Source organism: Puma concolor, chromosome C1, assembly GCF_028749965.1.
Source record: "Puma concolor isolate L17-30 chromosome C1, mPumCon1.1.hap2, whole genome shotgun sequence".
In the NCBI taxonomy this organism is placed as follows: Eukaryota; Metazoa; Chordata; class Mammalia; order Carnivora; family Felidae; genus Puma; species Puma concolor.
The window spans coordinates 122,421,567-123,574,999 of NC_141674.1; the positions used below are offsets into that span (position 1 = coordinate 122,421,567).

The 1,153,433-nt window shown below is 36.4% G+C and overlaps 1 protein-coding gene, 1 long non-coding RNA gene, 1 other non-coding gene and 1 pseudogene across 4 annotated transcripts; 1 reads left to right on the top strand and 3 right to left on the bottom strand.

Annotated features, from left to right (window-relative positions):
- The first annotated feature begins 66,250 nt into the window (after positions 1 to 66,250).
- LOC147578419 (uncharacterized) lies at positions 66,251 to 133,236 on the top strand. Its single transcript, XR_015255174.1, has 2 exons — positions 66,251 to 66,374; positions 132,944 to 133,236. It is a non-coding gene; the product is annotated as an uncharacterized LOC147578419 (long non-coding RNA).
- On the bottom strand, positions 73,712 to 733,206 carry DPP10 (dipeptidyl peptidase like 10). Of its 2 annotated transcripts, none has more exons than XM_086718449.1 (26): positions 732,598 to 733,206; positions 577,298 to 577,412; positions 547,742 to 547,837; positions 409,695 to 409,789; positions 383,136 to 383,210; positions 237,436 to 237,488; positions 237,256 to 237,337; positions 201,903 to 202,023; positions 191,449 to 191,603; positions 184,275 to 184,372; positions 175,050 to 175,173; positions 164,031 to 164,069; positions 159,334 to 159,441; positions 139,093 to 139,184; positions 138,656 to 138,703; positions 135,469 to 135,590; positions 134,105 to 134,152; positions 118,163 to 118,261; positions 117,988 to 118,057; positions 91,812 to 92,006; positions 91,093 to 91,147; positions 81,767 to 81,866; positions 81,438 to 81,496; positions 81,259 to 81,331; positions 76,964 to 77,037; positions 73,712 to 75,245 (listed from the first exon to the last, which is right to left on the bottom strand). In XM_086718449.1, the coding sequence occupies exons 1-26, from the start codon at positions 732,667 to 732,669 to the stop codon at positions 75,111 to 75,113; spliced, it is 2,403 nt and encodes an 800-aa protein (XP_086574575.1). In that variant the 5' UTR covers positions 732,670 to 733,206; the 3' UTR covers positions 73,712 to 75,110. The 2 variants fall into 2 exon arrangements, with proteins under 2 accessions (XP_086574575.1, XP_086574576.1); XM_086718450.1 differs by lacking the exon at positions 732,598 to 733,206 and adding an exon at positions 732,386 to 732,523.
- Positions 76,222 to 76,324, bottom strand: LOC112849041 (U6 spliceosomal RNA). The gene has a single exon (XR_003222492.1). It is a non-coding gene; the product is annotated as a U6 spliceosomal RNA (small nuclear RNA).
- LOC112849004 (U4 spliceosomal RNA) lies at positions 649,448 to 649,569 on the bottom strand (annotated as a pseudogene).
- Positions 733,207 to 1,153,433: the final 420,227 nt, after the last annotated feature.

The following is a 1,153,433-nucleotide window of genomic DNA, read 5'->3' on the forward strand; positions in this document are numbered from 1 at the left end:
CAAGCTCTGCCCAACTTCCAGTAATGTCACACAAGTCAGAACTCTGTCCCATAGACATCAATACCCGACATGGGACTCATGAATGTTGCTTCTAGACTGGGTACATTGTCAGTCTCAACAAAACCTGGGTTATGTTGTTAAGGAAGTAGAGAATGGATATTAGTCAGCAACTAATGGTCTTTGTCATAGAAGGACCAAGAGAAACGGTCTCTATTCTTCTCCCTCTCCCCCACCCTATCATATACGTTCAATCCAGTACCCAAAGAGGGAGGACTGGTCAACCTGACTCATCAGAGATTAAAAATAATTTTGTCTTGTTTTAGTAAGAGGAAGAACGGCTGGCTTAAAAGATACGTATTTGCTTCCTGAATCCTCTCACGTGTCCTGTGGCAAACTAATAGGCCTTTATGCATATACTCTATTAGTCTGAACTCCAAAGGGAGGTGGAAGGCAAGAGACATCATGAAGCTCCCAGAGAAAGCAGCCCATGTCTTGGTTAAACCTTGAAATTTGCATGATTTAAAAATTTTTTTTTTTTCAACGTTTATTTATTTTTGGGACAGAGAGAGACAGAGCATGAACGGGCGAGGGGCAGAGAGAGAGGGAGACACAGAATCGGAAACAGGCTCCAGGCTCTGAGCCATCAGCCCAGAGCCCGATGCGGGGCTCGAACTCACAGACCGCGAGATCGTGACCTGGCTGAAGTCAGACGCTTAACCGACTGCGCCACCCAGGCGCCCTTTTTTTTTTTTTTTTTTTTAATTTTTTTTTTTTTTGAAATTTGCATGATTTAGAGTGTTGTCTACTTCGTAGTTTGTTTGCCCATTTTCCTACCTAACACACTGTTTTTCTCTCTTCAGCCACCCAGGGTCTTCTCCTGATCTTTCCTACCAAGGAAGTGCTCTCACTTTTTTGAGGCAGTCTTGTTGACTTCCTTACTGCTTGTGCCAGTCCTACATGCTCCACACAGTTTTATTAGAGCAATCAGCCCCCACGTTGTCACAATCATTTACTTGTTTTTCCTCCAGTCAGTGGGTGGCTTCTTAAAGACAAGGACCATGACCTGATTCTTTATAAATCTTTAGGGACTACCAAAATCTTGTCACATTGCTCTTAATTTATGGTAATTAAGTATTATGTAATATAGAAATAGAAATTAATAGCACTGCATCATGAGTCCTAAACAGGTCACAGTATGATCTTTCATAAGAAGCTTGGAAACTCAGCAGAAGTCAAAAATCTTTATTTGTAGTAGTGATTTATGGAGTATATATGTTAGGGAGACCTAATGGCAGGAAACTTTAAAAAGAGAATTAGTGTGTCTGAATCACCTGTGTTCTACCTTCAACAATCAGATTCCACTCAATATTTTTGGGGTGGGACTGAGGCTTCTGTATTGTTAGAATTATCCCCTAGGTGTTCTGCTTCATAACCTAGATCAAATTGGTGCAGAGACAACCAGCAGCACACAGGTTCCTTTACTCTCCTTTCCGGTGATCAATTCCATTATGGTCAGCTTTATATATGCAGGGTTTCTCAATCTGGGCTAGTAGGACCACATGGGGAGGGTCCAAAACTACAGATGCCCAAACTACACTTAGGAAAGCTAATTTGGATTTGGGGGGGAGTCGCATAGTCATCTGTAAAATTTAAAGCACTTCAGGTCATTCAAATGAGTAGCCAAAGTTGAAAGTCAGGGACATACAGAGATTCCATAAGAATTTTTACTTGCTGCCATAGAACAACAACAAAACAAAATATGAGCAAATAAATTAATCCCTACAAGTGACTTGAGTTATTAGTTTATGCATGCCTAAATTTTTCATATCAGCTAGACATTTCCTGGGTATTAAGTAACTACTTCATTCCAGGTGCCTCTTGCTGGCTTGCTCTGCTTTTTGGTGTACACATTTCCCAGGTCTTTGAACCTCTCATTTTTACTCTGCTCTCCAGAATATGTGAACTTCTAAGTTTTGTTCTTGAATGGATCCTGACACACTGCTTTCTCTGATCCTTGCACATTATTATCTCTCTATGGCCTGCTGCCTTGATTCTTACCCATGACTTGCTTTGCCTCTGATATTTATCTGATCTCTTGAGTATTTCATTGTTACTGTGTCCAGATTTCTTTTCTTTCCCATCTTAATCTCAATTTTATGCATGACAAAGCGTCACGATTTGCCAAATATTCACCAAAAATCTGTAGTATTCCAAAACTAGAGGTAAGTATAAAGAGATTAATTTTTAAGACACACATTTTTAACACATCCATTCATTTGCCCTGTTTTGCTTTCATGTACATGACCAGCCAGAGCACAGATGGGATTTGTGCCTCTGTAAGTCTCATATTCTTATATGTCATAATTCCCATGGCCAACCCTCCCAATTTCTTTTTTTTTTTTTTTTTAAATTTTTTTTTTTTTCAACGTTTATTTATTTATTTCTGGGACAGAGAGAGACAGAGCATGAACGGGGGAGGGGCAGAGAGAGAGGGAGACACAGAATCGGAAACAGGCTCCAGGCTCTGAGCCATCAGCCCAGAGCCTGACGCAGGGCTCGAACTCACGGACCGCGAGATCGTGACCTGGCTGAAGTCGGACGCTTAACCGACTGCGCCACCCAGGCGCCCCCCCTCCCAATTTCTAAAAGATGTTTCAACATCAGTGAATATTCACCTACCAAAGTTTAGTAGTTAAATAAAGACTTGCCTCTCAAATGGCCCAGATCACTCTTGTGTTCCAGTCCTCATGTTTTCTGGCCCACTAGACATCTGCACATCCACATCTCATTCTGTACTTTGTTATTAGGTTGTCTTCCCTCTCGCACAGTAGCTCCTCCCTCAGCCTCCAATTCTCTTCCTGGTGATTTCACGTAACTTTTTTTTTTTTTTAATTTTTTTTTTCAACATTTTTATTTATTTTTGGGACAGACAGAGACAGAGCATGAACGGGGGAGGGGCAGAGAGAGAGGGAGACACAGAATCGGAAACAGGCTCCAGGCTCCGAGCCATCAGCCCAGAGCTTGACGCGGGGCTCGAACTCACGGACCGCGAGATCGTGACCTGGCTGAAGTCGGACGCTTAACCGACTGCGCCACCCAGGTGCCCCTCACGTAACTTTTATAATGGACCTTTGAGTTTTCCTACTCCTTTATGACAAACACTTGGTTGACTGTTTTTCACAATACCTTCTGCATCCTTCACAAGCTTTCCCCTGCCCTAACAAGACTGCCACCAGCCTTCTTCCATTAATCACACAGTACTGTGCCCCTCCAAGTTCACTATTTTGTAATATGATTTCTCTGCTCAAATACTGGGAATAGAACACCTCAACCAAAGACTGACTCCTGGGTTCTTCCAGGCCCTTCACAAAATGGTTTGGTACCCTACTGCAGGGGACATTTGCTCTCCTCACAGTGAGCTTCATTTCCTATATACAATAAGGGCTTTTCCTAATTTGAACTGTTACTCTCATTGAATATGGTACTCTGTTTAAATCTTAGTCCTCTTTTGTATTTTTCTAATATGTCACCAACTGCATGAAATCTCCACTCATCACAGCTGAGTGAGTTTTCTCTCTTCTGAATATAAAATACTTCCATCCATTCTCATGAACTTACTACTTTTTCCTTGTACTATAGTTATTTATGTATAGCTTTTCATTAATAACTTAAGCTTTCCTTGATAACATAAAGCTTCCTCATTTTTATATCACCCCACACCTCCACCCCATAAACACTTGCTCATTGGCCTTGTCCATAGTAGCTTCTAGATAATTAGTTACTGAACTATTTAAATAATTGAATATTAGATTAATTCAGTTAATGAACAAAAATATAGCCTCTGAACAAAGATGCATATTTGAATTAGAAAAAAAGCACTGCTATTATATAAGGTATTTACACCCCTTTCTTTATTCCTTCAAATATAGAATTTCTTGAAAAACAAATCAAATGCTAGCCTCCTGGCAATAAATTATGGGGAAGCAATGACATAAAAGTTAAACTGTTTAAACATTCAAGTCCTATTGAGTCAAACAGAACTTCTAGGCAGCAGGAATTAACTGTGTGAAACATTTAAATATGAATGTACTTAGAATATTTGTGCAAAAATAATGGAGACTGAATGTTGATTTCTAGGTAGTATTAATATGGGAGCATTAAATGCATCATATTAGGGAAAGCAAGATGTGCCTTGGCAGGAACTTTGAGATGCTTATGTGAATATAATATCTCAGGGCCAAATATTTTTTCTAAAAATATGCATTGCTTATAATGGGTGACAACTGCAAACTATCATGCAAAATACACATTAAGTAATCAGTACAGAACCAAGTGGTCAAATAAAACTCTGTAGGGTAAAAAAAAATACAAAAAAAAAATCATTTCTAAGGACTTAAGATCTTATAGGAAAATACAGTTTGGGAAACAGATTTCATGAAAGTTTTCATATTGAACACCACACACACACACACACACACACACACACACTTGCACCAAAAAGAGCCAATAAATATAAAGACAATAGATTTTAAATTACTTAAAATTTGTGACACTCTGGTCAATTTCTATTTTATACTCATACATTCTTTTCACTGCTAGTCTCATGTGGATTTTTTTTTTCTGTATATAATATGCATTTTTCAATGGCTATGTTTCTCGGAGTGGGTCTTCATCCAAATATGAAATTATGAAATCTCTTTTTCCATTCCAGAAAACCCATTTTCCTAATGCTTTTCCTAATGAATTTTAGAACATTTCCAAAAGCACAAATTTTTCATAACTCCTCCACCAACAAAGTCTAACATTCTAGTTAAACTGTTCTCCAGCTTTCAAAAATGATTTTAAGACAGTTTCAATAATATCTCCTCTTCATCAGCTTTTTACATTCCTTTCCCCTTATTTTTTTTTACCACATCATATTTCTAAGCTTCTAACAATTCCTAGATGATTGGCCTCATGTATTCTGGATTTGACATTCTTCCAACAAATCCAGAACTTTGTGAAAATATCCTGTGGGTTGAGAAAGATTTCTGAATATGTTTTATACATAACTTAAAATCTCATGTCCATTGATAAAATAAGGCAAAATTTTAGAGTTAATTCTATTTTAAAAGTGTCATGATTCAATTACAAGCAAAACCCACTATTTTCCTAGAGTTCTTATAGAGAAAAGTTTTTTTTTCTCTTTTGTATTTTTTACTTTTCATGAGTTATTAAAACTTCCCTTGGTATTTGACTTAGGGCTTAGCAAAAAAAAAAAAATATTATATACAATTTGTGAAAAATTGAGAAACCTTAATATAGAGTATTTGTCATAATAAAATGGTTTTCTGTAGTTGAGATTTTATCGATTGATTCCTAAAGTTCTTGTTTACCTAAGAAGGAAATATTGACAAATGGAAAACTCTAATTATATTCTTCATTGTGGGAACATTCCTGGACAGGATAATACACTTTGCTTTTTTTGAGCAAAATCTTTAGGGAATATGAAGAAGGAATACAAAGAGTTGGAAAGAAATACTGGATTACTCCAATTAAAAAAAAAAAAAAAAACAAGAGTAAAAACGTACTGATAGCATATATTCGCTTCGTATTTTGTCACCCATAGTCAGAAATATATGTGGTATAAATGCCCTAACAAATAAAGTGTTTTATGTTTCTATAAGCATCACAGGAACTGCATTCTAGCTTCGAATGTTTTGTTGATATGGCTATGTAGGATTAAGTGGAAATGGTTTCTTCTCAGTATGTAGAGCAGAAGGGTTTCATGCCTAAGGCATCCAAATTGGAGCCAGTGCGCACTTGTGTATTCTTTGCAGCCCACAGTGACTGGAACACAACAAAAATGACACCATTAAAAATGGTCTCTGTTCCATTTTCTAATGATTATAAAGTCAACTTGATTTAGGAGAGGCCGCCCTATCAATTTTGCAGCACTCTTTGTCACCATGATGGTATCTCAACAAACTGATTATACTATAGGGAGGAGGGAAAAAACAAAAACAAAAACAACTGCTCTTATTCTAAAAACACCTAAATGTACAATGTAAACCTCCCTTAATATGTATACCTTCCATATATTTTTGTCATTGCTTACCTACAAAATGCTAAACAAATCATGTCCAAGAAGCAGTAAAAGTCATTGTATCCTTCTGCAGATGCCAAGGAGTAAACTGAGACAATTCCAAATGTACAGCACTGAGCAGTACACCTAATTCTTAAATATAAGCAATTTATTTTGGAAAAAGGCATTATCTGCTGTGAGGTTTTATCACTGTTTCATAGAAGCTTTCTCTCTCAAAAATGCCACCAGAGCAATACAGTGTTTTACTGGGTCTTAAAGTAAGAGAACTTTTCATCCTTGGATTTTGTATCTAGATACTATATAGACCTACTATCCAGCATGGTAGTCACTAGCCACATGTGGCTATTGAGTCCTTGAAATGTAGCCAGTCCAAATTGCAATGTGCTACAATCATAAATTGCATACCAAATTTCAAAGGCTTAGTACCAAAAAATATAAAATATCTCATTAATCATTTTATATTGATTAGAACTTAAAATAAAAACATTTAGATGTATTGAAGTAAATGTATCATCAATTTACCTACTTAAAATTTTTAATTTGTCAACTAGAACATTTTAAATCACATGTGTTTTGCATTATATTTCTATTGAATGTGGCTTAGAGAAACTGAACTATCCTTTCATAGGATTTTCTTTCTCAAATTGATATACACTGACATTTATAAACAACTCCTGGTTGAAGCTATCATTAAAAGAGCTATTGTAAGGTATTGGCAAAATCAAAGTTGACATCATTTACAAAAAGCTCCATAATTACATAATGGCAAGAGTTCATTAATATTACCATTAATTGGCACAGAATTTATTATTTCTCCCTTGGTCTGAATTCAAAAAATTGCTCTTAACTTCTTCAGTATGAAGGAGAGGAAATACTGTTAGGTAGTGACTTTTTGAAGATGAACACAGAATCCCTAAAAAAAAATTGTAAAAACCTCTCTCTATATTTGGTTTTCCAACCTGTATAAACTGCAGCTATGTTCTACCTAAATGTGGTTTAGGTGTTCTTCATTAGAAACCAGTCTGTGGATCAAATGAAAATCAAGATACCCAGGAGTCAAGAAGAAATAGCTACAGGAAATAGAAAGACAACTCAAGTATAGTCTTCCAGTAAACCACAAACCCTGCAGTGCACATTTCAGAGTGAATGTGCAAGAGGAAAAAGTAGCTGTGTCTCCTAGAAAAGGGGCAGTAAGCTGGTCTTTGAAAAGATGCTCTGGCAGGAAAAGAGATAGAGCGAGAAAAAGACTGACTCACCAACCCAGAGCTATCTTGGGCATATGGATCTCCCCTTTCTCCCAACTCTCAGATTGTTCTGGCTCATAGGGACATAACTCCCAATAACTCCTTCTAAGACACCATGAAACAATGAATTTATTAGAAATTCTTACATCAGGCAAAATTTACATATTTATTCAAGAACCATTTTGCTTCCTTGAGTAGTAGTTTCTGATTCTTGAATCTACAAACCAAACACATAAGAAAAAAAAAAAAAAGATCTGGGGGAATTTGAATCACAAAGAATATGCTGTTGGCTATATTAATTTTTCATAGGTCAAAATACTGCTTAAAAATACTCTTAATTTTAAGGAGACCGGTGATCTATTTATACAACAATTAACGTTTCCAGTAGATCTTCTTAATATTTTTGTTTGGAGGACTTCAAATGTCAAGTAGTGTAACTGGCAAAGGACCATTGAAACCAACTGCAAATCTGTGGTCCTTTGACAATTAAGCTTATTTTTCTACTGAAAGTCTTTTTAGGATTATGGATGTCTTAGTAATGATAGTGGGTATGAGACCAATATAAATTGGCAGCTACAACTCTCTTTTTGCCTGGAATAATGTTCTACCAACTTTCCTCTGTGGATTCTGGCTTTCTTTTCAGTCCTGCATGATGTATTCCCATAACAGAGCCCAGTGTTTATTGAAAAAGAGATGATCCCTTTTAGCATAGAAGGTCCCAGAAGGAAGCAATGAGGAGCAGGTGTGTTTTATCTCAAGCCCAGCAGGCTGTCCTTCTACACTAGGCTCCTCCAGCAGCCCAGCCAGCTGTGCGTACATATGGACCGGAGGCCAAATCTATGCCTCGGCAGTAGTGCCCACATCACTAACTTCAACCACAAGCTGCTGCTCACAGCATCCCTTACTTCTTGAAAATGGCTGTACCAGAATGAATCTTGTTTTCTTATACCCACTGAAACACCCAAGCTTGCTCACTAACTCGCTGTCTCTCGTTCTCTCTCCCCAAGAGGAGACTTCAAAGGTACATTCACCAAACAGGTTATATTAGGATAACATCTTTGTAATTAGAGGATTTAACCGTGATATATTTACATGTATAAGGTAACTTACTCCGCTTTGTCTGAGTTTAGGTTCCCCTGTGGTAGACCCCGAGACCAGGATCTCTTGCAAGTTATTTGTTTGACAGGTGAAGGAAATAGTAGGGAAGTAAGATACTGGAGTGAAAGCACATAATCAAGCCCAGTACTACTGGGGATTGCTGAAGCTTAATTCTGCTGGAGAAATCCTAGGAGCCAGTGTGAAGATCATGCCTCCAAGTCACCCTACACAAGGGAAAAGAAGAGTGGTGTAATTTTTTCATAACCTCCCTTTAGTCATTGAGTAAGTACTGCTCCCAGGTGGTCCCAATTCCTCAGCACAAATGGCCCATGCTTAGGTTGATGAACCTTGCTCACCAACTATAGAAAGATCTCAGGTAAAGGAATACAGGTTCTGCTGTGGAAGTCAGGTGAGCACGCATCAAATTGGTAAAGAGAAGGGGATATAGGCGGCACACGTACAATACTGGGGATAGTGCTGTTATACAATTGAACAATTGACTTCAACTGAACAACTGTACTCAGTAAAGAGTACATACCCCAGTCTAGCTGCTATGCATTTGTAGAGCCAAATTTAGTAAATGGGAAATTTGGGACAAGTTTACCCACACTCCCACTTACTTCATCTCTGCTTGCCTTATTTACACTGAAAACATGGGTTAGTAGTTTACTTTTTTAAACCAAATTTGTTTTGAAAGTTCTCAGATTTTCCATGATGTAATTAATTAGTGTTTGGTTTTGTTTGGAATCTGATTTAAAATAGCGAAGTTTTCGTAGTACTTAAGCCAGAGTGATTGTGACAATAATCAGATATCTCTCACTTACCCATTCTGCTACTTTTATCCTTCGCTGATCTCATTCTAAAGATGCTCATATTTTGCATTTGATTATTGACCATAATTTTATAAAATGTTCTTGCTCTCAAAAGTCCATTTTTTTTAACTTTAGAGAAACAGAGAGAGCACAGTAGAAAAGAGGGAGAAAGGGAGAGAGGGAGAGAAAGGGAGAAAGGGAGAGAGAGGGAGAGAGAGGGAGAGAGAGGGAGAGAAAGGGAGAGAGGGAGAGAGGGAGAGAGAGGGAGAGAGAGGAAGAGAGAGGGAGAGAGAGGGAGAGAGAGGGAGAGAGGGAGAGAAAGGGTGAGAAAGGGAGAGAGGGAGAGAGAGGGAGAGAGAGGAAGAGAAAGGGAGAGAGGGAGAGAGAGGGAGAGAGAGGGGGAGAGAGGGAGAGAGAGGGGGAGAGAGGGAGAGAGAGGGAGAGAGAGGGAGAGAAGGAGAGAGAGGGAGAGAGGTGTAGAGAGGGAGAGAGAGGGAGAGAGAGGGAGAGAAGGAGAGAGAGGGAGAGAGGTGTAGAGAGGGAGAGAGAGGGAGAGAGAGGGAGAGAGGGAGAGAGAGGGAGAGAGGGAGAAAGAGGGAGAGAGGGAGAAAGAGGGAGAGAGGGAGAGAGAGGGAGAGAAGGAGAGAGAGGGAGAGAAGGGGGGCAGAGAGAGAGGGAGAGAGAGAGAGAGAGAGAGGAAAGAGAGAGAATTTTAAGCAGGCTCTATGCTCAGCCTGGAGCCCAACACAGGGCTTGATCCCACAACCCTGGGATCCTTACCTGAGCTGAAATCAAGAGTTGGATGCTCAATCAAGTAAGCAGCAATGACCCAGCAAACAAAGAACCAAAAAAACAAAAACAAAAAACCCTCTTCACTTTACAAAGGTTAATGCTTCACGTATCCTTACATAGTCATTTCTTCCATTTATATCTGATGATTCTAATACATACATGGTACGCTTCAACATTTAAAGTGGCAAGGTCACATATCTTGGGGAGAAAGGGAGCTTCTCCGGCATCTTCTAACTTATGCTAGTGGTCTCTTTCACAGGAGGGACACTAGAGTATACCTCTTTAATCCACAGGCCACATCCTTGTCTTCCACATGACCCTGTGCTTTCCATTAGCTGTTCCATGCCATGCACTTTATATCTCACATTTCTAAATAAGATTCTTGCAAAATTAAATTTTAGAATGCTGCTTCTTACATGAAAATCTTTGTTTCCTTTTTTGGATTCCTTTTTCAAAATGATTTATGGCTCAATTTTGAAAGCCTCACATCGAGTTAAGATTGAAATGGGTTGATAACGTGTATATTGCTCTGATATAGATTAAGCAGTGAGAGGGCAACAATGGAAATGCCACCATCTAATTTATTTCACTTTTAGATGATCAAAGAGATGTCCACACAAACAAGGCAGTCACGCTGTTATAAACAGCCCTTTCAAATTTCCTGAGGCTCTTCTATTGAATCATTATAGACACATGAAGTTAAATTTGAGGAAATCGATGAAGGTGATAATGAAGAATCCTATGAATGAACCTTTTCTGAATTTCTTTTTAGCTCTGAATTACAATGCAATCTCGGTAGATCCTAAAGTATAGCGTCTGTTGTATCCGTTCTAAGCACTGTTCCCTGAAGGTGCACAAGTCCGTGATAGCACAGTCATAGAAACTGACTTGGATAAAAAGATGGCTGAGTCTTTAACACTAAGGGTAAGGAAAACAAAGCCTGAGGAATCACAACTATGACCAACATGGGATAAAATATCTATTAATTTCAGTAACAGAGGAAGGAGTCTTATATTAGTGATGGCCTGAAGTGCATTCTCAATTTAAAAAGCAGCAACCTCATTAGGTGAGGAATATTTTCTAAATTTCCTCAATACCTCATTGATGTATCGTAGGAAGGAACACCGAAAAGCCCTAGGCATACTCCCAAATATTTAGATTCATCTCTTTTTCAAAAAGTAAATACACAAACAAAAGATTCAAAATTAAATATTTAATATTTTAAAATATATCTATATCTATATGTAGTTAAAGACAAATAGATGGATATGTTAGAGATGTTCACATTAACTTCTATGAGGTGTTTGTGTCCATAATTAACACTTACATATCTATCCACATACATACGTATATTGCTGTATATATATGGGTCAGAGAATGCTGAATTTTACATAAACTCTATGATCCTGGAAAACAGCAAAGTTAAAAAATCCCCCCAGGGTGTCTGGGTGGTTCAGTAGGGTAAGCTTCCGACTTAGGCTCAGGTCATGATTTCACAATTCATGGGTTCAAGCCCCACGTGGGGTTCTGTGCTGACAGCTCAGCTCTGTGCTGGAGCCTGCTTCAGATTCTGTATCTCCTTCTCTCTCTGCCCCTCCCCCACTCACCCTCTGTCTCTCTGTCTCTCTCTCTGAAAAATAAACATTAATTATTTTTTCTAAAAAACTCCCCCCACCCTTTTGTGTTCCTGGAAATGGCTTACTGCACAGAACCACCTTAGATGCCTCCCTTGTTTACCCATGACAAGCCCAAAACCCAAAAACACACCCTCAGAATTCCCATTCTTATCCTCGTAAGTGATTAGCTCAAGTGTTTTGTTCTTACTGATTCATCAGAACAAAAAGCTTTGAGAGAAGGAATATAGGAATGAACAATAGCCAGACCATATATAAATACAGAATTTTGACCCCAAGCTTACAGCAACCTGCTCAGGGAACCAAACCCTTACCTACAACAACCCAGCCAGGAAGCCAGATTGCTATCCCTGGTGACAATCCAAAAAGCTAAACAATTACTTCTTTAGCAGTCAACTAATGGTCAGGAATTAATAACTAACAGTTTCCCTCATCCTTGTACCTGTTTTCAACTTAGCACCAATGAGAAAGCCAAACTGCACCCCTCACCAATCACATAGAGAACTGCACCTCTAGTTAGCCGGAGTACAGCTTCCCCCACACAACAGCCTCCTACCAGTTCACCTGAGTTTCCCTCTCTTTTCTGCTAGAAAGCTTTCTCACTCTACCTGCTTCTGTGTCTCTGCAAACCCAGGTGATGGTGGCTCACACCCTTGACACAGGGAACTCGGGATAAATAACCTCTGCTTAAGGCAATTGGTTGTTCTTTGTTTATTTCTACTGCTTGTTAACCAAACTTTGGTCAATCTTCTTTCTTCCCCCCCCCCCCGCACCCCCCCCCCAGCCCTGAACTTTGGCCCATATTTGTATTCAATAGTTGTCTATTCATTTGAACCTTTGGCCCCAGCCAGCATATGACCTAAAAGCCCCGCCTGAGAATAGACTGGCCCCAGAGAGAAACAGCATATGATCTTCTGGCCCATCAAGGTCACAGCACACCCTTCATCCTACTTCCCCCTCTGGTTCCTCCCTGTTCACTCCTCTCTGTAAAAAAACAAAAAACAAAAAACAAAAAAAACAGAAACAAAAACAAAAACAATAACAACAAAAAATCACTGCTTTTGTGGAACCTTTGAGACACTTGCGTACCTTATGGTCAGAATGTTCTCCCTACTGCATTAGCTCCTCCTCCCTTGCAATAGCCCTTTCCCAACAGGTCTTCTTTAATCAGGTCTGGATTTGGTTTTGTTTTGTTTTGTTTGTTGTTTTGTTTCGTTTGACAGACGATTTGTGAAGAAGTTGCTGATCTACACGTATATTTCACTTATTTATGTTTAAAGTTTTACTTTTATGGGGAAAGAAGATAGTTTCAGTATGGCATGTGGCAACATGACACTAAGGGCATGAAAAATAACAATACAATGATTTTAAGAAGCAGAGCACGTGGCTTACAATTCTGTGGAAGCATACACTTGGAAGAACAAGGGGAAAAAAAAAAACAGGCATTACAAGGGTAATGTGAACCTGAATTTTACTGAGCCTGTCTTGGCTTCATTTTAGGTGACATGAACCAGGATGATGTACCATCAATATACGTAAAAAAATTGGATGATTTTCCCAAATTAGTATTAAGAGTAGAGATGAGGAAGACTTTCACACGTAATTCTTAGAAGTAAATTCATATATTATCCAGAGAACAAGCTCAGTATTCAGGGAGAAAAGCTTTCATTGGATGCAGTTAGCCAAATTCTTAACATTTTTTTTCAGATCTATTGAGACCAAAGGAATTTTGTACTCGTATTGAATTTCTATTAGAAAGACATGAAAAAAAAAAAAAAAAATCTGACCTATCAGCCAGAGGTGATCAGCTTCAATTTTCTTAATATTCTAAAAACAAAGGCCCCTTCTGAGCAGGAAAGAGCTAAAATCAAAGTGTTCAAGCACTACCAGAAATGCAGTAGACTTCTTCCCAGCCTCATTCAGTCACCCTATCATGCCAGTGATATTCTTCAAAAAGATAGCCTATTTTTACCACAACTAATGCTTCTTAAAATCTTGTTAATTACAATATTGTTTAACATTTATTTATGGCTTACTCTTCGCAAATCACAATCCTAAAAGCTTTTTCTGAATAGCATTTTAATTCTCACAAATCCTCCAAGATATAGGCATTATTACCATCAACTGAATTTTACTGATGGGGAAACTAAGACACGGAAACAATAAAAACCATACCCAAGGTCACATAGTAAATGTTAGCACTGAGAACTGAACTCAGACCAACCGACTTCATAAATATCTCATCCAATCACTATGCTAAACTGCTGATTTTATAGAAAGCCCCCTGACCACCCCCATCTCTTCACCTGATATTCTCACTCTGCTTCAGGGGTAGCAGCCAGTCCAAAGCATGCTCTCTCCACGACATCCTATTTCACATCCACTACCCTACCACAGAAGATCTCAGGATCTATAGATTCATTTGCCACATACCAAATATTTTCCGAACCATTAACTAACACATCATCGGCAGAGTAACTTTCTTTTCTATTTTTCCTTCCATTTTTTAAGTAACATCGCTCACTTCAGAAAATTCAAAGAATTTGAAAGTCATTAAAAAAGAGTAGTCACTCTCCCCCAAACCACATCTTATCTGTATCCTTTATTTTGTATTCCTTTAGCAGAAATAAAAGCGTGTATGTGGGGGGGGCGGGGGGACAGGGATAGGGAAGGGAAGGTTGGGATAGGGAAGGGAGGATGGGAGGATGTATCTATCAACAAATCAGTGCTTTGACAAATTTTAAAACATAAAAGGCCTCACTTTGTTTTTCTTTTCCATTTAGGAATATATCTTAGACATAATCTCATTTCTGCCAGTACTGATCTCCTTTATTCCTTTCAATAATTGCACAACTTTCTGTACTTAGTTGTACCTAAGTAGCATACTATACTTAACTGGTGATGTATTCTTGGAAACTTAGATTATTTTTGAATCTTTTAATGAAACAATTTTTATTTATTTTATTTAATTTTGGTCATTGCAAATATGCTGCAGTAAACCCTTCACATAAAGAACTGGCATTTTTTGACAATGTGTTCAGTGTCTAAACTCCCAGCAAATATTCAAAAGATGCATACCTTTTACTGTAGATACTTAACAAATTGCTCTGCAAGGAAGTTTACCAATTTAGACTCTCATCACCTGTGTGAGTGGCAGTTTCTCTGCAAACTCTATAACACCAGATATAAACTATTTATGACAAACGGATAGGTGAGAGGGTGATCACATTTCTTGTTTTGTGTTTGCATTTTCCTAATGTCTTAGGAGAAAGCAAATATTTTCACAGGCTTATTGCAATGCATAAGCGCATACACAAATCTCTTTTGTAACTAGTGTTCTAAAAGAAAGCTGCTATTAAGGAAAGGTCTTTTGCAATGTCGGAGGTAAAAGTAAGCAACCTGAAGTAATCTATATGCAGTAGAACACCATATTGTACAACAGGCATGATGTCACAGGGCAGAGCCAAGAACTGTTAAGAACAATCTTTTAGGACCTATTGACTAGCAAAATAGAAGCTTAATCAAGAAGCATTCCTACCATGTTGAGTGGCAAAACTTTTCAACATTTACCCAGAAAGACTATGGAATTGTTCTGAGCCAGTCTTCTGTGTACCTCTTTGCTCCTTTCCAAATAGGATTGTTACATGGTTTTTCTATCCCTGTTTTACTTGGGGGAGGGAGAAAATACGTTATCCTTTTACTTCATAGGTTTCCAAGAAAAGAGGAACTACATACAGCTATGATGCAGAACATGAGATTTTAAACACTGAGATTCATGCAGTTATTGGATAACACTGACATTACTGATGTGTCTTCTTTGGGATGAGGAATTTGCATGTAACAGGGAAGTAAGTGCTTACAAACAAGAGGTAAGACTATGTTAGATTGGACAGTAGTTTTCAAATCTTCACTTCCTTCCTGTAATAGATTAATACATCTGCATACTTTCCTGTGTGTTTTGCAGTGCTTGCTTGAAGAACATGTGGAATGTACATCCTTGTTTCACTGACTTGAGGATAGTCACATGGCTTGTCTTGGTTAATGGAATATTAGTGGAGGTAATGTAAACAAAGCATTTAAATATGAGTATTTAAACTTTGGTTTAGCATGGTCTTTTCAGTTTTAGCATCACTCATAGTAAGATTATGCCCAGGTAGCTGTAGTTCCCAGAGTGATGGGGATGTACTTGAACTATCTCCTCAGTAGAACTGTCCTACAAGAATTTTAGAGGTTTGAACAATAAATAAATGCTTATTGAGATTATGGGACTCTTTGTTACAAAGCATTATCTAGGCAGACCCTAACTAATATAATTATATAATTAAATATCACATGGACCATATTATTATCATAATTTAAAGAAAGGCTCAGAGCATTTAAGTAACTTAAGATAAAATATTAATCAAGAAGCAGTTAGAACACCAAGTGGGTTTTTGGTTTTCATTATATATTACTGTCTTCCGTTTAAAGTCATTGAACATGGTAGGGTGAGGGCAGTAACAAAGAAATTAATACAGGTAATATATGACTTAAAGTGGAGTAAAATGAGAAAACAAGGATTAGAACTGAAGAAGAAAAAATGGAGTAATTTATAACAAATAACCAGGGGGAAATTCAGGATATTTGAATTTTAAAGTATCGCCAGGATCCCCTCTCATAGCGCTAAGTCAAGTAGATAAACCATTTAGCAAACAGGTGCTAGATACCCTTCACTATGGTAAATCAAGGAGAAATTATTGGGAAAATTCTCTTCTTTCTGATATTTATACTCATGCATAAAAATCCTTCTAACAAACATTCAAATTTTACCTTGAGGGAAATCTATACCTAGGAGAAGCAGCAGAAAAAGTACTATGAATTCTGCAATTTATCTTATCCAGCAGACAGGATATGCATTTATATCCAAATACTTAGCTGCTTGACTTCTATATGTGAAGTACAATGCAATTTTATTCTGGTAAAAAAAAAAAAAGTAAGACAATTAGACCATTATAAAACAATGCATTCATGTAGTAGTCGCTGGATTAATTCACCATAATATCCTTTTCCACATGTTAGTGATAAAGAAAGTAGAATTGTGCCAGTAAGTATAGCAGATAATATAATAGTTTCAAGAAACTGAAGAGTTAGTGGGTTTATCTGTAGAGATCACATACTACAAATACACACATGCACCATGAAAAGCCGGGACAAATCTTGGATATACTAAATTTTTTTATTAGTCTTCATTGATGGCATGAATGCTCAATTTAAACAGTTGCTTTCTTACCAAGCAATATTATGGAAGAAGCAGGCTTTTGCCCTAGCCTCCTCTAATAAAAATAATTAGACTTAAACCGCCATGTTTGGACTTCCTATTGTCAAGCAATAGGTACTTAATACATGTGTATCAGTCAGAAGACATAAACCATAGTGGAAATTTAAAGGGGGGGCGGTTGGGATTTTATGTACAGAATGATCAAGTAGGTGGTTGAAGGTTAAAAGGAAACTATAAACTTTACAGAAGTGGAAAAGGCTTAAATCAGCTACTAGTATCCTGAAGAGCTGAGGGAGTGTACATAGAAGGACAGACTTAAAATAGCTTCCCATTCCCATATTCAATTCATACCCCTTTGGAGAGTATGTTGCTACTACAAGAACACCAGCCTTCCAGAGATGAAGAAATTTGCCAGAATGAGTAGGCCAGAACTCATATGCAAAAGTGGCCTGCCAGATGGGAAAAATCCCACTGGATAGTGAAAGCCATAGCTAGTCTATGAAGCTTCCTGAAGAGAGTACTATTAGACCTCTTAGATGCTGATTCGCTGCCTGCCATGCTCTTGGAAATAGTACACAGAAGCAGGAAACCCCTTCCTCTTACAATGTCCCTCCAGCTCCTTCTAGTGACAAACCCTAACAATGAGACAGCTATAAGGGAGAAAGGTCTACAGGGTATAGTTTCAATATCTCAAAGGAGAACAAAGAAGGGGTGATTGGGAACTGAGAGGCAATGCATTTAAGAAGCATAGCATGTATCAGACAGATCAGAAATGCACCGTGGTTGATTTCCCACTCCCAAATGTTTTCCTTTCTTTTAGAAAACAGTCAAATGTAGCCTATTCTGTTTCACTGTCACATTTTGAACAAGTCAAAACTCCATGGGGTTGGGAGAAAAGAGAAAAAAAGGAAGAAAAAGAGAAAGAGGTCAAAACACCTGTCAAAACTTGGCTCAAAGGCAACTCCAGCAGTCTGATTTAGTCACTCCTGCCTCATAGCGACTTACATAGAGATGTCTCCCTTTATACTGGGGGTTAGTCTAATTAATTGAATAACTTTCCATGAAGTTATCAGAAAGACAAAGTGACATGAATGTCTTATTTAGCCATGTGTTCCTGGAAACACTGACACTTTAATTATGCACATCTCTCTATAAAGAAGTAAAATGAATGAAGAGAGATGGAGTATGTGTCAATGTTTTTCAGCCTGTTTTTATGGAATAGGGGATGTTTCAGATAATTTAATGTTAGATTAACTTTCTGTTTGACTCATTTCCATTTGATTAATTGTATGATTCTTCACCAGAACAGTTCAACCTATATATATATCATGCCACAAGAATCAATAAAGATACCCAACTAATCAAGGTGGCAAACACTCTTACATAACCTAAATTTTCTATTCTTTTTTTTTCTTCAAACTCAGGTCAGCTCAACAAAACCACTCTTTTTCCCCCCTTCAAATTAATAAACTTTGTTTTTAGAGAAGTTTTAGGTTCACAGCAAAATTGAGCATAAAGTACAGAGAATCCCCATGTATTCCTGTTTCCACAGACACAGAACCTTGCCCACTATGGCCACACTACACCAGGGGTACATTTGTTTCAATCTATAGACCTACATTGACACATCATTATCATCCAAAGTCCATAGTTTACATTAGGGTTTGCACTTGGTGTCCTACATTCTATGGGTTTGGACAAATGTAGAATGACATTTATCCACCATTATAATATCATACAGAGTATTTTCACTGCCCTAAAAATTCTCTGTTCTGTCTCTTCATCTCTTCCTTCTCTCCTCCACAGCCCTGCGAAACCATTGATACTTTTACTGTCTCCATAATTTTGCCCTTTCTAGAATTTCATATAGTTGGAAGCACAAAGTATGCTGATTTGTCAGATTGATTTCTTTCACTATTAATATGCATTTAAGTTTCCTCCGTGCCTTTTCATGGCTTGATAGCTCATTTATTTTTTATTATTTTCTATGGTAATGACTATTTATTTATTTTAATTTACATCCAAATTAGTTAGCATATAGTCCAAGAATGATTTCAGGAGTAGATTCCAGTGATTCATCCCCTATGTATAACACCAAGTGCTCATCCAAACAAGTGTCCTCCTTAACGCCCCTTGCCCATTTAGCTCATCCCCCCATCCACAACCCCTCCAGAAATCCTCAGTTTGTTCTCTGTATTTAAGAGTCTCTTATGTTTTGTCCCCTCCCTGTTTTTATATTATTTTTGCTTCCCTTCCCTTATGTTCATTTGTTCTGTATCTTAAGTTTCTCATATGAATGAAGTCATATGATATTTGTCTTTCTCTAATTTAGCTTAACATAATACCCTCCAGTTCTATCCACATAGTTGCAAATGGCAAGATCTCATTTTTTGATTGCCGAGTAATACTCCATTGTGTGTGTGTGTGTATGGTTGTACACACACACACACATTTTCTTTATCCATTCATCCGTAGATGGACATTTGGGCTCCTTCCATACTTCCATACTTTGGCTGTTGTCAATAGTGCTGCCATAAACATTGGGGTGCATATGCCCCTTTGAAACAGCACAACTGTACCCCTTGGATAAATACCTAGTAGTGCAACTGCTGGGTTGTAGGGTAGTTCTATTTTTATTTTTTGAGGAACCACCATACTGTTTTCCACAGTGGCTGCACCAGTTTGCATTCCCATCAACAGTCCAAAAGAGATCTTCTTTCTCTGCATCCTTGCCAACATCTGTTGTTGCCTATATTGTTAACCTTAGCCATTCTGACAGGTGTGAGGTGATATCTCATTGTGGTTTTAATTTGTGTTTCCCTGATGATGAGTGATTTGAGAATTTTTTCATGTGTCCTTTCACCATCTGGATGTCTTCTTTGGAGAAGCATCTATTCATGTCTTTTGCTCATTTCTTTAGTGTATGATTTGTTTTCTGGGTGTTGAGTTTGATAAGTTCTTTATAGTTTTCAGATACTAACCCTTATCTGATGTGTCATTTACAAATATCTTCTCCCATTCCATTGGTTGCCTTTTAGTTTTGCTGTTTCCTTCACTGTGCAGAAGCTTTTTTTCTTTTGATGAGGTCCCAATAGTTCATTTTTGCTTTTGTTTTCCCTGACTCTGGAGACATGTTGAGTAAGAAGTTGCTGCAGCCGAGGCCAAAGAGGTTTTTGCCTGCTTTCTCCTCTAGGATTTTGATGGCTTCCTGTCTTATGTTTAGGTCTTTCATCCATTTTGAGTTTACTTTTGTGTATGGTCTAAGAAAGTGATCCAAGTTCATTTTTCTGCATGTTGCTGTCCAATTTTCCCAGCACCATTTGCTGAAAAGACTGTCTTTATTCCATTGGATATTCTCTCCTGCCTTGTCAAAGATTAGTTGGCCATACATTTGTGGGTCTATTTCTGGGTTCTCTACTCTGTTCCATTGATCTCATGTATCTATAATTTTTTAAATGCTTATTCATTTTTGAGAGACAGAGAGACAGAGCATGAGTGGGGGAGGGGCAGAGACAGGGGGAGACACAGAATCCTAAGCAGGCTCTAGGCTCTGAGCTGTCAGCACAGAGCCCGATGCAGGGCTCAAATCCATGAACCATGAGATCATGACCTGAGCCCAAGTCAGGCGATTAACTGATTGAGCCACCCAGGTGCCCCTCATTTATTTTTAATAGTGAATAATATTCTATATTCACTATTGTGAATAAGTGTATAAGTTTACTTATACATTTACCCACTGAAGAACATTTTGGTTGCTTTCAAGTTTTAGTAATTATGAATAAAGCTATTACAAAAACACTTGTGAAAAGATTTTTGTGTGGACAGAGTTTTCAACTCCCTTACGTAAAAAACCAGGGAGTGTGATTACTGGGTTGTATGGCTAGAGTATGTTAAGGAACTGCCAGTGTATTTCAAAGGAGATGTATTATTTTGTATTCCCACAACCAACTAATGCCAATATTTTCTCTGTTGTCAGTATTCTGGATTTTGGCCATTCTCATAGTTGTGTAGTGGTTATCTTATTGTTTTCTTATTGCTGAGTTTTGTCCAAGTACTCTTGTGTAATTAAATAATTGTGGATTTTGTAGTATACTTTTGTGTATACTAATTGTCTGTGGTGTCTTCTACAAAAGTATAATTTCCTCTTTATTACTCCTGCTTTTACAACTATGTAGATGAAAAGAAAATTAACAAGGATGAGATAAGAATAAGATGCATACTCTATCAGATCAAACAGTCTACCCAAAGCATTTATGGACTTTCACCGGGAACATATTAGTAAACACTATCAGGCACTCTGGCTACTGCTACTATTAATGACAATAATGATAGCTGATGCTATTGATTAAAGTTACTTTTTGCCAGGCAACATTCCACATGCTTCTTTTTTTTTTTTTTTTTTTTTTTTAATTTTTTTTTCAACGTTTTTTATTTATTTTTGGGACAGAGAGAGACAGAGCATGAACGGGGGAGGGGCAGAGAGAGAGGGAGACACAGAATCAGAAACAGGCTCCAGGCTCTGAGCCATCAGCCCAGAGCCTGACGCGGGGCTCGAACTCACGGACCGTGAGATCGTGACCTGGCTGAAGTCGGACGCTTAACCGACTGCGCCACCCAGGCGCCCCCCACATGCTTCTTAATTACACTTAGCCCTAGTAAGTGAATATTAGTATATCTAGTTTTTACAAACACTTAGATATTGTTAAATTTCTTTCCCGAGATCACATATATAGTAAACAGAGAAGCTAGTATTCGAGTACAGGTTTATCTAATCTCAAACAAATTCACGTTTTCCCTGTGCTACACTGCTTAGTCAAATAACAACCCCCCCCCCCCATGTAGAGATTATGCATGCCACACGGGTGGGGAGAAGAGTTTGTAGAGGCTACATCCTCCCAACTCTTATTGTTCAGAGAGCCATTTGAAAGAAGTACAGAGTGTTTTTTGTTTTTTTTTTTTTCTCAAATCAACTCCTAAGTTTCCTGTTATCACCAATTACTTACACCTCAGCTTCTCTCTCTCCATTCCCAAACTTCTACCTTATTATTCACTCTGTTTAAGTATTCCACCCAGGCCTTGCTTTCATATTCCCTTCAGCATCTATGATAGAAGTAGCAATATTCCAGTAGCAGGATTCAGATAAACATTTAGTCTGATCAGGTGACAGAATGTGTCCACCCAATGCATGTGTCCACCCAATGCATGGCATAATGCCATTTTGAAAGGGGGCAGGCCGCTGGATTTACCATTCCTCCTCCTTTATCATCAAGTGAATGCTCAGGTGACAACTTACCAGATGAAGGCACAGAACTCCCCAGAACTTTGGAAGCACCCCCAACCATATATTGTTCTTACATCCTGTTTTCCTTACTCTGAGGACAATCTCAACTTTTATGATAATTTGAACTTATATTTTATTTCTAATTTTCCACTCATTTTTTTTAAAGTTTATTTATTTTGAAAGAGAGCAGGGGAGAGGCAGAGAGAGAATCCCAAACAGGCTACATGCTAGAGCCCAAATCGGGGCTCTAACTCACAAACTGTGAGATTATGACATGAACCAAAATCAAGAGTCAGACAATTAACCAAATGAGCCACCCAGGCACCCCTCTAATTTCCTACTTATAAATGAACCCTTAAAATTAATGCTTTACTTTTGCTTGTTTTTGAACCATATGTTAATGGAACATACTATGTGCATTCCTATGTAACATTTCTTTTGTTCAATATTTCATTTGAGATCTTCATTTGTGTTATTCTACTTACCTTTGGTTTATTTTTATAAATTGTTTTTATTTACCTATTATACTATTAACTGGTATTCAAATTGGATCCAATTGGTTTTTTTGGCTTTTGTTTCCTAATTTTTAACAATGAAGTTATTAACAATCTTGAATGTATATTCCTCTGCAAATAGATTAGTTTCTAAAAGGCAGGATTTCTCAACATCAGCACTATTGACATTGAGACTGGGTAATTTTTTGTTGGGCCTGGGGGCTGCCCAGGGCAGTATAGTATATTTAGCAATATCCCTGGCCTCCACTCTAGAATCCAGTAGTACAGTCCCTTCCACTCGTGACAACCAAAACTATCATCAGGGTATTATGGTTATCATTAATTTTGCTGACCAGATATTTCAGAATCATCATCATTTAGACACATGGGCCAACCGTACTTGCTTGACCCCATGTGGTTGAGTGAGGCATGTGGCTAGTTATGACCATGAGTGGTAAGAACCACAAATGTGTCTCTTCTGGTGAAAATACTTAATTGCCAGGTATTAAGGCAGGACCTTCCCCTGCCCTACTTCTTACTTCCTCTAGCTCAGTGCCCAGTAACATTTAAAATGGTAGCTGATCTGTCTGCTTAGATTGCTGAAAGACTACTAGAAACAGAACATTCCTACCAACATTCAGTAGACATATATGATGCAGGAGAAAGATATCTTTGCTTTAATCTTGGGATTTAAAGGATTGCTTACTATAGAATCTGTTACAGAATGTGTTATAGAAACTGGATCCTAGAATTAGGGTACTATCATCATCATCATCATCATCATCATCATCATAAACTAAAATATGTGACTGGCTACAGAGAGAAATCTAATATTGAGAGTTGGACACATGACAATCCATAAAATGTACAGGCAAAATACTAGGTAATAATTCTGCCCGTGATTTGAAAAACAGATAGTATAGCTAATATATTCGTAGCTTTAGAGATTGATGTTAAAAATCAGAATGGTAATAATATGTATGGATCGGCTTCTTTTTGGTTGCACTTAATATGGTTGCTTTAAGAAAAAAAATCTATTCACAAGAAGGAATTAAAGGAAATATAAAAAGTTCAGGAATTTATGGTTATGAAGAACTGGGCATTGCAACTTATTAATAATCCTAAACAGTAAAAGATAAAAATGTAAAATTCTATGAGCAAGAAAGTTCAGTTAGAACTCACATAATGGCAAATGTCAAATTTAGGGTAAATCCAGGCAAAAAACAGTTTAAAGGGCTGAATGAGTTGAGATGCCCATGGAACCTTAACAGTTAAAGTTTTTCAGGGTAAGGAGACTTGTGTCACCAAGCTGATAGGCTCAGCATATCCACATTAAATCCAAAGCCATAGAAACATCTAGATCTATGCATATGGCTAATAACACATGGAACTCAAGATCACATAGGTAGGAAGCTACGTTTTTTTAAACTAAGCTTTGAAGAGTCCTGAACTAAAAATATTTTTGACTATATGATATTTACAAAACATCTTAGGAACTTAAATCCTTTACCAACAGGAAACATTTCCCCAATCCTTGGTCCTACCCACCCTGGAGGACTTATTCACCAAGTATACTTTAGAAGTGGCCGAGGAGGAGGATGAAAATGCATGTTAGGAAACAATTCTCCATGGATTTCTCATGTTTCTGTCTTGCTAGCAGAGGTATTAACTGGTTTCGTTTTGAACTATCTATGCAAAGATGTTTGTATAGTGAGCAGCTTTGGGAAATAGAAATAATGTCTGTTCAGGCAAAAGTCCAGTTTACTGGAACAGTTTACTGTCCAGTATAATGAAAATAATGTATCCCTCCGAATCAGGTACTCTTACTGTTCATTTTGAATACATGAGTTCCCTAAGTGCATGATTTTTTTTTTTTTCTATAATGCTGCCCACTGTGTGTTCAGGGATCATCTGGCCCTTTGTACATCACCCGGAGGGAACTGGGGCTCAGGAGACAGGGATAAGAAAATGCTGACATTCTGACTACTGCTATTGCTATGAATAATAAAAATTTTGTCTTCATCCCAAGAGTCTCATGTTTTTTGCCAATACATGTGAAACTATGGAAGGCTAACTTGGTAAGTTGCAAGCATGGTAGAATATCAGGTCTCAGGCTTTTCAGTTTTTGATAGGCAAGACCCCAGTTGATAATGTCAAGGTTACACACACACACACACACACACACGCCCGCACTATACATATATGTGTGTGTGGATGTGTGTAAGGGTATATAGAGTCAAATTCAGATCTTATGAGGTTATTCCTAACCACTAATCTCAAGGTAGGGGATTCTTTACAATGTCTGCTCAACAAGATATTAGAATTGCTAAAGACTAATGAATTGTGCTTATGTTCCTTATTCCTTGACTTTTCTAAATAGCAGAAAATAGCAGTGTTTGTTGTCATATTTATGCAGTTTCTAGTTCCTGTTCTATTATATTTTCTAATGTTATTCTTTCATATTTCTGTTCTATCTTAATTACTGTAATTTTATTGTAAGTTTTCTAACTACTAAATTCTCCCATTTTTTCTCTTTCAAAAATCTTGATAGTAGTAGCCCTTTCTACTTCTGTAAAAATGCTAGCATTCAGGACGTCAATTTAAATATATACATATACACACACATAACCCAACTGTTGGAATTTTTTACTGGGATTGCTTTGTATCTAGAGATTAATGTGAGGAGAACTGGCTTCTTTCTACAATTGAGTTTTCCAGTTGAGAAACACTGTATATTATTTCATTCATTTAGATCTTCTCGAATGATCTTCAACAGTTTTACATGTGGTACCATAAAATTCTTGTGTATCTTTGTTTAGATTTATTCCTAGGTATTTTAATTTGATGCTATTGGAAATTACACACAGATTATTTCCATTTCTGTTTGTTCCTTTTATATGGGAACACAATCTCTTTTATTTTTTTTTTAATTTTTTTTTCAACGTTTATTTATTTTTGGGATAGAGAGAGACAGAGCATGAATGGGGGAGGGGCAGAGAGAGAGGGAGACACAGAATCGGAAACAGGCTCCAGGCTCTGAGCCATCAGCCCAGAGCCTGACGCGGGGCTCGAACTCATGGACTGCGAGATCGTGACCTGGCTGAAGTCGGACGCTTAACCAACTGCGCCACCCAGGCGCCCCACACAATCTCTTTTAAAACATATTGATTTAATATGCTTTGCAAACTTTCTTACTAAAAACAATATTTAACAAAAAAAATCCTTTAGATATTTTTCCATATATACCACATAATATGTAAACAATGATTCATTTTTCTAATTCCTTTACGTTTATTTCTTTTTGTCAACCTATTGTACTTGTTAGTGACTCAAAATTGTTAATTAGTAAATGTTTATAGTTACAATAGCAATCCACTTTACACTGTTCCTTTTCTCAAACATTTCACCTTTAAGTGAGATAGTTGTAGATTTTTATAACGCTCAATTATTGTATTCTAATCACAGAAGAGATAGATGTCTTTAGGTTCGTATGAATAAGGCATAATTAAAAATTTTTTTTCAACGTTTATTTATTTTTGGGACACAGAGAGACAGAGCATGAACGGGGGAGGGGCAGAGAGAGAGGGAGACACAGAATCGGAAACAGGCTCCAGGCTCTGAGCCATCAGCCCAGAGCCTGACGCGGGGCTCGAACTCCCGGACCGCGAGATCGTGACCTGGCTGAAGTCGGACGCTTAACCGACTGCGCCACCGAGGCGCCCCGAATAAGGCATAATTTAACTAATTTGGTTAAATTAATTAAAATTATATAGGAATATTTATTGGCTATAGCTGTATCTTGAAAACTACCTCTGATAAAACTTTCTATGATGATGGCAATGTTCCACACTGTGCTGTCTATGCTGAGCCCTTGAAATGTGGCTTGTGGAACCTATTTTTAAAGGAGAACCTATTTTTAAGTTTCTTTAAGTTTAATTAATTTAAGTTCCACATGTGGCTATTGGCTTTTATGCAGTGGACATCACATCTTTATAGAAATCATCTTTGTCAAAAAGAGGCCATATCTAGTGCAAACTCCTACCTGCTGCCAAAATTTAAAAGAACCCAGAGTGAAAAGAAAACATCAGGATACGTTTCAAAATCTCTCCACTCTCCTCACCTAACCCCCCCCTCCAATTTTTGATCACTGCAAAACAGGAGGGAGAGGTCTATTATTACCCTTAATAGAATGAGACATGCTTTATTTCCAGAGCCAAAGACCCCAAACTGCTTTTCTTCTTAGTAATATTTAGGTACCCATGCCACTACTCGATATGAAATATTTCTATCCTCTCACACATTCCATCAGGAAAAACTTGCACATTTTCAGATGACAACTAAGAAATCTGATAAGCCAATATGTTCAAGAGTATCAACAGTTACTGGGACATAAAAGGATATCACTCCAGATTTATTTACATTGCTTGGAACACCTCTCCCCGCAAAATATCATCTTTTAACAAATAAGAATGGATTTCAGAAGGTCTTCAGGGAAGGGAAATTTGTTTATGAAAAGCTAATCATTTAAGATGCTTTAAGCCCTAACAAGTGAGGCCACGGCAACCCTGACTTTGAAGATCGGAAAAGTCAAATTAAGCACCTAGCTTGTACTGCTGTAATGAAATACCACAGACTAGATGGCTTAAACAACAAACAAGTATCTCATGGTTCTGGAGGCTAGACATCTGAGGTCTAGGGGCCAGCACGGTAGGGCTCTTCCTGATTATATCTCCATAAGACCCTTCCCTGGTTCTCTGGTTCAGCCATGTAGTGAGATCTCCTGTCTCTATCTCCTTTGCTTTTGTTTTGTTTTGTTTTTTTAATTTTTTTAAATGTTTATTTATTTTGTGTGAGAGAGAGAGACAGAGTGAAAGTGGGGGTGGGGCACAGAGAGGGAGACACAGTCCAAAGCAGGCTCAGGCTCTGAACTGTCAGCACAGAGACAGACACAGGGCTCGAACCCATGAACTGTGAGATCATGACCTGAGTTGAAGTCTGCCACTCAATCAGCTGAGCCACCCAGGAGCCCTCTTTCTCCTTTTTTAAGGGTACTAACCCATCATCCATTATGACCTCATCTAAATCTAATTAGCTTTCAAATGCTATCACATTGGTGATAAGGGCTGCAATATACGAATTCTGGGATACATACAAACATTCAGTTCATAGTGGGCATAAACCATATATTAAGAAAGGACCTGAGGGATGGAAGAAGACAAAAAGAATGGGGGGGCAAAATTATATGTGTTTACCAATATCTCAAATTCAATGCACTGCACTACACACTGAATTGTACTTAAAAAGAGGAATATAGTGGAATAACAACAAAAGCAAGCCTCGGGCAGATACTTATGACTGAACATTCACTCCTGACTCTCTAGTATGGTTTCTAGTGTCTCTTGATTCTCTACATATTTGATCCCCATTAATGTTTCATTCATTTATTAATTAATGCCTTCTACTTTAACAACATCAAATTAATGGGACATATCTTATTCTTGTTAAAATCCTTTTTATTAAAATTTGATTTACTATCTTGCTGTTTTCTGCCACCTGCTATGGTAGAAAGGGAAAACTACACTGTCCATCAAATTAAGTATGAAAATAGTGCTCTAAAAAAATTACGTGGGTTCTTGGCATTTAGCATATTTGACAGGAGCATATATAAACCACTCAATCCAGTCAAACTTTCTTTGAAAGGCTGGGGATGTAAGGACTATAATAATTTGATTTGATTATTCAATCTTCTTTTTTAGTTTCCCTCGCCACACCCATCTGCTTGTGAGATACTAAACTTTTATGTGAGGTGAGAAGAGATTTATGGTGATACCAAGTATAGCTTGACTTCAGAAAAACAAGAAAAAAATATGGAAGCTATTTCTGTTGAAATAGTTATTAATTTTTATAAGTTAGTTGAAAAATAAAAATGAGAAGTCAAGATATGGTATACATTTTAACCTATTTTTAGCAATATTCCTATTTCCATACTTGGAGTGGTACTGTTAACTGCCTGAAAGTTTGAAGGACACATATAGTACACTATATGCCCTTGAAATATTGTGACTACACCTTGAATCCTAGATATCTTTCATAACTTCGGTGGGTTATTTGTTAAAAATCAATGTTCTCATTCCCTTCATAAATTAGGTAAAAATCATAACAGTAGAGACTTGGGAAGGGAGAGAGATGAGAAGCCGAGAGTGGGGAGGGTGAAATAAGGCGTGTGACCTCTCAAAAGAAGTATAGAAAGGAAATTGGTGTCCACTGACACCAAAGTAACAGCCAGGCCTCCACCAACCACTTCACATCATATTTCCTATGCAAAAGTCCGACAAACCTAGACAATCTAATGGAAGAGAGACTGTTAATAACAGTTCATTGGCAGATGTGGAATATCACAAGTAAAGATACAGATGTATCATATCTGTGATACAGATGCCTTGTACTCAGATGCTGTCTTATTCCAAAAATACTTTTTTGATAAAAAACAAATCTAGGGGCGCCTGGGTGGCTCAGTCGGTTGAGCGTCTGGCTTCAGCCTCTGTCATCACCTTGCCGTTCCCGAGTTCGAGTCTTACATTGGATTCCGGGCTGACAGCTCAGAGTCTGGAGCCTGTTTCAGATTCTGTGTCTCCCTCTCTCTCTGCTCCTCCACTGCTCGTGCTCTGTCTCTCTCTCTCAAAAATAAATAAACATTAAAAAATTTTTAATAAAAAATAAATAAATTTAATGATGATGACCCTCCTCTCCCCAAAAATCATCAAATACACAGATATTCTTCAGTGGGGATTAAATGGTGGCAACAACATCAGAAATTTCAGTGTGGTATTAGAAAAGAATAATTTGGACAGGTCAAGAGTCTTCTTGGCTCTAGTTTAATTCACTTTGTTTTGGAGGACGATGATGCTAGTTTATCAATGCCTTTTTTTTTTTTAATTTTTTTTTCAACGTTTTTTTATTTATTTTTGGGACAGAGAGAGACAAAGCATGAACGGGGGAGGGGCAGAGAGAGAGGGAGACACAGAATCGGAAACAGGCTCCAGGCTCTGAGCCATCAGCCCAGAGCCCGACGCGGGGCTTGAACTCACGGACTGCGAGATCGTGACCTGGCTGAAGTCGGACGCTTAACCGACTGCGCCACCCAGGCGCCCCTATCAATGCCTTTGAACAAGGAAAGAAAAAAGAAACAATGTCTTAAATGAATTCATTAGATGAGAAATCATCTTTAATGTTATTGAAGGAAAAACAATCAAAGCCTAACCTATCATTGCAGTATATGCCATGGAACATAACCACCCACAGCTGCCAGCAGGCAGCTACATGTGTGAAGGATGTAGTGGTTGTAATGGCTAGTGCTCCTGTGGCTGCACATAATAGAACATCTGATGAAAGAAACTTAACTATGACAATGAATATATAATAACAGCTGGCATTTATTGACCACTTTGTATATAATGAGCATTTTTCTAAGCAATTTCTCTTTTATTTTACTCATCCTCAAAATAACTCTCTCAGGTTGCGATATTTTTATTATCCAATGTTTACAGATGAGAAAACTGAGGCCAAGAAGAAGACTAGATTATAAATCCACAGACCAGAAAACCTCCACAGAATCAGAAGTGCACAGGTAGATAGCCAATGATTGACTAATTGGGTAATTAAATGATTTCAAGGCAATTAATCAGCTTCTCTGTGATTTTTCTTGGATTTCCTCATGTAGTAACAAGATGGCTTCTCCATCTCTAAGGGGATTTCACTTCCCAAATCAACTCTCAGGGACACAAAGGCAAGATAAAGCCTACAGAACTCACATCAGCATTTTGGATAGTAACCTAGGGCGAAGTGCCCACTACAAGATGCTAGCCTGACAAAACATGAAACTTAGTAGTACTCAAGAATGGTTTTAGTCCGTCTTATTAAGACTCTCTCGGGGCGCCTGGGTGGCGCAGTCGGTTAAGCGTCCGACTTCAACCAGGTCACGATCTCACGGTCCGTGAGTTCGAGCCCCGCGTCGGGCTCTGGGCTGATGGCTCAGAGCCTGGAGCCTGTTTCCGATTCTGTGTCTCCCTCTCTCTCTGCCCCTCGCCCGTTCATGCTCTGTCTCTCTCTGTCCCAAAAATAAATAAACTTTGAAAAAAAAAAAAATTTAAAAAAAAAAAAAAAAAAAAAAAAAAGACTCTCTCTGTTGATCATTCTACAGTATTTTTTCTTCTTAGGCAAACAACATTTTTTTTTTTTAAATAAAATAGGACAAGGCAAATATGAGGTTAGATGAAGAACATAATGTCACTAAGAAGTTTTAGGCAGACAGCTCTGATGAGAGTAACAAATACTCTGACAGGTGAATTCTAATTTTTATGGGATAAAATAAAACTCATAGACTGAGAAGTTTAATGAAATTGGGGCTCAGATGCAGCTTAGGTCAGGATTATCAAGCAGAAGAAATGAAACAACCTCAAAAGATATTTCTAGAAGTTGTCTGGTAAAAAGGTCCTAGCCTATGTCATTAAGATTTATTGCTGACTCTCAATGCCTCCTCCAAATTATAAAAATTCCCTCCCTCAAATAAAGCATCCTGTTATGTTACAAGAACACAAAGTTTGTTGATTTCCCAGGGCATGAAAAACACCACAGAGACAATTCTGAAATGGTGTCATGTTAGGGGAAATGGTGTATACTTTTACTTGCTTATGTGTTGGGCTGAGAATTTCTTCAAGGAAAATTACATAAGAAGGAGAGTCTGAGGACTTGTTGGTTTCTTCAGCTGAGGGTGTCCTCAAGTGAGGAAAGGTTTTAAGGGAAGAAAATTTAGGCAAGTCAAAAGCATCCTGTGACTGTTATTACATAATTTACAATCACTCTTCTTTAGTATAAATAAATATACCAATATTTGTGAAGTAAAGTTTCAGAATGGCCGCCCAGATGGTGACTTAGGAGAATTCTTTCACACACTAAGATTAAATAATCTTTACATTGAGGAATGATTACAAGTGATAAAAAAAAAAAAAAAGATATCCATTTTTCAAAAGCCAGTGTAACTCTGATTCCAAAAGCTGAAACATAAAGCATTATAATACTATAGAAAAAAGTTCTTTCTGAATATATATTAAAAATATGTATTACAGGGGTGCTTGGGTGACTCGGTTAAATATCTGCTCTTGATTTTGGTTCAGGTCATGATCTCATTACTCGTGGGTTCTGTCTCCCTCCCTCTCTGCCCCTACCCTGCTCATGCTCTCACTCAAAATAAATAGTGAAAAAAAAAGAAAATATGTATTAGAAAAACAGTTCTTTCCCATCAGAATGCCACACAATCACATGTTTATTTTTCTGTTTCTAAATTCCAATGAAATGATGAAAGTATCCAGATAAAAATAAATGCAGAGCATTATTATAAGAGCAAGGAAAAAAAAAAAAAAAACTTAGATGTTCAGAAGCACTGAGGTATTAAATATAGAAAGGGATAGAAAAAAATTGAAAGGTACACTATTAACTTCCAAATATAGTCTTTCCTCAACCTTCACTGCTTTGAAGAATTCTGGCTTGTTCTAACTGCTACCCTTGCCTTCTTCTTCTTACCTATTATTATTTTTGAAACTGACCAAAAATGTTTAGGGAAGATAACTGGGAAGAAGGTAGGAAAACTAAGTAAATGTTTCTGAGAAATGAAATGCAACTATTCACAGAAGGAAAAATAATTTTTTTTTTAAGGAAAAAGAGAAGAGGATTGGAATATTTTGGTTAGGGTAGGGATAGGTTGCTGGCTGGTGGTAAAATTTGATTTGTTTGGATTTTTTTCTTCTAGCACTGAGCACATTCTCAATTTTTTTTTTTGTTTTTCCTAAAATTTGTTTTATTTTCTGCATAATCAGCTCTTTCGAAAACAAAGGTAAACTAGAAGGACTATGAAATCTCTAGGACAGCTATGCTAGAGGAAAAAAAAAAAACCAACAAGAAAAGGATAAGAGGTACTGACTAATCTGTACTAGCTACTTTGCTTGACATATATACATATGTACTTATTACTTTTTATTTTTTACAAAAGCACTGTAAAATAGCTATGTATTTTTAAATTTTGATTGTAGTTCAACACACATGCAGTAAAATGTGTAAGTCATGAGTGTATGCAAAATGAAAAATCCATGTAACCATTTTCTAGATCAAAGAACACAATAGAACCAGCATCCTAGACAACTTCACATTCCTATCTTGGACTTATAACAATGAATATGTAATTGTAGTTGATTTCACAGGTAAGAAATAAGAGAATCAGAAATAATCCAGGGTCACAAATTTATTAAATAAGATATCTAAAGATGAGTAAGCACTGTAGTCAAATTTCTTGACTTTTGTAATCTGGCCAATGGCTACCCCTCCTCAAACCTTATTTGCCCCAAAATTTTTTGTTTCCCAAAACATCAGTGAAAACCTTAACTACGGTTTTTCTAAGTTTCTTTCTGCCTGGAGTGTACTGAGGTATTTCTGTGGTTCATTCACTCTGCTTATGCAGGTCTTTGATCAATCCTTGCCTCCTCAGAGAACACTGTATATAAAACTGCATAATCTGCTTAGTTGCTTATTTTTTCTTGAGAACTGAACATTTGAATATTATAAAATGGTAACTATGGAAATTAGATTCCTCTCTTCCCTAGTGTGCTTTATTTTTTATTTTATTTTTTATTCTTTTGATTGTTGAAGGCAGTAGTGGTCCATCTGTTTAGTGATTTTCCCCAACTATTTTTGCAAAAACTGTATTTCTTTTCATCTGTGGTCACCTGTCTCTTTCATTCAGCTTCTATTCAGTTAGTGTTGTTGTGGTTTTACAATGTTACATTTTTATAGTGTTTGATTTGAACCAGAAACTAAAATAAAAAATAAAACCAAAAAAACCCCACCAATTTTGGAGATATTCTTTATTAAGAAAGTTCTTCTCTATTCATAGCCTTATTTTACCTTGAACAAATGCTGAGTTTTGTCAAATGCTTTTTTTTCATCCATTGATATGATCATATGATTTAGCCTGTTACTGTAATGGATTACATAAATTCATTTTTAAATGTTGAATCAGACTTACAAATCTGGAATAAATTCGAATAGTAATTGGGAATTTTGCTCTTTCTACATTCTTGGATTTGATTTGCAAAGTTTGCTGAGAATTCTGCATATACATTTAGAGGAAATACTGGTCTGTTACAGTTTTCCTATCATTTCTTTATCAGATTTTATGACAATATTAGCCTCATAGAATGAGGCAGGAGATATCCCATCTGCTTATGTTTTTTTTTTTAAAGATATTACAGGAAATTGGAATAATTTCTTCCTTAAAACATTCAGTAGCATTTACCCTCTGGGCCTAGTCCTTTTAATTTTGGAAAACTATTGATTGTTGTTAAAATTTTATAATAGTTGTGAACTTTTTCAGCTTATTTATTTCTCCTTGTTTAGTTTTTGATAGGTTGTATCTGTCAAGAAATTAGTCCAATTCATATAATTGTTCATAACATTACTTTATTTTCCTCTAATGTCTATGGGCTCAGTAGTGAGTTTTCTTTCATTTCTCATTCAATATGTGATGATTAACATCATGAGTCAATTTGACTTGACCACTGGATGACCAGACATTTGGCCAAACATTATTCTGGGTGCGTCTATAAGAGTGTTTCTGGATGTGGTTGACATTTGAATCAGTTGACTGAGTAAGGCAGACTAGACTGCCTTCCTTAAAGTGAAGGGGCCTCATCCAATCAACTGGAATCCCAAAGAGAACAAAGAAGACTAAGTAAGAGATAACTGCTGTCTGGCTGCTTTGAGCTATAATGTTGGTCTTCCTGTCTTTGGACCCAAACTGGTATCGAGCCTCCCAGCTTTTGGACTAGAACTTACATCACTGGTTTCCTGGTTATTAGGATGTTGCAAACTTTGAGTCTGGAGTTCTCACGTGTCCAGAAAGAGAGCGGATGCAGAACTGAATACGACAGGGGCTAATGTCCGGGAAGAGACAAGAGGCCCTGAGAGGGCTTTTGTCTCTGTATTTTTTGAGCTCTCAAGGTTTTCCATATGTGGTGAATGTGCAGAAGAAAAAAATAAGATAGTGACCATTAATTTGTGCGTGTGAGAAGCAAAGGGTTTGTGGGGTGAGTGGCATTAGAAATTAAGATTAAAGCACAATGATATATTGGAGCCAGACTCCAGATGGACAGTATTTCTCTGTGGGCAATACAGCCAAGTAGCCGTTATCGCCAAAGTGTAAGATTGCTGGAGCCTTGCCTCAAGCCTAACAAGGCACCCTTTTCACTAGCTAAGCTTGGGTGCTTTTGCCTTGTAGCAGCTTTCCTCCTCTAAATGTTTTTGGACATTTTGGTCCCAAGGAGGCGGTTTCCTGCCCTAGGCCTTGTTTTACTTAGTGACTAACCTTGGGCTCTTCCTGCAGGTGGTGGCTTTCCACCTCTATGCTTTGTCTTACTTAATGACTGGCCTTGGGTGCTTTCGCCCTGTGGCAGCTTTCAACCCTAAGCCTTGTGAACCCATTGGTGCAAGCACACAGAATTCTTAAACTTATTTCCCACATTAGGACTCTTTGATTTTGTGTCTTCTCTCTTATTTTTTTTCTTGGTTCTCTGGCTAAAGGTATATCAAGTTTATTGATCTTTTCAAAAAGCCATGTTTTGATTTTATTGATTTTTTTTTTTCAACGTTTATTTATTTTGGGGACAGAGAGAGACAGAGCATGAACGGGGGAGGGGCAGAGAGAGAGGGAGACACAGAATCGGAAACAGGCTCCAGGCTCTGAGCCATCAGCCCAGAGCCTGACGCGGGGCTCGAACTCACGGAGCGCGAGATCGTGACCTGGCTGAAGTCAGACGCTTAACCGACTGCACCACCCTGGCGCCCCAGATTTTGTTGATTTTTATCATTTTCCTCTTTTCAACTTAGTTGATTTTACTCTTACTGATTTTATTCTGACTGCTTTAAGCTAAGTTACTGTTTTATTTTCTAAGGTGGAAGCTTAGATTATTGATTTCAGACATTTATTCTTTTCTATTATATGTGTTCAATGTTATCATTTCCCCACATCTTGCTACTTCACTGGTCACTGCCTAAGAAACGAAAGAAATGAAGTTGGCAAGTGACTTTTCATCCTCAAGCATTACACAGCTGTCCCAATTTGCTAAAAACTTTCTGCTAATATTATAATGTTGCCTTCATGTTCCTCACTTTGATATTTAAAGGATGTTCAATACATTGTTTGAATATGACTGCCTTGCATTTGAACAGAGCCAACAACACCACAGTCCAGCCAGTTGAATGCTCTTTGGGCTACAGCCGTGGCTAAGTGTGACCCCAGAAGGCATAGTGAGTTATACAATCTAGCAAAACACATTTGGCAGATGGAGGAAGCATCTGAGAATAAGACCATGACTACTGCAGGGATTGTGGAATCTTATTGTTTTGTTTTATCCTGCCATGTGTTATATGTATGATGATTTATATTTCAGTGTATTGGATACTTTCCATTTATTCAAGAAATATGTCACATGTTAAAACCTTGAAAATAAAGTTTTTATAATGTTAACAAAAAAAAGCACTACTTTCTCTATCCCACAAACTTTGGTAAGATATAGTTTTTATTATAACAGCTCAAAAATTATTTATTAAGATTGTCTCTTGGACCTATGTGTTACTAAGAATTGACTTTTTCCATCTCCAAGTATTTTTGTGAATTTCCAGCTATTTTTCTTTTTTTTTATTTCTAATTTAATTTCCTTGTGGTTTGAGAGTACACATTGTATACATTCTATTATTTTAAATGTGTTAAGGTATGTTTTCTGACCCAGAATATGGTCTGTCTTGATAAATGTTCCATGGGAACTTGAGAAGCTGTATTCTGCTGTTGTCTGCTGAAGTATTCTATAAATGCCAATTAGATCCAGTTGACTGATGGTCAGTTGAATTCAACTGTGTCCTTGCTGGTTTTCTGCCTGACGGGTCTGTCCATTATTAGAAGGGTGTTGAAGGGACGCCTGGATGGCTCAGTCGGTTGAGCGTCCGACTTTGGCTCAGGTCACGATCTCTCGGTCCGTGAGTTCGAGCTCCGCATCGGGCTCTGTGCTGACCACTCAGAGCCTGGATCCTGTTTCGGATTCTGTGTCTCCCTCTCTCTCTGACCCTCCCCCGTTCATTCTCTGTCTCTCTCTGTCTCAAAAATAAATAAACGTTAAAAAAAAAATTTAAAAGAAAAAAAAAAGAAGGGTGTTGAAGTCTTCACCTAAAATAGTTGTCCTCTTCTAGTTCTATTAGTTTTTATTCCACATATTTTCATTCTCTGCTATTATGCACGTACACATTAAGAATTGTTGTTTGTCTTCTTGAAGAACTAACCCCTTTATCATTTTTGTAATGCCCCTCCCTTCTCTGATGATTTCCTGGCTTTGTAATCTGCTTTGTCTGAAATTAATATAATTAACTTCACCTTTCTTTTGATCAGTATTAGGAAGGTAAATCATTCTCCATCTCTTTTAACCTAGCTGAGTTCTTATATTTAAAGTGTATTTCTGGGGCGCCTGGGTGGCGCAGTCAGTTAAGCGTCCGACTTCAGCCAGGTCACGATCTTGCGGTCCGGGAGTTCGAGCCCCGCGTCAGGCTCTGGGCTGATGGCTCAGAGCCTGGAGCCTGTTTCCGATTCTGTGTCTCCCTCTCTCTCTCTGCCCCTCCCCCGTTCATGCTCTGTCTCTCTCTGTCCCAAAAATAAATAAACGTTGAAAAAAAAAATTTTTAAGTGTATTTCTTTTTCTTTTTTTTTTTTTTTTGGATGATAGGTGGGTCTTATTTTTTATTTTCTGACAATCTCTATATTTTATTTTACTTTTAAATTTTATTTATTTTTTAGAGAGAGAAAGAGAGAGAGAGAAATAGAGACAGTGAGAGAGAGAGAGCACAAGCAGAAGAGGGGCACAGAGAGAAAGAGAGGGAGACACAGAAACTGAAGCAGGCTCCAGGCTCTAAGCTATCAGCGTAGAGCCCAAGGCAGAGCTCAAACCTACAAACCATGAGATCATGACCTCAGCCAAGTTGGATGCTTAATCAACTGAGCCACCCAGGTGCCCTGACAATCTCTATATTTTTAGTGTATTTAGGGCAGTCACATTTAAAATTATTATTGATAGATATGGCTTAATATCTACTATGATTGTAACTACTAATTGCAATATTTTTTCTTGTCCTTTCTTTACCTGCTTTCTAAGAGTTTTAAATAAACATTTTACATGATTCCATTTCCCTTTTATCATTTTAATTGCATGTATTTTTAATTATATATTTTAATTATATATATATGTTAGTTGTCATCCTAGAGTATGCACAATGCACACTTGACTGCTGGTGATGAAGTTCATGCGAGACCATGAACACTAAGGGTCAGCAAGATTAGCAGACAGAACGGAAAGCTGTATATGATGTAGAATAAGGGGGGAAAGAATGAAATCCATAAAGGAAACCCACAAGGACAACTTGAAACCTGAATCTGATTTCACCTGATTACATTGATGACCTAGAGGAGAAGCTGCAACCTTTCATCATGGAGCTACACATGTGCCTGGCCCAAGACTAGAAGGAGGAGGTCCTGTGGGATTTGAAGGCCTGCAGGCCAGGTTGCCACCCTGCAGAAGCAAGATGAGCCAGAAGATCAGCAACACGTGTGAGCTACAATAGTCCCTATACTTTAGACCAACCTCCAGAGCTGTTTGCCTTTTACCTGCCATATCACACACATATTTCTCTTGGGGTCAACTGTGAAGTGGGACTATAAAGAAAAGTAATCCTGGGTAATGTACTTTCTGTACAGCAAGGGCAGATGTGTACAAAACTATAAAATATGGCCTTCCAAAATACAAATGGAAAAATAACTGTGTAAACTAACACATGAAGAGTGAAATAAATAACACAGATAATAATTCTTACAGCTGTGGAGGGAAGGAAAGTTCCTTTAGGTTGAGGCAAAGTAAGGACAAACATAAAAATGATTTGAAATGGAAAATTAATGTTTGATACAGTTTTGATAGGGAGATGGGAGTGGAGCAGGGAAGAAGTTTCGGTTGACTAATGGGTAGGAAAGCTAATGTGAAGATGTGGACACAGGAAATAAGGTTCTGTGTAGAGGGACACAAATATACTAATTTAACTACAGTTGAAGACTCCTATGGGGGAGCAAGAGAAAATAAACCTGGAAAGGAAACATAAGGCAGTGATAACTGACTGATACAGTGAGACATTATTATTCACTAAAGTCCTTACTTTATTCAACTTCCCTAAGTTTTTACCTAGTGTCCTTTTGTTGTTGCTGTTGCTACTGTTACTGTACTACAATCTCATCTACGATCCTATATTACATTGAGGCATCAATCTTGTCTCTTTAGAGTTCTGGCTGTGATGGTTTCCCTTGTTTTTGATGAACTTGATAGTTTTCAGAAGATTTGGTCAGGTACTTTATTGGATGTTCCTCAATTGGGATAGATCTGATTTTTTTTTCTCATGATTATTTTGGGTTATGTTATTTGGGAGAAAGACCATAGATATCAAGTGCCATTTTCATCAACACCGTATCAAAGGGTATGTACTATTAACGTGACTCATTGCTGTTGCTGTCAACGTTGATCACCTGCAGGAAGTGTTCGTCGGTTTCCCTAATAAAGTTACTTCCTCTTCCTTTCCTATATGGTACTCTTTGGAAAGAATTCACTGTGTACACCCCACACTTAACGGGTGGGGATTTTTTTTAATGTTTTTTTTTTTTAACGTTTATTTATTTTTTTTGAGACAGAGAGAGACAGAGCATGAACGGGGGAGGGGCAGAGAGAGAAGGAGACACAGAATCGGAAGCAGGCTCCAGGCTCTGAGCCATCAGCCCAGAGCCTGACTCGGGGCTCAAACTCATGGACCATGAGGTCGTGACCTGAGCTGAAGTTGGACACTTAACCGACTGAGCCACCCAGGCGCCCCATCGGGTGGGGATTTTGATCCACCTCCTTGAAGGCAGAATATGTATATAAATTACCTATACATGTATACGTATGTATATATGTATATGTATTAATGGCTTCTTGCCTGGATAAAAAAAGGAATAAAGAAAGGAAAGTTCTTAAAACAACTATTAACAACATAGCAACTGTGGTAACTGGAATCAGCTTATTTCAGTGATCTATCAAACTGGTGAATACTGCTCCCTGTATCATGGAAAACATGCTAAATTAATTAAAATATGGAATCTATCTTAATTTCTCAACTGCCAAAGGAAAGAAGGGACATGCTCAGAAACCTAAAATACAAAATAAAACATTAGAAATTGTGACAGCAATTCAGATAAAATGTCCTGGGAGTACATTTTAAAAGTCCTGTGAGGTTTATTTCACTGGAAAATTTGTAACATTGTGGACTTTTGCCTAGTGCTAGAATTATTTAAAAACAATTCCCATTATATTTGAAGCTGGTAATATCCCTATCCTTATGCAACTGGACTAAAATTCAGAGAGAGAGGGTCACAGTAGGGGCCAGGATATTGATCTAAGAGGGCAATAATATTGATAATAATATATTGATCAATATATTGATCAATATTAATAATAATATTGATCTAAGAGGACAAGAACCTGAGTCATTGTGTATGGAGTATGTTGTGAAAATGTTTAATTTTTGCTGATATGGCAGCTGAGAAATAACTGACACTTTTAGAGTCAGTTCTAGTGTAAGGTAGAATGGAAACTAGATTTTAGGGGGGTGTAGAGTGAGGATAGATAGGTCAATAGATAAAAAGTGACAATAAACAGTACTTATTAAATGTATTTTAGGAGAAAAAAATAAAAATAAAGAAACAAAACAAACAAACAGTTTCAGGTTAGAAAAATTGGCCCATCCATGAAGCTGGATAACAATGAATTATCAGGCATGAAACCTCAGTGATTTTTGCTTTCCTCCTATCTCCTAATTCAGCTATTTACTTCTCCTAAGCCAATGAGATGATCAAAAGCACTGCAGCCCATGTGCCAGAAAGAACTGAACTCTTTTGGGGTCCCAAAGTACTAGATGGGACCCTGGGAGACAAAATGGATATTAGGTAAAAATTAAGGGACTCTAAATAAAGTATGCACTTCAGTTAACAACAATATATAAGTATCGGTCCATCAATGCTGCAAATGTACGATACTGATGCAAGATATTAATTAGAGCAGAATTTAGGTCAGGGGCATATGAGTACTCTGCACTACCTTCATAACTTTTCTGTCAATCTAAAACTATTCTAAAATTAAAAGTTTAAGAAACAGGACAGTACGCAGAAACAGGTGACAGCTCTGAAGAAAAAACAATGTAGTGAATCACATTCTGCGGGAAACGGAAGTAGGCAGAGAGGAGTATATGCACAATGTGGAAAGGGTGTGATGTTCAAAGTATGCATCAAGTAGAAGGGGTATAAAGTGAAGGGCAAATGTTCTGTCAGTGACGCAGCTGGACACTGAAAAGATTTCACAAAGAGTGTGTGGCTTGTTGCACGATGCATATAAATAAGGACAAGTGGCAGAAAGGCGCAGAGAAAACAGAAGCAGACCTCACAAAATGACCTAACTATTCCCAAGGAACATGAAACTTGATTTTAATGAAGAAAAACTGCTGTTCAAAACTCACCTCACACCTCCATGAGTTCTGGTAATTAGTTGTTGATATCGAATAGTAAAGCTTGATAAGAGTGCTCATTAGACCAAGAGACGCTAAGATCTTCAAGATTGGGACTGTATTATTAAAATTGTAGCATCTAGCAGCTATTATGTAAATGTTTGCAAAATGAATGAATACTTATATATTTATTACAACTGCCCTTCCCTTTCTCTGTAACAACCTTCCCTGTTACGTGTATGTGTGTCTGTGTGTATGCACCCATTGGATCTTCTTCATTATTCTTCTTAGAGGTATCTTTTCAGAGAGGCTTTTCCTGATCTCTAACATAAAACAGATTACCTGTCACCCACTGATGTCACTCCCTATCCCTTTACCCTCTTGTATTTTCTTTTTAACATGCAACACACCTGAGATTAGTTGTTTATATATGTCTTTGTTTATTGCCAACTAAGTTTTAAGCTTCTTGAAAACTGCAATCATTATGGCTCATCATGAAATGATGTTTAGGAATACCAACAAATTAGATTTCACAATCTAAAATGACAAGGCTGAAAACATGAAAGCAGATATACTTCAGGATGTCCATAAAATCAGTAAACTTAAAAATATGAAAATTCACCAAGACCTAAAAGGAAGATACACTACAACTGACTTAGTCTTAAAGCACACACTGTTTTTTTTAATTTTTTTTAATGTTCATTCATCTTTGAGAGACAGAGTGTGAACAGGGGAGGGGCAGAGAGAGGGAGACACAGAATCCAAAGCAGGCTCCAGGCTGTGAGCTGTCAGCACAGAGCCCCATACGGGGCTCAAACCCATGAATTGTGAGATTATGACCTGAGCCGAAGCTGGACACTTAACCTACTGAGCCACCCAGGCACCCCAAGAACACATTTTTTGATGCAATAAAGATTTATTTCATATGTAAGGAACTCAATGTCCAGAATTATTCTATAAGGTGATTTGGATGTAATATATATGAATAGATCAAATAAATACTGAAATAAACACCTGACAATAGTTTCATAAAAGTTGCCACATCTATCAGAATCTCCAATTGTGCCACACAGCCCAACCCTGGAGTTTTTCATCTTATCTACACATCTTCCTCTGTGGTATGTATCATCTTACGCGGTGGCTTTAACTGTCACCTATTCACCAACAACTCTCAAAAGTTCTGTTCCATTCCCCTCGATTCCAGAATCAAATACCTAACTACCCACCTAACACCTTACACACAGACATGCTAGATACTTGAAAATTGACATTGTCGACGGGGAACTGTTAATTCTCCTAACTACCTCCAACACGTGTGCTGCCTCCCGCCTAAGCCACCTCAGTTAATGACATTTTCTGATCAGTAATTTGAGAGTTACTCTTCAGTCCTCTCTGTCATACTTTATATCCAGTATCTTAGCACATCCTGAGGATTTTATATTCAGAATATGTCCAAAATTAGTCATTTTCTCAACTCCTCCACCCCAATGCTCCTGATGCAGGCCACTACCATCTCCCCTCGGTTACTAAGGTAGCCTCCTAACTGGTCTCATGTCTATCCCCTTGCCTTCCTTCAGTCTATTTTCAATGCAGTAGCCAGAATGATCCTGTTAAACTATAAAGCAGGGCATGTTGCTGCTTTACTCAACACTTCAGTTGCTTCTTTCTCTCTGAGGGCAAAAGCCAAGTCGTTCAATAGACAAGGACCCACACGATTACCTTTCTGATCTCATCTCCCACTGTTTTCCCCTCATCACAGCTCTCCAGCCATGCTGACCTCCTTGCTACTTCTTAAACATGCCCAACATGCTCTCAGTTCAGGTCTTTGTGTGCATTGTTCCCTCTGACTTGAATGATCTTTCCCTCAGGTATACGCATGACTGTCTCATATCCGCTTCAGGTTTTCTAACCCAGTGCCACCTTCGGTTAAATTTGAATTCCTCCCACCCAAATCTCCCTTCCAACAAGATAGTGTAGATCATCATACAGCATATCAGATATTTAGTGGATTTATAATGTTTATTGCCTGCCTCCTCTTACCAGGCTCCACGAGGGCAGGGATTTGTGTCTGTTTGGCTGACTGATGACACCTCAGCACCTCGTTCTGTGTGTGACATTTTGGTAAGTGTTCATAATTTGTTGTATAAATTTAGTAAATATGACTAAAATAGAAAAAAAATGTTTACTATTTAAAAGCAAAACTAAAAAAATAAAAAAACTATATTTTTTAGAAAAAAGCCTTCCAAAAAAGTGGAGCAGTGAACAAAATATCACTATATATTTTATAAATATCAAGGGCCACTGGTCCATATAATTATCTCAGTTTTCCATATCAGCATCCATGAGGATTATTAAAATACTAATAATGTTCACATTTGCTTAGTGTTCTTAATTTGTAAAGTCCTCAGGTTGTCTTTGTTGATCTTATTTTTTTTTAAGTTTATTTATTTTGAGAGACAGAGAGACAGAGAGCGAGCAGGAGAGGGGCAGAGAGAGAGAGGGGGACAGAGAGAATTGCAAGCAGCCTCCATGCCATCAGCGCAGAGCTCAGTGCAAGGCTCGAACTCACGAACTATAAGATTATGACCTGAGCCGAAACCAAGAGTCGTATGCTTAACTGACTGAGCCACCCTAGCGCCCCTTTTCTGATCTTCCAATCATTACACTACCACATAAGCTGCAAAAATCAAAACAATCAATCAATCAATCTTTTGTGAAACAAAAAATAAATTTGTGGAAAGAGGTTCTTAAAAGAAAAGCAGTATAGTAGGCACAGTTTGCTGATACCAAGACATAATAATAATAATAATAATAATAATAATAATCTGATTAAACTCTTAATTAAAATGTATCACAGATTGAATGGTTTGAACAGAAGAAACTTACTTTCTCGCAGTTCTGGAGGCAGAAGTTCAAGATCAAGATGTCCTAAGAGCTAGCTCCTTCTTAGTCCTCCTTTCCTGTTTTGCAGATAGCTGACTTCTTGCTGTGTCCTCACATGGCCTTCTTTCTTCTGTGTGCATTCAGAGAGAAAAAGAACTCTGGTGTCTCTTCCTCGTAAGAATACCTATCCTATTGGACCACAGCACTAACCTTATAACTTTATTACCTCTTTATTGACCTTATTTTCAAATACCATCACATTTGGGATTAGGACATTTAATGTACAAATTTTGAAGGGACACAATTCAGTCAATAACATACACATATTCACTTTTTACATGAGTCAGGATATTTCAAATTGCAAGACACAGAGACACTCTACCTCAGTAAGTGGACACTTAGGATAAGAGTCATCTCAGTATATAAGGCTCTAGTGACCTGTGGTCTTCTAATGTACTGAAAACAAAACATTTATTGCTTAATATAAGGCTTTGCCAATCAGCACATCCAGTCACCCTTTTCTTTCTTTCCTTCCTTCCTTCCTTCCTTCCTTCCTTCCTTCCTTCCTTCCTTCCTTCCTTCCTTCCTTTCTATGTCTCCTAGTGACTGGCTCTCTTTTTCTCATATTCAGAAGTCCTGAGAGGGAATAAAATTGTCCTGACTTGTCACAACAGAATGCTGAGGGGCTGCTGGGCAGAACTATTTCACAAAACCCTTTTTTAGTTGAATGATCCACCTATTAATGTCTATCTTTTTGTCTTGAACTACACTCTATCCAAAGGGCTATGATTATTTTCTTATGGTTACGTACTAAAATAGTATTCCGAATAAGAGGATTTTTTTCTTAATTATCTTCAGGACATTCCCCATAGCAAGTCCATTCTTGCTGTGAGCTATAGATATAGTTTATCTAGTGTACTTTATCTAGTTTTTAAAAGGGATTTGAAGTCTCCAAGCCATTGACTAAGCCCATATCTGACACTTAATAGGTGCCACATGAATCTGCTGTGAAAGAGACTGTAATGCTTACCAAATATTCCATTTGCAGCCCTAAATTTTCAAAGCTTCTTCAGAGAAATGAGGCTTGGCCATTGGGTTGTGTAGGAAAGCAAAATGTATAGCTAAGGCAATAAAATTAAACTTCCAGACAAACATGCATGGTTCTCTAGTCTCTCCTTTTACAACAACCAAAAAGATCATTTTGTTTGTGTGTGCATGTATGTTTCTTTTTTTTTTTTTTTTTTAATTTTTTTTTCAACGTTTTTATTTATTTGTGGGACAGAGAGAGACAAAGCATGAACGGGGGAGGGGCAGAGAGAGAGGGAGACACAGAATCGGAAACAGGCTCCAGGCTCTGAGCCATCAGCCCAGAGCCTGACGCGGGGCTCGAACCCACGGACCGCGAGATCGTGACCTGGATGAAGTCGGACGCTTAACCGACTGCGCCACCCAGGCGCCCCATGCATGTATGTTTCAATGATGGAGGCACAAGATAATGGAGCACAGCATAAGCAAGAAAAAGTTTCTCTTGAAAACCATAAACGCCATCTGCCAGTTTGTTCATAAAATTATTTGGGGATTATTATTATCACAGCATAGCCTTTCCTATTGGTTTTTAAAAACACAAATTAAAGAAAAAAAAAAGGAAAAAGAAAGAGGAAACAAACAAGCAAACCAAAAACAGGAAAATGATAATTTGCAGAACCAAACAAAAGCCTAAAATGCATGGCTTTCGTTTTAATAGTTAAGCTTCATGGGTGAGTAAACTATGAGTCCAAAAAGGTAGAGATCCATATAATAAAATGGCAAAATAGCAGGCAACACTATTACCTGTGGAAACCTGGAAAGCAAGTCCGATATTAGGAAATTATATATCTGCACAAAGAGCTTGGCAAAGGACATAACATTAGTGGTGGGCTTTGCTTGTTTTCAGATACATCAGGAAGGCACTTCAGGAAAAAGCTGAATTCAAGAAAGGACTATTGACTTTATGAGCAGAAATGAGGGAATAGGGGCCCCTGGGTGGCTCAGTCAGTTGACCATCTGACTCTTGATTTCAGCTCGGGCATGATCTCATAGTTTATGAGATGGAGCCCTGCATAAGACTCCTCACTGACAGCATGAAGCCTGCTTGGGATTCTCTCTCTTCTCTCTCTCTGCCCCTACCTCCACTCTCTCACATGCTTTCTCAAAATAAATAAACATTAAAAAAAAAAATGAAGGGAATAGAGAAATCTCAGAAATTTAGGAAGCAGTTGAAGTATTAGGAAAGCCAACTTTCAAATGCAAACAGTCAAAAGGTACCTGGCTGGTTCAGTAGATAGAGCATGTAACTACTTATCTCCAGGTCATGAGTTCGAGTCCCACACTGGTGAGATTGCTTAAAAAAAAATAGGTCTCTAAATAATTGCAAAAGGTCAAATATTACAATGAGAGAATCTGAGTAATAGATATCTAGCTAGCAAAATATTTTAATTGATTGCCTCTGCAGAAAGATTAGACTAAGGTGTAGCACCCATTAAATCCTCTCAGTTTATGAAATAATTAGTAGGGAAGTTTATAATAATGACTATTTTAACTAATCATATAAATTCAAGGTAGCCACCTTTAAATCCATTTAGTGTGTGAGAAGGGGAGGGGTAAGAAAGAAGGAGAGAGTAATAACAAAGAGCAAGAAATTATCTTAAAAAGTATATTTGAAGTAGAACTGTGGACAGGATTACTGTCACATGATGCAGACCAAATACAGTTCATAAGGAGCATAGTAACCAAGTTTTCGACTCTAGACTAAAAGAGACTGTAATTTAAAAAGCTTTGGGAGGGGTGCCTGTGTGGCTCAGTCAGTTAAGTGTCTGACTTTGGCTCAGGTCATGAATTAACAGTTTGTGGGTTCAAGCCCCATGTTGGGCTCTGTGCTGACAGCCCAGAGCCTGGACCCTGGTTTGGATTCTGTGCCTCCCTCTCTCTCTGCCCTTCCCCTGCTTGTGTTCTGTCTCTGTCTCAAAAATAAATAAACATTAAAGAACAAAAATAAAGAGCACTGAGACCCTAACCTTTTATGGAAAAAAGTGTGTTGAGAAAGCTGCACATGATCCAGGAAAAGGTTATTTCTCAGCCTTAGATATGGTCAAGATGAATAATAGAGAAGGAAGAATAATAGAAAAGAATCTTGGGGGCTGTTGGACAGTGGAACACTTCTCAGGGTGAGAGATTTGGGCCTGGTCAACAGTCTCTCTTGGGGGTGAGGACCCACACAACATCCTACCCAGTGGGTTTTCAGAGTATTTATGTACTTCTTCTCCTTCTTGAAATGAGGTATTAATTATAGCTATGTCAATCCTATTTACTATTGTTTACTGGATGTGGTGGGATAAATTGTCTTTTTTTTATTTATTTATTTATTTTTTTTAATTTTTTTTTTTTTTTCAAACGTTTATTTATTTTTGGGACAGAGAGAGACAGAGCATGAACGGGGGAGGGGCAGAGAGAGAGGGAGATACAGAATCGGAAACAGGCTCCAGGCTCTGAGCCATCAGCCCAGAGCCTGACGCGGGGCTCGAACTCCCGGACCGCGAGATCGTGACCTGGCTGAAGTCAGACGCTTAACCGACTGCGCCACCCAGGCGCCCCAAATTGTCTTTTTAAGTTAATTGGTCCGGAGACCCAGAGGAAACAACTATAAGGTCAAGGTAGAGACCACCATACATCACCTAGGTTTCCTGAACTTTGAGCTTCATACTCAAAAAAAAAAATGTAGGGTTTGTCTCCCTTGGGGGTAAGATGGAGTGTGCTCTATGGAAAAGGGAATAAGGGGAGAGTCTGGAACCAGAGTGGGTGAGTATGATAGAAACAGTAATGGTCACCTCACTTTTGACTAACATTGTCCAGCCTCCTTATAGGTTGCACAGTCAGATGGTAGTTCAACTCCACAGGCTGTGAGGAATCGGCGCCACCTACTGGTTGGGTTAGTAAAAATCCCTGCATACCTTTTCAGTCTGTAATCCCTATCACTGCCTGAGAGAGAAATAAACCTTTGCTATTAAGCCTTTGGGATTTAATGATTAATGTGTTGTTTTTTTAACTGCATGAAATGTTCAATTCTAACTAAGCATATGCCTTATAGGCTCCCACTCCTGCTATAGTCAATAGGACTATTTATGTTTTCCTTTCTCATTAGTTTTTTTTTTTTTTTTTTTTTTTTTTTTGGTTCAGGTAGGACTAACAGACAAGGGCTATTTCCACCTCTGACAGCTTCTTATTTTGCATCCTGGAAGGGACTTTAGAGCACGAGTGAGTCAGCCAGATACATGTGATAGATGCAATCCCACTTTCTTTCCTCCCATAGCAGGTGGTCTTTTATTTCTTCAATGTTGAGCAGCATGGACCACTACTGGGTTTAGGTTTATATCAGTTAACCCAGAAAGATTTGACAGCTACTAAATATGGATATTAACACACCGAACAGTGTGCTATCTCCCTATGCACCTCCACAAACAAACAAGGAACCAATCATCTCAGTATAATTACCTATTTGATAAGCTTCTCATCAGAAGCCCTTAATATACATATTTACTTAAATCTTTTTTGGCTTCTTTTACAAGGTTCTATAAAAATTTTTCATAATGGGGCGCCTGAGTGACTCAGTCAGTTGAGCGTCTGACTTTGGCTCAGGTCATGACCTCGCGGTTCATGAGTTTCAGCTCCCACATCGGTCTCTGTGCTGACAGCTCAGAGCCTGCAGCCTGCTTCAGATTCTGTGTCTCCCTCTCTCTCTGCCCCTCCCCTCGCTCATGCTCTGTCTCAAAAATAAACATTAAAGAAATTTTTTTTTTAATTCTTCATAATCCATTTCTTTGTTAATCTTATTTTTTGACATTTTTTTCAGGTCCACAGAGCATTCTGACAGCATTTACTCTACGTGTACTGATAAATTAAGAGGAGATTTGAATGGTTTTTAAGTGTCAGGAATCTCCAATACCCCAGTCACTTTCAATGCTTCCTAAACAATCTCATTCAAATTCCTGGGTGCCAGAGATTTGACTATGAAGGTCCTGATCTTGATCATGAAATCCTATCATCTTTAGACCTCAGGTTTTCTCAAAAATGCACTCCCGTATCTCAAGGGCTAGGTTTACATTATCTCACAGTATCAGTTATAAGGAGAAAACATACCTTGAAATGTTTGGATGATAACACTCAGTCTTTTTTCTCCTTTGTCTTGTGTTTTTTCTATTGTAGTCATTTTGAGATATGAGAAGTAAACCTTTACTTTTACTGTGCCTACATTTAAAGCTGCAGCCAAAGCTCTGCTTTGTTTTTTTCTTTTGGTATAGAAACATTTTATGAAATGGCTTAATCTTCAGATTCACAGACAAACTACGAGTTACTACCTGCTACTTGTACCATTGCCAGTATCATGACCTCCAAGCCTTTCTGAGGATCCATTACTTGCAAATTAACTTGGAATAACCACTTTAAATTTCTTTATGTGTGTTTATTTTTGAAGGAGAGAGAGAGTGTGTGAGTGGAGAAGGGGCAGAGAGAGAGGGAGACACAGAATCCGAAGCAGGCTCCAGGCTCTGAGCTGTCAGCACAGAGCCCGACGTGGGGCTCTAACCCATGAACTGTGAGATCATGACCTGAGGTGAAGTCAGACACTTAACTGACTGAGCCACCCAGGTGCCCCCTGGAATAACTACTTTACATGGTGTTTTATTTTTTCATACTACAAGGAGCATGTGCTGGCTTTGGTTGCCTAAGTTAATGGTGGTTAAGCTAAAGGGGGGGAGAAAAATGACAGTTTCAAAACCTGTGTAAGACTCTTGAATTGGAAACTCATTCAGGTCCCAGTACTATCCCTAGCAGTCCTCTATCCCAAGGGTGTAATGTCTAAACTTATTTTCTCTTTTTCTTTTAACTGTTGTATCAACTTAAATACTTCACACATGCACACGCACACACATATGTACACTTTCCAGCACCATAGCTTTTGATTTTATTTTCCTCCTATGGACTTGCTTAGATTCTGTTGCCATTACTCCTGACTTACTAGCTGTCATTCCCACAGTAAAACTTACTAATCCCTGATTATGTTAATGTAGCCTATCATGATCAAATAGAGTGTACTTTTGTCCAGCACAACCTTTGTTAAACACACCACTAATTTTAATCTCTAGCCCAATTATCAACGTGATGCTAAATATGACGATCAATGCAAAAGGAACCATCAAGCCTGCACCCCTTAGATGTGGCCTGTGGGGAAGGAGAAAGTAGACAAAGGAAGGCTTTCTTTTTAAAAAAATTTTTTTTTTCTCAATGTGTTTATTTATTTTTGGGACAGAGAGAGACAGAGCATGAGCGGGGGAGGGGCAGAGAGAGAGGGAGACACAGAATCAGAAACAGGCTCCAGGCTCCGAGCCATCAGCCCAGAGCCTGATGCGGGGCTCGAACTCACGGACCGCGAGATCGTGACCTGGCTGAAGTCGGACGCCCAACCGACTGCGCCACCCAGGCGCCCCAGGAAGGCTTTCTTAAAGTGGTTAAAAGTGAATGTGATGGTAGATAAATTGTGGGATATTGCTGATGAACTGAATGAGAAATATAAAGAGAAAAAAGAGAAGGGAGTTACTATCATCTTTTAATATGAAGAGACTGAACTACCAATTGTTAAAATTACTTACACACAGATATAGGCATAGGCCATAGGAGATCTGGTACTAGCATTTGGATTGTCCTCACAAGCCTACACTTGCTACCTCCACATCTTATACTTTAGGAAGAACAACATTAAGGGAGGAGACAAATAAATCCCCAAACCTTACCAAGATTTCATATTCTATAAAACTGGAAAAATGGACTACCCTAACAATTTTCTACTTACGGTGATGAGGTTAACATGGGAAACTCCCCCATACTCACAAATCTGGAAGGGGGTTCCTATGAGGAAGAGGTGTCTGTTTATGATGCACTGTCAGAATGTGTGATATTTGCTTAAATACTAAGGTTAACATGCTGGGGTTATACTCTATTTGTTTCTAGAATTGATTCTCTACCAACACACATTGCCAGCTTTTTTTCCTCTTTGCAAATGGTCAATCCAATTCCTATAACATTTACACGGATGATATAAAGTCATAAGGCCAAATGCTGGAAAAGATGAAAATGTGTTTGTTAAAATTATGCTGTGCCTTCTCAAAAGCAGTGCAAAGGACAGATAAAGCCTATGTCCCAAGGATATGAATTGAGAAAACCGTATAAATAGAAATTTGAACTTATTTTTCTTCCTTATTTTTTAATAAGAAAATTATTTTTTAGCAAGAAAATTCCTCAACTGGTAAAGATAAAGATACTACACCAAGAGTATTTTTTATCAGTACCAGTGAGCACAGATGCCTACTATTCTTTTTTTTTTTAATTTTTTTTTCGATGGGGCTTATTTCATAATATTATAAAAGTAATAGTGGTGAAATATAATACTGCTGAAATAGATGAAAACTTTATTTTTTTATCATGATGCTGCGTGTCTGTTTGAAGGTATACATCTGTGTGTCATGAGGAAGGCAGAGAGTAATTACCATCTGACAATGCATTACTGTCCAGGTAATATGAAGTCACACATATGGCTGATCTCAACTACTGATTTAAGGAGAGCCAGGCCTACTCATTCAGGGCATATAATTCCTATACCCATAACAACTGATCCATGAATGGCCATATAACCCAAAAGGCTAATGGTATGCATTCTCAGGCTTTTGTTGGAACTACCAAGGGAAGAGAATTCTATCCTCATTGAAACCCAACTGATAAGATATAAGCCTTGAGATGGGTAGGGCTCACAATGTTGAGAGAATGAAACCAGGAAAGAAAATAGAAAGTCCAACCCATAAAACAATGGACCATATCCTGATGACTTTGCTTGAGTCTCTATACATTGTAATTAGACATCCTTTATTTTCTCCTTATGCCTGTTTAAATAGTTTCTATGTTTGGTGCAAATGAAATATTCTCTTCTAACAAATTGATATTCAACATTCAAATTCAATGCTGAGATTCAAATTTTGCCTACTTCTAAAATATTGGAAATGTGTGAAAAACAATGTCATGAAGGCTTTCCTTTAGAGAAACAAATAAAGTTAGGGAATTCAATTCTGGGAAAACCAGTCAATAGAATGTCTTTGGTTCCTTACCAGATTTCTTAGAATGGGTCCAAACAACTATAAACTGAGGAGTCAGAAATCTAAGATACATAAACTCTTGGCATTGATAAAACCATTTTGGGGTGTGGTGTGGTGTGGTGTGTGTGTGTGTGTGTGTGTGTGTGTGTGTTTAAACTGGGAGTAAGTATTGAGGATTAAATGATAAAATGTGGCCAGAAACTCTAGACTTACTTACAGGACAATTTTGGCAACTTTGGTAATGTGGAGAGAACACAAGTGGTGGTCACACTCTCTTTAGAGAGCAACAATGACAGGGAGAGCAAGGAGGCATCCTTTGGTTGCTTCCTAAGTCAAGGGCATCAACAAGAAAACCAGAATTAGATAGGAAAACTTGTAGGGTACTTTGTGGTCTCTATACCTGATGGATACTTATTAAGATAAGTGGAAATTTCAAGAGATAGAAAGCTAAGAGACTTCAGAGTTTAGGTTGTATACTAGCAGTTTGGAGAAAGATCATGACATTTAGATTGTTAGTATTAATTTGAGTTATATCCACCAAGTATTTCGTCATTTTTTGAATTTGCTCTTCTTTAACCCTAAACCCCAAAGTATAATTTTTCTTTGCTCTTTAAAAAATGATTATCTACTTTGCTAGTCTTTAAAAATATTCTATTTCTTAGAACCCTAGAATTTAACCATTGGAAAAGATCTCAAAAATACCTCTATTATTCTGTTGTTTCATTCTTATTTTGAAAGGCTAGTTAACAGAGCCCCTTTGGAGATTGAATGGTCCTTGGAAATTATCCCTAGAATCTTCTGCTTTATGTAAAATGATTCAGTAAGGAGTACATTTTATGGATTTAGCCCCCTCAGAGAGTACCTTTATACTACTCGCTTATGTTTTAATTTAGAATGACTGGGTGATGGGATATTATGGCTAAATAAATGTTATGGTAAATTGTTAATAGATACTGGTATCATCCAAGCGTAATGATTTGTTTTCTCATGTACTCCAGGAGTCCCATATATGCTCGCCTTAAGACTTATTACAAATTCACTATCCTGTAGGAACTCCCTGTACTTCTCAGTGTTGAAGGGCTTCCCACTTAGATTTTCCTACTTGTGGCTACTTCTCATTTTGCACTTCTTGCCATAATTGACCCAACTATGAAATTAATCTATTTTCTTAATTCATCTCAAGTTTATCTTCTCTACAGTCAATACAGTCTTAGTTACCAAGTTTTAAAAAATATGCATTGGCACTAAAACCTTTTTGAAAAAGTATAGTTTAGATTCCAAAACACTATGTAAATAATTTTAGCAGTGACTATTATTTGCTTTGTCCTCTTTCTATTTTTCAACTAATTTCTATTTTTGTACCTCCAAAATTACTAGTTCTTGTTAACTTCAAATTTTTACATTTGGATTTTTCCAGGGGTTTTCTGACACTAGGAATAGTCAGCATATGACATTAATATAAGATCTAACCAATTAAAATGTATCAAGATCCACAGAAATTGAAAACTTGTTCAGAAAAGCAACACAAGAATCTATTGTGTTTATTAATGTGCCTGATCAATCTACATATACTCAGCGATCTTTTATATTTTCCTGGTTCTGTGTTAAATCTTGGAGATAATCAAAGGATGTATCAAAATCCCTCATAATTCCAAAACCAAAATATGGGGCTTCTGGCTGAAGAAATTAAAAATACTTTTAAGAAAATTATTTATTTCACCACTTCATAATAAATGACCATCTGGATTAGTTACATAAAAGTAAAGAACTATCACCCAGATCCCATGTTAAGTCCTTTGGATGTTTTATCTCTTTTAGTAACACTGAACTTTATATTATCAGATCATTAAACCACTGTACTGGGCCATCCGTCACTGAACTTATATATCGGCATCATGTGTAAGATCCCTGCTCAACACCAATAAGATATAAAGAAGCCATCACAAATCCTAGGAAAATTTCTATGACCAAAGTAGGTAAAATATTTACAAGGTAACTTCAAGCATTAAAAAGGAAATGGAAGAGTCAGTCCATGTTCTAAACTTGCAGAGAGGAATCTTCGAAGTTTAAATGAAGAAGTTTGGAATAGAGATATGGAAGGGAAAAATGGCTGAGGAGGGTGTTAGCAATGCACATCTAGAGGTACTATATGCTCACTAACTATCCCCATCCTCTAGTAAATGAACATTAAATAATTCTAGACTTTCCTTTGTTCTTATTTTCAAAGCACTGTGTTTCTTCTTGCTGCTGTAAAGTTTACCACCTTAACACTTGCTGGGTCTTTCCTGCCCAGCAAGACTCCTTTCATTGAAATTTTCTAATAGTCCATGCCCCATGTCCCTACTCTATTTCCTCTTTACATCAATGATTTTGTATTAATGTAAATGTGTTACCCTTTATAATGGTGCTTTCCATTTCACTCAAGGCCGTCTAGAGACAATCACTTAATCTAAAGGAACAGTTTCAATGGGAGGAATTTTAAGTATCATTCCAGATGAGCAAGAGACATTTTGATCAGAAGAGCCTTATAACACTCTTGAAAACACACTGAAACAATCTGCCTACTCTTTATCAATTGTTAATTGACCTTTTTACAGTCCTCCACTCTAAGACAACATCTGAAAGATACAAATGTAAATTCTAAAGAGTAATTTTAACTATTAAGATAAGATAAACTCATCTTATTCACCACAAGTTCAAGGACAATAAACACTCATGTTAATATTGGTTGATATAACTTGGCAAGATCACAGAGATGGTTGCAGTACAGATGGAAGAGGAATCCACCTTTCAGGACACTAAACACTCTTCCCCACATGCTCCTAAAAGGTTTCTACACACTCATGATCCTCTTTGGACATTCCAGCCCATGAATTTACATTGTCCATGCCAGTAAGCTGTCTTTGTATTAATTACTCTAATAGGTAAAAGAGGTAATTTTGGCCTTGGTTTAACTATCCAAAAGCACTTCTACTGTAGAAGACCAGAATATGTCACCCAAAATATGTCACTTTGGCAAAAAAATTATTTTGAGCTGAAGACCACAAAGAAGCAAAAACAGCTTTCTGCCCACCCCACCTCATCTTCAATTTGCATCAAAGCAGGCTTAGGCTCTAGTCACTGGTGAATCTTACCAGTCCATAAAAGACTGGTCCATGTGAACCACATGTGTTAATAAAGGGCTTGCTTTTCTCTCGTTAATCTGTCTTTAGTCAATCTAATTTGCAGGGTCCCAGACAGAGAACCTAGGAGAATAGAGAAAGAAGGTCCTTTACCTCCCCTAAAATATAAAATACAGAGTTTAAATAATACCAAAGTGAATTAATCTTATAAGAGAAAGACTGTGTGGCTCAGTCAGTTAAGTGTCATGATCTCAGGTCATGATCCCATGGCTCATGAGTTCAAGCCCTGTGTCTGGCTCTGTGCTGACAGCTTAAAGCTTGGAGCCTGCTTCAGATTCTGTGTCTCCCTCTCCTTCTGCCCCTCCTCGACTCATGTTCTCTCTCTCTCTGTCTTTCTCTCTCTCTCTCTCTCCCAAAAATAAATAAGCATTAAAAAATTTTGTTTAAAAAAAGAGAAAGAGAAAAATCTTACCCGTATTGAGAAACATGTATTTAAGGTAAAATTCTAATCTCTTCCAAAAAACTATTCTCCTAAGATATCTATTTGTAAATATTTTGTAAATATAATTAAATAGTCATATTTATACTTGAAAATATTACATTTTAATTCAAAAATGTGGTAATTGAAATGGTTTCTGTTAAGAAATAAAAGTGAATGGAAAAGACCATTTTCAGGTAACATTTTGTGGAGATATGCTGAAAGTTGGTCAAGGAATATGATCAACCATAGATTTTGGCCTATATTTATTTATTTACTTATTTTTTTTTTAACATTTATTTATTTTTGAGACAGAGAGAGACACAGCATGAACGGGGGAGGGGCAGAGAGAGAGGGAGACACAGAATCGGAAGCAGGCTCCAGGCTCTGAGCCATCAGCCCAGAGCCCGACGCGGGGCTCGAACTCGCGGACCGCGAGATCGTGACCTGAGCCAAAGTCGGACGCTTAACCGACTGAGCCACCCAGGCGCCCCAATTTACTTTTTTTTAATCAGTTTTAAATGTATGTCTAGTCAATTTCTGAGATCTCTTACGTGCAATTTCATTCATGGCTAATTTTTGCTGCTTTGTCTTCAATCTCTATCCTTTCCTTTAAGAACCCTTTCCCATACGGAAATTTCTTACTTCTGACTGAAATGGTTTCCTTACAGGCATGGTATTTTTCTTGGAAATTGCTTGCTTACTTTCTTGCTTGCATTCACACTTGGTTCGTATTTAAACAGTTAGAGATATGAATATACACATAAAACATAAATTAAATAAGATACACCCTCAGTTAAAAGTTACTAGTGATATTTACTCATTTTTTTCTTTCTATATTTTAGATTCATAATGATGAATCTTTGTTCTATAACAACTTGGACTTAAATGATTACCTTTGATACCTCATCGGTTTATGTAAATTCTGTGGTTTCATTGATCTATTTTTCAAAAGAAAGATTGCTCACATAGTAAGTCATATTTTTCAGACTAATGTGTTCCATTTGGAAACTAGGAAAATAGGGAATCTACTCTTCACATACAGTCAATCAATGCACTCAACTGCATTTTCAGTGACATATTTAAGAAGTGGGATAAGGCCCTCCTGCTGCAAATCACAAATTTTACTCCATTTCTAAATGTTCAACTGCACATGAAATTATAAATCATATTTTCAGCATATGTGTTTGAATGTAGTTTTCACTAATTCAAGTAGGCCTCTCATTTCAGAAAATCAAAACATCTTTATGGAGTACCTTCTGAATGTCAATTTCTACTACATCTCAGGGGTTCAACGATGTATAAAGATGATGTCTTTACTCAAGGATCTCACAGATTGTGTTTGCATATTTAAGTTTTCTTTTGAGCTCTGGGGAAAAATATGCTCTCACAGTTTAAGATTTATGCTACAAATTGAGTAGTTCTTTTATAATATGTGATTAGATAATGCTATTTCTTTTTTGAACTATTTCTGCTTGCATATAAAAATTTGTTGAAGAGGAAAAGTTCTAATAACAATTTCATCTTATTAATAATGGAAGAAAATATTCATTTGCAGAGGGCAACAAATCAGGTCCCTTCCAATTTATCCAGTCTCTTTTCATGTCTTTCTGAGGTTTACATTTACCTAAATAAATAAAATATATACATTTATACTTTTTTACAGGAATAATTAAAATATTTAATCACAAGCAAGGCATGCTAACCATATATTTATTTTTTTAATGTTTATTTACTTTTGGGAGAGTAATTGCCACTAAATTAGGCAATTCCTGCAGATATTTATATATTTTATCATATGATATGAAAAATCACATTCTTAATAATCTCACCGTAAAATTCATAAATGTTGAAAAGCTGTCAAGATCATGCTGTAAGATAACTACGTTTTCCTAATTTTTTAAAAAAAAAATTTAATGTTTATTTATATTTGAGAGAGAGAGAGAGAGAAATAGAGCATGAGCAGGGGAGGGACAGAGAGAGAGAGGGAGACACGAAATCCAAAGCAGGCTCCAAGGCTCTGAGCTGTCAGCACAGAGCCTGACGCAGAGCTCAAACTCACAAACTGAGATCATGACCTGAGCTGAAGTCAGATGCTCCACCCACTGAGCCACCCAGGTGCCCCTTCCTAAATTTTAATGTTCATTTGAAAGTACAGATTTTTTACAGATAACAAATACAATCAGCTTTTTCTCAAAACTATAGCCTGAATTTGTTAATTTTCAAAAATACTTCTTTCAAAAATCCAAGTCTGAATAAACATAATTTATCAGTCGGTAATTTTTTGTTTCATGTAAAAATGGTGTTTCACTAGAAAAATAACTAGTTCAGCTTTCAAATCACACAATGGCACACAAAAAAATACCTTTCCTCAAGACAACCATCATACTTTGGTAGGCAGGAAAAGTGCTTTATGCATATTGCTTATTTAATTACACCAAATATTAAAAAGACATGTCCTTGTTGGTTGACATTTAATAAGGTTAATATTTTTTCATTGCTTCATCAGAAACATTTTTAAGTGACACTGGTTTGGTTGTTTTGTTTTCCTGTAAGTATATGACAATGAAGAGTGCAGTGCCTACTAGTTCTATTTAGTGTCACTGCTTTGATTGTTTGCTAAATGCTAGCACTTATACTGCCCAACCCCACTGATTTTGCATCAGCAGTAAAATGTTAATGTGGTTATTCTTGGATGAATTATAATATATATGTAATCAGCACTACTTCTGTTTGTTGCCAAGCATTTACATGGAAATATTCTAAAACTAGTTAGTGCTGATACTAGAAGAATATAAGAAAATTATAACAAAGTAGATTAAAGCTACTATAAAATATTTTAAAATAAATTTCAAGAAATTAAGAGAATACTATAAGAATCAAAATAATAGCATATATTAGAATTAGATAAACTTATAATGAGGTGGTTGGAGAAAAAGAGTAATTTGAAAGAGTATACTGGAAGAATTTACATAAGTTTAAAAAATTGAAACTAATTTCAGAAATGAAACTTTAATTATAAAAGTAGAAAACTGTTTAGACATCCAGGCTCCAGATAACCTAGCAGCTTTTATAAAGCAGATATTATAGGGTGTAAGAAAAAATAGATATAGAATACAGACTGATAGTAGGAGACTCTAACACATCTCTCTCAACTGAAGACAGATGAAGTGGACAAAATATTAGTGATAATATAAAAAACTTAACAGCTGTAGGGTAGCAGAATATATTACCCAAAAATATGTCACTTTGATGTAAGGATTATTTTGAGCTGAAAGCAGGTGACAAGAAACAGATACACGAAAAGCTTTCTGTTCTCTCCCTATTTGCCAAAAACAGGACTATATTTTTTAAAGGTGCCCCCGCCCCCACTGCTCACCTCTCTACCAAGAAGGACAAATGTTAATCACTGGCTACAAATTAAAGACTTTTTAAGGGCCAATAATATATACATAATATATTATCCAGTGAACTCCAGTTCTAGAAATTAAACTTTGTTTTCAAAATGCATAATGAACACTCATTAGAAAAATATTACCAAATGACCATATCTCAGGCTACAAGGAATATCCCGTATTTCAAAACATGTAATTTAAATAGTGTTCTATCACTACTGTGTAATAACACCAGATGTTATTTTAAAACAAGTCTTTTCCACTGTAATAATAATAATAATAATAAAACCATACGTATTCTATTTGACAATTCATTTGTCATCCAAGAATAAATTAAAAATTTGAAATTTACTGATAATAATAATAAGACATGACACAGAAGCAATGAGATAGATCAAAAGTACTTAGTAAAGGAAAAATCTCAGCATTAAAACCAAACAAAATGAATAAAACATTAAACCCAAAAGTTGAAGAAGAAGAATAAAGTCCACAGAAATAAAGTACAAAGAATAAGATAAAAGGATACATTAATAAGTTAGAAAACAGGAAAACAACAGAACAAACAAATTGAAATATTTTTTGGAGGGACAGGCAAACTAAAATCTCATAGATAATTTAATTTCAAAAACAAACAAGAAAAGACAAACACACAAAATCAGAAAAGATACTTTGTGCTGTTCAAAATTATGGAAAGAAAAACAAAATGACAACAAAAAATAAGCTACTCTGAACAAATATATTCAAATAAATGTTAACTCCTACATGAAAGAATTTTAAAAATCACTGGTAATAAAGATTTGAGTCAAATTGGAGACAGTAAGACTAGAGACCAAGATGACTATAAATAAAGACACCCCCCACACACACACATGCACATACACACTCATACAAATAAAAAGCAAATGTGATCTATGGCTGAGATGTTCTTAAGAAATTAAAACAACAACAACAACAAAAAAAAACCTTTTAAGGTTGTCAATTGTCATTGTCAATGCTACTTAAATCATTCCAGAACATGGAAACACTAAGTAAAAATGTCCACAATTCCTTTATGAAACAAGCATAACATTGATCAAAAACCAGGGGGAAAAAAATCACAGCCATGAAAGAAAACTTTATACCAAACTCCCTTTTAAATACCAATACAAAAAGCTTAAATAAAATATTAGTAAAGAGAATTTAATATTCTTTTTATTTTTTTATTTATTTATTTTTTATTTTATTAATTTTTTTTTCAACGTTTATTTATTTTTGGGACAGAGAGAGACAGAGCATGAACAGGGGAGGGGCAGAGAGAGAGGGAGACACAGAATCGGAAACAGGCTCCAGGCTCCGAGCCATCAGCCCAGAGCCCGACGCGGGGCTCGAACTCACGGAGCGCGAGATCGTGACCTGGCTGAAGTCGGACGCTTAACCGACTGCGCCACCCAGGCGCCCCTCTTTTTAAAACTTATATAGCATTACACCACTGTTGCAAGGGCACTCAATATTAGGAAATCTATTCACAATTCATATTAAAATATCTTAGAAGAAAAAAAAATGATCCTCTCCATAGGTACCATCACGATATATGACAAAATTTAATATCCACATAAGCTAAATAACTAAATAAAATATCTCAACCCAACAGTTACCCTCTCTCTTAACATGGAAACAGCTGTTAGCTTTCTAACAGCTCAGAGCCTGGAGCCTGCTTCTGATTCTGTGTCTCTCTCTTTCTCTACCCCTCCCCCTTGGAAGTTCTGTCTCTCTCTTTCCTTCACAAAGAAACAAACAATAATAATAATAATAATAATAATAAATAAAAAGGGAAGTCCCATATTTTCAGCAAATGCAAACAGGCTAGTGAAAGCATTAAGAGGCATAAAAACAGAAAAAGAAATAAAAGTGCCTCTATTTGCATATGATAATATATATCTGATAACCTCCTAAAGGAATCAAGATAAACTTATCTAAAAGTTAAGTGAATTCTGTAAAGTAGCTGGTTCAGAAAACAACATAGAAAAATCAATAGCCTTCATGGATACAAAGAGAAACAAATTCTAAGAGAAGAAATTATATCGTATAACAAACACAGGAACAGAAAAATAGATGAAAATATCTAGGTTAATATGAGATGTGTAAATTCATATGAGCTAAACTACAAAATACTTCTGAATGAAACATAAATCCAAACATGCTGTGTTCTTTCTTAGGGAGGATCAACATTATAAAGATATTCTCCTGAAGTTAATTTATAAATTTAATACAATGCCTCCAAATAGTGGGTATTACCACTATTACATGATTGCAATATGCACCAGTAATGAAGCATAAGGAATACATCCTGATAATCCTACAGAGTGATCACCAGGATTTATTGTTGAGTGAAAAATTTAAGTGGAGAAATGTGTCTTAATATGTTACTGTTTATTTAAGAAGATAGAGATTAGTATCAATCTATGCATATTTTTTAAATCATACTGCTAAAATGAACACATAATCCATATTTTCAGTGGTAGGTATGGGGAGAGAATGAGTAGAGTGAAGAAGAGTAAGACCTAGTTTTTATTTCTTTTTTTATATATTTAATTTTTAATCATGCAAGTATGTTATATTATTATACAATGAAGTTCAGTGTAATAAGCAGAGATTAAATATTTAAAGAAAAATAAAACCAATAATTCTAACTTTATAGTGAGTACAAAGAACAAGTGTATAAAGGAATTTTGGGGGAGCACCTAAGCGGCTCAGTCGGTTAAGCGTCCAACTTCAGCTTAGGTCATGATCTCAAGGTTCCTCACTTTCCTGAGTTCGAGCCCTGCATCAGGCTCTGTGCTGACAGCTCGGAGCCTGGAGCCTAGAGCTGGTGCCTGCTTCTGATTCTGTATCTCCCTCTCTCTCTGCCTCTCCCCTGCTTGCACTCTCAATCTCTGCCTCTCTCTCTCTCTCTCTCTCTCTGTCTGTCTCAAGAATAAATATTAAAAGAAAAAGAAAGTTTTAAAAACAAAGGACTTTTTTTCCTTTAAATGATTTTTAAATACATTAATTCATCTCTATACTCCAAGGATTGAAAAAACTGAAAAAATAAACTAAATATGATTTACTAATCTTATCATTAGTGGCAAGGTTGGCATGTTTTCCCTGAGACTCTAATGTTGATTTATAGGTTAAAATAAATGAATAATTAGTTTTATTAAATGGGTACCCAGTGGATAGCATTTTTTTTTTAATTTTCTCACTCTGTCCACTTAAAAAGCCTAGAAATAATGATCAACCTAGTAGCACTGAGCACTTCTGTTCAAATCATAATGTACAAATTCAATTTCACTGTAAAGAACCAGAGCTCCAAGTTAGGGGAAAGAAATACAAAGAAAGTACAGAATATTTGGGCATAACACAAAGAAAAGAAGCTATCACAAACTACCTGGATTATAACAAAAGGACTCAGGAACAAACTTAAAGATCAACTCAGACAGGCATGCTGTAAAGCATCAGTTTGGATAATAACTTCAAAGGATTAAAAGCCACACTATGTGTTTAAATTTGTAAGTTTCTAACAATTTTTTAAAATTAAAATAATTTCTTGGTAAATTTGGAGAATGATAGGAAATCAATTAATCATCTTGAAAATGTTTAAGTAGAAGGGAAAACTCAGGCATTTGTCCTGCTTTTCCCACATGTACTGTAGGAAAAGGTTTGGTGGCATTAAATTTTCTTTATAGAAACTTTTTTTTCTTTACAAAAATTTTTTAATTAAGAAGGAAGAGATGTAGAATTTCAAACTTTGGGATACTTAATGAACAGATGGATCAAGCAAAGTTGATATAAAATTTAGAAGAGCATAAAGAGACAATATCGTATATTAAAGACCCACATAAGGGGAGAAATTATCTGCAAATCGTATATCTGATAATAAACCAGTATCAGAATATTGAAAGACTCTTAAAAAATAACACAATTAAAAAGTGGCAACCATTTTGATTGGATATTTCTCTAAAGAAGACAGACAAATGACTAGTAAGTAAATGAAAAGATCCTCAATACCATTAGGCATTAGGTAAATTCCAATCAAAACTACAAGATACTTCACACGCACTAGGATGTTTAACAATAAAAAAAAAAAAAAAACCTAGCATTTTCAGGATGTGGAGAAATTGGACCCTTTCACATTACTGGTAGTAATGTAAAATAGTGCAGCCATATTGGAAACCAGTTTGGAAGTTCCTCACAAACTAAACCAGTTCTCATATGACCAATAACTCCCCTCCTAGGTGCATAGCCAGCAGAGTTGAAAACCTGTCCACACAAAAACTAGTTTATAGTAACGTTATTCATAATAGCCCCAAAGTGACAAAATGCCAAATGTCTACCAACTGATGAGTGGATTAAGAAAATGTGGTATATCCAGTTAATGGGTTATTACTCAGCCACAAAAAAAAATTGAAGTATTGATACATGCTACAACATGGATTATGCTAAATGAAAGAAGCCAATCACTAAAGTCCACATATTGTATGATTCCATTTACATTAAAATTCCAGAATAGGCAGGTCCGTAGAGAAAGAAAACTGATTAGTGCTTGGCAGGGGCTAAGGAAAAGTAGACATGGGGCATAAGGTTAGGATATAAGGTTTCTTTCTGGGATGGCAGAAATGTTCTGAAAATAATATTTGCATAACTTTGTGTATAGACTACAAACCATTTGATTGTACACTTTTATTTCTTTGGTTTATTTATTTGAGTAATCTCTACACCCAACATGGGAGTCGAACTCATGACCCTGAGATCAAGAGTCACAGGCTCCTCTGACTGAGCCAGCCAGGAGCCCCAGGGATTATACACTTTAAAACATCATTTGTACGGTTTTATGAATTAGAGTTCATTCAAAAAGAAATTTAAGTAGAAGGTCATAGAAAGAGTCTATGTATCTGGGTCTTGGGATTCAAAAAGTCACAGTTTATTGATCATAAAGGGAAAGTGTCAGGATTAAAATCTTTCTTTTCAATAGATAAAAATGAAGCTCAGATTAAGAGACATAGTCTTCTATTGCTATTAGCTACCTATATTTTGAGTGACAGGTAAAGAAGTTTTGACACCCTATTACTCCAAAGATTGTGCACATTCTTAAACTATGCTTTAAAAAGAATTTAGGTTTCGGGCACCTGGGTGACTCAGTCATTTAAGCAGCTGGCTTTTGATTTTGGCTCAGGTCATGATATCACAGTTCTTGACTTCAAGCCTAGTCGGTCTCTGCCCTGACATCACGGAGCCTGCGGAGCCTGCTTGGGATTTTGTCTTCCTCTCTCTCTCTGCCCCTCCCCGGCTTGCTGTCTCTCTCAAAAGAAATAGAAATAAACTTAAAAATAATAATAATAATTTAGGTTTAGTTACTGACTTTACACCGGCTTACAGGTAGATTTAAGAAATACATTAATTTTTTTAAGTTTATTTATTTTCTGTGTGCAAGCAGGGGAAGCACAGAGAGGGAGCGACAGAGAGACAGAGAGACAGAGAGAGACAGAGAATCCCAAGCAGGCTCTGTGCTGCCAGCATAGAGCCCGACAAGGGGCGGGGGATGGGGAGGCTGGAATTTACCAAACCCTGAGCTGGTGACCTGAGAGAAAACCGAGAGCGATGCTTAACGGACTGAGCCACCCAGCCCCACAGAAATACATTAATATTTTTTAATGTTAAAAATATGTAAACAGCATGCAACTGCGTAACACTGAAGAAGGGAATTGGGTTCCTATCAGGCAAGAAAGCTCCGGAAGCCATGCTACTCTGAAAGCCGACCTATCCCCTACGTCCCTTTCCAAATGGCACTATGTATTTTGGTTATCCGGTCCCCGTCCACCGTCGTGGACCGTTTTGAATTGTAACTAATAACAACAAACACGGACTCACTCTGACCGCAGGCGCGGCTGCTCCAAGGCCGACGGGAACCTTCTGCAGCGCATGCGCCCTGGTACTTAACAGGTTCCGAGAATTTCCAAAGGACGCAGGTCAGCCTGGCCTTAGCAAGTTTGAGCGAGATCCGCCGGACTGTGGCGTCCTCTGGTGTCTCTGTTGCTGGAGCGAGTCCCAATGAGTTCCCATCTCCGCCGCAGACACTTTAAGATTAGTAAGTGTGTCTCCTTCAAATATTCTCCAGGAGCTTTTCAAAGGTGTTTTTGCGCTGGGTCGTGGGGCAAGTGAGTCCTTGCATGGGCCCTTTAAGAGGAGGTTCTCCTTTCCCTACAGCCTGTGGTTTTCCTATAGAGAATCCCCCTTTGTCTTCAGAACCAGGAGTTTGGGTGCTCATGTCTCCTGTGTAGGATCTAGGGATTGGGGTGCCTGATGTAAAGCACACAGCCCTTGCTTTCCAGGGAAAAGTCTTGTATTTTGGTGTTGCCTTCTGATTGTGGATTGCTACACCTGAAGTGTTTTGTCTGTTTGTTAGAGGGTCTCTCTGGTGAGACCCTACCTCTTCTACCTGCTTTGGATGCTGCCCTTTTATCCTTTGTTGTGGAGACTTTGTTTGGACCAGTTGTCAAGTCTTTTCCCGAGAAAATTACTGCATATGTAGTTGTAAATTTGTTTTGTCCGTGGGAAGAGGTGAGTGCCAGATCTTGCTACACCACCGTCTTCAGCCCTGTCCTCCCAGAAATCGCGGGGTCTATGCTGGAAAGGATTGGGATTACGTCTCTTGGGGTGGGGTCTATTGTGCTCCGTGTAAGGGGGAAATCAAAGGAGTACATGAAATGTCTCCTATTCAGAATTGTGGACTGTGCCAGTGATAGCTAGCACTCCCTAAATTCTACATTTGCCTCCCTGAATTTTCTAATCTCTTTGATATTAGGTTGGACCCTGAGAGCTATCCTGAAAAACGGACTACAGGCAGGTGTGATGGGTATCGCTTCTGAGAGATGGCAATTGAAAGCTGCTATTGGGTGTCTCCTTCAACCTTGAGGTTACAGCTTGGAGACATGTGTTTCCAATAACAGGTGAGAGTAAAACCATATATATGACACCTGCCCATTTTTGACCTCATGTGAGTGAGAAAGCTTTAGTTCTTTAATGTTTTTTCTTTGATTGCACTAACCAGTGAGTCTTACTTGAGTAATCCATAGGCTTTCAGTAACTCAACTTTATTAAGCTTACAGTTTCCTTATATAATAATTAGGATAGTGATTGTACTTAATTCCCGCAGCTGCTGTAAAGGTGAAATAAATCTGTTAATGAGCTTATCCTGGTGTTACCGAAACTTAAGTTCAGCTGCCTATTGCTAGAAAAGCCATTACTCATGAGGGAGTCTTGATTGGAAAGGAATATGAGCTTTATTCAGGAGGCCGAGGCGGGCCACCTGGGGAAATGGGGGGCTCTTCTCCAAAGGTCAACTTCAAGGTTTCTGTCTGGCCCAGGGATTTTTAAAGGGATATAGGGCAGTTAATCAGTAAGGTCATAATATTTCTTGATTACGTGCAGACTCGATGGTGCCAGCTACAGATGTTAGTGCTCGGAGGTTGTGCAAGGGGGTCAGGTTCCTTAGTGCCCTGGGGGTTGTTCAAGGGGGTCTGGTCCCTTAGTGCCCAGGCATTATGTAAAGGGTCTGGTTTTTGTTTTGTGATGTGCAGAAGTTCTCTGTTCGTTCTAGGAAAGAATGCATAATGTATAGATGTACATAGGTGAATCACATGGGCTGAGGTTGGGCTAAGGTTATTTGCTAAAGTGTAAAGACAGGTGGGTTGCCCAGAGGAGCCAAGGTGGCTTCCCTGGGTCCTGGCCCAGACTAAGCAATGAGTTAATGTTAGCTGTTATTACCTTTTATTTCCTGAGCAAATTATAAACAGACTAGGGTATAGTATAAATCACACACATTAAAAAGTATACATGAATGAGGCATTATGCTCAATGATGTAGAGTAATGAGAGGGAATTTAGGTTTTGGGAAGAATTCAAAATAACTGGGAGATAGAATTTGACGAAGTAAATGAGGATAAACTAAATTAAATTTCAAAATGTTGTACAGAGTCCAGATAAAGTTAAAACATATACCAAACTTTTTAGTTTGGTATAGATTTCATGTACCAAACTTTTTAACTTCTTTTACTAATACCTATCAATTTGGGGACAAATGGAAAGCAGGCAAATTATATGGTTTTCTGGGCTTGAGGAAAGCATACCAAAAGAAGGTTGGTAAAATACAATGTGTATGACTTGTATTGCGTCTAAGCTAGAGAAAGACTGAACTGAGATCCTAAGGCAGATAGTGAGCTGGGGGCAGCAGTTCGTTTTATTTATCATTTTTAATCCTGTGGAAATACTTGTTTTTATAGGCTGTGTATTCTTCAGTTAAAACAAATCTAACACACCACAAAATAAGAAAATTAAACTTAACACAAAATTTTGTAATCACGGTCCCTCTTTCAGGGGTTATTTGAATTGAGAAAGAATTGTTAGGAAATGGCAGGACTTCACTCCAAGTTTCTCTAAATTGATGTGGGATAGGTAGCTGCGTACAGACCCACTGCTAGCCAGTGCGACAGTGGACTGTGGAGTCCTTTTGACTTGGGAAAAACAAGTAAATTCATTATGAGATAGTTATTCAAAGGGAACAGGTCCAAGGGATTAGCGTATGCCATAAGGGAGCATTATAAATGACTCAGTGAAAATCAAACCGTGATTGAATATGCTGATACTTTTTAGTAAATGATGACTCCTTTAGCTATAACATTTGAATGAAAATAGCCATTTATACATTTGACATGTTAATTAAATTAAGTGTTCAAAAAGGTGGGGGTGGGGATCCTAATGCTGTATCAAATAGCACAGTACCTGCCGCATAGTAGGCACAAAACGTCTTTTCGTTATTACATGATTTGAAGTCAACCTTGAAGTTGAAATTTTCCATTTATCCTGGGCAAGAGAATTTACAACTTGTTCTCCCCAGAGGCTCAGAATCCAATTACATCATACAGATCATTAAAAGTCACACATGGTGTCCTAAAGGGATAGAGAGTTGGAGTGTAATGACAATTACTCCCATTAAAAGAGCTTGTGAATGGGGAGGCTGTGTTACCTGTGTTTCTTTTGCTTTTCCCATTGGAATATGCCTTATGTAATCCATCAATCAGGAGAATTAATGGTGTGACTAGCAATTCAGACCATACAGAGATAATCAAGGCATCATAAATCGTGTTAGAGCAAATAAAGCCTGCAAAATGGGACTGCTAGCACAGCAATCAAATTTCAAAACTGCCTGCCTGCACTAGAAACCATGTTGATAATGAAGAGCAAAGGTGAAAAGAGAAAATGTCAGCTAGGGAAGGAGCATACCAACTCTTCAGAAGAGAGGGTGGAGCAGATTTGGGGGGATTTCTGGGAGGAAAAGTGAGATCCCTTCAAACGAAGGGTGTGTGTAAACCCCAGGTCCTCACTGTTCAATGTCTTGATCTCTCTGTAGTGAAAATATCGGCAAGTAGGCTCTTACCACCTTTCGTAGGATCTACCTTTTTCTTCTGTGTCCTACACTGAGCACCTGCCTTACAGCCATTGTCCTTGTTCTTACATTCTTATTTGCACCCCACTAAGGGGAAGGCAATTTCAGATATGTAACTTCCTAGCCTGCCACACCTGTATACCTACGTACAATAGGGGCTTGCAGCCAAAGCCTGGACAGAAGGTTTTGAAAGGAATTCTGCTGGAGACTTCTGGAGAAAGTCATCTTTCCTGATAAAAAACCATAGTCACTCTTTGTCTATCTAGCCTGGGATACTGTTGTGAAAGGACACACCAGCTGGGGCAGTTGTGGTTATCTAGAAGCTAATGAAGGAGCCACATAACAAAGGGAAGCTGGAGAAGTGGCAAAGTGGGAAGAGCCTGGGATTTGATTTCCACACTGATCTGTTCAACTGTCCCCCAGAAGCACCCAATTTTAGCTCTGTTGTGATGTGAGTATATAAAGGTTCTTGTTCTTTAAGCCAGTGTCTCTCAAACTTTTACTCTGCATATAAATCACTTGAGATTTGTTACCATCAAATCTTTCTGATTTGGAGGGCCAGGATGGTGCCTGAGAGTCTGCATTTCTAAGGAACTCTCAGCTAGTACCCAAACTGCCCACATATTGGGTCACGGGTATTTAAGCCACTTTTAAGTTTGCATCGTTACTTGAAATCAGATGCATACTAAGTGGCGACCCTGAATAGTGAGGGACTTGAAAGTTTAACCCAACCTGAAGATATGCAGGATGGACCTTAAGAATTCACCAGCTAAAAAATTCATAGATAGGGTTATCACATGTGAAGGCTTTGAGGTCATCATGGTATGTGTTCCAATCCTGGTTTATTAACAGTTTAATAACTGTGTGACCCTGTGGAAAATTGTTTAACTTCTCTGAATGTTGATTTCCTCCAAGAACAGCACTTGTCTCACGTGGTTGGTTTGGGCATTCATTGAGATGATGTGACAGAGCGCCTAGATGTTGAACATACATGAATTCCTCTTCTATTGACTCTTTTGGACTTCTGTATTATTAAGCTTCACTTATGCCAAAGATTACTTAGTTAAAATGGTACCAAGTCTGATAGAGGACATTGCGAGAATCAGCCCAGAGACTTTTCTCTTAACCAAGCTGCTGTATCACAAGCCTACAATGCTTGTATCAGACTATCTTAAACTTAATTGGAAGTCTAAAAGAAAAATAATCAAAATTGTACTTTGATAGGACTTTTTTTTAATCTGTCTGCCTTGTCTTTGATGAGAAAGGAAATTTTTTAATTTACAGACTCTTTCTTCCAAAACTGCTGGAAATTTGCCCAATGGAATGACTGTTGCTAGCAGATCTGATCAGTGGTAAAAACAAAAAAATCTATTTCTTCTAGTGATAGACAAATGGGAGGTAATGCAGTTTTCCTAAGTCGTATTATAAAGAGGATTGCGGATGTCAGGTATGGCTCTAAATGTTGCAGTGTGCTTTCTGGGTTTTAATATTTGAAGATTAGGTAGGGTTTTCATGTTTACAAGCCTGGGTGCTTTGATCAACATAATGTTTTTAATGCCTCTTGTAATGATTTTGGAATGTTCTTGGCGTAACGTCCAAACAAGGGATTTTACTAATGACATCTTAGATATATGGTCATTGTCTTCTGGGCAAGGGTTTCCATGGATGGGAATAATTCTTGCATATTTCCAATCAAAAACAAAATATGCTTTAATATTACATACATCCTCTTGACGTCAGTGAATCCACGTAGCTTCAAATATGGCTAGAGTGGTGCATTAGCCTATCATTACCTTTCAGTATTATTGTATCAAATCATTCTTTAAAATATCTGGAACTATACGTTTAAATACTCAGAATCCTTTCTGAGATGAAACCCCTCCTACTTGAAGAGAGTCTATAGAGCAGAAAGTCTTCTCAAATGGCTGGAGCTAGGTTTTCAGCTATTCACTCATTAGTTATATTAGTGTGGGCACCTTACATACTCCTCTGAGAGTCCCATTTCCTTATCTGTAAAATGGGAATCATTTTACATACTTGAGGGCACATTGAGAAGTTTAATTTGATAATGAATGTAGAACACTTAGTTGATGCTTGGTATTAGTAAGCATCCGGGAAATTTTAGGTAGAAACAGCTTGTTCCAGGGGCGCCTGGGTGGCTCAGTCATTTGAGCATCTAACTTCAGCTCCAGTCATGATCTCACAGTTTATGAGGTTGGGCCCCATGTCAGGCTTGCTGCTGTCAGTGCAGAACTGGCTATGGATCCTGTCTCCCTCTCTCTCTGTCCCTGCCCCACTTTCTCTCTCTCCCCCAAAAATGAACATTAAAAAAAAAAAAAAAAAAACAGCTATTCAAACCTGAAAAGGAAGCACCTCTTTATTCTCATTTTATTTGCTCATCCTGTAGTATTCACATTGGTATACTCTTGTGGGCCAAAAGGTTTCCCCCCAGAGTACAGCCTGATGCGTGTGTATTTTATTTTGAGAACTGATTCTAGGAGATACAAGTGAGGGACTGAGATGAGATGAATAGGGGAAATGGGAAATAGAAAGGTATGCAGCTGAGTCCCTTGGGGCCTTGTAAAGACCATGCAGACTATCTGAGGAAAGAAAATGGGGAACATGTAGTCAACCGCTCCTGTCTTCCATTAACCAGGTTTGAGTGTGGGTATGAACATCCTGATGTATATTTGTAGTGCGTAAGTGAATGAGAGTGTTGGTTCCTGTAGAGAGCTGATATTATGGCAAAGAATCCCCAGACAGAAAGGGAAAGAGAACGCAGCGAAGGGAAAGTTTTATTTATGCACTGCTGGGTGCTGTACGATGTGAAGGTGGTGAGAGCATTTGAGGAGAGACGAGGAGGTATTTCATACGTGATTCTTTATACAGGCCAGGCTCCCTCCATGATCTTTGAAATTTGAGAGCAATTCAGTCCCAGATTCTTCTGTTTCAAAGCCCACCACTTGAGGACAATGGCTTAAATAATCCCCTGTATGGTAAAGACCGATGTTCACATCACCTCTTTCTAGTTGATCTACAACTGGAATGTGCATGACACTCAAAGGTGATTCCTATCCTAAGTATCCAATCAGAAAAGACACCCTCTCAGGGTGAACTAAGACCCACGTTTTGAAGAGTATCTTCCTTTAGTTCCCAGGAAAATTCAAACAGATCTCATGGTCTCCTTAGTGTCTAGGTGTTGAATCAGAGACCTCCATGGAGGCAATTAACATAAAAAGTAACAGAAACAACACTTTTCTCTTTTAAAAATAGTTTTGAGGGGTGCCTGGGTTGCTCAGTCCGTTAGGTGTCCGACTTGGGCTCGGGTCACGATCTCACGGCTCATGAGTTCGAGCCCCGCGTTGGGCTCTGTGCTGACCGCTCTGGGCCTGGAGCCTGCTTCCGATTCTGTGTCTCCCTCTCTCTCTCTCTGCCCCTCCCCCGCTCATGCTCTGTCTCTCTCTCTCTCTCTCAAAAATAAATAAACATTGGGGCGCGTGGGTGGCGCAGTCGGTTAAGCGTCCGACTTCAGCCAGGTCACGATCTCGCGGTCCGTGAGTTCGAGCCCCGCATCAGGCTCTGGGCTGATGGCTCAGAGCCTGGAGCCTGTTTCCGATTCTGTGTCTCCCTCTCTCTCTGCTCCTCCCCCGTTCATGCTCTGTCTCTCTCTGTCCCAAAAATAAAATAAAAACGTTGGAAAAAAATTTTTTTTTAAATTAAAAATAAAAAAAAAATAAATAAATAAACATTAAAAAAAATTTAAAAACATAGTTTTGAAAGGTTATGTGTGTATCTGTGTGGATGATTTGATACTGCTTACCTGTTTTATTATAGAATTTTTAGTTTGTCTTGAGGTTTTTACCTTTAAGGGGCAAATCACACTTAAAAAGCCTGCTACTGGAGTTCTAGGAAGCAGATAGAATGCACAAATACACGTGAAATAGTTGGATTGTAACCAAGGGCAAATGGATCAAAGAGAACATTCAGTCACATGATTCTTCTAATAACTGGTGTCTATGTCGGTGAGCACTCCCTTTTCTAAAGCAGCCCAGTGATTAAAACTCAAAGAATCACGGGAGATGAAAAATGTCCACCTTCCTATTAAGCAGTATGTTTTCACTGGAGGTCTATTTAGCCTTTAAGGTGAAAGTGGGTTCCAGACAAATGTCTTTCACATTAGAAACTGTATTAAATTAATTGAAAAATAGATAAACATTGATAATAGTAATAAAACAGGAGAAATGATGAACAGTAAAAGGTAAATACTTTTAAAATGTTGCTCAAATAGACATTCAATAAAACCACATCTTTCAGACAGCATAATTATTTGCATCATAAAAAACTCTAGTGGTTGAAATTTAAAATATTGATTAAAAAGCTTCAGTTGGACTTCAAATCAGCCTAAAAAGAAATTTCCATCTTAATAAAATAGGCAAAACTTTCCTTTTAAACATTAAAACTTATTTTTTTTTTAAAAATGTGTTTACTATTCTTGAAAAAGACCTGAAATGGGTCTCTCAGAAAAGTGAGCCTTTCCCATTTTAAACTGAATTCAGCGGAGCAGTGAAGACACAATACCATAGCATCCAGAAGAAAAGTCGAATATCTAAAAAACAATCTCTACGTTTCCAAATACCCAGATTTTGGAGTTGATCCTTTAAACAAACAGGAGGGTTACTGAGCAGTTCTGTGACATCTTTAAGTTTCCTCCTGGTGTTCTAATGTCATGATATCCAGCCTGTCCTGAGGAATTTGAGAGAAACCACAAAAACATAGCACGCTGCCTAGAATTATCTGAACTTCTAAGCTTGATTACAGACTTTCAGACATCTGAGAAGATCCCTTAAGTCACCAAAGTGATTTTAGTCACCAAATTTAATATTCTCATGACTTAAATTTGACTTCAGACAGTCAAGTTTATTTTACACTCTCAGTTACTTACTACTGCAAGTCAATACAGCACAGGAATTAATGCATTTGTGCCTTCAACTCAAATAGCAAACACTGCTGTTGGTGAACTTTTTGGCCAATGAATAAAAAATATTTCATTTCTAATTCTCACCAGAAGGATTTAAATTAAACAGTAACAGATGAAGTGGGCAGGCACAGAATACTAATAGGAACTGGCAAATGAAATAATCCAGCTCTTTGCTTTTACAATGAAAATGAGAATTGATTCTGCATTGAGAGAGAGAAGTAAAAGGACCAAGTGTTTTAAAAAAAGCCTTCTCCACCAAAAGAGCAAAATAGCACTCAGTGGCATTGCATTGTTAACAAAATTTCTTTATCAGAAACTATAATTTAATATTTAAGTATCTAATTTACATGTGACAAGGTATCATATTCAAAAAATTAAATTGCAACTAGAAAACTAGTAACCACTAAAAACGATACCAAACACAACCCAAACATTTATAGGAAAGCAACAGCTAGAGTCTGAACTGGAAAAAATGTTTCATCATATTTGGCTCATTAAACAAAGCATCCATTACAGCCTGTAAAAGAGCATCTCTTGTAATTCATCAGACGTTTATCCTTTGTAGCATGAATAACATGTAAAGATAGATTTATTGACTATATATGCACACGTGTGTCTATATATTGTGAGACATACACTCGTGTGTTGTTTTAAAGATACTGTATCTACTGATAACTGGCTGAACTTTGGAAGGTGCTGAAATCCGTATTTCTACATGACCCTTGACCCACTTAATAATGTCTTTTTATAAACAGAAATTACATAAAATACTCTGTTTTTTATTAACTGAATATTTTCGTAAGCATAATAATAGACAATGAAGGAATTGCACTTGTAAAGATACAGGTGTTAGATTGCAGCTCAGCCATCAAAGATCAGGGGTGTGGTACTGATAAGTAAGTGTGCATCCTATGCAAAGATGATGGTGGCCACTGAAATTAAAATGAGAGCAACTAGTTACAGAACAAAGAGGGGGATAACAGAAGAAAACATGCACTACTCCTACTTTAATGCAAAACTAATTTCTCCCAGGAAACCAACCCTTAGACCTTCCTTACACAAAGAAACAGGTTCTGCACCCTTAGCAACACAGTAGACTTGGACATCTGGTTTCAAATTCTAGTTCATTGTCTCTGAGTGTGCTGTTCCAGTGTCACCTCCTTAAGCTGCCCTTGGAATTCTGGAGCATGTACAATATTACAGTCTCTTGGTTAGGTTCCATTGAGCCTCAATATCCCCTTCAGTTCTATATAAATAGGGTCCGTTATTCATCTTCTTCTGGTTCCTGTGGTAACACGGGTATTTCTTCCTTTAAACAATCACTGAAGAATCTGAGGATTGTGCTGTAGAGATGATACTTGCTCTTCTCAGATATGTTATGACCTTCATCTGGGTAGATCTAAGATATTGAGGGAGGAAGAGATTTAAAGTTACCAAATAGATACTGTCCCTCAGAATTCATTCCTTTAGCCCAATGGCAAGGGAACTTTGGAAAGTAATATCTGACCAAAATCTAACCTAATTTAACTCTTGAGTTCTTTGTGCCCAGCTTTTCTTTTTGTAATTATAATCCCATGGTAATAATTGAGATAAAATACAATTTTCTACGTATTTAAATTAAAATTCATTGGTCAAAAAAAGTAGAGCTCTCTGTGTTCGTGTTGGCTAAGACAACACTAACATTCCCCTCAGCTTGACTAAATTTTAAAGTTTCTTCCCAACTATAGGGCCGTGACCTTTCTTTTCTTAAGAGCATTCACTCTAGAAAACTCGCAATTTTGTAAATTCGCTGTCCCTTTGTATGTAAATCTTCTTCAGTAGTGCCACTTTTACAATTTAGGAAATGTCCTTCTCAAGGACCTAAAAGCCATTTCTCCTAAATGTAAATATTGAAGGGGATAAACCCTCCTCCAAGTTGTAAAACTACCTTTTGTCATAAAGTTTACTTTTCCTTTTGGTAAGGTGAATTACCACACACAGATGACCTATGATTCCCTCCACCTCAGTTATTAAATACTCTCCAGCCCTCTATTTCAAAAGATTTAATTTCTCTCCCCTTTTGCAATAGTCTTAAATAAAGTCTTCCTTGTCTGTTTAATCTTGTCCGGTACAAATTTTATTTTGACCATGACCCCTCCAATATAAAAGACATTAGTAATTTTTCTAAAATTACAAATACAAATATTTGTCAATTCCTGGGTGTAAAGTTTTTATTTTTTTTTTATTTTTTAAACTTTTTATTACTTTTACTATTAACATGACATCACTTATTTTTTACTTTTTTAATATTTTCAAGTTTTTATTTTAATTCCAGTTGACTTACAGTATTATGTTGGTTTCAGATGCATAGCACAGTAATTCAACAGGTTCATACAAAAAATATAGAGTGCTTCATGAATTTGCATGCCATCTTTGCGCAGGGGCCCTACCAATCTTCTCTGTATTGTTCCAGTTTCAGTATATGTGCTGCTGAAGCAAGTATCTAAGTATAACTTTTTTAGATGGTGCCTCACTGCTGTGACGAAAGCCTCCTGCTCCTTCGTATTGTGGCATGACCTACCATCTGTCTATCTCTACATCTCCATGGGTCATCACCCTAACCCTGGTACCTGCGTTGTAGAAATGTTGAACTACTTTTGGTTCTTTAAAATGCTGAAAAATGAAAATCACTTCTTTTCCCCCTTCTGTGACTCCTCCCTCAGACTGAAAGTTCCTTAAAGGTGTAAGATCTGTCGTATTGATCCATCTAGCCCAGTGATCGCTATAAAGTAAGTCTTTGATACCATTTACTATATGTGGTTGCGCATGTAATAAAGGATGATAAAGGGACTAGAAGGGAAATAGAACATTAAGCCTTTAAGACAATTCATTATTCATGATAGAGATGAAAGTCTGAGAGGAAAAAGATGCTTTTGGAAGTTTATTCAATTTAGTTATCAAGCATGAGCTGATCTACCTTCTCAGCATGGTAACGGGAAAACAGCCCACAATCTTTGATACGTAAAAATCACAGTTAAAAACAATAGCATGGGAGACAGAGTAGTACAGAAGCTGTGTTCTGTATCCCATAACTAAAAAACCAAGGTAGGAAAACAGTCTTGTGAAAAAGTGGCTTACCTGCATAGTATAATTCACTCCAGCTTTTATTAGATGTTTGATTAATTCTGCTGAATGCTGGAAATGGACTTTTGCTGTAAGAAATTAAATTATATTATTCAATGCAGATACATTTGTTAGGATCAGAACGTTTTAAATCATTTTTTAAAGAGATTATGTTACCTCACATACATTGCACATCAACTCGAAAGCCAGTAAGATACGATGATGATAAAACTTTGAGGTTTATGAAAAAAAAAATACTAAACATTACAAAAAAAATAGATTGACACAGGAGCTACTACTGAGGCTGTACTTATTGTAAAGGATGGTATTTAAATTTACTTTATCATTTGTTTATTTCTAATTGTTCAAATATGTTATATCATTACAACTATTTAACACACTGAATATCTATCTGTATGATAATATAGCAAACCATCTTTCCGTTCCTCTCTGAGGATTACTGGGGCCCAGTCTCTGTCAGATACTGACATTTTGTTTTATTTTAAATTGGAAAAAATTATTCCATGTTAAGAAATTAGACTCTACATCTCATTATTGAAGGACTCAGTATTTAATGGGGATCATACAGGTTTCTCCTGTTTACTTCTGTCTTCCCTCTCTGCCTGAACCTGAGGTCCGAAACTCTGAAATACACGGCACAGTAGATTGGGGCTGTGTAAATTGCCCTAACTAGCTCTGAAGACAGATGGAGCACTCAAACCTCTTTGTGCAGCACTTGGCTCAGATGCTGCCTGGCTATTTATTCCTATACTTTGTGCATCTTTAAATTTCTGTAAATAACTTTTAAGCTAACCTTTAAGTGTCTTTATTAAACTAGGTCGGACTTAAATAGTTTAATCTTCTTCATTGCTCTAATTCTATGATGCTGCTTAATCCTACTACATAGCAGACAATAAAAGATTCCAAAAGATAATTTAAATCTTTTTAAAATCTACCCAAATCTTTTTCAACTTCTTCCTTTTGTACTTAGAGTATTACCATGTTACTTCTTTTTTTTTTTTAATATTAAATTTATTGTCAAATTGGTTTCCATACAACACCCAGTGCTCATCCCAACAGGTGCCCTCCTCAATACCCATGACCCACCCTCCCCTCCCCCATCAACCCTCAGTTTTTAAGAGTCTCTTATGGTTTGGCTCCCTCCCTAACTTTTTTTTTTCCTTCCCCTCTCCCATGGTCTTCTGTTAAGACCATGTTACTTCTTTCCTTTTTTTAATTTTTTTTAATGTTTATTTACTTTTGAAGGAGAGAGAGACAAAGTGTGAGTGGGGGAGGGGCAGAGAGAGAAGGAGACACATAATCCCAAGCAGTCTCCAGGCTCCAAGCTGTCAGCACATAGCCTGATGAGGAGCTCGAACTCATGAACAGCGAGATCATGACCCGAGCCGAAGTCGGTAGCTTAACCGACTGAGCCACCCAGGCGCCCCATCATGTTACTTCTAAGTAAGTTTGAAAATTACCCTGTAAATGTAAGAGTTATGAGAAATGCTGATGGGGGGGGGGGGTGACAATGATTGAGGTAAAACGATCCCTAACAGAGCTCAGTTGTTTATTATCGAAAAAAAAGTTGGAAAGGGACTCTGTCATTTCACTGTATGGATTCAGCTGAGAAGATAAATGTACAAATATATCTTCCAGTTAGATTTTTTTTTGTTTAGTTTCTGGTGTGAATCCTGTTGGAATTTATCACTAGCCCCCATCCTAAAACAGGAGTATTAAGGGTCTGATTGTCTTTGTGAACTAATTTGTTGATAGTTTTTGGGGATAATATTAATAATAGTACTATTACAATGCCATTGAGCACCTATAATCCACCAGGCCCTTATGAGGTGTATGTATGTGGTGGGTGTATAAGTGTGTGTGTGTGTGTGTGTGTGTGTGTGTGTGTGTGTGTGTGTGTGTGTGTGTGTGTGTGTGCGCGCGCGCGTGTGTGCATGCACACACAGGTGCTTTTCCTCTGAAGTGGCCAGTGCTGAACCTCTGCTAGCATTTTATCAGTGGGGTGAAAACCCAGATCCATGGCTGAGTCAGACAGGAAGAACATGATTTTCTTTAATAGCTGCAACACATTGACAGAGACATTTGGAGAGCACTAATACATTCTAGGGTAATGACCAGATGTAAAATAATTTAACACCCAAGAGAACTTAGTCTCACAACTGATGCTTCAGAGCACATCATGACAGATTCAGAGCCTTCATGACAGATTCAAACCCCCTTTCTATGAATTAGTAGTTGTGTGATATTTGGCAGGTTAGATACATTCCATAATATTTACTTCCCCAATCAGTTAAGAGTAATAATACCTGTTATGCAACATTTTTGTGAAAAAAGGATAGTGTAATCTTAAAAGCTTTTGCCATATTTTCTGACATATACTCAACACTTGATTTCTATTTTTTGTTGCCACTATTAATATACATGTAAGATCTTAATACCTTAGAACAAGATTCTAATGTCTCAAAATGTTTATCCTCTTTTTCCTATATTTAACCCAACACAGGTATGAGATCATCTAAGTATTTTTTAAAATTTTATAATTGTTGCAGATTTTCAGAAAAGTTGAAAAGACCATACAGAGAGTTCATGTATGCCCCTTACCCAAATCCTCCTATTGTTAACATCTCACATTATTATGGCCCATTTGTTACAATTAAGAAACATTTAGATATCATGACTCCTTAACCTCTTCTGATCTATGAGAAATCGTCAGACTTGTTTTTGATGACCTTGACAATTCTGAGGAGTACAGGTCAAATGTTTGGCAAATATACCTCATTTGGGTTTGTCTAATGTTTTTCTCGTGGGTAGACTGAGGTAATGGGTTTTTGGGACAAAACCATAGAGAATGCCTTTCTCATGAAGTGATGTCAAAGGTGCATACCATCAATGTTACTTGATCACCTGGCTGAGATGTTATTTATTGAGTTTCTCTATTATAAAGTCACTCTTTTCCCCCTTTTCCGTACAGTACTCTTTAGAAGCAAATCACTAAGTACAACCCATTCTTAAGGGGTAAGGGAGGAGAGTTAAGCTTTGCTTCCTTGAGGAAGTGTACCTACATAAATTATTTGGAATCATACCTAAGAGTGATTCGTTTCTTCTCATCCATTTACCTGTTTATTCAAATATACACACACTATGTAAATTTATGTAGTGAATAATACATTATATGTGGTATGTGTATTTGAAGTATACACTATATATACACACTATATACACATACGTTACATGCTGTAGACTGTGTATTTATATACATATACGTGTGTGTATATATATATATGCATACACACACACACACACACACACACACACACATACATCAGTATTGATCTACACTCTAATCATGTCCTGGCATACTTTAAGTTAAGGTAAACAGCTTATATAGTCTTTGCTATAAGACCTTTTTAGGGATATTGTCTGTAAATTAGGGTAAAACTACAGAGTCAGGGCAGGGTAGACCAACAAAATCAAGTTCAGGTGTTAGGAAATACTGATTCAAGGCTTTGACTCTGCTCACGAGCCACACAGCCTTTGTTAAATCAGTTTCCTCCTTGAAATTGATTTTTCTCATCTGTGAATGGAGCTATAAATACTCAGCCTTCTGTTGTAAAGTATCACATAAAATAATAAATATATATATAAATTCTTTGAACCCTAAACACTTCAAAGAGAATATAAAATTATATTTATTACTAGTAATATCAATCACATCCATATCCAGTGTTTAAAGTGATGAAAAAAGGAGAAGTGATATAAAAGGGCTCTTTAGAAAGTTTTTGTGTTAACTTTAAATGAGTGATCTCATCAGAATTTTATCTCAGTGCTGGCATCTTTTTGCTATCCTGTTGTTTTCTCGGCTAGTTTCCATTTGAAGTGTGCTGAGTAACGCCACAGTGGCAGTCACCAGCCATATGCGGTTATTAAATTTTTAATTAATTAGAATTAAACAATTTAAAATTCAGTTCCTGATCATATTAAACACATTTCAAGTGCTCAAGAGCCATATGTGGCTGGTGGCTGTAGTGTTCCACAGCATAAGTACAGAACATTTCCATCATCCCAGAAAGTTTTATTGGATGGTGTTGTCATTGAGACTCACAACTTCCTTTCCTCTTGGTCTTGACTTCCTTCTTCCTACTCCCTATCACAAATTGACTTCTTTGTGCCGCTATCCTCTGCTATCACCTTCAGAAAGTTTACAGGGTCCTTTGTAAGTAAGTTCATAGATGTACCCCTTTGTTCAAGGTCAGACCCCATCAAGCAGTAGCAGCAAATAGGATACTTACTGTCAGCAGTCCCGTGAATTATTAATATATTTTCTTCTTTTAAGCCATGAATATTATGGAGGACACTGGATGCCTATAAGGAAAGCACAAATATCTCTATATAGATCTACTTATATTTGTAATTTGACTGAATTTTTAGAACAAGTATACTCTTTCTTGATTATTTTAAATTTTGTTACCTGGTATGTGCTTTCTTCCCTAGATGGCATACCAAGATATCTTTCAGAGAATGCTGAGGCTGTGACCCAAGAAAACAGAAATTTTAGAATTTAAAAATCATTTGACTAGCTTATTTCATTATTTGATTTCTACATTTCATATGTTCCAGTAAAATTGATTGAATCAGTGAGGTGATAAACAGCTGAAAACATCTCTGATAGCACACAATAAGTGAGGTCAACTGAGCTCTTCTGCATTGGGATTTTCTTTTTCCTCTCTCTCTCTCTCTCTTTTTTTTTTTTTTTTTTAACAAATCAATACATTAGGTCAATTTGTAGGAAGTACTCACCATACAACTTCAAGTCTGTGATGGGTGCAATCACTGATCCACATTTAAAAAGCTTTTCATCTGATTTTAAGATCATTGATGCAATATAGCCACCATACCCCTGGCAAAATTAAAAAAAAATAATAACGCGTGTGTTGTGTGTGTGTGTGCTTGCGTGTGTGTGTGTGTGTGTGTGTGTGTGCGCACGCATCACTTATCCCTGGAGATAATTTTAGCTTTTGATCACTATTTGGTAATATGCATAACAGAATGTCTTCTGATGTCTCAGACTTGAGGAAAGAATACGGTAAGATACACTTTGTACAGCTGAAAAAGGAAAATAATTTAAAATTTTAACAAGCTATTTTAATAACTTTAGGGAAAATATAAAATTAATTATATATCACCAGTGTCCAATGTTTGCTCTCTCATCTCATGTAGTATATTTGGGAACAACTCCAATTCATTCAAAGCTAGGGAAATATAGCCCTTATTAACTCATACATCATTTTCAGCAAATTACATATGTATATTTAGTGAAATATTTAAAAATGATGGTTATGTAGAAATAGGAAATAAGAATTAAATATTTATAATCTATTTTCACAAATACAGATTCTGCTTTCAGTCCCACACAATTCACTATTTGAATGAAATGAGATTGATAAATAATATTACTACTTACGTGAGTTGGATTATTTTTCAAATTTAATTTTTAAATGTCCTCCTGCAAAGCTTTTGAACTAATTTAAATTCTTTTTTTATTTTTTTATTAAAATTTTTTTTTAACGTTCATTTATTTTTGAGACAGAGAGAGACAGAGCATGAACGGGGGAGGGTCAGAGAGAGGGAGACACAGAATCTGAAACAGGCTCCAGGCTCTTAGCTGTCAGCACAGAACCCGACGCAGGGCTCGAATTTACGGACCGTGAGATCATGACCTGAGCCGAGGTTGGCTGCTTAACCGACTGAGCCACTCAGGCACCCTGAACTAATTTAAATTCTTAAAAAAAAATCAAGATGTCCAGTTTTCTTTTGTAGTCCATGATTTGTCCAGGAAAATTCCATAAGAGATTTTAACAATTTAATAGATTTGGGCTAAGGGGAATGACCTACTGAGTTATATATTCATTTTATAAATTAATTTTTAGCTGTACTCTGAGCAGTGTTCTTCATCTTGCCAGATATCAGAGTATCCCGGGAGATACAAAAACAATGAATACCCAGGCCTTAGCCTCAGAAATTCTGATGTAATTCGCTCATGATGAGGTCTACTTTAAAGATTACTAGATGATATTAGTGTTGTCCTATGCAATAGTAATCTGCTATCTTCACTAAATTCTTGAGATGTGAAATACAGAATCTCATTTATGCTTATTTGGACTATTTAAAAATTGGGATGATTGACATCAAAGTCCTAAATGCAGTCAGAGATTACCGAAGTATCTGAGAGAACAAAGAGTAGCAGAATATGCCACCCCAAGATACGCCACTTTGCCTATTGATTATTTTGAGCTGCAGGCACTTGGAGAATAACAAATGACAGGGAAAGCCTTTCTCTGAACTCCCACTACCTGCCTAAAGACAGATCCTCCAGAAAGAACTCAGTTGTCATAGATCCCCTTCCTCGGAGTGTCATCAACTAAGGAAGATTGACTCTTGTCACTAGAAGTCCACAACACACCCGGAGAGATTGTCACAAAGTATCACATTTCCCATCTGTTCTTCTAAGGGCCCATTCATCTTTGCTAATAATCAGTCTCCTAAAAGGCCTATATCCCACTCCCCTTTCCCTATTAAGATGGTATGTAAGCCTGAATTCTAAACTCACCTGAGAGAGTTACTCACTTTACCTGGGTATGTCCCATGTATACATGCGTGAGGTGTACATGTCAATAAACTTCTGTTGTTTTTCTCTTGTGGATCTGTCTTTTATTACAGGGGTCTCAGACAAGAGTTCAGAAGGGTACAGGGAAAATGATTTTTCATCCTTTGCCCATGTCCGTTTTGTCCTAGATTAGTTGGCTAGTACCCAGAAGCTTGAGCAAAGCTTCTCCAACAATTGGGAACTAAGGGATGTAAAATTATCCTTTATAGACGTAAGCCATCACAGAGTGCCTTTACTCATTCTTTTTGTAAGATATAAAAATATCCTTAGGTCAGCAAAATTCAGAAGTAGTAGGCTTAAGAGTGTTAACACATATAAAGAAAGAAGTGGAAAGGAAGAACAATTTCCCTCAATCCTCTGAATTCATTGCTGATGCCTTGTAATAAAAGATTATCAAGAGAAAAAACAATTGGGGTGGGTGCCTGTGTGGCTCAGTTGAATGTCCAACTTTTGATTTCGGCTCAGGTCATGATCTCACAGTCATGGAATTGAACTGGGCATATTGCTTGGGATTCTCTCTCTCTCTTCTTCTGCCTCTTGTGTGCCCTCTTTCCCTCTCTCTCTCTCTCTCAAAAAAAAAAAAAAGGAAAAAAAGAGAAAAAATGTTTATTAACATGCATACCTCATGTACACATGGGAGATACCCAGTGAAACTGAATAACTCCTTAAAAATGGCCCAAGCCACCACCTTAAATACCATCTTTAGCCAAAGGCAAAAGAAAGATGTTGAGTGTGGGGTGCCTGGGTGGCTCAGTCAGTTAAGCACAGGACTTTTGATTTTGGCTCAGGTCATGATCTCATGGTTCAGTTCCTGAGATTGAGCCCCACATCAGGCTCTGGACTGACAGCACCGAGCTTGCCTGGCATTCTCTGTCTGTCTGTCTGTCTGTCTCTCTCTCTCTCTCTCTCTCTCTCTCTCTCTCTCTCTCGCATCTCCCCCCCCCCCACACTCATGCACTTTTTCTCACTCTCTTTTAAAATAAACAAACATTAAAAAAGAAAAAGAAAGAAAGATAGATGTTGGAGGGAGCTGTTATGGGAGGTTACGAGGAAAAGAACTATAAACAAGGATAAGGTTGGTTAGGCAGATTTAAGTCTGATTTGCAGTCAGTGCCTTCTGTTAATAAGAGTTTCTTTATGGTTTAGAGTCAATCTTCTCATCCTGGTTCAGGGAGGGAGACACAAATGGAGATTTCCTTTATAAATGTAAATGTCTCTTACAAAAGAGTAACTTCTGTTTCCAAAGCTTCTCCTGTGTCTGCTGTTTTTTAAAAGAATCAGCTCAAAATAATCCTTATGCCAAAGAGGCATTTTCTGGGATGGCATATTCTCCCCTTCAGAAATATGCAGGGATGGGATGAGTTCTGCAAAGCAAGTAAGTAAGTAACTATTATAGAGCAAAAGTGTAGAAAACCCCTAAAAGTTCTGTCCTTAAAGGGAGCTTTTCCAGCATATTGTTCCTTGTTCTTGATTAGGGAGATAAGACCAAGATGTTGCAACCCAAGAGGTTTCAAGTATGTCCCATGGGGCAACACTGTTTCCACAGTGAAACAGTTGATGCACACCTCTGTTGATAACTTTTCTGGTTCTAGTTCCACAATGGAATTACAGCAGACTTTCAATTGATAATAATTTGGTTGCTTATATAACCTGACTACTTTGAGAGAATGGGTGAATATTCCAATCCACAGAAACAGCTATACATCACAATTTACTAATATAAATTAATAAATTGGTATTATGCTTTTTGTTTGTTTTTTACTCCCATTTCACATAAATCTCAGTCTGATTCTCTCCAGGAATTAAATAGAATGGTGTCTTCCAGAGAAGGGGCGGATTCCAGAACAATGCCTTTCAATTTGAAAGTTCATTCAAATCACTTGGAGATCTTGTTAAAATGCCTATTCTAATTCAGTAGATTCCAGGGGATGCCTAGGCTGTTGCTCCACATTTTCAATAACAAGTTCTTACAATATAATAACATAATGAATATCCCTGCCCAAACATCTCCCTAGCTTCAATCAGCATTCCCTACACCAGTGGAGATTTAAACATATATATCAATGTTCTCGAAAACAGTTCAATCTGTGGAGAATGGGCTGTAGGGTTTTCCGTGTGATTCTAAAGTGAAACTAGGGCTGTAAATCATTGTTGCTGCCCAAAGAGTTACATTTTACCACTTTTTACATGAAAATTTGAGATTAATGAAGCTAAATACTCTTTAAGACTTAATGATAGTGAAAGTTGTTAAATAAAATTCTCTCTATAGCATTCAAAAACCTAACCCCAAAATACTGCTTTAATTTGATTTATTCAACAAAATATTTCAACAAAATAACTTCTATTTTTAAAAGAAAAATAGACACTGGGAGGCGTTAGAATAAATTAAATTTTAATTGCTCACCTTTCTCTCTGCCATTTTATATTTATTCACTGAATGCAAGAATAGATCATGAAAGAGTTCTGAGAAAATACATTCTGGAAGAGGGTGGAAATCAGATATAAGTTCTAGCTGGATACAGTATTAAAACTTTAATTATCAGAACAACTATCTATCAGGAAGATGCCAGAAAATGTGGGTCATCATATTGATTTAATCAAATAGGGGGCGTTTTTTATTTGCTATAGATCAAAAGTAGTTAATACTTAGACTGTTCTGTTCAGTTGTGCTGTCTGTCATTTCATTGGTTTCTCAGTTATCGTATTTTTCCATTCGTTGTTATGTCCTTTCCATTTGCAAAGCATTTTAGCATTAGAATGTATCTTTTATAAGTTGTTGTCCGGTGCATTTAAAGTATAGAAATGTTTCCTGAGATTTTTTTTTTATCTTAAAAAAGATATACCCATAGTGGAAGAAACTGAATCTAATAGGTAGATGGACTTAGAGGAGCAGGCAGTGGAGTCTGTAATACCATTTTACTGAGGACTAACATTTTCATGTGCCTTGTGTTTTAAGATAATCATTGAGTTTTTTGAGTATTCCCGACAGAGTTCATGAATAGTCAAAAAGATATACTGATAGAATTAAAAAAAAGATATTTCCTGGGGCACCTGGATGGCTCAGTCAGTTAAGCATCTGACTTCAGCCCAGGTCATGATCTCAGGACTCTTGGGTTTGAGCCCTGAATCAGGCTCTGTGCTGATAGCTCAGAGCCTGGAGCCTGCTTGGGATTCTGTGTGTGTGTGTGTGTGTGTGTGTCTCTCTCTCTCTCTCTCTCTCTCTCTCTCTTTCTCTCGCTCTCTGCCCCTCCCCCACTTGTGCTTGCTCCTTGCTCTCTCAAAAATAAAGAATAAAAAAATTAACAACAAAAAAGATATTTCCTATCCTTAGATTTGTGATTCTTTGTAAACCACATATCACTTATAGTACACAATGAATTAATTTGAAATAAAAATATTGTACGTTAGAAGTAACAGTTTATTGCAGTTTTATTTTGCTTTAAATCTTAATTTGTTTAATGTGATCATAAATTTTATCACAATTCTTACAATTCTGCCTTGATTGTTTCCTTCATATTCTATATATTAAAAGCTTGAACCTTTTAGAAGTGACTCCATGTTAGTAACAAGACCTATCCCAATGGAGAATATTTTATAGCTTTAAATAATTACCTCCCTAAGTAAAGTTTTAACAAGTTTCCATATTCCTGTGTTTATACTTTTCTTTTTCTTTCTTTATATATATTTTTTTCGTTCCTAGATATCTGTGTTTCTTGCGTCCTCAAATTTCCCTGACTTAGATCAAACATGATTTCCTAGTGAAATCTTTCCTGTCTTATGAATGAAAATTGCTACCTTATCTTTATCTTGGGCCACCTATCTGCCTATCTGCTTTATTTTTCTGAATTGTCCTATCATTAACTGACATTTCATATATTGTACTAAGTAAGTTGTCTTTTATTTATCTTTACTCACTGAACTAGAAATTCAAGAAAGCTTGTTTGTTTTTGTGACTGCTGTATGTCCAGCACATTCAGACATACTAGGCACATAGTACACACTTGATAAATGTTTATGGAATGAATTAATTTTATTCCCCATTGATGTAGCCTGGTAATCATAGCAATATCCATTCTATGTATCATGTTTATAGGTTTTGAATTTTGCCATCCATTTTCAATTCATATAGTTAGTCTTTTCCTTTTTTTTAACATATAAGTGAGAAATTTTTTTCTAGAAGTTTTCTTACCATTAACATTTAGATATAATTTCTTGATAGAATGAACATTAAAATTATGACACATTATGTAAGGTTAGGTTAGGTTCTGGGGATAGCCACCTATTGGCACTGGTGGGAAAAACCTGAGGGACTAATGCAAAGGGATTTTATGACTCAAATGAAAGGAAGACTGCTGAAAGTTAATAAGCTAGACATTCACCTCAATAATTTAAGAACAAAATAGATTTAAATAGTAGAAGAAAGAAAATAATGATGGTAAGGGCAGAAATTAGGGAAATCGAAAACAAAGATGAGAACAGCTAAGCCAAAATATGGTTCATTAAAAAAGGAGGTGGGATGGGGGATGGAAGGGAGTCAAGCAGGGAGAAAAGAGCGAGTAAGAGAGAGTGCATGCAACCTAAGACAAGCAAAGGCAGAAAGGCACTAATAAACCAAACTGGGAGTCAAATGAGACCTTATCACCACAGTGAAATGATTAAACGTATAGTAAGACAGTATATACTATGCTTTAAAAATAGTCTTTAAACATATATGAAATGGAAACAATTATTTTAAAAGTACTAAAACTGACTTCAGAAGAAATGGAAAAATCTTGATAGTCTTGTATTGATTAAATCAATTTAAATATTAATTAAAATTTTCCAACAGAGAAAGAAACAGCCCCAGATACGTTTACAATCTAATTCCAGAAAACCAAGATGATTAGACCCCAGCCAATTTTATGAGTTTAGGATTGTTTTATTTGATATGGAAACAAAACAAGTACATTCCAAGAAAAAAAAATTACAAGACTTAAGAGTCTTGAAGCTAACAATGTTCCTTTGTATGCTCAGAAAGCCACCTTCTAAATTATAATTCAGTCACAGATAGGCATATTTGGTTAATTGGAAATGGAACATTTTTTTTCCATTTAAAATCTAATTATATTTCTTTGTTTATATCCTATGTCAGTCTTTCATATATTTAGACTGTCAATTTACCCTGAGGTTCATCAGCCCCCTAATAAAATGATAAATATGGGATTTTGAACTTCTAAATCTGAGGCCTAGAGCTTTATTTCTTCCTGTTTATAGACTAGCACTCAGCTTTCTAGTTAATATGAAGGACTTTCTAAGGTCTGTGCCAAGACTTCCTTTTGGTTTTGTCATTTTTCATTCCTTTATATGAGCCTTAATTATAGTCAATTATTTTATTTCATGTTCTTTGAACATTTACCTGAGAGCCTTCTCCTTGTCCTCTACTTGCTGAATGACTTTCACTATCCAATTTATGTTCGACTTTTTCTATAAGGCATTTTACAACCTTTTGAATCTAAATTTCCATAATAATGTGTGTGTAGCTTATTTGATCTTTTATACTTATGTATGTGTATAGTAAGTAGAGCCTTGAAATACATAAGAACTAAGTCCTTTGTAAATTATTACATATCTCAGGACCATTAAAGAGTAAAATGTTAATTTTATGCGCTGTGTATGTGGTAACAAACACCTAATATAGTATTACCAACTTAACCACTTTTAGGTGCACAGTTCAGTAGTGTGTAGTGTATTGTGTCTTGTCTAGTGTCTGTATTGTGAAACAAATCTCTACAACTTTTTCATTTTCCAAATCTGAGATCCCATTACCTATTAAGCAACAAACTTTATTTTTCCCTCTCCACCTAGCCCTTGGTAATCACCATTCCACTCTCTGTCTTCATGAAATTGACTACTCTAGATATTTTATGTAAGTGGGACCACACAGTATTTGTCGCTCTATGACTGGTTCACTTCACTGAGCACAGTGTCCTCAAGGTTCATCCATGCTCTCGCATGTGATAAGTCTTCACTGTGTGCACTTGTTAATTTGTTGAGAGTTTCCATGTCTTTGGAATGATCACTTTCCTAGACATTTCCATTATTTTGCTAATATCTTTCTTAGTAATGATGGGGGGGGGGGGTGTTGCCTGGGTGACTCAGTTCGTTAAGCGCCCAACTTTGGCTGAGGTAATGAATTCACGGGTTCTTGCTTTTCCAGCCCCGCATTGACCTCTGTGCTGACAGCATGGAGTGTGGAGCCTGATTCAGATTCTGTGTCACCCTCGCTCTCTGCCCCTCCCCCACTCATGCTCTGTCTCTCTCTCTCAAAAATAAAATCAATATTAAATAATGTATAGGGGTAGGTTTTCATTTATTTATTTGTACTTGTGTCAGAGAAGCATTGTCCCTGTAAATCTCTTGAATATTGTGAAGGGCAAGAATACAATAAAGCAAAGACATGGTACACTGCAGGTATCTGAAGTCAGGGGAGAGTGGTGGTGGTTTGGGCTGATTTACAATTTATTCATTTGTTAAATAGCTTTCCATATACCTATTTGTCAGTGAATACCACAAAAATTTACGCCCAGTGAAACTGTCGGTTATTCTGGTCCTGTATCTCTGAGTTCACTTATGGATAGTAAAACTTGTTTTATATTTAAATCCATGAACACCAATAATTTTCTTTGTCTCCAAACTAAAATAGTACTAGACCTCCTTCCTTTCATTTTAGTACCTGTATAGTGTCTAGCCTAGTGATATGCATAAACTAGGTGCTCAGTGAGTATCTATGTGGAGTCTCTATCCACACTGTGAAAATGATATTGGACCTGACGTAAAATTACTGCAATGAGAAGTAAATATCACACAGAAAACACCACAAAGACCTAATTATGAATATTGGTCCTCTTTCAGTTTCTGAGCCATGTACGTCATCCTTAAGGCTGTGGTACTTGATCCTTCTATAGAGAACACCCTGCCGCAAGAGATTGGTACAATTGGCTCCCTTTTGTTATTCAGGTATCAGCCTAAATATCACTTAATCCAAGGGGCCTTACTTGACCCCTTAATCTAAGAACATTAGCCCTTTCTAGAGTTAACTTATGTCCACTTTTTTTGTTTTTTGGTTTCCTTGTAAGACTTCATGCTATATGAAACCATGTTTTGCATTTATGTGTTTATCAAGTTCTTCTTTCTAGAAGATATGCTTTACGAAAACAGATTTTGTTGTTATTATTGTTTAGTTGCTGCTCTACTTATAACACCAGCACCAATTGGATTATAGATAATTGCTGGATTAATAAATGACTGAATGTATATAGTATTAATTATAATATTACATTTTAAAGAATGGTACAGAGAGATTATAGTAAAATGGGGAAATTATATATGCACACATACAAACACATGTATATACCTATATGTATAATACACATATGTAAATCTGTGTGCTTATATACATATGCATAACATTTCTATTTACCTTTCCAAAAATGCTCAATCTTTTGGAATCAATGTATGGCTGTTTCAGTAGAAATCTGCAATGAGGAAAAAAAAACATTATATTTTCTTGAGTTAAACACACATGGGAATTCATTTTTGGCACCCACACACATGCAAATGTACACACAAAACCCAGAAGTCAAACCAGAAATAGTTTAGTGGTTGGAGCTTTATCTTGCTACTCTAAGTGATGGTCCAGTTGTTTGGGCATCACCTGGTAGGAAGATACAAATGCCGAATTGGGGACCCCATTTCAGGCCTGCAGATCTACATTTTGACAATATCCCAGTCAGTTTCTGTGTACTGGTTTAAAGAACCTACTAGTTTTCTAGGTCATTCCTGCCAGCGGGGGAATGGTGTCTGTGAAAGTTCAAGAATTATAGTTAACTGGGAAATAATAGACTTTGTAGGTTATTGTAAATAAATACTAGAGTGGTTTAATTAAGGTTGCTCCAATTTTTAAAAATCTAAAGTGAATTTTAATTCCAAGGAGGCGGAAGTTCGATAATTGTTTTATTACCTGTGATGAGTGAAAAGTACTTGAAGAAATGAATGCAAGTCTATATGACTAACTTAGAAAATTGTCTATTCACTAAAGTACAGATTGCTGTACTAAAGTACATGATTCAAAGGTAATGTATCATATACCTAGCTTCTGTCATTAAAGGAAAAACAGTAGGAAAATGCAGACCCACTTACTTCACAGCTGCTATTTGGTCCTTTACTTCCACTGAACCTAACCTTCGATGAATCTCCTGCAGAATTTTCAGGCCCTGGAATCCACTTCCTCTGCCATCAAATCGTGCCGTGATAACATTATCTGTGTCAACAAGTACTGAATCCCAGTCAATGTGGAACTTATCTGTAACCAGCTGGCCTCCTGGTTCTTCATCCCTGTAAATACCAACACATTGGACCAAAACAAGAGCAATTGACCATGTGGTAGAAATTTTAGCTTTCGCACTTACTATTTCAAAATTTTGGAAAAGACCCAGGTTGCCTATTAAAATTTCTGTTAATCCTTGATAAGAAGCCTGAAAATATCTGTTAATCCTTGATAAGAAACCTGAAAGTATAATGCCATTTTCCTTTGTAAAATTTCAAATGAAAAGTTCTCTAATGCACTGAAAACATGAAACACGATTTAAAACTGTTCATACGAGATGATTGTAACTCATTTTTCAAATGAGAGAAAGGAAGAAAAATACATTAACTTTCCATAAGCATTTCTAAAGAACAATGATCAAGTTGACATACAGGCCCTACTTTATTGGATTTCTTCCAGATAGTGTGTTTTATACATGTCTTGGAGATGGTGTACAAAGGCTAAAGGATCTGTTAGCAGAACCAGTTATGGAGACTTAATAATAATTTAACAAGCATTAAAAAGACAACAGACCCAAAATGAAGTCACGTATATTAAATTCCAAAACTTAATAAAGCCTAACCTAATTGCACTTCTAGCCTCTCCCAGAACTGGAATTTTAAACCAATGAAAATCAAGAATTTCCTTTTCAGTACTATGAAGTAATCTACATGTTAAGACCCCTCCCATAGCCCCCATCTTCCCCTTAATGGAAGGTGACCTGGGCTGAAACAATCTTTTGTGTTCTTTTGCTAAAACCCTTCTTGTCCCACCCCATCTCTGCCTATAAAATCCTTCCATTTTGTACAGGTCCTTGGGGATTCTATTTGCTAGACGGGATGCTACCCAAATCAGGAATCCTGAATAAAGCCAACTAGATCTTTAAACTACTCAGTTGAATTTTGTTTCTTGACACAATAAATGGACAATACTAAAGACTTTCTGACTCAAATAGAAATACTACATTAATATACCCTGAATTTGTTTTTGTGGTAGAATTCTCACTAAGGAGAAATTAAGCATACATTGAGGAAATATGGTTTTTCATCACTAAAGTTAACTAGAAAAGAGAGACACAGATGTTTGAAAAATTTGAAAACTAGAAGTAAAGAAGGACACACAAATTACAAAGCATGAACATTGTCTCTGGCAGGAAAAAGTGGTACAACTTTAAAATGTCCAATTACAGTGGTACTTATATTTTACTTTCTAGAATATAGAAAAGGGAAAAAAAAGCAGAATCTCATAAAATGACAGATAATCTAGGTCCAAACATAGTTATAGTTCAAACGTTCATTTGTCCATGTGATAGATTTAAAGAGCATCAACATCTAATTTTCTGAGAACATCTCCAATTTTAGTTGAGCTATGTACCAGAAATCTTTACCCTATTCACTCTTGTAAGGATACCAATCTCTTGACTTCTTGTTTATATAAATATGTTGCTTAGAAGCACCAGTATATACCAATACATAAATTAACCCCCATCAACAAGCTTCTAGGTTATCAAATTTACTAAGGAAAATAACTTCCGGGCAGCAAATAGAACTGAACAGATACAGGGGCCATGTGAGATCAGTGAGTTAGGTAAAGGAGGAGGTAGGAAATAGGAAAAAAAAATAGGACAATTAAAATTTACTAAAAGCTTTTATAGGCTAAATTTTGTCTCCGAAAATCTACATGTTGAATCTCTAACACCTACTGTCTCAGAATGTAACTGTATTTGGAGATAGTGCCTTTCTAGTGGTGATTCAGTTGAAATGAGGACATTAGGGTTGGCCCTAATCCATCTGACTAGTATCCTTATAAGAGAAAACTAGTACACAACAGAGACCCTAGGGACATGAACCAGGCAGAAGAAAGACTCTGTGAAGAGACACAAGAGGGAAACCAACTGCAAGCCAAGGAGAGAGGTCTCAAAAGGAATAAAATCTTCTGACACCTTGACTTTAGACTTCTATTGTCCAGAACTGTGATAAAATAAATTTTTATTGTTTAGCATACCCAGCCCTATTAAAGTAATAAAAATGTCTTCTGTGGTTTAAGTACTTGAGATCCATTATTTTACTTACTATACACTACCAGAATTTATTTAACCTTTCTGGGGATGAAGTTGTCTTTTGCATGGCTTATTTCCTGCATTATTTCTCCTATACTGTAAATAAACTGTGCCATGAAAGTGTTTAATCATGATCTCCCACCATTCCCCCCAAGTCACATAATTAGTGGTGATCCTGTGAGCCAAATCTAGATCTGTTTGGTCTTTCCACGGTGTCTTCAATCTTTAACTCTTCTTGTGATTTTATTTTTAATTTAATTTAGTTTTTACAGCATTAGCTCTTGATCAGTTTATTAGGAATTTTTACTACACATACCCACGTGCTTGTTCTAATTGCTAGAGTTCTAATTGCCTAGTTCAGAACAAAGTGCAGAATTGCTATTTTTTCCAGATTCCCAGGTGATATTAATATAACTTGTCTATCCATTGAGAAGTACCATGAATCATTATGCCTAGCACAGTTTGTGGTACCTGAACACAGAAAAGGCTGTTTACCTAGATTTTTTCAGGGAAAATATACTCATGTAAAGTTTAAAATGGAAGGACTTTTAAAAAGCCTTTAGTTTATGAGGGCTGATGGGGGGTGGGAGAGAGGGGGAGGGTGGGTGATGGGTATTGAGGAGGGCACCTGTTGGGATGAGCACTGGGTGTTGTATGGAAACCAATTTGACAATAAATTTCATATATTTAAAAAAAAAATAAAAAAATAAAATGGAGAACATTTACACAAAAAAATAAATTTAAAAAAATGAAAAGCCTTTAGTTTAAATAAAGGGACTATATTTTGAAGCTTGGGGATTTACTGCAAATATTGGAAAGCAAAACATGATTCACTTCAATGATTAACTTCAATTTTTTTATTTTTTTTAACGTTTATTTATTTTTGAGACAGAGACAGAGCATGAACGGGGGAGGGCCAGAGAGAGAGGGAGACACAGAATCTGAAACAGGCTCCAGGCTCTGAGCTGTCAGCACAGAGCCCAAGGCGGGGCCCGAACTCACAGGCCGCGAGATCATGACCTGAGCCGAAGTCGGACGCTTAACTGACTGAGCCACCCAGGTGCCCCTTAACTTCAATTTTTAAACTTAGTAAAAATATGACCAGATGGTCATACTTTACTCTGAATGTTGATAGGCAAGACGCTAAGGCTCAAAGACTCTTTGTGTCCTTGTCTTTAATACTGGCAAAATACTGGCTTCCTTGTCTCAAGGAGTTTCGTGTGCATTAAATGGCATAATGTATTTGAAATATTTTACAAAATATAGTAAGAAATGTAAAACAGTGTTTAGATTTATCACACAGTAGAAACCTGTTGCTTTTCTGTTTGTGAGCAGTTTTGCTTATATTGAGCATATTTCCTTGCAGTTAAAAAACCAAAAAAAACCAAAAAAAACTATATAAAGGCTTTGGGCCAGTTGTGCAGAAATCAAACTGGGCAGTATCTGTGGATAAAGGTAATGTGTCATGTCATATGACGTATTATGTCAGATGGACCAATGATACCTAAAGACTTCTAAGAAAATATAAAACTGTAATGAACAGACCCTTTGGAGTGAGATCACACTGTAAAATGTTTTGTTGATATGTAAGATAATAGTTTTCCAATTTATATATGAACCCCATTGAATTGTTCACAGCAGTTTAATGAGTTGGGTTCAAAGCTAATGTACGTGTAGACAAAATGTTAATTATAGACATTTTATGGCAGGCAAATTATCTTAAGATACAGTTTAAAATAAGGCACATTTTTCAAACTTAATGATTAATAAATGTTTGTAGATTTTTATAAACAAAAACCTTTAATCCCTTAAAGTTTGCAATACCCAAAGAAAAAATACAATTCCACTCCTTTGGTATTTTCTCTTAATTGCCATGTTTAACTTCAACATTGTCTTTACAGTTTTCAGTGTTAGAATACAAAATGATATCAATACATTACCAAAGATCTTAACACATTTCATCCATCTAGTTGGGTTTATTGTTTGTTCTTTTTTGGTGTATGTTACAAGCATATCTATTTCAAGATGAGTTATCAAAGAACATGAATTATGCTAAGCATTGTTCTTATAAGGAAAAAGCCAGACAATTGCAGGAACGGGGTGGAGATTCTTCACAAAGTGTTGAGCAAGAAATACTAGATTATTTTTCTGCAAATGAAGGCAAAAAATACTGCTTATTCGGTGAGATAGAAATAGTAAGACACGTGGCAGTGAGAATGAACACAAAGAAGTACTCCAAATCACCCACCAATAAGAGGGGGCCACGACTCATTTATTTTGGTCATGTAGAATTGGTGAGCTCCAGTTTATTTTGTTCCCTTTTGTCTTTCTCTGAGTGTCACCTTCATCTTTGTAAATTTTTTTAAGATCTAAGTGTTTATATATAATTTTTAAAAATCTTAATTCTAGGGGCGCCTGGGTGGCGCAGTCGGTTAAGCGTCCGACTTCAGCCAGGTCACGATCTCGCGGTCCGTGAGTTCGAGCCCCGCGTCGGGCTCTGGGCTGATGGCTCAGAGCCTGGAGCCTGTTTCCGATTCTGTGTCTCCCTCTCTCTCTCTCTGCCCCTCCCCTGTTCATGCTCTGTCTCTCTCTGTCCCAAAAATAAATAAACGTTGAAAAAAAAATTTTTTTTTTTAAATTAAAAAAAAAAATCTTAATTCTAGTATAGTTAACATATGGTATTGTATTAGGTTCAGGTCATCTTCCTGCACTATTTTGTTTTACTCTCTGTCTCTGAAAACTCTGGGGACTCATAGAAAGGAGGGCGTTTCAAGGCTGAGAGTGGGGACATACAATTTTGTTCAAAACTGTGGTAAAAGAACAATTACATCTGTTTTAAGCAGTGGAAAGATCACAACATTTATTTCCTAACCCAGGTAGGAAATAAAGTGCTTTCCACTTAAGCAGTGGAAAGATCACAACATTTATTTCCTAACACAGGTAGAAAAATAAAATTACTACTAAGCTTTTCTTAGAGGTTAAGTTCTTGGGAGACAGGCTCCTCATTTATTTCAATACCTTCAACACTACACGTGCCTGAATGGATGAAGAGTTCAAGATATGGGCATATAGTAAAATATAGAAAGGAAGATGAGTTTTATACATGATATTTAACAGACCTTTAAAATGACAAAACAATCTTTATGACCTAACAGAATACCTATACCAAACCTGAATTAAAATGTGAAGAACAATCAAATTGTTCAGACTGCAATGTTTGGTCAAGTTCACAAAGTGCTACTTAAATTCATGTACGGAGCTTGAATTTATGTTCAGAAAACATAGATTTTGGTCCTGACTTTGTTAGGAAGTGCTGAGTTTCCCTGAGTAATTATATGCTGTTTTTATTTTTATTGTTCTTGTTTGTAAAATACTATGTTGTAAATAGTTAAGATTACCTACAGTACATTTTTAAAAGCCTTTCCCTAACAGTAAAACTAAGGTTATAATATATGGAAGGGAAATATATTTTTTTAAGGTGGGGAAGGGGAGAGGGAGAGGGACAATCTTAAGCAGTCTCCACACTCAGCACAGAGCCAGACATGGGGCTCGATCCCATGACCCTGGGTTCATGACCTGAACCAAAATCAAGTTGGATGCCCAACTGAATGTGCCACTCAGGTGCCCAAAGAAAATATTTTCTAATGAGTACTCTTTACTTGACTGATCTATTGGGTGGCAGAATTTGTTTTCCTACATGGCAGAATTTTAAAGCTGCTATACTGATAGCTGTGTATCTGTCCAGTGGGATATGAAAGGAGGAGACACAGAATTGCTTAGTCACCTCAGTTCTTTCCTCTTTCTGGGCCTAGAATAGATAGATTTCAGCTGCATGAAAGCTAGATGAAAGCTAGAATCATTGACAACTAAGTGTTGCAATTTTATTTTAGATAGGATAGACTTAAAACGTGTGAAAGGAAGGGAAAAGAATACAATGGAAGGTGAGCTTAGGGAAAACAAAAATAAAACTGATGCCACAAAGAGCCATCGCCACACTAAATTTTTAAGGAAAATCAATTGTCAACCCTTCTGATTTTGTCTTTAGGAGATCCTTCATTTCATAATTGGTGCGTTTTACAGGACATTAGCCTTAAACAATATTTTCTTTGCCTTAATATGAATTTTACTAAATAGAAGTTTATAGTTAGGGATGATTTAGTTGTAACATATGTGAAGTTTGACCTCTTTGAAATTTTTTTTTTAACGTTTATTCATTTTTGAGACAGAGAGAGAGCATGAATGGGGGAAAGTCAGAGAGAGAGGGAGACACAGAATTTGAAACAGGCTCCAGGCTCTGAGCTGTCAGCACAGAGCCTGAAGCGGGGCTCGAACTCACGGGCCGCGAGATCATGACCTGAGCCGAAGTCGGATGCCCAACCAACTGAGCCACCCAGGCGCCCCGAAGTTTGACCTCTTTGAAGCAATACATACATATGTATGTGGGCTAAAGGCCTCTTGGCCGATTCCTTCTATTTCTTATTTTATGATCCTTAGATTTCTTCTCATGGATGCATTGTCCTACATGCAGAATGGCAGAATGAGTTTTGTTGTATATTTACTATATCATATGAGAATTATTATTTTTGCCTGTCAGAGAACTGTTTCTTGTCCACATGCCCCTCTTCTTCCATTAGGAGTATTATTAATATCTGTAAATTTCTGATCTGTGGTTTGTTTATAATACAATTTTGGCTGAATATCATAACTAGTTCTGCTGTCATGCTGACAGCAGAGAGCCCAATGTGGAGCTCGAACTCACGAACCACAAGATCATGACCTGAGTCAGATGCTTAACCAACTGAGCCACCCAGGCACCCCATGATATGGTCCAGGTTATTTAGGCCTCTACTTAGACCCTTTCTTACACTGGCAAAGCCGGTGTTTCTGGTGGTAGTAATGATGAAGCCTAGTTGAGAATACATACAAAATTAGGCTTATCAACCAAATACTCAAATTGTATTACTCTTCAACACTTGTGTTCATATACTTGCATTCATAGATCCTGTTCACATTAAACCTTTTAGAAAAACTACCTGCATCAATCCACTGGAATTAGGGATTGCAGGGATGTGGGAGTTCCATCCTGGAAAGAGCACAGGGTGGTATGATGGTAAAACCAAAGTGAGTTGAGCCCTGGTCCAGTGGCTTTAGACAAATTACTTCCCTTCCCTATGCCTAAGTCCCTAAGTTTGCTTATCTTTGGTGTAGAGGATGATAATAAGACTGTCTCCCTAGTAAAATAATGGCAAGGATTAAATGAGAAAAAAAATACATATGCAAACATAGCACAGTGTCTGGTTCTTGATAGATACTAAATATTAATTAACCCAGTTCTGTCCAATGCTATAGGACTTGACCTTTTCATTTTCTCTTTCCCTCTTGGAAGCTGAGCTGCCATATCTGGTGATTCCCTAGGCAATTCTGCATTGATAATTCCTGAGCCTTTGTTTAACAATAGTCAAGTTTTTCGTATTTTGCTTAGTCTAAGGCACAAATTCAGTTGCATTAAAAATGTTCTACTTGGTGGGCACCTGGGTGGCTCAGTCAGTTAAGCGTCCAGCTCTTGATTTCTGCTCAGGTCAGGATCTACAGGTTGGTGAGATAAAGCCTTGCATTGGGCTCTGCACTGGCAGTGAGGAGCCTCCTTGGGATTCTCAATCTCTCTTTGCCCCTCTCTTGCTCATGTTCTCACTCTTTCTCAAAATAAATAAACTTAAAAACAAACAAAAGTTCTGCTTTTCACAGTGGGTGGGTCTTTCAGTTAATTAGAATGAAAGATGTGTATATGTAGACATTTGTGTGTGTGTGTGTGTGTGTGTGTCTATGTCTATCTATTTGGTTACTTTCCACACATGGCTATGTGTGTTTGTACTATGTGCATCCCTGTATGTGTAAGTTCTTTCTTTTGCTTCCACAGATGTATAATTTTTCTAGCACCAAAAATAAAAAAATAAATAAAAATAGATAAAAACAGAAAAATCTTACCCTGGTATACTTTTCTGGATTATAAAAGGTATGCTATAGAAAGTAGGTCTTTTTTTATTTTTAAGGCATTATTTTTTTTCAGTAAGTTTTCTTTATATTGAAAAAGCTGTTGAGATAAGTAATACTTTTTCTTGATCAGAATTTGGATCTTGAATTTGGGAGGGTATTTTGTGTTAGTAAAATGGGATCTGTTTTTTCATCCTTCCACTACCCTGCTACTCCTTTCTCCCACTTCCTGTTTTTTAAGGTTTGTTTCTTTGTTTGTTTAGAGAGAGAGAGAGAGAGAGAGCAAGCATGCACAAATGGGGGAGGGACAGAGAAAGAGAATCCCAAGCAGGCTCCATGCTATCAGTGCCCTCTTCCTAATTTTTAATAAGTAGCCTTTCTCGTATCAGGTTCAATTTCTATTAAAGGTATTCTTCCTTGCTTTGAAAGGAATTTAATCATATTTTGTTCTTTGGTTTCTCTTGATTAAAAGCCACAGATTATATCTTTAGCATGATGCAAAAATTGCATAATGATTATCATTAGTGCAATGAAGAAAAAGCAGAATCCAGTTCATTAAATCAAGTTATTTCTATTGTTGTAGGAAGCTGAAAAATGAAAAACTTATCAGAATGCAGGATGAAACACTGAACAGCATGGATATTAATAAACCAGCTATAAAACTCAAAAATGGACTGTTAGTATTATCCACACAAAATTAACCTCAGGATAAACATCTAAGCACATGAAAATATTGGAAAAGAACCAATGGAAAAGGGCCTCAGGGATATCTCACAGATAGAAATTGTGCAATAAAATGAGAGCAAGTTCCAATCTCCTAATCATCTCTGCTGTCAAAGTCTTACTACATTAATTCGTATCCATTGGCCAGTTTCCATTTGGGATAATTTCTAACAAATGGGTGAGGAGGTAGAAAGGAAGGAATTTGCTGATCTTTAGTTTCAATTACTAGGAATGCCTGTATCATCACTGAGGTAAAACAGCATTTGATCCCCTTCCTTGGACCTCTTTAGAGAGGGTCACAGTCAAAAGAAAGTTTAGCACATTGCATAAATGGATCACTCAGAGGAGAATCAACCTCATTATTTTATATAACTGTTATGTAAATCTCTTATACAGTAGGCCCACTTCACTATCTTTGACATATGAGCAATTACATTCTTAAAAGGAATTTGGAATTCTTAGCTGAAAGAGAATTAAGAATTTAAGGTTTTAAAAGCCTTGAGGTGCCTGGGTGGCTCAGTCATTTAAGCATCCAACTTCGGCTCGGTTCATGATCTTGTGGTTTGTGAGTTCGAGCCCCACATCAGGCTCTGGGCTGACAGCTCAGAGCCTGGAGCCTGCTTTGGATTCTTTGTTTCCCTCTCTCTCTGCCCCTCCCCTGCTCATGTTCTGTCTCTCTCTGTCTCAAAAATAAATAAAACATTTAAAAAATAAATATAAAATAAAATAAAATAGGCCTTTTTTTCCAAGTTCTGACTCTGGGCCTTTTCCCAAATTTATACCATATCTTTTGAAGGTTTTTATCCTTAGAAATTTTAGGGAAAAGTAGTAAAAGTCTTAAAATGTACCTTTTGGCTAAGTGTTCACCTTTTAGTATATGTCTAACATGTGACACATTACCTACCACTTCTGATTATAACATCTGCCCTATTATACTCATTGGACAAAATAAAATAATGTATAAGCATTGTAAACTGCATGATACACAGATGATTTTTTACAAGAATATCCACACGTATGAAGCTATATGTGTATTATACATATGTATACATATCTTTTTATACTTTTAATTCTTTTTTAAATTAATTTATTTTGAGAGAAAGCACAGCAGGGGAAGGGCAGAGAGAGAGGGAGAAAGAGAATCTCAAGAAGGTTCCACACCACCAGCACAGAGCCTAATGTGGTGCTCAAACTCAGGAACCGTGAGATCATGACCTGAGCTGAAACCAAGAGTTGGACGCTTAACTGACTGAGCCACCCAGGCACCCCTTATGCTTTAATTCTTAAAGATGCAGTAGGTTCTGTTCGACGTGTGTTCAGTTGATATGCTGTATTTCATGTGATGGATTAAAAGGGAAATGATGGCGACATAGACATCACTGTGGTTTCTGCACAGCTTTTCCAAAGACATTAATATTTGCAGGTAGTCAGAAACACACTTTCTTCAGATGAAAGGGAAAGCCCTCGCAATATACTAAGACTTCAAGAAAAAATGTGAAACTCAGTAGAAGCACCTTGATTAAGGGCATGTTATGGATGGCATAGTAGCTCTCGAAATCACTGGGTCCCTCTGCATTAGCTATTTGATGACAACTGAGAGTTCTGATTATAGATGTTGCAAAAACAGGGAATAGAATAAATAGTGAATGAAACAGGGCACACCTAGATTTGGTTTGTAATTTTTATAAAAATGGTACAATAAAAAATGGCTGAAAGAGAATGCTCTCAAAGAGGAAGTGCCCATTTCCAGGTTGAATAAAATGGAGTAACTCTAGATTAAAAATGCTATTTGATTTAACCCTACAAGAATTTTACTAGGAATCTTAACGTCTGAATTGTGGTTCTGTTTACAAAAGTTTAATAGTTTTGAATTTCTTCCCCAGTCTCATTTCTCCTAGATACTCTGTAAATGTTAGCATGTGATTTTGTATAATACTTGTTTCTTCGTAATATACGTGTGATGTCATAAAAGAAAAGCCTTTGCTTCTGGCAGAGCTTCTAATCCTCATTGATACTCCTTAATTCTGCTTTGCCTGTATGCTGTATAGTCTTATATGAATGTTTTTATATTTAAGGCAAAAGGGAAGAAGATTTGAGAACCCTCAAATAACATGTCATTGATGTACTCTAACTTGGGGTTTTGTTAGATTGTCAAAGGAGAAAGTTTCTCAGCATCTTTGATTTAAATTTTCAAATACATGTTAAACTAGTAACATACTTAATATTTTCTTCTATTGTGGATTTTAGAAAAAAAATAAATTATTAAACCAGAAAAAGAGAATGATTTAAATATAGGTATATTCTTACATTTATGACCCAGTGTATGACCATCAAAACTTTAGAAACAGTAAATTAGCAAATATTTTTTTTTATGAAAAGTGTTTAGGAGCTATACCTTTAAATATACAATATACTTGTATGTTTTCATTGGTATTAGTAATCAATATTGTTCATGTGAAACTATAATTCATGTCATTCATATGAAATCATCAATATCTGTATTAAGAGAAGAGAGCTAAAATGGTTACAATGAAAAAGTCATAGAAGTGATTTTTATGTATTTATATAGAGAAAAATCTGTCAATTTAAAAGAATCATAAAAGATAATCTGATAACTGCTGCATTATATACACATTTTCTGTAAACTTAGAATTCCCCCCCCGTGGAACCTTCTCGAGATATCAATTTTGAGTTTGTACACTTTTAAATAATACAGAAATTAATTAATAATACAGAAATTAATTTTAAGATGCATTAGCTATAGATTATGAAAGAACAAGGTCCAATTTGTTCATAAAAAATATGAAAAGTGATGATCACCCTTTCCTCTTCCATTACCTGGATCAAATGCCACTGTCTTTTCCTAATCATTTCATCTGCATTAAAGTGTAGGAGAATTTTCTATCCACTTAAATGTGGGAAATCTTTAAAAATGAGAAAAATCAGAAACTTACAATTTAAGCTTTGCCCCTTATAAATAATCCTTTTTTTATTTTTAAAAATTTTTTTTTAATGTTTATTTATTTTTGAGACAGAGAGAGACAGAGCATGAATGGGGGAGGGTCAGAGAGAGAGGGAGACACAGAATCCGAAGCAGGCTCCAGGCTCTGAGCTGTCAGCACAGAGCCTGATGCGGGGCTTGAACTCACGGACAGCGAGATCATGACCTGAGCCGATGTCAGACGCTCAACCGACTGAGCCACCCAGGCGCCCCGAAATAATCCCTCTTTGAGGTGAGTACTGACCCTCTTATCCATATGCATTCAATATGTGTTAGTTTCGTAAGAACTTGATAGTGAAGTAGGTCTGTATTTGGCATGAACAAGTGTGAGATCAAAAGATATTAGAGAACTTGTGGAATAGATGTGCATTTACTCTTGGGAAACCAAACAAACTTACTCCTGGCTATCTTACCCATTCAAAAGTATATGAACCACAGAAAAATTGGTGGTTATAAACACTTTTCGGAAAGAGAACAATTTTATTAGAATTTGGAATTTTATTAAATAGTCTAGGTGAGAATTTGAACTCTCATGTGGAATATCTAGGAACTTAATCATTATTCCTATAATCATTAACATGGTCCTGTTGGAAAAGGTTATAATCTAGAGATTATTATACATTTAAGTGGGAACAACAACAACAACAACAACAAAAAAGGTCCTAAGAGTTTGGTTGTAGTGAAGTCTCTAATTCTGGTCAGCAGTTTTGATAATTTTCCAAAATCAAATATGCAATGGGCTATGTACCCAGGAAGAATTGAGTAATAAAAAGAGATTATTGATCCAAAAAAGAAATAAATAAAACTTAAGTTCAAACCCTAATTTTGTCCTGCTCCTGATGTTAGAGATAATATACATGATATATTTTAGTCACAGTTCCCTTGTGTTAAAATGAAGACAATGATATTTATCTTTCATGGTTTCAGTAAGCTTTAAAGGTGGTATCTATACATCCTTAAAATGATGTCCTTTATCCAATAAATAATCTGACTAATTTAAGAAGCTCAATAATCAATAATAAAAGAGAAACAGTGAAAAGATAACATGAAAATCAATCATTATTAAGCATTTTCCAGAAGACTATTAGAGAAATGAGAAATGGACCTCACATTTTTCTGAGGGGGAAACTACACTGCAAAGAAATTGACTCATTCAAAGGCTGAATTTAAACACATTATAAACCCTCAAATCATTTCTTTCTCCCTTTTTCCCTATCTTGGCTGAATTCATTCCTAATGACTAACTCAGGGTTGACTGATTTGTGTGGTCATTCATTCATTTATTCATTCATTCATTCAATATTTCCTGAACACAGATAAAGCCCGTCACTGTGTTAAGACAAAACCATACAAAAGGAGTTCTTATAAACAAGGAGTTTACAGTTAATAGAGAGGAAATAAAATATTGTAATCTGTTGTGGTTACATGGTACAACAGAGATGAGCACAGAATATGAGGAAATACATCTTAAAATGTTAAGGAGAACTTTTCCAGTTGTTTAAAAAAAAAATCAAGGTACTGGAAGACTGTAAAAAACACAGAGGAATGATTGGGAATCTCCTATTTTGCAGAATAAAATAGTTTTTTGTTGTTTGGTTGTTTTTGTTTGCTTGTTTGTTTTTTAAATATCCAGAGACTGAATCTCTACTAGGGGTAGAGTGCCACATTTCCAGATATGGATCACACAAAGTTCACTCTAGCATCAGAGTGGAAAAGCAACTTAGAGCAGATGGAACAATAAAGTACAGAAAAGTGTAGGTAGAGAGCAGTGTAGCAGATTAAATTGACTCATCCAGGGGCGCCTAGGTGGCCCAGTTGGTTAAATGTCCAGCTTTTGATTTCAGCTCAGGTCATGATCTCATGGTTCGTTAGTGAGATGGAACCCTGTGTCAGGCTTCACACTGTCAGTGGAATTGGTATTCTTGTTCTGCCTCTCTCTCTGCCCCTTCCCTTGTTCATGCATGTTCTCTCTCTCCCTCCCTCAAATAAACTTAGAAAGAAAGAAAAGAAAATTAAAGAAAAGAAAAAAGAACTGACTCATCCAGACATGGTGTCTGCCTCTATGGGGCTTCAGAAAGAGTGTGGGCTCTTGGACAACCCCATTGGTTCAAAGATCAAGGCAAGACACTGTGGTCCCATGAGCATGATATTATTCAAAATTATAAACAATATCCATTGTTTGTTGAAAGTGTGTTTATGAAAAAAGTAATGATGTTATCTTGATTGTGGGACATGCATGGCTATATAATTTCACTCACTACATCTGTATCACTTAATTATATCCTGCTATTTAATGGAATAATTATACAGAACAGAGCTGACAAACAGCTCACTTCCATTTAGATGACCATGTTGCAGTGCTCTGATATGCATAACACTGATTGATGAAACTCTAGATAAAAATGAATCATACTTTCTAGTTAGAATGGCTTAGTGTGAAAACTAATAGTGATCATGTCATTTGCTTTCTGGACATCATCCATTTATTCACTCAATATGTTTTTGTGGAGTGACTCTTACTCCAAAAGCTAACCACTAGGAGGCATATGGCATGTGTAAAGATTTTTTTATGTTTTCTTAAATTGTTTAAATATTCCATAAACCATTCTATGAATTGTTTCTCTCAATATTCACTTCTAGACTGTGGATCTTCCTCCAGAAACCTTGGTCCAAAATCTAGTGAGAGTCAGAAATTTCCTAAATAGTGTGTAAAGACATCCTGACAAAAATTAGAGTAAACTAGAAAAGTGACCATATGATTGATATGATTCAAGATATTTGGAGAGACTTTGGACAGAAAGCTGTGGCTGTAGGAGGAAATACAGATTTGGAATTGTAATAAGATACAGACGGCTGGATAAGGAGGGTGAAAGAAAGCTTCAGGAACATAAGACTTGATGGATGGCCATAAATTTATTAGAATTTGAAGGAAAATGGATGGAAGAAGAAACAAAGTCATAGAGGCATTCTGGAAATTAATTTGTTTCACAGCCACTGCCTCCCAGAGTTAGACCTCTGTCAAGTGTAGCATGGATAAGTTGAACATGAAAGAGTAGAAAATGGAAAGGAATAGTGATTTCTTGGCACTGAACGAAACTCTCCAGATCCATACTGCTTCTCTTCATGGATATAGCAAACAAACAACCTTTCATCTTTAATAATAGTACATCTGTCTGGATTGCTTCCTACCAGGGTCTAGGCATTTAAGTTCATATTTATTTATGTATAAAATAAACATTTATAACTGTAGGCTATCTCAATCCTTAGTTTTGCACTATTAAAAGAATGACAGATTAGTAAGTTTTTATAGGATTCTTCTATATGTGCCAGGCATTATGGAGACACATTTAACAAATCTAAAAAAGGATTATGTATTTCAAGATGCCTGTGATCTTTTTATCTTCCCACAGCCACTGGCGTAGTTTTTTGCACATAAAGCAGCATGTAAATGTGTTACACTAAATTATGTATATATGAGTAGAAAATAAGAATACTAAAAAAAAATTCAAGATGATAAATGCTGAAATGGATATACATGTATGTAGTATAGTTATAAAGATGAATATAGACACTGGGTTCTTAAGGGCTCCCTATAATGTTAAATAGAAAGACAGGAGAAGGATAATTAGGTATCCAAAAGGAGAATACAGAATAGGAAAGAGAAGGGTGGTCATGACTCCATAGAGACCACTGTAAATGGAGGTCATGAGATTTATCTGTAGTGGTAATGCTTCTTAGCTTTTCTATTACAGTAAAATATACTGTTACCATTGATTCACTTTTACTTCCTATATCATGAAATTAGGTTTGGGTTTCAGAAAATCTGGCCATACAGAGATCCTCAGAGGACCATTTCTTCCGAGGTTCCATAATGAACATTTGGTAGAAAGGGAATTCCAAACTGTCAGAGTCTACTTTCTTCAAGGCCAGTCTTCCTTCCAGCTACTCTGGGATTTGCTGCAGCCTGTCTCCAACTAACGCAGTCATCTTAGAATTTCCTGGATGTAATTCCATCTGTACAGGTGAAGAAATGACTTACAGTCTGTTAAGTGCTAGATACACTATACAAAAAAGCAAAAAAGTAGTGACACCAAAATCACCAAATCGTATCTTAGTGTCATTTAAATAATAGTCACTTTATTATTCCTCACTATCTAATCGTCCATGTAGGTAAAAAAAATAAATATTATTATTTTTTTTACAGTGGGGACTCTACTTGTCACTGCAGATACTTTAAGATACTTTTTAAGATGCTTTTTAAGATACTTTTTAAGATACTTTAAGATACTTTTAAGAAAAAAGATATGCCTTTAAATTATAAGCAACCGGCAAAAACACTTAAAAACCGCTTAAGCCATTCTCACCTATGTAGGTTTCCAAGCATAAATATTTTAGAAATCATCAGCTTAAAAACACTATACCACTTTTAAAAGTGACATCAAAAAAGAAAAATCCTGGGTTGGTTTAGTAAGTCCTATTCTGTAAAAGTTCTGGGAATTTACCTCTGAAAAACAAGCAGTTTGGATGAGTAAATTAACATTTAGAATAATCAGCATATATAAATAAAAATACTTTCATTTAGGGGCTCCGGGATGGCTCAATTGGTTAAGTATCCATTTCTTGATTTGGGCTAAGGGCGTGATCTTACAGTTGTGAGACAGAGCCCGTGTCAGGCTCCACGCCCAGTGTGAAGCCTGGTTGGGATCCTTTCTTTCCCTCTCTCTCCCTCTCCCCCAATCACTCTCTCTGTCTCAAAATAAATAAATAAACTTAAAAAATACTTTCAGGGCACCTGGGTGGCTCAGTTGGTTAGGCATCTGACTCTTGGTTTCAGCTCAAGTCATGATCTCATGGTTCTTAATATTTGTTTATTTTTGAGAAACAAAGAGATAGTGCAAGTGGGGGAGGGGCAAAGAGAGAGGGAGACACAGAATTTGAAGTAGGCTCCAGGCTCTGAGCTGTCAGCACAGAGCCTAACATGGGGCACGAACCCAGGAACTGTGAGAACATCACCTGAGCCAAAGTCGGACGTTTAACCGACTGAGCCACCCAGGTGCCCCAATCTCATGGTTCTTGAGTTTGAGCCCCACATTGGGCTCTGTTCTGACAGTGAAGAGCCTGCTTGTAATTCTCTCTCCCTATCTCTCTCTGCTCCTCCCCCACTCATGTTCTCTCTCTCTCTCTCTCTCTCTCTCTCTCAAAATAAAGAAATAAAACTTAAAAAAAATACTTTCATTTTTCCCTGTATCAACCAAAAATTAGCAAATTTATAGGCCTGACTACATTATTTTATCTGCTTTTGTAATGAATGTCTATTAAATAATTTCATGGGTGCTGAATTACATATTACATAATTCTACTGATAATTAAAAAAATATTTCCTAAAAGTATATTTTTAATTGTATTATATGTGTAAAGTCAAATAGCTTTCAAAGACCATAATACCTACTGGATCATCTTTCTCCTCCATAAGTTTTTCATGATCTTTGACATTTTTATTTTTTAAGTTTTTCATTTTAATTCTAGTACAGTTAACATACAGTGTTATATTTTAGGTATATAATATAATGATTGAACAATTTCATATCTTAGTGCTTATTGTGCTAAGTGTACTCTTTAGTTCCCATCATCTATTCCACCCATCCTCCCACTCACCTCCCCTCTGGTAACTACCCATCTGTTCAATAACTATAAGTAATTGTAAGTATAAATAGTTAAGAGTGTGTTTCTTGGTTTGTCTACTTTTCCCTTTTTGTTTCTTACATTTCACATGTGATTGAAATCATATGGTATTTGTTCTTCTCTGATTGACTTATTTCACTTAGCATTGCCCTCTATAGTTCCATCCATGTTGTTACAAATGGCAATGTTTCATTCTTTTTATGGCTGAATAATATTTCACTGTGTGTGTGTGTGTGTGTGTGTGTGTGTGTACACACACACATATATATACACATCTTATTTATTCATTCATCTGTTGATGGAACTTGAGCTGCTTCCATAATTTGGCTATCGTAAATGATGCTACAGTAAACATAGGGGTGCATATTGCCTTTCAAATTATTTTTTTTATATTCTTTGGGTAAAAACTCAGTACTGGATCATAGAGTAGCTCTATTTTAGTTTTTGGAGGAACCTCTATACTGCTTTCCACGGTAGCTGCACCAATTTGCATTCCTACCAACTGTGTGTGAGGATTTCATTTTCTCTAAATCCTTGCCAACACCTGTTGCTTCTTATGTTGTTGATTTTAGCCATTCTGATAGGAGTGAAGTGTTACCTCATTGTGGTTTTGATTTGCACTCCCCTGGTGATGAGTGATGTTGAACAGCTTTTCATGTGTCTGTTGGGTATCTGTGTGTCTTCTTTGGATGTCTGCTCATGTCTTCTGCCCATTTTTAATTGGATTATTTGCTGACTGCTGAGTTGTATCAGTTCTTTATATATTTTGGATACTAACCCCTTATCAGATATGTTGTTTGCAAATATCTTCTCCCATTCCACAGCTTAATTTTTGGTTTTGTTGATTTTTTTCCTTTGCTGTGCAGAGCTTTTTAATGTAGTCCCAATAATTTATTTTTGCTTTTATTTCCTTTACTTTAGGAAACATATCTAGAAAAATGTTGCTATGGCCTATGTAAAAGTTACTTCCTGGGGCGCCTGGGTGGCACAGTCGGTCGAGCATCCAACTTCAGCCAGGTCACGATCTCGCGGTCCGTGAGTTCGAGCCCCGCGTCAGGTTCTGGGCTGATGGCTCAGAGCCTGGAGCCTGTTTCCAATTCTGTGTCTCCCTCTCTCTCTGCCCCTCCCCCATTCATGCTCTGTCTCTCTCTGTCCCAAAAATAAATAAACGTTGAAAAAAAAAATTAAAAAAAAAAAAAGTTACTTCCTGTGTGTGTTCTCTTCTAGGATTTTTATGGTTTTGTGTCTCACATTTAGGCCCTTAATCCATTTTGAGTTTCTTTTTGTGTATGGTGTAAGAAAATGGTCTGGTTTCATTCTTTTGCATGTAAGCTGTCCAGTTTCCCAATACCGTTGGTTGAAGAGACTGTCTTTTTCCCTTTGGATATTCTTTCCTGCTTTGTTGAAGATTAATTGACCATATAGGTGTGTGTTTATTTGTGTGTTTTCTATGCCATTGATCAGTCTTTTGTGCCATTACCATACTGTTTTGATTACTACAACTATGTAATATAACTTGAGGTCTGGAATTGTGATGCCTCCAGCTTTGCTTTGCTTTGCTTTGCTTTGCTTTGCTTTGCTTTGCTTTGCTTTTTCAAGACTGTTTTGGTTATTCATGGTCTTTTGTAGTTCCACATAAGTTTTAGGATTATTCATTCTAGTTTTGTGAAAAATACTAATGGTATTTCAATGGAGATTTCATTAAATCGGTAGACTGCTTTGGGTAGTAAAGATATTTTAACAATATTTGTTCTTTTAATCCATGAGCATGGAATATCTTTCTATTTGTGTTATCTTCTATTTCTGACACCAGTGTTTTATATTTTTCAGAGCACAGCTCTTTCACTTCCTTGATTTAAGTTTTTCCTAAGGATTTTATTATTTTTGGTGTAATTGTAACTAGGAATGCTTTTTTAAATTTCTAATTCTTTTGCTTCATTATTAGTGTATAGAAATGCAACAGATTTCTGTACATTGATTTTGTATTTAGCAACCTCATGAATTCATTTATCAGTTCTAGTAATTTTTAGTGGAGTCTTTTGGGTTTCTATATATAATACCATGTCATTGCAAATACTGAAAGTTTACTTCTTTACCAAATTGGATGCTTTTTATTGGTTTCTCTTGTCTGATTACTATGACTAGGATTTTCAGTACTATCTTGAATAAAAGTGGAAAGAGTGGACATCCTTGTCTTGTTCCTGATTTTAGGGAGAGAGCTCTCAGTTTTTCACCATTGACCATAATGTTAGCTGTGAGTATTTCATATATGGCCTTTATTATGTTGAGGTATATTCCATCTAAACCTATTTTTCTGAGGGTTAGTATCATTAATGGATGGTTTACTTTGCCAAATGTCTTTTTCTGCATCTATTAAAATGATCATATGTTTTTTATCCTTTGTCTTATTGATGTGATGTATCATATTGATGGATTTGCAAATGTTGAACCACTCTTGCATCCTGGGAATAAATCCCATTTGATTTTGATGAATGACCTCTTTAATATATTGTTAGATTCAGTTTGCTGGTATTTTGTTGCAGATTTTTGCATCTGTTTTCATCACAGATATTGGCCTGTAGTTCTCTCTTGCTCTCTCTCTTCCTCTCTCTTTATTTTATCTGGTTTTGGTATCAGGGTAATGCAGGCCTCATAGAATAAGTCTGTAAATTTTCCTTCCTCTTTTATTTTGGAATAATTTGAGGAGAAAAGGTATTAACTGTTCCTTAAATGTTTAGTAGAATTCCCCTGCTAACCCATCTGGTCTTGGATTTTTGTTTGCTGAGAATTCTTTAATTACTGATTCAATTTCATTGGTAGTAATTGGTCTGTTCAAATTTCTCTTGCTTTCTGCTTCAGTTTTGGTTTAGGTTATATGTTTCTAGGAATGTGCCCATTTCTTCTAGGTTGTCCAATTTGTTGCCATGTAATTCTTCATAATATTCTTATAATCCTCTGTATTTCTGTGGTATCAGTTGTAATTTACCCTCTTTCTGGTTTTGTTTATTTAAGTCTCTCTCTTTTTTTAATGAATATGGCTAAATGTGCTTCAGAATTGTTTGGTCTTTTCAAGGAATCAGCTCCTAGTTTAATTGTTCTGTTCTAACCTGAGTTCCTTCCTTCTACTGGTTTGGGGTTTTGTTTGTTCTTTTTCTAGCTCCTTTAGGTGTAAGGTTAGGTTGTTTAATGTTTTTCTTGTATTTTGAGGGACTTTCTCTGTATCCCAAGATTTTGGATCCTAGTGTTTTCTTTTTTATTTGTCACCATGTATGTTTTTCTTTGATTTCTTGGTAGCATCTTATTTAACATCAATGTATTTGTGTTCTTTCAAGAATTTTTCTTGGAGTTGATTTATAGTTTCATAGATATGTGGTCAGAAAAGAAACATGGTATGACTTCAATCTGTTTGAATCTGTTCAGACTTATTTTGTGGCCTAGTATCTGTTCTGGAGAACATTCCATGTGCACTTGAATGTATATTCTGCTTTTTTAGGATGGAGTGTTCTGAATGTATCTATTAGATTTGTCTGATCCAATGTGTCATTCAAAGCCAGTGTTTCCTTGTTGATACTCTGTTTGGATGATCTGTCCATTGATGTAAGTGGGGTGTTAAAGTCTGCTACTGTTGTATCACTTTTGATTACTTCCTTTATGTTTGTTATTAACTGCTGTATTTGGGTGCTGCCATATTGGATGCATATTTATTTGTTCATAAATTTTATGAGAAAAAGAGTAAATGTGCAAGCAGGAGAGGGGCGGAGTGTGGGAAAGAATTTTAAGCAGGCTCCACAGTGTCTCACAATAGTGAGATCATGACCTAAGCCCAATCAAGAGTGACTTAACTCACTGAGACCTCAGGCACCCCTCAGTACATAAATAGTTGTAATTGTTATATCCTCTTGTTGGATTGTCCCCTGAGTAATAATATAGTGCTCTTCTCTGTCTTCTGCTAGTCTTTGTTTTAAAGTCTATTTGTCCAATACAAGTATTGCTACCCTTTCTATTCACATCCATTTACATGACAAATGCTTCCCCATCCCTTCACTCTCAACTTGCATGTATCTTTAGGTCTGAAATGAGTCTCTTGTATGCAGAATATAGATAGGTCTTGTTATTTCATTCATTTTTCACCCTCTGTCTTTTGATTGGAGCATTTAATCCATTTACATTCAATATAATTACTGATAGGAAGGTATCTATTATTATTATTTTTTATGGTTATTTATAGTTCTCTGTTCCTTTCTTCCCTTGCTTTCTTCTCTCATGATAACTCGGTTTTCTTTAGTGATATACTTGGATTCCTTTCTCTATTTTTTTTTTTTGGCATATCACTGGTTTTTTATTTGTGGTTACCATTTGATTTGTATATAACATCTCTGTATGTAGCTGTCTACATTGAGCACATTTTAGGTGTATGGTATCATACTTTACATCCTTTTATCCTCATCCCTATGAGTTCCTTGACTTATTTTTATAAATATACTTATTTTTACTGCTTTTGTCCTTCCTACTTTCCTTACTCTAGCTCATGGTCTTTCCTTTCCACTCAATGAGTCCCTTATAACATTTCTTGTAGGACTGGTTTAGTGGTCATGAATTCCTTTAACTTTCATTGGGAAAACTCTTTCTCTCTCCTATTCCTTTCTTGCTGGATAGAATATTCTTGACTGCAGATTTTTCTCTTTCCGCACTTGGAATACATCACGCCACTCCCTTTGGCTTGCCAGATTTCTACTAAAAAATCAGCTATCAGCCTTTTGATGTTTCCTTTTTATGTAACTGCTATCTTTTCTTTTGCTGCTTTTAAAATTCTCTATCACTACTTTTCCCAACTTAATTACTATGTATCTGGGTGTGGAATTCTTGGGTTGATTTTTTGGGGGGATCTCTGCCTAGTAGATCTGGATTTCTGTTTCTTTCTCCAGATTTGGGAGGTTTACAGCTATTATTTCTTGAAATTTTCTGTCTCCTTTTCTTTCTCTTCTCCTTCTGTGATCCATATAAAGCAAATATTATTACATTTGATGGTGTTGTTGAGTTCTCTAAATCTAGTTCCATGTTTGAAAAAAAATACACACACACACACACACACACACACACACACACACACACACTCATCTGCTCAGCTTGGTTACTTTCTATTACTCTGTCCTTCAGGTCACTGATCCAATCCTGCTTCATCTAGTCTACTATTTATTACATCTTGCATATTTTTAAATTAGTTTAGTGTATTCCTTATCCATAATAGGTTCTTTTTTTTTTTTTTTACCTCATTAAGTGTCCCACTAATGTTCTCTACTCTTTTCTCAAGTCTGATGAGTATCTTTATCATCATTACTTTAAATTCTCTATGAGACGTATTACTTATCTCCATTTTGCTTTGGTCTCTTGCTGTAATTTTTTTCTTATTCTTTTATTTGGGACATGTTCCTGTCTCCTCATTTTGTATAATTTTATGTGTAGGTTTTTGTGTGTGAAGGGAGACAGCCACATCTGCACTTGCAAGTAATGTCCGTATGAAGAAGAGGGTCTCAGTGTCCTGCGTATAGTGTCTGCTGTTCACCAGAACCTGGTGCAAGGTCTTCTATGTGTGATGTGTGAACCCTGCTGTTGTGGCTGAGCTGCTCTTTCCTTCAGCCCAGTCATCTGCAATAGCTTTCTTTGCTTGTTGTGGGCAGTGTTTACTCCCTTGTAGTGTCAGTGGACCAGTCTGGGAATGCCTTGGACCTGAGTGGAGTCAGACCAGGCATTTGCCAAAGACATTAGCACCAAACTGCAGGACACTTTCCCTGGTTGTCCTCTGAGAAGATTTCATTGGCGGGTGGGGCATGCAGTCAGACTAGTTGTTGGCCTCTGGCCCACTGCTATGTCTCTGACTGGTGTGTGTGTTTTATCTTTCCCTCTCTCAGGGGCATGAGTCACAGTGGAATGGTGCTGACTATTGTAGGGGCCGCTTTCACGATGCCAGGGCTGCGGCACCCACAGGGAGGGTGGGGGCTAGTAAGCTTTGAATGCTGCCACTTTTCTGTAGGCAGGGCCCTGCAGCACCCAGACTGAGACACACTGTCTGAAGGGGTGGATCTGTGGAAGCTGATAATTTTAAATATTAAAATTACTAGTACCAAAAATAACTACGTTTGTGGTTTCAGTTTATTAAACACTGCATGCAAGTGTTTATCCTCCACCAAACACTATGGTGACGTGTCTCTATAAATTATCCCAAGTTATCATCTCCAACTTTCATTTATAAGGAAGCTGAAGCTTAGAAAACATAAGCAATGTATTGGTAAATCTTTGAGCTGAGATTTGAACCCAGGCTACCTGACTCTTAAATCAGTAACTTTATTGTACTATCCTGCCTCTAAAAAAAAATGATTATCTCTTTTTAACAACAGAAATTGTCTTGTGCTAATCTCTTACAAACTAATTTCTTCTTAAAAACAAAAAGTCACTGAGACTAAACCTCATATTGGATACCAAAACGAGCCCATTAGTTTCTCTGACTCAAGACTACAGAGAGAATCTGTAACTTCTGTCTACTTTTTCCCCCTATGTGTGACATTATTCTGGAGCCAATGAATATGCAAGTGAGGATAATTTCTTACACATCTATGTGAACAAGTGAGGCATGCTTCACAGAAGAATGCCTGGTGGGGTTCTTTTCCCTGAGAACCACATCCCCATCACACAGTGAACAAAAAGAACAGCCCTTTTTGAGATATGACTGAGACAGAAGACAGTGTTAAGATTTTTTTCTTTTTTGTTTCATTTTAATGCCTTAAATATTTTCATATATTTTAATGCCTTAAAATATTTAATGACTTTCAAATATTTTAATGCCTTAAAAATTTATTTTCAATAAATCACACATGAAATTCAATTAGGGATTGAAAACAGGTAGTGAAAGAGAAGAGACCTATAAAAGAGCAAATAACAACCTTCTCAGCAAGCCACCAAGAACTTTCAGGGCCTTCTGGTTATTAGGGACAAAGGAGAACCAGATGGGCATGACAAACTAGATGAGGTCAAGGCATTAACATTAGGAATAGATACTGGAGTGTGGGAAAATATTAAGTATAATATTTTCTGTGTTTAGCTGCTTAAAATTAAGTGACAACTTGTTTCTTTTTATTAAAGAATCTAAAGTCAATGCAATCTGTATACAAATAATGAACTGTAATCAAAATAATTAAAACAATCATATGTGCATGACACTTTACATGTTGTATTTCATTTAATCTAAAAAGCAGACATAACAGGTAGGCTGTACTTTAATGCTTGTTTTATATTTGGAGAAACTGAGTCTTATAAGAGGTTAAGTAACTTGCTCAAGGACACAGCTAATACATGACAAAACTGGAACTTGAAGCCAGGAGGTTTGATTTCACAGACTGAATACTTACCCTCTATATTAAGTAGTCAACAAGTAATGTTATTTTCATTTCTCTTTTCCTATTAAGGCTCTGATATAATTACAGACCATTTTAAGCATTGTCATAGCAATATTCTGGCTGGTTTCTTAATAAGAAAAATAATAACTCTTGAGAATGAAATGCTACATCTATATCAGTTTAATCAACCATTACATGTTATGGGCCTCTGTGCCTAATGTTATATGTCAAAGTATGATCTCACAGAAAGTATGAATGAATTCAATTCCAAGTTGGAAAAAACCTAAAAGGTTTTCTGAGCATGGGGGGTGCTTCCTGCTGGCCATGAAGCCAGGAAGGAAAACTGGCAGGAGTGATACAAGTATAAGCATTGTGGTTTCAGCAATGGAAGAAAATGTTTCCTCAATGTTGCATAAGCAACTGATAGAGAGCATAGGTCCTAACTATGACAACATAGATGCACCTTAAGGACATTAAGGACCTAAGTGAAATAAGCCAAAAAGTCAAATACTTCATGATTCTACTCTCTTGAGGCATCTAAAATAATCAAACTCCTACAGGCAGAGAGTAGAATGGTGTTTTCCAGGGGAGGGGGAAACGGGGAGTTGCTATTCAGTGGGTATAAAGTTTCAGTCATGCAAGATGAGTCAGTTCTAGAGATGTGCTACGCAGCACTGTGCCTATGGTTAACAGTACTTTACTGTGTGCTTAAAATTTGTCAAGAGAGTACATCTCATATTAAGCAGTCTTCCAATAACAAAAAAATGGCTTTTATGAACCCAGCATAACTTTGATAGGACAAAAATATCACAAAGAAGGAAAACAATAGACCAATATTATATATGAAAACAAACAAAATGAAAAAGTGAACATAGGGCTTGAGTAATTGCTAAACAGATATCATAAACCAAACCATATGTGTCACTATTCCCAGTAGTAACATCGAATTCAATTTGAGAGGTAAGAAGTACAAACAAATTACACATCCCTGCATATTATTTAGTGGTGGTGTCCTTGACAAATCCATACCACTGACAGCTGCCCCAGTTAACTACACACATAGGACTTCTTTTGTTTTTTAATCAGAATGCTGTCATGTGAGGCATATGAAAAATTATAAAGCCTTTATATTCCTTCATTTCAAAAACAAATGAAATACTTACATTATTAACAGAAGAGCATACTGGTTTCGGTCCGTAAAATCTTTGGGAAAGGACAACTGTAAAGGAAGTTCTTTTAAAGAAAGAGCAAAATATTAAAGATGGAGAGTCATTTACATGTAAAACTATGATTCATAGAAAATTGTTGTTAAATAACATAGCATGCACAAAACTTTACCATAGTCATCAATATGAAGCATTTTAATTTCTGACTTCACTATCTTCTTCTTCAGGATAGCTTCCTTCAGCATAGAATTGCTTTCCAATATAAAATACTCTATAAATCAAAAAAAGTTAATTTAAATAACTAACTACTATGTATTGATCAGGAATAAGTGCAGCACAACAAATAATTATCCAGTGATTGTCATTTGCTAAGCACTGTGTGAGGCACTGATTAAACTCTTTAAAATTCTTCTCCTTGTAGAGTTCTACAAGTTTTCTAACTGACCTTTGTTATTTCAGTGAAATTTTGTCCACATGCCCTATTCTTGGAATTAACATTTACATCTTCAAAATGCAAATCTGATCATGGTCCTACTCTGCTTAAGAATATTTAAAAGAATTCAAAGTTATCTAGGACCCAATGAGATGATGTTTACTATGCCCAGGCGTAGTAAATAAAATATAATATATAAATAAATATAGTAAATAAAATATAAAATTATTGGAAATATCAGGAAAATATTACCCATGATGAGTAAAAAATCCAGTCAATAAAAATAACCTAGAAATAATACAAATGATATAATGGATTGAAAATAACATTAAAATAGAGAATATAATTCTATCGCTTGTGTTTATTAAGGTGAAAAAAAATAGGCATGAGGATCTTAAGGGGATATATGAATAAAATTTAAAAATAAGACACAAATTAGAATTCTAAAGATTAAAAACAGTAAAATCTGATATTCATAAAAACTATAAGATCTAAAATGAAAAAAATAGTAGGTGGGATTAGTAGCATAGTAGATACTGTAGAAGAAACAATTAGTGAATGAGACTATGGCAAATAGACAATGTAAAAAATAAAAAATCAAAAAACAAGTTGACAAACCATGAAAAGAACATCAGCAACTTGTTGGAATTTGAACATCAGCAACTTGTTGGAATTTTTATTGATACATTAAATCTATAAATTTATTGGAGAGATTTCACATAGTGAGCCCTCTAATTCATAAGTATATATGTATATCCACTGAGCCTTTAAGATCTCCCAGCAATGATTGTTTTTTTTCATTTTAGGGGACTTTCACATTTTTATTAGATTTATTATTGGATATTGTCAGATTTCTTGTTACTTTAAATGTTTTGAACTATTTTCAAATTTTGCATTGCATTGTATTTCATAAAACAGTTGATTTTTGTGTATTATAACTGTAACCATGAAAAATTCACTCATTGCTAAAAGTTTTGTGAAAGTGTCTCAATTCCATATTTTTGTTTGGTTTGTTTACAGGTATATCTTCAGCAAAGAAAGATAGTTTTCTACTTACATTTCTTTTCTTCCCTCATTTCATTGGCTAAATAATACAGTGATGCATAGAGGGGTGAGAGTGGACATTCTTCCCCAATATTGGGGGAAAGCAATCAGTCTTTGAATATTAAGTATGATGTCAGTTGTAGGATTTTTGTAGATTCCAATTCATCTTATGAAGGAATTTCTATTCTTTCTATTATTAATTTATTGTTACTGGTTTTCATATTTATCAAATTTTTTCTTCTAATCCTCAGCATTAACAGTAAAATAAGGCGAATTACATTGATTGATTATTGAATATTATAGCAATCATGGATTCTTCAGGTAAACCCAGTGTACTCATAATATTCTTTTACAAACTGGTAGATTTTACTTGCTGGTATTTAGTTAGCAAATTTTGCATCTATATTCATTAAAAAGGTCTTCCTTCCTCCCTCCCTCCCTTTCTTCCTTCCTTGTTTTTATTATTATTTGTCCTTATAATGTTTATGCTGGATTTGGAATTTGGAATGCTGGCCTTATATTTTCTGAGATTATGTGTAAGCTTGGTATAAATGTATTGAATATTGCACAGAATGCACCAATGCAGGTAACTGGAATTTTCTTTGTGGGAAGAATTTTTTTAATAGATAATGAGATATTTTTATATTGTACTTACCCTGCCTGTTTAGACCCATTTCATCTAAAATATGAAGTTTACTGCCTTAAGATTACTTATAATATTCTATTACTATCATTCTAATGTGTGTAGGATCTGTTATTAACATTATGTATTTCATTAATGAAAATGGATGATGAGAATGTACATTTTCTTTGGTGACTGTACAGAACTTTATCAATTTTATTGATCTTTAAAACAATCTTTACTTCTGTATATTTTCTCTACTGCTAGTCCATTTACTTTATCATTTATTTCCACTTTTTATTATTCCTCCCTACAATGTAATTTGCTCTTCTTTTTCTACCTACTTAAGGCAGAAGCTTAGATAATTGATTTCCTTCTTTACAAAGCAAGAATTTAGAGCCAAAAACTTCTTGTCACATTGTCAGGTGTTTTTCTGTGGCTCAAAATATTTTCTAATTAGTGTTCTAAATTATTCTTTGATTTATGTCTTACGTAGAAGTTCAGGTCTCATAACAAAACATTCTCAGCTCTTCTTCTCCATTCCTTATTTTGGCTTCACTTTTGAAAGCTATTTTCTAATATCATTATCCAGGTTAAGAATTATGTTTTCTTTTTCAGCATCATTTAATTAATTAATTAATTAACTTTAATTCCAGTACACTTAATATACAGTGTTATAGTGATTCAACATTTTTTATTTTTTTTTAATTTTTTAACGTTTTTATTTATTTTTGAGACAGAGAGAGACAGAGCATGAATGGGGGAGGGGCAGAGAGAGAGAGGGAGACACAGAATCAAAGCAGGCTCCAGGCTCTGAGCCATCAGCCCAGAGCCCGATGCGGGGCTCGAACTCACAGACCGTGAGATCGTGACCTGAGCTGAAGTCGGACGCTTAACCGACTGAGCCACCCAGGCGCCCCTCTTTTTCATTTTTTTAATGTGTGTTTATTTTTAAGAGAGAGAGCAGGGAAGGGGCACAGAGAGAAGGAGACAAAATCTAAAGCAGGCTCCAAACTCTGAGCTGCTAGCACAGAGCCCAATGCAGGGCTCAAACCCACGAACTGTGAGATCACAACCTCAGCTGAGGTTGGACGCTTAACCAACTCAGCCACCCAGGCGCCCTGTGATTCAACAGTTCTATACATTACTTCAGTGCTCATCATAAGTGTATTGTTAATCTCCTTCACTTATTTCACACATCCCCCACCTCTGGTAGCCATGTTTACCAGAGTAAACTGGTCTGTAGTTAGACTCTGATTTTTGGTTTCTCTTTTTTTTTTTTCCCTTTCGTTCATTTGTTTTCTTTCTTAAACTCCATATATGAGTGAAATCATATGGTATTAGTCTTTCTCTGATTTGTTTCACTTAGCATTATACTCTATAGATACACCCATGTCATTGCAAAGGGCAAGATTGTATTCTTTTTTATGGCTGAACAATATTCCTGTGTGTGTGTGTGTGTGTGTGTGTGTGTGTGTGTGTGTGTGTGTGTGTATGTATCTCACATCTTTATCCATTCAACTATCAGTGAACACTTGGGCTGCTTCCATAATTTGGCTATTATAAGTGATGCTGCAATAAACATAGGGGTACATATTGCCTTTCGAATTAGTGTTTTGTATTAGTGTATTTGTATTAGGGTAAATATCCAGTAGTGTGATTACTGGATTGTATGGTGCTTATATTTTTAACTTTTTAAGGAACTTCCATACTACTTTTCACAGGGGCTGTATTGCATTCCCACTGATAGTGCACAAGGATTCCATTTTCTCTCTTTATTGCCAACATTGTTGTTTCCTGTGGTGTTGATTTTAACCATTCTGATAAGAGTGAAGTGATACTTCATTGTGGTTTTGATTTGCATTTACCTGATAATGAGTGATATTGAGCATCTTTTCATGTGTCTGTTGGCCATCTGTATATCTTTGGAGAAATGTTTGTTTATGTCTTCTGTCCAGTTTTTAAGTTGATTATTTGTTTTAGGGGTGTTGAGTTGTATCAATTATTTATATATTTTGGATGCTAACCCTTTATTGGATATGTTGTTTCAAAAATATCTTCTCCCATTCTGTAGGATATCTTTTAGGTTTGTTCATTATTTCCTTCACTGTGCAGAAGCTTTTGATTTTGATGTAGTCCCAATAGTTCATTTTTGCTTTTATTTCCCTTGCCTCAGGAGAACTATCTAGAAGATTATTGCTACAGCTGATGTAAGAAAAATTACTGCTGCCTGTGCTCTATTCCAGGATTTTTATGATTTCATGTCTTACATTTAGGTCCTTATTTTGTGTTTATTTTTGTGTATGGTGTAAAAAAATGGTCCAGATTCATTCTTTTGCATGCAGCTGTCCAGTTTTCCCAACATCATTTGTTGAAGAGACTGTCTTTACCCCAGTGCACTTTCTTGCCTCTTTCATTGAAGATTAATTGACCCTATAATTGTCAGTTTACTTCTGGTCTTTCTATTCTGTGTGTCTATTTTGTGCTAGTACTATATGTATATATGTACACACTACATTATGTATGTATTATATATACTATATTATATATACACAGTGCTATATATATGTTATATAATTACTACATATATACTATGTACATACAGTACTCTATATAATATACATAGTATATATATTACATATATACTATATATATACTATATATATAAACTACATATATATCATAATATATACTATATAATCGATACTACATATATAGTATAGTAATATGTATTACAGTATATACAGTACTATGTATATTATACTATACTATACTAGCATTTATACTAGTACTATATATATTATAGTACTGTATATACATCATATATAGGTAGTAATATGTATTACAGTATAGTATATAACTATATATAGTATAGTAATACAGTAATGTATATTACAGTATATACATAATAATATATAGTACTGCATATATAGTATACATATATATAGTACATAGTACATATAGTATATATGTAGTAATAATATCACATATAGTACTGTGTATATAATACATATATAGTGTGCATATATTTACAAATATATACATATAGTACTGGCACAAAATAGACATATAGATCAATGGAACAGAACATATACTATATTCCAGTATGTAATTATTATACAGTATGTGTATACTATACATACAGTATGTATATACTATATATGTGTGTGTGTGTATATATATATAAAACACTCTATATTATTACTACTACTACTGCTACTACCACTACAGCTTGTACTATAACTTGAGGTCTGAAATCATGATACCTCCAACTTTTGCTTTTTCAAGATTGCTTTGACTGTTAGGGGTCTTTTGTGGTTTCATACAAATTTTAGGATTATTCTATTTCTTTGGAAAATGCTGTTCATATTTTGATAGATATTTCATTAAATCTATAGATCCTTGGGCAGTATGGGCATTTTAACAATATTTGTTCTTTCAGTACATGATCATGGAATATGTTTCCATTTCTTTGTGTCCTCTTCAACTTCTTTCATCCATGTTTTATGTTTTCAGAGTACAGATGTTTCACTTCCTTCGTTCATTTTATTCCTAGGTATTTTCTTATTTTTGGTGCAAATGTAAATGGGATTGTTTAAATTCTCTTTGCTGCTTTATTATTAGTGAATAGAAATGCAACAGATTTCTATATACTGATTTTGTATCCTGCAACCTTACCAAATTCATCTATTCCATTAGTTTTTTGGTGGATTCTTTAGAGTTTTCTATATATAGTATCATATCATCTGCAAATAGTGAACATTTTATACTTCTTACTCACCAATTGGATGTTTTTCATTTCTGTTTGTTGTCTGATTGCTGTGGCTTGGACTTCCACTATCATGTTTAATAAAAGTGAGATGTCCCTGTGTTTTTCCTCACCTTAGGGGAAATGCTCTCAGTTTTTCACCATGGAGTACATTGTTATCTGTGGCTTTTTCATATATGGCCCTTATTATGGTCAGTTATGTTCCTTCTAAACCTAGTTTGTTGAGGGTTTCATCATGTTGTACCCTTTCAAATGTTTTTTCTACATCTATTGAAATGATCATATGGTTTTTATCTTTTATCTTCGTGATGTGATGATTCATGTTGAGTGGATTGTGAATGTTGAACTATGCATGCATCCCAGGAATAAAACCCATTTGGTTCTGGTGAATGATTTTTTTTTGTTGTTAATGTAGGATCCAGTTGGCTAGTATTTTGCTGAGGAGTTTCACATCTATGTTTATCAGAGATACTGGCCTATAATTCTTTTTTCATAATGTCTGTATCTAGTTTTGGCATCAGTGTAATGCTGGCCTCATAGAATTTGGTAGCTTTCCTTTCTCTTCTGCTTTATGGCATATTTTGAGAGGAATAGTTATTATCTGTTCTTTAAGTGTTTGGTAGAATTCACCTGTGAAGCCGTTTGGTCCTGGACTTTTGTTTTAGGTTTTTTGACTACTGATTAAATTTCATTGCTTGTACTCAGTCTGTTCAAATTTTCTATTTCTTCATGATACAGTTTGGGGAGGTTATATGTTTCTAGGAATTTATCCATTTCTTCTAGGTTGTCCAATTAGTTGGTATATAACCTTTCATATTCCTTTATAATCCTTTTTATTTCTCTGGTGTTAGTTGTCATTTCTCCTCTTTCACTTCTGATTTTCTTTGAGTCCTCCCTGTCTCTCTCTCTCAATTATTTAATTATTTAATATTTTTGATGAGTCCTGCTATAGGATTATCAATTTTATTAATCTTTTCAAATAGCCAGCTCCTGGAAACCTTTTTCTGTCTCCTTCTAGTCTTTTTATTTTTTAATGTTTATTTATTTTGAGAGAGAGAGAGAGGGAGGGAGGGAGACAGGGAGGCAGGCAGGCAGAATGAGAGTGGAGCAGGGGCAGAGAAAAGATGGAGACACAGAATCTGAAACAGGCTCCAGGCTCTGAGCTGTCAGCACAGAGCCCAATGCAGGGCTCAAACCTATGAACTGTGAGACCATGACCTGAGCCAAAGTCAGACACTTAACCGACTAAGCCACCCAGGTACGCCTGTCTCCTTCTAGTCTTAATGATAGCCTTCCTGGATTGAGCATTCTTTCTGCAGATTTTTTTTCCTTTTAGCATTTTGAATATATCATGTCACTCCTTTCTGACCTGAAAAATCACCTGACAGCTTTATGGGGTTTCCTCTGTATGTAACTATTTTCTTTTCTCTTGCTGCTTTTAATATTCTATCACTATTTTTGCCTTTTCAATTACTGTGTACCTTGGTTGGACTTCTTTGGGTTGATTTTGTTGGGGGCTCTCTGTGCCTCCCAGATCCTTCCCTAGAGTTGGGAAGTTTTCAGCTATTATTTCTTCAGATATATTTTCTACACCCTTTTCTCTCTCTCCTTCTCTTATCCCAATAATGTGAATGCTATTACGCTTGATGTTAAGTCTGTTCTCATTTTGCATAACTTTTTTTTTTCCTCCACCTGCTTAGGCTGATTGCTTTCAGTTACTGTCTTCCAGGTCACTGATCCATTCTTCTCCTTCCTCTAGTCTACTATTTATTCCATCTAGTGTATTTTTAATATCACTTAATAAGTTCTTCATATCTGATTGTGTTCTTTGTTCTGTGTTTGCTCTTTCTTCAGTGTCTCAGTGATGTCCTCCATTCTTTACTCAGGTCCAGTAGATCTCTTTATGATCACTAATTTAAATTCTCTATTAAGCGTACTATTTGGGTCTGTCTCACTGAGGTCTCCTGCTGTAATTTTTTTCCTGTTCTTTCATTTCAGACATACTCCCTCTTCCCATTTTGTCTAAATCTTTGCATCTGTTTCTGTGTGTTAGGAAAGTCAGCTACATCTCATGCTCTTGAAAGTAGTGCCTTACAAAGACGGGCCCTGTAGCGCCCTTCAGTGCAGTGTCCCCTGTTCCGCAGAACCGGCACTTCGGGGGTGATTCCTACATGTGCTGTGTGTGCCTTGCCACTTTTTCCACCAGTCCTTTGCAATGCCTCTCTTTGTCTTTTGTAGGCAATGCTTGGTCCTTTTGTGTTAGCGGGGCAGTCTTGGGCTGCCTTGGGCTTGAGCTGTGTCAGACCAGGTGTTTACCACAGATACAGTCAAACCAGACTGCAGAATGCTTTACCTGTTTGTCCCCTGAGAAGCTTTTTCTTGGTGGGTGGGGCCTTCAGTCAGACCAGCGCTCTGTCTCCTGCCCACTACTGGGGTCACAGCTGGAGTAGTATATGTGGTTATCTTCCCCTGTTCCTGGGACTGGAGTTACTTTGGAGATCTGTTGGGCCTTGTCAGGGCTCCTTGCACACTGCCAGACTTGTGGCACCTTTTGGATGGGTCCTGGCCAAGAGCATGTTGGAGGGGTTGGCTCTGCCACGGGCAAGGATCCACAAAGTGCATGGGGGAGGGGTGCTGTTGTTAGTAAGGTTGTGTTTATCCTCTGGGGGAGGGGATCTGCATTTTCTAGGACTAAGGCCAGCCTGGCTGGAGGGGGTAGATCCGAAGTGCAGGGTACGGAGGTGTGCAGGATGTGCAGTGTTAGCAAATAGCGAATGTCTGGACCCTGCTGGTTCCTGTCAGTGGTCATGTGTTTATGCTGGGAGGTGGGGGCAGGAAATGGTGCCCACCAGCTTCTTTGTTTCTGAAGTCTCTCAAGGATCCCTGCCACTCCAGCACACTCATGAGATAGATTTGTGAAGAAATCTCCCTTCTGTATGCTGCCTCTATGCTGTGGCTCTGTGGACTGTTTCTTGTGCTGTCTCTTTAAGGGTGGGGACTCAGTTTCCTCTTGCTCTCAGCGTTCTCCCAGAGCTGAGTCCACTCATTTTTTTTTTTTTTAATTTTTTTAAGTTTACTTAGAGAGCGAGCACATGAGCAGAGGAGAGGCAGAGAGAGAATCCCAAGCAGGCTTCCCGCTGTCAGTGTGAAGGCTGAGGTGGGGCTTGAACTCAAGAACCAAGAGATCATGACCTGAGCCTAAAACATGAGTCCAAAGTTTAACCAACCGAGCCACCCAGGCGATCCCTGAGTGCACTCAGTTTTCAAATTTTACGTTTTGAGTACTGTTGGTTGTAAAAACTCGTGAAGTTCAGCCCCTCTGGTTTTTAAAATTTTTTTTTCAACGTTTATTTATTTTTGGGACAGAGAGAGACAGAGCATGAACGGGGGAGGGGCAGAGAGAGAGGGAGACACAGAATTGGAAACAGGCTCCAGGCTCCGAGCCATCAGCCCAGAGCCTGACGCGGGGCTCGAACTCACGGAGCGCGAGATCGTGACCTGGCTGAAGTCGGACGCTTAACCGACTGCGCCACCCAGGCGCCCCAGCCCCTCTGGTTTTTAAAGCCAAATGTCATGAGGATTTGTTTTCCCCATGTGGGCTCCCCAATGTGACAGTCTGCTTCACTCCCCTCTGTGCCATGGCAGCATCCCTCCCTCCCTCAGACAGTGCCAGAGTCCCCTTAGTTGTGGACTGTGTTCTGCTAGTCTTCTTGGCATTTTCTGGGTTATTTACACTGATGTGAGTGTTACCTAGTTGTATCCCTGGGACAAGATGTGCTTGGGGTTGTCCTATTCTGCCACCTTCTCTGGAATTCTTCCGTCATCATTTTAAAGACTGCTCTATTTTTTTTCCCCCTGGTGAGACATTTGCATTAATTCTTGGCTTTGCTACCATGTATGTAATGTGTGGATGTAATATGTCCTTCTAATTTTGATGATGTAAGGTTGTTTTGTTTTTTAAATAACCTTTTCTATTGGGATACATCCTGCTTGAGGCTTGTTGAGCTATTTTATACTTTTCATCTTATTTGGATTTGACCATTACTTCATCATATGTTTTATTGCATGCCTCTCCTTTTGACTCCAGTTAAAAATATCATAGATACAGATCATGACCTACGTTAGCTTAGGCTCTGTTCATGTCTTCCATTCTTGTTCTTTTTGTGTTTGGAAATTTCTCTTGATAATGTTTCAATTTTGCTGATTTTTTTGTAGTGTCTAATTTACTTTCAGTATTTTCCAGTGAAGTTTTTATTGCAGATATTTTAAGTTCATAAAGTTCCTTTGAAAATATTCTATTTATATTCACATTGTATTCAACCTTTGCTTGATTTTCAAAATCATATATGTAATAGCTGGTTTACTGTATTTGTCAGAAGGTTCCCTCCCTGTCATTTCTGAGTCTGTTTCTATTTACTAGCTTTTTTCCCAGTTATGCATCACATTTTCTAGCTTCCCCACAAAGCCAGTAGTGTTTTATTGGATTCTGACCATTATGATATTTACAGTGCTTTGGATTTTGTTCTTTTGGAAACTGTTGGACTTTGTTCTGGCATAGGTTTAAGCTCTTTGCAGTTCAGCGTAATCATTTCAAGGCTCTGAAAAAATATCTTTTTTAGTGTGGGTTTGGTTGACCTCTGCTATGCGGCTAGTGCTGCTCTACTACTAAGGCATGACTCTTGTGGGCTGTCTCCTAGGAGAACATTCTAGTATGTTGCCTGATTGGAACTTTTATCATATCCCCGCACTTTTTGAGCTCTGGCTTCTCCCAAGCTCACAAAGCATCTTCCTACGTCTGCCCAGCTAGGTGTTTTCTGCAGTGGACTTCAGATGATCCTCCACAGCCCTATTAAGATTTCTGTTTTGTTTTGTTTGTTTTGTTTGGTCCCCATTTGCCTCTTCCTATCCATTGTATTTGCCCATCTTCTCAACATTCCCAAAGCTTCAACCTTTCTGAACTCCAGTCTCTGTCTTTAGTATGACTCTGAGATACCACTGTATTCTTCTTGGATTGTTCTTCATTGCACTGAGATTCAGAAAAAGATTCCAGCCAGAAAGCCAGGGCGATTACATTAATCTCACTAATTTCCCTTCTTCTAGGGATCAGAGTCCTATCCTGACTATTGTCAGATGCTTGAAAAGTGTTATTTATTTTATCCAGTTTTTCTCTTTTCCTTTCTTTTTTTTTTTTTTTCCCCCCTAGCAAGAGGCTTTTTCTACTTTTAGTTCAGTGACTCCATGGCCAGAATACAAATTTCTTTTTTTTATAATTGTCAGTGGTTTATCATTGATACTTTAAATTTTTTTTTTAATGTTTATTTTTGAGACAGAGGGAAACAGAGCATGAGTGGGGGAGGGGCAGAGAGAAAGAGGGAGACACAGAATCTGAAACAGGCTTCAGGCTCTGAGCTGTCAGCACAGAGCCTGATGCAGGGCTTGAACCCAGGAACCATGAGATGGTGACCTGAGCTGAAGTTGGATGCTTAACAGACTGAGCCACCGAGGCGCCCCTATCATTGATACTGGCGCCCCTATCATTGATACTTTGTTAAATCTAAACTCCTTAGAATGAAACATAAGACACTTATGACCTGGCTCCAGCTTGCCCCTATCACCCATACATATATCTGTGCTTGTAACTTAAATGTTTCTTTCCAGCCACATGGAACAACTTTTATCTTGCAAGTTTGAATATTTTCATCCCTTCATCGTTGTACATTCACATTCTTTGCCTTTCTACTGACTTGCTTCCTTGAAATTGTGTCCACTTCTATCAGAGGAAATTAGAACCATCTAACTTTCTGTTTCCTGCACTGTCCTTTGAATTTTGTGTGATTGCAGGCACATCAAACCACATCTCTTGTAAATAAGTGCCATCCTCTACAATACAAATTTGGGAAATTAGATGTTCTCAGAGGTTTCTTCTATCACTAAAATGTAAGAAATTCCAGATATTCAAATAGGATATTTTCAAGGCAGCTATACCAAATATTGTTATAAAAATTAAAATGTGTATGCTTAAACTCTATATACCTTAATCAAAGATTCAGCATCTATAATTAAGAATAGTCATAAAAATGCACTTAATTGTGGATAAAACCATTTGTTTTGTATTTAGAGGAAGCCAGTGTCACCTGATATTTGCTAACTACAAGGAGGACAGTTTTTAAAGAATAAATCCTATTAAATTTTTACTTTTATACCTCTAGCAGATCATCTTTTTGGCTATTTTTTAAATAAATGACAAGTGGTTTATTAACATGGCTAATTGACAAATGAATAAATGAATAGATACAGCCAGAGGCACCAATGAGTGTTATATACTAATGATTTCTCTTTATTATCAAATATCAATGGCAAAAAATAAACCTAATTACATATAAACTAAATACATGAGTACAGGGCAGTTGAGCAATTTTTTACTTCTAAATAAAAAGGCCATTCATTTAGGCATGGGGGAAAAAGTCAATTCTATTTTAAACAAAGAAATATTGTAAGAAAAAAATATAGGAAATAGTAAAGCCATTTTGAAAATATTAAGAGCTGGTAGCATTTTTTTTTCATAAATTCCAAAAACACAATACACAGTTTTTTTGGCAAAATAGTGTGAAGAGGAAGAAATGTTAAGATGTGATCTTAGAGGAAATTGAAAACAGAAAATTGGGAAGAAGAAAGGGAAAGAAAAGAAAGTAGAAGTGAAGTAAAGAGATATGAGAACACGAGATAAGATGGGAAGAAGGAGACAATCATGTATGCTAAATTAAGGAGAAAGAAAAGATGAAAATGTAAAAAGAAGAAAGAGAAAATGGTAATAATATGAGATAAAGGTTTTTGAAATAACTAAAGTTTTACATATTTATACCTCCTCTCAAGGCACTGAGCATTTTAATGAAGGGTTTCTTTTTCATTCAAAAAGTAATATGTGTGTATATACATACATATGTACACACACACATATATGTGTGTATGTATATATATGTATACGTACATATACACTCACACACATACGTATATATATATATGTATATGTATGCAATACATGTTCATTGTAGAATGTTAGGGAATACTCAAGAAGAAAGAATAAAGGTCACCTGGAAGGCTGCTAAGCAAATCCAAGAATTTTAACATTTGTATTATTTTCTTACAATTTTAGATGCATTTCAAACAGTTTTGTTAGTGTGACATAAACATCTGGACTCCTTGATTACTTAAAAATATAGTTTAAACATTTTTGAAGAATTGTCTTTTGTAAACATTTTTATTTTTAATCCTAATAGGAAACCAATGTTGACTTAGAATAATTTGATAACATTTTAATGAAAAACTATTTACAAATATATGGACAGGAGTTCATAAGGGGCAGTAACCCAGGGCTTAGTGGCTATGCTTGCAGGTCAAGGGCAGAGAGCAGTGATGGTTGTGTGAATCCAATGTGACCTTCAGCTAGGAGTTGTGGCAACCTGGGGTAACTCCACAGGGGTAGATAGGGATGGAAGAATAGATATTCCCAAAACCTCTTTTCTCCCTCTCTTCAGTCATCCAGGAGATTCACTTTAGCTGAAACTAACTGGCAGCCAAATGGAACAGAACCTAAGTCATCCGTATAGATAACTTCTGAGGCAGAAACCAAAGGGGAAAGAAACTGGGATCCAGTGGTTCTGGGAGGACAATCGGAAAATATTCAGGGCACTAATTAATATTTAATTAAAGTTTATTTACAAATCCCCCTCTTTTATTATTTATGTTTTTCCCCCACTATCATCAATAATGCTGTTAGATTTTCTCTACTTAGCATGATTTCCTCAGTGTACACCATTAAGAGAAAAAATACCAGGTAAATATGTATAGAACATTTAAGGCTTATGACTTATTTTTTCCAAGAGATTGCTATAATTTATATTTCCTCCGGCAAGTTATGAGAGTATATCCTTATTAGCAGTGTAAGTTTTTGATGTTACTAATTTGTTTGGAAAATTATATGACAGTGTTTCACTCTGCATTTCTTTGATAACTATTAGGTTTAAAGGTTTTCATGTTTGTTATTTTCATTTTTCTTTTCATATCCTATTTTACTTCATGTGGCCCCAAACGAATTATGATTAGTTCATTAGTGTAACAAAGATTAATACAAAATCCATTAACCCCAAAATTTACTTGATATTGAATGTGTTTTATCTCAATACATGTCTTTTAAAAAGAAAATTAAGCACCTGACTACTCCACGTGCCCCTTTTTGGTTTTTTTGACCCTGAGATAATCATAATTGGCTTATTTCACTCATAACAAAAACGTTTCATTGTTTGCAGTAGATATTACTAGAAAACATGGTTAAAGTCAGATTGGAAATTTTTAGAAAATCATCATTTTGGCAGAATATGCAATATAATACATATTCAGTGCATCCTATGTTGCAAATATATCTCATCTTCCTGAAAAATTCATTTGCTAATTTGCCTACAAGGAAATTGATCCTATGAGATGCTAATTTGTCTCAGATCTCACAAAAGGCATGTAATGAACTCATAATCTGTAAAATGCAAGCCTCTATTTTATCAAATACTCTGTTTTATTATCATTGACATTAGCATTAATACTGAACAGATTAATTTGCTTACCATAACCTCTTTAAAATGTATACTGATAACTAGAAACTAAATGATATGTTCACCTATTCCCAACCACACAAAACTCCATTACAAACTAAGCAATTGTGTCTTTTTCTAGAACAGGGGGGAAATCTCCATATGTTGGTATTTGAAGAGCATAAACGGTCTTCCTCTGTTCTCCAAAAATAATATTGTCTTTCAACATTAGTCTAATGCCTGCATCTCCATTATGTCAAGGCATCTAAGTAAGACTCCTTCTTAAATACAAGATGTGAAAGACAAAAGCACAATGTTTCCATCCTATAGTTGTGATTATGAAGTAGGAAAACTGAGGGGAATCCATTTTAGAGAGGCTAGGTCTCTGCTGTTTTTTCTGCTAGGCCACATTTTTATATTTTGCCTCTGAACACGCCAAAGAAGCCATGTTCCCACTTTGAGGGGAAGCAAAAAAGCTAATCATTCTCTGGGTTTTGTCCTAGGTCCTTACCACGTGATAACTAACATCTAAGAACTGGATCCCAAACAAACATGTTCCAGGACATTAGCTTCAAATAGACCTCCGCCGACACTGGCATCAATACCTCCTACCTTTGATGATTCATGAAAGAACAACTATTATTCACCTGTCACTCACCTTTGATTGGACCCTACCCTGGATTTCTAAAGGAACATGGACCCTAGATCCTTTTTCAGTATGAACCCCTAACACCAAGCAATAGTGACTCATTCTCCTAAGTCTCCTACATCAATTACAAATCCTATTCTGGAGTCAGACGTCTCATATGATTCCTGGCTCTGCTACCTATTAGTATGAATTAGGCAAGTTATTTAACCTCCTTGTGACTAAGTTTCCTCATCCATAAAAAAATTATCTCAGAGGGTGTTCTGAGAAATAAGTTGATAAATATAGGATTTATTAGATCCTAGTGGCCAAATGTAAATCATTAGACCAGAAGAGTATTTATCAAATAAAATTTAAAGAAGGGAAAGAAACATGGAAGAAAGGAAGACAGGAAGTATCTGGCTATTCATATTGAAAATTACTTCAATCAAGCTTCAATCAAGCATGCATTTACTTATGTACTCTACTAATTTCTTAAACACGTTGACCATATAGGACAAGCAAGGTCCAGCCAACCTCTGTCCTATTATTTGATAAAGTAAATTCTCAATAGATGATGCAGAGTTAAATACATAAAAGAATAAATGAATGTATAAAACTAGAAATCCCTGGATATCTGGAAATGGATATAAAAAGTAACATTTTTCATATTTTTCCCAAATGTACACAAAAAGGAGGAATAATCTATATGAAGCCCAGGAAAAACATGAACCAGAGCACTAAGGGGCTAGTAGGCTGAAATGTACCTAAATGGGCCTCTTCAATCAGGCCTCACCAATTTAGATAGACACCCTATTTCAGGCATGCGAGATTCAATTCCAGCTGTAACATGGCTCAAACCACTTGCTTTACTGTTTCTCTTACATAAACAAGGTCAAGTTGATGGTACTTACTCATCTGTCCCCATACTGGAAACACCTTTGAAAAAGGTTCTATAAGAATATGACACTCAGAATATATAATACCTCATACCAGTACCCACCATGACTCTTCTACATTGTCCTGTTTGTGTACTTACTCGCTGGGTTTTCCGTGCTATGGAGACTGACCATTGGGATGCCTGGGCCTGGATTTTAAAAACATACATATTAAAAATATGTATAAATTAAAAATTTGTATAAATATTTTAAAGATATGAGTAACAATTCATGACAGTGTTATTTTTTCCAAATGGAAGTATTTCATATTAAAAACATAATGAAACAGAAACCAGATAACTACATTTAATCACTACCTATGGCTATTTTATTAAAAAAAGAATATATGGGGAAAGAAACCATTTGCAGAGATTGTTTTTAAGCTTTTCCCTTCTCCAAAATGCCTTTGTACTTCTACATTTCTATGGTTCCCAATCTTAAGCTCCTTACTCTTTCACTACTCTTTTATAGAACAGTCAGTGATACTCAGAATGCTGATTCATAACCCCTCATTTGTTCATCCAAAATTAAATTGTTTCCACTCAGCCAAGAAAGAAAGGATGCACACTCTGGAATGGAAATATCTCATCCATAAGATGAATAAAAATTTGGTTCTAATTATATACTAATTGAAAAAAATACCTTAACTGGAATCACCAAATATTTCAGATATACTAGTTAATTCAGTTAACTGTAAGATGTTATCTTGAAGCTTTATTCCTCTGCAGAACTATAACTAGAGGTCTAATGGTTTTCCCTGATGTCATCAAACAAGTACTTTTTTGATTACTTTGTTTTTAGATACCAAGAGGAAAAAAAAAAAAAAACTAAAAAGAGCATGTGTTGATTTATTCCTCAGGGTGTCTTAAAAACAGGACAGCTTCAGGTACCAGCTAAAGCAAGAACACTCAGTCCATCACATTATAAGGGACAGATGTCTCCCATCTGATCTTTGAGAATTACAGTATCTTTTTAAGGGGCAATGATTCCTATCAGTATAACATAGACATGCCATACTCCTATATAAGACTATAGAGTATTTTTACCTGATAGATCTAATTAGGGTGAATTAGGGTGAATCTCTCTGAACTTCAGGATGCTAGACCCAGGCAGTTAAATTTCTGTAGAACCTAAACCTCTTAACAGCCAAGCCAATATTTCAATAAGAGGGCTTTTTTTTTTTTTTTTCCCCCTAAAGACTAGGTAAATTACTTTATTGCTGTAGCAGGACTTTGCTGATGTAAATATGCTTGTTCACTTTTTTAAACAGTTCACGTTCAAACAGCCCTTAGTGGTCACGGGTAAATGTTGACTCCCAATTATGTTTTCTACATGAAGATGCAATTTTTATCTCAGTAAATTCATAATTTATTACAAACAAATTTAGAGTATCAAATCATATAGCTAGAGAGTAATAGTTACTTGTGATGGTAATAGATACTGATCAAATAAAATAATTTATTACCTTTACAGAATAATAGGAAATGTTGATTCATAGGACTAAAACTGGCACCAAAATATGTACATTGTTCTTTCATGAAATTACATGAAATGCATTGACGATTCAGTAATCCTTCAGTAGAAGCACTGGGGAAAGAAAAAGAAAATTAGAAATGGTACCATTCCAGGTACGTGAATATGTGGCATATATTTAAACATTAACATAAACTCAGGAGCTACAGCACTGCTTATATTGAGGCTCCTTGTCAATTAGGACTTACCATATAAACACAAAGTCAATTTCCATTACTAAGGTTAAGAGACACAGTTTTCTTCTCTGTGATAAAATTAAAATCTATGCTTATATGTATATTAAAGTATATATACATGCTTCTAAAATAAAGGAACTGATTTCCACAGGACTCAATATAACTTATTCTTATCTGCCTTTTCTCCATAGATATTTCTTTGTAAAGTTTTAAAAGGAAGTGCCCACAGAGACTAGAATAAAGTCACCATCAATAAATATTAGTTGAAAGAACTAATGAAAGTTTTCACAAGTCACACAAAGAATCAATCTCATGATTTCCTGAATTCAGAATTCTAAACATTAGAATTTGGTTATCTGTCAAATTTTCCCACTAAATAGATACATGGGAAATACTGGCACTTAACACTTGCCCTGAAATTTTTGGTCAAGGAAAATTATGTTTTGTGCGATAATATAATCTTCATGATCATGCATACTTTGAGACATCAGGGAGGTAGGTAAAGAGACAAGTCATCATCTCTCTATTTCACAAACAATGATGCTTAAGGTCAGAGGGATTGAGATATTTACCCAAGGTTAAATTTCCTATGTAGAATATTTTATAAAGAGAGATGTATCATAGATTATTCTGACAGTTGGAAATGCTGGTGAAGCTTCATCTTATACTTGGAGAAAATACTGAAACATGATTCTGGATATGCATTTGTAAATGAATGATAGTCATTTTGATGTGCAGTATGCTGTAGGCACGGGGATGGGTACAGGAATATTGGCGTGGGCACCAGAAGCCATTGAGAATAGATGTTAAGTATCGTTCATGAACTCAAAATTTCACATTTGAAACATTCTGAGCTCATTAGAATCCAACTTTTCCTTTACTGGCCTAACCGATCAATATACACACGAAGCACTTAATACATTAGGGCATTTCACCCTAACGATAACTTGCAAGGTAATCATACCTTATTTTTTCTCTTTGAAATTGCTCTATGTGTGTATATACATCCAAATACACCTACACCATAGCACTTTCCATTTTAATCATTTTTAAGTATAAAATTCAGTGTCTTTAATTATAGTCACAATGTTGTGCAGCACTCCACAGAGAAGAATGCGTGCCTAGTGAAAGGACATAACTAGGATTTAAACCCTTTCCCTCTCTCCTCCTTCATATAACTTTTCAGATTCAAGTTCCTCAGAGATTTATGTTAGTATTTATCATTACTTAGATCATAGTCTAAATTATGATAATCTATTGAAATAAAGAAATGCACATTTTGAGACAACATTCATTCTAACACTGACTATGGCAGCATCTGTGATTCTTCACGGGTATATCTCATCCCATAAATTTAGTCAACCAATGATTATTTTTATGACCTGAGTAAGACAGTGATTGAGTTTTCTGAGTTAAACAGTAACGTTATCTTACAGTCAAGCCAACTGGCATTTGCTGAGCTACTTAAGGGGAAATTTATTGGTACTATATTTCCTTTATAACATGGCCTGCTCCACTAGTACCGTTCATAGATAGACTGCTGCCTCAGTCACTAGAGAACAAAGACAAGCACACAAATCTAAGAAGTCATTTTGATTCAGATCACATTTTAGGCTAATCATATTGGGAAGAGAGATTGAGATAGTTCCATTGGCTGAAATGGGCCTAGTCTAATCTTTTGACACTGATTTTTCTTTAAGAGTTTCATAAAATGAGAGAGATAACACTTAGATATACTAGTTCCACAACCTTAAATTGTTCACAACTGCCAGCATCAACTGGAGTATACGCTTCAAGATAAGCTTCAGGTCACCAAAAAGCACAAAGTGACCACTACGTTCATCAAGATCTCTAAACCAACACAAGCATCAGTCTCTTTACATAAACAGCTGTCCTTCCCTTGGAAGTCATTAGAATTGAGACTGTGGGTTTCAGACTCAAGAGAAACACAAAACAAAAACCCCATAAAACAAAGAATCCAAAAATCACCTATTGAGAGAGGTGATAAAAATAGACGCTTCAGATGAAAGCAATTTATGCATAAATAAGAGTGTGCAGTGTATTAGAGGGAGTTTAGGGTGCTTTAAACATGCATTTTTACTCTCAAAGGAAAGTGTAGGCTACTCGGTAAGAATCAGTGGTGACACTTCTTCAAACATGATGAATTTCCATTGAGAATATGCCATGGCAGTTTTGACACTTTAAAAATGAATCTGTGAAATGGAAATTTGAAAGTTTATATAAAGTCTAGAATTAATAAGTTGCTTGCCAGACAAAAATAAAAGTCATTCTTATGAGGTCCTGGTGAAAGCTTTCTGAGTAAGGAGACATTTTAATACTAAATAGGTATGACCTTAAGCATCTTTTATGAATATAACTTTCCATCTGGGAAAATTGGGCAGATGAGAACATTCCCCATCTAATGCTTTATTTTACTAAGCAGTGAGTGTTACTGGCTCAAATAATAATCTTGCCAGGTTTTGCACATCATGGGGGCAGGGGAGAAAAACTTCCCCTTGATCTACTCTTCTAAGTGTTCACAATGGTTTTACTTTGGGAATAAATTACCGGTGTACAATATAAATGCACTGAAAATTCAAAATGAGTCTTAGCAGAAGAAAAGTCCACTCAGGAAAATACATAAACTCCCGTGAGATGGGTAGTTGAGAAATGCAAGCCTTAAAAAAAAAAAAAAAAAAAAAAGACACTTTGAGACTGTAAAAGCAGGTGATGAAAAAAATTACAAAAGGAGCAGCTGGATGGTCTTCACGTCAGGTCCCAACGTTCAGGCTTGCAAAGGTCCAGACGTGAGAGACTGGACCAAGAGCGTGAGGTTCCATCATGTCAAAAATGAAACTACAGAGTTTTCCATCCTATCCTTAAGGTGTGTAGATGGCCACTGAGAAATCAACCTGTGCATCCAAGTCTTTGCACCTTGCTTACCTGTACAGCTGCCTCCCTCTGGGCGAAGACTCAGTGCTCAGAAAGTAACTGCCCAGGAAAGAGAAAACACACACATCAGGCACAGATCAATTTTTGCCACGCTGAGATTTCACTTGAATCTTCGAGCTCCGGCCTGTTCTCTCATTCAACCACCGAACTTTGATCCGTTTGGGAAACACATCTTTTTGTTCTTAAAATATCATCATATCACACTTCTCTGTGATCTCTCTCAGTCTAAGTGTGTACGTATCTGTGTAAATGTGTGTGTGCAAGTGTCTCTCTGGGTGAAGGGTAGGGAGAGTCTTTAAAGAGAATGTTGCTGTTTCCATGGCCGAGGTGTCTGGACTAGGACCACGGTAAGCAAAACATCAATCTGGCCGAAAGATTGCATTTGACAACTGCGACTACCAACCTGACTAGAGAACCAGAATGCTCACATTTTTTGAGTAGTTTCATCGTATGCCAAGATCTTTATCACTTCCCAGTTTCCTGATGTCAGATGCCGCACGGTAATTTGCTCACTTTTACTCTGCAAAGAAATAGAAAATATTGATTTTCTTTTTTTTATTTAAACAGCATCTTTCTGGTCAACACAAAAATACCAACTACCTGTATCACTTTTAATTCTGCAATTCGCAGCTAACACTCAGTTTCTTGTTTTCATTCTCCAGAATGCACACACATTCATGTAAACATTGATCCGGGTAGGAGAGTGCCTTTTCTCCATTACTGTGGGAAAAGCATTAGAAGACACCTCTAGGTGATGATCGCCTGTGCAACACTTTGACACAGGGTGTCATCTTGGCATTCAGTGAAGACACAGGACTTTGGTAACACTCATCTAAATGGCCGACAACTACAGTTTGGACAGCTTTAGGTGAAATATTTCACAACAAATTTTATTGTAAATAAACGCTATTGTATACTTTTAACCTTTACACCATTGCATCATGTTATGGTTTGCTATTTTCACACAAGAATTTATTTCTGAGATTAATTTATGTTGATGTTTGCAGCCATAGTTGGTTTCCACCACTATGTCGTATTTTATGTGAATATAGCATAATTTATGTTTTATTGACATTTGAGCATTTCCAAATTTTAGTTCTTAAAAACAAGTCGCCTATGAACAGTTTTATCAAGGTCTCGTGATGCACATGGCAGGATTTTCTTGAGACAAGCGCCAAGAAGTGGGATTGGTCATTAGTAAACATGTCTTCTACTTAACTAGATAGTGACAAAGTATTTTCCAAAGTTTCCCCTACTTATAGTCTACTGCAATGTGAGTTCCCATTGCTGCTCATCCTTGCCGCTTCCTTACTGGCAGTTAATTTCATCAGATTATTTAATTTTTGGTCAATCTAATGAGTATGAAATGGTACCACATTTGTTTTCTTTTTATTGAGAAAATGTTCAAGCCTACAGAAAGGTTGAGTGAATACTACATAAACACCCATGAGATCATTACCTGGATTCACCATCTTATATCAACACGTTGAATATTTGCCCTCCCTCTTTCGTTGTTGGCTGAATCATTTAAAAGTAAGTTGCAAACATCAGTATATTTTTGCCTAAATACTTCAATATACATCTCTCAAGATTAAGATGATTTCCACATGTAAGCAAATAACACATAAGAATATTTATGTTAATATCATCTAAACATACAGTCTATACCCTAATTTCCACAATAGCCCCAAGTAACCATATATATGTATGTGTGTGTGTGTGTGTGTATATTTTACATTTAGACATATAAATATATACATTTATATATTTAGATAAAATAGATGTCTTAGTAAATATTTACATATTTTGGGTTATCATCTCTTTAATCTCTCTTAAAGAAAAACATTTATCTTTTTTGATTTCTATAATATTAACCATTTTTTAGACTCTTGGTCCATTGGTCTTATAGAATGTCCAGCATTTTGGATTTGTCTGATTGTTTTCTTATGCTTTAATTTAGGCTAAATATTTTTGGCAAGAATATTACACAGGTGATATTGGATACCTCTTCTGCTTCATATTAGGAAGAATACCATTACACATCTTCCCACTCATGACAATGCTGTTTACATGGTAACTGTGACATATGCATTGAAAAATACATTTTGCCTTTTAATTAAAAGTGGGATAATACTTGCACATTATGTGAGCATCTTCTTCTCCATTAACTTTTCACTTCATAGGTTTAGCATCCATTCATAACCTTTCCCTTAATAAATTATCATTTCAAAGTGATTTTCTAATTCTAATATCACTTTTGTATTTATCAGGTAGCATTCTTCTGTGAAGAAAACTATTTCCCCTTGCCTGTGTTCACTCTCATCCTTGCTCTCCATCCTCTTCATATCACTACATACTTAACCATGTTTAATGTAATATATTACATTCCATGATTGTTGTTATTCTTTATGATGTTAAAATTGTCACAATTTGGTTATTGGGCACTCCTTCAAACCAACACCTCTATTCTTTGGAAATGATTACATTGGTCTTTGAGCACTTCCTTGTTTTCTGCACAATCACATGTTCTGAGATCCTTTTACTTCCCCTACCTCCTAACTGTAATCAATCATTTCTCCAATGAGTTTTTTCTACTGGATTACAGTATTTAGATATAAAGATCTGGGGTTATGTGTGCTAATTGCTACTCTAATGTTATCATTTGTGGGCCTTTTCAGAAGAGATAGATGGCTAGCTAGAGAGATATCCCTATGTTATCTCTCTGTGTGCATGTGTGTGTATGTGTTCTTAGTATTATCTTTAAGTAAAATCCATATCCGTTTGATTTACATTCAGGTGCATTTGCTTCTCTTAGTATTTCAACATAGCTTTGGTGTCCTCATGTTTTCTATTTAATATTCGTTTTCTTTTCTTTTTTTTTATTTTTTTAATGTTTATTTCTGAGACAGAGAGAGACAGAACATGAGTGGGGGAGGGGCAGAGAGAGAGAGGGAGACACAGAATCAGAAGCAGGCTCCAGGCTCTGAGCTGTCAGCACAGAGCCTGATGTGGGACTCAAACTCGCAGACCACGAGATCATGACCTGAGCCGAAGTCGGAGGCTTAACCAACTGAGCCACCAACCAGGCGCCCCTCTTTTTATTTTCTTAAGGTTTATTTTATTTTTGAGAGAGAAAGCAAGAGTGTGAGCAGAGGAAGGGCAGAGAGAGAAGGAGAGAGAGGATCCAAAGCAGACTCTGCATTGAGAGAAGAGACCCTGCTGTGGGATTCAAACTCACAAACCATGAGATCATGACCTAAGCCGAAGTCAGATGCTTAACTGACTGGGTCATCCAGGTGCCCCAATATTATTTTAAAAATATGTAGATAGTTCAAACATATAGTGTATGTGTGTGTGTATGTGTGTGTGTGTGTGTGTGTGTGTGTGTGTGTGTGTATATATATATATATATATATATATATATATATCTCTTCAAACTAAGATTACAAGAGAAAGACAGAGACAGACAGACAGAGGGAGCATCCCTGCAAGAAGTCTTGGTTTCATGCCATTCTCATCACATACAAAAAAGTTATTAGGTCTTTGTTTATCCTTTTCTGGGGGGAAATGTTTTATAAGTGAAACATTAATATTTCATAACTATAAATGTAAACCCAGATACACATACACATATAAGCTAGAGAGAAATCAGAGAACACAGGGCATGTTTTCTTGTTATAGATCTTCTTCCATCCTTTTTATTCCTACATAGTTCTCCAAAGTGTGGATATACTATAATGAGCCTCCTAAGATGCACATCTCAAATGATGCCACAGTGGTTAACTCTGTACATATGCTTGTGATCTAATGTGTAGGGAAATATTGTCAGGGTATGCTCCTCTATAAGGGAAGTATCATCTTGCACATCTACCAGCAATGTATAAGGTACTTATTTTCTCATGGGCATGTTGCAGAGTATGTTGTTCAGTGTTTGAATTTTTGCCAATCCGATAGGGGAGAAATGGTGGTGTAGTAGACACTAGGACATGCCAATGGGAACCCTCTCTGGAAGGAAGGACCTTGGCAGCACCTAGAAGTGCTGTTGGAAGAAAGTGCTCAGCTGTCAGTCTTCTTCTCTGAGGGTTGCCGGGACTGAAGACAATGTCTCATCCAAGATTAGACCTCTGTTCAAGGGCAGTCCACATCCAATGGGACTGATCAGTACTGAAGGATACAAGCCCAACCCTATTGCTCTCACTTGGGACTTCTCTGAGAGCCACCTCAGTCTAGAACTCTTTGTGGAATCAGTGGAGGCCTTCATTCAGATGGCCCTGCAGCCCACATTTTTCTGGCCAATTTTGCTTCCTTGTGTAACTTTCCAAAGTTATTGACGTCCTGTGTGAAAATGGTCCTGCAGGCTAATCTTCTCTTCACTTGGCTTCCTGTGAAACCCAACTTGTCACAGGTATACTGGTGTAATTTCATTTTGCATTTCTCTTAGGAAAAAAGTTGAGCTTCATATATATGCATATATGTATACTATAACATATATAATGTGTCATTTGCACAATTATAAATGAGAGTCAATCATTATCTGAATCTCTGCTAATGTTTGTTTTTATTATCAGATTTCTTTTGTGTTTTGGTCTTCATTTTTCAACAGTTCTCTTTGTCTTTATATTCATTATGTGAGCTATAAGCTGCAGGTATGTTCTGGATTGTTGTTTTATCTTGACATTGGTTATGGTACTATTTTTCCAATATATGTATCTTTTATATAACTTGTTGTCAAGTTAGCTAACATACAGTGTATATACAGCATAGTCTCTCTTGGCTTCAGGAGTAGATTCCTGTGATTCGTAACCCATGTACAACACCTGGTGCTCATCCCAGCAAGTGCCCTCAATGCCCATCACCCATTTTCCCTCCCCGCCTGTCCCCTCGACCCTCAACCCCCATCAACCCTCAGTCTGTTCTCTGTATTTAAGAGTCTCTTGTGGTTTGCCTCCCTCCCTCTCTGTAACTATTTTTCCCCCTTCTCTTCCCCCTTCCCCCATGGTCTTCTGTTAAGTTTCTCAAATTCCACATGAGTGAAAACATATGATATCTTTCTCTGACTGATTTAACTTAACATAATACCCTCCAGTTCCATCCACGTTGTTGCAAATGGCAGGATTTCATTCTTTTTCCTCACCAAGTAGTATTCTATCGTATATATAAACCACATCTTCTTTATCCATTCATCAGTTGATGGACATTTGGGCTCTTTCCATAATTTAGCTATTGTTGAAAGTGTTGGTATAAACATTGGGGTACATGTGCTCCTATGAATCAGCACTCCTGTTTCCTTTGGATAAATTCCTAGTAGTGCTATTGCTGGGTCACAGGGTAATAAAATTTTTAATTTTTTGAGGAACCTCCACACTGTTTTCCAGAGTGGCGGCACCAGTTTGCATTCCTACCAACAGTGCAGGAGCGTTCCCCTTTCTTCACATCCTCACCAACATCTATTGTTTCCTGAGTTGTTAATTTCAGCCACTCTGACTGCTGTGATGTGGTATTTCAGTGTGGTTTTGATATTTATTTCTCTGATGATGAGCAATGTTGAGCATCTTTTCATGTGTCTGTTAGCCATCTGGATGTCTTCTTTGGAAAAGTGTCTCTTCATGTTTTCTGCCCATTTCTTCACTGGGTTATTTGTTTTTTTTTGGGGGGGGTGTTGAGTTTGATAAGTTCTCTATAGATTTTGGATACTAATCCTTAACTGATATGTAATTTGCAAATATTTTCTCCTATTCTGTTGCTTGCCTTTTAGTTTTGTTGATTGTTTCCTTTGCTGTGCAGAAGTTTTGTATCTTGATGAGGTCCCAAGAGTTCATTTTTGCTTTTATTTCCCTTGCCTTTGGAGACATGTCAAGTAAGAAATTGCTGTGGCTGAGGTCAAAGAAGATGTTGCCTGTTTTCTCCTCTAGGATTTTGATGGTTTCCTGGCTCATATTTAGGTCTTTGAATTCAGCCAAGTAGCAGGATATTGAATCAACGTGCAGAAATTTGTTGCATTTCTGTACACTAATAATGCAGCGACAGAAGATCCTCTTTACAATTGCACCAAGAACCATAAAATAACCTAGGAATAAACCTAACCAAAGAGGTAAAAGATCTGTATGCTGAAAACTGTAGAAAGCTTATGAAGGAAATTAAAGAAGATACAAAGAAATGGAAAAAACATTCCATCCTCATGGGTTGGAAGAACAAATATTGTTAAAATGTCATATTACCCAAAGCAATCTACACATACAATGCAATCCCTATCAATATAGCACCAGCATTCTTCTCAGAGCTAGAATTTGTAATGGAACCACAATCCTAAAATTTGTATGGAACCACAAAAGACCCAGAATAACCAAAGTAGTGTTGAAAAAGAAAACCAAAGCTGGAGGCATCCCAATCCCAGATTTTAGCCTATACTACAAAGCTGCAGTCATCAAGCCAGTATAGTATTGGGACAAAAACAGACATACAAACTAATGGAATAGAATAGAGAACCCAGAATTGGACTCACAAATGTATGGACAACTAATCTTGGACAAAGCAAGAAAGGGTATGCAGAGGAAAAAAGACAGTCTCTTTAGCAAATGGTGCTGGGAGGACTAGACAGCAACATGCAAAAGAATGAAGCTAGACCACTTTCTTACACCATACACAAAAATAAATTCAAAATGGATGAAAGACCAAAAATATTCTTCTAATCTTTATGTAATAAAATTTACCATCGTATTTTTATATTGTCTCTGGCTATTAGTGCATAGTATAAAGGCTTTCTTCAAACTAAGATTACAAATAATTTATTGATGTTTTCTCCTGGTACATGTAAGGTTTTATTTCTCAAAGTTAGATTTCTGATCATTTTAGAATTATGGTGGTAGTACGTAACTACTTTTCTTTTTCCTTATGATATTCAATTTTTCCAAAACTATTTTATTAAAAAAATTCATTTTTCCAGTACTTTGAAGTTCCATCTCTATTTTATATATATATATATATATATATATATATATATACACATATATATAGTATATATATATGTGTATATATATATATATACACACACACGTCTTATATTTGTCATATATATGTCTTTTTTATCTCTATTTTATATATATATAGTATATATATGTATATATATATAGTATATATATAGTATATATATGTACATATATAGTATATATATAGTATATATATATGTATATATATACATATAGTATATATATGTATATATATATATATACACACACACACATCTTATATTTGTTATATATATATGTCTTTTTCTATACTGTATATTCTGTTCCTTTAATCTCTGTTAATTCATGTCCTAAAACGACACATTTCTAGTTATAGATTTTTTAACATCCATATTATTTAGAATTCAGCCCTTCTTACTTTTTTTTTTGGTATTTCTTCAGATATTACTGCATACTTATTTTTCTAAATGAACCTAAAAATAAGCATATCTCATTCAAACATATAAAACTTGTTAGAATTTCTTATTGGGATAATATAAAATTTATAATTAATACCTCTTTACGATCTTCATTTTATCACAGAGCAGGGATATTTTCCCATTTGTTCAAGTCTACTTTGTCTTTCAGGAATGTTTTAACATTGTCCTCATACAGGTTTTGTACATTTTGCACATTTATATATTTTATATATATCTCAAATACATTTCATTTTCTTAATGTCACTAAATATTTTATATTTTGTTGCTATTGTGAATGGCTTCCTATTCCATATACTCTAAATGGTTATTGTTAGCATATAGGAACAACTGTTCATTTCCATATGCTAAATATCTATCCTATCTCACTGTATACTTTTCAAATCTTATGGGTAGTTGTTTATTTTCATCTGATTTACACAAATACGTCCAAAACAAAAATGTGGAGATACTGTGCATCCTTCCTTCTTTCTGAGCTTAATGGGAATGCCACTTTGTTGGATTATGGACTGAGGCATATAGGTTTTATCACATTAAGAAATTATCCTCCAATTCCTATATTTTTAAGTTTTTAAATATTTATTTTGGAGAGAGAGAGAGAGGAGGGGCAGAGAGAGAGGGAGAAAGAGAATCCCAAGCAGGCTCCACACTGTCAGCGGGGAGAGCCAAATGCAGGGCTTGAACTCATGAACCGTGACATCATGACCTGAGCCAAAGTTGGACACTTAACTGACAGAGCCACCCAGGTGTCCTTTTAATTTTTTTTTTTAAACCAGGAATTGGTATGAAATTTTGCAAAAGGCTTTTATAACAACTATAAAGAAAGCCTATGCTGTAGGCTTTATAATTCAAACTGTGTTGGCATTACCCTTGAATGTCTGGTTCTCTTATAAAATCACGTGGGCCCTGGTGCTCCTTTGTGATGCAGTTCTTTAATGACATTACATTTCTTCTCTGTCATGACTCAATGTGAGCTGTCTGTGTCTCTTGGGGCAGTTTTGGCTAAATGTATTTCCTCATGAAATTGTTCATTTCATCTACATTTTCAAATTAGTTGACATAGAGTTCTACAAAATACTCTCTCAAAATCTACTGAAATGTCCTCTGTTATTTCCCACCAGCCATTTCCAATTATATGTGTTTTCTTTCTCCTTTTTCCTTGATTGGGCCAGCTTATGTTTTGTGTGTGCGTGCGTGTGTGTGTGTGTGTGTGTGTCTATGTGTGTGTGTGTTTTCAAGGAGAAAACATTACTTTTTTAAACTTTATTCTACATCTTTCTATATACTGTATAATGTACCTCATTTCTGCTTCAAATTTATTTTCATCTTTCTGACTTATGTTGGATTTTGCTGATAATTTGCTACCTGAAATTAAACTCATTTAATTTCATACTTCCATTTTAGTTTTTATAGGTTTTTAGAGCTATGATTTTTTTTCTGACATCTGATTCTGAAAGGTGTTTTCATTCTTCTTATTATTATTACTGTTTTATAACTTTGCAAATTTGAACTTTTCAAAGGAATTGTTTAATTGGATTTGCTTTAAAAATGTTTCTAGGGGCGCCTGGGTGGCGCAGTCGGTTGGGCGTCCGACTTCAGCCAGGTCACGATCTCGCGGTCCGTGAGTTCGAGCCCCGCGTCAGGCTCTGGGCTGATGGCTCGGAGCCTGGAGCCTGTTTCCGATTCTGTGTCTCCCTCTCTCTCTGCCCCTCCCCCGTTCATGCTCTGTCTCTCTCTGTCCCAAAAATAAATAAACGTTGAAAAAAAAAAATTTAAATGTTTCTAGCCAGAAAATTTGTTAGGAGTTCTTGATTTCTAGGCGTATTACATTGTAATCACAGCATGCTTTCATGTAATTTTTAATTTATAGAACTTATTGAGCTTTTAAAATAACTAATGTATGTTCAACTTTTGTCAGTGTTCCCTATACACTTAAAAAGGATTTCTTCATTTGGATGTGTTCAAAATTATATATTATAAATATATATTTATATTTATAAAATAAAATCTATATTATATGTAATAATATAGTTAATATAATAAAAATATAAAAATAACACAATATATTATATATAACTATATGTGTATATATGAACATATATATATGCATATATATATGTGTGTGTGTGTGTGTATATATATATATATATATATGAACATCATATAATTCACTTTGGACTGAGGAAGGTAAAAGAAGTTTCCTCACATCAAGTACTTTTTGTGCATATCTACTTTATGAAGGTGGTGACTATACTATCCAAGATGTGGATGCATTTTTAACTAATATACTTTGTGATTTGCACCCTTGAACATTATAAAGTATCTTCTTTTGGTCTTCTTAATGCTTTGTGGCATGAAAATTCTCTTGTCTAGCATTAGGATTTACCCTTTCTAAATCCTTTTTTCTTTTTTTTTTTTTTTTTAATTTTTTTTTCAACGTTTTTATTTATTTTTGGGACAGAGAGAGACAGAGCATGAATGGGGGAGGGGCAGAGAGAGAGGGAGACACAGAATCGGAAACAGGCTCCAGGCTCCGAGCCATCAGCCCAGAGCCTGACGCGGGGCTCGAACTCACGGACCGCGAGATCGTGACCTGGCTGAAGCCGGACGCTCAACCGACTGCGCCACCCAGGCGCCCCTAAATCCTTTTTTCTTAAATGTGTATTTTGCAAAAAGATTGAATTGCATGAATTTCAAGAAGCAATATGAAAAACTTTTTTTAATTGTAGTACATAAATTAAGCCAAATTACATTTATTGGGTATAACTGTTTTATAAACCTCTTGTATAAAACTATTTTAAAAACCTCCATCATATTTTATATATTCATTATGGATGTCATACTTAATGAGTTTTTTTGTAGGAAGTCTTTTAGTAATTTTTAAAAATGTTTTTAAATCCAGTGCTAAGTTTTTATTTTAGTTTTACATGTTATCATTATATTAACAACTTCAATAATGTTCTTATCCCTCTCACAGTTATCTTTTGTTTCTTGACCATTTCTGTTGTTCTGATTTGTTGTGGATTATGGTTTTTAATTTCCTTTAATCTTTATTTATTTTTGAGAGAGAGAGTGCAAGCGGGGGAGGAACAGAGAGAGGGAGAGGGAGACACAGAATCTTTTTTTTTTAGTGTTTATTTATTGTTGAGAGAGACAGAATGCGAGTGGGTTGGGGACAGAAAGTGAGGGAGACACAGAATCCGAAGCAGGCTCTAGGCTCCGAGCTGTCAGCACAGAGCCCAACACAGGGCTCGGCCTCACAAGCTGTGATCTCATGACATGAGCTGAAGTCAGACACTCAACTGACTGAGCCACCCAGGTGCCCTGGGAGACACAGAATCTTGAAGCAGGCTCCAGGCTCTCAGCTGTCAGAACAAAACCCGACGCGAGGCTGGACCTCACGCACCCCAAAGCTGATGACCTGAGCCAAAGTCAGAGGCTCAACTGAATGAGCTACCCAGGTACCCCTGGATTATAGTTTCAATGTTGCCTTTCTTCCAGTCTTCTGTTTCTCTCCTTTAAGAAACCCAATTAAATATCAGTTGCATATTATTTCCCTGTCTTAGCTACTTGTGATCCTCTCTACTTTATTTCATTTATTTACTTATTTTTATCTCTCTTCCTGATAACCACTAGTATATTTTTGGCAATATTTATTTACCCTTGGTCATCTTTCCATTAGTTTCTTACGATTTTGTACTTTTTTTTTTTTCAATATTCTTCCTGAAATCTGTTACTTTTTGGGTTACAACTTTTCTTTATACTTTATGAAGGCTTTTCTGAGTTTTGAATTTCACATTTGATAATTTCATATCTACAAGTGCTTATTTAGTGATACTTAGTTATTTGGGGAGTATTACACTACTGGATCCTTCTGCTTCATAGTTGATTTTGGGAGAGGGGTAGCTTTTTCTATTAAATATTTTTTTTTATTCTCACTTTCTGTTTACCTCACATAGCAACTGCATGTCTACTGCCAGCCATATTTTCTTCTTTATGAAAATCTTGGATTTCCTAGGATATAGATGCCTAATAGTGGTGAAAGATTAGGTGAGCCACTAAACTTCTATCACTAGTACCCTAAGGAGCTGCATCCCTAAGGAATGCTATCTGTAATACCCTAAGAACTTGTTTCTCAAGCACCCCAAGGTAGCACCATTAGGAGTAGATACGCATTTTCTGACAGCCTATATGTATATGTATATGTATATGTGTGTGTGTGTGTGTGTATGTGTATGTGTATATATATGTTAGCTACATATATGTGTGTGTGTATACACATATATGTGTGTATACACATATGTATATATATATATATACACACACACACACATATATATGTAGCTAATATATATGTGTATATATATAGATATACATTTTTTTCCCTGGGGGGTCCTTAATTTCTATCACCAGTTTCTAGTTTCGACCTTTCCCTTCTCCACAATATTCCAAGAGATGGGTCTGTCAAGCTTGTTTCTTTCTTTCTTTCTTAGGTGGTATTAAAAAAAATCATATTCGGTTTTGTGCATATTCAAGGTACTTCACTATGATTCCTTGTCTCAGTGCTAACTTTTATTTTTTTTAATTTCATTTATTTTTGCTTTAGGTTTAATTGACATAAAATATCTTATAATTTCAAGTGTATATCATAGTGCTTCAATATTGCACACATTAAGAAGTGATCACCAGGTTAAGTCTACTTACCATCTGTCAATATACAAAGTTTCAATGTTGAATTTTAAAAGGAATGTAACTAATGTTCCACGGTATAGACTATGCTATATAACCTAAGCTTTTGGTGAATGCCTTTATCAACATAAAGAAATTGTTTTTGTTCCTAAATTTTTAAGGTTTTTGAACATGGATTTGTGGAATTTATTGGAGGCTGTTTCTGCATCTATTAAGATGATTATATTTTTTCATGTAGATGAAAATGCAGTGAATTATATCATAGATATTTAAATTTTAAGCACACAGCATTCTTCTGTGAAAAATAACAGTATTTTTTTAAATCCATTGAAGAATTCAGTTTGCCACTACTTGGTTTAGAAGTTCTTAAGTGACCTGTAACTGTCCTTTCCCATACTGTCTTCATTTGATTTTGGTTATAAAATGATATCTGTATCATTAAATGTATCAAAAAATATTCCATCTTTTTCTCCTTTTTGAATATATTTCTATACATTTTAAGTACATGCTTCTTGAATTTTGGTAGAGCCCAGTTTTCAAAACCACCTGTACTTGATGTGAAAATGTTTAATTTTTTTTTAATGTTCATTTATTTTTGAGAGAGAGAGAGAAAGAGATACAGAGTGTGAGCAGGGGAGGGGCAGAGAGAGAGAGGGAGACAGAAAATCTGAAGCAGGCTCCAGGCTCTGAGCTGTCAGCACAGAGCCAGACATGGGGCTCGAATTCACGAACTGCGAGATCATGCCCTGAGCTGAAATTAGACCCTTAACCTACTGAGTCACCCAGGCGCCCCTGAAAACACTGTATTAAAATGCTATTCCTTGGGGCGCCTGGGTGGCGCAGTCGGTTAAGCGTCCGACTTCAGCCGGGTCACGATCTCGCGGTCCGGGAGTTCGAGCCCCGCGTTGGGCTCTGGGCTGATGGCTCAGAGCCTGGAGCCTGTTTCCGATTCTGTGTCTCCCTCTCTCTCTGCCCCTCCCCCATTCATGCTCTGTCTCTCTCTGTCCCAAAAATAAATAAACATTAAAAAAAAAAAATTTAAATAAATAAATAAAATGCTGTTCCATTTCCTTAATATTATGGGACAATCACATTGTTTCTTAAATATGTTTGTTTTTTATTTTAGAATTTATTTATTTCATTCAGGTTCTCAAATTTGTTGGCATAAAGTTAATAGTATTTTAAAATACAGTTTAAATATGCAGTTCTGCCTCCTTTGTGTAACTTACACTTTTTTTTTAGGTTGATTTATTTTTTGAAAGAGAGAGTGAAAGAAAGCCATGAGTAGGGGAGGGTCAGAGAGAAAGGAGACAGAGAATCCCCAAGAAGGCTCTGCGTTGTGAGTGCAGAGTCCCATGCAGGGCTTGAACTCACGAACTATTGGATCATGACCTGAACAAAAATCCAAGAGTAGAATACTTAACCGACTGAACCAGCCAGACACCCCAAACCTATGATTTCTTGATTATAACTTTGGATTCCAGTAGTCATTATCAGACCTTGCTTTGAATGAGCCAAGGACAGAATACTAACAGCTTAAGGTTTTTTTTTTTTTTTTTTTTTTTTTAACGTTTTATTTATTTTTGAGACAGAGAGAGACAGAGCATGAACGGGGGAGGGGCAGAGAGAGAGGGAGACACAGAAGTGGAAGCAGGCTCCAGGCTATGAGCCATCAGCCCAGAGCCCGACGCGGGGCTCGAACTCACGGATCGCGAGATCGTGACCTGGCTGAAGTCGGACGCCTAACCGACTGAGCCACCCAGGCGCCCCTAACAGCTTAAGGTTTTAATGCATCTTTGGTGCCCAATTTTAAGATGAACAATATCTCAAAACAATGAAAGGTACAGAAATTGTGCTCTATTATTTGAACATATCTAGAGATGCCTTGGTTTCAAGATTTCTAGCTTGATTATATTTTCTCCATTTTTTTCAGAATATTTTGTTATTTGTAGGTATGTATTCAAGGATAGAACAATGTCCACATTAAACGTGATCATGAGTGGGGAGCCTGGCTGGCTCAGTCGGTTAAGCAAACAAGTTTGACTCTTGATTTCAGTGCAGGTCATGATCCCATGGTTCGTGAGTTTGAGCCCTAAATGGGGCTCTGCACTGACAGTGTAGAGCCTGCTTGGGACTCTCTCTCTCTCCCTCTCTCTCTGCCCCTCCCCTGCTCACAGTCTCTCTTTCTCTCTCTCTCAAATTAATAAACTTAAAAAAATACTTAAAAAATTAAAAAGTACAAGTTATCATGAACAAAACTCAATGCTTTGAGACAATGTCTGAACACAGTGTACCCAAAATTAAAAATTACACATTATTCATTTCAATGATGCATCCAGCATAAAAATATTTTTCTTCTAACTTAGGACCAAAAGTTTTCTTGTTGGAAGCCTTAACAACAACCTCACACTTTTTAGATTTCACTTCAAGCATCTGTAATTGCTTTGCTCACTTTATATCCACGAGGGCAAATCTGGGCTGAGGAATAAGTGCAACTTCATTTCACATATAAGAGCATAGCCTGTCTTTTATCGTTCTACAGTTATAGTCGTAAGACTCAACTATTCTCCATGACTGCATATCAGATTATATTGCATCAGTGAGCATATTACATTTGATCTGGACTGGAGGTAAATAATCCAAATACAAATCAAAATATGGTAGATGGCTCATACAGTGAGTTCAAAATAAATATCAAGGAACTTGACTAATCTTCCCGAGGGGTGTCTGTATCTCAGTTAGTTTTCAGTCCACTTTCCAAAGACAATCGCAGCTAAGAAAACTGAACAAAGAGGAAAGAAGAATCATTCTCACGGTGCAGTAATAATTCTTTCCATGCAACCATGGTCTCTATTATATTAACTTGGTAGAATACAAAAAAAATGATGATAAATATGAAAGCATAGTGGACTTTTGACAAGGGCAACATGACAATGTACTTTAAACTCATATTTCACTTTTAATTTTAGACTAAATGGCGATACAACTAATGATTTTCATTCATTAGTGGGATGGAAATCTAGGATGCAGATCAAGTGTTTTATTGCCAAATAAAATTTGAGAATAAGGTATTAGACACCATTAGAAATCAGATTACCTCTCCTCAAACTGGTAGAGATTTTCTCTTACTTAGAAAAGTTAAATATTAATTTTGTATTTCTATTTAAAAATTTGGAAGATTGGTATCAGTGAAAATTTCATAATATATGTGCTTTTTACCTGATTACACACTGTTCATTCAAATTTCTTATATTAAATTCTGTTTAATTTCTACAGCTTCTAAATAAGTGATATAGTGCTTAAAATAGCATGCTATAATTTACTATTTATCACACGAGGTGAGCTAATTGTTTTCAGATAGTGTCCTAATCAGATACAGCAGTGAAATTTAATGAAAAAAAATGTATTGGGTTGATTAGGTGATAGAATTGTGAATTGGGGCCATGCCATTTTCTACAGTTTTTGTAATGAATAATGGCATTTAAAATTGTTCCAAGTGAAATCATCAGCTCTCATGAGCAAAACTTTGTATTGCTGCGTAGAGAAAGAGAATGGATTCACCAACATATATAATTTTTCATTTAACACAATTTAGGAAGATGACAGGGCAGTTCCTTTCATTTATGAATCTGAACCACTTAGCATGATTGAAACTCTGCTTACTCCATATCTGAGAGAAAAAAGGTAGCCATGTCTTTGGCAAAAACCTTTTTACTTAACTGCAGCCTGCATTACAGCGAATGCAGGATATTAGAGTTCCAGACAAGGCAATTCAGAAGTTAAAGGTCTCTATGGAGAGAGAGGTAGGAGAAAACTTGTGAAGCAATTGCAAGTCTAATGTTCTGAGGGAAAGAAGTTTTGCATCATTGTGTGACTCAAGAACCACATAAACTGATATTAATACTGCACAGTGTATATTTTACTCAAAAGAGCAATTACTTTATAGATTTTTAGAAAAGCCAGTTTTATTTTTATTCATATTATCTTTAAGGTAACTTATGAAAGTAGAGAAATTCTGTTATCACATATTCATATGGAAAGTAATCTAGAAATAAATTTTATATACATATATATACACACACACACGTATATGTGTATATGTATGAGCTTATATGTGTGTGTATGCATATATATATGAGTTTACAAATATCTTACTTTTGATGCAGGAACTCCAGGTCTGTTAATCAAAACTAAATAAAGGATCCATAATATAAACTAGCTTTTTGTATAGTGACAGATATAGTTACAACAAATTGCCACTGAATTAAACACTGAATTATACTGGTTAACTATCTACATCCAGTCAACTAAATATTAATCTTCTAAAGAACTGTTTCTCAAAATTATGTAGCATTATGGGAAAAGTATGCTTTATAATTAGAACTTAAACTATGAAATTCTATAGTTAACATAAAATTATAATCTTGTCTAAAAGGAGGGAAACATAAATTCTTTCTAGTTTTTTTTTTTTTTAACGTTTATTTATTTTTGAGACAGAGAGAGACAGAGTATGAACGGGGGAGGGTCAGAGAGAGGGAGACACAGAATCTGAAACAGGCTCCAGGCTCCGAGCTGTCAGCACAGAGCCCGACGCAGGGCTCGAACTCACGGACCATGAGATCATGACCTGAGCCGAAGTCGGACGCTTAACCGACTGAGCCACCCAGGCGCCCCTCTAATTTTATTTTTTGAAATTAGTAAGGAATGCCTTTGTAAATGAGAAAAATAAATACTAAAATATCTGTAATGACAACCATCACCCTCTTAGCGAAAATAGCCTGAAAGGCTAATTTTATAGCCTGGTCTCCAATTAATAGTTTCCATCTACCTACTCATTGTCAGAGAGAGCAAAATGTTTGGAGAAAATTACTAACTTCATTTAGTGAGATACTTCATACAGATAAATACATTTTCAGTCAGTGAGGAAGCTCTCAAATATAGCTAAGCATCAAAGGGTGCCCATCCTGCTGGTTGGCTGTCAAACTCTGTTCTCGTCATTCCTTCTCACTGGCAGCAGGTCAAGGAAGAAAGAGTGTAAAAAGTCATCAATGTTGGTAGATGCATTACTATTTAGACTCTAAGTTATTACACTATTTTTGGAGAGCCAATTTGCCACTCCATAGCAAAACTTAAAAACGTATGTACACATACACTTTGCCTACATATCTCTGATATCTTAAAATATATTTTTGTGGTAATAATCATAAATAAATACTTATGCATATGAATGTTTACCTCTGAGTAATTTCTCATATCAAAATTAGAGTAACTTTAATGCTGATTAAAATTGATTCACTTAAATAGAGTATACTAAACCTATTTGGCAGATGGTTGAACAGCTATTAAAATGACATTGGAGACTAATATTAAACATTAAGAATATAAGAAATAATATAAGAATTCTTATACATTATTCTTTAAATACTACAAATCCATACATGTGCTTTGATTGCAATATTCAAAAGAAAATTAAATATTTTTCAATGTGAAAAGGAATTAGAAATACCTATATATACAAATTTATTTACAGTGTGATGTGTGAGGTGAGGAGACTGTGTTTGATTTTAAATGAGTTAATTCAGCTTCGAATTCTAAGATTTTCATAGCATATATATGTGTCAATATCATAATCTTAGAGGATTCTTAAAAGATCTTTTTTGTAAACTATTTAAACAAATTGAGTTGGGGGCACCTGGGTGGCTCAGTTGGTTAAGCATCCGACTTCAGCTCTGGTCATGATCTTGCATTTAGTGGGTTCAAGCCCCGCATCAAGCTCTGTGCTGACAGCTTGGAGCCTGGAACCTGCTTCAGATTCTGTGTCTCCCTCTCTCTCTGCCCCTCCCCTTCTCATGCTCTCTCTTTCTCTCCCTCTCTCTCAAAAATAAATAAAAACTTTAAAAACTTTTTTTTTTTGAGGGAAAGGAATTCAAACTGTTTACTAAGATTGTGTCTGTGTATAAACTTAGGTATAACTTAACATTTATCTAACCACTGACCTCTAACTCATTAACAAAGTAGGTTAATTTTATCCACATTGCCAAAACATCCATAAATAATAGTGCAGTCATGTTTATTTCTCATTGAGGCAAGCCACAAATTCTCTGAACTGCAACCGGAATACATCAAAATCTTTTCTACTTCAATGAAAGCTTTGTTATAATCTTCATATAGAAGAGGAACAAAGTAGACACATCTACTCTATGAAGTTTTTCTGAACACTTCAGGAATAATGAATTAGACTGCATGTCAGGCTGTTTTGATTGGGGGAAGAAGGTATTTCTTCCCAAGGCTTATAAAGAAACTTCTGTTTATAAAGAAATGTCTCAATTCCTACAGGCCAGCATTAGCACCTCCCATTCCCTTCCAATCCAACACTTTTTAAAAGACACTATTTCTCTCAATTTGTTAAATAGATTGTCTTCTTGGAATTGTATATATAATGGTGTATTATACATCTTTCCCTATCATTTGCTGTATTTACAATTTGTATGCAATTTGGACAACCTGGGTTTTCACACAGTTTTGTGAATAAAAAATACTGTCGTTTAAAAATTTAATAAAATGGGGTGCCTGGGTGGCTCAGTCAGTTGAGTGTCTGACTTTAGCTCAGGTCATGATCTCAAGGTTTGTGAGTTCAAGCCCCGCATCAGGCTCTATTGCTGACAGCTCAGAGCCTGGAGCCTGCTTCAGATTCTGTGTCTCCCTTTTTTTCTCTGCTCCTCCCTTGCTTCTCTGTCTCTCTTTCCTTCCCAAAAATAAACATTAAAAATTTAATAAATGTCACAGTGTTAACATTTGCGTTTAGTGGGTTTGAGCCCCGTACCCACCCTTATAGTGTGATATATTATTTTTGACCAAAAGATCTAGTATTTATGATAACAAAATTTATAATTAGCTAGCAAAAGTTAATCAGGTAGAATAATTTGCTAGTGAAACTTCTTCCAGTTTACATAAAAAAAAAAAAAAAATAGCCCCCTTAGTGCTGTCTGATATAATCATTTTAATACATATAAAATCATCAAAAAGTTTAGGCATATATAGATACATTTATTTCAAACATAAATGAGATATTATAGATTAGTCTATAACCTATTTTTCCAACTTAAATGATATACTATGAAAATTAATCTACATCTTTATTGTGAAAATTATATATGTTCCAAATTACTTATTCTGGCTTTAATTCAAATTAAAGTCATGGCAGTTGTTTTAATAGGTACAGAACTTAGACATGTGTTAAATTTTAAACTACTGACATAAGATTTTGAGAATTAAAGGCACTGAGCTGCTGCACATAAATATGTATATAGATTATGATAAAAGCTTGAGAATTTGCACAAGGCTTGTGAAGGTTCTAACAACATAAATGTAGCCAGGTTGTTTAGGGATCTTTTGGCACATTTATATTTACTCTATATTTTGTAAGTGTGAAATTGATTCTTGCCTAGTTTGTTTGTAAACTCTCATAGAGGATTCCAGTTTATCCACATCCTTTGCCTTTATAAATTATCTTTTGCCTGAGACTAGGATGTTTGTTTATTTGATTTTGAAGGAAACCAGTTCTCCTGAATGTTTGTTATTGACCATTACATTCAAATTGACTCATTAACCTTGTCACATTTAAACCATTTGTGAATTCTCCCATTTTTAAATAATTGGATAAAACTGTATGGTCTGCTAACTCATTTGGAATTTAAAAGAAAAATAACCCTTTCCTTATTTTTATTGGAAAGTCTATAAAAATATAGCACAGACTCTGTGTCATTGACAATACATTTTATCCTGGTTTTTCAAATATGCATTGTGTTTCCTTGTGGGGGGGTTACCATAAAGTATTCAAGTATTCAGTTTTTGATGGACATTTAGTATGCTTCAAGCATTTATTTATTTATTCACTCATTCATTCATTCATTCATTTACGTTTATGTATTTTGAAAGAGAGAAACTGAGCACATCCGAGGGGGAGGGCCAGAGGGAGAAAGAAAGAATACCAAGTATTCTGATGCTGCAACTGACAGTGTGGAGCCCAACCTAGGGCTTAAACTTATGAACGGTGAGATCCTGACCTGAGCCTAAAGCAAGAGTCAGACACTTAACCAACTGAGCCCCCCAGGTACCCCAGAAATTAGTTTGCTTCAAATATTTAAAACATTTATAGCACCTTGAAAATACTGCTTACACAAAATAGGGAATATACATATTTGTTGAACGAAAAATTTTCTCTAAATTGTCCTCCAATCTCTGAAAGTAGGGGTTGGGTAATTTTCATGTATTCAATTCTCTCTAATCCAAGGCCCAAGTCTCTTAGCATATATTATGGCTCACTAAATTCTCTTGAGTGTTGAGACTATTATATGGGAAAGGACAGTTTGAATTTATAGTTATGGAGGGGGATCCTCTTTCTAGAACTTAGTCCTTGGGTTAAATGTATGCCTGGATTTCACAGGCATTAACTGTAGGTTCAGAATATGCCCTAAGAATTGTACCTTCATGAGTATGACAGCAATGAAACCAAACACAGAAAGGAGCCAGCACGTACCTGGACAAGAAACATCGCTATGTGGTGAAATTCTCCACGGCCCCCTTGCTTAACAGGAACTGTCATAAAGAATGTGCTGCCGTCTCTAGAAAACACTGGCTCCTCATTCTAAAAACAGAAGTGCACGTGATGACATCAAGATGGTATTGGACTTTTGTTTGCAAAACGGTCAAATTATTTTAAAAATAATATGAATGCACCACCACCATCTATCTTCAGAAAATTTTCATGTGTCCCAACTAGAAACTGTGTCCATTAAACAGTAACTTCCCATTCCTCCCTACCCCACTCCCTGGAAGCACCATCAATGTCCTTTCTGTCTCTTTGTTTTGACTCTACCAGAACAAATTCTTTAATGACTGGCTTATAAAAACCAAACAATATCTAATATATTTTTTTTCTGAAATATTTCACCCAGCCACTCTAGTTACTTGAACATACATTTCTGTTGATGCATATATAAATGTACTGAAACTCTGAAATTAAAAGGCTGCAAAATTGGAAGGAATCCATTGAAAATCATTTAATTCAAACTTCCCATCTTCACTGTTCACCCCTCCAAAAATACACAAATACAAATGCCCATTTGATGATTTTTTAATTAAGCTCTAAGTGGCATGTTACATCAATAGAATTATTTTCTGAAAATTAAATGATGGAAGCTATGCATATAGACTGCTTTCTTTTTGCTCCAGGGGAAACATTAAGAAAATGGATTTGTCTGAAAAACATTCAGTTCTTTCCTGTTGGATTAGTGACAGTGATTATACATCCGGTAAAAGAAAGACTTTTGCTATGGTTACTTTTTTTGCAGGTCTTTAAAATGCCCTATAAACCCTTTCAGATGATCTGGCCCTCCACTCTCTTTCTGATCTCATCTCCTTTCATTCTCCTGCTTCCTCATTGTGCATGATCCTGCTCCAGGGCCTTTGCACTTTTTATTCTGCCTGGTTCTTTCTTTTATCTCTTTCATATCTTGGCTCTGTATCACCTTAACAGTGAGGTGTTTTCCCATTACCCCATACAGAGGGTGATCTTAGGAGCCAGATCAGCCAACTCTGTCTGAATCCCTCATCTCCTTTTACCTACTTCTGTTTTTTTTTCCATAGTACCTAACAGTATCCAACATATTTTATTTCAGGTAGGTATGCATTTTTTTTGTATATGCGTGTATGTATGCAGGTGGGCAAGTAGATAGGCAAGTAGGTGAAGTTCCTCAGGAATGTAAACTCCATGAGGGAGGACCCTTGAATTCTTCACTGCTCTACCTCCAGCACCTAGATAATGACTGTTATATAAATTGTGCTTAATAATTATTTACTTATTTTACTTGAATAAGTAAATTAGTGACTATTTTCATAATCTCGAGTCTGGTTTCAGCTTTATTAGTGAGAACCTCCCTTGATAGAGATATAAGGCTAATATTTTTCTTCTCTACTTCATGGACACTCATGAAAATATATGGCATATGTAAAAATGTAAAACTGAAGGAATATACAGTTCAAGGATGAAAACATTGCATTGCTAGGTATATAATAAATACTGACAAGATACCTGAATGAATCACATCTTTCAACTATGATAGAGTCAATAATTCTGTAGGTTCCCTCTCTTGCCCTCTGGAATCTCTCTTTTGCCTTTGTACATGAAACATCTTCTGCTTGGAACAACGTTTTTGTTTTGCTTTTTGTACTGAATCTTACTCTTTTTTTTTTCTTAAACTCAAGGAACAGAAACCATTACCAAATTTCCCTGGTTAGAGAGTGTCTCGTAGTTAAGAAATCTCTCCTTAGAGATTCTAACAATTACACTGTATTTATCTCTATCATGACATTCAATGCATTCTATTATATGGTTGGCTTCTTTCACTAGGCAAGTAATAATTAAACTAAGTTTATAATTTTATCTTTTTAGCTTTATTGCCTAGGACCCAGTAGGTGTCCAACTCATAATTGGATAGATGAATGCATGTTTACAACAGGCAAAATATTTGTTATATATATATCATTCTATCCACATTTGCTCCAACTTATCAGCTCCTTCCCTATTCTCTCCTTGTGATTTGCTCCAAAAGTAAATTGCCTTTTTAAGGTACAGGATTATATGAGAATTCTCCTTTTTATATTTGTCCACCCCACCCCCCCAAGCCCTTTCCAATTCTAATGCCTTATAAATGGTTCAGCAAAGGAGCAGATGGAGACTATATTCCTAAATGCATTGCTGGGCTTAAAACCCTTCACCATGAGGCAATATCTACATATAAATAGGGCTCTATGCCAACCTTTTCCTAGAATCAAATAATGGAAATGGAGCCAATTTCACTGTCTACTTTTATGATTGTAAGCAAGCCAATGTTTATGACACACAGAACAATGGATTGGGGATACCAAACTCTATTTCTTGACCAATAGTTTTGTATATGGGTTATCACAGGCCTCTTGAAAGCCAGGCCACATTCTCTCTGTTCTTCCTACTATCCAGAAAGTGAGCATATGATGATTATACTTAATTCCTAGTTGTCTTAGAAATTTGGTTCATCTCAATACTATCAGTGTCATACTTTAAATTTCATCAAATTTTAAATATTTTATAAAATTCCCTAAGAGCTTCTAGAGAAAACCTCAACTGTGACAAACTACCACCTGCATTTTTTTTACTGAATAATTGATAACTAGTTTCTTTGCTTTAAAAAAAGTTTCTATTAAACATTCATAAATTTTGGATTTAAAATGTAGATAACATAATTCCAAAAGAGCATACATTATGTTGATACATGTCAGACTATTATGAATGTCACTGGCAATAAAAATGATAGCAAAATAGGTTTAATAATACAGTACAATTCAGAATATATCAATATCCATTATGATGTCTCTCAATGTTATTATTTTCAGTATCTAACTTAAGAAAGTCCATTACTGACTATAAGACCAAAGTTGGGTTTTTTCCTCCAATTTCATGAAGATTAAGTAGTCCATATTAATATCTATTTATCTATCTAGCTGTAGATTTGGTACTCCTATGCTTCAAACAAGAAAAGTTTTAGCTTACTTACAGACCTTTTTATTTATTCACCAAGTATTTATGGAAATTTTGTTATAACCAGACTCTGTATTAGGCATTTAGTTTATAATGGGAAACAAAAGATGAATATTCCTCCTGCCCTTGTGAATTTAGGAAAAAGTTTACAGAAATAATTGTGTAAGTATCACAAAAAAGATTACACTTGACTTTCAAATAACTCTTATTAAGAAATGGGATTTGGTTATGGTGGTTGGAGGAGGTGACTTTTTAAGTGGGTGATTTAAGCTGAGGTTTGAAAAATGATCAGGCTTCACAAAAGAAAGTAGTTGAGAGAATTCTGTTCAGAGGAAAGGTTCATACCACACCTTGTAGTATGAGTGCTAATGTGCCACAGTGGAGAAGGAATCAACAAGAATCGTTCCAGTTGTGAGAGGGGGAGTGTGACAGTGACGTGGCTAGAGGCACCAAAATGCATGCTGTGCACAGGTCCCTCAGCCAGCCTGCGGTGTGGTGAACAGACTGGCGTGTGCCCGAGGGGTTGAGTGTTTAGCAGTGAGAGAGGTGCTGCCGTACCAGCAGATTGATCCTGGATGCTGTTTGTGAATTGGAGTAAAGTAAATTGACTTGAGATCTTCTGATGTAAAATTGAAGAACTTGGTGATGAATAATATGTGCAGAAAAGAATGGGAAAAAGTTTAAGAATGACTGCTAGGTTTCCAATTTTTACTGGCTGGATGGGTAATTATGTCCTTGACTCCTATGATGAAAAGAATGCATATAGTCACTAGAAGGGGAATATGTCCACTGTGGACCTGTGGAGTGTGCAGTTACTTTTACAGACTTAGGAGAAGTTTCCAAGCATGAATTTGGATGTTTGAGAACTCAGCCAAGTGAGCTGCCCAGGGCTATACATCTAGAGGTGTCAATACCTGGGTGGTCACTGAAACCATAGATGTGTATGACACTTCAGGAGAGAATATAAAAGATCACTGCAAAGAACAAAAATCAAAAGCAAACCAAACAAAACACTTCCTTTTGCAAAAAAAAAAAAGGGAAGAAAAGAAAAGAAAAAAACAGTAATGGAGTCAGTAGTAAAATGGGTTCAGCCATATTTGGATACTCTGCCTTATTTCCTTCTGAAATGTCTGGTATGAGACCATGTTGTGGGGACATTTAGTAGTTATTCTATTGTGGTCTGGATTCCAGCCCCAAGTATGTCACAAACTAGCATCATGATCTAGGATACATCTAAGGAAAGAAGCATCTATCTAAACAATGTCCACATACCCAATATATGTGGAGGTTTGGTCAATCTTCTGGGAAATTTGAACAATACTGACAATTTTCAGCTTTAATGGGTCACAACTTTTTCTTCTTTCATCTACACAAAAGTTTACTTATATGAATGATCCTGAAAATGGATCCTAGTAGTTACTCTGTAACTTACCTTCTTTAAAAAAAAAAAAAAAGGAACTAGCCTTTTCATAAATGATGTCACAGAAAGGCCAAGTCATAAATATTTTAATGGAAAAGATTCACTTAGCCAAACATAGCAAAGCCTTAAAGTCATATTACTGAGGTAACTTTTGAGAGAATATTATTATACAGCCACTGGATAAATAGAATGAGCACAATGGCCAAAATGCAACATAAAGCAACCTCCTGTGCCGTACCTGTTTGGAGAGCCACGTATCTGATGTCATCTCATATTTCTGAAAAGAAACAATGAACTCCATGAAGCATCTAAACACCAAAATGTGCATGCATCAATTTAACTTCTTTTACACATTATCCTTAAGGTATTATTTTTTTTCTCTCTTCAACTGATGAAATACCATGAGAGATCCCATTGTCACTACTGACTTAAAATGAATGAATAAGTACAGAATTGGGATTAAATGATAATTTAATTATAAAATCTTTTCTTTGGTGAACTCCTTTAGAATTCCCAGTAGTATGTCACCACGGATAGAAGATCATTTTCCAGTGCTGTTTGATTACCTCATTCAAACTGTTTTGAACCACTAGGCACTGTCTCTTTTCACCTCTAGGCATCGTCAGGAAACAAAATTATTAAGTCCTTCAAAAGAACTGGGCTAACTGCCAACAATGAAATGAAAAGGTAGATGTTCTTTTAACATTCAATGCACTCTCCTTCATAGTCATTTTCTTTTCTTAAGGAAAAAGAATTAAAAATTTGAAATGACAAAATGTTATGTTCCATTAAAATTATCTTGCAAATGATCAGAACTGAGGTCATTATTTCACAGAGCAAAACTAGATTAACTTAATCTCAAGTTAAATATGTGTAGATAAAATAAATTTTATTAGTACTCTTTACATACAGTAATTTGTGAAAATCTTGTATTCTAGAAAAGTAAGTCTATACTAAAGGTATTTAAATGAAGAAAATAAAATCACAATATATTATAAATTTTATCAATATGCAGAAGTATTCACTTTAAATTGTTATTAATAATTATTTATAATGTTTCTTTTTACCAGTTTTCTCTTTTAAAGCCATATTATTATTACATTAAAATCAATCACTTTCTATTTTCAGGGCCTGTTTTTATTTATTAATAGATTTTTCTACATGTGGATATTGAGGAAACATCTAACTAAATTATTCCTTGATTTTCTATTTGCACCTCCTGCACCTTGCTATCTATAAAACATACACACACAAAAATATATCAATGCCCCTTTTTAATAAGTTTACTTATTAAAATTTTTGTAATGTTTGTTTATTTGTTTATTTGAGAGAGAGAGCAACAGTGAAAATGGGAAAGGGGCACACACACAGAGAGAGAGAGAGAGAGAGAGAGAGAGAGACCGCCAGAATCCCAAGCAGGTACTGTGCTGCTGTCAGTGTGGAGCCCAACGCAGGGCTCAGTCTCCCGAACTGTGAGATCAGGACATGAGCCCAAATGAAGAGTTAGATACTTAACCAATTGAACCCAGGCACCCCAAAGCATTACTAAATTTTTTTAGAATTCATGAAAGTCTAAAGTTTCACATGCATTTGTCTTATTTCAGTTCCAGCAGAGAGTAAAACCTTTATTTAACTCCATAGATGGATGAGAAATAGAATATCAATAAGGTACCAAATCAGTATGATACAGTTCCTATATCTATTTTCTACTGAAGCATTTTGATACATTCTTGACATTGCCTATATAGCTTATTATTATATAGAAAAGATGACACGCTTTCTCTAACTAGAATATACACATGCCAATTTCTAAATCATTTAGCAATCAGCTGAATAAGAAATCGTCTAGAACACCTTAACAAATGAATGGTGAGATCTTAGTCTGTCTATAAGCTAATCAGATGAAAGAGGTTGATTGAAATATTTCTAATAAATATAAGCTATATGTAAAGAGCATTAGCCAAAGCCAGTAAGTACATGGTTGACACATCAAACTTAATCTACACATCTATGCTCATCACTCCAAAGATAAGTTTCTTCCTCTTTTCTCTTTTATAGACCATTTAAAAATTATGTTTTAAAAATATTGGAGTATAATTTGCATATAGTGAAATGTACAGCTCTCCAGTATAAGCGATGAGTTTTGACAAATATATTTACTTCCCATAAAGATACAAGGTCTTTTCACTTCCTCACACATTCTCTTGTGCTCCTTCCTAGAGGTTCCAAAAAGGTGGTCACTCTTCTGAACTCTTTCCCCATTAATTTCACCTGTGTTAGAAGTTCAGATTACTGAAATTATATATTATATATTCTTCTAAGAGGGACTTTTGTCACACTATGTTTTTGAGATTCACTCATATTTTTTGGGCATATCAGTATTCTGTTTCTTTTTGAATTTTCAAGCAGAATTCTGTTGTGCAGATATGGCACATTTTGTTTATCTATTCCTTGTTAATGGATAATTTGATAGCTTCTAGTTTTTAGCTATGATAAATGAATCATCTCTAAAGTTGTTTTTTTTTACACATCCTTTGGTGGACACAGGTTTTTATTTCTTGTCCAAATATCTAGGAATGGAGCTATTGGATGTATGTGTGTGTGTGTGCGCGCGCGCATGGGTACACACACACACATACACACATTCATCCATATACATAATATACACTATAATATATATATGTTTATATATGTACATTTAATTTTACTTGAACTTGCAAAATCATTTTTTAAAGTAGCTGTATCATCTTACACTTCTTCTCATGAAGAATAAGAACTAAACCATTAAATACCTAGGAATAAATCTAACCAAAGAGGTGAAAAATCTATACACTGAAAACTATAGAAAGCTTATGAAAGAAATTGAAGATACAAAAAAATGGTGAAAGATTCCATGCACATGGATAGGAAGAACAAATATTGTTAAAATGTCGATACTACCCAAAACAATCTACATACTCAATGCAATCCCTATCAAAATAACACCAGCATTCCTCACAGAGCTAGAACAAATAATCCTAAAATTTGCATGGAACCAAAGACCCTGAATAGCCAAAGCAATCTTGAAAAAGAAAACCAAAGCAGGAGGCATCACAATCCCGCACTTCAAGCTATACTACAAAGCTGTAATGATCAAGACAGTTTGGAACTGGCACAAGAATAGACACTCAGATCAATGGTACAGAATAGAGAACCAAGAAATGGACCCACAAATGTAGGGCCAATTAATGTTTGACAAAGCAGGAAAGAATATCCAATGGAATTAATACAGTCTCTTCAGCAAGTGGTGCTGCGAAAACTGGACAGCAACATGCAGAAGAAAGAACCTGGACCACTTTCTTACACAACACACAAAAATAAACTCAAAATGGATGAAAGACCTAAATGTAAGACAAGAAGGCATCAAAATCCTCGAGGAGAAAGCAGGCAAAAACCTCTTTGATCTTGGCCACAGCAACTTCTTACCACGTCTCCAGAGGCAAGGAAAACAAAAGCAAAAATGAACTACTGGACCTCATCAAAATAAAAAGCTTCTGCACAGTGAAGGAAACAATCATCAAAACTAAAAGGCAACCAACAGAATGGGAGAAGATATTTGCAAACGACATATCGAATAAAGGGTTAGTATCCAAAATCTATAAAGAATTTATCAAACTCAACACCCAAAAAACAAATAATCCAGTAAACAAATGGGCAAAAGACATGAATAGATGCTTCTCCAAAGAAGACATCCAGATAGCCAACCGACACATGGAAAAATGCTCAACATCACTCATCATCAGGGAAATACAAATCAAAACCACAATGAGATACCTCCTTACACCTGTCAGAATGGCTAACATTAACAACTCAGGCCAACAATAGATGTTGGCGAGGATGCAGAGAAAGAGGATCCCTTTTGCATTGCTGGTGGGAATGCAAGCTGGTGCAGCCACTCTGAAAAACAGTATGGAGGTTCCTCAAAAAATTAAAAATAGAACTTCCCTACACCCCAGCAATTGCACTACTAGGTATTTATCCAAGGGATACAGGTATGCTGTTTCAAAGGGCCACATGCACCCCAATGTTCTTATAGCAGTGCTATGGACAATAGCCAAAGTATGGAAAGAGCCCAAATGTCCATCGATGGATGAATGGATAAAGAAGATGTGGTGTGTGTGTGTATGTGTGTGTGTGTGTGTGTGTGTGTGTGTGTGTGTGTGTATATATGTATATATACATATTTATATATATATATATATATATACACACACACACACACACATACACAATGGAGAATTACTCGGCAATCAAAAAGAAGGAAATCTTGCCATTTGCAACTACGTGGATGGAACTGGAGGGTAATTATGCTAAGTGAAATTAGTCAGAGAAAGACAAAAATCATATGACTTCACTCATATGAGGACTTTAAGAGACTAAACAGATGGACATAAGGGAAGGGAAGCAAAAGTAATATAAAAAGAGGGAGACTCATAAATATGGAGAACAAACTGAGGGTTACTATGGGGTTGTGGGGGGAGGGATGGGCCTAATGGGTAAGGGACATTAAAGATTCTACTCCTGAAATCATGTTGCACTGTACGCTAACTAATTTGGATGTAAATTTAAAAAAAAATTAAAAAAAACAAAACCAGAAAATAGACTAATGGCAAAAAAAAAAAGAAAAAGAATAAGAACTGAAATTTTCTACCATCCTCCTCAATAGTTAATGTCACCTTTTTGTTGTTTTAATTTTAGTCATTCTAATGGTATGTAGTGCTATTTTATTATGATTTAATCTATATTTTCCTAATGTCTAATAATGTTGAATACTTCTTCATGAATTTATAACTTCCTTATACATTTCTGTTCACACTTTGATCTTTTTAATTGGTCTGTCTTTTCATTATTGAGATGCACATATTTGTGTGATAACACATTTTGCAAAATATTTTCTCCTATTCTGTGTCTGTGTCTCTTTCTTTTCTTTTTTATATTTATTTTTGAGAGAGAGAAAGAAAGAGAGAAAGAGAGAGAAGCAGAGGGGCAGAGAGGAAGAGAAAGAGTCCCAAGCAGCTCTCAGCACAGAGCCCTATGTGGGGCTTCATCTCACAAACCTGTGCCAGAACCAAGAGTCGGAGGCCACTCAGCCACTTAGGCACCCCTGTGGCTGTTTCTTAATGGTGACTCTGTTGAAAACTTTCTAAGTTTGATGATGCCTAATGTATTATTTTTTCTTTTATGATTAATGGCTTTTTGCCTCTTCGCTATAACTAAGTTATATCTCATATTTTTACCTAGAAGATTGACAGTATTATCTCTTAGATTTAGGACTGCAATTTATCTCAAATTAATTTTAGAATATGGTACATGATGTTAAATACCACTGTATTTTTCCTTTGGTTATTGATTGTTCCAGAATCATTTTCCCCCTTTGGATTGTTTTGGCACCTCTGATAAAAATCGATTGATCATATAAATAGGAAATCTATTTCCGGAAACTCTTATCAGTCAATTCAGTTGATCTGTCTGTGTGTCCTTATGCCTCCACTATCATCTCTCGGTTTCTGTGGCTTCCAGTTAATCCTGAAATCCAGTAGTGCAACTTCTCCAGCACTGTTGGTTTTTTTAACAAGATTGTATAGCTCATTGGGTCTTTTGCACTTCCATATACATTCAGAAACAGCTTATCTGTTTCTACTAGATAGATAGATCAACTGATCAATCTGCTGGGAATTTGTATTGTATTGAAACTACAGTTCACTTCAAGGAGGATGCCATCTACAATATTAAGCCTTTCAGCTCAAACATGTGGCATATCTTTTATTTATTTAGGTCATCCTTAATGCCTTTCAAAAATGTAGTTTTCAATATGAGGATTTTGCACGCTATTTGTTAAATTTATCCTTATGTATTTAATGTTTTAAAGATTTTAGTGGCATTTTTTCTCATTGTAATACTATGAATCTACAAACACATTTTGATGCTTCTCAAATCCTTATTTTGAAAAAAATACAATCTTACAGAGAAGTTAAAAGACCAGTTCAAGAAACATTTGCACAGCCTTTAGACATATCCCTCATTAATTCCTATTTTGTTCCATTTGCTTTATTATTATATCTCTCTCCTGTTCTTAAACCATTTGAAGAGAGGGCAAAAAATATATTTTTTCAAAATCAATTGAATGTTAAAAATATACTTTTTCTAAACAACTTAACAGAAATTTTGAGTCATTATATCCATTTGCCCCTAAATAATTCAGTAAGTGTTCAAGAAAATTACAGTATCCTATATACTCACATTTATTTATAGAAAAATAATAAAAATCAGGAAATTGAACAAATAATTTAAACTGGTACACTGATTTGTGAATTATGACCCACTCTAGTCTTTTTTTGTAGATTTCTTACTTTTTTTTTTTTTTTTTTTTTATTTATTTTTGGGACAGAGAGAGACAGAGCATGAACGGGGGAGGGGCAGAGAGAGAGGGAGACACAGAATCGGAAACAGGCTCCAGGCTCTGAGCCATCAGCCCAGAGCCCGACGCGGGGCTCGAACTCACGGACCGCGAGATCGTGACCTGGCTGAAGTCGGACGCTTAACCGACTGCGCCACCCAGGCGCCCCTCTTACTTTTTATTTATGCAATAATGCCATCCACAAATAGAATTTTACTTCTTCCTTACCAATCACCATGATATTTATTCCTCACCAAGTTACTCTGGTTAGAATCTCTAATAAAGTTTGAATAACAGAGTGAGAATGTATATCCTTACCTTATTGCTGGTATTAAGATAACTAAGGAAACTGTTTTACCATAGAGTCTATTTATTGGGGTATTTTGTGGGTATCCTTTATCAAGTTGAAAAATTTCTTTCTATTCATTTATGTTGAAGTTATCATGAATGAGTGATGAATTTTGTCAACTGTTTTTTTTAACTATTGAGATAACTGTTTATTTTAATTCTTTCCTTCTATTAAAATAATGAATTACACTGATTGTTTTTCAATATTAAACCAATCATAAATTACCAAAATAAACCCCATTTAGTCACAGTGCACAATTCTCTATATTGCCACAGTTGATATGTTAATATGTTTAAGGAATTTTTTGTATATACGTGCATGAGACATCAGTCTAAAGTGTTCTCTCATATGGCCTTGCCTCGTTTTGTTAAGAGGATTATACTATGCTTACAAAATGAACTGAAAAGTTTCCTTCCTTCTCCACTCTCTGGAGATTGTAGAAATTATAATATTTATTCCTTTTTATCCAGTTTTATTGAGATATAATTGACATAGAACATTGTATAAGTTTAAGGTATACAACATAATGACTTCATATATGTATATATTATGAAGTGGTTACCACAAGTTTAGTTAATATCCATTACCCCACTTAACTGCATTTTTTCTCCTTGTGATAAGAACTTTTAAGATTTATTCTCTTAGCTACTTTCAAATATACAATAAAGTATTGTTAACTATCATAATTATGTTGTACATTACTTCCCCAGAACTTACTTATCTTGTAACTGGAAGTTTGTATCTTTTAACCACCTTCACCCGGTTTCCCCACTCCCACCCAAACCCTCCCCTTTGCAAACAATCTCTTTTTCTCTAATTTTTTTTTTCAATACACATACAAGTGAGATCATACTGTATTTGTCTTTCTCCATCTGACTTACCTCATTTAGAATAAATGCCCTCAAGTTCCCTCCCTGTTGTCACAAATTGTAGGATTTCTTTATTTTTTATGGCTGAATAGTTATTCCAGTGTGGTGTGTGTGTGTATATGTGTGTGAAATTTTTTATCCATCCATCCACTGATGGACATATTTACCCCGTGTTTTGGCAATTTTAAATGATGCTGCAATGAACCTGGGCTGACAAAGAGGCCTTTGAATAATGATTTCGTTTCCTTGAGATACATGCCCAGAGGTTGAATTGCTAGATCATACAGAAGTTTTACTTTTAATTTATATCTGCCATATTGTTTTCCATAGTGACTGTACCAATATACATTCCTACCACAGTGCACAGGATTCCCTTTCTCCATCACCCTGATTCTATTTATCTCTTGTCTTTTTGATAATAGCCATGCTAACAAGTGTAAGGTTCATTGTGGTTTTGACTGAATTTCCCTAATGATTAGTGATGCCGAGCATCTTCTCATATACCTGTTGGCTATTTGAATATCTTCTTTGGAAAAATGTCTATTCAGGTCCTTTGTCCATTTTTAAATGAGATTATTAGATTTTTTTGTTTTTGTTTTATTTTGCTATTGAGTTATATGAGATCATTATATATTTTAGACTTAACTCCTAATCAGATATATGATTTGCAAATATATTCTTCCATTGCATAGGCCGGCTTTTCAATTTTCTTGACTATTTCTTTTGCTGTGTACAAGCCTTTTAGTTTGATAGTTTTGATTTACTTAAATTATCAATTACCTTTTAGAATATATAAAAAAAACTAGAAGACATTTTTATTTTACTCACATATTTACCATTTTTGGCACCTTTCTTTCCTTCATTTAGACTTGAGTTTCCATCTGGTGCTATTTTTTTTTTCAGACTGAATAACTTAATTTGATGTTATTTATACAGATCTACTTGTGATGAATTATCTCAGTTTTTACTCATCTGTAAATGTCTGTCTTCATGTTTGAAAGTTATTTTCATAGGACATAGACTTCGAGTTTACACTGTTTTTCTTCTAGTCCTTTAAAAATGCATTCCACTGCTTTCTGGCTTATGTTGTTTCTGATGACACAGAGGCAGTAATTTTCATCATTATATTCTCCCATATGTAATATATTTTTCTCTCAAGCTGTTTTCATTTTTTCCCTCTTAATCTTTGGTTTGCAATAATTTGAATATTATGTGCCTACTTATTTTCTTTGTTTTTATCTTGTTTGGGGTTTGCTAACTTCTTAGATATATAGGTTAATGTTTTGTTTTATTTTGTTTCAAATTTGGGATATTTTAAGTCATTATTTCTTTTTTTAAATGCTTATTTATTTTTGAGAAAGAGAAGGGGGGGTGGGCAAGGGGCAGAGAGAGAGGGTGACAGGATCTCAAGCAGGCTCTGAGTTGAAAGCAGAGAGCACGATATGGGGCTTGAACCCACAAACCGTGGGATCATGACCTGAGATGAAGTGAGACACTTAACTGACTGAGCCACCCAGGTGCCCCTTAAGTCATTAATTCGTTTTTTTTTTTTCCTGCCACAGTATCTCATATCTTGCCTTCTGTGTATATTCCATCATACATATACATCAGCTCATATTGTTCTACAGGTAATTGAGGCTTTGTTCATTTTTTTTTTCCGGTCATTTTTTCCTCAGGACTTCAGTTTGAATTGTTTTTATTTCCCTGACAACAACAGTGTCCAGTTTGTGTTTTAACCCATCCAGACAATTTTTCATTTCAGTTACTGTTGTTTTGAGTTCCTGAAATTTCATTGTTCTCTGTTTTACAGTTTATTTACCTACTGAAATGTCTCATCTATTCATTAATTAGGGCCACCCTTTAATTTACTAACTATCTTTCAAACAGATTTTTAAAAAATCTGTATCTGTTAATTTTAGTAACTCTATTGTGTGTAAGTCTGCTTTTATAAATATTTTGGCAGGGGGGTGAGAGGCAGGCAGGTTACATTTTCTATTTTTCTACATATATAGAATGTTTTGATTGTGTAATTGATATTTTAAATTTTAATTTTCCTTTTAAAGAGTAAACTATCTTCTGGGAAGACAGCTAATTTATAGGCATGCACTTCATCCTTCCCAGGTTGGATATAAAGGTTTATTGTAAAGAGTACAGAACAACCTTATTCCTAATGCATTTTCTTTCTGGGCTGTGAGTTGAATGCAAAGGGTTTTCAGTGAGAGTGCTCTATGTTTGCTGCTGAGCACTCCAAAGTCTCCAAGCGTTGTGCAACCTGCAGATTCTCCTTTTGCTTCTCTGTGTGAAGCGTGTCATGTGCTTGCACAGTTAAGCATTGAGCTACAGTCTTGAGAGTCCCTCTACATGGATTGCCAGAGAGCTCTTCTCTCTGCAACTCCAAATCTGGTGGTACTTGTCCTCCAAATTTCAGCCACCACAATAGTCTCAAACTGATTCTCCCTGCCTACTGACATCAGTGATACCACTGTGCTTTTCTAGGGCCTCATTAACTTGCACTGTGATCTCAAAGTAGCCCCCACAGAAAGGTAGGCTTATCCTCTGTATTTATTTTATTTCACTATTTATGTCCTTATCCTGTTATTGTCTGAGAATAGTTGTGTAATACATTTTGTATAGCTTTATAGTTGGCAACAGCAGAGATGCTAGACTATCAACATGTACACCATCTTGTCCAGAAACAGAAGTTTGAGGGGCGCATGGGTGGCTCAGCCAGTTAAGTGTCCAACTTTGGCTCAGGTCATGGTCTCACAGATCATGGGTTTGAGTCCTGCATCGGGCTCTGTGCTGATAGCTCAGAGCCTGGAGCCTGCTTCGGAATTCTGTGGCACCCCTCTCTCTCTCTGCCCCTCCTCTGCTTGCTCTCACTCCTCTCCTCTCTCTCCCTCTCTCTCTAAAAAATAAATAAACATCAAAAAAATTTTAGAAACAGAAGTTTGAAAATTTCTGTTGTTAAATAATTGGGAATACTTTGGCAAGTAACAATAGAAGCGTACAATAGAGCAACTTAAACTGATTATAGTATTCCTCTCTGTAAAGAAGTTTAAAAATTACATGTACAGGATTTATTGCAGAGCTATAAAAACTGATTATAGAAATAGAAATGCAACCGGCTTTCAAAATCATAGTGGTTCAAGGACCACTTTATTTTTTACTCTTCTTACTTAATTTAAAAATAGAGATACTGTCCATTATTTTATAAGACTAATCTGAATGACCATAGAAATTGAACTGTGGAATGTGTTTGAAGAAAACAGGAAAAATATTCCATATTCTCAAGTTGATCAAAGTCAAACTATGGAGAGAAAAATGTATTTCAGAATTAAACTAATGTGATTTAGAATCCCCTTAATACAAGAATTCATTTTTTTTAAATCTTGGTTTGTTCTCTTTTGCTTATCATATATTTCTCACTTCAAAGTTTAGATGATTTATGGATTAAAATATGTACTCCTAATAGAAGGACTCTTTCCCAACTAACTTTGGAAGTTAAATATTGGTCTTTGTACAATGGATTGCCTGATTTCCCTTTGTGAGTAGCATAAAATACTTCATTTGAGGCATGAAAGAAAAGTAGATTATACTCACTCTACTACAAGCGCCAGTGGTGGTCTCACAGACCGTGAGGATGGAAATGTTCTGAGGCCGGTTTAACCATCTGACCACCGTCTTCGTATTGCTTACCCATTTAACCATAGTGATATAATATTCTCTAGTTCGGAAACAAAATTAAAACTTACATTTAGAGCCAGAGAACCTGTATGGCACCAATAATATACACTTGTTATTTTATATATAAGGATAAATGAAACACTATAAGGATGCCATATCACATTAATTTCTATTTATGTATGTATACACATCTGCTATTCTGAATACTCATGCACACATAAATACAAATGTATGTGTGTGTGTTTTAACACATGTACATATACATACAGGTACAAATATACAGAAAATTTGAGAATAAATTTGAAAGTGAATGATATCCCAGAAAGGAAATCCTTGGAAAAATAAAATAATCAAGGTGATAGACATTTATGAATATATTTTTTAATTTTCTATTGATTAACACTAACAGGTGCAATAAGCATAATTTTTTAAGCTATATTCTATTTTTGTAAAAAATGCAACCATTAATTAAAAGGCAAAACTTATTTTTGATTTCACAATTTTTTCTTATACATGATCTCTGTGTTATTTCACTTTACCCAGGGGCCAATCTTATTCTACACACACATGCATACACACACACACACACACATACATAAATATAGACATATACATATATTATAATTTTAAAATCTTATTTAAAACAGTTTAAAATGAAGAAATCAAAATGAGGGAGATGAGGGATATTGAACCTTTGGTATAGTGAGGATGCTAATTAGTGGGGCCCAGAATGTTCTAAGGCTACTTCTAGATTAGGAAAGCTTATATTTTTTTCCTCTTATAATTAGTATATATTTCTTTCATTGTAGATTTTATGTTTAGGAAATTACACACTGTATCAAAAAATCCTCAACCCATACAGACAAAATACAATTGTCAACAGTGATTCAATTTATAATAAAAAGGAAAAAAAAAACTTTCCAACAAATTTGCCCAGTTTCAGAATAGATGAGGTGATTTAGAAATGGCTTGAGAAGTGCCGTCCATAAGCACTGTCTTAAAATTAATCCACCCAGTTTTTATATGATTTAGAAAAAAACCACCTATGGGAGAAAAGCTTTGTGATACAAATCACCTGTCCTTAGACAAAGGTGGGTTAGACATTTAGTTACATGAATCTTACGTTTCTAACGTTACTGAATAACTACCACTTTCTCCAGAAAACCTGTCAGTCCATCAGAGTGAAGATGTCAGTAGAAGGGCAAGCAAAACTTATCATACAGTGAACCCTGCCATATTTTCTTCAGCGATCTCTTCAAGACATCTGGCACCCTTCAACACCAGCTAAGTCTCACTTGAAACTTGCCAAGAAACCTACTGAAATCATTACATGAAGTTCTCTAAATAGCTAACAAAGGCAACTTTGAATCAAATATGCAACTGGTTTAGGATCAGTCTTTGGGATTCTTCAAAGAATGATGCCCTGTTCATTTTTACTGTGTTTTGTTTAAACTATTTTGCACGCATTATCATGTTCAGCAGTGTGAATATCAAAAAGGGGGAAATATAGGTACTAACCTCTAATAGATTTCTCTAGAGGATTTAGCATGGAAGAAAATGATAGTGGATACTATAATCAGGAAAAGAAATGCTGAATTCTGACAATATATATTTCTAATTGCTGCAAATGTTATTCACAATTAAAATTAAAATATAGTGTGTTTTTTTTCAAGAAAAAATAGTGTGATTATTGTAAACAACTGACCACAGACTACAAAATCACAGAGGTTAATTTATAGAAAAATCTAGATAGAACTGGCATACATAAATTTTCAAACCCAATCAGAAATTTGTCTTAATTAGCTAAAGTGAGTAATATTATATATTGTGCCAAATGAGATGACAACCAACATGAACAATTTTTAAAATAATTAACAGCGGCCACAACAAACATAATTTCAATATTCATCTTAAGGGTTTTCCCTTCCAAAGTAGCCCTCAAGTGTAATGTTGCAAGAACATCCTCTTTATAATGTCTTCACAGACACTGACACATATTTATTATCTACAATAGAAAATCTTGACTTTTAACAAGGATTTCATGTTAGTAAAACAACTGAAATTCAACGAGTGCAAATCTGGTGAATAAGTGATTTTTAAAGGGGAACACTAATTTAGGTGTAAAATAAAGTTAAAATAATTAATTTATATTCATACCACTTAACATTTCTCTTTGATTAGATAATGTGATTAGTGTGTTTGTATGTAATGTGTCTTATGCCTACAAGCACAATTTACTGTGATGCCATCTATCTTAGGATATACCCTTATTTATAATCTGAAAGATGAGAGTTCTCCCCAAAATTGAATTTATAAGGTTTATCAGGGGTAACTTCAAACCACTGAAATTTCCACGATAAAGTGTTGTGATTATCTAAAATGAAAGTTAAAGTGAAGCTTCGCACATAAGAAGTAAGTCACACCCTGTATTCTTTCTTTCCTTGTCTCAGGATCCTAGGTGCACTTCTCCTTAGTTTGCTCATAAGTAATCAGGCTTCCTCAAATGAGGGAATAGGGAAGGGCCCTTACCTGGAAATCACATTCCTTGGCCTGCCTGCTGCTGATGTCCTCCTGGAAATCCATCTCAGGAACACATTAGATCTGGTGTCCCACGACCAGTGACCAGCGGAAGTGTCCCTTCCTTACAACTGGCTTTCCTGCTTGTTCCTAGTCTCCATGGCTCTGGATTACCCAGGAAGTCCTCGAGGAGTTCATCCTCTTGAGCCACAGAGACAGAGACAAGCAGGTTAGAGGGATTGCACTCAAGTCAAGAAAGACTTTGTATCAGCTGGGTGGTCTGGCACAGAAGATCTAATTGTTCACAAGGGCACGTGGTATGGAGGCCCCAGCATCATCAGCAGACAGGTACAATGCTAGAAGTCACACCTGCGTTTTCACTGGCTTCCTGTCCAATCACTACTCTAAGTTCACAACATAATCTTTGTACTTATATGGTGGCACCAAACTCTCTCTCTTCCATAGTCCGGGATCTCTACCCATAACTGTATGGTCATGGCATGCGTGACCAACTCATCGCTAGTCAATTCCAAAGACTTCTGTTAATAACTATGCATTATTGTGCTCGCTTCGGCAGCACATATAATAACTATGCATTACTTGTAAGAAGGGTCACTTAGGACATTTCTATGAACAGAGAAATTGTTATTAACTTGATTCTCTCGGAAGAAACAACATTCCTTGGCAGAAAAAAAAGATACAGTATAGACTAGACATACTTCAACGATACAGAAAGGACAAACTAGCAAGTCAAAGACACAGAGTAAGGAGAAACTACAGATAAAACATTACTGTTTCTCCTCAGCCTGGAGATATCTGAATACAAAGGATAATCACTTCCTCAAAACAATCTGGAAAATGCCTAGAACTTAAATATATATTTTTAAAATTTTACTTATAAATTCCAGTAAAGATAAGGAATGCTTATAATACCTTACACTCATAGTGTAAAAATTTACAAAATGTTACTTCCCCTTAAGATGAGATGAATTATCGGGGGAGCCTGGGTGACTCAGTAGGTTGAGTGGCCAACTCTTGATCTTGGCTCAGGTCACGATCTCACAGCTTATGAGATCAAGCCCTGTGTCTGGCTCTGTGCTGACAGCACGAATCTGCTTGGGATTTTTTCTCTCCCTCTCTGTTCCTCCTCCACTCATAAGAGAGTGAGGCTGCTGTCTCTCTCAAAATCAATAAATAAACTTAAAAAAAAAGATGAGGTGAATCATCTAACTCCCAAATAGGTCTGGAATGTTCATGAAGGGGCATTATCTTATTTCCTACTGTGCTACATTCTGAAGAATCAACACAGACAATAATTAAACAGTATAAGCTGAATTACTGTTGAAGAAAAGTTTCATTCATGATCTGAATTTGTTTGATAAAAGATCTTTAGCTGAATCACAAATATGCTTTTTGAAAAAATAAAGAATTATGGGGGAAGGAAAAAGGAAAAGAAATTATGCCTTTCTCCAAGCTATGGTATCCTTTTATTTTTAAAACCATATAAATGGATAGAAATTTATTTTACATTCTTTGAGTAGAGTTTAAGTATCTGATTGAAGGGAAGATCTACTGAATGCTGATTCTACCTTGGGGACATATTTCTATTATAATTATGAACATTAGTTGTTATAAATCAATTAATCAATCAACCAAGTAAAGAATCAACAGACCAAAACAAATGACCTAACGTCTTCAAATTCTATACAAACCTTGCTCTTTGGAACGGGAATGAAAGAATACGAGCTTATAAGGTAGCTCAAGGCCTAAGAGACCCTTTTTCTATTTATGTCTTCCTCCCCATATGGTATGCACATATATATTCAATTATTATTATTGTCATGATAGTGATTTTACGAGAGGGAAAAAAAAGCTAGGAGATGGTCATATATGAGGTTCAGAATTAGTGGAAAAAAAGAAAAAGAAAAAAAAGATAGTTCATAAATACACAGAGCAATTGAATAAGAGTCATGTATTGATTGCTGTTGTGCAGATCTGAAGATATTATAAAAATATAGTAGATGTTTAGATAGCATACCCAAAAAAGGAGTAGATATGTAAATTATTATGGGGTAAATTAACTATTTGGGTATTCTGCTACTGAGAGTTTAAATAGAATTTCAAATGATATGGGTAGCTATGAAACCGTATGTTATGAACACAACGCAAACTCCACAAAAAAGAGAGCATATGATGGTCTTAACAGAGCATGGGGAAAGGACGAAACTAATAAAATTAATTTATGCTTGTTTACATTTACACATTAAAAAATAATGATTTGTATATCTTGGAATTTGTAGGAATACGGTCACTAATAAATATGAGAATACTGGTACTGATAGTTGACAACAAAAATTTACTTTATATATTTACATATATGATTTTTTTAATATAAAAAAGAATTTGAGTTAGCTTAGAAAGATTTAAGAATAACATGATAAAAAAAATTAGAAAGAGAAAAAGGAAAATAAGAGAGGGAAACAGGTGTTACCAAAGGTAAGCGTCATGTCCAAAGTACACTAATGCAGTTACATGACTCACCGTACACATAAGAAAAATATGGGAAGTTTTCAGGAGAAGCACATGCATCAGTTTAGATAAATCATAGATGTGTGTATATGTTTGCATATGAGTATGTATGTGTATGTGTCTGTATAGAAATAGAGATACTGGGGCGCCTGGGTGGCGCAGTCGGTTAAGCGTCCGACTTCAGCCAGGTCACGATCTCGCGGTCCGTGAGTTCGAGCCCCGCGTCAGGCTCTGGGCTGATGGCTCAGAGCCTGGAGCCTGTTTCCGATTCTGTGTCTCCCTCTCTCTCTGCCTCTCCCCCGTTCATGCTCTGTCTCTCTCTGTCCCAAAAATAAATAAACGTTGAAAAAAAAAATTAAAAAAAAAAAAAAAAAAAGAAATAGAGATACTGAAAGACACACACACACACACACACACACACACACACACACACAGGAAGAGACAGAAACAGAGAGGCAAAGAGACAGATAGAAACAGCACCAGACACAGACAGAACACTGTATAGAAATAGAGAGATTTAAAGAAAGACACACACACACACACGCACACACACACACACACACTCAGAGAGACAGAGAGGCAGAAAGACAGAAACAGAAACAGTACTAGACACAGAGACAGAACACTTCTCACGTGGCTTCAGAAAAATCATTGTGTTCTAGCGGGGACATCTCCAACCTATGCCTAAAAGATGATAAACTTCTTAGAGCAAATATATTCTTAAATTATTTGTATGGAATACTCTCTGTTTGCCAGGTCCATTCTCCAACTGTCCCTCTGCAGTTTCCAGAGGCTGGCGTCTACAGTGAGCATGCCTTGACAGTGGAAGGCCTCTGCAGGATACTCAAAGATTGAGAGGAGGGGCGCCTGGGTGGCGCAGTCGGTTAAGCGTCCGACTTCAGCCAGGTCACGATCTCGCGGTCCGTGAGTTCGAGCCCCGCGTCGGGCTCTGGGCTGATGGCTCAGAGCCTGGAGCCTGTTTCCGATTCTGTGTCTCCCTCTCTCTCTGCCCCTTCCCCGTTCATGCTCTGTCTCTCTCTGTCCCAAAAAAATAAATAAACGTTGAAAAAAAAAATTAAAAAAAAAAAAGATTGAGAGGAGAGAGAGTTCAGGGTATTAATTCCCGGGACCCACTCACTATTAGGGTATGGCTTGGCAATGACTGAATTGCTTAATCTGTGGACACATCCTACTGGTCCATCCTATTCTTCAGAACTACAGGCTTCTGGATTCATAACAGCCTGTGCTTCATTCCTTTAGTCCTGGGACCACCATACCTTGCCCTGATAGCCGACTTTAAATTGTTTTCCCATCCTTTGTGTTTCCCCTTAATCCTGCCCACATTTTGGATAATAGTCCCTTAATTAATTGCATTTCACTTACCCGTCTTGAGTGTGCCATTTTGTTAATTTTTAGGACCCTGACCATTCAATTATAAAAACCAGTACACTCTTTAGATCTCTCACTAGGAGGGCACAATAGTTTTCTAGCTAATTTCTATATGGCTAAAATACTAAGTATTATATATTAGAGATGTTAATAAACCTAAAACAAAATCAAAGAAAACATAAAAGTTTGGTTTCCATCTCATGTGAAGCTAGAGGAATGCAACTTTGTTTGATTCACATCATGGATATATTTATTTTGTTCATGTTTGTGTGTCTCTGGACCTAATACCTGTACATAGAGCATCAAGTGCTCTAAAATGATCTAAAATTCATTTATTACTCCTCTGTGAACTGGATTGAAGCTCTCTACCAGAAACAAATGAGTAAGGGAATACATTTCTGTAAAACTGAAGCAGGAGAAATATTTTAAATTATCAGTTTTAAAGTAAATTTTGATCTTGAGTCTTTCAACAAAAATCACACATTTCACATGCACTTCACATGCACTTAATGTAAGACCATGAGGCAGAAAAAGCCAAATTGTTTGGTGCATTGTATATATAAGTTAATACATGACTCTCCCAAAATTGTAGACCAAATTCATCACTAAATCAACATACCTGAATTACATTTAAGAAATCTTTCTTCACAAGATTCTTCCTCACTTTTAGCGAGATCTTTTATATTATTGCGCATGCATACATACACACATACACACACATACATACATCCCTTTTCGGCATGGGTGACTAATTTTATCATATTGTACCTCAAATATTACAGATATACACTTAACTAGTAACCCAATAAATGACAATTGATTCTATCTTTAAGAATTTTTGTGTTTGGTGACATTGCTATATCCTATTGGGTGAACTCTCTAGCAGCCTCTTGGGTTATAAGGTCAAGGTCCAGAATCACCACTTTTTCTCAGAAGACTGGATATTGTAAAGTTGACTTCCACTTCAAAGATTTCAAATGATTAATGAAAATGAAGTGTGTGTGTGTGTGTGTGTGTGTGTGTTACTTTAAGATGAAGTTATTCAGACCCAGAGAGAGAGAGAGAGAGAGAGAGAGAGAGAGAGAGATTTGCCCAAGGTCACCTAATGAAATGATGGCAGAGATTTGACTCAGACACTCCAGTCTAGTGACCTTCTCTGTTAATTAAGAGCATTAAAACAAACTGAAGAAAAAGACAAGAGCTCAGGACATAAAATACAAATGGCTTCCATCATTATTTCATCTGTGCTTAATTCCTTCATGGCTAGCAGACCGAATGCGGAATTAGAGTTCCTACCTGATTTGGCCAACTCTATTGCCTTCTAAATGTTAATTCCAGTGGTCCTGTAAGGTCTTCCATCATGACCTGCATGAAATGCTCTGTAACTTGTAGGAGGCTTTACCACATTTTCTACTTCTGCTACCAACTAATCTTGGGGTTCAATTTTCTCCCCAAGCCTCATCTTTTCCATCACTAATAGGAACAAATTATATTAGGTAGTTATGGGTGCCCTACTGGTGTAAGCCTTCCATAAATTTTTAATAACTTTATAAGTAGGAAACATTTCCACATACTTCAAGCTATAATATCTGTGAAAATCCCCAATTCTGATAAAATTTTCCTGAATACATTGATGGATCAACGTTTGAGTGGAATTTATAGGTGAATCAATCCCCTAGGACTGATTGTTGATGGCATCAAAACAAAGTTTGAGCTTAGCCCCATATCATCCAATATAGTGTGAAAGTATTTTCCCAAGTCAGCTACCTATTCCTTCCCCAGGACCTTTGTAAAGTTTTAAAGGGCTGCACTATTTGAAAGAACACCCTTGAAGTTTGAGACCACTCTGAATTTCAAAATCCACATGGATATTTGATTCACTGTTCACTACTAGAAATTTTGCTAATATTAAAATGATGCTTCTGACACATAAAGTGTTTCTTCTATTTCCATTCAAACTTCCTAAATAAGAAGGCTTCTTATGTAGGATGTTTTAAAACAACATCTCATTACATTTCCCTGCCTGGAGAAGAAACCTAGGGAATCACTCCCAAATTATAGGGAGAATTTCTTCTGGAAAAACCACACAAATTCTAGGAAGACTGTACTCTTTTAAAGAAGATCTCTTGGGGCGCCTGGGTGGCGCAGTCAGTTAAGCGTCCGACTTCAGCCAGGTCACGATCTCGCGGTCCGTGAGTTCGAGCCCCGCGTCAGGCTCTGGGCTGATGGCTCAGAGCCTGGAGCCTGTTTCCGATTCTGTGTCTCCCTTTCTCTCTGCCCATCCCCCGTTCATGCTCTGTCTCTCTCTATCCCAAAAATAAATAAAACGTTGAAAAAAAATAAAAAAAATAAAAAAAAAAAAAGAAGATCTCTTTTCAGGTCCTTTTAAAAGAGGCATTTCCAGGAAGAAAATTCAATGGAAAATTATCCTTTGCTCCCATCTCCCTGTCACATCTCCTGCAAAAGGCCCAATTCTCAATATCACTACATTTAGTCATTTTGTGGTGCTGCTAATCACTTGGAAACTTTAAATGCTCCCTGAGAACAAGAAATCCAGAATGAGTTCATTCCTGCACTAATGGGACAACCTCAGATTTATTTTCAAGTGGATTTGTTGAGCTTATCACCTCTCTCTAAATTGCAACAAAATGATAATTGAAGTTAAAGTAACTATTTCCAAGTAAAAATAAAATGGAGATTGCATACCTTGATTTAAAGCTGTCAGGTGGCATGAGTTCCAAAGTATGAGTTGGTCCATATAGGTTTACAACATATAATTTGATGGTTGGGTTCATTTGACCTGCCTTTGAGAAAATGAGAGTGGTAATACAAACATATTAAGCATTAAATTATATTGAAAAGGAAAGTGTTTTGATTCCTTTACAATTCTGCATTAGAATACGGAAAAAGTTTAATTTCTCTAAAGTAGAAATGATTTCAAATTCAACAACCTGATTGCCTTCAATTGTCTTTGTAGATTGCTGTTTCTCAAGCATTTTAGTCAGACAATTAAAGGTGATGGAAAATCATGATGGCTTTATTCATTAGGCATCGCTACTGTGTTCTTTCCCTAGGATAACACCAGAAGGGCTGGCTTTACAAAACAATGAGTAGAACAAGCTGCTACTTACATTATAGGATAAGAAATGCAATGAGAGAAAAGCTTAGCTAATTAAAAGAAGAAGAAGAAGAAAACGAAGAAGACGACCTGCCAATCTAGGTAGCACATGCTTAAAATTCCCCAATACCTAATCCCTTCCATTGCATTAAACATTCCTAGATTTCCTTTTAAACTGTAGTGAACACGACATGGGGTACAAGTGCCCCTTCAGAGGTGGTGGGCCACAGAGCATACTGCCCTCACTAAGTACCGAGCTAGAGCAGTAGAAAGACAGTGGTAAGAATAGGTAATAACCAGCCTAGAGCATTAGTATGTTTCTGGCTCACAGTATGTAGTAAAGGCATTACGTTAATCAACCTACTAAATATTCCTACTTCCCACTTAAGATATAATTATAACCCTTTTCCAGATGACAATGGACAAGCCAAGCAAACAGTGGAAGATGGGATATCTAATAACTGAGGAAGCCGGCATGTAAACCCGGGATGCTCTTCCATGCTGCAGTTATGTGTCAGTTCATTCCTAGGCAATAGTTTCCAAAGTCTTTCTAAATATACTATGAACTCATAGGGGGAAGAAATGGGACCTTTTCCCAATATATTCCAAGCAGTTTGGAATGAATACAAGAATGTGTATGTGAATAAATGACTTACAGAATCAGTTGACTAGTGGTGGTGCAGTGTGTTTCTGAACAAAGTACCGATGTGTTGTTGGGGTGTGACTGCTGTTTTAGGAGAAGGCTATCTGAGATATACAAAGAAAGACAAGGAAATTAAAACTGGGTTAAATTAGGAGACTGACAAAATCTAAGGAGGATGATAAAAGTGATTTAAAGAGGAGAATGAAAATGAAAAATCCATGTCCAAGTAATTGGCATTGATAAAACCCGAAGTTGAACAGGACCAGAAGCAACGTCATGCATTCCACCAACACTCAGTAATAGCTCCATGAGAACTGTGTTATTAGGCTATTAAATATGACTAGCATGGAGGGAAAGGCAAAGGGATGAATGGGTGAAGCACAGAGGAATTTTAGGGCAGTGAAAAATACTCTGTGATACCATAATGATGGATACATGTCATGTATTTGTCCAAATCTACAGAATGCACAACACCAAAAGTGAACTGTAATGGAAACTATGGACTTTGGGTGATTATGATATGTCAGTGTAGCTTCATCAATTATAACAAATGCACCATTGTAGTGAGTGATGCTGATATTGGGAGAGGCTATGCATGTGTGCGTGCAGATGGCATATGGGAATTCTGTCCCTTTCTCTCAATTCTGCTGTGAACCTTAAACTGCTCTAAACAATAAAGTCTTAATAAGAAACAAAAATAACTAGCACACCTGTGGAAGTGTATCATACACAGGTCAGAGGTTCTGAGCCAAAGAAAGGGGTGAGGAATGTCTTCCACTACAGAAACAATGCTATAAAGAGAGATGATGGCAATGGTTCATATACTGAAGGGCTTCCTGGAAGATAAGCTATGATCCTGCCTCATGGAGTAGGATCTGGTGTCAGATTTTATAAAGTTTTTCATTATTTTAAAACCCTCAAGTTCTGGGCACATCTGTCTTGGACAGTTTAGTTTTATACCACACACAGGAGCTCCCTTTCACATCACTACTGTTTCAATTTAATTGTCGTGACCCTCCCTGAAAAAAACGGCCTTATCCATTTTTTCAATCTAACCATTTCTTTAGTTTGACCACATATACTAAAAATTAGAGCTGGGATACAATATTTAGTAGTGCCATTCAAAGTGTTGAACTTTGACCAGCAGCAAGTATCCATCAGTATCACCTGGCATCTTAGAAACACAAATACTAGGCCCACACAAACTCAAAATCAGACTCTATAGTTGTGGGCCCAAGATTCTGTGTTTTAACAAGACTCTCAGATAGCTATAATTAGTATGCAAATTTTATAAGACACTGATATATATGTATATATTTTTTCAATAATATATATTATTGCTAGTATATGTAGTAATACATATATATTCAATAATGTATAATATATAATAACATATAATAATATATAATATTGTATACATATATACACATATTGGATACATATGTAATATATACATGTATATATTATATATTACAGTTCAGTGGTTACCAAAGGTGTTAACCTGGTTCAGAATTACCCAGAGGGCAGGAAGGCTTATTTAATAAGATTTAACCAGGGGCGCCTGGGTGGCTCAGTCGGTTAAGCGTCCGACTTTGGCTCAGGTCACGATCTCGTGGTCCGTGAGTTCGAGCCCCGCGTCGGGCTCTGGCTTGATGGCTCAGAGCCTGGAGCCTGCTTCTGATTCTGTGTCTCCCTCTCTTTCTGCCCCTGCCCCGTTCATGCTCTGTCTCTCTCTGTCTCAAAAATAAATAAAATGTTAAAAAAAAATTAAAAAAAAAAAAAAGATTTAACCAGCATTTCTCATGTCATGGGACATGACTATTATTTACTGAATATAGACGATGGGCAAGATGTTAAAGATCCTCAAGTATTGTTTGATTATCAAAAATGAGACAATACTTCCCTGAGAATATGTCACAAGTCAGCAGTTTAGAGTCAAAGTAGGTTTCCCTTCTGTAGCTTAAAAATACCTCATAATTTTGTCACATAGACTAACAAAACAGTAATTTCTAAAAATGTCTAAAGTTTAAAAAATGTCTAAAACAGTATATAGTAGCAAATTAAAAAGATAGCTATCATAAAGACATTGAATTTTCTAGTTGGTGAAAAATTGTGCCTATTTTTATTTTTCAATAAACTCATTTGGAAAAAGAGAAATTAAATTGATTTTTTGTCAGTTCATATCAATGATGAATAATTTTATGACATACTTTGTCAAAGACACAGATGGTATTTACCATATCATAAGATAGTTTTTTGTTCATTTGTTTGTTTTTAATGTTTGCAACTCTGCTATGCTTCTACCTGTATGGGATCACCGATAACCCTGTTAGCTTTTACATGAAAACAAACTAAAATTTGTGTACACATGTGGCCAATTTTAGATAAAAAACAAACATTAGGCTATTTCCAAAACTCAGCTGTCCATCAGTCTATAATCTCAATTAGATTTTTATCTCTCCATGGAGTTTTGAAATTAAGTGCACACTGCAAGTTCATTCACACCTTTCAATATCTGGATCATTTCAATACTTTGCAAATTAGAGGAGTTCATCTATTTGCTTTTTACAGTCACATTTTCCAGAAAGACTGCATATCTACAGAATCCTTCCTCTGTAATTCTGAAACACAAGCCTCAATAATAATTAACCTTATTTTACTGGCAACTAAATTGTCATTAAACGAGATAATGCTTTAATTAAGAAGATTAACCTGAGGTTACTGAGATAGAACTGTGCATCTCTTTTGTGCTGAATTGCTAATGATAGGGTATTTTATGAGTTCTGAATCATGCTGAATTAAGTAAAATACAAATATATTTGTTTAGTGTAAGTATTTCATTAGTAAATCTGACCACATTGAGTATTTGCTGTACTTATTTTAATCTAGTTTAATTTGAAGCACAATTTAGTGTGACTCTATGAATTACTTCAATGTCTAAAGTACTACTTTTTGTAAGTTTATTGCAAAAGTAAGAGCAAATCAAAATAATACAGTTGTTAGTGGAAGAACTGACAAATGTTTTGTTTTTTTTTTACACCAGAGTGGAAAATAATGACTTTCAAAGTTTAAGTAATTTATCCAAAATGATACTGAAACTTATTCTGAGAACAAGGATCAAGCTCAGACCTACTTTCTTCCAGTCCTATGGTCTTAAGTACCTGGGCAGGGATTCCTACTAAAAACCTCCCGAGGATTTACGATTCTTTCTCTTGGCATGGCTGCTAGAATAGCTAATGTTTCTTTGTGTTTAATACTTCTCAGTGGTGGTAATTAACACACACTCAGGACTTTTACCTTGCATTACCTGTCTTTATCTATGTATCTATTATTTATATATCTTATGTATCCATCCATCCATCCATCACCTATCTCTCTCTCTCTCTCTCTCTGCTTGCCTACCTACCTACCTATCTATCCATCTATCTATCTCATGTGTAAGACTAAGAATCATATGTATATCTTACTAAGTCATTAGGAGTAAATGGAGCAAACAGAGCTACACATATATTTGTTAATTTGACAAGATGATATTTCGATTCCAGGTATGTCCTCAGATATATAAGTTAACCTCTGGTAGTTTTACAAAGAGGGACAGAATCAATAAATTTGAGTTATTTCCCTGTTCTTAAAATAACTCTGACTTTTATAGAAGGACTTAGCCTTTTAGAGAGCTCAGTTTGTCCATTTATAAATAGAGGCAATTGTGAAGAAGTCCAAATAAGGAAAAAAAATAGTGAAACTATCTCTGAAAATATGAAGTATATTATTAGCACACATGATTTACATAATAGCAAAGATTATTTTATGCCTAGCTTTATTATTGAGAATTATAAAATAATTAACCTATTAATAACAAAACATCTAGATTTATCAACTCAGTATTTTCTGAATCAAATTTCTCAGATATTTCTATTTGTTTATGTGTTTGCCTCAGTCTTTTAAAATTATGAGGTCTAGGAGTGTCCCAGTTCAAGCATCAGCAGCCTCTAACTGAGAAGGCAATTTGAAAATGCACCTATTGCGTATGGTTCTTAGCATAAGTCCTACAATTCCCCACTCCTCTTGGGACATGAATTACAAAAAAAATTGATTCTTCCCTGGGGCTGATTTTATTTCCTTTTTGCAGTGAACAAACTAAACAGTTGTGTGTGAATAGCTTGCCTATTCACATGTGCTTTTCACAATATGCCACTTCATTTTGTATTTAAATTGTCAGGTGAATTTTCATTATCATAAGTAAATCAAATGATGTGAGAATTAATACATTTGAGAAGTCTTTTCAGTCATTTTTGGGGGGAAAGATTCAGTTATGCCTTATAGGAACAAACTGTCATTCGTAAAACATGGCTAAATCTATATTAGAGAAGTCATAAGTTGTGTACTTGAAGTACAATAAAAATCTCTTCGTGAATGTGATTATTTTGTTGTTAGGCTAGGTTGCCATTTTCTCCTGAAGAGCACAGAATATATACGGCTTCTAACTTATATCCAGAAAAGACCTACACATAATATTTCAAAATCATAAAATTAGATTCCTCTCAATTCTCCTGTCTTTCTCAGCTATAAGCCAGTCGTTTAATACTACCTACAGTCTACAGAAGGAAGACAAGATTGAGAGAAAACAAACAAGCAAGGAAACAAAATCCAAAAAACAAAACCACAACAGATGGTACCGAATCTCACTGAGTAAACAATCTTCTTATTCCTGACTCTCTATATTCAAGCCAGCCTCCTTCCTTCCTTCCTTCCTCCCTCCCTCCATATCCTTTCTTCCCACCCTCCTTCCCTTCCTTCCTTTCCTGTTTCCTTTCCTTTCTCCCTCCCCTCTCCTCCCTCTCCCCTCCCCTCCCCTCCCCTCCCCTCCCCTCTCCTCTCCTCTCCTCTCCTCTCTTTCCCTACCTTGAGTAACTTGGGTCTGGTAGATGAAAGGAAAATAAAGAAAGTCACCCCTACCCAGACCATGCCTTCACTGCAAGTATAGAATAACATGTGTCATGGGTAATTTGTCCAATACTTTGACCAATTAATGTAATGCACAAGTTGAAAGGTACAAAACCGATCATGCTTGGGAAATATAAAGTACAACACACGAAAGGAATGGCTTAAAAATAGCTTCTAAATCGAATTAGCAGCCATCTCTTACCAAATTAAGAGGTGAACTGTGTAAAGTGGAATTTAAAAACTTTCCTATAAAACATCTTTACATGATTAATGCATAAGGGTCCTCACTTATGAGACTTTTTCTTTGTAATATCATCATGGGGTAAATACACCTTTAAAAATAGAACTTAAGGTATCAAAAATGCCATACAATAGAAAAAACAGTTACACTCCAGATGTTTTGCAACCTGCTCCCTACTTGAAAATGGTTTTGCTCTCTGGGCAAGATTTCCATATTTGCCTCACTCAATAAAACAATTCCATCTATCTTAGCCATGCCTGGCTATGGCTCTACCCCAGCATGTTATAAAGTATGTTCCAGAGTATGCTCTGCCAAAATAATGCTGATGTTAATACTAATACTAATAAATTCTTTACAGAGATTCTTTATGCTTAGTCTATTCCTTACTGGAGATACTTTATGCTTAGTCAATTTTTTACGGGAGATTTATAATACACATTAACATATAGTATATTAAATGCTCTACGAAATAATCTGAGAGAAGTGGGATTTTTCTTTTTTTTTGACTAAGAAATTTCAACTCATTTAACCATGAGACTTTTTCTTCCCTTATAACACCTATTACCAACTAGAACATGACAAATGTTAACAAACAGAATGTACTTTTGGAGAAACCTGTGCCTTAGCATCAGTGCTGCCCCTTATGTCTTCTCACCTTTTTTCTAACTGGGATGGTGAGGGAAAACAAGAATGAGAGCATCAAAGGGAAATAAATGCAGCAAAAGTGACCGTTCCCAAGCCCTCAATCATCTCTACCTCTTCCTACCAGAACAGTGTGTATAGGCTACTGCAAGCTCTAAAAAGATGAGTCAGCTGACCAGTAGGAAAAGCTTCTTTTTTTCTGCAAAGACAATTTGTTCACGAACCAAGGATACTATCAATCAAGTCAATGGTGCAGAGAGAGAGAACAAACTAGTACTTCTATGATACTTACCTTAGGATATGGATACTGCTTTCCTTTGGGATACAATGCTCCGGTAAATCGAGGAATAATCATGTTAGGCACCAACGAGTCATTTATCATCAGGAAGGCAAGCCTTTCTCCATCTGGTGACCACCAGTGGGCAATATGAGAATGCAGAAGTTCCTCTAGAATAAATGAGTGTTATTTGAAACCAACTGTAGAGATGTGGGCTCAGTGACCCACAAACATCTGTCCTTGAAATCTCCATTGCACATATACATTTTTTTTCCTAAACGGTGTGTTGGGTTTTATCAACATCATGAAGAATTCTTTATTTCTGAGTTACCCGTTTAGTCCCAGGGGAAGCAGGTGCAATGGAAAGAAAGGATGAAGCAATGAAGTCAGGATTTCACAGACCGTCAGCAAATGTGAAGAGAGAAGGTGAAAGCACTATTGGAATAAAAAGACTAAGAACAGTAACTGAAGACTGAGATATGGCATAAAACCATATTCATGTCACCATTCATTTATATTTGCATTCGATCATATCTCCATCATCAAACAAGTTGAATTTCGGCATTTGTCAATGCCTTGACAAACTAGATTCGTGAAATTATTTTGAGCTCTCAGGAAATAGAATAAGAAATATATTGGATATCATTCATGTGACCAGATCCACTATTCATTTGTCTATACCTGCCTTCTGTCCCAGTAAGTTAACTTGTATCAACTACAGTAAAAGGGCTGTCATGCTTTCCAGAGCATGGCCATTAGGGTACAATGGCAAGAGATTAGAAGGAGAAGAGTGAAATCAGAGTATTTGCTCCCTTGGCCTTATCCTGCAATGTCACTTCAGGCTTGCTGTATGTTTTAAATAATGTCACTACTCCTATGGATGCAGTCTTTTCCATGAAATGTTCTCCTTTTGTATCTTGTAATGCATGGTTCATCTCTATGGACATAGGGGTGGTATAATAGCTTGGTTGCTACTGGTCTAGATTATATCTCTGTCCTTTATGGTTTCACTTCATAAATGTGGTCTCGTTGTAAATAGATCTTCTTCAGAATGTGCCAGCTCTTTCCTTTTGGTACCTTGACAAATGCCATGAAGAATACCAGCAATAGACTCAGAAAAGGGACCTTTAAAGTGAGATTTTGAGATTACCTTGGAGATCTATATCTGTATCTATATCTGTATATCTATATCCATCTATATCTGCACTACCTTCGATGTAACAATCACCCTTCCAGGAAGGAATTGGAGCATAAATAATCCGTAGCAAAGGATGGAATCATGAGTAATCCACTGTCACTGGTGATGACACAGAATGAAATGCAGATAGAGAGGAAAGGTTTGGGGAGGGTAATTGGTGGTGGCACTTGATTTCCACAACAATGGCAACTCTAAAGATTATAAAGTGAAGTTCACATGGTTCATATGACACCTCAGGGAGAGTACATAGACATAAACTGAAATTGAAACCATGACTGCAAAATCAGGGATACAAAAAAGATCATCAGGGCATCTTTGAAGGAGTCTGTCTCTTCTGTAGTTGCAGGTAAGGCAGAGGTCCAAGAGTACACAGCAAGGGTTGCAGGGCTACAAGACAAATTTAGTGGCTCAACTCTGTGTGTGTTTGTTTGTTTGTTTAAGCTAAGACAGAGATATTAGCGGAGAAGTACTGGGACCCTGGCACATAGGATAAAGATGCTTAGGTAAATGTGTGCAGTATGCTTATGCTTTCTGGACCAGTCTCATAAATAAAACATTTTATAGTGGAATGTTGCTGTATGTGTCTAATTTTATGGCTGAAGATGCTGAACCTGAAAATTCCCACAAGTCTTCTTGCTGACAGAGGCAGCCTCTATCCAAGGGAGGGAGACATCCTCTGCATAAAGGCAGAGTGAAGATAAATCCCTGTAAAGTTTATGAGTTCTATATCCCTAGGGGAGAATTTGGAGATCTAGTAGCATAGTACACACTGAGATATATCTTCTAAAGTGAGAGAAAATTTGTTGGAATTGTACTCATGCAAAAGTGAAGAGGGAATAGATTCTTCAGATTCTGAAGAAACAGCTTAAAGCATATTCGCATATGATGCCCTGTTCTACTTCCCAGACAACCTGTGAAGCTGCCTGTTCTGAGCAGAGTCTGTGCAAGAAAGGGCTATGCAGCACATCAAGGCCATGGTACAACCCTTTCTGCCACCTTTACCTTGTGAACCAGCAGCTACAATGTTAATATAAATATTCATGGTAAACAGAGATGCTGTGCAGAGCTTCTGACACTCACTATATGGCAATCAAAACATAGATATTACAGGCTTTAGAGAAAGGCCATTTCCTCCTGTGCTGATTAATGTTCTCTATTTCAAAAGCAGATCTCTACTGGGGACTTGCAGAAGCAGTTAGTCTGACCATGGGATGCCAAGTGTCTATGCAACCCCGATTGCCCATCGTGCACTAAATGTTATCCGATTCACTGACCATAAAACTAAACACATAAAGCAATATCCCACTATAAAATAGAAGGGGTATATATGGGACTGGGACAGAACACAGAAGTAAAATGCCCAGAGTACTGCATCTTCTGCTTTACTCTGTCTCCTCAGCTCATGTCAAAATCTCAAGATGTGTTTTCTAATACACGTTGACAGGGGAGGAATAAATGCAGGCCTGGTTTATGGGCAGGTCTGTATGATGTACTTGAAGACTGTGAAATTGGATAGGCTCTGTACTACAGTCTGACTGAGGAACGGCATTAAAAGACCAAACTAAACATAAATCCTCCAAGTTGGCAGACTTTTGAACAAGATACTTAGTTTTCTACCTTTTGTGGAAGGAGAATTGGCTTGAAGCATGGGTCCACCCTGACTCATGCACGGTAACTAACAAAAGACCTGATCAGCGTTATGGGAAGACTAAAATTAGAAAACTAGTGACAAGGAAATGTAGGGAAAGATAACTGCATCCATCTATCAGGAGGGGTAAACATGTAAAAATGTGAAGATAGTAGTGTCCTACTTGATATCCTCTCCTCCACTGCATACCAGAGGAGGCTCTCAATCATCAGATGGACAATATGACTACTAAGTACAGGTCAGTCTGCTTGGGCTCCCACCATTACCTGCCAACAAGAGTGGCTGTCATTAAACTCTTGATATGGCATGATTTCCCAACAGAACCAGCTGGCTACCTGGTGACAGGTAGATCACATGGGAGCCATTCCATCAAGAACGGGTAGCATTTTGTCATTACAAAGACAGACACGTACTCTGGTTTAGATATGCCTTGGTTGCTTAAAGTCCTGTCAGCACTGCTATTCATGGGCTTACAGAATAGCGCACCCATTATCACAATGATTCACCCACATCACCACCGAACAGAAAAGATTTTATAGCAAAAAAGAAGGCAACAGGCTCAGACCATAAAATTCAGTGTTCTCCATTAGCTATATGTACCTGGCTTGATGGAAGGGTGAACTAGTCTTTTCTACCTCGGTTTTGGCCCTATAACAACCTTAAAGTTAGGATGTCATCATACATGTGTTTCTCTTGCATAGCCAGGAAGCACAGATCTGGGAACTAAGGGGTAGGAGTGTAGCATTCTCTTTCACCATCACCCCACTAACCCACTGGACACTGGACATATTTTGTTTCTTGTACTCAAGATAAGGAGATCAGTGGTTTTAGAAGTCCAAATGCCTGAGGGAGGATTGCTTCTAACAGGAAATGTCATAATCATGTTCCTCTAAATTAGAAGCTGAAATTTCCCCCTGACCATTTGGGGCTCAATAGGCCTGGAGGGAAAAAAAAAAAAAAACTGACAGAAAACATAGTCACTGTGTGTCTGTCTGATAATTAATCTCATCTGCCAGGAAGAATATATATGTCTTCACTATACAAAGGAGAGGAAAGAAAAAATATATCTGGACTCAGGAGATTCACAAATACTCCTTTGTTCAACTCTATCTCATTTTCCAATTCTACATTTTCCACATTCCAATTTCCATTTCAATGCAAAATTGAAATTGTAGCAACCTAATTAAGAAAAAGAAGCAAAGGAATAAGATTGGGCAGGGATAAAATTTTGGTTTGATCTACTAGGTAAATAACCTATGTAGTCAAAATGCTGGCAAAAGGTAAAGGCAAAAATGAATCATTAATTGACAAAGGAGCTATGATTACTAGGTAAGGCCTTATTTCTTGTTTAATGGGGGCATTTCCCCTGAAGCCTTATATGAAAAACACAAGTGTTGGCTGTAGTTATAAATTTCAGACAGGAATATAAACTGGACTGATGCCACTCTACAATGAAACAGTAGCAGATGGAATTTCATGTGTTCTTTCAAAGACACAAAGTTTTTGTTTAAGTAATAATAATACGACTTATCTCTGAGTTTTTGTTGGCCATGGCCAAGATGAAACCAGACAAATCAAATGAAGAAAATAAAGGTTTTTTTGCATGCTTTTTTATTTTCTTGGTTCTCACCCATTGGAATCATGTGAGTCTGGCTATGTTTCCCAACCAAAACTTACTGCTTCTATTACTGCAAAAACTATAGGATTCCTTCTTTGTAGGTTCTAGTAACAGCTTACGTACCCTTTCCATTTCAGGTGTTAATGACTAAATCATTACCAGCCATAGATTGCTACATATCCCTTGTCTTTGATAAGTGACCCCTTTGTTGATAAATTGTTTAATACTACTTTGAATGTGCCATTTTTTTTCCAAATGTAATTCTGATCCTGATTTGTACAAGTTACTTGCAATTCATATGAGGAGACCCATCCACAAGACACACTGAGGAAAAAAAAAGGCTAAATGCCAAATGGGTGTAAATTCTTGTGAGACTTAAAGGTACAGAGAGATCAGATTGCGTTGCCTAAAATCAACACTCAGGGTTTCTAAGAAATGGGTTCTATCCTAGCTGCAAATATGTATGCACAAGTACTGCCCAAGAATAAGAATGGCCCAGATTTGAGAACACTATTCAGGAGAAACTAGGTATCGTCTATTCTAATTTATTTTAGTGCGATCTATGTCTAAAGTTGTTCCTCACAAAAATGTTAAAATAGCAAACTAGTACACACAAAAAGTTATGTGACTTCCTTCAGGTACAAAAAATCAAGCTAACTGAAATGGGCAGGAGATAAATAAAAGAATCTTTAATATGCATCTGCTTAAGAGTTCTCTTGGATAATGCACACACTTTTGTAATTACATCTAATAGGGGCTCTTACTCATGGAATGAAACTTCCTGTTTAATTATATTATATTATTTACAAACAATGTATTTCTACAAATTGCATTCCATTCCATTCCAATAAAGGTTTGGTTCTTGGTCTTTATTACAATGATTAGAAAATCTCAGTGCAGAACAGATGGAGCTTTCAACACATGTTGTTTTATATCAAAAACACTTAGAAACATAGCCTCAACACAAAGCACTTACAGAAACCTAATATATAATCATTGTGTTCAGATTAACATGCTATTCTGAAAAGTAAGCTGATTTCATCTATTTGTGGTGTATCAATTTAAACAGATAAGATTTCCTGAGTATGCCACTGCCAGCCATAGGGGTCTATGGATGACTTTTCCCCTTTATTTCCTGTATCTCACTGTCAAGTTTCTTCAAAGAGTTGTCTATATTCATAAACTTTTCTCTTCCCATTTACACCTCTATCCACTGCTGTCCTGCTTCTGGTACCACAAATTGACTGATTTTGCTTTCATCAATTTCTGGTAGCAAATCCAACAGTAACTGTGGAATCCTTAGCTTATTTGACTTCCAGAGAATCAGCATTGTTATTCTGTGTTCCTCTGGCTTCCATGGCTGCCCCTCTAATTTTTTTCTCTTATCTGCCATAGTCCAGTTTTACTGAGAGTTAGTAAGTGCTCAATAAACATTTGTTAAATCAATGAATGGATGAATGAGACGTCCTGTATCCAAGGAAGGAAAAAAAGCAAAAATAGGCATTTTGTGTTATTCTCAGTGAGCAACCAAAAATGTACCGATTTCCATCTCTTGAAAGGGTATTGTTAATGCCGTGAATTTTTTCTCTCACTTCTTTCTTCTTGTCATTCTTAAAGCTCAATGCACAGACCATTTCTTCTATTAAGTGACTCTATATTCCTCTATCCTATTAGAATTAATTCTACTTTTATTTATATATCTATTGACCGTGCTCAAATGGTTCCTTATATAATAGTTGTTTACAGTTTTTCACTGTAAACTTGGCAGCTGTGAACTTTAGGGTTTTTTTAGCAAAACATTCATGTGATATTTTATGTAGTTAAGTTACTATGTTAAGTGAGCCAATTTATATGAATAACATTAGATGCATTTTGTGTGAATTATGTTTAAAATGATACTTCATTTTGAGCATGATGTTTTATTTTTCTTCTGAACTTCAACTCTTTAAAACACATATTTTATTTTCCTTGACTTTCCTTAGGAATTGAACAATACTACAAATACAAAGAGGCTTTAAAATTACACTTTTAAAGACTTAAAATCTCGACATAAGTGCCTTTGGTTGGGATTAACAGCCACACTCACAGATTGGCCTAGACTTAAAAAGTTTAAGCCATGCCCTTAAATGTGCCACGAAAACATTTTATTATCCTTTATGTGACTCCTTCTTGAATCTTTTTTTTTCCCCTATGATATTTGCTAAAGGCAAATTTCAATAAACAAGGTGGAAATGTTACATGTTACTTCTGGAGTCTCCCACACACACTATTCAGATTGTAATTGATTTCTGTAAAGTTACAAGAAGGAAATCTCCACACTAGAATGTCACATACATACTGCTGAAGATCACTGTGCTGTGGTGGGTGTACTGAAGGGAAAAGAGAAGGTTTGGAATCTGGGAGCTGATGGAATCTTGGAAAAGCAAAGTGATAGAAGAAAGTGAAGGTAGTGTGTGGCTCTTGAAATACAGGTTGGGGATGACAGGCAAAATATTGAGGGAAACATTAATGACATCTGAATGGCCTAAATCCCTCTGTCAAACCTTAACATTGATTCCCTTGGTATAGTTCCTTCTCTTGGAAGTAAAGTGAGGACTGAGGTAAGTCTGTGGTCAGAGTCTTTGCTTGAGGAAATAGACCAGGGAAATCTAATGGCTCAGGTCCATAATGTATGCCATTCCTTAGGGAATGATGAAAGGCACTGAAGTGAAACAGGTAAAGTGGATCAGGACTAAGCACTGGATTTGAGGACACATATTCAAGTGCCACCTCTGGCACTCATGAACTTTGAGGCCACGTCCAACTCACCTATCCCTGAGTCTTGGTTTCTTCTGTAAAGGAATAAATATGCTAGTACTGTGAGGATTCAATCACATAGCACATTTGGAATTTGCTAGTATGCCTAAGATAAGATAAGATAAGATAAGATAAGATAAGATAAGTATAAGAGCCAAGGGACTGAGTTTCATTTGAATGGCAAAAACTCTAATTTTTCAATTTCTTTTTTGGAAAGTGTCAGGCCTACAGACTTATTACTGAAGACTTTTGTTATTTCTTTGTCTTTCCTGTCTCTGACACAGTGTTCACTCTCTACTGGAATATATATAATTTCATTCTTTAATTAAGAAAATAACCTTATTTGTAAGATAATGGTCTTTAATTTCTCTTTTGTCAATTTTCTTAAAAATGTAATGCCAAAAATTACACAAAGTCACGCAATATGACATATCCTATGTAAAGGATAGAGACCCAAATCATCTTGTTCAGTGGTCAAGTCAGTACATTCTACACTGAGTTGACTTAGAAGTTCCTTGGATCACATTTTGTTACCCAAGGTAGAATGCTAGCACACTGTGAGGCACCAATGTTCCCACTAAATTAAGTTTTGCATCCCTGATGTATGCATCACTAGGAATGCCTGCTCACTGGGTCTGTCACCACTGTTTACTAGCGACCCAAACCAGAAGCCAAAAAATCATTCTTGACTTCTCATCTACTCCATCCTTTTAACCACTAAGATCTATTTTGCTGCCTTGTCAATTTTAGAATCTCCCCTCCTTCTTACTGCTTTAACCCCGGTACTATTGCTCATTATCTCTTGATGGAACATAGAAAAAGCCCCCCAGCTGCTCACTGGTTCTTTCTGCTATTTGATCCCAGCTTTACTCTGTACTCAAAATGGCCTATTTATATGGAAGATCTAATGCTGACACTCCCTTACTTGAAAAGCTCTATTAGTTTCCCCCTTTATGAGGTGAAAAAATAATCAAAATCCTGGATTATTTTTAGGGTCACCATCCCTTGGTTCTTGCTGTCTTCCTTTTTCTCAAATTTTATGCCCCAATAATATCAAGCATATTTGAGTTCCCAAGGTGCACATGGAGCTATTTAACTTTGCTATGCTTTTGCAAACTGTTGCTTACATTTCCCTAACTTCTTCTTTTTAAAGTATTTTAATTTCAATTCCAGTTTAGTTAACGTAGAGTGTAATGTTAGTTTCAGGTATGCAATACAGTGATTCAATACTTCCATACATCTAGTGCTCATCACAAGTGTACTCCTTAATTCCCACCACTTATTTAACCCACTCCCCAACCCACCTCCCCCTTGGTAACCATCAGTTTGTTCTCTATGGTTAAGAGCGAGATAAGAGTTTCTTGGTTTGCCTCTCTCTCTCTCTCTCTCTTTCTTCTGTTCATTTGTTTTGTTTCTTAAATTCCACATATAGGTGAAGTCATATGGTATTTGTCTTTCTCTGACTGACTTACTTAGCTTAGCAAAATACTTTCTAGCTCCATCCATGTCATTGCAAATGGCAGGATTTCATTCATTTTAATGTCTGAGTAATATTCCATTGTATATACACACCACCTCTTCTTTATCCACTCATCAATTGATGAATACTTGGGCTGTTTCTTACCTACTTTCTTCTTTGTTAATCTTTCAGTGTCAACTCAGAGGGTTTCTCCTTTAGGAAAATGTTTGCAAATGCCTAGAATGGGCTAAATCTTCTTTGTTCTTATAGAATCCTATGTTTACTGTGATTTGACCGTTTACCACGCTGCACTAACATAGTCTCTTCATCCCTCAGGGTCTCACACAGTACTGACAATATTTTGAAGATAAAGGGCATCTCTTACCCAGCTCCTTTACATAAAAGATGGTTAGTTCTTGCTAACTAGATTCCTGGAACTACCCAAGTTTCAAGTTTGTTCTCCAGATGTTTCTTTAATTCATTGGGCCATCTCAGGCCCCACCAATAACTTACCTTTTTGTCAGCTTCTGACACTCTGAACCAAAGAAACCTACTTATTACTCTGCGTATTTGATTTTTTTAAATTTCATACCGTAATTATTATTGATATTTCCAAAGTAGCTTCCACTACTCCTCAGAATAAACTGTGGTCTCTAAAATATTTTATTATTTGATGCTAGCATATATATAAAAAATATAGATATAGATATACATGTGCACATATGCATATAAATTTCAAAGGTTACAATGTCTCTTCATTAATAAAATAGCTACACCCGGCAAAATGTTTCTCTTAATGTAAGGTCCTCAAAGTATACTTTGTTTAGTTCCCTGATGTATCTGAGCACCCTTACAAATACTTGGAAAGTAGTAAGTCTTTAATAATATCTGTTTAATGATAGACTGGATGAACAAGAGAATGAGGTAAGTGATTTACTTTTCTTACAGAATTAAAAATATCGACTCTGAGGTAGAAAGATTGCATTTGGCAGTATTGCTCAATAAATAAAATTTATTTTCTAGAAGAGCCTTAGCTTTATAATTTCTAATCAAATACAACTAATTTAGTTTAAATCTCGGTGTTTTGCCAAGATCAGTTGTGGAGTCTGAAACCTAGGTATTAACCTCAAGCTTTGAATCTTCCCCAGGAAATCTGTGCCTATAACCTAGCTGACAATTGGTGGATGCTAAAATTGGATAGATATTTTCATTACCTGATTCCTTTTTATATTCTTAACTCTCATGAAAACTTGATTCAACAACAACGGCAAATAACTCTTTAGGTGGGTTTTATTTTGCTCCCCATGCAATGGCTTTTAAAATGTGACAGACTGTTCTTAATGGGAATGACTAAAATCAAGTGGCTTTCAAGTACTTTTTCAACAGTAAAGGTTTTTGTTTCTTCTTTTCCACAGTCAGAAAAATTCAGAATCGAATTCCAGGGTGACATAAGGTGATCATTCACTTTCATTAGTTAAGCATCACCAAAATAAAATCTATCTAATCTGAACAAAATGTATGTGTATGTGTACACATACACACCAAATGTGGAATCATATTAGTAGACATGAATCACAACCAGTCAAAATACGAGTGCATGCAAAGACATGAAATCATGAAGGCAATTTTGAGTGAAAATAAGAAGAAATGGAGCTCTAAGTCTTGTTCTAGAATGAATAGAGTTCTTTTACAGATTTTGTATAAAAATATGTCAATTGTGTTCTTCTGAAACTAAATCTATTCAACTCACCTTCATATAACCAGTCAGCAATCCCATTAAAAATAATTCCTTCTTTTCCAGAAGATGTCAGCCGCAATGAACTGCTCTTTATATCAGGTTGATAGTAGATATTATTTTCAAAAATATAAATCTGGTTCCAGAAACATATAAAGCAAACCAAACAAGAAAGAAGAAAAAGAAAAAAATACCAACATATTAGGAAGTTTTTAAAAAATACTTTCATACTGAAAAAAATAAAATACTTTCATGCTATAGAATAATAGCTGAGGACCTAAGTGTCGTATTATTTTCCTGCTTTCTGTTTCTTTTTATTTAGTGCACAAATTTGCATTGTTTTCAATTATTAATGGCACTTTCCTTCCTTATCATATCAGTATCAAATTATCATTTAGAAATTCCATAGTACTGGTATTTAAGCTTTTATATCTGTTTTTTCTACAACAATTTTTCATCTATTTCATCTATTTTTTATACCACAAAATTGATTTGGGTTTTACTAACTCTTTGCATACTTAAGAGACTGATAAACTGTATCAGATGCCATTTTAGTAACAGCCAACAGATGGCTTAAGAGCTTCAATATGGGGTCTTTTACAAAAATGGACTTGGTCATCAATAAGATAATCTCTAGAGAATCTTTCTGATTCCATCCATCCTGACTCACTAATACCCTGATGAAAGGAAAGGAAGGCAAAATTCCCTTGAATTGATTAATGGAACACATCTTGCTATGCCCCACTCTTTGCTGGCAAATCTTTCCTTAATAGCATAGCAATAATAATCAATGTGTGTTTGAGGGTTCAAGAGAGAGTCTTAATTTGAACACATCACAAAGTCTTCCAAAATAATATCATCATCAACAACAGCCCCCACAATAGGAACAACAGTAGAAATTGAACAGAATCTGTCCACACAAAGGGATGTCTTTTTTTAAAAAAAATATTTTTTAATGTTTTATTTATTTTTGAGACAGACAGAGACAGAGCATGAATGGGAGAGGGTCAGAGAGAGAGGGAGACACAGAATCTGAAGCAGGCTCCAGGCTCTGAGCTGTCAGCACAGAGCCCGACGCGGGGCTTGAACTCACGGACCATGAGATCATGACCTGAGCCAAAGTCGGACGCTTAACTTACTGAGCCACCCAGGCGCCCCAGGGATGTGTCTTTAATAGAGAAAATTCAGGATAAAATTATCTATAACCCATATTTGATTTTTTTTTATTTTAATTTTGAACAATCTCTATATCCAATGTGGGGCTTGAACACACAACCCTAAGATTAAGAGTCACATGCTCTACTGACTGAGCCAACCAGGTGCCCTACATTTGAATACTTTTAATGCAAACCTTTCAAACTGCTCGTCCATGTGATAATATAACCTTCAGAGAATCATGTTTCATCCACATGTTGGGGGGAGTAGAAGACTGTCAAATGGAAAACAAGCTGATATCTAGACTGAACATTCTACTAGGAAGGTAGAAGATGGTTAGTGCCCTTGTGTTCCAGCATGCTACAGGACCACTGCACAGTAGCAAACAGAACAAACACAAGAACTTCTGATATAATCCTCTCATTAGGTCCTAGATTTTAAATCTCGGTGTGAAAAATAATGAAAACCATATTAATATCCAGAAAATCTCATTGATATTCTGCTTTGATTCTGGTGATTTGGCAAGGATATAAACAGCAGATCTAATTAATCATTCCAACACTACATGTAATTTGTATTACAGGTAAGAATGCCAATGTAAGGATGAGGATTTGGGGGGAGGGTGGGGAGAAAGACAGCTATAACAGGGTGTTCAAAAGAGAGGGCTTTATAATCAGGCAGCCTAAATTCAAAATTTGAATGATTTTGACAGTTTTCTTAACCTTTTTAAATCTCAGTCTTCTCTTTTATAAAACGTGGGACGTCTCACACCTGCCTTAGCGATCTGTTGTGAAGCATACATGACGTAATAAATGTAGAACATATAATACATGACTATCACTAGAAACACGAGCTAATTTGGTTCAAAATCCTAAGCTTTTTGGAGGCTACAAATTTTAAATAAATAAAACAAAACAAAACAAAAACCCTCTCCAGCTTCAGCCAATGTGTAAATTCTCCCAAACTATTGGCCAGCATTGCATATTATGTTGGTAAAATATGGATTAGGAGTAGTAGTAATATACTAACAGTAGTAGTGTTCTACTAATAATGAAAGAAGAGAGGTAATAACAAATGACACTTGCTGCTTTCATTTCGTTTAGAAAGTTTTCAAGTGAAAGAAAATAAATTTATTTATTTTTTCTTTTTCAAATATTTATTTTGAGAGAGGGGGCACATGCGGGCAGAGAGAGGGAGAGAGAGAATCCCAAGCAGGCTCCACTGTCAGCATGGAACGGGACGTAGGGCCCAATCTCACAAACTGTGAGATCATGACCTAAGCCAAAATCAACCCACTGAGACATCCAGGAACCCCAGAAAGAAGTTCATTATTGAAATCACATGCATCATACCTAGCTTAAAGCTTGAGAACTATACCTCAGGTGTCTTAAAACTGGGTGGAAGTTGGTTTTAACAACTTGCACAATCCCTTATAACCAAGGAAAAATATTAACTTTATTCTAGCCATCTAGAGCTTAATTTAAGCTTTACATCTTTTGTCAACTACCTCTTTTTGCCTTTCACAAACAGGCACACACAAAGTGCCTTCACAAACTGGCACACAAAGTCTTCCCTACGTGGAAGGAATACCCTTTTTGTACCTGAATCTTCTATTAGGGCTTGTGAGCAACAACAGTTCAGATCATCTACACCCAGAATACGTAAGGACATGTGGCTATTCTTGGGGGTAGAGGTGACTTAATCCAAAGTCATGTAGTTCCAGATCCTCAGCTTTCTGAAGGGAACAAACTCTAAGTCAAAACAATTGATAAAACCTCCACGATTTCAGCAGATGTATAAATTATCCAAAACCATTGACCAGTAATTACAATTATATTTGAAGAACAGATTGGATGATATTCAGAATCCATATGAAACTGACATCTGCTTCAATGTAAAAGAACAAGCAATATGGAATCTGAATTTTAATGCCATTTGCTGAAAGCTTAAATACCAGGGAATGTCCACAAGATCTTTCTTCTATGGACGAAAAATTTGTAGCTGCCTTCATGAAAATGTACATTTGTAATCTTCTGACCTCTTTTAAATAGCCAAAGTTTTTCCTTGAATTATATTAGTTTCAAATAATCATAATAAACTCTAACTACTAGCTTAACAATAGGAGAACTGCAAATATTCACAGGTACTACATGGGCACTCTGATAGAATTAAACTGGATCGAAATGTCAATCATCGAGGACTTAAACTAGATTTAAATCACATTGAAAATATGACAAACTGTAATGCTATTTATCCTAGTGTTATTGACTAAGATGTTTACTTTTTTTTTTTGATGCTGTTAATCAATTCTTTCAATGAGCCACCTAAACAGTATAACAAATAGGAATGGATAGCTATTTGACCATTTAACTCTTCAATTTACAAAGCAAGCCAACTACACAGTTTTTAAAAATCAATGGTCTTCTAAGTTTTTTTTTAAAGTTTATTTATTTATTTTGAGAAACACAGAGACAGCATGTGTGGGGGAGGGGCAGAGAAAGACAGGGGGAGAGAGAGAGTCCCAAGCAGGCCTCACCCTGCCATCACAGAGACAGATACAGGGCCTGAACCCACAATACCATGAGATCATGACCTGAACCGAAACCAAGAGTTGGAAGCCTAACTGACTGGGCCACCCAAGAATCCCCAAAAACAATGGTCTTAATACACTTACAAAATTATTCAAAACTGGTAAAGAGATCAGAAAGGGAACAGGAAGACAAAGTACTATGTGCCGACTCATGGCAACAAGTATGTAATACGTTCCAAGAAATTAATCAGTGTGCTAGTTGATAGGTCATTCTCAAGTTATTGGACATAGCATGTGCCACTGCTGAGCAGGCATCTATAAGGGCCAATTATTCACTTTTTCTTCCCACTGCCATAACCACCCACAATGCTTCTGATGGTGGGCACCCAGTGGCCTTGATTGCTGGGTGAAGAAGCTTGGAGCACATAGCCAAACTGTGATGGACACATAGCAAGAAGTGAACATTTAATGTTAAAAGTCATTATGATTTTGGAACTGAGAGTAATGACAATGTACATTAGCCTACTGTGCCTGATTCAACTAGAGACAATGCCTGATAGTAGCAGACTCTTGCAAACTTTTAATGAGCTTAGAAAAACAGCAAAATAAAACAGGAATATAATTGAATATCAGACCTATTTTTCCTGAAATGTTACTGAAAAGTTATTCCACATTCACTGACTGTCATGATAATTTTAAATTAGAAAATTGTGAAGGGGCACCTGGGTGGCTTGGTTGGGCATCCGACTTCAGCTCAGGTCATGATCTCACAGCTTGTGGATTCGAGCCCTGCATCGGAGTCTGTGCTGACAGCTCACACCCTGGAGCCTGCTTCAGATTCTGTGTCCCTCTCTCACTCTGCCCCTCACCCACTCATGCTCTGTCTCTCTCTCTCTTAAGAATAAATAAGACATAGGGGTGCCTAGGTGGCTCAGTCAGTTACCCGTCTGAAATGAGTTGAAGTCATGATCTCAGCTCCATGAGTTCCAGCCCCACATTGGGCTCTGTGCTGACAGCTTGGAGCCTGGAGCTGCTTGGGATTCTATGTCTCCCTCTCTCTCTGCCCCTCCCCTGCTCATGCTCTGTCCTCTCTATCTCAAAAATAAATAAAAACATTAAAAATTAAAAACAATAAATAAAACATTAAAAAAACAAATTAAAAAAAAAAAGAAAATTGTGAATTACTCAAAAATCCCCATGCACTGTAATGGTGTTAGAGGATATGAAACAGTCTAGTTGGGATAGTATTTGGGTTGCCTTTTATTGTGACTTGCTTTCTGGGAAAAAATTATAATTAAGAAAATATACCAGCTAACAGATATTGCTGGTAGGAATTTAGTGAATGGAGTCCTTTCTTATGTTGATTGTAAAAATATAAAGTGGTATGGCCATATGGGAAAATGATATGGGAAATCTCATCAGCTATCCCAAACCTGGGACCTTCTCTTGTAGGGCAAAAAAAGAAAGAAAAATCACTAATAAGTAGGAAATGCTGATGGGTAATACTTATAACAGCAGTGTTTATAATGGCCAAAAGGAGAAGTCAAAGTGAAAACCCATCAAAGCAAATACCTAGATGGATTATGATGCATCTGCATCATGTTATAACATTCAGGTTTTGAGGAAAACAAAGTAGTGTTATGTGAACTGATGGGAAGAAGTTTCACTGAGATATTGTCAAAGGACAAAAGACATAAAACGAAAGTTATTTCAATGTGAACCCATTTTTTGCACTAAATAATAACACTACTTATACAAAATTATACTAGCAGGAATATCACCAACAGATATACATTGGTCATTCATTATCTGTTGTAGTTAGTTCCATGCCTGCCCCAATATAGTCTTTTATAACTGTGGGCCATTCAAAGCCCCAAATTCCCATTTCCCAGACTCTCTTGCAAACTAATCTTCTCATCTTCTTTGCTAGATGAGTTTTAGTTACTTTGTGCAAAAAGAGAGTTGGTAGATAGGAATTGAAGACATTTGCCATTAACAGTTGGTCTAGCATGTCAACTTAAGCCATGGTGGTTCAGTGGTAGTTTAAAACATTTATAAATATTATAAATAAACACACACACACACACACACACACACACACACACACACACATATATATATATAAACATGAGGAAATTTAAGGATACCTATATACGTATGTATTATATTTACATACATGTGTATATATCCACATATAAATATATGTATGTATGCCTGTGACTCTGCAAGGATATATGCTAGCCTTTTAATATGGGTTTATGTGTTGGAAAGTAGCTATACAGTAAGAGAAAGGAATAAGAAACAGGTAGTCAAACAGAAAAGACTGGGAAAATATGCTAAAAAGACTTGATTACATTTATACGTGTATGTAAAGTATAAAGGTTAGTAGATGTGTAAAGTACCAACAATAATTTCAGTGATAATAAAAAATAATGACAGTGATACAGAAATTAGGCATATAGGCTCTACATGAATAGTAGGTGATTCTTTATATTAATTTTTTAAAAATATGAAACTAATGATAAAGGATGTTTTCTTGGAGTAGTAGGGTTTTTCAACCTACTGACATTAAGGACTGGATATCTTTTTAAAAATTTTATTTATTTATTTTGAGAGAGAGAGAAAAAAAGAGCATGAACAGGGAAGGGGCAGGGAGAGAGGGAGAAAGAGAATTCCAAGCAGGCTCCACACTCATGGCAGAGCCCAACGCAGGGCTAGATCCCACACACTGTAAAACCATGACTTGAGCCTAAATCAAGAGTCCAATGCCTAACCAACTGAGCCACCCAGGTGCCTTGAGGCCTGGATATTTCTTTGTTGTGGATGACTACCCTGACATTGTGGGATGATTAGCAGCATCCCTTACTTCTACATACAAGATGCCAGTGACAGCCCTTTCTCTCAGTTGTGACAACCAAAAATGTCTCCAGACATTACCCAATGTCCTCTGGAGGGGAAGGACAAAATCACCTCCAGCTGAGAACCAATGATTTTGAGGTAAATTGTTTTGCATGTGTATGCTCCATGAATAAAATAATTTAGTTTAATTCCATAAACTTTTAAAAGCCAATTTGCAATTTGTTGTCCAAAAGTACTCTGCTAAGTGTGCCTGGGGCTATAAAGATTTTAATGTGTAGTCCCTATCTTCAAGAAGATTATATTTTTATGTGATAGGCAGGTAAATTCCTAAAATTGAATGAAGGAAAAAAATACATATTACAGGGCTTAGGCATGAGTGGCAGAGCTCAGGGTGGGGGAAGTGACTCATGAGACATTTATGAGATACTAAATGTAAACAGTGTCATAAAAGACAAGGAGTGACTTCGTGGGATTAGGAAGGTAGAGAAAAGAAATGTCAGGCTAAGGGAACAGAATGAGCTAAAGCCAAAGGTGAACAACTATGGAAATTTTAGAGGAACTTTTTTTTTTTTTTTTAAGATTCAGGAACACTTCCTATATACCTATGACTGTCTAAAAATTGGGGTGCCTGGTTAGCTCAGTTGGCTAAGTGTCCAACTCTTGATTTTGGCTTGGGTCATAATCTTACAGTTGGTGAGTTCGAGCCCTGTGCTGACAGCATGGAGCCTGCCTGGGATTCTCTCTCTTTCTCTCTCTCTCTTTCTCTGACTCTCCCCTTCACTCTCTCTCTCTCAAAATAAATAAATAAAATTTAATAAATAAAAATAAATGTCAAGATGGTGGTCAACCATAGAGCAGCTTGCATGCTAGACCGGATGATTTGAATTCCGTGTTTTCAATAACTGACAGCTATAAGTTGTTTACAGGCAGATGAGTAATTAGGAAAATATTTAGGAAAATAACTGGTGACAATAAATGAATTGAAGGTGGAAATATGAGACCACTGGCAGAAGGATAATTCAAATATTCTGCTTAATAGGTGTAATAGTTATAAACATGGAGTAATTATTCCTAACATATGATGTCCTGCTTATGTCTAAAACATTTGTGAATTCCATTTGAGTATCTCTCAGTTGGATACTTTAAAGCTTCACTCTCCAGAGGCAATTACTGCAGTTTTAACACTACTTTCATACTGTTCAAATCATAGGCAGTTTTCACCTTTTACCCTGCTCAGTGAGAATCTGAACATTCAGTCAACCATGGCCTTGGCTCCTTCTGGCCCTTGAACCACCAATTATACTCCAACTTCATCATACTCCCTGGCCCAACACAGGTTCCAAAATTTGTGTGGAACCTTTGCTTGCCTTTTGCTTTCCAAGAACAGATTTTTAATTTTCAATCATATATGTCAGTCAGTCAGTCAGTCAGTCAAGGGACATATACAAGAATGCTCATAGCAGAGCTCTTTATAGTAACCAATAATGATATTGTCAGTCAGGACAAAGATTATCCTTGGAGGGGAACAGTGACTAGTAAAGGACAGAAGAGGGGTTCTGATTTATATTCTGGATGCTGTGTATATGAGAAAGTACTACATCTATATTAAAACTAAAGAAAAAGGAAAAAAATAATATGCAGAATATTTATGTGTAACCACAATTCATTTAAAATACTACCAAAAAGATTACCAATATTTCACTGAAAACTATAGTGCATCATTCAACTTCATAAAAATTCTGTTTCCTTAATTTGCCAGGATGTAATAAATTCTGAGTGTCCGTTTATATAATGCAAAGTAAAGCTATGAGCACAAGTTAAATAGTTTGATTACCTTTGACATTTGGCTTTGAATAAACCTCTCTGTTGGTTATAGAGTAGTGCTTTCATTTCTCTGCGGGACCATCTCTCGGCTATAGAACAACTCACTCAAATCATTCATCTCACCTTTGCACCAGTACCTGACATTCTAGAGATATAATCACTATCAGAGAACTCTCATCCCTTGACATTTGCAATTATTCATATCAGGAAGCCCTTTCAAAGAGTTCCTATTTCCTCAAACCTTTACAGAACATTATGCATTTTCAAAGAAGTGAAATATATCCCTTTGTCTTAAATTCATAATTATGTAAGTCACTTCCCAGTTCCAAAGCCCTTGCATCCATGCCTTTTTAGGAGAAAAATGGACCCCAGATAAAAGTTAGCAAACAGACAACTGACAGTAAACTCCAATCAGTGAAATGTAACAATGGCAGACTATCAGTTGGAAATGTCAGTCCATCAAACTCATCTAGGATAAGAGAAGGCCTTATGGTAAATAGCACATTTTGATAACTGAAATTAATAAAAATATTTATGGGTCTCCAGTAATAAAATGGGACCTACAGAAGACAGTTATAAATATTATTACATTATTAAAAATATCCTATGTACTGATTTATGTGTCAAATGCTAGAGGATGGAATGACCTAGTCACTGTGTATCCATTTCCCCCTCTACCCCATGTTCTCCTCTTTCATTTCTCCTTCACCACCCATCTGCTTGCCTTTCTTCCCTTCTAGTTCTCCATCAAAAAACAAGCATGTATGATGTATCTGGTACCGTTTATATTCTAGGCACTGTACTGAGCCTCGGGCATATAAGGACAAGATCTTACGATCTAATGTGATTTCCCAACACAAGCACACACAAGTTAACTAGGTATGGTAGACAACAAAACATAAAGTCAATGTATGGGGACTGTTTAATATGTGTCATGGCATTCGAACCTGAAATGGAACATAAAAAAGAAAAGCAAGAGAATAGGATTTTTATCAGAGAGACATGAGACCTAATCCTGGTAGATCTCTTTATAAAACTGGGCACTTCAGTTACTTTGCTTCCCTGATAGTGTTTCCCCATTTAAAATGTGGTGATATTACTACTTTTCATGGTGGTCTATAGGATTAAAGAAACCTAGAACAGATCATGAATGTTGCTGTATGTACCTGCACATAGATGCTCAACTTTTACAAAACTAATTGAAGCTAGTAAGTATTGGTCATAAAATATTATTATAATTTCAGGAAAATCAAACAGTCCTATCCAGTTATCCTAAAAAGAAGCTTAAGGATTTGAAGAAGGTGAATTAATTACTTTACCCTCTGTTTCTCTATATCATAATGTAACGTACATAATGTATTTTTTTTTGTCTTATTTGGCCACTTAGATCTGACTTCCATTTATTTTGGAGGATTCTTGCATTATGGGAGTACTGGGGTGGAATTGGGGGTGGGGGAGCAGAGCCTAATCTCTAATCTTAAAGACAAAAAGCCAGATAAACTCCTCTAGGTCATGATTCCACCTATGACTTTGAATCTTGAAGGAATAAAGTTGCAGTTGAAAAACAAGTCACACGAGCAACAGCAAATTCTCAAGGGCCCAGCAAAGGCGGAGGCAGGATGCCCACTGATATACTGCCAGTTCAGCAGCCTAATCATATTTCCTGCGGCATCCCAATCAAATTTTCCTGAACGCATTCCAGTGTTCAACAGTGCCTGACTCCTCGTGACTCCTGGTCACGGAATTCCAACCTTCTCACTGATTCTGACAGGTTTCAGCTATTCTTTTAGTGAATTCATTTTCTCTTGAAATGAACCCGAGTATTTCTCTTGCTTACTTCCAGGAATCCTAATTGCCAGATGGCAAGCAACAGTTTAACAGCCACCTCATGGGTAAGGAAAGCCCTTCACCATCTTGTGTTGGGAACAAACTGAGTTAACCCCTCTTTTTTCTGCAGCTAGCTGTCCTCCCTTTCATCCACCCCAAGATTTGCAAAAAAAAAAAAAAAAAAAAAAAAAAAAAAGCATGGTGCATATGCACTTTAGTCTCTGTTGCTAAAACAATTTGTTTTTGTATTTGTATTATGACTCCTTTTATTTCAAATGGGGACTCCTACATTCTTAAAATAGAGTCCCTGAAGGAGGGTTGAGGGAGACTGGAAGAAATTCTCATATGCTTATCAATGAGTCTGTGCCTAATGCTTTCCAGTTTATAGGCATGCTGATAAGAAAACAAATTGAAAAATGCAGAAGGTGGAACCAGCCTTGGCTATCTCCCATGCACATTCTCCCACGGCTCTAGACTCTTTATTCCACTTCATGCAATTTCAGGGGATCCTCGGCCACAAATGAAGAAATGTAGGTGTTTGTTTGTTTGGCTGGTTTTTTTTTTTTTAAACGATACAGAAATACCTGATTTTTTTTTTTTTTTTTACTATATCCTCCCAAAATAGTGGATATCAGTAAAATGACATAGAAAGGTTGAACTTGGAATGTAATGTCTATGTCCAGAATTAATTTGTTTATTCTAGTTAATGTTCTTATGAACTCGAATTTAAGTGAGCCAATGATAAACTGAAGATGAGAATCCTTCCAATTCAAGCATAATGTGGGATTCAGAATAAAATAACTTGAAATATTTCCCTACCTCATGAGGTTCTACTGAAACAGCCATCCGTCATGCTTCAGTTAATCTGCCTACTGCAAAGGGGTGTGATCAAATCCTACCTCTGATGTATGTGTAATTGCAACACAATATACCCAAATCACTTTTTATTTTTGTGGATAAAAGCATGTAAGAGGGTACGTAAAAGAGCAATTTCTGACTCTCAGCATTTCATTTTTGGTTCTTTTCCATCAGTTATTCAGTGGTGCCCCTCCCTTCAGGTCTCTACTTCCATCCAATTAGTAAAATCACAAAACTGCATCTTGTGGTCAGCGCTTCAACATAGTCAATGCTCAAAGAAGTATTCTATTACTCAGCATTCAATAAAGAATAAAGCCTAAATTGTTTAGGCTAAAATTATGAGCAAAACATACTCTTCAGGACTCGTGTATTAACCCACCTATAAGGCAACCTTTGCCTTTGTAATCTCATCCACTTGCCATCACATATATGTGGGTTTTGTCTGTATTTGCTTTATTTGTTTCTCCCTGAAAAAGGTATTGACACACAAACAGAAAAATCCACCTTGGACAGATCGGTTATATAGAATTCCCAGCAAAATGGCACTTTTTCAAAAGCTAATGTCAGATGATATTACATGTTTCATATTATTTGAAGACATATGTAAATACTATATATTTACGAATAGGGAAATATTTTTAACTCTCTTAATGAAGAAGGTTTAAAGAGGAAAAAAGACAGCAAGTTACGTGTAGGGTGAGGGAGGGGTATACATGGAGGGGTGATGGTTGTACATTTTTTATTTAACTCATTCATTTGCAGTTCTATAGCATTCCTAATATGTACCACATCTATGATAACACTAAGTCTTAGTCCCTGTTGCTGATGAATTCACAGTTTAAAATAAGAAATATAAGAAAAACGCTAACAAAATATGGCACTTCTGTGATACAGTGATGCATACATTACTGGAATGTAAGTCAAAGACATGAAATATGGATTTCCCCCGCTTTCCAGAAGTTTGGGTTAGGCCACTTCACTTTTGTGAAACACCTACCTTTGTACCTGTTTTCACTAACTGAAATAAGTCTGGAGAAAATTTTTCGCTTTTAGTGAAAAACCCATGACCATACTAAGGTAGGTGCTTTGTAAGGCAAGGTGCTGTAACATGCACTTTCCAAGAGCGGAGGATGCCTATAGTCCAAAGTTGACTGAGGAAAAGGAGGAAGAGAAAAGGTTTCAGATGAGACGTGGCATTCTAGCTGAGCCTATGAGTTCCAGTAGATGTTTCCAGGCAGAGAAAGGTAAAACAATATTCCAAGTAGAGGAAATAGCACGAGGAAAGACAGTTTAGATGATCTGAAACTGAAAACACAGTGAAGAGGAAAAAAAAAACAGAAAGGAAAATAAGAGAGAAGAAAAGGCAAAGAGATGTGTGATAGGAGGGAGTGAGGCCAGACTAGATATCAAAGAATTATTGGAGAACTAGAGAGAAGTGTGGGAAACATATGAAGATAAGGAGATGCTTTCTTAACAATTTTCCTTTTAGTGGTTTGGATGATCATTCTGAAAACCAGTTCAAACTAAAAATACACTAAAATATTAGTCCACTTGTGAAGATACAAACGTGTATAGAGTGCCCTGAATATCTTAAATCATGATCCTACTATCTTTCATTTCATTTTGAATTAATCTGAACTATTATTTTCTGTACCCTGTTCTGGTTGAGCATTAGGAAGTGAAATGGGATCCCAATGATACTGTAATATTAACTACTAAGGGAAAGCCTGTCTCAGAATGAACCTCCAAACACTGTTCCCACATGGGTGTCCTTATTCTACAGGTATTAATACAGTAAACAAATAATATGCCTTGTGTTAAAATGGACTGCTTTTCATATTAGCCATTAGTGGGAGGTAGGTGAGTTTCTAAGTTTGATGCATATAATACTTTAATGTTAGAACAGATAAAACAGTGACAAATAGAAAAGAAAATGCAGTATCATATGATTTCATTCATATTTTGAATTTAAGAAACAAAATGAGGAGAGGGAAAAGAAGAGAGAGAGGGAGGCAAACCAAGAAATAGACCCTTTTACTTTGTTAATTTTCATTTATTTTGAGAGAGAGAGAGAGAGAGCGAGCGAGAGAGAGAGCAAGCACGAGGGCTGGAGGGGCAGAAAGAGAGGGGGTGGGAGAGAAAGACAATCCAAGCAGGCTCCACTCTGTCAGCACAGAGCCCAACTCAGGCTTGATGCCAGGAACTGTGAGATCATGACCTGAGCCGAAATCAATCAGACACGTAAGGGACTGAGCCACCCAAGCCCCTTGAAATAGATTCTTAACTAGAGAATAAACTGAAGGCTACCAGAGAGGAGGTGGATGGGGGGATGGGGGAAATAGGTGATGCAAATTAAGGAGTGCACTTGTCCTGATGAGCACTGTGTGATGTATGGAAGTGTTGAATCACTATATTGGACACCTGAAACTAATATTACACTCTATGTTAACTAACTGGAATTTAAATACAAACTTTAAAAAAAGAGAGAGACAGAAAGAGAAAAGAGATGCTTAGGCAGGGAGCAAGATGGTTTTTGAGAAAGTCCAAACTCAGTTGCCACTGTTGACTGGGTATCATAACACTTGAAAAGATAAACGATTGATTGAAGAAGCGGGATTCTGGGGTGCCACCACCAGTGCATACCCATTTCTGGGTTTGTAAATGGAGAATGGGATAAGAAAAGATGAAAAGTGAGCATAGTGTGATTGGAGCTTTCAGGAAAATCTCTATGAAAAGATTTTTTTTTGGGGGGGGTGGATTTAAAAGTAAGACAGAGAAGGATGAAAAAGAGCACTGTAAAAAGGAGAAGACTGAGATTTGAGGAAATGCACCCAGAATTTTTTCACTTATTTCCTCAAAATATTTAGGCTTCAAGTCTGCTGTCCAGAATCCTTCACATAGTTTAAGCAATAAATGTTTTATAATAGCATCTATCCAACCGAAGAAGACCATCAGACTTCCTTAGGATCCCATCATCGGAACAAGGAAGTCTCCTTGCCCCAGGTTTTGAGATCACCTTCCTCTCCTGGACTTAATCAACTAAATCTCTCACTTATCGCTTATTCTTGGTCATTTCAGTAATCCCAAAATTGTAACTGTTGCTACTGACAACTGATCCTCCACCTTGCTGTCATCACAATAATAACGCTCAGCACTCCCGGACCTTTTGCCAACCCCCGTGTCCATACTCTTTCACGCTACATTTGAAAACAGTCACTCCCAAACCAACCAACTGCCCCTGACCCTGTTTCTTCTCTGAAAGTTCCTTCTATCACTTCGCTGTAACTGAATCCGGTCTCCCTTGAGGGCATCATTACCCGGCAGCCCTGTCTAGTGACACTTGATTACTATCTCACACCTCAAGCTGCTCACTGCTCTGTATTGTTCCTTTAGAACGTAACTTTTCCACCCCATTATAAAAAAATCCTTTTCATATGAGGTTCATGCCAATCAGCTTTACCAATCTCTGGCTCCTCAAATGAGTGAACTGATATTCTAAAGCACTAGTTCTAACAAGTAGGCATTATATGAAAATGAGTGCCATGGTCGAGGGCAGGGTTCTACAAATTATGGTGCATGAGCAAAGTCTATCCTGTCTTTGATATTGCATGGTTCACAAGCTATGAATGGTTTTTGCAGACCAACATTTGTGATTTGATGAGAGGGACACTTACTTGGAATTTCAGGTAAGTAAAAAGATTTCCCACAAAAAATAATCTCATTAGTAGACATGTATTACAAAACATTGCACTTAATTATGATTTTTAGTTACCTCAATAAAACGTTATGACAATTTGTTTTCTGTCTTGTTACATAAGTACCTGTATAAAACCCTCTCAATTTTACCTGTTGTCCTGCAAAATCAAAAATATTTACTATCTCGGGGCGCCAGGGTGGCTCAGTAGGTTGAGCTTCTGACTTTGGCTCAGGTCATGATCTCACAGTTCGTGAGTTTGGGCCCCGTGTTAGGCTCTGTGCAGACAGCTCAGAGCCTGGAGCCTGCTTCAGATTCTATGTCTCCCTCTCTGCCCCTCCCCTACTTGCGCTCTGTCTCTCTTTCTCTCTGCCTCTCAAAAATAAAGACAAATAATTTTTAAAATTAAAAAAAATATTTACTATCTGGACCTTTACAGAAAAAGTTTACTGTCCCTTGGTATAGGGCAAGATAACAAAACACTGAATTAAGCAAAATTATTTTCTTACTTTTTTCTGTCTTTCTTTCTATTTTCTTTTTAAAATGGAATTCTTCAAAAATTTCGCTTATCCCATTACGAATCATTGAAATTCATGATATCGCATTTCTTAAATGAACTTGATCATGATTTTTTTTTAAATCAGGATATCTGGCAGGTCTAATATTCTAAGGGAAAAGTCTTAAACTGCATTTTAAAATAGGTCCTATTTCTTAAATAAAAATGCACTGGTATCTGGATCATTATTTGCATCCTTAAGGACCAATTATTTTCATAGCTTTCAAATAGCATAGTACTTCCTCTAAGATGTGGGTCAACTCTATGACATCAAAGTTCAGTAGCAATCACAAATCTCATCCCGAAGAAAATAATGTTCAAGATTGACTGGAATTAATGTGATCAATTTAGAACAACATTTTCATATTTTCTTTAAAAGCATGGGTGAGGATCTCCCAAACTGACTGATTGGTATTTACATATTATCCTGACTTCAATGCAAATCTACTCAACTACATGATACTTTAAAAGGGAAACCTCAGTCCAAGACAGGCTTCACTTGTCAACTTTCCATTCTTTTCCCCTTGGATCCACCATTTTGTTATGCCTTTCAAGTCATGCATGAGAACTTAACTCTGATCTTTCTTATCTTGTCTTGCAGGACAACAGGTCTCCTCACATGTCCATGGTTTACTAAAAATCCACAAAAATAATTCTTATCCTGGGGTGTCTGAGTGGTTCAGTTGGTTAGGTGTCCGACTCTTAATTTCTGCTCTGGTCGAGATCTCAGGGTTATGAGACTGAGCCCTGGGTCGGGCTCCCAGATGAACACAGAGCCTGCTTGGATTCTCTCTCTGCCCTCTCCTCCTCTCTGTCTCTGTCTGTCAAATAAATAAATACATTCTAAAATAATTCTCATCCATACTATTATACAGCTTTTCCTTTAATACCCACAATTGTAATGGGTTAGCATTTCAGTATTTTATTAGAAGGACAGTCACTTCAGTGGACTTCATCCAACTCAGTCCCCCACACTAGGACATATCCGTCCTATGTGCACCTGCTAGAGTTGCCTTAAACTCCATTTGAGATGCACAAGAATCCAAAGTAACTCTCAATTTACAGTCCCATCAAATATATAGCCACAGGGCCCCTGGGTGGCTCAGTTGGTTAAGCATCCAACTCTTGATTTCCACTAGGGTCATGATCTCACAATTCGTGAGATCAAGCCCTGCGTCGGGCTCTGTGCTGACAGCTGAAGCCTTCTTGGGATTCCTTCTCTCCCTCTCTCTCTCTGTTCCTCCCCTGTTCTCTCTCCCTCTCAAAAATAAATAAATAAACACTAAAAAAAACCCCACAAATATAATGCCACCAGATCAACAGAGCCAGACTCCTTCTATCCTAGCATATCGCTCATTCTTTTTATCTTTTAAATTCTCTGATATAACAAGCTAACTTTCCTGAGCAAACATGTCAAATCATTCCCAATTATCTTTCCAATAACTTTTTTTGTTTTGTAAACTCTTTTTTTTAAATTTTCTATGAATAGATACACATCAGTGGCTCTAAATCAAGAAACAATGATTTCAAGAAAACAAACCCCCTATTTTCTTCCCTTAAAAAGAGATGCATTTAGGGGTGCCTGGGTGGCTCAGATGTTAAGTGTCTGACTTTGGCTGAGGTCATGATCTCAAAGTTTGTGAGTTCGAGTCACACATGGGGTGTGCTTGAGCCCTGCTCCAGGTGAGCGTGAGCCCCACATAATGTGAGCACAAGCTCCTCTTTGGGTGAGCCCCACTTTCCTCTCAATCTCTCTCTCTCTCTCTCTCTCTCTCTCTCTCTCTCTCTCTCTCTTTCTCCCCGCTCCCCTCTGTCTCCATCCTGGGATTCTGTCTCTGAAAGAAAGAAAGAAAGAAAGAAAGAAAGAAAGAAAGAAAGAAAGAAAGAAAGAAAGAAAGAAAGAAATGAATAAATAATTTAAAAAAATGCATTTAACAAGCCTTACCTGCATGTTACTATGCTATATGCATTGCAATTTTGTTCCAAGTATTTCCTGACTTATCACCTTCTGCTTTTGGATTTTATAGGCTCAGCAGTTATTGAATTTTACTCCAACCAATGATCTAGAATGACTAACACATAGCAGATTCTAACAACAAACTTAGTGTTCTTTTCAAATTCAAGTGCCTGGGTTTTGTTTTTGTTTTTGTTTTTTTTCAGTAAATATTTTCCACATTTTATTCACCAGATTTTTGAAGGTCTTGACCTTTGGGAGTAATTCATGCTGCTAGGAAAACTGTATGATTAAAACCAGATGAGCTACTGAGATAATTCAGCTTAGGTTTTGGAAATAAGACCCTTAACCGAAATCTCAAAAGTTTACAATGTTCTGGAAAAATGTTGAAACAAATATAAATCACTGATCATTCAAGAGGCACTCTCAAAATGCCTTGTCTCAATTTCTCAAATGTACTAGGAACAAAAATGTTAACAAAAAAAAGGAACGTTGTTTATGAATGCATGATTCCACCTAGTGTTTGATGGAAATAAACGATCACATACCTTTAAATTCTAAAGTTAAGGCAATTTGATTTTTATTAGTCAACTCACATTTTGAAGTGCCATGTATAAGTTATCATTAGGGAAGTTAAGAAGGTCATGAAAAATATAGAAATGTTGAAAAGGTACAGTTTCTTACTCTCTTACCATTTTCATTTTTCCTGCTGTCAAGACTATCACACATGCATACATGTATACCCTCAAAGCCTTATTACCATTTTTGCTTTTAATGGTTACATGTTTTATACAGAAATGAAGACACAGCTTAGTGTTTGCTGTTTACTTATACATTTAACATTTCCGCTGTTCTTTTGTTCCTAAGATCTGATTTCCTCTGGTATCATATTTCTTCAGACTGAAGAACATTTCTTACAGCATGGGACAGGTTGAGACAAATTCCCTTATTTTATCTTATTTTATTTTATCTGAAATTATCTTTATTTCACCTTGATTCTCCATGGTTTCTGACAAGAAGTTTGCAGGCATTCTAACTGTTGTCCTTTTGTATCTAACATGTTGTGGTGTTTCTCTGGCAGCTTCAACATTTTCTCTTTCTTTTTATTTTCAAAAGTTTGACTAATATGTGCCCATGGGAGGTTCTCATAGAATTTACTGGGTTTTTTTTTTTTTTTTGGAGGGGGGGAGTGTGGTCGCTGAACACCTTGAATATGTACATTTATGTCTTCCAATAATTTTAGAATATCTGGATATCATTTCTTCAAAGAGTTTTCCTGTTTTCTTCTCTCCTCTCCTTTTAAACTTCCAGTTACCATCATGTAAGACTTTCTGTAATTTTCCTGCTGGTCCCTAGGCTCTATTTTTTTTTTTCTTTTCTTAATCTTCTCACTATTTTTTTTCTTTTTCAGATTTAATGATATGTATTGATCTGTATGTCATGGACTGATCTGTCATTTCCATTCTACTCTGAATCCCATCTAGTTGTTGTTTAATTTTAAGTATTTTTCTTTTTTTTTTTTTTTTTTTAAATTTTTTTTTTTTCAACATTTATTTATTTTTGCGACAGAGAGAGACAGAGCATGAACGGGGGAGGGGCAGAGAGAGAGGGAGACACAGAATCGGAAACAGGCTCCAGGCTCTGAGCCATCAGCCCAGAGCCTGACATGGGGCTCGAACTCACGGACCGCGAGATCGTGACCTGGCTGAAGTCGGACGCTTAACCGACTGCGCCACCCAGGCGCCCCTAATTTTAAGTATTTTTCAATTCTAGGAATGTCCAATGCTATTTTTTTTTTAGTATTTTTATATGTGTGTGTATAAAATACAGCACACACACACACACACACACACACACACACACACACACACGTATGCTGATATATCCTAGATTTTCATTCCTTTGTATGCATTTATTTTCCTGACTCTCAAGGAACACAGAAAAGCGACTGTAAAGACATGGCGTGAAAGTTCAAGCATCTGTAGTTCAGGTCCAGCCACAGTGCTGGCTGGGTTCATTCATGCAACGGGTCACACCTCTTCTCAAACTCAGGGTTTCTCCCTTACTCTGGGAGTCACAGTCATGGTCACCCAGTGGCTCTTACTACCCTTGCTCCTGTCAGAAGAGACTGGGTTTTCCTTTCAGAGAATCAGCTCCCTACATATCCACCTCTGTCTCAAACATACCTGCTTGTAAGAGACAACCCTACAGAAAACAAAATGGAGCACACACACTTTACTATTCACTTTTCTGTGATCTGTCACTTCCTTTCCAAGTTTGCACAGTTTTGTTCAGTCTCTAGAATCCTTGGGTAGTTTCATTTTGCTTTGTTAATGTTTTGTCTGGATTTTACAGGTGAATTCACATGAAGCTTGTAACAGTCCACTCTTACCTATCTGAGGTGAGAAGTCATGTATTCAACTTTAGTCAAAGTTCTTTTAATTGGACAATGCTCCAAAAATGGAAAATTATTTTCCAGCATGACATTTATCATATTCCTAGGGTAATACTTTCCTTTTTCCTTTTAAGATTGAATCTCTTGATATCAGGCTAATAACGTAATTTCAAAAAAGTGACGGCGGTTTACGCTTAAGGACAACTATAGTTCAAAGAATCCAAAGATCTGATATGCCACTAGACATACGACATTACCTTTCTGGGGACAGGATAGGGCTTTTTGAGAGACATAAACTTGATCAGAAAAAAAAAAAAAAACCCAGAAGATGCTGTAAGTTTTCTTAGGGAAAGTTCTTTAGGAAGACATTGAATTTGGATAACATAAACAGAAGACAAAGAAACTAATGAACACGCTTTATTTGTGTGTTCTTAAATGAATAGCCAAGTTTAGCTATGTTCCCCGGCTCATTCTAGTTTACTTCTGGGATGTAGAATGTAATTAGTAGGATAATTTTTAATAAAGATTTGAGTACCCAATGTTATATATAATTATCTTCATTCTCCTGTTCATATCAGAACACATTAGAATCAAGATACTGAACACATTATTTAATATTTATTTATTTTGAGATAGAGTGTGATCAAATGAGGGAGAGAAAGAATCCCAAGAAGGCTCTGCACTGACAGGCTCAATCCCAGAAACTGTGAGATAATGACCTGAGCAGAAATCAAGAATCAGACACTTAAATTAATAAGCCACCAGGCGCCACCCTGACCAAAATCTTTTAACATTCATCTTCACGATCAGCATTTATTTTCCCCTTCACAAGAAAACTGAAGGACCTAGCTATGGTTCTTTTATTCAGCTTTAAATATGTAATTCTTTATGTCCCTTTCTCTTTCTCCAACTATAATTTATCTTCTAATATAAAACAGTATCAAATATATTTTAAATATTTTATTTTTTTAATGTTTATTCATTTTTGAGAGAGAAAGAGACAGAGCATGAGTCCAGGAGAGGCAGAGAAAGAGGGAGACACAGAATCTGAGGCAGGCTCCAGGCTCTGAGCTGTCAGCACAAAGCCTGATGCGGGGCTCAAACCCATGAACTGTGAGATCATGACCTGAGCTGAGGTTGGAGGTTTAACCAACTAAACCACCCAGGCACCTCTCAAATATATTTTAAAGAGTAAACTACCTATTAATATACTACTCTGAACCAGTAATTATTTTTACTTTTTTTTTTTTTTTTTTAGTAGGCTCCACATTCAGTGTGGAGCTCAATGTGGGGCTTGAACTCATGACCTGATCAAGACCTGAGCTGTTATCAAGTCGGACGCTTAACCAACTTAGCCACCCAGGCACCCCTCCATTTTGCCACCTTTGTCCCCAGTTATATTTCGTATTTGTAGCAGAGGTAAAACCTCTAACCATTCTATATGATCATTGCTAACACATACTTCAGACACAAGACACATACATTCTGTTTACCCACACACACATACACACACACACACATACACACACACACACACACACACACACATATATATAGTGGATATATATATGGATATATATATACATATAATTCAAGTATTTCAAGTATCTGTAGTGTATATATATAAAGTACTTATAAATTTTTAAATTTACAATATATACATACATATATACATGTACTATATATATATATATATATATGTAAAACTTGTCAAAATTTTCTTTATTTTGAAAGTCCTTGAAGTGCCTGATTCTACATGCTGTGTTAAAGGTAATCCGTTTTTTAAAAATACTTATTTATTTTGAGAGAGATAACATGGGCATGTGCGCAGAGAGAGAGGAAGAGAGAGAATACCAAGCAGGTTCTGGGCTGACAGTACAGAGACTGACTTGGGGCCCAAACTCATGAAACATGAGATCATGACCTGAGCTAATCAAGGGTCAGACGCTTAACAGACCGAGCCACCCAGGTGCCCCTCAACTTTGTTTTAAAACTTTTTGTCATTTATAATAATTTTTAAAAATATTGCATTTAAAATATAAGAAATGCTCTGACAAAAATTAAATAATATAAAATGTCTCTCAAACTCCAGTTCTCTCAGGGGAGTATTCCTCTAAAGAGGACAACCCTGGTCACTTCTCAACACATATAATATAATATAATATAATATAATATAATATAATATAATATACAGTGCAGTATAATATAGTATAGTGTAAATTAATATAATAGTATAATTATAATTATGCATGATTTTATATTGAATAAACATTTTATAGTATATAATAATTTATAATATATAATCATAATATTACACTAAATAATGTATGCAATATATTATAATTACAATATATTTTATATAATATATAATGATGTTACATTATATAATATAAAATACATATTATATAACATAATGAAATGTAATATATGATAAACAAATATATGCATACACATAACTATAATTAAATATATATTTAATAATATAAATAATATAAATGTGTAAAATAAATAATTAATATATATCTTATAGCTATATGTATATAATATATGTAATAGGTGTTTTATTTAATATTGAGAGCATACTGATTAATCCTATGGCCTTTTTTTACTGGATGGCATTGCATATCTGCACATGTAGAAGAATCATATTAATTTTAATGGCTTCTCAATATTTTATACTTATGCACCCTAAATTTTTACTGGTCTAATAATGATAACTTATTTAAATTGTTTCTAGTGTTTTATTTTGCTTTTTAAATTATAAACAGTGTTCCAGTGAATTTTCTTTTCATATATCTTTAGGCACATGTGGAATATATTTACAGGACGAAATCTACATTTGGAACTGCTAGATATCTAATACTGTATTTCTTTTGGACATATTCTTACTCCAATAAAAATGCGTGTGTGTTTGTGTGTGTGTGTGTGTGTGTGTGTGTGTGTGATTTTTTTTAATTTAACTTTTTTGTGGTCCAAAGTCATGCTGTGTATAATTCCCATTCTGGTACACTTATTGAAACTGTTTCATGGCCCATTGTGTGCACTTGTATATACTCCATGTATTCTGTAATTGCCAGGTATAGTGTTTTGTAAATGACAATGACATCATGTTGGTTGATTGTGCTGACCATATATTTTATATTGTTTCTGATGTTCTATCTACTTGTCCTATCTTGTACTGTAAGACAAGTGTTGAAATTACCAGCTAAAATTGTCAATTTGTGTTTCCCATAAGGTGGTAAAGTATATATTTGCTTTCAATCTTTTTCTGGCTCTGGGGAATTATTACTTTACGTTCCTTAGAGATTACAGTTTTTGCTGTGGTTGACTAATAGTATCATAAAAGATTGAGTTTCTTTTCACATTTTCATTTCCTTTGTTGTTTTTAAGGACCAGAACAAGGGGAGAGCTCCTGAATGGACCATTTAAAGTTATTTCTGACAAGAAAATCTTGCCATAATGCAGACAACCATTTCCATCAGTGAGTTCTTTTCATGTCATTTAATAAGACAAAGTAAATCACTAGAATACTAAACTTTCATAATTGGGATCTTTTTTTTTTCTTAACATTAGGGGTTGTGTAGGATGGCTCACATCTTAAAATAACATTCTTATACTTTTATTTTTAAAGTTTCTACTTAGACCACTGATAGAATGTGCCTTGTTATCCTTGTAGGATAACCCTGTATGGTCAGAGTAAGAATAAGAGATATGCCAAATCCTGGTTGCAATGAAATAAGAGATTTTGGTGATTATCATCTACATTGTTATTCTACTCCAATGACTTCTTAGCAGGAACTGTCTACAGTGTTCAGTACATCGGGTTATGCATGACCTAAATTTATAGCTAAAAAATCTGCAACCCTGGAGCCTCCATGGTTCTTACACCAAAATTTATTATTAAATTTAATGTTAGGAGCAGCTTGAGAAAATAATTGCCAGAAAAATTGCTATTTTGTGGGAAAATGGGTAAAAAAAGATATGGTCATTACATTTACCTCATTATTGCTAAATAACTCAAAACTGTTTAAACATAAGTTAAGGGAAACATAGTGAATTCTTATTAGAACTAGGAAACAAACAATAGTTATTCTTTCTGATACAAATCTGCTGGCATATTTTATTCTTCTGGCTTATTTGATTCTTTTTACCTTTTCACATTTGTCAGTAACATCTAAGTTATAGCTTTTTGTTATTAAAAATATAAACCAATCAATTAAAGCATGTGATTCCATATACATATATTCTGTTTCTTCTTACATTGAGAACTTCCTTATAGTCTAGAGGAATGCCTTTAAATAAAGGTCCTGGAATGTTCAGATGACCCTTGAATGTCAATGCATCTGAACTGTGCGGGTCCACTTATGATGTAGATTTTTTTTCGACAAATTCCATACAGTACCATGAATGTATTTTCTCTTCCTTATAATTTTCTTAACATTTTGTTTTCTCTAGCTTACTTCATTGTAAGAGTACAGTACATAATGCATATAACATGCAATATATGTGTTAATTGATAAGGCTTCCGGTCAACAGTAGGCTCTTAGTAATTAAGTTTGGGGGAGGTCAAAAGTTACAGGTGGATTTCTGACTGCACGTGGGGTTGGCACCCCTAACCTCTGCACTGTTGTTCAAGGGTCTTGTGTAACTTCAACACTCAGCTTTCAGGTCACCTTCTCCAGGAAACTGCCCCATCACCTCAGAGAGGGCCCCCTGCAAGATGAAGACCACATTGGAACCCTTCTGTTTCAGGTGTTCCAAGAGGTGGGAATCCCTACCTTTAGCTCTATTTTCTGTGAGGTCCTGGAATATAGAAATTGTGCCTTTTATATCCCTAGTGAGTTGCATGTTCATAACATATAGTTAGAACCTCTACAACATTTTATAACTCATCTAGATGAACCAAGGGGAGCACTTTAAATAGGGATGAAATCTCCTCCTTTCCTCCAAAAGAAGTAAGTAAATTTCAGGTGTCTCATTATTAATATTGGTACTTTCTATGATAAAGAATTGATTTCCGTTTGGTTTTTCTAAGTGTGGAATAAAACATTAAAAACATAACACAGGTAAAGTTTATCTCAAACAGCACTGAGTAGATTGATGATTTTCTTTTCTTTTCTTTTTTATATAAGCCTGACAATATTTCTACTTCCCCTCAAAATCTCTAGGGCTGGCCTCAACTAGAAACTGTCAGCATTTAAATAACTTCTATTTTCACATGCTCACACAGGTTGCAACATCTTCCGTCAGCAGCTTCTCTTTTATTATTCTCAGGGGAAAATACATGCCTGCAGCTCACTTTACAATTATACACGCTATGAGCATTACACAATTGGAGCACCTGCCTTCAGAGGGTTCACAGTCCCAGGCAGTCTGCAAGGCCAAGTCAGCATATACTTACCAAGTGACTTCTTTTTTTTCTTTTTAATGTTTATTTATTTTTGAGAGAGAGAGAGAGAGAGAGTGAGTGGAGGAGGGACAGATAAAGAGGGAGACACAGAATTCGAAGCAGGTTCCAGCCTCCGAGCTATTAACACAGAACCTGGCACGGGGCTCGAACTCATGAACCAGGAGATCATGACCTGAGCGAAGTTGGACACTTAACCGAATGAACCAGTCAGGCGCTCCACCAAGTGATTTTTTACTAAAGCCAGTACAGATAGCTTAAAGGCAGTAAGAGTACAACTAACAGTATGCAAGTTGCTCAGATTCTCCTTACACTGAAATATGCAACACTTTAGAGGAAATGTATGCTTATAGAGAATCAGAACTTTCTATTTCTTTGAAAAATCTCTGACTTTAGATAGAAAAGTCATAAATATACTATTTAAATACAAGGCACAAGCGGTCTACAGGAGTGCTTAATTGATATGTGGGTAGGTAATTTTTACAGCAATTGCAAGTTAATTTTCCTTTACAGTATATATGGTAATTGCATATTTCTTTTTCCTTTTCTATGCATACACCTACACTGTTATGGTATTTTACTTGTATGAGAATGTATTTCCCGTCATATTTACATACATACTATATTAATGTAAACATATACCTGAACATACTACAAATTTATCAGCCAAGATGTTTGGGACATTTTAAGGGTGTTTTTATTATTTTTGTTAAACCCAAGCAGTTATCCTATTATGGTTCACTGGATTCTTTCCAGTCTAATACTGAGTAAAGAAATTATATCAGCTTCTTGATACTGACTTTCCTTATCTCAAATTTGAAGAGAGACCCATTTGACTTTAGGTGTGCCTAGTACTAAATGTGCTAAGAGGAATTGCTTTTATTTTCTGTAACAAAAAACAGGAACATTAAATTTTGTTACAGATAACATGAAAAAGGTAATATGTTTTCAGTCATCTCCACTAATGAAGATGAATGAGGTAAAAAAAAATGCTCAAAATTCATTTATATGGAAATAGTCATTGCAATAAATAGTTGAGGATGTTAAGGATGTAAATTTTCCGGTTTCAGGGTGTAGCAGTTTTCCTGTAGCAATTAATGTACTTTCAATGACCATCGCACACACTACTGTGAAGTACTGACTTGAACTAGAATTTGACTCTTATTGGCCCTTTCTTCATCTGCTTGGGACACCTCGAATATGCTACAACTTCAGGCCTAAGCCTTTCATCCCAAAATATACATGAAGTCAGCAGCAGATGTGAGTGTGTGTGTCTGTGTGCATTTGTGGCGTGCATGGGTATATACATATGTATCTCTTATATACAGTATATTTGTATATGTTTATCATATATTTCCCAAACATATGTTAATAATAATTAAAATAATTACTTTTATACTTAAAAACTACTTAATGGAATGTCCAGTAAAAACATTTCAGTATTTACTAGGAAACATGAGATTTCGATGACATGTTTGAAAAACGCTGCTTTAAACACCTCCCTTAAACCAATGAGGACTAAGGTCATACTAGAAAAGTCAAGGAAATGGTTCAAAATTTCCATTAATGAACTATTAAATGTAAACAATTACATCAAGGAAATTGAAAATTTCCTGGAGGCATGGAACCATTGCTAAACACTGAAGAGTTTATTATCAATTTTAAAGCAATACTAGTAATAACAAAAATGCAGGTGATGGGAAAGGTTGTGACTTTGTATTTGTACTTGGAGAATTACCTAAAACATTACATTTTTCAATAATATAGGTAATAAAATATAGAAAAAGTAATTTCTCCAAATACTAGATTGTGATGAGTAAAACACTGAATATTTTTAAAGGTTAATGACCCTGGAAGGATGGGTGTAGTGATTTTAGTTTAGCCTGAATAGATTGAAAAGATATTAGCAATATCAAAGAAGGAATCTATGTTATGTTAAATGTTCTCATCACACACAAAAAATAAATAAGGCAGTGGGAAACTTTTGGACTTGATGGATACATTTATGGTATTGAATGTGATGATTGTTTCACAGGTATATACTTCTCTTCAGCTCAAGTTTTACACAAAATATGTACACTTTTTTGTTTGTACTCAATGTAAAGTGCAGCCATTTGTATGTATCAATCTTTATTTGTTCCCAATAAAGTGGCTTAAAAAATTGGGAGTCTAAAATGAGATTGAGGAATACACTTGTATATTAAGTGTAGAAATACATTGATAAATCATATTTGTATAACTTAATGTATGTGAATGAGTAGAAGACAATTTTTATTACTTGACTGTGATCAAGTTTTATATCTCAGTTAAATACTTGACATACTTATCTCTTAAATATATTTTTTACCAAATCATTTCCAGATTATAGCAGCCTCTAAACTTAGCTCTCTGCCTCTAAACTCAATTACTTACAGTCTAACACAAACTCTTTGACCAGACCCAACCTTTCATGCATGACTACGCTTCACATCATGCCATCCTCAAAACTCTTTGCTGTATCTGATCGTCCACACAAACCACTGTCAGCCTTTCATTAATTTCTTAATGCAACCAGATACTCATTAAATTTACATTTTGCCTTGGGCTAAAATGAGTTTTACATAGAAGAAGGAGGAAGAGGAGGGAAAGAAGGAGACATAGAGGAAGGGAGGGCTTAGGTGAGAGGGAGGGAGGGAAATGTTAGCATATTCTGTATTCCATATGCTCTGGAAATGACTGGAAGTCAGTGGTGAAAGACAGTAATGTGAATAAATAAAATCTTAAATGATTTGAGATAAAATAGAAGAAAGTTAGACTCCTGAGAAGCAAGCAATTCACTTAGCCTGTAGAAATTCGGGGGGGGGGGATTATCAGAGAAGAGGAATATGTTAGCATTTTGCATTTTAGTATTTGACAAAGACATCTAATGAAAAGAAAACAATGAGGGGATACACCAAAGAGAATGATTCAAAGGCACAAACATTATGCGGGAGAGGACACTCAGAGGGTGTAATCACTCTCGAGATTACAGAGTTTTGGTTCACATAGAGAAAAAAACCTGTGCTTCTGCTCTGCAGTGGAGTGGCAGGAGCCACAGGATGTGTCACCTTAGCTGCATCTTGTGTGTCATAGCAATGACATTTTATCACCTGTGGGAGCTGTTAAGAATCTGCATTTTTAACACATACCTCTGTGGATGCTGGATGGATTAGAGTGGCCAGCGAGTGAAGAGGGATATTTATGTGAAAGACGATGATCTGAATTAAAGTGTGTTACTGTAGGAAAGGACAAGTGGGAATCAAATCAAGCGGTTACTATGCCATGATGGCTAATTTTATGTGTCAGCGTGGCTAGGTTACGGTGTCTAACTGCTTGGTCAAACACGTCTTGTAAAAGCAGTTTGTAGATGTGATTGACATTTACAATCAGTTGATTTTTAGAAGAGAATAATGTGAGTGGTCCTTATCCAATCAGTTGAAGGCTTTAACAGCAAAAAACAGGTTTCCTAAAGAAGGCCTTCTGCCTCAAGACTTCTGCTCAAGATTATAAAATGAACTCTCATCTGAGTTTTCAGCTTGCCAGACTGCCCCACGGTTGCATGAGCTGATTCCTTAAAATCTTCTTCCCTTTACAGAGAATCCACATCCACATCCATGTATACATATAGTACACATATGTTTGGTATACATGTTTTGGGACACTTCATTTTGTTTTATAACTGCTATAGTAGTCTACTCACAACCTGCTCTAAATGTTATTAAGAGCGTACATGTTGTATGTGTCAATAATGTTGTATTGTGTCAGTTTTGTTTCTTTTTTTTCCCCACAAAGTTTACCACCTGCAAAATGCCTTCCCCCATCTCACTGGTACTGAAAAATTTTCCCTTTGATTCTAATTCAGACCCTCTTTATCTACAAATTATATCAACATCTTACCTCTCTTCTCTACAACCAGGGATTTCTTTCATAGCAAATAAAATTAAAAACTGAGATTTAAGGATGGGAAGTTAATTGTCCTTAGTTTATAAACGCTACAGGCCTCTTTAATTAATTTAATGCAAAACTAATTAAAGTATTATAATGACTCATCTAATAAAATCATATTGCCAAGTTTGCTGATGGCTTCAAATATTGACAAAGCCTGTCATACTCACATGAAATGGACAATTAGCCATTTGTAGAGATGCATCCTTTAATTTATATTGAATCTATGTTTACATGCACACCAAGGATAACCTTGACAAATACGGACTTTATCCCAAAACTTACCCAAAGGATTTTGGGATATGCCATGACAAAGAACTTAGACTTCATTCTCCTCAAAACTAGTGAAACAAAAATTCCCAAACAAGTTAAAATTCAAGTGACAAAGATACTTTTAAAAATCATTTTAGGGGTGTCTGGGTGGCTTAGTCAATAAAGCATCCAGCTTTGGCTCAGGTCATGATCTCATGATTTGTGAGTTCGAGCCCCACAGGCATCAGGCTCTCTGCTCTCAGCTCGGAGCCCACTTCAGATCCTCTGTCCCCCTCTTTCTCTCTGCCCCTCTTCTGCTAATTCTCTCTCTCTCTCTCTCTCTCTCTCTCTCTCTCTCTCAAAAGAAATAAATAAACCTAAAAAATCTTTTTTTAAAAAATAGTAAAAATTAACCTCTAAAATACTATATGCAAGATATTATTCAATGTGCTTTATGCTTCTATGTTAAACACCAGACTAGCACTATTGGTGAAGTACCACTACTCTCACCGTTTCATTTTTTTTTAATTTAATTTAATTAATTTATTTTTTTAATATGAAATTTATTGTCAAATTGATTTCCATACAACACCAGTGCTCATCCCAAAAGGTGCCCTCCTCAATGCCCATCACCCACCCTCCCCTCCCTCCCACCCCCGCATCAATCCTCAGTTTGTTCTCAGTTTTTAAGAGTCTCATGGTTTGGCTCCCTCCCTCTCTAACTTTTTTTTTTCCTTCCCCTCTGCCATGGACTTCTGTTAAGTTTCTCAGGATCCACATAAGAGTGAAAACATAGGGTATCTGTCTTTCTCTGTATGACTTATTTCACTTAACATAACACTCTCCAGTTCCCCACCATTTTAAAGATAAGGAGAGTAAGGCATACAGAAATTAAGTAATATTCTTAAGGTCAACATTTAGTAAGAAATGGACCCAGGAATTAACCACCTAAAAAATGACTCCCATGAGAGGATCTATGATTTTTATAAATTTTTAGTCCTTTTTATTATTTTCTCAACTATACTGAAAAACAATCCATAACAAGTAGGAAGCATTAAAGAAAATGCCAGCAATTAATACAACTTCCCTCAGGGTGTCAAACTATTACTTTGGCACAAATTTTGGTACCTCTGAGGCTAGGAGAATGAGAGTTATATAAAACTCATGAAAGTTTCAAAGATTTTCTGAAGGACTCTCCAGTGAGAAAAACATGAAACTGTCTTGGGTTTTTGGTTTCTGGAAATTTCTGTGTTGGGAATTTGCCTTTGGCCTAATGGACCAGCTCTCTTGTTGACATCATCAGAGTAAAACAGGTAAAACTAGAGCAAGTGCCCATTTTTTGCTGCTCACTCACCACAGCCCTACACTGATTCATGCCTTCTCTGAATCCAACCTGGCATCTCCATATCTAGCATATCCTAGGCAGTTTCTGCTGCCACTTTTTAGGAATATCGTAGTGGAATGGATCTAAGACAGATCTATATATGTATACGAAAGACACTGTTCTAAAAATTTTTGAATATGAAAAAGATAAAGGCAAGCATGATGTTTATCATTCACTGCATTTTAAATGACTAGCTTGTTTCCCTCATAATTATTTAATCAATCATTCAACCATTCAGTGTGGATATCACAGTGAATACAGTGTTATATAGGATTTCTTTGTGAAATACAAGCGTAAAGATGTTTAAGCAGCTTCTAATGTCTGGCAACTTTGTGTATGCTTCTTTCAATATTTTTGGTAAACCTTTGTTTTCCCAAAGTCTTCTTTGTCTGAGTTCCTAAAGCCATGTTAAACATGTAGGGGACCAAAGACCAGGGATAAGGGGTGCCTGGGTGGCTCAGTTGGTTAAGCATCAAACTCTTGATTTTGGCTCAGGTCACAATCTCACAGTTCATGAGTTTGAGCCCCATGTCAGGCTGTACGCTGACAACAAAAAACTGCTTGGGATTCTCTTTCTCTCTCTCTGACCCTCCTCCCTTGCTTATGCGCTCTCTCTCTCTCTCTCTCAAAATAAATATCCTTTCAAAAAAATTATTGGGAATCCTGGGTGGCTATGTCAGTTGGGCATCCGACTTCAGCTCAGGTCATGATCTCGTGGTCTGTGGGTTGGAGCCTGGAGTCGGGTTCTGTGCAGACAGCTCAGAGCCTGGAGCCTGCTTCGGATTCTGTGTCTCCCTCTCTCTCTCTCTGCCCCTCACCTGCTCATGCTCTGTTTCTCTCAAAAATATATAAACGTTAAAAAATTTTTTATTTAAAAATTATTTTATTGTTGATTTTTTCTATGTTGAAAATAGTTTCCTTTTTTTAATATTCCATCAAACAACTAGTTTACATGTTTAAGGAACACATCCACCAAGATACAATGAAAGCTATTTCTGCATGTGAAAAATGTATTTCTTACTCTAAAACAGTCATCTACTTCACAGTTGACTCTGGAAATATTTCAGAGTGGAAAACTATAGAAGAAAGAAAAGAAAAAAACAAAAGAAAAGAAAAAAAGAAGGAAGGAAAGAAGGGAGAGAGAGGAAGGAAGGAAGGAAGGAAGGAAGGAAGGAAGGAAGGAAAGAGAAAGAAAGAAAGAAAGAAAGAAAGAAAGAAAGAAAGAAAGAAAGAAAAGAGAAAAAGAAAGAGAAAGAAAGAAGGAAATAAAGAAAGAAAGAAAGAAAAGAGAAAAGAAAGAAAGAAAGAGAGAGAGGGAGGGAGGGAGGAAGAAAGAAACAAAAAAAAAAAAAGAAGAAAATCTGCTAAGGCAATTACTCTACAACCCTTTTCAACCTCTCATGCTCCCCCTTCTTTATTCCAGTCATTCCGAAAATATTTTTAAAAATAATTTCATTCTTTTTTAAAAATATAATATTTAAAAATATATTATGTAGCATAATATATGTATATATTATGGATATATAAAAATATATCATATTCCATGAACAAAGACAACAAGCATGGTCAAAGGTCCTCACTTTTCTGCTGATGAAAATGAGGTACTAAGAGGAAGAAAGACTTGGCCAAGATCACAGGGCCAATCACTAGCAGAGGTTCTATCACAGGTATATTCAATTCTAGAATATTTTAGGTGGAGAAGCTTTTCTAATGAACAGAAGCACTATTTAATAGCAATATATCATTCTACAGCCTTCTTGAGATGTGACATATCTTGTACTACCTCCCTATCTCACCAATCAGCCTATAAAAGTATTTCTTAGATTTATAAAATGAAATAAAAATAATAATGTATACCTCACTAAGGGGAATATTTAGATTTCCCAAATTAATTATCATAATGAGATGATGATGCAGACATTTCTGTTTTATAATGAGGAATTTGAGGCCCATAGGCAATAAGAAACACACCTTAGCCCACCCAGCCGTTGTTGAAGCAACAATTCAAAAAAAAAAAAAAAAAAAAAAAAAAAAAATCTAGAGGATTCTAACTTCCCTTCATGGACTCTCCGAAAAGGCAGAGTTAGGGTTGGTCAATTAGAACCATTAAAGGCAAGTAGGATACTATATTGATAAGAGTATCAACAATTCCATCCTGAAAGATTTATTTACCATTTAAACCGCCTCACTCTTAAAATAATAGTTTAAATTACATAATGCAAAACTGATAGCATGCTAAAGTAAAAGACCACACCCACTATCACCAGCAAAGAAATAAAAGTCTTGGGGCGCCTGGGTGGCGCAGTCGGTTAAGCGTCCGACTTCAGCCAGGTCACGATCTCGCGGTCCGTGAGTTCGAGCCCCGCGTCAGGCTCTGGGCTGATGGCTCAGAGCCTGGAGCCTGTTTCCGATTCTGTGTCTCCCTCTCTCTCTGCCTCTGCCCCTCCCCCGTTCATGCTCTGTCTCTCTCTGTCCCAAAGATAAAAAAAATAAATTAAAAAAATAAAAAAAAAAAAAAGTCTTAAAAATGTAATTATCAAGAGAGATCTAATATGCATATATTAAACACCACACCTATCACATGAAAACGAAAGTTTATTATAAGGTAAAAATCAAGTCTTATAAACTTCAAAGTTTATAAACTAGATAATAGATAAAGTTTATTACAAAGATGTTTATGAACTCCATATATAGTTTTAAAACTAATTCTACATTTCTGTAAACTTAAAAACAAAGATCAAAATAGCCCATGTGAAAAGAAGAACATACATGAACACTGAAATAATATTCAAATTAAATACTAATAAAAATATTATTATCAAACTTGCTGGATGAAGATAAAGCAAAATTTAGAGAAAATATAGAATCAGTGTTTCTGTATTAGAAAAGAAAAATAAAATACTAACATTATAATAGAAAGGACTGTATAAATTTAAAATTTGGCCTTTGAGAAGACATATGTGAAGTTTACAAATATTAAAGTTGATCATGAAAAGAAGAAAGTACTTCTAAATAACATAGGAAAAGAAGAAAGTACAAAATACAAAGATTTAAAAAATGCTGTAAAAAGGGATAAAAACATTATGCTAACCAGTGGAAGTTTAGGTGAGATGGATTTTTAGAAATGTATAAATTATTGGGGCGCCTGCGTGGCTCAGTCGGTTGAGCATCCGACTTTGGCTCAGGTCATGATCTCTCGGTCTGTGAGTTGGAGCCCCACGTCAGGTTCTGTGCTGACAGCTCAGAGCCTGGAGCCTGCTTCGGATTCTGTATCTCCCTCTCTCTCTGCCCCTCCCCCACTCATGCTCTGTCTCTGTCTCAGAAATAAATAAACATTAAAAATTTTTTTGATTAAAAAAAAGAAATGTATAAATTATTGAAACTAATTTTAAAAATGCAAAACTTAATTTTATTAGCATAATAGGATGAGTTCTTAAAAATCTCTCCCATACACACATAAATACCACACCAAACCTAGCCAAATTCATAGGGTAAGTAGAGCAAGCACATCTTAATAAGACAGAAAGTATAAAAATTGGAATGGAAGAAGCAATAATGTCATTATTAAGAAACAATACGATAATATGGAAAAAGAAGGCATTGATGAGAATATAGTACCAACGGGAATTCTCAAAGTGTCGCTGGTCTGCATATAAATATTCAAGCAATTTAGAAGTCAGTTTGGCAGCATGTACTGCATTTGAGCGTTCACATGCCATATAACCAAGCAATACCACTTCCTGAGCAATATCCCCTTAAGGTCTTTATACTTTCACCATGAGACATGGACAAAAATATAGTGTTGCTCAAACTGCTTTTATGCATCAGTAATGCTCTTTTTGAGTTGGTGATAATTTCAAAATGTAATATGACAAGAAATCTTCCCCTAAGAAACCAGTGTCAAGTGTAGACTTCCGTCTTAAATTTTTACTCTGAGGGGCGCCTGGGTGGCGCAGTCGGTTAAGCGTCCGACTTCAGCCAGGTCACGATCTCGCGGTCCGTGAGTTCGAGCCCCACGTCAGGCTCTGGGCTGATGGCTCGGAGCCTGGAGCCTGTTTCCGATTCTGTGTCTCCCTCTCTCTCTGCCCCTCCCCTGTTCATGCTCTGTCTCTCTCTATCCCAAAAATAAATAAACGTTGAAAAAAAAAATTAAAAAAAAATTTTTTTACTCTGAATAATGCATTAAGAATAAACAAACGACGATGGGGCACCTGGGTGGCTCAGTCACTTAAGCATCTGACTTCAGCTCAGGTCATGATCTCGCAGTTTGTGGGTTCGAGCCCCGCGTCAGGCTCTGTGCTGAAATCTCAGAGCCTGGAGCCTGTTTCTGATTCTGGGTCTCCCTCTTTCTGCCCCCACCCCCACTCATGCTTGTCTCTATCTCTCAGAAATAAACATTAAAAAAATTTTAAAGAAAGAATAAATAAACTTGACAATGCTATGCAATGGAAATTCCACAGAACTAGACCTCGGTATTCTTGGATCTCTTCTAGGTTCCATGATTTATAAACTTTTTTTTCTTTTTTAATTAATAAAATAATACCTGTATTATTTTATATATTCTTAAATTGGAATACCAGATGGAAGATGGAAGGTAAATAGAAAACATCAAGTATAACAGGACAGTTTGCAAAAGGAAGTGGCTTCTGTAAACGTTTTCTACGGGGCCATGGCTGACAGTGTTTGGTGAATACCCACGCCTGTGCTTACCAGCTGCTGGCCTTGGACACCCCAGGCTGCATACTGTAAGACGGAGTCCTCTACTTCTGGAGGATTTAACTCCCAAACTTCCCTTGAAAAAAGGTAAATATTTTTACATGAACAAATTGACATTTACACCAATAATTTAGTTGGACAACTGCTAATGAAGACCAGAATCAAAGAACTTACCTTGTGTGTATGTTGTAAATCACATATGAAGCAGTATAGGAATAATGAAAAATCTGAAATTAAAAGAAAAAAAGAGTTAGGGACCCTAGGTTGCAATAAAAGCTCTATCTTGAGTTGTGGATATGTTCTTAAAATCCGGGAAGTCCAAGAATTGATTTTAGAGAGAAATCAAATGTGAACTGTTCCAGTTCTGAGCCTTACTCCAGAAGCCTTATGACTCCTCTGACTGTCCTTCCAACCCTTTATTCAACCTAGTCCATACTTAATATAACTGTGATTATATTGCTGTCTTGTTTAAAATACCAAATGATTCCTCATTGCCTATAAAATAAAGTTCAAGCTTCATTGATGTTCAAGGATTTTGGTACTTTGGTTTCTACACACTTTTCTAGCTTTACCATCCACTACTTCCCTTTACCTAGTCTATGCTTCAATCACATTAGACGCATTCCTGCTGTATATCCTGAACTTTTTCTTCCCCCCCCCCCCCCACTAGGACATCTTCGGGGAAAACTTATATTGTTACTTTCTTTTCTCAGCACACAATTATAAAAGCTTCTTTTATTCCAGTACTGGATGTACACTGCACAAATATTATAATACTGTCAATTAAAACTCCCTAAAAGTCAAATTGTTATTTCTTCCTTTTGCAATAATAGCTTCAATTAAACATGATTGGCCACATATTTTGGTAAGACAATACTAGCATTGTCTATTTGCATTAAAATCACAATTCTTCCACCATTTGTTATAGTATTGTGTTTTATAATGAAGCTTTATTCTCCCATTCCTTTTAAAATAACTGTTAAATCTAAGATTGCCTTGGGGCGCCTGGGTGGCGCAGTCGGTTAAGCGTCCGACTTCAGCCAGGTCACGATCTCGCGGTCCGTGAGTTCGAGCCCCGCGTCAGGCTCTGGGCTGATGGCTCAGAGCCTGGAGCCTGTTTCCGATTCTATGTCTCCCTCTCTCTGCCCCTCCCCTGTTCATGCTCTGTCTCTCTCTGTCCCAAAAATAAATAAACGTTGAAAAAAAAAAAAAATCTAAGATTGCCTTTGCTGTAGAGTTGCAGAAGCAAAAATAACTTTTCCTGGTTGCTATTTTGGCATTCACACTTTATGCTATAAAATTCCATATTTGACTACAAATTTTAAACCTTGAATTTACTACAAGAGCTGACAAAAAGATAAGAAATGTGACCACCTCTATAAACATTTTTTCCCCATCTCAGAAAGTTCTGTTGCCAAAGCAAACTGCCAAGTGAGCACTTTGTCTTCCAAGCAGACAAATGTGTCAATGACGTTATGGGTAAAAGGAGTTCGTGTCTTCATCCTGCCTGTTAATTAGCCAACACATTCTAGCTGAATTCTAGGTGCACAGGCATCTTGAGAGAAAGAGTTCCTGGGCATTACTGTTTTAGTCAAAGGAGGCCAAAACAACTAAGACAAAACCAGATATAACCACTGAATTTTGCTCTCTTTCTGTAATTCTTATTATAGACTTTGCTGACTCTTCTCAATGCATGAATCGAAAGGTCTCCAAATGATGTCCTCCAAATGATGTACTTTGGAAAGGGGGATATATAAACCCACTTTTTGCTTCATAGTTCTTCGCCCAGTACAACATTTTCCCCCATAGTTCATGCGTTGAGGTGGAAGTCCACAATAAAATTAATCTTAACTTGTCTTCAGACTTACAGCAAGCTGAAGTAACCAGTTGCGGGGTTTCACCTCTTTTACAGGTGTCTCACAAAGCCAGTAGTCTGCCGTCTACAGATAACTAGAAACTAACCATTTATTCCTAGTTTAGGGCTTTCCTCTGAGTCCACTTGTCTTTGGAGTGTGTGTGTGTGTGTGTGTGTGTGTGTGTGTGTGTGTGTGTATACTTCCAGCAGATCTCAAACACTTCCTGTTTTATAACTTTCCATAATTAAAATAGTATTCTATGCCCACAATAGAATATAATAAGTATAAAGTAGGAAGGATCTTGAACAGGGTTTAGAGGTAGAAGTTTCCTTTCATACATTTGTTTGCATAGTGCTGCAGAGATTTCAAAAGGGGGATTTTTCCAAAGAGAATTTGATTTAGCTTTACTGAACATCTTTATTAAGGTGCACTGGTCTAACACTGTGTTAATCTGCATTTCTCTCTCTCTCTCTCCCAATCTTTCTCTCTCCTTCTCCCTCCTACTCCGTGGATAGGATGTCTATTATTTTTATCATTTCCTCATTTCCTTTTATCCCAAATTCCTCTTCTACATTAGCTACGTAGGTTTTATTGCAGGATGAGAGGATAAAGATCGAGTCACGAAGGTTAGGAACAGTCTTTTTCCTGTAATGATTGGCTGCTGCATAATGAGAGCCAAAGTGAACATCTGATGAGATCCTTGGGGAGAAAGATATTTCACAGCCCGAAATCACATATTCATCGCATCTCTGCAAATGATGTTCCACTGCCTGTTAGAGAGTGTGAAGGGTTATGGCAAAGGTAGTGGGAGTGGGGCAAACTTAAGAAATACTATGTAACAACTTGATCAAAGCCCACTTCTGGAAACTAGCCTTGGGATGTCCAATTATTAAATCTCATGATGCCAAAGATTTTGGGTGGAACAGAAAGCTTCATAAGATCCTGCAATCCAGTCTCATCCCTATATTTTCTATGTTACTTTGGAACCTCAAGAAGAGGTTGATTACTAAGTGTTCATTGCTAAGGGTAGGATAATTGGTTCTCCTTATTTGCTGTAGTTTTGTGCTGTAAGTCATCGCAAACACTGAATTAGCAAATACAGAACCATCGCCTCCTAGAAGAAATACACAGCTAGTTTCCTATGAGTCTCTGGTCACAACATTTCCATCAACCAATCAGTACATAACATTGTTTCATGTGTATTTCTTTCGAAAGACGCTATTTAATATTTAATATTGTTGATTCATTAACTCTGAACTCCTGGCCAGCAGCATTACAACTCATGCCTGAATAAAGTTTATCTAACACATGTGCTTTCTCTGTAAAGCATATCACAGCCTCTTGTACCTAGCCACAACACTAGAGAGCACTTCAGCACTGTGCTTGGGGGGTATTTTAAACAGCAAACACATCAACACAAAATACAACCGTGAAAAGCAGAGCACTAAAAGGACTATGAAAAGGACACTAATTCACCGTATGATAGCTAAAACAAGAAGGCAGAGTGTCATCCTGTTTGATCTCAGCTCGGCAAGTATGTATCAGGCAGCCCAAATGTTTTGCAGCTCTGCATGTGTCTGGAAATCCCTAAGAAACACAGAGAGTATTGATCTTGAGGTTATAAGTAAATTTTAGAAAACAACTAAATTTGGAAATCTGGAATCCACAACTAATAAAGATCAACAGTATTGGTAATATAGACATAGCATGCTATATTACTGGAAGAAAGAAACAAAAAATAAGCATATTTAAGACTTGCCAGAACTTGGATGCAAGAAAAACACGGAAGTTATCCAGAATGGTGGCATTAATGTTCTGTAAATGAAAGCTAGCTACCTCCATTCGTTTATCAAACATCTTTTAAGCAACTTCTTTGACGCAAGCCCTGCACTTAGTACCATTAAAAAAAAAAAATGGTGGGTCACCAGGGTGGCTCAATCAGTTCAGTTTCTGACTCCTGATTTCAGCTCAGGTCATGATCTCATAGTTCGTGGGGTCGAGCTACTCGTTGGGCTCTGCGCTTATTGCACAGAACCTGCTTGGGATTCTCTCTTTTCCTGTCTCTGTTCCCATCCCTTGCTCTCTCTCGCTCTCCAAAATAAATAAACACTTAAACAAGCTTGCAATAATAAAGATTATTTTAAAAATAGGATAAATACAAAAGAATATCAATTGATCATTTTTATTTTACTCTATTTTCTGTCAATTTATAAACATTTATTGAATACTAACTATGTGCAAACTCGTAAGTTCAGTTCCTTGCCAAATGCCAAGGCCATAATAAATGTAATTCCTGTCCCCAAGGAGCTCTTGATCCAGTCAGGGTGACAAGGTTGAGAAGCATTACATTAGTATAGAGCACTCTGTTGCAGGTCATGGTTAAATTAGGAATAGCAGATTATAAACCTATAGGCTTTCCAAGAATCAATTAATCTTATTGCTTTCAAGATTGTAACTGTTAACAAGAACAATTTTTGAATTGAGCATATACTATACACTGGACTCAGCTGAGTGCTTTAAATATATTAACATTTAAGTACACCGTAAGAAATCTATACTACCATTCACAATTCTCACGATAAGTGAAGCACTGAAAGTTTAAGTAGGAGACAGAGCCACAATTTGAGCTCACGTCTGTCTGATTATTGTGACTTAATCTCTCTGCACATTCTCTTTCAGGGAGCTGGGACAGGAAGCACGGCTCCAGCTTTGCAAAAGATTCATTTCTGAAAGACCTATTAAGCCATCATGCAAAGATTTATTGACAGGAGTAGGCATGAATTAATTGTGATTACCATAGTGAAGAGAGATTTCATTTTAGAAAGATGATCTAATAGATCAGATTAAAAATGTAAATCCCCTTCTCCTTTAGCTGTTTTTCACATTTTTTTTTCTTGGAATATCAGTTATTACCTAACACATCTATGGGGATTCGTGTCAAGGAGAGTTACGCTTACAGGAAACAAGAACAGGGCACTCCAGTAATTTACGATTAAACCAGAGGTTTATATCTCAGGGTGCCAAAGCTTTTTCTGCACTGCAGTTAAACTGCCGAATTGGTATAAAGAGCATGCATTTTCATGGCCTGGAGAATATTTAAAATAGGATTATGGATTTGCCATGGACTCAAGCAGTTAGTTAACTACAGTGTGAGGAAGCAAGTCTCTGAGTTAATAGCGTTTACAAATAAATGCCAGGGAGAGAAAAAAACATTAAAGGTAAAAGGGCACTTGTTTCTCTTGGAAGTAAGTGGTATGATGACGTCAAGCTTGTTCTAGGATGATGGAATCCCTTTTAAGATGAGTAAGTAGTGGGGCGCCTGGGTGGCGCAGTCGGTTAAGCGTCCGACTTCAGCCAGGTCACGATCTCGTGGTCCGTGAGTTCAAGCCCCGCGTCAGGCTCTGGGCTGATGGCTCGGAGCCTGGAGCCTGTTTCCGATTCTGTGTCTCCCTCTCTCTCTGCCCCTCCCCTGTTCATGCTCTGTCTCTCTCTGTCCCAAAAATAAATAAACGTTGGAAAAAAAAAAAAAAAAAAAGATGAGTAAGTAGTGACTCTGTTGCTGGAAAAATTTTTATTATTCAGTGAAGAACTAAGCTATCAGAATACTTGAATATAGTAAAAACAATTCATATAATTTTAAGCTGCAGCTCTACAGAAATTTTCCTAAAACATTATATGAAAAAAGCTTTGTGAATGCTGATCAAGTATTGGTTGAAAGGGAAAGTAAACATCGGAGGGATTAAGGGTATATTAATATTTTTCAGTATTTTAATCTACTTTCATTTGTTTTCTCACTTAATGTTCATCGTAAACTTTTAGATATTATTCACCAAGATATACAGTTAGTAAAACCAAGATTGCAGTCTAAATCTTACTGATTCCAAACAGGCAAGGACTGTTTTAATGTGTTACCACAAACATGAATTATGTAGTATTCTTTAATTACTTCACCATTACAATAAGTGGTAAGCACAGGAACATACTCGAGATGGTGAAACTAAATATAAATGTTGGTGAAAAAGATAAAGTTTAGGTGTTGCTTGACTTCATCTCTATTTATGCCCAAACCTATATAAAACAAATAAAAATAAACTTACTACTACTACTAAAAAAAAAAAAAAAAAAAAAAAAAAAACACTATCTGCCAGAAAACGAATTTAGTCATTCTGTTAGCTTGTAGGCATCACAAAGCCATTGCCACAGAAGATACATAGTAAAAGTAATATTTATATTTCTCCTTGCCCTAATTGGGTCTAGTTGGGTTCCCATTTGGAAAAAAAAACAGGATATTATTCTGGCTATTTTAGTATTCATCATGTATTCATTCTGAACTAAATAGTATAGTCACTCTGAATTGAAATGTGATACTTTCAGCATAGTGTGTAAGTAGAAACCTAATAGGAGATTGTATTAGGTAAACATGTTTCCATATAATACATTAATTTTACTTAAGAAAAAGGATAGTTGATGATTCAAGTCTAAAAAGCAGGTAATGCCAAAAATTACCTGGGCATCATTTCTCAATTCCAGGTAGGACTGCTGTGCTCAGAATATAATCCAACTGGGCTGAACATTATCAATAGCCAGCACAAGATGAATATAATGTATTATACAATAGGAGATCTTTGAATAAGTAGAATAAACCAATCTCTGATATATTCCATGTTAGATAAATTAACTGATCATCACAGACAAACCCCTTCAAATTGATCTTAGAATTCAGTTCATGAGAGGTCTGTAATACAAAATTTCATTTCAATGATACTCCATAATCAAAGTTTCTTAATTATTTGACATGGAAATTTCACCATAATATACCTCTGATTAAAGTACCAACCTCATTGACAATGCCACTCTTTATAATAAAAATATTTTCATGTACCAGACCTTTCTGCATTAATTAATGCAAATAAGCTACTTTCACACCAATTGGCATTAAGCTATTTCGAATGTCCAATCACTGAAAATATCTGGTTTGATAACCTGAATAGCATGTAAAGGTTAATTACTGACACTGGTACAGTAGGTTTTCAGTTTGTATTGAAATACATTTATACATCATCTAACCATGTATAAACTAGTTTTCTCTCTAGCATGTCAATGCAGAAATAAATACATTGTAAGAGGACAGAGTGAGAGACAAACTCAACCTTATTCCTATGTAGTACTAGAACTAGAAAGTCAAGAATGAAAATCAACGTTTCCACATACAAATATTTTGCAGGTTCCCAGTGACTGAACCAAGTATGTAACTTAGAAAGTGGTCCATTCCTTCTCCAGAAACTTTGGTGAAAAAGTTCTCTCTTCATTTAAATTGAATTAAAGGGGCGCCTGGGTGGCGCAGTCGGTTAAGCGTCCGACTTCAGCCAGGTCACGATCTCGCGGTCCGTGAGTTCGAGCCCCGTGTCAGGCTCTGGGCTGATGGCTCGGAGCCTGGAGCCTGTTTCCGATTCTGTGTCTCCCTCTCTCTCTGCCCCTCCCCCGTTCATGCTCTGTCTCTCTCTGTCCCAAAAATAAATAAACGTTGAAAAAAAATTTTTTTAATTGAATTAAAATGTAGTTTATGTTTTCGTGAGAAATTTATTTGAAATATTTAATCTGCGCATCAGGAAAATACAGCAAGCAAGATATATCCAACTGTTTTTATACAAAATTTAGAGGAAAAACTATATGGGAATTATTTAGTTATTCCATGAGGTTATGCCAAGAGAATAGAGCCAGAAAAACTCAAACCAATTTCAATTGGCAACTTTTTAATATCTTGAATAAAAGTCTCATGACCAGAGTGTCCAACATGGTGGCATAGGAAGACTCTTAATTCACCTCCTCCCAAAGAGACACCAAATCTACACCTATATGTAGAGTAATTTCTTCAAAAGAACTGGAGGCTGATTGAATAGCTTCCACACAGCAAACACTGAAGAGACCATATAGAGAAGGGTAGAAGAGACAGAGACACAGTAATGACAGGAACCCTACACTGATGTGAAACCTACAGTAAGGAGATACCACTGAAGGGTCTCCCCTGGCCTGGGGCACAGCAAAAAGAAACAAACAACAACAAAATGAAAACAAAAACCCAGCAGTTTAAAGGATGACTAGAGCCTTAGAGATAAAAAAAAAATCCATTTACTAACCTTAGAGTAACTGACACACAGGCAGGGAACTACTGGAATTCTCTCTGGGATCAGAGGTGCTAATGAGCACCATTTTTTATGTTCTCTCTCCACCTTGATAGCACAGATGGGAGTAGGGTCCAGATACTCTAACTGGACTGCTAGGGCTGCCCCAGTGCACCTTGAGTTCCTAACCCTCACCAACTCCAGCCATCCCACCAAGACAGCCCAGTAATGTACATTTTGGGATCTCCCACAACTTGTGCCCACTTCAGCCCCAGTTGGCTTGTCAAAGCCACCAGGCATACACAGTTTACAAAAATAATACTCTGACACAAGGCCACTCCTTCAAGACTGGGAGAGGCAGCTATTCCATCTAACTCATAATGTTTTTATGTTTGTCTAACATAAAAAAACCACAATGAGGAGACAGAGAAATAGGTTCCAAATAAAAGAACAAGAAAAAAAAAAAAAAAACAGTGGGGAAAACACACATACACTAATGAAACAGAGACTAGTAATTTACCTGATAAAGTCTTCAAAGTAATGGTCATAATGATGCTTAACAAAAGTGGGAGAAGAATGGAAGAACACAGTGTGCACTTCAACAACAACAACAAAAACAACAATGACAAAAATATAAGAACCAACCACAGTTACGGAATACAGTAACTGAAATGAAAAATACACTATGGAAATCCACAACAGAAGAATGGATCAATGTTCCGGGAGACAGAAGAGTGTCATGCAAACAGAACAGCAAAAAGAAAAACAAAAAGAATTTAAAAAAAATTAAGAATAATTTAAGGATCTCAGAGACAACATCAAAAGCAATAGCATTCACATTACAGGGATCCCAGAAAGAGAAGAGAGAAAGGGCAGAAGACTAATTTGAAGTAATAATGGCTGGAAAATTCCCTAACCTAGAGAAGGAAACAGACATCCAGGTCTAAGAAGGATAGAGAGTATCAAAGAAGATGAACCCAAAGAGATATACATCATGATATAATATAATTAAAATGGCAACAGCTAAAGGTAAACAGTATATAAAAGACAGCAAGAGAAAAACAAAACAAATTATCACATATAAGGGAAATACTGGCAGGCTACAAGCTGATTTTTCAGCAGAAACTTTGCAGGCCAGAAAGGAGTGACAGGATATAATTAAAGTGCTAAAAGGAAAAATAAAAATAAAAACAAAAAACAAAAAACCTAACCAGAATACTGTATCTGCCAAGGTTATTATTTGGAATTGAAAGAGAGATAAACAGTTTCCAAGTGAAGCACTGGTTTATCACCATTAAACTAACATTAGAAGACTTGTTGAAGGGTCTTCTTTAATTAAAAAATAAAAACCATAACTAGAAATAGGAAAGCATATGAAAGAAAAAATCTCACTGGTAAAGGCAAATATATTAAAAAGGATGTGTATTGGGCACTTAAATATTTAGTATGAATGTTAAAAGACAAAAATTGTGAAATCACCTATAACAACAATTAGTAGTTAAAGAATATACAAAGTAAAAAGATGTAAAACATAATGTCACTAAAAACAGGGTAGGAGGAATAAAAATATAGGGCATTTGAACTTACGTGACAATCAGCTTAAAATAATCTACAATATATATAAGTCAATATGTATGAACCTCATAGTAACCACAAACCAAAAATCTACAATAAATGTACAAAAAATAAAGAGAAAGAAACCCAAATGTAACACAAAAGACTGTCATCAAATCGCAAAGTAAGTAAGAGAAAAGAAAGGAACAGAGAACTACAAAAACAACCAGAAAAAAATTAGAAAATATCTGTAAGTACATACTTATCAATAATTACTTTAAATGTAAATGGGATAAATGCTCCGATCAAAACATACAGAGTGACTGAATAAATGCAATAAACAAACAGAAACAATAACAAAACAAGACCCAGCCATTTTAATAAAAGTATGGAGTTTTCTCAAAAAATTAAAAGTAGAATTACCATATGATCTAGTAATTCCACTACTGGGTATTTATCCAAAGAAAACAATAACACTAATTTGAAAAGATACATGCACCCTTATGTTTAAGGCAGCGTTATTTATAATAGGCAAGATATAGAAGCAACCCAAGTGTCCATAAGTAATTGGCTAAAGAACATGTAGTATAAACAGACAAAGGCATATTAATCATAAAATGAAGGAGATTTAGGCATTGGCGATAACATGAGTTGACCTAGAGGGTATAATGCTAAGTGAAACAAGTCAGACAAAGAAGGATAAATACATATGATTTCACTCATATGTGGAATTTAAGAAATAAAACAAAGAAAACAAATGGAAAGAGACACCAAAAAATACTCTTAAATAGAGAAAACAAACAAGTGATTTCCAGAAGGGACAGAGATGAAGTAGAAGATTAAGAGTACTCTTATTGTGATGAGCAATGAATAATATAATTGCTGAATCATTATATTGTACACCTGAAACTAACATGTATGTTATTATACTTTGAACAAAGAAACTAAAAATAAGATCCAGTTATACATTGCCTTCAACACAGACCTAAAGACATACACAGACAGAAGGTGAAGGGGTGATAAAGGATATTGTATGAAAATGGAAAGAAAAATAGTTGGATTAGCAATACTCATACCAGACAAAATAGACTTTAAAACAAAGAATGTAACAAGGACAAAGAAGTATATTACATAATGATAATGCTAAGAAGAGGACATAACCCATAAATATTTATGCACCCAAAATAGAAGCACCTAAATATATAAAGCAAATATTAACAGACATAAAGAAAGAAATTGGAGGGGCGCCTGGGTGGCGCAGTCGGTTAAGCGTCCGACTTCAGCCAGGTCACGATCTCGCGGTCCGTGAGTTCGAGCCCCGCGTCGGGCTCTGGGCTGATGGCTCAGAGCCTGGAGCCTGTTTCCGGTTCTGTGTCTCCCTCTCTCTCTGACCCTCCCCCGTTCATGCTCTGTCTCTCTCTGTCCCAAAAATAAATAAACGTTGAAAAAAAAGAAAGAAACTGGCAATAACACAGTATAGTAGGGGACTTTAATATCCCACTTATATCAATATATAGATCATCCAGACAGAAAGTCAATATGGAAACATTGACCTTAAAAGACAGAGTACAACAGGTGGACTTAATATATACATATGTGTGTCTGTGTATATATTATATATGATATTATATATTACATATTACATACTATATATGTAATATATATAATATATGTGTGTGTGTGTATATATATATATATATATACATATCATTTCATCTAACTACTGAATACATATTCTTTTCAATGCACATGCAATATTTTTCATAATAGATCACCAGTTAGGCCATAAAACAGATACTTATAAATTTAAGAACATTAAAATCATATCAAGCATATTTTCTAACAAAATGTTATAAAACTAGAAATCAATTACAAGAAGAAAACTGCAAAAACCCCAGACACATGGAGGCAAAACAAACAAATGGCTCAACAAAGAAATCAAAGAAGAAATTAAAAAATACCTTGGGAGAAATGAAAATGGAACCACGATATTCCAAAATCTTTGGGATGAAGCAAAAGCAGCCCCAAGAGGGAAGTTCATTGTGATATAGGCTTACCTCAAAAAATAAGAAAAATCTCAATTAAATCTAATTTTATATGTAAGGGAATTGAAAAAAGAAAAATAAAGAAAAAAATGAAGCCCAACATTAGTAGAAGGAAAGAAATGGTCAAAGATAAGAGCAGAAATAAATGAAATAGAGACTAAAATCAATAGAAAAGATCAGTGACACTAAAAGCTGCTTCTTTCAAAAGATAAAATCAATAAACCTCTAGCCAGACTCATCAAGCAAAAAAGGAGGAGTGATCAAATTAATAGAACCTGGAATAAAAGCGAAGTTACAACTGATACCACAGAAGTACAAATGATCAAAAAGAGAATACTATGAACAATTATATGCAAACACATTAAAAAAATAACTAGAAGAAATGGATGTTACTAGAAGTACAAAGTCTTCTAAAACCAAACCATGAAGAAATAGGAAATCTGAATAGATAGAAATCTGAACTAGTAATGAAATTAAATCAATAATTTTAAAAACTCCCAACAAACAAAGGTTCAGGACCATATGGCCTTATAGGTGAATTCCACCAAACATTTAAAGTGTTAATGCCTATTATTCTCAAATTATTCCAAAAAATTGAAGAGGAAGGAATGCTTCCAAACTCATTTTACCAGACAAGCAATACCCTGATACCAAAACCAAAGACACTATGAAAAACGAAACAAACAAAACAACAACAACAAAAAAAGGAAAGGAAATTAAATTAGAAGCGAATATTTCTTTTGAACATAGATGCAGAAATCTTCTAAAAATATTGGCAAACTTAATACAATATGTTAATAGTATCAGACAGCACAATCAAGATTTATTCCAGGGATGCGGGATTTCAGCATTCACAAATCACTCAACATGATACACTACATTAACAACAGAAAAGAGAAAAATCATATGATCATCTCTACTGATTCAGAAAAATCATTTGACAAAATTTAACCTCATTTTATTTTAATTTAATTTTATTTTATTTAGAGAGAGAAAGAGAGCAAGCAAGCATGCAGGCAGATGAGAGGGATAAGAGGAAAAGAGAGAGAGAATCTCAAGTAGGCTCCATGCTCAGAACAGAGTCCAACAGAGGGCTAGATCCCACAAACCTGGAATCATGACCTGAGCTGAAATCAAGAAGCGGACATTCGACTGACTGAGCCACCCAGGCACCCCTAACATCTATTTATGATAAAAACTCTCAACACAGGGGGTATGGAAGGAACATACCTCAGCATAACAAAGGCCACATATGACAACAAGGTCATGACAAACATCATATTCGGTGTTAAGAAGTTGAAAGCTTTCTCTTGAAGATCAGGAAGAAGAGGCCCACTCTTGGCACTTTTATTCAACATAGTACTGGAAGTCCTAGTCACAGCAATTAGGCAATGAAAACAAATAAAAGACATCTAAACTGTAAAGGAAAAAGTAAAACTGTTGCTATTTGTAGATGACATGAAACTATATAGAAAACCTTAAAGACTCCACCAAAAACTTACTAGAACACATCAATGAATTCAGTAAAGTTTCAAGATATAAAATTAACATACAGAAATGGGTTGCATTTCTATATGTGAATAATGAGCTATCAGAAAGAGACATTAAGACAATAATCCCATTTACAATTGTATCAAAAAAGAATAAAACCCCTAAGGATAACTTTAACCATGGAGCAAAAGACCTGTACTTTGAAAACTAAGACACTGATGAAGGAAACTGAAGATGACACAAATGAATGGGAAAATATACTGCACTCATGAATTGAAAAATTAATATTGTTAAAATGTTGATACCCCCAAACCAATCTACAAATTTAATGTAATCCCCATTTAAACACCAATGGCATTTTTTTACAGAACTAGAAAAAGAATCCTAAAATTTGTATGGAACCACAAAAGGCCCTGAATACCCAAAGGAATCTGGAAAAAGTAAAACAAAGCTGGAAGTATCATGCACCTGATTTCAAGCTATACTACAAAGCTGTAGTAGTAATTAAAACAATCTGCACAAAAACAGACACATAGATCAGGAGAATAGAATAAAGAGACCATAAATAAACCCACAGCTTTAGGGTCTATTAATCTATGGCAATTGCAAAGGAGGTAAGAATATAAAATGGAAAAGTCAGTCTCTTCAACAAAGGGTGTGCGGACAACTGAACAGCTACATGGAAAAGAATGAAACTAGACAACTATCTCATACCATTTATGAAAACAAATTCAAAATGGATTAAAGACTTGAATGTAGGACCTGAAACCATAAAACCCCTTTATGACAACACAGGTAATAAACTTTTTAACATCATCTTAGCAGGTTTTTTTTTGGGGGGGGGGCAGTCTCCTAGGCAAGGGCAACAAAATCTAAAATAAACAAATGGGATTATATGAAACTAAAAAGCTTTTGTACAGTGAAGAAAACCACCAACAACATGAAAAGGCAATCTACTGAATGGGAGAAGATACTTATAAATCATACATTCAATAAGGGGTTAATATCCAAAATAGAAAAAAAGATGCTACACAATTTAATACAAAAAATTAAAAATGGGAAAAGGACTTAAATAGACATTTTTTTTTTTCCACAGAAGACATATACATGGCCAATAGGCACATGAAAAAAGGCTTAACATCACTTATCAAATGGGAATTGCAATTCAAAACCACAAGGAGACAACACCTCACACCTGTCAGGTTGATTATTATCCAAAGGACAAAAAATAACAAGTGTTGGTGAGGGTGTGGAGAAAAAACCCTTGTATACTGTTGGCGGGAATGTAAACTGGTGCAACTACCACGGAAAACAGCACGGAGGTTCCTCAAAAATTTTAAAATAGGACTACCATACAATCTGGCAATCCCACTACTGGGTATTTGAGGAAAATTAAAATACCAATTTGAAGAGAAATATGCACACCTATGATCATTGTAGCATTATTTACAATATCTAAGATATGGAAGCAAACTAAATGTCTGTAGATACATGAATGGATGAAGATGATGTGATAGATAGATATCTTCATCTATTTTATTATATACATTACATATAAATATTACACATCCATTATGAAAGAATGAAATATAGCCATTGTGACGACACGGAAGGACTGAGAGGGTGTTATGCTAAGTGAAATAGGTCAAACAGATACTGTATGATTTCACTTATTATATGTAATCTAAAAATCAAAACAAATGAATGAAACAAAACAGAAAGAGACTCACAGATACAGGAAACAAATTGTTGGTTACCGGTGGCAGTAGGGCTGTGGGTGCAGGCACAAAAAGTGAATGGGATTAACAAGTACAAACTTCCAGTTATAAAATAAATAAGTCATGTGGATATACAGATAGGGAATATCATCAATAATTTTATAGTAACTTTATATGGTGACAGATGATAACTCAACTTATCATGGGGAACATTTCACAATATATAAAATATTAAATCACTATCATATACACCCAAACTGATAGAATATTTTATGTCAGTTATATTTCAATAAGTCTTACTATTAAGCAGGAAAAAAAATAGTAGTTGTATAAATTTTGTATTTGTCACTTTTCACACTATACTTCCATAGACAATAGTCCTCTGCATTGAATAATTTTTAAATATTGGAAAAAATAATAAATATCATTTTCAAGAATGTATGATAATTTACAGAAGTATTTACATATTAATAGCTCTGATGATCAGATTTTTCCCATATTATACAAAATGCTGAGATTATGTTCATTGCCCATTCATGTATATCCTTAGGATATATTCCCAGGAGCAAACTTTTAGATCAGAAGATATTCATGTTTTATATTTTGTTTCATATTAACTAGTCAAATTCTACAAAGACTGAAAACAATTTATACTGCTATGTGATATACGTGTGGGGTGTGTATGTGTGTGTGTGTGTGTGTGTGTGTGTGTGTGCGCTTAATGCCACAATAAAATAATGTTACCTGTTGTGCTGATTTGGGTTCTTTGAAAGACAAAAACAAACACAAACATAATTATTTAGAGTTGCAATTTGACTTTGATTTGGTTTGAATATCTTGTCATAGCCCTTAATATTTTATATTTCTTCATTTGTGTCTATCAGTATATTTTCTATGGGGTTATTCATGTTTCTTTTTTTCTCATTGATTTCTAAAAGCTCTTCTTACATTGTAAATCCTAATTTTGTTTTCATGACTGAAACAAATATTTTACACAATTGCTTGTCTTTTCAACTCTGTGTGTGTTCTACAGAAACATTTTAAATCTTTTTTTTTTAATGTTTATTTTTAAAAGAGAGAGTGTGTGTGTGCAAGGTGGCAGGGTGGGGGCAGAGAAAGAGGGAGACATAGAATCCCAAGCAGGCGCCAGGCTGTGAGCTGTCAGCACAGAGCATGACACGGGGCTCAAACCCACAGACTGTGAGATCATGACCTGAGCTGAAGTTGGGCATTTAATTATCTGAGGCACCCATGCACCCCAAATTTAAAATCTTTATGTGATTATTTCTAACAGTCATTTCCTATTTTAGACACTAGTAGTAGGTCAAGAGAAGCTTTACTAACTCAACATTACACACTTTGCACAAGTATTTTTATGGTAATTTTAACATCCATGATCTCTTGTACAAACTTGTCAAATCACTATGTAAAACATACTTAAACTAATGTAACCAAGTGTCAACTATATTTCCACTAAAAAAATTAAAAGTGAAAAAAATTTATATTTATTCTCCAAATCTTATTTGAGATTACAGTTCATTAAAAATGTAAAAGCTTTGAAAAAGACTTAAAATATGTTTTAAAAATTTATAAAATTAAAAAAAAACATTAAAAGATAAGATCCATGATCTCTTCAATCCACTTAAAAACATTTTTTCTTAAAAGTGTGAAGTATAATTCCAGTTTTTTGTCTTTTGTTCTTTGTGTATTTTTTTGTATTCCCCAAATAAGCAAGGAGTTGCCCAATATAATCAGTTTAGTATTTTTTCTTTATTAAAATATTCCTACATCTTATATATGCTTGACTTTTTCTGGATGATTTTCACCTTATTTATTTCTTTGCCTTTACCTGACTAGAATCACTATAATACAACCTTAAAATATACTTTCACACCTGAGAAGATTAGTTCATTTTCATCTTTTTTAGTGACATTATATATTCTAAATCTTGATTATTCAAGTGCAAGTCTTAATCTTCTGATTAAATTCTAGTCAAACTAAGAGGATTCAATATTGTAAATGGAAATGTTTTTGTTCATCACCTTAAAAAAAAAACGGAGTCATTTCTTAAAACACCAATATATCGGTCATAAGCATCATTCATTTGTTCCTGTTTTTATTTAATATCTTTCATCCTCATATTTATCTGTCTTCATGGTAGGAGTGAAGATTGCTGGGTATTAAAGTGTTTGTGTGGATTGTGTGTATGGCTCGACAGTTACTGTGAAAACTTGGACAAGTGACACAACTTTGCTTGCCTTAGTTTCCTGGAGATGATAACATCTTTGAAGAAAATCAATGCTTTTCTTTTAAAGGATGGGTGGTTACTGGGGGGGTTAATAAAGAGGGATTCTTATTAAAGGGAAAGAGTTGTGGGCTGGAAGTATTTCAGAATAACTGACCTTGTGATAAAAATACAGGCAGGCACTGATAAAGATTAATGTGGTCTTTTATATGCTGCTTATGAAAAATGACCTGAATACTAACCTGATGAAAAAAAAATACTTTTTTTTTTTCTCCAAAAGGAAAGAGAACTCAGGACAGAACTTTACAGAGGAATTATTCTAATGGTGATATTAATATCTGAAGAAAGTTGTTTTCTCTCGTAGCAAAGATAATACTCCACTACTTTCAACATAAAACCCCCCTGACATCTATACTTGTAAGGTTCCCGGTGGCATGAAACTCAAATACATAACAAATTGACTTTCAATCTCACATGCTGCATGTATATTCAACTGGCCTGGCATGTGATCCATGCCATCCAGGTTATTGCCCCAAACAGGGGTGTCTTCCAGAAGGGGCCAAATCTTCAGCCCTGAAGCTCAGCCAATACAACTGAATATTGAAAATGCCAGAGGGGCGCCTGGGTGGCTCAGTCAGTTAAGTGTCTGACTTCGGCTCAGGTCATGATCTCATAGTTCGTGGATTTGAGCCCTGCGTCGGGCTCTGTTCTGACAGCTCAGAGTCTGGAGCCTGTTTCGGATTCTGTGTCTCCCTCTCTCTCTGACCCTCCCCCGTTCATGCTCTGTCTCTCTCTGTCTCAGAAATAAACATTAAAAAAAAATTTTAAAAAAAAGAAGAAAATGCCAGAGATCATCCAGAAACCATCACGTAGACAAGGAATCAGAACCTGAGGTTCAAGAACAGATTTTTTTTTTTCTCCCTTAGGAAGCTAAATGCCACAAACTTGTAACTACTTGCAAAGGGGGGTTAGTATATATGACTTATACAAAAATCAGAAGATCCAGGGAAAATAATTTTAAAACTGAAGTACATAAATCTGTTTTCTTCACTTTTGTGCCCATTTCTGCTTCATTCCAAAAGCCTCGTGTTACACTTTGACTGATTAATGTTTTATGACTCCAAATTATCCTGACCCTCCTCTTTCTAAAAAATTGTATTCTGTATGTATGTTCTTCAAATTTTCTGAATCATAAAATTGATTAGAAGCACTTTATAAAAATAAGATTTCTAGGAGATCACCTGAGATGAGACATTGAAATCTGTATTTTGCTGGGTGCCTCATGTCACCTTATTGTCAGGCAGGTTTGGGAAATGTTCTTCGGCTCTATCAAAATTCTCTTCATTTGGACAGAAAGTAATTGGACAGAATAATCGGGGGCTAAAGAAGTTTCATTACAGAATATGAGAAAAGGGCTTCAAAGTCAATGTTCTTCCCTAATGTAAAATTAATCATCCTTTTCAGTTTAGACTGCAAGAAGGAAGTTATTCTTTTCAGCAAAAGTACAAGGTTTTAAAATCTCTTCCCAATGCTGTATTATGGTCAGAATCCAGAAGTACCCAGGTATCAAATATCATTCCTGGCCCATTCAAAGAGAGAAGCTAGGCTCAGAGTAATAGACACTAATCTGATATATTACACACTCAGTTGTATAGGGAAACCATCTTTTTTTTAAAAAGACCATTGTAGAAGATGCTGTATTTTCTTTAATTTAAAAGAATTATTCCTAATTGAGGCTTTGAACTTTCTGAAATAGAAATAAGAACCCACAGTTGAGCTAACAGTATCATGGTTCTGACTTGGATTAGAAGAAAACAGGATGGGGACTCAGGGAAATAGAGAAGACACTGAATAATAAGTAGATAACAAAGACCGGACAGAAGAAATACAGCTTTGTCAATGACCTGGTTAAGGCACTTGATGTTCTACAGGGATTTAGTCTCAGCAACCCATTACATTTAAATTCCATTGACTATATTCTGGACAGGGGACAGTTTCAGTTCCATATCTGGAAAAAAAGGATGATCATGGGACTATCTCATAGGTTTACTGTGTATATAAAATGAGATATTGTGAAGTCCTTGGGATACTTCAGGGTCCAATAAACATTAGATGTCATTAACATTGCTTCTATGGTTATTAGGAATAACATGCTTGAGGGGAGCCTGGGTGGCTCAGTTGGTTGAGTGTCCATCTTCGGCTCAGGAGAGAACAGAATACTCCCCAACATGATCTCATGGTTCGTGGGTTTGAGCCCCATGTCAGGCTCTGTGCTGACAGCTTGTAGCCTAGAGCCTGCTTCAGATTCTGTGTCTCCCTCTTTCTCTGCCCCTCCCCTGCTCATGTGCGCTCTCTCTCTCTCTCTCTCTCAAAAATAAACATTAAAAAATTTGTTTTTAAAAATGCTTTAAATAATTATATTATGTAGAGTTTTTTTTTTTTTTTTATACAATGTCAATTAATGTAGTCATCCTGAACTACACTGGGTTTTAATTGCACAATTATGTGTAATCATTTATCCTTAGAAATATATAGACTCTTGGAGAACCTGGCTGGATCAGTCGGTAGAGCCTATGACTCGATCTTGGGGTTGTGAGTTTGAGCCCCATACTGGATGTAGAGATATTTAAAAATAAAATCTTTAAAAAAGATGTAGAGATATTTAAAAATAAAATCTTTAAAAAATCTTTATTTTATTTAAAAAATAAAATCTCTAAAAAAAATAAAATCTTTAAAAAATCTAGACTCCTTAAACTCCTAATTAACAACTCCATTCAGGACTATGATACTTGGAGTTGAATGAAGAGATAGAAAATGTTCCTTACAAAATTCCTTCTTAGCCTATATTATTCCTAATTAGACATGTTCCACATGATATTAACTCGCTGAAATGTATTTGTTAGGAAGAAAGAAATTAAACTAACTCGTTCTGGGGTTGGATAAGAGATAGCCAACTCAACAACAAAACTGCATTTATTTGTAATACCATCCTGCTAAATACTACCAGACTCAAGGGCAAGAAAAAAAAAATCAATGAAAATGAGGACGAATAATAAAATCACTGAAAGCAAAAACATGTTCTTTTCAAAGATCATTAATGTTGACAAACCTATAATAAGACTAACAAAAGAAAAAAAAAGGGAAAACAAAACCAGAAACATTGGACATAAGAGTATCACCAAACCATTAGAAAGATATAAGGGGGCAGTTAGTACACTTCTATATCTATAAATTTGATAAATGAAATGGACAAATTTCTTGAAACATAAAAGTACAAAATCTTAAAATGATATAGGTTACCTAAAGAGTACTAGATATATTAAAGAAATTAAATTAATAGCTAATGTAATTTTGAAACAAAGAAAACTGCAAGTCACAATGGCTTCATGGGTGAACTCTATTAAGCCTTTAAAGTAGGACAAATACCAATACAACACACACATTACCAGAATACAGGAGAGAACAGAATACTCCCCAACTAATTTTATGAGGCCAGCATTATTTAATACAAAAACGAGATAAAGGCATTAAAATAGATACAACTGTCCAATATGCTTGACGAGCATAGGCACAGAAAGCCTCAAAACAAAACTCTAATGAAAAAAAATATATATATATAATGACCAAATAGAATTTATTCCAGATGCAAGACTGCTTTAGTATTTGAAAATCAAGTATTATATTTCACATTCAATACCCCCCATCACATTATATAGTAATTGATGCAGAAAAATCACTTGACATTTAATATCCATTCATGATTAAAATTTTTGAACAACTATAATTAGAAGCAAATATCCTCAATGTGATATATAGTATTACCAAAACATATAGCTAATGTCATTCTTTATGATGAAATATTAAACGCTTATCTACCCTTGGAAGCAAGGCAAGGAATCCATTCTCCCCATTCTTGTTGAACATCATATTGGAATTCCTAACTAGAAAATGAAATAACATATATACTTATTGGAAAGGAAAAATAAATAAAACTGTGTCTATTCTTAACTGACATAATGTCTATGTAGAAAATTCAAAGAATCTATAATAAGTTTCTAGAACTGATAAATGAAACAATTTAATAAATTAGCAATGTTAAAGGATAACATGTTGATATGGAAAAATGTCAAAAAGTTATATGCTGGCAATAAATAACTGGGAATTGATTTGAAAAAGCAGTGCCATTTATAATAGTGTCAAAATTATGAAATACTTAAATATAAATCTAAACAAATATGCAAAATTTATATACTTAAAACTACTAAACACTGATTAGACAACCTAAGTGTGCTGTCATATATGGTATTCATGGATTAGAACACTCTATGTACTTGAGATGTCAATTCTCCCAAAACTGATCTATAGCTCTAACACAATTTCAAATAAAACTCCAGCAAAATATATACACAAAATAATTATAAAATGTATATGAGTTATGAACAAACCAAACCAAAACAGAACTTAGAAAAGTCAAAACAATTTGTAAGAACAAAGTTGGAGGACACACACAGTCTGATTTTAAGGTTTCTTATGAAGGTACAGTATTCAACACAATATGATATTAAAGAAATGAGGGGCCCAATCACAGAATAAGAAGGAGTCTAGAAATGTGTATGTGAATATATATATATATATATATATATATATATATATATATATATGTGTGTGTGTGTGTGTGTGTATACACATATATATACACACATACATGTACATATATTTATACACATGTATATATACATATATACACACATGTGCATATGTGTGTGTGTGTGTGTATACACACACATACATACACATAGTGAATTTCAAACAAAGATTCCATGGCAATTCAATGGTTTAATGGAGAAGGAAAAATCAGACTTTTCAACAAATGGAGCTAGAATAATTGGATATTTATGTATAAAACAATAAACATTTATCCATATTTTGTATCATATGTAAAAATTAACTAATAATGAATCCCAGACCTCAATGTAAAACCTAAAAGTTCCACAAGGAAACAATACTGGAGAAAATCTTTGTGATATTTGACTAGGCAAAATTTCTTAGCTAGAAAGCCAAAGACATAGTGCATAAATGACAAAAATTAAAGTGGATTTCATCAAAACTAAGAATGTCTGATTTTCAAACATATCATTTATATCAAAATGATATAGTTAACCACAGATTGGGAAAAAGTATTTGAAATCCTATATGATAAAGGGCCTGGTTCCAAAATAAACAAAGAACCTTCACCTTCACCCTCACCCTCACATATTTAAATAATAAAACTAACTCTTCCAACCAAAATAATAAATATATAAAACTAACTCTTCCAACCAAAAAAAAATAAATAAAATAAATAAAAAAAGAAGGGGTGGGAGATTTGAAAACTTATCTAAAGAATATACATAGAAATTAAGCAATGAAAAAATTTTCAACATGATTGGTTATTAGAAAAATTCAAATACCACTATACACTTATTAGAATGTCAAAATAAGGATAATGCTGATGATACAAAATTGTGATTATATGGAGCAAATGGAAGTTTCAAACATTTTTGATGGTATTGCCAAATGGCACTTTAGAAAATAAGTTCCCAGTTCCTTATAAAGATAGACTTATGTTTACCATAAGATTCAGCCATCCCCGTTCTTAGGTATTTCTCAGAGAAATGTAAATCTATGTTCATAAAAAAATCCTGTGTCCAAAGGTTTATACTTTATTTTTAGATGATCATCAACTTGAAACTACCTAAATGTCCTTCAACTAGAGAAATAGATGAATAGCTTGTGGTATATCAATCCAAACAAATATAATTTAAGAATATAAAGAAACAAATTACTGATACACACAGCAATATGCATGGACCTCACTCATAAGTAAGAGAAAAAGAGAAATTAGATTTAAAAGGTACATGATTTCCATTTATATGACATTTTAGAAAACATGAAACTATAGAAAGCAAACAAACCAATACTTGCCATGAGCTGAGATTAAAGAGAAGAATTAAGGGGGTGCTGGGGTGGCTCATGATCTTGCAGTTTCATGAGTTCAAGCCCCGTGTTGTGCTCTGTGCTGACAGCACAAAACCTGTTTGGAATTACCTGTTTGTCTCTCTCTCTCTCTGCCACTCCCCCCACCCACACTGTCTCTCCCTCTCTCAAAATAAATAAATAAATTTTACAAAAGTAAAAAAATAGAGAGAGGAGCTAAGTACCATGTAACATGGGGTAATTTTTTGGTGTGATGGCACCATTCTGTGTCTTGACTGTAGGTGCCATGACTACATGGAGTTATTAAAACTTGTAGACCTGAACACTAAAAAGGGCTTATTTTCATGCATTTAAATTATATCTTCAAAGATTTTGTTTACTTATTTATTTACTTTACTTAAATTCAAGTTAGTTAATATACAGTATAGTATTGGTTTCAAGAGTAATATTTTTATTTTTTGAGGGAGAGAAAGTGAGCATGTGAGCCTGTGTACACACGAGTGGGGGAAGGAAAGAGAGAGGGAGAGAGAGACTCTTAAGCAGTCTCCATGATCAGCACGGAGCTTGATCTCATGCCAGAGATCATGACCTGAGCTGAAATAAAGAATCAGACACTTAACTAACTAAGCCGTCCAGGAGCCCCTAAATTATATCTTAATAAAACAACCCCCCCACCAAAAAAAAAAAATAGAGGAGTTATTTGCTATCTGAGATAAAGCCAGGTATAGATGAAGAAAGGAATAGAGGGCTATTTTAAGAAAATTCTCAATCTATTAAGACACTACCAAGAATGGTTTTCTGTATTTAAACTGTTTTACTTGGGGCGCCTGGGTGGCGCAGTCGGTTAAGCGTCCGACTTTGGCCAGGTCACGATCTCGCGGTCTGTGAGTTCGAGCCCTGCGTTGGGCTCTGGGCTGATGGCTCAGAGCCTGGAGCCTGTTTCCGATTCTGTGTCTCCCTCTCTCTCTGCCCCTCCCCCGTTCATGCTCTGTCTCTCTCTGTCCCAAAAATAAATAAACGTTGAAAAAAAAATTTAAAAAAATAAACTGTTTTACTCTATGTTGCAAGATATAAGTAAAGATTTAGATTTTCATCATATTTCAAGAAATCTAAGTTGTGCACTGTTTTCACATTTTAACGCCTCTGAAATTGAGGACTCTGAAACAAATAGAATGCCAAGCTTACTGGGACACAAAATAATGGTGCATCTTTTAAGTGATGATATGTCAGATTCGATGAAGTACAGTAGTCTACTGTAGCAAACAAGTTGTGCTAAAAGGAAGTATATCTTTGTCAAAAGGGTTAAAGGCCAAAATGCTGCTTTGCTGCCTTTCATTCCCTAATTACCCAGTGTCAACTACTAAATGGGAAGAACACAATCAATATGCGGATGGGATTTTATTATGTCATTGGAATATTTAAAGCAAGATTCCAGGGAACTGTAAATTCAAAATGAAAATTAATTTCAAAGTAAGTGCATAGGCCCACATGGTCAACTGGACTTTCTGCAGTGACGGAAATGTTCAATCTGCTCTGTGCCACAGACCACAGGTGGCAAAAGAGTACTTGAAATGTGGCGAGTGCAATGGAGGAGCTGAACATGTAATTTTATTTAGTATTAATTTAAATTCAAAAGGCCACATGCTGATAAGTGTGGACAACACAGACTTAGCCATTGGGTTGAAGCGGTTTTAGGATTCGTATAAAAGGACTATGACACAGCTCTGAAAGTATCAATCAGCACTGCTTTGGCCTCCATGGTCCTGCATCATCAACCTGTTTTTGGGATAAGGGAGAAACAACAAGTACGAAGATTAGCACAGGAGACATTGGGTCGCAGTAAGAACACCAACTGTTTCTCCTTTGTCACCCTTCATGTAATTAAGCATTCCCTTTTCCGGCAGACAAATCTCTCCCAGCCCTGATTTTATTTTCATCATTTTTCTCAGTGTGATAGCAGGGAGAATAACACAACTGAAAGATGCAGATTAAGTAGTATCATTAGTTATGTAGTCTAAATATATAACAGCTAATGGTGAGAATAATAAGATTGAGGACTTCAACCCGGATCTGTACGGAGATTAAACAGAGGTCACAACCTTCCCTGCTGAAGAACCAACAATTTGTAATCAGTAATTGACATTTTATATCACTTTTGGCTATTGCACTTTGCATTTTTCCAGTATATTTTTGTATTTCATTTATTATATGCTTGGACTAAGAAGTTTTTCAATTAAAAATGTTATCAGTATCAAGTAATTAGTAAATTAATATCATTTCCAAAGTATCTTAACATGTTTAAATTCTAAGAAGTAGATGGTAATTTGACTCTGAATAAAATTTAATGATTTAACAAAAGCAATTTAAAATAATTTAATACCATCACTTTAGGGCAAGGGGAGAGGTGCCTGGGTGGCTCTGACGGTTAAGCATCAACTTTTGGTTTCGGCTCAGGTCACGATCTCACAGTTTTGTGAGCTTGAGCCTGGTGTAGGGCTTTGAGTTGACAGTGCACAGCCTGCTTGGGATTCTCCTTCTCTCCCTCTTCCCCTCCCCCACTTTCATGCTATCTCTCCCTCTCAAAATAAAAAAAAAAATACCATCACTGGTGTACCACACGTATGGACATAAATGCATACATATATGTTCTATATGTATGTTATATCAGGGCTATTTTATATGGTTGTACACCTTGTTCTGTATATAAAACAACCGAGCAGAGGAGAGAAGACTGAAAGCCAACCTAAATGTTGGCTATCCTCCTGCACAGAACTGCGTCTGACCAGAAGAGAAAGCACCTTTCATCACACAACCTGCTGAGCACTTGTCAAGCAGTGTGCCCATGGATGAACATGCATCGAGAAAGAGCTTTTCATAATTTGTCTACCTGAAGTTGGAGTACTTTTTTTTTTAAACACAAAGATGCAGTCGTCCTAACATGTGCCTAGACATGTTCCCAGTAGCGTGCTATGTTTATTCATGTTTAGGTCTCCATTATTTGAATAAAGGCTTAAGGAAAACTCTATCAGAATTCTTGGCTACTAGTGACAGAATTTGATTTTAGCTAATTAAACCTAAAAGGCATGTATTAGTTAAGTACGAGGGATCTCAAAGAAGAGTTGGGAACACTAAAAGACCAATGACAGGTGCTGTTTCTGGAAATATTGGTTGAAACTACACCATGAAACTGGCTGGCACACACACAAAAAATGGTGATACATGGAACCCTACAGAAAACTTGCACCACTTTCTCTCCACCAAAACCATTTCGGGACTAGAAACATGACTGATGGCAGCTGATGCCAGTGGAACACCAACACTTGTGTGACCACCAACCTAACAAAACTTAGAGACACCACAGGGAGCCTTCTCTTTCATATGGAATAATTCTGAACTGAAGTTTGTTATTGGTGGTCTAAGTTACATGCCTACATTCTAACTCTAAGAAATCCCCACAGAAGCCAATTAAATTATGTTATCCTGTGCACATCCAAATAGAAATATAATATTTCATGTAAAACAATCATGTTAACATTTATAGCAAATAAATAATTGATTACATAATTATTTCTCATGATTATTATTCTTGGCTTTTTGCATGATGACACAGAAAATTACTGTTTTTTAAGAACAGTTGTAGAAATAACATTAACCCAACAATTAGTTAAGAAGTTGGTCTATAAATGTGGTACAAAAAGGATATTCTTATAGGACAGACTATTGATTCTAAATATACACAAAGACTCTCATGATTACAGCAAAGCAAAATGAAACAAAAAACACACATCCACACAATGCAACTATGAAAATAATATCAGAAAAAGACTTAAAACCAGAGAAAATGAAAAGAAAGCATAAGAACAAGAATTATATGGGACATGTAATAAGATGGTAATTTCAATCAGGTTGTTGTACTTCAAACAGATTGAATATTACTTTCCAAGGGATTTACATGATATAAATAAGCAATCTGAATTATTAGGCTCCAAATACTCTACTTTCACTAAAGGAATCCCTGTTTCCCAGAGACATTTGCATAATAAAATTTTGGACCCCACATCTTTATTATTTATTTAGCCTAAGCCTCTCATTTTACATCCAAATATTTGATGTATTACTTTATTTTATAATGACTCTGGATATGGTCACAGAAATGTGAAAAACAAGACAAGCATCTGAAAAACAATTCACCTGGACTGTACTCCACAATGGGGAAGCAAAAGAGAAAAAAGGCACATTTTTTAGAGGTTTGTTTGTTTGTTTGTTTGTTTGTTTTTAATGCTTAAGAAATCTGAAATGTTGCCACGAACATGAGAAACAGACATTTGGAGTAGATAATGATATAAAAAAAAACAGAATTAAATGATACAGTGAAAGGTACTGACTGAAAGGAAAACAAGATTAGTAGAGGCTACAGAGAGCAGAGAGGGCCTCATGGGACTCTTATTCCCGGACTGTCCTCCAGACAGATCTCTAAAATGCACTCCTGATTCCCCTTGAACAATGCTCTCTTTGTGGAATAGCTTTCTCTTTGGTCTGATTCTTTCCTTGCAGTTTTGAACAACTCATTATGAAATCTTGGAATTTTTTCCCCTTTACTTGCTGTTTTTATCTTTGGTGGTACTTTCAATGGCTCCAGTATACACTGTCCAAATTTTGATTTAATTTCCAAAAGTATTTTTGGCATTTAGAGCATATTAGTAAGGAGATTTTTCCTCCAGGGTCACAGGGTATCTCCAAAATTAAAAAAAAAAAAGCTATAATCTAAAAAATGTCTATTATGCCAAATGACATATTCATCTAGGAATCATGATTAGACCTTCTCTGTATTATTACAGTTGGTTCAAACAAAACTCCAAGATATGAGCACAATTATCCCCATTTATACATGAGGTCATATAATTTTCCTGTGTTTACATAGTTGGCAAAAGAACAGATTTTCTGATTCTAAAGCACATGTGTTTTCTCCCAAGAAACACACAGCTCCAATACAGCTTAAATTCCAATCTAGTTTAGAGACTTTGGAGCCAAACAATAAAACGATGTTGTAATTTGTCCACTGTCAAATTTACTAAGTATTCTCTTAAAGGCTCCTTGATTTCCTGAAATTTCTCAAATTTCAAAGAGACATTCTTGTAGGAAAAAAAATCTCCTGAATGGAAAAGTCTTTCTTTAATTCCTCTTTACATAACAAGTGTTCTGAAGATACAGTATGTTTTTCCCTTTGCAGGTACTACTGGCTGAATTGGTTTCAGGGACATGAAACTGGACTGGTTTTTACCACCTAGACATTTTTAACAATTACATCTTTGAATTTGTGTTTTGTAATTTAAGTTTGTTGGGAAAGCAGAGCATGCACGTGATCAGAGGAGACACTCAGAACAGGCATGCGCTCCGTTCACATGTAGTATTTATGATGCCTCCTAAGCACAGAATTCTGGTAAGCCCATAATGTGTCTGAGTTCAGTGATACCTAAATTGAGTACAAGATAAGTATGTTATGTTTACAACTGAGTAAGAGGGGATGCTGCCAGCCTCAAGGGGCTCTCTGTTTGAAGCAGAGCTTGTTTGAATAAATAGAGAAACATCAATGATCAAGGAACCATACTGTATTCATTTTACATGTGTTACCTCCCTATGTTAGTCAACCATGTATGCTTAAAATAATGTCACTGGAGGAAAGGGAAAGATAAATGCCCATAATTCCTTTACCATTTAAGTTCCTGTCTTACTCATCATTAAGCCAAAGGTAGAGATTATTGGCAGAATATGTGCATATCAAATGTAAAATAAAACCAGTTGAATTAATTTCATTCAGCATTGCCATTGTCCAGTTGGAAAGAAATACATACGCATATACAAACAAAGAAATAGGAACTGTGTAATTTCAGCAGTTCTACAGATAAGATGAAAACTCATATTTTCATTTAAAATCAGTATTGCACAATATAAGTACAAATGCTAAAATTAATGCCAAGATTTAAATTTTAATTTTTCTTAATAGATAGCAAATAATAATAATAATAATAATAATAAAAAAATCCAACACCATGACAATTTGAGAGAGACCACAGAAGAATGAAAAAATATGTATCTTTTAGTAAGTTTAATGACACTTTATTTCTGCTTCATGAACAAAGGTCACCTGTTCATTCTGCCCTGGGCCCCACAATTTATATAGCAGGTCTGACTACCAGCTGAGAGTAAGATTTCGTTGATGTTTCCATACCATATTTTCTTACAGCATTTATTTAAGTTCTACTTCCAACCATATGAACAGTAAAACCAGCTTTGGTGTCAAAATACTTATAATAAAGTATTTAAAAAAAAGAATTTTGCAAAGAAATTAATAAAGAAATCTGACATTCAGTAATAATCACACTACCTAGTGACATGGTTTTTCCTTAGTCTATTTGCTTCAACTGATGATGACTTAAAAGACCAAAGTTATTACCTCTAAATTCTCAAAATCTAATTTTACAAAATCAGACTGTTGGTAAAGGTGAAAACATAAGACTGTGAATCCAGAGACCAAGAGCTAGCTAGCATTTGGGTTTTCCATTCTTCAGTTATTTAAACTTGGGTAATATGCTCAAATTTTCTGAGACTCGGTTTCTCATTTCGTAAAGGGAGGGATTTCAATGAGATAATCCTTTAGTAATTGCCAGTTACAAATTGGAAATGATATATGGAGCATACCCAGTTCACTGACTGTTACCTACCAGGCCTTCAATAAACGGAAGCTATTATAAAATTCTAGGACAATCTACTTCTTAAATTGGCCTCCACACCATGTATTTATATCCTTTGATAACATAATGATTAATCCATCTGTGACTTGTTTGTGAGTACAAAATGGCAAAACTAGAAATGATGACATACAAAAAATAAATAAATTCTTAAAATAACTCATTGCTTTTAGCACTTAAGGTGTGGTTAATTAATTAAAAAGTGAAAAAAGAAAGAAGTTGGTCTGGGGCTGGTGGAACTGGTAAATGAATGAAAACTAATGAATTCTTCTTTGCAGTGGTTACTGACTGAATTCCTTTTGTTAAACTGACCAAGACTCATGATCTTTGAAAGTGTCTCTGCATAGCAGACCTATAAAAACCTACTGTATTATTAAAATTATATTATTATTAAAGCTATAATCTTACATTTAAATGCATACTATGAAAGTACTATCTCAACATCAAATTCATAGGCATTTGGGGAAAAAAGTGGCTAAATCAAAACCACTGATTCGTGGCTAAATCAACACAACTCATGAAAATTTGTTTCTTTCCATATCTAAATGCAGTCTTAGGGTCTTGGCTGAATGGAGCTTTTTACAGATGTATATTAAAGTGGACTCTATCTGCATTTTGAAGCTAATTGGAAATAGATTTAATCATAAATTATGTTTTGCAAATCACTTTCAGTGTAGAAAAAGAAAAAGCATTTTTTAGGAGATGCGATGAGGAGTTGGTCTGGAAGAGAGAGTCCTGGTCCCAAGTTTGATAAAGGTTCACTGTACTTACTACCTGGAACAATTCCCCCTTTCTGGTGTTTGCATTTATATAGTTTGTTTATAAAATGTGAGGTTGAACAAGCTTTCTTTCATGTTTAATACTCTCAACAACTTTCATTAGTATGTGATTCCACATAAAAAAGATTAGTAATGATTTTTTGCAGAGTTTTTAGACTATCCCATGTTATAAAGAAAGGACTAGTCAAAGATAAAAGCCATTTTTGTTCTTCTAAATTAATGGAAATCTACTTTCAGTTATCTTTAAGATTCAGTCCCTATAGATCTAATTGATTTGTTGCACCCAAGTTAACTGACAAGGTCATAGCCCTGCAAACATCACATTGATTTCATTCAATCAGCATCAATTACTCCCCGGTGATTGATAACAACCAGTGCCTACCATGGGTCATAATTTATAAATGATAGTAACACTTTGAAGAGTGAAATACAGCAAGTTATAACTAATATTTGCTGACAAACTAAAATAAATACAAAGAGAGAGACAGAGAGAGAGAGAGAGAGGGAGAGAAGTTAATACATTTAATTCATCCTTAAGAAAAAAAAAATGTTGTCAAGGAGGGAAATGTGGTCAGGAAAGAGACTTAGGCAAAAAAAAAAAAAAAAAAAAAAAGACAAGTGAATGCATCAAACCTAAGTGCATTATATAGTTTTAGCACAAAAATAGTGATGGGATGATGGATAGAAACCCCTGCCATGTACTTATCAACCAGTAATCAATTATGTTCATTTTAAGAAGCTAGAGTTGTCTTTTTCAGACTGCATTTGCTAAGCTTTAAGGAGAGAGAGATATTGCTAGCATTTGGATGTATACTTCTAAATACAATGCAGCAATCCAGAATAGGTGAATTATTTCCAAAAAAAGAACAGTGCATACAATTTATCTTGAAAGATTAATATATCACTGTCTCATAAAATTTAATTAGTTTTTTATATTGAATAATACAATTTATACATCACATATAATAACTTAAGTATTGGAAGAAAAAAATGGCAACATGAATATATGTTCCACTATGGGCTACTGAAGTGGGTTCTTTTTTTTTTTAATTTTTTTTTTTTCAACGTTTTAATTTATTTTTGGGACAGAGAGAGACAGAGCATGAACGGGGGAGAGGCAGAGAGAGAGGGAGACACAGAATCATAAACAGGCTCCAGGCTCCGAGCCATCAGCCCAGAGCCTGACGCGGGGCTCAAACTCACGGACCGCGAGATCGTGACCTGGCTGAAGTCGGACGCTTAACCGACTGCGCCACCCAGGCGCCCCTGAAGTGGGTTCTTTTTAGATGTGCAGATTTAAATACTAATGTTAAGTATTCAATATTCAAAGTCTTCAAGATAATTTTTTGATACTATTTATTTTTGATAGCCATTAATGTGGAAAGAACATAAATATGAAGGCCCTAATGCAAATTAAAACATATCTATCATTTTATTTAAAAAAAATCTTGTGATTACATATCTTAGATTCATTTAGATTGCTCAGCAACATTAAAAAAACCCAAGAATTTCTGGGGCACCTGGGTGGCTCAGTTGGGTAAGCATCCGACTTTGGCTCAAGTCATGATCTCACAGCTTGTGAGTTCAGGCCCCATGTAGGGCTCTGTGCTGATGGCTCAGAGCCTGCTTCAGATTCTGTCTCCCTCTCTCTCTGCCCATGCCCTGCTCATGGTCCGTCTCTCTATCCTTCATAAATAAATAAACATTAAAAGAAAAAGAATCTATAAAAGTAATAATCAATGACCATTCACATTAGTAATTTAAGTTCTGAAGAGGCAAGTTTGGAATTGTGGTTGAGAATTCAAAGCATTACATAATAAAGCAGAGCAAGTGAACTTAACTGAGTGAAAAGAAGTAAGGGGTGCCTGGGTGGCTCAGCTGGTGAAACAGCCGACTTTTGGATTTTGGCTCAGGTTATGATCTCATGGTTCCAGCGCTCCCAAGGACAGTGTGAAGCATGCTTGGGATTCTCTTTCCCTCTCTCTATGGCCCTCTTCTGCTCCTGGATGCACATGCTCTCTTTCTCTCTCTCAAAATAAATAAATAAATGAACTTAAAAAAAGAAAAGAAGTGGGTAAGATTAAAAGGAGGAAAAACAATAAATGCAAAGATAAGGATGAATTAATGGCTCAAAAAAAAGAACTAGAGAAAGGTACTGTATTTTCTAAGTTTCATAAATTATAAGAAATGTACTCTTGTTGATTTCAGATTCAAGTACTACTATAAATACTGAACCTGATCTATGAGTGCCTAATTTTCACACAGCTGGTTTTAAAGTCATGAGAAGTTTGTTCTACCATTTTTGCACCATTTATTAATCAAGTTCACATGTAATTTTCTGAGAAAATCTATTGCTGCCGTTATTCTCTCTTTACCTACTTTTAGGTTTGTAGAAATATTCATTTCATAAAATAAACAAGTAAAAGAGGTTAACTCTAAGTTTACTTCTGATACATAATTGTGTTTTAATGCCAAGAGAGCAAAATAATGTTAATTTTCTAGGGCTGATAAACATAATTTAAGATAAATTTACCATAGTATTATGTAAGCTGGCCATTACAAATTATATGAAAAAATAGAATGATTACATTTTTATAAGGAATTGAGCATGTCAACATTGTAGTTATGCTTATACATATATCTTATATATGTTCCTGAGGAATGAATATATGTCAAACATAATGGTGGTTTCCTTCAACTAGTAGAATTTCAATTAACTTTAATTTTCTTCTTTATAACACTTTTATCATCTGAACTTTAAACATGAACATCTCTAATCAAAATCATGAAAACTTTGTAAACACAAAACCATTAACTAGAATTTCTAATTTTCCTTTTTCATACCCACAAATTTCACTTACTTATTTTTTATGCAAAGATGCAAGAAAACGAGAAACCAAGGTTCTTTCATATTTTCAGTACTATGTATAAAATATTCTACAGCTATCTCATCTTCCAGTTTTTCAGTTCCCCAGAATTAAAAAATAATATGTGCCAAATTACAAATTTAAGCTTAAAAAAGCAGTTCATCCTTCACAGAGCTAGAACAAACAATTCTAAAATTTTTATGGAACCAGAAACAATCCCAAATAGCCAAAGTAATGTTGGAAAAGAAAACCAAAGCTAATGGACTTCAAGCTATATTACAAAGCTGTAATCATCAAGACAGTATGTATGGCACCAAACAAAACAAAACAAAACAAAACAAAACAAAACAAAACAATAGATGAATTGAACAGAATAGAAAACCCAGAAATAGACCCACAAATGTATAGCCAACTAATCTTCAATAAAGCAGGAAAGAATATCTAATGAAAAAAAGACAATCTTTTCAGCAAATGGTGTTGGAAAAACTGGACAGAGACATACATAAGAATGAAACTGGACCACTTTCTTATACCATACACAAAAATAAATTCTAAAGAGATGAAAAACCTAAATGCAAGCCAGGAAACCATCAAAATCCTAGAGGAGAACACATGCAGCAACCTCCTTGGCCTTAGCCACAGCAACTTGTTCCTAGACATGTCTCTGGAGGCAAGAGAAACACAAGCAAAAAATGAACTATAAAAAGCTTCTGCACAGTAAAGGAAACAATCAACAAAACTAAAAGGCAACTGACAGAATGGGAAAAGATATTTGCAACTGACCTATCAGATAAAGGATTAGTACCCAAGATCTATAAAGAGCTTACCAAACAGAACATCCAAAAAAGCAAATAATCCAGTGAAGAAATGGGCAAAAGATATGAATAGACACTTTTCCAAAGAAGATATCCAGATGGCTAACAGACAAATGAGAAGATGCTCAACGTCACTCATCACGAGGGAAAAACAAAACCATAATGAGATACCACCTCGCACCTGTCAAATGGCTAAAATTAACAACATAGGAAACAACAGATGTTAGCAAGGATGTAGAGAAAGGGGGACACTTTGTACTATTGGTAGGAATGCAAACTGTTTCAGCCAGTCTCAAAAACAGTATGAAGATTCCTCAAAAAAAAAAAAAAAAAAAAATAGAACTACCCTGTGACCCAGTAGTTTCACTACTAGGTATTTATCCAAGGGGTACAAAAATGCTGATTTGAAGGGGCACATGCACCCCAATGTTTATAGCAGTGCTATCAACAACTGCAAAATTATAGAAAGAGCCCAAATGTTCATCAACTGATGAATGGATAAAGATGACGTGGTACACATACATACACGCACCAGAATATTACTTGGCAATCAAAAAGAATGAAATCTTCCTATTTGCAACAATGTGGATGGAACTTGAATTTATTATGCTAAGTGAAAGAAGTCAGTCAGAGAAAGACATATACCCTATGACTTCATTCATATGTGGAATTTAAGAAACAAAAGAGATGAACATAGGGGAAGGGAAACAAAAAAACAAATGAAACAGAGAGGGAAGCAAACCATAAGAGACTTAAATACAGAGAACAAACTGAGGGTTGCTGGAGGGAGATGGGTGGGAGATGGGCTAGATGAATGATGGGCATAAAGGAGGACACTTGGGATGAGCACTGGGTGTTATATGTAAGTGATGAATCACTAAAATCTACTTCTGAAACTAATACTACACTGGATGTTAACTAGCTTGAATTTAAATATAAGTAAATGCCTACATAATACATACATAACACACACACACACAAAGAAAAAAGAAAATGCACTTCAAAATATGAACAGTATCTTGCAATGCATCACTGTCTTACTGACTTAACACCCAATCACCAAAGCTTCCTCACTTTATCTTTTCTCGTCTTTCCCTAGAAACGTATTTGTCCTTTTTTTCAGTTCATTTATTTTGAGAGAGAGAGCGAGCACGAGCAGGAGAGGGACAGAGAGAGAAGGACAGAGAGAGAATTCCAAGCTGACTTTGCACCATCAGGATGGAGCCAAATGCAGGGTTTGAACACAGGAACTGTGAGATGATGATCTGAGTCGAAACCAAGAGTTAGATGCTTAACCAACTGAGCCACCCAGGTACCCTGAATCTTATTTATCTGTTTTTGAAAGGTTTTTTAATGTTTATTTTTGAGAGAGACACAGAGACAGATCACGGTGGGAGAAGGGCAGAGAAAGAGGGAGACACAGAATCTGAAGCAGGCTCCAGGCTCTGAGCTGTCAGCACAGAGCCCAACACGGGGCTTGAACCCATAAACTGTGAGATCATGACCTAGCTGAAGTTGGACACTTAAGTGACTGAGCCACCCAGGTGCCCTGAAACTTATTTATCTTAAATAAAGAGCTAATTCTCTAAAGATTAGAATCAACTCAATAGGAAGCTATTGAGTAATTATGTGATTAACCTCTCAATAATTTGTATATTTATTAATTTTCTTTTGCTATTGATTTAAGTAAGCAATAAGAATTGTGAATTTGAAGACAATTTACTTAAAGGAGGAAAAGAACAAGGATTGATATGACTTGATAATTTATGTCTATGTACCTGAACCAATCACTCAATAAAGTTATCTAGAAAGGGGAGGATGTAGTAGATATGATGTAAATAAATATAATCGGTGAGTAAAGTACAAATTGTGACTTTCACAGATTTTAAGTTTATACAATATGATTTAATTCTTATAGGATTTGATATGAAAAATTTTCTGAAGCGTTGGTACACTTGATTAAAGCAAAAAAAAAGTTTATTCTGATACATGTGCACTACTAAGAGGTGCTTTTTAAATATATACTATATAAAGAATACATACTATAGAGGTAGCAAATTGTTTTTTTTTATTTTTTTATTTTTTCAAATCTGAGCCCCAGAATCACATAATTACTCAATATCTACTCTGCTTATTTGGCCAAATACTTATAAATAAAGACACTTAAAGAAGTTGTGTATTTGGGACACTATACATATTACAAAAAGGCAATATATGCTTTAGTATAAAGTGATAATGAAGTCTAAATGTCAACCCACCTCTACCTCCAGTAAAATGCATTTACAAAACCACAACAGGGTAAAGTTCCAAACAAACAAACAAAAAACATTAATTGCTGTTTAATTATTTAGTTGGACGAATTATTTACCAAAAAAAAATCTTGAAAAAGACAAAAGAAATTAGAGAATAAATGCAGAAGTTTTAAAAATTAGAAAAGCGAAGCTGAATTCCATGAACAAGTCCAATCCTAAGGTCAAAGTTTTGGGAATTAATGTCAGGAGCCAGCTTTCCCTGTCCCTGATAATTACTCTAATGAGTCTATCAGCTACTTCATCTTGTCCATGCTAATATTTATTGTACCTCCTTTGCCCTCTCCTGTCATAATGGTGACAAAGAGCTTACACATTGGGATTGAAAGATATTGATTGGTCTATAAACAATAAAGATTGTTATCCTACCTCTTAATGGGCCACCATACAAGGGATTCATTGAAAAGAAAAAAAATAAGAAGAAGCACACAGTGTTTTCCTATGACAAGATTACTTAAAGCAAATTACTTAATTTTCATGCTTTCTGTGACTGATACAAGAACTCTCACACCAAAACAATGATTTATAGACTGTTCGCTTTGCTTAGCCAATCACTATCAATTTGGTACATTTCCTGATCTTTCTGTTTTTATATCCTTTGGCACTTCTCTTTTCAAAGACTTTCCTTTAATAATAATTAAGAAAAATAATTAAATTTTGTGCTTATTTTCATCCGATGTATATATCTATTGACATTCCCATAGAGGGAAATTTTAATAAGGTTTTCTCTCCCAATGTTTAAAATAGCAAAGGCAATTTGCTTTCTTATTTTTAGTATTAGGTTTATAGCCTTCATTTGGGTATATTTAGAATTAATTTTTTATATCTGTTTATGTTAATAAAAGATTATAAAGTGCTTATGATGAACTGAACACTATACAGGGCATGGGGGAAGCCGGCTGGACTGAACTGATTCCTAGACTCAAGGAAATTAAATCAAATTGAGTAGACTGATGCGTAAATAATTCTGATATAATTAGATACAATATAAAGAGAACATACAGGAGGGCTTTATGAGTTTTTAAATTTTATTATTAATCAAAGAGTCCTTAGAAAATCCATTTTGGTAGTTTGCTGAGTGGATTTGGTTTTCAGACTCAATGCAAATTATTCTTATTAAGTGAGTGACCTTGAATAAGTCAATCATTCTCTTTACACTATAATTTCCTCAACAATAAACTGTGAATAATAAAAACTAGGCTTATTATTAGAATTAAATAAAATAATACAGTTATGATATTCTCTACTGGGGCTGGCCAGAAATAATCAATAAAAGAGAACTATAAACACCACTCTCCTCTTTTCCCCGTGACATTATCATCCTCATCATTGTCATTATCAACAGAAACTTGCCTTTCAAGGAATAGGGCTCATCGGTTGGAAAAGGGGGATGGAGTCATTTAGGCGAGAGGAGGAATTTAAGTTAATTATGGACAGAATTTATGGCATCCAGGGGAGGCAGTGGTGAGAAATGAGACTGGAAATGAAAAGCAAGGCAAATTGGTAGGTTCATTTGTGGGATACAAAGTAGCTTGAATTTTATTTAGACAGTGGAGTTTCTCTAAGACGTTTTTAAGCATGTGGATGACGATGAGACTTCTAGTGTAAACAGCAAGCTACTGGTACTAATTAGGATGGATTCACAACAGGAGAAGCTACAGTTTGATATTTCTTGTGTGTGGTCATCGTTTGTTACTCTAAGAATACTTTCCTTTTTGTCTACTTGAGACCATACCTACACCTGTAGTTATCTTACATATTGAGCTAAATGGATATACCCTTTATTATACTTTCTCTTATTCTGCCTTACCTATTTTGTCTTCTCTTTTGCCTTGATTTTGTACTTTGTCCTTTGAATTCCTTGTAACTATTCTAAATTTGGCATATCTAACTAATTGATGATCTCAATTATTCATTGAATAAATATTGCTTGCTGTGTGTGAGGCACGGAATCCATTCTCCTTTGTGCTTTCACTCTCCTTGTGCCTCCTGTAAAATATGATTATAACCTGTATGTTGAAAATTCATTTTTAAGCAAATCTGTTACAGGAGTTTTTACCTCAGTACCCAGGGCTCGTTGTCTTGCCACTTTAAAGAATGAAGAGATGGACAATAAAGGATAAAGGGAGCAAGAAAGCAAGGATCTTATTAGAGTATAAAATTAGAAGGTAAGAATTGTAGGAAAGTTCTCTTTACAGGCAGAAGGCATTCAAAAGTGAATGCCAGTGACTATAGGCAAGGGGCTTTATTTTATAGGGTTTGGGTCACCATCTGTCCCTCGTTTCTTCTCAGGCCCTACCCTCAATGGCTAGGTAATTCTAAATAACTAGTCCTTCCTTTTTGATTGGCCCATTTCCATTGTATGTGGTCTATGGCCGTAATATTCCTTGTGGGTCATTTGTTTTTTGGTCTACTAAGATTTAGTTAGATCTTTTGTTTGTCAAATAGCTGAGAGAAACCTGAGGGGGAATAGGTGGTATCTGTTGCATTCTTAAGAGGAGGTTTATATGTGAGGGAGTTTGCTTGAGGTCAGACATTCCCAGAAGAAATGTTTTAAATATTTTTTTAATGTTTATTTGTTTTTGAGAGAGTGTGAGTGGGGGAGGGTCACAGAGAGAGGGAGACACAGAATCCAAAGCAGCCTCCAGGCTCTGAGCTGTTAGCACAGAGCCTGATGCAGGGCTTGAAGCCAGGAACCCTGAGATAATGACCTGAGTGGAAGTCTGATGCTTAACTGACTGAGCCACCCAGACACCCCAGAAATGTTTTAAAATTTAAAATTTTAAAATTTAAAATTTGTGTTTCCCCCCCCTCCCAGGGACCTTCAAGCCTTAGCCTCTCCCTTTCTGCCTACTGAATCCTATCTTTCCCTATCATATATCCACCAATATTTCCCTTGTTTGAAATATATATCAACCTCATTGGGCCCTAGGGTGCCTAGTTATTTGGTTAAACATTAATTTGGGTGTGTCTGTGAGAGTGTTCCTGAAAGAGATTAACATTTGAACCAACAGACTGGAGTGAAGCAGACTGCTCTCAACATGGGCATGGTGTGCTCTCTTCATCCAACACAGTGAAGGCGTGAATAGAACAAAAGGCAGAATAAGACAGAATTTGATATCTCTTCCTGACTGTCTTTAAGCTGGGACATTGGTCTTCTCCTGCCTTTAGACTCAGGCTAGGACTAGAATTTAAACTACTGGCTTTTCTGGTACCCAGGCCATTAGACTCTGACTGAACTACATGATTGGCTTTCCTGAGTCTGCAGTTTGCTGAGGGCCAGTGTTGGATATCTCTGCATCCACAATTGTATGAGCCAATTCCTTTTGAATCTCAGTGCCTAGATAGACAGATAGATAGATGAATAGACAGATAGGTAGATGAATATGTGTACAATGCATGGAAACTATCCGCTAATTCTCTTCACAAGTAAAACTGTCAGTATAAATGGAGGATAAAGAATATGCCATCTCTCTCTGAAAATTAGTTTTCTTCCTCTTATTGTTTAATATAAATTAACTTCTTACTTGGGTGAAACAGTTTAGAAGATAATTCAGGGTAGAAAGGGAAAGAAGGGCAACAGAAGGAATGAAAGCTCCCAGTTATGTTCTTACAAAGTTTATAATGTGGCACTTACAATGTGGTACCAACTAGAAAGACTAATTTACATGTCTACTTCCATTATATAAACAGGGTTAGGTGTATCATTTCTATTGTGTTGGCTTGTTTGTTTGTTTTGTTCTCTTTTTTTAATATAAACTTACAATTTCCATTTATTGCTTCTTTCAAAAAGAAAGTTTTAGCCCTAGTTACTACTAGGTGATAAGGCACACAGAGACAGACAAAACTCAGATGCTTCCTTCCACTTTCTAATCATATGAATGTGAAAAATACACACACACACACACACACACACACAGACACTTTACAACACCACAAGAATTTGGTAGGTGGTAGGACAGTACAAGATATAGTAGAAACGAGCTATCTGGGAGTGGGAGGGGGGTTTGGGAAGGCGCACTTGAGGTGAGTCTTGAGAAATGAGTAGGAGTTCTTTCTTTGTTTCTTCTTCCTTCCCCTCCCTTCCCCCGTCTGCAACTTTTTTTTTTTTTTTTTTAAGTACTGCCAGAAGAGTAAAACTATGGGTAAAACATGAACACCTAGGGGGATCAGGGAGTGTGTCAGGATTAAACTATAGCAACATTGCTGGAGCAGAAAATACCATGAAAAGAGGAGGGCAGATGAGGCTGGGGAGCAGAGGCAGATAAGAGTCAGCACGTGAAAGAAGTTACATTCTAAGAAATAAACAATTCTGCAAACAATAGAAAGATACTCTATTTTTTTTCCAGCAGGTGGGTTATATGACAAAATATATGAGACAGTACCAAGAACTTTGACAGCAATATGTAGAACTAAAAAGAAAATTATAGTCATAATCAGGCTCATACATTAACACTTCATTTATCAGAAAAGAGTAAAAACACAATTATCCTTATTAGATGCCAATTGTATAACTCCCTGTCTACTGTATGCCAACACATACCTTTATCTTGACACATATTTTTCAAGATCAAGGAGATAAAAGTTGTCATGTCAAAAAAGTGAAAACTTTAAGGTATTCCCTGAAATGATCACATTAATAAGAAATCTTTCAACAGCACTAGACTCAAGATGAAGTAACTAAAGGCATTTTTAAGAATCTACCTTAAAAAAAAAAACACATGATTGAAATTCTGTGTCACTAAGATCTATTGATTTAAAATCTATTTTTAGAGTGGGGCCATCAAAGAGAAAACTGAGTATCATTCATATTATAGAAATTCTCTGTGCCAACGAATTAGTACTGGCCACATGGAAAATATCACATGCTTTTTTGAAAGTCTGTTTTCTGTCAACAAATCCAGAAGTTAATTGAATTGACATATTTGACACACCATGAACAAAAATGTGTGTTAGTTCTTCCATATTAGAGAAAATGCGATATTTGGCAGATGACCTTAAGAGCAGCCAGGCTTGTTTCTAGGTGTTAAAGGTGGAAATGAAGTCTGGTGGCTGGTTAGAAGACAAGTATAAGAAAATACATAGGAAGAAGAATGAAGGTATATTTATTTTCTAACTCCTTGAATTAATATGAACAACTAAGGGAGAAACTACTCTGAAAATATAGGACACATTTCCATTCTAATTAAATAATATAAAACACATAAAAATCCATATGGTGAATAAATGTGAAATTTAATTCTCTCCTTTTTCACCATTGAAAGCAGAACATTGTTAACCCCAAAGATTACTTTAAAGTAGTTTAAAATCAAATTAACTATATTTTTAAAAGGTCATATAAAAGAATGAATATATTAATAGGACATTGATCAATAGCTTCCTAAAACCATTATGTTCCTATATAAAGAGCATCTTGAAGGAAGAATAAAGACTGAATTTCAAGAATATGAATACAGGAAATTCTAAACTATACTTTCTAAAATGTATTTTATGAAATTAATATAAATGATGGAAAACTCTCCATAATAATCTTCCATCTTACTTTGTTAATTGGCACTTAATCCTGTCAAGTCCATAATAATCCTTTTGGTCGACAATGAACTCAGAGAAAATAACATAAGAGTAACTGTTCTTGCTTGTACTGAAGTTTGACCCAGGTACTCTGGTTATTTATTAATGTTAATTCACTAATCCCTTCAAGGACAGATACATTATTTTCTGTTATTACTCTCATTCTTGCTATTACAATGTTTCCTCTCTTTTCCCAATGCCTTCCTTCCCATCAATGCTGGAAAGATATTTTTAGGAAAATCATAATAACATGGACTCACCTATCTAGGACCTCTGCTTGGCCTCAATTATTGTTTTGCTTTCCAACTGGGTTGGTATCTCTACTCCATTAATCTATTAAATTTTGGCTCATTCTATCTTTGCTAGGTGCTAAAGGAACAAAGATAAATGATGACGATCCTTCATATGATTTCAATTATTGCTTTGCTTTCCAACTGGGTTGGGATCTCTATTCCATTAATCTATGAACTCATGCTTTACTCTACTCTTGCTTTTACAGATTCTTATTGCCTCCCTCCCATGTTAATATAATTGATGTAAATTAGTCAGGGCATCCTAGGGTGAACAAAATGCCTATGGATTACTTTTAAATAAAGGAATCATAAAGGCTCACCATTCGTCTTACTCTGGTGGATGCTTTTCATGGTCCCTTAAGTGAAAACCTTCTTGTATCTCTCTTGGTAAGTTAGATTGAGGTGGGGTAGTTACTTACTATCCCTCTGGACATGCAGATAAAGTAACTTTAAAAAAACAATTCTTCCTTCTTACCAAAATAAAAGTGATAAGAGTCTTTCCTGGGTGTATTTAGTCACATCCTTACCCAAGTTATCCCAGTCCTCTGTTTACAAATTTATCTTGTATCATGTATTATTTCTTTTTTTTTTTTATATATGAAATTTATTGTCAAATTGGTTTCCATACAACACCCAGTGCTCACCCCAAAAAGGTGCCCTCCTCAATACCCATCACCCACCCTCTCCTCCCTCCCACCCCCCATCAACCCTTCGTTTGTTCTCAGTTCTCAACAGTCTCTTATGCTTTGGCTCTCTCCCACTCTAACCTCTTTTTTTTTTTTTCCCTTCCCCTCCCCCATGGGTTCCTGTTAAGTTTCTCAGGATCCACATAAGAGTGAAACCATATGGTATCTGTCCCTCTCTGTATGGCTTATTTCACTTAGCATCACACTCTCCAGTTCCATCCACGTTGCTACAAAAGGCCATATTTCATTTTTTCTCATTGCCACGTAGTATTCCATTGTGTATATAAACCACAATTTCTTTATCCATTCATCAGTTGATGGACATTTAGGCTCTTTCCATAATTTGGCTATTGTTGAGAGTGCTGCTATGAACATTGGGGTACAAGTGCCCCTATGCATCAGTACTCCTGTGTCCCTTGGATAAATTCCTAGCAGTGCTATTGCTGGGTCATAGGGTAGGTCTATTTTTAATTTTCTGAGGAACCTCCACACTGCTTTCCAGAGCGGCTGCACCAATTTGCATTCCCACCAACAGTGCAAGAGGGTTCCCGTTTCTCCACATCCTCTCCAGCATCTATAGTCTCCTGATTTGTTCATTTTGGCCACTCTGACTGGCGTGAGGTGATACCTGAGTGTGGTTTTGATTTGTATTTCCCTGATAAGGAGCGACGCTGAACATCTTTTCATGTGCCTGTTGGCCATCCGGATGTCTTCTTTAGAGAAGTGTCTATTCATGTTTTCTGCCCATTTCTTCACTGGGTTATTTGCTTTTCGGGTGTGGAGTTTGGTGAGCTCTTTATAGATTTTGGATACTAGCCCTTTGTCCGATAGGTCATTTGCAAATATCTTTTCCCATTCCGTTGGTTGCCTTTTAGTTTTGTTGGTTGTTTCCTTTGCTGTGCAGAAGCTTTTTATCTTCATAAGGTCCCAGTAATTCACTTTTGCTTTGAATTCCCTTGCCTTTGGGGATGTGTCGAGTAAGAGATTGCTACGGCTGAGGTCAGAGAGGTCTTTTCCTGCTTTCTCCTCTAAGGTTTTGATGGTTTCCTGTCTCACATTCAGGTCCTTTATCCATTTTAAGTTTATTTTTGTGAATGGTGTGAGAAAGTGGTCTAGTTTCAACCTTCTGCATGTTGCTGTCCAGTTCTCCCAGCACCATTTGTTAAAGAGACTGTCTTTTTTCCATTGGATGTTCTTTCCTGCTTTGTCAAAGATGAGTTGGCCATACGTTTGTGGGTCTAGTTCTGGGGTTTCTATTCTATTCCATTGGTCTATGTGTCTGTTTTTCTGCCAATACCATGCTGTCTTGGTGATGACAGCTTTGTAGTAGAGGCTAAAGTCTGGGATTGTGATGCCTCCTGCTTTGGTCTTCTTCTTCAGAATTACTTTGGCTATTCGGGGCCTTTTGTGGTTCCATATGAATTTTAGGATTGCTTGTTCTAGTTTCGAGAAGAATGCTGGTGCAATTTTGATTGGGATTGCATTGAATGTGTAGATAGCTTTGGGTAGTATTGACATTTTGACAATATTTATTCTTCCAATCCATGAGCAGGGAATGTCTTTCCATTTCTTTAAATCTTCTTCAATGACCTTCATAAGCTTTCTATAGTTTTCAGCATACAGATCCTTTACATCTTTGGTTAGATTGATTCCTAGGTATTTTATGCTTCTTGGTGCAATTGTGAATGGGATCAGTTTCTTTATTTGTCTTTCTGTTGCTTCATTGTTAGTGTATAAGAATGCAACTGATTTCTGTACATTGATTTTGTATCCTGCAACTTTGCTGAATTCATGTATCAGTTCTAGCAGACTTTTGGTGGAGTCTATCGGATTTTCCACGTATAATATCATGTCATCTGCAAAGAGCGAAAGCTTGACTTCATCTTTGCCAATTTTGATGCCTTTGATTTCCTTTTGCTGTCTGATTGCTGATGCTAGAACTTCCAGCACTATGTTAAACAACAGCGGTGAGAGTGGGCATCCCTGTCGTGTTCCTGATCTCAGGGAAAAAGCTCTCAGTTTTTCCCCGTTGAGGATGATGTTAGCTGTGGGCTTTTCATAAATGGCTTTTATGATCTTTAAGTATGTTCCTTCTATCCCGACTTTCTCAAGGGTTTTTATTAAGAAAGGGTGCTGGATTTTGTCAAAGGCCTTTTCTGCATCGATTGACAGGATCATATGGTTCTTCTCTTTTTTTTTGTTAATGTGATGTATCACGTTGATTGATTTGCGAATGTTGAACCAGCCCTGCATCCCAGGAATGAATCCCACTTGATCATGGTGAATAATTCTTTTTATATGCCGTTGAATTCGATTTGCTAGTATCTTATTGAGAATTTTTGCATCCATATTCATCAGGGATATTGGCCTGTAGTTCTCTTTTTTTACTGGGTCGCTGTCTGGTTTAGGAATCAAAGTAATACTGGCTTCATAGAATGAGTCTGGAAGTTTTCCTTCCCTTTCTATTTCTTGGAATAGCTTGAGAAGGATAGGTATTATCTCTGCTTTAAACGTCTGGTAGAACTCCCCTGGGAAGACATCTGGTCCTGGACTCTTATTTGTTGGGAGGTTTTTGATAACCGATTCAATTTCTTCGCTGGTTATGGGTCTGTTCAAGCTTTCTATTTCCTCCTGATTGAGTTTTGGAAGAGTGTGGGTGTTCAGGAATTTGTCCATTTCTTCCAGGTTGTCCAATTTGTTGGCATATAATTTTTCATAGTATTCCCTGATAATTGTTTGTATCTCTGAGGGATTGGTTGTAATAATTCCATTTTCATTCATGATTTTATCTATTTGGGTCATCTCCCTTTTCTTTTTGAGAAGCCTGGCCAGAGGTTTGTCAATGTTGTTTATTTTTTCAAAAAACCAACTCTTGGTTTCGTTGATCTGCTCTACAGTTTTTTTAGATTCTATATTGTTTATTTCTGCTCTGATCTTTATTATTTCTCTTCTTCTGCTGGGTTTAGGCTGCCTTTGCTGTTCTGCTTCTATTTCCTTTAGGTGTGCTGTTAGATTTTGTATTTGGGATTTTTCTTGTTTCTTGAGATAGCCCTGGATTGCAATGTATTTTCCTCTCAGGACTGTCTTCGCTGCATCCCAAAGCGTTTGGATTGTTGTATTTTCATTTTCGTTTGTTTCCATATATTTTTTTAATTTCTTCTCTAATTGCCTGGTTGACCCACTCATTCGTTAGTAGGGTGTTCTTTAACCTCCATGCTTTTGGAGGTTTTCCAGACTTTTTTCTGTGGTTGATTTCAAGCTTCATAGCATTGTGGTCTGAAAGTATGCATGGTATGATTTCAATTCTTGTAAACTTATGAAGGGCTGTTTTGTGACCCAGTATATGATCTATCTTGGAGAATGTTCCATGTGCACTCGAGAAGAAAGTATATTCTGTTGCTTTGGGATGCAGAGTTCTAAATAGATCTGTCAAGTCCATCTGATCCAATGTCTCATTCAGGGCCCTTGTTTCTTTATTGACCGTGTGTCTAGATGATCTATCCATTTCTGTAAGTGGGGTGTTAAAGTCCCCTGCAATGACCACATTCTTCTCAATAAGGTTGCTTATGTTTATGAGTAATTGTTTTATATATTTGGGCGCTCCGGTATTCGGCGCATAGACATTTATAATTGTTAGCTCTTCCTGATGGATAGACCCTGTCACTATTATATAATGTCCTTCTTCATCTCTTGTTACAGCCTTTAATTTAAAGTCTAGTTTGTCTGATAGAAGTATGGCTACTCCAGCTTTCTTTTGGCTTCCAGTCGCATGATAAATAGTTCTCCATCCCCTCACTCTCAATCTAAAGGTGTCCTCAGGTCTAAAATGAGTCTCTTGTAGACAGCAAATAGATGGGTCTTGTTTTTTTATCCATTCTGATACCCTATGTCTTTTGGTTGGCGCATTTAATCCATTTACATTCAGTGTTATTATAGAAAGATATGGGTTTAGAGTCATTGTGATGTCTGTATGTTTTATGCTTGTAGTGATGTCTCTGGTACTTTGTCTCACAGGGTCCCCCTTAGGATCTCTTGGAGGGCTGGTTTAGTGGTGACAAATTCCTTCAGTTTTTGTTTGTTTGGGAAGACCTTTATCTCTCCTTCTATTCTAAATGACAGACTTGCTGGATAAAGGATTCTCGGCTGCATATTTTTTCTGTCTAGCACACTGAAAATCTCGTGCCAATTCTTTCTGGCCTGCCAAGTTTCAAAAGAGAGATCAGTCACGAGTCTTATAGGTCTCCCTTTATATGTGAGGGCACATTACCCCTTGCTGCTTTCAGAATTTTCTCTTTATCCTTGTATTTTGCCAGTTTCACTATGATATGTCATGCAGAAGATCGATTCAAGTTACGTCTGAAGGGAGTTCTCTGTGCCTCTTGGATTTCAATACCTTTTTCCTTCCCCAGTTCAGGGAAGTTCTCAGCTATTATTTCTTCAAGTACCCCTTCAGCACCTTTCCCTCTCTCTTCCTCCTCTGGGATACCAATGATGCGTATATTATTTCTTTTTAGTGTATCACTTAGTTCTCTAATTTTCCCCTCATACTCCTGGATTTTTTTATCTCTCTTTTTCTCAGCTTCCTCTTTTTCCATAACTTTATCTTCTAGTTCACCTATTCTCTCCTCTGCCTCTTCAATCCGAGCCGTGGCGGTTTCCATTTTGTTATGCATTTCGTTTAAAGCGTTTTTCAGCTCCTCGTGACTGTTCCTTAGTCCCTTGATCTCTGTAGCAAGAGATTCTCTGCTGTCAGCTATACTGTTTTCAAGCCCAGCGATTAATTTTATGACTATTATTCTAAATTCACTTTCTGTTATATTATTTAAATCCTTTTTGATCAGCTCATTAGCTGTTGTTATTTCCTGGAGATTCTTCTGAGGGGAATTCTTCCGCTTGGTCATTTTGGATAGTCCCTGGCGTGGTGAGGACCTGCAGGGCACTTCCCCTGTGTTGTGGTGTATAACTGGAGTTGGTGGGCGGAGCCGCAGTCAGACCTGATGTCTGCCCCCAGCCCATCGCTGGGGCCACAGTCAGACTGGTGTGTGCCTTCTCTTCCCCTCTCCTAGGGGCGGGATTCACTGTGGGGTGGGTTGGCCTGTCTGGGCTACTTGCACACTGCCAGGCTTGTGATGCTGGGGATCTGGCGTCTTAGCTGGTGTGGGTAGGCAAGGTGCACAGGGGCAGGAGGGGCAGGCTTAGCTTGCTTCTCCTTAGGTGATCCACTTCTGGAGGGGCCCTGTGGCAGCAGGAGGGAGTCAGATCCGCTGCCGGAGGTTTGGCTCCGCGGAAGCGCAGAGTTGGGTGTTTGCGCGGAGGGAGCAAGTTCCCTGGCAGGAACTGGTTCTCTTTGGGATTTTGGCTGGGGGACGGGCGGGGGAGATGGCGCTGGCGAGCGCCTTTTTTCCCCACCAAACTGAGCTCTGTCGTCCGGGGGCTCAGCAGCTCTCCTTCCCTTTGTCCTCCAGCCTTCCCGCTTTCTGAGCAGAGCTGTTAACTTATGACCTCCCAGACGCTAAGTCGCGCTTGCTGTCGGAACACAGTCCGTCAGGCCCCTCCGCTTTTTGCAAGCCAGACTCGGGGGCTCTGCTTGGCCGGCGAGCCGCCCCTCCGCCCCGGCTCCCTCCCGCCAGTCCGTGGAGCGCGCACCGCCTCGCCGCCCTTCCTACCCTCTTCCGTGGGCCTCTCGTCTGCGCTTGGCTCCGGCGACTCCGTTCTGCTAATCCTCTGGCGGTTTTCTGGGTTATTTAGGCAGGTGTAGGTGGAATCTAAGTGATCAGCAGGACGCGCGGTGAGCCCAGCGTCCTCCTACGCCACCATCTTCTCATGTACTATTTCTAACACAGCATTTATCTTATTATATTTTAATTATTTGAACTCCCTATAGGAAATATCTTGCCTTATATAATAGTGTTTCTGAAATTTCTGTCACAGTGTTCTGCAAATACTAGCCACTAAGTTCTTGTTTGTACAAAGAATTAATGAATGAGTATAATCATTATATAGCCACTTGGAGAGGTTTGGAAAGCTTCCTTTGTGCTAGTATTTCAACCTCAACTGCCTATTTTAGTGCCTGAAATTCTATCATTAGGAATGCATTTCTGTGCATATCGCCTAGAGGGATGTTCGTTAAATCAGTGATACACATGAGAGAAGCTGTCTTCCTCCTCTGGCTGCTGCATGCTAAGAAAAGAAAAGGCCTTGATGTGCCTTCTGACTTCTACGTTCTCTTCCTTCTTTCTGTCCGTGCTCCAGAGCCCAAAGGATTGCAAATATATAGATAAGTCTCTACTCTCTAGAGTGAAGTGAATGATTTTCCTTCATCTCAATGTGATGGGGATTTTTTTGTGGTTACTATAAAAGGAAAATATCTTACTTCATATTCATGACCTACCACTTCTGATTAATTTATATGCCCATGATCTTCCTCATCTGTTGAGAGTAATCCAGGAACAAGTAATACACACAGAGTGGTAGGAAAAAAATGCATTAGAAAGTGGCTTTCTAGAATTCTAAAAACACTGGATCTGAAAGGAACTTAGTAATGGTACAAGTCAACAATTTTACTTAGAGAGGAGGAAACTGAGGCTCAAGGTTGTAAACTTTTTCAGAACTTGTTTGAAATATTTTTAACCTTCCAAAATGAAATATTTTGAAAATAGGATTCATTCAAAAATCTAAGAATATGTTAAACTAGGTCAAACAATCTTTCAGCATAGCCAACCACACAATATTTTCTTACCTATTAATCAAGAAAGGCAAATAAAACATCTAAATGTATATTAAACATACACACACCCATAAAAAACACATACACATACTCTCACCTATGTCTTAATGGCATTACATTTTAAATCCACTAGTGTTTCAGCACCAATAATAGTGCAGATAGAACTAACAGAGTCCTCCTGAGAATCAATTTTATTGTTTGTTTATACACCTTTATTTCCTTATCTATTAATTTTGTGAATAAATAACATAAGTTCCCATATGTTAAGTCCTCAATTCTTTTACCAAGAGTCAGGCTGTGTTCCCATTCACAGTGCCGACAGCCCCACCGTAAGAATCCTTAAAGATCTAAGTAGGATGCACTACTTTGACTCACTTTCTTGGTCTTCATGAGCATATGAATATGAGAACTTGGAGCAATGTGCCACAGTCTGATCACCGTTACTCCCAGATAGAAACAGGACCAGTATGGTGATTGACTTTTAACAAGCCCTAAACAATCCTCTGTTGCTCTAATGAATAAAACAATAAATAGCGAGGTCAAAAGGGAGCAAAATGTGTGTGTCCATGAGTGTGTGTGTGATGAAAAGGGAAATATATATGTCTATCAGTTATCAGGGTAATATTTGCTCCATTTAAGAAACGTCACCTGCGGAGGCACCTGGGTGGCTCAGTTGGTCAGGCAGTTAAGCGTTCAACTCTTGATTTTGGCTCAACTCTTGATTTTGGCTCAACTCATGATCTCAACGTTTGTGAGATGGAGTCAGGCATCAGGCTCTGTGCTGATAGCAGGGAGCTTGCTTAGGATTCTATCCCTGTCTCTCTGCCTTTCCCCACTCATCCTCTCTCTCTCTCAAAGTAAATAAACAACAAAAAAAGTCAACCACAATGGCTTAATATATTCAAGCTCCTCTATGTTTCCTGATTATGATACTTATATTACGCCTTTTGTCTCAATAATCATTATCTTGTGGCCACTCCAGTGTCACTTTAATGTCTTACATTAAGACAAAACTTTCCCAGGAATCCCCAGTATATTTCTATTCATATAATATTGGAACATAGTATGTCACATGACCAACACTTTTGGTTGGAGGCGAGGCTGGACACTTAAGGATTTTATACTTTTTGTTTTGTTTTGATTTTTAGTTAGATATATAGCACCTTAAACAATATAAAGTTGTTTATAGTAAGGAAGAAGGGCACACGGCAGGATGACTCTGTACAAGCAAGTTTCATTTTCCACAATTTTAGGCCAAATATTTACATGGGGGAAAGTGAAGGATTTAAGCTAAATGAGGGGTTACGAACACATATGATTACAGAGTCCAGGCAGGTGATGTAAAGAGAAAGTTGCTGATGGGGACTGTGAAGCCCCAGGGATCACTGGACTCATTTGAAAAGGGATATATATAGAGCTTTTCAGCTGCAACTGATCATGGGCATGCAGGAATGTATACCACGTCTTATAAATTTTCTAAATAAACTGCAAATTATCATCTTTGTGAAAAAACTCACCACTCTCAATGTTGGTAACTAATACAAAAATTTTAAAACTCAATGCAACAAAATGATATACATCCGGGGGGGTTGGACTTGGAATACAAGGAAATGAGTTTGGGACTTCAAAGCAATATCACTTCTCAGGACCCTTTTCATAAAACCGTCTGGGTCCTGGCTTCTTACCTGATATTACAGGATCTTTTCACAGCACCACTGAAGTACACACTTAAAACAACAGGGTGAAGCTGTAAACCCAAAAGTCAAGTTCCTGTGCAAGTTGCCTTAGGAAACTGACTTCACTACCCTATAACTTTTCCCCTATCTTGCTCACCAGTGCAAAGAAACACAGAACACAATTAAGTTGTTGGACATGTTTATATTTCAACATAAATAATTACATCTTTGGTAGGTATACATCATATAAACTGATTAAATTATGGGAACTTATGCTGGGTATTGAATATCACCCCACACAAACACTCCTATTCATAATATGTAAACACAATGTTTGTTTTTTGCACATTAGACATGGTTCAGTTTTTTTTCTAATTTCTAGGATGGTTAACCACAGTTGGTATACAGTGTGCAACCGGGTTCAGAACTGTTAAGTGGATTGCAGAGAATCAAATTCGACTGACCTGGTTGGCCAGTCAGGTGCTGACAGTTCTGATAATTGACAATGACAGGAGAACACCAACAAGGATGAGCGTGGAAACCACGTGAAGCATCTCTAAGTGCATTTCATTTTTTTTTTTAATATGAAATTTATTGTCAAATTGTTTTCCATACAACACCCAGTGCTCATCCCAACAGGTGCCTTCCACAATGCCCATCACCCACTTTCTCCTCCCCCCCACCCCGCCCCCCATCAACCCTCAGTTTATTCTCAGTTTTTAAGAGTCTCTTATGGTTTGGCTCCCTCCCTCTCTAACTTTTTTTCCCCTTTCCCTCCCCCATGGTCTTCTGTTCAGTTTCTCAGGATCCACATAAGAGTGAAAACATATAGTATCTGTCTTTCTCTGTATGACTTATTTCACTTAGCATAACACTCTCCAGTTCCTCCATGTTGCTAAGTGCATTTCTAATACAAGTTTCACCAGATATTCCAAAAGGAGTATTTAGAAAATTGCTTGCCTTGTCCTGAGCTGTGACCACACACAAAATAACTAAGCCCATCAGTGGCTGGTGTGTTGTAGGAATCCATAAGTGTTTGTTAAATTGAGAGCTACCTTAACAAAAGTAAAAATCTTTAGATAGAACTGACGTCATTTCATGGGAACACACACCAAAAATCCTGTGATCAATTTTCTAAAAGTATGCTGAACATGGCTATATTTACAAGCACCCTTAATGCTACCAAAAATATATGTAATTCTTGTTAACTTAAAAAGAGACCTGGAGAATAATTCTGTTGATATGACTTCATATGGGACTTACCCCATGCCCCCAATGTCATCCAGGATTTGGAATCAGACACCATACCTTTTGTCATGAGTTCATCCACTATGTCATGGGTTCATCTTTATTCACCTTTTCACACCTTTGTGTGGAATATGTATTTCACAATCTGCACACATAGGGCCCTTGAACCTTCAGTTTTACGGTCTCTGGAATTTTTCATGCTATACTGTTCTTTATTAGCAATCATGTTAACTATAAAATACAATGACTTGATTCTTTAAACTCTCTATGCAGCCAAAGCAGCCAATGTCACAGTAGAGTATCTAGAGCAATTAAAAGAAAAACTGCTGAGCATAACTTTGAACTACAGCAACGAGTTGTACGTCTTGTAAGTTTCTCTACGACTAACCCACTAAGGCAGCAATTTCACTAATACTACTATTGTCACACTTGTTTTTTCTATCTTTTCTCCTTCTCCCCCGAGAATTTTATTGACAGGGCCAAGACTGACTTCAATTGCTAAAGCAAAGGAAAAGAACTAAGTTCAATTTATTCCTTCTTTTCCTTCTTCATGCATGTTAAATAATTTAAATGATATCATATTTCATAAGACATTACTTATCATCTCTTGATTCTGAGTAGTAATCTCCTGATAGACTTTCAGAAGTGACAGATGGGGCCAATAATATTTAATTTAAATAATAACCAGATAAATATTTGGACAGGTTATGTAAACTTTTCTCAGTAGTGTATTTTACATCTATAATCTGAAATATTGTCTGTATTGGTCAGGGTTCTCCAGAGAAAAAGAACCAAAGCCAATCAATCAATCTATCAGTCTGTGTATCTACTTACCTACCTACCTATTTACCTATATATCTATCCATGTCTCTGGAGAGATATATTTTAAGTCGTGGGTTCATATGATTGTAAAGGACTGGCAAGTCCAAAATCTGATGGAGTAGGCTAGCAGTATGGGGACTCAGAAAAGATTGAGTTTGAGTTCAAAGGCAGTCTGCTGGCAGAATTCTTTCCCTCTCCAGGAAGTCAGTCTTTGTTCTATTACAGCCTTCAACAAATTAGATGAGGCCCACCCATATTATGGAGGATAATCTGCTTTCAAAAAGTCTATTGATTTAAATATTAACCATATCCAGAAAACAACAACAACAAAACAAAACAAATCTTCACAGAAATATCCAGAATAACGTTTGTCTAAATATTTGGTCAAACAAAAAATTAAACACCACAGTATCTTATTTGAGAAATATCTTCAGATTGTATTTATGAGGCATTGCTCCTTTTCTATTTAAATTTATACCCAAGTTGAAAAGAGAGGTGACATTTGGATTAGAGTTATAGTAATACACAACAAGCAAATAACATATTTATAATTATCTAACCACTGCAAATCCAATGACTTAGAAGCTAATGCCATACCCATCCTCTCTGTGTGTTGAAGAGGATTTTTATTTACATGATCAACTTAAATTCTGCATGAGCTTTCTGCTCATTACTCCATCTGCCTAAGGGCAAAGTTGGTTCCAAGGCCAGCTAGTATGTTCTGTTTCATTATTTCAGACCCTGTGGCTGAAAAGCATGATATTTTGTAAGACTCTGATATATGAAATGACATAAAAAAGGCTTTCTTTGGTGCCATTCATATCCCATAATTTCCCCGAATCTGGCCAGTTACCACATTATCCCATATAAGTGAATCCCTTCCATTTTTTCTTTCACTTATTCAACATTTGCATTGAACCCAGTATATGGCACACATTCTTCTAGGAACTGGGGATACATGACTAAAGTATTATCACCCTTATGAGCTTGTACTTTAGTATCAAGAAACTAATAATAAACACATAAGTCAGTAAATAAATTCAGACAGTGATAGGTGCTATGAAGAAAATAAAACGAGAATAATGGTAGAGGAAAGAAGCCTGGGTGAATTGGTTGAGGCTGGTTTAAAAGAGGTTTCTCTGAGGTAATATTTGAACAAAATGGGAAGAGGAATGAGTTGGGTGCATTTGATGACTGGAAAGCAAGTCCATGAGGCAGAATATACAGACGTCAACGAACACTGTTATAAATATGGGGCCTGGAAAAACACGTGAGGACAAATCATGCAGGGCCTTGAAGCCTGGGAAAAACTTGTTCTGACAGACTTTTACTGCAAGGGAAAGATAGGACCTCAATTACTCTGAGTAGACAATGGACTCTTGAGGAAGCTGAACAGAAAACAGGGAGATGGCTCAGGAGACTAGTAAGCCAGTGAGAGATGATGGCCTGACTTAGGAGATACACTAGAAAGCATCCAGAGTTGAGATACTGGAACCAATAGAATCACTGCTGATATAAAAGTGATTCACATGTGCTTTAAATACATAATATCACATATATTACTCTACATATTTCCAAAGTGATTTTATAATTTATATTTTTTTGGTCTAAGAAGGAATTCAGCAAAATATGTGAAGAAAGACAGCTTTAACCATTATTTGGTGAACAGATAGCTAATAGGATAAAATTAAGTCTGAGGGACTGAAATTTTGTATTTTGTAAACTAATGTTTGTAATGTCCATGTATAAAAGCCAGCTCCTGCAAAGTCATCTTTCATGCAGAAGAATTATCTAATTCCCAAGGCAACTGACACCACGTGGGCCAGCTCTAGTTGCTATAACCCCAGTAATGTAGCAGTGCCCAAGACGCTTCCTAGCAGAGTCTAAATTAGAATGCAGGGATTCAGGTCACATTTCAGCTGCCACAGCTAGGCTTACCTCCAAGGCTGCAATCTGATTCCACGGCTTGCTCACTCACACTCGCCTAGTCCTTCAAAAATACAATTAAATAACTTGGCCAACCTGAGTCCATAGTATTGCTCTCAAAAATGTAGGGGAAAGAAATCAGGTTTTGTGTATTAATTGTAAAATTAATACCAACTAAACAAGCCAAAGATTTTTTTCCCCTTTGAGAATAAATATAAACTCTCAGTATGCTAAGGACACACAAAGATGAGAAAATTCATACACAGAACTTGTTTGGTATATATGGTGGGTCTGCCGAGGGAGGAGGGGTTGAGCAGGAAACAGGGTAAAATGTGAAGTCTTCACTTCCTTGGGAGGGATTTTCTCAGCCCTTTTACTTTATGCATTACTTTTTGCTTGGTTTTCAGGGAGGATCTCAGCCTCAAGGACTTTTCTTAGAAATCCTTAGCTTAGGGGTGCCTGGGTGGGTCAGTTAATTAGGCATCTGACTTTGGCTCAGGTCATGATCTCACGGTATGTGGGTTCGAGCCCCACATCAGGCTCTGTGCTGACAGCTCAGAGCCTGAAGCCTGCTTCAGATTCTGTGTCTCCCTCTTTCTCTGTTCCTCTCCCAATCATGCTCTGTCTCTCTCTGTCTCTCAAAAATAAATAAACGTTAAAAAATTAAAAAATATATATCTTTAGTTTAATGAGAGACACAGGCTTAGGAGATGAGTATACCTTTTCCTTTCCTGTGGGGTATCACTAATATTTGTTTAGTATGTTTGACTAATTTAGCAAGCTTGTGTGCATGTGTGTGTGTGTGTGTGTATGTTGTTATTTGTTTGTTAACCATATTCAACAACCCAAAGATACATGTTGGAACTAAACAGATCTAAATTAGAATATGGACCTGGTCACTTACTAGATATGCAACATGAATAATTTATTTGTCATTTCTAACCTCAATTTTCTCTTCCCTAAAAGATAGCAAAACCTCTTGGTTAGCTTTTTTCTTTTACTTTTTTTCTTTTCTTTTTTCTTTTTTTTTTTTAATTTTCATTTATTCCTTAATGACTCTAACTCAGTCTCTGCTCTCAGAGCTGAAATACAACAGTGCCTCAAAGACCTGACATAAGCTTGGCACATATTAGCCACTCCACTAGTTACAAGTTTCTAAACTTCACTGTACAGAAGAACCATCTGAACATCTTGTTAAAAATTCAGATTCCTGAGTCTGAACCCCAGAGACTCTGATTCCTAGATCTGAAAGTAGGTTCCAGAAATCTGTATTTTTAATAAACACCTCAAAATTTGCTGATGTTAATGTCCTGCTAATTATAGTTGGAGAAGAAAAAAATGCAACAAATTTGAGCTTCATTTATCTATGACCCTTTGATATCTCAGAGGGAAGCCTTGTTTTAACTCTGGCTCCCACTGCCAACTTCTGACCCTTGACCTCCTACATAGTGGCATGACGTAGAACATCAGGACAGAAGATGGAAATCCTCTGGATTTCCATTTTTTTCCTGTCTTCCCTCTTCTGGATAATGAATTTTTGTATACAGCACCTGACTTATTTTCTTATGATTGTTGGTCTCTTCTTCCCAGTTTGCCAACTGCTTTAGACTCCTATTTGTACTAAGCTACATGAAAATCATCAGCTTCTCACTAGAGGAACTTGGTTGTGTTATGTCAGGCTAATCCTGGGTATTACATTTCCCAGATACTCTTTTCTCTATAGTTCCAGGTGAGAGAAGAGAAAGCTTTGTTAGATATGGAAGGTAGAAAAGAGAAAGGAGCCACTACTTTCAGAAGGTTTTCAAAGAAAGGACACACGGATGCATAAACCCAGGTGCATGGCATGCCCTGGCTTATTCTCATTCTCCTCTTCTTAGATTCCAGCACATCTTTCCAGATGCCAATCCTGCTGACCAATGGCAGCCCTTGAACTACCACTGAGCACATAGCTATGGGCCCACAGAGGCCATGGCTCCTGTAGACAACATATTCTTAGAACTCTTGCCTCAAATTCCCCCTTTAGCGTTCCACTTTGGTGGTAGACATATTTGGTGACTTTCATTTCCCTGCAAGCTCTCACCTGGCTATTTGGGCCAGAGTTTTGGACAAGATTCTTTTCCTAGCCCTTCTACTCCCCATTAAAGACCTTCACCTCATCTGCTGCTCCCATATTTGTGTTAAGGTCAAATTCCTATAGTAACTCCCTATGCTCCCATGATTTTGGTAGCTCTGTTTTGTTGACTGAAATCAAATGTATACACTTACTAAAGCAACTCAAATCTCAGTCCAGACCCTTCATATTTTATGGTCCATAGGGGGATATAAAAAACACAGTAGGACAATTGAGACCTACTTTATTTTTAAAGATAGCATACCAGGTTATTTTGAGTGACCTATGGGGAAAACATAAAGAAAAATTCAGGTGTTCCTCTTTTATCCCCAGAGATCAATATTGATATTTTAGCCATAAAACCTTCATCAGATGTTTTGACCTAGAGTCTAAGAATTAAGAAAAGAAAACACCAATTCTGTCTCCTAAAGAATTCTGGTTTACAGGCACTTGGATTTGTCCTTAGAGATAAATGCCAAGGTTGATTGAAATATATAGATGAAGGAACGATTACCATTGCAAATTGTGTTAACCTCCTTACTGCATGGTTGGCCATCACCAAAAGAGTTCAGCCTTCCAGATTGCAATCACATATAATATCAGAGAATTAAATCACCCATTACCAACCTTTCAAGCAGTCTTAGTCAATGTACACTTAGAATTCTGAGTAAGTTTTGACTGAACAAGAAATGTGCAATCAACTGATAGATTTCAAAGTCTCATGATACTTTTCTTTCCAAACAATCACAAAGCAGTACCCATTAAAATTAGGCAGAACCACAGATGCATATGAAACTATATATATCAGAGATTTTTATAAGTCCTCTTCAGAGGAAGAGTGATCTTTGCATTCCAAAGACTTTATTAACCCTCAGATTCTCTTCTAAACCTAACACGGCATCAGGTTTCTGGCTATTATCCTACACGCCACTCTCTCATTTTATCATGATTCAATGTCTTTGCTCTTCACTTACATTTCAATTATAGCAACTGAATATCATGCATGCATTGGACACAGGAATCTTACTAGAGGTCACAGACTTATAATAATCAGGCTTACCGAACTTCACACAAGTTTGTTCTGACTGGCATCATCACTATTAATGTCAGTTGGTGAAAGCTGTGTAGACCTGCCCTTAGATCATTTCTATGGACCTTCCTCCCCCAAGTAAAGGTAAAATTCATCAAAGACTCATGCCTATAGAATATGTTCTATTTCTGGACTCACTAGTAAATTCAGTAATATTTTTCATCTTAATTCTCATAAAATAATCACTACTCATAATTTACAAGTGCTAGATTTCTTCAGCTCTTGGGAATTCTCCCCTAAGAGGATTCTGAGCCAAGAACTGTCACGTTCTTGTCAACTCCACAATCTCTTCTGTCATTGTTGCCCAATCTTCCTCTGTGACTGAATTGCATTTTTCACATTTCCCGAGGCTTGCTTGTCTGTCTCTTGTTTTCTTATTTTATTTTTCTACTCAGTTTTGGATGTTTGTGCTATATGTTTATTCTTTCAGTAGTTATTCTAATTTAACTTAACAAATTTAAGGATAATTAAGTTACCCACTTCCCAAACCATACAAAGACTATAGTCTATTACTCTATTCATGTTTCTACAGGTGATTTTGTGGTGAAGTTTTTGGTTTTTTGTTTTTAAGCTCTAAGAAGATTGCTTCCTCTTGAAAAAATTTCCAATCATCATTGCTTTATACAGGCATTTAAAAAAAATCTTTAACCACATTTTACCAATATAATTGCTCACAATTTCTTCTTGCATCTTTCCACACAGTACCATTTCCTTCTGCCTAAATTATACCTTCAGAATTCCATTTATTAAGTCTTTTATGACATGAATAGACACTTTTCCAAAGAAGACATCCAGATAGCCAACAGACACATGAAAAGATGCTCAACATTACTCATCATCAGGAAAATACAAATCAAAGTCACACTGAGATACCACCTCACACCGGTCAGAGTGGCTAAAATGAACAACTCGGGAAAATACAAATGCTGGCGAGGATGTGGAGAAATGGGAACCCTCTTGCACTGTTGGTGGGAATGCAAACTGGTGCAGCCACTCTGGAAAACAGTGTGGAGTTTCCTCAAAATATTAAAAATAGAACTACCCTAAGACCTAGAAATAGCATTACTAGGAATTTACCCAAGGGATACAGGAGTGCTGATGCACAGGGGCACATGTACTCCAATTGTTATAACAGCAGTTTCAACAATAGCCAAATTATGGAAAGAGCCTAAGTGTCCATCAACTGATGAATGGATAAAGAAGATGTGGTTTATATATACAATGGAATACTACCTGGCAATGAGAAAGAATGAAATCATGCCATTTGCAGCAATGTGGATGGAACCGGAAGGTATTATGCAGAGTGAAATGAGTCAGAGGACAAATGTCATATGTTTTCACTCATATGTGGATCTTGAGAAACTTAACAGAAGACCATGGGGGAAGGTAAGGGCAAAAAATAATTACAGATAGGGAGGGAGGCAAACCATAAGAGACTCTTCAATGCAGAGAACAAACTGCAGGATGGTGGGGGGGTGAGGGAAAATGGGTGATGGACATTGAGGAGGGCTCTTGTTGGGATGAACACTGGGTATTGTACGTAAGCGATAAACTATGGGAAACTATCCCAAAAACTAAGAGCACGCTTTACACACTGTATGTTAGCCAATTTGACAATAAATCATATTTAAAAAAAATTTTTTAAAGTCCTTTATGTTTCACAATATCTTTTTTCACCCTTGCTCATGAAATATTTATTACTAGGAGTAGAATATTAAGCTCTCTCAGCTCACTGAAGATATTATTCCACTATATTTGCGTTTCTTTCTCTTGGTTGTTGGTAAGAGGCCTGTTTAATAAATTTCCCATCTTCTGTAGTCTGTCATTCCTTCAGAATCTTTTAAGATTCCATTTTCCTTTGACTCTTGCAATTTTACTATTATGTATATGACATGGGGATAGAATTTTGTGTCCGTCTTTATGTTATTTCTGTATAATAATCTGCTTTCACATTCAGATATATGTTAATCATGATTTTTAATTTTGAGAATTTCAGTCTTGAAGAAAAATGGAAAAAACAGTATAATGAAGAGCTGAGTAATCCTCACTTAGATTCACAAACTCACTACTTCTTGCCATATCTGCTTCGTCTCTCTCTTTCTCCACATACATACATGCATGTGCACACGCACACACACGAACACACACACACACACAGAGCTGTTTTATCAAATCATCTAAAGAAGATTTTCATGATATTTCAGCATGACTCACTCAAGCACATATGGCCACAAACCCATTACCATACCTGAGAAAAATCAATCTTAACATTATCCAACACGCAACCTATGTTTAAATTTCATAAGTAGCCCTATAAACATTCTTTACATTTATCTTTTTAATCCATTATACAACGTTCATACGTTGCATTGGGTGGTTATGCCATCTTAGTCTGTTCTCATTTAGAATAGTTGATCTGATGTCTCCTATTCTTTCATATTGAATTCTTTGAAAAGTCCAGGCCACCTTATAAAACATATTATCCTTTGAAAAAAGGGCCAACCCACCCCATTTTTTTCTTTCTTTTTTATTTCTTGTGTCACTATGGACCCATGCATTTATTTTTTAATTTAACATGTTATTCTGTATTTCTCATTGATGAAATATAGCCCCAGATTGGGGGCTAATAAAACAATTAGTTTTATGTGAACTCCCTATACATAATATCTGCACTCTTTCAGCCTCTTGCCCTCTTAATCTTTGAACACTCCTTTTTGCTTACTGCCATAACAAAATGCTTCAGACTCGCCTTATTCTTTCCTCTTCCAGACCTGAAATCAGTTATGAGTTTAAGTTCTCCAGTTTTTAATATGTGTGTGGTGAATGGCACTGACAAGTCAGGATGTGGGCATTGGATGCACAAAAAGATAGCATGATATCCTTTAACCAAAAGGCAGAATATAGTATTGGAACATAGACTAGTTAGATGGATTCATGGTGGATGAATATGTGCTTATGCTTGAAATATATATTGAGTATGTGTGTGTGTACTGATATTTTTATTTATTTTTTAAAAAATTTCCTGATACTTTTAAATAAAACCCAGTACTACAGTGTTCTTCTACAATATCATATTCTATATTTTATCTCCCTTTTCTGGACAATATCTATAATTTGCTCATTTGATTTTTTGCCCTAGGATAAAGACATCCATTTCAGAATGACCAACAACAAACCTACCAACAACAAACCTACTAAAAAAGCTCACATTTGTATAGCTGTTTTGTACTTCAAAATACATCCAAACATGTGTTCATGAATAACATTATGTGATTAAGTATTTTAATTAATTAATATGTTCATCAATAAATTATTCAAGTAAAAGTTACCTGAATTAATTACTGTTTTGGTGTAGTAGTTATTAATTCAATATTCAGTTGGGATCATTTATTTCTATTTCAGTCAACTGCTTTTTCATCCATTTAATTATGTTTTTTGAATGCATGAAACAGCTTCATAATTTAAAAACAAATTATATAAAAAGGGGTTTTCAGAAAAATCACACTCCCATTCCTAGCCTCTCTCCCCCATTTTCAGCTACTCCTCATGGGTAACTATTTTCATTAGTTTCTGTTTTGTCTTCTTTTTGCTCCAAAAGATTGGCAAATAGATAATAGAAACCTCTTGAGAATCATATACTCTTATTCACCATACTTGACACATAAATATTAACATTCTATAATCATTCTTTACACCATAAATCCTAGAAATCACTTTATATCTGTTCATAGAAAACTTCTTTATCCTTTATTTTTTTTTCATGGAAAAATAGGATTCCCTTGGGTGGTCGCACATAAATCACTCAATCAGCACCTTAGGTTGTTTCCAGTATTTTAAAGTCTCGTAACTTTAAAATTGCAATGCTGAAATTCAAAACCTTGGGTGTGGAGAACTATTTTTACGGTAAATTCCCAGATATGGGGTTGCTGGAGTCAAATGTTTTGGTAGATTATTTCTCTGTGCACAATTTTTGTATCTGATTTTCACATCTATACAACTAACCCTAATATCTTAATCCTTTTATTGACAGCTGCCACCTACTCCTTAACTCTCCCAGAATACATTAACATTTATCTTTATCCCTCAGAGTGGAGTGAGGACAACCGACTCTAACACTTATAAGCAAGTCTGAATTTGAGTAGAGCCATCATCTGCATTGCTGCAGATATTTTGTATCTATGTGGGCAGTTATCATAATCATAATTGTACTGGGCTATTTCTGGCACGTGCACCTCATCACACTATTAACAATTATTTTATTCTTACAGTCATTTTAAACACCTAAGTGTTTTTCACACTTGCATCTTCACAGACTGTTAAGATGGCATTTTTGATCTCAACAAGGGTCTTTCCTCACATTTCCTTATTTTACATATTAGCTCATAAATTAGATACATCATGGCACCTGTCGATATGGTACGGTCATCATTCTGTTTGCCAACATATTATCAATCCTTTCCAGTTTCAAGTCAATGGCAAATTTGATTAAATTGCTTTATATCATTATTGTAGACACTGCTAAATATAGTCAGTGGACCAGACTGAGGACAGTAACCCTCAACGACCTTCTTTCTAAATATTAACCATTGCTTATAATTGCACATCCATCCAGTGTTGAATCCTTAACTCTTCTACACTTGAGTCCATTTCCTTCATGATCATAATGATATCACAATATCTGTATCCATCAAGTCTTCTGTATTTCACTGATTTTACCAGCTAATAACTGTCACACAAGAAGAGAGATGAATCTTGCTGTTGGCCACTAAGTTTTTTCTCAAAAAAAAAATTTTGTTTTTTTCTAACAGATGCTTCTTCCTTTCTTAGACTGATGTTATGTACTGGTAATTACCTTTACTTGCATGTCACCTATCTACTTGGCTGAAATAACAATTATTAATTCTCTTGGCCGTACAACTGAAGAAAGTGAGTTATAGGGAAGGCAGTTATTCATGCGAAACACACAGGTACCAAACGGCAGTGCAGGCAATGGAGGCTGAGTTTCACGCAGTTCAGAACTGTAACTGACTGTACACAGAAGTTTGGGTGCTCTCCTAGACAGCCTGATATTTGTGCTTCCAGTGTTGCTAAACGGACCCTCCTTGTCAATTCCTGTTTTCCTTTTTTTTTGGGGGGGGGGTAGTTTCTGAGAGTTTGACAAAAATTTGGCAAGAGGATTAAGATGGTATTTTTCAGACTATTATCCAGCCATGAATTAGTCAAGGAAGGAAAATATTAGAAGGAAAAAAGGATAAAACGATACCCCTAGCTTTTGAGAACCAAACACTTCACTTTGAGAGATTTATCTAAGTTAATTTAACAAGGTAAAGAATAATCCTTTTAAAAGTGTGAAAGCCCAAGAAAGAATAATCTATTATATTATCTTTCCTTGAACTTTCTTTTCCAGGATCTTAAAGTCCTTTAGAAAAACTCAAATGAAAGACAGGTATTTAATAAAGGGGAAACTTAACTTCAAAGAACCTTTGAAGGAGGCATTACCATAACTAATTTACAGCCCTAACATCCACACAAGGGAAAGTTTCAAGATCTAAAAGGTCACATTGTACTAGGAGACCAAAGGTGTTGAGTATGTGATCTCATTTTGCTTCCAGGAGCTTTTTTGAATCCTTGCTAACTTCAATTCAATTCTTGAACAGCAAAGTTCTAAATCTTTTTTTTTTTTTTTTTTTTCAGAAAATTTTTCATGGAACCCAGACTCCTCGAAAATGCTCTGTCAACCTGAAAGGCAGTAGGCAATTTTAGGAAATCCTGCTAGAGACTATGATGCACATTTCACATATTAAAGGCTCTGAGAAACTATATGGAAAGAGAACTGTTTTTCAGACCCAAATATATTACCAGATTTTTTTTTTTCTCTCACAACACTGAGAAATATGCTCACATTTGGGGAAATGCTGTTCTGAAGGTTCCTTCCACTAATCCTTATCTGTTCTCACTTCCCATCTTCCCTCAGGCTTGCGACTCCACTGTGCACCCTGCACCTCACTATTTCCACCATGTAAGGGGGGTCATTCCATAAATCCTCTGCTCTGTTAGGGAAGAGACCCTATGCATCTTCACTGAAATACCTCCAGAGTCTACACAGCAACAGGCACATAGTAAGACTTTAATAAACATACAGAATACATGAATATTGGGTGCACATGAATGTGAGTGCAATGTGAGTGCATGAAGGTGAATGAATGTGAGTGAATAGAAAGTTAACACCAAAGTTTACAACAATAGCAAGTTCACATGTGTATCCAAACAAAGGCATTTCATAGTCCCCTGCAGTATATAATTGGATACACTTGTATCTCTCATTAAGCACTATAATGCATGCAAATCCACAACACAATGGAAGATGTGAATTTCTGATTTGCTAAAGCAGGGGTTGCCAAACTTCTTCTAGAAAGGGTCAGATACTAAATAATTTAGGCTCTACAGGCCATAGGATCTCTTCTGTAACTACTTAGCTCTGCCATTACACTGCAAAAATAGCCACAGATGGTAAGAATAAATAAACGGGTGTGTCTATGTTCCAGAAAAACCTTCATTTATTCCAACAAGCAGAGGAGATCAATATCATTAGTCAGCTACTAAAATGCCTAAACTAAAAAAAAAAAAAGTGTGTGTGTGTATAAAGTCTTGACAGGAATGTGGAGAAATTAGAACCCTCACCCATTGCCGGTGGTAATGCAAAATGGTGCTGCCACTTTGGAAAACCGTCTGGCAGTTTCTCAAAAGGTTAAACAGACAGTTACCATTTGAGCCAGTAATTCCACTCATAAGTGGAATCTACCAAAGAGAAATGAAAACACGTATTCAAAACAAACACACAAAAACAACTGTATGAATAGTAGCATTAATGGTCAAAAGTGGAAACAGCACAAATTTCCATGAACTAAAATAAATGATAGATAAATAAAAGTGATATAATCATGCAAATGACTACTCTTAGACAATAAAAAAAAAAAAACAAAAACAGTATTGGTACTGTGCTTCAATACAGATAAGCCTCAAAAAACATTATACGAAAGTGAAAGAACCAGACACAAAAGACCACATATTGCACAATGCCATGTGACTTCTACAGAAGAGGCAAATATGAGAGACAAGGTAGATAAGCATAATCTGTTGCTGGGGATTGGGTGAAGGGTGGGCAGTGGAAGGAGTGGGAAATGATTGCTAACATATTCAAGGTTTCTTTCTGGGGGATGATGAAAATGTTCTACAATTTTATGGTGATGGATGAACAAATCTGGAAATAGACTAAAAACAATCCCATTGTGTACTTTAAGTGAGTGAACTTTATAGCACGCAAATTGTATCTAATTTGTTTGTTAGAAAACAAGAAAAAACTATTTTAAGTGGCAGAGTGTTTCCAACCTCTAAAATAATTGATTCGTAAGGCTTCTTTTTACTAGAGAAATAATTGAATTTTCCAAACTATGAGTTGTGCATGTGCGTGATCTTAGAACCCGTGTATTTTATGAGAACGCACACGTACACAGACACAGGCGCAGATGAAAAAGTTTTTAGCCCACATTTTGGGCAAATCATAGGCATGGATTCAGAAAAACACCTGTATGCAAATAAACACGTTCTCCTGACCCTTGACAATGGAGAAACTGGCATATCTCTGTTAGCCTGAATTAGCCATTGCCCCTCATATTAACTCTATACTTTCTTAAGTTCTTCCTTGATTTTCTGGATTGATCTCTAGCATGAAGGACTCTGACTTACTGGTTCATTGATGCAGTCTCTAGGACTCGGCCCAGTACTTTTCAAAAATTCTTAATTTTTGAAATTAAGTAAAAATTCTTAATTGCTATACACTGAAACCATGGAAGTAAAAAAAAGTACCTAAGATTTAGAATTAGAAAGCCCCACCTCTAAAACTGCTAAGGTCCTGACCTATGGCATATGGCTAGTCCAGGCAGAGAAAATGGAATGGAATGATAAAAATCTTCCTATTCAATTTACAAAATACATATGAAAGATCTGTGTAAAGCCTAAAAAAAGTGCTTTATAAATATCCGATATGGGACACCTGGGTGGCTCAGTTGGTTAAGTGTCCAACTTTGGCTCAGGTCATGATCTCACAGTTTGTGAGTTCAACCTCCACATGCTTCAGATTCTGTGTCTCCCTCTTCTCCCTGCCCCACCCCCACTCACACTGGGTCTCTCAAAAATAAATCAACATTAAAAACATTAAAAAAAGAGAGAAATATCCGATATAATGATTATTACCATTAATTTAGATGTGCCTTTATCCATTTGTCTTTGTGTTTTTCAGGTTAATTTTCTTGGAACTTTGAAGCAAGATGTGTGAATATATACACATATAAGAGAAGAACTGCATTCATGTGTATTATAGACATGCCTGAACGTGGCTAGGGAATCTAATTACATGGAAAAAGTCAGTTACATTACATTATAGTTATATATAGATGGTAAGTTGCCAAAGGCAGGTGTTCTATCATAGCCATATTTATGAATGCATTGCTAGAACAATGCTTGACATCTGGTTGATGATTCATAAACATTTTCTGTATTGAATAGTTTGCTCCCTCATATTATTAAAATAAGTTTTTTTTTGTTTAAAAAGCATGATATGAACTGTCTGCATATTAATTTAAAACCATGAAAAATTAGAACATGTCACTGGTTCATAAAGATATATTCAATCAGAAATGACAAAATTGGTGATACTGGATCCTTTCAAATACATGAAAATAATTTTTATAAACTTCAAAATTGATGTAATGATTATATGTGTATAATAGTAAAAATCCTTAAAAGAAGAGACTCAAGTCTTATAGTAACAAAGTCTTACTCTGGAGATCATGGACCCAAAGATAAACTATACAGGTTGTTAGCCCTGAATTATATGCAAATATGTATATTTATGTACTTATTTGCATTTTTCTAGGTCTGCAGTTTGATCTGATTCCCAAAGTGGCTCATGGCTACCTACATGCTATGAATAATTTTACCAAATTGTTTTTTTTTTTTTTTTTTTTTTTTAACGTTTATTTTTTTGGGACAGAGAGAAGACAGAGCATGAACGGGGGAGGGGCAGAGAGAGAGGGAGACACAGAATCAGAAGCAGGCTCCAGGCTCTGAGCCATCAGCCCAGAGCCCGACGCGGGGCTCGAACTCACGGACCGCGAGATCGTGACCTGGCTGAAGTCGGACGCTTAACCGACTGCGCCACCCAGGCGCCCCTAATTTTACCAAATTGTTATAACCTCATCAATATCAAGAACAAAGATACAACAGACTTGGAGTTTAGGGGACTCATCTTATCCTTTTCTGATACTAATTACAAGAAAAAGACTAAACCCAAGGAAATGAATCATTACACACTGCCTGGGTAATAATAGATTATGCTACAATCCACATATAAAGAATAAACTCTTATACTTTATACCTACTGGGCAATATTTTGCCTGTAGTGAAAATGGATTTCTTTCAGTTGACTTAATGACCAACAGGATATATTTACTGGCAGCTAGTCTAGAATGACTTACGTGAAGGATTCAGGAGAGGACTGAATTTGTTATCCTAACACTCAATGACATTTGTCTACAACCAGCTTTTTAAAAAAGCCCCGTGCACTAATTTAATAGTAGGTGTGATTGTTGGGTTCCTTTATTATGATAGGGAAAAAATGGGATAAAATAAACAGAGAGGGAAAGGTTAGGACCTGAGGTCCCTGGGTAGGGAAAAACACGTGATTTGGAACAATGCTGGGAGCATTTGACCACAGCAAACCCTTGGGCATAAGATCCCTCTTAAGGATGTAACAGACACCACCTACTTCCCCTTAGGTACCCCTCAGCAATTTGACAATCAAAATACCTCACCAAAAAGGAAACCATAAAACCTATGTTACACGAGGGGACAGTATGACCAGGGGACAGTATGACCTGATTCTTCACACAATGGAGTCGAGCCAATCAAGAAAGGACAACCCAGCACTTAGAGTTATCCAGCCAGTAAGGGGAGAACCTGAGGAGGAACCAGAGGGAAGGTTGGGGGTACTGACCAGAACCTTATAAAACAAGGACCCTTGCCTATTGTCGTCCTTCCAATGTCCCCTCTCTGTAAAGGGAGCTTTCATTCTATTCTTACTCTTTTATATTCTAATAAATTTTGCCTGCTGCTCATTTGTGTCCACCTCTTCATTCTTTGAAGTGGCAAGACAATTAATCCTGGGTATTGAGGTAAAAAATCCTGCAACATTGGGGTCTCCTTTGTGAAATACCTTTAAAAATGCTCCCAGTCCCTTTAAATCAGCATTTTCCAAAAAGTGTTGTCTTACGCCTGCTCCAGGTAATGCTAATAAATATAATGAAAAACACATTTAACATTTCCTAAACGTGGCTGTCGTTGGGATCACTGAGAACCAGTTATTTTTGTATGATAATTTGAAAAGCACCGCTTTTAACTCAAACCTGAGGGATGCAAAATTATTCATAGATCATCCACAAAAGTTACAATTAATTTGACCTTCACAGAGAGAAGAAAAAAATATGATGAAGGTCTTCTTAATGCAAAAAATAAAATAAACAATGACAACAAAAAACTCTAACATTAAACAAACACACTCATCCTTAGACACATTTGTTTTGTTTGATGATGATCTTTTTTTTTTTTCTCTAGAGCCAAGTTTACAGAGTAGAAAGGAAAATATTCCCACACAAAAAGAACATAGTCTATTTTCTTCCAAACGAGGGCCAAGATCATGCATGTAGAGGTGGAAAGAAATGTGAGGAAAACATTCATGCATGCTCAGGAGACAGTTCAGGGAGAAAAATATGAGGCAATTGACCTCTGAAGTTGACCAAGTATCTATAAGTAGATGGCACTCTATATGGTATGATTAGTCCACTTGAGAAACCATATTATTAGGAATATACACACAGAATATTTTTATTTTTGAAATTTATATTACAGATTTTACATTATCGAATTCCATTATAGAAATATTCCTTACATGCCTAAAATCCTCCTTACACCATCCATGAAGCTTAGAACCCACAGAAATAGAAAGTAAAGTCAAGGAAAAAACAATCTGAGTCTAAAAAAAATAGGGCTCATCCTCCTTTTTTTCTTATTTAGGGATGTTCCCAGGCAACTGTGTATCACAAAGCATTGTCTATTTATTATCAAAGACAAGTAAAGCATCATGCATTTGAAGATTAATAGCTAAAAATAATTACTATAATTTAAAATGTAATATTTTATGAGAGAAGGGTAATTGCAGTATTTATGCTTATTTCTACTTCTGAACACTGGCATTTAGGTTCAAAAGATGCCCCAAATAAAAACTGTTTGAAATGGTATCTAAAATAGTTTAAAAGTTAATTGTCACTCTACGATCCAAAAATGAGATTCTTGAACACTACAATTCTCCGCATCTTATTTCTGCATTTGGTGTTTGGACCCAACAACTGGACGTAAGTACAAAAAGATTTCATCAGATGCATCATACATCATTCGTTGTCACCATCTCTCTGCCCCTGGAAGATAACCATGTCATTTTGAAATATAAAAGGCACATTATGTTTTCAGAATGGGCTGTAAGTCTCTGGTGGTGTTTAAGATTTGTGTTATTTGGAAATATTTCCCTTTACAAGAAATGACGTTCATAAAATAGGTTGACCATACATTCCAATTTATGCCTGCCATACTGATGTAATTATAAGTAAGAGCTTTCCTTATTCTCAAAAACTGACCCGACTTGGGCAATAAATTATATGGCCATTCTACCCTAATACCATATTTCTCATGGAAATATCTAAGTAACTATGCAAAGATTTGATTAGAAAAGAAGTGTCTGGGAAAGAAGACATCACTGATCTTTATCATATACAAAGGCAGAAAAATTTTTAAAAGGCATACTCTTAAGCAAATGGATAGAGGATCATGACTCCCTAAGCAGTCCAAGAGTATAAACTCCAAGAGAATAGTTAGTATAGACAGGAAAGAATTATGGTTTCTTCATTAAAAAAATATGACAAACTTTTTGTTAGTTGAAAATATTTTACAGGCCTGATTTCTAACCATAACATGTTATCTTTTTGTGGGTATTAATCTTCTATGTGACCATGTAAGATTTTTTTAACCTGCAAAGAGTGGAGAACTAATGTTCTATAAATCCTACTCCACACTAACTGTGGGGAAAGCTAAAAATTGGTAGCTATAGGCTTCTGAATCTAGACAATCTGATCTCTTTCAACTAAAACTCTGCCATGTGTGCTATGACTTAAACATAACATTGTGTTTCTGACATAAAAACCGTGTGAGTGTGTATAGAAAGAGAAGAGAGGTAAAGTGGAAAGGCGGGCTAGTTTAGCACACAACTGGCGACTAGATGTCAAGTCCAAACCTGGACCAGGGCTCTGTTTGGGAAGCAAGTCTTGCTTTTAAGGTTGTAACACCCATCTTCCTGAAGGATAGCTGATACATACTGATGGCAGTGAGCAAAAAATTCAGATGAAAATGCCCATTAATACAGTAGCAGTGTCAGAACATTCCAACATGTGATATATGAAATATGGAGCTATTTAAAGTTGAGGGGAAAACTGAACTGATAGAATAGATCTCTTTCCTTAACTCATATTTATTAAGAATATGGTTTCAACTATGGAGTCCATTTCCATATCCATTCTGAATATTTAAAAGTACTCATTCAGCTAGTCAATCAAATAGTAACCAACTCTCAGGTGCCCACTCCACCTGTTGTTGGAAGACAAAGTCAGAGCAAAGTCTTATCTTTGGTGAGGTTACTGAAGAAAACAGAATACCAAATGACTGAACTCAATAAATGATAACAGGTGTTGTAATAGAAGTTCACACAGAGGAAAGCAAGGGCACAGGAAAAGGCAGCTCTATGTCTGGATTAGAAAAAGGCTCACTGTCTAAATGAATCTTGACTGAGCCTTAAAAGAAAAGCAGGTGACTAGAATAGCAGAAGGTTACACAGAGGAATCAGCAGGGGTAATGGCAGGAGTGTTAGAAATAGCTGGGCTTATTCAGAAAGCTATAGGTGAGTCTATACTTGAGTATTGATCTTTTCTCAAAAGGACGAGAGAACTGTCATGAAGATACGAAGCACAGAAAATGTCATGCCAAGGATACGAGACTCTTTATTATAAATAATGGGGGCACATGAAGTATTTTAAGCAGGGAACTAATAACGTCCAGACCTGGATTTTAGAACTATAAATGGTATGAACAATTGAAAAACAAGTGAGCAGGGGTGGCAATACAGATATTGAATCTCAGTTGGGAAAGCCACTCCATGGAGGTGATAGCTGAGCTACAGTTCAAAGAATGAACAGGAGCTAACCTGACAAGTCCTTACAGAGAGAAGGATGGATACTAGAGATGCAGAAATATGGGATACTAACATGTGGCATAAAGGTAGTGGTAGGACATTGTGAGGAATAGGAGTGCAAGTAAAGGTACACTGCAGATCAAGAAGAAAATAGAATGCCATAAAGAATTTATCCTCCCCCCTCACTATTGATGGCATGTAATTCAGGGCCACCATGGCATACAAGTCTAGGGAGTACTATTTATATCACAGGCTAAGTGAATTATAGCCTGTGATGTTTTGTGGTACACAGCTATACGCAGGAATACTGGAAGATTTTAAGCACTGAAGTCACACAATCTGATTTGTATGTTAGATAAATGAGTGACTCTGACTACATAGTGAAGAGATTTACAGGAAGAAAAATCAGAGCTTAGAATACCTGGGTGAACCGGGGTAGTGGACACAGAAATACTGCAGGGAGAAAACCTTACAGTAAGTGAAGCCCACAGATGTGCCTACTTGTTAATTTTTCGGGACCTTTGAATTTGCTTTTCCCACAGCCTCTTTTCCCAACTCCCCATTAATTCCCTAGTTTCATCATTCATAACCCTGACTAAATACCACCTCTGTAGATAAGGCTTTTATGGCTTCTGACCGCCTCAATGGTAATTTGCAACAAAGTTCACTTAACTGACACATTTCTCTTAATGGACATTTTAGATAAAATGTTACCTCCTCTCATTCTTTATCCACTGACCTGTTTTATGTGCTTTTCAAAACACTCATCCCTAGTAGAAAACATATTTATCTCTTTACAGATTTATTGTCTTCTCAATCCCAACTCCTCAACAAGAATAGAAGTCTCAAGAAGGCAGTACTTAATCATGTCTATAATTATATCCCATCATCTGGAAAAATTCCTAATATATAAATATTTTAAAATATATAAATTTAATCTGTGTATATACAGATACTTGCATGACATACTACAGTAAATATTTCATTTTGCTGCTTTCAGGTGTTATACACTACATCCATCATGACTTTATTAAACACATTTCATATGTAAATAAATGTGAAGCATTTGGGAAAAAAAGAATGAATGAAGATTGAAAAATGAAATTTAAGGTTAGGAGCTTATGAAAAAGTAGGAGGAGTCAAGTAAGACTTTCTGGGCTCTACTGTAGGTGATTGGGCATAAAACCGGGTTTATGGGTTGGGGCTTCTGGGTGGCTCAGTCGGTTAAGCATCTGACTTCGGCTCAGGTCACGATCTCACGGTCCATGATTTTGAGCCCTGCACTGGGCTCTGTGCTGACAGCTCAGACCCTGGAGCCTGCTTCAGATTCAGAGTCTCCTTCTCTCACTGCTCCCTCCCCCACCCTCCACACCCTACTCATGTTCTTTCTCTCTCTTTCAAAAATAAATAAACATTAAAAAAAGAACATGTTTATAGGAATATAATTTATTATATGTAAATAAACTTCTTAGGTCAAGCTTTTAATGGTGGCATCCAGCAGATTGCTGGATATATGAGTCTAAAAACCTGGGGCAGTCTGGATGGAGTCAGTAGCATGGGACGGTGGTTGAACATGGGAAATTTCCCAAGGAGAATATGTAGTATAAAAATAAGACACTAGAAACTACCACTCTAGTTTGCAAAGGCAGAAAAAAACTCGGTAAAGGAGTCAGAAAAGTAACCATCAGAGAGATAAGAGGTCAACCAGAAGGATGTACTTATCTGGGAAGACAAGGGAAATGGGGTCCAGAAAGATGTTGTGGCCAACTTTGTTACATGCTACAGAGACAATAAGAAAAAACCAAGAAAATAAAATAAAAAGAAACATAACCTGCACTAACCCTGTAATTTGTGACATATTGTGCTTGTGAGGTATACACACACACACACACACACACACACACACACACACACACATTTCCTAGTATTAAATCATCAGTTATTCATCTATAGGTATATATATATATACATGTGTGTATCTATACACCTACATATATATCTAGATATTAGATACATCTATATAGATCTATATAGATATCTATCTATATAGATACATATGTACCAATATATCTACATATATAGATATACACACATACACATATATATTCATCAGAATGTCTACGTTCCTACTTAGGATACAACGGGGACACTGGAGGTTAAAGCTGGTCCTTTACCTACCAGCTGCCTAACCAAGGTCATCATACCGAATTCTCTGTCATGCAGTTATCTCATTGGGAAAATGGAAAATATCACAGTACCTATCGCATAGACTTATGAGAAGTGAATGAGATAATACATAGATAACATACTTAGCACACAATTATCACACAATAGATATTTGCTTTATGTGCAGAAAAGTATTTTTATGATCATGATTGTTCAATTCTGTTCCCCAGCATAATATGCCCTGTTACTCAGCATATGAACTTCAAAGCTATCTTAGCACAGGTATGATAAAATGAAACTAGGCATCTTAGGTTGGGACCCCAAGGCTAATTTACACAGTTTTAACAAATGAAGTTACTATCCTATTTCATCTAAATCACAACTCATCAAATTTAAGCATGTCTGAATAATTTAGAATCGCTAATAATTTTACAGGTCCTATAGTAGAAAGAAGAAATCTCTAATTTTTGAAATGGTCAGTTTAACAACTCAGACTAATTCCATACATCTCTCACTTCTATTTAATTAATACTTACAACATTACTTTTGAAAAATGTACTATCAGAGCTGAATTCTCTAATATAAGTTCCATTAAATTCCCTCTGGAAATAAAAAGGAATGGGACTTCAAGATGGAATTCCAAATTCCAGGTGAAATCACTGACTCTTTTAGTTTTCCAAAATACTAGGTTTGGCACTAATTTTCATAATCCCTATAAATAATTTCAATAATCTTAAACAGATATGACTTCCCAGTTTGAAGTAGTGGTTTCTAGATTTTTGTTTAATATAAAATGAACTGTTTTTTTATCATGTATATATATTTTTTTCACAGATAAGTGCAGCATGTCAAGAATGCATTTACTTTGTAATGCTGTGATCTTATGAGCAGAATTTGCATTTGCCTAGTCTGTGGAGTCAAGAGTGATGCAGCTTATAACTCCACACCATTCTAGAATTTATAATCAACCAAGTGAGATAAATAATGTCCTTTTGTTGTTGTTCGAAACATGTGCTTCTATTTTAAAACAGTCTGAAATTTTTAAAAAAATGCATGTGTATATGTGTGCATGCATGTGTTGAAAATCAACTGAATGAATATGTAACATTGCAATTGGTCAGCAAATTTTCACAAATAAAATGCATATATATAACCAGTTTCATGACTATTATCTTCAGCAGTCCATAGAAGTGCTTGGTAATGAATGTCCCTGGGGTTGCCTTTAAATCAAGGACCGATCCCATCCTTCTGTGTCCTGTGGGCAGACATGCAAAGCATGTGTTATATACAATCTCCCATGGCTTCTCAAAAGGATTAGACTTTTTTCCCAATGCTAACATGATGACAAGGTAGCTTTGACAATGTACCTATCCTTCCCTGTCTCACTTTCTTACTGGGGTTTCTTAAGCTCATCTCCCAAACAACCTACTTCTACTCAAATCTATGCCTCAAAGTCTGCTCTTCTGGAAATGCAAATGAGACAGTAATGTATTGGCTCTAAGCAATTTCTTCTCTGAGAAGGGATGTATCTTAGTATTTCGTCAAGCCATCAGGAAAAGGTTCTCTGAAGATGAGGGCTTGAGTGAGTCAGGGAATTGAACTGGAACAGAGAGAACACTAGAAGACTGAGTCTGTTCGGTGCACAGGTGCCTTGAAGTCACAGGAAAGATTTTACATCATGTCATATTAGATAAACAAATTGGAGACACTTACCCATAAAGAACTCATGGACATTGAGGCAAAGAACTGATCTGATGACACAGTCGGACAAGAGTTGCTATACAGCAAGGACCAAAAGATACTCTATCAGCATATAAGTCATAAACCACAGCTACATTGTGCCTTCAAATATTTCTTGGTGCATATTAAACACTGGACCAAACATTGGGTCTTCCTGAGCTTCATTTATGAATATGAGACTTCACCTGGTCACCCACTAAATTAGAAAATACCATGCCGGGAATTTCCAGTAAATGGAGAGATTTCCTTTCTATTTGTATAAAAATAGCACCCAAGCATCTGGCTTTCCTAGAAATCACTCCAGCAGCCAGTTACAGAAACAAACCACTAAATACTATGAGAATATAATTCCTTGAGCTCTTGACTAAATATGCTCTCTCTCAGCAGCAAAGTATGAAAGTCATGTAACAGTCATGGTTACAGTCATTAAAAAAAGAAACACATTCTCTGCTTTATGTCCCATTTTATACAATTGATTTATCAACTCTGCCTAGTGGTAAGATTATTCTTAAAATTACCAGTTGTGATACTTTCACTGTGATTAAATGGAAAGTAATGGAAGTGGCAAAGAAAAAAAAAAGGTGCTTGTGTTCTGCATTTTTAATGCATCTAACTGTACTAGGAATATCAACAAAAGTTCAAATAGGTGCATATATATATTTAAAATAAATATCAGTATACAATGTTACAAGAGAGGCACTACTGGACTGATTTTACAAAGGAAGAAACTGAGGCTCAGAGACATACGTAAATTTCCCAGGATCAAAATAACTCTGACATGCACAAATGAGATTCTGATTCTGTACGTGCAAAACACATGCTTCCCACATCCTACATTTGGGCAGAAGATATCACCAGTTAGAAGTTTTTATGGGAACTAGAAAGATACACACCACTTCATGTTACCTGTGGAAGAAATGTATATAAATGAAACTATGGTTATAATGATGTATTTTCTAGTGGATTTCACACACACACACACACACACACACACACACACACACACACACACACTTAACGCTTGAAGTCTTTTGGCCAAACCACATTGTAAAATAACCCTGCAAATAGTTAATTAGAAACTCACAAGGATAATCATCACTCTAAACTAAAGCAATGCTATATTCAAATCAAACACTCCTGATTTCCAGAATGACATTTGACCTTTGGTCCAGAGGAAAAAATCCTGGCAAATAGTCACCAAATGTCTATATTTGGGTCTCTCTCTCTCTCTTTTTTTTTATGATTATTTATTTTCGAGAGAGAGAGCACAAGCAGGGGAGGGGCAGAGAGAGGGGGACAGGATCCAAAATGGGTTCTGTGCTGACGGCAGCAAGACTTATGTGGGGCCCGAACTTATGAACTGTGAGATCATGATCTGAGCTGAAGTCAGGCGCTCAACTGACTGAGCCACCCAGGTGCCCTGGGTCTTATTTTCTTAATTGAGATTTTGTTTGGAATATTTCATGCTTCATTAAAATGTTAGTCATAAAATGTTAGTCACAAAATGTTAGTCATTAAAATGTTAGTCATATTAAGAAGATGTCAAAGCAAGCGCACAGAAGCTGACTACAATATAAAATTATGAATTTTGGCTAGATACATGTCTTGCTATGTCTGTATGTGATGAGAGACAGGGAAGTGTCACAAGTGGGTATCATTTTCCTGCCATATTGTAAATATTTCTCATATGCCAAAAAGTGTATTCTGAATGCTTAAATTTTCTCTACCATATCATTCAGCAATCCTAATTCTGGGTGATTTCCCAAAATAATGAAAATTAGGATCTCAAAAAGATATAAGCATTCTCATGTTCACTGCAACACTATTAAGGACAGTCAAGATGTGGAGACGTCCCAAATGTCTATCAATGGGCAAGTGGATCAAGAAAAATGTGGTATGGGGCGCCTGGGTGGCTCAGTGGGTTAAGCATCCGACTTCAGCTCAGGTCATGATCTCCAGGGAGTTTGAGCCCCACCCCACCTCAGGCTCTGTGCTGACAGCTCCGAACTTGGAACCTGCTCCAGATTCTGTCTCTCCCTTTTCTCTCTGCCTGTCCCCTGCTCGTGATCTCTCTCTCTCTCTCTCAAAAGTAAATAAAGATTTAAAAAAATTAAGAAAAAAAGAAAAATGTGGTACATAACATATAACAGATCCGATTTCAGCCTTAAATAAAGAAGGGAAGTTTGCTGGATGTGACAACATGGATGAACCTTGAGGACATCATGCTAAGTGAAAGCAGCCAGTCACCAGAGAGACAAATACTGCATGATTCCACTTATGTGTGGTATTGACAAGAGCCAACTTCATTAAATGAAGGGATGGAATGGCGGTTGCTAGGGGCTGGATGGAGGGAAATGGAAAGTTAGTTATTAATCAACAGGTATAAAGTTTCAGTGTCATAAAATGAACAAATTCTAGCAAATCTGCTGGACGATATTATACTTATAGTCAAAAATAACGTATTGCACAATTAAACATTTAAAAGGGTAGATCTCATGTTAAATTTTTTTCATATTAAATGTTCTTACCCATATTAAAATTAAAAAAATAAAGTAGAAAGGAAGGAAAAGGAAGGAAAAGAAAGGACACAAACAAACAAACAAACAAACAATCATACATTTAATATCTGTTAAGATACCCAACTTAGAGACAAGAGATATATATTCTAGATTTGGTTCAAACTTCACCTCGCCATTCAGCCTTGAGTAACATCAGAGCCCCAAGAGATCTCAGAGGGTATTAAGGTCAGCACTCTCATTTTACAAGTTAAAAAAATAAACAACACAAAGTCTCCTAAAAGTGAAGTGATGGACTAAGGCACTATAGGCAACCCCTCTTATAACCAGCCAGGCTAACACAGGGCTTCTCACTCCAGGAACAGCACCTTTTAAAGGTTTATGGGCTGCTCCCCACCTTATGATATGGCCTCAGCAACATGATTCCAAAGTTTAATCTGAAATGCAATCATTCTGTGATAATCTCCTCTCTGTAAACTAGAATATTTGAAGCAGGAGAGAAATCTGGAGCCATGCATATTCATCTGAAGAAGTTAAAAGTCATGTTGTTATAAAGGAGTTTCACTTAAAGAAGAAAAAATAGGTCAGCTTTGTATTCAAAGCCTAGTATAGACACTAACTTCTGTCATCAACAAGGCTGGGAGGGCAGGAAAAAGCAGTTTCAGAATGTTGTGGAAATGTTGGCAAAGCCATAATTACTGTGGCGCTAGAGTTGGCTCCCGAAGATGCTATATTTCATTCCCTTGAAGATATTAATTTACTTTTTGAAATGTTCATTGCTTAGATTAAGATTGGGTTTTTGAAATGTGTTCCCACATAATTTATGCAGGAGAAAAATATGCTCTTCCCCTGAAGTGCAGAATACTAATTTGAAAATGATCTATTTTCTATAATCATTTTACATTTCATTCCCCTACTGAAAAGTTAGGATCTTGGTTATTTTTTTTTTCTCTTTCATTTCCTGCATGAAGGCTTTTTATGCACTACAATTCAAGAATATTAGTCACACAATCCAGCTTTTATTAAAATTCTATTTCCTTTTCACTGTGAGAATGTAAGCTATATCGATCTGATGTAATATAGATATGTAGACAAAATGACGTATATCTTAAGACACCAATTTCCAACCATTGTCAAGCGGTTGGATTAATTTCCTGACATGCCTAGAAATATCAATGTTCTACTAAGAAGTATGCTTTCTAAAGATATTCATTTTGGTCACTATTGCTTTTCTCTTTTTTCTTTCATCCATCTATTTTTTTGCTGTTAGCTTTTCTTTACCATTCTGCTCAGTATTGACAATTTTACAGTTCTCTTGAAGGTATTACTGCAAAGCAGTGAATTCTAAGTACTCATATCCTGCTTGCACTGTGGTAGTGGCACTGGGAAACAGAGAAAAAGAATTTAAAGGAGGCACATAGCTTATTCTTAGGTAACTCAAGATATCCTTCAATGATTAAGATGCTAACTATTTATAAGCATTTTAGGACAAGAAGATCCAAAACATGGAGTTTCATTCACATGGGTAATTACAATACTTATTCTTTTTCAGATACTAAGATCTCTGCTCATGTAGCTTTCTGTTAGCTATGTTGGGAATGGTTCTAGCATTTATTCCATATTAAGCATGTGTGTGTATGTACATGTACATACACTTGTACACACACACACACACACACACACACACACACTGATTGTGGTAGATAGTCTCTAAAACAGGCCCCATGATCTTCTGCTGGTATTCTTAATGTCAAGTGCTCTCAATTCATGAATTTAGAATGGATCTCAACAGCCAATAGCATATTGTGAACATAACCTGTGACTTTTGAGACTCGTCAGAGAAGACATTTCCTCTGCTGCAGATGCTCTCTTCAATCACTCACTCTGTTATAAGAAAGGCGGCTGCCATGCTGTGACTCTTAAACAGCCAGTCTTAAACATGGGTCTCTTAAGGAAGAGACAGACATATGTGGGGCACACAGAGGCCTCCCCCTAATAGTCTGCCTGCCATCCAAGTGAGTGATTCATTCTGGAAGCAGATCTTGAGCACCAGTCAAGCTTTAGTGACTGTAGTCCTGGCTAACATCTTAGCTTTAGTTTCATGAGAGACCGCATCCACACATGTAAGCCTCTCCCGTATTTCTGATTCACAGAATCTATGTGAGATAACCAATCTTTAATATTATTTTAAGCTACTAAATTGGCAGATAATGGGTTATGCAGCAATTGGTAATAATTACATAGCATTTTCTGGATTTAAAAATTTTATGTGTTCTCTATTGACTTTCCCCTAACAAAGATGACAATGTAGCTCTAACATATCCACTCTCATCTCCACCAAGAACCATTTATTCCCCATCTATCCATCTATTCAATATAGGTATATTATAATCTTTAGTAAGTACTTACTAGTTTTGCTATTAATGATTATATATATATATTATCAAGAGCCGATCCATTACACTTTTTAATGTGAATCTAGTTTCACTGAAATTCACTGAATTTTTTCATTAAAAAAATTGTTGTTTTTTTTTTGTTTTTTTTTTTTTTCAACGTTTATTTATTTTTGGGACAGAGAGAGACAGAGCATGAACGGGGGAGGGGCAGAGAGAGAGGGAGACACAGAATCGGAAACAGGCTCCAGGCTCCGAGCCATCAGCCCAGAGCCTGACGCGGGGCTCGAACTCACGGACTGCGAGATCGTGACCTGGCTGAAGTCGGACGCTTAACCGACTGCGCCACCCAGGCGCCCCTAAAAAAATTGTTTTAATGTTTATTTATGTTGAGAGAAAGAGAGAAAGCATGAGCTGGGGAGGGGGAGAGAGAGGGAGACACAGAATCCAAAGCAGACTCCAGGCTCTAAGCTGTCAGCATAGAGCTTGATGTGGGTCTCAAACTCACAAACCATGAGATCATGACCTGAGCTGAAGTCGGACACTCAATTGACTAAGCCATTCAGGTGTCCCAACAATTCACTCTTTAAAACAGTTTTTTCTTAGTATTATATGCAATGAAAGCCAATTTATTCCCACTCTCCAAATGGATTGTAAATGTCACAGTAGGCTCTAGTAATTAGAGTGTTTGCTTATTTATTATTTATGAATTTTTTTTTTTTTTACTTATTTTTAACTTGGACACATCTGTGTGACAGCTTGCCATTCTCTAGATTCTAAATAGCATCCTGAAATATCTCTTCATTACCCTCCTGATAATTCCCTTTTCATGCCTCCTTTGACAGATCCTCTGACTCCTGGATACCAATCTCATGTCTCCTTTACTGTTATTTTCATACATTTCCCCCCCTGAAACATATTATCGAGTGGTTTCCTGAGAAAGTCACTGTTTTTAAGACCTTGTGTACCTGAAAATGTCTCCATTTTAACACTATGCTCTATTGACTAGGTATGGATCTGTACCTTGGGAATAATTTCCCCTCTGCACTTTGAGGGTACTGCCCGATGTTTTCTAACATCTAGAACTGCCATTGAGAAGACTCTGATATTCCATCCTTGCACTGCCAGATCTATTGTTTCTTCTCTGTAAAGTTTTAGGATCTTCTCTTTATCTTCTACATTCTGGAATTTCATAAGGTGCCCTTGTGTGAATGTCCCCTCTCCCACACCATCCATTTCTATTGGTACTCAGTCTAGAATATTATTTTTAAAAAATATTCTTTTCAATTTTCTCTGTTCTCTCGTTCTGGAATTCACATTGACCTTTATGGATTGTTTTTTTATTTTTTTATTTTTTCCTTTATATTATATATCCAAATTTCTTTGCTCTTTTTCAGTATCTTTATCTGTTTGTATTTGTATTAATTAAAAAACTTGTATCCATCAGTTATTTGAAATTTCCAACACCTACTTTTTTCCTTTTCCAAGCATTCTTTAATATAACATTTTTTCATTAACAAAAGACTTTTTGAAATTTATTTGTGGAGATTAATGATATTATTTTCTTCTTATGCTCCCCACACTGTCTCTGTTACTCTCATGTTCCCTTTCTTTAGTTTACTTATTGTTTCTTTTATGTTGAAAGCTTATTCACACTATCTGATCATCACTGAATCATTTTCATTTCAGAAAGAGACACTAACAGATGATTGGAAATTCTTATCACATACACAGTTTGAAGAAGAATAATCCTCACTGTAAAGTGATCAGACATTTATTTGGGATAAGTATGTGCCATCATCCGTGCATATTTTCACTTGGACCATCCCATTCCCAGCTAAGAGCCTTCCAAATTCCTTTATGAGAGAGTAGAATTAGCAGGCAGAGTTTCTGGATCTCAGCTGGGAAAGGAGCGGGAGATGTCTCATCATTTAGGACACAGACTAACACTTTGTTCCTGTTTAGTAAGCCCTTGTGCCCCTGTCTGACTTGGTGTCTTCAAGGCCAGAAGTACACATATTTTTTATTCCACCACGTTTAATTAGAAGTGCAACCTACTCCATTTGGGGATATCTCTAAGCTTTAGAATAATTAAAATAAAATATGCTGAATTTAAATTAATCTCTGCATTATTTCCACATGATTCTGGGCTTGTTTCCTGGTTGCAATATATGATATACCTTCCCAGGCACCAGCTTTGCTATATTACTCCCATTAAAGTATCCTCATATACCATTTATCAAACACTGTGAACATACACCTTGGACCATGTACTAGCATACATGTACTAGTATACTAGTATACCCTACTGGGCATAGGTTGAATATGTATTAGTGAATAAAATAGGTGTGATCTGGAGATCACAGATGTGGGAAAGACACTCATTAAAGTAAATTCATTAAGCTATAACAAATGCTAAAGGATGCAAGAAAGATAGAGTGCAATGAAAGCATTATCTGAGTGTATTTTTACACATTGTTTCTAAACATGATACTAAAATGACTTGAGGAGGCTTTTTTTTTTTTAAACAGCCACATTATGCAGTTGACTGACACTGTACTAAAGGTAATCAATTAAAGTGTTCATGTGTTTTCACCACATAAACAGTTGCTAAAAAGTTCCTGTCTCTATATATTTGTGTAAATATGCTTGCTTTCATTGGTTTGTTTTTACTAAATGTGAGATTTATTCCTTTTGTGAAGAAACATCTAGATTTTACACTTTGAGATATATTTGAATTAACTTGTATCATTTCCCAAATATATTGACCAAGTCTCCCAGAATTATGCCATCTACAAACATGATAAGCATACCTTCTTTGACATTAGAATGGAAGTACCAACATGAAAGAACAGGGTAAAGTCATAAGAGTACTTCATCAGAGCTAACATCCTTTCAAAAAACTTTAGGCTCTGGTTTTTAAGGTTTTTGGTGAATCTTTGCTTTTTCTTCTCACAATTTTTGTTCTTTCCTGCTTTTAGAGAGTTTGGAATCACATAAGAGTTATCTTAACCCGAGACAGTTAATGACACACTAGATTGCAATTGACCAGTTCTTTTTTTTTTTTTTAATTTTTTTTTTTAACGTTTATTTATTTTTGAGACAGAGAGAGACAGAGCATGAACGGGGGAGGGGCAGAGAGAGAGGGAGACACAGAATCGGAAGCAGGCTCCAGGCTCCGAGCCATCAGCCCAGAGCCTGACGCGGGGCTCGAACTCACGGACCGCGAGATCGTGACCTGGCTGAAGTCGGACGCTTAACCGACTGCGCCACCCAGGCGCCCCTGCAATTGGCCAGTTCTAATCAAGGTGAAAGAGGAAAATTAAAAAGCTCATTGTTTTTTGCCTGACATGCCTTCCATCACTTTCTATTTTTCAAAGTAGTAAGGGACAAAACATTTTATGGGCTAAGGAATCTGTTGTAGGAGCACTTACACCAGACTTGCCAGGCAAGTAGAAACCTCCTTGAGAACTAGCCCAGGAGATCAGCACTGCTGGCATTCACATCCTGTACTTTTTTTTTTTAATTTTTTTTTAACGTTTTTATTTATTTTTGGGACAGAGAGAGACAGAGCATGAACGGGGGAGGGTCAGAGAGAGAGGGAGACACAGAATCGGAAACAGGCTCCAGGCTCCGAGCCATCAGCCCAGAGCCTGACGCGGGGCTCGAACTCACGGACCGCGAGATCGTGACCTGGCTGAAGTCGGACGCTTAACCGACTGCGCCACCCAGGCGCCCCTCACATCCTGTACTTTTAACTCTGACTTCTGTGATATCTTTATAGACAGGGGTGAGTCTAATGAACAGATGTACAATATTTCCGCACTGTTTGACGGATACCCCTTCAAAAATCATAGGCTCATTTGAACTCAAAGTGCTCTGCTATTAGAGAGGTTGAGAGTCCTCCAGCCAAGTGTTGATGAGTGTAGTTATAATCCACTGCTCAATCCAACAACCCACCTCTCAAGAGGAGAAGGAAAGAAACAATTTGAAGGAAATTAATCAGTACTCAGTGACAAGTTGCACAGGATGAAGCAGACAAGAAAAAATAGGAACATATTTTGGCTTATATTTTTAAGTAGTGTCATTGGTTTAGATTGGTTTTGTCTTCTAGACATACAGCTTAATTTGAAACTATTATTTTAGATTAAAAAAAAATGCCACGGGGCGCGTGGGTGGCTCAGTCGGTTAAGCATCCGACTTCAGCTCAGGTCACCATCTCACAGACCGTGAGTTCGAGCCCCGCGTCAGACTCTGGGCTGATGGCTCAGAGCCTGGAGCCTGCTTCCGATTCTGTGTCTCCCTCTCTCTCTGCCCCTCCCCCATTCATGCTCTGTCTCTCTCTGTCCCCCAAAAAAATAAACGTTAGAAAAAAAAATTAAAAAAAAATGCTTGCGATATTAATGAAAACTTATTTTAATTATATTCTTTTATTTGTGGTTTTCAAAAATTTAAAAAAACCTGTAAAAGTGCATACTGAGAAATAAATATCTAATGATTAAATTCCCCTATAGAATCTTAAAAAGCATTTTTATTTGCTTGATTCAGGAATTGAGATTGCTTCTAAAATTGTTATCAATGCTTAAAAATAAACTTTATTGAACAAATACTTCTGAGACAATAACTTTTTAGTTTTTTGAGTTACCAACAAAAATCTTAAAAATATGTTAGGAATTAGTAAATTTTTTTTTAAATTTTTTTTTCAACGTTTATTTATTTTTGGGACAGAGAGAGACATAGCATGAACGGGGGAGGGGCAGAGAGAGAGGGAGACACAGAATCGGAAACAGGCTCCAGGCTCTGAGCCATCAGCCCAGAGCCCGACGCGGGGCTCGAACTCCCGGACCGCGAGATCGTGACCTGGCTGAAGTCGGATGCTTAACCGACTGCGCCACCCAGGCGCCCCTGGAATTAGTAAATTTTTAATAACTTTTATGTCAATTTAAATTTTATCTAGAGGGGGTACCTGGGTGGCTCAGTCAGTTGAGCATCCAACTTCCGCTCAGGTCATGATCTTACAGCTCATGAGTTCGAGCCCCGCATCGGGCTCTGTGCTGACAGCTCAGAGCCTGGAGCTTGCTTCTGTTTCTGTGTCTCCCTCTCTCTCTGCTTCTAACCCACTCGCATTCCGTCTCTGTCCCTCTCAAAAATAAATAAACATTAAAAATATTAAAAGAAATTCTTATCTAGAGATCTTCATATTAACAACAAGTCTGTAGAGGGCTAGAATATCATATAAAGATATACAGAATAGCAAAGGCATTGAATCTTGAAGTCATGAGATCTGTGTGACTTTTAATTAGGTGCTTAACCCGTCAGAGCTTAGTTGCTGATTCTGCCTGATACATAGTAATTTCCATTCATGATGCCATTGGGAAATTGAAAAAAGATGATGCTATCACATAGTAGGTACTCCAGAAACACTATTTGAATGTGAGCTTACAAGGCAAGGCAAATGTTCCTGTTTCTAAAATAATTTACTTGGGTACATTTTATTTCCTTTGATCCCAAGCTGGGAAACTTCTTGGCTGGAATATATATCATGGTTTGACACCTGGTAGAAACTGCTCATCTTCCTCCCCCTTCTCTTTCCTTCCATTTCTCTATAGTTTATTCTAGACGGAAGAAGAGGAAAACTACAGTCAAATGCCAAGTTCTTCACTTAAATTTGAGAAGAAAAACACTTTTGTTAGCACGGAATGATTCAGAATATGAGAAAAGTTAGAAATCACATAAAAATGGGAAAATATTTATCAAAAGAAAAAAAAATAAAAGAACCTATAAAGACTGGTGTAGGAGGCTCTTGATTAAAGCAAAGAGTTTAATTCGCAATTTGGAAGGCTACTCAATTATGACATAGTCCCATTAAGTCACTGGATTCTGTAGGACTCCAAGTTATAGTCATACCTAACTACCAAGATGAGTGAAGAGCCTTCCAGAGAGCATGAGCTAAATGAATGGCTAATCAAGTAATATAAAACCTATTTTCTAGAAGCAGAGAATGACTAAGAGAAAGACCTAGACACAAGATGAAGAATTATGAATCTGTTAAAATTCTATAACATTTATGAAGATTCTTGGCAGGCCAAAATGGATTGAGGAAATGACAAATCCAAATTTAGGTATTTTTTAAAGAATTTTCAATTATGTCCATGCCAATTCAATTTCTATGAAGACTTTTAGAAAAGAAATAAGCAATGGATTTCATTCTGGGATTATGGAGCATGAGAGAGGATGCCAGATGCAGGTTGGTTTGTTTATTGGTTTGTTTAGTTTCAGTTAAGACTTAGGATGCTTACCTCTGGGTATTTGAGAGTGGCATAATCTTAGTATTGGAGAGCCCCAATTTTGTTTATATGCTAGGACATTGAAACATATTTCTTTTTTTCTTCCTCTCTGTCTTTTTTTTTTTTTTTTTATAATGATGTTTATTTGTTTTTGAGAGAGAGACGGAATGTGAGTGGGGGAGGAGCAGAGAGAGAGGGAGACACAGAATCCGAAGCAGGCTCCAGGCTCTGAGGTGCCAGAACAGAGCCCAATGCGGGCCTCCAACTGACCAACCATGAGATCATGACCTGAGCCAAAGTCGGATGCTTAACCGACTGAGCTACCCAGGTGCCCTCTTCCTCTCTTCTTTCCTCTTTTTTACCTGCTTTCCCATCTACCTTTCTACCTCCCCTTCTACCTCTTCCTCCAAGTTTGTTTATTCTCCCAGATTACAAAATTTAAATGTAAGAAAGTACTATCTGTTTCTGGTTGGGAATCATCACAGGAGTTCAACAGATAATTATCTAGGTGTTAATAGATCCTATTTCCCATGCCTTAACAAGTTTGTAGATACTGAAATATATACTATATAATTAAATTCTATATTGAGACAAAAAGAGAAAATGTTTTGATTTCTAAGAATGGGAAATTAATAAGAATTTGGGTAGAATAGAAAACAGACAATGAGCTTATTAGAAAAGCAATGGCTTTGTTTAAAACTTTTATCTTTAACATCCAGGGAGACAGAGTGGGGTGACAGAAAAGTTTAAAATTTTGACTTCCCATCTCCCAAATTGTGTCTTCGTAGAAAAATTATGCTATATGATATGTCTAATTCAGTCTTCCCAACTTCAAACTGAGAGAACAATGTAACTAGTGTGTTTCTTATTAGCATTAGATGATATAACATATGGAGGATCTCAGAAACTGATAATACCCAATAAATGCCTGTTAATCATCATCTGCCCCAAAAGGCAATTATGAAATTCCTTTATTTTCCAAAAGTATAGCCATGATCTACTCCTGTAAAGCTGGTGAACATTGATTTCTCTGTAACATTATCATCATCTAACCATCCTAATATTTTGTTGTGAGATCATGGAAGACTGTATAGAACTCATATTTAAGGAATAAGGTAAAAAAAATTGCAGTGGGTAATGAAGTCACTTATTAAATTACAATAAGCACTTTAAAATTAGAATAAAATGCAATAGAAACCATTATAATTCATCAGGTAACTAATCTTTCCTAAACTTTTTGTGGTAATAATGAGAGATCAAATTGGAGACTTTCAGATTACAAATAACCTTAACAGTCTCATGAAGAGGTTTTGGCAAGGAAAAGACGTGGTTATTTAATGTTTTCAAAAAATAAATAACCTAATACAAAAGTAGAATGGGCAAGAATATTGGTATTGGCATAGTGGAAGAGAGTGAGATAATAGTTAAAAGACTCTTGCAGATGTAGGGTATGAAATGAAAAAGGCTTGGATTTAGGTGATGGTATTCAAGGTGAAGGAAGTAGGATAAATCTGAGTGACATTTCATTGAGGAAAAGAGACAGTGCTTGTGAATCTTGATAGCAATTACCTTGACAGAACAGAACTACAGTGGCTGGCGAGTTCAGGCTCAGAGTGTTGTTATGTTGCACTCAGTGGGCAAGTGCTCTAGGGTGAGACAGTCCCTCTGGGGTCAGAGAAGAAATGACAGGTGTGAGAATTGCCCTTTGGCAGCTTGATATTAAATCAGAAGTTGAGAGAGTTTTCTATGTAAGGCTGCTGCGAGGAGACTAAAGTTTCTGAGGGATGTACAGGGAAGGCGAGAACGTTGACAAATTCTAGAAATGGAGAACCAGGCTACCCTTTCAAGAGGACAACCTTGAGAATCAACTGTCATCACCTGTTTTGCATTAAAAAAGCACCATTTGGGGTCACCCAACATCAATTTGTTTGAAAGAGCATCTATAGATCCTGAAAGATTGCATTGTTTCAAAAGCTACTATTGTCAAATAAGATAGCTTGAAGAGAAGTTTATTCAGACTGTGGTTTGTCCCTTTCTTTGTGTTTTCTCCAACAACCTAAGGTACATTGATGTCTCTGCTTTTATAAACCAAGGCTTTATAAATGCATGCTCTTATTCAGCATTCATTTGTCGGTACCCTTTATGTCTTTCTGAAGAAGTAAACTCCTAGGTGTTTACCTTAGTTTAACTGTGTGTAGATAGCTCTGCATGAAGCGTAGAGTCTATAAAGATTGTTTAGTAAGTGTCTCCTGACAAAAATGATCTCACAAATATTCTACCTTACAGAAAAAAAAATGGACCCTGTGCTTATCCCACCTCTGGGATAGTGGGTCAAACTCGTTCATTGATCAAAATTCTGTGGAAGAAATATCACTGCTCTGAAATGGTTACAGTTTATTTTGCACAAGGTGCAGCTTTAAAAACATGCCAGCATTGCACGTGGCAGGACTGTGACTTTTCTCCTTTTCTCTGCTCTTAAGCTGACATGGTAATAGCTGTCAGGAAAACCAAAGAAATACATAGCTGAAGGGAGGCCAAGTTCTTCTAGTCAAGCTTTGTCATGCCCAAATGTTATGCAGGAACATGAGCTCATACCTTATCTCCCCTGCTGAGAGAACACTGAGAACAGAGAAAGCTGAGTAAACAGATCTGTTTTATTTTCTTGGTCACTACCACGGTCAGAGTTGAGACTGGACTCCTTTTTGTGCCTTTTCCAAGTCACAATTCACAGAGCTTATGGAGCCCTTGTTCACCATCTAAAGAAAGTAGAGGATGTGGCGCCTGGGTGGCTCAGTTGGTTCAGCGTCTGACTTGGGCTCAGGTCATGATCTCACAGTTCATGGGTTCAGGCCCCGCGTGGGGTCTGTGCTGACAGCTCAGAGCCTAGATCCTGCTTCGGATTCTGTGTCTCTGTCTCTCTCTGCCCTTCCCCCACTCACACTCTGTCTCCCTCTCTCTCTCTCTTAAAAATAAACAAACATTTGGGGCACCTGGGTGGCTCAGTGGGTTGAGCATCCAACTTCGGCTCAGGTCATGATCTCATAGTTCATGAGTTCAAGCCCTGCATTGGGCTCTGTGCTAAGAGCTCAGAGCCTGGAGCCTGCTTCAGATTCTGTGTCTCCCTCTCTCTCTGCCCCTCCCCCTCTCACGCTCTGTTTCTCTGTCAAAAAATTGAATAAACATTAAAAAATTTTTTAAATAAATAAATAAATAAGCATTAAAAAAAGTAGAAGACAATGACAGGCTGTATCTTGACTAGGAAATGTTGATGAAAACCTAGACTTTATTTTTGCAATATTCCAGTTATCAGATGGGAAAATTTATATGGATTAATTACTTTTAAGTGATAATACCTAGAATTAATAAACATGAAAGTAAACATTACTCACAATCATTCCAGGTAGAATAGGCAATGTGCCAAATTTCTGGAAGGTAATATATCAATGTATATCAAGGACATTAATTATAATAATTTATCTTACATTATTTACTTTCAAGCTAGTTAATAATAATTATACTTCATGGAAATTACTTCAAGGAAATAAGAAGACAGCCATATGCCAATGTATATGTATGTCTATTCACTGCAATGCTATTCAAAAGAGCCAGTGACTAAGTGGCATTTTTGTGTCACTAGATGAATCCCTGGCAGATACAGTTAAAGCAATTTGCAAAACTCTGACTTCTTCCCTGCAGCCACTGTCATATGATCTGTGTGTACCCAGACTGCACAATGACTGACTCCTTGAAGAAATGTAACCTTGCAAATATATACATTTTTTTTTCACATAAAACATATGCCTGCAAGGAAGACCTTCTTTTCCTTTCATAAAAGACACAGTCTCATAAGATCAGCCACTTCACATGAAAAAAGAGAAAGAAAAATAAAGGCAAAATGTATATTACTTGAAAGGGCAAAGAGAAATGCCCAAGAAAGTATTTTTGAAGAAATTCTTTTAGATACTGAATGAAATAATCTCCCTTACTACACACAATTGTTAAGATAAACAGAAAATAAAGGATTGAAATAAACTATTTAATGTGATATAAATTTGATTATGAGGTCTTTATAAGATTCTGAGTTAAAAATGCACGTTGGCTTTGGAAATGTATACATTCCTGTATCACTTTTTGAAATATTCATTATATTTTCTTATGTACAACCTTGTCATTCCATAAAAGTAGTCCATTCCTCAGACAGAGACCACGTCTAATAGACCTTTGAGTCCTCAAAATATGTACAGGTAAATAAGATTATGAGAAGATTATCATGGCTTAAAGCCTTCTATCCTATTGAAAACTAGACTTTTACTCAGAGGCTGTTAAATTCTTGCTTGCATTCAGGGTATTATTCATGGAAATGTTAATTTTTGAGAGAAAAAAAGAAATCTAAGAGGTGATTTAATGTGAAATATATCAATTTCACAGTTGAAGAAACCAGAGGCCTTGAGAGGTCACATGATTTGCCTAAAGTTATACAATTAATTAGTGTAGCCCAACTAGTTAGGAATTAGACTTTCTAACCCCTATCTAATGCTTATTAACCTAAGTGATAATTCATCCTTTAGCCCCTATAGATTCCTATTTAATGAGATAGAACTTCTGCCAAATAGTCAAATTGTGTCAGTATGATCAACTTTAATAGGAACACACATAACATCATTTATCTGCATTACAGATTTCAAGTGGTAAATCCCACATGACAATATGACTGTATTTAATGTGAAAAAGACATAGCCTTTAATCGTGAATTTTTACTTGGATAGTTGGTTTTTGTATCGCTGTTGTTACAAGAGTGATAGAGCTGCTAAAACAAACAAATGAAACAAAAACAAAAACAAAAGTAATCCTAAGGATAAGTGAAAAGAATTTTGAAGTCCAGATAATGAGAAAACTGAAACCCATCATATTTTACACGAAGCCCATTTTACCTGAATACATTCTTTGTTCAATTCTAGACCCCAAAACGGTCTTTAGCAAACTAGCACAATTCCCATGAATATCAGCCATGGTTTAAAAAGTTTGAATGAGAGGGAGGGAGCCAAACCATAAGAGACTCTTAAAAACTGAGAATAAACTGAGGGTTGATGGGGGGTGGGAGGGAGGGGAGGGTGGGTGATGGGTATTGAGGAGGGCACCTGTTGGAATGAGCACTGGGTGTTGTATGGAAGCCAATTTGACAATAAATTTCATATTAAAAAAAAAGTTTGAATCAATGAATAAATGTTTTCCTCTTGTAAGAAGGATCTCAGCCAAAATCAAAAAATATATTCTAGCCTCATAAGCACCAAAAAAAGATATGAATAAGGTACATAAGTGAATGAACATGAAACAGAATTGCTTAAAGTTTTTACTGCTTTTCTATTCACCAGGTTTTAATTCTAAAAGGGTCAGTTCACATCCAAGTGACTACTAGCTTTGCCTATACACAGAGAAGAGGGGAAAGAGACTGAGATCCATGTCTCTGTTAAATTGTAGCAATTTTTCAGCAGCAGTTATGCTTTTGTGTAAATTTAAATTAGATGGTATCTGCTTATGGATTATTAATCAAACAGAAATATTCAACTGAAGTTTTCTCTCATAATTAAACTTTTATTTTGCATAATACGCCATTTGCACTTCATCTGCAGCTGCAATCTCATTGATATAAAAGAAATGTCAACTTCAAAGTTGCCATATCTTACAAATTATAAATTCAGCTTTGTGGATTAATGTTATAAGTGGCCCACTCTTATGCTAATTAAATGTGAATGAACCATGCTTTAGAGGCAATCAGGCAGAAATCATTTCCCCAAAGATGCACAAAAATAGATTACCTGAACAATTTAGCCCTGTGCATTTCAATATATATATATTGAAATCAACTAAGGCATTTAATAGGATTGATATGTAAATAAAAGTTTCAAGAATATGCCATTGTTATTGTTCTTTTTCAAAATATATGCTAAAGAATCTGACATAATTTCTTAAATCTGTATCTTTCATTTGAGGGAAAATTCATTTCATTATTCTCTTAGTTATTAAAAAAGTATTGAGTATGAAGTTTGTACTTTTCTGATGGAGAAATGAGCTCCTAACAAACCTATCCTCAGGTAAGTAAAAGCAATAAATTTTGGATAAAATACAAAAAGCAATTAGCTGAGGGCTTTGGAGGTTGACCAAAGAAGGTAGCTTCTAGACGGGAGTCAAACTGCGAAGAAAAATGACAAGCACATAATATATCCCCATTTTATTGGTGCTTCACCCTTGTGGTAGATGTGATTTCAGTAAAGACAGACAAATGATAACTGGTCAGAGGAACTAGAGAAAGAGCCATGGAATAAGAAAGGCTGCAGAAGAGGAAAGGGCAGAAAGGAGAGATCCAGAGACAGTGAACCATTAACATACTGCATCAACAGCCTAAGTTCCTGGTTGATCACTAAATCACTAATGTGGGAAGTAAGTGATGATGAAAAGAATTAAAGCAACTTACAACTGAGAATTAAAAAACAAACAAAAAAAAACCAAGGAAGGTGTGAGTCACTATGCACTGAAGGTGTGACAGTCTATAATTTGAGACAATGAATAAATTGCCTGCTGAAATAAATAAATACAAACAATCCTTGGGGGAAAAATAGGACAGAAGCCAGAGCCTATACAACATAACACTCATAATGTCCAGGATACAATCCAAAATGACTAGATACGGAAAGAACAAAAAGGTGACCCAATTCCAAGGTAAAAGATAATCAGCAAATGACAAATTGGATGGCTGAGAGGCCAGAATTATCAGATGAAGATGGTAAGCAATTATATTTTCTAAGGTAAATGAAATGTATTCATAATGAATTGAAACAGGAAATCTCAGCAAAGATACATTCAACATAAAAAATAAATAAGAGGAAAAGTTAGAACTGAAATAAGCATCTAAAATAACTGACATAATAACATGAAGACTGAAGAAGCCAGTGAAAAGGGCCACTGCACCTTGAAAACCTATCAACAGATTTCATTAAATCAGAAGATGAGAAAAAAATATATATGTAAAGCAAATAATTGAACTAAGCCTGAGGAATTATGAGATAATGTACACCTTTAAGTACTACCTATAGGATGCAGAAAAAGAAGATCAAAGTAAACCCAAACTAAACAGAAGAAAAGACATATTAATGCTAAGAGCAAAACCAGCATACAGAAAAGATGCACACAGAGAACATTCATAATGCCAAAACTTGTTCAATGAAAATATTAAGATCATAGTACTCAACAAAAAATAGAGAGGCTACAAATCACTAGTATCAGAAATAGAAGGTCTTTCAGACATTTAAAGAATGATGAAGTAATATTACATACAACATTCTGCCAAGAAATTGACACCTTAGATGTAATGAAAAAATTCCTTGAAAAATAACAACTGTGAAAACTCACTCAAAAAGAAATAGGTAACCTGGACAGCCCTAGGTTAATTATATAAATTAATTATATTATATGTAATTATATATAATTATGTAATTATTATATATATTACTAGTTATATATATATTTTTAACATAAAAATTTAAATACCGTCTTACAAGAAGAATTGCAAATTCACATAGCTCCATGGGTAAATTCTGCCAGACATGTAAATAATAAAGGAAATCATTATACATGAACTCGTGCATAATATAGAAGACAACACTTCACAACTTATTTTGTGACTTTGACAATAACTGGAAAACAAAAACAGATAAAACTATAACAATAAACAAGCAAATAACAGCACACATACAAACTACATAAACATCCTTAACAAAGTAGTAACAATTCAATGTTGGGGAATATTCTGAGAAATGCAACGTCAATTTACTATTTGAAAATTAATCATTTGTAATTAATCACTTGTAATTTATAATTTATCATGTATATAAAAAAGGAGAATATCCATCTGATCTAACAAAGAAAAGGAATTTGACAATTTTAACATTATGATGGAATCTTTTTCAAACTATAAATAGAAGAAAATGTATTTCATCTGATAAATAGAATCTATGAAAAATACTTACACAGCCCAAATCATATTTACTGATAAAATATTAAACACTTTCCTTCTAAGATCAGAAACAAGGCATGGATGTCTGTTCTTACAATTTCTGTTCATCACTAGATTACAAAATCTTGCCATTGCAATGAGTAAAGAAAAAAAGTCATAAGAAAGGAAGTGAAATTGCCTTTATCTGTGGATGATATGATTATTGACATAAAAAATCCTCAAGAATCTGCAAAACAACACTTATCACTGGCAATTTTAGCAAACTCAGTGGCTATTAGGTTAATATTTAAAATCTGTTTTTATATATTACTAACAAAATAAAATTCAAAAACAATTATGTGTACAAGAACACAAAAAATAATGCATATATACTTTATATATATATATATATATATATATATATATATATATATATATATATTTAACAAAAGATGTGCAAAACCTGTACTCTGAAATCAAGAGAAAATTGCTGAAAAATTAAAAGAAAAAAACTAAATGTATAGAGAGATATACCATGTTTAGAAGCTGGAAAAATCAGTACTCTTAGGAGGACAGAGGATCCAAAGCAGGCTGTGTGCTGACAGCAGCAAGCCTAATGTGGTGCTCGAACTCACAAACCACGAGATCATGACCAGGCAAACTCCAACACTTAACTGACTAAGCCACCCAGGCACTTCCCTACTGTAAAAGTTTAAGATACTAATATTGTATTAAATGTGTATGTGCATATGTGTGTGTGTGTGTGTGTGTATACATATGTGTATTGTATACATATATGTGTATATATACACATACATATATACATATAAATATATATGCATATATTCCCTTGCTTCCAAAGAGCTCATAATCTTTTTAAGAAGACAAGATATTTGTATTCCAAGAGATAATTAAAAAAAATTAAATATAATACAAACATTACGCTATACAGTCTTAGACTGATATCGCCTCTAATAATATTCTAGTATGACCTTTTATAATTACAAATGAAGAGGTGGTACTCAGAGACCATGTGTTTTCCAGAGACGAGCCTTCTCTCATGACTGCAATCCTGTCTTCTTTGAACCATGTGATGTTATAAGACGGTATATGATAAACTATGAACAAGTAGTCATGAGTACTGAAGTTCTGTAGAACATAAGATCACTTCCAATTTAGGAGGAATGGCAGGCTTCTTATAAGGACTGTAGTTGCAGGCAGAGGGAACAAAGCAAGAACTTGGGAGTGTTTCAGATAAGAGGAAAGCCTGAGCAGACACCTAAGCAGAATAAATTAGTATCCAAGTTATCAGTGTCCTCTTATTACAGTTCTAGGAAACTCTGATGATATTTACTTGGGTGTCAGCGACTGAGAAAACATAAGATCTAACTTTTTGTGATACTTCCAACCTCTTTTAGTAGGTAAGATCAGGGGATCAGGGGACCTGATCTTGCTCTGCATGTTATTTTTCCTAGCTCACCTCAGTCATGAATGACACAGGCAGGAGCTTCACCTTAACCTGAGACTCTACAATACACTATTGGTCTCACAGCTATTCAAGGTAAATGAGAATGAGAGAGAGACTCAGCAGGAAAAGGAAGATAATTAATTTTGTGCACAGTGAAACATGTTATAGTGTAGGCAACACTATCATGCTTTACAGGACACACTCTGTTTTGTTGAATAGATGAACATATAAAAGCAAAGATACTCACTTGCATAAATGTCTGTTGAGGAAAGTATTTGGCAGGAATAATCTATTAGGATACTGGCAAATATTTTGGCAAAGATGAAGGGAACTTTTAGGACATTACTACTTATATCTTAGAACTTAAAGTGTCAACACAACTTGAAATTTTGCTTGGTTAAACATTTTTTTTTCTTGAGGTGCTGCAACCCTAGATTCCCTACACATGTACTTTTATAAATGTTTTCTTAAAACATGGTCTGCCAATCCAGTTAGATTTTGGTTAGATTTCATTTTGTTTGCTTTGTTGTGGCATGTCAGCCTTTAGAATGTGAGTAGTGTTTCTAGAATTCATATTTGCTTCCTATTCCAGATTTAAATTGACTATAAATTATATACTTTTTTATTAAAGCCATTTCTGTGTTACTGAAGTTATTGACAGATAGTAAAAAGGAGCCTGAACAGAGTTCTGAAAATGATCTCAAGAGCTTTCCCTCTGGATTGACCTCAGACTTTAATCAGTACTTAGTCTGTGGTTGTCCACCTTGCTTCACATTAAGTGAACAATTTTAAGCCATGCTCATCTGATTTATCCCATAAACAACATGGAAGACTGAATCATGTGCCACTAAAATAAAAATGTATTATATAATAATATTTGATTTCTATGAAACAATTTAATAGAGTCATCTATCAAAAAGCATGCCAGAGTGGATTTGGCATTTCATGGTTTTAGTGACTTCTAGTGGGAACTTTCTGATTATTAAGTGCTTTTTTATGAGTTCTCAAAAAACTGTCATTTAAAGAATTCTTCATAGACTGGTCAACTATGGAGGAAGTATAACATGAACCTTAGTTGGCCAAATGAATGAAGGCTCACAATTGGGGATGTCGTTTTAAAAGCTCTTTAATATTTAATATCCAACTGATCAGGCTCTTTCTCATATCATCAATTTAATATATATTAATTTATTTTATTTAATAATCAGATCTTCAGTTTTATCTGAGTCTTTTTTGTAGTCTGAGACTTTTTTTGGAGGGAGGGATCTGGAGATCTCTAAGTATGTTTCATTTTTAGTTGCCCTAACTGTAATTGTACAGAGGAATAGTATTTAAACTTGAGTACATAAATGCCTGCCACGGTTCAGGGAATTCATTCTTTTACTCATTCATTTATATAACAAATACATACTGAGTTCCTGAAATGTACTTCCCTCTAACCAGTACCCCCTGCATTTCTTGAAAGTGAAATAAACACTAAAAGCAAAGATAGACTGCATCAATGAATGATAAATATGAGTTTTCAAATAAGAAGATAAACTTGTAAATACATGATGCACAAACAACAGGATAACCAAACTAAAAATTGAAAAAAAAAAAAACATGAATCAATTCTCAAAGTGCATTCCCAATGAGTAAATTCCCAGTGAGTCAGAAATAAAACTGAAGCAAAATTATTCAAGTATTTTTTAATGTTGTTTATATTTTTCATATTTCTAGACATAAGAAATTCCCTGTGTCTAAGATTCCAAAAGCACTGAAGGAAAAGATCAATAAATCTGATTACATAAACTTTTGAACTCTTTTACATGCCATAAAAATATCTAGGCGAAATATGACAAATTGGGACAAATATTTGTATCATAGAATAATAATTATAACTTCTATCTCAGGAAATGCTTACAAATTATATCACAGACAAAAGTTTAATATACCTAATACATGAAGAGCTTCAAGAAATTGAGGAGAATAAAATCAACAAACTGAAAAAAAGAATGGGCCCAAGATATGATGAGATGGTTCAGAGTAAAATAAATTAAAAATATTCTTTAAATGTATGAAAAGATGCTCAAGTTCACAATAATAACAGGGCAATTAAAATTATACTAAGCAACATTTTTTTCCCCTGAGAGAACAATCAGAATTCTATGTTGGGCAACTTGGTAAGCCTGTGGGTAGCCAGGGGCTTTCTTCCATAACTGTTGGAAATGAAACATGGAATAGAACTAGACATTTCTCAAACAAACTGTATATTTATTTAGCTTTTGGCTCAGTAATCATATATTTCTGAATCTTTAAAAAATATGCAGCAATGACATATCTACAAAGGCAAGAGAATTAAAAGCAAAAATGAACTATTGGGACCTCATCAAGATACAAAACTTCTGCACAGCAAAGGAAACAATCAACAAAACTAAAAGGCAACTGACAGAATGCGAAAAGATATTTGCAAATGACATATCAGATAAAGGATTAGTAACCAAAATCTATAAAGAACTTAACCAAACTCAACACCCAAAAAACAAATAATGGGCAGAAGACATGAATAGACACTTTTCCAAAGAAGACATCCAGATGGCCAACAAACACATGAAAAGATGCTCAATGTCTCTCATAATCAGGGAAATGCAAATCAAAATCACACTGAGATACCACCTCACAACTGTGAGAGTGGCTAAAATGAACAACTCAGCAAACAACAGATGCTGGTGAGGATGTGGAGAAAAGGGAACTCTCTTGCGCTGTTGGTGGGAATGCAAACTGGTGCAGCCACTCTGGAAAAGACTGTGGAGGTTCCTCAAAAAATTAAACAGAGAATACCCTACGACCCAGCAATAGCACTACTAGGAATTTACCCAAGGGATACAGGAGTGCTGATGCATAGGGGCACATGTACCCCAATGTTTACAGCAGCACTTTCAACAATAGCCAAATTATGGAAAGAGCCTAAATGTCCATCAACTGATGAATGGATAAAGAAGATGTGGTTTATATATACAATGGAATACTACTTGCCAATGAGAAAGAATGAAATCATGCCATTTGCAGCAATATGGATGGAACTGGAAGGTATTAGGCTGAGTGAAATACATCAGTCAGAGACAGATGTCATATGTTTTCACTCATATGTGGATCTTGAGAAACCTAACACAAGACCATTGGGAAAGGGAAGGGGAAAAATAGTGTAAACAGAGAGGGACGGAGGTGCTACAAAACCTACAAAAGTAGTTCTTGCAACTCATATTTTCTAGTCTAGTTCAGGCTCAAAGTCAAAGCTTTATAATGGTAAAAGTTGTGTGTGTGTGTGTGTGTGTGTGTGTGTGTGTGTGTGTGTGTGTGTTTGTAATAGGCTCAATTAAAGTTAAAAATAGGTAAACAATATAGTATGATTCAGAATTACAGCGAGTTTGAAACCACTGACTTAGGAAACCTCATGGATATGGCTGTGGCAGGAAGTGGCTGCTGGAAAAGAATTCAGTTTTTCAATATATTTGCCAAAACTTCCACCCCACAGGTTGATAGCAAAAATATTAGAAGAATAGCAAAGACCAACTACTATTTAACTTTTTTTCTTTTTGCCTAGGGAACTCTTTCTCCTCAGAGGTAAGAGATACCCTCTAATGCTTATCACTCTCCGGGTTTCATTACCCTCCTTCTCTATGCTGTATAGGTTAGACTAACCATGTTAGATGCTGCATGCTCATCATTATTGAGTAGAAACATCAAAACTAAGAATATTTAAAGATGGCTGCAAATTATCTGTCGTTTTTCTCATTGAAACGTGGTGTCTACACTCTATCCCTTGAATCTGAACAGGCCCTGTGACTGCTTTGAGCAGTAGAATACAGAAGTGATGCTACTAGCTTTGTCCCCAGGCTGTAATCCACTATCAGCTTCCTGTCTCTTGGGACACTCTCTTTGGAAGCCCTGAGCTACCAAGTAAGAAATCCAACTGCTATGGGACCACCATGTTGTAGGGGCACGTGAAGTGTTTAGTCAATAGTCCCAGCTGAACGCAGCCTCCCATCCATCTACTCCTAAGGTACCATCCATTCCAAAAGACTATCTCCTCCAAGGCACTGAGGAGAATCCTTGTTGGACTTTCCAATCCAGCACATTTGCAACCGACTAACATCAAGTAATCTCTGTTGATGTCCAACGGAAGAATAATCTCCTTACCCAAATTTCTGACCCATAAAAACCATGATACATAATGAAATCCCATTGTTCTATGCTACTAAATTTGGAGATTATTTTCTTTTTTTTTTTTAATTTTTTTAACGTTTATTTATTTTTGGGACAGAGAGAGACAGAGCATGAATGGGGGAGGGGCAGAGAGAGAGGGAGACACAGAATCAGAAGCAGGCTCCAGGCTCTGAGCCATCAGCCCAGAGCCCGACGTCGGGCTCGAACTCACGGACCGTGAGATCCTGACCTGAGCTGAAGTCAGACGCTTAACTGACTGAGCCTCCCAGGCGCCCCTGAGATTGTTTTCTTATATAACAATAAATAAGTAGAGTAGAATGAAATAATTCTAAGTGCAAATGATTCAAAGAGGACCACGAAGGAATTAATTTCCTAGTAGTCCTGACAACAGAGAGAGGTCTAAGAGGAAAATCATCTTGTTTGTAATGTGACCTGCAACATGTAAAACCTAATGCAAATATTCAGTGTACCATTTCCCCCATTCTTTGCTTGCTGGGCTTAAACTTTTATTTGGTTCAGTTACAGAAGCTTTCTGAGCTTCAGTTTCTCCTTCATAAAAATAAAGATTACAATGCCTGATCATTTCACAGAACTTTAAGATAATAAAATAATTTAATTAGCAGAAAGAAAGAAAAGAGAAAACTAATATTGCCCCAAGGCCTAGTACAAGGCAGGCATGAACCAGCTGAACTCCCAACTGCAGATGGGTGACAAGAGAACAGACTTGGCATCAGGAGACTGAGTAAAATTAACTATGAGATATTAGATAAGCCATTGACATCTCTAAGAAATCCTGTTCCAACTTTACAATGAAGGGGATTGCTACTTTATCCACTAACCTCACTGGGTCTTTTGTATTGGGATTCAAATATGTCCAACTGCTATTAACAGAGCTTATGAAGCTAAAACATGCTAGAAAATACGAAATCTTAATGTTGACACTGAGGATGACGAGTCTATTATTTTCCTGGACCTAAAACCTCTAGATCCATGTTTCGGTTTCATGTCATTGCGATTTGTGATAAGCACAACAGTCATTCCTACAGAAAAGATGCTTGTGTCTTACCTTCCACTTCCCCTTAGTCACGTGCAAGCCAGCTTCTGGTTTCACAGTAACATTCAGGCCCACTTTACCACTACATGCCTATCCTCAAATGACCAGAGGGCCTTGTTCAACTTCCTAGAACCTTTTAGCGCTGCTGAGTAAAATTAATTCCAAGCAATCTGATCATTTGTGGGCATCATTGAGAACTCTGTTCTTATACCTACAATTCTGTATGAGTCAGTCGCTTGTCAATTCTGTTTAGCAGGGTATTATTTTGTATAAGAGACTTCAGTAGTATGTGTGGCTCTAAGCAAGAAGCTTGGTAGTGAAATGATCAGGTCAGAAATTGGAAACCTGGGCCTTAGTTCTGATTCAAGGACATTTTTGCTATATGACCTTAAGGAAATAACTAACTCCTTGAGATTTAATTTCATCCATAGAACAGTGCCCCGTTTCACTGGCCCATTATAAAGTAAAATGACATAATGCATGTAACAATACTAATTTTTTCTACACCAGAGTTGGGCACACTGATCATAGACAGAAAGAGACTTGTGCATGAGCATTCAGCTTTTCCACTAAGAAGACATAAGCCCCAGTACTTTAAAACAGGAGACTCAGTCATGGTCCTCATGTTTTTCTCAGGTGACTAAATGTATAAAAAATAAGAACACAGTCTCTGTGACCAATTGCCTGCATGCACATCTTTGCTTTGCCACTTTCTAGAAATTTGACTTTGATCACATAATTTAACCTCTTTGGGCCTCATTAGCCGTATCTGCACAATGTATAGTTGTTCAATAAATGCTTATTGATGACAAACAAATATACATGATTGACAGGAACCCCTTACTTTATGGGGTCAGTTATTACATCTATGTAAATACTCTTTACTGTGGTGTTTCTCAAAGCCTGAATGCTGGAAAGTTTGCATCAAAAGGAGGTGGCCATATAATATAGTGGCCAAGAGCACAGGCTCAGGAACCAAAGCCTGTATTCAAATCCCAGCTTTGCTGCTTATTAGCATTATGTCCTTGGCTAAAAAACAAAACAAAAAAATAAACAAACAAAAACAAACAAACTCTGCCTCCATTTCTCTTATAAAATACAGGTTAACAAAATGTAGTGTTTTCTGATTTTAAAGAAGTTAACATTAATAAAATACTCATAATAGTGTCTGGTATATAATAAACACAACGCGTTAGAAAAAAGTATTACATCAGGGAAGAAAGGCTTGATACAATGCTGGTTTCTGGGTCCCAGTCATAACCAGATAAATCAGAATCTACTGAACCTGTGGCATTTTAACAAGCTCCCTAGATAATTCTTAAAGACATTAAAATTTAAAAGACACTGCTTTGGTTATAAGGAGCTTTGATGAACTGATTCCACAGGGGCAACTGATATAGTAAAATCCAACTTTACTTTTTATGCCAGTGTCTTAGGTCTGAAAATCCCCAAATCCTTATGGGACATTTTCCCCCAAATCAAATTAAATAGACCAATAAAACACACTTCTGGATTAGCATCTCAAATCATAATTCTGAGTATGCAGATTTCCTGGACTTGTTTTTTATAAGATGGCTTCTCTTCCTTGATCAGTTTCCCTAGGATAAATGTTACTCATTATCCACATCCTTGCTCCTCTGAGGACTGGATATAACCTTATCACTCAATTCCTCAGTGAGTCTCTGGGCCTAGTTGGAGAGCAGCTCTAACAGGAAATGCCAGTTAACCATGACCATGACAGTTTTAGTGGTTTGTTTCTCCCCCAGAAGGGGATCTAGAGTTGCTGCAAAAAAAAAGTTGCTACTTTCCATATTTATTTTGTCATTGGCGGCATTCCTACAGTTAAGCTGGATGTCCCAATGAAGTGCAAAAAATGGGACCATAATTTGAAGACAGTTTTTTTTTTAATGTTAGCTTGTTTTCTTTTTTTATTTTTTTAAAATTTACATCCAAATTAGTTAGCATCTAGTGCAACAATGACTTCAGGAGTAGATTCCTTAGTGCCCCTTACCCTTTAGCCCATCCCCCCTCCCACACCCCTCCCGTAACCCTCAGTTTGTTCTCCATACTTATGAGTCTCTTCTGTTTTGTCCCCCTCCCTGTTTTTATATGACAGTTTTTCATGTTAAAGTAACAAAACCCCTCAGAGGCCAAAGGCATTGGCTTCACTGACTATCTGAAAACAAGTGAGGCGTTGGAGCTATGCTGCCAGCTTTTGTTGCCACCAAATAGAGTCAAAGTCTGAGATACTGGGGGCTGGGCTTTAACATGGGGATTTGGGGATGGGCACAATTCAGCCTGTATTGATGATGACGATGACAACAATGACGACAATGATTAACGCCAGTCAGTTGTTGAAATTATATTTTTTATATTATGTCAGCTATGAACTTCATCTATGAAAATAGTGAATACCTATTTCAGGTCCTTTGATGCTTCTAGGGTCGTAAAGTCACTGCTTCATATGGGAGAGAGTGGAAAAACCTATTAGTACCAAATAGGAGCTAGATTAGTTGTCAGAATCTGGTGGATTCATATTAATGAGAACTATAAAGTGAAGATCTATAAATTCTGACTGCTGTAGTGCTAGCTCTGTCTGACATACAGTCAGCATTCTAACATGTCTGCTTTCTTGGGAATGTTCCTACCAAATTCGGCTTAAATTACCTCCAAAGTACAACACCAGCCTTTTTCCAAGACTCTAACATGGCACCAAGACATAACTTAAGCAATAATCTGTACACCTTCAGCGTGTTGTTATAGATGCAATTCTAGTTACACTTTCTTCTTCACCTTCTTTCTCACCAATGGCAACATGAAATACTCATGGCCAACACAGGTCAGGTATTTCCCATAAGATCCAAACCAAAGTTGCCCCCAAAGTTTTTCAAAAATAGTTTTAAAAAACCAACATAATAATGGTAAACTTTTGTCTCACTAATAACAGAGTGATTTCTTAAAGATTCTGTCAAACCAATAGCCTAGTGTTAAGGTTCTAGATCGCTAGAGAAATATCCTCCCCAAACTCTCAGGCAATTAAAAACAATGTGTCTGTATGGTGGCTCTTACATAGATCAGATGACCTTAATTCTGTCCCGTGAACACCATAAAAATCTTCACTAACATATGTTCACACATACATAAAGATAGATATGAATGAATATATATGCATGCACACATCATGTCTGTGTACATGTATGTGTGTACCCATCACATTATCATTTTGGCAGGCCACGTTGGAAAGTTTAAAGAATATAACACTTTCACGAATAATTCTAAACTGAAGAAATAGATCAGTAGAGAGGATACATCAGAAGAATAAAACAGATGAGACGGGAAAACATGGCAAATTGGAGGCACATAGTATCTTGCACCTGTATCTGTCCCACAAAACTCATGCAAGAAATGTTTGTAGGTATGTAAGTTACGGTAAATCTTTAACATCCTTATGAAACAAATTTACTTATTGTTAATTCTTTAATCTTGATGAAATTTAGACATCTCTGTAGCAACCCAGGTGTTGTGTTACACACTTTGATCTGTAAATATATCAAGCTGTTTAAAGATTACATAATACTGCAATTAGATAGCTTTAGTTTGTTCAGACAATAGCTGGATAAAATATTATTTCTTTTTTAAATGTTAATTAATTTATTTAGAGAGAGAGATAGAGAGCACAAGCTGGGGAGGGGTAGAGAGGGAGAGAGAGAATCCCAAGCAGGTTCCACAATGCCAGTGCAGAGCCCAATGTGGGGCTCAATCCCATAAACAATGAGCTCATGACCTGAGCCAAAGCCAACAGTCGGACACTCAACCAACTGAGGCACCCAGGTGCCCCAAAACTTTCTATTTAAATTGAATGATATGTCTGTCAGTAGAAGAATTGCCCTTCATAATTTGGTTTGGAAGGTAAAAATTATTTACTTTATATCCCCATTTGGGAGTGCACATTTTATTTAATAAAACATACATACACACATATGTTTACATATCCATGTGCATATGAAGATTTTGGAGGAAAATACATCAACATTGTTCAGGGGGTTCTTTTTGGGTTTGAGATTAGAAGTGATTTTCGATTTCTTTTTAATTTTTTTTACATTTTCCATAATGAAAACAGATTTCTTCTAAAATCAGAAAAAAATACCCTCAAGTCTACAGGTTGTTTTGAACAAAAGAGGGTTCAGCCCTCTTCGGCAGGATCCTTGGGATTAAGGGAATGCAAAGTGACACCGTGTCATTGCCTGTTTTCAGTTCACTGCTATTCCTAACACATTTCTACACGTTGCATATTGGATTAAACATACTGGCAACATTCAAGGTGATGTAGGGACTGAATGCTTTGAAAGTTCTTGCATTTCATTGACTCTTACCTAATGTCTCAATGGATCTAATTATTTTGCTTCCTTAGTGAGTTGAGTAAAATGGACCAGGCTAAGAGTGCAGTGACATGGGAACAAGTCCCAGCTTCCTCAAACATTAAGTAGGTGTGTGGGTGTCAGGGGCAAGGACTGACTCTGAATCTCCACATCCTGATTCACACTCTGGCTGATACCGACAAACCCCCCTCTCAGGTGGCAGGGCTGAGCGAGTCAACAAAGGACACGTGAAATGCTTCAATAACAGCAAAGAATGATACACGGCAGTATGTGAGACATGAATATCTTGAGGGAAATGCTTGTCCTTTTCTATTATTTTATTTACGTTCATCTGTTTACTCAAGTTACTTAGAGTGTTAGGTCATGTAGGAGTTCAGTATCCATTTCTGTATTTTGGTTAAAAGTATACTTAAAAGCATTTCTAAATCAGTACTTTTAACAAAAGAACTTTATTTTCAGATCTTTTTCAACCTTAATTGATGCTTTCCTGTTAGGAAATTAGAATAATGACACTGCAGCATTAACTCAGGACAACTATTTGTCAAGCATTTGAAGATGACCAATCAAAATCACACATGGAGAGGTGATTTCTTTAAGAGGAAATCCCTACCATAGAGAATGAAGTTCAAATGAAACAGGTGCACAGAGAGGGAGAATTTGTGGGCATTGATTCTACGTGGAACCTGAAGCATAGACTCCATTTGAAATACCAGAATATTTAATACCAGAAATTCCAGTCAAACATTTTACTTTTGAAATATACGGAAAATGTCTAGCACAGTAAAGAATGACTTTTTACAACTGTGTCATTGAAACTATTGGGCCAATGTACGTAAATGTGGATTTAGGATTTTCCTCCTTTATTCTCTTTTGACTATTCTGAGTTCATGGGAATATTTTAAGGCCTTCTGTTATTTTGGTTCTGCAGATGTGGTCTCAGAACCTTTTATTGCTCAGTTTCTATCAACTAACCAATGATGAATGTCATTTCCATAAAGTAAGAAAACAGCAGGCATGAAAGACAAGGGTTTTCCAGTTGTCTTGATTTGTCTGCAGGAATAAAGACTCTTCAGAAAGCAACACTTTAATGCTAGAAGAAATATATTAAATAAAATTTTCTCCTCAGGCCATTGGCCTCAGTCTCTATTTTACACACATCATTGTAAGGTAATTTCAATTGCAATAAGCCTGATTTAAACAGAATTTGGTGATATGAACATTTATTTCCTGATCATTTTAAGTATTGTATTTTGAATAATTAGTACTCAAACATTGTACATTATCATTTTATTTCAAATTAATAGTGGTTCTTAGATGTGGTAAATTAATACATGTTAATAATAATAACAACAAGAATAGGGTTGTGATCATAAGCCAATGTCAATGAAATCACTTAGGTTCTCCCTAATTTCTGACTCTGATAACTTTACAGTACCCCAGCCTGGGCAGGTATTTATGTAGTTTGCATATGCGTATGACTGTGAATACATATCAAAGGTGGTCCCTGCCAGATTTACTTCTGTTAAGTAAATTAATCAGACTATAGTGTACTTCCCTACTGAACATTTAGTGTTGGATCATGTAACTCTTGCACCAAATAAACCAAAAAAATATCCTTTAAATCATGAGACATGATATAAGTACATATTAAAATAAATCAATGTGATCTATTAATGAGTTCTGTATTAATCCCTCTCCCTCTCAAAGCATAATTAATATTTGGATATATCTCATTAAGTATAAATTAATTTTCAAAACCACTGACACTAGAGAATTATAATTATTTAATATATGAACTATAGCATACTATTGCCTTTTAATTAAAATCAGATACCTCATTTCCCTACTGTACTTTCAGGCAAACATTTGTCATTTTAAAGCTTGGGATATGGTTTTAAATTTCTTCACCTTTTCAAAATCAATGAAATACATTCATCCTTTGCAACAAACAGATTAGCAGTTTTGAGTTCAGGCTCTGAAAGCAGTCTACCTGGGTCCAAAACCCAGTTTTATCAATTACTAGCTATTTGAACTCAGTTACTTCATCACTCTTAATTTTGTTTCTCTCTTTCTTTTTTTTTTTTTTTTACTTTTAGAGAAAAAGAGAGAGATAGAGCATATGAGCTGAGGAAAGGAGCAGAAGGCAGAAGAGAGAATCCCAAGCAGGTTCTACAGGGCTCAATCCCACAACCCTGGGATCATGACCTGAGCCAAAATGAAGTGTCAGACACTCAACTGACTGAGCCATGCAGGCGCCCCTCTCTTTTTTATCTGTAAACTGAAGGTTAGTAAAAGTATATAACTCATATACTCATTGCAAAGGATAAGTGATATAGTACAAAGAGAAGATTTAGGATATTATTTGAGCACAGCTGCCAAAGGAAAAATCTTTGTCTATGGCATGGACAGTAGAAAGAAATTAAAGACTGCTAAGTACCCATATTAAAATACAGATGCCAAGATAACAGAAACACAGAGTAAGAAAGGATTAAAATGTCACAAAGGGATTAATGGGATTTCTCATTAACCAAGGTAGCCAGTGCAGAGTCAATGTATTCTGAGGATACTTGCTCAAGATGATTCTGGAAAACTGATTTCTAGGTGGCAAGGAAATGAAGCCAGTAGAAAGGTAGCAGAATGGAACGAAAAGTGGGCAACCTGGGAATCCACAAAACTCATGGGTGGAATTGTAAGTTTATTTGAAGATGAATAATGATGCCATTGAGAACTTGAGTGGGGAAGTGGCATTACTAAAAGAAGTCTCCTGAGCGTTCCCTGGTAGGACTGAATAGGGAGGAGACACAAGATTACAGACAGGAATATCAGGTAAAAATATTACTCTTACTCTGAGTAGTTTTACACACTTATGATTTCATGAGTTACAGGAAAAATAATGACAGTCAAATGTGTGTGAGTGTGTGTAAGACTTTCAAATAAATAGTGGAGAATAATGGCATATCCTACATATTCTCCAGAAACAATACATAACAAGAAAAACAAATAGAACTATAAAAATACCCAATTCATGTGTAATTAAAAGATAAAAAGAAATTACCTCTGTGGAAAAAGAAGAGGAAAGAAAAGAACAGGGAGGAGGAGGAGGAGGGGGGAAAAGGGAGGGGTGGGTGAAAGAAAAAACACCTATCCCCAGTGAGCTATCTTTTCGGCTTTTATAGAAAACCTTTGCCAGGAGTAAGAATGTCAGGAAAGAGAGAAGAGGTGAGCCAGTGGCAGGTATAAAACTGAGCCAAATATTACTACACATAGAGAAGGGGGAGGGGGAGAAGAGTTCCTTTTAAGTGTACAAGACCAAAAAAGAGTCATGCGGTTTGAGAACAATTACTGAAGGAAAGCACATGACATCTGAGGTTGCAATCTGGAAACATTACCTCTAGGAAAGAAGATTAAGAGGAAATTTTAGCAATCATTTAGGAAGTAAAAAATTAGCAAATGGGACATTTAGGATCCTACTGTGAAAAAAAGAAGCAACAAATTAGAGGTTATATAGAATCCCTCTCTTTCTCAAAAGCAAAAATGAAAAGGAAACAAAAGTAAAGAAATACAAGAGTACCACTGAAGACTCCATCTTACATAACATCAAAAATTTTCCAAGTGATTATATGAAAACTATAGCAATCTACACAACAAAATTATAATATAGCAGGAAAGGAGGACCAAGGTGTTTAAATCGATGAAACTCCATATCCTCATATGAAACTACGAACATTAACCATATACACAAAAACATAAAGCTAAACATTTCAAAATGAGTTCAAGACGATGCGATAAAAACATTTTTTAAAAAATATTTATTTATTTATTTTGAGAGAGAGAGAGAGAGTGTGCACAAGAAAAGGAGGGGCAGAGAGGGAAGGAGAGAAAGAATCCCAAACAGACTTCACATTGTTAGTGCAGAGCCTGACGCAGGGCCCAATCTCATGAACTGTGAGATCGTGACCTGAGCTGAAATCAAGAATCAGACGCCCAACTGAATGAGCCACTCAGGTGCCCCTGAAAAAAACACCTTAATAGAGAAATTAAAATGTAAAACAACAATCAGATAATAAAGAAGCATTTTTAAAAAGAGAAATACCTGATTAATCTAAAAATCAATGAAAGAAAAAGGCAAAAATTATCTCAGACCTTAGGATTAATTTTAATAATGTCGATGAAAAAAAGACGCAAATGAAAATCTAATAAGGGATTGAAGGAATGGAGAAAAAAATGTCAATGAAATGAAATTGAGATAAATAAAAAGATCAAGAGAAAGTGGCTGAAAGAGAATGCAGGCAAAAAATATAAAATGGAACAGTACTAATATTTAAAATTGAAATCCAAGAAAGTTTCAAAAAACAATAGACCTGCATTCGCATACTAAAAGTGACACTAGATATCTGGAAAAAGATATGTGAGTAAATGTATAAGACTTGATTAATAAATAAAATACCCTTGATGATTTCAAGGATTTTTAGATCATATAATTTATAAAAGCAAAAGAATTAATCCAGAGATTATAAATCTCCAAAGAGATATAAAGTAAGGCAACAATGGAGCAGAATTAAACAACAAAACAAAAATTTATAGAACAAAATAAATACTAAATATGAAATCTATATAATATGATAAAAGGAGTATCTCAACCAAAGATAGTGGGTGACCATATGTCAAAAAGGATCAAGTTAGATACACACCTCACAATACACAAGGATAAATTTCAATTGATTTATAGGTCTAAATATAAAAAATTAAACCATATTACAAAATAACATGTGTGAATTCTACTATAACCTGTCCTGTTTACATGTGAAGGTTTAGAAACTATAGTTCAAAATCCAAATACAATAAAAGAAAACACGATAAATGTGACATAGAAAATAATTGCCATAAATACATTCAAAAGAAAACTGACAAACCGAGTGCAAATGTTTATAAAGTGTATTACAGATAGAGTGTTAATATCATATCATCATAGGTATTATGCAGAATCTTACCCATTTAGTGGGTTTGTAATAATGACCAAGTACATGGTAGAAAAATAAGCAAAAGACAAAACCAGCTCACAAGAAAGATGCAAAATGTGTTTAAACATAAGGAAAATGCTGGGGCGCCTGGGTGTCTCAGTCGTTTGAGCGCCCGACTTTAGCTCAGGTCATGGTCTCACAGTTGGTGAGCCTGAGCCCCACATCGGGCTCTGTGCTGATAGCTCAGAGCCTGGAGCTGCTTCAGATTCTGTCTCCCTCTCTCTCTGCCCCATCGCCACTCATGCTCTGTCTCTCTCTGTCTTAAAAATAAATAAAACATGGGGGCGCCTGGGTGGCTCAGTCGGTTAAGCGGCCGACTTCAGCTCAGGTCATGATCTCCTGGCCCGTGAGTTCGAGCCCCGCGTCGGGCTCTGTGCTGACAGCTCAGAGCCTGGAGCCTGTTTCAGATTCTGTGTCTCCGTCTCTCTGACCCTCCCCTGTTCATGCTCTGTCTCTCTCTGTCTCAAAAATAAATAAACGTTAAAAAAATTTTTTTAAATAAATAAAAAATAAATAAATAAATAAATAAAACATTAAAATTTTTTTTTAAATAAGGAAAATGTTCAGCCTCACCCTGAATTTGAGAAATGCACATGCAAATACACTAAGATACTATTTTTCATTGGCAAAAATGAAACAAGACGTCAACACGTTCTCTGGGTGAAGTTCAAGTGAAAGAGGAACTCTCAACAATGCAATTTTGAATGCAAATTAGTATAAATTTTGTAGGGGGGAATTTAGTAACATTTAATCAATAAAACTGCATATGCCCCCAAAAGTCAACATCTAGAAATTCTCCTTGAGTTACCGTTTGTAATTTCTTAAACCTGATATAAAGCCAAATGCCTATACACAAAATTGAAAACCAGCCACCTTGTTTTACTGTTGAATATGATGTTAGTTGTAGATTTAGCTTTTATAGCCTTTGTTATGTTGCGGTATATTCCTTCTATACCTAATTTGTTGAGAAATTTTATCATGAAAGCAAGGCAACTGCAAAAAGTCAGGGTTAAGGCAATAGAGAAAATTTTGAGTGAGACAGTGGTTCAATGTGCAGTCTCTGTAAAGGTGAAGGGCAGGGTTCTTGAGGAAAAACACTCAACACTGCATAATTCTATGGTTGTCTTATGCAGAGTCAAAATGGCAGCTGGTTTGATAATCTGTATTAAAAGCTGCTTCAACTTCTTTCAACAGAATGTTCAAACATTTGGTTTGATTCTTCATTTGGTTACATTTCAATTTTTGACATGATACAATGTATTATTTGTATAATTTCTGAACTACTTCTAAGCTGCAATTGTAAAGCTACTGGTTTTCCTTGTTTACTTAAGAAAGTGGAAATAGAATGCTCATTGCAGTCAGAAAAAAAAAAAGGTTTGGATCTTGAGTTTAGCACTGTTCTGCGACCTTGGGAAAGGGACACAGTAAGTTATTATCCTCATCTGAAAATGGCATAAACATGTATCTATCACAAGACTGTGCAACTCTACATTTTATAACTTCTTAAAAGTGTATAAAGAAGTCAACGGAAAGCTATTCTATCAGTTTTGACCCATTCAGACGAAGAAAGGAGCTCTCACATACATGTTTCACAATGGAGGAGAAAACATTAGATACTAGCACTTCGGTTAAACTAATTTAGCCAGAATGTCCATGTAGGAATTGAAATGGTATGTGTTGTATTTTACATTGGTTAAAACAACATGAGAGTGTGCGATGCACAGAATACATGCTTAGAAGTGAGCACTATCTAAATCTTTTGTAAGAGCAGAAAGATTTGAATAATACTTTTAATTTGGCACACAATTCTGACATTGGTGTTATACTTGAGCAAGACACATTTGTAAATGTGTCTTTTCCCATCTTCTAGACAGTTTTCTACTCTTATTTTTTTCCATATTGATATAAATGGTATAAAGAAAGTCTATTAAGGGGGCGCCTGGGTGGTTCAGTCGGTTGAGCGACCGACTTCAGCTCAGGTCATGATCTCACGGTTTGTGAGTTTGAGTTTGAGCCCCGCGTCAGACTCTGTGATGACACCTCAGAGCCTGGAACCTGCTTCGGATTCTGTGTCTCCCTCTTTCTCTGTTCCTCCCTCACTCATGTTCTGTCTCTCTCTGTCTCAGAAATAAATAAACATTAAAAAAAAATTAAAAAGAAAGTCTATTAAGAAAATTTTGTTCATCTCGTATACAATTGACTTAGGGTATAATAAAGAAATAACCTACAAGCTAACCTTAGGTTATATTTTTAATACTCAGAAAAATTATTCCCATTTTAAAGATGTAAAAGACTGCTGGTTCTCAAGTGACTACTCAAGAGTTCATGCATGTTAATGACAATGACTTGGAACACATACAGAAAGAAAAATAGAACTTGGGAATAGATTTGACGAAATTAGAAGTTATAGAGAAATCTCCACATGTACCTCCCAAAACACCCACACCATAAAAAAAAAATCATCAGTCTGGCTTCCAAACTTTAGCATCCTCAAGTGCTAATAAGTAAGAAGGTAGGAAAGGTCAAGGATGATTTAGGGGATATATTTTTTAGAAAAGAAAAAAGTGCATAACAACGTGTTCAAATTTTCTAGGGAACAGTACATGAAAGAGGAAGCAATGGCTTGAGAAGGTTAATTTTTGCCTCTGATTTTAGATTGGGAATTAATTCCCACATCAATATCCACATCAAATATCAGATACCAAAGTAAGGGAAACAAGAATGAGATACTGGTGTCAGTCCACAGCCACCTTCTCCTCTCTGTTTCAGAGGTGTGAAAAGCTACATTTTAGTGTAGTTATTTATTATACATGTTCTCCTAGCACCCAAAAGGAACTGAAGAGTACGAGCTGCCTCTGTATTAGAGGAGGAAGCTTCTGGAAAGAATACCAACAAAGAGCTCAATCTAATATATAGTGAGTGATTTATGTGGTTAAGTAGGCAGAATTTGTTAAGAAAAAAAGGACAAAGGTTATAATACAAACCAAGGAAATTATTTTTTTAAGATGATTTGATGTAAAAGAAGAGGCCTATATCTTGTTTGGTCATATAAAGATATGTCATGAAAATGATTTAATATTAATCAGGTCCCTCTGCAGAACAGCACACAGCATACTAGTCCCCTTGTATAAAGGACATATGTGCATGAGTGTGTATGTGTTTATGAAGAGAGAAGTTTCTAGAAGGACCCTTGAAGAGCCATTAACATAGTTACCTCTAAGGTATGCTACTACATTAAATCCTTGAGATATCAAGATTGACTTGTGAACATAGCATAGATTGGTGCTATTCTTATCAATGCATGTAATATTTGAGGGTAGGGAACAAATGCATTTAATATATTTATTTCACCTCCCCGTCATATAGTAGGTGTTCAAATTGCTATTGGCCAAGAACAAATATTAGTCTTCACTGTATTTGTAAACCCAGGGAAAAGCATCTCAGATGGTGTCCTTCTTAAAACGATAGATGGCTGTCTTAAGTGGCGGAGAGAAAAATAATGTAACTGAAAACAAAAACTTGATTCTCTTCTCTCCATCTGCTTTTCTTATAGTAAACTTATGTAAGGACACATCTGATATTTACATCCTATCTTCGCACATGTGATGAAATTTCTGCAATTATAACCAATTTTAACTTCCCAAGTTTTTCCAAATGTAATGTCAAAATTCTAGGTAGGTAACATAGCTTTGGGAGAAGGACACTTACTTAAGTAATTAATGACATTAAACCAAGATAATTTTTTTTCAGTGAATATGTTTATGGGGCTAGAGAAAACTGCTCATTTTCCCCATGGGGAGGGGGGCAGGGAGGGAGAGGGAGAGGGAAGTATTAGGGCTAAGAGGCTGATCTGGATCTGGTCCTCTCTACTCCTCACTCCACCTGAAACATTGAATAATTCAGTCCACAGTGGCTTATTTAGGAAGTTGCTTGACTAATCTGATAAAAATAATCTAAGGCAAAGCACACCCCAGCATAATTTTGGGAACCAAAACAGCATCGTAAGAGCATATTCCCAGCACAGTTTGTGAATCCAAATCATGTGTTTATGGGGTGGTCTTTACAAAAGAATCAGAATAGATTATTCTGCTATAAAGATCATAGCAGCGATAAAGTGAAATATGCCATTTGTTTAGTAAATACTATCTTCCACTCAATAATGCATTAATCCATGTCCTAATCCAATCAGGATCCCTTTTTTCTTCTCACAAGAAGCCCATACAAGTGTATTATACTCAATAGTCAGAATATTTTATGCTAATTTAATATACCATTTTAGTTATCCATTCAATGTTAAAATGAGAAAGAGTTATCCATTTCTTGAGGAAGAACTCTAAATGTGTGCCATGACAGATTTGAAAGTTTATTAATATATGTTAATATACTTATTATTCCTGAAAATAGTGATAATTCCCATTTACAAATATAATTTATATTGGCTCTATATTATTTAGAAGAGCGAGAAGAACGGCTGTGAGGAAAAACACAGTCTGCATTTTAATACAAAGATTCATGGTAATGTTATCGTGTAATTTCATAATTTATACCAAGCATATCAGGTCTATGATATCTACAGGATATGCTTTGAAAGTCAAATGACTACAGCCTTGCATATAAAATTATAATATCTGGATAGTACATGAATAATGCAAGAGTGTACACTAAAATGTTCACATTAAATTTATCTGAATTGCTTTTGGCATAGTGAATTCCCTTTGAATCCATTCATTTCTTAGGCCAGGCAACAAAACTCTATGAAGATTTTGGTCCAAGTCTTCCATTTTCTGTATCTTCTTTTCATTTATCACAGCTAGATCAACCTAATTTCAAATTTCAGGCCTCCAAATCTAGGACTTTAAATTGTAAGTAAATTCTTGCATGAATTGTATAATTTCCTCTTGTCTAAAGTCAAAGGAAGAAGAATGCTTTAAAAATATAGATGTCATGGGTACATTTTGGCCTTCCCTGCCTTGTTTCTCTGGTTAACACATTCTTTAATGTCATCCCAGTCTGGAAATAATGATCCTGAATTTTATTAACTAGTAATATTTTTCATCAATGATTATTTAATATTCATATCGCATGATGCTTGTTAAGTCAACAAAGATACTTTCTGTTAAAACTATTTTGTTGTCCCTTAACTTTATCACACCCTAAAACAATACTGCCTGAGAGACATCTTCCACCTCCCTCCACACATGTTTCACATGCCAAGGTCTAGTGCAGTCCAAGGTAAAAGATGAGAAGTATGAAGCCCTACAGAGTGAACAGCTCAGCAGCCTCATCTATCAGAAAATATTGATTGGCTTGATAATAACTCTGTAAGTGTGAGACAATGGTTGTCCGGGGACTAGCCTTCCTAAAGTACAAGACAGAATTTATAGTGAAGTTCTTCGAAATTGATTGGGGGCCTAGAAGGTTTATGTGACAAATTGTGTCCGTTGCCTACACAACTGTCTTACCTCTCTGCTTGGAATAGATATGAGACACCAGGTACTACAGTAGCCATCTTATAACAAGTAGGTGACAAGCGTGAGGGAAAGGTTAAGAGCATTTAGAGATGCCAGTCATGCAACAGCAGAGCCACAGAACTTCAGCTGCCTGCTAACAGACCTTTTCTCTTGTGAAACTCATAAGTCACAATTTTTTTAACACCTGCATTTATATTTTCTTTTCCTTTCAGTTGAAGGAATGTCTACTTTATTCAGTTTTCAATTTGTTCATCACTTGAGTGATTCGTTCTTAAGACTGAAATTAATATTGATATTGTACGTTGAGCTCCTTCTACTGCTCATTTTGGTCAAATCCTCTGTTTTGGAGGTGATAAGTAATTGTTATGATCTGAAAAGTCTACACAAGTTTGACAGTTAATATAAATAAGTGAAGTGTGTAAGAACAAGAAAATATTAACTAGAACGGGTGCCACATCTAACTGAAGAGGGATGACCAATCTAATGATGGCTGGTCACTGTTTCCCTGAGGAAATCCTATCTCAATATGTCAACGTTGCCATATATTCCAAGTTTTCAAGAGAAAAGTAGAAGAAACATGGGTTTGCATGTAAAATTTCCCAAATTTTAAATGGTGACAACTACTTATTTTTTATATTTTTTAGTCAATATTTGAACAAATACTGTAAGGGTCGATCTGAACATATCTGAGTGTGGGCCAAATTACTATTTTAGAGTTAATTTTCTTAAACAAGAAGACCAAGACAATGTCCTTTTTGACATATCTCATTTTGACAAAATGATGTAACATGCAGCTTTCTTTGTTTTTCCTACTTCATGACAATTACACAAATAGATCTTAAATTACACCAGGCCATGAGAATTTCAATAGAAAGTCTGAACCAGCTGCAACCCCATATTTAGCTTTTTCACATCCCTTTAAATAAGCTTTAAAGTTGATTCTCATTTCAACTGAAAAGTTGAGAAAGAAAATAGGTCACAGCCTTAAGCAGATGGCTACTTGGAACTTCATGAAAGAAAAAAAAGGGGGGGGGGGATTGGTTTCTACATGTAAAATAGTCAGAAAATGAAGCAGATATTTCTGTGCTGTTAAGTGCACTGGGGACTCTTTCTTAACCTGCCTCAGCAACATGCTATGTATATTCCCATGAGTATGTTTTGAGCACATTCTGTAAGTATCTATTTCATTATAGCTGTCAGGTCTGAAAAATGTCTTAGAGACGCGATGACAATTGCATGAGGTTAAAGAGGTTATCAGGTTAAAGAGATGGTGTTATGAGAATGATAATTTCTAACTGGGTCACAGAAGCAAGTCAGCTACTATAGCCATTGGACCGATATGTGTACAACATATGATGATGATTTTTCCTCATTTTTTATTCATATATCACTAATTCACTATACTTTGCAATTGTGAAAAAAAGCCTTTGCAATTATATATTGTTAATAAGAGCCATTACTGACTGTAGTAGAGTTTCAAAGTTGCCTAACTGCATCTATTCTGTCTTCCATTTTCTTAGCAGAATTTTGACTTACCTTAGAAATTTTCTCTATCCCTCTTTGTAGGACTCAAATGATTTGAGTGGGATTAATTCCACTCAAGCTGCACTGATGGAATTGACTTCTATATACTGAGTGGCAGAATCACATCTTCACAGTGATTGGAAGGGAATAGGTGTGATGTAGGAAAAAGAATAACAATTGGGGAAATAGTATATGTGAGTGATAGATATGTTGGGGTATGAAGGAATATATGATATACTCCAAAACATATCACATCTAATGTACATGGAATGTGGATAGTAAAGAAAGACAGTGGAGAAAGAAAGCCAGAGATGTAGACACAGTGCTGTGTTTACAAATCATTGTAGACCTTGAAAAGGATGGGGACTTTATTCTGATGTGGTGTCATTGAATAATTTCAAGCAAATAACTGTCATAGTCATATTTAAGTTTAAAGAAAAAAAAACATTCTGGTTTTTCTCTGTGTGGAGAATGGACTAGTCAGAAGACAGGATGCCTTGGCTGTACAGAGACCACTTACGAGGCTATTATAGCCATCCAGGTGAAAGATGATAGAGATTCTGACCAGTGTGGTATTGTAGAGACAATTAATACACATGGTCAAGTAGCACAGAGATGCTTTGACTCCCATACATCAATATTTACAAAGTATCACAGGAGTAGTAGCTAATTTTGTAAAATCTCAGTGACAGAAAAGGTCATCTTAAAGTGAGGGAATGAGAAGAGGATGCATAGATGATAAGATCGTTAGACTAAACATTAAAGGATAGAAGAGTCTGATGAAAAAAGGTAGAGGTCAGAGAGGCATCTGGGAACACAGTTAATAAGATGGGAAAGGACAAAGACTATTGGGCAGGGTGAATAGTAATTACACACATTTGGGACACAAAGGAAACACTTAATGCAGACATAGAAAACAAGGTGAGAAAGTCAGCTCTGGGCTTATTGTGTTGACCTTGACAGCAGGTTTACTCCTTTGTACATTATTCAACAGTAGGCATTGGCCTCTTGAAGGTTTTCAGAAAATCAATTTATCCAAACAAAGCTATGCTTTAATAGTATGTACCTAGCAGTAGTAGGGGCATGGCCTTTAGAATTCCAGAAAAGGAGAAGAATGAAAGAGGCCTAAGCGAATCCTAGCCATTTGTTGATATCAAAGCATAACAGGATAAGCGGTGCAAAAAAATAACTGAGACTTCAGGCTTCGTTGTTAGGTGGGTAATGATAACATTAATACAAGCAGAAAAGTCAAGAGAACATTATAGAAGAGGGTAATTGTATAAATATGTTAAAATGATGTGATGTGATGTCATTGCCATGTTTCCATAGAATCAAGTGACAGCTGTAACTGAGAAGGGAACAATTGCTATTTTCAAATGACGGCTTAAAAGTCACATGTGTTTACATTGTGGACACAATGGTCATGTCATCATCTATCAATGGCTGTTTTTAGGTGTGTAATTACTGACCTCCCTCCACCATCCATCATTAGTTGGTGAATTCATGGAGGCCAGAAACTGTCTTCTGTAGTCAGTAATGTCTGGAAAAAATAAAGGGTCTTGAGATCTGTCGAGGAGGTAGCTAAAGACTCCCATACAAAGCTCCTCAAGGCGCCACTGACTTTTCTATGATGAGGTTTGAAGAATATCCTCCTGCATAATGAGTCTTCTCTCTGCACTCTTTCATCCTAATTTGTCTACTTGACCAACTCTTGCATCAGCTCCTCTATGTATGTACTTTCAGCACAATGCCAGTGAAAGCAGAGGTTGTGCTCTGTGCCAATTAATGAGGAATAATCAGCTGATGATTCTTTGATGACTGTACTATCATGACACTATTCTCCTTTCCTGGTTTGTAAGAAGAATCGAATGCACACAGGAAACCTGCTTTAAAGATCCCAGAAGACTTAAATGTCTAAATTGTGATTTTAAAACCATAAAAAGCAAAGGAATCAGATTAGATGATTATAACCTACAGCACATTTTCCCCAAATTTTCTATTATAGCTTTCTAAATTCAAGGTACTTTTGAGTCGCCTTAAAATTTAATTCTTTTAGGGGCGCCTGGGTGGCGCAGTCGGTTGAGCGTCCGACTTCAGCCAGGTCACGATCTCGCAGTCCGTGAGTTCGAGCCCCGCGTCAGGCTCTGGGCTGATGGCTCGGAGCCTGGAGCCTGTTTCCGATTCTGTGTCTCCCTCTCTCTCTGCCCCTCCCCCGTTCATGCTCTGTCTCTCTCTGTCCCAAAAATAAATAAACGTTGAAAAAAAAATTAAAAAAAAAAAATTTAATTCTTTTGGTTAATTGATATTTCCTGTTAGTTTTGTCCCAACTAATCAAGATTTTACTGTGCAAAAGTTAAAATGACTTATTTATTCAAGTACTATTTTCAAGTCCAATTGGTTTATTAAGTAAAATGCATTTGAACAATGAAATATAAAAGAAGTGGAATTTAGTCTAAGAAGGAAAGATACTGATTCTAGTCAAGGCTATTAGGTGAGTGTTTTTATTACATGTAAAGAAATATAAAATACGCCAGATTCTCTAACATTTCATCCTAATAAAATCATTTATAAGTCATTTTAAGAAAAGTTTATCTGATTTATGAAACAAATTTAGAAACGGTGAATGAGATAAGGAATTGTGTTTTATTTTTAATATAAACTACCACCGTAGCATGGAAGACTTAAATATTCTCATGTCAAAGGGACTTTTCAAAGATTGTGAAGCTCTAATAAAAAAAGATTTCAGCGCTATAATTCTACAGAAGCATCCTTCAAAATGGCTTTATACATTACACCCAGACAGCTTTTATTAATAGTTCTCCAATTATTTAACAGAATGAAGAATGACCTCACTTGGAATTTTATAGTAAGTTATCATTCACTTTTTGCTTGGAGTTTTTCTGTTAGGCAGTACCGGGATGGAAATGGATATAAAGTGGCATTTGGTACCAGGGATATCAGGGTAGTAGGCAGAACTAAAAATGAGTGAAGGAAAGAATATAAATTACAAGCTTCTCAGGCTAGGTTCAGAGCTTGTAAGGATTTCATTTTTATTCCTCATCAGCCTCAGCAGATATTACTTAGATTAGTAAGAGCTCACTAATATACAAATTACACTTGTATATATAATGAGGCTGCAATATGGTAAACAGAATGGGAGGATCTGATAAAACCTGTAGTCCCGCAATAGCAAAATAAACAAAAAACATCTATGTACCCCAACATTATCATGCTTCCCCTACTTGGACTGGTCTTCCAAAGCTTTAGACCTCAGGTCCTCAAACAACACTCTGAGCTTGTTACCATCGGCAAAGAAAGGAGCTGAACGCAGGGGGCTATCACTAGTCTCTGAGATGCTCAATTATCAGTGTCTTCCTTTTTATCCTACCCTTATACCTATATTTTATTAGAGCATTGATGATTTAGTCCATCCCAGTGAGAGCACATAATCCTTTTAGTTACCATTGCCAGAATGCAAAATAAATGAGGAGTGAGACTGTTGAAGAAAACAACTAAAGGTATAATGTGGAAAACCCAAAATGAACAGGAAGGGAAAGAGATACATTTCTGACCCCAAAACAAGGGAACGATGGACTTGCTACAGGTTTTGTTTTATCCAGACTGACAATACCTGACAAATACAACAGCAGGATGATCTACCTACACCAAAAAAAAAATGCATATAAATATATACACATATTCAACATATACATACTCAGCATTGGATTAGAACAAAGTTTGATAATGAATTTACTTATTTCAATTTTAACCAGAGAAACATTCATCTGACTATAAATAGCAGTCAAGTAGGTCCTGGCTGTTTTAACTTTGATAGAAGTTTTAGTAACCAATTGAGAAGGGAGGGGATGGAACCCTTCCGTATCACTGCTTTCTAGAAGTGGGAAACCTAAAGAAAATGGTGCCAAATCCCAATGCAGACTATTTTAGGTTTAAGAGTACAGATATAGGGGTCACTCACAGCTTTTTTTTGCCCATTCCCGACCCTGCCTTTTGATTCCCAGAAAGGGTAGTATCAAGGTCCATAACATACTAGAAAAGCCCTAGATGCCAAACATAAGAACATGGAAGAGAGGAGACTAAGACAAGTTTTACTGCTTGCCCTTAGTTAGAGAGTAGAATGGAGACATTGTAGTTTCTTGTGATCTTGCCAAGTTCGTTAAGACTAAACATTCCAGTCAGAGGTAAACACTCACAGATAATAAATCGATGGCTTTACTTGAGAGCAAAAACTCATATTCTCTTTTGTGAGCCTGCAAGTGATTAAGGATTTGAGGTTACATTATTTTATTTCACCACAACCAACTTGAGGGATTGAAGATAATTAGCAAGTAGATGGCTTACATGTCTTCTGAACAACTTCCACACTTCATTTTCCAACATTCCTGCCACACCAAGTATCTCACTGCTCTGTACACATGCTAGGACCTTGCATACTCTGTCGTGTACATGCTTTAGGGAATCTTCCCACTTTATTTTTTAACCCTAGAAAGTTCCTACTCAGTCTTCAAGATACAGTTTTGATGTTCTCTCCTGGGAATTCTGAACTTTCTTTGGCTCTTGCAAGCTGATCCTTGCCCCTATGTACTATAAAATTCTATTTATACCAACGTCCCCACTCGAGTGCAAACTCTTCAAATGAAAGGTGGGAATGATACATAACCAGTTTTATTCCTATTTGCTATAGCACACTTCCTCATATTTAATAATTCGAAAATGAATGAGTAGATGTGTGTTAAAAATGCAAAGTAATTAGTATGAAAAGGGATTAAATTACCTGTGTCTTTTTCTAACTTTTTGGAAGCATTACAATATTCCCTCTACCAGTGATATGGAATATTTTTTAAATATTTTTTATGTTGATTTATTTTTCAGAGAGACAGGCAGATGTGAGTTGAGGAGGGGCAGAGAGAGAGAGGGAGACAGAATCCAAAGCAGGCTCTAGGCTCTGAGCTCTCAGCACATAGCCCAATGCAGGGCTCCAACCCACAAACCATGACATTATGACCTGAGCTGAAGATGGACACTTAACCAACTAAGCCACCCAGGCACACCCGGAATATTTTTTTTAAAATAACATGAAAAAGTCCTTTATTTGAGAATCCAGAGACCTAATATGTAGGTCAAACTCTGCCACCACCTAACTTTATGTCATTTGACCTCTCTGGGCCTTAATTTCCTCAGCAAAAAATCAGGGTGTTCTAAAGTCCCCTCCCACATAAAAATGCTCTAATTTCTTAGTAACTCTCCCAGAGCACTTTCTTTACCAAGAAGGAAGGAAACAACTTAGGCAATGGTCAAGACAAACTTTTAAGACAAACAGTCTATTAATCTAATGGAAAACACATGATGAAGTAATGAAAAAGGAAATAACCTCAAACTGGAAGCAACCTCATTTTCACCATTCAGTTTACCTGTGGCAGTTGGCAAAAAAAAAAATGCACCTCTTTTCATGTGGGATTCCAACTTTAAGGCAGCACATGCTCAAAAGGCATGCATTATGTTGCCCTTAGGGACAGCACATGTGACAACTGGTGTAAATATGATCAACCTAATTTGGCTTTGAGCCCTAAAATGAGCCAGACCTAAACTGAGCCAGACTGAAAGCCTGTAACCACAGTTCTACTTTTGATCAGGAGAAAGGGCAGAATAAATAGTTATAGGATATATGTTAAATTTTCTGCAGAAATAAACTATGGGACAAATACAAAATAATCCCATACATGAAGTTTATAACCTTGACCAAGTTGTCTGGTATTCTCTATGGCCTCTACTGAGATTACCCTCTTGCACCTAATTTTTAAGGAATTAAGAAGAAGTAAATGGGAAAATGTATCAGTATAAAAGCACCTGCAGAAATAGCAACTGAACATCTTCCATCAAAACATTCATGGGCACCTATGTGGCAGTAATGAAAAATATCTAAATATAAAAACAAGAAATAAGGGGTGCCTGGGTGGCTCAGTTGGTTGAGTGTCTGACTCTTAATTTCAGCTCAGGTCATGATGCAAGGGTCACGGGATTGAGCTCCAAGTCAGGCTCTGCACTGAGCATTCAGCCTACTTGGGATTCATTCTCTCTCTCTCTCTCTCTCTCTCTCTCTCTCTCTCTCTCTCTCTCTCCCCCCTGTGCCTCTCTCCCTGACACTCTCTCTAAAATAAACAAAATTCTTAAAAATAAATAAACAAGAAATTAAAATAGTAACAGCAAATACCTGTAATCCCCAAAAGCTAACGATATTGACAGTTTCCTAAGAATTAAATATTTAACACTATAAAGGAATTCTTAATTTTATTATAGTTTCTGTGATGTGATATTATAAATAGCCAAAAGCACATTTTAATTTGTTTCTCAGTTTTCACTATCTCACACTTTCAGAAAGAAAATAAGCATGTGAGAGTTGGTGTTTCTTCAGTTTTGTTTTATTTTTTCCCTTTACTTAAGCAGTTGGGGATAGGAATGTTTTAATTTATTTCAGGTAATTACTTTTTCCCTTTAAAGATGCAATTGTTAAATAAAAACCCATTTAATATTAATGTGATTTCCACCACATTCAAATCATCAAACATTCAAGTCAAATGATGACTTCCCCTTAATACATTCTTGGCAGCTAGGTTTCATCTCCTAATTCTGGTTGCAACCAAGAGGGGGAATAATCAATGTTGGGGCACACTGAACGTACTGTCTAGAATAGTTTATAGCAGTAGTAACATTGCCACATGCACCTGCAAGTCATAACTTATGTTCTCTGATATAAGATGAATGCATGGCTTTCACACATAGTGACTGAGTGCTTACTTCTTTCTACTACATTCTAGGCATGGTAGGGAAAATTAGTAAAAGGGGGAAAAAAGAAAACATAGTGTATGCCCTCAAGGAGCTTAATGACAGCGGAAATAGAACATATAATAATGAAGGGGTAAGTGTCCAATTACATAGTACAGAATAAAAGAGATCAAGTTTTCATGGGAAGTTTACTATTTAGCAGAAATGAATGAATGTCTATATATTGAGCTTTATTTTTAGCTGAGAATTTATCATTATCAGCATTTTTGTGATGAATAAAATTAGGATTGCCAGCTTTCCCCAAAATCAGATTAATTCAGAGTTTTCATTAATATCTGCAGATTTGTCTACCTAAATTTTGTTCATTTACTGAGCTGCTTCTGAGACCTGTCAATGGGACTTAGTAGCCCTTACTTTTGACAGTATCAAAGGCTAAGATTAGCTCAAGTTCATACAATTTCCCAAATGGAGTGGATTTGGGGGGGTGGGACTCACTTAGGGTCTGCCATCACACATGACCTCAAAGAACCACAGTCCTGATAGGACTTAATCTGCACTTCCCGTCTGGCATGAGAGTTTGCTGTGCTGAGGCCTCTACTCTGAGGCAATGCCTTCTGAGTCATAGAAGATTCCATCATTGTTTTGCCAATAAATTCTTAAGCTTTAAGACTGAGGCCCACAGCATCCAGATTGGTAAGGAAGAAGTAAAATGTTCACTATATGCAGATGACAGGACTCCACCAAAAATATACTAGAACTGATAAATGAATTCAGTAAGATCACAGATACAAAATCAATATACAGAAATCCATTGCATTTCTATACACTAATAATGAGGCAACAGAAAGATAAACTAAGAAAACAATCCCATTTATGGTTGTACCAAAACTAGTAAAATACCTAGAAATAAAGTGATCCAAGGAGGTGAAAGACTTGTTACCTGCAAACTATAAAATATTGATGAAAGAAATTGAAGAGGACACACACAAATGGAAAGGTATGTCAAGCTCATGATTTGGAAGAAAAAATACTAAAATGTCCATACTACCCAAAGCAATATATATATTTAATTCAATCCCTATCCAAATAACAAGGCATTTTTCATAGAAATAGAAGAAAAATTCTAAAATGTGTATGGAACCACAAAAGACCTGAAATAGCCAGAGAAATCTTGAAAAAAAAAAAAAAAAGAACAAAACTGGAGATATCACAATCCCAGATTTTAAGACATATTAAAAAACTGTAGTTATCAAAACAGTATGGTACTGACACAAAAATAGATATGTAGATCAATGGAACACAACATAAAATCCAGAAATAAACCCACACTTACACAGTCAATTAATCTTTGACCAAGGAAGCATGTTATGCAATAGGGAAAATAATATCTCTTCAACAAATGGTGCTGGGAAAACTGGACAGCCATATGCAAAATAATGAAACCAGGCCACTCTCTTACAGACATATACAAAAATAAACTCAAAAGGCATTAAGGATCTAAATGTGAGACCTGAAACCATACAAATCCTACAAGAGAGCACAGGCAATAATTTCTCTGACATTGGCCATAGCCATTTTTCTATAAATGTCTGCTGAGGCAAGAAAAACAAACGCAAACTACTAAAACTACGGCAAAATAAAAAGCATCTGCACAGCAAAAGAGACAATGGGAGAAGATATTTGCAAATGACATAGCTGTTAAAAAGGCTACTATCCAATACAGATGAAGAATTTATACAACTCAACACCTAAAAGAACTAAAAACAAACAAAAAACAGAAATAATCCAATTAAAAAATGGGCAGAAGACATGAATAGGCATTTTTCCAAAGAAGACATCAAGGTGGCCAACAGACACATGAAAAGATGCACACCATCACTCATCATCAGCGAAACAAAAGGCAACCAATGGAATGGGAGAAAATACTTACAAATGACATATCAAATAAAGGGTTAGCATCCAAAATCTATAAAGAATTTATCAAACTCAATACCCAAAAAACAAATAGTCCAGTGAAGAAATGGGCTGAGGACACAGATACTTTTTCAAAGAAGACATCCAGATGGCTAAAAAACACATGAAAAAATGTTCAAGATCTCTCATCATCAGGGAAGTACACATCAAAACCACAATGAGATACCACCTCACCCCTGTCAGAATGGCTAACATTAACAACTCAGGCAACAACAGATGTTGGTGAGGATTCAGAGAAAGAGGCTCTCTTTTGCACTGCTGGTGGGAATGCAAACTGGGGCAGCCACTCTGGAAAACAGTATGAAGGTTCCTCAAAAAGTTTAAAATATAACTACCCTACAGCCCAGCAATTGTGCTATTAGGTATATATCTAAGGGATACAGGTGTGCTGTTTCAAAGGGGCACATGCACCCAAATGTTTATACCAGCACTATCAACAATAGCCAAAGTGTCGAAAGAGCCAAAATTTCCATTGACAGATGAAGGGATAAAGAAGATGTGATACACACACAAACACACACAAACACACACACTGGAGTATTACATGGCAATCAAACAGAATGAAATCTTGCCATTTGCAACTACATGGATGGAACTAGAGGGTATTATGCTAAATGAAATTAGTCAGTTGGAGAAAAACAAATATATGACTTCACTCATATGTGGAATTTAAGATACAAAACAGATGAACATAAGGGAAGGGAAGCAAAAATATAAAAACAAGGAGAGGGACAAAACATAAGAGACTCTTAAATACAGAGAACAAACTGTTGTGGGTGGGGGCGATGGGCTAAATGAGTAAAGGACATTAAGGAAGACATTTGTTGGGATGAGCACTGGGTACTATACATAGGGGATGAATCACTGGAATCTAATCCTGAAATCATTATTGCACTTTATGCTAACTAACTTGGATGTAAATTTAAAAAGAAAGAAAGAAAGAAAGAAAGAAAGAAAGAAAGAAAGAAAGAAAGAAAGAAAGAAAGAAAGAAAGAAAGAAAGAAAGAAAGAAAGAAAGAAAGGAAGAAAGAAAGAAAAAGAAAGAAAGAAAGAAAGAAAGAGAAAAAGAAGAAAACACAATGAGGTATCACTTCACCTGTCAGAATGGTTAAAACCAACAACACAAGAAACAAGTGTTGGTGAGGATGTCGAAAAAGGGGCACCCTCTTGCACTGATGGTGGGAATGCAAACCAGTGCAATCACTGTAGAAGACAGTATGGAGTTTCCTCAAAAGATGAAAAATAGGGGTGCCTGGGTGGCTTGGTCGGTTAAGCGTCCGACTTCAGCCAGGTCACGATCTCGCGGTCCGTGAGCTCGAGCCCCGCGTCAGGCTCTGGGCTGATGGCTCAGAGCCTGGAGCCTGTTTCCGATTCTGTGTCTCCCTCTCTCTCTGCCCCTCCCCCGTTCATGCTCTGTCTCTCTCTGTCCCAAAAATAAATAAAAAACATTGAAAACAAAAATTTAAAAAAAAAAGATGAAAAATAGAGCTTCCTTATGATCCAGTAATTCTACCATTGGGTATTTACCCAAAGAAAATGACAACACCAATTCAAAGAAATATATGCAGCCCCTGTTTACTGTAGTATTACTTACAATAGCTAAATTATGGAAGCAGCTCAAGTGGCCACTGAGAGATGAATGGGTAAATAATATGTGGGTTGTAAAAAAAAATAAAGTAAAATAAAATTAAAAAAAATATGTGGGTTGTGGTGTGTGTGTGTGTGTGTGTGTGTGTGTGTGTGTGTAGTTCAGCCATAAAAAAGAATGAAAGCTTGCCATTTGCAACAACATGGATGGATCCAGAAGGTATAATGCTAAGTGAAATAAGTCAGGGAAAGACAAATACCATATGATTTCACTCATATGTGGAATTTAGGAAACACACGAACCAAGAAAAAAAGAGACAAACCAAAAAATAAATTCTTAACCATAAAGAACTTACTTATGGTTACCAGAGGGGAGGTGTGGGGGGGATGGGTGAAATTGGTCAAGGGGATTAAAAGGACACTTATTGTAGGGTGCCTGGATGGCTCAGTCAGTACAGCATGTGATTCTTGATTTCTGAGTTGTAAGTTGGAGCCTGATGTGGGTGTAGAGATTACTTAAAAATAAAAATATTTTTTAAAGACAGTACACTCTTAGTGATAAGCATTGAGTAATGTGTCTAATTGTTGAATCACTGTATTTTATAGCTGCAATATAACACTGTTAACTGTACTGAAATTAATGTTTTTAATTTCAAAAAAAAGAAACAAAAGAGTGAGGCCAGAAGGCACTGATGAGTGATGTATAATGAAAAATAATAGAATACATGTGCTTCTCACTTCATGTGAAAGTTAAAGATTTGATATAATCAACATAAATATTTCATAAATGGAATATAAGTTTCATATAATCCCATCTAAAGATAGAATTCCAATCAAGGTGTTTTGCTATTATGAAGTGTGTTTCATTTACACTAGACCCTCAGAGAAGGGAGAATACTTTCAGCCTTCCCAGCTTTGGAAGCAGCATCATGGGAAATTGGTGAGTCACTACTGTTAATCACTGCAGTTACACTAACCACATAGGGTCTAAAGACCTTTATGAGACCTGTCCCCCTGTTAACCCTGATGCCACCTCTCCCACTTCTCCACACGGGTCTTTGCTTCTCCAGACTTTTACTCAGGATGAAGGTCTTGATAGTCCCTCCACCTAGGAAATGCTTCCCCAGATAGGCACATCAGCCTTTTCTCACCTCCTTAACTGTATGCTTTGCCGTAACTTCCTCAGGAATGCCTTCACTAAGCACTCTCTCCTTTGAAAACTGTACCTTTCTTAATGGTATTTCCTTTTCTGCTTTATATATCTCTGTATACTAATCAGCAATAAAAAGGACTGAACTACTGATACACATGACCACTGAGATGGATCTTAAGGGTATTATAATGAATGCAAAAAAAGAAAAAAAAAGCCAATCTCAAAGGTCACGCACTGTGTGATTCCATTGATACAACATGCTGTCGATAACAGAATTATAAATTTGGAGAACACTTGCCAGGGATTAGAAAAGTGGAGGGAGGATGTGCTATAAAGGAGCAGCATTGGTCATATGTGATCAAATGCAATAGAATTGTGCACAAAGGTATGCCAAAAAATGAGTGTCTGAAAACATTGGTAAAATATAAGGAAGAGCCATAGTCCACTCAATTTTATTGTGCAATATTCAATAAATGCACTAGGGTAATTTTTCATGAATGCACTATTTGTGGTTCTGATAATGTGCTGTTATGAAAGATGTTACCATTGGGGGAAGCTTTAGTGATGAGTACAGAAGACAGACACATCTGTGCTATGCTGAATTCATGTGAGTCTATATTTACAAGAAAAAATAAAATAAAAATTTTAAATAAAAAATTCTTTCTAGCACTTATTACCATCTAACATTTGTACAATTTACTATTTATTTTTGATATTTTCTCTCCTCTAATATATAAGCTCAATATAGACTAGGAATTGTCATTTATTTTTGTTCAGTGCTGTATCCACATTACAGAGTATAATTCTAGGCACACAGTAAGCTCTCTATGAATAGATACTGAATAAATTTATGATTAATGAATATATTTTACATTAAAAATCATCTTAACATTGTGATTAACATCATGACCTTTGATTTTGATCCCAGCTCTTCTATTATCTAGTAAATCTTCATCAAATCTCTTGGAACTTTTTATTCTATTTTCTCATCCAAAAAATTAATAATGCTTAAAAGGTTAAACTGAAAAAAAAAGACCATACACACACAATAATACAGATAGAGGGATATTATTTGAGATAATCTTTTTGGAAATAATTAGAGGAATATGCTTCAATAACCTTATAAAACTAAGATCATTTGACTTATAGTTTATTAGAAATGTGGACATAGTTTTAAGAGCAGGGATGATCATCACATTATTTTTGTAGTGAGAAAATTGGAAAAAATGTAAATGTCCAATAATAAAAAAAACAGCTATGATTTTAGCATATTATAGAGTACTCTGGAGCATTTTTTTTTTCTGAAAACAAAGACTTCATTTCATTTTATGAATGATTCCTTATTATGCACAGATCTAAACCTATAGATCTAAATCTATAACTTAGTCATAGGCAGATTTTAAATTTCTGTTCTTTATTAATGTCATCACTACCAACATTATTTAAAAAGATTCTCCTTTCTTACCTTTTGCAACATGCCTGTATTTGCAAAAATAATTTCATTTGTCATTTATAAGGGAGATTAACTAAGCATGCATCCCACTATTTTGATCTCCTGTCATTATTAAATCTACAAATAAAGATAATGTAAGTGATTAATAAAATGCTCTTCTCCCAGAATGTGTTATTATACATGATAAGCATACATACTAAATGAAACACAATTGCTAAATAAAAAAAAATAGGGGCACCTGGGTGGCTCAGTCAGTTAAGCATCCGGCTTCAGCTCAGGTCATGATCTCACAGTTCATGAGTTCCAGCCCTGTGTCGGGCTCTGTGCTGACAGCTCAGAGCCTGGAGCCTGCCTCAGATTCTGTGTCTCTTTCTCTCTCTGCCCCTCCCCCACTCATGCGCTGTCTCTCTCTCTCTCTCTATCTGTCTCTCTTTCTCTCTCTGTCTCAAAGTAAATAAACATTAAAAATAATTTATGGGGCGCCTGGGTGGCGCAGTCGGTTAAGCGTCCGACTTCAGCCAGGTCACGATCTCGCGGTCCGTGAGTTCCAGCCCCGTGTCAGGCTCTGGGCTGATGGCTCAGAGCCTGGAGCCTGTTTCCGATTCTGTGTCTCCCTCTCTCTCTGCCCCTCCCCCGTTTATACTCTGTCTCTCTCTGTCCCAAAAATAAATAAAACGTTGAAAAAAAAATAATTTAGAGGTGCCTGGGTGGTTCAGTGGGTTAACTGACTTTAGCTCAGGTCGTGATCTCACAGCTTGTGAATTTGAGCCCCGCGTCAGGCTCTGTACTGACAGCTCAGAACTTGGAGCCTACTTCAGATTCTGTCTCCTTCTCTCTCTACCCTTCCCCCACTCCTGCTCCGTCTCTCAGTCTCTCAAAAATAAATAAACGTTAAAAAAATTAAAAAAATAAATAAGTAAATAAATATCTGTTCCTCAATTCCACACATAGGGCAAAGTAATGATGACAAAGTGATATCCTTATATTAAAATTATTAATATTTTGCATTTGAAATATCATAGGCATTTTTCTATTGAGAAAGAAAAAGTGATTAAGTCATGTCAATCAGCCCCTATTCATAAATTTGAGTGCAACATTTTATGTGATAAAACTAGTTTAAGGTGAAAAATTATATGTGAAGAACGTCAATTATTTAATGAATCTCTTTTAAAAAGATCAAATTTCAGATGAATACCATTGGCTTTTCATCATCTGTGTAAAGGATCTCTTATTTTGAGACAGGGTGCTGAAGAGTTGTTAAAAAGAAAAAGCAGAGGGAAAAAAGAAGCAGCAGCAAGGAATGCATCCTCTCTCCCTGAGTGATGAAGCTTTGACCACTTCTTTCCCGAGCTATGCATTTATTCAAGAAACAAATGGCAGTAGAGTACCACTGCATGGTACCTGGTGTTGGAGATGCCACACAGATTAAGCTCCAGTTAGAGCCTTCTATAATCTCAAAAGCACAAGGGGAGAAAATGTGTATACATTTAAATTAAACTTAATTAAGTTCCCCTGGGTGGCTTAGTCAGTTTAAAGACTTGATTTTGGCTCAGGTCAGGATCTCATGGTTGGTGGGATCAAGCCCCACATCAGGCTCTGCACTGAGAGCCTGGAGCCTGATTGGGGTTCTCTCTTCCCTCTCTCAATGTCCCCACCCCCACATCTCTCCCAAAATAAATAAACATTAAAAAATAAACATCACTAAATATAAGTAAGTAAAACTAAGTACGATTATGCAATACTTCATTATGTTTCAGGTACACTGAATTAATTCTTATATATAAACACACATTTTGCTCTTGAAAATCAAGTCTCAATTTTCTGACAATAAGCCTTGGTCATTTTCTGGCTGAGGTCTTTCAAAAATGCATGGCCTCATACTCTAATTGTATCTTCTATTCCCTCTTTATTGTGAAATGCTAAGCTTCTTTCATTTGGCTAATTAAGAGGCCCCCTACACCACACACTATCTTTGGGCTGCTTAATTTACCAACTCACAATCTTTAACTGTTTTTATTTGTTAAATAGGCAACATAAAAGCAATGAGAAGTTAATTAGTATAAACTCCAATTAGGAATCATAATATTGCTGTCTCCTGGTATAATCAGAAAACGCTACTTGTGGATTTCTTTCTATATGTGCATATGGTTTTTTCTATTTCTAGTAAGATTCACTACTGTTACTGTTTTTTAATTTATTTTTTTACCATTTATTTATTTTTGAGAGACAGAGTGTGAGTGAGGAAGAGGCAGAGAAAAGAGGGGGGACATAGAATCAGAAGCAGGCTCCAGGCTCTGAGCTGTCATCACAGAGCCTGACACGGGGCTCAAACTCATGTACTGTGAAATCATGACCTGAGCTAAAGTTGGATGCTTAATTGACTGAGCCACCCAGGCACCCCACTATTATTACCGTTTTATGAAACATTATCTTCTATTTGATCCTTTTCAAAATAGATATGACTAAAGAAAGCAAACCTGATTTTGTTTCAAGTCTGTACCAAGAAAAATCAGGGACTGTACAATATGCAAAATTTCAAACATACCAAAGAGACACATTTATCTTTCTTTTTTATGTTTATGGTATACTATATTCCAGAGGGAAATCTACTATTTTTCTTGGGTTAATGATGGATATTGTAATTGACCTATCCCAACACAGTTTACCCATCCACCTTTTAAAAAGATGTAAGATTTCTCTGCACAATGTCTATAATAGAGTTATCTATCCACTTTTTTAAAGTTTATTTATTTATTTTGAGAGAAAGAAACACATACATGCAGGAAAGGGGCAGAAAGAGAGAGGGAGAGAGAGAATCCTAAGCAGGCTCTGTGCTTTGAGTGCAGAGTCTCATGCAGGGCTCAATCTCACTAACAGTAAGATCATTGCCTGAACCAAAATCAAGAGTTGGCCACTCAACCAAGTGAACCACCCAGGCACATGCTCTATCCACCTTTTTAAAAATTTCTAAAGAAAGTAGGTGCGCTCCTTCCCATACTCGCCCTGGTTTTATCAAACAATTGTTAGAAAGACCTTCTTTATGCTGAGCCAAAATCTGCCAGTCCTGATGCCACCTAATATCCCTGGCTTTAGTTTTACACGAAGGAACACATTTAATTTCTATTCTCTGTGACGGCCCTTTCAACACTCATAATAGATACCGTCCTCCCCATATTTTGCCATGTTTTCTCTTTCCATAGCTACATTTCTAATTCCTTCATTATAGCTGCTAAATCTTTGAGAATTATGATTGTCTCCTTGTATATAGTCTTCATTAAGGGACAGCATCTCAGGTGTCTTTTAATTGGCATTTCAAACACTAGAATATTTACCTACTGTGTTCTAGAGCAACACCAAGCAACATGAATATAATGCAAACCATGCATGTATAAGCTTAATTTTTTGTAGCCATGTTAATAAAAAATAAAGAGAACTAAGTGAAATCAACATACTAAGATGTTTTATTTAACCCAATGTATCAAAACCATTAATTTAATCTGTCAAGAATATGACATTTTACTAATGTTTTACATTTTTCCTTGTTTTTTTTTTTTTCTCTAAGCCTTCGAAATCTGGTGTATTTTATACTTACGACACACCTCGATTTGGACTAGGCACATTTCAGGTGCTCAATAGCCACATGTTCAGTGGCTACAGTACCAAACAGAACAGTTTTAGACAGTTTATTTTATTAGCTCAGCCTAAAATTATATCAATGTTTCTGAAGTTCATGTGACAATCTAAGTTCACACTGCATATGGTCAATGAAAATATCTAAATTGGCCTATCAGTTACTATTCCACATACTATATTTTAAGAAGTATATTTTTGTTATAAAACACATGCTCAAGTTCATTCTAACCACTGGCAGGTGCCTGTTGACATGGGCCAGCATACCCACCTCCAGATTATCGGTAATCTTGACTCTGTAGTTTACTAAATCAATTTGCCATTTTGACTGGCTCATTCTACACTTTGATAAGTATTCCTTTATTTATTTAAAACTGGTTTACCAAAATAAATTAGTTAACTAGTTTTACCAAAATAAGTAGTTAACTAGACTTTTTGTGATCATTTTGCAATATACTCAAATATTTAATCAGTATGTTGTATAAACTGAAAGTAATACAGCTGACCCTTGAACAATGCAGGGGTTATAGGGCCCCACCTCACCCAGGGGTGGAAATCCCCCAAAACTTTCAGATCCCTAAAACCTTAAATAATAGACTATTGTTGACTTGAAGGCTTACCAATAACAGAAACAGTCAATTAACATATACACTGTACATTTATATTTTTATTATAAGGTAAGCTAGAGACAAGAAAATGTTATTAAGAAAATCAAAAGGAAGGGCGCCTGTGTGGCTCAGTTGGTTAAGCCTCCAAATTAAGCTCAGGTCATGATCTCACGGTTCCTGGGTTTGAGCCCCACATGGGGCTCCATGCTGTCAGCACAGAGCCTGGAGCCAGCTTCGGATCCTCTGTCTCCCTCTCCGTCTTGCCCTTACCCACTCACACTCTCTCTCCCTCTCTCAAAAATAAACAAAGATGAAAAAAAAAAAAAGAAAATCAAAAGAAAAAAATACATTTATTGTACTATACATATATTTATTGAAAAAAATCCACGTATAAGCAGGCCAGGATGGGCTGGGCCAAGGATGATGGCAGCTGGTGGGGGAAGGGAGGGTGCTGGCCCAGAAATGGGGATGTGATACAGCCTTAGGGGCTAGGCTCAGCAAAGGCAGCCACAGGGGCATGAGGGTGAGCAGAGGAGGCCCATGGGTAGCAACAGCAGCCTCGGGGCTCAGTACAATTGCCCGGTCAGTCTGGAGGTGTACCACTCATTGGTACCCATCAGCAGCTGTGGCCATACATGAGTGCCTAGATTGTAGGAGGCCTATAGGCTAAGGTGCCACCAGGGAGAAGGATCTGAGCTAAACTTCGAATAGCCCGAGTTCAGGGAGCCCAGGGCAGAGGACCTGGGAGGACAGAACATGGGGTCACGGGGCTCCATGAGCAGGATGATCCCTGCCCTTCGGATGCTATTCCTGCCCTTTGGCCCAGCCTCCTGCCCACCAGCCCCAGGAACTCTACCTGACCTCCTGCAGCCCTGCCCCATGTGACATCTGAAAGTAATCACATAAGAGGCCTCAAGTGGAAACTGCACAGCCAAGCCCTTCCAGAATTCTTGACCCAAAGAATCTATAATAATCACAAATTCCCATTTTATACTACCAAGTTTTTGAGTTAATTATACAGCATTGGGTCACCAGAACATGATCTTAACACTTAGTGTGACAGTGTTTTGCTAATATAGTATTTCTCAATGTATTCTAACGCTTTTGTCTATAATTGGAAAGAGTGCACTTAAGTATTACAAAAACAAGATTTAGAGAAGATAAATCAATATATTAACACTGGTTTTCTCTAAAAGAGGGAAATATAGGCACTAGAATCATGGTTTATATTTTTCAGAATTTTCAGATTCTCTATAATAAACCTACTATTTCAAAAGCAAAAGACAATAAATGCTGTGCAGTTGAATTAGTGATAAACCAAAAAATATATTAGTAGCTACTGCAAAAGGGAAAAATTGTAACTACTGTTTTCCAAAGCTTAGGTTCCTTCCTTCCTGCCTGCCTGCCTTGCCTCCCCATCTCTCCCCTCGCTTCCTTCTCCCTTCTAGGACTCTTCTCCTTTAAACAACAACAACAACAACAACAATAAATAACCCAAAATTGACATTAATATACATTTCATACTTTATAATCTCTCTCTAGTAAGGAGAAGGTTAACTAGGAAGACATCTTTGTAGCAGCAGCTACAGGAGAACATGGAAGGTGCATTCTATGGGTTCTGGAGGCAGGAGGCTCTCAGGGTCAACTTCAAGTCCCATGTATTTGAATAGAGTCACTTTCCTAGGCTGAAATTTCCCTGAGTTTATTATTAACAGGATTATTTGAAATATTTGTGTGCCCCAAGTGTATGAAGTTTAATAGCTTAGATAATCCCATGACCAGATCATGCACTCCCACAGACTTCTTAAATATGTGTCTGTAATTGTAAAGCACTGAAGTATTAAGGCTCAGAATTTAATTAGATAATTCACTAGAGACGAGTTACTTTTTCAGGCAGTAGCGCATGCAGGATTCACTTTACAGTGATTACATCTTAGTTAAAATAGATATTTATCATAAAGCGGGCCTTGTCTACAAAGTTACAAACTAGTAGGGACATAAAGGGAAATAAATGCATCCAACTCTAGATAATAACAATACTGTTTTTTTGCAGAGCATCAATTCTGGAGGACAGACAACAACACAGCAACTGTATCACATATATAATTTATGTGTTCCTTCTATTAGATACTATTTAAGAGATTAATTCAGTTTTTAACTTTTCTATTCAGGAAAAAGCTTATTCTCAAGACATGGCCCATCATGCATAAAGGACAGTTCTAATTATGCTAAAATGACAGTAAATTTAATTAAAGTTTCTGACCTCAAACATAAGACACAATAAGAAAGGGAGTTAATGTAAAATAAATAGTTAATTTAACTATTAATTAGTCCATTTAATGTGTATTTTTAATCCAAACAATAAGGAAACTACAAATGAAAATGAGTTTAAATACTTCTTTCTACTTGTTTGTCTTAAAAAATGTGTATATAAAAACACTACTGATTTCTCAAGGATGGCTTAAAAATGTAATTGTTAAATAATTTATATATTTTTTAATGTTTACTTTTGAGAGAGAGAGAGATACACAGAGCGTGAGTGGGGGAGGGGCAAAGCAAAAGAGACACAAAGCATGAGTGGGTGAGGGGAAGAGAGAAAGCGAGGGAGACACAGAATCCAAAGCAGGCTTCAGGCTCTGAGCTGTCAGCACAGAGCCTGATGCAGGGTTCAAACCCACCAACCGACCGGGAGATCATGACCTGAGCAGAAGTCAGGCGCTCAATTGAATGAGCCACCAAGGTGCCCCATACAATTGTTAAATAATTTAAATGGACCAATAGTTTCAAACATATTGTGAAAATAAATAAAATAAACTGGATTTGGGGATGCCTAGGTAGCTTAGTATGTCTGACTTCAGCTCAGGTGATGATCTGATCTCAGGGTTCATGGGTCAAACCCCAAGATGGGCTTTGCACTGATGGTTTGAGCCCCACGATGGGCTTTGCACTGACAGTGTGGAGAAGGTTTCAGGTTTTCTGTCTCCCTCTCCTTCTGCCCCTCCCCCCCTCAAAAATAAGCATTAAAAAAATAAAATAAATGTATTTAAATGTTTAAATTGAAACTATTTATGACTTATGACTCAAATAACAAAAAATAACGTTGCCTAACAAGAAATGCTAAAGACTAGCCAATTTTTAACCACAAATAATCTGATCATTAACATAATTTCTTCTTTTTTTTTTTACCATTTTCAAATTATGGCATAAAAATTCATTCCACAGTTGGAAAAAAAAAAGAAACGAAAAAAAAAAAAACCTTCTAAGAAGCAGATACAAAAATGAAATGTAAACCACAAGCCTGGAGAAGCATAATAAATGCTGCATGAACATTTCAAATAAAAGTACCATTTGTCTTGCAATTACTTAATTAGAACAGTTGATATGATTTCAAATGAATGAGAAAATAATTATTCCAGCATACAGAATAAAGCTATGAAGATATATAAAGACTTTCAAAATGGCTGTGTGATCAAAAGACCAGGGGCTTTGGACCTAGAAAGATGGGATAGTATCCCAATGTTGAAATGGTGAGGTGGGGCCATTAAGTTAGTTAGATTTCCAAGTCTCCTACCTCTGTAAAAAATGTTATCACTGGCCAACGAGCAAGAACATTGGGAGGTTTAAATTGATACACACATTTCCCATATGATAGGCACAATATGAGTGCTCAACAAAAATTTGTCCCCTCTACTGCAATCTCTTATTTAACTAGTTGTCAAAGAAGAAACAGGGTAATAGAAAAATTAGTGATCAGAGAAATGATCCAATACAAAAATTAAAAGTCCACCATATATAAATAGATAGGTAGGCAGATAGATATACAGATATAGATATCTACTTAAGGCAGAATTATCATCACATGACTTTCCCTTCATACCAGGCAATTATTCAATATAGTAAGTTTGAGAAGTAATTCATATTTTCTTCTTCTTTATAACAGCAATGGGGAAACTGAGGCTGAGGACATATGTGGTAACCATGAGTCAGGTTACATTTCTCAACTGTGCTGTGTGACCTCTTAATAATACATCGAAAATATTCCTTTGTGGTCCTCCCAAGTGACTATTATCAATGTTAATTTATACAAAAGAGAGGTATTTTCCATTATTATGACTTTTTAGGAAGATTGGTTTTAATCACCATCATGGACAATTGAAAATAGGATGGAATAAACATATATGCATAAAAACCAAGAAAAGGGGGGGGGGAAGTACAATGATGTATTTTCATACTGGTGGACATGTTTCTAAGCCTAGAGATAAAAAAAACATAGCAAAGTAAAAGATGAATTTTATCACAAAATTCAAATTTTCTTTTAAGAAAAATAAAATAAAAGGCGAAATATTTTTTAAACATTATGTTTAAAAAAGATAAAACCTATCATTGAATTACACAAACATGTGGCTTAAAAAATACACAAAGACAACAAAAGAAAAAGGAATGGCATACATAAATACATTACTCACAATGAAGGTAATAAAACTGAAAATAGGTGCTGAGAATGTTAGTTAAACCAGTATTCAAATACATAAGATATAAATAACTAGGAAATATGTGTGTGGTTTTTATATCTATATGGATGTATATAAATACATTTAATTTTGTGTATGAATATATAAATATACTCAGAGAACGACAGCCAAGGAGCCATGCCTACGGAAAGTTCTCAAGATCTGGACCTGATTTAACAAAAATGCTGAACTGCAATGGATGAAAATCTGAGGGACCTCGGAAAGAGTGATTATACTTTGCGTGTAAGATAGATAGATAGATAGATAGATAGATAGATAGATAGATAGATAGATAGAATAAGAAAATAAGGGACTAAGTTAGCCAGCTGCTAAGATGGTCCCCCAAATCCTCATTTCTTAGTGGTCTCCTACACTGAATTAGAACTGACCTTTGTGACCAAAAAAAAAAAAAAAGTAAATAAAAATAAAAAGAAAAGAAAAAGTACACCTTCGGATCACATGGCTTTTACACTTGCAGGCCCATCACAGAATATATATATTGGCATATTCTAAGAAGCTGCTGCCTGAGGTCTGGCTTCCACTCAGCCTGTATCGAAGTGCTAGGATCCTCTCTTTTGGGATGCTGACAGGTATTGGCATAGCCTCAACTACTGAGGATATTTTAAAAATATAATAGGCTGCTTGGACAAGCACAGAGATTTAAGAGACAACCAGGAGCTCAGGCAGGGTTGAACAACAAGGTGCATCTCTTACACAAGGCCCATCTCTTAAGACTGGGCAAGGTGATTGTTTCATATATAGATACCAACACAGAGTCCAACATAAAGAAGAGAGGAATATGTTCCACATGAAAGAACAAGATAAACTACACACACACACACACACACACACACACACTAAATAAAACAGAGCTAATTTACCTGATAAAGAGATCAAAGTAATGCTCATAAAGAGCCCACTGAACCGAGAAGTAGAATGGATGAACACAATGAGAATGTCAACAGAGATGGATAATAGACAAAAGTAGTGAAGAGAAGTCACAGAGCTGAAGAATATAATAACTGAACTGAAAAATACACTAGAAGGGTTCAACAGGTATATTCACATATATGCATGCATATGTATATGAATATTATTCAGCCATAGAAATTAAATCTTTCCATTTGTAACAGCAATGGATGGAAATTGAGGGCATTATTCTAAGTGAAATAAGACAAAGAAAGACAAATATTATATGATCTCTCTTATATGCAGAATATTAAAAAATTTAATTACAAGCACTAAGCTTACAGATACAGAGAATATATTGGTAGTTGTTAGACATGGGATTGTGAAAGTAATGAGTAACTTTTTTTTAATGTTTATTTGTTTATTTTTCAGAGAGAGAGAGTGAGCATGTGAGTGGGATAGGGGCAGAGAGAGAGAGCGTGAGAGAGAATCCTAAGCAGGTTCTGTGCTGTCAGCACAGGGCCGGACACAGGGGCTTGAACTCATCAACCCTGAGATCATGACCTCAGCTGAAATCAAGATTTGGCCACTTAACTGACTAAGCCACCTAGGCACCCTCAAAGTAACAGGTAAGTCCTAAGGAAGGATTATATAATACATTTAAGTTTCTGCTTTTATCCTTTGTATTATTCATTCTGGAGATATCCAAGTACCATGTCATTAGGACATTCAAGCAGTATTTTAGAAAGGTCCCCAGGGAGAAACCTGAAGCCTCATGCCAAAAGCTAGCACCAATTTACATAAACCCAAGTGAATGATGTACCTTGAAAACATATTCTTCAACCTCAGTTAAGCTGTCGGATGCCTGAAGACCCAGCTCAGGGTTGACTGTAACTTCACTAGAAATGCTGAGTCAGAACCATCCAGCCAAGCCAATCCCAAATTCCCATTACACAGAAACAGAGTACAATAAACACTCTTTTTAAAAAGTCACTAATTTGGGGGCAATTTATTGCATAGTTATATAAAACTAATACTGATTCTGTGTGTGTGTGTGTGTGTGTGTGTGTGTGTGTGTGTGTGAAACAGAGAGAGTGATAATGTGTATATGTATTTGATCAGTAGATAATCAAGTTAATAATTACTTTTTCTTTAAAATACAGTTCTAAGTTGGTAAAGATGGTAATGTAACAAGCCGCACATTGCCTAAGGGCAGTATAAAGCAACGTGACGATTTTGGAAAGCAGTGCTTCCAAATATATCAGGAGCCTTAAAATGTGTTATACTTGGAAACCTATCTCACACAATATATAAAAATTGATTCAAAATGAATCAACAACCTACATATAAGAACTAGAAGTATAAAACTTTCAGAAAAAATCATAGGGATAAAACTTTATGACCTTCAGTTTGGCAGTGGATTCCTAAATACAACTTCAAGAGCTTGCATGTAGATAAATTAAACTTTATCAGAATTTTTCAAATTTACGCATCGAAGGACATTATCAAGAAAGTGAAAAGACAATATACTGAGTGGAAGAAAATGTTTTCAAGTCATGTATCATATAAGTGTCTACTGTCCAGAATATAAAAGAGCTCTTAAACACAACTACAAAAAGAATAAAGAAATAGGCAAAGGAATTCAAGAGTCCTTTCTCAAAAAAAGAAATACAAAAGACCAACAAGCATATAAAATACATTCAACATCACTAGTCATTAGGGAGGTGAATACCAAAACCACAAGGAGATACCAATTTGTACACTCAGGATAGTTTATAATAAGACACAGAAAATGGGGCGCCTGCATGGCTCAAACGGTTAAGCATCCGACTTTGGCTTAAGTCATGATCTCATGGTTTGAGTTTGAGCCCCGTGTCGGGCTCTGTGCTGACAGCTCAGAGCCTGGACCCTGCTTCAGATTATGTGTCTCCCTTTCTCTCTGCCCCTCCGCTGCTGGCACTCTGTCTCTCCCTTTCTTTCTCTCTCAAAAATGAATAAACATTAAACAAAATAAAAAAAGAAGACAGATGGAAAAAACAAGTGTTTAGCGAGGATACAAAGAAATTAGGATTCATACATTGTTAGTGGGAATATAAAATGGTGCAGCCACTTTGGAAAGCAGTTTGGTGGTTCCTCAAAAAGTTAAACACAAAATTAGCATATTACCCAGCACTTCCACACCTCAATTTATACTCTGAAAATTTAAAAGAGGCACTCAGGAAATTCATGTGTACAAATGTTCACAGCAGCACTATACTTAATAGACAAAAGGTGGGAATAAGGCAAATATTGCTCAAAGGATAAATGAATAAACAAACTGTGATATATACATACAAAGGGTTACTATTTAACCATAAAAAAATGAAGTGCTAATACATACTACAATGTGGATAAAACTTAAAACATTATATTAAGTGAAGAAAGCCAGACAAAAAGGTCACATGCCATACGATTTCATTTACATTACATATCCAAATGGGTAAATCCACAGAAATAGAAATCATATTGGTGGCTACCAAAAGGTGTGATGGGGACAATAGGGACTGATGGATTAATGGATACAGGGATTTCTTTTTGGGTGATAAAAATGTTTTGGAACTAGATACAGGGGGTAGCTGCACAACATTGTAAATGTACTGTATTGCAGTGAATCGTACACTTTAAAGCAGCTTATTTTGTGTTGACTATTGTGAATTTCAGTTCAGTTACCGAATGTTACTTTTGGGGCACCTTAGTGACTCAGCCAATTAAGCGTCCAACTCCAGCCTGCCCCAAATAATGCTTAATATATGATAATTCCTGTTTACCTACTTTTACACATAAAGGGGATAAAAGGAATGAATAAAACACACCAAAATAATTTTAGTGGATGCATCTAAGTGGTTGCATTTTGTATGACTGTTTTCTTCCCGTCTTTGTTAATGGGCATTATACACATGTGCACGCACACACACACACACACAGCCAGACATGCACAGACACACACATTAAATCATGGCCTTTCATTACTCTAAAACCATCAAAGCTACCAAACGGCCATCTCAGTATAAACTGTAAAGAATAAAATGGAATTTAAGTTCTTCTATAATTTGGGCTCCACTAGGTATAAAGTTTTGTTATTTACCAGTAGGCTAGTTAGTCTGAACTGACTGCTATCCCTCCAAGATGTAATGCTAGTTCCACAAAGCCCTATGTTATTGCCCATGCAATAACAGGATGCTTTTCTGTTCATCTTTACCTATTTGCTCTTCAATTCCCATCAAAGGCTTCCCTTCCCACCATGATCATCTTGAATGGAAATTTTCTCTATTCTTCCATACTATCACTTCCCTAACACCTCACACAATGCTGTACACAGTGGATACAAGTGTTTGTGTCATATTACCTCTATCTGTTTGTATGTTTCTTGAATTAGATGATTCAATCTTGCGTGGACGTGCACACAAGACTGTATAGTTGTTCTGTCTTTTGTAACTTTGAGTCTTAAGAGTTTTTATATGTAATCTAGATATTAGTCCTTGTTGAATATGGGAGTAGCGAATATTTCCTACCAGCCTGTAGGTTGGATTTTCATCCTCTTTTACAGACCAACTCCATTCTGAGTTTTGATATACTGTGAGGCCTAGATCAGTGTATTTTTGCTTGTGTGTCTGTTTTGCCTATGGATGCCCAATGGCTCCAGCAACACTTACTGAAAAAACTATTTTCTTCCATTGAATTACATTTGCACTTCTGTCAAATTTGTATGGATCTGTTTCCCAGTTCTCTAAACTATTTCTTTGATGTCTATGTCTATCCCCCTGCTCATTCCACATACTCTTGATTATGGTAGCTACTAAAACCTGTTTCGTTTTTAAATTCATCATCAGTTTAATACAGATTTATATGAAGTTAAAAATGTTTAGATAATTAATATTAGTTAAAAACTTGGAAATTGTAATATTTTGTTTATAAAACAAATGTTTTTCTCCTATCACATGCATTTTTCAAATCTCAATGAATACAGGGAACAGGACAAAAGTAAAGTAAAAAGGCCAAGGTTTATAATGGGAAAAGAGATCTTTGATCATAATCTCCCATCTTCTGCAGTGTAAGTTAGTTATTTTAAATGAAAATATATAAACTTGTCTAAAAACATAGTGCATGTATATTCCAAAATACTAAAAGACTAAAATAATTACTTAGAAGGTCCTTGGAACTGTGAAATTTTATGTGCTCAAAGGCTTTCAATGCTTTATATGAGGACTTCTGTCTTAAGTCTATAAATTTTTATTGTCTTAAAGCACATAAAAATTTCTTGAATGATTTCCAATCATTTATTTTCTACAAAAGCTAATCTGCTGAATTGCCTTTCAACATTTACTTTGCTTCTTAACAGTGCAAATTATATCTAAATACAAAATACTCAACAACCATACATATTGTTCTAATTGTGTGCTGTAGAGCTGACACAGAATAATGAAATGCTAATTGCAATTAGAGCATTTTATTTGTTCAGAATTGATTCCTTGGTTTGACCCGCTTTCAGAATTTTCTACAACCACAGGCTTATGCTCAAATACCACAAAAGAATTCATTGACCACAACCAGAATCAATGTTTTCACCAGTCCCTTCCCATTATGTACACTCCATCTCAGGACACAGCCATCAGCAAACTCCTTAATCTATACATACACGAAGCACTTGCATATATAATAAGGCTGTCCTGAAAATGGCAAAAGGCTTACTTTGTCCAATTTGCTATACACCTTCCACACTCCCCTCTAAAAGAGACAGACTAGGAAGCATGTAGACCTAGTAGACTGCTGCAGGTATTTGCTAGCCAGGTATGGAAGACAGGACACTTTCTCCAAACCTCTCTTGTGCAATACCGGTTATCAGTATCCCCCTGCAGCTATTGGATATGTCAAATTGTTTCTAGAGGAGTAGATGACCAAATAAAACTATGACTTGTTACCTGAATGAATCACAAGGAAAGATTTTCAAAGAAGATCACTTTTTACCTGTTTGACATCATATGCCAGAAGAACATATTTTAAATCTGGTGAAACTGAATGTTTTGAGGCTTTGAAGGTTACCTAGAAATAAAAAAAAAAAAAAGCCAGTTACAAAAGCAGTAAAAACCTTAATAACAGAGACATTAATATGCATTTGGATATTTAATGTAGATATTAAAAAGATCTGAATTCTCATCATAACTCTGTGGAAAAGGCATTTTGATTTCTATTATAAATATGCATGTATGTATGTATACTTATTCCGATGGATATAAACACTTGGAGAGGCCATATTACAAATTTCATTAGGAAGAAAATTTTCTAGCATATCTTTTTTATGTATATCATGTGAAGACTATGTTAATATTTTCGTAAGAAAAAAGCAAAAACTTACTGAACTTTTTAAGTAACCAAAATGCTTTTATATTTTCAAGTTAGAAGGGAAGGAAGGAAGGAAGGAAGGAAGGAAGGAAGGAAGGAAGGAAGGAAGGAAGGAAGGAAGGAAAGAAGAAAAGGAAAGGAAAGGAAAGAAAAAAAGAAAAGAAAGGGAAGGACGGAGGGAGGAAGGAAGAAAGAGTAACATGTTGTGGTATCATAATTTCTGTCTCTACTTTTGTTTCCTTATAGGTTTCATACTTGTATTTAAAAGAAGATACTTAGGGGCGCCTGGGTGGCTCAGTCGGTTACGTGTCCGACTTCGGCTCAGGTCATGATCTCGCGGTCTGTGAGTTCGAGCCCCGCGTCGGACTCTGTGCTGACAGCTCAGAGCCTGGAGCCTGTTTCGGATTTTGTGTCTCCCTCTCTCTGACCCTCCCCCGTTCATGCTGTGTCTCTCTATGTCTCAAAAATAAATAAACGTTAAAAAAAATTTAAAAAAAAAATAAAAAAAAAATAAAAGAAGATACTTATATTAAAGACAGAGTCTCTTTAGAGGACACTCCCATAGTAAAATCAATTAAAACATAAATACTGATTATAACTACACTGCACCTGATTGGTTTTGAGCCTACAAGTCTATCATTGAATAGGCCTACTATCAGAAATAATTGAAAATGAAGTGAAAAAGAAATATATTGAGAGTGGGGAAATAATTTGATTTGAAATAGAGATTATATTTAATTTCAGATGCAAAGAAAAGGCAAACAATTTGAGTTAATGCGCCAAAAGTCTACAAAATACAAAAAAATAAAATAAACCGTATATGCATTTTGGGCAAACTAGTTTGTATAGCTTCTGCAGAGAAATACGTATGTAAATAATTTTGTATACTTTATGTCAGGCCAATTTCTATAAGACTGAACTCTTTTAAAAATGGAAAAAAAGAGAAGTCAAGGTTTTTAAATTTCGAAATCCTCAAAACACAACGGAAAGGACAAGAAACTCAGCCTAATCAATATTTGAAATAGTTTGTGTGGTATAATAAAAAAAATATATTGAGTCTTTTTTTCCTGATTCTTTGCACAGAGCTTCTAAAATACTTGTAGTTTTCTGAGCGAAAGGAGTGTCATTTATCATTAATAATTTTAACCATGCTTGGTGTATAGGAATGACATGACTCAAGGGGTAGAGGCCAGGGAAGAGTGGCTAGACAGCTTCTGGAGGGGGTGCCCACCACCTGACTAGAAGATTGGAAATTTTAACCCTAATTGGAGGCCAGGGTGGGCGGAGGGACAGGAGATGTTCAGTTGCATGGCCAATGATAATCATGCCTAGGTAATGAGAGCTCAATAAAAAACTATGAATGATGAAATTTGGAGGTGCTTCCTTATTAGTAAACATACTAATGTACCGGGAAGGTGGCATCCCCCAACTCCACAGAGACAGAGACTATGCTGGGACCCTTCTGGACCTGCCCTATTTACCTCTTCATCTAGCTCTTCATTTGTATTCTCTAAAATAAATGAGCATTCATAAGTACAGCACTTTCTGTATCATTCTAGCAAATTATCAAACCTGAAGGAGGACTGTGGGAACCACCAAATTTACAGCCAAGTTAGTCTGAAATGCAGGTAGCCTAGGGACTTGGGACATGCAGCTGGTATTTTAAGTGGGGGCAGGCACTAAATCCTTAACCGGTAGGGTCTACACTAATTCTGGGTGGTTAGAACTGAATCAAACTATAGGACACCCAGCTGGTGTTAGAAAATTGTTAAGAGTAACATAGTTAATCTGTAAGCCTGATACACAAGAGAATGCAATGATCTGGGAAAAAATACTGTTATATGGCAATATTAAGATTTGGGAGTTTTGCCTCCATACATCTATCTTATACAGCCCATGTATAAGACACTTCAAAAGAAGATCAGAATAGTCATTGGCAGTAATTCACCTCAAGGATTTTAGTTTTCATTTCAATAATAATGGAACTAACAACAAAAAATGATAGAAAGAGAGCTAACATTGATCTATTATCAGCTCTGTAAATTGCTTATAATTCAGCAAATCTCAATAGTCCTCAATATTCCTCATGAAAATATTATGAGGTGGGTATCCTCACTCTTATTCTTCCTTTCTCTGTCATTAACTTACTGTGTAGGAAAACTTAATGGAAATTTGTCTGCACAGAATTTAGGGTGACATTGAGAAAATAAGATCAGGTCTTTCAATACTACAGTGTCAAGAGGTGTATTGTTACACAATAAAGGGAGGTTTACTATTTATTTAAAAATTGCTCAAGAAGATGAGTATGTATAACAAGAGAATACAAGAGAAACTCCTTGAATAAATCCTGCATTATCTCACCAGCAGGAGTTCCTTTCTTTACGTTTTGGAAGAGAGCTTCCCTTCTGAATTATTTAAAGAACATCTCACCTCTGTCGTCCTCATCCACTCACATGTGATGTTCCTCACAGAAATTAACTTCACACATTCACAGGTGTGTCTGTGCCTCCGGTAACAACATTTTATAGTATCTTTTACAGTTCCTACAATTATCCAGTCTGGCACTTTATTAATTATCACTATACTGCCTCCAGCTTATACAGCACATAAACTGGGAAACTTTCCAAATACCTTTTCAGGGGCCCAAGCTGCTGAACCTTCTCTGAATTTAGAGAGTTGTGAGCAGGTCACTGATGCTACAAAGTTACTTGCTGATGATGGTACACGTGTAAGAAACACATTCTTGCAGCTTAGTCACAGGACATCAGAAGTCTCAGGCAAATCTCTCTTAGCATAAACCATTAATGTTATCATTTGTTGCATCTGGGAGATTCATTCTTTCTAGCGGCCACAGGAGACCCTTTGATCTACAATGACCCTAATTACAGATACTAATACAGTTCTGGTTGAGTCTCAACTTGATATGGCTTTAAATTAGTGTTTTGAAAGGTTTATTATTGCCAATAAGGCTATTAAGTTATCTATATATTTAATTGCTTAATTACTATTGAAATAAAAGGATGCAGAAATATTTTCTGCATGTGTTTATTGGAATTATTTAGCAATTACACCTACCAGTGCATTGTTTGACGCTGGGCATGGTACAAAGGGCATTAAAATGCATGAACTCTGCCATCCAGGAACATTCAATTAAAGCCAAGCAAGGTTGGATAAACAGAGGAAAATAAATATGCAGATGGTTAACTAAACCAATTAAATTAGGGAGGCAAGACATTTGATCAAGTTGAGAAGAAAATGCATGTTTCTAGGCAGCTTGGGAAGATTTTGCAGTACCTCATTCACATGTATCATTCAATTCTACCAAAACTCACTTCTTGAACATTCACAATATTACCATTACCATAGTAGAACTGAAAGTGCTAGAAGGTTGAGAAACCAGGCTCATTAAAATCCTTTCCATCTAATATTGGAAAGGATGAGACAAGCATTCTGTTTCTCTATAGTCTATGGTAGAGTAGGACTCCCACACCCAAATGCCTTAGAGGGACAGAGTATAGACAAGAAGAATTAAGCTGTATCGGTAAATTGAGGGCAAATGGAATAGTCAGACTATCGAAAAGGGGCAGTGGTCCCTCGGCTCCAGAAAACCATCATCTTCTAAGAAAGTTCATATAGTATTTCTAGTGTTGCATTTTTTTCAAGATAAGCTAGAAACCAAGACTTTAATTTACAATCTCATGATTTTTAACTATAGACCAATACTTTTAAATATATTTATAGACGCCAATTTCTACCTGCGGGCCACCAGTTTGCTAATTTGGGGTAAAGTAATAATTGCCATAAGGATGAGGAAAGGGCAAGAAGACAATGTTATAGGACTTAAAGAACAGAATGGTAACTTTTTCCTATATTTTCTGGCAATATAAGTGAAAAATTCATGATGTAGTGTTTCCCACTTAAGTGAAATTATAGACTATGTTATTAGAATAACCTTAACAATATGCACAAGTAGCTTAAAAAAATTACTGGAGAAATGGGGGTCACTCTTGATTTTGGCTCAGGTCATGATCTCAAGGTCATGAGATGGAGCCCCGTGTGGGGCTCTGCGGTGACAACTGACAATGTCGAGCCTGCTTAGGATTCTCTCTTCCTCTCTTCCTCTCTTCTTCCCCTCCCCTCTTCTCTCTGTCTGTCTGTCTCTCTCTCTCTCTCTTAAAATAAAAAGAACTTAAAAATATATATTCATAAGATCCTACAGGGGATGTTTGAATTTTTTTAAATAATAAAAGCCTGGAGTTTAAGAGATATACCTAGGAGCTTCATTATTAATCATTATACAAAGCATTAGATGAAAGTTTGTTTGTATTCAATGTAAATCTATCCCCATCAAATAAAAGAGACTAAACCCCTAAAACAGTATGCCCTACAAGGGATGGATCAGTAACAATGCAATTATTACAAGTATTGCTTACTATTACTTTTATTCCTTAAATGTATATGCTTTCTTTGTTTTGTACTTTTGTTCGACCTGCTCCACCTGCTATAAAACTTTCACAACTTGATCTGCTCCTTATTCAAATTGTATTTCTCTAAAATACTCCCTGTCCTTTTCAGCTCAAGTGATTCATCTGACCTTATATGTATATAATTATATGTGCAGTTCATTTAATCATTGATCACTGTTTCATGATTGCTCTTCTAGGTTGTTTGGGACTGCGATTTACATCTTTTATTGCCACAGTAATGCCCCTATTAAGAGGCTCTATTGCAATGATTCACTCTTGTCAGAAACATTATAACTTGAGGTAGAAATAAGATAATGATAGTGTTGCAAGGTGTCAGATATTGAAGATCAGGGCAAGAAATCATTAAACACAAACTTAAATGTCAGAAGTGCCAGAAAAGATAAAATATGCATTTGTAGGACTTGAGAATGAGAAAGGACAGAGCAAGAGGAGAAGAATAAGAGATGGGGTTAAAATTAGCACTAACTGGTAAGAAGGATTTGGTTGTCTTAAGATTGAGACACAAGAGAAACATGGTAACTGTACAATTTGGGTGGGTATTGTGCACGATCTTGCAACAAGCTGGTGATAAAAATATTTATAGCCATCTCTACTTACAAAAGTAAATAAACAAAACAAAACAACTGGCCTAGGACCTTGAGTTGGATAATGCTCTAAGTCTTCAAGTGTCAGTGGGTATATTTTTAACACATAGAGAATGATTAAAACAAGAAGGTAGGTCTCTGTGGACCCTATGATCTTTTCTTCCTGCTCCCTGCACCTGTACCCTACCAAGCTCCCTACAGACTGATACCTATACCCCTTATGTTTAATTTATTTGGGCCATAACTTCCTTCATCACTCAATCTCATTTTTAGTTTATTGATACATGACAAAAAAGTTTAGAAAAAATCATCTCTTATTCTAGAAAAATAAAATACTAATTTTTCAAATATGTGATTAAGTATATATTATGAATAAGTTTCTTCAACACTGCAGTCTATAAAAGACCATGAAATATGCATGATGGAGGATTTTAGAAAGTCAGTTGACCTTAAATGGATGAGAGGAGGAAAATGGTCACTACGCACTTAACTGATACAAAGGAAAAGGAGATGAAGGGAGGCTAGAAAAGAAGGCAAACCAAAATTTAGTCCATGGTATGATGCTAAGAATGGGCTCTCCTTCTCTGCCTGGCTTCAAATTAAATGAACAAAGAAGAAGCAAATAGATTGTTTTTTATCTGGTAGCTCTGAACCAAGCCATGATTTGTTTTTATAGCCATAACTGTGTTTATATGCAAAGAACTTAAAAATCAAATATCTTATTGTATTTTTTTCATGCTCTCTTTTCTTAGCTACTCAATTAGTTAGTATAGTGTTTAAGTTATATTTCTTTGTGATACCCATGACATCCATGTTGTATAAACTTAATAGATGGTCTCTTTTTTCTTGGAACCATGCATTTTATTGATACTAGAATATTGTGTAAAGTACTAAATGCAGAAAATGCCATGGTACAAGTAGGTAGTTTTTAAAACTATTGGATAGGGACCTATTGATCGATACCCTGTAGAGTATCTCACATATGTATTTATTGCTCAATAAATGTGAATAGCCAAATTAATATTTATTGATTTGGATCATAGACCATACACTAAAACATTTAAAAAACAATTTTTATTTTTATTTTTATTTATTTATTTACTTTTTAAATATTTATATACAAAGATGCTTTTTGAGAGAGAGAGAGAGAGAGAGAGAGAGAGAGAGCGAGCAAGCACAAGTTGGAGGGGCAGGGTGGAGGGACAGAGATAGAAAGGGAGACACAGAATCCAAAGCCAGGCTCTGAGCTGTCAGTGTGCAAAGCACCAAAGTCAGACGCTTAACCAAGTGAGCCACCCAGGCGGCCCAACAATTTTTATGTTTAATAGATGGTGAAAACTAATAGTCTCTGAATTTTATTAATAACTAAAAAACAGGGCAGACAAGGTGACTTTGATGAGAAGAGTGTCAATATTCCTCTACCCCAAAAGTCAATAAATTGGAAACGCTTTGGCTAGAGAAAGGAGGAAAAGGATATTGTAGCATGTATATGTATATAAATTATTTCTTTGAAGTTCAGTGTGTGCTATTCTACTGACTTCAAATTGTCTAGGGCTTTATAATCATTATATTTCGAGCATAATTTTCTTTTAAGTGATTGCATTCAGGTGCAGCTGCACTAAAGAATAGAGCCTATAGAGTAATGGAAGACATGCAGTTGGCCTACAGACCCATGAAAAGATGCTCAACATCACTCATCATCATGGAAATGCAAATCAAAACCACAATGAGGTATCACCTGACGCCTGTGAGAATGGCTAGTATCAAAAAGGCAAGACATAACAAGTATTTGTGAAAATGTGGAGTAAAAGAAACCCAGGTGCATTGTTTGTGGGAATGTAACATGTTGCAGCCACTGTGAAAACCAGACTGGATGTTCATGAAAAAAATTAGAAATTCAAATACCATACAATTCAGTATTCCACTACTGGGTATTTACCTAAAGAAAATGAAAGCACTAATTTGAAAATATATGTGCACTCCTATGTTTATTGCAGTATTTACAATAGCCATGATATGGAAGCAACCCAAGTATCCATTGATATATAAATAAAGAAGATGTAGGATGTATGTAGGTATGTATGTACACACACACACACACACACACACACACACACACACACACACACTATGGAATATTTCTCAACCATAAAGAAAGAAATCTTGCCATTTATGAAAACATGAATAGACTTAAAGGATACTATGCTAAAATAAGTGAAGTCAGGTTGAGAAAGAAAATCATCACATGATTTCAATTATTTGTGGAATCTAAAAACAAAAAAGTGAACAAAAAACAGAAAGAAATCCATAAATACTGAGAATAAACTCATAACTGCCAGAAGGAAGAAGGGTGGGGTGCAAATGGATGATGGGAAGTGGGAGGCACAGGCTTCCACTTACAGAATGAATAAGTCATGGGGAAGAAAGGCACAGCATACGGAATATACTCAATGGTATTGTAATAGTGATGTATTATGACAGATGGTAGCTACAATTGCCGTCAGCATAGCATAATCTATAGAATTTTGAATCACTATGTTATATACCTGAAACTAATGTAATATTTTGTGTCAAACACTCTTCAATTAAAATAAAAGGAGTAGAGGTGCCTGGGTGACTCAGCCAGTTAAGTGTTTGACTCTTGATTTCAGCTCAAGTCATGATCTCATGGTCGTAAGATGGAGCCCTGCATTGGACATCATGCTGAATGTGGAGCCTGCTTGGGATTCTTTCTCTTCCTCTCTCTGCCCCTCCCTCATCTAAAACACATTAAAAAGAGAAAAAGAATAGAGCATATAGAAATATATCAAAAGTTATGGAAGCCCTAAAGATTATCACATCAGAATTTCTGGGTGAGTTTTCCTCATCATGACCTAATTAATACATGCTCAACAGAAGGCTTATAAGTTAAGATGGGTGGACTCGAGCTCTCCAGCAGCAAATTACTTGTCTATTCGTTAAAAAAAATTTTTTTAATCTTTATTTTTATTTTTGAGAGAGAGAGAGAGAGAGAGAGAGAGAGGGAGAGGGAGAGGGAGAGGGAGAGGGAGAGGGAGAGGGAGAGGGAGAGAGAGAGAGAGAGAGAGAGAGAGAGAGAGAGCGCGCGCAAGTAGTGGAGGAACAGAGAGAGAGACACACACACACAGAATCCAAAGCAGGCTCTAGACTCTGAGCTGTCAGCACAGAGCCCAAGGCAGGGCTTGAACTCACAAACTGCAAGCTCATCACCTGAGCTAAAGTCGAATGCTTAACTAACTGAAACACCCAGGTGCCCCACTTGTCTATTCTTGTTAAAATATTCCATCAGGTAAATATTAGAGACTATGATTCCACAGATCTAATTAATGAAGTTATTTTTTAAAATGTGATATGTACATTTCAGGTATTTATGTTAGTCATACAATTTTATTTCTGCCATAGGCGAGAAGATGGCTACTGAGAACTGTGCAATTACCCTATTTTTATTTCTTTTTTATTTTTAATGTTTATTTACTTTTGAGAGAGACAGACAGACAGACAGACAGAGCGTGAGCAGGGGAGAGTCAGAGAGAAAGGGAGACAAAAATCTAAAGCAGTCTCCAGGCTCCGAGCTGTCAGCACAGAGCCCAACGTGGGGCTCAAAGCCACAAGCCCCAAGATCATGACCTGAGCCAAAGTCGGACACTCAACTGACTGAGCCCTCAGGCGCCCCTGCAATTACCCTATATTTAAAAAGAAAGAAAAACATAATGATTAATATTGCTTTATTAAAAAGAAAAGCTTTAACCTGACTCTTCTGTAGAAGTGAGAGAAATGGGAAAATATTGGTGCTTCAAAAAGTAAATTTGCTTGAGAACTCATCACTTTTGCTTATGGATAAAAGGCCTACTTAAAATTTGTATGACATCATTAATTTACATTATCATTAATAATCCCAAATAAAAAGAGAGAAGACAAGCTAGCAACTAAAAAGAAACATATTTATTCCAGATTTGAAATATTCTGGAATATTCCTCAATAATACTATGTTTGATATCTACTCCCCTGTCTCTATTTTCTATCTTGCATGAAATAATAATTTCATATAAATATATTCCATATAACATTATATAGAGTATATTTGTTAGTTGTTTTCATCTTAATGGGTCTTGGATGCAAAGAATTAGATTAATAAATTTTTAATTGTGATATAGTATAATTCACAATCAAATGAAAACACAGGATGCCCAGATAAATATCAGATAAAGAAAAATATATCATAAATATGAAAATAATAACTGTATAACTATGAAAATAATATGAAAATAATGGAATATCCTATAATAATCATGAAAATAAGTGAACCACAGCTAAATGAAAATATGTACGAATTAGTAACAGAATGCTGAGTAATAAAGAGAAATGGAAGAAGATCATGGGTTGCCTGATGCATCTATTAAAAGTTCAAAATCAATTAAGACTAAACAACATGTCATTTAGGCAAACACACATACACACACAAGCTGAGTTAGATATTCACCAGATCCCCAAAGATGTAAAAATAATTTTCAGAGTGAATTAGTTAAAAAACAGTTGTCATTTACTAAATTGCACTTTAATGGTCCAAAGTCGAAAGTCACTCTTCTTGTCCACTTTCTCCATAATGTCCATTAATAGGCCCAAGCTCAGCTGAGGACACCAGAGGTTGTTTGCAACTATGACTGAATAAATGTCTGTATTCTCATTTCCTGATGCACACAAGCAACTATTTTCTTATGATATCAAGGGAGGAATTTGTGGGCTGTGGGGCATATGAAGTCTCTATTTCACACAGTAATGACAAATGGTTACCCAGAGTAAAAACACAAATTACACTCCTATCCGCAATGAGTAAGAGATCCTGTTCTCCACATTCTTTCCAACACTTGGGAATATCAGAGTTAAGCCTTGCCAAACGGACAGGTGTAAAATACAATCCCATTGTTGGTCATCATTTTTCTTTTTATAAATAATATTAAGCATCTATTTATTTGTTTACTAACAATGCTTCTTTTATAAAAAGTCTATAAATAGATTTTGTTCATTTTTCATCAGAATTGGGAAAGTGTTTATTATTATTATTAATTATACATCTTTTTTAAGTTAACTTATGCTTTTTACCATATCTTTATCATTTACTACTTGGCATTCTTTAGTATGGTAAAATATCTGTCTGTGCACTCTAATTTTAACGTGAAACTATAATACATACAAGATATAAACAACAAAAATATAAAGATATGATGTTTAAGAGGAAGATTCTGAATATGCAATTTATTTGAAAAAAAACAGAATAAAAATGTTGGGTTTTCACCTCTGAACATCAGTACTTCTAAAGTACATTAACAGGTGGTCTTTGAATACTCATGCTCAGGACTCATAATGATAAATTGATTCTCCATTTGTTTCTCATTTGTCAGTATCTATTTGATAAGCAGAGATATCATACATGACCCTTCTTTGCTAAAGCAAAGAGCAATAGTAAAGGAAAAGAGTAATTTTAGATTTACATTCATGGTGGCACAAAACTTTCCGTTTAGTTGTGGAAAGAAAGAGGGACTGCAAAGTAAGTCAAACCCAATGGAATGCCAATAGGGAACAATCATAAAGTGCCTCCACATTCAATGTCTTGAGACCAAATCCCCAAGTCTGAAGAACAGTATTATTTTCTCTCATCTCACAGTCAGAGTTGCAAATATTGCTGGTCTCCTCAACTGTGCTTAGGAGCGCTGTTAGAGATTCACCAGATTTCCAAAGATGGATACAAAAATAATTTTCAGAGTAAATTAGCTTAAGAGTTGTCATTTACTAACATTGCATCTTACTGCCCCAAATCTACAAGTCATTTCCTGTACTGCCCCCTTTCACAGAAATGTTCATTAATAGCTTTAATCTTCTCATGAAATATATAGAAGACAAAGATCAATAACTTTTCTGCATATAGTTAAGTCTCCAATGCAGACTGTTTTAAGTCTAAGGCATGAAGAAGGTGTTCAGTTTTTACACTTCTTCTTTTTTTTTAATATGAATTTTATTTCACGTGGAAAATTGAGGGGAAACTTATGGGGTACATTCCTAAGGTCTTATGGGGCAGATGATGCTTTTAACTGTTATTAAATAGGTAATTATGGCTGAATGAGTTTGTTATAGACATTCAGTCAAAACCTTCTCCATTATCCCTCCTTTGTTTTTCTTTTTCTTTTTTGTAAGACTCATTACTCGTTTCTTTTTACCAGTTAATAATAGATACATATCAACCAAGAGATTTGAAATAAAATCCTTTTACAGGGCTTTCCAAATGGTGGTGAATGAGTAATTCCAATGATATCAAGGACAAATAGAAATATCTGAAGGAAAAAAATTGCTGCACATGAGCACCAATGCAAAGTTCCAATTTGAAAAGTTCGTGCAAAGAAATTCATAGGAAAAAACTGAACCAACTGCCAATGCATGTATGACAAGATGATGCCCAACCTCAATCATAATTAAGTAAGTACAAATCAGTATAATAATTAAGGGTTATTTTGCCTCAACCAAAAAAAAAAAAAAAAACATGTTGTGACAGCGAGAGTACAGTATTAAGCAATATCATATACCACTGGTTGACTTGTTTAATACAATTTGATACTATCTATTAAATTTCAAATTTAATTTCAAATTTCCTTTGACACAGCAATACCACTGTGTGAATTTAGCTTATAAATACATTTCAAAAATTGTTTCCAAGTGTATCTACAAGTGCATAACAGGAAATAAATAGCACATCATGCAAAGAAATTCTATATAGCCATCAAATAATATTAGAGAAAAACAAATGGGTTTATGTAAACAGAACCTCACGTTACATTATTAAGTGAATAAAAAGTGTAAGCTCTCCATACTGTTGAAATATATACACACACACACAGAGTGTATATATTTGAAAATATTATGTTGTTTATGTAGAGACCTATGAAGACATACAGACTTATTTCTGGAGAATTGTTTGATATTATTTGGTACAAATGTGGACATGGATGTCTTCAAAAAGGATATGGAGGAAAACTTTTATTTTCACTGTATGTGCACATGAGTACCAGCTCTGTCCAACAGGACTGTCTATGATGATGGAAATATTCTGCACACAGTCTAATGTGTAACCATTGGCTTCACTGGGCTATGACACACATGAAATGAGGCTGATGTGACTAAGAGATGGATTGTTAAATTTTCACATGATTTTAATGAATTTAAAAATAAATGTAAACAGACCACATGTAGCTAATGACTCATATTAGATAGTTCAATAAACTATTTATAGTTTTGAACCATATATTTTCATTCTATTGTTTTTAGAAATGTCAACAAAAAAGATTAAGAATATTTGTGTCCTTAATTATATTTTATTGAAATATCCATTAAATGTCAATATTTTAAGGGGCATATATAAATTATGGATACAGTAGAGAATGACCAAGGATAAAGACGAATGCCATAGAATTGTATTATACAAATATAAGCTCTGATTTATTCAGAATTTATAAATGCTTTGTTCCTAACAAAGAGAATTCACAGTGTGAATTTGTTTTTATTTTTAGAAAAAATATATGAGTGTATGTAAGGATACAAGATTTCTCCACATATCTATATGAATTAAATCTTAACTTACCACTTCTTTTATAAAAAAGTAGAATGCTATTCTAAGTATTTTTCTTCTAAAATGAATAACACCATGGTGTTGCCACTTATAATGATGTGAATAATCTCTCATTCTGAATAAAATATGATTGTACTTCTTTAGTTAGAAATACATATTTCATTATAATTTACTTTTTGAAATTATAATCTGGTTATTCATTTATCTTAGATATTCTTTCTTCCTTAATGTTTCATTAAAATCAATAGTATATACAACTGAGTCCTGAAGAAAGTTTTTCAAAGTTGCGTAAATAAGAATATCTGGGACCTGATGAACATTTTTAAAAGTTGTATAAATAAGATAGAACTAGTTAAGAATAGTCCAGGTATTTAAAATAGGCTGGAAAAGGTTCATAATGTCAGACAGTATAGCTGGTAAAGGATAGGATTTTCATTGTAATCTCTCCCAATTCATATAGTAACTCTTAACCATTGATTATCTGTATTAATGGCTAAGAAGTTGCAATCATTCAGTTAATACAGAGAGTCTATTATCTAAAAGAAAGAGATAGGAAGAAGGAATGAAAGGAGGAAGGAAGGGAGGGAGAGAGGACAGAGGACAGAGGAAGGGGGAGGAGGGAGAGAAGGAAGGAGGCAGAGAGGGAGGGAGGGAAGAAAGGAAGGAAGGAAGAGAATATTAAAGACAAAGCGCCACTTTTCTCATGATGAAAATGACTTCACTGTTTTACAGAGAATATCTAAGCAAGGTGAGAACAGACAATTATACTTAGTTATATTGTATTGGGGAATTCCTTATATTCCTTCCTGCTTTGATAAAACTGAATGCAGAATATAAAATGCAGAGAAGAGAAATAGGAAGATAAAAAATTCAAAAGTAATAAGTAAAATTTTTTTAACGTGATGAAAAATATTAATGTACAAGAAGCTCAACAAATTTCTAGTTAAAAAAATTTGAAAAGGTCCTCACCTAAACTAATCACAGTCAAATAGTCAAAAATCACAATGAATGAACTTGTAAGCAAGAGAAAAAAAAAATGTATCACGCAGAATGGATAAGATTAACAGCTAAATTTTCTCAAGAAACCATACATGTCACATGTTAGGATGACATCTTCAAAGTATTGAAAGAAAAAAAACATCGTCAACAAATAATCCTATATTGAACTAAACACTCCTTCAAAAATCAGGGAGAAATTAAGCCACGTCTAGATAAACAAAAATTGAGAGCTTTTGTTGCTACCAGACCTGTGGTCCAAGAAATATTAAAGGGAGTCCTTCAGGTTGAAATTAAAGGACACTAAACAGTAACCTGAATCCACATGAAGAAAAAAAAAAAAATGATCTAATAAAGGTAACCGCATGGAAATTCTGAAAGGCAGCATAAACACACTCTAATTCCTCTCTACCAGTATTTATTTAAAAAGATGGCTTCATAAAAATAATTTTTAAATTGTATTGTTAGGTTAAAATGTATAAAGCCATAAGTTGTAAGACAACAAAAATGCAAAGGAGAGAGAAGAAATAAAAATATGTTGGTACAGTTTTTGTATACTATTTCCATCAAGAAAATATACCAATTGTAAACAAATATGTACTTGATAACAAAAAGCATAAGTTCCAAAATACATAAAGAAAAATGAACAGAATTGAAGGGAGAAATAGACAATCCAACAGTAATAGTTTGACTTCCTGACCCAATTTCAATAATGGATAGAACTAGGCAGATTATCAATACGGAAAAAGAAGACTTGAACAACATTATAAAGCAAAAGTATCTAACAGACAGAAATCCCTAGAAAAAAATATATTTTAAGGAGAAGCACATGGAACATTCTCTAGGGAGAGACCATATGTTAATTTACTGGTTGACCTTAAAATTCAAATGAAACACTCTCTAGGGATAGACCAAATGTTAATTTATGGGTTGATCTTAAAATTCATATGAAATGAAAGGGACCAAGAATATTCAAAACAATCTGGAAGAAGAAGAATGTTTGAGTACTCACAGGTCCTGATCTGAAGTCTTACCACAAAGCTACAGTAATCAAGATTGTGATAATGGCATAAAGATAAACATACAGATTAAGAAAATAGAGAGTCCTGAAATAAATCTATACATCGGTGGTCAACTGATATTTTACAAGGTGCTAAAACCATTCTGTGTGAATAGTCTTTTCAAACAATGTTGCATGAACAAGTGAATACCCACAGGCAAAAGAATGGATACCCTGCCTCACATCATACACAAAATTAACTCAAATCACAGAACTAAATGCAAAAATAAAATTTGTAATATTTTTAGACAAAAACATAGGAGTAAATCTTTATGATAATGGTTAGCCAATAATTTCTTAGATTAACAACAAGCTATATAAGACAAAAGAAAAATAGATAGACTTGATTTCATTGAACATAAAATCCTTTGTTCATCAAAGGATACCACCCAGAAAGTAAAAGATTACACACCTGGCAGAAGTGATTTGCAAATTTTATATATGACAAGGAACTTCTATTTTGGAGATATAAATGGACACTAACAATTTAGCAATGGAAAGAGTCTAGTTAAAAAGTGGGCAGAGGATGTTAACAGAAATTTCTCTACAGAAATGCAAATAGCCAATAAACATATGAAAACATGCTTAACATCATTAGTAAATTCAGGAAATGCAAACCAAAGCCACATGTTATACCACTCCCCACACACTAAGGTGACTACAATAAAAAGGTAGACAAGAACAAGCATTGACAACGATGTGAAGAAATTTGGCTCCTCTTATACTGCTGGTGAAAAGGTAAATAGACGAGACCACTTTGGAAAATAATTTCATAGTTCTTCAAAATTCTAAACACAGAGTTACCATATGACCCAGAATTACACTGCACAATAGTGGAAAGATGTCAAGAAAGAGCAATGAAAACATGTACCTACACAAAATTTGCATACAAATGTTTATCTGAAAACTTCAAATGTTCAATTGAAACATTTGTATGTTTCATGGTAGCCCTAAAATTAACCAATTCAAATGTTTATTAACTAGTGAATGGATCAAAAAAGTAGCATATCACACAATGGAATATTATTTAACAATAAAAAAGAATGAAGTATTGATATATGCGAAAACATATATAAACCCTGAACATATTGTGCTAAGTGCAAAAGTTAGTCATAAAAGACCACATACTGTGTATTTCATTTATCTGAAATGAATGAAATGCATAAATCCATAGAGATACAAAGTAGACTACTAGTTGCAAGAGGTTGCAGAGAAAAGATTCCAGAACTGGAGAAAGACTTCTAGTGTGTATGGGTTTCTTTAAGGGTAGGTGAAGATGTTCTAAAATTAGACTGTGATGATGGTTGCACAACTCTGTCAGTATACTAAAAAACATTGAACTGTACATTTCAAATGAGTGACAATTATGGTATATGAAGTATATGCCAATAAATCTGTTAGAAACACACACAGACACACAGAGGAGGAAGATAAATTAGAAAAGAAACTGAAGAGTAGTATGATACATTCAGAGGATTCAGTGTTATTTGCATAGTTTAATTTCTTTCCCAAGTGTTAAAGTAAAATTTTAATTCAGATCTAGTTTTCCCATTAGGCAAAAGCAAGGAAAAAAAATCAGTTACAGGAGTCCTACTTTGCTTATCACGTATCATTAATTAATAGATGAACAGAGGGGCTCCTGGGTGGCTCAGTCAGTTAAGCGGCCCACTTTGGCTCAGGTCATGATCTCATAGTTTGTGATTTCGAGCCCCACATCGGGCTCCGTGCTGACAGCTCAGAGCCTGGAGCCTGCTTCGGATTCTGTGTCTCCCTCTCTTTCTGGCCCTCCCCTGCTCACACTCTGTGTCTCTCTCTCAAAAATAAATAAACATGAAAAAAATCAAATAGATGAACAGATTTTCCTGAAACTAAGGTGCAGGAGACATTTCTTTCAATGTCTAATCAGTAATGAATGCATCTGGGGATAAAATGAAGCTTCTTATATTTATATATATTTCTTGGATAGCCTACAAATTAACCATGTTTCAAAATAATAAAGATGTTGCAAAGAATCAAGTAATTGTTTCCTGTAAATGTCAATCTCTGCTTAAAATGAATATCATTCACTTCAATAATTGGAAGATCTTTTTACTTGCTTGTAATCTGATGAGATCACACCTGTATTGAATGGGGAAAATTATTATTTTGGCTTATAAATTACCCTTTTTGCAACTGATTCAAATTTTAGGAGAGTTAATTAAATTTCATTTTTTCCTACATTCTCTCATGGACCAGTATGACTAAAATATTTAAATAAATGATGCTATGTGGAAAAGAAAATAAATCTGATTAATTCATAAAATGTACACTACATGTCTACTTTGTGCTATGCCATCATTGTTCTAGTCACTGAAAACAAAAAATTGAGTAAGTTTTGGTTGGCCTCTTCTCTTAAGATATTCATAAACTAGTGAAAGTTTAATGAAAGATATAAAAATGTATCATAACGAATTAATTAAAACATAATCAAAATTTATCTTTGGATAAGCTTACATATATCTGGGTTCTAAATCAATAACTACTTAATTAATTATGTCAATCATCTATTTGAGTCTTTTAAATTAAAGTTTTAATTTTAACATTTCAATCAAGGAACCTGATACTCTATGCAGAAAACCTGAAAGCCTCCACCAAAACACAGCTGGAACTGACAAATACATTCAGTAAAGTCTCAGGACATAAAATCAAGGAACAGAAATCTGTTGCATTTACATACACCAATAATAAAGCAGCAGAAAGAGAAATCAAGGAATCAATACCATTTATAACTACACTTAAAATCATAAGATATGTAGGAATAAACCTAACCAAAGAGGTAAAAGACACAATATTATTACACAAAGCAATCTATACATTTAATGCAATCCCTATTAATATACCAACAACATTCTTCACAGAACTTGAACGAACAATCCTAAAATTTATGTGAGTCACAAAAGACCCTGGATGGCCAAAACAACCTTGAAAAAGAAAAGCAAAGCTGAAGGAATCACAATTCTGAACTTCAAGTTATATAACAAAGATGTGGTGATAAAAACAGCATGATACTGGCACAAAAGTAAACTCATATATCAATAGAACAGAATAGAAAACCCAGAAATGAACCCACAACTATATGGCCAATGAATCTTTGACAAAGCAGAAAAGAATATCCTTTGGGGAAAAGATGGTCTCTTCAAAAAATGGTGATGGGAAAATTGGATAGCAACATGCAAAAGAAAGAAACTAGACCACTTCCCTATACTATACACAAAAATAAACTCAAAATGGGTGAAAGACCTAAATGGGAGACAGGAAACCATCAAAATCCTACAGGAGAACACAGGTAGTAACCTCTTTGAAATTGGACATGGCAACTTCTCACTAAATATGTCTCCTGAGGCAAGGGAAACAAAAGCAAAAATAAACTGTTGGGACTTCATCAAAATAAAAAGCTTCTGCACAGCAAAGGAAACAATCAACAAAACTAAAAAACCTATGGAATGGGAGAAGATATTTACAAATGATGTATCTGATAAAGGGTTAGTATCCAAAATCTATAAAGAACTTAAAAAAAACTCAATATCCAAAAAACAAATAATCCAATTAAAAATAAGAAGACACAAATAGACATTTTTCTAAAAAGATATACAGATGGCCAATAGACACATGAAAAGATGCTCAATATCACTGATCATCAGGAGAACACAAACCAAAACCATAAGGAGATATCACTTCACACCTGTCAGAATGGCTAAAATGAACAACACAAGAAACATCAGGTATTTGTGAGGATACAGAGAAAGGGGAAATACCATTGTTGTAGCCTTCAGAATGGTCTTACAATTTCGACTTCAAAATCCCTAGAATATATTCCTCACATAGCAAAGTGTTCTTTTAAAGTATGACTCAGATATCAAAGTGTGCCTATTTCTTACAAAATGAAACAACATAATTTTTCTAGTAGTTATTCTACTGGGTTCATCTGGTAACATTCTCTGCATTCTCCACTGCTTATATATTTTCTATTCTTACAATAGATCTACGCAGTTCCTACCCAAGGTTCTTTATAATGATTCTTCTTTGAGCCTACAAAACTCTTCTACCTGACCTTGAAATGTTGCTTCTACAGTGGACCTTTCCTAGGCACCTAATCCTTGTCTAATCCTCACTCTATGCCACCTTTTTTTTTCCCAAGGACTTAGTACTAGCTGCAACTGCTTATATTTCTACTTGAGCATTTGTTTGTTGTTGGTTTGATATATCTGTCTTCCTCAACATGTATCCCCGGAACATGGAATATAATCTGATAAGTAGCAGGGGCTCAATAATTAGTTGGCAAATGCATTAATAGACTAAGACAGGATGAGTCATTTTAACAATGATGCAGCAACAGTACAGAAATGGAGAGGGAGAAAAATCTCTGTAACCTTTTAAGAGATGTAAGAATCTCAAATGTAGACTAGATTTTTTCAGAAAGATTAATCAAGGGATAGCAGAGCCGTGAGTGGCTTGGTGATATAAGTGTGTGTATGTGTGTATGTGTAATTGTGGAATGCAGATAATGTTGTTTCTCTTTGTTTACATGAGCAGCATTTCCACAAGAACTGAAAATAACTGCATGGAAACAATGATGACATAGGTGACAGTCCGTGAAAATTCAAAATATGCTAAAAACAAATATGGTGACTTCAGCAAAGCCAAGGCAACAAAAAACATTTAAAACACATTTTACTTTTTATTTATTTTTTTTATTTTCATTTCATTGTCTGCTGCTTTCTTCCTGATTAACTGGTGATAAAATACATGTGTGTGTATGTGCATATACACAGATATACACATATATATGTATATATACACATATACACACACACATGTACCTATATTTGATTCAAGTATCTTTTGTAAACAGTTTAAGGAATAAGTACACAAATACATATAGAAATTCCTTATACAAAAATATGAAAGAATTTTAACTTATTTTACATTTCTTTAAGAAGAATTTAAAATGAAAACCTTATCTAGGCCTATTAGAAGCAACACTAGACTAGGAGTCAAGAAATTTGTATTCCAGTCTTAAAACTCCACTAAAGCATTGAGCAAGTCACTGTATTTCTCTGGGTCTCAGTTTCTTTTTATTGAAACTAAAGTAGAAGACAGGGAGAATGCTTTCTAGCTCTGTAATGGGCTCCCATTATCATTTAATGAATGCTGAATGCCCTATATTACATTCCATAAGCACACTGAAACACTAATTTACTATATTAGTCCCAATGTATTATGAAAATATCTGCACTCTTTAGTGCAAATGGTTGCAAAATTCTGCTTCATGCATGGTTTTCCATTAACCAAAGCTTCACCAATCAAGGTTTTCTGAAAGAAAGACAAGAAAGGAAAGAAAGAAAGAAAGAAAGAAAGAAAGAAAGAAAGAAAGAAAGAAAGAAAGAAAGAAAGAAAGAAAGAAAGAAAGAAAAAGAAAGAAAGAAAAAGAGATGAGGGAGGAAAAAAGGAAGGAAGGAAGGAAGGAAGGAAGGAAGGAAGGAAGGAAGGAAGGAAGGAAGGAAGGAAGGAAGGAACAAAGGAAATCCTTATGTCATAGGGACCTTGCAAACATTCAAAGGTCTATTAAAATGCATTTGCTTGCACAAATTCCACCACGCTAGCCAGCTAGCTTCCATCATCCTATCTGACACACACCAAAGAAATTTATAGCCCCAACCCCGGGAACACTAAGTAAGAATCTTTAAAGAAGCAAATACTGGAATTGTAATAATTTTATTGCACATATTTAAGAGGAGTATTAGATATAGTTGTAATAAGCTCTTGTTCAAATGGTTAAGTAAGTGATGTTTAAATAGAAAGTAGTGTTTTGCTCCTACACAAAGGAGACCTTTGATATATTAAAGGCAAAAATGCTTATACCATCCAAGACATTTTATCCCAGCGAATAAATGTAGTAGCATCTGTTTCCTGGATCATTCACAATGCTAATTAAGGGTGAAAAAGAATATGGAGTGGTCTCTCTTCAAGTCTTTATCACCTATAGGGAACTGTATGAATAAGTGTATGGAATTTTAGAATAATCATGTCACACTCGCCAACATATGGAGACAAGAGTATCTGTTCTCACATTTTATATTTGTCCTTGAAGAAACTTCCAGGGTGAGGATCAAAATTTTTCTTTCCAATTCTCCTGTTTTGACAATGATTACTTGTAAAACTATGCAGGAATTCATTTTCACATTCATCTAACTTAGAGAAAATTTTGAACAACCTAAATATTCACAGTAGATTCCATGTCCTCTTTCTTAAATGAAAAAACATAAACAAAATATTCCAATCCTTGCTGAAAAATATTACCTTATTTCCATTCTCCTGAATGTGCATTGATGGTGTGAATATAGTATGATACTTCTTTGATGCCTAAGAGTTGGAAATTATGTACATCATCTAATTAAATACAAATGATCATTTTTAAAATGAATATGGGTGTACAAAGGAACTACATACTTTCAAGGTGAATAATAAAAAAAATGTCAGAAATATAAATGTATCTAATGATAGGGAGTGGTTATTGCTTTTGGGTAGAAGACAGATATGCCCAAACTGAAGACTGAATTCTACTCCTGAAACCAATATTGCACTCTATGTTAACTAAAAATTAAATTAAATCATATATTATTATTGTTATATTTTATATTAAACAATATAATGCCAATGTAAAGAATTATGCTGGCTGGGGCACCTGTGTGGCTCAGTTGGTTCAGCATCTGACTTCAGCTCAGGTCATGGTCTCCTCATCCTCGAGTTCGAGCCCCACGTTGGGCTCTGCGCTGATGGCTCAGAGCCTGGAGCCTGCTCTAGATTCTGTGTCTTCTTCTCTCTGCCCCTCCCCCACTCAAGCTCTATCTCTCTCAAAAATAAACATTAAAACAATTAAAAAAAAAGAATCATGATGACTGGAACATCAAGTAGTCATGAGTTTTCATCTTCTAACTTAAAGGAAATCACTTACTTCTTTGTCAAATAGTTGACAATAGCCAGTAAGTGATACTAACTTGTTGGAACAATAACAACATGTCTCAATTAGAAGTACCCCAGAAAATTATATGAAATCTGGGGTCATACTTTTAGCCTGTCCTCTGCCCTATCCAAAGAAGAGAAATCCAAGGCCAAATGATTATATTCATGCCTGCTGGTCTTCTTTTCCAGGACTGTCCATAAAAAGAAGAAACATGTCTCAAGAAAATGAAGGTGGAAGCTTCAGCTGAAAATCTTTTCTGACAGAAAAAGAGAACCATTCCTTGTTGTCATCTTAAGAAAAAAAAAACTAAAAAAAAAACTAAAAAACTACCTGTTAATTATCTCATGGTTTCCCTGGTATTCCTGCCTAGAACCAGATCTTGCAAATTTCCACTACTGATTTTCTCGACTAGCCAATTTTTGTTGTCGTTGGAAGGAGCTGTCTTGTGCATTGTAGAATGTTTAGTGGCATCTGTGACTAGATTCCCATGGCACACTCACTGCTCATCTCCAGCCATAACAATCAAGAATGTCTTCAGACTTGCAAAATGTCTCTTGATGACAAAGTTAGACCAACTGAGAACCACTGCTCGAAAGAAAGAAACTGTATTGTCATGCACACAGCAACTGCATAAGTGTGCAATTCCGGTGATTTCATTGGCCCATCAATATTAGTTACAATACTGATATTACTCACTACTAGGATACCAACACATAGTGCTAAAGCTAGATCTTAAAACAAAAACAAAAACAAAAACAAAAACAAATTCTCCAGGATTAGAGCCAACATATAAAGCCACTCAGGCAGTCAGAACTGTCTAATAACCTATCTTTATTTTAATTTTTTCCAAGTTTTTATTTAAATTCCAGTTAGCATAATATTACTTTCAGGGATAGAATTTAGTGACTCATAACTTACATACAACACCCAGTGCTCATCACAATAAGTGCCCTCCTTATCTTTATTTCAAATTTTAAGAGATGAAATTTTGGGTGTCTCTATCCAGTAAGTATTTATTGGTGCCAGAATTTTTTGATAGGGCACCTATTTCCTTCAACATGAACTGAAAAATAAGTTTCTTGATTTCATGGTGGTAAAAAATCAGTTGGATCTATTCCCTCCACCCCCACAGACCTAGTGGCAAAACAAATTAAACAAATAAATAGAAATATTATGATGGCATGCAAGCCAATGGAAGATCTCTCCACACACGATGAGTCAATAAATACTCCCTGGTTCCAGTCAAACCTACTATTTTTAATGGCCTATAAAAAGACAGTTGGACCCCCCAAAATGTGTAGCTAACATTTTCCTTGGAATCATCTGCTTCCATATATGAAGTTCCTCCCTTTAGTATGTTTTTAGAAGCTTCTTGCAGATTTTCAGAATCAAAAAGATATGAATCTTATCCATCAATCACCCATTTCCATATTAGTACATCAGGCCCATGTTTCCAATTCCCTTCTAATTTAAACTGGTGATTTGACAGAACTATTTATGGTTGCTGGTGTATTCTGCTAAGACCACTGGTGATATTCAATTTACTGACAGCAGAAAGAATACAGCTAATACTTATGAAACATTTCTTCATTATTTCATTGTGAATGAGCTTTTGTTTGAAATAGTCTGGCTTTAAGAGATAACATTTCCAAACACTTAAAAATGATTAAGAGCAGTTTTGAGGCTAAACCAGTTATTTTGCACAACTCATCTTCAAAAAGTTATATACTCTTTAATTTCCTCGTTCATTAAAAAATCTACCTATCTTCAATCCAAAAGAAGCCTTAAGACAATAATTTTAGGAAAATGATGTACTTTTGTTTTATTTTTGAAAGCCAGGTCCAGTATTATTGTTACTCAGAGTCTGCTAATCATGATTACATAGCTAAAAAGTACACACTATTCATATTTAAAATATTTTTAAGAGGGAAATCACAATGTGGTGTTATCTTAATTTTTGTAATAAAATGACTGTTACATTTTAGAATAATATTTCCTACCAAATAATAAGCTATTCTGTTATCACATTTCTATCAGTAATGTGTTTATTTTCTTAATTGACTTGGCACTTTGACTACACAGCCTTTATAGTGATCATAGCCAATTAATTATGATTCTAATTAAAATATTGATAATTGTTCAATGAAAAAACTGCTGTGTTAATAAAATTCTTATGCTCTAGTAAGAGATTTTTTTTCAACAGAATGGCCTCTGAGGAAAGTAAATCCAGACTTTAGCCTAGCATGAGCTTTGAAAATACAACTACATTTAATAATGCTATCATGGAGTGGGTAGGAAATGATTAAATGAATTCCTCTGAAGAAATATAGAATCATGGTTGTATATTTGTTTTTTGTTTTCTTTTACAGTTTTCAGTTAACTAGTTGCAAATATATGCCACACTCCAATCCCTTATCCTTGCACCAACCCCCCCCCCCCACCGCCCACAGTCAATTCGACACCTCTAGGACTTATAAATTGCTTAATTATCTGTGTTGTGAGATAAATGTCTTTAGGGAGCCATGAATCTTAGAAGATCAGTAAATTGGAATATTTGCTAAATATGACTCTGTGGTAATTAAGAGTCATTGCCTACATACAAGAGAGTAGAAGAGACCTCAAAAGGATTCAAAAAGATTAAACACACATGCACAAAGATAAAATGGTATTAATCAACACATGGAGAAACTACAGCAAGATGAGGTGGGGGTGGTGTGAGGTACCAACAAAACATGTATCATAGAAGCTAAGAAAGCAAGGACCAAATGTCGAAAAAAATACATAATCTGTGACCACCGTGAAGACCTCACTAGCCTGTATAAAGGCAAAGGTCAGTAAGGAATAGTCACATAACTGAATCTTCATGTACTGAATGCCTATAACTAACTTAAATGTCTGGCCACTGAAGGTCTATACTCCACATCAAAAATGACACTTTATGATAAAACAACAAAACAACAGCAACAACAAAATGCATTTAGTTTTTTTTCCCTAAACTAATTTTACTGACAATCAATTCATACTGACTCTAATCAGCCAATCATTAGCATACCCTCTGTCATTACCAATTCCTGCTTTCTGCCTTCTATCCTACGGAAGGCTTCTTTTCCATTCATTTCAACATCTCTTGGTAATTCCTCAGCCTTTTCTCTAGTATTCCTGAGGACCATGCAATTAAAAAATAATACACATTGCTCTATTCTGTTTATTAAACTTTTTCATTAGGGTTAGTATTTTCTGCCCTAAGGAAATCCATTTATTTAGAAAGTGAGTAATACGCCTTATGAACAGTTGCATTCAGAAGCTGTCCCTCTAATCTCTGAATTAACCAATGAGTTTAAAAACAAAAATGTCCTTATTCTGTTAGTTGCTGACCTAATTACTAAAGTACATCAGATGTTTGGTTTAATGTAGCCTAATAGATATATAACTATATAAGCACTTCATGATTTCAATGACTATTTTTTTCTTAACATATAAAAATACTAAACAAGAGAAGGTTCCAGTCTATTTCACCTGGCCATCCTATAATAAACATGAAGTCTTGAGGTCTATTTCAGATGTACAAGTAGAAAAAAGAAAAAAAAAAGTAGCTCATGATTAGCTCACTGATTTAATTTGCATAGAAGGTCCTCTGAGGCTCTGGACTATGGCTTCATACAAAGCCATCTTATAGGTAATATACTGAACCTTTGATTATATAAAACTGTCAGCAAATAACTGTGCACTATTTTTCAGTGGTGTTTGACAACTGAAATTTGAGTATCTGCAACATTTCATTCATTAACACTCACTCAACAGATAATCATCACAAAATCTAGCCTTAAGAAGTTTGAATTTACAAGAAAGACAAGATTCATATTCTTTTGTAAGAGCAAAACAAATACATTCCATTATTTAAACATTGTCAGGCTAACCAGTGATTCTGGAGAAGCAAACTGAAAATGATAGAAGCCTAAATCATAAAAGCAAAACACATCAACTCCAGCAGGCCAGTTTTAGAAAGCCTGCCTTCTGCTTGATCCAGAAAACCACAACAAAATTAGAAGTCAGGAAGAATGAAAACTGGGAGAAAAAGATTGTGATAACTTGTGTCAGATTTTTTTTTAATCTTGATATTCATATGACTGATTTTACATAGAAAATATTGGAAGAAATATTCACTGTAAGGAAATTTCATTCTTAGAAACATTTCTCATTTACTAAAATGGGGAGATATGAAGAGAAATGGAGAGAAATGAAGCAGATGGTCACATGGGCATTTTCTATTAATAGATGTACTGATTCTAATGATATTCCAGCCCTCTTTACCTGAAATGTTTTGCAGGTGCTGGAACTGAAGAAGAAAAAAGTTATGTGCACCTAGAGAGCATTCAAAACAACACTGAAATGCATAAAGTAATTAATTTTTCATTACTTACAAAAGTTGTGTTTTCCAATAATAATGTGGTGGCATTTGTTTCTATATTCAGTTTAATGACATGTCCATTCTCGCTTTTATACACCACATCTGTATCTGCAACAACAAAGATATTAACAATTGACAAACACATTTACTAGGTAATACAATGAAGTGTAGAGGAGAAAATGTGCATAACAAACAGACACACTTAGAACAATCATTGTTAGCCTTTAATAACGGAGCAAATTTTTGTATTTGGCTCACATTAATCTTCTGCAGTGATCAGGAAGCCTGGCTAGCACATGGTCTATTGTGCAGTGAAAACAGGGTTAGTGAGAGGGCCACTCAGGTTTCTGGTTTAACAACTAAAAATTAATTAAAATACGGGAAATCTGCTGCCCATTCCGGGATGAGAAAGAAGGGACAAAAAATGCCTCCAGTTACCAAGATAAGCTGTTACTGATTCATAATCCAGTTAAGCTGACAATAAAGGCTGTCATTTACCGTAACTGGACACAAGTCTAAGCTACTCCTACTGGACCACCCTCATGCACACTTTATGCTTCCCGTCCTACCACCCCTCAATTCCCATCCAATCTTTCTCCTTAAGGTTGGGAATTTTGTCTCTGACAGGGTATCTGGCTTGTGTGACCACAGCCCAAAATCTCTGAGGGAAATGAGGTTTTTTTAAATAACCACATGGCTTCTGGACAGTTGTTGATCTTATATAGGAGTTAACTTCAACCACATATGTCAGGAAATTAAATCATCCTAAGAATATGTCAGACTGAAAATATCAACAGGAGGGAAAGCTGTCAGAGAGGATACTCAGAAGTTAAATATATACATATTACATATACGTGTGTGTGTGTGTGTGTGTGTGTGTGTGTAAAAAATACCCAAATAAAAGTAGACATGAGTGTTTTTTTAATGATAATCTTCTGTCCAATTTTGCTCAATTCTAACTTTTGCATAGTATTGCACCTCCCTAACCCTCTGTCCATTCTTGGAAGAAAGGCAATATTGAAGGAGTTTGGGTCCACTATCCACAGTGAATGAAGTTATACAAGATACAATTTCTCAGAACCCAAATGTCTTCACATGTATTATGAAGATTATATAGAAATGTCTGAAAATTCAGACAGATCTAGGTTTTCTCGCTTGTTCTCTAGTTATTTCAATATTATAAAAAGCTATAGTCAGAAATCATATGATGAGAAGCAATCAATTCTAGCAGAAATTTAAGTTTGTCTTTTTTGTATCTGTGTTTCATTTAAGAAGACTGAGAGTTCAATATGACTCTCCTACTAAGGTTAAGGATGGCACAGGAGGCCAGTAGTTCCTCTTGAGCTTAATGAGGACAATGGAACATTGAATCAGGAACAACAAATGGTCTTTTAAGAAAGTAGGAAAAGAGGCAAAAAAAAAAAAAAAAAAAAAAGATATTCAAGTTACTTTCTGAAGCGGGCTGTATGGGCAGATCTTCAAAATAAGGCCTGTATCACCTCAACTTCTCTCATCAGCTATAAATAAACTGAGTTCTCCTCTCACTAACTTTACCTGTTGTCTTTTCTAGTGATGTAGAACAAACAACAGTTGTACACAAATAATAAATATTTATTTTGATTTATATTCCTTTCCTCTCTGGCCTTTCTTTTCTACCCTGTGTTTAGGATCATAACTCAGCAGCAACACTGGTCTGGGTTATTCATTTGGCTTTGCCAGCTGATTCGAGTCTTCTTTCTGCTCTCAGTTAATGTTTGCATGAATAAAGAGTCGAACCTTAACACCTCTGTTATTTTTCTTGATATTCTCAATTCTGGACCACCTCTTGATATTGAAGACCTGACAAGCATGCCTTATCAAGACATCCTCATAATATTTTCACTATAAGTCAAAAGAAAAAAATTTTCCCCTTTCTATTATACTGTGAAGATAAAACCAAAAGCCAGCAATGTGTGGTTCTTCTTCTAGAGGACAAACACATCACAGAATTCTAAACAGGGATGAGGTCTTTGGCCTTAAGAAGGAAGAAGAGCTCAGAGAGCAACTGTAATATGAATAGTGGTTCCTCTTCAGTGGAAGGGTTAGAGTAATGTATGGCCCCAGAGTCTCTCACATTTAGAGAAAACTCTAAGCAGGTGATGGATTATATCAAGAGTAGAGGAAGGAAAATTAGGTTTTGTTCTCCTTAGAACCAAAGTAGAAGGAAGCGAAGTTTGTTTGAGAAGATAAATACTAAATTTAATATTTGAAAAGTAAATTTTGCTGAATAATTACTTAGACTTGAAAAACATGTACAGAGATTTGAGATTTACAAATACCTTGAGATCTGTACACCTGCAAATGTTACCACTAGACTCAACATTGCATTAGCAGGAGAAAACTACTTTCTTTAATTCAAGTGTAACTCTCTAGCTTAAAATTTAATACAGATTTTGGCATGAATTATTTAAATTTTTTTAATGTTTTTTTAAATGTTTATTTAAACTCACAGAGTGTGAGTGGGGGAGGGGCAGAGAGAGAGACAGAGAGGGAGAGAGAGAGAGAGAGAGAGAGAGAAAGAGAGAGAGAGAGAGAGAAAGAGAGAGAGAGAGATTCTGAAGCAGGCTCCAGGCTCTGAGCTGTCCGCACAGAACCTGACGCAGGACTTGAACTCACAAACCATGGGATCATGACCTGAGCCAAAGACAGTTGCTCAACTGACTGAGCCACCCAGGCACCCCTGCATGAATTATTTTAAAAGCATCTAATATCTGCCTTTATTAATTTTTTTTTCTGGTTTTCAAAATTTGGTCTTCTGGGTCTCCTATTTATCCTATCCTGCTTGATTTATAATCACTAGTAGAATCTCCCGTTTTGATACTCCTGTTATTACATTATTAAATTACTTTCTAGAACTATATTTCAAAATTGCCATGTCATATTTTGTTTAATATTAGGTGATGAGATACGAGTGAGTAAGAGCAATGAATAAAGTGCATTAGCACAGAAATTTTAAGGGAGGTGTATTTGAAACATTCTTTAAAACACAGTATCATGCATGTCTATACAGCACATTGACTAAATTATCTTTCTTTCTTTCAGATCATTGAAAGTTAAGAGTCAATTGTCCTGAACACATATTTGATTCAGTCATTTTTGTTTTGAATAAAAAGGTGTGACAAGATAGAATCACTATCTAGCCTCTCTATCCTGAGGTCCAAAAATATATTCTTAGTGTCTGTCTCCCTAAATGATTATTATTACTGTAATTTCTATTCCTATTTTCCTTAATGTGTCTAACAAAAGGAAAAACATAGTAGTATATTTTAGCTTTAAATCATTCAGGGGGGCACCTGGTGGCTCAGTAGGTTAAGTGTCTGTCTCTCGATTTCAGCTCAGGTCGTGATCTCACAGTTTGTGAGTTCAAGCAGGCTCCACACTGCTATCAGCGCAGGGCCTGCTTGGGATTCTCTCTCCCCCTCGCTCTCTGCCCCTCCCCTACTCTCTCATGCATGTACACCCGTGCTTTCTGTCTTTCAAAATAAATAAATAGACTTTAGATCATTCAGGTAAATGTGTTTGTTTTTTTTTTTAATTTTTATTTTAGACCTACACAAAGCAGGTAGTAAAGCACTTCACATAACAGCTCAATTCTCAATTTACTAATGACATTGAGAGAAGTAAGGCCTCGATGTTTGCTCCAAATGTTCAGGACCAAGAACCAAAGGAGACTACATCCATAAGATTTAATTTTGAGTTACTCCAAGTTCTTGCCCATAGAAAAACTATACAAACTCATTTTTTCAGAAACTCAATAAAAATTACTCTGAATAATAAGCTCTTAAAACTGAGCAAATTCTTAATCATTAAACACCTGTTTAATTAATACTAACCTCAAGATTGCTGCCTCTCTGTCCACCAATCCTAAGCTATTACATCATGAAACATGGCAAACTTCAAACAGGTTCTCACAGCGAAAGACCATTAACCATTCAAGCCCACATCCCCAGCCCTATACTTATCTCCCCACCCCCACCCAATTATCTCCTCCTTCTGGACCTTCTAAGACTGACAAAATGTTGTCCTCCGTATCCGCAAAAAGTAATAAAATCAGTTTTGCTTAACAGGTTATTCCGAGGGTTAACCTTCGGAAAATTCACCTTCCATGTGCATCAATATAAAAGTACTTTCTTGTTTTTGTTGTCATTGATGTTATTATTGATAATGTAAGTATGCATTTAATTTTGATAGGATAATTTGCTTTGAACATTTCAAAACAAAATTTATCATCTATCTATAAAGACAGTTTTCAAAAACTGGAAAAAAAAAAGTGTGGCAAATCAACTATTTTGGAGATATTAATTCAAATATGATCTTTTTTTTTTTTTAATCTGTTTTGGGGGCAGTGGGGTGGCTCAGTCAGTTAGGCATCAGACTTTTGACTTCTGCTCAGATCATGATCTCACAGTTTCATGAGTTTGGGCCCCACATGGGGCTCTGTGCTGACAGCGCAGAGCCTGCTTGAGATTATCCCTCTCTCTCTGCATCTCTGCTCACATTCTCCCTTTTGCAAAAAATTTTTTTAAAAATCTGTTTTTGATATCTAAAATAAAAACTCCATGGCGTCTAAAATCTCTTAAGTCACATTCAAATAATGAACTAAAAAAAACCTAAAAGCAGTGAAAGAAAATAATGAAATGATAACCACAGAAAATGCTCAAATGATTTTTGAAAGAATTTGTTAAATATCAAGTTAAGATTTAATCATTTAACATATCAACATTAAATCTGGAATACTGAACTAATCATACTTGAAACACAGCAGACCCCTCATTCATCTCTCCTAAAACACTGCTCATAACTATGCAAAAGTATCCTCACTTTTTTTTATCGTCACTTTTATTTATTTTTTTTTAATTTTTTTTTCAACGTTTATTTATTTTTGGGACAGAGAGAGACAGAGCATGAACGGGGGAGGGTCAGAGAGAGAGGGAGACACAGAATCGGAAACAGGCTCCAGGCTCTGAGCCATCAGCCCAGAGCCCGACGCGGGGCTCGAACTCACGGACCACGAGATCGTGACCTGGCTGAAGTCGGACGCTTAACCGACTGCGCCACCCAGGAGCCCCTATCGTCACTTTTAAAGAACCACATATTTACCTGTGAAAACTGAAGACATCAAAAATGGCTTCATTTACCTTTCCTGCCTACCTCAAAATCTTGCTCTATACATACTCCTTTTTTTCCAGACATTGAGAATGAGGTAATCTTTCTCCTTTGCAAAGCAAAATGCTGTTTCATGGCCAAATCAGTATTCTCCAAACTTTTAAGTATCTTTGATTGCTGGTACCTCTTGCCAGCTACTTGTACTTTTCAGAGCATACATATTTATTTTTAATAATAATAATTAATAATAATATAATCACCTGCATCCAGCTCTTTCACTCTCCCCCAGGTTTGTTTCAATAAACGTTCTACATAAGTTTTCTGCATTATTCTGTGCCTCTGCCCTATGTGCTGTTCTCTGTATCTTCCTGCTGTGTAGCTGCTGTCCTTATGCTGCTGAAATTGCAAACTTGCAACATTACCACTGACCTGAAATTAACTAAATCCAATGTGCTCTTCCACCAAGCTTAATCCCTACCTCACTTGATTTTGCAGTGTATGATAATGATGATGAACAGAAGGATTCTGAAAACATCTTTCTTGACTTTGAACCATTGCTTTGCCCTGGAATGATTTCCTCAAAAATTTCTATCTGTTCTAACCCACCTCCTTGCTACTAAACAAAGACATCCTTTCAAGTTCAGCACTGAGCTTTATTTACTTATTTTTTTTCCAACCGCTGTTGTCTGAGTGATCCCTTCTACTCAGACCTTCCTATATCGATTCTTCAACTTTCAACTCTGGTTCTGACCCCTCCCCGTATGCCAGTTTTGTGTGTCCAATTCTATGCCAGATCACATAAATGTCTTGCAGCTATAGAAAGGTCAGTAGACAAAAAGTCAACTCCTTATACTTATGGCTATATCCTCCTTTGAAGTTCCATATATATGCACACATGTATGTCTACTGTGTCTTCTCTACTTCTTCACCTCCTATATTAATACTGATCTTTATAACCTTTCACTTGGAAGAGTGTTTCAGTTTTTCACATGTTCTCTATGCCTCTAGTTTATTCCAATCACACAGCTTAACACATTCTAAACACCACTTTGTATTTTGTCATATGCACCAAAAATAGTCATGGCTCACGAATAATAAAGTATAAAATCAAAGCCTGGCAGTCAGGTTACTCACTACCTGGCTTCAACATATATTTACATAGCTATTGTCACCTGATGCTCTATAAAATAGTCCAGATCATCTGTTGTTTATTCTTGTTTACACATCTTGTACCTCACCCCTACTCTATTTTGCTAATGACACACACTGCCCAGGTGCTGCCCTGACTCTACCTGTGTTTCCAAGCACCATTAAGTTCCCCAAATTTACAGAGCCCTCACTCAATCTTTCCCTTTTCATAATTTCTATGTTTAATTCATTTAATATTTAATAGTATATTTCTTTAAAAATTACTATGTATTTTACGGAGCACCTGGGTCGTTCAGTCGGTTGAGGGACCGACTTCGGTTCAGGTCATGATCTCAGGGTTCATGGGTTCCAGTCCTGCATCGGGCTTTCTGCTGACAGCTCAGAACCTTGAGCCTGCTTTGGATTCTGTGTCTCCCTCCGTCTCTGCCCCTCCCCTGCTTACACTCTGTCTCTCAAAAATAAATAAATGTTAAAGTTAAAAAAAAAATACTATCTATTTTATTTAGTTTCAATACACTGTTTTGGGTTTTCAATTACTTTATAAACACAAGAAAGGACCTATTTCTTGTTCCTTTGAGAAGCGAGAGGATTCACACCCACAAATCTTACTATCTATATTAACATGAGTTTACCATTCAACTGTCTGCACTAATATGACTTTAATATTTCAGGAAACTCTTGCCAGGAAGATGAGGTTGCAAATAACTTCATCTCCTCCACTCCTACAGAGAACTTTGTGAAAACCCATTTGTTTGAAAAACAGAATACTGGACTAGTACCTACTAAAGCAAATATCTCTTAGAACAATACACTGCTCAACCAAATGACTGTTGACTATTTGAGAGCCTCCCCAAACCCTCACCTCCTTGAATAGATCAATCCTAAACTCCTACAACACAAACTCCCCGAATTCCAATCAAGACTGCTAATGACAGACCTGTCAAACTAGATCCCCCAAACCTCAAACATACCTTCCTTTCTCCATTCTTTTCCATGTGCTGTTCATTCTCTGTCAAGACGGTGATCTCCTTTACCAAAGTGAGCAATAGCTTCAGCTGTCACCTTGATGTTTTTATTGGGGGGGGGGGGGCGCTGGGGAACCAACATTCAGTTCTTTGAAATTTCTGTATTATATAAAATATATAATATGTATAGTATATATCCAATTGAAGGATCTCAAGAAATAGTTTTCTCTGCTACAGGACTAAATCTTTCCACTGTCTTTCACATGTTATGTTTTTCACTGTTACGAATTTAATTAGAAATAGATTTAGCACTAGTGACAAAGACTCCTTTCTTGACCAAAATTCAGTCAGCCTCCTCTGAGCCCTCTTCTAGACTAGCCCTTGACCTTAGCCTGTCTTTACCACATCCTGCTAAGCCAGTTTAGTTACAATATGCCCAATCATTGATGTCTGATCAAATTCTTCGCCCTCCAGCTGTGAAATCTAAGTGGTTGGACTTGCATTTAATGAGAATCCTGTTAGGCCAGTTTAGTAAGAATCCTGTAACCTCCATATGTCCTCTCAGTAATTTGCCCCTACTGCCCACCCCCCACTTGGTTCTTTGGCAATAAATCTCTAGTTCCATTTCTGTATTCAGAGTTCAGTTGAGTCTCTCTCCCTCTATAGCAATAGTCTCACTTCTATTATAATAATCATGAATAAAGTCTTCCTTACTATTTTAACAAGTGTCAGATTAATTTTTCTTTAGCATTACCTTGGAAATCTAAACTTAGGTAACCTACTTTAATAACATTCTGGTATTAAATTTAAATTATATATTATATATTATAAATTAATGTTATTAATAATAAATTAATGTAATTTAATAATTTACTATAAATTAAATTATATAAAATATATACATATCAATAAACTATATACATACAGTTAATCTATGAATAACATGGGTTTGAACTATACAGGTCCACTTATATGCAGACTTTTTTCAATAAATATGGTACAATACTATAAAGACAATTTCTCTTATTATTTTCTTAAAAGCACTTTGTTTTCAGGGTGCTTGGGTGACTTAGTTAAGCATCCAACTCGATCTCAGGTCAGGCCATGATCTCATGGTTCATGAAATCAAGCCTCTGTGTAGGGCTCTGCACTCACAGTGAAGAGCCTGCTTGGGATTCTCTCTCTCCCTTTCTTCTCTCTCTCCCTCTCTCTGCTTCTCCCCCTCTCCCCACCCCAACTCTCTCAAAATAAACAAACTTAAAAAAAAGCATCATTTTCTTTAGCTTACTTTATTGTAACAATTACAGTACGTAATACATATAAAATACAAAACAAATGTTAATTGACTATGTTATTGGTATGGCTTCCAGTCAACACTAGGTTATTAGTAGTTAAGTTTTTAGGGAGTCAAATCTTTTTGCATAGTTTTTTTAAGTTTATTTATTTATTTTGAGAGAGAAAATGAGGAGGGGAGGGGCAGAGAGAGAGGGAGAGAGAATCCCAAGCGGACTCTGTACTGACAGCCCAGAGCCCAAACTGGAGCTCCATCTCAGGACCATGAGATCATGACCTGAGCAGATATCAAGTGTCAGACACTTAACCCACCGAGCCAACCAGGGGCCTCAATATATGCACATTTTTTACTGTGTGGAGGGTCAGCATCCCTAACCCACATGTTGCTCAAAGAAATACACACACACACACACACACACACACACACACACACACACACAGAGTTAGTTTAGTACACTAGACCAGTGGTCCACAAACTCTAGCTATGGGACAAATCTATGTCCACCAAATTTGGTCCACAATCATGTTTATTTATTTATTCATTTATATTTCCCTGTGGATGCTTTCACACTATAATTGTAGGTTTGAATAGCTGCAACAAATGAAATGGCTCACAAAGCCTAAAATATTTACTCTCTGGTCCTTTCGAGAAAAAGTTTGCTGACCTCTGTGTTAGACTATTAATTGCTTGACTCATCATAGAAAATACATTTTGTTTACTATATTTATAAATGTTAGCTACTGATCATTACAATTCCACTAGAAGAATGTTCTTTGGATCCCCAAAATATCTATATACTCCAAAGAGTTATTTTGTTTTGTTTTGTTTTCCAACCTGGCATGAGAAATATATTTGCCTTAAAGTGATCTGAATTCCTGGCAAATAGGATAAAGTTAGGTGCGCAAAATAAATGCATTTTCCTAAAAAGTAACCAGAATAAATGTCACCTTCATTTAAAAGTCATCGTAATTGTAAGTAATCATTAATTCATATAGAAGTGTCAATCCTATGAATGGCACTTCCTGTAATAAAGAGCCCTTTCCAGGCTCAGTAATGGAGCAGTTGATGGCCACTCAGCTAAATGATGTCTTTTTGATTTGTAGCTAAAATGTGAATAGCAGCAATTTTCTGATGATCATTTCATTCCTTAGATTATTTGCAAAAAAAAAAAAAAAAAAAAAAAAAAAAAAAAAACTCACAGAAGAGGAAAATAAAGCACCCCTCTCTAGAATTTCAAATATGTGTTGCCACCAAAAGGTTTGTTTGCATAATAGTGTCATAAGTACCAGATTGTAACTGTTTCAGTTTCTTAAGCTAAAACCTACAAGAATTTTATGGAAAGTTTTCTTAACTTCAGACTCCCATAATCAAAGATGTGCTTAAGTGGTCCAGTCTACTGAAGCCTGCAGGCAAAAGGAAGACACATGCAGATTCAAGCCTTCTCTTCACTGAGTGTCTCATGTAAAATGAACATAAATGGTGCGTGTGTTTCCATGATACTAAAGGTCTAGAATTCTAAAGCAGTAACACTTGCAGAAAACAGAGCTTATTTTAAAGTAACATCTAAAGTGCAAAATATAGGGGAACAAAAAGAAGACAAGCAGATATCTGAAGCACTTCTCTCTCCTTTCATTTTGTTTTTGCTGCAGTCAGCCACCAATATGCCACCATTTCTTTTCTCATTCTGAAGATTAAACTGGGCTGAGCTCAGCCTCCAAATGTATCTTTGGAGGTGGGGCAGGTAGCCAGTAATCCCTTAAAAAAATGAGAGTTTTCTTATTTCAGGGTCCACTCAAGCAAGGCGCCTCTCTGGATGTGAAGATACTATCTGGTCCTCACCACACTGCCTTGGTGATTTGTCTGTTGCTGTGAGTAATAAACTCTCTTCGTCTCTGATGTAAAGCCCTAATGTTTTACATACAAGTTCATTTTCCAGTAGGGTGAAACCTCAGATCCTGCATTTATTTAAAAGGTCTCCTCCCTCAGGGGGCGCCTGGGTGGCTTAGTCAGTTAAGCATCTGACTTTGCCTCAGGTCAAGATCTCACAGTTTGTGGGTTTGAGCCCTGCTGTGCTGACAGCTCAGAGCTTAGAGCCTGCTTCGGATTCTGTGTCTCCCTCTCTCTATGTCCCTCCCTGGCTTGTGTTCTATCTCTCTCTCAAAAATGAATAAACATTAAAAAAATTGAAAGAAAAAAGTTTTCCTCCCTTAATTCTAAGGATCCCCCCATTTTCTCTCAAGTTTTAATTTTATTATTAATTTCTACATCACTAATAAAATAGCTTCATATTACATGGTGACATTTTATTAATTTAATCACAAATCAAATAATCTTTCATCAAACTTGTAAATTAAAAACTCAAAAATGAACATTAATTCTATACACTCAATTTGTGCTTGGATACTGCAACAATGACTATAATTTAAAGCTCTGAATTACACTATTTAAATATGTATCTGTAGAGACTTAACCACCCATCACTTAGCTATTTTGATATCCCCTTTGGATCCTTCCTGGCCAGTCCATGCACGTAAGTGAATTTCCATTTACTATTGACATTGTCCCAATGACAAACATGTTTATTCTCCAACATCTTTGATAAGGTTATGCCCTTCTTCTCAAGATGCAATATTTTGCCATGGTTCTTTCAGTTGAATGGACATACGAAATCATGATTTTTGCCTATCTAGTGCCAACTCATCTTAGACAGATTTTGTTGTCCCACAGCAGTGTTTTTCTGGCCATGTTTATCATCAGCATACTGAAGATGTCAAAAGAAAAAGACATATGGCAATTTCACTTTTATGTGGAGTCTAAAAAAAAAACAACAAATGAATAAACAAACAAAAAGCAGAATAAGACCTAGAATACAGAGAACAAACTGCTGGCTGCCAGTGGACAGGGGTAGGGGAAGGTCAAAATGACTGAAGGGGAGTGGGAGGTACAGGCTTCCAGTAATGAAATAAATAGATCACATGAATAAAAGTACAGCAGAGGGAATACAGTTAATCATATTGGGATAGTGTTGTATGGCGACAGATGGTAGCTGCATGTGTGGTGAACATAGCATAAGGTATAGAAAAGTTGAATCACTACGTTGAACACCAGAAACTAATGTAACATTGTGTGTTACCTATACTCAAATTAAAAAAATGGAAAAAAAAGAGAAAGAAAAATACATGAGGTCAAGGACAGTAACGTTTTGCATCTTCCCTCATTTTAAAGTAATATATATTCACCACGGAAAATTTGTATAAGGCCAACATATCAAGAAAAAATAACTGTGAAACTGCTAATGTATTTCCTTATAAAACACACAGCTGAGATCTCAATGTATATCACAATTTGCATCCTTTCTCTTAAAATTGAAGATTAGGCATTATATCCCATTATTAAAAATTCTTCATTAGCTAATTCAAATTCTTAACACTTTCAGCCCAAATGACACTTTAGAAAGAAAAATAAATTGAAACATAATCATTGGTAATATGAAAGAGGAAAAGCGACACTATTTAAAATGTAGGGGAAAAAAAGTAGATAAGATACCCCTGAATATAGATTCACAAAGTAGCGCTGAGAAACTTTGTTGTCTGGAAAACTAATTCATACATCTAAACAACAGATGCTATGACTCTCTTCAAATGCATAATGGCATACCTTTATCAATTTCTGCACTTTTCAATTAAATCTCTAGAGACTAACATTGATCACTGCACTCCAAGAAGTATGCAACTGAACCATAAGGTAAGACTTCATTAAATAGAAAATTGATTTAGTTGAATAATATGGAAGTATTGCATCGATTTAAACAAAAACAACATTGAAAGAGGTGACAAAAGGAATAATTAAAAATTCACATACTCAAGGGCGCCTGGGTGGCTACTGGTTAAACATTGACTCCTGATTTCTTCTCAGGTGGTGATGTCATGGTTTGTGAGGTCAAGCCCTGTATAGGGCTCTGTGCTTCTATGCTGACAGTATGGAGCCTACTGAGATTGTCTCTCTCTGCCCCTCCCTGCACACCCTCTCTCTCTCTCTCTCTCTCTCTCTCTCGCTCGCTCGCTCTTGCTCTCGCTCTCTCATTCTCTTTCTCAAAAATAAAAATTAAAAAAATTCACATACTCAAAGACAATCAGAGCCAGGAATGAATAACAGATATGTTAAATATATTAAAATGAATATAAGACAATCACCAACATCAGAAAACTATAGTTAGTTCTGTGGCTGAGTTTAGTGGAAATGAGGCAGCAACTTTGGGGAGCAGGTTTTTGTTTTTGAGTTTGGATGAAATCACTTCTCAAGCATATTTAGGCATTTTTTACAAAACAGTGTGAGAGTTCATGAGAAAACCTGGGTTGATTAAAGAAAAATACTCATTAAGTTCAAGTTGTAAAATGGCTTTAATCATATTCTGTCATATGCCAAGGACGTAACTTACTCAACCATAAACAGCTATTATACAAATTGATGTCCTTAGAAGAAAATTGGTCAGATAAGAATACTTGAATAAGTCACTGTTACTATTTTCTATTTCAGGGTAGGAGGGGGGAGGCAAGGAAAGGACTATTTTTGTTTCAAGTATCAAAAGCCTCAACCTAAATGAACATAACATACAAAACACACACACACACACACACACAAAAGGATTGTATTGTATGTCTGGCTTCAAGTATGACTTTATGCAGGGGCTCAAATGCTGTCATCATGGGCACAAGTAGTATCTTACCATAGTTTATTTTCGGATGGCTCCATTCAGATAGGTTTTCTCTTTGCAATCAAAAGATGGTTATAACAACCTGGAAAGCTTACAGCCTCTTATTTTCAACCCCGATTGGAAAAATCAAGATTCTTTTTTTCCAGGATTCTCAATTAGAGAGTGATTCACTACTTCTGTTGGTCTTGATTGGGCCAGGTAGACAGTCTTGCTCTGGATGTTAGGGATGTGCAATGCACTAGCATACAGAGGACTAAATCCCATGTCCTCTCGTGCCAAGGGTTGAGGATTGATTTTTAAAAAAAGTTATTTTGTGGATGTCAGAAAAGGGTCAAGTTTGGCTAAGTGATACAGACAACAGATGTATCACACAGCATATCTGTGCTGCTAATGAATGATTTTACATATGAAGGGTGTTGTTGAGAACAAAAGCAATGCATCTCCAAACCTAACACAAATTGGTGCTTCATTATATAGGAAAGTGAAGCAGAATAGGTGGTGAGGGTGAGTGAGTGAGAGAGAGGCAGAGAGAGAGACAGAGAGAGATTTGGAAGCAGAGGTTTGTGTCCATAATAGGAAATGTACTGTAGTAATTGCTAAAATTCTGAGGAAAAAAAAGGAGTTTGCTTGAGGTCCTGCCATATTCCCAAGTCATGCTCCCCCTAGAGAAAAATGATTTTGCTTGAAATCACAAGACTTTTGTGGCTCACTGGGGAAGCTTGCCAGGAGGAATGTGTGCTTTTGCCAGGATGTGTAGTCAGAGATTTCACTGCACTGAGAGCGGGGAAACCTGCTGGCAGCGATCAGGGTGAGACTGCTGTGGGGGTATAGATGCATGTCCTGGAAGAATTACAAATTTCCATCAAATTTTCAAGTCTCCTGTTGAGTTGTTAAGAGTTATCAGATTTGCCAAGGAACAGACTGAATTTACAAATGAGTCTTGCCAATAAGGATAAACTCTAAACATACTATGTAAAACCTATCACTTAGTGTTACAACACCAATGCGGTATGTATTTTATTACCATGGTTATTTTCCTGAAACTGCTGACGCAGACCCACCTAGGATTATTGTCATCCAAATCTCCCTTACTAAACATCACAGGCAAGTTCAAAGTCTATCCCTCTATCTTAAATCCTTTCCAAACAATTTGTTTATTTAAATATATATATGTGTGTATATACAAATATATCCACATATATCATGCACATATACACTTAATCAATGTAAAATATATATTAATATATTAGTCACACAGATGTAAATTATCTGTATAATCTATACAGATTATCAGTAATTTTTATACATTGTTTCCATAAGGGTGTCCTTAGAATAAAGTTGACAACATAATTGTCTCCAAAATATTTTGAAGATCTGGGAGGAATGACAGAGGTGATCTTGTCCAATCCCTTCATTTTATCAGTGAAAAATTAAAACCACAGAAAAGTTGGGGTGAACACAGTGAGGAATCAGTAAGTAAAACTTCTGGATTGGGATTGTAAATCCAGTCTAATTTCTGCAACTCTGGCTATCTCTTAACCAATGTCTGAGGCCTATCCTGCTTCCTTAAACTAGCCCTCCCATCTGTATATTCCCTTTCCCTTTAGTGGTAAGTTTCACGAACCTCCTTTCTGAAGCTAAAGGAGGCACTACTAAGTCATAACTAAGCAATGGGTAATGGGTAGGCAATACATTAGCTGCCAGTGACTCCCTAATACTGTTTCCAAGATGGCCTCAATTGACCCACACAGTAGCCCATTGAGGGAGGCACAAGGGTAATGGTGCTCCGTCTGCTCCTTGGGATGAGCACACTGGCGACAGAATTACTAAGAGAAAATGGGAAGTCTGCAGGTACTCTAAGCCATTTGGATAAGTACTCCCACATTTTCTTCTAACTGGCACACGGGATGGTCCCCATTTCTCATCTTACGAAAAGTCCTCTGGGTTTTCTTAAATTCTCCACTCCTTGCCATCCCTCCAACTATAATTTTTTAATACTCAACATCATATTTAATTCAAGCCACCTGTTTGCACAGATGGCAGCTTGCTCACTTTTATGCAGGAGCTAAAGATCTAGGCCTGACAAAACACGAGTTAAACTGTCACTTTGCTTTGTTTCTCCAAGTTTAAAGTGAGTTAAAGAATCAGAGAGAACAGATGTCTCTCCTTACGCATTCTATTTCACCTTTTTTTTCCCTGGTCTCCCATAATCTTTTAGAAAACATGATATGAGATTCTTTGTGCCAAACATGTTTCTGCTTCAAAAAGATGAACCTTCCTGTACCTCTTCCTAATATGACACTTGCTGTCACCACATTAAGCAGATAGGAGCCACAATCTGCAGACCCTGCTTCGCTTCACCTGCATTTTCCCTTCCTAACATTTGCTCTGGAGCACAGCTGGAAACACACATACGATCAGCTAGCAGATATCTGTGTTCACAGATGCAGGTATGATACAGAAAACAAGCACTATTTTTATCCTTATCAAACTGTGGTGCTATTACAAGTAACAAGGCAATGCACAGGTTTTCAATCTCTGGTTAGTCACTCAACTATTTACTTGTCAAGTGTTTACCATGTTCCTAAAATCTAGACTGTAGAATAAAATATGGTTATGTGGTACATTAAAAAAAATAGCCACCATGTATTATTATCTACAACAATGAAGGTGTTTCATTAGACATTTATACTTCTCTCATTTAATTCCTACAGTAATGGCCCTTTTTACCCAAGAGAAAATAAAACTGAGCCTCAGGGAGCTTCAATAACTGGACTAACACTATAGAATTAAGAGAATGGTGGAGCCAGAATTCTGATAGGGCACAGATTTAAATACAATTTGAGGAGGGGCGCCTGGGTGGCTTGGTCGGTTAAACATCTGACTTCGGCTCAGGTCATGATCTCACGGTCCGTGAGTTCGAGCCCCGCGTCGGGCTCTGTGCTGACAGCTCAGAGCCTGGAGCCTGTTTCGGATTCTGTGTCTCCCTCTCTCTCTGCTCCTCCCCTGTTCATGCTCTGTCTCTCTCTATCTCAAAAATAAATAAACTTTAAAAAAATTAAAAAAAAAGCCATGCATTGTCATGGCTAATATTTAAATACAATTTGATGATGAGAGTTACAATAGCCGCTCCCCGGGGAGGCTACTTCTGGGTCTCTATCCCCTTCCAGCACACACCCCTCCCAGTCTACGCTGGTGTCCTGACCTGCAGCGAACAGAGGTGGTCATTGATGGGGCAGCTCCTGAGAGTCCTTGCAATGTTCCATTCTGGGATACAACTGAGGTCTGAGCCTGGCACATGGAGGAGCCTATGCCTCGATGTCTATTCTGCAGGTGTATGTTTCTTCTTTCAGCCTCCTCAGTGTCAGCTGTCAGAATCCTTTCAGAAACCAAGATAACAGCACAACAGCATGTGGCTGATGGCAGAGCCTGCCCATGCTCCACTAGTGCAGACTCACCTCTGAAGTTCAGGAAGAACGGAGTGATATAACCTTCAAAGGGCTGATGGCAGGCTGTGAGGCTGGAGCAAGATGATGCAGTCCTCCTGCTTTTATACTAGACTCTATGCCATCATATGAAATATTTATATATGTGTGTGATTTAAAAAAAAGTATATGTTTCTTTCTTTTTTAATTTTTTTAATGTTTATTTACTTTTGAGAGAGAGAGAGACAGAGAGATAGAGAATGAGCAGGGGAAGGGCAGAGAGAGAGGGAGACACAGAATCTGAAGCAGGCTCCAGCCTCTGAGCTGTCAGCACAGAGCCCGACATGGGGCTTGAACTCACAAGCCATGCCATCATGACCTGAGCCAAAGTTGGACGCTCAAGTGACTGATCCACTCAGGCTCCCCAGTACATGGTTTTTTTCCAATTGTTTTCTTGTGATAAGCAAGAAACAATAACACAATTTACCATCTTAGCAATTCTTTTTGAGTGTTTATTATTTTTGAGAGACAGAAAGAGACAGAGTGCGAGCAGGGAAAGGGCAGAGAGAGAGGGAGACAGAATTGGAAGCAGGTTCCAGGCTCTGAGCTGTCAGCACAGAGCCCAACGCGGGGCTCAAACCCACGAACTGTGAGATCATTCATGACCTGAGCCAAAGTCGAACGCTTAACTGGCTGAGCCACCCAGGTGCCCCTACCATCTTAGCAATTTTTACTGTACAAGTGAGGGGTATTCAGTACATTCATAATGTGCAACCGTCACCACCATCCATCTTCAGAACTCTTTTCATCTTCCCCTAGTGAAACTCTATATACATGTTTAATTACTCCCCAATCCTCCTTTCCCACAGTCCCTGGCAATCGCCATTCTACTTTGTTTCCACAATTCCACCTGCTTCTATATACCTTGGATAAGTGGGATCATACAGCATTCATCTTTTTGTGATTAGCTTATTTTACTTAGCATAATGTCTTCAAGATTCATGCATGTTGTAGCGTATGTCAGAATTTCCCTCCTTCTTAAAGATGACTAATATGCTATTGTATGTATATACCACATCTTCCTATCCAACCATCAATGCAAACTTGAGTTGTTTCCATATTTTAACTTTTGCAAATAAATGTGGATGAACTACTACTATACTATGGATAGTATAACTATACTACTATAAACATGGATGAACAAATATCTCTTTAAGAAACTGTTTTCAATTCTTGGGGGATATACCTCAGAGTGGAATTTCTAGATCATATGGTAATTTTGTTTAATTCTTTGAAGACACGCCACACCGTTTTCCACAGTAGCTATACCATTTCACATTCCCGCTGGGAGTGCACAATGTGCTAACTTCTCCACATCCTTGTCCACATTTGTTATTTTCTGCTTTATTTTTTTAAATAGTAACCATTCTATGATTATGTTTTTGATTTGCTTGTTTCTGATTTTCGTGTGTTTATTGTCCACTCGTATATCTTGGAAAAATGTCTATTCGTGTCCTTTGTCCATAATCTGGATTTTGTTGCCGTTGTTTCTTTTTGTTGTTGTTGTTTCTGGGTTTTAGGAGTTTTCTAAGTATTCTTGTTATTGACCCCTTATCAGATATATGATTTGAAAATATTTTCTCCCATCCTGTGGGCTCTCTTTTTACTCTATTGATAGTATCTTTTGATGTGCAAGTTGTTTTAATTTTCATGAAATCCAATTTGTCAATTTTAAATTTTGATCATCTGAGCTGTTGGTCAGATCCAAGAAATCAATGCCAAATCCAATGTCCTGAAGACTTTGTGCTATGTTTTCTTGTAAAAGTTTTATACTTTTAAGCCTTGAATTTAGGTCATGGTTCCATTTTGAGTAAAGTTTTGTATACAGTGTTAGGTAAGGGTTCAACTTCAATATTTTGCATGTTGATATCCAGCTATCCCAGTATCATTTGTAGAAAAGATTGTTGTTTTTCCATTGAAGGATTTTGGTACTCTTGTCAAAAATCATTTGACCATATATGAGAGGATTTCTTTCTGGGCTCTCTATTCTATTCCATTGGGATATGTGTCTGTCTTTATACCATTACCACAGTGTTTGAATTACTAGAGCTTTGTGGTAGGTTTCAAAATCAGGAAACATGAGTTCTCCAACTTTTTTCAATTTTTTCAGGATTGTTTTGACGATTTCAGAGTCCCTTGTGATTCCATATGAAATTTAGGGTGTGTTTTTCTATGCTACAAAAAATACTGTTGGGATTTTGATGGGGATTGCAATGAATCTGCAGATCACTGTGGGTAGTATTGAGATTTTAACAATATTAAGCTTTTCAATCTAGGAATATTAGATATATTTCCATTTATTGATAACTTCTTTAATTTCTTTCAGGATTGGTGATAGTTCTTCATTAAAATTTTGGTGGAATTCACTAGCAAAACAAGCATGTCTAGGGCTTTCTTTTTTGGGAGATAATCGATTACTGGTTCAATCTCCTTACTTATAGCTCACCCTTGCATAGTTTTAGCTCTATTCAGATTTTCTATTTCTGCATAATGTAGTATTGGGGCATTTTATGCTTCTAGTAATTTGTACATTGCATATAAAATACCCAATTTTTTGATGCACAATTGTTCATAGCACTCTCTTAAATCTTGATTTCTGTAGAATCCATCATAATGTCCTCACTTTCATTTCTGACTTTAGTAAATTGAATGGTCTTTTTTTTAAACCTAAAGATTTGTCATATTGTTGATCTTTTTGAAACAAATTTTTATTTTTATTTTTTCATTTTCTCTATTGTTTTTCTATTTTCTATTTCATTTTTCTCTACTGTAGTCTTCATGATTTCCTTCCCTTTGCTAGTTTTGGGTTTAGTTTTTTTTTTTTTTTCTTCTTCTTCTTTTTTTTTTTAAAATTTTTTTTTTTTCAACGTTTATTTATTTTTGGGACAGAGAGACAGAGCATGAACGGGGGAGGGGCAGAGAGAGAGGGAGACACAGAATCGGAAACAGGCTCCAGGCTCTGAGCCATCAGCCCAGAGCCCGACGCGGGGCTCGAACTCCCGGACCGCGAGATCGTGACCTGGCTGAAGTCGGACGCTCAACCGACTGCGCCACCCAGGCGCCCCTCTTCTTCTTCTTTTTATACTTAAGTTATAAAGTTAGATTGTTGGTCTGAGATATTTCTTCTTTTTTTAATAAATGCATATTCATTTTTGAGAGAGTCAGCTTGAGCAAGGGAGGGGTAGAGAGACGGCCTACAGCAGGTTCTGTGCTGACAGCAGTGAGCCAAATGCGGGGCTCAAACTCACAAACTGTAAGATCATGACCTGAGTTGAAGTCAAGTATTCAACTAACTAAGCCACTCAGGTGCCCCTGTGATCTTTTTTTCTTTTTCTATGCTAACATTTACATTTCTAAATTTCTCCATTAGCACTGCTTTCACTCTGTCACATACATTTTAGAGGCTCCTTGTGTTGTCATGTTCATTTATCTCTGAGTATTTGTTTTTACTTATTCCTAAGTTATTTTTCACTTTTACTGTGATTTCTGCTTTGATCAATTGGGTAAGAGTGTATGTCATGGGGCGCCTGGGTGGCGCAGTCGGTTAAGCGTCCGACTTCAGCCAGGTCACGATCTCGCGGTCCGTGAGTTCGAGCCCTGCGTCGGGCTCTGGGCTGATGGCTCAGAGCCTGGAGCCTGTTTCCGATTCTGTGTCTCCCTCTCTCTCTGCCCCTCTCCCGTTCATGCTCTGTCTCTCTCTGTCCCAAAAATAAATAAACGTTGAAAAAAACAATTAAAAAAAAAAAAAAGAGTGTATGTCATTTCCATAAATATTTGAATTTTCCAGTTTTTCTTCTAAATTTGATTTCTAATATCATCCCATTTTAATCAGAGAAGAGCCTTTATATATGTTTTAAAATCTGTTGATACTTGGTTTATGGCCTACTTTATGGTCTATCCTGGAAGATATCACATGCACACTTGGGTAAAATGTATATTCTGTTGTTTTACAGACTCTAGATGTCTGTTAGAGGTAGTTGGTTCATAGTGTTCAACCTTCTATCTGGTGTTAAATCCATTGTTAAGAATGGGGTATTCAAGTGTCTATTATAGAGCTATTTATTTCTACCTTCAATCCCATCCATTTTTAATTCATATATTTTGATGGTCTGTTTTTATGTGTGTAAATGTTTATAATCGTTACACCTTCTTGGTGTACTAAAACTACTGTTACTATATAATGTTGTTCTTTGTATCTTATAAACTTTTTTCATTTAAAATCTATTTTGTCTGATATTAGGATAGTCACTCATGATCTCTTTTGGTTACTGTTTGCATGGAATATCTTGTCATCCTTCCACTTTCAAGTTATTTGTGTCTTTGGATTGAAAATGTGTCTCCTATATAAAGGATATAGTTAGATCATATTTTAATCCATGTGACAATCTGATCTTTATATTGGAGAGTTTAATCTGTTTGTAATTACTGGTAATTTGAAGTTACTGTTCACAAGAAAAATAAAACTGTTTTTTTGTCATTTTTCTATTTGTTTTCTATATGCTTTATGGATTTTTATTCTTATTTCCTGTATTAGTCTTTTTTATGTTTAGTTGATTTTTTATACTGAAACGTTTAAATACCTTTCTCATTTACTTTAGTGTATATTCTGCAGCTATTTTCTTTACAGTTACCATGGGAACTACATTTAACATCTTAAAGTTTGTAACAGTCTAATTGAATTTATACTAGTTTATCCTCAATAATATACAAGTCTCTGCTCCTTTACAGCTCCATCCCCACCACTTCTAGTTGTGGATGTTATAAAATTACATATTCAGATATTATGTATCCAAAACCATACATTCTGGGACTGAATTCCTAAGAAACTAAAGCCTATATTATTTCTGGTGTCTTTGTCACTTTCTGCTCCCATGGGTTGAATCCATTAGAGCCTGGTTGAGGGGCAAGATGACCCTTATGACTTCTCACCCTCTTCTCATGTGAATTCATTGCTTCAGTTTTTACAGAAGTCTGGTGCTAATATTAAGGCTTTTGAAAAAAAGGAAAGGTCTAGGTGCCCCACTGCAATTAAAAAAATCCACTTATGTTGTTATGTACATTCAATAACTAATAGAGCAGTATGTGTTTATAAATTGGGATTTCCCTTGTACAATGACCTGCCTAAGATCACAAGGTATAAGGAATGCTGAATAATGAGAGGATTTAGCCATTCTGGATTCAAGGAAATAAATTCATCTCACAGCGCCCTGAATTTCAATTATATCCCTAACCATAATTTCAACCAAAATATACACACACCCTGACCTCCTGGAAATCCAAAAGTTCCAGGCTCTTACTAAGCCCATCAGTAAGATGTTTTCTTTTTCTTCCACAATAGTTTCATGAGGAAATCAATGATAAGTCAGCCTTCAGGTATTTCTAGATAATGTACACACACACACACACACACACACACACACACACACACACATACACACACACACACACCTGCATTTCTGTATATAAAATACCAGAGGGGAAAAAAATCTGCTTTCACAAAAACAGTACTCTAAACCAACATTAAAGAGTTAATTTTAATTGATTAAATCTTTATAACCTAAGTAGACATAAAGTTAGCTGATTTCTAGAGTGTTACACAGACCGCACTCTTTATGCTCCTACATATTCTCTATGGCAGTCAGCCAGAGAAAGCCTTTGGAAGACTGAAAACTCATGCTGGAGCCATTGAAGTTTATTCTTGCCCATTCTGAAAAATTGGCTGATATTGATAATTGTTGTAAAAAGTTTACCCCATGAGCCTCATAGGCTGCCAAGAATGTAATTGTGCTGAAATGGAAGGCTGGTATTAAGCTTGCATCTGGTTCTGAGTCAAGGAGCCCTCACTCTTTGACTAGCATCAAGGGAAGCTTCTTTCATTTAGGGAAAACAGATGGAACAATTTGACTATAATGGAGTTCATTTTGAGGACTGTCCCAGCTTGTCCAAACTGATGGCACATTGGATAGGATTTCAAATAAATAATGAACACCTGCAGGAGTTGTACTTACCACCCCTGGCTCAAATAAATCAAGTTTAAAAACATTTATTAGGCATCTACTATGTTGGAGGCATGGTTTCACTCATGATTTTACTCAACATGATATTATAATCCTAGTTCTTCCCCCCCCCTTTTACTTAACAATTATACTAGAACACTGTATTCTGTAATAAAATCATTTTTCAGAATACTCCTGATTGTGCTTTCATTTATTATATCAATATATGGTTGTTGTGAAATTCAGAATTTGCATACATGTTAAGTGGAATCTTAAATATATTCTAATGTTCCTGAGAACTACAACCATCTTCCCGAATGCCTTCTCCATCTTCTCGATCTGCCCGAGTGCAAATGCATGCCATTTAGAAATTTGCTCAAGCATTTTGAATCTTGAAGTTTCAACTCAACCATGATGAAAAATTATATCCATAAATCTGTAAACACTGAAGCGATTAAAATACTTCAGCAATAAAACTCAATAAACACTTATTAAGTTTCTACTATATATCAGGTACTAACTAGTCTATGTGCTAGGGATAAAAACATATGCATAACACATCCTCTCATGGTAAAGCAGCTCACAGGTCAGTGAAAGATATAGGGAAATAAAACTATTTCAATACAAAGAGAAGTACTGTGATTAAGAGTAAAGACTTGAGTTATTGAACATAGGTTGCAATTAGCCACCTGTATTTTCAGACACTATGCAAAATCGAGATAAACGACAAGCGTAAAATACAGACTGGATTTTAAAAATTCAATATGAAAAAATATAAACTATCTCCTTTTAAACAGTGATTAATACTGAACTGCTCTCAGGATATATTGTATTAAAAAATGTATTAATACAATTGATTTCACCCATTTCTATTTTTTAATGTGTCCTTTAGAAAAATCTGAAAATTACAATGCACTTGTAACTTACATTAGGTTTCTGTTGGATAACACTGGCATGAACCCTTATGCAAGAACTCTTGTCTTCAAAATTCATTCAATCACTCACTAGCTGTGAGACCTTAGGCAAAAGTTACTTAATTTTCTTTGCCTGTTTGGTCATGCATAAAAAGAGGCTGATGAGAAATAATATTATTGACTGAAAAGGTTGTTGGAATGAGTAAATGAATTAAACCATGTAAAAGGTTACTGTTACTAAATAAGTACACAGAAGAGTACCCACTTCAGGCCAGGAGAAGTAAATTCAAGGAAGAGTTTGTAAAAGGAAAAAAAATGGTTTCACTGAGCCTCAAAAAAATGTGAGAGAGTTGTCCAAGTGTAATAGCAGGGGAAGAGTATTCTAGGAATAGGGAACAATACGAATACAGTCATCAAAACTGGAGAGAACCACGGGCCATTCCAGGAACTGAAAGTGGTTTTTAAGGTGTAATATTGCAAACTTCCTCAAAGCAGTGGTGGGAAAAGAGACTAGAGAAGAGGTAAAAGCCAAGTCAATGTCCTGTCCTATCCTATTCCAAAGAAGTGAGGAAATTGAGAACTCCCTGTATAAAATCAGCCACACTGTCCCACGAGAATCAAAGCTAAATATACAGAGAGGAACTGAAATGAGAAAAAGTGATGTCGTGTAGGTGAATGCTAAAATATTAATAAAAGAATTTCTGAGGAGTAAGGCATACTTTTTCTTCCCCACTTAGCTTACTCTCAAGGCAGGCTGCTTCTGATAGCTAGAAAGTTATCCTTTTCCACTAACTGAGCCTGTTAAGCCAACAAGCCCACAGTTTTGAATTCTGTAAATTGGCAAGGCCACCAAAATAAATACTACTGCTCAGAATCTATTCTGATTACTGATACACACAGATTCTTATAAGTCATTTTTAACTTACACAGACAAAATAGAATTACAAAGACCTACCTCCCAGGAGAAAGAGAAAATGTCAGAAGCTATCTGAAAAGGGTTACGTTGTCTTAGAGATACAGGCAGGAGTAAAATATTAACTGAGGCACACAAGAATTATTAATTCGTACAAACACTGATTCAAAGTGGCCAATGCCAAACAGAAAGTGGTTAGGACCTCTCTGCTGGCAGGAGTAAGGAAAAAGTGTTTACAGAGAAGGCACAGAAGCAAAACAAAACATTTGGTCTGCTTTAAGCATTAAGCAGTTGCCTTATTTGAGAAAGCCTCATAGGCTGTTTATGATTATTCTTAAGTTTTGCTTTGTTTTGTTGTTTGGTTTCTAGTGCACTGACTCTGGCTTAGGTACTGGTTTACTTACATACACTACATAAGCAACAGACCTGCCTCAGCCTAATGGCCTCCTTGTTTCTTTTAACAGCAGTTACAATGGCATGTCATGAGGACAATAAAATAATGAGAAAGGTGACTCTTCTGGAAGAAATATGGTGGGTTAAATTTTAAATATGTTAAATAAAGAAACATTATAAAAAAGTGAAAAAGAATACATGTATCCATATATACCTATAAAATATACTAAAAGCATGATAGGAGAACCTGTAACAGTAAGCAACAGCAATAGTATCTGAAGTAACTTCTACTTTTGATTAGAGTCCTTCTTTTGTGTTCTCTTCTCATACGATTTGCTGCTTTGTCTTCAATGGTTTAAACAGCTAGATACAAAGAGCTGGTCTATGTCAACATCCTGCGACAGCACCTGAGGACATATTCCCAGTTTACATCCAATAGATACTTGAAATATTTCTTGGTCATATGCTATTAGCATGTTTCTCAGAGTTTCTCTATGTCCCATCTCGTCGCCACCCCCCACCTCAGTGTTGAATGTGTCACTGAAGCAGGTCAACCACTTTGCTCTTGCATAAGGCATGTTCTTTCTCATAGGACAGTGCTTTCTCTTATGCAGCCTCATCTACTGACCGCATTTAGTCACTCATGGCTTAACACTATAATCTTCCAATTGCCTCTACTTCGATCTAGGTATGTATGTATGTATGTATGTATGTATGTATGTATGTATGTATGTTTATTATCCTTCAGATTTGAAAACTAATGAACACAAATGACAAATTTTGAAAAAAATAAAATTCTAGTTAAGACAGATGCATATTCAGATGAATGAGAACTACAGAGGAAATAAAAATGTAAAAGTAAACATTATACTAAACTATTTCGAATGTTATTTAGGCACCTAAGCTCCTAGGGGGTCTATATTTTTACTGACTGTTATATAAACTGTAAATCTCACTGTGACTATTCTTTAGGAGGAGGGCACAGAAAACCCAAAATTGAAAGTGTTGAACAACTTAGAAAAAAATAATAATTGAGAAATGGCCTTGGTGGTGGGAGAGCTGACTAGGAAATGCTTAAGCAAACAGTGATGGAATGTGACAGAAGCTGTTAGAATCCAAATCCACACACACATTCAAATTGTTTTTCATCTGGACATAGTTTCTTCCTCTAGTCTGCACTGCAATTAAAATAATGGGCTTCAACCCTCTCAACCAGTGCCTGATGAGACAGACACGTTTATGCTTTCAAACATTTGGGCCATCTACTTGTTCATATGCTGTACTTTGATGCCCAGGTTTCCTTCTGTGCCAGAGATCCTGGTCCAGGATGAAACTGGAAAAAGATGGTGCAGTGACAGGATGATAAATGAAGTTCACCAAATTAAAAGGTTGGGTTGTCCTCTTCTGTTCTTGGCAACAGAAACAGATTTACCAACATGTCTGCCCTGAAATACATTCTTCTATAAAGTTTTAAAGGCAAACAGCCAAAGCCCACAGTATATAAAGAGACTGATGGCAACTCTTCTCTTTCTGTCTTTACATAGCTACCCAGATTCACAATTCCTGCTGTAGAACAGGGGACTTGTATAGACACAAATGCTGTGTGTTTGTTGTAACTTGAACCAAATTCATATTTTAAAAACTCCAAAATAGAAGGACATCTTAAGATACAATTATTCAATTTCATGAGGGATTGTGCCCTTAAAATAAGATTTGTTGCACATTTCATTTTAAAATTTAATCCATGCCAGGGTGCCTGGGTGGCTCAGTCGGTTAAGCGTCGGACTTTGGTTCAAGTAATGATCTCACAGTTCGTGAGTTCAAGCCATGCATCGGGCTCTGTGCTGCAGCTCAAAGCCTGCAGCCTGCTTCAGATTCTGAGTCTCCCTCTCCCTTTGCCCCTCCCCTACTTGTGCTCTGTCTCCCTCTCTCTCTCAAAAATAAACATTACTTTTTTTAAAATTTAATCCATCCAAAGCATTCAAAATACAATTAAACACATAGACTTTAACTGATTTCCCAAATTTTTAAGCACATAGTCTCTTGAATAATACCCAGATAAGCAAAATTTTTTCAAAAGCATTTCAATCTGCAATTGTAGAAGTTTTGAAAGGGTGCTATTTCTTTAAACAGAAATAAAATTAGAGTAGTAAAAGTTTCAGTCATGATCATGGACAGGCAACACGTTCTAAATACCCTCTAAAACTAACTACAAGCTAAAATCACCAAGTACTACATGACAACTGGTAAATCTGTCATGCAGTTTCATTATCTCAGTCAGATACTTTGCACATTGTCACCCCAAATCCAATCGACAATGTTTCACCATATTAAATTCAATTTGAAAACCTTCTAGAATATTTTACTTTGAAAACCGATTTAAGTATTTTGTTACCCCTTCTGAATGTTTTTTAAAAAGCCTAATTTTATCTTTCATTTTTCTTTACATTATATTTTAGATTCTTATTCCCTCCAATTCTCCTAACACAATTTAGCAAAACTGCAGTATTCTAACAACGCCCTGATTCTGTTATCTCAGTTTACGTTTGGAATCTATCCTGTTCACTGAGGGTTACAATTTTTGTTTCACAAGCTCCTCCTACCTGTGTACAGATTGTTCACAGAACAATGAATGAAACTTTCTACAGAAGCCAATGCAAACGTTTTGAGTGTCATTTGTCTAATAATAATTCTAAAAAATTTGTTAAAATGGGTCTTTAAGTCTGCCATATTAAACAGCAATATAATTCAACCAATCCCACAAGCCCAGTGAGCTTCCTAGTCTATTTTCTCCCACTTTTAGTGACTTCTTTCATTTGTAGTATGTTTGTGTTTTGTGGGCATGTGTGCATAAGGGTACATGTATTTACAGTTTCTCTTCAATGCCACCGGTGCTGTTTCTCTTTCTTATTCCTTCATCATTACCCTTAATTTCCCCTATGTTTTCCATTTCTGAGGGAATTTTAAAATTTTCTAACAAATCTAGTTACTTCTGCAGAATGATTTTTAAGATTTAAGAAAGTGGATAGAGAGGAGAGGTAAACTATAATCAATACTCCCATGACAGGCAAGTACTTTCAATATATAGGTCATCTCTCAGGGTGCCTAGGTGGCTCATTGAGTTTAAGCATCTGACTTCAGCCTAAGTCATGGTCTCATGGTTCCTGAGTTCTGTGCTGACAGCTCAGAGTCTGGAGCCTCCTTCGGATTCTTTGTCTCCCTGTCCTTCTGCCTCTCGCCTGCTCACGCTCTGTCTCCCCTGTTTCTGTCTCTCAAAAATAAACATTAAATGAATATATATATATATATATATATATATATATATATAACCTAAATATATATATTTAATATATATATATATTAAATACACACACATACACACATAGGTCATCTCTTTAACAATACAACCTTTGAAGGAAAATACTATTACCACCATTTTAATCTATGAGTAAACAAATCTACAGAGATCCAGTAACCTGCCTCTCATCACACTGATAATTAGGGAAGGAGCCAGCACCTAGATTTCCAATAGGAACACCTATGATTTAGTGCTACATCAAAGTGATTTAAGCTTCTATGTACATCAGTAGTTACAAAGTTAGAAAGGCATGTTTTAGGAAACTTAAGGTTTTATTCTGTAGCCTTTCCAATTGTTCACAAGTGTAGCATGATTTATATTACTTTGTCATCTCAAATGTTAATTTCATCATAAAAATTATTAGCACTATAGATATACTACATTAGAGGATGTTTTTATAGACAAGAACTTTTGGCAATAATTTTCAAAAACTAAAATGACTTAAACTGCTTTATTATTGATACAGCAAATAAGAGTAAATGCTGAGTATAACTTGGGGAATATTAATATTCCTAGAAATGTTCTATTTGTGGAAAATGTTTTAATTAAAGCATTTCTCTGTTTTCTGAAAAATACTAGCTGTACAAAATGTTACTTGGAGCTTCAGGTGAAGGATTCCATGATTTGAAGAGTTCAGGAACTCTGTGTTTCAAAATGCAGTTTAAACAATCTGAGAGGTCCCAGATGTGAGGCAGGAGGGTAAAGATATGTATGGATCGATATTTCCACATTGGTTTGTAATACATAGGCCTATTACTTATAGAGGAAGAAAATAAGTCAATCAGGGACTTGTACATAAACATTTTGATGTTACTGATTCAAAACAATGTTTTTCACACTTTTAAATCAGTACTGCCTTAAATAGTTAGTTAATAGCTATTGAATTATTTAAAACACAGTTAACATTGTTACCGATAATGGAATTTTACATGAAGTCTCTTAAAAAGCAAATTACTATGAAAGTAAACTAATTTGGGAAGCCAGTGTTTAACTCAGGGCAAACTCAAACCTACGTGCACACATACCAACTAATGACCAAAATATGCTCATTATTTCACCCTGTCCATTTCAATACATTTAGCATTTCCTCAAATCTTTTTTTTTTTTGCCCACTCTCCCCTCCTGAAATCTTAAAATATAATTTCTCATAGTTAAGCAAGGATATTAGACCATTGTTACTAATCCTTATATGCCGTATTAAATATTTTGACTCAGTACCAATTTGTTTGAATAGCTTCCCCCCCCCATTGTGAAAATTATACTCTTTTGAAATTCAACACTTCTACTGCCTTTAAGAGCCATTCTAATTTTTAGTCCTGCTTTAAAATGTACTTTTACTCCAAAGTTCACATTGCACAATAGGATAACCGCATTCTTTAAAGAAATAATCAACAGCATTATTGCAAGTCCAGAGGAGTTAACTGCTGAATTTATGAGTACATGTTACAGCGATCTAGAAAGAGTCAAGAACAAAACTTATATAGATATAACAGGAAAAATGGACTGCCAATATTTAACAATATCTATTAATTTTATCCTTACATTGTTTCATTACATCTTTTCTATGATGGGGCCAAAAATTTATTGTTCCCAGGCAGACTGTGTTGGTGATTTTTCCTCTTTAGGAATATAAAAGAAGAATCAGAGTATGGGGTAAATAAAGAGAAGACCACAGAGTATTAAATAATGGTAATAGTGGGTAGGATCACAAACGTTTTCTACTTGTGATTATGGGAGAAAAAAATCTGCGAGTTGATCAGGGACTGCCCTGAGATGAAGGATACTTTGGCCCCTGTAATTTATAGGACTCTCTATCCCTCCTCTAACTGTACCCCTATTCATGGAGCAAGGATTCTATGAGGCACAGTGGATGCCATAGTTATATACTGGTAACATATCCATCCAGAGTCCATACCTGCCTAGGACTCTAAAATTTCCTATGTGAGCTCTCTTCAATAGTTCATTCCTTGAGTCTTTCCTCCTTAGGATGGATTGTACCATATCTCTGGGCTTAAGGAGTGGCAGGGGATATGTTTATGGGAAGGTGTAAACATTTTCAAAATGCAGTCTGGGGTTCCCACACATATTTGTTTCAGGTTCCTCAAGGTACTGAGAAGAGGGTGTGGGGCATAACAGCCAGATGCCAGGTGTTGATTCTCCTGTGTCATTGAGTTTTGGTGGAAAACTCTAAAAAGTCTGGTAATTCTCAATTCAAACTTGACTTTGCAGATTGTTAGGGAGATAGCTTTATCAAAGTAGGAGGATGGAAGGTAGTTCATTTAACAGTATTTCAGCTTGATTTATGAATCAAATATTTAATGTGGAAAAGCATCTCCATTTATATCTCATTCTGGCCCTAAAAACATTATGACTGGTCCTGTTCTGATCACATTATACTTGCTATTGGGGAGAGGCACATTGTATCACTGAATCATTTGGGAGGAATGCTGAGTAGAATTGGATTGACAAAGTGCCTGGGTGACTGAACAGTGAAGATGTGATGGAGGCTTAAGCTATGATTCAGGACATCTATAGAGCCATTATGAGCTAAGGAAAGGCTGAGTTGACAAGAGACTGCCACTGTCTATACTCAATGCAGAGTAAAGAGGCCAGTCTGGGCTCCACAGTTTAGGAACTCAGCCATTAAGATCAACAGAGAGAGCATCAACCACAGGCATACAGGATAAAAACAGTTGAGTCTAGAGATACCAGATGACATTACAAAGCATGAATTTTATCTGAGCACTACAAGGTTAAGAAACCAACTCTTTCCCAGATGCCAGTTTATAGTGAGAGTCAGGAGAGGGGGACTAGCTGAGAGACTGATCGTTTTTAGTCTAGGGAGTCAGCACTGCTTAAAAGGATAGCCTAATCCAGAGCTGTACAGGTTAATGCAATAGATTAGACATAAATGGACCAAAATGAAGTATGTTTTCCTAGTACTTGGCAGTACTAGGAAAGACCAAATTGGTTAAAGAAAAAAAATAATAAATTGCATTGTCTCTGTTTATTTAAGTTGAAGTATTCGCAATTTTGTGACATCATTACTTAGGAATAAATGTGTTTATATATCACCCCTATATTTTTAAAGACATGCTACTGATGGTATTATGATACTTTACCCAAGTTCCTTTCATTCTAAAAAGCTCAGAAGCCAACACTTCAAGTATCTCTTTTGGGTTTCACTGATCTTAAAAGTCTGGTATTCAAATTCTTAAAGTATCATAACTCTCTAAGCCTAAATGAATGACATAAAATAGGAATAGCTATCAGCACTTTGCCAGGGTTTTGTGTTTACGATGTGTCAGATGCTATGCTAAGTGTAGGAGCCTCTGAGATGAATAACTCATGGATGTTGTCCTCAAACAACAAGGAAAGGATGAATTAGAAACATGCTGCTGTGGTTACATGGGAAGGAGTGTCCAAGTTCCCCTCAGATAAACATGAATAATTTCCAAATGCAGTTGATGCTGGAGCTGAGTGGCTCTTCTACCTCTTTGGGTAAGGCCATTCAAGGTAGAGGAAATAGTTTAAACAAAAATTATAAGGAATTAGACATCGTATCATTGTTTAGGGACTTCCTTAGTTCAAGAATCTATAACATATTACCATGGACTGGGTGACTTAAACCATAAGGATTTATTTTTCTAGTTCTGGAGGCTGGAATTTCAAAGATCAAGGTGCTGTAAGAACTGGTGTCTGGTGAGAGCCCTGTTTCTGGTTTGCAGATGGCTGTCTTCTCATTCTATCCTCCCAGGGCAAAAGTAGAGAGAGAAAACAAGCTCTCCAGTCTCTTTGAATAAGGGTGCTAATCTCATGCATGATAGCTCCACCCTCATGCCATAATCACCTCCCAGAGGCCCCAACTCCTAACACCATCCCATTGAGGATTAGGACTTCAACAATTCATTTTGAAGAAACATAAATATTTAGCCCATAACAAAGATCAAACTATTAAATTTAGCTGGGTCCTGTAATTACTGAAGAGGTAGACAGACTCCATATGATGGAGAACCTCCTGTGTCCTATCAAGGGATTTGGATCCAACCTAGTAGGCAATGAGGAGTCAGTGAAGAAAGATTAAGCCAGGAATTGATATGACCAGTATGATATAATGATCCTGTTGCTGCTACAAGGTGCATGGATTGAAGGAAGGCAAGACTAATATAAAGAGAACACGCAGAAGAAGGAAAAAGATGAACGGAGTCTGAATTAAGGTGGGAGAAAAAGGATGAATACAAGGGAGTGAGTACAAGAAGTCATAAGGAAGTAGAATTAATTGAAATTGGATGTCATTTGGATAAAAAGGATCAGGAAAAGCGAGTCACAGAGGAATGCTGAAGGACTAGCACAAAATGGTATCATTCACGATAGTTTGGAAAACAGTAGAGTTAGCAAGGAACAACAGTGAGTTCAACTTTGAACAAGTTGAGTTCGAGGTACCTGTGAAGAGTTAAAATTTGGATTCTTCAGAAGAAACTCGGAAAAGTAATGCAAGATGCTAAAAAATTTCTTAAAGATATAATTGAATAAAAGAAATTTCAAAGCACCAAATGATCAGAGGGGACTAAAGAAAAAGGTGTTTTTAAATAAAAAAAATACATACCTTTAGGGTAGGTTGAAAGAGAAAGAGGGAGGAAGAGAGAGAAGGAGATTGGAATTGACTCTATAATCAATAATTACTCCACAGTAAGAGTATCAGAGCAAAGGGGACATTATTTATTAGTGAATAAATAAATACTGGCACTATTCTCCATAATAATACTTCTTCCCTGAGGTAAAAATAATACACACAGTTGTCTATTAGAGAAAGATAATCTGCTATTTTTAAAATCGGCTTTCTTTGGGTATAATTATTATATACAATAAAATTCACGCTTTTCACTTTATATATCAATTAAGTTTTGACAAATACACACACACACACAAACATATGTATATGTATACATGTGTAGGTATACATATATATATACATACATATAGGCACATAACCACTATAGCAATCAAAATATAAAACTCTCAACTACTCCAAGAAGTTCCCCTTTTAGTAACTAAGTTTTAAGTTTTAGTGAAAAAGAAAAAAAGTAATTACTAATTTGTTTAAGAGTATTCTGAGTTTTTGAGATGACAAGATATAAGGGCACACTGGTTTTATTTGCTTTATTTATCTTTTTGACACAAAGCACAGAGGAGCTAATCAATAAAAATTCATTAAGTAATAAATTTTGCATTCTTGAATGCATCTCTGTGACATTCTTTTTCATTTTTCCCTTGAGATGTGATCTTAAATTGTACTCCACAGCTAAGCCCCCATAACTCTAAAATTAAATCTGAGATGGTCACTTCCTTAACCATTACGTGCCCTCATATGGACTCAGCCCATGTATAAGCAGACTTTGATTAGACCAGGTAATACCTCCTGATCAAATGTATTTTACAGCACTTTAACTACTGATTATCATGCACATCAACTCTTCCCTCTTTCCATTCACAAAACCTAGTATCTAAGTCAAACTTCTGTTCACTGCAACCCTGCTGTGACCTTTCTCTGCCATATCTCAGGATTCTGATAGGGCAACATGAGAAAGACCCAGAATCAAACGGTAGGGTCACAGTTGTGTAACTACTACCTTGTGAAGATGATGCAAATTTTTTAGAGACATGTACATGCAGCTGGCCAAGAAGAACAGCTAATTAGAGAACTTCAGAATCCTGAATATATTCGTAAAGAGAAATGATTAACTTTACATTTGTTAAGCATTTTCAAATTCCTGCAAGAAAAGCATCAACTAAATCTAGATCTAAATAGGTGTGTTTTAAGACACAAAACCAAGAAGACTGCTTTTTTAGCCATGGAATGTCACCTTGGGAGATATTACTTGAGTTCAAATAGATAAAATTCCTAGTACTTCATTATGTCTCTTCTACTTATGTGCCAAAAGAGAATAACTAATAGGGAGAGAAAGAAAGGTTTTATATTTTCAAGTCGCTATGAAAAATGTAATCCATTCATACAAAAGAACGTGTGATCACTAATATGGACACCCGGCAGAGTTAATGGGCCTCTGAAACCTATTATATCAGTCAGTAGAAAGTACCTATAAAGCTAAAATTCGAAACTCCCATCACCACTGAATATTCAAATGAATACTATGGTTACTAATTCTAAAAAGGAAAATTACCACATTTATTGCTATATGCTAAGGAGAAAAAAATTAAATGTAGTTTTCCATCCTTGAGGACAAATTCTGTATCCTATTCAGCTTTATATCCATATTATCTACCAGAGTGATATGAACAAAGATTCCCAATATATATGTTCTTTATATAAGCCTTGCAGGTAATAATACCTAAGGGTAGCCTGATGAGATGGCCATCCTTTCCAATTCTTTCTCTAAACGTTAGTAGTTGGACTAAAATTAAATCTCAGAAGTTAACAATTTCAATCATTCAAGTGGAAGTTGCAAAAATGGTATTTAGAAATGAACACACTAATTTGGATTCATACTGTATTTAATGTTTGTTCTTTAAAATTTCCATTTTTGTTGATCCCCTGACAGAATTGTTCATGTCCCACCTTTCCTCAAGGTGCCTTATGCATTCCTAGAGAACAGTTAGTTAAGGGAACGGCTGGTTGGGCACTTGGGGGAATTAAGTTTAGTACATATCTTATGTTTCATAATGCTAATGCTGTCTGTGTGGAAGAATAAAAAGATCAATGATAGCCATGATAATAAAGCCACAGAAACAGCCTCTCATGTGGTTAGAAACCATCAAAATCAAACTTGCAAAATGAAAACTGACTTATCCCAAACTCTGACAACCAACTGTTATATGTCCACCCAAGTCACCAATGTGGCCTCCAAGAAGTTTAACACAGGTGCTTAGCAATGCTGTCTGCAGTGGCAGTTGTGAATCGGAAGCCTCTACGAGAGCATACACCAGGTCAGTGAGACTGTCCTTTTATTGGCCTCTATAGTAGACTCTACTGTTGGAATGTAGGCATAAAGCAAAGAGCTTTGTCTTAATCAGATTAATATTCCTTGCGATTAAAGGAGCACCCAGCAAAATATCAACCATATATTGCTGGCATGTATATTTCACATTAAACATTATTAGAATGCTTATACTACATATTTAATAAAAACAGGCACGTACATATGTAGACAGACTACATCTTTACAGGATATGGACTGTACAAATACATCTTATCTCCTTTCATTTAAAAAATGATTTTCCTTTTTACTGGTCCTCTATATCATAATTTAATATACCTCATAATTCCAAAAATCTCAATATTCTAGCAAGGGTCAAAACCAGCATATAAGTGAATGACAAGAGAGCTTGATTAAGGACACACACAACAAAGTCATAGCTGCTCAGCCAACATAGTTTGATCACGGCTGGTCTCTTCAAAGACATCTCAGTTTCCGCTCTCCATGACAAATGAAAATAAGTGTTCAGACCTTACAATGGCATTTACCTACGTAGTTTTAATTTTAAATGTTGAAATAATTGGGAGAGAAGTTAAATCCTTAGCAATAATACCAATATAATAACATATTCTTAGTGACAGAGTAAACACAACTGCTATGAAGAAATCTGTGGTATGGCTTTAATTCACTCTCTCTCTCACACACACACACACACACACACACACACACACACACACGTATATTCTTCATGCATTAACGGGTCCCAAATGATTATTAAGTTGAAATGCATAGCTTTGCCCTACTAATCAAAAAATTTACCATAATTTCTGATTTAACTAGGGAGAAAGGTGGGGTGATATTAGATCCTGATTAAGTCTTCTGATTAACTCATAATTTATTTCACACATACTAGTTAAGCATTTCTTTAAAATAAATACTAGATTACATGTTAGATTTGACTTGGCGGGTAAAAGCTAGTAAGCATTGATGTAATATTTTCATGACAACAATTCAAAATTACCATGGTGAATATTTATTCTCCTTATACAGGACTGTGTGTTTGTGTACACACACAGACATAAAAAACATGGACCAAATATTGGCTTTCACTGATCCCAAAATGTATTGCATAAAAATAATCATTTGAATAAAACTTCTCCCATATTTTCCTCTTCACTCTCCTTCCCTTTAAGAGTTGAGACAGGGATGTAAGAAGTGTCTGAAGGATTTATGCAACTAGATGAAGCTTTCTATATATATGCTCTATATGCTCATGTACTCTTTTTCAATGCAGTAAGACAGTCTAGATAAATGGTTTCAAGGAAAAGAAAAACTTTCCCCTTAAACAACTGTCTATGAATTTAATACGTAAATGGAATGAGGACTTATCCTTAGTATGTTTTCTCTATTCTTTAAAATTCCGTTGTTCTTGAGGCGCCTGGTTGACTGAGTTGGTTAAGCGTCCGACTTCAGCTCTGGCCATGATCTCATAGTTCACAAGTTCAAGCCCTGCATGGGACTGGGTGCTGATACCTCAGAGCCTGGAGCCTGCTTCAGATTCTGTGACTCCCTCTCTCTCTGCCCCTCCCCCACTCATGCTCTGTCTCTGTCTCTCAAAGATGAATAAATGTTAAAAAAATTAAAATCCCCTGTTCTTTTCACAAGTAAAATAAACATGTTCTTGAATCCTTCTGCCATTAACAGAAGGCCTCATTAAATCTCAGAGACTGAGATTTTATCTGCAAATAGCTCTGACAGCTCCCTCAATGGCAATAGCTCCTCTCTTTCTCACATGTTTTCATATAATGGTTATCCTTAACATTTACTCACTGTAAGTATAGAATTCAAATATTTGTAATAAGTTTGCAGATTTGTGCAAGCATCACTACAATCCAGTTTTAGCTCATTTCTATCATCCTCCCCAAATTCTCTCAAGTATATTTTCCATCATCTGTGCCCCATCCCCTGCAGACAATCCTCATTTTGTATCTATAAATTTGTCTTTTCTGGACATTTCATATTAAGTGAAAACATACAATAATATATTCTGGGTTCATCAATTTTATAGCGTACATCAGGAGTTTGGTCTTTTTCTTACTGATTAGTATTCTACTGCATAGATCAATGCATTGTGTTTGTCCATTCACCAATTAAACTTGTGGACGGCTTCCAGTATTTGGCTATAATAAGAACGCTCTTATGACCATTCTAATATGAGGTTTTGCATGGATATAGGTCTCACTGTGCTTGGGCATATACCTAGTCATGTAATCATGTCATTTGATTAGCATGTATTTCACTTTTAGAGTAGCTGTGAAAATGTATCCCTAAGTACTGCGCTCCTTTATTTCCCCATCAGCAATGTAGGGGGCTCCCAACTCTACATCTTTGCCAACACCTGGTAGTTTCTTTTTGAAATTTTTTTTAATGTTTATTTATTTTTGAGACAGAGGGAGACAGAGTGTGAGTGGGGGAGGGGCAGAGAGAGAGGGAGACACAGAATCGGAAACAGGCTCCAGGCTCTGAGCTGTCAGCACAGAGCCCGATGCGGGGCTCGAACTCAGGAACTGTGAGATCATGACCTGAGCCGAAGTCCGACGCTTAATCCACTGAACCACCCAGGCGCCCTGGTAGTTTCTTTTTGATTACAGCCATTCTTGTAGGTATGGAGTGGTATTTCATAAAGGTTAATGATGTTGAGCACCTTTAGATTTGCTTACCAGCCATTCATATGTCTCCTTTGGAGAAATCTCTCTGAATCTCCTGCCACTTTCTTAAATGATGTAATTTTCTTAATATTGAGGTTTAGGTCTTCAAATATATTCTAGATAGACTCCTTCTAGGATATAAGTTTTGCATCATTCCCCTCCCCCTACCCCCGTGGCTTTTTTTTCTCTCTTAGCAGGGTTGAGTTATGTTTATCAATCTTTAGTTTTTTATGGATCATGCTTTTGGTATCATATGAGAACCTGTCTAAACCAAGGTAACAAAGATGTTCTCATAGGCCATACTCTAAGAGTTTTATAGTGTTAGCTTTAACATTTAGGTCTTATATATGATCCATCCTCAATTTTTTTTTTTTTATCTTGTGAGATAAGGAGCGAAATTCAGCTTTTTGAAGGGGATATACAACTCTGCTATCACCATTTCTTGAAAATACTACCGTCTTTCCAATGGAACTGCCTTGCCACTGTGGTTTTGTGAATCCGTTGACTGTAAATCTAAGGCCTTATTTCTTGACTTACAATGCCTCTTCCACTGATTCATATGTCTTCACGATGACAGCACCTCAATCTCTTAATTACTGTAGCTTTATAAAGTTTTGAAATCAGGTAGGTCAAGTCCTCCAACTTCTTTCTTCATTTTCAAAATTATCTTGGCTCTTTTAGCCCCTCTAAATTTTCGTATAAGTTTAAGGAACACTTTGTCAATTTGTGCCTCCAAAAAACTTACAGAATTTTGATGGGGATTGCACTGAATCTGTCATGAATCTCCACAAATTCTCAGTTTTTGGGCACAAATTTTACACCTATTTTGTTAATTGTATCCCTAGGTGTTTTTTTTTTTTTTCCCTCACTGTTTTGTGTGTTTAGAAAGCTTTCTTGGGGTGCCTGGGTGGCTGCGTCTGTCAAGTGTCTGACTCTTCATTCTGACTCTTGATTTCAGCTCAGGTAATGATCTCGTGGTTATGAGATTGAGCCCAGGGGGCACCATGCTGGGTATGGAGCCTGCTTAAGATTCTTTCTCTTCCTCTCCCTGTCCCTAACTCACCTCAAAAAAAAAAAAATAGATACAATTGACTTATGGCATTATATTAGTTTTAGGTATACAACAATGATTCAATACATTTATATAATGCAGGATGGTTACCCAAAAAAAAGTCTCATTACTACTATCATCACATAGTCGTGTATTGTGATGAGAACTTTTTTTTAAATTTTTTTTCTTACATTTTATTTATTTCTGAGAGAGAGAGAGAGAGACAGAGCACAAGTGGGGGAGGGGCACAGAGAGGGAGACACAGAATCCGAAGCAGGCTCCAGGCTCTGAGCTGTCAGCATAGAGCCCGATGGGGGGCTCGAACTCACAGACCGTGAGATCATGACCTGAGCCGAAGTCGGACGCCCAACTGACTGAGCCACCCCGGCACCCCATGATAATGTCACTTTTTAATGAACATTTTAAGTGGTAATTCCATTTAAACAGATGACACATTTTTTTGAAACAACAACGATGCCTGTGAATAGATATGGCAAACAGTACAGCAGGAAAACCACTGGTTTCTGAGTCACAAATCCCTGCCTTGTTCTTGGTCATTTGGGAGGTTTGTCATTTGTTTCAAAATATAATCAATGAGCCTCAGATTCTTTATGAGTAAGACGATCATAAAAACACTTGTCCTCATGAAAGAGGATTTGATATGAAATGAGAAATAGCATTTTATAAACTAGGGAATTCTATGTTTATATTTCTAGTATCTCCTATTTTGAATATCACACAAATAAAATCTAAAAACATGCACAGATGTATGGGTGAGTTGAGAAAGAGGTAGAGACCTTGGAAATGATGGTGTCTTTAGGACACAGCACAATTGTCTGAATGAGTTAAGAGTCAATAAACGGTTTAGCAGTCTCTGTCAGCTAAAAGCATACATTAAACAAAAAGCAAATATTTAGGGCTATGAAGAAAAACAAGTTCAGGCCCTGCACCCAGAGGCCTCCTATACCTTTGTTTGTTTGTTTGTTTGAGAGAGAGCGCTGGTGCACGTGAGCAGAGGAGTGGGAGAGGGAGAGGGAAAGAGAGACTCTTAAGTAGGCTCCATGCCCAGAGGAGAGTCCAATGCAGCGTTCAATCTCACAACCTTGAGATCATGACCTGAGCTGAAATCAAGATTCGGACAGACACTTAACCAACTGAGCCAACCAGGTGCCCGTCCTGTGGCTATTTATCCTTTTCCTGGTTTCCAAAAGGCACTGCATCTATGATATATAAATATATTACATGTAGGTGTGTATGTGAGTATGCATGGGAAGAGCTTTTGTAACCTCTGCCTACCTCACGTTGGCCCTCAGAGCCTGCTTTTGAACTGGAAACATGGCTTCTGTACAAGATGGATCAATCTGTCTCAGGCTGTCTTTTCTCTGGCTCTGACTCTAGCTGTCTTTTCAGATCGTCTTGGTGCCTCTGGTTGTTCCTGGCCCTCCTTCCTGTGTCTCCCACTCTGTCTTTTTTCTGCCTGTTTTTATCTATTGCCATCTGTCTCCTTTCACTCCCTGATCCTCCAGCTGTCATCTCTAGTTGGATTCAGTGGCAACATGAGATTTTATTTTTGTGATTAAGCCTGAGGGATCATGGATTCTTACAATCTGTGTCACTGGGGATTATGGGTACTGGTACAAGGCTGTGACCAGGGTCTGCCCCCACAGACCAAAATGTACCGAATCCCCACCCCCCTCCATGGTCTATTTGATTTTCTTTTCATGTTTTGCGTATAGCATTGGGCCACTACCCCTTATCCTCACCATAGTTCTGCACTGTCACCAAAAAAAAAAAGCTCTTAAAAATTCAAAAAAATCAAGATTGTTATATCTAAAATCTTCTGTACAAAATCAAGGTGGTGTTATATTTCTTGTATTACCACCCATATCTTACAACCCTCCGCTCTCTTTGAAACATACCCACTTGAAGCTTGTTCAAAATATGTATTATTTATTATGACCATTATCATTACCATCATCACACCATTATATCCATCATCTTTAGGATACAACTACCATCCTGTTCAGGAATTTGTTATTATTAGAGATAAAATATCACTGACCCTCACTGACACTTACCAGTTCTGAGTGAAATGTTAATGGGACTTGAATCCTGTATGGGCCTAACCAACCTGTAGAAACATGTTATAAGTCCAGGTCTATCTAACTATTTTAGAAGCTGTGCAGATGTTTATGAACCTACCAAAAGGCATTACTGATATGCTTGTAGTTATCTCTGCTTTTTAATTGCAACTACTTTTGTCTACTTGGCTCCTAGCAATGTGTCCTCAAACAGGATCTTCTATTATCTGAAAGCCAGGAAACTAAAACACTTTGGAGTTTGCTTCAGAGATAAAAACTGGAACATCTTCCTACTTTATAGATAAGGCTTAGGAAAAGTTTCTGAAATAAAATAGTTCACTACTACAAAAAGAAAAAAAAGAAACTTTGTAATAAATGAAATAAATGAATTCCCAAGGTAGTCTATGATTGACAGGTAATTCCATAGGACATAACTCATCAATGAGAATATTCTTACTATTAATATAAGACAAAATGCACCTTAAATTTTCTTAGTTACATTCAAGGACCTTAGGAAGGAAAAGGTGCCTCAATTTAATTTATGTGAAAATAAACCCCGTTTTAATTACCTGAGATTCATCAAATTGCTACGTTTGGAACATACACAGAATAAGTTACCATTAAGGTCACAATAAGACTCATCTATAAGAGGAGTAATTCACTTCCTACATTGAAAAAGAAACGGGGAAAACCAGGGTGAAGAGTGAAGAAAAGGTGAGAAAAAAAAAAGGAAAGCCATCAAAAGAAAGAAAAAATATGAAATATGAAAGTGACTAGAACTTAGATCCTCTCTGTTTAGATGTTAGAGCAAATTTATTTAGGGCTCCTCTGTTGAAGAAACATGGTGGAGTCCCTTTTTACTTGTTTCAGACAAGTAACTGTAAGACACACTGTAAGATAACAAGATGCATTTTAAACATGTTAAACATTCAAGATTTCATGTTAAACACAGAGCATGTTACTTGAATATGATCTTGCGTGAGTGCGTGGAGGGGGCCACTGGTGTGGGAGGGCATTGGAACAAGAATTTGTACCTAGGAAATATTTGGCCCGTCGACCCAAGTGGGAGGTACTACTGGCAGTTAGTGGTCACAAGCCAGGAATGCTGCTACACAGACTACAAAGCATAAACTAGGCCCCCACAATCAAAAATTATCTATCCCTAATATCAGTAAATGAGAAACTCTGACCCAGGTCAGTTGCTGTCACACTTTAGCCATCAGAACCACATGGAGAACTTGTTAAAAACAGAGCTTCCTAAGTGGGATACCCAGTATTTCTGACTCAGTAGGTCTTGGGTGGGTTCCTGTAATTTGCATTTCTTTTTTAAAAATATTTTTATAAAATTTTTTTAATGTTTCTTTACTTTTAAGAGACAGACAGAGACCGAGCATGAGTGGGGGAGGGGCAGAGAGAGAAAGGGAGACACAGAATGTGAAGCAGGCTATAGGCTTTGAGCTGTCAGCACAGAGCCCAACATGGGGCTCGAACCCACAAACCGCTAGATCATGACCTGAGCTGAAGTCAAGACCCATAACCAACTGAGACACCCGGAAGCCCCTAGAATTTGCATTTCTAAGAAATTTCTTAGTGTTGCTAATGCTACTTGTCTGGCACCACATTTTGAGAACCATCATCTTGACTTAAATCCCTCCGATAGAAGCACTCATAAAATCGTACATTTCTCCTCATATACGATATATTTACAGTAAAAAATATAACGTCCATCTTCCTTTCTAGATTCTAAGCTCAATTAAGCAAGAGAAATGTCTGTTCCATTTATCACTGCTTAGTCACATAACAGTCACTCAAATTTCCAGTGAATAAAAAATTTATTGAACTTCACTATTTAGAATACTGCTACAAAGTTTCAAAATCTAAGAGATTGAAGGCTCTTTTCCTTATAGAACAACAACAAAATGCTTTTTAATCACAGATTTTTAATATTAGGAGAGAAAAGTCTGATAAGGGAACATTTACTACCGTTTATATATCTTCTGCCTTGTAAGTTGAAAGCCTCAACAAAACTGCTCAAATTGTTTGAAGCCTTTAAGAATTTACTTAAAATATTTATATAAGTCGTTGACACTAATGAAAACCATGTATCTCATAACTGAGCCTCACTAAATCAAAGAATTGACTTACTAGAACATATTGTTAAATTTAAAAAAAGACTATTAGCATGAATGCAAAACAAAAAAGACAAACTAAAAGGAATAAATAAGTATAATACCGACCAATAGGCTCAACCTTTATTCATCACTCCCTTCTTACCGAGACTATACTATCTCCAGTTTTCTAATCTGTATTCCCACATAAAACTAAAGCCAAGCTGGGTACAGAACCACTAAAGACAACTCTACTTAGATAGAGCATGGAGCAAACATTGATAATTCTGGCAAGTATTACAAGCTTAATTTTCTCCCCTTACATTTCTCCCACTTATGAAACCCTCTTGAAAGGAAAAAATAAACTCCGCAATAATAAATTTTAATGTCATTGCAAGGAGTGTCTACTCCATATACATTTAAAACACACAGTATATAGTTAGCGATTTATTTCTTTAGATCTGTGATCAATATAAAACCTGATCTCTCAGTAATCATTAAAGGCATTAAATAAATACCAATTTGATTTAATCTTTCTCTTTTGTGATCTACTCACATGCAAGTAACGAAAAGAATCTCCCTAAAGTTTCACCCTGATCTCCTTTCTTTTACAAATCTTAAACAGTGTTTCGCTGAACAATGAAATACTATCAAAAAAATTCTGATTTTGGAAAATCAAGAATTAGGCTAGCTCAGAAACACTCCCATAATAACACTTAGAAATACTGGATGAAATACATGCGCGCACACATACACACACACACACACACACACACACACACAGAGAGAGAGAGAGAGAGAGAACAGGTATGTTTGTAAGATTGAGAGAAAAATAGAAATCTAGAGTAATAGACATCCAAGCTGAATGGTAAGAGCCATGGTGAAAAGGGGCAGGGGTAGTGAACAGTTACAATAAGGAAACTGTACTATAATGTCCATTTCAGGCAGTAGTGAGACTACTGCATCAAACCTAAGACTCTACAGGATTATAAGCTTACTGAAGAAAAAACCTTCACCTACCGACGCATAAAACTAAGATGCAACTTGTCGTGATCTGGGTCTGAGAAGGATCGAAAGACAAAAGAGTTCCATGATAAATAAAATTACTAGGTCTATGTTCTTGCACAAATTTGGAGTCTAAATTTATGCTAACCATATGTGATTTTGGAAACTCAGAGCCAAGAAATAGGCACATTACAAGGGCTCAATAGACACATGTGGTTTGTGGCTACTGCACTGAACACTGCAGATCCAGAGAATGAGACAGGTAAAGGATATTGCGAACATAACCATAGGACATCCTCGAAAACCATAGTAATCATTTATCCTAAACATCCACAGGTAAAAGTAGAAAAGTTTCCTCGAAGAGAAAATAGTTCATCTGACTTCAAAATTCAAATAGACATATATGGGTCACATATAAAAGCCCCTCCCAACCTCGTCCCTCACTACTTCACATAGAATCTTTATCCACTACCAAATCCCACAGCAAAAAGCTTACCCTAAGTCATATAAATCATAGCATGCTGAGGCGCCCAGCTGGAAGCCTATACTCCTGCCTCTAGTTTCACACAGCACCATTACTCAACCTCATCTTTGGCTCTTAATGCTACATTTATTTATGTTCTCAACTTTTTTTTCTTGTGACTAATATTATCATTTTATTTTACTGGATTTTTTTTTTTAGTTATCTCAAAATCTTTCTGGAGTTAAAATAAGAAACTGTACTGTAAAATAATAAAATGTGAAGAACACTAAATCAGGAAGAAGAAAAATACAATATAAGGGGGACATAAAATTTAAAAAGATGAAGAGGATAAAATAAACTAATGAAATTCTACATGGTTCATAGGATTGAGTATGTCATTGAACTTGCTGAAAACCAATGTAAGAGAAAAACATCATCAGTCCATTAATCCCTAGTACCTTAATGAAAGAAACAGAGTGGGTTTTTTTAGAGAAGAAAAACTTATGCCACTAAAGTTCATTTTCCCCCTAATATATGGAAATATTATGCACACACACAAAATTGATATTTCTAAACCATAACTCATTACCTCTTATCCCTAGAACCTGGAAAATATTACTTTGGTATATTTTTTACAAAATTCATTCACGTAGGGGCACCTGGGTGGCTCAGTCAGTTGAGTGTCTGATTCTTGATTTTGGCTTAGGTTGTGATGTCACGGGTTGGGCTCCACACTGAATGTGGAGTCTGCTTAAGAGTCTCTGTCTCTCTCTCTCTCTCTCTCTCTCTCTCCCCCTCTGCCTCTTTCCGCTGGTTTTATACACACACACACACACACACACACACACACATATACACACACATATATACACACATACATATATATACACACATATATATGTATATTATTCATGTTATAGCATGTATCAGAATTTCATTCCTTTTTTTAAAAAAGTTTTTATTTAAATTCCAGTTAACATACAGTGTAATATTAGTTTCAGGTATACAATATAGCGATTCAACAATTCTATACATCACACATCATGACAAGTGTACTCCTTAATCCACATCACCTGTTTAACCCATCCCCACAACTACCTCCTGTCTGGTAACTATCAATCTATTCTCTGTAGTTAAGAGTCTCTTGGTCTCTTTTTTTTTTCTTTTCTTTTGTTTCTTAAATTCCACATATGAGTAAAATCATATGGGTCCTGTCTTTGACTGACTTATTTCACTTAGCATAACACACTCTACCTTCTTCCAGGTTGTTGCAAATGGCAACATTTCATTCTTTTTTAAAATTTTTTTTTTTTTCAACGTTTATTTATTTTTTTTGGGACAGAGAGAGACAGAGCATGAACGGGCGAGGGGCAGAGAGAGAGGGAGACACAGAATCGGAAACAGGCTCCAGGCTCTGAGCCATCAGCCCAGAGCCCGACGCGGGGCTCGAACTCACGGACTGCGAGATCGTGACCTGGCTGAAGTCGGACGCTTAACCGACTGCGCCACCCAGGCGCCCCCATTTCATTCTTTTTTAAGGCTGAGTAGAATTTCATATCTTTTGAAGACTTAATAATATTCTATTGCATATGTATACCACATTTCATTTATCTATTCATCCACTGATGAATACCTGAGATGCATCTACATTTTGGCTACTGTGAATAATACTGCTATGAACGTTGGTATGCAAATATCTCAGGTCCCCGCTTTCAGTTCTTTGGGGGCATGTGCCCAGAAGTGGATTTCTAGATCATGTAGTAATTCTACGTGTAATTATTCGTGGAGCCACCATGTTGTCTTCCATAACAGCTGTGCCATTTTATACTCCCTCCAACTATGCACAAATCATGCAATTTGTCCACATCCCAGTCAACACCTGGTATGTTCTGTTGTTTGTTTTTGACAATAGCTATTCTCATGAGTGTAAAGTGGTATCTCCTTGTGGTTTTGATTTGCACTTCTCTAATGATTAGTCTAGTTTAGTACTTTTTGCCCACCAGTTTTTCCATCATAGTTCGTGTTTAATTTGAAATTCCATCCACATTAATAAGCCTCTCTCCCTCTTCTTTCCAGCTAGAACTCCAAGTCTTATAAAAAGACTTATTTATTTTTTAGTATGTACTAGAAAACCTATATTACTTTTAATCTTAAGGTGCATGAATGTCAGCTGTTTAGCACTAAGAGATTCATAAAATGAATTTAATTAAAAAAATACATGTTGGGGCACCTGGGTGGCTCAGTCGGTTGAGCGTCCGACTTCGGCCCAGGTCATGATCTCGCAGTCTGTGAGTTCGAGCCCTGTGTCGGGATCTGTGCTGACAGCTCAGAGCCTGGAGCCTGCTTCGGATTCTGTGCCTCTCTCTCTCTCTGCCCCTCCCCTGCTCATGCTCTTTCTCTCTCTCTCTCTCTCTCTCTCTCTCTCTCTCTCTCTGCCAAAAATAAATTAACATTAAAAAAATTACAAAATAATACATGTTATAAAATAAATTATGTGTAAACAAAAATTCAGACACAAAAATTCTGTTATCATTTTTATTCATTTTTTCTTAGTGATAGCTTTTACAGAATAACCAAGAGTCATTTCTCACCTTCAGAATTCACACCTATGTCTAATGAATAAATTTACACAGATTAGTCATATTCTTAATATGTTTCACACACTGTAGTGCAAGCTGTTTTTTACTACATGATTAAGGAAAGAGGACACTGGATTATGAATATTTAAGTTGCCATCTGCTTTCCTATTCAGCATCATTTTCCATTTTTCAAAGCACCCTGGAGACATTTATCTCTAAGGGATTTATCACAGAGACTATTGTTGTAGCCGTAAATAACTTAAACAATACTAAGGTTGTGCTTATCAATCTTAACACTTGGGGAATGAAACTCTGCCCCGCTGTCTTAGATTCAACTTGATCATCTATTAACATACTTCCCAGCACTGATATAATTAATGTGGCTGAGGAAGTGCTTCTTCTATCACTTTGACTCCATTTTGAATCCACAGACTCCCTCTGTTGAATCTATGCCATGGTTTGCAAATCTCCAGGGAAGAAATGAGATGGATCCCATCTCCTTGGGCCAATAAAAATAGTATTGCAATTAAGTAGCTTTTTCAGACTTAGGTGATCACAAGATGGGGGTGGGTAGAACTCTGGGTCAACAGCTTCATTTTGCCCTACAAAGTGTAGAGCTTGGTAACATGTTACTTTTTTAAAGCTGGAAACCTATCTTTGTGGTTAAATCAAAGGGTAGTCTGCATTAGTAAAAGAGCTGCAACAACAGAAACAGAGTTGTTTGCTGCTTGATCAACACACTAGACAAGATTCACAAGGAATCTCTTTGGCAATATTAGGGAATGTCACGTCATTTTGGATCAATTCAAACATCACCTTTTCATGGAAACTGTTCATCAGATGAAATCATGTAGGGGGCTGGATCAGATGACATTTGAAATCTCTTATGATTCTAAAAGGTTGGCATTTTTTCATATGTAATTATCAATAAATGATATTCTGATTTAACTTCATGCAGTCTTGTGTGTAATCACCATTGAGACTTTATGCTTCTGTTAAAGAAATACTGTACCTTATACTTTATGAAATTGTCACATCCTACAGATTATTAAACCTGAATTTTAATTGACTGTTGACAGAATAAATTACTAATCATTATTTTTGTAGAAAATTTACTGATTGAATGAATAGAGTTAATTTTGAAAGTATTTCGTATAAACGCCAATCCTTACTTTAGAATATAGCTGGTACACAAACTACATGAATATTCAGAACCAGAAAGTTTCAAATTAGATGAGTTTTCCATGTTTTTAAAACTCTTGAAGTCTTAATTTTCCATTTATTATAATTCTTTTGTAGTCCCCACCCTGTCCTCCACTGTATCCAAATATCAATACCATGCCTCTACGTGGGCATCAGTAAATGATGTTTAAAAATGGCTGAATGGCTACATCAGTGTACTGTTGAGTGTGCCCAAGAATCTGCCAATACCTTGCTCATTTTTGTCCCCATGTCTAAAGTGTCCTTGTCCCTGTAAAGACTCAAAGTTTTTATATTATATATGTTAGTACTAACATATATAATCTGGCACTTGCATTGCTTACTGGCCCAAAGGGTTTCCTTACTCTCTTGCAAGCACAATCCCATCATATAAAGACTACACATTAATCCTTGTGTTACACATTATGTGAGACTGAAAAAATGCTCACAAAAGTTGAGATTGTGCAAAGTGATCTTAATAATCAGTGGAAAAACTATGATCGTCCTGTGCACTTTAATGTTTTTTGTCAAAACATTATAAACTTCCTTATGGTTAGTTATAAATATATGGGAAATGACAAAAATAGTAAAAAACTAATATTTAATACAATGTAATTTAAAACATTATAAACATTGAGATTTACATTTTTGTTTTTTTTATGAGAAACTTATTAAGAGTACTTTAAACAAAAAAGAGTATTTCGAATCTTACTGGTCTTTTTGTTTTATATATATAACTTAATGATACAAAGCGTCATTTCTATGCCTTAATTGTTAAACCATTTTGTATGTTTGGATTTGTTTCTAACATTTTATCTTTCATGCCTTAAAAGTTGTGAAATAACTCTAAGAATTCTTTCAATGCTAAGTTTTTTAAGTTTTGTTACTTCCTCTGGGTCACTTTCCTCTGTTTGTCAAAACCCCTTTTCTCATTTATGTCCATCATTCCCCCTCCCTAAAGTTTCTCTGGCTTTATCTAGATTCTGGATTGGCAGCTATCAACATCCCCACATCAGCTATTTCTTCCATAAATCCACTTACATCACAATCCATTTACATTCAATTTTCACTTTGCTCATTATCACTTTTCATTTGTTTGATGCACTTTTATCTTTGTTGGCCATCTTCTTCATCTGATTATTCATTTCTGTAAAATGTGACGCGCTTTACTTAGCTGGTCTACAAACTGAATAAAAGATGCACAATGACCAATGACAGATAAACCCTGAAGAAATAACATGACTGGCCATTGATCATAATGCACACCTTTTATTTACACAGTGAGGTGTGGACTGAAGAGCTAGCAGTAAAGTCTGCATGTTATGCAAATTACACACAGGTAATATACCATGGCAATTTAAATATGAACCATAGTGTTGGAGGACTGATGCTGTTGAGCTAAACCATGGTACCTGAATTCCTACCTATCAGAACTATGCAAAAAGAGAAGTGTGTGTGTGTGTGTGTGTGTGTGTGTGTGTGTGTGTGTGTTCTAATATTTGTTGTGTTTTGTGCCAAGATGATAACTTAGCCAATTTTATTGTTAGAAATAGAACTTTACTGGGGCGCCTGGGTGGCTCAGTCAGTTGCACGTCCGACCTCGGCTCAGGTCATGATCTCACGGTCCGTGAGTTCGAGCCCCGCGTTGGGCTCTGTGCTGACAGCTCAGAGCCTGAAACCTGCTTCAGATTCTGTGTCTCCCTCTCATTGACCCTCCCCCATTCATGCTCTGTGTCTCTCTGCCTCAAAAATAAATATTTAAAAAATTAAAAATAAATAAATAGAACTTTATAGACATTTTTATCTCTAGCTTTAGCAAATCCCAAGCATCTTAGGTGAGACTGCCTTCCTCTTATTTATTCCATCTAATTACACTTGTCATTAAACAAGTGCCTCACCCTAAGAAACAAAATTGCACTTCTTTTTCCAGGACATTAAAATGATGAACAGTAATATATATCAGTAATATATACATATGTATATATTACTGTAACATATATGTGTGTGTACACATATTTATAAATATATTTTATAAATACACATATTTATAAGTATATTTTATAAATACCCATATTTATAAAATATATGTGTATATATATAAATCAACTAAATTCAAAATACTTCAGTTATTACATATGAGAATATAATGCGTAGCCTCAAAACTGAAGGAGTTTCCAATATACTTTAGAAGAAATGACCAAACAATATGAAATAATTGAATAAACAATTAAAATATATTAGATGAAAGATGTCAGTAGTTTTTGTTTTCTAGAAATATATTTTTTATGATCATCAGCCCAATGACAGTCATGACCACTCAGACTGCTTTGTAAAATTAGACATTCGTGGAAATAAACTTAGACCAAAGTCTAATCTCCATTGATACAAGTCTAAAATTTTATATGATTAAATGCCACCTGTAATCAGTGGGATTTAGAAACCACTGAGAAAGACAATACACAAGCCTTGACAATTACTAAGGACTGAAACACAAAGAAATCTTTACTGCTTTTGTAAAGAAGTAAAACAAAAATAATTGAGAGAAGGGTCAAAGAGTAGCCGGCATTCCAAGCATGTAAGAAGGAATGCGGAGAGGGGATTAAGATTAGTAAAGTTTATTGATGACAACAAGCATGGATATCTAAATAAATTAAAGAACAAAAAAAATGGGTAATAAATTTGGGTATGTTTTGGAAAAATAAAAGAACCATACTTCTAAAGAAGGTGGGAGTGATGATAGAAAGTCATCTGAGGCAGGAGGTTAAAGTGAAAAGAAAAAAAGAACAAAATAAGACTAGATCAAAATAAATTTTCTCTTATTATTGTTGTTCTGCATGACCCTATTCTCAATACCAAAATCAACCTGCTACACACATTTGTCTCCTGTAAACTGTGTTAGGTTTCTCAACCCACTTGTAAGTTTCAAAAAAAAAAAAAAAATTCATCGGAACTCCTAAAGCTTTCACAAAGCAGATTACTTCTTTACCTTCTTAAATCCATAATCTCTTTTTCTTAAGGTCTAAGCAAATGCTTCTTGGCAATGTCCTACAGCTGAATATAGCACACAAATGTCCATTCCCTTCTTATCCCCATTAAACATGTGACCCTGGATTGCTCTACATGGTATTAAAACTACCATCATGGATCCATCTTCAGAAGGGCCAATGTATGTCCTTCAGAAGAGTGTTTCACTCCTGTTTATTCATATGAATGCAGGCCATTGGGTTTTCAAGGCCACAAAATACAATGCTGGGCTCACAGAGGGGTAATAATGACATACTTTCTGACACTTCATTCTAGTTGCAGAAATAGTTCAGTAGTACATCAAGTGGAGGCCACTGTCCCAACCCAAGAAAACTTGATATGCTGCAGCAGACAGCCTCTGTTCCTCTTGCATGACACAGAGTCCACCATATTCATTCCGACGTCAAAATTCTATGAAATCCCTACAACCTACAAGGGCCTAGAGATATAGGAATAAAGCCTGGAAAGATTTACATCCTATTAAAGAATATATGCATATACTTAAGCCTCCACTTAAGTGTTGCGATTTATTACATGCCAAGCATGCACTAGAGATAGCAAGAGTGTGAATTCAAGGGACGAGTGGTGAGCTCTACAAGGGTAGAAGGAAGCACAAAAGGTTCAGAAAGGTCTACTCAGGGAAAGTATCCTGAGCATAGCTGTGAAAAATGAAATTAGTGCCTGAAGAATATGCCATTTTAGGAAGAGAAAAGTCATGTGAACAAAGCTTTGACCCCGCCTTTGCAAATAGAGATTACTCTTTCCACCCCCTACATGCTCTTTGGACAATATTTCATCTTTATCTTGGCACACCCTTCCCTTCAAGGATATCCTGGATCTTTATTTCACATAGGCAACATCTGTACATATCTGAAGAAGAGAATGAGAAACCTTCACAATGTATTACTTTTGCACAAATCCATAATATTAACAATAAACCAATAAGATAATAACAGTTAACATTAATCAAGTATTTGCCAGCCCTTTTACTAAACACATACACATAAACAAGTACAATCTGGTTGGATTGTCTCATCAATCCTTTTAGAAGGTATTATTTTTAGTCTGACAACTTTGAAGAACCTACTAAAGATCTGAGAGGGTTAGCAATATGCCAAATCTCACATAGTTAATCACAGACATGGCAGGAATTAAACACTAGGTCTATCTACCTGCAGAGTCTGGGCTCTTAAACACTTTGCCACACTGCCATAGATATAGACTGAGATTCAAAATCCAATCAATGTTCTTGGCTCTAAATTGGACAGTGTCCCAAATATTTCAGATTATACTTGCAGAACAGGTTTTCTCATTTCAAATTATCTCCAAAGAGATTTTATTTTCTAAGAAGTATGTTTATACACCCTATTGTTTTTTAGTAAAAAAAAATTACTTTGTACTTTTGAAGTTGATAGCAAATTTGCTCAGATACTTGGAAAAGAATTTTAATATGCAATTATAACAGACACACATTTGCAAGTAGTATAATAGGTTAGAAGAAAGAACAAGGGGAAAACACTAAGTGGCAAAATATCTTACATTTCTATCCTAATGTTATTGATTACCTTAAAAGGACAAAGGAAACAGTAACTGAATTTTTCTACCTATTTCTTGGAAATATAAAACATACATCTACTCTTGCCAAAAGTTGGGGAGGGGGGTAACAGTAAAGTATCTTTTCTTGATGACTTAAATATTTTTCCAGAAAATGGAACAATAAGATAGTTAGTATTAAATATAAAAATAATTATTTAAATTGTTCTAAATGTGTATAACCTCTAATCCCATGAAAGCTCTTGAAGACTTTTTGCATGGCATTTCAAATTGTGCATGATCATAATGATAGTATAAATAAACCCACAGTCCAAAAGGCACTGACTGATGCCACTCTTCCAGAGTCCAGAGTCCACATTAGCAATACTGGCCCTCTCTCTATGAAGTTTCTATCACACTTACCAAAGACCTTTGCTCCCAAACAGGCCAGAGCATGAAAGTAAATTGCCCCTAAGTATTGATACCTCCTTCAAAACAAGCACAAACACATAAAAAATCAGTTCAAACATTTCCTCCACTGTGAAGCTTGTCTTGAGTCCTCCTACCGAGAAGGGTTTATCCATGCTTCTGTGTGTCCCTTTCTACAATGTATATGGCTCTCTTAGCTCATCTGTCACTCCATTTCACCCGAAATGGCTGCTTTGGGAAGATGAGGAGCCAATTTCACTCATCCTGCAATTTTTCAAGACATAATTCAATATGTGGTTAAGTAGTAGGTGTTCAATCAACTTTGTTTAATGAACAGAACACAATTTACTTGGCCCTGAAATGAGCCAGTATTTCAGAAACTTTGGTGATAAAGATTGAATTAATTTTTCAAGTACCCAATTTTAGACGAGTAACATGATCTAAATGTAAAATGACCCAAGAACTTTCACACCATAGATTTTTATTTCTCCTGGTCAATTTTATGTTTGTGTTGCTCTTGCTACTGTTGTCTAGCTTATAAATTATACTATCACCACCACCTATATATATAGTCATTAATATTTTTCAGAGTTCCTTAATATTTACTATCCCACCCTGTTTCTGAAAGAAATTGAGCAGAAAGCTATGTCTAGATTCTTAAAAAATAAAGTGAGTCACAGTTTATAGTTGTTATTTATCTAAAGATACATGGAAAATGACTGTTAGAATTGGTCTGGAACTCAATTTTCAGAAATTTAGGAAATCTCATAATGCAGAAATGTGCATTTGGATATGAGCATGTTAGTCATTAAATCTGAAAGACACATGAAAGATAAATCTCGGTTAAAGTTAAGTGACAAGCTCATTTAGACAACTTCATCTTTGAAAATGCCGGTCCTTTTAAGGGGGAAAACTAATGGAGTTAATAAAGGAATCAGGAACAAAATCTGGGGTATCTCCAACTTGGGAGGCCCTGAAGGTGGACCCAGTGTGAAGAAGACATATGTTTACATGATGTTCCACTTTTAAAGTAAAATTAGGAGTATAGGAAACATTTAGTATATGTGAATCTTAAATAGAAAAAGAAACTGTGTGTTGTACAGAGAAAAACAGTATCTTACTAATAGAATGAATGATGTCATGGGAGTAGAAATCAGTTCTTTTATTTATAGATATGCCTTTGCATATATCCCACATACAAACAGCCAAATCAATCCTGCCTGAAATTAGAAAATCATTAAGATTATGACAGAAATCAGCAAACATATCCTTATTGGTTTTTAATTGGGTACAAATATATAGACAACCTAAAAAGCCATGGCAATTTGATCCATGGATTTAAAACGAAAATGAGGAGTGCACTTCTTTCATAGCGTATGAAACACTTATAAAAACTATACACATCAGGACATAAGAATATATAAATTAATAATAAAAAAGAAATACATAGACTGTATTGCCTAAGAACTGTTAACCTCATAATGAGGTATGATCTCAACCATGGAAACAAACATGGCCCCCAACTCTTAGTGTTTGATACAGGAAGTAGAAAGATCCTTTCGCTGGGGGCGAGGGGACAGGAATATGCATCTGCTGCATCTGATTTAAGTGGAAGCCTCTTCTGGACTGATCACAGTATGCAGAAGGATGGGATATGCTGTTAGTCTAGCCATAAGTGATTGCAGGATTTCTCAACATTGAACATATTTTGGACTGAACATTGTTTGGGAGGGCAGTGCTGTGTATATTAAGATGTTTATCAGCATTTGTGGCCTATACCAGTGGTGCCCACATCTCTGTGACAATCAAAATGTCTCCAGATACTGTTCAATGTCCCCTGGGAGGCAAAATTGCCCCCGTTGATAAGCAATGACTTAAAAGATTTTCTATCTCCATCTCACTCACTTGTAAATGCCTTTTAAAAAAGGACCCCTTGGGGCGCCTGGGTGGCTCAGTCGGTTGGGCGGCCGACTTCGGCTCAGGTCATGATCTCGCGGTCCGTGAGTTCAAGCCCCGCGTCGGGCTCTGTGCTGACCCGCTCAGAGCCTGGAGCCTGTTTCGGATTCTGTGTCTCCCTCTCTCTCTGACCCTCCCCCGTTCATGCTCTGTCTCTCTCTGTCTCAAAAATAAATAAACGTTAAAAAAAAATAATAAAAAAAGGACCCCTCAATACTAATGCAAATGATTTCAAGAACACAATATTAAACTTCAAGCAACCAATTATTTTGTCCATCCATCAATAATAATTTACAGCATTACAGAAAGGAACAGTCCCTCTACATTATCAAATCTAATCCCTTAACCTTATCACAGATAAGAGGCAAACTCTGTATTATTGAATGGCTTGCCTACAGTCCCTCATAGAGCTAGACAGTAACCACACCAGCAGACCAACCTTTCTGTTTTACATGTATCTTTGTCATTTGAAATCAAGTCTTTTAATTTCAAGCATTATTTCCTGTAAGAAACGGCCTCTGTTTTCATTCAGTTATTAGTGAAATCTATAACAGCTTAAATAAAAGACCAGGCAACTGATGAGGCCTGTCATAAAGCTTAACATTTCAGCTAACATAATTAAATGTACTTGTCCATAGACTTGATATTTGCTGAGGAAAGAGAACTGATAGATAACAATGAATCCCAGTGTAGAAAATTGAGTACAAATGTTGACTATATTGTCCCAAACCCCTTTTTTGGATAATGGGTTTTTGTCTGCTTTTCTATTTGGAGTATGGGTAGTTTATACACAGCTTTGATTATTACGCTCACTGGCATGATTTTTCTCAGAATAAAGTATATGGGTTTCCTGCTCAGCTTTGAAAACAGCTTATTTGCATCATTAGCAATAATTCTGACATTATTCTAAACAAATTCCAAATCCAACTTTATAGACATCCTGCAGTAATAAAGATTCGGCATCCTAGTGCTCCAAATGTAGTTCACATGAATATGTAGGTAGATACAAATGCCTGTTTGTCCTATTTCCATATTCAGATCTGCAAGGAGTGAAGAGGAAACGTTAGGCCTAGAAGAGATGACTGATATCCATAACATGGACATCTGGGGAAAGTTGGGTCACAGACATAGGGCAAGTTATATGGTTAGACCACTAAAGTATTCGGGACCAACAAAGACCCATGATTAGCACAATGGAGAGGTCAAGAGCTGTGAAGGAATATGGAACTGGCTGTGATGTTTGGTTATCTTATTTAGACTCCCAGTCCTCAAGCTAAAAAGAACCACTTGCTTTTTGTCAATTCCCATTCAAAGATCACTGGCCTCAGGCAGAATGGTTTAAGTAGCACCATCCCTTAATAACTTCAGTATCAAACTTTATTCTTGTAGTCCACGTGTACTCCATACCTACTATAGATTCTGACCTCTAACATGTAGAAGATTTTGTTGGGATTCCCGGTTCCATGCAGTGGTGATCCTGTGCTAGGGTCGCTGACCCTGGTGTATTCACTGATCTTCTATTCCTGGGTCCGTTCACTTGAACATCTACTCTCTGTTACCTGAATCCATGCCTTGGTGCTACTATTTACCTACTGTTTCATTGTCTAGTGAGATTCATGGACTTGTCCTCTAAGGCTCCTGAAAGCCTCTTAGGCCCAGTTTTATCTCATAGATCTCTGGTCAGGACATGCTGTCTAACATTTATTACAACATTCCTGGATTTCTTTTCTTTTGCAAGGTATTATTTCATGAAGAATCCCAGTGCGCTGACATGAATAATAGTCCTGAATCCCTACTTTGATGTCATCTGATTTTCATTCTGTTAAAAAGCTAGTATCATATCTGTTTAACCAATCTAATATAATGTGCCTGGCAGAGTTTGCATGAGGATTGGATCTTAATAAATGAGGAGGGAAATTTATGCCACCTTACTCCAATATGTTTCATTTAAGCTTTCAGAGAAACTGCCCTCTCTGGGGTGGGGTGGGGGAGAGAAGAAGAAAGCGTTCCCATTTAAGTCCTTCTTGTCAAATACTATGAATGGAGGAGTCGACGGAGAAGTAAAACACAGAGCAATTTGTTCATCTACCATCTCATGGATCTTGGCAGTGTGCTATCTTTATTAAAGTCCTCTACAAAAAGAACACCATTCTTAAAAATGTACCACCTGAGGGTTTTCAGTTAGAAAATTCAATAAAAAGCAAAAACCTAAGATTATCAATTTAGCTGTTTCTTCATATATGTTATAAAAGGAGTGCTATTTTCTAATTTGCTTCTTAGAATATATTACATTTTATTTGTATGGTGTTGTTTTTGTGTGATTTGGTCTACTGTACTTCTGATACACAGCTGAATTCCTCAAGTACTTGAAAGCCCCTATTGACAGTGACCTTCCCAAGCCACCAAGATGAAGAGGAATCCTAATGTTACTGTTAGCCACTTTTTTTCAGTGTTAAAGAATATCGTTTCCCTATGCCACATGGATAGATTAAAACAGTACGTTTATATTTTATGTGTGTGTGTTTCATGATGTTTCACATTAGTTTCATATCCCTCAATTACTAAACAAGGAAAGAGGAGAACCTGGCCATAAATCTGGTAACATTTTAGAAATTAGAACTGTCTAGTCCAGGGACTTTTCCAGTATTTGAGCCCTGATCTTGCAGCCATTTAGTTACAGCTAAATTGCAAACATCACATTGTGAGGCAATTAATTTCACCAGTGAGCAGATTTACTTGTTAGAAAATTTTTTTCTTAGATTAAACCCAGATCCACCACCCTCTGACCTCCAATTGGAAGTCCAAGTTTATTCATTCATTTCCTTTATTTTCTATGTGGCAATTTCTCTTTAAGTATATGATAATAGAGGGTCGCCTGGGTGGCTCATTTAGTTAAAGGTCTGACTTTTGGTTTCATCTCAGGTCATGACTTCAGGGTTTGGTTCATGAGATCAAGCCCTGTGTCGGGCTCTGGGAAGCTGACTTGGGATTTCTCTCTTCTCTTTCTCTGTGCCTCCCTGGCTTTCTCTCTCTCTCTATCTCTATCTCTCTCTCTCCCTCCCTTCCTCCCTCCCTCCCTCAAAAAATGAATTAAAAAAACATTTACAAATAATGAAAAAAAAGCATTTGATAATGGATATTACACAGCTTTGTGCCCCTCCTTTTTTTTTTCTTTTTGAAACCTTTCCAAACAAAAAAGGTTCTTTCGACTCCTTGTCATATATAGTGATTTTACCCTTCTAGTCCTCTTTCTCTGAACATGCTCCAGGTTCCTTATATGTGTATTTTTAAATGAGAATGAGAACGGAACACACAACTACAAGCATGACTTGTTCAACAGAGTGTGATAATCACAGTCATTGAATGATCTACAGGACTGCTAATAAAAACCTGCTCCATTACCTTCCTAACTCTGTTAATGATCTCACCGTTTGTTTTTCTGAGGGGGGAAGGTTATGTTTCTGTATATCCGATAACAAAGTAGACCAAATAAAGGTTCTAGACTAGATCTGATTCTGGGGAAGTGGGCAAATAAGTCAGGCTCTTAGTTAATGTTTATTCTAATTGTAAAATATGCATTTTTTTTTTTAAGTTCTCAAAACACTGGATATTGTGTCTGGGAAGTGTCATTTGGCTTTTATTAATGTGCATATAAAATAAATCTCTCCTATTTTGTGCTTTTCTTATATGCCAGACAGCATGGAAACATATTTTTGGACATTATGTTATGCATTTTTAAGCCTCATTGTTACTCTATTTTATGATCACATCTCGCCTTATCATTTATTTTCCCAAACATTATATTTATGCTAGCTTGTTGAATTTTATGTATGCTTATAAAACTTAATGTGTTTTTTTTCAAATAAGGTAAGGGGTATATTAATAAATACAATTCAGTTTAAATACAATAGTAGCTTGTATTCAAATAAAAGCAAAAAAGTAAAGCATATGCATGTATAAAATATTTTTTTAATTTAATATTTCTAAAGTAATACAAGGGGTTTGGGAAAAAAATTTATATGGGTAAAGCAAAAATGAAATTTCCTTCATCACCATAATTTTCATCACAAAAATAACCACAGTTAAACTCTAACATGTGCCATTTCCATTTCTTTTTAATGCATCTTTACTTTCTTCCTTCTTTATAGTCACTTCTTTCTGCGTTTCCCGTTAGGTATTCTACCTACCTACCTATCAATCATCTATTTTTCTGAAAGAAAAACTAACAGAAAAAAAGGATTGGATGACTTTTCATCTCATCACATACATGTATTTAATTTTTTAACAGCTGAACAATATTCTATTACAAGGAACTAACTGATTATTTTAGCCACTTTCTTCTTTGCAAAATATTAATTTGTTTTAATCTATCACTTTTACAAATAGTTTTGTAAGGAACATCATTTTGAAGGTTCCAGAAGTGGTGTGGCTGGTTAAAAGCTTGTATAATAAAATTACGTTAGAAACTGAAATGTTAGATCATCCACTGTCTTCAAAAGAAATAAAAATAAAAACTATACTTTCACTAAAATATTCAATAGTGTCTTTAATACATACTCTACAACTAAGGGCATTTTTAATCTATGTATTCTAAGTAAGTTTTTAAAAATTTTTGTTAAGTTTATTTATTTATTTTGATAGAGAGAGTGAGCAAGTAGGAGAGGGGTAGGGAGAGGGAGAGAGAGAATTCCAAGCAGACTCCTCACTGTCAGCACAGAGCCTGATGCAGGGCTTGAGTTCACAAACTGTGAGATCATGACCTGAGCTGAAACCAAGAGTCAGACATTTCAATAATTGAGCCACATTCAGGTGCCCTTGTATTCTAAGCAAGTCTTAAGCTGCTCACCCTTTTTTGACAATTTTTATCACCTCAACTTCTATAATTCATTTGTTACCTCTACCTTTTTGATAAAAGCCATCTTAACAGGTATGAGGTAATATCTCCTTGTGGTTTTGATTTACAGTGCCCTGATGATTAATGATGTTGGGCACCATTTCATACACTTTTTGGCCATCTATATCTATATCTATCTATCTATCTATCTATCTATCTATCTATCTATCTTCTTTGGGAAGAAAAATCTGTTCAGGTCCTTCATCCATTTTTAATTGGATTATTCACTTTTTTATTATTCAGTTGTAGGAGCTCTTTATATATTTTGGATACTAACCCCTTATGAGATATATGGTTTGAAAATATTTTCTCACATTCTTATATGTTACCTTTTCAATCTATTATTTCCTTTGCTGTGAAGAAGCACTTAAGTTTGAGTTAATCTCAAACTTTTTAAACCTTTCAGTTCCTGTGCTTTTGGTTTCTTATTCAAAGAATCATTGCTAAAACCAATATCAAGGATCCTTTTCTTTGTTTTCTTTTAGCACTTTCATGGTTTCAGGTCTTATATTTAAGTCTTCAATCCATTCTGAGTTAACTTTTGTAAGATGTCTAAGACAGGAGGCCAGGTTCAGGGTACCTGGGTGGCTCAGTCATTTAAGTGTCTGACTTCAGCTCAGGTCATGCTCTCAGAGTTTGTGACTTCAAGCCCTGCATCAGGCTCTGTGCTGACAGAGCAGAGCCTGGAGCCCGCTTCTGATTTTTGTCTCCCTGTCTCTCTGCTCCTTCACTGTTCATGTTCTCTCTCTCTAAAAAATAAATAAACATTTTTTTTAAAGGAGCCCAGTTTCATTCCTTTGCACGTGGATATCCAATCTTCCTAATACCATTTACTGAATAGGCTATCCTTTCCGCATTGAGTGTTCCTGCTACTCTTGTCAAAACTTAGCTTACCTTATCTGTGTGGGCTTATGTCTGTGCTCTTTATTCTGTTCCATTGATCTAGGTTTCTGTTTTCATGCTGATACCACACTGTTTTGATTACTACAGATTTGTATTATAGTTTGAAATCAGGAAGTGTGATTCTGCTGAAGTCTTGCACTATTATTACACTGCTATTTCTGCCTTCAGAAGTGTTAGAAATTGTTTAATATGTTTAAGTGCTGCAATATTAGGTGTGTATATATTTATATTTGTTCTATTCTCTTGAGAAGTTGACCCCTTTGTTATTATATAATGTTTTTGTCTCTTATTGCAGCTTTTGATTTATAGTCTTTTTGTCTGATATAAGTACGGCCACCCCGTTTTCTTGTAGTTCTCATTTATGGAATATCTATTCAATCCCTTCATTTTCAGCTGGGGAATGCGCTTAAAGCTCAAGTGAGTTTCTTGTAGTCAGGGAAGTCAGATCTTATTTTCTTGTTTTGTTTTGTGTGAAATCTACTCAGTCACTCCGACTTTGAATTGGAGAACTTAAAACATTTACAATTAAAATATTATTGATTGTTAAGGATTTATTATCCCCATTTTGTTAACAGCTATCCAAAATTCTTCATCTTTTCTTTCTCTCTTGCTGTCGTTCCTTAGAAGCTGATGATTTTTTTTCAGTGGTGTACTTTATTCTCTATCATCTGTGTATCTACTATAGATTTTATCTTTGTGTTTACTATAAAGCTTTCATAGTACATAAGAGTCTATTTTAAGCTTGAAATAACTTGAATTATATTTTAAAAGTTCTACATATTTACTTTCCTTCCATCCAGTTTATGCTGTTGCTGTTCCAATTTATGCCTTTTTGGATTCTATATCCATTGGCAAAATATTATAGTTAATTTTAATGCTTTTGTCTTGTAAACTGTATGTTAGAGTTCAAAGTGATTTATTTAAAAAATGTTTATTTACTCTTGAGAGAGAGAGAGAGAGAGAGAGAGAGAGAGAATGTGAATGGGGGAGGGGCAGAGAGGGAGACACAGGATCTGAAGCAGGCTCCAGGCTCTGAGCTGTCAGCACAGAGCCTGACATGGGGCTAGAACGCACAAACTGCAAGATCATGACCTGCGCCAAAGTCAGCTGAGCCAACTGAGCCAAAGTTAGCTGAGCTAACCAACTGAGCCACCCATGCACCCAAGTTCAAAGTGGTTTAAAACCAACATTGCAGTGTCAGATTAGTTCAAATTGGAGTACATATTTATATTCAGCAGTGAATTTTATACTTTCACAGATTATATATATATATATATATATATATATATATATATATCATATGACTAATTATTGTTCTTTCAGTTCAGCTCAAAGAACTCATTTTAGAATTGCTTATAAGTCAGGTCTAGTGGTGATAAATCCCCACAGTTTTCATTTGTCTGGGAAAGTCTTTATTTCTCCTTCATTTTGAAAGATAACTTTGCAGGGCATATTGTTTTTGAGTTTTTGTTTGTCTGATTTTTTGTTTTTGTTTGTGTTTCCCCTGAGTATATTGAATACATCATTTTACTCTCTTCTGGCCTGCAAGGTGTCTGCTGACAGTTTTCTCACAGTCTTATCAGGATCCCTTTATATTTGTGAGTCTATTTTCTCTTCCTGTTTTCAAACTGCTCTCTTTGTCTTTAATTATTGAGAACTCAATTATAACGTGTCTTGAAGTTCTCCTTGGGAAGAATCTTTTGGGAATCTTAAAGATCCATGTATGTGGTGGCCATCTTTCCTCAGAATTGGGAAGCTTTCAGCCATTATCTTTTTTAAGTTTGTGTATTTATTTCAAAAGAGAGAGAGAGAAAGCAAGTGTGCAGATGCTGGGTGAGGGACTGAGAGAGAGGGGGAGAGAGAGAGAATCCCAACCAGGCTCCTCACTATCAGCACAGAGCCCAACATGAGGCTCGATCCCATGAACCATGAGATCATGACCTGAGCTGAAGTCAGACATTCAACCAAATGAGTTACGCAGGCACCCTAGCCATTATTTTTTTTAATATTTTTTCTGTCCCTTTCTCTGTCTCTTCTCCTTATCAGACTCCAATAATGTCAATATTACTTTGTTTGATTGCGTCATAGTCCACATAGGCTTTCTTTATTTCTTGTTAATTTTAATTTATTTTGTCTTCTATGGATAATTTCAAGATATCTGTCTTTAAGTTTGCAGATTCTTCTGTGTGCTTGAACATATTGCTGAAACTCTCTATTGCCTTCTTCATTTCATTGACTGTATTCTTCAGCTGTTTAATTATTTTTTATACTTTTTATCTTTTTTTGTTTTGTTCATGCATTCTGTTTTGAGTTCATTGAGTTGTCTGTGTTCTCTTGACTTACTGAGCTTCCTCAAAATATTTATTGTGAATTATTACTCATGAAACTCACAGATTACTGCTTCTTTGGAGTTCATTAATGAAAAATGATTGTGTTTCTTGTGTGTGTGTGTGTGTGTGTGTGTGTGTGTGTGTGTGTGTTACTTTTTCATGTTTCTGATGGTTTTGTGTTAATGTCTGTATATCTGAGGGATCATTAATGTCTTCCAATCTTTTCAGACTGGCTTCAGTGTGAAAAGATCTTCACCTGAAGTGGCTGGGAAGCATCAGTTTGGAGGGCATCAGCTGGGTGTACCCATTGTGGCTGCACCCATTATGGCAGAACAAAGCTATGACCTAGGGCCTGGAGCAGGGTACAGAACAGTGGAGCCTTGGTCCTGTGTATGGCAGGGCACCCTGGTATCCTGATCCTAGAGACCTTGGTACTGGGATCCTTGGGGACATGTCTCACTGCAGTAAGAGCTGTAGACGAAGAAGCTGATGTTCCAACAAGGACTCTAGGAAGCTTCTTCATTTGAAATCAGTGTTGGTGTCTCTATTCTATTCCATTGGTCTATGTGTCTGTTTTTGTGCCAATACCATGCTGTCTTGATGATTACAGTTTTTTAGTAGAGGTTAAAGTCTGGGATTGTGATGCCTCCTGCTTTGTCTTCTTCTTCAATATTACTATGGTTATTCGGGGTCTTTTGTGGTTCCATACAAATTTTAGGATTGCTTGTTCTAGCTTTGAGAAGAATGCTGTTGCAATTTTGATTGAGATTGCATTGAATGTATAGATTGCTTTGGGTAGTATTGACATTTTAACAATATTTATTCTTGCAATCAATGAGCATGGAATGCTTTTCCATTTCTTTGTATCTTCTTCAATACCCTTCATAAGCTTTCTATAGTTTTCAGCATACAGATCTTTTATATATTTGGTTAGGTTTATTCCTAGGGATTTTATGCTTCTTGGTGCAATTGCGAATGGGATCAGTTTCTTTATTTGTCTTTCTGTTACTTCGTTATTAGTGTATAAGAATGCATCTGGTTTCTGTACATTAATTTTGTATCCTGCAACTTTGCTGAATTCATATATCAGTTCTAGCAGACTTTTGGTGGAGTCTATCGGGTTTTCCATGTATAGTATCATGTCATCTGCAAAAATTGAAAGCATGACTTCATCTTTGCCAATTTTGATGCCTTTGATTTCCTTTTGTTGTCTGATTGCTGATGCTAGAACTTCCAAAACTGTGTTAAACAACAGCGGTGAGAGTGGACATCCCTGATGTGTTCCTGATCTCAGGGGGAAGCTCTCAGTTTTTCCACATTGAGGATGATATTAGCTGTGGGCTTTTCATAAATGGCTTTTATGATGTTTAAATATGTTCCTTCTATCCCGACTTTCTTGATGGGACCAACAAATATATGGCCAACTAATCTCTGACAAAGCAGGAAGGAATATCCAATGGAAAAAAGAGTCTCTCTTTAACAAACGGTGCTGGGAGAACTGGACAGCAACATGCAGAAGAATGAAAACGAGAACACTTTCTTACACCATTCACAAAAATAAACTCAAAATGGATGAAGGACCTGAATGTGAGACAGGAAACCATCAAAACCCTAGAGGACAAAGCAGGAAAAAACCTCTCTGACCTCAGCCGCAGCAATTTCTTGACACATCCCCAAGGGCAAGGGAATTAAAAGCAAAAATGAGCTACTGGGACCTCATGAAGATAAAAATCTTCTGCACTGCAAAGGAAGTGATCAACGAAACTAAAAGGCAACCAACGGAATGGGAAAAGATATTTGCAAATGACATATAGGACAAAGGGCTAGTATCCAAAATCTATAAAGAACTTACCAAACTCCACACCCAATAAACAAATAATCCAGTGAAGAAATGGGCAGAAGACATGAACAGACACTTTTTTCTAAAGAAGACATCCAGATGGCCAACAGGCACATGAAAAGATGCTCAACGTCACTCCTCATCAGGGAAATACAAATCAAAACTACACTGACATATCACCTCACACAGGTAACAGTGACTAAAATGAACAAATCAGGAGACTATAGATGCTGGAGAGGATGTGGAGAAATGGGAACCCACTTGCACTGTTGGTGGGAATGCAAACTGGTGCAGCCACTCTGGAAAACAGTGTGGAGGTTCCTCAAAAAATTAAAAATAGATCTACCCTATGATCCAGAAATAGCACTGCTAGTAATTTACATAAGGGATAAAGGAGTACTGATGCATAGGGGCACTTGTACCCCAACGTTTATAGAAACACTTTCAATAGCCAAATTATGGAAAGAGCCTAAATGTCCGTCGACTGACGAATGGATAAAGAAGTTGTGGTTTATATATACAATGGAATACTACTTGGCAATGAGAAAGAATGAAATCTGGCCTTTTGTAGCAATGTGGATGGAACTGGAGAATGTTATACTAAGTGAAATAAGTCCTACAGAGAAAGACAGATACCATATGTTTTCACTCTTATGTGGATCCTGAGAAACTCAACAGAAGACCAGTGGGGGAGGAGAAGGGGGAAAAATGTTACAGAGAGGGAAGGAGACAAACCATAAGAGACTCTCAAATACTGAGAATAAGCTGAGGGTTGATGGGGGTCCGGGGGAGGGGAAAGTAGGTGATGGGCACTGAGGAGGTCACCTGTTGGGATGAGCACTGGGTATTGTATGGAACCAATTTGATAATAAATTTCATATTAAAAAAAAAAAAGACATCAATGTTGGTGAAGACTGTGGGAATCCTTAATAGCAAAGGCGGCAAATGTCCATGTGGTAAAGTTCACTGGAGTTCTCCAGCTCTCCTTTGCCCCACAGGGTGAAATTCCTCTGACGGAATGCCTCTTGTCACCAAACTGCTCTGGACTGTGGGATGGAGTAACAGATAAAATGCTTCCTATGCCTTTCTGTGGGGTCCTCCTCAGTTTTTAAGCTCCACGGGGTTTTTGCTGCTTCTTCATTATAGAACAGAGTTTTCCCTAGTTTTTTGCCAGTTTGAAGTTGCTTATTGTTTTTGTTTGTTTGTTCATTTTTGTGGAACAGGTAAGTGCTGGGACCTGCTATGCTAGCCTTCGATCTTGCTATATGACCTGTCTCTATTTTCGTTAATTATTTTTCTGTTTTCTACCAGCTAAGAACCTACCTCACCCCTACACCAGGGGACAAAAATCTGTGGTAAAAATACTATACTATTTTAGAACACAATAACACTAAATTTTTAAAAGTCTTTAAGTTATACATTCTAATTCCAGTTAGGTATTTCATGATAAAAAACAAAGCTCTGCGGGCCCCTGGGTGGCGCAGTCGGTTAAGCGTCCGACTTCAGCCAGGTCACGATCTCGCGGTCCGTGAGTTCGAGCCCCGCGTCAGACTCTGGGCTGATGGCTCAGAGCCTGGAGCCTGTTTCCGATTCTGTGTCTCCCTCTCTCTCTGCCCCTCCCCCGTTAATGCTCTGTCTCTCTCTGTCCCAAAAAAAATAAACGTTGAAAAAAAAATTAAAAAAAAAACAAACAAACAAAGCTCTGTACATTAATATTTTCACAAAAAATTAATTATGGTCAAATGTAAAAACTACTGCTACACAACACTCAGATCTTAGATATAGGAATAATACTATTTTTATCATATTGACAAGTAAAAACTGATCACGTTTAGAATTATGTTTAACCTTACTGGTTGCCTGTTGTTTTTGCTGTCCTATTTATAACGGATATTTCCTATAGTGATGTCCCAGTGTTTGAGAAACTATGGTTCTCACCAGGTTGGAGTATAGTTATACAAATTCCAACAAAGATTCTAAATCATCAGGTTCTGAAAGCATTTGGTGCCAGAAGACACTGGTATTTTATAGCTGTGTTTGGGGAATCCGACACACCCAGGAATGCAAATTATAGATTTTTAAATCAGCTTTTGCTAAAGATAAATGCATACAAGTGTGAATCAAAGGTAAACAAAGATAACAGGCATTACAGAAAGTATTGCAAATATAGTTATAATACAACAAAACAATCACAGTGCTCAAATATTGTTTTCTAGTTTGTATCAGACAGCAATTAAGGCATTATCCCTTCGCTGTGTAATGTACATTACAATACTTCTCTCATTAAAAGCCCCTTATATAATTTATGATGTCCAACATTTAAGTTAATGTTTGCTTAACTAGCCTTGGAGCATTCTTTTTCTCACCCAGTTTTCTCTCCCACAATCCCAGGCAAAAGCCATTCTTTTCCTCAGCTACCGGCTCTTTCCTCTGCAGAAACTGCACAGACAGGGATAGCTATATATACGAACAAGCCATTTATTTAAAGGGGATGAGTTTGTTTTCTCATTTGAAATTTTAATTAAGATTTTAAAAATAGTATTTCTTATGATGTTCCCTCAAAATAATAACTTTGTGTATGAATAAGAAAACACACTGTAGAATTCTCTTTCCAAATAATGTAGACATCCCAGCCACCTTTAACTATGGGGTGCTTCACATATGGCTGGAATGAGTTGAAGTGTAACTATAAAATACCAACTGTATTTTAAATAATGTAAATTATATCATTAATAATTCTTATGTTAATTGCATGATGAAATGCTGAAATTTATAAGGGTTAAATGGATTATTTTATTAAAATTAATTTTACCTGTTTCCCTTTTCCATTGTGGCTACTAGGCAATTTCAACTTCATATACTTGTATTTGTAGCTCTTATTACATGTCAGTTGGATAACAAAAGAGTATTCTACACTCTTAGGACTGTGGCTACGCATTGTACAAGTGTGACATTTGAAGAAATTTCATTGTCTCATTCAATGCTAAATGATTAAAAAATTTGCTGCATATGTAAATGAATCTACGCCAACAACCCTACCACTGAGAAAGTCATGGGATGTGAACAAATTTATATAATTTTCATTTATCTCCCTTAATTGAACTAACCCACAATATCTAAATAATATCACTGGAAATATCTAAATAATATCTAAAATCACTGGAAATTATTTACTCTCCTCATTATCAACTCAAGTTTAGTCAGGATTAAAAAAAAGAAAAGACGGTTGGGAATATGAAGTGTGATTATTTACTAAAACCATATCAAATCATTCTCTAATTCACAGGGACAGAATGAAAGTCATGGAAATTAAGATCTATGGGTAGTAAAACTTTCATTACTTGTGATTTCAGTCTTCCAACAATTTGTGCTTATTTGCAGTAAATGATTTTGTCATTTGCTTAGCAGAATGATGCACATTCTTATCACAAAGAAATATGCCGCTGGCATAGTCATGAAGACTTCTCACCTAAACTGCAAAGCTAAGAACACCACCCAAAGAAAACTGCTCTCTCGGATAGCTTTGTTTGAAATAAATAATACTAAAATGTATTCACTCGGAAGAAAAAAAAACAAAAACAAAAACAATAAAAAACCCTCAAACTCCAAAGTTCTATGTGGCCTGTGCTAAAAATATCAATACAGCAATTTATAATATTTAGGGAGTTTCCATTCTGCCTCTCACAGTGAATGATCCTTGTGAGGACTGATCTCCCCTCAAAGTAACAGAACTCATTTAACAGCTTTTCACCAATTTTCTCCCTCAAATCCATTTGAGTTTGCTAAGGAATCTCCCATAGAGGCTCGCCACAGTGCAGTCACTTCTCGTCTGTTCCAGGAATAAAGCCCCTGTGATTTGAAAGTCCTATTTATAGTCTCTAATCTACAGAGAGCCTTGGGGTAGGGGGAGGGCTTTCAGCTTGTTAGAAATGGAAGGGAATTTTGAAATAGAAATCAGTCTCTGAACTTGGCATCCTTACATTTTCACAGACATGAAAAAAAAAAAAAGATGAATGTATATTTAATTTAGTCCCTCATGGAATTCTCTCCTATATTATTCACTATTTGCCTAAGTCTAATCGACTCTAATTATTATAAATAAACTGATGCTGCTGAAGATCATTTCAAGTTTGACATTCTATGAATATACACAGGTATAAAGTTCTTGATAAGAATGTGGTAAAGGATTTAATAAATAATTGGTGAATTACATGCAACTGGGGAACAGAGAGAGCAAAAAGTGACAAATTTAGGTAAGACCACCACATTATAAACTAAAAATATAACTTCTGCCCCCTGGCGTTGGGGTAGCGGCAGCTCTGTTGGCCAACAGATCCACGATCAGATGGATCCTGCAAGAAAAGTTACTAATTGGATCATCCCAGCAGTAAAACTGATTAGGCATTTCTGGTCCTTATTTCCACATGTTACTGTGATGTCTCAGCATTCTCTGATTCACTTCTTAGTCATATGATATTTTCTTGGGTATCTGATATTTTCTTCCATCTTTTACCCTGATCCTCCTTCTGATGTCTCCCATTCAGTCCTGCTGACATAAGCTACTTGCTGATGTCTCTTGGTAACCGTGGCTACCTGGCTACCTGGAAGGAAGCTAAGACCATCCTTCTTTTGGATCACAGATGAGGTTTCCTTCTCAGAAGAGGTCTCAATCAGTCTTTGCTTTCAGGAGCTTCTGATTCCCTCATCCTTAATAAACCGAAGTTATAAGATGTCTGAGCAACATGATGTCTTGTGTTATAGAGGGAAAGACCCTACTCTGTGTATATTACCCTGTTTGACAGAGACCTAGCAATAAAGGTTTCGAGCTCCATGCCTCATACTATCTATGGCAAAAACATTTAATTCACTCTGTTCACACAGTTTTTAATTCTTTGATCTCTAGGTACATGCATCCTGTGTCAGAGCAATAAACGGGAATCACAGATATTAAGCTGTTTGGGTACTTCACCTAACAATCTCACCCTACCCCTTTTATGGAAGGCTCTGTCAAACTCAGGGTTAGTTACTGAATGAAGCCACAAAAGAACTCGCCTTGGATAGAGGTCCCTTCCAGGACACATCCCAGTTTTTCATGTGAAATAGACTACCAGTGGTATATTCCCACCAAGTGGCCAGATATTTCTGAATCTTCTGAAAACAGTCAAAGATTTTATATATGAACTGTATGAATCAGAAAAAAATCCCAAAAGAAGGGTCAAATTCTAGTACTAGTTCTATTAAGTTTCTCTGAAACTCTGGATAAGTCGCTTAAGCCCTCTTAATTTCCAACACCTCTTTGACTATCACTGAGTTAAAGTAAATGTCTTACAAAGTAATTGTCATCCCCCAAACTAAATCAATTGTGGTCAGAATAAAGAAGGGGTAGAACATATCTAAAACATCATGTTTGGCTTCTGCCAAACTTCTCAAACTAGTCCTGGCTCTACACAGACCTTTTCCAGATCTTTCTGTGAAGGGTAAGTTGCAAATCTCATTGGTCAGACTATGCGGTATTTATTGGGTTTAAATAGTGCTTAATAAGAAATCATCCATGATTCATTCCTTCCTTATCTTGGCATTTCTACTTCAGCTCTATTCTGTGGTATCTATATCGATGGAATCTTTTTGGCTCAGTTATATACCCTGTCTCTCCTGCATGCAGGCTTGTTTATACCAGTAAATAGACAGATATTACTGGGGATATAGAAATTTCTCAGGTCTTGAGTCTAGGTCAGTTGTGACAACTCTTGCTTTGTCCACATATGTGTGTTGCAGCATGAGACAATGACATACTATTATTGAGATGATACTTTGATATTCAAGAACTTCTCAAGAACTCCATGTGGAGAATTCATGATTGGTAGGACAGGATTTGGGTTTACTAAGAATCCAATCAAAATCTGGAAAAACAACAAAATCTCACCTTTACCTCTAACAAACATTTGACATTTTACATAAACTATGTTAAACAGAGTCAAGAGTACTTTCATAAGACATTATCTCTCAGTTATCAACAATATAATTCACCTATGGATATATACAATTATAAGAGGAAAGTTCCAGAACCCCAAGAGGAGAAGATTCAACCCATTTATACATTATTAATATACTACTTAAATAAGTAGTGCCCTATTTCTCATTTTAAATATCACCAGGGGACATTTTAATGGTTTTAGATATTTTTAAAATGTACCTTAGTTCTTTCTTTTCTATAGAATTCAAGCAGCACATACATTTTTTTTTTTGGAAAAATGGACTAATTTAAGTCATAAAGAACAGAAAAGGATGGCCTATTTTCAAATAAATGTGTGAAAGCTGACTTTAATAATTTGGACACCGTCAGGCCAAACATTAAATCATAAAGCTAGTGATGGGCTTTCTCTCTTAATCCCACTCCTAATTTTGGTATACCTCAAAGGGCAAACTATATGTATAATCTTTCTTACCCATAATAAATTGATGTCATTAGTTTTCTTTTAAGGGATTTATCTGCTTTATATTTATTTAGTCAGCAAATAAGCACTAGGCTCTTTTACTGTATTTTCCTAGTAGAGCATCAACATGTATTTGTGGGGCACTGCTCAACCACAGAGGGTACCATTTACATTCACAGTCACTGCAGATTTGTATGTATTAGAACACTTTTCTAGCAGGTGACAGAAAAGCATCATTTTTAAAGAATAGATGTTGCTGAATTGTACAAATGTACCACTCTCTTAGACAATCAATTCATATAGTTTCTTTCTCCTCGATACACAATACTTCCTTTTTCTTCTTTACTTTCACCAGATGGCATTGCTTCGCAGAGAAAATAGAAGCCATCAAAAGACTGCTATCTCATTATCCCAGCACCCTATCTATGCACCTGTCTGTTTCTATGTGCTCTGCCTTCCCTGTTACTGTGGATCAACCTTCTTGCTCTACTCTCTGAAAATACCTCTTTTTGAGATTGACATCCTAACCTTTTCACCTCATCAAGGGCAAACCTCTGGCAATTACATGTTCCTTTCATCAACTTTTCCATCTTTACTAGATTATTTTCATCAACATACAGCATGACAAAATGTATTGTATTAAAAAAATCAGTTGACCCCACATCTCCCTTCATTCATAACTACTGTTTCTTATTATTCTTCCTTACAGCAAAACTGACTGAAGTATTGCTTCTATTTTATGTACCTCCCACTCTTTCCTGGCTCTACTTTATTCAAGTTTATACTTTACCTACCCTATGGAAACTAAACTTGTCACAATAACAATGACCTCTACAATACTACAACCAATAGTCGAATTTTCAAACTCTTAGCTGACCCATCAGTTGCATGAATACAGATAATTACCATTTTCTTGAACCACTTTCTTCACGTGGACTCTGGGACATGATTTTCTTAGCCTGTCGCAAGGCTTTAAAAGACATCTCTGTGCTGAGGAATGTGTTCTTAACTGGCTATTTGACATTTCTACCTGGACGTCTAATTGGTATCCAAAGCTTAATATGCTGTAATAGTGTTATGTTTTACCTTCTTATGTATTAACTCCAATCAGCTTGAGGCCTTAAAAGGAAAGACAGGATTTCTAAAGAGGAAGGAATTCTGCCTCCAGACTGCAACATCAGCTCTTCCCAGATTTTCTAGCCCACTGGCCTGCAGTGCAAATTTTGGATTTGTTAGCCTTACACTCCCTTGAGCCAATTCCTTAAAGTCTCTTTCTCTATTATCTATCTATCCATCCATCCATCCATCCATCCATCCATCCATCCATCATCTCCCCCCTTTTTTTTAATGGCACATGCTTTGGTGTGCATGTTTTATTATTTTTTTTTAATTTTTAAATGTTTATTTTTGAGAGGGAGAGAGAGAGACAGAGCACGAGTGGGGAGGAGCAGAGACAGAGGGAGACACAGAATGCGAAGCAGGCTCCAGGCTCTGAGCTGACAGCACAAGCCCGATGTGTGGCTCAAACTAGTGAACCACAAGATCATGACCTGAGCCGAAGATGGACACTTAACCGACTGAGCCACCCAGGCGTCCTTATCCATCATCTACTATTAATTCTGATTCTAGGGAGAACCCTACCACATATGTGAAATAAAAAGTTCCTAACTTTCCCCCATACTTGTTCCTCTGGCATTTTCGATATCTTGGTAAATAATGTACTTTTTATTGTCATTTGTTCAGATCAAAATAACAACAGCAACAACAACTACAACATCCTTGACTCAGTTGTTTCTCTTGTACATCACATCTAATGCATTAGGAAATTATATAAACTTACCTTCAAAATGAGTCAGGCTCTCACTACCTCTCTTCACACTACTAACTTTTACCTGGAACAATTGAAGTTACTTTCTCACATCAACCTTAATTTTTTTTTTAACTATATGTAGGTGGACCTCAAAGCTAATAGCACACACCCTGTGGGGAACAACTGAAGCATTTACACTAAAACAAAATACCCACTATCACAATTATTATTCTGGAGGTACTGGCTAACACAATTAGATAAGAGAAAACATATAGAGAGAAAAATTAAAATTAATGGTATAAAAATACACTGGTGGCATGACTGAACATCTGGAAAGCACAGATGATTCCACTAAAAAATTAGCCAACTGCAACAAACACCAAACACAGCATGGAAGACAGAGTGAGACATCATGAATTCAGAGACAGTATGAAGTTGAAGAGACTAACATCCAGAACCAAACTATGACATGTGTTAGCCGTGATCTTGAACAACCTTGACCTCTTTTTCCCTCTCGTTTCTTACATGGAAAATGGAGTTACATGGAGCTGTGTCATGGAGTTCTTATAAGTATCAAAATAATTAACATAAGTTAACTACTGGGAATATTTCTTAGATACAGAGTTTGGTATAATAGCTATATTGTTATGACATTATTAAAATTGACATAAGCTATTGCTAAAATATATACAATAGGTTATATTATATAAATATAGCCTTTTTCAAACATAACCCCTTTTTCAAACTGCAAATTGTTTGCCCATCCCCTCTAAATTGTACTCCTCTCTGAAGAGCACAGTAACCATATTCTTTAGAAAGAAGTTGACAGCTTTATCTAAGAGTCAGAGAGATGATAATCTTACGTTATTTTGGGAGTCTGTATCCTCTGATCTCATCTTTTTCTAGTGGGCCCATAGCAACTTATACTATACAGTACCAAGAAATTAATATTGAAAGGCCGGAATCAATGTTGAAAAGCTCTATTTGCACCAAGGACGACTTATTTCAAATATATGCACCTATGTCCAATATCTATTCTTCATAGAGAAGGCTAACACAAGATGATATCAGTCTTATACAGCAAGTATGAGTGGAAATGACAGAATTCCGTTCCTTACGTATGAGTTACAGAACAAGTCTCTGAAATGTTATAAAGTAAGGCCTGTAGGATGTCACCAGGCAAACGATAACACAGTAAAGCAACACACCCTCTTCCAGTAGAGTCCCTTCACTTGATCAGTCCTTCTCAGTCACTTCTGAAAAGTGTAAACCACTATTCATGAAACTGGAACTCAGCCTTGTAACTGCCCATCTTTTTGTGTGACTTCCACAAAAGCCTTTGAGCTTTCAGTGGGCAGATATGGTGTGTTATGTTTATCTAAGACCAGACATAATGGCATCCTTTCTACATGGAAGGCACACATAAATTGCGACTTCACTAATGGTATTTTAAGTATAAAAATGCCTAAGAAAGATTTCCCAAGCTTCTGTTCTCCATTATAATCCTTAAGTTATTAGTTAAGTGCTTGATAACAAGGAAAGGTAAAGACAGAAAAATAATACAGACTAGTACAGCTCAATATCTCCAGAATGTACCATCAGTTTTCCGTGTACTTATTTTTGTTAGATTCAGCCATGATTTCAAGGTTGCTTATCCACCTGCATTAGCTACCCACTGAAAAAGCTACCAGTTAAAGCTGGTTTGTTTTCTATTTGAAGTAAGCATGAAAACAATATTGGCAAATTATGAGAACAGAGGGAAGGCGAACTTAATTAACCCTTCTCCAAAATCCCAAAGTGCACTCCACTACACATCAGGGAGCTAGAAGTGTGGATTGACTTTGCATTGTATCAACATTATTCCTGTCCTGTTTCTTCCCTCTGTGACTTGGCAAAGAAAAATGTCTGTTCAGCAGCCACTAGAGTGGCCATTCCATGGCAACATATTTTGTAGCATAACCTAGTTACAAGCATCAAAATATAATTTCAATTTTGGAAGGATACCTTGTAGCATAATTTGCTTGATATCCTCAGAAAATAGAGTAAACCCCAATGACTTCAAGTTTATAGTTTCATTTTCAGATTTGTGTAAGGATTCCTTTTGAAGCTGCACTAAAAATAACAACAATCCTAGAATTAGAATACTGCTATATTAAAAACTCATTGTACATACCTTAAAATATTTTGGTCATTAAAATAAATATGAATGTGTATATATTTACATAAACATATCAGATATACAGACAGACCCACCTACACAAACTTGATTATTTCCCACTGACGTCAGGCCAGGAACTCTACTCTCACGTATACATATGCAAACTCCATTTTAGGCACATGCATATATATCATGGAAATGGCAAGTACAAAGACAAGCAGGACCCTCATTTTATGCATTAGCACGAAATTAAGGCAAGGTCATATATTTGAGAATTACAGTCAATGGAACTCTTGCTAAAGAAAGGTGCAATTAAGTTTCTGGCCCTGTGCACTTGGCAAGCTTTCATCTACCCAGCTTTTGGCATTGAGCCCTTAATGGACCTTTTAATTAATACAGACTGTGTTACTTCCTGTTTTCATTTTAAACTGAGATCAAATACACAAGGATGGACTTTAGAGTTTAACCCTTTAGAAACAACTGTTGAGAGAATATTAATATACATGGGCACATAGGCCAAAGGTAGATACAGAAGCAGCTGTTGCTGTCAATGTCTGGTGTATGACGGGGCCATGGAATTTTCCAACCGAGCTAGGTCTTGAATTGATAATATAGACAGGCATCAAAAACAAATAACCATAAACAATGAAACTGGCCAAAGTACCGCCAGACAAATAGTTGCTGAGGCAGAGTACTAATAAACAGAAAGTTTAAGTCCAGTTTAAAACAGAAGCAAGAGGGGAAAAATTAGCAGAATTAAACACCTCTCTTACTAGGCAAATAAGCTAGTAAGCCTAGATTAACAACCATACCACAGATCGCAGGCACCTGTGAGAGCTCAAGAACAGAGACAGACACTAAAATCTGAGATCAAGATGAAGCCTTCTGATGACACGGGAAGGTTCAAAAGTTGATCCTGGCAACAGCACTTTAGAAAAATCTGTCCCCATCTTAAGAAACACGGTTTATCAGTGAGAATCTGGATTATGTTGAGTGAATAGCTATGTTTTCCTTCCAATATGCTTCTGGAAGACAGCGTTGTGTATTAATGTTGACTTGGGAAACAGTGGCTCTGCGGTTTGGCCTTTGATACATGCTTTGCTTGAGGCATTCTAGGAGCTCTAGAGCTTTTCCTTAAGTCTCTCTCTCCCCCTAAACTCTAACTCTCACTCTCTCTTTCTCTGCCCTCCCAATGTCCCTTCCTCCCTTCCTCTCTCTTTTGACTTTGCATGAGACACTACATGTTCAGAAAGGCAAGGATAATTTTATATTAATCTCTTTGGCAAATCCTGGCAGAGTGCCAAGCACAAATTCGTGTATATTAATAAGTGTTATTTGATGTTAAAATTATTTTAGTTTCAAAATTTCCCATAACAATGTATAGTGTGGAAATAAACACTTCTCTGAAGACAAATTATGTCTCTGATATGTGTTACAGAATGTACTCAGTATTCATTTAAATGACATTAATTAATCTCCTATGTGTCATGGATACTATTAACGTTGGGATGAAAGATCAATGAGAATGTACCTCCTCTAGAACATGACAGAACGAACATCTGGCAAGAAACAGGAAGATATGGATCTAGCCTGTGGTCTGTCATGTACTTTTTATATAATCTTGGCAAGTCACTTCATCTAACTTGGACTACATTTACTCATCTTTACAACAATAGTTAGATTAAATTATTTTTAAAGTCTAGAGTTTGAAATAAGATTCTGAAATCATCCCTCATAGGAGGAGTTTGGGGCATGGTAATTATATATATTTTATTACTCATCCAGGTAGCACTTGGATAAACCTGGCATAAACCTAGTTAATACTAATGGAAGAAAGAAGTTTAAGGCTCTTCCTCAGAATAAATCTGTGTCCCTAACACTTGGCCCACTGAATCAGAAGTATATATCAAATCCCTTAGGCTCTAGCCAGAATGTCAAAGACATTGGTTATAACAGAGAAACCTAAGTGGAAAAGAATCACTGGGAGATGTAGAATTACCTTACTGAGACAAAGGCAAATGGTTAAAACATGCAATTGGAGAATCAGACTTCATGTCTAAGGTACTGAAACTCCCCACCATCAACTGACCCAGTGCTGGAATACAGGATAGAAACCTCTGGCTTGTACTTGGAAACAAGACTTTCTACAGTGGCCTGAATATGAGATCTGAAAAAAACGTGTTTTGGTTTGCTCAATCAGTATTTCATTCATAAAGCAACAGATGTGGTAGCTTTTGCAGAGTCATGATGATAAACAAAAGAAAATCTAGTTAAATCAACCAGTGATTTTTTTCCCAAAAATTTTAGATACGTTTATGTGATTTGAATATATTGTTCTAATCATGAAAATAACATTTTCTTATTGCAGACTATCTAAAAAATAGGGAAAATAGAAAGAAATTGAATTTACACAAACCTTACTACACAGAGATAACTGACTAGCATTCCACTGTTGTGGAGACCCTGCCAGTATCTTCTGTTTTTTGTCCTTCTCTTTACTCTGTTTCATGAGTTTTACCGACTCAAGGTCTCTACTTTCCCCTGTGTCTCTCTTTGCATCTGTCTTCTATATGCTTTACATTTGGACACCATAAGAGAGAATAAGTGAATAGCTTAAGTTACTATTCAGCAGAGTAACCTTGTAGGGCAGGGCTTGGGGACCAGGCACTCTGTCATCTCCTGGCCAGGCTACCAAAAACAGCCTCTTCCTTCAGTGTCTTTCTCTGGTCCAATTAGCTGTGTTGCAAACGGGAAGGCTTCACGGCACAATGCTGGATGCCCCATATGCGGAGAACCCCTCAGAGAATGGATGTGGTCATACATACACAGTGAGACATTTCAGAAAAAAGGACATTATAGAACACTTGATGGCATTAGTATTTCAAGAACAATTCCTTACATTATTTCTATAAAGAAAGAAACCAATAGCTGTGAATATTTCCATTGTGCCCTGGTATAACAACTGACACCAAGCGGCCATATACTAGGATTAGAAAATCCATCTTCAGTCCCGATGAAAGTTAAACATCTTGTTTCCCCCAAATAACTTGTTTAAAAAAGAAAAATGAGAGGAAAACTTTCTCAACACATTAAGTAGTAAGAATGAACAATCCCAGGTACTTACATTGCATTAAATAGGTCAGAATAGCTTAGTCCTGTGCCAACGAAAACCTTGGTACCTATTATAAGTCAAGGTGCCTATTATAAGTCACCCAGAGTCACTATAAAGGAAACAAAGATCATCATAGCAACTGTATCCTAACCCAAGACCAATAACCCAATAAGGCTGCAAATGAAAATGCTATTGAGAGCTCATTGTGAAGAATTCACAACAAATTTAAATTTCAATGACTCCACAAATACATACCTGTCTTTATGAAGTGGTTTCTTTTTGCTCCTCTAAATCTGCCCTTTTCAGTCAAGTTGTCTAAGAATGGTCTATTCTCCAAAAATTTTAAAATTCTTTAATTAATGGGTGGTTTAAACTTATGTAAATATTATATCATGTTTCTTTTTAATTTCTTCCAATGTAATAATGAAATGTGAAATCTTTTTTTTTTTTTTTTTTTGAAATGTGAAATCTTGATAGATAGTCCTTTGATCAATGCAGGTAACAGCTGTCTACCAACAATTAAATATGAACAGAGTAGATAGGATCTTTCCTCTCCTCCCAAATCATTACCAGTCCCTGACAACTTATTTCAGTTGGTTTGTGTGCCTTTAGCAACTTAATCAGCAAGTTAGAATGAGTTTTTATGCAGGACAAAATTCTGATGTTTCATTTGTTTGTTAAACCAGATTTATTTCTAATTCCAGGTACTTTGCATGGTTTATAAACAATAGTAGGTGCTCACATAAATGTATGATGAGACTGAATAAATGTCTAAGAAGTAATGCTAGCTGCAATTGCTTTTCTCCTCCCCAAAAATAAACACTTGATGGATAATTCAGACACTACTGTAAGTGACAACCCATAGGGAGCAGGGAAATCAGGGTAAAAGGTGAGAACCAAAACCATCCATTCTCACAGAGCTTACTGCCTATGTTCTCATGATTTCACCATTGCACTGCCTGCATTAGCATGACCTTAAATTCCAGGAAACTTTCTCAGGAAGCTAATAGTTGCAAGTAACTCTTTATTCCAGAGGCTTCCTGAAAATCTCATTTAAGTAAACATCATCTTTGATGTTTAGCATCATGATGTTTAGCATGATGTTCAGCACAGTTTACCTCCCAAGATTCTTCTAAGTCCTCTCCCAAACATTCAGATTGCTGAGTCAACCAAATCAAAACTAGTACATGAAAACCCTTACCCATCCCTAATCAAGCTCTCTCAAGAAAAGACCCTCTTTAAATCACATTCTAAAACCCTCAAAGATATCCAAATTTTGTTCTCCTTCCAAGACTCTACTAAGACTCGGGGAAGGTAATATGCTCCTGTACTATAGTGAGGATACCCTTAACTTTCCAATCAACCAGTTTTGGTTATTATAGTTTTGAGGAGTCATCATGTGACAAGGAACAGAGTGAAATGAGTCATCTCTGAACAGATTTCACTCATAAAATATGCTTTGAAATTTGAAGCATGTAAAAATGTTGTAACTTAAAACAAACATAATGAAATAAAAAAGAAGGAAAATGATAAAATGGAAGTCAAATTCACCTAACTGTATATCAAAATGTTAATATAACCACTGATATAAAATAATCACTTTCAGTGACTTCTGAACAACTTCTTTCACTGATCTTATTTATATTCTAGTATTCTAAGGCTTCAAATAAATGTCCTATTTCACACATAGATTTGTTGTTATTAATAATACTCTATTGTAATTTGAAGCTAGCATGAATATCACAGAAGAAATGCATAAATATGTTATTATATTAGGAACCAAAAACTTCAATGTAAAACAGGAGACAAAAATACAAAAAAAAAAAAAAAAACTTGAGAAAAATCCTGTTTAAGCATAAATGTTAACAATTAAAATTACTTTATGAATTTTTAAAATTATACATACACATACATATATGTACCCATAAAGCTTGTTTCTTTTTTAACATACTACTCCTGAACTCCTTATTGTAAAAAATCAGGGTTTTTGTAGAAAGTGGTAATTTCTTGTCAGTCTGGAACTATAATTGATACTAAGGAATCAAAAGTCCAGAATAAGAGAGAGGAAAAAAGGAAGATAAAGAAATACACACAGGCATAAAGAGACTCATTTGCTATCACTCTAAGTCTAATAGAATGATAAAGTTTTATCTGGCTTTTTAAAAACGAAAAGACATTTATTGTCATCTGCAAAGAAAAAGCTAACTTTTACAAAATGACAGGTATTAAATATAAAATGGATAATAAAATTATGAAAACAATCACCATTTTGCAAATTCCCACTTAAAAAACAATTATGTAAAAATTGCAAATATGTGATAAAACCCTTAGGTATAAAAGGCAGTTGAAGAACAATAGGATGCTTAAGTAAACTAGCATCTCAGAAATCTCTTGCTAATAATAACAAAAGAATGTAATTTTGCAATGTAGAGTGCAAATCATTACTCCCTTAGTCAAATGCCCAAACTTAGGATCCCTAATAAATGAACCAACCACCTGACAAAATATGGTTTTGATGTGATGCAATGTGAAATAAATAACTTCTGAGTTTTCTTGCCAAAACCAAAAATAATTAAACCCTTAAACCCAGCTTCCAAGAGTATAGTGTTTTAGGGGATATGGGTACAAAACAAATTACAAAAATGAGAATAAATCAAATCCCTAATAAGGGGCTTTCTCCAAGACAACTGCCCCAGTTATGATAAAAAAAAAAAAACACAACAAAGATAGATGACATACAGATAGATAGATGTATAGGTAAATGCAGAAGACTTCTTGATTAAAAGAGAATAGCAATACATAACTACACATAATATGTGAACTTTGAATATGTGAACATATGCATGCAGAAGTATTTAAGAATGATATGCTATGATGTCTCCAAGTTACATTCATGCATTTGATTAATTAAAAGAAAAATACTACAGGTGCACCTGGGTGGTTCAGCTGGTTGGGTGTCAGTGTGGGTCACAATCTCACATTTGTGAGTTAGAGTCCTGCACGAGGCTCTGTGCAGACAGTGCAGACCCTGCTTGGGATTCTCCCCCTCTCTCTGCCCCTCTCATGTTTGTGCATGCTCTCTCTCTCAAAATAAATAAATTTTAAAAAAGAACATTTAATTTATATAAAAAGGAAAATACTGTATATTATGGCAAAATATGATCAATTTTTAAAGTTGGCAATAGATGTAGTGTTCCTTGAACTTCTTTCAATTTTCCATATGTTTCAACATTTCATAATATGATGTTGAGAAAAAAATGTTAAATTTGAAGTTATCATAACTACTCATTTTCAACTTTATCATGATCTGAAATAAATCTGTTGGGTTATTTGAAAAAGGAGCCAACATTTATAATATTATTCCCACAGGAAAACAGCACCTAACTGACACAAGTTAACAAAAAAAAAAAAAAAAAAAAAAAAAGAAACAAAAACAATAACAAAAACCAAAAACCTTACTTGTTTATAAATAAGTGACTGGGTATGGGGCACCTGGGTGGCTCAGTGGGTTAAATGTCCGATTTCAGCTCAGGTCATGATCTCATGGTTTGTGTGTTTGAACCCCACGTCAGGCTCTGTACTGACAGTTCAGAGCCTGGAGCCTGCTTTGGATTCTGTGTCTCCCCCTCTCTCTGCCCGTCCCCTGCTTGCATTCTGTCTATCTCTGTCTCTTTCAAAAATAAACATTAAAAAAATTAAAAATAAATAAATAAATAAATAAGTGATTAGCTATGATTTCTTTTTTTACTAAACATGTATTAAAGAATAACAAACAAGCCATGCACAAATCCTGACAATGAATTGCCGAATTTTAATAGCTCTTATGAAGTGTAAATTATATAACATAAAACTGAACAATTTCAGTTGTGCAATTTGAAGAGTTGGAGTAAATTTACATTGTTTTATGACCATCATCACAATCCAGTTTTAGAACACTCCCATCATGACAAAATATCCTCTAGTATCAATCTGCAGTCAGTCCCAAACACAGTCTCAGGAAAATACTGACTTTAGTCTCTATACCTTTCCCTCATCAAAAAATTTAATGTATGATACAATATGATTTAATAAATCGTATAATATGTAGGCTTTTGTACCTGGCCGATTTCACTCAACAAACGTTTTGAGTCCATCCATGCTCTTGCATAATCTAATAGTTAATTTCTTTTTATTGATGATTAGTATTCCATTGTATGATGTATCAGTCTGTTTAGCCATCCGTCAATTGACGGACATTTGGTTTCCACTTTGGGGCCATTGTGAATATTGCTCTCTGAACATTTTTGTGCAAGTCTCTGTATGAACATTTGTTTGCATTTTCTCAGGTAGATGCCTAGGAATCAAAATCTTGGATCAGGTGGTAAGAAAATGTTTAACTTTTAAAAAAAACTTGCACACTGTTTTCCTAAGTGGCTCTTCTGTTTTTACATTCTCACCAGAAATAGATGAAGGTTCCAGATCTCCATATACTCACCCGCTCTTCATGTTAGTTAGTTAGCTTGTTTATAAACACTTGATAAGTGGTAAGTGAAATATCACATGGAAGAGAATCTGTATTCCTCTAACAACTAGGGTGAACATACTTAATGTGCTTATTCATTCATATAGCATCCTTAAAGGAGTGGACGGTTCAAACATTTTGTCCATTTCTTAACATTTTTGCCTTCTGGTTTTTAATTTGTAACAATTCCTTGTATATTATGAACACAAGTGATTTTTGGATATACGATTTGCAAATATTTTCCCACTATGTTGTATGCCTTTTCATATTCTTAATGTGTTTTGAAAGGTAAATGGTTTTAATATGATAAAGTCTGGTTGGTCAATTTTAAAATTTATTGATTACGCTTTTGGTGACATCTCTAAAAAATGTTTACCTTTTTCAAGATCACAAACTGTTGCCTCTCTAATACTTCTCAGAAATTTTATAGTCAAGCTCTCATAATTCAGGTGTTATGATGCATTTCAAGTTAGTTTTTGTGTAAAGTAAGGACATACAATTATTTCACTATCATTTGTTGAAAAGACTATCCTTTCCCCACTGTGTTATCTTGGTACTCTTGTCAAAATTAAATTGATCATAAATGTCCAGGTTTATTTCTAGATTGTCCATTTAGTTTCACGGATCTATGTCTTTCCTTATGCCAATGTCTTACTCTCTTGATTACTGTAGCTTTACAATCGTTTTAAAAACAAGTTGCACACATCCTATAAATTTGCCCTTCTTTTCAGAAACTGTTTTGGTTTCTAGTCATTTACATCTTCATACAAATTTTAGCATTAAGTATCAATTTCTACAAGACAAAGCCTACTCAAATTCTGATAAGGTTTGTATCTAATCTATAAACCATTTTGTTGATAATCACCATCTGAAACATACTGAGCCTTCTAATTCAATAATGTGGCATATATATATATATATATATATATATATATATATATATATTCATTTATTTAGGTCTTTAACTTCCTTCAAAAATATTTTGTGACTTGTATTCTATAGGACTTACATTTATTCTTAAAAATCTATTCATAAATATTTTACTTTTTAATAAAATTTTATCTTTTCATTTATTTTTTAGATTGTCACATATTGCTAGTATACAGAAATTGATTTCTGCATATTGACCTTGAATTCTGCTACTTTCTGAGCTCACTTACTGTATCTTTCAAGCTTCATAGCATTGTGGTCTGAAAGTATGCATGGCATAATTTCAATTCTTGTATACTTATGAAGGGCTGTTTTGTGACCCAGTATGTGATCTATCTTGGAGAATGTTCCATGTGCACTCGAGAAGAAAGTATATTCTGTTGCTTTGGGATGCAGAGTTCTAAATAGATCTGTCAAGTCCATCTGATCCAATGTATCATTCAGGGCCCTTGTTTCTTTATTGACCGTGTGTCTAGATGATCTATCCATTTCTGTAAGTGGAGTGTTAAAGTCCCCTGCAATTACCACATTCTTATCAGTAAGGTTGCTTATGTTTGTGAGTAATTGTTTTATATATTTGGGGGCTCCTGTATTCGGTGCATAGACATTTATAATTGTTAGCTCTTCCTGATGGATAGACCCTGTGATGATTATATAATGGCCTTCTTCATCTCTTGTTACAGCCTTTAAAGTCTAGTTTGTCTGATATAAGTATGGCTACTCCAGCTTTCTTTTGACTTCCAGTGGCATGATAAATAGTTCTTCATCCCCTCACTCTCAATCTGAAGGTGTCCTCAGGTCTAAAATGAGTCTCTTATAGACAGCAAATAGATGGGTCTTGTTTTTTTTTTTATCCATTCTGATACCCTATGTCTTTTGGTTGGCGCATTTAATCCATTTACATTCAGTGTTATTATAGAAAGATACGGGTTTAGAGTCATTGTGATGTCCGTAGGTTTCATGCTCATAGCGATGTCTCTGGTACTTTGTCTCACAGGATCCCCCTTAGGATCTCTTGTAGGGCTGGTTTAGTGGTGACGAATTCCTTCAGTTTTTGTTTGTTTGGGAAGACCTTTATTTCTCCTTCTATTCTAAATGACAGACTTGCTGGATAAAGGATTCTCGGCTTCATATTTTTTCTGTTCATCACATTGAAGATCTCCTGCCATTCCTTTCTGTCCTGCCAAGTTTCAGTAGAGAGATAGGTCACGAGTCTTATAGGTCTCCCTTTGTATGTTAGAGCATGTTTATCTCTAGCTGCTTTCAGAATTTTCTCTTTATCCTTCTATTTTGCCAGTTTCACTATACGTCATGCAGAAGATCGATTCAAGTTACGTCTGAAGGGAGTTCTCTGTGCCTGTTGGATTTCAATGCCTTTTTCCTTCCCCAGATCCGGGAAGTTCTCAGCTATTATTTCTTCAAGTATATCTTCAGCACCTTCCCCTCTCTCTTCCTCCTCTGGAATACCAATTATGCTTATATTATTTCTCTTTAGTGCATCACATAGTTCTCTAATTTTCCCCTCATACTCCTGGATTTTTTTATCTCTCTTTTTCTCACCTTCTTCTTTTTCCATAATTTTATCTTCTAGTTCACCTATTCTCTCCTCTGCCTCTTCAATCCGAGCTGTGGTTGTCTCCATTTTATTTTGCAGTTCATTGATAGCATTTTTTAGTTCCTCCTGGCTGTTCCTTAGTCCCTTGATCTCTGTAGCAATAGAGTCTCTGCTGTCCTTTATACTGTTTTCAAGCCCAGCGATTAATTTTATGACTATTATTCTAAATTCACTTGCTGTTATATTGTTTAAATCATTTTTGATCAGTTCGTTAGCTGTTGTTATTTCCTGGACGTTTTTCTGAAGGGAATTCTTCCGTTTCGTCATTTTGGATAGTCCCTGGAGTGGTGCGGGACTGTGGGGCACTTCCCCTGTGCTGTCTTGAATAACTTGCGTTGGTGGGCAGGGCCGCAGTCAGACCTGATGTCTGCCCCCAGCCCACCGCTGGGGCCACAGTCAGACTGGTGTGTGCCTTGTCTTCCCCTCTCCTAGGGCAGGATTCACTGTGGGGTGGCGTGGCCCGTCTGGGCTACTTGCACACTACCAGGCTTGTGGTGCTGGGGTCTGGCGTATTAGCTGGGATGGATTGGCAAGGTGCACAGGGGCGGGAGGGGCAGGCTCAGCTTGCTTATCCTTCGGAGATCTGCTTCGGGAGTGGCCCTGTGGCACCGGGAGGGAGTCAGACCCACCGGAGAGATGGATCCACAGAAGCACAGCGTTGGGTGTTTGTGCGGTGCAAGTAACTTCCTTGACAGGAACTGGTTCCCTTTGGGATTTTGGCTGGGGGATGGGTGAGGGAGGTGGCACTGGTGAGTGCCTTTGTTCCCTGCCAAGCTGAGCTCTGTCGTCTGGGGCTCAACAACTCTCCCTCCTGTTGTCCTCCAGCCCTCCTGTTCTCCGAGCAGAGCTGTTAGCTTATAACCTTCCAGATGTCAAGTCCCGCTTGCTGTCAGAACACACTCTGTCTGGCCCCTCTGCTTTTGCAAGCCAGACTCGGGGGCTCTGCTTGGCTGGCAGGCCACCCCTATGCCCTGGCTCTCTCCCGCCAGTCTGTGTAGCTCCCACCGCCTTGCCGTCCTTCCTACCCTCTTCCGTGGGCCTCTCGTCTGCACTTGGCTCCGGAGACTCTGCTCTGCTAGTCTTCTGGTGGTTTGGTGGGTTATTTAGGCAGGTGTGGGTGGAATCTAAGTGATAGCAGGACACGCGGTGAGCCCAGCGTCCTCCTATGCCGCTCTCTTCCCAGTATCCCCCTCACTTACTATATCTTACTGTTTTGTAGATTCATTAGGATTTTCTACATGCAATAAACATCATCTGAAAATAAAGACAGTTCTACTCCTCCTTGATTATCTTCATGTATTTAATTTGTTTCTTGTTTTATTGCATTGGCTACAACTCCAGAACTAATGCTGAGTAGAAGTGATGAATGTGGATATCCTCACATTATTTCCAATCATAATGTGAAGTTCTTCATTTTTTCACCTTTTATATTAGACATAGCTTTTCATAAATGTCTGTTATTAATTTGAGGATATCCCTTTCTATACTAGTTTGGTGACAGCTTTTATCATAAATGTGTGTTAGATTTTATCAAGTGTTTCTTCGGAAACAATTGAGATAATTTTATATGTATGCCTTTTGTTCAATTAATACTACATTAATGGATTTGGGATGGTGAACTACTCTTGAATTCCTGGGATAAGCCCCACTTAGTCAAATTGTATAATTTTTCTTTATGGAATGTGGAACTCAATTTGTTAGTTCGTTAAGATATTTGCTTGTAGTTTTATTTTCTTGGAAAACTTTGCCAGGTTTTTGTATGAGAGTAATAACTGTCCCAAAATATAAGTTGAGAAGTGTTCAGCTTCATACTTTCTGAAACAGTTTGTGAAGTGTTAGTATTTATTTTTCCATAGATGTCTGATAGAATTCATCCATATGTCCACATAGACTCTTTGTGGGAAGAGTACTACTTAATAGTTTAAATTTTTGATTTCATACACATCTCCGTTTTTTTTTTCCCTTGAGTTAGTTTTGATAATTTGTGTTTTTCACAAATATATCCACTTCATTTAGGTGTTCACAATTGTTGGAATAAAATAGTTAAAAATATTCCTTTTTTTTTTCTTTTAATTTCAAGAGTTTATACAGAAGTCTTTTTTTTATTACCAGTTTTAACAGTCTGTTTTTTCTATTTTTTAATCACTCTAAATATTTATCATTTTTTTTCTTTAAAAAATGAACAAGTTTTGGTTACTGGTTTTCTCCATGTACCTATATTTTTTTCATTAATTCCTACTGTGATATTTACAGTTTATTTACTTCTAATTACATTAGATTTTTTTCAAGAAGGTTATATCATGTTAGATTTTCTTCTTTCACATGTCTCTGAGTCTGTTTTCCTTCATTTTTGGTTCACTCTGTTACCACTATGTATAATTTCTATGTACTTGCCTTCAAAATTCTGGATACTTACCCTGTAACTTCAAATCTGTCCTTGGACCCAACTGATGAACTGTTCATTTTAGTTATTGTACTTTTCAAATACACTATATTTTTGTTATATTAAAAATAAAAATTTCTATTTTTCTATTGAGATTTCCTGTTTGTTGTGTCATTACCATTATATTTAATGTTTTGAACATAGTTTCCTCAAAACACTTCAGTATGGGTCACACTTTCATATTTCTTTGAATGTCTCATCATTTTTGGTTGAAAATTTAACATTTAGAAAACACCATGCCAGTTATGGAATACATATTATATTTCTGTGACCTTCCCTCCTTCCTCCCCCTTTAGGCCTTCCCCTTCCTTCCTCCATTCCTCCTTCCTTCCTATTTTTCCTTACTTTTTTCCTTTCTTTCCTCTCTTTCAACTTCCTTGAATTTACCATAGACTCTGTACCAGCCATGATATGCAGCCTGTGTATCTCTGCTTAATTTTCTTATTTTTATTATTATCATTTTCCTTATGTTTATTCCTACTTTTCTAGAACTCTCCCATGTCTTTATAAGTTAGTGGTCATTTAATTATTTGGACAAAGGATATGTTCAAAATCATTATTCTCATAAGGTGTCTACCCTCTTCACTTTGATTAGTGAGTGGTTTGGAAAATTCATTTAAAATTGTAGCTGGTTTTCAAGTCTTCCTCAGCATTTAAATTTCCCAAACACTGACAAATGTAAAAGCTTTTCCATCACCCAGTGATACATGGAGAGTTTATCTCAGACCTTCTATGGTTCTCTAATTTCTTGGATTTCTCAGTTAAATTTCTGGCTGGTTCACTGTTCAGCTCAACCAGGGAGACAACCTTATGTGAACAAAACAATGAGGTGTTTTATTTGTTTGTTTCTTTGTGTGTTTGTGTGTTTGTTACCATTTGCTCCCATCTAAGTTCCCACCTTTTGTTGCCAAAGCCATAGATCTTCATTTACTGTTCCAAACTGAATATAACCTCAAAGCTATTGGTTGTTGATGCCAACTCTTAAAACGGCTGTTTTTGCTAACCCTTTTATGGTGGGGAAATATGGAAGTAACCTAGGCAAACAGGGCACGGGTACTCAGTCTTCTAACCTTCAGCTCTTGTATTTATTACAAGAATAAATTCTCATCAACTTGTTGTCTGCCAGTACCCTGAGATATTTTAAACATTTATTCTTTCCAATATTATACTTGTGCTTTGGGGAGAATTTGACAACCTCTTCATATTGCCATAACTGAAAGCCCATTATAGTTAATTTAAATGGAATATTTACTCCTAGCTTTAAAGGAATTAATATGAAATCCATTTATTTGTTGGGATTCATTCACATCTTTCCATTCACAGATCTAGTAAATTCCCCCCACTCAAGAGTGAATTTTTATAAAGGACTTGGATGAATTTGTGATAAAATAAAACTTATTTTTTCCTGTCTTCATATAAAATTTTAACTCAAAAATAAGGTTACATAAACTGGCCTTTAAGTATATAAATTAATACATTACAAACTTCAGAGACGAAAGATAAAGAAATGCACAGAACTACAGCAGGTTATAATCGGCTGGTTCTATGGCAAAATTTTAAGAATTTTTTGAACATAGATAATGTAGCTGGAAAAGTGGAGAATAACTTTAGGATTATTCAAACAGTTTAGGTAAATAATAAATAATAAAAATTAAGTCATGTATTCCTATTGCCTAGGTATCCAATTAATTAGAGCTTGAAAGGTAATCCATAATTGTATCATTATGTGTTCTTGGCTTACATATGCGGATTACCAAATATAGATACTGCTATATAGGTAGATATAGATATAGATAGGTCTCCTCCCAGTACATGTCCTTTGTCAGTCTCTTTATCTGCAACATGGTTAAATAAATGAAGTGCTTTCCTGGGTGTCTGTCACAGTGTGAGTACTCATGTTGTAATTATTAGTGATAATGGTACTGGTATTAATAGTACTAATGAAGCAAGGGTGGTGCCAAAAACAGGTCTTGGACACTGACTCAGAATACAGAGTCAAAATACGTACAGCTTTGGACAACATCAATCTAAATATGAACAAGTGCTAAAGGAATGGAAAACTGCAGTTCTTAAAGAGTCATGCTCTGTAAGTGATGGCAGCTGTAGGGAAATTACACTGGGTTATTGACTTAGGTTTGCCTTTGATTCAGTACATCTCAAAATATAGTATAAGTATAAAACCACTTTGAGATGGCACAAGAAACAGAACTTTTTTTTTTTTTTTTTGAATAGCCCTTTTCCTTTGAACGTATCTGGTTGAAAATTCAGGAAAGTTAAAATTTAAGATCTTTCTGCAGCCAAATGATTGAGCTTGGAGTTCAATACACACAATAAGCAATCATAGAAGGTTTCCACTGCAATGTTCCTTTAAATCTCAAAATAGAAAGGCAGCGATGTACAATGTAGAGAATATATTCTAGGACATCACAGCCTATTGAACAGTTTTAATGATGCACCAAAGCATTTTATCACATACTCACAAAGAAAACACTGTGACTGTTTGCATTCAAAAACAAACCACAACCCTATGTGAAAAATACATTGTTATTTATGCTATATATATATATATATATATATATATATATATATGTCTTAAATAAAAACAATAATTACAAAAACCCATAAAAGAGATTCATTTCAAGCAATTTTGTTAAACACATATTTATCGGATGAATGAGCTCCTCTAAGGCACTCTCACTGTGTTAAGGACATGTCATGAATTTTTTAACTACTTAATAATGCATTTGCTTCAGGGGTGACTCAGTTCAATAAATCATGTAAGTTGCAATAAATTTTATCACATATTCATATGGAAAGAGATATTCTAGTTTCTTAAGTAGTACTTTCCTAACTATTAATAAGCAGCTTAACATAACCAAGGGAAAGAGAATAAGAAAAAAAATTCACATACAATGAAAATATACAAGGAAATGCATTCAAAGTCAACTCTAAACCAAGAGTTCTAAGTCAAGTTCAAAAAAGAGTCTTGAAACAATATGCAACTGTGTGATGAGCATTTTTAGGCAGAAAGTATACACAAATTTAATCCCTTTATCAAATTACAAAATGGTCACAAACATTTACTTTATGTGATGGCACCAGATCAACTATCACACTAGTAACCTAGCAATTTGCAGAGGGGGCAAATGTGGGATTGGTCAGAGGCATCTGGACATGAGCAAAGACCATTTGCCAAAGAATATACATAAATAGGGATGCCTGGGTAGCTCATTTGGTTAAGCAACCAACTCTTGATTTCAGCTAGGGTCATGATCTCATGGTCATGAGGTCAAACTCCATGTTGAGCCCACGTGGGACTCCTCACTGGGCATGGAGTCTGCTTAGGGTTGGTTCTCTCTCTCCCTATCCCTCTGTTCCTCACCCACATGTGCATGTGCTCTCTCTCTCTAAACACAAAACAAAACAAAGGAATACAAATAAGCATACAGGGGAAATACTTATGGTAACAGTCTCCACAACCCTTACAAACACTAACCCTGAAAATCTTAGCTCATAGGAAGCAGACTAGTAATTTAAATAATAAAAAGTTAAAAAGTTCTGATCAAAAACACAGGAAGAATATTCTGGGCCAAAACTGGTTAGAGGGAGCTGAACATGAATAACAACTAACACATCATCTCCCTTCTTGATCAGTGAAGCATGTTGTGCTGTAACTGCATTCAGTAAGACTACTTGTATAGGGTTTTCATAATCAGGCTTGGATGGCCATTTCCAAGCCTATGTTTTATATAATTCATACATACAGGTTTAACAATCATAAAAATTATTACTGAATATCAAAAAATCTGGAATGTAACTCTAGTCAATTAGAATTATATGACCATGTTAGACTATCCCTTTTTTTTAAATGATGTAAGAAGCATAAAATACATCATCAATGAATGTGGCTTGGGTTGAAATGAAATAAAGTGTGAAAACCAGAGGCTAAGATCTAAGTAAAGAAAAAAAAATTGTCTTTTTCTAATTAATTCTCTCAAAATGAACTTATTGAAAAAAATTAAATCAATTTCCTTAACCTGTTCAAAGTTTCTTAAGGTTACATAACCCAGTAAGGACACACAAACATGACCATCTTATATTTTCCTTTTACTCCCTGACTGTATAGACAGGTCAGGTTCTGTTCAAATAATCTTACTGGCATTCCTAACTATGATCTACATAGAAGTGATCAAGTCACTGAGACAAGAGTGAATTTCACCTAAAATTATTTAAGTATTTCTGTCAATTAGTAATGTTTTTTTCTTCAGTAAATACATATTTTATTTATTTATTTATTTTTATCTATTTTTTTTTTTAATTTTATTTTTGGGACAGAGAGAGACAGAGCATGAACGGGAGAGGGGCAGAGAGAGAGGGAGACACAGAATCGGAAACAGGCTCCAGGCTCTGAGCCATCAGCCCAGAGCCCGACGCGGGGCTCGAACTCACGGACCGCGAGATCGTGACCTGGCTGAAGTCGGACGCTTAACCGACTGCGCCACCCAGGCGCCCCAGTAAATACATATTTTAAAACTAGAAAATGCTTAATCCATTTAAAGTAGACAAGGTAACACTTCCATTTATAATGTTAACTCACATTTTTTTTTATCATTTATTCCACATGACAGTGATACCTTTCCTCAAGTAAACTGATAAGAGTTTTCTCACAGTACAATTCACTTTTGAGTCTTGGTGGCTTTCTTGGTTCATTTTCCTTTAAATGATAAAGAAGGACAATGGCTGTAGTTGATTGTGCAATGATGATGGGAGAAAAATCTGATATGGCTCTGACTTCTATGGGTGACTGACTGCAACAACCAAAGCTAATGACTGCAGAACAGCAAACTTTTATTGCTTTTTAAACTTCAGGACATATGTTGGGACAGTAAAATACTAACACAGTGGGAGCTATTGACATTGTACCCCATGTCTCTTTAAGTGGCTATGAAACAATAAAGAATAAGGAAAGAATAAACAATGACTACTAAAAGCCCTTTACTCATTTTGATATTTTGTGTATTATTTCAAGCTTGAAGGAGCCACATTACAGGATTTCCATTTTAAGAAATCACAAGGGAGGAAGCCTCAGTGGCTCAGTTGGTTGAGCGTCCAACTCTTGATTTCAGATCAGGTCATGATCAGGTTGTGAGTTCCTAAGATTGAGCCCCATGGAGGGCTCCTTGCTAAGCATGCAGCCTGCTTAGGATTTTCTCTCTCCCCCTTTCCCTCTGCCCCTCCTGACTTGAGCACATGAGCACATGCTCTCCTTCATAAATAAAATAGAATAATAAAATAAATCAAAAAAATAAAATAAAATAGTAAAATAGTAAAATAAAATAATTTTAAAAATCACTTGGTGAACTGGTTTGAGTTCTTAACTACTTAGTTCAGGCATCAATTTATTTGTAAACATTATTCCACTAATGTTCTAAAAACAAGCATTGATGATAGAGATCAACATGAATCTTTCACCTAATACTATGGTCCAGTCCAAAAATGTCTATGACTTCCAAGATTACCATAAAAGACCACAGATGCGTGCATAACCTTAATTAAAGTGAAATCGTTCTCTATTGGGCTAGGTCATCTTCTTGAAAGGACACACAAGAAAATGAAAGTTATGATGAGTACATCTAGATAACTATCTATCCACATCAGTAAAAACAAACCTGATAATCCAGGAGACACACATCTAAGTGCACTGAGGTAACTGTCATGCTATGGTGCTAAAACATTTAAGAGTCCACTCAAGCACTATAGAGGGTTACAAATCAGTACTGGGAATTCACAAAGCCATTAAGGTACCATTGAAAAGAAACAGATTCAGGTAGCTGCATACTTTACGAATCAGAAATCCAATCAAACAGCATTATTTGAGAATATATTATGTACACAACACTCTGTTGATCACTACAAAGACATAAAGAGAATATAAAGTATCATTCCAATATTTATAACTATAATCTATATGTGGAGACAACAGAAATATATGTGACAATGAGAATCCAGTATAGAAAAAGTTAAAATTAAGTGAAAAATTGTGTATCAGAAACCTTCAAGTTTCATTCATAGTAAAGATTTTATAGAATTATTTGTAAAGGTTTTGAACTGGGTTGCAAAGCCAGGACTAGATAGGTTTTAGAGAAAGGGGAATAAAAGGTGTAGACATTTATTGGGTCAGTAGTCTCCTAGGCCAGGATGAGCAAACGAATTAGTGAAGGCAAATGGGGAAAGGCCTAGAAAGAAAGTTGGAGGCATATTTGAGTTGGTGATAAGGCATCACCGACACCTTTGGAGGTTATCATAGAGCTGAACTGTGTCCCCATCAGATTCATATATTAAAGCTCTAACCCCAGTGCTTCAGAATATGACTGTATTTGGAGAGAGGGCCTTTAAAGGGAAAGTTAAAATGAAGCCATACACTCTAATGTATGGACAATGGCATACATTACAGTGTATGGCTTCATTTTAAAGCTTAACCCAGTTTTAATCCAGTTTTTGTGAGAAGAGAAATTTCGACCCACAAAACAGTGACCCTAAGGAGCACATGCACAGAAAGATAACCATGTAAAGAGGCAGCAAGAGGGTGACCATACACAAGCCTAGGAGAGAGGCCTCAGAGGAGCCCAACCCTGCCAGCATGTTGAACTTGGACTTCCAGCATCAGAACTGTGAGAAAATAAATGTCTGTAGTTTAAGACACCCAGTCTGTAGTATTTTACTAAGGCAGCCCTAGCAAACTAATATAGAGGTGAAGAGTGAAAATACTTGTGAGAATACGAGCATTTTTTTTCTCTACACTGTTAGAAAGCACACACTAGGAGAAAGGGAGCAAGCCATTTATTTTTCCCTTGGTCAAAATGATCTTGATCTTCTTCCTGATCTTTAAGTCTCTTGTGACACCCTCAGCTCTTGATAACATTGATATCATTACTCTTAGCAAGTAAGCCTAGCACTTAATTTATTTTTGTAATCCCCGTATTCAAGAAAGAAAAATATATTATCAAAAACTGTCTAGATACAGAGGAGTAGATGGTCATTTAACCTGCAAAGAAATAAAATCAGTACTTCCATGAGCAAATGGTAAACAGAGTTATACTTAACAAACTCCTTTGTTTGGCCCTCTATTTTTTAATAGTCTGGAAATTCAGGGAAAATATTATACTTGATATGAACTATTTTGATAGTTATTTAAAATTTTTACCTCTCAGAAAATTATATCATGCTGGGACAAATGCCATTTTTTACAATTTATTTATTAATTTTGAGAGAGAGAGAGTAAGAGGAGGAGGGGCAGAAAGGGAGAGAGAGAAAATCCCAAGCTGACTCCAATCTGTCAGCACAGAGCCTGATGTGGAGCTCGATCCCAGGAACACTGAGATCATGACTTGAGCTGCAATCAAGAGTTGGATGTTCAACCAAATGAGCCAACTAGGCATCCCAGAAATGCTTTATTAAAAAGACTTTATTCAGCCATTTCATTAGTGTTATGAAGAGGTAACATTTAGCAGATTTTTTTCCCTTTATTTTTCTTTCTTTCATTGTTTTTCGTTTGGTTGGTTGCTGAGTTTGAATGACTCACAGCAGCCTGTGAAGCATGTTTATTTAAAAGAGAGTACTTTTATTTAAAAAAGAATTTTAGTATCTTCCACATTCCCAAAAGAGTACCTTCAAGAGTGATGGCCTGTGTTTCAACAATTCTTCCACTCCCATTTCAAGAACACTGTGATGTTGAGGTAGGTAATTTAGCTTCTCTGTATTCTTACTTAAGATGACTGCAAGCTATATTTTGTCCTGTAACTTCAGAAGTTCTAAGAATACCAAGAATCTAATCATTTTAATTTCCAATTTTTAAAATGAAAATTTGATCATGTCACTTTTCACTTAAAACACTGTGTTGTTTCTTCATGGCTTTTAGAATCAATTCCAAAGTTCTTTATATGTGTGATGAAACACTGAGTAAGTCAATCTCTGTATAACAATCCAACTACATCCCACACGCCTCCATCAATCCTTACCCCCTACATATAACAAACATTATGCCTACATTACAACTACAGATTTCTTTCAGTTTCTGGAATAAACCATGTTCTCCCATCTATGGACCAATGTATATAATTTTTCATTGGCCTGAATACCCTTATACATGACCTTCACTTACTTGGCCTGCACCAACTTCACGATTTCTATCTCAGCTTACATTTTCCTGCCTTTATAAACCATGCCAGACCGATGAGGTCGGAAGGCTAATTTGCCTTTTTATTGGGTCCGTTAGCCTAACCATTTCAAAATATGGCCTGCCTCCCATGAGCTAAAGAAAGTAATGAATTCCAAAAGTTCTTTCTCTTTTTCTTTGAAGATGCACAAAGGCCCAGAAAGACAGAAAGCTGAAACTGATCGTTAATGAAAGTAACATTCTCCTTTTTCCAAATGCCCCAATTTCCCTGACATTGGATTTCTAGAAGCAAATGGAATTCAAGGGTTATAAATATTGTTTTCAGTATACTGAAAACTCATTTAATGATTGTGATTAATATAAATAATTAAACTCCATAAAACAACGTATTTATAAGAATTCTAGCTTCATTATAGTTTAAATCATGGCCAATGAAATTAAAAAACTAAACTATATTAAATATTGTCTGATCTAGAAAACAGCATGGCTCATCTAATACAGTGTCCTAAAAATATACATATACATATGTACGTGTGTGTATTTAATATTTTTGAGGTATCACTGCAATTATATTTTTCAATGAGAGCACATAACTTTATATATGAAGTATAAAAACTGAAAATGAAAAACTAGAAATAACAAAACAAAGCTCAACAATTTATATCCTTAAGGTTGACATTCTTTTGACCTTTCTATTAACACAATATCAAAGTGACCACCTCTCCTTAAAAGAACTTAGTTATTGACAATAAAAGGCAGCACAGCTTATAAAACACAAGATCAGCAAGGATTAGAGCCTCAATATGTTTTACTGACTCTACAGCTTTCCAGTAATTCAAGGCTTGAGGGGGAAGAAAGCAAAACAATCTAAAATGACGTTAAGCTTTCTGTCTATGGATACCGCCGAGTAAGCATGCTAGAGCCTCCCTTACCACTGGCGTCATGTCTAAGTGAGGTCTCCTGAAAAGCCTGAACAGCTGTGGAAGCTCTTCCTTGGAAGTCTGAGCTTTCAAACAACGAGAGTCCCACGAGAATCTGAGGAGCAACTTGAAGAAATGAGGAATGCTCACAGACTGTGTGGCAGTGAGAGATCCAAACACCAAGCATCCCAGAGGCTCCCTCCTCCACTGTGGAGGGGGTGGATGCAGCCATGAAGGCAAGGCCAAACAAGGTGGGTGGAAGAGCTGTGGAACCAAAGAGGGTGGTCTCAAGAGAAGATTCTCAAAGACCCATGCCCACTTAACTGTGAGAAAGATTTTTGTTAGTGGGATTAAAAAGACACTGAAGAACATGATCTAAGAGATTATTGTGAACAATATGAGAAAACTGAAGTGATTAAAATCATGACTGTCCAAGGCAGTGCCAAGAAGAGAGGCTTTGCGTTTGTAACATTTGATGATCATGACTCCTTAGACAACATTGCCATTCAAAAATACCATACTCGGGGCGCCTGGGTGGCGCCGTCGGTTAAGCGGCCGACTTCAGCCAGGTCACGATCTCGCGGTCCGTGAGTTCGAGCCCCGCGTCGGGCTCTGGGCTGATGGCTCAGAGCCTGGAGCCTGTTTCTGATTCTGTGTCTCCCTCTCTCTCTGCCCCTCCCCCGTTCATGCTCTGTCTCTCTCTGTCCCAAAAATAAATAAAAAAAAAAAAAAAAAAAAAAAAAAATACCATACTGTGAATGCCCACAACTGAGGAGTAAGGAAAGCCCTATCTAAGCAAGAGATGGCTAGTGCTCCATCCAGCCAAAAAGGTCAAAGTGGTTCTGGAAACTTTGGGGATGGTTGTGGAGGTGGCTTGGGGGGAGGATACTTCAGTGGGTGGAGTGGCTTTGCTGACAGTTGATGGTGGTGAATATGATGGTAGTAAAGATGGCTACAACAGCCTTGATAATGATGGAAGCAATCTTGGAGGTGGTAGAAGCTATAATGATTTTGGCAATTACGACAATCAATCTTCAAATTCTGGACCCCTGAAAGGAGGAAATTTTTGAGGGAGATGCTTTAGCCTTTATGGTGGTAGAGCCAGTACTATGCCAAACCACAAAACCAAGGTGGCTATGGTACTTCCAGCAGCAGCAGTGGCTGTGGCAGTGGCGGAGGCTTTAATTACTTCCAGGAAAGAAAGCTTAGCAAGAGAAGGGAGCTGGAGAAGTGACAGAGAAGTTATAGGTTCCAACAGACTTGTGAACTCAGCCAAGCACAGTGGTGGCAGGGCCATGTTTTAGACGATACTCACGTGTATGGGCAAAAACTCAAGGACTGTATTTCTGACTAATTATACAACAGGCTATTTTAGTTTCTGTTCTGTGAAAAGTATAAAGCATTCCAACAAAGGGTTTTAGGGTAGATTTTTTTGTACTCAAGCTTTTGTTGCTAAATGTAATAGTCTGATCATGATGCCGAATAAATCTTTCTTTTTTTAAAATAATAAAATGACATTAAAATGTGAGGCTTTGAGTTGATTTCCCATTTGACAACACAAGAGTAAGTAAATCGGAGGGGTATTATTATATCAACAGGTATAATATTTTCACAGAATCTTGGAAATGTGTGTCCAGAAGAAACCTCAGACACTATCAGTATTATACATATATAAAGATGGCACACAAATAGCCGACTTGTCCTGGGTTATACAAGTATTTCCTAGCGGAACTCACATCCCAAGTCACTTAGGTCATTATAATTTTTGCTATGGTATTAAGATTCTACTAACTAATAGATCATCTTATTAGCTAGCTGTTCAATTAAGTTATCTACTTAACATTAAAAAGTGAAATGAATAAGTGAACCAGTTTAACTGTAAAGATATTATGATTCTCTCATATATTACCTCTATAATTCACTTTATATTTTTCTCCCATTTACTTGGAGAAATTTTTAAAAATATTTTATTTCTGGCCTCAACTTAATAAAACTAACATTGGACCAATTATTTATAGATAAAATTTATAATTATGATAAAGGGTAGCTTATTATTTCTATGTGCTAAAATCACATTCAGTGCATTACACACGTTTCACTGCATCTTTAAGGTTTAGATATTCCCAGCCCAGATGTATAGATTTGGATACTGTAGTTTAGAGGTTAGCTGATGAAGCTTGTGAAGTTATTAGGATGAGGATCCAAGTCTCAAACATAGACCTGACATCAAAACATGTGCTGTTAGCCATTTAATATACCACTCAAAGTCCCTTCCTTCTGGATGCCAATGTTTATCCTGAATGTTCTTATAGCCCCTCAGCTATGATGAGACAGAATGATCTCAGAACATGATCATGCTCCATGATCAGTGCCATTTTATATAAGGTGTGTCATCTGTGTCCACTATCCAGGTCTTCATATTAACTGGATTCATTAGAAACCTTAGATATGTAAGCATAGAGAGATCCATGCTGTAAGTCATTATCCCACTGTTGTATAGTCATGCTTTGGAAGACTCTGGCTCACTAAAATATCTGAATATCACTTGCTAATCAAAAGTAACATCATGGATAAGTCACATATTAGCTAAATGTGGATTTCCACTCTGAGTTCCAAAACAATCTAAAATCCTCATGGAGTGCTCAGAACACAGGTATCAACTCTCCTAAGCACATCTCCTTTTCCCTCCGCTCTTCTTTTCCTTCTTATACTGCAGGCTTGTGTCTAACAGACTTCACAAAACCAATACTGGGATCTCAAGCAGTGACAGACAACACAATACTTTTATGTGCAAGTTATTTGCGAGAGTAAAGATAGCTAGTGTATACTGATATTGGTTATTAAGACAGGACACAAACTTGGGATGTAGTCAATAATCCTGGGATGGAGCTCTGCACTTCAAACAAATGATTTAATCTGTCCTAATTCAAACTTCTTGACTAAAATGAGGCATTTAGATTCCAATTTTTAGTTCTAAAGAGTTTTGGTATTTGGTTTCATATGTTGCTATACACCTTACACATAGTGTAAAATTTTAGCACGTGAGTTACCGTATAAAGGATTCGGAAAGAAAAGATGTTTATCTCATTAATTAAATACAACCATCAAAAAGCTTTTTTTTGGAGCCACTTCATTTCTTTCTTAACATGAAACTTGAGTGTTAAAAGGAACAACTGGCATGCTGAATGAAAGGTAGAAAAAAGATCATTTAAGCAGTGGCCAGTACCGCTATTTTCATCAAGCAGGTCATAAAGCCAAAGCAATGACAAAAAAAGAGCAAGATCATGTGACAGTTAATTCCCTATGTATAGAAACTTAGAGAAAACCCATTACAGCACAAAGATGCAGCTGTAGAACACACACAACTTATCATCAACAGAAATGCCACCTCCCCTTTAGCAGAAAACACCAGTTGGCTAACATATAATTATTACTTACTAAAAATAGTTGTTGGGGGAATTATCTCAGCTTAGTGTTATTTCCTTGGATGATTATATTTAAGCATGGTGTTTGTGTGTCAGCAACACATGCATCTATCGGCACATAAACAACCATTTCAACTCAAGTGCCATTTTTTGTTCATTCAACTTAAAACAAATAGTACTTCAGTATCTGTAAATTTCTAATCACTTCAGTAAGAACCAAAGAAGCAAAAATAATGTAACAAAATGAGGGATTGAGTTCATTTGTTAGTTTACTGAGACAGAGAGAGAGAGAAAGAGAGAGCGAGTGAGCAGGGGGAGAGGGAAAGAGGGAGAGAAACAGAGAATCCCAAGCAGGCTCCATGATCACCATCAAGCCCAACATGGGGCTCAATCCCATGACCCTGGGATCATGACCTGAGCCAAAATCAAGAGTCAGTCACTCAACCCACTGAGCCACTCACGGTCCCCAAGAAACTGAGTTTAGTAAAGAATATTGTTGGGGCGCCTGGGTGGCTCAGTTGGTTAAGCGTCCGACTTCGGCTCAGGTCATGATCTTGCAGTTCGTGAGTTCAAGCCCCGCGTCGGGCTCTGTGCTGACAGCTCAGAGCCTGGAGCCTGTTTCAGATTCTGTGTCTCCCGCGCTCTCTCTGACTCTCCCCCATTCATGCTCTGTCTCTCTCTGTCTCAAAAATAAATAAACGTTAAAAAAAAAAAAAAAAAGACTATTGTTGGATGTAGCAGTACTTTATACATCACACCACAGAAAGAATTCTCACATTCTCTCTATTGCCTCCAAGATCTTCCTATGGTGAATAAGGTATATATTAGCTTTGATGTCAACAAAGGTTAATTTCAGGTTAGATCAGAAGTTGTTTTGGGGTGCCTGGGTGGCTCAGTTGGTTAAGCGTCTGACTCTTGGTTTGGGCTTAGGTCATGATCTCACGGTTTCATGAGCTCGAGGCTGCGTCAGGCTCTGTGCTGGCAACATGGAGCCTGCTTGGGATTCTCTGTTTCTCTCTCTCTCTCTCTCTCTCTCTCTCTCTCTCTGCCCATACCCCACTCTCACAGTCTCCATCTCTCTCAAATAAATAAGCTAAAAAAAGCTTATTTTTTAAAAATAAAACCCATTGTTTTATAACAAATGGGTTATCCTAAATAATGAGATACTAATCAATTACAGAGAAGACTCATTGAGTATTCTATGATTTTCATGTTTTATGAAATGAAACTTGTTTACCAAATGAGTGTTCACTCAGAGGCTCTAAGATAAATAATTATATATATTGAATATTACTTTGTTGTGACTAGTGTTCTCAGGAGTGTCCCCAGTCCTCACACATTACGTGGAGCTACCCTCGAGCATGAGCACTGCTTTGTTAGCAGGGGGCGGGGGGTGTACAATTCATGGGCACTTCTCTTACTAGGACTCTTCTCATCCTCCCACCCAGCAACACTTTCCTGGAGATAACCACACTTGACTTTGTAACATTAGGTTCAGTAAGGTTATTATTGAGTTTATATCATTAACTTATTCACAAAAACTCTGAATTCCAAGTGTCAAGCACATGTGAGAGAGAGGGGATGGAGAATACACACCATGGAGGTGACGCCTTGCTGGAGTGTTAAAGGGCAAGCAAAATTGAAGGTTACTGCACAAATGATTAATCGATCATAGTTTTCAAAAAAGCCAACAAGTTATGTGGCTTGCCATAACTGCTGAATTAAGCTCCATGTAGTTGTATACTGTAGAATGTGTGTGTGTGTGTGTGTGTGTGTGTGTGTGTGTGTGTGTGTGTGTGTGATTATTTTAAGAGTACCTAGATGCAAGTGCAGGCAGGGGGAATATTACAGTTGGGTGCATTTTGTTTTCTGTGATAACATTTTGAAAACTGATTTCATTAAGTTGACAAGGTTATATTCATTACCAAGATCACTGGGAGTAGCTTTGATTGCAAAAGGAGCAAAGGAGAAAAGATGAGTTCAGACAGCAGTTTTATGATTTGGTAAAAGAAAAATGAGGAAGTCACATCTGGTTTCTTTTAAGAAGTTGAAAACATATGTGTTTAATTACTTTTGCCATGACCTCAGGGAGCTTATAACCATAATCTCAGCTTAATTTTCAAGAGTTTAAAAAAAGAAATAGGTTTTAAAGTTTCTATAGCACGATAACTATATATCTCTTATATCACATATGACATATGACATATGACATTTGACATATCACATATGACAAATATATAACAATTTATAACATACAAATTTCCTCCCATATCAAATATAACAAATACTATGTTATGTGTAATATTCACGTTATATATTACATATTATATATTGCATATATAACAATATTTATCATATACAAGAGCCACAATTATATACCATATGTATGTTTTGAATTTTTAATGAACACAATTGCAGGAGGCATGTTTTTTTGAAAAGCATTTACGGAATGTAAAGCAGATGCCCATTAATTCCTCTCCACAACATGTATTGAGCAATGAATATGAGCACATGCTGTGAAAAACATTTTTCCTGTCCTCAGGAGGTTTATAGTCTTGAGGAGAAAAATGAAAAAATCAGGAATTCCAACATAGTATTTTAGATGCTGCAATGGCAGTTTACTCATGGTCCTATTGAAATATAAAGAAATAAGTAGAGCTGGCTGAATCATCCTAAAGCCCCACAAAGTATTTGTCCACGCAGCTTTCAAAAGGCATCTACTTCTATCTCCACAACTACCACCCTGGTCGAAACCACTTCCGTCTCCCATTGATCTACCATAATTACGCCGCTGACCAATCCAACACCTGACCCTGCACAGTGACAATCTCTTGCTGCCTGCCTGATCTTCCAGAGACAATCTCTTCATGCCAACCTCCTACGTGAAAGCTCCTGTTACACTTAGAGTAAAATCCAAATGTCATCTCACAACATAAAACCCTCTTAATACTGTAGACCCTACCTCTTTGACTTTATCTCAGAATATCCTCCTAGTTTACTCAAAACATCCCAGAAATTAATACTGTGCTACAGTCTTCAGATAAAAAAATACATTTGTTCTCACCTCAGGAAGTGTGTATACATCTCTCATCCCTTCCTCCTAACACATTTTCTTCTCATTTGTCCAGGTATGGGTGCTTTCCAGGGTTTCACCATCAGGTCAATGTCACTGCCTCAGACAAATTTTCCTTGAGTGCGATTAATCCCGATTCTCCTATCCCATTCTACCACTTTTATGTCCTCTTTCTTCCTCTTGCTCATTTAATTGTTTCTTGCCTGATTATCATCCTTAATCATATAATGTATGCTCCATAAAGCCTGGACCATTTCATTATATTTACTAGTGGCAAATGAACCAGGGCTTGGCAAATATTTGTGACCGATAAAAACCCAATACCCAAATGGAATGTGAGTATGATTGCTAGCTAGATTTATCAAATGAAAATGCAGAACATCTAGTTAAATTAGGAATTTAGATAAACAAAAAATATTATTTTACTGTAACTATGCTCTACACAGTGCATGAGTTATGTTAAGATGTGAGGATCTTCATTGGAGCATGGTTCAAACAAATCAATCATAAGGACATTTTGGGACAATCAGGAATATTTTAAAACATTTTTAAATAGTATTATGGAATTATTGCTAATTTGGTTAGATGTGATAAAGATGGTTTGGTTACAGGACAATGTCTTTATTTTTTTTTCCCAGATGCATACTGAGATATAGGTAAAATAACATGATGTCTGTTATTTAAATTATGTAAACAAGCAAGAAAAAAAGTTGATGAAGCAAATAAGGCAACACGTTAACATAATGTTTAAGGCCAAAAAACAGTGTTGGGGGAGAAACCTCCTGAGGGTTCTCTCGTCCCATCCCTTCTATCTGCCACTGGAGGCTTCCACTGCTAGAGCCAAGTGAACAGGTGGAGGATGCTAAAAATCACAGATGAAAGGGCTGCCTCCATTAGCACAGAGCAGAGGTAGGCAGGCAAAGGTGGGGAATGTATGTAAGAACACAGAGATCCAGGACCTGAAGAGATTTCATTATATTCTTCTCACTTCTTCATTGTATGTTTTAAATTATTCATAATAAAAAAGAACATTAAAAAGGTAGATATTTATAGTATCTACAGCTGGATTTGGAACTTTAGAGGATACACTATACCTATCACATTTAGTATTCTCATATAGCTGTGGTTGTTTTTTGTTGTTGTTGTTGTTGTTTTTTTGTTTTTTGAGAATTTAACATGCAATCAATAAATACTGGCAGGTAAAAATATATTTAAAAACGAATCTGTCCTGGGCACCTGGGTGGCTCAGTCTGTTGAGTGTCTGACTCTAATTTTGGTTCAGGTCGTGATCCCAGGGTCATCGGATCAAGCCTCATGTTGGGCTCCTTGCTGAGTATGGAGCCTACTTAATAGTCTCTCCTTCTGCCCCTCTCCCCTGCTCGTGCTCTTTCTCTCTCTCTCTCAAAAAGAGAAAAAAAAGAATCTGTTACACAGCATTTTCTACTTTTACATGGGGCAGAGAAAAGAAGGATGTCTGCTTTTCTTGTTCACTTGATCCTTTTATTTAATAGTATTTCAATTACTCTGACCTCCTTTATAAAGGTTGTCCAATACAATTAATTCCCTAGAGATTCTGAGTAATCAATATGAGGTATATAACATATCTAACCACTAATTCTTCCATTATATAATATATATTTAAGAATACTACATTTAATAAATACTGATATTCAGCCTTGCATCTCTGGCCAACGTTAATTGTTTCAGGTGGCAAATTAGTCTTAGAATATCACTACAGCTTATATGTTGACCTTTGGCAATTTTGTTGACCAAAATGAACATTATGCCTTTTGTAACATTAAGTCTATTTAGGTATATCGATGCAGGATTCTAATTATATTTAATTCTTAGATAAATATTTCATATTTGGTCATGTTTCTTATGCTCTCTTTGTTCTGTTGTGGCTAATATTAGAAAACAAAAAGGTAAGGCAGTCTTTCAGTGACACAGCCCTACACTGCCAGGAAATTATCCTAACTTTTTCTGGTTAATGAAATAAGCAAATGCAGGAATCTATCATAATATGTTCAAAATCATTATTCTGTAAGAAACACAAATTTTAAATCAAAAAATTATTAAATTGTTAAATTTTATTAGATATAAATTTATAACACTATGGCAAAATAAGCATACAACTGATGACTACAAATTAAGATAATTCTGAGACTAACTTGGAAAAGGTGCAAATGGCAGAAACCCAGTTTGAACTAATTTAAGCAAAAGAGGATTTCCAGGTTCATTAAGTGGATTGTTATTTATCCCACTCAATATTGTGATTCTCCCATCTAAAGACTCAGAGTGTTCATTCTGGCCATAATTGCTGATTAGTTCCAGAAGTTATTTTGGTGATTCTTACAGATTATAAATGATTATTTCATTTGTGAAGAAAGACCATTTTTTCTTCACAATCTATATAACTATTTCCTTTTTTTGGTGGGGATCTTATTGCATTGTTTGGACCTGTAGTATGATGAGTATGATGTTTTAAAGAAATGATGAGAGGGAACATCTTTGCCTTGTTCTAGTAGAAAAGTTTCTAGTTTCTTACCATTAAGTATGATGCTAGTCATAGGGTTTTTTTGTACACATTCTTTATCACATTGAGGAAATTCTCTCTTCCTAGTTTATTGATAATTTTGTTGTCCATGGGTGTTAAATTTTGTCAAATGTTTTGTCTGCACTGATTGATATGCTCATGTACTTTTTCTTTTTAACCTGTTAATGTGATGGACTGTATGAACTGATTTTCAAATATTCAACCAGCCTTGCATACCAGGGATGAACCCGCCTTGGTTCTGTTGTAGAAATCTTTTATACATTGTTGGGTTTGATTTGCTAATATTTTGTTGAAGATTTTTGCATTTGCATCTATGTTCATGAGAGATAACAGTGTGTAGTTTTCCTGTAATATCTTTGTCTGGTTTTGGTATTAGGGTAATGTTGGCCTCATAGAATGAGTTAAGAAATATTCCCTCTGCTTCTATCCTCTGAAAGTAACTGTAGAAATTGGAATAATTTCTTAAATTTGATAGCATTGCCATCTGGGCCTGGTACTCTCTGTTTTGCAAGGTTATTAATATTAATTCAATTTCTGTTGAATAGACCTATTCAAATTGTCTACTGCTTCATGTGGGAATTTTTGCAAATTATGTCTTTCAAGGAATTGGTCCAGGAATTGGTTACCAAATTTGTAAACATAAAGTTATCCTTTTGATGTCCATGGGCTCTCCAGCGATATCTTCCTTCATTTGTTATTAGTAATTTTTGTCCTCCTTTTTTTCTTAGTTAGTCTAGCTAGAAGCATATCAATTTTACTGAGAACTTTTCAAAGAACCAGCTTTTGGTCTTGTTGAGTTTTCTCTATTAATTTCCTGTTTTAAATATTTTTTAATGTTTATTTAATTTTGAGAGAGACAGAGCACAAGTGGGGGAGGGGCAGAGAGAGAAGGCAACCCAGAATCTGAAGCAGACTCTAGGCTCTGAGCTATCAGCACACAGCCCGATGTGGGACTCGAACTCATGAACCATATCATGACCCCAGAAGAAGTCGGATTGCTCAACTAGACTGAGCCACCCATTAATACCCCTATTAATTAAATTTCCTGTTTTAATATCATTGATTTTTTTTCTAATTCATAATATTTCTTTTCTTCTGCTCTCTTCATATTTAATCAGCTCTTTTCCCCCAGTTTTCTAAAATGAAAACTTAGATTACTGATTTCCCAACATTTCTTGTCTTCATTCTCTTTACTTTCCTCTTACTATAGATAGCCTCTTCTAAAATTATAATTGAGGGTCCCCTGGGTGGCTCAGGCGGTTAAGTGTCCCACTCTTAATTTCACCCAGGCCGTGATCTCACAGTTCCTGAATTTAAGCCCCAGGTACAGCTGTCCATGCAGAGCCTGCTTGGGATTCTCTGTCTCCCTCTGTCTATGCCCCTCCCAACTCTCTCACTCAAAACTAAACAGTAAAAATATAATTGAATGGGTGGGAATTCAGAAGGCAGAAGTGAGATAAAAACTATTCCAGCTCATGCTTTCTTTTTATATACAATTCAAGCTCTGCTTGATAGTAAAATACCCATACTTTCCCTGCGTATCTCTTCGCCACTAGAAACAATTTAGATGAGAGAGGAGACCTAATAATATGAACTGAACACAGACATGGCATTGGAAAGAAACCATCAAAATGCCAGTTTGGAAGAGCTAACAAGAGGGTTTCCTGGGTGGCTCAGTTGGGTAAATGTCCAGCTTCGGCTTACATCATGATCTTGCAGTCATGAGTTTGAGCCCCACATCAGGCTCTGTGCTGACAGCTCAGAGACTGGAGCCTGCTTCAGATTCTGTGTCTCCCTCTCTCTCTGCCCCTCCCTTGCTCATGCTGTGTCTTCTCTGTCTCAAAAATAAATAAACATTAAAAAATTAAACAAAAAAAGGAGCTAACCAGAGGGAGAGAGATGACAGAAAGAGAGAAAGAGAGAGAAGTGAGAGACTGTCTCCTTGGTAATATTCTAAATGCTAGTCTCTTTAATCTTTGAAGGGGATACTGTAATATCACACCTTTTCCTAAAACTGAGGGTCAAAACTCAAAACACTTCTAAGGTGTTCATATATAAAAGCCACACATTGTATTTTTTTAGTTTGGAATTCTTACTCTAGTTTGTACCCCCATTCCCATTGATCTCACAAAAGTTAGGAGAAAATATATAACAATTACAAGGGAAGTAATTTCCTCTAAAAGCCTCTAGTCTGCACCCACACAAACAAGGAAACAAAAAATGTATTTGTTTTACTTGCTCCTGCCTCCACTCATAGCTCCCCTGATTTGTGTTAAGTAAAAGTGAGTTTAACTCCCTGCACTCACTCTCTCTCTATTTACCCACAAATGCCTTCCTTGTTCTAGGCTTCATACAGTCTAATGCGTTTCCTCCATCAGAGACTATTAGTGAATTGCAAAGTGCTAAATCCATAATGATTTTATGTTATCTTCCTGACTATACTATTTTGAAACATTCTTCCCATTCCTAGTTTCTTCACTTATTTTTCTGGCTCTTTTTTCCCATTCTTATAACCTATGGGAGGGAGTTCCCCTGGTGTAATGCTCCAATCTCTTTCCCCCTCCTATTATCAATCCATTTCCATAGCTTCAACATAACCTTTACAGATAAGACTGAGAAATCCATTTGTCTAACACTCCGCACAGTACTGCACAGAGACTGATCACATTAACTTGATTTTGACTCCCAGCTCGACTGCAACATTGCAATAATTTTATATATCCTCCCTAAACATCTATGTTCTCATCTGGAAGAAACAGAATAAGATTGCCTATCTTATTGGATTGTCCTACTAAACTACTTCACTTACATTGTTATTACCTGAATGTTTGACACAAATAGACAAGCACTCAATATTTACTAAAGAGTTATTACTTCTACTTTTCCTGCTGGTTTTTGCTAAGTTGTTCATTCCTCCAGGGAACTTTCCCTGATATCCTTCAACAGGCAGCCTTCCTGTGGCTTCCAAGGGCTGACTATAAAAACAACCATTATCACAGCACCATCAAACTCTACTATAGTAAGCCATGGTACATATTATATATTGTAATATCAATAACTTGACTGCATCACAACTTTGTTGGTCATAAACTTCTTGAGAGCAGGCAAACACTATGGCTTTATTGCATTTACACTTCTAGGGCTTAGCATAAATTAAATAACTGACATGAAGTCACAGTAAAGTTCTAGGCTAGGATTCAACACCAACCAGATACCAGTGCTGCCCTCCCTCTCTATATGCTGTGCTGACTCTAGTACAGTGCTCAAATTACTCTGACTTCAATGATGGCTAGATGTTTACTCCAGATTATAAACTCCAGGGGCTGGCCAACTAATCTGGTCTCTGATCAGGATTCACTAAGAATCTTTTTCTCTGGTCCAGTTGCTGAGTCAGTAGCCAGTTATCACAAATAATGGTCCCTGGCTGTGTGCTAAACCCCTGAAAGAATTTGGGCCAATTAAGAGTGTTTCATACTTGCTAAAAAGTTTCATCCTGAGCTCAGAGTAGAATCAACTTGGGTTTACCCTGAATGTGGGACACTGAGAAATTATAAAACCTTTTAGAGTACTTATTGAAATTAAGTAGGTTCTATAAAACCTGCAGAGATTTTCTTTTACTTCCGAAGGGTAATAATGATTACCTTTTCATTCACTGTCTTAAGTGATATTTAGAAGCTAAAGAAATATCCAAAAAAGAACTGAAATTTTCAAAACCTATCACCAGAAATTGGTTGTTCATACTTTTAAAACCAAAAGATCTTACATGGACTCTTTTTGTTTCTTTTGTCTTCCTAAGACCTTTCTTATTTTCAATTGTTTTCCCTTTTATAATGAGAATAGCATTGAGAATTGAGAATAGCATTTCTCCAATATAGTTCCAGGGTCTAAACCATATGAAAAACAAAATTGCATCTATTAATGAAAAAAAAAATGTCTTTAGAATGCAAGCCCCCAAGGAATTTTATGCTCTTAACTACATGAATATTAAAAAGACTTAAAAAGCTAGTTAATTACATAGAAAATAAGCACTAGGGGAAAAATTAGCTTAAATTATAATAGGGTCATTGTTAGAGCCACAAAGAAATCAAAACTGCATTCAAACTAACACTCATCCTATTCAAGAACCATTTGTACAATATTTCTCATGAGCATCCACTCTATCATAATTTGAAGACATTTATGGAAAGTATCAGCACATTATTCAATTGTTGTACCACTGTGTTTAGATTTATTTTTCTTATATTAGGATAAAATACATTTCCCTATAAATTCCCTCTACAGATGCTAGGCTAAATAAAGATATATACCATTTTTCAAATGTTATTCCTTTGAGTCTTTGAATATCTGTATTATTCTCCGTTTAGTACATTTCATCCACAGTGAGGATCCCAGCATTCTTAGTAACTTTGGGTCTTTACTCCAATAATAGTATTAAAAATGACACTCAGAAAGAAAAGCATTAAAATAATTCTGAGTACAGGGGTACCTCGTTGGTACAGGTGATTGAGTATCTGACTTTGGCTCAGGTCATGATCTCATAATTCGTGAGTTCAAGCCCCACATCGGGCTCACTGCTGTTAGCACATAGCCTGCCTCGTATATTCTATTCCCCTCTCTCTGCCCTGCCCCCTTTCCCTGTTTTCACTCTCTCTCTCAACAATAAACCTTTAAAAAAATAACTGAGTACATTTATGCAGGAAAACAAATATTGAAAAGGGTAAAAAAATCTGTAGCATTTGAAATCTTTAAAGAAAGGAAAATTGATATGATAAAGTAAAATTTGTTTGAAAATCAATCATCTTTAAGTAGTGTTTCATAAAAAGTTTCAGGTACATGAATTTAAATGAAAAGTCTTGCTTTGCTTTTTTTAGAAAAGATGTTTACAAGTATTTTCAGGAGGTATATTTATTTAAGATATAACTTCTGCTATCTAGAGGCAGGATATTCAAATTACAGGAAAAGTATTTGAGAGCATAAAGAGTTCAACATCCTGAGAAACTAAATGTAAAATTTAAAATATACATGACAGGGGTGCCTGAGTGGCTCAGTTGGTTGAGCATCAGACTTCGGCTCAGGTCATCATCTCGTGATTCATGAGTTCAAGCCCCACATCAGGCTCTGGGTGACAGCTCAGAGCCTGGAGCCTGCTTCAGGTTCTGTGTCCTCTGATCTCTGCCTCTCCCCTGCTAATGGCCTGTCTCTTTCTCTCTCAAAAATAAGCAAACATTTAAAAAATAGTAATATAAAATATACATGAAAGGCATACTATGAAAGCAAAGGGTATATAATGTGATAAGTTCATCAACTGATCAAATATAGCTCAATTTTTGTGGAAAATATTCATGGAAAGGGGCTGCGTAAACCAAACAAATGTGTTAAAATAGAAGTAGTGGATACTGACGTAGTCACTTGGACAAAATTTTGAAACTTTTAATTTATGAAAAATTAGTTTAATTGCTTCAATAACAAAGGCTTTCACAGATTTTCAGACAGAAGCATGGACATTATTGTGATTTCTTACTTGAAAATGACAGAATCTCAGAAATTCAAACTCATATGATCTGCTCTTCTTAGAGGTTTTCTAAATGTTGTTCTGAGACCAGCAACATCATCTGGCATTTATTAAAGATGCACATTTTCAGGCTAAATCCAAACCCACTGAATGAGAAACTCTGATGAAGTCCAGCAATTCCTGGCTTAACAATGCTCCTGGTGATTCTAATGCATGCTAAAGTTTGCTTTATGGTTTATCTTATGTTTTCTGATCTGTTTGTAGTAGATGATACAGATAGACAAAGGACTCCAAGACACATAATAGTTGCTTAAAGTATCTTTTTGGGGGGCGCCTGGGTAGCTTAGTCGGTTAAGCGTCCGACTTCAGCTCAGGTCACGATCTCACGGTCCGTGAGTTCGAGCCCTGCGTCGGGCTCTGGGCTGATGGCCCAGAGCCTGGAGCCTGCTTCTGATTCTGTGTCTCCCTCTCTCTCTGCCCCTCCCCCATTCGTGCTCTGTCTCTCTCTGTCTCAAAAATAAATAAACGTTAAAAAAAACTAAAAAAAGAATAAAGTATCTTTTTGTTTGAATCTCTCTCTTCATTTTGAAAATCACAGAACCCAAAAATTAAACCTTAATTTTTCAATGTTCATTTTGTTTTACAAAAGAAAGAGGTGGGACCAATAGACCAGTTCCAACACTGTACTACAGCTTTTGATCCATGTTTATTCTTCTTTCTCCATGTTTTTAATTATTTTCTCTTTCTTTCAAAATCATCATGCACTTGGATGTTTTCAAGAGCAAACTTTGAATTCTACATAGATTAATTCAATCCTAAAAAGATCCATTAGCGTATCTTTGGTCCTGATTTCTAAAACCATCAGAGGGCAAAAATGAGTGACTTCCAAATAAGTAAACATAGATTTCAAGATATTAATGTCTCCAATTCTATAAATAACCCTGTCATCTAGATTATACAAAAAAAGGACCATAAACCTAAGTTTTGATTGAGGGTTTCAGTTAAAAGTAACTTGCTTATACATTTACTTTTTGCAATAGAATCTTCTTTTTCCCTATTTTCCTCCAAACAAGAAACCAAAATATTAAAACCAATTCATAGTGAGACTTTTCTGGTTGAAGTAAAGAATCAGAAAACCTTTTTAACTGTTCCTTCCATAGTTCCAGAGACCCACACATCTTTGAATCTCAAGTTTTTGCTTGGTCAAGTCTATAAACTTTGATCTAAAATATTTTTTCTCTGGGTATGATTACATGTAATAGATTTACAAGGACTACCATGAATGAAAAGTTTTGTTGTTTTGTTGTTGTTGTTTTCATTGCTTTTTGTTTGTTTTGTTTGTTTGTTATGGCTTGGGCAGAATAATCTGTCAAATTGAATAATAGAAGAGAGAATAGGAGAGAGAAAAACAAGAAATTTCTTAGATATTGAACAGAAAAGTATTCAGGCTTCATCTCTACATGTAAAGACACTATTATTATTTCTGCAGCTTTTGACCTATTAATATTATTAGGCCCATATTTGTTCATTTAGCAACTTCTGTCCATTCTTGAAAACTACTAAAGCTCCTTTTGTTTAAGAAAGTATTTATGTATTGAATGCTTACTATACTATATACTTTTTCTTTTTTAAAATTGTGTTAATACACACATAAAATTTACCATTTTAACCACTCTGTTTGTTTGTTTGTTTGTTTGTTTGAGAGAAAGAGTGCACATGTGATAGCAAGAGAGAAGGGCAGAAGGAGAGAGAGAATCCCAAGCAGGCTCCATACTCAGTGCAGAGTCCTACACGGGACTTGATCCTACAACCCTAGGATCATGACCTGAGCCAAAATCAGGAGTCAGATACTCAAATGACTAAGCCACCCAAGGGCCCCTTAACCATTTTAAAGTAGACAGTTCTGTAGCATTAAATGTGTTCACACTGTGGTGCAACCACACCAACCATCAATCTCCAGAACTTGCCATTGTAATCTAAAATTCTGTTCCCATTAAACAATAACTCCCCATTCCCTCCTACTTCCTGAGTTCCCAGCAAACATTCTGCTTTTTGTGTCCATTAATTTGCTATAATAGGGACTTCATATAAGTGGATTTATACAGTTTTTGTCCTTTTATGACTGGCTTATTTCACTCAGCATAATGTATATAATATTTATTAAGTTGTAGCATGTGTCAGGATTTTTTTTTTTTTTTTACTTGACATAAAACTGCTATACAATATCCTATTAGTTTCAGGTGGGCATCACAGTGATTTGGTATTTTTGTACATCACACAAAATGATCTCCAGAAAGTCTAGTTACCATCTGTCACTATTCAAAGTTATTATAACATTAGTGACTCTATTCTCTATGCTGTACATTATATCCACATGACTTATTTATTGTATAACTAGAAATTTGTACCTCTTGATCATTTTCACCTATTTCATCCATCCCCCAACTAATCACCACTCTAGTAATTGACAGTTTTTCTCCTGATTCTATGAGTCTGTTTCTATTTTGTTTTGTTTTTCCATTTGCTGTGTTTATTAGGTTGTATAAGTTCTTTATATATTTTGGATATCAACCCCTTATCACATATATGATTTGAAAGTCTCTCCTCCCATTCCAAAGCTCTATTCTGTTTTGTAAAGGCTTTACAACAGATCAGTCTTCCTACTGTTATCTTAACTTTATCTTAAATGGATTTCTAAGATAACATGATACTCAAATATTCTACTGGAACTATTTATCTGCCTCTCTATCTCATCCTTGAGCTGTATAATACCTCATTCATCTTTGTATTTCCAACACAAAGCATAGGTTGGCACATGATAGGCACTCAGTAAATGTATACTTTAATCAAAAATACAGAGAAAAATTAAGGCAATTAATATAATTTGATATTGTTTAAAGACTCACAGAAAAACTGTTTGATCATATTTGAAGCAAATGCTTTCTTTTTATAATAATCCAAACTTCAATTTTCTGTTTTATTGTGACCATATAAACTAGTTTATAAACTAATTTTGCTATTTTAAATACTTTTGAGGACATTTTCTTTCCATTAATGTTTTCTGTTGATTCATTTGATTATACTTTTAGTCTAATAAGACTAAAGATGGGGCGCCTGGGTGGCGCAGTCGGTTAAGTGTCCGACTTCAGCCAGGTCACGATCTCGCGGTCCGTGAGTTCGAGCCCCGCGTCGGGCTCTGGGCTGATGGCTCAGAGCCTGGAGCCTGTTTCCGATTCTGTGTCTCCCTCTCTCTCTGTCCCTCCCCCGTTCATGCTCTGTCTCTCTCTGTCCCCAAAATAAATAAACATTGAAAAAAAAAATTAAAAAAAAAAATAAATAATAAGACTAAAGATAAATCACACTGTCTGGGTAGTCGCCCGATCATTTGCTGTAGGATACAGATGTACTGAAATATGAATCTTTAGGGATTTTAGGAAAAATTTCCCTCTGGTATGCAACCAACTCTTACGCAACAATTTCAATGAAAGCTCAAACTGAGATACCCTCTATTAATATATGTAGATTCCATGCTTATTTAATGTAACTACTGTAATTAGTGAAAATAGTCCATTTTAATCAGCAAGTAAAATAAAAGCATATTATTTGACTAGATAGCAATCACAGAAATAATGATATAAATTTACCATATGTTAACATAGGCAGATTGTCAGCACAATAGACATTCCAAAATAGTGTCAAATTTTGCTCAAATACTTTGAAGTACTATATATTAAAAAGAGAATCAACCATTGTACATATCACACATCTGTATAAGTGCATAAAAACATTCAGCCCTTCAGTAAAAAGATGATATCCCACTAAAACATATCTCATATCCATTGGGCCATAAAAACTGTGGATTCACAACACTTTAATCTAGGGATAATCACATTTTCTAAAAATTAATATTTCTTCTCATCCTTCTTATCAAATGCAATTCAAATTACTGATTCAATTAAAATATTGCAAAAAAGATAATAATACACAATTTCAAATGTTTAAAAGAAATAATACATTAGAAAACAATGATGGATACATCATAATAAAGCTAAAAGAATAAAATAATATTTAGCCTAATATTTATAGGCTTTGAATACCACTAGAAGTGTTCAAATATATCCTTTAATCTCAGAATAATACTGTGTGTTGTGATTTCCATCCTGTGCTCCTTGGAACCCTGGCAATTTCATAAAGGCCCCCAGAGGCTGCCAGGAAGAAAGAAGATGCATATGGCACATTCCAGACTTCCTGTCCTTGATATAGGCTTTATTCAGAAAAGCTATCCCCTCTCTCTCTGTCTCTTTCCATGTATATGATTTTGTTAGAACAAATCTTATGACAAGAAAAATATGAAAAAACGATGCTTTAAAGAAGTTCACAGAAATCTCCAATTTTTATCAATGACCTTAATTTACTATGAAGGGTAAGAAAAGGTACAGAGAACTCATCAGTGACCTCCAACTAAGTGATATCCCTGGGATTACATACCTTTTCCAAAGTTACATATATGATGGAGTCAGAGTTCAGACAAGGTACCTTTGATTTCTAAACGGATTCCCTTTGGAAATCTTAAACTCCAATCCGAAAACTAAAGTAATAATTTTTTTTTCTATTTGAACATCTATCAAATATCAACATGTGTTTTCATAAATATTAGAGCTAATTTTATTAGCTATTTTATAGAATTTTACCATTAACTTCAAAACAAAGAAACAGCAATCACACATCTCACAAAATATGTAGAAGTTCATTAGTCCTTATAATTAGTTAATATTAATAATATTAATTATTAATTATAATTCATTTCTGGCAAAAAAGGCAGCTTCAATAGTGGACACCTCATTGAAGTTCTAGTGTTAATTCATCCTAAACTCCCTTTAAATTATAGGAAATTCTTTGGTGACGCGAAAAATTTTTAAATCAGTCAAGACAAAAAAATGGCATTCAGGATATAAAAAGTAAGAAATGTCATAAGTCTATTAATGGGTAACATTACTTTCCACATGTCTTCTCAAAATTCTACTAAATTATAAATGGAAACAAATAAAGGTATATTTAGTATGCATCATACTATATTGAAAAGTAGAATAGTCTCTAAGAAACTTGGAAGAATTTCTATCATCCACATTGCCCCTGGAGTTAGATTAAAAACTACAATATCTAGATCACCAGGCTATGTTGCCAAAACTAGTCTAAAATAAAAACAACAACATCATACAAAAATCAAGAGGAATCTATAATCTGTCAACATTGTTTGTCTCTGGGATCTAAAATGAAAGGATGTATCAGATAATTAAGCCAGCCAGTACCCCTCTTACTCCCTCCAGTATCACTCTTACAATATCCATTAGAAATGCCAACTTCCAGAAAATACCTTGGTACATATTGGATGGGTTGGGGAAGACAGTGATGGAGCCCACATATTGTGTAACATGTAGCTCCTACAAGTAAAGAATTGTAGGCTTGAGCTTAAGCCAGAAGAACCTTCCTAAAAGGGTATTCTTGGGAATGTAATGTGATTTTTTTTCATCAATGTTGTTTAGAGTGTCAGGGAGGCAAGACATGAAGAGAAGAGGAAAAAAAAAAAATGCAATATCAATGCCCATGAGACCTAACTAGCTGGAATTTGCTTAGATGTGGAGAAGTGACCCAGGAACTAGCAGCTCTCCCTATGTATCAGTGGATCTTGGAAAATTAGCAAAGTCAAGAGCAATAAACACTGAGTCTAAATAGCCCTACCTCCAGAGATAAGCAGGAAAAAATGTTCATAAATAAAAACTAAAAAACATCATCCTGAGGAATCAGAGGGGAAGAAGTGACTAATATTTACCTCTTTGTATAAGACTAGTTATTTTTAAAAATAAAAAGTTTAAAAACCTGTTTAATAACTAAAAGAGATATGACAATGTGCTTTTTATATAATCATAGCATAAAACTGTAAGGAATAAAATGGAGATTAAAAAATTTAGAATGACATAAAGAAGGAATATAATCTTAAGATCTTCAAGGGACCAAAATTTCATTAGCAGCACTCCAAGTACTGAGTAGAATTGAAGCCTAAAAAAAGGAAGAAAAAAAAAAGGAAACAAGTAACATAGAAGGTAAATATGGGGAACTCTGAGAATAAGCAGTTTAGTCAAGAGATTAAAGTAAATGCGGGGCAAAATGATGGATAAAAAGGGCTCAGAGTAAAGAGTTATCCTAAGCATTATAGATCTCTCTGGGGGAAGAAACCAGATAATTCTATTATCAAAATGTCACTTCTCAGCAAAATCCCAGGCATTGACTACCAATCACTGTTTATGTTCTCTTCCTTTGAAATTGACCTTTTAGATTACATAAAATCCATAAATCTATAATCAGAAATTTTCATTATAGAAGGTCAGAAAAGCCAGCAAAATATTAATACTGATTAATAACAAAACTAAGAATCACAAGGTTGATTTTGAATATAGCTCTGTGCCTTGTGACCTTGAGAAAAACCAGTCATCCTAGAAATTACTTCCTCTAACCCTAAAACAGGGCTTTGGATGATGACCGTGAATGGTGGTAGTTAATGGATATGGCTTCGGTTTAGCTCAAAATATATACATATGTACTGAACACCTTACAAGGCATTAGAGGATTAAAGTTAACTCAACATGGTGCCCATTCTCAAATATCTTATTTTAAACTGAGGAAGACCTCTCTAAAAATTCTTCCAGATTTGGCATTCTAGGTTAATTGCCATAGTACTGAGAAGTTAGAAAAATTAAGGAGAAAAAAATAAATGATTCAATATATAGAAACGCAGTGTTAAAAAAGGAGAAACTTCTAAACACTAAAACTCTATTGGTGCTCCTAAAGATATGGTGTGTTTTGAAGAACTAACCTATGTTCTGCCTGATTACTTGGATCATCCCTAGCTGATCTTGGTATCCCTGCAGGCTCTTTTAGTTCTTGGTGTCCAGGATGGCCCTAAGGAACTATCTACCCCATAACTCGAAACTTCCCTCTTTAAGGGTCCGAGGTATTCCTATTTAAAAACATCTCCATAGTAGCATTTTTTAATGTTTATTTTATAATCCTATCTGGAGTTAGATAATACTGGACTTAAGCAAAATCCACTGCCCCATTGGCATGCAGGATACTTCCAACAGCCCACTGAATTATAGCAGAGTCTGTCTAGTTTCAGTCTGTCTAGTTTGCTCAAGTATAGTTCCGTGACACAAATGAGTATTTCAGGTGGCGGCTGGGTGGCTCAGTCGGTTAAGCATCTGACTTCGGCTCAGTTCATGAGCTCACAGTTCATGGGTTTGAGCCCCATGTTGGGCTCTGTGCTGACAGCTCAGAGCCTGGAGCCTGCTTCCAATTCAGTCCATCCCTCTCTTTCTGCCCCTCCCCCAATTGCAGTCTGCCTTTCTCTCTCTCCCAAAATTAAATCAACATTAAAAAATTAAAAAAAAAAAAAAAGAGCATTTCAGGAATCCTGAAAGAAACAAATATTTCTATTTCTTAGAACTTGTCTCATCAACTGTGGAAAACAATATTGGTCATGTATACATGTCCATCAGTAATCATACCACACTCTAGGACAGTGTTGGTCACAGTGATTTTGTTCTTTTATTAAGGTTTAAGCAAACTGATGGATTTCCTTGTTTTAAATTGTTAAAAAGAGAAATAATGTTCTCTACTATTTGTATGACTCCAAAAACTATAAGGCATTAAAATTCCTTATAAATTTAAAATTTAAAATTCAAATTTTGCCCTCACAATTATGTCTACTTTCAAATTGAAATGTGGGCCACTGGTATCAATTGCCAAAGTAACCACATGCTAGACTTTGTTTTTGATGCTGGAAATACAGAAGAAAAAAAATGTAACATCCACGTTCTAAGGAAACTGAGTTCAGAAGCATGAGTCTCAAACACGGACCAGAATGAAAATAGCCCAGGGAAATTTATTTCTTTATTTCTAATTAGAGATACCTAGGAAATTCTGGTTGAATTTACAACAGAACTAATGTTTCATAAGTAAGAATCTGCTTTTGGTCCAGAAAGGAGAGTAGGTCTGGGACACAAACCCATGTACTGAGGGAAGCACACAACAAAGTACTCTCTTTCCATGGGTTCAACACTACTCCTTGGTATGGTGAGTCTTGGAGCGCAGAGTGGTAGTGTAGTGAGGTGATACACTGACAAGAGAGAAATATGTCAGACCTATGTAACCCAGGCTTTTAGGATCACTCCATGAGTTTAAACAATAGGAACTTCAAACAGCAGGAAGGGCAGTTCTAGCTTCCCAAAGTGTCAGCAGCAGCAGAAACTTCAAAGCAGATAAGGAGAATGCATATAGGCTGCTGGGCAAAATTGGCCAAAACAAAAATTAGAATAAATAATAACAACGTAGCAAATGTTTCATTCTCTACCTTTGTCTTTCTTCCAATGCATGCCCTCTCTAAGCCAAACTTTTTGGACTAATTTTTTAGGTTTTATTATTTTCTTTCTTCCCAGCTTTATTGAGGTATAAGTGATGAATAAAAATTGTACACATTTAAGCTACACACACTGATGTTTTCACATACATATAAAGTGGGAAATGATCACCACAGTCAAACTAACATAACCATCCCACAGAGTTAACTTTTCTTTATTTTCTTTCTTTTTTGTAGTGAAAACATTTAAAGTCTACTCTCTTAGCAAATTTCAAGTCTAACAAGAGAGTATTGTTATCTCCAGTCACATTTCTGTATATCAGATCCCCAGAGTTTATTCATCTAGCATGAATGAAACTTTGTACTTTCCATTCCCTCTTTATTTAAGGATGTAAAGCATCTCCCTCCAGATCTGCTACTGTTAGCTGGGTGAGCCTGTGAATGCTACTTAGCTCCCTGAGCTCTGCTTTCTCAGCTGTAAAGATCAATTAAAAAATTCATAGAGTTGTTGTGAAGATTAAGTAAGGTTGTATCATTAAAGGCAGTTAGCACAGTATCTGGCACACACTCAAATAACTATTTGTTATTGCTGTTGTGTTGTGATAAAGTACTGCCAAGAAATATTGACTGATCTGCCCAAGGTCGTACAGTCTATGGAAGTGAAAATCAATTCTCATTCAATAACAAAAGAGAAAAAATATTAAGTGGGTTAAATTGGTTTTAAAACCTACATCCTTTGTGATGCTCACAGTGGCTTTAGAAGTAAGGCATAAGAGGGGGCACCTGGGTGTCTCAGTCGGCTACGCATCCAATTCTGACCAGGGTCATGATCCCATGGTTCATGAGTTCAAGCCCTGCATCAGGCTCTCTGCTGTCAGCATGGAGCCTGCTTCAGATCCTCTGCTGCCCCCCATCTCTGTCCCTGCCCCACTTGTTTTTGTTCATATTCTCTCTCTCTCTCTCTCTCTCTCTCTCCCCCTCTCTGAAAAATAAATTAAAAATCTTTTTAAATAAAAATTAAATAAATAAATAAGACATAAGAAGAACTATCCTCTCAGTTGTATGGGTAAAAACATGGCGACTTCAAGAAGTCCAGTGACTTGCCTACCATGTTGACCAGACACAGAGTAAAGGGCTGGTTTCTGGAGGTCTAAACTTTCCCTTGTCAGACACCTGTTTAACATAGAGACAGGCTGCTCCTCCACCTTGGTGACTAATAAGGACCTTAGAGAGCTATACATATGAATGGCTTACAAGAGCAAAGTTACTTAATCATGAGCCTGGGAAGATTATGGAGCCATTTTGCTCCAGGAAGCCTTACTCACTTTTCTAAATAACATATGTATCTTTCTTTAATATTTTGAATATAATAGGATCTTGGGAGAAATAAAATCTAAGGAGTTCAATGGGGTGGCTGGTGGCTCAGTAGGTTAAGCGTCCAACTCTTGATTTCAGCTCAGGTCATGATTTCACAGTTCATGATTTCAAGCCCCATATCAGGCTCTGTAATGATGGTACAGAGCCTGCTTGGGACTCATTCTCTCTCTCTCTCTCTCTCTCTCTTTCTCTCTCTCTCTCTCCCTTCCTCCCTCCCCCCTCCCTCCCCCTCTGTTCCTTCCCCACTTGTGCTATCTCTGAAAATAAACTTTAAAAAAAAAGAAACAACAAAAAATAAAATCTAAGTAGTTCAATATTTGAAATAAATACATTTCACATGGGTGTGAGTGACAGAAATAATGGCAGAAAACCAAGTTAACATTCACACTCCCAGGAAAGAGGGAAACATACACATACAACTCATTAATATCTGTACTGTTTTTCACTTACAAATTAAATATCATCAGAGACCAGGTAGCTGTGAGCTACCTGCTTTCAGATGCTATTTGCAAGCAGACGGCAGTGACAGGTTAATGGCTTGGGTACACAGCCCCAGCAATGAATGTTCAAGCTCATTAAAACTGGCATGGGTATTGACAGCACAAAGGAGGATACAGAGGTGTTATCAACTGAAAGTGCAAAATGGGATCAGTTTTTAAATTATTTTTCAGCAACTCCATATGGCCAGTCAAACCAAAGAGAAAAGAGCTTCATATCATATACTGAATGTTTCTTGTATGCAAATGAGAAGTGGAGAAATTTCTGTGAAAGCTGACACCCTTCCCTAGGAACTACTTTAGACCTAAACCAACTGGTTTCCTAAACCAAAGAACTATAAAAATAGTGGTGTAGACAAAACCTTTATGTTGATTTGGAGATAAAATGGCAAAATCTTAGCACTAAAGTTGGCCTTAGAGGTCATTTTTATAACCTCATATCAATTACATGAATCCTAGTAAGGTACTCTTATCACATGATTACCCAACCTCTCTATAGTATTAGCAGGGATGAAGAACTCACTATTTTCTAGCTCATCCTCACAAGAAGTTGGAAAACTGCACTTGCCAGATTGGATTTATCATAGATGATCAGACACCCACCCTTCCTGACTTTCATTTTGTTAACTCAAGTCCACAAAATCAATCTGATCTCTTGCTCACAGGATGACCTTTCATATCCAATGATGCTTCTGATAACACCTCTAATTCCTTGCTTTTCTAGGTCAGAATTTCCACAACCATATTTCAGGAATTCTAGCTCATAATTCTGGTCTGCTTCCTTGCATACACTCTTTTCTTAAAGTTATTTTGTAACTTTGTTTCTAATGTTCATTTACCTTTGAGAGAGAGAGAGAGAGAGAGAGAGAGCAAGCGAGAGAGAGCAAGCGCACATGCAAGCAGGGGGAGGGGCAGAGAAAGAGGGAGACAGAGTCTGAAGCAGGTTCCAGGCTCTGAGCTGTCAGCACAGAGCCTGACGTGAGGCTTAACTCCCAAACCGCGAGGTCATGACCTAAGCCAAAGTCAAATGCTTAACCAACTGAGCCACCCATGCACCCCAGCTTGTATATACTTTTAATGAATGCTGTCATTCAGAATTAGCACAATTCCAGAAAGCAATTAGGATCAACATACAATTCTTCCCTTGAGCTCATCTCCAACAACTGGATACTAATTCTCTTGCATCAGTTAGATTTATTCCTTTAGCTTTTCCAAACCTAGTTATTCACACTCATGTCTCTTTCCTTGGATGACACAAGATTCATAAATGATGGTGATGATAACAAATTGGGGATAATTACTTGAAGGTTCATTGTACTACTCTTTCCACTTGTATGTATCAAAGAAAAAGTTCCACTATAAAAGTTGTATAAAAGATGACATAACCAGAATATCTCATTTTCAGACTCTTCACACTGTCCCAAACACTCAATTATCATTTGAAACAAGGCAAAATTCATATTTTAACACATAAATAAATATATAGTGCATTAAGGGCATTAAGTCATTAGTGATGATAAAAAAAAAAGTGTTGGCATCTTACCTAAAAGCATAAATTTGATTATCAGCTTAACTCATGTCATTTAGCAAGTCCATCAGCGAGTGACAAAGAGTAGCATCAAGTTTTGAAAGTGACAGCAGAGAACTGTGAAATACTAACACTAATAGTGCTAACTAATAATAAATTTCCACCAAACTAGATGATACACAGTTTAGAAATATGCACTAGCCATACAGTCATTTGCTTGAGGGCCTATTGTGCTACAATATACAGATTTGTATAATTCCAAAATGAGAAAACTGGAGAAATTCTATGATTTTTTTCAATCAAACCCTCTTATCATGCAGATGAAGAATCTGAGGTCCAGCAAGCTGATGAAGTTTGCCCAAGATGAATATTCAACTATTGAGCCAGGACTGCTGAATCTCAGTGTAATACTCTGTTTTCTATTCCAAGTTAAGCTTTAAATTCCAGTCGTGTATGCATATTATTTCAGAGGTCTAATGTAAACTGATTAAAGAAATTTTACATTTTCCTATATTAACTATATATATCTATATCTCTATCTATAGATATAGAGATAGAAATTATTGATATATAAAGATATGTCTATAGATATAGATATAGACATATAGCATATATTAATCATATATATGTGTATATATGTTTATTTATATATACATAAACTTTTATATATATAAACATTTATATATATATATATATAAATGTTTATTTATTTTGAGAGAGTGAGAGAGAGAAGGAGCATGAGCAAGGGAGGGGCAGACAGAGGGAGAAAGAGAGAGAGAGAATATCCCAAACAGTCTCTGTACTGTCAGCTCAGAGCCCAACATGAGGCTTGATCTCACACACCATTAGATCATGACCTGAGCCAAAACCAAGAATTGGATGCTTAACCTACTGAGCCACCCAGTACCCCAATCTTACTTTAAAAAATTATATTTTTCTACTTTTTGTCTTTCTCTTAATAGTCTATTCCTTAAGCTTACATTTGTTAATAGTTAAAATGTTTGTCATTACCTGAGTTTAACAGTAGAATACGTGAACTTAAATTCTGATTCTGATACCTTTTATTTTTTTATTTTCAGATATACAATATAATGATTCAACATTTCTATATATTAGTGTTCATCAAAAGTGTACTTTTAATCCCCTTTATCTATTGTACCCAACCCCCCCCCACCCATTTCCCATCTGGCAACCACCAGTTTGTTCTCTGTATTTAAGAGTCGCTTTTTTGTCTCTTTTTTGTTAGTTTCTTTTGTTTCTTAAATTTCACATTATGAGCGAAATCATATGGTATTTGTCTTTCTCTGACTGATTTCACTTAGCATCATACCTTCTAGGTCCATCCAGGTTGTCAAAAATGTCAAGATCTCATTCTTTTTTTATGGTTGAAAAATATTTTGTTGTATGTATATACCAAATCTTCTTTATCCATTAATTTATGAATGAACACTTAGGTTGCTTCTATATCTTGACTGTTGTAAACAATGCTGCAATGAACATAGGGGTGCATGTCTCTCTTTGAATTGGTGTTTTAATTTTCTTTGGGCAAATACCCAATAGTGGAATTGCTGGATAATATGGTAATTCTATTTTGAGTTTTTTGAAAACCCTCCATATTGTTTTGCACAGTGGCTGGACCAGTTGGCATTCTCACCAACAGTGTATGAGGGTTCCCTTCACTCCCTGTCTTGACAACACTTGTTATTTCATGTCTTTTTGATTTTAGCCATTCTGACTGGGGGAAGTAATTATTTCATTATGATTTTGATTTCATTTCCCTGATGATTAGTGAAGTTGAGTAGCTATTCATATGTTCTATTGGTCATTTGTACATCTTCTTTAGAAAAATATATATTCAGGCCCTCTGCCCATTTTAATCAAATTATTTTTTTTTGCTATTGACTTGTATAAATTCTTTATATATATTTTGATATTAACTCTACTTATGGGATATAACATTTGTAAACACTTTCTCCCATTGATTAAGTTGCCATGCTGCTCTGTTGAGGGTTTCCTTTGTTGCGCAAACAACTTTCTTTTGCAGTGTAATTCAATGGTTTATTTTTGCTTTTGTTTCTTTTGCCTAATGAGACATGTCTAGAGCTGATGTCAAAGAAATTACTGTTCATGTTTTCTTTAAGGAGTTTTATGGTCTCAGGTCTCACATTTAGGTGTTTAATACATTTTGAGCTTGTTTTTGTAAATGATATAGGAAAGCAGCCCACTTTCATTATTTTGCATGTAGATATCCAGTTTTCGCAGTACATTTGTTGAAGAGACTGTCTTTTCCTCATATGTATTCTTGTCTCTTTACTTTTAATTTACTTTGTAAGTGTGGGTTTTTCTGGGTTCTATATTCTATTCCATTATAATGTGTCTATTTTTGTGCCAGTGTTGTACTGTTTTGATTACCATAGCTTTGTAGTATATCTTGATTTCTGGGATTGTGATAGCCCCAGTTTGTTCATCTTTCTTAAGACTGCTTTGGCTATTCAGGGACTTCTGTGGTTCCACACAAATTACAGTATTACCATTTATAGTTTTGTGAGAAATGCTATTGGTATTTCAGAGAGAGTGCATTAAATCTGTAGATTGCTTTGGGGAGTAGGGATACTTTAACAATACTCATTGTTCCAATCCATGAGCAAGGAATATCTTTCCATTTGTGCCATCTACAATTTCTTTCATCAGTGCATTATCCGTTTTGGAGTATAGATCTATCACTACCTTGGTGAAGTTTATTCCTAATTTAATCTTTTTGATGCAACTGTAAATGTTTTTTCTTTAATTTCTCTTTCTGCTACTTCATTATTAGTGTATAGAAATTCAACAGATTTCTGTATATTAATTTTGTATTGTGCAACTTTACTGAGTTTATTTATTAGAACTAGTGGTTTTTTGGTGGCTTCTTTAGGGTTTTATATGTAGAGTATCATGTTATCTGCAAATAGTGAAATTTTTTCTTCTTCCTTACCAGTTTGGATATATATTTTGTCTGATTGCTACAGCTAGGATTTGCAGTACTATGTTGAATAGCTGTGTGAACTTGAAAAAAATTATCTATTTGCTTTAAACCTCAGTTTCTTTATTTATAAAAGGAATATATCTCTACTTAGGAAACTATAAAATTAGATATAATAAATTAAAAATGCAAATCATGCCTTCTGGCTACTATTAGATGCCCCCTCCCAAAAGCACAACTTTTATCATTATCATTAATAATAAACTGATGAAGGAAGATATTATAACATCATTTTTGTAACCCTAAAGTATATTAAAATAACATTTAATTTTCATCAAAACCAAAAATAAAAGGCAAATATAGAAAAGAAGTAGAACTACATCTGATAAACCTCCTGTTATGTATGAACACAACACATGAACACACATGAAACCAAATGGATAGAATATTTCAGTTGATTCAATGTTTGTGCTTGAAATGATTTACCATAGAGAGTATTAGCCATTTAATGATAAACAATATTATCTCTAGCAATTCTCCTAAAGACTTTCTGAAATGTGCTTACATGTTAATACTTGTTTATTCAATGCAAACTAATGGAATAGTTGACTGTGTGCTATCTAAAGATCTCAATGGTCTCCAAACTAACTACATGACCAAGATGATGAAGAAAAATTAGCCTTAGAAAGAAATGCACATGTGCGTGCACACACACACACACACACACACACACACACAAACAGAAAATGTGACTCAAGGAAAGGAAGATTAATTAAAAGCATGTAAACATAAGTTGTTATTTTGGTTTGCTGCAAGAGTTGTTTTTTTTTTTTTTAATTACAGTTACAATCAATGATACAAAATGATTATATTTTTTCAAAATTACCTAAGAATTCTAATCAAATTCAGACAGATATGTCAAAGAAAATTTTCACTTATTATTAGGTCTTTCCATTAATATGCCTTTCCTTAAGCTATCAATGTTTTTTTTAATTTATAAACATTATTAAATGTTAGTTTAAGGACAACACAAAAAATTCACCTAAGACATTTTATCTACTCCAGTGTATCGTACCCAAAATTGAACATGAAGACTGGATTCTAGCTAGAGCTCATTACTGATTTTGAATTGCAAAGAGGTGAAGACAACCTTTTTTGCCTCAATTCACTCATTTATAACACAAAATTAATGGCCACTCTGACTTCCAGAGAAGGTTTTTCAAAGAAATACAAATAAATAACGTGTGGAAATATCCTAGAAAAGTAGAAAAGTAATCATAAATTCTGATGTATTATTAACCAGTTTCTGATTAAATGGTTTTTGATGAAACTATAAAAATTTCACCTATTAGGTGAAATTCCTATTACCAGCATCTCCTATTTTAATTCTAATGAAAATAAAATAGCTGATAATCATCAGAGCAACCACAAATTCTTCTGTTTCAAAAGGTGATCTAATAAAAGATTAAATCCACTAAAGGAAATTAAGATATAATAAGCACAGTAAAATAACAGTATTAATATTTTAATTATATGTCAATAGTAAATTGATCAACTTATTTTACCATAAATTTTTAAATAATTTTTTAAAGTTTATTTATTCATTTTGAGAGACAAAGAGCATGAGCAGGGCAGGGATAGAGAAAAAGGGGGAGAGAGAGAATCCCAAGCGGGCTCCATACAGTGAGCACAGAGCCTGATGCCAGGCTTGTTCCCATGAACCATGAGATCATGACCTGAGCAGCAATCAAGAGTTGGACGCTCAACTGACTGAGCCACCCGTGTGCCTCATGTTCTTTCACCATTAATTTTAAACACACACAACACACACACAGCAATAGCATCCTTTAATCCTACATATTTTGCTAATATCTATGACACTGTCACAATACAGTCTTGTTTTCCCAGCAATGCCCTCTTTCTTCTATGCTCACATGCCCTCTACAGGGACACCAAACTTCATCTCTTCCATAAGGACCTCTAGTTATCTTTACCTCAAATTAATTTCTTACAGTTCCAACTGTTTTATATGATTCAAAAAATAATCCAGAAATCTATCACTGAATTTTCATCTAGTTTCTAAATCCTCTAGGTACCTTACTCATATTTTGTATCTTGTAAACTTGTCAGTGGTACACGTGTATGCTAGTAATAACTATTAATACATACAGGTGAAGACTATATCAGGTAAAGTAGAGGTAAAAAGAACAAAGAATAGTTCAAAAAGCAAAATGTACTAGTGTGTCTCCTCTATCATACCTGAGAGAAAGATGTGGGACATGGATATATGTTTCCAATACTGGGGAAAAAAATGTTAATCAAACCTCATCGCACTTTGGATTGAATATGTCTTATAAATATCGTTATTTCTAAGTTCTGCCCAATTACAGCCTTTGATTACTAATTTCACTTCTTTAAACCCTAGATATCAGAAAAGATACTGTGCACAATGGAGAAAGAATCCTAATATTCATAATTTCCCAGTGCGAAAGGCTGTCTCTATTCATCTTTATGCTTTTGTATCCATAAGCATTGTTGGCAATACCCCATAAATAGTCTTTAATGTATAAAAAGATAAATGAATAAATTGATGGAAAGGTAGGTGTCGATGTCAAAGTGTCTATTAATCTACATTTGTGTTGACAAACTCGGTCCCTGGGCCTACAAAGCCTAGAGCAACCACAATTGTGTGAAATGTACTATGTCTATGAGAACACTATTTATTTTGTCACAAACCTTTCAAATGCCCACAGATCCCACTTGAAATATACAAAAACCTGTGTAGGGCCTACAGTTAAAACTAAATAATGCTTGCTGATTAACTTTAAACATAACTGTTTCATCGAACTCAGATTCCTTTTTCCTTCTTTGAAGGAAAACCAAACACAGTTTCCTATTTGAAAAGTAGGTTGTAACATCAAAGTTTAGTTCTCTTAATCTAAAGTCTGGTTTCTACTTCCATCTCCCTTTAAATTCTCTAAGGTAATCATTGTATTTATAAAACATAGAACTATCGTTTTCCTGAAATTTTTTTCCTTGAAATGTTAACACTGAATTTTATGGGTAAATCCATTTCCCTCCCTCCCTCCATTTCTCCCTCAGTGTTTAGTATAAACTATGTCATTTTAAGATAAGCTAGAATCTTAAAAATATTTCCTTTAAAAACTATTTAGATTTGAATTTCAAACAAAAATTTGAATACTTGCAGTTAGTGTATAAGGTTGCCATAGTATGATTTTTATAGAAAATATTTTGATTTTATTTTTTATTCCAAGTCATTTAATGTAGATTAAACTTCAGTAAAAACACAATATGACATATAAGTCATAAAGCAATAAGGAAAACATCTTTGGTAATTAGAGATACGAAAAATGTTTTAATGGTATACTTTTGTATGTACTTTTTAATCTTGGCAGGAAATTAGGTAAGATTGTAAGATATTTTGACATATGTTACTCCAAAAAAAAAAAAAAAAGAACAATGACTAGGATAACAATCAACTATATCTTTAACCTCACTAATCAATTCTCTCTAAGATGTTTTTTATCACTGAGAGAAAAAAGAACACTAGTAAAATACAGGGAATATTCTGTCCCAAACTCTTGGGAAAGAGGGAGTAAAACTGCTGTCCTAAGAATCTGCACCCCTTAAAGCAGTATAGGTCTGATTCTTCTTGACTGAAATGTAGAATCTAAAACAAAACAAAACAATAAGCAAACAAACAGAAAGCAGCACCAGATGTGTAAATACAAAGAACAAACATGGTTGCCAGGGGAGGGGGTGTGTGGGGAAAAAAGGTGAAGGGCAATAGGAGATACAGGCTTCTGGTTACAGAATAAGTCACAGGAATGAAAGAGACAGCATTAAGAATATGTCACTGGTATTGCAAAAGCATTACATGGTGACAGATGGTAGCTATGCTTATGAGGAGCACAGCATAACAGAAAGACCTGCCCAACCCTATGCTGTACACCTAAAACTAACGTAACATTGTGTGTCAACTATAATCAAATAAAAATTACAAAGAAAAAAAGTCCAGCATCGCTCTTAGAACATTCCCCTTCTCCCAATCTCAGTAACAACCTGTGCTTCTCTCTGAACCTCTCACGTCGGTCTTTGGGCAAAAGGAGAAGAGTCTGTCTTTTATCCCAGCGTGGCAGGGGTGGGGGCTCATCTCTGAGGCCAGAGATGAGACTCTATTTCTAGTGTCTTCTTTCACATCTTGTAGGCCTCCACACTCCTCAGCCCTGCCAGGCATCCTAAGCACTCATCATTTTACATCACATACCTAACTTGTTTTCACACAGTAAATAAAATGACCCTACACAGTGACAAAACATTTAGCTAGCTGAATTTACATTTTAATGAGAATTTTAGTAATTATTTACATGTTACAAAAGTAACAACATACTTGTTCAAATTTCGATAAGAGACAACAGAGGAGAAAAAATTAAAAACAGTAACTCATAATCACTCCATCAGAAAGTTACTGGATATGTTAGCATGTTTAATTCTTACATCATTTTCTTTGTATCTACATATGTGAACATGCATGTAATGTAATTGTGAATGTACTGTGTGTATAATTCTATGCAAGATCATGTAATTCTAGATTCTACTACTTTCACTTAACATTTTATGCTGAGCTGTTCTAATGTCATTTTTTTTTCACAAGGTCAATTTTAAAGAGATGGAAAAACAGACATAAGATGAATTATCTAATCACATACCTACTTTTGTACACTTGCTATCTATTCAATATTTTGTCCTTATAAATTATGCTGTAATAAAAATACAAATTATCCCCCAAACCTCACAGTCATGAATTCAATTCTACCATTTTTGAATAACACTTTGATTGATGGTTATAATTTTATTTTTGTAAAAGCAAACAAAAAATAAGGGAAAAAAGTTAATCTTCTGCCAGGGAGGGCTGGGAGTGAGATTGCTGTAGAAGCTGTAACTAGCTCCCTTTGCACAAAAAATCCAAGTTTCTGCAACACAACCAAACTGAACGGATAGACCAAAATTCTAGCACGATGAAATAGTGACAAACAAAAAAATAATAAACGAGATTCATTTGTTTGATTCTCCCAATATTAGTTCCTCTATTATTGGAATATTGATATTACTTCAATAATTTATTTTTCATGAAGAATACAACAGTGGCTTTTCACCTTCTGTTCAGTATCTCAGACACCGTTCATCGGGATGAGGCTGCTGGGAGGCATTTACAGAGAAATACCAGGTGACTGGATCATCTCTAAAAGTGGTTATTCAGGATACTGACCATTTAAAGATCTTTAGGCTTCAGACCTTTCTTTTTTACTTACACATTTTCTTACCTTTCCTTTATTTTTTTCTTGCCTTTATGTTTGTTATCTTTGCTATTCACACATTTTTGCTTACTTAATTTTCACCATGTTTCTACATATAGGAACGACTATCTACCCTCAGTTTAAATGAAAACAAAACAAAACACAAGCCTTGGTAGGCTCTAAAAAATTGCTGAGACCCTGGCTTGTCTCATTTTAGTGACTTCCCTCTATCAATATGTCATACGGTCACACATCACATAAAAGATAACAGGTTTAAATATCTGTTTTTGGAGATCACTTGGGAGATGGGTTGAACTGGTTCCAACAGAAGTCCAATAAAGTCATGATTAAATCCAGAGCCTCACATATCATTGCTCCTCCCAAATAGCCATTTTTCAAAAACAATGTGCAACAGCTTACATGCTGGGTGGACATGGGGAAGGACACGTTTGCACAGATCAGAGGAAAATCTAGGCATATCATGAGAAAAGGAGCCGAACTGAATCCTGTACTGATTATGGATCAAGGGGCCCACGTTTATATATCAAGGAAAATATAATAGTTCACTCCACTACACTAAGTAAACTATTTACTGAGCAGAAAAGGAGTCCACGCAGGGTGCTAACTGCTGGGGTGACTCAAACATGAATACGATACAAGCACCTCTCCTCAGGGCTTTCTGTCTCTTAGAGCTGATGTTGGCAAACTACAGTCAGCAAGTAAAGGGTTGGCCACTGGTCCACAATGGGATAAGGTTAATTGAGAGCACACATTTAGAAACTCCAAGGGCAATCTGACATCCCTGCAGGCCCAAATGTCTAAGTGGACTAATCTCACTGCATAGTTGAACTAGTGGGTAAGGCAGTGACAGACTAGCTCTACACAATAAAACCTCATTTCACAATTGTATAATTTAACATCAGTTTGTCTACTAGAACCCATATGTATTTAAAATCCAAAATCTATTTTTTTATCAAAAGGTGATTTAAAGGATCTATACCCTACAGGATAAATTTTGAAACTGGCTAGTGGTAAAGAGTTGAAGATAAAGTTCTCAAGTTATCACCTGATTTGTTATGGGTAAAAGCTCAAAATGAGTAAACTGAGGTTACCAAAACTGCATTAAAAATTTCCCCCACTATCATCCTTATTTTAGAGACTGATTTCTTCTCTACTATGAATATTAACAAAACAAAAAGTAGAAATAATCTAGATAAAGTTTATCCTAAGTAGTGTTGTCATCAGTCTAGCCTAGATTAATTAACAAGAAGGAGGCAAGCTCATTTATTACATTAAAATCTTTAAAACAGCAAGGCTAGTGCTTCTTCCAAATCTGAGAACAGGCATATAATATGAATCATTTCTCTCTCTCTCTCTCTCTCTCTCAATATTTGTTTAATTCTGATTTAGGACTAACAAAAAGAAGAGTAAAAGCAATACTCTCTATTAACTGCCTGTATCCAGTCTTCCAAAGATATATTTAAAGTTCTTTTTTTAAATTCCAATATTACATTTTTATTTAATATATTTTTGAAATATAAGTTTAGAACTCTTGACTAGAGTAAGGTAGAATTTGGGGTTGTATTTGGAATATGTAGGAATCTTTTTTTTTAGTAATTTACTTTTGTTGTATTTTTCAAAAGTATTGATTCATGCCACATTTGAAATAACAACATGGGTTTGAATTATGTGAGTCCACTTACATGCAGATTTTTTTTGGATACACGACAGTGCTCTAAGTGTATTTTCTTCTCCTTATGATTTTCTTAACAACATTTTCTTTTCTCTACCTTACTTCATTATAAGAATACAGTATATGATATGTATAATATATAAAATATGTATTAATCTACTGTTTATGTTAACAGTTATCCCTAATCTTGTACTGTTTGTTTTTCCTTATGATTTTAAGAACATTTTCTTTTCTCTCTTACTCTATTATAAGAATACAGTATATAATACATGTAATACATAAAATATGTATTAATCAACTATTTATATTAATAGGCACTCCTAACCCAGTGCTTTTCAAGGGTCAGATATAAAAACAAATTAATTAAATTTAAAAATAGTGACATTTCACAATAGTTTTAGAAGCACTGTATTAAAGGAGATGAGGTATGTTATAATTATAATCAAGGTAGAAGTCTCTATATGGGAGAGTTTAGAGGTTTAGATGTTTAGAAGACGATGGTGACCCTCACAGCTGGCAGGAAAAATAGTCACTGGTTCTTTGGGCACTGGGTTTCAAGTGGGATAAAATTTGGGTTTTCAGATTAGGGAAGAGATTGGAGCAGAGAAAATAGTTCAGGCAAAGGCATAGAGCAAGAAAGCTTTCCAGCTTATGAAAAACATCAAGAAGTTCAATGTGTCTGAAATACAATGTAAAGCAGAATAGTAGACAAGAGGCTGAGCTTAATTCTAAGAGGCTTGCTACAAAGGGAAGAGTTTGAAATTTATTCAATGGGGTCCATCTGATGTTTTTTGAGAAATGCATTAACAGTTTTTAGCTGGGCCTTATAAAGTTTTAGTTTACAGGAGAAGGAGACTGATGGAGGGATTGGTTGGAGATCCATGTGAAGGACATTCTCTTTCTTAATTAGTTATAAAAGTCACATAAATGTACACATGTATTAAAGAAAATTTAGAGAGAATAATGTATAGGCAAAAAGAAAAAAAAAAAGGCAGGCCAAAATCCAGCCATATGCACACAGCCATCTGCACACATATCACATATAGATGATATGATATAACATGCCATCAACACTGTTTTGAAGACGTCTTTATTCACTTTTTATATCATAAACATGTCAATAAATATCTATCTTTCTTTTAGTGACCACATAAATTAACATCGTATAGATATACCTATGGAGAGGACACTACCGCAATATTAAAGATAACAGGATCAACAGCAATGAAATCCATAGCAATGAGATTATCAAAGCAGCTGGAAAGTGTACTGGAGACTGGGATTGGCATCTCAGAGTCAAACAATGAAAGAAGTTGAGTTTTAGACTTAAACATAGTGAGGAAAGCAGGGTCCATCTCTTATCAGCTGTGTTTTTGGATACATACTTTTTGCTTAAGTTTCAGTTTTCTGGGGTTCGTAGCTTAACTTTACATGCTATTCATGAAATATGTATAGAAAATATCTAGCACAAAGCCTAACACAGAAGGCCCTCAATTAATGTTAGGTCTTTTTTTGATGATTGATTGATCATCAAATGTATGTGGGGAGATGAATAATGTTATAGAAGATGGATTTCCAGGTTTCAAGGTGATGTAACTAGGAAAAAGATGCTATAAAAATGGAGATTTCAAGGATATGAGCAGATTTGGGGGAAGAGAGTTGTTAAGCTAACCATGAATATGAGCACCTATCCAAGGCTGCAGTGACATTCACAGATATATTAGTTGAGAAGCAGCATAATGAACGACATTGCTTCACAACAACCTAGACACGTCAGGGCCATCTCGACTCCCTCCTTCTCCTTGACCAGTAATGCAGTAAGTGCTCCTAGGTGACCTCCAAGAATCAAATGAAGCTTCCAAATGAGGTCAGCTTTGACTCCTTTAAGCCATGCATATACTAAGAAAACCTAGTGAGACATCTCATAAATAGAAAGATCACATTTCACCTTTTGATATAATCTGTGATAATGAGGCCAAGGTTACACATTTTATCCAGAGTTCCCACTGTATTTTCTGGCTATGTGAGGAATATGTAAATAGGCCAAGTATCTAGTGATTGCCAGAAAGCAGATCTGAGCTGGATAAGAGAAATGAATGAGTACAAATCTATTCCTCTACTTGAAAAGCAACCCAGTATATACAAACTACTAACTAACAGTATGTCAATTTCTTCAGGGGTATTTATAAAGAGTGTCTGCCTCTAAGAGTTTAAATTTTGTTTCACCTTGTTTAAAAGCTTGTTTTTGAGCCAAATTATTTTATAAACATGTTAAGTCTTAGGTTTTACTTAGAGTATAATGAGAAGAACACTGCAGCTTTGTCCTAAGATATTTTGTCAAGATTAAGTTTACCAATGATTGGTAAAGAAATCATGAAAAAAATGATGAAAATAACTGACTGCAAATATGTTACTTTAGTATCTTGTAAAGTGCTAAAGTAGAATGTGTGTCCTAGATATTGAAATGTGGCTTAATTTAGCATGCAGTTCACTGCTTAAGTATCTGTCCAGTCCTCTGGCACTTCAATATCAAAGTGTCAGTTATACACAGGAGTAAATGACTCTTTAAATAGTCCAAGTTCACCTGAGAAAGGAGAAAAGTCCATGATTTTTTTTCTTGATTTCCAAAGACTATGCAAATTTTTATAGTTTGGCCAAAACCGTGGTAAATAAAACAGAATATTGCTGAACAGTTCAAATCTATTGACTCCTGATTTTTTCCACAATTTTTATGTCACCTCCTTTAATAGAAAATAGAAGTGCTAGCAAGTGCAAAGACGATTTTGAAATTAAAAACAGAAGAAACATTTGTGAGACATCCATGCAATGACTGGTAATGATATACCTCTCCATTAGCCTTCTTTAGTCATGGGGCTCATGTGAAATAAATACAGTGTATGTCTAAAGTAATCATAAATGCAAGGCAACAATGTGGCAAATCCCAAAATTGTGAACAATTCAAAGTGAAAATACACAAATAAGTTAATAAAATGCTATTTTGTTTTCTCTATCAATAACACCATCCCCATGGCACACATTCATATCCCAACCAATTTCAACTGAAACTTGAGTTTATCTAAAAATAACAGTGGACTTCAATTAAATACATTCATTCATTTATTCAAATCGTGAGTGTCTTCTGATCTCCAGGAATTGTATCAGAGCCAGGTAAACAAGTATGATTTGGCCTCTGCCCTCACAAACTAAGTTACATCCTTTTTATAGCTTCCACAAATTAACATTTAATTTGCAGGCATAAATGCACTTAATTAGAATATTAGAGAAGAAAGAATGGGCTGTATGTAAGATGATCTTTATTAGATGAAAAAGCAAATCTCCTTTTATCTGTCATACAAATAATCTAGTCTATGCCTTGAAAACAAGCACAGTTATTATCTCTAAATAAAGTGAAGGGCAAAGATTAACAGCTATCTAACCACAGTGATTAGAATGGTCAGGCAAACTGGAATATTCAAGAAATGGACACATGACTTCCTTTTTACCAACACATTTCTTATCCAATAATTTCCCCTATTACCTTTCATTAAAAAAAAACAAAGTTCATAGAGACATTCAGTGGTTTTTATTTTTCATTGTTCCTTTTTAAATCTAAAAGCTTTTTTAAAACTTATGAGAATAATAAAATCAGAACTAACCTAAGAAGAACCGAGATGCTTTTTTTGTTCTGTTTTTTTTTTTTTTTTTTTTGTCTTTTGGGGCTTTTTTTTTTACCAAGCCAGAAAAAGAAAGTGGGATATATTTCCATGTCATATGTAAGTATTTCAACTTTGCAAAGATTCTCCCTAGTTTGTAGCACTTAAACTTAAAAAGAAAAGCCACACAGAGAAAAGCAAAACTAATCTGATTGCCAAATTTGAAGCATTTACATACGCAGCCTCCCAAAATCTAAACTTCTACAAGTATAGATTTCTACACCAAAAAGCATTATCCAGAGAAATGCTAAGATTTAGCACATGCTTAAAGTCACATAACTAGCAATCATAAGGCACTGCAGATATAGAACAATCTAATACTTGAGAATAATTTGAATGATGACCTATCTTAGGAACTGGCTTTCTCTCACATGAGCCAAGGTATTAATTTCTGATTAAATGGTACATTGGTATATATAATTGCTGAAGCATAATGTTAATTAAAATATTAGCTACCAAATATAATTATTTCATTTTAGTTACATGGAACTCAAAATAAATACAGCACATACAGATATGTGCACATACCATTGATCCACCGAGCTTCTGGGTCATGAAGCACAAAATCTTTCCTGAAGAGGTCTTCTAAAGACAATCTGGTTTCTGATGAATTTGTGAGTTCATCTAAAATAAAACAAATCTTGGATTAGACACTTGTCTTATGTTAGTTTTCAAAACTAATGAATTATAAAATTTGGAATATTTTGTTTCAAAGATATGTTGAGGACAACATAGTCATTTTAATATGGCCTTTGGCATTTGAAGCCTTTTGTTTCATGAACGTTTTCATTGAATTATTTTAAATATTATAATTATCTTCATGTAGCACAAATTTAATAGATCAATCCCCTGTTATGTAGTGATATATAATATAAAAGCAATTAAGAATTCCTGTTGTGCACTGTGCCCACACATTTTTCGTGGTTTAACCATAATCCATTCCATTACTTTCCAAAACCACTTTGACATATTCTCCTAACGCTAAACTTATATTTTTGTTGTAAACACCAAAAATGAAAGAGTTGAGGGTCATAATATAAATGATAAAGAAACTTCCCAACTCAGAAGGAAGTTCACCAAACAGAATGAATACCATGTTCCCACAATTACTACCAAACACTAAATAGGTTTAAAAGATAAACATAAAAATTCAAATAGTACAATTGCAGAATATTAATAAAAAGCACACATTTATATAGGCCCCTGACATAAAAACTAAGTACACTCCCCTTTTCAATTAAAAAAATCTATGAAATGGAAGAATAATATGGATGAAGTACCCAAATCAGGCATAACAAACATGCTTTTGATACTAGAGGCGATAAAAAGTGAGCAGTATTTCATTTTATTTTCAATAGCATTTTTTATTTACTGTATAAAATCATCTTTGTTACCTTTCAGCTGTGACCTTCACTCTGGTTGATACTAAAATGTCAAAGACATATACTAACCTCATTAGATATTGTTTTTTAAAGGTTCAGCCTTATTGCAGTGAGAGCTTTTGTTTCTTCCAGCTGAAAAGCTGTGGTAGAGAATCAATAACTTCAAATGCAATTTCCTTTCACATGAGTCAGCCATGTATTTAACCCACAAAATAATCGCTACAAAACACCTGGAAAAAATATTACTAATGGCAATAGTGAGAATTGTATGATGCCAAGCCTAGTATAGGGCATTGGGATTATATATGGATTTTCAAAACAAAATGCCCCATTTGATAGTCTGACACATCAAAATTTGAACTTTCTTCATTCATTCAACAGATAATGGACCTTTAATTTTCAAAATTTTAAATGAAGAACTTACTGTAAGATGCTGGAGACCTATCTGTCTGTCCTGAGGGATTCAGGATAAATAACTCTTAGATTAGACAGTTATCTCGTGTCAGTTTTTTGAAGCTAATGAATTAGAAAATTTGTAATAGTTTGTTTCGAAGCAAGAAGGAATATGATAAATGTCAGAATAAGGATAAAGAGTATTACAGAAGTTCAAAGAAAGGAAGAGAAAGATCTTGCAGAGGGAATTAGAGAAGGCCTAAGTTATAAATTAAATTACCAACTCTCATCCATTGCTAGAGTGAATGCAAAGTGCTACAGACATTTTGGAAGAGGGTTAAGCGGTTTCTACCCAAACTAAACATACGATCCAGCAATTGTGATTTATGGTATTGACCTAGGGGAGTTGAAAACCTATGTCTGCACAAAACTCTGGCGATGAATGTTTATAGCAGCTTTATGCATAATTCCCCAAACTTGGAAGAACCAAGATGTCCTTCACTAGGTGAATGAATAGACAAATAGATAAATCCAGATGACAGAATATTATGCAGTGATAAAAAATGAGCTATCAACTATGAAAAGACATGGAAGAACTGCCAATGCCTATTATTAAGTAAAATAAGACAATTTGGTTTTTTTTAAGTCTATTTATTTATTTTGAGAGAGACAGAGGCAGTGTGAGTGGGGGAGGAGCAGACAGAGAGGGAAAAAGAGAAACCCAAGCAGGCTCTGTGCTATGGAAGGAGAGCCTGATGTGGAGCCTCAACCCATGAAACTGTGAGATCATGACCTGAGCCAAAACCAAAAGTCAGATGCTTAACCAACTGAGCCATCCAAGTGCCCTAAAAGAAGACAATTTGAAAAGGCTATATACATTATATGATTCCAACTATGTAACATTCTGAAAAAGGCAAGCTATGGAGATACTAAAAATATCAGTGGCTGTGAGGAGTTTTGGAGCAGGGGTGGGAGGAAAAATAGGTGGAACACAGAGGATTTCTAGAGCAGTGAAACTATTCTGTATGATCTGTATGATCTGTCATGGTAGATACAAGTCACTATACATTTGTCTAAATAAACACACACCCGTTTTTCTGACAAAAGATTTTTGTTTCTGTTCCCAGGTAAATTCCACATATTTTGTCTATTGTTTTTTAATTTTTTTAATGTTTCCATTTAATTTTGAGAGACAGAGAGAGCAGGAGTGGGGGAGGGAGAGAGAGGGAGACACAGAATCGGAGGCAGGCTCCAGGCTCTGAGCTGTCAGCACAGAGCCCGAAGCGGGGCTCGAACTCACGGACCGTGAGATCATGATCTGAGCCAAAGCCACCAACTGAGCCACCCAAACTCCCCCATATTTTGTCTATTGTATCTTTTATGATACAGATGTTTATACATATTTTGTTATGGGATCTTTTACAATACAGATATAGATGTTAATGTGAAAAAATACCTTATAAGTCAAGGGCACCACAGCAAATAATCTTATTTTCAAATAATATTTCAAATTATATATCAATAATTTGCAAACATCTTTCTTTATATGCCTTTAAAATCATATTTCAACCTTCCAAATTGAAGATCTTATTAAAACTGCCCCACATATGCACAGAAAATTGGAAAACTTTAACCATTGTGTAATATTATAGCTTTTAATTTAGAGCTACTTATACCACTTAAATTTTATGTACATTTATAATATTGTATCATTTTAAAAAATGTTTTAAATGTTTATTTATTTATTTTTTTGAGAGACAGAAAGACAGAGCGTGAGTGGGGACAGGCAGAGAGAGAGGGAGACACAGAATCTGAAGCAGCTCCAGGCTCTGACCTGTCAGTACAGAGCCCGGTGTGGGGCTCAATCTCATGAACCATGAGATCATGACCTGAGCTGAAGTTGGACACTTAACCAACTGAGCCACTCAGGCACCCCTATAATACCGCAGCTTCTATTTTTCATATATATCCTTTACTTTTTCTATTAGATTTAGTTATAATTATATGTTTATTACTGTGAACAGAATTATTTCTCATTCTTATTTTATTATATATTATATATAATGCATATATATAATATACAATTTTAAAGTATTTGCAGATTCATATGCAGTTTTAAGAAATAACACAGACAGGGGTGCCTAGGTGGCTCAGTCGGTTGGGCGTCCAACTTCAGCTCAGGTCATGATCTCATGGTCCGTGAGTTCAAGCCCCACATCATGCTCTGTGCTGTCAGTTTGACTCTGGAGTCTGCTTCGGATTCTGTGTCTCCCTCTCTCTCTGCCCCTCCCCCACTCACACTCTGTCTCTATCAAAAAAAATGAATAAACTTTAAAAAATTTTTTAAAAAAGAAATAACACAGAAAATTCTTTATGTACTTCATCCAGTTCCTCTCAATAACATGCAACACCTTGCATAATCAATATCAGAAAAATTGATATTTATATACTCTACCAAAATTATTCAGATAGATTTCACATTTTACATGCATTCATTTGTGTACGTGTGTGTGTGTGTGTGTGTGTGTGTGTGTGTGTGTGTGTGTGTGTGAGTGTCTCTGGCTCTATGCAATTTTATCATATATAACCAGCACCAGTTAGATACTCAACAGTTCTATCACTAGATAGAACTGTACTTTTATTACCATGGCCTCCCTCTGCAACCATTTGACAAACACTAATCTATTTTCCATCTCTGCAATTTTGTTATTTCAAGAATACTAGGTAAAAAGGATCATACAATATGCAAGCTTTTTGAAATTTTTTTTTTCACTCAAAATTATTCCCTTAAGATCCACCTAAGTTGTTGAGTGTATCAATACTCTGTGTCTTTTTATCTCTGAGTAATATTCTAGGGCACAAATGTACTACAGTTTCTTGAACCACTTACCTGTTGACATACATCTGGGTTGTCCTTTATAGTTTTTGAATTATTAGGACTACAGCTTCTATGAGCATTTTTTTTAATGTTAGAGAGATAAAGAGAGTACAGGTGGGGGAGAGGGGCAGAGGGAGAGACATTAAGAGAATCTTAAGCAAACTCCATGCTCAGGAGCCCAATGTGGGCCTCAATTTCATGACCTTGGGATCACAACTTGAGCCCAAAGCATGCCAGATGCACAACCAACTGAGCCACCAGATGCCCCTTTGAGCATTGTTTAACAGGCTTTGTATGACAATAAATTGTCCTTTCTTTGGGATAAATGCCACAGTGTGCAACTACTTAGTCACACGGTAAGCATATGTTCAGTTTTGCCAGAAAATACCATAGGTTTTTCTGGTCTGGAGTAGTTGCATTATTTTGCATATTCAACAGCAATATATAGATCCAGTTCCTCTGCATTCTTGCCACAATGTGTGTGTGTGTGTGTGTGTGTGTGTGTTTAATTTAGCTATTGTCATATAATTGTAATGATATCTATTGTGGTTATAATTTGCATTTCCCTAAGAGCTGATGAACATCTTTTAATGTGAATTAATGTGAATGTAAACAGTGTATCTCTTTTAATGGAATGTCTGTTAATGCCCTCTGTCTGTTTCTAACTGGATTGTTTTTGTTTGTGTGTTGGCTGAACTGTTGAGTTAGAAAGTTCTTTATTCTAGATACCGATCATCTGTCAGATATTTTAATTTCAAATATTTCTTCCAAGTCTCTATCTTGTCTTTTCCTTTTCTTAAAAAGGACTTCTCCAGAGAAAAGGCTTTTAAATCAATGTGGTCCAATTTTTTAATTAGTTTTCCCTTTTATAAATGATGTTTCTGCTGTCAAAACCAGGAGTGCATCACCTATTCATGGTCCTGAAGATTTTCTCCTACATTTCTTTTTTCTAACAGGGTCATAGTTTTATATTTTACATGGAAGCTCCTGATGCACTTTGAGTTACTTTTTGCAGATGGTGTGAAAATTGGTTTGAGGTTTATATTTCTTTTAAGTTTTTGTCTACTGGATGCCCAGTTTCTCCAGCACCATTTGCTAAAAGCAGCTTTTCATTTTAGTGAATTATTCCATTATGTTGAATGTCAAATCAATGTTGAATAATAATGGTAGTAATGATACACCTTTTTCTTCTAAAAAAACAGCTTAATATTTCTATATATCTTAATATGTCATTATTGAATAAAATAATTTTTCTAGAATTTTAGTAAGGAATCTCTACCATTCTTAGGTAATGTTTTTATTACTATGTCAGTGAGAATTTTTATTTGAAATTATCACTATATCATTATACAGTTTCAGCCTCTTACATATAAACATTTTCCCCTCTTTTAATGCATTGATATAAAAGTTGTATAAATGAAATTCCGAATTTCAGCCACTTTCTATCTCTATAACAAAGCTCAATTGGCCAAGTGAATTATTATTATTATATACTGCTAGGTTAATATGCAAAATCTTTACTTAAATGTTTAGATCACTATTGATGAATGAGATGACCCATTGTTTTTCCATTTTGTGTCATACAAATCAGTTAACAGTTGAATATTTGTATTAAATATTTTTGAACTTTTATTCTCTGGCCTTCAGTAAATTAATATATTTAATAACAATTATTCTTTTTTAATTTATTTTTTTACAATTTATTTTGAAAGAGAGAAAAAGAGCTAGTGGGGGAGGGGCAGATAGAGAGGGAGGCAGACCCAAGCAGGCTCTATGCTGTCAGTGCAGAGCTCAATGCAGGGCTTGAACTCACAGAACTGTGAGATCATGACCTGAGCCAAAATCAAGAGTTGGACGCTTAACCAACAGAGCCACCCAGGTGCCCCATAGGAATTTTTCTTTTAACTGCAATTGAACCTGGAGTTTATTTTAAAATCAACTTATCAAAGTAATTCAAATTATTGTAATTAATCTTTCTTTTAGACAATAATCAGAGAGAGAGAGAGATGTGTGTTTTAAGGATTACTTTGGTTTTAATCATTACTTAGAAAATGAACTATATACTTCTTTTTTCTCCTTTATTTGTTTATTACTTTCTTTAAATTTACCTTAGCTTCCAGGCACAATCCCTAAGGTCTCTTGAATTTTTTTCAGTCCTGGAATAAAGACATCTTCCACCTATAAACTTCTCAAACTCACTTCTATACTCCATCTCCTCTCTCTTCAAGTATCTTCATAATATTTTGGGGTGTATTCTTTTAAAATTAATATTCCTTTTTTACAAATGCCCTCCAAACCCTATTGGGTATCTTCATTCCACAGGGGAAACTGAGCTGAGTAAGGTTAAATGTGACAAAGGTCTGTCTACGCGATTAGTAAGAGGCAGGACTGAAACTGGAATCTGTATCTTATCTTTCCAACTTACTAAAGTTATACTGTCTCTCAAAATAAGTTTTATTTCCTCATCCTCTTCAATACTGTATCAGTTAGATCTTTTTTTAAAAAAAAAAAAGATGATACACAATTATATAAATGTTATTTTAAGAATATCCTTAATGTCTTTTACCCACAAGAACCCTTGTTCAAATTGAAATTCAACTACTTAGCATACCCTCCCCAGAACTTACTAGAATTCCTTTCTAGTCCAACTTATCTGAGAAAGTACCATTGCCACAGTCCTTCTCTTTTCTCAGAGAGAGTGATACCACAGCACTCACTAAAAAGTAGGGCTTTCTGTTTGTTTTCTTCAAGACATTGGCCTATAACATGTCAGGAAATTTCCAGCTTAACCCTCTGCTCACTGTTGCATGCTATTTAGTGTTACAACTTCAGGAGCATTTCCAACCACATCCCATCAGCAAACATTTATAACCCACATTAGTATCTGATTTCTTAGGAACCTGATTTATGTTAGAATGGTCCAGAGAAATCTTATTATTTGATACATTTTAACAATTGTCTCTGTATGTGAACACAAAGCCCACACTTTGCAACAAAGAATCATGGACAACACTCATTCGTGCTGATCATTCACAAGGAACACTGAGAAGCTAAGTCAGAAGGAAAATGGTAACAGAATATAAATAATTTTAAGAGATGACTTCCTCATGTAAAACTTCTTTCTTAATACATTTTCATGAAACAAAATTCTGAAATCACTACCTGTTCCTAAGATAAAAAATATTACTTAATATCCACACGTCTCATAGCCCTTATTTTTCACAAATAAAGTACTGGGTCACATAACTAGTTACTTTGCCACTAAATAGGAGCTACCTCTCTAATGTGTGCATGCATGTATGTGTGTGCGTATGTGTGTGTGTGTAAACATGTGTGCAAGTCTGTAAACCTAATATATGTTAACAGTTGCTAGTAAAATGCTAAGTACTGGTTAACCAAGTAGGACCCTATGATTATAGTTATAATTATGAAGAGCAGCACAAAAATGCACTGAGACGCAAGGGATAACCAAAATCACAACAGGACAGGGGAACAGAGGAGTGAGGGGGTAAGTAAAATAGGTAAAGGGGAATGGCAGAAATAGGCTTCTAGTTATGGTATGAATAAGGCCCAGGAATAAAAAGCACAGCATGAGAGTGATGCCTTGGTGGCTCAGTTGTTAAGCATCTGACTTTGGCTCAGGTCATGATCTCGTGATTCGTGAGTTCAAGCCCCACGTCAGGCTCTTTGCTGACAGCTCAGAACCTGGAGCCTACTTTGAATTCTGTGTCTCCCTCTCACTGCCCCTCCCCTGCTTACACTCTGTCTCTCAAAAAGCAAATAAACATTGAAAAATTTTTTTCAATTAAAAAAAAGCACAGCATGAAAAATAAAGTCAATGATATTGTAGTAGGGATGTAAAGGGACAGATGGTAGCACAGCATTATATAGAAACTTGTCAAATCACAAAGATTTACTTCTGAAACTTATGTAACATTGTATGTCAACTATTCTCAAATAACAAAGGAATTAGAAACATAGTAATCATTTGTTAAATTGTTACAAGATACAGAATCTTAGCTAAAATACTCAGCTTTGGCAACATGAATGCAATGACAGAACTGACATAAAATAATTCATATCATGTTCTTTTTTCTGCTCTAGTCTGTCATTCAAGATCATAGACGGCTACTGGTATTTGTGTGCTTTCTTCCAAAAATCCAATCTTGCTTTTTAAATGGCCTTTTGAAATAAGTTGACTGCATAATCTTAGAAGAAAAAACAAAGTTCTTTAGTACTGAATTGAAGAAAAACTAATTTATGACTTTCAGTTCTTGGTTTCTCTTTATAGAAACCAATTGTGTTACTTTTTATCTAGTTTATTCTCCACATCAGAGGTTCAGAAATGTTTCTTTTAATTTAAATCCTATTTGAAATAATTTCCTGTTAAAATACTAATAAAAAAGGAAAATCTAATCTGGCAGTTACTCAGAATTACCCATGAGAATTACAAAGCCATTTTCCTTTTCTGTTCTTGTGACTCTCTCTTCTCTCCAGATGACCAGTGTACCACCACCTGCATTTCCCACCACGCTGTTTAAATCTCTATTTAGTCTTACAGGTTATTCTCATCTCTGTGTTTAGTGTCAGTCAGTTCGGGCTACTCTTTTAGTGCATTTCAATGTGAAACATGGGTAAATTTTTAAAGTTCATTGAAAGGATAATATCCCTTCCACACCTCCTTATAAAACTAGTTGAAAACACAGAATAAAAATCATTAGAGTCATTGCTAAATTCCAGACCTAGACAAAATATCTGTTGTTTGTACATTTCCTAACCAGTCGACAGAATTTAAAAGTTTTGTTTTACCACCTAACAGCTGTAGCATTACTTACCCTCTTACTTTCTAGTTTTCCCCCATTCTTTTCTTTCATTAGGATGCTGAAACACTATACAGCAGACTAAATGCTGTCAAAATTTATGTCATTTGAGATCAGATACACAATCCCAAATTCTTTTTAAAGTGTCCTCATTCATTACCCAGAAAATGAATAAACATTTACTAACTCTCAGTTAAAGAATTAGATAGTTCATAATGTAAATTTGATGAAAAAAAGAACACATTATTAGAACAGAAAAAAAAATCACAAGATGTGTCAGAAGTTACACCTATTGCTTTTTTTAAATAAATGTATTTACATAAATAAATACATGAAAATCATTAGGCAAAATATTCAGTTCACTTAAAGTCAGTCACTGTCATTATTATGATTGAAACATTAACATGTATAAGTCCAAAAAAAATAAAAACAAAATGTATTGGTTAATAAGAAGTACCTTTAAAATTTTCAATTTCAGGGGGCACCTGGGTGGCTCAGTTGGTTGATCATCAGACTTCGGCTCAGGCCATGATCTCAGTTTATGAGTTTGAACCCCACATCAGGCTCTGTGCTGACAGTTCTAAACCTGCTTCAGATTCTGTCTCCCTTTCTCTCTGCCCCTCCTCTGATCACACTCTGCCTCTGTTTCTCTCAAAAATAAGTAAAAACTAAAAAAATAAAAATAAAAATTTTGGAACCTAAAAATTTTTTTTGTTCTTTCGGAATATCTTCACCTCTCACAGTTGTTTCCCTAAGCAAACATGTTTCAAAATGTATATTCTCAGATCTATTCTACCAAAAGTACAGTTGAGTTTCTTCTAGTAATTAATGAAAAAAAAAAGATAAAATGTTCATTTCATTCAAAGGTCTATTTTGGAGGAAGGACACTGAACTATGTTGAATCCATGAAGTCAAAAATATGAATCACAAATAATACATTATTCTTTTCAGTGAAGGACACTTCAAGCAGCTTGTCTCTTACTATTGTGAACATCAATTCATCCACTGAAGCAGAAGCACCAAAAAAAAAAAAAAAAAAAAATAGTGCATCACATAACACCTGTTTTATGGTCCCAGAAAACGACCTCTGTTCCTTCTAGCATGCCAGGAATTTACTTCCAGATCTCTTTCTTTTGCCTTTTCTTATTCTAACATCTTGTGGCAATAGCTAAGTTTCTTGAACAAAGAGGCCAGTCAATTCCTCATTAATTTTAACATCTAGAACTACTTTTGAATCAGATTAACCTGGTATCTTATAAAGTCTACTAATATAAACTCTTCTAATTGAATTTATTCCCTAATCCGATTATGTTCCAATGACTGTTCCTTCTTGAGTCTATTTCTAGCATGTGGCTTTCATGTAGAAAGCCATATTATTATTTTTTAATTTTTTAAGATGTTTACTTAGTTTTTGAGAGAGAGAGAGAGAGAGAGAGAGAGAGAGGGAGGGAGGGAGGGAGAGAAAGAACATGAGCAGGGTAGGGACAAGAGAGAGGGAGACACAGGATCCGAAGCAGGCTCCAGGTTCTGAGCCCAACGCGGGGACTCAACCTCAAAGACCACGATATCATGACCTGAGCCTAAGACACACACTCAACCAATTGAGCCACCTAGGTGCCCCAGAAAGCCATATTATTTTTAAAATACATTGGGGCGCCTGGGTGGCGCAGTCGGTTAAGCGTCCGACTTCAGCCAGGTCACGATCTCGCGGTCCGTGAGTTCGAGCCCCGCATCAGGCTCTGGGCTGATGGCTCAGAGCCTGGAGCCTGTTTCTGATTCTGTGTCTCCCTCTCTCTCTGCCCCTCCCCCGTTCATGCTCTGTCTCTCTCTGTCCCAAAAATAAATAAACGTTTAAAAAAAAAATTAAAAAAAATAAAATACATATTAAAAATCAGCTATGTGAAAAGTTACCAAACTATGACCAAAGCTGTGTCTATACTGAATAGAATGAAGAAGACAGCTGATAAATAAGATAATCCATATTTATTTATGTGTCTCCTTCTTCCCCATCCCCACCCTGCCCCTTTTACCATACATGGAAGGGATTTTAAGGAATTTTACATTAACTATGAAATACAAGTACAATTGCAAAAAAATTGCCTCCTATGATGCATTCACCTTCTCTAAGGTTCCCAACACAGTTTTGGACCTATTCTCCCATTCTCTGTTCTCAAACAAGAAAAAGCAATAAGGCTTCAAGAACAGTCATTAGAGCTAGGAGGTTGTAATCTAGTTCTATTCCACCCTTAATTAGCATGTATTCCCATGGCATTAGCACTCAGTCTATTCAGGTATCAGTTTCCTCTTTGTAAAGAGAAAAGGTTGGGGCAAATGACACCACTGTCAGGTGTATTCTAGAAAGTCCTATAAGCTCTCTTAGGACAGAGATTGGAAGGGGAAGGACAGGGGTTACATGGTCAGAACTCTAAAATCAGAACGGCTCTGCTTTAGCATATTTTTGACCTCTTCATATATAATTGGAAATACTATGCATACACACTGGCATGCACATACACACACATGGCCTATGAAGCAGCTTGCATCTCTGAGATCCCCTAGTTTCTGTTACATTTTGCTCAACTTTCTCTTGTTTTCAGCAGAGACTCTAAGTGCTCATCAAATAAAGAATGTATTTCCAGGTTCTGAAGGACTTATTAAATGCTACCTCAAAATTGTCATCTCTTGAATAAATAAACCAAGAGCTTTAGGATTTACTCATAGGTTTAATTAGTCAAATTGGTCAATTATTCAAAATGTTAATCATTCTCAAACCTCTTTTTGAGACCTTTTTCAAATTAACATCTCCTGAATTTGAGTAGAAAAGCTAAATATGAGAAATATACTTGAACAAAGCCTTTTCACAGTTGAGAAAATTATGCAATGATGCTCTCTCTCTCTCTCTCTGAAATAATGTCTTTTTTTTTTTTTTTTTTTTTAACCCTGAAGTGCTATGGTTCTACTTTGAGCCCTTGGGCTCCTCTATAGACGTGTTTAAGTTCTTCTCTCAGGTACACTGTTTATTCCAGTTACATAACTGTGAGTACATTTTGATTTCCTATCTTTATCTACACAGTATAATTTGTGAACAACTAGTGAAAATGGGTCCTAAACTCAAATTATATACACAATACTATGACAGCATTGTCTTCTCCTTACACTGGGTTGAAATTTTCACCCTTGGTACAAAACCAATGCAGGGTGCAATTCTGAGCACTTTATCGTTAGCCAACACTATTACTTCCACATGTGCTCAATTAAAAAAAAATTCAGTTTCACTTGAGAATTTCTTGATACAGTTATAAAAATGATAATTGTATTCAGTATCGCTACTAAGATCTTTTTTTTAAATTTTTTTAACGTTTTATTTTTATTTTTGAGACAGAGAGAGACAGAGCATGAACGGGGGAGGGGCAGAGAGAGAGGGAGACACAGAATCGGAAGCAGGCTCCAGTCTCTGAGCCATCAGCCCAGAGCCCGATGTGGGGCTCGAACTCACGGATCGCGAGATCGTGACCTGAGCTGAAGTCGGAAGCTTAACTGACTGAGCCACCCAGGCGCCCCTATTAAGATCTTTTTAATATCTGTGTAGTAAACCTGAAGTACACAAAAACAAAAATAGGGGTACCCAGTTGGCTCAGTCGCTTAAGTGTCTGACTCTTGATGTCCGCTCTGGTCATGATCTCATGGTTTGTATGATCAAGCCCCGCACTGGGCTCTGCGCTGACAGGGCAGAGCCTGCTGGGATTCTCTCTCTTTCGTGTCTCTCTCTCTGCCTATCCCCTGCTCTCTATCACACTCTCTCTCTAGAAATAAATAAACTTAAAAACAATAAAAACAAAAACACTTCCATTGTGCATCAACTTGGAAGTTGTCTCAAGGAAAAACATCTTGGCAGCAGCTGGTTGTGCTCAACTAACCACATTTTTTTTCTTCATGTAACATGAATTTAATGGAAGTAATGAATAACAAACAATGACTTCAGATTAAAATATAGGTTTCATTCACTGTCTGAAAGTAGACCATCCCTATGAAAACTTTGTAAGCTGAAACGGTGTAAAAGCAAAGAGCATCCCCTGCCTTCTGAGACATCACATTATACCACTTCCACTTTTATTGAAGTCCTACATCACTATCTGTTTTTGCTAACCAAAAGAAATCCAAAGGGGATTTGCACTTCTACACTGTACTAATGTAAATTTTTCACAAAAACAAAGTCACACAATGCCAACTTTCAGAGAGTAAAGGATACCTGTGTCTGGCAAATGTTTGCCTTCAAAATGAAATGAACCTCTCATATAAAGCACACATGTATGCACGTACACACACACACACACACAAAAACCAAACACAAGTGGCTGTTACAAATTATAAAATTTAAACTTTCAAGCAAATATTTGCATTTTGGAAGGGTTGTCCTCTCCCTTGAGTGTGAAAGCTTCCCAAAACTTTTCTAGCGAGATTCATAAGTTGTACCATCAGTGATGTTAACTATGTTTTTGTTTTGTTTTGATTTTATGTTATAGAACAAACCCCACCAACATTTGGAAAATTGGCATAACTCAGTGAACTCATATTTTGCAAAAGTCCAAGGCACAATGCTTAGAATCATGCATAGGTAAGAGATCCTTTTAAAGTAAAAGGTGACTGATGGGTTTAAATGTAGCAAAGTACTGATATTTTATTGACGTATTTTCAGATTCCACATGGCAACTAACCTTCAAGAATCAATCATTTGTTAAGTTTTCAGGAAGGGTCAAACAAGGACATCTACAATTATGTAAAAGCTATTAAACTACATCTTCCATTTCTAACTAGTTATGAGGCCATGATTCTTCATTTATGTCAACCAAAACAACCTACTGCAAAAGAATTAACACAGGGCACATATGAAAATCCTAATGTCTTTCATCCAGGCATTAAACAAATTTGCAAAAAATAAAAAATAATGCTGTTATATTTTTTGTTTGTTCTGAAAAATATAGCTATTTTTATTACATGTTATGTATATTTACATGTATAGTTTTATCATTGCCATTTTATGTGAATTAATCAACATTTTAGAAAAAAAAACCTCAGCAATTAAATTTTATTTTCTAACTCAGTAAATGTTGACAGAATTCAAAAGCCAAAAAGTATTTTTTGGGTCCTCAAAAATCTGTTAGAATGCCCTACACTAAGCTCTACTGTGTGTACTTCATTATGTATTTTATTAAGTTTATTTTAGCCTATATTTCAAACTGCTAAGTTTATAGTACATAATATTCTAGGTCTCTACTGTTGTGCATTTTCTTTTTAATTTGATGATATCATTAGATTTAATGAGTGTGCTCTATTGTATTTCGTCTTCACAAACTTTCACAAAATACTTCTCTTACATTCTCTAATTTATAATGCAAGAGGGACTAAATGGATAAATTTGTCACTGGTCAACATTTACTGGTATAATAAGTGTAGGGAATTGTGTAGGTGATAAAGTTATAAACTCTATGCTTGAAGGCTTCAAATATAGTAAGGAACTCAGGTTAATCACAGACAGACGCCAATGCACATGAAAACCACACCAGCAGAATTTGTCAACAAAGCGATATCAGCGAACATGGAGGAGTAGGCAGCTCTAAGAGGCTGTTTCCTCACAGAAACATTTTTAAAAAAGAAGAAGAAGCAAAACTGTCAGAATAAGCTTTTTCAGAACTCTGGAAAAGAGTCAGAGGTTCACAACAACCTAGCAAACACGGAATCAAGAAAAAGGGAACTTAAAAACAGTAGAAAAGCATTGTGGCGGGGCGCCTGGGTGGCTCAGTCAGTTAAGCGGCCGACTTCGGCTCAGGTCATAATCTCACAGTCTGTGGGTTCGAGCTCCACGTCGGGCTCTGTGCTGACAACTCAGAGCCTCGAGCCTGTTTCAGATTCTGTGTCTCCCTCTCTCTCTGCCCCTTCCCTGTTCATGCTCTGTCTCAAAAATAAATAAACGTCGGGGCGCCTGGGTGGCGCAGTCGGTTAAGCGTTCGACTTCAGCCAGGTCACGATCTCACGGTTCGTGAGTTCGAGCCCCGTGTCGGGCTCTGGGCTGATGGCTCGGAGCCTGGAGCCTGTTTCCGATTCTGTGTCTCCCTCTCTCTCTGCCCCTCCCCCGTTCATGCTCTGTCTCTCTCTGTACCAAAAATAAATAAACGTTGAAAAAAAAAATATTTAAAAAAAAAATAAATAAACATTAAAGAAAAAAGAAAAAGAAAAAAATCTTAAAAAAAAAAAAAAAAAAGAAAAGCATTGTGGCATTTTTCTTTGGCATTACTCCAAACCCCTCCCTGGCTCAGTGCTGATCTTTAAGTTAACAGTCTGAATGTAGAGTATGGGACCCCGGTCCCTGGGTTCTGGAGGAAGCAGAGTAGATGCTTTCTCAAAACACTTTTTGTCTGCTCTGACCTGCCTGGGGTTCCCTAAAGGACTGACCTGGGGTATTTATTTTTCTTACACCTGATCCAGAAAACTCAGCACAGAAAATCAGCGGATATTCTCAAAAACATTACAAGACAAATGAATAAGACTGGCTGCCTGGGGAAAAAAGATACAGTTAAGGCCTAAAATATAGCATTCAGGCTAGAGAAGGAAAGCTGGGAAGAGCTTTCCTTTGAGTAATTAGACATTGAAGTGTCTACATATACTGGGAAATTCAGAAAAACACATGCATGCCCAGGGCAGGATGCATGTTCAAAAAAAGACCTGAGAAGACCCTAGGTTTTGCCTCCAGCTAAACTCTAGGCTTAATACAAACAGGAAATGAAGGCTAAGGCAGAGCTACAAATAAATACTGAATAATTGCCCCAGCACAGAACTAATCTGAAAGAATGGGAGAGTTTATTTGGATCCTAGCATTCAAGGAATTCTTTGTAAAAATACTAGCCGAACACAAGCTAAAGGAATAGAAACTTCAGAGACCACATATGACAGAGAACACTGACTTTTCAAATTACATCCAAAAAGTCAACTAAACAACCACAAAAACAGCTACAGCCTACAGCATATAACAAAAATATGCTCTGAAGAGTTGAAAAAATCATGTATCAAGTGTTCCAGGGGCACCTGGGTGGCTCAGTTGGTTAACCATCAGATGTCCTGATCTCGCAGGCTGTGGCTCAAGTGCCTAGAGCCTGCTTTGGATTCTGTGTCTCCCTCTCTCTTTGCCCTCCCTCACTCATGCTCTGCCTGTCTGTCTGTCTCTCTCTCTCAAAAAAAAAAAAAAAAAAGTGTTCCACATTATCAAAATCAAAATGTATAGTTTTTAATACAAAATTTAAATCATGAAAAGAATCAAGATACTACGGTCCACTCACAGAAGAGTTTAACAGAAACTGCCCCTGAGGAAGCACAGACAAGACACTTATTAGACAGACTTTAAATCAATTGTCTTAAATATACTCACAGAACTAAAGGAAACTCTGGACAAAGAGCTAAAGGAAACCAAGAGAACAATGTGTGTGTGTGTGTGTGTGTGTGTGTGTGTGGAGAGAGAGAGAGAGAGAGAGAGAGAGAGAGAGAGAGAGAGAAAGACAGAATACCATTTAAGAGAAAGAATTTTTTTAATCCACAGACATTCTAAAGCTGAAATGCACCACAATGGAAATTAAAACTTTCTAGAGGTTTCAAATAGAAGATATGAGGAGACAAAGGAAAGAATCAGTGAACTGGAATTTAGGTTAACTGAAATGATATAGCCTGGGGAACACAAAGAAGAAAATAGACCAATAACACCTAAGAGACATGTGGAATTCCATTAAGCATATCACCCTATGAGCAAAGGGAGTCCAAAAGGGAGAGGAACGAAAGGAAAGAAAGAATACTTGAAGAAATAATGGCCAAATATCTGCCAAATTTGACAAAATACATGCACTTATATGCTCGAGAAGCTTAAAGTCTCCAAAAAGGACAAACACAGAGAGATCCAGGCTGAGACATATTATAATCAAATTGCCAAAGCAAAGGACAAATATACAATCTTGAAAGCAGCAAGAGAGAACCAAATTGCATACAGGGGATCTTCAATGTGTTTAACAGCAGATTTCTGGTCAAAAACTATGTTGCCAGATGGGAATGAAACAGCATTATGAAGGTGCTGAAAGAAAAAGCTGTCAACCCAAAATTCTATATCCTGCAAAACTATCCTTCAAAATTTTGTGAGAGAAACTAAAACCTCCCAAGATTAACAAAATCTGAGAGGTCACAACAAGTATATTTGGCATCCAGGAAATGTTAAAGGGATTCCTTTAGAATGAAGTAAGAGGGCAGTAGTAACTTGAGGTCAGGTTAAAAAATAACTCCAGTAAAGGTAACTACATAGTTAAATATAAAAGCGAAAATTGTTGTATATTAGGTCTGGAATGTCTCTCTATATTTCTTATATGATTTAAAAGACAAATGCATGAATAAATAACTAAAAATCTATGTTAAAGGGTGCAGAATGTATAAAATATGTAATCTGCAATAAAACCAATATGAGAGAAAGCGAAGCCATATAAAAATACAGTTTATGTAAGCTATTGATGTTGAGTTGGCATCAATTCAAAATAATTTTTATAAATTTAATATATTTATAGTCATACCAAAGGTAACCATAAGAAAATCTAAAAAAATAAAATAAAATTCAAAAGAGTAAAGCAAATATCAATCAAAGACAAAAGAAGGCAGTATTGGAGGACCTGAGAAACACAAAAGGTAAAATACATAGACAAAATAAATGGTAAAATTGAAGAAGTAATTCCTTTGTTGCAATTATTTTAAATGTAAATGAATTAAACTCTCTAAACAAAAGGCAGAGAACAGCAGAATTGAATTGAAAAGAATTGTTATGCTTACTTTAGATCCGAAGACAAAAATAGGTTGAGGGTGAATGGATGGATTAAGATATTCCATAGAGACAGTAAATGAAAGAGAGCAGAAGTGGCTCTACTATTATCACAAAAAATAAACTATGTCAAAAATTGTTGTGGCAAATAAAGACATCACATATTGAAAACTGTTATACCCAAAAGTTATAACAAGAATAATGATACCAGAGCCAAATAACAGAATCACAAATTATGTGAATCAAATGTCAACAGAAATGAAGAAATAGGTCTTCAAAGGTGATTAGGGATCTCAATAGCCCACTGTCAAGAATGTATACAAAGTTTAGACTGAAGATTAATAAGAAAATATAGGACTTAAACAACACTATTAATAAGGAGACATTTTAAATATATACGTTGTGTGTGTTATAAAAATCTTTATATATATATATAATATATAAATATATAAATATATATATATAAATATATATAATATATATAAATATATATATAAACATATATACATTATTTTCAATACATTATTTTAAAGTACATGGAATATTCTCCAAGACAAGCCATATTTTAGACCATAAAACAAGACTCAATAAATTTAAAAATACTGAAATCATTCAAAGTGTCTTCTCTGAATTCAGTAGAATGAAACTAGAAATCAATAGCAGAAAGAAAACTGGAAAATTCACCTATATAAGGAAATAACACACTCTTAAGAAGAAATATTTCAAGGAAGAAATCACAAGGGAAATTAGGAAATACTTTGGAACAAATGAAAATGAGAATGCATTTTCCAATACTTAATGGGATGCAGTGAAAACATTTCTCAAAAGGATATTTATAGCCAGAAATATCTCCATTAAAAAAGAAAGAAGTTAAATCAGTGACCTAACTTTACACAAAAAGAAGTGGGGGGGGGGGGGTAGAAAGAGCAAAACAATAGAGAGAATCAACAAAATAAAAAGTTGTTCCTTTAAAAAGATGAACAAAACTGACATACATTTGTCTGACAAAGAAAAAAATAACATGCAAACAATGTCAGATATGAAACTGGGAGCATTCCCTGCCAATTTTACAAAATTGAAAAGGATTGTGAGAGAATACAATGAATGATTGATTGCATACCAACAAATCAGATAACCTGATAAAATGAGCACATTTCTAGAAACACACAAACTACCAGACTGACTCAAAAGGAAATAGAAACTCTGTATAGATTTAAAACAAGACGTTGAATCAGTAATGAAAAACTTCCCGATAAAAAATATACACAGGAGTAGATGACTTTCCTTGTGAATTCTACAAAACATTTAAAAAATTAACATCAATGCTTCTCGAACTTTTCTAAAAACCCAAAACGGAGGGAATACTTACTGATTTCCTCTGTAAAGTTAGAATTATCCTGATCCAAATCCAGAAAGACAACATAAGAAAGGACAATATATCAATATTCCTTATAAACATAGATGCAAAAATGCTCAATGCAATGTCAGCAGGGAATGACAGAATTTTTTTCAATTAACAAATCAAATATTTTAGCATATCAAAGGATTACGTATCATTAATGAGACAGATTTACCCCAGGAATATAAGGGTAACTCAACAAAACAAGATCAACCATGTAACAACACATAATAGGGGGGAAAAAAGGAGAAACACAATAATCTGAATTGATGTTAAAATGCATTTGACAAAATCCATCACTCTTTGTTTATGAAAACATTAAAAAAAAAAAAAAAAACCTAGGAATAGCAGGAAACTTCCTCAACATGAAATAGGTCATCTATGAAAAACCCAGAGCTAAGACAATAGTCAATGATGAAAGGCTGAAAGCTTTAGCCCTATGATCAGAAATGAGAAAAGGATGTTCATTTTTCATTGCTGTTATTCAACATTATACTAGAATCCAGCCAGAATAATTAGACAAGGCAAAGAAATAAAATGGAGTGAATTTAGAAAGGAAAAAAAAAGAAACTATATTCGCAGAAAAGCCCAAAGAATCTTTAATAACCTACCAGAGCTAAAAAGTTAATTCAGCACAGTTAAAGGGTACACAATCAACACTCAACAATTAGTTGTATTTGTATACACCAGGACTGAGCAATCCAAAAAAAAAAAAAGAAAGAAAGAAAGAAAAAATTAAAAAGGATATTAAACAATCAATTCTATTTACTCTAACATCCAAAAGAATAAAATACTTGAGAATAAATTTTACCAAAGAGTTAAAGGTTTGTACATTTAAAACTACAAGGTATTGCTGAAAGAAATCCAAGACATAAATAGAAGGACAATTTGTGTTTGTCACTTGGAAAACTAATATTTCTAAGATGGCAGTATTACCCAAAGTGAGTCACATATTCAACACAATCACTATCAAACCCCAACTGTTTAATTTTGCAGAAATGGAAAAGTCAATCTTTAAATTCATATAGAATTGTAAGGAGTTTTGAATAGCCAAACAATTAAAAAAAAATAGTTGGACCATTCATACTCTCATTTGAAAACTTACTCCTAAGCTACAGTAACCATAACAGTGTGATGTGGGCACAAGGATAGACACACTGAACAATAAATTAAAATTGCACATCCTCAAGTAAATTCATATTATCTATAATCAATGACGATCAACAAGGGTTAAAAAAAAACATATGGTGGAGATAAAAGAATTTCTTCAACAAATGGTGTGAAGAGAAATTTAAGTTATGTAAAAAATGAAGTTGAATTCCCTACTTCATACCATATGCCAAAATTAACTCAAAACCAATCATTGATCTAAAGAGATAATTTAAAAATCATAACTCTCTTAAAAAATAACAGTAACTCCTTATGACTTGGATTTTGCAATGGATTCTTGGATATGATACTAAAAAGCATGAGAAACAACCAAATATACTGACTCTATCAAAATTAAGAACTTTGAATCTCTAAAACATTATGTTAAGTCAAAAAGTCAGACACAAAACATCATATATTTTTTGGTCACACTTACATGAAATGTTCACAATAGGTAAATCTGTAGAGACCAAGAGCAAATTGGTGACTGTCAGAAGATAGAAGATGAAAATGGGGAGTAACTGCTTACCAGGCATAAGGTTTCCTTTTGTGGTGATACAAATATTTTCCAATTTTATACAAGTAATGGTTGTACACATTGTGAATGTAGTAAATGCCACTCACAGTAAATAGATCGTTCACTTTAACTTTTTTTTAAGTTTATTTATTTATTTTGAGAGAGTGTGAGCAGGGGTGGCATAGAGAGACAGAAGAAGAGAGAAATTCCCAAACAGGCTCCGTGCTGTCAGCACAGGGCCTAACTCGGGGCTTGATCCCACAAACTGTGAGATCATGACCTGAGCCAAAATCAAAAGTCAGACACCAACTGAGCCACCCAGGTGACCTGGATTGTTCACTTTAAAATTGATAGTTTCAAATGTGAATTTCATTTTTTTTTCCAGCAGGCTCCATGCCCAACGTGGGGCTTGAACTCATAACCTTGAGATCAAGAGTCACATGCTCTACTGCCTGAGTCAGCCAGGCGCTCGCTCCGAGAATTGCACTGTAGTAAAATAAAAATTGTTCTCAACACCAGGCTTTGAGTCAAAGAATAAAGATAATGAATGTGATTGGGAGAGACAAGATAATTGGAGCAAGAAGAATTCCTAAATGTTGAATTATAATCTATGCAAAAAAGTATTCTTGGGGCGCCTGGGTGGCTCAGTCAGTTGGGTGTCCGACTTCGGCTCAGGTCACGATCTCACAGTCCAAGAGTTTGAGCCCCATGTCGGGATCTGTGCTGACAGCTCAGAGACTGGAGCCTGCTTCAGATTCTGTGTCTCCCTCTCTCTCTGCCCCTCTCCACTCAGGCTCTGTCTCCCTCTCAAAAATAAATAAACATAAAAAGAATTAAAAAAGAAAGTATTCTTACTGGCCTTGTTCTCCTAATGTTACATAATTACAGATAATGTCCCAGGAAAAGCAAGGTGAGCTGTGAATCTAGGATCACAGACCTTCTATGCTATATTCAAAGTGCGAATTGTAATGCAGAGATTTAAGGAAGTCTTCCATATGAATAAAGATGTTTCCCAAGTCTCACTTTAATAATTCCAGTTTTTCTAGAGTTTATTCAAATGGACCCTACACTTAGTAGAACAATCTTAGAACAAGAGAAATATTGGTGAAAACAGGCCAAAGCTATGAATATTCACTGAAATTGTTTCAACTAAATTTTCACTTTTATGAACAAAGGCATAAATTGGGATATTAGTTTAAAAGGCTATTTAATTAAGGTTTTTATTTGTCTGTTTTTTTCATTTGTTTTCACAGAGTCTCCTCTCACACCTAATGAATGAACTCTAGGATGGGAGATCTTAAGTTACAGTTCAAACACAGAGAACTGGATGATAAAGTCCCTGGCAAATAATTGCAGATTAAAAAAAGAACAGTGTCTTTTTTCCCCCAGGGGGATAAGCAGTTGAATGCAACTCCCTCCTTTAAAGAAACTTTGCTTCTGAGGGATCAGGCTGCCTTGTTCCCCCCATTTTTAGAGGCCAGGCTATCATATTTCTAAAACTTATATTTCAAAGAAAAAATATAACAAAATATTTAAAGTTGTACAGTGACATATAAATAATTGTTATACGATGTGGTTTAGAAAAGAAAGTGGGCACTTATATTTTATCATGGATATTGAGGTTCCAATAAAATATAATAGCTGAAAAAAGAATTTATAGAGAATTGACATGCATAATTTTCTTTTTCTTTTCTTTTTAAAGGAATCTGTCAGGTTTTTTTTTAATGTTTTTATTTTTGAGAGACAGAGAGAGATACAAAGTGTAAGTGGAGCAGGGGCAAAGATAGAGGGAGACACAGAATCTGAAACAGGCTCCAGGCTCTGAGCTATCAGCACAGAGCCTAATGCAGGGCTCAAACTCATGAACTGCAAGATCATGACCTGAACTGAAGATCGACGTTTAACCGACTAAGCACCCAGGTGCTCCTGACATGCATAATTTTCAAATGCTCCCTTCTGCACTTCCTTCCCATTTACCCCTTGTCTACCCCAGCTTACTCCTTCTCTGCCGTGCACTCCCTTTAAGGCAGGTACAGAATCAATTCACTTATTTAAAAAAATCAGGGGCAGAATAAAGCAGAACTCATTTTTCTCTTTCTTTTCCGACATGTTTCTTGCCTATACTTGCCATGGGTGCAATAATATATCTTAACCTATATTCAAAGGTTAAGACACCAGCTAGAGCCGAAAAGCCCTGGCATAAGTGATCCAGCTTTTCCATGTTCCAGTCCTATGAGAGATAATTTACTGTAACCTGTAAGACTCAACTGAATAATGTAGAAGAGGCATAAATTAATCGTATCTATTTCACATTAGTAGTGTGAGGATAAATAAAATAGTACATGCAAAGCACTTAGCGCAATATCTGGCTTGTAACAAGCAGATAATAAATGTAGCTTGTTAAAGCAGATTCTCTTCTGACTGATAAAATTGAACACATCATAATGTAAACTAAATCCATTATTTATCTGATTAGACAATACAAAAAGATGAGGCTAAGAAATCAAATTTGACTTAAAAATAGAAATGTAACTGTAAAGCAAAGACAAAAAAGTATAACTACTCTTACTTTATTAATGACAGAGAAAATTATTTTCCATTCAACATCAGAGATAAATCTGTTAGAAAAGGAACAATAACCCATGTAATCCAGGGGGAAACTGCTGGAACCTGCCATTGTTTTTTCTCTGGCAGCCTGATTATATCTGGGTAATACCATATTCAAATGGGTTCATCTGTGCTGTTCTTGGAAAAACAAGCAGAGACAATTTAGCTTATGACTATCAATACAACATATCTCCTTTTTTTTAATTCAACAAAATAAAATAAACAATTTGCATCTTGGTTGATGTTGATGTTTACAAGTGAGTAATGCAAATCTTAAAATCTGTAAAACATTATTTCCCTCTCATAAAAGCATAGTGGGATAGTTTAATTGTTGCTTTGACATTTTAAAACACAGGTCAGATGCTTAAATGACACCTTTTAAATTGCAGCTGCCAAGAGATTGCTTGCAACATAATATGACATGACATTTTAACTAACTATAACCAGGAGCGATTATTTTGGTAGAACATAATAGTAATGAGAATAAATTCATTTTGAGTTTTTGCATAACAATAACTAATCAGCTGTCACCATTCCAATAAAATACTTAATTTTATCAAATGCTTTCTAGAAAATTATTTTTTTTAATAATTAGGAACAGATTAATCTTTTTTAAGCCTTCTTTCAAAGGGTCAGATAGTTCTTTTTCTAAAAACAAAAACAAACAAACAAACAAAAGAAAAAAGAAAAAACCTGCAGTGTAAGAAAGACAACAGGAAGAAAGAATTCTTTACCTCAGAGTCTTACCGCCCTATCAAGGCCAGGGCATGAACTTGGCAGTCTGAATTGAAAGTCAATGTAATCACATGCTCTGCTATACTTTCTCCACAAACTAGGCACCTAAGTCAAATTCTCCTGGCCTTAGCTGTATTACCTAGAAAACTGCACTTTCTCTAAGTTGGTGTATGATGAGGCACAAAGGATAGGATTACGTACTCTTTGGGGAAAAATATAGGAAAGTTGGCATTTCTTCAAAGACAAGTATGCATCCTTAAAGGTTTGCTTCTATATTTTGTTTTGTTTTTTCTGGATAACTTTGTCTAAATTTCTCTGGTTCCCTCCCTGTCCTAAATCTTGGTTATAGTGAACTCTTTGAGCCTAACTTCATGGATCAAATCCTTACCTGACATAAAGATTTACCTAACTATTAACATCACAGTGGCAGTCTCAACATGTGTAAATTCTTTCCCAACAGGGCATCTGAGCCTGGTGTAAAATCCTAACTATTAGAGATACTTCTACAAGTGAAAATAAAGGCATGTTTATAGGGTCCTAGAGGATCCCTATTAAATTCTTGTTTAACTGAGATCAAGCAGAATTCTGATGGCTTATGCATGAATGCTGATAGTTTATATGTGAATGCTTGTTTTCTTTTTTGCTCTGACAGACCTGCAAAGACCAGACGACAATGCTCACCTAAAGAGGGTACTAAAGGAAGGGGAAATTGCCTAATGAGCTACAGCTAATGATGAAGACACGATTTCAGTGCCTTACAATGTTGTCTTTAGTCAGCCATGACGGTAAATTAAGCCGAAGACCCTGTTTTGACACTGACTGATTGCAGACACCAAGCAAAGGGCAACAGGCCACTTTAGCTGAAAAATTGGTAGATTATACACAGTCAACCCAGGTGGCTATCTCAATATGGCAACCAAATTGAAAGCTTAAAGAATATTCTCCAGTAAACACATTTTAACTCATAAAATGTGTCTCTCCTCTCAAAACTGGTCACAATGGGTAACTACATTCTGCAAGAAATGTTTCTGGATCATGATCATTCTCATTCTACATATTCAATATAAATATGAGGCTGCAAAATGCATGCATGGCTACATAAGACTGTTTTCCACAACTCTAAGCATGAATGTACACTCATATACTTGCACAGTATAAGTATTGATCTTACAGTTACATATTCTGAAAATAAACATGGGTGCTCTTTTAATTCAATACAAACAAAAAAAATATGTAGGCTTGATCGATGCATCTAAATAAGTCTGCCCTTTAATCAGAAAAAAAGAAGTGAATAATTTGTTCCTTTCAAAAATAGTTACTTATTAAAGAAATACTTGAATGGTTAACCCACTCTTCAAATATAATTAGGACTTCTCTTCACCAGGCAGGGAAGTTGCTGACAAGCTTGGAAATTAAGACACCTGTGTCAAATTACTTCTGTAATAAAATTTGCAATCAAACCAAAATTACAATGAACATGTGTTTCTCTGGTTATAGGCTTGCATTCCTTAGCACTTACCTCCAAAATGGGATGCTATTTTGAGCAAAATAGTTTCTAAATCATTTCTTAGACTAGATAACTTTTTGTATGCTTTCTTCCCTCTCCAATCCCCACCCAAAAAAAAACATTAAATATTTTTTCAAAGTAGAAGAGGCTTAGTGTGAGTTCACCAGATTTTACCTGTTCCTACATTTGTCACCAAACAGACCACCATTATTTCTGTTGTTGTTACTACTGTTATTTGATTAGATCATAGATATATGAGCTATAATAAACCTCAAAAGATCACTAGATAGTCTGGTGAACCAAAAATACCCTCTTCTTCAACCAGACACCTGATGTCAAATGAGATAAGTGATTTGCCCCAGATTCTATAGCTATAAAAGGCATATGGATTTCTGAAGCCCCACTCTTACTGGAAGGATTGTTCTAGAGTCAGCCCTTAGTTCTCGAGGTCTACTATTTTGCTGAATGATTTATGGATCAATAGTTTCCCCTCATGACATGGATTCCCCTTCCTGGTTAAAAGTTTCCATCTGCTTGTGTAGTTTTCCCTAGTAATCTGGCCTTGGAGACTATTGGTGGACAAAGGGAACAACAGAAGGGGGTGTTGTATATTATCTCTCTAGTTCTGTGTTTTCCTTTGTGGATCTATTCTAGTACAGCAGAGGGGTCTCAAACCTGACAGTCAGAAGAGGAAAGACATGGTGTAATTAGAGCACTAGATTCTGACCACAGACATGCACAGGTACACACACGTGTGGAATCAAAGTCTACACTAGTGGTCTCAATGCACATTCTAGTCCTCAGAACCAGAGACTAAACAAATGCAGGTGTTTTTGGTTTTTTTTTCCTGTCTCATGAGGAAAGCAAAAGCAATTCAAGGCTTTGGACTCATATCTTAGGCCACAAACTATCAGTCCTCCAGCCTTCTATTTCACTATGTTCGGTTTGAGCCCACCATGAAGGTCACGTAACTAGGCTGGTATTTACTTGTTCATAACTCAAATAAATTCCTAACCACTCTGATTACACCTATCTACTTCTTCAGTTTCTAGGATTTCCCAGGTCTCTGGTGGCTCTGAATTTGCAAACAGAGAGTGCATAACCCAGTTTAACTATTCCTTGCAGCAAAACTTTTTCCAGCGACCTGACTCCTGTTTTGTATCATTATATTCTTGACAAAAATGACCGTAAAACCCAAAGACATTTGGACATGTGATTAATCTTATACGAAATTAAGTCTTTGGGTTGAGGATTTGTGGTTGTTGTATGTGTGTAGTTAGGAAAAAGGGGGGTTGAAGGTGATGGATAGAAAGCAGGAGAGAGCAAGGCCAGCTACCCACAGCACCCAGAATGTAGTAAGAACTCCATAATTAATTACTGATGAATGAATGAATGAATGAATGAATGAAAACACAGACTACTGAAAGACTGACTTCGATTAAATATTTAGTCCCTTTCCACCTGCCATAATTTAAACTTGAAATCACAGAAGATCCATATTCCAGAGAGATTTTTATTTTTTCTTAGACATTTCCCTCATGTAATGCAGTGTTTGGCATCATGTCTGGTGGTCAATAAGTACGGAATAATAGCAATACTAAGAGGAATAGCAACGGTGGTGCTAGATACTATTCTAAACACTTGAATTATATTATCTCATCTCTCCCTCAAAATAACATTGTAAAGTTGGCACTATATGTTGTGCTCATAATACAGAAGAATGAAATGACAGACAAGGTTCAATAACTGGCTAACTTCACAAAACTAGGAGCCAGAACTCAAACCAAGGTGTGCCTTGCTCAGAGCCCTTGTTTTAATAGAGAATAAGTGCATGACAAAGTGATGCCAGCTATACTGTTTTTATACTGAACAACACAGAAAAGGTTGTGAGGAGGAAGTTTAATTTTGTCAGTGGTCAACCCAATAAGGTCTTGCTTATATCAAACATTCAAAGACCTCCAAGTATCACTATAGCCTCAGAGAGGAACAAGAAAATCTGAGAAAAGAAATCACTGGAAAAGGATACTATAATCAGATGGAAGAAAGTTCAAGAGAAACACACAGGCATGAGGGCACCAATTTCTCCATCTGGTTAAGAGTCCCCAGTAGAAGACAGTACACTCAACTCATTCATTTTTTAGTAATTACATTAAAATTCTGACGCTTAAGACAAACATGATGTCGGACATAAGCTTATTCTCATTTAACAAAGATTCTTGGCATTCTGCAACAACTTAGAGCCATTACATCGCTCAATTACACTGGATTGCAGATGTATAAATGAGCCAGATAAGACAGGGTCTCTGAAGAGAATTCTGGATAAGCCAGCTCTTATCAAGGAATTGCTTTCTCTTTTTCTCTCTCTTTCCCTCCCTTCCCCTCTTCCTCTCTCTCTCTCAGTTCCTTCCTTCTTCCTTTCTCTTTCTTTCTGCTTTCTTCCCCCCGCCCCAATTCCCTTAGTTTCTTTTTCAGTCTCTTTATATGCTAAATAATAATTACCAACTATTTTTTGGAATTTATATTTCAAAGCCAATATTTTTACCAAGATGATAGATTTCACAAAGTACCATACTGGAATAATTGATATTGTCATTTGTATAATTAGACACCATAATTAGTTGACTAAATAACTCTGAAAGAGAGCTGTTATTGTTAATCACATTTTGTACATGGGAAATAAGTCCAACATGTTTAAGGACTTCTAAGTAACAAAACTGGGGCAAGAAATGAAGTGTAAATACATAATATTCAACAACAGGCTGTAACTTCATTATATCAGTTGATTTTTGGACTAGCTCAATCCTACCTACCCCAGAAAATGACTATTTTTTTATAATGCTGAGCAATATATGGGTGTCCAGTCTTTGAGGAAGCTAGATGGGCTGGTTGTCATAGCATACCAAATGGATTTGTTCCCAGAAGATATTTTGGGGAGTTTTAAAAGTCAGCAGCCTTGGGGCGCCTGGGTGGCGCAGTCGGTTAAGCGTCCGACTTCAGCCAGGTCACAATCTCGCGGTCCGTGAGTTCGAGCCCCGCGTCGGGCTCTGGGCTGATGGCTCAGAGCCTGGAGCCTGTTTCCGATTCTGTGTCTCCCTCTCTCTCTGCCCCTCCCCCGTTCATGCTCTGTCTCTCTCTGTCCCAAAAATAAATAAACGTTGAAAAAAAAAAAAAAGTCAGCAGCCTTTTGCTGTCTTCCAATATCAGCACCTACTAAAGAACAGTAAAACTTCTGGGTACTGAAATAATCCCCAAAGAGGAATTAAGCCTTCTGATAATTTATATATTAGTGTTAAATTCTTTAATGTAAAGGACACAATTTAAAGATCACTGCAAGGGCAATTTGGCAATGTTCTTTAGACAAGGGGAAACTGGGAATATAAAATTACAAGGAAAGAAAGGAACAGAAGAAAGAAGCACTTAGTGGCTTAGCTCATTCTCTTTTCATCAAACCCTCATTGTCTCTCAAATCCTCCTTCACCGCCATCATTATAGTCGAGGTATCACCTATATATGGGAACTTCCAGACTCCACTCCCTCATGTTCAACCCACAATAGAAGTCAAATGTCCCCTGCATTTATTAACTGACAAACATAAGTCTCTAAGTAGTAATGGAGACCAAAAATCTCCTTGGCATTCTCAACGTATATATTTTACATTTCAGTTTCCCCAAAATATCTTGCATGGTATTTGAACCACAGAATTACGGTGCCATTTGCAAAATGTCTGGTTATGCATTTTTTTATTCCAACTGGTGCTAATGTGTCTTAAGATACCACATATGGCTACCCTCTTAAGGCATTTGAATGTGAAATTATCATCCACAGTACCATCATAAGAGAGGAATAAAGACAGATTACCTGGGGTTAAGAGGATGACTGACATAGTGATGAGTGAGCATACAACTAAAATCACCAGCAGGGCAATAGCAATTCCCTTCCAGTTTCTCTGTGGAGGGCTGTTACTTCCCAGTTCCTACCGAGATAGAAAAAATAAAAAAAAAAGTTTCATAATTATACATGCTCCAAAAGAAATGTATTCATAAAGGAATAATTCACTGCATGGTACAATCACAGTTTGAAAGCTGATTAGGATCCTTTTCCTCTTCGGTAGCTCCTTTAATTATTCAAAGGTGAATATATTATAAATGGCTATCTTTTTTACGGGGGGGGGGGGTGGTGGTAATCTTATTTCTCTAAGAGATAAACCAACAGAGCTTTAGGCCTGCTGTCCAAAATGTAGATGGAGTTAAAATGCATTGACTATAAACACTAGGACAATGGCCAAAGTACTCTGCAAAAAAATTATGGAAATAAAGCACACCCACTTACATTTTTTTCTTACTACAATGGAACCTATGACAAAGATTTAGACAAATATTTCCCAAGCACTGTGGACTACTTTTCTCACTGGATAGTGGGGGGAAAAGATTAGAGATGGGAAAATCATTCAAAATGCCCCATGCTGTAGAGCAGGGCACATCTGTCAACACAACAGGTCTTTTTTAAACGGCTCCCCCACCACTCATAAAAATCAACAGGATGTAGTAACTAAATTAAATGAGTGCTTCTATATCAGTGGTTGATAGCATCCTCTCCCTAGGCAGCATGCCTAATATTGGCAAGGAGGAAGATGGATGGGGAAGGATAAACTTGAGCATCTTTCACAATACATCAAGTAAAGCTTTTCATTTTTCAGATGATCTGTGTTCTACCCTGTTGACTAGAATTGTGTGAGCATAACTCCCCAAAGCAAAGCAAACCCCACACTGGCTTGAAACGAATGCCAGATTTTCTTTGCAATGAAGTTTATAAAACCTTGAGTCTCTCATTTCTTTCTTCCTACCCCATCTCCTAGCTTCTCTTCCTCCTTCCCAAAAAAGACTTTTTTTATTCAAAACTAGCTAATTTTTTTTTTGCAAGACAAATGAAGCAAAATGTAAAGGTACCCAGTTCACCAGGTGTGCACAGATCACTCAACAAGCCTCAGAGCAGCTCTGCTTTAAACAAAGATAAATAGGATGGCAAACATTTAGTAAATTATAAATGGGTTCCTATGACTCACGGATTAAAACATTGAGCACATTTTCATATAGTGATATTGGCTTCCAATTCTGCCATAAATACTTTGGATGTAAAGAACTAAACCCTAAATAAATGTAAGGAGAGAACGTGCATGAAAGGTATTTTGTTCTAGTTTTTCCCCTTCTCAGATCAACTGCTGTGTCTTTCAGTCTGATGAACCAAATCCAGCAGAGATCAATTCTATTATTTTTATTTATTTTTTATTTCAGAGACAGAGAGAGAGAGAGAGAGAAAGAGAGAGAGAGAACATGAATGAGCAGGGGAGGGGCAGTGAAAGAGGGAGATGGAGAATCTAAAGCAGGCTCCACACTGTCAGCTCAAAGCCTGATGTGGGGCTCTAACCCATGAACCCTGAGATTATGACCTGAACCAACTGAGGCACTCAACCAGGCACCCCCATTCTATTCTTTTTTTAATGACTCACTCTATACCTCTTTTCTATGCTTATTAATGATTGTTATCCAACACCCCTATTTCTCTTGCGTTTTGGTTACAATCTCCATTCATATTTATTTGAACTGCACATGTCCACTTATACACAGATTTTTTTTTAGTTTAGTACTTACTGTAAATGTGTTTTCTCTCCCTTATGATTTTCGTAACAATTTATTTTTTCAAGTTTACTTTATTGTAAGAAATGTGTTTATATACATATATACAAACACCCACACATACAGTACATAATACATAAAACAAAGTATGTATCAATTGCCTGTTTATGTTATTGGTAAGGCTTCCAGTCAACAGTAGGCTATAAGTAGTTATGTTTTGGGGAATCAAAAGTTATACATGGGTTTGTGACTATGCTGGGGCCAATGTCCCTAACCCCCACATTATTCAAGGGTCAAATGTATTAGCAATTATAACTGACATCTCACTCCAGTAAAGGAATCAAGAGTAAATTATAATTTTAAATCTACTGATTCTGATCTTGGTTCCTCCTCACTGGATAGGCAGCCACCTCACCAGACTCTAAGCCTAGAGTGGGTGATGGTCCAGTAAGGCCAAAGACAAGACCCAGAGACAGCAACTGAGATGTAGTTTGATTGGGGAAACTTCCTTACAGGGAGTCAATGAGTGGCCAATGGGACAAGCATCTGCTGCTGGGATCTAATGCAGCAAGTGTGCACATCACAGAAACCTGCCTGAGCAACTACCTGCCACCTCTTCCTCCTTGCATGGCGAGAGTTCTAAGGATATCAGGGCCTGCCATCAGGACACTCTCTGTTACAAAGGAGATGCTCCAGGTTGGCTATCCCCAGAACCCCTGTCTTTGAACACTGAACAATATGTTCTTCTATACCTCCTGCTTGATGGGCATATAGAGGGAGGATAGGATTTCTGCATTCTCAAGATAGTAGTTAACAGGAGCATTCATGGGATGCTTTCACAAACTAGTTATCCAGTGGGTACCATACTCTTAAACACAAGGCGAATTATTAAAGAAATGACTTCAGAGTGTGCTTTTCAGTTTTTGAATAGGATGTAACCATATAATGTCTACCAAAAGTGGTCTAACAGTAATAATAGCCTAGATATCTTACTATAGGTTTGGTATTATACTGAATATTTTATGTTCATAATCTCTCATAATCCTCAGAAAAATCAGGTGTGATTACTATTATTTTGACAGATTTGCAGATGAGAAAAATGGAACTTGGAGAGATTAATTAAAAACCCACTTACAATTAATAAGTGGGGGAATCTCAGGGTCCAGTCCATAAACTCTGGCTCTTAACCACTTAAATATGATGTTCTAAAGATAAATATGTCAAGGATAAATGCATGAAGCAATAAATAAATCAATGAGTCAAGGAATGATTTGGACCCCGACATAGTAACAGTTGTACTTTATCACCTTTTATTTGAGAAAATTCACAATTAAAGAAAAGCTGTGCGATGCCTTTCCAATAAATTTATATTTTCCCTAGTCATGGCAGACTGGGAAAATATACCATTTTAAAATGGTGAAAAACATTTGAGTGAAAAAAAAAAGAAAAAATTTTTTTTCCTGTTCATAAAGTGATTCACATAAGAATGTGTGGCTACTTTTAAGATGACTCATCAATACCCAAGGCATCTCCTAGTCTGTTTTGGAACTGCAGACTTAATGAGCTCCTAATAAAATTCTCCCCTTTCCATCTCTTACCAAGGCAATATTTATAAAACATGGTTTTACTTCTGTCCCTTTATTACACAAAGTCCTTTAGTGTCCCAGTACTAGCTAAATAATCAAAATGCAAATGAGACAATTTAGCCTAACACTTGTCTCTTGCCAAGCTCCAGTCTCCTCATCCAGCTTGATCCCTTTTGAGAAGGAACACAGCCCCATACTGCTCTGGTAACCATTTGGCACAGATGCCTCTGATGCCTCAGCCTTCACCTCACCTTCCATCCGGATTCTTTCCCATCTAATCCCTTTTGCATGCCTCCACTTGCAGGCACTGCCCATCATTCAACATCCAGCTCTAATGTCTCTTCTCTTCCGAATTTCACCTACTTATGCAAGCCACATATGATTTCCCTTCCTCTGGAAAAAAAATGCCTAAAATACATTGTACTAATAGGCTGAATCCACCCCTACCACTGAACAGCTGTGAGAATGCAAAGATGTACTTTTCTGAGCCTCAGATTTTTTTTTTTTGGGGGGGAGGGTTATCTGAACAAATAGAGTAATAATATAATTATTTTTAAATGTAAGGATTAAAATCAATTCTTCAAACAAAACTCTTACTCACAATAAAATTCACATGAAATGAACTGCTTGGAATGTTCCTCCTCAACACACTTAACTTAGATCACTCTGTCTCTACAATCAAGTCTCATCTCTGATGCTCCTTCCTGACCACTCTCTCTCAAGTAACATTTCATATCCCTTCTATTGGCTCCCTCCCCTTTCTTTTTCTTCATAGCATTATCATTTTAGGTATATCACAAGTCATATTTAGTCATGTATCTATAGTAATATATTAAGCTATTTAAGAATATATATTAAGGTGTTTAAATGTTCCTTCTATCCTTCTCACCCCTCCAGAATAGAAACATCATGGTGTCATTAATATAGTACATTTGCTGTATCCCCAGGATTGGGAAAAGTGTTTGACACATACTAGGCATGCCATAGATAATTCTAAAACAAATGAATGAATGATAGCAGCTATGATAAAGATAATGATGACGGTAGTGGTAGTGGTTCTCATGATAATGCTTAAAGCCATATGTAAAACGCCATCATATCCCTGTCAAAGTCACTATCTGCTTAAAGTAAGAATGACATCTTAGACAACTTCGGATTTCTCAAACCGCTTAACAATCTCTGGTTCTCTTAATAGGTGCTTAGAAAATAATTGCCCAATTAATTAAGTGGTATAAATGGAAACCCAAAGGGGGATAGAGATACAGTGCCATTAGTTAAATACACATTAAGAGCGAACTTTTAAAATGTAGCTACTTGCTAAAGATTAATTTCTCTGCAGTTATTTTTAGCCTCATTTATCTGATGCTAGCTTTCCAAAATGCAGTTGCCAACATTCAAGTTAACTTCTTCAACAAACTTCATAATTTCCATTGCTATGGAAAGTGGTCCTAACTGGCTTTGCTTTTCAAGGACTTTCTACAAGCCAACACCTGAAACCAATTAAGTTCACTTGCTAGGCCCACAGAACAGGTATGGTGCTGTGCAGCAACCTGAGAAAACATGTTAAGGAGTTGGCAATGAGGTCATCTAGATGCTGTGGAGGCAGAACCGAGTCCATGCTGGAAATCATATTCACAGAATAGGTCTGAGGTACCTTCAAAGATACAAAGACAAGTATGTAATAATCCATACAAGAGCTGCTTTTGTAAATTAGTTCTCTAGTAGACGGATGCATCAGTTGAAACATTTGTGTCCAATTCCAGATAATATTCAGTGCTGAGACTATCAAGAGACAAGTCAGTACTAGAAAGGAACTGGGTCTGTAACCTAGCTATTCATGTTTTATCAACAGCCTATCTACTCATCACCTTCCAGAGAACAGTTGAGCTTATATGACAAGGTTGTCCACTAAAAAAATAGTTGACCTAAATCAAAATGCATGTTTTATTTGTTCAAGTGCAAACAAAAAAGTGCTGGAAATCACACAAAAAACATATAAAATTTATATGTCATTTCATTTGCAAAATAATGGGGGAAAGCCAAAGTGATCCTATCTTCTCTAAAAAGTAAAGAATACAAAAAATGTGAGGGCCTTTTTAAACTTATATAGCCCACTTGTACTTTCCCTTAGACAACGACAATGTATTCACTGCCATATGCACCATGAGAAGAAATATGATCCCTCCATATTATAATAGTCTCAAAAAGTGATAACATTTAGAGGAAGATTCAAAGGGAGAATCATAATGTTGAATTATGTCTGTAGATTAGACGTGGGTGTATTTTAATAAAAATAGATTTTCTTCTACCACATGTCTACTTTCTGAGAACCACAGGGAAGATTCTTTAAAATATCTTTATTGCTATTTGAAAAGGAGAACTTAGATTTTCAGGCTTAGAATATTAGCATTAAATACAGTGATTCTTAGCTTGGTTCTCAATACAACCATAGCAACCATCCGAAAACTCAACTCTTCACTTTTATTTTATCCCCTACCTATACTTCTTTTATTACTTCAAAACTCTCTACTGTACTGAAGTCTTCACAAAATCAAAGTGTTAATGTTTTCTGAAATGAATTCAAATAAGTTCCTTAAATTAAAAAAAAAAGGGGGTCCTTAAATTTAAAAAAAGGGGGGTATGACACATTCTACTAGTTCATTTTCTGTTAAATAGCTCAGAAGTTCAATTATTTTTATTTAAATAATTTTACTTTACTCATGGTGCTCACATTCTCAACAATGAAAAGGTTAGACAGAATCCAGACATTTATACCAAATAATTAGTAAATATCTTAATCAAAGTTAAAATACTTTCAAATGTTCTATACTATTTCATGATATTAGAGATGATTAGGATTAAGGTTTGGAAAACCTTAAGATGTAGGGAATCAACATTTGGCCAATTATCTTTAAACAATTCTATTTCACAAAATATACGGGAGTATTTTAGTGGGTAAAATATTAAACTAGATGAAGATAGGAATACAAATTAAAATAAGAACTGTCCCCAATGAGCATAAACTCTAATGAAGATTTTGCTAGCCACCAGTATAATTAATACAAGGTTGTATAAATAAGGTTAAAACAGGAAATTATAAAAATTTTTCCATGGGAAATGAGGGGAGAGGTTTTAACTTCCTTAATGATATAAAAATTTTGCTTTGAACATCCAATCAGCATTTTGTAAACTATGAGGTGCTGGATGTGCTGAGATTACATAACCATGCAAAATCTGGAATGAAAAAAGGAATCACAGATTTTATTTTTTAAAAAAGTGGGAAGTGTCCATAAAAATACATGCTTAGGTATTTGGCAAGTTTAACAGAGTGTGCTTTTTTTTTTTTCTTTTAGCAAAACTAATTGACAAAATTTTACAACATGGAACAGACCAATAAACAAAATTGGGGTAATTTTTAAGGATCTCCCCCAAAATAGAGGACCACAGATTTTGTCTTCAAAAAACAATTAATCTTGTACCACTTAAAACATTTTGGGGGCAACTGGCTGGCTCAATCAGTTGAGTGTCGGACTCTTGATTTCATCTCAGGTCATTATCTCATGGTTTGTGGGTTTGAGCCCCACATCAGGCTCTGTGTTGAGAGTCTGCTCGGGTTTCTCTCTCTCCCTTTCTCTCTCTGCCCCTCCCCTGCTCATGCTTTTTCTCTCAAAATAAATAAATAAACATTAAAAAATATTTAGTATACTAAAACAAGGAAAAGTTCCAAATTTTATTAAATTCCTCCACTCTCTCAATACTATCTCTTAAAAACATAGCACATAAAGAAATTTTAAAATCACTTTAAATAAAAATAAGTTAGTGAAATAAAATTTTAGTGAATTAAATGCAGGAGCTTAATTAAATAATCCTTAAATATTGTCCAATTTCAGGAGATACAGCCATAGTACCCCATAACACATATATTAAGAATATCACTTGGGCACCTGGATGGCTCAGTTGGTTAAGTGTTGGACTCTTGATTTTGGCTCAAGTCATGATCTCAAGGTTCACGTGTTCAAGCCTCACATCAGGTTCCATGTTGACAATGAGGAGCCTGCTTGGGATCCTTTCTCTCTGCCCCTCCCCTGCTCCTGTTCTTTCTCTTCCTCTCAAAAATAAATAGACTTTTAAAAAAGAATATCAATAAAAATATAATCATAAAGATTGTATCTCGTATCTAATATGTAGTTAATATTTATAATGCCTACTGCTTCTTTTTCAGTTTTATTTATTTATTTTGAGAGAGAGTGAGTGAGCATGCATGGGAGCAGGGGAGGGGTTAGAGAGAGAATCTCAAGCAGGCTCCATGCTGTCAGAACAGAGCCTGATGCGGGACTCAAACTCACAAACTGTGAGATCATGACTTGAACCGAAATCAAGAATTGGAGGCTCAATCAACTGAGCCACTCAGGTGCCTCTAACGCCTACTGCTTCTTTTTTTTTTTTTTTTTTTTTTAATGTTTTTATTTACTTTTGACATAGAGAGAGACAGAGCATGAACATGGGAGGGGCAGAGAGAGAGGGAGACACAGAATCTGAAGCAGGCTCCAGGCTCCGAGCTGTCAGCACAGAGCCTGATGTGGGGCTCAAATTCACAGACTGTGAGATCATGACCTGAGCTGAAGTCAGACGCTTAACTGACTGAGCCACCCAGGCGCCCCTAATGCCTACTGCTTCTTAAATACATTCATGGTCATTCACATTTTTCTCATTCATCATGCTTCTCTGATTAGAAGACTATACTAAGTAAAGTGTGTATTTTTTTTGATGTTTTGTAAATGTTTATTTTTGAAAGAGAGAGACAGTGTGAGTGGGGGAGGGGCAATCAGGGAGGGGGACAGAATCTGAAGCAGGTTCCAAGCTGTCAGCACAGAGCCTAACAAGGGGCTCCAATGCTGGGATCACTACCTGAGGCGAAGTCGGATGCTTAACAGACTGAGCCATCCAGGCACCCCTAAAGTGTGATCACAAGTTATATATTTTTTCAAAATTATGCTTGTTATAGTTTTGTGCTGTTAATGTAGATGAAGCAGTGTTTAGTCAGTGTTTACTACTCATAGTGTGAACTATAGACAATAGCATCACCATCACATGGGAGCTTGTTAGATATGCAAATTAAGACTCTTTTATTGCTATCTGCCTTACTTTTTTAATTCTGATTTGGTTTTATTTGTTCACCATTAATTTGTTTATAAAAGAACTAGCAATTATCTCGATTATACTTTGACATTTATCTCTCCTCAATAATTATGATGGTGGTGACACACTCCTAGATGGATCATCATTAAATTAGAAAGAAAACAAGGATGACAGCATCATCAATATATTATGTAGTAATAGCTTTACATTCCTATTATCATGATTTAGGAGTTTGACTGAGCATCTATGAATCTGAACATATTTAGAGTTCAAAACCACAACTAAAAAACATAGCAATTTAAAAAAAAATAGATCTGGGAGCACCTAGGTGGCTGGGTCAGTTAAGTATCTGACTCTTGACTTTGACCCAGGTTATGATCTCATGGTTTGTGAGTTCAAGCCCCATAAAGGGCTCTACAATATTATTGTGGAGCCTGCTTGGGATTCTCTCTCTCCTCTCTCTCTGTCCCTACCTCACTCATGCTCTCTAAAAAATAAATAAATAAACTTAAACAAACAGATCTGATAGCAGCAAGATAGGAGACTAAGAAACTCTAAGTCCCCATCTGCCCCACACAAATATCAAGTAGACTATACAACTACAGACTGATTAAAATAGTTTGTGGGAGCCCTGCAAACCAGGTAAGGATCTGCAGCAATCAAGCAAAAGCCCAATAAAAAAAAAGCCATATTAAAAAATGAAATTTCATGGCATTTTTAAAATGCCCTACCCTCCCACTGCCCCCAACACAGTGAAGTATGGTCAAGAAGAAGTAGCCTAATTCTAATTTTTTGTTCCCACAAAAGCCCACTGGTCTGTCTGTGGGCTATTTGAGGGATTAATTTCTGTCTTGCATGACTTGGAGATCAGAGAGAAATCGCTGCAGAGATAAGAATCCCTGGAAGGCAGTGGTGCATGGTACATTAAAACTGCGTGGAACCACAGACATGCAGAATATGAGAACAAGAAATTATAGGCAGAGAAACACAGTAGAACACCTAAGGCCTCTAGAAAAAGCTAGGGTGAAACCCTTAGGATAATCACAATATTTAAAAATATCCACATACACAGGGGAACTGTAGAGGGTAGGTGGGGGAAATGCACACATGAGCCTGAGGAAGCAAAATATTGCAAAAAGATCTGAGAAGATCTTGGACCTTCATACTGTACTAACTAGTGAACGTCTTTCTCTGCACAGAGCCAGTCTACAAAGACTGAGAAAGATGCCAATATTTTCAAATTCCCTATTTGCAGCAAACGATCACAAGAAATACAAAGAATCAGGGAGAAGTGGTGTGTTCAAAGGAACAAAATAAATCTTCTCAAATCCACTGTAAAATAACAAAGCCTTCAAAATTACTAGAGAAAGACTTTAAAGCAGTTATCAGAAATATGCTCAAACAACTAAAGGAAATCAGAAAAATGATATATAAGCCAAATAAGAATATCAACAGAACTATAGAAATTATAAAAAAAGAAACAGAAACAGAAATTCTTGGTTGAAAAACACAATAATTCAGTTGAAAAACTCACTAGAGGACTTCAATAGCAGATGCAAACATCAGAAAAAAAAAAACTCAATGAAGACTGGTCATTTAAAATTATTAAGTGTGGGGGCGCCTGGGTGGCACAGTCGGTTAAGCGTCCGACTTCAGCCGGGTCACGATCTCGCGGTCCGTGGGTTCGAGCCCCGCGTCGGGCTCTGGGCTGATGGCTCGGAGCCTGGAGCCTGTTTCCGAGTCTGTGTCTCCCTCTCTCTCTGCCCCTCCCCCGTTCATGCTCTGTCTCTCTCTGTCCCAAAAATAAATAAACGTTGAAAAAAAAAATAAAATTATTAAGTGTGAAGAGCAAAAGGAAAAAAAAAAGAATCAAGAAAAGTGAACAGAAGTTAAGGGACTTAATGGACACCATCCAACAAATGAATATACATTTTATAGGAATCCCAGAAGAACAAAGAGAGAAAGGGTCAGAAAGCTTATTTGAAGACGTAATGACTGAAACTTTATACATGTTAGGAAAGATGTGAATATCAAAACACAAGAAACAGAAAAAGCACAAATAAACTCCAAGCAGGATGAACACAGACACCCACACTGAGACACATATAACCAAATTACTTAAAGCCGAAGACCTATCAAAGAGTAAAGAGAAAAGTGACTCACTGCAAGTCACTTTACAAGATATTGTACAAGTATCTACATTAAGATTATCAAAGGATTTCTGCAGAAAGCTTGCAGGACAGAGGCAGTGGGATGACACATTTAAGACACTGAAAGAAAATAAACAAACAAAAAAAAACTGTCCTTTGAAGAAGAAAAGGAAACAAAGTGAGGAAGCATACTGCAAGTAGACTTTCCCTATGAGACATGTTAAAAGCAGGCCACGTTGAAATGAGAAGGTGCTAGGCAGTAACTTGAAGCCATATGAAAATACAAACTTCATCCATAATGACAAATATAAGGACAAACATAAAAAATAAGACTAGTGTAATTCTGGCTCTTAATTCCACATTTTGGTCTTTTACAGGATTTAAAAAACAAAAATATGAAAATAATTATAAGTCTACATAAGTATACAATTAGAAGATATAATTTATAACATTAATAACAAAGTAGGAAGGATAGTGCTATGAAAGACTTTTTGTATGAAATTGTTATGTTGGTATTTGCTTAAAATAGACTGTTATGACTTTTGGATGCTATGTATAATCCTCAGGATAAGCACAAAAAAATTCTTTAAAATAAACACAGAAGGACATAAGGAAGGAGTAAAATTACATCACACAAAAAGACCAATGAAACACAAATGAGAGTAGTAAAAAGGAAATAAGGGACAAAAAGCTATAGGACATAGAACAAACAAACGAAGTGACAATTGTAAGTCCTTCCCTGAGTAATTTTTTTAAGTGTATTTATTTATTTTGAGGGAGACAGAGACAGCACAGGTGGGGAAGGGACAGAGAGAGAAGGAGAGACAGAGAATCCCAAGCAGGCTCCACACTGTCAGCGCAGAGCCTGAAGAGAGCATTGAACTCACAAAATTGTGAGATCATGGCCTGAGTCAAAACCAAGAATCAGATGCTTAATAGACCGAGCCACCCAGGTATGCCCCTGAGTAATTATTTTCAAAGTAAATGGATCAAGCACCGTAATAAAAAAAAATTGGCAAAATGCATAAAAGGAAAAAAATAGGATTCAAGTATACGCTGTTTACAAAAGACTCACTATGGATCTAAGGACACACCTAGGATGAAAACAAAAGGATAGAAAAGATATCACCTGCAAATAGTAACCAAAGAGAGATTAGGGGAGATATCATTAATCAGTGATTTGAAGAGATATTTGCACATTCACAGTCATAACAATATTATTTGCTAGTAACCCAAAAGTGTAAGCAATCCAACTTCCCATCAATGATGAATGGAAAAGTAAAAGATGTTATACACATACAATGCAATATTATTTATCCTTAAAGAGAAAGAAAATGCTGATATATGCTATAACATGGATGAGTCTTAAAAACATTATGCTAAGTGATATAAGCCCATCACAAAAGGACAAGTATAGGATTCCAGTTATACAAATACTTATAAATGTTACCTAGAAAAGTCAAGTTCATAGAGCTGGAAATGAGAAGGATGCCTACCAGGAGATGCGGGCGGGGGGTGGGGGGGAGGAGGAAAGGAGAAGATATTATTTGCTGTATGTGGAGTTTCAGTCTGAGAAGACAAAAAAGTTCTGGAGATTCACAGTGGTGAAAGTTGCACAATGTGAATATACTTAATATCACAGAACTATACACTTTTAAAGAATTAAAATGGGAAATTCTGTTATACATATTTTGCCACAGTTTTAAAAATGTAGATAACAGAAGAATTCACAACAGCAACAGATTAAAGTAATACTTTAATTACTTTAGAAAGTTTTAGTATCCAAAGAAAGAAAACCACAAAATTTTACTGGAAGATTTATCAAGACCACTTGAAAGATGAAGGGAATCAATGAATTCCCAGTAAAGAAAATGCAATATGTTAATATGTTCATTTTTCTGGATTAACCTAAAAATTTAAGGCAATTCCAATAAAAATCCTAACAGAACTCGATCTTTTTAAACTGATAAAACGATCTTAAATTCATCTGGAAAAATAAACATATGAAAATAGAATAATTTTGAAACAAAGAAAAATAATGATGGATGCCAGATACTGATACATAATCTAAATCTGTGCTAGCAATACACATGTGATATTAATAAAAACTTTAGAAACAACATTTCAAAGAAAAAAGACCCATGAACACAAACAGACAGAATTGCTTACTTTTGACATGCATTTTCTCATTATACCTTCTTTCTGTAAGGAAGGACAACTAGGGTTCCACACAACACTCAAATGAGATGTCTTCATGGTCTCTATGGTACCACATCAGACAATTTTTCTATTTTAATACATGACTTCTTACAGCATTATGATCCATTAACCATTGAATCCTCAGAGGACAATATTTTCTCGGCTCCTGCAACACCACATTCTCCTGTTTGTATTTTTGTTTTTTGAATCCATTGCTAGCCACTTCACCATTTTCTTTACTGATTCCTTCTCAGGTTTACCTCTGGCCAGTGAAGTTCCCCAGCCCTTGGCCCTGTGTGCTCTACATGAACATTATTTCCAGTGATATCATCCAATTCCACTTTTGATACCATGCAAATTTTCTACCAATTTTATATGTTCATGTTAAAAAGAGAACACATGGACAAGCTATTTTTTGAATTTTTTTAAACATTTATTCATTTTTGAGAGGCAGAGCACAAGTGCGGAGGGACAGAGGGAGGGAGACACAGAACCTGAAGCAGGCTCCAGGCTCTGAGCTGGCAGCACAGAGCCCATCGTGGGGCTCGAACCCACAAACTGTGAGATCATGACCTGAGCTGAAGTCAGACGCTCAACCGACTTAGCCACCCAGGTGCCCCAGACAAGCTATTTTTAAAAGAAAAAAAAAATTGATCTCTAAGTAGACAGATGGCTAAAGGTCATCACTGTATCCTTCAAGCAGCCTACTTTTCCTTCTATCCTTGTAACTAACATCTTTCTTAGGTATCACAATCAGTTGTTACTTATTGTACTTACTTCTTAAAATTTCCCATAAAATTCATGTCATTCACAGTTTGTCACTTTTTGCTACCTCACTGATGGAGAGCTCCAGGTTAAGTGAAGTACTTATTTTGATCAAAGGTTTTATATTTTGTAAACTGGGATTCTTAGTAGGGTGCTTCTGTCAATCCATTTAGATAGTTCCTTAGCTCAGTGCAGTCCATGAACCAGCAGACTCCAAAGCTGACTTTTAGATGCTGCTGAATATCATCTGAAAATAAATATCATCATTGGAAATAAAAAATATTCAGTCCCACCCCAGACCTTTTGAATCTCTACGGCCAGGATAAGCCCAACAATTCATTTTAACAAGACTTCCAGAGGATTCTGCTCCATGCTAAAGTATGACGCACATTTCCCTAGGTCAGAGCTACTCAAATAATTTTTAGTGTCACCTCTGCGATTATAGGAATACAAATTATTCAGCCCTACCACAGACCTACTAAGTTTCTGTGGAAAGGCTGAACAACTGTTCCTCTAACAAGCTCCCATGATCCCTGTGCATCATTATTTGGCACACTCAAGTTTGAGAACCTTAGCCATAAAAATTAAACGCTGGAGTGATATAGTTCTGGAACTGCTAAAACGATCCTTTTGCCCTCAAAGAATTTGGTGGAAGCCTTACAACTTAGTGGCTTTGCAGTCCGTACAGGCAGATTTTAATCTCTAATTATCTACTTACTAGCTCTAGTACATACACAATTGACCTAACCTGTTATAATTATATACCCAACTAGCAGTGCCAGAGACAAAATGATCACTTTCGTTATTTTCTTGATCTGTTATTTATCAAATCAAGATTTAGTCTCAAATGAGTTCTGCCTGGTCAGAGACCATTTCACATTCATCTTCGTATCCTCAACACCAAGTAGAGTAAATGTTCACAAAAATATTGATAAGGAAGCACTATGCTTAGGTTTATGCCCTAAGAATTAAGAATAGGGTTTTAATCTTGAGGGGTGCATCTCAGCCACGTGAAGACTAGAAGGTGAACTAGTTATCTTCATCTGAAATCTAAGGAGAAGAGACATTGCAAAAGACAGCTGTCCACTCATCTCAGAAGCTGTATGTTTGTGGTTAAAGAGCACTAAAAGAATCTCAGTGATCTATAAACTGGATCAATAGCCCTAAATTTCTATGGTTGATTACCCAGCATGAACTGCTAACAGGCCAGGCAATCCCATCTTTGAACCTTATTTCAGGAAATGCGCAGGCTGCTAACTCTTTCTAATGTTTTAGTACTTTAACCTCCTGCCTATGAACAGGGGAGAATCTGCTCATTTCTCATGGTATGGCATTGCCCCACACAGTTTTGGATACATGGTTCATCCACTCATCTTTATTGAATATACGAATGTAACAAATTAAGAAACTATTTTTTGGCTTTGTTTAATATTCAAATCTTCATCTTGAAGGTCCTTTCAGAATTTCAATTCTTTTCTTTTTATTTTTCTGGTGTTTATTTATTTTTGAGAGAGAGAGAAAGACAGAGCACAAGCCGGGGAGGGTTAGAGACAGAGGGAGACACAGAATCCGAAGCAGGCTCCAAGCTCTGAACTGTCAGCACAGGGCCCATGCAGGGCTCGAACTCTCAAGCCGTGAGATCATGACCTGAGTTGAAGTTAGAAGCTTAACCAACTGAGCCACCCAGGTGCCCCTCAGAATTCAATTCTTAATTTTCAATACTCTTTTAAAACTAATTTTATATCCACATGTGATGCAAAACTAACTTGACAATGACTTATCTGTGTCTAATGTGAAATATTCATGATAGAGAAATAGAGAACAGTAAACTGAGTAGTAGCCTAGTTTGCCCACATTAATAATAACTTGTGTGACTTAAGATAAAACTTTCAGTTTCTTAGGCATCAAACAGAAATAACATTTTATGCCCAAATAACGCCATTGGGCTTTGTCTGATGTATCAAGCATGTCACAAAACCCATCCTCATTTTCCTATTAGATGAGACAAAGCCTCGTTTTGCTCCCATACAAAATGGAGGCGATGTTACCAACTTGTACATCCTACTTGTGAGCCTTCCAAGAAATAATGCAAGTGAAAACTGTTCATGAACTGTTTAGTATGCATAAATTTAAGTTTTGTAACCGTGCCTCTCAAATTTAAAGACTGAAAAACTACATGTAATTGTTCATGAGTATTCACTGTTACTGAATCAGGGAAAGTAGCTCCTTTGAAATGACGGTTTTGTTTTTACATTTATTTATCTTTGAGAGAAAGAGAGCATGAGAGAGGGAGGGGCAGAGCAAAAAGGAAACAGAATCCAAGCAGGCTCCAGACTCTGAGCTGTCAGCACAGAGCCTAATGTGGGGCTCAAACTCATGAACAGTGAGATCATGCGCTGACAGCTCAGAGCCTGGAGCCTGCTTCGGATTCTGTGTTTCCCTCTCTCTCTGCCCTTCCCACACTCACGCTCTGTCTCTCTCTCTCTTTTAAAAATAAACATGTAAAAAAAATTTTTTTAATAAAAATAAATGACAGTTTTAAGACTTCTGTAAAGTCATGGTACCAGGATGGCTCAGTTGGTTAAGCATCTGAATCTTGGTTTCTGCTCAAGTCATGATGTCATGGTTTGTGAGATTAAGCCCCACAACGGGGATTCTCTCTCTCGCTCTCTCTCTCTGCCCCTCCCCTGCATTCTGTCTCCCAAATAAATAAATACAGACAGACATACATACATACATAAACACACACACACACACACAAACACACACATTTTAAGACTTCTGTAAAGTCTTAATAAACATATGCATTTATGAAGCATAAGTAGGATTTTGGCCTATTCTAACACAGATGTTGATTTATACTGGATGAAAGACAGAAGGGTGGAATAAAGGAAGGAATAAGAATAGGAAGGGAGGAAGGGATAAAGGAAGAGAGGAAGGACTCCAGATAAGCTCATTGCAATGACTCATTGCAATTTGATAACCTCAAATAAATGACAATCTAGTTGGGAAGGCCATTGGTTGACTAAACAGTTAAAAAAAATATTAAAAAATTCAACATTGTAGTGTAAGATGCTCCATGCGATAGGATTCCAGAAAAGAGAGAGGTCCCTGGTGAGGCTAATGTTAGGTATGCTAAAGACCAAATCTATGTTGATCCTTCCTTAGTTAAAGAAGACTTTGGGGGCACCTGGGTGGCTCAGTCAGTTAAGAGTCTGACTTCGGCTCAGGTCATGATCTCACAGTTCGTGGGGTCAAGCCTCACATCAGGCTATGTGCTGATAGCTCGAGCCTGGAGCCTATTTTGCATTCTCTGTCTCCTTCTCTCTCTGCCCCTCCCCCACTTGTGCTCTGTCTCCCTCTGTCCCAAAAATAAATAACATTAAAAAAATTTTAAAAAAAAGACTTTGATCAGGAAGAGCTTAAATATGAAAAACAGAAGAAGGTCACCCCAAGCTGAGGAAAACCTCACTCCCTGTTATGTCTTCAAGTTGAACAAGGTATGATTAATTTTCTGCCTTTTCTAGTGATTAAAGGTTGCAGTTGTCTGGTAGTCAAATAAGACTCCAAACAAAGGTTAAGAAAATAATAAAGCCATTGGCAAAATACGAGTGCTTGCAAAGAACCAGTGCAGTTACAGCTTCCAGCTAAGTTCAAAGCCGGCACTATCAATGTGCTCTTCAAACACAGCTGACCTTTAGATGTTGCTGAGCATCTGGGTAGAAATTCAGCACTTCACTAGATCCCCTTATGTTAACTAACTGCCCTTCTACACCACCATGACCACCGTGTCCCATGCCAAAAATCTTCCAAGTCAGCAATGGGTCTGATCTGGAAATCCCTCTTTTCAGAAGCAAGTGTCATTTCTTTGTAAGACTTGCCAGAAGAAGAGTTGATGGCTATGAAGAAATCACCTCTTTCAGTAGGAAAACCTTAGTTCTTCAGGAGTCAAAACCAGTATTTAACTGAAACAGACACATTTAATGTAGCTTAAGACTCAATTTTTTGACACATTCACTTATTGACCACTTATTACATATTAACTCTGAAAAAATAAAACATTTTGAAAATTAAGCATTCAGTCCACTGTAAAAATTTCCAACGTTGCCTTTTATATAGTAGGAATCGAAGCATAATCACTTTTTTTTTTAACATTAACGATAGCATGTGTGTTAAAGACAGGATGTTGTAGGAGAAAAATCTAATTCCTTCTTCACATACTGAAATTTAATATCATAAAGAGGCAGCTATAGCTAAGACATCAATTTTACAACTTTTTCTTTAAAAAAAAGCAGAAATTAATGAAATGGGGCAGAACAGGAACTAAATGTGCTTTTAATAATTTTTATCACTTTTGCCATTAAAATGTTAATAAGTACCATACAGGTATTTAAGAAAGAAAGAAATAACAATGTATTTCCACTGTAGTAATTAATATTCCTATGCTCCTTTTAATAAGAAATGTTAAGAGTATGTATGTTTTAACTTCTTTAGCATTCTGTGTTGGTTATAACCAATGCTAACATGTATATATTATATAGACACACTATTCAGTGAAGAAAAGAATTGAACACAGATTTGGGCCTTTTATGTAAATCCGCAGTAAGGTGGTATCCTGACTATTTTTCAGAAACCTTGTGGACCAGGAATAATTAAATAAATCCAAGGTGAGTTACACTCTATCTGCATATGTACACATGCATTATGCATCATTTGTGCTCTGCTTAAAGGGAGGACTTCTCTGGCTGAAGTTTTTGTATGGATGAGTAAGGCAATTACTCGCCTCAAAGCCAGTCAATGTTTCTATTCATCTGCTGAAGAGAGTCTTCTTTTTCCCTAGTCTTTGTGAATACAGTAGCCAGTATCTGCAGCAGTTTGCAGAATGTCCCCACAGTACTGCTAGTTAAAATCAGACCATCCCCCATGCACTTTCAAAAGAGTTTTGCTCTAAAGGTTCATTTTGCCCGAATTATTAGGTTATGGGTAGTTTAAACCTACATTATAATTTATTTTATATGCAGGTCTTACATTTTTATTCTCCAAGAGAAGAGAATAAAATTATATCAACCTTCTGTCTGAGTTGGGGAGGAAGAGATGGGAGTAACAAATCACATGCCAAAAAAAAAGATTGCCAACTTCATATCTCTCCCTCCTGGAAAAGCATCACTGCTTTGGCCACATGATAAACCTCTTCTGGTGATATGTATTGGCATAAAAAGCATTCTGAGAATCAGGGGATGTTTAACAGTTGTCTCAAACCAATCATAAGCTTCCCCATCATAAAATACATTGGCGTAAAGATTCAATGTTAATAGTCACAAGTGACAAGCTTACCAACATGAACCTAGACACTTTTCATTTCATCAAGCCCTTTCAGAAGACATTTGAGAAGATACCAAACTTTTCAAAGAAGAAAAGCAATAAAAACTATTTTAGAAGCTTCCTCCTTTAAAAAAGCAAAAACAAAGGGCGGAGAGAGCGAGAGAGGGAGCAAAACAAAACAATAATTCTTCCAGATATAAATTTACAAAGCCTAATCCAAAAATAAATAAAATCTACCTATTAGCATAAGAACTCCATGTGAGCCGTATCTTGTTACTTTGGTTCACTGTGTCCATAGTGTTAACAGAGCACATAACAAGATCTCAATGCATACTTGGTAAATAAATGAATCTCTAAAACCAGACACATATTTTCTTCATAAGTCAACCTCCTAGTTAATGAATACCTACCATATCATAATGGCCTTCTGGGACTCTAGAATGATTCAAGGATGCCCTGAGGCTGCACAAGGCACCCTCTCCATTCGATTCAAGGCACCTTGGTTTACCACCATGGTAGCACTTGTCAAACTGCATCTGATTGTCCAGTTGTACATGTCTCTTCCACTAGACTGTATCTTTAATCAACAAATATGTTTGAATTGAGTGGGAATGAATGGCACAGAATATGGTCTAATACTACGACTGAGTATTTTCCTTTTCTGGAAAGATTCATTTTTCTCATTTTTCCCAGATTTATTGGGATATAACAGACATACAGCATTGTGCAAGATTAAGATATACAAAATGACCATCTGATGGACTCATAAATTGTGAAATAATTAGGTGTTAGTTGACACCTCCATCACCTCGCATAGTTGCCATTTCTTTTTTGTGGTAAGAACATGTAAAATCTATGCTACGAGAAATTTTCATGGATCATTAACTATAATTTATTCATCTTTTACCTGGAAATTTATGCCCTTAACTATCATCTCCCCACGTCTCCGTTCCCAACCCCCTGGAAACCACCATTCTACTCTATGAGTGTGGCTTTTTTAGATTCAACATGTAGTGAAATCATACATTTGTCTCTCTGACTTTTTTCACTTAAAATAATGCCCTCGTGGTTCGTCCATGTTGTCAAAAATGGCAGGATTTCCTTCTTTTTCGTGGCTGAATAATATTTCATTTTGTGTGTATATGTGTATGTATGTACACATATTCATATACATATGAATACATATGTTATATATTGCACCTTCTTTATCCATTCATCTGTAGAAGGACACTTAGGACATTAAATCTTGTCTATTGCGAATAATGTTTCAATGAACATGGGCATACAGATCTCTCTTTGAGATCCCTACTGCATTTCCCTTGGATATATACCCAGAAGTGGGATTGCTGCATCACACAGTCATTTTATTTTTAATATCTGAAGAACGTCCATGTTGTTTTCCATACTGGCTACACCAATATACACATTCCCACCAACAGTGCACAAGGTTCCCTTTTTCCACAGCCTTACCAACACTTGTTAACTCTTGTCTTTTTTTATAATAGGCATTCTAACAGGTGGGAAGTGATACCTCAGCGTGGTTTTGATTTGCATTTCCCTGATGATTACTGATGCTGAGCACGTTTTCATGAACTTATTGACCATGTCTATATCTTCTTGGAAAAATGTCTCTCCCAGTTCTTGGCTCAGTTTTCAATTTTTGTTTGGGTTGTTTTTGCTACTTAGTTGCAGGACTTTCTTACATATTTTAGATGTTCTTACACCTTCTAGATGTTTAGAGTTTGCAAATAATTTGCAAATATTTTCTAAGGAAAGATATATTTCTTTTGTTGTTATTCTTCATGTTACAAAATTGCTTATTGCTTATCTCTTTCCTTTGATATGGTTTTGGGGAAGACAAAGTGTTTCTCTTAGCCTTAGTTTGCTCCTTTAGTAAGAGAGATTTATAGATATGCATATTGACTTAGATTTCAGTGATGAAATGTAAACTTTCATAATATTACTCAGGATATATGAATCTACCATAATTGCTCTTTATCCTTCTCACCCTCAATTTCTCTCCTTTATAAAAATCATTTCTGAATCCCCATTCTGCCTATCTCCCCACATACTAGATGCATTACTTTAACAGTGCCGTGTGTTATTAAGCCCCACAGTTTCTGAACAGCTGAACATTTCCCTTTATTCTTTCCTTACGAGAAACTAGTCTGTACTGCATGGCAGTACTGAAGTGAATTAGGGGAATAAAAGGAAGAAATTCTTTTCAGAGTTGAATTATAAGAAATAGAACTGGGTCTGGTCTACAGAGAGATACTCACTGTATCCCAATGCCTACATCTAGAAAAGGTGTGCATCAATCAGAAAGCCAATGGCAGCAGTGCCCTCCTGGTTCTTGACAATTCTGATCCTTAAGACACATAAATTCCTATTGAAGAAATGAATGTAGAAGGAAATATTAGGCTCAGACTATTAAATACGGTAATTGTAAAAGACATTTTCCTTATTCTAATCTCACATTCCCTGCAATTTCTAGATGTTCAGGTAGCTTCTGTGAAATGACTGCCATAGGGACATAAACACATGATCAAACTACTCTAAACTGTGCAGGCTGTGAGGTCATTTGTCTTTTCTTTCCTAATTTTTAACTTAGCACTATGGTTTACTTGCCAGTCTGCGTCACTAGTTAATGTGAATACACACTCAAGAAAGGAATCAATTTAATGTGATTATAAACATCAGATATCTGTGCCACAAACTTGAGTAACAGATCTTACACATAGGTAAAGACTCCAAAATAAATGGCAATGAGAAATATGGCAAACTGATTTGCCAAGGGATAGCCTGAACTTGGCAATCACCTGTCTTTGACAGTAGACACATTTCTGGGATTTAGTTACCATTCCCAGTAGCATGCTTAGCAGCAACACTCCTAACACCATGTCACAATGATCAGATCCTCAGAAGTAAATGCTTCAATATGAATCTTGCCATTTATGATAATGTGGATGGGCCTAGAAGTTATTATGCTAAGTGAAATAAGTCAGACAGAGAAAGATAAATACCATATGATTTCACTAATATACGGAATCTAAAAACAACAACAACAACAAATCAATGAAAAAAAAGTAAAAATAAACTTACAAATACAGAGAAAAACATTGGTTGTTGCCAGAAGGGAGAAGGGTGGAAGGATGGACAAAATAGGTGAAGGGGAGTGGGAGGTACAGGCTTCCAGTTATGGAATAAGTCATGGCGATGAAACGTCTTACCATAGGGAATATGGTCAATGGTATTGCAATAGTGTTGTATGGCGACAGACAGTAAGCTACACTTTGAGCATAGCATAACCTATAGACTTGTCACATCACTATCATGTACACCTGAAACTGATGTATCATGGTGCGTCAACTATGCCTCAATCAAAACAAAAAGGAGAAGTAGTTTTTATTGGGTTTCTAGTCTTCCTTGTTACTATTTAGTAGGAAAACTTGAGGAATGCTACTCCAAATTAAGATGAAAAGACTTTAAACTGTGTATTGTAGATAAAATACAAATATACAGAGAAACTATAATTGTTTTGTATGTAGTATGTATGCAAATAAAAACAAATGTAATTTAGTTTTACACAAATATGAAATTCATTATATGAGGTCCCATGCATTTCTATGGAGGTGAAATGTAGATTACTAAAGGCTTATACAGCACTAAAGAAAGTTAGACTACTAACTGGACATAATGAAGGACTAGGTACATATATGACATTATTTAAATAAAGATTTTTTTCCAAAAATATTTTACAAAAGAACTTGGTGTTGCCTGTCTTGGATAAAGAACAGTTACATAAGGAAGCAAATGTTCGACTTACAAGACTTTCCAGTTCTAGATGTTTTTGGTTATGTAATCTTACAGAAAAGGCAATAAATTTCCCTAGTGTTAAGTTTGGGAAAACATGGTGTGTATTATGTAATGGATATTTACAGAGTACATAGTGGCACAGAGCTATAGATACATAAAGTCCAGTCACTATCAAGGTCTTGCTTTTGGTAAATATGTTAAAAAGTAATGAGTCTACAATGAAGATCTGGTCAGTGACCATGTCATTGTCATAAAAGATCAGTTCTGACATTTCCTGCCTATATAACTCACAAAGGTTTCCAACTAGTAGTTAATTTCATTTTTTATGGATAAATGAGCTCAAGAGTCAACACATCGATCATTTATGTAAAGGTAGCAGTAGAAAACTATGTGAATAAATAAAATATATTGATACAGTGGCCATATAAATTGTTCAGGAAGACAAGTGTTATGGTATCAGTATATAGCAAAACCGTCCTTCATCCAGTATTTAAAGGAAAAACAAAACACATCATTAATTCACCAGCTATTGGAAATTTGTGGTGAGTAAAATTCAATATGCTATGTTGGTCAGTAAAGCTTAAAGTCAGGATTTTTATGTTTTCAGATTTAATAACATTTTACTAATGGCCTTGAATATTTAGTCTGGGGAAGATTAAAAAAGTGGTATGTGATAAAGAGGCAAAGCCTGATCTGTGGTCATATAACAACTTTAGCCTTTGTGGATTAGAAGTGGAGAGATGGGCAGATCAGTGGTGATTCCCTTGCCTCAGAAACTGTAAAGTTGATTTGCTTTATCTTCATCTTTTTAAAGGAAGAAAGCAGTTCTCTTTGCTGGTCAGAAGGAAGAGTCTCCCCCATAAGTGGGGGAAAAATCAAAGACATTCTTACTGCATGCGCATGATTATTGGCATGTCACGATTTAGGTAACAAAAGGAAGTGTCCTTCCCCAAAACATATAATTTGTCACCTTAAAGAGATGCTAACTAATCCAGTGTCAGTGATATCTTTTGGAATGAGGCAATGGTCTCCACGTAAAGGCTATTTTCAACTTTGTTCTCATCCCTGCTTTAGTTTAGGTCCCAAACACACACATCAATCTGTAGTCTCAAATGGTTTAACAAGATTTGAGCCAACTCTCACAGAGGTTCTGTATGCCCAGAAGCAGGTAACTTTAATATTAAAGTTTCTACTGCACATCTGCTTTGCAATAGATCATGTGACTTAAGGAAAGTTTCTGCCAAGTATTTGTATACTGTAATTTATTTTGCATCAAAAGCATATCAAAACTGGATTTTTTTAAGTTTATTTATTTTGAGAAAGAGAGAAAGAGAGAGAGAGCTCTCAAGCAGGCTCCATATTGTTAGTGGAGAGCCCTATGCAGGGCTCAAACCCACAAACTTTGAGATCATGACCTGAGCCAAAATCAAAAGTTGGACGTTCAGCCACCCAGGTGCCCCCAAACTGGACATTTTTGATCACACAGTTTATCTAGTTCAGGGTTCCTACAAAGTCAAACATTGGGGATTTCACAGAGATGAGCACTGTTTATATAACCCATGACAATCAAAATGCTTTTTTGAACAATTTCAACTATCATTACATGAACAGGCATTATTGATTTTCTTACCATTGTCTCAGGTAGCTTCACTTTTTTCCCAAATATTTTATGAAGAAGATTGTTAAACATATAGAAAAGTTGAGGAAAATGCATAGCGAACAACATGAACTCAGCAGCAGGGTTCCAGAATTACTATTTTGTTATGTAAGCATTAACGTTTTTGAGGGGTAAAATCTACATAGAGACATATACAAGGCTTAAATGAATCAGGTATTGTTATCTTCCATTTGGCTTGATATTTGTCTCTTTCAAATTTTAGTGAAATCTCCACAGACTCCTACCTCTCCTCCACTTTATGATGCATGTATACATGATACATGTGATATATTTTGTGATACATTTCATGAATGCTGACTCTACAGTCCTACATTTTCTGTCCTTCTAGAGTGAAGAAAGGCAATTATTAAAAGTCTCCTCAATTACTCTAGACCACAAATATGTACTTGAATTTGTACTATGCAATGTTTCAATAAGACTTTAGCCTACTGTCACAGAGAGGTCTTGTATACCCAGAAGCAGAGAATTTATACATGATAAACTGCTATTGTACATCTGGTTTATAACATAGCAGTGTCGGGGCTCCTGGGTGGCTCAGTCAGTTGAGCGTCCGACTTCGGCTCAGGTCATGATCTCACGGTTTGTGGGTTCAAGCCCCGCATCGGGCTCTGTGCTGACAGCTTGGAGCCTGGAGCCTATTTCGGATTCTGTGTCTCATTCACTCTCTGCCCCTCCCCCATGTGTGCTTTCTTTCAAAAATAAATAAAAATGTAAAAAAAAAAAAAATTAACATAGCAGTGTCATGTGACTTAAGGAAATTTCCTGAAAAGAATTTGCACACTTCCTTTGCTATCAAAAACATATCAAAATTGGCTACTTTCTCAGTGCTCTTATTCATTTTTAATGGGGAGTCAAAACAGCAAAATGATCATTCAAAATAAGCATTTTTTAGAGAATATTTTAATAATAAACTTCATTTCCTCCCTTTATCACCTCCCTAGACCACCCCCTCATCCACACCCTTGCCTCTGTCCTTCACAGGCACTTGCTTTTCCTCTTCCCAAGCCCTATTGTAATTGCTATTGTCAGCAATTAGTCATTATGGGTTCAATTCTCAGCCTTCTGCCTCTATTTTTACATTAAACTTTACAGGCCACCTGATGCAGGAAAATAAATCCCATCTTAAAATTTCAAATTGAAAAGATGAGACTCGGGGCACCTGGGTGGCTGGGTCGGTTAAGCCTCTGACTTTGGCTCAGGTCATGATCTCACTGTCTGGGAGTTTGAGCCCTGCATGGGGCTCTGTGCTGACAGCTCAGAGCAGAGCCTGTTTCAGATTCTGTGTCTCCCTCTCTCTCTGCCCCTCCCCCACTCATGCTCTGTCTCTCTCTGTCTCAAAAATAAATAAACATTAAAAAATTAAAAAAAAAAAAGATGAGACTCCACATGTATAACTTCAAAAGCAATTTGGTTAAGGGCTTCTAAATTTGCACTTAAGAATAACATCAGCATTTTCCAGGATCCTAAGAAGGATTAAATCCTTCCGTAAAGTTTCTCTTATTTTAAAGCAGAAATATTAGCACAAAAACCGCATTAGCCAAAAATTCTCCAAATATTATGAAAAGCCATTGCCGTGTAAACTTTAATGATGTTTGCATACCAGTATTAGGACCCATAATAACTCTTTCTCAGAGTATTTTATGATAAAAATAAAACACTGGGGCTGTTTCCTCCTGCAGTAATAAAAAAGAATAAATACAAATAAATTAAGTAGAGCAAAGACTATGATTTAAACTTACCAGTTTATTTATTAGAGCTAATATAAAAGTTCTCTTAAATAATATATAGACACATAACTACAGCATGCATAAAAATTAACATAAATATGTAAACCTATGGGACAAAATAAAAGTAATGAAGAAACAACAGATAGAAAAAAAAATGTTTAATTAGCTACAATATATCATTACTTTATTTCCACTAATACTATAATCACAACTTGCAAACATGACTAGAGGGCAAAGAGAAGCAGCTATGATGTAATTACACATAGAAACCAAACCCAAACTGTTCTTGGATTTTGGCAACCGTAGCCCTGGGTACCAGACGGAGGCAATAGAAAGTGAGGCTTTCTCTTTTATTCCCAGCAAAAAGAGAAAGCCAGAAAAGAGGACTCACCAATTTAACAATGTTCTTTGCTTGCTGAGATCAATCGATCTTTAATCCACCAAGTGCAGTATTGCTTACATGCTTGAAATGAAAAGTGTTTCATCTAACAATGGGATGCCTTTCCTCATTGGAGTTCTATGTAGAAAGGTCACCAGTATAACGTGTACACATTCCGAAGTGTTAATATATACAGAAAGAAATTTTAAAAGAAATTTGCCCACATATTTGCTCCCTCCTACTGTACCCTCCCATTTACACCCTATTATATGCTCATTGTCACTTGCATTTAGACACATGGTGAGTTACATCACATTCCAGAAATACAGTCAATGTATCGTTTAGCTTATGAAATTGCAGATGTTAATTCTCTTTTTAAAGATAATCAGCACAATAATGATACAATAGGTGATATGGGAATGAGTAGTGGTTAAGGACTTGGGTCTTATTGTGGAAAGACAGGGACTCTTTGCCTACTCTGCCACAGGGCTATATTTGTGACTCAGTTCCTGAAGCCTTGGTTTCTTCATCCACAAAGTTCATAAGAGGACCAACTTCAGAGTACTTCTGTAGGTTTTAAATGAGATAATGGGTTTTAAGCTCTTAGCACAGAGCCAGGCTTGCTATGGATATCCGGTAAAGGGAGAGCTATTATGGTAATTCATTACAAACCCACACTTCCCATGTTAAAACACAATGGATAAGCAATACCATTGAGAAGCGGAGAATTTCATAGAATCATGGCTAAGAGTTGCAGTTTTTGGAGAATGGTAAATTTTAGGAGAAAGAAAACTAAAGGGAAATGAATTAGAGGATAAAGGTAAAATTAATCTGACACTGACTTAAATCCCTCTACTGCACTGTTGCTAAACGGAGCCACCTCCTCAGTGTGGTAACTTGGCACAGGTTTACAAAGCACACCCTGTAAGTCTTAACCTTTCTTCTTCCCTGTATCTAGTTCAGAAGCATCTCATTTTCCTATAGCAAACACTGAAAAATAATGTATCTGCAAACAAACAACAATAAATGCATTTACTTTTTCCTTCCCCGCTGAGCCAAAAGCTATTTTACCCTATTTTATCATAACTGTTTAACATATCTGCTTCATAGATAATATTGTGTGCTGTTAATTAAAACTTTAGGAAAGATTACTTGGTGTCTAAATGTCTGACAGGTGAGAGGACGAGGGCATGTTTTGACTTATCAAGGCCACTCATAGATTATACACAAAAAGTTAACAGAACTTTTGAAATATAATGCATTTTTTATTTAAACTGTTGGGCCCTCTCCGTTCAATTGGTGTCACAGAAATATGACCAGGTGAAACAAATCTGAATGTTACAGAGAACAGGCATATTGTGAAAGTAATCTGGCTATGTCACCAAAAATTAGGGGTATGTCATTAACAGCTGTGAGTATTCAGAACCCACATAGAATTTTTCAGCACAATGGTGTAGATTGTCTTTATTTCTATGACTTCTTTACTTAGAATTATTTAAGACTTTGATATTGTGGAGAAAACAGTTATTTTGTTTGTAATTTAAAAAATAATCACAACCAAAATATCCTATGTATACACACTCAGAGAACCACATTTTTAGTGAGGGTAAGATTGATTAGAAATTAATGCTAATAATTTGGCCCCTACCCTACCAGGTAATAGCAACTTTGGACTGAGTTTAAACACTGAGCTTAGCCAACCATCACAACCTCTGAAAAAACTGTATCGGATAACTTCACACACATCAGATACTGGGGTCAAGATAGGTAAGCAGGAGTTATCAAGATTGACTACATATTCTTTGGACTTAAAAAAATATTAACCAATATAAAATAAAGAATAAACACAGTGAAAATAAAGAGCATGGAAAGAGCCAGCCAAAAAACATCTTCAGCAAGTATCACTCCTAGCTGCTACTATTTCACTAAAATTGTCCACCCCAAAACATAATGTTCTATATCACAAATTTTTCATTGATAATTCCTATATGATTATGAATTAAAGTTTAAATTATTAAAATGGCTCTATTATTGCTGTATGCTTCAAAAAGATGATTTACAATATGGCAAATGAATGATCTGCATTAGCTCCAGGCAGCCGAAGGATACAGAAAGCTATACTATGACCTTTGCTCTTAAGAGGCAGGGCAGGAAATGATATTAGAATAGGAAAAAGTGAGCTAGTGAAAGGGCTGACAGAGAAACCATGGCCAGGTTATAGGAGCCCATTCAAGAAAGGCATGTGAGTGGGGTTCATCAGAAGTTAAAAAATAATTAAATGTGCAAAGTAGATTGTAATACACTTATAGGTATGATCCTTATCCAAACATATCAGAAGGAGAAAGGGGAAAGAGTGTCCATATTCAAAGACTGAGTCAAGACTGTGGCTCAAAGTGAGAAACAGAGCACAAGACAGAAATCATATTTTGCTAGAGAGACTTAAGCAAACCCCCCAAATCTCAAAATCTGAAAATGCTGTTGGTTTAAAATGCTAGCTTAAAAGTGGATATTATCTTCTATCCCCAAATAATTAATACCTAGTCTCTCTTTGATATTTAAGTAGGCTCTGGCACATTTTAGGGAAAGTTTTCTGGGGCAATACTAGAGTTGCATATGAGGGTTATTTTCTGGATGAGATCCCCTGAGGAGCAAACCCTCTTGGATCTAAATACAAAATGAAAGAATTCATCTTTTAAAGGGCTCTATTCTATAATTATTATTATTATTATTTTGGTGAGACACTATAAATATAAAATGCAATTGGAGTGGAATTCAGAGGAAAAAAAAATTCATGAGGTTTAAATTTTATTTTAAGAAGACCAAGAGTAAATATCATGCACAGAAAAAAGTATTAATACTAGCCATTCAGATACTAAAAAGAAAAATATAAAATTGTCTCTACTTACAGATGACATGATTATCTATAGAAAAATAATCCCAGTGAACACAGACAAAAGAATCCTAGAACTATTAAGTATGTTTAGCAAATTCATAGGATACTCATTGGATAAAAATCAATTGTGTGTGAGACTGTGTATGTGTGTATAATGTATATTTTAATACTCATTTTATGTTAAAAATTGTCATTTATAATAGCATCCAAAATGAAGTTCTTAATGATAAATTTAATGAATGTGCAAGACCTGTTAACTGAATACTGTTCACAGAATGGAATAAATGGAAACCAAAATAAATGAGATAGATACCATCTTATCAGCTGGGGAGACTCAACATTAAGATATCATTTCTACCCATATTGGTTTACAGATCCAATGCGATCTCATCAAACCACCAGCAAATTGTTGTTTTTTTTTTGTTATAGAAATTGACATCAAGTTCCAAAATTTATATTTAAATGCAAAGAACCTAGATAGTCTTTGAAAAAGAACAAAGCTGGAGGACTTGCATTACCTGATTTTAAGACCTGCTGTAATAACTGAAGTAAAGACAGAATGATGCTGGGGTCAAGATAAATACATAGATGAATGGAATGGAATATAGTGCAACACACACACACATACACATACCATGGCCAACGGATATTCAAAAAAAGTGCCAACACAATTCGATGGAGAAAGGGTTGTATTTTAATAAATGATTCTAGATTAATTGAATATCCATATGCAAAGTAATGATCCATTATCATGACCTTATACCATGTAAAATATTAACTTAGAAGGGTACAGACATATATAAGGGCTACTATAGAATTTTTAGAAGAAAATACAAAAAAAAATCCTTGAATGATGGAGGTGCTTTATAAATGATATGTTTACAGTTATATGATTAGATACATTTATTAAAACTGAGGTGCCTGGAAAACTTAGTCATCAAAACTGAGGTGCATGGGTGGCTCAGTTGGTTAAGCATCTGACTCTTGATTTCGGCTCAGGTCACATTTTCACACAGTGCAGGGCTCTGTGCTGACAGTGTGGAACCTGCATGGGATTCTCCTCTCCTTCTCTCTCTCTCTGTCCCTCCTCCCCCCATCAAAATAAATTAGTATCATTAAAAAAATATTTTAAAAAGTAACATTTTTTTTTCAAATTCGTAAAATTTATCATATGTAAATTAACATCATAAAGCTAACCATAGCTATATCATGCATGTAATTCTGTTTTATGTGTTTATCTTCTCAAACATGCTTACTAAAGTACATGTTACAAATTAGCAGGGCTCACATCTTTTTTTCAATAAGTACTAAGTTTATGAAAGAACCTCCCCACCCCAAATTCAAAGTAAAGAATATACTGCAAATAATCACACTTTATAAATAGCAACAATAGTACTTTTAAAGTACATATATAAAAATCAATACTGGGGTGCCTGGGTGGCTAAGTTGGTTGAACATCTGTTGATTTTGGCTCAGGTCATGGTCCCAGAGTTGTGGGATGGAGCCCCATGTCGGGCTACGTACTAAGCATGAAACCTGCTTAAGATTCTCTCTTTCCCTTTGTCTCTCCCTTACTTGTGCATGCAGTCATGCTCTCTCTGTGGAAAAAATAAAAATAAAATAAAAATTTAACAATCCCTATCAAAATAATACTGGCATTCTTCACAGAGTTAGAACAAATAATCCCAAAATCTATGTGGAATCAAAAAAGACCCTGAATGGCCAAAGCAATCTTGAAAAAGAAAAACAAAGCTGGAGGCATCACAATCCCAGATTTCAAGCTGTATTACAAAGCTGTAATCATCAAGACAGTATGGTACTGGCACAAAAACAGACACTCCGATCAATGGAACAGAATAGAAAACCCAGAAATTGACCCATGAACATATGGCCAACTAATCTTTGACAAAGCAGGAAAGAATATCCAATGGAATAAAGACAGTCTCTTCAACAAATATTGTTGGGAAAACTGGACAGAGACGTGCAGAAAAATGAACCTGGACCACTTTCTTACACCATACACAAAAACAAACTCAAAATGGGTGAAAGACCCAAACGTAAAACAAGAAGCCATCAAAATCCTCAAGGAGAAAGCAGGTAAAAACCCTCTTGACCTCAGCCGCAGCAACTTCTTACTCAACACGTCTCTGGAAGCAAGGGAAACAAGTAAAAATGAACTACTAGGACCTCATCAAAATAAAAAGCTTCTGCACAGCAAAGGAAACAATCAGCAAAATTAAAAGGCAACCGACAGAACTGGAGAAGATATTTGCAAATGACATATCAGATAAAGGGTTATGATCCAAAATCTATAAAGAACTTATCAAACTCAAAACCCAAAAAAACAAATAATCCAGTGAAGAAATGGGCAAAATACATGAATAGATGCTTCTCCAAAGAAGACATCCAGATGGCCAACTGACACAGGAAAAAATGCTCAACATCACTCAACATCAGGGAAATACACATCAAAACCACAATGAGACATTACCTCACCCCTGTCAGAATGGCTAACATTAACAACTTGGGCAACAAGAGATGTTGGCAAGGATTCAGAGAAAGAGGATCTCTTTTGCACTACTGGTGGGAATGCAAACTGGTGCAGCCACTCTGGAAAACAGTATGGAGGTTCCTCAAAAAATTAAAAATAGAACTACCCTATGACCCAGAAATTGCATTACTAGGTATTTATCCACGGGATACAGGTGGGCTGCTTCAAAGGGCCACATGCACCCCAATGTTCTTATAGCAGTGCTATGGACAATAGCCAAAGTATGGAAAAAGCCCAAAAGTCCAACAGCGGGTGAATAAAGATGATGTGAAATATATATATATATATATATATATATATATATATATATATATATATATATATATATAATGAAGTATTATTTGGCAATCAGAAAGAATGAAATCTTGCTATTTGCAACTATGTGGATGGAACTAGAGGGTATTATGCTAAGTGAAATTAGAGAAAGATAAATATCATATGACTTCATTCATATGAGGACTATGAGGACAAAACAGATGAACATAAGGGAAGCAAAAATAATATAAAAACAGGGAGGGGGATAAAACATAAGAGACTCAAATATGGAAAACAAACAGAGGGTTGCTGGAGGGATTGTGGGTGGGGGAATGGGCTAAATGGGTAAGGGGCATTAAGGAATCTATTCCTGAAATCAGTGTTGCACTATACACTAATCTGGATGTAAATTATAAAATCAATAAATTATAACAAAAAAGAATTTAATCAATACTGAATTTAAAGATTACTCCTGGATTAGTATTCCAAAATTCCTAAGATACCATCTTACCCTATCAACACTGCAGTATTTTTGAATATTTTGTGGACATACCCTACGTTTATAATCATCAAGCACGACAAAATTTTTTTCACATTTAACTTTATAATGTTTTCAGATGCCTATCTGTTTTTACAGAATATTGGTCATGTATATTTATATCCTCTGGGTTATATTTCTTGGACTAAAGCTTTCGTTAATTCAACTAATATTGAGTACTCTCTTGCTAGGCATTGAGAAACAAAATACATTCATGTGTACTTTTTGAAAATAAGAAGTCATTTTTAGGGGCGCCTGGGTGGCTCAGTCGGTTAGGCATCTGACTTCAGCTCAGGTCATGATCTCATGGCTTGTGAGTTCGAGCCCCACATCGGCCTCTGTGCTGACAGCTCAAAGCCTGGAGCCTGCTTTGGATTCTCCCCCTGTCTCTGCCCCTCCCCTGCTCATGCTTTGTCTCTCTCTCTCTCTCTCTCAAAAATAAACATAAAAAAAAATTAAAAAAAAAAGAAATCTATCAGGGTACCCGGGTACGTTGGTTAAGTGTCTGACTTTAGCTCAGGTCATGACCTCATGGCTCCTGAGTTCGAGCCCCGCATTGGGCTCTGTGCTGACAGCTCAAAGCCTGGAGCCTGCTTCAGATTCTGTGTCCCTTTCTTGCTCTGCCTCTGCCCTGCTCATGTTCTCTCTCTCTCAATGTCTCTCGTTCTCTCAAGAATAAATTAACATTTTTAAAAATTACAAAAAAAAGAAGTCATTTTTAGTCCTATAGGTACATCTTATTTCTAATGGGCTCATGTGATTTTATCAAGAGACACAACTACAGTGGGTATTCCATTTTAACACCAGCTTCGATCATGCAGCAGAGTATCTATTAGCAAATGAGCTCCACTGAGGAAAAAGCATCCTTTTCTGTGAAGTTTTCATGTTTGTGGGGTCTCAGATACAATTACTCTATGGGAATTCTGTCTCACTTCTAAGTAGCAGAAATAGTAAAAAAAAAAAAAAAAAAAAAGCTCTGAAACACACCAGCACACAAGGCCTTGTTTTTGCTCTGAAATGGAAAACCAGTTTTACCCAGTTCTGACAGAGTCAGGAATTGCCTCATTAAGGCACCTATTTGTAGTTTCTACTGAAACAATGCAAGAATCCTACTTTATTCTAAAGAGTGAATATTAATGGAGAACTGAGGTTCAAGGGATGTAATGCAAATCTGTTTAGAAGCAACTAGATAAAAAGGAAAAAGGAAAACTAAACCTCTTGTTTATGGTCCAGCTGACAAAAAAAGCAAACAGAAAAGGTATGCAGAATATTGTTTATGAACACCAAATTCCAGTTTCATCTCCACAGACTAATCTCTGCACATTTTATGAACAAATATATGGCATATATATTGCAATTCTACCTTTTGTGGGAGACAGGGTAAAAGTCTCATGTTCAAACGAGTATGAAAGAAATCAGATGAGAACAGAATTATAAAGTTGGCCATCAATGTGGATTTAGGGTATTCAAGGCAATCCTTCACATGACTTCCTTAGATAACCAAGAGTAAAATAGTTAGCAATTCTCTCTCACAAATCTAGGAGGTGGAAGATCTGTAACATAACACACTGAGTGGGGAAAAATGAAGAGAGTCTCAAACCTACAACAGAGCCTAATTGTTCAAGGTTAACTAAAGAAATCTTTGAGCGATGCAGTTTCTCATCACATGTAGAGGATGTCATAACAAATGTGATATTTTGCTTTATAGTGGATTGGTTTTGGGGGCACCTGGGTGGCTCAGTCAGTTGAGCGTCCAACTTCGGCTCGGGTCATGATCTCGCAGTTAGTGGGTTCGAGCCCCACGTTGGGCCTGTGCTGACAGCACGGAGCCTGGAGCCTGCTTTGGATTCTGTGTCTCTCTCTCTGCCCCTTCCCTGCTCATGCTCTGTCTCTCTCTGTCTTTCAAAAATGAATAAACATTCAAAAAAATTTTTTTATAGTGGATTGGTTATCCAATGCAAACTGTTCACAAGCATCTACCATGATGTTGCCCACATGTGAGAAATCATAAAAAGTGACCAGGGAACCAACCGTAAGACTGATATTTACTAATCGTCTAGAGAGCATGCCTCAAGATGTCACAGTTGCTCTGAAATTCAGGAAAAGCCTGAATTATTAAGCCTTAGATTCAATTTCCAGAGTATAATTTTACTATAAATAGATAAAATATCTTTGAAGAGTTTTTACCAATATTTTCATCTATGTACCTGAAAGTAGAACATACAGATTTTAAGTTTCCATCTGTGTCTTAGTAAAATAGCAATGACTTTTTCATTACTTGTTACCAATTCTAAGGCAAGTAAGCGTCAAGTTCACACAGGCTTGCTGATCTTAAGAATAAATTTTTCACCATGCCACTTTTTTTTTCCCTTTAAAACTCATATAAGCCCAAACTCAAGATCTTACCCTCCTATTCACTCTTCCAAAATTCATTCAACCAATTCTTTTTTATTAAAAAATTTTTAATGTTTATTTATTTTTGAGAGAGAGGGAGAGACAGAGAATGAGCAGGGGAGGGGCAGAGAGAGGGGGAGACACAGAATCTGTGCTGTGTGAGCTGTCAGCACAGAGCCCTATGCGGGGCTTGAACTCATGAACCACGAGATCATGACCTGGGCTGAAATCTGATGCCCAACCAACTGAGCCACCCAGGCACCCCAGTTCAGCCAGTTCTTGTTGAACTCTATTAGGGCACGCAACCTGATATCATTGGGCATAAAATTATGGGAAAGACACAAGGAGCACTACTATCACAAAGTTTGATGTTCCAATAATCCAAAAGAATGCCACCCCAAAAGCTAGTTTCTGATAACAACTCTGTATTAAGTGCAAATCAATAGGTGCATTTAATTGGGCAAATCTTGCTACCAAAAGGAAATGTCTACTGCATTATTCATTCTAGCATTAGCTCCTTATCACATAGAGGCCTCTAACAAGTGGCTCATGGTCTGGTACTGATCCACACTCCACAGTGTGAGTAGCACTCTCTTCTAGATAAAGCTCCTTCTCTCCTCCTCCTTCCATTCCTCCTTCTCCTTCTCTTTCTTCACTGATTTTCCACCTCCTCATTCCACAAAATGAGTAAAATACAGTAAGTGCAGTTTTCTAAAGTTTACAAGTTACAGGTCCATAGAGATTGTCTTCATGACAGTCCCCACGTCTGTCCCAAACTCCAACATGAGAGAATATCTGTCAGACATCCATGGGTGCAATGTCCATTTCTAAATTAATCAATTATGGCCATGGGTCAGGTACATGGTGCAATAATGACTTCTGATGGTATTCCTTGAAGCATAAAAGTTTTTAATTGTGATGACTTCCAACTTACTGATTTTCTCTTTTCCTGCTGGTACTTTTGTTGTCAAATCTAATAAACCACTGTATAACCCAAGGTAATAAAGATATACTGCTGAATTTTCTTCTAAGGGTTTTCTGGTTTCATTATGGCAATGGCAGTATGACTCTGTTAATATGCTAAGATATGTTAAAATATATGCGGTGAGCTGGTTAACTGTATGGCATATAAACTATCTCTAAAGCTGTTTTTTAAAAAGGTTGATTTCTGAGTAGTCAGACTCAGAAAGGCATCTACAACAACAAATCTAATAGGCAAACAAGTGGTATAGTCAATAACTGGTCCAGAAAAAGAAGGCAGGCTCAGCCTTTACACAGGGCACACAGGGACAGCTTCACATCAGAGGCAATAAGTAGACTGTGGCTTGACTGACACTAATCATAAGGAAGTAATCATGATATTTAGATATGTGAAAGAATTTATTACACTGGATTCTCACAACAACCTTAGGTTACAGGAAAGGTATTATTTCCACACTGACAGAGTGGGGAAATGAGCCTTAGAAAGAATAAATGACAGCCCAAAGTTGTACATAATTAGAAATGCTTGAGCCAGGAATGGAATCCACATCTGTCTCCGAAGCTGTGGTCTTAACCACCTCATCAAATCATATAGCAACAAAGCATCTATTTTAAGTGTGGGTCAAGGATACTTATGGAGGCCTTTAGGCTCATACATTTTCTGACAATAAGGTCAACATCATCCTGTACATTGTCAACCCTAATTTTTGACAGTAATGTTAACAACAGAAGTTGTAACAACTTATAATGTTAACTGTATATACACTTTATGAAAGTTTAAAAATCTGTGCTTCAAACTGTCACAAACATTACATGTAGTGTTGTTTATGTGATACATTCAATAGTAAAATTTTAAAATTTATTTAGAAAGAAATGCCATCATAATTATTGTTCTCAAATAATGCCATATTTTCATTAAATTTCAACTACTAAAAGAGTAGAATATAAAGAAACCAAGAAAAAAATATATATATATATTATATATATATACACACTGTATATATATAGTATATATATATTTTGTATAATGACTGAATTGCCCAAATGACTTTGTTGTAAAACATTTCATCCTATAACATAATGTCATAGGTGGAGTACAAGGAAAGTGCTATTGAGTATAGGGGAAATTAAAAAAGAAAAAAAAAAGCTGGCAGGATTTAAGTGTCATTACCATTCTCTTTGATCCCTAGAGCAATATCAAAAAGTACATTGTACTAAAAGATCGTGTAGGATTGCAAACTGACTATCCTTAAGGGCTAGTTTTATAAAGTTTTTCATTAACACTGCACTTGACTCTCTAGTTCACAGGTTCCATGGGTGTCAAAGAAATGCAGGGTCAGATACTCCAGGATCACCTACTGGTAGAGGACTGAAAAGGTATCAGCTACTTTAGTCTACAGTAGCTGCTTATCCAAATTCTGAAACAAGAAAAAATGGAAAATGTTTTTTTTTTTCTTTAGGCATTTTCTTGATTTAAAATATATATGTAAGTGAAAGTATTGTGAAAATTACACCTCACATGAAGTTCTTGTATAAAAATACAAGATTTTTATTTTTTAATCTTAATGAAATTGCTCAATAAATTCATTTAATAATCTCTCTTGGGAAAATAAAGAAATAAATAGGACTTTAAAAAAAATTAAACCTGATACTTTTGTTGGCAAGTATGTCTGTGCTGAAATACTCTTTGGATCAATCTAGAAATGGAGGGGCACAGGTAGGTCAGCAGCAGGAAATCGTGGTCAAGAGCTTTATGAAAATTATCCTATTAGTAGAATCCTGGGAACATCATAGAAGTGAATCAGAAACATTATTAGAACCTACTTAATAAAGGAGAATAAAAGTATAAATGTATCTCTAAAAAAAGACAATCTTGCCAAAATATCTCATGCTTGCCCTTATAGTGCCACCAATAAAGGTGACTGTATCTCACTGAATATCTCACAGGGATTTCAGAGTAACCCCTCTAAATTGGGGCTGTGCCACAGAGCACTGGGAAATAAATGGCATCATTAAATTCCTCTGAAGTAATGTCTCCTTTCTCAATAATGTACCAACTCCTATGACAGTTGTCCCTCAGACAGTCAACTTACCATTGTTCTCTCTCTAGAACGAATGACTATAGATTCTTGGATATAGCCCATATTTAGAAAACAATGCATTTGTCTGTGGAAAGATAAAAGCACTTTTTTTAAACCCAAAAATGCATAATTAGCTCAATATAATGTGTTTTCTGCTTTTCAGAGGAAAGAGCATATTCTGGTCATTCTCCACCAGCCATCTACAAATTATCCTCTTGAGTGACAGAAGTGACAAGCCTCATTAGCAACCTTAGTGAACCCTCCATTTCTTAAAAGGTGACTGTCTCAAACCTGGAGTGGCCAGGCTGTATGTACCTTTATTCTTTCTTCTCCAACTGGCAACCAGCCAATTGTGTGTTTTCTCTTTATCAATAACTATGCTAAAAGCCAAGAGAAAAGTAAACTGTAATTGGCCTCACCACATATCCATTAAGAAATAAAGAGGATAGAATTCACCTCCAGGTGAGATATAAGAAAGATGTTTCTGTCCCCAACATGATGGAAACTGCAGAATTGTTTTTATGGTGTGAATTTATAAAGAAACTTGTCTACATAACTTTTATATAATATCCAGAAAAAGAAGAAAGGCTGGTGTTTGCTGTCAAAGTGACATATATAGTAACTTTCTCCTTTACTATGTAAACATGGAAAAATCCTTTAAACTCTTTGAGCCTTGGCTTACTACCTCTATAATATTAATTACATTATTTTCCTTATAGATTTTTGCAAAGTGCATGTGAAATCACATGCCTTAAGCAAGTGTTAGATGCGTGGTAGTTATTTATTAATATATGCCAATATAGATAAATTATGTAAAATATATTTGAGCATCTCTGTGTGCGTGTGTGTATGCATATAGATGGCTGGCTGGCTAGAGAGAGATAAAACAAAAAGAGATTGTTATTTAATCAGGGAATTCAATATAGACCATACCTGATTTATCCCTGAGTACTTCTCAAAGGCATAGAGCAATTCTACTTTTGCAGTATGGGTCAACCTACAGGTTTTGAGTGTCTGTTTTGTAAAGTGCCCTGCATGAAGTGCCCTGCATGAAGTACCTTGCATGAAGTGCTTTCAATTATAGATGGCTGCTAAAATTCATTTCAGAAAGTCAAGAAACAACTTCTATATATGTGCTTTTACTAAAGCTTGTTTAGATCATTGACCTTTCCTCTTTGGTTCATAACATCTTGTCAAGATGCAATGGACTGTTGCTAATACAAAAGAAAACAAAATAAGATTCTATTCTGGCAAGCGAGTTCTGCCTGCCTGAAGTGCTAAGGACTTGCAATCTTACAGAGGAATGTTAAAAAGTTACAAACCAGAACGTGCTTGCTCCACAGACATTATTATGCTTGATCAGGTGGAGGAGAAAGACTGGAAAGGGGCAACAAGTGTTCCCTGACAGCCTTTATGTTCATCAGATAATGAGCTACATAAACAGTAGCAGTCTCAGTTTTTACACTGTGTCTTTATATGTGCACGAGTTAAAATTTGAATTCTATCTTAATTTCTGACTTTCCCACTTAAAAAGTTGGTAATTGGTCATTTTTTTCCCTATTTTCCACTCTCATGTTGCCATAAACTTCTAATTCCCTGACGAACGGCTGACAATGAATAATTCATTTATCCAAGGCTTCAACTGTAAATTTTTTATGACCTCTTTGGGGGGTGGATACACTTTACAAGTCTTCCCACCAGAGCTCTGGAGGGTCTCAGAAATCCTGTGTAGATTAAACAAAACAAAAAAAAAAAAAAATGAAAGGATGAAAAAAAGAAAAGAAAAAGTACTCTGGCCATACCACTACAGCAATAACACACCAGATCTCAAATATCACCTAAGAATTAGAGAAAAAGAGAAAGGTGATGGCAACGTAATAGTTTTCCTATCAGAGCTGGCTTAATTCTGCAGGTTGTAGTGTTAAAGAACTTCCAACATGAAATGGCAGGGGCCATAAATGTGAAGTTTTATAATCACCTTTAAAAGTAAAATGGAAGGCAAAACAATTGGAATGTATTTTCAAGTGCAATTATATTACACATAATAGAAGTATCATTCAAATGTAAAGCTCATTTAGATAACTATTAACTAGTAATCTAAAGCATATACACACGAAAAGCATTTCCTCTGGAGGCGCTATAGATGGAGGCAGAAGTCCTTTGCTCATGCCAATCACTGACATACCATCTCACACTAAGCTTCTGAGAAGCAGTTGCATGAGGCATCTAAGCATAGTAGACTCAGAGAAATCTTTTAAAGGACAGCTACAAGAGGTTTAACTCTGTAATCCCCAAATTTATTCGGCTCTAAATCCACACTTAAATGGTCATTTAGTCTATAACAAAGGGACAAGAGCATATAAGGGGGGAAAGAGGGTCTCTTCAATAAATGGTGCTGGGGAGACTGGATAGTCACAGGCAAAGTACGCAACTGGACCCCTTTCTCATGCCATTTACAAAAATAAACCCCAAATGGATAAAAGACCTAAATGTGAGACCTTAACCCATAAAAATCTTAGAAGAAAACACAGGCAGAAATCACTTAATCATCACCCTTAGCAGCCTTTTTCTAGATATGTCTCTTCAGGCAAGAGTTAAACAAAAGCAAAACAAATCATTAGAACTACACCAAAATAAAAACCTTTTACACAGCAAAGGAAATCATCAACAAAATGACAAGGCAACCTACTGAATGGGAGAAGATAATTGCAATGATGTATTAGATAACGAGTTAATATCCAATATATAAATACTTCAACAACTCAACACCCCCCCCCCAAAAAAAAGCAAATAATCTGATGAAAAAATGGGCAGAGAACATGAATAGGTAGTTTTCCAAAGAAGACACACAGATGACCAACGGACACATACGAAGATGGTTGTCATCACTAATCATCATGGAAATGCAGACCAAAACAACAATGAGATAGTATCTTTCACCTATCAGAATGGTCATAATAAAAAAAAAAAAAAAGACAAGAAATAACAAATGTTGGCAAAGATGTGGAAGAAAAGGAACCTTCACTCACTGTTGGTGGGTGAGTAAATTGGTAGAGCCACTACAGAAAACAGCATGGAGGCTACTCAAAAAAATAAAAAATAGAAATACAATATGATCCAATCTATGATCCAATCATTCCACTGTTGGGTATCTACTAAAGAAAGAAAAGAGAAAAGAAAAAAGAAAAAGCATTAATTTGAAAATACATATACACCTCCATGGTTATTGCAGCATTATTTACAATATCCAATATATGGAAGCAAGCTGTATCCACTGATAGATGGATGAATGAAGAAGGAGTGATATATATAAGTATATATACACACACATCATATATATATATATATATATATATATATATATATATATATATATATATATATATATATAATATGATGGATTACTACTCAGCCCTAAAAAGCGAGATCTTGGGGGCGCCTGGGTGGCGCAGTCGGTTAAGCGTCCGACTTCAGCCAGGTCACGATCTTGCGGTCCGTGAGTTCGAGCCCCACGTCAGGCTCTGGGCTGATGGCTCGGAGACTGGAGCCTGTTTTTGATTCTGTGTCTCCCTCTCTCTCTGCCCCTCCCCCGTTCATGCTCTGTCTCTCTCTGTTCCAAAAATAAATAAATGTTGAAAAAAAAAATTTTTTAAAAAGCGAGATCTTGTCATTTGCAACAACATAGATGGACCCAGAAAGTATTATGCTAAATGAAATTATTCAGACAGAGAAAGATAAATACCACATGGTTTCTCTTATATATAGAAACTAAAAACAAAACAAAACAAAAAAACAGAAAGACAAAACAAAGCAGAAACAGACCCATAAAGACTGAGAACAAACTGATGGCTGCCAGAGGGGAGGCAGGCAGAGGAATATTAAAAGGAGAGGTAGACACAGGTTTCCAGTTACAGAATGAATAAAAACTCACAGGGATAAAAGGTATAGCACAGGGAATATAGTCAATGATAGTGTAATAGTATTTTATGATGGCAGATGGTAGCTATACTATGGTGAGCACAGCATAATGTAAGAGTTACTGAATTACTATGTTGTACACTTGAAAGTAATGTAACAATATGTGTCAACTATACATCAAGTAAAAAATTTAAATTAAAATAAATTTAAAAAAAGAACATGCCACTTGTGTTCTACTCTAAACAGTTTAGGGAAACTAATTAAATGGGCCTCATGTTCCAAATTCAATCTTCAGAATAAATATTCATTATTGACCTTTAGAAAAACATCGATAACTTTAATGATTTTTAAGAACATCATTTCAAATCTCTAATAATATATTCAGAAATATCACATTTTAGATCAGAAGTAGTCAGAAAAGCTACTATTTGTGAGAGCTCTTTAAAAGCAGTCTAAACTAACTGAAAAATCAAAAGCATAACCTTGGTCAGACAGGAAAGTACTAAGAGTAAATTCAATTGATTATCTAGAGTGAATATATCAAAAAATAAAACCAGAAAATTTTGCTGTCTCTTAGAACACAAATACATTCCACTCTTGAACATTCAAACAATTTACATTAAAGGGGGAAAGACAAACATGTCCAAAGAACTGAGTAAATATAGTTATTTCTCTCCTTGTCTCTCACTTCCCTGTCTCTCCATATCAATGTATCTATTTGTCCATCCATCCATCCACCCACCCACCCACCAACCATTCATCTTAAAAATGCTTCATATATAAAAGAAAAAATACTGTTTTTAGTAAAGTCTGTTTGTTTTCCCCAAATAAACATAAGAAATAACAGTAACTTATGGCAGACCAAGCTCTTTCAGATACTTCAGTGAAAAATCTGACAGGTGTTCTTATTTTTTTGTTTTGTTTTTCCACCACTTGGGTTCATGTCTGAGTTAAGAAATATGTGGATCCTGAAACATTTCATGTCTGTAATAACCTTGGTTCTATTCTCTTTTCCTTGCAGTGGTTCAAGGTAAAGACTAATTCAAATCAGTATAACATTAACATACTTATTCTCTAATGAATTCATATATTCTAGGTCAAAAAGTAGAGTTTTTATGTTCATTCGTAATATTTCTACAAACCAGACAAATAGGATATTTTCCTAAAAAAAAACCTGGAAAGTCTTATTTTAGGCACTGAGAGTATACATCAAATTTCTGTCAGCCTAACAGTATCTGTTTCACAGAAAACACTTAAGAAAACATAATAGTACATGAAGAATTTTTTATAACAATACCAACTGTTGGGACAACAGTAACATCAATTAACCCAAGAAGCTTTTTTGTTCATTTTATTATGTGTTTATAAAACTTTTCATCTGAAAAAAATTTTTTTTAATTTTTTTTTTTTTTTTTTTTTTTTTTTTGAGAGAGAGACAGAGCATGAGCAGGAGCAGGAGAGGGGCAGACCGAGAGGGAGACACAGAATCTGAAGCAGGCTCCAGGCTCTGAGCTGTCAGCACAGAGGCAGACGTGGGGCTTGAACCCACAAACTGTGAGATCATGACCTGAGCTGAAGTGGGATGCTTAATCGACTGAGCCACCCAGGCACCCCTAAAACATTTCATCTTAAGAGATCATTTATAGAGCATGGGAATATACTTAGTTGGTTGAATATATATGCTTACATTGACTGCATCTTATACTAAAACTCCAGAAGGATTATCAAGGTAACATTTTGTAGATATATTTTATTAAATAAAAATACTATTCTCAACAAAAATGGAACTCTTGTGAAATTTTTAAAATACTGCTAACTCAATCTTTCTCAATTAATATATCTACCTCTTATTTTCACATTTACATTTTGGTTAGTATTTGTCAAATTTTCAGAAAAACGCCTGCATCATGAATTCCTCCAGTGGACTCATCACTTTATCATCCACAATTTTTACCATTCTTTTTCATATTTTCCTACTCAAGTGTTTTTTACCTACGGTTTATTTAAAACCTGGTTTTTTTTTGTTTTCCAACCTCTGTTTTAGTTTTTAGGTAGATTTTGAAGTTTCTAGTTTAGCTGAAAAAATTTTTTTTTTTCAAAAGACATCACAGCAGTTCAATAGTACCCAGTATCTCTACTGCTTATTCTTTCTGGAAGAATTTGGAGCTTGTCACCACATTTCTGAAAGCAGTAAGAAAAAAGGGCAAGAACAAGAGGGTTTTCGATGATAAGGAAAAAAAAAAAAACGCAACAGCCTGCAGAGCAAAGACTCTGGAAGTCAATTTTCAACCTGATTCCTTGTGTGACTTTAAAATCTACTCTAGGAAAGTGCATACTTTTCACAGTTTGAAAGGATAAAAAATACACTGTTCAAAACTTCAGTCAAAATTTCCTTATTTCAAAACTTCATCACCTACTAAAATACCAAGCTACCTTAAAATGGTCACTAGTAGTTCATAAGTGCAGAATGTGGGCAATGTTTCTTTTTAATGCCACCTAAATCAGGGTAATCAAATCAATTTCTTCTAAGAAGTAAAAACTCGACTGTTCCTGTAACACCAATTTGTTGATATTTTACACATACCTAAACGTGAATCCCACTGAAGCTGCAATGAAGTGATACTGCAAGCACCAGAATTCAGCAAAAAGAGCTTGAGCACATCTCAGTATGGGGACATGGGTTTGAGAATGGAACACGTCAGTACTGTCATAGGCAGCCTCTATGGCAGGCCCACAAGATCTCCTTCCTGGTATTTATGCCCTCCTATAATCCTCCCTCCTCGAAGGTGGTCTGGACTTTGTGAATTACCTCAAACCCACAGAATGTATAGCAAAAGTGATAGAATGTCACTTTAGATCCAGAGTCTAAAAGACTTTGGTTTCCACCTTGGACTCTCACACACACTCTCACTTGGCCTATCACTCTGGGGAAACCAGGTGTCATGTCATGAGAAAGCCCTGTGGAACAGCCTACATGACAAGCAACTGAGTGAAGAGGGCTGTGGGCTACAGCCCGCAAAAAATGGAGACTCACTTGAGTGAATCTGGAAGCAATTTTCCCCTAGTCGTCTGATGACACTCCTACCCCTGCCAACAGATTTACTGCAATCTCATTAGAGACGTTAGATCAGAGGTGTTGGATTCCTAACCAAAAAAAGAGTGAGATAGTAAATGTTTGGTGTTTTAAGCCATAAATTTTAGAGTAATTTCTTAGGTAGCAACAGATAACTTATACAGGTACTCTGTATTCTTTCTCCTTGTATCTCACAATGCCTTCACAGGGGCTCAATAAATGGAAGCTTTTTTTATTTTGTAAACCATAATCTTGAGTTGTTTATAAATCCTAAGCCTTAAATCAACTGATGTTTTTGCCCAAATAGCATTTACTAAGCATGCATTTCATACAAGGCATTCCAGCAATCTAGCGGGTATGAAGACAGATAAATGAAGTGCCTGATCCTCATGATTACATATAATGAAATTACAACAGAATGGAATTTGAAAAATTAAAAAGAAAATAAAAGTTTAAGTACCCACAGTATAGTATAAATAAGGATAAATCACTTAAATACTTAATAAACAGGCTCACCACTTCTCTCCTACTCTATTTTTCCACTAACATCTTTGTCTCCCATTGATTCCAATACATGTTGAATAGAATTAACACATTATATTTTAGGAAGTCACATGGCAGTCTCTCTCTCTTATGCTGAACATATAGCTAGGAAGTCATGTTTGCTTATTCACTAAATCATTCAAGGTTTACAGAAGGGGATGAAGCTTTCAAATCAGAATTCTCTTGAGTTTTAATCCTGGTTCTGTCAGTGACGGGCCCTTAAGATCTTATGAAGTAAATTAACCTCTGACCCATAATTGGCTTCCCCTATAAATTGAAGACATTAACACATACCTATTTTAAAGGGTTATTCTGAGGGTGAAACAAAATGAATCAAACACAGAGCAAAGGGCCCAGTAGTGAGTCTGGAACATATTTAGAATACAGTAAGTGGTAGCTTCACACATGGGGACACACAGATAACTGAGACATACTGCCAGCATCAAGGTACATATAGTTATTGAGAGAAATTTCTAATTAAAGAACGTCAATAAATATGGTTAAAGCCACATATATAACGAGAGCCAATTTATAGTTAAAATTCAGCGTAAATATCCATTTAGCACCAACTTTGTGCAAATCACAGTGCCAATAACTAACACGTAGGCAAGCAAGACAGAGCCCTGACCTACAGTACAACATGAGGGAAAGAGTATCTGACAGGCATAAGTCACTGCCAAATAAGGCCAAGAAGAACAACTACAATTTTAAAAGCAAAAGCTACAGTGAAAATGGGGACATAAGATTAAGTCTGAAGAAAGCTTTGGGAAACCTCTTGAAGCCTCATTTTAAGATGGCTTTTTAAAAAAATGGTTAGAAATTATATTTACCTATAGAAAAAAAAAGATATATGCAAGGCAGAAGATACTATATGAATAAATGTCCACAGGATGGAAAGTGCAGGAAAAATGTTTTTAACTAGATTAAAAGACAGGTGATGAAGGAGAGAGTGGGGGAAGGAAGGACGGAAGGAGGAAAAGGAGAGCAAACAAAATGGGGAGAGAGAAAGTTTCCTGGGCATACATCACACATCAGTGAAAAGTGCTGTTGAAAAGCAGTTATATGAGGGATGCCTGTGTGGCTCAGTTGGTTGAGCATCTGACTCTTGATTTCGGCTCAGGTCATGCATGATCCCAGGGTCATGGGATCAGGCCCCATGTCAGGCTCTGCGCTGACTGTGGAGCCTGCTTAAGATTCTCTCTCTCTCCCACTCTGTGCATCTCCCCACTCACATACTCTGTCTCTCTAAAAAAACAAAACAAAGCAAAACAAAACACACACACTCACACACACAAACACACACACACACAAACCATGCACACAGAAAAAAAAGCAGTTATATGATGATGGTGCCCTCATTTCCAAGAATTTTATCCTTGATATGCCTGAAAAAAAGCACTCTTAGATATGATAGTAGTTGCTAATGCATAGATATCTTTCCTAAAGACAATTCTCTGATACACCAAAGCATTCCTGTTTGTGAAATTAGAAATTTCAATAACTACGTCTCAAGACACAGAGACATATCTTTCTGCAGTTATTATTTAATATATATTGTACATATGTTTCTATGTTAGAAATGAGTTAAGCTAAATTCCTCCCACACCTGAGTCAGCCCCATGAGAGCACAGCCTTATATTCTGTCCCTGAGATAGCCACTGAGGGCCATCACACAAAAACCATGTTTTCTTTCCAAGATGATAATCTAAAAAAAAAAACAAAAACAAAAACAAAAGTAGTTCCTCCAAACCTCCCTCAATTCCCTTTTGTGTATAAACATTAGCATCTTTATAGACTACAGAGCAAAGCTTTTCAAACAAAGTTATATGGCATCTAAGATGTTTTTATCTAGTGAAACCCTCTCTATAGGGGCAGATATGTAAAGAGTCAAACTCAGAAGCCCTCTGGCATTGACAGTGACCAGCACTCTGAAGAGTGAATGTGTTTTTGCCTATAATAGAAAAACCAGTGCCTTAAAACGTAATTAATCTAATGCTTGCCCACCCCCCCCAATTGAAACCATAAGGGCTTTGTTGATACCCTCTACAAAATACCTTATGAAAATAGAAAAATCTATTTTTTAATAGATGGTCACTATAAATATTTCATCCTATATAGTGTTTGTGAAAACTCTTATTAATTAATATATGAGAACATAAAATATGACCAATTTATTATCATTCTCAAATGTGAGGCTGACTTGCAAAGGACCACAGGCAAAGATAAAACCATTGTGGACAGTAATGAACAGATTCAACACATATTTGATATTCAGGATAATGCTTTTTAAGAACATGTAAAATTCTCAGCATAGAATTTATGATCTGAGAGATGAACACATTATATCCTCATGGACAGCTTCTCAATATTGTCCCTAAAGTTACTCTTCACCAGAGTTAAACAACTGTTCAATTTAACTCCTTTTTAAATAAAAATGGACTCCCAGGGGCGCCTGGGTGGCGAAGTCGGTTAAGCGTCCGACTTCAGCCAGGTCACGATCTCGCGGTCCGGGAGTTCGAGCCCCGTGTCCGGCTCTGGGCTGATGGCTCAGAGCCTGGAGCCTGTTTCCGATTCTGTGTCTCCCTCTCTCTCTGCCCCTCCCCCGTTCATGCTCTGTCTCTCTCTGTCCCAAAAAATAAATAAACGTTGAAAAAAAAAAAATTTAAAAAAAATAAATAAATAAAAATTAAAAAAAAAAATGGACTCCCATAATGTGTGGTAAACTGGTTCAACAATTAGCAACCTCAACATTAAAGGATTTATTGGAAAGTCTAAGAAATGCAAAAATACAGTAACAGGTAAGTGACCATGCCGTATGTCACCTACCAAATTCCCCTTTTAAACATCTCTTACATCATTCCAGCTTCCAAATCAGAAACCCCCCACTGCTCAAAGAATAAAGTTTAAGACACCTGGCCAGGCATTCATGTTTAGATGTAACTTAGGAATGAATCTTTCATCTCATGTTTATCTCACACTAATTCTCAAAATGAACCCTTATGTGTAATCCATCTTATCCAATTCAATTTCCAAACTATGTCTTGCTGATGGCCAAACCAGTCTAGCAATTAAAATGCTCTCTCTTGTTAATCCTCCTGAAACATCAACAAGAAATCCAAGTCCCTTCTCTTGCTTCATCCTTAATGAGGGCTGGTATCACTATTCTAACCACAATTAGCTCTTCCTTGTCTAAACACTTTTAATACTTAAAATGTGCACCATTTGCTTAGTACTTAATGATACCAGACAGTATATGTTATATGTGGATGTCTCTTCTTCTTTTAACTCTGGCCACCATTTGGACCTAAAAATCTTAAAGTAGAATTTTGCAGTGAATTGAGACATATTAGTGGGACTGACATTTAGTTAGTGAGTTGCTTCCACAGCTCTTGTCCCCAATGAAATAGATCAGAATATATCATGTGTAGTAAGGATATCTATTACTTGCAAAATTTTTATTTTATGTAGGGTGTGGATATGTGTTTATTGAACTGCAATGAATATTTCTTACAGTACTATAATATTTTTAAAAAACTGGCAAGCAACCATCTTAGTAGACCATGTCTGCTACTTGTTTAAACATTGAGTGTCTAATGAACAATTATAGGGGCACCTGAGTGGCTCAGTCTGTTGAGCGTCCGACTTTGGTTCAGGTCATGACCTCACAGTTCATCGGTTGGAGCCCCATGTCAGGCTCTGTGCTGACAGCCCAGAGCCTGGAACCTGCTTCAGGTTCTGTTTCTCCCACGCTCTGCCCCTCCCCCACTCATACTTGGTCTCAAAAATAAACATTAAAAGAAATCTACCGAACAATTATATATTAAATAAATGCTTAAAATGGGTAGGACAAGAGAATAAATACAACTATGGGAGAATCAGATACATATATGGGAAGCCAAGACTAAAGGACAGAACCGGAGACATTGGGAGTATCAGTGAATACATACTAGAAGAGAAAAATGGAGAATGTCAAATTGCCAAGGCCAAATTTCATTTTCAATGCTACCTGGAGTTGGCTTTGATTTGTCACAAGGCTATGTGGCACAATGACTACAATGCTTCAGTGAGGACATCTTTGTGGATCACCATAAAACTCAAGTGTAATCTACAGTAGGTTATAACCAGTAAGTTGTACCACCCAGCAATATGAAAGATGGGTTTATTTTTCTTCAATATGTAAGATGGAACATTTGGCATTCTTAATAAAATCCATAAATAGTGTTTTTCTAAATTCATGATTTTCTTATCACCATTTCCTTTCTTGTTCTATTACACAGCCCAGAATTTGGTATCTACTTTTCACATACATTATGTAAATAAAGCTTTCTATTTTAAAATAAAGATGGCATGTGAAAAAACATTGAATAGCTTACAAAACTGAAACGGCACCATCTGTCTACACAACATCATTCTAAAATACATGACATCTTTGTCTACCAAATTTCTCAAACTATATTTTAAATTTCTTATGTAAAGTATCCAAAACAATACAGAGTAATACGAAGCACATTCCATGTGGCAAAGAGTACTGATTGTACACAATTCTTGATTCCTTCCCCATCTTGAAATGGCTTCATGGTGGTGTACCTGCTTACTGACTTTGTGCTTGATTTTGTGACTTGCTCTAACCATTCAATGCGTATTGATATAATGAACCATATCCAACTAGGCTTTTAACATGTATGTATGGTTTGGCATGCATATATAATCCTTCCCTAAACTATGCAAGTATTACTTCCCGGTTAAACATCAGTCCTGGAATGTGAGACACGTGGAGGAGACATGAACCTACCAACAATCTGAAGCAGAGTTACACCAACCAAGGAGCACTCTCTTCAATGAAGAACAAATCTTTTGTTCTTGAAGAAAAATCATTGAGATTTTTGATGGTTTGTTAAACGTAACTTTAGAAAAAATGATTAATAGACTTCACAACTCAAGAGTATCATAATAACCAAATTAAAGTCCTAAAAACAGATCACAAAAATCCATTAGCATTCTTGAAAAGCCTCAATTGTTTTTTCAGCATGATTTCCTTAGTATATACACTCTTCTTAATTTATAATCTTGTTGAATATTAACTATGGGAATCACTTTTGACTACTTTCCATTCTCCCTTAATGAATTAAGACCCTTTCTCCTGGCCATTTCCAATGCAATCTGGTGTAATTCATAATTACTTGAATTCAGACATATAACAACCAACAGACTTATTGACTGCCATATGTATTTAATGATGTAATTAATAATGAGCTTGTGTGTATATGTGTGTATGTATTTTGAACATCTTCTGGATTTTTGCACTACCATTTTCAAAGAAAAAAATAAAGTTTTGAATCTATTTTCAGAGAACAAAGATAGCTAACATGCAGTTGGAAATAGATAATACACTGGTGAAGCAACTCCTGACTTATTAATGACTAACTCTACTACAAAGGAATATTGTTAGAATCTTTTTCATACGAGAGTGGGACCTTTCTGGATTTGTAGTTAAGGGGATAAAGCACTTAAAGTAGCCCACCCAGCTATCATTTTTTTTTTGTTTTTTGTTTTTAATTTTTTTAACGTTTATTTATTTTTGAGACAGAGAGAGACAGAGCATGAACAGGGGAGGGGCAGAGAGAGAGGGAGACACAGAATCCGAAACAGGCTCCAGGCTCTGAGCTGTCAGCACAGAGCCCGACGCGGGGCTCGAAGTCATGGACCGTGAGATCATGACCTGAGCCAAAGTCGGACGCCCAACCGACCAAGCCACCCAGGCGCCCCTGATTTTTTAAAATGCCAAATTTGTCCCTGGGAAGATCTTCAAAAGATAGAATATCACTTATTGTATATTAGTACTGTCACATAGTTAACTAGAAGAACAATGCTTGACCAAGCAACTCTGGTGAAAAAAGTCAAGACAAAGCAGCTTTAAGCATTCATTGTACAAAGTCATAGATATTATAGCTCAACATATCCTTAAATATCATTCTAGGGGCACCTGGGTGGCTCAGTCACTTAAGCATCCAAATCTTGATTTTAGCCCAGGTCATGATGTCAGGGCCCTGAGATCATGCCCTTGTTTGGGTCCACACTGGGCGTGGAGCCTGCTTAAGACTCTCTCTCTCCCTGTCCTTCTACTCCTCCCCTGCTTGCATATGTGTGCTCTTTCTCAAAAAAAAAAAAAAAAAAAAAAAAAAAAAATTCCAGGCCAGGGTCCAAAGGCTAAGATTCTTAACTAAAATGAGTATTTTAGTAAAACAAGAGGTATGTGACTTCTGTCATAGATAAGCTCCATGTAATTTTGGAGAATGAAAAACTACATCCAGGGAAATGAAATTACTTGCTCTAGGACACAGCTATTATTTCCAGAGTAAGAACAATGCTAATATTTTATTGGTCCATTTAATCATTACTGTGGAAGGTACACCGACAAACTGTGACTTCACGGGATGGTTCTGCTGCTTCCACAAAAAGTATCATGATTTTGGTTTATATTTTCTCCTGTGAAAATACATGGAATTTCAGGATTAATACATAGTGTACTGCAGTGAGTTTATCTTCTCAATAAGAACCTTGGGAAAAAGTAATTCACAAGAGCAGTGACTATGGAGATGCTAGGACAACAGAAGGGAGATGATTATATATAGGGAGAAAAACTCTATTAAAGTGTAATTTCTGAGCACACAATTTATCCAAGAACCATAAATGCTTTCAATATTAAAATTACCTTATCTGATTTTTGATAACTGTAATTTTTCTTAAATACTGAATTTTTCTCAATATCAATTACTGACCAACATACATTTGGGACAGAAAGAGGCATGCTATAGGGGCACTTGTACCCCAATGTTCATAGCAGCACTCTCAACAATAGCCAAATTATGGAAAGAGCCTAAATGTCCATCAACTGATGAATGGATAAAGAAATTATGGTTTATAGACACAATGGAATACTACGTGGCAATGAGAAAAAATGAAATATGGCCTTTTGTAGCAACGTGGATGGAACTGGAGAGTGTGATGCTAAGTGAAATAAGCCATACAGAGAAAGACAGATACCATATGGTTTCACTCTTATGTGGATCCTGAGAAACTTAACAGGAACCCATGGGGGAGGGGAAGGAAAAAAAAAAAAGAGGTTAGAGTGGGAGAGAGCCAAAGCATAAGAGACTGTTGAGAACTGAGAACAAACTAAGGGTTGATGGGGGGTGGGAGGGAGGAGAGGGTGGGTGATGGGTATTGAGGAGGGCACCTTTTGGGATGAGCACTGGGTGTTGTATGGAAACCAATTTGACAATAAATTTCATATATAAATAAAAATAAAATAAAATAAAAAAAAATAAATAAAAAAAAAAAGAAAGAGGCATGCTATAAGCGTGGTTTTTTTTTTTTGAAGATTATGTTAAAGGTTAAGTGTCGATGTACACATCACAATCAATAGTTGCTTTATATTATGTGACTTTCTGTACGTATAGTAAGAATGAATAAATACTGAGCTATATCCAATAACATTTTAGATTTCTGAGAAAATATTTTAAAAAATAAAAATAAAATAGTGGTGAATAGGGGCGCCTGGGTGGCTCGGTCAGTTAAGCCTCTGGCCCTTGATTTTGACTCAGGTAATGATCTGATGGTTCATGAGTTCGAGCCCCGCATCCAGCTCTGCACTGATAGCGTGGAGCCTACTTGTATTCTCTCTCTCCCTCCTGCCCCTTTCAAAATAAATAAATAAATATTTAAATTAAAAAAAAAAGACTACAGTAAAGCCCTCCAAAATTACTACCGCTACTTGTCTAAACTCTAATGCCCAGGTCAATTTCTTAATGACAAAGAAAATCTTTTAAATACAATTTGATTAAGTAAAACAGAACTGATACTATAATTCTACTTGGTATATTTTGTTTATTCCATCATTTCAGTGTTTCCCAATTTGGGGATAGAAAGGGTATGAAGCATTTCAACAGGATTTATAACTGATTTTCACTGAAAATATAATGAAGAATGCAGCTTCACCAATTTTCTCTGAAACTGCCCAAAGAGGACACCATTTTCCCCAATATAATGGGGAAGATATCAGCTCAATGTGGTCTACCTACTACCTCACTACTGTGGTTCATATGGATTTGCTCTGGGTATTCATTTCCAATCAAGATCAGATGGGAGAATGCTATTATACTCCTCAGGTTACAATCTCCCTGTAAAAAGAACTGAAATCAACTCAATGACCCGAAGAATTCCCTTTCCATCCAGTGGGGCTGAGCTGTCCTATATAAAACATATGCATGCTAGTTAAGCACCAAAAGGAAGGGATCTGGCTCTAGCTTCTCAATTCATATTCTATACCCACCTGTTCTGTTTTGGTTCCCTTGCCTTACTCCTTGTTTCTACCTTATTTCTCAGCATTTTCAGATCAGTGTTTCAATGAGACACTTTTATTTCAACTTCAGCCCAAAACTCTGGTTAAGATTTCCTCCAGCATCCCTTCTGCAGGCTTCTTGCGAGGTCGTCTCTACTCCCTTGCCAATTGCCTGTAGCTGCAATCCCAAACTGGTAAGTCACCCAAGACTCTGTTTATCTAAGGTCAAGTTAAGACAGCCACCACCTATTTAGTAGAACCTAATTGGAACATAGTTGGGAGGATGTCTGTGCCATCTGAGAAGAGTTAAAATAAGTGTTGGAAAAGACATGTCAATACGGAGATAAGTAAAATACTCCTGCCAAATAGAAGAATTTGAGAAAGATTAACAAAGAGGGATGAGAAAAGCTTTACATAAGCACTGGATGTAGTCTAAGAAACTCACATGCCTTTCAAACCATTTATCACCTTCAAACATTTGCTTCTGGTCTTACAACAAACACAAAACATTGGCTTCCATACAAATAAACTCTCTCCCCTTATCCTTTCCAACACATGTACTCAAGAAATATGTAGCAATTTTATTTCCCTTCAACAAAAAAGCAGTGATAAATTGGACTGTAGAAATGTTGAGACAGAAAGGCCATGGTAGTTCAAAATGTGCAAGACTGAAGAAAAATCCCCCATGATACTAAGACAAATTTCCCATCTTCCAAGTTCACTTACCCCACTTCCTCACAAGTACCCTATCACATTGATAAGGCACACATCAGAAATATCCAAAGTGGAAATGACCTACTAAAATAATTATATGAATCACTGACTTTTAGGGTCATCAAAATTAGGTCATCTATAACAGACTATTTTTTAAATTTCTATACAGCTTTTAACTGGTGTCAATGAGATCCTGAATGGCACAGATTTACGTGATTTCATGATGCAAGTTAGAAAGGTAGAAGATATGTGTGTGTGGTGGTGGGGGTGGGGTTAAACCACAGACATCACAGCTCCTCCTCTTGATTATATTCTGCTAGAATGATTGGGATGTTCTGGCTAAGAAATACACGGTCTCTAGCCAATGCTTCTATGCAGTATTTTCCACTGTTCTACTTCTGCTAACAAGGACAATTCAAGGGCAAATACTAATTATGATTTTGACACAGTTTCACTTTTGTGTTTAGCTTTGAAAGTAATTCCACAGTATGCCCCAATTCCCTTGTCAGTTTCCTCTACTTTTAATTTCTAATTTAATGAACTAGTGAACTCAGGAAGAGGTTCTGACTTTAAAACTAATTTCCCTTCCCCAAATTTTAGTTGTGCTTTTCAAAAGAACACTTCCAATTAAGATATATTAATAAGGAACAAACTTAAGAAAATTTAAAACTCTAAAGAAGACAGTTATAAAAGGGCTTTTAAAAAAATCAGGGGTGCCTGGGGGCTCAGTCGGTTAAGCATCAGATTTCGGCTCAGGTCATGATCTCATGGTTCCTGAGTTCGAGACCCATGTCAGGCTCTGTGCTGACAGCTTAGAGGAGCCTACTTCAGATTCTGTCTCTCCCTCTCTCTATGCCCCTCCCCCACTCACACTCTCTCTGTCTCTCAAAAGTAATAAACATTTAAAAAAACGTTTTAAATATTCATACATCCATCATTTTAGCCTAAGTAACTACTTACTATTACTAGCTAATATAGACTTTTGAGGTCCAGTTTTCTAAACTACAGAACATATTCATGGAGAAAAGTACCTTATATTCAAGGAAACAATGGCATTTGTCATGGAGATTTTGAGAAATTTGCAAATCTACTCTTTTTAGACCTGGCACGGGTCTTTGATTTATGGGATCATTTCATAGCATGGTGATTTATCTCACAACTAGCTTTTGTTGAGCTGGACATGTGACCTTCAACTCAACAGCAAGCGCATTCACATTCACAAGATTTCCACATTTCTTGGTTCAAGAATGATAAAAAGTAAACAATTTTAAAAATCTGTTACACATTGAAAGAGACAGTAAGTCCATAGTACCACAAACATAATAATTTGAACCCATATCCTACTTACTAACTGCCACATAAGATACTCTGATCATAACAGAAGACCTGAAATTAATACCTTGATATTTTTTCTATGTAGTTTATGAAAAGTAATGACTGAGGCTTGAAGGATTAATTTATGGAAAAGCAGTGACAAACATTAGGAATATTCAAAATTATTATTAAAAAATTTGTTAGTTTTAAAAGTATACACATATAAGGGAAAAATATTCTTAAATTATAAATTAAAAAATATACTCCATTGGTAACCACTAGTGAACACACTAAAATAAGTATAGTTAAAGGAAATTTTCTAACTATAGAAATATGCACAGAGATAATGCAATTATGCACACACATATATAAAACATATTCAGTTTGTTTGTACACGTGTGTGCATTTTTTTTAAAAATCAATGTACAATCAATGCAAATAGACCAGAATAGAGACTGTTTTTTGGCCACCCTAGACTCAAACTTAGGGCAGGTAAGTCCACATATACCCATTAAATCAAATTTATTAATTTTGTTATTCCTCACTAATTTTGAGTCTACTAAACATACTGAAAGTTTCCACTATAATTGGGGATTGACCAATATCTCCTTTTAGTTTGAGCTAGAAAACTATTCTGAGAGTATCTGTGCATAGAACTTCATATTTTTATATCTAATACTATACATTTGTAAGTTTATAGTTAAACATAAAATGTCTAATAAGAATTGAATTTTTATCATTGCATAGTATCTTTTATCACTAATGATGATTTTTGCCTTAATGTCTATTTTGCCTCATAAAATACAGCTAAAAGTGATCTTTTCATGGTTTCCCTTGTTAATACCTGCTTGATGTATTTCTTCCTGTCGTTTTTATTTTCTTTTAAACATCTTTATTGAGGTATTATTGACATTCCATATACTGTTCACATTTAAATTCTACTTGGGGCAGCAATATGTTTTGGTATAGACCACACGTTTCCTAGAGTCTCTTGTAACTAAGTGTGGTTCTGTGACAAAGTTCTTGACCAATGAACAGTAAGCAAACTGTTGAGGTGGACTCTGAGTAAGCTCTTTATTTAAAAGGAGTACATACAGCTGAAACATGTCTCTTTGCTCACCTTCCCTCCCTTCTGCTACCTGGAATGCATGACATCGTGGTTGTAACTCCAGCAGCAATTTTAACATAAGTGTTAGCAGCATGCAGGAAATAGACAACTTCCGGATTTGTGTTATAAGAGAAATAAGGATCCACTTTGCTTAAACCATTATTATTTGTGGTGTTCTGATAAATGTAGCTGAACCTATATGCACATTTTTAGAGACAGAGTAATTGTGCCTTCACTGTGAAATCTATTTCTCATTTAAAATTTGAGTATGTATTTATTTATTAAATATTATTTTATATTCAATTTAATTTCACCTTTAATTATACTTTATTTAACTAAATACTATGGAGAATTTGCCAGATAGAATTCTACAAGTTTAATTTGAACATTTTTCAAACTTTACTTATTCCTAGTTTCTTGTCTTTACTCTCTTACTTTTCAATCAGTTATTTAAACTCTCTGAATAGCTTTGTTATCTATAAAACAGGTATGATAACTATCTCAGCGGGTTGCCATGAAAATTAAGAGACAAAAATGAACGGAGCTGGCACACAGTGGGTGTTCAGTTAACACCCACCACTATCAGAATCGTCACTGTAGACTTGTTGAAGTCTTTGGTTGGAATTCTTCTGCATAATATGTTAATTTCAGACCCATAAAACAAAACAAATTCTATTTCTTTGTACCACCACAAACAAAATTACCTTGAAAGTATGTTAGTTTTATCGATGCTTCTGGCATCAATAAATCATATTTGCTTTTTAAACAGAAATGTTTTCAAGTTTTAATGACAGCTGTTTCATTTAAGGATTAGAAGTAATACTAAAAGCAAAAAGGAAAAGAAAAGTCAGGCTTTTCTTTTCTTAAATTCCACCTGAAATCCTATGTGTGTCCTCTCTTTCAGTTTGACGCCTTCCCTGAACAGAAACCTCTTCTAGAATTCTTCATAACTTTAAATTCAGTTCCATTGCCTTTATTGTCTCAAAAACATCCTTGTAAATAATTTTAAACCTGAATACAACATATATTATATCATGAAAGCAAACGTGTATTTTGAATGGATTAATGTAGACCACAATTTTTTCTAATTAAAAAAAAAAACATCTATCTGAAAATGATAGAATTTCTACTTCAGTTTTTCACCCATTCCAGATAAAACGGTTATTAGGACATATTGCATTCTTTCTATTGAAATGAAAAGAAAGTTGGAACCATAAGTCAGAAATAAAAATCTTTGCTAACAACTTTGCCTTCAGCAAACCCTCAAAAGCTACAGGGTTAGAAGAGAGTTTTCATTTCAAAGAAAGGAATTGGGAAAGAAAGCATTACACCAGAGAAACCCAATTAAGATTTTGGAGAGTTGAAGAATTTAAGCAACTTCATTCAAGTACCTAAAGAAAATTCTGACAATTCTTTATGCTTAGAACTACATTTAAAATAAAAACCTTAATTATTTAGAACCAACAACTACAGTAAGCACCAAATCTATGAAAGTTCCCCTCCTACAGAAGGAAGTCTCCGTGGATTCAAGTAAACACAGAAGAAAAAGGCTGCTCTCCATAAATCATAATTAATCAATAAGAAGGATCAGAATACATAAAATTAACACAATGAAGCATTAGAGTCTCTGAGTTAAACTATGGTTTAACTAAGCAACAATTTGATAATTATTTCAAATGTAGTCCTCCGGGCTGATAGGTCAATACCCAAGAAGGTCAAGTTTGAATAGATGCAATTATCCAAATAATTTAAGTAAAAGTCACTCACTGGAATTATTTAAATAATTTGAAAACTTGACTCACATAGGAAGGAAAAAATGAGAGGTTGTTTTTTTTTTTTTTGTATCTATGACCAATTATGCCCAAATATATATTTTAATACACTTTTCACTGAACAAATTAGTAAGCAAAAGTCAGATCATAATAACTAAAAATAATAATCTATTTTAGAAACAAAATGTATGGATCAGATAGAAAGTTGGCTTTATTAACACATTAATTCTATAATTTATGGGATTATGTGGTTTTATGAGAGGGTTCTACTGGAGTCTGTTTAAGGGTGTCATACTAATATGTGATACAATACAAAATTCATAGGATTAAGAAATTTTTATTTTTTTAAGTTATTTATTGAGAGACAGAGACAGAGACAGAGAGAGAGAGAGAGAGAGAGAGAGAGAGAGAACCAGTGGGGGAGGGGCAGAGAGAGAAGGGGACAGAGGACCCAAAGTAGAGTCTGTGCTGACAGCTGAGAGGCCGACAGGGGGCTTGAACCCAGGAACCCTGAGATCATGACCTGAGCCGAAGTCAGAGGTTCAAATGATTGAGTTACTAAGGTGCCCAAGCTTAAAAATCTTTTAGGGGGGCCTGGGTGGCTCAGTCAGTTAAGCCTCTGACATCAGCTCAGGTCACGATCTCCCAGTTCACAGCTTCGAGCCCCGAGTCAGAGTTCTGTGCTGAAAGCTCAGAGTCTGGAGCCTGCTTCAGATTATGTGTCTCCCTCTCTCTAGTTTAATTTCAGTTAATTAACATCCAGTGTTATAGTAGTTTCAGGTGTACAATATAGTGATTTCAACACTTCTCCATATAATACCCAGTGCTGGTCCCAACAAGCGCACTCCTTAATCCCCATCAATTATTTCACCCATTCCCTACCATCTCCCCTCTGATAACCATCAGTTTGTTCTCTGTAATTAAGTCTGTTTCTTGATTTGTTTCTCACTTTTCTTTTTTTGAATGCCCTTGTCTTGTAGCAATTTTCTATATGTTTCTTTACTGATACAGGGAGGGTGGGACTGCTCAAAGAAAATCTATCTAAAATATTTTCTCAAAGGCTGCTCTTTTGTCACATTCTCAATTCTAACTCTTCAGAAATAGTTTACAAATCTGTATTTGTCCATTACTTTGTAACCGTCTTGAAGGTAAGAGCAAATTCTATTATACTTATTATGACCCCTGACTCTTTTGATCAGGGTTCTACATGGGGTCAATATTCAGTAAATAGTCACACTGGAAAATAACTACACCTAGAGGAGTACATACATCAGAGTAAATAATTATTTTCTACATTCTATTACTTTTCCTAATTCTTTCCCCTTCTTACTTTTTATTTCTAAATACCCTGTATTTCTGAAGTACGAGCAAGAATCACTTATCGAATTCAGAATGATAGGACATTATTACCTAATTTACAGTACAAATTCAGAATTTATCAATTTTCCAACAACATCCTATATGGTGCTCATTTTTTTTCCAAGATGCAATCCTGTATTGTGCACTCCCTCAGTTACCATATCTCTTTTGTCTTTTTGTTATTCCGAAACATTTCCACAAAATTCTTTCTTAACATTGGTATTTTTGAAGAACACTGGCCATTTTGTAAAATCATCTCAATCTACATTTATGTGATATTTTCTTACATTTAGATTCTTTATACGTTTTTGTAGCACTATCACTAACACAATGTTGTGTTATTCTTAGTGCCTCTTTTCCAGAGGCCCATGATGTCAGTTTATCCCAACTATAGTGACATTAACACTAATCACTCATTTAAAATGATGTCTAACTGATTTTTTGACCTGTACAGTGGCATTATTGGCATTTAAAAGGCATTTTGTGATAAGACACTTAAGATTATATCAATAAACTTTCCTCATTAAACTGTCGCCTACTAATCTAAGCCCTTAATTTTTTTAAAAACATCATTCCTTGCATATATAGTATTTTCCCTTCTACGAGAAAGGGTTTCTTTGTTTCCTTTTTTATTTTTATTTCTCCCTCTCTCCATCTCTTCTTTCCTTCCATTTCTATCAGCATCTATTCATGAATTTCTACTTTATTCAACATCTTAGGAAGTATTCAGCCATTATGTCCTTAAATACTCTCTATTCTTTTTTTTTCTCTTTTTTCCTTGACTTCACTGAGGCACTATTTACATGTAACATGTACAAGTTTAAGTTGCACAGTGTGATAATTTGATACACAAACTGTGAAATGATTATTGCAATTAGGTTAGTGAAATGCCTCTATCTCATCACATTATTGCCATTTTTTCTTAATATTTATTTATTTATTTATTTTTAAGTTTATTTATTTTTGAGAGAGAGAGAAGATAGAGTGTGAGTGAGGGGAGAGTCAGAGAGAGAGAGGAAGACACAGAATCTGAAGCAAGTTCCAGGCTCTGAGCTGTCAGCACAGAGCCCGATTCAGGGCTCAAACCCACGAACCCTGAGATCATGACCGGAGCCAAAGTTGGATGCTTAACCAACTGAGCCAACCAGGCACACCAGTGTTTATTTATTTTTGAGACAGAAAGAGAGTGAGTGAGAGAGAGAGTGAGAGAGAGAGAGAGAGAGAGAGAGAGAGAGAGAGAGTGAGAGAGTGAGAGAGAGAGAGAGAGAGAGAGAGAGATTGAGAGAGTGAGAGAGAGTGAGAGAGAGAGAGAGTGAGAGAGAGAGAGAGAGAGAGAGAGAGTGAGAGAGAGTGAGAGAGAGAGAGAGAGAGAGAGTGAGAGAGATAGCACAAGTGGGGGAGGGGCAGAGCAAGAGAGGGAAACACAGAACCTGAAGCAGGGAAGCTAGGGATCTGAAGCTAGGAATCCAATTTCATTCTTATTATGGTAAAAACTAGTGAATATCAAGTTTTCCCAACACCATTTATTGAAGAGACTATCTTTTTATCATTGAGTATTATTGGCTCCTTGTCAAATATTAGCTGACCATTCATACACAGGTTTACTTCTGGGCTCTCAATGCCGTTCAATTGGTCTATATGTCAGCTTTGTACTAAGACCATACTATTTTGATTTCTATACTTTATAATCAACTTTGAAATCAGGATGATATCTACAGCTTTCTTTTTTTCTTTAGGTCTTCTGTGGTTCCACATCAATTTTAGGATTGTACTTCTATTTTTGTGAAAAATGTCATGAGAATTTGATAGAGATTGCATTAAATCTGTAGATTGTTTTGGGTAGTTAACAATATTAACTTTCTGATCGATGAATATGGGCTATCTTTTCATTTATTTACATCTTTACTCTTATGAAGGCTTTTTAATTTTGTGTATACAGATATTTCACCTTCTTGGATAAAATGCTTCCAAGTATTTTATTTTTTTAATGATATTATATATGGGCCTTTTTATTATATTTCTGATAGTTCATCATTAGGGTATAGAAACACAACTAAACTTTGCATATCGATTTTGTATCCTGCAATCTTATTTAATTTGTATATTGCTTCCAACAGTTTTTTGTTTGAGTCCTTACATGATCAAAATGCACACACACACACACACACACACACACACACACACATATTTACATGGTTGAATCATCTGCAAACAGATCATTGTACTTCTTCCTTTCTGATTTGGCAGCTTTTATATCTTTTTCTCACCTAATTGCTTCCAATGCTATGTTGAATAGGGGTGATGAGAGTGGGTACTTTATCTTGTTCCTGGTCTTAGCAGAAAGCTTTTTAAACTTTCACCATTGGGAATTTTGGATTTTTCATATATGGACTTTATTATGTTCAGGAACATTCCTTCTATACCCAACTTGTTGAGAGTTTTTATGAGAGGATGTTAAATTTTACCAAATGTTTTTTTTTTTCTGCATCTATCAAGATGATCATATAATTTCTAACTTTCATTCTATTAATGTGGTATATCACATTTCTTGATTTTCATGTATTAAACCACCAAGGGATTCCAGGGGAAAGTCCCCTTGATCTTGGTGTATGAGCCTTTTAATATGCTGTTGAGTTTGGTTTGCTAGTATTTTGCTGACAATTTTTACATCTATCTTCATCAAGATACTGGCCTGGAGCTTTCTTTTCTTGTAGTGTCCTTATTTGGCTCCTATATCAGGTTATGCTACCCTTATAAAATGAGGTTAGGAGTGTTTCCTCCTCTTTAAATTTTGGAAGAGTTTGAAAATGATTGAGGTTAATTTTCTTTAAATGTTTGGTGGAATGTACCAGGAAAACTATCTGGTCCTGAGTTTTTCTTTGTTGGGAGGTTTTTGATTACTAATTCAATCTCCTTACTAACAATTAGTTTGTTCAAAATTTCTAGTTAAGACTCAGTCTTGGAAGATTGTGTGTTTGGGACTTTATCCATTTCTTTTAGGTGATCCAATTTGTTGGTGTACAATTTTTCATGGTACTCTCTTACGATCCTTTGTATTTCTGTGGTATCATTTGTAACATCTCCTCTTTCATTTCCAATTTGAGTCACCTTTTTTCTTTGTTACTGTTGCTAACGATTTGTCAAATTTGTTATTTACAAAAATCAGGAATTCATTTTGTTGATCTTTACTATTGTTTTCTGGTCTCTATTTCACCTGTTCCTACTCTGATGTTTGTTTCTTTTTCTTCCATCTGCTAACTTTGAGCCACTTTGTTCATCTATTTTTATTTCCTTGAGGTGTAAAACTAGATTGTTTGTTCATTATCTGTTTTCTTAGTTTAGGTAGTTATGTAACATGCCCCTTTTATGTAAACGTCCCTCTTAGCACTGTGTTTGCTGCATCCCATTAGTTCGGTATATTATATTTCTATTTTCATTGCTTGAAGATATACTTTAATTTCCTACTTAATTTCTTCCTTGACCTATTGGTTGTTCAGTAGGGTACTGTTTAATTCCACATATTTGTGAACTTTCTAGTGTCATCTTGTTACTGATTTCTTGCATCAGACCATTGTGGTTGGAAAAGATACTTGGTATGATTTCAATATTCTTACATTTGCTAAGGCTTGTTTTGTGACCTTACATACTATGTATCTAGAGAATGTTCCTTGTATGCTTGGGAAGAATGTGCATTCTGCTGCTATTGGGTAGAATATTCTGTATATGTCTGTTAGGTCCATTTGATCTAATTAGAGTTCAAATCCATTATTTTATTATTGATTTTGTGACCACATGATCTATTGTTGAAAATGGGGTATTGAAATTCCCCAATATTTTGTCTTGTTGTCTATTTCTCCTTTCAGATCTGTTAGCATGTGCTTAACAGTTTTAAGTCCTCCAATATTAGGTGCATATATATTTACAGTTGTGTTATCCTCTTGACATATTGATCTGTTTATAATTCTATAATAACCTTTTTGTCCCGTTACAGTCTACTTTTAAGTTTATAGCAACTTCAGTTTGATTGTGTACAAACTCTAAACTTTTACTGCCTTCCCCACATTTAAAATTTTTTATATCAGTATTTCCTTTTTTATTGTCTATCCATTACCAAATCACTGTAGCTATAATTATTTTACTACTCTTGTCTTTTTAATATTTATATGAGAGTTAAGTAACCAACACATCACCATTTATAATATTGGAATATTATGAATCTGACTATATGCTTACCTTTACCAGTGTGTTGTGTGTGTGTGTGTGTGTGTGTGTGTGTGTGTGTGTGTGTGTGTATATATATATATATATATATATATATATATATATATATATGTATTTTTTTCTTTTGACTGGATGATTTCAAATGACCTGTCTTCTAGTTCACTGTTTTTGTCCCCCCCTTGGTTAAAAATTGATGTTGAAGCTCTCTGGTTTTTTTGTTTGTTTGTTTGTTTGTTTGTTTTTTTCAGTTCAATCATTGTATTCTTTAACTTTGGGATCTCCATTTTCTTTTTTTAATGATTCCTATTATTTCACTGAACTTCTAATTTTATTTATGAATTGTTTTTATAATATCATTTAGTTATCATTATGTATTATAGTTCCCTAACTTTAAGAGAATCACTATGAATTCTTTGTCAGACAGTTCATAGATTTCCATTTCTTTAGGACAAGTCATTGGAGTTTTATTAGTTTTCTTTTCTTTTTCTTTCTTCCTTTCTTCCTTCCTAAGTAGGCTCCATGCCCAACGTGAGGCTTGAACTCACAACCCTGAGATCAAGAGTCACATGCTCTACAAACTGAGCCCATCAGAAGCCCCTTTGTTTCCTTTGTTGGTATTTATTCCTTGATTATCCATGATCCTTGTGTCCTTGGGTTGTCGTCTATGCATTTGTTAAAGTAGGCACCTCTTCAGTCTTTACACAGTGGCTTCAAGAGGTAAAGCCCTTCATTAGTCAGTCCACCCAGAGATTTGAGGTGAGCCATCTGGTGGCATCGTGGGTGGGCTTTCGCTAAAGTTATTGTCTGGATAGGCCTGGTGCATGGGTACATGATGGGGGTCTGGGTTCATTGGACAGGCCTGGCACCTAAGTCTGTGGTAATGGGCCTATTATCTATGTGTACTTGGGTAAACCTAGATCTTGAATCCAGAGAAGCTATCTATATACCAAGGACCACTCAGATGGACCTAACATCTGAGTATGCACAGGTCATTCTAGTACCAGGACGGGTCAGGAGCCTAATTTTCTAAGAGCCTTGTGGAAGCTGGGTCAATGGAGACCAGTCTAACACAAGTGCAATCCTAAAGCCTGGGTCATGGAATAAGCCTGTAAACTGAGAACTGGGTGACTAACCTGAAGGTTGGGTCTATAGGGGTCTGGCACAGTGGCAGGCTGGGAGCCTGTGTCTGTGGGAGCCAGAATGTAGGGCCATGGAGAATGCAGGGTCTGGTCCTGTGGAGGGTCAGGAGCCTATATCTGAGGGAGTCAGTGAAATCCAGGATCATAAGGCCTGGCCTATTGTTGGAGAATGCCTGGAGTTTGGGGCTGCAGTAGTTGCTGTAACACTGATTCTGGCCAGGAACCTAAGTCCATGGGGCTGATTGCAAGCCTGTGGTTACCGCCTACAGCTATGGGAGCTGAAAGGCCATGAGATGTACCACGATTGGATTTACCCCAGGAGGGGTCTGATGCTGGCTGGGGCTGCTGGAGCTAGTTTGTACCTGGCTTGGCAAGGGATCTGGGTTTGTGGAATCCTACCAAGAGCCTGATGTCTTAAAAGCTGTTAGAGGCCATGCAAGGTACCTGGGGCCACAAGAGCTGGCAGACACCTGGGTGAGCCTAGAACCTACGTTTGGAACAGCCCATAGGGAAACACCTAAGGCATCTGTAGTTGACCTAGTGCTTGTGCAGGCTGGCTCTGTGGTTTGCAGTGAAGCTGGACACTCATTTCACTCTCCTTTTCCCACAGGGAAGGTGTCTCTCTCCATGATGGGTAGCCAGGCTTGGGAGAGAGGTAATGGGGGGCAATGTGAATCTATTTTTCCTGCCTTCCTCACTGAAGCTTTTCTTATTTCTGTGCTTCACATAGGTGCTATATTCTCTCAGCTGGTATTTTTAGCTCTTATGAAGGTGTTTTTATGTGTGGATAGTGTTCAAATAAATGTTCTGGGGAGCGGGGTAGGGGCAAACACTAGAAATAGCACTCCTGTCATTTTGCAGACATCACTCCCTACTTTTTTTTGTTTGTTTGTTTGTTTTTTGTTTTTTTTTTCTCTCTTTTATGCTTTTGCACTTCTATGAGCCCTCATAGATATTTGTTGAAGAAACTTAGAGCTAAGATTTGGGATATTCTGAGTTCAAATAAAAGCTTTCTAATAAAATTACATAAAAATCACTTTTTTCCCACAGAGACAATGGAGACAGTTTTAAAAGGTGGCAGAAAAGCAAGATGTGTGTGTGTATCTGTGAGATATGGTATTTAGGGAAATAAGGTGCTGTGTTTAGCAGTGACAGCCTCAATCTCAATATGCCTTAAAATGGTCATTAATAAAATTAGGCCAATCACACCTACTTTTCAAAACTTTTCTTAGAGAAAGCTGTAGAGCTTTTCTTAGTGAAGCTGTTGGAAATGAGGGAAAAGTGTTTGAAGTGGTTTTGCGTTTCAATCAAGATAAAGGAGCAGATACAAGTACTTCATTTCCCAAAGTACACAGACCTGCCCTGGGTAGCTTCCACTGTTGCTATTATTTCTAACTGTGGTTTTTTTTGCAGTAACCACAGTTGCATACCCCTCCAAAGCCACAAGAGAAGAAAGCCATGAAATACTTTTCTGGACCAGATCTCTGACCCTATCTCATTCTCACTCTCTTGCTACTGCTGCCATAAAGAAGTCCCAGCTTGTGGAAGCTTCTCTAATAGCACACAGGACTTTCACAATTTGGACATACAGAATGTTGGCATTTCACTGGTGTTGAATACTTATTTACCCATAGAAACCATATTTGAAATAGCAAGCTACTACCCTTCATTAATATAATCACAGAAGTTTTGAGAGAGGACTTTCCTAGCCAATATGGGAATGAGATACCTCATAGCACGTTTGCCGAAGTCAAGCCTTTCTTAGTTGCCAGTAACTACCAAATACAGTTTTGGAAAATAAACTGTTATTAGGTTGGCATTCATAGCAGTTTTTTTTTTCCTGGAAATTTCTCTAAGACCCTAAGAAGAGTGAATATAAATATTCTGAGAGCTGTGATTATCATCACCCTACCCCATAGACTCATAGTTGTCTCTACTGTTCATACTGTTTGATTCCCTATTCTGTACATTCCCCACAGATACATCTCCATTCCATTTTTCTCCCTTCCCTCTAGACCTTTCTCCTCACAGATCTTGTATGTAGTCCAAGAGTCCAAACCCTTGTATGAGTTTCTCTCCTCAACACAAACTTTAAATTTTAACCTGTCACAAAAAGGAAGATCTGTGTCTCAGTTAAGATTTATGGTAGATAAGCTGTGCAGCAAATTCACTATTTAAAATGAAAAGTCTGTCTCACTAAAGTTGGATATTATATATCTATTTTACAAAAGAATTAAACAATGCACACTGCCTGCAAAATTAGAACTTGCCAGGAAGGTGCCTAAGAAAAAGATCTGGATCATGGGATATATTCTAACATGAGCAAGTACTGCATCCAAGGACAATGAGCAGACAGTGAACAGGAAGAAAAAAAATCTAGTGGCTTTGGGAAATACTTAAATACTGAATTCAAAGGTCAAAAGACTATCCTTCTGTTATTCTTTCAACGTTTGATCAGCTAGTGAACATACTTCTTTACTGTCTGGTAACTCACCCGTTGCAAAAATTCAATAAATACAAGATAATCATAGTAATACACAACAGCTATAATCACCATCATTCAGGACTGCTGTATCATTTTTATGAAGCTATTCATTCACCACAGCACCCTTCCTGACCCCAGAGATTTACTGTTCCTCTCCTGGAACCAGATTGACCTTTTTCATGTCAACTAGGCACTTCTTAAGGAAAAAAAAATAAAGTTCCTTTTCTTTGATGATTTGTCCATGGACCTGAATTCTCCTTCTTCTGTAAAGCTTGTTTAAAAAAAAAAAAATGTGTAACTCAAAAGTTGTGCAGTAACTTCTTTCTAAACTCTCAGATCATATCATATAACAACTTGGCTTAAAAACACCAACAAGGTGCGACTGGGTGGCTCAGTCAGTTGAGCAACTGACTTCAGCTCAGGTCATGATCTCACCGTCTGTGAGTTTGAGCCCCGTGTCAGGCTCTGTGCTGACAGCTCAGAGCCTGGAGCCTGCTTCAGATTCTGTGTCTCCCTCTCTCTCTTCCCCTCCCCTGCTCATGCTCTGTTTCTCTCTTTGTCAAAAATAAATAAACATTAAAAAAATTTTTAAAAAAACAACAAAATTTTTAAGATACTTTTTAGTGTGGCAGGCAATGATTTGACATCAGACTTCACTTTCAACCTCATTTGTCTTAACTTCTCTTTTGAAGCAGCTTACTTACTGAAAATAAGCCACATTTTGCATGTTTGCTGCTCACTGGCTACTATTACTTTGTCTAAGAAGTCTTCTCTTCTTGGAATGCACCATATTTCCCCCTAGATTTTTAAATGCTACCTATTATTGAGGTCCAGCTAAAACATCATTATTTACAAAGCTTTTTCTGATCACTTCATATAGACCTAATCAGTTTGAACCCCCCTGATCATTCACTTCTTTTTTCATTTTAAGTTTATTTACTCTGAGAGAGCATGCACACATGAGCAGAGGAGAGGCAGAGGGAGAAGTAGAGAGAGAATCCTAAGCAGGCTCTGTGCTCTCAGCTCAACGTGGGGCTTGATCTCACAAACCGTGAGATCATGACCTGAGCCCAAATTAAGAGTCAGATGGTTACTACTGAGTAAATGGGTACTCCCCATTCACTTCTTTTAATATTTCATTTTTTTTCTTAATATTTATTTTTGAGAGAGAGAGACAGAGAGAGAGAGAGAGAGAAGGAGCATGGGAGCGTGCAAGCAGGTGAGGGGCAAAAAGAGAGAGAGAGAGAATCCCAAGCAGGTCTCCTCACCGTCAGTGCAGAGCCCCATGCAGGGTTCGAACTCAGAAACAGTGAGGTCATGACCTGAGCCAAAGTCAGACACTTAACCGACTGATCCACTCAGGCGCTCCATGCTTATTACTTCTTACAGTGTATTTTATATCAAAACATTAATTAAATAGGAAAGACACACTGTGAGATTCATCTGTATCACTACAGTGCCATTGTACGTGGAAACACTAATTAAAAAAATATATACACCTCCATGCTCATCGCAGCATTATTTCCAATAGTCAAGACATGGAAACAACCCAAATGTCCATCAATGGATAAAGAAAATGTGGCAAAGATATATACAGTGGAATATTATTCAGCCATAAAAAAAAAAGAGTGAAATCTTGCCATTTGTGACATAATGGATTGACTGTAAGGGCATTGTATGGAATGAATAAGTCAGACAGAAAACTATGAATCCTGTATGAGTTCACTTGTAGGATTAAAACAAAACAAAACAAAACAAAAGCAAAAACCAAGTTCACGTGTACAGAGAACAGACTGGTGGTTGTCTGAGGTGGGGTATGGGTAAAAGAGGCAAAGGAGATTAAAAGGCACAAATTTCCCTGTTATAAAATGAATGTCATGGGGATGTGATGTGATATACAGAATGGTGACTTTAATTAATAATCCTGTATTTACTGTATTGCATATTTAAAACTAGCTAGGAGAGTAGATCTTAAAAGTTCTCATCACAAGAAAAAAATTGTAAACTCTGTGGTGAGACATGTTAACAGGACTTACTGTTGTAATCATTTTGCAACATATACAAATATCAAATTGTTATTTGCCTGCAATTAATACAATGTTATGTCAATTACACCGTAACAAAAACAAAAAGAAATAAAGAGAAACTAATACTGGTGCAAAATTCAGTTTTAAAACCTTATAAGATACATCTGAAATATAAAAAAAAGTTTTTAGTATTTTTTTAATGTTTTATTTTTATTTCTGAGAGAGAGAGAGAGAGAGAGAGAGAGAGCGCGCGAGCGCGCGCCCGCAGGCGCAGGGGGGAGGGGCAGAGAGAGGGAGACACAGAATTCGAAGCAGGCTCCAGGCTCTGAGCTGTCAGCACAGAGCCCGTTGATGGGCTCAAACTCAGGAACTGCGAGATCACAACCGGAGCCAAAGTCAGATGCTTAACTGACTGAGCCATCCAGGTGCCCCTCATTAAGAAACTTTTAAAACTGCCATGAGAATCATTCCATTATTCCTATTATGACTGAGTTTTACAAGAGAAAAAACTTACCATGGCAAGTATTCCTATTCCATCACAGAACTTTTAGAACTCTGTGAAATAAAATCTGAAAGCAGAGGTAAAGAGAGAGGGTCTTGCGATACAGATGGGAGGAAATAGCATATACAGATGATACTGAACGACATAGGTTTGAACTGCATGGAACCACTTATGCATGGACTTTGTTTCATTAAATATAGGCATAGCCCTGTAAATGTATTTTTCTATTCCTTATAATTTTGTTATTAACATTTTCTTTTCTCTAGCTGCCTTTACTGTAAGAATCCCATATATGATTCATAAACATACAAAATATGGTTAATTGACTGATTATGTTATTGATAAGGCTACCCGTCAATAGTACGCTATTAGTAGGTAAATTTTTGCCAAGTTGAAAGTTATGCTCAGATTTTCAACTGTGCAGAGGTCAGTGCCCCAAACCCTGTTGTTCAAAGATCAACTTGCTATAAAATCTATGCTAATACTTTATTTTAATCCCACTAAAATGTATTCAGAATTGTCACAATGAAAGGTTTAAATACACAGCTATGCAAGATTTTGTATTTATCACTCCAGCTTTTAAATACAATGCATTCTCTCTCACACTATCATTTTACAAGTTGTTCACAACTATTACTTTGAATCATTAAGAAATATTTATACCACCAGGCCAAACAATTTACCACATACAAAATTGTTTTAATTATGTAAGCTATTTGTTATGACTTTAAATTCTAACTTCTCCATTGCAATTCTTTTTTTTTTTTTTAACGTTTATTTATTTTTGAGACGGAGAGAGACAGAGCATGAACAGGGGAGGGGCAGAGAGAGAGGGGGACACAGAATCTGGAACAGGCTCCAGGCTCTGAGCTGTCAGCACAGAGCCCGACGCGGGGCTCGAACTCACGGACCGTGAGATCGCGACCTGAGCCTAAGTCGGACGCTCAACCAACTGAGCCACCCAGGCTCCCTCCATTGCAATTCTTATAATGCTAGACACATTCTTTTAAAGTTTATTTATTTATTTGTTTGTCTACTTATTGAGAGACAGAGAGAGAGAGACAGAGAGACAGAGAGAATGCAAGCAGGGGAGGGGTAGAGACAGAGGGAGAGAGAGAGAATCCAAAGCAGGCTCCTAATTGTCAGTGCTGAATCCAACGCAGGGCTCAAACTCATAAACCATGAGATCGTGACCACAGCAGAAACCAAGAGGCAGACACTTAACCGACTGAGCCACCTAGGCACCCCCAGAAACACTTTTTTTTTCCAGAAACATTTTTATATTACTTTCATATTGGCAAAAAAAAAAAAAAAAAAAAAAATGCTATCAATATGGCTTAATTTATAGCAATTGTGGAAGTGATTTTAAAAGACCTGTGTATCATACTGGACATTCATATATATAACTAATATAGTTATTTACATATTGATAGATTGACAAGGCTTTATTTTCAGTTTTGATACTATTAGCAATAATCACGCCTCAGATAAACCTCATTTGCTACGATACTGCCACTGTGCAAAGCTTCAGTTCTGATACTAAAGCACATAAAAATAAATTCACAGAATTATTTTTTAATATCAAATGGGCTTTTAATCTATTTATTGTATGGCATTTAGTTTCTTACTTCAAAATGCCACTTTCGATAGATTAGTAAGTAGCCAACACATTAAAGACTTGAATCTTAAAATATTTTCTTAAAACTAATTTTGAATTTCAAAATAATAAGACAGATACTATAAGTAGTAAACCAAACTCGAGTATTATCTTGATCCATAGATTATCCACTTTAGCCAACACATTTAACTACTTTTTGCACAAATCCTCATCCAGCCAAGCATAGCTATTGTTCAAAAACACCACCTAATATTTATCTTACTGCCCACAAGCATTCTCTGGTGACTACGAGGAGAGATGTAGGTAAAGAAAAAATAAGAAGGGAAAAAAGAAGAGAGGTCAACATTTGAGCTAATAGACTTTTTGATATAAATTTGGATAAATCAAATACTTGATGGTGGCATGGGTTATGGCCTTTTAACTTATGTATATTGTTTTCCATAGCTGCCATTAACTAAGTCAAAGATTATGATGAGATTTTTCACTCATCTTCTGTTATCAAAACGTAACTCTTTACCAGGTGACCAGTTTTACAGTTTCTGTTACTATAGCAGATATAAAAAATATATAATTACATGAAAATCTGAGGAAATAAAAATATATTTTTTGCTAAACCTTACTTCTGTTTTTTTTTTTTATGTTGTTTTGTTCTAACCTAAGCATAGTTTTATTTTCAGACTTTAACAGAACTACCAGGCTTTATAAGTTTAGTCACTAAGATGTTCTATCACTAGGATTAATGTGTGTAATTGATCTTATACCAAAACTGGTACTAAAAATAGGAGGCTGCCACAATTATAATAGAAATACTTGTCACCTGCTTAGCAATAAGGCATTCTGGTGCCAAGAAACTAATACTAAAGGCTGTCAAGATGATTTTCCATATATTACTAAGGCAAAACATTGGTAAAAACTCTTACCTGCAGTAAATTGGAAGTCAAAATATATGCCCAGTAGTTAGTACAACACAAAAAAACATTACGTACATACACACACACTCTCATATGTGTATGCATGCATATATATATGAATATACATATGTATATATGTATTATAATTTATGTGAAAAACAGTAAGTCCATGTGAAGCTATAGAAACGTCACCAAATACCATTAAGGATTTACATAATAAATATTAATAATAATTTTCTATTAAATATTGTCCCTTCAAGTTTGTCTTACTTGTCTTATGTTCTTTTAACTGTTTAAAATTATACATCCATGTGTTGCCTACCTCATAGTAGTCCCTGGGATAGTAATAACAGTCAATGAGCCTCATAAGTTCAAAGGAATCTCTCGTGAATATATTAAAATTTTTATGACAACTTTAGGACCAGAACTTCCCTGCTTTCAAGATAAAATTTGAGGCACAGAAGGATTAGCTGATCTGATGGAAGTCGAACAATTAACAGATAGATGAAATGTAAGTCAGGACAGTCCTATTCCAAAATATCAAGTGTTCCTATATAATAGCAAACCAAAATAAGTCTAATGAAAAGTCAGTGAAGCTGGAAGTGGCTTGGCTGATGGCAGAAGGCTAGCTTGGATATACCTTTCATTATGGTGCCAGGACTACAGAATTCACAGGACAAACATCACCAGTGCTGATGGGGAGGAGAGGGAGTTCAATTAGCTCTTGCTGATTCACTGCTAATCACAATATCTAAGAACATATTTATGAGTACGTGTATTACTATTTTATATCAATAATCTGCACAAAGCAAGATTCTGAGGATGTCAGATGAGGTGGGTTGTGTTCTTTCAAGAAAAAGAAAAAAGACAGTGGAAATTTGCAGCTACCAAGGATAATCAAAATATTAAAATCTAGCAAAATGTTTAAACATGCAGTTCATAAAAAGTCTTGGAGATACTAGAAAAACTGCTCATTTTAGCTCATTTGCTATGAAAAGTTGTTACTATCATTATGTTCTCTGTTGTATCATAATAAGCTTTAAAGATAGAGAAGCAATCTGGTATTTAGCTCAGGATTTTCTAGTTATTAGCTATATTACCGAAGGTTAAATTGTAGTTATTTTGGCTCTATTCATACATAAGATTTTTGTGAAAATTGCATTTGAGTGCATAGGGAGTAGTCAGTAAAGACCTTAGCTTCACAGTAGGAAGGCAGGAAAGTTTTATTATTATTGTGGTGGCTGTGGGACATCTCAATCGGTTAAGCATCAGACTCCTGATTTCAGGTCAGGTCATGAACTCAGGGTTCGTGAGTTGGAACTCCATTCTGGGCTCTGTGCTGACAGTGTGGAGCCTGTTTGGGATTCTCTGTCTCCCCACACCCCCACCCCCCATCTCTCTGCCCCACCCTCACTCATTCACTATCTCTTTCTTTAAAAAATACATAAATGAACTTAAATTATTGTGGTGGTTGTTGCTAGATGCTATACATTAAGGGGTTGTGAGGGAAACAGTGAGATTTCTTTTTCAACTCAAGTTGTTCAAGTCAAATCCTAAAATCAAGAATATAGATGTAATGCGCTTTCCTAAAATTCTTAACTCATTGTAACACTAAGATATTACTGTTGTTTTGTTAATAGGGAAAGCCAACTTAATCTACCTTCCATGACAAAGGATATCCAATGAGTTGACCAGCTTATTCTGCATAACACCTAATAAGTGCCTGATGCAAATCAACCTATCTCTTACAGATTCAAGTTAAAAATTGAAAACTTACTTTTCAAACATCAGAGTAGAAGAGTCATTGGATGGGAGAAGGCCAGAATGGCATAACGGTTTCAATTTTGATGTCACTCACAACTGATTGCTGATGGGTGGCTTAAGTGCTGTTTATGAAGGATTCCACTGGAAAGACTGCTATAATCTGTTAGTAAAGTCTGCTGTAGAAATGAGAGCAAATGAGAGCCCCTGACACTTGCTTAGGGAGTTATTACTAATACAAACATGTTGCCTGGAAATAAGAGGACCAGGGAAATCACTTGGTTGAAGGATTAGCTGATCCTCTTCATTATTCATCTTCCTCTTCATTATTAATAAACAACTACAAGATTCTGACCAGATGTCTGAAAAGGTATCTACTATTAACTAGCAAAGGGCACCTGCACACTAGCACACGCCCAGAGGATATTCTTGAGAACGTGGGTTGAAAGCTCTACCAGCATGTTAGATCAGTAAGAAACTTCTTGAATCTTTTTAATTGTATTTGTAAAAAAAAAAAAATGATAATATTTATCTCAAAATACTGTTTTGAGGATTTAACAAGAATGTTTAGCATCGTGTCAGGCAAATATACTTGATAGACCTTTACAATTGTCATCACGGACACTGACAGAGAACTTTGAGAGTGTGTGTGTATAAAGGGGGGAATGCATATAGGTTTTGTTTTGGTTGTTTTTTTCGTGTACTCCTTTGCCAAGAGTAAAGCTTTAATTTTAGTTTTGAGATAAGGAATGATAGTTGGCGCTTAGCAATTTAAACAATTCACTGAGAACCTGCCCATGAGACCAAACCAAGCACTGACAAAGCCATCCCGCAAAATGTACTTCTTGGGGTCACAGCATTACATTTCAACTTTAGGATAAACTGGGGCACTCAGAAATTGGCATCCTATCCTTGGCTTTTGAAATCAAGTAAGGCAACTTGATGTTAAAATGGAATTGCAATGCTTTAAATGAGTCTGTACCAGACAGTATCCCTCCATCTATGGATTCTTGCTTTTGCAAATTGGAAACCAGAGACCCACACCCCAATAACTCAAATGACAAATACTTAAAAAATGATTGAGGCAAAGTCTTTATTACTATTTTTCCTGTCCAGATCATTACGTCTACTCTCCTTCACTCTTGGTATCCAGAGGGTTTTATGTGCCCCTGTGAACCATTTTCCAGCCCATATTATTCTTACAAAGAGAGGTCTGTTTTCTGAACTTCCCCTTGCACAGGGGTTTTCTGGAGCAATTTGCCTTTCCCTGTGGATATCTGAGAGGTCACACTGAGAATAAAATTAGCAAGTATACAATAAAAGCTAAAAAAAAAAAAAAAAAAAAAAAAGAAAGTTGGAAAGAAAAACCTAAGCATTTTCATGTTAAATGAGAGAGAGGTAGAGAAAAGCTAATAGAGTTTAAAGATCATGTTCTTATCCCAGAGAAAGCATAAATCTACCCTTCAAGGCAATAGGGAGATGCCAGTTTAAACTTCAGAGCAAGAGCTGACTTTTATGTCAAGGTCATATTTCCAGGATGAGCAACTTCTAGAATCAAGAAAGCACTGGCAGAAATAAAAAGACTACTAAAATACAAGGGTGCATGAGTGAGTTCGTGTACTGTCTAGGGTCTGAGAAAGATCTGAAATAGTGCTTACTCTGTATGAGTAAGAGTGGGTAATTTATTCATTTATATGTTTCAAAAATAGTTCCAGAGTATACATTATTGTCACATTCAGGGAAAACAATAAAATTGTATTAATAAACATAAGTACACATACACACACCCAGCCACCCACCAATCAAAGTGGCCACGATGAGCACATGCCATGACATACCGCTGCTCTTTTCCTTGCTCTAAATGTTCCCCAGTAGTGCAGGGATCACAGCAGAGAAAACTACTGCAGATTAAGATTCTAAAAATTTCAGGGCAAATTTTAGAAAGGTCCAGCTGTTGATCTGAGAATCCATTGTATCAGGGAGAGAAAGGCCAACATGTTTATTAGTCTTTACCTTCTACAGCCTTGTTTTATAAGCTGTGGAACTTGATCCATTCAAAGGTTATCTAATCAGGTTAGTGGGTCATGAAATAAATGTCTGGAAAACTGATAGGAATGAATGAACTGATAGGAATGAATGAAAACTGATAGAAACCAAAATTATAGTGCAGGGTATGTAGTACAGAAAAGTATTAGTTTTTTATTATTTATTTATTTTGAGAGAGAGAGAGAGAGAGAGAGAGAGAACTTGTGCACAAGGGTGCATGCATGTGGAGGAGGGGCAGAGAGAGAGGGAGAGAGAGAGAATCTCAAGCAGGCTCCACACTGTCAGCTCAGAGTCCTACACAGGGCTCAGTCTCACAAACTGTGAGATCACGGCCTGAGCTGTAATCAAGAATTGTATGCTTACCTGACTGAGCCACTCAGGCCCCTTAGGAAAGTATTAGGTTTAAAAAAAATTATTTCAGAGGTCTGTGTGCATAGAAGAAAGGAATAGAGGCAGATAATTTAATTATGATGCATAATGCATTTCCTACTTTGGCCCAGAGATAAAAATGATAAATACTGATCTGGATAATAAAGCTGAGGAATGACTGAATTTGGAAAAAAAAACAAACCAGCCATTTCTCCAACTCCATCCCATCACTAGAATTCAACCCTTGCTTTAAGGTTGAAGTAACATGAAAGCATTTCCCCCATTCCTTTCACTAAACTTCTTACTGATTTGTGGATTACCTTACATCTCATGTCTGAAATTTTGTTTCAAAGCCACCTGTTACCGTTGTAGCAGGAGAAGGGTCAAGAGAGAGACAGAAGAACAAAGACAGGGTATATGTGTGTGGGGTAGAGAAAAGGAGAGCCTGTGTTCCCACATTGGGTGTGGAAAGATATATGAGTTTTGCCTGAGTCAGAGGATGCTATAGAAGTTACGTGGAGATTAGGATCCTATGCACACCCACAAGAGGGTTGCAAACTGGGGAAAGGTTCCCATCTGTGACAGGCTCTGCTGGGACTTGCTCTTGGCAGAAACAGAGTCTCTATGCCAGGAAACCCTAGAGGGGATGCCCAAAGTCTCTAACAGCTATCAAATGTACTGTCAGAGGGAACTCACATTGAAATGTTCCCTGGGGCGCCTGGGTGGCGCAGTCGGTTAAGCGTCCGACTTCAGCCAGGTCACGATCTCGCGGTCCATGAGTTCGAGCCCCGCGTCGGGCTCTGGGCTGATGGCTCAGAGCCTGGAGCCTGTTTCCGATTCTGTGTCTCCCTCTCTCTCTGCCCCTCCCCTGTTCATGCTCTGTCTCTCTCTGTCCCAAAAATAAATAAACGTTGAAATGTTCCCTATAAAATAGAACACCAGAAGGGAAAGTAGGGAACAGAGGAAGCGGGTGGGGAAATAACAGACTTCGGCAACCCAAAAGATGCCTATGCAGTCAGGTCTAGCCTGTACTGGGTTGGAAGGGACAGAACTAAGAATCATATTCGGGGCTGTATCTTTAGATGACGTCCTAGAAGCAGTCTTATAAAAATGAGATTCTTTATATAACAAAATGTGCCTGAAATATGGAATCAGACCGTTTTCTTTCAGAAAGCACAGTGGAAGCAGTTACTGGAGAAAATAATACCACCTGTCTAACTGCAGTTGAATTGCACATAGACAAATGTCACACACACACACAAGCACATACACACACGTGGTCTAACACAATCATAACCCTTGATCTTGTTTGGAAGATCACCTTTGATTTTGTATTACATAATAAATTATTTCATTGTAAGCCTTTAAGATATGTCGAGATAGTCATAGCTTACTTACTGCCTTTGCCATTTTAAGTTCATTTAAAAAAAAAAAAGGTAATTTACAGCCAATATTAAGATGATCATGGACAGTTTCAATAAAGTTAGTAAGTGTCTCTATTTATGACACAGCTCTGGTCCCTAACAGCTAGTGTAACAAATTAAGTTACTTAACTTTTTTGGGTCTCAAATTGCTCTGTATTTAAAATGGAGTTAAGAAACCTACATCTCAGTGTGGTTGTTCTAAGGATATCCAATGATATATGCATAACATTCTTAATAAGGCTGGTACACATTAACTACTGAACCAGCAGCTGTTATTATGATTATTGGGAAATATTAATGCTGTACAGATTAAGAGCTCAAAATGAGTGTATTCACTGAATTCAATATGCATTTTAGGGAGCTTGTCATGTGCAGTGATTATGAAAAGGAATAAAATTGGCTCATTTGCCTTGTGTGAGGATACTGTAGAAAATACACTCACAATGTCAGAATTTCTTTCATAACAGTGGCCACATGACCATTGTACACATGTGCAGAGGAGGAAGAGAATATATAACACTGGGGAAGCCATAAAAGGCTTCAGGGAGTCTGTGAAATCAAACCTGGGTATTGAATTATGTGCAAACTCAAAGCAAAGGGTCAGTTGATACATCATCAGCAAAATAATCAGAAAAGGGACAACATGACACTTTTGGGGATGAGCCTGCCATATAAGTACTCACAGATTAACTCAAGTGCCTTCGTCCCTAGACTCAACATATTATGTATATTCATAGCTCATAAAAAGCTCTGTTGCTGTTGTTTTTCTAAAGAAAAAATGCAAGCCAAGAAAACTTCTATTAAGAGTAACTATGTTAAGTCAAGTCTTCAAGAGCTGAAACCACACTTTTAATATTGCCTCCCAAAGGTAACGAGTTCAGTGGTGCTGAAGTAAAGGGACACAGGCTAGAAAGTTGGGCCAGGGTTCTTAAATACTAAGGCAGAAAGTGTGACTCTGTCCAATGAGTGCCAATGACACTGATTTAGGACAACAACAACAAAAATAGACTAGGCATTACAAAGACTGTGCCCACCAAAGCATTTTCTCTTGATTAGGCAGAGTGAGAAAGACTGGAAGGGCCCATGCAGATGCACACATAGGACTCTAAGGCCTGCAACTTTAGTGAGCATGAAAATCATACACAAAATTTGTACAAATCTAAAGGTCCTGTCCATATGAGCTTGGGCTTCTGTGTGCATTAACTCTCCAGATGACGCTTACAGCCACCAAAGTATGAGAACCACTGGTCTGACAAGAGGTAGGGTGGGAATGACCTACAGTAATGGCTCTGGGGGTATGAGGAGAGAGCAAGAGGAGAATTACAGAAAAAAAGTGAACCAAGAGGCCAGATTTACTTAATATGTCTCTACTTCTTGAATCAAAGAGTTTGTTCCAAACAAAAGTACAGAACATTATATCTGGTGATTTTCATTGTATCTTAGTGATGCAATAAGGAATAGGAAAAGTTCATCAGAACTGAGAGTTGGAGCTCTTATAACCTTGGAACTTTTCTGTTCACTAACTACTCAAGCGAGAGGTTTTGTTTTGTCTTTTGTTTTTTGTTTGTTTTTGTTTTTTTTCCAGAAGAATGAGGTGTTTTATTAGGATCTTTTCTAAACTCCCTTCTAGCTCTAAATCAACATATAACTTGTAATAAAACTTAAATATTAATATGAATTGCAGTATAAATGAGGTACTCGAAATTCTTCATGGGAATATGTGAGGAGTAATGATAACAAAAATATTAGAAATATGTGTGTCATAGGACAGGCAAACTCGTTTGTAAGTAGAAAGCATGTTACTATATTTTCACATAGATTTAATAAAAGTAAAAAAAATATGCATTCTTGTTTTAAGCTACTGAGTTTAGAGTTACATTTCTGTAATTTTTCAATGTTTCTTTATTTATCTATCTATCTATCTATCTATCTATCTATCTATCTACCATCTATTTATTTCTCATGAACCATAAGATCATGACCTGAGCCGAAATCACCACCCAGGTGCCCCACTTTTCTGTATTTCATAAACTTAGATTGCTAATTATATGCAAGTAATTTATTTTTTAGTCTACACACCCATGCAACTTTTTTACTGCAGAATTTTAAATGTCTCAGTTTTAATTCTACTTGAAACACGGTTGTATATAGGCTAATAAAAGTAGAGAACTCCCAGGAAGTGAGTTCAAATAATAAATTACAGTTTTCATCCTTCTTTTTTAATGTTTGGAATACTGAATCATCTTTCTCATCCCACACTCCATAGCGTCAGCTTGCTTCTCCCAACTCAGTTAATTAAATTTTAACTAATTTTCATCTCACTTTTAAAACTTTCAGGTTAAGTCATTAGTTCTCAATCCTTGAGTCTGAGTGTACAGACATTAGAGATTGAAATAAGTACTCATTGTATTTCTTTTCCAGCAAACCATAAGCAGTGTTAGAGCACTGCAGAGTTTTCTCCTCATAGTCTTTATATGTCTATAGTTTCACATTTTTTACATTTTGATACCAAAAATGTATCCCCCAAAAAGTACAACCAATAAAGTGTTACCAGACCTTGAGGATTTCAACATAATCTCTTCTAATATGATTCATTTTTCATTAAATGTAATACTAAAATGTAAATGTTTACAATAATATAATAAGTTTATAAAGCTCCCTCTTTCCAGAGACTAAAATGAGAGTTTATTAGAAAAATCCTAAAAAAAAAAGTACACAAAATTATATTTAGAATGCTAATAGAATGGTAAGTGTTCATGATAGGAACACTACCTACAAAAAAAAAAACAAAAACAAAAACATAAAATGGCTGAGCAAATTGTGGTATATCCATACACTGGGATGCTATTCAGCACCAAAACTAAAGGACTATTGATACATACAACACCATGAATGAAAATCAAATGCATTATATTAAGTAAAGAAGCCTACGTATTGTATGATTTTATTTTTATGACAACCTGGAAAGGGCAAAACTATAGACAAAAACATGTCAGTTCCTATGAAGAACTGATAATCATGGAAGGTGACCAAAGAGGGCCCACACAGAGTTTTGGGGAACTCTTCTATATTTTAATTGTGATATGCATCTGACAAACGTGAGAACTGTTCACTATCAAGAATGAACTTTGCTGTATGTAAATTACATCTCAATAAACTTGACAAAAGGAAAAAAGTTTGAATTCCAAATGGAAGAATCAGCAAATTTCTTTACTGCAAGAGAATTATTTCTAAATGATTTCATGTGCGGGGCGCCTGGGTGGCGCAGTCAGTTAAACCTCCGACTTCAGCCAGGTCACGATCTCGCGGTCCGTGAGTTCGAGCCCCGCGTCAGGCTCTGGGCTGATGGCTCAGAGCCTAGAGCCTGTTTCTGATTCTGTGTCTCCCTCTCTCTCTGTCCCTCCCCCGTTCATCCTCTGTCTCTCTCTGTCCCAAAAATAAATAAACTTTAAAAAAAAAAAAAAATGATTTCATGTGCTCTGAAACCTAACCTCACTCTGGTAAATAATTTTTTGCCAAAAATCGTTTTCTGCTAAAAATCATCTGTACTGAAATGAAAAATACAATTTAATTCCTTAAATTCCTAGACTCTTACATCTTCACATAACTCAGATTATCCAGAACATATTTTATGTAACTTGAGAAAAAGGATGTCTATCATACTTCACATAGAACTTTAAACAACAATTTAAAATTTAATCTTTAGAAGATCAATCCCATCCACCTGTTTTGATGGCATAATAAAGCAAGATGTAGAGTTTCCCCGCATTCAGAGAATATAAGAATGTCCTGGGAACATGGCTATTTATACGGAGTTTCCAACTTTTAATATAAATATGAAATGTGCTTTGCTATCCATAGACAACATTTATGTGCTCTGGTTTGGTGATTTCTTGTTATGTTTTGACTTACTTGAAATTTGTAGTTCTATAGACAGGAACACATCCATTATGCCACATGGATAGCTTAAACTATTACAATTGGCTATACAAAGGTAACTCCATTAACAAGCAAAATCTGAGGTCCAATTAAGTAATTTCAAACAGCAACTTTTGCTCTGAAATCAATTTCCTCCTCCAAGATATTTAATTAAATTGTGCTTACTCTAACCACTATTGGAAATACTAAATTGATACAACAGTTATAAGTAATCAAAATGAGCATTTTAATAAACTCTGTTAGAGATAGAAGTATTCAGTGAAGTTCATTTGAAAAGCATTAAGTATTTCATAGCCAAATATGATTACTTAACACAATATTACATTGACATTTTGAAGATTTTGTTCATGCTTGTTAAGTTTTGTTTTGTTTTTTTTTTTAATTTTTTTTTTCAACGTTTATTTATTTTTGGGATAGAGAGAGACAGAGCATGAACGGGGGAGGGGCAGAGAGAGAGGGAGACACAGAATGGGAAACAGGCTCCAGGCTCTGAGCCATCAGCCCAGAGACTGACGCGGGGCTCAAACTCACGGACCGCGAGATCGTGACCTGGCTGAAGTCGGACGCTTAACCGACTGCGCCACCCAGGCGCCCAAGTTTTGTTTTGCTTTGGGAGAGTGACAGTATATTTTAAAGTATTAAATTTAAAAATATGGGTTTACTATGTCTGATATTATTTTCATGGAAATATAGGAGAGAACCACATGATGACTAAGTGGCAGCTTTTCTGACTCAAAACAGAAACAGAAGGTCTCATTGCCTTCCTTTTCTCACAGTGTCTTTGCAGAAATGTGTCAAATGCAACATAACAGCTTGGCATATATTCACACATATATACAACTCACAAAGATATATATCTAGAGCTGTTAAGTAATTAAGTTTCTTAGTAAAGAATGCAGCAAATAGTGCATGATAAACACACTGTGACAGAAAATACTACTTAGTGAGTCTAGCTCACCCACTACCAGAATTTGCTCACTTCATCATGACAACTAAATCTGCACACCAGCAAATGACAACAGCATTCTAAGTGACAGGATGCTTATCATATACACTCTGTCAAAGAGTAAGTGAAACTGAATGCAAGCTTTGTTGATGAGTTCTGCCAACAGCTTGCATTGCTGTCAGGTGACATATTTGACAGAGAGAGTTTGGATGGAGATGATACTATCAGAGAGTCAGAGGAAATGGTCATCAGCCAAATGGAACACGTACTGCAAAAGAATGAGATAAGAAAAGCCTCTTAAATCCAGACATGAAACCCTGGGTCCATTCTTGAACTCTCACCTTTACCCTTTGCAGGATGTACAATGATATTTATTCTATCATTATAAGTTTTAATTTTTTTCCTTAATATTTTTTAAACTTCATTTACCTAGATGAAATATATAAATTCCTGAAAACATTCATTCTTTCTTCAGAAAGAAATATAAAATCAGAGCAGACCAATTACTAGCAAGGAGATTGAATCAGTAATTAAAAATATCCCAACAATGAGAAGACCAGGACCAAATGGCTTCACTGGTGAATTGCAGCAAACATTTAAAGAAGACTTAATACCAAAACTTCTCAAACTCTTCCATGAAAAATAAGAGGAGGGAATATTTCCAAACTCATTTTATGAGGCCAGTATTACCGTGATATCAAGCAGATAAGGACACTACAAGGAAAGAAAACCACAAGCCAACATCCCTAATGAGCACAGATGCAAAATTCTCACAAAAATATTCAAACAATATTGGATATTACACTAAAAGGATCAAGTGGGATTAATTTCTGGGATGCAAGGATGGTTCAACATATGAAAATCAATAAATGTGATACAGCACATTAACAAAAGATAAAAATCATGTGGTCACCTAAACAGATACAGAAAAAATATTTGATGAAATTCAACATCACTTTGTGATAAAGACACTAAAACAAATTGGGTATAGAAGAAACATACCTCTATACAATAAAGCCCATAAATGACAAGCCCACAAATCGGCATCATACTCAAGGGTGAAAATTGAAAACTTTTCCTCTAAGATTCAGAAAAAGACAAAGATTCCTACTCTTGCCACTTTTATTCAAAATAGTCCTGGAAACCATAGCCAGAGCAAGTAAACCAAGAAAAATAAATAAAAGGCATTCAAACCAGAAGGAATAAGTATAATTTTTTGTTACAGGTGATATGACATTGCATGTAGAAAATGCTAAAAACTCCACCAAAAAATTGTTAGACTAATAAATGAATTCAGAAAAGTTGCCTGATACAAAATTAACAAACAAAATACATTTACATTTCTTCTTTTTGACATGTCTATTTATTTAGAGAGAGCAAGAGAGAATGAATTAGGGAGGGGCAGAGAGAGAAGGAAAGAGAATCCCAAGCAGGTTCCATGCTCAGCATGCAGCCTGACGCAGGGCTCAATCTCATGACTATGAGTTAATGACCTGAGCCAAAATCAAGAGTCAGACACTCAACCAACTGAGCCATCCAGGTACTCCCATTTACCTTTCTGTGCACTAACAATGAACAAACAAAAACAGAAATTGGAAAAAGAATCCCATTTACAATAGCATCAAATATAATACAATGTTTACAATAACTTTAACCAAACAGGAAAATCTGTACACTGAAAATCACAAGGCATTGATGAGAGAATTGAAGAAGACACAAATAAATGGAAAGATATTCCATGCTCAAGAACTGGAAGAACCAATGTTAAAAATACTGGGGCACCTGGCTGACTTAGTTGGCAGAGCATGTGACTCTTAATTTCATGATCATGAGTTGAGCCCCATGTTGGGTGGGGAACCTACTTAAAAATAATGTCTGTACTACCTAAAACAATCAAGAGGTTCAATGCAAGCTCTATCAAAATTTTGATGGCATTTTTTTTTTTTACAGAAATAAAAAAACAACTGTCCTAAGGTTTGAGTGAAAGCAAAAAAGACCACAAATACCCAAAGCAATATTGATAAAGAACAAAGCTGGAAGCGTCACACTTCCTAATTTCAAACTATATTACAAGCTATGATAATCATAATAGTATGCTATGGGGAGTCTGGGAGGCTCAGTCAGTTAAGCATCTGTCCCTTTTGACTCAGATCATGATCTTGCAGTTCATGAGTTCCAGCCCTGCATGTGGCTCCGCATTGACAATAAATAAACTTTCAAAAAAAAAAAAACAATAGTATGCTAGACACAAAAATCGATAGAAAAGAAATAGCACAAAAAGAACCCCATGTATTTATGCTCAATTAATTTTCAACAAAGGAGCTGAAAATATACAATAGGAAAAGTATAGTCTCTTCAATGAATGGTGTTAGGAAAACACAAGAGCCACAAGCAAAAAAATGAAAATGGACCACCATCTTATACCATACACAACAACAACTCTTAATGGATTGAAAACCTGAACATGAAGCCTGAAACCTAAAACTCCTGGAAGAAAACAAATGAGTTACAAGACCTTGATACCGGTCTTGGCAATGAATTTTTAGATTTGATAACAAAAGCGAAGGCAACAAAAGCAAAAACAAACAAGGGGGCCTACATCAAATTAAAAATCTTCTGCCTAGAAAAGGAAACCACCAACAAAACAATGTCTGATTCCTGTGGAATGATGGGGGAATTTGCAAACCACATATCTTAACAAGGGGCTAATATCAGGAAAATGCAAATCAAAACTGCAATGAGTTATCACCTCATGGCTTTTAGGGTATTTATTATGAAAAAGCCAGGATATAACAAATTCTGGCAAGGATATGGAAAAAGGGAACCCTTGTCCACTGTTGGTGGTAATGTAAACTGGTAGAGTCACTACAAGAAATTAAAAATAGAGCTACCACTTGATCCCGCAATCCCACTTGTGGGTATATAACCAAAGAAACTAAATCACTGTTTCAAAGAGACATCTTTATATCTCTTCATATCCCCTTTTATATCACAAAGGCCAAAGTATAGAAATAACCTCAGTGTTCATCTATGGATGAGTGGATAAACAAAAGGTGGCAAATATATACAATGGAATACTATACAACCTTAAAAAAGAAGAAAATCCTTCCATTTGCAACAACACAGATGGAACCTAGAGGCCTTATTCTGAATGAAATAAGTCAAATAGAGAAAGATAAACATTGCATAGTACCACTTATACATGAAATCTGAAAAAATAAAGTCGAATGCAGAGAAACAGTAGGATGCTCGTTGTCAATGGCTGTGGAGTGGGGGAAATAAGGAGGGGTTGGTAAAAAAAAAAGATGCAAAATTTCAGTTTAGGATGAATAATTTCTGAGGATCTAATGTATAACATGGTGACTACAGGCGATAACACACTATTATATAATTAAAATTTTCTAAGAGGGGAGAACTTAGGTGTACCAAAACCAAACAAAAAAGGTAAATTTGAAGCAGTGGATGTGTTAATTAATACATAGATGTTTCTCCTCCATGAAAGGATGGAGGGAAGGAATTCTTTCACCATGTATTCATATGTCAAATCATTTTGTTACACACTTCAAATATATTACAATTTTATTTGTTCTCTCTATCTCAATAAGGCTGATCCACAGAAAACAATGTATTGATTACATTTTTAAGTTTTTTTTCTATTTTTTTTTTTTTTGAGACAGACAGCATGCACACTCATGAGCAGGAGAGGGGCAGAGAGAGAGGCAAGAGAGAATCCCAAGCAGACTCCGTACTGTCACCAAAAACTCCAACCTGGGGGTTGATCCCACGAACTGTGAGATCATGACCTGAGCGGAAATCGAAAGTCAGACACTTAACCGACTGAGCCACCCAAGTGCCCTGATATGCTGATTACTTTTTTAAAACTAGGGGAGGCAAACAAGGGATGGGCTAAATGGGGGATGGGCATTAAGGAAGGCACTTGTGATGAGCACTGGGTGCTGTATGTAAGTGATGAATCACTAAATTCTACTTCTGAAACCAACATTGCCCTCTATGTTAAGTAACTAGAATTTAAATGAAAACTTGACACAAAAAGTAAATAATTAAAAATAGACACAGGTAAAGAAAAAAAGTATATAGAATACTTATACCGACTGAGAAACAATTACTCTTAATATTTGATTTACATGTATCTGTATCCATTAATATATTTCCCTAGGTAATTTCATTTAAGTCCACAGTTTCAACTGTCAACCATCCACAGCTGAGTCACCAATCTACATCTCTAGTCCAATTATTACTATCAAGTTCCAGCTCTATATATTCATCTGCTTTGGTTTCAACATTTATATATTTCAAAAGCACTCAGCAAGATGAAAATCAACCACCTGGACCAATCAACCACTTGGTCCTTGTTCAGGGTCACCCATCTTAGGGAAGGGTCTCTCCTTCCATACAGTTGATCAGTCAAAATCTGATGCCTCTGTTTTTTTTAAGTTTATTTATTTTGAGAGAGAAAGAGAGAGAGAGAGAGAGAGAGAGAGAGAGCGAGAGAAGAGAAGAGAAGAGAGAGACGAAGATAGAGTGGGGAGAGAATCCCAGGCCGGCTCTGCACTATCAGTGCAGACCTCAATGCGGGGCTTGAACTCACAAACCATGAGATCATGACCGGAGCCAAAATTAAGAGTCAGACTCTTAACTAACTAAGCCACCAGGCACCCCATCATAAATCTGAGACCCCTTTAACACCTTCCTCACATTTCTCTGCAACAAACCAATCACAAAGACGATCTAATTTGCTTGTTAACCATTTCATCTTTTCTCCATTTTTACTGTCCTCTCTCTGGTTCAAGCTATCATGATCTCTTCCCTGCATTGTAACTTGTAACTGATCTCGCTGTAGTCTTTCTTGCTTCTCTTAAAAACTCCTTACCACAAACATCAGAGGAATGTATGTAAATGCCAACAGGCTGATGGTTTTACCTTATTTTTAGGATGAAATTTAATGTCTGGAATCTCAAATAGACCTATGGTCTGTCTTAAAAGTGAATATAACACAGTGAATAAGATTCAATCTGGATGCAAAGCCCAGCCCTGCCAAGACTCTGTAATCAGAGGCAAATTTTTAATTTTAGTGTTGTTATCTGTAGAAATGAAAATAGCCATATCTACCTCATCTACCTCAAAAGTTTCTGAGAGTATTTTATGTAATAACTGTATAATGCTTAATACAGAGGAAATATTTAATGTTTGCTGAGAAATCTCTCATAATTCCTTTTTTCCAGTTCAACATCTCCCACAATCACTGTTATTCTCTAACCTCTAGCCACCTATGCCTATTTCCGTTTCTAGGTTTTATTTTTTTTTTATTTTTTTAAAGCCTATTGAGATTTTTTTTTAATTTTTTTTTTTAAGTTTATTTATTTTTGAGACAGAGAGAGACAGAGCATGAACACGGGAGGGTCAGAGAGAGGGAGACACAGAATCCGAAACAGGCTCCAGGCTCTGAGCTGTCAGCACAGAGCCCGACGTGGGGCTCGAACTCACATACCGCGAGATCGTGACCTGAGCCGAAGTCGGACGCTCAACCGACTGAGCCACCCAGGCGCCCCTCCGTTTCTAGGTTTTAAAAAAAGCCATATAACCTTTTTTATCTTTCTTGACCTCCCCTATATTCTTAACCCCTGAATGCACACAGTTAGTTCTTAAGTCTCCCATCCTAGAGATTGTAGGCAGGCCAATTAGAGCAGCTACCATTTTTGCATACTTTGCTAAGACCACACTTATTTTTACAGTGCTTCACAGTTGTAACTTCACATTCATTTATATGCATATTTACTTGATTGAGGTTTTTCATGTAACAGGCCATAAACCCAAAGGGGGCTAAAGTCATGATAGTTTTGGATCACCATTGTCATTTTAGCACCCATAATACCACCCAATTCATAATAGGAGCTGAGTAACTGTTTCCTGAATAAATTAAAAATGTGATTTTCAGCTTTTATATTAATGGATACAATTCTGCAATATCATTTTAATGGTTTCATTAATGTCCCAAAGTATTTACATGGCATGATTTATTAAAGAACGTATTTTGATGAGAGTGAAAGTTTGCTTCCAAATTCCGTGCTAAATACTGATGTGATAAACATTCTGGAAGCATCTCTGTGCACATTATTAACCACTTTTGTAGAAAATGATTTCTACAATGATTTTGTAGAAAAGTCTCAGAGTTTCCTCTCCAGTATTTTTTGCCTATCAGTCTGATCCCAACACCTTTCTACTTCAGAGGGTTTCCTCAAACTTTCTAGTATATTGCTGCCACTAGACTACATTCCTTTTTATGAGTTTCTTTTTGGCTTTATATTTTTCATTTAATCTTTTTCTGCCTTTCAGAGGGACATGTCTGATGCTCAGTCATCATCTTGGACACAGTCTACTAAAGCTATTCACTTTTTATTTCTCAAATTGCCATAATATGCATTATCTAATTTTTAGTTTCCTATATACTTAGTGGTCTACACCTAGGACTGTAAGTTTGTCCAATTTCAGGAAATCTAGCTGGATTCAGAATTTAAATCACTTGTCAAAGCCCCCTTAACAAGCAATAGGCACAACCATCATTAAACTCATGCTTTCTAACTCTTTCACTGGGCCTTGCCTCCCTCTGCACTACACTGTGACAAAGTTACTCTGTATATTACCCTAAGCCCATTTGTTAAGAGGAATATATACATATATATGTATACACACACACACACACACACACACACACACACACACACAGACACCTCTAAAACTTAGAGAGTATGTTTTATATTTGAGGCTACTATGCCACCACACTTTTTATTAAAAACTAATACTGATTAATTTACTATTTCTCTAACTAGAAACATACCAAGGAATACACACACACACACACACACACACACACACAAAGACACATTATTGTGCAGCCCAATACTGCCAGATTACTATTATTTCAAAAGTTTGAAAATCTGGGTTTCTTTGTGAACTTTTTAAATGTTGTTAACAAATTCTAACAACCACAGAATACACACTGTTGGGGGAAAATACATATTGGAGTACACATGCAATATACAATTCATTTGGACTAGGTTGGACAGTTTGTAACATCTGATGTGGTTACTACCTTTTGATGTTTTAGAATCAAAATAAATAGTAAGATTTTAACTCTATATAATTCACTGACTATAACATTTTAGTTACATACAAATAAATTGTATTTATATATGTATATTTTTGAAGAATGGATATGATAATTAAAAGTAAATTATGTGAAATACATAGTATAGCATCTGGTATGGAAGTAGTGAACTACTGTTATATTTCCCTTTTGGATGTCTCAAGAATCATCAAAGGCACAGTGTGTTGTTTTGTCTTGGTTTTGGAAATGTCCATTAAATAAATGCCCAGATAAGGCAGCCTTAATAATTTCTCAAGGTCATTTGTGTCAGTGACATATTGTTCCCTATCAAGGATTAGTTATGTCTACACTATACATACATAATCACCTGAAACGTGATGACAAACAATTCTTGCTGAATGCATTTTTCTTAGAATAATATTGAACTCAAGGTGTCATTCATGAGATCACATGGAAAAATCTACACAAAGGTAACAAAATGGAAATATTTTTTTCCTTATCAGTGTCTTAGATGAACTCACAAAGTCAGTATTTGGAAGTGATGATGCCTACAATTTTGCTAGCTACCAGTAGATTACAGTGGTGTATTGAACAAAGACAGATTCTGTATTGTCTGCAGACAATACAGAAGAATGACTAAGAGTATAAACTGTGGGGTGACCCTGGCTTCAACAATGTACCCTCAACAATGCCAAGAGAAATGGGCAATTAAATCTCCCTGTGTATCAGGAGCTCCATCTACGTAATAGGAATTTTACTTCTTATGGGCTAAAGTGAAGATTAGATTGGATAACGCTTATAAAGATCACGGTGAGCATTCAATAAATGCTAGTCATTGGTGGTATGATTATTGGGATCACAGCCAGCACTCTACCACAGCAAGTTAATTAGGTTGGGCTAACTGGCTCACACTTCTCTAGCTGGTGATGATGGATGATAAATTCTGATTAAAAATTCAACCTTTCATCTTTTATGACAGTTTTTTCTCTGTTAATTTAAGAGTAAAGGCAAGGTAGCATCATTAAAGGCCATGAAAATAAGCCAGTTCAGCTGGGTCTTCTTCCCAGCTCATTTCCAAGCCAAGTGTGAGTCTCTGGTCAGTCTCTAACTTTCTGTCTTTGGCTAATGACATTTACGGCTATTTTGCTTTCTTAGTACTAAGTTTTCTCAGCTTTTAAATTGGGAATTTAGGGTAAGATTTCAAGAAATACAAACCTGTGTTAGGTATCACATATGATAAGGATCAATTATCTTGATCGTTGATGAATATGGCACCGTATTGTTATTGTTGTTGTCATTTTTCCTTATGGAAGTTTCTGGGCTTCAGGACCATGGACAAGAAAGATCAGTAATAAAATGAAGGTATATATTTGTAGCCTGAAGTAAAATAAATATGGAAAAATGCTGAGAATCAGAGCTGGAAATCTTGAATCATGTAAATACACACATATACTCAAGGCTGAGATACAAAAGTTAATTGCATCCCTATTATGTAATAAATAGTAGAGAAATAAATACAATATAATTTTCCTCATTTTCAAGGAGTTTAACTGTCTGGAAACCAAAATTGCTCAACCTAGAAACTCAGATACAAACAGGCAAATCCAAGCTTATGTTTTGAGTGATTATCTTATGCTGTAGAATTAAAACTTGTTTCCACTTTTAAGCTATGTAACTGTGAACTCTCTATGGTCCTATTTATCATCTATAAAATGGAGATAATAGTTACCTTAGACACTTTGATAAATGAGATAGTGCATGTTATCACTGAATCCAGAGCCTAGTGTATAGTAAGCATTCAATGTGATTTGGTGGGCAATGATCATGGCTATTAGGAGGAGTTATATTAATTCTTCTAGCATTAAAAGATTAATCGATTTCAAACTGAACATACCATGTTGACCCCCTTTAGGAAAAAAAACATAAAAACTACATTGTGTCTATCTCAATTGAACCACAATTTAATTCAGTAGCATTGTTTGCTTAAATTATGCCAAAAAAAACCAGTCATCACAAAACTGACTCACAGTTCATGAACGTTAAGGAACCAACATTAGACATGGGAAATTGGAAGTGTAGTTTACTACAATTATCTCCAGGGTACCCTAATCTACAGAGGATTTCCTTGGCATGAGAAGAAAGCCAAGGGTTTTACTCACAACATTCTCAAAGGAAAAAAATTCAGATGGAAGAGACACCGCCTGGTGCAGTGGACTGTGAGGGAACAAGATCTTACTGCCTTCAATTAATTTATTTTACAGGAAGCTGGAAGCTTTATAGAATTAGAATTACTTGTATTGTGCTGGGCTTTTTTAGGGAGGGGTTGGTTGGGGAGCTTAGGAAAACCTTCAAAGAAATAAATGCATTTCTTGGTTTACTCATGGACTTTACTTTCTTCACAAAATTTGACACAGCTGGCTACTGCTGTAAAACTTATGCCAGTATGATAACCAGAAACCATGTAACTTAAAAGAGACATATTTTCCTAAGGTGTATATATTACCTAAATGTCATGCTCTAAAGAAGCCAGGTATTAACAGAAGCAAGAGAAGAAAGTTTTCCTAGAAAATGTAAGGATCCTGCAGAACTTGCTTGCTATGCACTGATTGAAATCACAGAAAGATATGGAAGGCTAGAGACCATGCTTCAAGAAGAACCAAATCCATTTTCTTTTTCCAAAAGCTCAAAGCTACTTATTTCTTGAGTTCAATTTTTTACATATATTGGAGTGCTAAGTTGTAGGGGCCTCAAAGTAGCATTTTAAACAGGCAAAGGCAAAAATAGTAATTGTGTCCTTTTGAACACATGTCAAAAAGCTGTATCAAGAAAGCTAAACTCTATATAAAATATTCAGTTCGTCTCAACACGTTTATCCAATCTCAATCTTTTCAACCAACTAAGAACTCTCTGACAAAACATTCATAATTAATTAAGGCATTGGAATTGTGCCTGCCCTTGAAAAGAATACAATCTCATGGGTGAGAGACAAAAACAATTAATAACAATAAAGATTATGAAACATATGACAACTAGGCAAAATAGAGCATGGGGGAGGTATACTTAAACCTAGCTGAAAGTGTGAGAGGTGATGTCTGAGCTAAGACTTGAAGTAAATTAGATAAATAAAGAAGGCAAGGACAATCCTAGATATGAGTAATCAATAACAGTGAGAGAAAGGACAAAAACACATGTGAATCACTAGTGTGTTTGAGGAGACAAAATGGTTTCAATATATAGATTGTTGAGCAAAGTGACAGGAATCAACACCAGTGAGGTAGTTTTCAAAAGAGCTTGATTTTCATGTGTGGGATATCAGAGGCTTTAGGACAGGTGGTGGGTAGCACTGAGGTAAAATAAGATTGAATGTGTATCTGGTAAGTCCTTCTGGCAGCAGTTTTCTTAATGTTTATTTATTTTGAGAGAGAGAGACAAAGAGAAAATACAAGCATGCGCCCTTGTGAGCAGGGAAAGGGCAGAGAGAGACAAGGGGAGAGAGAATCCCAAGGAGGCTCCATGCTGTCAGCACAGAGCCCAATGCGGGCTTGATCTCACAAATGGTAAGATCATAACCTGAGCCAAAACCAAGAGTCAGACGCTCAACCAACTGAGCCACCCAGGTGCCCCCTCTCTGCCAGCATTTTGAGAAGGAATGGCACTCTTCTTTATTTACCCCAAATTAATAAAATGTGTTCAGAACACATGTTAGCTACTGAGGAAAGAACAATACATAGCAAGTTATTGCTGTATGGAAAGAGACCCAATCTAAGAGAGGAAGCAATCTACAAGCAAAAATTTAAAACAAAAATATCAAAAGTCCTAAGTAAATAATATTAAGTGCCACCTACAAAAACAGAACTAATATTAAATGAGCTTTATATAAGCACTTTATATATGTTTACTATATACTATGTCACTTATCACTCCCAAAATAAGTTCAGTTACTATTATTAAATTGCGACTATTCTATCATTTTACAGATGAAGAAATCAAGATTTAAAGCCATGAGATGGTTACCCCAATTTCAATTGGCTGGTAATTAGCAGACCTAGGATTCACAATTAAGTTGTCTGATGCCTAGTCTTTGCTACTAATTATGAAATATCTTGGTACAACCTTGTGGTGAAAACAATTCACCTAGGAGAAGATGGAAAATTAATATGTGAATTAGGTCTTGAAGATTAATAGAAGCTTATCTGACAGATACAGGGATAAATCCAAACAGACGCTACATATCGATTTGAAAGGTATATTGCAATTACACTCTTAAATATTTTAATGCATGGTTTTGATTATGCTAAGTCAGACACATGTATATTTATAAAATCAATCACTGAAATTTGTGAAGTTCTGTGCAAATGAGGTAATACTCTTGGGTACGCTTAACCCCCAAAAGGATTCCTGCAACTGTAATGGAATTGGAATAATAAAGCTTTTCATCAACTTGCTGAAAGCCAGGGTTGTCACGAAACCACCTTCATGGGATGTAGCTTTCATTCCTTACATTGACTTGGCACGCAGACCAAACCCCCATTCATTCCATAGCCACAACTGTTCTCAATTTGCATGGCACTCTACAACCCACTGGCCACATGTGCCAGGATGTTATGTGACAGTCTCAAGTCTGCTGCCCAGTTCTTGTCCATGGAAGGCTTGCTTCCCAAACCGAATTTCTCTGCATAACTCAAGTCCAAATGTTAAATACTGAAGAAAAGTATGTGCCCCTAGTTTTTTTCTTATTAAAAAAAAAAAAAAGCATTTGGCCTATTTTTTCCATCTCTAAACCCTGCCCTTATTTCAGTGCCTTAGAGACCCAAGTCAGTTTATTGAGCTCAGAAATATTCCTAAAAAATCTAGTGATTGTAGTAGGCACTAAAATAATAGTAATCTAGGAACTATATAATCTAGGAACTATACACCAAAGCTTCTCATTATAGTACTTAGGACATGGATATCCATCAGTCTTGTTGAACATATTGTACTGTAATGCATCTACTACTATTCACAGGACTAAGCACATGGATGTTAACAAACATAAATATTAATTGCAGAACTACAACTGGAAACAAAACAGGGTATAATTAGAACAAGATTAGGGGTGCCTGGCTGGCTCAGTCGGTTAAGCATCCGACTTCGTCTCAGGTCATGATCTCATGGTTTGTGAGTTCAAGCCCCAAGTTGGGCTCTGTGCTAATAGCTCAGACCCTGGAGCCTGCTTTGGATTCTGTGTCTCCCCCTCTCACTGCCCCTCCCATGTTCATGCTCTGTCTCTATCTCTCAATAATAAATAAACGTTAAAAAATGTTTAATTAAAAAATTTAAATTAGGACAAGATCACAAAAATACAGACCTTATTTTCTCCTACTAAAAATCATCAAACAAAATTACATGAAACACTAATAGTAGAGAAACCATTTTTGAATAACAAGGAATAAACAGAAGATTAGTCAGGATTGAGACAGAAAAGAAGGCACTATAGATCCATGAAGATTTGATATAAAAACATACCCTGAAGCCTTAAAGGTGAATATTGATCACTCTCATTACCGCTTTACGCTGTAGGTAGGTGAGAGAGGGTAAAACCACAGGGACTTTCTAATGAGTAAGAGATTTACAAAATGGGTCTACATTTGAGTTGGTAGTCTCAGTTTTCTATAAATTAATGCTAGTCAAGAATAAGGCTTCCTACTCCAAGTTATCACTTATTAATTCTGAGATCAAATATGTGACATGAAATTGCATTGTACCCTCATAGGGCCAGAGGTGGGTAAATACCCCAGCTACCTAAAATGAGTCCTCAGTGAAGACTTTCCTTTCATCTTGGAAACTTTACTCTCTTGTAACTGCATATTATCCCCTCAATTATATTCTATGGGCCATACAAGGGTTATATTAAGAATCCATTTAAAGAATAATGGAGTGATAAAAACTAAATATTCATGAGCATGGTTAGTTATGTGGTGGGTCTACTTTTTAATGATATAAATGAACTGTTAATATGATTGTGAAAGAGAAGTAAAATAGACTCTCTTTATTCCATATGTAATAAACTCAATGTGAATAACCTCAAGCATTCCTCAGAATGAAATATAGCACTCACTGAACTTAAGACACAACATATATAGCCATGTTACTTTAAGAATTTATGAACAAATATACTCAAATATGTATAGATACACTGATAAAAACTTTATTATAATATAAATATACCAAGGTAAAAGACATTTTAGCATATTTGTATGTGCTTCAGGTTGGTAGCTACAGAAGAAAAGTGGGTTCACACTTGTGTTTCATAGATTACCATTCCACCAAACACAAAAATATCATTTCGTCTCATATGTTAAAAGAGTGTACTACTATATAGTGACCCTCTGAGTGCCAGCATGGACCTTTCAAAGACATACTCCATAAAAGTTTATGTTGAATCTAAGAAGACACAGATCAAAGTGGTGTATTTCAGCTATAGTAACTGAAGGCCGTCTCTGATCTGAATGACCAGTGTGTGTCCTTTGGCAAAAGGAAACACGGTACACGCGATGCATACTGGGCTGATTCTCTCCATAAAGTAGACTGCTCCGATCATCTCTGCCTAATATATAATCTCCTCACATCTTCAAAGGAGCCTGTATGAAAGGGTCATGCCATAACTGACTCAGGCAAGGAGGTTCACTCCAACTAGTTTTCTAAAGTACTAAAGTGCTTAAGGGAACAATAAGTATTTAGTTTAAAGGTAACACAGATAAAGATTAACCTCAGAACTTGAAAATTAGCTAATTGGTGGGTAAAGTACAAGTACTTGACAAAGGCACTGGCAGAGCTTCATGGAGAAATAATTGCCGGTTAAGGTCAAAGCTAAACCATGCATCCTGGGTTATTGTGTTTTGCATAATGCTGAATGCACAGTTACCTCAACAAATCAAATGGCTCTGACCTGTCTTTTGCAGAAGGTGCTAAATAGCCATAGCATCAAATAGTGTTAACTAGCACTTACTTGTTAATCAAGAAAAGAATACTACATTGAATGAGAAAACATTTCAACCACTCAAATAAGCCATTTGCTGCTATCCACACATTCAAACACAAACCGACCAAAAATGAGTAAATCGCTAATAGTTTGTCTCTGTATTTAACCCAAATTTTGACACCATTTTTTCTTAATGAGATTCAAAGTAAATATATTGACAAAATATGAATACACTGAAATGGTATTAATTTAATTGCTTCTGATGTACACAACTGACTGCTGATCAGTATACTACAGCCATATTAAATGAAAGTATATAGAATGGATATTCCCCAAATGTCAATATTCTAAGTAGAAGAGAAAATATTTATAAGGAAGGATTCCTTGAACTATAGAGTATGTAAAACATATTTTATATACTAGACTATATATTTTATATACAATATGTATATTATAAGGAGCTATTCCTTGAATTATGTAACATTTACAATGCATTACATATTTACTGAACATAATTCAATAAGCAAACAAGCCAATGTTATTATAAATCCAAAATGTGTCTGCACTGTATGATGGATGATGTATGACTAATCTCATAAGCAGGAACTAGAACTTAGGAAATGGCAATGATACTATTACCAATGGCAATTTATTCAGGGCATGGCTATGCTAATTGATTTTCATGTGTTGTCTCACAACTCTTCTCAGGTAGGTACTGATATTTGGGCACTTTTGCAAAGAAGAAGCCTGGAGCCTGCTTTTCTAGTATCATTATCCTTACTTACCTAAAGACACACAGTCAGGAAGCAGGAGGCCAAGCCTCTAAGTCTTAGCTGCCATGTGTCAATCACATGCCTTATTCACCACACCAAGGTATTCTTTAGCAAATCCAATTGTTTTAAGAGCCATTTAAATAAATTCCAGAATGCATCTATAAAAGTCTTCATTTTTCATGTTCAAACTTGATCTTTCATTGTATATCCACATAAACTCAAAGTTTAAAACAATTTGGACCATTTAAAGAAAAAAAATTGTATTGCACTATGGTTTTCATTACAATTACAGATGACAGATATGTTACTCAAAAGTAAAGAACAATGATTTGAAAAGAAAAAAAAAAGGTAATGAAAAGACTGCTTTAGGACTAATGTGAAAATGTCCATGTCAAAAAAATAAGAAAAGATCATTGATTGCTTTTTGGCCAAACATTTTTTATATATGTTGGCAAATTGAGTCTTTTTGTAGCCCACTGATAAATTACCAAAAATACAGTTTCAGGGACTTCTGGGAAAGACAGAAGAGTAGGAGGGTCCTAAGCACACACTGCCCACAGACACAATTAGATACCAGTCACATCAGTGTAAACAACCCAGAAACTACCCAAAGACTAGAAGAATGAACTCTTCACAGTTAAATGTAGAGAAGAGGCCATGTTAAAGAGGGTGGGAAGGGCAGAGAGAAAGTGAGGAGCTAAAGGAACATGAGGGACTGTCTATAGGGGGGGAATGACCCCACAGGTATAGAGAGGGAAGAGAAACAGACTATCACACCAGGGAGCCCACACTGGGAAGAAAAATCCCTGTAACATTTGACTTTGAAAACCAGAGAGCCTGAGAATTTCAAGAGTTCTTACCATGAGCAATCAGTGGGACTCAAAACATGGAATTTTAAATGCCAGCAGGCTCGGTTCTAAGAGGGTGGTGAGGGCCAGAGGAAACTAAGTCACTGCCCTTAAAGAGACAACAGAACAAAGAGCCTTAGGAGCTACAGTGTAGAAGCAGCAGTATGACAGACACCTGAGATATATGGGAGGAATCTATGTTTACTAATTTCAGAGTGTGTGCTGGAGGGGCAGGGTTCCTCGGTAGGCTTCTCCAGTATCAAAGGAGATATCAGGCACCTTTTTCCTCTTCTGCCCACCAGCATAAACATATGGCTACCTCAGGGAACCAGTTCAATGCCTGACACTCTCTACCTAACTTGATAACAGTGTGGGCAGCCCCTGTGGTTCTCCTGTAGGTTTACCCCCCTCCAGCCTGGCTGGAGCTCTCCTTGCTTAGCAGGCCTACTCAAACCATGCTACCTCTGTTTTCCCCACCCCATGTTCTCCTGGGGACCTGACCCCTCCAATATGCTCCTGGCCAGGGCCCATCCAAAAAGGTGCCACAAGCCTAGCACTGTACAAGCAGCCCTGACAGGGCCAACACACTCCAAAGTGGCTCCTGCCCTGGACAGAGAGGGGAGAAAAGCACACATAACAGCCAGACTGTGGCCCCAGTAGAGAGCTGGGGGCAGACAGCTGTCTTACTGCAGACTCTGCCCACAAAGAGAAGTTTCTCAGGGGACAAAACAGGTAAAGAGTCCTGTCGGGTGGTGCTACTGTATCTCTGGAAAATGCCTGATCTGACTCAACTCAAGCCCAAAGTGGCCCCAGACTGGACTGTAAACAGTACAGGGAGCAGGCACCCAGTTGTTCCAACAAAAGGAAAGAGGCTTTGCAGATGACGGGACTAAGGCAAAAGAGGCTGAGCCACAACAGGAGGGCACACACAACACACAGAGAGACATCCCTGAAGCACCAGATTCTGGAGAACAGGGGACACTGCACAGCCGAACACTACAGGAACTCTTCCTCATAAGGCCATTACTTTCAAGAGCAAGAGATGTAGCTGACTTTAACACATAGAAACAGAGAGTTAGATAAAATAAGGAGACAGAAGAATATCCCAAATGAAAGAACAAGATAAAATCACAGTAAAAGACATAAGTGAAAAGGGGATAATATGCCTGATCTGGAATTTAAAGTAACGGTCATAAAGATATTTACTATACTCGAAAAGAGTGTAGTACCTTAGTGGGACCCTTAACAAAGAGATAGAAAATATGAAGAACTCAATAATTGAAATTAAGAATATAGTAGGTGGAATGAATAGACTAGAGGACACAGGAGAACAGATCAGTGATCTGGGGGACAGAGTAATGGAAAGCAATCAAGCTGAGCAGCAAAGAGAAAAATTAATAATAAAAAGTGAAGATAGATACATGGAACTCAACAACACCATGAAGCATAGTAACATCCACATTACAGGAATTCCAGAAGGAGAAGAAAGAAAAGGGAGCAGAAAGTTTATTTTAGGAAATAACAGTTGAAACTTCCCAAATTTGGGAAAGGAACCAGGAATCTAGATCCAGGAAGTACAGAGATATCCCCAAAAATTCAACCCAAGGAGCTCCATATCAAGACACATAGTAATTTTTCTTCAGATTTATTTATTTATTTATTTATTTATTTATTTATTTAGAGGGAAGGGAGGTGGAGAGGCACAGAGAGGGAGATAAAGAGAATCCCAAGTAGGCTCCAAGCTGTCAGCACGGAGACCATATTGGGGCTCAACCCCATGAATTGTGTGAGATTATGACCTGACCCAAAACCAAGAGTTGGATGCTTAACAGACTGAGCCACCCAGGGACCCCAAGACACATAGTAATTAAAATGGCCACAAGTACTGATAGAGAATTTTAAAAGCAGCAAGAGAAAAGAAAAGTTACATACAAGGGAAACTCCTTAGGACTATGAGATTTTTCAACAGAAACTTGGCAAGACAGATGGGAGTGGCATGTTACATTCAGAGTGCTGAAAGAAAAACAACCTGCAGCTGAGACTACTCTATCCACCAAAGCTATCATTCAGAATAGAAACAGAAATAAAGAATTCCCCAGACAAACAAAAGTTAAAGGAATTCATTACCACTAAGCCAGCTATACTAAAGAAAGTCAACTAATCATGTGAGAAAAGAGAAATAGGAGAAAGGAACAGAGAAGAATTACGAAAACAACTATAAAACAACTAACAAAATGGCAGTAAGTACATACTGTACATACCAATCAAAAATTATTTTGAATGTAAATGGACTAAATGTTCCAATCAAGAGACACACGGTGACAATGGAAAAAAATCAAGACTCATCTATATGCTGCCTACAAGAGACTCATTTCAGAGCCAAAGACACATGCAGATTGAAAATGAAAGGATGAAGAAGGATTTATCATGCAAATGTCTGTGAAAACAAAGCTGGAGTAGTAGTATTTATATCTTTAAAATAAAGAATGTACTGGGGCAAAGAATATCATATAATAATAAAGGGGACAATCAACAAAAAGATAAAAATTTTAGACATTAATTCACACAACAAAGGAGGAACCAAATACATAAAATAGTTAACAATAAACATAAAGGAACTGATTGGTAATAATAAAACAATAGTAGGGGACAATACCTCACTTATATCAACGGACAGATAATCTAAACAGAAAATCAAAAGGAACAATGGCTTTGAATGATACGTTGAACGAGATGGATCTAACAGAGATGTATTCCAAACATTCCATCCTAAAACAGAATACACATTATTTTCAAGTGCACATGGAACATTTTCCAGAATAGATCACATATTAGACCACAAAACAAGTCATAACAAATTTAAAATGATCAGTCGTACTATGCACCTTTTCTAACCACAACTCTATGAAATTAGATATCAAGCACAAGAAAAAAAATCTGGAAAGAGCACAAATGCATGGAGCTTAAATAACATGTTATTAAACAATAAATGGGTCAACTTAGAAACCAAAGATGAATTAAAAAAATACATGGAGACAAATGAAAGTGAAGACACATGATCAAAAATCTTTGGGATTGGGGCGCCTGGGTGGCTCAGTCGGTTGAGCATCCAACTTCGGCTCAGGTCATGATCTCGCGGTCCGTGGGATCGAGCCCCGCGTCGGGCTCTGTGCTGACAGCTCAGAGCCTGTGTCTCCCTCTTTCTCTGACCCTCCCCTGTTCATGCTCTCTGTCTCAAAAATAAATAAATGTTAAAGAAAATTAAAAAAAAAAAATCTTTGGGATTCAGCAATAGCTGTACTGAAAGGGAAGTTTATAGTCAAACAGTACTATCTCAGGAAGCAAAACAGAACAGATAAATGAAAACAGGAGCTGGTTCTTTGAAAAGATCAACAAAATCGATAAGCCCTTCACCAGACTCATAGAGAGAGAGAGAGACAGAGAGACAGAGAGACAGAGAGAGAGAGAGGGAGGACTCAAAATCAGAAGTGAAAGAGGACAAATAACATCTGAGACCACAGAAATACAAAGGATCATAAGAGAATATTATGAAAAACTACAGGCCAACAAATTGGACAATCTAGAAGAAATGGATAAGTTCCTAGAAAAGATATAACCTCCCAAAACTGAATCAAGAAGAAATAGAAAATTTGAATAGTCTGACTACCAGCAGTGAAATTGAATCCGTAATTTAAAAAATTCACCAAGGGGCGCCTGGGTGGCGCAGTCGGTTAAGCGTCCGACTTCAACCAGGTCACGATCTCGCGGTCCGTGAGTTCGAGCCCCACGTCAGGCTCTGGGCTGATGGCTCAGAGCCTGGAGCCTGTTTCCGATTCTGTGTCTCCCTCTCTCTCTGCCCCTCCCCCGTTCATGCTCTGTCTCTCTCTGTCCCAAAAATAAATAAAAAACGATGAAAAAAAAAAATTCACCAAACCATAAAGTCCAACACAAGACACCTTCACAGGTGAATTCTACAAAACATTTAATTAAGATTTAAAATCTATCCTTTTCAAACTATTCCAAAAACTAGAAGAGGGAGGAAAACTTCCAAATTCATTCTGTGAGGCCATCTTTACCGATACTGAAACCAGATAAAGACACTTAAAAACAACAACAACAACAACAACAACAACAACAACAACAACAAAACTACAAGTCAATATATACCTCTGATAAACTTAGATGCAAAAGTCCTCAACAAAGTATTAGCAAATGGAATTCAACAATGTATTAAAAACATTATTCATTGCAAGCAAGTGGCATTTATTCCTGGGATGCAAGGGTAGTTGAATATTCAGAAATCAATCAACATGACGAAGGATAAAATCTATATGATCATTTCAATAGATGAAGTAAAAGTACAACATCCATTTATGATAAAAACTCCCAGAAAAGTATGTTACAGGGAACTTAACTTCAACATAATAAAGGCCATACATGAAAATCTCAAAGCTAACCTCATACTCAATGGTGAAACACTGTTCCCCTAAGGTCAAGAACAAGCCATAAATGTCCATTCTCACCACTTTTATTCGAGATAGTACTGGAAGTCCTAGACATAGAAATCAGGCAAGAAAAAAGAATAAAGGGCATCCAAATTGATAAATAATAAGTAAAACTTTCACCAATTGCAGAGAACAAGATACTATATAGAGAAAACTCTAGAGACCCCATCAAAAAATTACTAGAGTTGACAAATTCAGTAAGTTGGAAGGATACAAAATCAATAAGAGAAATCCATTTCATATCTATACTCTAATAATGAAGTAGCAGAAAGAGAAATTAAGAAAACAATCCCATTTAAAACTGCACCAAAATAATAAAATATCTTGGAATAAACTTAACCAAGGAGGTGAAAGACCCATCATAATCTGAAAACTATAAAATATTGATAAAAGCAATTGAAGACACACAAAGAAATGTAAAGACATTCCACGCTCATGGATTGCAAGAACAAATGCTGTTAAAATGGCCATAGTACCCAAAACAATTCCTATCAAAATACTAACAGTAGTTTTCACAAAATTCCAACAAACCTAAAATTTGTATGGAACTATGAAAGACCCCAAATAGCCAAAGAAATCTTGAAAATGAAAAACAAAACTGGAGTTATCACAATCTCATATTTCAAATTATACTATAAAACTGTAGTAAACAAACCAGTATGGTACTAGCACAAAAACAGACCCATAGATCAATGGAACAGAATAGACAGCCCAGAAATAAATTCCCAATTATATAGTTAATTAATCTTTGACAAAGGAGGCAAGAATATGCAATGGGAAAAAGAGAGTCTCTTTAACAAATGGTGTTGGGAAAAACTGGACAGCAACATGCAGAAAAAGCAATGGGACCACCTTCTTACATACCACACACAAAAATAAACTGAAAATGGATTAAGGACCTAAATGTAAGAACTGAAACCATAAAAATCCTTAAAGAGAGTTCAGGCAGTAATTTCTCTGACACAGGTGGTAGCAATATTTTTCTAGATAGGTCTCCTGAGGCAAGGTAAACAAAAGCAAATATAAACTATCAGAACTACATCCAAATGAAAAGCTTCTGCCCAATAAACAATCAACAAAACTAAAAGGTAACCTACTAAATGAAAGCAGGTACTTGCAAATGACAATTATGAAAAGGGTTTGTATCCAAACATATAAGGAACTTATATAACTCAACACCAAAAAACAAAACCAAAAACAAACAAAAAACAAAAACAAATAATCCAATTAAAAAACAATTCCAAAACCTGAACAGACATTTCCCCAAAGAAGATATCCAGGTGGCCAACATACTCATCAAAAGATGCTCAACATCATGCATCAGCAGAGAAATACCAATCAAAACCACAATGAGATATTACCTCACACCTATCAGAATGGGTAAAATCAAAAACACAAGAAATAACAAGTATTGGCAAGGGTGTAGAGAAAAAGAAATTCTCAAGTACTATTGGTAGGAATGCAAACTGTTGCAGCTACTATGAAAAACAGTATGCAGTTTCTTCAAGACACTAAAAATTGAACTACCATATGATCCAGTAATCGCACTACTGGGTATTTGAACCAAAAATGTTAATTTGAAAAGAGACATGTACCCCTATATTTATTGCAGCATTATTTAAAACAGCTAAACAATGAAAGCAACCCAGTGTCCATTGATAGATGAATGGATAAAGATGTGATATATATTAGACATATAACTCAGCCACAAAAAGAATTAAATCCTACCATTTGCAACAACATGAGTGGCTCTAGAGGGGATAGCGCTAAGCAAAATTAAGAGAAAGACAAATAGCACATGATTTCACTCATATGTGGAATTTAAGAAACAAAACAAAAGAAAAAATAAAGAAACTGAAAACCAGATTCTTAAGTATACGGAACAAAGTAATGGTTACCAGTGGGGCTTGGGGTTCGGTTGGGTGAAATAAGTGAAGGGGATGAAGGAGGACATGCATCTTGATGAGCACTGAGTAATGTAGAGAATTGATGAATCACTACATTGTACACCTGAAACAAATATAACTGCATTTTAACTACACTGGAATTAATTTTAAAAAATACAGTTTCAAAAACAATATAGTTTCATTGGAAATGTGATCTAAAGCAAAAGGGCAGCCAAACATTAGTAAGATCCACAAAGGAAACTAAGCAACTCGTTTTTCTGAATAGCACACAAATTTAGCAAATTGATGCTAAAGCTAATAAATAGTACTGTTCATGTCAAGTTACATATTAATCCTTGAAGTACAGATTTATCAGATTTACGTCACTGCTCAAATAGTTGTGGATTGCTGTATGCAAAATAAACAAACTGATTAAAATATAAATGTCGTATTTCTTTTGATATTGCTTGGATTTATTTAATCTTCCTCTCCGTATCTTTAGTATCTGTGATGAATATATTGTAGAAACGTAGTGCTTTTAAATCTGTGTTACTATCAGTGTCACTAAATCTGTGAAGTAGAAACGTTGAGACATCTGTCCCTGCAGCAGCTTCTTTGCGCATCTGCTTTGCCACGAATTCATCTCCAGGACATAGTTCCTTCCTTACAGTTACCATATTACTTATTTTTTTGCTTTGCTATTCTGAGCCACAAAACCAACATTGCCCAGAGGTGTGTTTGCTTGCTCTAGCAAGAGCAAAAGCAAAATGATTAAAGCAAGGTATAAAAGAAGAAAGTTACACTAGACCAAAAAAAAAAAAAAAAAAAAAAGTGATAAAGCAAAACTAGAGAAGCCAACGCCACAGAATAAAGATTACTTTAGCAAGAAAGCAACTGATGATATTATTGCAATTTCACATATCAAGACTTTTCATGTTTAAACCTAGCTGTAGAATATTTCAAACACATACACGTAAATATAATATTATACATTATAAATATATATTCATATTAATGTTATATATTATATATACAAATATATGTTAAGACAAATGTGCATATCTTAAATATTGCTAGTAAAATGTGTCTGATAAGAGCAACTGAAGAATGAGTGAGTACTGAATGTAAGCTGTATAAGCAGGTACATTTTCTGCCAAGATGTTCAAGTTCTGTACGGAAGCATATTTGGCCCCTTAGATAGAATGTGGGTTTTATGAGGGCACTAATGTATTCCTTAAAATGAGAAGGATTGCTTTCAGTCACAGCTTACAGTTGGGTAAAAGTATACAAGATCAAGGATACCTCCTTAGGATCAGGATGGTATAGTCTAGGATAGAAAGGAATGCCTCAGAAATGAGTATCATTTTTACAAATGAAGAGTGAGTCTGGCTCGAGTAATTCAACATGGTACCAGTTTACAATGGCTCTGTTCTCTAGTCTGAGAACTGATCTGCTGACCATCAAGCCAATCCCAGAAAGGGTTTCAGAATAAATATGTCACAGCCAATCAGAAGTGTCAGGTACAAAAACAAAACATGAATATTATTTTCATTGGTAGATTTCCTCCTAAACTTTCACTTCCAGACAATTTGAAACTGTGATGTGGGCACCTCCCTTAATCAAGTCTCAAGCCCAGGAAGCTGTTCTTAACTCCTAAGAAAGAGCTGGAAGTCCTGTGACTGCAGCCACAGAGCAAGTAGCCTGTTCTTCCTCTCACCTGCTGGCTTGCACACTTGGATGATGCAAGGGCCTCATGGACAGAGCTTTAGTCACTGTGTACACCAAGCGCCTACTATAGTGCCTGGAACACAGGTAGTGATCAATACATGCTTCCTGAATAATGCAGATAAGTGAGACTGGTAAAGTACAGAATATAAAGCAGATTTTAGAGCTACATGAACACTTTGCGCAAAGTCAAATAGCAAGAGGTTGAGGCGGAGGCAGCTGCCATTAAACATTTCCCCTTTGCAATGGTACCTCATTCTAGCAATTTATAATTATATTAAAATAAATTACTCTTTTACTCAATACTATGCAGTTAAGGCTAAATGAAGGTAATAAAATACAAAATAAAATCACAATGGAGAGGTGATAGAAAGCAAAGCTTCCCTAGAGACATGGAGTCTGTTTCTAGCTCTGCCACTAACAAGCCCTAAAGTTTTAGCAAGGTGATTGAATTGTCTGTCCTGAGACTAAGTTTCCACATCCTAAACCAAGGGCTTAGATTAGTGGATTCTCTAGCCCTGAAATTCTATCATCCTTAGCTCATAACTGATGTATCTGTTGATAGATGCATCTAAGAAAACTCCTGGGATTCTCCATCTCCGCTCCCCCTTCTTGTCAATCCACTGTAATATAAGAAGCAGTAACATCCCCAGGGTTTCCCTAAACCTAGTCTGGCTCTCCAATTTATCCTCCTTATTATACTGAGTCATCTTCACCTAGAAACATGTATCTGACCTTGGTATCCCCTGCTGAAAACCCTCCAAAGGCTTTTCATTACCTCAGGCTCCATGCCAAGCTCCTTAACAATCCTTCCACAATCTACCTGCTGTGTTCCAAGTTTTACCTTGAGATACTCTGATTTTGGACTCTTTGCTCTAGCCTCATTGGGTTTCCTTCCATTGCATAAAAACGTTAATACTCTCTCACCTCCAGAATTTTTTCTTTAGAACAACCTTCCCATCTACTCTTGATCCAACTAACTTATACTATTAACTGTTCAAAGGCTGTAAAACACTTAGCAACGTGCAACACTGAGCAGCTCAAATGTTTATCAATTTTAAAATGACTCAAACGAGGAAAAAACATTTTCTTTTTCTTTTCCTTTATTTTTCTACGGTAATTGCTCTTTAAAAACTTGTAAGCCATTACCTTCGTTTGTAAATGGTTCACAGTACAGAGTACCTATTGCGCTGAAGGAAAACTGGAGATAGGAAAGCACTAATTGCCAAGACTGTTGGAGGAAAACAAATACTCTTCTGTAACTGTACACAAGTTACTCTGCAAAAAGCAAAGCAAGCCTAACTGAAGAGACAGCTGCAAAACCCACAATGATATAATGTGTTTGCCGATCTGCAAAATCATTTGAAAGTTGCTGCTTCAACAGCTGGTATCTGGAAAGTGTAAGCATCCTTCAGTCTAGTTAAAATTACACAGAGTAGAAATGTTTATTATGCACACAAAAAAGGAGGTTCGAATGTTGAAGTTACAGCACTTTGAAAAGTCTGGAATAGTCAACAAAACACTTCTTGGTAGTTGGAAAATTTTCCCATAATCATATTTGTTTAGTCATGTTCTCTTTCTAGTTTTACAAATCTTATGATCACATATTTGAAGACTGTTAGAGAGATACCACCTTCAACCTGGTTTATTCATGTCACATAATTCTTTGAACCTAGCTTGCATCTAGATTAAGTAAATAACATGCACATGCTGAACCTGAGCATTCTTATTTAACATTGTTTAGCATTTACAGAATAAATGAAGAGTCCACTGGTTCCATTACCCCAGAAAACTAGAGAATTCAACCTTCTCCATACAAGACACCACTAAACAGAAGTGGAAACCTAGCTGAATAGTGTAACAAAATGTTTGACCACAATCCACCTCAAGAAAAATGTTTCCCTAATCTCACTATGATACCTAACTTTGCCTAAATTTTCTACCTCAGTCATTCCTTTAGTTTAATGAAACATTTCTCAATGTGTTCTTCAGAAATGACATGTTAATAGGCTGACTTTAGAAAAGGAAAAACACCCAACAGGGTTCCATGGTCAAATGTGAGAAGAATTATTGTAAACAAAATCAAATATATTCTCCACTGTAATATTTTTCAGAACATTGAACAGGAAGAATTGAATAGGAAGTTTTTCCCACGTGTACTTACAAACAGAACTCTTTGTTCATGAGACTCTTGATCTGAGAATACTTATAAACAACAGACTAGAAAACACAGATTTAAGGTGTTATAGATTCCTTAACAAGTACAATTGGTTTCCTATGGCATCTACTAACATTATCTCACGCTAATATATTTACCTAACTAATACATCCAGTAAGCAGCCCAGTCACTTGCGGGGGGGGGGGGGGGGGGGGGGGGGAACATTTCCTTGCCCTCATAGTCCCATTAAGAAACAGCATACACTGGTCTCCTTCAGGAGTGAGAAGTTGTTTGTTCCCTGTCTGTATTCCTCTCCCTGATGGAGTCACCACTCCCCAGAGTAGGAGCTCTCACTATCTGACAGGAGAGTCAGGGAGAAGAAACTGAGCTGCTTCCTCTTTCGTTTATGACGTGTTTGCCCTGAGAATGTGGATACTTTCTTCTCTGTTCCTGCAGCCAGGGGCGGGGCCCAGGGTTTCATCCATAAAGGCTCCTTCCCTCATCCTCAGGATCCTCATGTGTAAAATGTAGGTGGTAATACCTGCTTTGTGGGTTGTTTGCAGATTAGCACATGTGAATACAATACTTTGGCAAGTCCTGTCATTGTCTAAAGTTTCAGTAGATTATTCTTTGTTACTAGCATGGAATTCACCACAATTGCATGCTGGATCTACACAGTCCTACGGGTATATATTGCTCCTGTCAGCTGCAAGAGGCTTTGTTGTTTTTTGTTTTTGTTTTTAATTCCTTGAATGCTGAGGACAATGTCAGACATGTGGCCAGTTCTTGGTGCATGCATGAATAAAGACTTCCCTAGAGCAATTTAAATTATCTTCTTACTACTAATTTTTCTACCTTGCCTAAATTAGAAGTGGTCACTGGTCACCACCAGCTTATGCATAGCTTTAAGCAGAGGCAGGTAGACAAGGCATAATGGATTTTTAACTGTAGAAGATAATTTCACTAATTAGCTTTTTTTAAAATAAGTAATCTAAAATCAGACCAAATTAGAAAAAGTGAAGAGAATTTCTAGGAGGGAAGGGAAATCTTTTCTACTTAAAATCACCCGCTCCTGCAGACTTTCACTAGTTAGATATTCATTTGAATAATAAAATTTTTCTATGATTTTGATTCTTAACCTAGAGAATCTATCCACATCTGAGTATGAGTTGCTTTACTATGATAATTATGGTAAACTTCAATAGGCCAAGAAAGAATTTTTGTTGGATAAGGAGAAAAAATATTTCACCAGAAGCAAACATGACAAAATATACAGAGTATAATGAATATTGTGTTTGGACAAGGAGGTTCAGGTAGGTCACAGAGCAGTTCAAAAAGAGATAGGAGATCTTTTTAATAAAACATCATTACAATAAAACATTAAAAAAAAGAGATATGAGAGGCCAAAGGTAAAGTACTAATTCCATGGTGGTGTGTGTGTGTATTTCTGTTTATCATCAACCCCCCCCCCCGCCTTTTTTTTTTCAGAGCAGGAAAACTGCTATACTGCTCTAGAGCAATCCTACAAAAGCCAAAGACAAGCATATACGTGCATGGCTCTCCACCTCCTCATCTTAATAGTACTTTCACACTGACACACCTGACACTTCAGTAGAGATCTGAGAAATATTAGAATTTATACACACTGGCAACAACTTAGGGAAAAAAATCAGAAGGATGAGTAGAAAAAAAATGGTAAGCCTAGCCTGCAAGTCAACCCTGTTTCTTGTACTGAAGACCCATCCATTCCTGTGGAAAACATGAGCTTTGTCGGGTAGTCAAACTACTGACCCTGTGTGTTTGTTCTAATGCCCTCTCTATCCCTCCTTCCATACTTTCCCTACCCATCTCTCCCTTCATCCATTACCATATCCTACTGATTATCCTTTAAACCTGAGTTGGACATACTGAAAACTTACTAATGCGTTTATTTCTATGCAAAAATAACCATTCACACTAAAAGTTTTTTCTCAAAATTTTGTGGAAAAAACTGTGTGTGGTCTATTGCCTGTGAGGCAGTAATACAAGGGAATGTATTTTCTTCTCCTTGCCCCTGGTGAAAGCATGGTTTCTACAGCCACTCTACTAGCCATGTGTGACAATTTTCATTTAATGTAGGTAAAATCTGATAAAAATTCAGTTATTCAGCACACTAGCCACATTTCAAGTGCTCAATAGCCACCTATCAGTACTGGACAGATACAGAACATTTCTTACCTCATCACAGAAAGTGTCACTCGACAGACTTCCTCTGTAGACAGAGGAAATAGGAATAGTAAAGTTATAGGAAACAGGAGAAGTAAAGTTATAAGAAACCCAATTTAGACTTAAAATAATGAATACTCCCAAATAAATACAACTCTCAGAGATATAGACTTCCTAGGGAAAAAAAAAAAGAAAAAGAGGCAAACATTCACTGGAAGTACTTAGATGGAAGCTATGCAATTAAAAACAAAACAACAACAAAAACAAAAGCATATCAATAGGAAGCTGAAGTAGATGAGCTTAAAATTCCAAGGGTGTTTAATCAGAAAACTGACATCAGTTCAGGTCCACAAATCCACAATTTTCCCATTCTCAATTAGTAGGTATTTTTCATTTCGTGAAAAACCAGAAAAGGTTGTACCTTAAGTTTCTAGTTCACAGAAATATGCTTGACTTTGAAATCAGTGGCCTTTATTTCTTGAATTCATTTCCAGAAATGAATTATGAAGGTGTGGCTGAGTTTCAATCAAATGTAAAATAGCCTTGGTAGTAAGCATTTTTTAAGAACGTACAAACACTAACATAAAATTTAGGATCTTTCCTAACACAGGAGCCACATCCAAAGTCATGAGAGCACTACCTTTTTTTTTTTTTTTTTAATTTTTTTTTTCAACGTTTATTTATTTTTGGGACAGAGAGAGACAGAGCATGAACGGGGGAGGGGCAGAGAGAGAGGGAGACACAGAAGAGAGCACTACCTTTTGAAGAAAGACACTAATGTAAGGGGACATGAAAGACATTCTCATGCTATAATTCCCTAATATGTTCCTTGTTCAAATAAGGATTTTTAACCACAAGATTTCTGGATTCGGCAGAAATTCCAAGTATGGAAAATTTTTGCTCCTGAAGATACATCAAGCATTTTTGCTCACTTATGACTCCAATGGTTGGGGAAAGACTGGGACTGAGCATAGAGAAATTAAAAAAAAAAAAAAAAAAAGAGGATTTCCATACCACTCAAGGCTACCATGGGCCTCTGAAAAGAAATGGTCTACCAGCCAAGGACTTATTCCCATTTCCTTTTCTTGGACTCACCTCCAATACTGTTTATGTACACTCACAATAAGTAGATCCTAGCTTAAGACTTCATCACTTAGAAGTGACATGAAAAATCTGAACCATCTCCAACATGGCCACCAAAAGGGCTCTGTTGTTTGAAAAATGTGAGATATGTTTAGGTGAGGACTGATAAGAAATAATTTCTAAGTAGTCTTTTTTTTAACTTTAGCTTTTAAAATTCTTTTAGATTTTAAAATGGTTGAGTTCCCATTTCTTAGTAGGATTAATACAATGATCTCAACTAGGACTAGGTAAATTCTATGAGTTGAGGAACAACTCTTATTTCCGAATATTAATTCCCCGTTTTCTCCCTTTCCTAACGAATGACTTATGCATCTACTTCCCTCTCTATCAGCATTATTTCTGTAGGATAAAGTTCAGAAGCCCTCAGGAAAATGCAAATATAGTAGGCAAGTCGGTCAGTAGCATTTTAGTTTAAATTAGTATAAAAAATAAACTCTCATTATGTGGAAGGATTCAAATAGTCAAGGGTAAAGAATAATGAAGTCATAATACATGAGAACAGGATTAAAAAGGGTCTAGGGCCTGACCCTTGTATTCCACAAGTAGTCCTAGGTGAGGTGTTCTTTGCCAAAATGAAAAAAAGGCATTGGGGCGGCTGGGTGGCTCAGTCAGCTAAGCCTCCGACTTCAGCTCAGGTCATGATCTCACAGTTTGAGTCGAGCCCTGCATTGGGCTCTGTGCTGACAGCTCAGAGCCTGGAGCCTGCTTCAGATTCTGTGTCTCTCTCTTTCTCTGCCCCTACCCGCTCATTCTCTGTCTCTCTCTTTCTCTCTCTCAAAAATAAAAATTAAAAAAAAATTTAAGAAAAAAGACATTAACCAGAGAAAAGGAGAGAGAATTAAATCAGCAAAGTAAACAGATACTCCATACCCTTCATAAGTGCTGTACCTGCATAGGGAAATAATACTTTTATAAAGTCTCATTCTTCTGCATAATAAATTAGTCATTTCCACCAAGACACCAACGAATATGTCACAATTTTTCTGAATGAATCTTCCTTTGTTGTTACTTAATCAACCATCATTTTTAATCTGCTTATAGAAAAGATTAAATGCTAGGTGCTTAATGACTTTGGGGGAAAAAAATTTAGCTAAATGTTTAATCTCACTGCAGGGCTTTTTGTACACCTATGTGAAAATCTAAGAATTACAGCCAAGATTGGTGGTAGTAATGGTTATTTGAAACTCTGCTGCTATACAACAAATGATGTCTCTCAATGCTTTCATTCTTCAAATATAGCTCAGCTCTGGATGGAAAAGACGCCCAACCAAACCATCTGTCAGAGAAGATAGAGTTCAGCTGGAAAAGGCAGTTTGTTTGGCTGTGCTCTTCAATTTTCTTGCTTCAAACTAGATGAACTGTGGGGGGACAAAAAGTACTCTGCTCCTCAAATGCAACAACTGATGCACAGAAATAGCAATGGGACCCAGAGCCGGTGTCATGTCTATGTAGTCTAAGTTTGGAATACAATCATTTCACTCTAGAGACATTTTATATCCTTCCTCTTGATTAAAGGTCAGCTATGTAGGAAGCCAGCCTCTTGCCTTATTTTAAAACACTGTGGGTGTTAGGACAGTGTTTGATCTCAAAAGTGTCAAGCAGAGGGTCTCACATACTATTTGACATGGTCTCAAACTCAGATCTACAACCTGTGAAATACGCCTTATGAAATCCAGATATTTTTAACCATCCCATGAAGATGACGAATGAAAATGAAGCCATAACATAATGACTGTTTCCTTTAAATCATCTTTTAGTCTAAATGCAAATTTCAAAGCCCAAAGTGCTATGAACAGTGATACAAATGTGAAAAGGGCATGGGCACAAAAGGAGGACAAAACAAACACCAGAGCCAAGAAAAGGTCAGATCCTAAATGGATCACAAATTTCCCCTCAAATACTACTAGGAAGGAAATATGTTATTAGAATAAAAAAAAGATGGCACAAAAACAGACACATAGACCAATGGAGTAGAATAGAAACCCCAGAACTAGACCCACAAACGTATGGCCAACTCATCTTTGACAAAGCAGGAAAGAACATCCAATGGAAAAAAGACAATCTCTTTAACAAATGGTGCTGGGAGAACTGGACAGCAACATGCAGAAGGTTGAAACTAGACCACTTTCTCACACCATTCACAAAAATAAACTCAAAATGGATAAAGGACCTGAATGTGAGACAGGAAACCATCAAAACCTTAGAGGAGAAAGCAGGAAAAGACCTCTCTGACCTCAGCCGTAGCAATCTCTTACTCAACACATCCCCAAAGGCAAGGGAATTAAAAGCAAAAGTGAATTACTGGGAACTTATGAAGATAAAAATCTTCTGCACAGCAAAGGAAACAACCAACAAAACTAAAAGGCAACCAACGGAATGGGAAAAGATATTTGCAAATGACATATCGGACAAAGGGCTAGTATCCAAAATCTATAAAGAGCTCACCAAACTCCACACCCGAAAAACAAATAACCCAGTGAAGAAATGGGCAGAAAACATGAATAGACACTTCTCTAAAGAAGACATCCGGATGGCCAACAGACACATGAAAAGATGTTCAGCATCGCTCCTTATCAGGGAAATACAAATCAAAACCACACTCAGGTATCACCTCACACCAGTCAGAGTGGCCAAAATGAACAAATCAGGAGACTAGAGATGCTGGAGAGGATGTGGAGAAACGGGAACCCTCTTGCACTGTTGGTGGGAATGCAAATTGGTGCAGCCGCTCTGGAAAGCAGTGTGGAGGTTCCTCAGAAAATTAAAAATAGACCTACCCTATGACCCAGCAGTAGCACTGCTAGGAATTTATCCAAGGGACACAGGAGTACTGAGGCATAGGGGCACTTGTACCCCAATGTTCATAGCAGCACTCTCAACAATAGCCAAATTATGGAAAGAGCCTAAATGTCCATCAACTGATGAATGGATAAAGAAATTGTGGTTTATATACACAATGGAATACTACGTGGCAATGAGAAAAAATGAAATATGGCCTTTTGTAGCAACGTGGATGGAACTGGAGAGTGTGATGCTAAGTGAAATAAGCCATACAGAGAAAGACAGATACCATATGGTTTCAGTCTTATGTGGATCCTGAGAAACTTAACAGGAACCCATGGGGGAGGGGAAGGAAAAAAAAAAAAAAAAAAGAGGTTAGAGTGGGAGAGAGCCAAAGCATAAGAGACTGTTGAGAACTGAGAACAAACGAAGGGTTGATGGGGGGTGGGAGGGAGGAGAGGGTGGGTGATGGGTATTGAGGAGGGCACCTTTTGGGATGAGCACTGGGTGTTGTATGGAAACCAATTGGACAATAAATTTCATATATAAAAATAAATAAATAAATAAATAAATAAATAAATAAATAAATAAATAAATAGAATAAAAAAAGAGTTACATGGCTGTGTGTGGACAAAAAGTTCTCACAGGTATTGGTAACATTCAAATCTAACATCTAGACATTCAAATGACTAATCAAGCATGATCCCTTCAGTGCGGAAGACAAAAGAAGTCAGGTGACAACAACTTAATAGTTATGTATAATAGTTTTTGATTCCCAGGGCTAAATTAAAATAATAATAACAATAGAACTTACCTGACCCTGATACCTCCATACTACATACGGCTTTTGTAAAACCCACATATAAATATACAAGAGATCCCAAGTATAAAACACAAATAAATACAAAGAAGCACATAAATAAACAACGAAGAGATTAAGGGGCCCTGTGCAACCTCCCAGCTAGACTCACTAAGTAAGGTAGTGGTTAACAGTGGGCCATAGAGCACGCTGGCTGAAGCGTGGACTCTGAGACAGATACTTATTTGGTATCTGGAATCGAATCTCTCTTTTTTTCTTTTAATGTTTATTTATTTTGAGAGAGAGAGAACAAGAGAACATCAACAGGGGAGGGAGAGAGAGGCAGAGAGAGAATCCCAAGCAGGCTCCCGCACTGTCCATGCAGAGCCCAACGTGGGGCTTGATCCCGTGAACTATAAGATTATAACCTGAGCCAAAATCAAGCATCAGACACTTAACCAAATGAGCCTCCCAGCCGCCTTTGGAATCTACTCTTTACCAGCTGTCTAACAGTGGGGAAGTTCCTCTAAGTCTCTGGTTGATTTCCATCATATCTTAAGTGGGCATAATAAAATTATCACCTAATTGCTTATCAAAAGGTCTAAATTTGTTAAAAATTAGTGCTTTTATTAACTTGTTAAAATTTGTTAATGATTCAATTAAAACCTGTGGCTGAGAATTAATGTCCTCAATAAATATTAGCCATTATTAGTAGTACTAGTACTTATTACTATTATTGTCTATAACACCACAATTAGTCTCTTGCATGTCTTTAGATGGAATAAAATAATTTAAAGACGAAAAATAGAAAACTAGAATCTGGTTCCATTTAATGTTTCAAATAAGTCAAAGGCTTCTGGTTACAAGACAAAGTAAGAAGGGCTTTTCCATCTTTTTCCATCATAAGATCTACTTGAGAGGCAGCAGTAATGGTAGGCTCCGATTTAGAAAATGTTTCTATTCATTCATTTACCATGCATTTATTGAATGCCTACTCCATGCCAGAGTTTGAGTTAGGTGCTAGAGATTTAATAGTAAAAAAGGAACAACGACAAAATAAACTCCTCGTCCTCACTGAACATATGTTCTGTGGTGGATGGGGAAGGGATACAATCAAAGAGAATAAATAAGTAAAATATATTAGAAAGTGTTGTGGAGAAAAATAAAGACTGCTTGGAAGGAAAGCAGTGAAATTTTAAACAAATCCTTTTAGGGACAGAATCACTGAGAAGTAATTTGATCAAACTCATTAAGAAGCTGAGGGAGAAATCCATGAAGATATCTGAGAGAAGATAATTCCTGATTAATGGAACAGCTAGCACAAAGGCATATCTGAAGAAAAGCAGGAATTGCAGGGTGTATGTATAGAGTGGCATAAGTGGTGAATATCTTCCAGATGTGAGAGTACACAGATACACACACACACACACACACACACACACACACACACACACACACACACACACACACACAGACTGCAGACATTTAGTTTGGTAACTTCCCCACAACCTACGGTACCAAAAAGCTGAACGGCATGTGTAAGAGAGAGTTTTTGAGGAGATGAGTATTATATTTTCAGGAGAGAAGTATTAGGGCATTAAATTATACAGTTCTTATAAATCATTAAAAGAACTTTGGCTCTTACTCTGAGCAAGATAAGGAACAACTGAAGGATTTTAGGCTGAGGATAGCTCATTTAAGTCTTAGCCCAATCATTTACAATAGACATATCTATTTTAATTGATCTTCATGAAATTATATGTATCGTTTTCAATCAAACGAGGTTGACGTGACCACAAAGTTGTGATGAGCAAGTACAGTGAATGACGAATATAGAAAAAGAGAGGAAATGCACTAAATCAATTAGCAAGTCTCAGCAAATATTTCAAAGAGAAAGGCATGGCATAGATGAGCTATTACATATCACAGAGAAATGAGAGCATTTATCATGATCATAAACACACCGCATATTAGCAAAATTACTCTTTGGGGAGTGCTACAAAACTTGGAAATAAGATCCTAAAGAATGTAGACACATGCCATGCAGCGAACCCAGTTGAATTCTGAATCACACCAACTACAAATGCCATAGAATATTCACTTTCATAAGCGTACTTCAAGACCTCAGAGTCCTGCTGCTTCATTCAAATGGGATGTAGACTGGGTCAACGTTCAAATTTTATGGCCAAGATTTATCAACATCCTAAATTCTGGCTATGAATCAAGTCATCTCTTGACGGTTTATGGTAGTCTTTAAATGCAGTAGAGAAAATAAGGTGTCAAACCACTTGAAGATATAGTCAGTAAGATCTCTTACCCTAAAATTTGAATTCTGAGTAGAATTACACTGACTTAAAGTGGTTAAAGTTGACTGCCTTTCAGTAGTGATATTTTGACCACCGATGAAGTGAAACCGTTCTTGTTTCTCCTAAAGTTTGAGTTCATATCCCCAACTTCATTTATTCCTGTCTCCTGTTTCTCCAGTATGTGCCATGATTAAAGTTTGTCCATATCATATTTACCTGCAATAGTGTCTACCATCCCACCACTGCTAGGCTAAGCCTTGTATATCCGTGTTCAAGACGTGACTTAATTCCAGTGTTAGAATAAAGCAGCTCCCTACAGGAAGCTCTACTCTATTCAGCTCCACGTATTTCACCATTGCATGTGGTTACATTCAACTTTATGCTTCAGTTTTATTGTGCTTTTTCTTCCAAATATTCTCTGATAGGCTTCTTCTTCAGGACAGTTAACTTGTTTACCATATCCACACCTCTATATGTTCGAGTAAAGTGGGAGGCAAAAGTAGAACTCTATGAAGATTCATGCATGCCTTAACAATCTCCAAGAGGACATGCTCAGAAGTCTTGCTTGATCTTTCTCATTTATGGTATAATAAGTGTAAAAGTCAATCTTTTAAATGGTGTTCTTTTTTTTCATAGGGATAGCTACCCACTAAAAGGAGGGGAAATAGGATTTTTTTTAGCATAGCTTCTGTTTTAGCTACTGTGAGTCAACACCAAACAAATTACAAATATATTTCATTACAGGAATCTCTGAAATTCCAATTACTTGAAGTGTGTTTAAGATAAGCATGATCTTATACCAATCATTTTTAAATATACTAGGAACAACTACCCAGTAGGTTACTGTCAATGTAACACAAACTCCAGCAGGAAAAGCAGGCAGATCCCAAATTCACCAAAGCAGACATTAATTTGTTCTGTTAAACATTTGACATCAGAGGGAAGAATATGCTCCAGTGTTCAAATATACGTAAGGTGAACTCTAATTCTTCAGCGCCAGCTGAAATTTTTCTTTTCTACATTTCAAATAAATTAGAAAACCATAGGGAGAAATCTCAGGAAAAATGTTGCTATGCTTTATGGATTGTCCACAATTAATAAATAAAATGAACATCTGGTCCCTGAAAAAATGGCACTTCAATGACACACATTTTTTTTCCTCAATGCTGAAAACACCTCAGACTGGCATGAAATATTGCTCCTGTGTATTCCTTTCAAGATGTGTTCTTTATCTAGGCTTTTGTTCCATTAAATACTCGGTTGTCATGGCAAATTCACTTTTTCACCAAACTGGAAGTAATAAAGTAGGTGATCTACTGTTTGTTGGTACACAAGTAAATGTGAAAGAGAAGCGAGAGAAAATTGGAGTACCAGCCCGCTGATTTGTTTAGGATGGAGTGCCACAAAACACACGGCCAAGGGTAATTAAGGGAAGGAATTCTGTGTAACAAAACCAGAGGAGAAGCAGCCTTAAAAATTCTGTCGATGCCTCAAGAAGCTACCACATCTATATGAAAAATCAAGGTCCCACAAGTTTGTGTTATTACCTAACCTTCAGTTGTAGAACACACTGTAATAACTTCTGGTCATACACAGCCAAAACCAGTGTCTATAATGATACAGCAGTCACATAAACACATTAACATAAGTAGACGTGAGAGTGTGAAAACATGTAAACTCCTTGAGTGCATAAATAAATAACTGGGTAGCTTTGAAACATAAGCTCAAAGTAGTATCTAGAAATATATTCACACTTTTAAAAGACAAATGTGCAAAACAAGTAGCAAACCTAACAAAATATTCATCTCTACATGTGTGTGTAGGGGGTGGTCTTTTTCACCACACTAGAACATAAATAACGTTTACTTGTAACATCTTTAAGAGTGCACAGCAATGATAAAACATGAGGACAATGATCATATGATCTTAAAGACATGTCCATCTTGAAAGCCACCATGAGTTAGAATTAGAATCCGCTACAACGTCTCCTTGGTATGAAACAAGCTTTCGAATTACAGAGCACCCTTCATGTTCTAATTACATGCTGCTTTTTCAACATAAGTTTGCTCACTCGCTGATGATGATGAACATGCACCAAATGCCCCTCAAATCTGCATCCCATATTGCCCCCATTTAGATTGATCAGAGAGCAAAACTCAACGCTAGGAAGTTGACCAACACAGTTCTCCTCTGATGCATAACACAGTGAAGTCTCCTTAGGAAGTGCTGTCTTCCTGAGGGGATATGAATGTTGCCTCTGCCAAGACTAAGTGACAAGAATGTGAAACACTGCATAATTTCCTATTATATTAAACATCTTGCATTAGTGTATTAAACTTCACACATAAATGCCCATTCTGGTCCCCAGCCATCCAGGTTACAGCAAGTGTTCACAGCCTGTTATAAAGTAGAAGGTAACGATGGTTTGACAATCACTTCAGGCTCTTAGGAGAGCAGTACAAAAAGAGCCAAGAATGTCCTGGTCAGATTTCTTCATTCATACATCTGATAGCATAATACCTAGCTCATGTTACATACATAGAACCACAGAATAACAGCAGCAATACTCGAAAAATATAACTAAAAAAGTTGTATTTTTTAAATAGTTATTTTCTATATTTTAAAAAGTTTTTTTCAAAATAGATTTAGATTTAGGATATACCACTAAGCATATAAATTCAAATTACTGTTTAAAAATCACTTGGAACAGCTTCTCTCTGTGTAGCCACATAACCTACCAAATACCTGTTTAGATCAGTATATTTTTAATATTTAGGGATTCCATTATTAATTAAACTGTCATTATTTAAATTATATAAATTATTTAGAGATCCAAATTCATTACTACAAGAAAATGTACATTCAAAGAAGAATATACTTACCTTCCAATTACCCTCTACATTACTTCCCTCTTCATGTTATAGGTTATTTTTTTTTTTTAAGATTTTATTTCTAAGTAATTTCTTCACCTAATGTAGGGCTCGAACTCATAATCCCAAGATTAAGAGTCTAGCTCTATCAACTGAACCAGCCAGGCACTGCTTTTATAGGTTAAATATTTCTAAATGTTGTATTTATTTTTCTAGGCTTTTATGTTAAAATATGAACATTTACGTGTATATGTAACTATGTTATGCATCATTTACTCAAGAAAATGCACACTGTCCTTGGGAAAATAGTAATATACATCTCTCCACTTTGTGTGTTATGATAGGGAGGGAGGTAGGTAGATAAGTAGGTAGGTAGAGATAGTAATATAGTAATAGATATATTTCTTAATCATTTTTATAAAGGCAAAGTGCTGCATTTGTATAGATGCATCACAATACTAGTAAAGATAACTTGGATTGTTTCCAGTCTTCTGCTATTATAAATAGACCTTACAGTGAATAGCCTTGGGTGTACTTTTTTTTCATATTCTGCCAATATATATTGAAACAGATTTCTTAAAATGGAATTGCTGAGTCAAAAGGCAAAAGCGTGCATAATTTTACTAGATACTGCCTGATTCCTCTCCATATGAAATTGTACCAGTTTGCATTTCTATCAGCAATTCCCACAGCTTTGTCAACAATACATATTACCAAACTTTTCAATTTTTGACAATCCAAAAAGTCATCACAGGCATTGAGTTTAGTTTCAATTTGTACTTCTTTTTACAAGAGAATATAAGCATCTTTATGTATAGTTAGGAAGCATTTGCATTTCTGTTTTTGTACCAGATTTCTAGCACTCAATTTTCTTGAGTTTCCTGTATTTTATGACCCAGTCCATGAATTTTCTGAAGAGACAATAAAGTACTCCCTGTTTTCTTAATAAATTTCAGCTGGCTTAAAATTACTTGAGTCATGCTTCCTTTCGGTGAAATTCAAAGAAAATTTCACAACCTTAATGAAGTGTCTAGATCTTAGTCTGGACTTTTCTTTACATGGAATGATCCAGTTACTTGACATTACTCCAAGACCTTGCTTCCTTAATTATCCCTTTTTCTCCCACACCCCCAATGTTCGTCTGACTCTGCCTGTAGACTATAAGCACTTTTCAATTTTCCTTATTCTAAAACATAAGAGAAATCACAGATAATAGAAAACAAAATTTAAAACCAAGAAATCAGAATCCCATGCCTCCTCCAGTCTCATTAGTCTTTTTCCTTCCGTGCTCAGCAAAACTCTTGAAATTTTACTTCCCATCTGCTCTTTCTCATGCTTCAACCCACGGTATTTTCGCCTGTACTTCCCAAAATGCTACAAAAATGTACGATTCCAACTCTAGACCTCTCTGTTATCTTTAACATTGAAGCTCTCCCTTTGTCATTGAAATCTCATACTTCTTTGGGTTCCATGATGCCCTTATCCTGTTGTTCCTCCTACTGTTCTGGCCACAGGATTTTGGTGGCCTTGAGCACTGTTGTTCTTCCATCTGCCCATTAGATTTTTCTCCTTTATGGATCTTTCACTGACCACCACTTACTCATTATATACACTAAACCTAAGTCCATCTACTTTCAAGTTTATATACATGTACATGTGTGTGTGCATACATACACACACACACACACACACACACACATACATATACTCATATATATTATATACTGATGGCTCCAAAATTTATGTCTTATTTCCTCTCTCCTTCAAGATTTAATCTCATCTCAGCCAAACAATGTCCATAAATATCTCAAACTTCACATATCAAAAGCAATCTTGTCCTCAGTTGTATTTGTTTCTCCCATTATATTTGAAGAGTCTTCACATCACCTCTCTAAGTCAACAGAGCTAAAAATCTGGAGGTATTCTGGTCTCATGCTATTCCCCTAAAGTAGTTCTTATTCATATATCCAGCTTGATGACACATCACTCTACTTGATTCTCAAGTCCTGATGAATTAAAACTATATTTTCAACCTCTTATGTTCTTTTCTTACAATCAGAATTTTAGTCCAGGTGTTTTATTATCTTATCTGAATTTTTTGGTAGTCTGGCTAGACTCCCTACCCTAATGTATTACTACCCTAAGTCCATCCTGCATACTGCTGCCAAATGAAACATCTAAAACTGACTATGTCAGTCACCAACTTAAAGCCCTCCCACAACCTCTAGGTTAAAGCCCAAGCTGCTCTGAATATCCTGTAAAGACAATGATTTCTGGGACATCGCTTCTCCAGCCTCCTCTCACACCACTTCTTTGAATTTTACATGACAGTCACATAAAATTGCTTGTAATTCCCCCATAAGTACCAAATGACTGGGATGTGTACAATTTGTGCGTGCTGCTGTCTACCTCTTGAAATGGCTACCATCCTCTTCCTTCCCTCCTTTATCTCCTGACCATGTTTCAAGTCTCAAGTCTAAGGTCACGTCCTCTGACTTCATTGATTCCACTACCCGCCACCAAGGATGAGCTAAGCAAAGCTTTGACAAGGGACTCATAGCATCCTTTGCATACTTGATCACAGTCACCATATTATTGTGCTGGTGTATATCTGTTTTTATTCTGCTTTAGCTTCTGAGAGTTATATCATGTTTTCTTCAAAGCTGTAAATCCAGCAATTAACACAGTTCCTGGTGCATAAGTTTCATTCAGTAAATGTTTGTTGTTCCAACCATATAAAATATACTTTTATTCTCTCTACAGAGAAAAATATATATGTAAAAATGAGTTTACAATTAAATAAAACCAATAAAGAGAACAAAAACCACAAATAAGATAATAAAAAACAGTGAAATTGCTAAGTGGTGAGAGAGAACAGGGGAAGAAATAAGAGAAAATTTCTATTTAATTGCAAAAGAGTTAGAAATAATTACATTAATATAATAGACTTTAAAAAATTCAACCAATTAATGCATTTTGTTAAGTTTATAACTAACACAATAATGTAGGGTATATTTATTGCAAGGTAAAGGTGGTGGGGAGTTGCTCTGTTGTACTGTAATCAGCTTTATTCTTGAAACTAATTTTAATATTTTTCACCACAAAAGTGAGGATACCTCCTGAAGAACTCCAGTCGAACATACTTGCATTACAATCTATACTGACAGGTTTATAATTATAGTGATTACCTCTAAGTATACTGACCTACATATGTAAAATTGTCCAAATTATATCCCTTTGTTAAAATTAGCTTCCCTGAGTTCCTGCTACACTGAATTAGAGCCACATCCATCTATGCCCAATTAGATAACATTAAATATCTATATTTGTGTTATTTTCCTCTTGGTTTGTTTAATCATAATTAACATAACCATACATTCTTAATGCAATTTTCTACAGAAATTAACATGCTTGCAGCTTCAATATAAATTGAGATAAAGTTGGGGCGCCTGGGTGGCGCAGTCGGTTAAGCGTCCGACTTCAGCCAGGTCACGATCTCGCGGTCCGGGAGTTCGAGCCCCGCGTCAGGCTCTGGGCTGATGGCTCAGAGCCTGGAGCCTGTTTCCGATTCTGTGTCTCCCTCTCTCTCTGCCCCTCCCCCGTTCATGCTCTGTCTCTCTCTGTTCCAAAAATAAATAAACGTTGAAAAAAAAAAATTAAAAAAAAAAATTGAGATAAAGTTAAAATACTTCTCATTAATAGCAAATTTTACATACTTTTTTTTTTCTTCAATTTTCAGGACTCTAGTGATAATTTTTCTGCAAAATGAGTTTGGTAAAATAGTAGTTAATATTCCATGAGTTCTTTTTTAGTAGTCTTTCATAATACTTTAAAACTTTTGTCACTACATTTATTTCTGAAGTTTCTAAATATATGTTAATGGATGTTAATAATTTAACTCCCTGACTTTAACTTCTCCCAATACAATGTAGTTCAGCTTCCAAACACCATCAAACAGGTCAGAGGCTCATCCCTTGAATGTGTCTGGTAGCAAAGTTAAAAAAAGAAGAAAAAAAACCCTCCTTATCTATTAAAGCAAACCCTTGAAACAATCCAGTTAATATGCTGGGTATTCTAAGCTTAGGATACTTTTAAAACACTGTCATAGCATTTATAAGACACCTGGCTGGTTCTGGGGCACCTGGCTGGTTCAATCAGTGGAGCACGAAACTCTTGATCTCGGGGTTGGGAGTTTGAGTCCCATTTTGGCTGTAGAAATTACTTAAAAATAAAATTTTTACAAAAAATTAAGAGAACCAAAAAGTTACAGTCCAACTGTGATATACCTTATTTTATAGTCCTGATCTAATTCTAAAAATTAAAAAAAAATCAAGCAATGCTCTTTTCCTACTGTAACTTATTTCATCACTCAATAAACCTAACAACAAAAGACTACCATAACTTTTCTCCAGCAATGATGAAATTTGGCAATAAAGTATCCTTTAAGGTTTTCAATATTCTCTTTGAGTTTTACATTATGCATTATTAAAGTGTTACTCTTTTTTCTTAACACTGTTCGGCAGGAAATATTACTTTGAATAACAATAGCTCCTACTAGATTATTCGGTGTCATTGCAATTACTTAAAGCAACCTGCTGTCACCTGTCACAATTCAGAGATTCCAACAGTATGTTTGGCAGAAAATGTTTACATTAGGATATCTATCTCTTGTACAAATGTTTGCAAGTATACTGGGTGAAGAGATAAATAGCTGCCTTTCTTATCTAACTTTTATTAATATCCAAGTACTTCAAAGACCAATATTGGCCCAGGCCATTAGTTATTGCTGGCTTGGCATTGCCCGTTATAGCTCTCCCATGTATAACTTCTGTGAAGTTGTGATAAATGGGAACATGTCTCAAGGGCAGCCTCCAAAGACAATGCTACTCTTGTCAAGTCCCTGGTTGTGGCTACCATCATCTTGTAAAATTCTAAGAAATAGAAGAAATCCAACTTCACATGGATCATCTACAGATGTTCACACAACTTCTCTTTTCTTCTTCTTTTTAAAATTTCCTCTACTTCTACCCTACCAATGTAGGCTAGCAGGGTCAGCTCGGTGTGCCATTAATCCTCAATTAAGTAGCACAAGAATTCATCCAGATAAACTATATTATGGTGAAAAAAATAGTAATAGCTGAAGTTTATACCATTCAGATACCTGGACATGAGTTTAATGTACTGTTTCCTTTTTGACCCATGATGTCACTCGGGATAGGTCTTACCCCTGTAGCCATCATTTTTCTTATTTGATTTTGCAGACTCTGTGACTGCTTAGCAGAAAAGTCATTGAGCTATCTATTCCCTCACCCTTTCTGGGCCTCAGTTCCAAAGAAGCTGATTGGATTTGAAGTTAAAACTAACATTGCAATATACCCCTGTAAGTCTGGCTACCCGACTCACTGCCTGGTCCCACAGGAAGTCTCCAACTGGCATTACCTCCGTAGACACTTTTGGGGTCTCACATGAGGCACATACCCCTCCCAGCCTAGTACTTTCTGGATTCTGTTTCTCCCCTGTTTGCTCTTCTAAGTTGCTTTAAAACTCTTTTGATCTAGCTTTTGAGGCTCTTATCCTCCTGCTGTGCAACAACTCACTGTAGATTTTCTCTATGAGATTATATACCAAAAGACTAAATATTCATTCCACCTGTTGCAATGAGTTCATCCAGGACTCATCAGTCCACTTTGCCTAGTACCCTTGATCCACAGATTGGGAGCTATTATAAATACTAATCAGCTTAATAAACATTGCCATGTGCCCCTCTCCTAAATGCCAGATTCCTTTCCTTCAAAGCATTTCTACTACAAATGCAAATTGACAAGTATTTTTGAAACCTCCCCACTGATGATTCAGAATTAACAAAACCCAGTCACTGTCTTTAAGAAATGTAGCTATTTGGAGAGAAACAAGTAAACAAGCAATTTCACGGTATGAAAGAGTCAAGAAAAGGTTCTATGGATTTACAGCTGGAGGGGACTTAGCCCAAACCACCAAGACAGAGATGCTTAAAATGCTACAGATAACTTTATTCCCAAGGAACAGTAAGTCAAAACCAACTTGGAAGAAAGGGTTTCTTTGCTGGAACGTTACAGGAAGAACCCATCTCTAAGAAGTGAGAGATAATTCTTATGTGGCATTTTAGGGTAGAATGACATCATAATATTTTTCTCTAATTTCTTTTTGCTTCAAGTAAGAGTGGGTTAAAATGTGGTCACAACTAGTGGTACAGGTCATACATTATCATACCAAGACAAATCTTCAAGTATGTGACTACTTTTTCCTTAGTTAATGTGTGTGGGTATGCTTGGGGTTTAAAATTTTTCACTTTCCTAAAAGGACTTGCAGCAGCCCGTGCTCTATGTGGTATAAGCTGCTCTTCGCAGGTGGTCAAGCTCACCACTTAGGACATCTGGCTTTCTACATTCCCATATTCCCTGAAAATAAAGAAAATAGAGGTAAGGAAGCAGTATTTCAAGCAGATCAGGCAGAATGGAGGAGTGGGGAGCACAAGACAGGAAATTCCCATCAAGTCAGGAAATACAGCAATCTTCTGAGAGCACCTTCCTACCTCCTCCCTTAGTTAAATAACTTTCACTTGATCCAAGGGGTAAAAAAAGGGGGAAATTTATCATAAAGAGGGAAATATACCATAAACAAAAGTATCTACACTTGGTATTGGAGTCCATTTTAAAAAGTTATATCATTGAGAACAGGGAAGTTTTCATGCACTACATGTCTAAGGAGGAACATGAACAATTTAAAAAGATACTCCATTTGTTGTCTGATTGCTGATGCTAGAACTTCCAACACTATGTTAAACAACAGCGGTGAGAGTGGACAGACAACAAAAGGAAATCAAAGGCATCAAAACTGGCAAAGAGGAAGTCAAGCTTTGACTTTTTGCAGATGACATGATATTCTAGATGGAAAACCTGACAGACTCCACCAAAAATCTGCTGGAACTGATACATGAATTCAGCAAAGTTGCAGGATACAAAATCAATGTATGGAAATCAGTTGCATTCTTATACACTAATAATGAAGCAACAGAAAGACAAAGAAGCTGATCCCATTCACAATTGCACCGAGAAGCATAAAATACCTGGGAATAAATCTAACCAAAGATGCAAAAGATCTGTATGCTGAAAACTATAGAAAGCTTATGAAGGAAATTGAAGAAGATATAAAGAAATGGAAAAACATTCCGTGCTCATGGGTTGGAAGAATAAATATTGTCAAAATGTCAATACTACCCAAAGCTATCTATATGTTCAATTCAATCCCAATCAAAATTGCACCAGCATTCTTTTCGAAGCTAGAACAAGCAATCCTAAAATTCGTATGGAACCACAAAAGGCCCTGAATAGCCAAAGTAATTTTGAAGAAGAAGACCAAAGCAGGAGGCATCACAATCCCAGACTTTAGCCTCTACTACAAAGCTGTTATCAAGACAGCACGGTATTGGCACAAAAACAGACACATAGACCAATGGAATAGAATAGAAACCCCGGAACTAGACCCACAAACGTATGGCCAACTCATCTTTGACAAAGCAGGAAAGAACATCCAATGGAAAAAAAACAGTCTTTTTAATAAACGGTGCTGGGAGAACTGGACAGCAACATGCAGAAGGTTGAAACTAGACCACTTTCTCACACCATTCACAAAAATAAACTCAAAATGGATAAGGGACCTGAATGTGAGACAGGACACCATCAAAACCATAGAGGAGAAAGCAGGAAAAGACCTCTCTAACCTCAGCTGTAGCAATTTCTTACTTGACACATCCCCAAAGGCAAGGGAGTTAAGAGCAAAAATGAACTATTGGGACCTCATGAAGATAAAAAGCTTCTGCACAGCAAAGGAAACAATCAACAAAACTAAAAGGCAACCAACGGAATGGGAAAAGATATTTGCAAATGACATATCAGACAAAGGGCTAGTATCCAAAATTTATAAAGAGCTCACCAAACTCCACACCCGAAAAACAAATAATCCAGTGAAGAAATGGGCAGAAAACATGAATAGACACTTCTCTAAAGAAGACATCTGGATGGCCAACAGGCACATGAAAAGATGCTCAACGTTGCTCCTCATCAGGGAAATACAAATCAAAACCACACTCAGGTATCACCTCACACCAGTCAGAGTGGCCAAAATGAACAAATCAGGAGACTATAGATGCTGGAGAGGATGTGGAGAAATGGGAACCCTCTTGCACTGTTGGTGGGAATGCAAATTGGTGCAGCCACTCTGGAAAACAGTGTGGAGGTTCCTCAAAAAATTAAAAATAGATCTACCCTATGACCCAGCAGTAGCACTGCTAGGAATTTACCCAAGGGATACAGGAGTACTGATGCATAGGGGCACTTGTACCCCAATGTTTATAGCAGCACTCTCAACAATAGCCAAATTATGGAAAGAGCCTAAATGTCCATCAACTGAGGAATGGATAAAAAAATTGTGCTTTATATACACAATGAAGTACTACGTGGCAATGAGAAAGAATGAAATATGGCCCTTTGTAGCAACGTGGATGGAACTGGAGAGTGTGATGCTAAGTGAAATAAGTCATACAGAGAAAGACAGATACCATATGTTTTCACTCTTATGTGGATCCTGAGAAACTTAACAGGAACCCATGGGGAAGGGGAAGGAAAAAAAAAAGAGAGGTTAGAATGGGAGAGAGCCAAAGCATAAGAGACTCTTAAAAACTGAGAACAAACTGAGGGTTGATGGGGGGTAGGAGGGAGGGGAGGGTGGGTGATGGGTATTGAAGAGGGCATCTTTTGGGATGAGCACTGGGTGTTGTATGGAAACCAATTTGACAATAAATTTCATATATTGAAAAAAAAAAAAAAGGTACTCCACAGAGAATTCTATCACATTCCTGAAAACCCCAAAGCTTTTTTTGTTCCAGATCATTTTCTCTCATGAAAATTGTGACTTTATGTGAAACCTTTGGAACATACTAATCCCATCTTAGTTACTTCATCCAGCATGAAATGTGACAACATAAAATATTTCACAGGGGCAGAATTCATTAAAGTAATTATATCTCAGAATCAAAGTAACTTTATAGCCATAATAACCAACTTCTGTGCACAATGTTGTCCCTTCCTTTATAACGTATACCTTCTCAGAAGTCTAGATATATGTTTTCCTTTATGGCACCAAATTACTCTAGATGGTCATAATTTCCCTGAAGTTAAAAGTTTATTTAGAGCATACTGTATTTTCAACCAAGCAGTACATTAAATTTATTACCAAATAAATATATTTCATGACTATACCTAGATAAAGGTGAATGTTTTATATATTTCCATTTTACAATGAAAATATAAATTCCCATACTTTAAGAACCATTTCATTAAGACTGTTTTCAATCAATTATAACTTGCCTTCACATTCTAAATCTGTCACATTGACAGATTATGGCCAAGTACAGCATTGACACCATGGCACCACTTTTATCTTTACAATATTTTCATCATTTAAACACCCTTAAATTCTCCACACGCTCATATAGTGAATACTTATATACAGATATAGTTCTGTTGTTTTTTCTGTTTTTTGGTAGTCTGTGGTAGATGTGAGATGATTACAAATTCTTTACACGTCTCTTACAGAGACAAGGAGTTGATTTTCCCCTTTGTATTTGGGTTGACCCTGTGTCTTGCTTTCACCAATAAAATAAAATGTGGCAGAAGAGAAGCTCTGAAACTTCTGCAGCTCATCCTTAAGAGATCTGCAATTTCTGCTTTCACTGCTTGGAGTGCTCCCTTTTGAAAGACAACCACCTGGTAAGAAGTCCTAAGACTCATGCTGTGAAGAAGTCCAAATTATCTGTGTGGATAGAGAGAAAGGCCATGTAAAGCAGCACCAAAGTACCAGACATGAATGAAGCCTTCTCTGCCTTTCAGCTTAGTCTAGCTACTAGCTGAATTCAGTGGAGTTAATGACACCACATGGAACAGAAGAGCTGTCATGAAGCCCTTCCTGAATTCCTGACCAAAAGAATCACAAAAAAAAAAAGAAATGAAACAGCTGTTGTTTTAAGCCAGAAAGTGGAGTAAAGGGTTATGAAGTAATAGGTAATCAACGCAGAATTATGCCTGAGATACTTTTGAATGCCTTCAGGTTAGCACAATAATTCACCAGACTTTTCTCTGCAACTTCTTAAAAACAATGAAAGCTGCTCATTTGAAGAATTTTTGCAGCAAAACTATTTGTCTGAATATTGTTTTTTCAAGGTCTAGGATAAAAGAAACAGATGTGCCTCACAAGGTCTTAGCGTAAGGCAGTTCACATTAGAAAATGGCTTTTAAATTTTCTGTATTCACAAATCAAAATAAAGGTGAGATGTTTTTTGTTAAATGATGAACATTTTCAGAAGGAAAAAAGTGATTTTTATCTGCTTCTTTATTGTCTCTAGTCTCTCTACTTAAGGAAGGAAGGAAGGAAGGAAGGAAGGAAGGAAGGAAGGTAGGTAACTATAACCAGGAAGGCCTGAGGTTACCCTCAGAGCTTCTAATATAAACACTAAGCTCCAATGATATTGAGGTAAATAGGAAAAACATTCTCTCCATACTAATTTAGAGGAACTTGGTGCATAATTCTGAGTGCCTATATACATACACAACTTTCTATTAACAGAATTATAAAGTTAAATTTTTCAAGGGGCAAAGTTTATCACTTATCCATTGGGTATGTCATGAGACTCTTCTGACAGTCTGAAGGAACAGAAAGTGTGCTGTGCCACTGAACACAGTAACATCCAGGGGCCGGGGAACCCAGACTCCCTGACAAATCACCCTGTTTCACCATACTTAAATTATCTGACCTAAGATTTCCAGGTTAATTTGGAAAAGCAATAGGTCCAACCTAAGAGATGTTGGATTAAAATGCACAGGAGGGTTGATTCCATGTGATAAAATCAAATGGTACCACAAGGGATACAGGAGTACTGATGCATAGGGGCACTTGTACCCCAATGTTCATAGCAGCACTCTCAACAATAGCCAAATTATGGAAAGAGCCTAAATGTCCATCAACTGATGAATGGATAAAGAAATTGTGGTTTATATACACAATGGAGTACTACGTGACAATGAGAAAGAATGAAATATGGCCCTTTGTAGCAACGTGGATGGAACTGGAGAGTGTGATGCTCAGTGAAATAAGCCATACAGAGAAAGACAGATACCATATGTTTTCACTCTTATGTGGATCCTGAGAAACTTAACAGAAACCCATGGAGGAGGGGAAGGAAAAAAAAAAAAAAAAAAAAAAGAGGTTAGAGAGGAAGAGAGCCAAAGCATAAGAGACTGTTAAAAACTGAGAACAACTGAGGGTTGATGGGGGGTGGGAGGGAGGGGAGGGTGGGTGATGGGTATTGAGGAGGGCACCTTTTGGGATGAGCACTGGGTGTTGTATGGAAACCAATTTGAAAATAAACTTCAAATATTGAAAAACAACAACAAGAACAACCAATGGTACCACTACCCGGCCTTCATTTATGAATATGTAATTATTAACATATTAAGGTTTATTTTAAGTCATATTCATTCAGCCTTTACAACATGAAATCAGGAATATTTTTGGTATTGTTTCATATGCCTGTTATATCTGGGTCATTTAAAGAGATTTTAAAACAAGAAATTATAAAAGGCTTGTTTGGTTTTTATTGATGCATTCCCCTCAACTGGGACCCCATTTTTCTTCTAATATCCCGAGCAGAACACCAAGGATTATTAATGCCTGATCTGATCTATGACTAATGCCTGATCCACATGCCATTCAGTAGTTTGACTTTCCAGAATCTTTAGAAACGAAATGCTTTTTTTGGGGGTTTAAAGATTAGCAGCTACCAAGTATGTCCTAGCATAATTCACCAGGTGTATTGTAAAAAATTGATTGTTCTTTAAAAATTTTCAGAGAAAAGACGCTTTTTTAAATACCTCTGTAATCTTTACAGAATCTTAAAAGAAATAACGAAAGTAAGCCTTGTTTTTCCTATTGTTAAGAATATTCTAACAAAAAATTCCTCCTCTGAAAGTAGCTGAAGTCTTGGAAGGCTTGGTCATCCTTAAAGACCTAATAAAACATTTCATTACTACCATTTTTCTTCCTGGTGTGTTTGTTAATAATTTTCCGTAGTACTTGGTGGAAACAAGGGGAATATTTTGACCAAATCAATTTTCTGAGTTTGAAATGGTTCTCAGCTTCTTCATTACATGAGGTGGTAAGGACATAAAAATTCACGAATTTATAATTTACTGAAGTAATTTTTCCGGGAAAATTAAAAAAAAAGGAGTCCGCAAAGGCCAAAGCCCTTCATCTCTTCCTCAACTGTTATTATTTTCCTTCCCTTTCACTAGGAGAATAAGTAATTGTGACTGACAGCAACATACAGCCTTTCCAGGGCAAATGAGATGCAAATGAAGTTTTAGTATGTTCCTTAAACAGGTGCCTCCCATTTCCCAAATGAGGTAGATCCCACAGGATATAAAGAAATGCAAGCACAACATGTGCTCACCATTGCTTATTAAGTCTCTATATCCCTTAATGAAATTACAAAAAATCACGTTTTCACAATGTTGGGTCCTGTCCCTTATTAGACATTTTGCTCCACGGTACCATTCATTCATCTACTAACACAAAATCTTCCTTATTCATACAGAAAACACAGGATACATTTAAAGTTCTATATCAAAAATCCTAAATGTCTCATTTCCTTAACATGAATGAGGCATAGAGTATAGACCTGCCTTTAGAAATGTGATAATAGAGCAGAGGAAGATGGCGGCGTAGGAGGACGCTGGGCTCACCGCGCGTCCTGCTGATCACTTAGATTCCACCTACACCTGCCTAAATAACCCAGAAAACCACCAGAGGATTAGCAGAACGGAGTCGCCGGAGCCAAGCGCAGACGAGAGGCCCACGGAAGAGGGTAGGAAGGGCGGCGAGGCGGTGCGCGCTCCACGGACTGGCGGGAGGGAGCCGGGGGAGAGGGGCGGCTCGCCGGCCAAGCAGAGCCCCCGAGTCTGGCTTGCAAAAAGCGGAGGGGCCTGACGGACTGTGTTCCGACAGCAAGCGCGACTTAGCGTCTGGGACGTCATAAGTTAACAGCTCTGCTCAGAAAGCGGGAAGGCTGGAGGACAAAGGGAAGGAGAGCTGCTGAGCCCCCGGACGACAGAGCTCAGTTTGGTGGGGAACAAAGGCGCTCGCCAGCGCCATCTTCCCCGCCCATCCCCCAGCCAAAATCCCAAAGAGAACCAGTTCCTGCCAGGGAACTTGCTCGCTCCGCGCAAACACCCAACTCTGCGCTTCTGCGGAGCCAAACCTCCGGCAGCGGATCTGACTCCCTCCTGCTGCCACAGGGCCCCTCCTGAAGTGGATCACCTAAGGAGAAGCAAGCTAAGCCTGCCCCTCCTGCCCCTGTGCACCTTGCCTACCCACCCCAGCTAAGACGCCAGATCCCCAGCATCACAAGCCTGGCAGTGTGCAAGTAGCCCAGACGGACCACCCCACCCCACAGTGAATCCCGCCCCTAGGAGAGGGGAAGAGAAGGCACGCACCAGTCTGACTGTGGCCCCAGCGGTGGGCTGGGAGCAGACATCAGGTCTGACTGCGGCTCCGCCCACCAACTCCAGTTATACACCACAGCACAGGGGAAGTGCCCTGCAGGTCCTCACCACGCCAGGGACTATCCAAAATGACCAAGCGGAAGAATTCCCCTCAGAAGAATCTCCAGGAAATAACAACAGCTAATGAGCTGATCAAAAAGGATTTAAATAATATAACAGAAAGTGAATTTAGAATAATAGTCATAAAATTAATCGCTGGGCTTGAAAACAGTATAGCGGACAGCAGAGAATCTCTTGCTACAGAGATCAAGGGACTAAGGAACAGTCACGAGGAGCTGAAAAACGCTTTAAACGAAATGCATAACAAAATGGAAACCACCACGGCTCGGATTGAAGAGGCAGAGGAGAGAATAGGTGAACTAGAAGATAAAGTTATGGAAAAAGAGGAAGCTGAGAAAAAGAGGGATAAAAAAATCCAGGAATATGAGGGGAAAATTAGAGAACTAAGTGATACACTAAAAAGAAATAATATACGCATCATTGGTATCCCAGAGGAGGAAGAGAGAGGGAAAGGTGCTGAAGGGGTACTTGAAGAAATAATAGCTGAGAACTTCCCTGAACTGGGGAAGGAAAAAGGCATTGAAATCCAAGAGGCACAGAGAACTCCCTTCAGACGTAACTTGAATCGATCTTCTGCACGACATATCATAGTGAAACTGGCAAAATACAAGGATAAAGAGAAAATTCTGAAAGCAGCAAGGGGTAAACGTGCCCTCACATATAAAGGGAGACCTATAAGACTCGTGACTGATCTCTCTTTTGAAACTTGGCAGGCCAGAAAGAATTGGCACGAGATTTTCAGTGTGCTAGACAGAAAAAATATGCAGCCGAGAATCCTTTATCCAGCAAGTCTGTCATTTAGAATAGAAGGAGAGATAAAGGTCTTCCCAAACAAACAAAAACTGAAGGAATTTGTCACCACTAAACCAGCCCTACAAGAGATCCTAAGGGGGACCCTGTGAGACAAAGTACCAGAGACATCATTACAAGCATAAAACATACAGACATCACAATGACTCTAAACCCATATCTTTCTATAATAACACTGAATGTAAATGGATTAAATGCGCCAACCAAAAGACATAGGGTATCAGAATGGATAAAAAAACAAGACCCATCTATTTGCTGTCTACAAGAGACTCATTTTAGACCTGAGGACACCTTTAGATTGAGAGTGAGGGGATGGAGAACTATTTATCATGCTACTGGAAGCCAAAAGAAAGCTGGAGTAGCCATACTTATATCAGACAAACTAGACTTTAAATTAAAGGCTGTAACAAGAGATGAAGAAGGACATTATATAATAGTGACAGGATCTATCCATCAGGAAGAGCTAACAATTATAAATGTCTATGCGCCGAATACCGGAGCGCCCAAATATATAAAACAATTACTCATAAACACAAGCAACCTTATTGATAAGAATGTGGTAATTGCAGGGGACTTTAACACCCCACTTACAGAAATGGATAGATCATCTAGACACACGATCAATAAAGAAACAAGGGCTCTGAATGAGACATTGGATCAGATGGACTTGACAGATATATTTAGAACTCTGCATCCCAAAGCAGCAGAATATACTTTCTTCTCGAGTGCACATGGAACATTCTCCAAGATAGATCATATACTGGGTCACAAAACAGCCCTTCATAAGTTTACAAGAATTGAAATCATACCATGCATACTTTCAGACCACAACGCTATGAAGCTTGAAATCAACCACAGAAAAAAGTCTGGAAAACCTCCAAAAGCATGGAGGTTAAAGAACACCCTACTAACGAATGAGTGGGTCAACCAGGCAATTAGAGAAGAAATTAAAAAATATATGGAAACAAACGAAAATGAAAATACAACAATCCAAACGCTTTGGGACGCAGCAAAGGCAGTCCTGAGAGGAAAATACATTGCAATCCAGGCCTATCTCAAGAAACAAGAAAAATCCCAAATACAAAATCTAACAGCACACCTAAAGGAAATAGAAGCAGAACAGCAAAGGCAGCCTAAACCCAGCAGAAGAAGAGAAATAATAAAGATCAGAGCAGAAATAAACAATATAGAATCTAAAAAAACTGTAGAGCAGATCAATGAAACCAAGAGTTGGTTTTTTGAAAAAATAAACAAAATTGACAAACCTCTAGCCAGGCTTCTCAAAAAGAAAAGGGAGATGACCCAAATAGATAAAATCATGAATGAAAATGGAATTATTACAACCAATCCCTCAGAGATACAAACAATTATCAGGGAATACTATGAAAAATTATATGCCAACAAATTGGACAACCTAGAAGAAATGGACAAATTCCTGAACACCCACACTCTTCCAAAACTCAATCAGGAGGAAATAGAAAGCTTGAACAGACCCATCACCAGCGAAGAAATTGAATCGGTTATCAAAAATCTCCCAACAAATAAGAGTCCAGGACCAGATGGCTTCCCAGGGGAGTTCTACCAGACGTTTAAAGCAGAGATAATACCTATCCTTCTCAAGCTATTCCAAGAAATAGAAAGGGAAGGAAAACTTCCAGACTCATTCTATGAAGCCAGTATTACTTTGATTCCTAAACCAGACAGAGACCCAGTAAAAAAAGAGAACTACAGGCCAATATCCCTGATGAATATGGATGCAAAAATTCTCAATAAGATACTAGCAAATCGAATTCAACGGCATATAAAAAGAATTATTCACCATGATCAAGTGGGATTCATTCCTGGGATGCAGGGCTGGTTCAACATTCGCAAATCAATCAACGTGATACATCACATTAACAAAAAAAAAGAGAAGAACCATATGATCCTGTCAATCGATGCAGAAAAGGCCTTTGACAAAATCCAGCACCCTTTCTTAATAAAAACTCTTGAGAAAGTCGGGATAGAAGGAACATACTTAAAGATCATAAAAGCCATTTATGAAAAGCCCACAGCTAACATCATCCTCAACGGGGAAAAACTGAGAGCTTTTTCCCTGAGATCAGGAACACGACAGGGATGCCCACTCTCACCGCTGTTGTTTAACATAGTGCTGGAAGTTCTAGCATCAGCAATCAGACAACAAAAGGAAATCAAAGGCGTCAAAATTGGCAAAGATGAAGTCAAGCTTTCACTCTTTGCAGATGACATGATATTATACATGGAAAATCCGATAGACTCCACCAAAAGTCTGCTAGAACTGATACATGAATTCAGCAAAGTTGCAGGATACAAAATCAATGTACAGAAATCAGTTGCATTCTTATACACTAACAATGAAGCAACAGAAAGACAAATAAAGAAACTGATCCCATTCACAATTGCACCAAGAAGCATAAAATACCTAGGAATAAATCTAACCAAAGATGTCAAGGATCTGTATGCTGAAAACTATAGAAAGCTTATGAAGGTAATTGAAGAAGATTTAAAGAAATGGAAAGACATTCCCTGCTCATGGATTGGAAGAATAAATATTGTCAAAATGTCAATACTACCCAAAGCTATCTACACATTCAATGCAATCCCAATCAAAATTGCACCAGCATTCTTCTCGAAACTAGAACAAGCAATCCTAAAATTCATATGGAACCACAAAAGGCCCCGAATAGCCAAAGTAATTTTGAAGAAGAAGACCAAAGCAGGAGGCATCACAATCCCAGACTTTAGCCTCTACTACAAAGCTGTCATCATCAAGACAGCATGGTATTGGCACCAAAACAGACACATAGACCAATGGAATAGAATAGAAACCCCGGAACTAGACCCACAAACGTACGGCCAACTCATCTTTGACAAAGCAGGAAAGAACATCCAATGGAAAAAAGACAGTCTCTTTAACAAATGGTGCTGGGAGAACTGGACAGCAACATGCAGAAGGTTGAAACTAGACCACTTTCTCACACCGTTCACAAAAATAAACTCAAAATGGATAAAGGACCTGAATGTGAGACAGGAAACCATCAAAACCTTAGAGGAGAAAGCAGGAAAAGACCTCTCTGACCTCAGCCGTAGCAATCTCTTACTCGACACATCCCCAAAGGCAAGGGAATTAAAAGCAAAAGTGAATTACTGGGACCTTATGAAGATAAAAAGCTTCTGCACAGCAAAGGAAACAACCAACAAAACTAAAAGGCAACCAACGGAATGGGAAAAGATCTTTGCAAATGACATATCGGACAAAGGGCTAGTATCCAAAATCTATAAAGAGCTCACCAAACTCCACACCCGAAAAGCAAATAACCCAGTGAAGAAATGGGCAGAAAACATGAATAGACACTTCTCTAAAGAAGACATCCGGATGGCCAACAGGCACATGAAAAGATGTTCAGCGTCGCTCCTTATCAGGGAAATACAAATCAAAACCACACTCAGATATCACCTCACGCCAGTCAGAGTGGCCAAAATGAACAAATCAGGAGACTATAGATGCTGGAGAGGATGTGGAGAAATGGGAACCCTCTTGCACTGTTGGTGGGAATGCAAATTGGTGCAGCCGCTCTGGAAAGCAGTGTGGAGGTTCCTCAGAAAATTAAAAATAGACCTACCCTATGACCCAGCAATAGCACTGCTAGGAATTTATCCAAGGGACACAGGAGTACTGATGCATAGGGGCACTTTTACCCCAATGTTCATAGCAGCACTCTCAACAATAGCCAAATTATGGAAAGAGCCTAAATGTCCATCAACTGATGAATGGATAAAGAAATTGTGGTTTATATACACAATGGAGTACTACGTGGCAATGAGAAAAAATGAAATATGGCCTTTTGTAGCAACGTGGATGGAACTGGAGAGTGTGATGCTAAGTGAAATAAGCCATACAGAGAAAGACAGATACCATATGGTTTCACTCTTATGTGGATCCTGAGAAACTTAAGAGAAACCCATGGGGGAGGGGAACAAAAAAAAAAAAAAAAAGAGGTTAGAGTGGGAGAGAGCCAAAGCATAAGAGACTGTTGAGAACTGAGAACAAACTAAGGGTTGATGGGGGGTGGGAGGGAGGAGAGGGTGGGTGATGGGTATCGAGGAGGGCACCTTTTGGGATGAGCACTGGGTGTTGTATGGAAACCAATTTGACAATAAATTTCATATATAAATAAAAAAAAAAATAAAAAAAAAAAAAAAAGAAATGTGATAATAAAAGACCCTTTCCTTTTATCTACCCACTGGGAAATGCTCATCAGTTATTACCAGATTTTTGGATGGCATATGCTGGCACTTATTCCTGAGTCTAATGCTTGGGGTAGGAGGGAAGCTAACCTCTCTTCAAGATGTTAAAAGAATCTCATAGAGAGACCAATGTTATATAAAGGCCTATATATGTTACATATTAACATATAGCAGTGAAGTGAATGCCAACAAATTGAATACTTGTACTACAGTTTTACAAATGAGCATCTGAGGTTCAGAGAAAATAAGAGATTCCCAAGGTAGAAAAGCTCATAAATGGAGAAAATATCCTTTTGGTCACAATCATATTTACCATAACAACCGCAAATTGCTTTCCTTTATTAAATTAAAGTTAAATCATTTGTTAGATATTTATATGATGTTAAATGATTTAAATTATATATACAAATAGCCAGCATTCAAAACCCTGTTCTGCCACTTAGACATCATGTAACCCTAATCAAATTATTTTCTATCCCTCAGTTTCCTCATCTTTACAATAAGAAAACAATACTAACTTGTGCCAAGTTCTGATGAGGATTATCACATTAACTACAAGTCTGACTATTACTATTATTATCTATGAAAGAGAATCAAATTATGATTTATTGATCAGCCACAAATCATTTATATAATTTAAATCATTTAAGAGCATGTAAATATCAAATCATGTAATTTCAACTTAATAAAGGGAAGCAGTTGATAGCTAATATGATATGATTCTCAGCTGTTCATTAGTAAAACTGAAATAAAAGTAATATCTATTACATAGAGTTTATGGTAAGGAATGAATGAGATACAGGCACCTGACCTCCGCATGGTATACAGGAATATTACACAAAATTTTAGCTGTTAGTTATAATAAAAATGCCAATGATTTTATGACTAAAATTATTTTCCTTTTATATTTCTACAGCTATACTTCGTAATTTTGCTATAGGCCACCAGACTTATCTTGTATGACAGGGGTCAGACTAGGTAAAGCCATAAATTAAAATTCAATAATCTTGCTGTTGGGAAATAAAGCCTTAGTTAGAGCACAGTCCACAGAAAAAGCATCATGTTGTAAATGGATAATCTTGGACCTCCTTCCAGATTCCCTGGGTTAAAATTTGCCACATTATATTATTTCCAAGGGACTCCTATGCATGCTAAAGTTTGAAAAACAAAGGTCTGGAAATGATACAGTAGCTACTAGTCACATATGGCTATTCAAACTTAAATTATTGATACTACATGGATGAAACTGGAGGGTATTATGCTAAGTGAAATTAGTCAGAGAAAGACAAAAATCATAGGACATCACTCATATGAGGACTTTAAGAGACAAAACATGAACATAAGGTAAGGGAAGGGAAACAAAAATAATATAAAAACAGGGAGGGGGGCAAAACAGAAGAGACTCATAAATACGGAGAACAAACTGAGGGTTACTGGAGGGGCTGTGGGAGGGGAGATGGGCTAAATGGATAAGGGGCACTAAGGAATCTACTCCTGAAATCATTGTTGCACTATATGCTAACTAATTTGGATGTAAATTTAAAAATAAATAAATAAATAAACTTAATTAAAACTAAATGAAAATGAGTTCCTCAGTGACACTAGCCATAATTCAAGTGTTCAGTAACTACATGTGGCTGATGAGTACCACACTGGAAAGCACACATATAGAACATTTTTACCATTCCAGAAGGTACTACCCAATCTAAAAGTCTCCTGTAGTTAGTAAAAGATATTTCAGGAAAATAAGTTTCAATAATGCAATAAAATTGTTTAAACCCCCAAGTTATTCACAAACCTCTTTGCACTCTGTACACAAAAACTCATTTTATTTTTTTTCCCTTTTAAACCCAGATTAGAAAAACAGAGGGCCTGTTAAGTAGCTTGCTTCCTGTGCAGACCGTGATTCTCTCTTGAGATTCTCAGACTCATTTCCATGTTTATTTCCTCCTGTCCCTACCCCTTCACATTCCTAAGGTCCTCATTTTCTATGGCCCCTAAATACAAATTCTCGATACTAAGCATCACAGAGAGACAAATACATTCAAGGCCATACTAAGCAATCACAGAGAGACAAATACATTCAAGTCATACGTAAACTGTTACCGCCCCTAGGTCACCTTCAAAGGAACAATGAAAGTCATGGTAGAATTCCAGATATTCACAGATGCACATTTCTTGACTGGCAATAAAGAAAGTGAGCATCAAGGGAAGGAAACTAATGCGGGTCTTAAATAAGACTGTGTGAATGGGTATGGTATCTCCTCCTAAGTGCAGCTTTGAAAGCAGCCATTTCCTAGGGACAAGCACCACCACTCAACTCGATCTGAACCTTATTTTGCTACATCTTCAAGAATGGCTTTTCACCACCTCGCGTGCAATTATTCTACTTCAACTTTTCTACAAACAGCTCTTTGAAATTACCAAGTTGTTGTCTTCCGTCCCTCAAAAGCACCTGGACCAATTTGTTGGGATGAACCTGACAGACAGTGTTGGCTGACTGGCTGCATTCCAGGCCCTCACTGCAGGTGAATCAGATCTGACACCTGAAGCTCCAAGGGGCTTAGAGACAGCTTTGATAAAATTGCTTAAGAAGTTGGCTGTGACATCAAGTGTAGACCCAGATGGCACCATTTTTGTGAGTTAGGGGATATTAAGAAAATTTTTGAGAATTTGGAAATAAAATTTAAGTATCACTGCATCTCTATCTTTTCAATGTCAGGCTAAGTCATTGTCCAATTGGCCCACACAAAGATTATACAATTTTAGGAAAACACACCTGTCTTAAACCTACCATTTACTTTTGACCATTTACTTTTTACATCGCAATCTAAACTTAAACGTTCATTGTAAAAGATAGGTAAGTTGCAAAACATTTCTGTCTGCTATAAAAGATAACCATAAGAGTTATGATTTAAGTGTTGTCAGATATTCACCAGTTGTGTATCTGATTTTGCAAACATTGCACACTATTCCTTTCCTGAGTGACTATATGAATCTCTCTCCTTGAAATGCTCTTTGAACCAGCTTTACCATCTTCATGGTTCCTTTATTAATAAGGTAAATCCTTGACATATGTTCACTGTATATTTATATGAGAGCCAGGATTTTTTACTTGTGAACACGTATTTTGAGAGAAATCAGTGCTGTATTCTTCAGACCTTTACATATGATCTACAGTAGCCCTTCCTAATCTCTGCCACTTCATCTGAGAAATGAGAGACTGCAGAGAACGTAAGCTGCATCCTACCATTACACATGTAACCACCTGCTCCTTGATGCGTCCAGATACAATCTATATAATAGATCTAATTTTATTAAATCTGCCTGGAAACAAAATTGAATTAAAAAAAAAAAAAAAAACTTTCAAAATAGCTGGAAACTTCCCATCTTAATTCTCATCTACTTTTTCTTCATCTGATATCAATACATTCAACCAAAGATGATCTATGATCCTGATGACTGAGTGAGTCTCATACCAACTCCCAACCTAGGAGGGAGAGGCTCTGGTTTCCCACCTACCCAATTCATCACTGGTGTGACCTTGAACAAGTCATCCTTTATCATTCTCAATTATCTTATCAGTGAATCAGGTGACTTAGTCACCATGATTGGTTCTAAGATCCTTTAAAAAACATGCATCTCTTAAAAAGGCAAAACCGAAGGAAAATAAGACTGTAGGGTTTTAAATTCTCAGTCAGAAGTAGAGACACACAGCACATGTAATTAATAATCACCACCTATGGATTTTATGATGGCAATTTGTTCGCTCCCATGCTCAGGTCATTTAATATGTGCCTACCTACAGCATACCCATAAGAATGGATATTTTCCATTTAAAAAAATGGCTTTAAATGAAGGTCAACAGATGGTATTATACAGCAGTTCTATGATATGATATCTGCTTAATTTTTATCCCCTGTATAACCCCTTGGTACTTGGTGACCTCTCTGAAACACCTTTCCTTGTTACAGAGTGACTCATTTTAGAGTTTATATAACAATTATGGGCTTGTTATGTTGCATAGCTCCAAAACAGCAATTTTATATCATGATGCTTTTGTCCTAGGTTTTCCCTTAACTAAAAGTGCCTTATGTGACCAATAAGCAATACGAAGCTGACATTTCTGAGCCCAAGCAGCTAATCCTAGATTGTATTTACCTATTTTCAAATATTTGCACCATCTGTGATTCTATATTAGTTTTTTTGGATTCGCTGTTACAGCTCAAAGACTACAGCTCTGAGTAGGAATGAAGCAGCACTCCAAATGTAGAATGCATTATAAGCATGAGAGAGAATTTAACCATGGGATGGGAAAAGAAAAGAACAAATTCAGGAAAAGCAAATGCATATTCAGTTCTCCAACTTCAAAATACAAACTTTGTTGATTCTCCTGTACTTATCAGTAATATAAAAAGGGATACCATGAATTTTCTTAACGAATCCCTAATCCATGTTTACTCTGGAGCCAAGACTATTCCATATAATCTCCGTATCAACAAAAATAGAAGCTCAATATTAAAGGTGCTCTGAATTGTGGTCAAAGTAATGGAGAAATAAGCTTTAAAGCTGGTATTCCCATCATCTGGGAACCTCAACATCAGTGTAGCACTGATTTCACAATGCTTGCCTCTACATATTAACAACAACAACAACAACAAAACAAATAAATAAATAAGCACCACCACTTTTCAGCACCTCCTGGATAATAAACCCATCTCATTGCTAATCCTCAGAACACTCCTGCAATGTAAGCATCATCCCATTTCCAGGTGAAGTATTAAATTCAGAGAGAGACTGAGGAACCTGTTCAAATGAGTAAATAGAATTTAACCTGAAGTTAAATGAAAAGAACCTGAAGTTAAATGAAAAGAAAGCCCTAGTTCTTTCCACTAAAACGAATTCTGTGTCCTTCAAAAATTCTTATTTATTTTGCATATAAAAGTCTCAGATCTAGTATTGGAACTTGGTACTCTGAAAAAACTATCAGCTTTATCTTCCAAGCAATCCAGTGAATCAGAGGCCTGTTCTATTAATTTTTTGAGGAAGTTCTATAATTCACCTACATGCTTTCCAGAGTTCCAAAGTACATCCCTACTTTCTGAAGGAGGGAGTCATCTTGTCACTAATTCATTGACTACTGAACTGCAATTTCAAATGCTGAGGGTGGAGATAAATGGAAGGTCATTCATCAAAGGGAAAAGAAGAGATTTAAGAATGCCAGTGTCTGCATGTATGATGGAAGGTGTTGGCATGTCCTTTGAACAATGGATCTCAGTTTACTTTCAAAATGACATTATGGCACGGAAGGGACTTCTTGCCATGGCAAATTAGAGAAGATGCATATATGGTTCTCTAAAGTTTTGTGTCCAGGTACTAAAAGTCTAAGGACCATTGGCCTAGAACCAACACATCACAAAGGAGAAACCAAGGAATGTCAAGTGAGTTTTGCCTAAGGACTCAAAGATTTTAAGGGAAAAAAAGTTTTAAGTTAGTCTGATGTCAAGTGCTAAGGAAGGCAGATATGTCACCAAGACAAGAACAAAGATGCTTTATCAACAGCTGAATCTGGCAGCAGGACACATAGCAAACGGCTAAGTAAGGAGGCCCAGAATCAAGTACTGCCTCTTGATCTAACAACTGTGTGACCTAACACACTTCACCTCTCCATAGGTTATCTCTTGATTTGAAAACAAAGGCACTAGATTCAGCAATGGGAATGCTTTCTCAAAATGGTATCATCATTTATGACTTTATGGCCATTTCAAGGAAGAATCTGGAAAGGCAAGGCCACCGCGGACATCATTGTAGTTTAGACATCAGGGAATCGACCCTGGCCAGAGACTGATCTCAAGACATGCAGAGGTGGAAGGGACTGGATTTGGATTTGGACAGAGCACAGATGCAAGTTGAGACACAGGAATCAAAATTCTCATCCTATAACACAAGAGGCAATGACTCTGTGAGCAGTCAGACATTCATATAATGCCACTGTGGCACTAATGTTTGGTAAACCCCATTTGAAAGCAGTAACAAGCAACCTCCATAAACGTGAACAAGGGTGGGTCCCTTCCATATCAACTCCATGCTCGTTTCACATCCACCTGTCACTGCCAATAGGACTGTCAAGAAGTGAAACACACTAATTCCTAGGATCAAAGGAAAGGAATAGTCCTTTTATAATCCCTTTATAGTACTCTAGTAAAGAAACAAACAGTAAAATGTATAGTCTTTTCCCTTAAAAACCCATAAACCTAGTGGAGTACATCATCTATTCATAAACTCCTAGACACTAGGAAATGTAAATTATATACTAATCTATCCAAATCACCTATTTCTACATTGGACAAATTCTTCATGAATTTTATATTTTTTTCTTCTTGAAAAGATATAGTTCTGACCTCTATTCAGAAGATGCCTTGACTCATAATCTTTGATTTGGTGTCTAAGAGAGAAGAATGAGTATGCATGTTTGTGAGACATTGATTTAAAGTGTTGATTAAAAAAAAAAAGACTTTCTGGCACTTGTTTCAAAACATGTGAAATGAAAAAAATAGTAGCCATGTCCTGCATTCATTAACTTATATTAAAACTTTTCTTGGAGGTAAGATACGATTAATGGAAGCGACAGTATTAAGAGTTTTCACTTATTTGATTCGTCCTGCCAAAAGTAAACCCAAGTACCAATAACAGGGGAGGCCTTTACTTCTAACCCTGTACAAGCATTATTAATGCAACTTCAAGTGGCCTCTCTGGTCCATTATTTGAAAATAAATCGCAGGACAGCCTGCCATGCAAGTTCCCAATTATAAAATTAATTATAAAATTCAGGTTTGTCAGATTATGTTTTCAGAGCAGAGGCTTTCGGGTGGTATAAGAAATTGAATCATTTAGATTTCAAAAAAGGGGTGAGGATAAATATAATAAAAATGCCCTTTTTTCCTCACTTTTCTTCATTTGCTATCTTCTAACCAGATATACAGTTTCTTGCACTGACCTGAGAAAATCAGTAAATATGATAAATTGCAATAATATTAAAGTCAGATAATATACAGCTTGGCTAGGGAATACACAGCTTGGCTTGGCTCTCTCAGATGTAAAGTCAGTTTTGATTATGCACTCAACTAACTCTTCTTAAATTTCAACTCAACATATCACTCAGCTCCTATATGCAAAGAATTTGAGTCAGTCATTTCTGGAAACCAAACTTTCGGAAAGAGGATATTAAACCATGAACACTTCAAAGAAGATCCTGAGTCTTTCGGGAAGACAGGTTATCATCTAAAAATGGAAGAAATCAGTCAGATTGTTATACATTGATTTCTACCTATGACCTATAATAATCTAACTCTAAAATAACCCATTTATTTAGCTTGTAAGTGTAAAAATGGATATGTATATATGTGTGGTGTTTTTTATGTACACACACCCACCCATACATATATTCTGCACTTTCATCAATGTAAATGGAAAATTGCCTTTGCAAGATATGAAATAATCTTCTCAGATAGTCTAGAAACACAGTAGCAACAAGAATAAAAATACTGAGTTCTATCTTGGGCCAGATGTTATGTGTGCCCATTCATACAGAATGTCTCTAACTCTTGCAACATTCTTGACATCCTCTTCCTTTAAAGATGAAGGAATTGTTCTAGAGGGATTAAACAGTTTGCCCTAGATTGCATAGAGAATGATAGAAGATTCTATCTGCAATCTGTTCTCTCTTCCCAATCCTACATTGAGTCGCCTCTCCCCCAAACATAATTAAATCTGAAGATCATTTGGCAATTCCCAAAATATTGTACAATATACTATTCTGGTTAATTGAATTACCATATTATCTGAAAGTTGATTTAAAAATTATTAAAGTTTCAGCAACTTTCAAATAAACTATGGCATGTCAACCTTGAATAGAAAATGAAAATCATTTCTTGTTATATGGAAGATGATACAAGGGATACTGTTAACCTCAATTACTGAACGGAACAGTCTGAAATAAAATATTTTATCAGTTTCGGATAAAAGTAAGTTTCCTGTATTAGTCTGGCAGTGAGTGTTACATTCACCATTACATCAAGTCCTGTCTGAAACCCTGAGGATTCAGGAGAGCTTAATAACAATGAATCTCTAAGAGAAGAGCTCTCTCTTCAGCACCCCATCCTCCCCACCACACATACTTCCATCTTTCTTTATCATCCTGGAAATAACAAGCATTTCTTTTAGTTAATATATAATGAGTAATCAGAATGTCTACCAGATAGGGCGGTGGTGGGTGTACAACTTAAAAGCCTTGGAGAACAGGGGCTATCTAGTTGGAAAAAGTAACGAAGAATTGCCTATTGACAAAAAGCTTATGCATCAGATCAGTACAAACTTTTTAAAACAATAGTATGCTGGGGATAATCAATACTGAGCTATTGGACTTCTTAAGGCAGGGCAGCATATACTAGGGCAGAAACACTTCTAAATTTATAAGAGGACATGTTTACAAAGACCTTTGCATTCCATTACTTATTTGCCCCCTTTTTTTGGACCTTTTAAAGGTCTTCAGTTGAGACAAACTTCCAACTTTCCTAGTTGATGCATGTATTCCTATATGCCCCTCATTGCAGCCATCCCTCCTTCATCCACGAGGGATAGATATATTCCAAGACCCCCAGAGAATGCCTGATACCCCCAACAGTGTTGAACCCTGCATATACTGTTATTTCATGTGTATACATGTATGTACATGCATACAATGTGCATATATATATATATATATATATATATACACACATACATATGATAAAGTGCAATTTATAAATGAGGCATAGTCTGAGGTTCATAATAACTAATAAAATAGAACTTTTATAATGTACTATAATAAAAGTTATGTGAATGTGGTCTCTCAATTATTTTATTAGACTGTACTCACCCTCTGATGATGATGATAATGATGATGATGATGCTGTGAGAAGATAAAATGTCTATGTGAGGAAATGAAGTGAGGTGAATGGTGTGGGCACTGGTACTGAGGGCGAGGCTACTACTGACCTCCTGACACCAGGTCTCCACAGAGGAGCATCTGCTTCTGGGATCTCAGCTGATAGTGGGGAACTGAAATCATGGAAAGCAAAACAACGAATGGGGGTGGGGGCGACTACTGCATAATGTTTCAGTAAAACATGAGCTTGATTAGAACACACATGAAGTCACTCAGCAAGTATGAAAATACATGGGGGTAGTTCTATATTTGGAACCCAAGTATGAAATATTAACTTAAATATTAAAGAGCATATCAAACATCCCCTTTCTCCATGCTCATAACCTTATAAGGTGTATTACACTGAAAACATATTCTGCAGCTAATTCACCTGTCAGTGAGAATTAGCCAATGTTTATTTCCAGTCTGGATCCATATAGAGTAGGACAGTAAAGAAGTGAGCTTTGATTGAATGGAAGCAAAGATTTAACAGAGTATTTTTAAGTGTGCAATGTCTGCCAAATCAGCCCTCATGTTAAAAGCAAATACTATAGATCATTAACATAATATTTATATACATGTGCAAGTTCATTTGGAATCATTCAAACATGTGTACTGAACAATGTAATGTTTTGTAAAATGTTAGCATACTAGTTACAGGTGGCTCAATGATCCTTTAAGCCTTTTTTCTGCTTTTTCTAGGCTCCTATTCCCAGACTAGAATGGGAGCACAGTTGGTATGAGACAGGCTTTCTTCAAAAGCCTCTACATATTATTTCATTTAATTCTTACAACAGGCACATAAAGGACCTACAGTCACCCCCATTCACAAATTAAATATAGAAAGTGAGTGATCTTGACCACGAAAACAGTGATGACTGGTGGAGCTGGGATATGAACTTGAATCTCTGGTTTCTAGTACATAACCCATAGACAATAGTAACATTACATATTCATAAATGATTCAATGAACCAAAAATTTTAAATTGCTTTATTTTTACTCAGACTGGGAGAAATTTGGTTCCAGTGTTTTGTTTCTAATGTAATGCACTGCATAAGATAATGCAGCATTAATATTTAATAATGCAATTTTCTTTAACTTGTTTTTATATAGTTTAATCATTCTTAAATGTGAAATTTGCTCAGTCCCTGAAATAAATACATTAGAAGCTTACAAGCTAGGAATGTTTTGTGGTATGTTCTAAACTCAGTAGATAAAATGTCATATATACATGTAATAAGACATGCATTACATCTGTAATAAGAAATTAAGGGATAGTAGGAAATGCATAGTATCTCCTAAGTTATAAAGACTCCTACATAACACCTTTATCCAATCTAAATTATCTTTTATAACCAAATCATGTAGAACTCTCCCATTAGATACTATATATTTTATGTTCAATGCCTAGAAGAAGAATAATAAATCATCCATTAAATTTTTTCAACATGATTTCTAAAAGCTTTTTTTGAGGTTCTGTGCTAAAAATCAATAGTTTATAGACTAAATTATAATATATTTTTATATTTGTCAGGGAAACATGGAAGAATAACTTTGGTAAGTTTTCATTAAACATACACTTGAAAATTTTAATCGTTTACTACACCAAAGGTAAAATAGAAAAACAGAACTTTAATTTCTGTATAGTAACATTTTGGGCAAATATTACCTAAAAGTCAAAAGTACAATAGATATTTTACAAAGGCATTTTGCACATTATATACTTAATTTCAATTTTGGCCATGAATTATTTCATCATAATAGGCTGCTGCATACTGAATTTTAAGAGATTCATTTTCCAATACTTTTTTTTATGGAGAAATACAGAACTAATGATGTCTTTGCAGCCAAATAATTGCTTATAAAAATATACTTTTTAGTCATACTTCAGAAAGTAGGATTGTAGTTTTTCATTTGTTTGCTTAGTTTTTTGTTTTGTTTTGGGTTTTTTTTTTGTCAGCTTTTTTTGTTTTGTTTTGTTTGCTGTTGTTGTTTTTGGTTTGTTTGTTTGTTTGTTTTGCTATTTGGAGCTTAGAGGACCCTCCAACATTTTAGGAAGTATTTTTACCCATTGGATTCAGCAGAAGGGTGCCACCTGGTGGAAATGTGGTTGAATTCTAAACCAGATCTAACTATAAACATCTATCTATTCCTTTAAAAAAGCTTGAAAGTCCCATCATTACCAAGATTTTTTTTTTTTAAGTTCCTATGTACTTATCAGGACCTACCTGGCTCTTTCTGTATTATTTCCATCAATAGAAGAGCTATTAAGTTAATTTTAAAATTTTAAGAGCTATTATTTACATTTATAAGCAAAGATTTAAACAAATTCTTCATCCATTTTATATTCAGTTTGTACACACACAATATTTGCAGTTATTTTGCATTACGCTAATAATAATGTGTTGAACTGTAATTGTGTAGAAGTCAGAAGGTGGGACTTTACAATTAAACTACCTTGTTTTATCTTACTTATCACAGACTAGGGTTAAGTCTCATCTCCACCACTTATGAAGACAAACTTTATCAAGTTAGTTTCTTTAATCCTATGTATTCTCATCTCTAAAATGGGAATGACCACAGGACCTAACTCAAAAAAGTTGCTTTGAGGATCAAGTAGAAAAAATGTATTTAATAAGCGTTACCTTATCAGTCCAGAGGACGGTACTCGGCACATGGCAAGCATGTAGGAAGTGATTTTTTTAAAAATAGTGAGTTATAACTAATTACTCAAGATTTAAGATCCCTCAATGTAAAATGGGATACTAATCATATTAAGAATGACTGTATCTACCCATGTCAAAGCAATTATCTAGACATTTTGTAAATGTGGAGCATTATGAGAACAACAGAAACAACCGTCATAAACATGTGATCAAGGAAGCTTTAAAAGAGAGACTACTAAAATGATAAGACATTTCCAATGACTCAGATTATTAATAAAAGTACACAGTCCCTGCTATTCTTGTTGCTGCTTGTCCCTGGGCAAGGGGTGACTCTGGTCATGGCACCACATGTCAGAGGAGAGTCACAGATGAGGTAAAACAGAGAGGTGGAGCTCACGACAGGACCATAACCACAACCAGATTCTGTAATTGAGTCTTCCCCTGTGCAGTAAGTGGAAGTAGGTGCTGATGGCTTTGGACAAGGCATTTTTGAGATTTCATAAAATACCATGAAAAGTGAAAGACCTTTCTGGCAATATTTAAAATCCTAAATCACTCAAAATCAATATACGGTGAGTGATTAGCTGGAACATTCCCCCTATTTAAACATTAAGTAGGACTTCATAAAGCTATACTTTTATTTAAATTTGTGAATCATTTTTTTTCAGAAACAGAGAAACCAGAACTATCATTCACGTCTATACGGGGGGTATTATAGCTAGTACCACATAAGAATCTTATGACTGTTGCAGAATCATACAACAATGACTAATCCTGTTAATTAAAACTTAGGAATCTCAGAGCAAGTAGTTTAAATGGTCACAGCAATCATCCACATTATCTGGTCATCATTTCGTATGTCAACCTTCAGACGAATAGATCTAGATCTAGATATTTTCTGGAAGTGCTTGGAAAACCCTCAGTGGGATGCTGCCATATATACTTCACTCTGCTTTCCTCCCCCTGGCAAAAGCCATCTCTTTCATTCTAACTCAAACACAATATGCATATCACTGACATTTTTAACTCATGTAAACGTTCAGAAAGGCACTTTAAAAACTCAATTAAAACAGGAGTTCTGCAAATGGCCACTCCCTGAATATCTGAAGTGGCCATAAACAAAAATGCACGCTAACTCGATAAAGGGACTCAAGCTCCATTCTCTCTTCAGCTGAATGTTAAGCACCAGATTAATCCTGACAAAAGGCTTTACTGTGCATATGTGGCTTGTCCACTATTTACATACACATTTTCAGTTTCTGCGAGCTCCGCTCTGTCTCTTCCTCCCCACCTCCAAGGCCACTAAGCTGTTTGCAGCACCTCAAGTAACCAGCTGGTGTCACAGGTTAGTGAGCAAAGATTTCATGTGGGGACTCTCACCTGACTAATCATTCTTATTGGAAGCATCATTCCAAGAGCAGTAGACAGGCTGAGCGGCTTGTTAATGAAATTTAAGGGCTGTCAGCTTGAAAGAGGAGGCTAAAGCCACGCTCCTCTCCCGAAATGAGTTTTATAATGTGCTAACCAGTTGCTACCTTGTGGTGTGTTGAAGGAAGCAGAGGAAGAAGATGTAAGGGAAAGGGACAGATCATACAATACAAATGTTTTAATATGTTTATACTTCTTTCAGGGTAGGGAATCAAGAGGCTGGTTTAAGGAAACAGCTGCTTTGTAAACATTCAAACATTCACCCCCTAAATGGAGGGGGAGCTTTAAGGCACTAAGCAATCCCCACCACCTGTGTGAAATATATGCCGGGGAAATGAGGAGGGAAGGGAGAAAAGAGAGACCACAAGCCAGGACAGATGACCAAGATTAGAATATTAACAACAGCAGCCCTGGCATCTCCGCCGCCCTCATCACCACCACTCCGCGGTTTGGACAGCTTCTCTTCACTTGCTCCTCCGTGTTAGCCTATGCGAAAAGCGGAGCCGCTAACGGAGCCTAGCCGCTTGCACCTCCTTCACCCCACCTCCAGCAACGAGCTAGGAGTGTCTGTGGCAGAAAGGCGTCGGGCGGCCTTCAACTGTGCCCTCGGGGCAAAGGGCCCACGGCCGGTACCCGGGCGCCGGCAACCTCCAGCTCCATAGTTAGCCGATAACCTAACTGGAAGCCCTCCCGGCTGGAGTCCCTGATGGATGGAAACGTGACAACACCTGGAGCCGGCTCACCGCAGCCTCCCTCCTCCTTGCCTGGGAGCCTCAGCACTCCCGACGTTACAACTTTAGGAAAAAGCAACACCGAACTCCCGAGTCACCCCAATCCAGGGACGGAGGCGAAATGAACATCCCCCGTACGGTTATGCTACAAATCTCTGAAAACCAAAACAATAAAAGGGGGTGGCCGGTGCAGAAAGACGGAAACGGGACAGAAATAAGCCTCAGCCGGCACAGAGCACCCCATCTCTGCAGACACAAGACATCTGGACCCGACAAATCACTGAGGCCAGCACCTTGCCTGCTTCCCTTAATAATTAATGCCTTTTTGCTCCCAAGCTCCGTTCCACTCAGCAGACCACAGATGCATGCCAAGCCTCCTTCCCCTGTTTCGTCCCCCTGCCCCGTCCGGGGGCTCCTCAAAAGAAAAAGGAAAGGAAAAACTCCGTCGGCCTAAAGGTCGTTTGCCTACTAGGCAGCTTTGACCGGGCACTCGGTTCAGCTCCGGGAAGACCCCCGCCAGCGGACGCCTCCAGGAGCGCAGCAATTCCTCCAGTGTGCGTTAATTGTAACCAGAAGGCCCCCATTCCTTGGCCCCGACCGCCTCTCCACCCCCCTCCGGTGGCCCGCCCGCCGGGGCTCCCGGGCCACCCCCAGCCTTTACCTCTCTCCCCCCTTCCCCGCGGCTCTCCACCTTGCGCATCCTCTCGCCCGGCCCCAGAGCGCACTCAGATGCTCTAACTTCCTGCGGAGTCCATGGAGGAGCGAGGGGAGCCTGGAACTGGGGCGGGGGGAGGGTGGGGAGAGAGAGGCGTGGGAAGCGCGGACTGGAGCCACCCTTCCCGGGAGGGCCTGGCCGCAGCTGCCAACTCTCACCTGGTCCGCCGGCTGCGCCTGGCTCGCCCTGGCCCCCGGCGTGGGCTGCTGCTCCTGCTTCATGGCTGTCATCGCCGGCGGCCCGCCTTGACGCTCACTTCCTCGCGGGCACTTCAGACTCGGGGACCGTCACTTGGCACCGGTCGCATGTCACAGGAGCCCGGCGCTCTCCGAATTGGCAGAGGGAAAGCGGCAGCGACGGGGTGGGGGGAGGGGAGTGACGGGGAGGGGAAGACGAGCGGCACCAGGCTGGCTCCCCCTTGCAAGATCCCTCCTTCGGCTACCGCAGACCCTTGAACTCCCCACTCCCCCCGCCCCCCACCACCCCAAAGGGTAGAGAGCCTCGGAGACCAAACACGACCAAGTGGCAAGTTAGTGGAGCAGCGAGAGGCACCTGACCGCGCTGGAGCGACGTCTCACCGCGCCGGAGGAGCCCGGCTCGCATTCTACTGCAGTCCGCGCCCCCCGCCCGCCCCCGGGAGCTCCCCGCGACTCGCTCAGCGCGCCAGGTGGAACGGCCGGGGGCCGCGCTCCAGCATCTCCCGAGCAACCGCAACGCGGGAGAGAGCCCTGCGCGTCGCGCGAGCTCCCCGCACGCGCGGCCAAGGCTGCCGGGCTCCGCGGGCCCCCTCACCCCCGCCCCCCCGCGGGCTCCTGCTAAAACCCGGAGAAGCGGAGCGCGCCCGTGCGAAGCCCTCGGTGGCTCTATCGCTGCCACTGGGCATGCTCCAGCGCTCCGAGAAGGCAGGGGGCCACTGGGGACCCGGAGCCCCATAAGGGTTGCCAACACCTGTCGGGACACAAGGGGTGGTCCCAGATTATGGCCCGAGGCTCTGCACCTCCCGATTTGGGGCAATAGACATTCTTATCCTTAGCTTCCAGCCTGGATTCCCTGCCAGCTGCCTGGTTAAGTAAGGCCAGAGGAATTCTGAAAGGTGGATTACAAATAATAATAACTAATGATGATATTCTAGCACTTTTTCTTTTTTGCTTTTTTTTTTTTTTCCCCACGACACGTAAAAAAATCTTGACATTTTAAGTCCTTTCTCCAGCCTTCCCTTGGCTCAACACAACCTTCTCCCCTTAAAAGTTCGTTTTCTGGGCATCTATCATGTATCACACTGTAAGGCTTAGAGGGATTGCAAAGAAAGGAGACTAAATACCCGACAAATTTACCAAATTTCATGCCTACAAGTTTACCTGACATGGTGGGCACTGGTAGCCTGGAGCAGGGATAGGAATCAATGAGTCAATGAAGGTCTTGCAAGTTGAATTCCTGTGGGTGGGTATAACACAGAAAGTCCACCAGTTTCACCTAGATTCATTACAACATGGTTTTCCCCTATTGCTAGAAAGGGCCTGCCCAGATCAGATGGGTAACAAGCAGTCCCCAGTCTCAGGCACAGGTAGCCAGATGTTACCAGACTCAGCGCCATGGTGGTGACTAGCTTCCAGTGAGAAATGATGGAGCATATAGATAGGGGAGGGTGTCCAGTGGCCTTGAGTTGGTTTTATTGGCTAAGGGCTGGATCCCTTACCCTTGTCTGAGCTACTCTGTCCTTGGACTAGCCAGATCCTAGAGAGGAGCTACCACAGAAATCGAGGAGTTGTGCTCATGTCTGTCAGTGAATTGTCACCTTTGCCCTAAATATTAATTGCAACAATAGTTCCTTTAAAAAACATTTTTTAAATAAAGAAAAATCAGTTATATCTAGATTTGACTAGTTTAGAAAATAAAAATTTGATTTTTAGAAAGGTGGAAATTGGTTGGCATTTTCAAACATGGGTAGTCAAATGCATATTATGAGTAATTTCTAATAGTGTGTTGGCCCAAAAGAAGTTTTTGACAGGAATAACTTTCCTAGTTGTAAAAGTATAAACACAGCAATTTATATTTTCCCACAGGATATTTTCTGGAAAGAAAGGGATCTACCTTATTCCAAAAAATGCTTCTGTCCTTACATTTTGCTTTTCAAATGATGACTATGTTTCCATTTTGGACAAATGATTTGACTTAAAAGTGTATGTACAAAGATTTCTGTTGACATTAGACAAGTATAGACAAGAGGGAATTATTCTCATCCTCTTTCATTATTTGGTTCAAGTCAGCTGTTCAACTTGTACTCCTCTTCAGTACTCATTATAAAATCTACTTTGGTTACAAATAAAGATAGAAGCTTTATATGTTTCTCGTATAATGTGTATTTGTGTCTGTTGATCTCTTTTTTTAAAAAGAAAGTTTCATTTGGGGTGCCTGGGTGGCTCAGTCTGTTAAGCCTCAGACTCTTGATTTCAGCTAAGGTCATGATCTCATGGTTCCTGAGTTGGAGCCTGCATCAGGCTGGCACAATTGTCAGTGCAGAGCCTGCTTAGGATTCTCTTTCTCTCTCTCTTTCTCTAGCCTCCCCCTATCTTTCTCTCAAAAAAAATTATATATATTATGTATATATATACACATATATATATTATTTTTTTTAATAAAGGAAAGTTTCTTTGACTTGAGGGTTTTTTTGCATGGGTTGTTATTTTGTCTAAACTAAAAACATTACTTTATATCTGTTGGGGTCTAGGTTAAGGTAGTTAATTAAAAATCACATGTAAATTAACACACTATTTTCTTGAAATGTGATGCACTTGACTTACAGTGTACAATTTTCTACTTCATTTCTTAATGAAGGAAAAACTCTAATGTCCAAGAAGAATAAAATAAAGGAACGCTTACATTCTAAGAGAGAATGTCTACATCTCAATTGTATATGACTTCTGATAATAGGATGTCATTTAAACAAACCACCAATCTATAATCAAACATCTATAAAATCTATCTACTATAATCAAACATCTCCAAAATCTATCTACCCAAGTAGATATAACCCTAGGGCAGCTGGACAAGAGGACCTGTACCAGCCTACATGTCAGCAGAATGGGCTCGCCCTAGACCCATCACAGCATTGAGGTATGGGCAAGAATGAAGTCACTAGTCTCCTGCTTCTGCTTCCTTAATTGGTAAAATTAAACATTTTAGAATACATGACCATTAGGATCCTTCCCTGCTCTAAAATTCTATGCTTATATTGTAATTTTATGAATCAAAAGACTATCCTAAGATTGATAAATTACTAATGCATGTTTAAATTTTAGTGGGAGTCAGGTGTTTATAAAAATACAAAAATTTCAATAGATAAGTTAGCCACTTCATGAAGAATCCTTAATATCCAAACTTCCCCATGCTCTCTAGTTACATATAAACATAAAGTAACAATTCTTGTTTTGATAACACTTTTAAAATTCAGAAAATTCATATAAAAAAATCTCTCTACAGTGTATCATTTCTAAAAAGAAAAGATTTAAAGAGAGTTTTGCAGAGATTAACAGAATATTTTGACCATTTTTCCTTACATAATATGTTCAATGAGCTAACTCATGGATAACCATACATCTTATAATGGTGATACAGTGGTAAAATAGGTTTTCCTAGTTTTTGTGGAATGGAATCAGGCTCTCATAACTGCAAAAGACGTGAAGAGATTGCCTAGCAAAATTCCCTCTATTTTAGGTTATACATTTCTATACTTTGCAACATAATCACCAAGATTTCTATGATTTAGACTCTGCCACTTTCTTCTGAAAATTTTCATTGGTACAAATCCTCATCTTAGGTTCCCATGTGGATATAACCCACCATGCTGCATCCTCAACGTATTGATTTGAATCTCCAAAGTCACTCAAAAATTTTCTTGCATAAAATATTGGGAACATCTACAATGTCTTCCCTTGATATTTGATTCTTTAAAAGTGAGATGCCAATTCAGTACATTTCATTTTACCTAGAAGTATTAACATGAATAATTGAGTATGGGTTATGAGATTTATCTAATATTTCAACATAATCATTAAAATGTTTAAGCATCAGTGGCAAATATAGGATGTTCCAGAAATATTTAAGTCATGTGTTCTGTATTCCATCTTCCATATCAAAGAATAGACCCGGGACCCCCAAATCCCAAATTTACTTCAACAACAACCAATAACAAGGCCTGGCTAAACTCTGATATGTTAGAGAAAGGCAATGGTCCCTTGAGATTTGGTGAAGCCGGGTAGCCTTTAGAGATAACCTTCAGTTTCAGATCATTCCGATAAGGCAAATAGGATTCTGTAAGCAGCTAGTGCCCTGAAGCCTCTCCTTACCTTTTCCTTCTCTCTCTTTCCTGAGGTACTTCTGCAGTGTCATGTAAAGGCCACCGTGATGGGGTTTTCCCTAGCATTAGCCAGTCCTCTATTGAGTGCCCTTAATGAGCACAGCATCAGGAAGGCAGAGTTCATGAGCTGTGCCTTCAGAGACCTGGCCTGAAATGTGTCCAATTAGCTTTTCACAGATCAAGAAATAGCTTTAGTTCACATCTTCTGCTATCATTTGCTTTCGATTTATCAATCACCTTTACTCACCTCAATCGGCTTCTTGAATTTCCCAAACTGCACATCATGTCATTAGGCAGAAAACCAGTATGTTGAGCAATCCTCTGAAACAAGCTATATGTTAAAAGCTCTAACTTGTGAACTATCACAAAAATTTATTTTAAAAAGAAAAAAAATAAAGGAAGAAAAAGAAGTCACCACATAATTATGTGATAACCATGTACACTACTCAAACTGTTTAGAGATTCTTTGGGCATTAACTAAACTTTTTGTCAGTCTCTATGACAGGAAGACTTTCCTGTTGTAAAAATTCATAGCCCAATTATGATCTCTGGTGGAAGCAGACAGAGTTGCAATATCCTGAGAGCCATTCTTGTTGTTCACTGGAGACCTGAAGATATTGACAAACTGCTCATTCATGCTGAGATGCAGTGAGTCCGCTTAGTTGTTATATTAGCATACTTCACATCTTCTTTAAATAGCCCTCCTAAGATGTACACAGTTGTATTAAGACAGATTAGTGCATATGATTTTTCTGTGTAATATTTTCGCTCCATACATATGGCTGAATCAAAGCACCAAAACAACTTGAGAACGTGGAAAATTTACCTGTTGTCATTATTTTTACCCATTTGATGCTTGACAAGGGGTTCATGTGAGTTCATTTGATTTCTTAAAGGGTAATTGTTTAATGAATTAGTTATGTTGGCATAGTAAAAAAAAAAAAAAAAAGACTATCTTTTTTGACTGATAGTGGTTGCTGTTGTCACATCTTTACATTTCCTTAGAAATAAAATCAGGTTTTCTAAATCACATTCTGTCTGCAAATGACAGAAAGGTTGTCAGATGTGGAAGAGTATTTAGAAATATTGGCATAACATTTGTTCTTTTCAGAGAGTGCATCTGTATTTGATGAATACATTTCTCTGAACTTAAGATTTCTCGTTCTTAACACTAGATTTTCTAATGATTCAAAATACCTCTTTATCTTTGTCCTTGGAAAGTACATTATTACTGAGATGTCTCTTACACTCAGATTTCATAATGGTTACCTGACTCTTTCCCTTATGCAATTCCCACACCACCACAAAGCACATTTCCCATTCAGGGAAATCTTTCATGAAGTGAAAGAGAAAATGCTACTGTGAAACCCTGACTAATTTTTGGAGGGAAGGGAGAATTTCCATCTTTTGTAACAAATACACCATGCTCAATTTATTCTTAAGGATTTAGTTGTAGATTCAGACTCCCCCATGAATTTTCCTCTGGAAAACAAGACATAGTCTAGGATACAGGTGAAGTTGCTCCAGAGCATCTGCTGACATTAAAGGGCCCCTGGTGTTTTTTTTATTTTTTTCCACTAATTGACTCTCTAACAACACTGGGAATTATTCTACCATCTTCGAAAAACAAAACAAAACAAAACAAAAATCAAGGCCAAGTCCTTAGATTCATAGCTAGTCCTTTTACCACACAGAGTCATCTGTTTAGATTATACAAATATAGTTTCAGGACATCTTGGGATATGACCTCTATTGAAATGAGGCACATTAAGATACATCTCTCATTACTGAACACTGTTTAACTCTGTTTAACCTAGTAGCCTAGATGGGTTGCTTCCTACTGGTGTAGATCACTTCTTATACACTTATATTCACCTATCGCTCATCCATCTATATCTATTTAGGAGCATCATTGAGTCACTTGATATCTCTTATGAATCTAAATATTTACTGAAGTCCTATCTTTATTCAAATCAGAGAAAGAGGAAAAAGAGATTAGGGAGAAGTGGACGGAAAAAAAAAAAAAGAGAAGGAAAAAGAAAAGCCAAAAGAATGCATTCTGAAGCTGTTAGAGATATCAGAGTATATTAAGCCTTTAATATTTTCATTCCTGTTCTCATAAGGACTAGAAATACTTTATTTCCTACTGGTTAGATCCTACATGCTGCTCCTGTATTAGCTATATTCTATGTATTTTTATAATTTTAGAAAGTATAGTCCAAATTTTATTTCTCTCTAGGTGATTTATAGTTGATGTTTTCAATCAATAGTATCAAGTGTGTATTTTCTTGTGGTTTTTTTATTATTATTTTTTGCACTTACTAGTTGATTATAAGCACCAGTGGAGGAGGTGGAGAGAATCTATAACAAATAGCACAGTTTATACAAATCAATGACTAGAGAAATACCCTTTAATTAGCTATTTTATTGAATCAGCAGTGTATTCAATCCAAGTTGATAGGACTTCAGAATTGCCTCACAGGATGAATGAGCAGTTCTGTTCTGTGGTCCCTGAGTCCTGCCTTTGGAGAAGCCATCCACTCCTTTGTCCATTGTCCCAAATGTGACTGATTTTTTAAGCCCCAGCTCCTCTCCCATCCACCCCTAATTCAAGTTCACAGGGATTTTCTTCATTCACTGTTCTCATATCATGTGTATGTCACCACACAGTTTATGCCGCTTTTCTGTACTGGCTGGCTTACCATTCCAATTGTCACAAGCGACCTCTTACCTTTCGAACCAAATTGCAAATTCTTAGGGAAAGAGAACAACCCCTTGGGGACTGACTTGGGGACTGACATACAGTTTGTATACATGAAAGGGGTTGTGGGTAGGGGTCAACATCAGTCTCCTTGCTCAAGGAAAGATCCTGGAGGAAATGTACTTTGAAAAAAACAAATTATTCTCCTCACCCCCCGAATATTAAGCTCTTTCAGAAACTTCCATGCGCTTGTTTTGTTTTGTTTTCCTTAATTTATAGAACAGGGTCACTCAGGAGAAATTTTTTTTTTCTCTATTGTCTTAGAATAGTTCACGTTTCTCTGTGACATGTATAAGTTATATAATCTTAATATTCCTCTGATTTACTGATGCTGGATATGGACAAAGGCCCACAAGATATTGCTTGATTGCAGAACATTAAGTAAAAGCCAGATCAATTTGGAATTTTCCACACTAATGAGCAGATACTATATGTTATAAAGTACTGAGCCTCTAATGCTGAGAATTCACAGGGTAAAGTGAATTTGGAGACAACAACATTGGCAATGTTGCTCCTAACTTATTTGTTTCCCCCTAATATATAAGTATTATACTTCTTGAGAAAGGAGGAGCTATACTGGGTAAAATGATATGGAAAAGTTTAACTGAATAAGAGGCTTCATTGTTTTCAATATAGCTTAAATTTCTACAGCTTGCCAACATAATGCCAAAAATTATCACAAGGTCAACAGAATCTTCCAGAATTATGCCCAATCTTAGTACATAATTATTTTTGCCTTGCATCCTCTGCATACATTTCAAATGATTTTTTTTCTCTAATTTATAAGTCTTTGGACCTCATTTCAAATATAGGGTGAGAGGAATGGTCATTGGATGGGATACACAAATAATGCCAAGACAGGGAAATATATAATCTTAAAGGAAAAAAAAAAAGAAAAAAATGGCCTTTCCACTCAAAGTAATAAAACAACTTAGTATCATTTAGTGTGGAGAGGGGAAGAGAGGAAAACATCCCTATGTAACTCAGTAGGACCTTAGAACATAACCATATTATGGCAGAGTAACGTTGATGTTCAAAATGTGGACTTGAAAAAAGTAAAATCAGGCTAGGCATACTTTCTTTAAAAGACAGGGTTATTTTGAGAAGATGGACTGCAGTGATGCCAGCATGGGTTTAGGATAAATAGAGAACTATATATCAAACCCAAAAGCACAACATTTACAACAAATCTAGATAGCAAGACATCTCTCCAAATTTCTAAATACCAAAAGCCATACCGCTTGAATGTCTTTGGTATCCATGTAGGAAAAAGCACAGAGAAGTGGGGGGACAAATGACTGAGCAGGCCAAAACATTCAAGAAAACCTCCAAACAGCCAGTAGATACACACTAGAAAGCACAATGGATCAATTTAAGAATATCCAGTAGAACTAGAAGACTTGTGCATTCCAACAGTTAGTAAAAGGGGCCCTGTTGGGAGCTGATTTCCCATTGATCTCTCACATTTCTAAGAGTCTTACTACCTAGAAATAGTCATTTGTTCTAGAATATCGTTTGAAGAATATTTGCATAGCAATTATCCTGGAAAGGGGAATAGCATTTCCCTCTGAGCAAAATACGTTTGTTCACAGACTTGCAAGATAAATATTGTTCCCTCTCCAGGGTAAAAAGCAGGCATGCTTTCTCTCCAGTATAAAAAGGATAATGTCTCCCTCTGAAACCAAGAGAAGGCATGCTTCCTTCCCATTATAAAATACTTGGGTTTCTTTTGCTTCTATACTGAAACCCACCATGTGAGCAGGTATCCATCTGGTCCAATCATTCACCCTCATGTGAATGGGGGACATGGGGACAAGGACAGCTCAAATAAATATGCTGATGGTCATGCTATTTGCTGTACCATGAGTAATAAAGTTCTTTGTCTCTGACTCAAGAGCCTCATGTCTTTTTTTTTTTTTAAGTTTATTTATTTTAAGAGAGACAAAGTACAAGTGGGGGAGGGGCAGAGAGAAAGGGTGACTGAGAGAATCCCCAGCAGGATCTGCACTGTCAGTGCAGAGCCTGATACAGGTCTCGAACCCAGTAAGCCATGAGATCATGACCTGAGACAAAACCAAGATTCAGAAGTTTAACTGACTGAGCCACTCAGGCATCCTCAGAGCTTCATGTCTTTTGCAAATATCCATAAAACTGGTAGGTTAACTTGTTAGTTTGCAAGTTATATAAAATCTCACTTCTTAATAGGCTGATGTCAATGTCTAAGGTGGCTGGAGAAGTCTGGATCCTGTGAAGCCTTGAATCTGATATGCCGAAAAAAGGGTTTCTTTCCAATGCAGAACCCCATACTAGGAAAAATGACTGGAAAGAGAATCAAAATTGAGCATAACAGAGATGACAGAGATGAAGGAAAGAGGAAATCCAGCCCAAAGGTAAAAGATTCAGGCAATTTAAGAGCACAAGCCATCATATTTTTTAAAATACTACAGAAAAAAAAAAATTAAGGATGTCTTTGAAGTTGGAAAGACTATCTGTACTTTTAACTATTTAAGTTCAAAAAAAACTTTAAAAGTTTAAGAAAACTAAATTCACACAAAAAATGAACAGATCATTTGACCAATCATAATCAAATCCCATGAAAAGTTTGGACTCAAAAACAAAGTTGCTACGAGAAATAAAAAGAATAATACCCCTACAGACAAGGAATTGGCAAATTATAGCCCACAGGCTAAATGCAGCCCTCTTCCTGTTTTTATAAATAAAGTTTTCTTGGAACATAGTCATACTCACTTGTTTACATATTGCCTATGACTGTTTTCATGCTACAATGGCAGTGTTAAGTATTTGTGACAGAGAACATATGGCCTGCAAAGTATAAAATATTTACTCTCTTGCACCTTATGGGAAGTTTGCCAACCTCTGCTGTTGACAAAGAAAGCTTGCCAAAAAAGTCAGGCTCAAAATTTTTTCAAAACTGCAACTTACTATTTCAAAATGAGCTAAAGAACATTAAAAAAAAATCATACAATACATGAGAGAATAACACTAGTCAGAGTTAGAAAAACCCAGAAATAAAATAGGACAGAACTCAAGAAGGAGTGAGAAATAAAAGAAATATCATGTTAGAAATAGAGATTAATCTAGGAGGTATATTAGAGCAAATAAGCACATGAAATGATACTCTAATGAAGGTGGGAAGGGAAAACGTAACCAAAAACAAGTGAATAAAGAAAGACATTAAGAATGTTGGCAATAATATTGCCAACAAATATTATAGATGGCAAAGAAGATCCAACATACAGATTAGGGAAGTTCTGAGTGGGAGAACAAATCAAAAGCAAGGTTGGGGATGGGGGTGAGACAAACACTAAGAACTTTAATTTAAGAGAGTGATCCTGAAATTTAAAAAAATAAAATAAAATAAGCTACTTATTGAAAAATCACATAGTGTACCTGAGGTCAACATAGCACAATCAACACCGAGTAAAATTAAAGGATCAGTAAAAAAAGAAAAAAAATTATTTGGGCACCTAGGCAAAAACAACATTTGACTTAAAAGTAACTAATATTATCAGACTTCCCCCCAGGAACACCTTACCTTTGGGGGGAAAATGAAGTTATATCTAAGCTATTCAAGAAAATAAAATATGGGCCAGGAATTTTATGTATTTATATGTGTCTGTATTTCATAGAATTAAACCATAATTTGAAACTCTTATCTAACTGTCCTTTCTTCCTTAAGCCCTTCACAGTGGTGAAGACTGGATCACTATTTGAGACCTCTCTCTACTCTTAAAGTCTCCCCTTTGTTCCTGCATAGGCACTCCTCCAATAACTCTTGCATATCTAACCACACCTGCTGCTCACAGGACCTGGACTAACACAGCCTGGCAACAATGACCAACCTACTTGGAATCAGTTGTGAGGAAAATTACGGGGTGTCCAATTAATTTTGAATTCCAGATAAATGACAAACTTTTAGTATACGTTGCCCACTGTAGACTTTTGGGGGTAGACTTTTACTAAAATTTATTTGTAATTTATTTGAAATTGAAATTTAACTGGATGTCCTCTATTTGTATTTGTTAATTCTAGCAACCATAGGAGCAATGATTAACACTTATACTCAGATTTCGTTCATAAAAAAAAAAACGACTTCTTAGAGAAATGCATCTGTGAATGAGAAATGTGCCAGATAAACCTGGAACATTTTGATATAAACCAGCATGGAAGCTATCAAAAAATACCAGGATAACATTAAATTAAAAGCCAGCCTTGAAAAAGCTCTATCTGGTCAAGAAAAATTTGAACTTTGATAAAGATAGAAATTATAGTTGATGGGAATCCATCAGGTGTATTTAAGTGATGAATTGAAAACTTATACCCACAAAAAACCTGCATGTAGATATTTATAGCAGATTCACCCATAATTGCCAAAACTTACAAGTCATTAATAAGATATCTTTCCATAGATGAATGAATATACTGTGGTATATCCATACAATGGAATGTTATTCACTGATAAAAAGAAATGAGCTATCAAGACATGAAAACACACTGAGGAAACTTACCTGCATATTGCTAAGTTAAACAAGCCAATATGAAAAGTCTATATACTGTATAATTCCAGCTATATGATATTCTGGAAAAGGCAAAACTATAGAGACATTAAAAAGATCAGTGGTTGCCAGTGTTTTGTGGGAAAAGGAAGAGAGGGATGACTAGGTGAAATAATGGGGATTTTTAGGGCAGTGAAACTATTCTGTATAATACTGAAACACGATTATATGTTGCTATATATCATTACATGTTTGTCAAAACCCACAGTGTACACAATATAGTGAACTCTAGTATCAACTGTGTTAATTTATAATAATATAACAATACTGACTCATCAGTTGTAACAGAAATATCACATTATTGCAACTTAAGAAAATTAGGTGAAAGAAAAAAATAGAACATTGATTCTGGCCCTTTTGGGAACTGCATGACTGGTTAAATAAATTATAGACAAGAAGATGCATCTCCTTCTAAATAAAATTATTCATGCTAATGGGTAAAAACAATGGATATAATTAGAGTATTACCATTTTAGAAGCTCCAGTAAAATAATAAATCAACACATTAATCATCAATGTGTCCCCTGATAAGAGAACATAACACTTGACAAAGTGTTACCAAAAACATCATCTTGCCAAAAACATCAAAGCTGTGTCCAACCAAGGGTCCACTCCTGTTTGCAGGAAATACAGAGAAGAGAAGAACACGGAAGCTGCACCATACGCATATAACAGCCACTCTACCCTGGGGCAAATTCAATAAGACAAGTGGCCCAAGTTCATCAACAGAGGAACATTAAAGAATATTAAAGAATATTAAAGGAATATTAAAGAATAGAAAGGAGAATTAAATTAAAAGGAATAGAGGAATATTAAAGAATAGAAAGGAGTTTGGTGGGGGGTTGGGGGAATGGATGCCTTGGTTAAAACAAAGTGACAAAACCTATCAATTAGAACATTAGTACCTAAGCTATAGTGCATCCGGATGGACACTTAAGTGATAAACCATAATGAAATACCAAGGAAATGATTACTATAAAAATCAGGACAGTGTTTACTTTAGGAAGGAGAGATGATAGAGTATATGGAGAGGCTCAGGTAGCTAGCAATGTTTTATTCTTTGACTTAGGTGATGGCTAAAATGGTATTTGCTTTAATAATAATTTTGTGTGATTTCCTGTATCTGTATTTTTAAATAAAAGTTTAAAAAATACCTAATAGAGTTCTTGGCTCCTAGTAAACACTCCATAAAGAGTGGCTATTAAAGACCATAAAGTAAAAAGATAAGGACTACATTTAGAACAATTTCTTCCATATTTTTTTAAGTGATGGTAAACCTCCAGCTCTCAAGGTCATGCTCTTTCCCCAATGTACGTACAGCTACAAAATTGCTCCTGCCTTTCTAAAATGTGTTTATGGCATCGAAAGTGGAATGCTAACCTTGCTTTTAGAACTCCTCAGAGTTAGCAAACACTAAGACAGACAGGAGGTTGTAAGGAGAGATGCACTTTATATTTTGCTGGGGATCCTCGTTGGGATCCTCACCGCAAGGTCAGTAACTCACTTGCATACTGTTAAATACTATAGCAACTTAGCTGGCATTTGACACCATGGAGAAAATTGTAGACTGTGATCTATTTGTTCAATTCCAAGTTTATGTGGAAAAAGCAATGAGTCCCAGTCCGAGCCCACAGACTGTGTGATGTACAGAACAATTCATGCTCTTCTTAGCAGGATTTGTGGCTTCAGGGGGCTACGCCTCTTGCCTTCCCAGACCCAGTGACATGCTTATTTGAAGGGCTATAGTCCTCATCTGCATCTGTCTAGCTATAAACAGGTGTACACTTGCTCTTCAAGCTGAGCTTCAATTAGTATTAGAAGGATGCCTTTTCCTCCCTTATGTCCATGCTTCTTTCTTATGTAGCACCTGCCTTGGCACTAACCCTGCCCACACTGCCAGATCTTGGCACAGTGGGCTGTGTCTGAGGGTCCAAATGGGGTTCTTCCATCTGCCAAGAAGTGCTAAAATCTCTGAATTTGTACATCACTGAAAAGTAACCCCCTCCAAATGTGCATTTTCTCCACCTACAAACGTTTGCAAATTCATTTAGACTCTTCACAGAAGCCATCCCTGCCCACTCCAGTGAAAAGTGATTTCTTCTGTTTTCCATTCCTAGAGCACTTAATCTCTACGCCATGCATTTGTCGCGTGCCATTTATTTTCTCATACCGCCAGCCGTCACACTGGCATCATAGCATGCTTTCCACTCCACCACTCTATCGAGTCTATTCCCATTTTGCAATTTTTCCTATGAATAATAATAATAGTGGAAATAATAATAACTCACATTTATTGACTGCTTAATGTGATTCAGGCACTGTCTAATGCTTTTAATGCAACAACTCTACAGGGTAGATGTTCTCTCTACCTCCATTTAGAATCATGTAAACCAAGGCTCAAACAATCACTTCCAAGGTTCCACAGCTCCTTCGAGGCATAACAGAGATTTGAACACAGGTGATACTATTGCAAATATCCTTAATAATATCCTGTCTTAGATCAAAACTCACAAAGAATAGGTGTCTATTTAGTTTAATCTGTAAAGTTTCATAGGGTGCCTGCTGTGTTGATTTTTTGTTTTTGTTTTTTTGCTTGGAATTACTATGTAATATACTATAAACTTTATAAATGTATGTGTGTGTACATACATATATGTATAATATATATCTATATAAATAGTATATACACAGAGTTACTCAATAAAAAGGCAATAAATGGACTTAAATAGGTAGATGGTTTGTAACATTGAAAGTATTTTGTAAGGTCTTTGTCCAATTTATGTAGCACAGACAGATAGATATATAGTAGGGGATCAACATGTTCCTGCTATCAACATTATCTCTGTGCTTCCCCATGATCCTTACAACTATTGGTTTCATGCAGTCTTCTTCATTCAGATATGTTGTTCAAAAATCTGTATCTAAGTAAGAAGACCTGTGTTTTAAAAGCTGTATCCTATACTAATAATAAGAATTTCTAGTAGAAATTTTCAGATATATGTATGGAAAGCTGTGGAGAAAAGTTTATATGGTATTCTCTAATCAGGGTACACAGCAAACACTGATTCACCTACATTTAACATATTCTTTCACTCTTTCCAGTATAATTTATTTTATGTAAAAATTGTGCTTTGGAAAGTATGCTTCAAAGATGAATGCATGGATAAAGATACAAACAAAATATCAAAACTTCTATTTGGACTTTGAGTCATCCTAGTATGATGGCATAGTGGTTCTCAGTCTTGGGTGCCCTTCAGAATCTATGACTCCAGATCTCCATGTGAAGATCCAACAGAGTGGTGTCTAGGAATATGATATTTAACCAACATTCTAGTTGTTTCGGAAGAGATTGAGGGATCACATTTTAAGACAAAAATAAAAGACACGGTAGTTAAGAGATGACATGTGGGGTCAGAAAGACCAGAGAGCCTGATTCAATACATTTACTTGCAATGTATTTAAATTCTTTAAACTCCAGTTTCCTTTTCTGTAAAATGCACAATAACAATGGTATGTGATTCATAGCCTTGTGAGAAAATACATGAAAAGTGATTGGTTTGGTGCCTGGTACTTAGGAAGTAATAATTGTCAGCAAGTAGTAATAGTGGTGGTATTACTAGTGTAAAAAATGTAGGTGTTCTCAGAATCATATGTCATCTGGAAATTAAAATTAAAACACCAGTGAGATACCACTGCACACCTATTAGAATGGCAAAAACCAAAATACTGACAACACCATATGCTTGTGAGGCAATCGAACAATAGGAATGCTCATTCACTGCTGATGGGAATACAAAATCGTATACACATCCTGGGAGAAAGGTTGACAGTTTCTGACCAAACTAAATACACTCTTACCAAACAATTCAGCAAATACACTCCTTGATATTTATCCAAATGAATTGAAAACTTATACCCACAAAACCCTGCATGTAGATATTTATAGCAGATTCACCCATAATTGCCAAAAATTACAAGTCATTAATAAGATATCCTTCCATAGATGAATGGATAAACTGTGGTATATCCATACAATGGAATGTTGTTCACATAAATGATAAAAAGAAATGAGCTATTAAAGACATGAAAACACACTGAGGAAACTTACCTGCATATTGCTAAGTTAAATAAGCCAGTATGAAAAGTCTGTATACTGTATAATTCCAGCTATGTGACATTCTGGAAAAGGCAACACTATAGAGACATTGAAAAGATCAGTGGTTGCCAGTGTTTTGTGGGAGAAGGAAGAGAGGGATGACTAGGTGAAGTAATGGGGAATTTTAGGGCAGTGAAACTATTCTGTATAATACTGAAACACGATTATATGTTGCTATATATCATTACATGTTTGTCAAAACCCACAGTGTACACAATATAGTGAACTCCAGTATCAACTGTGAGTGTTAATTTATAAAAACAATACTGACTTATCAGTTGTAACAGAAATATCACATTACTGCAAGATATTAATAATAGCAAGAACTCTATGTGCGTGTGTGTGTGTGTGTGTGTGTGTGTGTGGTTTGTTGGGGGGGGCATATGGGAAGTCTACTTTCTATTCATTCTGAAAACAAACTGCTTATAAAAATAACGTCAATAAGTACAAAACAAATATCAAGACAAAAAAGGTAGGTGTTATTTGCATGGCTAAATATGAAAATGTGATACTGATGAAACAACACTGGCTATGAACTCAATGCTCTAGGTGAAAAAAAATAATAACAGCTGGATTTTATTTTATTATTTTTTTTAACGTTTATTTATTATTTTTGGGACAGAGAGAGACAGAGCATGAACGGGGGAGGGGCAGAGAGAGGGAGACACAGAATCGGAAACAGGCTCCAGGCTCCGAGCCATCAGCCCAGAGCCCGACGCGGGGCTCGAACTTACGGACCGCGAGATCGTGACCTGGCTGAAGTCGGACGCTTAACCGACTGCGCCACCCAGGCGCCCCATAACAGCTGGATTTTAAAAGCTGAGTATAAAAAAATGAATCCATCTCATTTGTAAAGTTATATTGATTACTATTTGAAATAATATGTTACATTCAGTAAAATATATTATTAAAATTAATTTCATGTTTATTTTTTATATGACTACTAAAATTTTGCAAGTTCACATTATATACCCATTGGGCAGTGATCTACAAAATGCTCAGCAAGTGTTCCAGAATATAAAAAGCCTTCCAAATGTTACCACTCTCTCTTAGATACTCATCAACGTCCTGACTGCCTTATAAAGATCTTTCATTATTTTTCTTAATTAAGGTATAAGTTTCTTTTTTATTATCACTATTTTCCCTTGATGAGTTCTAATAAGAAACTAAGGACAGTTTAATCCTTTGGACATCACCCCAATTCTCCATCCTCTCTTACAACCAAACTGTCTTGTCACCACCTCTGGACTGAAGTCACCTCCAGAGTCCTGACTGGTAATGTGCCAGTATCATCTCAAGTCAATCAGTGCCACTTGGTCTCTCTGATGTGGGCATCCTTTTTCCCATTCCTGGATGTCCTGATCAGATGGCCCTGGTTGCCTCTGTGAGACTCTGAACTTTCAAAAATGATGTTTCAGGAGCTTTCTACCTTCCTGCAAATGACTGAGTGGACCAAATAAATGATTTAAAAGTTTTACTGTTTAAATGTTGAAAAATAAGTGCATTGTACCCTATGCTATACACAGCCCTCACGATTCTCTGACATGATGCAACATACAGGACTTCAGCCTAAATCATACCTGCATTTTATTCCAGTATTTTGCTTGATATAGTTTCAAAAGGGTATGTAAGTGGGTCCTGGAGAAGTGAGGACCGTCTCTCCCTGAGGATAGGAGGAGATCTGCTCAGGGGATCTGTGGACTGGCCGACGCTCTACCTGGGAGGCTCTCCACCCTCTACTAGTACTGGGATATAATACAGAAGAGGACAGGCCAGGGTACCCGTGGGTGTCCGAGACAATTACTCCAATGTGGTCTCACCTTATTCATGATGTTAAAAATATTTATGCCATTAGATCAAAGAACTGATCTGACATTCAGAAGACGAAACTCTATTCAGGTATAGCCATTCTCAGTAGGATCTGTTGGACTCTGCAACATATTTGGCATATGGAAGATCTCAATGCATTTTAAACCTTTTGTGCCTGCCCTGGCATTAATGACATATAGAATTCATAGCCTTGTGGAAATTATTTTGTACCTTGAGTAATGCCCCCACTCACTGAGCAGATCCATTCATTCTCTGTCATCTATTTCATCTCTTATTTTACTAATCTTTTCAGGTCTGTTGATAAAGTTTGTTCTACCCGAGCATCCTATAATACTTTAAATCCCCTTGGCCTGGGAAGTGCCAATACTGTTGTTGTTTTAATATTCATAATGAACCATCACTTACAGCTGTCTATATATTTACTTTAGTTTCATAAATAGTGATTCAACCTCCAGCTTCTGAAAGGAACTATAGTTTACCCATCTACCCATGTGCTGGGGAAGGACTATCCTACCAGGTATAAATGATGCATCCCTCTGCCTGCCATTCACCTACAACTCCAGGTCAACTCCAGGCAACCTCACAGCATCATGCTCAGCCATGTCTGCCGTGATATGGCCTTCTGTCCCTCCTAGGGATGGGCAACATCCTAAGACAGGCGAATCTGGCAGGGGAATCTAGAACTCAGTACCTCCAGAAATCTCAAGCCCAATTCTAGAGAACTCAACACTGGACCTTCTCTGGAAATAGCAAATCACCAAAGAAAAGTGGGTCAAAAGCCTTGCCCTTTAATAAAAGCTCAAATTCAATTCTGGGGTTTAACTTCAATCTTAGGCAACTAGTCACCTCTGGGACACCATACCACCACCACCAAAGGCAGCAGGCCCCTCGGGAGGTGGGCGGGAAACACCACTCAGAGTGAAGTGGATTTAAAAGAGAAATGGAAGTTCCATGGACTCCCAAGGAACTCTAGAGGTGGGGACCTGGGGTCTGACCTTTGTCTCTTCCTACTGGTACAGCAGTAAGCCCTCCCAGGGAGCAGACCTTCTTCCCCTGAGTCCAGATAGAGAAAATTATAGAGTCCATTCAGAAGAGTGTGAGACCCAAGAGGATCCAGAGGGGTGTCCCAGTTGGTCATGCCTCTCTGGGAGCTTCTGGGCCTTGCCACACCCACCCCTACTTTTTAGTTCATGTTTCAGCAATAACTCTCCCCTCTGAAACATTTGAGTTTTTGAGCTAGAATTTCTAAACTTGGTCTGCCTCTATTTAGGTCAGCAGTGTTGGCTTTCATCCGACCTCCATTCCTTGGGCTAATCTCCTGGGTTCAGGGTACCTAAGAGCACACATTGCTTTGTTTCCCAGGCTTTGATTTTGTCTATAGTTAGAACCTGGGCTCTGACAAGCAAAAGCTTCTCCTGAATTCCAAAATCTAGACTTGTACCACCCTTGCTTGAGCCCCTTTGTGGCCATGCTTGATTAACTGATCACTACAGAAGGCAGTGAATGATTTCTGCAAAGCCCAGGATTATAGACAGCTGATGAATATTAAACAGCAAGAGGAGTACAGCCTTTAAAGCAGAAACACTGTGCTATTATCTGACTCTCCTGATAGCATAGGAAATCCTTGAGAACAAGAGCTGTGTCTTATTTAGCTATGGAGTACATAGCTCCTTGCCTATCAAAAGCACTCAATGAATGTTAGATGGATGAATGAATACAAGAATACACCTGTATACGGGATATTATGGACTCTCTCCTCATGAAAATTACAAATCTGGAAGTGTTTCTTTCCAGAATCTAATATATTAATGTGCTGTATGCACTTGTTATTAAACCCCTACCTTACACCAAAATGTTTGGAAGCATCTTTTCAACTTAAGATAGAAATGACTACAAGTAAAGCAAAATGCTAGCTCTAGCCCATGCTAGCTGTGTTACCTAGGTATAATGATTTAACCTTATTTTCCCCACCCTTAAAATAGAGCTAAGAGTCTCATCTCAAAAGTATGCTGGGGGGATCATATTAAGATAATATGTGAAAGGCCAACAAACACAATGACTGAGATACAACATGCATTCCATGAATTTCTCTTTGCCTCCCTTCATAAAGGTCAAGTTTCTGGTTCCTAGTTTGAGAATGCTTCTGAAAGAAGCTACAAAGATTTCTCTCCTGCATTGGTGACTTTCATGTTAGGACGAGGTTGTGAGAATCAGTGAGGGAAGATTTCTAAGCCACACATTTTGCAGCCTCTTCCCTGTGATACCACCACCGTAATGTGTAGATGTCAGAGTAACTCCAAGTAATTTCAGTAGCCTTAACCACTTAACTGAACACCTGTAACTTCTTGTACTATTCAGTAGTTTTCATTCCTGTCTGAAAGTTAACATCCCTTAGGGAAATTCACAAACTGTGGTGGATTTTTAGGCCGATCTGCTAAACTTACCATATTCCCCTACTCTATGCATTCTCTTACTTGCCAAGATAAATGCTTTGCATCTTTTCCTCTGTCCTTGAAATTCAAACAGGCATCTCAAAATTATCATGCACAAATATAGACCCCTGATTTATCTCCCACACATAACCTACCCCATTTCAGTAAATGGCAGCTCCATTCTTCTAATTACTTGGAATAGAAAACCCAGAGTCATCAATTACTTTTCTCTTCCCATCTCTCTCCTCTCACACACCATATCCAATCTATCAGAAACACTGTTGACCCTCACTTCAAAACAGATCTCAGATCCCACCACTCCTTACTACTACCACTGCTAGAAACCTTAACACCTTTTGTCTGGATGGTTGCAAAAGCTTGCTGTCAGCCCTTCCTACACCCTCACCTCTCTTGAATTTTCTCAGAGAAAACATTTTCTCAATTCATGTCATTCTTTTACTCAAAAGCGTCCAATGGCCTCTTGTCTTAATGAAAATAAAAGCCAAATTTCTTACAGTGCCCCAAAGGCTCTCAATGATCTGGCCCCTTTATTGTCACGACCTCTGAGCCATCATTTCCCATCATGGCCCTCCACTCACATCCTACAACCTCACTAATCACCTTACTGGTCCTTAAACTGAGTCTCCCTGATGTTTCCCGACAGGAGCACACTTCTTTCTAAAATCCACATATCTCATTCTTCACTTTCTTCAAGTCTCTGTCAAATGCCACTGTGCCAGAAAGTTCTTTCCCAACTACTGTAAAATAGCATTGTTGTTACTCTCTCTCTCTCTTCTTTACTCTGATTCATTACTGTTATTATTTCTTAGTGAAACCCATCACCGCATGGAACAGGTTTATTTGCTTATTACATCTCTTCTTCTAGTATAACAAACTCCACACCTTGAGACCTTTGTTTATTTTGTCCACTTCCATACCCGAAGTACACAGCATGGGGTCTGCCACTTGGGAGGCATTTGACAGACAGGTGTGAATCTTGATCTCAGTGGGATCCAGCATTCTAGAGCTTAGATTTTCTGGCCTAGAACCATTTGTCTGGGACAATGAGGTTCATATTCGAGCCAGTTTACTGACCATGTCCCTGTCTTGATGATAGATTCATGCATGTATCATTAACATGTAATCATCAAGTTATTTTACAACAAAATAGTGTCAAGATTTTGTTTATTATTGTATTTCTCAGATTTTTAAATTTCAGGCTCTTCTGTTGGTGCCCTTAATGTATCACAGACACATCTTTCTATGCTTGCTTTTCATTTCTGGGCTCCTTTGAAACTCAGTCCCCTCTCCTGCCTGACAGAGCTTCATTTATTAAACTTTTGATACTCAGCCCAAAATGTCCATTTTGTAGCCAATTTTTCTAGATGATTACGCTTAGATTTACAACCAGATGTTTACTATATATTTCACTGTCTCAGTAGTATTTACCTGGTCTTTTAAAATGTGAAGCTTTTACAGTGTGTGTGTGTGTGTATGAGAGAGAGAGAGAGAGAGAGAGAAAGAGACAGAGAGAGAGAGCAATTGAGAATGTCTTCCCAGAGTCCTTTGATGATATATATCAACTTAAAAACTGAAAACAAAATCTATGAACTTCCCTTTTATTTTTGTCTCTGACACTACTTACAACATTTTTTATAATAGCAAGAAGTTTTTTTTTCACTTATGTGATTAAAATTTTTGAACACTAAGTCTCCTGACTCCCTCTTCAAAGATAATATACCATAAATTAAATAATATAGTTATTCTGTTCTTTTTGAATATATTTTTAAGTTCTCTGTTATAATTCCTGGAATAGTTGCTATTTTAATTGTTAATACAATGCTTTTGCAAACACCCTCTTGGAAAATGGAAGTTTCTAGAGAGAATATAACTCTCAATCATATTTGAAGGAGGAATAAAGACTTATTTAAATTATAAATCTGTGTGCATCACACATAGCAGTTTTCCTTTACCATCAATACGAAATTCATTTTTTCTACTTCCTAGAAATCAATGATGATTTCAAAGACATTTTGCCCACATCTAAGCTATAAGAATTTACTGTAGATTGTGAATCAAGGAAATACATGTAAATTTAAAAGAATGCAGCAAAGTCATGGAGCTTAAATCCTAATAAACAGATATTGATTGAGGATTCTGATAGCATCTACAAATGCAACTCTAGGTGTGAAAATTAATGATATATAATGCTTCTCAGTGCTTTATAAAATTGTCAGTTAAAATAATGAAATCACCTTGGTTTATTTACTGAGGTACCGCTGGTGCTCTAATTAATAAACACATTTGCATTTTATTTTCCCAAATGAAATATATAGCAATCATTCTTACTCACAAGAGTTATTTTCCTAGTGAGTAATTGTATCTATGTTTGTCTTATCTTTTAAAATAATGTTGATTGAAAACATTGAGTTAATATAAATTAATGCAAACTGTAAATGTGTTCTAGAAGAAAAGAGAAAAACCATTCTTATTAAATGCATGTGCAACTATTTCAACACAAATGCAAATCAGCCCTAATTTTATTTCCAAAATGCCACTCTTTAACCAATATAATGCACAATCAATTTTAAGTACCAGGCAGGATGCTTTATAATGCTGCTCTAGGGAAGACACACAATTTTTCATTTCATCAACACAGTTAAGTTGTATCACCAAATAATCTATAAACCTCTGATTAACCAGATGCTATTTTTCCACCCTCTGTCCCAGATTAAAATGCAGTGATGTGTTCAATAGGGTATTAAAAAAATACCTGAAAAGCTTTTTCCTTTTTCCTCCATATAGCTACCCAAGCCCCCATTATGTGGAGAGGAGATGCAGAATTGACAAGCACTTGTGTATGCGACTTTTGGGTAAGAGTATTAGAATAAAACACGTATTTGTTCCAATTTTGTAAGGTTCTTCTTAAGGCATGCCAGTGACTCTGCCAGTCCCTACATCTTATCTTTAAGCTCTGAACACCTTGAGCTCTCTACTGGTGACCCACATTTCTCAGTCTGGCACAGCCACACGTAACACTTTGCAAACTACTGGCAGCCTAAGTCTCATTGTTGAATAGAACTTTGAATTAGTTCCTTGTCTAATAGCATAAATGTGTTTGGAACACAGTGGTTGCATAAGCTCTAAGTCACAACATTCTCTATATCCCTCCTTATTCATCTATCTAACTCTCCTGTTTCTTGATAGGCCTTTGTTAAAAAGAAAACCAGAGGCCCAAAATGGTGTTACTTAGACCAAGTTTCCAAACCAGAGCTTGAGCCCTAACCTAATTGCAATTTCAACCTCCCCCAGAAATTGGTCAGTTTCTCAGTCAGTGCAAAGGAGCCCGCTAGAAGGTCCCTCTCCATCCCCTCAAAGAAAGAGGAGGTCCTCAGCATGATAAGACTGTGCCTGAAATCATCCTTTCCTTTGCTAACCACTTTCTTGCCCCACCCCTCCTCTATGAAAACTTTCCTTTTTGTACAACTCCTTGGGAATGCCTCTACTTGCTAGGTGGCATACTGCCCATTTCAGGAACTGTGTAATAAAGCCCATCTTTTAAATTTACTCAGTTGAATTTTTGTAATTTAACATCTTCTTAGTTCGAGTTCTGTCAACCTCTTTTTTTTTTTTTTTTAATATTTATTTTTTGAGAGAGAGAGGGAGACAAAGCATGAGCAGGGGAGGAGCAGAGACAGAGGGAGACACGGTATCCAAAGCAGTCTCCAGGCTCTAAGCTGTCAGTATAGAGCCCGACACTGGGCTTGAACTCACACACTGCGAGATCATGACCTGAGCCAAAGTCAGAAGCTCAATGCTCAACCGCCTGAGCCACCCAGGCACCCCTGTCAACCGCTTCATTACTTCTCCACCTGGGGAAAGTTTTCTCCCTCCTAGTGTCCTTCCTTCCCCCTCATTATGAATGGAATGCTCTCTTAAACCACAGCGCTAGTCAGTGTCTTCTTAACTAGAGCCCGACTTCCCCTAATGCCCGGCCCACCTGTTAGACATTCTTCGGTATTGAGCTTAGATGCCTTCTGCACCTGGCCTGGTCAAACACACTGGTGTGGACCTCTCATTTCCTTTTCCATGTTGATAGCCTTTGCAGCCTGGGTAACTGACCTGCCTCAGTCCTGTCACATCTTGAGCTGTCTCCCCAGCCTGTGTGATAAGGGGCTAGCCTGCCTCACGGCTACACCCTTTGCTTTGCTGATACACTGGTTTTTCTGCCAGATGGCTCAGTCAGATAGATGTGCTAGAGCAAATCAAATCACTGGCCAGGGCTGGGATTCTTTTGTTGCACTCCCTAAGGCTCTATTTATTGTATTAGTTGTAAATCTATCACTCCCTATCAGAAAATGGAAAGCAAATAGATGCCCTTTACCTATGAAGGTGAGACTGGATATACCCTTTGAGTTTACTTCCCATCAATGCAAATGACCTCCACTTCCCACGCACTCCTCACGTCTGCCCCCACCGCCCCACATGTGTGCATGGTTTGCATGCTAACTGCACTGGCACTGCCTTGTTGAAAAAGAGTGGAATCACCTGGACCACATAAGGGAGTAGCCACCACCAGCACCTGCTGAAAACACTGAGTTAACTGAACCTTGGACCCAAATGGAATAACACATAGTTTATCCCACATCATTGGTAAGGGAAATGTTCTCTTTAACTGAAAATATTTTAAAATCTATTTTGGATGGGCAGTTTTCTAAAATTACTGCACTGCTCTCTGCTTTCTTACCCTGGGGATTTTAAATATGATGACTTTGGTCAACATTTGGAACATCAGTTTCTGTGCTATGCCCCCAAAGATTATTAGCGGAGGTGTAATTGCCGGCTCCTAAAATAGGTGTCCTCACACTGCGTGGCTGTGTAAATCTCTATGTCTGCTTTATGGTTTTTCTATCTATCTCTTTGCAATTTTTGCCTTTGCCGACTGCTAGCAGCATTTCCCCTTTTAATCTGTTTTGACCTGCGAAATGAGATAGCCATGTTTGGTAGAATAGGTCATAACATAAAAATACATTGGTTCTGACTGAGCGCCTGAGGACGTCTCTTGAGAATATACACATGAAATTTTAGGAAAAATAATTTTTGAAATCTTATGTCCTTACTTTCTTGCTCATAGCTGTAACTCTGCCCAGTCGATGTGTCCCTGCAAACACTATGAGAATGCATAAAAGCTAGAAAAACACTGCCATTTGTTCCAAATATCTTCATAGCACATCCACATCCACACAGAAATACTGAGACGGAACTCACACAAGTGCCTTCTCGCGGTTATAGACTCCCAACCAATTTTCCCAGATAGACAATTTAACACACATACCTAGGCGTACAGGGATCTGGGTGTGTGTAGAAACCACCTCAGAGCCTTTGCTGCATGATTTCTATTCACTTTTTTTTTTTTTTTTCTTTTCAGGAGAAACCAAGTAGCTGCTCTTTCCGCCCTCTAAAGTTTCACAAAGAAAGTTTCATGAAAGACTCCTCAAAGACACAAGACATCTCTTTTCACTCCCCCGTTCTCCCCACTCCTTAAAAATAAATAATTAACACTACCTCTTTGCCTAAGTGCTCTCTCTGTCTCTTGCTTCTTAAAAAACCCTTCAGGTGGAAGATTCTGAATGACAGCATGAGACTGAATCAGCAGGCCTGACTCCTCAAGTTAAAGGGGAGGGAGAAAAGCTTTACGACTTTCCGGCTCATTCATTTACGGCATGAGAGTTGCAAACCCCGTGAAAACTCACCTTTGATCCTTGAGATGGAAGTCAAAAAGCCTTTTATGCACTGATTGAGGATTGGTTGTAAAACATTAAAGATTGAATATCCAGCCTCAGAGACACATAGGAAAATACATCTTGGGCTAGGTTGGTGGTGTGATATCACCACTCACATTCACTAGAACTAAAAATACCCCAGTTTACCATGTTGAGGTCTATCTCCTCAAGAGGTGAGAGAACCAAAGTTCATTGTACAGGGACCAGACACTGTTTCACTGAACTTTACAATGTTCCATTTTAAGTCATGAACAGTGTTCTAACGGGTAGGCCATTCAATCGGGCAGCACTATCACAATGCTGGTGTCTTTGTTTCTTTCTGGGCATTAAACACGGAATGTAAAACCTGAGTTTTCCTTTTCATAAAACAGGTAGTTGGGTGCTGTTGATAAAGCCAAAATCGATATATTCTCCAAATCTGTCTGATATGCAAGGAGGTAACTGGAGAATTTGTGCAGAGGACATATATTTGAAAGAAGTGAGGAAGGGAATAAAAGCTATGCAGGAGGAGGAATAAATACTACTAAATTCTGTTTGCTTTCATTACCATTCTACTCTCCTCTTGACAGTCTCTGGATTGTGTTTCACCATCAGAACTGCAGGGAAAGGGTACACAATACAGTGAGAGATAGCCTGAACACCCCATCTCAAGTGAGCCACAAAGGAGTAGGACCCTGTTAAAGTAGGGTGATCGATCCCCTAGGATGCTGGACTTCCCTACGTGACTGTTCACCTTTCTACCTCCAATATCTAGCCTACTGCGTGCCTAATCAGTTTGGTACCTGCCTGCCTATGCCAGGAAATAAATAACTAGAAGATTTCAGCACTGTTTTCTTTTTCAGCACTCCCACCCAGCCATGACTACTGTTCCTATCCTGGGTTTGAAATGAAAAGTGTAATTTCACAAATTAGTGCTAGCTACCATAGTTTGTGTTTAGCCAGAGCAGCAGTGTGGAAGGTTCTCTCCCTCTGTCCAAGCTCGACTATAGCCTCACAGGGCTCTACTCCCAGAATTCTTCTATAATTTGATGTAGAGCCTTGTCCTAAAATGCACTTATCCTGCTTTATTATGAGTTTAAATTTTTCCATTACTAAAATAACAAAATGTAATGCAATGAAACCACTATTCACATTGTGGTGTGTTTCCTTCCAGTCATTTTTTTCCCAAAAATGCACTTATCCTTGACCCTGTAGATATTATAAATATTTTATTATCCATTACGCTATTGCTCTGATTCTTTTAGATGAAGGCTGCATTTGCATCACTGTGTCTTCCTTGTATTTTGAGGCACTGAAGTTAGCATACTATAAGTAGAATGGACAAAGATTTTGGCATCACATAGGCAGGTTTAAATTCTGGCCTTAACAAGTAAGGTGTGTGAATTGGGCAACTAACGTAACCTTTCCTAGACTCAGTCTCTGTATCTGATTAAGATTATAGGCACACATATTTCATATGATTGTTTGGAATATAACATTAGGAAGTCTGTATGCAACTAGCTAGCTACCTAATTCAGAGCAGACATAATAAATATCATCTCCTTTGCTCATGTGTAGAGGATAAGGCTCAAGCTGTTACACTTATTTGGGGGTTATACTGATTAGTAGCATATATATGAAATTATCTATTAAGAGATATTTGATTGGATTCTCAAGCATAGGACAATCAGTAATTTCAGTAATTTCTTTATAAGGAGTTCTATGAATTTGTACTTGAATCTATATAACAAATAATTGTTATGTCTCATTATGTTATGTCTCATAAAAGGAATGTTTTTTCCAATCCTATTCCTGTTATTCTAGTTATTAAACTGTATTTAAAATTAATACATTCAAAAGCACAAATAATAAAATTTTTATTTTTACAAAACATGTTTGCAGAGGAGAATAATTTAATTTTCTTTAAAAGGTTCATCATCATCAGTTGTTTATTAACGTGAGGCCAAAGCAGTTCCTGAAGTTTGACAAGTGTTCCTTAATAGCACGCTAAAGATCCTCCATCAACTGGGCCAGTATTTATTGATTATTGACTATGGTAGAACACAGTGCTAGGCATTAGAGGGCAAATACAAACTATCTGACAGACTCCTTCACAAGGAGATCTGATTAAAAAGCAAATAGGGGTGCCTGGGTGGCTCAGATGGTTGAGCATCTGACTCTTGATTTCGGTTCAGGTCATGATTTCACGGTTCTGTGAGATTGAGTTCCACATCGGGCTCCTCACTGACAATGTGGAGACTGTTTTGCATTCTCTCTCTCCCTCTCTCTCTGCTCTTCCACTGCTCATGTGCTCTCTCTCTCCTCAAAATAAATAAATAAATAAATAAATAAATAAATAAATAAACAAACAAACAAACATTTAAAAAGGAGAGAGACAATCTCAATGGGGACTCTTAAAAAAAGTAAAGATTGCAGGTGCTTGAAAGGAAAGAAGCTTGGGCCATGCAATTAGGAAAACTTCACATTCTCCTTTACCACTTAAAGGTGTTGTTTCTAGAAGCAAGTCACCTGGGATTTCTGAGCAGCATGCCTCATCTGCAAAATGAGGTTTAGATAATAGATAATCTACATGTCTAAAAAAGTCTTAGGCATTAATTAAGTACTCATTTGTTATTGTTTTCACTTACTTTTCCTCATTTGTTTTCTATTGATAATACCTACTTAACAGGGTTTTTATAAAGATCAAATGAGAAAACCCATCTAAATGCCCACGAGTAAAAGATCCTGGAATCTAGTAAGTACTCAGTGTTAAGTCAGTTCCTTGATCTTTAAGTCCCTAAAGAGAAATCCCTGGTCGATCTGTGCTTTTAAGGATTATCCATTAATATCACTTTTCATGTGTGAACTTATATTTACATGTTCTTGAGGAAAGGAAATGAAGCATTAAAGGGCTGCTTGTTAGTTTCTGTATTGGAATACAAAGGAAGCATGCACTGTACATTTACTTTTGTAGACACGATAGAGGGATTCTTTAACAAAACTCCTAGCTCTTCTGACTCTAGTAACATTTTGAACAGGTTCCAAAAGCTATCCACCTGGGAGGGTTTGACGAGTGCATATGAAAAATACCTGATTTTCTGCTGGTTTGAGTAGATGGAATGTTTCTAACTGTTCTAACAGTAATGAAATTTCAAGTTTGCACACTAATTTTTCTGTTAGTCCTATAGTTGAGTTACATTTAGAAATGTCCCCATTTCCCAAACGGCATCCAGTGTAACTGTATTTTTGATCCATGAAAACCCTGGTAACCAGATGAACACCAGAACAGTCATTGCAGACAAATCTGTGCAACTTTCAGCTTTTCTGTATGTGTTTCAACTTTTTTCTATTTCTTTCATATTTCTTTTGCATATTTCTTTCAATTTCTTCTGCATTTATCCTGTGTTTGTTTCTTGCTAATTACAGCCACATAGAATTGATCATTACAAATAATAGACTTGCATATTAATGCATATAGGGGGCCTAGGGGTATGACAGGCCCTCGGAAGACAGATTTGAATAAGACAGTTCCCACCTGAGGGAGCTGCCAGGCTCTCTGCTAGGAGTTGCTGTCACCCTTATTATTAACCTAGAGAACCCTAATGCATCCACATTTAGGTTGGGCTTTCTCACATAGTCACCTTTCTAATGTAGAATAAAGGATACAAGGGTAATAAAAAGCATTTGTTCCACATACCTAAGGGACAGGGGATGGTGCCTGTCCAATCCAGTTCCTATAAACATTGCAGGCTGACCTTTGAACCCTTCAAGTGCTTGAACTCCAGCCCCAGGCAGTGAGTTAGGCAGTGTCTCATTGTAATTACCAGTGATTGCCACAGACTTTTCTCCTTGTATACACTCTTGCGTAGCAGGATCTTGGATTTCTGGTTTCATAGGCTTTAACTTTGGTACTGGCATTATGAAAGAACTTTTTAGTAATCCTGCTCCCCATCTTTTGACTCATAAAATGGTGATTTTTGAGGTTTCTTTCTTGTTTTGATTTTGGAATCCCTCACAAACTCCTGGAATAATTCCCTTTTCCCAAAATTAGCCCATGAATTATAAGCTGTCTCCAGACTCCCTTTTAGAAGAAGTAGGTTTGGGAAAAGAAAAAGGAAATTGGGGATGGAGAATTCAGGAATGAAAGAAGGTTATCACTGAGTAGAATTTTCAGGTATAAGTCAAAGATGTAAAGGAGGAAGATGTTGCATGTATATGAATAAACCACACGTAAATTTGATGACCAAGTTGTGGAGTTTAAGAATTACTAGCTAAAGATGAAGCTAGAATATTTTAAGAACAATTTGCAGTCATGTTTCTGACCCAGAATCAATGTAAATTTTTTGCTTTATTTTCATTTATAGGTGTTAGAAAGAAATGTTGCCTGAGAAACTACATATCATTTGGATTATTTACCTTCCTGTCCCTTTCACATTGTTGCAAACTCAGGAGACCTTCCTTGCCTTTGGTAGACCTGCAGGGAGAAACCCATTGAGGTGACTACAGTTTGAGGAAGAAAGCTTTTTCACTCTGGAGGAAGTGAGAAAGATTAATTAGAAACAGCCCTGCAGGTGAAGAACAAGAAAATCTAGTAGGGGACAGTTATTACAGTACAAGTAAGAAATAATGAAGAAATGCTGAACCAAGTCAGTAACAACATGCTAAGAGACGTAGGCTAGAAATGAGAGTTATTAAGACAGTGGAATTGGCAGAACTCAGAGATAATTAGATATGGAGGGTAAAGGGAAGGAGGAATGGAGAAAGGCATTTCAGTTTTACCAGCCCAGCTAAGGAATATAGAGTAGAATAAAGGAGGAGAAAATAAGTTCAGTTTGGGGCATGCTGACAAGGAAAGATATCTAATATGCAAAGAGAAACATGAGGCTGGAACTCAGGAGTTCCATCAAAGGAACTGGTAGCACTGAACTTGGTAGTTGAAACCTTGAGAGTAGGTAATATTACTTAGAGGAAATGTGTAGAGAGATAAAAGGAGAAAGTGAGGATGGGTGGCTGTAGACAATATATTTAATAAAAAAGCAGAGGTAGGGAAATTAAAATGGAAGATCCGAGTCTTTGTAAAATCAGATCAGGATTATGCCACAGAAATGGAGAGAAAAGAGAGATTTAAAGAGTAGGGCATAAATTGAAGTTTGGAAAATGCTCAATATGTTCAGTAATTTTAAGGAATTGTGACTTTGAGAAGCTTCAGGAGAGTGACAGCAGAAAGGAAGACAATAAGATCAAGAATGCCTAGAAAGTGGAGTAGGTCACTCTTCAGAGTATCTTGAAGGAGAAGGGCATTCTATCTGAGCTAGCAAGCTAGAAGAAGGCAGGTACTAAGAATTTTTTTTTTTTTTTTTAATTTTTGGAGTGGTAGCAGAAGATATATGAATAGAAGGGTGGTAATTGGACAGAACATTAATTGTGAAGGTGGTTTGGACAGTCCCATCCAAGGTGACTTGCTGAAAGGAGGAGAGAGAAAAGCTGAAGAAATCTCCCTGGATAACAGGGACAGTGGAGAGGGGAGCCATTCAGGAAGCCATGTGTCTGAGACCACAGTGGAAGTCCAAAAGAGAAATAGAACAAAACTTCTCAAACTTCAGTAAGCATAAGAATTACCCAGGGATTTCTTTTTAAGTTTATTTACCCATTTTGAGAGAGAGAGAGACAGAGAGAAAGAACTAGTGCAAGTTGGGGAGGGATAGAGAGAGAGAGAGGGAGAGAGAGAATCCCATACAGGTTCAATGCTGTCAGCGCAGAGCTCTACATGGGGCTCAAATTCACAAACCGTGAGATCATAACCTGAGCTAAAATCAAGAGTCAGAAGCTTAACTGACTGAGCCACCCAGGGGTCCCCAAAGGATTTTGTTTAAACACGTATTCTGATAAACTATGCCTGGAGTTGCACCTACGATTCTGTATTTCAAACAAGCTCTTAGGTGATGCCTGTGGTACTGGTTCCCTGATGACCCTTTGGGAAATAAGGACATAAAGGAAAGTGCATGAGCAAGGCCCATGGGTTTTGAATGTAATTAACATAAATGCAAAATAAGGACCTAGTTTGGCCAAGGGAGTGAGGGGGTGGGTGGGAAACATGGCAGGGGCACCTGGGTGGCTCAGTCAGTTAAGCATTTCCACTTCGGCTCAGGTCATGATCTCTTGGTTTCTGAGTTCAAGGCCCACATCGGGCTCTGTGCTGACAGCCCAGAGCCAGGAACCTGCTTCAGGCAGGTCATATTCTGTGTCTCCCCCCTCTCTGCCCCTCCCATGCTCATGTTCTGTCTCTCTCTGTCTCTCAATAATAAAGAAACGTCAAAAAAAATAAAAAAAAAATGGCAAAGAGGAACAACAAGAATGCATTGTCTACAAGTAGTTCATGTATTCATTAAGAATGTACTAAATTCTTATTTAAGCTGCATATGCCTCTCCTTTGCAGAGACACTGCAGGAGAGTCACAGAGGCAGAACCTCTGAGAGTTTAAGGACATCTTAATAAGTATAAGAAAACATAAACAAAATGCTAATAATTAGTATATAGATACATAAGTATTTCAGAAATAAACAATGGTCAACACTTGTTAGAGATGGTAAGTAGACAGTTGAAATATTTCTTTGGATTAATTTTTTATTTTATTTTTTTGCATGTCCTGAAGGGTTTTCAAACTGGCCCTTCATTCTGGTGTTGAATGCATTATCATCCACCTTCCTTTCATTCATCTTTAAAAGAAGATATGACAGATGTAAAGTTTCTATCAATTTGAGAATTGTAGAGGGAAAAATGAGGCTGCACCTTGAATTGAAGAGATCTTATCTCTTTAAGCCTCTTTCACAGTGGAGAGCTACATGAAGCGTGAGTCTGAAATCATTTGGTCCAGAGAGAAGAGACATGACTAGGAACAAATGTCATGAAGAGAGAAACAACGTTAGATGTTCAGAGATTACCTAGTGCTCTTTTAGGTATTTACTCCTGTTTGCTGAATCTGGGATCCCCTTCCCCACTTTTTGCTACTGCTCCAACATCTTAGCCCATGGATAACACATTGCTAGTGCCATTCTTATCTCCATCTGGTTGTGGTGTACATACCGAGTGCTCAGAGCTGTTCAAGGACACTGGAGCACAAAAAGAGTGGTAAGAACAAGCTCAGTGTCTTTAGTAACTTACTAGCTGGTTTAGAAGAAGGGGTAAACATAAGAGTACATTATGAAGTAGCATTGCCCAAAGAGTCTTTTGCAGAATAGTAGTCCATAAAATGGAAGTAGAGACTCAAAGAGAATTTGATGCTGATAAGAGTTTGTAAAATGCCATATATGAAAACTTCTCTTCTACAATAGGAACAGAAGAGCATGCAAATTGTAATGACTCTGAGAATTACTACAGTAAATAAATATGGTTAATTTTGTTTCTAAAATTTCTCAATTTTTTTTCTTAAACCATTAAACTATTTTATATAATAAAAACTACTGCTATTTCAAGGACTTAGTCCTATTCCTCCGAGGACAAATAAGGGAATGTTGTAAAGCTTAAACTGTTTGCTATAGTCACTTAAGTGCAATTGCAGTTAGAGAGGCTGGCGATCATTTCGGAAATCTGGGGAGGGCATTACTGAGAAGTTGGAACTGACATTGAATGATTTGAGTATTTTGAGCATTGACAAAATAAGATATTCTGGGTTTGGGTGGAAGTTGAGAGGGTTAACAGAATAAATAAAAATGTAGAGAAGGAAACAGTTCAGGGTTCAGGTGTGTTTAAGCCACAATGAGAAAATCAATATGCCTGGAAAGGAGGGTTTTGATTGAGTGAAAATCAATTTGGCAAGGCTGATTATAAGGACCCTTGCATTTTGGGTTAGGTTCTATGAAGATTGAACTATGCATTAATTACATCCAGAGGGGAACAAATAGGGAATATGTCTTTAGTATTCTGACCAAACCATTTCTTTCATTTTTTTAAAAAATTCATTCTTGTTTCTGTTTCTAAAAATAACACAAGCACATGGTGAAAATTTTATAGGATAAAAAAAGTAAACAAAATAAAGTTAAAATCACTCAGGAATGCAATGTGACCAGAGATAATGTGGTTGACATTGGGAGTATCCTTTGCCAGTTTTTCCTGTTCACACACTTCTTTTAGAAAAGTCAGCTCACTCCATGTCATAGTGGCTATAAACTAAACTCCTAAGAGGTAAGCAAATTAATATAAATTTGTGTAGCAGGCTAGAGTGGGTGAGGTGTTGAAGATGCAGTCTTTCACACAGACACATTACAAATTAAATACACAGAATGTTCTTTGCCTTCCACAAGGAAATATACTACTTTCTTGCACTACACCCTTGCGCTATGTTTTACTTCAAACATATAGCCACATTTGGCTATGTTTAATGTTACCACACTCGGAAATACAAGTATAAAAATTTTTACTTTGTCAGCTCTAACCTTAGAAAAACAATAGATGAATGGTACCTGACTCTAACCCTCAGTGTGTGGAAGGCTGACAGTCCAGGAAGGTCGCTGACTGGAGAGTCAACATCCTCCTGAGGGGGCAGCCACCACCCAGCAGCATCTCTTGCTGTCAAGCAGGAATGGGGCCCAAAGTAGGCAGATTCTCATGGTTTTCCAGAGAAGATAGAAATCTAGTACTTATGTGATAATTTCTGACTTTTAAAAAATAGGAATTAACAATTTTAACAAGAGGATCAGCGTATATTAGTAAAACAAAACACATTCTAGTCTCTATAGCCTGCACCTTGTGCTTATACATACTCACGAAATGAAACAAAACAAATAGCAACACAACTTCCTGGTCCTTTACAGTCAGGAAATGATAGCACCGTGCATCTTTTCTGGCAGAAAATCTTGAAGCCCCAGGGTAATGGGCATTTCTACTTACTAGACTTTCCCATCCTTAGATGTGACCCGGTATAATATTTACATTTGTATTAGCATATTATGAATCTTTCATTGTAAAAAGACTCATTTGGAAAGTCTGTAGCATTTCAAAAATATGCTTACTGAATGTATATTTTGTTGATTTGAATAGGTATTTACCCACTGAAGGAAGATCTATTCCCAAATGCCACTTAGGTTATTTTCAAGAACTCCCTACTGAATATTGATGCAGCTGTGTGTTTTTGCAGAAGTGGGAACAAAGCCGGCTGTGTCGAGCCTTGGAATCACAGTAATTAACACAATGTCTGTAATCAGGGAAAGGTTAGGTTAGGAAAAGAGGACTAGAAATGTCTGTGACACACAAAAAGAAACAAGAGAGAGATCATCTGAACAAGAACAACAAGAACAAAAAGAACAATTGAACTTTAAATGTACAAAACAACTGACTTTTCTATATATACCTTACCTTCTGAACTTCAGTCATAAACTTTTCTCTCACTTGAAAACTCTTAGCCAAGTGTATCTGTGTATATCATTAGTATTTCTTAAAATTTTTTTTAACATTAATTCATTTTTGAGAGACAGAGAGAGACAGAGCACGAGCAGGGGAGGGGCAGAGAGCAAGGTAGACACAGAATCTGAAGCAGGCTCCAGGCTCTGAGCTGTCAGCACAGAGCCTGATGTGGGGCTTAAACCCATGAACCACAAGATCATGACCAGAGCGCCAAAGTCAGACGCTTAACTGACTGAACCACCCAGGTGCCCCAATATTACTTTTAAATAAATATGTTTCAACTACTCCAGGTTAACAAAAAGAGAGCTTTCATAGTCAATCAAGATTGCCTAAACACAGAAAACACAAAACAACCTGAAATGAATGAAGTGTTATATACTTTTAATCAATAGCAAAGATGTTGTAAACTACAACAAAATTTTATGAATAGAAATATTCAACAAATGAAGTCCTTTCAGAAAAACTTTGTATTAGGTCCACTGTGAAAATAGAGATATAATTCCAGGATGAAACAGGTGAGTTTTACTTAGTCTAATAATATGGCTTTTTAAAAATCTAACTGAAATATTTTTTAAAGTCAAACTAAACATCTGTAATGACCCACTATTTAAAGAAACAACGAAATTAAATAATTTTAAAAATCTTATGTTGACTTCCAATGTTATTGATTTCCAAGTTTGTATTGTATGTGTTTGGTGTTCTTTGAATTGGAAATGTCATTTTTTTCCACATTGCCAAGAACAGGTCAGGTTTTAAGGCACCTGACAAGATCCAAGTTTCTAGTCTTTATTTTGCCTTTTTCTACTTACAGTTAGTTTGAAAAACCTTTAACAATATTTATCATTATTTACATTACATGCCCAGGGACAATTTTAATTCAATGAGGGAGGAGAAATATTTGTTTATGGTCCCCAAGACTTTTTTTTATCTTGGTATTTTATTGATATCATTACTTCTACCACTTGAATTTTGAACCCTTAGATTAACACAGTTAGCCATGCACAACTTATTGCCTAACTAATCTTCATGAATGCTCCTGTTAGTGTTTGGGATTCCTTCCACAGTGACAGTAGAGAGAAGCAGTTGAACTTTTGACAGAAAAACAGTGGAGAGGGCCTTTTTATATTACTGCATGGACTTGGTGGGTTTACCTAAAATGGGGACTAAGGAGGGTGCCTGGGTGGCTCAGTCTGTTAAGCATCCAACTTCAGTTCAGGTCATGATATCAGGGTTCATGGGTTCCAGCCTGTGTCAGGCTCTGCAGTGACATCTCAGAGACTCAATCCTGCTTCAAATTCTCTGCTTCAGATGCTGTGTCCCGCTTTCTCTCTCTGCCCCTTTCCTGCTCTATCTCTCTCTTTTTTCTCTCTCAAAAATAAACAAATAAACATTAAAAAAATTAAAATGGGGAATAAGGAAGGATTATCTCCAAGGTGTCCCTGGCTCTCTCCAGGTAAGTAGATGTAGGATGAGGCCCTACTAAGTCAAAGAATAGAATCAGAGTACCTCTAGTTATTTTTCTAATCCATTGGTTGATAGATTGTTTTAATAAGAACTTATAAACAACAGCTAGATGTTAGGCACTGTTTTAGACACTAGTGGGCAAACAGACATTGCCCATTTGTCACAACAAACTTAATGTAATAAGATTTACATGATAGAAGGGAATAAAAACATATAATTACATAAGTAATTAATTAGTTATAATTCTAGTTATTATGAAACCGCATATAAAAGGAAACTTGATCTAGTCTTGAGTAGTCAAACAATAATGTCACTTAATAAATGCCCCCAAGGAAGTGCTTCTTAAGATGAGTTCTAAAATAACAACAGGAATTAAGGAAAGATATGACATGGTTCAGCCCAAGGTAGGTAAAAGGAAGCTGCTTATATGAAAGCTTAGACCAAAATGAGTCTTACATATATAAGAAATTTGAATTAACCAGTGGTTCCAGAGATCAGATAATCAACACATGAATGGCAAAGATGTGCCTGGAGAGGTGTGTAGGGGTCAATCAAAGAAGCTCATTTGGAGCTATAGCAATCTTAACCTCTCTACATATTTGATGGTAGAAAGAGATGGAAATTAGTTTGAAAGAGTAAATAGTTTAGGTAAGAGATGGTGTTGTGTTGTAGACTCTGGATCTAAAGTTCTCTCTTGTTTAGCAAAAAAGCAGGACACACGACTGAAAGCAAGACATGGCTAATATCCAGGAAAAAACAAGAACCCTGAATAAGGGTCCTCGACCCATTTTTATTAGGATCAGAATGCTTACAAACATGGCAATGGACGTGCACAAAGGGACAGTGAATCTGTGAACATTAACTTGTGGATATGAGGGAAAGGGGGTCTTGAGGATATGTGGGTTTAGGGGTTTGGGTTAATACAAAACAAAATCCGGGTGCTGGGCAATCAGAAGGAGGGTTGTTTACAGCGGACATGAGGTAGCACCTCTGTTTATCTTAGCTAGCTTTGGGGATGAGACAGGGGAAATAACCTCAGAGTTAACAAGTCAACTTTCTTTTCTTAATCATCTCCGCTCTGGGCTGCTACACCTGTAGTGCAGCGGTCTATAGCCCAATTTACCTGTTTACCTAACTTGGTCCTTTCCTCCTGTGAAAGCAGCTTTTCTGCTATAGTACTAAATTGGGGGTGCTTCCACCCTGAATATCTAATCTTGTTTATTTCATATACCTATGTATTGGGCACCTTTATGCTATAACTATTTTAGGCCTTTGCCTCTCCCTTTCTATTCCAGGGACTCTGCAGCCCCTCTCTATTTTGGGGGATCTTTGCACCTTCCTATTCCTGGCACCTTTGCACCTGCCTATTCTCAGGGTGCCTTTGCACCCCTATTCTTGAGGTGCCAATCTAGTTTACCCAAACTCAGGTGTGACCATTTTATGGCTTTTATTTATTTCTTTAAGCCTTTTTAACCCATTGGTGTAAGCCTAGGGGATTCCTAAGCTTATCCCACACAGTGTTGGTTAGACTATTGTGATAGCAGTAGACTAGAGAAAAGTAGAAAGACTTCTAAGACATATCTGGGAGACAATGAGCAGAAAGTGGTGGTTGATTGGATGTAGTAGGTGAGAAAGAGGAAGGGATAAAGGGTAACATTTAGGTTTGGGGCTTGAGCTACTGGCTGGATGCTGGAGTCATTTATCAAAATTGGAATCTATCCCAGAGAAGGGATGGGTTTAGAGAAGGAAGGCATGCTAAGACAAAAGTTACTGTCTGGCAAAATCATCCCTGAAAAGCCACCCTTGAGGATCCTTGAATTTGGGAATCTAGTCTTATTTCATATTCCAGTATCTCCTCTCTCCTCCAGGCTCTTCCACCCTCCCCTCAGCATGGTTACTCTGAAGGTGTTTGAGGAAATCAATATATATATATATATACATATATATGTATATATATATATATATATATTATAGAAGAGAACAAAAAGAACATTCTTCCCCCTTCTCTTAAGCTCCTCTAATTGTAGTTATATATTTTCATACCACCATAAGTTTTTTAACAAGATCAGGGCAGTCCTTATCATCTTCCTTTTCATCATATGTTAAGCTTGCAAAATCTCTTCAGGAAACTGTGTACAAGTGAGTGCTCCAAAGGTGTGAAAAAATATGTGAAATATAGACACACCTTGAAATAGAAATACTAGCAATTATTTTCAGGCAATGCATATTGAAATATGGAGCTTATTGGCACACAAAAGAAAAAGCTGGCTGGTAAAATTGCTATTTTGAGTTTCCACCTCTGAGGTAGCAGACAGTGAATTTTTAACCTCTATAATTCTTTTCTTTCTTTCATTTCAATGATAAAAGATCATATTATTTGACTTGATGTACCTTGCAAATAAACCAAATAATTTGCTGTCATCACCAAAATTTATCAAGCAATCACCAAATAATGACTCAGCGCCTACCATGGCAAAGTCAATATACTGAGAAGACTGAGGAGCTACAAGGAAATGTACAAGTTTTTCTCCCAGAAATTTCTGTCTAGCTGGTGGGACAAGATCTGAACATATTTTTAAAAGGATGGGTGATAACAAGGAAGGATAAATAAAAAGATACAGCAAGTAAGAGTGGATTAATTGTACCATGTATGTGTTATGTTAATTCCAAGAAAAGAGAAATTTTTATGCATTGGAAATTTGGTAAAGATTTATGGAAGATGAAGGTTATGAGCTCAATGTTACAATACAAAGATTTTAGCCGGAAAGAGAAGAAATGAAAGGAAAAGTTGATAGGATATTCCAATTATGAGCAGCTCAAGAGTAAATTGTGGTATTGTAGGGGATGTATCAACAAGATTAAAAGCTAGGAAATTTACACTTTAAAACCACCTTAACAATAATTATATATATGTGCAAAGCAGTAACCTTCTCCATTTTCTCACCTTTAAAATGAGAGAGTTGGATTAAGTGTTCTCTACAGAATCTTTGAAACTTAACATTAGTTTATGTTATAAAGAAAGAGCAAGTTCTTACTTGTCCAGCATTATATGAAGCCAGCAAAAGGTAGAGTGTTTGGAAATAGTCAGATTATTGTTTAAATCTGACAGACCAGGATTCAAATCTTGGCAAACCCATTTGTTATCTAGGAAACCCGGGCCAGATACTTAACCATGATGTGTCTTGACTCTTCCTAGATCAATTGATAGATGTTACAGATATAAATAGAGATATTAACATAGATAGTCTTTTCAATAGTGAAAATAATATGTATTACATATGTAATATAATATGTGTTACATAACTGGTTATGTAGGAGACACTGAAAAAATTTTGGTCACATCCCTTGGTGTCCATGGATGAAAGCTCTGGTTTGCAGTCATGAGATGTGAGTTCAAATCTCTGCTATGCAATAGACTACGTATGTGAAAGTAAAAGGGGCTTGAACTTGATCTTTGCATGTATTTCAATATCACTCAAACACAAAAGGTCAAAATACATACAAGGCAATATGAATTGTGAGGATGCTAAATAGCTAGAGGATGCTATAGTTACCCTTGTTTCACATTATTTTTTTTCTTTTAACTAGGCCTATATTCCCCTCACATCATTCCCCACTGATACTTTTGATAAGTTACAATTTCTCTTCCGTGTGCTTTGAAATTCTTGGATACTGTTTAGGCTGCACAACATTTCCACTCCACTGTGCTAATTAACATCACAATGAATAATTATCAGCAGCTTCACAATTGTCTCTAGCATACTGTTTTTATTTTATTATATTTATAGATTATGAGGAGAGCAACATAAAACACACCACCAGCTTCCATGCCAAGAATCCTTCATCTAACTAAGAAATGCCATGCAGTACATTTCAGAAATAAATGCCACTCATAAACACGGTATTCTAATGCATATTGAAGTTTCATGTACTAAAGATTGGAGTAGCTATCGGTAGTCAATGAATAATGGATAGGAATGATTAATGACTTTGTGAGATAAGGGATAATTAGATTTGGCATGTGCATCCACCATTTAAGCAAATTGGTATGTGGAATGCATAGTTGAAAGAGATACAGACAAATGACATTAAGCTTCGATGATTCAAATGGGTCTCTTGAGAATGGATGATCCAAATTCTTTTCTAATTTTCCTCCAACAACTCAACACAACCATAAAGGTAACAATGGACCTTATTTTTATGCTAGCAATGGTTGCCTCAGCAACGGAGTGACAGACTCGGAAGCCCAGGCAAGCCTCTTCACACCTTTCTGCCTTCAGGTCATTCACCCTTCTTTTCCCAGATCTCTGTCATTTATTCAAATAATGCTCTCTGGTCCCACTACCTCTCCACACAGTGATGTTGGGGAACAACAAAAGCTCTTGTCAAAACTGTGAAGAAGGAACAGTTTTCTAGACTGTCTTCTGCCAATCCTCCATCCCACCTCCTCAATGCACACCCACAACGTACGTGTACCTGTAACTGCGTGCTGCCCTATGCTGCTCACCTCTTCTCAAAGTGGTAAGTTACTAAGGACTGCCCTTTGCAAGTAGTGGGATGTTTTGGATCCTCTTTATTCTTAACAAACCATTTCTGTCCCACTTCCCTTGTTTGAGCTTTCTAGTTAAATCAAGGAATTAATCTATGCCAATGGGTTAACACTACACTTACAAATCTCAAATTAGAAACACGTTGATATCCCCTAATCAAGAGAAAGGCATGCCAAAAGTAATTTGTTACTAACATGAGATAAAATGCAAAAATTATATGAAGGAAATTTTATTATTTAACCTAGATTTCTTCAGTGTTATCAGTATAAAAAATACTCACTTGTATTGAAATGTGCTTTTATTTTCTCCTAGGAGAAATTAAATAAGTGGAGTTACAATGAAAATGCAGTAATCCGAGTTGGCTTGGGGTGAAGATGGGGTGTCGTGGTTGGTGGCACACAAAGAAGATCGATTGTAAGTAAAAGTCTGAGAAAAAATTTTGGTGGAAGCTAGCCGATAAACGGGTTTTATTCTTTTTAAAAAAATTTTTTAAACATTTATTTATTTTTGAGAGAGAGAGAGAGAGAGAGAGAGAGAGAATGGGGAGGGGCAGAGAGAGGGAGACACAGAATCTGAAGCAGGCTCCAGGCTCTGAGCTGTCAGCACAGACCCCAACGCTGGGCTGGAACTCAGGAACTGTGAGATCATAACCTGAGCTGAATTTGGTCCCTTAACCAACTGAGCCACCTAGGCATCCCTATCAATATGATTTATTCTTAATAGTCATAATTTTAAATGGAATCATGTAGACCTAGGAAAACAAATGAATGGGTACTATCAGGAATTAGGGTAAGGTATTCCTCACATTAAATTCCTGATTATCATACCTTCTTTTGTCTGTGTTTTTAGAAGGGCAATACACAAAAGGAATAATAGTGAGTAGGAAACAAAACACATTATTATGTGCTCTACAAAAGCCTGATACCCTAATACACAGCTCTGGTAAAGTCCAATTTTTAGTAGCCTATATGGGAATTTATGTTGCCCCCAAATCTTTACCTCAAGAACTTATCACCCTCAGACTGGTCACATAAGTTAAAAAAGTAAAGATGAGAAGAAGCTTATGATGGCCAGTTCTGGAAACCTGGCCCCTGATGAGATCTTCCACCTACATATAAACATCAAGGAAGATAGAAAAGAGATGGAAAAGAAATAGAGATAGAGAAGGTGGATGTGTATGATTTAATGCACACTCAACATTAGGGAGCATGATTTCATTATTGTTTGAATGCTGACTAATCAGATTGGAAATGTCTTCCTTGGGCCAGGGTGTAGAATTGTGGGTGAGAAGTAAAGCTAGGATGGTTGGTGGTAGAAAAGAACAAAAAACATGACCAAAAATATACCTTATGAAAATATTTAAAATAATGAGAAGTTGAGGCTAACAGAGGAGACATTTGGGGACAGAAGAACCATTCAGGACATTTAGATTAAACAAACACACAGACTCATAGTATATATGTGCATATAAATATAAATATGTATTTGAAAAAGGTGTATGTATTCATATATATGCAAATGTATAAATCATCTATAACATAACATGTAAAACATATAAAACAAACATGAAATATAGCATATATAAAATATATAACTATACAAACTATTATATATTTAACATATAGATCTGTAAGTAACTATTATATATAAATATATCACACATAAAATATATATACCTATATACACACATATATATACATATATATATATATATGTATATATAAAACCTAGCCCACAGTTATACACACATACATGCATACTCCATGCATATTTAATAGTCACTTAGGGAAAAATATTTATATCTATCTGCAGAGTAAACCTATGAAAATAACCTATACTAATCAAACGAGTTGTTTTTATTCATGAAACGCTGAATCATCAATCACCAAACATGAAAAAAATATTAAAGAAAATACTACAGTGGGGAAACATATAGCTGACTAGGCAGAAATAGAAATGATACACAGAAGAAAACATCTACAAGATATATTTAGTGTATTCAGAGGAAAACAAGCATTTACGGTATTTATAAAAGAGACTGCTGTCAAAGAAAAAAAGTATTAAAAGAAGTACCTAGACAATTTTTAAAGTCAGCATATAGAAGGAAAAGTAAAATGAGCAAAACTAAGGATGTAGTTGTTGATCTGAAAGAGAAAAATTGACAAAATGCCCCAGAAGACAAAAAGAGCAAAGACAAAGGGAAGCATAATAAAAGGAGAGATTTTTCCCATGGAGGAAAGACCCAGGACTCTAGATCTTACTGAATCATCGAATAGGAATCCTAGTTGAAAAGAATGGAGCTGAGTGTTAAGAAACAATGGAACAAATACTAAAATAAAGATGGTCTTAGGTAAAGAAAGATACATCTTCATATTATAATATGAAGATAATGTTCATATTCTATTGCTGACTAGAATGAAAAAAGACCCATACCTGATGAGTTACATAACTTCATAGGGTAAAGAGAAATTCCATGACCTTCCATAGGGAGAAAAGGAGGTACAACGTACCATGAGAATCTGTGGGCAGATCAATTTCTGATAAGAACACTACTGCTGAAAAGACAATAAAGATACAACTTGAGGAAAATGGAGTCAACTCAGACAAATTCTCAGTGACGCATAAAGAAAAAAACAAATCCAGTATTTGAAATGTTCAAGGACCTCATATGAAAATGACTCCTTATTGTTTTGGATTGTTTTGGATCCTATTGGGGGCTGCTGGATTCGTTCCCTGGCTAAGACCCTTTTCAGGTCTGAGCATGCATTTCCCCAGCTGCTGGACTGCTGACAGTTTGCAGCTGGTCTCCTCCCCACCCACCTCCCAATCTTGTCCCAACCTCATGCCTCCTTGTAACACACACCCAATGCCTATATCCTTGTCCTGATTTTGGATAATTCTGAAGGAGCATTTCTGGTCAAGAAATCCTCATGAGATCATGTGAGGCCTTTGTTAGGATTACTTCACAGACAAGCTTTTCTTTTTTTTTCAATCCATCCTCCTTCCCCTCATCCCACACCATGTTGATCCTTAGAAGCAGGGCCCAATCAATTCAATTTCCTGAACACAGATCTCTGTCTCAGAGTCTGCTACCTGGGGAAACTTAAATGCAATAGGAATGTGCACAGCGATTTTTTTTTAAGTAGACAAGAAAGAAAATGACAAGATAATTATGAATTAATGGTCCATGAAATTATATATATATGTAAGCTCAAATGAATAGAAAGGAAAAGTCACTAGATGCAAATGCTTGGGATATTCTTGAGCATTAAAATTTCAGTATCGTAAGATTACATTTCTTTCTTTACAGTTTTAGTTTCAGTATTTGGGTTACATAGTTACGTAATTTAAAATATTTACATAATTCAAAAACTGTAAATGTTTTTATTGTGCTTATATATTTGTAATCAACCCATGGTGAAACTGGAACACAACTAGTTACATTGCAAATGTGAAATTGATAAACATAGAAATTTTAAAATAATAATAGAAGCAATAAACTTTAGGGGAGAAAGGAAAAAAAGACACAAGGTTGGATAAGTCATTGTATGATTAATCTTTCAAAGACTGGAATCAAATAATACTGTCAAAAATTAGTAAATCATGAAAAATATCAAAATATTTATTTTAAGTATATAAAGGACAGAACTCAAATAAAATTCAGAAACTATTAAGAGAAATTAACTATCCTGAGTAGAAATGGATATGAATGTGGAAGGAATTTTGCACTCTTAATTGGAGACTCATCTATAAAGATTTTTTCTTTAACGTAAAATAGACCTTAGGGCACCTGGGTGGCTCAGCCAGTTAAGTGTCAGACTTCAACTCATGTAATGATCTCGTGGTTCATTAGAACCCCTCGTCGGGCTCCGTGCTGACAGCTTAGAGTCTGGAGCCTGCTTCGGATTCTGTGTTTCCCTCTCTTTATGTCCCTTCCCCTCTCTCTCTCTCTCTCTCTCTCTCAAAAATAAATGATAAATGATAAAAATAGAAGTTAAAAAAATTAAAGAGCACCCATATCAACAAAAGACTAGGTAAATAAATTATAGTGAAATAAATTTTAATAGCCACTTAGGTCCCTCAATTTAGATAATGCTCATACCTTCAGAAAGTGCTTTCACATGTTGTTGAAGCAAAAATCATTTATTGATCACTTCTTCTGGGCAAGCCATTGCTTTCCCTATTAAGTCATTTATTTTCATCTCTGAGACAGATAAGGGAAAATGTCTTTCGACCTTCTGACAGTTAAGAAAACTAAAACAGAGTAAGTTGCTTTGCCTAAGGTCATCAAACTAATCCTGATGGTACTAAAGCTTTGTTCCTTGTCCTCCCAAAGCCAGATTCTTATGGCTAACCTCTCTTCCCAATTAATGAGAAATGAATGATAACTAAGAGTTAATCCAGAAGAGCCAATGTGAGAAATGTATCGAAGTAAATAGAAGGAGAATTGGTAAATGCATAAGCAATTCATTTTTTCTACCTGACTTTATTTTTCAGGCACTGTGGTAGGTGTCAGGTTTTATTTCCTCACAACAATCCCTATGAAATGAATAGTATTGTCCCAGTTAATATATAAGGAAATCGAGGCTCAAACTAGCTACTTATGACCATTTACACAGCCAAAAATGGCAGCAAACTATCCAGTTCTCTAACTTGTATTTTTCCCCCTAAGCAGAGTTTCTCAACTTTGGCGTTATTGGCCATTTGGGCTGGCTAATTATTTCATGGGGGATGTTAAACAGCCAGTAGCACCCTCACCTCCATTTGCAACAACCAAAAATATTTCCAGATACCCCAGAGGACAGAGTGAAGGATCACTGTCAACTGAGAACCACTGCTCTATCGGTATGGATTACCTTCTTGAGCTTTATCATATTGGGAAATCTCCTCCTGCCCTCCCCCCGCCCCCGCAATGGGATTCTAATCCCTTGAACTTCGATTCTCTTTATCATTCTCTTTGTACCTTACTGTGAAATTCTTATTTATGATGGTGAATTTTATCTGGGCCTTGTGAGTCTAGAGAGCAGCAATGATTAGGCAATCCCTCCATCCCTACTGCAAGGAACCACCCTTCCCCATTTGATTTATATAAAATAACAGATGTTCCACTTGTTCACCTCTGACAAGGCCAGACACAGACCTTCCAAATTCCCATTCTTTGCCTCATAAATGATTGGATGTACTATTTTCTCCGCACTGATAAATGCTTATAGCCAAATTGGTTACCTTTCTTTCCTCCCAGTCTTCTGGACTTTGATCTACCCTTAGCCTGAGCCTACATATAACCCGTCTTCATAGTCCCCATCCTGAGAACAGACAAACTTCTGCATAAAACATTCTACTGTCAGACCACCTCACCCTTGCTCATCCTCTTCCTCAAAGCTCAACCCTTTTGTAGCTTTGTTTACTCCTCTTTCTGAAGAAAAGGGCTTTTTCTGGCTAACATTTGAGAAGCTGGCAGATCTCATGATTAGAAGCTCTTCCTAATAACCCCCTCCTGCTGCTACAATAATTCATCCCCTCCCCCCACTCCACTGCAGTATTTTTTTTCAAATAAAATTTCTCTTTCCCTAGATCCAGATTGTTTCTTTTTATCTGACATTATGATAACATATACAAACAAACAAAAACGAATGCCAATGACTTAATGTATCTGCCATTTAGGACAGAATCAAAATTCTGCATTTAACCTAAATTTTTTTTAATTAAAAAAAAACAGAAGTATGTGGAATGTACACTGTAAATAGATAACTGAGGAAAAAAAATAAGGTATTTCATTCAATGACTTCAAAGTTTGCTCGTCTTCACAGCCTTCTAAGTGGGCTTGTTTGGAACCCTCAGGCTGGAAGCAAGAGACAATAGCAGCTCAAGAGCTAACATCTGTACATTTGTCAGCATAGGACACAATTGACATGTCAGCTGAGTACTAAAATGGTCAGGGCAAAGCTAGCTGGAGTGAATGACTCTAAATGAGAAAACAGTGTGATGAGATTCATTGCCTGAGGCACAGAACCTTTGCTTAAACTGTCTCCCAAAGGTCTGGGTTGAGGGGAAGCCAACTTGTTTCCAAGAGCAGTCTCAGTGACTAAGAAATGGCTCACCATTGACAAGGTTAGTTCAAAGGAGCAAAGGTGGAACAGAAATAAAGCCAAAACTTGATCTGCCATAGAGATGTTACCTTTTGTAGCCATGTCAGAACTATCCCGAGTGTGTTTCTTCTGTCCTGAAACCAGTTTAATTTATTCTGTAATTTAGCAGGAAACAGAGCCCATGTGGGGGTGTGGAGGAGGGGGAGGGGAGAGAAATGGTAGAGTGAAACCAGTTCCACCAGTAGCTGAATTTTATGTACAATAATTTTTTAGCCATTTTTTGTTTGCCTGTTCTGCTAATTATTGCCTTCAAAAATTATTGTTTCTCTACCCAAATTTTGGACTTGGTTCCTTCCAGCTCTTTTTGTTCTATTGCCTAGGACTGATAGCCTAGATTAGAATTTTCTGTTGCTATTTTAACATAAAACACCATTAATGACATGAATTCAGGTTTTTGTTCCACATAGCTACAGATACCCAAATGGATGAAAAGTTGCCACTCCTGATAGAGAAGAGGGATTGTTGCAGTTCCCTGAATCAACCTCTCAACGAATCTGTTAAATCTCTCCTTTCCATTCATTTCTCAATCTTACACCCACCCTCTCTTCCACTGATGTGTGGTCACTAACATTGTCATTGGGATTTTTGGACCAATGGTGGTCATAATCTCAGGAGTATTCAGAAGCCTAAAGGCAAATAAATGAATGAAAAAAAAAGCTAACAAATATGAAATGATAAGAAATGATAGGTCCCATAATTTAACAATGTTGAAAATATTAAAATTAGATTAAAGAGGGGCACCTGGGTGGCTCAGTCAGTTAAGCATCTGACTCTTGATTTTGGCTCAGGTCATGATCTCACCAACTGAGATGGAGCCCCCCTTGGGGCTCTGCTCTGCACAGATATAGAGGAACCTGCTTGGGATTCTCTCTCTGCCCCTCCCCTACATGAGTGTGCATGCATGTGTGCCCAATCTTTCTTTCTCAAGAATAAATAAACATTAAAAAATTCAATTAAAGAAATTTTTGTAGACTTCTGTTATAGCAAATTTCTCATTTCTACACAAGATCTATTATTAGGCTTAAATCTCTGTTGGTAGATCACAGAGATGTATTTTGAATTTTTTTTAACATTTTTATTTATTTTTGAGAGACAAAGAGAGGCAGAGTGTGAGCAGAGGAGGGCCCAGAGAGAGAGACACAGATCTGAAGTAGGCTCCAGGCTCTGAACTGTCAGCACAGAACCTGATGTGGGGCTTGAACCCACAAACTGTGAGATCACAACCTGAGCCGAAGTCAGACCTGCAACCGACTGAGCCACCCAGGTGCCCCAACACAGAGATGTATTTTGTATGGCTTGTACATTGCTCAATAATTTGAATGTGATCCCCACATTTAATTGAAACTTGATGTAAAAGAACTATTTCTGACGTCTCTCCCTATACTAATTTTGGGTAATATCTAGTCTACATTTCAGCAGGAAAACAATTGCTTGACCTTTGTAGATGCTCTCTCTTTTTGAGAGAGTGTAGGCTTTCATGTTCACCATAGTCTATTGAATTATACCTGCCTGTCCAATCCATTTATATTACCTTCCAAGCCTCTACTGGCATCTAAGTTTGAAAACTCTAGTCCATAAGTGCTACGAGCCTTTGATCCTACTCCAGATTAACACATCCACAATCTCTTTCCCCTGCCCATTTCATCTACATCACTTACGATACACACACATTGGTAATGAGCAGATTTTTTCCTCAGGAATAAATATTTAGAGAGGGTTTATCTATAACCCTGGGAAATAGCCTGGTCAAAGAGAAAACCAGGACCAGGAAAAATAATGGGTGACTCAATGTTATTCTTCATGATCAGATTCACAATAACAATTATGACAAGATTAAGTTTGTATAAAGTAATCTCAAAAGCTTATGTTGTGTACACTCAATAATTTGCAATAAAATAAATGTTCAGCTTCTTTTCTTCTCCAAATAAAGATGAAAATATATTAATATATTCTTTTTAAAAAGAGAATGTCTTGTTTTAGATTTTGCGTGTTCAGGTTTTCTTAAAAAGAATGACTAGAAATGTTCTATAAATCTTTTGAAATTATAATAAGTAAGACAGTAATGGCACAAATCATAAGTACTGTAAAATTGCCTTAGGCATTATATTTTCTGGAAATTAGCATTTTAGAGTACATTTTGAATTTCTGATCAAGTGGTAATGCATAAGAGCATTTTGACTTTAGTTAAAAAGATGCTGCATTATATATATATATATATAGTGCATATATGTATATATATATACACACACACACACATATATATATAATCATTACACATAAGTTTCTGTCTGTCTATCTATCTATTGTTTGAATCATTGTTAAAACAGTATCTGTCCAAATTTATGGGCCTGGTTTTTAAAATATAGGCTTAAATTTCTAGCTACCTGACATATAGTCAATCTTATTAATAGTCCTTAAAAAATGAAATAAAATAAATATAAAGCTGTAACCAATACAAAAACCTTTTTATTTCTCCTTCTTTATTGTATTTTCCACTTGCTTCCTTTTTTCCTCTTTTTCTTCTAAATCATTTATTTTTAAACCTAGAGTTTCAATATTTTAAGTAAATTCAGCTTTGTAAGCAATTAGACTAAGCAATAGATTGTCAAATAGGTGGTTTCTATTCCTTTCAGGTTATAATACCCAAACAAAGTAATATAAAATTCTTCAAGACAAAAAGCTTTTGTATGTCTGTTACCTCACAAAATTCTGTGTTTGGAGTTATAATCTTTGTTAATTAGAGATTACTGGAATTTAGAAGTTTGTTGAGACAGAATGCATCTTCCAATGCAGTTCTATTTTAGGAAACTTTTTTCATTCCTTTCTAATTTGTGCACAGAGTTATCTCTTGGGACTAGAGTCCTTGCTTTGGATGCCAAAAAAGCCATCTTGTAGGAAATCGGTCATTGTAAGACATCGGCACAGAATAGAAAAATATTCCCATACTACTTCCCTTCACTACAAGATGCTGTCTGTGGAAATTATCAGTAATTCTAAGCATTTATGCAATCACTGTTCAAAGTGACGTTATCAGAGACATGACATTGATAGGAAGAATCATAAAACAGTGAGAAAGATGAAGTAATTTGCAGAAGTACAGTAGGCCATCACAATGATGTCAAAATAGCTTTTGGTGATGGAAATCATATGTATGTCCATGTCTTTAGAACTAGGAGACAAAGTTTAATAAATGGGGTTATGTCAGGAGTTAATCTGACCTATGCTTTAAAGTGTCTAAAAATAAATATGAAAACCTTTGTGTTGCCATTGGTATGCAATATCTCTTCCAAATATGTTCACTTATGTATTTGGACTCTTTGTATATTTTTCCATGTAATCACTAAAAATGTGTGTAATGATCCCACCACCACCACCACCAATATCACCACCAACAACAGAAGTGAATGATTCATCAGATTTTTGTGCTTAACTTTAGTACATATTTTATTAGAAAATATAAGTATTTTGTTTAGCAAGAATTGATATTAACAATAGTCTTTGAAACTTAATGATCTATAACTGTGCTAACCCATTTTAATGTGTTAAATCATATAGATTTTTAGAATCAGAGTGTGGCCATCTAAGAGAAGAATTAAAAGGAAGGACAATCAATAGTGAGGAAGAGCCAGACCCAAATAGATGTGAAGGATAACATATAAAATCAGTTCTAAGTCATCTTAGCCAAACCAGATTCTTTCCTTGTAAACCATGGGAAATGTAATCAATTCAGTCACTCATTTTATGAAATAGGTCTTTTTCTAACAAAAGATTGAGTAAATATATTACTTAGTTGATCAGGCATTTTTGGTGTTATGTAAAAATGTTTCAGGGCAGTGGTCTCTCACTAAATTATTGGCAAAGAAAAAGAAAAGACTATATCTTACTTACACTGATGAGACTTCACTTAGTGTGAAGAACCAAAAAGGTCACATATATTGTTACTAAGGATATAGTAGATTGCTACTGTTTTGTATGTATATATAAGATCCTCCAAGGTCCTATACTATGGTCATGTAAGACACTGACAAGACATATATTTGGTTCCCAGTATACAATCTCGGCTGTGAAACAGAACAAAGAAAACTACTTATTTATTCATATGTTTAACAGTTATATATTGAGTGTGTGCTATGAGTCAAGCACAGCTCTATGTACAGAAGATTAAGTGATGAAAGATAGGCATTAAACTCATAAAACTTATGTATTAGTAAGAAAGGGCAGGTAATAAGCAAACAGAAACAAGAAACAAAACATGATTATTTCTGATAGTGAGAAGCAGAATTGACAAGCCTAAAATGGAGATCAGTACAAGGAAACGGGGTGTTGTTATAACAACTAAATATACTGCAGTGGCTGAGTGTTTGGGTAGCAGGCAGGGAAGGAACTAATGATATGAGAAAGCAGTCCAGATGGGAACCAATGTATGTAGTATGTTGCTATAAACCATTTGGTAAAATCATGGCCCATGGTAACTTAGGAATTAGACTGGCACCTACTGAGCCTGTACCTCTAGAGAAAATAGTTGGAAAGGTAAGGGTGATTGTGTGTATTGAGATAGTAATATAATATGGTAATTGAGATAGTAATAAAAATATACTATAAAATATATATGTAATATAAAATATATAATATAATATAAACATATAATATAAAATATAGTATAAAATATAGTAATTTATATAGTAATATAATTGTGTGTATTGAGATGGTAATATAATAAAAAAGTTTATCTGGGAAAAAAATTGGTTAAATCGCCAAAAGAACTAAAAAGGAATTAAAGAGAACAGATTTGAGAGTGCTAAATGGTTACCAAAGCTTACTGCTTAGACCAAGAACAGCAACAGATAAAAGAGAATATTTTGAATGATAAAGGGTATTCCTATGTAGTCTAGAAACAAGGATCAGATTACAGCTCTGGCCATCTGGAAACCATGCCAGAAAGCCCCAACATCTCCATGAACTAAAATATAAACTGTGAAGGCAAACAATTAAACAAATCAATCTGTCTTGAAAAACATATCTAGAAAAAACTTTGGATATGATTACCAGTACACAGAACATGACTGGAATAAAATAGATCATACCTACTAAGTTTTTGAAGAATTGTATTACAAAATTTCCATAAACTTAGCTTTTTAAAAAGTCTTTGGCATTTGGAGCTGACAACAATTCTTGGACTCATAACCTTCCAGGAGCAGGAAGCATGTGGGAGATATTCTCCTACATGCATTTTTAGCAAACATTGTAGATAGGGGCAATCAAGGACCACAGAGAACAACAGATAAAAGGAATTTATGAAAGAGAACAGAATCAGGATCTGATCAAGAATTTCGAGGGGCGCCTGGGTGGCGCAGTCGGTTAAGCGTCCGACTTCAGCCAGGTCACGATCTCGCGGTCCGTGAGTTCGAGCCCCGCGTCAGGCTCTGGGCTGATGGCTCAGAGCCTGGAGCCTGTTTCCGATTCTGTGTCTCCCTCTCTCTCTCTGCCCCTCCCCCGTTCATGCTCTGTCTCTCTCTGTCCCAAAAATAAATAAACGTTGAAAAAAAAATTAAAAAAAAAAAAAAAAAGAATTTCGTTACCCCCAATTTAGGGAGACTTCATAATTCATACAAAGGTTCATAAATGCTGTGGACCAAGAATTGCTTTGTGTTTCTTCCTTTACTGAATGAGATAATCACCAGTTATTATCTGCCAGTTCCATCAGTGCACATTAGGTCAGGATACAAGTAATTTTTACTTTGGTTGACAGTTTGCTACATCATGAAGAGCCACACCCAATATGAAAAAACATGTTGCACCTCACCTGAAAATTCGGAAATTTGAGCTGGAGATAGTAAGTAGCTGGGTAGAACTTTGGGTTGTTTCTCTTTAGAAGGTGTTTAATATGTAGCAGAATGAGGGGTGCCTGGGTGGCTCAGTAGGTTAAGTGTCTGACTTCGGCTCAGGTCATGATCTCACGGTCCATGAGTTCGAGCCCCGTGTCGGGCTCTGTGCTGACAGCTCAGAGCCTGGAGCCTGTTTCAGATTCTGTGTCTCCCTCTCTCTCTGCCCCTCCCCTGTTCATGCTCTGTCTCTGTTTCAAAAATAAATAAACACTAAAAAAAATAATATGGAGCAAAGCGATATTTGAGGCACATGAGACTGTACTGTGACATCTCAGCTGATCATTATGCCTCTTTCTGGAAAACATAATTTCTCATTATTGATTGCAGTTAAGAGTCACCATATAGTCTGGAGAATGTAGGCAAAGTGATGTATGCTGGTCCTAGGCCTGATTTATTCAAAACTTCCCCTGCATAATCTTCTATGTTCTAGCCCCTTTCCAAATGGTGGAAATGAAGTGATCCCCAGGATAATTTTGTAGCCAAAGTTTGGAGATTGGTGGACCCAAAATTTGAAGGAAGCCATGGTTCTGTTATCATTGTTTGCAGGAGAATCACCCAGGTGTAAACACCCTGATTTAACTGTTACATGAAAGAGATGTAATTTGTATGATATCATTGATATTTTGGAGTTTATTTTTATAGCATGTGTGGCTGCATTAACTAATGCAAATGGCTTTAAATAAGAAAAATCTTCTTAATGGAATAAGAACCCCAGTGAAGTTTTGCAGCTCAAGGATATTGTCAATAACCTGGAAGACTATCATTCTTCCACCATTTTCAGTGCATTGCCTCCTTTGTGCTTGTGTTTATTGTTACATGGCCACAAAGTAGTTGCCATAACCTCAGACACTATGATTATATAGAGGGGAAGATGTGGAAAGGGTAAGGTGTGGAGGGAGGGTGACTGGGGCTACAAGAAGACCTTTGTCCATATTACTTTATCTTTCAGTCAATGAAAGAAATCTTTACCAGAATTCCCCTATGTTGTGGACTGAATACTTGTATCCCTCCAAAGAAATCACATGTTGAAATCCTATCCTCTGAGGTGATGGTATTTAGAGTTGCAGCCTCTGGGGGGGGTGATTAGGTTTAGAGGAGGTCATGAGAATATGGCCCTCTTGATGGGATTAGTGTCCTTCCAAAAGAGGAAGATCCTTCAGAGCTCTTTTTCTCTGCTGTGTTAGAACACATAGAGAAAACAGCCATCTGCAAGCCAGGAAGAGAAATTTCACCAGGAACCAAACCTCCTGGCATCTTAATCTTGGACTTCCCAGGCTCCAGAACTGTGAGAAATAAATGTCTATTTAAGTCACTCCATCTATGGTACTTTGTTATAGTAGCCTGAGCAAACTAACACACTTCACTCTATATTTACTGTCTTGATCCAGCACTATGGTGACATCTCCATTCCTCCTATTCATAATCAGTCAGAGGAAATGTGGACACTGTAGGTACTTTGCAGAATTGGTTCAGGTACCCAGATATTTTGATTAGCCCACCATATCAATGATATCATGTTAATCAGTCAAGAATAACAAGATGTTATAAATGTGTTGGGGGCCTCGAAAAGATACATATGCTCCAGAAAATAGAAAATAAAAACCTATTAAGATTTAGGAGCCAGCCACATCAGTGATATTTTTAGGAATCCAATGGTCTGGGGCACACTGAAACAATATAACAAAATTAAAAGACAAAGCTATCACACCACTTTGGATTTGAGAGACAGCATCTATCACACTTGGGGATATTTCTTTGATCAGTTAACTGGGTAACAGCAAAGGCTGCCAGTTTTCACCAGAAATGAGAACATAAAATAATAGTTCTGTAGCAGATCCAGAATGCAGGTGCTTATACTACTTGGAGCATATGACCCACCAGATTCTTTACTGTTACATATATCAGTGATGGGAAATGATGCGGTGTGGTGTTTACTGTAGCTCTAATAAAAGAACCACAATATGACCCCAAGGGTTCTGGTATAAGATTTTACTACCTGCAGTGGAGAATTGCACTCTATTCAAAAAACATTTCCCAGAAGATGTGGGTCAGCTGACCATGAGATATCCAAGTGATCATTCAGCCAGAGCTTTCCATCATTAACTGATTTCCAAGAGGCCCAAAAAGTACTAAGATGGGAAGAGCCCAAAGTAAATTAATCATAAGATGGAAAGGTACATTTGGACAGAGCAAGAGCAGAGACAGAAGGCACAGGTAAGATGCAGAAGAGAGTAGCTTAGACCTCATGTCATCCATCACTATTATACCCTTATTTCTCCCTGAGCTCATACATGTGACTCACAAAGACACACAGAGGACCATTACGACTAGCTAACAGATGAGAAAATGACTGAGTTCTGCTATAGGTGGTTGGCTGATTATGAGAGTGCAAACTAAAAAATGACCCTGAATAACAGTTATATTGAGTAAATCTTCCCAGACTTTCCCAAACAGAGCTTCAGGTGGTGCATCTGGTTTTCTACCTGGTGTGTTAAAGAGAAAAGGTGTCAAGGTAAGAATATATATGGAATCATAGGCTAGGGTGAATGGCCTAATTGGTTAGGGGTCTGGAAGGAGGGAGATTTAATGATGGAGATAAAGGCAGTATATGAGAAATAGGTATGTGGATGGATCTATGGGGGTAGTCACAAAGCGTGAACACATTTTTGTCATAGGTGAACACTCAGCAGAGAGTATCCAATATAGAAGAGGCATTTATAAACCAAGTTGAAGTGAGCCAGTTCACGTGAGCTAGGTTTTCTCATCTGCCATCTCAGTGTTAGTGCAATGTGCAAATAAATAGAGCCGCCATGGTAACAGGGAGGGAATCTATGCATAAATCCAATAGTATGGGTTCACACTCACCCAGTTTAATTGAGTTACTGCCACTTTTAAATGCCTAACCTGCTAACAACAGAAACTAGTGGTGTACCTCTAATATGGCACCACCCTTTGAAGTGACCAAAGAGCTACTTGGTAGTGCATTGATTGCATTAGATCTCTTTTACCCAGGAAGGAGCAGAAATTCATCTTGAATAGAACTGCCCATATACCAAAGAGTGGATTTGCCTTTTCTTCCCACAAGGCCTTATCAGCTCCATTATACAATGGACTAAAGAGTGTTTGATATTATCAATGTGGATTTCAAATAGCATCATATTGAACTAAGTAATCCACACTTTAACAAAGGAGATAACTGTGGGATTCACAGACTCCATCACATACCACAGCACTCCGAATTTTCTAGCCTTATAGAGCAACAGGAGACTTATAAAGGCAAAGTTGAGACTCCAGCTTGGGTATGACAGACTGAGAGGATGGGGCTCCATCCTCCAGTGGATAAAATATGCACTGTGCATCAATGACCATTATGTATAACTGTGTCCTCAACAGATATAATATACGATATCGGAACCATGGGATGGCTTCACTTACCATTACTCCCAGGGACCCACTTAGGGAATTTGTGCTTCCACAAATTTTGATTCCATAACTTTAAAGACCCAGAATGCAAAGAGTCACAAAAGCCTCATTAAACTTTAAGCTATAGCTGATACCAAGTCACTTTGCACTTTTTATACTGATACACCATCAGATAAATAAAGAAATTATCCTGGGAGGACAGTTTACCTTGATCATCAGGAGAATATAAGGCTACTGTGGCATGTTGGGGGCAGGGAAAAATTTGCATGGTCCCCACATGATGTATCTGATGATTTACCAGGCATCTCTTTGTATTCTCTTGCCAATTTTTTATGGCAACTGGATAGTGCAACAGACAAAGCCTGAGAAGCATATAGTAAATAAGCCCAAACTCCTCTGGCATAATGTTCATCAACACCCAGTCTGTAAGACACCTATATTAGCAGTGACATTAACTAAAAGGGAAGGGAACAATGAGCCTAATCTATGGCTTTGGACTAGCTGTAGGATATGCACTATAGCTCATTCCATTTATCATTTGTGTGTTTCCCCAGGAATTTTGAGGAGCTGGTCCCAGAATGTCATGTATGAAGCACAAGGATCTGAGTAATGCAGGAAGTGGAATGCAGTGGGTGCTCTTATACACCATCATTTCTCTCCACAGCACTGAAACTCTTATTCCCCTCGCTTCTGGGAGTATTTTTGGCGGACAGCTCTCAGCCAGCACCTTCCTCTGGGACTTACCCTCAGCCAATGAGAGCTGATATACTCACAATTATGCCCCCACCCCCTTTTCAATGCTTGACTGATGAGGAGGTATAAATGTTTGTCTCCTTTGCAGCAAGTTGGGATAATTCTTTATCAACATCCCAGCACCAGAGTTAGTGGGAAAGATGGATCTGCTGAGGTCTTAATTCTGACTGCATGCCTCTGCCCAGTTGGGTCTCCTTCACTCCTCCATGGGTGTTAAATCCAAGGACATTGACTAGTAAACTTCCTGCATGCACATCTCTGTCCCATAGTCTAATTTCTGGAGAGTCCTACCTAAAACAGTGGTGAAAAGTGGTCTCTCCACAAATGTGGTGTTTGAACTGAGACCTGAGTGATGAGAAGAATTCAGCCATAAGAACTATCTAAAAAAAAATCCAAAACCCCAAATCCCAAAACCAAAACCAAACCAAGCAAAACATTTCTAGGTAGCAGAATAAACCTTATTTTTTATATAGAATCATTGTCCCACTCAGGGTAACCTAATCATACCTCTATTTCCTAACTAAGGAAAGTCAAATATGATTTCCAAGTTTTGGAGCCTTATTACACCTTAAAAGTTATACCCTTCTGAATTTTGAGCAAGAATTGTATATTTCATTAATGCTATACCTTAATCAATTATAGGCAGAAAGCAAGGTGGTACTTTTATTATTTAGAGATTTCAGGTCATGTGTATTGAGGGATTAATGCATTACATGTTCATGATATAGTTTGTTAACTAGACAATAGTGGTCATTATCTAAAGAAATTCTTCATTAGTGAGATTTCAGTGATCTAAGAGTACTTAAATGAGAATCAATATTTCTAATCTCTTGCAAAGCATTGTAGCAAAGATCTTCACATTAGAATTCAATACAGATACACATCTGAAGTATCTATATTTAAAAAATTTGATCCTTATCTAGGATCAGTGACAATCTTTAACATGAAGTTAGGGGAATATTTATTAAGTAGAAAAGATTTTTTGAGGGTTTTTGCTAGCCAGACTGCCAACAGTCTTATTATTATTATCACCCTTAATTCTATAAATAATTTGTTCCAATATCCAGGGTCTTGATAATGCGGCCAATTGGAATGTCAGCCACATAGTTACATAGCTGTCTCAGTTCAATCTCTACCACACTGGGCTATCTCATTACTATTAAAGTGGTTATTTTCACAAGAGTATAATGTCTAGATTAGGCAGGCATTCGGTTTGAGCAAAACCTTTTATTACTATTTAAGAGATGGCACCATGGGAATGAGTTTAAATTTGAGAAATAGGTTTAAAATGAACATTCATTGATTTATTTATCTGAAACACAAGTTTCAGAGAAATATAAACTAGATACTATCATATCTGAAATAAGCATTGCTACAAATATAGAATGAATTTGCTAGCAATGTTTCTTAGAGAAACTGACATTAATACATACAGGTATACATACATGCATAGATGTGCATATTATATACTAAACTTATTAAGCTTTTTACTCTGGTAGTCTTCATTCTTTTTGCCCAGTTATCTCTAATCCACTTCCTGTCTTCCTTATCCCCATTCTCCACATAGGTATTTATTTTTCATTCTATCCTATTCACAAACCAGGAAACTCTTCGTATAATATGTATATTTTTTTTGTATAATATGTATCTGCACAATGTATCTAAATGTATCTAAATCTAATCTGAGTTCTACAAACTACAATTTGTGTGATAGCCGCCCCTTTTTATACATAAAGATTTATTAGGACATATCTTACTCATTTTTTTATATGCTATTTATGACTGCTTTAATCCTACAACAGCAGAGTTGAGTAGATGTGTAAGGAACTATGACCCACGAGCCTAAAATATTACCATCTGTTTGTGTAAGAACAAGTTTGCTGACCCCTGACATTTACACATCCTATTAGTCATCTTTTGTTGTGTAACTAATCATCCTGAAACTTCAAAGATTAAACCAGCAGTCCTTTATCTGCTTCAGATGCTGAATGTTGGCAGTGTAGGCTGAGTGCATCCAGATAGTTCTGCCACAGGTCTCCTCTGGGCTCACTCACTCAGTTGGTTGCCCAGCAGGGAGTCAGTAGTCCAAGAGGGACTCATTCTTGTCTCTAGTGGTTGGTGGTGACTACTGGCCGGGACTTCTCCTACTTGGTCTTTTATCCTTTAGAAGGCTAGCATCAATTTTTTTTTCCCCTCAAGGTTCTATTAGGGCAGCATTTTAAGAAAACAAGAGCACAACCTGGAAGATAGCTTAGAGTCCTACGTTTGGAAGATCACATCCATCAAATTATAATGGTCCAATAAAGCCATGAGACAAACCAAATTTCAAGGGGTTGTAAAAATTGACAATTTCATACTGGAAGCATTAAAAAAATCAAATTTTAAAAGCTTATCTTATAGAAATTGAATGATTTATTATCTCTCATTTTCTTTTTTCTTTTCTTTCTCTCTCTCTCTCTTTTTTTTTTTTTTTTTTTTTGCAATATACCATTCTCATACAGATTACATTGATAGCATATTATTCGGTAATTTCAGGAAATGAAATGTTCTTTATAGAAATGCTTTCCAGGAAAGGACTTCAAAAACAAATCTATGAAAACTTGGAAATATTCATGATAGAACACTTTCAGTACTCTGGCATTTTATAGTATCTTCCTGTAGAGAACATGTTGAATTTAACTTAACCTATATTCATGAAAAAATTCAAAAATTCAAAAAATTCACAGTTGTCATTCTTTAGTGTCATTTATATATATAGGCCTCTAATATAGCAGTGGCCCCAGTGGGGTTATTGATGGGTATGATTGTATGGAACAGTTGCCCCTAAACCAAGCGCTTAAATAGCTCTTTTTAAATTCTATGATTGTTTAGCAATATCCTCAGATCTTATTCTCTTGTTCTAATTTTATGTTTCCAGGCATTGGGTGTAAAATTACATTTAAAATATGTTAGGATTGCATCTAAAGCAAAAATATGTAGTTTTTAAAATTTTTTTTTAACGTTTATTTTTGAGAAAGAGAGACACAGCATGAGCAGGGGAAGGACAGAGAGAGAGAGGGAGACACAGAATCCAAAGCAGGCTCCAGGCTCTGACCTGTCAGCCCAGAGACCGATGTGGGCTTGAACCCACAAGCCATGAGATCATGACCTGAAGTCAGATGCTCAACCTATTGAGCCACCCAGGCACTTCCAAAATATGTAGTTTTTCATTGAAGCCCTCCCTAAACAGTCTGCAGTTTTAATGCAACTTACTTTGATTAAGTCACTAAAAATTCTCAGGACATTTTTTTTTTCAGGTTCAGTGGCCAGGTGTGAAACTGATGTCTCTCTAACAAGGAGCCTGGAAGACATTGGAAGAAACCCAAAACTTTGTAAGTACTATGACCTATATGTCTATGGCCCCTCCTCACTACACACAAAAAATTCATATGTTGAAATCCTAATGCTCAATGTGATGATATCAGGAGGTAGGGCCTTTGGGAAGTGATTAGGTCATTGGGGTAGACCCCTTATGAATGGGATTAGTGCTCTTATAAAAGAAACGCCTTCCACCGTGTGAAGACACAGCAAAAAGTCAACAGTCTCCAACCCAGGAGAGGGCATTCAGCAGAACCTGACTGTGCTAGCACCCAGATCTTAGACTTCCAGCTTCCAGAATGGTGAGAAATAAATTTCTGTTCTGAGCCACCTAGTCTGTGGCATTTTCCAACAATCAATACAGACTAAGAAAATACATATTAGTGATGAATTGGAAATTGCACTCTCTTTACACACACATACATACATTACATTTTATGTAATAAAATCTTGTTTATCAAGTGACCCCTAATCTTTACATACTAGTATTGGTGAAGTCTTTTAGCAAAAGGTCTGCAAAACCAGGATTTCACTTTGGCCTTCACGTGTTTGTATGATATTTATGGCATCCAAAATTGTGTCATTAGCTAGTTGCCAATATATTAAGATTTGCAGATTTCACATAAGAAAGCTAGATGTCTGACTCATCTAAAGTTAGCAGATCTGACAATGATGGCATTGCTTTCCCACCTGATAATCATCCAGAAAAGCCAGAAGTTGCAGACGCATTTGACCAAGCAACATTCTCTGGTTCACTGCTCTTTCCGACAACCCACGTCCTCCCCTCCTGGTTGCCCATCCAATCCATGTGGCATTTGAGTCTGAGAGCCCGGTTTTATACTAACCTTTCCTTGGATCTGCATTTTTTCCTCACTAAACTGGGTTTATTCACTCATATCAGTGCCCTAGGAATTCACATCCGGTGGGGCTCCTCTGACTCTTTCTGTAGGTAGTTAAGATTAGTTCTTAAAACACCAGCCTTTGTGCTGGTGTTGATTTCCTGTTTCTCTGACTTACTGTGGTCTGTTTGCTCCTTTGCACCTGTACATTGCATTGCATCATGCTGCTGAAAAAGAGAGATTTTTCTCAGTCTATGTAGGCAAGCAATTTTTGACTGTGTGTGTGTGTATATGTGTGTGTGTGTGTGTTACTTTGACCCATATTTTAATTTCTGCTGGGTTTAGTTTCCCATGTATACTGGGTACAGTTACTTATGATGTTAGAGTTTTCTCCAGCAGGGAGCTCAGTCTTTGAAACTGGTACATTAGTAGGAATAAAAGTCTGAAGTTTTCCTCTCCTTTAAGGAGTACTTATACCTTCATGGAAAGGACAATTTACTACTTACTCACAAAAGTTTTCACATTTTAATGATTGCTTGCCCACGAATCATACTCACTAATGGGACCTCACCTTAACAAATTCATGCAGATGGCCTATTCAGACGTTTAAACCCCAGTGAATCTTCTCTGCTTACTTTCTTTCTCCATCTAGCAGGCATCCCACAGTTCTAAATTCTCATCATACTCCTAGGAATGAATGGAAATATAATATAACATTAAAAATTATAATTAGGGGAGCCTGGGTGGCTCAGTCAGTTGAACATCTGACTCTTGATTTTGGCTCAGGTCCTTATCCCAGGGTACTGTGATGAAGGCCACAAAGGGCTCCTGGTGGAGAGAGAGTCTCCATCTGCCCCTTCCCCCAACTCATGCTCTCTCTCTCTCTAAGATAATAATAATAATAATGAATGTAATGTCTCTTGAGAATGACTAAAATTCCCTCCCTTGTCCACTACTACCATATTATTATGGAAAAATTGTTTTTTAGGGTTGCATGCAATTCTTTAGGAACGCTTACCTCTTGTGGGTCAGGAGTTGCTTTGTAAGTCTAGGTGGTTTTGTGGTTAGAACAGTGCAGAATAAAAGCAAATGTGATTGAATTTTTAAATTACAATTACTCTGACAGTTATACTTAATATTTGGCTTAATAAGCCTTAGAAAATCAAATGTACTAGAAAGACATGACCCAGAAATGATGTACATATCATGTCAGAGGGTCCCAAATTTTCTTGGTTCACAGCATGCTTAGTGACATGGTATTATTTTTAAGAAGTAATGATTGTTGGGGAGCCTGGATGGCTCAGTCAGTTAAGCATCTGCCTTTGGCTCAGGTCATGGTCTCCCAGTTTGTGGGTTTGAGCCCCAATTTGGGCTCTGTGTTGACAGCTCAGAGCCTGGACCCTGCTTCGGATTCTGTGTCTCCCTCTCTCTGCCCCTCCCCCCATTTACTCTCTTTCTTTTTCTCAAAAATAAACATAAAAAATAAAAAATAAATGAAAGAAGTAACGATTGTCTATGTCCTAACAACCTGTTGAGCATTGTGCCACTTCTCAGGACTTGGAACTGGATTACACAGTACCCTTCATTTCCTGTTTCACCTTGATTTTCACATGGTACCTGCTGTTTGTCAAAGCAACTGCCAAAAAGCCAGTTTCTAAAAGATAGGACATGGTTAAAAGGAACGAGCTGAAACTGAACTGTATGTACCTCCCACTTTTTGCAAGTTCACGTTATTGCACTTTGCTTTCATGAAAGACCTACACTACTACCTGTTTTCTCTAACCAAAATAAATCTAAAGAGGATTTTCACATATATATATACATATATATGTATATATATACATATATACATATATATACATATATATATATATATATATATACACATACATACGTATATATATGTATATATATAAAGTGAAAAGCAAGGATAGTGTTCATCGTTTGATTTGTAGGGAGCTGCTATAGACGCAGTGGGCACTTGAGCCACAAGTGAGGCCCCGCCAAGATCTTCTCCTGGGTCTACACTGAGCATCTCAGCACTAAGCCGTCATAGCTTAGAATGAGGTGTCTCAATATCTGAGAGATTTTATTTATTTTGTACATTCGTTAGCAAGATATTAGCATCTGCTAATGATGTTTGGTATCAGAAAAGCCTAACAGAGGTTACTTTTTGGTTCTGGGAAGACTCAAATATTTTGTCCACATCAATCAGTGGTAACTGCTGCTTTGCTTTATGCCATTTTAGCTGATGAATGATTTCATAGGCTTGGCCAACTTTTGGATAGTGAGGGAAACCTGTATGTCTGTATAAAAGTTTGCACAGTGTCTGACAAATGTCTCTGTAAGTTCACTGTGCATCCCTAGGGCACTTTGACATATAGTTTGGGAACTATGGGTCTAGGGTTGAATTAATATGTTCACATATTACATCATTATACATTAATATGTTTACATATGTTTACATCTGTGTACCTTGGGTGGTTTAGTGAGTAATTTTGCACTTTAGCTATTTAACTTATAGAAAGTTTGTGGCTTCCTGGCATTTCAAAGATAAATAGCTCATCAGCAATTATTAGGTAAAGTCTCTTCACCTGACCCATGAAAAAGCTAAGGCTCAGAACATTTAAGGGCTTTGCCCATTTCATAGTTTTTCAAATTTTATTATTATGCCACTTGAAGGTACTATATGTAAGATACCTTACAGTTTGGAAAATGTCATGTGACTCCTTTTATAATGCAACATTAATGAACCACAGTCTAATCTCATTTAAAACACAGAAATAAGTTGATTACAGTTAATTTCCATTGCTCACATATGTTTTATTGCACATGTTGTTCAGTTAGAAATGCAGAATTCCTATTGGCAAAGAGTAGCAGTTTCCTGAACAGACCTCACTTGTGTTTAACATTTCCCAGTGCTAGATACTCTTGTGTCAGAAGTCAGACCTCAAGGACAATGACCTGTCATGCCTATAGAGCAAGTAGCAGCTCCTACTCCAAGTAACTCACCCTCACATCGTTTCCAAAGTCCATTTGCCTATGAACTTCCTCCTACTGCCAGGAAGGATATGTTCCTTTTATCTAAATCCATCCCTTTTCTAAGGGGCACTTTAAATTCCATTGATTTTTCTCTCCTCCGATGATGTCATTCTCAGTAGCATCTCCACACTTATTTAAGCCCTATTATCCACATCACCCACAGAGCTCCCAGAATTTGCTAACTTATGTGTGACAGAAAGGCATAATTAAACAATTCATTTCAATTGTTTGCTTTAAATTCACAGGAAATTGATTTCAATCCATCACCTGATTACCATTTTGTCCATAAATTTGCATCATGAAGGACCAAATCTACAGAAATATTTAGGTCACCTACGTGAACAAAATCTTCAGATTTATTGCATAGGGATCTACTTCAGAGGTCAGTAAACTACAGCCCAAGAACCAAATGTGCCTTCTGACTGTGTTTGTATGGCTTGTGAGCTAAGAAGGGTTTTTATGATTTTAAATGGTTACATTTTAAATAGGTATATAGGTACCACACAATAGCCTCAATTTTTCTTTTTGATACTCTAAGTTTAAAATACTTGCTATCTGGTCCTTTCCAGAAAATGCTTGCAAAACTTCAGTATACTTATTTCTGTGTCCATTTTCATGCTGTTTGTCACCGTTAGCTAAGTATAACTAGTTAGGAAAAAATAATTGCTTACATAATTCAACTACACTTGAATTCCAACAGTCAAATTTTGTTAACTTCAATAAATACTCATAGAACTTCTATTTCAAAATAAGTATTGTGCTAGGTCTAGGGGATGTAAAATTGAATAAGACAGGAAACTTACAATTCAATAAAACCTTCCCATTTTACTCAAAGACTATCTCCTTTACATTTCATTCTATGTATTACAGTTGAAGTAGTTTACCACCTGTTGTAAATTACAGTCTTGAGGATTGCCTTTTGAATCTTATGATCAATGAGAAAGTTTGCTGGAGGTGGGAAAATAATTTTTCTTTCTCCCAAGACATATACCCAGTCTAGATATTTGACTCCTTTTATCATTTTCAGTCAATTCACACTAGCGATTGAATAATAGCCACAAAGCTTTTGTTGCAGTAAAGCAGAACCATAAAGGTCAGCTGCTGTCATATGAATAGAATAAACCTATTTAAATGACATGTACTTGATTTTAATTGGCACATCACTATGTTAAAGTAAGTGTTTAAACTTAAAATATGAATGTTTTTTTTCTTTTCATTTTCAGAAACATGAACTCTATCGTTCACAATTTACTTTTTTAAAAAATTGTTTTAATCTTTATTTATTTTTGAGAGAGAGAGAGAGAGAGAGAGAGAGAGACAGAGCGTGAGCAGGGGAGGGCCAGAGAGAGAAGGAGACACAGATTCTGAAGCAGGCTCCAGGCTCTGAGCTGTCAGTGCAGAGCCTGACGTGGGGCTCCAACCCACGAACTGCAAGATCATGACCCGAGCAGAAGTCGGACACTTAACCGATTAAGCCACCCAGGTGCCCCCACAATTTACTTCTCAATACTTCAGAGTTATATGACACACCTAAAAAAATCCAAGAGTAGTAAGTCTCAAAGTCTTCCTCTCAGTTTTAAAAGAAAATACACTGTAACATATGTCACATTTTTATCCCTAAGTTACCCATTCAGTTTCATAAAATATCTTTGAAAATGTATGTTTCATGAACACAAAGCAGAATTTCTCCATTGTTAGAAAATTAAAGATAAAAAAGATCTGTTTGAAGTAGTTCACAAGTGTGTCCACACAGAGCCAAGATACACTCTCATAAATGCCAAGAAATTCACTTAGAACAAAGAACGTATTAGGTGACATACATATTATGCATTTCCCTAAAGTTTACACTCCTTTAGAATTCAAGTTTTTAAATATAATTAATGTCCCAGCACTCATGGGTCAAAAGAATCCCGGTTTCAGCCTTGTCTTTTACCCAGAAAGGCTGCTCTGCTTATATTCCAGGGGCTGCTTTCACTGATTCACTCAACAAATATTTATTAGGTGTATACTGTTTCCTAGATAGTATGTGACATGAAAGTATCGCTATTTCTCCAAATTTGGTTTCCCTCCAAAGCAAACTAAATAAACTTTGTATAAATATCCATTTTAAAGTCTGGATTTAGCATAGAAAGTTTCATTTTCAATGTTAACTGTCTTTTACAAATGGCAAATAATCATATAAAGGATAGTGTAGTCCTTCAGTATGGTATAGTCTTTTTTCAAAGTGTTAATTAGTATTATTGCTGTTGTTGTTGAATTATTATTATTATTATTATTATTAAGAGAGAGAGAGTGTGTGTACCCTCGTGTAAGCAGAGGAGGAGCAGAGAGAGGGAGAGAGAGAATCCCAAGCAGGGTCTATGCTCACATTGCACAGGCACACAGGGCTCTGTCTCGCAAACCCTGAAATCAGGACTTGAGCAGAAATCATGAGTCGGATGCCCAATCAACTGAGCCACGTAGGCGCCCCTGATTATGATTTTTAAATCGCCTTGGACTGAATGTAAGAAAACCATGCCTGCAAGTTAAACCGGGTGCACAAGTTTTGTTTCCCATTTTGAGGGCTCTTCTGGAAGAATGGAAGTGTGATGGAAAGAAATTCTCCAGCAGCTTTATTAAAAAGCCACACAGTATGGCTGCCCTCTCTATTCCGTGAATGCCAAAGGCTTCCTTCCTCCAGTTCTTTGTCTTCTTCTAGGTCTGCTTTTCTTGGGGTGGGTGAGTTTGTTTGTTGTCCAGCTCCAGAATTTTTTTTCTGTTAGACAGTTCTGTAGTAAACTCTTGCTTCTTTTTCATTTTATTTTTAAATCTTCTTCTTATTTTATTTTTTTAGGGAGAGTGCAAGCATGGGAGGGGCAGAGAGAGGGAAAGAGAGAATCCCAAGCAGGCTCCGTGCTGTCAGTGCAGAGGCCGATGCAGGCCCTCATCTTATCACCAGGAGATCCTGTCGTGAGCCTGTATCAAGAATCAGAAGCCTGACTGAGTCGCCCAGGAGCTCTAGTATATTCTTTGTATTAGGATATTATATAACTCATTGTGGAGATTTACAGTCTTGTTTTGGGATCTGTGATGCATACCATTACGTATATGTGACAGCCCACGTTAGCTGATTCAAATGGAACCCCCGGATTTCTGCTGTTCTATGTACCTCTAGCTCTCTGTGTAGTCCATCAGTAATGGTTTCCACAGTTCTACCTCTTCTCCAAGGTGGGTTTTTATTTATCTTGGTTTGTTTCATTGAATTCCAGCTAGACTGTTACCTTACCTCGACTATTTTTCCTGATCTTTAGATTCTAGCCTTTTTACCTTAATGGGTGGTGAAAACCCCCTGAGGCAATGCAGAGCCAGGTAACTTCTCCTGAAGGAAAGATAGTTTCAACAACTACAACTGTATTTCAGGTTCACAGTCTCAGCTTTGAATTTTTTTTTTTTTTACTGTGTACTATATACTTGCCTAAAAGTCCATTAAGTAATTAATCAACTGTTTTTTTTAGTAACGATGATATAATACAGTTACATAGCACTTCATCAAGTTATAAAACACTTATACATCCATTATTCTATTTGATTTTCTTTAAAGTGAAAAGTAACCTAATATTGTTATTGTTATTACCATTTTTCCATAGGACAATATGAGGTCCAGTGCCCCTCACTGCATTTTCTACTATTACACAGCTAGTCATGCTAGAATTAAACTTAAACTTTTTTTTTTTTTTTTAGGTTTAGAGAGGAGAGAGCACGTGTGCACATGAGTGGGGGAGGGGATAGAGGGGGAGAGAGAGAGAGAGAGAGAGAGAGGGAGAGAGAGAGAATCATAAGTAGACTCCACACCTAGTGCAGAAGCCAGGGCAGGGCTCAATCCCTGGACCCTAGGATTGTGACTTGATCCAAAATCAAGAATTAGATGCTCAACCAACTAAGCCACCCAGGTATCACTTAAATCTCCTTATTTCAAGTGCTATGTTATTTTTCTCCATTTTATCATGTCTCTCTCTTTACATTATTTATTGAAATCAAGTACTGAGAACTAAAATGAGCAACAATTGTGTACCAGATAGTGCAGGACATATAAAGTATACTCGCGAGACCTAAAGACACAGCTAAAGATGGTAAGTGTTCTTCTAACATGAACTGGGACATTAAAAACAAGGGTTAGAAACAGACATACCTTAGTAGAAGAGAAAAAGAAATACTACTTCATGCTGAGAAATCAGGGGAAGAACAAGATGAGATATAAACTAGCTTTATAATACTGGATGGGATGTTTTATGTTAAAAAGAGTGGCAGAACCATTGTGGAAATGAGTAATAAAATGAACAAATTAGTGAGGTGATAATGTATGAATCACATGATAATAGACACAAATTGTTTGGAAAGTGAGTTATTTGGTATTTGGATGGTGTTCAAGAATATAGTCTGGAGTAAAGCAGAGAGATTCCACCATCTATTAGTATGAGGAAGGAGTACAAACCATTTAAGCTTTCTTGATTTAGTTTCTTTATTAAAAAACTTATATAAGGGGCGCCTGGGTGGCTCAGTCGGTTAAGCATCGGACTCTTGATCTCAGCTCAGGTCTTGATCTCAGGGTCGTGAGTTCAAGCCCCATGTTGGGCTCCACGCTGGCTTGGAACCTACTTAAAAAAAAAAAAAAAAAAAATGTGTGTGTAAAGCAGACAAGTTCCAGGCTGCTGAAGCGATTAAAATGTATGAAAGCCCTTAGCAGACTGTCTGGCATGATGCATGCACTCAACAGTGGTCACTGTTAGTGGTAGTATCTCTGGGTAGCTAGATTCAGGATCACTATTTAATGGTGTTGCCTGGAAAGTCCCAGAGCACCATTGTGACTGTTTTCAGTTTATACTAATAACAGGGTGTTTTTCTCAGTACTGAATGACAAATAAGCTATGACACCAGACAACAAAAGGCAGAGGCAGGTGGGCTGCATGTACAGTGCTCTCCCTTCTCAGCTGGGAGTATATTCTGAGACCCCCCACCCCCACCCCCAGTGGATGCCTGAAACTATGCATAGTATTGAACCCTGTATATACTGTGATTTTTCCTTTCCTGTACATACACACCTATGATAAAGTTTAATTTAGACATTAGGCACAGTAAGAGATGAACAATAACAGTAAAATAGAACAATTATACCAATACACTGTCATATACATATTATACATAATATAGTTATGTGAATGTGGTCTCTCTTTGTCTCTCTCTCAAAATATGTACTGCCCTGTATTCACCCTTCTTGTGATGACCTGAGAAGATAAAATGCCTAAGTAATGAGGTGAATGACACAGGTACTATGACATTAACATTAGGCATACTATTGACCTTTTGACAATTCATCAGAAGAAGGATCATCTGCTTCTGAAAGACAGTCTGTGGGAGGAATGGAACTGCAGAGGAAGAAATCACCGATAGGGGGGACTTCTCCACATTTAGAGAGAAGAGAAACTGAACTCAGCTGTGGGCAAATAAAAACAAAAGGAAGCCTTTCCCAGAGCAAAGTACGACTACAAACAGGTTTCATTTTTTTCTTTGTAATTCCTGCCTCTCCAGTACATTGTTCATAAAGATAATTTCAAAGCAAATTGACAGGGCTCCTGATGAAAAATGGCAGAGGTAAGTCATTTTTATTCTACTCCTTCCCTTAAGTCTCACTGAACAAATATAGGGGGCGGGGGAATAGAGGGGACACATTTTTTTTTCAAAGTGCTAAGAAAGGACCCTAACTGCAAACCTAAAATTAAAAATATCTGTGTCATACACTATAATATGGACCAAAATGGTTATGGCGCCTTAGAGCTGATACTTAGCTCTTCAGACTTTAGGTAACTACAGACTTGGCAATTTCTCTAAAAAGTAAGATGGTCTTGAAAATGTGCTTCAAAAATTCTTTGTGGAGAGTGTTGACAGAGTCCAGAAATGTGCATGGCTTGAGGGAGGAAGAGAAAGTGACCCTGTGTAGACCTAAAGGTACAAGGCAGAACAGGAGAGAAACACCTAACGTGGATCCCTGCTGAGGTGTCATTGTATTGTCTTCCTTTCTGCTTCCTAGCTAGGAGAGGTGGTTGGACATAAGAGTAAGAATGGAGGGGGAAGCAGAAGTCATCTGATTGCACCATAGGAGTTCACTGTGAGCTGCAGTTTTGCCCTAAAAGCCAACGCTGAACAGGGAGATGTTCTTAAATCGGAAGTCATAATAGATTTTGTGAGAGGGGGTTTGAAACAACAAACCTGAATGAAATTGTAGTTTGTTCCAAGGCAAGTGCCCTCCCCCCCCACCAAACACATTTTGCTCCACCCTCTATTCTTCAAATAGCTACTCCAGGTAGTTTTCACTACCATGGCTTCCCACTACCTGCTTTGAAATAGGGATAAGAACTGAAAGAAACAAGCATGAGATCCAGGGATTGAATAATTTAAATATGCATAGAGTTGTGTTCAGAATGTCATTTAATGAATGCCAGTGAAGGTTACCTCTGGGTGAGTAGAATTTTTCTTTGCACTTTTATGTCTTACTTACACTTTTAAAAAATGTGATGTAAACATCAGGCAAGTGGATAAGGAAATGGAACATATTTTACCATGTAATAGTGAAGAAGAGAAAACTAAGTGGTAATAGCTATGGAGCACCAAGTAAGAATCAGGAAAAATTAGAACAATGACAAAAAGAGGAATGACCCACTGATTCATTTACTGAGCAGTCCCTGTGATGTCCCAGCTCCTGAGCTAGCTGTTGGAATCAGAGATGAAAGGCAAGAGTCACAGGGAACCAAAAGTGCACAGTCTAGTTTAGGAGACAGGCCAGGAAAGAAATGATTTCAGTTGGGCGAGGTTTTGGTTTTGTTTTAAAACAACAATGGGCCCTGTTTCTGAACTTTTAAGTGCTGCCTACTTTCTCAGGTGCTCCTCTGGTGAGGGGACATATAAAGTGAAATGGGGTTACTTAGCCAACACTACCCATGTGCTGGCTCTTGTTTCTTCTCTGTGTTCCTCTGAGTCTCTTGTTTCTTCTGTGTTCCTCCGATGCAGGAAGCAATGAGGCTGTACAGACTAGTGCAGACAGAAGTACCAGCATAGGGATGGGTGAAGGAAGTGGAAGGAGACAACTGACCGGTGGCTATTATTAAAACTATTATTTATTTTTACTATTATTTTATGTGGCTGGCATGGGAGGAAAAATCTTTCCAGAGTGTGATAGAGAAGGCATTTGATGAGGGTTTTTGGGGGGGGGGGGTTGGGGGGGTGATGGTGGGGTTTGTGGGGTCCAGAGCCGATGACCAAGAAATAATTTTGAAGCTGTCTTTGGTGCAAAAAGTTGATTTTATTGAAGCATGGGGACAGGACCCCTGGCCCAAAGAGCTGCCTTGGGACCATGAGAGACTGGTTTTATACTATGGCGTTGGGGGGGAGGGGAGGTAAAAGTCCAGGGGAAATTTCCGGTGAGATTTTCATATGCTAAAGAAGACTTACAGGATAGTGGAGGCCTAGCTATTGTCAAGCTAAGGTCGTTTTTTCCCTCTAGCAAAGCATTAACATTAAGACAGTAGGGAGTTCCTGGATAAATGGTTTACTCTGCCAGCCTCCAGTATTTGTCAATGGGCTGCAGGTTATGAGGAAATTTACTTCTATCTGCCATTTCCTTCTGTCTTTGTTTCCCACTTTACTATAGAGGTGTGATGAAAACTTAGTTCCTGCAGGACTATGATTTCTATCAGTTAACTATTTGTTTTTCCCCTTTTCTTTGTTCTTGGGCAACCTGGAGTGCCCAAGGAATTTCCCACATATCCCACCTGGTTGGGGGAGGGAGGTGTTTGTGGCCTGACAGCTTGCTTTATGCTACCTCATCAATAGTGAGAAAGGGACCTCAGTGAGGAGAAGCTGAAATAGAAATTGGGGACAATGACAGGAGATGCTAATCAAGGACATGTATAACTCCTGCCCAACTAATATTGGAGCTCACACATTTCCAGTTGCATATTCACAGGATGGCTATACCATATTTTTCTATCAATGATCAGTAATACAGAAGTCAGAAGGGAAAATACGACTAGATTAGATTATTTTGCTTTTTCTAAAGAATGTTTATTTATTTTGAGGGAGGGAAGGAGGAAGAGAGAGAGAGAGAGAGAAAGACAGAGAGAGAGAGAATCCCAAGCAGACTCTGCACTGTCAGCACAGAGCCCCACATGAGGCTTGAACCCACAAAATGTGACATCATGACCTGAGCTGAAACCAAGAGTTGAACACAACCAACTGAGCCCACCCAAGTGCCCCATAGATTGGATTATTTTGGCCATGTGCAAGAATGACAAGAAAACAATGATATTTTTAATCATAGAAGAAATAGTTATTTCTTCATGATTGTGATGTTTACCCATAAAATCTAGGTAATGACTTGGCTTCAGAGAAAATAACGAGGCAGAAGAGAGTGAACTGAGAACTTGAGAAAAGAGAAAAAAAAGAGAAACAGAGGAAATCAGAGTCTGGAAGTTTTGAGGAGGTGAGAGGGTAGCATATCAGCATTAAAAAAAAAAAAAAAAAAAGAGGTGGAGAAGGTTTGCATAATGACAGTTTTCCAGGATGTTATTCTGGGACTGAGTAGCCAAAACAGTAGAGTAGTAATGAATGTGGAAGTCTACTGTGGGCAGGAATTTAGATAATTCTAGGACTGAGATTTTTTTTTTCTTAGTTAAATTTGGCTGAATATTCACTCCACATTTCCCTCATCATTCAGTAGAAAAGCAATATAAAATGACTATAAACCCTACTCTATATGTGTTTTTTTTTTTTTTATTCCTTATGGAAGTTAGCCAGGTAGCACCATTTCTGCTCTTCTGAAACAATTCTCAAAGTAAAATTTTAGTAATTCTGATGAAATTCAGCTTGAAGAACACTCTTTAATAGTTTTTGCTCTAGAAAAATGATTTTCAAAGTGGGCTCCCCAGCTAACAGCATCAGTATCACCTAGAAACTTGTTGGAAGTAAGTATTCTCAGGCCATACCCTAGACTTACTGAACAGAAACTCAAGATGGGGCTAGCATTCTGTGCTGTGGTTTAACTAGACCTCCAAATGATTCAGACACTCGCCTGAGTTTTAGCACCACTGCTCAAGAGGTTATTTACACTAATTGATTGAATCATTTTTTTTTTTTTTGACACCCATGGTTTCCTACCAGTCTTTGTTATTCACTTCTTTCTTCAGCCATTTTCTTGAAGGTACCTACAAACACCACAACACTACTATTTTAACACCCAGTGTATTTAGCTCAGTATCCCTGTTTGGCAGAGGCTCCTTTTAGCCATGGGAGATCAAACCTGTTTACTATAAGATAAATGGAAGCACCATTAGAGAGTGCAGCAAAATAAATAAAGTACATTAAACTCAAGTTGGAACACACAGAGTGCTTATTGGCTGAGAATGTTGGCCCTGTGACTGGATAATATTCATGGGATTAGAATAGGTCACATAATCCGCAGTGCTTGCTGCCATGGGTTAAGAGCATAGTCTGGATGATAGCATAAGGTAAGATATTTAGCAGTTTATAAAACATATTTTATAAAATATTTTGGATTTAAATAGCATTATAATGAGCCAACACAAGAAAGGCTGATTTAAATGGGATATGGATATGTTTTGTTTTTTGGAGGAACACTTTTTTTTTCTTTTGATGGAGGTTGAGGGAAACACTGAGATTTCCTATCATCTGTCTTAATGGGATTGGCCAAATATTCAGGTACATCTACTTTTGACTTCTCAATTTAAATTTCACCTTTTTGAGAACAATTATTTTATTAGAATGTTTCTTTTTAACTATGTATTTTCTAAATATAGTACTACAAACTCATTTATTTAGATTAGAGTGATTTATTATAATTTGGAAATGACTGGGTTGAAATTAACATTTCTATTCTTTCTGAAAAAGGGTTTTCCAAACATATTCATATCTAAGAGGAACTATTTAACCTCCTCCAGCAAATGGCATTCTTTCAGTTATCATAACAGAATGGATGTGAATGCACACATGCTCAAATTTATATACAGAGGAAATTGGGCTATCCTATCTAGAACATGTATTTCCTGGATAAGCTGATTAGAAATTGTTGCTATGAGTGTAGTAACACTAGTCTTTACTCTCTTAGCTGAAAGGAACAATCCAAATGACAGCCCTGCCTTAGTTTAAACCTAGGTTCTCTTTTCTGCTTATTATGGATCTTTGATAAGAAATACAATTGCTGAGAAGTCTGTTTTGCTTGCTGTTTGCTACGAGCATTGTGAAGCCCTTCCTGAATGTAACCCGCTGTGTAGTAGAATGGGTTGTAAACCTTCCTAAATGTAGTCTGATAGGTAATGGAATGAGTGATTGTACATAAACTAACCGGCATTTCTCGCTTCTGTAAACTTGCTTGCTTAGCACATTCCTCACCTACCCTACCCCCTTCCCCCTTCCCCCTTTTTCCTCCCGCCACAAGTAACGGACAAAGCCTTCCCGCCAAAGGACAGACAAAGGACGCCCAATCAGAGAACAACAAATGTCCTTACTTTAAAATCAACTAATCAGGCCCCTCATAATTTGAAACCTCCCCTGTGCTATTTGTCTCTGTCTATAAAAACGCTGTACCAACCCTGATTGAGGCCTCTTGCGTCACCGGCGACGAGTGCGCGGAGGACCAGGTTCGAACCTGCAATAAACGACCCTTGCTGCTTGGCTTTGACTCACGACTCTGGTGGACTTTTGTGGGAGGTTTCGGAACTTCGGGCATTACATTAGCCTCTTTCTTTAAGTCTGATGTATGTAGATTAGAATAAAACCACCTTTAAAAACCATTAAAATACTTTAATCAGAATATTTTTACTTCAGTCATTCTCCATTATTAATCATTATTGTAACTAAATTTTTTTATTCATATAACACCATTCCTTCCAATAGGAAGTTAACAATTTTTTTCTCTTTTTAATTTAGAGTTTTCTTCAACTTCCTGTATACCTTTTACTATTGCCAATATTTTCCTAAAATTTCCTCCCCCAAGTACATAGTATTTACAAGCTTACCTATTTTTTTTCCTGCTAATGCTAGGAAACGAACCCTTACTCTTCTACCTAGAAGGTATCTGAGTATAAAATTCACGTCCTAGGTTTATTGTATTCACTCAACCGGACAGTTTAATTTATATTGAATATGCATACGTGCAAATGGTATATAGTTATGTATGTATTTATCTACATATATATGTATAATTGCGTATTTAATTTATACAAACACACACATGCAAAGAGAGTGAGAGCATGAAAGAGGAGAGGAGAGAGGGAAAGAGGAGGTGAAGGAGAATAGGGGAAGGGATTGATTGAGTACATAGATAAAACAAATATTACAAAAGAGCACATACGGGCGCCTGGGTGTCTCAGTCAGTTAAGTGTCCAACTTCGGCTCAGGTCATGATCACATTGTCTGTGGGTGACAGCCCTGTATCGGGTTCTGTGCTGACAGCTCAGAACCTGGAGCCTGCTTCGGATTCTGTGTCTCCCTCTCTCTCTGCCCTCTCCTGCTTGTGCTCTGTCTTTGTCTCTGTCTCTCAAAAATAAATAAACATTAAAAAAATTAAAAAAAACAAAAGAGCACATAAAACAAATCAAGTAAATTTTTTTATTCCTTGGTAAAACTATTGGCTCATGTAAATAAATAATGAATCACAGGTAAATGCAGACTGTACTTTCAGGATGTTATTCATTTCAGGTAGCCTTAGCCCTGTTGCAAATTCTTTTACAAGAGATAAGCCAAGAAACAGATTTTCTCTCTTCTCACACTCTGTGCTCTGTACTCTCACCAGAATAAATGTTGCACCCAACTGAACATCAGTGTGGTGCAAAAACAGAACTTATTCTCCAGGAGCCAACCTGCAACTCTGTAACCAGGAAGAATAAAAATAAACTCTTTTCTTAGAAGTGCTAATCCATTTTTCTGAGGCTGTGTTGTCTAACAGAGTGCATTTAGGTATGCTTGAAACCGTGAGCCCTCTGGGGGAATATCAGCCCCACACAACTTGAGGCAATCATTATTATAACGGGAGCAGCTCTCTGGGTCCAACATATGGACCACAAACTGGCAGAGAGCCTGAGCTCTCCAAGGGAGGACGCCAGTGCCCCTCTATCGTTTCCTTAGCTGTTGGGAGGATATTTCAGCTCTTCAGCATTTTCCCTTCCTGACCAGCTTTTCCCAAGATAAATCTTAGCTAGCACCATATGTTTCAAGAACAAAAAAAACAGCTTCTGAATTATTACCGCATAGTGTACTCTTGCCCAGGAAATTCAAACTGCTTAGGCACTATAATCATAGCACCAGGCAGAATTTGAAAGAGCAGTGAACCTGATTTCACAACCCTTTGTCAAATGACACTTGCCTATAGAGCATAGGACTCCTTGGGAATTTCCCTGAGATAAGAGAAAATGTTACTTATAGCCCTTAGTTATTTTGGAATCATAATCCTGACTGAATGACCAATTCTCAGATGATGTTGAGTCCACAAGTATTACTGGAGTTTGGGGAGGTCAGTGTTTTCCTGTAGGCATTTTGTTGTTGTTGTTTAATTTAGAACCACTGAATGCTTATAATTATCAGGAATTGTGCTAAATGCTCGGGATATAAAGATATCTAATAAGGTAAATGGGCACATCACCAAAAAACTGCAAAACTGTACACAGGAGTATTTATAGGGATCCACATGGAGTTGGACAGAATCCAAGGGAAGAGCATCTAGATGTTTCATAAAATGATACATGAAAGAAAATAGAGTTGCATCTTAAAAGAACTGTAGTGTTATATAGAGTGAATAGTAGGAGAATGGATGGGCATTCTGGGTTGAGGACACAGCATCAACAAGGAGGCAAAGAAAGGAAGATACAAGAGAAGAATAATGAGTTGTTGTATTTTTGTTTATCTTGGAGGAAAATGGTCAAGAAGCAATGGAAAAGCTAATTCAGAAGATATGGACAGTGACAGCTAATAAATATTCCTCATTGACTATGTTCATTCAGACATTCAGTACAGTGGGTTAAAAATGGGCACACTTTTGACACTCTCCTCATCAACATCCCTACCTATTAAATCTGGGCCAGCCTTATCAACTTGCTTGGTTAATAAAACATGATTAAAGTGACATTCTGAGACTTCCCAGGTTCTGTCCTAGGAATTGTTTTCTACTGTGGGCCTCTCAGAATTCTTGTTCTTAAAATCCAGCCACCATGCTGTGAGGAAGCTCAACCAGCCACATGCAGATACTTTCACAGAAATAGAAGTTCCTTCCCAACTTCACTGGCTGACCACCCAGCCTACTGTCAATCCAACCTTGCTAGGCATGTAAATGACCCATTCTGGCAGTAAATGCTGCAGCCCCAGCTTACCTGCACCGGCTAGTGCTGCATGGAGTAGAGGTGAGGCTTTGCCCAAATTATAATTTTGAATAACGTAAAGACTTTGGAGGTTATTTGCCATGCAGCAATATAATTAACTGGAACAATCAGTCAGTATTTCTAAGTGCTTACCCTATTCTTAAAATATAAGGTTAAGGAGTTTAGACTTTAATCCTGACAAAGATTTTCCGCTTGACCAACCTCTAGCCAGACTCCTCTAGTCCTTCCTATTGACTAGGTCTCTACCTTGGCCTATAAGCACTGCAGACTCTCAACACAAATAATTCTGTCCACTCACCTCCTCCCACATTAAAAGAACTAAACAAACACTAACATAGTTACTGGCAGCTCAAAGCCTCATCCCTAGGATGACTCTAGTCTCCCTTAAAGTGCCTGCCTGAGAAAACTCAAGGGTCCCAAAAGGACTTACTGTTTTCTTCTAGCCAATATCTGAAGATAGGCTTTAAACACCTTTTCTTTAGAGCATTTCCTAAAAGGGGTTTCGATTGAAATTTTCCCCTGTCCCTTTGAGATGTATATTTATTGCCTTCAATTCACGAATATCTTTCTCAAGGACCTGAAAGTCATTCCTTTAAAATATGAACATCAGAAAGGATATTGTCTCAGTTTCTCAGTATCTGTGGGAGGACAAAGTCCTAACTTCCTTATTTGCCTGCTATCAGACACAGTGGGTCTAATCAGCATTTACACAGATCAATCCTTTGTAATTTTTCTCTTCCCTGATTCTACTGACCCCGACTTTGCCCCTCTTCCTACTTGCTCACTCTCCCTTTAAAATACCCAGTCACCTCTGGACCAATAAAAACTGAGTTCAGTTCTTACTGGGTCCTCTTCCCTATTACTGATTAAAATCTGTCCTTACAAGTTAGTGTCCAGCTTTGTTTACCTCTGACAATCCTAAGTCAAATAGATTTCAGCTTTATTTTTTTTTTAATTAATTTTTTTTTTTTTAGTGTTTATTTATTTTTGAGAGACAGGGAGAGACAGCATGAGCTGGAGAGGGCAGAGAGAGAGAGAGGGAGACCCAGAATATGAAGCAGGCTCCAGGCTCTGAGCTGTCAGCCCAGAGCCCGATGCGGGGCTCGAACTCACAGACCACGAGATCATGACCTGAGCCGACTTCGGATGCTCAACCGACTGAGCCACCCAGGCGCCCCTAGATTTCAGCTTTAAAGTTACCTCCTCGTCAATGGTAGTGGCTGTCTCATAGAGGTGGATTCTAGACTTAACATGAACTAAAGTAGAGATCACTTCATGATGATTGTCAGAGGGAGAGCAGATACTTGTCGTATCATATGTGCTAATGGTTTGCTGAATCTGCTGCAGTAAATGTTAAGCTTCTGAATGTTTGTTGCTTCTTGTTTTTTGTTTTTAATAACTTCTTTTGGCAGCTTAGTTTAAGACAGCTATAAGAGATACAAACTAGAGTTAGGGAGACTAGTCCAGAAGTGATCAGTGTTTCAGGAGAGAGAAATGGAAGGCCTGGACTGGGGCAGTGGGATGGACACAGGACACATGATGAGAAGGATGGAATTCAGCAGAGTCCAGTGTCACCCCCAGGTTTCTCTAGCTGGCCTCTGGGTGACTACTTGTGACATGATGTGAAATGGAGGAGTAGCCAGCCAGCCAGCAGGTGGCAGAGAAGAACAGGATTACACATTATGGGATATGTTCAATCTTAGGGCCTGGGGACATGTATCTAACTGTCAGCTAAGTGTCACATTACATATTCAAGTTTGTAATGTAAGAAGAGGTTTTCTACAATGATAGAGATAATGTTATCATAACCATACAGATGGTCATTGAAAGAAAAAAAAATGGAGGAGAGCTAAGAGGAGAGTGTATGGATAGAGAAGTGGCAAGAAGACTGAAATCTGGCTAACACTTATATGAACAACCAGAAGAAATAAAATCTGTGAGGGTAATGGAGAAAGAACAGGGCAGAACTTTTAGCAGAAGCAAGAAGGTATGGTGTCAGAGAAATCCAGAATTTTTAAATAGTAACCAACACTGTCAGATGATACAAATGGTCTCCTTAGATAAGGGCTGAAAAAATGCTCATTGATTTGACAGTTAAGAGGTCATTAGTGACTTTAACAAGAATAATTTTAAAAAATTAAGTTTATTTATTTATTTTGAGAGGGAGACAGAAAGTAAACAGGGGAGGGGCAGAGTGAGGGAGAGAGAGAATCCAAAGCAGGCTCCATGCTGTCAGCACAGAGCCTGATGAGGGGCTTGAACTCAGAACCTGAGATCATGAGCTGAGCCAAAACCAAAAGTCTGACACTTAACCAATTGAACCACCCAGGTGCCCCAACAAGAATAATTTTAATAACTACCATAGCTACATGAATTAGCTTTTTCTGAGGAGCAACCAGTTATTTAGCTCATGAAGTCACAAGTTGACAACCTTGGCTGGGCTTGGCTAAGTAGTTCTTCTAGTCTGGGACAGACTTGAGTAATCTCAGTTGAGCTGGTAGCTTCCATGCTTGAGTGACTGGGGCATCTGCCTACATGGTTTCAAATCATCTGGTAGTCTATCACTGGCTCATTCAGGTGAAATTCACAGGGTTCCAAAGGTAAGAATGGATGTGCTCAAAGATACTTAAAACTTTGCCCATAAAACATATAACATCCTTTCTCCAGCACTCTACCTACCAAAGATAAGAGCCTGCCCAGATTCTAAGGGTGGAAGAGTTTCTATGAATTGCCGTTTTCTCAGTCTCCTGCAGCACCAACAGACAGTTCTTGGGGTTCTGGTTATCTGCCATAGCCACAGCCCTTTATGGACAAAAATGGCCTCAAGTTATTTCAGCATGAGCTTTTTATAATGTCAGAGCAAAAAGAGCATGAAGCATTTCTATAGACCTTTACATGTACAGACAGTTATAGGCTGAGAAACTTCCCCCTGCCCCACCAAGGCAGCAGAGGAAGCAGAAAGGTAAGTCTTCATTTTTAATCTAGTCTCCTTAGTTTTTAAATGCAAGTTCAGAAAACTTTTTCCTTCTAGTAATGGGAGGGCCAGGTTATTGGCATGTCGAAAACTTTAAACAGCTGGATAAAATATTACAAAAAGAAAAAAAAAAGCTTCTTAAAGACACCACATAGAAAACGGGATAATAAGGAATTACCAGGCCAAAGTGAAAAAATAACAAAAACCAGAGATTTATGCCAGCACAGAAAGTGATTCTGCCCTGAAGGTATATGACTTTCTGGCAGACACCTTCTGAGAATGGGACCAAAATCAAAGGCCAGAAGTACACAACCCCGGGAGGTTGAATCTGATTCCTTCTTGGTCAGCCAGACCCTAAAGAGTTGATCCTCAGGCTGAGGGTCAGCTGGAAGTGGCAGAGCTTGGGTAGAGTTACAGTCAGGTGTTGAATTATCCGTATCAAGCCCTGAACTTGATGCAACAATGGCCTTTCTCTTTGAAAAATTGCTCATCAAATTAGTCCAAAAACAGTTTTCAAGTAGAAAGTTCATCACATGAAAAATAATAACTAGGTGCAAATATATGCCACACTCCATGAAGATATGCAGAAAGGGCAGAAATGGAAACAGAAATGCAGCAAAAGGCAAAGAGATCAGATGTTGGAATAATTAGACACCAACTGCAAAACAGCCATGCTGATAAAACTTCAATAAATGAAGGACCAACTGAAAGATATTTGCAGAGGGCTTGGGACTATAAAAAGTGACATAGTAAATTTAAAAAAAAATTCTGGGAAAAATGCAGAATAGAAATTAAAATCTTTGTGAGTGGGCTTAACAAGCTAAGGAGAGCTAAAGACAGCCATGGTCTACAGGAAGATGATTTGAAAAGAATTATTTAGAAAAACCAGAAAGACCCAAGGAGGAGACTAATAACCATGGACAACAGGGGTGCTGGGTGGCTCAGGCGGTTAAGCACTCAACTCTTGGTTTAGGCTCAGGTCATGGTCTTGTGGTTTGTGAGATCAAGCTCCATGTCGTGCTCTGTACTGATAGCACAGAGCCAGCTTGGGATTTTCTCTCTCCCTCTCTCTCTGCCCCTCACACATGCAAGCATGTGCTCTCTTGCTCTCTCTCTCTCTCTCTCTCTCTCTCAAAATAAATAAATAAACTTAAAAAAAAACATAAGCATGAATGACACCCTAACAAGGTCTGGGACAGGCGATCAGAGTCTTAGGTAGAGAGAAGAGAGTCTATGGGTCAGCGAACATCTGAAGAGACAGTGGTTGAGAATATTCTAGACCCAAAAAGACAGTAATCTGCAGATTCAAAAAGCCCACAGATTTCTTGCAGGGTACTTAAAAAGAAATCTGCAACTAAGTACATTACATTGAAGGTGCAGGAAAAAAAAAAAAAGACTAAGAGAAAAATCTTAAGAGAGGCCAGAGGCAAACAAAAAAGAAAAGATTATCTTCAAAGGAGCAAGAGTTAGACTGACAGTTGCCTTGTTAACAGTAACAAAGTAAGACAAATGATAGAGGAATCATGTCTTCTATGTGTGAAAGAGAATGATTGCAACCCAGAAAACATTTCATGAATGTTGGTGAAAAAGGGTTGTTCCCAGTCAAGCAAAGGTAGAAGGGTCATTGTGACAGATTTTACTACAGAAGAAAATCTCGAGGTTGTACCTCAGGCAGAAGGAAAAGGATCCCAGGCATGTGTGGGGTATAAGAAGAAATAAAGAGCAAATAAAGTATGATTGTTTGGAAAAAATACAGATTTGGGACTGAGTGATCTCTTAAGTCAGGAATTGCCAAACTTTGTCTATAAGAGCCAGAGTGTAAATATTTTAGGCTTGTATACCCTATGGTTTCTTTGGGGAGTATTCTGCTAATACAGTGAAAAACTAACCATAGGCAATGTGTAAAGGTAGGAGGATATGGCGGTGTTCCAACAAACTATGCTAAGAGAAGCAGGAAATGGGCCACAAGTGTCCTGCAGGCCACGAGTTTACAGATCCTAACTTTAGTGAACTTCCAGCTCTACTCCTGAGCTCTTTTGGTTTACCTCCATGCTTAATGGGCAGACACAAAGGATCAAACAAGTGCCCAGCCTTTCCTTTACTATTGCAGTTTAACATTTACAGGACCAGTACCCATATATTTAGCATAGGCTCTGAGTCCTTCTACAGACACAGGTCAGAGTGATACTGGGAGGTCATCACATAGCTTCCTCTTATGTCTACTTAATTTATGTAAATTATAAGAAATATTTAAAAATAATGAAGCAGCTAAAATGGCTTTCTGAAATACACATCTGATAATGCCATTTCCCTGTTTACATTTTTTTAAGGGCTTCTTTGTGGTCATCAAGCCCCAATTCCTCACAATGGCATGAGCGCCCTTGTGACCTGGTGTTGATATTTCCTGCCTACTGTGGCCATTTGATTCCCACTCCATCGGAGCTCATCTCACCACTTAACCTGGGCATCATGGTCTCCTGAGCTTGGTGCACTGGATGCTGCTGTAGGGTGCATGAGCTGTTTGTACTGATCCTTCTCCTCAACTTTGTCTAGTTGACATAGTCTTTCAAGACTCCACCCAGGTTGTTCTTTTCCAGAAAGTGATGATGCCCCAAATCCAGCACGCACAATTTCTATGGACTCTTAGGGCTTGACTGTAGTCCCCAAGCATAGTGAGCCACACAATATGTCCTGTCTGTCTGATTTCCATGTGAATCTGTGATTTCCTTAAGGATCTCTTATGTATGTGTCCCAGCTTGCTGTAGATTGGGCATGCAGTTAAGTGTGTATGCGTGTTTCGAGGAATGACTGGATAAAGCAAAACAAGAACAACACTAACCAAAAAAACCCAATGAAACTGGTATCCTTGAGTTTATTACAGAATCAATCTAAATCAAAATGGCCCATTAATCAAATAACCCATAAATATCTATTGAGCATGATTAAACAGAGGTCAAATTAATCAAAATATTATTGTAGAGTAATTATGGTGTTATGTTTTCTGCAATTTAACTAATCACTTGAGTGATTTAAATTATTGGTAATACTTAAATATGTCTGCACTGTGAATGAATGTGTGGAAATAATGGTTATGGGTATAAAGACAAAAGAAACTTTTTGTTTTAATGAAGTGCATAATTTGGAACAATTTAAATATTCATATCAGTTGGCCAAATTTGTGTGTCTATTACAAATTCAGGACTGTTTAGGTTAGCAATCCCTTCAGTCAGTTATTTTAATTTTTAATTTTAAAACATAATTTTAAAAGTGAGCATTGGGGCGCCTGGGTGGCTCAGTCACTTAAGCCTCTAACTTTGGCTCAGGTCATGATCTCGCACTCCGTGAGTTCGAGCCCCCCATTGGGCTCTGTGCTGACAGCTCAGAGCCTGGACCCTGTTTCAGATTCTGTGTCTCCCTCTCTCTATGACCCTCCCCCCATTCATGCTCTGTCTCCCTCTGTCTCAAATAAATAAACGTTAAAAAAAAAATTAAAAAAAAAGTGAGCATTTATAGACTCTATACATTGTTTAGATATTTGGTTAATTTCAGTCACTTCAATTACCTTTAGTAAGCACTGCATTGTGCAAACTGCAATTTGTTTATGCCTGCCTATATATTAGAGTGTGTTCCATTTGTTCATTGATTTAAAACACATAATGGAACTTCTGGTATGATGTTATTTCCCTTTAATTATTTCTAAAATAAATGACTTTAAAACAGTTTTACAATATTTACCCTATTCTTTTTTTTAATAACAAATTTCCAATAATGATATGTTTGTGATATTGCAGCATAATTTTCTTTTATTGCTTATTTCAGTAATGTTTAATGTTTTCATGTAATATGGAGTTAATTTAATATTGACTAGTGTGAAATGAAATCATTTGGTGTTCATTTGAATGTCACATATATTTTCTTAAATGTTTCATTATAATTTAACAATATTTAATAGGCACTAAAAACAGTTACCTATGTACTCGCCTTACTTCCTTTAGCATGCTGTGCTTGTGTCTTTGAATTTAAATGGTGAGCGCTATTGTCTCAGGACTTTATGGGGTGGGTGATGGTAGAGGAGTTTTCTTAAAGATACCTAAGTAAATCAAAATAATAATAATAATAATAATAATAATAATAAAAACGTTCCAAGATTATTTCTGTTTTCCCCCTACATTTAAGAAGCTTAGTTTGATACTTATAGAAAAATATTTTTGAGAGACTTAAAAAAGAAACTGAGTAAAATAATTGCCTCCAGGGCAAATATTTTCTAGGGTAGATGGGGCATTAAGCCATTGTAAATACTTGTTAGTTCGTTTACCAGCTTGATAAGCAAGGAGAAAAGTCCTCAAATAATAGGTAAGTAATAGTTGAGATGTTAGAGTAAATATGTGGAGCAGCAAAATGTGGATGGCTTGAACTGTTCTCCAGGATAAGAGGCTCAGCATGTTTTGGCAGTGCACCTTACTTCAGGGCCCTAGGTTGCCAAAAAATCAGGTAAAACGTGTTAAAAGTTAAAGGTTGTAATCTGACTTCATCAAGTTATTTCACTTCTTTGGGTCGCAAAATTTGAAAAATCGCTTTTCAACTTTAAAAAAAGGAGCTTGGTCAAAACTAAGCATAGTCTCTTTAATTCAAATACATGAAATGAAGGGATTTTGAAGAGGAGCTAAAAGGAGCTAAAAAATGGTTTGATAATTTGACCAAATTCCTAGTTTAGCGATGGGTCAGATGCCATGTCTGACTCAAGCAGGAGCAGAATTTTGTGCTTGGCTCCTTGAAGTTCATGGTAAATGTGGTATGGCCTCATCAATGATTACGTAATCCCCCCTTTTTATTATTGAATCAGAATTATAATTGTTTTCACTGTCACTAGCTAATATATGGTGAACAAAATCAAGATTTTGCTTATGATGTTTTGATTTATGCCCAGTTACATATCAGATTACAGTATGTAGTCCATTCTATTGTACATAAGTGTTTAAGAACTGTGCATATGAAAAGAATCAGGGAGCTGATGGTGTTTATAGAGATGAAAGTGACAATGGTGGTGGTACCAACTTTTCATAGATGTAGCTGTGACACTCTGAGATAAAATTGTGCCAACATATGAAAAAAAGAAAATACTACATTTTGGTAAAGAAATGAAAAAAAAACAAACAAACACTCCCACTGTTACTACAGTTTTACAACTACTTCAGAGAGAAATTATGCAATGTGGTGGAAAAGGCTAACAGTCTTATAATCTATATCCAAAAATAAATATTCTATGTATTAGACTTTCACATATGAACAAGAAGGCATGTGCCAGACCAACAGTGCTCACTGTTTCATTATTTATAGTAATAAAATTATTAACAACCTAGCATTCATCACAGGAACATGGAAGAGTACATTGTGGTATATTGGTAAACGGAATACTACTGTAGGGGAGGAAACATTTTCCTGACTTTCTTAGGGTTCCTGGCTGGGTCTGAAAATTAAACTGACAAAAAGAGAGTAACAGGAGAAAAGTATGTATGTTTATTTAATATAGGTTTTAAGTTACACAGAAGCCTTACAAGGAAACAGAGCCTAGTTAAACCTAAGTGTTTTTACTCTAGGCTTGATGAAAAGTGAATAATTGTAGAGAAATGTGGAGGGCCAAAGAATATGAGATAGGTGTAGTTAAACTGGAGGAAAATTAGCAAAGCCTGCTTATTTGGATTCAACTGGTATCCCCACATCTTTGGAGACAAAGATGCTCCTTTACTGTGGGTATAGGGAGGGCACCTCTTACATGAGGGTTTTATGACCTGCTTTGGGAGAGAAGTGGAGGTGGAGATCAGAGTGACCTTCCTGCTCTGCTGTTTTCTCAAATTCCTTAAACTTATATTATTTAGTATGCCAAGGTGCCATATCTTGGGGTAGTGTGTCCTGAGTTCCAACACCATGTACTAGTTGGAATGAATTTGAGTTAGCTCTACCAACATAAATGAAATACTGAGTAAAAGCAAGGCACCAATATTACATGTAGTATAATCCTATTTAAATAAAGGGAATAAAAACCAAAACACTATGGATACACAATTATGCAATGAAAATATAGAACACATAATATATATGTATATATATATATATATATATATATATGTATATACAGACACATACACACATATATCTATCTAAATAAAAGAACTTTTAAAAAATTAAAATATTTAAAAAAGCATTTGATTTTAAAATTTGCAGAGGACTTTACCTCACTTGAAACTTCCAACTTTGAGAAGCAGATAGCTTTAATTATTTTCATTATTTATTTTAAAAACCATGTGTCACCTATGATGACGAAAATAATTTGAAATTCAAAGTTGTAAAATACTTTTTGTTACTCCACAGATTTCAATAGTTTTAAATGGTCTGAAAAATATTTTCATAATTATATATATATATAAAAGAAATATAATATAATATATATATGTTACATATAGGAATGGTTATAATTTTAACACATAAGGGACCAATACCTATAGATTTAGCACAGTCTCTGACTCCCTCCCTCTACAGTCACAGGTGAGGATCTGGTAGACCTTTGGCTATTAAAAAAAAAAAAAAAAAAAAAGCTTTTATTTTATGTACACTGAATTTCCAAAAGTGATGACTTCAGAGGAAGAAGAAAAACTAATCCAGGAGAAGTCTAGAAAGGGTACCTTGAGTGTATCTTTAAATTTTTTTAATGTTTATTTATTTTTCAGAGAGAGAGAGAGAGACAGAGCAGTGGGGGAGAGGAAGAGAGAGGGAGAGACACAGAATCTGAAGCAGGCTCCAGGCTCTGAGCTGTCAGCACAGAGCCCTACGAAGGGCTTGAACTCATGAACTGTGAGAGCATGTCCTGAGCCAAAGTCAGACACTCAACCAACTGGGCCTCCCAGGTGCTTCTTGACTGTATCCTTAATGCTTAATTTCTTTAAAAAATCAAAAATAGTTATTTCCTAAACTAACATAATGAAACTTGCTATTCATTATAACACTTCTCACCCGAAGGTCTGAAATATTTCACAATTAAATGTAAAACTACAACAACAACCACAAAACATCCAGTCCTTATAAGGAAGACATAGGGCTAGGGAAGGTGAGAAATTCATGTTACCACAGAGTTCAGTTCACAAACATGTACTGTGGGCTAGATGGGCTGAATGGAAATTGGGCCTTTCAATTGTGAGTGTGGTACACGATTCACAGCAGCACCCTCTTAATTGCTTCCTGCATTCCATTTGGAATCCAAATTATCAAAGCACTCTTGACCTGGAATGGTAAGATTAAACTTAAGAAATGGTAGCCTAATTTTACTTGTTGAAGTTTTAAACTGACTGTCCCTGAATAGTAAGAATTCAACCACTCTGCCTAAGGTGGTTAGAAATAGAATTTTAAGTAAAAGCTGGTGTTTTCTGCATTTTGGAGCAGAGGGAGTTGCTTAACATAGGAAAAATCCTTCAATATTGCATTTTTGCTCTTTTCCCTGCAGTAAGATGGACAGAACTAGTAATTCTCAAATGCCTTTAAAGCTGCTAAGACTATTGGAGATTCAGAAGAGATTTAAGATCTCTGATTAAATTTTAGATTATGGACTACAGCTGACAAACATGAAAATTATTTTTTAAAGGAGACCATTTTGGCAAAATCCCCAGGGGTAACTATTTCTTTAGGGATTCAAAACAATCTTAGGATTTTGAACTGAATTCTAAACTGAAATGGCAAAACAGTCTTCCAAGTTCTCAATCTGATATTCTATTGATCATTCTACACAATGACTGTATCAAAGGGCCTTTTGGAAATTTTGGCTCCCTGCTTGGACTTCCAAATATATGCAAGAAACAGTCGTTGATGAGCAGCTTTGCTTTCACTTTTTTTCCCTAAGTTTATTTATTTTATTGAGAGAGAGAGAGAGAGAGAGAGAAACAGGCATGGCTGAGAGCAAGGGAGGGGTAGAGATATAAGGAGAATGAGAGAATCCCAAGCAAACTCAGCACTGTCAGTGTGGAGCCCAATGCAGGTTCAACATCATGAACCATGAGATCATGACTTGAACCAAAATCAAGAGATGGACACTCAACCAGGTAAGCCACCCAGGCTTCCCTTTATTTTCGCTTCCGAACAGCTTCTAAGGAAGAGTACCTGTGGGTTAGGTAGGCTATTTTAAACACCAGAGTGATTGGCAGTTAGTGTTAGCATAGGCAGACCTCAATAAAAATGTGTGCACTCTTCTTGCTGTATGTTTTATCTGACTATGATCTCCCATGCACACAGCCTCATTTGCCCCCTCACCATCCATAGTCAATACCCACAGATGTCTATCTGCTTCTCACATCTCTCCTCTGAGGGGGCCAAGGATTTATCCAACTGCTTACCTAACTTCTCATCTTGGATACTCCAAGGGAATATCAAACTCACTTGTTCATAACATGGTCTTCCACTCCAAATGAAAGATTTATTTAGTACACACAATTTTACTGAATAGTAGCCTAGCTGGTCTGCAACTCAAGTCAGATACATAGGTATCACAGGCAAGCTTCTCCAAATCCCGTTGATTTAACGAACCTCCTAAATAGTACATGCATAAATCCTTTCTATATGCAAATCCCAGCGGCTCTCTTGACCACATAGTCTGTGCAAATCAACTGTTCTCTGTCTCCACCACCCCACCCTAGTCCAGGGTGCTTACATCTCTCTCAAGCGGGCAACTTTGTTACCACTAAATAGTATGCTGTTATCCACATTTGATTCCCTTCTATCTGCAGCATTCAATTTGTTCCAGTGACCTGTAGGATTACTTGATCAAAATATATCTTTCTCCAGAAGGTTAACTGTAGAGCCAAGAAACTTGCTTGTTTTTCTCAGGTTTGTATTCCTAGCACTCTGCAACTGTATTACATTGTCATCCTGCCTTTGTGCCCTAAATTGTGGAAAACAATTTCACATGTGTGTTTATGAATTTTTTTCAGCATCAGCAGTGTCTTTGGTATAACCTCATATCTCTCATAGCTCAGTATTTTAAGTTGAATGGTACTTATCAAGACAAAAACATTTTGTTTTGTGTGTGTGTGTTTTTAAAGCATTCCCCCCCCCCTTAAACTTGTAAGTACCAACCTTTTCCCCAGTCTTTAAAGAGATATTGCCAAAGTAGTAAGTAGACTGACTTGATTTTGATTACCTTCACTTGCTTCTCCTATTTTATACTAAATGAGCAGCAGATAACATGAAAGGTTACAAGTCAGTTGTAGAGAGGGAGAATATACACACTGAATATTTCCTGCGTGCTAAGTCTTACACATATTATCTTCCATTTCATTTGAGTAGCCCCTGGGTTGTTGAATATGATTTTTCTTTAAATTTTTTTAATGTTTATTTTTGAGAGAGACAGAGACAGAATGCGAGTGGGTTAGGGGCAGGGAGAGAGGGAGACACAGAATCCGAAGCAGGCTCCTGGCTCCAAGCTGTCAGCGCAGAGCCCGACACGGGGCTTGAACCCACGAGCCGTGAGATCATGACCTGAGCCGAAGTTGGATGCTCAAGTGACTGAGCCACCCAGGCGCCCCGTTGAATATGATCTTTAATCACCTCTACTTTATAGATGAGGAAATTCATGATGTTTTATTAGGGATTCATCTTTTCCTAAATATCTCAGCAGATAAAAGTTTGAGCCACCATTCCAGTTGAAGACTCTGGTTCAAAAATCCCTGTTCTAATCTTTATAGACTATGTTCTCTCAAGTCAGGGTTGGCCCAGATTAACTCTTTACCAGGATTATTCAGTGAAAGAATTATAAATGGAATGAGGTTGATTTCAGGAGGAACTTTCCTCTAACATCCTATTATATAGTTAGGTAGGTTTGGAGAAGAAATTTTTCTTTTTCATGTATAGGCAGACCCTAATATAGTGATTCTTTACCAGGGCAATTCATGAGATAAACCAGGGAGAATTAATTTTTTTTAACATTTATTTATTTTTGAGAGACAGAGACAGAGCATGAGTGGGGGACGGGCAGAGAGAAAGAAGGAGACACAGAATTCAAAGCAGTCTGCAGGCTCTGAGCAAGCTGTCAGCACAGAGCCTGATGCGGGGTTCTAACCCACAAACCGTGAGATCATGACCTGAGCCGAAGCCGGATGCTCAACTGACTTAGCCACCCAGGAACCTTGGTCAGGGAGAATTTTAAAAACCTGAATTTCTGAGGGTGAAATTCAGGTTTCGGTATTTTTAAAGCTTTCCAGAAGATCCCAATATGCAGATAATGTTGGAAAGTACAGTTCAAATTCTTTTTAGGAATGTGTCATTACATCTTTAAATTTAGTATACAAATGAACACTAAATTGTAGACAGGCAAATTATCCTTTAATATGGGAGGCAGATTCAGGAACATTATGCTTACTATTTCTAAATGAAAGGAATATACTTTCTAAATGAAAGGATATACTTTCTGTTTAATATGTATCGTTTCCACTCATTATTAATAAATCCTTTCATCTCCCCAACAACTAGGGGAGAAAGAGTATTTTAGACACTTCAAATGCTCTTCATGGAGAAGATGCCTTTTTGCTGTTCTTGGGTTTTACACATTCGGTCCCAAATGTACGTGTGCGTGTCCGTCTGTATGTATATATTTAAGCAAAGTGTTAATTCGGTAATAGCACCAGAACACAATTTTCTGAAAAAAGGAGAGAGGCTCACAGAGAAGGCAGGATAGCAGTAGGGTAACAATGTTGAATGTACCAGAGGCTGCTGTTTCAAGGGCACAGGTGAATTTAAAACTACTATACTCATATCTCCACACAGCCAAAATCACTCAAGGCAATAGAGTAAAGAATGGCTTCTATGAATAAAATATAAGCCAAGATTGTTTCTTTTAAGAAAAAAGACATATCTATGCTAAATCGTAAAACCTGTTTCTAGGACTGTTCCCTCTAGCTATGTTACTTGTCTGCTTGGCTTAGTCTGACTGTCATCTTCTTCAGCAGGGCTCTCGTTCAGATAACCATCAGGTGATATATGTGCTTTTTAAAAAAACAGATGGGAAAGAATGCATAAGTGTGCATTTATTCCATTTCCAATCTGTGACTCATTTCTGTCCTTTCGAAACCTATTGTTGAGTTCTACAGTCTCTTTTTCTTATTCTCAGTATCTTCCTGGTCTTTTCCAGATGCACAGCCATTGTCTCAACTTTGGGTTAAGCTCTCACGTGTACAACTGGACAGTCTCTCCTTGCCATCCTTACGATGCCTAGCTCTTCACTGCCTGGCCCTGCCTCAGGGGCACTGCCAATGACTGAGCACTTTGAACACTGCTGAACATTGAAATCTTCTGTTCATTGCAGAAAAAAAAAAACAAACAAGAAAGAATAAAAGAATAAATGAAAGCAAGCAAGCAAGCAAGCAAGCAAGAAAGAGAAAACCCAATGGAAAAAAAAAAATTGAGTCCCTAGATTATGGGCCAGGGAATGCCCTCCCTTGTGGCTTCAAAATGTTTTAAACTAAGGTGATCAGCACTTCTGAACACATTGCGTCTCTCCCGTGCCTCAGCCAGGCCCTCAGCTGCTGCTTCCCACCTTGCTGGACTGTGGTCCATCGCTAGCCTCTCCCTGTGCAGGGAGGCTCAGGGGAAAGAAGAAAAGGAAAGGGCAAGGAGTAAAAAACAAAGAGGATGAGAAAAAAAAAATAGTTAAGCATGAAGGATAAGGGAAAAGTATACAAAAGAAAGTTTATAAACAAAGAAAAAAGAAAGAATGCTCTGTTGCTGACTCCTTGAAGAGCAAGGACATTTATGAATTCTAAGATAAGTGTTTAATTGGCAAGCAGACAATTGCATAAACATTGATTCATTAATTTCTATTTAGGAAGAGAAAATAGTCATTTAATTGCAAAGTTAGGCAAGTAACCTTTAGTCCTTTATAAATATTAATTTTCAAAATACTTAGAAAATTATTGGCATTGATTGGGCAGATTTATTTTTGACTATCTGGAAAATTTCATGCCTGGAGCCAATACACATTTTTATGAGGTGAAGGGTAAATGCACTGAAAATGAATGTGAGAAAATTTCAAGTTATTTAATGTACTTCTTATTTACAACCCAGGGAGGCAAAAGGAAGCAGCCAGTAAGTGTCAATATTTGTGAATTTAACTGCATTTTCAACAAATTAGTATTGTTACACTTACCTTTATACTTATTATTCCTAAAGTAAAAGAGCCCATATACTGTAAGTAATGTCTTTATCTTTTTTATTATCGTATCCTGTTACCTGTTTCATAGCCAATACATAGTAATCGGTGGGTTATCATGCTAATAAATGTGTCTGATTGATTATAGTTAACATTGCTTTATACTCATTATTAGAATACAGGAATAAAAACATCAGTGTGCTTTTTATTGCAATTTATCATATCTGAATTAGCTTATGTGATTTGACATGGTGCTAAATAATCTATTGCCCTCTGGACAGAGTATGCTTGAGGTACTGTTTAATAATTCTCTGCCATATATTTGTTCTGAACATTGATCAAAGAAGATAGTGTGATCTAGTTCTTTTTAGTTTTATCGAAAAAATTACAATTCTGTAATGTACTAAATGAGTGAAATATAGCACCTGCTTCTGTGTGCTACTTAAGGATCAGAGGATGTTAAGAAATAATGACTAGCATTTGCATAGCTGACAAGCTAATTCCTAAACACAAAGAGATATGTAATGCCACATTTGCATGAAGTATTATCTCTTATCAGCACATAATGTATTTCTCATTATATTTTTATGAGCCCATGGGGTTTCATTGTGTTTGTTTGTTTTAGAGCATCCCTATTTTAACCTAATAGATTATGATGATATAAATCTACCGGGGTATTAAGCTCAAATCAATTGTATTTAAATTTTTACACTATGTAAACATACATACTACATTTGTTAACAAACACCACATTGAATGCCTACAGGTAGGTGGTTATTTTATGCTGAATCTTGTATTATATGTGTATATAATGTAACCTATGAGACCAGAATTCAAATTTGCATCAAGTCAAAGCTTACACATTTACCGCTGCTAAACTGAGTAAAGACTGAGTTAATGCATTTCCAACAAAAGAAAAGAAATATTAATCTTTTAGTGAGTCTTTGCAACCTTACTGAGGACACCGAGACTAAAACTGTAATTTCTGTAAGAAAATGCTGAATAGTTTGAAGAATACCCATTATGACCTTCACAAATCCCTCAATTTCCCAAACTTGGTGGGGAATCTAGTTTTAGACATCTATTAATTCCTAAAATAGTTCCTCTAAAATCAAAATAATTGACATACAATAGTATATTAGTTTCAGGTGTAAAACATAGTGATTCAACATTTATATACATTAGGAAGTGATCATCACTGTAAATACAGCCACCATCTGCCACTATACAAATTTATTACAATATTATTGAATATATTCCCTGTGCTATACATTGTATCTTGTGTCTTATTTTACAACTGGAAGTTTGTAACTTTTAATCCTCTTTCCCTATAGTGCCCATCCCACCCTCCCTTCTCTCTTCTGGTAGTCATCAGTTTGTTTTCTCTGAGTCTATGTCTGTTCTGAGTCTGTCTTTCTGAGTCTATGTCTGTTCTGTTTTGTTTGTTCCATTGTTTTGTTTTTTTAGATTCACATATAAGTGAAATCATATGGTATTTGTCTTTCTCTGTCTGACTAATCTCACTTAACATAATACCCCCTAAGTCCATCCATGTTGTCACAAATGGCAAGATTTCATTCTTTTTTGTGGCTGAGTAACATTCCATTGTGTATGTATATTGTGTCTTCGTTATTCATTCATCTATCAGTGGACACTTAGGTTGTTGCTTCCATGTCTTGGTTATTGCAAAAAAAAAAAAAAAATGCTGTCGCAAACAACATGGAGTGCATATATTTTTTTGAATTAGTGTTTTCATTTTCTTCAGGTAATACCCAGAAGTGAAGTTGCTGGCTCATATGATGGCTGTATTTTTAATTTATCAAGGAAACTTTATTCTGTTTTTCATGGTGGCTGGCCCATTTTGCAGTCCTACCAACAGTGTACAAGGGTTCCTTTTACTTGACATCCTCACCAATATTTGTGATTTCTTGTCTGTTTGCCATTCTGACCGCTGTGAGGTCATATCTTATTGTGGTTTTGATTTGCATTTCCCAAATAATGAGTGATGGTGAGCATCTTTTCTTATGTCTGTTGGCCATCTATATGTCTTTGGAGAAATGTCTACTCAGGTCCTTTGCCCATTTTCAAGTTGGATTGTTCGTTTTTTTGATAATGAGTTGTATAAGTTCTTTATATATTTTGGATATTAACCCCTTATCAGTTATATTATTTGCAAAATCTTCCCTGATTTAGTAGGCTGCCTTTTCATTTTGTTGATGGATTCCTTTGCTGTGTAAATGCTTTTTAGTTTGATGTAGTTCCATTTATTTCTGTTTTTGTTGCTCTTATCTGAGGAGACAGATCTAAAAAAATATTGCTTACACCAATGTCCAAAAGCTTACTGCCCATGTTTTCTTCTAGTTTTATGGTTTCTGGTTTTACATTTAAGTCTTTGATCAGTTTTGAGTTTATTTTTGCATATGGTGTTAGACAAGTGGTCCAGTTTCCTCAACCATTTACTGGAGAGACTATCTTTTCCCTATTTTATGTTTTTGCCTTTTGTTGAAGATTAATTGACCATGTAAGTATGTATATATTTCCGGATTCTCTATTTTTTTCCTTTGATCTATGTGTCTCTTTTTGTGTCAGTTCCATGATGTTTTGATTATTACAGATTTGTAATATGGCTTGAAGTCAGGGAGTGTGATACCTCCAGCTTTGCTTTTTCCTCAAGATTTCTTTGGCTAGTCAGAGTTTCTTATGGTTGCATGCAAATTTTAGGATTATTTGCTCTAGTTCTGTGAAAAGTCCCACTTGCATTTTTGTAGAGACAGCATCCAATGTGCAGATTGACTTGGGTAGTATGGACATTTTACAATATTAATTCTTTAAATTTATGGTCATGGCATATCTTTAATAACTTCTTGTTTTGACTGTAAAGCACAATATTTAACAAAAAATACTGTTACTATTGTTTCTTATCTTACTAGATATTTTTAGAAATGCAACAGTAAGAATCATTCTAGATTGGGAATTTGTTTCTGTGTTCATCTTCATATTAAAAATACCTAAAACAATACTGAGAAGCAGGTACCCAATAATTATCTGTTGGGGAAATTACAGGTATAAGGACAGGTGGCCATTTAGAATCAATTTGGTTAGTGCCATATGTTGTTCTAACATTTTGTTATTGTCATTTGCTTTAAGTTGAAGGTAACTTTTAATTTTCAAAATTTGAGAGACTTTATAATTTTAAACCAATTGTGCCATGTAATGGACCCCAAGATCCCATTAGATCCCTGAAGCATGCAGGATTCGTTCTGTATTTAGGTTGTGTAGATAACTACAGTAGCTTTTTTCATATTTATATTTGTATTTCCTTGGAATGCTAAATATCCTTGAATGAAGCTCCTATTAATGAGATAATCTATAAATATAGAGATTTAAATGTGTACACATGCAGCCACATGCGTGACAAAAATTGCAACTGGAATTAAGTTCTAAGACCGTATAATCTGTAACAACCAATCTGCGATTTATATATAGAAATTAATAAATACTTATGATTTATTTACTAGATTAAACTATTGTAAACAGTTTATATCTTTTAAAGTTTAAATATTTAATATTTATCTCAGGTGATAATATGCAGTTTTTCAGGTCACATCATTTAGAAACATGGTAGATCTCAAGACTTGGTGGTTTCTTAATGTATCACTTTAAGTTTTATTCTGGTTCAGAAACTGAGTCCACCGTGGGATGGCAGGCAATATGCTAAAGTTAACAAAAATTTAAGATAAGAAATATTATCCACTGTATAAACTCAGATACATGAATTCATTTTTCTTTCCTTTTGGTAAGTATGTTTTATTGAAAACTAAGTGTCCTAAATGTGTATACGTAATTAGAAAGTGTACTGCAGATTGTATTAAAGGGATAGGATGAGTACACAACGCTATTATGCTGTTTTTCAAAATCCCATAAAATGAGAAAAAGCCAGGTAACAAAGTAGGACAGAAGAGAGCAAGAGGGAGAAGGTAGGGGGTGTACCACTGGAAAAGGTGGCTGCACTCACACACCTGCACGCACACACATGCACACACATGTGCACACATGCACAGACACACATGCATGCACATGTGCACACACACGTGCATCTTCAAAATGAGCACCAGGGGCTCCTGGGACCTTAGTGGGTTAGGAGAGGGACTTCAGCTCGGGTCATGATCTCAGGGTTAGTGAGTTTGAGCTCTGCATCTGGCTCTCTACTGTCAGCACAGAGACTGCTTTGGGTCCTCCGTTTCCCTATCTCTGTCCCTCCCCTGCTCTCTCTCCCTGTACCTCTCTTTCTCAAAAACAAATAAGCATTCAAAATGAGCACCAAAAAGCCTGAAGAGCACCATCAGAGAACCTGAATATTGAGGAATCCCTGGAACTTAGAATGGAGATTAAAAAGCACTATGAAGAAAATAAAATAAGCATAAGAAACCAGAGCCCCCCAATTTTGTATTGAATGATCATCTGCCAAGGTTTTAACAGGCCAGAGGACCCTTATGATCAGAGTGAATGGATGGCTACCTGGTCATTCACTATGGTGATTCCTGGAACAGATAGGTAACTCCTCCCTTACCCTTCCCAAGCAGAGAAACAGCTGCGATTAGAAAGAGTTTGCTTTAAACTTTTAGTTTCAAATTGAAATAAAACAATTAGAAAACTCATGTGATGGGTTGAATTGAGAAATAGATAGAGCTATAAAGGAAACTAGTGAGCTCAAAAACAGATTTTTTTTCTAAAAATTCAGAAAATAGGGGTACCTGGGTGGCTCAGTTGGTTAAGCGTCTGACTTCGGCTCAGGTCATGATCTCACAGTCCATGAGTTTGAGCCCCACATCGGGCTCTGTGCTGACACCTCAGAGCCTGGAGTCTGCTTTGGATTCTGTGTCTCCCTCTCTCTCTGCTCCTACCCCGCTCAAGCTCAGTCTCTCTCTATGTCTCTCAAAAATAAACAAACATTAAACAAAAATTAAAAAGAAAAGAAACACGTAACACAGTTGTGTGTAACAACCTAGGGATATTGCAAAATTTTTGTCGATACTAAACCCTGAGAATGTGAACACAGGGAGTGGCTGACAGAGGTGGAGCATGTAGGGTACAAGGATGGTGAATGTATGTGATGTCCATTTTCTAAAGAGATACTAATTTAGGGGCACCTGGGTGGCTCAATCGGTTGAGTGTCCAACTCTTGGTTTTGGCTCAGGTCATGATCTCACAGTTCCTGCATTCAAGCCCCACGTTGGGCTCTGTGCTGACAGTGTGAAGCCTGCTTCGGATTCTCTCTCTCCCACTCTCTCTGCCCCTCCATGGCTTGCTGTCTCTCTCTGTCTCAGAATAAAAAAAAATAATGAAACTTAAAAAAAATAGATACTAATTTAAATTATTCTTCAAAATTTAACATAAACACGGATATTAAACATTTATCAGTAACAGGTATATGACGCATTATGCCTTAAACTAGAAAGAATATGGGAAGAAACAATTCAGTGTAAGAAAATAAAATAATAAAATAAATTAAATTAAATTAAATAGAAACGCAATTAAATGTCAAGAAGAAAACTGTTTTAAAAGCCTCTAATGCACCATTTGTTTATACTTTCTCAGACCCACCGCTCTTCTCTAGGCCACCTCTGTGATGATCAGCTCTGAGAATTTTATGACCAACTTCTACAGGTGCAACCTCATGGCTTGTCACTTCAGTGTCCTTGCCTTGTGCCCCATTCATGCCTCCTCTTCCCACCCTTTGTCTCTCACATATAAGTGTAGAAAGCTAAGGATCCTCACCTAATGCTCATCTACATCCAACCAGCATATGGGGCGGTGAGGAAGAGAGTCGTGGGGAAGTAATAGTCCATCATCTAAAATTCTGAGCAGTATGTCAGCAAGAGTGAGTGGACAAATTTTCACCCCTGTGTCCCTAGCTCATACTGTGCCAAGTAGGATGGTTTCTGGGCGAGGGATTCTGAAGGTCAAGCATCAGTTTTATTTTGTGGCAGCCAGCTCAATAACACATTCTCTACTGACTCCCCCTTCTTGCCTCCTCTTGACCTCACTGCTTTTCCCTGGGATCACACTCTCTAATGTAGCAGAAGCACATAAACCTTTCCTTCTCACTCTCCTCTCTGAGGACCCCAACCTAAGAAATGCTAAGTAAGTTAGTAGGAACCATAAACACAAATTACTTACATTTTCTTATTATAAAACAATGGCCCTAACACCAGGCACAAAATGAAATAAAATAAAATAAAATAAAATCATGAAAGACATCAAATTTACAACAATCTCAAACCTACCTATATGTTACAGAGAGTGAGAGAGTTACAAATATGATAATAAAATAATAGGGAAAGTACACGCGGCAAATTTTAACAACCACCACCCCAACAAAAACAAGCAAGCATTGCACTAGCATTGTAAAGTCAGTTATAATAGCAGAAAACAAACTGATGAATGAGACAGGCTAAAAATATTTCATATTGGTAACAGTAAAATTATAATACCTTATACACCTAAAATATGGTATTAAACTATACACAACAAAACAGATACGAACGTCTGGGTGGCTTGGTCAGTTAAGCATCCGACCTCGGCTCAGGTCATGATCTCATGGTTTGTGAGTTCAAGCCATGTATCAGGCTCTGTGCTGACAGCTCAGAACCTGGAGCCTTCTTTCGATTCTTTGTCTCCCTCTCTCTCTGTCCCTCCTCCGCTCACTCTCTATCTCTCTCAAAAATAAATATTAAAAAAAACTAAGCTGATAAAAATATAAGGAAAAATTTACTAATCCTTAAATGTGGGAACCTTAGGATACTTCATTGTAAATGTATTTTATGAGAATATTAAAAAATCAAAATAAAGAGAAATAGTAAAATTCAAGCAACAATTTGATTTAATAGCTATACATAGATAGTATATATATTCTATATTCTATATATACATGTACAGGGAAAGAGAGAGAGAGGTCTACCCTTAAGACAATAATACAATTTTTTCAAACACTCATAAAAGAGTATTTAAAATTGACATGTGATAGATCACAACTAAAAGCAGAACAAATTATATAACAGAAGGCTGCATTCTTTGAACAAAATAATTAAAAGGTAAAATTAAAAAGAAACAGCCAGAAATAGCCAACAAGAGTAACAAATAGCTCTTTCCTTAAAAATATATTTAAAAATAACCCGTGTACTAGAAAGAAAATGAAAATTGAAATTATAAGATATGATCACACGAAAGCATCTGACCCTCTGTGGTTCATTAAACATGCTGTGCTCACTGTCACCTTCGGTGCTCAGCACTGGCTATTTACCACCTAATCTGTGTAATATTTGTCCCCATTCTCAAGTAGGATAATCATACTACCTGCCTCAAATGGTATTTGGGAGGATTTAATTAAATTAATTTGTATAAAGCACTTAAAAGCTATGCACGGCACACTTGTAACACCCCCCCAATAAACAAACAAACAAACAAACAAACCAAAACAATTTTATAAGTGCTATCTAACTACCACTATCATCATCATCCTTACAATTACTATTTTTCCTAATAATAGATACTATGCATTTCACTTAATTAGCATGTATTTTTAAATCTCTTGAGAACAAACTCAGTGTAAGTTCATACTGACAGATGCAAATGCCTTAGCTTTTGCACAGAGGGTAACAAATTTGCTATTTGTGTGTGAATTATTGCTTAAACTGCATTATTGGATACCACTATAATGCCCCCCACCCCCGCCTCCGTAAATTGGTAGCACTTTTCCATTGCAAAGAGCAATGGAAATTACCAGCTTCAAAAGCCATTTGGCTAATTTTGGCATGACTGAATAAAAGTAAATGAGTCATTTTCATCTGCATTTACCTATCAATTTTTAATAACAAATAGACAAAATGTAAGTTTTCCCAGAAGCTTCTTCAGAGGTCAGATGTTTCTTAAACAAATTCCTGAATAGGAGGGAAATCTCTATGTCTGCTCTTGTATTGTTTTTAATCAGGATGAATAATGACTCTGGCATTTAACGATATTGTTAATTGTGATAATTCATAGCCTTGTTAAGTGTAATGGCTAGGGAGAAGACAAATAAAATGTTAAGAGTCTTAAAAGAGTCTCCAAAGTAACCAAAAAGATCCTGGATAATTGTTTAAAGGGGAGTAAGTCATCAGAGGGAATTTTAATTCATCTTGAGATGCAACAGAAAGCATAAAAGCATAAACCTTCAAGGAGACTGAAATGTGTGGAGTGTGGAGATACAATATCTGTTCTCCCAGATGGGATGAGCACCCTCACCACACATTACCAGGGACATTTTCTAAGGTTAAAGAGTTTGAGAAGCATCTCTCTGAGCTCACATTATTTGCATAAAATGAACATTCCTTAGACAGGAAAATTCATAATCGAGGATGCAATCAGAAGGGAGAAGATTTCAGGAGAGTATGTGATCAAAAGATGAAACCTGTTAGAATAATACAAGATGTTGTGAATGAGTTCCCAAAGCATATGCTACTAAATTCTGAAGAACGGTAGAGAATGGGAGAGTTGATAGAAAGTTCATTTAATTATTTCTATGTGCGTATGTGTGTATGTATGCATCTATCTATCTATCATCTATCTATCAATCATGTTAACATGTATGCTGTGTTAACTGAGTGCCTGACACTGTGCTAGACATATAAAGGTCAACAGAACAAATAAACACTTCCTGTTTTCATGTAACTTACAATAGCCTGGGAGAGAGTTGTTTAAATAATTAGACAATTAATAAGGTACATTAAGGGTAAGGATTAGAAAAAGGAATAATGCTAAAGATGTACAAACAATATCCTCATGTTTTAAATTGGGACTAATTGATTTTGGAAACTCTAGTGCAATTTGATATTTGCTTTGGGAAAGTAGATATTACTAGTCATGACTCTTTGTATTGCAAATAAAGAAATCCAGATGAAAGGGGCTTAAACAAAAAGTGTCAGTAACTGGAAAGTTCATTGGTAGAAATGACTTTCTGGTGTGGTGTGCTCTCTGTACTTCCAGGTTATCAAGAAGCTGTTTCCATCTCCTGGCTCCTTTTTTTTTTTTTTTTTGCGTTGGCTTTTTTACTGCCCACATCTGCTTTTTCCTCTTGGAGCCACTAGCAGTCTCAAGCTTTCTTCCAAATCTTGATGATATACAGTTTACTGTGATCTTTTCAGTCAAAATTCTGGTGTTAGCTCTGGCTCCACATGGGTCAGATGTCTATCTCTGAACTAGTCATCATGGATGAAGGAATAAAGTGTTTTGACTGGGCAGACCAGAATCTCATGGGCCCACTGAAGCTCACATTAGACACAGCTCTCCCAAAACGCTTGCCCTGGAAGTGACGGCTCCTGGATCCATTATGAGATTTGGGCAATGTTAGAAAAATGGAGAATGGATATTACTTAGGCAAACAACAGAAACCTACTGTAATATTTATCAAACAGTTTGTGAGTAGTTAGAAGCCAAAGAAGGAAAACTTTTAAAAACTTGCATGATTTATTAAGAACATACCATGCCAAAATAATTTTTCTTCCTTCCTTCCTTCTTTCTTTCTTTCTTTCTTTCTTTCTTTCTTTCTTTCTTTCTGGTCCTTTTTCTTTCCTTCCCTCAGACTCCCTCTTCTTTCCCTCTCCTCCCTCCCTTCCTCCTTACCTCCTTCCTTCTTTCCTTCCCTCTTTTCCTCTCTCCCACTCTCTTTCTCTTTTACCTTCTAGTTCCTTCTTTCCTTTCCTCCCTCTACCCCTCCCTCTTATTCTCTTCCCCTTTAATCTTCTTTCCTTCCTTCCTTCCTTCCTTCCTTCCTTCCTTCCTTCTGTCCTTCCATTTCTTCCTTCCTCCCCTTTTCCCTTCTTTCCTGAGATGGAACACATACAACTGTTAGTGGAAAGACTGCAATAAAGGATTTCCAATGTAGGTAGGAATGAATCCTTGGTGGAGATGTGCATCCTGGGAGAATGTTGTGGCTCAGCAAGGGTCTGCTAAGAAATCTACACTTTCTGTTTTTTCTTTTATTCATGTTTATTTATATTAGAGAGAGAGACAGAGAGAGCACTCATGTGTATGAGTGGGGAAGGGGCAGAGAGACAGGGAGAGAAAGAATCCCAAGCAGGTTCCACACTATCAGGGCAGAACCCCACATGGGCCCAATCCCACAAACCGTGAGATCATGACCTGAGTTGAAATCAAGATTTGGACGTTTGACCAACTAAGCCACTCAGGTGCCCCAGAAATCTACACTTTAAATTTGGAAATGACTCATTGGATAATGTTCTAGTGAGAGCATATAAAGGCAAGAGAATCTGTGTAATGGGAAGAGATGTATCAGGATTTGGGGACTACAAAAGAAAATAAGGTCAAGGCTAAACGTGATTGTAGAAAGGAGGTAATTCATTGAGATACTTGAAGGGTTGTTTTGCAGAAAAGGTTGTTAAGTTTTATGGCGCTGCTTCAGACTAGAACAAAAAGTTGGAAATTTAAGAGATGGATTTCATGTTTCCATGAGAGGAAGAAGGTGTTAACAGAGTACTAGAAACTGGGGCTTTTTAAGGAATATGTTTCCTGTCATTGTGACTTAAACTCAGCCTCGGTTTCAATACGACAGCTGTCGAGCAAAGGCTGACAATTATGTTTCCCAAACTGAAAGAGAAAACACTATGATGTTGTCAACCACCCATTATGGAAAATGTTCTCACAGTCTGAGCTATTTCTTGGGTTAGATCACGGACAACTCTGACCATGGAAGCAAACAAACAAACAAAATAGTAAATATCCTAGACCCTCCAGGGCAGGCACACAGGAGGGAAGCATGCCCCAGTGTGAACACTGCAAGAACTTGAAGACCCACAACATTGTTAGCTGCTGTGTAGTTTTTGGACTGCTTATTTGCTGCTTTGCAAAGAAGCCAAAGAGAAAGCAAGTGTGCACCACATCCAAGTGAAAATTCTCACCCAAATTCAGACCCACACCAGCAGGAAGGTCTGGCCTAGCACATCTTTTCTCAGAGATGTTGGGAAAATATTGCCTCTTAGGAGGGGTTGCCCTAAATGACCACAAAAGCCCTGTCCATCTCCTAAATTCTGTGACTCTTATTTATGCCCATGATCTATGATCTACGAGACTATCTATAAAGTAGAAGCTCTTTGAAGTCATGAAGTGAATAATTTACCATCCTTGCTGTTTTGTTCTTGGTAATAACATGTGCATTTACCAAAACAAAATGAAATAAAACAAATACCGACCCTATATCCCTTCTATTCTTCCAAAGAAAGATAACTTCACCCAGTAAAACTACGAGTCTACACCTTTTCAGCAAGTCACTGAGTCCTGGCTGCTTCATTTCATGGATGCGTGTGGTATATTTACCTTCTTCTGTAGTTGAAATAATGAATGTGAAAAAGCAAGAAACTTCTAAATCCTTAAACTGTAAAGCTTTGGTTTCATGATCCCTCCATTCTACCAATCAGTTCTAAAATATTTTTCTCTCATGTATAATAAATGCAAGGAGAAGGGAACATTTTGCAGTCAAAACTCTAATCCCATCTTAGGCACCAGAACAGGGAGATTGGCACATGGTGTGGGTAGTGGGGTAGCGGGGCTGAGATAAGCTGGTATCCTGGTATATTTTCTTATAGCTCCTTTCCAAGGAAGTCAAGAAAGAGATGAACAGGAAGTAGCAGTTTCAGTTGTGAAATTCTTTCCAGATATTAACTTTGGTAGAAACATCTAAAAGAGATAGAGTTATGCTGTTATTATTATTATTATTAGTTGTTTTTGTGTAGGGAGTGGTTCTCCTCTTTTCAACTTAAATTCAAGCTATGATTAACATGATATCTATTATCAGTCTGCTGTCATTGGCTGTTAGATGCTGTAGTGGTAAGAAAATGAAAACCTATTTCCCATTCTTGTTTTAATGTTTTAAGCAATTTTGTTGCAGGAGAAAGAGACGGTGGCCACTTTAATGAGCAAAGTTGTAAAGGTAGACATGATGAATCGATGTCCCCATTTTGGCTACTTCTGTTTTTCCTCTTCTTCCCATTCACTCTTTTCTGACTCACTTTCCCACTCCCTGTCCTCCATTTTGGGCCATTTGGAGAGAGGGGATGTGCAGCATTGAACTTACACTGACATGGTTCATAGTTATCTGAGACATGATTATCATGTGTTCCTCAGTGACCCACGTTTTTTGAACTCTGGACCTAATAGTATTTTAGTGGCAACTTGGGTATATTCAGCTCATACAGTTTCCTTGACTCACACATCCTTTTTGCAAACGATAGCCTATATGCTTCACCTTACAACCCCAGGACGTTACTTATAGATCCATACATATGCAAGAAACAAATAGGGATATTCAAGGTAGTCATATTTACAGAATCCTGTTTACCTCTGGGAGAGGTTTATCTCTGGGAGAGATGCTCAGGAAGCAAGAGACAAAGGATATTTGACTTGGGACAATATTTTACATATTAAGCTTGGCACTAGATATGGCTATTCATTGCATTCTTTATAAATTCTTTAAGTCTTAAATGCAGCATGATGGGTTAATTTTTTAAAGAGTGAATCTAATAAGACACATGTTTAGTCTTATATCAATAAAACCTTAAATTTTTATATGACAGGAAAGGCCAAACAATACCAAATGTTTGAGACTAAAAATTACAAAATAATAAATGAAATTATGAGCAAATTCTCTCTTACAGTAGCTTGGGTGCAATAAGATTCAGCCAGCCCTCCATTCCAGAAGCAGGTGGCAGACAAATTATGCTAGTTCTATCAGCAAATGCAGAGTCCCCTTCAAATCACTCTTGGACAACTGGTTGAAATATGCATTTTCAAATAGTTTGCTCATCAAATATTAATTTCATTTCTGAGGGTTAGTGTAAAAATTATGAACTTGAGAAAATAGAATTTCAAGTTTGAAAAGTTCCTTAAAATTACCTGTTCAAGTGGTTTTTAGCCTGCTGTTTATCTTCTACCAAACACTTTGTCAAAAAAAAGTGAGTCCTACCATCACTGAAAACGAAAGCTATTTTTTCCAAGAATGACATTGATGAGTTATTTGGAATTCTATTTATCACTTACAGAAAGCTTCAAAACAACAAAAAATTTCTGGTGATAGTTCTGAAGTAACTTTTATTTGTGTTATTACTTCCTATGTTGTGTTCCACATCTCCACAATGTATGAAAAATAGATTAAAACCAGGACAGGCTGTGTGGAAATTCAAGAGAATGATGGAAAAAAAAAACATTTTTCAGGGGACTGGAATAGTCAAGACATTAGTTGTTCATTCCATCCTTTTTTTTACTAAAAGCTAGACTCAATGGGAAAAAAACCAAGTTGTATGAGAAATTGTAGATTAGACAGACCAATAGCACAGTTTTATCTCAAGCACGACAAAAATAAATAGCAGCATTGTTATTAAAGGATTGTGGGCAATTCAAAAGGGATGTTAAAATAAAATAATAATATGTTAGCAAAGAAATATAGTGAAAGGAGGAAGCCAAACACATTATATTTTTTAATGAAATTGTGTATATCAAATATGATACATATTTCTAATAAAAAGCAAGTATGAGAATATCATAGACCAAAGACTGAATTAAGAAAGTGAATTTTACCTTCAGTTGTTTAGCTAAAACTTGAGTTTAACTCTGGCTGCTACAAGAAACTACAAAAATGAACCAAAAAGTGAATTTTTTCCCAAGAATGTTATCAGAGAGAAGTCCATTCTGTCACTTGCAGTGAAGTATCATATATGGAAATGATGCTGGAGCTGAGTTCAACAGACTTCAGCTTTTAAGAATGCCTTTAGGAAGCAAAAGTCAAATATGATGTTCATCAATGTCAACTACATAAAGGCTTGAAAGTCTCAGTGAGTAGAGTCTCTATCTCCTTTTACATTGTTCTAGGATCTGAGGAGCTGCAAAGCATTTAGTACTGAAACCAAAGATGATAAAAACTGATCATCCTGCAAAATGTAAGATACCAGGAAATTACTCAAATTTAGTTATGTTCATCAAGTGAATGATCTCCATAACCCTACCATGTTTTGGCTGCTCCATTCATTTTGTAACTATGAAAAAAACCCCACATTTTCTGGAAGGCAAAAATTGGGCCAGGCACTGCCAATGACAGCATATTAACTTCCTTCTTCTAAGCCAGAATGTGAATAAGTCACTCAACAACTATTTATTAATATGGCCATAAGTTGTAAGTGACTAAGCTAGTTGAAACAGTAATAGAAACTCAACAACAACAATAAAAATGGTTGTTTTCCTCAAGAAGCATATAGTTTAGAAGAAAAGATGATATACTCTAGTGTATCCTACAAATAGATACTGGGAAACCTTAATATAACATGCTATACATTTTAGAGAAAAAGTCTGAAAGAATTGAGTTTTCATGTAAATATACCTTATATTGAAGGCACATGAGATACGTTTTCCATACTTATATTAGTTTTCAAATTTTCTATTAGATATTTCTTTTTCCAAATTTTTAAAACTGAGATATTACCTCCAAGTTTAGCCATTTTTAAGTGTATAATTCAGTCATCTTTAGTACAGTCACAATGATGTCCAACCATCACATCAATGTATCTAACTCTAGAACATTTTCATCACCCCCAGAAGAAAACTCATAATCATTCAGCAGTCACTACCAATTTTCCCCAACCTCCAGCCTCTTCTAACAAGTAATATACTTTATGTCTCTATGGATTCCTTACTTATTCTGGCCATTTTATGTTAATAGAATCTCACAATATGTAGCCTTTTGTGCCTGGCTTCTTTCATTTCTCATGTTTTTAGGATTCATGCATGTATCAGTATTTTGCCCTTTAGTATGGCTGAATAAAATTCCATTGCATGGTTATACCACACTATTTACCCATTCACTACTTGGTGGACATTTCGGTTGTTTCCACCTTTTGTGTATGGTGAATAACATTGATATCAACATTTACACACAAGTGTTTATGTGAAAGTATATTTTCAATTCTCTGGGTTATACCCAGGAGTGGACTTGCTGGGTCACATCATAACTCTATGTTTAAGTTTTAGAGGAACTGTCAAGTTGTTCCCCATAGCCCCTGCATCATTTCATACTACCACCAGCAATGTGCCAAGATCCCAGTTTCTCTACCAACCACTTGTTATTTCACATTTTATTTATTTATTTTAGAGCCATTCTAGTGGGTTTGAAGTGTATCTCGTTGCATTTTTGACTTGCATTTCCCTAATGACTCCATGTTAATCATCTTTTCATATGCTTACCAGCCATTTGTATATCTTTGGAGATATATCTATTCACATCATTTGGTTGCTGATTTTTCAGTTGTGTTGTCTATCATTTTGCTGCTGAGTTGTGAGAGTTCTTAACATATTCTGGATCTTAGACTCCTACAGATACATTACTTGCAAAGATGATCTCCCATTCCATGGGCTGCCCTTTTACTTTTCTGATAATGTCTTTTGAGGAATAAGTTTTTAAATTTGATTAAGTTCAGGATATCCATTTTATCTTTTGTTGCTTGCACTTCTGTTATCATATTTAAGAATACTCTGCCTAACACAAGCATAGGAAGACTTATAGATATGTTTAGATCTTATGCTTATGCCTTTGATCCATTTTGTGTTACTTTCTGTACATGGTGTGAAATTAGGGTCCAAACTCATTCTTTTTCTTGTGGATATGCTGTTGTTCCAGCACAATTTGTTAAAAAGATTTTCTTCCCCCAGTGAGTTGTCTTGGCACTGTCATTGAAAATCAATTTAGCTCTACATATATGGATTTATTTCTGGACTCTCAATTCTATTCCATTGATTTATATATCTATTTTTATGCCAGTACCACACAATTTTGATTATTATATTACGCCATATAAACAAAATAGAGGAGAGGAAAAAATACTGTATGATCATCTCAGTAGTTTTGGAGACAGTCTTGAAATCAGGGACTGTAAATTCTCCAAATTTTTCTTTTTTTCATATTGTTTTGGCTATTTGGAATTACTCGCAAATACATATAAATATTGAAGTGTACTTAGCTATTTCTGAAAAACAGGAAGATGGGATTTTGATAGGATTGCAATGGAACTGTAGAACATTTGGGAAAATATTGCCATCTTAATATTATATTTTCCAATCCATAAACAAGGATGTCATTTATTTAAATTTTTAGCTGATTTCAACAACATTTTGTGTTTTTCAATGAACAATTTTGTACTTCCTTGTACAAAGAAGTATTTTACCCTTTGTGATCCTATTATATGTAGGAATGTTTCTAATATTCTCACTTTTGAATTGCTCATTCCAAGTGTATTGAAATATAACTGAGTTTTTGTATATTGCTGAACTCATTTATTAGCTCTAATAGGTCTTTTTGTGGATTATTTATGGTTTTATATTTATGAGATCATGTCATCTGTGATAGAGATAGTTTTGCTTCTTACTTTCCATGCCAGATGCCTTTTATTTGTTTTCCTGCCTAATTGTTCTGACTAGAAACTCCAATAAATGCTGAATAGAAATAATGGAATCAGACTTCCTTGGCTTATTCCTTATGTTCATGGAAAAGCTTTCAGTCTTTTACCATTCATGTGAAGTTAGCTGTGGGTTTTCATAAATGCCCTTTATCAAGATGAGGAAGTTCCATTATCATGCTATTGTCCTGAATATTTTTGTCATAAAAGTGATATTAGATTTTTGCCAAAAATTTTCTGGGTCTACTGAGATCATATGGTGTTTTTCCTCTCTTAGATTCTATTTTATATTGTGTATTGCATTACATTATTTTTAAAGGTTGAACCACTTTCTGTTTTCTGGGATAAATCTTACTTAGTCATTATGTGTAATCGTTTTAATATGCTGTTGGATTCAGTTTGCTACTATTTTGTTAAGGATTTCCACATCTACAGTCATAAGGTATATTGATCTACATTATAATTTTGTGTGGCTTTTGTCTGTCTTTGGTATTAGGGTAACATAAATCTAATATAATGAGTTGAGAAATGTTGTTGTCTATTGTATTTTTTGGAAGAGTTTGAGAAATAGTGGTATTTTTCTTCAAATGTTTTGTAGAATTCACCAGTGGTTCTGGTCTGCTGTTGGGAGGTGTTTGATTACTAATTGACTCTTTATTTATAACAAATATATTCAAATTTTCTGTTTATGAATCAATTTGGTAGTTTGTGGGTTTCTAGGTCTTACTCCATTTTCATCTATATATCTAAATTTTTGGCATATCTTTGTTATAGGATTTTTTTAAGCATTTAATTTCTGTAAGGTCTGTAGTAATATTCTTGATTTTATTCTTAATTTTAGGAATCTGAGACTTCCTTTTTTGTACAGTCTAGCTAAATGTTTGCTAATTTTTTTTTTTTGATCTTTATAGAAAATCAACTTTTGGCTTAATTTGTTTGTTTTTATCCCTAATCACTTTTTCATTTCTCCCTACTCTAATTTTTATTGTGTACTTCCTTCTGCTTGCTTTGGGTTGAGTTTATTCTTTCCTAGTTTCTTAAGGTAGAAATTTAGGTTATTGAGTTTATTTAAGAAATGTAAAAAATAAAATAAAAATAAATACCTGTGCTTTTCCACATCCATATTTTATCAATTTCTAATTATTCTATTGTCAGAGAAAATGCTTTGTATGATTCAATCACTTTAAGTTTATTGAAGGGGCACCAGCCTGGCTCAGTGAGAAGAGCAAGTGACTCTTAATCTCAAGATCATGAGTTGCAGCCCCACTTTCAGTTTAGAGATTACATAAACAAACAAACAAACTTAAAAATAATAATAATTCTAGGGACGTTTGGGTGGCTCAATCAGTTAAGGATCCGATTCTTGATTTCAGTTTAGGTCATGATCTCATGGTTCATGATTTCAAGCTCCATGTTGGGCTCTGCCCCGACAGTGCGGAGCCTGCTTGGGATTTTCTTTCTCTCTCTCTCTCTCTCTCTCTGCTCCTACCATGTCTGTGCTCTCTGTCTCTCTCTCTGAAATTAAATAAATTAAAAAAAAAATATTGAGACTTCTTTTGTGACCTAACATATGGTCTACCCTGGAGAATATTCCATGTGAGCCTGAGCATAATATGTATTCTGTTGCTGTTGGGTGGAGGGTTTTAGACACATCTGATAGGTCTTCTTGGTTTTAATTTTGTTCAAGTTTTCTATTCCCTTGCTGACCTTCCATCTTGTTCTATCCACTGTAGAAAGTGGGGTTAAATTTTCCCACTATTATTGTGGAACAGTCTATTTTTTCCTTTCAATTCTGTCAATATTTGCTTCATGTATTTCAGGGCTGTATTTTTAGATATGTATATATTTTATAATTGTTACATCTTGAAGGACTGGCCTTTTGTCATCATATAATGACATTCTTTATCTCATACACAATTTTCATCTGAAAATCTATTTTGCCTGAGAGTAATATAGCTACTATTGAGGTCTCCTTTAATTACTTTTCATGTGTTATCTTTTCTATTATTTTACTTTAAGGTTGTTTGCATTTTTTTTTCTTTGAGAGAGAGAGAGAGAAAGAGTGCCAGGAGGGGGCAGAGGGAGACAGAGAATATTAAGCAAGCTCCACACTCAGAATGGAGCCTGACACAGGACTTGATCCCATGACTCTGGGATCATGACTGAGCTGAAATCAAGAGTCAGATGCTCAACTGACTGAGCCACCCAGGTGTCCCTCATTTGTATTTTTTAATATTTCTTTCTCTTTTATTAATGCTTATTTTTTAGAGAGAGAGAAAGTACACATGCATGCAAGCAGGGAAGAGACAAAGACAGAGAGACAGACAGAGGATCCGAAGTGGGCTCTGCACCAACAGCAGCGAGCCCAATGTGGGACTTGAACTCATGAACTACAAGATCATGACCTGAGCCGAAGTTGTACACTCAACCCACTGAGCCATCCTGGTGCCTCCCTTATTTGTATTTTTTAATCTAAAATGTGTCTCTCACAACTAGTATACAGTTGGATCATACTTTATTATCCATTATTCCAATCTCTACTTTTTAATTGGTGATTTTACTCCTTGTATTTAATATAATTACTGCTGTTAAGGAAGGACTTACTCTTCCCAGTTTTATATTTATTTTCCATTAGTCTTATTGTTTTGTTCCTCAATTTCTCCATCACTGCCTTCTTTTTTAGTAAATAAATATTTTCTGGTGTACCATTTTAATTCTTGATATTTTGTATACTATTTACTTTTCAGTTATTTACTAGTGGGTGCCTTGGGGGTAACAATTAATATCTTAACTTTAAAAAATCTAGTTTGGATTAATATCAACTTAATTTCAATAGCATACAAAAACTTTGGTGCTGTATACCTCTATCTACCACCTTTATGTTGTTATTGTTATAAATTATATATTTATGTATTATGTGCCCATCAGTATAACATACATTTATAATTATTTTTCTATGCTAGCTGTTTATTGTGTTTTAAATTGAAGGAGTTATAAAAAAATAAATGTATTTACATTTTAAAAATTATTTATTTACTTTTATGAGAATTCTTATTTTCTTCATGTGGTTTCAAGTTACTGTCTAGTGTTTTGTTTCAGTTTGATGGACTGTCTTTAGCATTTCGTGTATGACAAGTCTATTAATGAGAAACTCTATGTATTTTTTTATCTTGGGACATATTTTCTCCTTCATTTTTGAAGGCTAATTTTGCCATATGTAGAATTCTTGGCTGGTAGGTAGGTTGCTGGTTATCTTTTTCAATACTTCAAATATGCCATCCCATTGTCTTCTGACTTCAGTGGTCTATGATAAGAAGTTATCTGTTCATCTTATTAAGTATCCCTTGCACAAGTTAAGATACATCTTTCTTGCTGCTTTCAAGATTTTCTCTTTGTCTTTGTCTTTTGACAGTTTCACTATAATGTGTCTCAATGTGGGACTTTTAAGATTTGTACTATTCAGAATTTCTTGAGGTTTTTGTATGTGTAAATTAATATTTTCATCAAATTTGGAAAGTTTTGGCCATCATCTCTTCAAATATTCTTTTTTCACTATTTCTTTCCTTTCCTTCTAGAAATCATTATGTGTATGGTAGTATGTTTGAAGGTGTTCCACAATTCTCTTAGGCTCTATTGATTTTGCTCCAAATATTTTTCCATTTTTCAGACTTTATAAACTCAATTAATCTATATTAAAATTTGCTGTTTCTTTTTTCTGCCTGCATGAATATGCTGTTGAGTGCCTATACTGAGTTTTACATTTCAGTTATTATACTTTTTAGCTCCAGAATTTCTTTTTACAACTTTTAACTTTTTATTAATATTTTCTATTTGGTGAGACATTGTTCTCACTGTTTCCTTTAGTTTGTTAGTCATGATTTCCTTCAGCTCTTTGAAAATAAAATAGGGATTAATCTACTTGCACCAATGTCTGAGATTATTCAGGGACTGTTTATATTAATTATTATTTTCTTGTACATGGGTCATAACGTCTTGTCAGTATATCTAATGTTTTTGTCATTGAAAACTTGGCATTTCAAGTCTGATGGCAAGTATGGAATTCAGATTATTTCCCTTCCTTAGGGTTTGTTGCTGCTTTGTTGTGGTAATTGTTTTTGTTCATTTAATAACTTTTCTCTTCTTTTTTAAAAATATTTTAAATGTTTATTTTTGAAGAAGAGAGAGACACAGAGTGTGAGCCAGGAAGGGGCAGAGAGGGAGGGAGACACAGAATCCGAGGCAGGCTCCAGGCTCTGAGCTGTCACCAGAGAGCCTGACACAGGGCTCAAACTCACGGACTGCAAGATAATGACTTGAGCTGAAGTCAGACACCCAGCCGAATGAGCCACCCAGGTGCCCCCATTTAATAACTTTTCTAAAATAATATTATGAAGTCTGTATTCTTTATCATGTGTGGTCAATGAAGTCCCTTTTCTGTTATGCTATCAATTGCTAGTGTTTGGACAATGATTTCCTTACATGTCTAGAACCAAGAAACAAAACAAATCTCACAGACTGGAGATGGAATCTCTCTGTGAGTCATGGCATGCCTTCAATGCAATCTACATCCCAATCTTAGTATTTACTTCATGCTGGCAAAGAATCTGAAAGTTAACCAGAAGTGAAAGCTTAAAGCCTTTTCTGTTTTTTTCTGAGCATTTTCATGGCCTTGTTTATGTGTAGCCTTCTAGACTTCCTGGAATCTGTTGGAGATTTTCAAAGCCCTTATTTTCCCAAACATTTAATTCTCCAGTCTTTTGTCCTAAAGCTTTTGGTTGGTCTATTGTTTGGTCTACCTGTTATTCATTGCAGCAGGTAATTCATGTTAATATACCATTAATATATTAGCTAATGTTTTTGAAAAATGTCCCTTTGATAGCCACCTTAGCATTTGGAGAGTTTCAAGCTATGAGAGATTAAGGCAACCCCTTTGAGCTTGTCCTTCAGGGAGCTACCAGGCAGGTCAAAACAATCAACTACAATTCTTTGTGAATGGGGTCCGTTTTGCTCCCATCAGTACTGAATGATACTTGTACTAGAAATATAGAATATCTTTTTCAGTGCCACAACTAAGCTGAGGAGTAAGGGAAATGATATGATGAGAACAAATTAAAATACCACAGAACTTACTGCCCTTACCAAGATTCAGCTAATGTTTCCTGACTAAGGACTCCCTGGATTTCTGCAAGATTTTGGTTATTTCCTAGCAACTGGAAAACATCAATTCAGATAGCTTTTACGAGCCTTTTCTATTTATGGAACAATGGAGTTTTGGACTTCCTTCTTCTGCCATTATTGTTTTGTTGGAAATTTCCTTTGAAATAAGTCACTCATTTAATGTAGTGGTTAAAAACCAAAAAAAGATAATATAACCATATAGCTGACACAATCCTCATTCCTTTCCAGTTATAACAGCATTTTATTTTCACAACTTATAGCTCATTTTTCCCCGAGTTTATTATGAAACAGATTTGAGGTGGCTTACATATGCTATTTAAAAGATCTAGTAAGATAGGTGCACTTTTGAGGCTCAGTCGGTTGAATGTCTGACTTTGGCTCAGGTCATGATCTCATGGGTCATGGGTTCAAGCCCCACATTAGACTCTGTGCTGACAGATTAGAACCTGGAGTCTGCTTTGGATTCTGTGTCTCCCTTTCTCTCTGCCCCCTTCCTGCTGGTGTTGTGTCTCTCTCAAAAGTAAATAAATATTTTTAAAAAATCTACTAAGAGTAAAAAAGTTAGAAAAGGGAAAGTATCAGAGTCAAATTATCAGTTGAACTCAGTAGGAAGAGTGCAGGAATACACAACATAAGAATAGCTTTATACGTGGTGTCCAGGACTATTTGAGATATAATGAGTATAACAATTGCCTGGAAAGAAAGATTCAGATGTGGAGTAATGTTGTTATGAATAAGAGTAACACTTTTCTGATATTAAAAAGACAAATTACAATTGAGGAAAGGAATAGCTTTCTACCAGATGTCTACAGTCTAAGAGTTTAAAATCATGTCCAATATCTTGCTTCAATTCTCATAACTATAGTGCCATGAAGTCAGCAAATAGTGTCTCCATTGCATAGATAAGGAAAAGAATGAGTAACTATAATTAGATAGTTTTGGTGATGACATGGAAACCAGAGCTGGCTTTCTACACTCTGATAAACTCTTGTTTCTCAAGACTGGTAGGAAAATCAACAATTAAGTGGGGGTATATATGATGTTGGTATAAATGGACATATTATAATATCAAGTATACACTAAATGTTCAACATTATTACTTCTTAAGATATTTGATGCACAATTTCATTATTAATATCATCACTTATACTATATGAAATTTAGTGGATTATTAAAGGGACTTAAAACACATTTTTACAGTTTATTTTAAAATTTATTTTGATAGAAAGAGAGGCAAGGAAGGGAGGGGCAGAGAGAGAGAGGGACAGAGAGAATCTTAAGCTGGCTCTGTGCTGTCAACACAGAGCACGGAATGGGGTTTGATCAAAAAAAAATATTATTTGAAAGAAAATAATAAGTTATTGTATCTGTGCTCTATAAATTTATGGCTCATTCCTTTGACACATACTTATTATATATTAAAACTTACTTTTCTCATCATTTATCTATTCAACCATTTACTTGCTCATTAAGATATTTATTAAACATATTCTCTTTAATTGCTGGGGGTGAAACTGTGAAGACAGCTCTTTAAATTTAATTTACTTGCAGACAATTGGTAGAAACACAAAACTTGAAATGACACAAGATAAAACTTATTGATTTATTGGCCTAGGGAAAATGATATTCTTTATCTGGTTTGACCAATGCTGGAGCTACTCAGTTGAAAAACAAGAAAAAAGAGATGAAAAGCTGATCCTGGGTCAAATTTTCAATCTATTGAAAACATCCAAGTGAGGGTATAAAATAGGGTACTGGCCATGACACTGTACCACATGTCACAAGTAGTGCAAAGAATAAAACATGTTCCTAGTCCTTCGTGGCTTTACACTTAGGTTGAAGGAATAAGACATATATATGTAAAAGGAAAATAAGTGATGCGATCTCATTGGAGATTAGGAAAATTATACAACTAAACTGTATACACATAGGCTATTACTATTTGCAAGGCAGAGTAAATTGTGGGCACAGTAGATGAGGGATCAATTCATGAAGGATGGAGGACTAAAAAGGGTGGTGAGTAGGAAGTGAGATTTGGGTAAGCAGGGGGAAGTGGTTTAAGAATAGAGAAATTTATTTGGTACTGGCAAAAGAGATTTGTGGTAGTGAAAATCAGCAGGAAATATTTTAGACTCTTTTCAGTTACTGATATCTATAATATGTATTACTTTCAGATTTTCTAATTTTAAAGGCTATACTTACTGAGTGTTTATCTCTTTATTTCATCTCATTTGGAGCATACAAGTACTTCTCTTCATGCCTAATAGTTTTTCATTAATTTATTGTTCAGATGTCAAGTTGGTGCCTTTTTATTTTATATATGAAAATGTCCATATGATTCACATTGATCACTGTTATCTATAACATTTTGACTCATAAAATAAGAAAGGAAGAAAAATATTGAAGTTTCACTGATTTAAAAGAATGAAAGGCAACTGGTTAAAATCAGATTCAAAATAATTCATTGTTAAAATTTTTATTTTTATTTTTTTTAATTTATTTTTATTTATTTTTTTTTTGTTTTAATTTACATCCAAGTTAGCATCCAGTGCAATAATGCTTTCAGGAGTAGAATCCAGTGATTCATCCCCTATGTATAACATCCAGTGCTCATCCCAACAAGTGTCTTCCTTAATGCCCCTTGCCCATTTAGCCCTACCCCTACCCTCAACCCCTCCAGCAGACCTCAGTTTGTTCTCTATTTTTAAGAATCTCTTATGTTTTGTTCCCCTCCTTGTTTTTATATTATTTTTGCTTCCCTTCCCTTATGGTCATCTGTTTATATCTTAAATTCCACATATGAGTGAAGTCATATGATATTTGTCTTTCTCTGACTAATTTCCCTTAGCATAATACCCTCCAGTTTCATCCAACATTGTTGCAAATGGCAAGATTTCATTCCTTTTGATTGCTGAGTAACACTCCATTGTATATGCATACCACATCTTCTTTATCCATTCATCTATCAATGGACATTTGGGCTTTTTCCATACTTTCACTATTATTGATAGCACTGCTATAAACATTGGGATGCATGTGTCCCTTCGAAACAGCACACCTGTACCCTTTGGATAAATATCTAGTTGTGCAATTGCTGGGTCAGAGGATAGTTCTATTTTTAGTTTTTTGAGGAACCTCTATACTGTTTTCCAGAGTGGCTGCACCAGTTTGCATTCCTTCCAGAAGTGCTAAAAATGCTAACGTGTTCCTCTTTCTCCTCAACCTTGCCAACATCCGCTGTTGCCTGAGTTGTTAATTTTAGCCATTCTGACAGGTATGAGTTGTATCTCATGGTGGTTTTGATTTGTATTTCTCTGATGATGAGTGATGTTGAGCCTTTTTTCATGTGTGTGTGTTAGCCATCTGGATGTCTTCTTTGGAGAAGTGGCTATTCATGACTTTTGCCCATTTCTTTACTAGATTATTTGTTTTTTGGGTGTTGAGTTTGATGAGTTCTTTTTTGATTTTGATACTAACCCTTTATCTGATATGTCATTTGCAAATATCTTCTCCCATTCTGTCGGTTGCCTTTTAGTTTTGCTGATTGTTTCCTTTGCTGTGCAGAAGCTTTTTATTTTGATGAGGTCCCAATAGCGCAGTTTTGTTTTTGTTTCCCTTGTCCCCAGAGATGTGTTTAGTAAGAAGTTGCTGTGGCCGAGGTCAAAGAGGTTTTTGCCTGCTTTCTCCCCGAGGGTTTTGATGGCTTCCTGTCTTACATTTAGGTCTTTCATCCATTTTGTGTTTATTTTTGTGTATGATGTAAGAAAGTGGTCCAGGTTCATTTTTCTGCATGTCACTCTCCAGTTTCCCCAGTACCATTTGCTGAAGAGGTTTTCTTTATTCCATTGGATATTCTTTCCTGCTTTGTCAAAGATTAGTTGGCCATAAGTTATGGGGCCTTCTGGGTTCTCTGTTCTTTTCCATTGATCTATGTGTCTGTTTTTGTGCCAGTACAATACTTTATTTTTTTTTAATTTTTCACCGTTATTTTATTTTTGGGACAGAGAGAGACAGAGCATGAATGAGCGAGGGGCAGAGAGAGAGGGAGACACATAATCGGAAACAGGCTCCAGGCTCTGAGCCATCAGCCCAGAGCCCGACACGGGCCTCGAACTCACGGACCGCGAGATCGTGACCTGGCTGAAGTCGGACGCTTAACCGACTGCGCCACCCAGGCGCCCCAATTTTTTTTTTTTAATTTCTAAAATATTTATTTATTTTTGAGAGAGAGATAGAATGTAAGTGAGGGAGGGGTAGAGAGAGAGGGAGACACATAACCAGAGCATGCTCCAGGATCCTAGCTGTCAGCACAGAGCCTGGTATGGGGCTGAAACTCATGAACCATGAGATCATGACCTGAGCCACAGTAGGACACTTAACCACTAAGCCACTAACCACTAAGCCACCCAGGTGTCCCCCGTATCATACTGTCTTGATGTTTACTGCTATGTAATACAGCTTGAAGTCTGGAATTGTGATGCCTCCAGCTTTTTCTTTTTTAGGATAGCTTTGGCTATTCAGGGTCCTTTCTGGTTCCATACGAATTTTAGGATTGTTTGTTCTAGCTCTGTGAAGAATGCTGGTGTTATTTTGATAGGGATTGCACTGAATATATAGATTGCTTTGTGTAGTATCAACATTTTAACATTATTTATTCTTCCAATCCATAAGCGTGGAATATTTTTCCATTTTTTTGTGTCTTCTTTAATTTCTTTCATAAGTCTTCTATAGTTTCCAGTGTATACATTTTTCACCTCTTTGGTTAGGTTTATTCCTAGGTATTTTATGATTTTTGATGCAATTGTAAATGGATTGATTCCTTGATTTCTCTTTCTGTTGCTTCATTATTAACATATAAAAGTGCAACCGATTTCTGTGTATTGATTTTTATACCTGCACCTTGCTGAATTAATGTATCAGTTCTAGCTATTATTTGGTGGAATATTTTGGGTTTTCCATATAGAGTATCATGTTTTCTTTGAAGAGTGAAAGTTTGAATTCCTCCTTGCTGATTTGGATGTCTTTTATCCCTTTGTGTCATCTGATTGCTGAGGCTAGAACTTCCAATACTATGTTGAATAACAGTGGTGAGAGTGGACATCTCTGTCATGTTTCTGACCTTAGGGGAGAAGCTCTCAGTTTTCCCCATTGAATATATTAGCAGTGGATCTTTGTATATTGCTTTTGTGATCTTGAGGTATAATCTTTCTATCCCTTTCTTGATGGTTTTTATCAAGAAGGGATGCTGCATTTTGTCAAATGCTTTCTCTGCATCTATTGAGAGGATCATGTGGTTCTTGTCCTTTTCTGTTTGTGAGTATTGAACCAGCCCTGCATCCCAGGTATAAATCCCAGTTGATTGTGGTGAATAATTCTTTTAATGTATTGCTGGATCTGGTTGGCAAGTATCTTGTTGAGAATTATTGCATCTATGTTCATCAGGGAAATTGGTCCATAGTTCTTTTTAGTGGGGTCTTTGTCCGGTTTTGGAAACAAGGTAATGCTGGCCTCATAGAATGAGTTTGGAATTTTTCCTTCCATTTCTATTTTTTTGGAACATCTTCAAAAGAATAGATGTTAACTCTTTAAATGCTTGGTAGAATTCCCCTGGAAAGCCATTCGATGCTGAACTCTTGTTGTTTTTTTGTTCGTTTGTTTTTGTTTTTGTTTTTTTTGGGGGGAGATTTTTAATTGCCAATTCAATCTCTTTACTGGTTATGGGTCTGTTCAAATTTTCTATCTCTTCCTGTTTCAGTTTCAGTAGTGTATATGTTTCTAGGAATTCGTCCATTTCTTCCAGATTGCCCAATTTATTGGCATATAATTGCTCTTAATATTTTCTTATTACTGTTTGTATTATTGCAGTATTGGTTGTGAACTCTTCTCTTTCATTCTGGATTTTATTTATTTGGGTCCTTTCATTTTTCTTTTTGATAAAACTGGCTAGGGGTTTATCAATTTTGTTGATTCTTTCCGGGAACCAGCTCCTGAGTTCATTGATCTGTTTTATTGCTTTTTTGATTCCAATAGCATTGATTTCTGCTCTAATCTTTATTTCCATCTTCTGCTGTTTTTGGATTTTATTTGCTGTTCTTTTGCCAGCTCTTTAAGGTGTAAGGTTCGGTTATGTATCTGAGACCTTTCTTCCTTCTTTAAGAAAGCTTGGATTACTATATCTTTCCATCTTATGCCTGCCTTTAGTGCATCCCAGAGGTTTGGGGCTGTTGTGTTATCATTTTCATTGGCTTCTTTGTACTTTTTAATTTCCTCTTTAACTTCTTGGTTAACCCATTCATTCTTCAGTAGGATGTTCTTTTCTCCAAGTATTTGTTGTCTTTCAAAAATTTTTCTTGTGGTTGCTTTCAAGTTTTATAGCATGTGGTTTGAAAATAAGCATGGTATGCTCTCATTCTTTTTGTACTTGTTGAGGGCTGATTTGTGTCCCAGTATGTGATCTATTCTGGAGCATGTTCCATGTGCACTTGAGAAGAGTGTGTATTCACTGCTTTAGGATGAAATGTTCTGAATTTATCTGTTAAGTCCATCTGGTCCAGTGTGTCATTCAAAACCATTGTTTCCTTGTTGAGTTTCGGTTTAGGTGATCTCTCCATTGCAGCAAGTGGGGTAATATACCCTACTATTATGGTATTATTATCAGTGAGTTTCTTTATGCTTGTGATTAATTGTTTTATATATATGGGTCTCACCACATTGGGGGCATACATGTTCACAATTGTTAGATCTTCTTGGTGGATAGATCCCTTAATTATTTGTTATTTCTTGTTACATCTTATTTTAAAATGTAGATTATCTGATATAAGTGTGGTTACTCTGGTTTTCTTTTGGTGACCATTAGCATGATAGATGGTTCTCCATCCCCTTACTTTCAACCTGAAGGTGGCTTTAGGTCTAAAATGGGTCTCTTGTAAAGAGCATGTAGATGAATCTTGTTTTCTTATCCATTCTGTTACTCTATGTCTTTTGATTGGAGAGTTTAATTGATTGACATTTAGAGTTAGTACTAAAAGATATGAACGTATTGCCATTGTGCTGCCTGTAGAGTTGGAGTTTCTGGTGGTGTTCTCTGGTCCTTTCTAGTTTTTGTTGCTTTTGGTCTTTTTTGTTTTGTTTCATCTTTTATCCTCTCAGAGAGTCCCCCTTAAAATTTCTTGCAGGGCTGGTTTAGTGGTCACAAACTCCCTTAGTCCTGGGAGACTTTTTATCACTCCTTCTATTGTGAATGACAGTCTTGCTGGATAAAGACTTCTTGGCTGCATATTTTTCTGATTTAGCACGTTGAATATATCTTGCCACTTCCTTTCTGGCTTGCCAAGTTTCTGTGGAAAGTTCCTGCTGTGAACTTGATCTGTCTTCCCTTATAGGTTAAGGACTTTTTGCCTTTGCAGCTGTCATAATTCTTTCCTTGTCTGTGTATTTTGTGAATTTGATTATGGTATGCCTTGTTGATGATTGTTTTTTGTTGAATCTAATGTGAGTTCTCTGGATTTCCCCAGGTTAGGGAAGTCTTCTGCTTTGATTTGCTCACATAAAACTTCTACCACTTTCTCTCTCTCTTCATCTTCTGGGACCCCTATGCTTTGGATGTTATTTCTTTTTAATGAATCACTGAGTTCTCTAATTCTTATTATAGTTTTGTTTTGCCTTAGTTTCCCTCTTTTTTTTCTGCTTCATTATCCTCCATAAGTTTGTCCTTTATGTCATTGATTCACTGTTCTGCTTCATCCATCCTTGCCCCTGTGGCAACCATTCAAGTTTATATCTCAGTTGTAGCATTTTTAATTTTTTCCTGATTAGCTTTTACTTCTTTTATCTTCACAAAAGGGATTCTATGATTTTTTTCAACCCCAGCTAGTATTCTTGTTGTGATTCTAAATTCTGGGTCAGACACCTTGCCCATATCTGTGTTGATTAAGCCCCTGACTGTCATTTCTTCCTGTTCTTTCTTTTGGGGGGAATTTCTTTGTTTTGTCATTTTAGAGGAAGTAAATAATTAATAAAAGATAAAATTAAATTTAAAAAAAATTAAAAAAAAAACAAAAAAATCAAATAAAGGAAGCTAGATCCTACATGTGTTTTGGTCCAGTTGTTGAAAGAAGCTTGATAAATAGAGTAAAAAGGGAAAGCAAAGAAAAGAAAAAAGGAGAAAGAGAAAAAAAGATAAGTTTTAAACATTTAAAAAAATTATACACTGAAGCAGAATAAGATGAAATGAAAAAATAGAATTAAAAAATTTACAAAAAATTAAAAATAGGTAAAAATGTAAAAAAAATCTTTTTTTTATAAAAATGGAATGCAAAAATATTTTTTCTCTCTCTATAAGAAAAGGAAATTAAGAAGAAAAGGAAAGAAAAAGAAAAAGAAATAATAGATGGACCAGTGAACCAAATGAACTACAAATGAAATTACATCCAGTTTCCACTAGAAGTCAAACTCTGAAGCACTTTATAGTCTATTCACTAAGCAGGTGGAAAGACTTGTGGTTGTCCTCTAGGGCTCAGTTGGCACAGTTGGACAGGGCTTGGTACAACAGGTCTGTTCTCCCGTAGATGGCGCTGCTTAGCTTACTGGGGTGGGGTGTGGTGTGCGCATATTATGTGTGCATATTCAGGAGAGGTGGAAACAGTGTCACCAGGCTTCCTAGTCTCTAGCATCAGAACTCTGTGCTCTGGGCAAACACCCCTCCTTTGTTTTTGGCTTCCATTCACTCTCTGCTTCTATACTTGTCCACAACCAAGCCAGGCCATCAGCCTGCCATGCAGCACCTCCCTCCTAAATTTTATCTTAGACGGGGCTGTGTTTTCAAACGCCTTACTTCAGAGAGCCCTGCAGCTTGGACCTGTTCCAACCTTCTGGGGGAGGATCACACAGCTATGGCCAAGTGCCACCTTGCCCCCAGGAATGCTTGAGTGACTGTGCCACCACAGAGGCCCAGAAACTGCAGCCGGGTACCAGTCCACCCCTGAAAAATTTCACATGATTGTGTAGCAGCAGTTCAGGGACTATGGTAAATCACAACATACATGTGGCACCAGGTTTCAATGCGTCCTTGTTCCAACACCAGTATATGTGCCCGTTCTCTGGGGTCCTTTGGAACCTTTGACCAGGGGTAGGCCACATAGCCTCTACCAAACATCCTCACAGCAGAGGAACTGCCTCTCCCCGTGTGGCCCAAGGACCCCTCAGATCTCCCTGTCTACTCCTGGGGATTTGCCCTTCCCACCAGAGCACCGCCATGTATTGAGTTGTGGAGTTTGCAACTCTGTGCTTTCCTCTTTATGGAGTCCAAATGATATTGAAACCCTGTCCTTTCTCCTTTCTCCCTTCTTGTTCAATCTCTTGTGGGTGTTTCCACTCTTTCTCTTTCTCTTTCTCTTTCTCTCCAGCTGCTTTCGGGGATAGTACTTTTCCTCTACTCTTCTCACTGTCTCAGTCCTCTCTCCTCAAACAAAAACAGTTTTCTACCCTCTGTGGCTTCTCTCTCCCCCAGTTCACCTCTCTTTGCCATGTACCTGTTGAATTCTGTGGCTCAGGTTATGCAGAGTGTTGTGTTAGTCCTCAGATCAATTTTTGAGGTGCGCAAAATGGTTTGGTGCTGATCTAGCTGCATTTCAGGAATGAGAGAAACAGAGAACTTCGATGCATCTCTGCCATCTTGGCCCTTCCTCCAAAATAGTTCTTACTATTGAAAATACAAGCATGGACAAATATTTCCTAAAGTTGAGAAATATTAAGATTCAATTGAAGACACAGTATTTTTTCAATTGCAATGTAAGAGTGATTGATATAGTGAAAATTTAATTAACATTTAGCATTGCTGGCAAAGAGCAATGACAAAATGAATGGATTTAAAAGGGTACAGTGTAAATATATTTGTAAAAATCAGATAACTGGTGGGATAAATTGAGGGAATGATAAAACATTTAACTTACTCAACATTGGAATGAGATACACCTAACCAGCATCTTTATAATTTATAAAGTTTTCAATGTTTTCTCTGGATCAAAACAGATCTTGTTCAGTAGAATGATATATAATGTGTTACCACTGCTAAAATTGTTAATTCACATATGCTTGCAAACAACTAATGATTAAAAAATAACATGGAAGGACATCTATTCAACTTTGTATTCTGAACATCAACCAAATTGAATGAGGATATGGTCCATTTTTAACATGTACCAGATGGTGTTTTGTTGATAAAGCTTACAGAACAAAACCAAAATTAAAACACAAAATATAGCCACACATTTGAATCTGTACTAATATTGAGGAAATGGCAATTTTGATTTTTAAAAAGCTCACAGGAGCCAGAAACAGAAAGTATAAGCTAATACACATAAAATGCTTATATAGCAAATTTGTGCAAAAATTGGGAAGAACTTGGAAAATAATAATGCATTCTTAACAAATATAGTGTCATCATGTTTAAAGTAATTATATTGGGATATGTCCTTCTTTCCATAATATCTTTGGACAATTAAATGTTTTGATTGTCAGCCTTTAGAAGGTATTTGTAAATGTCTCCTATATCAAAATAAGTTACTGCTGCCAAGCATTGACTACCAAAGTTACAAACTAAAGTGGATTCTCTGGTTGAAAATTACAAACTGTTATCATCCATTGTGATTTAGGATGACTTCACAGAACCAGGACAAGCCTAATTGGATGTAATATATATAAGGGTTCTCTAGAGAGAGATTCCCATTTTATTTCCTCACCCAAGCTGAGAATCATACCATGTGGCTTATTAAAAATGCCCGTGGGGTGTGAAGGGTAGAAATCTATTTAAGCTTTAAAGTTTCCAAGAATTCAAATAGTATGGTTTTGAATAGTTACCTTTATTTCATTAGGTAAAAATGTATAACCTTTGTAACCAGAGCTGTATTCTGTCCTTGCTTTAAAACAGTATCATTTTGAAAATTATGGTTTTGTAGATGAAGGTAATACTAAGTTGTTTACACATTAATTAATTTCTAAAAACTCCAGTTCTCCTTTTATCTCACCAAAATGTCTATTACTGCTTTGACATGAAAATAGCTGGTCAATTCAAAATTACCAATGGTTTGAATTCATTTAACATCAATCAAAACACACACACATACAGTCTCCTAGCACACATCAAATGTCTCTCTTGTGCAAATGCCAACTTAAGAAAATTACTCATCAAATTAGTGAAAGAAACAAAATGGAACAAAGCTCAACAAAAAAATATGAACGAACATATTTTTGATAAATTTTGATATTTTGATAAATCAAAAGTATCATCTGTATCCTTCTTTATCTGGCCCAAATATATCTTTGAACACCACAGAATTATTGAAGGGAAGAGTTTTGATATATTTAATATACAGATACTCTCAAAACTTCCAATAAAAGCCAATGTTTCTAATGTTTTCTCTATAATTAAAATTTTCTTTTAATGTTTATTTACTTTTGAGAGTGAGACACACACAGAAATGCGAGTGGGGGAGGGGCAGAGAGAGAATGAGATGCAGAATCTGAAGCAGGCTCCAGGCTCCGAGCTGTCAGCACAGAGCCCGACACGGGGCTTGAACTCACAGGCTGCGAGATCATGACCTGAGCCGAAGTTGGACACTTAACTGACTGAGACACCCAGGCGCCCCTATAATTTTAAATTTAAAAGATAATTTGGTAATAAAAAACACTTAATATGGATTTATTTTTTGTTTCTCTTCTTCATTTTGATTGAGTTGCTAGTGAGTATTGATAATGCACAAGACAAGCAGCAAGGAGAGAGAAAGAAAAGTGAAGAACGTGGTGATTGTATCAACTGATAGGTCCATCCCTGAATAATTGAGAGTTCACTAAATTTTTTTCAATTTTAATAGTCATATATGATAGGTTTTAGAAACTAAAAGTTATGAAGCTTTATGTGCATTCCATGGAAGAAGGCGTTTTAAATTACTAGCTACACAAATTGTTGATATATACATGTCTACATATTGTGATAAGGGTGCTTACAAACAACAGCCTAACAAACGTATAAGGTCTCTCAAGTTTTGTGATCTTGGAAAGTGAGTTAATTTAAATCCAATCAACTTATTTTTCAAATAAACATGACCCTTTCAAGATTCATGTGACTATGCATTGTTTTCTAATATTCAGGACTGGCTAGAATAGTCATGCAACATCACATTGTATTTTAAGCAGAAATAAATCTACAAAATAAATTTTCTCTAGTAACACATGAAACATCAATTGGAGACTCTCAAAAAAAATTGACACTCAGAACTACTTAAATGAAATATTTTAATTAGTTTGGCTAGCAAGGCTTAAATAGAATGCAGCAGCCTTGAGCAAGGGAAACCTGCCTATGTCTGTGGGGCAGAGTGTAGCTTTGGTCAAACAACACTCCTCAGTAAAGTAATTCTGCACATATCATTACTGAAATAAACTCAAAAGTATGAAATTATTTAACATGTTAAATATCAAAGTCTAAGGTGTTAACATGAAACATTACACTGACTTAGTTAATTAGGCAGGGTCCCTGATCATTAGGTTCACATTTAAAATGGTCGAGAAGTGCATACTATGAAGTGAGAAGAGGAGGAACTCTATTGGTAGAGAAATTCCAGCATGGGGAAAATAAAATAAAATGGATCATGGCTTGAATTGAAGTTGCAGTATCATGATGATTTGAGGAGACTAGTCTATTTTTGCCTTTTGCAGTTTGAGCAACATCCTTTCTATATCTTACTTTCCTAGTCTCATGAAGGGCCGGAATTAAGAAAGGTTTCAGCTCAAACACCCATAAATCAACAATCAAGAATAAAACATATTCACAATATTACAATAGCAATGTCGCCAGGTTTTTATGAGAACTTAGTCTTCAAGATAAAATATTAGCATTTTAGGGGCACCTGGGTGGCTCAGCCAGTTAAGCGTCTGACTTTGGATCTGGCACTGTTCATGAGTTCGAGCCCCGCTTCCTGAGTTTGAGCTCCACATCAGGCTCTCTGCTCTCAGCTCAGACCCTGTTTTGAATCCTCTGTCTCCCTCTCTCTCTGCCCCTCCCCTGTTTGCACATGCATGCACTCTCTCCCTCTCTCTCTCAGTCTCAAATATAAACATACAAAAATATATTAGCATTTTACCTATATTGCATAAGTTAAAATTTAAATCAATCCTTTGAAGTTGGCTTTATTTTATCCATTTAATAGATGTGGGAACTGAGAATAATTTCATGAGTCAGTGATCAAGCCAGAATTGAAACCTGCATTTTTTTTAATTTTAAATTCTCTTCCCACTAAACCATAAGTTCTTGAGAGAAAAAATATTGAGAAAGCAAAACAAAACCAAAAATAAAACATAGCTTAATTTGAGAATGGGAGATGCAAGCTTCATGACAACTGTACTGTGAAAAACCAACAAACAACAAATGGCCTATTGACAGAGGGCCAGTAGGCTCATGGCATTCTCATTGTGTCACAAAAGGCACCACCTATTTATAGAATATGTTTTCTTAAAACACACCATTACTCAAAGTCATAACAAATTCTCATGTGAAAATGATGAAGGATAAGGTCCGGAAGAGAATTTCCAAGTATGTGGACACTGTAGATTTATAACTCTCGTTACAATTCTTGAGGCAGCAAGGGTGTGACCTAGAAAGATATACTATGTGGAAGAAAGAGTGAAGAAGTTCCACTGTGCTACAAAAAGGGGAAAAATAAAGAAAAAGAAGAAAAGACAAAAAACACAACAAAGAAAACAGCGCGGTTCCTATGAAAAATGTATAAAGAATATAGCTTGTTAATGCATAAAGACAGAGATCCTGAAGTTCACATCCTGACTTGAGTCATAAAAAAATCACTAAGCTGAAGATCTTCTCTATTTTATCCTACTAGATAAGCAACATCTCAAGGTTAGGAAGAATGATGAATAACACTTCTCTCTTGGGTGAATGCCAGGCCAAACTCAAAGTAAGAAACCAATGATTATTTGTCTCATATGATACAAGTACCAAATACTGGAAATCAAATTGGTGGGAGCAGAACTGGTATTCCTTGAAACTTAGTTAATGAAAAAAGATTATATCAATAAATAATTTTATTCCATTAGCCAGGTGATCACAGAATACCAAAAAAGAAAAAAGAGTATCTATCTGCTCTAGACATGACCATAAGTGGGTAAAATCTCCTTTCCTCTTGGTTTGTACCTGAAATTGGAACTAAACTTACTCAATTAAAAACAAACATAAGTCGGGGCACCTGGGTGGCTCAATCGGTTTAAGTGTCTGACTTTGGATCAGGTCAGGATCTCCCAGTTCCTGAGTTCAAGCCCCACGTCAGTCTCTGTGCTAACAGTTTGGAGCCTGCTTCAAATTCTGTGTCTCCCTCTCTACTTCTCCCCGACTCAGGGTCTGCCCCTCTCTCTGTCTCAAAAATAAATAAACATTAAAAAATTAAAAAGTCAATTATAAATTACTCCATTGTTAAAAACCACTTTTTAAAAGTTTATTTCTTTTAAGAGAAAGGGAGAGAGAAAGCATATGGAGTGGGGGAAGAGAGAGAGAAGAGGAAGAGAGAGAGAGAGAGAGAGACCCAAGCAGGCTCTGCAGTGACACTGCAGACATGGGGCTTGAACCCATGAAACATGAGATCAAGACCTGAGCCAAAACCAAGAGTCAGATGCTTAATTGACTGAACCACACAGGCATCTCATAAGCAAGTCAATTTTTTTTTTAAATTTTTTTTTCCAACGTTTTTTTTATTTATTTTTGGGACAGAGAGAGACAGAGCATGAACGGGGGAGGGGCAGAGAGAGAGGGAGACACAGAATCGGAAACAGGCTCCAGGCTCTGAGCCATCAGCCCAGAGCCTGATGCGGGGCTCGAACTCACGGACCGCGAGATCGTGACCTGGCTGAAGTCGGACGCTTAACCGACTGCGCCACCCAGGCGCCCCAGCAAGTCAATTTTTAAATCAAGTTGGAATTAGAAGTTTTAACAATAAAATAAGAAACATGTGCGTAGCTTGAATAGACCTGAGGGAGGTGGAATGAATTAAATTCTAGCATCATCTATGTTTATATTTATATGGCCTTTTGAATGGTTAGTTGGATGGATTCATCAGATGAAGGTTTGTTAAGTGTCATGTTCAGTCCTAGGAATTAGTGTTGCTAGTAAGGCATTGCTTGAAAATTGTCCACAAGACACTTGCTGATGGACAGGAACACTTGTACTTCAGTAGATTCTGGCACCATGATTATTGTGCCCAATACATAGGCTCTAGGATCCCAAAGTACCAAACAATCTAAAAATTACTTAAAAACAAAAATGATGGTATAAATATTGGCCCATGCTTATGGAGCTAATCACAAAATAATTTTTTAACCTGACCTACGAGAATTCATAACTCACCTGAACTCACTAACTTGTGGGAAAAATGTGTGTACCCATAATTTTCCAGATCAAAAACCTGCTGGGAAGGTTGGCTGTCTGTATAAGAAATCATATCATAGTTACCCTTTCTTGGAGCCAGAATGCCTACAAACTCTCAGCAATACAATTTCCTTGATGAAGCCAAAATACGCAGCGACAGAAAATTTGGATTCACTGTTATCAAAAGTTTACACTATTAATTACCATTCTTTAAAAATTAATTTCCCTAGGGATCCTGGGTTGCTCAGTCGGTTGGGCGGCCGACTTTGGCTCAGGTCATGATCTTGCGGTCTGTGGGTTCGAGCCCTGCATCGGGCTCCATGCTGACAGTTTGGAGTCTGGAGCCTGCTTCGAATTCTGTGTCTCCCTCTCTCTCCGCCCCTTCCCCATTTGCACTGTGTCTCTCTCTGTCTTTCAAAAATGAATAAATGTTAAAAAAAAAATAAAAAAAATAAAAAAAATTAATTTCCCTGAAGTAAAACCTGATTTACATGTTCAAACCCATTCAATAGATTTGTACCTTCTATGAGATAAATCTGAGATCCTTGGAATGACATACAATTTTCTGCAATATCTGTCCACTTGCTTTCTCTGTCCATCATTTTGTACTTCTCTCCCACTGCAAAACTTACATGCAATCCAGCAAAACCAAGAACTTTACACAGCAGATCCTTGAACAATGCAGGAGTTAGCAGTGCCAAACCCCATGCAGTTGAAAATGTGCATGTAACTTTTGACTCCCCCAAAATTAAACTACTAATAGCCTACTGTTGACTAGAAGCCCTTAAGAGTTGATTAGCATGTGTTTTCCATGTTATATGCATTATATACTGTATTCTCACACTAAAGTAGGCTAAAGAAAAGAAAATGTCATAAAGAAAATCAAAAGGAAGTGAAAATACATTTACAGTACTGTATCAAAATAAATCCACTTATAAATGGACTCACCCAGTTCAAATCTGTGTTGTTCAAGGGTCAACTATAGTCACCTAGATATGGCATATTATGTCATGCCCTGTGCTATTGTACACATTGCTCCATATTTCCAGAATTTTGCTCTTTCTTCTCCATGCATGGACCATGGAAACATCTTCTGGCCTTCTCTGACTCCTACCTAAACCAATGATTCTTACTTTCTTCTGTGTTTCCGTTGAGACTCCTTTGGGCCTCAAATGTAGTATGCTTGCCATAGTTTTTCACCTGTGTGTCTACTTAAGAACTATGATGGTCTAATTCCAAAAATAAGGTGCTAGAAATAATATAATATAGTATATAGTAATATAGCATAGAAGTTAAAAAGGAAGGCCTGTGATGAAATAGAGGTGGATCCAAGTTCCAAATAAAATTTATTCTGGCTGGGTGACTTTGAGCAAGTCCTCTACATCTCTGGTCACAGCTTCCTCACTTGTAAGACAGGAGTAACCACAGTCCCTTCATTATATGATTGTGCCTATTAAATGCAATAACACATGTGGCAATTAAGAAGATTCACTGATACATAGTAAAAATGGTCTATAAATATTTGCTTTTATTAATACCTTAAATTCCATTTCAAACTCTGGCTCATAGCAGAAGCTTAATAAATATTTATTTAAATTTTTTTTTTCAACATTTATTTATTTTTGGGACAGAGAGAGACAGAGCATGAACGGGGGAGGGGCAGAGAGAGAGGGAGACACAGAATCGGAAACAGGCTCCAGGCTCTGAGCCATCAGCCCAGAGCCCGACGCAGGGCTCGAACTCACGGACCGCGAGATCGTGACGTGGCTGAAGTCGGACGCTTAACTGACTGCGCCACCCAGGCGCCCCAATAAATATTTATTTAATAAAAATGAATGAACGGATGATCGAAGACAGGTTGCAGTGACTTCTATTGTTTCTCTCATTTTTTGTAATACATCTGTACTGATTGTCCACATGCCCCTGCATCAGTCAAATAACAGACACTAACTGATCAGCCCAAGCAACGCATTACTACTCTTTAAATTTTCAATGACCATTGGAGCTTGACAAACAAACAAGAAACACAAGTAAAGTATAGTAGTTTTAACAGATTCACTTGAGAAATGTTAAAAATAGATTAATAGGTAATGGTGGAATTCAAGTTTTGGAGAACATTTGACTTAGTGTCTCTCACATCACTCTTCAATACAATCACAGAGCTTCATTGTATGGTTGGCCTCAGAAACCACATAGACCAGACCAGTGCTTCTCAGACTTTAAAGTCCATGTGAACCATTTAATGAGTTAAACTGTATAGTCTAATTAAGTAAGGGATGGGAATGGGAAGTGCTGAAAGATTTGTTGTTTCTCAGACCATACTTGGTATAGCAAAGGTAATCCAGGGTGCATTTTTTAAAATGTTTATTTATTGTTGAGAGAGGGAAGGAGGGAGGGAGGGAGAGAGACTGAGAGAGAGAGAGAGAGCGAGAGAGAGAGAAAGTGTGGTAGGTGAGGGGCAGAGAGAGAGAGAGGAGACACAAGCTCCGAGCTGTCAGCACAAAGCCTGATGCAGGCTTAACTCACAAACCATGAAATCATGACCTGAGCCGAAGTCGGACACTTAACCTACTGAGCCACCCAGGTACCCTGAATGTGCAACTTTTAAAAAGCAAAAGAGTCAACTGAGGTGCTTAAAAACAGAGACTTTGGAAGCCCTGATTTGGAGTGACATCAAGTATCTACATAGTTAGCAAATACTTAAGGTACTTCTCATGTCAGTGGTCTCAGGACCACACTTTGACAATCACTGCACAGGAAATACAAGCTTCTTGAGGGCAATCCTATTTGTCTTTACTTTCTCCTGCCTAGCAGAGCATCTGGAAATTTGGGGCAGCTACATGTATATTTGTTTTGTAAATGAAAAAGAATGAATAAATGAACCAAGAGTTCACCTATATTTTAGAAAAAATGAGGACAGAAAGCAAAAAAAAATTTTTTTTCACACGTATGTGTGATATATGTTAGTCTGCAAAATTTCCCATAACAACTTTAGAATATTCATTATTTATCTTTCGTTCATAATTCTTTAGTTCAGTATGGGTAAACAGTAATATTCAGGTAGTATAAACTTAATGAGAAAGCATAACTATTAAAAATGTGTGATCAAAACAAGATTATTTCAAAATTTGTAAATACACACTCCTCCATAGGTTACTGCATTTCACATGAATTGTGTTTAGCTACTGAGTTCTAGTCTGTGTTTGGTAGATAAATGACTCTCCAGGCAGCCTGATCCACTTGGCAAGGGAGAAGAATCACACTGGCTCCCACTGCTTCTCTCTCAAAAAACATCACATTGTCTTCTCTCAGAGCTAGTTCCATCCTGAGGCCCCAAAAAGCGAATAATGGAAGGTGGTTTATATTTTACAGATTGGGGGGGCAGAAGACATGTATTCTACATTTTAATGTGTTTCTACTATAGAAGATTGGGGTTTCTTTAATTCTCCATTAAAAAAAACACTTATAACAAGAAAACTTTATGTCGAGATATTGAATTGTAAATATATACAGATGATGGGTTAATGAACATGAAGTAGTTTGAAAAAAATAAACAGCAATGTAAAATGACTACAAAAAAAATTGTGGTCAGATACAGCTTTAACTGAGGAGAATCTAGAAAATGCTAAGTACATTGAGGTGTTAAGTTAGAATATAAGAACAAGAATCTCAACACCTCATGTTTTCTTCGTTATCCTTTCAGAATTATGCGATAATTAAATACCACTTTTAATTTTTTTTAGATTTGAACATGAGACTACAATAATTTGACTAAAAGTCCCTTGCTGTTACAATAATAGAATAATAATAACAATAAACCAAAAATAATAATAATTGTACTCTGTTACAACTCTCATCATTTTTCACCAAAGAGCTTTACAGGGCTTAATTACTTATATGTCTTTACTTTTAAAAGGAATCATTGATCTCTCCCTTGTAGGTGGGAAAACATAAGACAATATTATCATTTATAGGAAGCATTGTGCACAAAGATACCAGAGGGGGAAAACACCAGAAAAGTAAATAAGTCATAATAGTAATAATTTTATTACTTGCTAATCTTGTACTACTTTAATGCTAATTATTTTATGTGTATAAACTTACCAATATCCATGACAACCTTATGAAGTAGTTGCATGATTTTACAACTGAGGAAAATGAGATACAGAATTCAGTCTTCAGATATAGATTCAGGCTTTCTACCAATTCACATTGACACATTGAAATTTTAAAGGATGCAAAGGAAGGATGTTAAATATAAAGGCAGTTTCTGCTATAATCACATTTCAGCATTGGGTTGGCTAAGAAGGTGAAATTTAAGAGTTGTTTAATTTCATTCATTCCATAAATAGTTTTTGAGAATTGCTATGTGCTAAATATATGAATTGTTCTGAAAATACAAAGTTAAACAAGACTGAATTTCTCCTTGAAGACATAGGATAATTAATAATTAATAATAATGATTATAATTAATTCATGCTCAATTAGTATAAAATAAAATATCATTGTCAAGATACAACATTATAGAAACAATTGATAATTTGTGCTAAAAATTGGTTTCTAGAAATTTGCATAGATATCTGAGGAGCCAGTGCTCCATTCTGCCTTATGGGGATAAGCATGGAAGTGGATAGAGAGATGAATAGGGAAAGATTTATGTTCAAGCTTATGACAAAAAAATTAAGTAGGAGTTTTCCGGGCAAAAAGAGAAAGCATGGAGTAAATGTATAAAAGGAGCATGATGTGTTAGGGCATGGAAAGTTGAGTCTCAGTGTTGAGAAGCAATCCTGATGAGTGCACAGCATGAAATGTGTTATGGGGTAAATGGCAACTGGTATGATTGGCATGGTAATTTGTGTTTAGATTGAGAAAGACCTTACATATCATGATTACATGAACTTATCACATGGAGTATTTAGCCAGATAACTCTGTAGGCAGTGAGAAAATATAACAAGAAAGGTTAGAATTTACAGTCAGGGAGACCAGTTCAGTTGTTTTAAAATCAGCAGCATGAAAAAACCGAAGTAGTGGCAGTGGAAAAGGAAGAAGATATTCCAGGGGCTGAACAGTAATAGAACTGTCATGACTAGAAATTGGTTGGATATAGCAGTAAGGAAAAGTGACAAGTTAAAGGCAATACTACTGTTACCTCACAAATATTGAGAGCTTACAAGGTGCAGGGACTCAAACATTTTACAAGTTTTAACTCATTTAGGAAGGCCTTGAGTTTTGAACATGGATAACTGAATGATGATTCCCATTTCACATGTAAAGAATAAAGGAGAGGGAGGAAATACTGAGGGCAGTGGGAAACAATGTGTTTGCTTTGTTTGAGAAGTCTACATACCCTTTGGGTGGTGATGTCTACCATGCTGTTGGTAACATGGATCCCACACTGAAGAGAGAGATCAGGACTAGGTTTATAAATGTATAGCTCTTCTTGTACATGGATCAAGGGTGCTTTGTAGAACAAGGAGAGGGGAGAGTAAAGTTTGGAATTCTTGGAACATAAATACTCAAAGAAAAGGAGAGAAGACAAAAGGAGAGAAGACAAAACATACAGGTGAGCAAAATAAAGTAAAAGGAAAATCAGGAGGAAAAAGAAAGAAAAGGAAAACATTTAAAGAAAGATAGTATGGTAAAAATGTCAAGTTTTGTATTCAATTTGAGTAGGAAATGAACTGAAAGTAAAAATTTGGGAATTAGGAAGGGGTGGTAAATTTTACCAGTACATTTTAGTTTCATTAAATGTGATGAAGTGAATGAGAAGTTGAGACAGAGGCCAAGTAGATTATTGCTTTGAGGATTTGACAACAGAAAGAGTTGGGGGTGGAGGGCAAGGATCATAGTATTATTAAGGTTTTAGAAAAAAATGAGAAACTTTAACATGTAAACAGAGCAAAAGGAGCCACTGAAGATGCAGAAGCCAAAGGTAGAAGGTAGTGATGGAAGGTCAGTGGGGTGCAGAGAGTGAGTATTAATGGAGTGCAGTCCTGGGGGAGGCCACAAAGTGAGAGAACGGGTTATTGTAACAAATACAGTATCTCACAGTGTTTATGGCCTCAGTTATTGGAGTCAAGTAGCCCAGTTTTAATCCTGACTCTCCCATTTATTAATTGTGTGAACTAAGAATTATTAAACCTTTCTGTGTCTCACTTTCATATCTGCCACATGGGAAACTACTAGTACCTCCCCAACCCGCCGCCACCCCCCGCCGCCAGTGTCACTGGGAGGATCAAATGAGATAAGGCTTCTGAGAACAGAACACACTACTATTGGGCAAGTGTTCTTGAAGAATTAACTGTTATATCTAACAGAGAGGTGCAAGGAGTCATAGTATAAAGGAGCAGAATCACTAGTCTTTGTGATAAAGCAAGAAGGGAAAACGGGACAAAAAAATTTAAAAGGCTACCTAACAATGAACCTATACTCTACACATATATGGAATATTCTTTTAAAAGGCTAACAATAAACCTATATTCTACACATGCGTGGAATATTCTTTTATTCTGTTTTTATTTTTTATAAAGTAAACATTCCATATCTCTAAGGAATATTAACACTCAGTTTGTTGCTAAGGGAAATAAATATCTTTCTTCCTATTCTGAGTCACATTAATCACAACTACTTAATTTCAGAGTTTTTCAGTCTTTGTCTATATAATGGTTCAAGGTATAGGCATAATGAAGGCTGATCACCTCTTTATATTAACTATATACACATGTATGATACTGAGATTTCAGGATTTTATCTCATTTCCCTCTCTGCAAAGTGCAGTGATACTCTGGGAATGATTTCTCAGCTTTGCAAGGTCTCTGCTCTGCTGTATGGGTATTCTTGGCATTTTTATAGGAAAAAAGGCAATTTCCAGAGTGAATATGACTTAAAAAGGACTCTGCCCATTGCTAAGAAAAATGGATTGCATGATATTTCTGTCTCTTGTTAGCAAATATTGCTTATTTGTTTTATTTTTTAACCACTTTATTCTCACTCTCATGAAGCCTACATTGAAGTCACGGAGTAATTTGTTCTCCTATTTTGACTCTTCTTTTAGAGGGTTTTATAAGAAAATTATATGTGATAGACTCAAACTTTGCATTCTTCCATTATACTAAGCATTTATAAAGGAATAATTCAGCAATGATACATATTATTGTGGTTGTATATTATGTAGGTAATGGGTAGTCTGTGTTTCAAAGTGATTTTTACAACTATTATCTTATGTAGTCCATGCAAGAGTAAAATGCATTATGGCTATATTTCAGGTGAGAAACCCGACATGCTGAAAGCAAAGAAAATTTCCCCTAAGTCAGATAGCAAGGTTAGAAATGCTAAACTGTTAAAAGCTGCATTGTTCATGTTGTAAAAAGCTATTCTTAAGCTATTTTTGAGAGCTTTTGTAAAGATTTACTCTTCCATGAAATCACTGGAGAAAATAAACAGAAAAAAATCTCCCCTTTTCTATTTGTTTCTGTCATCAGTACTCTAACATCTATAAAACTGCTTATATTTAATGTAAAATCTGCATGCAGAAGAATGACTTCAATTTAGAGAAAGCAATGATTCAATGATCTAGGAAGTTTCCTGTGTTTATTTTCTTAAAGGTGAACAGAGGTGAAAACAAATTAACTAATTGGATTGTCAATGCATTCTGATTCGCAAACACAAACCAAGCCAACTCTAGTCATCTTCTCTGAGAAGCCAATGAGACAGCCTGTAAGACCCATTAGCTATCAACAAAGATAAATCAATCAGTGCCATGATGTCACAGAGAGGTTTTCCAGAATTTGAATCTCCTCAAGTTACTCCAGGCTCTTTTCCCCTGTCTCCAAATATACATTGAAGTGACAGGAGACATCATTCCCCCTAAGTGATTCTTCTAAGATCTTGGGAAATATTCTTCTGGAGGAAAGGAAGTTATATGAGACATTTGAGGAGTTTTGAGTATATAAGAAACCTGTTGTATGGTGTCTTGACTACTTCCAAGTGAGAAATGTCTGAATGAGAAAAGTGGCAATTTATGCTAAAAAAGCTTCTAGCCAGGGCCATCATATCAAAAGATTGCTAATGACAATGGCATCTCAAGAACTGCAAGGCTACATTCGGAAATGATATCTTAATTAAATATTATAAATTAATTCCTTACATTATATACTGACTCGCATTCTTAGAAAATTATATTTTAATTATATTTAACCCAAAGCATTCTACATATTTAATGCACTCACTATCAAAATACCAACAGCATTTTTCACAGAACTAGAACAAATAATCCTAAAATTTGTATGGAACCACAGAAGATACTGAATAAACAAAGAAATCTTAGAAGAATAAAACTGGAACTATCACAATCTCAGATTTAAGATACACTACAAAGTTGTAGTAATCAAAACAGTAGGACACTGGCACAAAAATAGACACATAGATCCATAGAACAGAATAGAGAGTCCAGAAATAAACCCATGAGCATGTGGTCAATTAATTTTTGACAATGGAGGGAAAAGAATGAATGACAGTGGGGAAAAGATGGTCCTTTCAACAAATGGTGCTGGGAAAACTGGACAGCTACATGGAAAAGAATGAAACTGGACCACTTTCATACATCCATATACAAAAATAAACTCAAAATGGATTCAGAACCTACATGTGAGACCTGCAAACATAAAAGTCCTAGAAGAGAACACAGGCAGTAATTTCTCTGATATCAGCCACAGCAACATTTTTCTACATATATGTCCTGAGGCAAAGAAGACAAAAGCAAAAACAAACCCTTGGAACTACATCAAAATAAAAACCTTCTGGGGGCAGCTGGGTGGCTTAGTCAGTTGACTGACTGACTTCAACTCAGGTCATGATCTCACGGTTTGTGAGTTCGAGCCCCATGCTGGGCTCTGTGCTGACAGCTCAGAGCCTGAAGCCTGCTTCTGATTCTGTGTCTCCCTCTCTCTCTGCCCCTCCCCCCCATGCTCTGTCTCAGAAATAAACATAAAAAAAATAAAAAAAAACCCTTCTGCCCAGCAAAGGAAATAATCATCAAAACTAAAAGACAAGCTATAGAATGGGAGAAGATATTTGCATATGACACATCTAATAAAAGTTTTGTATCCAAAATTTTTTTTTTAATTTTTTTTTTTCAACGTTTATTTATTTTTGGGACAGAGAGAGACAGAGCATGAACGGGGGAGGGGCAGAGAGAGAGGGAGACACAGAATCAGAAACAGGCTCCAGGCTCTGAGCCATCAGCCCAGAGCCCCACGCGGGGCTCGAACTCACGGACCGCGAGATCGTGACCTGGCTGAAGTTGGACGCTTAACCGACTGCGCCACCCAGGCGCCCCTCCAAAATTTTTAAAGAACTAATACAACTCTAAACGAAAAAAGCAAATAATCCACTTAAAAATGGGCAGAAGACATGAATAGACATTTCTCCAAAGAAGGCATACAGATGTCCAACAGACACATACAAAGATGCTCAACATCACCCATCATCAGGGAAATGTAAATCAAAACCACATTGAGATATCACTTCTTGCCTATTAGAATGGCTAAAATCAAAACTCAAGAAACAACAAGTGTTGGTAAGGATGTGAAAAAAAGAAACCTTTGTACACTGTTGGTAGGAATGCATACTGATGTAGCCATTGTGGAAAACAGTTTGGAAGGTCCTCAAACAAACAATAAAAAATAAAATTACCTTAAGATCCAGTAATTCCCAAGTTTACCCAAAAGAATACAAAAACACTAATTTAAGAAGATATATGCACCCCTATGTTTATTGCAGTATTATTTATAATAGTCAAATTATAGAATTAGCCCAAGTGCTCAATGATAGATGAGTGGGTAAAGAAGTGGTATGCATATGTATGTAAGTATGTACACACACACACACACACACACACACACACATAAATATAATGGTATATTACCCACAAAAAGAATGAAATCTTGCCATTTGCAGCAACATGGATGGATGTAGAAAGTATAAAGCTAAGTGAAATAAATCAGTGAGGGAAAGACAAATACCATATGATTTTACTCATATGAGCAACTTCAGAAACAAAACAAACGAACAAAGAAAAAAGGGGACAAGCCAAAAAAACAGATTCTTAACTATAGAGAACAAATTGCTGGTTACCAGAAGGGAGGTTGGTGGGGAGTTGGCTAAAATAGGTGATGGGGATTAAAGAGTACACTTATAATGATGAGCATTGAGTAATGTATAGAATTGCTCAAGCACTATATTGTACACTTGAAACTAATATAACACTGCAGGTTAACTACACTGTAATTTAAAAAAAAATGATAAATATAGAGTCTTAGGAGCAACCAGAATAAAACAATACAATACACAGAGAGGAATAATAATAAGAATGACAGCCAATTCTCTCAACAGAAACAATGCAGTCAGAAGGCAGTTGAGTAAAACCTTTAAAGCACTAAAGGAAAAAAAAAGCCCTGTCAACCTGGAGTTCTAGATTGAGTCAAAATGTTTTTCAAAATTTAGAGTGAAATACAAAGAATTTTTAACACACATCAAAGCTGAATTTAATAACCAGCAGACTTGTACTATAAGGAATATTAGAGTAAGCCCTTCAGGTGAAAGGAAAATGGTCTGGAAACCTAGATCTGCACAAAAGAATGAAAAACACCAAAACATGGTAACTATATAAGCAAATAAAAAGACTTATTTCTCTTACTATTTAATTCTATTTAAAAGGTGGCTAACTATTTAAACCACAGCAGTAAAAGCATATTGAAGAATTTAAAATGTTGTTGAAATAAAATGCATGACAATAGCACAGAAGCATGGGATGGTAGAAATGGAAGTAACATTAGGAAGATTAGTATACTATGTGCAAATAGATATATCACCTGAATTAAATTAAGGATATATGAGTACTATAAACCTTAAAATAATCACACAAAAAAACAATAAACCAGAGTTATAACATATAAGCCAAAAAGGAAATAAAATTGAAATCGTTACAAAATTAATACAAATAGAGAAGAGGGAAATAGGAAAAAAGAAAAAAAAAATAGGATAAATAGAAAGCAAGTGGCAAGCATATTAATTAATATTCACATTCAGTACATGCAAATGGCCTAAAAATGCCAAATGAAGATAAGGGATTGTCATCAGGTTAAAACCAAAACTCTACTATATATTGTCTACAAGAAACTCACTTGAAATATAAATATGCAATGTGGTTAAAAGTAAGATAATGAAACAAGTATCATGCTAACACTAAACCAAAAAGATAAAGTCAAGTTTTCAGAAGGACCTAACAATCTTGAATTTTTATATGCCTAATAATGAAGCAAAACATATGAAGCAAAAATGATAGAATTATAATGAAAAGTAGATACATCCTCAATTATATTTGGAAATTTCAAGATTCATCTCTCAATAAATGACAAAACAAAGAGAAAATCAATAAGGATATAAGAGATGTGAAAAACACTATCAGTAAACTTGATCTAACTGGCATTTATGGAACACTGTACAAAAGCAGAAAGTACAGTCTTCAAGTTCACAATGAACATTTATCAGATAGACCAGATTTGGAGCTGCAAAACAGGTCTCAATAAATCTAATATGTTTAAACCATACAGTGCATGTTCTCTGACCACAATAGGATTAAAACAGAATATATGCAAAAATCCCCCAGTATTTGAAATGAAATAAAATATGTCTAAATAATATGTTAATCGAACAAAAACCAAAGGAAAATTTGATAGGATTTTGAACTGATTGGAAATGAAAATACAACATATCAAGGAATCCAGGCTGATATTTTTCCCCTGAGGCAGTACCTTAATTATGCACATTGTAATGGCCATCCTTGCTGCCTCCTCTTCATTCATTCCCTTCCTCTCCATCAATTTTTCAGCTATTGCCTCTTCTGTCTTGCTACTATTGCTTATAATAGTAGAAGGCATGTGGAACATTGAGGGATTGAGAAAAATAAAAGGATTTAGCCATGCCCAGTTTGTTGCTATGAACTCACTAAACATACATTAATGGATTTTTCATCGACTAAATGATGGATATTTGAGCTTCTGTTGCAAAAGCATCTCAACACAATTTGCAGAAATAATATGCATCTCATTTTCAATTCTTATCACAGTATTTGAGCCCTTTAGACTTATTTTAATTATGCAGAATGATGTGTATTGGTGATCATGTTCTACAGATAACCGTGTATATCAATGTAACCTGTTAATTTTCCATTAATTCACATAGATATGTGATAAAGAATGATAATGTTTTGTAATTGACACCTGGGCATTGTCACATCTGTTTTTATTCTTAGCAATGAAAAATGCATCATTTGTGTTTAAACTATACCCATATTTTCTAAGAAATTTCCCTCTGATTTACATGATTAACTTATTTAGTGAGGCAGAAAAAAGGTCTCATGCATTGTGCTTAGTTACAAACAATATGTGACTGGATAAATAGCAATTGCACATCAGTCTGCCTGACTTACTGCTATTATCTACCAGCAGGAATAAATTAAAACTTGATTCCATTGTTACATTCATATGTGCACATTTTCACAGTGTGTCACCATCTATTACAAGCCTGGTGCCTAGCTTTCAATGACCAGGGAATTAAAAAAATATATTTATAAAAATCATAAAGTTGTGTACTTGTAAAAATCAACTATGAATGGCAAAATGATCATGAAAAGCACAAAAAATATTCAACTACATTTTATTTTAACTAAATGAAGAAAATGACAAACTAAAGGTAGATCAACTGGGAAGTTTAGGAAGACATACCACCCACTATCAGAGTACCTATCACACTACATTTTAAATATCTATTTTATTTTCTTCAAAATGAAATTCCTGGAGGACCAGAAATGATCTGGCTGAGCTTTAGACCCTCAGCACATAGCCCAGTTCCATGCATATGGTAAGGTTAAGCAAATATTTGTTGGACTGATGAATGAACTAATAATATATGTTCATAATATAATACTGCTATAAAATATAATAAACCAAGTATATAACTTTGGGAAGATTGTTATTAAAAGTTGCTTTATGTTTATATATTAATTCCTACATATATGAGGAAATGTTGGTGAATATCTGCATGACTATAAAATGTTTATTTCTCCCCAGTAGTTTGTGGCAGTTTGGAGAATTATGTATGCTTTGAAATTTATTTGTGAGTTATTCATGTTACATAAGTGATGTTATTGTTCTAAAATTCTCCATATCCTCATGTTAAATATTTAACTTACAAATTAAATATTTCACATAATTCACTTCATAATGACATTCAAAAAAATCCTCACAGAGGTCAAAATGTCAAAATCTAAGTTATTTAGATGTTGATGGTTAGTGTTGAAAATGAGGAAAGGTAGATCATGAGCATAAATAGAAAATGTTCATTGATAATACAGAGGCTATTAATTTGGCTATATAGAAAATGTTGGAGCAGGACAAACTAATGGGACTCCAAGTTTATTTGCTAGGCTCTTATTTTCTTATGCCCCGGAAGTCATAGATGTCACAAAACCAAGAGATGAAATTGGAATTCACTTTCTGAGCTCTGAAACAATGGCTATTAGAGAAAATGAGCATGCATGAATTATCTCCTTGTCTGATGGCCATGATTTGATTGGTGGTGGAATTACTCATAAGCCTGAACAGGTTTAGAAGAATTTGAGATATTTGCAGGTGTGACGGTTTTAGGATTTTTTTTTAAATGCTTTTAGAAACATTCAACATATGGGTGGGACATTAAATTATTTTGCCTCAACATTAAAATAGTTTAAATATCCACCAAAGATACTGTTTTATAGAGCTATTGTGTGTTTAAGAACTGTTATAGTAGTATATTTTATAACCATGGCAGGAACAAACAGAAATGAAAAGCTACTTATAGAGCAAGTGATAAACACACATCAAATGGGTTTTATGAGCAACAGAGTGGGTTATAACCATCCGAGGCTATTTACTGTAATGACAAAAACTATTATAAAAGATGCAAATTTATTCTTAACTACAGGTACTGAAAAAATCTTCTGAAAGAATTAACAAGGTTTGTTTTCTTTTCCACATTGCATAACACAGTTATTTTGGAAGATTTTTTTTTTTCTTCTGGAGTTGTTAACTCCAAAAAGGGAACAATGATGATGGCAACAATTTTCAACTCTAGGACTTATGTCTCCTAATTTCTCTTTATGTTCCAAGCAGTCCTGGATGTATAACAAACACTAAATTTGAAGCTTGATGAATTAGATTTTTAAATCATCTGCTCTTATTTTTCTACAAATTATTTTAGGCCATTTATTTTTTTTAAGTATATAGATATAATTAATTTCTAAAAATAAGAAAAAGCTAATTAAAGAGGGGCTTCTCAACACTAGGTTCTTATCTCTCCGAGACAGAGAAGTTAGAAAACACAAATGGGCAGACCATAAAATATACTAAATTAAGTATAACTGAGCTGGAAATTTGACTGATTGGGAATGATCAAGAGGAAAAAGGAAATTGATCAATTAAAAAAGGTTTTGTCAGAATAACAACAGGAAAAAGACCTACACACATCTAGCATTTCCACAGGGAAAATTAGATTGATTAGTAGGATGAATAATAAAAGCTTTTTAAGCAGTTACCCTCTTGTGCGCTCCTTTGCTAACACTGAAACAAAGCCAGGAGAACAGTAGTCCCACAGATTTTGGAGTACATGTAGGTACAGGATGGAAAGAAAACAATAAGCCATACCAACCCATGAATGAACCTATTTTAAAGGTGCAATTTGATGAGTTTTGCTAAATATATACATTTATGTAACTTCTACCACAGTCAAGATAAAGAATATTTCTGGAGGAGGAGCCAAGATGGCAGAACAGCATGGAAGTTTTTTGTGTGTCTGGTGTCCATGAAATACAGCCAGACCATCACTAAACCATCCTGCCCATCTAGAAAAGTGATCTGAGGATTAACACAACAATCTGCACAATCTGAACCACAGAATTCAGCAGGTATGCGGTGTGGAGAGGTGACTTGGGGAGAGAGAAGCTGCAGAGGGCAGGGAGCCACTTTTGAGTGCAGAGAGAGGATGGGGGCAGGGCAGGGGAGAATACGGAAAAAGCAACCCTCCCCAAAAGCAGCTGGAGAGAAAGCTGAAAATTGGAAACAGCCACAGGGGCTAAACTGAAAAGGGAGAAGGGAGAAAGGAGAGGGTTTAAATTCCATTAAGACTGTAAACAAGGGGAGCGCAAAGGCTGCAACTCCGCAGCTCAATATCTGGTAGTGCTCTGGTGGGAAGGGCAAATCCCCAGGAGCAGAGTGGAGTCCAGGAGTTTCTCATGCCACATGGGGAGAAGCGCTTCCACTGCTGGAAGGACATTTGGTAGAGGCTGTGAGGCCACCTGGGCCCAGAAGACCCCAGAGAATGGCCACATTCACTGGTACTGGAACAAGGTCATTGGGGGTGAAGCCTGGTGCCAGATGTGTGTTGTGATTTTCCATAATCCCTGAGTCACTGCTGCTACAACTGTCTCAAACTTTTTCTGGGGCGGGCTGGTACCTGGCTTCAGTCTCTGGGCATTGGCAGGAGCACGGTCTTGCAAGCATTCCTGGGTGCAGCCAGCATTCAGCCATTGCTTGGTGAGAGACTCCACAGAGGGGAGGAGTGGGTCAAAGCTGCAATCCCTCGGAAGTGGGGGGCCGGGGAAGGCAGCCACATCTGAGACAAAATTCAGGAGGGAGGTGCTGCCTGGGGCTTGGTCACAGACAGTGGAGAAGTGGGAGTGGACAGAAGTAGAGTGGACGGAAGCTAAAGATGAAGGACAGGTGCATGATTGCTGATTGGGGAGAATAGAATTCCGATTCTAGAGACTGGGTAGCTGGGTGAAGCCATTTTTCCGCTGTTCCTGCACATGCGCATATGCACCTGCAAGCGCCACAACAATCTACCCTAGTAAGCTAAGCAGCACCATCTAGTGGAGAACGGATGTGTTACACTAAGCCCCGCCCAGCTGGGCCAACCTTGCTCTTCAAGTACACAAGTCTCTCTGCCTGCTTAGTTTATGGACTATAAAGTGCTTCATAGTTTGACTGCTAGGGGAAAACAAAGTAATTTTAGTCATATTCCAGTCTGTTAGCTGGTCCAACTATTCACTTTTCTTTCTTTCTTTTCCTCTTTTTCATTTCTTTTCTTACAGAAAGAAAAAAAAATCATTTTTATTTTTAATTTTTACTAAAAATATTTTTCTTTAATTTTTTTCTACTATATTTTTTTACTTTTGTGTAAATTTTTTCAAATTCTATTTTACTTCCATCATTTCATTTTAGTCTACTTCAGTGTATTTGTTTTTTCAAATTTTCAAACGATTTCCCTTTTTTCTTTTTTTCTCTTTTCCCCCTTTTTTCTCTAATCTATCAAGCCACTTTCAACACCCAGAATATTCATTTTTTCAAGTTTTCAAACAATTTCCTTTTTTCTTTTTTTTCTCCCCCCCTTTTTTTCCCTAATCTATCAAGACACTTTCAACACCCAGACCATAACACAGCTAGGATCTAGTATCATTTATTTGATTTTATGTGTGTGTGTTTGTTTTTAATTATTTAATTTTAATATTTTTTAATTTTAATTTCTTTTAATTTTGTCAACCTCAATAATTCCTTTCCTCCCTTCAAAATGATGAAACAGAGGGATTCACCCCAAAAGAAAGAGCACGAAGAAATGACAGCCAGGGGCTTAACCAGCATAGATACAAGCAAGATGTTTGAACCAGAATTTAGAATCATGATAAGAATACTAGCCGGAGTCGAAAATAGATTAGAATCCCTTTCTGCAGAGATAAAAGAAGTAAAACATAGAATGAAATTAAAAATGCTATAACTGAGCTGCAATCACAGATGGATGCCGCGGCGGCAAGGATGAATGAGGCAGAACAGAGAATCAGTGATATAGAGTACAAACTTATGGAGAATAATGAAGCAGAACCAAAGAGGGAGATTAAGGCAAAAGAGCACAATTTAAGAATTAGAGAAATCAGTGACTCATTAAAAAGGAACAACATAAGAATCAGAGGGGTCCCAGAGGAGGAAGAGGGAGAAATAGAGGTAGAAGGGTTATGTGAGCAAATCATAGCAGAAAACTTTCCTAACCTGGGGAAAGACACAGACATCAAAATCCAGGAAGCACAGAGGACCCCCATTAGATTCAACAAAAACTGGCCATCAACAAGGCATATCATAGTCAAATTCACAAAATGCTCAGGCAAGGAGAGAATCAAGAAAGCAGCAAGGGAAAAAAAGTTCTTAACCTACAAGAGAAGACAGATCAGGTTTGCAGCAGACCTATCCACAGAAACTTGGCAGGCCAGAAAGAGTGGCAGGATATATACAATGTGCTGAATCAGAAAAATATACAGCCAAGAATTCTTTATCCAGTAAGGCTGTCATTCAAAATAGAAGAAGAGATAAATCATTTCCCAAACAAAAATTAAAGGAGTTTGTGACCACTAAACCAGTGTTGCAAGAAATTTTAAGGGGGACTCTCTGAGGGGAGAAAAGATGAAAATGTAAATACATACATACATACATACATACATATATACATACCAAAAGCAACAAAGATTAGAAAGGACCAGAGAACCCACCAGAAACTCCAACTCTACAGGCATCATAATAGCAATAAATTCATATCTTTCAGTACTCTCTCTAAATGTCAATGGACTCAATGTTCCAATCAAAAGACATAGGGTAACAGAATGGATAAGAAAACAAGATCCATCTATATGCTGTTTACAAGAGACACACTTTAGACCTAAAGACACCTTCAGATTGAAAGTAAGGGGATGGAGACCATCTATCATGCTAATGGTCAACAAAAGAAAGCTGGAGTAGTCACACGTATATAAGACAATCTAGACTTTAAACACTATATCAAGAGATGAAGAAGGGCATTATATCATAATTAAGCATCTATCCACCAAGAAGACCTAATAATTGTAAACATTCATGTGCCATTCATTCATGTAAACATTCATTCACAGCAATGGACAGATCATCTAATCAAAAAATCAACAAGGAAACAATGGCTTTGAATGACACACTGGACCAGATATATTCAGAACATTTCATCCTAAAGCAGTGGAATATACATTATTCTCTAGTGCACTTGGAACATTCTCCAGAATAGACCACATACTGGGACACAAATCAGCCCTCAGCAAGTACAAAAAGATTGAGATCACCATGCATATTTTCAGACTACAACACTATGAAACTTGAAATCAACCACAAGAAAAAATTTGGAAAGTAACAAATACTTGGAGACTGAAGAACATCCTACTAACGAATGAATGGGCTAACCAAGAAGTTTAAGAGGAAATTAAAAAGTATATGGAAGCCAATGAAAATCATAACACCACAACCCAGGACCTCTGGGACACAGCAAAGGTGGTCATAAGAGGAAAGTATATAGCAATCCAGGCCTTCCTAAAGAAGGAAGAAAGATCTCAGATACACAACCTAACCTTACACCTTAAAGAGATGGAAAAAGAACAGCAAATAAAACCAAAAACCAGCAGAAGACAGGAAATAATAAAGATTAGAGCAGAAATTAATGCTATCAAAACCAAAAAAAAACCAAAAAAAAAACAGTAGAACACATCAATGAAACCAGAAGCTGGTTCTTTGAAAGAATTAACAAAATAGATAAACCAGTAGCCAGTCTGATCAAAAAGAAAAAGGATCCAAATAAATAAAATCAAGAATGAAAGAGGAGAGATCACAACCAACAAAGCAGAAATAAAAGCAATAATAAGAGAATATTATGAGCAATTATATGCCAATAAAATGGGGAATCTGGAAGAAATGGACAAATTCCTAGAAACATATACACTACCGAAACTGAAACAGGAAGAAATAGAAAATTTCAACAGACCCATAACCAGTAAAGAAATTGAATAAGTAATCAAAAACCTCCCCCAAAACAAGAGTCCAGGGCCAGGTGGCTTTCCAGGGGAATTCTACCAAACATTTAAGGAAGAGTTAATACCTATTCTCTTGACACTGTTCCAAAAAATAGAAATGGAAGGAAAACTTCCTAAGTCTATGAAGCCAGTATTACCTTGATTCCAAAACCAGACAGAGACCCCACTAATAAGGAGAACTATAGACCAATTTCCCTGATGAACATGGATGCAAAAATCCTCAACAAGATATTAGCCAACCAGATCCAACAATACATTAAAAAAATTATTCACCACGACCAAGTGAGATTTATACCTGGGATGCAGGGCTGGTTCAATATCTGCAAAACAACGTGATTCATCATATCAATAAAAGAAAGGAGAAGAATGATATGATCCTCTCAATAGATTCAGAGAAAGCAGTTGACAAAATACAGCATCCTTTCTTGATACCCTCAAGAAAGTAGGGATAGAAGGAGCATACCTCGAGATCATAAAAGCTATATATGAACAACCCAACGCTAATATCATCCTCAATGGGGAAAAACTGACAGCTTTCCCCCTAAGGTCAGGAACAAGACAGGGATATCCACTCTTACCACTGTTATTCAACATAGTATTGGAAGTCTTAGCCTCTGCAATCAGACAACACAAAGAAATAAAAGGCATTCAAATCGGCCAGGAGGAGATCAAACTTTCACTCTTCACAGATAACAGGATACTCTATACGGAAAACACAAAAGATTCCACCAAAAAACCGCTGGAACTGATTCATGAATTCAGCAAATTGGTAGGATATAAAATCAATGCACAGAAATTGATTGCATTCCTATTCACCAAGAATGAAGCAACAGAAAGAGAAATCAAGGAACCAATCCCACTTACAATTGCACCAGAAACCATAAAATACCTAGGAACAAATCTAACCAAAGAGGTGACAAATCTATACACAGAAAACTACAGAAAGCTTAATGAAAGAAATTGAAGAAGACACAAAAAAAATGGAAAAAGATTCCATGCCCCTGGATAGAAAGAACAAATATTGTTAAAATGTCGATACTACCCAAAGCAATCTACGTATTCAATGCAATCCCTATCAAAATAACACCAGCATTCTTCATAGAGCTAGAACAAATAATCCTAAAAATTTGTATGGAACCAGAAAAGAACCCGAATAGCCAAAGCAACCTTGAAAAAGAAAACCAAAGCAGGAAGCATCACAATCCTGGACTTCAAGCTATACTACACAGCTTTTATCATCAAGACAGTATGATACTGGCACAAGAACAGACACTCAGATCAATGGAACAGAATAGAGAACCCAGAAATGAACCCCAAAACCTCTTTGATTTTGGCCACAGCAACTTCTTACTCAACACGTCTCTGGAGGCAAGGGAAACCAAAGCAAAAATGAACTACTGGGACCTCATCAAAATAAAAAGCTTCTGCACAGCAAGGAAACAATCAGCAAAACTAAAAGACAACCGACAGAATGGGAGAAGATATTTGCAAACGACATATCAGATAAAGGGTTAGTATCCAAAATCTATAAAGAATTTATCAAACTCAACACCCTAAAAACAAATAAACCGGTGAAGAAATGGGCGAAAGACATGAATAGACATTTCTCCAAAGAAGACATCCAGATGGCCAACCAACGCATGAAAAAATGCTCATCATTCATCATCAGGGAAATACAAATAAAAACCACAATGAGATATCCCTTCACACCTGTCAGAATGGCTAACATTAACAACTCAGGCAACAACAAAAGTTGGTGAGGATGCAGAGAAAGAGGATCTCTTTTGCATTGTTGGTGGGAATGCAAGCTGGTGTAGCCACTCTGGAAAACAGTATGGAAGTTCCTCAAAAAACTAAAAATAGAACTACCCTACAACCCAGCAATTGCACTTCTAGGCATTTATCCAAGGAATACAGGTATGCTGTTTTGAAGGGACACATGCACCCCAATATGTATAGCAGCACTATCAACAATAGCCAAAGTATAGAAAGAACCCAGTTGTCCATCGATGGATGAATGGATAAAGATGTGTTATATATATATATGTATATACATATACATATACATATACATATACATATACATATACATATATATACATGTGTGTATATATATATATATACACACATCTTGCATATAAACACTCCATTGCATGCATATATATATATGCATGCAATGGAGTGTTACTTGGCAATCAAAAAGAATTAAATCTTGCCATTTGCAACTATGTGGATGAAACTGGAGGGTATTAGGCTAAGTGAAATTAGAGAAACACAAAAATCATATGACTTCACTCATATGAGGACTTTAATACACAAAACAGATGAACATAAGGGAAGAGAAACAAAAAACATATAAAAACAGGGAGGGGGACAAAACAGAAGAGACTCTTAAATATGGAGAACAAAGAGAGGGTTACTGGAGGGGTTGTGGGAGGGGGGATGGGCTAAATGGGTAAGGGGCATTAAGGAATTTACTCCTGAAATCATTCTTGCACTATATGCTAATTTGGATGTGAATTTAAATTTTTTTTTTTCAACGTTTATTTATTTTTGGGACAGAGAGAGACAGAGCATGAACGGGGGAGGGGCAGAGAGAGATGGAGACACAGAATCGGAAACAGGCTCCAGGCTCCGAGCCATCAGCCCAGAGCCTGACACGGGGCTCGAACTCACGGACCACGAGATCGTGACCTGGCTGAAGTCGGACGCTTAACCGACTGCGCCACCCAGGCGCCCCTGGATGTGAATTTAAAAAAATAAAATAAAAAAAAAAGAATATTTCTATCACCCCCAAGATTTTTCTCACTCCTCTTTCCAACCATTACTTCCACCTCCAGCAAGTTTTGCCGTCTTGAACTTTATTTTTATAGGTTATTCAATTTTTTAGCCAAAAATTGAATATTCTTTTGAAATTGGAAAATAAAACATAATTGGATTTTTTAAATGTTAATATTTCTTCTAACATTCTACTCTTACATTCACCCACCAAGGTAACCCAAATCAGAAGTTTGAGATGTATAACTTTACAAAATCACCTGCCTTTGTATTTATTTAAATGCTTATCATCTATATAGAATTTGTATTTCTTCAAGTGTTATTTTACCATTTACATTATTCTAAAACTTGCATTTATTCTTTCCCTTTTTTCATTTGTCTCAATTGCACACCATGGGCATCTCTCCAGATTCATACTCATCCAAATCATTCCCTTAAACAGATGTTTGTCAACTTTTTATTATTGATTAAATATGCTTGATTTTAGATTTTTGCCTTCAAACAGCACTGTAGCAAATGCCTGTTTATAGAACATGATTTATTTTTGTTTGTTATGTCATGAAAAATATCCCCCAAGTTAGAATTGCTGGTAAAATACTCTTTACATTTTCATTATAATGCATATTGCCATGATACAGCAATTTATATTTCTACCTAAAGCTAGAATAAACTTTGAACTCTAAGTACTAAAATTCTTGTAGTATCTCTTTACTCCCACCTACATAATTTAAATTAAAAAATATCATAAATGTAAGAAAATCCAAATAGAACTTTGACTTTCCATGATACATTGTACACCTTTTAAAATGTTGTCACAGAATGTTTACCTTTTTTAAATGTTTATTTATTATTTTTGAGAGACAGAAACAGACCATGAGTGGGAGAGGGACAGAGAGAGAGAAATGGAAACACAGTATCCAAAGCAGTCTCCAGGCTCCAAGCTGTCAGCACAGAGCCAACATGGGGCTCAAATTCACGGACTGTGAGATCACTACCTGAACTGAAGTTGGACGCTTAACTGATGAGCCACCAGGTGCCCCAAGTCACAGAATCTTTAAATAAAATTTTGGAAGTCCTCCGTCTTTTAGAAATATTATAGCACTTTCTCCAACTGCTTTTGGTATAATTTTCTTACTAGCACCAGATGATATCAATCTTCAAAAATATTTGAGAATCTGAAGGATGAAAAAAAGTATCTCACAATTGTTTTAATTTACATATTTCTGACTACTAGGTAATTTGAGAGTCTTTTCATAAATTTATTGGCCATTTTTGCTTACTCACTTGTGAGTTTGCTGTTCATAACTAAATTTCAGAAGACATATGCATATTATATGAAGCTAATAGTTGAATGGGACTTCTTAGCTGTTGTCTCCTATGATCTTATCACAACTCTGTACAGGCAGTTGGAAATTGTTGTTGTTTGGCAAATGAGAATACCAAGGCTCAACATTTACCAAATTTGCTCAAACTTACACTGTTACTCATCATTCTGCACCTAGAGTTCATTCTGCATGAATCCTGGGTCACTGAACAAATAGAGCCTGTTTTCTAGCTCTGAGCCAAGCATAGGTTAGGCACAATGGTCAACAGAGAGGAACAAGAGCCACTGTCTTCATTTAAAGATTTCACAGTCTCAGACTACCATGTTTTCTAAAACACACTTCTTCTCCCAATTTTGGGTGTCAAATTCTCTGGTTTTACAGTAGCCCTTCAGGGTTCTTCTCACCCATAGAAATGGTGTTGAATACTGGGAGAAAGGAGAGAAGCAGCATTTATTGCTAGACTCTTCTTTTTCCCCTGGGGAACCCTTACATATATCAAACAGAAAGGAACTGCAGGTTAAGTATAGCTGGTGGGTGTCTCACAAAATTGCAAAGCAGAGAGGGTAAACTTATCTTTGTCATTCTTTCCCCACTTCTGTATGCTGGGGGCACCAGGATGCAATTTCAAAGTAGAAAGGCATTCTTTATGTTTTTAATGCCTGGCTTTCCTAACGTCTATTTTTCTGTTAGAAAGTGGGATATCCGTTGTTTGGTAGTTTTTAGCTCATTTATTCTTTTTTTTTTAAATTTTTTTTTTCAACGTTTATTTATTTTTTTTTTTGGGGACAGAGAGAGACAGACCATGAACGGGGGAGGGGCAGAGAGAGAGGGAGACACAGAATCGGAAACAGGCTCCAGGCTCTGAGCCATCAGCCCAGAGCCTGACGCGGGGCTTGAACTCACGGACCGCAAGATCGTGACCTGGCTGAAGTTGGACGGTTAACTGACTGCGCCACCCAGGCGCCCCATTTAGCTCATATATTCTTAAGACTCTTATTATGTGCTAAATACTGTGTCAGACAAAGGGAATGCAAAAAAATAAAAATAAAATAAAATAAATAAAGGTTGTCTTCCTTTGTTTTGCTATCCCCCGCTGAAAGGAGGTGATAGGAGAGAGCCAAGTAATTAGACACAGCATCCTCTGGGGTGGGAGAAAACTATACACAGAATGATACAGAAGTAGCCTTGGAGCTCGAAAGCTAGGGGGGCTTCTTGGAGAAGGTAGCACCCATGTTGAGTGTTAAAATCATGGGGTGACTTGGTGGCTCAGTCGGTTAAGTGTCTGACTCTTGATATCAGCTCAGGTCATGAGTCCGTGGTTTGTGAGATTGAGCCTCCCCCCATCAGCTCTGCGTTGACAGCACAGAGTCTGCTTGGGATTCTCTTTCTCCCTCTCTCTCTGCTTGTCCGTCTCTCTCTCTCTCAAAAATAAGTAGACATTAAAAACAATGCCAGACAAGGGCATCTCAAGATGGAGGAGGATATAAAGCAGGATTGGCATGGACAAAGGTGTCAAGATAAGTATGGACAAGAGGTAAGCAAAGAAACAGCCAACTTCATGCGGCAGCAGAGTCAAGTGTAAGAAAAATGGTGGTCGGGGCCAGATCTTCAGGGGCATTGCGGGAACTTGTTTTTATTAAACAGGCAAAAGAAAACTCCGGTTGGAATTTAACCAGAGAAATGAGTGATGAGATTTGGCTAAAGAAATCACATTCTAGCTGTAAAATGAGGAATAGACTGGAGAAGAGAGCAATTCAAAAGAACTCAGAGGGACTCCTGGAAGCAATACGGGAGAGAGATAATGAAAGCTTCAAGAAGTGGCAGTGGCTGTGTTGTTGAAGCCCGCCTCTCTCTCACTTCCCAAAACTACACGTCTGTTCACTCAGGGTTGTTCTCCCCACGCAGTCACTCATACATTCATTCACTTATTCAACTAATATTTATTTTGCTCCTTTTATAAACGTTGAGGGTACAGCAGTAAGCAAAATAAAGTCATCTCTGTTTCAAGTACAATATCCCCACACTTCATGAAATGTTTGATTCATTACTTAGTTATTGAGGACAATCTCCTTTTTTTTTTTTTTTAGCACCCAAAGGAAAACATGACTTTTGGTGGCATTTCAAGCACTAAAACAAAGAGGGTTTTTTTCGGATCATAAAAAGTCACTTCAATTTCTTGAAATTATATCAAACAGGTCACTGCTTTCCTCTTTGTAACATTCCATGTACTATTACAGTTTCAACAGTTATTGCAATCTATTTTCTGTAAAGCTCTACCTTAAATATTTTATATGCATTATCTCATTTAATTTTTATAGTAACATAACAAATTCAGGATTGCGATAGCCAGAATAATGACCCCTCAAAAGATGTCTGCATCCTAATCCTCAGAACCAATCAGTATGTGACATTACCTGATGAAAGGGTCTTTGTAGCTCTAATTAAGTTAAACTCTTGAGATAGGGAGATTATCCTGGGTTATTCAGGGAGGTCCAGTGCAATCACATGAACCCTGAGAAGTGGAAAAATTTCCTTGGTTGTGGTCAGTGAAGCAGATATGACAACAGAAGAAAGGTCTGAGAAATGGCAGCTTGGGTAGGATCCCTGTTTCAGGTTCCAAGATATCAGGTGCAATGGATTAGGACCAGAGAGATACCTCTAGGAACTTTCTGATCTGGCAGCTGGCAAGGATAAAGAGAATTTAGTTCTATAACTGCACAGAACTGAATCCAAGAACCCAAATGAAAAGGAAATGGACTCTGCTCTAGAACTTGCAGGAGATGCAGTATTGCCTGCATGTTGATTTTGGTGATGCCTGTCCCAGACTTCGTTCTGACCTACAGAACATAGTGTGTTGCTCAAGTCACTAGATTTGTAGTAAGTGTTTTACAGCAGTAATAGGAAACTCATAAAAGGATTATGATGTGTGGGATTTTTCTTCCCCCATAGATGAGAAAACTGTAGCCTAGTAATTTAAGTTTTGTTCCCATTTGATGCAGTTAAGTGACTGAGCTAGGATTTGAACCTATCATACTCTTTGTTCAGTGCCCATGCCATTTCTCTGATCATAGACCTTGGTTGACTTTAAGCATTAGGTTACTTGTATTAAATAACTGCCATCTTAGAAAGTATGTTTTGAAAAAATTAATTTGTAAACCATGTGTCCTATGAAAAAATGACACTGATATGTTTCATGGAGATAGGACAATTTTGAACTCAAAGTTAATTTCCAGGCCCTAGCTGTGGGAACCAAAAAAGAAAACTCCGGGCCTGAAAAACAAAAAAAAAAATGTTGTAGGAAGATTGGGTTATTAAAAGTTTTACTGAAAGAATATTTCTCTTTGTACAGGAGAGAAATTTGAAGCATACATTTTAAACAACTTGTTCCTGATTGTTGAACAATATGGCAGAGCTGGGTTTAGAATTCAAGTTTATTGTAAAGCAGAGAAGTTCTCTTTTAAGAACAGATGAGAAGGTGGAAGATGTAGAGGAGATTTGTGTGTTGGGTTGGGAGCTGGTGAGATGTGGGGAATATGTGGATTTCTGTCTGTCCCTGGGTATGCATGCATATGTCTACACTCACACTTAATCCACGGTAACTAAAAAGTGTTTTGCCTCCAAATTATAAAATGACTACCTGTTTTATAAAGAATTGTTGAAATATGAATTATTATAAAATATAAAATTATAAAAAGAATAAATATGAGTCATAACCTATTGGACCTTTTGTCTGTGCTTTTAAATCATTCTCCACCCCTTTGCCCTTAGTTCTGTGCTCTGGAAAGGTGACCGTTAGAATCTCTGGTCCCCTGGTTTCTCATTGGTTTCAGCCAATGGGTGGAATGGGCAGGAGGTCAGAAGGTGGGAGGAGGCAGAGATCAGCAGGGCGGGGTCCCTCTATCTGCTGGGAGTCCTCCTCATGCAGCTTCCTTCTCTGTGTTCCCTGCTCCACTCCTGCTTCACCAGGCCTGGATCTAATAACTCCTTGCTATTCCTAGCCCATGGGTGCTGCACTATCCCTTAATGGTACCTCATTTTTTTTTTTTTAATTGCAGCTAAAGAGATGCTGGCCAATACAGCAGGAGATTCCATTAAAGCCAGAAATTTACTTAAAAAAAAACCCAAAAAACAAAAGTTTATTTATTTTTGAGAGAGAAAGTATAAGCAAGGGAAGGCCAGAGAGAGGGGGGAAACAGAGAATCGGGTTTTGCACTGACAGCAGCAAGCCCCATGTGGGGCTTGAACTCATGAACTGTGAGATCATGACCTGAGGCAAAATCAGACACTCAACCTACTGATCCACCCAGGGGCCCCATCAGAAATTTATATATTCTTGATGTAAGAGTCTGAGTCAATATGTCAAGGTGTACTGTGAAGAATTCAAAAATTGAGCTGTTAGTATTCAGAGAAATAAACTATCAAAAATGCAAATGGAGTTATTTTAAAAGTCCTAAGTACTTTAATATGCCTATTTATTTTTTGATCTAACAACATGCATATGAAAGACAAGTATTTACTAGAGAAGAACGTGAAAATAACATAAATCCATCCAATGGAACACAATAAAATATTATATTGTAGCATATGTCCTAGTAACTAGTCCACTGTTTATGGAATATGCTGTACTATTTTCAAGAACTGGAAACTATGTTTTTGCTGACCATTAGTTCAGAATTGTCTTGTAATACACCATTAAAGATACTGGCAGCAAGCAATGTTCTTAATGTTCTATCCAGTTAGATTTTGACAATGGAAGGAGAAGGCCATTATTTAGCAGAGGCTTGGCGATAGACTAGAGAACTTTTTTCCTTGGTCAAGGCAACTGACTACATAGTCTTCTCATCTATTAGACAGTTATAATTGTATGTGTTTTTATTACTGTCATAAATTTCTTGCAAAGTTCAAAAGAAAAAAAAGCACATGATACTACCTCAAGGCTACGTATTCTTAAGGTAAGACACCTATGGAAGACAACAGCTTTTAGTTTGGATTATGAATCTGTGTACTCCCTTACAGGAACACCATAAATAAGGCTGTATCTCTAGAGGCCCAGATTGGAATCATATGAGTCGTAATGAGACCATAAAGAACTGCTCAGGTTGGGGTAGAGTTTGGTTGTGAGACTCAAGCGCACTCCATGAAAACATGTGAGGCATGGAGATTTCAGACTGAGTCCTATTTGTAGTTTCTATTAAAAAATGTTTTTAATGTTTTACTTATTTTTGAGAGAGAGAGAGAGAGAGAGAGAGAGTGAGAGAGAGAGAAACAGAGCATGAGCAGGGAAGGAGCAGAGAGAGGTAGACACAGAACTGGAAGAAGGCTCCAGGCTCTGTGCTGTCAACACAGAGCCTGAAGGGGCTCAGACTCTCGAACTGTGAGATCATGACCTGAGCCAAAGTTGAAGTCTTAACAGATTGAGCCACCCAGGTGCCCCCTATCTGTAGTTTCCAATGTAGTTGTTGTCAACCATACAAGTCATAAATAGAAATTCTCAGACTAAGGTCTTGATGAATACATGCATGTGGTTCCTTTCCAAAGCCAGGACTTGAACAAACTGCCAAATTTAGTCAGCTCACTGTAAATATAGAAACAGTTTCAGCCTCATTGTGCCAAACACTGGAAATTAATAAAGCTGCTTCAGGTCCCTCTCCCTATGTAGTTTTGTTGGTTTGGATGACTGTTGTCATTCTTTTCTGTATACTCGTATAAATTAGTTGTTCTAAACCCACTCAAAACTGCAAATTCTCTTTGTCAGTGATTGCTGTTTCTATTACAGAGAAGAAGCAAGTCATGATGTGACAAAGAACCCCAACATTTAAAATCATTCAACAGGATGATACCAAATTCAAGATTCTTTGCTTTAAGAATTGTAGAAGCAGATAAGGATTGTACACGATTTTCCCTTTTTTCTCCAGATCTCCTCCCTCGTGGAAATAGAAGCCCTTCCTTCTATACCACCACTCATATTTCCAGAAATTATGATTCATTTAGCCAAGGCTGTTTTCATAGTGAATTCTTTTGTTTGCCATTTTACCAGTTCTTGTATACACACACACACACACACACACACACACACAGACATAAAGTGTCTCAGAAATGTGTAACATCTATGACCTTCATCCATGAGGACTGACGTCCTTTTGCAACATTTAAATTTCTTTTAAAGTATTTAATGATTACATTGACTAGGGGAAGCAAAGGTAGCTTTTCATATAGGTGTAACAAAAATTATTGTCCTAGCCATCACCATTTCCAATATAAGCAAGGAGTACATAGTATACCCAGTTACTCCCTTAGGAAATCAGTGACTCCCTTAGGAAATCTGTTGTGAACTAAGATTTGTCACTACAAACCAAAATACTATTAAGGTAGTATGCATCTAGAGAATTTCAGTATGGACTAGGATCTGCCCAACTGATAATCAGAACATTTAAACTTATGTGTTCAAAACCAGACAGCTGTAGACTTAAGGTATCAATATTGCCTAAAATATAAAGCCAGTAAAAAAAAAAATGTCTGGTGTCTTTTAAATTAAAGAAATTAAAAAACTGCCTTCAACTCTATTTTATGTAATTTCTATTTTCTCATAACTAAGTCAGAAAAGAAGAAAAAAACATTAAAAATAGTGAATGTATGAGTTAATATTTGCATGTGTTTTGTCCCTTAATCATCTGTTTAAATGGATGTACTCCCCACCTTCTTGGGCAATTTATAATGTCATTATTATATCTATATGCTACAGTCTATGACAAAGAAAGTAGAATGTGATTTACAGGTAGGGAGATCAAAGAATATTTCAGAAGTGAGGGGATATGATTTAACTGAAGAGTGACAGATGATTACACCTTGCCTCAAGCCACCTGTGATATTAAAAATAAATTAAATCCCTGGAAGAAAAGCAAAGCCATTCAGTTTCCACACCCGTCCATAAGCTTGATGTTTATTACTTTTGCACTAGCAGCTTAGAGAAATATCCTTACATAGATTGATTCTTTCAAAGCTTGAAAGAGAAGTCCTTTGTGAGGGGGGTCAGAGCAATCTTTCTAAATAGCTGAATCCTGGAATTCCTAATCTTTCTACATCCATATCTTAAGTGTATGGTTTTCTTTATTTATATAAAAGGGAGAGATTTACCTATTTGGTTTTACTGCCCAGAATTGCAAATTTATACATAATTTTATTCTAAAAATGTATATGAGAAAAAGTACCTTATCAAATACATGAAACAGGGGAGATAATTTATATATGCAGTTTACACTGAAAACGGACAGAGCTTAATATGATCAGTAGAGGAAGGATGGAAAAAGAACACTGATGATGTTTTCAAAGTTTGTCTCCTCCTCCTAGACAAGCACAATTCTTACAATCAGTTTTAGAGAAATGCAGAACATTACATGAAGACCACTGAGGAAAAATATATAATACTGACTCTCTTCTAGAGCTTAAGATTGGCTATAGAGATATGTAAATTAGTCATGTGCATATGCTGATTAGGGAGATTACATAATTCTCTTTCCAATATCTTTATTTTTGTTTAGAATCTCTTTAAGCAGGAGACTAAATTTTAACTATTAGAAAGAAGATATAGAATGCACTTCTTTTGGGAAAGGAAAAATGATGGTGTTATTAAGTTCAATTCAACGAAAACATACTAGGTCAACTACTTTTCTAAGTATGAAAGAAACCGTTACTGAAGACATTGAGTCCTCTAGTAGCTCACAAGGTGGAGTCAAAGAGATCATATTGTTTACCTATTGCTATGATAGTATTGCCTAGCAAACATATCTGCTGATAAGCTTGTTATCAGCTGGTGCAAGATGACCATGGCAGAGATAACTGGGACAATATGGTTCTGCTCCATGTGTATTGAGCCCAGGGTAGTCTAGGCAGCTTCTCATGCTAATATCAAAAGGCAAGAGCAAATAAGCTTCAGTGTGCAAGTACATTTCAAACCTCTGCTTGTATCATATTTGCCTACATGGTATTGGAGAAAGTGATTTACATGGTTGAACTCAAAGTGGGAAGATACCACAAAGTAACATTTCAAAAGGAAACAGGGCGAGATAATGACTTGCAACCTAACAGTCTTTCAACCTAATACAAAAATTTCACAGAAATAAATCTAGTGTGGTAAGTACAATAATAAAATTGATAAAATAGACAATGGGTGTAATTCAATTTGTACAACTGCTATGTGATTGGAAGAGTCTTTCTGGAGCAGGTGATTTCAGAGGAAGTAAGATGGCCATTTGCCAGGGAGATAAGTGCATTTCAGATATTGTGACTATATCGAAAGTGAGTATAATGAGTAAGTGGACCTATAATGATAACATATGACAGTACATCAGCTGTAGCTATGGATGATAAAGGTAGCCTGAGTGTTGAGGATTTGTGTTACAGAAAATTGGAAGTCACAGCCTGGAAAGCATACATGCCATGCCAGATAATTCTCAGTAGAGTAGGTTTTAACAGGGTGGGGAATAGGGGTGAAGTGAGGGACCCAGAAGGCACACTGGTTATATTGAAGGGGAGGGATGGATGTAAAAAGGCAGTCTTGGAAGTGCCCAATATGAATTCTACTGCTTCACAGAACTTTTGAGACTTAGTCCTGATAATGGTCATTTTGAATTAAAAAGAAATTATATATATATAGGAAGGATTTTTTTTCCCTAGGTAACTTTCTCATGTAATTTATAAATACTATGCTACCTTACATAGTAATTACATTTACTTCACAACTTCTATCCAGAGTTTCAATGAACTTTTTCTAGTGTATTAAAAATTCCCTTTTAGAATGCAAATTGGTGCAGCCGCTCTGGAAAGCAGTGTGGAGCTTCCTCAGAAAATTAAAAATAGACCTACCCTATGACCCAGCAAGAGCACTGCTAGGAATTTATCCAAGGGACACAGGAGTACTGATGCATAGGGGCACTTGTACCCCAATGTTCATAGCAGCACTCTCAACAATAGCCAAATTATGGAAAGAGCCTAAATGTCCATCAACTGATGAATGGATAAAGAAATTGTGGTTTATATACACAATGGAATACTACGTGGCAATGAGAAAAAATGAAATATGGCCTTTTGTAGCAACGTGGATGGAGCTGGAGAGTGTGATGCTAAGTGAAATAAGCCATACAGAGAAAGACAGATACCATATGGTTTCACTCTTATGTGGATCCTGAGAAACTTAACAGGAACCCATGGGGGAGGGGAAGGAAAAAAAAAAAAAAAGAGGTTAGAGTGGGAGAGAGCCAAAGCATAAGAGACTGTTGAAAACTGAGAACAAACTGAGGGTTGATGGGGGGTGGGAGGGAGGAGAGGGTGGGTGATGGGTACTGAGGAGGGCACCTTTTGGGATGAGCACTGGGTGTTGTATGGAAACCAATTTGACAATAAATTTCATATATAAATAAAAAAAATAAAAAAAATAAAAATAAATAAATAAAATAAAAATTCCCTTTTATATTTCAAACATACATACTAACCACTAGATTGTGCAAAGCTGAAACAAAAATATAAGATTGTAAATTAATAATCTTAGCAACAAAACCTTGAATCTTTACACAATTGGGCTTTTTTTTAAAACTTGGTTCAAAGAAAATAAAGTTACTGTCTTAAAATAAAGCCTAAGTTAGTCTCACGAAGAGTACATGTGACAAAGAGATGATGAGGGAAAAAAGGTGCAGATCAGAAACATGGAGTGATAAATGAGCAGATGGGGATTAGGGATAAGGTTAATCAGGAAGGAAATGTTGAGATCAATTATTTAGTTGTCATAGAAATATTCAGAGACTTAATCTGGACTCCACTGTGCTTTGCATCGCTTCTTAAAATCCACTACATGTGTAGACCCATGTACATACATACATGTGCACACATACGAACACACGCACACAGTCATAACAACCCATGAGTGGATTATAGGAAGATAACATAAATTATTTGCAAGCACCTGCATGCTAGGCAAATTATATTCACAGGATAAAATTAGGCTTCATGTAAAGAGGATTTTGTATAAGTATACTCTTCCATAAATCTGAGAGTTACCATCACATTAAAGCATTAATCACATTGTATAAACACACAATAAGAATTCATCCAGTGTCTACATTGAATTTTCAGCCTAAATATAACAGGACAGTACCATTTTCAGTGTATTGATTTTTTTTTTTAACTTAAAGGTTTGAAAATCTGTGTGTACATGTTAGCAGATTTTGACATGGAAAAACCTTAAGGGTAGATCAATTATTTATTCATTCATCCATGTAATAATAATAACTGAAAAAAGGATTACTCACTCTGACTGTACTAAGTACCAGGGATGCAATGTAGAATGTTCCTCACTTCTAGGACCTCTCTGTGGAGTAGAGAGAATAGATACACCTAAATAGTAGACTGCAATTTGACAAATGAAATACTAAGTGCACGTGCCAGGAACTGTATGAAGACAGTAGTGAGTGATGATTTCTGCAGTTGTTCGTACTGTTGTTTGTGAGGTTTCACAGAACAACATCTGATGGAAGAAATAAACGACAAACAAGAGAGAAAGAGACACAATGAGGGAGATCTAGCTCGGGCACAACCACATACATGTTAAAGGGCATGAAATATTCAGAGAAATGAAACTAGCTGGGTGTAGTTGGAATCAAGATTGTAAGGAAAAATAAAATTGGAGAGAAAAAGGAGCCATGCGCCCCTTCTTCCTTGTAGAATTGCTGTGACGGTAACTCTCAAGTTTATGGAAGAGTATATTTACCCAAATACCACTGACTATCCATAAATAGTCCATAGGCTAATGCTCTGTAATTATTGAAAGTACCCCACCCTTTGGATGCCCTCAAATTTAAAACTCTTAATTACTTTTTCTTTTTTTTTTTTAAATTTTCCTCACTAAAACAATTTAGTTCTCAAATACTGTTCATTCTCCCTTTATATGTCTCTTGCATCTGCAGTCTAAAACCTGCTTTTTGGGGCACCTGGGTGGCTCAGTCAGTTGTGTCCGACTTTGGCCCAGGTCATGATCACATGATTTGTGAGTTCAAGCCCCACTGTGGCCTCTGTGCTGACAGCTTAGAGCCTGGAGCCTGCTTTGGATTCTGTGTCTCCCTCTCTCTCTGCCCCTCTCCTGCTCACACTCTATGTCTCAAAATAATAAATAAACATTAAAAAATAAAAAATAAAACCACTATTCATTTTCCAGATGCTCTCAATCACCTGGGTGCAGAAATTTCAGTATTTCAGGGGGTGGAGGGAGGGCAGTCTTAATTATTGTTCTCTGGTTGCAAGCAACAGAGACTGCTTCTGGCTAAATAACCCAAAAGGGGACTTATTAAAAGAAATAAATCAGAGTAAGTGTTAAACAAATAGTTGGTACAAGGCAGGACCTAGGTTGGAAACGGAAGACACAACAGCAAGAGTTTGTATAAGTTCTCCATAGGAAGCTGGCATTAGTGTATCTCAGGTTCAGAACTTCACACTGGGGAACTTGCTGCTGAACCAGAAGCAAGTTATCTTGTGACCAGGCAGATGGCTACCATTTCATTGACTATAAATACGAAAAGCCAGTCTAAACTCTAAGCAGATGGACAGAAGAATGTGTGTCCACTTTGGTGGTTCAGTAGTTCTGAAAAAGTTCCTCTTCTTTGAAACTTCTTTATTTCCTCCATCATGATTCCTATTCACCCCAGCTTCCAAAATAGCCCTCTTTGGGGCATAAGTCAGTGTTTTGGTCATTGATTTTGGATTCACATCTGTTCTAAGCCATCTGGTTTTCATCTCACACGTGCTGATGGTCTGTTGCTGTATACCTCTGTAGCCCATTCCTTGTTTCTGTTCAGAGAGATCTCCGCCCACCTGTGGACTTGCCTGAACATAAGCATACTCAGATACTGTCTTTTGGTGCTTTTAATAGTCATCATGAAGCCACCATATCATTTTTCCTATCTGTTACCTTTTTCTCTATTCTTCCCATGCTTATCTCCAAAAAAGCTCTCAGAATGCTTCCTGCCCTCTAGTTGATATATCCTCTTTATTTTCCTTGTATTTAAATGACCTATTCTAGTCCCAGATAATTTGTTTACATTCATCAGGCCTGTAATGCCTCATCCATAATAAATTTTCTTTCTTCCTTTAACACTTGCTAATAATTTAATATACCACCTGGGGTTGACAGCCAGGGGGTCAAAAAAAGTTAACATGGTGTTAGCATTAAGATGGAGGTTCATTGTGTAATGTTCTGGTAGACATTTCTAGTCATTACCTGTATCTGATTCTCTGCATTTCTATGGCTACTCAAGGAAATTATCCTTCTTTGTTCTTTTTTGCCTTTTCCTAAAGTGAAAACCTGTGAATAATTCTGCTGAATGACTTCTCAGGGAAGAACCTTTTATTGCTTGTAGGTCAATGCCTTAAATTATTGGTGTGAATATTCTAGAACTCTCCACCACCCTCAGGATAATCATGGAGTCTTGACTGCTGAGCCACAGTTCAGAAGACAGCTGCCCTGGACGGTTGGCCAGTCCTATGGCAGACTTTAAGATACAAGGAAAATTTGCTTGCTTTAAGACACTGATATTTTGGAGTTGCTATTTATTTACGGCAGCCCAACCAAGTCTATATCTACCGATAAAAATATGAAACATTCTTAAAAGTTTCCAAGTAATCTCAGTTTGTGTAACTGTGATTTGTTCTTACCTGTTATTCACTTATGGAGGTATGATGAAAGTTTATCCTCAAACAAACGTATCCTTTGATGTATAGAAAATTTATTACATAGCATGTGGAACAGACATGCATGCCATTGATTGTCATTTATAAATGTTAAGTGCTAATAAATCCTACTAAAATATTTTGAGAGTAATGAAGAGTTTGAGTCCCCATAGAGCAAGAGAAACAGTGATGGAATGTCAGTGGCAGTCGTGCAAGAGACAGCAAATCCAATGCATTATTGAAGGCTGGTCTGAGGTCAAAGAATATGAAAAAGGAGTAGAAACTCTCTTCTGAAAAAACACAAGATGTTAACTTCAAAGGCATGTCTGAACTCTGACCAGAAAGATTCCCAGATCGAAAGTAGTCAAGGCTCTTTTATAAACAACAACAACAACAACAACAAAAATGCTAGGAGGAAAAAGTAAAAAGAATACTGCTTTACATACTTGAATGAGGAAAGGGATACTAATATAAGGAAGTTGTCAGGTAACTGTTGGGCCTAAAAAACATTATATTTTTATTTTTTTTTAATTTTTAAAAATATTTTTATTTATTTTTGAGAGACAGAGAGAGACAGAGCATGAGTGGGGGAAGGGAAGAGAGAGAGGGAGACACAAAACGTGAAGCAGGCTCCAGGCTCTGAGCTGTCAGCACAAGCCTGAGGCAGGGTTCGAACTCACGAACCACGAGATCATGACCTAAGCCAAAGTTGGGCACTTAGCTGACTGAGCCGCCCAGGTGCCCCCAAATCATTTATGATTTTAGAATAAGAAAGAATAATTTTGATTTGCTTAGAATAATAAAGGAATCAGAGCAGATTCAAGCCCAAAATCTCAGCTATTGACAAATATAACACATGGAAACCAGGAAATTAGAGAATCATGAACAAATTTAAAGTCAGGAAGGAGGTTAGATAGATAGAGGGTGAGCTGAAGAGGAAGAGCTAGATAGATAGGTAGAGAGACAGACACACACACATCTTAAAGTAATTTTTTTCTTACCTTTCAACTTAGATTTTAATAGAGTGTCATCACACAAGATTTAGCATCTCCCTCTTTCCAGTTTCTGTATGTGACTGTGTTGAAAGCTACATTGTTAATATGTCCAAACTATGATTATATGTTTATACACATGTCAGTTTTACCGAAAAAGAAGCTGTTTCTTTTTGTAAGACTTCAGTCTATTTAAATTGTGCAACAAAAGAAAACTAATTAGCTTTGGTATAGGGAGCATTAATAATTAATTCACGTTTGTTCAGCTATTCACCCTGATAGGGACTAATTCAGAGAGAGGAAGGAAAAATACAGTTTATGAGAAAACAAATACCTGGGAAATACATCGCTAGTGATGGTGAGAATGGTTGTGTTGAAATGTCAAAAAAAGAAGGGAAGGAGGAAGATGACAAAGTGGAAGGGGAAAGGGGGAGCAGGAAGAGAAAAAAAAGTCATAAAAGATACCTGGTAAGTTAAAGAAGTTAAATCTTCCAGTCTACAACTTTATCCATTATGGCTTAGTCTTAGCAATGAACGCAATGATAAACTTCACTCATGATTCTGAAGGCAAACAAAAACTCCAGTAGTGGTAAGTGTTAAAGGGAAAACATGAGCATTTTTAAAAGAATTTCAGCATAAAGCCTATAGGATCAGTATGTGAGAAAAGATTAATTGCAAGTAGACCTCTGTTTTATTCTAGCTGTACCAGCGGGAAATATAACCTCAAATCTTAATTGTGATTATGATTTCAATAATGGACCATCTACAAACTAATTCCCCTACTTCAGTTACTGGAATAGATTTTCTATTCCTCAGCTAGAATTCTTACATGAATCTGAGCCCTCTACAACTTGGCTGCAACTGTCTTCCTAGACACATATGCTGTCACCACGCCCAGCCTGAAGCAGCAATCAGTTCTTAGTTGCTCCATTCACCTTCTGTCTCCTGGAGCATTCTTCTCTTCCTCTAATAATGGTAGACTTCCAGTCACCCCACCAGGTCCAGGTCCAGTTCATACTTGATCTGTATAAAATTTTCCTCAGCGGAGACTGATGTTACAGGGAGTAAATAAATACATAAAGTAGAAGTGATCCTTGCAGAGATCCATAATGATACTGTTTCAAGAATGGAGAAATGTGGGTAATACAAACCACAGTAATACTAAAAAAAAGAAAGGAGAAAAAGAAATATAATACACCTATTTCAGGGCATCTGGGTGGTTCAGAGTCGGTGAAGAGTCTGACTCTTGGTTTTGGCTCAGATCATGATCTCACAGTTTCATGAGTTCGAGCCCCACCTGGGGCTCTGCGCTGACAGCACAGAGCCTGCTTGAGATTCTCACTCTCTCTCTCTCTCTCTGCCCCTCCCCAACACACACTGTCTCCACCTCTCTCAAAAGAAATAAATAAACTAAAAACAAAACAAACTAAAAAAATAAGAAAAAACAAACAAACAAACAAACAAACAAACAAACACCCACTCTCAGGCAGAATCACCATTCTCCTAGCAAAGTGACTCTTTGTTTTCTATCATCATAGTCTGGCTTATAACATAATTAACTTTTGCTTGTTTTTTGCCACTACATAATAATCTTTTTAGGGAAAAATGATGCTTGGTTTATTCATTTATTGCTATATTCCTGCTACACCTTTCATATAGCAGGTGGTTGTTAATAAATATCTTTGGATTTGAATTAACTGATTCACTGTCAACTCAGGCTCAAGTTTTCTTGCCATTGAACATGAGCATATCTTAAAATGTCACAGAGAATTTAGCTCTATTTCAATTATTACAAATTCTAAATGCTATTTGCTTCAAACAAAATGTGAGAAACAATGTATTTTGATAGGCAAAAGGGTTGGTTATAAACCGTACAACTTAACTACTAAGAGGGTCATATAGGACCTTTCCACAGAAGTATGAGAACAGGGACTTAGGAAAAAAATGCCAAATTGAGCTGATGGATGAGAAAGTGTAGATAATATTGATGGTGTATTGTTGATAAAGAGAAAAATGACTTTATCATGGGGTCAAGGGAATTTTTTTTTTAAGAAGCAGGGTTCTGAGTCTGAACGCATGTTTAGAAGGTGGATCAAGTAGGGGGGCATGATGAAAAAAAATGATTTATGGTATAAGGTCCTGAAGAATCTGGGACAAAGTTACTACAAAAAGGGACAGTCTTGGCTTTTTTGCCATCTCTTTGTCATACATACAGCCTTGGCACTCTAGGAGCACAGTCTTGGACCAGTAGTGAAGAATAACACCCCAGTAAAATAAAAGATATCTCTGGCTCCTTCTATATGAACAAGATTAATGGCAATTCCTACTAATTTCACATTAAAAAAGTGCTTAATTAACTTCCATTCAAAAGTAAGGCAACTTCAAAGAAATATAGCCTTTCACATCTTATATACATTAGGAAGGAAAACATTTTGAGAGAATAACTGGGTTATAGAGACAGAAACAAAATAATAGAAGAAAGAAGGAAGGAAGGTAGGAGAGGAGGGAGGACCAACAAGTGAATTTGTACTAAGTGATAGCTTAGAAACACTTGCTGCTCAATCGTGGAGAGGTTGTATCAGTGTAAGACCCTTGAAAAGAATGAATTATTTAAATAGGTGATGGAATGCGGGTCAGGAGAAGGCTGGGAAGTGAAAGCCATGGTAAGTATGGGAGATAGTGTTGAAGGCACAGAGTGAACAAAGTTGAAGATGTAGAGGGAGATGAAGCTGGAAAATCGTACTGGCAGCTTTACTGAAGTATAATTTGTGTCCCATAAAACTCAACCAGATAAGTGTACACTTCAATGAGCTTTTGACACCTCATTTTTTTTTCAAAAATCCTTAAAGGCAATTAGAAAGTCTGCCCTACAGCAATGAATTTGTAGAAGTCAGCTTTAGCCTTTTTTGCAGATACTCTTAAATCGCTAGATTCTCATTACCTCTTAGCATTGAATCATGCTATTTATTTGTATTATTTACCTTTTTGCTGTCAAATAATGAGTTTGGTAATTTCATTATTATTTTTAGGAACTTGTGTTCATTAAATAAGTTGCTCTTTAGATCTGATTGGTTGTGGCAGTTAAAACAAATCATGACCATGTTCTTGGAGTAGTTTGCAAAGATTCTTATACTCCCTACAAAATTACATCCAGAAAGCGTTTATGAGATGAAACCTCAGGGAGGGGATGTAAATGATATGGCTGCGAATTCTGGAAAGAACATGAATGCAATGATCTCCTCCTCAAAATCTTGCTAAGTCTTAATTAAGTTTTGTGGTAATTACTGTAAGCTCAAGGCCCAGCCCAAACTAAAAAGAAAAACTACACTTAAAAACAATGGCCATTTTGAAGTCAGTTTATCGCAAATTTCTCTTTTAAAGGTTTCTGGAACAGGTTTATTGGACTTTAAATGAAAGGAAAATACCATATAAATATAACATGTATTAAATTCCATATTTTACTACTTAATTATCTTAACTTCCAAAAAGACAGCTACACTTTTAACCAAAATTATTTCAGTTGTTGCCGGAGGTCTGTCACCTCAAACGATGATACACAAATTATGCATAAGCATTTCAATTATAAAGACTACTTAACCATGTAATTTGACAGCCACATCACAGAGTATATCTTTAGTTAATCTGACACTGAGGATCAAGGCATCCTTATTTAAATTTTCAACTTCTGAACACTCAGAATTGTGTGCATTTCTTTAACTACTTTTACAAATCTATTTTCCTATTTTAATTATGGCCATGTTATGATTAGATTTGAAGACCATTAAATACAATGTACATTTTCATGAGAGGATAAAACTGAATATAACACACACACACACACACACACACACACACACACATAGTCATTTTTTTTTTACTATGTCCTCATCATTTAATACATTCAGGGGGTTCAGCTCCAATATGACTTCCTCCAGCCTCTCTTTCTATTCTAATGAACATGCAAAGAACATGTTCATCATCCAGAGTGTCAATAGTGGGTTATTCCTCTTGACCTAATTCACCACCAATTTCATTTATTCAATGGACATTTACCCTTTGCCAAGTATCTAGCTCCGCACAGCCCAAATGAGGAAGAATGGGACCCTGTTCTGGTAAAGTGTGCAATCTAGTGGGGCAGAAAACACATACACAAATAAAGAAGGAAGATAATTTAGACTGTCACATTTGCCATTGAAAGAAGTAAATACACTGGTGACAGGAAGGGACTTAGGGGCTTTCTTTTAAATCGCTGCCCAGCAAAGCTTTCTCTGAGGAGATGATATTGGGCAGACGCCTGAATAAGATTGAGGTAGGTTTTTGAAGGGCTTGGGAAGAGCATTCCAGACAAAATGCTTCCAGACAAAAGCATTCCAGAAAAATGCAAACACCCTGAGACAAGAGAATGTGTAGGCTCATTGGAGAACTAGAGGACCATATAACTGGAAATAAGTAACCATGGGGTGGGGAGAGGAAGTGGAAGAAAAAAAAGGAGATGCAGTTACAAAGGCAAGATTGTTCAGTCATTGGGCCTTGAAAAGGAGTTTGGATTTTCTTCTAAGATCTATGGGAATGCACCATTTTTTCTGTTTTTCACTAAAATAAGCAGGGATGTGATGTGATCTCATTTCTAACTTAAAGTTCTCTGGAATGGGTCATGGAGTACAACTTGGAGGAGGTCAAGAGTGGAAGCCATGGAAATCCGTGTATAGCTGTGGGCATGGCTGTGCTATAGGGCAGAGAGGATCACACCTTGGCCTAGGGAACTGGGGAAGGGAACAAGGAGAAAGGGGCTATACTCTCCTTTCATTTTCTTTTCTTTTTTTTTAATATGAAATTTATTGTCAAATTGGTTTCCATACAACACCCAGTGTTCATCCCAAAAGGTGCCCTCCTCAACGCCCATCACCCACCCTCCCCTCCCTCCCACTCCCCATCAACCCTCAATTTATTCTCAGTTTTTAAAAGTCTCCTATGGTTTGGCTCCCTCCCTATTTTTTTTCCTTCTCTTCCCCCATGGTCTTATGTTAAGTTTCTCAGGATCCACATAAGAGTGAAAACATATGGTATCTGTCTTTCTCTGTATGACTTATTTCACTTAGCATAACACTCTTTAGTTCCATCCACGTTGCTACAAAAGGCCATATTTCATTCTTTCTCATTGCCAAGTAGTATTCCATTGTGTATATAAACCATAATTTCGTTATCCATTCATCAGTTGATGGACATGTAGGCTCTTTCCATAATTTGGCTATTGTTGAAAGTGCTGCTATAAACATTGGGGTACAAGTGCCCCTATGCATCAGCACTCCTGTATCCCTCATCTATCTTCATTTTCAAAGTGAACCTCCGGGCTACCTAAGGGTTCTGACATCAGATCAAGGAAATTAGGAAAAGAAAAAACTAAGATAATGCTAGCCTTTTGATGACAGCAATGGTGCCTGATGGTTATTATTATTATTATTATTATTATCATTATTATTATTATTTTATTCCTTTTTTACCCTTTTATTTGTTGTTCATAGAATAGAATATTATAACAATATGCTGGACAATACAAAAGTTATTTAAAACCGATTTTGGTATTACTTGTAATTGAGAGGTCTTTTCATTACAAATAACACCTATTTTTATCTGCAAACTGATTTTTTTTTAATATTAATCTTCCTGTTTTCATTCTTAACACGTCTGTGGGACTGATACACTCTGCTGACTTACAGCTTGGACCAATTCCTTTTTCTTCCCCCTTTTCGCTAAATGTGTTATAAACTGTACTCACCTTAGATAAGATTCCTCCTGGTTTTATATGGCCTTTTGAAACCAAAGACAACAGTCACAAATGTGTACCAGGTTCACTCCAAAACTCAGGGTATATATTTTAAATGAAATGTAAATATTCTAACAAAAATGTGAAAACACTGGGACTCTTTAAAGAAGACAAAGCATCAGTGGTTTGGATGAGAAAGTTTATCCTTTTTTGACATTAACTGTCTGGCAGGAGTTTAGAAGAAATCAGCTAAATCTCTTCAGGTTTTAATACCAACTGGCAGCAAAATTGAACCAAATCAGATTTCTTGGTGTATACAGCTCTATTAACATGGTAAATAAGCAGAGGAATTAGAATTTCTGTCAAATGGGCTTCTGGTAGCAAATTAAAGTTATGGAATTTCGGGTCTATCTGTGTCTGCAACTTTATATGTCACTTGATTCCAAGTGCCTAATTCAGTCACTCAGAACTAATTTGTACAGAGGCTGGGTGGGTTAATGGTTAAGTCAGAGCATGGCCTGTGAAGCTACACTCTCTGGGCTCACATTCAGGCTTAATCTCCTACTACCTATATGGCACTGGGTAAATTGCCTAGCCTCTCCAGGACTGTTTCTTCAACTCTAACATGGACCTAATAATAGGATCAAACTCTTAGAGAGTTTTATAAGAATTTATTTAATATGGGTGAGACAATTTTAAAAACGCATGACTGGTGTAAGCTTACAGGTGTCTCTTGCACAACACAGGTTTGAACTGAGCGTGTTCACTTATGTGTAGATTTTTTTTTTTAATAAATCAAGTAGAGTACTGTGAATGTATTTTCCTTATGTTTTTCTTAATAGCATTTTATTTTCTCTAGTTTACTTTATTGTAGGAATACAGTGTGCAACACATACAAAATATATATTAACCCACTGTTTATGTTATCTGTGAGGCCACCAGTCAACAGTAGCCTATTAGTAAAGTTTTTGGGGAGTCAAAAGTTCTAAGTGGATTTTCAGATGTGTGAGGGGTTGGCATCCCTGCCCCCTGCATTGTTCAAGGGTCAATTGTATTTTGCTTTTTCTCTACTGTTTTTTAGTTATTCAGTCTACTAGACAGTTCCCTACTCAATAGTAAAATTCATTGACAGCACTCAATTTTATATAACTGATGAATGCCTCTAACCATGTGTAAAGACTAAAATGACCTTAGGGGAATGCAATTTATATTATAATGGCTTAATGGAACCAATTATATTATATTAACCTAAAAATTTTTAAATAGAAAATGTATTCACCAATAAAAATGTACTATATTTCAACAAGAATGTTCATATGCCAACTGTTTATTAGTCAAGACTCAAGAAATATTCACCAGTTAGCATTAAACTTTATGATTTTTAATTCAATATCCATTAATAAGTTAATTCAGAAGTAAGAAGGGATTTTATAATATGACATTTAATTATAAAATAGCCTTAAATATAAAGCATCTAGGAACTATGTCAAACTTTTCAACCAGTGTAACTAATTAAATCTTTCTAGGGAGAAATTGGATCATCTGGTAACTCTGATTTAAAATCATGGAAAGGAATTCTTCACAGCAATGAAGACCATTTTCATTCTCTTCATATCCAATTTTCATATTCACTTAAAAAACACAAAATTAATAATCAAGTGTATAATGTATCATTAGCTCTGAATAGTGCCATCACTATTGTTTCAGAGAAAATGGGTTTTGATATCAAACCTAAAATCACTGGAGGACAGTTAATATATAGAAATAATATTTTAATAGGACAATAAAACTTAAGTAATGAAAATAGTCTTCCAGATTTGAAAGTTGAAAATGAAAACTGTATTACATTTGAAGTAAAAAAAAAAAAAGATTTTTGTTAATATTTTGTTATTTTGCTGAAATTTCATTAGTTTTAAAAGAAAGCTTATGCTTACTACAATTAGTTTTATTACAACCACCCATCACTAAAACAATAAAATGTGTGGGATAGGTAAAATGGGAAAATTATAAAAGGTTTCATCATAACTACTGGCTCTGTTCCTGTGAGATTTTTTATAGATTGTTGTAAACTTTGTGTTGAAAAGGAACAGCTGAAGAATTTCTAAAATAAATAACTGGTTGAAATAGAATGAAAAGAAATGTTAATGGTCTACAGTGGTATAAATTAAAATCTATTTTTGTTATAATGCTTAAAGTTAATAATGCAAAATAAAAAAGAAAGTATATTGCATGTTACTGTATGACATATATAATAAATTTGACTCCTATGCTATTCAGTTGGGTCAAAAGAATGATCTTACATGTTTAGATAAAATTTCATGTATTTAAATAACTTTTCTTAAAATAAATAAGAGTAATATACTGTTCTACACTGTGGAATATAAAATGCTATTGGCATTAAATTAAGAATTACAAATATAATACATGCTCATTCTAAAAAAAAAAAAAAGATAAAAAAAAAAATGTGAAAATCTCTCACTTAGCTACCCAGTCCCAGTTCATAAAGGTTATCATAGTTGACAATTTGGACGATACCATTTTAGATTTATTCCTTACACTGATAAAAATTCATGGGCTCATACGAATATATTTGTAAGTGTATGTAACTTATCTATAAAAAAATAAAATAATATAACTAGATCTATTGTCTTTCAACTCACTTTCTTTTTTTTTTTTTAATTTTTTTTTTTACGTTTATTTATTTTTGAGACAGAGAGAGACAGAGCATGAACGGGGGAGGATCAGAGAGAGAGGGAGACACAGAATCGGAAACAGGCTCCAGGCTCTGAGCGGTCAGCACAGAGCCCGACGCGGGGCTCGAACTCACGGAGTGTGAGATCGTGACCTGAGCCAAAGTCGGCCGCTTAACCGACTGAGCCACCCAGGTGCCCCTCAACTCACTTTCTTCAGTAAAAGATAAATTTTCAAATAGAGTTTCTTACTTTTTAATGACTGCAAGTCATCCATTCTATTGGTTTCACATAATTCATGTTACCAAATATTGACATTGAGGTTGTTTACAATATTTTACCATTACATACAATGTTTCAGAGGTCTTTTGTACAGACATTGAAGCACCAGTTGAAGGTCTTCGCAGGACTGATTCTTAGAAGTAGAATTAATCAGTTAATGGAATTGAGCATTTAAATTTTTGCTTTCTGAAATAGTTTAGCCAATTTACTCTCCTATCAACAGTATATGACAGTGCCAGTTTTTCTCATACTCTCTGAAACACTAGATATTATTCTTCTTTACATTTTGTCAATCTCGTTGGCCAAAATTTGCTATGTCATTGTTAAGACTTGTATTTATTTAATTGAGATCACGATTGGGTTTGGGCTATTTAGATTTCTATATTATAATGTATATTTAGATTTCCTAATTATATTCTTTTTTTTTTGTTTTTCTATAGCATCCTTTTTTTCTTTCCAAATTCTAGGGGCTCTTTATAAAGCATGGCATTTCTCTTTTGTATTTAATATAGGTTACAAGTAATTTTCCAAATTTGTCACATGCACCTGAAATTTGTTTATGGAATCTTGGTAACTGTAGAGTAATAACTCTTAACTATATTCTTCAATGTCAGTGTCATATAACAATGATATTTAAAATGTATTATTAGGGGCTCCTGGGTGGCTCAGTTATGTGTCTGACTCTTGATTTGGGTTCAGGTCATGCTCTCATGGTTCATGGGTTTGAGCCCCACGTGGGGCTCTATGCTGGCAATGTGGAGCCTGCTTGGAATTGTGTCTCCCTTTCTCTCTGCCCCTAAACCAACCTGTCAAAATAAATAAATAAACATTAAAAACATAAAATGTATTATGAATTATTTATAGCTATTATTAGAAAGCATAAGATTTGTGACTATATTAACTTTTAAAAGATAAATAAGATCAGATTCATAGTTATTCATATACTATTACTCTTTCTACTTCCTCCCATATGTTTTTCTAGATACTAGGGATAAAGCAATAAAACAGACACACAGACACATACTGCATGCACATCACTGCCCTCATAGAAGGTTAGTCGGATTCAGAAATCAAGAAAAATTACAGAAAGTAAGGGAATAAAGTTACTTAAAAACAGCAAACAAACAAAAACCTAAAAGACTTTATCTTCATAGTTGATTAAAGGAGATTTAGCACACACACAAACACTTTTAGATTATATATTAATAATTAGAAAAGACTGTGAACACTGACAAAATTTTCTTAGGAAGAAATCAATTGACATTATGCCAGAAGGCAGAAAATTAGTGTGTTTGATTAGTGTGTTTGATAGGTAGCTATATTATAAAATAAATTTATCTAAACCCGCAGTGTATATAATTAAAATTGTATTTTATGAGTTTTAAAAGATTCTTCTCCACTAATTTTCTAATGTATTTACCAAAGTAGCTATTAATTTTTATTGTTTGTCATTTATTCTTGAAAATAATTAATGCAGTCATTTGCAAAAATTTAAATCTACCCTAAACAAATCTCATCTCTGACCCTTTTCAGGACTAGGTGTATCTCTTGTAACAAAAAGTTTTTAAATTGAGAGGTTATATATCCATAATATTTACACATTTTTATATATGACAGACTGTTCAGTAATCACTCCCCAATATCAAGGAACTTCACTCCACTAGTGATAAAAATCCAAGATAACTGAGTACAAACCCATAGGTAGAGTTCGGAAAGCCTACTGGACAACCAACTCAAATAATAATAAACATGATAGGGGGGAAAAAACCAGCAACACAAATGATAAGGAACATCAACATTGTTGGGGAGAACTGATGGGGTCTGTCATATAATTAAAGATAAAAAATTCTAGTGGAACATTCAAAATAGCTGTCTTGATTATCTTGGTTCTACTTCCCCATGTGTATTGTTAACATTTTAATAAAGACAGATAAAGAAATTCGCCATTTTAAATATTAGAGCTGCAGTGAATCTCTCTGTCAAACACTAATGGAAAATGGCTCCAAAATGCAAATGATTTATGAAAAATGATAATTTGTTGGACTAATAAAACTAAATGGTGAGATTATTTCAACGGGAGAAAATACTACTAATTTTATTTATCTAAGAAATATAGGGCTGTGTTTTTCTCTGGGTATGAACATGACAAAGTGTCCTAGTTTGTATGAGATGAGCCATACTGAATTATGTGGTCCGGCAACATGAAATGTCAACAGAGTATTAGGAATAGATTTGAGGGGAGGAAATAATTATCATCCCTACATTGTTGATGATGGGTATATATGAAATAAAAGATTCCACATCTTCAAAAGATTTGCCTTCACTGAGTTGTTGACAAAATACCTAGCAATGCCTTGGAGGGATTATTTGAATATATATCTACATTAAATTATTGCTATCATTATTTTCTGTTTAGAAATAAACTTAATTATAATTTTAAAAACTCTGAAAACTCAAAGCAGGATTTGTAGCATTGAAACTATTATCACAGGACACCAGGGATGGGACACAGTCAAAGTAGTTATTTTCTATGAGGAAAGAACAAAGAGTAGTGTTTTGTCTTTATTGGAGAGTATGTTCTGATGTTATTGGGTATCTATTGTTAAACACCACCATTTTTTGTAAACTGGTACTTTTCCTCTGACAATTTTATAAATGGTGTGTTCTTAATCTGTTAAGAAAGTTTGATTATCTAGACATGTTTTTCAAAGTGTGGTACCCTGGATAGACAGCATCATGACCACTGGCCATATCCCAGAACTACTGAATAAAAATCACTGTTGTTGGAGTCCAGCAATCCATGCAAAAGGAACTTGTCATGCATATAAAATGTGAGAACTACCAGTTCAGCTCTCCAATATGGTAGAAGCTAGCCACATGGGCTATTTAGTTTACATTTAAATTAATTAAAATAAAATAGAATAACTCAGTTCCTCAATTACACCAGTCACATTTCAGGTGCTTAATAGCCACATGTGGCTAGTGACTACCATATTGCAGAGTAAAGATACTGTTAAAAAGAAAACTACAGGCCCAAAATGGTGTTATTCAGGCCAAGTCAACAGACCGAGGCTTAATACCTAACCTAATTGCAGATTCAACCTCTCCCAGAAATATGTCTTAACCTGCATTCAGGGATCTGAATTACCAAAAAGGTAATCTGTCAAATGGGCTCTCTATTCCCCAAAGGAAAATGAGATAATTCATCTAATAAGACGCCCTACCTTTCCACTTAAGGGAAGGTGACCTTGCTTGGAATAATCTTCTTCCCCTTGCTAATAACTTTCTTGTCCCACCCTCCTTCTTGCAAAAAAACTTTCATTTTTATAACTACTTGGAGCTCCCCTGTATTTGATAGATGAGATGCTGACTCATTCATGAATCACTTAATAAAACTAACTAGATCTTCAAATTTACTGAGTTGAATTTTTGTTCTTTAACAATGTAGAACATTTCCACGACCATAGAGATTTCTTTTGGCTAACATTGCCTAGGTCATGGCAATGATCCAAACCACCACTGAATTTATTATGCTACCTTTAATTATTTCTAATTCTTTTCAATTTCTTCTTTTTATTTCATTCTTTTCAATTTCTTCTCTTTATTTCATTTTTGTCATGGTCAGATTACTTTAGAAACCAGAGAATTTGGAGCTAAGGTGTCAAAGGGAAGCAGTATTGCAAAATCTCTCTCCCAAATTTGCAAAAAGCACAAAACTAGTCAAAATAAATTACCAAGATTCACCCACAGCAAATAGTCATAAACTTTTAAAAGTGGCAGCCAAGGACACAAAGGAAGAATCTAGAACTGAATATAACACTACTGAGAAGAGAAAGGGAGTTAGTTAAATACTAACTTTCAATACTTTGATATATTTCAATACTTTAATATTTTCCAATTTGGAGAAAGAAGTATTAAGAAGGCAAGTAGTTAAGCAGGAACAATTTTAAGAATAACAAGTTCTTGGGATTGTAAAATTTTACATATCAATATAGGACTTTGGTCAAGATGGAAAAGGCCTAGAGGGATTGATGTCTTGGGGGAGGAAGATTGGGGGTAAGTGTTACTGACTTGGGGGATGCCCACCTAACTAGGAGAGTTGACTCTAGTACAAATCATTTAATATCATTTCAAAGAAGAGAACAGAATTCTGTGCTCCAGTAAGAATTTATCTCGGCTTCATCCAAAACCTCCCCATTCATTCCCTGTCTTCATGACCCCAGGAACAGAAAAATAGTTTAAATTCAACATCTACCATTCAAATTATAGTTTCAAGAAAAAAAAAATGTCCTGGATAAGATGACTAAAGTCTGAAGAGGAATTCATTCCCATTATATCGAAGTAGATAGAAGGTATGGACAGAGCTGCCTAATGCAAAGATAAACAAGATTTTAACAATTGCATGATAGTTATGCAAACATATTTAACCATGATGGGATGTATGTTGAGGGGAGCAGAATGAGCAAAATGCATAAAACAAAGAAACAGAGGCCACTGCAAAAGATAAAAATAGTATAGATATGAATTCAACACAAAAGGAACAATACTATGATTACAATAGCAGAATAAAAATGTTGAAAACAAATTGAATATTAAAACAATTCCACTCAGATCTAATAAATGAATAGAATTCATGATTGATGAAGTTAGCCCTTGAATATCAAATTGATAGATATCAATATCAAATATCAAATAGATAGAAAATGATAGATATGGAAAGGGGACAAAGAAGGTTGAATATAAAGATTATTGTTGTTTTCAAAGTAGAAATCCAACAAATGGAAAGAGAAATAGTATTGAGGAAGGTAATACATGGAAAAATTTCTTGAAATGAGGGAGCATTGAACCTACATACTATATAGGTACAATAAATAAAATACCAGGAAAATTTATCATTCGACAACTAATATGTAAGTATATTCTAGCTAATTTTTATTGAGCTTCAAAGATGAAGAAAATATTTTACTATTCTATAGGCAGAAACAAAAGGCACTTATAAGGGGGAAAAAAGTCTGTTTCCAACCTCTTCCCCTGAAATATTCTTTAGTAAAAGACAATGTAAAACTACTTACTAAGTTCAAAATGGAAAGTATAATTCAATAATTCTGTGTTATTTCCAACCATATTGTCATTTGAGAAAAAAGCAAGAGGGGGTATTCAAATATTCTATTCTCCTTCAGGGAATATTGCACTTAGGTTCTTGAGAAAAAAATAAACTGCCCAATGGTGAAATTCAGCAAAGAGATAAACTACACAAAAATGGAGACACCATGGTAGAAGAGCTAGCAGTGAACATTGAATCCATTTAAATATGACACTTAGACAAAGTGGTAAGAAAATTATAGACACAGAATGTTATATAAATGCTGAATAAAGCAACAAAATCAGGAGGAAAGGTAAGAGAGAGAAATAGGAAGAGAAAAAGTGCTAATCCTCATGTCTTTCATAGCAAAGAATCAATTGACACTATAAAAATGATACGTGTAGTTTAAATTAATCGCATTTTAACGATTTTCATATTTAAAAAAAATTTTGAGCAAGTTTTCCAGAGTTCTTGTAATAAAAAGCATTTATGTAAAATTCAGCATTTTTTTGTTTTTCTTCAAATTATTTTACTTCAATTAAAATAAAGTCAAAGGTACTTGTTTTATTTTAAATTTAATTTTCTAATTTAAAATCAAAAGTACTCTCACATAAATAAGTGACCACTGAGTTAAAAAATACTAAGTTAAAATGGGAATGAAAATCGTGTCTTAACATTTTTATGTCAACCAGAAGATATTTGCACTAGTCACTGTTCACTAGTTATTTGATTAGAATGTTTCTTCTTTGAGTATCTGCCCACTAATCGAAGTTCAAAATTTTCCTTTCAAAATAACCATACCACATTGTAGAAACGATATTTTCTACAATGTTCAATTTCATTTTTTTTAAAGAAGAGCAACACATTAACATTAAAAATGTGTGCAAAATAGTCTGATTGCAAATCTTTCTAGATTTTTTTCTTAAATAGTATCCGGATGTTTTACAGTTGCTTCTCCCACACTAATTCTACCAAAATTTCTGACAACTTAATTGTAACAAGTCTTTCAAAAACATTCCATTTAATTTTCATAGATATAACTCATATTTTTCAGCTTCATGTTTCATCCATTCATATAATAGTTGATTAAAATATTACAATAACAACTATAACTGCATAAGCAGGTTTGGGAACAAACCTATCTGACTCTTAAAATACAGCTTAACTGGTAGGAATATAAGTACACAGTTATACTAGAGAGGTACCTACCAACCATCAACATCTATTGTCCCACAGACAGTCACTTAAATGGATGTCAATGCTACACTTCCTAAAAACCAGAGCATGTAAAGTGTGACCTCATTCTTATAAATTAGTTCTTTATATTTCATCATACATATATCTATTTAGCCATTCTTCTATGTGCATATACATGCATAGAAAGATGCTGGAAATTATACTTGCCCAAGATAGCATAGATGTTAATATAGCCAGTAATATATTTCATTAGTGTATCTTTTTAGGAAAAGTTCCTATCATTTTATTACTATATTTTGTTGCCACATATTATATTTTACTATATAAATTTCTTACTATCATCATATGTATTACTAATCATTGACTATAAAATTAAAAAATAAGCAAACAAAATCACAAAACACAAACCAAAAATGCAATGAAGAGCAGAGTCTGATTCAGTTTGGGACACTAGGCAATAAGCTACAGTGGATACTTTTGTTGTATGATTAACATATACTGACCCTTTCCTCCTCACAGAAGAAACCTGAGATCTCCTCTCTTCTGCCATGGAGCCTGTGTGCATCAGAGGAATATAACCAGTGAATTATGTTCTCCTAACCACAGTAGTATTAAGTGTGGACATGTGATTTAGACCATCCAATCAGGTTGAAGCAAGGAACTCTTCCTTATTTAGAATACTGGACAGGGACATTTTTTTTTATCTCAGCCTTTCCAGATATATGAGGGAACATACAGCCCTAGTTGCTAATAGAAATCATCCTTCAGCCATTAGGAAGATCAATGTAAGTCAAAACTGGCACTGTGAGGAAAATTCCTGTTAGGTGAGTGAGGAAGTCTTTTGTGTGTGTGTGCAGATGTATTGAGTAGGACACCTAAAGCATGCTGATTGACACGTTCATTCATTAGTCAAGAACAGCAATTCTTCATACTACATAAAACACAATAACCAAATTTGTGCCTGAGTAGTACTTGGGCCATGATCTTCTACCTTTCTGTATCTTCAAAACTGAACACGAAATCACTGAAATGCAGAGGTTTAATCAGAAGTGTCCCTAACTTCAAATTAAGTCAGTCAAATTGGTTGTGAGGGTGGACCCAAGCATTTCTATGTAAACTAATATTTGTTGGGAAAATGAATCAGATCAAGTTCAAAGCTGATGATTCTCCAGGACAATAGCAAAATGTGAAGCCCAAGGAGTGATTCACAACTAGGAATTAATTATGATTACCATCTAAATCAGTCTCATTCTAAATGGGAATTTTAACAAAACAGTGAAGAACCAACTTATTCATAGTAGTAGCCTAACTTGGTTTTTAACAGTGCTCCTGTAATAAATGATACTAGTGAATCCAAGTTTGCTGGCATGATTTTCGTAGTGGTTCATGATTAAACAACAGAATTCTCCTCAGCCATTTTACTACTGCAAATTATTAGTATGAAGGAGAATTAATTAAACTTGATTGTCTCAATATGAAAATTAGATATAAAAATAATCAAGAAAAATAACTAATTTTGGAAGTTTGGTTTGCTTCTTTGATAATGAGAGATTAAACACCTGAACAGGTTGTGCCTTAGGGAAAATGGCAAGCAGTTTCAAATTTTTCTTCAGTGTCCCTTGCCTCTTTTGCTTTGTTTCTCTTAGAACTTCATGGCATCTTCCTCTCCATTTTTTTTTTTTGGTGTCTACCTGCTCTCTCAAACTTTTATTTTTTTAGTCACATTATAGCTAAAGCAAAATTTTGTTTATTCACAGCTAAGTGAAGGCTGGTATTCATTTATATCTCTGTGTGAATCAATTTTGATGTGTTGCTTCTTCCAGTGGTGTTTTTACATCTAAAACCATAGCTCTAATAATGGAGAGAAAGCCTCATTTCTTCTCAAGCAAATTCAAAACATAAGTGAGTAGGTGGTAGTGGCTTTAAGAGGGTATAAAAATCCTTTCCCAAGGGGCCATTAATGGTACCATGTGATTATGACGTAGTTTATCTTTTTGCCAAACAATAAGTAAATAGGTAGATAAGTTAGCAAATTAGTAAATGCTATAAAATGCAGTTTCTTAAAGTGGCTAGCGTACCATGAATTATGGTATCTAAAAGTGACTCCAAATTTGAATAAGCTTCCTTATCTTTTAAATTGAGTGTCAACTTTGTGAAATTGCCGTGAGCTTTAAATGTGTTAACACAAGTAAAACATTGGACATGGTGTCTGTCACACAGGAGGTATTCAAATTCCACTCTGTTATTCAAATTGAATATGTATTGAGCCACAAAATCTGGGTTATACTTAAAAAGCATGTTATAAAATACAATTTCTGAATTATCCAGTTGGCTTGCCTATTATATGCTAATGATCTCCTAAACAAATCCTCCCCTTTGCTGCCCTTCAACTTTGTAGTCTGGGTTAAATGAACATCCTATGTGCTACCTTAATAGTCTGTGTTTAACTCAACCATCCATCACATACCTGTCTACTCCATTAAGTTTTGAATCCCTTGAAGGCTGGGATCTAGTTACTAGAGATCAATAACCTTGGGATTGGATGAAAGAATAAACAAATTGAATCAATTTATTGCTAAATCCTAATTAAATTTGTTGTAAAGTAAACAAAGCTGCATTAATACATTGCTACTAAGAACCAAATATTTGCTAATATATATAGTTAAGAGGAAAAAAAACTTTGAATATCAGGGTTTCTGTTTAGCTGTTATGGTTTTAAGCAAAATTCAGATGACTGGATTTTATCCCTTGTCCTGAGAAAACAATCTGATGGTGATACTCCCAGGTGTTAGGGGATTAGCCACCATCTGGCCTGCTAGGATACATCCCTATATGTGATGCTGAGACAACATATAACTTTTATCAAATGCATAATGGGAGAGTTTTAGATGTAAACATACTACCAACATTGGAAACTTGTTTTCACCCTTATGAGTGGGTGGGAAGGGGCTTTTAAAATATAAGTGAGCTACATAGGGTATGAGCTGCTTAAATGTTGCTTTCATCAATAAACCCCTATAATTAAAAACCTCTAAAAAAGTTTCCCATTATTGCTTCTATGATATTGCGATATAATAAGAAATAAATATTTGGTCTTTTTTCCTAGTTCCTAGCACAGAGATCTCTTGTAATTCGCCAAGTAAAAAGGATGAGAGGGATATCTTTTGTTATTTATAATAAGCCCATTACAGCCATACCTGACATGCTACTGACATACCTCTTCGTGGGCTCCTAGGTAGTTCAAGATGGGGGCTGGATACCAAAGAAACAACTATGATTGGAGACCTGGAACTTTCAGCCCTATCCCCAGCTCTGGGTAAGGAAGAGAGGATGGATGCTACTTATTAATGGCCAGTGGCTTAACCAGCCATGACCATGTACTGCACCTCCATAAAAACCTCAAACAACGGAGTTTGGAGAGCTTCTGGGCTGATGAACATATCCACATGTTCCAGGAGGGTGGTGTATTCTAAACTTCTCCTCATGGGATATTTCCAGACCTCATCCTATGTACTTCTTTATCTGGCTGTCCATTTGTATCCTTTAGATATCCTATATAATAAACCAATAATAATGAGTAAAGTGTTTCCCTAAGTTCTATGAGCCATTATAGCAAATAATCGAATCTCAGGAGGGAGTCATGGAAACCTTGTGTTTGTAGTCAAGTTGGACAGAAGTATGGGTGACTTGGGGACTCTGCTCTTGCAGTTGGGATCTGACATGGGACACAGTCCTGTGGTACTGAGCCCTTCCTTATGGGGTGTGGCTAATTCTGGGAAGTTAGATTCAGAATTGCTCAAGTGAGGGAAAACTCACACACTTGATATATTAAGCACTGTGAGAAGAGAAAAATTTTCCTTTTAGTCGGTGACTTCACTTCATCTAAGGCATATCTAGATTATTAAAGGCAGATTTATATCCCCACTCTAACTTTCCATTCATTTCATCATGAAGTCATAAGTAAGCCTGCTGACAAACATGTTGGAAATTCATGCATGCTCCAGGTTAGGCTTGGATGTATTCTGTCTTAATCCTTGTCCACAATTTCACTGTCGCTCCCCTATTTCTAAATCATTTGCCAAGCAGGGCCTGGATATTCAACTGTACCTGAGGAAAAGTCAATGGTGGGAGAAAACTAACTTTTGTCTATAGAGAGTAGATTCCAATGATGCTAATTAAGGCAAATAATATTAGCTTCTATAAAAGTAAATCCTGAAATCTGAGTGGTTTAAAACAATTCAAGTTTCTCAATCATACTGCAATTCAATGAGAGTTGGTGGACGGTGGGTGTTGTCTGTTCCATGGAACTAGTTCAGAATCAGATACTTCCTCTAGGTCCTCAGAATCCTGCACCTTCAGCCAAAGGGCAGGAAAAGAGGGCTAGAGATGCTATTTGGGCCTTGCCTGAAGGAGGTACATATCACTTCCATTCATATTGCATCGACCAGAGCTAAATAAGGATACTAGAAAATGCAGTCAAGCTTGTGAAAAGAAAGGACACAGATATCAATGAGGACTGACATAATCTGCCACAGGCAAGATCTCAAAAAGTCAAGCAGAGGATCCTCATGAGTATCAATCTTGGGGGTATGCAACTTTGTAAAAGTGTCTTCCACAGGTTCATTTAATTTAGTGTGTATACTTTGGTTGTAATCTCTGTATAATTGAGAAAAAAAATTTAAATAATGAATTTGTGTTGTAAAAATGCTGTGTAAGGAGGCTATGTGAATTCCTTTGTAAAATTAGTAACTTTCTTCCAAAACAAGTAGTTGTCCCATAATTTACATACGCCTTTAAAACAAGAGTATGAGGTACTTGATTTCTTAAAGAAGTCACACATTTGCTGTAATAATTCAAAGCTAATATGAGTCTGCATTACTATTTGAAAAGTATATTACATGAGCCAAAGGTATTGAAACTAAACCTAAAACCTTTGGTGGTTTACCTGTCAGAGGATTTTATTAATTCACCTACATTAAATGAAAATAATTACTTAGCTATCCTAACATTAAATGAAAATAACTACTTAAGCTATCCTATTGGATATAGATATTCCAAAATGACTCAGTTTGCTATTGTATATCTCCTGTGCCCAAGAACATCTTACCATTTAACTGTGTCAGTTGGCCCAGCTGTTGGAGATTAACAATCAAGGGTTTGCTTAGTGTGGCCACATGAAATGAAATGCATAACAAATCTGAATGTGCCTGGTTGGCTCAATTGTCCAGAACATGAAATTTATGAAGCCATCGTCATAGCTTCAATCAATGTTCAAATTGGAAAACCCTGCTATATAACCACAAGACTAGTAGTATTGCCCTGACAAAGCAATGGGCAAATACTTTTAGGGATCACAAGAGTACTCTTGGGGAAAGAATCTGAATATTTGGGGCAAATTCCATATAGTTCAAGAAAAATAACTCTCTCAAATCACACAATCTTATTGAAAAATTAGTAAATGTTTGGTTTTCACATATGAAGAATGAAAATATTATGAATATTTTATTATTTAATATAGTTGTAAATGGCCTGGTACAAAGAAATGTATTCTATAAACAGATTGTTCATTATTTCTGGCTGTGCATGGCACATAATAAATCGTTGTGAATCAGATGTGTACATCGCATAGCATCTGAATTCAGAAACCATTTCACTCTGGAATAATTCAGTCACTCATCCTCCACGAATATACAGTGAATGCCTAATAACTATTTTAGATGCTGAACTACAAAGATAAAAGAAAAATATCCTTACCATCAAGGGCCCTTCTTTCTAGAGGAGAGTAATAAATGGAAAAAGTAATGAGATTATGAGATGCCTATTAAAACAGAAGTCTATATTCAGTCCAATGGAAGCAAAGAAGGAAGGTCACCTGAGCTGAGCTAGGGGAATCAGGAAAGGTCTCAGCTTAAATGCAAAGACTGAGTCATAGTTGTTTCTGTCAGTGTAGCAAGACAGAGCCCATTCAGGGCAAACAAAATTGCAGAGGTTAAGGCATGAAAACATGGAAAAACAAAAGCTAGAACATAAGATGGGGGTAAGGGAATAGAATAAGCAAGGAATTTTAGATGTTATGCTTTAGGTAAAGAGGACCCAATGAAACATTTTGAGAGGCAATGTGACATAATGAGGTTTGCTTGTTTGGACCATCCCATGGATAATTGGGCAGGAACGGGTTGCAGCAAGGGCAGTAATTTTCACATGCTATGTGCATAAACAATCACATGAGCCCCACTCCTAGAGATTCTTATTCAGTGTGCCTGAGTTGAGGCCCAAGAATTTGCATTTCTAATAAGCTCCCAAGTGATATTCATGCTGCTGGTCTGTGAACCATACTTTGATTAGTACTGGATTAGAGGCAAGGAAAATGCCCCTGGAATAATGATTTTGATAACCTGAAATAAAGCAGTGCCAGGAAGAATAAAAAGAAGCTGAAGACATGTAGCAGATGGAATAACTAAGCCCGTTGGGCCATAGGACCAATAAGAAGCTTTTAAAACAGAGACATAGGGGCGCCTGGGTGGCGGAGTCGGTTAAGCGTCCGACTTCAGCCAGGTCACGATCTCGCGGTCCGGGAGTTCGAGCCCCGCGTCGGGCTCTGGGCTGATGGCTCAGAGCCTGGAGCCTGTTTCCGATTCTGTGTCTCCCTCTCTCTCTCTGCCCCTCCCCCGTTCATGCTCTGTCTCTCTCTGTCCCAAAAATAAATAATCGTTGAAAAAAAAAAATTAAAAAAAAAAAAAAAAACAGACATAATCCTCCTACCTCACTGACATGTACAAATCTCTCAGCTTTTCACTGAGAGATTTTGTCCTTCCTTTTCACTCCCCACTCTCTCCCTTTTTTCACTTCCCTTCTTTCTTTGTTTGCTTAAATGATCAGTCATACCCATTCCTTTGCATTTACTTTCCCTGCCTTGCCCCAACCCCACATTTCATTGTACTTATTTTGACAGACAAGATGCCTGCTTAAACCCAGACCCCCCAACTACAGTTTATCTGCATTTCACAGCCCACACAGTGATAACTGGGACACTTTAATTCCCCATGACAGTGTCCACGCTGCAGTCTGGCAATCTGTCATATTCTTCTAGTCTATTCTCTCCCTCACTCTCTCACTATCTACTATGTCCATAGACTCTCAGTACCAGTCTTATTCTCAGCATCATATTCCACTGAAAACCTACAACCATCCAGCAAAGAGCCTCTACAGGCTCTCCCCTGCACATCTACCCTAAATGCTTCTGTACCCATACACTCAGCTGGCTTTTCTGTTTCCATACAATGCAGCAAAAAGGTAGCCATCTATGAACGAGGACATGGGCCTTCACTAGTCATAGAATCTGCTGGTGCTTTGATCTTGGACTTCCCAGTGTCCACAACTATAAGAAATAAATTTATGTTATTTATAAGCCACCGGTCTCTGGTATTTTGCTATAGCAGCCCACAGAGACTAAGACAATCTTCACCTTTGAAAACCCCTGCCTCTAGTTCAGCTCTACTAGGTCTCCTTTTTCAACCCTCCACTTCTCATTTCTCTATCCAGCTCTGCTGGATCCTCAGGCTTTGATCTTCAGCAAATCCCTTGCGACCAGACTGTCAGGTTAAATCATCCCCTCACTGCTTTCTTGGAAGATGTGGGTCAGTCCTATAGACTCTCAAGCTCAGCCCACCTGCCAAGGCAGCCAGGTGAGAGCTGAGGACAGCACTTTTTTTAAATTCCTTTGCTTTTTGCTGCACCAAGAGCTTTAATAACTGTATTTACATTGGCACAGAGCGTCAGTCTGGTTATGGAGAGAAGGGAATCTATAATGTGGTGTTTTAGTGCCGCATATAAATTTTACATCTCAGGTTGTATGTGTGTTATAATCCCCACCCCCAACACACACACACACACACACACACACACACACACACACACACACACACTTCTTGTGTATTCAATCTAACGACTGGATCTGTGGGTTTTATCTTTTTCCTTAGGCATTTTTCTCACAACAAATTATCCTTCTTATTTTTTTTCCAGAAAAGATGATATATCAGGATTCTCGCAATGGTCTCTAAGTTGTGATTTTAAATACCATTTACTAAAATAGTTTGCATATTAATCATACTTTGAAAAATTCTCATCCGATGTTTTAGCTTTACTAATAAAAGACTCAATTTTTCTAAATCAGTTTAAAATATCTCAGTGATGTTTTAGGAGTTTCAGGAATATTTTAACTCCAGTTTACACATTGTTTAGAAAAATCTTATTCTATATTAAGAAATTAACTAAGAAACAAATTATATCCACTGTTTTTTTAATAGGAAATAAATAAATAAATAAATAAATAAATAAATAAATAAATAAAATCAGTGTTTTCAGTCTGATACTGTTTTAATATGTTTAACACAGAACATCTACATTAATCTTCACAACTATCCATTATTAACCAGATTTTACAGATTAAGGAAATAAGCACAAAGTGGTTACACGACTCCATGCAAATCCTGTGGTTAATAAAGTTATGACTTGAGTCTAAGTCATGTTCTTGGTCTCACAAGCCCAAAGGCTATATGTGTGGTGACTATGCTGCACTACATTTTCTAGAATTCTCTTTCCTATATATTATCAGTTTCAAGGGTCACTAGAAATTCTCATAGGAGATTTGGAGAGCAGGAGTGAGGGAGCAGCTTATACACGTGGTCACTGACCTGTTGTCCCCTTGTTGCTGTGAGGCAACAGTTGTGCCTGAAACCACTTCACTGTCCCCTGAATCCTTCAGCTTTTGAGACTCCCAGGCCAGGTGAGTATTTAGGTTGCCATAAAGGACTCTGGCCTCTGCAGATATATACACATACAGATTCTAAATAGGGACTCTATATGTAGAGATTCCATACACAGATTCCAAATGTAGATTCCACATATATAGATTCCATTTATAGAAGTCCATATGTAAAGATTTTATATATAGAATCTCTATATAATCCATATGTATCATCCACAAATAACATATGTAGATATATATTATATTACTATATATACACACACAAAAGGACAACCTCCTAGTGGTTCCGCTTCTCTGATTGAACACTGAATGATCCAACATTGCATGAAAATCTGATTCCACTGCTAAAATAAATGCCATATCGACCTTTAATAACTTTTTCAACTTAAATTCTTCCCAAGAAAACCTCTGTTTCAAACTAGGCTTACTTTCCTTAACCTTTTCTGTTAGAGGAAAAATTAATGAATGAATCAATCTATGAAAATTATTGATATTTGAGGCACACCTGATTGTTAATATATGAAATGTTACTACTTTGTTATCTTAATAAGTTATTTCAATTTAGAAGAGTCATTTAAATTACCAGCTCTCATTCTGCATTTTCCTTATGAATACAACTCCAATGAGAGATCAAGAGTCAAAGTAAATCTTGCCTAGCCTTTCTTTCAACTGCTCAACATCTAACATCACATCTTCCTGGACACTTATCCTGGCATAAATTCAGTTCCCTCACGGGAACTATGTAATAAAACTTTGTTTCACCTCTGCCATGGCAGAAATGGTGACTTTCTCTTCCTTTACTATGTAGGCATCATTAAGACTCATAAGCTGTCAGTGTTCTTCTTGAACAACAGTGTATTTATCCCTTTAAATATACTTACAGCAGAATCAATAGACCCCACGCCAACCTCACCTGAAACACTCTTAACATGCACAATAATTTTTACCATTCTTTCTTAATTTGAAAGGAAAAATATGCTTTCCCCCAACATGCTTATATCTGTAGTAAAATATACTCTCTATTCAGGACTTGCCTGACAATGTGAGACAATGGTTGTAATCTGTGAAGCCATCTGCAAGGTCATGTTTGTTCCCACAACTTGAAACAATTAAATATAAGTTGAAGGGAACAAAAATACACATATTAGACTACCTGGACACTTACCATCATATAGAAGTCATCTCTTGGTCTTTGTCTGATTTAAATAAAATAATCCATACTGAGATGTTGATAGAGATTAAATATAAAATGAATTGAAAATGAAGAAAGTGTATTTTCCCCTTGATCCTTTGCATAAGAAATATCTGCATTTCTAGGACTAGGGAGACCTAGTTCTCTGACCGACACTCAGACTTACTATCCATACCCTCAAGGAAAAGGAGCAACCTGATTTGCTTCTTGCCACTTGCACAGTTGCCACCCTGGTCCAAGCCACTACTCTTCACTGAGTATAGTAGCCTCCCCATTTGTCCTTTGGTCTGAACTCTGCAAAGCAGCCAGAGAGTGTCTACTAAAACTGAGTCACATTGTCACTCTTCTGTTCAAAATGCTCCATCAATGCCTGCTCATCTCACGTGGAGTAAGATCAAATGCTGGGCTGTGATTTACTTGTTTGTCTTGTCTCCCCCACTAGAAAATAAGCTCGAGGAGGGCAGGGAGTTTTATACATTTTGTTTGCTGCTGTACCTGCACAACCTAGATCAGTGCCTGGCACGCTATAGGCTCAGTAAATATGCAACGAATAAATGAATGGATTTTTAAGTGTAAGTGAAATGAGACTGACATCAGGCATAGCAAATGATGTATTTCTAAAGATGGTAGCTCAACAAGCAGCCAAATGTTCGATGACGCACCCAGAAGAGTTTTTGGCTCTAGCTGCTTCCCTCACTGAAAATACAATTATGCCGTATTATGGAACTATTACCTCTTTCCATGCATCTGTAAGTCTCAGCATCTGTATTTAGATAAAGATATCACTTAAGGAAAGCTTTTCTTTGACCTAAAACTTTCTTATGAATAAAAAACTGATTCTGCTAACTGTTATAAGGGTATGCATTTTGAATTGCATTTCTCTTGATGGAAAGTGAAATTTGTGTCCTTTCTTGTCAAGTTTATTCAGAAACCAATGGCATGCTTTCACATTGGCTGTTTAAAACCAGAGTGCCCTTGGGACTGTGGTGAAGTCTTTGCTTCCACATAAAGCAGCCACACTGCAAATGGACCTGAAATCTGGGTCCTGCTATTTCCAGGCATTAAGAAACAGTTTCAGGAAATCCATACTGTCATCATGTGTAAATATATGCAAAGACAACCCATGGATTTTTGTTTAAAGAAATAGTGTGCTTAAGAATGTTTTTAAATGCTAAGGTTGTTAGATTCAGAAATATATCTTGTGACATTTTAATTCTTCCTATTATACAAATTTGTAACAGCATTGCTCGAAGGAACTTAACAAGACTCAAAGTAATTATCCTCATCCATCTCACTGAAGATATATAAATCTTACATTAAAGATTTTGCAAGTTATGAAAATATATTGTCCCTATAAAGTACATTTAGCATCAGAAGGATTCAGATGAGGCTTTGGAATAATAATGGAGAAAACCAAGTGATTTAAATTAAGGCTCAACAATAGTGCCCAGCAAATCATTTTGCAGGTCTTCAGCTCCACGTTTATGTCTCTTCCATAAGTAGATTATGCTAATAGGTGCCAAGAGATTCATATCTCCAGCAGGCTAAGGAAGGCTGTGGTTACTTTAAATTCTCTTTCTCTCAAAGGGCAGACATCATAACCTGAAGTATTTTCATTATGATTCACTTAACAAAGACGATGTGTGGCAGGTAGGCTGCCTATCAATAATCTTTAGTGAGTATTCGCTTTGGACAAGCTTTGTAATGTGGGTTTGGAGCAGAAAGGGAAATAAAAGAAGACATGATCTTTCCTCTTAGATGCTTGAACCAAAAACTCACGTGTACATCCCTACTCTCTTTCCCTTGTAAGGATCCCTATGAGGGATAGAATAAATTCTCACGTGGTCAAATCACACTAACTGTAATTTATTCTTGAAACACATGCTAGATCCTAACTCCCTACCTCCACGTTTTCTGAAGAAACTGTATGTGTAAAACACACACAAACTGATACATAAACACAAAAACAAGCCAAAGAATTCATCTTGACAAAAGGATATTTAACTTCTTCTCGGTATTATTTTCCCTGACCTCATTTTTTTTCACTGATAAAAATTGGGGTAACAAGAATACCGACATTATACATACACACAGGGATTAATGAGATAAAGTACAAAGACCATAACATATAATTAGCACTCAGTAAATAATAGCTATCAATAGTAGGAATAGTATTCATTCAGCAGCAGCCCTACTGATGAACTCGTAAACTAGAATTGAGAGCCTTTTATATGCCAGAGACTGCATTAAGTGCTAGCAAAATGAAGATAAACCACGCATTCTATACTCTTAATTATTTCTCAGATTTTCGTGAAACACACACACACACACACACATACACACAAATACAAATACAGTGTGACAAATGCTCTGATTACATTTTACAAGGTGTTATAAGAGCATAGTGGGTCATTGCTTGGCGAACATCACATATTTTATGCTATATCTGTATTGTCTTTTTACATGCAAATAAATAAAACAAAAACTTTAGTTAGAATGTATTTTCGTCTATTTTTGATAGGATACCAACTGCTTCTACCCACTGAACTCGTTTGAGCTTTAGAGCCAGCAAAATACATTGGTCAGTTACCATGTATAGAATCTCTCAAAGTCACCTGTACTTCAACATATGTCCACTCGACAGAAGATTACAATTCATATTGGTTACACAGATGACATCCCATTACAATGAATGACCAGTGAGTGAATAGCACATAGTATTTTCTTAAAATGGGATTTTACTGGAGCAGAAACTGTATGGATATAACCCATCGCCACTGTGCAGAAGGATATCATGATTGCGACTGGTTTTCATTTAAATGGTCTTGAGGCTAGATAATAAGATTCCACCTGTATAAGCTAAAAATGCAAAATCATATTTTAGTTTTCTCATGGTCCTGCTACTTGAAATAAATGCATAATAAATATATTTATATTTATATTTTCTTAAGTGAGTAAAATTAACAGTTGTAAAAAATATTGCCTTTGCAAATTATTCTAATACTGTAGTTTTCCATCAGTTACACTCAAAGATAACTCATCATATCCCATCCAACAAAAGTGTATATGAACAAAGTATTTGCTGTATATCAGAGACACTGGATTACTAAATGCATACTCCTCTATTATTTATTGAAAAAAGCCATGATAGCATGCTACCATACACCTCTCAGAACAGTAATAGTAATAATGATGATGATAGTAATAATAATAATACAATAAAAATAAAAGATAGCCTGTGTTGATGAAGATGTGGAGAAAACCGAATCCTCATACATTGTTGGTGGGAATGTAAATATAGTAGTTCAACAGTTCCTCAAAGTGTTAAAAATAGACATCATAAGACCCAGCAATTTTTCTCCTAGGTATGCACCCCCCAAAAAAATGAAACCATATTACAAATAAAACCTATACGTAAATGTTCAAATCAGCCTTATTTGTAATAGCCAAAAGTGGAAACAATACAGAATACCTATCAATTGATAAGTGAATAAACAAAATATGCTATACAGTAACAAGGGAATATTATTTGGCAGTAAAAAGGAATAAGTATTGATAGATGTTACATGGATGAACCTTGAAAACATTATGCTAAGTGGAAGAAGCCAGACACAGAAAGTCACATATTGAGGCATTCTATTTATATGAAATATCAAAAATAGGCAGATCCACAGAGGTAGAAAGTAGATTAGTGATGTTGAATATACTAATAACTATTGGATTTTACATTTTATATTTTTAATGTTTATTTATCTTTTGAGAGATAGAGAAAGAGAGAGAGACAGAGCATGAGTAGGAGAGGGGCAGAGAGAGAGGGGGACACAGAATCCGAAGTAGTTCCAGGCTCTGAGCTGTCAGCACAGAGGTGTACACAGGGCTTGGGATAATAAACCATGAGACCAGGACCTGAGTGGAAGTCAGACACCTAACCTACTGGGCCACCCAGGCACCCCTGGATTTTACATTTTAAATGGGTGAATTATATGGAATGTGAATAATAGCTCAATAAAATTGTTAACAAATAACACCCTGACAAACTAAAAAACAAACAAAACAAACGAACAAACAAAACAGAAAAATACTAATTTGCAGAAGTCTTTGTGAGAGTGTCTTTCCCCATCTGAACGTGAGTTGCTTACCTTTAGCAGGGCTGGGAGGAAGAGTAGAGTGACCCAGCTCAGTGATCGACAAGGATATTGAATTGTGCAAAATTTTCAAAAGCCTTCCCTTTATGAAACTCGAATAGGTGAAGCAGAAAGCAGCACCTTTAAACTACAAGGTCATCTCATGATTTCAAATGTATTATAATTGTTTATTTAAAAAGCCTTCAATTAAATAATAAGGTTATTACAATAACCTCAAAATTTAAAACATTGTAAATCGCAACTATTTATTATTGAAAATTATGAATCACAGTATCATAACAGCATCATGAATTATTTTATTTATATATTTTGCTTTGGTTGAACAACTATAAGAAACCCCTATTCATACAAATAAATAGTTAGAATATTATTTGTAATTAATATATATTTTCAATTAAATGATTCCAGCATTTGAGTTGTGTTGCTTGAAAATTGCAAAGCAAATCAAAGTATGCATAATAAACACAAAGGCCAAATCAGAGTATACCAAATAATAAACCTCAAAATTTTCTGGAATATAGTTTTAGTAAGACAATCGATATTTTGTACTTACTTGTTGAACATTATTATTATTATTATTATTATTATTGTAAGTTTATTTCTTTTAAAATTTATATCCAAGTTAGTTAGCATATAGTGCAGCAATGATTTCAGGAGTAGATTCCTTAATACCCCTTGCCCAATTAGCCCATCGTCCCTCCCACAAGCCCCCTAGCAACCCTCTGTTTGTTCTCCATATTTAAGAGTTTCTTATGTTTTGTCCCTCTCCCTGTTTTATATTATTTTTTGAATGATCTATTATTAATTAGAATTACAGCACGTACCAAAAAGTTGTGTTCAAACTTCACTAGAATTCAATTAAGTATAGCAAGTGTACGCTATAGGAGGGTATATATCTTCAGAACTTTATCAAGTACACATGGGGAAGAGGTCATGATTAGGGATAATACCAATACTGAATTGCAACCTGTCTAAATAAACATGAGCACTACACATGACATGCTGTGCACGAGCACATGCACACATGCACACAGATGGCAGAGCAAAGAATGTTTTATTTCGAAGCCTTCATACTCAGAAAACACAAAGTAGAGCAAAATTCATCTTATCAGTAGTGTCTAATACATTAAAATTTGTGTTTGTAATTCATTTGAAGTTGTGCCCTTTCTAAAATGTAATTTTAAATATAATGAAAAAGATATTGTATTAGTGTCATTTTAAGTAAATGCTTCATGAGATTGCTACACTGAGCAGAAAAGTCCCACAGTGCAGACCTTGGAAAGCATGGGGCTACAGTGACACAGATGTTCCCTGTGGATATACAATTCTATTGTTTTATTCTCTTAAGCAAGATTGAATTTTTTTAAGTTTGCATAAATCATTTAAGATGTTAATGTTATTTATAAAAGATTTTTGGATTACTCTGCCGATAACCTACAGAGACATAGGACAAAACAGTAACAACAACAACAAGAGAAAAAACTCAGCCACCTCTGTCTTGCCTCACACACTTGTAGTTTGTTTCATTTGCCCGAAAGCCTTTGCCTGGTGCCAAAGGATGACTCCTTCTATCCTTAAGTCTCAGTTTAGATGGCATGCATCTCCTCAAAAAGCTATGCCTGACTGGAGAACCTTGATATACAAGGCATGTCATAGTTATTTATTGGGCCAGTTCTACACACCTAGACATATACCAGCAAAATTAATGTTCCTTAAGGATAATGTTCCTTGTGTTTCCTAACTCATTACCCCTTTACCCATGTTGACCTAACTCACGTGTCCATACATGCACAGATGCCAAGAGCTCCTAGCACAGTGTTAATAACATAGTAGCCTTAGACATATTTAGGACCAGGCCAGACTTTACCATTTGGGTCAGATATTTTAGAGATCAGAGAGTTTCATACACTACTTTTAATTTTTTTTAATGTTTATTTAGTTTTGAGAGAGAGAGAGAGAGAGAGAACGAGAGCGAGTAGGGGAGGGGCAGAGAGAGAGAGAGGGAGACCAAGAATCTGAAACAGGCTCCAGGCTCTGAGCTGTCAGCACAGAGCCCAATGTGGAGCTCAAACCCACCGACCGCAAGATCATGACCTGAGCTGAAGTTGGATGCTCAACTGACTGAGCCACCCAAGATCCCTGACTACTTTTAAAAGGTAAGCTATTTAAGAACAGAGAAAATAGGTAATTTCTTAAGGGATTATTTTTCCACCTGAGTCTAGAACTCAATTCTCAAATCTTATGGCTATTACACTAGCATATCACACTGTTTTTAACATATTTGTGTTTTATATGGCAACTACAGGAATGATGCGTTTATGTGTACTTGCAAGAGGATGTATTGTTGAATCCAAAAAAAGTTTGTTTTGTATGTGTGTGTTTCTTGTAAACTCATTTATATTGTTTCTATGGATATGTATGTGTTTACACAATAATGTAATTTACATATATCCACTTATATTTATAAATTTGTGCATGGGAAATTTATCATATACAACGTATATTTATTATTTATTTACTTGATTTTATAATCCTCCCAAAATATCTTCTATTGAGATGTTAGTATTTTGGCTTGGTAACTAATAGGTTGATAACTCTAATCATAGTAAACTACTTGTTTATTTATTATTTAAGAAATACAGTTTTGATGTAATAATTATTACTAAGCCAAACACACATTTAATAAGATTGTATTAAGTCTTATAATAATATCATATAAATATTACTGTTCTTACAAAAAATATTGGACTGTAAATGTCTGTTCGTATATTAGGGGAAGGGAAGGTACTACTGAAATTTATCAGGTACACATCCTACTCTCAACAGGCAAACAAAACAGTAGAGCAGATGAGTGTGTAAAAACTCTAAGAGGAGCCAAATGAGTTCAAAGGTCTAATAAATTTAAAGCAAGTAATATAATCCAAAACAGTGATCTTAATTCAGATTGGGAAAAACAGAGAAGAATTGATGAAAGTAAAAGGAGGAAATATTTAAGCTGGAATAGTATAAGAAAATAAATTTCTTATTTTGTTACTTGAAAAAAAATCTGTCCTCTCATTATTAAAACCCTTCATCTTCTGTCTAGCTTTCGGGTATTTTACAATATTTAGATTTACTTCTAATAACCTAGAGTGATTACTTATGGAAGCACCCTGGGAAATAAATGCAAAGTTGGTTGATTATGATCACTTTTTAAGCATATATAATTAAAAGCCAAAAAAATACGATTTATTTACCAAGCACAGAGGAAACTCAATAGAAATCTGCAGGGATTATCTTTTTATCACTCATTTATCATGTTCATCTTCCTTATAAAGTTTTCTGTACAAGAATCAGGTATAATAAACATGACAATAGTATGAAACAAATTATAAAAATGAAATACTAACCCAAATATGATTGAAGGTTTAGCTTACTTGAGCTAAACTTTGTAAAATATACGATCGCCCCTTCCTGTGAGTGTTGTGTACTAAATCTTACCTTGATTTATGATGTTGGAAACCTACAAAGGCATGCTTTCTAATACATATACTCAGTCACGGCTGAATACCTCACTAATGTACTATATTCCCTGATGAACCAACCAATTTAATAACTTTGCCAATGCCAGCTTTTGAACAAAGCAGCCCCTCATTGACATTCCAGTGCAATAGCTAATAACAATTAGATTTCATTATAGCATTGTATCTTACTATTGTCATCCCAACAAGAGATTCTTTCCTTCTAATCCATAGAATTGACATAAATGTAAATGTTAGTCCAACCCACCGAATAAGTGGTCTATGGACCTTCATTACCAGATATGAGCTCACATCTGTCTCATTGTCATGTATTGTTTTTCCATGTCATTTATTTTCCAGTCTTTGAAAAGACTCCAACATTTTTCAATTTTTGAAATCCTGTCACAAATTGGCAAAATCTTTCAGATGCTGGAGAATTTTTTTTCTTTCTGGTGTTGTTAACACTCTCCTTTCAGAACCTAAGTAACTAAACAGTGTACTATCCACACATTGTATGGGTAGAAAACTCAGAAGTTTTCTTAGTACAGACATTAGAATCTGAAAATTACTCAAAAGTGCTGTATTCAAAAAAATTCAAATCATTCCTTCTCAGCTCACAAAGAACAGTCATTTTGAGAATTTGACATTAATGACAAAAGGCTTGTAAGGATGTTGAAGGAAATAATATCACTGAAATACATTGTATGATGTAGGCAAGATAGGGTTGAATTTACATTATCGTAGTAATGGATAGCTAGGAAAGACCATTTGAAATTCAAGTGATTATCAAAGTAATTGAATGGCATATGGATATATGAACATAGCATTAAATGGCTTTGTCAGGATTTCCTTTTAAGTTACATTAACTTTCAGGTTTCTGAGATGATGACCAACCAACACAGGTTTGCTGAAATGTACTCTACAGAGGGATGCCACAGAGAAACAAGGAATCCGATGGAACATAGACGTGAACATTAAAACTGTGAAATATCTTTTGGAGAGATTAAAGATAATTGGGTATCTACATGGGAGAAACTCCCCAGTGGCCGAGAGCTGAGGCTGGGGCAGAATTCTTATATTGTTTTGCCTTCTCCCCAACACCCATACGTCATTGCAAGGAATCAGTGCTTCTGTCCTTTGCACTGAAAAAGAGAAAGCAAACAGAAACAAAATCAGTACAACTAGCCCAACTCAAACCAGAGAATATAGGGTAATCCATTAGGATGCAAACTCGTGGGCCCCAACCACTAGGGACTCTGTGAACAGAAGTCAAATTGTGGAAGCTTCCTTTGTGGAAGCCAAATTATGTTTTAACAAGCTTGCCAGGAGCTTCTCATGAGCACTCAAGTTTGAGAAGCCCTGAAGCCCAGCTGGGTGGTAAATGGTTAACAATAGCTACAGGTATGCTTCTGGCAAAAATCTTTCCTTCCATGAAAGAACAACATCACTGGATAGTGTAGTAAAAAAAAAAAAAAAATTCCTGAGAGAAAAGGTTGGTCAATAGTGGGTAGAGAGGGGAAAATGAAAGTGGTTTAGCTCATATTTTGATACTCTTGTCTTTCTGTTCTGAATCATTTAACTCCCTAAAATCTCCAGAAGAATTATCAATAGCCTTAGAAATTAAGGAGTCATGTTGGAAACACTAAGTAAAAAATATTTTTAAAGAATACCCAAATAGAAATAATTTGTATAAAAAAGAAGAATGAAATTAATTTATTGAAGGGTTAAATGGCCAGATTAATTCAACTAAAGAACAAACTAGCAAGCCAAACCATTAGATTCAGGAACTATTCCAGAAAGCAAAATAAAGAAATATAAATAATGAGAGAAAAGGGAAGGTAAAAGATACTAAGGATATAAAGAGAAATATTAATATCCATTTAATAATAATCCCAGCAGAGAAAAAATAATGAGAATATTTGAGGAATTAAGGACCAAGAGTCTTTCAGAACTAAGACTACAGATTAAAGGAGCTCATAAAATACTGTTAAAAACAAAGACAACAAACCCCAAATAGAGCTACTATGCTAAGCCTTGGGTCACTAATCCAGGACTTAATTACTGTTTTGGATCTCACAGAAATGGTATCTAAAACCAGTCACTGGGAATCAGCTCATCAGCACTAGTGAGATAATTGGCCAGGTAAACACCTGCCCTCCCCTGAAGGAAAGTGACCTTGCCACAACAAATCCATTTTTTGCTGGTATAACTTTCTTGTCCTGCTCCCTTTTGCCTATAAATATCTTTCATTTTGTACAGCTCCTCAGAGCTCCTTTCTGTCTGTTAGAAGGGATGCTGCCTGATTCATGAATTGTTGAATAAAGCCAATAAGATCTTTAAAATTTGCTCAGTTAAATTTTATTTTTTAACAAAACTGAACCAAAGAGATGGGAGTAAGGGTGGGAACACTTGGGAACAGAACTAAATTAAATTTAATAACATCAAAAGTAAAAAAAAAAAATTTTCTAAAAACTTCCTGAGGGAAAACACATCTACAAAGAAGAACTGCCTGTCAGGGGGAAAAAAATGACTTTGAACCTAAAATGTATGTCTATCAGAATTGTCATTTTTGAAAAATAAAGAGGTTTTCTGAGTTACACAGGCTCAGAAACGTGATCTTATTAAAATCCTCTTCGAGAGGATTTTTCAAGAAATTACTGCATCAAAAAGCAAAAAAATATGGACAAAATGAAAAAGTAAATAACTTATGGAATTTTAATGTCAACCAAAGCAATAACAAAAAACAGATACCCAACAAAGCTTGTGTGGGGGTTGGGATGGCACACAGAGGAAACAGAATGAGTAGTGAAAAATGCTGAAGAAATTTCCTTATTTGTAGAAAAAAGTTTATAATAGAGAAGTAGTAGATATAGGTATATGTGTGTATACAAATATATACATATATAATATTTTTTTAGATTGATTAGGAAAAATAAACATGTGAAGACCTGCAAAAGTTGAGAAATAAAAGTTAATAAAAACAGAATATATAAATTGAAACTAACTAAAGTTCTTTTTTTAATCAAGAAAATATAAAAAGATAAAAATCAAAGAAAATCACAGCACAGAGATACACTATTTGAAATGAGCTAACAGGGGTGCCTATGTGGCTCCATCAGTTGTGTCTGACTCTTGATTTCAGCTCAGGTCATGATCTCACTGTTGTGAGATCAGGCTCCATGCTTGCAAGCATGGAGCTTGCTTAATATTCTCTCTCTCTCTCTCTCTCTCTCTCTCTCCCTCTCCCTCTCCCTCTCCCTCTCTCCCCTTCTGCCCCTCCCTGGTTCATGCACACATGCATTCTCTCCCTCTCTCTCTCTCTCTCTCTCAAAATAAATAAATAAGTAAATAAATAAATAAGCTAACAAAAATAACAATGACTGTGTCATTGTACAGGACTGAAATCCAACTCATGAATATAAAGATTGGCTCTCAGATACTTTTATACAAGATCCATTAAGATAATATCAATAAGTGATTCATTAGTTGGGAACAAATGTATATTAGGTAAATATTATGGAAGATCATGTAATCATCTTCTTATCAGGAAAAAATTGAAGTGAAGCTTTGCAATATCAAAGTGGATATTATATTCTGATATATCCAGCTAATGAAAAAAGAAAGTAATAAGAAAATATATGCACATCTATAAGTAGCACCAAAAAATATGAAGTAACAACTGATGGACCAAAAGACAAAGTTTTTTCTTAAATTTCACTTGAATATTTTGATACTCTCAGGAAGTGATTAAAAAAAAGCAGACAAAAATCACACAATATATTTGAACATTTATTTTTTTATTTTTATTTTTTTAACATTTATTTATTTTTGAGACAGAGAGAGAGCATTAATGGGAGAGGGTCAGAGAGAGGGAGACACAGAATCTGAAACAGGCTCCAGGCTCTGAGCTGTCAGCTCGACGCGGGGCTCGAACTCCCAGACCGTGAGATCATGACCTCAGCCGAAGTCGGCCGCTCAACCTACTGAGCCACCCAGGCACCCCTATTTGAACATTTAGATGCAAAGTTCATATTCCCCAAAAAACACCACTTACCAAAGCTGGCACAAGAAATATAACATCTGAATATTTCTAGATTTAAGAAATGTAATTCACATTCAAAAGTCTTTCCAGTAAGAAAACCACAGACTTATGTCTTCATTGGACAATCCTTCTAAACATTTAAGGAAGAAATAATATCAATTCTACACAATTCTTACCACAAAAGAAAGGAGGAAACTCTTGCCAACACACTGGTGGGGCCAGAGAAAGCCTGATACCAAGCCCTGTCAAGACCTTTAAAAGAGAAGAGAAGACAATCCCCTATGTCTCACTAACATAGATATAAACAAAACAAAACACCTAACCAAATATTAGCAAACTAAATCCATCTGTTTACAAAAATGTTAATAACCCATGGATTTATTACAGAAAATTGAAGGTTGGTTTAACACTCTAAAAGTAATCAATGCAATTTACTACATTATCAGTATGAAGGAAAAAAAAACTGGAGCAGGGAGGGAAAAGTTTAGAAGTCCCCTAAGTAAGCTAATAAACTCTTGATCTGAAAACTGGATAAGAATAATCCAAAAATACAAATCTAACAAAATATCCAGTAGTCACTAAACTTCCTTTAACCTCAGCATCTCCTATGCAGTGTGAAGGCCTAAACAAGACAATATATGTACAGTGCCTGGTAAAAACCTGAGTGGCATAAAGTTGTTGTTGTTGGGTTATATACTCCCAGTGGAAAGAGGAGTCCCTTTAATGCTGTGTTAAGGCTCCAGAAAGCTTCAGGTCATGAGATAAATGTTTCCTGGTACAAAGTGTCATGCCCATTTATTTCCCTTGGTTGGATAACAAGAAATATAGTTGAAAAAACAGTAAGGAAAAGAATGCCTAACATGTAGGTCAAAATTAGCCAAGATACACAATAATGGATTTAAAAAATGAGATACAAGTGTTGAACAAACAATTTTGCGAAGCAAACATGGACATCAGAGGAAGAGAAACATGAAATCAAAGTACCATCACTCTCCTGTCAAAGTAGACAAGTTGTTCAAAGCCAATAACAGTTAAAGCAGAATCAGAATTACATACACTACTGTATACATACACATCACTATACTGGTGTGATAATGAATCACATTATCATCAGTAGAGTATCAAGAAATGTGATTATAAATTACATTATTAATAATATCAAGAAAATAATTTCCCCCCAAGTGTAAATACGCAGGAGAAAGCAAATTGCAACTTTGTGCCCACAAATATTTTTTAATGCACAAACGATCACTGAAAACTATTACACAGAAATTGAAATTAATCAAAAATATTTGCCCTAAAATGTTTATTACAGAACTATCTCAGGATAATAAAAAGGTAAGTAAATAAATTACAGCCTGCAAACCCAATGAAATACTGTGCGCTCATAACATCTTATGCTGAAAGCAAAATAATAATAGCATGGGGAAATATTTGTGCTGTTAAGTTTTATTATAACTGGAGTGAAGGAATTTTCTACATATTATACTCTCAACCATTCTTAAGAACAATGAAAGCAAAAAGCAACACCTTAGTGATAATTTTCTCTGGAGTGATGGTTGATTCTTAAAATGTTTTACAGAACTTCTATACTTTCCAATATATTCATGATTTAAATTGTATTCAGAAAAAAAAAGGTGAAAGAAAATAATTATTTCAATTTAAGTCAATTGCCTTCCTAATTGTCAGAAAACATGACTTACTATGATATCTCAAATTCTAAATGCCCATAAAGAACCACAGGTAGACCACAGCAGGTAGGGTAGACAGAAGCAAGGCCTAATTTAGCTATAAGAGGCATATCAACTAGGAGAATAACAATTTTGAAAAAAAAACCGATTGCTTAATCAAAAGGCAGATTTGGCTCATTTGTTTGGTCTCAATCCTCCACCCATCCTCCCCATATGGAACTGACCAACTGAACTGGTCAAAATATTTAACAATGGCATAGCAATACCCTAATCTTTGCTCTGACAAAATGTCTAGAACCAAGGTCACCTGAACTTCACTTCTCTATACTGATTGCATATTGTCTCCAAAGCCTCTCCGTAAAGGTCTTTCTAAAATCCTCTCATTTCTCAGCTCCTCCATAGAAGTCATCACGGGTGTTACAGAATAAACAGAAGTTTAATAATTAATGCCGGTGTGCCTTTTTAGCAGCTAGAGATGTGTTTATCAACAATGAGTCTATTACTTAGTATAGATAGTAAGTGTATGACAGCTACTTGTCATCTGTTAAGAGTGTATTTTCATGACATTGAATTAATCTCAATAATTTAGCATATGTTGCAATATAATACAGGACCAATGAACCATATTCTTCGTATATTCAAAGATCAAGAGTTACCTGGAGTATCATGAAATGCTGTAGACATTTTAAATAATATTATTCTTATGCTTATGATTCATGTATCCTCTACACTGTAATACCTAGAAAATAATCTTTTCCCTAACTTGGCAACAACCAAGGAATACTAATTTCCTGGGAACACGTCGTTCGCTTATGGAATAAACAGTGATTGCTCATGGAGAGGCCACTGTGGGAGCTGTTTGGTGTTTAGATTTTTGAACTGAATGAACAGACGCAAAAGGAAATAAGAAATTTCAGAATCATTAAAGAAAGTCTGAACCTTTCCACAAATACCCTAGAGTGGACAGTTGACAAAAGATGGGTGCAAAGCATGTGGAACCCATAGAGATTGGAGTCATATCCACCACACACACCACAGGCATCATTTATGCTTTTTGGCGAAGCAGCTTTAAATTTGTTTAAGAAAAAGGAACAGGTTTTTAGATTCCCACTTAGCACCTTTACAATTAAACCGCTCTCAAGTGGTCGATAAAACATGTTCCAAGAAAAAAGTATTTAGTAATGTGATTTAGCATGGAATGTGTGTGGCCTTGCCTGGGCATCACAGCTAGATTGTTCAGCTGACAATAGTCCCCTTTAAAATACAAGCAACGGTCACATGAATAAGGATGTAAGAGTCTAGAGAATGTAATTAGTGACCTAGGAGATATATTTAAGGAAAAATTACAGCTTTTAATCATTTTAAGGGTCCAGAGACTAGACGGCACAAGCAGAATAAAATGTGTGAGGCACAGAAGTAAACACAAGTCATAGTAATGCACAGTACTGTTAACGTAATGGCTTTGCTATCTTGGCAGTTCAGTTTATCACCTAACGCTATGTTATCAAGACCTGACGTTTTAATTTCTTTTCGACCTAATTGATATTCCCTTAACACAAGGTGAAGACAGAATTTCATACCTTGATCTGGGGTTTGCTATGCTGCCTATTGGCTGAACCAATGCAAACATGCAAGAATCTCATTAAAACATCACTTTTTCTGCGCGGTCTCTGGTGGAGATTCTGATGTTTAGATGTAAACTGACTGTCACAACACTAACTGCTCCAGCTTACAAAAATTTTCATTTCAGGCCAGTCTGTTTCTAGATGTCCATGGCTGTCAAATCTTGTATCTGTCTTTCTTTCTGATCCCTAGAACAGATGTACTCTGTTTGCTCTTACAATAAAACATGTGTTTGGTCTCTAACTGATTATGGTATCAGCTGGAACACAAGACAGTCAGACCAAAGGGTTGTGTGTCAAAGAGCAGTTTAAGCTTCTCAGTGGAAGAGGGTAATTTCTGAGGGTTTCACAGTGTGAGAGTTACTTGCTTGATCCACAAAGGACAATATTAGCTTGCACATTAACCTTGTGATTATTCATGCTTCTAGAAGAAAGACATTTTGGAAATAATTGTTTACACGTATGTATGAATGTTTACCCAACTGCCAGGAATTAAGATAAGCTTAAATACACTGGAAGAATGTGTAAGCAAGGTGAGTAATTAAATGTCACAAGAGACCACTGATAAGCCTTTTACATGGGTGCCAATTAGTATATTTTGGATATCTATTCTGTGATCCACCATAGGCCCACATAACTCAATTTATGCAATAATGTATTGGAGAAAATTTTGCTATGAGTTACATTTCATATGTAAAGTAAAACAATGATCTCACTAAGAATGATCTGGTGTTATGGCCTGAATGTTTGTGCCCCACCCTCAAAACTTAAATTCATGTGTTGAAACCCTGACATCCAGTGTGATTATGTTTAGAGTGGGGACCCCTAAGGAAGTCATTGAAGTTAAAGATCATAAGGTTGGGGTCCTGATGCTGTAGGATTGATGTCCTTGTAAAAAAGAGATCCCAGAGAGCTTGCTCACTCCCTCTCCCCATGCACACTCACTGGGGAAATTCCACATGAGGCACAGCAAGAAGGTGGCCTTGTGTCGGTCAGGAAGAGAGCTCTAGAAACCAACCATGCTGATTCACTGATCTTGGATTCCAGACTCCAGAACAGTGAGAAAATAAATTTCTGTTACCTTAGTTACTCAGTCTGTAGTGTTTTGTTATGGCAGCCCAAGCTTACTAATACATGTGGTAGAGCCACAGATGCAGATAAAGAATGTGGCAAAGTTAACAGCCACCTGCAGAGCAGAAAGGGTGGAAAGTGGATGAAATACAGAAATTTTCCGAAGATAACTAAACACACATTCCAGGATGTTTATACAATATGAATGGGACAAAGTGAAATACTTTCCTTCAAAATTAAAAGGAGAATGAGAATTAGATTTAAATAGTGATGGATCTGACTAGAAATTTATTATGGGTTTTATTGATAGTAGGTTCATCTTTCATTATCTTTATAAATAGCATCTTAGATTTAGTGCACGTTGTTCAAGTTTATTACAAAAAGAAGTAAGGCAGGGTTTGCACTAAATGGTGTTCGCGTGCACTATGGAGTTGAAATATTTCAAATAGCATGAAATGGGTTCAAAATAGAGTGACAGAGCAATTGCACAATGTAGAAAATAGACAGAAAAACAAGTGTAGAAAACTTCAGTATATGACAAAAGTAGTACACAAATTAGAATAAGTAAAACTATTTTTAAATTGGTACTGGGAAAAATGGATAATTATTTCCTAAAATGAACAAAAGGATGACTAGTTCATTTATTGCGACATATTTTAGAAGAATTAAAAGTACACACATACATATGTCCATTTATGTATACATACTGGCATGCATGGAAACTTACATCCTATATATGAAGCCATAAGAGAATTAAAAAAATAAATGAATAATTATCTGAACTTGAATTAGGAAAGACATGTGTGTATAATATCAAAATCAAGAACTCCAAATAAAGTGATTTTTAGCTTTCACTAAATAAAGGATTTATCATAAAAGTCTTGTTTATTTATTTATTTATTTCTAGAGTCTATTTTTAAGTAATCTTTACATCCAATGTGGGGCTTAAACTCATGACACTGAGATCAAGAGTCACATGCTCTTCTGACTGAACCAGTCAGGCGCGCCCATAAAAGATTTCTTTCTAAAAGCATAAGAGGAAGGAGGCCTGGTGGCTCAGTTGGTTAAGCGGCCAACTCTTGATCTCGACTCAAGTCATGATTTAAGTGGTCCGTGGGCCAAGCCCTGAGTCTGGCCCTATGCTGACATTGTGGAGCCTGCTTGGGATTCTCTCTCTGCCTCTCTCTCTCTCTCCCCCACCCCCTTCTTTCTCTCTCACTCTGTCTCACTCTCAAAATCAGTAAATAAACACTTTTTAAAAATGAAAAGCTTAAGAGGGAAAAAGCATGATAAGAGAAAAAAGGGGATGATAAACTTACTAACATAAGGATCTCATACAAATTAAGGAGTTAGGAAAATTACTCTCCCCTCCTAAAAAAGGGGGATGAGGAAGTAAAGGCAGTTCTCAAAAGGGATAATTACATGAATACCTAGGGAAAAAATATTCAGAGTCACTATTCTTAATCATGCAAATTGAACAACTAGGCACAAATTTTGCCTAAAGAATCAGCACTTAAATATGTTTATCAATAAGAATGTTAATGGATACAGGTAATTCCGTGCATTTTTTGTAAGCTGTTATCATTTTTCTAAAGAGAAATTCAGAATCATATGATCACCTCTTAACTCAAAAAGCCACTTCTAATTACTTAGAAATAATCATATTTTATTATGTGACAAGGTAGAGGTCATATTATATGGAAAAGGTAAGGTCTATCATAATACTGGAAGATGATTAGTGGTGAGTACAAAACTGTGTGTGTAAAAAATATATGATGTCATTTTAAGTAATGTATAAATAACAGGAAAATACATGGAAATACATAATTTCAGTTAAACAATTTCTTATACCCATTAAGGGTAGGCATTCTTTATAATTATATGTTATGTTTATTTTTAAGAGAGAGAGGGAGAGAGAGAGAGAGAGAGAGAGAGTGAGCAGGGGAGGGGCAGAGAGAGAGGGAGACACAGAATCTGAAGCAGGTTCCAGAATCTGAGCTGTCAGCACTGAACCTAACCTGGGGCTTGAACTCACTACCTGTGAGATCATGACCTGAGCCGAAGTCGGACACTTAATTGACTGAGTCACCCAGGCACCCATAAAATTATATTTTAGAAAAATGTAAAATATATATATTATATTAACAGAAGAAAATACATTAAATTCATATGTAAATATAAAACTAATTGTGTGACTAATAGAGTCCATAGAGCAGGATATCTCTATCTTTCATTTATCTATAAAATATGAGAGGAAACTGGCTAGGATGAGATAGATCACAGTGTTGATTCTTAACATGATGCATGACTTTATTTACTTTTCTATACTTTTTAGTATTTTCCAATTTTTCAAAATGAATATTTATTACTTATATTATCAGAATTCAATTGGAATAAATATTCTTTTTAAAAAAATACTTAATGTTTATTTATTTTTGAGAGAGAGAAAGAGAGACCAAGTACGAGCTGGGGTAGGGAGGGTTAGAGAGAGAGAGAAACACAGAATTGGAAGCAGGCTCCAGGCTCTGAGCTGTCAGCACACAGCCCTACGTGGGGCCCAAACTCACCAGCTGTGAGATTGTGTGACCTGAGCTGAAGTTAGGCGCTCAACCGACTGAGGCACCCAGGTGCCTGTTATTTTAATCTAAAGGCCCTCTCCTCACACGTGTGGAAGAAACATACATAACTGGATTTTGTGTCAAATTCCTGTTTTTACTGATAGTCTTAAATTAGGCTGTGCAGCAGTTCTCAGTCCTGGCTACCCAAGAGGAATACTCAGGAAGCTTTTAGAAGATGCTTACACCTGGAGAACTTCACTCTCAGAGAGTCTGAGTTAATTATTCTGGGATATTGGTGTCTTTTATAAACTCTAGATGTTTCTAATATTCAGCCCAGAGGTCCCCAAACTTCCTTCTTCATAAGAGTCACTGAAGGCTATTATTTAAAATATAGATTCCTAGATCACATTACAGTAAAACCTTGGTTTGCAAGCATAATTTGTTCCAGAAACATGCTTGTAATCCAAAGCACTGGTATATCAAAGTGAATTTCCCCAAAAAAATAATGGAAACTGAGATGATTCGTTCCACAACCCAAAAATATTCATATAAAATGATTACAATACTGTAATGGAATATAAAATAATAAAGAAAATACAAAATATAAAGAAAAATAAACATTAATCTGCACTTACCTTTGCAAACCTTTGAGACTGGTGTGAGGGAGACAAGAGGAGGATTACTGTGTAGGACAACTTTTACTATCACTAACAGAATCTATTGGGTACCTATTGGCTCAATGGAATCTTTTGTTTTCATGCAATTTTAACAAGGAAACTATCCAATGACTGAGAATGAAGCAAAACATTCCTAAGCTTACTCTTGTATGGAAAAGCAAAGGACTGTCCATAGGTGCTTTGAAATGACAAAAAATACACTAGTGCCAGTTGTGGCAATATTCTGAAAAATCACTGATTTCTACCAAACACCATGGCCTGATACTGAGTATCGAGCGTGGGAGACAATCATTCACAATCTTGCAGCAAGACAGAGAGAGAGAGAGAGAGAGAGAAGAACTATTGGCTCAGTTGTGATCATGTGACTTTCAGTGTCACGTACTACTCATATTGCAAGACCTCACTTGTTTATCAAATTAGAATTTATTAGAAATGTTTGCTTGTCTTGTGGAACACTCACAGAACAAGTCACTCACAATCCAAGGTTTTATTGTATTTGGAGATCTTGAGATAGTTGGTCTATTGTTCAGACTTAAGCACACACATGCATGTGCACGTGTGCGCGTGCCTACACACACACACACACACACACACACACACACACACACACACACACACATGCACACTTACATAACTCAGGTGATTACTTCTGACCACCAAAGTTTGTTTGGGAATGGCTAAATTTGTCTTTTCTTTCAAGCCAGTCACCAGATTGCAATCCTAGTGCCGACGAAGAATTATCAACTTTAAACGACACTACTGTGGAAAGACAATTCTATGAAGGGATAGCAAGTCTTATCCATAATTCTGATGAATTGAAATTGCAAGGTGAAGGTGCTACTTACAAATAACATGGCTCAATACAAATTCAATAGTGCATACATTTAAGTGCTTTGTGGATACATTAAGTCCTAAAGAAATGGAGAGAGCGTGGGCCACAGTAAAGTAAGAGGTTTCAGTAAAAAAGGTGGTTGATATGGACCTTTACAGATGAATAAGGGTGAGTCAGACTTAAAAGCAATGAGGTGATCTTTTTTTTCAACAGGAGGAAAGAATATGCGAAGAGCAACCAAAGTGGCATCTTGATCAGGACAGTAGGGCAAGATAAGAGTAGACCAATGGACCATAAACAAATGTAGAGGGATTAAATTGAGAGGCAGAGGAGTAGAACGATGAGGGGATAGGCGACATGATTAAAAGACTGTAGTTTAAAAAAATCCCTGTAATTTAAGTACCTGTGGTAGATTTACCTCATTCATTAGTGAACCTCCAAAATCTGTACCAGTAATTGGCACTCATTAACAGCTCAAAAAATGTCTTCACATGAATGAACATGATTATAATGATAATGTGATAATTTATCAGTTGCTTAGTACTAATGGAAATATACATTAAAATATTATTTTGTATGAGCTCAGAGAATGGATGTTTGCAATATGGTAATGACTGCTGAGCTATTATTATCCTTTATTCTAGCCCCACAATTTCACTAAACTTCCCTTGACCACCACCACTAGCCCTGGCATCTGCTACAGGAGGGTCTCCATGATCACCTCGTGTGTGTCATCTTCTATAACTTGATCCAGCTCCAGCTTGTGGTCCTGGAGAGCAGGTTGCCCTTTGTAGTATAAACCCAACAAATACACTTTTTTAAAAGCAAGGTGCTTCTGCAGAATGAATAAGAAAATAGTAGCTAACTTAATGTGTTTGTAGTCAACTCCAGGAAGACCCTGGAGGTGGGTAAGAGGTTTCACTGCCATGGTATCCCTACATCTTAATAGTGAAGTTCAGAAAAACAATAGCAGTAGTAGGCAGAACTTCTCAGTTTCTTGTTTGAGAATAGAAACAGCTTGTTCAAAGTCAGAGGGAAGGGAGAGCAGTTCAATTGTACATTACCTTTTTCTAATTCTTTGGTTCTCGAAGTGTGTCCAGGGACAAACAAAATCAGCCTGACCTGAAAATTACTAAAAATGGAAAGTCTTAACTCTCTGTGTCTACTCAATCAGACACTTTGGGTATATGACCCAGCAGCCTGGGTAAACAGCTCTCCAGGTAATTCTGGTGCAGAATCAAGTTTGAAAACCCTTATTCCAGGTATGTGATATTCTTCTGGATACTTTCTTTCTTGTACCCTTCACCCTTTGGTACATTTTGTCATTGCTGTTATTGTTTTTCTGGCTTCACACTTATACTTCTTTACCTTCTACTTTTGCAACCTTAGTCAACTCTTTGGAATATTTGGTTGGATCGTGTGCTGTTTTGGCAGTGAATGTTAAGCCCTGTTAGATTTTCTTGCATCTGCCTGATTATTCTGAACCCTGCATTCAGCAGCTATGCAGTTTAGAATCTTGGACTCTTTGCCCCATCTGTGGAACTCCTGATGACTCATGGAGCTGCTGAAGTGTCAAGGCTGGGGAAGGATGGTCCAGAATGTGTCATACAAACGTCAGCTGGTGCTTCCTGATTACAAGAGAGACACTAGGTCTTAAAGTAAAAGATGAGGGTAAGTGGTGATAAAATAAAGGGCATTTTCCACTTTTCATGTTTGTGGGCTCTTCTCTTGAGCTCTCAGGGAAGCTGTATTTTAACATTTACCAAGGTCAAAATGACTCAGCAAAACCTCAAAACATGGGCTTTCTTTCTGCCCTGAGCACACATTGTACATCTGCATCATTAAAAAAAATAATAACCAAAAAGGGGCCTTCAAAACATAAAGATAAGCAGAAGAAAAATCTGACTGGTTCCCATAAGATTAAAATCACACAGCTTTGCACATACTAAAAGCAGAAGATAAAGCCTGCAACTTTGTGGAATGTCTTTTGTCTTGATTTGTAATGCTTTCTATATGAAAACAAACAAACAACAAACATAAATAACCCTGCACCAAATGTTCCTTCTCCAGAGCATTTCTCTTTGTGAAGATTGTGTACCCAGGGCAGCTGTCCTAACTTGGTCTCCAGTAAAAGTGTTTTCCTTTTTCTTTACAATTTTTTTAAAAAGCCTTGTTTATTTTGCATGGACAGTGGCCAAAATGTCATTGCATCAATCACAATATTAATGTGTTAATTGTAATGCCTTTTTTTTCTAACGAGAATATATGCTCCATAAGAGCAAGACCATTATGTCTTATCCCACTCACATGCCTAAAAAAGGGCCTTGTTCACAACAGGTAATCAGTAAATGTTTTGTTGATAAATGAATAAGAGAATGAATAAATGCAAATATGTCTATTACACAGAACTCCAAGATCTAAGTATGTGGAGTCTTTGGAGTTGATCACAAATATTCTGCTCATTCTCTCTCCCTCCAGGGAGAATAGACTTCTCTGCCTCTTTGAAGGTAGGTGTGGCCATTTGACTGACTGGGCCAAGTTAGGTGAGTGGCAGTTTTATTTATTTTTTTTTATGTTTATTCGTGTATTTGAGAGAGAGCATGCACGAGAGCTGAGGAGGGGCAGAAAAAGAGAGGGAGAGAGAGAGATCCCCAAGCAGGCCCTGCAGTGTCAATACAGAGCCCTGACTCAGGGCCTGAATTCATCAACTGTGAGATCATGACCTGAGCTGAGATCAAGAGTTGGACACTTAACCAACTGAGCCATCTAGGTGCCACAAGTGAGTGGCAGTTTTAAAACCCTGTAGTATGAGTAAGGTATGATTTTTTGTTGTTTTAGTCACCAAGATTTGTTATGCTAATTATATTTTCTCTTTTTGAGGTGTAACATACATAAAGTACAATAACCTATACTGTCTATTAATGTATACATATGAATACACCTATATAACCATGATGAGATCAAGGCGTAGAACATTTCCAGAACCTCAGAAGTTTCCTTCATGTTCCTTCCCCGTCAATACAACCAACCCACCCATGCCCCCACTAACCACCATTCTGATTTCTACCACCATAGATCAGATTTACCTGACTTAGGGACATTATATAAATAAAAACATATAAAACATTTTCATTTTATTTCTCTTTTTTTTCCACTCACTATGATGTCTGTGAGATTCACCCAGATTGTTTACCATATAAGCAATTATATATTCTATAGACTATCACTGATCTTTGAATCTACAGTCTGCTGCCTTTCAGAACTATCCTTAGTGATCAAGGGCTCACCTGTCTCCCCCGGAGGCATAATTCCATATTAAGTCACCTGCCAGGTGGTCCATGTAAGAGATACATGGTTTACCTTTCTCTCCCAGAGGAAAGTACCAGGCACTTCTATAAATTGCTCTTTTGCAGTGATACAGGGGAGCAGACAGTTAGCATTTCCCTAATGCTGGTCTCCAATTCCAGAATCCAGGTCCTGGCCAGGTAAATGAGCTTAGTCCTGAAGGATACCTCTTGCTCCAGGGAAAGGCCGTCATGGTCTGCTCAGGCTTAAATGGCCACAGTCATCCAGTGGTGCTGTTGTAAGGATTCTAGATTGACACCTCAACCCCCAAATAGTCTCCCTTCCTAATAGTTGAATTTCTAGTATTATCAATTCATGCTTTGATTTTAAGAATAGTTTGCAGAGGGGGATGCCTGGTTAAGCGTCCAGCTCTGGATTTCGGTTCAGGTCATGATCTCATGGTTCATGAGATTTAGCCCTGCCTCAGGCTTTGTGCTGACAATAAGGAGCCTGCTTGGGATTCTCTCTCTCCCTTTCTTGGTCTCTCCCCTGCTCATGAATGTGCTCTCTCTCTCAAAATAAATAAATAAGCATTAAAAAAAAGTTTGCGGTGGTGAAAAGGACAAAGTATCACAGGATGTGTCACCGTCAGTAATACTAGGTTAAAGAGTTTCAGCAGACCCTCACTTCTTGACAGGAGAGTTCTTGGGCTGCATAAAGGAACTTGGGAGGAAAGAGAGAAAGGAAGGGACAACAGCTTCAAGCATCACATCTTCTGAGAAATGATTCCTGAGTTTTCTGCTTCCAGAGGCTGAAGTGGACATTTCCTCACCTGTGCTCAACTCTGTTGTACCACCTTAATTACCATGTTGCTAGTGTCTATTTAATTGAAAGTCTCCTCAGCAAACTGTGCGCCTTTGCAAGTAGAAACTTGTTAATCTCTGTCCCTCAGGATATCAACAGTACATTTAGAATATGGTAGATATTTGGGACAGTTTGTCAGACTATTTGTCTGCCTGAGTATTTACTAGGGACAGATTTCTTTGATTTTATAGTTGGGCCTTACACTGGCCTATGGATGCTTTAGTGGCACTTTTGAGGACAGCCTTCTCCCTTGGGAGAACTTCTGTGGTAGGGTCTAAAATCTACCTCCCTACAACACACGTGCACACACACATGCACATGTGACCATAGGGGTCTGAGAGGAAATAGTCTGTGGGCTCTCATTTCTTGAGTGGACCAGGGATACTAACTGAAGTTGCCTTTTCAAGCTTGCCTGTTAAGATTTGAACCCTTGACTGTTGGATGCTATTGGAAGGACTGTCCTCCGAAGCTATCTTGTAGCTTTTTGATGCAATTAGGTAATCAAATCCCATACAGGAACTGCAAGAGGAGCAATTCCCAAGCAGCTGTTGAGAATAAAACAGATCTGACCTTTAAATCTGAAAACATGCAAAAAAGATCATTTTGATAAACAGAGCCGGATTCTAAAGTGAAATTTTCTCCCCTTCTGAAGGAGTGAATGAACTACTGCTTTTCTGCCCTTTGTAGCTCTGATAGTCAAACTGTGGTCTCATAACAGCAGCATTAACATCATGTGTAGCTTGTTAAAAAATGAAGAATTTCAAGCCCTTACCCCATACATGCTGAATCGGAACCTGCAGTGTTTTGTTTTGTTTTGTTTTGTTTGTTTTATGGTTCATTTATTTATTCTGAAAGAAAGAGTGCAAGCAGGCATGGGACACAGAGAGAGAGAGAGACAGAGAGAGAGAGAGAGAATCCCAAGCAAGCTCTGTGCTGTCAGTGAGAAGTCTGATGTGGGGCTTAATCCCGAGAACCATGAGATCATGACCTGAGCTGAAATCAAGAGCCAGGCACTTAACCAACTGAACCACCCAGGTGCCCCAGAGCCTGCATTTTTTTTTGAACCTGCATTTTAAAAAGTTCTTTTTTTGAACCTGCATTTTTAATAGGTGATGTACATATATTAAAGTGTGAGCTCTTCAGAATTGAATGATTACAATTAATTTCATGCCTGTTGCTTTGTTTTTTGTTGTGTTTTGTTTGGTTTTCCTGAGGGATCGGAATGCAAATATCTGGTCAATTGAGAACTCCATCCCAAGGATAATAAGGGAGAAACTCCATCCTCAACAGATGGTGTGTTTTCCACTGAACCAGCCTTATTTCCTTTTCCCAAATACACCATGCTCTCTGATGTCCTTGGGTTTTATCTTAAAATTAGGTATTCTTTGTTTGATGAGACTCTCATCTTTCATCTTCTACATTTTTTTCTCTCTCTTGTTTGCATGTATTTTTTCCCCTCTTGTTCTTTTTTTTTTAAGCAACAATCATTTTTGCAAAGTGCCTGTACATCTCAACTGAACAGTGGAAAGAGGATTTCTGGTAAGCCCAGCCTTATTAAAAACTTGGGACTTGTTTTGAAGAAAGCACATAACAGTTCCAGCTGAAGGTCTGGGGAAGTCCGTGGGATTTGCACTGTAAATGAGGGGAGCCACACAAAACAAGTGAATTAGGATGACACTGATCAATATTGATTTTCATCAAGGCTAATTAAAAATCAAAGTGTCCTTAGATACAACACCAAAAGCTCAGTGATAATAGACAAAGTAGATAATTTGGACTGTAGCCAAATTTTTAAACATTGGGCTACAAACTAAACCACCAAGAAAGTAAAAAACAAATCAAAGAACGGGAGAATATATTTGTAAATCATGTGTGTGTTAAGTGACTTGTATCTAGGTTATAAAAGGAACTCTTGCAACTTAATTATAAAAATCCCAAATAACCTAATTTTAAACATGACCATAGGGTTTGACTAGACATTTATTGGACACCTTCTTTGTCCAACAAAGCCCATAAGTCTAGGAAAAGTTACTGAGCATCACTAGTTATTAGGGAAATGCAAATCAATACCAAATCCACCAGGATGAGCTAATCAAAAAGGAAGATAATAACAACTGTTGGTGACAACATAGAGAAAGTGGATCCCTCATACATCGCTGGTGGGAATGAACAATGTGCAGCCCCCTTGGAAAATAGCTTATAGTCTCTCAGTGTTAAACATAGACTTACCATATGACCCAGAAATTCTGCTTTTAAGTATACACCTAAGAGCAATGAAAACACATGTCCATATAAAACCTATAAATAAATGCTCAGAGCAACTGATTCATAACAGCCAAAAAAGTGGAAACAACCCAAATGCCCATCAACTGTGGGATGGAGGAACAAAATGTGGTCTATGCATATGATGGGATGTGGTTCAGCAGTTTTTAAAAGGTTGAAGTCCTGACACCTGGTATAACATTTAGAAACTTTATTCTAGATGAGAGAAGCCAATCCAAAAAAACCCCACTGTATACTGCATGATTTATACAAAATGTCCATTTATATAAAGTGTCCAGAATAGACAAATGCATAGAAACAAAAAGAGATCAGTGGTCACCCAGGGGGAGAGGAAAAGTGATGATACTGGGTATGGGGTTTGTTTTTAGGGTGCTGAAATTTATAAAATTAACTATAATGATATGACATGATCATATCTTGTCATTATAATACAAAATTCTGTGAATACAGTGAACACCACTGCACTATACATTGAAAATTATTTGGGTTAACTTTATACTATGTAAATTATACCCCAATATATCTGTTATTTAAATATCAACTAGTAAATTAAATAATATGTAACATATATACTGATCAATTATGGCTCATACTTTTGAAAATGGATAAAAACATTATGATAAATGAATGAAACCTCAAAAAGGACTGCAGTATATGGCTTAAATAATAATCAATACAAATTTAAATAAGAAGAGATCACCACTGCATCCTCTGTATCTTTCCCTTTGCTCATTAATCCATTCATTCCTATGTGAACACAATGCATTCATTAAGTGTGTACTAAATGTGAGGCATCATAGTTGGCATCTGGGATACCGCTGTGATAGATATGATCCCTGCAGTAATGTGACCTATGGTCCAGAAATAAAGTCAAACTAATAGCAACTATTCAATAAAACCTGATAAATAAAATAGATAATAGAGCAAAGACAGTCTATTCATTTTGCTCACATAATGCCTAAAATAATTTTAATAAACTATGCTTCCATACATATTTTAGGTTGATATTTAAATATTTTCAATATGAGTTTAGATTAATGTGCTTTATACATAGTAGCTAGAAACTATAAGATAAAATAATATGAATGACTATAACTTTAATGAACATTTCATGATATGATTTGATACAATAGATTTTAGCTATGTATTAAATGAAATGCAAAATATCTGAAATATGTTATCTAGAAGTTTTACCCACATGATTTATATACAACACACTTTGAAAAATGTGGCAGTCCTCAATGCATTCCAACTACCTTTCAAAGAAGTGGCTTCACTAATCTATAGCTTAGGCTCTATAAATTACATGCATACCCAAATAGGTCAAAATATTTTTCTAATAGCAAACTTCATCCTTCCCTCATAGAAATATATAACAAAGCAGGAAAAGACAGAAAACCCTATGGATTTATGTTGCCTAAATTAAATATTAAACTATATTTTCCTTAGCCAATATTTTAATTTCTCCTTTGTTTGATGCCCTGGTGGATTTTACAACCCAGGGACAATTTTACAATAGCACAGTAAGATTTGGTATAAGTGAAGAGTTTTATTTGTGTGTTTATTTTAGTAAATTGGGAGAAAGAATACTGTGAGTATTGCTTCATTCACAAGTTGATCAATTCTAGCAAAGATCTGAAGGTTGAGAATATGGAAATAAGTTCCCTTAAAACTCTTGGTGCAAACACATCAATGGAAAGCCTTTCTGCATCACCATGGGTTAATGTATTACCATAGTGTAAAGATCACTATTCTATAGTTGACTGGAGAGCTTCTGAGCTCTTTGGAATTACTAAAAATAGAGATATGAGGAAACAAACAAGAAGTAAAGAATAATAAGATTGATAGAGTTTGCATTTGTTGCCACCGTAAATGATAGAATACATGAACATGGAAAAAGGTATGGGCAAACTAGGATGTTATCAGATATGCCAACATTTTAGTACTTTTAAAGACTATGTGTCAGAGGTAAATGATAGCATAAACCTTATAAAATTGTTATGTTAGAATCTTTGCTCTGATTATCAGCCCACTACTTAATATATCTGGTTAGCATCCCCAATTGGGAGCTGATGTTTGGAAAACAATACTCTTTTCCATTCAAGCTGCTCAGAGAGATGTGATAGATTGTTTCCAAGATAGGTACTACTGACCCTATTAGGCCATGGAGTATATTCCTCTAATCCCTTGAATCTGGGCTATTCTATGACTGCTCTGACCAATCAAATATTGTAAAACTCATACTGTGTGCTTAGAAAAGAAGAAACGCTGCAGTTTTCCTTTAGGTCTTGTGCCAGGAAAGAAAGTCCCTCCTCTGAGATACCCATGCTGTAAGGAAGCCCAGGCTAGATGTATGAAAAGACCATGTAGAGAGATGCCCAGCTAGAATCAATCTCTCCATCTAAGATTCTGATTACAAATTCCATTTCATGGGGGGTTTTGCCCCCACACATCTAAACAATCCTCTAACACCAACTGGATATCCTACAATTCAACTCATTTTTTAACAGTCTCTACCTGGAGATAGCATCAGATCTCACAGGTTAAGGGCTCAGTCCTGCAAGACTGCCCTCCTCCCAACTGTGGATGCCAATTAAAAGCTCAGGTTGTCACTGGTGCTTCTGATTGACTGGACACAGACCAGACATTGTAGGGGTGTTCTCCTTGGGTTTGATTCATTTGCTAGAGTGGTTCATTGAACTCAGAGAAACATTTTCTTACCAAATGACTGCTTTAGTATAAAACACATATAACTCAGGAACAGCTTGATGGAGGAAATACATAAGGCAAGGTTTAGGGAAAGGATAGGGAGCTTCTATGCTCTCTAAGACTCCCACTCTCCCCATATCTCAAATTGTTCACCAATTCAGGAACTCTCCAGACTGAGTAATTTTGGGTTTTTATGGAGGCTGCAGTATGTAAGTTTGAGTGATTAAATCATTGGCTGTTGGTGATTGATTCAGCCGTCAGCCCCTCTCCCCTTTTTTGGAGGTCAAAGGATGGGGCTGGAAATTCCAACCCTCTAATCATATGGTTGGTTCTCAAGGCAACCAGCCCCCATCCTTAAGTGCTTTCCAAAAGTCAAACATCAACATAACAAATGACACCTTGATTGCTTTCCTTACTTAGGAAATGTCAAGGGTTTTAGGAACTTTGTGCCCAAAATAGGAACAAACACCAAATATACATTGCTTATTATATATCACAGTATCACACCATCTCAGGCACTGAAAATGTGATTGAAGATATCATCAGATGACTCTGGCCCAAATGTGATTTGACTGCAAGTACACAAGAAACGGAATGAGAACTACCAAGCTATGCTAGCAGAACTGTAGCAGATTATAATAATTATTTAAAATCAGTGAGTTTGGAGGTGGCTGGTTTTAAAATAAGAACTAACCAGAACTGGTGATTTTTGTAGCATTTGGCTATACTATCTCTTTTTAAGAGGAAAGTCTAATGGGTTGGGTTTAACCTTACAGGAAGATTACGGATATCGTTGCAACTGGTGTTACCAACATGGATTCGGTAATGAGAAATTCGTAAAATTAAGGAGAATCATAGAATTAGAGAATATAGAATTGATTAGGATATTAACTCTTTTACAATCTAGCATCTTCAAAGTCAAAAGACTAGTTTGTGGGTTAGTTCTGTGGGATTCGGTTCATTCTTTCACATCTCTCTGGTCCCATTAAGTTACTGAGTAGTCACCAAACTGTTTGTCTTTAGGAAGCACATCATGCTCGTGAATTACTGAGGACTTTGTGAGATAAAATAACTACGTGATCTCAAATTTTCTTAAATCTACAACATATGTGATTTTTTTCTGGCCATAAATATGCACGTCTAACTACAAAATTTGACAACTTATTTTCATGTTTCATAAGTATCTCACACTTAAGTTGGACAAAAGAGAATTTTATTGTTCCACCCATGACCTGATCCTACTTAATATTTCCTCATCTCAATAAATAATGCCACTCTTCATTCAGTTATGTCAATAAACTTGTACTCATTCTTGACTCCTCCCTTTTCTTCCCCAACTTTCATTTAATTCATCAGAAAATCGTCTCTGTATCACTTCAAAAACTGTCAAGTCCATCTATTTTTCTTTATCTCCACTAACTTAGTATTAAGTTTTGAATATCTATATTAATTATTATTATCCCGAATGCCAACATGAGGTTTTCGGGCACATAGGCAAATTAGTTATTACTTGTTCACTGAAATAACTGCACTGTATTCCCTTTTCTCTGGTTCTTGTACAATTGGATGTCATCCTGTACTATAGGGCCTCTATGGTAAATAAGGAATCCTGGATATACAATGCTGGATAGTTATATAAGCAGGAGAAAACTGTCCTAATTCCATTTTTGGGTGAAATCTTTTGCTCCCTAGAATACACAAGTTCAACATGGGAAAGATCCCTTGGTTCTTACCCTTGCGAATGGAAATACAGATCTATAAGGGAAAGAGAAGACAAGTGTATCCGACTTTTTATCATAGTGTTGCAGGGTTGTTGTTTTTTTTACCTCAAAACCCGGGGTTTGTTGTCTTGCCACTTTGAAGAATGAAGAGGTGGACAAAAATGAGCAGCAGGCAAAAGTTTATTAGAGTATAAGATCAGAAGGGAAGAATAGTAAGAAAGCTCTCTTTACAGAGAGAGGAATATGGAAGTGAATGCCTGAGGACTATAGGCAAGGGTCCTTGTTTTATAAGATTCTGGTCATCTCACTCTTCCCTTCCCCCTTATTCCTTCCCAGATTCTACCCCTATTGGCTGGATAACTCTATGTGCTGAGCTGTCCATTCCTGATTGGCTCGTTTCCATTGTATGAGGGGTGGTCTACAGCCATATCATTCCTTGTGGTTCATCATTATGTGGTCTACTACTTATTTTTAGTCAGGTCTTTCATCAAATTCCTAAGGGAAACCTAAGGGGGAGTAGGTGGTGTTGGTTACATTCTTAAGAGGAACCTTAAGTCTGAGATAGTTTGCTGTGGTCAGACGTTCCCAGCATTGTTCCAAAATATGTATTTTCCCTACCCAGGGACCTCAGGTCCAATCCTTTCCCTCTCTGCCTATTTTATCCTATCTTTTCCTATCATAATAGGGTTATACTCATGGTCCCGAGCCTCATCACCCCCCTCATAATGTAAATGCGTATCTTTGAGGAGATAAATCTTTCTAGGTGGTTTAACACTACCTAATCAGTTATAATTCAACTTCCAAAGCCTGTTCTAAGGACAATTTTCAAGTTTCAGTAAAATTTGCCCAGAAAGCCCTAACCATCCAGAAAAATGAAAATATTTTTCCTGTAGCACCATGCCTAGTGAAGCCACCATCATGTGTCCTAAGTCCTTGTCTAGATTTCACACTGCCCCTTCCCATACATTCTCCACAGAGCAGCAAGCTTGATTTACATAAACATTAATTTCATTGTCACTCAACTGCTTAAGCACTTCAGAGGTTTCCCATTGTATTAGAATAAGTCCAACTTCCTTGCCATGGCCCATAAAGGCCAGTGTGATCTAGACTTCGCTCAGTTGCCTGATCACTAAGTTTATTCCCCACACAGGGCCGTTGGCATTGCCAATGTCTCTGCTGGGATTGCGCTCACACATTCTGGCATGGCTGGCTGCTTCTCTTCATTTGAGCCTCAGGTTAATAGCAGTGCTCTAGAAAGGATTTTCCTGAACATTCTGTCTAATGTAGCTGCTCATCATCCTCCTATTCTCTGTCATAATACCCACCCTAAATCCTGCACAATGATAGTTCAATTGTTCTATGTGTTATCTGCTTAGTGTTTATTTCCCCTACTATGATCCAGAAGGCCAGAGATCTCTGTTGCCTTTTCTTATGTTTTATTCTTAGTGGTAAGCACCAGGCCTGGCAGAGACTGAGCATTCTATAAATTTCTATTGAAGAACAGAATTGATGAATAAATAAATTGGGACTATATACAGAAAATCATTCAAAAACAGATTGCAGGCCCTCTTGGTTGGTTATTACTTGTCACCTTGATGCTAAAAGGACATCCCAGATGATATTTAAAAAGATACATTCAAGTGAAGTAGAGAACATAAAAATATCAGAAAATTTTAATTCAAAAGTGAGGCTTTTCTATAAATGGGGGACAAAGGGAAGTCTGTTGATTTCAAACTTTTATTTGACATATTTGTACTTAGACCCATACCAGGTACATGAATAAAGAGAACATGTTAGGTAACTTCTTCATTTTATATCTTTGTGTATATTTTATATCTATATATTTATTTTATATCTGCTTAATATTTACTGAATGAGGCATACATACAGAAATACACATTTCTTATCTATAGTTCGGATAGTAGCCACTTTTGAATGTTAAAACACAAGAAAAATCCATGCACTTCTTCAAAAATCAACTTCCCTTCATGGAGAAAAGGGTTAAATAAAAAAAAAATGATGCTCCAGATTACCTTTGAACAACAACAAAAAAAAAACATCCAAAGTTGAATAAACTTATTAAATTTTGTGTCCTATATTCCAAATAGTATTAGATTTCTTTGAGCATGAACCATTATATCTTAAAGGATAAACTTTTAGGGTTTATTTTTAAAGATTCCCTAGGCACAAAAAATTGGGGGGATTCCCAGATCAAAGGGTATCCACATCTGTAACTATACTTATACCTATATCTAAACCTATCCTCTCTTTTGTATCTGATGATGTCACAGCACACAGTTCTAGACACAAAACAAGTGACTAATGCCTACAAATTGACTGGTTAAAAAAAGTCAGAATGTAAAAACATTAGATTGGAAATGAAAAAATGTGTTTCAAGTTTGGATATGCCCCTGAAATAGCAGGGGGCCTTGAACAAATGGCTTCATAACTCAGTTATACCAGATGTAAAATAAGAAGGCGAAAGCAAATTATTTCTGAGGTTTCTTCCAGATTTAAAATTCTACAAATATCTAAGAGCATGTTAAGAGGCAAGAGATTCTATGAATGCCTTCTACTTTTAAAGAAATTATGAGTTTTCAAGTTAAGTCAAGAAAATATGGCTCTTTGGAGCCTTGGTAATTGACAAAAGGATAAAGAATGTAGAAATGCAAAGCAGATGTTCTCTGCTAAGAATAACAACAAAATATTAATGCCAGAATAAAGGGCAGACAGTTTACTCAGAGGCTTTTTGTAAATCTGAAGAGATGCCGTAAGCAAAACAGAGCTTTTCACCATCCAAAATAGGCAACAAATGAAAATATATTGAAAGCACCTCTGCCAAGAGAAATAACGTGACTCAGGCCCACACTAAACACTGAAATTTCAACAGAAAAAAAAAAAAAAGATTTCAGAAAAAACTGGCAAAATAAATCATCTCCGTTTTTATACAAATAAATTGTAGTTATTATGTCTTGCTCTCTCTAAAGTAAGTCATCAATACCTTCTTAGGTTATGCCCAGCTCCTGGTTATTATCTACAGATAATTAGCTAACAAATTGTGTCATATAAAATCTTTAATTCTAAATATGATGAATTATTCATTTATCTGACCAATAGCTAGATTATCAAATTGTACTTAGTAGTTCTGGCCATTCGTGTTTCAGATTAGGGTCCCTGAAAATGCTGAGAATTACCTTTGCTTTCAGTTTTTAATTTTTTTTAATTTTAAGAAATTCAGCTTGCCATTTGTTTTGAAAGGATTGTCTGTCTTAATTGAGGTCTACTAGTACAACCTAGGGGTTAACTGATATTCCTCAATATAGGAATATATTTCTTCTTTTTTAAAGTTTTTTTAATGTTTATTAATTTTTGAGAGACAGAGACAGATTGCAAGTTGAGGAGGGGCAGAGAGAGAGGGAGACACAGAATCCAAAGCAGGCTCCAGACTCTGAGCAAGCTGTCAGCACAGAGCCTGATGCGGGGCTCAAACTCACCAGCCATGAGATCATGACCTGAGCTGAACTTGGATGCTTAAGCAACTAAGCCACCCAGGCACCCCAGGAATATATTTCTTTAATTCATTCTGGAAAATTTCTGCCATTGTCTAGCCCTAGTCTCTCCAGTCTATCCTTTTAGAATTTTGTTTAGATGTATGTAGATATCCTTACTCTTTCCTCTGTGTTTCTTAATTTCTTGTTCAAATTTTCCTGTTTTTTTTTCCTTTCTCTGATGAATTTTAGATATTTCAAAAATCAATCCCTCAATTTACCATAGTTATTGTTTCTTCAGTTGTGTCTGGTTTGCTACTAGGGTGTCTATTAAGATTCAAATTTTCATAATTAAATGTTTAAAAATCTAGAAGTTCTATTTGGTTCTTTTCCAAATCTGGCTGTTGATGGATTTTTGTTTCTTCCTCCAGGGCCAGATTACCCATTAGACACAGTAGGTACAATGCCTAGGGCTCATGATATGTTTTGGACCTACAAAAATGCTTTACTTTATTTTAAAATCAGAAGGGGGAACAAAGGACTTTTAGCGTTAAGAAAATGTTTTTATATAAAATAATATATTTGCCTTTTAGCAGCATAGTCATAAAATATAATTTTTAAAATATATACGTATGCATGTATATTATACGTAAACACACACACACACACACACACACACACCCATGCATACATGGTAGAAGGTGCCTACAAAGGCAAAAAATAAGTGTCTAGGGCTGACCAAAATCATAATATCATTCTGGCAACCTATGGCAGGTTGCCTCCTGGCAATTCAGTGTTTCAATTTTTTAAGTATATATAAATATTTGTATTTAGTACTGGTTGATTCTTTTGAGTTATAGTACATGCAGTTTCTGTAGTCTGCGGTTCTGAACCTGTGGTTTGTTGCATCTACTGACTCTTGCTAATGGTGGCTTATTTCCTTCAGTGTTTCTGATGTGTGTGTGTGTGTGTGTGTGTGTGTGTGTGTGTGTGTGTATAAATATATGTCCTTCAGAACTTCTTTGTGTAAATTCATTTAAACTTGAAAGTCTTTCCTACAAGTGATTTGTGTTTGCTTCTGCCAGGTGCCTGAGATACGAACAATTCAGAACTTTAATACAAATTATGATTTAATTTTTCCCCCAAGACTCACACAAAAAGTATTATATCTCCAACTTAATGACTGCTGGGTTACAGTTAAGGCCTCTCAGAAAAAAATTTCTCTGGGGTCGCCTGGGCGGTTCAGTCTGTTAAGCCTCTGACTTAGGCTCAGGTCACGATCTCAGGGTTCCTGGGTTCCCTTGGGCTCTGTGCTGACAGCTCAGAGCCTGGATCCTGCTTCGGATTCTGTCTCCCTCTCTCCCTGCCCTTCCCCCACTTGTGCTCTGTCTGTTTCTCTCAAAAATAAATAAACACTTAAAGAATTTTTTAAAAGAAAAAAACTCCTGCCTTTCTCTGGATCTAGACTGAGAAAGATATGTATCTCCAGACACTTTCTCCAAATGGTATGATTTTTCCAAGGATTCTATCAATAGTATTACTTTTGAGGGAACCTGGATTTTTGTGGGGTCTGATCTAAGTTTTCATCCTACTTGGTCTCTGGCTTTTATTGCCCAATTTCCAAGCCATTAGTTATTCAAAGATGCCTCAATATCAAAGCTAGCTCTGTATTCCTGATGTTTGAGAATGTCTGAGGATTTTTTTACTTACTTTCCAGCTCAAAATTATTTATACATTATATCTAGAGTTTTAGATAATCTATAACATCAGGGATCTTTCAGATAGACAACCTTCTATCAGAAATGTAGTAGGGGGGCACCTGGGTGGCTCAGTTGGTTAAGCATCCAACTTCAGCTCAGGTCATGATCTCATGGTTTGTGGGTTCGAGTGGGGCTCTGTGCAGACAGCTCAGAGCCTGGAGCCTGCTTCAGATTCTGTGTCTCCCTCTCTCTCTGCTCCTCCCCCACTCACACTCTGCCTCTCTCTCTCTCAAAAATAAAATAGAATAATTTTAAAAATTAAACAAAAAAGAAATGTAGATTAACCACATATTAATGGTTAGGAAATTGAGGGCCAGAGAGATAAATAAAATTTTCTAAGTTCTCATAGCTGTTAGGTGGCTGAACCCAGATTAATACCCAATCTACTTGGCTACAATTTTATTAAGACAAAAAAGCTTTATAATAAGAAATCTGAAAATTTTGAAATGTAAATTTGAAAATTTAGGTGAAATGGACTCATTCCTAAAAACCTATAACTCGCTGAAATGGACAAAAGAAGGAAAAGCAAGCTATTAACAACCACCAAATAAACTTCTTAAAAATCTTTTTTCAAAGAGAACTTTAGACCAAGATAGCAGCACTAGACAATTCTTTCAAATATTTAAGAAAAAAATAACACTGTTCTTACAAATATTCTTCAAGAAACTGTAAAAAATAAAAGAATAAATCCCAGTTTGATGGTAGCATAAATTCAATATTAAACTATGACAAGAATAATTCAACCAATTTCACTTACAAATATTACAAGTACAAAATCTTGAACAAAATATTACTTGACTAATTTCAACAATATATAAAAAGAATTATATATCATGATCAATAGAGATTTATTCTAGAAATTAGAATTTTATTTGGAAAAGGAATATTAAGCAAGATAATTCACAACATTAATTGAATAAAGGGTAAAATTATATGATAACTTCAACAGATGTAGAAGCGTTTCATAAAATCATATCCACTTCTGATTTAAAAAAAAGAAAGAAATTTACTGATATGTTTATCTACCAAAGGAAAAAAATGTGATAGGAACATCATAGATAATAAAATATTGAGTAGCAGCATAAAAAGAGAGAGAGGAACAGAGCTTTATAAGACTAAAATTAATACATCTCACTGGAATTAAGATTGTATAAATCTAAAATAGATTTAAGTTAAAATGTATAATGAAAGCCCCAGGGAAACTAGTATGAAAATAACTGAAAAATATAATTTAAATTTATTAACAGAATTAAAATGTCACACTAAAATATATTTATTGACTATTAAAAAAAATAGTAAAGGAGGAACAGTAGAAGAAAAATGACAGACATATAGAAAAGTAAAAAATATAGTAAACATAAATTGAATAATATCAACAATAACAGCAAGCATTAATTGGTGTAATAATCTAAAGTGAAAGATTTTTAGACTGGATTAAAAAAATCAAAATACAATCATGTCTGTATAGGAGATATACTTCTGATTCAAAGATCCAACTAGATGGAGTAAAAACATGGAAAAAGGTATACCATCAAACAGGAACCATAAGAAAGCTGGAGTGCCTATACTAATTTCAGACAAAACTACCTTTAAAACAAAAAATATAATGAGGGGTAAAGAGGAATATTTTATAGTGACAAAGGGTCAATTCATCAGGAAGATATAACAATTACAAGTATATAATAGGCATCTAACAACAGAAACCCAAAATACATGTAGCAAAAAATGACAAAATATGAGGGAGAAATGGAAAATTCAAAAATAGTAATTGGAGAATTTAATGGTCCATTTCCAATAATGGGTGGAACAACTAAACAGAAAATCAGCAAGGAAACAGAAGATTTAAACCACATTATACACCAATTAGGTCTAACAAATATATACAGAATACTCTACCCAATAAACTGACCATACATTCTTCTCCAGACACATATCACATTCTTTAGAATAAACTATATGCTGGGGGTGCCTGGGTGGCTCAGTCAGTTGAATGTCCAACTTTGGCTCAGGTCATGATCTCACGGTTTATGGGTTCGAGACCCGTGTCGGGTTCTTGTGCTGACAGCTCGGGGCCTGGAGCCTGCTTTGGACTCTCTCTCTCTCTCTCTCTCTCTCTCTCTCTCTCTCTCTCAAATAAATAAAAACATTTAAAAACAAAACTATATGCTGGCCCATATATCAAGCCTCAAAATAGCTGGAAGAATTGAAATAATATGTGTTACAAAGCACAGTTGAAATAAATTTGAAATCAGTGAGGAAATATGAGACTTTCAGAAACAGGTTGAAGTTAAAAAGTACACTCCTACATAACCAATGGGTCAAAGAAGGGAAAATAGAAAATATTTTCAGGTGAAAGAAAATGAAAACATAACATACCAAAACTTATGGAATGCATCTAACGCAGTGCTTACAGAGAAATTTATAACTGTGAATGCTACATTAAAAAAGAAGAGGGGCTCCTGGATGGCTCAGTCAGTTAAACATCCAGCTCTTGGTTTCAGCTCAGGTCATGATCTCCAGGTTCATGGGTTCAAGCCCCAAGTTAGGCACTGCACTGACAGAGAGAAATATCCTCCCTCTCTCTCTCTCTCCCCCCCCCCCTCTGCCCCTGCCTACCATGCTCTCTTTCTCTCTCTCCAAATAAATAAATAAATATTTTTTAAAAAGAAGAAAAATCCCAAATTCCCTAATTTTCTGAACACACTGGAAAAAATGAGAAATTAACAGCCCAAAGCAAGGATAAGGAAGGAAATAATGAAAGTTACAGAAGAAATTAATGAAACAGAGAGTTAAAAAAATAAAGTTAAGAAAACCAAAAATTGGTTCTTTGAAAAGGTCAACAAAATTGACATAGTATATAGAATGACCAAGAAAAATTACAAATTACTAAAATAAATATGGGTGTATAGAAATTTTAAAAAGACAATTATAAGGAAATACCATGAATAGCAATATGTAATAATTAGATAACTTAGAGAAAGTGGTTAAAATTGATAGAAAAGTAAACTACCAAGATTGACTCAACAAGAAATAAAATATCTTACTAGACTGAAAACAAGTAAAGAGAATGAATCAGAAATCTTACAATCATCCACAAATAAAATTCCAGGCTCAAATGGCTTTACTAGTGAATTCTGCAAAAATTTGAAGAAATAATACCAATTTTTCACAAATTCTCCTAAAACATAGGAGAAGAGGGAATGCTTCCAAACTGCTATGAGTCCTTGATATCAAATGAGACAAACACCACAAGAAAACTGCAGATAAATATCTCTCATGAATATGGACAGAAAAATCTAACAAAATATTACCACAGAAAATATATATAATTACATACCATGAACAAATAAGATTTATCCCATGGATGCAGCCAAAAAATCAATTAAGGTAATGTACCATATTAATATGTTAAAGAAAAAAAATGATTATCTCAACTGAAACAGAAAAATAATCTGACAAAATTCAACACCTTTTTATGACAAACATACTCAATGAACTAGGTTTAGAAGAGAACTTAGTCAACTTAACAAGAGACAGCTAATATATTATACTTTAAATGGTGAAGGATTGATTCATTTGCAAATAATATGAAGAACAAGACAAGGATGCCACTTTCATTACTCCTATCAACGTTGTGTTAGAGAACTGAACCAGAATAATATGACAAGAAAACAAAAGAAGAGACATTCAAATAGGAAAGAAGTAAACTCTGTATTGCAGATAACATAATCTTATAAATAGAAATCCCTAATAGATCCACCAAAAACTATTAGAACTAATAAACAAGTTGGAAAAATTTACAGGATACAAAATCAAGATATAAAAATTAGGGGTGCCTGGGAGACTTAGTTGGTTAAGTATCCAAGTCTTGATATCAGCTCAGGTCATGATCACATGGTTTGTGAAATCTAACCCTGCATCAGGCTCTGTGCTGACAGCACAGAGCTTGATTGGGATTCTCTCTCCTTCTCTCTCTCCCCTACCCTGCTCCCTCTCTCAAAATAAATAGATACACATTAAAATATATATAAATGTGTGCATGTGTATGTGTGTATACATACACACACACACACACACATATATATTAATCTTATACCTATACACTAAGATATATAATTCAAAATGAAAAAGTTCTATTTAAAATAGCATCAAAAGAATAAAATACTCAAGGATAAATTTAACCAAAGAAGTGAATATGTGATATAACAAAGTATCTTTATAGACATTTCTCCAACAATGATACACAATGGTCAGTAAATGCATGAAAAGATGTTCAACATCATTAGTCATTAGGCAATGTGAAAATTATGATGACATACCATTTTACAATCTCTAAGATGCTTATGCCAAAAAGATAGAGAATATCAAGTGTTGGTGAGGATATGAGATGTGAGATATGGTGAGGATATGAGATAAACTGGTCCAACCACTTTAGAAAATAGTTTGGTAGTGCTTTAAAAATATATAGCTATTATATGACCTCGAAATTCTGCTCCTTTGTTATACAACAAGATAAATGAAAAGCTGTAACTTCACAAATAACCTGTACACCAATATTCATAACAGTATAACTCAAAATAGCCTGGGTAGAATCAGCCCAAATGTCCATCATTGGTAAAACTGATCAATAAATGTGGTTTATCCATAAAATGAAACATAATTCAGCAATATAAAAAAATGAAGTAGTGATATTTGCTACAAAATTAGTGAACACTGAAAATATTATACTAGGTAAAAGAAGCCAATCACAAAAAATGAGGTTATCATATGGTTCCATTTAAAAGAAATGTCCAGAAGAGGCAAATCTATAGAGGTAGAAATGATACCAGTGGTTTCCTAGGGTAGGAAGAAAAGTAACTGCTAATGGGAATGGAGTGTCTTTTGGGGGATGCTGAAAATGTCCTAAAATTACATTATTTTCATGGTTCCTCAACTGTATGAATATATTATAGAACACCAAATTTTATGTTTTAAATGTGTGACATATGGTAGATTAATTATATCTCAATAAAACTGCTTAAAAATAGAAAGGGATTTCATAATATGTTTTTGTAAAACAAAACAAAACTTAAAGCAAACGTTGTACTTGATGAAATGTTGATGGCAACTATAAAAAAAACTACACAAGAACATCCTCTATCACTACTTTTTCTTTTCAAAATTTTACCAGAGGCTTTTGTCAGAACAGTAAAGTCATAAAAAGAAATGAAAGCAAAATGAAACCATTTACTATTAAGAAAAATTATTTGGGTATAAAATATGAAACAACATCAGATAAACTGCTATAAGTAAGAGATTTTGGCAAGATTTTGTTGGATCTAGCAATGAACAGAAAATAAGGTTTCACCATATACATCATGTATAATAAGATAAGGATATCAAATAATCTAGTAATAGAAACCCCTGGCTATGTTGGGTGATCCTACCTCCAAGACTCCAGGAGCTGGCCATCTGGACTGGTGAAATTGCAGTAGTGGCCTTGGTGATACCTGAGTCACCTTTTGGGTCATATTTCCCTCTTCTTGAAGAAGAGCACATTTTGTAGCCAAATAGCTCTATTAGCCAGTCCTGTCAGGTCTAAGGAATTTGACAGCCTTTCTTCATTTCCTTCCTTCTCCACCCCTTTCAATTCTCATATAATACCCCATAAACTCTTTCTTGAGTTATAGTCCAGTCATACTAGTGGTGTTCTTTTCAAAACATGCCTTTTCACTTTCTGCAGTATGAGCAGGCTGAGAATTTTCCAAATCTTCAAGTTTTATTTCTTTCTGCTTAACTATTTCTTCATCTCTTCTCACCTTTCACTATAAACAGTCAGAAGAATCCATACTTCTTCAGTACTTTGCTTAGAAATTTGGTCAGCTAAATATACAGTTCCATTGCTTACACGTTCTGCCTTCCACAAAAACAATTTATCCAAATTCTTTGCTACCTTATTAACGAGGATTACTTTTCCTCCAATTTTCAAAAATATGCCCCTCACTTCCATTTCAGACCTCATCAGAATGGCTTTTAATATTCATATTTCTACCAACATCTGGTCATGATTTTTTTTTAGTTTATTTATTTGAGAGGGGGAGTGGTGGATTTGAGAGGGAGGAGGGGCAGAGAGGAGAGAGAGAGAGGGAGAAAGAGAGAGAGAGAATCCCAAGCAAGGGAGATTTCATTCTGAAGCCTCTTTTCTTGGCCTGTAGATGGCCACCTTTTCACTGTGTCCTCATACAGTTTTCCTCAGTGCATGCATGTGGAGGCAGAGATCTCTCTCTTTTTTTTTTTTCTCGGAAGCTCACAATCCTATTGGATTAGGTCCTCACTATTATGACCTTATTTAACCTGAATTACCTTCTAAAATCTCTATCTCCAAATATGGTCACATTAGAGGTCAAGACTTCAACATAGGAATTTTGAGGTGACCCATTTCAGTCTATAACATATATTCATTGATTAGATGGTTTAATGTTATAAAGGTTGCAATTCTCCACAAATTTATGCTGAGATTCAACGGAGTCCAATTTAAAATGCAAGCATGCTTTTTTAATTTGGAGATTGAGGAGAATTTAACAAGCTGATTCTAAAAGTACATGAAAATAACAGGCCAATAATAGCTAAGACCTTTAAAAGAACACAGGAGTTTCGCAACTTGATATCAAGACTTATGTTAAAGCAATAGTCATCAAGAAAATATCGTATTAGTATAACAATTGTAAAGAGAAAACTGAACAGTTATAGAGTTCAGAAGTACATTATTTCATCTGCTGGCAGTTGACTTCTGACAAAGGTGGCAATGCAGAACAGAGGTAATAGGACAGTTCTTTCCAATAAATGGTTTGAGAACAAGGGAATATCCATTTGCAAAATTAAATTTGACACCTACATCATATCACATAAATAAATCAAGTGTATTATATCCCTAAACTTGAAACACATTTTGCCACAAAGTCTGTAGAAGGTTATATGAGAGAATACCTTTTATCTTCAAGTTTGAAATGGACATCTTAAACAAATCTCAGAAAAAAGAAAAAACCCATGAAAGACAGGTTGATAAATCTTACATTTAAAATTAGGGACTTCTGTTGACCAAATGAAATTTGAGAAGAATGAAAAGATAAGACTCAGAATGAGAAAAAAAAAATTTGCAACATACAAATGAATGAAAGTATGCAAGTGAAAATTAAATGAGGCAAGTGAAAATTAAAGCCACAATAAGATAACACAACACACTCCCCAGACTGCCAAATTGAAAAGACCAATAATGGCATGTGATGGCAAGGAAGGGGAGACATTGGTCCCCCATACTCTGTTGGTGGGAATGTAAATTATAAACTTCTGTGCCAACAATTTTACTTCTAGGTATACATACAATAGAAGGTGTACACATGGCCACTAGGGGACATGTCCAAAATACTAATGGCAACACAGTCATAATAGCCCCAAAGTGAAACAACTCAAAAAATGTGTGACATCGTCAGCAATGAAAATGCATGAACTACAGCTATGTGAATTATCATGGGTGAATCTTACAAATGTATTTTTGAGTTAAGGAAGAAAATCAAAAAAGAATACTAGTGATGATTCCATTTATATAAGCTTCAAAAATCTATAAAAATTAAACTATTGTGTTTAAAAATGTATAGGTCGGTGGTAAAAGTATAATGAAAGCAAGGAATTAATTATCATGAAAGTCAAGAGCGTGGTTCATCTAGGAAAGAGGGAGGAATTTTAATTGGGGAGGGTCACATAGACGGCTTTCTAAGGTGCTGGCTCTATTGTATTTCTTGTTCTATGCAGTAGTTGTACAATAGCTTATTTAATAGCAAGCTGTTAAGCTTTACATCAATGTTTAATGCATTTTTCTGGTCATATATTTTATTTTCCAATAAAAAGTTCAAAAGGAAAAAAAATGAAACTCACTTTTAACCACCATCTAGCTGATGCTAGAAAAGAGATAACAATTAACTATTAAATGTATGCGTGCATGAAAGTCTATTTATATACAGAATTTCTATATTGATCAAGCTACTATGAATAGCCTTTCTTGGGTAGCTATCTGTTCATGACTGCTTTGAAAAGAAAGTGGATTCCTGAAAAAATATTAAATATTCATTTAAGTAGTTAATATGCATTTTTCCTGTGTCACACTTCTCTCCATGTAATAAATTAGATGAGATTCCCAACTACCACAACTGCATTAAGATTCTAGTCCACATCTAGAGGATTGATTTAGGAGTGACTCAGAGAATTAATGACCTGAGCTTGTTGTGCATATTAAATACGGGCCACTCTATTAGGGAAGAGTTTGGGTAAATTGATGCAGAGGCCTCAGGAAGAAAATAAAACCCTGTTCTTTTCTTCAGTATTGTCCATACCATGTATCTGAATGAAGCAGTTTGAGAGCTGCCTCTATGAGAAATCAACAAACGCTATTGAAAACTAAAACCTTCTGGCAACTAAATAGTTGTATTATTGTAAAAAACCTAATTTAACCAATTGCTGTATGTAGTATAGATATTTCAGTGGTGTATAAGTACTGATATTGTTAAATGTATTATTATTTATTTATTTGTATTTATTTATGTATTTTATTTTAGAGAAAGAGAGAGAGCATGTGAGTGGCCGAGAGAGGCAGAGGGAGGGAGAGGGAGAGAGAGAGAGAGAGAGAGAGAGAGAGAGAGAGAATCCCAAGTAGGCTCAATACTCAGCATGGAGCCTGACACAGGGCTTGATCCCATGACCCCAAGATCATGACCTGAGCTGAAATCAAGTGTCGGATGCTCAACTGACTGAACCACCCAGGCACCCCTGAGATTTTTACATTTAGATTTAACTACCATTTACAGGTTTCCTGCTCTATTCCAAGCTCTGTCAATATATTCGTTCATTCTTGAAACTTTTATGACGGGAGTTTTATAGCAAATAAAAGGACAACCAAAGAGATTATCTAAACTGCCCAAAGGTACACAGCTATAGAAGTACAGTTTGGACACAAGAGCCCTAATTGCTGTTTGAATAATTTCTCTTTATTGCATTAGTTACAGTAGGCTAACTCCTTTGACAAAAAACCCCAGCATCTAAGTAGCTTAAAACAAATAAATGTTCATTTTGGGGGGCACCTGGGTGGCTCGGTCAGTTAAGTATCTGGCTCTTGATTCTGGCTCAGGTCATGAACTCGCGGTTCGTGAGTTTGAGTCCTGGAATGGGCCCTGCAGTAAGAGTGCAGAGCCTGCTTAGGATTCTCATTCTCTCCCTCTCTCTCAAATTAAATAAATAAACTTAAAAAAGTGTTCGTTTTTTAAATGTTCCAATCTAACATTTGGATGCCAAGTTGAGGGATAGGGGCTGTGCACACTCCCCAGGCTTTAGGGGACCCAGGCTTCCTCTAGTTCCTAGCTCTCTAAGGCCAGTGGTCTTCCCCTGGATCCTTTGACATCTGTCCAAGAAGAGAAAGAACATCCAGCATCCTATGGAAGAGTTTGAACTTTTACATTTGGAAATGGCCTACATATCTCTGTTCATATTCCATTGTCTAGAGCTTCTCACTCTAGACACTGCAGTAGCCTCACCTCAACTCACTGCAATAAGGCTGAGAAATGAAGTCCTACTACATGCCTGTGAAGAAGAGGGAGAAATATGATGAGTTTCTATCCATTACCATAATGCCTCTATTCTTAGGACTACTACCAACCACATTTGCATAATTTGTTTGATATTTGAGCATCTACACTCCATTATTTTATTTTTAAGAGATATGCTAATTACTCATAGCCCTCATTTTCAGGTCCTTTAGTAATAATAGATACTACATATATGGGACGCCTGGGTAGCTCAGTCAGGTAAGCATCCAACTTTGGCTCAGGTCACGATGTCACAGTTTGTGAGTTGGAGCCCCATATCAGGCTCTGTGCTTATGGGTAAGAGCCTGGAGCCTGCTTTGGATTCTGTGGCCTCCCTGTCTCTCTGCACCTCCTCCACTCGCCCTCTTTCTCTCTTTGTCTCTCAAAAATGAATAACCTTAAAATTTTTTAAATATGTATGCAACTCATACCACGTACTAAGCACTTCCTCCATCCTTTATGATTATTTACTAGTTTCATTTTCTCAGCATCTATGTAGGAAGTAGGAAGTATTATCTTTTTTTGTAGATTGGGCAACTGAAGTACAGACTTTAAGTAACTTGCTTAATTATTATATTTCTAGTAAGTGTAATAAAGAACAATGATTTTTACTCAATTGGCAGCATACTACTCCTTTTCTATATTTAATCTCTTTGCCATAAATTATGTACTTTCTCATCTTTTACATATATTACTTTTTAATTTATTTTGTCTTTTTATATCTTTTTATAAAGGCCTAGTTCAAGCTATTAAAAACAATTTGATACGTAATCCCATATTTATTATTAAGTTTATTCTCATAAATCATGCTTAGGTTTCGGACTTGATTCATTTCTTATTAAGCCAGTTTTGTTAACCATACAAAGCCAGGTATTTTTAAAAATCTGATAATTCTTAAGGAGAATTACCAGTGCTGAGTGTCACTCTGAAAAGTAACTACTTAATTGCAATTACTATTCTTCTGCTTTGATGCACAGTATTCCATAAATATTCTTTAGACAAAAAAATATTTAATATTTTTCAATGGATATCAATTAATAAAGTTATTAAGCATAGTGGTCCTCTGGATGGTGGGAGTGGGCCAACATTCAACGGCCTATGGATTTCCTAAGGGGCTAAATTTACATCCTCAACTTTTTTTAAAGTTTGTTGTTGCTCTTCTTTTAATTAGAGTTACTTAAGGGTTAAGCAACACTGTCTTTGGAGACCCAGAAATAAATTACTTCCAAAGAATTAAAAGTATACACAGCTTTAGAATCTTGTAGGCACAGGTTGGAATCCCATGGACTGTACTGTACAGAGCACTTTTTTTGTTTTTTATGTTTCAAGTTTTTATTTAAATTCTAGTTAGTTAACATGTAGGGTAAGACTTGTTTCAGGAATAGAATTTAGTGATCCATCCCTTGCATATCACACCCAGTGCTCATCACAACAAATGCCTTCCGTAATGCCCATCGCCCATCTAGCCTATCCCCCATCCACCTCCCTTTTCAACCCTCCGTTTGTTCTCTATAGTTAGTACTTTGATTTTTTACCTTCCTCACCTGTACAATGAAAATAATAATGTGTATTTCATGGAGGTACTGTACAAATGAAATAAACATGTGAAAAGATTTGAAACAGAGAATGCCTTATATAAATATTAGCTATTATTAAAGTGCACTAGCTGGGACTAGTGCAGAATAATATGCAGAATAATTGACAAATGGAGAGGTGTGGAGAGAATAGCAGAAAGAAGTGAAGAAAATGGAACTATACATGGGGAAATAGAAGGGGCTAGCAAAGATTCTTAGGTGGCTGGGAGCTAAATTATTATCTGGTCAGAGAACAGGACTAGACTCAATCCTTGCAAGGTTGTATAGAGCAGGAGCAAAGGTCAATTTTAATTAGATTTTCATCATTAATTGGTTGATTTGATGAAATTAAGTTCAAGTTTTATTTTTTTATTTTTTTTTAATTTTTTTTTTTAACGTTTATTTATTTTTGAGACAGAGAGAAACAGAGCATGAACAGGGGAGGGGCAGAGAGAGAGGGAGACACAGAATCTGAAACAGGCTCCAGGCTCTGAGCTGTCAGCACAGAGCCCGACGCGGGGCTCAAACCCACAGACCGTGAGATCATGACCTGAGCCGAAGTCGGACGCTCAACCGACCAAGCCACCCAGGCGCCCCTAAGTTCAAGTTTTAAAAGTGTTATTGACTTGCTTATCAGTCTGTAAAGGGTTGGTATAATTTCTATGGAGTCAAGATCAAGTGGCTTCTTCTAGAAATCATGAATCTCCATATTTGGTCCCAACTAGCCTCTTCCACCTTGATAACTCTTAACTTGTCTGAGTTTCCCATTCCACAGCCAAGATAAGCTACTTATTCTTGCTCTTTCTGGTTCTCTTCTTCATGGCTGCATCTATGTTCCTGGTATTCCTTTGTCCTAGCATGACTTCTCCCTGACCTACACACATCCAAATGTCCAAAAGCTTCTTGGTGATTTCAAGTCCAAACCTAAATGCTATTTCCCTGAAACCTCCCCCATCTGCCTTGGTTAGAATGAGAATTATCTCCTTTCAACCTCCATAGCATTTGATCTATATCTCTGTTAAGGCTCACATTGCTTTCTAGTTTATTATTTTAGATTCATATTTAAATCATAGAGCATGTGCAATATATTTAATGGTGAATGCATGTTTTGTAAACTGCATTACATGAAGCATCATTAGTATACTCTTACACTGGTATTTTTTGAAAAGGAATTCTTGGGGATCCTGGATAGCTCAGTTGGTTAAGCGTCCGACTTCAGCTCGGGTTATGATCTTGCGGTTTGTGGGTTTGAGCCCCATGTCGGGCTCTGTGCTGACAGCTCAGAGCCTGGAACCTGCTTCAGATTCTGTGTCTCCCTCTCTCTATGCCCCTCCCCAACTCATGCTCTGTCTCTCTCTGCCTCTCAAAAGTAAACATTAAAAAAAATTTAAAAAAGAATTCTAAGATCATTTACATTTGGAAAATTGTCATTTTTCCCTATTATTTATTCTTGGAGCTCTGAGATAGTCAAGGATGTATTTAGAATATAAAGTGTTTGAAAGTTTAACTATGAAATTAATAATTTTTAATAATAAGGACACTTTTCCCTTACAGTATATTGGTGTTCCGTGGACACCAACGGCCATTAGTTTTACCACTGCCTCAGCTTAATGGAAGATCTTGAGATCGTTCTACTAAATCTAATCCTCCTCAGTTATGGGAATTTTTTTCTGTCTTGTCATTGCCATTTTTCTTGAAGTCTAGAACTCTATCCTCTGTCCTGGGTTTTGGAAAGAAGGTTTGTCTACATGGGAAGGATATGTTGGGGGTGGGGTGAGGGTTTGAGCAACATGAGTGATTAAAAAGCTACATGCTGCAGTTCCTTGGGTGTCTTCATGAAACGGCAAGGAAAGGAAGAACTCATTTGATTCTGTCACAGGAATTGTATATGGTTTACCTGCATAAAGACATGTGCTTTTCTTTTTTTTTTTTTTTTTTTCAACGTTTATTTATTTTTGGGACAGAGAGAGGCAGAGCATGAACAGGGGAGGGGCAGAGAGAGAGGGAGACACAGAATCGGAAACAGGCTCCAGGCTCTGAGCCATCAGCCCAGAGCCCGACGCGGGGCTCGAACTCCCGGACCGCGAGATCGTGACCTGGCTGAAGTCGGACGCTTAACCGACTGCGCCACCCAGGCGCCCCAAGACATGTGCTTTTCAAGGAGCTGGACAGCTCTGGTGGTTCCCTGGAGCTAAGTGCTTACTATGCCCGCACAGCAGAGCTCAGAGGACTATCCTCATAAACTCCGTTTCAGTTTCTGTGATCCTTGGCCTCATTCTCTCACTCAGCCTATGGATCCATTGACTAGTTTTGGTTGGGAGAGAACAAACTGGATCATCATTTTTTTTTCTTTTCTTTTTAATTGTGTGTGTGTGTGTGTGTGTGTGTGTGTGTAATAACTCAAGGATCATCTCATTTGAACATAAGAGCCAAGAGTTTCACTTTGCCTTCCTTTGTTCTCCTGTGAAAATTTTATCCAAGTTAATTGGTATATCAAGTCTCTTTGGTGACACTGGAGGTGGAGAGTCAGGATGGAAGTTGAGAATTCAAGGAAGATTGGAAAGGGTAGCAAGAGCAGATGGTTAATACAAACTGTTATCTTAATACACTGATGTATGTGAATTATCTCTTACCCACCGATTAATTTCTTGAGGTTTATCCTTGTCAGTTGTGTTGTCTATAGTGTATAGCAAAGAGTTAGTGTCTAATGAATATTTGTTAAATAAGTATAAAGTTTTTAGTTGTGGGGAAAGTCTTCCAACCATCTCTGACCATTTTGGTGAGGTTATTAGTTGTCAGCCCAGAGGGATGGTAGAGAGGTTCTCATTCTAAAATTTTTTTAACGTTTATTTATTTTTGAGAGACAGACAGAAACAAAGCATGAGTCGGGGAGGGGCAGAGAGAGGGGGGACACAGAATCCGAAGTGGGCTCCAAGCTGCAGGCTCTGAGCTGACAGCACAGAGCCTGACACAGGGCGCAAACCCATGAACTGTGAGATCATGACCAGAGCCAAAGTTGGACGCTTAACCAACTGAGCCACCCAGGTGCGCTGAGGGGTTTTCACTCTAAAGGTTATGCCACATGGAGAGCTGATACTGGTTCCAGAAAAGAGAAAAAAAAGCATATGTTATTTCTACAGACAGACATCTTCTGGAAGAGAACATTTTGCCAAGAAGGACTGGGGTGTAAATCATCATTTAACATATCACATGATATTGAAAGATAAGTGCAGATTTCCTCTTCTTCTCTAAATTGTACTTTTGACTCAGTGTCCTTCAATCACTCATAGCACAAGGAGATTAACAGGCTATTTAATCATCTGCCAAGAGAAAATACACTGAAAGATGTTGCAAAATGACTCTTCAGCAAGGTCACATGATTTTCTTGCAGTGATTTGAAATTGTTTGCTAATGACTGATTATGCTCCTTTTTGATAAAAGCACTGCTGGTGGCAATGGCTTTATGTGTGGGCACAATTAAGGCTGATATTTCATCCTTAGCTCATTCCTCAAGCCACATACTTGAAGACAAGCCGTCTGCACGTGTGTCTACTTGTGGCATTTCTTGATGCCGTTAAGCTTAATTTTTAATAATAAACCTTTCCATTTATCTGGTGTTTAACATTTTTAGGGCACTTTAACACCTGTGAGCCGCATCAAAGTCATAATAGTCCTGAGAGGTAAAGAGAGCCAGAATTAGGTTTCTAATTGCACATTAAGTATATGTGGTAAATAGCATTAGTCACATTATTTGTGTCAAGGCTTATTCTGTGACCCTATGGTGCCTCTTATTTTTTTTCTTGAACTGCTACTTCAACTAGTTCTTGGTATATCTCCTTCTTGTGACATTTACTTTCCGTGCTTGTCTTGCCATTATGCAGTTACTTGAATACTTGGCTACAAACCACTTTCAGCAGGTAGTCTGTCCATGGAATTGATTGGGATGAGCATTCCTTCATGCCTTGGAATTTCTCTAGGACTTATTTTTCCCTGTGTGTTTAAAAAGTTAGTTTTGATTTTACACAACAGCATCTTTCATCAGGATGTGATTTTCCAGAGCTACTGGCAACTGAAAATAAGTACCAAATATAACTGGTGATTTTTCTGAGCAGGGTGATGGCATTTGCACACATTGTACCCTGCTGCAGAGTCCTATACATGGAATATACTCAATAAATAGGAGAAATTAAAATATTGTTATTTCTAAATTGATATGCATTCTCAATGCCTCACTTGGCTTCAAACTTGATTTAATTTATCATTGAATTCTTAAAACATAGTAGGCATTCAATAAATGCTTCAGGAATGAATGATACCAATAAGTATCTGAATGTTGGCTACAACAACAAATGGGTGATAATTTAAATTACTCTAATTGTGGTTTATTTTTATACAATTTTGAAAAGTTGGCTTGGGCTATTGAGGACTGTTCTGAATTTGTGGATCAAATTCAAATTGTTCCTTCTTTGTACATGTTCTATTTAGAGCTCTCATATCTCCAAGGCTCCTGCTCTCTATTTTCATTGGGTGGGGGGGAGAGGATTTTATACTTTATTTCCTATCTGCATTTTCTCTTCTGTATTGTTTCTTGCACCTTTCATGATCAAACTGCTTTTTTCCAACTGTCTTCTATTTCATGGGAAACATGTTTTCTCTTTGCCCTGTAGCACACAAAATCATTTAGAAAATGTGCTCCTGCATAAAATCCATCTTACCACCTGCTAACACATCAGTCAATCTGAGCTCACTTCTTTAGCTTTTTGATCAGCGTTGCAATATACAGGTGCCTCTCTTAGCACATATTGCATTAAATGACATTAAACCGTGTTTGTCTCTCCATCAGACTGTGAAATCCTTTAGGGAGGAAGACATGGTGTAGCCATGTATATATCCATACCTGATGGAAGCAATGTCAGCCCAGTAAGCACTGGTGGACTTGTAACAACCACAGTCTTCTTGGGACTGGGATGAGAAGCTTGACTTTTGCAAATGACATTTGAACAGACATAATAAAGGTATATATATACAGTGTGTATTTCTCTTTTTGCCAAATGTTTTCAATTAAAATATTAGTCATTCTCACTTTAGACTGCAAAACATGAAGAAAAAAAGTGGAACATTTGTGACAACCATCTGTCAAATTTCTTGATGTCTGAAAGCAACAATAGGATGACTTCATTCATTGGTTTTAATATGGATGTTTTGCAGTTAGAGACAAGTTTAAAAACAGACATTTTTTCTAAGATAATGATTTTCTTTGGGCTTCCTTCTTTTCCAAAGCTGTGCAGGAAGACAAAAGGAACAACCCTATAAAAATTCCCTAAAAAATCAAGTGCTTATAATGTGATATAGAAATGTTTAAAAAATTGTACATTCAAACCCAAAGGCTATAGTTTCATGAGTAAAGGTGACAATGATGTAGTCCTTGGTTCAAATTATAGATTTATTATTAGAAATATGTGCAAAAATGTGTGTAAATTATTTAAAGCTAACCTAGAATCACATGAATCCAGACCTGGTGATCACAGTTCAGACTGACAGATTAAAGAATAATCTGGGACATTTTTCTAAACCCAGTGCTAGAGACAATATGAACAGAAATATGTTACTTTACTAGGATTTCATAACAAACACCATAGCCTTTAACAAAGAATAGATCTTCTCAAGGTAGATCTTCCCAAGGTAGAGCTGGTTGTACAGTCTGTGGGTAAATGAAGAGATTCTGGATAAAGTTATCTCTGGTGAACTATTTCATGATGACACCCCAATTATAAGTAGAAATCAGGAAGAGAAACATGGGAATCCTATGTGAGTTTCACCTCACAGAGAAATATCTTTTTAGCACATTATTACAAAAGAAAATGCCTTAATATAAAAAATACATTTTTAAGCAGGGAAATTGTTCTTTGAGTTCCATCTTGAGGAGCTTATATAACTTAAAACACTCTTAAATGAACTTCAAGTTCTACCTACAAACTAATTCAACTTTAAATCCTTTGAGTTAACTAGAACTTCTTTGATCTTTTATTTTCTGTTAAATATAGTTATGAAACTTAGTTTTCAAAGTAAAACTTTGTTTAATCCTGATTATTATACAGATACATGAACATTTTTGACAAGTCGCTTTGTGTCAACATCTCCATTAAATGTATCTCTTTTTTCTTTTATCTACTACAGTCTAATGACCTAGTTAGTGTTTTTTAATGATGCATTCAAAAATCTGGTGATTAATCAATCAACACATTTGGTAGGTTCTACTCTGTGTTGCAAAACTATGCTCAAAAGGAGAGCAGAGGATACCACTCTGCTCTGAGCACTGCTACTGATATCTTATAATACAGAGACAAATATTATGATACTCATTTTCTAGATGAGAAGCCTGGCCACGTGGTATAACACATGTTAAGATCAGACCAAAAGTATGCCCCATGAGTTAATACTCAAACCCAAGCTTTCACCGGCATCAACACCTACACTTTAAAAAAAAAATGTTTAATCTTTATTTATTTTTGAAGGAGAGGCAGAGCATGAGTCGGGGAGGGGCAGAGAGAGAGGGAGACACAGAATCTGAAACAGGCTCCAGGCTCTGAGCTGTCAGCACAGAGCCCGACACATGGCTTGAACTCACAAACCGCGAGATCATGACCTGAGCCGAAGTCCGACGCTCAACCGACTGAGCCACCCAGGCGCCGCAACACCTACACTTTTTAATATGTCACACAATATTTTTTTTCTCCAAATGGTAAAATGGTAAAGACAATAACATTTATGGTAGCCTTCTGTCTTGATGGTGTGATTACCCAGAAAGCTCTCTGAATTATATATAATTATCACCATTTTACAGAGGAAAGATTCTCACTTTAAAGGAAGTAAGCAACCTGCTAAATATGATGGCACAAGTGTTGAAAGACAGAGGATGAAAGAAACCTTGAGACTTTGGGGGTTGTCTCAGTATAAAACATTAACCTTGCTCTTAGGGAGTTTTAAATTAACTGGAGAGTTGTAAAACTTTAAAATTAGAAAAAAATCCATATTTGCATCCAAATGGTATCCTGGTGACAGTGAATATGTTCCAAGAGGACATAATCCCAAAACAAAAAATTTTTTATACTTAGATTTATATTGTTTCCCCTTGAGCTTATCTTGAACAACCTAAATTTCAGTCTTCACTGAGTCACTAACCCAATCAATCACTTTGAACTAATTGATTTATTTGTTATCACATAATAAATCCCTTTTAACCTGAAATCCAATACCCAACATGTTCACAGGCACCAGTCATTACTGAGAAGACCTAATGTTCAAAGGGAACCTACTTGAATGCTCTAGCAAAGTAAGGGAAAGCCTGGGGGGTCTACATAAAAGGAGATATTTGGAAATTGAGTGCAAACAATAAAGAGAGAAAGGAATACAGAAGAAAGAGAGACTACAGATTACTATGGATTATCAACCATTATAGCAATTAAAGCAAAATAAAATAGCTCACACTAGTGGAGACAGCATGAGAGAAAATGAGTCAAACCTGGGAATGCCAGTCTGGAGGAAACGGAAAATATCATGAGGGGAGGAGGAAAGTTAATGAGAAAGCATTCACTAACACAGCTCAGTGATATGCGTGACTGCATAATTATTTATATATTGTTTGTCAGTACATCCAGGGCAAGGCGTCTGGGTGCATGAATGTAGAATATGCACTCACACCAAAAGGGAGGGAAGTAGTCACAAGGATTCTCAGGGAAGAATTTTATATTTTGTATTTTATATTTTTATATTTAAATATTTATTTAAATATTTTCTATTTTTACATTTAAATGTTTATTTAAATATTTTCTATTTTTATATTTGTGTAGACAAAATATACATACAGACTTTTTGAAAATTTATGTAAATTAAATAATATTTAAAAATTTAAGGAATCAGATGCTAAGAGATGTAAGAGATATATCTAAGCCTACATCTTCATTAAAGACTTTTAAAATCACTGCCTGACAAAGTTATTTCAACCTGTAGATCATGATATTTTTTATAATATAAACTGCTATACAGACAGATTCCATGAGAAAGTTAATGTCTTGTAGGTACTATATGGAGTTTTCTGTATCATTATATTAATAAAAATTTTTTGAAGTTCAACAGCAACCCGAGATTCAAATTTTTATACGATAAATTATCAAATGGATTTTAAAAATATATTGCTGCTTGTGTTATTTTGAACAAAAAGTACACCTGGAATGAATTGTCTTTTACTTATGAGATGTGAAATAGAGTTAAAATTGAAGGTAGACTGAAGGGGAAGAATGGTTTTGAGGACTGATACTATCTGACTTCAAGACTTACTATAGCTATAGTAATCAAGGCAGTGAGGTATTGGTAAAAGAATAGACAAACAGCACAATGGAACAGAAGAGAGAACTCAGAAATAGAGTTACATAAATAAAGTCAACTGATCTTTGACAAAGGCAGTACAATGGAGCAAAAATGTCTCCTCAGTAAATAGTGCGGGAACAACTGGATGTCCACATGCAAAACTACAAATCTAGACCTTCTATCTTTCATAAAAATTAACTCAAAATGGATCAGAGACCTAAATATTGTGTGTTTACACAAATATACAACTCCTAGATGGTTGCATAGGAGAAAACCCAGGTGAATTTGGGCATGGTGATGCCTTTTTAGATGTGACTGAAAAGTTATGAACCATGAAAGAATTGATAAGCTGGACTTCATTAAAATTGAAAATTTCTCCTCTGTGAAAGACAAGTGTCAAAAGAATGAGAAGACAAGCCACAGGCATAGAGACAATATTTGTAAAAGACACATCAGATAAAGGACTGTTACTCAACATATGCAAAGAACTCCTAAAACTCCACATAACAAAACTAACAACTTGATTAAAAAATGGGCCAAAGACTTTAAGAGATGACTCATCAAAGAAGATATAGACCATCCCCGGCTTGTGCTCTGTCTCTCTCTGTCTCTCAAAAATAAATAAAAATGTTTAAAAAGATTAAAAACAAAACAAAAAATGGACCCCCTGGGTGGCTCAGTCTGTTAGGCATCCAACTACAGCTCAGGTCATGATCTCACAGATCATGGGTTCGAGCCCCACATCAGGCTTTGTGCTGATAGCTCAGAGCCTGGAGCCTACTTCGGAAACTGTGTCTTCCCCTCTCTCTCCCTCTGCCACTCGTGCTCTGTCTCTCAAAAATAAATAAAACGTTAAATTTTTTTTAAAGTTAAAAAGGAAGATATAGAGTTGTCAAATAAGCATACAAAAGGATGCCCCACATTATATATCATCAGGAAATGTACATAATAACAACAATGAAACATAGTACAATGGCCAAAATCCAGAACACTAATGACATCAAATGCTGGTAAGCAACAGGGGCTCTCATGCATTGTTGGTGAGAATGTAAAATAGTACAGTCCCTTTGGAAGACAGTGGACAGTTTCTTACAAAACTAAACCTAACCTTACTATACAATCCAGCAATCATGGTCCTTGATATTTACCCAAAAACGTTGAAAACTTATGTCCACATAGAAACAGGCACAGGATGTTTACAGCAGCTTTATTCTCAATTGCCAAAACTTAGAAGGAACCAAGATGTCCTTCAGTAGGTGAATGTATATGTAAACTGTGGTACATCCAAACAATGGAATATTACTCAGCCCTAGAAGAAAATGAAGTATCAAACAATGAAAAACCATGGGGAACCTTAAATGCATATTACTAAATGAAAGAAACCTATCCAACAAGGCAAAACTGGTATTATAACGATGGATATGCCACTATTCATGTGTCCAAATCCAATGAATGTACAACACCAACGGCGAACCCTAAGGTAAACCATGGACTTTTGGTAATTATAATGTATTAATGAGATCCATCCTTGGTTAAAAAAAAAAAGTTTACCATTCTTTTGAGGGATGTTGATAATGGCGAAAAGGGATATATAGAAAATCTCAGTGCCTCCTGCTCAATTTTGTTGTAAACCTAAAACTTCTCTAAAAAGATAAAGTCTTAAAAAATAAAGAGAGGAGTCCAAAGTCCAGAGTAGCCCCAGTTACATATTTATTCAGATGTTAAAAATAATTTTTCCTACATATTTTCATATAAAATGTGGATTTAAAAATAAAAGTCTACATTCTACTAGAAGTAAAATTTTATGTCTCTCAGTACTGTTTTAAGCTTTGTCCACAAGAAAAATAATTTCATTAAAATCAGAGACCTAAAGAAATGTAAGTTTATAATGGCCAGGACATTGTCATAAATAAAACTAAAGATGATAACTCTAATTTAGTGAACACTGAATGTGTGTTAAAAACTTTTCATGCATTATGTCCTTTAGTACTTGCCTCAATGCTTTGAAGCTGAAATCATCATCCTTATTTTTTAAAGGCAGAATTTGATACTAAAAAATGTTAAATAATTTTCTTGATGTGACACAAAGATCAAGTAGAAGAACTTGGATTGCACCTAGAGAATCAACTCTATGTTCCATTTGTGAAACCACAAGACTCTATAGTCCTCATCTATAACATACTTCAGAATATAGTTTTATACCTTCTCTATTTTTATAAAGTAGTTAGGTGTCTAGAGATAATGAGTATCAGTGATAAATACTACCAATTTGTGATCAATGCAAAAATAGTACAATGAAGGCGAACTCAAATAAGTTCAAAGGTCCATGTTTTGCTGAGTCTGAATAATAAATTCCACAGATTTGAATAAAGGTAAAGGCTTTCTAATAGAAAATCAGTTTCACATCATGCCCACAAATTTTAAGCAAACAGTTAAAAAGTATAAGGGTGAAGGTGCAGCCACAGGTAAGGAATATTTGATTTTGATCTCAGCCTTGACCCCACTCTAGCAGTAGCTGTGGATTTATAGCACTGACTTGTCAACATTCTGTTGCTCTGTATGAACAAAGGTCTTCCAGTGTTAAGAGAATAGCTAGCAGTAGTAAAGTTTCTCTTTTACAAAATCTGTACAGCTTATAAAGAAATTTGAAAACACTGACAACAATCTCATGATATCACTAAGAAGACCACCATTATTATAAACTAAATGAGTTATGTAGAAGTCCTTTTTAACCTTTCCCATCACCTAGTACAGCACCAATATATAAAAAATAGCTCTTCAATATATTATACTTTATTTGATTTCTAAGATATCTTTAACATTAAAGAGTCAAGTCAATTTAATAACTCAATATAAGGCAATTAGAAGAAAAAAAACTAAAAAATAAAGCTAGCATTCATTGTAGAAGGCCTGCCAAAAGATAAAAACGACAGCAGTATTTCTAATTCTTGACATTAGCAAACCTTATGTGTACATACAGAGGCTTGTAAAGTACTTGATTTTATTTTACTTTTTTTATTTTTATTTTTTGACTTTTGGAATCCAAATGCCAGGTGACTAAGCCTCAACTATCTGCTAGATGTTTATAATACAAGGTCCCAATTGCTCCCCTTACCCCAACTAAATGCCACACATGCGAGTGAGGCCATCTGAGACTACATCCTGAGCCCAGGTGGCATCAGGCTGGCTTTGGTGCATCTTAAGGAAATATTTGATGTTCAGCTGCTTTATAATATCTGAGTTAGTAATATACACATTACATATATATATATATATGTATATATATACACATTACACATATATATGTATATGCATACATCCATTTTTTTTAATTTTTCATCAAAATACTACCCTCAGAAATATTGTGTTATAGACCAAGTAAATAAGAAATGGTTTTAGGAACACACTGAAAGAGGCCAGGAAAAATGAGCCAGGATCATGGCCAAATTAAGTAAAATGAGCATGCCTAAACAATAAACAGGATGCTTATTCATATCTACTCCTAACTCACTGAGAATGAAAGTCTAGCAGCTCATGGAAAGAATAATTTTCTTTCATAGTACCTCACCTTAATAATTTGTATTAGGAATTGTGAATGCTATAGGAAGGAAACTGTATTTAATCAATCAACAAGTGCTTGTTGAGCCCTATCCTCTGTGTACTATATGGGACGCTGTGAATGAAGCCTGCAAGACACACAAGCATACGTTCCAGTAGCCTTGTCCATGTTGGTGTCACCTGACACTCAGGAAGCAAAAGTAGGCTCCCTAACCCCCACACAATATGCAGTTGTTTCTTCTCTAGTCCTCAAGCAAGAGAGGAATCTGATTCATTAGGAGAAGTACACTTGACCAAAACCAATATACTTGATCTTAATCCCAAAGCTTTTAGTAAGTGTGTGATTGTTGATTTGGCATCTAATTTTTCTGTATCTGCCTTTTTTTCACTTACAGTTTGAGAGGTAAGAACTTGCCTTCCTTGTCTCAAAGTGATACAAAAATGAAATTTAGCATTTTAGAACTAAACAGCACAGATAAAATTTATTAACTGGAACAATAGCTATTTCATTTTTCTGCACTTAAAGATCTGAATTGGCATCTTCTTCTCTTTCAGCTTCACCCATCAGGAAAGTAAACCATAGGTACCATGTGGACACTCTTGAATACATTTTTTATTTTCTTCTTTATTCTGCTTGGCTCTTTAATATAATTCATATTTTGACTAATCTTTATTTTTTAGATATTTTTATTTTTATTTTCTTTTAGGTGTTTATTATTTACTTCATTTCATTATATGCATTATTTTAAAATGATTCCATATAGTTTCTGAAAAAAGCTAGTAAATATTTTTTTTTAAACAAACATGCATGGGTGCCTGGGTGGCTCAGTCAGTGAAGCATTCAGACTTTGTTTGACTCAGGTCATGATCTCTCAGTTCTTGAGTTCAAGTCCCTCATCAGGCTCTGTGCTGACAGTTCAGAGCCTGAGCTGCTTCAAATTTTGTGTCTCCTTCTTTCTCTGCCCCTCCCCCACTCACACTCTGTCTCTCTGTCTCTGTCTCTCTCTCTCTCAAAAATAAATAAACATGTAAAAACAAAAAAATAAAACAAACATGCATACACATAAACACATACTTGTAGGAGAAGGAATGAGCCACATGCCTGATGTAACTTTAGGACACCATGGACTATTTGGTCAACTTTTGGATTTTAGCAAAATGACCCTGAAACAGTGGGAAAAGTACACTTGACCAGAAGCAAATATACCTGGTTACTGTATATACCAAATGAATTTATTTGCTCTCACATATGTGCTATGGGGTATTAACATCTCTAGTGCCTCTTGGAGTGTACCAGAAAAAAAGAATATTCTCTGCACAAGCTGTGGCACAATCTCCAACGACCAAAGTACTATCAATGTTAAAATGGGTCACTCCTCCTCCTCTATATTGAGGTTTCTGATTTAATTTTGCAGTCAAAGTAAATTATTTTCTAGGATCTTCATGTCTATAAATACATGAACTATCCACAAAATATACAGGTAATATCAACTCCGTATCCGGTGTAGCTGGGCAGATGTGAAGTGAAAGTAAGGTGAACTAAATAAAACCTGTCAGCATTGCGGCCACACCAACTTCACAAAGATAAACAAGGAATGGCTTTCAGAGAGCTGTTAGCCCATGTTTCTGCTCCTGTCTGGTCTTTTGCCTAAATCTTCTTTGAGAAACCAGAGTTTCTCATTTTTTCACTTCCATCCTTTTTCAATATGGACGCACAAAATTCTATGACATTTACCTCGTATTTAGCTCGTCCCATTCATATCACCTCATCATTTACTGTTACAACAAAAGGCTTTAATGTACTTGACTCATTTTATTGTCTTTAATAAGTTGAAAAACGTGGTACATTTTGTATACTTTCTTGCTATTCAATATAATCGTATTTAGCGAAAGTTCAGTCCTTGGAAAGTTCCTTAAATAATATTGCTCATTAACAATTGACCAGAGCACTTAAATCCAAACAACAAATTACATTGTAGAATTATTTTTCCCTTTTGTTGAGAAACTCATTTATTTTTAAGAGAATGTTTTCATTAATCTTATCTGGCAGGTTTCTTGGTGTGTGTATATTTCCCGCAGTCAAAACTAAACTCTGCCCTCCTAGATAATGCTCACAAAATTATATATGGCAGTGCTGACGCAGCTCCTCATTGGCATGCTGCAACCTGCTTTGTTAATGAATATTTTTTAAGCTTCTTTGGAGTCTTGAATATGAAAATAGAATAAAAATGTGATTACTGTCACTATAGCACTGCCAAATTTGTTAATGAGGCAATATTCTTTATTTTGTCTTGGGCCAAATTTGGTGGTTGTTTTGCAAACAGCACAAAGCAATGATTAACACGTAAGCTAAGCTCTTCAACTTTATGTTGTGGATGCCTTCTATGCAGATTTATTCAACATTTTCCCCTTACTGTTTGGGAGTAATCAAATTTCATAGTTTCTACTACTTATTTAGGGCAGATCCTAATAGTAGGTAAAATGGAGGTGACAAATTTCCACAGGGAAATATAATCTTTTATATTATATGTTGTCATAAAATACTTTATATGATGGCATTTGTCATCTATACTGGGGTTGCTAAAATCCTGCAATCCCATTATGTACAATCATCTTCGTCTTTATTAGCGCTAAATTCTCTAAGTTACTGAGCATGGTCTCTTCTGCCTAACTCAAAAGATTCCAACATCCTAACAGCTGCAGAAAAGCATGTGGTCAGCCCAGGGCACCTCCTGACAATGGGAGAAAGTAGTTACCACATTGAACAACCTTCCACGCAAAATTACTTAAAAGCCTTCTTGGGGCACCTGGGGGGCTCAGTTGGTTGAGCATCCAACTTTGGCTAAGGTCATGATCTCACGGTTCCTGAGTTTGAAACCCACATTGGGATAGCTGTATTAGCCTGTCAGTGCAAAGCCTACCTCAGATCCTCTGTCCTCCTCTCTCTGCCCCTCCTCCACTTGTACTCTCCCAAAATAAATAAATAGTAAAAGAAAAAAAAAAGTCCTTTTGAGTTATTTACTCTCTTAAATCAATTCTAGGGGTACCTGGGTGGCTCAGTCAGTTAAGAGTCTGACTCAATTTCAGCTTAGGTCATGAACTCAAACTGTGAGATGGAGCTCTGCGTTAGGCTCTGTACTGACAGTGAGGTGCCTTCTTGGGATTCTCTCTCTCCTTCTCTCTCTCTGGCCCTCCACTTCTCTTCTCTTCTCTTCTCTTCTCTTCTCTTCTCTTCTCTTCTCTTCTCTTCTCTTCTCTTCTCTTCTCTTCTCTTCTCCTCTCCTCTCCTCTCCTCTCCTCTCCTCTCCTCTCCTCTCCTCTCCTCTCCTCTCCTCTTCTCTTCTCTCCTCTCTCTCTCAAAATAAATAAAATAGGGGCACCTGGGTGGCTCAGTCAGTTAAGTGTCTGACTCTGGTTTTGGCTCAGGTCATGATCTCATAATTCTGTGAGTTCGAGCCCTACATTGGGCTCTGTGCTAGCAGCCTGGAACCTGCTTGGGATTCTCTCTCTACCCCTCTTTCTCTGTCCCTCCCTGACCTGCACTGTCTCTGTCTCTCCAAAAATAAATATCATATAAATAAATAAATAAATAAATAAATAAATAAATAAATAAACATTTAAAAAAATCTATTCTAAACCACATTTTCTGTCTTTTTTTTTTACCTGTTAAATATTTCAGTTACCACAAAGACATCCACCCCCACTCCCAACCCACCTACCTCCATGGAGGTTTGTTAGAATATTTAGAATCATGTATTAAAAAGAAACAAACCCAGAGACCCACTGTTGAGTCACCTCTATTAAAGTTCCACATCAGCAAAGCAAGACTTAATACCTCACCTAATGACAGCTTCACCCTGTCTAGGGATGTGAATGTTAAAGGGAAATGAGGATATCTGTGAGATGATGATAATAACAGCAATAAGAGTGGACAATTTACTGAGCAGAAAACTAGCAAAATAACAAAAACATTATTCACTGCTAGATAGTAAATTCCTTGAGGACAGGGACTACATCTTATAAAACATTTAGCACACATGCCCAGCCTCAACTGTGGTTAAGTGGCCAATAAATACACTCTAACTTCAGTTTAATGGTCAGAGAGGAATAGAGAGGGACAAATGCAGAAAATGGCAAAATAATTTACCTATAAAGTCATTGACTGTTTGAATCATCTTTTAAATCTGAAGGATATAAACAATTCATTACTCCAGACAAGACAATTATTTGCCAAACTGCCACTAAATCCTAGGAAAGAAAGTCACACACCTTGCCAGTAAATCCTGTTCCTTTCACATGGATATACCAGGCATATATGTTACAAATGGAGGAACAGTTGGCCAAGTATATTGTTTTTAAGGGAATGGGTAAACAATGGATCTTTCAGATTGTGTCTACAAGGAAATGAGTTCAATTGTCTTAGGTGAATCCAGCTAATCAATCAGTTTGAGTGACTTTTTTTCCTACTTGACAAATGTCTGCTAAACCATTTTAGAATCATTTTGAAGTTTCTTATTCTGAAATCTGTATTGATTAATTTATTAAAGACATTTTTTCCCCTTTTCATGTCCTTAAAACTTCTTAGTAATGTCATTTTCATTTTATTTCCTTATCTGAACATGAATAGGTGGGGTGGGATATTCAGATAACCAGTGGCCTTCTCTTTCCAGAACTTTTGCTGTTTCATTATTAAAAATGGCCACATAGACAATTGGAGTTATAATGTTTTTCTCTTTAAATGATAACCTTGGGTTAGAAATACACACGAGCAGATAGAGGTAGAGAGACAGTGTGGACAAAAATACCTGTGAATACATCCAAAGGAGGAAAGAAGGAAGCACCCTGGTCACTAAAAAGGCTTTAAGAGAATGAACTTGATTTTGTTAAACTTGTTAGCAAGTACTTAAAGTACAGTTGCTCTTAAATACAAATTAAGTAAGATACAAAAAATAGAGACTGTAATACCAGAAGTCTGGGGTGTAAGAAAATTTTACAACTAATTGACTAATAATCATAATAGTGATAATACTGATTTTGTTAATGATGATAATTTTCTAATCTAGGCACAGTAATTCTACATACTTTAAATTTTTTTAATGGTTATTTATTTTTGAGAGAGAGAGAGCAGGGAAGGAGCAGAGAGAGGGAGACAGAGATCCAAAGCAGGTTCTGCACTGTGAACACAGAACCCAACGCGAGACTCAAACTCACCAATGGTGAGATCGTGACCTGAGCCAAAATCAAGAGTCAGCCGCTTAACCAACTGAGCCACCCAGGTGTCCAAAATTCTACATACTTAAAATTGATCAATTTTATGTAAATGTCATAAAACTTCCATTCATTTGGTAAAACCATATCTTGATTTTACAGATAAGGAAGACGAGGCTCATGGAGGTTAAATGACTCACCAAGAACACATAGTTTAAGGAATCAAGATTCAAACGCAGTATGATTACAAAGATTCAGAAAGTTCTTAAGTGGAGAGTTGTGGCCTTCTTGATCCTTTGCTCTGTTCTATAAACTCAGAGTACTAATGAAATGACTGATACCTAACTGCTATCTTGGATCCTGAAGTAACATTGAGAATAATGGTAGAAGGAGCCTACCTCCCTGGCCTGTGCTTACTATTTCTTTTTTTTTTTAAGTTTATTTATTTATTTTGAGAGAGACAGAGACAGTGTGAGTGGGTGAGAGGCAGAGAGAGGGAGACAGAGAATCCCAAGCAGGCTCCACACTGTCAGCATAGAGCTCGTGAAACCGTGAGATCATGACCTGAGCCAAAACCAAGACTCCAACACTTAACTGACTGAGCCACCCAGGTGGCCCTGCAATTAATATTCTTAAACAAATAATCTCTGAACATTTCTCATATGTTTAAACCACTGTGATTTCCAGTTTTTCTGATACTTGTAGCCAAATGTAAGTGCTATAATTATAATTACAAATGTGCACCTGCAGTACTGATCATGGCCCAATCATCTAACTTGTTTGGTTTTCTATTGTACTGCCTGATCTCTTACCTTGTTAAACTGGACTGAGGCCTTGGGCTTTGGGCCTTGAGCCTTGAGCCTTGAGCCTTGAGCCCCAAGGATGTTAGGAAAGGTCCGCAACCTCCTGGGTTTAATGTCCCATGTGAACACAGGGAGATCCAGTGTAAACAGCCCAAACCAGAATTTCCAATTGTGTGGGCTAAAGGAATGAATCAAAGACTTGAGACCAAATGGTTTTGAGAAATGAGGGGTGTCAGTGAATTGTGAGGTTCAGAGCAAGCAAAAGAGAAGTTGGATCTGGAAAAATATCATGAGTTAGATCAGATACTTGAAATGTTTTGTATACATCTTAATAATGTGGTCGTAAGGACAAGAGTTTTTAAGAGGATAAAGCAAAACCCATATTGCAAAATGAAGGTATCGATGATATTTACTCTACCTACCCAAAAGCTTATTGTATGAATCAGAGAAAGAAGGATAAATGAAAGCAATTCTTACATATAAATCCACAGTATATAAATATCCAGATTTTTTTCTAGAATAATTCAAACAAAAGCATTATGGTTCTTAAGGCTGAAGTTCTATGTTTTAAAATGTATTATTGAGAATATTGTCTATATTTAAATAAGGAAATTTCTGATCCTCCCTCTCCTATAGTTAGTTCACTGTTATCTGGTAAATATTAAGTACATCCTACATATTTTTGATTGGTTGATTTTATATTTGACTTAGTCATTTCTTTATCGACCATTTTTAATGGTACTTTCTCTCTTTCTGCCTTCATTCTCAGTGGCAAAGATATCCATTCAACATAGTCAAATTATGGAATAGCCCTTGTCTGGGATGGAAGACTAGCCAGTAGTCTTTACCATATTCACAGTGCCATGTTCCCCATGGAATCTCAGATCACTAACATTATTAAAATGTACTCAAATATTTTCAATTCTATATGGCCTCAAATTCACATATCATGAACATTTTAAATTGTTTTATTATCAGGTCAATTTTTTTCTTCCCCCTCATACCCTTCATGTAATCACACAAAAAGAAAGCATAAGTGGGCTTTCCAAAACCTATATTTGTCTAAGTTTGCTACTTTCTGTCTTCATCTAAGAACTTTGAACTCTGAACCTATGAAAAAATGGTTGAAGAAAATATATTTAACACAGTAAGGATAAAATTCAAGTCAATGTCATAAATGCTTAGAGGACATAGGCAGGAAGTATCCACAAGTGGGTAGGCTATGGAGTACAGAAGAATGGTTTAAAATTGAGGCAAACTGAACAGCCCATTTCTAACATCTAAATGGTCCTCACTTCTTGTAGTTTCTTGTCTCATGGGATTGTGAGCTCAGTAAAACTAAAATATCTCATGTTTCAAGATAAAGCAGAAATCTAGATTGTCCTATAAAATGTTAATATTTTAAAGGGCACAGCATAGCATCATTACTAAGAAGAGTATGGGTTCTCAAGCCATTTTGCCTGGATTTGAATCACAGCTCCACTACTGACTTCCTGTCTGTCCCTCAGTTTTCTCATTTTTGAAAAGAGGATCATAATAGAATAATGGGAGTCTATTTCATAGGGCTACCATGGGTAGCAAATTAGTATTTTTAGAACATTTAAAAAAAATGACTAGGGGCATCTGGGTGGCTCAGTCAAGCATCCACCTGGATTTCAGCTCAGGTCATGATTTCATGGTTCCTAAGATCTAGCTCCACTCTGTGCTGACAGTGCAAAGCTTGCTTGGAATTATCTCTCTCCCTCTCTCTCTGTCCCTTGTCCAATTGAGTGCACACGTGCACACTCTTTCTCAAAATAAATAAACAATAAAATGGACGTATAGAAGGCACTATAACATGAGCTAAATAAAAAGTCAATCATACTTTAAAATACAGAGTAAGGATATCATTGTATAAGCCAAAGTATAATTCTGAATTTCATTCAGGCTGCATGACGTGATTTTCGAATTCCTGATTTAGAGAACATGAGAACTAATCTGACATCTGGGGGTGGGGGGAGGAAGTAATCGTATTGTATGTGGCATTCAAATGGGATAGAACTGAGATCAGTAAGTGGAAGTCAGAGGAAAGTCTAGCTTGAGTCAAGATAAAAGCTACTTTCTTCCAATTACATATGTCTAACAGTAGAAGGAAGTGCCTTAAAAAAAACTGGTGCATTCTCTGTCACTGAATGTGGCTCAAGCAGAAACTATAAGATAGATTATCTTTTGGAGATATAATAGAGAGAATTTCTACAGAATTTGGAAAAATGAACTCTAAAATACTGTCCAACCCTAAAGTCATGAATCTTATATGACAAATATCAAAGAACCCTGGCCAATAGAATGTGCAACAACTTTCCAGGGCCACTGCTAGACCCATCAATAACCCACAAGCAGTGGTCAGTTACATCAATGCTCAAGGAGGCAGAGGGAAGAGAGATAGTAACAGATAAGAGTAGGGTCTTTTAGGACTGAACAAAGATCCACTAAAGGGTTTTCATATCCATAGTTCCAGGAGGATGCTGGTAACCAGGTACACAGGTAAGGGGAGAATAGAATGAGATTATTGGAAGAGTTACCTGCCAAATAATGCCACCCACCTCTTTCTGTCCTTCTCTTTTGCCCCTACTTATATGATAGCTATGGCCCTGTAGCACCTTGAAGAGGCTGCTTGGCTTCTGACAATGATGAATATTTTCCCTCAAGCAGAAATTGATGGTGGGCAAATGGAAGGTAGATTGGGGTGATGGAGAATTGACGGAATGCCACCAAGATGAATGGTCAACCACAATTTTGCCAAGGGCAAGCACTCCATCATGTCTTCATTAAGAGTTGAAGGAATCCATTTGTATATATACTCCCCCCATCCTTTTCCTCCACACACTCAGAAATTGTAGAGCCATACTGGAGATAGGGTTTTATTTGTCTAGATTTCATAATTTACTTTAGCAAGACCAGTCTTTTCCAAATAGCCTTTCCTAACTCTGTAGATATTAAAAAAGAGATGATTTTTTAAATCAATTAATTTGCTTTACTCTGACATGTGTGATGTATTTTAATTAATGTTTTAATTTGGGGTACATTTTTTGAAAGTCTCCCAAAGGTTCAAATTTTAAGAAGATTATATAACAGCTCTACTGGATTTTGTTATATATATATAAATTATATATATATAATATATAATATATACATATTATATATACTATTTCATCAAATATTTTTTATATTTTATTAAATGTCATTAAATATATTTTGCATTTTATTAATACAAATATACATTAATATTTATATGTAAATTAATATATGTAACCAGAGAATATTTCCTTTTACTTACTGCCATATCATCTTCCTGATAATTTTATGAACTTTCTTATTCTGAAACAATGATTATGTTTTATAAATGCTACAGAATTTTGGAACTTGGAGAATTTTAAAGACTCAGCCCATATTCAAAGTTAAAGAAAGTGAAAGCCAAAGAAAAAGCTAGTCCAAACTATAATGGCTAGTAAATGGCAAAACCAATAACTTGACCCTACATTTCCTGACTCTCAAATATAGTATCCTTTGTGTGCTATAGCAACAACAAAAATGTCTCTAATGACACAAACAAGTGAGTTTCTAGTAGCAAACGCAACATGGAATTCAGTATTAGGAACACAGTAGAGTAGCTACCTCTCTGGCCCTGAGGTTTGCCCCAGCTAAAAGTGAAACAATAGCCTTCAAAGTCATCAGTAAAACACAGAAAGTCGCTATCACAAACTGTTGAATAGAAAGGAATTTCAGGATGCGCTGGGTTTAAATTTCTAAATAGCAAGAGTTAAACAAATAAGTAATCAGAGGAAGCAGAAAAGAGGTATTAGGACCCTTTCAGCTTCCTTAACAAGTATATAACCGGCTTTGTTCTCTTACTCTTCAGACATCCAACACCTATTGCTCCTCTACTTGCTCTGTCCATGACACCCACTGGTCAATGCACTGGGGGTATGGAGAACAAGAAATAGGTCTTTGTTGTTAAAGAACTTTATTGTAGTAGGGAATGAAGAGGGACATCTGACACATAAATGATGAAGCAAGAAAAAATAATAGAGATAAGATTTGGGCAGAAAACACAAATGCAGTGATGTAATAGAAAATGTCTGGATGGCTACATTATGTTGATAGTTGCAAAAATAAACGAAGGAAACTTCATCTAGAATGGAGTTGGGAAGCCCTGAATGGGTAGCTCGCATGTACGTTTCACTCACAGCAGCCTACATAACTGGCAGGAAGAAGAAAGACAATTATTGCGACAAGGGAGATCACTTTTCACACAGGAATTTCTCTCTCACCTTTAAGAAAGTTAAGAAGATCCCTCGCTGCACAGCAACAACATACTAACCACTGTCTGCAGACAGTGAGAAACTGTAATAACCTCAAATTCTTGTTCTTCTCCAATAAACTTTGGTTCAGAAAAACCCTCCCCAATTTCCCCCTAAAACCTAATAAAAGCTTACCCTTTGTCTCCTTAGACTTGCCTATTGTTCATGATAGCTTGCTTGTCCAAAATTGCAATACCCCTGCTATTCCCGAATAAACTCGTTTTTTCTTACTTAAATAAAATTGCTCTTTGTTCTGCTCAAAGTTAAAACAGTCAAGAAAGTCACTTTGAGGAAGTAACTTTTCAATTCAGAAACATAAGGAGTCATGAGAAACATAAAAAAAAAATCAGGTGGGGTTGTGGGCGGTGGGCAAGATGAAAGCAGAGGGACATGAAGAAGGAGGTAGGCAGGAAAAAGATTTTCAGAGGTGTTTGGAGCCAGGGTAAGAAGTTTGAATTTTGTTACAGATGTGGGGATGGATGTAAGCCTTTGTATCTGAGGGGTCGTTAAGAGGAGCGGGCAATGTAGTGTTTTCATCAGGGGAGTGGCAATCTTTTTAAAAATCACTCTGGTATGTAGTGGATGAAATGTGAGATGTAAATCTTGGCAGCCAGGGAAGCTGGTTAGGTGGTCAGGCTGTAGACTAAGCAAGAGACAAGAGTGACTTGGTTTAGAGCAATAGTTCTTGATGGGAGGGAGGGATATTTTTCCCAGGGCACATTTGCAATGTCTGCAGACATTTTTGGTGGTCATGACTGTAAAGGGTGGGGGGGGGGGTGTTGCTACTAGCATCTACTGGGCAGAGGTCAAATATGTTGGTAAACATGCTGCAGAGCACAGAACAGCCCTCAAGAGAGGAATTACCCAGTGTCGACGGGGACAACTTCCTGGGTTATGTCCTGTGAAATCTCATAGGTCCCCACTCACACTCAGAAGGTAGCCATACCATTTTTATTGTTCACTGTCATGAAATTTTTAATAATTTTATCTTTGAAAGTTTGATTTATGAATTAAGCCCTTTTGAACAATGAAGCATGCTTCTAGGTAGAGGAAATATATGCATTAGGTATGTCCTCCATTACTTCCTGCCCACTGACACATAGGTTTTGCCATACCTGATGAGCAATAGAGTTCTGGTGATCTGTCGAATTTCAGTAAGACTCAAAGTGAGTAAAAGATAACCATTTTATATTTATGAATGAATAAGTAGGGCCCAAGAGCTTCAAGTGCCCACACCAGTGCACAAAGAAACAATGAGTTCCTAGGCGGCATGCATGACCAAGAAACCTATGTAACCTTTCTTACTTGTGTTAGTGTATTGTATTAACCAACAGCTTATTTATAAAGAATGATATTGAATGACAGTGAAAAAAAAAAAACAAGACGACCCTTGTTTCCTTTTTCTTTCCCTTATTATTCAGAATGAATTTAGAATGTACATATCAAGAGGTGAAGTAAAATTAGATGAGTTAGTTTTGCACAGCGTTTCCATTGTTCTGGTAATGCACAAGTTATGGAAGACTACTTACATAATTTCCATGATACTGCATAGGAGTTAAATTAGGCTCTTAAATTTACATTTAAAACTGGCATTGCACAATATAAAAATGAATGCCAAAATTTATGTTAATAATTTAACCTTTTAATTTTTCTTTGCTAGAGTAATATTAAATAGAAAAATAATACCATGGCAAGAAAAGAAAGAGGCTGAAGGAAACAGGAAAAACGTTTGTATTTTAGTAACTTTAATGTCACAGTTTTCCTGCATTTTAAACAAAGGACTTCATTTTGCACTGGTACCTGCAAATTATGCAGCTGACTTAGGCTCCAAACATCAATAATGTCAAGGTTGACAATTCTCGGTCTAGAAGATGTCAGGGAAGATGGTGAAAAGTGGACAGACACAAGATTTGCTCTAGAGGCAATGTTAACTGGACTTTCTCATGAAAACACTGAGGGGGAGGGACCAAGGATAGCTAGTTCAGGGCTTGTAGAACAGGAAAAGAAAACAGTGGGGAAATTATGTGATGACATATATCATCCAATCAATCCTTACAACAGAGATATGAAACAATATATAATTTTTCTCATTTTATAAAAGAAGGATAAAACTGGTTGTCCAAAATCCCAAAGCGATTAAAGGGCAGAGCCATCGTTCAAATCCAAAGACCTTGGAGTTCACAGAGAGCATGTTCTGACTACTCTGCCTCCCATAATTGGAAAGCTGCAGGCTGAATGAGTCTCAGCTACAAGTTATGGAGCCTATTATGAATGGAAGCCTGTCGAACAGAGCAAAGGACTTTATTCCTTGTCTACTCTGATCTGTGGATTTCCCTGCACTTCTGGTGATGTCAATAATGAATATCCCCTTCACTGTGTCTTGTCAATTCATCTGTCTCCCAATATTGCATAATATCTTAGAGGATAGTTACAGAAATTGAGAAATATGAGTGTATAAAAGAGAAAGTATTTGCTGTGCCTTTTCATTATATTACATTCTGTATTTTATATCATTCATATTTTTCTTTATAAACTCCTTGTCAAATATTTGAGCAGTCATTTACTTTATCTTTAGTTTGCAAGAATACTGAATATAGTAACAAAACCCTAAAAAAATGACCAAGACACTCCACGCTATAAAAATTCAAAGTATATAAATATATTGGAACTTCTAAAAATTCATTCCAAAGTGTCACATTCCACTAGACATACAATGATGCTTAAATTTATAGCTTTAAAGATGCCCTTGTCTATTTTTTTATTATTTATATATACATATTTGAAAGTAATTGATATTCTAATTAAAGTATCTCTTTAAATTATACATGCTTCCCTTCTACTAGCAACAATAAAACAGCATATGACAGAGAAATGTGTTGATGCCAAGGATTTCAGTAATTCAATTGTGTAAAAATGAATGTTTCATTATTTAACTTATGCTAATTTCTTAACTGTCTCCACCTGCTTATTTAGATAACCAGAGCCTGAATTTGTCTCTGAATATTTGGATCAAGTTCTTGTAAGCTGAACTGCCCTACTCCTTTTCTTCTTCTCAAATTTTGTTATTTCTCATCAAGCTCACTGCTGAGAATTTGGGCTGAACTTATTAGTTTCTCAACAGAGCTTTCAGTGTCCCAGGAGGCAAAGTAAGATTTATTCCAAGTCAGAGCCAAAATAAAGATATTAGTTTTAGTTCTGCAATAAGCTGCAGTACAAAAAAAACAAAAACAAAAACAAAAAATACCCAAAAACCTTAGCATCTTGCATGATGGCACTGACTATGCTATGCTGTAATTTATTCATTTATGTGTCTGCTCTCCCAATAGGTTGTGAGGTCTTTGTGAATAAAAACCATGTCTTATTTGTCTTGTATCTCTTCTTCTTTATGATGCCCTGACCATTATAGGGATTCAATAAATGCCTGATGAATGAATGAATATTGAAGAAAAGCATTATATCCCCAGCGCACATGTCATTCCCAAACCTCTGATAGTTGCTTCTGTCACTGGGTCATTGAGGTTAATATGAATTAAAGGCAAACTACAAAATTCCAAATTATATCATAGAGCCACACTCCCTAACAACATTCTCTGCAATGAATGAGACCTAGCACCCATACTGCAGACCAACTGTGTCTCACTGTTTTTGTTTTGTTGCTGTTGTTTTATAAAGATGTGACTTTGGGGACTGTTTGATCCAGCATATTGGAATAGTAAAGAAACCACCTGCCTCCTCTCTAGTAGTACAAGGAGAAGGTTAGTAATAGGTGTTCTGCAGTCAAAGTGCCCAAGGTCAAAAGCTGCCTCCTCCATGTATAAGCAGTGTGGCAGTGGGCAAGTTAACAATATTAAGCTTCAATTTCCTCACCTGTAAGATGTAGGTAAGAACAGACTATATATATCACAGAGGTGTAGGGATTTCCAAAATTCAAAAGGAAGAACTGAGTACAGTTCCAGGAATAAGAACTCAGTAAATGTTAGCTCTTATTAGTTTAATATGATGGGTTACCTTTTATTACCTTTGTAGGTTCAAAGTAAACTCTACTTCCTTTATTAGATCTTCCTGAGGGCCCTTCCATACATTTTAATTTCTCCCTTTCCTGATGTATATAGCACATTTTGGCTGGAAAAGGATTTAGGGCACTTTAAAATTTTTACACCTTGAATTTCTTTGTAATTATTTTATGGGCATAAGTCTTGTTTTCCCAATATGATTTTTCTATTATAGGGGATTATGGATTTTTTCCCAAAGTGGTTCATGGCAGCAATCTCTCCGAAAAAGGGAAAATCCAGGAGAGGCAAGGTGATTATTTGACATGGTCCAAATATAAAGAACTAGAGAGTACATGTCAGCCTTCTGATAGGGAACACCAATAACCGTAACCAGGATGGCCATAAATTTATCATCTCTCATAGGCAATAAATTAAAAACAAATAAAAGTAGTGGATGCTGCTTAAACTTTTAAAATATTAAACAAAAATATTTTTATGTAACTGACTGGGTGGCTCAGTCAGTTAAGTATCCAATACTTGACTTGGGCTAAGGTCAAGAATGAGCCCCGTGTGGCCTCCACATGAAGTCTGCTCAAGATCCTTTCTCTCTGCTTCTCCCCTGCTCACATGCATGCTCTCTCTCTCTCTCTCTCTCTCAAAAAAAAAAAAAAAAAAAACTTAAAAAAGAAGAAAGAAAAGAAAGAGACAAAGGGAGTGGATGTAGCTGACATTTGTTATACGAATGCTACCTGTGCCCTTTGAGGGTTCACAATCATTTCATCAATAAGCTGTACAACAAACAAACCTACCTAAGGTGTGCTGTTTTATTTTCAGCACAGCTCTATCTTGATGGAAAGATCCTGACGAATGTCATATATAAGAGGACAGGTATTTGAAACAGGCATTTTTATCTATTGATAAAATGAAATTTGTTTTAGTTACATAAGTTAATATAGATGTTTCATTACCCACAAATCTTATCTTTACCTAGCCACTAGTCTATTTTTACGAAAAATGAAACCCATCCTCTGTTGTAACAATTAAAACCTCATATTTTATTGAGATTCTGGAACAATCACCCCAGGGAGATATCTTCACCTTTAAATGTCTCCTCAGCCTTTTGTATATTTCTTCCAGTCAAGAGTTTCCCTCCCATTTTCCTGCTATTCATATCTTCTATTGCCCAAACAGGAGACCATCTATATTCCCTTGTGAAATATTTTATTCTATAGGGAATAAAAGTCTCAAACTACACACTCTCCATTCTCATCCCTATATATAATCACCTTTGTGTGTTCTTCAGTAAAATGGAAAATATACTCATTGAATGTTTACTCTGGATCAAGTATGTATTCAGTGTTTTTCATGCATTATGCCATTTGCTTCTCACCAAAGAACTAATGAGAAGGAGGCATTATTATTACCATTTTACTAAAAAGTAAACAGACCTTGAGAAGTTTGCTCAAAGTCAAAAATTACTAAGACAGAAATGGATACTGAAACCAAGTTAACTATTAAGCTACATTTCTACTGGAAAGAACAAAAATCTTATGTTCAGGGTAACAGTCTTCTTTATTGAGAACCATGTCCAAGATTAGAGGAAGAGCCAGGAAGTTACATGTTTGAGAGGAGATTCATTTAGATTCCTATACACATCAGGATTGAATTTCATTCTGACTGCTCTTATACAGCTGTGACTTTCTACTGCCTCTTTCCCTATGGTTAAAAACCTTCAAAGAGATGTGTTCTTTCTTCAGGTGAGTTATGAGAAGTTGTATAAGACCACATTGCCCTTTTGCAGTTAGACAAAAACCCAGGGCTCACTTTCTAAAAGCAACAGGTGAAAGTGTAACAAAGTCAGGTCACTTAGCTTCTGAGATCTGTAGAACAAAGTGCTGTAAGAGGAAGAGACAATAGCTTGGGAGGTGATCTGGGGACCACCAGGAACCCTGCAAATACTCCTGAATGTGTAGAATAGGCTGAAGGTCCTTGAGTTTCTACCTTCCCTCAGCATCTTCTTTCCTAATTCCCATTACCCTTTGCCACAACCAGAGTCAGGCTTCCATGTTATTGTGTATTTAGTCCATATTTATACTTATATACCATGTGATAATAGATCATATATTAGTGTTATGGACTGAATTGTGTCCTCCAAAAATGCGTATGTTGAAGTCCTAACCCTAGTACCACAGAATGTGACTGTATGTAGAAATAGGGTCTTTAAATAAATAAATAAGTTAAAATGAGATCATCAGCCTGGCTCTTAATTTGATATGACTGGTACCCTCATAAATAAAGGAAATTTGGACATAGGTACAGAAGGAAGACCATATTAAAAAATAGCAAGAAGAGACCATCTATAAACCAAAAAGACACACCTCAGAATATCCCAACACTACTAACACCTTTGATCTCGGACTTCTATCCTCTAAAATTCTGAGAAAATTAATTTCTGTTGTTTAAGCCTCACAGTCTATGGTACTTTGTTATGGATGCTCTAGCAAACTGACACAGTCAGTCACCCTCACCAGATTTGGAGCATCTCTGGGGAAAGAGCTATCGCTTTTATCTATAATTCACCAGCCAACCAGTACAAGTTCTAGGAGATGATCAGTATATATTTGTTGAATGAATGCTTGAATAAATATATGTCACAGATATATTGCTGCATCTACACCACCACTACCTGCTAGTGAACCTGAAGAAATTGCTAGTTCGTTGTCAGCCCTGGATTTTGGTGATTTCATGCATGTTTGCTTGTTCTTTCATTCTTTCTTTTTCTCTTTCTTCTTTTCTTTTCTTTAGACACAAAAATAAATTTGTATATTGGCAAAGATGGGATAAGAGTTGGGTTACTGAGAACGACTTCCTGAGTTCATACTTGACTGCTTCTCAAACATGACTGTAGGGTCTTATATGAAAAGCAATTTGGAATAGTCCCAAGGAAAGTATAGAAAGAGAAATGCTCTAGCAGAAGGAAATGAGACTTCAGAGGAGGAGGTATAATGGCAGATCCAATTTATAGGAAACACTGGTGTCTACATATTGTCATGGTTAACTAAAACCAACCATGTGATAATGAGTTTCCTTAAGTGGTGCTTATAATGGGCTAGGTGCTCTTTGTGGTGTTTTATATTGGCTAATTCATTCATTCACACAACTCTTGGAAATTTTAATTATTACCCCTATTTCATGTTTCAAGGATGGCACATAACTTGCCTAAGTCCAAGCTTGCCTAAGTGGCTAGCAAAGAGATAGTCCAGAATTATACCTCAGGCATATGGGTTCCAGAGTCAGTGCTCTCAACTGCTTCATCCCTGTGGCACATACTTCTGTTATAGCTAGTCCTGCCAATCAGTTAAAGAATATATGAGTGTATATATATATGTATATATATATATATATATATATATATATATATATATTATATAGAATATATGTATATAAGTTATATACACATACATACATAGAGTGTCTTATAGTCCAATAAAAGCCCAAACTCATTTCTTATTGCATACACTTATTTCCTAAATAAAACCAAAGATGCTTTTAGCCATCAATTGATAATCCTTCCAAAATAAAATAAAACCAATACCTACATTCCATAAATATAACAGCAGTTTTCACTGACTGAGTGCTTTCTATGGTGCAGACACTGAATTCAGTCTTTCCATAAACTCTCTTCCTTAACTTTCCTGGCCCTGTGAGGTAGGCGTTATTATTTTCCCACTTTTACAGCTGAGGAAATAAACTCAGAGAGGTTATTTAGGTTAACTAAATTCACACAGCTAAACACTTTCAGAACCAGCTCTGGATGACCCTAAAAGTTATGATTATAAATACTGCTCAAGATTCATTTGACGATTCTTTACAATTCATATCCATCTTGAATCTTAGATCAAGTAAGTACCCCTGGAATTCCTATCTGATCCAAATGTAAGGTTTTTTTTCTCCCCCTAGGCATTTCATCTTCCAGATCTACCGTGGATCCGTAGGACTCATCCCAGCTTAATCTAACACAATCAATGTCCTGTCATTTGTCTGCCCATATTAGATAGGTGTCTTTGGCTTATTCCTTGTCTCCTGAAGTTGGTCTCATGACTCCCACGTGACAAACTGACCATTTCTAGCACTCTATCACGGACTGAACTGAAAGTGAAAGTGGTACAATGAGGAAAATAAAATTACCCTTGGAGGATTAAACTACAAATCAACACCTATGGATGAAGTCAGAATCACCTTAAGATAGAGTGGTTCTTTTAACAAAAAACTCTCAAAATACAATGGTCCCAAAGTTAGCAATACTTAACTGTAACCATCAAAAGCTCTATTTTTTTAGGTCAAGTGTCTGTCAGAAAAAAATACACTGATTGATAACAGAACATGGGAATAGTAAGGGACCAGAGATGATTCCTAGTACTGTTCAAGTAGTGCCTGAGAGAAGGGATCCTAATAAAAGGTTCATCCTGTATAGTTTGGGTGGCAAGGAATTCTTTAGATAAATGCCTGAGGCTTTAATTTCTTGAGGCTCTTGAACATTCAAATATAGTGGATTCACCCTGTTTTAATGTTAAGCAACTTTTACCATAGTTTAGCTTTAAAATACTGGACCAACAGGAGAAAATACTGACCAGGAGATATGACTATCACATTCCTCTGGTAGTAATAAATCTAATTAAAAATTAATACCTGGCCATTCATGTTTTAAATACCATTTCATCAGGGCTGTTTTAATTCAACTCAGCGTCCAGATATAATCAAGTCTCAGATACTCCTGACAAGATTGAATTTGTGAGTCTAGGGATCTGAAGGTCACATGTGAAGCCTGAGAGAAGTGATCCCAGGGCCCTTGCCGGTGACAGGATGACCTTATTTTCCTTAAATGCCTTTAGCAACATCTTTCTATGCTCTTGGACTTCTTTAGAAGTGAGAATAAGCAATCTGTCAAGAGAGTCTTACTTCCTTCCATGACATAGTACAGGCATAAAAATGGTTTCGGTTTTAGCAAGCTGTAGTCTGGTGCATAATGAGACATATAGCCATAAATAAATACTCTCAAAGTTTGTGTAACATCATATTAAGACAGATGTCAAAGCTCACAATTGCAATACACTGCATATTACTGAAACTTTTCATAAAATCTAATGAGATTCTAACTTATAAAGAAAGAGGCATAAAGAAAGTTGTAGCAGCATAATTGGATGACACTTCCTGCCCAGAGGGCAAAAAAAGCTAAAAAGCATAACTGGTATTTGTGTTCCTAAAAGGAAGGGATTCGGGAAGATGTTTAAAATCCAGTAAGTCCAATTCTGATTGCATTATCTTTTGAAAACTGGAATGAAAAGTTTTGAACAAAGGGTTCCAGAAAGGGTAATTAAAAACTTCCCACCACTCGAATCATATTGAATAAGATCATTCAAAAGGTGATGCTCTTCTGTGCTGGAAATGAGACGCAGGGGTGAGTCAAAGAGACTCTCTAACCCAGATTTCTGACTATTTGTCTGAGTTCCACCTGAGAATCTCCTTGTTTTAGAGGTGGCACAATACCTGGGAAATTGATTCACTTTGATTTAAGCCAGAGGTAAACAAAGATCTCGAAGAAAGTAAAGAAACGTAATGAGTCCTGCATTTCATCTTCTGTACCTTGTTCATTAATACAGAATACAAAATTCTTTATGGAAATAAATGACAGTTACATGTTGGGTCAAGGAGAGAACCTGTGACAACCTCCCCTAACCTACAGAGATGCTCAAAGTGAATATTAACAAGACAGTAAAGAATAAAGCCTGCATATGTGAATATGACTAATGAGGTGTTAATGAGCTTTACATGCACTTAGGGGAGTGTCCAGTCTACATTTTTAACTACAGATCAAGGGAAAGTTAGTGCAGCATATTTTCTCTTTTTCTTAGGTTGCAGGCTACTAAATTCTGAGTGATGAATTTACCACTTTTTCCATTTCTTGAACATATGGCTAAAGGACAGCCTTTACATTTTGGTTCTTGACTTCACCACTCAGTTATGTGACCTGGGGCAAGTTACTTAGCATGTCTAAACCTCAGTTGCCTTGACTATTAAATACGCATACACATATTTACTTCCTGGGGTCTTTGTGAGAATTAAATAAGATCAAGTTTTTAAGACTTCTACACATTGTCATTAATATTTCATAAAGCTTCATATTTACTAATAACAATGTATATAATCTTCCAACACACAATGTAAATGCTTTAAGTTACACGGCACCTTTCTTCTATTATACTTTCCACATATGATGTCTCTGCATAAAGAATTTAGAACATAAGGGATTTCTCACATGTATATCAACTTATTAGATAATAATATTAAAAAAGCAATTTCAGAGCCCAGAATAAGAGCTCAATACATAGTTGTTTTGTTTTTCTTTTCTCATTAGTTATCATATGCCCCAAAGGTGAGTGAAAATCTAGGATGATATTAATGATAACTCTTCCTTTGCCATGATTTATAAGTGTGATTATGTTTTGAATAAGCAAACATAAATTTTTAAATAAAAGAGGTTTTATTTATTAGAACTGGGTAGATGTCAAGATTGGCTTTACTCTGTTTAAGTTTTCCTAATGGTTCAGAAAAGACTTTCAGAGTAATGGAGCAGAAATAGGTGTATCAGAAAGTTAATCTTCCTTCCTGTTTCCTCCCCATCATGCCTAAGACAACACCCAGCCAAATGGGATTGTTATTTGCAATAGAACGTGTTCCAGCATCTCCTCTCTCACTTGAATATTAATATGAAATGATTAATGAACCTGTTGCCCAACATGTTAAATTAAATAACAGTGAAGAGATTAAGAATGTCTTTCCCATTATTGAGTGCTGCATTTTAAGTTCTAATGTGTAAAGTAGACCATTAGTTTTCAGTCAGGCTTTGTAATAGATTTACTTATGAATTTATCTCACCTTTTCTGTAAGCAATTCATGCAGCAAATATTTATTTTTTTCATTCTACTTAAAGAATTGAAAGCTTGTTCCACCAGTAAATAATGCAGATCTCTGACCCTGAGATTTTTACATAACTGTCATTTTCAGACCAATTAGTATGGATAACTAAGACATTCCTGACTTAATGCTTCACATCACTTCTGAGACTCCTGCAGTGAAGCCATACTCTCTCAGGGTGTGTATAAACCTAGAGGTCCTCAATATGAAAATATAATTTATAATCACAGTGCAACTTTCCTAGCATCCGTCCCTGTTTCCATAGTATCAGACAGTCAGGAACTTGTGCTTACAATTAGAATAGATATAAAATGTGTCCATTCCTAACCCTCAAGCCTAGGATGAACTATTGTTCTCTGTATATTTTCCCAGATCTTACAATTTCTTAGAATGACCTCTCACATTAGAAAGAAACACTTCTATAGACAAAGAATCTTCTCACATTATTTCTTAGCATGATCAGTTGTCTCCCAAGAGAAAACTGTGGTAATTGTTTTGTGAAGGTTGGGGCCAAAAGTTACCTATGGCAAAGTGGGTTTAAAGAACCCATGGGGAAGGGGAAGGAAAAAAAAAAAGAGGTTAGAGTGGGAAAGAGCCAAAGCATAAGAGACTGTTGAGAACTGAGAACAAACTAAGGGTTGATGGGGGGTGGGAGGGAGGAGAGGGTGGGTGATGGGTATTGAGGAGGGCACCTTTTGGGATGAGCACTGGGTGTTGTATGGAAACCAATTTGACAATAAATTTCATATATAAATAAAAAAAAAGAATTGCTGTTTATTTTTCAACTAATATTTATAAGGAATCTAATAAAAATTGGATGCATTGGGTATGTTAGATGCTTCAAAATATATAGGATGCATAAATGCATAAATAAGATTAATAAACTACAAGAATGTGTGCATGTGAGAGAGAAGGTGACTAAGAGAAAGACAGAGGAGAATGAGACACTGGTAATCTTATTTTGAGAAATTTTAAAATTCTTATCCAGGCAATAGATTTCAAATTAAATACTAGGTATTTTCCATTCAAATAAGGCTTTTCAGAGCATTTTTAGTCATTCATTTGCTTGAAAAGTTACACAAGATACATGTCTTCACAAAACGGAATACTGTTACAACTCCTACTTTGTATAAATTAATATGTGATATCAGGGAAGATTAGTTTAAGTGTACTCTCATGCCATTTGTCTAGGTAGTACACAACCCAAATTCCATTGGTTAACAAAGAGGTGAACCATCACTGACTAGATGGTTCATTGCAAGGTTGGGCAACATTACAGAGTATCTCTTTGAATTTAACTTAAGTAATCACTTTGAAATTGTTCTGAGAGCTTTCTAGTGTTAACATCTTTATGTCAATCTTGGGAAATTGGCAACTGACATGCTAAAAGTAGAACAGGATATGTCCACTCAGGTCCTAGGCTCCATTTTGACCATTTTACTTTGGGAGTCCTATTGGATAAACAAAGATGTCTAGTGATTTTATAATTTAGCTGGATGCTAGCAGTGGTTCATTCTTCACCTCTCTATCCTAACTTTCCAAATAAGTAATTTCTTGGAAAAGACTTATAGAGAAGAGGCAAGTCCATTGTGCTGAATGTCCCCCATGACTACCCCTCCTCCACCTTTAGAAACAAGCTGGAGCTAGATCAGCAGAAAGAGCTACAAGGTTTATAGCTGATACAGCACAGGCATGTATCAGTATGAAACTACCATACAAACTGACTTCCAAACCCTGCATATTCCTCTTTCCAGCAAGAAGTTTCACAGGCCAGTTAGGTCCTGTTGTTACATAGGTAGTCGACTACATGCTCCCTGACTCCTCCCAAGTTCCCCATCAATAAGTAAGAAGCAGGGGTGTGGGCTCCCTCTCCAGAAGCACAATCCATGGAATGCCTAGCTGTGATGAGTTCAAGCATGCTACTCAGTGGGCTGTTACAAATTTGTGGGACTGAGTGCATTCTCTTGATCTCTTTCCCTGTTTCCTTTAATAAGGGTGTTTTTGGGTTTTTTTGAGATTCTACTTTTTTTATACAGGGAAAAAAATCAACACAGCTTTAAAAGACTAACAATTAGAAATAAGGTATCTTCTGGGAGTTACCTATGGTCTTTTTTTTTGGAGGGGGAGGTCTCAAAAGGGAAGGTTTTACTGATTTTTTTTTTAATAAGGGTGTTTTTTGGTTGGACTATGTGATTGCTAATGATGTCCCTATTCTCTGTCTTGATGACTGTGGGGCTGGTGTGAAGAGGATGTGGTTCTCTTGGTCACTCATTTGCTAGAGCAGTGAACCAGTTATCCTTCATTGTACTTATTGCAAATGTCACATTGATAAAGTAAAAGAGCGAGGAATGTAGATTTTTTATTGGCTTCCATAGGAAAATAAGAGAGTTTATATCTTATGGAATACTGCAAGCAACTTAAAAAGTTCTCTACTAGACATCTCTGTTCTCCCTCTATATTTCTGTTTTAGCATTGGCTCTTCCTTTCTCTGTAGTCCATTTTTTTTTTAAACAGCATTTCCAATATCCTCTATTATCTTATCATTTTAGCTCTGTTCTCAAATTGCTTGTCCCCTGTGCAAAATAAAAGTCCTTCAATTAACTGAACTGACATTCCCTAGAAGGCAGATAAGCAAGGAGCTGTATGATGCAAACATGACTTTGAGGCACCGAGCCCCACCTGAAGCAGTTTATCAAATTGCTCATCCACATCTTTCCCTTAGTGTGCAAAGGACAGGCACGGGAATAATGTAGCCACATCTGGGGAATTGGGGGGGGAGGGTAGAAATAGGATTGCATTGCTAAGACAAATAGTATTTTCCTTTTAATAAAAAATAAATAAATAAATAAATAAATAAATAAATAAATAAATGAATAAATAAATAAATAGAAATAAAATGTAGTATCTTTAACCATGGTCATAGCCTTCCTGTATCTCAAGAAGTAGTTGAACTTTGACTGTTTTTTGTCCTGTCTCAAATCACACAGTAGTGAAGACATTCTGTCTGTATTCATCAGGGTGAATTCAGGGAAGCAGAACTGCCATAATTCTTATGAAATTATGAACTGGACTTCAGACAATTTGGAAAGCACTGGGGAAGTAAAGGCCAAAAAAGGGACCAAAACCATTAACCATCCTTTATGCTGGTGAACAAGTTGGAGCTGCAGACAAAACACCTGTACCAAAATCATGAAAGGGGCTAATGAAGTCTGTGACAGATGTGGGTCTTTTGGCTGTGAGTTTGCAGCTATGTGCCTGGTGTCGGACCGCAGATCTATCGATGTTCATTAGTAAGGATGGTAATTGGGATGGAGAGCTGTGGGAGGAAAAGGGAATCCACTGACACCACCTCTATCGGTCATCTTGAGAACATGATGGCTTCTGCTTTACTTCACCTCAGTTTACTTTCAATCAACTCCCATCCTTTAAATAAAGGAAATCATACAGGACAGGGATCTCTAGAAATGTAGGTCACAGAATAACCAAGTTGACAAGTACAATAACCCAGCATACGGTCCCATAAGGAACCAGATTCTGGCTAACCTGTCCCTCGCCATTTATCCAGAAATCTGGTCAATTATCTTAAGCTGCGAGTTGGTAGCCATCAAGCCACGGAATACGTGCTTCAAGCAGACACATGCAGCACTGAGAATGACTAGTGAACGCAGAAAATTAAGACAGATATGTTGATTTCATGATGCGCTTTAGATACCTGTGCATGCGCATTCACACCCCTTCCCCACATGCGCACTATCACTAAACCTACCTGCTACAAATCCTACCAGTCTTTGGCGCATCTGAGGTGCCTAAATCATGTTTAGTGAATAACCGACGGAACCACACAACAAATCTATAAACTAAAGCTGGCTTTTGGGTCCTAAAATAAAAACTCCTAATGTATAATACCAACCGAGTGGGCTTAAAGCAGATAGTAAAATGAAAAATTTGTTTATTACAAAGAGTAAATAAACTTCACACGTCATAGCCTGACTTTTGTCAAATATCATTGGTGCTTCTGCACTGCTGCTGTTCAAATGATCTTCAACCTACATTTCTCCTTTTCTACTTGCCCATGTTTCCCATTTATTTCTGATATATTTTTTCTCACCTGTCTTTATCTTCTTCCCCTTTTGCTCATTTTTTTTTTGTTTTAACTTTTCTGTCTTCTCCTGATGTAGCTTCTTTTTCCTTTTATCATTGCCCTAAAATCAAAGAGCCATTTAAATTGGAATGTTTGATTTCACAGGAGAGAGAATCACAGTCCATCTGCCAAAAAGGGTTGTCAGCATCTGGTTCCCGGGTGTGAGATTTAGTTTTTTTTTCCACTCTGCTAACACACACGTCGCCAATATTGTATCACACTGTTCTGACATTGGGGGGAAAACAGCAAAATGCAATTGCAGCATCTTATGACGGAGAAAGAAATTATTTTTATCTTACATGAGCTGTGAGTTCTTAGTCCTTTTTTCTATTTTTTTTCCACTTGGACAGTTGTATGTGATAGCTTTCCAGATGGAGTTGTATCTGCAGAGTTTTAAAAGTCTATTTGGTTTTGCCTTTGTTCTCTCGGACTTTATAATCTATGTCTGGTGCTGCTGTCTACAATATTGCTATATTGAGAAGAGGAATTTTGAAATGAATAATAAAATTCTGGATTTGACTGTCTGTGGATTTGTAGGCATTTTTTTTTATTAAAAAACAACAACAACAAAGGTCATTGAACCTGAAGTGAAAATATGAATCAAACCTTTGATTTTGTGCTACATGCACATAAAACTATTTGAATTGATTGGTTTTAAAAAAATTATCAGTTCTGATTGTGTGTGTGTGTGTGTAGACACAATCTTTCTCCTTTCAGGGTATTTTACTATCAGGTAAAGGACACCCATCTCTACAGTTTTTCCTAAGCGTTGTACCTAAATACTAAAGAATAAACTTTCCAGTTTCTTCAAAACAAACTACAGATATCTAGTTTAAGCTCTGCACCTTATAAATGATAAAAATATGACCACAAAGAGATGGTCCTTAGGAAAATTACCCATAATTACTTAGCTATTTTGTGGAAGAGCCTACATTAGGAAAAATAAGAGCTATACAAATCAGACACCCTGCTTAGTGAGGACTATCCAACTTACCAAACTATGGCCTGAACAAAGTCACCCAAAGACCAGCCCCAGAACCTGGACAAATCAACTTGCTCACTTATTCACTCGACCTCTCCTGGCACATGTTTCCATGTGTTACAGAGTTAATATTGTTGATTTATTAGGCTCAAGAGTAAACTTATTTAAATTTATGCATTGAGTGTCTTTGATATTGGAGTCAAAAATAAATTAGCACCACTGTAATGATATTTTATGATTTACTGGGAATGAAACTAATTGGATATTTTTGTGGTTGTTTGTTTTGCTTAGAAAATATATTGGTACTTTGCAGTTAGTTGAGAACCATATTCTTAACTTTTATGAGAAAAGTTATTGAGAAAAGGGTTTGGCATAATCTTGATGGTATGGTCTATTAACTCATAACACTCAAGGTTAGGTGTGTGCTCATGTGGGAGATGGGCAGAATCACATCCTTGAGTTTTGTAGCATCACTGTTGTAGACTCCGGGCATCCTGTGGACATGGGGGGTGTGGCCACAGGAAGTGTGTCTAATGCAGGATGGATGCAGCCTGCCTACTCTCTGCCCTGGAAGGTCTGTGGCTCCCTACAACCCAGGATCTAAGGAAATAATACAGTTCAAGTCAGGGACACACTTTGGACCTACATATTTTGCTTTTGTACTGAAATACTTACACTTGAACCATGTATTGATAAGAGCAAGGTGATATGTTGTAGAGTTTTGCAAGTGTGGGCTTTTAATTCAGAGAGATCTGGATTTTACCCCTAGCTCCTCATGTAGAAAATTTAAAATAAATGAATAAATAAGGAACAATGAGGGGGAAAAGTTTGCTTGTATAAGCTTAAGACATCCAGGAGGAATTTACAAGTCAAATATCGGTTGCCTCTAGGGAAGAGAATCCAGTGGCTCACAGATAGCACAGAGAGAAATACTTTTATCTTATACCCTTTAATGTACTTTGAATATTGAATTATGAGAATGCATTACATTACAGTAAGTAAGCACAATAGGGAGAAGTAAAGAGGCAAGCTAAAGTGGTAAAGTAGGTATAATATTCAATATAATAATGTTTATTAATTTTTGTCCCTGTTTCATTATACAGGTAAAGTTTGAACATTTAATTTGTCATGCTTAATTTCAGCTTCTCTTCATTAAAAAACAACAACAACAACAAATAATTGTAGGAAAACAACAAACTCCAGTGATTTAGCTAAAAAAAAAAAATCAATAAAATTATGTCAAAACAACTGATTGAGAAGTGAAAGACACCCAAAATCACTTGTGAGGGAAAGATCCTAGAGAGGAGGACAGATGGATGGATGAACATGAACAGACAACAGACCCAAAGAGAGCCACAGTGAGACATAGGCATATATATTTTCTCTGTGTTTTGTGGGAAAAGTATTGCACTAATTTTGGCATATGTAAGTTCTATTTCAAATAAAATATAACACATTATTGCTATATCTAAATCAAGTAACTATTTTGAATATTTCTTCCTTTGTGCAATGTATTGAAACAAATTGATTAGCTGTTAGACTATAAATTTAAACCCACTTTAAATTAAGTAAAATATGAAATCTGTCAAAAGCACAGTGTGGTCACATGAACATTTAATAACCTACTGATTCACTAAATACTTTATTTCTCAACCAATTATTATGACACCATGTAAACACAAGGTGAATCTCAGATGCTACTCTTGTTGAGATTTATAACAAAGGATAGCCTGTGTAGATAGACTGTATGTGGGGACAAGAGCAAAAGATTTGAGTCACTCAAATACAAATCCCAGCTCTGCCTGTTGGTAGCTATCTAGTTTCCTAAATTCCCTTGGAAAAGTTTCCATATTTCTTCATGTAAAATAGGAATATTAAAAAGCACTTCACGGACTTGTTTTGAGGAATAGGAACACCCACAGAGTGCACTGTAAACATCGTAGGAATGGCAGGAATAACAGTAATTCTAGTAATGTTTTATGTCTTATTTAAACCTTAACTGGAATTCAAGTCACAGCTATAATACTCATAAAATAATCTGATAATTTTCAGAGTTTTAACAGATAGTGCACATTTTAATTACTACTCTAAGTGAAGCACAAAGAATACTGCCAATTTTGCAAAGCTCTTTTTAAGAAAATGTTCATTGCCAATACCATCGACGTACATTCCATTAGTAACTTTTGCGTATGAATCCTGTTGCAATCCACTTTGTTTGCTAGATCATGATGAGTTAATTCATAAACACACAAAATACTCCACAGTATTTTTAAATTATTTTTTTTTTTAATTTTTGAGAGAGAAGACACAGCATGAGTGGGGGAGGGGCAGAGAGAGACACACACACAGAATCCAAAGCAGGCTCCAGGCTCTGAGCTGTCAGCACAGAGTCTGATGTGGGGCTCAAATTCATGAACCATTAGATCACGACCTGAGCTGAAGTCGGACACTCAACCGACTGTGCCACCCAGGTGCCCCTAGAGTATTTTTTTAAGGAATAAGAAAGGAAAAAGAAAAGTGAGGATATAAAGATTGGTTAAAATGTATCATTATATCCTAGAACTTCAGGAATGAGGATCAGATTTTAAAAAGTAAATAATAATACTAATAAAACCCCGACATTTTCAGTTTTTTTTTATGTCACAAAACACATTTATTTATTTTCCCTAAACTGTCATAGAGTTATAAGTTAGACATTTTTATTCCCATTTTGTAAATGAGGAAATTGAGATTCAAAAAGTCTAGTTACCTTCTCAAGGTGATGTGCACAATAAGCAGGCAGAGTTCACTACTGTGTCTGCCTCATGAAAACTCAGAAACCAGCTCTCAATCTAGACTGGGATGTTAACCTAGTGACTGCTAATTAAAATAAGGGCAACTGTTTCTTAGAGACTGTTCATCAGTTTCATCTCTGAGTTTCTTCACTGGACTTATTTCAGTCAGGTATCTTACTTATTTTTCTAACAGCTAACTTCTTCACAATGCGAGCACTACTAAATTCACCCCACATTCCCCCCTATGAAACAGAGTCCAAGAGATATTTCCAGGGCCTGGGATGGCTGTGAGGAGGAAGATGAAGTGAACTCCAAAGCATAGAGCCAACCTCCATAAAGGAAGGACAAGAAATAGAAGAAAAACTGAGCTCAGACGACAGTGTGCCAAAGCATGTGTCCAAGGGGGCTGGGCCATTAGTCATAGGCAATCTTACTTAACCCTGAGGATAAAAGTTTCCACTGATTAGTAAGGTCAGGTGTGAAAGACTCCAGCCAGCAAGTGAGAAGAAAGGAGGGCTCTGAAAAGGACACTGCTATTCAAAACTTCTACGGGGTGGAAAGAGAATTTCCTTCACAAATTACCCCAGGAACATTTTCTTTTTCTAGAGAACAGTAGGGAAAAGGAGGCAATATTTTTACATAGTGTATAAATGAATCTTTTTTCAGTCTAGAAGCACTACAGCGTGAATTAGAAGCTAAATTCCTGTCTACTGAAAATCAGTCAGGAAAAATTAAAAGCTTTGGATTCAGAGGGACCTACATTAGAATCCTGCTCCTGTCAACTTTTAGCTCTGGGTGATTCTAGATGGGTGCATCCTCTTTCAAAGCCTCAAATCTCCATTCCTTTCAAAAAGGAATAATAATATGTATCCAGAAAAATTATTGTAAGAATTAACTATGATATTATATTTATTATAATGGAAAGGTATCGGACACTGAAAAACAGTAGCCCCTACTGCCTTATTATGATCACTGTCCACTACATTTTATAGTTCGAAGTATAGAAAAGTGCACATATCACATGTGTATAGCTAGATGAGTTATCACACAGTGAACAAACTCATGTAACTATAATCTAGATAAAAGCTGAATTAACTCTCTTGCACTCTCCTTACCAACTCAGATTTAATCACAATTCTGACTTTTAATACTAGAAATTAGTTCTGCATGTTTTTGAGACTTCTACAAATGTAGAATTTTGTGCAACTGTCTCCTTTTGTACTTCTTTCGTAAAATGTTACATTTGTGAGACCTATGCTATTGCATGTAGCAGTTCATTCATTTTCATTGCATATTATATTTTTTAATGACTATTTATAACATTGATGGACATTTGAAATATTTCCAGTTTTTAGCTACTTACAAAGACTGTTGCCCTGAAAATTCTCCATTTATCTCTGGTGACATTATTGTATGGTTGTGTTCTACACAAACAGGGATGAAAGTGCTGGTCAAGGGTATGTTTTTAGGAAATGCTGCAAGACAATTTCAAAATGGATTTTTTCACATTTAACCCTCCCATTGATGCCTTATGAGAGTTTCTAGTTCTCTGTGTCATCACCAACATTTGGTATTTTCAATTGTCTTAGGAAGTCAGTCATTTATAGATGTGTAATGACATAAGGGATTTTAATTTGCATAGCAGTGATAACTAATAACATTCAGCTCTTTTTAAAGTATTTTCTTATGTAAAGTTCTTGTTGAAGTGTTGAACTGTCCCTTGTTTTTCTTCTTTTCATTATTGCCTTTGTCCTCCTGGCTCATTAAAATTTCTTCTAAGTTCAGGATACAAATAATTTGTCAAATGAAGGAAAATATTAACAGTTTGGGGTGCGTGGCTGGCTCAGTCAGTTAAGCATCCCACTTCGGCTCAGGTCATAATCTCACTGTTCCTGAGTTTGAGCCCCACATCAGGCTCTGTGCTGACAGCTAGAGCCTGGAGCCTGCTTCGGATTCTGTGTGTGTGTGTGTGTGTGTGTGTGTGTGTGTGTGTGTGTCCCTCCCCTCACACTCTGTCTCTCAAAAATAAATAAACATTAAAATTTTTGAAAAATATATTAAGAGTTTGTTCTGTGGCATTTCACTTAGCCTCAAAGACGCCTAAAGATGTGACTTTTGTCAAATACTTTTTGCAACACTAACATTCAAGAAACTGTCTGGAGTGTATTTACATGAGATCTAAGATAACAGAACATCTCATCCAAGACTATATACTAAGACAAGCCATTAAAAAATTAGAATTACCAAAAAGAAAATTGCATGGACTTATGTGATTTTAAAATATCCTCTTATAAATTATTTCTGTGGTATAAGGTGCTGATCTTTGGGTGTGGTAAGAATCCCTACTTATCTCTAGTTAGCTTTGCATGTCAGAGGCTTACTAGATGACAGGACTACCTTAATATGTTTAGGAGAGGAGCACAAAAGTATTGTGATACTTAATACAACTTTAACATCACAGAGAAGGAAGCTGTGGGGTGGCTTAGTTGGCTAAGCGTCTGACTCTTTGTTTTGGCTCAGATCAAGATTTCATAGTTCTTGAGAACTCTCTCAAGAGTTCTCTCCCTCTCTCTCCCTCTGCTCTCCCCACCCACACTTAAAATAAATAAATACATAAACTTTAAAAAACTTTAACAAAAACTTTAATAAACTTTAAAAAGGAGGAAAAGAAGGAAGTTGTGTTCTCTCAGTAGTTCTCTCCCTCTCTCTCTCTCTCTGCCCTCCCTATCCACACTTAAAATAAATAAATACATAGACTTCAAAAAACTTTAAAAAAACTTTAATAAATTTTAAAAAGGAGGAAAAGAAGGAAGTTGTGCTCACATTTGGGCTACAGATAGTTTGGGGAAGTTTCCAAGAGTACATTTCAGTTTAGATAACGTATACCAGAAGTTGCTAAAATAAATGCCCATTTTATGTTAAATGGTGTTCTCAATGAGGTTCTACAGTGGAGGTCTGTATTACTACCATGTATTGTAATATATTTAAGAAAATCCCTTCCTACCTTCCTTCCTTCCTTCCTTCCTTCCTTCCTTCCTTCCTTCCTCCCTCCCTCCCTCCCTCCCTCCCTCTTCTCCTTTCTCCTCCCTTCCCCTCTCTTCCTTTCTTGTACCTTCCTTTCCCTTTCCTTCCCTATTTTCTCTCATCTTCCTCTTCCTTCCCTATCTCCTTCCCTTCTCATTTCCCTCCTTAACATTTCCTCTTCTTAATGAAATTGAAAATTGAATCTATCTGGAATGGAAAGGAGTTTGTTATATCATATCTCAACAGGTAATTTTTTTTGCCTTTCGTGGACTCACTGAAGTTTGGAGGTAGAAGGAGATCAGTGATTTGACACCAAAAGTAATATTTCTGCATTAATTTTTTTGTGGATTATCTTACACCATTCACAAGTATTAACTCAAAATGGATTCAACCTGAATGTGAGACCTAAAACTATAAAACCCCTTGAAGAAACATAGGCGATAAACTTCTTGACATTGGTCTTAGTGATGATTTTTTTAAAATTTGACACCAAAAGCAAAGGCAAAAGTAAAAATAAAAAAGTAGAACTACATCAAACTAAAAAGCTTCTGTGCAGCAAAGGAAACCATCAAAAAAATAAAAAGGCAACCTGTGGAATGAGAAAATATATTTTCAGCCATATATTTGATAAGGGGTTAATATCCAAAATATATAAAGAACTCATACAGTTCAATAGCAATAAATAAATAAATAAATAAATAAATAAATAAGAAAATAACCAAAAAAAAAAACCAAAAAGCAAAAGCAAAAACAAAAACCCAAAAAACAAACCCAATCAATTTGATTTTCAAAATGGGAAGAAAAACTGCATTTTTCACAGACCTAGAACAAACAACCCTAAAATTTGTATGGAACAACAAACATAACTAAAGCAGTTTTGAAAAACAAAAGCAAATCTGGAAATATCACAATGTTCGACTTCAAGTTATATTACAAAGCTGTAGTGATCAATACAGTAAGGCACTAGCATGAAAACAGACATTTAGATCAATAAAACAGAATAGAAAACTAAGAAATAAACTCATAGTTATATGGCCAATTAATCTTTGACAAAGCAGGAAAGAATACTTAATGGGAAACAAATAGTATCTTCAACAAATGGTAATGGAAAAACTGGACAGCAATATGCAAAAGAATGAAACTGGACCACTTTCTTACACCATATACAAAAATAAATTCTAAATGGATTGAATACCTAAGTGTGAGACCTGAGATCATGAAAATCCTAGAAGAGAGCACAGGCAGTAACTTCTCTGACATTGGTCATACCAACTTTTTCTAGATAGGTCTCCTCAGGCAAGGGAAATAAAAGCAAAACTAGACTATTGAGACTACATCAAAATAAAAAGCTTCCGCACAGTAAAGCAAACAATGAACAAAACTAAAAGGCAACCTAAGAAGGGGAGAAGATATTTGCATAAACATAAACAAAAAACTCAACACCTAAAAAACAAATAACCCAATTAAAAATGGGCAGAAGATATGAACAGACATTTCACTAAAGAAGACATTCAGATGATCAACATACACATGAAAAGATGCTCATCACTTATCATCAGGGAAATGCAACTCAAAACTATAGTTCAATATCACCTCACACCTGTCAGAATGGCTAAAATCAACAGCACAAGAAACAACAGGTATTGGTGAGGATGTGGAGAAAAGGAGCCCTCTGCACTATCGGTGGGAATGCAAATTGGTGCTGCCATTCTGGAAAAGAGTATGGAGATTCCTCAAAGAGTTAAAAATAGAACTTCTCTATGATCCAGCAATTGAAGTACTGGGTATTCACTCAAAGAATACAAAAACGCTAATTCAAAGGGATACATGCACCCCAATGTTTATTGCAGCATTATTTCCAATATCCAAGATGTGGAAGCAGGCCAAGTATCTGTGTATATATGTATGTAATGGAATGTTACTGAGCCATAAAAAAGAATGAAATCTTGCCATTTGCAACATGAATAGAGCTAAAGAATTTAATGCTAAGTGAAATAAGTTAGTCAGAGAAAGACAAATATCATATTTCACTCAAAAATAGAATTTAAGAAACAAAACAAACAATTAAAAGGGAAAAAGAAGGGGAGAGACAAATCAAGAAACAGACTCTTAACAAAGAGAATGAACTGGAGGTTACCAGAGGGGAGGTTGGTAGGGTGATGGGTGAAATAGGCCATGGGGATTAAAGAGTGCACTTGGCATGATGAGCACCAGGTGATGTGTGGAATTGTTGAATCACTATATTGCTCACCTGAAACTATTATAACACTGTACTAATATTAACTGGCATTAAAATTTTAAAAATTAAAAATGGGCAGAGATCTGATTTTTTCAAAGAAGACATGCAGATGGGCAACAGACACATGAAAAGATACTCAATATCACTAATCATCAGGAAAATGCACATCAAAACCACAATGAGATATCAATGACACCTGTTAGAATGGCTATTATCATAGAGATAAAAAAATACCAGTGTTGATGAGAATGTGGAGAAAAGGAACCCCTGCATTGTTGGTGGGAATGTAAATTAGTGCACCCGCCATAGAAAACTGCATTGAAGTTCTTCAAAAAGTTAAAAGTAGAACTACCATACAATCTAGCAATCCCACTTCTGGATATTTACCTGAAGAAAATGAAATAATAAAATACTAACTCAAAAAGGTATCTGTACCCCCATGTTTATTACAGCATTATTTACATAGCCAAGATATGGAAATAACCTAAGTATCCATCAATAGATGAATGGATAAATATATTATACATACATATATATATATATATATATATATGTATATATATTTATATACACATGCATACACACACACACACACAGACACACACACACACACATATATACACACACACATACACACACAAATGGAATATTACCCATCTATAAAAAGAATGAATCTGGCCATTTGCAACAACATAAATAAACCTTGATGGCATTATGCTAAGTGGAATAAGTCAGACAGAGAAAGACAAATATTTTATGATCTTACTTATATGTGGAGTCTAAAAATAATTACAATAACAAGCTCATGGTAAGAGAACAGAATGGTGGCTACCAGAGGTGGGGTAGGGAGAAATGGGTAAAGGTACAGTACAAACGCCCAGTTATAAAACAGTAAGTCATGGGGATGTAATCTACAGCATGGTAAAAATACTGTAGTGATTATAGTTAGTAATATTGTATATTGAAAATTGCTAAGAGAGTGGATCTTATAAGTTCTTATCACAAGAAAACAAAAATTTTTTTAACTATATATAATGACAGATGTTAGCCAGACTTATTGTGGTGATAATTTCTTTTTTTTTTAATGTTTATTTATTTTTGACAGAGAGAGAGAGAGACAGACAGAGAGAGCATGAGTGGGGGAGGGGCAGAGAGAGAGGGAGACACACAGTCTGAAGCAAGCTCCAGGTTCTGAGCTGTCAGCACAGAGCCAGACGTGGGGCTCAAACTCACGGATCGTGAGATCATGACCTGAGCCGAAGTCGGACGTTCAACCGACTGAGCCACCCAGGCACCCCATGATAATTTCTTAATGTATACAAATACTGAATCACTGTTGTACACCTGAAACTAATATAATGTTATATGTCAATGACAGCTCAATAAAAATAGAAAAAGAAAAAAATTATTTGTGGATCGAAACAAGGTTTCTAAAAATGAACATGCACACAAATGTGTACATGCTCTCTCACTGTGAAATAGTCAGAAACAGTCAGATATCCACTCCCAAACTTTTGCCCCCCAACTTAAATATGACCAAATATGAATGTCTTTCAAAGACAAGTTAGAGAGCCTAGAAGGAAGTGTCATATATCTGATGCTCCCAAGGGTTAGTGAATCCTTAATTCTACTTTTATAGGTGCTAAACAGCAATATTCAAGGACCCTATCCTTCAAGTATTTACAATTTCCATAACAAAGGAAATGACAGATTTTTTGAGAGCTTCTTCGAGCCTTGTTTTTTACCACTCAAGGTCATATCTGCCTTCCGACTATGGCACCTGTTCTTATTCCTCTGAGATTGTAAAGTATTCTTGAAGCTTTCGGGCATTAACAGCCTTCTCTGCCAGAGGTGCTTTATGTTTTCAATCAGTATTCATATAAATTGAATAGTATTAGGCTTTTGAACACTGTAGACAGAAGATCTCTTTATCCTTGTTTCTTGAAAATACTTAATGACAATGGAGTTAAGGTGAAGATACAAACTCTACAATGCATTTTACATTGGATTACAATTGAGAAAGGTCAGTTGTGAAGAAAAATAATAAGTGAAAATCAAACACGGTTGACAACTTACTATGTGTCAAAACTGTTCTAAATGCTTTAGAAAAATATCTCTTCTCAGATTCATGACAGCTCTAGGAGTTAGGCAATAAAAGAGACAAATCTGGTTCTAATCTTGATTATGACAATGTGCATGTGTGATCCCACACAAACTACTTAACTTCTCTGGGCCTTAGTTTCCCATTACATATTTCATCTATTGCTGCATAAGAAATTACTTCACAACCTAGAAACTGAGAACAACAGATACTAATTATCATATAGAGTTTCTGGAGTCAGGAATACAAGAGTGGCTTAGCTGTACAGCTGTGACTCAGGGTCTCTACTGAGGTGACAGTTGAGATACTGGCCAAGGATACAGACATCTCGAAGGCTGGACCTGGGCTGAGGAATCTACCACCACGCACATCACATGGGTGTTGGAAGACTGCTTCAGTTCCTACCATCCTGCTGTGGAGGCCCCAGTTTCTCACTGTATGGCCTTCTCCACAGGCCCCTTCACATCAGAGCAGCTGCCTGCTTCCACAGTGAATGATCCCAGAAAGAGTGAAAAAGACAGAAGCCTCAGTGTGTTCTTACTACCTGTTCTCCCAAATCTCACTGTATCATTTCTCACTGGCTGTTTTCTACTCAAAGAAGCAAGTTCAGCCCACACTTAAGTGGAGGGAAGTTAGGCCCTACTCTTGAAGGGAGGATATCAAACAATTTGATGCACAGAGATGGTTTCAAACTGTCACACCATGTATAAAAATTAATAGGGTGAGACCCAGGGGTCAAATTCAGCGGGCCTTTAAAACCCCTGACATTTTGCAAACCTGGGTGTTAAGTCAGTCTTCTTGAAACTGACCAACCAACCATGCCCCCTCTTTTAGTGCTGACTCAGAATGGTGGCCTTGATGATGCAGATTATATTGAAAGTCTTAGAGTCAGCCCTGCTTATAAAAATCATTACTAGTAGTAATACTACCAGTCATCCCATTTCCTTGTTAGCTTAATTCATTTTCACATATGCTTACATCTCTGTAACTACCATCTAGATCAAGTTACAGAACATCTCAATATTCCAGAAGGCTTTCAAACCTTTTACCAGATACCACTGTCCTCTGTTCTTACGGATTAGTTTTTAAAATTTAATTAAATAGAATCCTACCATGAAAGTTTATCTAGCTTCTTTTGTGCAATGCACCTTACTTTTAAATGGAGTAGATGGTTACACCAAGTCCAGTCAAAAAGCCATCTGATCAAAATACAGCTCTATAGGTTTTTGGAATTTCTATCACCAAAAATTCACTTAAGAAATCATGTATTACTTCCTGGAAGTAGCATGAAGTAACATACTTGGGAAATAAAGTAAACATCTGGATTTTTTTTTCAGACAGAGAGAGTTTTGTTTATATCAACTCATTAAATAAATATTTATTGTGTTCTTCTTAGGTGTCAGCAATCAGAATACATGACTAGAATGTAAATATCAATAGGCCTAGTTTGTAATCAAAAGCAGCTCCAGTGTATGAATTCAAGGATGATTACAGCACAGTGCTGTGAGTACTATCATGGAAGCAGGTAGATCAAGAACAGGAACACTAGCTGTCTAGAAGGGTCAGGGAGGTGATGTTTGAACCATGCCCTGCAGGCTCATAGGAGTCACTAGGAATTCAGTATATAAATTAGGGGTTATACTAAAAGACAGGATGTGATACCTATAAAAATTTGCAGAAAAAATAGACATTGAACATTGGAAAGAGGGCATGGGTAAAACAGTGAGGGTAGAAAATGTGGCTGCAAAGGTGAGGGCTGTCCAGGTAATGAACGTTTTGCAAGTCATGGCTATGAGATTATATGTACCCTATGAGCCATCAAATGCCTGTGAAACTTTTTGGTAAAGGAAGAGGCAAGATCAGATTTGCATGAAAATAACTCTAGCAGGAATTTATTTTTTTAAATGTTTTATTGTTTATTTTTGAGAAAGAGAGAGCACGAGCAGGGGAGGGACAGAGAGAGAGGGAGACACAGAATCTGAAGCAGGCTCCAGGCTCTGAACTGTCAGCACAGAGCCCAACGGTGGGGCTAGAACCACGAGCAGCGAGATGACCTGAGCCAAGTGGGACCCTTAACAGACTGAGCCACCCAAGTGCCCCTCTAGCAGCAATGTAGATAAGGAGTTGGAAAAGGGAGAAAATGGGACCAGGAGGGCCACAAAGGAGATAAATTATGATATAAATGAGAGACAATGAGGGCCTACTAGACTCTGGCCTGGTGTGAGCAGAGACCAAAGAAAAGCATCTCAGAGAGGTCCCTGAAGATGGCACTAATCAGGCTCTTTCGTCTTCCCTGGGAAAAATTACAGGTACAACTCATTCTTCTAGAGGTTCTTTTCTGCCATCCTTGAACCCTGAGAGTTCCCAGAGGGCATTCTAGAGGTCCCCAAGTCTCCTGGCACTATACCTACAATTGTGTTAGTTAGAGATATGTGCATTGTGGGGCTATGGGGATGTATTTTTTCTGAGCTGAGGTTTATGCCCACTTAGCTTAAAACCATTACATTAAAGGATCATTAATGTAGATTGAGTCAAAGTGTAGAGTTATGTAAATGACTGTGTAACTAAGCTTGATAGTTGTTATACTGAGAACCTTAAGAGAAGGACTTGAACTTATTTTTATTGAAACTCCTAAAATCTAGCACAGGGCCTGACACATATTTGGTGCTCAATATCCTGGTAAGTGCATAAAATCAGTAACCCAAACTATAAACACCTCCTGTAGAATGGGGATGTTAGTACTTACATTGTTACAGTGAGGGTTAAATTAAACTAGAGAGTTAATGTTCTTGGTACTTCATGATACAGAATAAGTATTTGGTACAAGCCAGTTGTTAATTGTATTAGCCTTGCCTTCAGTAACACACATAAACTCCTGTCTAACAATATCTATAAGGAAATCATTAAACCCTGAATAAGGATCAGGGTAATAATTTTCCAAACATTGATTTTAAAAATGCTACAAATGATATGAGCCAAAAGTGCTGTCAGGAATAAATGTTAGAGAGAAAAGTTTTTGATTACTTTTAATTAGCTTTTGATCTTCCCTTCACCGGCCTTTTATCCTCTCTATAATAAAAAAATAATGAGGGAAAAATGAGTCAAGGTACTAAATCAAAATGAAGCAGTTATATAAAATTCTGTCTAGAGAATTCATTCATATCACACAAACATTTCTGATTCTAAATGTTATAAATGGTTTAAGTTCCTATCGTACAAAAAATACTGAACAAAATAATCTCTGGAAGGTTTCCAAAGAAACTAAAAATACACGAAAAAAAATACCTGGGATAACATTGCTGGTTACAGTGCAGGAAAAAAAATATATAAACATAAATATATAAATATATAGGATATCTATCTATCTATATATAGACAGACAGACAGATAGATAGATAGATAGATCTCCTAAAGACTAAATGCAACAAAGAATAATGTGAAGTTTGTGGCCTGAGTCTTTTGTAATTCTTCTTTTCTTAGGGAAAGGAGGCCCCTTTGCAGTGTGTGTTCCCTTCTCCTTGAACCTCCATAGTGCCTATACAGAGAAGTAGAAACCCATTCTCAAGTCTGGACACAAAAATAAGGGAGAGGCATCTTAAGCAACAAGTCCATTTGGCTCTAGTCTCCAGGATCTGTATTAAGCCTTACCAGGTTGGAAAACAAAAACAAAAACAAAAACAAAAACAATGATAACTGGGGACAATATAATGGCTTCCTCTTAGGGCATGATAATGATGATTTTAAAAATGATTTCTGTCAAATGGTACAAACTTTTTAAAAGAATTAGCAGTAGTTTATTTAATCTGCAATATTTATTATTCATATTAGAGGATTCTATTCTATAAAAAGAATGCTACTTTAATAGTCTTTCAATTAATCACTTATTTTTAGGTTTTGGGTTAATGTTGATCTAATTTTCTTCAGAAATGTTAAGATAAGCCAACTCTCTGACATCCTAAAAATAAAAGGTGCCTGGGATCAGGGTCAAGGATAGCAAGATAAAAATGGTGCGTTATCTAGATTACTTTGGGCATGTTAAGATTACACCAAATGCTGTTCCTGAACTACCTCTTGGCTACTGCTAACAGGAAAAAAAAAAATTATTTGCGTTTGATCTCCACTTTTCTGTGGAATACTGATTTCTTTTAAGAAGTGACTTTAAGTAAAAGGTGTTTATAAATCCCCTTGCCCCACTCCACACATATGAAACCTGGCAGAGGATAGCAAAGCAAAGAGAACAGAGACCCCAGAGCAATTATTTCAGAGAGGCTGGGGACGGGGGCATCACTCAGCCACATGGAAATCAATCAATAGAAGCTTTGTAATCTGAGTAAATATGTATGTGAAGAATCAGACTGAAGCCAGAATCAACCTGTTCAGAACCAACTGGGCAACACGAATATGGGCACCACCAGGTTTTTACTGGATCCAAGATCATGTAGTTACTATTTTAAAATATCTTTGAGGTCATTCATTAGTATTTTTGCTCTAAAGTCTTTCAGATCATTGAAGGCCTTTCCTCTTGAAACACAAACCTTCTCAACGCTCTTCAAATCAAATAGATGTGTGATAAGACAAGACTTATGTAAGTCATTGTGGCATGATATTTATCACAGTGAGTTCATTTTCTTCAGTTTCTCATCAAGTTTCTCTTTGATAAAAATCCTAGTGGTATCTATGTGATCCCATGTTTTTGAATCTCAAAAATTTGGAATGTTAAATAAGGCTTCCTTATTTATAGTCCTTGGGGTATCATATTTCTGTCTTTTGCATCTTCTGAAACTCCCTTATTGTTATTTATCTCAAGGGGACTGCAATTCTTATTAGAACTCATTTTGGTTGGACTTGGTTTATTTGCCCTGTAACTAGTATGTGTCCTGGATTGTGAAAGTATCCCTATAGAATAGTTTTAAATTTCTGTTGTTAGAACCCTAAGGATGTCATGAATCTTGGATCCATATCTATTGTATTCTTGACTTTGACTAATGTAGAGTAAGTCCAACCCAACTTTCATGCACAGCACCAGATAGGACATTTCAGTTTCTCATGGGAAAATTTCTTCTCCACAAATAATAGGATAGAGAGATGGCTAGCTTATCTGTCATCTCCTATCTGTCAGCCAAGTTCCTCTAGGGTCTATTTTATGAACTTGGGCTATTATTGAAAGATCCCAAGTTATGGCCAGCTCCCCACCTCACCTGGGTGCAGGACCACACATCTTGATCCCCTTTGGTTTTTAGTTTTTTATTTAAAAAAATTTTTTTAATGTGTATTTATTTTTGAGAGAGACAGAGACAGAATGCAAGTGTGTTAGGGACAGAGAGGGAGACACAGAATCTTAAGTAGGCTCCAGGCTCCAAGCTATCAGCATAGAGCCTGACATGGGGCTCGAACTCATGAACTGTGAGATCATGACCTGACTCCTAGTCAGACGCTCAACCAACTGAGCCACCCAGGAGCCCCTGGTTTTTAGTATTTTAGACATGGAAGACCATTTCTCAGGTCTGGTATTTTCTGGCAGCATAAGTGAAGCTAACTACCTTGACATTGACTTTATTACAATAGCTATTAATTTTCCTCTCATTGTCTTTAAACCCTTTTAGATGTTATTGTTATTATTATGATACTATTATTATAATTAATGTTAGTGCATACATGCAAAGTTGGTTTGCCTTGTCACCTGAACCATGGTTCAGTGTTCTTTCCCTAACTATAGCATTGACCTACCATTTATTCTGTGCATTTTAGCTAGTGAAACCAATGCCTTTACATAAAGGAGTGATTATTGTAGCAGGCCCATTAAAAGATAACTTTTATGAAGATGAACTTTTATCAAGACTATTAAAATCACACAATGTAAATAAAGGAGGTAGTTGCTATTTCACTTCTACAAAAAAGTTGTCCCTGGATACACTCACATAGTATCAATTTTCTACAGATGAACTGATTTTTTGCTCACTTATTTATTAGGACAACCATTCTAGAGATATTTATCCATAGGTTCAATTGTGTTAGGCACTGCTGTAAGGGTTGGAAGTGTAGAAACAAATAAGAGTGTGTCCTTATTCTTAAGGAATTTATAAACTAAAGGGCTATTGATTCAATGATCAAAGACTACAGTTAATACACTAGGAGGAATTGCTTCAGAAAGTCAGACATCATCCCAGCATTGAAAATGAAAGTAAACAACTATGATGAGGCTGAACTGGGTTTGTATATGGGAGATACAGAGGTGGACAGTCCAGGTATGAAACTGTGCAGGACTCTGTAGGTAACAGAGCTGTTAAAATTGTTGTGAAAGGAACAGAGCTTGAGGCAAGGCCCAGCAAGACTCAAGGTACTGAAAGTAACTAGGGACTACACCACACTAAGTGTCAGGAAGCAAAGAGGGTTAGCCATGCTAAAGAAAAAAAAAATCAAGCAGGGAATTGTGCAGACTTTTTGTTTGAGAAGGACTTTTTGGCTCTTATAACAATCAGACCCAAATATCTCACCATATGAACAGGTGTTACCAGTCCTTTTCTACCTCTTGACCCCCCTTAAGAACAATTTGAAGACAACTTAGCCAGAAATCACAAGGCTGGTCAATAGAGATGGTTTTCCCTCACTCATGTTCCTATGGACAATTCTGAAATTGCAGTCTACTGATAGAGAATGTGGAGCTTGATGAAATCAAGCAGTATTCATGAGGTCTCAATTGTGGTTAGGTTCATGCCAGTACAGAGATGAATCCAGAAGACAAATTTTGGCCATCTTCAATCCTCATCTTAAAACAGAAAAATCAGAGTTGAGTGTGAAGCTTATATTTAGGGAAAAATACAACTTCACTTTATCTATTTGGGTCTAAATTGTGGAAAAGAAGGATGGGACAGGGGTACCATTAAGTTCCCTACAAGTTATTCTGCCATGGACTTTTCAGATCTATTTTTGCAACTGAGAAATGATTTTTTGTTTCTTAAAGACCCTATTTCAGACACTGTAATCAAACAGATCCTTACAGCCTTCTCCTAGATTATTTGTTGAGTAATTTATCAGCATATTTAAATTAATGAAAACAAATTGAAAGTCATGGCTTGGTATTTTGATTTTTCAATATAATATGCCATAGGGTTGAGACAGCATTAGAATAACTGGGTTCTTAACCAGCCTCAATTCAAGATAAATATATAGCATTAAGATTTTCTTAAAATAATGATGGATTTTTATTAATACATCATCAGAGGCACTTATGTTTATGATATATTACACTGAAGTTATTAGTAGAGCACTGAACTGTGATGGCCCCAAGCATGGTTATGTTAGCACAGCCTGTTCCTTAAGCTTGTCCTCAGTGAGATCCAATACGTAAACATATATGTGTATGAGAAAGAAATATCTACAGTGAGTCAGAAGGAAGATGTCATGATAAAAAAGGCAGTTTTCTCTCCAGACTGCTCATAGTCTATTCTTCAAAGTCTCAACTAGGGAAATAAACAGATTCAGATGGAGTTTGCCTCTTCAAATACCTTCAAGTATTGTACATTAGCCCTGCCACAGGAGAGAGTGAGAAGCAAGCAAAGAGGCATGCTTCCAGAAAAATGTATCCATTTAGGAGTGATTGGCAATATTCCAATGGCTAGATTTTTCACACTTCTTGACAACTCAAAGATATTTCTTCACACCTTTTGCAGATGTCAACCTGCAACGTTGCTGGAATTCATTTTGTGGTTCACATACCACCCAGACGAGTGATACAACACTCTGGGGGAGCCCACTGACAGAGAATTTGCTGAAAAACAACTAAAATGTTGTTAAAAATTGCTTAGATCCCAGGCCTGTTCTTGATGGCCCTTTCTGCCTCACAGAGATGCACTGGGTTGGGTTAGTGATTCCGGTAGGAATCTTATTCTGGGAACTATAAGAATTCCAAGGAATCCTCAACTATCTCTTATTTTAAAGTTTATTGGGGTACCTGAGTGGCTCAGTCAGTTAAGTGTCTGACTTCGGCTCAGATCATGATCTCACAGTTTGTGGGTGCAAGCCTCGTGACGGACTCTGTGCTGACAGCTCAGAGCCTGGAGCCTGCTTCAGATTCTGTGTCTTTCTCTCTCTCTTCCCCTCCCTTGCTCACACTCTGTCTCTCTCTGTCTCTCAGTAATAAATAAACATTAATTTTTTTTTAAATAATAATAATAAAGTTTATTTTTTTAGAGAAAATTTAGTTTCACAGCAAACTTAAGTGGAAGGCACAGAGAGTTCCTATATGTTCCCATCCCCACATATGCACCTTATTGAGTTATTATGCAGAGTTTATTAATCATTTCATATCTGCTATTCTTGTTTTCCTAATGAGATTGTAAGTATCCTGATTAGGAAGCTTATGTCTTGACCTCTCAGCATCCCATATCTGGGAGGAGTCTGATGCTCTTTGGTTGACTGATCTAGACGCCAAAACCTTGTAGGACCTGAGATGATGTTATATAGAGATGTCTTATCACATGAAGGAGTTTGATATGGTGCAAACAGCATTGACATTGGAGTCAGATATACCCAAATGTTAATCCTGCCCCTTTATTTTATTAACAACTAAATACACTCTTCAGAGTTTCTTTTTGATTTTCATAAAGTAAGTAAAATATCACTGACTTGTAAAATGTTATAAGAGAATGCATCTACTGAGAAAGTGTGTGTAATACATCTAGTACAAAGTCTGGTAAGTAACTTGGTGAACATTATATTCCTCCTATTATTCCCTCCCAACCCTGACTCTATTCAAGATTAATTTTACATCAATACCTCCATGGAATTCATGTACTTTTGCTTAAGTATTCAGTTTAAATGTATAAATATATAAATTGATAACATATATCACTTAACCTAGGAGGAAAAGAGGAATATTGATAAAGGAGGATCATAGAGAAAGTAGGAATAGAATTATTTAAATTTCAGGCATTGAGAAATGTAGTTGGATACTCCCAAAGGCAGTTTTTAGGAGAATCATGTGGACTTCCTTGGATTCATTACATTTCAGCTTGTGTAGTTCAACACTGGGGACTTTGGCAGGGTTATGCAAATATATGCAAGTCTAATTATTCTTGTAATCACAGAAAAGAAATATCAACCTTATCAAGCACTTTGTAATACCTCTATAGCCTAGACTTAGATGTCAAAAATATCTCTAGTTTTCATATTATTGGTTTAAGTGGGAAAGAGGAGGAATGAGGAGATCTGGCCTCTGATTTTGGCTCCTGTGTAACCTATTATCTAATCTTGGGCAGGGCACTCAGCCTTTGAGGAAACTTTATCTTTTGAGTGTTAGTAGCCATGCTGTCTCTTTCACAGGGTTGTTCCAAGGATCAGATGTGAAGCATACAAACACTGCACAAAGATTATGACTTACAGTATACCAGGGGCAATGGGCAACTGCCTGCTTTAGGTTACAGGAATGTGCCTGATCTAAGAGTGAAGGAAAGCGAAAATAGAGGAGAAATAGAGGACAAAAGGGGACTAAAGGGGGAATCTAAGCAAGAGCCACTATAATAAGAAGCCCAAGAGAAATGATTTTAGAGAACACACAGTGTAAACTAATCCCAATTAGATCACAGCTGAACAGTATTGTTTACACCGAAGACATATTTTACCCTGGTTTTTGATGAAAAGGAGATTGGGTAGTTTCATTGCGAAATTAGGTTTGCTTTTAAGAACAATAAATTTATGAAATAGGCCACAAACATGTCTTGGGGAGCCAGACACTGTAATGGTGGCTGATTAAATACACTCAGTGACTTACCATTTGAGACAATCTCCCTCAGTAGGGAAAGGAATAATGTCACAGGAAAGACATTGAGGAGGCAGAAGGGATTGACAGGCCCAGAATGATAAATGGGAAAGGAGGTTATATTACTTTTGAGAGCGAGAAAAACTGAGATTACAATAGCTGAAGAAAAGACACTGAAGAGCAGAGATATGATTGAAGCTTTTAAGATGTTAAAAAGGATAGTAAAGGTCAATATAGATAAGCTTTACCAACAATAATGACAAACATTGAAATTTAAGGACACATCCTAAAAATAAGCAGTGGATAGAAGAAAATTACTTTTTTTGTTGTTCAGGAAACCCCTGCATACTCTGTCCACTCCTAAATTATCTTTATTTTGTTGAACAATCATAGCATAGGGAAGCATGGAGTCAAAAACATTATGCATCATTGTAAGAAAAAGGACAAAGATTCAAACCGGAATTAACATAGGGATTCATAAAAATATCCCTGAGGCTACATATTTATTTCTTCAGAGGACCAATGATAAAAACATGAGTAGTATGCAGATTTATTTAGAAGCCCTGTGGACACCGCTTCTCCAACAAGCTTTTGTACTGGTTTTGGCCAAGAATCAGATGAGTATTATCTTCCTGGGATTACTTTTACATTCACTTATCATCTTGGGGAGTTCAGAGGCATGTAGGGGAATGGTGTAAGTTAAAAGGACAAATATTGTAAGGGCATATCTATGGCATGAGCCTCAAACACCTTTTTGTTTGATTGTTCCCACCTCAGTCCAGACATTCTTCCTATCTCCCTGACAGTAGGCAGATTTTTTCTAAATCTCCCGTATTACTGAGTATATAACTGTTTCAGGGCAATTTGCCTTTCTACCACTGTCTCATTTCCAGCGCGTCTCTCTTTTTTCTTTTCTCAGCCTAGTCAGCTGTCACTGTGTGCCTTAGGTTTTCAGTTGGCTCTACTTTTTTCTCCCACCTCTGAGGATTTTCCTAAATTTCTAGCAGTTTAGAAAGAATTGCATTAAAAAGATGTTTGTGATTGAGGTACCTGTGTGGCTCAGTCAGTTAAGCATACCTGACTTTGGCTCAGGTCATGATCTCATGGTTTATGAGTTTAAGCCCTGCATCAGGCTCTCTGCTGTCAGCACAGAGCCTACTTCTTTGGGTCCTCTGTTTCCCTCTCTCTCTGCCCCTTCTCTGCTCATTCATTCTCTCTCTCTCTCTCTCTCTCTCTCTCTCTCTCTCTCTCTCTCTGTCTTAAACAAACAAACAAATAAACAAACAAAAAGATATTTGTAAGAGGCACCTGGATGCCTCAGTTAAGCATCTGACTTTGACTTGGGTCATGATCTCATGGTTCATGAATTCAAGTCCCTTCTCAGGCTCTGTGCTGACAGGTCAGAGCCTGGAGCCTGCTTCAGATTCCTGTCTCCCTCTCTGGTAGAGTCTTGTTAGTGTAATATATTTTGCATTTATGAGGCTGATTTTGTCTGCCCATGCAGCAGATGCAGATATGGATAAAAAACTCAATCTGCCCAGGATTCTAGTCATAATTAAATAAGTCACTTATAAGGCTTAGGAAAAATCACAGGAAAATCACAAACTTGTCAAAGAAGTTGTTTAATAGTGTGACAATAAAATTCCTCTCCCTTATGTTGATTAGTGAGGGAAAGACAACCACAGAGCCTAAATAGTTTGTGACTGCTGGCATCAAATACAGTTAGAGGATAAAAAACAATAGGCAACCTCTAACTAAACAGAATGACAACTGTTCTTGAATAAATCTGTTACATTAAACTGAACGTTTTGGATGATCGGATTTTAGAGAAGTTTTGTTTGTTTGTTTTTCACTTGTTTCCCTACTTTAAATGGTGAAAAGGAAGTATATTTCATAAGTTTTGGGAGGTTTAGGTTTATTTCAAAATTTGTAATCTATTTAGCTAGCTTTATTTTTTTTTAGTTTTATTTATTTATTTTGAGAGGCAGAGAGAGAGTAGGGGAGGGGCAGAGAGAGAGAGAGAGAGAGAGAGATGGAGAGAGAATCCCAAGCAGGCTCCATACTGTCAGCACAGAGCCAGCTACTGGGCTCAAACTCACAAACCATGAGATCATGACCTGAGCTGAGATCAAGAGTTGAACACTTAACCAACTGAGCCATCCAGGGGCCCCTCTATTTAGCTAGATACACTAAAGAGTATAGGTCGCAGAACCAGAAAATTCTGAATTTGATTCCCAGCTCAGTGACTTTGAATACAATAACCTGTCCAAGACAGCTGGCTGAATATAATTTCTCCTGCCCTCTGTATGTATACCTCTTCTTGAGCAGAGAGTTTTCTTACTCTTCCCATTTTAGTCAAAAAATGTTCTTAATAATCCTCTCAGCTGGGGAAAACCAAAACAATCCAGACTAAACCAAAGGAAAAAAATTCTCTCCATCCATTTAATCCATAACCACCCTGCAAAGGCCAGATCACAAGTTACGCATGCCTTATGAATGTTTTCAATTGATTTCATTAAACTGGTACTAGGTACTGACTTAGAAAAACACTGGTTTGTTGTTTAACAGTTTTATGTGAAGGCCTAAGAATTTTCACAGTGGGGAGAAATATTATTCTAATTCAGCTTTACATAAACTTGGAGGGAACCACTATGTCTCCTGAAATGCTATATAGACCAGCAGATCTCTCTTGCATTTTTCATGCATAAAACTGTCCAGGTTTCTTTTTACAATTGTGGGTCCTTAATATGCAAAGCTACCCAATTTACTAAAGGTAATTCTTAAAATCCTAAACCCCGAGTCTTCTTAGATTGATTAGAATTTTTCATCTTTTCTTCTTAAATATTTGCCACAAACAAGGATTTGAATCTTTAAAAATTATCCCTTTGATTCACAGTTAAGGGGGAGCAAAATATATAACCCAAAACCTTCCACTTGGTCTGCCAAACATTTTCAGCTAAAGGCAATCAAGGCCTAACAGACTCAGGAAGTTTTGTGTTTTTTAAATTTCTCCCTTAGCTGCTTAAAAGAATTTTGAAAGAGGGCCTGTACCAGGAAGAGATCTAATGCCAGAGATAACCTATTATATCAGAAAGATTTATCTGCATGAGATGAAAATATCTGTTTAGCAAACATTTGTTTTTCCTGTCTTACTATGCATTGTCTTCCTCCCTTTTGAAGCCTCAGAACCTTACAACCTTCTCCTTAGCTTAGGATGCCTTAGAAACTTCTACTGCCTGACTCTTTGAGGTTCCAGTATGTACAAAATTATTTTTTTCCTTTCTGTTAATCTGTCTTATATCAATCAATTTAATTATAAGACCAGTCAAATAACTTGGAGGGAAAAGAGAAAAGTTTTCCTCCCCTGCACAATACTACAAATGTTTTTCTCTCATTCTAGGTACGAAGAGAACAAAAAATGAGTGGAAAGAGAAGGGGCAACTGTGGGAGGGAACAAAATTGCAGGACAACAGAATAAAGTAGTTTTATAAGAAAGTTAATATGTATGACAGTTGATAAGCATCCGAATTTCCTTAAAAGACTAGAAAAGAATATATTTGGTTAATTAACAAAACTCCCTAAGGTCACTGACTTCATTTTCATTGTTGTACTGCTGTCACTCCAAATGAGTAGTAATTATTTTTTAATTGGCCTTATTATTTTGGTATTAATACCTTTTATTGAAGATTGCTAATAGAATTTGATATACAGAGTAACTCATGGAAATATTATACGTGTTTAGCTCAAAAAAGTCATCTCACTCCATGGGATCTGTTGTAGACTTATCTGATTACCAATCTAGACACTCTCTAAGGTCACAAAGAAGCAATTTTCCAACTTAAATCCATCTCTCTCATGCCGTATGTTAATAGGATGTATTTAATTACCATTCATCTAGATATTCCTCCTGTCGCAATACAGATCATACAGTTTTTCCATCCCAGATATAATTGTTAAGATAAGGCAAGCAATGATTAAATTGCAGTGAAATAAAGTAATATCCCTGTTAATCACGAAGATGATGTTCCATAGCATACTTATCAAAATTCTGTTATTAGAATTGAGATCATGTTGAAGCATGAAAATATATATTACATGAGAAAACACAAAGTACCACTCCAAAATATAATTAACATTAAACAAAAATATTCTCAAAATATTTGTCCAAACATAAAATTACACCTAAATGAAGTGACAGAAGGAAAGGCAAAGAATGTATGAGATAGGGAACAGTCAACCCAAGCCCAGAGAGACAAGAGGTACAGAGAGAGGGAAGCAATCCACACGGATGGGATAGGACAGGTTCTAAGACCCAGAAGCGATCTGCTGTGATCAGACGCGATGATGCTCCATGGCAACCCTTGAAATATGCCTTCGGCATCTGCTGGGCTGACATAAAGCACAGTCTTGGGGAGGAACTGGAATCACCTTTCAGTGATTTTTAAAATCAGCTTTGTTATAGGAATTAACTTCTTTTTTTTTTAATTTAAAAACATATATTTATTTACATATGTATGTATTTATTTTTGAGAGATATTGAGCAAGCACACAGGAGGGGCAGAGAGAGAGAGTGAGAATCCCAAGCAGGCTCTGCATTATCAGCACAGAGCCCGATGTGGGGCTTAAACTCATGAACCAGGGATCATGACCTGAACTGAAATTAAGAGTCAGATGCTTAACCAACTGAGCCACCCAGGCACGCCTAAATTAAGTGAACTTCTATTGTCATTGTAGGGACTAGTGCCAGCGGCTATTATTACTTACCAAGTATCCACGTGCTCTCCCCACTTTCTTTGAAGTTAGGTTGTATGTGACTGAGTTCACACCAATGGATTTGGTAGAAATACTGTAGCCCTTCAAAGTATTCCATGTGGTATTTCAGCTCTCTCTCATCTCAAGTGTGTTGACCTTGAGGATACATTTTTCAGATGGCAGAGCCATTGGATAGAGGGGAGCCTTTAATTTGGGATGCCAGGGATATTTTAGTATCCACTGGTTATCACAGCTCTGTTTACTCTATAAATTAATACTGTAAGTAGGCTGCTATTGTATCCAAAGCCTGCAAATAGGCAGCATTATTGAACAGTGGGGGATGAGGACACTGGTATCAGAGGTCAGAAAAATAATGAGTATTTTATGGAATAATGAACCTTAGTAAAACTGCCTCCTGCAATGGCATGAATGGCAAATCATGTGAGAAATAAATATTAACTGCCATTGAGATTTAGGCGTTGGTTTGTTGCCACAGCTTAGATTTGCCTGATCTAACACATGGCTACTTACTGCTCCTCGATTGTTCCCACTTTTTTTTTTTTTCAACTTCTGCACTTCTTGTGACAGAAAACAGAGGCTTTCATTATACAAGTTGAGTTAAAGCATTGAACATTCCAGACTGAAGTACCCAAATTATTGAAATACACTCATGGGTTCACAAATATTTTTAAATATGTGCTTTCTTCAGGACTCTGCTACCTGTTGTTGGGGATAAGATAAGAACCATGCCCTCAAGAAGGACAACTGGAGAATTATAATTATGGATGAACAATAGCAGAATGTACCATGTCTCACAAATAGAGCAGTGTCATGAAGTGCTGTGGAAGGCAGAGGAGAATGATTATTTCTAGGTGGGGACTCAGGAAATTCTTTTTAGAGCCAAGGAATTTAACTTTACTTTTGGTCCCCTTGCATGGGACTGTCAGAGAGTTAGGGGAAAGTTAGGGGTGGATGGAAGGAGGGCTTTGCAGGTAAGAGTGAAGATATCACACCAACAAGTGTCCAAACCTACAAGGGAATGATAATAGATCTTTTTGAATTTTAATCATGAAAAGGAGATAAATGACAAAAGGAAATATAATTACTAGTCACTCAAAAGGGTTCTCTCGGTTATCAGCATTCAAAGTAAAAGGATTCCGGTTATAGACTTCATCAGACAATTGAGAAATAATTATATGCAGTCTTTTTGCTTTTCTTCTTCTCCCTCTGATAGAATTGTAAACTCAGTGACAGGGGCCACATTTCTTCTCCTAGAGTTTAATAGCCTACTGGGGACATGACATGTATTTGTGTTTGTCAGATTGACAAGCATTTTCACAAGTGGTTCTGGAGTTTACCTTTATTCTTAATAAGTAAAATAAATCTGCTCCTATGCTCTGTTCACTAAGAGTAAATCTGCTTTTAGTGACTAGGAAACAAGATCTTGACCTCAGCTGGGAACATGCCTGAGTCCCTCCAGGACAGCTTGGATTAGATGGATTTATGGACTAAGTGATCAGCCTGCTACTAGAAAAGCCAGAATATGCTGGCAAGAACTAAGCAAATGAGTAATATAGCAAGCACATATTTATTTTGTCATTAATATGATTTGGTTAAAAGCTAATGTGATAAAAAAAGTCACATAAGTTATGTGTATACATATGTGTGTGTATATGTGTGTGTGCGTGTGTGTGTGTGTGTATTTTATGTGTATACACATATATACATATATATCTCCTAGTGGCAGTTCTACAGACTCAATCATTGTGCTTTCACAGACTGTTTTTGGGTCACTAATAAGAGAAAAGCATCACCATGTGTCACAGCAATGTCTTGCGTGTAGACTTCCGTAGGACAAATAAGGATTGGTGATTCTGAACACATCAAGTGTTGTCTTTCTGTCCCTTTGTCCATAGATACCTTTTACTTGATATTTATTGTGTGTCAGGCTTTGAGCTAAAAGCATTATACGAGCAGCTCATTTTATATAATCCTCATAGGAGCATAATAAGGAACAATAATCACATTTGCTGATGGGAAAATTAAGACCCAGGGAGACCACTGGCAACAACAGAAGGCAAACCTAGAGCTGCCTGACTCTGGTATAATACAAGCCACCAAAATCCAGGGCCCAAAATTAATATGTCACAGTATATTTCTTGATGTTATATACTCTCTGCCTGTATGTAACCAAGAGGAAGAACTATGCTCACTGATTTCAAGCTTTCCTTATTTTATTTCATCTGTGTGAAGGGTGATCTCATGGTTAAATAAAGATGTTTTGTTATTCAGGAGACATATTTTAATGAAATGAAAGGTTATTTACTGAGGAAAAAATATATAGTGAAGCCTGAGAAACATCTAGATAATTTCATTGAAAAAAGTCAAAAATGTTAGGCAAGTGGGTATATTTTTAAAGCTTGATTTATTTCAACAGTTTTTTCTTAAACAACTTACTGTGAATGTTTAAACACGACAGTCACATCCTAGATTTCTTCCACAAATTATATCTAAAGTTTCTTTCAGTTGACTTAGTAAACTGTATAGCTGATATGTTGTTATTGCAAAATTTATAGACAATTATGCCAAATGAATATGCCATAGAAAAATCTGGCTGGAGGAATAGAATGTCAAGATTTTCACTGACAAGTCTGAAAAATAGTCACCCTTGTTTACACAATTTTGAATATGTGATTTTTAGTTATTTTATCTTGAATTACAGTTAGAATATCATATTCCCCAAGATTATAAATCACAGTGTGGATGTGTATGAGTGTGTGTGCACACATATATAGATAAATAGGTACAATATCCCCTCTTATCCACGGGATATACGTCCAAGACCCCCAGAAGAGACCTGAAACCATGGATAGTCCTGAACCCTATATATACTGTTTTTTTTCCCCCTGTATATACATACCTATGATAAAGTTTAATTTATAAGTTGGGCACAGTAAGGAATTAACAATAATAACTAATAATAAAATAGAACAATTATAACCAGGTACTGTAATAAAAGTTACGGAAATGTGATCAATCTCTCCCTTTCTCTCAAAATATCTTTCTGCAATGTCCTCACCCTTCCGTCTGTGATGACATGAAATGATAAAATGTCCACTTGATGAGATGAAGTAAGGTGAATGGTGTGGCCATAGTGACATAGCCTCAGGCACACTACTGACCTTCTTAAGACTCACCAGAACAAAGAGCATCTGCTCCCAGGCCATGGTTAACCACGGGGGGACAGAAACTGCTATGGAAAACCAAACAGCAGGTAAGAGGGGGAGGAGGAACTACTGTATAAATGTAAACACAGTATATATGTTTGCTTGCAAGGCTTCACTTCCAAAATAGCAGTCATGATTAGTCAAAGTATAAATACTTAGATCACTTGAAATTTCTCAGAAACATGCTTAGGTTGCCTTAATTCATGTCCCTTTTTCTTTTTCTTTTTTTTTCTGGTAGAGGTGTATGGACAAAGCATTTCATAACTGCTCTAGATTACTGTTTATCCATTCATCTATCCATACATATATTGGATTATACCTTTGATTTCAAATATTTGCTTAAGTTTCTAGATATCTCTATACCTAGGAAACAATAATCTTTGCCCATTTACCCTAAGTTATATATGAAGGTTGCGCAATTTTGATGAAAGGTTTTGCATTAACACCAAATGGTATTGCTAAGTTAAGGGTACATTTATAGTTACGATTGTCTACCTAAAGCCAATACACTCTGAGCAGAATCAAAAACGAAAGAAAAAACCATGTCAGCAACTGTTGGATAAGGTCCTTGCTGTAGTAAGTTAGATTTAACTCTAAGTAGTAAGTGGTGAAATACCTAGAAATATCTTTTCCGCCTTTCTTCATAGAAACTCTGGCAATGGTAGGGTGAGGCAGTGTGCATTTTGAAGATTTATCTTGAGCAAGATCTGAGAGAGTTATGTTCTGTTTAAGAACATATATTTATGTTACTTAATTTTAATTGTGAAATAAAAAGCTCTTTCAAAGTGTTCTCCTCCCATGAACAACTTTGGGTGTTTCATAACCAAGGAATGACTCAGTTCTGGAAAGTCAGAAAAAAATGGGAAATAAATCATGAAAAATACATTTAAGCAAAAGATGTCACTCAAACATATCCAGATGAGGTTCTGAAATAATTTTAATCTGAGAATATAATAATACATTAAGTATAAATATGTGTATAGAGAAGTAGGTGGGGGAGAGGTCAGGATTAAGGACATCAAGATTGTCTCTTATTTTTTTGCCTTGGTTAAAGTCCTAAGTACATTTAGGGATTTTTTTTTCTTTTCTTTTTTCTTTTTTCTTTCTTTCTTTTTTTTTTTTTTTTCCATAGGAAAGATAAAGAGAAAAGCAAACCTTATCTGGACACATAACCAGTCTTTTCTTTTCTTTTTTTTTTTTTTTTTTAAGTCTTCTTACTGATAAACTATTTGAAGTATCAGTGTGGCATTTTTGCTAAATTGTACTTCTCTGCAACTTAATTTCCAATTCCATTAAATCGAATTTTGACCTCTCCCTTTGATGAGCTAAAGGTTTTGCAAATTATGTGCAGAATATCTAACTCTATACATCTAATTTCTTTTGTCTCACTATTTTTCTGCAAACCCAGCCTTTCCAAATGATCTTTCATGTTAATACACCACAGAACAGACACTTTTGGCCAGAGATACTCAATGCCTGTAATTAAAACTTAGATAGATACCTCCTCTTTGCCAGGGAAAATAAACATGGTTTCTGTAAATTGGGTCATAATTATGTCCTTTCCAAAAGCCTCTATTTCAGAGTTGGTCCTGGGTTACACCCAAAGCTAATTTTCAGTTTGGTGGCTCTGTTCATAAATGTGAAATACTGAACTGTTGGATATCTGACCCATTTCTCATTCCAAAAATATATTACAAACATCCCCTATAGTGAAATATAGGACACAAGTACATGAACCTATTATAAGGAGAACTATTTTTAAAGGTATATTCTGTTGAAGAAATTTTAGTATAGCATTTTGAGAAAGCAGAGACAATGCAACACTGTAATTACAACAATAGTACTTCTTATTTTCCCATTTCTTCTACTACCACAAAAAATATGCCTTTGTTACCATATTATCTATTTTGTTAATAAACAATTTCTGATGTCCTTGGAAAGTATAGCAAAATAAACACCTTTGCATAGTCTAGATTTTCCACTGTGGGTTGAAAATTAAACTTTTCACTAAAATCTGTGTAGATAACCTAACACTAAACAAGAGGCTTGAGCAATTTTTGTCACTGATTTTTTTTTTTTTTTTTTTTTTTAATGATGAGCTGACTATAAATTTAAAAGTGACTAACCAGTTTGGTTAATACAATCTAAAGAGTTAATGCTAACAATCTGTTGCTTATCTAATTTAGCAAGTTGTTTGAGTTTGTTTCTATGTTAGTATGGTAAAATTATTCTCTATTAGGCCTAATAAAGAAACTAGGTATAAACCTTTCTCTGTGTGTTGCAGAGATATAGAAAGAGATACCCATTAGCAGCCGGAAATTGACAAAGGACAGAAGTAGTTTTAAAGAAGAAAACCTTGTTATATCTGCCTCACTTTCAAAACAATCCCATCTAGCAGTTCACAAGAATGAAGTATGTGCCAGGCATTATGCGTGCTGGGTTGTAACAAGAAGGCGGGGAGGCATCTCTGAGTAAATAATTCACTGTAGAAGGTGGTATGTAAATAGGGAAAGAAAAGTTAAGAGATTACAATATTTTACAGTGAGTAACTAAATAGAATGTGACATTTTACTGGAGTCCTGAAAGGTGAATAGGAATTTTCCAGCCAAAAGAAGGAAAGGAGGTTATGCTAGGCAGAAAATAGTGTGACCAAAACAGCACAGAGGCTGAGAAGCTCAAAGACTATTTGAGAAGTGCAAAACAGGGGGACTGAATCTCCTTGCAAGTGGAAATAAAGGAATGGGAAATAGTGCAAGAGAGTCTCATCAATGGTCAAGTTATGACACATATAAGTACAATGCTAGGGAGTTTGGCATTATCTTCTTTGCAAGAAGGAGTGATAAAGGCTTATAACATGGGGCCTTACGTATTCTATAAGTATTTTATAGAGAAAATTCTGCTTTGGCTGTGGAAACTCAACTGGAGATAGGAAAGACCAGCTAGGGTGAAGAGATGACAGAGGAAGCATTTTTAGTAGAGAGCCCAGAGGAGAATAGCACTCAAAGGGAATGAGAGGTTGTACTTAATAATCTAAAGACAGAGGGGATAATAGGAAAATGGGGGGATTCAAGACAGACTGTAGTGGTAGCTGGAGCCCAACTTGATTGCTTAGGAGTGAGGAGAGGAAAAAGAAGGGATAATGTGGATTCTGAAACAGATATTTTTTGTTGAGAAAAGACATAGTCACTATTTCAATATTTTTAAAAGGTCTTAGAGAACAAGGTATTAAACTTCACCTATTTTAGAAATTTTTAAAAAATGTTGACATTTTGAAGCAAATAAAACATATTTCTCTATTTGAGAAGACATATATCCTGACTTCTATCATTCTCTAAACAAGAATGTTCTATGTATCAATTTGCAAATGGCTACACTCACTAGCAATTAGTCTATTTCTAGTAACGACCTTAGATATAAACATTTTTATAATCAGATTTCCTCCATGTACAAACTCCCTGTTCTTTTCAAGTTTATTTATTGTTTTCCCTTGAACATAATCTTTTCACTGCACTACACAAAAGTTTCTATGCCCTGGATTATTTATTCATTTTCTCTTTCTCTTAAAAAACAAATAAACAGACTTCTTCCTTATTCCTCTGTGCACAACCTCCCAGCCCCAACCTACATGAGTGCATTGCAGTATGTATATGTCCCATCTTAAACTTGGGCATTTCATTGGATAACTTCCCTGTGAAGACATCAATAGTTGTGTTGGTCTTCAGGTTTCTTCCACTTCTTAAAACCTCTTGAAATTCCTAGTGCATTTTTAGCTCACCAGATAACACATATTGCTTTGTACTTGTGCAGTTTCATGTTAATTGCTTTGCAAATATTGAGTTAGTTCCTTGTTCATGAAAGGCACTATTCTAGGAATTTGATGGGTACTTTAAGTCACTTCCATCTAAAATACCGATCACTGAGAGAAAAAATGGTGTAACACATTTTGTGGTCCTACCATAGACAAGTTAGTAGACTCTTAATAAATAGCAGTTCCCTACATGTGTGCATGTATAAAAATGTGTTTTGTTTACATATATGTGAATATATATGAACTATATATTATATATACATAGTTTAAAAATATATATGCATAAATATATTATAATAGATGATATGTATATTTTACAATGATATTATATATTGCATATATAATATAAATACACTTATATATAATTACATATTATATACATATTTATGCATATATGAATAGTTATATATGTGCATAATTATGTAAATATATATTCATATATGCATATATGTGCATATGCATAAACACATATATTTATATATATTATACATATATGTATGTATAACACACATGCACACAGTTAAAAACATGAAAAAAGGTCCAGAGTGTAATCACTTAGGCTAAGTCCCACATCATCAAACCAAGACTTAATTACATTGCTGGCTGTCCCAGAAATGGAATCTTAAACCAGTCATTCAGAAATCACCTGATTAGCACTAGTGAGGTTTATCTGACTGATAGCCCCCTGCCTTCTCCTAAAGGAAAGTAATTTGACAATAGCCAACCCACTTTTTTGCATTAGTATAACTTCCTTGCTTCTGTTCTCTTCTGTCTGCAAATATCTTTCATTCTGTATAGCTCCTCAGAGCTCCATTCTGTCTGCTAGATAGCATGCTGCCTGACTCAAATACATTTTTGCTCAGATAATCTCTCTAAAATTTTGATATTCCTCAGTTTATCTTTAACTATATATGTGTGTATATATATATATATACATATACACACACACACACACATACACTATAAATGTATATATTTAATTGTGTCACTAGAAGTTTCTCTGAGTAACAATGACAGAAAGAAATGCTAATGACAATAAATTAATTATAATTAACCTTATGTGGAGTCATACAATTGTATACAAGAGTTATGTTCTGTCCCTCTTAAATAAAACTTTTTTTTAAGTTTATTTATTTAATTTGAGAGAGAGAGTGAGTACACAAGAATGGGAGGAGCAGAGAGAGAGAGCTAGGGAGAGACAGAATCCCAAACAGGTTCCACATTGTCAGGGCAGAGCCCAACACTGGGCTAGAACCCATGAACTGTGAGATCATGACCTGAGTGGAAGTCAAGAGCTGGACGCTTAACTGACTGAGCGAGACACCCAGGTGCCCTTAAAGAAAATTCTTCCTTTTGAGAAAATGCGAGCCTTTCGAGATTATCTGACCACTAACACTTGCACTATTCTTCCTCATGTCTTTGAAACAACAGCACACAGAATTATGCCACTTTTTTTTTTCAGAAATAGAATATTGGCATTGAAATGTCAAAATAAACGGAACAAGCAAATTTCATTTTGCCTGTGACAATAAAAAAGATGAATAGTTAATAAATGCAGCTTTTTGTATAAGGTGAGAAAAACAGAGCCACTGCATGTGTGAGTAAAAACCTGCTTTTGAATACTGTAAAATAAGAAAATGGAGAAATTCAAGGTAAAAAAAAAAAAATCATATCTGAAAGCAGATTGCCAGAAAGGGGGAAAAATAAAGTTGCATGCTGGCCTTTGAAAGGCAGAGAGGCTCACCAGGAAACAAAAATGTTGAGTGCTTTGCGTGCTCACAAAATTGTCAGCCCCACAATTAGGGCTTGTTCTATGTACCCCTCCCCACTCCTAGCTAAAGGAGTATGTATCTTTTTACAAAACAAAAAACATTTTGATATGCTGAGAGACCTTAATGGATTAAACACTTGTGAGCAGACACACACACATACACAAACCAAGAAATTAATGTAACAACAAAGTAAACCATGAAAAGTGGTTTGAGGAGACTACCCACAGTCAGGTATAATAAACATATTTACTGAATATAAATAATTATTAACCAACTAATGGAGTTTATATGCAGAGCCTTAACTGTGGCCTTGTCCCCACTGGTCAGGATCACCAGAGTTATGTCCCAACTTCTTTAATATATTCATACACAAATCAGTACCTACAATTGCTTTTGTACTATGAAGAGACTCATTAATTGAAACATCACTGAATCATTTCCCATAAAACATCTCCTAGCACCTGAATGGCATTGACTATGGTTAGGATGGTCTAATTCCATATTAATGATCACACACCTCTACAGATTACCACATCATGGTCACCTGCCTGTTCTCTGCCAATCTTTCCATGGTTCCAATTTTGATGACTGAACACTTATTTTTATTTGTTTTATAATCGTTTGTTTAAGTGAGTTCAATGAAGATCAGGTTTCTACTTTTAGAGCACATTCAATATATTTAAGCTTGCTCATCACATGAATCAAAAATGTTAAAATACATTTCTGGAAGGGATGCCATTTATCTAGCCCATCCGTTCTAGGAACCATAATGCTTACCAGTTAGAGTTTACCTGGGTCAGATACACATCCTATAAAAACATTTCCCAAAGTATATACACAAAAGCACTTATTCCTTAAGGCTTTGAGGAAAAATACTTGTTTTTCTATTAAGTTATTTCTATTTTAACATTCTCCATGCCTATTAAATGCTCAGAAACATCATTCATAAACAGTGTAAATAAATCACTTTTATTATATATTAGTCACACCTAATTCACATATTATCAGGGCTCTTTGAACTTACTTTCCTGGGATGCTTTTGCTCTATTTGATCACATGTTGCCACTTAGAGCGACTTCTCAGACTCTTGTCTGCAAGTTCACCAAGTTCAGACTTGAAACACTAAACTTCAGTTACAATGTCTGTAGCCTTTGCAACCTTTCTTCTTAATTACTCACTGCAAAGTTTCACTCTATTCCTTCCATATGCTGCAAAATGCTGGATGACAGATATTTGTTAATTGAAAATGCTGTTATTCTGTTTTTTAGGACAGAATTTTGATCTGCTCGTCTCTAAATATTCTCAGTTTTTCTGCATTACTGCAGCAATTGCAGCACATTTTATATACCACTTCTTTGAGAAAAAAGATTAACTTCTAATTTGAAGCCAAAACCAGCTTCATAGGTAACAGAAACACCATGATAATTTCTTTGCTACACTATAAATCATCTCCTTTCCTTTCCAATATAAGGGAGCTCAATTGTACTTTTTTGACCTCCTTCTATCCTCCATTGTTTAGGCTGTACAGCCCCACATGTAAAGTGCCCATGCTTGCCCTACATACTGCAAGATTACTGAACCGAACATCTATTCTTTCAGACTCACTACCAATGAAAAAAGGGCAAAAAAAAAAAAAAAAATTAAACTGCATACATCTCTATTCTTCTCAAATCCTGGGCCTGTGTTTTGGGTGGAGAGAACATAAAATTCATAGAATGTTTCAATGAATCATTCATTTAGGCAATGTATAGCCTAGCGTGTCTTTTGTTTATGCCTACACTGGCAAGAAAGTAATGCTTTGGGGAAAAGGTAGAAGAGATAACTTCTTGATGTTCAGAAAATATTCCACAATCCAGGAAAATCCTAGGGCAACCATATATCCAGTGGGGAAATAAGTATACCAGGTTGGGTGGTCACCCTGAGTCCCAGTTGGCCAATGACTCAGCCAGCACATTAACATAAAGGAAATAGACATTGCAGGCATATAATTCTTATCAACGGTAAAGAAGGCTAAATGTACGCCTTCCTACTTTTGCATCATCCCTTTCCTAGCTCTCAGTGCTTCCCTCTTTCATGACATTTTCTGCCTGTGAGGAAGTCCCAGATATTAAATGTTAAACTAATTATAACCCTGGATAAATGCTTTGGATGGAAAGATGTGCAGTCACTCTTGGATCCTACTGGGAAGACCCCTGATAGATTTTATGCCACCAAATGAGGTTACCAATGCTCACAGCAGGAAGTGTGCTTTTCTGAAGTTCTTGATAACTGCATTCCTCTTCTTAGGTCTACCCTGCTGATCTGATGATAACTTTTCTACTTTCTATAGCATTGAATTAACCAGACAGAGAAGATTCTCAATGAATACATATTGAGTGAATCAAACCAAAACCTACTCTCAGGACTGTTTGCTGGAGAATATCACTGCAGAAGGTTTACCAAGATTTCATCTTTCTTATTAGTAGAACATGTCTCTCTTTTATCTACAATAGCATGTCTGCAGGGGAAGATACAGAGCTCTATCATAAGGCTATTTTCACTGGTCTCCTGAAATTTTACTAAATAAATTTTTTTTACATATTTTTCTAGCATTTGGGTTTATGAATGCTATAAGTCAAGGTTCTTCACACAATGGTTCACTTTCTAACTTAATAATATCCCCAGTCTTCCTAGCTATAACATAATTCCTAATATTCTTTTTATTGGTCAGTATTCTAGGTAAGCTTGTTTCTATTAATTAATTCATTTAAAAAACCCACAAAACTGTAGTCTATCAAATATCTTAAAAGCCTAAAAACTTACTAAATGCATGGACTCTTAAAGCAATTTGAAAATGTCACAGAATCAGCTTTTGCTTGAACTTCACTCAAGGGAATCATGTATTTATTTCCTTGCCTTATACAGAACAGAATCAAGGTTGGAGCCAATAAAGAACCCTCATTACCATTGTCATTTTGAAATCTCATCTTCAGTTCTGATGGGCTATCAATATCATGAGTCTTTCTCTCAATCTTTCGAAGGCACACAGCCCCCAATGTTATCTGCAAATTCATCATTAGTTATATGCTATTATCTCAGTAACTGAAGAAGAGTGTAGGATTAGAATCTCTACAACAAAATGAGGAAGGAAAATATTTTTTTTTCATTTCTCACTCTTAACACCTAGGTCATAAGCACAGATTGATTTGAGTTTATTCCATTATCCCTAGTACCACTTTATTCCCTCAGCATTCCACATGTAAGTTTGCTCCACCTAAAACGCCAGAGATTTTTGATGTGAAAAAGCTGAGAAACGACATCAGTTAAAAACTGCAGGCAGTTATTCTGTTTTGAGAGAAATAGAGACATGAATTTATTTTTGAGACACCTCATTCCTTTGCTTTGAAAAGCCATCTTGTTGTGATCCCACATGTTTCCCCCTCATCCACTTTCCATGTTCCTTGTCTGCTCTGAGTCACCAGAGGCTGACCTTTACAGACTGGGTTTTGTGATGGTTGCTGTCTGGTTGGATTCAGCTAATGGAAGGCAATGTCAAGAGAACAGAGGACACTGGGGCGCCTGGGTGGCTCAATCGTTAAAGCATCCGACTTCAGCTCAGGTCATGATCTCAGGGCTTGTGAGCTCGAGCCCTGCATGGAGCTCTGTGCTGACAGCTCAGAGCATGGAGCCTGCTTCGGATTCTGTGTCTCCCTCTCTCTCTGCCCCTCCCCCACTCACGTTCTTTCTCTCAAAATCATTTTTTTTTTTAATTTTTTTTTTTTAACGTTTATTTATTTTTTTGGGACAGAGAGAGACAAAGCATGAACGGGGGAGGGGCAGAGAGAGAGGGAGACACAGAATCAGAAACAGGCTCCAGGCTCTGAGCCATCAGCCCAGAGCCCGACGCGGGGCTCAAACTCACGGACCGCGAGATCGTGACCTGGCTGAAGTCGGACGCTTAACCGACTGCGCCACCCAGGCGCCCCTCAAAATCATTTTAAAAATTTTTTAGAAGAGAGAGAAAAGAGGAGAAGAAAGAGAGAGCACAGTATTTCTTCTTTGCATCCTTCTGGCAACAATATTTCATTTTTGGAGGTAACTGAGACCTCCAGAAATATTCTTCCTACTTGGTAGCTTCTCATCCACTTCCTTTTTCCACTACGCTCCAATAACACTACTTTATTCCTTCATCCATTAAGATCTGGGCAGAGGGGTTAGGTACCAGTGTCCCCAGATTGCTTGTCCCTGGGTACTTTATCATCCTTTGTGTGTTCCCTTAATCCTGAGTTAAACTCCTTGGCTGTAATCTCCTTGAGGGTAGGGATTCTGGCATTGTTCATCACTCTACCAGTCACAGAAGAGTACCTGGTACTTAGTAGGTTCTTAGAAGAAGATACCAATACTAAAAGTTCCATCTAGAATAAGGCAAGAGTTTAGGATGTTTACTTGTGTTTACCACTTACAACTTTCAGAACTTCAAGACTGGGATACTCTGGAAAGTGCACAGAACTTGGTACCATACAGTCCCGATTGCTGTTGCCTTTCCCTTTCACCTCTGAGGTACTGTGGTCAATTCGCTGTGCTTCAATATCTTCACTAATAATAATACTATCTCATAAGTAACATTGTTAGGATTTCATGAGAAAGTTTCCTAAAACACCCAGCACTCTCTCTAGCACACTGAAACCAAATCCTACTACACTTGCTTTAAGAGGAATGTATTTTCAAAACCTGGCTAGCCTTCCTCTTTCATGCAGAGTAATAGAGCTGTTAAAAAGAATGGGCTCAGAATGGCCACTCAATCAAAATACCAAATGTTGAAAAGGTCAAAGAAGTATAGCTACCTTTATAATTCATAGATTATTGAATGCATTAACATTCCAATCCCTCATTCTTAAAGAAAAGATTATAATAAGGACCCCAAATGGCCACACATCAATCCTCTCCCATGACAATAGTTGTTCCTTTTCTGGGAAATGTAGAAAAGTAACCTCAGCTGACACTGAACTTCAATTTGGATGCCACACTGTGCTTCTGGTTTTGATAACAAATGGATACCCAGGAGGAGAGCAATAGGAACTACGTTAGATGCTCACAAAAGAAAAAGGCTTTCTAATATGCTGTGGGTTAATTTCAACCAAACTGCCAGGTCTAGAAAATTATGTAATTGACATCCCTGTTTAAGAATATTTTGAGCTTTCACAAGGCTGGGCTGGGCTTTTTACACAGGCTTTAAACAAGCAATCAAACATCTGTTTCTCAAATTAAAGAGCCAAAAGACTAACTGATGTGAGTTCATGATTACAATGTCAAATATTTCTTTGTAATTGTTGGACCATTTTCAACTCAATCAGTTTTATTTTTATATTTCATGGTATTTCCTGGGATGACATAGACTCATAATCACAGTCGGTTAGAATTATAAAGGGCTTTAGGGACCTCTTAACCCATCCTTCTCATTTTATAGATGAGAAAACTGAGGACCACAGAGGGTAAGTGGTTTGTCTAAGGTCACAAAGTTACCAGCTAAACTGGAATAACAATGAAATCAGCTTTAATTTCAGACAGCTACTGAAAACAGTTCATACAAAGTGCTTTTTTTTTCTTACTAAATTTCTCTTTAAGAGCTTAATAACATCTATGATGAGAAAATTACAAAATAAGTTGCTTGCATCATGTGAAGGCAACTATGAACATCATGAGAGATAAATACCTTAGTATTAAAAAGTTGTGCTCGTGAAATCTCCTAAGACAACAACCATACTTTCCTTCTTGCTTTCCTTCCCTCCAGCAGCCACACATGCAACAAGACTACAACAAGTTTAGATCACATGTAACGTAAGGAAATTTGAAAAACAACTAGTTACTCGGGAAAATCAAATTTATCATTTCATAATAGGAGTTTAAAATATAGTTACTTGGGGGGCGCATGGGCTGCACAGTCTGATAAGCATCTGACTTAGGTTCCAGTTGTGATCTCCAGGCTTGAGAGTTCGAGCCCCGCCCACGTTGGGCTCTGTGTTGACAGCTCAGAGCCTGGAGCCTGCTTCAGATTCTGTGTCTCCTTCTCTCTCTGCTCCATCCCCGCTCTCTCTCTCTCTCTCTCTCTCTCTCTCTCTCTCTCTCTCTCAAAAATAAATAAATATTAAAAAATAATAATAAATAAAATAAAATAGTTACTTGAGGGGTGCCGGGTGGTTCAGTCGAATAATCATCTGACTCTTGATTTCAGCTCACAGTTTGTGAGTTCAAGCCCCACACTAACAGAATGACAGTACAGAGCCTTCTCAGAATTCTTTCTCTCTCCCTCTTTCTCTGCCCCTCCCCTGCTCATGCTCTGTCTCTCTCTCTAAATAAAAAAAAAAAAAAAAAAAAACCACTTTAAAATATAGTTATTTGAAGAAATGTGCAAAATATACAAAATATTACACTCAATAAATGGCACTGGCACAACGACAAGAAGTGGGAAGGAAGGGTGCACATAGTAGAAAAGACATGTAGGAATAGCATGATATTTATATACTCTAGGCAAGTATATAATCTGTAGAAGAGATGGATTAACATCTATAACATGCATTCATTCTAGTAGATGTTAAAGCCAAATGGCCTTCTGTTAAAGATCATAGTCCTAGAATGCTGGTTTCAAAGTAATACAACCTAAAAAAGGACTTGGTTCTAGAAGTTTTTGTTTTGGCAGACAAAAAGAGACTTTATTTTGCATGATGATAGTCAAAAAAAATAAAAAAGGTAGAGGGGAGAGGGAATATTGCTGGTGAGTGATTTAACCATAATTACGAGGAACGTGTAAGCTCTCTTTTCTGTTTTTGGCAATAATGAAGATTCAATGTTGTCCTGATGATGAAGGATTTTACTTTGGTTTATTTGTCCCAGGTTAAAGATTAGACTTAGTTCTGGATGTTTCTTCTCCAGGCCTCAGAATGGAATGGTATTTTCTAATTCATCAAGACTGGTGGCCTCCAAATGGATTGGCTTGAGTAGACAAACGGTGCCAGTAATCCTGGAACTATTCTGACCTACTTTCTTAAGTATTAAGAATACACACCCATAAAACTTCTTTGATTATTTTTTTCTCTGTTGCATTCCCATACCACAGGGCAAATACAATCAACTGAATAAATGTAGATTTCTAAGATGTAATGTCTTATCATGTAGCTGACCTACCATGCTAGCTATTTTTCTTCTGTTCTCCCCATCACCCAAAGCCAGACCTATTCTCTGTCTTACTTGGTACCCAGAAAGCCTGGCTTCTATAGACGGCAGATGTCAGTTCCCATACCCTCTCATTTCCTGTTGGGTTTGGCAGAGTGGAATGATGGAAAGGTTGCCTTGCTGAGGTTCTTCTTAGAAGCATACTTCTCCATGGCCAGAGTTCCTGTTGGCTGGCCTTTCCTTCAGGACCCAGCTCTCATTGAACTCTGGTAAGATAATTTTCTTCCCTAATTCCTTCTGGCTAAAAGGGTGGAATGACTTCCAACTGTTGTAATTCCTTGAGTGCCTCACATTTCCCAGATAGTTCCTTTATCCTTGTCCTCATTTCTGTAAATAGTATTCTCATAGCTTCTTTAACTTCTCTTTGATTAAAACTTTGGTGTGAGCCCTTTGTTCTAGCTAAACTACCATTTGATTTGCCAGTATCATTATCACTATAAGTATCTATTTTTTGTCTGTGTTCCATTACAAAAATTATTCTTGATAGGCCAGAAGGAAAAGGATGCCTCATTGTGCTAGGGTCCTCACAGGCCACTGTACAATCATGCACTTGGCATTTGACTGAGAATGCTGACTGACAGCACAGGGTATACACTATCTCATTTTTTTTGAAAGGTGTTTTTAAAAGCCTTCATTAAAACCATTTCAAGGCACGCAGGCTGCCAATGAGCTAGAATCACTTATGCCTTTGATTTGGACTGTGATGACCAATCTATTTATTTCTTAGCCAGAAAAAAAAATAATTATATTCAGTTTATTTTGTGCCAGGATATGGAAAAGAAAAAGAAAATAACTTGGTTTCATTACAGGTCTGGAATTTTACAAGTCTTGTTTTGAAAGATCATGTAGGGGAATTCATAATTTACAGGAACCCATGATTTTCATATATCTCTGATTGTCCCCAAAAGATCTGGATTTCTGGGGTGCCTGGGTGGCTCAGTCGGTTAAGCATCCAACTTTACCTCAGGTCATGATCTCGCAGTTCATGAGTTTGAGCACCGTGTTGGGCTCTGTAATGACAGCTCAAAGCTGGGAGCCTGCTTCGGATTCTGTGTCTCCCTCTTTCTGCCCCTACCCCACCTGCTTGCTCTCTCTTTCTCTCAAAAGTAAATAAATATCACAAAAATTTTTTTAAAATCTTGATTTCTTACTACTAAAATTTGAAATTTTCCATCTGGAATTTCATTCAATTATTATTTAGTCATATGTGCAATAAAACATTTATTGAGCACCTACCGTCCACCCTGTTCTAGTTTTTATTATAGGAACTAAGATTACAGTGGTATGGAAAATGAACATTTACAATAAACTGATAAACATATGAATAACTTAGATAATTTAATATGTAAATACACACTAGAAAGGAAATAAAACAGGGCAATACAACTAAGAGATGGTACAAAGAGACTTTTGATAGAGTTGACAAGGAAGGCCTCAGATGTCACTTAATCTAAGACCAAAATGACCAGAAAATGTCAGATGTGTAAAGGTCGAGGGCAGGGGTCAGCAGACTCTAGTGGACTAAATCTAGCTTATCACCTGTTTTTTTAAATAAAGTTTTACTGGAACAGAGAAGCATAGCCATTTTCATCTGTTTATGTATTTTTTTCCCATTTGTTTATGTATTACTTGTGGCTGGTCTTCTGTTACAATAGCAGGCAGAGTTGAACAGCAGTGACAGAGACCACATGGCCCCCAAATATTTACCATCTGACCTTTTAGAGTAAAAGTTTGTTGACCTTTGGTCTTGGGGAAGAATATTCCAAAAATAAAGAAGGGTTAGTTCCAGGTCTTAGAGGCTGGAACAAGTTTGGAAGCTCATGTGACTACAGGTGGAGAATTGATAGAGGCCATGTCTGCTGTGTGCAGGGTCAAGACAATGATAAGCAGACTGGATTTTATTCTATATGTGGAATGAAGACACTTTGGTTTTTATTTTGAAGGTGAAATGACCTATGTTTACTTTTGAAATGCCAAACACATTCTAAGAGATGTATTTCATGTACAGATTTTTATCTCATTTCTTCCTAACAAACATCTAGTTAGATAAAATAATTGGTTTCATTTTAGAGGTGAGAAAAATAAAGGCTATGTGAATTTAAGTGACTGGTCAGAGATCAAAAGGCAAGTGGCAGAACTGGGACCTACCCAATCCAAGAGACTGGTGACTTCATGAGAAATGAGACATTTTACTTCTCATTGCCAGTTCTTGGTGTGTCAGCCTGTGCACCATGATTTCTCTCATACATAGTGACAATGCAATTGAGAACGTAGAAACATAGTCTGTCCCCCTGAATGTATCTTCTATGTGTTTAGTGATGCTTGAAATTCCACAAATAGAAGGTCAACCATTTGGCAACTCTACCTAGGTTACAGATTATTCTGATTCACTTTGTTCATTTAGCTACTAACTTTTCTGAAGCGTAATTAAAGAAGTACATGACATTCAAATAAAAATAAGGCAATAAACCAAGAATTATTGTAGTCCTTCTGTCCTAAAGACATCTTTATTGAAGGAACAAATGTATTTAGAAAGTTTTAATTTGATGATACCCACAACCTCCTGGCTAGTGTGTGACAGAGACCCTTGAGAAGAGGGACCAACTCCTACCTTTCCTTATATCCTCAGCCTTTGGCTCAGTCCTTGGCCAGCTTTAGATGCTAAGGCTATGCTTTTGAAGTAAACGAATGTCTTAGATGCAAGTAACTCCAGATCAAGCATCAAGATAGAATTTTTCTGGACTCAGAACTTATATGCAAAATGTAATTCGAATTATGTGGTGAAACTGAAAATGCCCAAATCAGGCTCTGTCTCTTCTCTTGACTCTCTGACCCCACCACCTGCCAGCACCATCCCCATGTGGGGAAGTGGAACTTGGCAGATCATATTAATGGAGCACTGAAGTGAGAGGGAGTAGAAGGGCAGGAAGGTCCTTCTGTTCAGGTTTGCACATTCTTCCTCCACTGCCTCCTCTCTCTCCTTTATCTGTGATTCTAATTAAACATCCTCCAGGTCCCTTTGGATGTTCTGTACCTAAACCCCAAGTCTGCAAAACCTGTGCTAAATTCTCCAAGGTGTGGCTCTGCCCTCTTCTTTTGCTGGACAGGAGCAGCGACAACAGCAACTGGAGGAAAGAGGGAAGGGCTGAGAACTAAGACAGAATTCTTACCTGGACCACTGCAGACAAAGAGGGGAAGAATAAGAAAAGAAGATCATTGACAGGAGAATGTACCTCAAGCGGAACCTCCATCAGGAAATCAGTGTTCTTTGTAACAATAGACATGGTAATGCCCAGATCTCCTTGATGTCATTCAGTGGTGATTAGACTCTAGAGTTGCTGTATCCAATAAATGCAGTGTTCACTATCCCCATGTGAGTATTGAACACTTAAAATGTACTAGTGTAACATGCTGAAATGACAATACTTGAATATATGGGATTAAATAAAATATATTATAATTAACTTCTCTTGCTTAGTTTTACTTTTAAGAAAATGGCTGTTGAAAAAATTAAATTATGTGGCATTGTACAGTGCTACTCTAGAGAAAGAAAATAAAGCTGGAGAGCAAAGAGGTTAAGAAATAGAATGTAAACTGAAGAAGCATAAAAAACCCTCACCCAGAATTTTACCAAACATTTAAAGAAGATTTAATCCTGTCTGTCTCAAAGTATTCTGAAAAATAGAAGAGGAAGGAAACCTTCCAAATCCTTTTGATGAGGGCAGCATTAACCTGATACCAAAATGAGGTAAAGACACTACAGAAAAAGAGAACTACAGGCCAATATCTTTGATAAACATACATGCAAAAATCCTCAAGAAAATATTAGTGAACTGAATCCCAACAATACATTAAAAAAATCATATACCACGATCAAGTGGGATTTCTTAATATTTGCAAATCAACGTGACACATGACATCAACAAGAGAAAGAGTAAAAACCTTATGATCATTTCAAAAGATGAAGAAAAAGCATTCGACAAAGTACAATATCCATTCATGATAAAAATGCTCAACAAAGTAGGTTTTGAGGGAGTATACCTCAACATAATAAAGGCCATATATGAAAAACCCACAGTGAACATCATCCTCAATGGGGAAAAACTAAGAGCTTTTCCTCTAAGGTCAGGAACAAGACAGGGATGTCCACTCTACCCATGTTTATTCAACATAGTACTGAAAGTCCTAGTCACGGCAATCAGACAAGAAAAAGGAATAAATGGCATTGAAACTGGTAAGGAAGTAAAACTTGCACTATTTGCAGATGACATGATACCATATATAGAATGCAATAAAGACTCCACCAAAAAACTATTACAATTTATCAATGAATTCAATAAGTTTGCAGGATACAGAATTAATATACAGAAATTCATTGCATTTCTACACACTAATAACAAAGAAGCAGAAAGAGAAATTAAGAAAACAATCTCATTTACAATTGCACCAAAAATAATAAAATGCTTAGGAGTAAGCTGAATCAAGGAGATGCATACTCTGAAAAATAAAACACTGATGAAAGAAATTGAAAATGGCACACACAAAAAAGGAAAGATATTTCATGCTCATGGATTCTAAGAACAAATATTGCTAAAATGTCCATGCTACCCAAAGCAATCTACAGATTTAATGCAATCTCTATCAAAATACCAACAGCATTTTTCACAGAACTAGAACAAATAATCTTAAAATTTATATGGAACTATAAAAGACCCAAATAGCCAAAACAATCTTGAAAAAAATCAGAACTGGAGATACCACAATCCTGGATGTCAAGATATACTATAAAGCTGTAGTAATCAAAACAATATGGTACTGGCACAAAAATAGACACACAGATCAATGGAAGAGAAAAGAGAGCACAGTAATAAACCCACAATTATATAGTCAATTAATCTTTAACAAAGGAGGCAAGAATATGCAATGGGAGAAAGTCTCTTCAACAAATGGTGTTAGAAAAACTGGACAGCAACATGCAAAAGAATGAAACTTTCATACACCATAAATAAAAATAAAAAAAACAGATTGAGGACTTACATGTGAGAAATCATAAAAGTCCTAGAATAGAGCATAAGCAGTAATTTCTCTGACATCAGCTGTAGCAATATTTTTTTAGATAATGTCTCCTGAAACAAGGGAGACAAGCAAAAATAAACTATTGGGACTACATTAAAATAAAAAGCTTCTGCACAGAAAAGGAAATACTCCACAAAACTGAAAGGCAACCAATTGAATGGGAGAAGATATATGCAAATGACATATATGATAAAGGGTTAATATCTAAAATATATAAAGAACTTCTACAACTCATTGTCAAAAAGAAAAAAAAAAGAAAGAAAAAACACAAATAATCCAATTAAAAATGGGCACAAGACATGAACAGACATTTCTCCAAAGACACACAGATAGCCAACAGGCCCATAAAAAGATGCTCAACATTATTAATCATCAGGGAGATGCAAATGAAAATGAGATGTCACCTCATACCTGTCAGAATGCCTAAAATCAAAAACATAAGAAACAAGTGTTGATGAGGATGTGGAGAAAAAAGACACTTGTTCACTATTGGTGAGAATGCAAACTGGTGAAGCCACTGTGGAAAAGAGTATGGAGTTTCCTCAAAAAAATTAAAAACAGAAATACCATATGATCCAGTAATTCCACTATTGGGTATTTAGTTAAAGAATACAAAAACACTAATTTAAACAGATATATGAACCCCTATGTTTTTTGCAGCATTATTTATAACAGCCAAATTATGGAAGTGGCCTAAGTGCCCACCAATAGATGGATAAAGAGGATGTGGTATATATACATATACAATGGAATATTAGTCACAAAAAAGAATGAAATCTAGCCATTTGCAACAAGATGGATGAATCTAGAGGGTATTAAGTGAAATAGGTCAGTCATAGAAAGACATATACCATATGATTTCAATCATATGTTGAGTTTAAAAATAAAACAAATAACAAAGAAGAATAAAAGAGAAAACCAAAAAAACAGACTCTTAACTATAGAGACCAAGCTGATGGCTACCAGAGCACAGGCAGGGGTGGGGGTGAACTAGGTGAAAGAGATTAAGAGGACACTTATCATGATGAGCACTGACTAATGTACAGATTTGTTAAATCACTACATATTGTACACCTGAAACTAACTTAACACTGTGTGTTAACTATACTGGAATTAAAAAAATACAAAAATTTAAAAAATAAATAAATAAATTACTTCCCTCATTTCCCAATTTGAACATAGAAAAGACTCCAAACATCATTATTTAATTAATAATTTACATCCTCTGAAAGCTCACATCACTGGAAATCACCACCATTCCAAACTATTACTTGTCCTTAATTGGTATCAAATGATTGTTTTTTGCTCCTAAGACTCTGTAAGCTTTAAAAGCAAGGAATGCCCCTTAATACTTGTTTTTATTCATCATCGTGTCTACTGAAACAATGACTCACATATGCACTCGATAAGTATTGATCTTCCGATTAACCAAAATAAGATAAGGAGTAGAAGTTTAGAATAAATAGTTAATGAATTAATGGCCAGCTTAGCTGTGTGTGTGTTTATGCATCTATGCCAATGTAAGTCACACAATGTTTAGCATGAAGTCATTAAACACGAGTTCCTTCTCCCTAGCTATCATTCCTAGGGAAATATTTAATAGAAATATACAAGAAGGTGATGAGAGCCATATTCCTGATAATGACTCCATATTCACTTTCCATTCCCAGCCAAAAAAACCTCTTCCCACTGGAAGTGGTTTCCTCTCTTCATCAACCTAGTGCTTTACAGTGGAGAATGTGAATCCCACAGACATAATGCTTCTCCCAAAGACACTGATAATAATAAATGCTTAGATCTGGGTCTTGGAGTGTCCTAACACCATTTAACCGTGCTTTTCACAAGACTAAAAGTAGAATAAAGCAGAAGGGTTTTGAAGCAAAAAATTTACATCATAGATCATACAGTATAGCAGATATCAGCCATCAATCACAGACCTATTTTTGTAGGCACAGTGTTGTCGAGGAGAAACTAAAGACTCCTATCAGAACCCAGAGTCTGTGGGGACACTTACACTGAGTGCATACTATGTATGGATCCAATCACTTTGCAAATATTGTCTATAATTTAGGTATTCTTATCCCCATTTTACAGATTAAGAAAATGACTCTGAGAAGCCAAATCATCAGAGCTCCCCTATCTAGCTTGTGCTTTGCTTGGAGCCTAAAATCAAACATGTCTATGACTGGCTTGCATGATTCCTTCCTTTGCAAATGTGCATTCTTTTTGTACATGATTATTTGTAGTAAATTGTACAGCATTCTTCTCTCAGAGTGTCTGTTCATTCATTATCAACACATTTTTTGTTTGCTTTAAGGAGGCCACAATTAAAGATCCCTTTAGGGATAGTTGGGATCAGTAACAAGACTATTTGAATCGTGATTATGACACAGTCACAGGGAAAATGCAGATGAGCAGTGCCCTGTATGGAATTCAGTTGTCATGAGGCTTAACTGTGCACAGGTAACATGCTGGAAGTTGCATGCTGCATCAGCACTGATGCTCAGGGGAATTGCAGAATCCCACCCCTTTCCCCAAAACAAAACAAAACAAAACAAAACAAAACAAAACAAAACGAAAAAACAGAGTAACACAAATTGCAGTCTACCCTAGAGCATTAGCCAAGCATGTGTTGCTTTGTTCTGTAAACTGGAGATCTGGCCTCTATAAACCCCAAACCGTATCTTTGCAGGAATAGAGCTGTGAACTTTTCCATTTCATTTTTGTGCCAATCACCCAGGTGTTTTATTTATTTATTTATTTATTTTTTTAGAACGTTTATAACACAAAACAAACAAGACAAAAACCCTAAAGATTATGGGAGTGGAAGTAAGGGTGAAAGAGGATGTGGGTGGGGTTGGAGAACAAAGGCATTGAGGCTGCATGGTTTTTTATTGGGAGTTATTATTCTTTAGAAAAAGGTACAATCACTTTGAGAAAACACTGGAGTCTTTACAATATAGCAAACCAAGGTCCTGACGCCTTCTAACTTCAAATTTCCCTTGGTTTTGACTAATAGTTCCCACAAAGAACACTCTTGAAAAGTATGTAGATTTGCACACTTTTCAAAAAATACTGAAAAATTAAAAGTAGGTGTTACCTTCAGGCAAAAGAAGCATTCTTTGATAGTGCTCTTTCACAGAGGTTTATATTTTATTTTGAACAGGACTGATTTCGGTTTGGAAACCTATGGAGAGGAATGCAGGGCAAAGCTGAGTGGTGCCCTGAACAGGTCCCACAGGAGTTGGAAAGTCAGGGCAGAGACACCAGGCCTCAGACAACCTCTTCTAGTGAGATATTTTTGTTCTTGAAAGCCTGCCCTGAGAAAAATAGGGAATCTGAACCACTCATGTGAGTTCAGAAAAAAAGTGGATCTCTTCTATTATGTTGTAGAGAGAGCACATGGATCAGACCTCATCTATCTTTTAAACTATAGCATTAATGGGATCTTTTCCTCAGAAGGGAGGATGGGAAGTGAAGAGAGGGTACTGGAAGCTTGGGGTTGGTGAGGTGTAGAGAGTGGTGATGGTGTCACTGGAATTAGAAGTTATTGTTATGGCGGAGGTGATGATGATGGGGGAGGGCAGTGCTAATGATGGAGTGATGGTGGCAGTGGAAATGGCAGGGGAGACAGGGTGTTGGTGGAAAGAAGGTACGGAGCATGAAAAATGTGCACAGAGATGGGACAATGAGGATTCTAAACACACGCCTCAATTGTCCCATGGTCCTTCATTTCCTGACATATGTCCTCGTTCACCATATTGAGTTAGGCTTTCTGAAATGTTGCAACTTCAATAACTAAATTGTATAATTTGTACAATTTCTGTTTTTCCTACTCCAGTCACCTGAAATCTGAATACAAAATTCTGTCTTGTTATTGTTGTTGCTGTTGGGAAGGAGAGACAGAGAATGTACTCCTGGCCTCTTCTGTGAAACTTCACGTTAGGCCTCAGAGCATTAGCTTGTTTTCCTCACTGTTGGTTTGCCTTAGAAGAAATCTGTGGGGGAAAAAAAATTCATCCAAAGGAGAAACTCAGGGATGAGAAAGACATAGAAGGCAGGGGCAATCATATTGCCTAGAAAATATTATCTCTTCTATTTTTAACATGATGCCCTTTCTGTTGTACCTCTGTGTTATCAGAAAAATCTTCTGGGGAAAACCCCTGGGCAAGTTTCATTGACAGGAAGGATAAGATCAATTGTGTGAATAAACTGCTATGGCAAACTAAAAGAATGCTAGCAAAAAGAGGCTCAGAGGGAAACCCAAGGTGAGGACCCTTCTCTGTGTCACATCATTATCCATGTTTTTTGCATGCAGAGTTCCAAAGTGGGTATCAGCAGGGAATAAAGAAAATAACACCAATGCAGCAACATAAAACTAACATCTATTTGCACACACACCAAGGGAATGTTGGATAAAGAAGAGTTGGAAATACTGATATTGCTGGAAAATGTGACTATCAGCTCAGTCCATAGGGGATGAAAAGGCTTGGATTACCCCAGACTTGAGCAAGCAGTACTGAAATACCTTCTATCACCGTGTAAATTACTGGATTATAAAGGTGGGTCCAACAACTCCTCTTTACAAATACTTATTCTTGGGCACAATCCTCAGGGTTTCTGAATAAAAATTGCAAGCCTGGGGTGGGGCTTGGAACTCGTTTTACTTGTAAACTCCTTTAGGAGTTCTTGTTCAGCCCACCAAGACTTGTCTGTGTACCAGATTTCAGAAACAGCTGATGTAGGGGCTTTGCCCACAATAGTAAATTTATCTGTCATCAGTAACTGTTAGTGTAGTTAGAAATCTCTCTTCATATTTATGATAATCAAGTAAATCAAAAGCAACGATTGAAAGGAAGTAAAACAGGTGGAAAGGATTTAAATCTGGATAACATGAGAAACAAGGGCACATGATTTACCAAAATATGGGAGGAGGGGATGGAACTGGATTTGAGGACCTTCCTTCTAGTGAGGAAGTTCCCAAGGTCATCGAGTCTGAATTGTCAAAATCTCATTCAATTACAGAAGTCTACTGATCATTTAGAGAGAGGAGAGTCCCATTCCAAAAGCGGTTGGGGCTGGGGTTAAACCTGAATATTTGCATGTAGGCCTTGGAACTCCCAGGGAAGATCAGAGAGCCTGAAGTCAGAGATGGGATGGAGGGAATAACACCTCACCTAGAAAACAGTGGTTCTGTGAGTGAGACACCCAGACCAGCAGCATGCCTGTTACCTGGAACTTAGGCTAATTCTCAGGCTCTACTTCCCTCTTCCCTCTGACCTATTGAATAAACTTGCACCCCTCGCCTAATCTGTCCTAACAAGCCCCATGCAGCTAAAGCTTGAAAAATCACTGTGCTGAAGGAACCACACTCAGCTGAGATGTGACTGCCTTCAACTAAAATGACCGTTTATGTCTTTCTCCAGAGCAGTGCAACTTCTTCCTACACAGCTTCTCAGCTGTTTTCATTGCAGAAGTTTTAAATTCATATAATTAACTGACCCATTTATGTGGTGGTCACACGAAAAGGGACAATTTGCACCAAAATCTTTTTTTAAGTTTCCACAGAGAGCTGTTTGCTGTGTTGAAGAGACAGTTTTTCTAGCATCTGCTACTTTTATCACAGTTTCAAAAATATTAGATACAAATTTTAGCATCCTAATAGCCTGCAGCAGAAGCCTGAGCATTATCTATCAAAGGGTGGGGGGGAGAGACAATGAAAAGAAACTAGAGATATTAAAAGGAGAAAATTAATAATGACGGCAGTCAAGTAGGTTTTATTCTTCAAACTGCCTTTTCACACCCACGAATGACCATAGTTCTTATTGACATCTCAGACTCAGTAGTGATCAGCTCAAACTATCGAGAGCCAATCAATCTACACCATACAATTTCATTCAATTTCAACATTATTTTTGGCCAAGTTATTCAAATTATTAATATTATTGAATATTTACTTGCCTCAAGCATGGTAGTAGGTGTAAGTAAACACATAAGAAGAATATAAAACACAGCTTCTATTTCCAAACACCTAGGCAAGTCTGCTCAATTATTTTATTAATTATAGAAATAATGCAGTTCAAAAAGCAGTCTTTAACACATTTCAAGTCATTGTAGATTCTAGTGGTATGATATATAAAACAAATAAGCACATAAGTAAAGATAATTTTATGTGATGATATGTGATCTGATGAAAATAGAATACCATGAAGGAGAGACAGCAGGGGTGGGGGCTGGGATAGTTTTGACTGGTGGTCAGAAAAATCTCGGAGGAACAGATATTTGAACTGGGGGATATAAACTTTTCAAGCAGAGGAAATAGAAGTGCAGTAGTCCTATGAAGGGGACAAGTGTGTTTTATATTAGGACTGCAAAGAAGGCCAGTGGGGCTGGAGCTTTATTGCAAGGTGATGTGCCAAGAGGTCACAGAAGTATGCAGAGACCAGGTCATAAAGGCCATGGAAAAGGCTTTAACTTTCACAGCAAGTGCTGTTGGAATTTCTGTGGGACGTTAAAGCAAAAAGCATTATATTTAAAGAGATCACTTTATGTTGGCAAGAGTGTTCTTACTTTTATCCTTGGGATCAATGTAAATTGGTACAATTACTTGGATAAACACAGTGACAGTATCTAGCAAAATTGAATACTTCATACCTAAGACCTAGGAATTCTAACTCTTACGTATATTTCTCCTAGAAATGTATGCTGATGTGTACCAGACTAGACACCCCGGAATGTTTACAGGGACATTGTTCACAACAGTCCAAAATGGGAACAATCCTAATACCTATCAAGAATAGAATGTATACTTATAAAATAAAGTAGTCATGGGGGCGCCTGGGTGGCGCAGTCGGTTAAGCGTCCTACTTCAGCCAGGTCACGATCTCGCGGTCCGTGAGTTCGAGCCCCGCGTCAGGCTCTGGGCTGATGGCTCGGAGCCTGGAGTCTGTTTCCGATTCTGTGTCTCCCTCTCTCTCTGTCCCTCCCCCATTCATGCTCTGTCTCTCTCTGTCCCAAAAATAAATAAAAACGTTGAAAAAAGAAAGAAAAAAAATTAAAATAAAGAAGTCATGAGGATCAAAAGTACAGCATAGGGAATAGGGTAAAAAAAAAATATTGTAATAATGTGTAGTGACATTGGTAACTACACTTACCGTGGTGGACATAGCATAATGTATAGGACTATCAATTCCTATGACATACCTGCAACTAACATAACAATGTATGTCAACTAGACTTCACTAAAATATAAACAAGAAACACATGAATCGAATTTAAAAATAAAAATAAATAAAAAGCAGCAAAGATATGTTCAATGTTATAATGTTTAGTGAAAAAACCTAAGTACAAAACTGTATGATGACTTCTAGGTAAGAATATTCAGCCATATGGACAAATCCCTGGAAGGGAATTCAGTGTAATAAAAATACCTGTTTACTTCAGGTGGTGAAATTGTGACTCACAGAACAGTTTTCTTTTAATATTGATATTAGTTGATAATTAAAGAAGATAATTTAAAAAAGAGAATAGAGTGAATAAATGATAGTGTATTCATACAATGGAATAGTATTATTTATTTATTATTTTTAAAGTATTTATTTATTTTTGAGAGACAGAGTGTGGGGGGGGAGGGGCAGAGAGAGAGGGAGACACAGAATCCAAAGAAGATTCCAGGCTCTGAGATGTCAGTATAGACCCTGATGCGGGGCTCAAACCCACAAATGCGAGATCATGACCTGAGCTGCAGTCAGATGCTTAACCCTCTGAGCCACCCAGGTGCCCCAGTACCATGTTATTTAAAACCCAGCCAAACATTATTTGACATTTCTCCAGTCAAGAGGTGGGATCCATGTATTCTCTCTGAACCTAGTTGGGCTGTGGCAACTCTGACAGCTTGGTGTAAATACCACATGTCTTCAGAGTCTAGGTCATAAAAAGGCATACAGGGAACACCTGGGTGGCTTAGTCGGTTAAGCGTCTGACTCTTCATTTTGGCTCAGGTGATGACCTTGGTTCTTGGTTCTCAGTTTATGAATTCGAGCCCCACTTGCTTGGGATTCTCTCCCTCTCTCCCTCTCTTGCTTTCTCTCTTTCTATACATACACACATACATACATACATGCATGCATGCATACATACATATACATACATACATACATAGGCATGCATTTCTACCTAAAGCTGAACGTTCTAACATTCACTCTTGGAGTCCCAAGCTGCCACGTAAAAAAGTGTCTACCTTGACACCACCATGCTGTAAGAAAATGCCATCTTGAGGGGGCACTTGGAGGCACTCTAACCTATAGTATTAGCTGAGTCATTTTGGTTCAGCTGCCAGCCATGTGAATGAAGAAGACTCCAGATAATTCCAAAGTCCAGACATGTGAGTCTTTCCAATTAGGCCCCAATACTGCATAGCAGAGACAAGTCTCCAAGCTATGCTTTATTTGAATTCCTGACCCACAGAATCTATGAGCATAAGAAAATAGTTGTTCATGTGAAGCCATTTTGGAGTGTCAGTGGGACAGTTTTGTTACACAGCACTGGAGAACTGGAAGAATCCTATCAACAAAACCACAGACACACAGGAGCAATGTGGATACATGTATCAAAGGAAGCTAGACACAAATTTTCTGATTTAGTTATGTAAAATTTGAAAAGAACTTTAAAGTTTTTATCATATGAGGGTGCATACAAAATAAATCAAGGAAATGATTACCATCAAATTCAAGATAAATATTACATCTAAGGGAGAAAAATGGTTTTGATCAGGGACACCTTGATCTGGGATACCCAGTGCCTGATGCTTCCTGGCATGCATAATTTTCTATTTCTTATTTAAATTGGTTAACTACATGAGTGCTCACCTGATAATAACTGGTTAAGTGCTGTGTTTATGTTTTATATACTTTTCTATACTTGCATTATATTACATAATAAAAAAAGTGTTAAAAAAAAAAAGATTATTCAGGCTTCTGGGTGAAAAATGACTCCAGTAAGTGAGCAGGGAATCAGGAAAATAAGTGGCAAGGCTGTTTCTGTGCTTCAAGAGAAAGATGCTGGTGGCTTTGATTAACTGTGCAGATGGTGAAAGCAGGATAGTTTCAATATATTTTGAAATAAGAGCTGTAGTAGGATTTCCTGCTGGATTAGGTGGGGATAGAAGAGTACAGAAAAGAGTCAGGAAGGATTATAAATGTTTTACTTGAGTAATTGGTTGGATTGTGATGGTATTAACTGAGATTATTATGCACTTCAATATCACCAACTAGCATTTGATTTTATTGTAATATGCATAGTTTTCCTGATCTATGCTTTTGGGATTAGTGAATATGTAAAATTAAAAACCCAATGACCACTTACTAAAATTATCAAGCAGTTAATGCCTTTATGATAATTCATTAAGATTTAAGAACAAATTCTTCTACTCAGACTTACACCCATCACTCTCAATTATTATGAAAAGTATAACTAAAATGAAAAAATAAATCTGTATAGCCTCTAGTGTATAATTCCACTTATTCCATGTTTTTTTTTTTTTTGAGAAGGAATTAAAATGGTCCAGAAAGAAAAGAACAGTTAGGCCTGAATTTAAAAATTATAAACTAAACTTTACCATTAGCTAGTTGTAAGGTTTAAGTAAGCCACACAACCTTTCTGTGATTTAACTTCATATTGTCAAATAGACTTACTCTACTCTTAAATGTTTTTGTGAGAGTAAAATCAGCTTTTAAAGTAACTTGTAATGTAAACATCCTTCAGAAATAAGACTGTGTTATACTCAGGTCTCCTAGAGGAGTCCAAACTAGATTAGTGAACCTAGAGAGTGGGGAAGCTGAAATATCTTTTTTCATTAATTGATTTTCTGAGATAGCTGGGTAATTTTGTTTATTTTCTGAGGAAGGTATAGTCTGGTATCGAGGTGCCTGGGCAGAGGTTTGGAGAAGGAAATGGAAATAGTGGTGCCTAATCCAGGCAAAAGGCTTACAATGCGTCTCACTCAGCCTGGTTTGCACCCACTGCAAACTGGTGGTGCTATTCATCAGGTGTTTCCAGTTCTCTTTCCATCAGGGCACCTGGCATACTGATACTTCCTGGACATCATCCCTTCCTTGAGTAAGGTCATATGACAACTATGGCCAAGTTGTAAGTGAAAGTGATATGTATCACCCTCACACAGTAATTGTCCATTAAAAAGGAAGCAGTAGAATTTGAGATGGGAACTGATGATTGCACCTGAGTCTCTGATTACCTCTAATGGGGAGTGCTCCCATGCTGGTCTATGGTAGACATCTTGTGGAAGAAGAAAAAAAAAAAATACACATACACACAAACACACATATACATACATACACATATTAGGGAGGGCTGAGTGGCTAAGTTATTCTTTTTTTTAATGGAAGTATAGTTTACATATAATACTAGCTTTAGGTGTAGAACATAATGATAAGAGAAGGGCTAAAGCGGGGACCAAAGGAGTTTGCTCAGATTAGATTTTCTATGTGTCTGAGCCAAGCATCTGCATCAGGGATGTGTAGTCAGGAATAATCCCATTAAGGGGAGGAGATGCCCATGCCTCATTCCCATTACCCCTCAACACATACCACTGCATCAGTACCCTTTAGCACCAGAGTGGTACAGGAAGCACTTCTATGTCCAAAGGTGAAGGTAGTAGAATTCTGGGCTCTTCAGAAGCAATGCCCCTGAGTTCTCACGAAATCCAGGGAAAGACTGGGAGACGAGCAATATATGGATTTGACATATTCTTGGTGACTCTTGGAAAATCTGGGAAAATGTTAAATTTCTTAACAGTTAAGATCTACAAGAATTTGAACATTTACGTTAATGTCTGCACATATGAACCCAGTGATAGGTGATCCTTAGAATAATTGGATTATCGTATCACCATTTGCCTTTGATAGAATTATGGACTCACTTGAAAGAGAACAACTAAGAACCAAATACTCATTTGTTATATCTTTGGTGAGAACACAATGGTTTAATACACAAGAAAAGTTAAGAAGAATATACAGAAAGGTAAATAAAAAAAATAGACTACTAGTAAATTGCCCAATCCCAAGCTCTTTTCATTTCATTTATGTCCTTTCAGAGTTCAGTGATCTAAAATCTAAGAGCAGTCACTTTTCATTATCGATCAACGACACACACGAGTCCTAAAACCTAGCCTTGGATATTCCATATTGGACATTGGATTTCTAAATGTCCCATGTATTATTTCAGATCACGAAGAGAGAAGGTAATAGTTAAGATACAATCCTACTAATGAGGTGATATTTATACGTTTTATTTTTAATACAAGAGGCTAATTACCCACTGAGTACATATATCTCTGATCTACTAGAACACAAGGCTATATTTAGTTATACCAGATGACAGGGCAGGAAAAGTTGTTTTGGGATGTAATCAAATGGCATTTAAATATTTTTAAAGTTTAAATACTTTCATCCCTTATTACCTATATTTATACTTGCCCTCTCCTTTTAAATTATGCACAACTGTGAAAACACCCTTCTTGGAACCTCATGCCTGATTATATTCTCAGCTTATGTATTTCAGATATTGGTTACTCGGTAATTTACATTCTTTTACTTCTTTGTTGAATTTACATATTTTTCTTCTCCAGACTGACACCTTAAATGAGAAGTGAGTAATACTGGACCAATTAGTGGGCTTATTTACCCTCCTATTTCTAACACTGCCTTAATACCTAGAATTAGGCAGATTGAGTGAACTGTGGACACCAAGAGACAACCCCTGCAAAGATCTCATTCACATAGCAAAGTAAAAACTTGGAAACTGGTGAGTTGCATTCACATAAAGAAACAACTCCACTTTGAATATGTCAGCCTATGGACCTTAAGCAACAAGTAAATTTATGTACATGAATCCATGAATCTGAAAAAAATAAAGGAAACAAATCTCTCTCCACTTGATCCACATCATGCTGAATAATTAGTAGGATTCGGGATACTTCTTTGCCACAGGCAGCATAAAAGAACCCAGTCCTTTGCTGTCAGTTTGCTTCATTCTGTTGAATGCAAGTATACAAAATGAGGAGGCAAAATAACATTTAATGCAGTCCAGCACTATATTCAATTCTTTTTGTGCATCACCTTTTTTTATACTCACAAAGAATCCCAATGATGCACATTCTCTCTCCCATTTTGAAAATTAAACTGAAACACAGAGGTTGTATGCAAATTCATACGAACAGTTGTGTAGAGTCAGACGCCACACCGCAAGTTGGTTGTCTTTAAGTTTGGCTTCTCTATGTATCACAGTGATGCCCTTGAAGGAGAGAGTTGGGGTCTTGACCAGACTTCTTGCTCACTTTTTTAGGATCAGTTGTACCTCCTAGTGTCGCATATCAAGTGTTTGTTTTCTTTATCTTCTGTACCATCACAAGGCGGGTTCAAGAAAAGAATGCAATTAAAAACATCCCCATTTTGTTCCTCATGCTCCAAATGAGTATTAAAATTCCCCTGAGGATTTTTTTCTAATACCTGTGTTTTCACTGGTAGTCACTAAGGAAAATGCAGGGTCCACAAAGCATTGTACAAAAGTAGTAGCTTTCAAGCTCACATCAGGCCAGGGTTCTGATTCTAATGGTTTCTGCAGCTGTCTGGGCCTACGGTTACTCACTGTTCCAAGCTTCAGTTATTTCACAGATAAAACTGAAATAGTAACACACACTTCTCAGTGTCATGAGGATAAAATGTGATAATATAGGCAAAATGCCTATCCTCTCTAGAGGAACAATAACTATCAGTTCCCTTCTCTAATATGTGAGATGATAAAATACATATCATGTGTCTAAGACACTGTGTTCCCGTATGCCTGTCAGAACGTCTTGCTCATAAAATTCCTTGGCTTTCATCCATTTGTTCTCTATTTTCCATCCTAATTTTTATATTCCTTGTATGTGAAGTGCTTGTATTTTTGAGATGCATGTATTCAAAATGTTAATTGAAATAAATGTACAAAATCAGTGTTCAGGGAAATAGAGTACATTCTCTTGGATCTATAAAAAGTAATTTTACATATTTCTGATATTGGTTAAATTTTCCTTTCTATTATTGAAACAGGGTGCTGTCGAAAAAAACCACCAGATGCCGAACAGAAGCGAGGAAAGATTTTATTCACGGCCGGGCCAAACCTGATCTCCTGATCTTAAGGAGAAAAGTGCAGAGAATGGCCCCGAACAAAGGTAGCAGTGAGCTTATATGGATTTTAGCAAGTCAGAATATGTCATTATTTAGTTAACCAATTACAATTTACAGCATTTCATGGTAGCCAATTATATTGTGACATATAGACGTTAGTTTTGGTGGGAACCTATCAATTTAAAGTTCTTTGTTCTAAGAGGGTTTAAAATGACCAATCATAGTTAGACACCTAAGATACCTTGGGGCAGTGAGTTCCTGACTTTTTACATGTTGGTCTTTGCCTAGGCCGGATCTTGGTAGAAGGGATGGGGGAGTGTTTTGCAACCTAAGTTATGCATTTAGCAAGCAGGCAAAGTTACAGAAGCGAGATAGGGTTGTTAGTAATTTCTGATAACCCTAATAGGGAACTACATAAGCTTTTATCTCAATTATTCATGAAAGGTGAGTTTAAGCCAAACTTACATACAATAAGCTTTCATATCTTATAAGTTGACCTATTACAATTATATCATGCCTATCTGATTAACCTTTGCTAGTATGATTGTTAACTTTATTATTGACTATCTTTTACCTATTTTTTAAAATGTTTATACATTTTTTAATGTTTATTTATTTTTGAGAGAGAAAGAGGGGAAAGGGGCAGAAGGAGAGGGGGACAGAAAATCCAAAGCCGGCTCTGTGCTGTCAGTAGAGAGCCTGATGTAGGGTTCAAACCCATGAGCCCTGAGACCATAACCTGGGCTGAAATCAGCTGCTCAAACAAATAAGCCACCCAAGTGCCCCTAAAATGCTTATTTATTTATTTTTGAGAGAAAGAGAGAGAGGGCTGTGTATGAACAGGGGAGGAACAGAGAGAGGGGAAGAGAGAGAATCCTAGGCAAGTTCCATGCTGTCAGCACAGAACCCTTCCAGAGGCTGTCTCTCAGAACCGTAAGTTCATGACCTGAACCCAAATCAAGAGTTGTTTCCTCAACCGACTGAGCCACCCAGGCACCCAATTAATGACTATCTTTTTAATGTTTACTTATTCTTGACAGAGAGAGAGAGAGACAGAGTGTGAGCAGGGGAGGGCAGAGAGAGAGAGGGAGACATAGAATCAGAAACAGGCTCCAGGCTCTGAGCTGTTAGCAGAGTCAGACGTGGGGCTCAAACTCACAAACTGTGAGATCATGACCTGAGCCCAAGTCTGACGCCCAACCCACTGAGCCATCCAGGCTCCCCAATGACTATCTTTTAAACCCAATTTCCACTTCATGGATATTTCCCTTTCAGTGTTAGCACAAGTTCAAAGTTTTGTCTTCACCCTTTGTTTCAAGAATTTCATTGAACAGTTTACAGCCACAGAGCACGTGCTTTGTCCATTGTGCTGATGAGGAGTAAACTGCTAAAATACCTACAGCTCATTTTCTTCTAAGCGTAGTGAAGGGAAGTGTGTCCAATTGAGCAAAGCAGAATAACAGAGGTTTGTACATTCCTCATATTCAAGGTTTTGCTTTGCCTCTTCAAAATGCAACACTATCATCTACCCCATTCAAATTATATTAAATGCAGAATGACTCAAATAGTGCCAGCTGCCAATTTAAATTTCAAATGGAAACCTGCTCATTTGCTGACTCTTCATTCACTCCTTCTCCTCCCACCGCGAAACACTTTTTTTTCTACTTCTTTTTCCAATTTATTTTAAAGCTACTTAATAGGTATTTCTTATGGAAAAGCCTGCTCTAGTGAGTAGTGCCTTTGAGTCAAAAACTACTTCCGTGTTTTTCCCTGTGCCATAGCAATATTTTCTATTTGCCTGCCACTGCTTATGGACAAACCTTAGAAAGCTTCAGATTAAGTTACAAAAATGAGGACCCCATTCTGCAGTCGAATTGCTCCAAAAGGGGGAATGACTTTTCTCTGATTTTTTGCAGCCAGAGATAAGGAACTTAAAAATAACTGAGGCTTGAACTGAGGATCCATATATGGATCCATGCATTTAGACTTAGCACAAAGTTATTGAGAACTGTGTCTCGCTGTCTGTAAGTGGGTCTTGTCTCAATACCGTGCTCTACTGCTATCTGAGGTGATCAGAATGAACTGTCAGTTCCCAAATAGTTAAGGTATGATTCAGGGAAGGTGGTAACCCCACCGAGAATTTCGTTTCTACTAGCATTTGAAGGGCAGCACGCACAGGCTGTGTTAGAGATCACCTAAGAAGAAGTTGGAGTTAGTTTTAATGCAGTTAGTGGAATACATATTGAAACTTAGAAGTGATAGATGGCCCAATTCTTAACTGAACTCCAAATCTTCACTCTTTATTCCCTTGTGGCATTTTTTTAATAAAAACTTTAAAAATTCAAGTATAATACACAGAAACATGAGCAAATGCTAATTGTCTATTTAGATGAATTTTCACAAAGTGAGCACATCCATGTAACTAGCACCCAGAGCAAGAAACAAGGAATTTCCAGAACCCTGGTAGTCTCCTCATTCCCATGCCTGGTTACTATTGCCTGTTCAAGGCTAATAGCCATCCTGACTTCCAGCACAACTACCAGCTTTTCTTGGCATTGACCTCTAGGTTAAGGCAGCCACACAGTCTGAGACCCTCATTCTCAAAATGGTTAAGAAGAAAGAGAATAAAAGAACTGACTTTTTTCTGACACCCCTTCTCCTTCTTGCTCTCCTTCCCCTCCTCCTTCTCCTTGCCTTCTTTTTTTTTTTTCTCCTACTTCAACAAACTTTATATTTTGGAATAATTTTAGATTTACAGAAGAGCTGTAAAAGTTTTCCAGGGGTTTTCTGTATAACAACTTTCAATGTTTCCTAATGTTAACATTTTTAACACATTTGTCAAGACTAAGAGAACAGTGATCTATAACTTTAACTAAAAATCAGACTTTATTCATGCTTTACTAGTTGTTAACTAATTATTATGTTTTCGGTTTTATGATCCCATCAAGAATAGCACACTGCATTTTGTCATCATGTCTCCTTAGATTCCCCTGGTCTATTACCTTAGTCTTGTTTTGCCTTTCAAGACTTTCATAGATTGGAGAATACTGCTCAGATGTTTTATAGACTGTGAATTTGGGTTTGTCTGATGTTTCTCTTCTTATTGGCTTAGGTTATGAGTTTGGGGGGAAGGTGAAGTGCTCTTTTCTTCGTTATATCAGAGAGTACATGATATCAACATGACTTATACTGGTGATGTTAACCTTGACCACTTAGGTTACAGTAGAACCTGCCTGGAATTTTCACTATAAAAACACTCCCCTTCCCTTTCTACTATATTTTTTGGATACAAGACACTAAGTCAAGGCCCCACTCAAGGAGGAGTGAGGCATAGGAGTTACACTCCACTTCCTGGAAGAAATAATATCACCCTATGTTGTTGTGTGGAATCCTCCTATAAGGATCATTTGCCACTTTTCTCCTACCTATTTATTTAGTCAACACTTATTTGTATCAGCATGAACTCATGTATATTTATTTTATACTGTGGGCTGTAATCTAGTGTGATGTTATTAATTCTGTTACTCATATTGTTCTAGCTCTTGTATTTGGGAGTTTGTTCAGAGTGGTCCCCATGTCCCTTTGACATACCACCATCCCTTTGTATGTGCTTATTTATTTATATGTTTATTTACTCCTGTCTTGTGTTTTGGCATAGATATTCTTTGAATTTCCCAACATTACCTGGGAATGTTGACTCTCAGTTTAAAAATAGAATTGAGGCTCAAAATATGTCAGTAACTTATCCATAATCACCCAGGGAGTTAGGAGTAGAAGTAATATTTAAAACCAGAAACTGTGGGGTGCCTGGGTGACTCAATCAGTAAAGTGTTCGATTCCTGGTCATGATCACATAGTTCTTGAGTTCAAGCCCCACATCAGGCTCTGTACTAACAGCACAGAGCCTGCTTGGGATTCTCCCTCCCTTTCTGTCTCTCTCCTGTTCTTTCACTCTCAAAATAAATAAACTTTAAAAAACAAAACAAAAAACCCCAGAAACTCTGATACACAAGTCCCCAAGGTTTTGGCATGACAATACCTACCTCACAAGATTAATTATAGCTAACAAGACACCAGGACCCAAGCAGGAGAACTTCACCTCTAAATATCAGTGGACTCAGAAACAGCTCTCTGGCCTTGGAACCTCTGGAAGGAGCATGAAGGATGCTGGGTCCCTGGTGGGACATTAATTATGAAAGCTAAAATTAATTGAGCATCTAGGCAAGTTCTGAGCTCTGTTGCTCTTTGGTGCTCTTGTGGGCATGCATGGGGTCACAGAAAACTAATTTTGACTTGTTTTTTGTTTCCTCTCTGTTTTATACTTTTAGGTTTCCAGATTGTGCAGGTATGTATCTCATTAAATAAGGTTCTATGATCAAACCAGCTAAGATTTTGCCGAATATTTCTGCCACCACTACAGTATCTGGCCAAGAGAAGGCTTATTAGCATTCAGAAGGTGACCTCTCCAAGACTCTGGCCCATCAGTTACACTCTGAAATAGGTATTGCTTTTAGCTGGCCAAAGCATTTTCACTTAAATCACGTTGGCCAAACTACTGGATTATACATAGTCATAAAGAAAGCTATCACTTGTACACAGGAAATAGACATTTGTGTTGATAACTGTCAAAATACTTTTCCTAAATTCAGGGGCCAAAATGCTCATATTGGGGGAAGTATGTAAAATGTCTTCAACGGTCATATAATGCTACACTTGCAAATTTAGAACAGTACAGTAAACTTAAATTAACATGGGAACAAGGGACTTCAATCACATTGGAGCCACAATGTGGATTGTCCTCAATGTGGATAAAAGAATTTATCATGCTTTTCGCGATACACCCAGAATTTTTTTTACATTTATTTATTTTTGAGAGACAGAGTGAGACAGAGCCTGAGAAGGCTCTGAGCAAGTATTCAGCACAGAGCACTATGCGGGACTCTAACCCACAAACTGTGAGATCATGACCTGAGCCGAAGTTGGACGCTCAACCGACTGAGCCACCCAGGCACCCCAGTACACTCAGAATTCTTGATAAAGGTTTCTTTACATAAGAGGGAAAAAAAAGCTCTATATTTTAACAACTGTGAATTCATTTTTTAAAATTTTTTAATGTTTATTTCGGAGAGAGAGACAGAGAGAGAGAGAGAGAGAGAGAGAGAGAGAGAGAGAGAGTGAGTGTGAACAGTGGAGGGGCATAGAGAGAGAGAGGGAGACACAGAATCAGAAGCAGACTCCAGGCCATGAGCTGTCAGCACAGAGCCTGCCGCTGAGCTCAAACCCACAAATTGTGAGATCATGACCTGAGCTGAAGTCAGACACTTAGCTGACTGAGCCACCCGGGCGCTCCTCAATGTTCATTAAATCCAATAACACTGGGGCAATTTGTAAAAAAAATAATTTTAAAAAATTTTCAAATTAATCCCAAGCCAGTAAAAGATAGGTCACTGAATGGTATACAGAATACTCCAACAGTAACATAGGAACAAAAATATGGGTGCCTATTGTACAACTCCAGATTAATGGTGGTATATGCCTCAGGCAATGTCCTTAGAACATGTACTATCATTCTTTGACATATGATTAATCCATTTCATCATTCTGAAGCCAAACAATGTTTAACGATGCCAATAAAAAAGTAATTAGAAACTGCAATTTTGACTTAGGACTGAGAATGTGTTTATAAATATAGCCTAATAAAGCAGCGATTGATCTATGTGTCTTATTCTAAGATATGCTTCCCTCCTCTCACCCAATGACATGGAATTACTAGAAAAGGAGGCCATATCTGAAATTATAACTTTTCTTTGGGGATTGATTACCATAGTACAGAAACAGACTTTCCAATTATCAACAAAGGCACACATTACCCATTATTTAGGGTATAGAATGTGTATAAATCATTTTGACAAGTGACTGAAAGTTTGCTCTCCAGACCTTCACTTCCCAAATGCCCCCACCAGTCTTCCACTGACTGCTGTCCCTTGGATTTCCAGCCTATTATTATTTTTGAATCATGGGGGACACAGGCAAGCAACAACAATGGAACAGAAGACCTTTCCTTTCTCTGAACTATTCAGTTCTATGAAATTTGCATGAAAGTGTTTATGTCTATGAACTCGGTCTCATTAGAGCCAAATGTCTGTGGTACTCCTTCATGGCTGTGTAATTGAAATGACAAGTTCTCTGAGCATTGCGCATTGTTAATAATGCATGGATTGGTGGTGGCTCAGGGACTGTACCAAAAGTCACAGCTGGACAAAGACTGGAATGACCCGTCACAGATAATGTCAAATCCCAAGGGAAAATGCCATCCTTCTGTCACCATTCTTCTGAAAAAACCCAAAAGTAAAATATAATATGGACCTGTGGTGGCCATGAGGTTAAAAATAAAGCTCAAAAGTAGAAATGCAATGATAATTTTAGCACATTGGAAATATTAAAACAGTATTAAATGTTTTTGAAGCACACTTTATCTGTAGGATACCAGAATGAGCCATCTTAGGATAAAAACGACAAAGAAAAAATATATTCTCCTTGCTTTCAACTTACTAGAGAGATGAAGTGTACCCATATGATATACTGGAGAATAATTACAAAACAATACAGGAAAACATATAGTTTGGCCATAATGAATTGGTACTCAGACATGAAAACTGAAAAAATTAGTGTGGTATCAGAAGTAAAATGTTGAATCAATGCATGTCTCAAGTGAAGGAGTATTTTAGAAATTGTCTTGTTAATTTGGCTGCTAATTTGACAGTAATTTGTAGATGGCCAAAGTAGGCATGTGGGACCCAGATAATCAATGTGTAGGATATCTTAGCATTCTGCTTGAGACAGTTTGTGACATTTTTAAGTTTTTGCTGGGGCAGTATCTTTTGAACACTGCTGTATTGCTAGTAGCCCAAACTGAGTTCGACATACAGTAGGCAACCGATTAATATCTATTTTTTAAGTAAATATTAAGGAATACAATACGGTTGCATTGGGAGTTTATGATACGCTAAGACCGACAATACTGTAGTCATCCTTATAGCTGTGATTTATTACAGTAAAAGGATGCTAAAGGTAAACAAAATAAATGAAAGATACATAGATAAAGCCCAGAGGAAATGAGGGTGCAAAATTCTAAGAGTTCTTCTGGTAGAGTCACATGGGACATATTTAATTCTTCAGCAATTTCTGACAACGTGTGTGAAAGGTTGGCATTAGAGAGCCAGTTCCTAAGGTTTTCATTGGGGGTTGGTCATATAGACACCCTCTGCCTTGCATCTACCAAAATTCCAGACACCCAGAAAAAAAGTAGGTGTTCAGCACAAGCATATTGTTTGTAGAAACACTGTAGGTACAATAAGCCATTTTTGCCAGGGAACAACCCTCTCAAAATCCATGTTCCCAGGTGATAGCCAAGGGTCAACATTTTAAGCATGCCCAAGCATATGCAAGCTTGCTATGTTAACTATTTTTGGACAAGAAACTTACCTACTTCTCTTTGGCAAGCATCTGAGTTTGTGTATGGACGACAACTCTAATGGGGAATTTGGTGGTTTCCTAATTAACATGATTGTTCATAACTTTTCAAAGTGAGCACACTTCTGAGTGATGCCTTATTTACAGGTCATCTCAACACTACAAGCCCTTGTGTTATTGCTAATATACATCAAGTTCAAATGGTGCTCCATGCATTGTATTCTCATATTGAAGCAACACCCTAAAGATTTGACTGGCTCATTTATTCATTACCCATAATCATGGCTCTTCTTCAATAGCATCTAATGAACACAAAATATAAACTAAGAATATATGTCAATTATCAATTAATTCAAACTTCTTTTTTAAGTTTTATTTATATATTTTCTAAAGAGAGAGCGAGCAAGCAAGGGAGGGGCAGAGAGAGAGAGAGGGAGAGAGAGAGAATCCCAAGCAGGCTCTGCATTGCCAGCATAGAGTCCTGCGTGGGGCTCAAACTCATAAACCGGTGAGATCTGATTTTGACCTGAGCCAAAATCAAGAGTTGGATGCTTAACCAACTGAGCCACGTAGGTGCCTCAATCACCAATGAATTCAAAGTTAGGGAAATAGGGGATGTCAATTAAAATTTTTTGGTTTCTTTTGTTGACACTTAGAGCTCATAAAGAAATCAACAGAGGCACGATAACTTGAAGACATGACTGTTATCCAATGCTAGATGAAAAGTAAAATATTGATTCAATAATATGAGTGTTTAGATCACCAGAGTTTAACATTTCATCAGAGGAATTGCTTTTCCTTTCTATGTAACTTTCTAATAGTTGTAATACTAAAAGCTTTGCATTTTATAGTACAGATGCCTGCCACATATGTATACTTGAATATCGTAGCAAGTTTTTAGTGTTTTCCTCCATTTGATTACTAGCTGTCCTTCTTTATTTCCTGTTGGCCATGTTCACTGGTCATTGAGCTAAGCCATAATGCCCATTCAATAATCTATAGTCATCTGCTTCTCCTCAGTGGGGACACATGGTAGGCATGTTCAGGAGAGTTGACGACCTGTGTTATTTTCTCACATAAGATATTGAAATACATACTGTAGTTTTCATTTTTTTTCCCCTGGAGGAAATCTATTTTCAAACAAACTCTCACTTGGAAGCCCAAGTAAAAAGTAAAAATCAGAGGTAACAACAAAAGATGAGGGAGCCCTGAAGCTGTACATCACTTCCTCTCTGGTAGCTCCTTTCCAGCAACTTTCCAGAAAATACTATTAGCACTATTTACTCTTCTTGGAATCTAGCACTCATTTGTTTCTTAATATGCAAATCTGTCAATTTGATCACATTCACAGAGCTGTTTCAGTGGATGAGGCAGACTAAAGTTGCCCTGACCCCAAAATGAGACATGACAATATTGGATTTATCCACCATTTCTGAGGTGATTTGAACCTGACCCCAGTTTCTCTATTCAGGGGTGGAGCAAAAGAATCCCAGAGCGGTGTGATTACACACACCAGACTTCTTTGATCTCTGGTGTGACCTCACACTTGAGTCTAGGTTTCTTTACTCTGAGAACATGAATTGGCTACTATACTAGAACAGTGTTTTCATTCTTTTTATGTTACTCTTCATTCTTCTCAAATCATTTTCCCCTCAGTTTTTTTTGTCCTTTTATAGTCTATACTCATGCTTATGTCTTTTGCCTGTAAATTTCAATCACCAGGATCGTTATGTGAGAATCAGCAAGTTCCTTTGTGCAGTATAAATTAATACTCATAAAATGATACAAGGGGAAAAAGAGTCTCTTCTTATCTATACTCTTGTCTGATAAATATGTTACAGTAAATTACCTAATTAAACAAGCATAACATGAAAATTAGATGTTTGTTTCTATACATCTTTGAAGAAGTAACCATTTTCCTTCCTGTGTTATTTATTATCCCTTCAATTTGCAAAAGCTGAGTCATCAGGAATTCCCCACCATGGCTTTAATTGCAAGCATATCCACTAAGTGCTGATGTGGGGATATTCAGTTGCTGAGCTTTTTAAAAGTGACAACTTTTTCTTTTCTGTTTTCTTCTCCTTTTTTTGTTTCTTAGTAATTAAGGTAGCCTATATAATCATACCACGTCCTTATCCACACAGTATTGTTCTTTAATACGTATAGTTTTTTCTTTAATAATCTAGTTACTTGACAAATAACAAGATACTGACAATGATAATAACCATAATAATAAGTAAAGTTGGTTGTCTGCATGCCATATGCCAGGCATCACGTAAGCCCTTGAAATGCATCCTTTCGTTTAATGATGTCAAGAAAATTATTTAAGCATTTCTCAATGCGTCAGAAGCAAACTAATTCAACCCATGGCGCTTGCTCTTCTCCAGAGTTCTGCATCACAAGGAGTCAGGAGCACATGCTCACTTACTGTTTATCACACCACCTTGGACCATTAGCTTACCACTCATATCCAGCCACTTGTGTATTGAACAATGCATTTACTTATGGAGACTGAAACTCAATGGTTCCTTTTCCCACAGTTTCTCTCACTTTCTGTGTCTCACTTGCCACCAGGCTCTGTAAGTCTAATCTCCAAAATCAGGGCTTCCCACGGTTTAAGATGCATAAGCATGCTCGGGATCCTGTTAAAATGCACATTCTGAATCAGCAGGTTTGGACATGTCCATTCTGAACTTCTCTCAAACTTCCAGGTGATGCCATGCTGCTGGTCCAGGGACCTCATTGAGTAACAAGGTCCTCAGCAATTCCAGAATTGCTCATTTACCTTCTGTCCTTGGTTATTGTCTGGACTATGTGAAAGGAACTGAGGGCTTGATTTGTGGATGAGATCATGGGAATAAATCCCAACACGCCAGCTTTTTCTCATGTTGCTCTGTCAATAATTACCTTTACATTCCCTTCTCCTCCTTCCCTATAAGGTGTATAAAACTCTAGTCAGGCAAAAATGTATTCCTCTGTCACTCTCATAAGAGAGTGTAGACTTCTAGGTCCTTACTTTGGGTAGGGATCATGAAGACTTATGGGTTTTTCATATACATTATTCTCAAATGTTTGTATCTGATGGCTCTTAACCCAGATGTCTTGATGGATTAATGTGGTGAAGATTCTGATTCCAGAAAGTCTACATGGGGCTTTTAGAAAAGAGCCTGGTGAAATCTGTATTGTGGGCTGGTTGATTTTTAGTGCCCCTGCCCCAAACCACAGCTAATTTATGAAACACATAATGATGAACCACCTGTGACTCTCACAGTTTATCTCACTGTTCCATGCCAACTGCTTAGCCCACTTTCTATTCTTGGGGATGATCCTTCCTGGGAAGGCTTTACTAAGGGAACAAAGTGAATGGACCTACAGCAATCTGTGGAAAGATACCATTCAAACAAAGTTAAATGACCAGATATGGTGAAAAAATATTATGAAAGATGCTCAACTCTTTTGATTAGTAAGTCAAGGAAATGCAAAGGAAAAGATTTTGTTGTCTCTATAAGATTGCCAATAAAAGAATAATAGTTTTGCTGAGGATATGATCAACCTCATGTATTGCTGGTGCACAAATAAGTTCAGGGGACTTATATGGGAAATGTATGTCACATGCCTTAGAAATGTATATGCTTTTCCATGGCCAGCAGTTCAACTACTGAGAACTTATCCTGAAGAAATTAGTAGGCAAGTGTGCAAATGTCGTTTACTTACATATATTTAGACAAACACAGGATTGTGTATACATGGTATTTCTCAAGATACTGAAAATTTAAAAACAAATATTTAAAATTTAGAAATTATTACATTATGTTGCACTGTATTGAAATAATTTGTAACTAATTATCTATGACCTAAGAAAATGGCACTTTAATAGGGCTCACTTTAATAATTAGAGTACATAAGAATAAAAGAATACCAGAACACTATTAAATGTATTTATGTATGTATATCTATAGATATGTACCTAGAAACATATATGGAAGAACTTCAACCAAATACCAATAGTACTTATATCTGAGTTTTAGGATTATATTTACTTTTCCTTTTCTGTATTTTATCATTTTTCTCTCAATAAACTTGGGCAAGTATGTAATTTCAAAATAAATAAATAAAAAGGCCATCACTGAGATAACCAATTAGTGATTTTCCCGCATTAACAATTTTAAGCTCATTTCCAGTAACCCAAAGTTGGGGGTGCTTCAAAGTATTTTCTGCAGATGGTGACGGGATAATATGTGTTATTAGAAAAAGTAATTTCCAGTTATTGTATTAGAATTCAGTAATTACTTTTTCAATAAAGAAAGTGAAAACTATTAAGAGCAAAAATGTGAAATAAATTAGCTTTATATCCTACACTCAATTAAACTATCATAGCAAGAAGGTAATGAATTAAGATAATTTGAGGATAGGAATAAGGCTTTACAAAGCAGAGATTTAACACTCTTCTAAAATCCATTAAAATACTCCAAAAGAAGATCACAGTAAAGTGGGTAGCCCACAAGATAGTTAGACAAACTGCAATGTGCATGCTAAATAGGTAGAGAGACAATTTTCGGCCTCAGAAGTCTTACAGGCTCATGCAAAAAGTAGCTTGAACTTTGCATGGTTTGGTGACAGTGGCCTGAAGAGTAAAGCTGAATTTGTCACTGGCTTCACCACTTTCTAGAACAGTAAGATCGTCCTGGTCTTCTGGCATGTGTTCTCTCAAGGAATCCGAAAATATTTGAGCAATCATTGACGTATAAGCATTTAATTAATTATAAGGGGCTGTTTATAAGTAGTAGGGCCTGCTACTCTCCTACTAAGAACTCTCCCATGTCTGCCCACTGCAGAATAATTTCATTTGGAATACAAATGAGATTGCTTTCTGGAACCTACAAAGCTTCAGCTTTTGCCTGTCTCACCATTGTTACTCTCTATCATTCACATGGCCTTCTCTCTGTTTCTATAATCCAAACTCTTTCTTGTTGCCATGCCTCTGTGCTTGCTGTATCCTGTACTGGGAATTCTGTCTCCTGTTCTCTGCAGGGCTAGGTTCTTGTCATTCAACCTGGGCTCAAGTGTCAGCCCCTCAGAGTTCCCCAACCACAAGGCAAATGAAAACAATCACCTACTCTTACCCTTGTCATTTCCTATCATATCACTTTTATTATGCTTAATTTTCTTCACAGTACCTATCACCATCTGACACTCTGCTTTATCTGGGAACCCCAGGAGAAAGAAAAGGATGTATCCTCAGTTCCTAGAACTATGCTTGGTACATAGATATTCAGTATACTGTTGAATAAATGCCATGGCCACCATGAGAGTGGTCTGGATTATTTCTTTTGTGTGGATAAAATGGTTCAAGGGAACATATCTGAAAAGATGGAGAGTCTAGGGATCCCAACTTTCTAGAGTCCTGGCCAGAGCTGGTCCAGGTGGGTTTCTTAACCAAATACCACAGTGCCATTTGGTTCTTCTGGGCTTTTCTAATTCACCTCACTTTGATATGAACTAAGCTATCAGTAACCAGATGGGTGCTCAAGACTGGCTCATGTCATTTTTTATATAATCAAACATCTGGAAGTTCTGGAATGAACCTCTAAAGAGACACTTTCTTACGTGAGAATTGTGGCAATTTTTTTCTGCATGTTCTCTATGATTTATAAAACAAAATTTTACTTTATGTAATCTGGATTACAGAAACTGTGGCTTTTTTTTCTAAACATGAGGTTACACCTCAATATTGCTTAAATCTTTTCAAACTACATGCTGGCCCAATTTCCACATGCCTCACCATCTTGACAGACATCTTCCTCCTTGCTCCACACTTCCCTGCCTTGAGATTCAGTGAAACAGAGCAGTGCTTCTCGAACTATTATCCTCTTACTCTTGAGGATGCATAGATATATTTTCAGAAGTCCTTGAAAATGTGTTTCCTTCCAAAGGAGTATGATGTCTCTCACAGAAGTTCGAGAATCATTGAGGTAAAAAGTTAAATGAAGGAGAATTTACACTTAAACACTAATATCTCTAGGAGAACAAAGGTTCTGTCATTCATATTATAGAGTGATTTAGCTTAATCAGCTTATTTTCCCCTAATGCACAGCTGAGACGAACTACTATGTGAAAATTGGAGGCTTTGCTAGAAAGAAGGAGAACAGCAATTTTGTATCATGAAGCTACTGGTCTTGTTCTCCAAATAGGAGCTCTGGGGCAAGTGTATTAGCATAAGAAAGAAGGAAGGAGGTAGTTGAAAATGAAATTAGGGCTTTGTGTGCTGAGACAAACTATCGTTTTAAATCTTGCTTATTGGCCTTGAGTTCAGGAAAAGAAAATGGGATTACCTTCTTCCACCTATTTATTCCTGCCAGAATATAGAATTTAGGCTTAAATTCTCCTTAGCAGTTTATTTCATTTCTTTATTGTTTAAGGCACCTTTTATAGGTTACTATGGAAAAACTAGATTCCACACCTAATGGCATTAATAAAGCGAAATGCATTCTGAATTTTCAAATCCCAGTCTACAAATTCTTTAGCTCCTTAGACTGAAATCTTTTAGGGACAGGATTCCATTTTATTCATTGCTGAACTCCCAGGGCCCTGTGGATTATCTCTAGGGTAAATTCTCAATAAATACTTTTTTTTTTTTTTTCAACGTTTATTTATTTTTGGGACAGAGAGAGACAGAGCATGAACGGGGGAGGGGCAGAGAGAGAGGGAGACACAGAATCGGAAACAGGCTCTAGGCTCTGAGCCATCAGCCCAGAGCCCGACGCGGGGCTCGAACTCCCGGACCGCGAGATCGTGACCTGGCTGAAGTCGGACGCTTAACCGACTGCGCCACCCAGGCGCCCCTCATAAGCTGAGAGGTGTGTTTCTGGTTTTTTATTTAAGGAACTGGCCATGTCTGTGCCATTCATGAGGCTCAAAGATGGTATCTAACATCCCTCCCTCAGTTATAGTCCTCTTGCCTGCATGAAAGAGGCCCTTTCCTAGCAGGAGGCAGTGGGACTTGGTCAAGGACAGAGCTTCTAGCAATGTACATACTAACAGGGAAAAGGACACCTCCATAGTTAGAGACAGTGTTTCTCACACCAGACCAGGCAGCAACTTTGGCAAGGGGAAACTTTAGAGGAAAAAACCCCCAAAAGCAAAAAACAACAGGTGCCCTATTTCCATCATCTCTCCCAAAAGAGCAGCATGCTATTTTTAAGAACTTTAAAAAACACGTAAGACTCAAAACACAATGGGGAGGGATGAGGTGTGATTAAAGAGTTCAGTCATGTATTTCTTTCAACCATTCAGTAACCAGAAAGGAGCCCAATCCCACTTGCTCTACAGGGTGACAGAGTTACTGTAGCTGTAAGAGGATTGGATGCAAAGGAAAATAAATGAAGCAAAAATCTATCTCCTAGAGTGGAAAAAATCTTGAAAAAGTTTAGTAAGGAAGAAGGAAGAAGGTAGAAGGAAGAAGGAGGAGGAGGAGGAAGGGAGGAGGAGAAGGAAGAAGAAAAGAAAAAGAAAAAAATTACTGCCTTTTCAGCTTCTTATGCATATTGAGAGGGCAGAGAAGAATAATGTGAATACCTTCCTTTTACAGCTCAGTCTAATTTGGCATGCCATTATAATTTCTGGCTCAGTTAGCAAATGACTGGAAACACTGTTTTCTGCAATTTTCCCTAAAATATGACAGTTCTATAAGTTGTTCTATTGATGTACTTGAAACCAACCCAAGATGGGAGTGACTATTGCTCAATTTTTATTACCAGGGAGGCTTTATCAGTACCTGTGTGGAACTACCTGAGGGGCCATCTACATACTGTCATTATGAGTTTGGGGGAAGAAAAGACTTGACCAGTTTCAGGAATGAAAACGCCTGGAGTTCTCACTAGAGATCAGGTCCTTTGGATTAAACTTCCACCCGCTGGAGTAATATTTTTCCATATGGATATGCTTGAAAGGGTTATAATAAGCAATCACTACTGATATCTTCACATGAGAAGGGGCACGAATGTCTTAAAGTTATCAGAGGGGAGGGAGAAAGGAAGGCCTACTTAGGGACAGATAGAAGAAGAAAAAAATTTAAACTGACTCAAGTTCTGAAGCAAGGCACTTAAGACCAAGTGTTGTTTTTCCTTATAAACAAGGTGACCTTGAGTAAATTACATAACCTATCTGAACCCTGATCATTCTTATCTGTAAAGTGAGTGATAGAAGGGAGATTTGAAAAGGAAAGAAAGCCAAGATAATGCTACTTTATCACTTTGGCCTTCACTACAGGAGGTTCTTGATCCCAGGGGGCCTTCTGAGAAGCTTTGTAGAACATCTCTCAGAATTTCCACACCAGCACCACACCACCTTTGGATCAAGAATGGCCCTATAGGCATCAAGTGTCCTGCCCTGGGCTTGTGCGTGTACAAGTGCAAAGTGCTGCCACCTTGCACCTGAGAGCAACTGGTACAAATAGTCACCAATCGGTCGCGACAGCAGTGCCTCGAGAAGAGGAAGGATGGGGGTATTTTTTTTTTATTTTTTTATTTTTTCAATATATGAAAATTATTGTCAAATTGGTTTCCATACAACACCCAGTGTTCATCCCAACAGGTGTCCTCCTCAATGCCCATCACCCACTTTCCCCTCCCTCCCACCCCCCACCAACCCTCAGTTTGTTCTCAGTTTTTAAGAGTCTCTTATGCTTTGACTCTCTCCCTCTCTAACCTCTTTTTTTTTTTTTTTCCTTCCCCTCCCCCATGGGTTTCTGTTAAGTTTCTTAGGATCCACATAAGAGTGAAACCATATGGTATCTGTCTTTCTCTGTATGGCTTTTTTCACTTAGCATCACACTCTCCACTTCCATCCATGTTGCTACAAAGGACCATATTTCATTCTTTCTCATTGCCACGTGTTATTTCATTGTGTATATAAACCACAGTTTCTTTATCCATTCATCAGTTGATGGACATTTAGGCTCTTTCCATAATTTGGCTATTGTTGAGAGTGCTGCTATAAACATTGGGGTACACGTGCCTCTATGCATCAGCGTTCCTGTATCCCTTGGGTAAATTCCTAGCAGTGCTCTTGCTGGGTCATAGGGTAGGTCTATTTTTAATTTTCTGAGGAACCTCCACACTGCTTTCCAGAGCAGCTGCACCAATTTGCATTCAGGATGGGGGTATTTTAAGTGGCACAAGAGCAATGCCAGATGCATGTATTTTATGTGTATGTGTGTAGCTATTTAATATCTGTTTCCTGTCTCAGTAAAGGAAGCTCCATGAGGGCAGCCGAATTGTTTTCACTTACTTTTGTTTCACCCCTGCTTTTAGTCAGTACTGTTGAGTAAATGAAAGAAGAACAATAGTTGCCTTTGTGCTTTAACTATGATTTTTTTCTGGTGTAGATTTTTGTTCTGAAATGCTTATTTTTGCTGTTGTTTTGGTGTGTTCTATCACCAGCGTTGAGCTTTTTCTCTTTAAGCACCTTTCTTTTTTCAATTAACTTTCTTTTTACCATTTTTCCCCGGATGCAATTTTACACTTCCAATCACTGAGTTAAGGGTCTTTTCAAATCTTGTTTACTTTTAAAGGCTTTAATTTAGTTTTTATATTACATCATTAAATTTCTTTAAATCCTTCCTAAACTAGCTTTTAATTTTAATGATTTTGCTCATAGATCCTTTTTGTTTCCAATCTGTACTTTAATTTTCCTTGTAAAGGAAATGGTTTACGCTTCTGGATTAGCATATTTCACCAATGTTGTCTCATTTGATCATTATATAGACCCTGTGTGGTAGAAATGACAGGGGAGAGCATGGTCCTCCCCTCTTCTTATGACCAGAAAGCTCACGAATGTTTGCAAGCTGATGTCCACTGGTTCTCACTCTCTTCTTTCCATTCTACTATGTGGGGTGCATCGTGTGAAATTACTGAAACAAGCTAATTGAAATCACTGAAATTATTCTCCAGGAAAGCTGGGATATGGTAACATTTACTTTAAGGATGCAGTTAACATAAAATGCTACTATAGTCACTACCCACTTAATTACTTACTCTTGCATAATGTGTTTTCCCATGGCTCTGAATGCTCTAAATCTGTAAATGTGACAATAAAATAAAAAGAGAAGTTAAACTGGTGTTGATAACAACTGCACTCAATTGACCATTTGGTTCCCATGTCCCCTCAGAAGCAGTCAGTATAACTGTTATTTTTCTTCCCTACTCAAATGGGTGACTTCAGATTCTATAAACTCAATAATCTAATTCGAAGGAATTTTCTTTCTCTGACTGACTTTTTGCCACAGCCAAAGGTAAGTATAAAGAATTGTGGTATGGTCAGACACAGACACACACACACACACACACACACACACACACTCATACATACACAAAATTTTAATTTAGTAGGCTTAGGTGTAGCTTCCTGAGATGACTTTGAAGAAGTGAATGACTTCCTGCCACTTTAATTTCTTTACTTTCTTCAGCTGTGAATCAGGAATAACACTTGTTTAGGGCTACTTTAGAAGGTAGTTCTAAGGATAAAATGGGAGGATGCATTTGTAAAAGGTATTTGAAGAGTAAAAAGTACGATATAAGATTTAATGTGCCTTATTAAAAAAAAAATTCTATGAGGGCGCCTGGGTGGCTCAGTCGGTTGAGCATCCGACTTTGGCTCAGGTCATGAACTCATGGTTTGTGAGTTCGAGCCCTGCGTCAGCTGTGTGCTGACAGCTTGAAGCCAGGAGCCTGCTTCGGATTCTGTGTCTCCCTCTCTCTCTGCCCCTTCCCCGCTCACACTTGTCTCTCTCTCCTTCAAAATAAATAAACATTAAAAAAAACAATTCTATTTTATTATTAAGAAAATGATACATAAGGATTATGGAGAATTTGGAAGATGCACAGGAGGAGGCAAATATGAGTGGCCTTGGACCCTTGTTACCTTCTCCCTTTCGGTAGTTGAATGAGAAGCTGGCTCTGCAGATCTGACATAAATCAATGGAACAACAGGCAGATCCCATAGACTGAGCTCATGATATTTGACCCTTTTTGAAAAGGTCATTTTCTTTGGCAAGATGCTTTCATTATTTTATTTACCTAGATGTTCCCTGCTTCCCTACTTTCTACGTGGGCAGAAGATCACAGTGGCAGGGTTTTCTCTCCCAGGATGCTTTTCACAGTATGTTGAAGTCTGCTGGTTCCAGCCTATTTCTTGATGGAAAAACAATAGGAGTTTCTGTATCACGTGCTCTGAAGTTGCTACCAATGAATCTTTTCATATGCCTGCACCATGTGTCACAAACAGTGAGTATACCTGTTTTCCTTTGCACAAAGATAATTGAATAAATGCATAAATAAATAGTAAGCCATGAATCCCACAGTCCATGGATAATCACTCACTGACATTTCTAACAGCACTTTTAATTCGTTTGGAAACATTCAAGTATTTGAAGATTCACAGCTAAAAGCAACTTGGCTCTGTGAGCTTTTACAATCATCTATACAGCAAACTGATAACAGCCATGTATTAAGGAGATTTAGAAAAACCAGAACTGTTTGCCTCCAAACTGTACATGCAGAGACATTTCACTGGGAGAATGGAAGTTTTTTGGTACTGATATCCCTCTCTGTAAAAAGTTATTTTGTGTTTATTCACTTATTTTCTTTTTAATTTTATTCAACTATTGTTTGTTGGCTGCAAATATATGGCATTTTATGGGAATCTTAGAGTGGTTAAAAAAAGGAAAAAGTATATTACACATCCCTTGCCTTCTGAAACTTCTATCCTAGAAGGAGAGACAAGACAATCACATGTAAATTAAGTGTTTCATTCGCCATTATATTCTCAGTAACTGACAAATGGCGCTCAACAGAATAATCTTCCCAATAACACTGTAATGTTCTTGACTTCAAGAGTGTCTCATATTTACCCTCAACATATGCAAAATTCTCATTCAGACCAAGTCAAAATAAGAATGTATTAAAGTAATTTAACCAGGAAGTCTATTAATTTAAAATGTCCTTCTTGGGGCGCCTGGGTGGCGCAGTCGGTTAAGCGTCCGACTTCAGCCAGGTCACGATCTCGCGGTCCGTGAGTTCGAGCCCCGCGTCAGGTTCTGGGCTGATGGCTCAGAGCCTGGAGCCTGTTTCCGATTCTGTGTCTCCCTCTCTCTCTGCCCCTCCCCCGTTCATGCTCTGTCTCTCTCTGTCCCAAAAATAAAAAAAATAAAACATTGAAAAAAATAAAATGTCCTTCTTTTTATGTTGATAAATTCACCAATCAATTCTGTAAGCATTTAAGACATCTTACTTGAATACAGTTTAACAAAATTTCTAATAATGAAAATAATAATACCCTTCAAACACCAAAGCATCTTTCTTGAGAAATGTGGCATTTAAATAAGTATATGCAAAATTTAGTGGTGTGTTAAGGTAACAGTAAACATTGAAAATTTAGTGGAATTAAGAACAACAACCAGCTAATTTTTGTTTTGATATATAAACATATTGTCTTTTAGTATATATCTTAAAACCAAATTGTCTCCTGTATCCTAAGGCATTAAATAATTCTGAACTCAAACTTCTGGAATTAGATTGCTACTTAGGTTGGTGCTCACTTTGACTAATTACATCTTTTACATTTTCCAAGGAACTGTATTTTCTAAGGAATATACAATTCACATATAAAGAAGTTTCCGTGGGGGAAAAAATGAAGTATGACAGTTTGCCACTTGTTTTGTTTCCTCAAAGTAAAACTATAAAAATGGTTGATGGAGTTTGGTGACAAAAACCTCCTATGTTATCACAGCAGTATCATCTGCATTTGATTTCCTTGAATTAGGACAGATCTGTCCTTTTTCCTTCCTTCCTTCTGTTCTTTCCTTACCTTTATGTTTTCTTTTCTCCCTCCCTTCCTTCCTCCCTCCCTCCCTCTCTCCCTCCCTCTTTCTCATGATACCCTCATAAGGAAATAGTTTTGGAATTATTGATAACCATGGTCACAAAAGTGTGAATGGCTAAATTCCACTTGATGAAATAATAGTACTGACAGAATTCCAGAGTGCTATCAGATGATTCTAGCGCAGTTCTGGACATCCCTAATGACAGGATATGGTAAGGGGGTGATTATCACCGAGCAGAACATGTTATAAACAGGCCATAGAATCAAATGGCAAGTAAGGTCAAGTTGGACTTATGATGGGATATAAAGTGTAAACGGATATTAAATTGGATCCTGCCAAAAATTAGTAGTATTCAGTCATGAGTTCAACTTTTATAAGATAAAAATACAAAAAGACCCTCTAAGGAAACTGGGAGACCTCTGATGCCCTAGGTATGCTACAACCTTGATGAGAAGCTGCCATGGACCTCAGCTAAATCCCAGAGAGAAAGTTGTCATTTTGTTAACACTTAAAGTCATTCTGGACCATCCGTCTCTCTCTCTCTCTCTCTCTCTCTCTCTCTCTCTCTCTCATCATCTCTATCTCTAGAGAAAGATCCTGAGAAGGGTCTGGTTGCTTCTGTTCTGTTTTTCTTGTGAGAATCTAGCTTCATCTTTATGAAACAGAGTTCCTCATTCACATGAAGAGCATTTAATCTCCACATGTACATTCAGGAGAGAAAACTAAGTCTTTTATCTTGAAGTTCCCCACAGGTATATACTAATTAGAAGACCATCATCAAAGTGTTGCTAATTTTTACTTGTATAAGAAAGGGGAGAATAGATTATACATCAATTTTATAAGTACAACAAATGATTGTGACACTATTAAATTATACATTGTCTTTCATTCAATTAAATTCATGATTTGTTTTAATATGTTAGAACCCTGTGGCAGAGGCTGCTGGCAATACCAAATTTCCATTATACTTTCCACCTAAACATATATGTGGCCTCCAGGTTCTGGTCTGTTTTGGGATTAGGTGCTGCCATGTGCCAAGTTGAGACCAATAGGAATTGCATGAAATTGGCCCATACCACTTTCAGGCCTGGTTCCTGCACTCTCCTGTGTCATCCTTTATGATATTTTCTCTTTTCATCTCCCAGTTTGATCAAAGCAGGTCCAGTGGGACACTCCAAGACTCTAGAGCTTAACAAAGCCATTAGAATAAGCCTGAAACCCTAAATAATTGCATGGAGCAGAACCAACCTACCCCCTCCTCCCCCATGTATCTTAAATCAACTATAACATGAATAGGAAATAAATCCTTATTATATTAAGCCATCAAAACTTGGAGTTGTTATAGATTTATCCACTACAACTATTGTTATATGACTCAGTAGATATTTTTTGAATATTTGAATATTCAAAAAATATGAATATTTTGAATATTATTTGAATATTATTATTTGGTTAAATCACATTATATAATCCCAACCATACCAATGTCACTCGCATTATTTTTTTCACTCAAAACACACACACACACACACACACACACACACACACAAAGTGAAACTTTCTCATGGGTAGTACACTTTAGCGTCTTGCATTGTGAAAATCAACTATGATCCACTGAACCTAGGATAAGACTTAGTCTACCATTACAAACATAATCCCTTAATATTACTTAAATATGATGATGATGATGAAGATGATGATTGATGGTGATAATGATATCAATATCTTACTGAATTATAAGTACATCTTATAAGTAATATAGTTTATTTGATTATCTTACTCTCAAGATGAACATTATTATTCCCATTTTAAAGGTATTAAATCTGAAACCAAGCAATGTTAAGTAACTAATAAAAGACAAGAAATATTCAAATTCATATCTTCAGATTATTGAGCCTAAAGACCATGCTTTACCACTACCCTACAATTTTTTAGGCAGACCTTGTCACCCAAATGATGGGTGAACAGGAGTCTAGTTAAAGGGCATGGAGCTTTTGGGGGATGTCACTTGGCAAAAGTTACTATAAAATATCTTGGTACTGAAGATCAAGGCATTTCTGCTTAATGATGTCATTACCATATAATCAGGACATTATATTGTATTTAAAGAGATGTAAAGTTGTCATTTAAATATTTGCTGCTGTTGGTTTCATATTTATTACTGATTGCAGCTTTGAGATGAGGATTCAAATACTACTTTACATTTATTTCTCAAGTTCTGTTTTAATGGATTTCAGCACAAGGCATTTAGCATTTCTGAAATGGCTGCTCTTCCCAGCTAATTGCATCGGGTAAAACCCCCTTCTCTACTTGCTGTCCATGACTGTAGCAAGTGGCTTAACATTAGAGATTGAAATGGGACAATTGCCCATTTCTGAAACTTTTGTTTAGAAGAAATATGAGTTAGTAGGAATAATATATCCAAATTCAATACTCAATTGAAAAAACAAAAAAAAAAGAGGATCTAAAAATTTCTATAGAATGAATATGGCCACTCCCAAAATTCTTATGTTAAAACCTAATACCCAACATGATGACATCTGGCAGTGAAACCTTTGGGATGTGGTTATGTTATGAGGGTGGAACCCTCATCAACAGGATTAATGCCCTTATGAAATGGTACCCAGAAAGCTCCCTTTTCTCTTCTTCATGTGAGAACACAGAGAATGAACAGTCATCTATGATCCAGGATCCTCACAAGACACTAAATCTGCCAGCACTTTGATCTTGGACTTCCCGGAGCTGTGAGAAATAAATATTTGTTGTTTAAGCCACCTACTCTATGGTATTTTTGTTATACAGCCTGAACAGACTAAGACAGAAATTGGTACCTGGTACCAAGAAGTGGAATGTTGCTGTAACAAATGTCTAAAAGTGTGGAAGCTGCTTTGGAACCAGGTAATGGATAGAGACTGAGGCATTTGAGGTACATTCTAGAAAAAACCCATACTGGGGGCGCCTGGGTGGCTCAGTCGGTTAAGCGTCCGACTTCAGCTCAGGTCACGATCTCGCGGTCCCTGAGTTCGAGCCCCGCGTCAGGCTCTGGGCTGATGGCCCAGAGCCTGGAGCCTGCTTCCGATTCTGTGTCTCCCTCTCTCTCTGCCCCTCCCCCGTTCATGCTCTGTCTCTCTCTGTCTCAAAAATAAATAAACGTTAAAAAAAAAAATTAAAAAAAAGAAAAAACCCATACTGTTGTGAATGGAACTTTAAAGGCGATTCTGGAGAGAACTCAGAAGGAAAAGAACTGTAAAGAAAGTTTCCATCTTCTTCGAGAAAACCTACAGAACCATGAACAAAATATTGGAAGAAATATGGATGGTAAGAGGCATTCTGACAAGGTCTTAGACAGAAGGGAAGAATGTGCTATTGGAAACTGGAGGAAAAGCAAACCTCATTACAAAGTGGTAAAGAACTTGGCTAATTGTATTGTTCTAGTGTTTTATAGCAGGTAGAACTTTTTTTTTTTTTTAATTTTCATTTATTATTTTTGAGAGAGAGAGAGCAGAGGAAGGGGAGAGAATCAACAAGAGCCCAACGAGGCTTGAACTCACTAACCAAGAAATCACGACCTGAGTTGAAGTTGGACACTTAACCAACTGAGTCACCCAGGCACCCCAACAGATAGAACATTTGTGATGAAATTAGATATTTAGCAAAAGAAATTGCTAAGCAAATCTTTGAAATAGAGTCTTGGCTCCTGATTACCTATACTAAAATATTAGAATAGAGAAAAAACTTAAAGATGAATTGTTAAGCAAAAAGGAAGCAGAACTTAAATATTTGGAAAATTCTCAGCCTATTCATATTGCAAAAAATGAGAATACTTAGGGTGTGGCCAGGAGACCACTAGATAAGGAGGTTAGTGTGGATAACCCTTTTCAGTAGAGGCCAGGAATTGTTCTTCAAGACAAAGGAAGAATGACCCTACAGGTAATTCAGAGATGCACTTGCTGTGATGAGTGCTGGGTGCTGTATGGAAGTGTTGAATCAATATACTGTACATCTGAAACTAATATAACACTGTATGTTAACTAACTAGAATTACAATAAAAACTTTTTAAAAAGATAAAGCTTAGCATGAAAAAAAAACAGGCATCAAAAAAAAACCCCACATGTATACAAATGCTCAAATGCTCAAAGTGTCATTACTCATAACAGCCAAACAGTGGAAACAACCTAAATTTCCATCAGCCGAGGAATGGATAGACTTTTTTCTAGCCGTAAAACAAAATGTTATTCAGCCATAAAAAGGGATGAAATACTGATACATGCTGCAACAGGGATAGCCCCTGAAAACATGCTAAGTGAAGTAAGTCACCAAAGACCACATATTGTATGATTCCACTGATGTGAAAGGTCTAAAATTGGCAAATGTATAAAGACAGAAAGCAGATTAATGGCTGCCAAGGGCCCAAGAGCTGGGATAAATCAGCAGCGGTTGCTAATGGGCATAGGGTTTCTTTTTGGGATGATAAAAATACTCTAAAATTAGATTGCTATCACGATTGTCCAACTCTGTGAATGTACCATAAGCCAATGACTTGTATACTTTAAATTAGTGAGCTGTATGATATATGGTTTCTCAATAAAGTTACATATGTATATACATATACATATATATAATGTTGGAGAACAACTGTTGCAATGAAAGTATGTCACAAGGGAAAGAATGATCCATAATTTGGAAAATGAAAGTCAGGAAAGTTTTCGTTGACAAGGTACTTGAAGTGCTGCAACCTTAAGGATGAGTGTGGGTCTTTTCCCTCTCTGTGTAGCCAAAGCCATTCAAGCAGAAGGAGTGATGTGTCCAAAGGCATGGATGTGTGACGTACCAGGGCATGGTTGTTTACCCATGGTGCAATGGGAAAATTTTCCAGAAATGGAGAGGTAGCCAGGAATCACATCACGGAGGACTTTTTGCTCACTAATTGTTATCTAGTTGTTCACTCAATTAGATAAAGTCCCTAACAACTAAGATGTATGTGCACCTAATTTTTTCTCTGAAACTTTGTCTCTTTATCAATCACTCTATCTAAATCAGTATGTTTTCCCATCCTGCCTTCAAAACCCATCTCATTTTCCAGTTCTCCTGGAAAGACATTTCTGACTTCATTCCCAAATTCTCCTGCTTTATGCATCCTATCACAGTGAACTTTGTCTCCTTCAGGGCAGTTCCCTTGTGTCTCTGTATATTTATTACCAAGAATGTAAATTTATTTACTTAGATATCTCTGTCACCTTAAAGGGTAGTTCTTTGAAATCTGAGACAGCTTATTATTGTTTTTATTGCCGAAGCCTAGAACAGCATAGACTAGAGGTATCCAATATTTATGAACTGTGTTTAATTGTGTGATATGTTTTTAGATTGCAATTCAAATGGTTAAACAAAAAGTGCTGTGATTTTAATTGTTGGAAATGTGAATATTCTCTGTTTTCTGGCTACACCTTTCTAATTATTGCTGCCATATACTCAGAGGGAATCAGTTCTAAGACTTCATGGAAACACTGCTTAGAGAATGAAAATTTACGAGGCTCCTCTGGCCTGCTAGAATATTCCTGCAGGCTGAAATCTACTCAGTTTAAGCTCAGCTCAAGCAAGATTATAGGGAAGCTGATAAGAATAACAGAAAATTTCCATAATGCCCAGAAGTGGGATAGAAATGCTGATCTTGAATTTCTGTGTATGGCTTTAGGACATTTCTAAACTTGTCACCAACCTGAGTCTACCCCCTACCGGCTACAGAAACCCGAAACTCCCAGTTAAAATCAGTTAATTTCAGGGTTAGAAAGGACTTTTAGATATCTACATTGGCATATCTCAATTTGAGCAATATACAGGCTGTAAGTCTAGCAGTAGATTCTCCTGTTATGTTCCACTCACTACTAAATCTTTCCTTGGACATTTCATTACATATATAAAATTGGAATAATAATAGTAAGTAAATTATGGAGTTGTTTTGAGGACTAAATAAGATGATGCATAATGTTTCCCCTCTAGTTGTATCTCTATCTAAGCACTTAACATATCAATGTATCTTACAGAGTCAAGAGTGAGGATCAGGACCCAGACTGGTTGAGTTCAAATTCCATCTCTCTTACTTACTGGTTGTGTCATCTTGGGTAAGTCACTTGATCTATCTAGTATTCAGATTTCTCATCCTTAAAATGGGAATGATAGTAATAACTACTACAAAAATTTTTGAAAGAATTAAATTTTATGAAGAGTTCAAGACAGGGTCTGTCCATAGTTAACAGAGATGAAGTTGAGATAAAGGTTAGCATCAGATCAAAGAAGTAGTTGAATCTCATGTTTCAGGAAAACAAGTTAACTCTTGTAGGGTTCCTACTATATTAAAAAAAAATTCTTGTGAAGCTTTGGCCCATTGATGTTACTCAGTCACTATTGTTCATTTATTACCAGCTCATCAATGAATTTCCCAATGCATTTATAGAGCATATACCATTATTTGCAATCATGATAAATATAGTCATTTCTGCTTCACAGTTAACTTCTGAACTTCAATAATTTGTAAAAGTCTCTTCAATTTTCTAGTAAAAATTTAAAGCTAGTGCTAGGGTATATACTTGTTTTTCTTAAAATAAAATTATTTGACTCTAACAGAGTCACCCCAAACCTCCTGTCTCTTTATTCTGTTCCTTTCTCTAATAGCCAAGTATGTCTTAAGATTACTATTTGTTCCCCCTCTCTTGAGAAGTTCAAATATGGGGCACTTTAACAAGCAAGTTAATAAAGACAAAGCCTCAAGGTCCCATTTACTGTTATGGATAGGATGGTTAGGGAATGCTGTACATGAAGACCATTTGCTTGTCTAGAAACCATTCAGGCTCACATAAGAGTGTCAATTTCACCATATATATCTTTTTATCATTTTAAGTTATGAGATTCTTAAGGACATAAATTCTATATAGTCATCCCTGGGTCCCTAACTCCCAGCACAGATTAAAACCTGCAGTGGAGGGGTGCCTGGGTGGCGCAGTCGGTTAAGCGTCCGACTTCAGCCAGGTCACGATCTCGCGGTCCGTGAGTTCGAGCCCCGCGTCAGGCTCTGGGCTGATGGCTCAGAGCCTGGAGCCTGTTTCCGATTCTGTGTCTCCCTCTCTCTCTGCCCCTCCCCCGTTCATGCTCTGTCTCTCTCTGTCCCAAAAATAAATAAACGTTGGAAAAAAAAAAAATTAAAAAAAAAAAAAAAACCTGCAGTGGATATGTTGAATAAATAAATACAAATACTCGATTCTTCTTAGACATTGGGTTATTGATACTTTTTAATTTATGATTATGTGTGTGTGTGTGTGTGTGTGTGTGTGTTTGTGTGTGTGTGTGTGTGTGCGCACATTGGCAGATACAAAAACAAGCAGCAAAGTGTAGAGATTGTATCTATATGGACTATTCCATCAGTTGATTGCATATGGATTTCAGAATGTTTTTAGATCTAGGCTTTTGTAGTGATTTTCAAGGACTTTTTAGTAAGTTTAGATTCCTAGAATCAGATCACACGTCTGCATTGCTTCTTTAGAGAAATGCAAAGGCCTTAGAAATGTGCTAAGAATGAAAATGCTTGCTTTGGTTTCCAATTATACCTTGCAAGATAAAGGACATTAATTTAAGAACTATTATGCTTAGCTCCTTTGGGGAACGGGTGTGGAAAGAACTAATGTTTATTGATCCTGCATTATGTGTGAAACTCATTACACATGTTCATTAAAAATAAGAAACAGGTTTGTTGAGTTATAATTTACATAAAGTAAAAGTCCATGATGAGGACATATACATTTATGTATGACGAGGACATATATACATTTGACAAATGTATATAGCTGTATAACTGCCACAACAGTTGATAAAGACAAGTATATATCATCCCCCAAATTCTGCTTGTGCTCCTTACTAGTTGACTTCCTACCTGTACTCCCAGTCACTGGAAAGCATCCATCTGACTCGTGCCTAAGGTTTTGCCTTTTCAGGGATGTCACATAAAAGAAATTATACGGTATGTGTAGGCTTTTTGTCTGGCTTCTTTTACCATATGTCATAATTTAATTGTTACCAAAACCCTATGAGGTATTTGTTGTCATTTCCATTTTATAGAAAAGAAAATGAAGTCTTAGCTTAAGAGACTTACCCTAAGCTAGGTTTTATCTCATATCTAAAAAAAGATGAGATGATACTTTTGGGATAAGATAATCAAATCCATTACTTAGGTATCTGCTCACATCCAGCTAATGGTGACATATTGGCACATAAGTGGAAAGGTCACTGGATCAGAACCACCTGGTTCTAGCATTTTAACATCAAGCTCAACAGATGCTAAAAAAAAAAAAAAAAAAAAAAAAAAAGAATTCTTAAGGAAAGTTAGGAATTGGCCATCATGAGATGGCCCTAATGTTCTGGTCTACCATTCCTCTTAAAATGAGACAGAGTCAGTGCAGAAATACTTGCTTCAGCTGAAAATAAGATATGAGGTGGAAGACTTAAGAAACACACACTGAGATAGAGAAAATTAATCCACAAGGTACAATATTTATAGAAAAATCTCCCATTCTGTGAATGAGGATGACATAATTGTTTATCAGCCAAGGTATATACATTCCTCTATTCTTATAAAAGCCTAAGTCAAATACGTTTTATATTTTATTTTGAAAATAATAAGTAAGACAAAAATTTTGGGTAACATGTTATTAGAAATAATTTTATGTTCCTCTGCTCTAATAGATGATTTCATATCTTAGCAAAGAATATTAGGGTAATTCTGATATAATGTGAGAATTGGGGAGAAAAGAATTCTACCAGGAGAGATCATTTAGATTCTAGAATGAAGAATTTTCTTTAATAGTTAATCTTACTTGATAGCTATTATTGACCTTACTATATTGGCCTGAGAATGAAGGGCGTTATAAAAAGTAATCTGCTTTCAGGGCGCCTGGGTGGCTCAGTCGGGTAAGCATCCGACTTCTGATCAGGTCATGATCTCATGGTTTGTGAGTTTGAGCCCCGCATCGGGGTCTCTGCTGTCAGCACAGAGCCCACTTCGGATCCTCTATCTCAACTCTCTCTCTGCCCACCCCACCCCCCCACCGAAAATAAACATTAAAAAAAAAAAAAGTAATCTGCTTCCTTGGAAAAATCACAGTATTCATAAATGTGCTTGCTATATTTTTAGGCCATGGGGCTTACATATTTTTTTAAAAGTCAGACATGTTTAATCTTTTATTAGCCTTAAATCAGATTAAGATTATGTATGACTCTGGAAAAATATGCAATTCTTGGAAGTGTTCTATGGATAAAAATTGAATACTCCCCTTTCTAGTTCAACTTAGGAGGTCAAGTGGTAGTGAATGTGGGTTTTCCCGCATGTTAAGATTCTGTCTCCTTTCCTCTATTGACATATGGATGCTATCGCTAAAGATAAAACAAGATCCTTTCAGAAATAATTACTCCTTTTTTTTGTATCCAAGATATTATCTTCACAAAATCTATTGCATTCTTTGAAGAAGAAGCCAAACACTGACTTTGTTTTCCTCAAGTCATTTATCCTTATGAGGATGGACTCTCTCTGGTAACTCTGGCTGCTGAATCAGGAAGATGATGAGCCAGACAGGCCAAACAATGAGGGATATTCAGGTGGTGTGACCATAAGGCAGCAGTCCAGGTGAGGAAGGACAGACTTCTGAGGAAGGACGGATGACTGCCTGAGCACTGGCATGGGTGGCCACACTGCACACCACTGCAGGTGGACTCATGCCCTGCACAACAATAATCTTCCCTAAAACAAGTTCAGGATATAACAAGCTGTCAGCTTCCTCTTGGTTAATAGATAAGATGTGTGGAGCCAGTTCTCTGACAAAATTTCAAGCATTCAATTTTCCTCAGTTATTGCTGCCCACAGAATTTTTTCTCAACATATCCTAAATGAATTAGCTCTGAAGAATGGCACTTGCCAGCTACAATCACAACACAGTGGGTAAGTGTTTAGACTACTACATACATTAAACATAACATTGATATCCAGAGTTCTCTAGGATATCTGACACTAAAACATCTTCTCTTATTATAGTCATTTTTTTTCATTTGTTTTATGACTATTTCTTGCTAAAGACTATCAAGGAGACAATGCTGAGACAGAACTTTTTTTTTCCTTTATTTTTTTCAGAATTTTTGAATATGTGAGTAGTTCCTGGAAATCCTGATTATTCCATGTGGAGAAATGACCTACAGATGAAAGAAAAACAGCAGAATGGGTGTAAGCAGGACCCAGGTTAAAAAAGAAATTGCAAGCTAAAGAATGGCATTGTTATTCAAGGCCAAAGTCATACCTTATGTAAAAGATTTTTCTATCTTTTATAGTCCACGTGCTCCCTTCCTTTCCCAACTACATAAACTTGCAAGTATTATGTCTTCCTTCAGCTTTTATTTGTTAAATATAAATTAAACTCCTTCAAGTGTGCTTGCTTAATCAAGGGGAAAGCATATTTAAAAAAAAATTTAAATGTTTACTTGTTTTGAGAGAGTGAGAGACACAGTACCAGTGGGGGTGGGGGGAGCAGAGAGAGAGGAGAGAAGGAATCCCAGCAGGCTCCCTGCTGTCAGCACAGAGCCAGATGTGGGGCTCAAACTCACAGAACAGTGAGCCTGAGCCGAGATCAAGAGTCAGATGCTTAACTGACTGAGCCACCCAGGCACCCTGGAGAAAGCATATTTTTGGTTGTAAAATATACTACTATTTTTCTTTTGCAAAAGTTGGATCCATTCATACTCTTACCACCATTGCAGAAATGTCATTTCTCTCTCACTCATGCTCCATGTAGTTCAATCATTACTACTAGCATGTATGTGACTTTCTATGCTAATATAAAAATTAATGTCATTCTTAAAATAAAAATAATACTACAATAGTATCGTTGGGATATTTTCCCTTCCATAATGTAAATTCCCCCTTTTCTCCATGATGGGGGAGCCACCTATCACTTAACCATGGCACTAAAGTCATTCTCTGTCGTTCTCTTCTCCTCACACTCCTAGCTCCCCAGAGAAAGAGGGATGCTTCTCTTCTGATTTGCTGCCTTTGAGAGAAGGAATTTGGCATGAATGTGTTTTGTTTTTTTTTTTTCCCTTTGTCTTTTAGAACCAGGCTGCTTACAAAGGAAGATCATTGGTGCTCTGCACATGGCAGAAGGCTTTGCTCATGTTGGGAAGGGATGGTTTTCCAGCATTGCCTACAATGATATCAGTGGTTGTTTTGGTCTAATTGAGGGGCAGAGTGAGCTAACTTCTTTGGTCAAAGATCTAAATCCTTATTTCTGAATCATCTTGTCAGAAGAGCAGTAACATTATTTTAATCTCAATTTGTCTCTCTTTTTGTTTAACTCAATAGAAAGTTGGAAGATCAAGAAGAGTTTGGGTTAAGTTTCCTTAACCCTCTCTGTGTGTGTGACTGTGTGTGCATGTATACATATGTATGTGTTTACATATGAGGAACCATATTCCTTTACCTAGGTATTTATATTTCTACTTGCAATTATCCAAATAGATCATACTCTAGTGATAAGAATGCATTTGAGCTACTGAAAATTATTAGTGACATAAAATTTTACCTATGATCTGTTCACAGGATCTTAACAGGATCCATAGTACCTTTTTTATGATTGCAAAAGCATCAAAACAGTTTAGCAATTCTGTCTACCTTGCTCCCTCATGCATACCACCTCATTTTCATCTTGAGCCAATATTAGTTTCTCTGCTTAAAAGGTGAGGTTTTTCAATATCACTCTACCTTTGGCATGCTGGGACTCTGTTTCTGGGAAGGAATGGTGGGAGGGGGAGAGAGAGAGAAAGAGAGAGACAGATTGAGAGACAGAGTTAGCAAATTTCCTGGTGTAACTACTCCTGTAAGAGCTGATTTCAAACTGCCAACAGTTTAAAAATAAGCTCACAGAATTCCTAAGTCTGTAACAGGCAGTATCTCAATGCAGAACAACCACTAATGCACCCCAAGTTTTCAGATTCAGACTCCTATGTTTTATTCTGCCACAGCTTTTTATCTCTTTATATGGTCCTCTCTTTAGTTTAATTTACTATAAGCTTTAAAACTAGATTTCAATTCTGTCCTCTAGATTTCTCCCTCTCAATCCATTGTCTAAGTGGCAAGTAGAGAGTTCTAGCATGTAACTTTGATTTGGTATTACTCTTGATGCATTCAACTATGTCAGAGGCTTCCTGCTGCCCTTATGAAAAAAATTAAACTCTTTATACAATTGATTTGGTTCAAATGCAATGAACTTTGTTTATATATCAAATTGTATCAGAATCTTGACTCTTTCAGAGTCCTCCATTATCCTATATCATTTAAATTAGACCCTCTGTTTCTTCCAGATGTTCCTGTGGTAGGTGGAATAATAGCTCCCAAGGATGTCTACGTCCTAGTCCCCCAAAATATGAATATGTTGCTTTACATTGCAAAAGGGACTTTGCAGATGTGATTATTGTGAGGAACCCTGAGATAGGGAGAGTATCCTGAATTATCTAGGTAGGTGTAGTCTAACAACATGAACTGTTGCAATTAGAGAAGCTGTCCTCGTGCTGTCAAAGAAACATGATTTGAAAGTACTCAAACCCCTGCTTTTGCTGTCAGAGGAGAAGACCAGAAGCCAACCAATGCAGCAGCCTCTACAGAAAAGGTAAGAATGGTTTTCACTTTACAGCCAGCAAGATAATGGAACATGGACCCTCCAGCTGCAAGGAGCTGAATTCTGTCAATAATACTAATGAGCAGGAAATGAATTCTCCCCTTGAGCCTTTAGAAAAGAATACAGCCCTGCTGATAGCTTGATTTTAGCCCAATGTCTTCTGGACTTCTGACCTCTGAAACTGCGAGATAATATACTTGTGTTGCTTAAGCTGCCAAGTGTGTGGTGATTTGGTGTGGCAATAAGAGAAGACTAATGCAGGTCCCTTCATCAGATTCCAAGAATCAGCTCTGGATATTCCACATAATGCCCTTTCTATTCAAATTCACCCATTTTGCAGGCTCCAGTCCTGAAGCCATCTTTTCTCTTTACCCCACAGTGATAGCATTATTTCCTCAATTTGTTATCTCTGTCATTCATTTAAGCAATGCATTTATTTGATCATTGCTTTCCCAAGATAGCTTACAAGATTAAAGAAATACTGTGCTATTAATTCAAACTTTGTTCTTTATACCTTTTCAGTGTTTTGTATTCCCAGTTTCATCCTTATTAGGTACATCATTTTCTCTCTTTATTTCTAATTATGTTAGTGGGTATTATGCACTGAATATTTGTATCCCTTCTATAAATCATATGTTAAATCCCTAATCCCCAGTATGACAGTATTTGGAGATGGAAGCAGTTAGGGTTAGATGAAGTCTTGAGGTCCTGAGGGTGTCACTTGTCTGGGACACCCATTAGGCTTGTGTTAGACCTATCCATTCATCATCCAAGCCTTTTAACACTAGTTTCATATTCTTTACCTTTTCCTTTTTGCTTATTTTCTTCAAGTCTTTCAGTTTAGGAATTTTTTAGCTGTCTTTATCCCACACATGGAGGGTTTTCTGTGTGTGTGTGTGTGTGTGTGTGTGTGTGTGTGTGTGTGTGTGTTTTAATCCCTCATGATGGAATTAGTGTCCTTATAAAAAGAGACACTGGAGAGCTTGCTCTTTCTCTCTTTAACACACGAGGACACTGCCATGAAGCAGCTGTTTTAAGCCAGGAAGAGACCCTTTGTCAGAAGCTGATCATGTTGGCAGGCCGATCATATATGTAGCCTTCAGAACTATGAGAAAGTAAATTTCTGTTTATTTTTTATTTATTATTATTATTTATTATTTTTTTTTTAGAGACAGAAAAACCTGGAAAGGAGCAGAGAGAAAGCGACAGAGGATCTGAAGCAGGCTCTGTGCTGACAGCAGTAAGCTCAATGTGGGGCTTGAACTCAAGAACTGTGAGATCGTGGCCTGAGCTGACATCAGACGCTTAACGAAGTGAGCCACCCAGGTGCCCCATAAATTTCTGTTGTTTGAGTAATCTAGCTTGTGGTATTTTGTCATGGTACCAAACAGATCAAGATAGTGGGTAACCCTGACTGTTCATCATAAAGACTTATTAATGTCTAAAGTCAATCAATATGTTAACGGCCCTGACTCCAAGTGATTCAAGTACTTGAAATACTAACACTGATCCATCAGCCCCTCTTGGCATATAATGCACGCTGTATTTACTATGTACTTACCAAGTTCTCTACTATTTTCATTTAACTCTTGAGCCTTTACTAAATCATTTCTCTCCTTCCATAATATATCATTTAGAACACCTGCTGAACAGTTCCATTGCCTGACTATACCAGAACTTTCTACCATTCACCTACTGAAGGACATTCGGGTTGTTTCCAGTGAAACTGTTGTGAATATTTGTATGCAGGTATTTGTGTGTATATAAGTTTTCATTTCTCTAGGGATAAATGTCCAAGAATGTGATTTCTGGGTCAAATGATATTGCATATTTAATTTTGTAAGGTGATGAACAGTCTTCCAGAGTGGCTATACCCTTTTATATTCCCACCAGAAATGTATGAGAAATACAGTTTCTCTGCATCCTTGCAAGTATTCAATATTATCACTTTTTAAAAAAAAAATTTAGCTGTTCTGATAGGTTCGCAGTGACCAATAGTTTATCATTTCAGTGATGATGATTTCCAGAGTTCTATGTGAATCTTTTCCATAACTGTTTAATTGTTTATAGTAATTTCTCATTCTGTGCTATATTTGTGTTTCAGCTGTTATTTCCTTAACTATTTCATATGTATTATTTTATATTCAATATTTAATAATTTTAGTTTAAGTCCTTGGAAGTCTAGATATGTTTGTTATTTCTGCAGACTCTCCACTGTGGTGGTTTATATCTTATATATTCATTACTTCGATTTTGTGATAAGCTCACATTTGGCTGAATTTAATGTGTATGATTCCTGAGAGCCAAAAATGAAGATTTCCTCTAGATAGGATTGGACTCTCATGCTGGCAGCCACAAGTTGCTGCTGACTTGGGATTCCTTTAGCCTTTCTTGAGGGTCTGAACCAAATGCAGGGATCTCAGTTTCACTTCCAGCATTTTAATGAGACCCTCCCTCCCACATTAGTTTCCAATCTCAGAACTTACAGGCATGAATGCTGGGTTTCCAGATTGCTTAACATTATTTTTTTTTTCCTAAGTTTTAGCTAATTATTGTTATTGTGAGTGTGTCTAGATCATCTGAGAATGCCTTTCCTAAAATTTTAGGGATTTAGTACAATATATGCTGTTACAATTGACCTAAGATCTTTATTTTGTAGTAGGAGGGCGTTGCTGAGCGTGTCTTCTGTACTACTGCCAGAAGCATATGTCCTTGGTTCCATTTCACATAGTTGTTATGGTTGCCTCTTAGTAGTGCTTTGTTCATCAAATAGTGCTCACTTAATGGATGAACAAACACAGGAATGAATACATCAATGAAAAGTGTAGATACATGGTCTCAATTCATCACCTCTTTGGGATGTATCAGATTCAGATTCAAACAGCTTTCTCTTAGAAAACTTCCCTTCAAAAAATGTAATTAAGCTATGGTGTTTTAACAACAAAATTTTCTACATACTCCCCAACACACACATCTGTATGATTTTGCCACAACAATACGATCACTGTGTGATAAAAACAGGACAAAACTGTAAAGCATAATTTTTAAAAGCTGATGAAGGTCAAAGATGAGGCTACCTATGAAACAATAAAAATCAAAAGAAAAAAATAAAAATGTGACATGTTACAGATGACTAATCTGAATATATAGAGCTGGTGATTCCTGATTGAAATGACTGACCCAATACAGACAAATCATTTGAAACCATGTTCATTCAAAAGCTAGAATCACACCTCTGCTGTCTAGACAGTGTATTTGTTATATTACAAAAACCTAACCTTTCAAGGTCATAGCAGATAACATTTTTTCTTCTAATATTCTTGTTATACTCAGTATAATGAAGTCTTATCTTCTCTAGAATTACACACATACATAGAAAATTTAAGCAAAAAGTATTGCATTGATCGCTAGAGGATTGAAATACTTTCCTACTCAGTGTAATTGGTGGCTTATTTAACTGTTGATTCCTTTCTTAATACATCAAAATGTTATTCATATGTGGCAACAATACTTTTTAAGGCAAAATAAACATAATGAACTCATAATATTTTTTTCATATTTATTCATATTTTCATATTTATTTTGGTAATTTTGATGCACTATTGGCCTTCATGTGGACAAATACCATTAATTAAAAAATAAAAAAAACCTTTTATATCATGAACAGATATGCCAGAACTTCTTATTTACTAGCTCCATAAAAAATAGTTACATGGCAAAAGTAAGCAACGGCATAGACTTGAGGAAATTTGGTCTTATAAAATAAGTCTGAAAGAATTCTAGTTTCTCTCTAGGCATAAACTTTAGGGTTTTTAATTGTATGGATGAATCTTAATGCCAGGAAAATTGAGATCAAAAGTGGGTTTTTTACCCCTCAGAGTAACTTGTCTAGAAAGAAATCTGAATGTAATAGAAACATGATTTTAAAAATAGCAATTTAGGAGGCTGGCAATTGCAAGGAAATGAAAAACACAGTGAGATATGTCAAACACTACAGTATAAATAATAGAAAAATATGCAGTTTTTCAGATTAAATAAACTATCCTACCATTTTTGATGCTCATCACAATGCTATTTAGTATTATAGTTTGAAGCATCCAAGTAACTATTTAGGCAGTATTAACCAAAGGTAGTTTCATAAAGAAGCAAGTCTTTGAGCCTTATAAAACACAGCTTTTGGAATTTGATGTGCTCTGTGGAGTGTTCCAGATTTTAAAATGTCTTTCTGCAAAAAAAGCTAGGTCTGTGGAAACAATATAAAAGAAAGAACAGTCAGGATCCAGGATCTTACCAGAGAGGGACAAGGATGACACCACCTGAAAGAATAATCCACAGGAAGAGGAAGAGGAAGGAGGAGGTGCAGGGGGCTGCCATTCTCAGGTTTGGCTGAAATGCATTAGTTGGCCTAAGGCCAGAGTCCACACATATGCCAAATCCTAAGGTATCTGCTGCCAATTTTCCGCTTCTCATTTCCACTGCCGCTGGGATATGTGGCATTATAAATGTGCCAATTAAACAAGATCCTTTCTTTGGTTTTCAGGATTCTTTATTAAGACTGTCAATTTTTTTTTCTGATTGTAGCTTACCATATATAATTGAGCATGCAGTTTCCTTAGTGTTTTTTAGTCTTTGTAAAGCACAGAAACTATAATCTTTACTTGTAGAAACAATTTAAATAAGGAGAAAAATATAAATTAGGTCAAGAAACAGAAACACTGTGTTCAAAAGCAGCTTAACCAACTTTAGAATTCATTTTATTACAAGTGTACAGGGTATCTGGGTGGTGCAGTGGGTTAAACATCAACTCTTGATTTTAGCCCAGGTCATGATCTCGTGGTTCATGAGCTGGAGTCCCATGTCCAGCTCTGCACTGACAGCTTAGAGCCTGCTTGGGATTCATTCATTCATTCATTCATTCATTCATTCATATTATCTCTCTCTCAAAAATAAATAAACTTAAAAAAATAAAGAAGTGTATACTTTGATCTATAAACTGAGTGAGCTGTTCAGCTAGCTAGTGTTAGCGCCCCCTGAAGGTCATAAGAGGAAGGAAGAGTGATACCTGACTGCCTGACTGTAAACCATGTCAGTGGTTTCTTCTTAACTCTCCAGATGAAATCCCAAGTCACTGAGTATCGCACAAAAGACCTTTCATGATTTTGCCTCTTCCCGATCTCCAGATTTATTTCTGAATCTTTCCTCATGTGTTTGCAATACTACACTCAGAGTGGCCTGCAGTATGTCCAAAAGCACCAGCCCTTTCATAGCCTGATGCGCTGGAACACACCACGACCATTTCCTAGAAGGTCTATTCTTTGATTTTTTTTACCCGAAAAATTTCTACCAATCGAGACAGACTCATATCAGGACTCAGTCCCTTCATATATCCCACATCTGGGTGAAATGCCTTTTTCCTGATCTCCCAACAACACACATATGCATTGCTTTCATAATGCTTACCAAACCGTACTTTATTAACTATTTTATTCATCTGTTTCCTCCTCTGGATTTTGGAAATATCTGTGTCTCTCATCTCAGCATCCTTAGTACACATCAGACCATCAGACACATCACAGATGCTCAATAAAGGAATGCATTTCATAAGAGTTTTCCCACTATTTTGTGCAGGTCAGGAACAATCTCTTGTGCCTAGCACCATTTTTATTCAGACAACGGTGAAGGCTCCTCTCAGGATGTTATGTTATGGATCTGTTCTGATGCTGCCTCATAACATCTAATTGTTCGATTTGTCTGTCTAGTTATTGGCAGCCTGCTGGGTGTTAGGAGGCAAACTCACAGCTATTTTAAGAGCTACTTATTGAGTCAGCCCTGAAAGTTTTGTTTATCATTTTTTTTTGTATTCTGCTTCCTTTTATATTCATTGGGACCACTCAAAAGCATTTAAAGCCATCTTCCAATTTATTTTTCCAATGTATATTTCCAGCTGAGTTCTTTTTTATTACTTGGTAGTTCTTCTTGCAGAATTCTCAGACGGGTTTTGAGAAGAGTTCACATCACATTATTCCAGTTTCTTAGTTGTTTATACCATTATAGTGAGGAATGCAACAGGAGGGAGAAGAAAGTCAGATTCTCTTTGAGAGGTTAGATAGTACTGCATAGCAATTAGAGTAAGCAGAAGAAAAGATGTGGAAGCAGAGACATCCAGGTAGATTCTTGATCTAATGTTTAAGGCCTCCTCCACAGCTGCCATTTAAGAGGAGAAAATCTCTGTTAGGAATTTATCCTGACTTCAAGAATGTGCCAAGCCATGTAATTAAAACCAGAAAGGTAGTTGATACAGGAAAAGCAAATAAAAGCAGTGACTCAAAGAAGGCGTAGCAGCTGCTTTTTGAATTCCTCTGTTTGTGCTTGGAAGGGGAGAATCAAACTTCAAGTAAGACAGAAAGTGGCAGCTAGCATAATGTTATTTCTGAGCCCCCAAACTAGCACTGCTCTTTGCCTTTCTGTCACCGTGGGGCTGTATTCCATATCAATGTGCGATAGAAGAAAACTAGTCACATAGGGAAAAGAGAAAATAAATGTGTTTCCTTATTAGAACACTTCTTAGAGCACTTTCTTGGAGTTTGGAATCCCTAGGAAGGGGGTTTTTAAGTGGTCATGCAGTTCCTATGAAGTAGCATGGCAGGAGGCTGCTAGGCTGGCTTTCAGACTTCCACAGATTTGGCTAATAAAGAGACAATGGATTTAAACCATGTATTACTATCATTGCAGCAGGTGACATGAGCTCCATGCTTTCTTGGGTCCTTCTGGCTTCCCAAGTTCCACAGGGGTGATGCCTGGAGGGCCCAGTTGTCTGTGTCACATCAGAGGAACCCCGAGCTTAGGCAACCCCTAATCTTACAAGAGAACTGCTAGCAAACACATCTATCCTCCCCTACAGAAAGGGACATTACCTTTATTAACCAGAAATATAAGCAAATCTGGCCAGGGAGGAGAGGGAAGCATTTCTACGTTACTCTCTTAGAATGTCTCCCCATACAAACATTCTTACATTGACATTCTTAAATTCTTAAAATGCTTTTGTTCAGAAGAATGTATGAAAATATGAGACACAGAGGGAGAATTACTCCCAACAAGGATATAACATGTAGCATCCTTAGAATGCTCTTTGAAATACATTGGTGGAGGGATTGTACAAAGGGCTCAGAATTAGATACTTTAAAGGACAGCTTAAGACTTTGTAGTTATATGATCTTGAGCAAGTTTCTTAAGTCATAAAGAGCCTGAGCAAGTTTCTTAAGTCATAAAGAGCCTCGGTGGTCAAGGAAATCAACAAAAAACTGAATCATTGTGACAAAGTTCATGAATATGATGTACCCAAGAAAAAGTCAAAGTAGCCAACAAGAATTGTTAGTTCCTCTGCTTCACTTCTTTAAAAAAAAATCCTTTTTCTTTCTAAAGTACCTTCATTTTCTCAGTTTTATGTATTTGCTCATTTTCAGAGAGTTCCTCAAACATATTCCAGACACATCCAGTAAGACACAATATCCAATCTCTGTGAAGTCAAAAATTGACTTTGCCCCTTTTTCCTTTTTAATACAAATTTCACTCATTTTAATCATGTGGATTTTTTCTCTCTGGAATGAGATTAAAAATACAATTTTGGCAAATCATGCTATTACTGTAAGTTAAAGAACTAGATTTACTGGTGCAGTCAGTGTATCTTACTTAAATCAAGTTTCCAAGAAGCAGGGCCTAAGAAGGAGGGATACAAGTATGTAGGGCGTGAGTAAACTCCAAACACAACCAGTAAGGAATAGAGGGAACTGGAATACAGCCAGATTAGAAACTCAAGGAAGACCTGGTTTAACTGCTAACTAGTATCAGTCAGCCTTTTCCTACAGGGAACTCTGGAGCATAGGTGGCATCACAGATGCATCTACTCTCCAGGCAAGGAAGCTGGCCTTTGGCATATTGGTATCAGTTAGATGCTGGCTGCAGGATACCTTCAGAGCAGAGGCTGTGGTCTCCCTGCTACTTCCCTCTACACTAAAACAAGTCTTAGGGGAAGGATGCAACTCCCCACCATTAGCAGCCCTACCTGGTAAAGAGGACCTGGGTGGGACAGCAACAGAATCTCCTGCAGCAAGAGACCAGCTAGAAAGACTTTGATAGCAGTAAAGTTCATGTAAGAGATAGAATAGCTCAGTATAGGGTGATGACATTACAGATGGAGTGAAGTGGGTGGATGCAGGATGTAAAAAATAATGAATGCTAAAGGTAAGATCTATCAATTGCTTCTCTGTTGGTGTTCTTTCCTTATATCTGATTCCAAACATTGTGTCTCCTCTTGAAATTCTTCAATCTGCTTCAATCTCCATAAATCTCTTAGTTGCTAACTATTTTGCCTGGCACTTTGACTTTGTGTTTTATTCTGACCCTTTGGTTGGCAATTTCCCAGGTACTGTCTATTGCACAGCCTTTAGAAATCTCATTTTGCACTCCTGATCTCAACTTATTTCCCTGGCCTCTGACATACTACTGCCTAAACGCTTATAAATCTCCTGTACTCTGCTTTTCTGGTCCCAATTGCCTGCCTTGTCCCCACAACCTTCTAGCTGTGAAGTAGCATAGACAGAGCCACTTGCAGACTAGGACCCAAATAACTTTGCAGAAAATCTTGCTCCAGACCATAGTAGCAGTCAGAAATAGCAGGAAGGGAAGCTACAGATAAAACCAAAATGGTTTTCATTCTTTCTTTCTTCCTTCCTTCCTTCCCTCCTTTATTTCCTCCTTCTCTCCTTCCGTTCCTTCCTTTCGTTCCTTCCTTCCGTTCATTCCTTCCTTCCTTTTTAAGATTTACAGATTACAGCCTGGACCTATTTACTATAGAAACAAAGAAATATAGTGAGTTTTATTGTCTGTAGTATAAGAATATTTTATAGTCTTGTTACTACCGTATCAACTATTCTCTTATGAATGAGACTGATGCCATCAGTAACACATAAAACAATCGCTTTCCAGTTGAATCAGGTCACAGTTTGACCACAACCAAATTGACTTATTTACAAATATTTGGTGCTTCATATGGAAGGCATTAATTATCTTGAAATTTTACCTTTCTGGGTGATTCCCTCTTTCTCTTAAATGTGATCAATATATGCAGTTAGTGTAATAAAAGTTTGATTGAGTAGAACACTTGGAAAGTGGTCTTTTTGATAACTTAGAAATTAACCCAATTTGTCTCAATAGTCCTGGTGAAACTCTTTTGAAAATGCATTAGTCCATTTCTTGTCTTGCAAATGGAGCCTTTGAAAATAATTGACTTTTTGTTTTATAACTGAAAATCTTACTGGATCACAAGGTTATCTGAACAACTGTCACTTAACTAGATTAAAGGCTTAGGGAGGTTGCCTTGAAAGTTTTTTGAAAAATTTTTTAAATATCATGATGAAACTTTATTTTCCTATCCCTTATGTCATTTTCTGACAAGCCAAGTGCAGACAATGTACAGTTAATTGAGGTTTCTGCTAGGTTCCAGTGTGATTAATCAAGGTTTTGGTGTAAAATAATTCATTTTTCATGCATAGAGACATCTCTAATTTAGCCTTATTTTTTACAGGGTTAGAGGGAAAATCTGAGCCCATACATTTATTTGAAATACAATTAGAATAATAGAAACATCTATATCTTCTTAGCATTAAAGACTGTAGAATGGACAATTAAAAGCTATCCCAGATTAATACTATTAAAATGTCATGAGTAATATAGGCCTGGCCATCTGATTTATCATTCATCATTACTATATAACTTACTCAGAAGCCATGTAATGAGGAGGGATGCTAAATTAACACAGCTATGAATTCTTAAGTAGAGTAGGAAAAAAATCCTCAGATTAGACTGCTTCTCAGAATAAGGACTTCAACTGTCTAACATGTGATTCACTAAAATGGAAACTTGGGGATTTGCTCGGCCTATGCTATATCTAAGTTACCTGCAGAAGTGTGGAGCATCTTTTCATGTGCCTGTTGGCCATCTGGATGTCTTCTTTAGAGAAGTATCTATTCATGTTTTCTGCCCATTTCTTCACTGGATTATTTGTTTTTCGGGTGTGGAGTTTGGTGAGCTCTGAGGGAGGGGAGGGTGGGTGATGGGTACTGAGGAGGGCACCTTTTGGGATGAGCACTGGGTATTGTATGGAAACCAATTTGACAATAAACTTCATATATTGAAAAAAAAAAAAAAAAAAGAAGTGTGGATGGCCAGTCACGAAGGTTACAATATTACGAAGACACTGTTTGGTACAAAGTGTGCAGTGTTGAACTGGCTGTGTGTATTAAAATGGCAACTGCTTTAACTGATTTTTTTTCAGGCAAAAGTTCTGGTAATAATTAGATATGTAGTTGTATGAATCGACAAAATCTAGATCTAAAACTAATCAATAGAAATGACTCCTCTGGGGGTGCCTGGATGACTCAGTCAGTTAAAGTATCTGACTCTTGCTTTTAGCTTAGGTCATGATCTCACAATTTTGTGAATTTGAACCCCAAGTTGGGCTCTGAGCTGGTGGTATGGAGCTTACTTGGAATTCTCTGTCTCCTTCTCTCTCTGCCCCTGCCCCACTCTCACTGCCTCTGTCTCTCTCAAATGAATAAATAAACTTAAAAAAAAAAAACTCCTCTTGAAGTACATGTGCAGAGAACCATCTGGAGTCAGGCCACACAGAATCGTATTTGACACAGAAGAGGATCTGAACCTACAACGCCAGCTGATTAGATTTCCTTCTGTAAGAATTTAGGGACTTTATGTAGAGGGTCCCTGCAAAACCAAAATGAGTGTGTGACCTGTGATTTCAACAGAGTGTGGGGATGGTGAGCTGTTGACTTCAACCAAAGTAATCCCACTGCTCTCCTGCCTCACCATACAGCCACACATCAGCAACACCTGGAAAAACTTCTAAGAGCAGAAGGCTGAGTTCCATCCCAAGATCTGCTGGTTTGGGAGACCTAAGGTATGTTGTGAAAATTTGCATTTCTGACAAGTTCCAAGATGTTGTTGGTCTGAGAGTCCCACTTTGAGAATTCTCAACATCTGTTATACATTGGATCACTTAATAAGAATTTATTTGAAGAAAGCATTTTCAACCTAAAAATAAGTTTCAAATGTTGGAAGTACTTACATAATTAAAGTCTTTCTGGCATATCTATTTTTTCTTTTTATACCCTCTTCCCTGAGGTCCCTGGTACCTGCACCCCTCTGGCTGCCAAAGGCATCCCACTGTGCAATTTTTATTCATTCTTATTTACTTGTGTCCTTCCCTCTTTCCCTCCTTCCCTTCTCCACACATTCAAGACAATATATTGCAGACCCCAAGCCAGGTGCTATGCATTCTACTATGACTAACCCTTTGAGAAGGTTACCATCTGATATGTAAAGTATTCACATGATGACCTGGGTAAGAGGTACTGCAACAGATCTCTTCTCATACTGTTTTGCCAAGGAACAATTAATTTTTCCTAGGACTATGAATAAATGTTTCACTTAAGACATAATATTGGAACTTATTCTTAAGTGATGAGTCAAATTTTCCCAGTCAGGAAAAAAAAGTGGTGTTTCAAGACAAAAAAAAAAAAAAAAAAAAGACATCATGAGACTGCTTAGAAATTTCTGAATGTCTGACAATTAGGGATGGAAAGAGAGTTTAGGAAAGAATAGCTTGAGGGAGACATTGTGTTCGTGCCATTTTATCATCTTGGGTTGACATTTTATGGAGATTGGTGATTTATAATCTTTCTTAAATTTGTTCCCAATTCCCAGTGTTGTCCCCTGGCCCTACTCCATAGAAATTTGGATTTATTGCCTGTTGTAGAGCTTAGACCCCAGGGCTTTGATGATGCTCCCTGGGTCACTATAATATGCAGGTGGTATTGAGAACCACTGTGAAATCAGCTCTGACTCTAACCTATTCTGAAGCACTCATATTGGGTAACAAATATGGAGAGCTGAACTGAGGTGGTTCTCCAATTTTCTTACCTAGGTTTAAATAATATTTTTGTTTATATTTACACGCATGCATTTTTCTCTTCCAACTTCAACTGTTGTCAACCAAACAACCTTGGATCCTGACCCTGATTCCCCAGAGTCTACAAAGTCCTTCTCATGGGTGAATTCCTGCTTAATTCTGCAGATCCTCAAATAATGCTAGACATGTTCCTTTGCCTTTTCCTGAACCAACACACCTCTATATCTTGTAAGCAACACCTCTCTTACATCACAATTTTTCCTCCTTCCAGACGTCTCTTTCTTTCGTCCTTGCATCCTCAGAGCCTATCTTAACTCCTACCACATGGCAAATACTCAACAAATATCAACTTCAATTTATGTCAAAAGGAGGGGAAAAAGGCACACAAAAGATATAAAGAATACAGTGGTACAATAAAAGAAATAATAATGAATGCATGTTGTGACAACATTCTGGCACGTATTCCTTTCAGAGACTTGAACACCCTGTCTGCCCTTGCTTCTGCTCCCTGTGCCTTGCAGCTCCATTGTCCCACAACTGACATCACCTCACACTATCCTTGACTCAGAAGGGAGGAGAGGACCTTGAGATTCTATCTCAGTAGAGACTCCTCTTTTCCAGCACAGTTTTCCCAATCACGATATCTTGTTTCCTTCATGGCACTTAATACAACCTATCATTTGTTTCCTTATTTACTACCTTTCTTCCATCAAATTGTAAATACCAACAGGTCAAAAACCTAATCCATGTTAATCACAAATATTGTAACAATTTCCTAGTCCAGTGCTGGGTACCCAAAGGAGGGGATTCGATACATCTTTGTAGAATGAAGGAGTGAATGAGTAAATGAATGAATAAATGCGATAAAAAAAGAGACAGAATGAGCACCAAGACAGATGTTTCCCAGTCCAATTTTATATCTAAAATAATATTTCACCAATATATTTATTTAAACAACTTACCACTTTATCAACAAAAACATCCCATTAATCCCATTATATCATTAAACAAAGATAAATATACATGAAATGATGTAATCCAAACTGAAATAGTCACACTGATATTTTTATTAAGTTGTTACTGTATCCTCCATCTTTTTTTTAAATAACTTATATAATTTACTAACATGAAATTTAACTAATTCTTTAAATACAGTTTGTTTGCAGGACTATTTATTTTTCTTGGAAGTCAAACCCCAGTTTATATTTGAAAAACATGTTTTCCTTTGTTATTTTATTTCATAATTTCATGCAAGTGTTGTTCTTATCCACTGGATACTCACAGTCTGGTTAATTGTTGTTAATTGTTTCATAATCATTCCTGAGAAAAATCAATGAGAGAAATGTCACCTCTACACACGGGAGCAGACCACCTTGGCCTCAAACAGACTTTCCTGACTCAGGCTGTAAATTACAATTATCTGGGGAACTTTTAAAACAAATACAGATGCCAGGCTTCACTCTCTGAGATTTTAATTTTGTTGATTTGGGGTAGACTCGGGGGATTTCTACTATTTTTAATGCTCCCAGGTAATGTTAATATGCAGCCAAGGTTGAGAATCAATGATTTAAAGAAAGAAAAAGAACTATGCTCAAGCAGACAATGGACTGCTTGCTCTCCAGACTTTGAGAGTGGTCCAGACATTCAAATCAATTGAAACATCACATATGAAAGGCAGAGAAATTACTGCTACTTGTGTTCTCCGTGCTGGCAACCTGCACAGGCGATGGATATAAAAAACTTGGGCTGGAGACCTGCTAAATCTAGTGATTGGCTTGGAACTAGATCTGGTCATGAGGAGAATGAACGGCCATCCCATCCAAGCCCGGCTGTCTATCTCTCTGGCCCCTAGATGCTTTGTGCCAAGCCTCTGCCCATGCAGCTCTCCATTCCTACAACATTCCTGCCATGTCCTTCTCCTCTCCTGCTGTTAACAGCCTGCCTTTCCTGCTGGAGCCAAAGCCATGATTTAGCACCAGTGGAGGTACCACAGGATTGTTCTAGCTCCCCTTCCCCATCTTGTAGTCTGAACTATAATTTTTATAAATTTTTAAAGTTTGTGTATTTTTTGAGAGGGCAGGGGAGGGGCAGAGAGACAAGGAGACAGAAAATCCCAAGCAGGCTCCGTGGCTATCAGTGGTATCAGAGCCTCCTATACAGGGCTTGAACTCATGAACCCTGAAAGCATGACCTGAGCTGAAACCAAGAGTCAGTCATGTAACCAACTGAGCCACCCAGGCACCCCCAGAACTATATATATATATATATATATATATATATATATATATATATATATATATATATATATAGGTACTACGTATTACCATTAGGAATTTCACACTATTTCCTTTAGTCTTCATGCTAATCTCTTTTTAGACATCTAATATATTGTCTTATGCTGCATTTTACATTGCCATATTTGTGCCTTTTTCCTCAAGATTACAAGTTCTTCAAGGTCAAGTAAAATATGAAATATTTCATTGTATTAAGTCACAAGGCTAAAGGATGAAGAAAGAAGGATGAGAAGGAAAATTGCCATAAAGAGTCCCTCCTAGATATAAAGTGGTATCTTGCTTTATTTTCACAATAGTCTCTGGTGATTTATCATACCATCCCCATTATGTAGATGGTAAACTGAGGCTCAGAGAGATTAGACTAAGAAAGCATAGAATTTGAACTCAATTTAGTCACTAATTAAATACTGCAGGGTGAGGAGAACATTAACCTGACATTTGAGATGAGAGTGGATTGGTAAACTTGACACTTAGGCTTTTTTTAGGGGGAAGGGATGGGGAGACTACTAATTAATCACTCACTTCTGTTTGCAGAAATAGGACATCCATTAGCTCATCATTCCTGGTCTCTTTCTATTCTCTCATAGAATATCCTTTCTTTGGGAGTGATGAGTGATTCACCTGATTGATGGGAAGAACTGAGTCTGCTCAGTAATCTTTCTCTCTTTGTTTTCTTCAGGAGCTAGCTGCTTGCAGGAAGCATGCATTCTGCTTTGCTTCTTTGCTCTATCCGTTTTGTAGGGGCAGGTCCTCCTCATAAGGGGTTGCTGGTGGGGTTCAGCGCTGCTTGTGAACGGGTGCACTCATCTAATTCTGGGGCTCTGTCTCATGAAAGTCATTGGTGACATAATGCCTACATCATATTTGCCACTATCAGCTTCCTTAGCAAAAGTAACATTTTCATTTCCTTGTCTGTCTTTTCTTAATTGGTAGAAAAAACAGGAGCAAGTGAAACAGGAGTGTTCTTTAAATCTATCCCTTAAAACAGTGGTTCTCTAAGTGTAGTCTGGGACCAGCAGCTTTAGGAGCACCTGTGAACTGTGCAGTAGAAATACAAGTGCTCTTGCCCCATCCCAGACAAACTATCTGTGCTTTAGCCATCCTCCAAGTGTGTGAGAAGCTCTGCTATGGACAGTGCCTTGGGTTTGGTCTCTTTCAACTCTGACACAGTAGGCAATGGTGATGTTCTTTTCTTTTTTCTTTTTTTAATGTTTTTATTTATTTTTGAGAGAAAGAGCACGAGTCGGGAAGGGGCAGAGAGACCCAAACACGCAGAATCCAAAGCAGGCTTCAGTCTCTGAGCTGTCAGTGCAGATCCCAACGTGGGGCTTGAACCCATGAACGGCGAGATCATAACCTGGGCTGAAGTCGGTTGCTTAACTGACTGAGTCACCTAGGCACCCTGTGTTGTTTTTTTCTATGCAGCTCCAGGCAACAGAGTCTGAGTCTAAGCTCAGGCATGAGTCGGTACAGGATGATTGCTAAGCAGACATGGATGGCACAGATTGACAAACGACTGTGGCTAGAGACATGCCATCTATCAGTTTTTCCTTCCAAGCTTTGATCAGAGTGGTTTCGGATTTTCTTGTGCGTTGTTTCATTGTCTCATTCTTCTCTGTTGCTGTAGCACTTTGCTGTCTATCTAAAAGGCTGGGAGGCTTTCCCTTTCTTTCTATTTTACAGATAGCTGAAGAATAAGAAGATTATTATCTTTCCATTGTCATCCCTGAATAAACTGCCAGAAGAGGAGGAGGAAGGAGCACTTGATCAGGGGAAGGGGTGTCCACCTGTCTTCCTGAAAATTTACAGCTGAATTCAGCTGGGAACAGCATAGTCCAAGGCAGGGGTTCTCAAGGTGTGGACCCCAACCATCGGTATCATCTGGGCATTTATTAGAAATGCAAATTCTTGGCCCTAGCCCACACCTCTGAATCATAAACTCAGGAAAAGGATCCAGCAGTCTGAGTTTGAACAAGCCTGTAATGCACACTAATGTGTGAAAACCATAGTGGGGGCCTTGAGACTCATAGTGTGGTCTGGCACAATAGCAGAGGCGCAACCTGGGAGCATGTTAGAAGTTCAGATCTCAGGCCTCATGCCAAACCTATTGACCTATTCACAATCTGCATTTTAACAAAATCCTCAGGTGATTGGTTAGCACATTAAAGTTTTAGAAGCACCGGCATTGAGTCGAGGCTAATGCCATATCAGGGAAGAGAAGTGAACGGGATTTCAATGAGGTTTTTAGCCCAAAGTACAAACATGTAAGTTACTATCTAAGAAGTGAGGAAATGCATGAAAAAGTGGACAGAGGTTGCTGTGTGGAAATCTAAAAGTCCGAGGCACATATTTCAGTCTGGTTGCTCTCATGATCTCAGGCTGACTCACTGGTTAATCCCCCTTGTAACTTGCTTGGGCCTAGACAACCACCAGGGACTTAACTGTATCTTATTTCACTACAGGAACCTGCACTAGCCACCTTTTTAGATCTGCAACAAATTCCCAACCAAGCTTCTTTTGGAATTCTTCTCACAGCAGGGCAGCACCCCCCCCCCCCCCCCCCACTGCCGATGTCCACAGAAGGTCATTTCTCAGCCCAAACAGGTAGCGGCTTGGGATCAATAAGGACCAAATCACCACTGAGCATTTAAACAGGTGGCTGGAGTGTGAATAAGTAGTTGGAGAAATTGTAAAAAGGTCAGGTAGCAAGTACTAGCTTTGTAACTAGCAAAAGTGCCTGTACAAATTTGGCATTTCACAGAACCTGCAGGCTGAGTTTGATTAGTTATTAAAATTATGGTCAGCCGGTGGGGAGAATCATGATAATTGGTACAGGTCATAGACAGTCAAAAGTGTCTCTCCCAGTGGGATGAAACCTATTAAAATTTGTTATTTAAATTTCTTTGCCATTTCCACATTCTGCTCACATGCAAAATGACTTGTCCCAATCTTGGTCTCCAAGGAAGAATGCAAAGGCTTCCATTGTTCTTTGTTTGGTGCTAATTAACATTTTCAAGAGGATTGACTTAGATGCAGCTCTGTATACCCCAAAGCAATCACTCCATTCAACTTCCAGATCATAGCTTTATCTCATTAAAGAATTAGCTTTTAATATTCAGAATGCTTAGATTATTTCAACTGGTGTTTCCAAAACTTGTAATTACATACACATTATCCACAGCCTTATGTAGGCCACCAGGACTGAGGGGAGAAAGGCTTTTGGGAGAGGGCTATCCCTCCCTTTTAGTTTTGTGCTTTGGAATAATGCAACCTCAGTTCCTGAGAGCCAGCTAGACAACATGGACTGATTTGGTAGAATTGGCATCTACCCCAATGATGCATCTAACCCAGAAAGTATTGGGATCACCTGGGGAGGTGTTAAAACTAAAGATGCCTGCTCCTCTCCCGAATACTCATTTATATAGTCTGAAGTAGAGTCCAGTCACCATTTTTTTTTAAACAGCTTCCAAAATTCTGGTGTCATTGCACAAATTACCTTCCTCTTCTCCACTCAGCCTTCCACAAACTTTGCTTTCATCACATCTTTGTTTGGACTACTTGACTCTTTATCTTCCTAAATGGTCCTATTTTTCTTACAAACTGTCCCAGCTGCTCTACCCATTCCATTTTTTTCATGTATTTTAAACATTTTTTTTTTTTTTTTTACAAAAGCGTATTTGATACAAAACATGGGAAAGCACAAAGGAAAATTCTAAAGAAAAATAACAGCCCTACCACTCAAGGATAATTATGGACACTATTTTTTTGTGTATGTGTATCTCTACACATTTTCTTTACCAAAATTTATCATGCTAAATATATTCCTTTGAACCTGAAATATTTTCCCTGGCACATTATTTAGAGTGCCCATGACAAATGATTCTTTTACCACAAGCATTTTTGAATGATCAGGGATGTACCATCATTGTATGCACCATAAATTAGTATACTAATCACTTGGTTTTTGGAGATTTTGTGTTTTCAATATTTTTGCTATGAAAAGCAGTGTTGAGATGAATCTTTTTGTTTACATAGCGATGTTAACCTTGTCATTTTTCATGACTACTGATGGGGTGGTGGTCCTGAGGCACAGAGGACCTTGGTAAAAACAAATAAAGTAGTCCATTCTTTCTGGAAGCTGAGTCTTCATAAAAGACATGGTTTGTATGTCAAGGTTTTCTGCTCAGACTGGAAAATTCTCGTTGACCTACTGGAGAATTTTGGATGCTCAAGGTACCTGTTTCTCACAGGCTGTACTAAGTGAAAGTGTTCTGCAAGCACTTTCTGTTTGTTTACAGCAGTGATTCCCAAACCGTCTTGGTGCCGGGCCACATTTTTGCTTGTTTCATTTTGTTTTACTTCCAATTTTTCATGGATATATACTTTCATAAAATAGTATAAAAATGAATTTCTAGAAAAATGAAATAAAAATGACATACAAAAAACAAGGCCCATTTTTTTTATTACTAGATTCAAGAGTCATAAAATTTCTTTGACAAATTGCCATAAATATTTTAAGAGCTTACTCACAAACTGTATAGTTAGTTTCATAGCAGGCTAGTAACTAACTTCACAGCTCCTCACTGATGGACCACAATTTGAGTGGCACCAGTTTAGAGCAAGTTCTCAAGGAGATGCATTAGCTAAATTAAATAACCCAGTGTTTGAATGGGGAAAAATTTCCCTAGCAAAGTTGTCATAGAAACGCAAAGTCAAAGTAATATTTTTGGTAACAGTAAAATAACCAAGGTAGACTGTAGTAGCCACGAACAATACTAGACACACACTGGGCTCATAAGTTCATGCATTATAGTTGGAATGATCCAGAGAAGAGAGCATTACTGCATGAGATAGCATGTAAACCCATGAAGAGTCCATATTTTTCCAAAAATGTGCTATTTCTTGACCTAGCAATGGTTTTACAGGTTTTTTCCTTAGAACAATTAAACATACTCATAAGCTTATGCTGTTCTATATACTTTATAATTACAAATGCTTTACATTTGCCTATATGCTAATGTGTGCTGTGGGCTATCTGCGACAAATGCTTCTCTATCAGCACAAGTGAATGCAGCTAAGTAACGGAAAATGTACCCTGTAGGTGACGTTGGTAACTTCACATTCAGAAAGTACAGTGTTTATGTCTCAGATTCCTTGTGATGGCTCTTAAATAAAAGATCTCATATCTACCACCTTTACAAAGAATAAACAACTGATAAAACAAAGCCAGACTAAAGACTTATTTTTACTAGTGAAGAACATAGTTTATTATTCTTAAAGGAAAGCTGTCAGGTAAGATGCATCCTAGAGGAATAATACTGTGAGTGTGTGACTTACATCTAAATGCCTGAGACTGGGGATGAGAAAGGACAGTCTTACTGACTCTCCCTCCATCTCTCTGTTATTTATGTTTCAGTTGCTTGAGAGAAAGAGGGGACACTCCTTTACTCAACCTTTACTCTCAGATGGCCAAGAAAATTATTCAGAACTCTATGGTATATATGCATACCTCATATATATGTTGTGATTAGCCCAAGAAATCCCTTTTATGTTTCTACTTGCATTTCGGGGACAATGTGCCACTGGTGAGTTAAGCTTTGCTTTTCTGATTTTTACTCATTTTAGGCTTAAATGATGAAGGGGCATGAGGTAGCTGGAGAAGGATAATAGCACCTTGCTCCTTATGATACTCATTTCCATTTTCACTTTCATCTTGTCCCTGGAAAATGCCTTGAGCACTTTGCTTTGACTCCTTATCTAAAGTTTTAAGCCACAATGTGTCTCCTGGCTCCTTTGGAATCTGCTCATCAAATACAAAGGAAGAGAGATGTGCTGGACATTTGTTCTAGCATTATTCTCCAGCCCACCTTCAACAGCCCTCTGGAAGACTTTCTCCTTTTCTCTGCAACCAGAATGGGCTCCAGACACATTAAGTCCAGACACAACAAGTCCTGGAGGCTTCTCTCTTCTGAGGAGAGATTGTTCATGCCTGAACTCTGTAGCTATGGGCAGGTCACTTGCCCATTTAGGGCTTCATTTCCTCATTTCTTTGACTGATTTTTTAAATTCCCTTTTAAAATTGCTAAAATATATATTGATTTTTCTGCCCTAGGAGCAGAGGAAGGAGGGGGGAAAAGACTGATAATGGGGTCAGAGCAAATGAATGAGTGAATTAAATGCACTTGGCTCAGCAGAAACAGAACCCAGTGGATGAAGCCAAAGAGGACTCTGCTCTTTGAGCCCCGGGGACATCTATTGAGCTATGTGTCACCGTAGTTATTTTTATTGGCATTTCCAAGACATTTGGGTAAAGGATCAGAACAAGAGAAAATAGGAGGAGAGAGAGGGAAAGAGGAAAGGAAATGGAGAGTGGGGAAGAGAGGCAGTTGTCCAATTTTCTTTGGTCAGTTTCCTTCTGGTGGAAAACAAGAGTCAGAAATAAAAGATAAAATGAAGACGTAACACGAGATGACAAAAAAGTAGTCAAAGAAGTGACAGCAGGCACATCATCAGGGGCTTTCTTCTCTCCTGCTAGTCACCAATAGGAAGGCTACAGTGCTTATAAATCAAGGGTTGCAACTCAAGTGCTTCGAAAATCCAGTGACTAATGCGTTAATCTCCCCTTATTCACGGTTTCACTTTCTTTGTTTTCACTCCCCCCCTTCAGCTATGGTCTGGAAGCAGGTGATCCTTCAGGAAGTTGATAGTAGCCTAACCCCACATCACAGTGCCGGGGCCATTCCCCTCACTGCATGTCATTATGTAGGCATTTTATCATCTCACAGCATCACGAGAAGGATGAGCACAGGATAGCATTTTGAGAGAGTACTTTCACACCATTTTTATTACAGCTTATTGTTATAATGGATTGATTTTATTATTGTTGTTGTTTACTATTTCTGAATTTATAAAGTAAACCTTATCCTAGATATATATAGAGAGGAAGAAAACAGTATATGTAGGGTTTAGTACTATCTCTGGTTGCAGGCATCCACAGGCATGCGTCTTGGAACAGATCCCCTGTAGGTAAATGGGGGGGGAGGGGGGCTACTGTATAAATAAATGAATCTCCTGCATCCTGACATAAGAAGGAATGATAGGAATTGTGTGAACAAAAGAGCATATTTCCCACATGAAGGGGCAGTTACCACTCAGCTCCAGGGGCTCCTGCATAATGAGCCCAGTGTTGCCAGCTGTTGTGATATTTCAAGAGAAACCACATATCAGGATTTGTGTTTGAAATGTTCGGATTTTCAAAACATTCTTTAGTTGCTGTGGACATGTGTGTTTGTCCCTACTCCTAAGGAAAAAGGGAAAGAAGTCAAGAAATGGAAATTAACTCTCACATTAATTCTCGTTTGGTATAGTCAATAGTGCTTATATTATTTTCATGTTTTTCATATATGGACATTTTGCTCTTGGAGATTTAGAAATTCCTGAAGGGCAATCACCATGCCATCCATTTCTTTATGCTCTGTATGCATTCACCTACACAGACTAGAGTTCAGGTTTCATTAAAAAATGCCATGGAGCACCTGGGTGGCTCAGTTGGTTGAGAATCCGACTCTTGATTTTAGTTCAGGTCATGGTCTCCCAGTTTGGGGGATTGAGTCCCACACTCAGCTATATATGCTGACAGTGTAGAGCCTGCTTAGGATTCTCTCTCTTCCTCTCTTTCTCTGCTCATTCCCTGCTCATACATATTCTCACACTCTCTCTCTCTCTCAAAATAAATAAGCAAACATTTTTTTTTAAAAAATCGATGACTTAATTAAAATAACCTGGTAATGCCTTTCTTCTCTTTTTCTCCCTCTAGTGGAACAAAAAAATCTGTTATTACATAGGTTTATGTGGCCATCTTTTGTCATCAAAGTAGAAAATGATGGTATGAAACAAATTTATTCTCCAAGTGTTTCTTTTAAAAACACTGGTTCCCAAGTCCCTAATTAAAGGCTTCAACATTTCAGAAGCGATTTCCAATATACCCCAAAAAGGAAGAGTAATGAGGTTCCATGAGCCAATTCAATTTCTGAAATTTACCTTAATATTATGATATTCCTGATAAGGAGTCAGCAAATGTCTTCTGTAAAGGTCTAGAGAGTGACTATTTTAGGTTTTGTGGCTCTGTGGATGAGCTACTCCACTCTGCTCTTATAGCACAAAAGCAGCCACAGACAAAATACAAACTGATGAGAGTAACTCTTTTCCAATATAACTTTATAGAAACAGGCAGCAGGCAGAATTTGGCCAGTAGGCCATACTTTGCCCACCCTCCCCTATAGGGAAAATCTTTTCTTAACCTTCATTCTCTGAATAACTGCTTCCATTTCAAATTTATTTCCCAATATAGACAGTTTCCTTTATTTAACATCCTCTCCTGCTCCTGCTTAGAACTGCCCCCTTCCTGATAATCCTGTGTCAGTCTTAGGTCCAGTCATCCCTACCTCTGATATCTGCAAATCATTACTCTTTCCAATGACAAGTTCAACCACAATTCAGTTTTCACTGCTTTTGTCTCTCATTTGATTGTTGAAAATAGTTTCCAAATTGGTCTTTCTGTATCCTACCATGCCTCCAGTATAGTCTACTTAGATATACTGATTTTTTTTTTTTTTTTTTTACGCTGGAAGCTATAATTTTGTCACTCCTTGTTCAGACATCTTCTATGATTCTCTGTTGGTCACAGAAATAAGCTTCAGACTCCTCAGTAAGACATGCCTGCCATCAGAATTTTCTAGCTATGTACACATCCAATCATTGATCTTATATATCCTATACTCAGCCAATCCAGAATCTTTACACTGTTCTGTGCTTTGGTTGTGCTAATCCTTGTATGGATCCCAAACTCAGATAATTCTCAGTTTGCTTTAAGACCAGTTCAAATGCCACCATCTTCAGGAAGTGTCTTAGGTTCTTCTCCACCAGAGCTATCCTTTCTTTCATCTATATTCTAAAACTTTGTGCCTTAAAATGCTTATTACCCTCAGTCTTAAACTACATGGGGACAAGACCAAGAACCCATCACCACAAGAAACAAGACCTGAATCAGCAATCCTGCTCATAGAGGACATCATTATCGAAAGCTAATATTTATCAACTGCCTTCTATTGGCACTATAAGACTTGGTGTTTTACATATTTATAAGTATTCAATCATTTAATCCTTACAACCACATATTTTACAGTTGAGCAAACCAAGTAGATTGTATAATGTTTATTTTATGGATAAGGAAGCAGTCACAGAGTTTCATGGCTACTTGGTTGCAGAGGATACCAAACTCAAAAGGGCAGCTTGGGAGCCTGAACTTTCGATTCTTCATTCAACCATCTCTCAAAAGATTTTTACAGGATATACATTTTACAGAATTTGAAATATATACTGCTGTTTTTGAATAGTGATTGTAATAATTGTATCTATGCCTTAGTGGCATCTCCTTGGTCAGAATTATGATGTAGAGTAAAACCTTGGGCTATGAGTGTTCTGTAAGACAAGCAAACATTTCTAATACATTTTAACTTGGAAAATGAGCGATGTCTTGCAATATGAGTAGTCCATGATGCTGAACGTCACACGATTACAAGTGAGCCAATGGCTCCTTTCTCTCTCTCTCCCATTGAGAAATTGTGGGTGACTATCTCCCATGCTCAGATGTTCTGTCTCAGTCCACAGTGTTTGGCAGAAATCAGTGATTTTTCAGAATGTTGGAAGGTGCCCACAACTGGCACTAGTGTATTTTTTGTCACTTCAAAGCACCAATGGACAGTCCTTTGGTTTTCCATACAAGAGTGAGCTTAGGAATGCTTTGCTTCATTCTAGGTCAGGCTTCCCGCAGATATATACCCTTTCCTCTGAGCCTTATACTGTATTTAATGAAACTGGCAATATGACAACAGTTTATTAATACGGTACTGTGTCAACTTCTGTTGGTGATAGTGAAAGCTATCCTACACAATAACCCTCTTCTCTCATGTCTCCCTCACACCAGCCACAAAGGTTTTCAAAGGTAAGTGCAGGTTAATTTATTTATTTTTCTGTATATTTTGTATTTTATTATTTGTATTATATTACAGTATCATTGTACAGTATCATGTGTCATACGGTAATCATGTTTATATGAATATTTTTGGGTTGTGGAACGAATCATCTGAGTTTCCATGATTTCTTACGGGGAAATCTGCTTTGATATACAGGTGCTTTGGATTAAAAGCATGTCTCTGGAATGAATTATGCTCATAAAACAAGGTTTTACTGTATTTGATATGGGGTACATTTGTTCTGAAACAAAACCCTCAGGAATAGAATTTTTGTTGAAAACTACAATCTGTTCTATAGTGTTCTCCTTGATTATTTCTAAAATAGTTATGTTTTTTCAAGATTTAAAAATCCCATCTAACTGGCCTTTACTTTTATTAACTTTACAAGTTAAATTACGTTTTTCCATTTTCATCCAAACTTCAGGTTTGGATATGATTTTTTTTTTTACATTAAAGCAAAGTCCATTTAATATTAAAGCAAAGGTCCTCTCCTATTCATCTATAAACTTACAATATAGTTTGTTCTCTTCATGGAGAGGGGTGGGAAATCACTAGTAAGTATCCTAGAACCCATCTATAAATAAAAGTTGGGTTTTGCCATGTTTCTAAACACAGATCTGCTGAGTGTTTTGGGCAATATTAACTTACCTACATTGATGTATCATGCTTTGATATAGAGACCACAAAAGCAAGTTCAAAAAAACAATTAAAAACCCTAGTATATATATATATACATATACACACACATATTATACACACATATATATACACATATTTATATACATATATATATACACATGTATTTATATACATATATATGTGTGTGTGTGTGTGTATATATATATATATATATATATATATATATATATATATATATATAAAATCTTGGAGAGTCATCACATCTGCCTTGATCTGTATGTCACTGGACTGGGTAAGGTGGATTCCAGATATCTCTTCTGTGTCCACAATAATCTTTCCTTTTGATGGTGACTAGATCTTTCTTTTCCCTTTTGTCTTGGGCTGTTGATGCCTCAGACTCTTCCTTAATGCTTCAGTAGGTACAGAGAAGAGTCCAGAATGAATAGTGGGTGAGGACCAGACACTGATGAGGAGTGCATCATCAGTTTCTTAGGGCTGCTGTCACAAAGGGACATAGACTGGTGAATGAAAACAATAGTTTATTCTCTCACGATTATGGTAGACAGATAACTAAAATCAAGGTATTGGCAAGGTCATTCTCTCTTCAGGCCTCTAGGGGAGGATCATTCTTTGCTTCTTCTACTTCCTTGTGGCCTCAGGTGTCGCTTGGCTTGTGGTAGCATCACTCCTATCTCTGTCTTCACATGACCATCTCCTCCCCATGTGTCTCTGCCTCACATAGTGTTCTCCTCCTTCCACAGGAATGCTAGTCAGATTTCATTAGGGCACACACTAATGACCTCACTGAACTTGACTGCATCTGCAAAGACTATTTCCCAGTAGGATCTTATTCACAGGAATTAGGATTTCAACATACCACTGTGTGTGTGTGTGTGTGGCGGGGGGTGGTGTTAAACTTAACATATAACAAAGAGTCAGACTCCTCTTCCTTTCTTCCTGCCCCCATAGGCCAACATGAGGAAGACAAAGAGGGTAGACTATCTTCCAGGAATTTTAAGCAAAAAACCCTAGTCTTTACAACTCCTTCCTCCTTGACACCGTCTCTTTCAGAACCAACCCTGCTCTCTATTTCTCTCTCAGCCTTTGCTTACTGCCTAAAAACCACCCTGAACTGCAAGAATAGTTATGGAAAATATTCATGTTATCCTTATTCTTTCTGATAACCAGATACTCCTCTATTATGCTAGGATGAGTATGGAAGTTCCTCAAAAAATTAAAAATAGATCTACCTTATGACCCAGCAACAGCACTGCTAGGAATTTACTCAAGGGATACAGGAGTGCTGATGCATAGGGGCACTTGTACCCCAAAGTTTACAGCAGCACTTTCAACAATAGCCAAATTATGGAAAGAGCCTAAATGTCCACCAACTGATGAATGGATAAAGAAATTGTGGTTTATATACACAATGAAATACTACGTGGCAATGAGAAAGAAAGAAATATGGCCTTTTGTAGCAATGTGGATGGAACTGGACAGTGTTATGCTAAGTGAAATAAGTCATACAGAGAAAGACAGATACCATATGTTTTCACTCTTATGTGGATCCTGAGAAACTTAACAGAAGTCCATGGGGGAGGGGAAGAAAAAAAAAAAAAAAGAGGCTAGAGAGGGAGACAGCCAAAGCCTAAGAGATGCTTAAAAACTGAGAACAAACTGAGGGTTGATGGGGGGTGGGAGGGAGGGGAGGGTGGGTGATGGGTATTGAGGAGGGCACCTTTTGGGATGAGCGCTGGGTGTTGTATGGAAACCAATTTGACAATAAATTTCATATTAAAAAAAATTGGCCTGTAAAATCAGAGCTCTGTGTGTGTGCATGTATGTATGCATGCTGTCTGCATATATGCATGTACAATATTTTAAAAACCCTGTATGAAATACACCTTGCAGAACTACCATTATTAAAAATTTCGGAAAATACAGAAGAGCTTATTGGTTGTCAAATGTTGTTAGATGAACAATTAAAATTTTTCTGAGTATTATAAAAAAAAAACTGGTTACTGGTGTCTGGAAAGTAGCTTCTATTGGTACAGAGGAGTACAAGCTTTGCCATCCAGGAAAACTAGGTTCTTATCCAAATCCTTTATTTATAAGCTCAGCATTTCTTGCCTATTTGAACTTCAAGTTCTTTATAACATAAAAATGCAGATAAAATTATCTTCTGGAATTATTGTAATGACAAAAATGCCTCAATATATAAAGTGCCTAATACCTAAGCATTCCTTAGCAAATTAACTTTTTAATTTGGAACTCTGAACAAATTTCCCAAATTCAAATGATGCCAGATAACCAGATTCTATAGTGTCATGAAGTCTATAGTGCAAGTGCAGTGTATGCTAAAGAAACCAATCCATGAAGGGATGGATGCCACATTTAAACAATTGACCTAGTACGGAATTTTTGGAAAACAACCTGATCACTCCTTTGATAAGGGTTCTAATTAATTTAAGGCAAGACCTTTGCCAAAGCCTGCCTCTGCCTCCAACATCATGCTTTCAGAATATGTTGTGTTTTCCTTAGCTTTATCATTTGGATTATTTGGGTGTTGCCATTCTATCATTCTATATGCATTTCTAGATGCATTCTACCTCAGAATGAAAAACACATTTATTAAAAGGCAGAGGGTAACTCAAAGAATCAGAAGAGCTGTGGCACAGCCTGATCATAGAAAAGATGGGAACATGCTATCTCAGAAGAGCCAAGCAGCAAGAGCAGATATACATCTAATTCATGATGAATGAATAACCTGGTGCCATATGAGGTATAATTTTGAGAAGAGATGCTCTGTTTGAGCTAGCACTTCCCACCACTTGTCCGGCGCATGTAGAGCCCTTAGTTGGAAAGTCTCAATAGGACTGCGTGCACTGGAGAAGTTCCCCAAAGGACAAACTGTTGTTACTAGAGAAAATTAAACGAATGTCTAGCAAGTAAAACTGACATATGTCTAGTGTGTTGTCATTTTAAGAGGAGATTTACCTTGACTTTCAATTGTCATTCATATGATTAATTAAATGCATTACCCGAATGAATGATGGCTTGCCTTGCTCCTAAAAGGACTTAGAAAAAGGAGGACCAGGTAGTGAAAGCAATGTTAGGAAAGAAAGACTCCTCCAGCTAAGTCTCTCGAAGAATTTCTCCTGTGAAAAGTCCTTTATTTTGATTAGCATTTATTTCCCTAACATGTAAAAAACCTGTTCTAGCATGCCAACCATTTGTCAGATGTTGATGGAGGATTAAGTTACTTTGGTATTTTCATCCTGCTGGCAAAACGATATGATGAAACCTCATCCTAGCAAACAGGGAAGTAAACTGGAGACAGGTAGGAGGGGAGGCTGTGTCTCTAAGTACAGTATTTTGGGAGATCCCTGTCCTGCGTTAGGGAGGTGAGGGCTGCAGGGATGGGCTCCTGGGCTTCCACAAGTCACCCTGAGCATCTCACACAGAGAAGGAAGACTGAGAAGAGTAGAGGGAACGCAAGAGTGGAGAGCTTCCAGGGCAAGTATCATACATAGTAACGAGTCTGTGCCCCTCCAACAGAGGTCACAGATGTGCGGTTCACAGGCAGAGCATCCACTGAAAGAGCAGGCAGTTATCTGTCCTTCCTTTCCATCTTAGTCCAGCTTAAATGTTCTATCCTACATTTCTATCATTTTCATTTTACAGACAGGGAAACTGAGATTCAAAAAAATAATAAAATAAAATAACTCTCTTATAAGTCCATACAGCTAAGCAGTACTTGAACAGGAATTCTAGAGCAGAACGTTTAGCCCCCAGAGTTCCCCTTCTGACCCTGTGCTATATGGCCACATTGTTTCCCAGTCTTAATTTTCCCAACCTAGGGGTGAAACAGTTTGTTCCTTATTAAGATATTTAAGCAATCAGCTGAGAAGCTGTATGTCCTGGAGACTGGACCATAGTAATGAGAGGGGGGGGACAGTGGGTAAAAGCTTCCTAGCCTTCCTCCAATCACCCAGGCAGGCAGCATGCTCATGGACTAGAGAGGTCTTTAGCTATAATTGCGGTTTTAATTCTGACTATGTACCAAGCACTGTGAGGGGTACTTTTACATATTTTATCTCATTCTATCCTCACAAAAGCTTTGTCAGGCAAGTAAGACAATGTGCATCACACAGCCAAGGAAGCAGGCTAAAGTGTCTCTCCCAAGGTCACATAGCTAGTCCTTGACAGGGCTGAGAATATAACCCACGTCACTTGATTCCCAGTCTCACACTTTTTGCACTGTCCTGCGCTATCCTTTGGGACGCTGATAATTGCAAGTCACTATGTGACCTTCTTGGATGCCAGCCTTCTGAAATAAGAACACACAGATCTCCGGATTTCCTGAGATGGGAATAAGGAGGCCTCCTATTGATTCTATCGCTCCACTGTTTCTCCTTGAAGTCTTACAGATTTCCCTTTCCATCAAGCTTTCTTTACAAATAGGGCTTAGGAAAGGCTGGAGGGATGTTTATCTGTCAGACAGATTTCTCTCCTGCAGAAATGTTAGCCTTTTCACACACCACTGCATCCTGCCTTAAAAATGTGTTGTAAACTGAGAGATGTCTTCTGGGACCAGAATGATGGAGGAGACACCTTCAGTTAGAAACAAGTTCAGGCCACAGCTCAAGACCCTCTATTTAGCTCAGATGAGGGCAAAGTCTTAGTGAATTTTTCCTGCTTTATGGAAACTTGTCTGATTAAATTCCAACAAACTGAGTTAAATAAGCTGGTAATAATTAATATCTAGCATACTGTAAGTACCTATCCTAGTCACTGCTATAAGCAGAAAATAAAAAATACTCTTTTGTTTTACATTTTTTAAGGTTGTAACAATTGCTAAAGATCATAACCATTTCTTCTCTACTACACATCTATTGCTTTTGTTAATCAATGTAGATGGTGACAATTATAGAGGTTACATTCATATAGGTTTCCATGTTCTATGTAATACTTAACACAGTTACTGTGCATTTCTAAGAGTTCAGCAAACACTTATTGATTGAAGGACTGATGTAGTAGATAGTTATCCACCCTAGGGTTATCGTTAAAAATAATCCCAAAAATTCTGGGAGAGTCTCTCATGGCCTCACTGTTTGTAAACCATGAAAAAAGTCTAAGTGATCAGAAATACAGATGTATTGCACTAAAATGTTTAGGCTTTAGTTTCTAAGTTTGTACCATGTAGCAGATAGCCAAAAAAAATAAAAATAAAAGGAAAGTTGGATATTTTTTTTTTAGACAGAGAGTGAGTGGGGGAGGGGCAGAAAGAGAGGGAGACACAGAATCCGAAGCAGACTCAGGTCCCGAGCTGTCAGCACAAAGCCTGACATGGATCAAACTTCCCAAATGTGAGATCATAACCTGAGCTGGAAGTCAGATCCTTAACTGACTGAGCCACCTAGGTGCTCCTGGATCACTTTTTACAAATTAAGTCCCCGATTCTGTCTAAGTAAAGTGAAGGGGAAAGTAATCTTGACCCAAATTATCAGTACTGACTCTTTTCAGAAATTTTATTTTCTAAATAATTAACCATAAAATTTTCTGATTTTAATGAACTTTGTCATTCATGAAATCAAACATTCAATTTATCTTTCTAAATAGTATCCAATTATTTGGCATCATTAAAATATGTTCAACTAGTTATTCAAACCTTTGCCTGGATGTTCATGCATTTCTCCATTCATTTATCAGATGTTTACCAAGGAGCAAGAATAAGTTAGGAACCATGCTAGGCAGTGGGGACATAGGACAAACAAGATGGGTTTTGTACTTGAGAAATTCAGTTTTTAGGCAGACACAAAGGTAGATTTATCATAAGAGTATCTAACTGGGAAGAGGCATGAGCATGTTTGCAGTTTAGGAGGAGAAAACCAATAGAGGGTGACGTGTGATATTGCCTAGAAAGGGGCAGTTGAAAATGCAAAGTCCCAGAGGAAATAGAAGAAGGTGGAGTCCTGAGAGTACATGAAGGGGGCTTGGACTGGACCTGAGACCCATCTTCCAACACAAGTAGGGAGAACAATATGAGTAACAGAAATCTAGAGAGGTTTGGGGAGGTAACAATAGCTGTGAGAGTAAACCAGGAGAAGTTGCCCCTTGAACGTTCCAAAGGCACCTAATAATTGCTAATTGCTCTAGTTAATGACTTTGTATTTATCTTAGAAAAAAATTAACTGTAATTTATGAACAATATTTGTGTGCTCTTTTCTCACAAATTCAGGTTTTCATTTGACACCTCAAATACCTGAAGCTGGTAGTTACCGTGGAAGCTTATGAGAGACCCAGGATATTTCCCCCCTTTGATGGTGATGCCTGGTTATAAGCAAACCCTCTGTCACTCTTGCACAAAGTTGATTTGCTTGCACGTTAAAAAGAATAAAATCTCATAAGCAGAGGGATGGAACCGATATGGATAATAATCAGTATGTTTATTATCGCTTAAAATAGAGAAATAAAGGAGAGTGGCAACTGTCTCAAAGATTTTTATATTGGACTCCTGAAACTTCTGGACCCTTGGCTTATTTAAGGAAAGCAAAATAGGGCTAACCTAGCAGAAAATATTCATGTCTGCCTTTTTGCAAGCACTGAAAACTCTCTGGTCTCAAAGCATGGAAATGTTATAAAAAGTGGGTGTCATTATTATAATAGCTCTATATTTTTCTGGGCCAGAAGCCTTTTTCTTCTTTTTCTTTTGTTGTTGTTATTTTTGGATAACTGTAGAAATAAATACAAGGATGTGCTTTTTATGGACAGAACTATGTCTCCCCAAAATTCCTATGTCAAAGCCCTGGCCCCAATTCCTTAGAATGTGACTATATATGGAGACAGCATCTTTAAAGAGATCTTTAAGTTAAAATGAGGCTGTTACAGTACACCCTAACCCAGTCTGGCTGGTGTTTGTATGAGGATGAGATAACCAGGGATAGCTGTGCACAGAGTAAAGGCCACATGAGGACACAGGGAGGAGACTGCCACCTGCTGGCCAAGGAGAGGGGTCTCACAAGAAACCAGACCTGCCGACACATTGATCTTGGTCTTCCAGTCTAGAGAACTGTAAGAACATAAATTTCTGTAGTTTAAGCCTCCCAGCCTGTGGTGTCTTGTTATGATAGGTGTGGCAAAGTAATGCATATACAGTGCCACAAAGATTAGTATTTCTAACTGCTCCAAATAACAGCAAAAATTCAGAAGTACGCTATCTTAGATCTTCTTAGACATTTTCCTGTGATAATTCTTCCTGGATCTGGGAAGCAATTGGCTTAACAAACCAATGTTACTAGAGTGTGGTACCACAAGGCCTTGTCCGTTTTGTCTCAAGAAATTATTTCTATAAGTTCTTCCTATGGAAGGAAATGGAAGCAACTGAATCTTTCTCTGGCATGATTATGTCTGCTACTTTATAATAATTCTATTTGAAAACAGCAAAGTCAAGCCTTTCTGGCCCAAATGATAAAATAAGCTGATAGTGGATATCATCACTACAAACATCTAAAATATAGGGGGTGCCTGGGTGGCTCAGTCGGTTGAGCATCTGACTCTTGATCTCAGCTCAGGTCATGATCTCACAGTTTATGAGATTGAGTCTGGCACTGGGTTCTGCTCTGAGAGTACAGAGCCTGCTTGGGATTCTCTCTCTCCCTCTCTCCTGACCCTCCCCTGCTCACAATCACTCACTCACTCTCTGTCTTTCCCTTTCTCTCAAAATAACGAAACAAACTTAAAGATAGATAGATAGATAGATAGATAGATAGATAGATAGATAGGTAAGTAGGTAGGTAGGTAGGTAGATATTAAGAAGAGGGTCAGAGGGGCGCCTGGGTGGCGCAGTCGGTTAAGCGTCTGACTTCAGCCAGGTCACGATCTCGCGGTCCATGAGTTCGAGCCCCGCGTCAGGCTCTGGGCTGATGGCTCGGAGCCTGGAGCCTGTTTCCGATTCTGTGTCTCCCTCTCTCTCTGCCCCTCCCCCGTTCATGCTCTGTCTCTCTCTGTCCCAAAAATAAATAAAAACGTTGAAAAAAAAATTTAAAGAAGAGGGTCAGAGAACCTCCTGCCATTTCTGGAGAAAGGAGTGGACCAAGTCGTATTTACAAGGCTCTACCATCGATGAACATTTTGACTATCTGTCCCTTCTGAGGCTAGAAGTCCTGAGCATTTAAAACAAAAGAATAAAACCTCTCTAGCAAAAGGCTGAGAAACCAGGGCTGGAAATAGATTCTCTTGTTTGATATTATAATGGGTAGGAAATAAAGAGGTCTTGTTTTTCATTGATTTCTGTCTCTTCATATTATGTTCTAAACATTTTGAAAAAGAACCAGTTAATCAATTTGGTCCTGGAAAAAAAATAAATAAAGAACATCATCACCAGTGTTAGCCAAAGATCTCAAAATAAGTGGGATATCTAATCAACTACTGACTGATATTGAGGGAAGATGGAATAGCACAGCATCTGCAGAAGAACAGGTAATGTTGGAGATGTCTGCTCTGAAGAAAAAGAGATGGGGCCAGAAAACAAGTAACAAATCTGTGCAAAGTTATCCAGGGTGCAACTGAAGTTGGGAGCAAAACTTGTAGGGCCTCGGAACCAGGCTTAAGACTTGATACCATCCCTGTTACTCCACCCACAGCCTACCTTCAAGCAATCACCAAGACCTGCCATTTCTAGTACCTCTCAAATGTGTGGTCTCTGCTTTCTTTCTGCCTCTACCTAGTTCACACTATCTTCTCCTTTAATATGGGGGCAGTGGTACGGGGGTAAGAACCGGAGTTCATATCCTGACTGTAACACTTATTGGTTGTGTGACTTGAGCACGTTATTTAAACTTCCTAACAAGTTTTTTCTTATTTGTGCTTATATTAACATTTTTTTAATGTTTGTTTATTTTTGAGAGAGAAAGAGGGACAGAGCACAAGCAGGGGCCGGGCAGAGAGAGAGGGAGACACAGACTCTGAAGCAGGCTCCAGACTCTGAGCTGTCAGCACAGAGCCTGACACAAGATTTGTACTCACAAACTGTGAGATCGTGGCCTAAGCAGAAGTCAGATGCTTAACCAACTGAGCCACCTAGGTGCCCCAATGTTAACATATTAATGTGATATTAATAGAACCTACCTTATGGCATTATTTCAAACATTAAGTGGAATTTGTGTAAAATTGTTGGTATATAATAAGAGAAAACTATTAGCTATCATTATTCACTTTCATACAGGACTATACTGAAAAGCAAACAAAACAAGAAATGTTAAGTTCTTCTTCCCTCAAGCCTTGTTCCCTTTTCAATCTATAGTATATACTGTAGCCAGAATAAGCCTTCTAAAATACAAATTATACTGAGTCAGTCTTCTGCTGAAAAACTGTTAAATGGTTCATATCACATTAACATAAATAGCAAAGTCCTTAGCGACATTAATGAAATCCTTCTTCATGTGGCCCCAGCTTACATCTCTAATATGACCTTCCTCGATTTCACTCTCCCTCATTCCCTCTACTCTGTTCTGGAGCCATATTAATCCATCTGATTCATCAAATCTGTTATGTTCTTCCTTCCTTTTGGGATTCTACACTGCCACCTGCCACTGACTTTGCCTAGACGTCTCCCTCTTTCTCTCCCATTTCCTTAGCCTTGGACTCAGTTTAAAGACCACTTCTTCAAGGTAGGCTTTCCTTACCTCAATAATAGGGTCAGTTGTCCCTCTTATGGATCATTGCCCACTACTTCCCTTCTCATTGCATGTCCTATGCTATGTTGTCTCAATTGGACTGTAAACTGAGAAGGTCTAGAACTAAGCTCTCTGGCATTAAAAGGTTTTAGCACTGTGAGGCACTCAACCATGAGAGCCATCATCAAGAAGATCAGCCCTACAGAACTGTAACAAAAAGTATTTCTCAGGACCAAGTTCTTCTTGGAACTTGGAAATTTAATTGAAGTTAATCAAATCCTAATAAGTGATATTAACATACCTCCAACAAGAAAATGTCAACTGGGTGCAGGGGGTAGTTTAGTACAAAATATGGACAAATCAGTCACAAAGGCAGAATACAATGTCCAGGGCAATAATGCCACAACTTATGAACCTGAACAGGTTTATTTGACAAGTGTACCCTCATAGCAGAGATGGATGCACTAGGATATTAAAATCCCTCTCTAATTTCTTGTGATATAATATTATGTTCATTGAAGCACACTTCTAATTTTAATTTGACTCTCCATTTAGATTCACCAGGAAGGCTACATGTGCATCAATCAGCTAAAAAACTCTCTGGCTGACTCTTTACTTCTGCTGCTCATAGCAAATTGAATTTAAAAAAAAAAAAAAAGTTGGTATGGTAAGTAATGTTGATAAGAGTCTCTCATGGATTTGGTTAAAAAGAGACTATCTCAGGGCACCTGGGTGGCTCAGCTGGTTAAGCATCTGATTCTTGATTTCAGCCCAGGCCCTGATCTTACATTTCATGAGATGCAGCTCCAAGTTGGACTCTGCACTGACAGCAAGAAGCCTGCATGGGGTTTTCTCTTTCCCTGTCTCTGCCCCTCCCACACTCATGCTCTCTTTCTCAAAAATAAATAAATAAGCATTTTTTTTTTAAAAAAGAGACCATCTCTAAATTAGAAAGGAAAGGAAAGGAAAGGAAAGGAAAGGAAAGGAAAGGAAAGGAAAGGAAAGGAAAAGAAAAGAAAAGGAAAGGAAAGAAAAAGAAAAGAAAAGAAAAGAAAAGAAAAGAAAAGAAAAGAAAAGAAAAGAAAAGAAAAGAAAGAAAAGAAAAGAAAGAAAAGAAAGGAAAGGAAAGGAAAAGAAAAGAAAAGAAAAGAAAAGAAAAGAAAAAGAAAAAGGAAAAGAAAAAGAAAAAGAAAAAGGAAAGGAAAGGAAAAGAAAAAGAAAAAAAGAAAAAGAAAAAGAAAAGAAAAGAAAAGAAAAGAAAAGAAAAGAAAAGAAAAGAAAAGAAAAGAAAAGAAAAGAAAAGAAAAGAAAAGAAAAGAAAGAAGAAAAGAAAAGAAAAAGGACAATAAAGCTGGCTGGCTCAGTCAGTAGAACATGTGACTCATGATCTTGGGGTCATGAGTTTGAGGCCCACAGTGGACACAGAGATTACTTAAAAAAAAATTTAGGGGCTTTTGGGTGTCTCGGTCAGTTAAGCGTCTGATTTCTGCTCAGGTCATGATCTCACGGTGAGTTCGAGCCCTGCATTGGGTTCTCTGCTGTCAGCACAGAGCCTGCTTCAGATCCTTTGTCCCCTTTCTCTCTGCCCTTTCCCCACTGGTTCTCTCTCTTGATCTCAAAATAAATAAACTTTAAAAACTTTTAAATAAAAATAAATAAAAAGAGACCATCTCTGAAGGACGGAACAAGTCTGGATGCCATTCCAAAATTAATGTCATGGATCCACTAAATTAAGATGGAACCTTGGAAATGTGTAGCCACACAAAAGGACTGCCCTTTCTTGAGGTCCTCTTAGAGTGAGTGGTCAGTGTTTGTCTGTGGTCTTGCTCTCTGTGGTTGTGTTGTTTTATTTAATGGAATAACAGTTCCATTATCTACCATCCACTGTAAAACCACACAATTAATTAATAAAACAGAAATGTTTCTGGACTAGACTTTAGTCAATGCCTATTAAAGTGGCAAAATTGCTTTTTCCAAGAGTCTTTATGCTTTTTTAGTGTGATTGACTTTTCACATCCAGCTTTTGTTTTCTTTCTTTTCCTGTTTGAACAGCTAGGTTGCATTATACTTTTATTATGCCTCTATTCTACCAGAGAACAATTAAAAATCATTTTCAGAGCTTTATTTCTCATTGTATGAGTTGTGAGCATTTCTGATAGAGAAAATTACTTTAAAATAACGCTATTTTTCTGAAAATTTCTGTCCTATTGGCAAGTAGGTAGAAATTCAAATGATGTGACAGTGGGGAGAAACTACTTTCTTCCTACACTTCTCACTGATTGTTCTGGTCCATTTCTAAGGGATTGCTTTCTTTCATGTTACCCTTCTTGGACTACACTTGCTATTCAAACTCATTTATAACTTTAAGTTATAAAGAAGACCATAGAATTGGTAAATCCTCCTATTATTGAGGATTTGCCCTACATTTTGAAATGCGGATAAAAGTTGCCTCAACATCTATATGTTTGGTTCTCAAAGATGAATATGTACTATAATCACCTGGAAAGCTTGGAATGCCCAGATTTCTAGACCCTGTCACTAGAAATTCCTACCAGTAGGTCTGGGGTGGGGCTAGAACTAGCATTTGTTAAAAATTTCCAGGTGGCTCTGATGCTGCACTTCTGGAGACTGACCACACTTTGGGCCTTTACTTTTTATTTCTGATGGAAAGGACTTTAGCCAAAGGCCAGAAACAGTGCCTAGTCTCCCTCTTAGTTCTGGTAAGTTTCTGGGTTCATTGCATCCTGGAGGTGAAAGCCATACATAATTGGGCTGGTGTGCACAACCCACAAAGATGCTCAGAAGTTTATGGGATACATTTTACCAAGACACATTTCATTTTTAGTGGTAAAGTTCTAGCTGCTACTCATAACCTACAAAATGGGTTATTCTTTCTGCAGATTTCCTTGGAGCCTTCATCTGGGTCTATTCAGTAAGCAGTACTGCCACCTTCTGATTTTCAATTGAAAATGTATATACTTAAGGGTTTTCCTTTTTGTTGAATTTGTTAGGTACTCAGCAAGTATTTATTTTAAGATCTTTTCTTCATGAATTTGTTTTCTCCCTTGGGTCTCTTATTTTCAATGTTGCTTGTTGTTTCCTGTTTGCACATTTCTATATGAAGTTCTTGTACTATAATCACAGCCCCTCAGTCTTTTATCAACTCTGGCCCAAGGAAACCTCCCTTCCTTTATGAGTCTGGAGTCATGTGCCAAAAAATATACCAAAGATTACTAAGTTTCTTGTGAGTGGGCTGGTTTTCAAAGATTATTTCTCAAGAGGCATCAAACCCCAGCGAATAGTATTTTTTGCAAAACTCATTTAAAAAATACCTTTGTCCACCTAACAGAGATTTGTCCTCAAAACACCCTCCACCCCCATATTTGATATTTCATAGAACCCAAAACTATTGAATGAAAAGCTGTTTGTGTATTTTCCTTCAGATGGAAAAATAGACCATTAGAGTTTGTTGGAAGTAGAGAACTTAATCTAATCAACCCCGTGATTTTTGCCTCATAGAGAAAGGTCAAAAGCTGGCTCAAGGTTATATGTATTTAGTGGCAGAGCTGGGACTCTTTCCAAACACAGCCTACTTCTCTGGACAGACCTGGCTCACAAGAGTGCAAATACTATCTCTGGACCATTTCTGTGTCCAAAGGAATGCAATGCTGCAATTGACAAGCCTGGTTCATGTTCCCACCCCTGTGATCAAGGGTCAAGGTTTCTGACCTGACCTGGGAAAGTCATGCCTTTGAAAAAACCTAGGCTTAGAATAAAGTCACTCTCCTAGATTCATATAACTAGAAAAAGGCACAGTTGGAGCTCAGATGAGGTTGTGACTCCAGAGCCCTGGAGTGTTCAGTCCTCCACTGCCCTAAGTTAGAATTATAGGTAAGACATAAAAAGATGATCTTGAGGGGAAAGTGATGACTTTCTGCATCTTTTCCTCACAACTCCTCTGACATAATGAGGTCTCCATTATCCTTCTCCCTGCCTGCCTCCCATTCAGTCATCCTTCCACCTGAGTAAGACTAGGGAAAGATTGTCCAGTGCTAAGACTATTCCATACTGTGTTCTCAGACTTTAGAGGAATGGAAAAGAGTCAAAGGTGAAGACTAAGGATGAAAACCTGACCCTTATTTGTACAATTTCCATTTCTCTATTAGTACAAACTAGTTCTTGATCATGAGCAAATTTATCCCAGTGTCTTAATTTTAGCCTCTGGCATTGGATATTAGTCCTGCCTCACAGGATTATATGAAAATTAAGTGAATTGTGACGACAATGATAGACAGAAGACACTCAGTAAAGAGTGACTCTCAGGGTGCCTGGGTGGTTCAGTCGGTTAAACACCCAACTTTGGCTCAGGTCATGATCTCACTGTTCATGAGTTCGAACCCCATGTTGGGCTCTGTGCTGACAGCTCAGAGCCTGAAGCCTGCTTCAGATTCTGTGTCTCCTTCTCTCTCTGCTCCTCTTCCACTCATACTCTGTCTCTCTCTCTCTTAAAATTAATGTTAATTTTTTTTAAAAAAAGAATGACTCTCACTGCAAAAATTTTTATTATTGGCATTATCACCTTAAAAAAAGATGGTCAGAGTGACAGATCTTATCTTCCCTACTTAGAACTACCTCTGTCCCCTACTTGTAGTAGTCCTTTACTACACAAATCTCAAATAATTTGGACTAAAAAAGCTGACTGAATTTGTGTAGCCATCAGGGAATAACATGTTGGTTTTCCTAAGAGTGAATATTTGAAATCATCCATTAAGGAAAAATAACCCTGCCCCGTGTCCATTTGCAAGGCCAGCAGTGGACAGTGGTTTGGGGACTTGGGCACCATGTTGGCACAGGGACCCAGGCTGCCAATTAACATATCCCAGGGCTCCTTTTATTTTTATCCTTTAAAAACAACCTGCTGGATCATACATGACATCCAATCCTGCCTTATTAACTAGAAACTAAATGAGCATTCAAGAAATTTAATTGAAAGCGATACTCAGAATGCTAATAAGCCTCTGGTCAGGAGGGAGATTGATGTTCCCAGCTGCAAACCCAGCCTGGAGGAAGAGTCTCTGAAGATCTTGTCACCAGAGGCAGACTAAGCTTCTATTTGCTGCCACAGCCTTCCTCACAGGCTCACTTTCACCGCTCTCCCAGCTGTCTACCTGCTACCCAAATTCCTACTTAATCAGTCTCCCCCAGAGAGGCCTCTACCTACTGGCTCCATACCACATCAAGCACGAGGCCAACAGTGTACTTTTGTTGGTAAAAATGAAAAAAAGTTCCTCTGAGTGAGATTGTTAAGCAAATAGAAAGGATGATGCTAGGAAAATGAGGGTGCAAACATTTGAATCCCTTCCTTCTCCATGCAGAAAACCTAGAAAACCACATATGTCCTCGTCTCTAAGAAAGAGCATCTCTCTGGAAACACACTTCAAGATAGACTGCGCGATTCAAACTGTGGGTGTATGTTAAAAAGAGGGTTTCCATTCCCAGCAATTAATAATATTAGAGGATCCTAATCACACTTTGGCCTTTAAGCACATCTTTTCATGATAAATTTCCAGGAACAAGAATATTCTTGAATTTTTATTTTTCCTTCATAATTCAAAACACAGCTGACCTACTTAAATCTTAAAAGGTGTTCAGAAATGTAAATGTAAATATATATTCATAGTCAGTACATTTTGCTCTTCTATAATTGAAACAAAAAAATCAAAGCAAAAAATAAAGCAAAGTAAAATTTCCCAATAGTTACAAAAACAAATATTTCAGCACAAACAAAAATGGAGATAATGATGAAACAGAAGTACTGATTGGGAGGCCATGCTATTAGGTCTCACTTAAAATGTTTATTCCCCAGTGGCTTTTGGAAACTTGCATTTAGCCGACAAAAGAGGCACTGAAAGTATCATCTGATAACAGATAAAAGTGTGAATCATATGAAAAGTTGAGGAGGTGAGTATTTCAAAGTATAAACGCTCCCCATAGCTGCTTGCCTTGGGCCTGAACATTGATTTAAGGAATCACAGCCTCATCTGAGGCACTTGACTGACTACTTTAGCTTTTCTCAAATGAATTGCAAGACTTTTGCTGAAACCACTTCTGTTCAATTACGCACTGGACCTCTTACAAGATAAAAAGAAGCTTTTATTCTTATTTGTCGTTTTAGTTTAGGAGAACAAAGGAAGTGTACTATGAGCACATACTCTGGGGAATGACTGATCTTGATCAAATTTCATCTCTAACACTGACTAACTGGGCAAACAAATCTTGGAAACAGTTTCTTCTTCCTTATAAAAGGGATACTAGTATCTATTCCAGAAGACTATTTTAAGAGGTAGAGTAATATACATAAAAACATCTAGTACAGTGGATCTGGTACATAGGAATGCTCAGTAAATGTTAGCCACATGTATCATTTCCATTATCAGATCAAATGCTTTAGATGCCATGAAGAGGAGTCAAGACTTTCCTCCATAGGAGATGTAGAGCAACTGAAGGAGCAGGTGCATCATCAGATGTAGCCTTTGAATCATGGAAACTGTGTGGAAGGTGGATGTAAGAGGGGACTAGGCATGGAGGCAGGAAGATCAAATAGGAGACTGCTTTACAGCTCCCGCTTTACATCAAGGCTTGGTGAGGGTTGACCTCACAAATCAAAGTACTAGCTAAGCACACCGGAGGGAAGCTTTCACAATTGCGTGATAGAGAAAAGCAAGCAAAGAAGAGCCATAGCAGAGGAACAGACTTGCTCAGTCAGTTATGGTTGTCTGCACTCTCAAAATTGTGCTTTCAAATACTGGCAAAACAAGAGGAAATAGTCTATTCAAATCTTCCCACTGAAAAAGATAAAAACTTGCACATAGCCAAATTAAAAATTAAAATTGATGTCATTCCAAATGCTTAATTCAGAAATAGCAAGATCTCTTTGGGAAGCTGTCAGCTTTGACAGCAACATCTTTTGTTTATAAGACTGTATTGGTAAGGCCCTTGTTAGTTTTCCAAAGCATCTTCACAGTAAATCTGCAAGATAAGTAGGGCAGGCACTAGAGAAGAATTACAGAATGAATGTATACCCTGGAAGAGTCATTGGAGACAATATAGTCTAACTTCTTCTATTATATGCATGAGGATATTGGAGCACAGGAAAAAGCAGTGACTACTTCACCTATGGCATTGTCAGGACGCAAAAGATTATGCTATGTAACATATAAACCGCAACATCTCAGTGGTTTAGCCTTTAAAATTTTTGCCTATACAAAATCTGTTACAATTTGGACAGCTCACCAGGGCAGTGCTGTTCTAAGTCATGATTTTCTTCTAAGACATGACTTTATAGACTTGTACAGTTTCCATTCTGTGAGCTCATCATATTTTTGCCCTTTTAGAAACACTGTGCCAGATGAAGACAGCTCATGGGTTGCCGGGGCTAGTCAAGACAGACCCAGCTTAGAAATGACATGTGTGAATTCTGCCCATAGTCTATTGCCAAAACTAGTAACAAGGGTCTGGAAAATGCAGTATTTCGTGTGTCCAGAAAGTAGAGGAGAATCAGATATGGGTGGACATCGGTAATCTCTACCACAGGAGTGGTCCAAAACTCAGTTTTCCTGGTGGCCTCTTTCTAATAGTATATGGCTTCTGGGAATTATCCCACACTGCAACAGGTGCTGGAAACTGGAGAAGACTAATTGGAAATTTCAGAAAACTCTAATGTTATCTTAACTCTAAATACATTTTTTCCCATAGATTTGAGGGAAATAACTTGTTTAACTTCATTCCTTCTGAATATAACTATCTTAAAAAAGAATTATTGAGTTTCCAGGGGATGGAATCTTTATTTTTCCTTTTAATGCTTGCAACAAGCTATTGAGATTGCTATTGTTAGCCCCAGTGTAGATCAGAATTTTTTGGTGGCAAATAACAGAAAATTAATAGATTACCTCAAGTTAAAAAAAAAAAAAAAAAAACCTAAAAGGAGAAATTATATTGAAGAGACCCAGGGCTAATGGAGACTCAAAAGGGAAAAGTCTTAGGGAAACCAAACTTCCGACAAATGCAATTGGATTTTATTCAAAATTTGCTGCTGCTTGCTCAGGAGCTGTCCTGTCTTCCGCAAGCAACTCTCAGCTTCTCTGAAGCAGTCTGTCTGGTTCTGTTTCTCTCTCTACAGGCCTGTCCTACATCCTCTGTCACTACCCACCTTTTTCTGCTTTTAGTTTCTTAGTGCTTTATCACTGCCCCTTGTAAATACCTCAAAATCATTCAGCAGGAGTCTCTGTGTCTTGCCACCCTGAATTATGGTTAGTCCCCTCACTACTAACTGGCCTGGTCTCTTAACATTCCAGTTGCAAACTTCAAAATACTGTATACCTGGTTTATTCTAATGAACCAGGCCTTGTAAATTCTATGTCATCAGCCCACTTAGGGATCAGCTGCTCTTGGATCGGGCACCCAACTAAGCACAAACTTATGCACCTGTGCCTTGGTTAAAGAAGTTGGAGGGGCACCTCAGTCAGCGAAGCGTCTGACTTTAGCTCAGGTCACGATCTCACAGTCTGTGAGTTTGAGCCCCGTGTCGGGCTCTGTGCTGACAGCTCAGAGCCTGAAGCCTGCTTCAGAGTCTGTGTCTCCCTCCCTCTCTGCCCCTCCCCTGCTCATGCTCTCTCTCTGTCTCAAAAATAAATAAAAACATTAAAAAAATTAAAAAAAAAAGAAGTTGGAGAAGCAGTGGGCATGGACACTTTGGGCAGGAGCAAGGACAGGAAGCTACCTACAGAAAGTGTAGTGGTCAGGCAGATAGTAATTGATACACCTAATCTTACACAAGGTCACTGCTATGGTCTAAATATTTATGTACCCCCTTACTACCACCAAATTCATATGCTAAAAACCTAATCCCCCAGAAATGATCCATAGAGTAATTAGGGCCTTTAGGAGGTGAGTAGGTCATGAGCATGGAGCCCCCATGAATGGAATTTGTGGTCTTATAAAAGAGATTCCAGAGAGCTCTCCAGCCCCTTCCACCCTTGAGGACACCATGAGAAGTCTGGGAGCAAGAACAGAGCCCTAACCTAACAATGCTTACACCCTGATCGTGGACTCCCAGCCTCCAGAACTATGAACAATAAATTTCTGTTGTTTATAAGCCACCCATTCTGTAGTATTTTGTTATATTAGACCAAATGGGCTGACTCACAATGCTACTAAATGTCAGCGTGAGGTTTAAATGCAAAATTGTCTGTCACCTCAGGATCAAGCTGAATGAGGAAAGCTTAGGAGCAATACATATGCTGGGACTTAGTCTCTCCTCTTATTACCTCTTACCCTAGATCCTCAACCCTTAAACCAGTTACAGGTCTAGCTAAATAGACACCTCAGAAAAGTAAAGTGTTTTGCAAAAGCTGAAAAAAGTATTTTAGTGCACATTTAGAGATACTCCTAATTGAATCAACCAAACACCAGGTCTGAATGACTAGATAAAAATATTTCCAGACTGGAACTTTGAATTTGGTCTCTTGGGCACACTCACCAATTTGAATCTGCCCAAGTGGGAGCACTACCTGGTTTCAGGGCAAGAATTAATTTTATATCCTTATTTCAAAATTTGTGAATGTGTGTCACTAACAATTCTGATGATTAAACTTTGTCACAAAATCCTAAGTGACATTACACAAAACAGCCCCTTTGCACCTCAGTTTGCGCAACACTAAAATAAGAGGAACTGTATTAAATTACCTCCCAGGGTCCTTACAGATATAAAATTCTATGACTAGCTCACCTTACAAATTTAACATGCAAACGTCTACATCTACTGATTACAACCCGAGGCAAGATCATTTTCCTCAATGCTCATCTTAAATAGCACCCAAGAATCCTTGAAGAGATTTTCTTTTTCACTAAACTGCAGCACTGTCCAGTAGAACTTTCTGTGGCAATGGATAGGGTCTATATCTGCCTAATACAATGGCCTCTGGTCACATGTGACTATTGAGCAGTTCAAATTCAGCTAGTACAGCAGAAAAACTGAATTTTTACTTTTACTTAAATTTAAAAATGTAGACAGCCATATGTGGCTAGTGGCTACCATATTGAACAATGTAGGACTGGAGGAGTGTATAATGTGAATGACAAAAGGGAAATTAAGAGGTAATGATACTATTTTGATGTATAAATTAATATTTGAAAACCAGTCGGGCTTCCAATTTCACATGGAATTGTAGACTCCTTTTTTTTTCTTAGATTTTAGGTAACAATCTATTCTGCGATGATACAGACCTTTCAGAAGCAGGGAAAGAGATTGATGATTTCTCAAGCTGTAGCTCTCTGTGTCAGAAGAGTGACTAATTCACCTAGATAAATATCAACACTTTCTTGAAAAAAAAAAAAAGTAGCAATGGTCTCTTACAATATGTCTCATCAGAAATTTAAGATATTTACATAAGGTTCTTTGCCAAAGACAGTAGCAGGACAAAAGTGTAGATATAAAAGTCTTTAGCAACTTACTGGATTTGAAATTTGGAGCCCTGAATTTCAGTTTTATCTTTGTCATCAATGACTATTTTCTTTAATTTTTTTTTAAGAGAGCAAGAGGGAGAGGGGCAGAGAGAGAGGGAATGAAAGAATCTTAAGCCAGTTCCATGCTTAGCACACAGACCGCCAAGGCTCTCGATACCACGACCCTGAGATCATGACCTGAGCTGAAATCAAGAATCGAACACTCGGCCACCTGAGGTACTCAGGCACCCCAATGACTATTTTCTTTTATGCTAAATTACCAATTAATGTAAAATTCACCATGAATTTAAAAGCAGCTTTGGGGGAAGAAAGGTAGTGGTGGAGGAAAGACATCAGGTTTTCCAGCTAACTGACTGTAGCCTTCATTAAAGAGGCTACTACTTAAATTTCAGTAGCAACGTTTAAGAGTCTAAAATGTCTCCACAGGTACAATCTAACAAATCTCATAAATGATTTTGTCATTTGTGGGTCTGTAAAGCGTCATAAAGGAAAGCTGATTTTTTATTCTCCAAACTTAGATTAACTTCTTCAACCTCTTTAGAAGGGATGGTATAATTGAGCAATAACAAGGTTCCATCTTCATTTCCTATTTGTTGAAATTCTTACTTTCATTTATTTTTCTCTGATGGAATTATATATTTCTAAAAATTAAATTAAAAAGCTTTTCTTGAAGACCAGCAAGACACTTTTGACAGATGTTCCATGCCTAAGTGATACTCTTTTATGACACATGGATCAATCACAAAACAGTCTGAGCTCTCTCAGATTTACTCAGATTTACGCTGAAGGATCAAGCACTTTCTACTGCCTTTGAGGGCTTCGCACAGCATGCAGCATGCTATCTACTTCACGTGCAATAACTTCTCATTGCAAATGGTCTCCTAATGAACATTTTTAGAGAAATCTTAGTGGTAAGTTAAGAGTATAAAATAAGTTAAGATTCTAATTGTTTGTGGTGATACCAGGAAAATTAACAGTGTGGATGATTGGATGGGCTTCCATGCATGGTTGATTCATAGAGACCCAAGCAGTCATGACTGTCACAAATCACTTTCTCTGTTTCTCAGCTGTCAAGTGGTTGTTGTGTTTTCAAATGTGTGTATGTCTTATATTTGAATAAATATGGTAGTCATTATTTTAGGCAAGTCTCTTTAATTAACTGAGTCATCCATAAAATGGGATACATGAGGCCAATTTACCACCTTTCCCAAAGAGTAGATCTTTATACTTCTAAAATACTATGATTTTTAGAGACCTTATGAATTGTCCACTTCAAAGATAAACTAGGTTAGGGCATAATCAAGATGACTGTCTTATTTTCATACAGTAAGACATTGCTTAAACAGAATGCTCAAGAAGAAGGATCTCCTAGTTAGCTAAAATTACTACATAACTGAGGTGTGGACCATATCTCTCCCTGCTTGTATTATGTATGTAAGGCCTACTTCCTATTTACTGTTTGGTGTAAGGATAAATATTAGTTGTACAAGGGAAGACAACTTAGGATATTATGACCATTATTTTGGGGTTTAGATATGGAAGATTAAGAAAGAAATGATATAGTGTGTTAGCAGGACACATCCTAGGTCCATGTCTTCATGTTGACTGTACTTATTGTTTATACCAAAGAACAACAAACTTTATCCACCAAGTGACACATAACCAAAACACTGGTTATATCAAGCACACTTTGGTGTATAATTCTAAGCAAGCTAGTTGTAACTCCAAATTCTTTTCTTAAGCATTTTGTAGATCAACTGAGTGATAGGAGCAAATTTTTAGTAAGAGCATTAAGTGCTTTTATTATTTTTTTTAAAAAGATAATCATTTTCACTAGGAATTTTACTATTATTAGCACACTGTTTTTGATGTGTCTCCAGTCCAGTGTGAAAATCAGACATCTACACCATTTATTTAGCAACCCTGTAACATGTTATTTTCTGTTTTCATCATTTGTATTTATCATGTCTATGATCATACTGTAAAATGGAATATTCTCTTAAATTCATTGTGTGTACTGAGTACTTAGTGATATATGTGGATAGTGATATATTAATAATCATCTGTCAATATACCAGCCATATATATATATTCACATACATGTATGTGTATACATATGCATGTGTATCTGTATATGTACACATACACATGTATACATATATACATACATGTATACCAGCCTGTGTACGTGTTTGTGTGTTCAATGCTTTTGTATCACAATAAAGTAATTACTGAATTAACAATTCTGATTAGTTGCATTCTGATTAACAATAACCTTGCTTTACCAATCAGCTTTCATTCTAACTAAAAAAATAAATTAATGTTTATTTATTTTTGAGAGGCAGAGTGAGAGTGGGGGAGGGGCAAAGAGAAAGGGAGACACAGAATTTGAAGCACACTCCAGGCTCTGAGCTGTCAGCACAGAGCCCGATGCAGGGCTCGAACCAAGAACCACAAGATCATGACCTGAGCTGAAGTCAGAGGCTCAACCAACCGAGCCACGCAGGTTCCCTATTTTTCATTCTAATTTTTAACATGCCTTTTTTTTTTATACTAGGAGTTTTAATATAAAGCTAGTGGTACATAGGTTCTAACATTTTTCAGATTATTCATAGTTAAAGGTCTTAAAAGTGTTGTTGGCAGAATAAAATATTTGTCTTTCATGAGACTTGCAAAATTATTTCAAAGAAATATGGAAAAGAATATCTTAAACATATCAGTATTAGTTTTTTTTTTTTTTTTTTTTGCACTTTCAACCAAGGAGGATGGTCCTTTCATATTCTAACCTTTTCAATGAATAAAGCATTAATTTTCCTCCTACTGACAACTAGGCCATTGAGATTATACAACATTCAAAAGAAAGTTGGGGAAGATTATTTATTATCAATACAAATTGAATTACTGAGAATTTTCCACTAGAGGACATTTTCTTCTCAATTGTTACTATCAGTTTGGTGCTTAATTACTCTCCTACTTTCAAGTGGGATCAGTGACTCTTACAATTCCTTTTACAGAGCACATTTTCTGCTCAGGGACAGCAGAAAGATTTATAGTCCCATATATGTTTTTCTTTTCTGCTATCAAATCTCTACATGGTCCTCAGACACTCAGGTAGAGGCTAGAAGATGTACTATAATACTAATGCATTCATATTTTTTTAATTGAAAGGCTGTTTAACAAATGACTTATCTATTCAGGGAGACTGTTACCATTATGGAATAAGATCAATTTTTTTTTCTCTTTTTTATTCTTAGTTGTTATAATCTTGTTTGTGCCTTTCTTAGTTCTTACTTCCAAATTATTGCTGATGGCACATAGAGGGTAAAAGCTTAACATTTCAGAACCCTCAGAATTCATTTTCTTTATTGGTGTAGTATAAAACAAGAAATAGAGGCTCATTCAGATTGCATCAACTAATAGAGATAATATCATCTCCAAATAATGGAGATTTACATCATCTAGGTCTCACAGAAACCCAAAGAAAACCTTAAAAATATCCGTAGAAAGCTAAACCCCAAAGAGGCTTGAATTTTACAGAACCTAGAACATAGTTCAGGAAATTTCAAGGAGCCAAGCAAGGCCTCTGGGCAACGAGACAGCTCATAACTTCATTCTTAAGGGCATTGTTTTGGTTTTTCTTTGATGCTCAACCATCAACATGCCAGAATTCCTCTGGTCTTCTCTGCTTCTCTCTGTGCCAGCATTGGGTATCATGAAGTCAAAGGGCCATCTCTGGTATCATCAGCTCTTACTGGGGTATCAGGGCTACATGATCCAGAACTTGATTATCTATTTCCTAGGTAATATAATGAAGTATAGAATTGTGAAGTGTTGCTTTGAAATTAATTTCTGTATTTTAGGAATTAGATTATATTTTTCTCCCAAAAAAACTTTGGCTACCACTACACTGCTGAGGATACTAGTATCCTAGGAATGCTTATCATATCCATAGATTTTGGAAGATTTTAGAAAATTCCTGGGAATGTTCCACATCACCACCTCTCCCCAACACACACACACACACACACACACACACACACACACACCCCACAGAGTCAGAAACACACAAAAGTTACAGTTTTAACTTTAGCACCTAGCCCTACCATTTTTCTTTTTGAAAATTATGGGCACTAAACAAATACCTATTGCTTGAAGGGATGATAGTTTGAATGATTTTATCTTGGATTATACAACCTTAGAAGGGGGATAGCATGCTGCCTTAAATAATTTGTATTGTTCAGTCCAGTGCCAAGTATAACCTGAAAATTAATAAAGTTCCTGATGACTAAGGTGGGAAACCAAATAGATGTTTCTGTGTTCCAAAAGGCCATTAGATGAATTAGCATTGACTTCATGTGGTCTGTCTGGGAGACATATTCGTAGCCTTAAAATACTTTAATAGTTCAACCTAGCTATTCTACTTATAAGAATTCATCTTATAAATAATCCTAGAACCAAAAATGCATCAGCATTTTATTATAAAATTGTTTATAATTGTAAAAAAAATGAAAGCATTCAAAATATCTCATTAAATCTTATTGTGCTATAGACATAAATATATACCATGTGGATATTGAAAAATTTTTAATAAAAAAACCCATAAAACTCTTAATGACATGTTTAAAAAACTCGGAATTAAGATATAGTAAGAAACCATTTAGAAATTATATATGGGGGCTCCTGGGTGGCTCAGTTGGTTAAGCATCTGACTAAGCTCAGGTCATGATCTCATGGTTCATGAGTTCCAGCCCTGCATCAGGTTCTGTGCTGCTACGGCAGAGCTTGCTTTGGTTCCTCTGTCTCCCTCTCTCTCTGCCCCTTCTTGCTCATCCTCATTCTCTCTGCCTCTCAAAAAAATACACTAAAAAAAAAATTAAAAAAATAAATGTGTATGTGGTGTGTATATAAAAAGACACAGAGAGAAGTTTAAAAGAATATATAAAACACATTAATAATGGATATTTCTAGTGAATAAGATTATGGTTGACATACATCTTCTTCATGGCTTTCTAAATTTCTCAAAACTTCTCTGATAAATATGTAATGCATTTATGATAAATGAGAGAAATAAGTATAATTTTATCTTTTATATAAAGTATAATACTAACACCTTATTATTAAAAGATGTCATGTGTTTTAAATGTTAACTTATAGTTAACTTATGTTAACTTTATGTGCCCTTGAGGTCACACCACATCACAGGAAAGAAAGACCTAGTACTCTGAAGTCAAGTTTTCCTGTGAACAGGTCCTTATTCTGTCTCATTCCTCACATGTGACTTGAGAGGATCACTTGAGTTTATTCACTTTATTTATTTATTTTTTTAAATTTTTTTAACCTTTATTTATTTTTGAGACAGAGAGAGACAGAGCATGAATGGGGGAGGGTCAGAGAGAGGGAGACACAGAATCTGAAACAGGGTCCAGGCTCTGAGCTGGCAGCACAGAGCCCGATGCAGGGCTCGAACTCACGGACTGTGAGATCATGACCTGAACTGAAGTCAGACGCTTAACTGACTGAGCCACCCAGGCGCCCCATGTTTATTGACTTTAAAATGGGATCACAACATTAGCTTTTCTATAGTACTCATAGAATTTCTATGAGTAATAAAAAGAGTTAATAAATACGTTAAACCAACTTGCAAAACTAGTATGCAGTAGCCATTCAGTAAATGTAGATGACAATGATGATTATAATTTGGTTTTGCTTTTCATCACTCAATGGAAAATTGCATATTTTCAAAGAAAACATTTTGGGACCTTTGAAAGAAGCAGTCCTGCATATATGGAGTAAAAAATTCCAAATCGAGTAAAGAAAGCATAGCATGCTAATTAAATTATAACTTCATGCTAGTTTGATTTTTCTAACCCTCAAGTGTTTTATTTAAAATATAAATAAAGAGCAAAACATTTC

What these genes read in the sequence shown, in the direction of transcription:
- DPP10 (XM_086718449.1), bottom strand. Translation starts at nt 732,669, where the DNA reads ATGACAGCCATGAAGCAGGAGCAGCAGCCCACGCCGGGGGCCAGGGCG. An exon ending in AGAAGCTCGGTGGATCAATG is followed by an intron (nt 409,790 to 547,741) that starts GTATGTGCACAT and finishes TTGTTGTTGCAG; the next exon opens with ATACAGATGTGGTGTATAAA. An exon ending in AGCAGTATCCATATCCTAAG is followed by an intron (nt 184,373 to 191,448) that starts GTAAGTATCATA and finishes ATTTTCTCAAAG; the next exon opens with GCAGGTCAAATGAACCCAAC.